This window comes from Coccidioides immitis, assembly GCF_000149335.2.
Source record: "Coccidioides immitis RS genomic scaffold supercont3.5, whole genome shotgun sequence".
Taxonomy (NCBI): Eukaryota; Fungi; Ascomycota; class Eurotiomycetes; order Onygenales; family Onygenaceae; genus Coccidioides; species Coccidioides immitis.
Genome location: NW_004504307.1, coordinates 86330 through 1119003, shown reverse-complemented (window position 1 = coordinate 1119003; position 1032674 = coordinate 86330). Strand labels below are relative to the sequence as shown.

The window sequence follows — 1032674 nt, the reverse complement described above, 5'->3', positions numbered from 1 at the left end:
AACACGAGAACTACAGCAAATTTTTCGAAGAGAACCTACATCTCTTTCATCCACCGCCATCGGCCACCCTGTCCCCACTGAAGCGTAACGATCCTGGCAAAATGCTATCCAAAATGTCCGCCTCCGTTCCTCCCGCTCGGTCCAATCACGAGGCGCTGGTATGCACTGCTTCACGTCTAAGCCAGCGCCATCCTGCCTATGCAGTCCCATCATTATTGAGAGTCGCATAGCTCTGCCCGAACTCAACCAAGCTCGGGGGAAATACATCATCTTGAATTCATAACTCCCGATTAAATTCCAGCATTGAGCGTGCGCAGCAGATATGACCGACTCGCCAAGCCCCTTCATCTCATCGAGCTGGATATATTTCCGCGCACGCTGATAAAATATCTGATGGAGTGATTCATATCGCTCCGTGCAGGCGGCTGCGTGAGCCCACATTATATATCGCAGACAAATTGGGGGGCGCATCAACGGAGAGAGATTCATGGCGGCATGGTAGCGAGGTTTATGGATCATGGGATACGACGGGTGGATTTTTTGGAAATAGATCTCGGTTCTGAACGATTCAGCCGCTTGGTCGGAACGATTTCAATATAAAATAAAAGGGCGCAGACGTACAGATCATCAATGATTTCCGGGCCGGGAAGAGACTCCTCCAACCCGAGGCCTATCATTTCCCAGGAAGCGTCTCCCCCTATCTGTAAACTGGGCTCAACAAGGCCGGAGGCATTTGAAGCCAAGTCTACGAACGGAGAAAGCGGGATGGCTGGCCCTTGTTCCGCAGAAGTTGACCCGACAGACGGCTCCGGGATTTTACTTTGTAACGAGCCCTGAAAAGGTATGTCCCGTGCAGACGTAGAATTTGGCGAACTGTCGGTTGCATCCTGTCCTTTGAGAAGAGTCTCAACTTGGGCTGGAGGTAGAAATCAGGCTCCATGTTAGCACGGGACCAGAGCACGTTCATTTTGATAAGTCCGCAACTGAGAGAGCGTACCTAACCTGGCCTCTAACTGCTTGACATAGCCCCTTTTGGGACCGCTCTTTTTCCTCGTCTCGTTGTATGCGCAATCATGGCCCAGACGGGCACAATTTCCACAGCTAGGCTTCCTCCCATCGCAACGTAACTTTCTTCTCCTACAAACCATACACGCTATCCGTTTCGGGCGTGGGACGTGGCCGGAGGCGCTCTCGTTGGGCGGTGCTCCGCTGGAGCTAGCGTCTCTGCTTCCATCAGGACCGGCGCTGGGTTGCAGCTGAAAATGGGCCGTTTGGGCGACGGGCTGATCGCTTGAGAGGGATGATTTGGACGGGTCGACGGTGCTCATACTGATCATAGATGGACGTCTCTGTGGAGAAAGGCCGCAGTGCGCACGGGCGCTGAGTCTCTGCAACTTGTCTGGGGATGCGGGTTTTGAAAACGCACGCAGAGTGTTCGGATACGGGGTACGAAAGAGTATGTGGTTGCCTATGGGCCGGGGGGTGAACTAGCCAACGGTGCCGATGGGAGCGCAGAATCAAAAGTCACCCAGGCAATGTCGACTCAACCATTGCGACCGGTTTCCAAGGGCAGCTGTCACCATCCAGATGCCTCTGTTGATTTTCCGTCACCGGTTCTCTTCTTGATCTGCAATGATGGATGGAGAGAAAGGCACTCCGCGGGGTGCCGCGCGGCGGTTGGGTGCGCTGCATCATTGCCAACATCTCCACTTCGCAAGGTATGGAACTATAATAGCAGGACTTGGCAGGGTCATGGGGAGCTCTGCTCGTTAGTAACTTGTTGGGACATTTGAGGATGACGCATGGGGAATATTCTTTTGTGTTACCCCAGTACAGAGTACGGAGTACGGAGTACAAAAGACATAAAGACACAGTATGTCATGGCGAGCTTGCTCGAGAGAATGTTCTGTGCTGCAGATTGTTAATCAACCCGTTTCACGGGCTTCTGCATTTCCTAATGGCAACCCCCCATTCTCGGTGCCTGCAGCCTGCATTGCCACGCCCACATGCTGCTGTTGGGCCCGGGATCTATGAAGTTCAGCAGGTTAGCCAAAAGCAGTCACAGTAGCGAGCTGCTGCATCTCGCATCTGCTGAGTTTATTATTTAGTAGTTAACTTAGATAACTACCCAACCATGTTTACGAAATGGCTACCCCTGGCAAGCAACAACTTCTCGATGATATCAAGGCCATCTCAAACAAGAAAACGGTTTCATCACCGACGTGCAAGTTGCAGGAGAAAGGGCTAAGTTTCGAAAAGCCAAAGCAGATCTAGTAATGCGATCGATGATTCCTTGACTCGCTTTTTCAACTTCCGGCTGCTGATGTTCACGGCAGATTTATGCTAAATCCTATCAACGACCACTGCTTTGCTAGTCCATGTCTTTCGATGACATTATCAGTGCATGGTCGGTATTTTAGGTGTTGAATCTGGCGATGGACACATTCGCGGTACTAAACATTGTTCGGAACATGACTTTGTGTTTTTTATCTTCACTTCGTCCAAACATTGTCAATGCTTTGGTCAATTAAGATAATTCTTCAGATGGCTTTATCAATATGCTTGGTCTCTGCTCTATGGCCAGCTCTTGATTCTCCTCCTTAAAGGGCTCAGACTCCTTCATCGTTTCCTCCACAGCTCGTCGATCAGGAGCTCGAATACCGAAAACAACTTGTACGCGCTCCTCACTCTTCCGACTATGAAAACACTGGACTAAATTATCCTAATATGTTTTCCTGAAATAATGAGGCGCCAATAGCTTAAGAGGAGTTATAGCTTCTTCAAATGCTCTCATGGGCTTCCAAGGTGCTGCTAGCGAGACATCTTTCAACAGCAGCTTGTTGGGATCGCGAAACAGATTCTCCTGATTTGCAGTCATGCCGGTAAAGTTGTATATACCGCAGCAAGGTAGCAATGGGAGGAGATGTCTCCTGAAATCCGAGGAATCCCTTGGTTGCTAAGCTAAGATGGAGGAACAAACATTTGAACTAGAATAGTATGATACTATTCCTAGTCAAGAATTGAGATGTTCAAGTTGCTGTCAATAATGATATTCGGCGGGCGAAGGCCCCCATAAATCATGGTAAAAGTCCATGTTTGTATTCATGTTTAACCACCCCACCAAGATGCACTGACGTGCACAGATGCTATACCGGTACCATCAGGTATCATCCTCATTATAATACCAACCTGGCCACAGTGAAGGTCATTGGATGTAAACATAAACTACTATGGAATCGAATGTGAGATCAAGAGTAAGACGATAAGTATCAATCCGCTAGCTTTCACACATGGGTGTCAATGGTTAGCGGACGGCTATTCTCAAATATCCAATTGCTATTCTCATCAAGGCTAAGCGCCGCGACTCGGTCGAACCGTTGGCTGATAAAGTTGGATGCAAACATCGCCCGATGTTTTCTTCCAGTTCTCTCCAGGCCTTGTATATTTGTAGAACAAAGGTGTTTCCTTTCTATGTATTCAACAAGAAGAAACGGAGCTCCAAGCATATTGTCGCTGGCTATGAGGTAGCCGCAGACATGGGGAATTAGGGACGTGCTTTTCCCTATGATGCACTCGTCCTTCTTGTCAGCATCCACAGAGGAGTGAATGAGGGAGATGAAAACAAGGCAAAGGGAGTTAATAAGGAGGAGAAAATGGAGATAAGAAAGAAGATGCCGATCTACTCCGTACAGCAGTCATCCATCAGAGTTTGGATGCCACTGGTTACTTCACTGGCGCGATCTCACTCTATATCTTCTCCTCCACAAATGCCAACAGGAATGCCAATCGGGGAAGTAATAGGGAATTTCCCACTCTCATTCTTACTCTCACTCCTATCCTCATTCTTATTTTCATTTCTCCGTTGCCCTCTCTGTTCCTCCCGTCCACGCTCCCGTCATCAAAGGTCAATGATATACAAACTTTATCCGACTCTGCCCTGTAGGGTTTGACGACGTGAAATTCCCAAGCAATCCATTCCTATTCCGGATTAGCTAGATCCAATTACTAAGCTTCTGCCAATACTGGGCTAGACCTTTAACGGTTAGTATATCCGCCCGGTGGAGCCTAATCGATATGGGACGCGCGAACCCCTGACGCATTCCGATATCGCGCGGCTGAAGCCTGTTGAGAGCTCACCTTTGGCCGCTCCGGCAACACCCTGATGGGCACAAGGCAATGATGTGGCGACCCATACTGCAATCTAAGCATCAAGTCAGAACCCAGGGTGTTGTTGATTGAGCGGAATAACCCTACCAGGTTTCACATCCCAGGCCTCAAAAAAAGGCTGAGCGACAAGCCCAACTAAAGACAAGTGAAGATGAACTCAGCCGGGAGGGACCGGAGTAACCTGCTCCATGAGCTGGGATTATCTGAAGATGAGGACCTTTTGACAATTGAGCGGGAGGCATTTGAAGCAGAACGGTGGCTTGAGAAGCGCAGAGATCAAGAACGGCGTGATGAAGCTCTAGCCAGAGCTCTCCAAGAGAGCCTGTACGAACCAGAGTCCCCACCACATCCGTCGCCCAGTCGTCCTCCAGTCCAGGCAACAAGCGATCTGCAGCATTCTCCACCGCGGCCGATTATTCCCTTCACGTCCCTGTCGCCTTCTTCGAGGGAACAACAGCCGATCGTCAGTCATAGACCTCGAAACCCCGCGGTTCGGACTGCTGCTGACATTCACCTGGATATCATCGACCTCACTTCTTCAACCAACCAGGAAACTCGACTAGATCACTACAATGCGACGTCATTGAGTCATGGCATGATGCATTACAATCATCATCAACGCCAACCACACCAGCAAGTCTACGACCTCACTGGTTCCTCACCAACGCACGGTTTTTCCCCGAGCATGGCATCCACGGTTGAAAGGTACCGACAATACGCTGAAATGCCTGGAGCCTTTCCTAGTTCTACAGCTATCCATAACCCACACTCGTTGGATAGCCATGACTCTGCCAACTTCTCCCAGACGGCACCGCCGCATTGGCCCAATGTTTCGAGCGATCTGTTCAACCGCCTAGGGTGAGGCCACTTGAATGTTGCCTTTCGTTTTTAGCCTACTTTACATGATTTCCCGATTGCTGACTGAGACTTTCATATAGATCGTCAGCGCCCAGTTACGACGGTGCCTCCGACCCCACTGAAATGAAAAAAGAATTGCAAAACCTTCTAGAGAATATTCGCCCAGACAAAGATCTCAAGTGTAACGGTGAAAGTACGCCTGAAGCTATGAAGTACACGCTAATGGACCATCAGAAATACGGTCTAGCGTGGATGAAAGCAATGGAAGAAGGCTCCAATAAAGGAGGTATACTAGCTGATGACATGGGCCTTGGAAAGACCATCCAGGCATTGGCACTCATTGTATCGCGGCCCTCGACGGATCCTGAGCGAAAAACTACCCTAGTAGTTGCTCCCGTCTCCCTGATGCACCAATGGAAAAGGGAGATTGAACAGAAACTGAAAAGTGGAAGACACCAACTTTCAGTTTATATCCTCCATGGAGACAAAAGAACTACCCCTTTCTTAAGATTAAAGAAATACGATGTCGTATTGACATCTTTTGGTACACTGTCTTCAGAGTTCAAGCGCAAGGAGGAACTTGACCAATTTGCAAATGAGAATCCTTCTCTGCGCGAGAGTCACCCCCTCGCTAAGCAATTGCCTGTCCTTGGAGAGCGTTCTAAATGGTACCGTGTTATAATCGATGAAGCTCAATGCATCAAAAACAAGCACACCAAATCTGCCCGAGCTTGCTATGCCATTAGATCCACTTATAGATGGTGTATGAGTGGAACTCCAATGATGAACAACGTTACAGAGCTTTATTCTTTGATTCGATTTCTTCGAATCGGGCCCTACAACAAATCGGAAACTTTTGATGCTGTAGGTTGCTTAATGTTGATATTCATTGTCCTGGGACCTGATACTGATACCTTTGCAGACATTTACTCGCCCGCTAAAGACTTTCCACGATAGAACCCAGAAACAAGCCATGCAAAAGCTACAAGCCTTGTTGAAAGCTATTTTGCTTCGTCGAACTAAATCATCAAAGATTGACGGCAAGCCCATTTTGCAATTACCATCAAGAACGACTGAAAAGGTCCATACTGTTTTTAGTGAAGATGAAAACACCTTTTACCAATCCCTTGAGCAAAAAACTCAAAACCAGTTCAACAGATACCTTGATAATGGTACGGTTGGAAAACACTACTCTAACGTCCTTGTGATGCTGCTTCGACTTCGCCAGGCCTGCTGCCATCCACACTTGATACAGCTCTTCAGTGATGACAGTCATGTCAACCTCTGTGGTGTTGATTTGAAAACCAACGCCAAATTACTCGGTCCTGACGTTGTTGCACGTTTGAAGGAGAACGAGGATTCTGAATGTCCAGTTTGTATTGATGCCGTGGAGAATGCAATCATTTTCTTTCCTTGCGGACACAATATTTGCGCAGAGTGCTTTGCGCGGATATCGGACCCGTCCCAAGGCGTGGCCCAAGGCAACGACGGAACAGTCGAGATCAAGTGTCCGAATTGCCGTGCCAGGATTGATCCGACGAAGATCACCGACAACTTATCGTTCCGGAAAGTCCATGTCACTGGCGACAACACGGATGAGGCTGATGCTCGTAGTGACCATGATGATATTGACAGTGATGATGACTCGGATACTGATAGCTTAAATAGCTTCATTGTCGACGATGATACTGATGCGGAGCGCCCCAGAGGCAAAAAAAGAAAGCGCAATACTAAATCTGTCAGAAACACTGACAAGAAAACTGGCAAGAAAAATTTGGCTACATTGAAGAAGGAATCTATGAAGAATGCCAAGGCCAAAAGAAGATATATACGGCGCTTAGAAAAATCCTGGCAAACAAGCTCTAAGATCGACAAAGCACTTGAAATCCTACGTGAAATCGAGAGTTGTAACAATGGCGAGAAAACTATTATCTTCAGCCAATTCACTACTTTGCTCGACCTGTTGGAAGTGCCAATTATGAGGGAGGGTTGGCATTACAGGCGATACGATGGCAGCATGAGTCCTATTCAGCGAAATGAAGCGGTGCTAGAATTTTCCGACAATGAGAACTGCAAAATAATGCTCGTTTCTCTCAAAGCGGGCAATGCTGGGCTGAATTTGGTGGCGGCTTCTCAAGTCATTATCTTCGATCCCTTCTGGAATCCGTACATTGAAGAGCAGGCGATTGATCGAGCTCATCGCATTGGACAAATTCGACCAGTCATGGTTCATCGGATCCTTGTGCGAGACACTGTTGAAGATCGTATTCTTGAACTACAAGAAAAGAAGAGGGAATTGATTGAAAACGCTTTGGATGAAAGAGCTAGCCAAAATCTTGGCCGTCTGGGAACCCGAGAGCTTGCGTTTTTATTTGTATGTCTAACCTCGGACGTACTTTGGCCGGAGTTTCTCGGCTGTGATACTGACTTTCTTAGGGTATCTCTTCTCGACGACAATAGATTCCTGATCTCAACTTTCTTATTTTAAAGAAAAGACGACGATATTTCTACACGTCTCTTCCAACTGATTCCCTGCTTTGCCTCCGCCTGAAAACGTCTTCAAGAGTAACCAAGTACTTGCAGCCATGTTTATCTGGTTTTATCAACCCATCTTAGACCCCTTTTAAATTTCTTTCCGATGTGCAACGCCTCTTTCATGTTCCAGTTCTATCCCTTCGTCCATACATATTACGTCTTGAATCTTAAGATGCTCGGGCTTTTCTTTTTTCGATACACTTCCGGGTTATGGGCGGCACTTTGCTCTTTGGTGCATTGCATGCTCATGCTCCCCGAGCTAGAGGTTTCTCGGTCATTCCTCGAAGATCGCATGCACTTTGTTTTAATGTGTTTTCCCGTGCTTTCCTCCAACGACCCTTTTCTCCATTGAAATTTCTTTATTCTCATAGCATCAAGTCCTCGGATCTTCTCATTACACGGCACCAGGAACAGGGAGGAAGGAGGGCGTTTACCAAGGGTATGGCCTCATACACACAACACACCCGGTGGCGGACGGAGGAGGCTATCTAGGTTTTACTCTTTTAACAAACAAAAAAAAAAAAAAGAAAAGAAAAGAAAAGAAAAGAAAAGAAAAGAAAAGAAAAGAAAAGAAAAGAAAAGAAAAGAAAAGAAAAGAAAAAAAAAAGGAAAAAAAAAAAAAATCTTGCGCAAATGCTGCTCTTATTGGTTTTGTTTATTTTTCTACGTCTACACTCTTCTCCCCAATCTTCTTTTTAGGCTTTTGCCCACTATCCGCTAGATAGGTGCATACATGCTTAAGGTGTGTAGGTACCGACATGGGTAGCGAGGATACTTGTCTATGGATTCGTTTTGTATAGCGTACTTTTTAAGTCCTTGTTCCACTGCTATTCTTTGAAAGACAACAAATATAGAATCCCCCGGGGCAGGGGGGTGGCGGCGCGGTGGTGGTAGTGGCTCAAAGGATATGCACGTCAGCACCAGCCTCCGCACCCTTGCTCCCGCTCAGCAATTTCTGGTACATAGCTAAAAAAAAAAAAAAAAAAAAAAAAAAAAAAGGCCCTGGCGTCACGAAGCCAAGTTCCAGCCCTATTTGTGGGTATTATATTCGCCTTGCGCGATAAGAACACCAATCGAAAACTCCAAAATAAGACTTCACTCTGCTTCGCTTTTTTTTCCAATGCTTTGGAAAAACCATTATTATTTTCAACTTTACTACCGTGCTCCAATGACTTGTGGTTAATCCATCCGGAATAGAAGGAAGAAAATAAATGAAAGGATACGAAACCCTCATCATGCTATCCAACAAAGAAAAGAAAAGAAAAGAGAAAAAAAGGAGCACAGCAAACCTCCCATAATGTCAGTTGGGCATGTAATATTCAAATATTCTTTCCTGTTGTCATTCTCATAAATCCATAGATCCATTAAGTCAAATAGGGTGTGATGGGTTCCTTTTTTTTTTTCGCATCCCCCCGTCTAAAATATTTCTCGTGCTATTGGGAAGAAAAAAAACTCTGCAGCAATATTGTGGATCACCTTTTGTATTTTTTCATGATTTTTGATTGCAACAGAAACTTTGCCCCTTTCCTTCCACTCTCCGAAAATTCAACCATTACCATATAATAAGCAATTTACAGATCACCATCCTCTTCATCTGGAAGAGGCATCTGGGCAGCGTGCTCCATCTCCAGGCGTTGTTGTTCGAGAAGGTCGTGGTCGACCTGGACTTCTGGGGGAGCAAGGGCTGGCGGAGCGACGAATTCCTGCATATGATATTAGCCTCTCTGACCTGGGGCAATATGGATTGGAACAGAAACTCACCAACGTCTGGTTCCCAACAAGTTTTCTGGCGAGCCACAAGAATGGCTTCTCGAAGTTGTAGTTGGACTTGGCAGAGATATCGTAGTATTGGAGGTTCTTCTTGCGATGGAAGGTGATGGTCTTGGCCTTCACCTTGCGTTCCTTGACGTCAACCTTGTTTCCGCAAAGGACGATGGGAATGTTTTCGCAGACACGAGTGAGGTCACCTGTGATGTGGGTTAGTTTCTGGCCTAGGTTGAAAATGCAACCGGGAGATAAACTTACGGTGCCAGGATGGAACGTTCTTGTAGGTGATGCGGGAGGTAACATCAAACATGATGATACCACACTGGCCGTTGATATAGTATCCATCTCTAAGACCACCGAACTTCTCTTGACCGGCAGTATCCCACACATCGAACCGAATAGGACCCAAATTCTGTTCATGCCGTTAGAAAGGACTCTTCGAAACTGGACACACGACAGAAGCCGAGGCTATGACGCACCGTGGTGAAGTCGAGAGGGTGGACTTCGACACCAAGTGTGGCTATATACTTCTTTTCGAATTCACCAGTGAGATGGCGCTTGACGAAGGTAGTCTGCAGGATGAATTATAGCAGTCAGCAACATCGCTCTCTTTTTTTTTAGTGCCAGGAAAAGAATTTGTGGGGTATAAGATACGGGGTGGCCAACGAGGGGCAGTCGGCAGTCGGCTGCCCGCACAGCATTAACATCCAAAGAGAAAGAGAAAGGGATGCTCAACGCGTCCATGCAGTGGTATCATACCTTTCCAGTACCGCCATCACCGACAAGCACGAGTTTGAATGCAGGTGGGCCTTGTTGGGGTTGGGCAGCCATGGTGGTGAGTATGTGAGATTAGTATGAAGAAAAAAAAAGAAAAGTGAAATTGCAAGAAGGCTATCTACAAAGCGCAGGTAAAATAAGCGCTTAGACTTAACCTGGGCTTGTTGCTTGGATGTGACGGGGAGGAGGATGGAAAGAAAGCTTGAAGCTAGCGAGAAGGGGGGTTGTTCGGTGATGATGGATATTTGGGCTGGTGATGGAATTTTATCAGGCAGTTGGAGGAGTAACTCGCTGAGGCAGCGGCTCGCAGCAGCCAAACAAAAACAACTTTTCGGGTGGGCTGTTGTGGTCACGTGAATAATGGCTTGGCAATGTGGGATGCTGACTCAGCTCTAATGCAGAACGAAAGCGGTGAGGTTGTTTAAAGGGGGGTGGGGTAATGGGAGTCTTGAGCGCTTCATTTTATCGCTAATCTTCACTGATTTGACAGAGAAATACTCCGTACTCCGTCGAGTAAATAGAAAATACACTCTGCTACATAACTTGGTCGCTACAGGCTACGAGTCAGAAAAACATCTCCGCGGCAGCCTTGCACAGCCGAATGCTAGTATGGAAGCATGAGCTTGCTTCAAGGCCGGGCGTTGATTCGCCATCCTCTCGCCATCATTGGCTTGGAAGCCTTGGAGGTCGCCAGTAAACTGCGTGCGGAATGGCTCCAACTCTTCCCTAAATGTCCGAGTCATGTTGAGAAATCACTTGATATAATAGAGCATGCGGCCATGATGACACATTGGAGAAGTTTCAACGTAATCTGCGATCCTTCGCACAGGCAGCCGTAAATTTAATGGAAAGGAATGGTGCCGTTCATAATGGAACGAGATGACATCCGAGTAAACCGCGTCCTCCCCAGTGACGGCGAGGGGTCAGTCGTAAACTGAGGTTGGTGGGCCCTTGACCGGAGTCACTACTCCTTGTGACTCTGACAATTATTGGAATCTATGAAGCTGTTAGCAAATGCTTGTGTGCAGGTATTGATATCAAAGGCGCTCCCCACATCTTCGCTGTTTTGAACCACCTCCGAAATCTTTCGGAGGTCTTGATGGTTCATCCAGTTAACAGTCCCAAAGCCGCGTATTTTATCACCGACTTTCATGCCCGCCTCTGCGGCCGGGCTACCTTCTGCCACACTGTTGACTCTAGCAAAAGGCGTTTCTGCCAACCCGTTCTGGTTCGACGGCGTCTCTTCTGAAAGTTCTGGGCCAACAGGTGGCACATGCGAGGATTCGGGCGCTTCACCGCCGGCTTCGCGCTCTCTCATATCTGCAAAATACGCGTGTACCACTTGTTCAATCTTTGCCATTACTGCTTTGTGGTCGTTCCGAAGATAGATAATCCGCGCCCTGGTCGATCGTACTGGTAATTGACGAGACCATCAGACAATTTTTTCTAGAGACACATGACCAGAAGCCGACACCAACATACTCTGAGCAATGTCAAGATCATCTCTTGGATATCCGTCAAATGTGGTTAAAGGAGTTTCCATATTCACTCCATGCTAGAAACAAAGGAGATGTCAGCCAACATTTTGCTCCTCCATGGATCACAGAATAATATCCTTACAGACTGCAAAACCTCACTAAGGACCTTTAGTTCGACTTCAAGCTGTTCTTTTTCTTTGAAGAGCTCGTGCATGCTCATCTTTGATATATCTCGCTCTCCTCCCAGGCGGGAGACGGGGCCGGACGGCACCGTGGGAGCGTGGATGTCATCCATTGGCATTCCCATGTCAGAGATCTAGCATATCAAACGAGTAGAAGTCATGACAAGGATTAAAAGCGGAAACACTCCTGTCCTACGGAGTAGTCCAAAGCCAACTCTCTGCTTGCTGAGCAGTTGGAGATGATGACATAAGTGTGGCTGCCCCCCGCCGCTAAGTTAAGTTAGCTGCTTTTCTTCGAACGCGTTCCCCGATTGGCTTGCTGACTCAACCGTTGTGTGCTGCCAAGGAACAGCCAGTTAACTACTCCAGACACAGCGGTCGAAACAACGACGTTTCGCGGAACTTCACCAGAAAGGTTTCTTTATATCCCCAAGGCGCGTTCGATGGCTTGGGTGCTTCTAGCATTCTAGGAAAAAGACTTTCGTCCTGCGATGTTTAAAAATCCGGTAAAAAAGAGTTTTTTTACACGATTCCCAGGTAAAAATGCCCCAAGAACGCAAGCCTCCTTGAAAAAGGTTGATGATTCCACAGTAGTTGTTGGAGATTTCGTATATCTCTTTTGGGGACAGCATTTTGGGCATGATAAACTGTCTTGGGATGGATGAATCTGATCTTATGGCCCGAATTCCAAGGTGCTGCCGAGACCGACAACAACATACACCGAATCAACGGCCGTTTAAAGTTCCGCCTATGAATGAGGCAAGCACTCCTGGTGACTCTTTTGCATGGAGAACGTCCTCTAGCTCTCAAGGCCATTGGGAATGTCTATGTGGTTGAATTGCCGGTTCTCCAACTTTGATGCCAGACACCTCCCCATGCTTGTGGAGGACCACAAATCACCCGAGCGGGCTAACTTTAAAACTTTCTCTCATCAATGGGGAGAATGGAGAGAATCTGGGCTAACTGTAGATGCCCTTTAAACTGGTAATCGTTAGGAATTAACCACAATAGGTTACTTGCAGGCATGAATGTTTTGCTTGCCCGCAACATATCATTATCCAATCCCTTTCTTCCCTTCTTCACAATATCCAATGCACAGCGATACTCACTGCCTGAGCTTTGCTTGGGATCATATTGTTTGATATTTTGCATCCCTATTTGGTTATCCATGGGGAGTTGGATTCAGGACCGCATTTGCACTTGGGGGCACATAACAATGTAGTATCCAATGCGCAGACCCCCTGAAGGAAAAAGAAGTGCCAGCATGAGGATGTGAAGAATAGTTTCTCTACGCACGTCGCTACTTGCGTTGCTGCTCCCTTACTCATCGCCGAGCCTCTGTTGCTCTTGCCACAATTTGATGCTATGGGCGTGAGAAAAGGCGGAACTTCTCCTCTTTCTCCTCTTTATTTGCTTTCTTTTCTTTCTTCTTTACTGGATTCCTCTTCATCTATGGTCTGGCTGGACTTCTCAGACACAATGAGCTCAATCACAGAGGATAGGACACTGCACAACTTCATCCTGGAGAACTATCCAGATGAAGCGCTTTTGGAGACACTTGAAGAGTACGCGTACTCGCCTGAAGCGACTAAAGCCATCTCAGAGACTCCGTCGACCCACAGCTTCAGGGAATGGATCAGGAGCATTCGAAGCAGCAAAGCAAGTCTTCCACAGGGTCCATCACGCTTTGTGACAGACTGGCCAGAAGATGAGGGGCTAGATGACAGCTATCGCATGTTGCCTAAAGAGCGAATCAGTGGCGACGATGCTTCCTTCGTGACATCTTCCTCGTTCCTTCACAGTGTGAAAACGGCGAGCATGAGTCTGGCTAGCCTGAGTATCTTGAATCGAGGCAGGTCGAATACTCAAACAAGCAGCCACCATCGCAGCAGCACCTTTTCCGGTTCTGACCCCCGAAAATCTATTGACAGCAACAGGCTTGGATCAACTCCTCCCTTTGATGAAGTGGCGTGGCGCCACGCCATTCAAAGATACCAGATCATTCAAGAGCTGATTGATACTGAAGTATCGTACATCTCTATCCTCAAGAATCTATCACAGGTTAGACTTCTTCTTAAAAAAAAAAAAAAAAAAAAAAAGGCATATATAAGTAGTGAAATTTTCCTGTTTCTACTGACGCTTCTTTAGGGTCTCTCACTGGTCCTTATAGCTCCATCCGGAGTTCACCAAAGCGTCGACAAGCTCATTACATTCCATGAACGACTACTAGCCAGCCTTCGGAACCGTCCAACTGTTTCTACATCGAATGCAAACCTCAATACAAGAGGTCCGACCCGCCGAATGAAATATGCAAACGAAAACGACCCAAACCCATCTACAATTGGGGCGAATAGCATATTTCTAGCTCCGAAAAAACTTCGTTGGCAAGCAAGCCCACGTATCCGATCACCAACTGTTCTTATGGCTACACCGAAAGAGGCAGCGGACGTAGCATGCATCTTAAAGGCACATGTAAGTCTATAACCAGAGCATCATGGAACGTGAGATATCTCCTTTGCTAACCTGTAAAATGGTTCCAGCTGCCAGGATTTCTCGTCTATAAAGAATATCTCATGAAGTACCCGTCGGTGCAAAGTGAGATCGATCAACTACGCCAGACAAAACAGAACTGGCAAGCGTATGACCAGGGACTTGAGGCATTATTCCGGACTGTTCAGCCCTTCAGCTCACGTGAGAAGTACGCAAACCATGCTCGCACCATTGCCGATCTTTTGATACAGGTTTGCAACTCCACTGATAGCAATCACGAGAAGACATGCTAATGCCGTTCACAACAGCCGGTTCAGAGACTCTGCAAGTACCAGCTCTTTCTAACCGACTTGATGAAGTGTACTCCGGCAACCCAGTGCCTTGTAACACACGAAACGCTTCGACAAGCACACCAAGAAACAGTAAATGTTGCTCAAGAGGTGAACAGCGGCTCCGACGATCCTATCGCCATAGACCGCTATAGAAAGACAATGGAGCTCCAAAAAAGGCTTGAATTTCCCTCGAGCCAGGTAGGGTATAATTTATGAGCTAAAGCCAAATCAATTGTTAACATATGTCTCCAGGACTACCATGATATCCTCAAGACGTACGGGCCACTGAAAGTATGCGGTGTTCTTCATGTTGCTTACCAAATCGGGGAAACCGTGTCTGGGAGCTATATGGTGTGCGCTTTGTTTGACTCTTATATTCTTCTCGCCACGTCAAGTAGTGATCGCGAAAAATTCAGGGTTATGGCCATCATTCATATCCGTGGGTCAAGACTAGAGGAGCCTGCAAATGGAATAGGTGCAATCCCTTCGAATGGATGGCTAACGCTATGTGGGTGCTGACTTAAGATAGGCTTGCATTGCTCTGGTACTCCCTATTCCTGGAAGCTCATATTCACCTTCGAACATAGCCTTGTCGAATTGATTTTCAGTGCTTGCTCGGAGAAGGAAGAGACAGAATGGCTTCGGAACCTAATAATTCAGATCAACCCTGAACAGGAAGCCCGGTCGGAGACCGTCGGACAGCCGGTGCGGAATTCATTCATTTATTTTGCTCTGAAGCCTCTACAGGCTGTGATACTGAATGGTCGTTTGCTGAGCGTTGCGCGACGCAGCTCTATCCATGGCACTTTGATCACAACTGGCAGTCCAGATTACCTGCCCATTCATATTAAGGGAACTACTGCTCTACCTACAAACCAAGCTACTCGTCCTCCATTAGGGAGGTCACAGTCTGTGCAAAACTCCCGTCGAGATATCGTACTCGCACCAAAGAGACAAAAAAGGGTCAAAATGGAGAAGCGCCTTGTAGACATCTGGACTCGCGATGTCGTCCCGTATCCCGGAATGCCATTGGGAATAGGGGAGTCTTTTATGCGAACATCAACGGACGTCTTGATGGGAAAGTTCACGAGTTTGCCGCAATTTGCGCGGCGCACTAATAGTAACCGTATATCGATAAAGAACAATAGTGTCGAACAATTTTCTATCCCAAAATCCGAGAATCACAAAATGGAGGCTGAAGACGAAGATTCTATCAACAACAGCCCTACCAAAGAGACTGGTCAAGGCCAAGGAGACGACAAAACTGGCCTCCAAAAGGCGGCGACGGATGCGCCGAGCACTCAGAGAAGAGGGTTTATGTCACTTCGCAAGAAGCACTCGAACTTGGTGCAGCGGGCCATTGGTGAAGCTCCGAGCGAGGTTCGATATAAGGGAAGTAGACAGAGTCTCCGCAAACGGCTAAGTGTAGCCTTGTTTAAATCCAGCTCCCCCGGCAAGTCACGACGATCCAACTCGGTGGAGGCTTGATATGATAATTCATACCGTTTCTTTCTACCCTCACGCTCACAAAAGCGTTTAGAAAACTTCCGGCTGAGAACCATCTAACGCGGATTAGGTGTAAAAGGGTCTTCTTTGAGTTCCCAAGTGGACGTGATGAGGTGGAAACTGCCCGGCACGTTGAAACGATCGCATTGCCTAGATTGACTTTTGAGGTTAAGATTTAAAGAGCTGAGATGCATAGAGAATAAGTAAAGCCGCAAAAAAGCAGACGGAGATTTCATCGGTTATCAATTGCTTGTTCTAGGTTTGAGCTCATCGTAAAATCTAGCGTCGTTGGGACAAGAAGCACTCCGGGGAGCGTACGGAGTAGATTATGCGAGTTGGGCGATGACGAAGGCGGAGAGATGACGTCGTTGAGTTTGCAGGTGACATAGCTCCAGCTGCCAGTTTGTATGGCGGCATCAAGTACTCCCCTCCTTGCTAGCCAACATTCCGTCTTCTGGATGATGTCGAAAATGCAGATCCCTCGGCCAATCTAGCCTATATATCGCTACAAGGGGGCTCTTCACGAGAGTGCCTGCTATCTCAATCCAGAAAATTCAGTACCTACAAAGTACGAGGTTCAACCTTAACATTTTGACTCCAAGCAAAGCGATAAAAACGTCATTACATATCTATACTTTCTTCGATTAACCTAGTTGCTTTCCTGAATACCGATCGTATCTAGTCCCTTTCGTCCGCTATTCCAATTCGGTTGAGTTCAACGCCTAGTGTTTCTCTCTTCAGTTCTCAATAGCACCTTTGTGTAGCAACAGAAGAAGCAGACTCGAAACCTTCTCTCTTTTTGGTCTTTGCGTTTGACAATGGCTCGCGGGAACATCGATGTGTACAAGGTCTTCTACAAGGGCGATTATGACAACTTTGTCGTGTTTGTCGAGGATGTTACTGCAGTGCGGAACTGGAAGAAGGACCGCTCAATTCCGCTAGCGCAGGTGGTGAATGGGTTTAAGATTTATGTTACGCATCGGTATGTTCGAGTTGCACCTTTCCTTCTCTCTTTCTCTCTCTCTCTCCCCCCTTTGGTGTTTTTACCTTGAGTTTTCGGGGTGCTAACATGCAAGTGTGGTTCGACAGCCAAGGGGCCCAGGGAATATATGACGGAGCGAGCAAATCGATTTTGGAAAGCGAGTTTGGGACGTCGAATGAGGATGAGGTCATATCGAAGATACTGGAGAAGGGAGAGATACAGGAGACCGAGGCAAGTACCGAGCCAATTGACCTTGATATTGCATTGGGGCAGAATCCATGGCTGACACACTCTCTCCTGCGTAGAATCACGAACGCAATGGAACGAAGAATGACTCCAAAGGAATCTATATAAGGCGCTGAATTGATGATATACCGTATCAACGAGGATTTAAAGAGCCGGATGGAGTGGTCTTATGGAAGGCTGCCTCGTTTTGGGTGGCATGCAGGGAGACATTGATATACGCCATATAGGGCTTTATGTGTGGCAGCAGGTCGATTGGGATATCGTGGCCTATGGGCTGGTTAGCTATGTTTATATAGCCCTGGAAATTATATATTTACATACATTTTGCTACCTTGATTTCCATTTGAGCCATGATGCCCAACCGCGATCATCTCTCAACGAACATATTAGAGTGAACAAAGAACGCATCCTTTCGTTGACTGACAGGTGCAAAATATGTATATAGAGTCGGGTATCGGTGAATTTCCCACCAAGACTACAGGTGGGACATGAGTAAGTATACAAAATATGAAGACGTGAGCCATATATCATGAAAAGTGAAGCAGGGGCAAATGCATACGCGAGGAAAGGGGAAACCAAAAAAAAAAAAAAAAAAAAAAAAAAGAAAACATCACAGCGAGATAGATCCATTTTTGCAGGCCATCTCTCCCGCTCTCTCTTCTCCCGTTTTCGAGTTTAGAAATGTTCCTTCCAGAATCTGAACCGCACCTCTCTCGTCGTACACTCTTTGGCTGCCTTTTTGATCTCCTTAGCTGCAACGTTCGGCCCACAGAAGTACACACCAACATCCGTTCGCAATGAGGCATCCAGACCGGGCATATACGACTGATCAACAAGTCCAGTTCGCATAGCCGAAAAGAACGTCTTGAAGTCCGGGCGGCCGAACTTCGTACCGGTACGCAATTCAGTTAAGGGGTCAACTTGTTGGCCAACAGAATTGAGCATGATGTTGGCGGCGGTGTCCTGGTCGAACCGCTGGGTTAGGTATGTGTGGATACGCAAGAACTGCTGGCCAGTGCTCGAATCGGCGGCAGATTGGGATTCGAGGGAGGAGAGAAGAGCGTGGAACCATTCAAAGGAACTAGTGTCTCTACATATCCAAATGAACTCGACTCGGCGAAGACGGGTAGGTGGATTTGGTCCAGCGCGCAGATGCCAGATGTTTTTGAGGATCGAAGCCCACGGTGTTACTCCGATACCGGTACCGATGAGAATGGCAATTTCGTTGTCGAACACGTCCTCGGCTGGAGCTCCGTACGGTCCATCTATGCGAATTTTCGGCATGGTCTGGCCGTTTTGGACCGCAATCTCGTACATTCCGAGGGGATCGAGGCCGTCTATATCTTTGGCTTGTTGAGGGCCGCAACCAAGACGGTTGCCGAGGGCTCTGGTCCAATCGCCCACCTGGCGGATGTGGATACTGATGTAGGGATCAAAAGGGCAGGATGTGATGGTAAATGGATGCCATTGGCCTCGAGAAATGTCGGGAACCTGGATGAATAGCCACTGCCCAGCTTTATATTTCATACTAGGCTTGCTGAATTGAATTTCCATGGCATCTGTAGCAGCATGTATAAGCATTTGAAATTGTAAGTCGATCTTATGGACGTCAGACTTACCGTAGGGATGTCTAACAACCTTGGTAATTTGTGTTTCCCGAGCAGCACGGATTTCACGGTAGAGCCGCTCGATGAGATAGATTCCACCACCCCAGAGCTCCCATCTCCACCCTTCATAACCAATGCAATGGTCCCAAAAGTCTTTTCCTGCGAATGGAGAGAAGGGGTCGACGGTATCTCGCACGAAACAGCCCGTAGCATGGGTGTAAAGGCCTAGCATGAATGGAATAAATAGATGGTGCGTATACCAAAAAGTCTCAAAAGCTTGTTGCCTGATACGTGCATGGGCCGTGGTGTACATCAATAGCATGCACAAGAGCATGATATGCCCAGTGATACCACCAGCTTGAGTGTAGTGGATCTGAACCGCAGTTTCCGGACGGACTTGAGACTTTTCAACATTGAAAAAGCTGTACTCTGTTAGCGACAAGGATTTCTGAATTGAACTATTTCTGCGGTAATAGACTCACTTCACATAATGAGAGAGAGTATGGAGAAGGCTAAAGAAGAGCAATGAATACGCAACCTGTCGATGGAACCATATCGATTCATCGAGCGGCAGCCATCTAAATTTCGGTCTGACAACGCGCAAGAGGGTTCTACACATCGGAAGCAGGATGAGAAGGCCATCGACGGAGAGGACTAAACCAGCTCCTCGGGATATCCATACTGAAAACTGCAGGGTATTAAGTGGTGCAAGTCGAATATCGCCAGCCTGTTTATACCTGTTGAGGATTGTTAGCATTTGTATTCGTTCGGCCCAGCAAGCCACTTAGCATCGCGAGCATCCATCACCTACCATCCAAAAATAAAAACTCCCAGATGCATCCCATGGAATAGGATATAAAATATAATTTTAGAACCGCTAAAATGCCGCTTCCACGCTGATTGCTCCATGATTCTGACCTACGCAGATTCCCATAAAAAGCAAACAGGATGGAGATTGGCGATAGAAACAAAGAACCAAAAGGCTTCGCTGGACCTCAGGTCTGCGAGCTCAGAGAAGTTGAGAGGAATTAAGTGAGTGAACGCCCGATATGAGGAAAAAAGAAAGAAAGAAAGGCCAATAACATGAGATAAGCCGCGAGAAAGAGGTGCGATCGTAATAGTTATCTTTGAGTGTAAAGCAAAGCTGGCGCATCAATATTAAAGGAGTATCGAAGTGGCTCCACGTTGACCAAAGCGGTAACGCAGAGACCAAGAGGGGGCTCCGCGGCAGAGATGCCCACAGGAAATTGGTCTGTGGTATACTAAGCTTTCTCTTTCCGGTGCTATCTTGGTTTCGCGAGGCTCAATTTGGACAATTCAATCCCCTTGATCGGATACGCGTTGAAAGTTTGTTGCCGCCAGCGTTTGTGCCTATCCATGTGTTGCGGAGCTGGGTGTTCGCATAGGCTTCTAGAGGGCCTTGTATTTTTTGCTCCTCTTCTGTAACATATATCACTTCTGTTTCTTGTCGCTATTCGCCACAGATTCGTTTTGAAGTCTCAAATTATGACGTTGGTAAGGCACTGTCGAGCAAGACGCAGGTTGTAACTTGCGCTGTTTTGTCGTGGGATTGTTATGTATCCAAGATAATTCCAAGAAAGAAATCGTTAAGCAAGCCAGCACGTTCCAAGTGGACGTTGCTTGTCTGAGAAGTGTCGGAATTGGGTGTTGGCAGCTTCAGATATTCAAGCTGGTGGATCGGTTCGTGTCTCAGTCGTCCGTTGGAGGTCGTGTCTTGCTTCTGCGGCAGCGATGAGACGCAAGCCGATTCCAAATTCCTTGCTAACCCCAAAGTCGAGTCAGCTTTCGGTGATCAAGTGATCCGATTGCCCTCGCAGATATTTCGAGTGTTTAATTTGTGTTTTCCTTGATGTTGAGACGATTTTGAAATCGATGTTTTCGTGAATTTGTGTCGGTGGTGCAAACCCCAGTTTGCGACGAGCAAACCTGGCAAGGGTGTGTTGAAAGGCCAATCCTAATTTTATCACACAGAAGGTCTACGACCCTGGCTGCGTGAATCTGTGCTGAGAAAGACTGCAGAGCCAAGGGGGGGCTATGAAGGATTCCGAATGATCTGCCCAGCTGTCGAGGGTGCTTCTGGGGCGATGATGAACGGGATCCTTGTCTGTTGAGATCCCTCAGCCAGGCTAGGCTGCTGAGAACATTGCTAAACCACAATAAGTGAAAGCCCAACGAGCGATGATGTGATATTACCCTAGCCTGGGCAGATTTGCTGCCGTCGGGGGTGTTTCTGTCCGATATGACTACCGAGACCTGCCGGAGAAGAAACCACTCCGGGCATAGTGCTGGCCAACGAAATGGTCGGCAAGTCTTTCTACACGCGATGATTCGCTTTCGAAATCACCTCATTTAAGCAAGCAGCCAAATCATAGTTTGGCAACTCAACTTCACGCCTTCAGTGATTCTGCTGTCCTCTAGGAGGAGCCCCTAGCTGAACAGGGTAAAGCGCCGGCTTACGGTGAGAATCATGATCTGATCAATGATCGGTTAATTTGAGTTCGCTATGGCTACAGGCACCTGTGGGCGGTGGTGGTGATTCGGCGCTTCGGAGAGCAAGGACTGGAACGCATCAATTCTTCCCAACCGGACGAGTCGGTTTCCCGCGGCGGCTTTGAAGCACTTGCGAATTCTGTTGGAAAAGTCTTGATTAGGCGAGAAATATTCTGTCCAACACCGTCCCGGCCCTTTGCGAGAGCAGAAAGCCCGGACGGCTCGATTCATTTTGACAGGTTTTGGTATTTATAGTAATTGCTTTCAAGCCTGGGACTCTGGCCTATCATTTGTCTCTTCTGCAAGCGCCGGGTCCTTGACTGACCTTGCGGCCGCACCCCTTGGCGCCACCCGGTCCACATGGCATACCCTCCAATGAGGGCCCTGAGAGGGCGGTATCAAGAGGGGTAGGAAAGTTTGTTCCATCTGCCGCCGCTCGTAGCTCACGGCCATGAACGCGTTTTGCCATGGACGTGTGACAGACCGACAACCGAAGGCAGCGACAGACCGTTGGAAGACTAAAAGGAAGTTGCTATATATTGCTCCAGCGTACTGCATTTCTAGGACATGTATGCCTTGCGAATGGAGGCAATTGTGCTGTATCACTACTTCGGTCGTCTCGGGTAAACATACAAACGGGAGATTCATGCATAAAAGCTCTTAAGTTTTTCTCCGCCTGATACGGAGTACTTGGTGTCCAAAGACCAAGAGCCCTCCTGCCGGAAGACGCCACTTTTCAGCCCGCTGTGACGAACACTCTTCTATGGGTCTTGTATCGGGTGTCAACAAGGTTAAGGTTCCCGCCCGCCTGAGGAGTTGGCAAGATGATTTGCGTAAAAGGGCCGGCACAGAGACGGCTCAAGCTGGAGCGATCAAAGACTCTCGGGAGCCTCTTCTGTCGGGAGAGTAACCATCTCAACTTCCCTTGTATTGTATTCTGCAACAAAAATATATTCTTTTGACTGGTAACGACGCGTTTGAAGAGTGTCGATTTCTTCATGATGGCCCCCCCAGTCAAGCGAAGTGCCATGAGTGCACGAAAAATCTGTGGCGCTTAGAGTCGTTGCACTGGCCGTCCAACCACAGCGTTCGCTGTCGAGATCCATGCAGGAAGCCCAGGCCTCATCACATCGACAACCCTTGCGATCACACATTAGTCGAATCTTGACTCTTTGCAAAAGCAGCGAATGATAGAACTCATCTTGTGTTCCAAGGCCCTTGGCGTCTCAAAGTTGTGCAGGGTCAGTCTACTTTCTGACCAATATTGTCACAAGTCCATTGGAACCCCCGCCTTTGCTCACGCTCCCGCCAACTGGCTTGCATGCATGCATGCAGCCTGTGGGCAGCGATGGCCATGGGTTCGAGAAAGCCATCCAGAGCCGTGAGAGCAGAAGAACGGGGCCGCTGGCTGTGTCCTCCAATCCTTGTCAACTGAACTTCGGAGAAAAGCATTTATGGGGTCCGCCTCAAGTACTTCTTGAGAAGGAAAAGTCGTTGACAACTGCATCGCTCACGAGCGAAACAAGAGACCGGTTACAGCGCCAGAATATTATTTTCTTGATACAGACCTCTTTTTTGAACTTCTCTGCTTTAGTTTGCAGATCACATCGCTTCGAACTCTGTCTTGTTGACGTGCGACCTCGACGGGCGAATAACTATCGCTCAGACCAGGCCTCTTGTCAACAATAATTCAGGAGCTTTGACAATGCTCAGGAAGCTGATGATAGTCCAAGCAGGTGGGCACTTTTGGCCCCTTCTCTTACGTTATTTATGATCAATTCATGCTGATTACGACTTTAGAATCATAGTCTTCCCACTTGGTTATCGTGCGACTCGCCTGTCTCATGCTGCCTTGGTACCTCTGTCGCAGAACTGTGTCATCCGTGAAGCAAATAGAGAGGAAGTGAACAAGGCACTCAGCTTTCAGGCTTTCCTCACAGCCCCTTTAAATCTTACATACTGCCGTTATCATTACGATGTCGCCCCCTTTTTGGCTGTCCCGATAGCCGCACATCTGACCTTCCCGAGCCACAATATATCCCTCAACTTACTGCTCACACCCCGACTGTGCGAGCGGTTTTGCGCACAAGTATCGTTGTTTTCCTCGAGCGCTATAACTTTGATTTCGTCTTCATTGGGAGTGCAGGAGGAGGAAGGGAAAGCCCGCTGTGATATACGGGACATGACAAGATGGGAAAGTTGATCAAGAACCACTTAGCAAGATTAATTGTCCTCACCGCAGCAATTTGTATGTCCGAACGTGTCGCCCTTTGACGAGTCCTTTCCAAGTACTAATGTCTTGTGCAGGCCAGTTTGCCGCTGGTATTCACGGATTCTTCTGGCCGAAGGTCTTCTGGGACTTCCTCACCAAGAACCTCGATGGAGCAGTTAAACCTGTCCCCGTCCTTCAGATTTTCAATGTAATATTTGGGTTGATCGGTATCGCGTTGGAATGGCCTTTGAAGCCCATTGCGGGAACCCTTGTCCACCGTAGCATCGAAGCTCGATTGCTAGTACTTCCGGTCAGCACCCTTCTGGCGGCCCTATTATATCAGGGCACGAATCCCGCTATCTATTATATCGTGGGAATGATTGTATATTTCTGGGGTTACAGCGAAGGCGAGGTACGCAATTCGAAATTTACTTATGCCGGAAAGCTGGACTGGACCTTGTGGCTAATTTGACGCTGTATAGGTTGTCTGCCCCGAACCATGGACATTGCCCAAGAGGCCGGCACGAGTTATGAAAGTATAATGACCTAACTAATTCCTTCCGCCTGGCTTTGAGAGCACATGCATTTTGAACTCTTCTGCTGAGGGAGTCAAGTTGGCCCGTGCCGTACCATAGACGGTCCAGTTTTAGTCTCTTCCCAGCAACCTGTATATTTATGAGAAGCTTTTTTACTGGCGCGGCAGAGCGTCTTGACAGGACATTTCTGTGATTTTCTTTTTAAATGTTGACAGATCCACTCGATCTTGGGACTGATTTGCCAAAATGTTAAAGGTATATATTTGTATGTAACACAAAATAAATACGATATCCTGAACATCACCACAAGAGTTCCGCCGATGATGATGTTTGGGATCGTGAAGCGATTGACCGTCTCGGAGCAACGATGTTCCACTTGATGATCATCAACCTTGAGCGAACCACGTTCCGCGCGCTCCTAAGCAAGCTAAGATTGCTTCCCAAGGCTGCTGATGCCTAACGAGCTAAATATCAGGATCACCATTCGCGGGCCGGGTGCATCCTCTCAAAGCTTCTGCCTGCTCGAGAATGATCGGACTGCGGGCTGCGCCTGTTCTCTTGCCACACGGCGACAAATCCGCTGGGAAATTATATAACTCCTGACACAACCATACCAGCTGATTTGGGGTGTTTGTGTTAGTATAATTTCACAGTTCGCGAATCGCAATGCCGAACGAGGACATTTCCAGTTCCGCGCCATTGACCTCTTTCAACGGTGTCCTCGACAAATATGTTCACATCTCGCCATCTAAGAATGGACGAGCAGAGCAACAGCCTGCTTCGCCCACCAAAAGATCATCACCATTGAAACGAAAACTCGAAGACGCTGGCAGTGAACCCGGGGGCGATGTCGCATCGCTGCTCAGTGAACCCTTCTCGCGGCCCCCGATATCCCCAACCCGACGAACGACCCGGTCTCAATCCGCCCAAACCCTCGAGAAACCTTGTCGTCCGTCCCCCACGAAACGCACCCGCAGCTTTAAATCCGCTCCACCGGCCTCCGACCTAGCCACACCAAGCGGCCCGATCAGCCTGCTGCACGACACCATTCCCCAAGGCCTTATTCTTCTCTTTATCGGCGTCAATCCCGGCATCATGACAGGCCAAACTGGCTTCGTCTACGCCCACCCGTCCAATCTATACTGGAAACTCCTTCATTGGTCGGGCATAACGATGCGTCAACATCCGCCTAGCGATACGTATCGGCTTCCGGAGCTGTACGGCGTGGGTAATACGAACATCGTGGCGCGCCCGACGCGCGACGCGAGTATGTTGTCCAAGGCGGAGATGGATGCGGGTGTGCCGGTACTTGAAGAGAAAGTGAGGAGAAATAGGCCCGAGGCTGTGTGTCTGGTTGGGAAGAGCATCTGGGAAGCAATTTGGAGGGTGAGGAAAGGGAAAAATATTAAAAAGGAGGAGTTTAGGTATGGGTGGCAGGATGAAAGTGAGAATATGGGAGTGATAAAGCCGGGAGAAGGAGACAACGAGGAGTGGAAAGGAGCGAGGGTATTCGTCGCTACGACGACAAGCGGATTAGCTGCGACCATGTCTTTGGCGGAGAAGAAAGCGGTATGGAATGAGTTGGGAGCTTGGGTAAAGCAGAAGAGAGAGGAAAGGAATTTTGTGCCTAACGTTAACTGATATATGTGTGGAATGTAATAAACCTATATAAACCTATATTCTACATTTCACCATCGCTACTCTGATCACCAGACGGGTTAATTGCAGACTGTCCGCTGATGCTCTTTTCATCGTCCATTTCCTCAAGCACGTCCTCCAAATCAACGTGAATTCGCAAGCCCTTCTCGACAGGCACATTCCAGATCTTTCTCAATTCGTCGGTACCCATCATCTCCTTTAGACCGGGCTCTGTAAATGCTAGAAGAACCAATTCCTTTACCCATGGACAGGAACGAATAGACCGGTAGAAGACGTCACGGGCGCGTTCTTTTCGACCCCAACCTAGCTCGAAGAGAATATAGAGCTTCCATATCGCGGCACTATATTGGCCAGGGGGCGAGCTAACTGCTGTTTCAAAAGCTGCACGGACCGAATGAGCTGTCGATCCAGCAGAAACACCTCGATGGAGTTCACTATAGATGGAAAAGAAATGGGGTGTAAGGGGAGAGTGTCCCGGAGTTCCCATATTTCCGTCTAGACTACGGCGCGAGGAAGAGGAGATATGCTGCCGAAGAATGAGGCGAACCCGGTCATCAATTCGGAAACGAGATTCATTATAAGCGAAGATGCTAAGGAATATAGAGTTGTTTGGGAAAAGAGAGAGGCTATTAGACAGCTCTTCACGGACTAGGGCTGGCTTGTATTTCATGGTGTTGGAGATATGATGCCACAGAAGTTTAGCTTTGGACTGATGGAGAAGCTCAGCTAGGGGAGTCTGTTCTAAGTGGCTGTCCTTCAAGCGCTCTTCAGCAGCTCGGTATATGTTTAAAGCACTTTCGATTTCAAAAGTCCGCGTGAGGTAGTGTAAGAGAGCAAGACATTCCGTATTGCTGATGAATACGGTCGAATTCCGAAACGATAGTCCATAATTCTGCGCTTCAACCAGGACCTAGAACTAGTAAGGAGGATTGAATAAAAGACTTGGTGTTTAATATCAACTTACTCTTTGAGTTTTCAGAAACTCTGCAGGGCTAAACCCGGTTGCCGCCTGTGAGTCTCTTGATAGCTCATCGACATTGATAGCATTCTCCGGAAGTGCGATAAGTAACCGGATTGCTTTGCAGGCATCGTTACTCCTTAGCGCCTCCCAAAGCCAAGATTGCCATAGCATTATAGAGTCCTTCCTAACTTCCTCTGGAAAGGATTTGCTCATTGACAAGGTCGTCATCCAGACCTTCTCGGCTGCAATTTCTTGACCACGGCGGCGCTCAATCAACGCGTACGCGTTATACAGGGTAATACTCGAGGGACGCTTTCGTAGAAGGTTTTTGGCATATTTTGCTGCGTCGCTGGAATTGCAAATGTATTCAAGACCGACCGAATATTCCGCAAGTGTATCATTCTCAGGGACCCATTCCACCAGTTGTCTTAAGGTCCGCCGAACCCATGGAGCATCGAGAGAGCTGGTATCATCAACATACGTAGACCTCCAGGACTTGAATGCCGAAAACCATGACGAACCGTCGCTGAAAATGGTGTCGTGGGTGACTGCGAAGTTAGAATAAGGAAGTGAGACAGGCGTAGGTAAGTCAGGCTCATCCATTTCATGGGACGGATCTCTAAACCATTGTGAGGAAGCTGTTTCTTGTTCTAGAATCAGGTTGCGAATAAATGGGTCTTCACGCCATTCCTTAAGGATATGAGCATTTTCCCGGGAAGAGTGTGGTGGAAGATGGCAAAAGAGTAGAAATGCATCGAGAAGTAAGTCCAGCAGACCCGGCTCCGAAAAGAAAGTAAGGAAGTCTTGGATATCAGAAGATAGTATCACTCTGTAAGGGTCGTCTTCCTGAACCTCATCCAATGTTCTCGCGGGTAGACGAGAACGACGCATCTGGCGGCGTTCTAGTTTACCCCATGAGTCAAAAATCGCCTTCATATCGATATCGGCAATAGGGGGGTCCGACTTGGAGGCTGGTGGCTCATTCTCATTGCTATTCCAGCCCTTAGCACCAACCTCCCCTAACCGGGGCATTTCACTATCCCAAAATTCAGAAAACGACCGGACCGCGTTGGGAAGATTGTTTTTAATATCAACAGTACGGCCACAGAAATTAAACTCCAAAGTTGCCTGCCATAAAGCAACGGCGTGCTCAAAATATCCTGCTTCTCGCATAAACAAACTCAGCCGAAGGAGGATATAAAGATGGACAACGCCTCGGTTAAGGTTGTCACAATGCGTTTGATTGATTCTCAGGCACTCTAGGAAAATTGAGCGGCAATTTTCATATGTAAAATTAACAAATCGAGTCTGCTGAAAGTCTAGGTACTTAACCCATAAAGCGATGTACCCTGGGTTTAACTGAAGGACACTCTTCCACTTAGACAATAATATTTTCGTATCCCATATTGTGGCACCTTCCTCCATCATCCCAAGCAGAAGACGGTCGCGAGGAGCATTGTGTGGTATTTTGTTCAAAGCTCTCTCATACATGGAAATTTTAATGTCTGCAATACTCTTTTTCTCGGCCATCGTGTAGGTTCGATGGCCCTCTGAATCTGCGGTACCAACCATGGAGCCCTGATGACTGATGAGGTCCAGCCAACCGTTGATATCATCCGGATGCACGGACACATGTGCTGAAAGAGACGCATTACGGCGTCGAGCCGCCACCTCTTCCGACTCTATATCTGAATCCGAGGTCATGTCTAAATCCAAAGCAAGGCTATCGGTAGGCTTAGCCTTCCCCTCGATTGATCGATAATCAGGGCCGGAATCTTCAGAAGAAGCTTTGTTGTCAACTCTTCTTCGCTTCCTACCCCCGCTCGCGGACAAAGAAATAAAACTCGACTCTGACTCCAAATCACCCGGGGCGTGGGACACTGGTCGAACTCGCCGGAATTCTTTGAACCTACTAGCTCTCTTCCACAAAGAGGAATTGTATCTTTGCCTGCCATTGTCAGTTCCGCGATTGCTACCACGTGGGCGAATCACGATTTTGGTTCCGAAGCTCAATTCGCGATCTATGGTATAGTCTGTTCGGAGACCCAGTACCCTTCCTGCACCAGTCCTGTGGTAAGAAGGTATATCATAGAGATGGGGAGAACCATATTCCACGTTGTATTTGTCTCCTCGCTTGTCAATCTTAAAAATGTCTGCTCTATGCTGCTCCGGCTCTTTATGCTCATTGTAACGGGAAGATTCGCGGTCGCGTGGATCTTCTCTGGATGCTGCTAGAGGTGCGCGAGTTTTACGATCGCTGCTTTTAGTTGAGATACTGTGTTCCTCCTTGTGTTCGGACCTGTGTGAATGGCGAGTGCTGTCGCGACCTTCGTGCTCTGTGTCCTCTCTCTTTGCCTCTGGCCGTTCTGAAGGGCGCTGCGGCTTCGGTTTGAAGCTCGCAAACCTAGGTATCGCTGGTTTTCCCTATATTGTCGGTGTCAGCTTCCGGTGCCAAAGCAGATTGCAAATGTAGTAAAGAGTACCTTCCCCTCCCTTGATTCCATCTCTGCTGTTGTGGCCTCTGATTACTCTTCATTCGGCGTCCCTATCGTGACGTCGATGCCGGCCGGGGAGCGCAGAGCACCGCAGCCGGGTAAACTTGCCTCCATCGGCCGGGTAAAATTTCCCTTTATGGAACATAAATTTTTAGAGCTTCGTTTGTCAATTCCACTGTGAAAGAAGTGCGTTGACGACTCGCGATCGGGGGGCGGTTTATTTTACACGTTCATTCTAGGAATGCAATCATTCTAAGAGCCGTGAGGTCTAGAATCCGCACGAGCTTTCGGAATGGCGTCGTCCCTCGCTGCGCAGCTCGCGCAGATCGCAGCAACATCAACCCATCAGCTCGACCTTAAAGCGCAGAGAGCAGCGCATTCTCAGTCTCTGATATTCGAGAAGAAAATTGCCGGCTCCCAAGATTTTGATACGATCTTTCAAGTATGCCACGAAGGGTTTCAAGAGTTATGCTCTCTGGATTCACGGTTTCTCTCGTTCAGACGAAACATTTTCAGCGATCAGAGCAAAACGGAGGACCGTGGGCAAATGACCACGAGCCAGAATAAAGAGCTGGACAGTGTGCTGGAGGACTTCCTCTCCCTAGTTGGTGCCCGCCTATTGTTGACACCAGCGGTCAAAGCTGTTGACTGGCTTATTCGACGGTTTCGGTACGTATAGGACTCGTTTTGTCTCGAGCGTTATCCCTTCCAGTAACTAACAGATCATTCTTTAGAGTGCACGAGTATAATACGTCTTTCCTTCTCCTCACATTCCTTCCATATCATACCACTCCGCTATTCTTAAACTTCCTATCCATTTTACCCGAGGACCTCACTCAGACTTTCAAGGTCTTTCTTCCTTATAAAAGAAGTATGACCCTCCCACCCCGGCAAGTGATTGTCCAGAGTGCTTCAACAAACAAGTCATTCTTCTCGGCTTTGAACAATTATGTTTTACAAGTCAGCAAGTCCCAGGCCCATTACCAAGGACTCGTTTCATTCTGGGCTGGGATCACTACGGAGGCACTCGCAAACATGCTGGATTCAGCTAAGTCTGGCAGGATGGAAATCGAGACAAGGAACAAAGAAGATGTGTTGATACGGATTTTACCAGTATTGAACGATGCCTTTATGCTGAGAAAGGCACCTCAGCTTGTCGTTGGCTGTTACATGTTGTGTGTTGTTCTCGCAAACAAGGCATCCCTCGAAGATCACGTTCTTGACAATTTGATGGAGGCAGTGACAGGTTCTTGGACGCAAACAAATTTTGTTTCAGGTATTACCTGCTTGTCTGTGCTATCTCAACAGAAACATGAGAAATCACTACCATCAAAAGTCGTTAAAGCGGTCCTTAGGCTGGACAATGTTATCGAGGTTTTCGAAGAACTTAGTGGCCGGTACGCGGTGACAGGCTTGATCATTGGTTTAATAAGAAGCTGTGTTCAGGAGAATGGGAAGCGATCTGACCCGGCTCGTATTCCGTTCGTTGGTCAATTAATACAACGCGCCATCCTCAGCGACAGCGAAACCATCGAAGCTTTAACCATTTTGCTGCAGGCATTTAGCGACTTGCAACGACAAGGTCTCGTGGCGGACGGAATGGGAAAGCAACTGTCCGACCTACTTTTGCAGTTTAACGAATCAGACACACTCGCACCATTGCTCCGCAAGGCCATAGAGAATGCGGGCGTTGACATCACCCAACTGGAAATGACCTTGGAAACTGTCCTTCAAGCAGACATTATGCCTATGGAAATCGAAGATGCGGACCTGTTAGATTTTATCAGCAGCTCTCAGACCCAAGACGCGTTCGCAGTCGCATTGGAACCTCTATCCCAGGCAGCGATAACGGAGTCATCTTTCCTAGCACCCGGTTCGTCCCTACTATTCGACCAATTAGCTGAGGCTTTTATCCACGGAGCTTCTACGAAGGACAGGGTGTCGAGATTCATTAAATTGCCGGTTTTAAGGCCGGATAAGCCTTTGGACGACCCTCTTTACTTATCCTTCTTTATCCGATTTTTTTCTGGCCCATACCCTGTGACAGCGAGGACGGTTGCTATTAGTATTGTGTCATCTTGCATCACTGCTATGGCTGATAAAAGCGCTGATATGCAAGGAATCCTTCCATATATAATTTCTGCTCTTGCGGATCCCTCAGAGAGGGTCCGGAGAGAGGCTGCGGCTCTCCTGAGCTTGATTGACCGCCTTGCCTCAAAATGCAAGGACAACGATGATTCTAATGCTCAAATTTGGGGTCGCGGGTGCCTTTATGGTCAAAACGAACGGTCAGAATCCGTTCAATTTTTACCAATGAAGGATATTTACAAGATTATTCACCATGCTTTGATGCCTGCGTTAGAGGAATATGTCCTGGATCCAGATCAGGTTGGCCGAACGTTGACTCAAGTAATTCGAGGACCCCGATCTCAGGATGATTCTGACCGGACTCGCTCGGAATCTACCGGAGTAGAATTCAAAAAACCTCTTCGTCGTGATCTCTTCTTGTTTCTCTGCTCCCATGCGTCTAAAACAGCACTCTATACTGTCAAGTTACGGCTGCTAAAGTTCCTCAATAAGGTCGGGAAAATCGGCTCCTTAAATTGCACTGAAGCTCTCCGACAGGTTTTTGATCAGTGGCGACTCTTGAGCTTAGAACACCTTCAGCGTATTGAAGACGGCGAACGAATATCCACAAATGAGCTCGAGGACCAAGTTCTATCAATCATTTATCCCAAGGACATGGACGCTGTTGACCTTTTATTCTCATCTTTAACTTCTAACTCGAGGTCTAATCGAGAATCTTTCTTAACAGCAGGTTTCAACCGTCTAAAGGAAGTCTGGCCATCGCTCGAAGAAACCCATGAGTTGTCCCTCGCGAATAGATTGCTCCAGATTTCTTTGAGCTTGGAGAATGGGAAGTTGGCGGGCGCCGCAAAAGGCCTTCTCCGATCGGTGGATCTATCCGGCCCTGTTATCCTTGAGTTCCTCAATAAGATTTCTGCTTCTGTACCAGATCTAGGGTCTCGTGGTCCTCCCTCAAAGAAAAGACGAACCAGCCAGAATAACATGGTACCGATGAGCTCTATGGATAAAGAAACCGACTCGGTCCTGCAAAAGATGACTTTTATTCTGGAGCTCATTGACAGTTCCCACTCGGAAAATCACCCTGAACTTATTTCTGGGCTTTTCCAAACGCTGACCATTATCCACCATCTGAAATTGCAAACGAGATCAGAGATGAGTTACCTCCTGAGTCTCAATCTTGGAATCCTGTTAAGTATTGTCAATAAGTGGAAAGGAATGCCCACGCGGAAGATCAATACTTCGTCTATTAGGGCGGATTTAATAATAGATTGCGTGCGAACATCGGAAAGCCCGCAGGTACAAAACACTGCACTTCTCCTGGTTGCGGGACTCGCAACGGTTGCGCCGGAGCTTGTCTTGCATAGCGTGATGCCGATTTTTACCTTCATGGGCTCCAGTGTCCTAAGAAAAGACGATGAGTACTCGGCTCTAGTGATAGATCAAGTAATCATTTACATTCCCTTCTTTTGTTGTTTTCAGCGCTAATTAGTCTCTCAGACTATCGACCAAGTGGTACCTCCTTTGGTCCAATCCTTGAGAAACCAGAAGAGAGATGTCGTCTCAGGTACATCCGAGCTGCTTCTTTCCTTTACAACCGCCTTTGAACATATCCCGTCGTATCGCCGACTCAGGCTCTTTGAAGCTCTCATCACGAAATTGGGCCCTGAAGATTTCTTGTTCGCGGTATTTGCTATGTTTGCGAATCGATATTCCATGGATAAGGACGTTCTGGCGACAATGACCGCCCTCGCATCCGATTGCAATGCCGAATTACAGCTCATTGTAAGTAGAATGGAAATCACTGATTTTGTATATGCTCCATCTAATATATTCCTAGACATATGCAAGATACCTCAATTTGGTTAAGGATACATTGCAACCGAAGCCAACGCTTGCGAAGACTCTTCTGGGTGTGGGCAGCGAAGATGGAAGGGACCCGCAGAAAATTGCGGTGGACTTACTGCAAGCTCTTTCGCATCTTCTTAAATTTACATCTTTACGAACCAAGATGAGTGAATGCTTCGATTCTGGAACCGAGCAACAGGTTGATAAAGCCCACGGACTCTTCTCGACTATATTGGAGCAAACACTCGCCCTGTCCGAATCTGTCCGTACAGTCAAGCCTGTAAACAGCGCTTGTGGTGAAACCCTGGGTACATTGCTGGGAACATTGTCCTTAGTCGATTTCGTCGATACCATTGAGGTTCTACTTCAGCGGCCAAGTGACGATCTTCGGCGAAAAGTGATCAAGCTCCTTGAAAACCGCCTCGATTCGAGCAATGACAGAGACAAGGCATCGCAAGCACGGGTTCTATCTTTCTTAACTGTTCTGATTAATATCCTTGAGACATCTCCCGACATCCTGCTGAAGCATGCTGCCGTTGCGTGCATCGAAAAGATCGGAGAGAAGTATGGCAAGAAGGACCCCTCGCAGGTTCTTGCGGCAGCCAAGGTTATCTCGGGCGAGCATTGCCTTGGACAACCCGACAGACGTATCAGGGTGATGGGATTGCTCTGTCTTGCATCGATGTCGGAGATTCTTGGGGAAGGGATCATTCCTACTCTCCCCGAAGCCCTTCCTCGAGCAATTGATCTATTACGAGACACACTTGCGGCATCAGACGACGATTCTCAGCTCCATGATGCTGTCTATTCTCTGATTTCGGCCCTTCTCATTCATGTTCCCTGGATGATTTCTGGCGAATATCTAGACAACATTCTGCAACTGTCATTCATATCCTCAAACACAGACTTGGCGGAAGGTTCCGATGAAAATCGTCTGGAAGCATTACAGCTGCTCGCGAAGAGAGTGGATGTCAAAGAGGCTTTTGCTGGCGTTGAGCGGAATTGGGATTCGGCTGTAACGCAGGGTTCAAGGGTAAGTTTGGGCGTTGATTTTCCAAGACGACAGGTAATGCTAACGAAATACGCTACGCAGGCCGTTCAGGAAGCTCTTGATGTTGTGAGAACCGCCATTGAGAAACATGCAAAGTCTGCTACAGTTAAGAATGTTTCTGTTTTGATGAAGTTGTTGTGCAAGGCATTCGATTTACGCCGACTTCAGCTTTCTCCATTAAATGATGGTGGCTTTGATGAAGCTGAAGTTGACGAAATTGAGTCTCGGGCCAATGATGTCGCTGTAAGGATGATTTACAAGTTGAACGACACCGTCTTCCGTCCGCTGTTTATTGATCTCACGGCGTGGGCTGTTAGCGGACTGGGAAAGAAGGATACTACAGGGCGCGTAGCGCGGTTAACCACTTTCTACAGATTTTTGGAGAGCTTCTTCGGGACCCTCAAGGTTTGCAAAATCCCACTTGGCATTAAACCGTTAATATTGGACTTCAGCTAATGACTCTTGATTTCTTATAGTCTATTGTCACTGGTTACTCAAGTTATATCATTGAGAGTGCGGTGGAAGTGCTCAAGTTTTCACGGTGTAACGATAAAGCCACAAAAACATTATGGCTGGCCGTGCTACGCATGCTTCGTAATTCATTTGGACACGATCAAGATGGTATGGCCTATCCGAACATTTTCGAGCTTTTTCAAAAGTATACTCTGTACTGACAATTATTCAACAGAATTTTGGCAATCACCGACTCATCTGGCATCCATTTCAGAGCCTCTAATCAAGCAGCTCTCGATGGCCACAAATTCCCCAACCCTTGATCTCGTGGCTGCCGAAGCAATTCCTACCATTGTCGAACTTGCTGTGGCAGCTGACTCCCCAGATAACCATAAAGAGCTAAACACGGTGATCATGAAGTTTATGCGTGCAGGGCATGGCAACGCCCGTGGGGCGGACAATCCATACACGCGTCTAGCTGCAGTCAAATGCGAGCAGCAACTGACAGAGCGTTTAGGAGAGGAGTGGCTTGCGTTACTACCCGAGATGTTGCCGTATATCAGTGAACTGTTGGAGGATGATGATGAAAATGTGGAGCGAGAGGTGCGGAGATGGGTGTTGTCGATTGAGGACATATTGGGAGAGAAACTGGACGATATGTTGACGTAGAGATACATGTGAGTACGGTACATACACTTTTGGTGAACTTTGGAGTTTTGGAGAATGTGTATGTTTCTGGGTACTGTCGATGAAACTGGATTCACATATAGGTCGCTGAGCATTTAACACTGGGGAAAAATCCAAAAATTTATATTAATATGAAACTATTACAATGTTACTATGTCATCGAATAATCATATTAATCGAAATACGACTGGCCTTTCCAACAAGAGCGCAGTCAGCAAGACTTATATGGGTATAAATACATCTTAGATCGGAGGAGGACTCAAATCGAGTCCTTCAACAGTCAACTTGAACGCATCGTTGCGCGAATAGCTCCCAGCAACATCCAAATCTAATCTTCCCCTTACACAATCCTCGAAATCAGCCTCAGATATCTGCAATCCCCCTTCATCATCATCATCGACGTTCCAAACCGGACCGGCGAGAACTTTCCCCATCGGGCTTATGATGCAGGACCCACCGCCCGTGAGGATAGGATCGGAATCGCTGCTGTCCTTCTGGGCGCTATCGTCACCTTTTACCCAGCCGGGTAGCTGGCTCTTCCTAACGCATTGGTTGCAAGTTAAGACAACTGCTCTCCCTTCAAATGCTACTGTCTGCATGAGCGGGAGCCATGTATCGCGACCGTCGGCGGTTGGGGCAAGATATAAATTGACATTTTGCTGGTAGAGACTTTGGCGGAGTAAGGGCATGTAGTTCTCCCAACAGATTGCAGCCGCGAGGGTCAGCTTGACGCCATCGACTTCGGTGGTTACGGCTTTTAAGGTCGAAGCTGATCCCTGGGCCCAGACGAGACGCTCCGTGCCGGTCTGATGGGTAAGCGATGTCAGCTTAAGGTAGAGCTGCCCGATTGAGAGAACAATTCCGTTTATGTGGGTAGTTATCTAGGGGGCTATGTGCTTACTGGCATAACCTTTCTTCTCTTGCCCAAAACCCCACGCTTGGGATCGACGTATACAACGGCACAGTACAAACTTCCGGCACATCTTTCAATCAAGCCGACGATGATCAGCATATCCGTCTCCCGAGCAATGCGTTCTAGGACCTCTCTAGTTCCGTCACCCCGATAATTCTTCCCTTCGGCGATGGGCAGTCGTCTGGAGACCCAATCGTCTCCCGCCCCAGCAGGCGTATCTCCCATGTCAACGGCTGCCTGGTAGTAATGTAAATACTGCTCGCGACCACTGTCATCGCGGCCTCCCATTGCCGCTCCCCAGGTGCATGTTCGCGGGTATCCGCCCAGGTAACCCTCTGGGAAGAGAATGATTCTCGCGCCGCGGGATGCCGCAACACGGGTGATCCTCTCGAGAGCCTCGAGGGTCTCCTGGAGGGTGTCTCGTGTCCTGGCCTGAGAGACGGCAACCTTGAGCTTCTGCGACATGGTCGATATGCGGGTATCTGCTTGTTTCAGAGCGATAGTGTTCAATGGTAGGTGCACGACAACTTGGAGTGCCACAGCCTCACCGGAGCGCAGAAGCTCGCTATATACCACATTTGCTCCAGTGAAGTTGAGCAGCTCGGCATTCTGGAGCTCCGTGGGGGCGGGGAAGGGGTTCCCCACATGCAAGGGGGAACGTGGGGAAAGGCGCAGTCCCCAAGCGGAAAGGCCATCTGATAAGAATTAACGAGTTAATTGAACTCATACTCTTGGTGATTGGCCTTTTCGCCTAGGTAACTTAACCATCTTTTTATTTAGTCAAATTCCCGGCGTGAATACAGACTGCTTCGCGCTACAAGTTGGAGGCACAGTTATTGCTTGAAGGTGTGATCAACTCTTCTTCTTGATCGATAATAGTGGATGGGCTGGCCCGGGTTGATGAACTTTACATTCTGCCCATCATCTAAGAAGCAGCGATTGAACTCGCATAGCTGATTTGGGAACCCCGACAGGTCGAATTCAGATATGCAGGTTTGTGAGGTGGAGAATATAATATGGAGGATTTGTTTAACTACGATCTTGAAGGGATACGTATCTGTCAACCAAATCCAACTCTCGTTCACTGCATCATCGATCTTTTCTCTTGTTCCTGCATCTAATAGTACCAGAAACATGAGTGACCGGGTCGTCAAACGGACAAATTATCGGTTTGATGATTTAGCCTTTATCTTTTCCTACGATGAAACCCAGTGCCAAGTCGGCAATCAGATCTCAGAGAAGACCTCTACCTCTCACCTGCAAGAGAATTTCAAGCACATGAGGACACGGCGGAATTACAGGTAGTATACCAACTACCACCAAGTCGAAAAGTCAATCCCCTTGGAAATAAAGCAACCATGAAGATTCGGATACAGTAAGATCCTAGCGCCCCTGCCGATGTTCTTACATTTCAGCAAAAACTTGGTGTATCGCTTGCAGGGTGCCTCCGACATATCAACCTGATCGCAATCCAGATTCCGGAGTCAGGAGCCAAACTTTCACTAGCCATCTGAGCAGGAATTGGCTGAACTCCCCGATTTACTACGGAGTACGGAGTATAGTATCCTAAAGTGTCCATCACACCAAAATTCATTTTTGAGTAGTAATTGAAAATGCTACATTGAAAATATTTATTTCAACTAGACTGATTACAGTGACAGGACCGATTGATATCAGATTTCTCAGCGTCAAGATAATCTTGATAAGCCTTGACATATAATATCAGTTTTCTTTTTTTTTTTTTTTCCCCTCGTTATCAAATAGCTTTAAGACTGTTTATCTGAGATGGTTACTTTTTGAATTAACTAACTCTAATATATCTACTATCACCAAATCAGAAAGAAAAGATTTATAACACGGTATAGCTTCTAATGTTAATTTAAATATCATCTCTTTTTTATCTCGAACTTATGGATTCGATACTGAATCTGATATTAAACTATCAGGCTAGAAACTAATATTACATCAAATTAATCAAATAATTTTTTTAATTTAGTCTTAAACTGATACATTATCAATATCAGTACAATAATTCCAGAAGATGTACTCCGTAGTCAGTTTAATTCTGAGTTATCTTTTGTGCCGGTTAGCGGGGCGCCGAGCCTGCCGCGCCCGACCGCCATTGGTCCACCCCGTGCGCCATGCCCGTTGCGGTATCGCCGTTGCCGCTTCGGGGATGGCGCCTCACGCCGCCTCAACGCCGCCGCCCGATCTATATAAGGTCCTTCTGGGCGGAAAGGATAACTCTCCGAGAGGAATTCATCGCTCCTATGGAGAATGTCAACCAATGGCATCTCTGCTTGGCGCCGGTGGCCCTGTCTGCCAAGACATCTACGAAGAAGCCAGAGAACCTTGGAGTTTACCAGACATTATGAGGAATCATCTCAAGAAGCTGTCGTGATCATATTATTTTAAGGCTGAAGGCATAGATCATGTGCTACCTTGTATATTCCGACTTAGGACAATATTATATACGGTTTACAAGACAATTACTATCCATTTATTCCTCCTTTTGGATGAGTGTGGTGACACTATTGAACCTTTGAAGAATAGCCACAAAGGAAAATCACATGGATCGAACGAATCGAATGTCACACGTCAGGGCAGGCATGTCGATCATAGTCCGCTGTAGCTCTTCTGATTATTCTCACCTAGTCTATAACGGCTGGGTCCTCTCGTCCATCCCGAAGAACAGTAAGCATGTCGGAGTACAGCTTTGAATCCTCTTTCTCCCACCGTTTATCGCCGGGAAAAACACACCGTCGTAGCCTGTTGACCCACGGAGCTAAGGGCTTGTAGTATGGGGTGAAATTGTCCTCGATAGTCCTGAGAAAATCCTTTTCATGATCTATTACCCCCTTTTTGGCAGCAGCAAGATCTTCTGTGTCCATATAGTTCCATTTTTCGAACCGCTTAACAACTCTTCCCTTCCCCGGGCCCTCGTAGTGGATGCATATCCAGAAGAGGACCCAGAAAAAGGACTCAAGATCGTGCATGAAGGAGTGCTTCTCGCCATAGAGCACGCCGATGGCCATGAAGGCCCTTGTGCCGGTCTTACCACGCGCCCCCGAGAAACCCTCTCGCTGTTCCTTTACCGCAAGATCAAGGTCGATCAAGAATGCTTTTTGAGAAGAATCATCATCTTCCTCATTCACCATGAGGTTCCCCAGCGAGATATCGCTTTGGATCATCCCAGCTCTCTCATGCAACGACTGATACCCACGTATACATCCATCCAATGCAGAAAGTAGGAGAGCCCTTGAAGTAGCCTTGTATATACATTTGCCGTAATCCTGGACAACGACACGGCGGTGCACCCGATACTGTATTGTCGCAGTGGCCTTGGTAGGAGAGGACGACCGCGTGCGCTTGCTTGGGGGTAGAGGAGCTTGGAGGCTGTCGGACGACCGTTTTTCTCCGGTGGCCTGTTTCTTCTTGCGGGATTTGCCTCTTATCACCACCGACTTACTCGCTTCCTCATCCGCTTTGACACCAAGACCCTTCCGCGCAGTTTCGGTAGTATCATCCCGGCCGTCGATGCGGATGGTCTGGTGGTGATAGTACCGAGCCACGTTGATCACACCCTTCTCCATCGCTTCGCTGAGAAACTTCCCTTCTTCGTCGCGCTCTGGATACTGCCAAGAGTCCTTGACCACAAGCTGTGTCGATGATCCTTTGCGGTGGACTTTCCAGCAGGTAGTGGCCCGGCCGGCGATGCAGTGTGCCCGCCCAATCACCTCGTCGATCACAAGAAGCTCCTTCTCGCCATTTCGCTCAATCTCAATGCAGCGTGTACCATCCACGGTGACAATAGTGGGATCGAACCCTAGCTGCTTTTGGTCCATCCGAAGGAACCCTAGCATCACCGTAATAAACCGACAGCCGTCCTTGTTGATATCGAATTTCTCAGATGCAATCCCACCCGACCGGTCAAAGTGCCAAACACGGAGGAATGGGCCGCAGAGGGTGAACCCGGGAACAAAGCGGCGGGAATCCTGAGCAGACAAGACCTCTCTGACATATCTCCCCAGATCAACCCGTGCTCCCGAAGGGGTATCATACATCCGGTCGTTCTTCAACTCTCCCGGGACCAGGATCTGCGACCAGTGGCAGCGGGTGTTTTCCGTAGCATTTGGATCGTCCACAAACGCGATATCAAGTTTTCGCTTTGCAGTAGACCCGCCCACAGGGCGAGACGGCTGGGCAAGCGGTCTACGGTCGATGTTTTGAGTTGGATCATGTTCCTCAGCGAACTGCACAAGTGTGCCCACGGTCTCCACCAGCCAGTCCAACACGCACTTCTCCGCTGCATTTTCCGGCCAACCAGTCCAACCTCCTTCTTCAGTGTATAAAGACTCTCCTCCGGCTTTGCATCTGTCAAACACGGCCTGCGCGGTCGAGCCAAGCCCCTCAATCTCGCCGAAAAATGCTTCAAAAAATCCTGGGATATCCGCATGGAGAAATCTAAGAAGTTCTTCCTTTAGCACATTATCGATGTCTTTTCGGTACTCTGACGAATTGGCAAGACTGCTGGTGGTATGTGACCGCGGCGTCTGAATGACCGGTAAGTTAATTCGCGGCGGAGGCGTAATCCTCGTGGCCTGTGTGACGATGTCAATGAGGTCAAGGACGGCTTTCCAGATATCTGTATCAGGTGCTTTCTCAAGGACGAGTTGGACAAGTGGCTGGTAGATATCATAGTTAAAATTACCTTCGACATGCCGAAATAAACCAGCCAATTCGGATGCCACGCTTTGGCCACCTTGTTTGGAGCGAAGATTGAATGCTGCATCTTGCCCATGTAGGATAGAAAGCAGCCTTAGAACACCTATTCGACAATCTTCATTTCCTGGCTCACCTGGCTTGTACGCTTGTTCAGCTTCCTGAAGGCGACTAAATATTGGCCGAAGGGAGTTCTGAAGCGAATACTTCCCTACAATATCATCAAGAGAGGAGCCCGCCATGTTGACTAGAAAAAATTTGATTAAGTTAATCATTCACATTTCAGAGTACTAGAAAAAATATTAGGCGCCGCATAAGAGAAGATAAGTTCTATATTTTATGAGAAAACGAGGGAATAAGAGCAGGCAGCATCAACTAAAAGGTCCGCAACTTGGCGGCTTTATGTAAAACGTACTAGTTAACCCAGCACGGCTAGCGTGGAATTGACATTGTTTATCGACGCAAAACGGACCCGGTCGCTCAAGCAAGAAGTCCAATACCCAACTGTGGAATCTTGCTGTCATACAATGCACACTGCATGATGTGCATACAATATGAGAACTCTCAAGGAAACCTGGCATAGTCATCGCAACACATGAGGCTCCTGCCAAGCAACAAATTCCAACACTTGGGCTTGTTCGGAGTGTGAAACTCTGTTTTGGCATGTGTTCAAGCTCAGAAGTGTCCTTTCTGCAAATCTGGGCGATACTGCGTCCACTGAGAAGGTAAGCTCAGTTTCAGGCTCTGAGTACGAGCAAGGCAGATCATAGTTCGGTGATTTTCCTACCCAAATCCTCTGATCTGTGAGTGTGGTATGACGCGTCCGCGAACCCGCCACTCAGCACTCACCATGAAATTCCTCTTAGCTTCCTCGCCATACTGCGAGTACTCACACCGGACACCATGAGAAGGTAAGAATTCATCATCCCAAGAGCTTAGCAACTGCTCTTGTCCAGCGTGCTGCATCTCCCATCTGTGACATTCCGCACTCCATGGTTGTATAGAGAGTTGCGTAACCCAATCTTTCCTGTCCGCACCTGGGTGATGATTGTGCGCTCAGGGCTCGATGTAAGTTTTGATGGACTCGTAGGACTGTAGGTGTAGGCGCTGGTGTGAGCTGAAATGTATCCCATCCCTTGTTGACAGTTTGCCACTCCTGGGCCTAGCATGCCTGCCGCTCCATGTGTAGGCTACGTATTAAACCTCTTCATAAGAATTCCTGAAGCAGGGGCAGGGTTGGATATGAGTGCTAGGAGCCTAGATGGTGTCAATTGACTATCATTGCTTTTTGTTTTGAAATCGATTGTGTATCAACTCAATGACAACAAGAATACTAAGCATTATTATGGGCAGCGGTTAGCAGGCGCCAAAAAATGGCAGCAAAATCCGCCATGTTCGGCCGCCAGCTAACCGTCACATCGTTAAATAGAGTTACTTTATTGATATGAAATGACTAATTCTGTTATTGATGCGGGCGTGTCTGGTGAATACTCCGTAACTAACTTAGTTTTACCCCGACAAGAGACCGCCCCACCACCCCAAAACCTTTGACGGGGGAAAATTCATGGCAAGGCACTAACCTATTCATTTCCGGAAACGTATATTGGACCTCGTTGCGGAAGAAGACCCTGGAATGTGCCTGGAGGACTTCTGGGATTGTCCCGACTGGGGAGCGCCACAAATACGCGGTGCTTTTCGTGGTGTCGCCAAGGATGCCAGAACCCGCTTCAGCTCTCCCAGGCTGAGACAATTGTCAGTGTCTCCCCATCATCAAAGTCTTTTGCCATTGCGCATCTGCTCGTGATTAGCAGCTCTGGAATGTCCACTATGATAAGGAAAACAAATGGTCAGTCAATTACTTCGAAGTATTACTTCGGTGCCCCTACTTAAACCCCCCACTCCCTCCCGGGAGCTATATCCTTGACTATGAAGATACTGTTTCAATAACGGAGGAGGACGAGGATCCTATGAAACGGGCAGAACCCCATTGCATTTGTCGGGACTACTCTGCAAGCAAAAATTGGGAAGATCTACTAAGAAATGTCCCTCCAACTATTGTCTCTGGGTGCTAAGGATGTTCAAATAAGCTGGCGTTAGTTGGACACTCTTTTCGGCTCGATTAATAGTTTCTCCTTTTTCTCTTCATTTTTCTATTCTTAGCTTTATTTTTTTAAATTTATTTTATTTTATTTGTTTTGGAGTTGGGGTTTGTTAAAACGTCCCCGGAGTCCTCGAGTACATTATCAACATGTTTCCGGGCCTCGCGTGAGTTAGCAATACAAACTCTGTGATGTAGCACTCCCAAACTTCCCGAACGTGAGGCCATCCCAGAAAAGCGCAGACAGTTGAAATGAGCCGGCATTTCTACTTGACGGCCGACCTCCATGCCCTGATATATCCTTGATGAACCGGCCGGGCCGAGAGAGCAAAATATCTCCTCGTCAATTATTCCAAGGCTCTGCGACCAGGCAATTGTGTTTTTGAAGCGGCTGTAAGGCCTGCGAGCTTAGAAGGGCCCAACTGCCGTCTAACATGTATAAACGACACCGTTCCACGGGTCAACCCACGCCATCCATAATACGGAGAGGACGCGTGTCATCGTGTAATGGTTGGATATCAGAGGCAATGAGCAAGTGCTTTTACAAGAAAGACAGCAGACGTTGGAAGTTGGAGGAGGGTTGCAAGTATGTCTTACTCTCCAACCTTACTTTCATATAAAGTGACACCTTTTCTTCAGCTCTTCTATTCATCTCTGGAAGGTTAAGAGAAAGGAGTTGTTCAGCAGGTCTTGATTTGTAGGCTGTCGAGAGCAGTTGGTTGCAACCAATGATAGCATTATTAGCAAATCCTTTTCGCTACAGCAGTTCCAGAGTAACTAACTCCGCCATTGAACGACACATACTCGAATGTTCAGCACGTACTCCAAAGGGTGATATCCGGACTGTTAAGTTAAATGCTAAATGGTTACGGAGTAATACTCCGTATATTCGGCGGGTACTAAAGCGGAACCGATCGACTTCTTGCGGTGGGCACCTTTCAACAACAATCCAACAAGGCCTTCCCGGTTTCGCACAACTACATGCACTTGTATGTAGATCTTTATATACTACCACCCAACCTACTTTTCCAAGCAGATTATGGAGTCTATCGTATTTTCCAAATCACCATTGGTCACCGGGATGGATGGAAGCATTCAACATGTTCGATATCGTATATGACGTCTTTGAACCGCGGATTCGATTTTCTTTTTGGCTATTTGAAGATACCCATCCCCGTTTATCAATCCTACCGAAAAGGCTTAAGACTGTGAGGGACTGCGCCTCAGAGTGGGAGTGGCGATTATACGTTGATTTGAAAAAGAGCCCCTTTTGACAAGCTTGCATCTGAACACATTTAGCTTGAGATCTCTACCATCACAAATACTTAAGGTTCTCAAGATGGCCCCCAGTTTGATTCTGGAGGATGGGTGCATTAATAAGCGCAAGGTGATGCAAGATGAAGGAGCCTGCCGTGAGGCATTGAGACGGTGCAAGGCAACGGACAAGCAGCTGTTTGATCGGACTCTCAACGGTTACCCTCCAAGGCAGAAGCTACTGCTGGAGAAGTTTGTAACAGGTGAAACAAAGGAATCCCTAACTGATCGGTTCGACGTCGTTGCAAAGCAAGCAGACCAAGAGAAAGTAAGTATCGGGGACCTCATTCCGATCGATCTGGATATCTACAATGATAAGGAGAAAAAAGATCCAATCGAGGTGAGTCAGCTTCTGCTAACAAACTACTGTCACTTGCTAAAATGAACACAAAAAAAAATATCGAATAGTCTTACAAGTACGCAACATTCTACAACTGGGGGCAGAATATCCTCAATGGCCCGTTGTATACTTGTATTCCCAAGACAGTCTTTGGAGTACAATCCATTGTGACTCTTGCAAAGAGCATCAGATGCGGTGTTCGCGTCGCTGGATACCGTACGTACTACCGCGAGGATGTTACGTCTATGCGCTAACAGAATATTCTCAGGGCATTCATGGTCGTCAATTTTTGGTCGTGACAAGAGCGAGGATAGACCCTTCATCCTCATCTCACTCCTTGCATTGGAAAGAGCAATTTTAGGAGCACAAGCAAATGAAGAGGCTCTAGGAAAATGGAGTAACATAAAAATTGAGCTGAACAAAATTGAAGCCTTGGACCAGCGTCCCAGCTCTATCTCTTCCGACCAAACTCTTGTTCGCATAGGCTGTTCTGCTACCAACGAGGACCTACGAAGGTGGTGTTTAGACAAGAAGCTCCTGACCTTACCACTAAATGTGATCATGGTTGCAATTACTCTTGGGGGAAGCAATGCTCCCATTTGGTAAGAGCGGTTTATTCTGGCTCTCAATTGAAGTCACTGACGGTCATCTTTGATTAGCCATGGTGCTGGAATTAAGCAGAAAACACTCAGCGATCTTGTTTATGCTGTGGAATATGTCGACGTGAACGGCAAGCTCCAGAAAATAACTCAGGATCAAAAGGAGTTTCTTTCAGTTGCCAGCGGATGCTTTGGGCTGCTAGGGGTGGTCACCCACCTTACACTTGTTTTGGATAAGATGACCTATGCTGCCATGAAACCCTTGAAGGTGCCTGTGTTAGAAGCTATCCCACCTCCAGAAGATATGGTGAAAGATTTGCCAAAGGAGCTCAAAGATAAATACGACAAATACAGGCCAGACCAAATTAAGAAGTTCGTACAGGACTTCGAGAAACGTGCTATGAATGAATATTACGCGGAGTGGTTCTGGTTTCCACTCCATGACCAAGTCTGGATCAACACATGGTCTCTGACAACAGACTCGGCTTCCGTTAAGGATTACCCTGATACTGACGAGATACTGAAACAGGTGAATGAGACATTTGCGCTGGAGTTTTTGCAGGAATCCTATCGTAAAGACAGGTTTATGTCACCCGAATCTGCAACAAAGTTTATCTGTGAGTAATATCTCCCAATGTTATGGCGAAACCAATGCTGTACTAACATCATGAAAAGCGCAATTGGCTATGGATGCCTTGCCTGCTGACTGCACGATTGAAACTTGGCTTCCAAACGCGCTGCATTTTCGACGTGGTATCCACAACGTTCGGGTTCGAGACGTCGAACTTGAAATACCCGTGAGTTCATCTTAAGTCCCTCCATATACTTGAAGTTCATATGTTTAACCAATACTGCCGTTGCAGCTTCCCAGCTCGAAAACGAATTCAAACTCCCCGGACTTTGGCATTGTCCGAAAGGCCTGGTGGCAAGCAATTCTTCTGACATACGAGAACATTGCCACATGCCCGATGCGGATGCCTCTTGAAGTGCGCATCATGGGCGGCAGCGATGTTTTAATGGCACCACAGTACGGTAACAAATTAGGAACTTGTGCTATGGAGATTTTAACTCCGCGGTTTATGGAAGCCGAATGGCACGACTTTGCACAGGCAATGATTGACAAATGGATGACTCTCAGGCAGTGGAATGGTCAAGATCTTAACATTCGCCCCCATTTTGCCAAGGAATGGTATGTTTTTACCCATCACATTACACCGAATACTTCAGAGGGACAGAATGAAATGAAGCGGGTGATTGACAACTTTCTACAGGGACGCATTCCGAGTTGATGGTCAGCCATGGCCGGAGTATCTGAAGAAGAAGAGCTGCAGCAAGGAAATTGCTGAGTTCACCTCAATAATTAAGAAAATTGGTAACGAACAGGGATGGACTGTTGAAGAACTTCGGAAGATGTTCTCGAACCGGTTGCTTGATACATTATTCTTCGAGTAAAAATGTTTCGTAAACCTAGAAAAATGGGCTTTCGGTTTCCTACTCCCATATATTTCGGTATATACTATTCCTTTTGGGCTTAATATATTTAATTAAAAAAAAAAAAAAATCTTTCGGGTTGGAAGGTCAGTTGCTGAACAATGAAAGTCACATCACATTATTTATCGGCAGTGGAATAGTCAGATCCTTCACCCGATCAGAGGTAAGTTAGCAAATATTACTCTGTACTCCATACTCCGTACATTCATGTCACATTGACATTCCATGCCGTCTTGTTCTAGTCTCCAGTTAGTTAAGAATATATATACTCCGTAGTTAGTTAGCCCCCAGCTTCTTGGCTCAGGTGCTTCTTGAGCCACGCCCGTGTGGCCTGTAAGTTCCGAGGGCCCATTACAGGCTAATTGAGAGCAAGGAAGTTAGCTGGAACGTCAAGGTCTACGGAGTAATGGTTTTGTGGTTCCTGGAGCTTCATGCAGGCTTAACTAGCGGGGTAGTAACTAAGCTTTTGAGGCGACTCCTTTTCTTTTCGTTGGGCATTTTCTTTCCACCCAGTTTGATGAAAAGCTCGCGTCTGGCTGACAACAGCAAAATGTGGATGAAATCACAGCCTGACAATTACCAAGTCTTACCGCTAGATCAAAGACTCCAAGCCCTTGTGAAAGAAATTCCTCGATGCCTAACATTGAAGTTGAGACCTTCGTTTTAAACCAAGCTCAAAGCTATCCTATGCTTAGCTACAAGCGAAGAGGGTGGCTTTTACATAAGATATGCCTTGAATTTGTTCAGGGCCGCCCTATGATGAACCTATGTCGTTTGCTGGATTTGGTTGAACCGACTTATCTCTCACAATATCTCCCAGCAACAAGTGTATAGTACTCTCTACTGCCCTCCGCTGATGAAATCTAACCCAATATTATCATCAGAGACCACATTGTATGTCTTCTGGATAATAAGTTCAACAAAGTACCTATGGATATTCCTTCACAGGTACTTCCGCTGCATCTTTCCAAACAATCATGAAACCCTCCTTTTTCACAAATTACCGGGAGAGACTTAGGACATTGTTCTCAAATACAATATTGGCTGCTTACTTTTGACCCTGAAAACCGCATCTCCGTTCGCAAATGAGAGGGATGATCCTATCAGCATACTAAAAAAGAGATTCACGACTGGAAAAATAGAAATGTGATCACCATTCATACAAATTCATCTTCTTTACATTGGAAGGTGGTTTCTGTTCATTATATCTCCACCCCTGCAGATGGCAATACAGGGGGTTACAAGTGGGAGCACTATGCACTTAACAATAGCAGACACCTTTTAGTCAAAAGTGATGGAGTATTGTGGACATCGCTTTTGAAGAGAGAACTGGTCAACCACACTGGATTCTAGACAATCCTGCTTAGCCCATCGTTGTGGAGATATCTGAAGTGAGAGATGCAGAAATCCAGTGCCTAAGTCTCATATGTGAAGTATGTAATGTCCTGATTGTGGGATGACATATCTGCTAATCTTTCATAGTCCTTAAAATGTCGCGCAATCATTCTATTGAATCAGACTGGGGCCGAGCCTTTCTTTTACACAACGCCTTACACCCCTAACAATTATCGGGTTGACTATGGATTTTCAGTAGGGTCAAGGCTTACCAAAATAGAGGGCCCTTTCATCTATTTTACAAAAGCAGCATACATTCCATTTGAGACTACGAACAAGATTGCATTGGATGTGGACATCAGTCGGCTTGGGATTACATAAAATATCAAAAGAGGAGTGAATTGTTCGGTTCCCTCAAAGCAAACTTGGCTCCATTCAATAGCAAAGTCGCTGCCCTATTCCAGCCCAAGTACCCTAGTTCAGGATCAATTCGCTTGTTTAGTGACCTCATGACAAAGTTACAAGGGGATCAGAGTCTTCCCACCTTTCTGCGGGCTTTCCCTTGTGTATATGCAAGACCCTAGGGGGGTTGCACAAACACAGTTAAGATACCGCGAACTCTATACACAAATCAGAGAAAGGAAGCCGGCATCTAATTATGGAGTAGGCAGCAAACAGCATTTCTGTAGGTACCTGGCTTATTATTACCTCCACGTCTGTCACCCATCCTGGAGACAACCCAGTGGGTAAAACCTCTTTGGTCGGAGAAATATCCCTGGCACCCACCATATAGTCAACTAGTGGTTAAGGACTGCCGAACAAGAGATACTAACATCTTAAAGGAGGGCTACTAGAGATGCTGAGGAGAGTGGCTGAAAGCCTGTGGGTACACTATTTATGCAACGCTTTCAATCCGCGTTATGGTGTGCTTGAAAAAAAGATCAATAAAAATTCCTGAAATTGATTCCTAGGAGCGTTAGATTGTCCAACTAACTGACTAACAAGCCTTATGCCCAGAAGAAAAGCACCGGAAAGTATCACAACAGCCTCACATTATTGGATTAGATTCCCATTTTCCCAGGTTAACTTTGTAAGTGGACTGCCACTTGAAGGATTTGTCTTGATTTCGGTCATCGGCAGAGAAATCTTGCGTTTCCTTTTTGGATACTACATTCTCAACCATTGTTGCTGTGTTGATCCTGTATTGATACCACCATTGCGCCATCTCAACAGGTTCGTAACTGACAGAGAAGGTGCTCTCAATTTGTTCGGTATCAATGTAAATGGGAGTAAAGTGGCCGCTGGAATCTTTGGCACCAACCAAGGAGTGGACAGCATTCGGGTAGCCGTTGTTTAGAGTAAAGAAGTTAGGAACTGGATCATTTGTTGATTTCTGCACTCTCCCTCTCTGTTCAGATCCCAGACTTCATTTGGATTAACCACCTGCCGCTCGCCGCTATACGTAACCTTTGCACTAGGTGTGGGTACATCCTAAGAATCTAAGGATGAGCACACACATCCAACTCTGGGATCAATTCAGGAATTTAGACCCTTCCCAAAACTTACCATGGTTCAGTTCACTGCATATTTAGCCTCCCACTGGATGTTCATGTTCGGGGCCAGGGACTGTGATGTATAAATCACATTGAAAGGGGTATGTGTACATCTGACTGTATGCCCAACATTCGGTGCTTCGATGTGATTCTTCCTAATATGACTGCCCAATATCCAGGATTAGCACAGTAGTCCAAGGTTGCTCCGGCACCAAACAGTTTCAATTGCCTGGTCGGCCGCTGAACGTGCGACTGGTCTATCCGCTGATCCAGTAATATGTCCATCATTCTCTGGAGACTTATCTGCATTGCTACAGACCCTTAGGCTGTTTCGCCCAATCAGCTATTTGCTGGTTCCATAGATAGCCGGTGAATATAGGAAGGATTGGATTTGCCCAAAGAGACTATCTGAATGAATCCACAAGGGCCACAAAGAATACCAGGCCATTGAGTCACTGGATTGGAAGGCCGGTCAAAATCCACCAATATGCAACATTGGAGCTCAGGGAAAGGGGGTCAGGATAATCTTGAAATGAGACGTTGCATGACTGGCAGATAAATTTTGACAATAGCAGAGTTCACAGAAAGACATGCACACCTTCATCTGCATGTCATGGGCAGCAATTGGTCCAGCACCTTGAAAGCCGCTGGCTAGGGGCCAGCATACCCTAATGGAACGGGGAATCCCAATGGGAGGCTCGCGTCTAGAGGTAGATTTGGAATTCTTCTCGGAACGCTCTCCGATATATGATTTTATTGAAATCCATCTCTCAGCTTGAGCAGAGGGGCTGATGGACTTTTCAAAACACCAACAGAGCTAGCAGTCTCGAAAACAATACGCTCCCGGCCGAGGACGCAGCTTTAAGCACAGCTTGGTGGATTGAAAGCCTTGTCTTCAACACCCTATGGTTGTAGGTGTCTTCTTTAGGCATCTCCTTCTTTCATAGTGCTTTCATCTTTTGGTAGCCGACCTTATAATACGAGATGCTGGCACAAAGGGGCAGAAATGGGCGGAATATAATACTTGTCGTTGGATTAAGAGGCTGAACAGGTACCAAAATATACACAGGAGCTAAATGGTCCAGAATTTATGCTCCGATGCGACTATATTTCTCTTTTCGAAGATGTCGCTCTCCGCATCTGTATGTAGCACCAGCCTTCCTCTCGGATCAATCATTCTCTCGGGCATAACTTTTGCAATATATTGCTTATCAACAGGCGGAACACGTTGTGTCCATGCTGGTAAAGACACGGGGTCATATGGAGCGTATGGATTGTTCACACCATCATAATTTGTTGGTGGAATGTGCTTACCATTCCTCCTTAGTCCGATGCTCAAGCGCCAGTTGATAGCATGTAGCAACGATTCGACTATACAAGCAAGGATCGCGTAGCGAATAGGATCAGGATCACATGGATCAGGAATACGGTGTAGTTCCCATGCCCGTCGGCCTTGGTAAAAGAAGTATTCAGTCTCGTATCCAACGACGGGCAGCATTTCATCTCCCCCCATCACTGCCTCATAGAGACGATAAAGCGAGCGGAGAGGTGTATCGCGAGAGCGCCAGATGGGAATTGCTTGCAAATTTTTTATATCGCCTTCACATCGACGTTTCCAACACAGCGGTGGATCGTTGACGAGGGATAGAGGAGGGAGGGGTTCAGGTACAGCGTATGACCAGGATAAGGAGGTAGTCGGTAGACATAGGCGAAGGAGAGCAAGATATGGCCACCTGTGGAGACGAAGACGTTTAACAGTTCCTCGAAGAACCAGTGGGCTCTCCATGGATCGCAATCGCCATTTCATTCGCGTCCACCAGCTTATCTTTGGGCGTTGCCGCTGTGGCCTAGGGGCCATGGTCCCATCCGAGAGTAACAGCCCAGAGCAAAATTCGAGTGAGATGAGCAAAGCCTTCTGGTCGCGAGAGCGAGAGGGACTTTCCTGGCAAATTTCAAATTGGAAGAGAGCACAAGAATGCAGTATTTGTCTGCTGAGTAGGTTACCTGTGCTTGTTGGGCATCGCATGTCAGGTGGTCAGCCACAATTGCCCAGGCACTGCCATAGCAGAAACGACGGACTTTTCCACTGCCTTGATATTACATAATACCGACATAGCATCTGAGCTCTAACTAATAGTTATATAGATAGTAAAAGTTGTTTTATAGTATCTGTGCGGTAACAGACCTCAAATGTAATATTTTACCTCTGAAATTCTTTACCTATTGAAGTTTTTCTACGGAGTACGTAATATGTACGGAGTACTCCATACAGAGGAGTTTGTTAACCAACCTAGTTAATTACCCTCAGACAGCAACAACAGGGCACCATTGCCAGCGGCCTGCTCGACTGCATCTAACAACTCACACTAAAGAGTGGTCCCACAGTCACATTGCATCATGTAGTACATATGAGCTGTGTGTCCCTGGTCGTGAGGCCACTCATTTGGTCAAGCTGTCCTTTAGCAGAAAGGCTGCGTTCCATATTGTGCTTGGTATTCTGCTGCGGCCTTTTTTATTACATCATCCTTGATAGCAACATCAAACCCGTTTCTGTTCAATGACTGAATGGTATTTTGCTTTAAGGGGGCCCCGTTTCGATCTATCAGGAATTTCAGAATCACAACGATGTCATTCATATCGCTGACCACCTTTGGATGATTTGGCGTTGTAGAAAGGCGTCGGAGTTTGGTTTCTAGGCCCCATTCCAGCGGTGCTGCCAACACCCTTAAATGTGGTCCATCCCAGAGGACGATGTTCTGCTTCGTTGCATCTTGGAAAAGAGACTGACGAGCCTGTGGTGTAAGGAACATGGAGACATCCTCGTTGATCCATTTTCTTCCAAAGAGTAGATCCTCGCCTACTTGCTTCATGGTATTACGAATGGCAGTTGCAACGTCTTTATCAACAGCATGCTCCGGATCAATGATGACGTCAACATCTTCTGTGGAACTCCGATTCTGAAAATATGCCACCGCGGGATAGCCACCTGGGGATATCATGGTGATCGGCGAGAATGCATAGATCATTGGCTCTTGCCCCATTGCGGCATCAAGTGCGGCAAGTCCTAAGTTATCCAGTTAGATAACCGTTCAATAAGCGTCGCAAACCTTTTACTCGCCCTGGTTCAGCTTAGCCTTATCAAGCAGTATCCTTTGGGGCTCAGCCATTGTTCATCTTCCAGTCGAGAGACCGCGCTTTGAAAATTCAAAAAAAGTATTTAATGCTCCGCACGGCTTGAGGGGGGAGGATTGAGATTTCAAAAATATGTGCTATCCGTGCGGGGCATATCTCTAGGTATTTATGCATTTGCTGGCATACCCAGCTCGTATCTCTGCATTCGAATGAAGACGGGACGGGGCCCAGCAAGTGGCCTGTGGAGGGTGGACAAAACGTTACATTGGACATCTTTCTCTGGTAACCGCCGGTGATAGGAGAGCCCCCCTTCCCATCAACAAGAAGGCTGAAGTTCAAGAAAGGCCATTACTAGTAATATGATTAATACGTTAGCATTCCGTGGGTATGAGGAGCAGCTGTCAGAGGGAATAGCGGCGTCTAATCCAACGGGCTTCTGTTTTGGTGTAAAACCCAAGGATCTGAGGCACACGGTAACTCGGGACTCCGTACTCCTTAAAATACCGGGATTCTCCATCCACCGGTAACCAGCAAAATTCGTGATTGACCGGTTAAATATAAAATGACACACCAAAATAGTACATACGAATTATCCAAAATTATCTGCTAGCAACAATAGGGTTGAACCGATAAGTGTGCTGTACGGAGTACTTACTTTCGTATGTATACACTCCGTAGCACCCGGCGCCTAAGAACATGTCTCGACGGATAAATTACAATCCCAGGCGATGTGCAGGCCGTGGAATCGTACTCAAAAATCATCGATAGGAGGACCTCCACTCTTCTCGTCCCATACATCCCTTCACATGTAATACAAAGGAAGGTGTATCCAGCTCAAGATCAGACGATAGAAACGCAAACTGACCGAGCGAGGCAAGAGACTTGGCCATCCGATGCCCGGGCTTTGTTTACGGGCCAATATAAAACCGGGGGAAAAGCTGTTGCCACAAAGGAGCGAAGAAAAGAAAATGAGCTCAGGGGTCATGTTGAGAATCGTTTCATTTGCAAATCTGAACTCCGTAATCGCCACTTAGCTGCCCTGTATTCCGCCCACAGTTGGAAAAAAATCTTGAAAACAAATGACATATTGGAAGGAGCCCGTAGTTCACAATTATTAGCACTCAATTGGACGCATATGAAAACCCCAAACCAGGACGCCAACTAGGTAAAATCGAAGATCAATCGTTAGTAAGCCACCTTAGTACGCATATCCTATGTTCAGAAACCTGGTCAGCGCCCGTACTAATGGATATTCCTAGGGATGAAGCAAAGGGCTTACCGAAATTTTCCTCTCGATCTCTCGGACAGACCGGTCTAATTCCCCAGCGATCATTAATTTCTTATCGTTCGGCAATGTGAAATACGTCTCACAGAGGTCTCCATCAATGGTACCTTTCGCTGGTGCATAATAGCTTCGATAGATTAAATGGTCGCGGCCAGCAAGTGGTGGTGTTTGCGAAGTAAGCTGCATCTCAAGACTCTGGAAGAAATCCACGTCTTCACGACTAACAAACGGCACCAACATTCCAACAGTGCCTTGTAAGCCGGTCCAGACCAGGATGTCCCGTCCTCCAGCCACTAATTGCGTCTTCTGAATGCTTGTAGGAATATCTTGAGGGTAGAAGTGAACCATCAGGCTGAGCCTGTTTGGTGCACCTTGGAGATATTGCCGTTCGTGGATGAGATGTGCTCCAGAGCCATCTTCATCAGCCTCTTCAGATGCTTTCTGAGGGCATCTCAGGAGCCAGAGGTTTCCAAACTTATCTCCACCTGCGACGGTCTCGTAATCGACCATCGCTGTACACGTTGTCCAACGGGCTATTACGTCGTCGGCAAATGGGATAAGGCGGTTTTCCTGATATTTGTAGACCACGTACGTGACGCTTTCTTGAACGTCGCTCACGATGATGCGACTACCTTGTGTTTGAAGTCCAACAATCAATCGTGGGACAACTTCAGCTTGGCACTTGCGGAGTAGCTGCTTCATACCCAGATCATAGATCCGTAAATTGCGACCGATGCCGGCGAGGAGACGTCCCTGGAAGGCCAAGAGTGCGTGCGGTGGGGATTCAACTTTGGTTTTGTGAATGAACTCGAGCTCTTTGCCATCTTCCTGGAATCTATAGATATGGATGAACCCGCACGACGAAGACGGAGGATACACCACCATATCTTTTCCAGTTCCAACCACCAAAAACGTTTCATCGTCTTGGCTGGAAAATGGGACCGCTGCCACACTAACGGCCGCTTCATTTTCTTCTAGTTCAATACGGGAAATAACTGCCTTACTGTTGATTGGATCAACAACTTGGATGCATGATGCCCAATGGCCGGTGCCGCGTGGATAGCCAAAATCTTCGGGTGGCAGTTCGGCCACCTCTCCATTAGCTGCTTTGGAATCCTGAAGGAGCTTGGCTTTCGTAGAAGGCGAGAGTATATTGTTGTCAGCCTCGATAACGTAGAAGAGAGGTTGTTCAGGATGGCGGACAAAATGGCGCGGGGTATAGGCGAGTGGAATTGTCTCTTGGAGGAGATTGTTGTCGAGCTTCTCAATAGAGAAAATCCTATTTGGGAAAATTAGCATGGTGAGGCATTGACAAAGGCAATAACCAAAAGAAATTGAAATATGGCTTTCAGTAGGAACAATTGGAAAAAATAAAAAGCGTAGTTCCGCAATGTCAAGTCGACTCGGATAGTTTGTTGTCATCATGAAGCACCACAAAGGAGTATGCATGGGGAACATGCGTCTTAACATACCTTAGATTCTGGCCTTGAATTCCCACCATTCCCTCAACGCATTGCTCGCTGCTAAAGTTCCAGCTCCATTCTAGTGGAACATAATCCAGGGGTGTGAGCATGAAATTCTTTGTCTGTAAATCAGAATATCCTAGCCATGGACGTGAACTTAACGCAAGGACAGCCCTCTGCTCTTTAACAGACACACTAAATAGCTTGACGGGCTTGAGGCCAAGAAAGCGTGTGCGCGTGTCTGAGAGCTCGCCAGTAACTTCGTCGAGCACTGTGCGAAGATAGATGCCCGAGTATAATCCAATATGAAGATAAAGCGTCGAACCGCCCGACGTGGAGTCAACCATTGACATTATTGACAAAGCGGATGGTGCAGACGTCAGAGCCTGGACCGATTTATTTTCTAAAGTTGAATCGGGATCTAAACTCAAAATGCGAACTGTGGAATCATCACATCCCACGGCAAGGAACGAACTTCTCACGCGACCAGGAGGGACCTCTCCGAGACTAAGGCACGTAACAGTTCCTGACATCTCACGCTTTTCATCGTATTCTGCTAAAGAACCATCGGTATCCATCTCGAAGTAGACAATTTCGCCAGAACTTAGAGCCACGGCAACCTGTCTTTCATTTGTAGCTGCAGCCACAATCGATCGATGCTGTGGCGCGGGCCATTCATTCACCCTACGGTCGGCGTGGATGTGTCGGATGCCTTTTGGATGAACTTGAATGAGCGAATCTTCACCAAGTTGCTGCACAGCAAGCGTTGGCGCAGAGGAGAGGAAGCCGGTGTCCGTCACCTCTTCCACCGTTTCGCCAATACTCAAAACCAACGTTCCATTGGAGAAAGATAGAATGATATATGCATCATATTGGTCGTTGCGAGTGAGTTTTGTCGTCCAAACAGCGGAGGGAACACTGGGTAACTCGGATTCGACAATTTCCGACACTTCTAAGCCGTGTTTCAAGGTCCTAAAAGTGCTCCGTGCACCTGTCCCGCTCAGTGTATAGAATTGAGGGGCATCGTCTTCTGTAAGGTTTGTGATTTTGCAACTCATCAGAGGATTAAGTGAGTTGATACTCTCCACTAAATTCAGGTTTTCCGCTGGCCGTGGACGGAAATATACTGGAGCGAGTGGCTCTGACGGATCTGCCGAAAAATCATCACTTGAGAATTCTGTTTCTTCATCATCGTCACCGAGCTTCTCGAATTGGTAGAAATGATGATTACCGGTTTCGCTGGCCACGAAAAGGAAACCGTTTTTGAGGATACAAAGACTTGATGCGACGGGCACGGTGTCGAAGTATTTGAGCTTCAACCGCTGTACTTCGCCTGTTAATTGCCCATTTTCATCTTCCACCATGTCCATTGTAACTTTGAACAAATCTCCATCCTCTGTCTGTAAAAGACAAAAAAATGCCCTCCGCATTTTATGAACCACACCCGCCGTGATATACCGCTTCCTTTCAGGATTTTCGGTGGGACCACTCCGACGTGGAATCGGCACTCTGAAGGCGTCTTGATTGGAGTGACGATATGTGATGTTACCTTCGCCACAAACAAGAACTCCACTTGGGCCGTCTGCTCCGCCAGGTACCTGGAAGAGCATTGCTGCAGAACGATCGACAGGGTCCGCCCATCTTCGAACAACATGATTTAAACCGAGATCAAGCTCGTAATAAACAAGAAGCTTTTCAGCTTCTTGGTAAGCTGCTCCCGTCGGATCTTGGTCAGATTCTGTATAATCCACCTCTAGTGCTGCAAATATGGGGTTCTCGTAGCCCACATCGAGGGCGGTTAGCGCGAAGACTAGGGTCTGAGGTCGATGCGCTTCGAGGGGAGAAGATATTGTGAGCTCGGCTTGAGCATTTCGGTTAAGAACATATACCAATTTGTTCTTTTCCACCGATGCTATCAAGCACGCTCGGCCTTTCGGATCCACAGCGAGATATTGGCCTGGAACAACTCGTCGAATGCCAGATTTACCAAAGGTCTCTAGGTGAATTCGATTGAAGCGATTCTGGGATGGGACATACTCGACGATTGCGATCCGACCAGAGTCAGAGCCGATGATAATATAGTCTAGCGATACAAGTACTTAGCATCACTCATCAAAGGTACTAAGCAAGGATACAGCGTGCCAGTCCTTTTCGCAGGGGAAGGTAATTTGCGCGGGACGAAGAGGACGTCATGCTGCTCCCAAAGCTTTGAAGAATCACTATATTGGTCTTTTTGACAGTTGTATTGGGTGCAAACATACCTTTACTGCTGCCCGCAAGCCTAAACGCCGCCAAAGATCTGATTATCCCAAAGACATCCTGGGAGTAGAGAGTCCGAATCTTGCCCTGGTGCGAATCTGGTTCGTGGATTGACAGCTTAGAGCCGGATGCAATCACGATCTGTTGCTCCTTAACACCCGAAAATTGGCCAATTATTGCTTGAGTAATTGCTGTTGGTGGCTGGATGGTAAGAGAGTACATAAACATGGACGAAGTGGTCGCCATGGCTGCTGGGTAGGGGCAAGCAGCAGTGCACTACCTGCTCATAAAATTTGCCACAATCTCATAGGGAAGACTCGTCTCATTGCACAATAGAAGAGCAACAAGGCAAGCCTGTACAATTAGATCAAGTGAGGTTGGGAGCCGAAAATTGAGACAAGTGAGTACGGATGTGAAATTTTCGTTGTGGTTTGAGGTTGGGAGTTCTTTTGACTTCGATGCGCGTCCAGCACCTCTGGGCCCCCGTAGCCACCTTTGAGTGAGATCACCTCACCTACTCGTCTCAACCGGTCATTTTGGATAATCTGCATTGCTCCATTGATATGCTGCTCTCCTGTGCTCTGTTATAGGAGGCTGTGCATTCTAACACTGTCTCTCACCTAATTGTTAAATCATCAGTCTTTGTGAACAAGCACAAGCATCTGCCATTTCCCTTCCCCGCGTGGGACTTCCACGGTCTTCGGCATCTCTAAGCGTAGCGATGGCGGACAACGGCGAGGTTGGAGAAGAGTCGCCGATTACCTTCCTTGTGAAAACCTCAAGTGATGCAAAATATTCTCTTACTCTAGCCCCGTCGACAAAGATTGGGGATCTGAAAGTCAAGCTCTCAGAGCCACAATACGCCGATGTCCCTCCTGCGCGCCAACGTCTTATTTACTCTGGCCGGGTCCTGAAGGATCACGATACACTTGCAACGTATAATGTCAAAGATGGCCATACAATTCATTTGGTGAAAAGCGCTGCCAGTAATCAACCCCCGCAGCAAAGCTCGCAAAGCTCCAGCGCGACAACTGCTGGCCGCTCGGCACCCCAAGCACCGCCACCCGGAGTTCCAACCAATATCGCAGCCGGCACGGGAAACAACCCCCTGGCCGGGTTAACCGGAGCAAGATTCGCTGGCTACAATATGCAACTTCCAGGAGCATCCTTTTTTGGGCCTGACGGAGGAGTAAGTTCTTAAGCATCCTGCCAAATACTGATTAATTCTAACCACCACAACTAGATGGGCCCACCTCCTAGTACCGAGCAATTGATAAATATGCTTGACAATCCCCAATTCCAATCCATGATGAACGAAGCTCTCCAGAACCCTCAGCTCTTAGATATGATGATCCAGCAAAACCCGATGTTGCGCGATATGGGGCCCGGTGTTCGACAAATGATGCAATCGCCCGCATTCCGTAGGATGTTAACGGACCCTAATATGCTCCGTCAGATGGCTCAGATGCAATCGCAGTTTGGTTTAAGTCCGTTTGGAGGCGGAAGCGGGGAGAATGCGGCCTTTCCCGCTCCTGGAGTCACAAACACGACGTCAGATGAGCATCGCCAGCAAGAGAATACACAGACGGGCAATACTGGAGATAATGCCGGAAACGCCCCAAATCCTTTTACTCTTTTTGGCCTTCCTCCTCCTCCACAGGGTGCAGCGGGAAACCCTTTCGGGGCACTTTTTGGCAACGCAGCGTTTGGGGGTGCGCCAACGGGCAATGGCCCTGCTCCTACAGGTACGCAAGAGAATCAACCTCGAGAGGGCGCTTCGACGGGCACCACTGCACCTTCGTCAACCGCCGAAGGTACCCAGCCAGGCCAGAATCAACAAAATCCTTTTGCGGCCTTGTTTAACCCGGCGCTACTTGCATCACCGCCTGCCGGGCAGACCACGAGCCAGCAACGTCAGAACCCATATGCGGCCCTTGCGAATAACCCATTTTTACAAGACCCAACCCTGTTCAACCAGCTAATGCAGGCTGTTGGAGGTGGTCAAAATGCCTCGAATGCTGAAGCCGGTGCCAGCCCATTTGCGGCGCTCTTCCCTGGGCTGATGGGCCAGGGCAGCCCAACTCCACAAGATAACCGCCCACCAGAGGAAAGATATGCCGAGCAACTTCGGCAATTAAATGAAATGGGATTTTATGAGTTTGAAAGGAACATTGAGGCACTCAGAAGAACAGGCGGAAGTGTCCAAGGAGCGGTTGAATATCTCCTGAACAATACATAAGCGACCATTGTTCCTTTGTCCTTTTTTTTCTTTTTCCCCCTCGAATTTGTGTATCAGAAGGAAGTGGTAGTATGATCTTGGTTTTGTTGCATTTTTGCCATGTCCTTTTACGAGTTATGTCTTCATCTTATGCTTGCAACCAAGTGTCCCCTGCTGCAGCACACCCTCCAGCTGTTCCCTTGTGTATTATCAGCATGCTCTTGTCGTCCTCCAGCTATCTTCTCTGTTTGCTCCCTCCACATGTCGAAGTTTATCAGCCTCAAAATCTAAGTTACGCTGTCACGACCGTAATTGGCAGCGACTCCAGCCAATCACAGTACTCTTAAGTTACTAGTGTAATATTTTGCCACTTATGATTCGCTCAACGGGCTGGAGACGGTTTCCGACGAATCAACGCTGGTAAATGGGCGCATCCATGGCTGCGTCTCAACTCTTGTCGCCAACTCCCCAATTACGCTTGTATAACTTATTAATTACTGCTTCATACACCTTCACCCTCATCATCCCTGAGAGCGGCCGTCCCTCCATGCTGGTCTGCAGTCTGTGAACCCTGTATTCAGTACCGCCGTGTAACCCACGTCACCGTCCCTCGGCCTCCCGCGTCGGCAGATATTTGGCAATGGTATCTTGCATCTTGCCATCGGGTTGATGCGTTGACACCACCGTTGATCATCCTCCCTTTTTCTCTATCGTTTTACCCCGGACTTCCGGCGTTTTGTCGCCGATTACACTCGCTCAATTCTTGCTCGCTCTCGCCCAAACACCTGATCGTTTCCCTTACTGTCCAATCTTCCGTCTTCCTGTACTTGTGTCGAACATCTAGATTGCGTTACTCCAGCATATATCTCAGCGGCCTCAACCGCCCACGGGCCGAATTTCTGAACTTCGTTCCGCCCCGGCACCCACCAAAAAAAACCTATCGAAATGGCACTCGATATTCGCGTATGGCCCATGCTGGCTGCATTCGTGTTTCTCCTGTCCACTGCTCGAGCTTTCTATATTCCTGGTATGTGAGAAGGGCCAGATTCATACTGCGAAGTACCCATTGGAAGTTCCGCACCCTGGCACACGAGACGGGAATGGCTGACTGGGCGATATCCTCAAAGGTTATTCAATACGGAGCTACCGCGATAACGAGAGAATTCCCGTCCTCGTGAACAAGATCTTTTCGGATCACTCCCCATTCCAGTATGCGTATTTCGATCTCCCGTTTGTCTGTCCCCCGAGTGGCAAAACACACGCCAGCTCCCCCTTTGCCAGCGGCCACAGTATCTCTCTCAATCTCGGCGAGGTTCTGCGTGGCGATCGCATCAGGAATTCCGATTTTGAAGTGATCATGGGGAAAGACGTCGCTTGCCAGTTCCTATGTCAGCGCAAGGTCGACCGCAAGGACGTCAAACGCGCAAAGAATCTTATTTCAGACGGCTATATGGTGGAATGGATCATGGACAATCTACCCGGTGCAACGAGTTTTGTTTCGGTCGATAGATCGAAGAGATATTATTCCTCTGGTTTCAAGCTTGGGTACAAGGATTTCTCCCCCGCTAGCCGTTCGCCCCGGTACTTTATCCACAACCATTTCACTTTTGTGATCCGCTGGCGGAGCGCACCAGGAAAGGCGGGCGCGCATGGTGGGAAAGTCGTTGTCGGATTCGAAGTTTACCCTAAAAGCATTGGCGATGTTCAGCGTTCCGCCAACGGATGCCCAAAAGAGGTTCACGTAAAGCAAGAACGTCTGGAACTGTATATCGCTCCGAACAATACCCGGTTGGCAGAAAAATATCCAGGTTCGTCATACTTGCCCGAAAACGACGACGATGTTGATGACGGTGCCTCCATCACGATCCCATATTCGTACTCCGTTTATTTCCGGAAGGATGAGAGCATCAGGTGGTCAAACCGATGGGATCTATATTTCTATAGCCATCAAGATGGAAAGATGACGCACTGGCTTGCGATCTTGAATTCATTAACGATCTCCGCGGTACTGGGTTTTGTTGTGCTTGTTATTTGGGGTCGAACTGCGGGAGAAGGCAGAGGACGTGGAGAAGGATCCCTGGAAGAAGGGAAACTAAAGCTATCTTCTCGTAATTCAAGGAGTGGGACTCGAACTCCTAGAACTCCCAAAACCCCACGCATAGACGAAAAGTCGTCTAGCGGTCTTCTTGAGCAAGGCGCCGACGATGACTTGGACCGTTTGTCCGATGACGAGGTAGAGGAAGTGGCCTCATGGAAACGCCTTCATGGCGATGTGTTCCGCGTGCCCGCGTACAGCGGGCTTTTGGCGCCTCTGGTGGGATCTGGAATGCAACTCCTCTTCATGGCAACCGGCCTCCTCGCTTTGAGCTGTATCGGAGTTTTGAATCCTAGCTTCAGAGGCGGGTTCGTGAGTGTCGGCATGGGTCTATTCGTATTCGCCGGCACATTCTCGGGTTACTTTTCAGGGAGACTATACAAGACATTCGGTGGCAGGAATTGGCAAAAAAATACGCTTGTAGTACGTCCCGATGAAATCATGCTGCTTGGTTTGGTAGTACTAACAAATGTATCCTAGACGGCATTGCTCTTCCCAGGCTTGATTTTCGCTTTGGTGTTTTTCCTTAATCTGTTTGTCTGGGCCCAGGCTTCAAGTACGGCAATCCCATTTAGCACGCTAGTTGGTCTTGTTGCCCTCTGGCTTCTCATCCAAGTTCCTTTGGTTTACGCCGGAAGCTGGTACGGATATGAGCGAACAACACCCTGGGAACACCCTACTCGCACAAATGCCATCCCGCGACAGATTCCGCCCCAGTCTTGGTATTTGAGGACGGTGCGAGGTACCCTTCTGACCGGGCTCCCACCGTTCGCCGTTCTCTTTGTGGAATTGCTCTTTGTCTTCCGGAACCTTATGCAGGATAAGAGTGGACACTACTACGTTTTCGGTTATTTGAGCGTGGTGTGCACAGTTTTGATCATCACTGTTAGCCAAGTCACGATCATAGCCACCTATTGCCAGCTAAGCGCCGAAAATCACCGGTGGTGGTGGCAGAGCTTCATTACCGGAGGAAGCAGCGCTCTTTGGATCTTCCTTTTGTGTATTTGGTACTATTTAACGAGACTCCATATACGAGGATTCGTCTCGAGCCTGCTCTTCTTCGGATATAGCTTCCTCGGCTGCACCGTTTATGGTTTGTTGACGGGAACCGTGGGATTTCTAACGGCGTACGCTTTTGTTCGACGGATATATAGGTACGTCAGCTAGTTCTCTCCTTTCAGCGCCTGTGTTAATACCTCATTCTCTTTATGTAGTTCTGTCAAAGCAGACTGATAACGAGTCCTGCATTTGACATTGGCTTCTCTACTGCAGTTCTCTTGGAGGAAGTTTCTTCCAGGCAGAATCTGCAAGTCTTCGCTTTTTGCGAACAGGTCATCAATTCCAATTCTTCCTAACCCTTTTTTACAGCTGAAACAACAAGTTACGAGCCACATTTTCATTTTTCGTTTCTCTCTGTTCTTTGAATTCGTTAGCCCGGCCTTTCCTCGTTCAAAAGCATTCTTGCATTCTGCGATTCCCCCCTGATTCCGGCTAATCCGCATGCCTCTCTCCATCCACGCTAACTATTATATTCTACCGTACATGCATATTAATCAGTTCAACTTTCTAAGTCTTGTATTCTCTTCTTTTTCATTCTCTTTTATCCAGCCACAACGAAGAAAACGAATATTCCAACACTTTTCGTACTTCCTTTTGTTGCATGCACCCATCTCTTTTTTGTTTTCGGGATTTGCGGGTGGAAGGCATTGTTACATGGGATTGGAGTAGTGTTCAGCTGGGCCATGGGCCTGCTTTGCCCGTGGTGTTGATATCTGCTTTATACTCCATCGTCTGATAAGCAGTACTTGGATCATGCATTCTGTATTAAAATCGAGCGAAGCATTGAAAATCCGGATCCATTTCGTCTGCCCAAGTTTCCAGTTTTGACGTCGAAGCGCAGGTCGTCAGTTTAAACATTGCATCGGGGTAATCCTCGTAAAGCCAATAACATAAGCATCATAATGATGATTTGAACTTCTAATCTCACCTCTCGGATCTGACGGACAGCGCCGCAATCATATAGATAGGCTACGTCTCCGCGAGAAATCCCAAACATACGTATAATGACACGAACTAGATGGAAACACGTAGCGGATAACCCTTCAATTCAAAGATAAGCAATATATATAAAGCAGATTTTCCAGGACGAAGCCCAAAACCTGGAGAATTCACATTCCGTAGCGCTAAAGCAATGATTTAGTGCACGATTACTTCCCTGTACTCCATAATAGAAACAAAAATAAGAAAGAAACAAAAATAGACGATACGGTACTCTCTCTATTGATAGCAAGATGTTGAGCATGACCAAAGTCAAGAGGGATGCAAATATAAGCCAGACTCCCGGGATAACGCCATCGCCGAGGTGGGAATCGTGCTGATACAAAACCAGGGTGGTAACGCCATTGTATGATATCGAAATCGCTTTTTAGAAAGATTCTCGTTGCTTCAAAAACAAAGGACCCCATGCCAAACTTCCTTTTGACCACGCAGCTCTTACTTTCATAGACGAAATGGTCGAGATGAAGGCGAAAATTTCAGACAAAAGTCAAACGCGTACAAGGCGTTGGGGTGAACAACTAGTTGTTGCAGGGTACTTGGAAGGTTAATATCGTCTCAGGGCGACACTATCCGACCTCCGGTGCTGCGGCTGCTGCAAATTCATTGTTGAGATTTCTGGCATGGGTCCCTCGATCCTCTTGCCTCCTATCTGTACCCATTCTGCCTTCGAACAATCGTCTCCACCACGCCGGTGGATCTAGCGGCCTATGTCCGCCGTGAAGAGGAGGATAAACATCCGAGAAGAAGTACCAAATATGGCCTACTATGACGCCACATATCTCGTCCTTAGGGATAGTACCGTGCACAATAAGACTGAACGCCATCAACACCCACGGAAGATATGGCGCAGTGAAAACAAGGACACCAAAGAAACTCAACCTTGTGTCTGGATTTCGACGTCCCCAGATGTAGACTAAACTTGAGGAGAGTGCGGGTCCCAAAAATGGGACAGAGAGGAAGGGGGACAGAGTAAGGAGGGCGATGGTAGCGTATAGAAGCATCCATGAGAAGTTCGCTGATGAATGGCCTGATGACTCTTCGAGAAGGCGGGAGTACCGCTGCTGAAAAAAGACGTGGAATAAGAGGTCCAGATTTAGTGGCCCGAAGTAAAGGAAATTCGAAATAAGGCGCCAGTACTAATCGGAAACCACGCAGTTAATTAACCACTTTGATAAATCGAGCAAAGGCGGGACATTCTCACCTGTGATTTCACGAACACAGCTCGGAAGCTATAGAAGAGCTGGAAAGGCGTCAAGATGTGGCATTGTACGAGAACCGATGTTGCTACTGTCGCAGTTGTCCACCATCTCGTACAAGGTGGCATTTCGTAAAACCATTGCTCCAGAGGAAATTGGCCTGGCTGCCCGGCATTCCCCCAAATCGCGGCCATGGCGGATATCCTAATACCTGGTTTGAGGGGCAAACACGTATGGCGGTGCGACACTTATAACTAAACACAGAGGACGAGGCAATTGGCGAAGCCAGCTCTGAAGATGGCATATGAAGACGGCAAGAAGCCCAAAGGCAAATGTGAAAGAATAGCAAGCTGTCCTTTGGCATTCAAATGCGATTCCGACTGAACACCGCATGGCGTAATGGCAGACTCTTGCTTACTAATTGGATATCGGTATAATATTTATCCGTTCTTACGGATTAAAAATGTCCCGTAGAAACACTTGTCCATATTTGTACTAGTGCAGTTACACGTGAATTTTCGCGTTAATTGGGAAAAGCCACTGTGCGGCCAATCAGAGGCAGCGCAGTGCAGAAAACGTCGCGTTCTTTCGCGATGGCTGGGGATCGCCAACCACCGCAATTCACGAGCCTGAAGCTTTTTTTTTCCTTTCAATTCCTTAAGAATATACTCCGTACCCATCCCCTCATTGACCTAGCACGGCGCAAGCTCCAGCTGACTAACATTAACCCCGAACCTCCCAATTCAGCAATTGCGCGAGTTCGCGATCCTTCCTTGTTTACTGCACATGCGCGAAGAAAACATTTGAGACGCGATTGTCCGATAAAACCCCCTGACCTGGCTACCTTTTAATATACGTCCACAAGATATCAGGTTAACCATACACAATGGCCCCGAGGGGTCGTGGGCGTAAAACCGTGCCCGGAGGGTCGACGGGAAGAACCAGTGGTCAGGCGGAAAGCTCAAAGGATGCAGCGCCCGCCTCTTCACCAGCAGCTGCACCAGAGGCTGGGACAGCGTCCTCGTCTCGGGGAGGAAAGTCAAGTCCAGCAGGACAGCGAGGAAGAGGAAGAGGAAGGGGGAGGGGTAGGGGAGGGGGAGGGGGAGGCCCTGGAAGAGCTGAGAAAGCCACATCTTCCAGACAATCGGACGTACAACGTACGTGACACCTTGCTGCGCTCTTTATTTCCCGGCGTGGACACCACCCCGGCCGGTTTAAATATTTCTAACCCAGTCTCTTTTTTCTAGCGGGTGATCCTCTCCCACCAACGCGAAGACACCGATATCATCCAGGAACAGTCGCCCTTAAAGAAATCCGACGATACCAACGCTCATGGGATCTACTTCTTCTCAAACTCCCCTTTGCACGCCTTGTTCGAGAGGTTGCTATGGAGATGCTACCATCCGAAGTCGGTGAAGAGCTTAGATGGCAATCGCAGGCAATCCAGGCTCTACAAGAGGCATCGGAGGCATTTCTAGTTCATCTTTTCGAGGATACGAATCTCTGCGCGATCCACGCTAAGAGAGTCACCATTATGCAGAAGGATATGCAACTTGCGAGACGAATTCGGGGTGCTTGGGGTGGCGTTGGTTAACTTGGAAAAGATGTTCAAAGATGAACTTGAAAAAGAGTTGGCCTTGCATTTTGGGATGGTCCCGTCCCATTGTCCTAATTTAGATTTTTCGTGGGGCTTAAACCGTTGCATTTTCTGTGTTTGTGCCGATATATTTTTTTTCCCCCATTGTTGCGTGCGCGTGTGCGTATGCGTATGCGTGTGTATTTGCACCCGTTTACCCATATACATGTTGCATGGTGTTTATTCGAGGTCGATGGACCCGAGGACGGCGAAAAGAATTGGCGTTTTGGGAATTGGCGGGCCTTTTGCATCTACTTGTTACTCTTCGGCACTGTCGTCTATGCTCGATGTATTAATGTGTGTACATATATAGGTCTTTTTTTTTTTTTTTCTTTTTTTCTTTATTTCCAATTCACGATGCCACTATATCATTTCAAGATTAAGCACATTGATGTGGGGAAGCTTTGCGAGTAATAGGCATCTATGGTCACGCACTACGTTATCCGTCGCTCTTGCGTGTGCTTATAATAATCTCTGGAAGATTCATATAGTTATACTCTGGATATCAACTCGATTCGGCAAATCAGAACATACTCCGTGCTTTATAGTTTCGGAAAACCTATTCCCGTTAGGATACGCTGTGAAAGCCCCAGTAACTCCCAATGTAGAACTCCGTTCACCTGGTGCGCCCTTAAATTCTAACAGCTTTCATCTTCATCTCAGTAGTTGAGCCATATTGGCCCGGCCGTTGTTTATCAGTTTTTGTTAAAACTGGAGGAAGTTTCGCTAAATCGTTGTCTGCTTTTTGTCTCAAAGCAACAGCTTCGCTTGCTTTCCCTTGCCGATCCAGCGTCTCTGCGAGCAGCTCATCCGTCACGCTAATCCATAATTTATCGTCCGTCTTTCTTGCCATAGCCTTGGCAGCCATAGCGCTTTTCTCCGACTGCTCACCAACCACACCGCGGAAGTACTTCCAGCTCATAAAGGTGAGGGCCAGACAAGTCACCTGGCTGTTGCAAATTGCTGTAGCAGCTTGCAACGACTGATGAAGATTGCGTTTTGTCTGCATGGTAGATTCGGTCTGAATAGTGGCGCTTATCAAAGAATAAGCAGCCTGAACGTATCTGTTCGGGCTGTTTTGGCAAAACGGATCAAGGGCACTTAAGGTCTTGGCAGCATCTGAATATGATGGTCGAGAGGGGTCACGGTGAATAAGCACGCAGTTCAGGCCGGCAAGAATTGCAGTATCACGACGAGGATCGTTACGGCTTAACTTGTTGACAGATTGCGACAAATAGAAGATAGGTTGTTCGAAAATTGCGAGAGCTTTGGTCAAATCTCCTGTGGCTTGAGATATTACGCCAGCGGCATACTGTATGAGACAGTAGATAGTCTCATGTGAGCCGTCGCCGAGCTCTGCAGAAGCACTTTGAACTTCTTTCAACGTACGGTTTGCTAATTGCCAGTCCGTCCGGGCACAGGCAAGAAATATTTGTTGAAGGAGCATATGGCAATAAAGCAGTCTCCGCCAGTGAAGACGGGCGCTGGCAAACATGAGAGATTCAGATACTTCTTGCGGAGACTCAAAGCTGCCTGATTACATTGCACGTCAGCCAGGGTCCTTGCGCAAGATTGGGAAGTGTTCACGTACCTCGGATCATCCGCAATCCTTCCTGTAAGTATTTCTCAGCCTTATGCCCGTCTTGGGAGTTCTTTGCGCTCAGCGTCACGGAACTAAGAAAGTAGCACAAGGCATAGAGATCAAGTTCCGGAAGCCAGTTCAATACCAGCACCATCTTGCCATTCTCCGCCTGAAGGATATCCCCAAATTCTACCACTGAATTCTTAACAGCTTCTCGGCTCAGGGGAATTGAAAAAGACCCATCATCCTGCCAAAGGGGGTTATTGATATTTTGATCCATATTCTTCTGAAGAATTTGTAACTTCTGGGAAGCTTGGCCAATATCATATTCAAGGACACTACAGCATATATCAATGATCTGAATCATCGTGCTAATGTGCGGCACGTCCGCGACATTTTCGTTGAGCTGATGGCTCCGTGCTATTGCGATAGCTCTCTGCGCCTGCTCAATTGAGTCGCCACTTGATGACTGCTGTAAATGAACAAGTGCTTCAATTGTTGCGGAAGCGACAACGACCGCTCTGTCCCTAACGCGATTCGCTATGGAGGCTATCTTTTGTAAGTTATGCAGCGCTGCCACGAAGTCTTGATGGGACGGAGAAGAAAGAGAGAGCGTGACTCGTAGGAAGCGAAAGGCATATTCCCAAGCGGTATGGCAGTATCTACAGAAGTTAGAGCGAGATAGCTTTGCAAAATAGTCTGGGAGATGCATACGCTTCAACGTCGCGAATAATGCCGTCCACAGCCTTCATGGCGGCCTTAGGATTAGATTTATATAGTATTCGACATAACAGTTGTTGCATGCTATATTTCAAGTCAAACATTTTATTCTGCTGACGAATTAGCTTGTTAACCCGTACATCCGGACTGATATCTTCTCATACCCTCTCGCAGAGATCGATCTACAAAACGGGGTTAGCGACCGAAATCGACAACACTCACGCGCCAAAGCTGTACATACCCCTTTGCTCAATGCAGTTTCAGCTTCCAAATCATTGTGTGTCTCCTCATACAGTATACGCGCATATCGAAGTCGAAGAAGAGCTTCCGTTCGGGGCTGCAGCCTCCAGTTCTAACACAGCACTTAGTACATTTCCACTCATCGACGAAGAATAGGAATTCCGCAATCTTAAGCTCACCCTCAGGACTGCCTCAATGCAGCATAGCCCTGTCGCAATCAGCTTATGATATTGTTCGATGTCGGCCTCCTGGCGGGAGGCAGCTAGGATAGTCCCTTGACTATGGGCCGCGTCAAAGTATTCGTCTGCCAAGGATAGCAAGAGTACTTGATAGTCGATTGACTGGTTCTCACACTTGGGGCGCGCTTTCGCTGGTTTGGTTTGCTTCGAGGGGGTAGGGCGCATGCTTTGCATATGGTCACCAGTGGCAGCTGGAGGTACCGGAGACTTTTGTTTCTGAGTGTTCCTTGATGGCCCTTGTATCTGCGACGGGGGGGGCGGACGTATCTGAATCCGGGGATATGGCGATGCTGTTGAAGATGGGGCGGGTTGGCCTTGAGCCTGAGGTGTAGGTCGCCGCGGCGGCGGCGGTGGCGGCGGAGGAGGAGGAGGCGGTTGGTATTGAGGAGGGTATATATTGGACGGATTTGGCAGGCTGTAATAGGGCCCGGGTGTGGCAGGGACAGTGGCGCCTGCCGCGCCATACTGCAAAGTCACATTTGGCGGAGCGGGGTGGAATTGGTTCGCTGGACGGGGCGGGTAAGTTCCGGCGGGCGGACCCCCGGGAAACGGCTGAGGCTGGAGGTGCTGGTGCGGCGAAACGTAACTCGGATAGTGAGCCGGCGGTATTTGCGGATGTTGCTCTGCTTTGATAAAAACTGGCGACGTGGCAGCGGAGGAGACGGGACGGGCTTGCTGGCGTTGAGCGCCTTGCAGCGGTGTCTGGCCGGGGAAGAAAGAGCCGCCAGGGGGTGGATAAGACATTTCTTCAGAGGACTAATTAACAAAAACTGTGATGTTTTGTGATGGGGACATCTTCTAGAATTGACGAAGCATCCACCTTTTCCAAACTCCCGGACCCCCGTGTTAACCAGGCAAACAATTCTCCAGGCGCGTGGAGCGGCTGCACCATTTCCGCCCTTCATTGCACGTGATCGAGCCACTGCCAAGCTTCCGCGTGGTCGTCTGGTGGAAGAAAAGAGACAGACTGCCTAAAGTCCGTGCTAAAGCTCGTGAAAAGCCTGCTCCTAGAGTTTCTTTTCCATGAATGTACCCATAATAGTTGATAATACTCTACTCTTGCTCTGTGTGATAGCTTTATACATAGTTATGAACCCATGACGCAGTTCTATGACAAGCGCATTCTGGTGCAACTCGATCGCGATCGCAGTAAAGACAGCTCAAGAGATCGTAGAAGAATTAATCATAGCTTCCAATACTCCCATCAAAAATTGTTAAGAATCTCCCCTAGACACCCTTGGGATTGCTTAAGATCTCGTAGCGTTCAGTCTCTCTGATTGTGATGCTTCCACTTATAACGCTTCTGCACTAGCACGACCGGGAAGCTGGAAAATTACTTCCTTTCGTTATGTGCGTAAATGTAAGCCTGTCGAATGTCGAATCATCTCCCGGCGTAAATAATTGCCAGCCTCAAAGATGGACAGATTCCACGACTTGGAAGCGGATCTACTTCATCTTACATGTGGAATTTTAAACTCCCCACATTTCAAGCACCGAACGGTGGGCGTTAAAGGGGGAAGATGTAAGTGAAATTTGGGGAAATCTTTCTCCATCATCATATGCATCGCAGAACCAGGTCGATAATACCAAAGAAAATGTCGCGGTCCGCATCCAGCTTGTCCAATCCAAGGCCCACAACGAGGAGCCTTTTCTCGCTCGGGTTCTTCGTTGCGATAGCGTTGGCGATCTGGCAAGCATATAAATGACCAATGCTCTCCAACTCGCCAGAGCGTCCGCCCAGCACCGTTGTTGCTGTCAGTTCGGCAAGAGGAAGTAAGCTATCGTCGCCTTCGTCGGGTATCGTATGGTAGCCGCTCGTACCAGGGTTTGTGTTTTCGAGAGGGACGTGCAGCTGCCATATGTCAGTATTCAAGGAGAATTCGGCTAGATTGGGAATCGCACCCAATGCGCTAGTCTCCCATTCTGCGATATTGTCACTAGAATCTTATCCGAAAACGATACTGCCATCACGTCTGTCTGAACGCCCCCTATGACTCCAGCAGCCTGCCTCGTTTGTGCTGGAAACGGGAGATTTTCCATTTCTCCCGGAGCGGGTTGATTGCCAGAGAGGACGTCCATGAGGACCTATCAAGTCGCCGACAAAGTAAGCAACCCAACGCAGCCTGCAAAGCGAAAACTACGGCGGTTGACGGGCTTGGACGTGGTGTTTCGCTTGCGGTGTGGCGGAACTTCAGCGGCGGTTTGGCCGTGTGGGGCTGGCCCGCCGGAGCTTCCTGAGCTTAACTCGTTAGCTTTCACCGCCCTTCTTGGCAGAATATGTCGAATTTTCGATGAAAGCGGCGGAGAGACAACGGCGGACGGTTAGCCGATCGTAACTCTCTCTACTCTTCAAAATGCCGAAATTCGTTCCAAGGCAACGGAAACATAAAGTTCTAGCTAGGGAGGGCAAAGCAGCTCTCCCACAAGAGGATACAAATGCCGCCGAAGTCCTGCCAGTTTCAAAGGTGGAGAGGGAAGAAAAGTTGAGACTTCTGAGGGAAGAATTGAGAGCGCAACAGCCGAAAATATCTGGCAAGAAGCAGAAGCGCCTGGATAAATATATTGTGCGTTTGGCTTTTGTTCAAACTGAGAACTTCGTGAGCTAACATTGGCCGTATGTGTTAGGAAAACAAATTAAAAAAGGACGAGAATCAGGCACTTATCAAGAAGCTCGCCAAATCCAAGATAGATACCTCTCAGCTTCAGAGCTCACGGAACCTAGGCAAGAAAAAGAAAGAAACCCACTTCCGAAATGGAGCGCATGAGGAAACCGTCAGCGCCGGAGGGCCGAAGTCTACACAAGAAAGTACTGGCGAAACTGATTCTGAAGATGAGGCCATCCTCTGTGCAGGGAAGAATTTTAGGGATGTCCTGGCTTCAGCCGTCGCTCCAAATGTACGAATGGGAAGTGGTTTAAAGCGGCCTTTGGAGATTGGCCCAGATGGTTACCCTATACTCAAGAAGCGGAAGAAACGTGTCCGAAAATTTGAGCCAGTCGAGCAGGATGAGCCCGAGTGGGAAGGGTTCGATTCTGAGGATTCAGCGTCACAATCGGCCGCGGTTGAAGACGCAGAGCCAAATGCAGATGAAAAGGCGAGCAGTGACTATGATGAAGAAGGAGTGTCTGGAGATGATTCTACGTCCGATGATGAGAGCAGCGATGAGGACGATGAAACCTCTGCTGGGTTGGAAAACGAGGGGACATTGAAGAAAAAGATTCGTCCGCGACAGTCTGCATTCAAGGCCTGGGCTGTGCAGCAAATCAACGACGCCGCTGGTTTCAAGCCAACACACCACCTCCCTGCCCCCATTCCGGAAGAAGTGTCGCAAGCAATTAAGGAGACGAGGCCTACCGTTCAAGTTGAAGATGAGCCTTTACCGCCAGAACTTCAAATAAGCCAGGCAAATCTCGACAGAAAAGCCTTTTCTGTGAACGTTAGCCGCCCCGATGACATCCAGGAAGCTCGTCTAAAGCTGCCAGTAGTCGGAGAAGAGCAAAAAATCATGGAGGCCATCCATAACAATTCATGCATAGTGATATGGGGAGCAACAGGAAGTGGAAAAACCACTCAACTTCCACAGTTTCTATTTGAAGCAGGGTATGGAAACCCAGAAAGTGACAATCCCGGCATGATAGGTGTAACACAACCGAGAAGGGTCGCAGCGGTCAGTATGGCGAAACGAGTGGGTGAGGAATTAGGGCAGTTTTCCGATCGAGTGTCTTATCAAATTCGATTTGACAGCACTGTATCCACCAAGACTGCAATCAAGTTCATGACAGACGGTGTCTTGATACGAGAAATAGCGCAAGATTTCTCGCTGTCCAAATACTCCATTATAGTGATTGACGAAGCTCACGAGCGAAGTGTGAATACTGATCTACTCATTGGTATGGTCAGTCGAATAGTGGACCTGAGGAAATCCATGAGTGCAGACAATCCATCCGTAAGACCGCTGAAGCTGGTCATTATGTCTGCTACCCTCCGAATATCAGATTTCATCCAAAACCCGAATCTGTTCAAACAGGGAACACCGCCCTTAGTTCAAGCAGAGGGTCGCCAGTATCCTGTCACTGTCCACTTTGCACGCCGGACTCACCGAGATTACGTCGAAGAGGCATACCGCAAGATCTGCAGAGGTCATAGAAAACTTCCTCCAGGCGGCTTTCTTGTTTTCTTAACCGGCCAGGGCGAGATCAAGCTGCTCGCAAAGAGACTCAGGCAAGCATTAAAGTCCACCCATGAATCCGATGGTTTACAGGCAAAGGTTCAAATATCCGCCGCAGAAGCATCTATAGAAGCTGAAGATATTGAGCTTGGTGAAGAACATTTGAGGCTTGAGGGCGAAGAAGACGATGCAAGTGATATCGAAATCGAAGGACTCGACGATAATGAGGACGAAGATGAGTTTGATCAAGAAGAGGGGGCAATGGATTCAACGACCAAAGTCCATATCCTGCCTCTGTACTCACAACTGCCAACGAAAGAACAGCTCAGAATATTCGAACCGGTGCCAGAAGGCTCGAGACTTATAGTATTAGCGACAAACGTTGCTGAGACTAGTTTGACTATCCCTGGAATCAGATATGTCTTTGACTGTGGTCGATCCAAAGAGAAGCAGTATGATACTTCTACAGGCGTACAGAGCTTTCAAATTGGATGGATCAGTAAAGCCAGTGCTAGTCAGCGTGCTGGACGCGCTGGTAGAACTGGGCCTGGTCATTGCTACAGGCTATATTCCTCGGCGCTGTACGAGGAAGCATTCCAAGAATATACCGAGCCGGAAATCCTTCGGACGCCGATAGAGGGCGTAGTTCTGCAAATGAAATGTATGGGATTGCATCATGTCATTAATTTCCCATTCCCAACACCACCAAATCGTGCTGCGCTAGCTAAAGCGGAAAGTTTGCTTCGGTATCTCGGCGCGTTGGCATCGGACGGTCAAATAACAGACATTGGTCGCCACTTAACATTATATCCACTGAGCCCAAGGTTTGGCAAGATGCTGTATATCGGTCACCAGCATGGCTGTATGCCCTACGTTATTGCGATGGTCGCAGCTCTAGCTGTCTCAGACTTATTCATTCAAGAAAGCCAACTTGATTTGTCACCTTTGTCCAGGGATGATGATAAGAAAGTGTATACTAATGCTGACCGACTTGAAGACACCGCTAGAGAGCACCGAAAGAAAGCTTACCACAAAGCTCATCGCATTTTTAGCAAGTATGACGACAAAGCTGATACTTTGAAGTTCCTTGCTGCGGTTTGCGCATACGCATACGCCCCCGATGGAGAGACATTCTGCTCACAGATGTTCCTCCGTTCGAATGCAATGAAAGAAGCCGCTCAGCTCCGTCGCCAATTATCAGAGTTGGTCCGCGTGAATAAACCTGGTTTGCTTGGTTCCTTCGAATCTCGCCTGCCCGAGCCATCAGACAAGAAAATCCGAGCGTTAAAGCAAATAACTGCAGCGGGTTTCATTGATCAAGTAGCAATTCGTGCAGATACAGCACCCGTACCTCCAGTAATGGAACGGAAGCCAAAACGAGCCATTGATGTTCCCTACTTTACCCTCTTCGCATCCCGAGAGGGACGGGCAAAGGAGTTAGAAGAGAAAGCTGTATATCTTCATCCTTCATCCAATTTGGCCAAACTGTCACCCAACGAACTTCCTCAATATCTGGTGTACTCACACCTACAGCAATCAACGCCGACGTACATTGGTGACGTTCCCAAAGTACGCATGTTCCCCTTGACCCCGGTCAGTGGTTTGCAATTGTCGGCGTTAGCACAGGGTACGCCGCTAATCCAATATGGAAAACCTATTGGAAAGACGGATTCTCTGGGAGGTGCACCCGAGAGAAGGGAATGCTGGGTCATCCCTTCAATGGTTGGAGAGCCCGGGAGCGTAGGATGGCCTCTACCCGCAAAAAAGGTAATTCAAAAGAAGGATAGAAAAGAAGGATGGGTGATCGAACGATTTGTTTAGCGATAGAATTAAGCTTATATGTTGGTTGTATTTTTTGGCTTTGATAAGGCTCTTTAGCACGGGAAAAAGTGGTCACTTTAAGTGTCAGGACATAAATTATTATCATGATTCGTCAAACACTGTCGTCTTCTCACACTGAAGCAGCGGCTGTCCGCTCCATGTCCTCACAACTCTGGGTGTAGGAAAGAGAGGCGTGTCACCAGGTAACTTCGGTTAGATAATTCCAATCGCCCCAGGTTTCGCCAGCAAGACCGCTCCAATATGGCGGTCCAAACGCCACCAACGCCGTAAAAAAAAATGCAATCTGTCTTCATATCATCTTGGCTCGTCCCTGTCATATCTTCGTCTGTATCCGCCATTTCTTTCTTCTCTATCTTCCCTATACCTTCCATCTCTCCCATCTCCCCCATCCTCTCGACCCGGCCTATCCCAATCTCTCCTTCTGCCTCCAGTCCTCGGAGAATCTTCTCCATCGGCCTTGATCCCCAGCGCCCTTCTAAACCGTTCACTCTCCTCGATCTTCGCCTCCGCCAACTCATGCACCTGGTACGTCTTAAACTGCCTCTTGCCCCTCCCATCACCACCAGAATCGCCCTGCTTCCTCTTCTCCCCACGGAAACGATCTCTATCCCTCGGATCCGAACCAGATCTTCCCGCCAATTCATCCTCCAGCTCCCTGGTTAACCGCGCGCGCAGCTCGTCAAGTCTCTGCTCGATCTCTCCTTCCGATAACTTATACTTTTTCCGTTCACTAGCACCCTTTTCACCATCGGTACCTTCGTCGGCTTCCTCCCCACGCTCCTCCAACTCCTCATTCTCTTCCTCCAGCCTATCCCTCTCCTCTAGGATCTTGACTTCGATTTGTCGCCGTCGATCATGTTCTAGGATCTGCTTGTCCGGCTGTCGCTGCTTGAATGTGTGCCGTTCGTCGGCATCCGCGTCTGGCTGGAAGGGAGCGCCATAGCTTCGGTCGCGCGGCTTCAGGAGGGAAAGGTTGCGTTGGACGTATCCAGAAGTTCCGCTTCCACGCGGAGTGGAAAGGCCGACGTTTGAGGACATGCTCAGAATCTGGAGATGAATCTAAGTTTATATCCTTTCTCCCCCCTCCTTTTTTTCGCTTATAGTCCAGTAATGCTCAGGGCAAAAGTAACCAAGTGGCAGGATATGATCTGTAGCCGCGATGTGCTCGGGGCGGTTATCGCGTTTGTTTTGGGACCAAAAACGGAAGTGTGTTCTGAGAGTATGTTTCAATGGATATAATACAACAATATCCAGGCATAAGAGGCAATAAACCGTGACTAGAGAGCTGTTGTCAAGCCTCCTTGAGTGCCGCTGTTTCGCTTGAACCGATGCTCAAAGGCAAACCGGGAATCTCACGTAATATCTTGGATGGAATCGGCTTCGGGAGAATATAAGTCCGTGCTTACTCAGGATTACGTTTCGGTGACTTCACCGTGAGAGAGAAACACGGAGACTAAGGGGATTGCCATAGGAAATTATTCGATCAAAGTGTGAAAGTGATGAAGAAAATAAATTTTAGTTATACACCTGGGTGAAGCAACCATATATACGGAGTACACACATCTAATTTGCAGCAATATAAGGAAGACCAGTCAGGGCCAATCCAAGAATCCTTCAAAGCATCCTTCCCAAAATAAATATCCTTGTAAGGAGTATATAGTATTAGCAGATTGCTTCTTCTATCCCAATCGCCCCCCCGGAGTCAAATCTGTCCTCCATCTGGGCGGACTTTATCCCCAGCCAAATACATCGCTGACACTAATCGTGCTCCACTTCACTCCGCCAACAGCGAAACACAGCACGACAATATCCACGACAATAAGCAACGCGGCTCCCATCATAAATCTCGGACAGAAGATTCTATAGAGCATGAGATGCCGTCTTAGCCATCCGGCCCACATCGTCGTGGCTAGATTGATGGTCGCATAGTATAAAATATGCGTAGTGGCTGCTTGGGCAACGTCCGCCAGAAGGCGCCTGGTGGAGTTCTCGGGCCTTTTCGTCACCCCATCGACCACCTGCGGGCCACGTGAATCGATGGGCCGCTTCCACAAAGCCGTCAGCGGGGTAGCGACCGCGGAAAGAATCTGAGCGCCAAAGGTATTAAAGACGATGATGATGGGGGACCAGGGATATCGGACAGAGTTGAGCGGGATAAATGCGCTTTCCCACTGGATGCTGCTGAGCGTGGCCTGGTGGCCGGTTGTGAAGAAATGGAAAGAACCGAGGATGGCTAGCATAACGGGTCCGATGGCCGAATTGCTCGTCGTAAGACCGTTGGTGTCGAGAATTTCGAGCAGAGAGAGAATCTGCCAGAGCTGAAGCGCAATTGTGCCTCCACCCATTGGCTTCTGTAAGAGAATGATGGCGAGGGCGAAGTTCACAACAAGGATAAAGAAGCGGGTTCCATAAATATTAGCGTATCCAAGAATTGTCACAGATGCTTTGGCGTTAGACTGGATACTCGGTGTCATAGCAATACTAACGCACGGTTTCGCCCAGGCAAATGTTGTGGTCCCAGCGGCAAATGCAATAGCAAGGATGATTTGAGCCAGGATGACCTTGATTGACTTAATCGTACTGGACTTAATAACAAGCCAGTTGCCATCATCAGCCGCATCTAGCATCCAGTACGTAGCTACCAGGAGTAATCCTATTCGGAAAGCGAATCCTATCCAAAAGATGGCAGAGCCTTCGTAGGATTTCGTTCCTTGATAGTAGGATCGAATGACCGAAGGAAGGACGAGCGATAGGGCAAATGGGATTAAGAGCTGCCATGGTGCCGATGTTGAGGATGTGGCGGAGACGTAATACGTCGACTTGCAGAAGGGCATCTGCTCTTCTCGGCAAAGCCGCGAGAGGGATGCTACTTTTCCCAGAGCAACGAATATGATAGAATGATATAAGCCAAGTATTCTGTCCTCTTTTGCCTTTTGTCTCAAAGAAGAAATTGCGGCCAAAACACCAAACGTGGTGAGAAAGAAGAATAGGATCTGGTCTTCCCAGATGGTGTAGGAGTTGGAAGCGAATCCCACAGACTGAGCAACGGTGAAAAGAACGGCCAACCAACTCCATAAGGAGTGCGGCAACGGTGACGAAATTCTGTTTGGAATCCAAAGCACAGTTGACAGAGATGCAAGAATCCCCCCAACTGCGGCCCCTAATGCTCCACCTTCAATTAGTGGCATCTGCAAAAGAGCCATTGTACTTGATCCTATCCCCCCTGCAGCACCAACTGCAGTCGCAGCGGCAATGTTTTTCAGCGTTGGGAAAGTAATATCTGTTCGATCGCCCCGAATAGCCCGAGCATAAAATGCCAGGACCGCAATACCAGCGACCAGGATTCCAATCCCCAGAATCATACTCGGGACATCAAACCTAGCCCAGAGAGCCCGACAGACGTTTAACGTGTCTCTCTGGTACTCACGATAAGAATCATAGATCTTGCGGAGGGCAGCTGGGTCTTTGTTTCTAGTTCTTTCAATCGATCTCCATCCATCCTCAGCCTGGGACCATAACGACAACGGGCCCGAAGTATGGCTCTGATCCATTCCTCGAGCATTTGCATATTCGCGTTGGTACCGCTCGATCTGAGCAGAAGCAAGTCTGTTAACAGCGACCAGATTTCTCAAGTCCTTGCCGTCAGGGCCAGCGAAGGCTTCTTCAATAGGCGATCCAAGGTTGTTAAACGGGATCGGAAGCCCAAGTAGCAAAGATAGTGTCGGAACGATGTCGATTTGGGGAACAGGGCGTTCCTTTGCTGTTCTGGGGGGTTCCATGGAGTCGCTACCCATGCGGCCGAAGAGCTTTTTCTTAGAATACATCCAGAGAGTTGCTTCGACTTCATCGTCCGATTCGCCGCCATGGTCTCCTTTAGAATCCATTCCGTGGTCACCCATTACGACGAGCAAAGTGTTATCGTCGATACTCTCCATGAGTTGTCGTATTACTCCGTCCATCTCCTTCAGTTTTGCAGCCATAGCCGCGTGGTCGGGTCCGTATCGATGTCCAGCATGGTCAACGCCCAAATAGTGCCCAAAAACCACATCCCACTTGGTCGCATTCTCAGTGTGTAAGAGTGGGAAGATGTGTTCCGTCACTCCATTGTCGACGGTAAACAGGTCCCAGACATTGAACGAATCATACGCATGCGTAAGATCTTCCTCGAAATAGCCGGGGAACAACGCATGCCATGTGTCATCTCCCAAGTGAACAACCCGTTTACCAACGCTCCGTAATTGAGCCACCAAATTGTCCTCATCAATAGCAGTTCCAGCGAAGTTAGACCCCGCGTCTATGAACGTGGGTAGTGTCCCGGTCGTAAGGCCCTTGAGGCGCTGCAGGGTCGTAGTGGGCGGGTCCGCAATGAATGGGAGCAGGAATGCATTGTTTGGCTTCTCGACAGAGGTCTCATACAGCACCGGAATGTTATGGTGGAACAAATGGGGTTCTTGTCCCTCGACGGTAGGCCGGAAAGGAACGGTAAAGTCGTATCGAAGGGCATCGATGATGACAATAACGGCTTTATCAAACGACTTCGGGTGCCAGCATCCCTCGTCGGACGACGTAGAACGCACATTGGCATCTGGCGTATCAAACGGGAGCACCGCACACTCAGACTTGGTGTTCAGTACTAACCGGGTAAGCAGGAAACCCTTCGTAAAAAAGAATATCCCAATTAAATGTATAAACCTATCCCATCATCTCCACCATCAGCCATTTACCGATGAAGCGCAGAACCAAGAAGGCGAAGAGTAAACGCCAAAAGAGGTGGGGGGGAAAAAAAGGAGCCAAATACTCACAGTACCCATGCCAACAGCCCCAAAACACCGCTATGCATGATCGTGAACTCCTTCTCCTTCGCTTTATTCCTCTGCGCATCCCTATCCTTCACAGCCTTCATCAATTCCTCTTCACTCGCTGCCCCCGGCCTTGTCCGGCGGCGGAAGTGCTGCCGCGCCCGCGCCGCGTTGCGCGCCTCTTCCTCTGCAAGGAGCTGCGCATTGGCCCATTGCGCTTTGATCTGGCGGTATTCGGAGCTCGGGGATTGGCCTGTCGCAAGGGTTCCGGTGGCGCTCTCACCGCCACCTTTGGGCCGGGTGGGTTTCATCGTTTCCGTGTGTTCTGGTAAGTGGGTAAAGGGAGGAGGAGAGGGGGAAGGACGTGTCTGTAGGCGAGACAGGGGTGGGTGAACGAGGAAGTTCGGAGTTTAGAGCAAATACTCGCGAACGAGGGAGGAGTAAGTTAGTGTGTCCATTGAATGAGTGTTGATGACGAGGAATGGCGCTTCGGAGCTGGTTGCGCAGGTTGGCAGAAGGTCGAAGGTCCTCGGTGGCAGCTCCGCAAAAGGCTTAAAGCTCTGCAAAACCAAACCTTGATGGCCAAACTCACTACATCTATTCAAGCAGCCGTAAAACCTCACAACTTTTCAGCATATACCGCCTTTAAAATGATCCAATTGAAAAGGAATTTTAGTGGGACATCTTTTACGAGGTAGTGATATAGAAATTATAACGTGATACGTTCGACCAAGTTTGAACAATTTCAGTTTATCAAAGCGGTAAGAAGGTATATACTCCGTACTCTTGAGAACATCGTGACGCAACGGGGCGCAGGAAATATCCCAAAGCAATTTCAAAGTCCAGCTGATAATGCAACCAATCAAGATCCAAAAAAAAAAAAAAAAGGCTGCACAGTCGAATTGGAAGTGCATATATCCGTATGACGGAATAAAATAATGGACAGGAAGAGCCAAGGCGGTGCCGAAAGCCGCAATTCATCAATCAAACAGCGGGATCCATTATCAACAAGATAGCCCAATGGGGAAAAGAAAAGATAAAGGAAAATAAAAATGAAATGAATAAAAACAATAAGCGAAATTACGTCACGTCGTGTTTTCCAAGCCCTAGGAACATAGCAGGGTACGTGGAATTGTGACGGCTTTACAGGCAGCTATCGAAGCCAGTCGGGAGTTGGGCGCAACTGGTAAGTTTCGATGCCTGGTCTTCGAGTGACAACAGAGTGCGTAGCAATATATGCCAGCGGATTAGCAGTGTTTTTATATCTGTGAGATGGGTATCCCTGAGATTGTGGGTCGCTTCGGGGGGGGGTCAGGTAGCAGTGGTGTGAGGGTGTGTACGGCATAGGAGCAGGTGCGGAAGAGAGAGTGGAGTGGTGAATTGAACGATAGTCTGCGGGCGACCCTAAGAATATTGCTTGGAGTCGCATTTATCCTTCAATCCGCCCATCCGGTCAAGGTCGAGAGACTGGAACCTGTCAGAGCTATTTGCCTGGTATGGCGGCAACGACTCCGTGTAAGGTTCCAAGCCGATGCCGCCCTTCTCGCCGATGCGCACGACGACGACACTCCCTGGCCGTCGTGTGCCATTCGTATCTTCCTCTTCAGGGAACGTGATACGAATCTCTGGAACGGGGCTCGAGGGTGGGCTAGAGGAGTTGTCGACCAGATTTCTCTTCTCATCAATGACGTAGACGGACTCAGACCTGCCGCCGTAGGGAGTCGTGGTGATGGTGAGCTTACGGTGATGTCCAGCGCCGTTGGAATGTTCGTTGTACATGGGTAGACCGGCATTCTTCGCGGCGCGACGTTTCTTGCGGAGGACAAGGAGGGTGCCGACCAAAGTAATTCCCAACAGGACCAACACCAACAAAGTTATCAGAAGATTGACGGTGGTGGAGCTGAGTTCGGTTTCCTCGTCATTGGATCCGTCGGCCCTCCGAACTAGCTTGCGTAATGAGTCCATCATTTTGAGATAGTTACTAAGATTAAAGATGCCGGAATAGAGCGCGGCGCGGTTGTCAAGGATCAAGGTGTCGATGTAGGCTGGTTAAGCGAAAGGAAGTTGCTACTCCTGAGCTGTGAAACAATCAAGCATGCATATGCAGCGGAATAAAGGATGTCGTGTGAAAATGATGCAAGTTATCGTCAAATAAGTTTGAAGAGAGAGATCGTGAGCGGGTGCGTGCGAGGGGGGTGGCAAGGAATGTAGAGTTGTTGAAATGATAGAAAGAATGGACAGCAAGGTACACAGCTAAAGGAATGGAGCCGACACCTGCTTTGGATGAGCGAGAGAGCGAAAGAGAGAACGGAGGCCGGGTTGGTGGGTGATGGGGGGTTGCGGTCGCGGAAGTGCGAGGAGAAAGAGAGAGACAGAGAACGAAGAAGCAGGAGAGGGAGAAATGCAGCGAGAAGAGGAGAAGCGAGCAAAGCCCACAGCCGCCCGGGCTAGGAGATCACCCCCTGTGTGTTGTCTTTACCGGAACAGGTCAAGACTCTCCCGCCTCGTCAGTTGAGCAAACAGCGCTTGCCCGCTTTCAGCCCACGATGGAGCACTCAGACCAATGGCGGCCACTCTACTCAGCCACGGATATATCTCATTGGCTGTGGGTCCAAATGGGACGGTTCGATACCCAGCCAATAAGCTGTGCGACGTGCCTGGATTGCGGTGGATCCCAGCCATGTCACCCTTCCCAAAAGGAAAAGAAATAAAACTAAAAAAGAAGAAAAAATAAAAAAAGGGAGAAGGAGCCAGACGTGCTCCCTCCCCTTTCCTCATTTTTGCCCCCACCCCAACCCGGAAGGAATGCAATGCCAGCAGCAGATGGCAGGTACGGAGTACATCGTATAGTATGTATTATTCAATACATCATCGCCGACTACTATTACGAGAGAGACCATAATAATAATAATAATAATAATAATAATAGTAATAATAATATCATCGTCATCATCACCGGAGGTCGATTGCTCGCTGCTCTGGGCGAAGGGGGGGCTCTGCTGGGCTGAAGGGCGATGTCTCGACTATTTATACCCCAAGTTGGTCCGGAGCCCGGACGGAGAGCGATTATTCCAACACACTCTTCCCCTTTGTACAGAGCACGAAGGGTTTCCATCTCCTTTCGTCCAGCAGCCGGATGTTCCCGTGGGTGTCTCTACAAAGAACTTGAACCCAATCGGAGCCACGCTGCGTCGATCCCATTCTGGCTCCCCCTGCATCTCGACTTTACACGTATGTATGCGTCTCCATTGATGCGTGTGCGCGCGTGCGTGCCGACGGGAGCTGTGCTCCTTTGTGTGCGCACGATCGATCCATCATACGTGAACGGTGAGCGAGTCAGTTGGGGACAGACGGCACAGTGCGAAGACGGCCGTCATTTCCTCTCACTCGTCCCAAGCCAGGTCTTGTCCATGAGCTGGCATCCACATGATGGGGGATATCCAAGTCCTTCCCGATCACAGCGGCGCATCCTTCCCATGCCGCGGAGGATCGTCCTCGCACAGGCGGCGGCTGCCACAATTTTAATCCAGGCATCCAACCAAGTAGACGTGGCTGTCGATCGAAGACTTGAAAAAAATCATTGCAAGCTCAGCCATGGTCGATATTTTTTTTTATTATTATTATTATTGTGAAACAGACGAAGCGCAAAGGGAATGAAAAAGGCTCCGATTTCTTGAAATATCAGAATGGCTGACCCGTGTCTGGAGGTCCTCGAAGCTGTCGATAACCAGCGAACGGAGAAAGGTTCAGAGAAAGTCCCAGCCGCTCATCACGACAGTAATGGAAACCTCGCAGATCTGGTCCCGTTTCTTTTTCTCCTTTCGTCGATGCAAAGCTACCTCTCTCGCATTCATCAGGGAGAAAAAAAAAGAAAAGAAAAAAGAAAAAGGAGCACGGCGGCAATGCTGTACGACATCTGACCACCTCTGGCCCCAAAATTATGATGTCTACTCCGTACTCCGCACAAATGTGATTTTTCACGTCACCACATTGACCTCCAGACTGCCAATGTCTCAGATCACCAACGAATTCCCCAGGATAAATCTAACAGAAACCGCGTGTCCGACACGAATCAAGGTGAGGAGCACACCAGAGGAGGGCTGAGACGAGCGGAGGGAAGCGGAAGAATTCCATGCCTAGGTAGGACAAAACGGCTGTTTGCAGCAAACCAATTCCCAACGGCAGAACTGCAAGCCCCGGCGAGACAGCCTTGGGGGATGACATCTTTTGCTCAGGTGGACATCGCAATTCCCCGAAGTTCACAGATTTTTTTTTTTCCCTCACCTCTCCTCCACTTGCTCGATGATAGCATCTAATAGGTAGCATTCTCGGGCCGCGAGCACCTCATCGCAGGACCAAGGACTGAGTGTGCACGGTGTTCGAGATTTCTTCCAAGGTGCTCAACGTCCTGATTGCCACATAGGAAAAAAAGTTAGGTATCCCGTCGCACCGGAGTCCCTGCGGCATCGTCATCATCATCATCATCAGGTAGCAGAGCCAAATTCTCAACGAAATCTGGGCGCCTCGAGGAAAGATTCCGTCACAGGTTGACAGGGGGTACGGAAAGGCCAAACCCAACATAATTTCTTTGGCTGCTGTTGCCTTGAGCAAACAAGGTTTCGATCCAGATTCTGACGACCCCAAATTGGTGGTACGATAAGCTTATGTTTAGCTGTTCCAAAAAACCCACAAGAGCTCTCCAACATACTGGAGCGGATCGTGGAAAAAGTCAAAACAAAAAGAAAACCCTGGGCGGTCCACGGAAGAGCTACGGAGGAGCTACCGGCTGCTGGTTACTTCCCTTTGTCAGATGTAACTCCCGTACGGAGTGGATCCTCTAACTACATGTGTATGTACAGTACACAAAGTAGAGAGCACTGTACCGGGGCGTCAATAGGAGGAGACCAGTAAGCTAGAGATGATCTTACTCATGGCCTGTGAGACAGGAAGAACATGCTTGAGTAAGACGTGACGGGCTTGAGCGACGAAACGTTGTACAGGAGCTATGCGAGTCGTCCGTTGGCTTCCGCTCGCAGCGGATGGCTCCGGCACCCACGACCATGGTAAGTTGGGAAGGATTATGCCGACCCGCGGCCTGTCACAAGATGGCAACAGGGCGCGTTTGCTGTGAGAGCCTCGGCTGGCTGTGGAGTGAGTGACGGTGATGATCTTGTGGGATGTTGTTTCTAAGTTCTCTTACGCCTTTTTCTTCTTTCTTCTTCCTCTTTTTTTTTTTTTTTTTTTTTGGTAGCCTTTAGATGGAGGTGTGTTTCCCGGTCGGTTCCTGTTTTCATCTGACTTTTGTATGCAGAAAAACAAAAGAAAAGAGTAGCCAAGATAATGTCTTCCAAGTGTGATGTTTGAAACAGGGCAGGTTTGTTTGTAGTCTTTTTTCTTTTATTATTATTATTATTATTATTATTATTATTATTATTATTATTATTATTATTATTATTATTTATTTATTTATTTATTTTTCGATATCTCCACGCTTTGTTGGTTTTCTTTCTTGCTCCGCCTTCGAAGCAAACGTTGAGTGGAAATCTGGTTGATAGGCTCCTCCGTAGAGCGTCGGGTACCGACGTCACAAAGGCGGTTGGCGAGAAGTTATCCTGTTACTACTCCACAGATCAGAGCTTGGGAAGAGTTTCTTTTCTTCTAGGGGCAAACGGAAAGCCAAGCTTGAAGGTACTTTTGAGTTTTAAGATTCAATAACGCCCCCCGGATTGTCAATGATCGGGCCCAGTCTTTGGGTCATCGAAGTGGAGGGGCGGCGAAGTTGGAGTTTGTTTCTACTGTACGTGCCTTCGACCGTTCAAAGGTGCGGTTCCAGTGCATGGGTGCGTGAATGTGAGTGCGATTCTGGAAGGGCAACCCATCCCACGTTGAAAGAAGCGGCATTGCCGGCTGCAGACGTACCTACATACATGATGAAGATTACTGCTAGTAGTAGTAGTGTTAGGGCGTAGGAGACACACACACAGAGAGAGATAGAGAGAGAGAGAGAGAGAGAGAGAGAGGTGGAGTCATGACGCCTTAAAATGATCTGCCGGTGTTTGGGGAGTGGATCTGGCGCCTTACCTTATTCGAAGCTTGGCTCGGCGGGATATTTTTAAACTCAGCTAGCGTAAGTTACTAGTACGGCGAGGTACTGAGGCCTGTACGTCCCGTGTTATGAATGGAAGAGGCTAGGTCGCCAGAAGGCCAGCGAGTGACGACCGCTGCGGGCGTCGTAAGACGGTGTTCCGCGAGGGCCGCCTGCTTATTGGCCGCCGCCGGCAGCTCGGGTGGATTAAGCTCGCGTTATGTCCCTGCCGGCTTGGTACTCTGGTAAGTTTCAAAACGCCCCCCGGGGGGGAAGATCGTGCGTGCGGCCAGTACGGAGAGGTACCTACCGTAACAGCGGGGAGGACTGGGGGCAAGCAAGCTGGCTTCGAAGGTCCCAGTGCTGCTGTCTGTCGCGGTGGTCGTCGACGGGGCCAAAGACAGAGACGGGAGCTGCCAGCCGTTCACCCTGCTTGAGCGTCAGATTAGAGCGATGTGTGTGCATTTCTGTAGAACCTTTCTGTGTACTCCGTACTCCGTACAGCTATAGACTCCTCCTGATCCCGGCGATCGGAACATTTTCCCAGTCCAGATGCGTACTGCGGCGTATCAGCCTGGTACAGTATCTCGACTGGGGCCTGCCCAGCCAGTTTCCACTGCGGTGGCTGGCTAGCGCGCTTATGTAAGGCCAGGGCCCCGTTTTTTTTGTTTTGCAGCCGCTCCAGAAGCGGTAATCCAACCGTTTGATCCCTTGGGACAGGGACTCTGCGAGGATCGCGCAGCGCGGAGGACGACGCTGACCTGGAAAAAGCAAATCCAGGTTTTAAAAAAAAAAAAAAGAAAAAAAAGGAAAAAAAAGGAAAAAGAGGTGCTCGAGTCGCCAGCAAGGACAGCCACTTGGGCTGACAAGAATCCTCCTGCTCCCGTGAAAAGCAACTTCGAAAAAACCGCTCGAGCTTCCCTCCACACCCAACCCCAACTGTAGGTATGTATGGACCATCCCAACTGCCCTTTCAGCTCAAAACCCCCCCGTCACCGTCTATCGTCTTGCATTGTCTGAACCTTGCAGCTTCTCCCAACCGTCCGCTGCTCGCCCCTCTCCGCATCGTGTGTACCTCGCCGTAACCCGCATATTCTGCGGTACAGTTATCGCACGGAATCTGGATCTGAACTCCAGGGATCCAGGGAATGCCGCCCGACTTGTCACTCGACGAATCTCTTTGTACGCCCTCATCTCTGACCTCTGTACCACTCTTTCTGAGCTGTCCATGCTTAGCCTACCAATCCTCGTCACCCAACTTGCCAGCCCCGTCCGCTCCTTCACCCTCTCGTGTCGTCTTCACCTTCAAGTTGCTGACTGTGCTGTGTCCGTCGTCAGGAGATCAAAAATAGACCCCCAGAGGTTACCTTCCCGCAATATCCTGCTGTGTCATGAAGCTTCCGTCAGTGTGACGAGTTTCATGCGTCTCCCGTCTTTTTCCCTCCGTCTTTGTTCCTGGTCCGACCTCTCCCCTCCCCACCTTTGAACCTCTCCCTCCAGGAAAATTTATCGACCTCTCGCCATTCGCCCTCGTCTGCTTCATCCCCCCCATCTCACTCTTGATCGCAGCTCTATCCCTAATTCTGCATCCAACGGTCAGTTCCTCACCATTGCTAAGCGTTTGCCTTCGATCTCTTCCCACAACGCTACATTGCAAATAGAGAGAGAAGATCAAACAAAAAGAAAATAATAGAAAAAAGAAAAAAAAGGAAAACAAACACGTACTCCGTATAGAGCTTGCCCCATCTCACCGCAATCCCTCCCTTCTCGCATTTCCTTCCCCACATCAATATCCGATGAACTCTCCATACCCGCATTAAGCCTAGTCGCGATCCTCAAGGTCATGCACGGAGGGTAAGTTTCGGCTTCGCTCAACGTTTGAATTCCTGTCCTGTTTACGGCTGCCTGCCGCGACCACGCTGGCAAACGAAGTCGGCCCCTTATCCAATCGTTCATTCCTTGCCCCGGATGCACACGCACTCTCCTCTTGACCGTCTTCGTTACTCTTATTAAGGACTCCATATTACTATCCTTTATACCCTACTCTTAATTTTTCTTTCGCGGACTTCTTGCTCCCTTCACCTTTCCCTCACCTTCCTCTATCTTTGTTGTTTTTGTTTGTCTTTCCTTTCACGCATTCCTCACCTTTTTCCTTCTTTTTCCCCTCCCTTTACTGCTTCCGAAACGTACATTCTTCATTGCTGTAAACTGGGGCCCGGCCGGCTTCGCCTGTGAGGTCTGCCAGGGATACTCTCGCCTCTTGCCGGTGCACTTTTCCAGTTGCACATCTGACACACTTCATCTTCCCATTGCGCAACCTCGACATTCATTGAACTGTAAAACTAACGGTACAATCACCTAGCTTTCACCACGGTATATTATATCGGCAGTCGGTCACACCCCCGTTGATGCACATGGTTGACAACAAACAAACATAGTTCAAACCTCCTCTTTTTTTGATTGAAATTTTGTGCATTTCACTCCAACATACATTCCTCTAGATCCTGCAAATACTACTCCTGATCGAAATTCCTTGTTAATATACTTTACATATACGCTTCGGCATATACAGTTACCATTTATCACATTCCAGAACACAAAAGAATACCTGGGTGATGGCGTCAGGACTCGAAAATATTCCAAGTGTGCATGCAGTAAGTCTCAAAACCTGTTACTCTTTCCTTTTCTTTTGCTTTCTCCCCCGGCCGTATATGACTAAATGTGCAAACATTGACATGGATTGTGGTCAGGTTGGAGGGCAGTCCCGTGCATTTGGGACTGCAAAAGCGAGTTGGAAAAACGATGTCTGGGGAAATGGCCACCTCACGGACGCGTTCTCGGACGGCACTAGGGAAAATGGACACTTTAGAGGTATGCCTCCCTCACATGAACCTCACGTTGGCTGTCATTAGTAACGTTTGCCATTTCCACCAGCCTCCAAAAGCATGAGCGACGAGATGATGGAAGGTAAATCCGGCTCCAGCTGCCTCCTGGCCACCTCGGAATCCGACGGGTGGGATGGACGGGCAAATATGCCTTGGAATGTCAGCCCTTCGCATGGGCATTCACTCACTCCTCCGGGGATCGATGCCCAGTCAAGGGACTCTTCTCCTCCTTACTTTTCCGCTTCTCGACCAGCTGCCATAGGCACTGCAGTAAAATCGTCAGCTCAGAGGGCTTTCTTTACACAATCTGATCCCCAGTCGGTTGCTGTGAGTTCTGTGGGCACACCGTCAGGATCTACTGGATATATGGACCATAACACCCCACCACGAAATATCAATCCCGCCGCATTCAAGAATTCCAACCTTGGAGCCAGATTTGGAAGCGGAGCGACACTTCCTCTGACTAACAGCGATATGGGTTCATCTGATAATCTTAATGGCTCACTCGGGTTTCGCCCTTTCCAAGCAGCCAACGTTGGCCTAGCTGGGAAGTCTACAGGACCTTACACACATCTGTCCCGTAATTCTATGAGTTCGTTTTCACAGCGCCCTGCACATTCGTCACATTCCTCCTTTCATTCGGATTCCGATGGTAACGATATCAGAGAGCCACGAGCGCGTTATGACATCGCGCATGAATTCTCGAAACTAGGCCTTGAAGGCAATTCCTACGTTCTTCATTCCCACTCGAACTCACACCGCTCGGCCTACATGGGCCCCTCATTCGACGGATCTGTCCCGCATTTCAAATCTCCCTTTGGAGATGAAGTGTCTGGCTCTGTTCTGAGAGCATACAGCCCCGAACCGTTTTCGGACATGTCTGCGTACCAAAGTATCCCCAGGTCCCGCCATGGAGAGAGAGGCATGGGCTCTCCGTCCCTGAACGACTACGTTAGAAATACGAACAAAGGCTTTTATTCCGCTAACGGAACACCTCCAGCCGCCCCACGCCTTGTTATATCACCGGGAAATCGGCTTGCCGGCCATCTTGCAGATGAGCAGACGGAACTTCTGGATAGGAAGCTACGGAGCTTGCAGCATGAGCAGCAAGAATATCTTCAGTCGGCGAGTCCGATCTCGAGCCGCAGAGCTCTGCAGCAGGCTCAGGGATACGGTCTTTCGAGTTATCATGCCGCCCAAATTAATCAGGTTGGCAATCCATATGCGATGGCGACGTTCTCTGGTCTTCCCACTGTTGTTGCACGGAACCAGTACCGTGAGCAAGATGCTTCGCAGTCGTTACGCAGCCCTCTGTTGGAAGAATTTAGAGCCAACAATAAGGGAAACAAGCGATATGAACTCAAGGTTGGTTACAATGCGACCGTACATAAATCAATTGAATTGTGGATGAAGGCTTATTTTATGTTCCGTTTAGGATATCTATAACCATATTGTCGAGTTCAGCGGTGACCAGCACGGCTCTCGATTTATCCAGCAGAAACTGGAGACTGCCAACAGCGATGAAAAGGAGCGCGTTTTCCAGGAGATCAAGCCCAACGCTATACAGCTCATGATGGATGTGTTTGGAAACTATGTCATCCAAAAGCTTTTTGAACACGGAAACCAAGCACAGAAGAAGGCATTGGCCCAGCAGATGATGGGTCATATTCTAAACCTTTCAACCCAGATGTACGGATGTCGGGTCGTGCAAAAGGTGAGACTGCAATTTTTCTGTGAAATGCGCATACGACGCTAATTCTGACTAGGCGTTGGAGCATGTGCTCCTCGACCAACAAGCTGCAATGGTCAAAGAACTGGAGAACCAGGTTATCAAGTGTGTTAAGGACCAAAACGGCAACCATGTCATCCAGAAGGCCATCGAGCGAGTGCCCCAGGCTCACATTCAATTCATCATCAACGACTTCAGTGGCCAAATTCAACGCTGGGCGGTGCATTCTTACGGCTGTCGGGTCATTCAACGGATGCTTGAACATTGCAATGAAGCGGATCGTGACGCTATCCTTGGAGAACTTCATCTATGCAGTGCTAGCCTTATCCCAGACCAGTTTGGCAACTATGTGATTCAGCATGTGATCGAAAACGGGCGGGAGAGAGATAGATCCCAGATGATTGCCGTTGTGATTTCGCAACTTGTCTTGTTTTCGAAGCACAAGTTTGCTAGCAACGTCGTTGAGAAGACCCTTGAATTTGGTAGGCCAAATGATCGCTCGGAGATCTTGCGTATATTTACTACTCCAAACGAGAGGGGAGAATCGCCGCTGGAGGGGCTCATGAAGGATCAATTTGGTAATTATGTTATTCGTACGTATCCTTGTTCTGGCGTTTTCCTTCCTTTTTCCTCCCCTTTTTTCCTTGCCACAATTTAATACTAATAAACCCCCAGAGAAAGTCCTCCAAGTCTTGAAAGGAGATGAGTACCAAACGTTGGTCGATAAAATTGTTCCACTGCTATCCCATCTGAAGAAACATAGCCACGGCAAGCAGATTGCGGCGATTGAGAAACACTTAGCCAAACCGACACCCCCAACTTCCTCGGCGGCTTCCGAGGGCAATCACCTGTGTCGTGGAAATGAAGTCGACTCATCTTACGAGGACAATGGTCTATCTACCGGAGGCACTCCTAGCTCTCGTGGTAGTACTGCCTCAAGCACCAATACGAGCATCGACCCAGCAGATATTGCTGAGAGCAAATCGGCCCCAGCACCCAGCACACATTCTTCGCGATCAGCCTAAAGAATTCCAGTTCACAACACTGGCCCCATTCTTAGGGCTCCTTTTTTTTTACTCCTCTGTCACGTTTCCGAGGCTTTTTCTTACATGCCACATACCATTATTGATTTAATAGGCTCAAGACTTTGACGATCAGTTGAGTACATATACTCTTGATAAAAATTTTGCAAAAAATTAACCCTGTCCACAAGTACAACAGCGCTACCAGACGCACATATACGACTAATTTGGGCGGTTGATGATGGGCAAAAATATATGCCTACCTAATTCACATGGCTGTCGGGCTTTTTACCCAATGCGGGATTTCAACCGGCTAAATCCCATATCATTCCCCAAAATCTTTCCGACTGTTTCTCTCTGGCCATATTTGTTTAATAACCTTTTTTCCCTTTTTAATCCTCGATGGGATCTCTCGGCGCATCGGTCTGTTTTTATGCCTCAGCTACTCCAGGCTTGTGCTGTGACATTTGAGGTGTTGGTGTGTGCATTTCCTTTGTTGATTCTTTTTTTCCCCCTTTGTTCCTTGCACATTCATAGTCCTCTCTTTCCTTCCAGCGAACTATTTATTGCTATGGTATGGAGGAGGATCTTCGGCAAAAAGACAAAAAACTTTAAAAAAAAAAAAAGAGAGACAAAAAAGAGAGCCCAAAAGATATTATTATTTTGATTGCTATCATCGGCCCGTTTATGCAACATACAGGGTGGTACGGCAGGGAAAAGATTCTACTGAATATTTTCTTTTATTTTTACCTTTCCCCTTCAGCTTAGTTTTGGGATGCCTGGCGTTGGTTGAGGGAAGGGTGTTAATCAGATGGTATTTATTGAACTGGTTGCTTTTTGCTTTGCTGCCCTCGAATTTGAATCCTTTTTTTTTTTTTTTTCAACTACTGCTTCTGTATCATGTGGCCTTCGCTGGTATCTGTTTAGTTGTTTATTCCTTATCTTATTTTTTTTTATCAAGGAGAGTTTCATGGAAATTGCTGGTGCCACTATTTAACGGTGTTTTTTCCCCTCGGTTTTGTTAAATTTTCGACTAATTAATAAAACATCAACTTATCCTTACAACCATATAGCGAGCTGATAGTCCCTGTTTTTCTCATGTATTAGAAGGTTAGTCAGACAACTAGAAAACTATACTACGAGACCGTTCTTCTGGCAAATGTAAAGAGTGGTGTCGCTGGGAGCGATGCGCAAAGCTAAGAGGAGATTGTTCTCTTCTGCACAACATGAGAGGGATAAAGATTTGGAGGGTTGTGCAGGGGTTGATTAATGCTTGCTCCCGGAACCATGCAAAGGTAATAGTCCCTATCTGCACGCAAAAGCTGCATCGCAAAGTTAGTACGATAAGGGCTTGTGTTTAGGGATCTAGATGGGCTAGGATTTCATTGGCGGAAACCCCTCGACACAGGAACTTGAGAGTAGTAGTATATCTCCGGGCAAGAAGGGCATTAAAAGTTAACCTAGCATGTATACAATCCGCCAGCTACACACGCCATACTAGAAAAAGGTCCACGGGGAAGGAATGTTGTCATCAAATCAACTACATAATATCATCATTTCAAAATGCTCTGGCCGACTGGGTTGAAGGGCATTTCGCTCTGTCTCTCATTTTCGTATTTGCGTATTCTGTATGAGTGGTATAAAACATGTGAACGGGACGGGAACTGATTGCGAACCCTAACCCCTATTGTCGTTGTGAGAAAGAGAAATATTTGTTTGTCTTTCTCGAGATAGAGATGCGGGAAGTACGGAGTACATACGGAGAGTACATATATAATATACGCACGCGGAAGTGTGTAGGTACAGGGTAGTTAAAATGCAAATTTGGCAAATAAAGAGAAAAGAGGCACAAAAAAAAAAAAGGGGGCAATAACTAAACTTTTCGAGGAACGGATGGGGGGTATGAACAAAGATGAAACTCGTGAGGAATGCCATGTTGGGGGTAAAACACTGTGGGGGCGAGGGGGACAGTTAACTACATAGCCATGAAGCAGGGACATTAGATCCAGAGAGAATTACAACTTGGATACAAAATAGGGAAAAAAAAAAGGCGTTATGGACGGCTGTTGCTCCAACGTGAGAAGTCCAAATTTTGAAAAACATTGTTATCGATGTAGAGGTTCCGTTCTGCGCCGAAATTGGCCCGGAGGCCCTGTGCCGGTGGAGTTTCTTCGACCTGGACGGCTGCCGCTTTCGTATGGCGTCGGTGCGGAACGTAGACAGTTTCGACGGTTGCATCTGAACTTCCGACCGACGCGTCGAAGGCGCGGTCTCGAAGACGGCGGATTTCGCGGAGTCGGTTCTGCCAGGATGAGACGTGTTCGCCGCCGCGGCTGGAGACGAGAGAGAAGGCGGAGGCGTTGAGCGCGATGAGGCGAACAAACGCAGCGAGGTTCTTTCCTGATATCACTTTGGGCATAGCAGCTGGTGAGAGTTCCGGGAATCCTGGTTTGCTGACAACTTTAACGATGTAGAAGCTTTGATAGAAATCTTCAATTGAGTGAATGGGTACTTCTTTGGGAGACACCCGGCAAACTGGGGAGATGACGACATTGACGAAGTTGAATTGCGTGAGAATGGTGTCAAAGGCAACTTCTTTGTTGGATCGATTGAAAATGATATTGACAAAATCATTGCCAATATGCATCTTCTTCTTCACGCAATATGGATCCGCTGCTAAATCTGTGGGCATCATTGTCGGAATGTGATAAACGATTTCAGTCACTCGGTCGCGCCACGCATAAGTGTATTCGCCGTCAGTCCCGTGTTGCAGTCCCTGGGTGTTGAACTTCGCGTTCTCGAGCGACACCTTTGCCCCTAACCCGCCAAGGAAGAATTCATAATCGCTGCTCCCAGACGTGTTGGCGAGAATCTGGGCCTCTTCAGTTTGACCTTGGTCAATGTAGATCACACCAACTTTGTGTCCGTCCACAATGTCGTTCCTGTCGAAAGTGCTGATTGCCCGTCGAGTGAAATCGTCGTCGGGAAGTGGAAGAGGCTGCGTCACCACAGGGGTGGGAAATGCAGAAGTCGTCAACTGAAGGAGGATGTGCGAAGGCAAGATCCGCGTGGTTTGCTCATCGGTGATGGAATGTGGCGACGCGCTAACCGGAATCTGGTGCGGTAAAACGGGGGCTGTACGTTGCTGGTAAGAAGCATAGGTTGTGCCAGAAGCTTGTCTTTTTGTTATCTGACTCAGGCCGGAGGCACCAGCTGTTTCAACCGTGACGATACTCATTCCCACAATCCAAGTCCTTTTGGACACTGGCCCATCGCTGTCTGACGGTGGGAATCGCTCGAATGGAATAGTATCACCAAGGTCTGAAAATACCACTCTTTGCATAAAGTCCATAAAAACCTGGCTCTGCTCTTCAATGACTTCTTTCCCCGCTTCATCGGTGAAGACGAGACGTTTTATTATCCAACTGATATGATTGGATCTATCCTGTAGCTTGAGTGACAGGAACCAAAATACCATGACATGGTATGTTAGATGGTAGACGTATCTCGATAGATCATCGGAAGTATTCGCATCGACAGCAGACGCCCCAGAGGCTCCAGGAGTGGATGCGGTTTCTTTCGCGCCGCCACTGAGTCGCGTTGGAAGAGAAGCAGACCGCGTGGCCAAAGGGTCCATGGCTTTGTACCGCTGCTCTCTCGACGATTCGATATACCGGAGACAGATCCCAAATACTGTGCGAATCTCCTCATCTCTCAAATTCACATACACATCCGGCAGGCGTGCGAGTAGAGCAAGAAATTCCAAGATATGGGCTGCAATATGCATTCGTGTCATGACTTTCGACATTTTGTCAAGGATCGCGTGCAGGGACTTAGTTACCGAGAGCGGAGTTTCGTGACAGCAAACGGCGAGTGCATGGATGCAGCCACGAGCGGTAGCCTCCCAGGACCCAATTCCAAGCATAAATGTACGAACCGTCTCATCCTGCTCGCTCTTCGCAAAATGCTGGTGGAAACCAATGAGTCTCGTGAGAGCCGCAAAGATGCAAACAGCGATATCGCCTTTCTTTACACCAGTCCAACCATGAGGTTCCTGAAAGCTTTCATTTTTGATTTGCTCACATAGAACGCTTCGAAGGAGCTTGATCTGGGGCATCGAGTTGCGGAAAAGTTCCCTGTTCATAAGCTGTGCCGCCAAGTAAGCAAGAACATAGCTGTATATGTCCCAGTTTTTCTCTCGTTGAAGAAGCGCGATGACCGTTTCGACCCAAAAGTTGACTGGGAGGAGAATTCGAGGGCTTTGTTCGCTCTGCTCGTCCGTAGAGCTTGGTAAAAATGCAAAAGTACGATCGCTAGGGTCATCGAGCGGCTCCTCGGGCAGACTGTTGCTCTCGTCTCCGATCCACACTGGAGAATTCCACTTTACTGCACGGCTCTCGCTCGCCGCACGTGGGGTATCCGAAACCAAAGGACCAGAAGAAGGTTCTTTAAGTGATAGTCTACCGCTTTGGCTGTCGTTCCTCGGCTTTCGGTCGCTCGACGAGTCCTCCGTTACGCTTTGTCGCGAGGTCACATCGATGGTACGAGACAGAACGTTGATCAGAAAGCTGCTGTCAACTGTTGGGATTACATATATGGCTCCTGCAGAGTCACACCGGATTCTGAAAAGGACTTTTAGAGCAGATAGCCGTGCATCGCATGGACGTTGTGGTGACCGCGCAATATCGATCAATTTTTCAAAAACGAGAGATGGATTGATCGACGGGTGGCCCACTAGAGATCTTAAGAATATTCGCACTAAGCCGAGGCAGGACACGTTTGACAGAGAAGGTAGGAGAACGTTCGTCAGAGGAATGGAATGGGATACTGGATGCGATGACACGGAAGTTGGCGAAAGGTCTTCTTTGATCTCATCGGCTTTCATTTGCAAGGTCAAGACGTCTATGAGCCGCTTGAACAGTTGCTCATCACAGCTGAGGGCTACCGTCACAAGGAAAGAGACTAGTTCTCGGAGGAAGGTTGCAGATGTTTCCTCTTCAAAGTTGTGCAGTAGGGCATCCGTAAACCCTTCTGCGTCGAATATCGACGAAGCATCTTCAGTACGATACGCATCTTTGTAGATGTCTAGGGCCAAAATGCGAACTTCTGGCGTTTTATCGCGGGCAAGGATGAAGTTGTGCATCAGCTCCCATGATGTGGGGATCCAGTCAGTACATCCGATGTGACAGAGTTTCTGCACACTGAGCAATCGCAGCGCCAACTCTGCCTGACTGGGGGTTAATTGCATATGGACCTTCATAAACAGATGCAAAACGTCTATCTTCTGGTTTCCGCCGAGTCTTGGCCAGGTGGCTTCCATAGAGGAAGCGATGCGAGTGATATGAGCGGATATATTAGACTTCACGTCATCGGAGGTGTTGGCTTTCGAAGAGGCCGTGTCGGTAGACTGAGGGCGGGGGTTGATGACTCGTCTGGCAGAAGTGAGGATAACGAGGACAAAGTTGGTCCAGTTGTATTGAAGTGCGACGTCCAAATAGTCACCCTGCAGCATATTCAGGCAAACTTCGAGGATGTCGGTGTCGATGCGGCCATCGTTCTTGTTCGTGGCGTGCTGCAGGGAGCTGATGAGGAGATCGAACGAGAGGCTTGGCATGCCTTCCTGGCCGTACCCGGCGACTAGGTCTCTGAAAATGTCGACTGCGCCGCGAGTCACATTCAGATTGCGATCGGGCCCGACCGGAGTCTCGAGGAGGAATGCGTGCAGTAAGCCCACCATCTCTTTCTGGCTCTTCGACTTGGCGAGATTACGGACAACGCGCGACGTGGGGCCGGCTAGAGACTTGATCGAGGCATGGATGCTGCACAGGACGTCTAATAGAGCGCTAAAGCTTGATGACGGGACGGTGATGCTCGAGATGATTGCGTCGAAGACGGCAAGAGAGTGCTTTATATCTCCGGTCACATGCGTGCTTTTGCACACGACAAAAAGGTTTTCGAGGAGTGACTCAACATCAGCTGCGGCCGGCGATTGACGCTGTAAGGTGACAATATCGACGATTAGCTGGAACAAATCGCCAAAGGCTGCTTCTTCTGGAGTTGATGAGTTATACGGTTTTCCCAGCTTTTTGTTTTTAGCCCGAGTTGACGCAAGGGAGTCATAAAGAGGAACGATCCACGGCACGACTGTTGGGAGTGCAGAATCGTCGGAAAAGTCTATCTTTCTGCCGTGGTCTGCCAGCGCCACCAGGGCCCTGACTCGCGAGGGTATGAGATCGGGGGAGCAGGGACGGGACATGGAAGTGTATAGGTCTCGGCGAGCGGAGAGTGAGAGGTCTTGACGTCCACAGATGGTCTCGAGGAGGTTTGAGCCGGCCTTTCTTGCATCGGCGGAGGCATGGTCTAGCAGGTAGCTCGCGGCATCCCAGATGGCTATGGCCTGGTCGGCACCGAAGCTGTGCAGGTGACGGGCGGCGCGTTCGGCTTCATCGACAGCACCGGAGACTGGCTGGTCGCGGTTGATGTTTCGAAGGAGGGTCTCGAAATTCGGAGGTTCAAGGACGTCTGCAGCGATGCTGCCTCGATGCAAGGAGTCCAGGCCGAAGCGGCTCCCGCGACGGCCCTCCATTGTCGGCTGCAGCTGGAGCTCAGGATGCGCGGGCGAGAAAGGTCTTGGGAGAGCTGATGCTATCTTGAACACGTCAACAAAGGTGGAAGATGTGCTTTTGTGTGAAGGTGAAGAAACATCGTTCGAACACATCCGCCCAAGTAGGGCGGATGAACAGGCACGGCTGGCGACTAAGCGAGCAGCAGTGAATGACTGATGGGACCTTGTACAATACTCTTGATTAGCTCTATTGTCTTCAAAGAACAGAGTGAAGGCAACTGCAACGACGGCAGCTGATGACTTGTTTTCAGAAGCATTGAATACTAACGATAGCTATATAGAGGGCGGCAAAGCAGGGCACAGTTAATGCACAGGACAAGATGAGACGAAAGGGGGGGGAGCAGTACTGATCACATATATATGATCTGCGTGTATATAGTATACTGTCCAAAAACAGGTCTTTTCACTAACTAATGATGTAGATATGTCATTACGCGACCATCCACAGGTACCACATCTGAAAAATATTGTAAATGCGTGGCCAAAATACTGGAGCAGAGGAGAGAACCCTGTTACCCCCTCCAAGGCTATATATAATAATGGAAAAGAAAAAAAAAAAAAAAAAAAAAGAGAAAAGAAAAAAGCAAAAAAAAGGGTCTGTGGAAATAAGCCGGCTATGACAGAGAAAAAGGGGAACGAAGGAGAGGGTGTATCTCGGGGAGTCTAAGGAACTATCTGTGAGTATAGGGTGTGAGGTGCGAGTTTGTACCTGAGCAAGGTTGAGGGGGGTTAAAAAGAGATAGCGGAGGTTGGTGGAGGAGGAGAAGGTTGGGACTGTTTAGCCGGGCGCTGCGGTGGTCGGTGGGTTCGGCGGCGGTGGTTGTGCAGAAGCGCAGCAGAAGTGAAAATGTACATAAAAAGCTTTTGGGCGGAGCAGCGCGGCAGATCCGGGGAAGCACGCTAGGCCGCATCGGGGCATACCCTGTTCGGAATATCTATATCTCCGTAAATCCTTGCCACGTGATGGTTATAGAGGATTAAGATAGTTCCGTTCCGGGACGAAATGGGTCTAGCGCAGGATCCTGACCCCGCCTTGGCATCTGATAACATAAGCAACTAAACAAACTGCCCGAAAAAGGTGCGCAGCAAAAGCCGCGACCGCAGAAACGGCAGAGGACGCAGAGAGAGACAAGGGAAGCTTAAGGAAAATTCAACCACTTGCGGCCCGGTGTAGGCAGCGTCTTGCCGGAATACCAGCGCTTCCGTTTACTATATAACCGAGGACCGGTCTCTGTAGATATATCCTCAGCGAGCCGTTGTGCCCCTCCTCCTTATCTGTGCCTGTTGACCTCTCCGAAGGCCCCCACGTTGCTGGGCAAGCTCAACCTGGGAGTCATGGCGGACGACCTTGCACCGATTGTCCAGCTTCTTCAGGCTACTTTGGACCCTAGGCAGCACAAGCAAGGTCCGTACTTCCACCAATGGACACCCTTCCTTTTTCCCCCTTGATGATAAGTTCTAACTTAGCGTTGCACTATAGCCGAAGCTGCCCTCAGGCAAGAAGAGAAGAAGCCCGGGTATTCACTCCAGCTCTTGCACATCACAGCAAACAGTTCATACCCTTACAACACTCGCCTCTCCAGCGCTCTCTACTTCAAGAACTTTATCAAATGGAATTGGACGGACGAGGACGGCAATTACAAACTGCAGGAGAAAGATGTCGTGACCATCAAGCAGGAGCTTATCAGTCTGATGATCTCAATGCCCCCGGGGATTCAAACCCAGCTAGGAGAAGCAGTTAGTGTGATAGCGGATAGCGATTTCTGGCAGCGATGGGATACTTTGGTGGACGTCAGTGCGGTCGCGACCAATGTTTTGTCTCAAGGACCAGGCTAACCTGGCGCAATAGGATCTCGTCTCGCGGCTGTCTCCGGATAATATCGTTGTGAATGTTGGTGTCTTACAGGTCGCACACTCGATCTTTAAACGATGGCGCCCGCTTTTCCGCTCAGATGAACTTTTTACCGAGATCCTCCATGTCCTAGATCGGTTTGGTAAACCATATCTCGCGCTCTTTGAGGTATATATCTCGGTCCGCATTCCACCTCCTAAATTTGCGATGATCTAACATACTTGCGGTTTTTCTAGAGCCTAGACACATATATCGAGCAAAGTAGAAATGATAAGGAAAAAATCACCCAGGCATTCTCCCAGTTGAATTTGATGATCAAATTATTTTACGATCTCTCTTGCCAAGATCTCCCGGCGATCTTCGAGGATCACCTAGGACCTATTTCCTCACTACTTTTGAAATACTTGACGTACGATAACCCGCTGCTCCATACTTCTGATGATTCGGAGTCCGGTCCGCTGGAGTTTGTGAAGGCTGGCATTTTCGAGGCGCTGGTTCTCTACGTGCAAAAGTACATCGATGCCTTTGGCACACATGTCAACCAGTTTATCGGAAGCTCTTGGAATCTTCTCACCACGATTGGCGAGGACACCAAGTATGATATTCTTGTCAACAGGGCTCTTCAATTCCTGACTTCCGTTGCTCGCCTCCCCGAACATTCGAATGCTTTCAAGAACGAAACAACACTCAGTCAAGTGACCGAAAAGGTCATTTTGCCGAACGTTTCCCTGCGAGAATCCGATATCGAAATGTTTGAAGATGAGCCTATTGAATTCATTCGCCGAGATCTTGAAGGAGGCGACAGCGAAACCAGAAGACGCGCGGCGACCGATTTTCTAAGGCAGTTGCTGGAAAACTTTGAGGCGTCGGTGACCAATATCGTCATAAGATACAGCGACCATTATCTTGCAGAGTATTCCAAGTCGCCTTCAGACCAATGGAAGTCGAAAGATATCGCGATCTACTTATTCTCAGCGATCGCAGCAAAAGGAGTCGCTACCACCACCCATGGTGTGACTACCACCAATCCCCTCGTCAGTATTACGGACTTTCTCCAGAAGAATCTGGCTTCCGACCTGGTTGCAACCACCGGTATTCATCCCCTCTTAAAGGTGGATGCCATCAAATTCCTCTACTCGTTCCGAAGTATAATCACAAAGGAGCAATGGCAGGAAATTTTGCCTCTTCTGGTACAGCATCTCGGCTCTTCAGTCTACGTTGTGTACACATACGCAGCTGTTGCCCTTGAGAGAGTGCTCTGTCTCACCGATAACCGAGGTCAGCCCATCATTTCTGCCAGCGAAATTATACCGTTGGCGGCACAGCTGCTGGAACATCTCTTTCAGCTGATAGAAAAGGACCCGTCGCCTCCTAAGATCCAAGAAAATGAGTTCTTGATGCGATGCATCATGAGGGTTCTGATTGTTATAAAGGACGGGGTGGTGCCGATTGTAGACCCGATTTTACAGCACCTCATCAAAATAACCGGGATCATCAGCACAAATCCGAGCAATCCCCGATTCTACTACTTCCATTTTGAGGCTCTTGGAGCCCTGATCAGGTACGAACCACCCTCTGAAAAGAAATCTAAGGTTTTTTTTTTTTTTACTTACTCTGGAGAAAGGTTTGGCGCTCCCGCTCAGCCCAGCAAATTCGAAACCGCCCTTTACACCCCTCTTGTCAATGTCTTGCAAAGCGATGTGCAAGGTAAGTTATTCCTTTCCAAAAGCTGGCATATCATGATCAATACTAAGCCGTTGGCGTAGAATTCATCCCATACGTCTTCCAACTTCTAGCTGCACTTCTTGAGGCCCAACCGTCCAACACACTCCCTGGGAACTACCAGAATCTACTAGCACCGATCCTTATGCCAACGATGTGGGAGACTCGGGGAAACATCCCGGCACTTGTGCGCTTGCTTTCGGCCATGCTTCCTCGTGGAGCCGAGGCGATTGTCAAGGGCAATCAAATAGAGCCAATTCTTGGTATATTCCAGAAGCTAGCGTCATCCAAGCTCAACGAGAGCTATGGCTTCGATCTTCTTGAAAACGTCATCTTGACGTTCCCTCCGTACGTGAATTTTTCTAGAGCCCTCTAGCCTTGTTGCTAATTGCAGGCTAACCACACAATGCAACCAGTACTATCCTAGAGAAATACTTTCCCACGATCATTCAGATTCTCCTGACCCGACTCCAAAAGGCGAAAACGGAAAATTTCGCCCTTCGATTTGTTCGATTCTACCACTTCATTTCGGCTCTTGATGATCAAGGTTATGGCTGCGATTTCTTCATCCGGGTCACAGAAAACATTCAGGCTAGGTAGGTCCGCTCATTTCTCGCTATAAAAAGGCCGTTTACTTTAAAGGTTGTCATATCTAACTGCATTTCAGCGTTTTCACCCCAATCTATCTAAACATCATCCTCCCCGAGTCCCGGAAACTGGCTCGCCCGATTGACAGGAAAGCGGCTTTGATATCGTTTACGAAGACGTTAGCCAATTCCGAATCGTTTGCGAATCGCTACAAGAAAGGATGGGCATTCACCTGCGAAGGACTTCTTAATCTCGTCAGCCAGCCTCCTCTTCCTGCTGCCAAAGACGATATTATCAAGGAGAACGACGTTGAGGATATGTCCTTTGGCGCTGGCTACACCCAATTGAACACTGTGAAGAAGGCTCCAAACGATCCGTGGCCGCAGGTTGGACCGAACCTTGGCACGTGGGTCGGGTCGTATTTGAAGGAGGCTGATAAGAAGCATGGTGGAAGAATCAGTAGTTTTGCACAGGAGAGACTGAGTCCGGAGGCCAAGGCTGGATTGGCGAGCTATCTGAGTGGTTAAAAGGGCCGTAAAAATGGATCTTTCGAGGTGAAGCAGGCAAAAAAAACAACGGAGGGAGATTTTATAATGGAAATACTTTGCAATAGAAAGGAAGATTAAGGCCAAGAGCACGTTTTAATTCAATCTTGAATTTGGATCGAATATGATATTAAGAAGTGATATAGTTAAAAGTACAGTAATTGACATACATGATCATGACGATGCACGCTAATCAAAAAAAAAGAAAAAAAAAAGGGCGTATCAGAAATTGACAGTTAATGGACGACAACAATCAACCCTCTTCTCATCTCCTAGGCAATTCATCTGCTTCTTCCCCTCTCCCCTCTTCCTCTCCTTCTCGTGAGATTTCGGCCTCCTCCTTCTCCCTCCTCTTCTTCTCCTCCAACGCTCTGTACTTCCTCTTACTCTTCTTCGTCATACTCGCCTTTCTCTTCCTCTTCGTCTCCGCCACGATGGCGGCGCGGCTCTCGTCGCCCTTCTGCAGCAGCTCGACCTTCTCGGCGAGGATCTGCAGCGCGATCTTGCGGTTCTGCGAGCGGGATCGCGTGGCTTGGGATTTTACCACGGTGTTGGTGGGCAGGTGGATGAGTTGGACGGCTGAGGAGGTTTTGTTCTAGATGAAAGGGAAAGGGGGGTTGGGGACGTGTTGTTTAGCTACGAATGTACTCCGTTTTGGCTTTGGGTGGATGGGTTTGCAAGGGGGTGGGTTACGCATAGAGAGGGCGGCTGGCCAGGGGGCCGTTTAAGCATATATGTACGGAATATGCCCGCATTTCCCAGATTCAGGGGAGTTTCGGGAAGTGGACTTGTCTGATGGGGTTGCTTGGACATGCTTCGTGGGTATAACTCGTGGCAACTGGAGCAAATGTGCTGATATTGGGGTATAGAAAAAGGCAAAAATGACGAAGGGGGATGTAGTGCCTCAGCTCGAATACAGATAGCGTAACTTAGGATTACTTACAATCTTCTGGCCGCCCGGTCCTGAACCCTTCAAGTAGGTACCAGTGATCTCCGATTCATCGATTGTTGGCCGTGGCGGCATCTGCTTCGCAGCCAAGTCGTTGGACGAAGACAGCGGGCGTCGGCTGGCGGGTAGACCGCGCCATGCAAGGGTGCGCGATATGGGTGTGAACAGCTTGGTGAGGGGCATGGCTTGCTATAGGTTGGGTAGAGGGGCGATCAAAATCCAAGTGAGGGATGGTGATGAAAATGCCAACTAACAAGGTAGATGGAATCATATATCGCCCTGCTTCTTCTTCTCCGGTTGAAGCTTTAGAGGAGGGTGGTGTGCTGGATACCAAAAAGATGGCTGGTGAGAGAAAATATTGAGTTTCACGGCATCAGACAACTTCCGCTGGTTCTCAATTTTTTTTCAGCTCTCAACCTCTAGCCATGCACTGGTGGTCTAAATCACAAGTGGGATGTGTTGTTGCAATTGATCTCACTTCTGCTGTCAGGGATGCTGTCTCAAAAGCCTCGGTCGGCGATCGTGGGAGTTACACACATGGTTACATGCCACCCCTCCTGCAGCTAACCAGCTACTGGCGACGGGGACTCTTGTGTCTCGTCAGCTGCCCAGAATGATGGGCTGATCCGCTGGCTGTTTAAATATCCATCTGCGGGGAAATTTCACGAGATTTCTTCCCCTGCTGCATGCAGCTCCCCAATCCACATCACCAGACTTTGTTACTGTTTACAGTGTTTACAGTGTATGCAGTCAGCTATCAATCCTTAATTCACGGCAAAGGCCTGTCATCTATTCAGCTATCTTTCTGAACACACTTGGAGAATTCTGCTTGCGCATCTGTCACTTCCAATATGTCTATCCCTCCCAACAACCCGCGTGAATTTGCCTCGCAGGTGTTTGACTACTTGATTATCGGCGGAGGGACCGCCGGCCTGGTGGTGGCATCGCGTCTGAGTGAAAAACCCCACCTCAAGATCGCAGTCATCGAAGCAGGCCCGGCGGTCTTTGACGAGCCTTTAATCAATGAACCTGAGCTCTTCGGCGAGGCTATAGGGACCAAGTACGATTGGCAGTTCGAAACAGAACCACAACCTGGACTCGCTGGCCAAAGAGTACCGTGGCCGCGAGGTAAAGTCTTGGGTGGTTCCAGCGCTCTTAATTTCCTGGTCTGGAACCGTGGGCACAAGGAGGACTATGATGCCTGGGTAGCAATGGGAAATCAAGGCTGGGGATGGGATGATCTACTGTTCGTGCTAACCGTCGTTGCCCATTCTTTTAATAGACAGGGGGCTTTTGAGAGTAACAGAGCACTAGGCCTTCCTTTAAGAAAAGCGAAACCTTCCATGAACCAAGCCTTTCAGAACAGGAGAAGAACTATTCATACTTCGAGGCGTCATCGCATGGCATTGAGGGACCTGTGAAAACATCCCATATTCAGCGATTTGCGCCGTCACTAAAATACTGGCATCAAACGCTGGAAAATCTCGGCGTTGAAGTGAATCGCCAGAGCTACTCCGGCGCAAACGCAGGTGCCTGGAACTTGATTAGCGCATTCGATCCTGCTGCGTACACCAGGAGCTTTTCTGCGAATCGATACTATCTACCAGTGTCGCAGCGTCCGAATCTGTTCCTTCTAACAGAGGCGACAGTGGAGCAAATCACGCTCGAGAAGCACGGCGAAGAGTGGATTGCGAAGGGTGCCCTGGTAAGATATGGTGAAGAGAAATTCATAGTGAAAGCTTCCAAGGAAGTTATACTATCGGCTGGAAGCATACAGTCGCCTCAACTTTTGGAACTGTCCGGGATTGGGAATCCCGAGATCCTTACAGCGGCAGGCATCCCGGTGAAAGTGGCTAATCCGAACGTAGGAGAGAATCTTCAGGATCATTTGCGTAAATTTCTCCCCTTACCGGATGTCCCCAATCGCTGACGAAGACTGCAGTAACTACTTTCGTATATGAGATGCGAACGCCCTCCAACAGCCCAGACGTGAACTTACTTCCGCCGCAAAAGGTCGAGGAGACCAGCGATGGTCCCAAAGTAGAAGAACCTTCCAGAGCTTTCCTGCCAGGCCCAGCTGCATACTGTCCTCTATTTAGGATGCTTACGAATGAGGAGCTTGAAGACATTACGACTCGCATATGCCCTGAAATACTGAAATCCACAAAAGCCCGTGAGACGAGGCTGCGCGATGCATTTCTATCAGGCAAGATGTTAGGAGCCATCGAGTATATATGGTATGGCGAGACTATTTGGAACAAAGCCTTCAAAGGTGAACCGGGCAAGAAGTACGCCACGATCGTCCAGATGCTGCAGTATCCTTTCTCAAGGGGCTCCGTGCATATCCCTCCAATGAGGGATTCTAGACCGATTACAGTAGACGAGAAGCCAATTATTGACCCGCAGTATTGTGTTGGTGATGGTAAGATTGATCTTGACGTGATGAAGGTGGGCCAAATGTTCGCAGACAAGATATGCGCTACCGAGCCGCTTTCCCACGTTATTGCTGGGCGGGTGTTCCCTGCAAAAGCGGATAATGATGATGATGATGCGGATGTGATTGATGATTATCTTCGGAATAACATCGGCACCGAGTTTCACCGTAAGTGCATTCCAGGGAACCTTTTTACAGGAACGAGCTTACATGTTGTCTCTAGCCATTGGAACATGTGCAATGGGCGGATTCGAAGGCGCAAAAGCCGGTGTTGTGGATGATAAATTGCGTGTTTATGGCGTTAGGGGTTTGCGTGTTGTGGATGCGAGTATCATGCCGCTGCATATCAGCGCCCACACCCAGGCGACTGTTTATGCGATAGCTGAGAAGGCTGCCAGTATGGTTTTGGAGGATGAGCGATCGGAATAGGTATTATCGAACCGATAGTCGCTTAGAAGTCATAGGTGCCGCACCATCCATAGTTATCAATTCTATCATTAGCAAGCCATGAGTTAGTCCGTTGCAACACTAACAAACACGCCAAGTCCACATGACCTAAAAGCCCTAGCCCTAGCCCCGGCTCGACTGAGCATGTGTTCCGTGGTTCTGGGACTAGGGCTGACTAAGCAATGGCCCAAACAAACTCAAAAATGGGCAGACGGTGAGTGGCTACGGAGTGGCGTCGATGGGCCCCTGAAGGCTTGGCGCATGCTTTGAGCAATGGCGGGCGAGATTTCGAACACCAACACGTCAATAGTGATGGTGCTTCGAGGGGGAAGGTATGTGAAGACACGAGAGCTGTCGCGGTGAGTTTCTTCCTTGCTTTGTTGATATCTTTGTGTACTCCATAGTTTTCATTTCATCCTGGAGGATGTGAATCTGTGCTGAATTCCGCTGTTGCTCGATTCTTGTTTCTGTCTTTATTTTATTTTTTGACGTGTTTGTTGGCTCACTTTTCTTCGGAAGATATACCGTTTCCGCCCAAAGAGTCTCACTACGTCGTACGATAACTTTCGCCCCATGCTCGGTTGTGAGGTTTTACTTTTCAGCACTCGATACGCCCCCCTGATCTGTTCATCTTCCTTTCCTTCATCGAACGCCCAAATATCGTTCGAGAGCTCTCTTCCAAGTCCGCAATCATGGTTCGCTCTCGATCCTCCTCGCCCTCAGTATTCACGACGTTCATTCGCTGGCTACGGCTGAAGAATTACCAATATGAAGTCACCTTTGCGCTCTATATGCTCACTCCAATGGAGAAATTCATCTTCAGTGCGTCCCTTTCCCTGATCCTGTACCCCGCGCCCTTGTTTTGCAGGTTTCTTAACCTTTGTTGATGATGCAGACACCCTGCTGCTCCTTGTAATATCCATGTCCGTCGCCGCTGCGTACATCTACTTGCCGAACCACATTGTTTCCATCTGCCAGCATGTCTGGTACTACTGGACGGGCGGCGATCCGTTCACCGGTTCATCGTCCAAGCTCCGCCTAGCCGCTAATCTGTCTGCCTCGTCGTTGCCCGCTGCTGAGATGCTAGCACAACAGAATGTCATCGTGGACACTGGGAAGGTGGCTGCTGAGACCACCGCAAAGAGGCTTGCTGAACTATAGTCCAGTCTCTTGAGCCGTTTCCTTTGTCCCTTTCTGTTGACTATTTTTATGTACTCCTTTCACTGAACCCGGTGTGCCTTTGCTTTTTTTAGACGGGATATGAGATAATGAGAGGCGTTGCCTTGTTTCCTTTTCAGGGTCTTGTCCTTTTTGTTGTGGCCTGCGTTGCCGCTGTTTTATTTCCTTCTGAGCAATTTGTGGTGTTTTTCCTACCCAGCACTCCATTTTGCATATACTCTGTAATGTATTAATAGGTAATGTTTTTGATTGTTTTATGCAGGTATTAGAGCTAAGGCTGGCTAATTAATATTAATAATTTGACCACTAATATCTCTCACTGCGAGTGATTGAGCTCATAAACCCTTTAAAGCAGACACAGAAAGGCCGTATGAAAATTCTGGTGTTTTCCGTTCATTATATATATAGATAGGAGTTGGGAAAGTATGGAGTAGATAGGAAAGAAGATACTCACTTCCCACGTAACTTGCCGGCGCCTAGAAAAGTATTCCGCGCCGTTATCCGGAAAAAGGAAACAAAAAGAGCCCCAATAGATACCCTGATGCAAAGAAGAACGCCCATATAAAATACAGTAATATACCCTACTTCTCACATTTCCTCCCTTTTGCTGCTTTTCGTCCCCTCTTTCAGCCCTTGTCTTCATCACCTCACGACCTCTCCACTCCGGCACTCTCCCCCATCGTTGCCGCCGTCGCCGCTGCCGCAGCAGCGTTTTCTAGCTCCAAGCGTCGTAATCGCTTCCGCTCCTTCTCCCGGTCCATTCTCGCTAGTTCAGCTTCGATCTCACTTTTCTCCAGCGGAATCTTGTGCGAATGCTCTTCCCTTGGCCAGAAGTCGGGGACGGAGAAGCGTTCTTCGAGGTTGGTGCCAAAGTAGTACATCCAGCCGATGGGGAAGAGGACATATGTACCGAACTGCGAAAAGAAGGAATATGGTTAGTTTTGCGGGATTTCGCGGAGCGGAGGGGGTGGTGCAGTGCGCACTTTGAAAACCTCAAGGTTTCCTCCTTGGAGTCTGCGGAGTATAGCGGAGAGCATTATCGTGGTTCTGCAAGGCGGCTTGTGGACTGTATTTGGGTTCCTTTGTGGAATTGGGAGGTTTGGATTGATCTTTGATCGTAACGAGGTTCCTAAGGAAGGGCTTTTGGTTGGAGGGGCTGATTGATGCGAGGAAGCGCTCCGGAAGTAGATCGTAGTTCAGAAGAAAGCTACCCCGCAAAAGCGAAACAATGTGAACGACTGTGGAAAGCGAATTGGCGTCTTTCCCTCCTTGCGTTTCTGTCTTTTGCTCTTTGAATCTTGACGCTTTTTCGCGGAACCCACCACAGCTTTGACGCTGAACTCCGAGCTCCCCGATCATGCTGACGTGAGAAATGCTTAGTCACCAAACACTATCCAAGCCAGCTAACTATATTAGGTTAGTTTCATTTCCAGATTGCGCCAAACCTGTCTGCAGCTGACATAATCCGATACGTAGCTGGACCTCGGCATCTCGCTGGTTTCCGCAGGATGGAAGTCCCGTCGAGCAAGCGGATAGAGGACGCAGCGGAAAAGCCCTGTTCGTGCCGGGTCGGATGGACTGGCTGGTCAAAGGAGCTCTTATAAGTTTGAAAGGGGTTCTCTGCTTTATCCCCACTTTCTCTCAAGGCCGTTTCCAAGACATTATTATTGGGAATCAGTGCTAAGACAACCACCCGCTTCGGTTATCTGCCCTCGCAATCGATCGAACTAAAGCAAGTGAGGAGACATTTAACCGCGGAAAGACATTCAGCATTGTACCAGAGTAATCGCAGGAATTGCAGTTTATATATTCCTCTATTTTATCTTTCCGTCCTCTCCTCTCCATCCAGTTACCCCGACCCTGTAGTCCAGACTCCAAACAGACTTGACTTTCGAAGACAAAATGTCCGGTTCAAACGAAATCCAGCTCACCTATCAAGGCCGCATCGCCATCATCACACTCAATCGGCCATCCAAGCTCAATGCCTTGAATGGAGACCTTTACTATGAACTCGGAGAGAAGATGCGTGAAGTGGCTGAACGCGATGACATCTTCATCACCATCCTGACAGGAAGAGGCCGCTTCTTCTCCGCGTACGGCCCCCATCCCCGCCAAAGATAAAATAGCAAAAGAACAATCCAATGAAAACAGCCATGCTAACCAATATTCCCGTCTACCTAGTGGAGCCGACGTCCATAGCACCCGTCCTTCCACCGGCAACACCGACGTCCGTCGCCAGATCGCCCGCAACTTCGTCGTCAACAACCTTGACATAACCCGCACCTTCTACAACCACCCCAAGATCCTCGTCGTCGCCCTCAACGGTCCAGCCGTTGGCCTCTCTGCCGCCCTCACCGCCTTCGGAGATTTCATCTACGCCGCTCCCCACACTTTCCTCCTCACCCCCTTCTCCTCCCTGGGCCTCGTCGCCGAAGGAGGCGCCAGCAGAGCGCTGGTCGAGCGCCTGGGAATTTCCAAGGCCAACGAGGCGCTGATCATGAGCAAACGCATTGGCATCGAGGACCTAGTGTCGACGGGCTATGTCAACAAGGTGATTAAGCCGGCCAGTGGGCGGCAGGACGATTCTGATGGGTTTTTGAAGCTGGTGTTACAGGAGGTGGAGGAACGGCTGGGCACGCATTTGAATCAAGATAGTATGGTGAAGATGAAGAGTTTGATCCGGATGCATGAGCGTGAGATTTTGGATCGCCAGAATGTGCATGAGGTGTTTATGGGGATGGGCAGGTTTATGGCTGGCATCCCACAGGAGGAGTTTAGGAAGATTGCGTCTGGTGAGAAGAAGCACAAGTTGTGATTATGCTTTATCTTCTTGCATCCTTTGATGGTTGCATATGTGTTCCTTAGAGGCCTGTGGATAGATATATCCGGATATATCCCTGCCTAGACCATGATCACGTATATTTTGTTTAAGGATCTAAATGTGCATAGTGTTGCCTGCAATTTCATGATAACTTTTTTGACAGCAATCATATTCCATGTGAAATTATTTCATAGATAATGGCGTCTTTTTAAAACACCAACTCCACGCTCTGCGTGACCACACAAAGATTCAGCACCAACCATGCACCATCCGGGAACTCCGTGATATTTTGCACTTTTGTATTCCATGGCGCCATTATAAACTTTTTAGACTATAAATGTGACGGTACCTGATCTATTGATACATCGTTGATGAGAAAGTGAAGGCGGGCTCGATCGTTAGGCTTTCCTTGTCGCGTCCATTCCCGAGCCTTCAAATAATGCCTCACTTTCATTGTCACTTTCGTATTCCTCGTCCGCTTTAATGCTTCTCTCAAGTGCTTCTTTCCAAGTGGTCAAAAGCTCTGTCGCTCCACCAGGGTGTTCCGCCGCATCAAGGACATCCTGGGGCACTCTGTCCTCCTTGATGATTGAATAACCAGACGATGAAAGGCCCAACTCTCCTGGGTCGGTTGCGGGTGCAAGTAGAAATACCGGTTTAAAAGATGAAACAGGCGGTTCAATTCGAGCCCAGTCATCGGGAAAATACCGCTCTGGGGTCGTTTTCCCGTCGTCACCGCTATCAGAATGTCTCCGATGCCGCACCTGTGCTCTCGTAATACACACCTCGGGAACGGTACGTGGATCTCCCTCGTCTGGTTTCTCCATCCGAAGTATGTGATCCCAGGAAAAATGTAGCGGCTCTGTTTTCTGTGAGAAAGGACTGATATCCATTAGCCAGACCCTGTCTCGTGGCACGTATACGTCAAAGACAAAATCTGGGTCAGGGAAAGTTTCTCGCAGGTGTTGATCAAAGAATTCCTGAATAGATCGTAGCAATTTATCTTTGAGTTCATACACCCACTCCTGGTACTTGAAGGATTTCTGGCAAAGGCAAATAAGGCGGCGTGACCGCACGAAACAGCGGAATTCCAGGGCGGGGTTGACGTTTACGTATTTTCGCAGCACCAAATGATATGGAATGATATCTTGGTCGTGCAAGTCTCCAGGATCAACTTTTTCTCCATTAGCTATCGTGGCATGGTCCTTGGTCGGACCTGCGGGCTCCCGGGAGCACCCCTCGAACGCACGATCCAAGTCATTGGCAATGAAACGGCTACTTTTCAGGACCAAGTACACATCATTTGCTGTTTTACATTCCAACCGATTTGACGGAATCATGTATGTCGCGTCTCTCGGCGCACTCCAGTTCAACTTCGGCGACACGCTGCCTCCTAACTCTGCGATAGTAGCCTTGACTCGAGCATGGATTTCTGGCCATTCTGTGGAGGGATCTGGGAGGCCTTCGTCTGCGTCATCGTATCCCCCTGACGACACCCAACTGTCATCATCTGCAACAGCGGGAGTGTCATCCGGAGGGAGAACTATACCATCAGCACGAAGATACTCTAAAAAAGAGTTTGAGAGAGCGATCAGTCGTGCTTTGGGTGTGATGGAACGGTACCTGTTGTCAAAGGTGTTCCACGTTAGCTTGAGGAAAGCATTTATGAATGAATGTAGACTTACATAGGGTGCCAGTAGTGATAGGAGCAATGCAAGACCTGAGGCACGGTCAGCGGAGGCATCCCCGAAAGTGGGCGGCACCGTGGGACTTCGTGGACGCCATCGCCATGCTCGTGGTAATCGTATTGCACCTCGTTTGAATCCATACTGCGCATAGGGCTCCCTCAAAATTGAGGCTATGACGGTTTCGAGAGAATTCCGTACTGTTCTCCGTCGGGCTTGCCGCCGAGAGATGTTACCCGCATCGGTTGCTCATGGCGCCCGCCGCCCGCTTAAAGGAAAAGCTTATCTTATCAACAACGTGCACCATCACATCAGATAAGATAGTTAACTTAACTGGCCAAGGAACTTCTAGCTAACTAGCCATCCTAACCACATTTGGCTAGGGACTCTTGGCTGGCATGAGTTGGTGACGGCCATCGGCTTATCTGTTGATGCTTGAGAGTGCAGGTCATTCACTCAGATGAGTTCCTGTATGCTCATTACACATCTAGATGTTGGATGATATATCCAATGTTGAGAGATTATTCATCACATTGATAAAAAGGTGAAATTAGTGTGGAGGCTCTCAACACGCTCATTGTAGAAAATGTTGGCTTGGGTCAAGCCAATGTTAGCAAATCAAAAAAAAAAAAAAAAAAATTCTTATGACTAGAGTAAAGCTAGCACAGGATGCAGCGAAATTCTCCCTTTCCCAAATTCATAATTGGACATTGAGATTTTCTAGGTGTGTGTGTTGATTTCATTCAGCTCCGACTTGGTCGAAAGTTCCTGACCAGCAAGGGGCTTCTATGATGCAGGCCATAGTTTAGCAACCACATACGGAGTACAAAGTACGGAATAGACCGAGCCATCTCGAAACCATGGCATTCTCCCCCTCATTTAAATTGGAATAAGCCCTTCCAATAACCATGTTCAACGATTAGTGAGGGCTATTAGCAAAGTTACCTGTGGGTAAGTTATCTTATTCTCGGCTTAACAAATTTCCGACGCCGGGATGGACGCGGTGTCCATTAGCTTCCATCTCGACAGTGTATAGAGCTCTATCTTGACTGAAATCCGGTGTTAGATTTGCATTGGCGTACACCAGGCGCCATGGCGACGGAAGCTCCAGATGCGCATTCACTCAAAGCATGGCAGGAGGCATTCCAATATCAGATCCCCACGGTGCGGCGGATCGAACAGGAACTCCGTCGGGATGTCATCAGCAATAGAGAGAAGCTACGATCCCTGGTTGGGTAGGTGGATTTTAAGCTATCGATGATAATCTGACTCTTCGCTCGCACTATTCTGACTTGAATTTGCTCTTTGCAGTTTAAGATACCGGGATCTTCTGGACACGGCGCAAACAATCATCGAGATGAACGAAGAGATAAAGCAAGTCGAGCGAAACTTGTCTGAAGTCGGGAGATGCTGTAATCCTGCTACAATTGCCCAAAAGTCCGCCAGCTTGCATCGATTGCGAGAAGATAATTTGGAAAAAGGTTTGAATGATAAGCTATCCATGCTGGGTGTATCCAGACTGATAGTCGACAGTGTCGAGCGACCGAACGTTTGCATCTCAATTGACCCTCCTTTCCAACTGCGTGTCAGCTATCTCGCGGATCCTTCGACAACGCGGCTCGACAGTTGTCGCCGCAAAACTCCTCGTAATCTCGAGGCTGCTTCATAACTCCCTGTCGCAGTCTACGCGCGCAACACACTACGTGAAGAGGCTATGGAATCAACTAACACCCCTGCGATACACACTTTCAAGACGTATTGATCTACGACTTGCTTCGTTAGACTCCTCTGTTCAGGATATAATCGAATCCTTATCTGCATTCTGTCTAGCTACTAGCTCCTCTGCCGACGATGCCCTTGGCCATTTCCATAAAGTTCGGTCAGAAGCAATCAAACGCAAGATCGAAGGGAGTTGCACTCTTAGTGATTGTATATTGGAAGCCCTGATCCTTTACAGGGACACTTTAAGGAAAACCGCCGATATACTATCTGGCCCGCTCTTTGATGCGTTAAAGAAATTGACGTCTCACCCTCTCCTCGATGACCCGAAAATTCAATGTATGGGTGACCTTGGACTTGATATGGTTCAATTGTGGATCTCCAAGGAGATCAGGAACTTTACACCTTGGATTAAGCATGATCAAATATCTAAACAGGCTTCGGCGAAAGCCATCAAGTCATGGTCGATAAAAGCATTTGAAGAACTAGTTAGTCAGGCAAAGGTCAGGCTGGCTCAGTGTGAAAATTTCCAGGAAATACTTTCTGTGCGCAGCTGCCTCCTGAACGAATGGCTGCCAGTGATGAATCTTACACCGTGTCACAGTCCGATAAAGGTACTGGAAGGAATCCGCGCTTTGGTCAATGATCAGCTTGTTTCAATCCTTCGAGCACAGAGCAAAGATCTCACGTTTATCGGCGACGAATTATCTTCAACACTAGACGGCTGGTCGAATATTCGAAACCATGATCTAGAATTATCGCTATGGGACCCAGACCTTGTCTTTGTGGACTTCTCAGATGGTGCCACCTTGTTTAAGCACGAGCTAGTGAAAAGGACCCAAGGACGGGGCTCTCATGTGCTTGAAATTTTGGATGTGTATCAGACTTGGCTTACAGCCGTCAGTAGTCGTTCGACTATGATTCAGGACCTTAAGAGCGAAAGATGGGAGGACATTATGGAAGACGATGTTGACGAAGAATCCCTTGAAACAGTCACCGGATTGTTGAAGGAAGATGACCCTCACCTCTTGCAAACGGAGCACGCGGAATCTTTGCTAAACGGATATAAATTGTTGCAATCCTCTCTGAGCGGAGCCATAGAGAGGATAGAAGAACCACACGGTGCAACGCAAACCGCATTTCTCCTTCGAATTACTCGAGCAATTCGAAGTAATATTCCGAATGAAGTGGCTGAGCAAAATTTTACCTTTGCTCAAGACTTAGTACCTAAACTTCACCGAATTCTTGGCCAAGAGATATCCTTTCGGGTTTCCGCGTCCGCGTTGACCGGGCTATTGAGCCGTTCTCGAAAGAGATGCCCGGGACGGACACTCTGGGAAGGGGATCCCCCGCTTCCAACGCAGCCGTCTCAAGCGGCCTTTAAGTTTTTGCGAGAATTGGTTGTGGCAATGGAGCAACAGGGGGCTGATCTATGGAATATTTTGGCGGTGGATGAATTGAAACTGTGCACGGTTGGCCAGATCATAGCAGACCTCAGCTCAAGTCTTGCGAAGCAATCGACAACGGCCGAAGCTGAACAGGATACCGCGGATGTCGAGGAAGGAGAAGAAGATGAGCAGAAAGATTTAGAGCCTGATTTTACGCGGGACCACAAGATTCAGCTCCTGTTTGACTTGTTATACCTCAGCTGCGCGTTTAGCACAACCGCGTCAAAGGTTCAGGGTGGATTGGACGCGCTAATTAGTTCTTTGGCGGAAGCCTTGAGATTTGAAGACAGCTCTATGAATTCTCTGAGTAAACGCTCCCAGGAATACTGGAAACGAACTCAGTTGCTTTTCGGATTGCTGGCCTAGACAGGCGGCCGTCGTTTCTCTTGATACCACGCTATAAACGCGCGCGCGACGAACTGCTTATATAATCAACAATATAAGGTCACATGATTCAAAGGTACTATGCGTATTTTCAGCGTAATTTCCTTGTAATTTGCGTTAACTTGTTACGGCATGACGTGTGACGCACCGTTTCGCAGCTCGCAAAGAAACCGACAAACGAACACCCGCAGCGTGCTGGACAATGCGTTTTCTTAAGACCAGATGGCGACTCCAAGGCTTCCGTTTCTATATCCGAATCTCTTGCGCTCGGTGAGGTCGTGTGAGCCGACGACGCACAGGTCGATCCGGTTTCCGCCAGCCCAGCGCTCAGTGGGATTCCACTCCGGTCCGGCATGTGAGCAACAGACCTATCAACAGCGATACGGACCAGCAGCAGAACCGCACCTCCGTCCGCCTCCATGGTCTACCGGTAAAGGTGACATTCTACCGCCTGACAACTCGGCCACAAAAGGAGAGAAACAAGTCAACGGGAGTGCGCAGGCCCAGGGCTCGAAAGGCTCGGGTAAGCAACCTGGCTCATCTGTCCCTGGAACCATAGCATCTTCTTTACCTTCCTCTTCTTCTTCTTCTTCTTCCTCCTCCTCCTCTGACGCCGTCTCCGTCTCTTCCAACGTTCTCTCGAGCGAATTACCAACCCAGGGAAAAGTTGACGGTGACGCAGGTCCAGCAGACTCGGAAGCCACAGCCGAAGCTTCGACGCAAAAGGATACCGATCATGACCCCGATGTTGATAGTCTGGGATCTGTCTTCCAGATGCCAGATGCTGCTAGTATGGCGTCTTCATCATCGTCATCGTCTTCACCACCAGCCGAGTCGATGTCACTAATGCATTCTCCCGGTTCAGAATCGAACAGACCTCCGCACCTTTCGCCTCCTCCATATGTACATCATTTCGATACCTACAGCCTCGTCAAAGATCTTGGCAATGGCGGATTTACGGACAAGCAGTCTGTAATAATAATGAAGGCTATTCGCGGAATATTGGCGGACAATCTGGAGGTGGCTCGAAACGGGCTGATGTCTAAATCGGATTTTGAAAACGAGACGTATCTTTTCCGTGCGGCGTGTTCGGAGTTGCGGAACTCGATACAAACCTCGAGGAATGCAGAGATTCAGGCGCAGCGCGCCCAGCGCGCCCAGCTACAACATGAAGTGGATATTTTAACGCAGAAGATGACTCAAGAACTTTCGGGATTGAATGATAGTTTAAAGGAGATGTTCAATGATCAGAAGATCTCAACAAAAGAGCTACAGCGCTCGCAGGATACAGGGATTCAGGAGTTGAATTATCAGATTACTGTTTCGCTTAATAGTGACGGAAAGAGAGTGGTAGAGAGTTTACGGTGGATCTTAACGCGGAGAGCGGCTGTTGCCATTGCGACCAGTGCGAGTAAGTCTGTCACTTTGTCCACGAATCATACGGGTTCTCCAACCATCCCTTCTATGGCGCTCTTGGTTTTGACTGACCTTTGCCGTCGTCTAGGTATGATAATTCTCGCTCTACGGCTCCATTCATACAAGCAACAGAAGAACGAAAAGGAGAAGGCCGCCGCTGCCGCCGCGCCTCCACCACCATCGGCAGAGGCTTCTTTTCCTAACGAGATCCCCTCAAGCACTTCCCTAGGATCGAATGTTGCGGAATCCATGGGCTAAGCAATTCAGTCATGCTTTTTCGCTGCATATATGACTCATTTTACATATTTTTCGGCCCGCTTGGGTTGGATATTTTCATGTTTATTTGAAATGCATCACCTCATTGGAATTTCCTTTAACACACAACCTTCAACAGCTGAAAACCCCTCATAGACGAGATTGTTGGGTGCATCTACGCGTAGAGACGCGGGTCAGATTACATTTTCTTACACTTGTGCTTTCGGCATCAAGCTTGATAATTAAATTAATATTTTCGCAATTTAAAGTAACCAATGCTAGCCTGCAGGTATGTTACAGCATGAAGGAAAATAAAAGTAATTCTCTCAGAAAGTGGATACTTGCCAACACTGCGGACGAAAGGCAAAGGTGACTTTCCTAGAAGTCCATTCGAAGTGTAATGCTAGGCACTGCAACACTCTGATCGCCTGTATCATTTCCGGCTGCACCTCCGGCTCCTCCGCTAGGTCCGGTACTTCGCAAAATCTCTTCAGTCAACGCTCTCAATCCGGGGTCCATCCCGGCCGCAAAGTTTCTAAATGATATCTGATCAACCTGCGCTAATTCTAATAATCTCGTAGCGGTTTCTTTATACACTGCCGGCCCTTTTCCCTGTGCTCTTTTCAGCAACGCTGGAATCAATAGCGCCATTGCATTTGGCGTAGCACCGGTAGCGATTGCTGCTGACCCAACACAAGATACGAGAGTTTGCACAATTGATGATTTTATATTTTCGGGATCGATTGGTGGTACTCCGTCTGTGCCCAAGGGTATCCCAGCTACGAATGCAATTAGGCGGGGAAATATGAACCGAGCAATGGCGTCATCCACGGATGACCGAGGAGTAGAATGAAGAAGAGATCTTAGGCATCCTGCAGCAACGCTGGCAAGGCCAAGATCCTGAAGACAGTCAAGGATTTCTTGGAGGACTTGTGGGATTAAGGAATCTTGAGGAGGAATCACGTGGCCGCTGTTCGTGAGGAGGATTGTTAGTGACAGGAGGGTGTTTTTGGCGCAAGAAAGAGACGCATCTGATTCTCGGCGTTGCGCTACTCGGAGAATTGATAGGAAGCGCGTTACGCAGCCGCGGATCTGGTGAGAAATGGTTTTTCCCTCATCGCCGGAATCAATGGTTTTGGAGCTTAGGGGGGCAGTGAGGTCACGAATGAAGCGTCGGAAGATAGGAAGTGCTTGGGGCACGATTTCCGCTTGACAGCTACCGGTGGCTAGAATAGTGCCGAATATGTGCAGTATACAGGCGTGGAGGTCGGCCCGAATGATCGAGGGGAAAACAGTTGTGATGTCCACCAACGAAGATAGCGCGAGTTGAACAAGTGGAATAGAGTCTTCTGAGACCACAGAACGAGGCTTCGGGGAAGAGTCGCCAAGGTTAGGAAGAATGCCGGCAAGAACTAGGATAATGTTGCGAGTGAGTTCGAAGAGCTGCTCTATATCATCGGAGAGGTTTTCGGTGCGTGCGTCACTTCTTGTCGCCGATTGGTGATGAAGCGCCAGGTTTCGAGCAATTTCGACAATAACGGATTGGACACTGGGGCCTTCGGTCATCACAAGCCTATCAAGAGCATCGATGGTTTCTGAAAATACGGCGTCTTGATAAACCGCGTTTCCGGCAACTGAAGGGCGTAATATTTTCTGCAGAGCTTGTAATATCGCGAGGATCTGGGAGGATGGTGCGCTCGACTGGCTAACAAGAGCTTCGAATGCTAGGCCAAAGAGAACAAAAAAGAATGCAACTGGTTCATCGCGGTAATTAATGTTATTCCCTTTTCCTTCTGTTCCGTTAATAGCAACTTCGGAACCTGGCTCTTGTTCAAGTTTAGGTTTCTGCCCTTTGTTGTCCAAGGCATCGAAGACGAAATCACTATCCTTTTCAACTAGACTGGCAATGGCATCGACTATATTTAACCAGGAGTCTTGATAAAACTATGTCATTCCATTAATACTTGATCTATGGGTGAAGAACGTGCTAGGGACTTGCCTTTAAGAGAATTTCACGGTTCAAGGCAGCGTATGTGTCATCTAGGTTGTCAGATAGACCAATTGAGCCCAGAGTGCTGGATATATCGGGTTCAAATCGAAGACGGGCATATTCCTGAAGTGACGATAGCCAGAGCGGAGTAAGCATGGCAGTATAAGGTTGTACAACTTTGACCAAATAACTTTGTTCTCCGCTGGCAATTTGTAATCTGGCCCAGGCAGAATATAAAGCTAACTTCACCATAACTCGAGCATTCGAATTAAGGCCTTTAAGGTCACCAATATCGGTTGTGTTCGGGTTGTCTACAAGATGTCAGAATAGACCAACTTCTGAACTTATGGCAATACTCACCTCCGAAATTTTCCAAGCCAACCACGAGAAGCTTGAAAATGCGACCCATTCTCTCCGCACTCGTAACAATTCCGGTCCCCACAAAAGTAGCACAAACATTTATCGCCTCTGAGGCCAGCTCAGGAGAGGAATCGGCGGCGAAAGCAGGAGTCAAAGCGGAGCCAATTTGAGCTTGATACTGCTCGAGCAGAGAAGCCTCTGCAAAGTCCGGATCTGGGGTTCTCCCAAACATCTAATTGTTCATGAGTTGGAAATAGCGAACATAATGATGACAGTATAACTCACTTTCAGAATGAGATCGAGGATCTTGAGGCCCCAGATCCTCAACTCAATCACACTTGCAGTAGAGGCAGAAAATGCCATACGAACCATCTCACCCACCCTTTCCTGTAGTGCTGCTTCTGACGGAATCGTCTGATCCGCCTGTATTTCTGAGCTAACCATGTTTAGAAGATCACTCAAACAGCTCATGACAAAATTACGTGTTTGCCATTTGAGCATTTCCTGGCCCGTCGGTGAATCTGGTTCACCGGCGTCTCTATTCTCTGTCGCAGCTGCGGTGGCAAAGCCGGCCACTTCATCGTCCGGAAGTTCAGCGCCACCTGTATTAGCTGCAGCGGTATTAGGGCTTGGAATCTCGTCGCTTTTTGGACGGGTTTTTGTGAGAACTTTATGGCATCGTTGAACCCAAACCGCAGTATCTGTAAGCCCGGTCTGGTGCAGCCAATTGCGGACAAGATCCTTTAGTAGCCCATTGTCGGGAATACTGTCCAATGCCATCCAGAGTTCATCTTCGAAGGTGGCAGATGCGGTTCGTATCACTTTATCGGGGTCCCGTTTCATGATATTATTCAGGCCTCGCACTGCAGCCTCACGAACCTGCATATCTTTAGAATTCAACTCCTGCTGAAGCCAGTGCACATATCCGGAGAAATCCATATGATCTGGAGCATAGAGGGATAAATGGTCAAGACATTTGGAGCTCACAGCCACGATGGATATATCTAGCTCCAGCTGAAACTCTTTAACGAGGGTGAAGATAAGTTCCCTTGTTTTCGTTACATCGCGAAGGTCGGGGCCGATGACATTAATAAGAGCATCGACACACCGGCTAATGGCAAGAGGGGCAGAAAAGACAGCTTCATGATTAGATGTAGCAATCAACGCTGACTCTTCGTTGTGCGTATCGGCAGCATATAGACGCGCTAGCATGCCTAGAGAGCCAGAAACATATGCAGAGAACGTCAATCCAGCAGAATCAACAACTCGTAACAACCCTTCCAAGGCCCAAAAATGGACAACAGGATGAGGATCACTGCAAAGCGACATGAGGACGCTGATAATAGTTTTCAAATGGAAACCCGCCGCCATGCCGCCAACTTGGGCATGAATCGAGCCCAATGCAGCAGCGCATCCGGCACGAGCGTTGGGGTCACGGTTCTCGACAATTGTATCAATGATAGAATTGATCTGAGTGTTCGTAAACGAGTTGCCCGCACTGTTGCATAATCGTCCAAGCGCTTCAAAGGCTATGGTACGAACAACGTAATCGGGATCTGCAAGAAATGTCTAAAGACACACCTATTGTCAGCGACAATATTGTAAAGTAGAAAAGTTGTTCTTACCTGGAGAAGTTCCTGAACAATCTTCTCCGTTGCAGGATTTTTTAAGTTGCCAGGTGGGAAATCTGTCTCCTTCAGTGCAACTCTGAGAGCATGTAACAGAGCCATAGCAATGTTGACTGTCATAGCAGCTTTTCTCCCTGGGTTCCGAACGAGACTTTGTGAAGCTAAAAGCGTAGCTATTTGTTCGACACTGCTCTCCTGGACTTTTGGCGCCTGCGATGGAAGTGTAGTAGCAAATAGCTTAATGGAAGCATTGACAACTTCGGTAGTTGGAGGATCAGGAAGGGAGCCGTGCTTAACATCTTTCGTCGAATAGAGGAGAATTGAATCGTGTTCTCTGCCTTGGCATATCGGCGAAATTAACTAGGGGGTGTTAGCAGATAGACAATCCAATATGTGGGTAAGCTTACAGTGCTGTCGATCACCCGATCGGCATTGCTAGGGAGCTGTCGAGCACCAATATTGTGACCTTTGTGATCACTGTTTTGAGAAAATTCCATAGCGAGGCCAGTGACGCCAAAACCAAAGTTATCATCAAGATCCCACAAGTTCTCAAAATTTGTAGCGGCGCTCGCCACTGAAGAGTCAAGTGGATTTGAAACGTCTGGATCGGCAAAGGAAGATATTGCAATACCAAGCACGTTTGACAATGACAGAATATCCGCAACATTGGTATGGCTTAGATTTACCAATTTCTCAAAGCACTGTAAAACCCGTCGTCGGACTAGAACTGGATAGTCTTTGAGCTGTAAGGAGGGTGACAGGCGTTGAGAAATATCCTCGGAAGATTTGATGCGAGGGAGATTCTCAAGGAATACAACCGTATTTTGAAGCATTGTCGCGATTCTCTTTGCTCCGTCAGATGTGACGAGTTTGCTGTTAAATTCTAGAAACACAAGAATTGAACTTAGAGCACATTCCCTAACATGAGCCAAAAAGCTCAATTCCAGGGGGCTACGCTTAGCTAGATCGTCTTTAGGTAATGCTCTTGGAAGGGCATTTTTCCAAAGTAACAGAAGCTGTGAGAGATGTATTTTGGTGAAATTTGGGCCGAGCGGCAGGAGGCCTCCGATTAGTATCCATGCCACCTGTATTTGTGTGCTGGCTGTTCTCAGCTCCGAGCTACCACTTGTTTTGAGCAGATCAGTGGCCTGAGACAGTACTCGTGAGTATATATCCACAGAGCCATAAAGAGGCTGGAGTCGTGAGGTGCTGAGCATAGATGCTAGGCCATGGGCATACCCAAGACAACGACGACTTGACTGCCTAGGGGTGGATAGCTGCCCGATCTCTCTATGCAAGCTGTTCATGCATATTGTTATGCATGAAAGGAGCTGCTGAGGGCACGCGAGTACGAAATTCCGTAAACAGTGTGAGACATATATTTGGACAGTGTAGCTGGGGTGCTGCAGATCTTGCAATAGAGCCTCACGGAAACTTTCTGCGATGGTGCCAATAGCGGAACCCAAGGAGGATATCAGAGAGGATAGAGCGCTCACAGCACAGGTGAGCGTATGCTTGCTCGGTTCTCGACGCTCCTGCATCACTTGGGGATAATCCTTCAGCACATCATTGATCAGCCATTTGGCGGCACTAAGCTGGCCACTTTCACTCAATATCTCGGATCCCACCACATCCTCGAGAATATGTTTAATAAATTTCCGGGTCATAAGCAAGCGATACCGATTATTTACTATCGTGGCGTGGTTGAGAAGCGTAAAGAGTAGATGGCGAGCAATCTCAGCGTAACGCTCTTCAACCAATTTTTCGCCCACACCGCGCAAAAACAGCTTGTAGCATACTGCTATTCCAGCTCTTGCGCGGTTTCCAGTTGAAGTTCGGCAATATTGGACGGATAGCTGCAGGAGAAGGTCCGGGAGCTTAAGTGCCAGTGTAGCCTCTGACTTCCGCCCCGACGGAGATTGCGGGCGTTCAGGAATTTCATCCTCTACAGCCGCGGGATCTGGCTTCTTGAGGGGCTTCTTCGGCCGTTTCACAGTGGGTACGTCGACTTGACCACCAACGGAATGCCCCTTGACCAAAATGGCAGCAAGACATGCAGCCGACGCATGTCTCACGGAAGTCACAGGACTATCAATGACCTTCCATATGGTTGACTTCAGGTTTTCAAAGTCATTCAAATTATTGAAATACGGCGTACTCTTAATCAGCTGCTCTAGGCACAGACACGCGCTGGCCTGAACAGAATACGCCTTGTCGCTCACGGCCGCGTTTCTAGCATGCTTCCATATATCTTTCGCCGTTGATTCGTCAACCGGTGTGCCTATCCCAGCGACAACTTTCCTTATCGCAGTATAGAGAGAGCTTCTGAGCCCTGCATGCTGTTGCGAGGATTTGAACAGTTTGAGTAGCACAGCGCAGGTCACGCTTGACTGGTTGATGAGGGAGCCGCCCGCGACCGTGAATATCTCTCCAAGCGCAACGGCAGCTGCAAATTTTGCCTTAAGATCCACTTCATTCTTTCCTGCATTTAGTATCCCTATCAATTCGTTGACTGTATCGTAGAGTATAGCACGGTTCCCCTTTGTGAATATCGCACCAAAGCATCTGCCTATATTATTCCGGATTAATCGTGTTGGGACCGGCGACTGAAGTTTTATAATTTTGAATAGCTCTCGTTTAATAAATTCTTGCTGCGAGAATATTCCATCTTTATCGAGTTTCGCAGTATATTGGACAAGGTCGGTTGTGAAGGTCAGGAGGTAGAGGTCTTGTTGTTCTGAGGGTAGTGCATGCAGCTTCGAGACATCGAGTTCGGCGCGAGGAATCACATTTTCGGCGTCAGCAGGTTGCGAAGCGGGGGCTTCAGGCGCCGACATCGAATTGATCGTTCAGGTAAAATATATCTAAATTTTTGTTCTCTTCCCGATTTTACTGGATTGGGAGCATTTCGTCTCCGAACGGCCAGCTGCTCGCCGCAATGGCCATATCGAACCGGATAAATTCCCGGGCCGAGCATTTTCCATCATCGGGCCGTTCGACTGTCAAGGTTTCTTCCGCGGACATCTAGCGACAGCTTAGACTGCGTTTCCTCCATGATATGGCCACAGTTCTAGGGCGGAGGTTCTTTGGCAGTCCTCGCATTGTCCTGCAACCCTGGACATGCGGGAGTTGCCGCAGCATGAGCCATAGCTCCTCCCTTCAAGCCGGGCATAGCAAATGGGCCAACATCAAGCATATCAAGGGCCGAAATGACGCCGCTAAGAGCAAGGAGAGGCAAATAATCAGCCAGGAGCTTATGCAGTCTTCAAAATGTACGATCATGGCTTTTATCTGTACCTCTCGTACAACCCCTATTGACAATGCTTACGTCTAACCTAAAGTATACGGCCCCGATCCAGGATCCAACACTAAGCTCGCAGCCATCATCGCAAATGCTAAACGGAGCGGAATGTCTAAGGCAACGATTGAGTCTGCAATTGCCAAGGGACAGGGTATATCTATGTCAGGAGCGCCCTTGGAACCCTTGACAATTGAAGCAATGCTCCCGGGCTCCGTGGCCGTGGTGATTGAGTGTCAGACCGACCAGAAGGGCAGAACCCTCCAGGACGTTCGCCACATGATCAAGGAAGCCGGCGGTATTGTGACCCCCACGACATTCCTATTCGAGAAAAAGGGGAAGATTGCTTTTGAAAAGGATCCAAAGAGCAGGAGTACGGACGATTATCTTGAGAGCGCTATCGATGCCGGTGCTATAGACGTGGATGCAGATGCGGAAGGGCGGCTGATTGTGTACACGGAACCTGCAATGACAAAATCCGTGGGCGAGGCAATTTCCACTTCTACGGGGTTGAAGATTGAAACCTTGGACATCATTTGGGATCCTAACAAGGATACAATGGTGACGCTTTCGAGCGAGGAGGCGGCGAACGAACTGGATGAATTTCTCGACAACGTTCGTGAGGAGACAACTGTCCAAGAAATATACATGAATCTGGCTAGAACATGATAGTCTCTGTGCTAGAATTGTACATTACATTAACGTCGCGACCTAGTTAGGCCTTAAATTAATCATAGCGCTTCTCATCAACGATCCTATGCCTTTGCTTCCATGGCTGTCCAACCAATCAAGCATCTTTAACCGGTACTCCTGCCAGCTCAAAGAGATCCCTCCGTCCTTCGCTAATCGAGTCAAGACGTCCTGCGTAACTGGAAGCGGGAGACTCGCAGATAACGTTACGCCATCCTGTTCAGCTTGGTCTTCAAGACTCTTCACACAAGCAGCGGAGATCCGACAAAGAGCAAGGTTATAGCTCAGGGAAAACATGGAGACTAGTTTGAACTTGGATTTGTAGCGGCCATTGCTTTTGTGGCCTAAAACGCCATTCAATTCTTGAATATATCTTGTCAGCGCGGTCACAGTCTCTGCGGGAACAAGGCATCCCAGTGCGTTGAGGTCGCTAGAATTGAGTGCACGGTTTCTCCAAAGGAGATTGCAGGTATCAAGAACATATCCGTTGAACTTGATAATCTCGGACTGGGGTACGCGATTAGACTGCGAGGTGCTATTTAAAGCCTCGAGGGCAGTCTTATACCTCGCCAGTATGTCTCCCAGAAGGGATATACTGCAAACAGCCGGAATAAAGGTTAAGAGATAGATGGTTTGAGGGAGAGGAATCGTTAATGGGATATCGGTATGTGTCGGTGCATGAGAAAACAACTGTGCGAGCTCTATATAGAAGTGGAGCACGTCCAGACTTGCCGAGAGCGAAGCGGATTGGTCATTTCCATGGGAGTTGGATGGGGTCTCAAGTAATGCTAACGAGAGCAGTTCAGCTCTCAATACAAGCTCAGAGAGAGGTGGTACGGCCGACAGACTGGTATTTGAGCGGACTAAACAACCCCAATGGCGGATAAGGTTCGTATAACAGGAAAGAAGTGAAGCCTTTCCCTGATTTGAATTGTTCAGAATAGCCGCTTCAACTTGAGAAAAGTAGATTCGATGGAGATATTCGTATTCCTGGATCGGCAAATACTCCAGAAGTGCCAGAATACTGGCTTGATGATCCTTGCCATTCCAAAGGGGAAGATAGCTGCGGAAAAGATCCAAAACTGCGCAAGGCAACTCCTATACGCCACGATTAGCGTCAAGTATATCACGGATGTAGAATTCCAGATAGTATACCTTTGTAAACCGAACGTAATCGACGAGTAAGTCAAGGACATATCCCAGGTGCCCGGAAGTATCCGCATCTCCCGACGATAGCATATCAAGTTCGTCTTCAAAAAAGCTCGCCAGCCAGCTCTCCATCCTCCGTGTGGCCAATTTGTTCTGTACAAGCAACAAGTATTTCTGCGCCAGAGGGTCCGCAAGTGCTGAAGCAATTTGATTCGGAAGCTGGATTCTATCCAACTTTTGCACGAAATCCTTTACGCTTCGAAGCTCCTCCAGCGAGGCAAATCCATGATGGACCTTAGAAGTCTGCACGGAAGGGATAACAACCTCGATGCGGCTTCTCTTTACTCCCTCACGTCGAACAATCTGGAAAGTTTGTTTGCCAATACCCCTTGCAGAGCTTGCGGCCTTTTCCTGTAAGTTTCGCAAATGTGCAGTCCATTCAGCATCTGGGTGCTTGAAGAAGTACGTTGCTCTTCGCCTCCCGAAGCCAATTTCGCCTACAATTATCTCAGGGTAATAACTTTTGAAGACATGTAGCAATCCCAAAAGTTCTCTTGTTTCATCGCCTGCATTTCGTATCAATTCCATAAGCGCCTGTATGCGATATGGCTTGACATGTTTTCTTCGCGTTATCAGGGAGAGTAGGTGACAAAGTGAGCGCCTCAAACTGATCATATCCAGATTATCGAAGAGGACTGCGTAGAGCTTCGACAAGTAGGACTGATCATCCAGATCATCGTAAACGAGAATCAGCCATCTAAGCAGTAAACTCTGGGTACCAGGTGATGGCTTGGTTTTGGTGGGTCCTAGGGAGCAGACGACTCTAGCAATAATTCCGGATGTAACCTTCTCAGATGGATATAAATTTTTGACGAGAGTAGTCACCGTGTTCTGGTCCAGGTGTTTGGATTTCACAATAACGGCAGTGAGCCTATCCAGAAGATTGGGCCCGATCCCAGATTCATAGGCCAAAGTCGCAATTGTCTTTGCAAGTCCTGCAACATCTGTATGTCTCTGGCTTTTCGGAAGATACGCGACTAGGTTGTTCTGTAAGTACTCCTGCCAATTCATCACATCTTCCTGTGAAGTGTGAAATCTTCCTTACCATTTTCTAGCTGTGTTATAGCCTCCTCAAGATTCCAAGATTTCGTGCCTATTCACGCACTCCTGCGTCAGCTCCTGTGTTGGGACACGCATATTATTCATTCTTAACAAATCTCACCGGAATTTTCCGTCGGGGAGGATGCGACTTGCATTATTTAAAGGTGTGGTCGGATAAGCAGCTTTGCGCAAGTCACTCCCTTTAATTCTCTCAGAAAGTATAGATTATGTGCTCTGTAAAGAAGCGTGTAGTTATGCAGCGATCATTGGAGTAATGCTGGAGAAGGAAGACTCAAAATATACAGAACTACAACGAGCTTGTCGCGATTGATCCAAACCATTGGCTGGTGACTGTTAAGTGACTGTGCGCAAAATAAAAGCAGTCATACTCTAGGTGAATCGAATTAATATACTCTTATGTTGTAGTTCAGCCCGCTGGCTGCTCCCACCGACTGCTGTCACATCTTCAGGGCGAAACGCGTCCGTGTTGGGATGGATGGCCCTCTCGGGGTTTGGATCATAATTTTTCCGCTCCATCTAGGATGAGATCCGGTTCAGCAGCATTCCTCTCCAGCTTTGCCATCCCTGTTGGCAACAGTTCTCAGTTTGCTGTCGCTGTAATTTGAGGATCCCAAAAGGAACCAAAAATTGATCCCAACGATTTAGGAGCCGATCAGATACCCCATACCGAACACCCCATCGTATCACGACCAGAGAAATCAAATCGCGCGACCAAGAAGCTGGTTTCACATGGATAGCACTTACATCTCCTCGCCATTGTTCTGCGAAGGTCATGAAGAATACGAATTTTACTCTCGCCAAGATGACTTTGAAACAGGCCCAAGAACCCATGCCATATTCTCTGCCACTGGACAGGGTTACCCAACTCACTGCGATGTCACTCTTCTTCTCCAGATTTTGCAAACTTACCCCTCAGACATGTGTTTGCCTGGAGATGGCCCACGTCGCTAAAAGATACTGACATCGCGCTTTGTCATTTTGAAAACTAGGTGGCGCTCGGGAAGAGATGATAAAACGAGTAGGTATATCGAAGATACTTCGTATCTCCAAAAGTTCAACTCAAGACGTACATAGGTACGTACCGACAGGGCAGGCATACAGACGAGATTTAAATGTGCCTCACGCTCTTCAAAGAGGAACAACCATGTACGGTGTTTCGAGCTCTGTGGTCAAGATAAGCTCTTTCTGAAGGAAGTCAAAAGAAGCTGATCGTTGGCTATTCAGTCATGATCTTCAGTTGGCAGAGCAGGGAGGGATACTCGGAGATTTAACTACGTAGACTAACTTATTAACGATCCTTTGGATCGATTTACATCCGTTTGGTCGATCAATGTCGATCCATGGCTTTCAAGGTAGCTACGAATTGACACCTGTATCCTGCAAAGCGTTGCAGAGAAAAAAAAAAATTGTACGGAGTACACATACCATGAAAAGATTTTATGGATAAAAAAATGGGTGTTTCGAATATGTACTGAGAATTGAACTGGTATGCGGTAATCACAGGAATGGTAACGACCGGCATACCTGATATGGGGTACATAGAGGAGATACATCGAAAGATAAGTTACAAAGGGAAAAGGAGATCACCGCAGGAAATCAGTCGCGTCCTTATCACCGTCACTCATCAGCCGACGATACACTCTCCGTTAACATCTTCTCTATCAAGGCAACCTCAACTAAAAATAAGCTCAACTAGCCACGAGCGCGGAGCAACATCGGTTGATTCCCCGTTCCGTTTGAGTTAGCTTATTCGGTGCACTCTCTCCAGCGGAAGTGGACAATTTGCTTGAAGCTGGCGTCAAGGGAGTCGTTGGTCATGATGCCCTGAGCATTGCGGTCAGAGCTGGTCAGGCGGATCTGGGAGTTGATGTTAAGAGCGCCGTTAGCACCGCAAGGAGACCACACGGTGGAGGTGTTCTCGGCCTCATCGTGCAGGAGGAAGTCGCCGCTGAATGGACCCTTCCACTGGGTCTGGGTATTGGTCTAATGCAGAAGAAAGGGAGGAAAACGTCAGCGAAAATCTTTAACGCTTATGTAGATGAGGGGCATCGTTAGAATGTACCTGTTGAGTCTGGCCGGAGAAGTAGTAGGTACTCTTCTGGGTACCCGTGATGCCCTTCTCAAGGTTGGCATATCCACGGTAATCGGCGGAGAAAATCGAGAATTGGAAACCACCTGGGTAGCGAAGGTTGATGTTGAGCTGGCAGTTCTTACGGTTCTGGGTGATGGGAACCTCAGGGCCAATGGACGCAACATATTCATCGAAGATGAGAGTCATAACCTGTCGGTCATCGGAGAGGACGTGGCTGACGGTGTTAGAAGGGCAGCCAGTACCGCCATAGGTCACGCCAACAATCTGGACCTTGTCTGGGTCAGGAGTAGGACCGCCAAGCTCGATATCACCACGCTTCTCATTTGCGTCGCGGGTTGGGAATGGATTGCCACCGTTTGGGAAGCCTGGGAGCACCAAAGTCCGAGTCGGAACGTCGTCTGGGATTGCGGCACCAAGGGCAGTACCCACCAAGCCGAGGATGAGAGCAGACTTCATTTTTTCAGAATTCGAGGAAAACTGGAGTGGTTTCTTTGCTAAAAGGAGGACGGTTAACGTTTCCAAGTGTTGACTGATCGAGAAAACAAATTCTGAGAAAGTGCTGCGGGACGGAGGGTTTATATAGAAGAGAATGCAGAGGTCCCCGGCAGATCCTGGCAAGTAGAAATGACCTATATCCCTGAACATCGATACGATTTTCAAATCATGCATTTCCACCCGGACATATGCGAACTCCTAGTTTGGCGCCACTAACGAACGCACCGCTTCGAGTAGGGTTGCATAGTGAGAGCATTGGGAATGGCCCGCAGGTTCAGCTGATCATAGCCAAGGCACTTCATAGAGTCCAACACGGCAAACTCGACTAAAACATTTATCGCGGACAAGTTTGTGCCACGCGGGCCGACATCAGACATAGTCTCAAGCTGACCCGCTCATTCGAGCCGAAAGTAGTCCAAAACAGATCCTAGACATAACATTCACTCACTAAGCCATGGGGGGATCCTTATCCGGACATCACATAGGTATTGGATGAAAAAGAAATGAAAATAAACATAACTGAGCCCCGGTGCCATGACTTCAGATATTCTCCTAGAGGATTCCGAGCAAAGGAACCATGCTAATTTGGCAATTTTGGCCCGGAGGGAAAAAAGAAAGCATCAGGCAAAGCAATCATCTCGTTTGGTTTGAATCCACTGACCGGATTCTGCAAACTCAAACTATCGACAGATCTAGACTAAACCGGGACCGGGGGCGTATCAGGGTTACAAAAACCTGGGGTAGATTCGTATAATAATGCCGGGCTCCTCAGGAAAGATTAAAAAAAATGCGCCCAGGAACACTTAAACTTAACAGGTGTGACAGCGGGAAGCAACAGCACCAATGGGGCGGGGAGCACGACACGTGCCCGCTGCTCGAAAGGCAGGCTTGTTGAGACCTTGTTGAGAGCCAAAGTGCCACAGAATAGAAGGCATTGTGGCCAGTCAACAGACGTGGCAGCCAGTGCACCCTCCAAGCACGTCTCTCGTGGGATTCCCGTGTCGGCGGCGGGTTGGCTGTCGGCGGGATCGAAGCGTTGTCGTCTGGCGATGAACCCGCGGCGTGGGTTGCGGTGGAGTGGATCGGCACTGGGGGCTCAAGCCACGTCGATCACCCAGTAAGCTTAATTCCGCTTAGTCAGTGCCCTGTGGCTGGCAGTCTTATGTCATCCGCGGAGATGGCATGCTGCGCGCCAAGCCGCCCCTTGTGCCGCCGCAACCTCAAACTCCATCGCAGCGCTCTTGTTGCTGTTGCCGCTGCGGCCCCATCCCAGTCCCTGTCCGCCTCGCTTCGACAGGATACCGTGGATGATAATGCAAGGGTTTTCGGCTGTCAAGGTTTTTATCTCTCCCAGAACAGACCTTTCTTCTTTTGATTTGAGAACAGCCACTTTGCCCCGTCAACGGAGGGATTTGCTCTTCCAACCACCCCTGCTCCGACTCCAGCTGAAAGGGACCATCCTCTCTCTCTAGGCCAACTTCTGCTATCGATACCTGTATCCGATCTTACCTCTTAATTCATCCCCTTGCCTTGCCTGTTCCCAACGGTCCCGGAAAGTCTCCCTATTCATATCCCTGTGCTATTCAACCGGGTCTACCCCTTCGCCGGAGTCACATCCCTGGGGTCTGACTCTGCACTGAGTCTTTAACGCCTGCAGCTTCTCTTTTGATCCTTGGGAAACCAGGAGCGTGGTGCAAAAAATAACAACTCTTTCCCGTCCCCTGAACCTATTATAAACAACACAGCCTATCCTATCGTTAATGGTGGTTGCCACATGACCCCATAAACATGCCTGTCTCCATTGCTTTTCCTGGTCGCAGGCCGAAGGGCCCTCGCAATCTACAGAGGTTTTGAACCCGAACCGTGCACCCAGAAAACAATGTACCTTATGTATCCGTTCGTCCATATGCCTATCTCGGCAAATCTTCAAGATCTTACGTCGTTATTCGGTGTGTTGATGGTACTCGTAGAGGCACGACCACCGCTCAATCATCATAGCCTAAACTTGCCCCATTTTGTCGCTGAGGCCTCATTTGGGTTCATCAGGTTTCACAGTCCCAAGGCTCATCATCTTCCTTTTTATGATTTAATATCGGAAGCTTTGCAAGGAGCCATTGACACCACGTCATAATTCTTGGCAGGCGCTTTTCGACTCCACGGCGGAGTACGGAGTTCCGGAATACGCCTAGGATTTTCTCAACTCGTGCACTTCCCCCGATGCTATCCTGAATTATACTCAAAGATTGGCCTCTTGCAGCTCATCGCCGTCAGCTTAGCCGCTGACGGCCTGGCTCGACTGGCCATAGATAGTGAAGGATTTCACATTCTGGGTCAAGGGAAATACCTGGTACCTTCTAACGAATAACTGAAGTCCCGGAGGGACTCTGCATGGTTGAACTGGGATACTGTTACATTACCGTCATATACAAAGGTACCCACGGACCATCTCCTGTTGCTATTGGACCAATATCGTGCCATTGATCAGCAGGCACGTCCAATATTTGAGAAGTCGAACCGAGATCATGGAGGACCTGGAAGGCAAACTTTGCCCGGAGATCCCCGTCTTTGCTCATCAAAGCCTCGATCTGTCATGCCACGCCTCAGACCTAGCTTCTCCAATTCCAGCTCCTGGAATTCACGAGCATGAAGAGAGGGGCCATATTCTGAACTGTATTCCGCTTTGACCATCGGTAACTGTCTGCGAACTTGTAGCTGCCGTCATCTCCACGTGTCCTAGGGATGGGGGGTTGTCATGCCATGCGGTCTGAATACAAGGCCTAAAGTCAGCGTGGGATTTGTTCATTCAGACGAGCTCCAGGCGCTGTGACCGACGGCCCGGGTATGAAGGCATTGCCTCGCGGAGTAACTTATATTTGACGGAAAGCTTAATGCTCCTCCCCAGGGGCAGAATGACCAACTCAATTTCCATTCTGGTATGAGCAGGTTTGATGAAATTGACCGAGATCCACTGGCTATTTCAATGATATCATTGCTGGTTTGGAGATGAATTCAACAATTCTTAGCCAACTCCCACGGAAGCGTCACCCCTGGCGGCCAACGTGGTATTCGGGCCGCACTCTAAGTGTCCTTACCAGCGGATCTGGATCACAATTTGCAGGACATAACCTTCGCCCATAGAGAATCCAGATTTATCGTTCTATGAACCGACTATTACCTTCTATCAGAATACACACAAAAGAAGCAGACCTGCAATCTCGAAAGGCGTAAAAACCTGTCCATCCCAGCATCTCATTCGTGATTACTCCCCATCACTTTCTTCGCCGAGCCGAGCTCTTTGCCGACTTGGATTGAGAGGATGGGGACGCTGTGGAGGTAGTCGCAGATGCAGGCTGGTCCCTCGTGTTGGCTGCACTACCATCCTGTTTCTTTTCCGCCTCCGCCTCCGCCTCCGCTTCAGCTTCATCCTCTTCTCCGCCCTGACCGAACTCGTTGACTCGCTTATAGTCAACTTTGTATTTCCAACTCTGGTACAGCCAGATGAAAAAGATCACATCGTCTCTCAGTGTCGCAAGACGGTGAAGTGTTGGCATTTTGATAGTGAAAGCGAAAAGATCATCGATAAAAGTGTTCAGGAACTTGTACATGAGAGCTTTTCCAGGCATGTGCGCCACGGACTATGACACCTGTCAGTACCAGGATCTCACTGTTTTCTCTCCGTAACGTTTCCAGGATAGGCCTGCTTACCTTTAGGCGATAGTTGATATACAAACTCGGAACCATCATCAAAAATCCATAGGCATAGACGCTACCGACCAGGGTTTCAATGAGAAACGAGTACCATGACTTATGGGTCTCATATACGAGGCTATAGATTGCGTATCCAATCAATAACGGGACCGCAATGATGTACAGCCACTTGAACGCAATCTCGTCATATTCCTTGGTCTTCTTTTCCGTCTCGCTGAGCGTATGCTTGTCTTCGAAGACAACATGGTACGGCAGGAATGCAAAGCGAGACCCGGAACTGGGGCGTCGAATGCGGACATTTACGGTCTTGGTGATCTTCCATGCCTCGAGGGCAACGCCGAATCCCTGACCGGCAAGGATCATCCAAGAAGTACCCTCACTGTTATCTAGCAGGTATAAAAATATCACACCTTGCATGAAGATGTTTGCGAGAATGGTTCGCAGGGACGTTCCCACGACATCCTTCTTCTTACGCCAGTGGGACTATAGGCACGTGGGGGAGTAAGTACTTTGCTTTTTTAGGTAGCTCAGTAGACGGTTGGAAAAGCGGGATTTCCAACTTACAATATCGTTTTTGAAAGCAAGACCTTCGAAAATCATGTGCAAGACGCTGACGATGCCGGTTGTCGCTAAAAGGTAGGCGTTCGTGTCAAGGAGGATCTCTTTGACCATTTCAAACTCACTACCATCGCTACCAGCCGGCATCGGGCCTCCCAGGGCTGCTTGACGTTGGGTTTGCTTCATGTTCTCATCAACACTAGCATAGATGCTGAACTTCCAATTCTTGAGGTTGTTGAGGGAAATTCGAAGAGGAAGCGTTTCAACCGTGGAATTCAACTCAATCATATGGCCTCTTAGTTGCCAAAAGGTATTGACAAAGATAATAGGATAGTACCATCCGTTCTGTCCCGAAGCGTCTCTTGCACCGGTCCTTTCTAGTTGAACGAACTGACGGACACCAGGGTGCATTACTTGATAGTTCAAAGTTCCGCTGTCTGGAATCAGGGAGAGACTGACGTTTGGATGATAGAATGATCCGAATTCAACCTTTTTCGGAGCCTCCTCCTCCGGCTCGGTTTCATTTTTGGCATCGAGCAGGTTCCTCAGCTTCTTTACCTTCTTTTTAGGCAAATACTGGTTTAGTGGCCGGACGAAATGATAAGCGGTCTCAGGGTTGTAGTCCTTTTCGCTCGGGTCAAGCTGGTGCCCCGAAAGTGCAACGTAGAAGTGAGCCCAGAGGGTGCCGTTATTCTGTACTGCCTTTGGAACGAAAATTTCCGTGGCGATCTCCCTGTTCTCGTTCCAGTCTCCAACAGTAAAGTTCTTCTCCTCGAGGACCTTGATATCCTTCGGAACTTTCTTCAATGATGGGATGGTGAGGTACGGCGAAATAAAGATGTCAATGTCCAATCCTATATTTTCTTGCTCCCACATAGGTGCAACATAGTGCGGGAAAACCGTCGCGTTGGTGATTGTGCTTTGATCGGGCCGATCCGCCCAGGACGGGATGCCTGAGCGTCCACCGGAGGCATTTGCGGCTTGCTTCGAAGGGAAGATCCGTTGGATAACGAACTGGGAGAGGGCGAAGATGGCCAGCCCCTGAAGGGCAGACTTGAGGGCAAGCTGAAAACGGATGATGGTTAGCGGATGCTTAGCTGTGCTCGGTTTGGTTTCATTTCTTTGAATTCCTAGACAAAGGAGGCATACTTACGCTCGTAGAGCTCTCCTCTCTCGGTTGTGGTCTTCGCTCCGACATTTTGATGATCTGTGTTGGAGCTGAAGAGTGGCCGACCCCTGAGAAAAAAAGTCAGGGAAGCAAGTTGGTTCGTTGGCAGTTCACATCGAGGAATTCCAGAAGTCCCTTGTCGCCAATTTAGTTAGTTAACTAGCCTCCAGTATTTAACCAAGTTGCCGCCACCCGGCCCAAACCAAAAGTGACGTGCATCGCCAGATCTACAAGCGTCAAGCCGAAACATTGAAACAGCGATCGGCTGCGAATACAGGATACAGAGCACTCCGTACTCTTATTGTCCAGTTTCTCTGCGCTCTTCTCTTACGATCTGGTGTCCCCGGCGATTTTCACCTGGCCATCACAGAAATGGGCCCGAGATCTCGTCGTCAACCACAGCATCCAGGCAGATGACGGATAACCCTTCTCCACCTCCATCATCTGGCTCCGGCCCTCCTCCGCCGTCCTCCCACTTCCCAACTCACGATGGACCTCGAGTCTGGGTTTTGTCTGCCGGTGACTCGCCGATTGGTATTTCGCTAACGCGCCAACTGCTAGCCCATGGCGACCAAGTGGTGGCGGGGATTACTCCGTCGAATCCAGAGAGAGAGGATCCGCGAAGGGTGAATTTCGATGTCTTCTTGGACGAGATCAGCACCGAGGATGAGTACAAAGGGTGGTTGGAGAGGCTTGAGACCGTAGAGTTGGATATCAGGTGCGATTTCGTCCGATCGTGCAAGCACAGTTGAACAGCCCCCTGACATTTTGTCGCAAACAGATTGATGAGTGACTGTCAGGTAGCTATTGCTGCTGCTATCGCTAAGTTTGGAAGAATTGATATCCTTTTCTGCTGTACAAGCCAAGGTTAGTGGTTCTACTGGTTCTTGACAAGTATCTTAATATGCATGCTGATCCAATGTCTAAAACGTAGCTATAATTGGAGCAGTCGAAGAACTCGCGGTTTCGGAACGAACCCAGGCTTTGGTGAGAGACCAATTCGAAACCAATTACTTCGGCCCTGTCAACTTGATCAAGGCTGTATTGCCGCAGATGCGAAAACAAAAGGCTGGTCATATTATGGCCCTTGGCGGAATCAGTATGAGAATGACCCTCCAGGGTTTTGTGGCATGAATTTAACAACTAATTACCCAACAGCGGGACATATAGGGACACCAGGTCTTGGAGTATATTGTGCTGCAGGCTGGGCACTTGAGGGTTTCTGCGACGTAAGTACTTCACTTCTTACGCGCGAGTTCAATTGTCACAACAGATATAGAGTTCCCAGTTAATCTTTACCTTTCCGCAGAGCATCGCATACGAAATCGCCCCTTTCAACATTCGCGTGTCCATCCTCCAATGTAACATCGAAATTGGAATCCTCTCCAACCTCGTCACCAGCGTTCCTCCCATGTATCCCACCTACTCTCGCACAGCTAACCACGCACCATTATTCCGAGGAATCCTGAATGACATTCTCTCCCGCCTCCCAAGCGTCACGGGGTACCCTGATTCACCTGTCCCATCACCAATATCCGATCCATCCCCTTGCTCTGTCTCCACCACCTCCACCAGTAACCCGGAAGCCCACCACGAACAAAACACCATAGACGCGAACCTCCATCCACTTTCCGCAAAGACCATTGTTTCCCTCTATCCGCCGCTCAGTCCTGCACATCTGGATCTTCTCACGGCGGAAACTATACACGCCATCACCGCTATCGGAGGCCATGAGAATCCACCAGCACGACACATTGTTGGTGCTGAATCCGTGGCCAGTGTGAAAGAGAAGTTAAAGACAATAAGCGAAGAGCTCGAGGATTTCATAGGTTGCAGTTCTGCGGTGGATATTGTTAGCGATGAGAATGCCATGCGTGTGGTTAGCGAGGAGACTACGGCACAAGCTGCTATCCCTTAATATGCTTTGCATATCAACTTAAAATGCAGCTCTTTAATGTTAAAACGATTTATGGTAGAATAGTTATCGCCTTTGATTAGGAGCTTTTGGACTAAAAATAGTAATATGTAGATATCTTTAAAAAAAGGGCCCATGCACAAATTTTAAGCCGAATAACAGACGCTAGGTCCTCGCAAAATAGTATCGTATCTAATGTAAGCTCCTCCCAAGTCCTATTCCCGAATCCTGGAAGCTTTGCAAGAAGAGATGGGAGCTAAAAGGAAAGGAGAAAAGTAAAGAAATACCCAATCGTCGTCGCATCATTGTAGAACAATCTCATTATCTAGTTTTTGCACTGACAATGAGCAAAGTCATATAATAGCTCTAAATATTCATAGAATGCTGATTTTGAATACGCGATAGCTGTTGGTAGCCAAGGATATCACGTGTACGACGATTATGCGCGCTCGGGTTCGCTTCGGTTGTGAAAGAACATCTCAGCGACCCCGAAGATACCAAGATTGTCGAATATCCCAAAGAGAGCCAATATCTTGGTTGTTTCTGTAACAGCGAAAATCTTTCCAAGCGTTTCCGTTAGGCGGGTTTTTAATACGTCCATCAATCTCGAGAATCTTGTTGTGTAAACTGGTGGGACCTCGGACACCTCTGAACACGACGTCCCTGATCTGGGGCTGTCCGTTGGTTTCGGGCTCAGTGCCATCGCTAGCTTTAGTTATGTGTTCAAAGGCCTTGCTCTCACCGTCCTTTTGGTTTTCCTCAGGATCAGCAGCACTAACATCACTCTTGATAGCTTTCGAAATTTCCAAAGTATTACCCATAGGAGACGTCTCTTTCGGAAGATCGACCGGCACACTTTCAGCCGTAATCTTGTGGGTATTAAGCTCAATGGAACTCCCACTTTCCTGGGTGTCAGGTATTGCCCTTTCGGCAGTTTGGGACTTTGAATCAAGTTGGAAACGAAAGGTGTCCCATGCGAGATCAAGGTTGGAATAGTCAAATTCCGTGTGTAAGTCCGAAAGTTCAGATTCAGAATCTGAACTAATCTCCTCTAGAATTTTGATAAAATGGTTGCGAGTTGTAATGCTGCAGTCACTAGCATTTGTATGGTGGACATCCTTGGGATTAGTTACTATCTCTGCCTCCATAGTTTTCACAGGCTGCTCATCTAGGGTGTTTTCGTGGGGACCATTCGCTTCCATCTCAGAAACAAATTGCTGTAGGGTAGACATGAGGTTTCCCGTTTGGAAACGCTTTCCAGAATTGCCACTCTTCGCACTCGCATCATCACCCGGATCAGACGACATAGGCACTGCTCTACTGTCGGTGGAAATGATAGCACTTTCGACAGCAGGCTGCGTTGGCTCAAGTTTAACTTCAGTAGTCTGCGAGTCTGGAATTCCATGTGGAGAAGTTTTTGTTGCAATGTCATTCGTGACCCCACAAAGCAGGACACGCTGGCCGGAAGGGATTGCGAACGTAAGGAGTTTCCCATCAGAGCCGATTACCTATCCAACATAGTAAATTAAGATTCTAGGCCGGTCAATGTTAGGTATCAGGGAGGTTACCTTCACTTCCTTTTCAACAAGTATCTTCTCTTTACCTCTTCGAACAACTCTAGTAAATTTCCAAATATCACCAACCTGTATAAGGTCATTTTCAACCAGAGTTTCGAGCTTGATCTTTGAACTTTCTCCGGCAATCACCCCGCGATCGATCTTTTGCTTCTGACCCCAGAACTCCTCGAATTGCTCTTCCTTCCATTTGTCAAATTTCCCGGCAGCTCTTTCTTCTACAGCTTCGTGGGCCTGGCGCTGCCATTCCGGATCGTATCTGCCATTTTGTAGGTCATCCTGAAATTGGCGCACTGCATCGCGCCACGGGATCGAGTAGCGGAGAAATTCGTAAGATAATGGCTCTATCTGAGACTCTGGGTCTTCAGGGTTTCCATCAGGATTAGGGTGGGTTCCGGCAGGAAGTAGAGAAAGGATCTCCCTCTTCTCATCTTCATCGAGGCAGGTCCAAGACTTGGGATTAGAGAACAGCTTCTACGAAACTCGTTAGCGTCCGAAAGCCCTGAGCTTCGTAGATACTAATTTGATCGACTAAGAAACAGAGATAACTTGCCACCAAGTCAATGTCGACTAGCGGAGATTTGTCACTTGTAATCACGAAAGGTTCGCTCCATTTCTTTGATGGCCTTCCTCGACGCATCCGAGTGGCCCCTTTAGCTCCATTGGGGGGCATCTTCTCTGAAGCCTGTGCGGGAGCCTCCGCTTTGTTGGCATTATAGGATGCAGTAGCTCGACGGGGACAGCTATATAGGCCAGTCTATCAGCATCTCCAATTGCTCTCTCCAGGAAAAACGAAGCAAACTGGAACCGGGCTGCGTGGAACGATGGCGTTTGAGCGACTTACGATTCGCGTTTTGGCGCATGCGCGGTATTGCCGTCATTGGCCGCCTTCCTCTTGGCGCTACAGGGCATCGTGATTGGCTCTATGAGCTAAGTGACAACTTCGTTCTTGACAGCTTGATGAATAAGTTAAGCACCTGAAGAGCAGTCTCGCCTGTCAAGCTGCAACTGTGATCCTGAATACAAGAAATTGAAAAAGAGAGACTTTCGAATATCAATTGTGCAGGAGAAGAGAAGTGTTGTAAAAATGGTGAAATCAACTCAGATCTCGAGACTGGATGGTAAGTTCAAAACCGACGGAAGATGAGCTGAGCTTTGAAATGGAGCTTGTAGGAACAAAGAGAAAAGAAGGAGGATGAAAATTCTAACAAGATAACATTTTAGGTCTCATGCTCTCTGCCTCTGTGGATGATGAACAGGTGTGTGTGTTATCCACATTCGCCAAAGCCCTGAATGCCGCAAATTGCCATTCACCCTCACAACACAACAACACATACATACTGTCCTATGTTTGGTCCTAAGTTGATAAATTTTAGGCAGAAGCGCAATTGGCCGAAGTGAAGGGCCAGGCCAAAATGATATTTCGTCGACTGAATAGCAATTCTGAACCAGAAGCTAGCATAGAGTCCGGACAGTACAACCTACAGTCAGTATATTGGCCACCCGTTTCCAACGCTTCACCCAGTACAATGCTCATGTTTTATGTTTTGACATTGCAGTTACATTATCAAGGATGATATTTGCTTTCTGTGCATTGCAGACCGATCATACCCCCGAAAGCTCGCATTCGCATATCTCGCCGATATCGCAAACGAATTCGTCAACATGTACCCTCCCTCCCAATACCTTTCCTCCAACCTCCGCCCATACGCATTTGTCGAGTTTGACAGCTACCTCCAGCGCAAAAAGAAGTCGTACCAGGATAGCCGGGCATCGGCAAACCTTGACAGATTGAACGATGAGCTCAAAGACGTGACCAAGGTGATGACAAAGAACATTGAAGATCTCCTCTACCGAGGCGATAGCCTCGAACGCATGGGAGAGATGTCGGGCCGGTTGAGAGAGGATAGCCGCAAATATCGTAAGGCTGCGGTCAGGATAAATTGGGAATTGTTAATAAAACAGGTAGGTCCCCGGACACAACCACTGAGTGGCCGAGAATCCTTGCTGACGATTTTCGCAGTATGGTCCCTTCGGCGCCGTTGGCTTGCTGGTCATTATTCTTCTCTGGTGGCGGTTTTTCTAGTGCAATAGTCTTTCCTTAATGATATACCCTTTAATGACATGCATATTTGATGGACGGATAAACGTTGTACTGCTCAGTAATCTGGCGGGTTTCCCAGGCATGGATTAGGGCTATAGCGAGGCATTTCTTAAGGACTGACTTATAAACAGGCGGTAGCTGCTCGAAGATTCCACTGGCCGTCGCCATATATATGCCATCGTCCATGCAGGAGGTTATTCGTGAAGCAATGTTTCTCGGTCCGGGGCTTCAGATTTCATCTTCTTCCTCGTCAAAATCATCCTCTTCTCCCATCTCGTATAGAATGCGCCCCCCTTCACCTGGGCCTTCACCCTTTTGCGCATCGAAATACGGGAGGACCACATTTTCTCTATCTCTGCGTTGTCGTTCCGTGAGCCCAAGCTCGAATGTTGACACCGGTTCTTCATCTCCCGTGGGCGGGCCAGGCTCTTCTTCCCGCTTGTAAAGCGGATGGTCGTCAAGCAGTATCGCCACCTCCCGTGCCTGTCCTTGAGAGTACTGCGATGCAGCAGGAAGAAAGTACCATTCAACAACTCCTCTGCCACTTTTTCGCCTGTGCTCCATCTCTAGTACAATGCCGTCATTTTTTCCGAGCCTTTTACCGGAGTCCTGTCGGCCAATAATAACGCCGTCCCTCTCTTCCTCAAGGCCAAACACTGGAGTAACCATACTCCTGTCGGCTGCAGCTTTCCGGGCCAGCACATGTGCTAGCGAGTGGACAGTGAAGATACTTGTTGCTAAGTATGTTAAGAGAGACAGCAGCGATGGTGAATAAGGAAGGGAGTTACGTGGAGCAGGCATATCTTGGTGGTAAACAACGATCAGGGAGATCTGCGTTCTTTTACTTGCAGCGCTGAGCATACTGCTCAGAAATTCGGCTACGTTTACCTCCTGGCCAGCACCTTTGCGGCATACTAGCGGATGAATAGAGTCGATGATCACAAGAGTTCCTGTTAGAAAGGTCAATACGTGGGTGGTGCTTGATATTCTCTAAATACTTAAGGGAGCCTTACTTTTATCGGGAAACTTATCATCCCGGGGCGGAAAGGATGCCACTACTTCCTTTGCTACCTCGTTCGGACTCTTCCTTGTGGCAGAAAGAAAGGAGTCCACCCCTTCAGGGCGTGTGAAAGTCTCAAAAGAGACAAAAGTTACTTGCGACTTGGATAGCTGCATTTGGGATTGCATTAGATAGGATCAACAATGAAGAAGCTCGGAAAAGCCCTAACAAGCTCGCTTTTACAGCAGAAAGCAAAAGGCAAGCAAAATGCATCAGAAGTAAGCACGTGCAAAGCCAAAGCAATGCAAGACCATTTCTGGCCCTAAGGGGAGATAAGGATACCGTAATAACGGAATAAGACGATACATACCCTTGCCCGTCGTATGTATTCCCTGAGTAATGGTGTGGCCGGCTGCTCCAACGAGTCCAGAAGCAGTGTCAATGGAGATGCTGTGTCTCGTTGATTCAAGAGCGAAGACAACAGCAGGAGATTATGCGTCCGGCGACGAGATATGCTATTCCCAGATGCCATCCTCCTATTTTATTTTCAGAAATAAATCGCAGACAGTGCAAAATGATATGGGAAAGCTGAGCTGCCTGAGTATCCGATCTGAAATTGACATTTTTCGAGGTTGATGTCAACCTCTCGCTGCGCGTTGTGGAGAAATTGTCCGCCGTAGTTCCCGCCAGTGTTTGAGCAACAGGCAAAGTGACTGTTAGTGAACAGCCAAAAGTTGCATATTCATGAATCTCTCCGCTCAGATAGTTTTCTTCTAGCATGCCTCATCTACAAACTGCATAATTAGTTTTAGCTGGCGGCCTCAATTTGGTTCCATTCTTCAATCTCCGCTATCACCCAAGATTTCTGGCATATCGAGCTGTTTTATCCAGCCGTAAGGCCATCCGACCTCCATCATGGCTGAGCCACCAGCCAAACGCGCCAGGCGCATGGACAGTTCAACGATGTGGGACATGAACGACAGACATTCAAAACAAACTACCTACGCAGCAGACGAAGTGGATGGCTCGGGAAGACGCGATCGAGATGAAACAAAGCGGCCTACGACATCATCACGAGCAGAGGGACGGCGGAGATCTCGATCGCGAGAAAGGGACGATAAAAGACGGGATCGCAGCAGATCGCGGGATCGATGGGCGAGAGATGGATACAGAGACGGGCGACGAGACGGTGATCGAGATATGCGCAGTGTAAGGGATAGGGATAGAAGCAGAAGTCGTGATCGGAGTCGTGACAAGGAGTATTCGCGACGAGGTCAGAAGAATTTCAAAAGCTTACACTTTATGTTGGAAAGGGGCGTTTATTAACATCTAGTAGATTATTATTCTAAATCTAGTCGATATCGCGACCGGCCCCGGACCAGATCAAGATCTCGATCTCGCTCACCAGCCCGCAATGGCGCAAAACTGCGAACAAGATCACCGCCACGTGGTCCACGATCCGATCGGAAAGATACTGGAAGGCGTAGCGTGCCTCCGGATGCTGATAGAGAACCCAACGGCTTGTCAGATCGGAAACGACAGTCTTCAAGACTTGGAGATGCCGTCAGGATGGATTTGGACGACGCTGCGGATGCCGATGATATGGAGCAGCTGATGATGAAGACAATGGGGTTCAAGTCTTTCCGGTCTACACAAAATACTAAGGTTCCTGGAAATCAGATCTATGGCGTTCGGAAGGAGAAGAAGACAGAGTATCGACAGTACATGAATCGTGTGGGAGGATTTAACAGGCCACTGAGTCCGTCGAGATGATACCTTTAGCCGGCAGTTTCGGATCTGTGGTTTCTTTTGCTTTTTGTTTCTAACTGCGTTGCATTCCTGAGCGACATTCGGCTGCTGTTTCCTCAATTGATTCAAACAAACGGAATTTTGTGCATCGATTCATATCCATTGTGGCTTAGGAAGATAAATGAGTTTTCAGGCCCATTCCACCCCTTGTTGCTCCATTTAACCATGGAGGACCCATTTTGAAATGGACACTTACAGTTAGTACACTGTTTCAACTTTTGTATGATATATCAGCTTGTTTAGAGGTGCCTTGAAACATTCATGCAAGCCCCTCATGCCAGACGCCCTCTCCGTTGAGATAGTAAGGAAAGACACAGGCTGCAATCGAAGGTTGCTGCAAGCGATGGTAGGTCATGAGTCAAAGATCGTGTTTCAGGATAGTCTTGGAACGATGCACATAAAACATACCTCCCTTTTTCTTTGCACTCCATCAACACCGTTGCTTCGGATGCTTCCGAACCATAACCATATTCGGGTAACTTCAAAAACAAATTTTAGCGACACATTGTGTTTACATGCTGAAGCCAGCGCCTGAATACGTGTGTTGAAGGCCCACTCTCGCCATGGACTCTTAAATCATAGCATGTATCCAGAAACCAGGGCAATAAGCGAGTGTTGAACGATTCAAATCAAGCAAGCAACAAGCTTTTGTTAGTGCATACACAAGCTTATATGGAGGGCGAAAATTCCCCTTCTCAGGGCCCCATGGAACGAGAATACGAAAAGCGCCCCATGTCTCGGTGTGATCGAGTGAGCGAGGGGTGGAATATCAGTGGTTTAAATTGAATTTCTCCACCAAATCCTTGTACACCTGATCGTTGTTTGACAAGCCAATCCTCCTTGAAACACACAAGACCCCCATGAAAATGCCAGCCAGAACTAGCTTCAATCTAAGTGGATTTGAGATGTTTGATATGAAATTGTAATGTGGACTTAGAGAGGTTTCTGCTATTATTTAGTGTTTTGAGGCTAAGCTCCAAAGTCATGCGGCATGCCATTTCCCAAACCCCGAAGATGCGCCGCAGTAGTACGGCTGGGGCGGGTCTCTTGTCTGCGGTGATAATGGTGAGACTTGTTTCATTTGTCCCTGCAAGCAAATCCGTCTGTATACTGCTGTATCCTGGGACTATGAGACTGTGAACCAGCAGCAGTGGAACAATTACAATTGCACTGACGTTCAAGTTTCAACGGCTTTCGCTGTTGTAACTCAGTCTAGTTCCGATGATATCAGGAGAGATAGGGATCTTTGAAGTATCGGCAGGAATCCCTCTGTCGGTAGAATCAATTCCGCTGAAGACCGCCATTGTGAACGATAGGTTATATGCGGGAAGAACATTCCGTTGATTGACGGGCGACTGTCCCCGGTCGTAAATCACGATCGGCTGGAAAGTGAGCCACCGCTCTCAGCCGGACAAGGAGAAACTCATGGGTTCGCCCGTTTAATACTCGGGTAGACCGCCAGATCTCGTGCTTGGAGCCGCATGATAAAGCGAAAGATAGCATTAAAAGATCCCAAATGCCTGACAATACCGATGGTGGGCTCGTTGGCGAACTTTGCCGGTGCAATCATCCCATCCGAAGAGGACCTATCGGATCAAAGACGCAAGTATGTTTGCCGAAGTTCTTATCCGCTGTAACTTAAAGCTAAAAGGATGTGTTCGCTTTACCCTTGGGTTCCTGGAGGGTAAGGTACGTTTGACGTTGCCTCCAGGGCGCCTCGTGGTAGTCCATAGAGGGACGGCGAGCGTTTCCATGCCAAACCCATTGTGGATTGCCGCAAAATTCTAGGCCTTCAAAGAGGGCATTGTACTCCATATGAGAGCTCGCCAACCCATAGCTCCTTAGAGTGGGAACAAGTATAAATAGAGCGCCCATTATGGAACAAATGCGTTGCAAAATTCAAGAAAATATGAATTCCAGGCAAATTCTCTTCCAATTATCCGGCGACTATAAATTTTGCAGGGGTGTAAGTCAGGAAAGACAAGGAGTTGATTGGACTCCTAGTTCAAGAATGATGCCAGTCCATCAGAAAATGCCGGTGTTATGGATCGCCGCAGCTTGCAGGGAGAGGAATTGCGAAAGAGGAAGGAAGTAAAAGTTGACGAAGAGATGCTGGCTGTGTTTGCAGATCTCAATTGAGGGCTCACCAAGGAGATGTCAATAAGCGATCCGTCCAGCCAGCAATCTCCCTGGGCTGTCAGAAAAGACCCGATGCTTCCATGGACGTTGATGGCGATAAGAGTTCTTTAACAGTTAACGAAATGATTCCCTGGCGACAACACAGACTCGGAAATTTCAACTCGTCACCACGGGCTTCTCGGCACGGCTTTCTCCTACACCCCTGTCGAACTGCCATCCGCCCTCGTAACATGTGTTCTCCGTCAAGTATGTGCCTGTCCTAGCTTCGATGCCCAAACTTCGGCGAGAAAGAGAGACATCACGCTGACTAACTAACTACTAGTTAACTACTGCTCACTTGGCATGTCACATGATACGTCCCTGAAATAAAGTTCGGTAACCTACTTAAAGGCTCTGCCGCCGCGGTGCTTCATCCAAATGTGGAGGCACAAACAGCGAGCCAGCAAGCTTGCCGTGAACACAACCTGCTGGACGCAAAGCCATCAAAGTTGTATGGATATACGGGTTAGTCCCGTACGGAGGACATGCATAGAATATAACACTGGTGGGCATTACCAGGTGATCGGCGATTATTTGCCCAATTCCGGAACAAGTGGTCAGCTCCGGCTCCATGCCGCTTAAGGCTTTTCTCGAAGACAACCCCTGAGGGGAACGTTGCATTCTACGAGGATCCTCCACACATCAAGGAGGACAAGCGCTGAGCTTGTTTTTTTGGCCATGTTTTCCGAAGAACAGCATTCGCATTCCATTCAATGACACTTGTTTCCCTCGGAAATCCTTCAATAGCCTCTCAATTGGGCTGTCCATGGCGTGAACCTTTCGTTCAGAACGCCGTGTCCCTTCCTTTCTTCTTTCTGCCTGTGCAGGGCAGTCAGGGATCACTCCGAATCTAGACTTTTGAGTGTTAGGGACGGACGTATGGATGTGCACAACGCTTTCATGGCATGTGCTTGGCCTATTATGCTACGTAGCTGAGTTGGTACCACTATATGAGGACCAAGGCATCCCCGCTATTACCTGTCACTTTTATGAATGAATATGACCTTCCCGATTCTTGCTTCCCGTGACCATTGAAGTACATACATTCCGTTCAGCCTTGCATTATGAGCATCCTTTTTAAACTTTTTGCCAGTACCCTGGCAGTGGTATCTGTTGTCAATGCGGGGGAGCTTCTCAACTTTGAGAATGAGAGGGACATCATCCGAGGCTCGTATATTGTGGTGATGAAAGATGGGACCTCATCGTCGGACTTGAAATCTCACATGAATTGGGCAGCCAACGTCCATCATGGAAATCTAGCAAAGCAAGGTCCAAGCCGCTCCACCGGATTCCAATTCAGCTTTGATATTGGTGGTTGGAGAGGTTACAGCGGAAAATTCGACAATGATACATTAGATGCGATTGTCAACAATGCTCATGTGAGTTGGGTGCTCTTTTCCCTTTCGTGGCTTCGTATTTCTTAAAAAGATCAACGTATCCAGGTCAAATATGTGGAGCCCGATCGTATGGCTAGCGCGACTGTCTTGAAAATCCAGAAGAACGCTCCATCTTGGGGACTTGGTAGGATTTCACATACATTCCGTGGCTTTAAAAACTACCTCTATCATAGTTCCGCCGGTGAGGGTGTATTGGCCTATGTAGTGGATACTGGCATTGACATTAACCATCCGGAGTTTGAGGGTCGGGCTGAATGGGGGATCAATGTCGTGGACGAAGTGGACACGGACGAGCACGGTCATGGAACCCATGTGGCTGGTACTATCGGCTCAAAGACATTTGGCGTCGCTAAGAAAGTGAAGCTCGTCGCAGTTAAAGCCTTAGGAAAGGATTCTAGGGGTCCTGACAGCGGGATCATCGCGGCCATGGACTGGGCTGTGAAGCATGCGAAGGAGAAGGGCATCCTTGGTAAAGCCATCATGAACCTGAGCTTGACAGGCGACACTGCGACTGCTTTGAACGAAGCCGCGGAAAGAGCTGTTGAAGCGGGTCTCTTTCTTGGAGTGGCCGCGGGGAATAACAATGTGCGTGAGAAGAATTGACTTTACCAACTTGGATCCTTCTCCCTCCACATGTCTTGAACAGGCGCGATGCTCACAGTCTCACCACAAACTTTTATAGCGCGACGCCATCAACGAGTCACCAGCATCCGTAGAGACTGTATGCACGGCCGGTGCGAGTGCCGAGAATGATGAAAAGGCCTCCTTCTCCAACTTTGGGTCTCTTCGTATGTCTTCCCTGTGGCTCTTTGCTTCTGACAGCCGGAGCTCTGCAAAAATGAATGCTAACCACAAATAATAATCAGTTGACATTTATGCTCCTGGAAACAAAATTATATCAACCTTGCCTGGTGGGGGTAATGGTACAATGTCAGGCACATCTATGGCTGCGCCTCACGTCTGTGGTGTCGCTGCTCTTCTCATGTCTTCTGAAGGTATCAAGGCGCAGGAGGCCTGCGATCGCATCAAAAAGTTGGCACGGCCAGCCATCAGGAATCCTGGGAACAGCACCACCAACAAGCTGCTCTACAACAAGAGCGGCTTCTAAAGACACAATTCGACTGCATATATGGATGGTACGAGGGAGGAAAAGTAGGGAAGAGAATATCAGCAGGCTTTGGGAAGGGGTCTGATCCCTGAGAGCCATATTTTTTCGAGTTGACCATAGAACATATGACCATAGAGGGCTGTTGCGGTGAGAACGCATAGGAAACAAAACAGGAAGTGATCGTAGCAGGCTTAATATCACTTGAGTGAGCAGGGCGATATCCTGTCTCCCCGCAGATATTTGCCCCCGAAATTGTAGCCCATCATCCCAACCGATTCAGCAAGTGAAACGTATGTATGTAGTTTGTTGTCACCTTCATTCGACCGACTCGTCATCCTGGGTGATCTGCTGTAAATTTTTGAGAATTTGTTTCTCGCACCGGATAATTTACAGACAATATTTCACATTCCTTGGAGATAATCGATCCTGCCAGCGGTTGAGATCCTGGGATAGATCAGATCCTTGCTCAATCGATGGGTTTATCGAAGTTCCTGACGGCCGACGCTCTGCCTTCCCGCACGATAGGGTGTCTGCTTGCATGCACATACATACATACATACATGCATTCTGCATTTGCAGTGACCTCTCCACTCGTTAGCGCTGGCCAGATAACTAACGCCGTGTAACGCAATCTGTGGGCGGCATGTTGGGCTCGCCGCGCAGCTCTCGGAACATCATCTGATGAAGACGCGATCAGCGAGATGATCCTCACGTTGGATGGTTGCGTCGGGCCGACATGGACCGATTACTAACATCGCTGTGGAGGGGAACTCCATCTGATCCAACCGACGATGATCATCAGGGACCATGTTCCTGGCCGATTTACCTAGGTTTTAACCAGGTCTGGCGAATCGTGGGATCTGACTGGCCTTCCCGCGCCCGCTAGCGACGCGACAGGCTGGGTCTTCAAGGCCATTTTAAGTTTTCGAAGGATGGGGGAATGGTCCTTCTCCAGATTAGACTAATTTTAGGGTTGCCCAACGACACAGCGACAATGTTGCTCGCGCGTCCTCGATCACCGGGGTGTGTCATCCCCAGAGTTAAGATCTGCAGAGGACAGAGGCTGCTCGATGAGCTATTAACGACGTTTCTGAAAAAAAAGAAAAGGAAAACGGGTTTCCTGTGTCCTCCAGCGAGCCATGCAGGTATTGCCGGCTCGGACATCGCGAGAGAAGGCCTCGCGCTTTCTCGTGCTCCCTTTGTCTTCTTGTTTCTCTCGTATCTCTATCGTCTACGAGACTTCGTTCATCCTTCGCTTCTTCCCCTCCCCACTGGATCTGATCTCGCCATTCTGCCAATTGAGAAGGTTACACCCGCCCTCCTTGGCTATGATTGGACCTTGCAACCTTTCCCCAGGAACAACCATGCTCACTCCACAATATATCCTTAATTCCCATGCCACAGGTTTCGTTTGCTGTTCCGGAAAAATCTAAGGCCTGCCCCGGCCATAGCCGGCTCTTGCTCACAGACAACGATCCCATGTATCCCTGACAGGGGGTGAAGGGGATACGGAAAGTCAAAGAGGTTTGACACGGAGTGAACGGAACGCAGCGCTGGGTCCCATGGGGGATACGTCATGTGGAATTTATGCGGGACACATGTTATGGGATACCAGCATGATGAAGAGGAGGAGTTACAAGGCTTTACTCCGAAATCTCGTAGGAGCCGGGGTGTGGGGAGGTTGTGGGCGTGGGAAGCACGTCGCATGCGATATAAATTCAAGGTGATTTCCGTGAAGACTTCGAGGAATCTGAGCTATAGTCTCGATCTCCCTAACCCCTCAGAGACTGGTCCCTATTGTTGTCTTTTTGGGTACATTTCGGGTTACAATCATGCACGGTCTTTTGCTCGCCGCCGGGCTTCTCAGCCTGCCCCTTCGCGCTCTTGGGCACCCAAACCCAAACCCGCAGATGCACACGCTCTCTCGCCGAGGCGCTGTTGACCTAGATGCTTTCCGCCTGGGCCAGAATGCCGAATACTCAAATACCGCGAGTGTAGCTTCGAACCCGCCCGCTTTGTCCATCAGGAGCACCCAGAGCTACGTGGATGTCGCCAAGGACCTTGTCAAGACCACTCTCCCAGACGCAACTTTCCGTGTTGTCGATGACCACTATGTTGGAACCAACGGCGTTGCCCATGTTCACCTCCGCCAGACTGTCCATGGCATCGACGTCGACAACGCTGACTTCAACGTTAACGTAAGCGAGCCAGCCTTTACAATTCCGCAATCAAGACTGACAATCAGTGATAGGTCAAAGACGGCAAGGTGTTCTCCTTCGGAAATTCCTTCTACAAGGGCAAGATCCCAGAGGAGAACCCAATGGTCAAGCGAGACCACGCCGACCCCGTTAAGGCATTGAAAGGAGTCGTCAGCGCCCTCAAGCTTCCCGTCAAGACTGAGAAGGCATCTGCCGCTATTTCAGCGCAGAGCCAAGGCCAAGACGCCGTTGTTTTCAAGGGAACCTCCGGAGCCCTTTCCGACCCCAAGGGTGAACTCGTCTACCTTATCAAGCCAGATGGAGAGCTTTCTTTGACCTGGAAAGTCGAAACCGACGTCGGTGACAACTGGCTCTTGTCCTACATTGATGCCAAGGATGGCAATAACATCCATGGTGTCGTCGACTACGTTGCTGATGCTACTTATCAAGTTTAGTATGTCTCTAAATTCCCACGTTCAAGTTTGCGGGTGAATAGCGAAGGCTAATGCATACATCAGTCCCTGGGGTATTAACGACCCTACTGACGGCGAGCGCGAAGTCCTCACTGACCCTTGGGATGGAAATGCATCTGAGTTCACCTGGATCAGTGACGGAAGAACCCGCTACCCAACCACCCGCGGCAACAACGGAATCGCCCAAGATAACCCAAGTGGTGGTAACCAATATGAAAACAACTACCGCCCAATGAGCGACGATCTCCGATTCGAGTACCCTTACTCCACTGACATGAGCCCTCCAGATTCTTACATTGATGCGTCCATTACCCAGCTGTTCTACACTTCAAACGTTTACCATGACCTCCTTTACATCCTCGGTTTCACCGAGAGAGCCGGAAACTTTGAGTTCAACAACAACAACCAGGGTGGCAGAGGAAATGACTACGTTATTTTGAATTCCCAGGATGGCTCTGGCACCAACAATGCCAACTTTGCCACTCCCCCTGATGGCCAACCCGGTCGCATGCGCATGTACACCTGGACCACCTCCCGACCTAACCGAGACGGCAGCTTTGAGGCAGGTATTGTCATCCACGAATACACTCACGGCCGTAAGTACATCCCTGAACATACCGTTTCGGACCAAACTTATACTGTTTCTAGTTTCCAACCGTCTCTGCGGTGGACCTTCCAACTCTCGCTGCTTGAACGCTCTCGAATCCGGCGGTATGGGTGAAGGTTGGGGAGACTTCATGGCCACTGCCATCCGCTTGAAGGCCGGTGACACACGCGAGACTGACTACACCATGGGTGAATGGGCTGCCAACGAACAGGGTGGCATTCGTCAACACCCCTACTCCACCAACCTCCAGACCAACCCTCTTGTCTACACCACCGTCAACCAATACAGAGAAGTTCACGACATTGGTACTGTCTGGGCTAGTATGCTCTATGAAGTCCTCTGGAACCTCATTGATAAGCACGGCAAGAACGACGGCCCCAAGCCTGAGTTGCGCGATGGCGTCCCAACTGACGGCAAATACCTTGCCATGAAGCTCGTTATCGACGGCATGGCCCTGTACGTTGAAGACCCTCATATCCCCCTCCTCCCACATTCGCGGTAACTAACATCAGCTGCGTGTAGGCAACCATGCAACCCCAACTTCGTCCAGGCCCGTGATGCGATCCTCGATGCCGACGAGGCTCTTACCGGCGGTGAGAACAAGTGTGAAATCTGGGCCGGATTCGCCAAGCGTGAATTGGGAACTGGCGCTCGTTATGACAGGAGCAGACGCACTGGAAGCACCGACGTTCCACAGGAATGTCAATAAAATAAGAGCTTTTGTTTCTTTGTATATACTTAGCTATCTAACTGGAGATTGTGTACCGTTGCAGCCAACGGACATTCCAGTTTTTGGAATTTTATTTCTAATTCCTTCACTTTCTTCTCTGACTCTCCCTCGGAGAGCTTTATCCAGAGTAGAGCGATAGAAACGATTGGATATTCAAGGTCTCAACATGGTGGAAGTACTCGTGCTCGCCTTTAGTGTGTGTAACATACGGAGTTCTATGAATCGGCTGGTTAAAGACGTACATGTGTAGGCTAGCTTAACGAGAGTGTCAATAATTCTCTCCATTGCTGATTCCAAAATGTGCTTCAAGCTGCCAAGGCTCTTCTCCGTGTATGTATATACCGTACGGAGTACATATATTCGAATTATTTTCGCAAGCTAGCCATAGAGTGCGACCGCCTTTCTGAGAAGAAGCGGCAACAAAAATTCGATGCTTGGTGGAAACTCTCCCTCGACAAAGCTCCAGAATTGTATTCTACGCAGATTGCTCTGGAAAATCGACCTGGGAATCATCCTGCCCTCAATATTTGATACGAGGTCAAATCACTATCAAACGAGTTGGAACCCGGGAAATTCGCAATGAGAGGAGACGAAACAATGTATACGCGCAAAGTCAGTAGCGAAGAATGGAGCCATACCTGCTAGCAGATCAGCCTGCGCGGACTTTGCTGTTTCTCCTCCTCAGCCTCATTCGCGACGAGCAGGATGGAGGTGTACTAGGTCTAAGGCGATCATACCTACATGTACTAGAGTCATGGAGAGAATGTCAAACCTCTTGACGTCGACTACTTTCCATGATGTATATCAGCTTGCGCGTCTCGCGATCGGCAGAAGTCTGAACGCGTTGCGTACTGGGCAAATCATGAGCCGCATCCTCGTGCCGAAACTCATGCGCAGATGCAAGAAACGTGTCAGTCGTGGTGTCTGAGGGTGATTCGGCGGCTTACTGACAAATGAATTGCTGAAAAGAGATGCAAGGATGGTTTGCGCCGTTTGATAGACTCACATATCTTGTTTGAGCTTTCAAGCCATGGAACAGATGCACATGCATGAAAGGTAATTTCATAGTTAAACCAGGGGGTTCAGATACAGCAAGTTTCGAGAGGGCGAGGCGAAGGCTTTGGACGTGATGCCACTGAGGTAGATGGCGAAAGGATAAGCCTGAAGAAGCGAGGGAATATAAAACGTAGCCAGTTCAACTGGGAATTTTGGTAGTGCATTGTTAGTGACACCGGTACAAGATGCTGTAAACGCAAGCTGTTGATGGAGATGCTAGAATTTGGGTAAGGACGGGAGGATCACAAGGGTTGAAGTGCAGATGACCATTGATAGACTTATTCCTTTTGAATGTCAGCTGAATTGCCTCGAAAAAGGATCGGAGGAGCAAAGCGCATATTTCCTAACTCGGACAAACCAGCTATGTGGCCCTTTGGTTCTGAGAACGTTTACACTGAAAGATAGTATAACTAGGTTGCTGGTATGTAGTATGTATGCATTTTTCGGCTGACAGAGTCAACCTCAGGCTTTCTACTCTGTACTTGCTAAGCTTCCATAACTCACTTTTGATAAAATAGCAAGAGTTTTGCATGGCCGACAAACAATATTGTGGTTGACAATAAACACCCTTGGTAGGTAAAAGGCGCATTCCCATACAATTACCACACTCCTCCATGGAGGAAAAATTTAGAAATACAACTGCGCGCTATGGCCATAAATCGATGGCCTCAGGCATGGAAAGAAAGCGTGTAATTTCTAAACATCTAGAGCCCATATTTGAGACGATGACCCTTCGCATATCCGCCCTCGATGTCCCGACTGAATGTGCTGAAATACCATGGAGGCGCACAAAGGCTTAGTCGCCTAATCCGAAAGAACACTTAAGGCCACAGTGATCGCTCCACTTGTGCTCCCGTTCTTCAGGTCGGTTCTCGGCTGCATATGCGTATGTGCAAGTTCCTGGTGGTATCACCTCGATTTCGTGGGTTTTCAATCCGAGTTTGGCAACCTTGTCGAGCCGGTTCGCCGGGTATGCCTGCTTACCGTCGATACCCCAGGTGAAACCAGGGTCATTAGGGCGGAGTTCGGTCCACACGTCCACAAGGTTGTTTTCATTAATGAGCGAGTCATCTTCTGGAAGCACCGGGTTGAAGTCACCAGCCACAAGACCACGGCCGGCTGCGCGAAGGTAAGAGGCAATGATGGATAGCTGGCGAGGCCGATAGGAAGGCTGAATCGCGAGGGAGTCGAGGTGAACGTTGACGAGACGAATGCGAGCATGGGATCCGGGAACCGACTTCTTACATTCGCTCGGGGTGCAAATTGGCAAGAAGATGTCACAGCAAAGAGCGTCCCTCCCAAAATGGCTGGGAAAAGGGACTCTCCAAACCGCACTAAGCGCTGCCCTCTCAGGAGTACATTTTAGGCCGTGGAAGCGTGATTTCGAGAGGAGTGTCATCGTCGAGATAGACTGGTGACCCCAGCTGGTCGCGTCAGCTTCGCTAGAATACCATTGCTCACGAACCCAGGGCATCGCTAATAGAACTGAAAGAGTAGTCCGAGTGACCTCCTGGAGGAATATAACATCCATGACCGGACGCATATCCCGAATATGCGTGACAATGGCGGACGTACGGATGTCTGGAGCCAGGTCTGTGCCATTGATATTCCAAGTAACAAGCGCCAGAGGGATATCTTGAGCTGACTGGGTCGAGTACGATCCGGCAGTGCTCTTCTTAGCGCTCAGCTGGATCCATCGGCTGGAAGATGAGTCGAATTCATGCCAGGACTGAAAAATCACTGCGGTATCTTTTTCATCCAACTTCGGCAAGGGAGTGTTGTGACGCCACCCCATGAATCGTGCTTGAAGGCGCGAGCGAAGGCCCATCTCTATCAATCGAAAGTTAGCTTTATGATCAATGAGCTAACCACCCATGTGGACTGCAGAGCATTTGCAATGTTGACGTTGCTGAGATATTTGGCGCCTGGGGCGCGTCAGGAACGACTGGCTGCGAAGCTGGCGCGAACAAGAGCTGATGGGAGGAGTGTTTAACTATGCACCATGCGACATCACAGTCCATCCCAGCAGTGAGTCAACCAACTAACTAGTTAACTAGTTAGCTATTAAGAGATGAATAAGTCTTGCTCTCTCACTACAATTATGAAAGAATATTTTACCGTGTAACAGAAGAGCTCCCTTGTTCACCACAGGTTCCTTTCTATTATTATTTCTTCTTGAGCTCAGCCTGTCCACTCCTGATCTGGGGGAAAGTGGGCCAGGGCAAGATACATAGCCGGTACTTGGCGTCCAGGTCGGTCACCCACAACCCTTGTGGGCTTGTCAGCCTGCCAGCCAGCTGTTATCAGGCTCATTTTGTGATCTACTGCTCTTTTCATCATCATTATTTCATTTGCTAAGCTGATTCCACTGACTCAAGAAGCCCTGGGGTTTTCTTCTACATATTGAGCTCCCACTGCATCCTCTCTTAGCCCTGAAAATTCTGCTCGAGATAAAAACATTTGCGAAGGTTCTCTTAGAACTCGGAATTGAGATTCTGGCCTCTGTGGGTCGTCAGAGAGACGGCTCACCTGGCATTTTCTCGCGGGATCATAGTCGGGCCGAGAGTTTCACGTGAAGCAGCCCCTTTCGTGGGCGTCCTGCTGCTTCCTGGCTATTCTCTGCGTGATATGTTCGTTTCGAGCAGCCGAACGACAAGCGCACTTTGCTGCAGATGGCATCAAAGCCCTCAGCGAAACACGATCATCAATGCGTGTTCTCGGCCAATTGAGATGGTTGAGCCTCCATACTGGTTGACGAACAAGAGTGTTGATGAGATGCTCTCGGAGGAATATGATCCACTGCGGAAAGAATTTATGGCTGCTCTCGCGGAGGAAGAAATAAAGGTACTGAAGTACATTACGGGAGTGGATTCTAATATGCCACGCTTGTCTGAGGTCATGGAACAGGCATGGACTATGGGAACATTCTGGTATACTCTGGCATTATCCAGTCCTACTGGCCTCTTCGGATTGTTCTATCAGCATATCCAACCATTATTATCAGGAGGGGAATCTGAGGAATTTGGCGAGGTCATGCCCTTCTTCTGGGTAAAGAATGTGGGTGAATTTGTTGCCCGAAAACTTTCTGACAAGAAACAGTGTGATGCTGATCTTCAGCTGGCGTTCACTGAGAGCAAACAATCATGAATTAAATACATTGCACATGGACACATTTGCGGCGATAAGCTTACTCTGCTATTTCACAACATTGTCCTTTTCTGGGCTACTTTTCAGTGACTTGCTTGATTTTCAGACTGAGTCCTACTGCTTTCCCCCCTTAAATGCCTTTCCCACGGCTTCACTCACGGCCTGGAACCCCTTTTGAGCCTGGTTGTCTTCTCGCTTTTTCTGGGTAGCCCTGCCCGAGGAAGTAAGTTGAAGAGATTTGACATCTGCTTTCACTCCCACCATGGCTTCCTTGATTTTGTCAGAATCTTATCTGTCGGGCATTCCGAAGCTTATCGTTCTTTCTTTAGATCTGAGATAATTATGTTCAGAAATACGAGGTAGACAGTCCACTTTTCCTTGTGAGCAGTGAGTAGTGCAAACACCGCATCAGGATGCAGGTTTGGCTTCAAGCTTTCGCTAGTTAGCGGCCGCCCCGCCAATGACGTCCGCTCCCACACCCCGCCCGAACCAGGCGTGTCCCAGTCCCGAGCGCCAGTGAACGGGGTGCTGCCCACTCTTCCTGCTATACGGCTGCTTGCCCATCGATACATTGATTCTATGAACTGGACTGGCCTTGAACCAAGCTAGACGCTAGCATCGGCTTCAATTACTTAGGTTGTCAAAGGATGGAGCGAACCATTGTTGTTGTCGGTAAATTTGCACCCCGCGCAAAGAGACGAACTAGGCCCGCTGGCTGACATCTGGCTGAAAATCTCAACAGGCGGCGGCATTATAGGATCCTGCATAGCCTACTTTCTGACAAGACACCCATCGTATGACAGCTCAAGACACAAGGTCATAATTCTCGAGGCGACGGAAATCGCCGGCGGTGCGTCGGGCAAGGCTGGAGGCTTACTTGCGCTCTGGGCATACCCGAGCAATATCGTCCCCTTAAGTTTCCGCCTCCATGCTCAGCTGGCGGAAGAACATAACGGAAAAGAAAAATGGGGTTACAGAAAGGTCAATTGCGGGCAATTGATGGCGCATGTGCTACCCAAAAGGACAAGCAGCACGGAAAGCTCAAACAAGAGCAGCACCAAACAGGCTGTTTCGCTGGAGAAACGGATTGAAGAGGCGATAGCCTTGTTAAGGGCGGCAGGTGTGCCTTCGGACCTTGACTGGTTTGATCCGCTTACATTGTCGGGATATGAAGAGATGGGCGATCCGGGCACCACCGCGCAAGTTCACCCATATTTGTTCACCACCTCGATGGCAAAACTGGCCGAAGAGAAAGGCGCCAATGTAATTTTTGGTTTGGTCACGGAGATTGAGCAAGTAGAAAATGGAGCCAGCACTGTAAAATATACAGAGAAAGAGACCGGTGAGTCCAAGTCGATTTCCGCCACCGATGTTGTCATCTCCGCGGGACCCTGGACCAGGTCAATCTTTCCACGGGTGCCGATCACGGCTCTCCGTGCGCACAGCGTCGTTATCCGCCCTACACGGCCGGTATCTCCCTACGCCATATTTAGCAGCATCACGCTTGCCGCAGACTCCGCCTCGGGCCGGCCGAGCCAAACATCATCCGCACCTGAGATCTATGCCAGACCTGACAATACCGTATACGCCTGCGGTGAAGGCGACAGATCAGTTCCACTCCCCTCAACAACTGCAGAGGTGGAGGTAGACGACTCCAGATGCCAAACCATCATCAACTCTGTCAGCGTCATATCGCCGGAACTACGAGATGGAGAGGTTCTGGCTCGTCAGGCGTGTTATCTGCCGAACGTCGCGGCGAAGGGGATAGGTCCGCTCATAGGTCCAACTGACATCAAGGGCGTCTATCTCGCGGCTGGCCATACTTGCTGGGGCATCCAAAACGCCCCGGGAACAGGGAAGGTGATGAGTGAGATGATTTTCGATGGGGAAGCGAAGAGCGCGCATATTTCGAGCTTAGATCCACGTAAAATTTTGTGAATAATTTTTTGGTAGTACCTGTAATAATAGTTATTGCCAGCTCTGGACTTAATATTCATGAGAGCGGGAGTGCTGTGGAATTTGTTCTTGTTGATTTATGTATCTTGTGGAAACATTACGTAGCACGGCCAGGAGAGAGAAGCTCGGCCGGAAATGAAATGTAGCATCATCGCAGCTTGGAACGAACTGGCTGCCCCAGCTCCTTTTGACGTTTCACCTCTCCCGATTCACAATTTAAATAAAACTAAATAGATATAATACTCATGTGCAGTCCGATTTGCCTCTTGATGTTCGAATTCGAAAAATGAGAGGTGTTTCCCAGTCGCTGTGGATCAGCGCTCTGGCTATCCTCAGCATCAACGACAGTGTAAACGCCCACGCCAAATGCACGACGCTCGAGCCGCCGACGCTGAACGATGGAACTCATCAGGATTCGAATGAATCATTGCTATGGGGCCCTTATAGGCCCAATCTTTACTTTGGCGTCCGCCCGCGGGTGCCGAAGAGTCTGTTGATGGGGCTGATGTGGGCAAAGGTGGATGAATATAGCAGCGCGCAGGGGAGTAAGTAGGTCAATTTCTCTCTTCCTTATTTCCTTTTTTTTGGCTTTCCTTCATTTGGTGGTGATGAATTGATTCTAAGCTCTTAAAAATTTCAGACTTTAGACACACCTGCGAGCAAAACGAGGGCATGGCAGGTTACGGCTGGGACGAATACGACATCCGAAAGGGAGGCCGACAGACCATCCACGATGCGGGAAACACGCTTGATCTCACCATTGACTTTATAAAAGTACCGGGTGGAAGCCATGGTGGAAGTTGGGGGGCGCGTATTAAGGGTCAACCGCGCCCTGATGCTCCGCCAGATCAACCGACAACCATGATATTTTACGCGGCAATGGAGGGATTAGGCAAGCTGGGAGTGGCGAATGAAGGAGATCCGCTTGGATTTAAGGATAACGTGAAGCTGTCTGGGAGTACAATGGAGCTTGGGGAATTTACCATTGATATCACGCGAGGCCCGGATACCAACAGTCATCCGCCAAATACGCATCCCAGTCATGATGTGAAGCCTCTGGATAGGAGCTTTGTGGCGAGTCTTCAACTTCAGCCGGATTTATTATGGCAAGCGAAAAGTACCTTTTCCCCCTGGCTATTCTACTCTATCGGGAATACAGCTTCTAATTCTGAGCAGGTATCCTTTTTGCTCACATGAAGCAGGAAGTCGATCCGTTGATTCGGAAATACGGAACCGAGAATCCTCCTCCTCCAAGTCGCTACTTTACTATTGCCAATGGCCCGGGACACGGAAACTTTCATATGGTACAAAAGGTCTTCCAGGGAGCGTTTGAGGTAGGTGTCAGCCCGCAACGTTCAACGTTGGTATTTGACTAACGTTGGAAAGTTTGATATCCTCTTGTCATCTGGTTCTGCCGGCCAACCTTTGACATGTAAGTGCTTCCTAGCGATCATAACTTTGTTCTTGTCCAGGATTGATGATTTCCTCCAGCCGATGTCCTCAGCAAGGAAATCAAAACCACTGCTCAGGCGTTCGAGGATAAATTTAAGGAGATATACTCCCCTATGAAACCGTTTGACTCTCCCAAGTATTTACCTTTTTCAAAGGCGATGCTCTCCAACCTGGTTGGCGGGATAGGATACTTTTATGGAGACTCGATCGTTGACCGGTCCAATGCCCCAGAGTACGATGAGGAAGACGAAGGGTTCTGGGAAGGGACGGCTGAAGCGAGAGCGCGAGCAAAACTTTTGCCAAGCGATCCTGCTGAACTTTTTACGAGTATTCCATCACGACCATTCTTCCCTCGCGGGTTCCTTTGGGATGAAGGTTTCCACCTGATGCCGATTGTTGACTGGGATCTTGATCTCGGGTTAGTCTGTTAACCAAGTTGACTTGGAGGAGTTATGCTAACCTGAGTGTTTAGCTTGCAAATTGTAAAGAGCTGGTTTAACCTTATGGACGACGATGGCTGGATTGCTCGTGAGCAAATTCTAGGGCCCGAAGCTCGTTCTAAGGTCCCCCCGGAGTTCCAAGTCCAGTATCCCCATTATGCCAATCCCCCAACGTTGTTCATGATTCTAGAGGACTTGGTGGACAAAATGGAGGCTGGAATTTCCACATCGGGTTCTGATGCTGCTTCAGGAATATGCTCAAAGGATTTAGAAGCTGCCAAAGCATACTTGCGATCCCTATACCCTCTGCTCAAACGGCAATACTTTTGGTTTCGAAAAACGCAGTGGGGAGATATCAAGTCTTATGACCGTGAAGCATTCTCGACAAAAGAAGCATATCGCTGGAGAGGTCGGACAGTTGAGCTTGTTCTCACTTCGGGGCTTGATGACTACCCACGAGCACAACCTCCGCATCCGGGAGAGCTTCATGTCGATTTGATAAGTTGGATGGGCTTGATGACTCGATCTCTGCGACGCATTGCCGGGGCATTGGGCGAAACCGAAGACGTGGATGAGTTCGGCAAATACGAGAACGCTATTAAGAGAAACATTGACGACCTCCATTGGGACGAAGCCAAGAAGACATACTGTGACGCCACAATTGACGAGTTTGAGGAGAGCGTGCATGTATGTCATAAGGGCTACATATCTCTGTTCCCATTTTTGACGAGAATGCTGGAGCCTGATAGTCCTCGCCTTGGACATATTCTGGATCTTATCAGCGATCCAGAGGAGCTATGGAGTGAATATGGCATTCGTAGCCTGAGCAAGAAGGATGAGCTCTACGGAACTGGTGAAAATTACTGGAAAAGCCCGATTTGGATAAACATCAACTACTTGATTTTGAAGAACCTTTTGGTAAGTGTCTTTGACTCGTGTTCACGTAGTGATACTAATCTTCGTGATACAGGACCTTGCAACTGCCCCGGGCCCCTACCAGAAGCAAGCCAGTGAGATGTATACTAAATTACGGAAGAATGTGGTGGATAATGTGTTCAATGAGTGGAAACGAACCGGATTTGCGTGGGAGCAATATAACCCGGAAACCGGCCACGGCCAGCGGACGCAGCACTTCACCGGGTGGACCAGTCTGGTGGTGAAGATGATGGCCATGCCTGATCTTTCTGCAGGTTCTACTGAGGCAGTGCGTGATGAATTGTAAAGGCGCTTTTCATATTGTTCTGAAAATAGATGTTTAGTTAAAGGCCCTTTTTAAATTCTAGACCGGTCGTAATAAAATGGGTATCTCTCAATCCTGTATTGCCAGAAATGCTCCCTCCATCCCTTTGTTTTTTTGTGGTTTTCCCAAATACTTGCGCCAATGCCATATTCAACGCCGCGTCCTTGATTCCAAATTGATCTAGTTTCAATTCCGTGATTTATGCTAGTTAGCGACGTCGCCTGTAACCATTGTCGTCTGCTCGACGGCGATCGTGTTCGCGATTTTCGGGAGAACGGCTGCGTTCGCGACGAGAGCGCCTATAGTCTTCCCTGCGACGCCTGTCCCTGTCCCGAGAGCGCGAACGTCTTCGCTCACGCGCATGAGTTGGGGATCGGGGCCGATACCTGCGACGTTCGTGGCGGTCATGGTCGTTTTCATACCGGTGGCTGCGTTCTTTTCGATCATGGAAGCGACCTCTCTCTCGGCTGCGGTCACGCGGGCGATCTCGCCTCCTGTTGATTTCAACGTCGTCGCTTCGTTTTTCGCGTGGTTCCTTGCGCTTGGTATCATTGGACATTCCGACAGCTTCTAGTCTGTCTGCGTTGGCATCATCACCTGCGTGCTTTAAGCCGTTATAACCGCCGAAACCGATGCCTTTGGGAAGTTCCGCCTCGGTCTCATTTGCATCGCCAGTAGATTCCTTGATGAGCTTCTCAACATCCCTGCCTGAGACGGCGGTGGCGTTGGCACCAGTAGCAGATTTTGGAGCAACGGGCAGGCCCAAAGCTCGAGCCATAGCCTCTTGTTCGGCTTCCTTGATTCTCTGCAGCTCGGCTTCTTTCTCATTTTTTACAGCGTCGGCTGAATCTTCATCATTGTGTTTGGCGTACCAGGAGAGGTCGCGACCTTGCTGCCAGCGTCCCACAGGAGCCATGAGGGAGTGGCCAAGATAATTCTCGCGGTGAGAGGAGTCCTTGACATCAGACCATTTAAAGGCGTCGCGGCCGCCGCTGTGAAGGAAATGGGCGTTAGCATGATAAAGAGTGAGCCAGGACGAGATGCATGAATGCTGCTTACCGACTACCTTCCTTGCGGACGCTAGCCACCAGATCCATCTTGCTGGGCAGTGGTAAATTGTTCTTCCTTTCACTTGAGCTGGACTCTCCTTTAAGTGAGTGAAGTGATGTAGGCACTGGTGAGAAACATGCAAGCTGCCTTTATGCCGGCTAGCCAATGCCAATCACGTGGGCGCTAAGTTTAGCGCAGTGATTAGCGCCATTTGGCCCGTGCGCTCCGGGGAAGCTTGAAATTGAGTTCACGCCTTCAACCGTCATGCATCATCATCATCATCCAACCTTGCGGAAGGCGAACGATGTGAGCAAAAGACAGCCCAAGAGGATGCTATAAAAGACACATTAAAAGCTCCCTGGGAGAAGCCAATCTTTTGGATATATGATGGTGACTCAGCACTCAGGTGATTTCTGGTTTTGGTCAAGTGCGATTCTCGGCGGAATCAGGAACTTAACCTGAGTTCCTTTTGGGATGTCCATCCCACAAATGTCTTGTCTTCTCTCTTTGCCAGACAAATCTCATTTCGCTCAGCATAGCGCTCACATACAGCGAGATATCATACAGGCTTAGCTCTTTTTGTTGCTCCCAGTGATACTTTGGTTTACCATCTGATACCATGGAGCCCTTCTCTTTAAGATCCAAGTACCAGGAGGTCTTTGTCAATGATAACAGGCAAGACCAGAAGATTGTCGTCGAGGAGCATGGAGTGGAGCCTGGATCCCGTAGAGTACATATGCCTCACTCGTTAACCGTTGAGATTAGTAGATTCTGACTGACTGTCCGCAGTTCCCAAAGTATGTCTGTCAAAATACTGTCGGGAGATGGTTCCTCAATTGATGGCTGACTCTCCTTATAGCAAGAGGGAAATCCCCGCACCTCAGCCGGCTACTTGGAGAAATAACCTTGTAAGTAGACCCGTGTGTCAGTAGCAGCTTATCACTCACAGTGGGATTGCTAGACGGCATTGTCACAGCATCGCAACCTCTACTTTGTTGCGTTCATGCATGAAATTTATGTCTACCAACCGACTATCCACTCTGTTGGCGTTACGCCCAAGCTGATTCTCACCCCTTTACTCGCAAACCCTTCGGCTGCTGGGTATATCTCTCAATCTCGTCCTCATTCTATCAACCATATTGTGGTTGGCGATTTGGGGAACGAGGAGATTCTACTCCTTTCAACGGACTCTGGAAACGTATCTGCTTATAGAACAGAGCGTATCTTATCTGCTATTGAGCAAACCAAGGGCAAAGAGCGCCAGAAGCCGACGGACCTCGGTGCCTCCGTACCGTGCTTCTTTACTGACTGGGTCAGGCAAAGCGCTTGGGGTTTAGCTATCCATAAATTTGCTCGCCTTATTGCAGTCAGCGCAAACACTTCTGAAATCACTGTCTGGGCCTTTGCCCTGGTCGACCAGGATGTGAAGGGCCATAAAGAACCAGAATCGGGCAAGCAGTCCTGTACAACTGACTGGGCAAGAGTTATATCACCTGCGCAGTTCGAAAAGCTTTGCCGGCTACCTCCGCAGCATCGTCGCTCCCGTAATCTCCGCATTACCTTGTGTGGGCATCCCAATAACATTCCATGCGTTGATTTCTTAAATTGTGAGCTAGATCCTCACGGGGAATGGCTTCTTAGCACGGATATCTCGAATAGACTTTTGGGATGGAGGATCTGGGAGAGTCCAATTCCCGTTACTGGATGGAACTTAAATGCGATATGGCGCAGTCAAGGCCAGGATTATATCGCTGATTCGTAAGTGAATAGCTCCTCTATTTCGAAAATTGGGTTGACCGGTCTTGTCTAGCTATGAGCGCGGATGGGGCGTGCTTGCACTTGACCCAAGATCTTTTCGACTGAAGTCTTCCGTTGAGGAAGCCTGTGGTGGCCGGCCGTTCGTGCAAAATAGGGGTGACACTTATGATATAACTTCGCTCATAGACCATGTTCCTCGTGCCTCGACGCGGTACACAGTCCTTCCGCTGGAACATCGCAATGGTTCACAGCCTCAAAATATCGGGAATGGACCTGCTCCTGAATCTAATCTTCCTGTGGACCCAGATGACGATCTTAATTTAGACGAAGGATTTAATCAATTGGGTCAGATTCAAGAGTCACTGGACGTGGTTGTTGCAGCTAATGAGGCCGACAGCGGAAGCGATAGCGAAGAACCTTCTACTCTAAACACCCAAACTGGCATGCAATACCCCCCGGTCTTAGTGGCATCCCAGGGAACTTGGAATGAGCCGGAGGAGTCGCTCATACCTACTGAAGAAATAGACGGACAACTTCAAGGGACCCCGGATATGGTAATAACCGAGGTGCCAGATATCTATGGATGGGATGATTCCAACGAAGTAGATGATGATATGGATGAAGGTGAAGAGCAAACGGCGGATGAAGATGCCAACGCTTATTTAGTTGATGCTCTGCTTGAGAGTCTATATGGCCCGACGGATACTTCCTCACAGGCTTCTGATTCCGCTCTTGAAGATTCCATTGATCATGCGAGAGCAAAGCCGGAGGCCTACGTTGAGTTCCCAATCCTTCACTTCTCCGAATCTGACATTCGTATGCTCTCGGGTCCATATAGCGAAAAAGCCAGTGTTGTATGTCGCATGGCCCTCAGACAAATGATTCCAGAACTGGCCCCAGCGATTACAAACCGCGATCGTCTCAACATGGTTCACCAAATTCCCGAGTTGGGGGTCGTTGTCGCAGCTTCACAGAAGGGCCGCGTTGCAATTATCTCGCTGACAGAAGTACTCAATGTGGGTAGATTTATGAGAATCGATCACATTGTTCCGTTTGAAAGTCAGGAGCAGCTCGGAATGAGACCACTGGTCCCGTTGGTCGGAATAGCAGTCGGACCGGTGGAAAGTAACCTAGTCCCCGTTGAGGGGGAATCATCCGACGACGAATTCGATGGATCTTTCGCCGAAGACGTCGAAGGAATGGATGATCCTATGGACGGGAAGAAGCCGGTGCGTGGTTATGAGCGTATCAGACGGCCTCCAGGCTTAAGAATGCGGACACCTCGCGAACCGTGGCATGGCTCCCAATATTCACGCAAGTATCGGCTGATTTTGATGTACTTGGATCATACTGTGCTTCGCTACGAGCTCTTTTACGATTGGCCCAATGGTGTGCTTGGAGGTAAGCAGCAAGATCGTGGGTCGTTTACTCTGGCTCCTTGGACCTAGCCAAGGAAAAGGATCAGGCATATCCAAGCATCTAAGAGGTCCCGTGGTAAAAGCTGATTTAAAGAGTTGCCAGGGGGGAATGGAAAAGGGAGCCTAATCCTTGTGATCCGGCCCGATTTATGCTTAAATATAAGACGGCGTATGTAAACTTGATGAACTGGGACCTTTAAAGGGCATATAGAGCGGAGATTATAAGGATGTATTCGGCTGAATACGCGCGACAGTAGTTAAGGCTGTCTAAGGGTGCCTACGCATGGCCTTGAATAAGCATGTGGATTGGAAAATTCGCTATGGACGACCATAATGTATGTATGTACAACAAGTTTAATATGCAGAGGATATGCGCTGGTCATAATGAAGTTATTGGCAAAAGCAAGGAAACACAATCATTTGCGCGCTAGTTTTCCATTCTGTCGTTAGACATCGAGATGCGTCTATTTAGTATAGCAACATCAAAGTTGAAGAAAGTGAATATCGGAAATGTAGATAAAAATGCTTGAAAAAGAAGGATCTATTAAAAATCCTCGTCTAACTCATCGCTATCCCATTCGTCTTCTTGATCATGCTGGACCAAGTATAAAAATCGCTGAAGTCCGCGTCTCTGGCCTAGGTCTGCCGCAGGAGGTTGCTGACGTTGCTGGCGTTGACCCTGGTCTTGGACCTGGGCATGATTCTGAGCGGGAGGGGGGACCCCGATGTCGTTCTGGGTTTGGCCTGCGGGACGGGGTTCTCTCTGGTCGATTTCTATGCGCTGGGGCGGTTGCTCTTGTTGCTGTTGTCGTGGCGGTGGAGGGATTGCTCGCGGTGGTCCTGGGTGTGGAGGGTCGGGAGCGGCGGGGGGAGGTCGATGGTGGTTGGCATCATTTAAAGCCAAGGCGAACTGCCATGCGCCATGTTCTTCGTCTTCTTCGTCATCCGGTTCTTCAGCCCAGAAGGGATCCGCTAGCTGCTCCTGGGCCGGATCGCCGGTTCCATCTCCTCTCTCGAGTTCCCATAATTTCATGTAGCATGAACTGCTTCGCTCGTTGAAGTGCTGATATGGGTTGGCGGCGAATAGCCAGGAGGAACATAGATAGCAGAAGTGTGTCTTGCATCGGGAGCAGATCATGTGGTTGCAGCCCATAGCCTTTTGGCAGCGAAAGTCGCAAGTTGGACATCGTGTGGTGTAGAGTTGCATATAATCCTCGGTAGCCTTCTCTTCCGCTGTAAGCTCCGCAGCGCGTCTAGGGTAACAAAATACGCTAGGACCATGCCAGCCTCTCTTGCACACACGGCAAAAGGCATACCCACAATCTTCGCATATCGCTACACGTTCTTCCATTGGGGGAAGCTGGTCTTCAGGGCCAAAAGGATCAAATGTCTCTGCCACATCTTCATCGTCCGATAACTCCAGGTTGCTGATATTTAGAGGGTCCGCTGGTTTAGGAAACCGTTTTGAGCGTGCAGCTCCCTGGCACCACTGACGAGGGCAATATATCACCGACTTATCCGCTTCTAACTTGAGTTTTCGCTTTAAGAGGGCATAACGTTGAACGATCTGGGGCTCCAGGGGTATCTGAAGAAGTTCAGCAGGTGTGAGAGCTAGATCCGGTTTCCGATGTCGTCTAGGTCTTCTTTGTCCTTCAATATCCTCGTCTGCTGGGGCTGACTTCGTCTCTTTGCCGCAGTTTGGATCAATACACTTGACGTTATCAACATCACCTTCAGCGATACAGGTATTGTAAAAGTCCTGAAGACATGCGACGCAGAAGACATGTGAACAGCGCGGAAGTCGATGGCAAACCTTCCCTTTCTTCGGTTCTAGGCAGATACCGCAAACAAAGGTTTCTTGTTCAAACTTTTCCCTCTTGACGCGAAGATCAAAGTCTAAAAGAGGAATTTTGAGGCTCTCCGGAAAGGAAAGAGGTTTATCTCTGCCGACGGTTAGTAGCCCAAAGATTGTCTCTGCTGCTTGTTGGAGGTGGTCAATATAGGAGTAAACCACCAAATCTTTTCCACATTCTTCCCAAAGATTCTTGCCTTCGGTCACCAATCTAGATATTGTGGGGCCGGGAAGCCAGTCAGGGTACGTTGATATTGTGATCTTCGGAGGTTCAATAGCTGGATACCGCTCCGGCAGTTCTATTTGTAACTCCAGCGGAGGAAAGTGGGATATGGGATAGGTCTGAACGACCACTGCGCCTCCACGCAAAGAATTTTCCAAGCCGTTTTCTCTATTTACATCGTCCACTGGGCTGGAAGTGGTAGGGATATTTATGTTGGCGTCTTTCGAGTCTTCGAATACCACGACGGCCGGATCAAGGGGGGTGACTGGTAGCGACAATGAGGCCTTGAACGGGAATTTAGGGTCGATGACAATCTCTGGGTAGATAGCAGCAATAGAAGTCAGCTCGACGGCACGTTCATCGTCTGCCCATTCCGCATCCACCTCCACATCCACATCCATCTCTGTATCTTAATTCCGATGTTTTCCACGAAAAAGGCCAAAGGAATTCTCGAAGTGACTGCGTCCGTGGATTCGATGTCGAAAGTCCAGTGGCTTATTTTTCCTTTCCTCTGGTATTAAAGAAATGTATCGAAAAGAAGGTATCCGTTTGCTAAATCTGCAGCATTTGCTCGCAGGACCTGATCGTTGCCGGATGATAATTTCATAGTAGATTCAGCGAGAACTGAGGGGCAACAAAGAGCGCCAATAGGGAGGGTGGGAGGAGTTTAGACGCCACCTCGGCTTTGGAAGCCTGCTGTTTTACTGAGCTGAGGAGTGTTTTTATCTCTGCTTGGGAAAATGATCTGACAAGTGAGAGGAAGAAACTCTGCGATGACAGACTGGAAGAGCGCGAGAGGCGGGATGAGCCAGAACTAGAAGTACCACTCCAGCCAAATTATTAGCGGTGGTACCTGTGTAATAATGGGGGCTATTCCCGTTCTGGAGTCCGAGCTTAATCGAAATTCTGCGTCATCGCGATCAGTAATTCGCGCTCAAAAGACCGGACTTATTGGACCGGCAGCCATTGAATAAGTTATTACTTTTCACTGGTACTTCTACCACTACCAAGGGATTGAGGCACTGTTTAACCATTTGAAGGCTTGTTTTCTCCGTGGCCAATCCATAGCTTATCCGTCATCGCTGAGCATGTTGGGGCTGTCCATATTCTCCATCCAACAAGTGCATGTTTCAAGAAACTCTCCCACCCAGGCCCAACAATGGATAACAATAAGATAGACACACCTTTGGCTTCGTTTTCCTTAACACATGTTCACTATGTGAGTTTCTGCAAGCACTCTTCGAACTATTTGCAGGAGAGCTAACAAGAACTTTTAGAACCCGGAGGACCCTTTATCCTACCTTTGTGCTTTCCTTTCGCTCGTTCCACAAGCAATTGTTGTTGTCTATGTTGCGCTGATATGGGCATCGCGGGAGGTTGAGGTCCTCTTCATGTTTGCTGGCCAAATCCTTTGCGAGGCGTTAAACTTTGGGCTGAAAAGGGTGATTCGACAAGAGCGGCCGCAGCGTACGTTACCCCAGAACCTTTCTTTGCTAAGATTCTTGTCGATATGGAAATTCATTTCGGCTCCGGCTAAACGTCAACCTTCTTTAGAGGTTTACGGCAAGGGTTATGGTATGCCCTCTTCCCATTCGCAGTTTGTGGCTTTCTTCGCTTTCTCCGTAGCCCTCTTTCTTCTCGTGCGACACAAGCCCACCAGCTCCTCCACACTACCCAACGATTCCCCATCAACTCTCACAGAACGAGTTATTCTTTCACTTCTCGCTTTTTCCGGAGCCGCTGCAGTAGCCTCAAGCCGTATATACCTCAATTATCATACCCCGAAGCAGGTTATGGTTGGTATCGCGGCGGGAATTGCGTTCTCTGTGGTTTGGTATTTGTTTGGAACGCATCTTCGGCGATCGGGCTGGATTGACTGGCTTTTGGAAGTAAGAATGGCAAAGCTGTTGAGAATGCGCGACTTGTTAATAGGAGAGGACTTGGCTGAAGCCGGATGGCAGAGATGGAAAGTGAAGCGGGGACAAAGCGTTGTGAAAAAATTCGAATAGACGTGATACCCCTCGACACATTTAGACATCGGCTTAACTTGAGGTATGTAAGTGAATACAGGTACGACATGTGTCACGTTGACTTAGCAAGCATGTCAGAATACGCGGGATTAATAGATAGCCTGAATGGGAGCTAAGGCTGGAAGATGTACTTCGATTGGTTTGCCAGTACCTTTCTGGAGTCGTACCTGCAATGCATGCCGGTAGCCAGGGCTGTGACATGAGGTTATACGCTCCCAAGTGCCATCCTGTGAACTGGAAAAAAAAAAAATAAAAAAAAAAAAAAATCTCTTGGGGCTTGAGCTGCTTATACTCTAACCACATAGATACCATAATGATTAACTTTATAACCTTTTACCTCAGAGTTTCCAGACCAGGATCGCATGTCAATGATCCGAGCGTATACACTAACAACTCATACTCCCAATGCCCATGGAGGATGGATATGATCATGGCACTCTACATCGCAATAAGCGCAGACCCACCAACGAGGACCGTTTGATGAGAGCCTTTCGTTACATCGAGAACAAGCCAGATGATCTCGGGCTTCTCGCTGCAATTCTAGCCTATCCTGAGTGTCGAGGATCTCCTGCCGCTGCTCCGGTGTCTTTACCTCGCAGAGACGGCACAATCTGCCCTGAATAGCATCGTTAGGACGTTGCGCAAATTTTATGTTCCCATGGGCGACTTTGCAGGTTGCACGATGATCCGTCCGCTTATGGCGACGCTCTCTATCTATTCGGCAATACGATGTGTAAAAGCATTTGGTACAGCACGGCTTGCAGATTGTCATGTGTCGGTATGGCTGTGATTCCCAGACAGGGCCTAGTGTAGAGCAAGACTAGCAGCCATATCAGTTGCTGTTTTAATTCCATCCTGGATGGGTGAAAACGCACGTTACATATCTGAATTTTGCAAACACGGCATTTATCCTTGCTAATCCCTTCGCAAGTGTACTTGCGAAGTTTCTCCAACTCAAAATTTGTGCCAAACTGTTCAATGGGAGTGGGACTGAGCTCGACAATGTCCACATAATGCCAGTTATCAGTGACTTTCGCAGAAATCAAGGCCAATGCGGATTTTTCGGTTAGGTCCTCGTCTTTTGCTCGAGATGTTTGAAACTTTTCGTTGCTAGTTCTCCTAACTGCCTGTAGACATTTCGATAAATACCTCAGTGCGAAGCGAGCGCCCAATTTGGTATTGCAGAAGAGAATAGAAATTGGGCGAGAGATCCAGCGGGTTGGTATATAGCAGGAACAGCAATCACTATAATCAGCAGCAGGATGAAGAAAGCTGTCTCTGGCTTCGACATAAGCGAATCCAAGTATAACGTTCAGCAAACCACACACCAAGTACAAGATGCTAGTTTATGCACTTTTATTAGCTGGGATGTTTGCCGAAGAAACGGAAGTAATAGCCAACTTACATGACGGCAATGCCAACGGCCCAGTTCTGAACAAAAGAACGGCAGGATTTATGTGGGGGAATGACGGTTTCTAGATTTGCTTTGGTGACTTCCACAAAAAGGTTTCGGCCATCCGTCCCATTTCTCCAGTCCACCGCATCTTTGCAGCTGGCATAGGAACGTGGGAGGAATTGAGATTGCCAGGTTATGCCGAGGATAAGAGCGGCGGAAAGCCCAAGGTCTATGAAGCCAATTGTTGCTAGTAGGAAACCCTTGGTGAAGTTTGAAGCCGCAAACATGACGAAATTCCACGCAAAAGTGGCAGTTCCCTAAGGGCAGTTAGAACGCACGTATTGCATCCGCATTCGCATGTAATTAGGTCCTGTCATTTTATGACATACCACTGTCCCGACAAGGTGCAACCCCTGAAGGAACGATTTGCCGTTGGGTAGAACATCGTATATGTCTAGATCATGGACAAGATTGTATAGGTTGAGGCCGATAATACCGACCATTCCTGTCGGAACATGACAGACAAAACGAATAATAACAGATGGAAGGCCCGGCCACATGCTTCATATGATATCCCAAACACTCTAACAGCGCCGTATAGGGTACGAGTATTTGAGGTGAAAATATGCGCTCCAAATTTGAGCGGATTTGTTCATTATACCAAAATTTTCCCGAGGCCATAGACGACCAGTATTTGTATGTGCTTGAAATCCGGAGCAACATACACATCACCTGCGAGGTTGCCAGATGGGCGATGCTCAGGCTTGGCAAGCTTCCAAGTCTGCCTTTCGAATACGTGCGAGGCTGTGCCAGCGCCAAACGAGAGGCATGACTAAAATAAATAATATCGCCATCTCAAAAGATGAAGAACAACACTGATAGGTGTTCAACTTAGCGTACTTGACAGCCTCTCGTATGCTGGCCAATGACTATTTAGCCTTTTTACGTACATATTCCGGCCAACACGGTCCTGTACGGGTGTCGGTGGGGTGAACGACTCTTTTGGCTTGCATTACTCCGTACTCTGGACAAGCAAAGGATACCTCGGCCCTGCTCGGTCCCAGCATCGAGGCTGGAATGCAGCCAGACTTTTTAATACCCTCACAGGCTCTCTCCAAAGCCAAGGAGCCGCAGGTCCACCAGTAGATGAGAACGCCCGGCAGTCGCCGCGTTTATAGTAATCAAAAGGCATTGCCCAGCCTTTTATCACTTGGTGAGCCGTCATACGAGAGGCCTTCAAGAGGCAGAGGGGTCTGATGCTAGTCTTCGAATCAGGCTGAAGGGACGGTTAATGGCATAGTCGTCTGGTTAGCAATTCTCGTCGATCCCATCATCTGTGAAAAGGACATAACGCTAAATTTCGGAAACTGCAAAGTCTGCAAGGGCATATCTGGGTTTATGACTATAGTGTTATTTGGGTTCAAATCGAGCAGAGAGTAAGCAGTGGGTGGGGGTTCAAAACAAGCGTGAGTATTTGTACGTTACCAATCGGTATTGAATGGCGCCGCAAGCACTCTGAGTGTTAATTTATCATGCTTTCAAAGAAATAAAGTATAAAAAAGGCGATTCGGTATCTGGGATGGCCGTCGACGGCCGAGAGGTCCATAGCCTTACATGACAAGGTGAAAGTATGCAGACAGAGATCCTCTAGTCCTTCCTGCTCGTTAAGGTTGCTGTGCGTGGGCACAGGACATCTTTTGCAATATGGACTCATGGCCGAACTTGTCGTTATATCAACTGGTGGTCGCACGTTACCTAATGGTTAAACCTCCGGGTTGACCAATGCCAGAGTTCTAACCCTCCTAATACCCTATTGCTTCCATGCTCTTGATTACAGTAGTAGCCTTGCAACTTTGAGACGAGGCTCATACAATCATCATGATGAGAGGCCAGCCTTATTAAAAAAAAAGAAGCGGGTCCTCGCCACTTCTCTCTCTTATATAATTTGAATAATAGGTTGTTAGAAATGGGCTGGGAGTGGCCCTTCGAAGGGGTCAGAGTTCGAATCTGGCTGCTAGAGACTGAGTCTTCTTCCAGTTTCTTTTTTTTTTTTCTTTTTTTTTTTTTTTTTGGGCTATTCATGCATTACTTTTGGTTCTTGTTGGCCTCCCTCCTCTTCTTTTCTGATTGAATAGTACCAATGCGCCGGTCTGGGTCACTGCTGATGGATCGATATATGCACCGGGCCCTCAACATAATTGAATTTAGAGAGACGCAAGCGGCAGTCATAGATGACTTGACGCTCTTTAGTTTTCAGCGTAACCCTGCTGGCTCGAGTAAGCGTTATATTCCAATGATGCGAACTATGGAGAAATATTCATAGAGCAAAGCTCCTGTAAATAATAGGGCATACAAACGTACAAAGCTGATTCCTTTAACGCCTTTTATCTTTACATATATCCCTCCTACCTTTGATGGGTGGTCTCTGTCATCTGGGGACGGAAGTTATGGAATAAGCATAACAATCCTGTGCCTTCGGCGGCCGATCGGAGAAAGTTAACAGACAATTGCGAGGTACTCCAAGTTATGCAGCTTGTGACCCGAGATTTACGAGTGGATCGGCTGGCGCTGACCCTTTTTGTTGGTGGGATATATGCAGGATACGCCAACGGGGCTACTGGGAGGTGCTCTGCGCCATTAGGATGGTTAACTGCGCCAGTTGACCTATCACAATCCAAGGTAAAATAACATTTGCTCTTTCTGTTCAATTGATAGTTGTAAGAGAAGTTGTGGCATTGGCTGCGAACATTCGCTGTGAACCATAGCAAAAGTTGTCGACGTCGAAGGTCCGACAATTTGCGGCTGAGATTCAGAGTTAATTCCGCGCTCAATGCAACTGCTGAGGAACATCGTATTCCCGAACCCGGCTGGTTGTCAGATGGATGGATGCAAGCGGACGGCGGGTCCAAACTCAGATGGGCGTGGACTTACATCAACAACAGACGAAAGTGAACTGGCATGCGACAGCCGGAGAAAAAAGATCTCTCGTGGTCTCATTTGGCTCTTCTTTACACCCTGAGTGCCGCTTGTGATTCTTTGCTTAAAAATTGTTCATCTTTGTAGCCAAATTAGGTGAATGTTTGCTCTTTTGCTCTTCCAGAAGATACCCTCAAGTTCTCTAAGAGCAGACAGAAATTTACAACTCAGTTGAGGATATTGATTTAGGACTCTGCACGGCCACCTGATGCCAATGGCTTCGTCAGAAGAAAATCAGCAAGGCCACCATATTGTTCGCGCAGATGAGGTTGATCAGACGGGGACAGATATATCGCCTGTCCCAGACGAGCAGCTCATGCCGAGTCTATTCCGCGATTTCAAAGAAGAATTGTCTAGAAAACAGGATGAAGAGTTTCCAGAGTTTCCCCAGCGTCATCCAAGACAGCCGGCGCGTCCGGAATTGAGGCGTGATGCAGTTGCACCACCACCACCGCTGCAACCACCCCCACCTGCCCCGGCTCCAGAGAGTTTGGACCCCGCGACCGACTCTTTAAGCCTGGCTCAATTGCGGAAAATTGTTCAGGACCTTCCCAAAGCTGAACAGCAGCCCGCGTATGCTTTCAGCTACGCGGATTGCCAGCCCTTCCCGGACGAGTTGGATGAATGGTTTCAATATAACGAATCTGATCGGCTGCTCCTGCTTGGATCAAAGGATTCGTTTGAACAAAACTGGTCTCACTTTACTTGTTCACTTCCAGAAGGCAACGGGTCGGAAATTACGTGGCTCAATGCCACCGAAGATTTGAAAAAAACTTACCTCGGTGGCACAATCTCGACTTTGTCAAAGGGAGTTGATATCCTAGCACGAATTGAAGCTCTCCAAAACATCTGCTATCTTGTTACTGGCGTCTGGGGTGTTACAGCGGGAAGGGCCACTGATGACTACCCTCAGGAACCAACCGAAACAGAGGCGGCTGAAACGCCTAAAGAAAGGTCGTTACAAATTCAATGGATAGAGAGAAACGTGGACCTTTTCCAGCAGGTCAATGGATTGCCTATACTATTTAGCTACTTGCAGCGCGTCTTTGACAGTGACAAGTGAGTAATCCACATTGGTTCTCACACTGATGTATTTTTCTAACTTATCCAGAATGGCTGGTGATGATGTAAAGGTTTTCAATGGAGAAAACAACACAGCCGCGTATTTTGCGGCACGGGATCGTGAGGTCAATCTAATTCTCACTATTTTTTATTTCCTTGTGGAAGTTGCCCGGAGGCAGGAGAAACTTCGCCCTGATAACCCTCAATTAAGAGAGTGTTTTGGTACGTAATGCCTACTCTATTATGCCAATTAAATCTGCTGACAACGTCTGACCTACAGCTGCATTGAATCCGAGCTATCTTGTCGTGATCGCCCAGATCATTGCGGGGTTGCGCTGGGAAGATGTCACAAATTTTCCGTTGACAAGAGTAAGTCAAGCGCCATTTCCAGGTGAAACGATCATTAACAGACATAGCTTATTCTCCTGTTCTGGAAATCTGTTTTGCTGCTCTTTGGCGGCTCCAATGACCTCCATCGTGCTAAAACGGTATTGGAACCAGAGTACGATGAGAAGCAAATCAGCTCGAATTCACCGCTACCAGTTTTGACAGCTTCTCCTCTCGACTACCATGCATTTCGACAGGAACTTACATCAAAATATCCCGCTTATAATCCCCCCCCTCCCCTTTTTCCTTTAGAGCTGGAACATAATTCAATCCTTCCTCCATTTCCTAACGTATCTAATCGAGTTAATACGCCGACACTGTTTTCAGGCACCTCCGTGTCCTCCGCGTCAGGTAATGGCTCAATACTTCATAAATCCGTTCACATCGCAACGCCGGCACCGTCTCCTCCTCCTTCACCTGGTGGGCCAGGAAAAGCCGGCAAAAAACAGAACTATCAGACAAACCAGAATTTTCCCTTCATGTACCCTCCGCTTGATAGCACAAGCAACAATATCGGTGGAAAAGGCTCGAGCGTCCTTCAAGACGTGTTGGTGGGTCACAAGTGGGAAGGCAGTGATGTCCCGTCATCGATCATCGAGGCAGGGAAGCTGTTTTCCAGCAGGATGCGCATGACGAGAGCCCTTAAACAGCTCTGGGATGAGCGCGAGAAGTTTATGAAGTACGATAGGGGTTGGGATGCGAATGAAACTCTTAGGAGGTCCAATGAGGAAGCCTCGTCTTCCGTTGAGAGGTCTCCAGGAGAGGCGACGCCGCCGGCAAAGCAAACTGAAGATAAAGACGTACAGCGGCGTTTGGATGCAGTTGAGAGCTTTTATGTATGTGTTCCAATGTCGGTTCAAATTAATGAAGCCTACAAGCTGACGGTGTCTTAGAGCCAAATATTGCCGCATCTCCAATCCATTGTCATTGTCCTGCTCAAGGAAATATTAACAAATATTACTGCGACAGCTGGTCATTTAAATGGGAATGGCCAAAATGGGCATAAGCCTGGGTATGTATGCCCTATTTGGGATAATTAATCTACTTTGCATACCGGATTCGCTGACCCCGGTAGAATGATGACGAACGGAACAAGGGAATCTCAAGTTCCATCTAATGATGTCTCAGAGAGCCTGGACGACCTTGATGCTGTTAGATGCCGCGAAATCAAGTCGAAGGCCATTTCGGGCACACTATTGTTATTATTGAAGTGGTTTAAAAGATCCCGTACGTTTACCCCTGTTCCGAAGTACGCCGCTAATTTCTAATAGATGTTTTACAATTCGAATATATGACGCAGCTGTTGCTTGATTCGAATTATTTACCATTGATTCTAAAAATGTTTATACACGAAGATGTCGATAAAGCTGTAGCCAAGAGGAACGACCGCGACGACCTAAGGTGAGGAAAGCCCACTTTCTATACACTGAGTTATTGCATTTTTTTTTTAATCAAGATGGTAGCTTTTCCCATTTTTGCCACATTCACTCGGACCATGCACCGCAGCCTTCTGCGTCACCTGAGCCAGAACGGGTAGAGGATAGCGAAGAAGAAGCGGTGCCTCCTCCAATCTCTCGAAGCCGATCTTCATTATCGGTACTCAATATTTCCGCAGCCCCCAGTGAGAGAAGTCAAGATTCACAGGCGCTTGCAGAAGGCCCGTACCTCCCTGAAGTTGACGAATTAGGCTTTCCAACTGCGCCTCTCCCTGATGCGCCCATCACTGAGTTTTCCTTTAGGAATTTCTTTTCCGCGATTAATTACCTACACATCATGCAAAAGATCACCCGAAACAAAGCTCACCGATGCCTTCTTCTCGTACAATATAAATCCAGCGCTGTCCTACGCAAAGGGATTAAGATCCCTAACCCTCATCTCCGCCTGTACACATTGAAACTCTTTAAATCCCAAGTCCCTTACTGCGGTCGCAAATGGCGTCAAACTCATATGCGCATTATCACTGCGATTTATCTTTACTGCCGTCCAGAGTTGCGTGATGACTGGCTCGCTGGTGCGGACATTGATGCCGAAGTGGAAGATTCACTGCCGATGGAGCAAGCCTTGAGAGGGTTGACGCATTGGTGGCATTTAAGACGCTACAAGGATGCCATGGCTGTGGAAGGAGGCCAGGCAATGATGGACGAAGAGAGAGATTTCTTTTCGCGAGAACTGGAGAATATGGGTTGGGGTTTGGTAGACGAGGACGGTGATGTCGGCGCTGTGGAGGACGGAAACGTTGGTTCTGCAATGCCCGGTAGTGGTCCCAATCAGCTGGAAGGTGCCCCGTTACAAATGGAGTCATAGGACATGATGTTTGGGAAAATTCGACCTATTCGCCGCACTCTCTTTCAATATATTCATTGTTTTTATTCCCAATCCGAGCTTCTCGATTTAGGCTCCGAATTTCAACTGCATGGTGACTGCTTAGAGCCCTTGGTCACCACAGCACTTCGCCTAAGCACGCTCATATAGCACGATAAGCAAATATGAATGTGTCTTCCCAATCTATCCAAATCCTTTGAGATGATACTCGCCAACCAAATCGGCCTCGCGATTCAACGCCTCAATTTCCGCCCGAACGTACGGAATCCCCTCTCTTTCCCTTTCTTTCGCCGTCAGAAGCTCAATCTCCCCCGGATAATAAATTCTTTCTACCCCATTCATCTTCTCACATTCCACGGCCCGACGGTATAAATAATCCATCCGCCCTTTGAACTCCTCTAGCGTCATGAATAGGTCAGGCTTGATTGCTACGAAGAAATGGCCCACATCAGCCGGTTCAGATGGGTCGTGCGGATTAATGACGTGTCCTGCGAACGCAGAGCCAGATAACACACCAGAAAACACGTCCATCATTATAGATAACGCGGATCCCTTGGCTCCGCCCATAGGTAGCATTACGCCTTTCAACGCTGAAGCGGGATCGGTGGTTGGCAACCCATCTTTGTCAAGAGCCCAGCCTGGCGGTATTTGATCACCGCGACGGAGCGCTTTGTATATTTTACCCCGCGCGGCTATAGAAGGGCACATATCGAGGATGAAAGGGATTGAGTTTTCTCCGGCGGGCGCACCACATGCAATGGGGGATACGCCCATGAGTTTATCCTTTCCACCCCAGACCGGTAGTGCGGGAGACGAATTGGTGAAAACTAAACTAAGCATGTCCGCATCGATGGCTTGCTGGACGAACGACGCCGACATGCCGAAGTGGTTGGAGTGCTTTACGGAGACCATTCCGATTCCGTAGACTTGTGCTATCTTGATAGCTGTATTCATGGCTTCGTTGGCCGCGATAAAGCCGAAGCCGTTCTGAGCATCGATCTGGGTTACCACGGGAGTGATTTTGTTGACTACGGGCGAGACGGAGGGATCAAGGACTTTCTGGCGGATACGGGCTAGGTATGAGGGGATTCGATTGATGCCGTGGGAGTCTACACCACGGAGATCGGCCTCTACGAGGCATTTTGCTACTATTGCCCCGTTTTGGCTGGGGACATTATATTTCAGGAGGAGAGATTGGACAAAGTGGCGGGCCGCGGAGGCTGAAACCCGGATAAGTTGCAGCGGAGAGGGCATGTGTGTTTTGCTGGCGTCTTGGAGCGTATTATCTTATAGCGATTAGTGGCATTTGATTAAACCCAGCCCTTTTGGTGCTCAGGGTGCACTTACAATCTGCAAAGCTTCCAAGGCGGTGGCGCCCGGGCTCGCATGGAATAACATTTATCCACATACCCGGAATATTAGATTCGCCGGACCGCCTCCAAGATCGCACTTTCCAAATTAGGAATAATAATAATACGTTTAGATCCGATCTTCTATTGGATAAATTAAACGCGCAGCGGCTCTTTCACGTTCGCCAAGCCCAGTATGACCTCATACACGGCTTGGTTTGAGCTCTTGAAGAAGCGAATATAAGTCACGAATCAACCGTTTCAAATAGATTTCATGGATCCTGGAAAACAGTGACGAGCGTGAAATCAGTGATAGCTCTTTGCCGAGAGCCACAGAAGCTCGTCGACAGGTATGACATCCTGTGTTGCTATGACGGATTCTACATGGACCGTTGAGCGTTTGGCTCAAAGGCACTGTCATAATATAACTAAAAGCTCGAGGATATCAAATTAATGCCATGGGTAAGTGTTGAATTTCATTGTTCTCTTCCCTATAAGCCCATTGCTGTGGTGCAGTGATTATACCTAGTCTGGTAAACATAGCCTCGGGCTTTATGATAGGAGTATCAGATATAAAGCCTGAGATCTAGCGATGCTGTACCCCAGCACCCCGTGTTTCTGAATGCCAATTGTATACCAATTGATTTCTTTCCTCGTCACAGAGTGTCCTTCTGGTGCTAACTGAGTGATAAGTAGAAAATATTGACGTCTAGTCACCATTTTTCCTCGGAGGAGAGCACCGATCATTCGATGATGCGGTTCGGACTGTGTGGATTTTCGGAGAGAAGACTTGTCTTCGAGTTAGGCATTCTACGGCCATAACTCGTTAAGTCAATTTTTGAAGGTGGAAGCATTTCAGAAAGTCTCATAGTCAGGTATTGGAACGATTTCACAAAGTCATATAGCGTACTAAATAGTGTATCCGTTCAATAGCAGCAGAAATTTGGAAAAAATAATTAAAATATCTACTTTATCAGTCTAGCCCTGATTGTCAGATCCTTTCTGACGTCGCATATATTATGGATGTTCAACCGCGTCCAATATGTTCAGGCTTCTGCAGTAAACTTTCGTGCTTGCGATCTTTCGCTGTGGATTACCTAAGTTAACTAAACGTAGTTAACTAATCCACCCCCGAGCGCGACGAGGAAATCTTGTATACTTTTGCTTCTCTTTCTCATTTGCAGCAAATATATCCTGATATTGCTTCTTCATTATAGTGGCGTTGACCATCCCATATTCACAGGCCTTGATAATTTGATCAAGACCTTCCACTAGGCCATGAGGTGGGCTCCCAAGCCCCTGTCCCATAAGATTCTTGGCCTTATTCGCCTGCTGGTGTAATTGGCGAAGGTTGCTAGGTGTTTGAAGAACCCAGGATGACTGAGAATTGCTGGATCTGCTGGCGCGGGGGGGAGGAGGGGTAGGAGTTCTGAGTTGAATATTGAGCCGCTGGATGACCTGATCTGGGTCAAATGGAGCTATACCAGTAGCAATAAAGCTGTTTTGAATGTTCTGAGTCTTGAAGACCTCTGTACGCGCTGCAAGATAGGCCTCTAGTAAATAGTATTGAATCCAAGCCGCATTTGCTGTTCAACTAGAGCCCCATATGCCATTGCTTCAAGACTGCAAAAATACTGACATCAAGAGGCTGGAAGAGATGTGATGAATGTGCTGGCATGCAGAGAGAAAATAGAGTGGTATCCGGTTCCGGGATTTCCCGACCCGGTCCCGGATTCCCGTCCCAATTCCTGTCCCAAGGACGGGATCAGGTTGAAGCTCAGCTCAAGAGAATGGGACTAGGTTGTTTAACAGCATATTGAGATGGTTCTGTGGGAGCTGAGATCAGGATGGGATTGGGACCAGGATCAAAATCTAGCTTGTAGGACAGGCCCGGGACCTGGCGTGACAAAATGGGATAGGACCAGGATTTCAATATTGTATATGGGACGGGACCAGTAAAGTGTAGGATGGGACTGGGAATCCTGGTCCCATTTGTGTTGTCAAAAGATAATGAAATTTGGTAACAGTCCACGCAAAATTTGATCAGTTTGACTCTTCTCTATGAATTTGACATAATGGGGCCGGGAAACCTGGTCCCATCCCGGTCCCACTATGGACCCGGCCGGGACAGGAAATGGGAGCCTCCCTTCTCTGCTGAGATGGGACGTGGGACATAATTTTCTATTTGAGGATGGGACCGGGAAATAGTTTATGAGATAGGGACAGGAATGGGACCTCAAGCTCTTGGGTGGGATGGGACATGGGACTGAGATTTCATATTTGGGATCCCGGCTGTTTCGAAATTCGGGACCGGGACCAGCTTCAATGGGAAATGGGATCCCGTCCCGGTCCCGAATACCAGCCTAGCACTGAAACTGCTTGTGTTGTACAGCCAGGGAGTCTGTTGAAGGGGTGTGATAGAGCAGGGTGGAGAAGTAGCTGGTGAGACATCTGTAATGAGGGTAAGGATGGTGTTCCAGATGTCAAAGTCAGATTCTTTTTGGATGACAAGCTTCACTAGCGGGCAGTAGTGGGTGTAGCTGAAGTCACTGTTTCAAACATGCTCAAAAAGAATTGCTATTTCCAACAATATGTCATGACTGCTTGTCTTTGACCGAAGAGCAAAAGCTGCTCCCGTACCTTGCAAAGCAGAGAGAAGCTGTGATATTGTCATTTGACAGGCCTTGTCAAGGCGAGCACCATCATCAGAAATTAGGTGTAGTGTATAGGAGTCTTCCGTGTCTTGAAGTAAGTCTTGTAATTGATCAAGGGAGTTGTTTAAAGGATATTTTTTGATGGTGTTCCAATCATCTTCTGAAAGGGTCGTCATATTGAAACAGAGCTGGGCTGGATTGTTGTGAATTCTGGTGTTTCAGCCAGGGGAAATGCGAGATCACAGGAAGAAGACTCAGGGAGGAGGTGAAGCACACGGGGCTATACAGAATGTCATGAGGTGATGGAAAAACACTTATTCCACTAGTGCTGTGTGCCAAGCATGGCCGGAGCTCCCACCAATAAGTCAGTGATGCCTTGTATTGTTTGAGGAACTCTCACATTTCTGTAAAAAATAAGTGTATCACCGGCCTGAAGTAGTATGTCATGAACACGACTTGCAACACAGCACCGTTTCATTGCCTCTTTTTTCCAGGCCAATTCCATAGGACCAGGGACAGGTTGCCAGGGGGGGGGGGGTCCAGGTTGCATTGATGGTTCGTCACTCTTTGTAGGCTTCTGACTCCGTCTGATGTCCCAGTGCCGCAATCAGCCACGAAGCTGGTTTTCTCTGTTATCAAGTCAGTGAACTGAAAGTTCTTTTGGCTAATCCAGGTCATTCCCACTTATCATTACCGCAGAATAGTTGTTCTGAAATTTTAGTCAAGGTTAGGTGCGACCCCCACCATCTTTCGGCCGCCAGGCACAAGCTTGGAGGAAAGAAAACCAAGGGAATACAAAGATCTCTTACTAATATCCAGATTTGCTGCCCTTTCCTCCACTGGCTATTGTAGTTTATCAATATGCCTTTCCGCTGTATTTACTGTAAAACAGACATTGTGAACGTCTTTGCGATAGTTGGCATAGTCTCTTAGCTTTGATTCCACAATTGATGAATTTGATGTCATTCCAGGTGTCCAATATGGAGATACAGCTGCGCGGAGGGACTCTTTAGGTACTTCGTCAAAGAATGGCTGAAGGTGTGTTCTGAAAAGGTTAAACAAACCCTTTGGGGTTTGCAGCGCATTCAGGTACCAGTTTTGCCCATCATCTAAAGCCCGCTTCATGACTTTTGCACGGGAGTAGAAACTTCCTTTGTGGTGTAATGGTGTGTCTGTCTCCTCTTGTTCAAATATTGTTGTAAATTGCTCATAGCATGCTTTGAACTGTTCATACTCTGGGCCATCAAGTCCATCAACACTTTGTCCAGTTAGCCAAAATGGAGGCAACAGGTTCCCCAGGGGCAGGCAGCATGCCCATTCAAGGTCAACAACATGCTTGATGTTCCAATCCTCGTCAACAAAGATATTGCTAGCATGCATATCTGCCAGTTGCATGACAAATGGACTGTTATGAAGATGCCGGTCAGTAAACAGATGAAGGAGCGCTCTCATAAGGACTAGGTCTTTGGCTTGTCCACGTGCATCTGCTTCGTCAAAAGCAGCATTCGCCTGATGCCGGAGACGGTTGTCGTGGCCAGTAAGTAAGTCAAGATAGAAACCATCAGCGCCCGTGTAAGTCATATTCCGTGGAATACCAGAAGGAATAGCGTAATTCTCTAGTTGGTGGAGATGACAATACATGGGACGAATGGATAGGCTAATTCGTCCATCGTTATCAATCGTCCAGGAACCAATTCGGGGCTGTGAAATTTTGGCAAGGGAGATCATGATCTTTGAAATGCTTCGATAAAGATTCCGGGTCTGCACTTCGGTGTGCGGCATGGTAAATACATTAGAGCGCATCTGAGCATCGCTGTTTTCTATCCAGTCCACAAGGATGTAAGGATATCTCAAAAGCACAGGTCTATGTTGGGGGATATATCCAGAGAACGCCTTGCTTCCGTGTAGACAATAATAGAGCTGCCAAACATAAGACTTGATCCTTCGCCAGAGTGGAACACCAAAACCAATGTGTTGGTAGTGGCGTTGCTATTAGCGGGAGAGTTAACTAGTTAGTTATATTTGCATTTGTCCGTAATCTACTCCGTACTCCGTCCAGGCCACCCCATTAACTACCGATGATCCCCGCACTTCCGAGATCGAGTCGCCTGCTCGTGACTAGCATTTCGTACCAACAATGATTTTGAAAATACAAAATCTTCTATTCAACTCTCCGTAGTATGACCGTAATTCGAGTTCCAGTTGTGTATAGAGTAGTTATGTGCACTCGCTGCTCGTGTTTAACTAGCCGAAAATCGGGTCTACCCCGCCGGGCTGATGCTCTCAAACGACCGAAATGCCGAAGCTCGTAACAAGTCAACCCCAAGCTCCCCCACACCACCGGAATGCATACACCTTGTTTTTCTTCTTCCAAGTTTGATTAAAGCTCTTTATATAGCAATTCATTTTTTGGTTTCTTTGACTTCCGTCCCTTAGATTCACGTTTTCCCAGTAAAAAGTTGTTAACAGTAGATATAGAGCGGAGCTCTTCTACACCGAAGATAATGACGCAGCCTCATTGGAAACCGGCCGTCTTAGAAAAGCGAGCCCAGCAGAAGACTGCCATTCCCAGAGAATGGCATCTCTCCTCTTCCGTTCCACCAAACGTAACGGACGCCAAAGAGTTCATAGATTCCTCTAATTTGCTCACCCCAGACGAGAAAGCTATAACCAGTATCCAAGATGCAACAGTCCTCCTGTCTAAGATCGCCAGCCGCGAGCTATCCAGCGAACAGATTGCACTGGCATTTTGCAAGAGAGCTGCTATTGCTCATCAACTAATTAACTGCTGTACGGAGCTGTTCTTTGATCGAGCACTGGCTTGCGCAAAGGCCCTCGACGAACATTTAGAGAAGACGGGGAAGCTTAAAGGGCCGTTACATGGATTACCAATTTCCATAAAAGATGGATTTGACGTTGAAGGAATAGATACCACGTTGGGTATGTGATTTTTCTACCGATCACCTCTGCCGCTGTAGCAAATTAATCCTTTTGTTTCTAATATCGAGTTAGGATGGGTTGGAATGATTGGCAAGCCTGCTCCAAGAAATGGTTGCGTGGCAGAGTTGCTTCTCTCAATGGGGGCAGTAATATATTGTAAGACCAATATACCCCAGTCCCTCATGGTACGTTCATACGCCCCAGCACCCTCGCAAAACTATGGCTATTGACAGCTAGAATATAGATGTCGGATTCATACAACCATGTGTTTGGGCAATCAGTGAACGCTTTCAACATAAAGCTCATATCTGGTGGCAGTTCCGGGGGCGAAGGAGCCATCATTGGTGCGCAAGGCAGCATCATTGGAATCGGAACCGATATTGGTGGATCTATTCGGATTCCCGCAACGCTGCAAGGGCTGTACAGCATGATGCCGTCCGTCGGCCGCATCCCATGGGAGAAATCTATGTATGATGCGTCTTTTACCATATTCGAAAAAGGTCTTGTATTCTAACGGGGTATTCTTAGGAGCAACCAAGCCCATATCGTGCCACCGGTCCCCGGCCCCCTGACAACCACTTTAAACAGCTTGGAGTTTTTCATGGACGCATTTATTTCTGACAAACCCTGGGAACGGGAACATCGAGCTCTGCCAATTCCATGGCGGAAAGACCTCGCCAAGGTCCCTGATCGCCCGCTTAAAATAGGAATCGTTTTCGATGACGGGGTCGTCAAACCACAGCCCCCCGTGGCGCGCGCGCTTCGCGAAGTGGCAGAAAATTTCCGCAGAGCTGGACATGAAGGTATGTCGCATGGCGGTCAAATGTGAATATTCGAACGGCTAACATATATCGCCTTTGGTAGTTGTGGAGTGGGACACATCTTCCCACGTCAAGGGCCTCCATTTATGGCTCAAATCCGTCCTCGCGGACGGTGGAGCCGAATGTGAAAGATTATGTAAATTGGTCAATGAGCCACTCATCCAAGGAATGCTAGTTGGCCGGGAAAAGGATAACCTATCCCGAGCTGAACGTCAAGAGGTGCTTATTCCATTACCTGACTTTGCATTCAATACTGTGTAGCGCTAGATACTGACTTTTCCCAAATCTTAAAAGCTCGACAAGGAGAAGCACGAGTATCGCACGGAATTCCTCAGTCAATGGAGTGAATCTGGCATCGATGCGCTGATCATGCCTGTGTTGCCCTGGGTCGGCTATACCCCGAAAACCTGGGTCGAAAGCAAGCAATGGCTTGGGTATACTGCTATCTGGAACCTGTTAGACTATGCAGTAGCCACTGTTCCAGTGACTAAAGTAGATCCATCCCTCGATGTTCCAGGTGATGAATGGGAGAACCATAAGCCAAGGAATGAATCCGATGCATTTAATCACCAGCAATGTAAGTGACAATACTCAAATGGGAGATATGAAAATATTAGAGCTAACATTTGCTCGTAACGCAGATGATTTGGATCTTGTGAAGGGCATGCCGATCTGTGTTCAGATAATTACAGGCAGATTTGGTGAAGAAAAGGCTGTTGCAGTCGCAAAGGTCATGGAAAGCCTTTAAGGTCTTGGACTTGTTTACTTCCTAGCCTTGTTAATAAGACATCATTTGATCCTTAGCAGCATAAATCCGAACCAGTATTAACCATACCTCTTTTTGCCTAAGGAGAGTTTATCATCTCTCTCTGTACTCCATACCTTTCAAGGAGGTATTTCCAACAAAGTCAAGCCATCTGAGAATCAATAATCTAACTTTGTAATCATCAGTGCCTGGAAAAGGATGTGGGCCCTTTAGAAGGGAAGATGACCCTTAAATAACCTTAGGCTTTGGTGAAAATCCAAATCTGAGTGAAGAAAAATGAAAGAAGCGAAACTGATTATCATTATCACAGAAAGACATTTTTTTAAGAAATTTTTACATTAAGGGAGTGAAAGCATGCACATCTATCCTTAAAGGCAGAAAATCCAGGGGCCCTAAAGACTAAAAATTTCTATGGGTGGAAGGACCTAAATCACAGGAAGGCTAAGCGAAGAACCTGGCCAGCAAGAGATGGCTATTGAAGGACAAGTTAGCTGTCATCCGGGACCTTGCTTATAACGATAGAAGGAATTGAGTATGCAGGACACCGAGCATCATTCGCCTCGCCTTTTTCATTTTGAACCTCCTCCTTAGCTGTAGGATCCCCATTGGTGGGTGCCGCACGACGGGATTCCACGATATTACGAAGGCGAATCTCCATGTATTGAACTAACAGTCCAACACGTGCACTACCGCCCCAGTAGCCTGCTGGACATGTTCTTGTCTCTGAGTGTTGAAGAAGGTCGCACATCCTATTGAATCCTCGTTGACAATCTCGACAATAGAAAATGAAACCATTGCTGTCGGCCAGGTTGCGAACATAGCCGGCCGCGATATTTTGGATATCCTCAGAGGTTATGCCTGAAGGGCAGCGATTTGACTCGAAATGGCCATACAATGCCGAAAGGATGGGAAACTGAAAATTACAGCCAAAGCAGCGGACACCAAATGGCCTGTGGACAAAAGCATGCTGGAAGGTTCAGGAGAATTAGCGTTATGTGATCCGGATTTAATGGGATGTGTAAGTGCCTCACCACACTGAGCTGATGCTGGTTGTTAAAATAATCCCCGCAGGTGACACACATGAAGTGCCTTGAAGTATTATGTTGCCGCAGGCCCTGGGTAGACGGAGCAAACCACTGGCATGGTTCGCAGTATAAATGAAAAGCTTCCAGGTGCCGCTGGAGCCCTGTAAAAGAATTGAAATCCGTTCGATGCCGGCAGAGGTTACAAGGGTGGTGGTCAAAAGAATTATTGATATGACGACTATACTCCACTCGATTGGCAAAGTCGAGTCGGCACCTGTGGCAGTGAAAGGATTGGGCCCGAGGAGTATTGGTGCGGATATGATTGACCATTATGTCTTCACTGAGAAATACCACAAGGTCTAACTGGGGTGAACAGGGCAACAAGGTGTCGGTGTTCGAGCGGTTCCGCTACAGCTTTCAAAAGGAAACTGAGCTAAAAAAAAAATCGGGTAAGTTGGGTTTTGGTAAGGCCAAAACCTATCAAGGTTGCACGAGACTCCTGGAGAAAGAAGGAAGAATACAGAAAGCTGATATCCATGTGCCTGGCATGTGGATATTTTGAGTGTAACGAAAACAAAAAGATTGAAGTTGGTGGGAGTTCCCGATGCCTGCTGGCCCCTAAGGTGAATGGGAGAGAATTGATCAAGAAAGAGTGGGAGAACATGTTCACTTGACTGAGTGAACAGCGACTCACATTGCCAGATCATCATGATATGATATGATTAATAAAACCGGTCTCAAATCTCACAACAGATGAAAATAATGCTAAGGCAGCAAGCAGAATTTGACTCCAATACTTATGGTTCTTCTCTTAATATCTCTAACAAAGAACATCGGAAGGGTATCTGGAAGGTTAAACTGGCTTCGAGAGGGACCGGCCACATGTGGGGGGGTCACGGACACCAGATCTTGTTATCAAAGCCTCATACCAGGCAAATGGAAGAGATATATTGCTCCGGCATATCAATGCAATGAGGACAAGTCATTCGAGATACACCATGGTTTTCACCCACGGTACTCCCGTACATAGGGATTGACGACACATCATCAATCCCTCATTCATGAATGGCTGGGCGATATCATTAGTGTTTTCTTCCTTAACAAAATAAACATAAGAATAGCTTGAGAATGTGCTTCTCAAGACCAGGTCGACGGGAGGTGGAAGTCGAGAGAGAAAAACAGCTGGGATGAAGTCGAATTTGAGTTTTAAGGGGGTGTGGATTCATCACGTGATTGGGCAGTAATATTATATAATCGAAACTTTAAAAACTTTGTGTTTATCAAAATAATTTTGCAGCTGCCGGACTGAACAGCCTGTGAAGGAGCGCATCCACATTCTTTCTGCGCACCGAGGCATATTTTGGGGTCAGGTAGTCAGACCACACGTAAATATGGCTTCAGACGAAATTGTATGGCAGGTGATCAACCAGCAGTTTTGTTCCTTTAAGTTGAAGTAAGCTCCCCATTCTTGACCTCCTTTTGCTTAGGACGTCTTGATGAGCTCTCACAGTCGCGAATGTCTGACGGGCTGCATTCTGACCCTATTTTCATCTAGGACAACCAAAGGACAAAACTTCTGTCGAAATGAATACAATGTCACTGGTCTCTGCAACCGTCAATCATGTCCGCTCGCAAATTCCCGTTACGCCACCGTGCGCTCTGATCCTGCGACCGGCGCAATGTACCTTTATATGAAAACAATTGAACGGTCTCATATGCCGAACAAATGGTGGGAGCGAATACGGTTATCGTCGAACTACACAAAAGCTCTGGAACAACTTGATGAGCGACTCATCTATTGGCCGAAATTTTTGATCCACAAATGCAAGCAGCGTCTCACGCGCCTCACGCAGGTGAGCATTCGGATGAAACGGCTTGCCAAGGAGGAAGAACGGTTAGGAGAGAAGATAGTACCGAAACTTGCGCCAAAGATTAGACATAGAGAAGCGACCAGGGAGCGAAAGGCGGAAGCTGCTGCGAAGGTGGAAAGAGCTATAGAAAGAGAGCTTATTGAGCGTCTAAGGAGTGGAGCTTATGGTGATCGACCACTGAATGTCGAAGAGAATATCTGGAAGAAGGTACTGAGGGGACTGGAGCGCCAAGGCGAAGGTGAACGTGACGAAGATTTGGATGAGGGTATTGAGGCAGACCTGGAGGAGGAGGAAGAGGAGGAAGGCGTTGGTCAAGTTGAATACGTTAGCGACTTTGATGAAGATGAGGACCTGGAGGATATCGAGGACTGGATTGGTGAGGGAAGCGGAGATGACAGTTTCGACGAGGACGACGAGGAGGAAAGTGACGAAGAAAGTAGTGAAGGAGATGAGGAGGATAGCGAAGATGATGCGCAGCGAAAGAAGCCTACTCCCGGAACCAAGAGGAAACGTGGAGCCCCTACTCCTACGGCACGCAAAAAGGGCGCTCGGATCGAGATCGAATACGAAACGGAGGGTCCGGCGAAAGAAAGCATCTTTGCATGATAATCTTTATGGGCATAGAAAAGTGTTTCAATTACTTCAAGTGAACTTTGAATATGGCCTGGCGTTTATGGGGATTGTTGATAGCACTGTTATTTCATTGGACTATGATATCTATGGCTACCAGATCTTAGACAATATGAACCAGTTTGAAAGCAATAATTTGCTTCTCACCTCCCTGTGCCTTGCCTCTTGGGCCACATGTTATCGAGTATCATATATCATTGGAACCGAATCAAGGGGTAAAGCCAGATACGTGGTCATTAGAGAGGGCACTTCAACTGGAGCCCTTGATGCGAGAAATATGTCCTATTGGTAGCGCCTAGATAGCCCGTAGAGCTTTTGCTGCTTAAAAAGTTCTATCGACGACTACTTGTTAATCGTCCGAGTTATTTCTTAGGGACGCAAACAACTCCTTCGGTATATAGAGGCCGACACAGTTACCAATTAATCCTAACCACAGTGGCAGGTATGTTTCTGCTGTGGGAGCTTCCTTCCCTTGGACAGTTTGCAAGGCACTTGCTGTATTGCAAGGGTGAATAAAATATACTGGGATACCTGATATCGGATGGTTCTGTGTCATTATCAGCTTTGATCGCGCGGCTTGTTACCTGGCTAATGGTGCCCCTTGTCGTGGATCTACGCACGGTCATGCTAATCCCGCCCATCACTCCCACCTGCTTCAGGTCCGATCGATAGGCTGGAGGAACAAGATGCTCGTATACGATCTCCAGTGCATTTGGACCAGAATATAGGGTATTTTTGAAAAAGAAATGTAAAACAGGAACTTGATAAGTCGGAGATAGAAGGATGTGATATTCCATTTCTACCTTGCTCGTCCCCGAAATAGATGACGGCCTAATCAACATTTCCTGTGAAAGAGGTGTTAGTAGGCTCCGACATCAATAGACGAGTACGAGGAATATGGTATGCCCACAGGATCATCATCTTCTATATCATCTTGGAGACAGCTTCCTTCATCATTCTGTTCGCCATTGGCCCATTGAGGCAAGTCGATGATCCGAGAGATAATCAACATAGCACTTCCATCCTGGGGAGGACGAGAGAAGTGAAACATTAGCCGACACTGTCTTGTGATTAATCCCAGTGCAATCCATCCGCTGTACCTGGTAATCTTGCTTTACATTGGTCCAGCCCAATGTCCGAAGGTCCCCCGAGTATCCAGTGACACGGTTTACAAACGAAGAGCATATTGACCGGAACTCTCCTGGGTTCAGAAAGGGAAACGATGGCAACGGATCCGAAGACATTCGCAGTCATGTAAATATTTAGTCCATGCTTTTGTAGCCAGGGAGATACACACTGCTGGATGTGGTTGTGAATAGGCCTGTTTGACTTTGGTGTGACGTGACATCGGTTTCAATTTCACCACCAGCACCCCTTCATATCTCCATGCAAAACAGCCACCAGCAAAGGCATTATAGATCTTGAACGGGCAAACATCGTCAAGATAGCAATCCGAGTTGCTTCAAATATCACATTCAATACGAAAATAGCCACTTGTTATTTTTTCTGCCAACCTCGCGTTCACAACCTCCATGATCCTTGGAAGGCATTTCAGATTGTGCAGCGGCCAGAAATTATCCGTTCTGACGGCGGAACAGAAGACTTGCCGCAGAAAGTAAACTGAAAGAGTTGGTCATTGAAGCAGGAACTATACCACATCGCAAAGATGTCTTCATATTTCTCCTCTTTCACCTCCTCCTCTGCAATCTCCAACCTCAGCACCCGCTTCACGTCACTGCGTCGCGCCATCTCCTCCGGCGACGAAACCGATGACCCAGAAAATGAAGATAACTCACACATTTCTCACGTCCTACGGGCATACTACACCGAAAAAGGTCGCCGTCTTCCTCCCTGGCTTCCTCCTGATCCGAAATCCCCACAACAACCACCACCACCCACCGTCGCCACACAGGCCTCTTTCCAAGGCTATGGAGGCCAAACCAGTACCCCAGCCGGCCGCGGTCGCGGTGGTCTAGGTGATCTGTGGAGCGACTCCGCACCGTCTTCTGCACCCCCAGCGCAACCGCAAACCTCGAGTCTGCGACTAGGTCGAGGCGCAAACACACCACAGTCTTCCGGGTTCAAGCCATCCGCGTCGAGCTTGCCCAGCCGTCCCTCGCCGTCGAGTACTCCCCGCCACCCTTTTGATCGATCGCAGTCGGCACGTCAGCCGGGAAGTAATACAGGGAATGCAACAGGGGGTGCGAGACCGCTTCCAAGCCAAATGGCGGGCTCTTATCAGGCATCCCAAGCAGCGCAGAATCGTCCCGGGCCAGACCGTACGCTTTCTGCTGCTTCGGCGCAGGAGAGGTTGAGGGCGAGACTCCATGGAGGAGGCGGTTCCGGCGGCTACGCTTCGCGCAATCCTTTGACAGGGCCTCGGTGAAAGCGGCACCTACTCGAATTTCTTCTCTACCCTTTATTCCCTTTCCATTATGATTTTAACTACTGCACGTGGCGTTATGGTGGCTTTATCCTTGCATTTGGAGGCAAGCCCGCATACTGCATTTTACCATCCGGTTGCTCCGTACTCCATACTTGAGCCTGATAGCTTCTGCCGCGTTCGTGCGTCGTTACCTTTGCATCACATTTCTCCTGCACCCTTTAATGCTTCTAGTTCCTTATCTGTATATATGTTCAGGAGCTTAATGATACATGCCTTTTCTAATGTAGAATATGTGCTGTTGATAGGTGCAGCTAGAATGCATTGCAATTCTTGTAAGTTACCAGTTGGGGTCTGAACTAAATTGGGCCATAATGTGGCTCGTATCGAACTATTAAATGGCGTTGTTTATGAAGTTTTGCTTGGAGACACCGTATAATCTAAGAATAAAAAAATACATGAAACCAGGGATGTATAAATCTAAATCCAAAGCAGATACGGAGTAGTACATTGAATATCAAGTAAATCGGGGTAACTCACCGCAACGCTACGAAAACAATTCTGACACCCATCTTAATTCCCCAAAAATAACGCCGTGCAATGTTTTATGCAAGGTCACATAGGCTATCCTCTAACCTTGCGATAATTGGGAGGACTCCAGGTCCTACTGATAAGCTTGACAGCCCATACAGGTATCAACGATATAGCACACACAACCGCGACTCTCCAAACCCACCCTACCGTGACCACGTAACGTAAATCAAAATAATCACCCAAAAACGGCACGCTGGCAGCATAGACTAATCCGGTGCCGATGATGCAGAATATCATAATCGGGTGCCATGTTGTGATTGAAATGGCAACCATGGCAAGTTCATTTAGAACTAAAGCCGTGAAAGAGACGCTGATGAGCCTGGGTCCGGAAGTCGCGTCGACGAGAATCTGGGAGAAGCCTTGGATGACAGAGCCTTGATATACTGATACAAGCACCCATGTGAAAAACGATCGGTAGCTGAGACTGCGGCCTGATTTTAATTCTTTGTATAGTTCTGGGTAGAGATTTGCGAGTTCTTCATCAACGTCACGATCAAGCACCAGAGAGAACACGGGTGCGTTGGTGTAGACCGTTGCGTACCCAACGAGGAGCCAGTTGATGAAAAGGCCTTTGGGCTCAAAGTGTTTCGCGATACTATACATGGTTTGACACGCGCTGATGATCAAGCCTCGGTGCATGATGAATTGGGCCAGTTTCGCGGACCGTTTATAGGAATTACGGCCATGCCATACGAGAAGTTTCGTGAGGTGGTGGAATTGGGTGATGCTGAAATCAGCGGCGAGAGACGCTTGTCGGCCTTCCTTCCCCACGATACCAATCCCAACGTCCGCGGCTTGGATCATAGAGACATCGTTTCCACCGTCCCCGATGCAACAGACTCGTTTCTTGGTATGTCGTCGAATAAGAAGCGCAATTTCTGCCTTTTGCGTTGGAGAACAACGGCATGCAATCACAGTTGGTAAAAGAACAGCGATGGATATAAAAGTGGTGCGGAATTGGCTTAGCATTAACGTTAAGGAATCACCGTCGATGAGCAAGCAGGCCTCAGTCTTGTTCCGGAGAAAGTCAAGAGCTTCCTGTGCTGATTCTGGATCTTTTAGCTTTGAGACCGTGTGGATATATTGGCCACGGGACACAAGCTTTGAAGAAACAGCCACGCATCGCGCGGTTTCGATCTTATCACCGGTAAGCATCCATATCTTGACGCCGGCGTTTCGAAGGAGCTCAAGAGATGGTTTCACATCCTTTTGAAGCTTGTCCTCCACACCAGTTACTCCAAGAAGTTCCAAATCGCACTCCAAGTAGCTGTGAACTACCTTTGCCATGAGGGTATCCCGGGAACTAAGCGACAAGGACGCTTGTTTATAGTTCTTGGAAAATTCATGGTACCGTTCTTGTGAGAGCCTCTTTCTTCCAACTACCAGTGTCCTTAAGCCCTCCCGAGCCATATTGGCTGTTTCTTCATCAAGCCAGTCATTGGTTGCTACGATTGAAGACATAACCGTATCGGCGCCCTTCTGGAAAAACCATATCTCGTCCTGGGCCTGTTCTACCCCTTGAGTGTGGGAGAATTGAACGACTATACCCATTCGTTTGCTGTCCGATGTAAAGGGGAAAATGTCTAGGATCTGGGCTCTCACGACAACCTTGCCTGTCTCCACGGATCGCAGCAATATCTTTTGCCTGTCGCGGTATGCGAGCTGAACACCCACTTCCTGTGCATATTTTACGATTGCTATTTCGTCGGGAGATGAGGCTTGATAGGTCGTGATTGCTTGGCCATCCTTCTCGTCTAGTGTCGGTGTAACGTTATGGCATATGGCGAGAGCCATTATTAAATCCCTGACTCGAGAACTGATTTCTCGCCGCGTCCGGGTACTGCCAGCCATTCCAGAGTGGGCTGTATTCACCGAGGATGGCGTAACAAGGGCCGCCAAGTGGGGGTGGTTGGGATTAGATGCTGTAGAGAAACCTTGTCGAACATAAGCTGCAACTTCTTCCATCGCTTCATTTGCATATGATACGGTCCCAACGTGTATTTTTTTCAGTTCCATCTCTGATGAAAGGTTAGCGTACGTACAAATCTCCTTGGAGGCATCCTAGCAAACCTACCATTTTGGGTTAGGGTGCCCGTTTTGTCGGAAAGAAGATACTCAATCCTCCCTAGGTCCTCGGGGATGGTGCTAGTTCTCACAATTGTATCGGGAATTCCTTTGTCTCGTTCGATAAATCTTCCATATACCGACTTCGCCATATCCAAATTCACTCGCAGACTCATGGGAATGATAGTTGAGAAGAGAATGAGATAGACCATGATAGCAATGTACCATTTCTTATCGCTTGTAGGTTGGAATCCTTCCAATGCAACGAGAATGATAGACAGAGATAACGTCAAGACACACAATATTTTTGTTAGGCTGTTGATTTCGTATTCCAGGAGGCCAACTTTGGATCGCGAAGGGGATGTCGACATTGCTGAACGAGTCTGAGAGCCTGTATATATTACACAAGCAAGCGTTGTAGTATTTGAGGCTAGAACGGTGTTTGCCCATGCCGTATTATCGATAGTGAGAGGGGCGGATTTTGTTTGGGAGATTTTGCAGGATTCATTGTTATTTTCTGAACCGTCACCAGCTTCCATAGGAGAGTCATATAAGACGGAAGCGGGCGCCAGTTCCACTCTCCCAACAAATTCATTCACGCTTCTCTCCGGAGCTCCAGCCGTTATTCGAATGCTCCGAAATTCTAAGAGGGGGAGAGTTTGGGTAAGGGGAGAAGCAATTCGTAACTTCCAGTCAGTCTCGCCATCTAACTGATCGGTACGAATAAATGTGTCCACAGAGCCACCGGCTTCCTGGCAAACAGCGTCTTGAGCGGCATCTTCGCTGTTAGGAGTCGAGTTTGAAGCGATGGAGGTTGAAGATTCGTGGTGTAGGGATTGCAAAACAACGACGTCGGCAGGAAGACGTTGATTCTTTCGTATCTTCAGAATATCCCCGACTTTTAGATCCTTAGATTTCTTCACAACCTCAAAAGGGCCGCTTCCTTCATCGTGAGGATCAACCGTGGCCGCACGGGATGGGCTTAATTGAAATGTCAAAACTGTGTACTCCTCTGAGTTTGCCTCTGCGTCCCTTCTCCGGCGAGCGATATCGTCTAGTGCTTCTTTGCCTAGGGATATGGTTACCACGAAGGCTAAGGGGGCGATGTAAGACGACATATAACCAATTCTCAGCACGGGAATGATCTGAGACAGGGCGACAAGAAGGAAGTAAATGTTGAAAAAGAATGAGAATTCATTATACAAAGTACGTGGAAGGAAACTCCAGGCGGTATATTTGGCATTTGAAACAATGTTCGCGGGGTATCGAACGCTCTGTTGTTGGCCGACGAGAACTAACCGAGTAGGCTTGGGCTCTGAAGAGGGAGGTCTGGCAAGGCTGCCTCTGGGATCCTGGGGCGAAGAGTATGCGTTAAATCCAGGAATTCGTAGCTTGGAGCCCAAATTTGCATAGAAGCTGTCCGGCTTTGGAGGATGACGTGAAGGAGGGTCCTGGTTCGGACCGCTAAGGAGAGGGGCGTTATCATCTGCAGAACTCGACGCAGCACGGGATAACCTTCGTCCATCGTCTTCTTGGTCAAAGAGCAAGGCATCCAGATCATCATCTTGTAGCTGTTGTCCCCTGCTTCCCAAGCCACGATTTCTCAAGCGATTTCGAGCGGAGGTCCTGATATTCCTTAGGGCAATCCCAGGGCTGGACCAGTTCCTTTCATGACCTCGTGAAGGTCCATAATCGTGACCAGGTCGTAGCCTCGACGTTCCGGCGCCGAGCTCCTCCAAATCGAGATCATCGTCAGAGTCTGAGAGGACGGAGGGGGTTCTCGAATTGAGCGGACGGTGAGAGTGTGAAGACGTCATATTGAGAGGCGAGATTTATCGCAGTATGAAGACAGTATTCATATTCATATTATTGGATCCCGGTCCCGGCGGACCGTGTTTGGCTGTTCAGAGGAGCTTCAAAGACATGCAGCAGGCAGTTTGTTGTCGTTGTTTGCAGTAGTTAATTAGGGCGAGGTGACCGAGAGATGCTTGCGGAACGTAAAACCAAACCCACCGTATTTTTAGCCGAACACGTCAACCGATCGTCTCATTCGTGAATTCGTAGCAGCGTCGCGGTTGCGATGTCCAGCTGCCTGCGGTGCGCTTCGATCCGCTGCTGGTTAACGACAGCGGTGCCACACACTGGGCATGGATGCAACTAAACTAGCACGTGATTCGTAGGCTCTGTGTGGCGCAGCGAAGGCCGAGCGGAATTATGATGTTCCAAGGAGCTGAAACGCTTCAAATTTGAAAGATTTTTGCACGCGAAGCAGCGGGCTGTGAGGGCGAAGAGGATCGCTCGGGTCAATTTTGGCCTCTTTTGAAATAGCAGTCTTATTTTATTGTTCCATCTCTCGAAGTGGTTTTGCGGACTTCCCACCCTCGAAACCTAGTGATTTAATGTTTACCTGGCCAGTTTCGGGCCGCTGTTGTTCCGTCGCGTGTCATCGCCTCTCATTGGTAGAGCGTCACTTTTCTTACGCCGGACTCGAGCAACAAGACGGGAACCTCCTGATCTTCAAGGTGTCCGATAATTTCTTCACGAGGCACATTTGTGAGACGCTCTACTTATCATCATGATCGAATCCCGGCTTGCCTTGTTCTGAGGGTTGCCAGCGTTACCGTCCTTCCTTCAAGCTGGTCGCGCTTCTCTTCCTGCTACGTCAGTCGCTCTTTCGCCCCCTTCTCTGCGAACAAAACTTCAAGCACACGGGACACAGAGCCGAGATATCGACTCTTGATGGCAGAAGATCGGGTGTTGGGCCATGAAAGCGGCCTGTTCACAGATGCGATCCATCTCGGGGCATGGAATCCGGCGCACAGGCCCGAAGATTTTTCTGACTCCGTTCTACATGAGGTCGCTACCCAAACCTCCGTCCCTATCCAAACTCCAGATCTTGCCCCGTGCCCACCTACAGAATTTGAACTAGAACACCGCGATCCAGAAGCGTCCCCTCCTGATAACGTTCTCGATGAGACTAAGGATGTGGAATACCTACAGGCATTCCCTGAGGCTCCGACAAGGTTAGAAAATAGTGGCCATGTGGATATAACTGGCTCTGAGTATATGCAATCAATTGAGAAGACTCGAGAGGGTGCTGTTATTGACTCGAACAATGGCTCACCGTTCATTGATTCTTTCAAAGGATCAGACGATGACACGGGAACAAACACCTTTCCTGACGACAACATCGACTTTCAGGCGATGATCGGACAAACACATGACGATACAAGGGACGTTTGGGATCGGTCTACTGATGCCCATGTGGAAGATCTATCTACTCAGCTCGTGACTGAACCTTATTCGGCAGAGAATGACAAGGTCAACTCGTGGAACAGCGTATTCGCAGACGACGAAGGTGGCGGTGACTTTTTTAGCCAAATAAGCTCTCAATCAAAACCAACGGTCGCCCACTTAGAGTCTGAACCACGTTCTGATGATATGGCTTCCCACTTGAGCAATGGCAATGTCCAGCCTTCCAATGAAAGCCAGCAAACCAAAGCGATCGACTCACTATTTCAGGAGGATGAGTCGACAGGCGAGGCCGACTTTTTCAATTCACAGGGCCCGGCTCACGTAGAGCCTAGTCTTGAGCTACTGTCTGAAACGCAGCCCAATTCTATGCCAGAAGACCACCCGTTGCCAAGTCTTGATCCCGGAAAAGAGTTACCTCACCACCAATCCGTGGCTGTGGTCCAAGATGAAAAGCCAGAAGTAATACGTCCGGCTGAACCTGGAGTAGCCGAGAATCTTGGAGAGGAGGAATTAGCTGAGCGGTGGAAAGCATTTCTAGGAGACGATGATATATTGATCGAAAATGAAACCCTCGACGGATCAATTGAAGGCGCCAATACGCACACAGCAGAGTACCAACGCCACCCGGTGCAGCCTGCATCACAGGTTGGGTCCGAACAGCCTCCAGTCAATACTTACACTCCACATCAGCCATCATCGTCAGAAATGCTTGGAGGTTTACCAGCGGCAGGTTACTCTTCGACCCTCGGAAATTTAACCAATCCAGAGAAATCGAAAGTCGAGAGCTTCTCAAATCAATCCAAGGCTGGATACCAATCCCCGTATGACTTGCCATTTGACATGCGCCCAAAGCATGCACCTCCTCGCAAGATTGCTCCCCCGGTCGGAGTAAATCCTCCACCTCGCAGTAGCTCCATGTCAGGATCCCGCCCGCCAAGTTCATCCTACATGGTTCCAGGCCCGAACTTCTCTCCTGTGGCAGCTCCGCCGCCCGTTTCAGGTCCCGATACAACCCCTCCATCAACCAAGGAACCAGTTAGGACTGGAAGCTTTTTCGAAGAGCTTCCTGTGGTGTCAAGGTCCCGCCCGTCGACTCGCGGGCGCTACACTCCGCAGCCAAATATGTCTCAACCGGCCAGTAATTTGCCGATGGCGCCGGTGGCACCACCACCTTCTCTCCCACAACAAAGTAGTGACCCTTATTCTCAATTTCAACTGCAACCTCCTGCGCGTTTGGATCCGTATTCAAATCTCTCTGCGCCTCCTCCACAACCGGCTCCTACAACCTCTCGTTATTCACCCCAACCTCCGCCGCCAGGCACGAAACCTGCCCCTTTTCCCCGTTATTCCCCTGCCCCACCTCAGTCAGCATGTATGACAAGCTCAGCGACGTATGTATCGCAGTCACCTACTGTGCAATCCTCTGTCAATGCACTTCCATTCCAACCCCGAACCTCAAGCCCCTTAGCCCAACATGAAACAGCCAAGTCATATCCATCTCCACCACGAAAACGGGGCTCTTTACCAGTTACGTCGATTATTCCAACGTCCAGTGTTCCCCAGTTCGGATCAGATTCACAAATTGTTCCACCCAAACGGTCCATGACTCAGTCCCCAGGGAGAATGATGCCTCTTCAAAGCTCCGTTGCGTCGAACCAAAACGCCTACGTCAGGCCGGCATCAGCTCATGGTTCAAAATCATCAATACAGGCACCCCTATTGCAATCCGCCTACGCCCCAGCTGCCAACAATCGTCCTACTCAAGCTCTGGATTTTGTTGTACCAACGGATGGCCAGGAGCACGATCCTCTTGAACGTTGGAAAGGGGCTCCGATTTTCAAATTTGGATTCGGCGGAACTCTCTTGTCCACTTTCCCAAAGCATATCCCCCGATATGCCACAGGCCAGATGACCCCTCGGATCAAACCCACACTTGGTGATATTAAAACATGCCCAATCAGCCAAATTCTCCCGCATAACGAACCACTGGACAAATTTCCAGGACCCCTAAAGTCCAAATCTAAGAAGAAGGACGTCTTAACCTGGCTCTCTACCATGATATCCGCCCTTGAAGGTGCCCCATCAACAACTGATGGCCATGTCGATCCTGTGCACCAACACCGCCGCGAAGACGGTATCTTACTTTGGAAGGTCGTGAGAGTTTTAGTGGAACATGATGGAGCACTAAGAGGTTCTACAGCGGCAGAGGCTAGTCTTCAAAGTATATTCTCTCCTGGAAGCATGGCGATGAATTCTCAATTCGAATACCCAAGTACCGGCGACTCTGTTAGTGGGTCATTGAAATCTGAGTCTGCCAGCAGTTTAGGGATCGATGTTATCCACAAAAGCCTCGTGGCCGGCGATCGACAAAAAGCCGTATGGGACGCAGTCGATCATCGCTTGTGGGGTCATGCAATGCTTATTTCATCTACCCTAGACAAATCGGTGTGGAAGCAGGTTACCCAAGAATTCATTCGTCGCGAAGTTCGATCTTTGGGCAAAAATACAGAGTCTTTAGCAGCCCTGTACGAGATATTTGCGGGCAATTTTGAAGAGAGCATTGACGAGCTCGTACCTCCCTCTGCAAGAGCTGGTCTCCAGATGGTCAGCGTGCATGCTGGCACGGGCGCCCCCAAGGATGCTCTTGAAGGCTTAAACAAATGGAGGGATACGGTGAACCTAATATTGCAAAACAAAATTGCCCAAGACCACCAGGCCCTCCGGGCGCTCGGTCGACTCCTTGCGTCTTACGGAAGAGTCGAGGCATCACATATTTGCTCTTTAGTGGCTGGGACGGCGGCTGGCCCCATCTTTGGTGATGCGCGCGACCCCCAAGCTAGTATCGTTCTTCTAGGTGCCGACCATTGGCGAAACCCAACAACTTTCATGGTGGAACGTGAGGCTTGCTTGCTGACAGAAGTGTACGAATTCGCGACATCTGTTCTGGCCGCTTCACCTTCCCCTAGCCTGGCGCACCTTCAAGCTTTCAAGCTACGGCATGCGATGTATCTTGCTGAGGAGGGTCATAAGTCCGAAGCTCAACAATACTGCGAAGCAATTGTTTCCATTGTAACCTCGAAGTCGAACGTGAAATCACCGTATTATCATCAAAGATTTTTTGCTGAATTGGATGAGCTGTCACACCGTTTGAGACAGGCTCCTACGGACGGTTCGTCGTCGTGGATATCAAAGCCTAGCATGGAGAAAGTGTCCGGATCGATGTGGGCCAAATTTAACAGTTTCGTTTCCGGTGATGATAACGAGGTGACATCCAATGGATCAGGGAAGGGAGGAGACGGAGACATTGGCCCATTTGCCAAAATTGCGGGAACTCCCCCTATCAGCAGATCTCCCTCAGTTGCGGAGGGACATGGATCATACTTCCCTTCTCAGCCGGTTGCTCCATCGTCCTCGGGTTCTCGATATGCTCCTAATAGCCAGTATTATGCTCCCTATTCTTCTCCCGAACAGTCTCGTGGCCGTCGATCCCTAGATGCCCAAAGGTCCCCTCCCCAAACTGCAGGTCGTTCCTATTCGCAGCGCCGCAATTCTCAGGATCCTTCGACGCCGTTAGAGGGCAATGCCTACGGATCAATGCCAAATCATATTTACGCGTCACCTGCCACTATCGGCTCTCATATAACGCCTCCTCAAGCAAGTCATGCACCTCTCGCACCTGTAGAAGAAATTTATTCTCCCCAAATTCAATCTCCTACTAGTGAAATGCCTGCTATACAAACCCTTCCTGATGGTTTTGGCATAAACCAGACGGGATACATGCCATTAGCGGAGCAAGTTACAAGAGATGACGAAACAAACCTTAAAACGACGACAACAGAACAGAGCGGATACCAGCCACCCACTTATGAGCCGCCATCCTTCAGTACTGGCTACGAACCTCCCTCGTACTCTGCTAATGTTGAAGACAACGAGCATTCAGATGAAGAGAAACCAAAGAAAAAGTCCTTTATGGATGATGACGATGATGATTTTATGGCTCGCGCAGCCCAACTCCGAGCTTCTGAAAAGGAAAAAATGGATCGTGAGGCAGCTGAGGCCTTTAGAAAAGCTGCAGAAGCTGATGGTAAGTGTTTTCTTCCGCGGGGATGAAAACCAATCGCTAACTAAGTTGCCGGTAGCCAAACGACCCCTTGCTACGGAGAAGAAAGGTTGGTTTTCTGGATGGTTTGGAAAGAAAGAGAGCGGCGGTGCCGTTCGCGCAGACCTCGGCGACGAGAATTCATTCTATTTTGACAAAGAGTTGAATAGGTGGGTTAATAAGAAAGACCCCGGCAGTGCCGCCACTGCAGCGGTTACTCCACCCCCGCCCAAGAGCTCTGCACCATCAAGCCAGTCTGTGAGCACTTCCCAAACACCGACAACCCCCAATCTTACGAATGGACGACCGGGTCCTTCAGCTGTTCCAGGAGGGACATTATCAGCCCCTCCACCAGGCATCGCACCATTACCCACTCCGCCGTCAAGCTCCTTGGGACCACCATCCGACAGCCCACGTGCAATCCCAAGATCTGTATCGGCCGGCGCTCCCACAGGACCGCCATCACGCCCTGGTACATCATTGAGTAATGCAAGCTCCATTGATGATCTTCTTGGAGCCCCCCAAGCACGAAAGGGTGGTACAATGAAAACACGGAGAAAGGGCCGTGGTTATGTTGATGTCATGGCGAAATGATTTCAATGTTTTCATCCTATCTGACGAGTTATTATGCACACTTGCATTAGCTTTTGCTCTGCTTCGGTCTCATCTATGCATGATTTTAGTGCGCGGCATTCACAGCAAAACTATTTCTTACAGGTGTTCCTTCGAGGTGAAAGGAACCATAGATATCAACTGCATGTATCAGGGGGTATTGCTACTAACTTTTGGACCTTTTTTCATGTTAAAATTCCTAGGCCACACTTTAAGTCGAGCTTTTTGGATACTAAGCACATATGTCTTGATGAGCGATGGTGATTCAATGGCATGGAACTCATGTCCTTTGGCTTGATGTTTCCTTTGCGGAAGTATTATTTTTCTTTTTTTCTTTTTTCTTTTTTTTTGGTCCATTGTTATTTGCTTGTTCCCTGGAGTCTGTTGCATTATAATTCTCATTTCGAATACCATTTGTAATAAAAGGGATCTCGAAGATTCGGGTTCATCCTTACGGACCCTTAGTTTTATATCCTTCTACTTGACGTTTGTTTTTTTGCACTTGAAGTTCAGCCTGTGTATTATACGAAGCTTCCAAAGAAATAACCATGTACTTAATCTTCATAGAGACCATTTCACTACATGTCTTTCTGATTTGAGTTCCTTTGAATCTCTGATGGTCTTTTTTGTCTCGTGCAGACATTTTATCTAGCTCAGACCAACTCATGGGTGCGAGAAAGGCCGCCCCCTTTGCCATAAACCTGAAGCCTATTCGTCTTTGTTATATCCACCGTAAGCGCCAGAAATATCTTCAGCTAGTGTGTTTGGTATGCAGTTTGGGAAGGTATTGATTTACTGCGGTTTTAGGTGGCATAAGAATTAATATAATACTAGCACATGGTTAGCCTTTGTGGTCTCAATTGCTGATTTTCGACGATTACTTACGGTTAAACAGGAGTCGTCTCCGCTACAGCTATCCTGGAGATATACATATAGAATCAAAGCGGTATTATGAATGAAACCTAGGGACCAAAGTAAGCGTGGATATCGAAAAGCAGACGCAACCAATGAGAGTTTAAACTCTGGGCTGTGCGTCTATAAACTCACAAGCAACGACCCTTGGGCTCAGTCGCCCGACGCTTAAGACGCGTCCCCAGTCTTTACCATCTATTCGTACAGTCGCCCACCCCTCCTCGTTTTCGCCATTCTCCCCACCTAATGCCCTCATTCGCTCACTGGGTAGCACATGCGCCTCGTCTTGGGATACCTGCGCGGGATCAAGCTCTGGATTGACCAATCCTGTCCACACACTCGAGATCTTCAGAGTATCCGTCGCAATCCCCAGTCTCAATGAACCGTGCATATTTGCACTTAACTCCAGTTTTGGACCGGTGCTAACGCCGCCGACCAAAGTGGAGCCGGTACTCTTCATGGTGTCTGCAGCTAATCTGTTGAATCGCTCAGAGATGTTTTTGAGCTGGATTAAGCTGGGAAGAATAATGTGAACGTCAGGTTCGCGACAACGTGGTTCGTGGAGTGTCTCCACGACGGATGGATGGAGCACGCGGACGGGTACTTCTTGGGTGATTAATGTCTCGCGTTCGCGTGGTCCTAGCTGGGGACCTTCTTGTTCCGTGGAATATGGTGGCTGCGTAGGATTTCCCGTTTGAGTTCGGGAGGTGGACCCGGGGGCAGGAGAAACGCCAAGGGCGTTTTTGCCATCTGTCCAGGAGGAACTGACAATTGTTAGAGCAAGAAGGGGCTGAGATCCTTTTTTGGTCAGGCGTAAAGTTGCTGACGCCGCATCAGTCGCCGATTTAAGGGCCCGGTGCAGAGCCGCTATCGGAACTTCGAGGTTGATCACACCTGCAGCAGCCGAGAACGAGTAGGAATCGAATATTGTTTCCTAAGAAATGCTGTTATCATGCCAATTCAAGGTCGAGGACGCTAGGGTGATCCACGCACAATTGGTAACTGCGCCCATACCTGGGTTCCTTGGTCGGGAATGATTGTGAAGCGTACATGCTCTTCCTCAAGCCGCACCCAGCATATTTTCCCCAGAGATGAGAGTGACGCTGTGAATTCTAGGAGGAGTTAGTTACCTAGATTGTGTTTTTCCAAACAATGGTTACATACTAGTGAACGTGGCAATATTTGTCAACTGGCTCCGAAACCTCATCATGTCGAGTCATATCTTGGACCTTGAGAAAAGGGTAAAATGGTACCTCTTATTCACACTTGACAAGAAAAGAAACCTCTAAATCCTCACAGTGACTGATAACATGAACCTTTGAATGGGCATCTCCGTGTATCAGGGTCGCCCACCGCTTCCCCGTCTTTGATCTGATAACGTCGCGTTCCAGCCCGCGAATCTCCCGACGCGATATGATTACTAATCGAGGCTGGGTATCGTATGATTTGCAGCCGGAGTGACCGGTCCTGAAACTAGTATCCAAGGTATCTCCGTCTCTGCTGTGACGTAGTTGATAGTTTCTCAGGGAAGATGACACTCGTCTCCTATTTTTACAGCCCCCATGCCCCTTGAGCTCCCTCCCACCGACGCGTCTTTCATTGCATCGAGCAATTAGGATGTGGTCTGTGTGTCGCGCCAAGGACTTTCGGTGCTTGACCCGAAGCGGCTAGCTCCGCGAGCTTGATTCAACGTCACGCGCCCGTGCTGAGCTAAGCTCGCATCCCTGTAGCTTCACTTCGCTTTGCAGTCGACGTTGCGCTTCATCTTTCGTTCCCCGTGTCGTTTCTTTGTCAATTGCACCCGAGGAGGCGGTTTCTTGCATCAGTTTGTTGAACTTCCCGTCGTTCTTTATCATCTCTCGTTCTCATGTATTCATCCACCTCCGCTCTTTTAACCCAACGCTTTTTCCCCGACATTCTTTTGTTACGCATATTTCCAATCCGTGACGTATCTTGAATAAACCATTGTCGCTCTCTAACTAATTTAATTGCACTCGTTTCACTATCGTTAAAACAGGACTTGTTGTGGACCCATTCCTTAAGCCAGAGAGCCGATCGAGTGTTCCTTGCTCCGGAATTCCTGACGCGGCATGATAACATCGCTTCGATCTTAAGTACAGTTGATTGGTCCACGTTCTTCTCCGGGTCTTCCGCCGTCTTTCGTTCCCGCCTTCGATCAGGCGTCCTGAATTATACCCCGCCATGCGCCTCTCCGACAGAGAAAATGGCTGAAAATCCATTTGAGCCGTTGACACCGGCGCTTCGCCTTACTCCTTCGGCCTCGAGAACGCGGCCACAGTCTCCGCAGCGCCCTCGTTCGCCTGAGCGGAGAAGCCGGTTCCTGGCCCTCGAACTTGACCCTTTGCTATCAAACTTATCTCCGGAGTACACGCTAAGAGCGCTGTCTGCCGCGGACGCGGTTCCGTCGACAGAAAATACACCCTCGAATGCTCTAACGAAAAGCATTGCTAATGTGTCGACTATCGACCGAGCATTCGGGATAAGAGCCGCGTTAACTGCCCAGAAATTGAGAGAATGGTACACCGAAGTGCTTTCATGGCAATGGCCGTCAAGACGCGATGCTGGCCTCGGCAAAGGCTTCCTTCTCCCATCTGCATCTCAAACGGATGCCGACGAAGTGGAAAAATCCCATTTTGGAAGTCTCCCTAGAGATGTTATGGAACAATACGAAACCAGGATGGAAGAAATCAGGGACGATATGGACGCCTTAGACGTTGAGGAACTTAAGGACCACGTCCTTAATGTTCATATACCATCTCGTTCGCGCCCGATATCATCGCACAGCACTGTGTCCATTGACATGAAACCGCTTTCTTATGTACAGCTAAGTGACTTTACTGCAGTTGTGACTGCGACAATTCTCCAGGCTCTGCCCATCCTCTCAAGGTTGAATAGTCTACTTGCTACGTGGGAGGTTCGTTTCACCGTGCTACGACAAATTCCTCGGTTGCTTCGAGGAATCAAACTCGCAAGAACAGATGTTGATGCGGCGTTGGGTCGACTAAAACTCGGTTTGTTACCCGGACGTGACGATCGACTGCTTTCTAGGGAATTATTTACCACAGTTCGTCGAGAATTGGAACGCAAGGTCTTGATGTTGGGAGGCCAAATGGACAGAATCCTTGACGAACTCGAAGGACGCTCGGACTCCCTTCCGGAAGCTTGGATTGATGAGATGGAAGCGATTGAAGGGGATTTTGCAACTTGGGCTTCTCAAGCGCAGAAAATGGCCATTGAAAATGAGTGGAGGAGATCCTTACCCGCATCATCCACGCCCAAATCTCGAATTCCTGACACCAGGTCAAATGACGCCAACTCGCTCTTAGAGTCTCGCGACCCACTGGCAACACCAACTCCAGCAGATCATCATTCCGTCTCTAATAACACCGTTGCTGGGGCTGATAATTCGCTTGCTACACCAAGCCCATCTGCGCTCTCATTCAATGTCAGCAATAAAGTCGCTAACCCAAAACAGCCTGTGTTCAAACAGCCCAAGAACCCCAAACTCGAGATAACTCCTCTGGAAGTGCCAAGCAATCTTGAAGCTCTTAACAGCGCAAAGTCGAGTGAAACCGTCATTTTCCGTGAATCAAAAACTCTTGACTCCCATTCAAGTCCCCCAACAGACCTAAAACATGCGCCTCCTTCTACCAGTGGTCTTCCAGGGTCGCAAGCAAAAGCAATCAAGTGTTTCTCAAAAGGGCATGATATGGAGCAAACGCCTCATGCTGCAATACCAGATGCGGAAAACCATATTCATTGTCATACTGAGTCATTCACGCCTGTTGCCTCCCCAGTTCGATATTTTAGCCCCGATGAAAAAGCTGGCCATATCCCAATTGCTAATCATTCCGGGAGCCCAATTGTCGCAGACTCTCCCGCTAGTGTTATTAGATATAATGTTGGCGAAAGAAGTAATCTTTCCCCGTCAGCTAAAGAATGGGCTTCAGTTTCAAGAATTATGGAAAGCAATCAGCGAAGCGTCCGACGAAGCAAAAGCTTACCGCTCGAGCAATATAATTTCCAGTCCGCTCCTGTATGTGATGACAATGGCATCTGCAATGCTCCCCCTGCACCCAACTCTGAGCAGACTCCCACCTACGCTGAAGAGCGTTCAAAGTTACAGCAGGAACCCAAAGCGTGTGGTGATGGACTTCCATCTCCAAAAGGCAAGTCGCTCGTCGGTATACCTTCAAAGAACGTTTCGGATTTAAATAAACCTCGTTCTCGCGGTGGTATCACTTCCGACGAATCCCCTTCCATTTCACCTAGCCCGGTGGATTTTACAAGTAGCACGCGAGGCTCTACTCCCTCAATTCGAGAAATGTCCAGTCCTCCCAGCCCGGCCCCTGTGTTACCGACCCCTCCAAATTCGGGCCAGCCTGTAACCCCTTCAAGCTCGTTCACCACTCTGTTGCCTTCGACTGTGGTTAAATCCGCTTCTCAAGTGCCATATATAACTCCAAGCAAATCACCCGAAGACCATCTGGAAGAAAAAATCAGTTCTATCCTCACCAGCATTCCCGGTCGCATCCATCTGAGCTCCACCCCAGTTAGTTCCGCTGCCTCAACTGTCGGGAGTCGCTCACAGGCTGGGCAGCAACTTAGCGGAGAACAGTCGTCCTCTCCCTTCCCTACTCGGCCAAGTACCCCTACAAACACGCTTACTATTACGCCCGCCTACGAGCGCCAAAAGCGACGACGTGCACGTATGGATGACGAAAATCCCGTCCGGCTCTACCATCTCCATCGCGGGGGGAAGCTACCACCGTTGAAGCTTTTCGTACGCATGGTTGGCGAAGAGGGGGAGAGAGTTATGGTACGTGTTGGGGGCGGCTGGGCAGATCTAGCTGAGTACCTAAGGTCGTACGTGATGCACCATGGACGACGAAGAATGTCAGAGAGCAAGCTGGAAGTCCAGGAAATTCCTAATACGTCACCGTCTCATCGTTCTTCGCCTTCCCACCGTTCTCCTCATCGTTCTCCGGGTAGAGCCATGAACAATGGTCGTATAACTCCAATCTCTCGGCCAGGATCAGCATTTGATACCCGACCTCCCTCCCCTCTAGCTGTCCGCAAGACTCGGGCTTCTAATACGTCCACACGTCCCACATTGACTGCTGCGAATGTCGAAAAGGCCTCTAATGCAGCCGAGTCCGGCTCTTTCCTACTTTCTCAGCGCCGATTATCTGTCTCCTCCACAACCTCAATGTTTGCACATCCTACTCCACTGGGGCTCGCCGGCCCAATTCCCAAATCGAGGAACGTTTCCATGAGCCCCGAAAGTGAAGCTTGGGTAGAAGACGTCATGGGTCAAGCACGCAAGACGTCTGCGACTCTCAAGTCCAAATTATCTACAGGATCTTTACGGGGTTATCGCCAATCGCCGATGGCAGAAAATGCGCCACAATTTAAAGGCCGCACCGACCCAAACACCAGACGTGTTAGCGATTTTGCTGGCCCGTCGATTGGCACCGGGGTCTCTGCGAATAAACGGGTCTTTTTGAAAGGGTTGAACAAGGCAAGGGTTTGAAAATTCATAATGGCTCCCCGTAATAATCCGTGATTCGCTCCCTACATACCTCCTACTTAGTGAAGAATGCTTACTGTCTCTCTTCTATTGCATACTCACCTTTCCTCTTGCATTTTCTTGCGTTTCCTTTTATTTCGGCATATTTGTTGTTAAGCGGGTTCTTAAACACTAGAATTTGCGGTCACATAGCTGGCGTTGACGGGCCAGAGGTTTGATCAGGTTCGGGCATTGCAGGAACATTTCTTTTTTATTTGTGGTTTCTTTTCATATTGGCTGATTTTACTTACATTTGCCTGGTGCATGCTGTAGCTGTTTTATATTTTTTTCCTGTGTGTTCGGGTTTCTCGTCCAGACGACAAAATTGCCTGGGCTCTCCTCTGGCTTTTCAACAAGATATCCTTTTTGTCTCCGCTAGGCCTTGTTTTTATGGGAGGATATTTCTTTTCATCCATTTTGCCTGAACCTGCTTCTTCCATTCCGCAAGGTGCATTGACATTCAAACCAGCTGCTGCATCCTCACTCTATACCCTGTGAAACCAACCGGCTCCTTTGGCGTTATTGATTTTAAGGTGTGCTTTTTCAATTGTCCATAAGAGATTAGAGTGGCGGTTATCTTTCATGCCTCAGTTAGCCGATATAGTGGCAAATAATTAATACAAGCAATTATATCTAGAATACTCTCATCTCAGAATTAGTAGTAAAGAGAAATCAGAACCGCTTTAGCATAATCGTAACAATCCCCATAGCCTATGATCCAAGCAACACATTTAACTAGAAACTGTATGTATGCATAAATTGCTACCAAGACAATCATACTCAGAAAACCACCCTGAGTAGCCGCAAACGGCCCTCGTTCCGGATACTTCGAGATCCATCTCCAATGACTAATACAATTAGAATAACTAGAGCCGCGATTGAGCCATCTCTATTGCCCAGAGCTGCGTTCACCTCTCTCGAGACGCGACACTTCTTTACCCAACAGCTTCCGAAGCAGCGGTGAGATAACTTGGACAGTATCATCGCCGGCGCTTGGAGACTGTCGATTGCTGGAATCACGCCTGGAAAGGCCCTGGACACCGCTGGCGGAAATCACTTGCGGGGCTGATGGTGAGGGCTGTGGAGGGTTGGATTGCTGTGATGGGGGGGATTGCGATTGGGATGCCCTGGCGGACCCGGACGGAATAGGCTTGCGTTGACGCACAGGTGCGCTGGGAAAATTGTATTTCTTATCGATGGTCTCGACTTTTTTCTGGAAGCGGTAAAAAAGTGCTTCTGCTCTACTTAGGATGGGGATTAGGTCTATTGTGTTCGAGAGCTCGTTTACTGCATGTGCATTTACGGTTAGCTTCCAGGCGACAAGATGTGAGGTGGAAACGAAACCATGGCAAACTGAGACAGCAACGTACCGTATTTCAAGATTTCGTCGAAGTGTTGCAGGTGAGCAATGATGATATCCCGGTGTTTGTCTAATATAGCGAGTGCAACGAAAATATGAAAGCTGCTGGACAAATAATCCGTCCAGAGGGCTTCCCACAGCCGTAAGACATCTACCCACTCAAACTCTCGCTTGAACCATACAAGGAACATGCGGAAGAAGAAAAAGAAATTCGTGCTATCTGTCTTTTGGAGGTGGATGTAAAGCTGTGGGTCCATGAGTTGGACAAGTTGGTCGAGAGTAAGCAGCTGCTCCCGCATACCAGATTGATCGCGAAGGAAATTCCGCTCCTTAAAGGTCGTTAGATGCTTAATCCTGCATTTTAAGAAGAATTAGGGGCTGTAGACATTACCATTCTATCCATGAAGCCGACAAAGCCCCAAAATGCCACAGCATCGTCTTGCATGACAGCATATATCGGTGCAAGGAGATCACTCATTCCTTGAACATAACCCAGGTGGCGGTTATATTCGTTGTACGTAAGAAGCATGTCTTTCATCTGTTCTAAATGGACGTTTGTTCCTGTCTCCGCAAATGGAGAGTCTGGGTCTGGGTGAGGAATGTCCTCTCCCGCAAAGAGCGGTATAGTACGGTCCGTGCGATGAACATCTTTCTCTGCATGTCGAATCCCCAAGGATGGTTGTCGGTTAGCCTTCTGACTGTGTAGATTCTGAACCCATGGATAAAACTAAGATTACCCACCTATTCGATTCTTTTGCTCCTTCCACCATTCATAATCCTCTGCGGTCGAGGTACTTTCGATCATGCGTTCCCACCAGCCTCCTTTAAGTCGCACATATTCATCCCTTTTCGAATTCATCATCGCCTTTCGTTCATCTTCGCCGCTATCCCAAGAGTATACTCCGAGTAGGAATAGCCAAGCTTCCTTTCGCACTCCATCGTTGGGATCAAGTCCACCATGGAAGATGCGCTCTTTCGCCTCATCAGGGGTAATCTGCAGCCGCCCAGTAATCGAGTCGAACCAGCTGTTCCATTCTTCCTTTGTAACAGTCTTCCGCCTCTCGCTTATTGTCATATTTGCTGCTTCCATATTCAATATTTCAAATTCGCCAACAGAGCTATCTTCCATGGCTAATACGTCCTTTGCAGTCCATATTCGCTGATTTCTCTCACGCTCGCTCTGTTCCGCGATGCCCATGGCCCACCTAGCAAGATACAATCTGGCACTGTCGAATTCATCCTGAAGCGTCTGGATTTCTGGATTTCTCATGAGTCGCCTCACCTGCGGTGGTACCCTGGGGTTTTCGGCTAGATCCTGCGCCGTCCGTCTGGTGAACGTGGTGATTTTGCTGAATTGTTCCAAAACCTTCCATCTCGTTTCTTTTAAAGCTTTGGTGATTGGGTCCATTCCTGCGTCCCTTTGTGGCTTGGGAGCCGTTTGAGTACTTCCAGGAGGCCGGGACGCCTTGTCTATTCCAGGCAGATTTCCAAATGAGGTCTTGTCTTCTTCTGATGGGTTAATGAGATAGACATTTGGATCCACGCCTGAGCGGTAGACTTCCACATATCTTTTCAACCATCTCAGAACCTCGTCGCCTCCCCAGAACATATGGCCATCTTCAAATGGGTCAAAGCTCTCCTTTGTTTTCTTCTTTTTCTGTAGAATGGTTGATTCACATTCACTGTCATGGAAAAATAGAGCCGGAGAGCTATCCCCGGCCTTTGTATTTATAACAACGCTTCCAAACCACCAACCCAGACTTGGTGGGCGTACCAACAGCGAGTATATCTGGGTCAAGGGGATAGCAAAAGCATATAAACCGATGGAATCGCCATGAGACGTCGTGGTTGGCAACGGTGGCACAAGATATGACTGGCGCGGAGGGGAAGAGCTATCTGAAAGATCGACTTTTACATATGTGTTGTAGGCATCCCCCAAAGACGATTCGGGGACCCAAGCGAGAAGATATGAAGCGGCACTGACCGATGTTGAAGAGGATGACGAACTAGGTCTATTCCCATCGTCGGTTGGAGAGGGCTTCTGCTGAATCAGGGCTATAAACCCCGGTATGTTGTCTTTCGAAGAGGGAGTAGGGTGTACGTAGACCTAGATTGTCAAGGCATCAGCCATAGGTATTCATTCGAATACTTGGTGTGATTGTGTGGGAAAGGGATGGCCAATAGCCCGAAATCGCAGACCTTGCTCTTAGAGAACAACAGCTTGACCCCCTTCCCCGTCTTTGTATGGGTGATGGTGTTGTACTCGCCCTCTTCATCGTCGCTGATATCATAGAACGATGCTGATGGAGAAGGCGGGGAAGGCGGCGGAGTGAACTGGGTGGAACGGCCAGCCATGGCCTGGCTGGTTTGATCGGGTTGTCTCAAACGGTCAACCAGATTGATAAATATGTACAAAGTAGTTAATTGATCTCTCAGACGGAATATTGCTGGCTGGCAAGGTTGTCGTTGGCTGACGATGATCGCGGCATGTGACGCAGTGACGCAACCGGACATTCCGCGTCTAACTTGAGCCGTTCCGTACCAGTCCCAGTAGAGTTATACGGATTCCATGTCGCTGCTTCGGTTATCTTGCCCTCTTTTCTGGCCTCGACCTCACCGCCCAGGCAGCCAGCTTTTCTCTTCATGATGGACTCTGCCGGCTTGATGCCCCTGACTCTGGCTGGTCTACTCTGTATTTGCCCTCTGATATCGCTGCACCGTGTTTTCTTTTCCATTTTCCTTTATCAAGTGCTATGCTTTGCGCTACTTTCGCTATAGCGAATTGGGCCTTCTTTCTTTGCTGCGACAGCTTTCGGGCTGCACAATCAAGAGAAGGAGATTTATGTCTCTCTTTTTCTTATTGGAACTTTCTCTGTTAGTCCACCTGGGCTCTCTTATGTGACAGAGAGACCAAAGAGTGCAAGCAATCCGAAATATGTGGCCTAACATCTCTTCTAACCAAATCCCGCACGAATAGGGATTGGAGAATCAGTCCTATGATCTGGGAGGCCACGGAGATATGGCGGCTTGCCAGGATACAAAATCTGCCGACAAGGACTCTGCATCAGCTTTCGCTCGCATTATTATATTTGGCCGAGCGGGTCAATGTACCTGGCTTTGTAATTTTCGGTTCATTGGGAACGCCATGCCTGAGCTGAAAAGAAATTGGCCAGAAATCCTCCGTGGCCCGATTTCAAGAAATCTCACGCGCATGCCGAGAACTATTCAGTTAGGTCCTATTCACTCAGTAAAGTACCTATGACAATTCTCCCGGTCAGCTTTGCCACCATTTCTCTAGGGGGCTGACCGTTTTTGTTGGTTCTCATTTTGTGCGTGAGGCCTCACCGTGAACGAGCCGCCTTTATATACTTCAACTTTTTCTCCTTTTTTTTTTTTTTGCTCCTGCTACCGAATCAAGGATCACCGTTTGATTTTCCGACCCCCTATCATATTATTATCTGAACATGTCGCCCAGCCGGACTGAAATCTGCTCTGAGGAGCCAACGTTCACAGGGCCCAAAGCCAAGGTGGCTTCGGTTCAAGAGGCCCCGAAGTTAGAGCCTGTGCAAGAACCATGCCTGACCCCGGTCCCCGTCGATGGCATCCTCGATGAGGGGCAGCAATATGACGTTCATACACACACCTCGGAGAGAATCCTTTCTGTCCTCAAGCCATACCTCCTCGCCAAATCACCCGACGCTCATGATCTCTGGGTCCGGGGTGCCCCAAAATTCATTTCAGTGATCCGCAATTTCGTTGAGAAGGGCCAAGTGGTGCAGATGTGCCTGCCGGCCTTCCCTTGGAAGTCTGCCAATAAGGTCCACAAGGTGCTCGGCACTCTGCCGGACAAGGCCGAGGAGGTGTCCCTGAAACGCTTAAATGACCTGTGCGAGGCCATTGGCGATGTCTACAATCCCGGGGCGGAGCTGCTCATCATTTCCGATGGGCTGGTTTACAATGGTGATCCGATCTAAACCTCATAGCTCTTTTTATCCCCTGCGCGTTGGTCCCAATGCTAACTAGGCATTTCCAGATCTCTTCACCATCCCGGACCGCGACGTTTGGGAATACGGTGAAGCTCTGCGCGCCCTCGCCGTCGAGACGAAGTGTACTCACATTCGCTTCACTCGCCTAAGGGACCTCATTGACGTCCCCGGCCTCCCAGAGAAGCTTGACGAAGTCACATACATCGCTAATGCGACGAACTTTCGACGAGCGCTGCTAAATAAGTTCAGCAAGCCGGATCTAGACGTGCCCAAAGAGATCGCTGAGAACGAGGACACGAGATTGACGTACTGCGGCTACAAGCGCTTCCTGGAGAACGATCTCCGGTACATCTTTCCCCTAGGCAAGAACAGGAGTGTCAACAAATATCGCAAGGACGTCAAGTATGTGGCCCAGCAGATGATCAGCCGCGGACATGTAAGTTTAGGAGCCTGTTTTGTTTTTACTCGTTTATTACCTTGACCAACGTCGATGGGATGACACGCTGACCTTTAGCCTATCAGGCATTCGCGGGTGCTGTTAAGCACAACTTCCCGGATTACCTCCGCCTGAGCATCCACCACTCCACGGGCGAACACAAAGTTTCCATTAGCCTGTTGCCGACAAGCACTTCTTACACGACACCCTGGCACTGCTGCGTGGCGATTCTGGCGGACGGGAACATCATCAGCGGGCCAAAGGGAGATTTTGAGGAGGATCCGAGGCTCGAACTCGTCCGGGACGAAGATGGGAGACCAACTCACTTCAGGGAGAGGGTAAACGAAGCTGTAGTAGAGAAAGTTTCAGTAGAAAAGACTTGAGTGATAGGTACTTGGGCCTTTTTGATGGTTTTGAATTTGCCTATCTAAACTACATTGATGAGCCGTTTGCTTCATCGTGCGGTATCCTTACATATCTATTGCTTAATATTTGGAAATTTCTATCACTCCCTTTTAGGCTCATTTTCTCTCTTCCTATTTTCTCTGAAATAGATTTCAACTCAAAACCTTACATATTATATTCCTTCATTCCTTACTTTTAAGAAATGCTTTGGGCGCTTTGTAATTAAGCGACTTTCCAGTAAATATTAGCCACACTGACTATGAACTCTAGTTCTCTCGACCTAGCGAAGGAGATCCGTCAATAGGGGAATATATATCTATGAATGAGAAGAGTCTTGTATTTTATTACACACTTTCTACTATACCCATCGAATAACCTGAAATGTACATCATACAACCATTTTATATATCCAAGCGCACTCGGTCACCCTACCCCTTCAACTTTAGTCTCTCCCACTTATTAGCCACGGCGAAAAAAACCGCCACGCCAGCATAGGCCGTTACGATCAAGAAGACGGCACGCAGGCAGTAGAGGTAGGCCTCCACAATGCCTGGAACAACATCAGCGGGGAATGCGCTGCGGATTTCAGTGGCGCCCGTAACGATAACGCTGAGCGGGTCTACGTTGGGCGCTAGGGACGGAAGCTTGGATAAGAGGAGGTTGCTCAGCACGGATTGGCCAGCACCCAGGGAGGTCGATGAGCCAACGCAGAAGGAGACTAGAGTGCAGGTTAGGGGCCTGATATAAATGGGTTGCATTTTATAGAGTGAATGTGTGGGGTTTCACTTACATAACAACATGGCTGTGGTCGAAGCAAGGTCTTCAGCCCGCGCGTTGGCCTGGCCCGCGATGATTGCCAGTGGCAGACCGGACCCGTAGGCGAGGCCAGCGAGGAACTGGTAGCCAACCCACTGGGCCTGGGGCGAAGCAGCATGGAGGGTGTATATCAGGCCGGAACCGATGCATCCACCGGCGCTGGCCCATAGCATGAGTGGGACGTAGTGGCCGAACAGTGAGACAAGGACACCCGCAAGCGCGGAGCCAACGCCGCAGCTAATGAGCAGGGGGAGATTGTAGACACCGGCCCTGGAGGGCGAGACGCCCACGACGACTTGGAAGTAGATGGGGACGTAATAGAGCAGGAGATAGAAGGCGCCCTCGTGGAAGAAGCCGAAGGCCATACCCATGGCGACAATGCGCTTTTTGAGCAGTCGTGACACGAGAAGGGCGTGGTCGCCCTGGAGGTACTGCGAGACTACAAAGGCGACCGTGGAAACGGCGCAGGCGACAAGGAAACCGACGACCTCGGCCGAGTTCCATGCCTCATCAATGCCGGCTACCTCGAGCGCACGCGTGAAGAAAATGAGCGAGGCGAGGGCGAAGGTTATGCCGATGGGATCCATGTGCGACAGCTTCTCCTTCAGCGGAGCCTTACTCAGGTGGGTAGCCTGGGGAGGGCGGAATAGCAGGAAGATAACGAGGGCAGAAGCGCCACCAATAGGCAGATTAATGTAGAAGCACCACCGCCAGGTCGTTTGTTGGGTAAAGATGCCACCCACGACGGGGCCTAAAACGTTGGCGATGCTATAGATGGTGGTGATGAAGCCTGTAAAGACCGGCCGGAGCTGGGGTCGCACGACGACGCCCAGGATAGCATATCCACCAGACGCTATGCCTGCGCCGCCTACACCCATGATGGCGCGCCCGACAATGAGGACGGTGCTGCTGGGCGCCACGCCTCCATTGAACAGGCCAATCAGTCCCGGGGAGTGGTAGATATGGATATAGTATTAGCGTTCTTACCAGCAACCAGTGAGCCCAGGTCGAAGATGAAGACGGCGAGCAGAAAGGTGTACTTGATCGAGAAGTAAGGGTAGACCTTGCCCCTGCAGATTCTCGAGTCAAGAGCAGTCCGGGTAAGAGGCGCAAAGGACTCAACCAGTGCGCGAAGAGAGGGAGCAGGAGGGTACGTAGTTACCAGAAAGGCTGGAAGCAAGCTAGCGCAATAAAGTAGGCCGAAGCGTACCAGCCGACGAGGTTGATGCCTTTGAAATCATCGGTGATGCGAGGAATGGCAGCAGCAACGATAGTCTACCGCGACCAGAACCATAGGGTACCGGCGAGCATGAGCCAGGGAAGAGAATTCAATAAGGCATCATCGCTTACCATATCCAAACCGACCTGTGGCATTAGAGTTAGCATTGTGTATGCTACGGCAAGAGATTCAGCAAGTACCAGAAAGAGAGCCAAAGCAACTCCGACAGAGACGCAAGACGCCCAGAAAGCGCTGGGATACTTGACACTGTCGTTGTCATTGTCATTGTCATTGTCATTCTCATTGCCATTGTCGCGGACGGGCGCCGCTGTGTCGCTATCGGGCAGAACATCTGCCTTGTTTTCAGACAGCACCTCCATAGTGGCCTTGGTTGAAGTGGGACGGAGCCTGGGAGAGGAACCGCCAGAAGGGAGAATGAAACCAAAAAAAAAGAAAAGAAAAGAAAAGAAAAAGAAAAAGAGAAAAACAAGAAGAAGAAGAAGAAGAAAAAGAAGAAAAAAAGAGAAGGGAAAAGAAAGAAAGAAAGAAAGGGAGGGAGAGAGCGGTTAAGGCATTTCCATCTTGTTGGAATGCAAGTGAAAATGTGCTCACTTTTTGCCAGGGATCATGACACTACTCGAGCACGTTGCTTGCTTTTCCTCAGCTTTCTCTCAAGGAGGGTAGCTGAAAAGCTGTTGCAACCAGGATTTTCTCGATGCCCGGGAAACTCGCCAGGGGGAATACGGGCAACCAATAAGGACAAATAACTAAGGCCTCAATCGGCCAGGCCGACGACCAGAGAAGTCAAGAAAAAAAAAAAAAAAAAAGGAGGCGACTACTCCGTAGATATCACGTTTTGTTCAAAATACTTGAAATGAAGCGGTGTGGACTCGAGCAGTAATAATGATATTCTGAGAGCTTTTATGACCCCTTTGATTGAGCAGGATTGTGCTGTGCTCTGGGCCTACCAGGCCTTCAAAACCGCCGGTTGACTGGCTAGTTAAAGGCCTGAGAGTTAGTTATCTTCCAGAGATCTTTCCCTTCAAAGAAGACGAAGATCGAATTCTGAGATGTTGCGAATGAATGAGCAAAATACTCCCGTACGCGAGAGTGAATGCGTGACAGACGTGACCAGTTGCAGAGAGACGACCATCCCAGATTCCTAGCGACCCCATCCATGCGCTTGCTAGCAATCCAGGCCATTCCAGACTTCCCGGCGGACCCGGCGGCACCAGCATTGCTGTTAGCGTTCACCCGCACCCGCCAACGCCAACGCCTCCGATGGGGATCGACATCGCGGCCATCTCCGGCCAGGTCCCGGCGATCGTGCTCCCGATGCTGAATGACTCGCGACATAACAAGCGTAGGTAACTAACTAATAGTTTAGGCATGCATGGAATCTTGAGAAAACAAAACCAACCTATTTCGGGCACTCTCACCCACTCACTTGCTCCTAAGGACTTAACAGGCCAGACGAGAGGAAAAGACCCTGCATCAGATCAAGAAAAGATCCGAGCTGAGAAGCCAGAGAGTCACTAACTACATGGAGAATAGCATCTTGACTCTGCGCTCGAGGCTTCAGCCAGTTGAGTGCGTCGGATGCAGCTCATTTCCGCTTTCCATAGGGCTGCTGGCATGATTCGCGATTCGACATCTTCCGGCCAGTCTACGGGGCAGCTGAAATAAATATCTTCAGACAGTTTTCAAATAATATTACTCCGTTCTCCGTAGCCAAAAAACAAATGTTCGCGGGATGGACAGCTAATTCGTACAAAAGGTGTTCCTTCGACCTTATAGCCTCATTTGGGTTAGGCGTCGACAAACGATAACTAATATGGAGCCAGATCTCTCCTTTGAGTACTAAGTAACCAGCTTTCCTGTATGGAAATTGCTGTCTTGGGTCATATGTTTAACTAGTTAACCTAACCGATCAAAGTTGATTTTCAGCCAGCAAAAAGACATGATTTGAAACGACTGTCGAATTCTATGGGTGTGATCAAGCAAAACACTGCTTCCGCTCGAAGAAAAAAAAATTAAAAAATTAAAAAATAAAAATAAATAAATAAAGAGTCCATTGAACAGCTGAGGCTCATTGTGCTCTACTCTTCAAAGAAGCGTGTACTCCCAGAATGCTCGATATTTCTTTATTTCCCTAAGAGTGTCCTCCCCTCACTCGCTTGCTCCTAAGAGCTTACATGGAGACTAGCATCGCGACACGGTACGGAGCACGGATCCAGATAACCCGGCTACTTGCACATTCAGGGAGGATCGGCTAGTTTCTCTGTACTTGTGAATGCGTCGAGTCTCAGTTTCTGGACGCGACGCAATTGATTTCTCTTACTGCGTTAGACGAGTGCATCCCGTGAGAATGCAACCTCCCTTGGCCACCGCGGGCGATTTTCGGCCATATTGAGGCCGGTCCGACGGGGCATCCTAAAGGGGTATTCCTCCGCAGATATCCTCCGTCAATGTGCCGCCCTCAATCGGCCAATTCGCCGCTTTTTTCCTCCGATCTAAATGAAAGACTACATCGAGGGAATGCCGCCATCATCGATGTCGCCATTCGTCACCTCTCTTAAGATGCGTATAAAGATAACCATGATGCAGTCACAGCACGGGCACCTGTCGCTCGTTTGTTAAGGATTGCAATCCAAGCCCAAGTTCTAGCCTCGATTGTTCAGTATGGCCGTCTCCAAGGACTATGGCAGACGCCTCGCCATTACGATTGTGGATGAAAGGGCCCGTGACGACCCTGAGCGGGTTTCATATTCGCTCTCACTTTCGAGCGATATCTCCAAGGGATTCCGGGATATCACCGCCAAGGACTTCGCAAACGCTGTCAACAGGACGGCCTGGTGGCTAGAGTCAAAATTGGGGAAGGGCTCGTCGTTCCCGACCGTCGGGTACATTGGTCCTCGTATAGCCCCCCCCCAAACCCGCGGGAAGACCGCTGGCTCGTTCCATAACCTATACTGATACTAAGCTAGTAAACGACTTTCGATATATCTTGCTTATCCTTGGTTGCGTCAAGGCGGGCTACAAGGTCAGCGTTACTCGCCCCAATCCTCTCAGAGCCCGTCATGGTAACTTCTGTAGGCTCTTTTACCGTCTCCGCGGAACAGTGTCGAGGCCACGGTGGCGGTACTGAACGCGTCCAAATGTGACATATGGGTATCTCCAAAGGAGCAGCCGGAAATGCTGCCGCAGCTCCTCTCCCGGCGCCCTATGAAGGTATTGGAGATCCCCGAAACCGACGATCTCCTATGCGCGACACCTGTTCCACTCTATCCATACAACAAGACTTTCCAGGAGGCGGCCAGAGACCCTTTTTGTGTGCTTCACACCTCGGGATCGACTGGCCTTCCGAAGCCCATCGTCTGGAGTAACTCCCTGCTCGGCACTTTGGATGCCACTCGTTTATTGCCAGAAAGCGAGGGACGGCCTCCTTGGACTGTCGTCTTCGATGAAGGCGACCGGTTCTACTCAGCATTTCCCCTCTATCATGTAAGAATGCCATTTGTCTTAGACTTTAATATCTGTAAAAAAAAAAAAAAAAAAAAAAAAAAAAAGAGAGAAGGAGCTTGAACTAAGTCGTACATCAAGCTAACTTGAGCTACGTCTTAGGGCGCCGGATTGATTATGAATATCCTGATCACGGCCTTTTATGGCACCAGCAACGTGCTTGGCCCGGTGGGTGTACTTTCAACAGTTAACCTTATTGATTCTCTCCTCGACAACACAGACATCAAAGTCTGGAGCATTGTCCCTTCGATAGTGGATGATATAGGAGACACGCCTACCATATCCGCGAAGTTTGCAAGTTCCAAAATCATAATTGCATCTGGGGGTGAGACAGCTAAGGCCCAATCCCTAGCAAAATACAATGTAGATATGTTCTTTGGCTGCTAACCAGAAAAAAAGGCCCGGTCACTTACGCCAGCGCCAACAAGGCCAACGAATATGTTCGAATACTAAACATCACCGGTACCTCTGAAGGTCTTTTCCAAGGAAGTCTTCTCGTGGAGCGTGAGGACTGGATATACTTTTCCTTCCACCCCTATGCCGGATTTGACTTCAGAAAGATCGACGATGTTATCCACGAGCACTGGGTGATTCGAAACGAGAAATACACCGACCTCTATCAGGGTATTTTCCATACGTTCCCTGATTCTAAGGAAATGACCCTAAAGGATTTGTACGCTCCACATCCCACAAAGCCAAACTTGTGGATATATAGAGGGAGAACGGATGACATGCTTGTGATGTCAAATGGAGAGAAGATCCACCCTCTGGCTGCTGAAGCAATCATCAACAGCCATCCAGCCGTCAGCGCTTGCCTTATGGTTGGTGCAATCCAGTGATCTCTACACCTCTGAAGAGCTAGCCACTCTAACCCTCCATCTACGTGTCGTGATTAGCTGAATCTTTTCACTGACAACATGTATAGCTTGGAGCTGGTCACGCAATGACCACGCTTCTTGTCGAGCTGATAGACCCCGAACCATCATTAACGGCAGAGCGCGAGGCGCTTCTAGATAGCATCATGGAAACGGTCCATGTTGCGAACGCCAGTGGGGCCAGGGAGGCACGCATATTTCGGGAATGTATCAGGTTTGCGAAGCCCGACATGCCATTCGTCCGAACAGACAAAAACACCGTCAAGCGCCGCGACACGACTATCCTGTATGAGAAAGACACCGAGGACTTTTACAAGGGGCTGCTGGAAAATGGCAACCTTGCAGCCCACATCGACATTACCTCCACCACCACAATATCTCAAGGCATCCTACACCTGCTGGTAACGGCTTTACCTACGGTAAAGGAAATCGGACCGGATGACGATCTTTTCAACGCCGGAGTCGATTCCCTTGTCGTTTTTAGCATCTCCAATTCTCTTCGCTCAGCTCTTGGGAAGCACAATGTCAGTGAAGAGACAAGATCTGCATGTACCGCCAAGTTTGTGTATAGTCATCCAACCATCAACTCACTCACAAAGGCCGTCTACAATCTGGTTCACGAGATAGCTGATACCGTTGATACCTCCGTCGATTTGCAAAGGGAGATCGTGGCCAAGTTTCGTGGTCAATACACCGCTGACTTGCCATGCGCCACTCCCAAGCGGAAAGCATTCGATGCTACAGCAGATGGCTGCACGGTTATTTTGACGGGAAGCACCGGATCCTTGGGGTCTTACTTGCTCGAATCTCTCGTGTGTCAAGAGCAGAGCGTGAACAAAATCTACTGCCTCAACAGGGCAGAGGATGGCAAGGCGAAACAGACTACAGCCAGCGAGTCGCGAGGGTTGACTACAGATTGGCCACCACAGAGAGTCGAATTCCTGCAGGTCGACGTGTCGAAACCAAGATTCGGACTTGGAGAGGAAACCTACAACTGTCTTCTTGAGCAGACAACGCATATAATTCGTGAGCTTCTTCCTCTCATTTTACATCGCTGATACACTAGCGGTATGCACGTATATACCTTGGTAGACTAACAGAACTCGACCCTGGCAGACAACCAGTGGCCGGTAAACCACAACTGGGATATCGCCTCTTTTGAGCCTCAGATCCGCGGCGTCCGGCACCTGATTGATTTCTCGCTCAACAGCAACCGCAACGCCTCCTTGTTCTTCGTATCGACCGCTGGCACCGTCAGTCACCTGAGCCCAGACGGTGTCGTTCCTGAGGCACCGAACCATGTCCTAACCACGAGGGTTGACGGCTACGGTTCCGCCAAACACACATCCGAACTCATCCTCGAGGATGCTGTGGCCAGGTCTGGCGTAAATGCCTCGATATGTAGGGTGGGACAGATCGCAGGGCCGGTGCTACGAGGACCCGCAAAAGGCATGTGGGGGAAGCAAGAGTGGCTGCCGACGGTATGTTGATTTCTATTTTCCCCAAAGCCCACGCCTAGACCGGCCACACTACATACAGTACGATATTGTTGCTAACAGGGTGTCCTGCGATGGCGTAGATGATTGCAAGTTCCAAGTACCTCGGCGTCCTGCCTTCGACGCTCGGACCCCAGAACCGAGTCGATTGGACACCGGTGGACCTGCTCGCCGACATCGTTGTCCAGCTAGCCGGAGTAGCCCTCGGCGGCATTAACGGCGTTAACGGCGCAGGCGCCGCTGGCACAAGTGCAGCCAACGGCTTTTCGTCCACCACCGCTACTACCACTCGCTCCCTACCCGTCTATCATGCTGTCAACCCCAATTCCGTCGACTGGTCAAGCCTAGTCCCAGCGGTGGCAAGACATCTCGGTGAATCTGTCAAGATCGTGTCATGGGCCGAGTGGGTGGACCATCTGCGGAATTCCCAGCGTGAAGCGACGGGCACGCTTAGCTTGAAGCAGAACCCGGGGCTGAAGCTGCTTGATTCCTTCGAGGCATTGGCCGAGGCAGCGGTAGAAGGAAAGGATTGCCCTCGTCTCGAGACCAAGGAGACGCTGGCGAAGAGCCCCAAGATGGCTATGCTCAAGCCGGTTTCTGAGGAGTGGATGGACTTGTGGTTGGAGCAGTGGAAGTTTTAGATGCCCTGGCTGCTAGGACTGCCTTCACTTCGCAGGAAAGGCGCAGTTTGAGAAGAAAATAACGTGTTGCAATTGTCGAGTGGAACCATAATTGTGAAGTTGAACAGGGCTTCAACCTGACTATGCTATGAATTTCGAGATAGAATATGTGGGGTGCTGCAGCTGAATTTCACTTAATGTGAAACCAACAGATTCTGCTGGGACTTTAGTGCTGTTATTTGTTTTAACATAACTATTATGATCTGCATTCACCATCATATAACTAGTTTGAACTAGTAGCCTGTTAACCGCTTTTCGTAGCTTAAATTTTGTGCCCAGCAACCCATTATATTCTTAATCACATCAATTTATACCATTTTCCATCTCAGTATTTTTATGGAATACTATTCACAGAAGAGTTAAGAGATTAATTGTTCCAGGGGTTATAATTGATAGCAAGCCCTAGGCGATCTAGAGCATTGAATGGAAAACGATTTGCAGCGTCCGGTGTGAGATATTAAGCACAGAAAACTTCTGCCAGCGAAGGTGTCTGGTATGCGTTGCACTCACTCCATAAAATACTGGTGCGAACCTTGGAAGGTGAAACAAGGTTACCATTTGGAACTGAGGGTGTTTCACTGAAGCTATATCCTCGGAGACTCCATGTTTTCAGGTTCAGCAACCATCCCCATGGAGCCGCGTCCACGCTGGCTAGTGAATCTTTCCTCGATTTGCATGGCCTTTTTCGAAAGTTCCTGCGAAATCAGCCGCCTATTCTGCGTCCACTGCTCGACCCGCGCCGCCACAATCCTTGCCTGGGTGATGTTAAAGTCAAGTCTCTTCTGGAGAAGAACATCCTTCATGGAGCGCACTCTCAGGCCCTGGCCGCTGAGCAGGACCTCACAGAGCTGGAAAACTTTAAATATAACGGCCGTTATCAAGGATGCAGAAGCCAAATCCAAGGGGGGGTTCGTCCATGTCGAAGAAGCTGGCTTGGGCAAGCTCCCCTCGTCACACACCTCAAGCAGGAGTTTGCAGCTGGAGTCGATGTCTTCCAGGATATCTTGCAACTGGTCATCCGACACTTCGAGTTTCTTGGGCGTTGGCAACGCACCCTCTTCCGAGGTTGTAGACGTATCCTCGTCAGTCGTTATGAGATGTCGCTGAAGCCTCGCGCAATGGTCCAGCAAGCTAGCAAACCCCCCTTCTCTAGATTCTTCACCTCGGGATCCACTGCGATCGTATGGTTGCTTGGGAGTCGTTGACCACATGGGACATCGCGACACAACGTCGGGTTGTACGTCTGTAAAGGGGCGACGGGTTGGATCAGCAAAATTCGAGAAAGTGGGTTGCATGCCCAGGAGAGTGCCGTCCACGGCCTCAGAGAATCCTAGCGGCTGACCGGAGTCTTGCAAGCCGGAGCTCGGTTGCTCTGTTTGTAGTGCGAAGTCTTGAGGACGGACCCAATCGAAGAGATCATCATTACTGCTTTGGTGGCTAGCCCTGGGAGACTTTCTTGCTGGCGGGCTTGCGAGCGGGTTTTCAGACGTGGGCCACGGGGAGATATTAACAGTGCTGGTGGGAGTGGCAATCAAATGATCCTCGATCATGTCGGGCGGCGAGTGCTCGCGTAGGCGTGGCCTGCCGCTTCTATACCGCGGCAGAAAGTAGCATGAAAGGCCTCTTGACCTGCAATTGTGGCACGGCCCGCCGTTTCTCGACACGATGCAACGGATCTTGCGCTTGTGACAGGCATCGCATGCATTGCGCACATGTGATTGCGAGGCAAACATGTATTTGCTGTTGTGGTCGATATTGTGCGACGGCATTCTATCTAACAGTCTTCTCTTTACTCTTCCTCTTTTTTTCTTTCCTTTTTTTTTTTTTAATCCCCAGATGAACACTATTTAAACAACAGGAAACCGTCTATGGAGAGAAGTCATTTACCTTTCGACTCATAGGGTGGTAGCCCAGACTACTATGCAGCTAGATACGTACGTCAGGAGGATCCGACTCCTTAATCCAACTGAAGTCAGCTGAAGAAACAGTGCTGTTGTTGGAGAGCCATGCTAATCCTGGCTCAAAGAGGCACCAGCTCTATAATTCATGCATACGGCTGGGCTTTGAATAGTTGGTTTCTGCAAGCATCTTGTGATGGTTTGGATATATTCCATTTTCCCAGTCAAGCGGCTAGAAGAGGTTTGACGAGGTCTCGGGACACACTGAACTTGAAATAGTATTGGCTGGAGCCTCGTTATCGAGTCAAGTGTAACGCTGCCTGGGACTTGGCGAAGAATATCCTCTCAGCTACCGGTTATGTGTGCATGTTTTTTTGAGTCCTCCGTACCGTACTCCGTATATGCGCCATACAACAGAGCAGGGCAGGCATTTGATTCGTATAAGTTGGATGTGATGTTCCATCTAAGAGTACCTCAGAGATTCACCGCCCACACAGCTCATCGAAAATTCGAGGTTTGCACCATGGTTCTACCGTGAATCAGCTCGTTTCTTTTATATGCATCTCGCAATGGGCTGCATGCCTTCGTTTGTCTCCTGATTCGTCCGTTGACAACAGAAGGAGAGGAAACAAAGCCTGCGTTCAGCCCCTAGCGCAGAAATCGGCTAAATCTGGGCTGCCTTTCCTTGCTCTGACATCCCATGCTTTCCATAGAAAGTTCCGGGTTGGATGTCACTTCGGTACTATTTATGGATGGCTCTGTTCCAAGTGGTTAGGTACGGATTGGCGATCGACAACGGGATTTATATCTGAACCGGGATGCGTATGTAGTTTCTCCGTAGTCGCTCGGAGAACTTGTTCCGCCGTACGCCCCCGCTTTTCAATGTTTGTTCTTGAGACAGGACAAACCCTGTTGCTATTCACGTTGCAGGCTGCCCGTCATGCTACTGATCAGCAGCAGGTCTCTGCTAGCCAGAGCGTTCACTGTTTGGCTCGGCGAGTGCATCAGTTTGTCAGACTTTTTAGATATTTAGGATGTTTTGTACTGGTTCTTCTGGCAAAATATCAAGAAATGGGTTGATCACGAGCAATCCTGCAACAGAATTCTTAAAAAAAAGGGCATTTTCAATGCAGGTTAGCATCGCACTCGATGGTCTACAATTCTGGTTGACCGAATGGGTGGCAAAAGACGCAGAGAGGGCCTATAGAGAGCATAGCCGAGACGTCATGCTGTTGTTGCGAAAAGGAGACAGAATAAGATCAGAGAGTGCACAGACTCCAGCTGTCATTTCAGGAGCTGGTAAAAAAAAAAAAATAGTCATAGCTGAAGCACAGGAATCTGGACCTTATTGCAGATATACTCTGAAATCCATCATTTCCCGGAACTTCATGGACCGACATCCGCTCTTTCGAGATCCGCAACTAGGCCCGCCGAGGAACTCTCGATGTCGTGGGGGGTGTGAAGATATTGGTTTGTGTTGGTTGACGAACTTAAGGCTGATGGCGGATTCGAACGGAATCGCCGCAACTCTGAGTCAATTGGCACCAACACCGTTAACCACTTCGGACAATATTGTGCAGGATACGGAGGAAAATGGAGTATTTTCTTCCTCAATTCTCCATTTTTTTCCCCTCTTTTTTTTTTTTTTTTCAGATTTTTGGTATGGGAGAAATGGGCTCCTTTTCTCCCTCTCTATACCCATACTCTATTCAGCCGCGCCATGCGGTCAATATTTGCCCGAGAAATGCAACCAGGACAAGGGCGTAGAACCTATAGCTGTTTCTCCAGGGCTTCCAGGCCGCTGAAATTCTCCTTCAGGTGCTGCGTCCTTGGAAACACAGAACGTTAACTCGGCCCTTGCAGCCGACTCTCCAATCACGGAGCGGCCAGTTCTCTTTTTTTTCAACAAACAGCTGAATCAGGATCTTCCGACTGGAAGAAAGATCCGTGGCCCTTTTTGGGACAACCGAAGAGCAGAGGAAGCATTTGGTATTTCGGCGAAGCTATGCTTTTTATTAAAGAGCCACGGCCCACCATGATTCTCCAGGAGTTCCATTTCGCATCTTCACACCATAACCTGTTTCATTCCCCACACATTGCACCCCAAAGAGTTACTCGTCCACCGAAGTCATGGCTGCTGTTGGCTCAGAGCACAAGGAAGTGAGCGTAAGGGGCATGCAAGCTTATCGAGCACCATCGCTTCTTCAGCCACATAGGGCTCGTCAGGCCTTGCGAGATGCATATGAGGGCAAGATTGGGCCCTTGCTCGGTTTCTACTTGGCGTTCCCGACCGTGCCCACTGCCAGAGTCGCGGCCCAGCTGGGTGCTGACTTCGTCTGGGTGGATTGGGAGCACTCTTCCTGTGGTGTTGAGACCATGACGAGTGTGAGTTACATTTGCTTCGCGGCCATACACCAGGCATGCAGCTTACTTTGTGCCAGGTCGTCCACGCGATCCAAAACGTGAGCGAAGGAAGAAGCATGGCGTTTGTTAGGTCAGTATGCCCCGGACTGTCCATTTAGCTGCAATGAGTGACGACGGAGAGAAGCATTAAACACTGGCCTTGTTCACAGAGTCCCGGGTCATGATCACGCGAATATCGGCTTCGCATTGGATGCAGGTGCCTCCGTCGTAGTCCCGCAAGTCGACACCGTCGAGCAAGCCGAACACGTCGTCTCAGCCACCAAATTCGGCGCAGTACGGAAAGGAAGCCGTTCAGCACCTCCCGCCCGCTGGCTAGCGGGCTCTAGCGTCACCATTGACTCATCGCGTTCCATCTGGGAGAACGTCAACAACCAAGCTGCACTCATCATCCAAATCGAGTCCGAAATCGGTATCAAGAACCTAGACGCCATTCTCACACTCTTGGGAGACCAGATAGATGCTGTCTGGATTGGTACGCTCGACCTGCGCGTCAGCATGGGGTTGGACGGACTGTGGGGTGAAGAACCTGAGTTTCAGAGTGCTATCCGTCTGTACGAGGAAACGTTAAGGAAGCACGACAAACCAAACTCCGGCGGCTGTTTCACGGGGAACTGGAGCTTGGGTTCCAATAAGTCCTTTGTCGTCGTCGCTGGGGACTGGCTGGGCTTGTTGGGGCAGCGGGACAATATCCAAACCGCGAGAGAGAACCTGCCGGCTTCAGACAAGCGATCGAAAAACACATTTGCAAAGGGGAATGAGAACGGAACGAACTTGTAACGCTTAGTATTTCATTGAGATTGATAGCTAAAAGATGGGGGCTGTCATACTCCTATAATATGAATACAAATTATAGCTTTACAGGCCCCGTCTTCCAACAACCGGGCTACATGTACCTTATATTCAGATGGCTGATAAAGGGGGAGATAACTCTGTGCATGGAAGCCAATATTTGGGGGGGGAAGTGAAGAATATTCTATTAGATGCTAGCAGCAAAGATGAACTAACTCAGAGGCATATCTGACACTAGCTTAATAGAATTAACCATGTTTCAATGAAAGCCATATCTGTCATGCTACACTAACATATGTAGACTAGATGGTACATAATTCTAGGGATCGACAACAGCATAGAAATTTGACCAAAGGAAGGACCAGGGATATCAGTCATGAGAAAAGTGAACGACCGCTCAACAAGTATACAACATGCGAAAACATTCAAATATATATACGGCCATAATCATCACCCAAGAAAAATACACAGAAACAGTTTGCCCAAAAGAAAAGGAGCATGGTACACGCGGATGTATACAAAGCACAAAAAGGTCCGATCAAGCCCACCTCCAAGTAGGCCTGTGCAAAAGGCCCGTACCCGCTGTCGTCCTTGATTTCTTGACATGGAACTTCGGGCACGATGGCGGCGAGTGCCCGTTTAGTGTGCACCCTCGGCCGCATCCTCCAACGGTGTCACTGCCAATCCCGCTTTTAGGGAGCAGTAATTCAATAGCGGCTTCGACGTCCAGTGACAAGCCTGTGTCGGTGCATTTAAGTGCCCATTTGGCATCCGATTCGTTAAAACCAAGTTCATATACGAGCTTATGGAGCGCTTTGTCGGCGGGGTCGATGAAAGTGGGGACCGGAGTTCGGCTGCGTCTTTGGTAAGGAGCTGGCGAGGGGTGACGGCCTTGGGAAATCTTTTCTTCGGCCTCAGGGCTGGGGCCACGGGGAGCGATATGAATAGCAGGAGTGGTGCCTGTAGCAGTATGATTACGATTAGAAGGGGCGGATGTGGGCTGTAGAATCTTTGATCTGCTATCACTGGAAGTTGGATTGGATGGGGAGCCGTTGAGTCTCTGAATAACCTCCTGGAACTTTGAAATTGGTCGTTCTTCAGTATCTTGGGCCAGAAGTTTACTTTGAGCTTGCTCTTTCATTTCCTGTCTTCTCCGACGAAGTTCCCGGGCAAATTCTCGGCGACGCTGTTTAGGAATGCTGGCCCCAGCCGAATACGATCTGGGTCGTCTTCCAGGGCCAGATGGTCGTGCGATTTGTGGTGATTGGGACTGCTGAAGGTTCGGAGTTTGGAATCGAGGGACCTCTTTTCCTCTCACCAGCCGATTATCATATACGCGAGAAACAGCTTCTTTAAGAAAAGAACGGTTGGATCCGCTATTTGCTTTTGTGGGGCTGGTCCATTTCGTCCAACCCAGTGACTGCGCACGGGCGAACATAGTCTCAATTGGTGTATCCGGGTTCAAGCTGCTGAGTGTGAGTATCGCTGATGGTCCAAGCGTCAAGAGATATTGTGTCCAGCTTTCTACAATCTGTTAGCAAAAGCTATAATGTAACCGGAGACGATGGCCCTGAGAGGGATCTTACCAAGCAAAGCGTCTTCTTCAGCACGATCTCCCGCTTTAACGCCCAAGCTATCGAACACGCCGTACTCACGAGCTTCATCGTTCTTCCCGTAAAAAACTTGGACCAAGACGCCCAGACAAGTCCATATCTCCATCATATCGTACAACTGCGTCGCCGTCAATCCACCTTGGTTGCCTCCCGCAAACCCTGATGGAGGGTCAAAAAGAACGCTGTCCACAGCTAAGGGACAGGTAAGAAGAGCGCTTGAGTTGCGGTTATGGGACCGCGCTCGACTTCCACCGCTCAGCCAATCTGCCTGAGCAACGATATCCTCTTCGCGGCCCTTTCCACAACCAAAGAGTCGGCAAAAAGTCCATACTCTCCAAAATGCATCGTCAACCTCGGCGGACCGCTCTTCATCCTGACCCGCCAACGCACGAATTGTCTCCGGTCGAAGTAGAGATTCACAGCGGACCAATATCAGCCACTTCAAAGAAACCATCGTACACATATCTCTCATGTAATGGCGAATGTAGAGGTCGGGAGTATATTCGGGTACTGGTCGGTCCACAATTCCAACATCGTAGTCATCATCTTCCCATGGCGGGCTCATCTCTCGCAGTTCCCAGGCAGCAGGTGACATGCGAAATAAAGTGCCTTTAATAAGCAGTAATTCATTTTTCTTGAATATACTGTAAAATGCCCGGTTAAGAACAGCAAGGTTAAACAGCTCTTCAAGAGTATCAACGCTTTGAAGTATTCGAAGAACGATTTTCTCTGCTGCTACCGCAGAAATATTATTTATCAGCTGCTCTGGTACCCTAGACGCTCGAGATGGGGCACATGAAGCAGTATAGATCTCAAGCAGCTTTGGAAACAGGGCCAACTGTTCGGGTGGACTTTGCTCCACTAAAGGCTGGCCTTCTGGTGTTGGTGGGCGTTGGTGGGATTCTTCTGCATCGGAACTGCTGGGTCCAGGTGACCTGTCTTCGGCCGTTGATGACGAAGCTTGATCGTTCATAGAATCGGTCCGATTATCGCTCTCACAAGGCGATTCGACGACCACACTAAGGTTTACAAGTTCGCGGGCGGCCTCCGATGGATGTTCGGTGGCTCGCATGCGAGGCAATCGTAAACGAGCAGGATGTTCTATACTTGGTGCTCGTCTTGATAATGTTCGAAAAGGTCCACAGGAAACCGGCGGAGAGCTTTCAAGAGAAATGCTTCGAGAATGAGACGAGGTAGGCAATGAGATTTTGGAGATATTGTCGCAAGAATGGTGGTGTTTCAATTGCTGAACATTGTTCTGCGCTTCACAGAGGTTATGTGCAGATAGCGTAATGCTACGGCGGAGAGCGAAATCCTTAGCCCCGATGTAAGAGCTTGATTTCTTGACGGACGAGAACCTCGACAGTGCATCTAAATGTGATTTGGTGGTATGGAGAGGCTTGGCATGCTCATCTTGAACCAGGGACATGGCCTCTTCGCGAGCAGAGGTGCTAGAATCCCTGTCCTTGCTAGCTTCTTGGCCAAAGTCGGGGAGATCTTTGATGAGCGAGGTAGCTGAGGACATTCGAGACAGTTGCTTCTCTAGCTGCTCCGTGGCCTCTTGCAGAGATGGAGAACGAGCGCTGCTGGGTTCATCTTCAAGGAGACCAGACCGCCGAAAAGCCTCGTCGAGGCTATCCAAATCGGAAGGTTTGGGGTTCTGGGGAAGAAAGACTGGTTCATCCACCCGTGACTGTGGGCGCGGCATGTCCAAAGGTTTCACAAGTGTGCCACGGCGGATCACCAAAGGAGCGACAGGCATACCCGGTGCTGGAGGAAGTGGCTTCATTTGGGATTCTCTGATCGAGCGTTGTTTTATAAACGTTGGGGTTCTCTTCAAACGCGGACAGTCGTCGAAGACTCCAGCAGAAATGGGAGAAATGAGATCATAACCTTGAGTGGGTGAAACACCATCGGAAGTATTAGTAGGGGATATTACATCCGGAGAATCCTCAATGCTGGTCCTCGAAGAGATGAAACCATTTATGTTTGGTGTGAAGCCGGCACTGAATCCTGAGGTCGATGCACCCGATCCTAAAGCAGGAGAATTCTGATAAGGAGAACGATCATAGACTGGAGACTGACCGATCTTCGCAGGGATAAAGTAATAGGATTGCGATTGGCTGGCAGCAAGCGGAGACAAGGCAGAGGCGTGGCGAGCCAAGGGTGATGGGACATTCCTCTCAAGCGAATAAGACCACATCTGTTCCTTTGGGGCTGGCGAAGTGGATTCCGTGTTGATTTTTGGGTGGTGTAACCCTGACGTTTTGATTTTTGCCAGTGTTCTCTCCGGAAATTGTGCTGGGTGTTCTGGGGCTGCAGGCACATGTGTATAGTGCGCTAGAGGAACATGGGACCCGCGCACTGTTGATAGCTGCTCACGAAAAAGCCCGGATTTTACAGTGGTCATGTTCCTGTGAATTCTAGGCCTGCCGGGCTTCGTCCGCTCTCCGTATAAGCTCTTGGTATGTGCACCTCGATGAGAGAACCGAGAATTGGTCTGGCGCGGTTCAAATCGTGCCCCAGCCATCCTTGGGCAGTCAATTTTGTTGAAGTACTCCATCGCTGTATCCACAGGACCGTTTGAATGTAACAGCGGCATGTTGACCTGCCATATAGATTTCACAATTTCGACCTTCTGCATACCCGTGAGATGCTTTTTCGTACCCTTTAAATCTCCATGGACCGATTTGGTTGATTTCCGGGATGGAACCTGTGGTGACTGAGGACGCGAGTTTCTTGACCAAGCTGCAGGGAGAGGAAGCTGCTGTTTTTTCGTGAATTTGCCCTCTTGCTGACACCCAGGGTGCAGCATTGGGTTTGGAAGGTAGTCGGAACAGGGCATCGTTGAACCAGTACCTTAAATTCGCTCTCCCTATAGACAGCCAAAGTCAGCGTGGAAATCCAAACGATCCTCTGTACTTTTCCCAATACCCGAAATATAACAAGAGAGAAAGATGAGACGCTAAAGCTGACAAGCCTACAACATGTAGCTTCGTATCTTGGATTTGAGATTCAAGAACATATTTGCATCTTGGTACAGCTTTTTAAAAAGGACAAGTCACCGGGAGCCTTCTACCAGGCGGGACCTGGCTTTCATAGGACTGGTCCAAGAAAGCAACAATTCAATAGTGCTCTCAAAGAGGGAAACAAAAGGAAAAAAAAAAAATACGCAGATCCCAAACAACGCAGCTGAAAAAAGAGCACTGTGCCATCCTCATCCTTTCATCCTAGAAACATTAAAGACCACTCACCCTTGGCATGATCAGTAGATAACCGTGAGATGAAGTTCTATGCTGGCCAGCAACCCTATCAACCTTCTCGCTGAATCTGTTCTGAAGCGGGCTGAACCTCTTTTCCTGGCAGATGAACTGCAGTCCCTGGGGTTTGAATTTTTTGATTGAACGTCAATTTACGAACAATAGTAGAAGATAGATATGCTGGAACGAGGATGAAGAGATGGAAGGGATGCTCTATACGTATGCAGAAAGAGAAGAAGCCCATGCCTTTTTGTTTTATGTATATTCCCAGCAAGAGACAACATCCCATATCCCGGGAGGGATCATGGCTATAGATATCGTCTTATTCCTGGGCTGATGGGCGATGCTCGACAAGGGGCTGCAGGAAGGGCTCAAAAACCGGCCTGTTCTGCAATAAGCAACTTCCTCCGCAGAGGACATGCGTCTTTGCTCCCACGCTAAGTTAGTTACAGAGTTAGATTGCTGCGGTGTCATGATTATTTCCATGCCGGCTGGATGGGGCCAAGGATCAAGCTGGGGTGTTCCCCGCCACAATCCTTCGACCCGACATGCATTGTCATGTCACGAAGGTTTTCATGCAAGGGCTAGCCTGCTAAAAATGCCAGTATCTCCGGCCACCACCAGCGTGATGGGAAGAAGACGTGTGGCTAACCGACGACAACGTTATTTTAACTATTCAGCGAACCGCTGCAACCTTTGCAGACCCGACGCGAGGATTACACAGCACACGGACTCTCGTGCGACCGCTAAACGCAATGGTGGGACGAAGCAGAATAAAGATGGACACGAGAGATTTACAGTGTAAACGAGAATAGAGGTGTTATTAGTCCGTAAAATGCGAGATGATCGAGTATTCGCATGGCGAAGAGTGTCGCGAAGAACTGGAGCTGGGCCGAAGAGGCGCTGGTCGAGTCGCAGGCCCGCTTTTGAGCCACCAAAGTCAGCGCCGAGTCAAGTGAACGTGCTACACGCATATCTAACTTGGTTAAGCTGGGGAGCAAAGCCAAGCGGAGTAATGGAGTTGGCTGGCGATTAACCCGATGCTTCACTACGAATGCCCAAGGTCGCCGTTTTCCTCAGGTTAATTGGCCTCTCCCCAGCACGAGACATCCTCTGCCGCTGCTGGCCTGGACGGGGATTATCAAAGCCTTGGTATTCCTTCAGGATCGTGGACGAAGAGACATAGTCGAAGAGGAATGCGTTTTGTGCTTCTTACCCGTATCACATCCGAGCACAGAATACGACACCCATCTGAGAGAAGGAGATACGCCATAACTCTGCCCTCATGCTTATCCACCTGCGCGTGTGCTTTTGTTTCCTCAGCGTTAGTTAGCTCGTATCTTCACTTTTTCTTCCCTCTCGATTCACCCCCTATGTCCGCAATCCTAAGTGTTTCATGCCCTGCTCCCTGCGTCACGAACCCCGGAATCCGAAAATCGTTCCCAATACCACCATTTGGTTTGGATCCCGGGGTCTTGTTACCCGGGAAAGTCGTATTCCTTGTCCTCGAGAATGAGTCGGGTTTGTCGCTCTCGGGGATAAGTAGTGAGTTGGTTGCTAACCCGGCATTCTAAACCTTCTATTCGCTGTGCAAGCTGTCCCGTCGTTGATTGGAATCTTTTTCTCCGCGACAACAGAAGACACCTGATTACTCTGCTCACCAGCCCTTTGCAGTTAACCAAATTCTTCTCGAATGGATGGCGCATCATGCTAGGCAGCACCCCCGCGGACCCGCGAACTCTTGTCACCTCGACCTCCGTCAGACAAATAAAATTGATTCGCTGGGGAGTCGCTTATTCAACCCGCGGCGATCACATTCTCCTCACAAGAATGAGGTCCATCGAGGCAAGCGCTGCGCAGTGGATAACGACCCTGCCAAGTGCCGAGCTCCCAAGCGTTCCCCGTGCTTCTATTTCTGTCTGGAGGCGCAGCGGGTAACCCACCGCAAAAGGACAGATTTGCTGTCAACCCACGCTAAAACGGCCAATCATGTCGATGGTTAGTTAAAGGGAGCACGGAACCTAGGAAAATCCCGTGCAGATCCTGAGATTTCTGCACGGCCCAGGACGTTGGGGTCCGGTACATGGTATGCTGATCCAATCACGCTGCATGTTTCCGCATGGGCAAACCATCTGAGCTCTTTTTCTGAGCATTTAGCCCCTTAGAAAAACCCAACATTAATGGTACTTAATGGCTAAATCATTACTCGGTCCGCCCATTCGCAGAAAAAAAGGTATGTTTTGTCAAAAAGCAACTGATGCCAAGTTCCATCCTTGAGCCGAGCGGAAAGCGGTCCTGCAGCGCTTAATCGCCATATTTCATTGGCCAACGGGAGGCGAAGAGAATCATGCTTGATGTTTCCCGCGTTTCGCATATGTACAGGGTACAACCTGAGGCCTGTTACGTGCCGTAACAAGGGAGCTTGTCGCTAGCTCTACGCCAAAGGAGTTATTTCCGTAAATGAATGCTTTCGATGCCAGTTCACCAACGGACACGGAGTAACAGCCCTGCCTTTGTCGTTGGATTTGGCTCAAGCCTGCGGGTGAGTCGCAAATCTGCGCATGAAGCTCAGGCGTCGGATTATTAAATTCATGTTACTACTCGGCAACATCAATGCAGACATGGACTGAAAATTCCATGTGAGGACATGGCTTTTTGTGTTGCTGCTTTTATTGAAATCCACCGGTTCCAACAAGGGTCCTACAGCTCATAGAGTCCGAGGTCTTCTCAGGAGACTTGAAGATATTCGCTATGGGCATCGAAAGGTTTTATCAATTTAGCCTTAGAGATTCGGTGTTGATTTTGATATGAAATGTATGGAGCACTGATATGTTTCGATGCCGATTTCATTGAAGATCCTCAAGGTGACACCCGCCTTACGATGCATGTGAACGTGCCAGCTATTTGTGTAGAGCGAAACTCTTCTCGCTCAAAAACATATCGACGCAATTCGGGATCAACCGAGGCGACGCATCAGCGAAACAGGTCTAATCGCGCCCGTACTGGCTCCGAATCCGCCTCCCGATGCTTAGTCCCCTTTCGCCGCGATCCTCCAGCCAATGTCGTTGTCTTGCAAGGTGCGCTGCATTGTACAAGTGCTCCAGAGCCTCCTAAGTAGTCGTCGAATGCGAAGATCCCGGAGCCAATGTCTCAGCAACCATTCCATCCCATTTTTGAGTGGCCAGTCAGGATAATGACAATTTACTGTGAGCTCACGATGCCAGTATCGAAGCCCCGCAAATGGTGAAAAAGAGGCACATGTTGCCTAGTCCGTTTCTTCGGCTTGTTCCGTCTTCCTGGGACAACGGAGATTATACCATAATCACCAATCTCTTGAAGTTCTTGCGTTTCCCAACATTGACTCGTGGAATTCCCAGCTGAATCCGTAGATCCTACTTCTACCTCAGGGAGAATGAAATGATCACCGGTAGCATCCTCAGCAAAAGCACGGCTGTTATTTCCATATTTTGAACTCGCAAAAAAATTCTTTCCATATTCACCGTGTTCGGATTTGTTTTTCGAGTAGCTATTCGGAGGATGACGCCACATTCAGTCTATCACAGTGCAGAGCCGACCAGGTATACCGTTGGTTATTTTTGTTTCCTTGATTCCTGTCCCCCAGCTGACCGCGCACTTGATCCGGACAACGGTGTAGATCAGTATTTTGCATATCAATTCGTTAGAGAAACTGTGTCACTGCCATCCGTCATGCATCCCCACCAGACATCCCACAGTAACGCCCCAGGGGGTCAGCTATCGTCGAAGTCCGCAATCAGCACGACAACGATAATGGTCTCTTGCAGCTATGCTTTCAGCCATTGGACTCTGCATCCACAAACATCATTGTCTAATCAGAGCTGGGAAATACTTCAATAGCTTAGCATGTGTCAATGTGGATGGTATGAGATCTCAGCGGCGATGTTAGCCTTGAACCAGGTTTTCAGTTTTGGACGCCAGAGAATCCGCACGTGACCAAGCTATGCAAACACAGCCGAAACGAGTTTAAGCAAGAGTGCTGATGATGTAACCATGAACTCATGCGCGAGTTACTTTGTACAGACGAATCATAAATAAGTGTATGGGGCTATCTGCTACTAGTGGAGGTGTGCTAGGCAAGGCAAGCAAATGGAACAAACAAAGGCAAACAAACTCAAGTGGTGGGACTTATTCTCATCCTCTGCTCTTCAAAAAAAAAAAAAAAAAAAAAAAACACACACAAAGGACACTCTACCATGATAACCGGTGACTGGAGTCACACTCCCTACGATAAAAAGGGCGGCCCGATATTGAGTTAAGACAATGCGAAATTATCCTACGCTTTGAGAGTAGGCAACCTTATCATACCTTGTAGATCTCAAACGCTGCAAACTTACCGAATGATTTCTACTCAAACAGCGATGTCGTTTGGTGGATCTACTCCGTACTTACTCCGTAGCTGAACTAGCTTCTTTTTTCTTTTTTTTCGAAAAGAGAGAACAGCTGTCATTCTTGTTTTGAGTACAACTCCGTACGGAGTACTCCGTACAAAATCCAGAAAATACGTTGGAAAATACAATAAGCCAATTTGGTACCTCGCGCTCGAGTAGTGGGCTCTTGCTAAAAAGCAACCTTATCAACCAACCCGTCCATCTCCCTCTCATAATTCCTGGACTCATAAACTTGATAAAAGAACTTGCCCAGGAAGTCGCTTGCCTCCTTGAGGATCCTAATACCTTCGGCAAGACTCTCCGGCTCATGCAATTTGCTACTTGTCACCACACCATAAGACTCGACCACTTTCCCATCAGAGGCATCCGCCAAGTCAACTTCCGGCACCGCACTTAGCGCCTGAGCGACAAGATTAACCGCTTCTCCCGTGGCACCTATGGGCTTGAGATGTCCAAACGACTCTGTGATCCAATGTTGGATCTGTCCGATTCCACCCAGCTTTTTGATATGGGACCCTCCAGGAATAAAAGTCGCGTCGAACAAGGTTGAGCGCTGGCCATCGTAGTGGTGATCAGGAATCAAACCTTTGTCCTTGCCCGGATCTTCGTGGTCTGCAAAGATAGCCTGGCGTTTTGTGCCTATGATGAATGGGATGGCCCCGGCGGCTTTGATTGCGCCTTTTGCAGAGATTAATGCCACTTGATCGTAGCCGTCGCCGACGAGGATGGCTATACGGCGGGATTTAATAGTCGGCTCTCCGGCATATTTCTTGTTAAGTTCTGGTTGGCTGAGGCCAGTTGTTTTTTCGCCTTTGTTTGGTCGACCTTCTTTCTGTGGAGTTGGTGCACCAACCATCGTCGCGACGGATTGGGCGAGATCGAGGTCGATTTCGGTGAGTCGCTCAACGAGGCGGTTGTATACGATGGGGTCATCGCAATGGTCCAATTCAAACGCGAAAGCTTTCTTGATATGATACTTTTCATGATCGCTCATGGAATTGTAAAAGAGTTGGGCCTGGTTGATGTGTTCGCGGAACTTCTTGCTCACACTACGGGCTTTGATACCAGATACCTTCGATGGGTATGACACGAAACCGCCTTCGTTTGGGTTTGCTGGAGGAAGGGCTTCGAATCTATTAGGCCAGTAGTTCACTGTGCCTTGCATGATCCGATGGCGCTTTTGCCCATCCCTATGGTGATTCATAACAGGACAAACGGGCCGGTTGACCGGAAGCTCTTCCCAATTAATTCCTAGCCTGGATATCTGAGTATCAAAGTATGAAAAGTTGCGGCCTTGAAGCAGCGGATCGTCTGAGAATTCTATACCGGGAACGATATGGCTCGTGCAAAAGGCAACTTGTTCGGTTTGTGGGAAGAACTCGTCAACGTTGCGGTTGAGCTCAAGTTCACCAATCCAACGAATCGGAACCAAGTGCTCTGGCCAGATCTTAGTAGCGTCTAAGATGTCGAATTCAAAATCGTGCTCCTTCTCCTCCGGAATCACCTGAATTCCGAGCTTCCACTTGGGATATGCTTTATTGTCAATGGCCTCCATAAGGTCCTTTCGATGGAAGTCAGGGTCTTGACCCCCAACTTTGAGGCATTCATCCCACACGAGTGAATGAACACCTAGTTCTGGCATCCAGTGGAACTTGACAAAGTGTCGCAGCCCATCTTTATTAACCAGAACGAAGGTATTGACGCCAAATCCCTGCATCATTCGAAATGACCTTGGAATGGCTCGGTCAGACATGGCCCACATGAACATGTGAGTAGCCTCTGGGTGTAAGTACACAAAGTCCCAAAAGTTGTTATGTGCCGTTTGAGCCTGTGGAACTTCATTATGAGGTTCTGGCTTCACAGCATGAACTAAAATAACATTAATATTAGCTGTACTTTTTAAGGCCTCCTATCCAGACAGCATACCAAAGTCAGGAAACTTGACAGCATCTTGGATGAAAAACACCGGTATATTATTCCCCACAAGATCCCAATTACCTTCATCGGTGTAAAATTTAACCGCAAAACCTCGGACATCACGAACACTATCAGCACTGCCCCGGCTCCCCTGGACAGTCGAGAATCGAACAAATACAGGAGTTACCCGAGAGGTATCGGTCAGTACACCAGCTGAGGTGACATCGGCCGCGCTTTCGAGGACTCTGAAATGGCCAAAAGCACCAGTTCCACGGGCATGCACGACACGCTCGGGTATGCGCTCGTGGTCGAAACGGTGAACCTTTGCAGCTGGTTAGCTCGCAGTGACAAAACCAATGTTTTGGGGTTGATATGGCTATACCTTTTCACGAGCAATCTGATCCTCCAGCAACGATGGCCCAGTTCTGTGGTCGTCTACTGCCTTGAGCCAATTGTCCGTATTGCTTACTTTAGTGCCATGATCTGTGGTAAGTGTTGCCGGAGCATGCACGTCGGAGGTGTCTCGAGCAAGGTCTTTGATCTTCTTATCCTCTGTCATGCCCTGCACCGCCTGCTTCATCTTGTGCAAGCCTCCTGCAGCAATATGAGCCATGAGAACAGTTGATCGGAATCGCACGCAATTTGGGATAAGATTCGAGCAAATGGGCGAGATTTCGATATGGTTTCAGCATATGTAGGTCGGGCTTGAACCAGACCAGGGGCAGCCACCCAATATATTGTTATGTACGGAGCAGGAAACTAAATGTCAGCATGACGTTGATTCCAGTCATTGAAAAAGCGGGAGCTTGGTAATACACTGTGATAAGACGTCGACCCGAGGCAGAAACCTGGAAGGAAGCGGCATGCGGAGCAAACCCTGGTCCCCAGAAAAAGCGGGCATCCAGCGGCACCTGGGTCATTTAGAGCTCTAGGGTGGCACGTCTGCTCGTCATTGGGAGCTTCCAGCCTTAGGCTCTCGCCAATCATTTTGATATTTCACTACTCCGTAGTTCTACGGATCGAATGGCTCGTGAAACGGTCTTCCTGGCTCCGCCCGATTAAGCGCGGGAAGACGCTGGCACTCTCACTAGGATAATATTTTGGGGAATGATGGCCATCGTGGCATTGGAAGATCCTGGCTTAAAATGGCTGGATTCCTAGTGATTGCCCACTTGATCACTGCCAACCATCACATCATAGGTATTCGAATGTGCTGCGAGAACTGGCGGGATGGAAATCCTAACCTTAAGGTTAACGGCGTCATACACGGAAATATTCATGTTCCGGAATTCCGACCTCGACGTTCAACGGATCTTAGTTTATCCGATTATTTATTTTGGAACCTTAGTTCCAGTAACAACCTAGTTACTTTGCGTTGAGCATGAGCCAGGATTCATTTGTCGGAATGAAAGCGTCGAAGCGATGCCAGCAGCTTCTGGAAATACCTTGGAGTTACTGGGAGTCTAGTAACAACATACCCTATTTTGGAGTTGCTGTCACCATTGACTGAATACACATGACGACCATCAAGTTTATGCGGGGTGCTCTGTGTTCCATACCCTTAGGTTATTGGTGTGACGTGTCGTGAGCCTTGAGGAAGGGCATACATATCCAATGTACTCGTTGGGGGGGCTTCGATTGTACACCTCTGTCTAGTGCACGTCTTAGACAAGCTGGAGCAGACAAGGCCTGTCACTCCCACATAGTTGTTCGCAGACGGATGGCAGCAACACTCCTGACCAGCAACTATCATTCCTGGCTACACACTTTGTGTCCAAACAGCACTCAATGTATTCACAAACAATCGCATGTTTATCCATAGGCTCTGCGCTTTGGCCTCCTCTATATTGAAATTCTTGGCGCAGGATCGACAGCTGGCTCTTACCCCACAGAATGTCATCTGTAGTAATGCAGGCAGAAGCCTGTCTTTTATACATATAAAGTCCTGATTCATCCTTCTCAAGCAGATTCAATCTCCTCTTCATTGTCCATCAGGGAGAACCTGTGAGTGGACGCCTCAGCTATCTTCAACACTTCCTATCCTTGATAATACCTGTGGATTGTGGCCTTATCACTAGCAGCTTGCAACATCTGACTTGTGGGTTAAGAATCGGATTAGCAGAAAATGCCTAACACTGCAGGATCGACAAGGCGCCGCTATTCTAAACCATGCAAGGTTGCTTGTCTTCGTTGCAAAAGGATGTTTGATAGCAATGCTGCCCTGGAACAACACAGGGCGGCGAAGCACGGAGACACGCCCAATGCGGAGCATATCACTCTCATGGATGTGCCTGTGGGAAAAACTGCTGAAAATGAGCGCTGGTCCATAATACCAATTGATGAACATAGAGAGCAATGGGACCTTCTTTCCCAGAGCTGCCACTCGCTTAGTGAGCTCCCTCAGTCTTACCGACGGGAGAAGTTTAGCAGAGACGAAATAGATGGCTATAGCCGCTGCAGGAACTGCAAGGGTATTGATTAACCTCCTGGTCCTATGGACCCCTGCAGAACTAAGTTAACGATTAAACAGGAGTAAAACGGCGCGTGGAAGGGAAAATTGGTTGCGCTTACCACACCAGAGGCGTGAGTAACACATTCGCCACTATTCCCATCCATTACTCACATTCTAATCAACAAAAATGAATTGTAGCTCTCCAAGAAGAACGGTAACGAGAAACCCATGTATCTCTGTTGCAATACCAAAAATGCAGGATGTGTTACCGCTACATCTCATGAATACATGCCCCCTGGGAAACTTCTTTCTATTAAGCTCCAGAAGTTCAAAGCCACCCCGGGTAGACAGTACAAAAATCCCCGTGAATGTGTCGCCATCGCGCTTGATTGCGAAATGGTTAGTACTATTGCTGGTCAGCATCCAGTCAGTATCAGCGCCATCGACTATCTCACCGGGAGTGTTCTCATCAACTACCTTATCAAACCATCAGTGCGGGTATTAGACTGGCGTACAAAATTTAGTGGCATTACAGAGGCAATGGTTACAGAAGCGGTGACAAATGGAACAGCCCTCCCGCACTGGGAAGCTGCCCGAGCTTTACTCTGGACATATATGACCCCGCAAACCATCCTGATCGGCCAATCCCTGTCCAACGACTTGAACGCCTTGGGAATGGTGCACACTCGAGTCGTTGACTCGGAGATTCTGACAAGACATGCCGTGGGCAAGGAATTCGCGCGTTCTTGGGGCCTGAAAAGGTTATGTGGGTTATTTTTAGGCATCACAATCCAGGAAGGGGAAGGACATGATAGTCTAGAAGATGCTTTTGCTGCGCGTGAAGTTGTGTTGTGGTGCCTGAATAACACAGAAAAGCTCGCGGCCTGGGCGGAGGAGCAACGGAACGTACTCATTCAAGAACAGAATGCCGCCAAAGAACGCGCAAAGATCAAAGAAGCCAAAAAAGAAGCTAAAGGGAAGGCCAAGGAAAATGAACATTTAGTGCAAGAAAAAGAGAACAAACAGCCTGCAGAGTAAGTAGAAATTGTTTTGGGGCGGGAATGGCAAAAGGCGAATAGAGTCAAGATACTTGTGAAATCAGCGGGTCGGGGAAAACAACAGTGGGTCTAAATCAGGGGTATAAAGCTATATGAAGACTGAATATTGAGTGTAGTAGTCTGGATATTGAAATTTGAAATTGCATTATCTCAGGTTAACAGGTTTGCTTAAGCTTTCCCTAGCTGCACAAGTTGTAGAGGTATATAGGTAAGTGTAGTTGCGCCACTGGAGTAAAAGATCAGCAAGGGGTGGGTATAAAATATGAGAAGAATCTGAATCGCGAAAGAGCACCAGGTTTGGACAAAGGTGTTAGAATATGTGAAATAAAACATAGCTGAACTAATGCGAGCCCAATAACATCACACAAGATCATCACCAAAATAGAAATCTAGCCCACGACACCCACATGTAAACACGTAGACCTTACCAAAGTTGGACAATCATCTGATTAAAATATACTCGTACACCAGTTAGGTTCGGAAACTGGTTGCAACAGTCCATGCACGCTCCTTTTTGTTTCGCATCCTTTTTAATTACCTGCCAACACACATTAGGAAAAGGGGAAGGGAAGCTGAAAATCTCTAGGTCATTATTTGGAGATTCCTCGCTTATGCGGGAACAGTGGGAGGCTTGATTTTCGGAGCGGATGTGGATGTGATGGGATCCAGTCGGCTGAGGACCCACATGAAGAGGAATTGCATGATGTAGGAATATATGAAAAGAAATTGGGTACGTCGGTTCCGTTGGGAGCGGGCTACAGTGGGCATAGTTCCTCCACGGATCGGGCCATCGCTTGAAGAGTCAGGCAGGAGGACATATTTCAGGGAACGGAGCTGGGAGGAGATGTTAGTTCCGTCCATCGTAGAGATGCAGGAAAAGACTTACCAAGAAAAAGGAATTTGCGAGAAAGGTATAGGTGAAAACAAGCCATCCGACCCAGCCTCCAGTGCCTCGTCCCGGGCTTAGGGTTTCCGCCGCAACTAGAGTGAGAATGATGCCGACGAACTTATATCCGGAATAGGCGACCAAGTCCAGGAGTTGAGAGTCGTTACTGATGCTGAGAATGTACATTGCAACTTTTAAGCAAATGATCTCAAATATCACAACGGCCAGTGCTGTTGTAGTTATTGAGCCCAACAGCTCCGGGTGGAAGCTACCACGGAAGCCAGCCAGGACAGCGGAAAGTAGGATATACGTCACCAACGCCATGGCAGGGATATACATATCAGGGGAATTGATGTCATCGCGAGGTGGGAGGTAAATTGAGGTGTATTGGGCCTGAGAAATCTGGCCATTGGGACCGGTCGTTGAGGAAGAGAGGCGTCCTTGCTGTCGAGACCAGGGTTTGTGGCGCCAGGGAAAGAGAACGAGGCCGAGTTTCTTAATCACGTAGGAGTTGGAAACGTTGAAGTAATGTTTCAACGCCGGGATCGAGACATATCGGTTAAGCTGCCGAGGTGGGTGTGTTAGAGCGCATTCTTATCAAAGAGTAGGGCAACCTTACATTCTGCTCCATATATTCCTGACCAGCCATCATGGCTGATTTCCCAACCTGAAAGCCCATGTGCGTCGTGGGATCTGTCATGAAGCCGCCGAAATTGGGCGCGAATGTGCCGCTACCCCCCTGTGCGGGAGCTGGCTGATACGGGTTTCCATAGCTGGATTGTTGCGGTTGCTGGGTGGTGGGAGGTGGTGGCGAGCGCATCATGGGTACCGTGGAGACATGCTGAGGAACGGGATGGTGGAGAGGAGGGGATTGCGCAGGCGGAGGAGCCTGGAAGGGTGTTCTGTGCATGGTGACTTCGATTGCGGGCAGTTGGCTCTTGGGCCGGGGCGAGGTTCAGAGCTGTTGATGGCAAGATAATTACATCAGATTGTCAGAAGAAGCTGAAAGTACCGATTGGCCGGAGAGGAGCAATGTAAATTTATATATAACTCTATACGTACACTGTTGAGAAAGCTGGCGAACAGAGATGGTGATCTGTCCAGACCAACTCGCAGCATGCAGTTTGGTTTGGCTTTTGATGAGAGTTGGCCCCAGCTGGTCCGTGCGCGGAGATGGTGTGATGATGGCACAGAACAATGTCTGTCTGACTTTTTCCTCGCTCACCTAGTAGTGCTTGTTGGTTCTCGCGCAAGGACTTTCTCTGGAGCTGGAAGTAGACAGAAAGTAACTTGGCTAGCTAAAATGTTGGACTCGTTTGAAATCATCACGGCCTCAGGTGTTGTTCTCTGGTCAAGGTCATATGCGCCAGTCGGCGCACATATTGTCAACGATCTTATCAGCACCGTCTTTATCGAAGAGAAAATTCACTTGCCGGACTCTGGCGCGGAGGGCACAGCACACCAGCAATACAAGAAAGAGAAATATACCCTAAGATGGACCAGGTCTAAGGATTTAGGATTGCTCTTTGTGGTACGATCGCCTTGAGCTAAGCTTCTGCCCGCTCAACTTAACTAACTTTGGAGGTTGTATAGGCCGTTTACCAGTCTCTTTTACACCTAAGTTGGATTGATGAGCTACTTGAAAATATTAAGACTATTTTCATAGATCTTTATAAGGAACAGCTGAAGGGACCTAAGCACAGGGTGGTTGAGTACCCGTTCGATCCATATTTCGACCAGCAGCTCCAGGAGCTGGAGAATGCGGCTGGAGCGCCCACCGAAGATGGGCCCCGTATTATTGTGGAAGAAAAGAAAGACTCGTTGGCCCACGCTGACACTGGAGGCCCACCTCCGCCACCAGTTCCGGGTCTTTTGCCTGGTACGTTACGACACAACGCGACTAAACTGCCAGTCGTACAGTTGCTGACTTATCAACAGCGCAGCATCGTGCTGCACAGGCGCCGGTGGCGTCGAAGGATAGTACGCCATCTATGTCCCCAGGGACTTCTCGGTCCGGATCCCCTGCTCCAAGCCACCTTATAACTGGAAAAGCCGGGCCCGGGGGCCGCGTTTCAAGACGCGCGCGCAAGGCCGCGAACACTGCTCCGAATGGTGATTCTCCCAAGAAAGGCAAAGCTACCAAAGGTGGGCAGAAGAAGATGAGAAAATGGGGCATTGACGGGCTCGCTGAGGAGGATGATGGGGAGGTCCTTGACTATTCAGCCACCAACACTAATGCTACGGAGTCAATGCCTCAGGTTGAAGAGGTTGATTCTCGCTCATTCGGAACTAAAACTGCAAAGGGCCAGTTCGTCCTCAAAGACTTGGGAGATGAAGTTCACTCTATACTGCAGAAAGCAGATCAGGAGAAGGCAAAGTCCAACACACCCAGCGGCATGGTTAGCTCCGGTCTTGGAGCTATCAGCGGCCTATTCCGGAACGTGGTCGGTGGAAAGGTGTTGACCAAGGCCGACCTTGAAAAGCCTATCAAAGCAATGGAGGACCATTTGCTGAAGAAGAACGTTGCGCGCGAAGCTGCTCTTCGCCTATGTGAGGGTGTGGAGCACGAGCTGGTGGGGAAAAAGACCGGGAGCTTCCAGAGCATCGATTCCGCACTCCGCTCGGCGATGGAATCCTCTCTGCGCAAGATTCTCACACCGACATCATCGTTGGACCTGCTCCGCGAGATCGATGCCGTAACGTCTCCTCGCAACAATCAGCAAGCTCGACGCCCATATGTGATCTCAATTGTGGGCGTCAACGGCGTTGGCAAGTCGACAAACCTCAGCAAAATCTGTTTCTTCCTGCTTCAAAACAATTATAAGGTCCTTATCGCGGCCTGCGATACGTTCCGTTCCGGCGCTGTGGAGCAGCTACGCGTCCATGCACGGAACTTGAAAGAGCTGAGTGAGAGAGAACAAGTCGGACAAATTGAGCTTTACGAAAAGGGCTACGGCAAAGATGCCGCGAATGTCGCCAAAGATGCAGTCGCCTATGCCGCAAGTAATGATTTCGACGTTGTCCTCATTGACACTGCCGGCCGTCGTCACAACGATCAGCGTCTCATGTCTTCCCTGGAGAAATTTGCAAAATTTGCCGCTCCAGACAAGATCTTCATGGTTGGGGAAGCACTTGTTGGCACGGACAGTGTGATGCAAGCGCGCAATTTCAATCAGGCATTTGGGGCCGGAAGGAGTCTCGATGGGTTTATTATCAGCAAATGCGACACTGTAGGAGATATGGTTGGCACGCTGGTCAGCATGGTGCACGCGACGGGCATTCCAATTGTCTTCCTGGGAGTTGGGCAGCACTATGGGGACCTGAGGGGATTGAGCGTTCCGTGGGCGGTTGGACTGTTGATGAAATGAGCATAGCACCCGTAGCATAGGAATGTAACTCCTGGACAGACTTACCAAACCGGTCCTCTTCGTCACCTTTTTATCTTGTGCTCTTCTTGTCGTCTCCTGATCGACCTGGCTGGTGCCGGGCTGGCTTGGCGAGGGATGGCTCAGGGCTTGGCGCGAGGGTCCGCCTTCAACGGCTCTTTTTCCCTTCACGGGGCAAAAGGGATATCGCCGCCACTGATTCATGACCCATGGGAGACGGCACAGATTGGATTTGGAAATATGACTTATTCTTTGACTTACACCTAGCCTATCGCCTTTTTTTTCTTTCTTTCTTTTTTTTTTTTTTTTTGTGTGCAATTGGGTGGAAAGAAATTAACAGTATCCCCCCGCCGTGAATCCGTCACCGCAGAGTCGAGGGGATACCCCGAATGATCTCATCGTCAAGCACACTTTAAGTAGTAGACATCTTATTCCCTCTTTGCTCAGAATGCGCGGTGTCTCTTAGCATTTTAAACGCGTCATTCATTACTGTTCCCCCAGCCTTCGCAGCTCCCGGTAGCTATGGCTGCTCGCCCTTCCGTGCCCAGGCGCAAATCTTCTACACCACGATATCACACTTTTGCGACTCCGCCACCGACGTCCCGCGGCCGCCCTCCATCTAGCGATTCTACTCCTTTAATCGATGGTTCCCGGACCGACAGCGACAATGACAGCGATCAAAACTCCTCCGCGGGCACACCCATACCGGTGAGGCAGATGGCCGTCCTGGCTCTGATAGCTCTCTGCGAGCAGACAGCGCTCAATTCCATCAGCCCTTACCTGCCCGACATGGCCTCCTCGTTTCCGGACGTTGAACATTCCAAAGTCGGCATGTATGTCGGGACGATCGCGTCGTCCTTTGCCCTGGCGCAATTTGTGACCAATTATTTCTGGGGCTGGTTCTCGGATCGCATCGGTCGCAAGCCCGTTATCCTGCTGGGTACGATTCTCACGGCGGCTTGCTTCGTTGCATTCGGATTTTGCAAGACACTATGGCAGGCGATTCTTGTGCAGGTGCTGATGGGCGCGGTCAATGGCAATCAGGGCGTAGTCTCGACGTGCCTTGGAGAAATAACCGACCGCAGCAATCAGTCGCGTGCTTTTACCTATCTACCTGTTATCTATGGAATTGGAGGAATTACTGGGCCGATACTTGGTGGTCTCCTGGTTTCGAAGAATACTCGTCTGGATGAGAGGTTCCCTTATCTTGGTCCAAATATTGCTTCGGCGGTGATCTTGGTTTTCGATTTTATCATGGCCTTTTTCTTTCTGGAAGAAAGTCTTGAAGATGCTGTCAGTCTTCCTGAAATAGGGGAAAAGGTCCGTGATCTGTTCACCTGGCTCTGGCAATTTACATCTTCGACGAGACCGTCCTACTTAAGAAGTAGGAGCTCATCCAGGCGTCGCAGAAGCTACGATAGCGACGTAAGTACTCGCAATTATGTCGAATCACCCGCCGTTCCCCTTTTCGAGCGGCGCGGGAATCGTGAGGATCTCGCGAGCTACGAAGTGCTAAACCGAGATGTATTTCTCTTACTTCTTACATACTTGATATTTGCCTTGTCAAACGTCTCATACAACTCTCTCTATCCAATATTTGCTCAAGCCCCACGTCCCACCGGCCGCGAGCTTACACCACAGGAGATTGGGTTGTCTCTCGGATTTGCAGGCATCGTCACGATTGCCTTTCAAGTCTGCATATTTGGGAGGCTGAGAGACAAGATGGGCAATAGGTGGTCATACCGCGCCGGCCTCTTTGGCTTTGTCATCTCTTTTGCCCTAATGCCCTTTGTTGGGTATAAAGACAAGACTGCTCTCGAAGGTAAACTTTCCAAGGACGGTATCCTTCTAAGCATCGAGCTCTGCTTCATTTTGCTCCTGAAGACCATCGCAGCGGTCGGGGGTCTAACCAGTGCTTTACTCCTGGTATGCCATTCCCGATTCACTTGCCCCTTAACCCCGATAACACCATCGTTGGTACTGACGTCGCACAGGTTACAAACTCCGCGCCGGACAACTCCGTCCTTGGAGCCCTCAACGGCCTCGCTCAAACTATTTCTGCCGCCGGTCGGGCTGCAGGCCCCTTTTTATCTGGCAGCCTTTTCTCTGTGGCGACAAAAGTGCAGCCAAAGGGAGAAGCGCTCGCCTTCGGGGTTTTCGGAGGCATCGCATTTATCGGCTTCCTCCTCAGTTTTGGAATTCGGTCACCAAACCTAGAAGCAGATGGGTGGCACGGAGGACAAGACAATGATTATGACAATGATGACAACAATGATGATCTTGATAAATCTGATGATGAAAATGGGCACAGAGCTGTTTAAGCAAAACAACAATAAAGACAGAAAAAAAGAAAAGAGGAAAAAAGGATTGTTTTATACAATAGATATGGATATACCTGCTTTGTGATGTACATATATAATTTTTTGTTTTGGTCTCTCTGCAAAAAAGCCTGTTGATGGGAATTTGTTGAAAGGGAATTTAACGGATGTTTCATTTTGTTTTAGCGGGGTGCTCAAGGAAAAAAGCCAAAGTTCTTGAGTTTAGGGATTTATTGGTACTCTTTTCATGCTTACATTCTTCACTTTTAACATTTCTTTAAGGTTGGAGAGGAGTAGTACCTAGAGCTTGTGTACGGAGTACTCACTTTGATATCCAGAGAAACCAGAAGAGCCACAAGATATCTTTAAAACAATAGCAATAACCTTTCTCAACATCTCCAAATCTTTTCAACCCTGCTTTATTTCATCCTTCAAAGTCCCTATGCACTCTCGGTGGCTCTCCCAGCCTCGTGTCGCCCTTCAGACCTCAGAAACTTCGGCCATGTATCCCTCAACACCAGATTCATAACGGACCTCTCAGCCTCCTCGAATACATCCTTATCAAAAGCTTCGGGAATGGTGAATGCCTCGGGCATGCTCGATGGGCGCTCTTCTATCTTCTTAAGGTCGGCTAGAATGACTTCCACGTACCGCTCAACCATCTCACTAGAAGCATTTTCTGTCATGCTTGGGGCACGCCTAGGCCGCGAGGAACTGGAAGACTGACGACCAAGATTTCGAAGCGGGATGGCCGGCTCGCTATTGTTTCCCTGGCTGGTGTCGATAACAGAATCAAACGGAGTGATCAGGTTGCCAGAGTCGCCAGAGGCGCTTAACTGTGTGGCTTCGGAGAAAATATTGTCAAGGGCGGAGGAGATGGCCGCTTCGATGTTGACTGGGAAATTGGCGGTGCGCAGGCTGACGTATGTTGAGTAAATTTCAACAGCGTGAGTGAACATGTGGCGGCGGAGGGATTCAGGATTGTCATGATCTGCTGAAAAACGCTCCCAGTTGGCTTTCCAGTTGCGAACATGGCGTAGGAAGAGAATGTTTTCTGCAGAATAATCTTTTGTAAGAACAAACGAGAGAATAGCGCTCATGTCTCCGTCAATCACTGCATTCAGATCTGCTCTGGGTGATGTTGGTGACAGTGGAGGTGTCTCAAGGGGCTCAACAACTGTGTGATTTTGTGCACAAAGGCGTAGGAACTTCCTCATGTAGGAGATGGTTTGGAGGGGCAAGTAGAGTGCTGCAGCTTCTAAGACTGTGACGAGAGGAAGAAACCTGTAATTGAAAGGACAATAGATTAGCAAACAGCAAATTGGTTCGGAACATCACCGGCTGGGGAATCTCACCATAGTGTTGATCCCCAGAAGCTGTCAAGCTCACTGTCGTCGGGTTTTCTAGCAGCAACTTTAACAACCCAAAGCACTACACTGTACATTCTATACAGAGCTGTAAGCAAATATCCATAGCTAATCTTGGTGTCCAAACAGAAGAAAGCACTTACACAGCCAACAGGGACCATATTGTTTGAGGACGCCATGACTGAATCTCAGGCAAACCCCGGTGTGTGCACAGAGCCCATGGGAGTACAATAAGGCCCCAGGCACTTGGCCAAAAAATTGCTGGAAACCTGAGTTCACGTCAGCATGCAATACTCAGAGCAGAGGTAGATATTGTTGAAATCTACCACTCCAATCCTCTGCGACATTCGAACTCGTTGCCAAAAGATGACCAGAGTCCATGCTCTTGGAATTTGTTGGAAGTGAGATAGTTCACTAGAGAGATAGGGAACTGTCGAGATATAAGCTTCAGAATTCCCAGCACCACTACGCCTTCTTCTCTCCGAATACCCAGTGGAGGAACGACATACCTGCCACAGTATCATTAAGAGTAAAAAGACAAGCTCCGCTGCACGAATTACTGGTGGAGCCAGCCAGTAGCGCTCCCAACGGCGAAGTATCCCTCGGAAACCACGATCCTGGTAGTACAAGGGATCATCTTCGGTGTTTGTTCGGTAACCCATGATCAACGCGAGGACGTCAAAGTTATGAAACTGATATAGCATGACGCCGATCGGTAGAACCAGGGACATCAACCAGAACTCCATTGCGCAGGACATGGGTCCCATCAGCGGATAGGCAAGCACATTGACGAGCCAAAAGCCATGAAGGATGATAACAGACCAGAAAAGGACATGGAGGTTTAAAAGACGAATCGGCCTTATGTGCATGTTATGCAGAATCCACACTAGGGCAGAAAACACAGAAAGCGTCCATATGGTAGCGGCAACTAAAGAACCGATACCGATTGTGTCTAGTATTGGGAGCTGGGAAGAGCCGTGAGCCCGAAGGCTCAACGGAGTCGACATGTTGACCTTGAATGTTGGTGAATTCGAGAACAGGAAAGGATGCAGGCAAAGCAGTTGAAGAGTGAGAGGTACATCCGCGCAGTCACTTTATGAGAAATATGAAGAGCACCTTTGTGGGTGCGCTAAAGTGTTGTCTCAAACAAGAAGCCAAAGTCACGGGGACGGATGGTGACAAAGGGGAACGGGATATACCGCGCACATACTGCAGAGGGGAACACATCAGGTCTAATATAAACCCTATTTTTGCTACCTCAGACAACTGGGACAGTCAAGATTGTTGGTATAGGATACGGTCTGGGCAACGTAGACATGCTCCGGCCCTTATCGACATCGCCAGCATGGGTAGCGGTCGTGGATTGCACAATGAGCAGTTGGGGGGGATAATGTGCGAGCATATCCCGGAAGCCATAAAATAGGCAGCCGGTGAATATAGTGCATGATAAATTGCTGAAGATCCAAGTTGGAAAGTCGTAGTGAAACAATCCTGTACGAGGTTGCTTCAAGAATAGCAAGAGGAATAGAGACATCGGGGTACGAAGTTGCCATTCAGCAAGAGCTGATGGTGACCTTGTCGTAAGCTAGGATTGAAAGGTTGTGGAATACGTCTCATTAATCATTTCTGTACATCAAAATTGGTATTTCTGCATAGAAAGGTGCTCTGGATCTCGTTGGGGAAAATGGCACATGAATACAGAAAGTTTGAAGCGCATCAAGAAATTCAAATTTGATTAAAACCATCGTAAGCATGATTAGTTACAAACTAATCATAGATGGTGTCCGGGTACGCCTGATGAAAAAAGCATACCCGACATGGCTTGTTCAGACATCTAAAATCAAAGAGCAGTTCCCTAGAAGTCTGGTTGATATTGTCAGCGTCAAATTCGCCAATGAAAAATGAAAACTATAGGTATCAGGTGCATTTGTCCTCAGCGATCTTGGTGTAAACAGGAGATATCATTACCCGAAGGCATCAACTACTATCTAGTGCGTTTGGGTGTCATCACGGACAAGATGGAGATAGAAAACACGAGGAGGCCGTATGTACCTTTTTTCAGTAACCGGAGCAGTACAGCTTCTCATTCATGATCTAGAAAAGGATTCCTTGACACTCATTCCTAATCCCAGGTACAGAACAAAGATGTCGAGCATGCAAGCTGCCTCTGGGGGTAGTACAGGACGAATCTGCGAAGGTTGGATGGTTTGGGTCAAATAGCCTAAATACTGAAGTTCAAGTCAGTCATTAAACTCGAACAAAAAGGATCCGAGAAGAGCAGATATCAAGCCAAGGCCGTATTCAGAATATGTAAGAAATGGCTATCATTATCTAACCGCTGTATGAGAAACCCAGGCGAGAGCTTCACAGCGGATGGTTCAACCGCAAATTACCGCATCATTGGAGCAAGGAGGGAGTGAAGGAGCATTAGCAAAACACACTCACCGGTTAGCAAGTAAGCGACATGATAGACCGTGGGTTGCAGGGGATTATTATTAAATTTTTTTCCCTTGACACGGTGAAAAGTCGAGATGAAAAGATGATGAAAAAAGATTTTACAGCAAGAAATACTGGCGCGGAGTTGGGGACAATGCGCTAAACCCAGAACGGAAGCCCTAGGGTTAAGCGAGGAGGGTTTTGTGGGCGACGCTGCCACTCCCGAAATTCGCGATACATTATATCGACAACGACAATCCGACATCTATCCACCCTTTCCAACGCCAAACTAGACCGGTGGATTGTGAGCGACCCCGTGCCTTGTGCGCCCTTTCAATTTCCCCACGACTGACGATTTTTGTCCTCCCAGGAAGCCTTCGCCATGGCTCAGATCGATATCAAGGCCTCGTCATGGAAGCTCGTTGAGGTGGGCCGCGTTGTGCTCATCCGGAGCGGTCCTTATGCGGGAAAATTGGCTGTTATTGCTGAGATTATCGACCATAAGCGCGTATGTCTTTGACTAGAAATGAGAAACGTCCGGGTTGGGAAGGGCGAGTTCTGATCATGTTTGCGAATTTTTTAGGTTCTGGTCGATGGTCCTTCAGGCAAAGAGAACAATGTCGTTCCTCGTCACGCAATTGCCCTCGCTCACGTCTCCTTGACTCCTTTCACCATTCCCAAACTCCCGCGCGCTGCTGGCACAGGACCCATCAAGAAGTTGTGGGAGAAGGCTGAGATCGACGCCAAGTGGGCACAGAGCAACTATGCGAAGAAGAGAGAACAGCAAGAACGGAGACGCAACCTCACCGACTTCGAGCGCTTCAAGGTTATGAGACTGAAGAAGCAGGTCCGTACAACCCATATACCCTTACACGCGGGAAGAGCTATGACGCATTTTCTCGAGTAAATGGAGATCGCGAATGAGAGTGCAGTTGGCTAATAAATGACATGTTATAGGCTCGCTACGAGGTGCAGAAGGCACAAGCTAAGGTCCGCGCAGCTTCGTGAATGTGATGAGGGCGATGCTAAGGCTGAGGGAATGGAGAAAGGGCTTCTCCTAATGGTTGGAGGTCGCTCGATTTCCATTCAAACAAATACAGCTGGAATCAATGTCATTCCGATATTGAGAACTGCGACTTTTCCAAAATCTTTTCTTAATGAATCGGAATAAATGGCTATGTTCCTTGACAACTTCCTACTTCTGCCTGTCTAGGAATACCAGTACTGGTGTGCTTTCTGGCGCCTGTGGGTATGGTTTGTAGCAATGTGATTACAATTTGCATTAAATGCTGTAGAATTCACGAAAAAAACAAAAGAATATGACATGTCCACAACTTCTTGCTATTTTCTATATCTCTCCAGACCCAGATACGTGATGTAGTCATACATGTTCATGGGTATGGTGGTTCTGCCAGGGCGCGGATATAGCACTTTTGGGGTAAAACCTCGCTAAACGAGATTCGGCAAGACCCCAAAAGCCCTCCAGCCAAAGCAGACTGAACCACCTTTCACACATCCTCAGATAACCTCATAGCATCACGACAACTACCTTCATACTTCTCCGTTTTCACTCCTTTTTTACAGTTCCAGTAAGTTAGCTCTCATTATTCAATTGATTGTTGTGTGTGAATTTGAAATCATGCCATGTTTTGAGCGTGACTTTTGTGTGGTGACCTAACTTTTGTGATGTAGCTTGGAGCCCATAAAACAACATGGCGAACCCACGAGTAGAAGAGCTTCCTGACGAGGAAGTCCCAAAGACCACTGTTGAAGATGCTGGCGAGAGCTCTGAGTCCGAGGCTGAGGCTGCTGAGGAGCCAACCATCCCAGGCGGTGCCGCCATTACTGTCCACTCCCGCAACGAAAAGAAGGCTCGCAAGGCAATTGGCAAGTTGGGATTGAAGCACGTTCCCGGAATCACTCGTGTTACCCTTCGCCGCCCCAAGAACGTAAGGGCTAACCGATAAATTGCGACTGGTGTTTTGGCAATTGCTAACTGGCTTTCGATAGATCCTCTTTGTCATCAACCAGCCAGACGTGTACCGCTCCCCCTCCAGCAATACCTGGATGTATGTCGCACCCGTCTAATATTTATAGTGTTTAGTTGATTGGACAAATTACTGACGGTGTTGATAGCATCTTCGGTGAAGCCAAGATCGAGGACTTGAACTCCCAGGCCCAAGCATCCGCTGCCCAACAGCTCTCTGCCGCAGAGGCTGCCGGAAACGGAGAACACGCTGGCCACGAGCACATCGATCTCGGCAAGGGCAAGGCTCCTGAGACTGAAAAGAAGGAAGAGGAGGAGGAGGAAGAGGGTGAGGTTGATGAGACTGGTCTTGAGGCCAAGGATATCGAATTGGTCATGGCGCAGGCCAACGTATCCAGATCAAAGGCTATCAAGGCTCTCAAAGAGAACGATAACGACATCGTCAACTCTATCATGGCTCTAAGCGTATGAGAAGATCCGTCGTGGAGCTGACGGGACATCTTCGTATGCTGCTCGTTCTTTCTACCATTTTTTTTAATTGGCTTCGTGATAAATGGATCTCTACGGGGCGCCTGTAAATCATCGGATTCAAAAAGTCGTCTAGTTGAACAGCATCCGAATGAATTTTACAAGATAAAAAAAATTCTTCCTCACATCAGCATCCTGTCTCTCAACTCTTCTCCCATTTCCATCATATCGATTGTGGTTTGTTTCGCGCCAAGACTCGGAACAGTGGATCACGTGACTCACCAATCGGTAATGCAGCGACAACAATCTCTCTCATCAACGTCTGGTCAATCGGAACCACCATTCGAACCCCAATCCCCCCCCCATCCACCGTCACAATGGCTGTAGCAGTAAGTGAACGAACCTTGCGATTTGCTATGCATATTTTCCCGAACCGTTTGGATGCAAAGTCTGACGTTTTCGCTTCCGATCTTTCCAGCGCAGCGCAGCACTCAAACTCGACTGGACCAAGGTCGCCAGCTCCCTCGGTCTCCGGGGCGGCACGGCCACTTCGCTCCAGGCCTTCAAGAAACGCAACGATGATGCCCGCCGCAAGGTGCAGACCCTCTCCGAGGCGCCCCAGACTATCGACTTTGAGCATTACCGCTCCGTCCTGAAGAACAAGGCCATCGTGGACGAGATCGAGAAGCAGTTCAAGTCTTTCAAGCCCCAGACATACGATGTCAACCGCCAATTGAAGGCCATCGAGGCCTTTGAGGCCCAGGCCGTTACTAGCGCCGAGGCCACCAAGGGCAAGGTTGAAGAGGAATTGAAGTATTTGGAGAAGACCTTGGAGAACATTGAGACTGCTAGACCATGGGAGGATCTCACTGTGGTATGTATTACCTGATCAGGTTTTGCGATTAGTACAGTTGGAATCGTAGTTACTAAGCACGTCTTCTGCGCCTCTAGGACGACGTTGTCACTGCTCAACCTGAGATTGAGAAGAAGACCGCTGAGTTGGTGAAGAGGGGTATCTGGATGCCACCAGGCTACAAGGTTCGTCATCGCTGGTATTATGCATAGTTCGCCCATCCTAGATGCTGACCTGTTTCTATAGGAGAAATATGGCGATCTCTCCTTCCTTTAAACGACTGGTACGCCTTTATTGGGTCAAGCGTTCATTCCGACTGTGTAAAAATGTCAATATACGAGATAAGCAGAATCTTCGGCCCGTCGTTTACTCCAGAGAGATTAGGTCCCTGGAACTGTATAGAATAAATTCTTTTTGAATTAGAAGTTTGTTTCTTTTTCTATACTCCTAAACGGGCAAAGCGTGCCCGATTGCTGAAGGGTCCTATGATCCTTGAATGGACTTCGTGCTATTTAGCGACATGTGGAATCATAGTTGAGACTCAAAAACTGACAGGGTGGCAGTCATTGTAGCGGCTATGCTTGGAGATCTCGAAGTCACATACGAAGTCACATACAAAACCAAGGTTCATTCACATATCCAACACCAGTAAAAGTCATTTTAGAAGATGGCATGCTATTAAGCTAATTCCTTGGCTCCATACAATCATACCCTGTTGGGAAAAACACGCACATCTCGCTTCGCTTGCCGGAACCCGCAGTTTGTTGGGCTCGAATCGCCAGGATATAGGGAGTATAGGCATTGTTACTATGAAGACAACCCACGGCCCGCTGGTCACCACGTGGTTGATCGCGGAAAGGGATAGCATTTCCGCCCGTGCGTGCTAAGAATGAGAAAGACTTGAGAGAGTCGTATCTGGCGGTGGATATGCTGATCTCCCGCTTCTTCTTGTTCGCTTGCGGCATGGGGTAACTTGGCGATATTGACGCAAGTCAACTCACGTCTGATCGCGGGCCGTTCGGCCCTCGTCTCGTCGGGCATACAACAGCCCAATTGATGATCTGCGGCGAATGATGGGCATTCCGCGGAGGTTTGTGCTCTCCCCGGTTCCGACGATCGTTCCACACCCACCATACAAACCCGCAACCCGGTACGCCTACTGACAACTGGAGGCATTTACATTTGGAGGGTGGCCACCGGGTGGCCGCTGACTGGAAGCGAACTCCGGGTATGGTACCCAAACGTGCACAGTCAGACCGAACAGAAACCCTAAGCCTCTCAAAATGACGCTCTAGATTTAGCCCAGACTTCTGTGAGTGGTTAACACGCCGGCAAGCGGTCGAGCACTCAATATTTCCCCGTTGATCCAAGGAAGTCCTAACGACCAGGAAAGTCGCCGTGCAAAAGCTTCAAAAAGACGTATATTCATGACCGCTATGTAGTCTTCACCAGTGAGGAATTGAAGACTCCCCGCAAATATGACGCGCATCCTTCGTAGAATGAGTGTGGATCCTGCTAAGATTTCGAAATGGAACAGCTGCCTTGAGAAATTGCTCATGACTCGTGCATACATAGTTCTCCGTATATGGGGAGTCATGAGACTTCTTCGTAGCGAAGCAGAGCAGTCCCGCTCTTGAATGGGCCGCCTTTGCCCGAATATAGGCTCTCGGCGTTCAATTGCTTCCGGCCTGACATCACACTAGTGGGAGACCAGCCAACAGGAGCAGTTCAACGGGCTTGAAAGTAAAAGCCACAATGACGCTCTGTGAATGTTCTTGGCCATATATGATCGCCTGGAAGTATTGGTAGATGTGTGCGTGTTCTTATGACTGCTGCGTCTGCCGCTGAAGTTACTTGGTTGGACGGGCAGAAGACATTGCGGGTGTCCTTGCTCCATAGGCCCAACGGCAGAGCGGCGCGATTGACTCACTATGTAGCTAGTTAACTGGATACTTAAAACAAAACGAAACCATTCACATTGATCTCGGGCAATTGAGTTTCACATGCCTGAGGAATAACACTCCACAGCCTCTGCGAGATTGTGGCCGCCTTCCAAGGTGCTCTGGCAGGCAGGCTGAATCCTGTATTTCGTATTCTTCAGGTTGGAAACATCGATAATTGCTTTTCCGGCGCAGCGACATCCTTCTCCTGTTTAGGTAAAGGGCCCGGCTAGGCAAGGCATCGTGGTTGGAGACGACCACCAGCTACGGAGTACGGAGGACGCATACTCCGTAACTAAGCAAGACATTAATTCCGTCGAATTGCAGAACTCCGAGATCCACCATCCTGCAGCGTCGACCATGCAACCGGCAGTAGAGGAGCCAATGTGCGTCGTCCGTACGGAGTACCCCATGCCGCAATCAGGGTGAAAGGGCGGCTGGCGGTGAGATATTTTCGTGACGCCTTAACCGAACTCGCAATCGGCGACCTGCAGCAGCCCATCGTCCTGCGCATCACATACTTTCCACCGGCTACACAGGCGTCCTTCACGGTTGCGAGACGACCGGCCCGCGGCGATGGTCCGTGGGAAGTCAACCGGCGACCCGACAGTCAGGTTCGTCGTATTCCTTGGGTGGTTGGCATCCTTGCAGCAAACCGGACGGCTCGCCCTCTAGCAGACGTGCCAGATCCCAAGGCCTCGGGTCGCGAATTCCCAGGTCTTCGGGTTGTTCTCTGCGCTTTTGCTTTTGCTTTTCCTTTTCTTTTCTTTTTTTCCCGTCTCCTCTTCCCGCTTGATTAGAGCGTCCCGGTCTCGGTAGCGAAGCCTATTTCGCGCCAGGCCGACAACCTGCATGTCCATGACGACTAAGCTACCGGGATCCTGGGTCAGGTATCATCGTTGCTTTAATAAGATATTATTCATTTTCCGTTTCAGAGCCGATCAGAAAGGCGTACGACGCTGCGCTCTTCTGCCTGCCGTTCTCTCCGTCCTCTTCTGACTTGTTACGCTTTTCTGTCTTTCCACTGGGGGTCCCTGCTGCAGTTCACCCCTCCGTGCCGGGATCGCTCTTTAGTCTCCTGCTCGACATTCCTATTGTGGCTCCCGCCATCCGCTCTTAGGCCATGGCATGAGGCCAACGCAGCAACTTCAAGTGCAAAGTTAAATTCCACAATACGACACGAGAGCGGGAAAAGGAGGCTTTCTGGGCTTTTCCGGCTCGCTTCTGCACCGAGGTGGACGAGAGAAAAGAAGGACTCGGATGCTTGCACCTCTAATCCCAGAAAGGTAGCTTGAGAATCGAGAGCCTTGTCATATGCTGCGACGTGTTGCCACCGTCGAATCGGCTCTCAAATCCATAACACGACCGTTCTGGCTTGCTGTTGATTACTTATGTACTTCTCCAACCTCCCCCCACGGTGCCCATAAGGTTTTTATTTCATCTCTGTTTTTTGACTTACACTTTTTGATCTGCTAAAAGTGGAATCTAGGACCCCGCAATGGGCGCATCACAAGACTTGCGGCTTCATCTCCAAACGCATGCACGCATATAAGGTTGGCGATGAATCTTATAACCCTACGGGACGAGGCAATGCACCCTTCTCTCGCCTGGTCAGCCTCGTTCGACTGCCTTGATCATCTTTCTGCCAGCAGCCTGTTTTCAACGGGCCCGGATCTCAAGCTTTGGTGGCCGTGGATGCGATCAGACCTTAAATTCTTAGTTCTCCCAACTCTCTGGTGTCCAACGCATATTTTATGACCCAGTGTCCATTCCGTCGGAGACTCGATCGCAAACCCACCGGCCCAACGGCCCTAATAGCAGGTCATATTTTGTATGTAGGTGCACACAGCTACTGCAGATCAGATGGCTCTCCACTCGCCACCTAATCCAGCCGGCGGGAGATGGTCGGGCATGTCTTCACCTACCGATGCCCGGGCGCCCATAGAAAGGCTTCCAGTCGAGTTGATCCATAAGATTTTCTTCCTTAGCCTAGAATTCAACTTCCCTCGAGCGTCGGCACATATCGCAGCTGCACTCTCCAACGAGGTCATATATACCTGGCTAATCCGGGTCGCGTTCAGCAGCGCCAATCCCTCGTCTAGCAGCGGCGTGCTCGTCCATCCATTCCTACCAGCACACTACTTCTCCCTTGATGCGGACCAAAAAACCGAGCTGCAGACGGAGATATTACGATGTCAGTGGTGCACCGCCTCCCTCATGCGCAAATGCCAGCGAGAATACGTCGAACACATCATTCGCCAGAAATGCTCCGACCTAATCATCTCTCCACAAGACCGTGCGCGGCTAGACAACCTGGACCCTTACTGGGAAACCATGGACCGCTACAGCAATGCCACCCACGGCAAACGCGGGAAAGGTGACCTTATCGTCAGCGCCAGGCATCCAGACACAGGTGAACACCTCAAAGTCGCAATCTGGTTCAACTTCGGCTCCGTGCAGATCAGAGAACGTAGCCCCGTCTTCCACGAGACCGATCTCTTTCGTTTACCCTGCTGCAGCACCACGCATCCCTGCCGGATGCCAGACCACCTTCTCAGAAGCCCATGGACGGAGGAGAAACTTGAACTTCTTTCCCTTCTCTCGAACGAGGCGTACATCGACGAGGATGGTAAGTTCGAACGATCGAAGGGGATATTGCGCCAACTGGTTATCGATCGTGACTTCGAGACGTTTCGACGTCTCCTGGAGTTGCATATTCGAGTCAAGATATATTTGTACCCGCTACGTTGGCCGGTTAGATCGAATATCTTTAGAGTGGCGGCTCGGTGTGCTCAGCCTGAGAATATACACAACGATCCTTTTTTGAGATTGTTGTTCACCGAGCATCGCGGTGAGATACCGCAGACGGACCACTCGATATGGAAGCTGGTGGAGAAATTTGACAAATCGTGATCTGGTGATATTCTCTCTTTGCTTTGCTTTTTTCCTTTCTTTCATAGCGATGATGACGACAATGATAACGATGACGATGATCACTGGGCATTTCGTTTCTATGTGGTGGATCCCTTGGGCGATATCATTTATGAAAATGCTTTGCCTGGATGGAGGACAGTATCTACTCTCGATGCCCCTTTGAATTGGGCTGTTGTTTTCAGCATGGTTTTTTTCCGAAGCCATCCTTGGAGAATTAGCGAAGCAAGAATTATATGACGCAGAACATCTTCTTCGCGTAAAAGTAATGGAAGTGATATCCAAATTGATCACTTTTTATATACTGTTTCCAGCAACTCAGCAGTCCAACTTAGCCGCCCAACGCCAAACACAGCCTTGTAATCCCAGCCGTAAAGTGGCAGAGTCGGCTGGGGACAGCCTTCACTGAAGACCGTATCTTCAGATTTGGCGAGGACCGGAACGTCCCTCATATACTGTATTAGCCAACTTCCAAATACATTCTGTTTATTCTGTGACTTTATCGCCCATTCTGTGAGTTCAGGGTCATCCGACGGAACTGATAGTGGCGCTGCGCGAACAAGAAGCCTCAGGATAGCGGTAGCATACTCCCCCTGGCGCGAAGCTATTATAAAATATTCTTCCGGCAGGAGATAAGGTTTAAGAACTTGGTGCAGCCTGTTGTCATGAGACTGGTAACAAGAATCATCCAACGCTAATATATCACGCAACGCGCGAAGGTTATGTTCCGAAATAGCGGAATGGATTCCCTCTTGTATTGATTCTCGGGAAGCAAACGTGAGCCAGAACTCCAACCTATTCTCCGCGATCATGACGTATTGCCAGAGAAATTCCAAGAATCGGACCTTTGATTCCGTCCATGGACTCCCACGCAGGACCTTATCAGGGAATGCTAGCACTGATATTGGAAATTGAAGAGGAAGTAGACTCAAAGTCTCAAGGTTATTGATTTCGAGAGAGGGGGTAAACGGGAGCGGGACATTTTGAAGGTACCGTAGATGGTGTACGGTGCCATGGCCGCGTTCAATCGATTCTGCCATGGCATCGAAATCGAAGTGGGATGTCACTCTGTGCTTTGAAATGGAAATCCATCGATGTAACGACAGTTTGGTCATCCTCCTAATCAAAGCTTCAATGCGTTCCTGCGTGCACCATCGGCAGCTAAGAACTGACAGCTGGAATAGCTGGCGCTCGAGATTGTCCATCGGGATATATCGGAACGGTCGAAACATTCTCCTTATGGTGTCTTGTGAATCGTCGTCTTCTCGCGCCGGATCATTCCAGAACGCCAGCATGATCAACCCACTGTACACCCAGCTTGTGGACAAAACGTCCGCCAAGTGGGGTGACGCGCGGGGCAAGTTGAGTTCCAGGCATTCTATAAATATCTGTTGAATTAGTTCAACAGGAAGCAATTCGAGTAGGGAGAGTTGCCCTATTGAAGATTTTGATTCCCGGGGTTTGGAGGTTTTATTTTTATCCTTTCGCTTCTTCCTTGGACCCCTTTTCTCAAAAAAAACCGATGATTCGCGACTGGGATCCGTTTCTTGGGTTGATCGATCCCCGTCCACCTCCACGCCGTCGAACTGCTTCCTTGGTCTTTTCTTCTTCCCACGAATCTTAACAGGCGTAAGATCTGACGCCGGGAGTTTGATACTGCCATTTGATACCCGGCCCATAGCTGCTTCCAGTCAATTCACATAGTCAGCTTGAAAATGGGAGCTTGGAGCAACTTTGTCCCCACGGGTTTCGCCAAGTTACACTGTAATAGTCGTGAGACATCAACGCTTCGGCATGGATGGATGGCACCTGGTACTGCAACAGTGTACAATTGCTCTCCAGTGCCCAGACTCTCGACGAGCCAACAAGCTAGAGAATCGTCTGCCGGGACGGTCGTTGAAAGAAGCGAAAAGGGGCAGACGAGCGTCGCTGTTCTCACGTTGGACTCTGTGCAAAACTTATGCCTGCCCTATTAGGCTTGTTTGCTTTGTTTGTTCATTGACGCAAATAGAGTTTCGAAACTTTGTCATGTTTGCAGCTACTAAAGAACTTGCTTTCTCATTGGCTGAATATAATATTATGTAATGATATCACGCGACGTTAGATGACAGCTATGACACTAAACCTCTTTTGGTCAAGTGTCATGGCGCCGAACTGCCATGACGTCATAAAGGTGTTTCTGTCAAACGTGGGATTCAAGAAACGTTTGGCAACAAGGAAACGGTGCGGAGTTTGACATCATGAAGATTTACGCATGGAACATGGGGATTATAGCAGGGTTTCGGCGTCATTGGTGGCTGATGCTGCTTGCCGTTCGTTGACCAGGAACAAGTTTCCATTCCTAGCGAGTGATCACGGCCCCTGTGAATGGCAAAGGTGAAGGGCTACGCAATCAGGAAATATTCCCAGACATCGTCATTTCGATCAAGAAAATAGCGCTTGTAAAGCCGATAGGTAGCGAGTAGATATCTGCCCGAAAAAGACTATATATTCATGACAGGTTCGAACGAGATGGAAAATTTCTTTTACCTTTTTTCTGTCCAACAGCAAGTGATCAATACCATTAAGGAACCTTCCCGCCAATAAATTAGTGTTCAAGAGAACCCCGAGATAGAAGCCTAAAAAAACACCTTCCCACAAGCCAACCATGGGTGCAATAGTATCAATCGTACGGCTTCCCCCGGGCCCCAAAATTCGACCTGCATGATTTGCAGCTAATCTTTAACCTTACAGTTTCACGCCATTGGTGACTGCCTCATGACCATTGTCCAAGGCATCGGATCCATCCTCACCGCAATCATCGGCGGTGTCGTGTCGATATTCAGCGCCATCATCTCCTGCTTAACCTGCGGCTGGTACTCGAGACGGCGGACACGCTCAACCGGCGGAGTTGGGCGTCGGCACCGCTGGGGCCGGAGACCTATGCGCACTGTCTAAATACACGCCTCACTCAGAGCGGGTGCTTTAAATAATTCCAAAAACGCATCCCATATTCTAAATAGGAGGAACACTCGCTCTGGACATATGTGCGGTATATGATGTCGATGATAGAAGCGAATTAGCCACGCGATACCCAATCCGGTCTTCTTGTTTCCGGTGATTCTCCTCTGAAGTATATATTTGAGCGATGTCCAATTCTTTGTGCCTAAAGTAGTATGACCTCTGTACCCGGTGTTAGCTCAAAATGATACATTTCCAACTTTTGGTTCTTTATCTCAATTAAATACCTGCTATTAGAGATAGGGGCGCTTCTGTCCCAAAAATAAACTCTTCAAAAGTGGAGAAGTAAAAAGTCTTTGTAGTTGATTTCAAAATAAAGCCTCAAATATTTTTGAGAATCTTTTGTATGCCCCTGGCTTTACCACCGAGCGAGGGATGATACCCCGTTTCCACGACCCCTTTACACATCTCCCATGCACCTCGGCCATCCTTTCCAATGCCTTCGCCCTTTTGAATCGGGTAATCCAAAGTCGGAGGTATCTTTGTCTGGATCAGGGGCCATCCATCGACACATACGGCTTTGAGATTGCTCAGGTTTCTCAGCCCTTCTGCACCGCCAAAACGGCCGTATCCGCTGCCTTTCAGCCCACCGAATGGCAGTCCAACGGCATAATAAACAGCAAAATCATTCACTGCCACCATACCCGCATGGAGATTGGAGATACAGTATTCCACATCCCGTTTGTTGTGTCCAAAAACACTCGCTCCAAGGGCATATTCCGTAGAATTAGCAATGCTCACGGCATCTGATACATCGGTAGCCCGCATGAGAAGGAACACGGGCGCAAACAGTTCCATTTGCGCAATTCTCATCTCTCGCGCAACGTTCGCAAGGAGAGTCGGGGTGAAGTAATGGCCGTGGGGATACTTGGGGTGGTTATATCGTTTCCCACCACAGATGAGTTTAGCTCCTTGGCCAACAGCCTCCGAAATTAGGGCCTCAAGAAGGTCGAAGGATCTTTGAGAAATAACAGCTCCAACATCGGGAGTGTGGGGTTTGTGACTGGCGTCACTCTTGTCCTCCCTAGATTCCAGAAGCACAGAACCAAGGCGGAGTGCTTTTATTCGAGGCGTGACGGTCTCGAGTATTTTATTGTAGGCACGAGGAAGAGCAATGATCCGCTCCGCGCCGACGCAATTTTGGCCCGCCGACTGAAAAACACCTCGCATAAGGATTGATGTGACGCTCGATATGTCCTTTAGCGTGGAGTCATCGTCGAGCACAATCACTGGATCCTTTCCTCCGAGCTCAACAGTCACAGGGGTAAGAGACTTGGCTGCTGATTTGCACACCTCATGTGCCACGGGACGGGACCCAATGAAAATGATATGATTGACTTTCGGATGAGATGTCAACACGTCGGCATGTCGGGGTAGACACATCAAGGCTTGAACTAGATATTCCGAATGGCCGCAGCTCACAATCGCCTCGCGAATAATGTTGTAGAAGAACATGGATGACCACGCTGTATGTTCCGAAGGCTTCACGATGATTGAATTCCCGGCAAAAATCGCACTGATGACGGGAGAGATGAAGTTGTGGAAGGGATAATTCCAAGAGACACAGCCTGCGATAACTCCCAGGGGTTCATATCGAACCGTATTCTTCTTGTACATCATCAGCAAGTTTGTAGGCCGGGAGTCGGTGCGAAGAGACTCCTCTCCATGATCAATAGTCCATTTCAGTTTTTCGGCAGTGACAAGGATTTCTCCAAAACAGGCATCCACCTTTGTTTTCCCAGAATCTAAACAGCAGGCGGTGACAATCTCATCTTGATGTGCGAGGATGTATCTAGCAGCGCGTGCACGTCAGCATTTCACCAACCAGACCATAGAAGGCAAAATGCACGCAGTACACACGTTAGCAATGTCCTCAACACTCTTCTCCTCTCGGCGAAAGTTGTCCGTTTCCATTTCAGCTGGGCAACAACGGCGCGTCGAACCGCAAGGTCAATTTTCTCTGGTGAGGCTGGTTTCACCCCGTTTTCGTCGCCAAGGAGTCGCCCATCAGCGGGGCAGTAGCTGAGGATCTTAGATGGACCGAACTCCTATGCAGCAACCCGGCGTTAGAACTGAGGTTCCATCCTCCCCAAAGAGGACAAAGGTCGTGTGCATACCCCGAAAGACTGTGCCTCAAGAATTTCCCTGTCCGCGTCTCCAACTTCACTCCATGTTTTGCCTTGCCAGCTGGGAGATAGTTCGGGTGGAATGGGCACCGAGAAATCAACCGGGCGTTCTCTCCGGGCAAGCGTGTACCTGTAAGCGAGGCGGACGGCGAACCAGGTAGCAAGCAGTATGGAGCCGGAGCTTAGTATCTGTGCGAGACTGCAGCCCATGCACTTGTTAGCGAGAGACTGAAGGGCCTCCATCCTTTATGGACTGAGATCTCTGCCCCCGAAGTGACGCTGAGCGACCACACCCCTATGGTGTTTCTCGCTGCAATCCCTGGCCGCCGAAGCTCAAAAGCCCAAAAGTGCCATCGCTCCGGATGCGGTTAGGGGCAGTTGAGTGCCAAGACCCAACTAAGCCGGACAGCGCCAAGCATCTCCTCTCCGCCGTCCCTCTCTCCCTCCGGCCGCCCGAGCGCTGGGGGGGGCTTGAAAGTCTCCGTAATCTGCTCCGCGCGGCATATCGGCTAGGACGAATTGCCCATATTTAGCCTGGCAATGAAATTGTAGGGAGGAGTCCGACTAATGCAAGATGTCTCCCCGTCGTTACGGCCTCTACGCATAAGGAAAAAGGGGTAAAAGAAAAATCCGGCAACGTGTACGGAGTAACTACGGAGTGAATCTTATCTTGACATGAAAAGGAGTCCTAACAATAACTATCCAATTAGATGAACAGCTCGTGGATGGAGATACTCCGCAGCTCGGATCTATCGAAAGCCAAGTCCCAGCTCCAGCCAGGGTCTTTTTTAGTTCTGTTAAGATGTTCAAAACGCTGCCAAAGTGCTAACTATGCGAAGCAATATCGAAAAGATACATCTCTCACACAGCCAATTTGGTTTGAACAAGACCGGACCTGCTCCCCTTTCTTTTACCTGTCCGCTTCACCAAGTGATCGATAACACAACCTTTCTCCCAGCCTTGACTTGTCGCGCCAGTTATAGCCCGACACCTTGGACACTCCTTTCCATGGAATATAAATAGTTGATGAAGCGAGTACTTGAGATGATCGGGAACTCGCACTTCAAGATGCCTAAAAGCCGTAATCTCATTGACCTTCTCCGGCGGAACCCACCCAAGCCACTTACAAAGCCGAAAGACGTGGGTGTCCACGGCGAAACATGGCCGACGAAGGCAGAACAGTACGACGCAGGCTGCTGTCTTGACGCCGATTCCGGGATACTTGATAAACTCCTGCATCGCCTCATCTTTGGATAAGCCGTGCATGTGATCCAGGGATAACATGTGTTCATCTGAAAGATGGACGGTCTCGTTGCCCCCTTGCTTTGCATCGACAAGATCCTTTCGTCGCGCTATGTTTTGCTCAAATACCATGGTGAGTATTTCTTTAATATGTTTGCTCTTGGTATCCGCTAGACCACCGCTCTTTATAGCATCGCGAATTTCTTGCACTGGGGCCTCCCGCACCTTGTTCCAGTTCACACTCCCTTTGCCCACACCATCCTGGAGAACACCGAATTTCTTGACGAGGCCCTGGAACGCCATTGCAGAATTGTTGCCGGTGGTCGCACCACTAAGGAAGGTGCGAATCAAGGCATCGAGAACACTTGGCACTTCTCCACATCCTGATATTGTCAGCGACGGCAGTGGTATCGCTGCTGGCGCTTTGACTTCTCCGTGAACCGTGGCTAAAAGGCGTGAAACTTCTTCACACTGTTCGGCCGTAGGATATGCCCACTCTGGGAAGGGAGTTTCATTGAACACTGGCCGAGCTTTCCGCCGGCTTGTCCTGGGCGTCGTCGCCGCTTTCCCCTTCACCGCCGCGGGACTAGCAGCCGCGATTTCGACGTCAATACCAAGTTGCCGTGGTTGGGATTTCTGCTGCGAGTCTTGTGAAGAAGGGGTTCGCATAGAGCTTCGAGTAGAAACATTCATCGCTGTCCAGCTTGCTGAATAACATTCGCTAGAGGCGGCTCCGTTCGGCTGGGTGTCCTGACTGGGGGCCCCTTCACCTCTATTTAGTTCAGGTACAGTTATAGTACCTAAGTTATGCGGCAAATCGATGACTTTGGCTGGAGCATCTCCCACTTTCTTGGAGGGTTTTCGCTGCCTTTTAGCGGGCGGCTTCGCTGACCCGACTGAGTCTGGCTCACGACGCTTCCGTTTGGATTGCGATGTGCCAGCGTGTTGTACCATCGTGTCCGTGGGCGTTGTCGTCCTGGGCAGTCGAGAAGCAAATATAGTGTGTAAGTTAATGGACGATTTTTAACCTAAGTCCACGCCCAAAAATTGATTTTCCCCCTAAGCTGCCTTTGTGTGATGATATTATGTCGTCAACACTGTAAGCCGGTTCGCATGGCCGATGCTCACATTGGTCATATGGGACACCTGAGGTTATGGGTATGGGGTTTAGGTTATAGGGATACTGATCGGTATCCACGGGTCCCTGGCTCTGATGGTATTGTAGGATGTTTCTAAAGTATAGCTGTTCCAAGGGAAACTCCCCTTTGAGAGGCTCGTCACAAGCATGCCCAGTTTACAGGTCCCATTGGTCTATACCACCTGGGCAAGGGTAACTTCTATGGCCGCAATAGTGGTACTGGTGATATTGGACCCTGAATCATAACATAGCATATGTTAGCTGGGTGGCAGGTTGCGGCGGGTTACTACCCAGGCGCCCCATGTAGCCTGGTTAGACAGGGGGTTAGTCAGCAAGACTGCAAAAATAACCAGGTTTTCTGGGGGGTTGGCATCATATGGTTATCTTGACAGTTGCATACTAGCTGGTACAGAGGGTGGTGCTGAGTCAGCCATTTGAACCAGTAAGAGTTCTTTATTACAGAGGTCTTTCAGACAGCACCATACAGCTGGAACAGCAGTATTGGGGTGCACCCATCAGACAATCAACCAACCATCTGTAATAGCTCAGGTCAGCAGCTGGGGATCTCAGAGAAGATCCTGTAGAGCAGACAAATATAGATTCTGTAGATAGCTAGATGCCTACATAGTATGATTATACTATTCTCTATCCTGTATGAGACAGAGTATGTGTGTAGCAGTGCTGCTCAGCACCAGCACCTGATGCAGCTGTAATGCTGCTCTGATACTGGTCCTGAACACTATATAGAAGTGCAAACCATGTTCAGATGCTGTATACAAGACCTGTATAACTAGACAAGAGCAGTTAAGAAAAATTATAAAGAAAAGAAAGAAAGCAGATAAATCAGAAAAGAAAATCTATACATATCTAGTTTAAGATAATAGAATTACTCTGAAAGTCATTCTCTGGCTTCTCAGACTTCTTAATCTTGTACAGAAAGATCAATGGTAAATCTCCAGAGCAGAGCAGAAGAAAATTGATTTTAATATAAATGAAATTATTTGCTGTCTCACTCTCAAGAAGAAGAATTAAGCAGACAAGAGACAGTTTCAGACTGACTCTGCTGTCTAATATATGTAGATGATCAGCAGCTCTGTACAAACTTGATTCTCTATTATTATATCTTACTGCAGATTCTGACCTGTTATGTAGAGAGCAGCAGAATGTATAGTCTGGTCATTTGCAGTTTCTGCATGCATCTCTAAAGTAATTATATATACAGTGGCACAATAAGAATGAGATTATGAGCTTCATCTCTGTATATCTGTTGCAGATACTGCTTCAGTATAAAGTTCTTCTACATGACTGAATCAGAATTGCATTAATGTACAACTAGCAGTATATATTAATCTGATAGAGAAAGATTTATTCAAGAATAAACTTCATATTTCTTTCTGGTTGAGCAAGCAGTTGCTGTAACTGAGAGAAGTAAGTATACAGAGCCAGCTGATTCTGTTCAATAAAGAGACAGAGTGATTAATTATCAGTTTGAGTCTGGACAGCAGCTTCAGCAAGATTCTACTTTATCTGATCAGAGTGAGAGGAGGTTCATCAAACAAGCACTCTATATTAACAAGTCAGCATCTTCTTCTTATATTCCACCAACATACAGAGCTGTACAGACATTTTCTTTCTCAGATTTGTGAGAGGGAGAGAGAAAAGAGATGAGCAGAGATCTTAGCAGTGGAGAATATTATAGTGATATAAAATTGTGAAATTGTTCTGTGAGTCAGTTAGCTTGCTATTGTATGATTGATGGATGATAGCTGATGTATAATCTACAGAAAGACTCATGAGAGAAGCAAAGCAATAATAATAATAAAGACTCTAATAAACAGACTTAGAGTAAAAGAAAGAGAGAAAAGAGAAGAGAAGAGAAGAGAAGAAAGAAAGGAAAAGAAAATCTGTTGTCAAGATGATACTTAATCTACTGTTTACTAATTCTGATACTACCTGCTGTACAGTGTATTGGTATAATGTATATAAATAAACTAAGAGATGAAGCCAAGCAAATTATCATCATGTATTCAGCATCTCTTCTTCTTTATCTTTCTATTATATGACAGGCTATGCTGGATATAATGAACAGAGTTTGCCATAATAAGAATCAGAACAGTTTCTTTTTCACTTGCAGCATTCTGAATAATCTGTTCAAACTGAGCTTCCCACACTGCTGTACAAGCTCTAGTTCCTCTACAGCAGTACTGCTACTGGCACTTCTCTATCTCTGTCTATTAATATAATCAATGATTATCTTTCTTCTGCTGTAGAACATTCTCTCTGTATCATCTGGCTATTATTTTACTCTGTACAAGACATCTAGACTCTGTACTAAAGAGTCATCTCTCAGATCAACTATCCATTTCTGCTACAGATCTGAAACTGTAGTGATTGTATGAGAAAGCTAGTATGTAACTGAAACAGAGGCACTAGCAGAGGCTGAAGCTATCTCTAATAAACAGACTGAAGCTTATACTTCTCTGAATGCTGTAGAATTACTGTCTCTCTCTTTATCTTTATCTTTAAAAACAGCAGCTGCTGTCATCATTCTTTAATCAGCAGAAAATGCTTGTACAAGAAAAGAAATCTGCTTACTGATTAGTATTTCTAACTGGTTGTTAATTTTTTACAGTCTTATTTTCAGAACAGTATATAAATGATTACAGACCACATTCAGATTCTGCTGTATAATATGCAGCTGATCTATTATTATAGATACTGTCTGCTGCAGCTGTATTTTATACAGCTTCTCTTTGTAAGTGTTGGCTATTCAGACTATCTCTGCAAACTAATAATAGTTCTCTCTTATAAATACAGGGCTGGTTCATAAAGAGTGGCCAGAGAAGAGAGACTAAAGAATGACAGAATCCTGCAGAAGAACTATATAAAGATGATAAAGCAGATATAGAAACTTTTAAGCAGTCAGATCATCTCTATCCAGCTGTACAGCAGAAGATTCTCTGAACTGATTTCAAGAATCACTCTGATCTGAAAATCTTCTCAGCTCTAATCTCTAAAGACAGGAGTTAGAGTTCTGGACATTATATAACTCAAATCACCACATTCAGTTGTCAATCCAGAGCCAGACAGTGTGCTTCAGTGACTCAGACACAGGCATTCTGGTCTACAGCAGGTAGAAGTTCCCAGGTGTGCAGAAGTCAAAGCCAGTCATGGCCTATATAAACTTTCTGAAGATGTTAGTCAGATAGTACTAGCTGAGAGTATTACTGTTTCATCTTTCAGTATAGTAAATCTGACTCTTACTGACTTCAACCTGCTCTGCATGCCTGACTCTAGCAGCTTATCCAGCATGAATCTTCTTCAGGCCAGAAAGCTCTATTTCACTATAGATGTGTTGAATTCAGTCCAGCTGAATCTTGTATAACAGAGACTTTCTCATATCATCTCTCTTGATCAGATACAGCTGGTACCAGTTCTGATGATTGTGGAACTGAAGTAGTGGCTCTTGTATAATGTTCTATTAATAGAAGAGATAAAAGACTGTCTGTATTATAGTGCAGAGCAAGAAATTGTGATGATGCATTACTATAGCATACTTAATCTGGCTCATCTGATTAGTCTTGCCATTTTTCATAATTAAAATCATGAGAAAGCAAGAGGTTAGACCTTTATTTGTTAGCTCCAGAATGAAGAGATCAGCCAGCTGTATCATACAGTAGAATTTACTGTAGAGAAGCATGCTGTAGTCTATTAGAAAGTTCACTGCAGTGTGAAGATGTGGCTTTACTGACTGATCTTTTTTGAACTCTAACCAGCTCTGCCAGCAGTACTCAACCAGCTGTATAATATTCTTCTTATAATATTCATTCAGCAGGATTCCTGTACTGTAATTCACAAACTCTGTCTTCTTGTGTTCATACTTCTGTCTTGAATGAATTTCAAGCAGAATCTGAATGGCCTGGCTAACTAAATGGGGGTAAGAGTTTGTATAATAGCTCTGTTGATAGCTCCAGAGATTAACAATTGCAGCCTTGTAGATCTTGATAAATGATTAACCCAGGATTTGCACAACAGGCTCTCCATTCTTATTTGTACAGTTGCAGAAATAGTAGAATCTTTTGACTGAATGGCCAACTACATATTCAGACAGAAACCAGAGCAGCTTCTGCTCTGTCATCAGCTCTTTATTCTGGAAGCTCTTCATCCAGCAGAAATGCTAGCAAGTAGAAGCCAGAGAGTGTCAGCCAGACCAATGCAGATGTCTTGTATAATATAAGAACAGGACAGAAGAGAGCAAGAATTAACAAGAGAATATATATAATACAGATATCTACTCTTTACTTCTTCTGGTATAACTTATACTGCATCCAGATCTTTTTTGGTCAGGCATCCAGGGTACTATCAAGTGCATGCTGTATGCATGTCTTCATCTCCACCATCAGAACAGACTGGCTGTTCAGAGTTGGAGTGGCCATGCTGTCTAGTGTTGCAGAGAGTATGTCAATTAATGTAGATTCATCAGAAGCAGAAGCTCCTGTACAATACAGAATAGATTGAGATGGAGCTGAATTGGTGATCTTGATCATGCTGTACTGATTATATAATATACCTCCCACCCTCCCTGGTCCAAACAGGTTATTTGGCGGCTTGGCAGTAACCAGGCAGCAACCTGGGTGATCACCCACACTAAACCCCCCCCATCTAACCACTAGATAGGACCGGTCATCAATCACCAATAACCTTAGGTACCTATTGACTTTTTGTCACCGTTGAACCACATTTTGCGCGAAGTCAAAAAACTTGTGACGATCGGGACTTGTGAACGTGAAGACTTAACCATGTATGTACAATAGAATAGGAACAATGCGGTCTCATTACATGCAATACACATTAGTATTGAATATGAGAACATTAGCCAGCACTTGAATAATGAAACAAAACAACACATGAGTCAAGCACCCTCAAATGCCATCACCTATTCCACCCTATGCAAGGGATAAGAAATCTAAATAATGTTCGTGCCAAGAGAGACAAAACGATCAAACAAAGATCCTCAAGAAGAGCACACAAAATCTTTGTTTAAATCTAGCCTAGGTATAATCACCAAAATTATGTAGGGAGATATCCATACGGTCCTTGACCTGGGGGGTATGATCTGCCTCCTCATCACGGTGATGAGCGGAATTCGTCGACTTTGCCGGATCACTTGCCGTTATTGATGGGACAACTTTGCCGTTTTGATCTAACTGGACACCATTTGCAGCGACTTGCAATTCCATATCGTTCGCAACGCCCCTTAGGACAGCCTTACGAGCCGATTCCACGACTTTGAATTTGCGTCCTTCGCCGCGGACCTTTTCCAAGTGGTCGAAGTATCCTTCTGAAACGGGTGTGACGTAATGGCCACAGAAGACGCCAACCTCGAACTTAGTGGGCTCTGAAAGGCCATTTTCTTTGGAGATCTCGGCACAGGCGTCTTTGAGATCGTCAAGGGTCTGGTAGATCACAGTGTTAGCGCCAATGTGTGCTGCAACTGACTCCGTGTCTCTGTTATGGGCGACTAGTTCCTGTGGCGAAGCAAGATCAATGCCATAGATATGAGCATGGCTAGGGGCTATGTCAGCAAATCCAGACCGAAGAAAGAAGCAAGGAGTTGACCTACGTAATTGCAGGCGCACAGCTGGCAAAGTGCACCGTCTTCGCACCAGCCTCTCTGGCCATTGTGACGATCTCACGACTAGTTGTGCCACGGACAATACTGTCATCCACTAGGAGCACATTTCGGCCCTTGAATTCGGACTTCATGGCATTTAGCTTTCGGCGGACACCCTTTTGTCTAGCCTTTTGTTCAGGCATGATGAATGTTCGGAATACATAGCGGTTCTTGACAAAGCCTTGACAATATGGCTTGTCTAGGAATCGCGCCACGCTGGCGGCGGATGTGTTGGATGTTTCGGGAATTGGAATGACAACGTCAATCTCCTCAATGGCCTTGGGGCCCAAGGTGTCGACGATACGCTGAGCGAGCTTATCACCCATCCGTTGTCTGCTCCGGTACACGCTGATACCGTCTATGACGGAGTCAGGGCGGGCAAAGTAGACATATTCAAAGATATCAGGTGCATAGGCCTTCTTAGGGCAAACCTGGCGGAACACCGGCTCTCCTCCCTTTTGGATAATGACAGCTTCGCCTGGCTGAATATCGCGGATATTAGAGAAACCGAGTTGGTCAAGGGCGACAGATTCTGATGCCATCATGTAATCCATCCCCGATCCATCCGCGGAGGGCCGGGACCCAAGGACAAGTGGACGAATGCCATAGGCATCACGGAATCCAAGAACGCCGAAACCGGCCAACATGGCTGTGCACGCCCATCCACCTTCGCACCGCTCATACATCTTACTCAAGGCCGTGAAAATATCTTCATGATTAACACGGACCTTTTTGGTTTCGTTCAACTCATTCGCAAAGACGTTAAGCATCAATTCGCTGTCACTATCGGTATTAATATGTCGATGAGCCTCGTAGTCGAGATATCGCTTAAGCTCAATGGCATTGATCAAATTCCCGTTGTGCGCCAGGCAGATACCATAGGGACTGTTAACGTAGAAAGGCTGGGCCTCCGCATTCGCGCTGCTGCCCGCCGTGGGATATCTGAGATGTGCGATGCCCATGAAACCGGGTAGGTCGGCGACACGAGCACCATCGTGGAAGACCTTTGCTGCCATGCCATTTCCCTTGCATTGGAATATCCGTCCACCTGAAGCGCAGGTTGATATGCCGCATGCATCCTGGCCGCGATGTTGGAGCAAGTATAGGGCTTCATGAAGGTCAACGCTGGCAGACGCCGAGGCACTTGCCAGGATTAAGGCGAGAATGCCACACATATTGGTGTTTGCGTCCTAGTACAGGTGTCTCTAGCGGTGTCGCAAGTTAGCAAGGGAAGTAACCTGCACAAGAGAGAAGTGTTCCGGAACGTTGTTCATGGAAAGTCTCAAGGATCAGATTGATTGGGTTCTCCGCAAAGGTGTTCAGTAGTCTAACATCCAATAAAAACCATTTTTGATCATCATAGAGACAGAAAAAGGCTAGGTTTATAGGCAAGACATGCTGGGGACACGTACATCACTGCCACAGACTATTGCTACCGAGTCAAGATAGCGCAGGTTCCCACTTTGAGCGTTCCCAGGAACAATGGACGAAGAGAAGAGAAGAGAGTGGCAATGTGATCATGCCAGACACCTGCTATCAAGACATTGAGGGACAAGAAGGGGGAGAAAGGAATGTGGGATGGGAGACAAGCAGAGATGCCAGACAATCTCCTATCATGGTGAAGGGTTGAGAAATAAAAATCCAGAAAAATATTTGGCCCTTTTTTTTTTTTATTTTTTTCCATTTTGGCGGCCCAAGATTTATACACGCTGTTACGGTGCATTTTTTTCTGCCCATCCCACTTTGCTGGTACGGTAACGTCGTCATGATACCGCGGTTTGCCGGCGGTGATACGGTGCGATTTCACCGAAACTTCGGTATTCGGCATGAAACGGTAATTTTCCATCCCTAGGTCACCTGACCCTCGTGATCCGCTCAAGCGCTTCATCCGCGACAGGGAACCTTTTGCGACGGCAAAGCGGACAGCGGATACGGGTGGGCATTGGCATGAGGGTGGGATGTGGATGTCTTTTGATGCTAGGGCGACTCGAATTGTCCACAAGATTACTGGAATCCCCAATCTACCTGGGAGTGCTCGTGTGTGCTCATGCCCTGTTCCGAAGCAGCCCCGCGCAAAGGATAACCAACTACTTCCCACGGTAGTTAATTCGTTGGATATCACCATCCTACATGCCCGTCTAGTGCCGTGTCCGGGTTGTTCCCTCACCGACATTCCCTAGAAAATCACTCCATGGCAGTAGCCGCTTTTGATCCTGATTACCAAGGGCTTTCTTCAGTGCCCAAATCAAATGCATTGAGCATCAAGATAACTTCTGGGCTGTTTCCCTCGTGATTCGTGGACGTGTATATGGCCCAGTTGGAAAGACTGGAATTCTCCAGTGCCATCATGGATTCTCAATCTGGGGGAATGTCTCTGGAGTTACTCGCGATCAATATCATCGCCGGTTTGCCTGTTTGATCCAAAAATCTTTTTCCCGGGAAGGACAAGTTTCTTGCTTACTCTAATCCTCCCATTTCTCATTCACCTTCTTCGACCTTGTTGACTTTGCAAATGCATGTTTCAACAAACCCGGGGATCCGACATATGGTGGTATCACACACTTTTGGTTCAGGTTCTGCATTTTCAAGAATTGTGGTTAGTTGATAGGTCATTTGCAACCTGCCACTATAAATTTCAACATTGAGATATCAAGCCTTTATCTCATCCCTTGGGATAAGTGTTTGAGCAATGGATATTGCTTTGTTTCGCTGACGTTAGTGTTGGACTTGCAAACAAGCAGTCTTGAAGCTCCATTATTGCAAATTTATGTTTACTAATCTCTTCTGCATACCTAGTATTGCTGCTGGTTCAAAATGAAGTGCTTCACTCAATCAATTGGAGCACTGAAAGTGTCTCCTGTCGTGAAGCTCGGCATCCTGTCAGACGATTGACCCACTAGTTCCCAGCGTATTCAACATCCCTTTGTTAAGGGTGACGGGACAACACAAGTCTCCTATGATGTGTTGTGAAGCGAGCTGCCTCTGGATATGTACCACACTGCCCTTGTGCTTTTCTCCTGTTGAACAACATATTTTTATTCAATAGTTTCACTTTTTTAACATCCCGGGTACCTGATCTTCCTCTCCACGCTGTGTACTATCTTTGCAGCTTGTATTAGTCTCATGATCCGCCATATTTCTTCATCAAACTGGTTTCGTCTCTTCTACTTGCCTGGAACTTTGCTCGTCATTTTTCTCACTACCACGTAATGGCATTTGACCACAGAGACCCAATTATCATCGATGATGACGACGCCAGCAGCGAGACGCTCCGGGGCGACTTTCGCATTGAAGATGTCTTCAATCTGGATGACTTTATGGCGGACGACGATTTTGAGGACTACCTAACGAGCCTATCTGCGAATGCCACAAACCCCATACGTCATCAGGCGCGATCTACGTTGCCAGGACTGACTCAGAGAAGGGATCAGATACCGGAAATCCAGATCAGGGAGAAAACATACAAAAAGGGCAAGTCTGTTGAGCTGAACGATGCGACCTTCCTACGCATCCATGAAGTATTGCGGGATGCTAGCGGTGAGATATTTCTTCGAGGACAACGGTTTCAACGCTTGGAGCATATGGACAGCCTGGTTCCTGACAGGATGAATGAAGTATGCTGGACGATTGACCTGAACTTGCAAGAGATGGATAACGGAGATGGATTTGAAGAGGTGTCAGTAAATGAGATAAAAGGTTTACGGATTATTCGTCTGACCAACCATCCTTACACAAAAATGAACATCGGCACCACACCCGGGGGTTTCCAAACCAATGAAGAATGCCGCAGAGAGGGTTTGCTTTTCTGTCGTGTCAAATACATTCGCATTTGGAGCAAGTCGCGAAAACCGCGTATCACAGAGGAAGCGCTGGTCTTTTTGGAGAAGGATGAATGTGACCCTGGCTTCTCCACTGAACCTGTCGCGCTTCGCCACGATTGGAGAGGACTAACAGAGCTGGGAGGCAGCCACAAGTTGCCATTTATAGATCTCACAGGAAGCAATGAAAGACGAACCAAATATACCTTTGGGGATGGATTTTGTGGTGCTGGCGGTGTCTCCCGCGGAGCCTTACAGGCCGGGTTACATGTGCGTTGGGGTTTTGATAAATGCCCAAAAGCCATGGATACCTACCGTCTCAATTTTCGAACAGCAGTCGGAGAGACTTGTGAGGTGGTGCATTTCCTTACCAATGAGACAAAGGATATCATGGTTGATATCATGCACTTCTCACCTCCATGCCAGACTTTCTCGCCTGCGAAGACCGTTGCTGCGTCTACCGACCAGGCTAATGAGGCTTGTATCTTCTCCGCGAGGGAGCTGCTGTTGAGGGTAAAGCCCAGAATTGCGACGATGGAGGAGACGTCGGGCCTTCAAGAAAGACATAAAGAGTTTCTTTACGCTACAATACACACCTTTGTTGATCTGGGCTACTCGATACGATGGAAGCTCTTATCTTGCGAAGATTACGGTGTCCCTCAGCAACGGAAACGTCTCGTGATGATCGGAGCCGGGTAAGTATCGAAACATCCCATCAGCCCTTACGACACTAACATCTTCCTCTCACCTTTTAATCCAGACCCGGCGAACCTCTCCCTCCCTTCCCCAAACCCACACATGGCCCTCCAGGGTCCAACCTCCTCCCACACCGCACCATCCTCGACGCAATCGGCGATATCCCCGAAAACGCTCCCGACCACGATCTCGAACGCGCCTACTTCCGCAACATAACCAAGCCCGCATTCCCCCCGCGCTCGTTCGCGAAAACCATCACATGTAACGGAGGAGACAACTTCCATCCCAGCGGCACCAGGGGCTACACGCACCGCGAAGCGGCGTGTCTGCAGACTTTCCCCATGGAGCATCGGTTCTGTGGGGTGGGAGTGCTGAAGCAGATTGGGAATGCGGTACCGCCGATGCTCGCGAAGGCGGTGTTTACGGAGATTATTAAGGATTTAGAGAGGGTAGATGGTGTTCAACGGTGACAGTGGTGTGGGACTAAGCTGCTCGACGGAGCGCGGAGCATAGTTCTACTTTTTTTTGATCAGGTTTACTTGTGCTGAGGATTAACTACTCTGAATTACTGCATGATTGGCGTTTTGGTAGGCTTTCAAGTCGTTCTTTTGTGGCCAGTTTCTTTTGCTTGTTTGATTTTAGGCGGTTATCAGTTGCTACATGTTTGTTGGCCCATCTATCATAGTAGTAGAGCCATCTCTGTTACGATATTCACCGGCATTCGCCTTGTGTCTGGAAAAGGGAAAGAGTTCGGGATCTAGCATAACATGGTTTCTATGTGCAAATAACAAATTCTTTGTATATACATGACAAGAAATATCGCCATTCTTTCTGCAGCCACAATAGTAGTTCTGTAAATATTCTTTCAAATATCCTTTTCTCTTTTTTCCTTTGAATCATCTTGACTTTGCTCTTGCCGCTTAATGCTGCTAATAGAGAGGGGTTATATTGTCTGTTGTTTGTGTTGGAAAAACATACCAGCTTCTCTCTGATATTCTGTTTAATATCCCTGTTTTCTTTACTGGGTTTCCGCTTCGCTCAAGACCAATCTTTCGGGCTTGTTGCACTTCAGAGAAAGAGAGAGAGCAACCAGAAGCTTTGTACAATCCAGTCTGAAGAACGAAAACGGGTAGTGATCGGGGTTTGTGCTTTTGTGATAGGAGCAGGCATGAATTCATCCCAACATCATTTACGTTTCAACGTCCGTGGGAATTTCGAGATTTAGAAACCTATACATATGTCAGCAAGATGACTATTCAGTATAACCTCCCTTTCTTAGGGGAAAAAAATTAAAAGGAAAATAGATGATAACTCCTCACCTGACTCTGTGTTTCCTTCGCCCATGCTCTTGTTCGAGCTGCTGCCGCTGAGAATGGAGCCCAGAACTCCATCGACGTAGGGAGCACCACTCCACTTCTGGTGGGTCAGAACATCAACGCCCATCTCTTTTTCGCGTTTCTGGACAAGATTAACATATGATAGCATGCCATCTTTCTTGAACCCTCTTGAGAGCTCCGTTGCGATAGTAGCGTTGGTGTGCAGACCGGCAAGCGAGATGAGTTGGAGAACGAATCTATTCCATGTTAGTCTTTGAAACCATCCTTCCCAAGTCGGGGGCGGGAAGGGTCTGCGGGGAAAACTCACCCATGTTTGGCGAGGTCCCAGATGAATGATTTCAGGCTGGCCTCGTCAAAGCCCTGTCCCATCCAGTTAAACGACGGGCTAAGGTTGTAGACCAGCTTCTTTCCGGGGAACTTGTTTCGGATCTCGGCGGCAAATCCAGCTGCCTTGCTGACGTTCGGGTCGCCGGTTTCAACCCAGAGGAGATCAGCGTAGGGAGCGAAGTTGATGGCGCGCTTGGTGGCCGCTGCTTCACCGGCGCGATAATGGTAGAAACCTTCTCGGGTTCTTGGGATGTCCCATGACCAGAAGACCGGGCATTTCGCGAGGGTGTCTGCGAAGGCCCGGCGTTCTGAAATGGACATGTCTCTGTTTTCGCGAACCTTTGCCTTGTATTCGTCAATGGTGGTCTTGGAGGCTCCTTCGGAGACGAGATGTTGTTCCACAGCTGGAGAGTGGTATGTTAGCAAAATCTCCTATAAAGTCCGGTGGTGTGTAGACGTTTACCCTCGTCAAATGTCACCAGTTTATGTTCCTTAACCCATTTCATTTCGAATTTATCGATCTCGGCACCCGAAGCGCCTTCGAGCTCCATCTTCTGTAACTCTTCCGACAGTGGCGCGGTATCCTGTGTAACTCCAAGAATGAATTCGTGGTCTCGAACATCGATGGTGCTGCTGAGAAGCTTCCCGCTTTCAGAGTCGGTTCTAGCAATGACTAAATTCTCGGTTCCCATGAGATCCCATTGGAACCTGGCAGCCACCAGGCGATTGATATGCTCGGAGATTGGAACCAAGACCTTTCCAGCGAGGTGGCCGCACTTCTTGCCTCCGTGAAGTTGGTCCTCGAAGTGGACGGCCGCGGCGCCGTTCTCGGCGAAGAGCTTAGCGAGCTTCATCACCGCCGTCAGGCCTCCGTGCCTATGAAACATGAGCTCTGCACTACCCAACGGGAGCGAATGGCGTATACAAACCCTGTGTCACCGTCTGCAACGATTGGGCGCATATAGTCGACGTATTGAGTAGCCTTTCTCTGCTCAGCAGTCATCTTCCGTCTGGCATCCCAGTGCTTGCGATCGTGCATCTGCTGGGCCTTGAACAATCGCTGCACCTGGTTCGGAACGGTGTTGTACGGATAGTCACCGAAATCCGGGGAGACCTCGTTTGTGGTCGTCAGGAGGGAAGAGCAAGCCCATCCGGAGATGTACAACACTTCCTGGTTGGGAGCCTGCTGCGTCATCTGTACAGGGTCGATTGCGCCAACTACAAAGAATATCACGGATTACTCTTCCAGATCCTGCACATACACACACACAGAGTGGGTTGTTTTTACGACTTACGGGTGTGCAGCGGTTCCCCTTTGGCAGCCTTGTCGTTGAGTAGATTGAACAGTTTTCTAGCCATCAACGAGCTTGGATATGACTGCTGCAAGGATCCTCTCTTGCTGACGACGTCCTCTGCGGAATAGGGCCGTTTGATGCCCTCGTAGCGGGGAGAAGCCCACCACTCCTTGACGGCGTTCACCTCCTGCTCGAAGAGGGCATCTTCAGCGGCGCCGGCCTTCTCCGACGTGGACAGCAGCTGGTACGAGTCTGCGGGGAATTCAACAGACACCGGTGGCTTGACCGGAGGAAGCTGCGAGACCATTCTGACGGAGGTATAGGCCAGACGTCCAGCGACAGAGCAGCGAGGGACGACAGAGGGACGTGCAGCTTGTCGGAGCTGTCTCGACAGGCAGCGGGAAGCGTTGCGAAGCATGGCTCGCAATATGTAGCTTGATCCGGGGGAGGAAGGGAGGACAGAGTGAAAAGCAACGAGCAGGATGCAGGCTGTCTTGTGCCCTGACTACTCCTGTGTCTCTTTGCGGTGGTGATTTTGTTTTGCTCAGGCGAAGTTCACCTCGCCGTCGTTCCGTCGCCGCGAAAGAAACAAAAACAGGCGAATCGCCAATTCCTATCAGATAAGACAACAAGGGACGAGCCGGGGATACGGCGATTACCAGACGGTACGACGATACCGCGGGATTGGCGGGCAGCACAGGCGGCAAAGGGGGGTCCGGCGTGTATTCGGAGCGTACCGGCTAGGCTCGGCGGCGGCTGTGATTGGCCGGGCGGCTCCTCGGGCGCAAGGGAGTTGTTTTCTCGTTACAGCGATACACTAAACAAGTTATTCTTCTTCTTCTTCTTAATAGTCTTTGTCTTTCTCTCTCTCTCTCTCTCTTTGTACTCTTTTAATTCTCTCATCCTTCTCTCTCCCACGGACTCTTTTCTCCCTCTTCTCCTCCTTGCTCTGCTTCTCGTTGTTGTGGTGCAATTGACCCTCTCACACCCACCTCCATCCCGATCGAAGAGGTTTAACATCTCGACCTGCACGTAATGTCGGTCGCCAATCCAGTCCTGCGCCGCCTCTCCGCCCGCACCCCACGCTCTTTTTCTCTTAACCGGCTCGCTGCCTCCTCTCTTCGATCTTCCTCCTCCGCCAGATACTTCTCTCCTCGCCAGATCTCCCAGCCAAAGACCTTCTCCACCATGTCTGCCCTCCAGTCCGCCGCTCCTGCGCCCGCCGGCCCAAGGGAGTACGACCCAGAGATCAAGGACATGGCCAGCTACATCCACAAGTACAATGTCGACTCAGATCTTGCTGTACGAAATTTCCCTGCAATCCACTTCTCATCCCCCGTTAATCCTAGCTTTTGAATGAATCGAGGAACCTAATTGTCTCTCTCTGTTTTTTTTCTTTTTTGGGGCGATTCTAGTTCGATACTGCCCGATGGGTCTTCCTTGACACCCTCGGCTGCGGCCTCGAGGCCTTGAGATTCAAGGAGTGCACAAAGCTCCTGGGCCCAATTGTGCCTGGCACCGTCGTCCCCAACGGCACAAAGGTCATTGGAACCCCCTACCAGCTTGATCCCGTCAACGGCGCCTTCAACATCGGTGCCATGGTCCGCTGGCTGGACTACAACGACTGCTGGTTGGCCGCCGAGTGGGGTCACCCGTCCGACAACCTGGGCGGTATCCTCGCCGTCGCCGACTGGATCTCCCGCACCAACCGTGCCGGTGGCAACCTGGCCAACGGCAAGGTCCTCAAGGTCCGTGACGTCCTCGAGGCCATGATCAAGGCCCACGAGATCCAGGGCGTCCTCGCCTTGGAGAACTCCTACAACAAGGTCGGATTGGACCACGTCGTCCTCGTCAAGGTCGCTACCACCGCCGTCGTCGCCAAGCTCATGGGCTTGACCGAGCAGCAGACCGCCGACGCCATCACCCAGGCCTGGGTCGACGGCCAGAGCTTGCGCACCTACAGACACTCCCCCAACACCATGTCCAGAAAGTCCTGGGCCGCCGGTGATGCCTGCCAGCGTGCAGTCAACCTCGTCCTCAAGGTCCAGAAGGGTGAGGCCGGTGTTCCTACCGTCCTCTCCGCCCCCGTCTGGGGCTTCTACGATGTCCTCTTCAAGGGCAACAAGTTCAAGTTCCAGCGTCCATATGGCAGCTACGTTATGGAGAACGTCCTCTTCAAGGTCTCCTACCCTGGTATGTACTGCAATATTGCATAGAAATGAAATGGAGGTCAAGTCACTCACGACCGTCTGTAGCGGAATTCCACTCCCAGACCGCCATCGAGGCCGCGAAGAAGATCAACGGCACCCTCGCCAGCATGGGCAAGTCTGCCGAAGACATCAAGGAAGTCACCATCAGAACCCACGAGGCCTGCGTCCGCATCATCGACAAACAATTCAAGCCAATGGACAACTTCGCCGATCGTGACCACTGCATTCAGGTACGTTCTTCTCCCCTCTGATCGGGTGAAAAATAAATAAATAAATAAATCAATAAAAATAAACATAAAAAAGAAATAAAACAAGGAAATAAGAAAAGAAACACTAACAGCGCTTTGCTTTTCTAGTACATGGTTTCCACCATGCTCGTCTTCAACCGCCTCGTCGCCACCGACTACACCGACGGATCCGAGGCCGCCACCTCCCCACTTGTCGAGTCTCTCCGCAAGCGCATCCGCTGCGTCGAGGACCCCCAGATGACCAAGGACTACCACGACCCTGCTCTCCGCACCATCCCCAACGCCCTCACCGTCACCCTGAACGACGGAACCGTCCTCGAGGAGGTCGTCGTCGACGCTCCTCTCGGCCACCGTCTCCGCCGCGAGGAGGCCAAGCCCGAGATCCTCGCCAAGTACAAGCGCCACCTCGAGGCCCACTACGATGCCTCCAAGGTCCAGTCGCTCATCGACTTGGGTCTCAAGCAGAAGGATCTCGAGAACATGGATGTCGACAAGTATGTTGACCTGTATGTCAAGGAGAAGGTTGACTTTTAAATGAAAGTAGGTGGGGGAAAGGAATCGGTGATTGGGATTAGCAGGAGTTCTTTTTGAATTGAACAAAATCACATCACAATTGATATGTTAGATCTCGCGCGGACCTGGAGCCCTTTTCTTCTGCGTCCAAATTGAACTAACTGCCCTTTTGTTCACCGGGTGGTTTCAAAAAATACGCTTGGGATTGCAAAAGGGGGAGCGTTGGGGCATGAATGAACTTTTAATAACATCTAGCGGATATACATTGAAAAGAAAAGAGACCCAAAAAAAAAAAAAAAAGAAAAGCAACGCAAAACAGCGTGTGTGAAATAGTATATAGCTATGTGACTACTATGTATAAATGCATTTCCGTGACAGTTGAACTGCATTGACGTGTTCCTTGCTGATGAATTCCAAGGGCAGCCTTCAATTTAACCCAAAATGATGAAAAAAGAAGAAAAAAAAAGAAAAAAAAATATGAAATCAACAATTTTCAGCACAGGCTTTTCCTCTCACCCGCAAGTTCAGACTAGCCGGCGTCGACATTTCATGCTGATCATTCTGTTATAGATCTTGCTCTCAAACCCCGAAGACACTCGTTTAGGCGCGGTGAGACAGCGCTGAAACCCGCACTGAGCCGAACTTGTAACGCTGCCGGCTCGCTTGGCGCAGACCGGTGGCCCTGCAAAACCTCCTGCAAAGCGACAGAGTTATTATCTTCATTCTGCAGGATACTCTTCTGTCTTCCCTTTTCCCCGTAGCTGTTCTTTTTTTTTTTTTTTTTTTTCCCCTTCCTGCTCTTACAGCCTACTGTCTCATGCGTCAAGCCAAAACCCCTCCGGGTTCAGGATGTGGCTTGTCTTGGACAGTCCACATGCTGCGTCAACTGTCGAAGGCCCGTGGGGAGCCAACCAGTTGACTGCTTGTGTTTTTTTTTTCTTTATTTGCTAGCCGTCGAACGACACAGGATGGACTGGGGATGATAGTTGATACATAAACCGGAGACTTTTCGTCTCGAATGCAGGGAGCTGCATGAGCATGCGATGCTATGCTGGTTCCTGTTTATCTGCTCCAGCTTTCCTGACTCCCTTCGGTCTCTCTTGTTGTCATTCTCCAAATTCTATATACCCCATAGCTCATTGTATATCGGTTGATCTTTTCAGATAGGATTAACGATATAAACAGGTACTCGATTGGAAAAGATCATCCCCTTTTTCAGTTTTCTCTTGTCTCCTTTTTTTTTTTTTTTTCCTTTTTTTGCCCTCCTCTCTCTCGCAATGAAGTCATATTTCGCTGCTGCGTCGACGCTATTTGCCCTAGCATTCTCACAAGCCACAGTTCCCCCGGACCTTTCTGGAGGCTTCGGCTCTGGCTCTATCGACTTGCAGGTCAGCTTTGGCGGCGACGCTTCTGACGGATTGGCTGATGGCGCCGTGGTATCGAAGCAGGGTAAGCTTCCCCTCCGTTCCCTCGATCATGGGACAAACAACGAAATCGCACAAGCGCACACGCTAAGAATGAAAAATGGCAGATGCATCCCGTACGCCCAACTTTGCTCTGGGCGATGCATCCGGCGTCAACACCGCGCTGTCGTTCATGATCATGATGGTGGATACTACGGAGGAGGGCTCGAGACGGATACATTACATGCAGACTGATTTCAAGGCGACGGGCGAAAAGACGAAGATTGAATCGTCGAGTGAGCCTGCCGTGAAGTACACGGCGCCGGGCAGCTTGGGAGAGACTGGTAAACGGGAGTATTCGTTTCTGATGTACTTGCAGCGCGGCGAGACCAGCTTGGGTGAGATTCCCGCGGCGGGTGATGAGATCGACGTCAAGGAGTTTGAGCAGAAGAACGGGTTGCCGGAGGCGAGAGCCGGGCTGGCGATTTCTGTGGATATGGGAGGAGAAGACGGCCAGAATACCGAGACGGAGGTTGCCACGACCTCGACGGCTGCCACGACGAGTGCCACGATGTCGTCCACCTCTGATCCTGTTGCGACTACATCGTCTTCGACGTCGGTCCCGCCACCACCGCAACAGCAACCGCCGCCGGCAGCATCACCACCACCACCACCACCACCACCAGAGTTGGACGACCCAAACAACCCGCAGGAACCGAACAAGCCGCAGCAGCCAGACAACGACGGCGACCCAGTTCTGTTCCCGTTCCCCTTCTCATTCCCAATGTCCACGCCCGCAGAGGGGACGGGTATCTTTGCAGATCCTCCATTAGGCACGGGTGCGTCCACCATTGCTCCCAGCATGACAGTCACCACCATACTCCCCGGTCCACCACCACCACCACCAGCAGCAGCTAACAATGCCACCACACTCTCCCGCCTTCCAGGGCGTAACGCACCCATACCCACACCCACTCTCACTCTCACTCAGCCTACTGACGTCGAGACAGAAGCAGAGCTAGACCCGACGGGGGCTCCCGACGCGGCTGAGACGCCCGCCCAAGAGGAGCCAGAGATCCCCGTTGAGACGCAGACGAGCGTTGTCTTCGTTCGGCCGGGTGGTAGCACGACCTCTGTGGAAGACGCGGACGCGAACGCGAACGCCGCGGGCCCCGAAGAGACCCTGCAATCTCAGCAGGATTCGGGGTCGCGGAAGATGGGGGTGACGGGACATCTTCCGCTGGTCTTCACGCTGGGCGGTGCCGTCGTTGGTGTCTTTATGGCACTGTAATTTTATTTTATTACTTTATTTTTATTTTTTTACGTCTGCTTCTTTCTTACGAAGATGCTATGTATTTATTTTTCGAGCTTGACGCTTGTGACAAACTTCTAGCCAGGCGCTCATAAGGAAGAGATGAATGTTATGTAAACTAGTATTTAACTATGTGACTCGGCGATTGACTCGCTGGATGCTTTTTATGTATGTATATAACTGGGGGAAGAGCATGGCTGTTGCGAAATATTGCGGATATCCCTTTTTTTTTAACATATTATTATTGTATACGGGGTACAGAGTGTTTCCAATATAATTCAATGGCTTTACACCATCAAGAGTAAGGACTATCACTCAGGGTTGATCTCAGCGGTAGTTAGTTCGGGCTGCGAGACTTTATGATGATGGCTGTCCCGCAGTTAGGAGAATTCAAGACGAGCAGCCAGTTCATCCAGTTCTCTCAATCTCTCTCTCTCTCTTTTTTTTTTTTTTTTTTGCGGGAGTGTTCGAGACGACGATAGGAAACTGGCTTATCCCAGGGTAACTTTGGCGGTGCCTCTTCGGCTCCCTATTCGACGAAGCCGAGCGCTACTGCGGAAGTACCGAGGTCGAACCCGACAAACAGCCCGCTGCGGCCGGCACTAATTAACCAACAGGGCCGCTTGAGTTAAACCAAGTTACCCCAGCTTATCCCGCCCGCAGAACGGCTATATGTATCTTGCACCGAGATACCGTGGGGAAAAAGCCAAAAAGGCACAGCAGACAAAGCAGGCCCAGCAACGCCGGGGCGTACAACGAACCCTACCCTACCCTACCCCAGCAACGCGCGAGCCCCAGTGTGTGCAAGAATGCGCGGAATTTGTGGAAGAATACTCCGTACTCCGTAAATGTTAAATTTATTAGATCTTCGTAATCATGGCCGCTGCTTCGGCTATTGATTTCTGTCTTCCCCGTCTGCTCTCTTTCTCTTTCTCTCCTTCTCCTTCTCCCTTTTTTTCTAATTCTCTCCTTCTTCACCTCCCTCTGGCTCTTCTTTTCGTCCCTCGGCATTTGCATCTTGATCTGTTGTTCCCTTTTGGTGCAGCGTAATATCCTGCTCTGTCCATCTCACCAGAGCCTAGTTAGCCTGTAGTCATTGCTTGATTACAACACCCAACTGCATTGATAGAGACTCGGCTAAAAAGGCCTGACGGGGCAAAAAAGAAATGGCATTGGGTATGTAGTTAGCTAGCTCTGATCTACTTGATACCCAGCATGGCAGCTCTGATATATCTTGCTAACTGCTTCTACCCTCTTTCTCAACAGCTACTGCTGCTCTCGCGGCCGGCGGCGCCACTCTGGCCGCATACCTCAATGCCAAATACCACATCAAACAAGATCTATCAGCCATAATCAGAGCAAAGTCGAGCGAGCGTGAGGTCGCACGTGCAGGTACGCTGTAGAAAGGGAAAAAAAAAAAAAAGAAAGGCCCCCTTTTCAGGGTCCCTTGCTAACAGTCCCCTCCAGTCGCCAATGGCAAAGTATCTGCGTGGTACTTCTTCGCCGAAGCTGTCAGAAAGTATCCCAATGTCAAGTGTATCTGGTCGCGAGAGGTCGAATACACCTTCCAGGAGGCCCACGACATGGCCTGCCAATACGGCCACTACTTCCTCTCCCTTGGCGTCAAGAGAGGAGATCTAGTCGCGGTCTATCTTCAAAACTGCGCCGAGCTACCTCTCATATGGTTTGGGTTATGGGCCATCGGCTGTTCTCCTGCATTGATCAATTACAATCTGGCCGGACCCGCATTGATACACTGCCTGAAGGTCAGCGGCGCGGAGTACCTGATTGTTGACCCTAGCCCGGATTGCTCAAGCAGGATCGACGAGGAACGCTCGGCGGTCGAGGGCGAATTGAAGATGAAGCCGCTGCTTCTAGACGAGAGCCTAAAGGCGTATGTTGCGACTTTCCCGTCTGCCGTTCCCGACGAGTCTCTGCGACTAGGTCTCGAGGGCGGGTCGCCCTCTTGTCTCTTCTATACCAGCGGCACAACCGGGTTGCCAAAGGCGTCTGCCTTTACCATGGCCCGGATGTACGGGACCATATTAATAAGTGGCTTGGACGAAAAGCAAGGTGAAGGTGGGGATCGCTGGTATAACTGCATGCCGTTGTATCATGGAACCGGAGGAGTGAGACTGCAAGTCTGCCTGAGCCGCGGCGTTAGCGTTGCCATCGGAAAGAAGTTCAGCACAAGGAACTTCTGGAAGGATGTGATCGACTCCGAGTCCACCCACTTTATCTATGTTGGCGAAACCGCCCGTTATCTCCTTTCAGCGCCTCCATCACCTCTAGATCGTCAGCACAAGGTTCGTGGTATGTACGGCAATGGGTTGCGCCCGGACGTGTGGGAGAGATTCCGCGAGCGCTTCGGTATCCCCGCCATTTACGAATTCTTCAACAGCACGGAAGGTATATTTGGCCTGCTCAACACCAACTATGGCCCTTACGGTGCCACTTGCGTCGGCCACCACGGAGCCATCCTCCGCAAGTTCTTCAACAACACATATATCCCCGTCGCCATTGACCCCGTAACCGCAGACATCCTCCGCGACCCCGTCACCGGCTTCGCCACCCGCATGCCCTACGCAGAAGGCGGCGAGATCCTCGTCGCCGTGCCCAACGAGGAGGTTTTCCAGGGCTACTGGCGCAATCCTCAAGCCACGTCGAAGAAATTCGTCCGCGACGTCTTCCAGAAAGGCGACCTCTACTACCGCACCGGTGACGCTCTCCGCCGCACCGACGATGGCCACTGGCACTTCCTCGACCGTCTGGGAGATACCTTCCGCTGGAAATCGGAAAACGTGTCCACCGCCGAAGTCGCTGTGGTGCTAGGACAGTTTCCCGGTGTCCTGGAGGCCAATGTGTATGGTGTCTTGGTTCCTAATTATGAGGGGCGTGCGGGTTGTGCGGCGTTGCTGATCGATCCCGCGGAGCGTGGACGATTTGACTGGACTGGGCTCGTGCGCCATGCGCGAGAGAAGTTGCCGAGATATGCCGTTCCAGTGTTTATTCGCATCGTCGAGGCGTCGAATCATATTCATAATAATAAGCAAAACAAGGTTCCACTGAGAGAAGAGGGTGTTGACCCTGCGAAGAAAGGCACGAAGGTGAAGGATGGCGAGGCGGATCAGATTCTGTGGATGAAGCCGGAGGACGATACGTATCAGGAGTTTACAGTGCAGGATTGGGAGAGATTGATGAGGAGCGAGGTGAGACTATAAGCGAGCGTTTTGTGCTGTACTCGTCGGTTTGGGTAACGTTTGATTTTGTGGAGGTGTCTTATAAATACTCAAATGAAACCATTGTCGTTGATGTAGTTACTTTGCAGTAACAGAGTATAGACTAAAGTAGTTATCAATATGTGACTTTGGAATTTTGGAAACTCAGGCTAGAGAAAGGGGGTTTTCTCAGCTGTCATATGTGTTTCCCGCCTCAGTAACACTTTGACCACCCCTTCACTTGCTAGCAGCAGCACTTGTCTCTTCTTGATAATACGGATCTCAGGCCCTGCTTCAACGTCCATTGTCCTTGGAACGACGTGCAAATCCCCAACTTCCCGTTTCATCTTCCGTGTTGGTCGAGAACCAATCGCATTTGATGTGGCTGAGATTTGAACCTAGAGCCGATTAGGGGAAGCGAGAGATTATGTCGTCTCGATAACTCTGCAGCAGGCTCATGTGTATTAGCCTCCTGGAACAATCTGCTTTCCACTCGAGCCAATTCATTCTTCAATCGTTTCTCGCGTGCAGTAATACCGAGAAGAGGTTGAAGCGATGTGAACGGACTATAAATGACAAGTTAGGGCTTTCATTCAAAATCTATTCACAACATCAATCGACTTCAGTCTTTTCGGAGCATCCAGGCTCTGAACGACTCTCCACGATTTATAATCCACATCAATTCTTCTGGATTCCAATTCAATGTTCGTATTCTAGCACAACTAAGACTTGGTGTATGGAGCCTCTTTAGAAAATCAGTAGTTATGCAGCACAATCATCGACTTGGTCCAGGCTTCATATGCTGCCAACTTCCATCTTCCTTCCATGTGCCAGCCTTGGTAAAATCCCCAAACCAGGAATTTCCAAAGGCGTCCCGGAAAATATAGCCAAACCTGAAGAATTCCAACGTCACCTCTGGATGGTGTCTCCATGTAAATGACTTTTTGTTGTAGGATTCGTATGACCGATAGCGCTCAACATCATTCACCAGCACGCTAATCCCACCGAAACCGGCAGTCAAATTGGAGAAACTAAAGGTAATTGAGTTATTGGTGATTGTTGGCTCAGGAATATATGGAAGGGGGCTGTTCATCTGTGCATTACTGAGTAATTCGATGGATGTCTCGAGGATACTTGCGAAACCCCATCTTGCGACGCCGTTGATGAAAAGACCGACAAGAAATCCCTGATACAGTAGGGTGGGACGAGTCTGCGTTGCAGTCCCCGGTAGAAGAAGCAACGCTATAATGTAATGATGAAGGCGCAGGTGCATGTGTGGAATCGCCAACAAAATCAGAAGAACACTGCCAATCAAGGCATATAGCTTGAGAAAGTTGAGCAGTCTGCCCTCGGTTCGCAGGACCCAAGCCTGGACCAAGGCTATTGCGGCGATCACGAGAACCAAAATCAGAAGTGCAAATATCGCGCCAGGCTGTTGCTTCAGGTCGTGTGGTGTCAGTCGAGATAGGGGAATACGATCAAGCGTGTAATTATGCAAAGCGCCAACCCAACAACCTCCAAGCCAGAGAATCGTCTTCTCCACCTGAGCATCGAGGTTACGGAGAGTTATCCGTGCCCAGAAGTAATAGATCGCAAACGCGACAAATCCTGCAGGAAGGAATCTCGCCAATGCGATAGAAACAACACTAGAAAAGCTGTAGGACTCGGGTGTATCCGACACAAGAGCGACGTGCAAAAAGATCCCAGTGAAGGAGCAAGTGAAGAAGACCGCGCCCGAAGCTGTAAAGAGTGACAGCAGCGAAGTGAAGGCCACTGATAAAGCAAGCAAATGCCAGCGTAAATCTTGGCATTGAGAATCCGCGCCATCTGAGAGTTTTTCAAAAGTGAACGACAAGGGAAAATATGAAGGAAACGCAGTGCTTGAGACCCCGTTGGCTTTGGTACCAGGGTAATTACTTTGCTCGCCGAGACGCGACAAGAGGCCGCAGCCTCCGGTTTTATCGCTAATAATACCGGCATGCAGTGCAGCTGGGCAGATAAAGGAATCTCCGCGATATATTGGATATTCTTTGTCAGAATGGCCTCCGATCACTATAGTCTTGTATAATATCTCGTCAGCGCCTACTGCGTAGGGCTCGAAAGCCTTAACCCTTGAACAGTATGCAGGACAGCGAAACGCGAAGGAGCTGGCGTTGAAAGGCCTACAAAGGTCGCCGTCCAGTCCACAGTCTGTGCCGTTTGGCCACAAACTTGCGATACAGGATAATTGAGCAGTAGGCTCATCGCCTGGGAGGACGGGGCCCATCACTGACTGATGAAGGGTTAACGAGAACGACACAATCCACAGAGCGCAGAAAATTGAAAGAACGCCGAATTTCCATTTTCGTCCTGGTAGCCATCGATCCAGGAGTCGGATGGGCGCTCTCTGGATATTTGGAAAGAATGGATTTATTCGTGAAATTCGGGGCACCTCCGGACCGCGTATCCACGTGCATATCGCGCCGCACTTACGCAGGTGTTCCGTCGATCTCCCGGGCCTGCGCATCCACGGAAGTATTTGGTGGGGGATAACTTCTTCGCGATTTCTCCCTTCGAGTTCATCATCGGGACTCATTTCTTGCGATCGTCGGTACCCATTCGGAAGAATACGATCTTCACAGGTCCTATCTCCTATGCCGTTCTCCAAGTCTTGCTGTAAGGAACGATCGGGATCGCGGCCAGGGCGTGCCAGCTGGGGGTGAGGAAGCGAATTCAGGGGAATATCGGTAGCTGCGAAGTCCGTCGTCTGATTCTCGGCCATCACATACTCCGCATTACAGGGAAAGCTTGAAGGAGGCCGGTAGAGCGCTGCGGGAAGGGAAAATGCAAGCTCGGATATGGGCTGCAGGTGGATTCTCGTCTTTTGCGACGTTTGGCAAGCGAACCAGTTGCTGTTAAGTAGCAACCCGCCGTTCAGCGAAAAGCACACCTGGCCATATTCACTTGAAGGGTGATGGAGAGACAGCGATCCTGACCGGGGGTTGCAGCTGGCAAAGGACATGGTTGTCGGCTAACAAGCATTGTGCCGTTATGTACACGCACTTTTGACATCAGAAAACTGCCGTTTCTTTACATCTTCCGATGCCATTTCAGATGCTGCGTTTGATGTGTTGTGAGCAATCCAATTCTTTCGTTTTAGCGCATTTGGTGTATGGCTAAAAGATGTACTTACTCCCATCAAATCCTCGGCGCACGTAGCCCTTGCAGCGGGTGGGATTTAAATCAACAGCCTTCAGCACGACTGACAGTTCTTTAAAAATTTGCATAGTGAGGAAAAGCAAAATTGGTTTCAATGTCGGGTCATAACGGAGAGGCGACTTCAGCTTCTCCCGGTCTGTGTTCAAAGATAGAACGCAATTCCCGATCTCCGAAGCGCATGTCCAACAGGACCGGTGGGCGGTTTCCCGTATACGCAAGATGGCAGAAAAGGATTGGCTACAGGCGCAGGCAACCCATCAAGAAAAGCATCTCTGTTGTCGCCAGAAGCACACGGCAAAACTCCGCAAAGGTCCTGGCTCTCCCCTCTTTTTGCCCAAACCATGACGGCAGACTGCAGGACAACCAGCCTATCGTTTCAGGCCGGCATTCCGCGGGGACCATACATTGTACTGAATCAACACAGTACCGGAATTCTTCATAAGACATGGCGAAATGACGATAGACAGAGATGGCTGGCTGCAGGATGGGGGAAACACTGATCCAGTTGCCAAGGCAGAGTTATTATGTTCAAGAAAAGAATGGAGGAGCTTCACATATAACAATGCTGCCATGATGATGGGTAGAAAACTATGTCATTAAACTCCATAACTGAGATGATATTTTTGAACAGGCTCATCAATGCAAAGCTCTTTAAACCCTACTTTATGAACTTTCTCAAGCACAATACCATCACTTTGTTGAAATGCTCTCAGTTAACAGAAGGTCCTATCCAGTTGACATTGTGTGAATAATTTGTTATATGTGACAGACTAGACCATGCCTGGATCAATATCATGTCTAGAATGTATGATATAAGTAGTAGATGAAAAGGGCCAAATGTGACTACACTATAGAATCTCAAGGTAGGAACAAATGGGCACTTGTTCTGCAAAGTATTACATGTATGTGTGCTCTGTATGATCTTTGTTTCCTTTGGCAACAATTTAGTTGTTGCACTTAAACAACCACTCCCCTCACAGGGGCTTTTCCAGAGTTTTAGTGGGTCCTAAAGATGCTGTCTCAAGAATACAAGAAGTGATTCCTCCATGCCACTCATTCTGTCACCCAAAGACCATGTGAGCAATGTGATCATCTTATCAGACAGAGAGAAGAGAACTGTAGCATCAATACATTTCCTCCTTCAAAGGTTTATCTGGTATATGTCCTTCCTGAAAAGAAGTGGGATGTTAGAGTTTGATGCCAATGAGTACTATTATGTTTGACATGTTTGCTTGACTTCTAAAAATTATCAGCCGCTCAGATGTCACGTGGTGCAATCTTTCAACCTTAACAGCTTCTACGGAGTAACTTGCTACTCCTGCTCCTAAATAGCTCTCGCCAGGGAAATTTCATCAAATGGATGACAGGCTTCAACGAAAGGATTTCTGCTATCTCACTAGCTCCGAGATTGATTGCTAGAATGGAAATTTACGTTCTTTGTTTAAAAGGATATTGGCAGGTAGTTCTCGCACTCAATCAACTGTTCATTTTGAATCAGTGATCTTATCTTATCTCCATCTCATTATGGCTGATCAAATGCCATCCAAGATCTTTTTAGAAACCTCTTTAATACGACCACCCATTTCCAACAAATGCCTTCTGCTGGTCCTCGAGTATAACAAGAAATAACCTATAAACCCGGTGCCCCCTACCGGCGATACAACCTTTGCAGATACAATACATTCTGCCCGAGACATATATGGACCAATTTCTGGAAGTTGTTCAATCACTTTCTCGCAAAAGTCATCCGGTACCACGATTTTTTCACGATGGATAGGAATCATAACAAGCTCACACCAGTACTGAGCTTGGCATGAAAAAGATTTTGACAGAGCTTTAAAACGCTCGCCGTCCTCGAGCGCTCGAAGAAATTGAAGCGCACAGTAATCCACACCATACGTATACGTGGTCGCAAACACAGATTGCAGACCGGGCGGTCGAGCATTGACTTCGATCAGAAACACATCCGGCTTACTTTCCGTTGTTGAATCGGCGTCAGCAAGATCTAGGACGCCATTGGTTTCTTTATAGCGCATGGAAGAGTTCTGCACCCGGGCTTCAAGATGGAAAACACCAGAGCGGAATCCCAATTGGAGAAGGCTCTGGTGCAGCGACGACCGGATAAGCTCTATTTCTTCGGTGTCCAGTCGACTTGGTAGTAACACGACGGTTTCAGCGAAATTATCCGAAACTGTCGCGTCTATTGCATCTGCCTGGCATGGGAAGTCATCTGATATTTCGAAGAAAAGAATCTCCCCATCCCAAAGAACAAAGTTGGCATCTACCTCTGGGCCATCAACATACGTTTCGAGGAGAATTCCATACTTTGAAAACCCGGCTTCTTCTAGTTGTCGTATGGCCTGGGGCATGCTCGAATAGTTGTCAACTCTCTTGACGCCACGGGAGCCGCCATTCTGGCACGGTTTGACAACTAAAGGGTATTGCATACTTCTGACCTTTGCGGCCGGAAGAGTCGCACAGTTGCTCCACCCTGTCCAGTCGCAGTGTTTGGATATTTGATTTAATTAATTTGCGCGTCTCGTACTTGTTGTGGGCATTCAAGATTGCTAATATGGGCTCGGTTGGAAGACCCAATAGTCCCGCTGCTTTCGCAGTTGCGATCACGAATTCATCTGAAAATGTAACGATACCATGGATCTTTCTCCCTTTCAGTACTTCAGCAATCCTCGACGGCAGTTTCGCATCGTCGGTCACATCAACAGGAATAAAGTCATCCCTTAGGTAAGAATAGGTTTCTTCTTCGAGCCAATGTCCCGGTCGATCAACCACAACCACCGATATACCCAGAGCTAGGGCCGCTTCGAATGTTCCTTGGTGACCGAATGATCCTTTCTGCCTATCAAACATGGGGCGCCCTCCTATCACGGCTACTTTGCGTACGGCTGCTTTAGTCGGAAGCACCCAATCGAAAGACAACCGAACTCTCAACTCTCCCTCTATCAGATCTAGTGCCTCGTAATACGACGTTGGAGACCGCTTCACAAGCAATGCTCCAGGAGCCGAAGACAATAGAGCAAGGAGACTCCTTTCGCCATGGGCTGTAATTCGGTGAAAAATAACCGTCGGAAGTTGGGAACCGAATGACTGAGCCGACAAATGCGGAATCCCGCATTCTCAATTCGAGGATATCGCTCCTACACATGTATCCATTGCGAGAGACAAGTATCACCTTTGCTGCCACTTCGATTTGATCGACTGATGCTCGAATCGTGCAACACGCGTGGACAAGATTCTCGAGGGCGGTGCCAGTGGCATACGGAATAAGATCTCCGTTTTTGTTGTCTTCGCATGGCTCATTAGTACGCGAGATAAGAACGATTCCCATCAGCAGATCAAGAGAATGAAAATATTGTCGCGCATCCACATCCGTCGTTGATGCAGAAAGCCTCCAACGACATGAAACTTTTGCCAGAGCTAAGCCATACAATCTAAATTAGTTTAACTAGGACGCTTCACAAGAGTAAGTGAGTCTACCTTTGCTGCTGGGGACATCAACCAAGAAGGCTTCAGAGACAAATGCTTCATCCCCAATGCTATTCTTTCCCATATACTCTAGTTCCATTGTTGATGCTCACAGGTGAACTCAGGTGTATGGTGGAAGGCTAATAATTTTCAAATGGTGATCCTTGATATAAGTCCTGCCGCAAATTCAATTGAGGATGATATGTTTAAAGGCCTGACTATCTGTGATGTTGCCATACGACAGCGAGAATCATAGTTATGAGCCGAAAGGGAGACGAAGATAATGTATTGCTGGATTCTGAGAAATTGCCCCTGGCAACTTTGTTGCTTCATATATAGGCTCCCTACCTAATGGGGATTCCATACTTAGGGCCTAATCATCTCGAGTTTCGAATGAATCACAACAGTACCGTTAGGCACACATGTTGTTCTTGAGATCACGCCTTTGGATACAGCGGAAAGCAACGGAATCTTGCCACAACTCCCTTGTCAAATGCATCTAACTGTTGCCTTCATCAAATAATGGAATCCATGCACCTTTGGGGATCATTGAGCAAGGATCTTCCCGTTTGTAGACCTGACGCTGATGCCACTACTCACAGGGAAGCTCGTCAGTTTACATAGTATGTGTGTGTGTACTCCGTACATACATGCATGTATCGGCCGACACTTAGCCTGCATTCCAACATAGTCCATGCTGAGATCAAGTATGAGGAGAAGATAAAGAGATGCTATCTGCTCTAACATAGGTATGTACCAATGCATTAAGTAACATCTCAGTCCTTAAAAGAAACTGCAATAGAATAATAGCTTTATCTGAAACTGTCACCATGTGTGGACAGTTACTGGCCTAGAGAAACTCATTACGATACCTCTGGAATATAATGTCTATTAAAGAAATACCAAGGGCTGGAAAGCTGCTTGTATGGCATGGTATCGAGACACTAGTCTCTATGTAGTTAGCCTCCAGTTTAGCGGCTCGGATCTTCTTTGATCCGACGCAGAGCAGTTTCATACTCTAAAAAGTCCCCATAGGCATTCGAAGCGGTTCGAGAAATCTCCTCCAGTTTTCATCCCGGTTCTCATCTCAACCTCTTACGAGGTGAGAGAGCGAGAGGACGGATGTATGGAGTTCACGTTCCGTGGTTCCTATAGCTTCCGCATATGGTTAGTAGCCTTGTAGGCCCTTCGAGACAGCTGGATTAAAATCTCGTAAATATAACAATTCTCTGTCTGCTCTCTGTGACTTTTACTTATAGATACTATACTCCACAGGGAGAATACTATTTACCGCTAGTCTGATAGCCTCCCAATTCCAATAAATGACTACGGAGTACGGAGTACGGAGTAGACCTGAAACAATTCCTAGTTGAAGTTACATTCCCAGGCCCAACAGTTTGGTTAACCCCTGTTCTCACCCAGGTGGGGCATTGCGGGATGAGCTGAGCTTCCACTTCACCCTGGCCTGGACCAGCGGTAACTGAGGACGTGGTTTGGAGGGAATTAGGAATGAGACGGAGTCCGTTGTACAGCTTCTTTGTTCGGGACTGAATCCCAGCTCGCTCTTGACGTTGCCGCCGCCGTCGAGTGGTTGAACCGCGACAACGCGGCGAACACACTCCGTGTTTGCATCATTTGTCTTGTTTGAACTAACTAGTTAGTTAACCACACCTACACGAGAAACCCCTTTCGGCGACACTCTCATTTTGCCTATATCACGAGTAGCAAGTAGTTGGACGTATTTGCAAGGAAGCTTATTGATACTCAAAAGGCGAATTCGTATAAGACGTGTTAATTGTAACTCTGACCCCATCTATCTATCACACTCTCACAAATGGCACCTTACCGACAAGCCCAGTAAGGCGCGAGAAGATTTGCCTTATACGACGAGATCCGGAAAATAATTGGAAAGTACCAACACAAGGTGCAGCGTCTCTCAAGCATCCTCCTAAGGAAACGACATCAACGGCTTGTGCAGATATGGATTTCAATGATTCTATCTCTTCACTTGGGCACTCCAAGCTCTCTCAAGGCTTCTGTTAGCCCCAGCCGTACCCAGTTATCGATCTCATTTTTTGTCGCCACGGCGATGAGCCCGAGCATACCCATTGCATTCACTCCTGCCTCTTTGTTGATGGATCCTCGTCGCCTTGGGAGCACCAGCATCCATCGATTCGTAAGGATCATATTGTGCGGGCACGCAGTTCCAGGTTGGGTATTACCGGCGTGCTCAAAGCGACCCTCCCCTACCCCGGTGGCTTGCCTTAAGAGATCAGCATATACAGTGGTTAAACTGGGTGGTGTAACATGCTGAGATTTGAGGCGGTGATAAAACCATTGAAATGGGACGTTGGGTTCCTTGCCATCCTCAGAATCGAGAAAGGCTGCGAGACTATGTTCGGGCATTGGCATAAGCTGGAGATGCTTGTGCAAACGGCTGCATCCTCCATCTTGGCCGCAGTTATAGAAGACAACATAGTCCCTACTGGTGGTCACGGCTAGAGCAGTCCAAGCTGCTTCAAAATCTTTTTCGTTTAAAGGCTCATACTGCTTTCGGTGTGCATCGGAAGTTAGGAGCATGAGATGCGGTCTAGCGAAGCAGAACTTGTTCACTGTCACGAAGTGAGTGCTGCTGATGTTGCCAATCTCAAAACCTCCGGTGCTAATGTCACTTCCGTCTCGCCTTTGGTGTTGTAGTTCACTATTCTCCTCCGCTTGGGGTGATGGCAAATGTAGCGTTGGCTTTTTGGCGAGAGCAGAGGTGAGAAGAAATTGAAACTGGAGTAGGAGTGGTTAGAACAGGACTGTGTTGATGTTGACGATTGTAGGTTTGTGCTATGCTTACCCTGAGCCCTCTATCGATGTGCTCAATGCTCGTTTGCTGATCATCATATAGAACTATGCCAGACTTGACGAGGCTGTCAAACTTGGACAAAATGAATGATTCCTCCATAATCGAGTTAGATAAAAGATTTCTAACTTTTCAATCGATGTTCTTGACTGCGGGAGTTAAGACCTGTTAGGGCGTTAGACAGCAGAGCGAAGGCACATTGCAACCAAATGATGCTATTCTACTATTGTTACGACTTTTATAGCCCCGTCAAAAGCGCTTACGGGAAGATCTAACTAATTAGTTATATTTTAGCTCGAACCATAATGATTCGATTTAATATAAGGTATCCTTGTTTTTACTATGGATTGGTTGCACGCCGTCGATTAAGCTGACATGTTAGGCATCTAGGTATGTATGTACAGCTGGCATATTCCCTGCTCAGGTAAAGGGTCTCTTGTTGCGTTACATCACAAAACAGTTCCAATGGCCCGTAATAAAACATGGGGTTTCCGGAGTATTTGATAATCAAGTTTTCCGCAGGATTGGCGCCAAAAGCTCGAGAAGATCTCCGGTGCTTAACTGGTTGAGTTTTGTTTCGTCAAGGGAGTGACTTTTAACCAAGGCTCGACGTAAGTCCGTCGAGTTAATATCGGCGGAAACGGACTTCGCATCTTGGAGATAGTAACCCCTCTTCCCTGCGTGATTGTCGCCTACACCTGCACATATCCATAGCACGACCTCTCCCTGGCCACCCTCCCCGTCTTCTAAACAACATCAGTCACCACCTAAGTATTGACCAGGGGAACTGCATGTACTGACCATCTCCATAATCACGCACGCAGTGGGACCATTCTCCAAATCCGCTCCACTTTGCCGGCTTGCCATCAGGAAGAAAGTGAGCTTTAAATCGTTTATAGGTATTGTAAACTTACTCAATTTTAACTCCAATGACTTGGAAAGCGGCTTCCACAAACTCCCTCACGCTATACGCTTGGCCAGAAGCCAAAACGTAGTCTCCGCCCGTCGGCTGTTGCAGCATGAGGTGGACACCACGCATGTAATCTTTAGCATGGCCCCAGTCTCTGACAGCATTAAGATTGCCTAGCTCGAAGCAGTCTGATAACCCGCAGGCAATCAGTGCAACTTGCGAAGTGATTTTGCGTGTGACAAAATTAGTTCCTTGGGAGAAAGTTAGCAGGGACTCCCTTCTTTTACCAGGGAGTAAAAATGCTTTACTGACCACGTCTTGGAGATTCGTGGTTGAAGAGAATACCATTAGAGGCGTGGAAACCATATGCTTCTCGGAAATTGACTGTGGCCCAGAACTGGAACTGTTTTGATACAGCATAAGGTGAAACGGGATGAAATGGGGTCTCCTCAGTTTGTGGCGCAGTCGTTTCGGATCCGAATAACTCCGCGGTACTCGCCTGTGAATCTTAGTTTGGATGCCTATCATTCCGATGGTCATACTTACGTTGTAGAATCGGGTTGTGCTCTCCAGTTTAAGTGCCCTCATCACTTCAAGCAATCGAAGGGTTCCCAGCATTGATGTCGTTAGTCAATAATGGCATCTCAAATGACATACCGACGTGAGACTGGGCGGCGAGATGGTATATTTCGTCCGGTTTGATGCTGCCTAGAATTTGAAGGAGAGTCTCGAAACATGACATATCTCCGAAATGTAAGGTCACCCCATGACGCAGAGGGTGGCTCAGAGCTTGCTGCCTCTGGGGCGTTGGTCGGACAAGACCATGAACTTCGTAGCCCTTTTCCAGCAAAATTTCACAGAGGTAGGAACCATCTTGGCCAGTAATTCCTAGGTATAATCAGCAGATTGATCATGGAAAGTCGGCTAAGAACACTCGCACCAGTAATAAAAGCCACCTTGGGTTTTAATTTGATAATTGCCATCTTCAAGTATTTGTCTGAGGAATTTCCGTAATAGAAATAAGGATGTAGAGATCAGCTTAGAATTGTAGTTGTCAACTCTTTGGGGTAACATATGTTGTTCGGAGAAGTATTGGTATATATACAAGTACCAAGCAAGTGAGAAAGTGTTGAACTAGGGTGACATATACCTGCACATTTTCCACTTCCGACAAACTCCAAAGTTCAGAGGCTCCATGTCTTTAACCAATCCAGCATCTAATCCTTTAGTTATCTGAAATAATTGTTGGGAACCCACCATGTCCTCACTCGCCACCCCTGCCCGCCAGGAATTTGACAACCCTCCTGCCGCGTTCCTCTCCCCACTATCTTACTGATTCAACCTATTTCTGTTGTCGATGTTTTGTTCGGATCCCTTGTCAAGTCATCCTGGTAAAATGGCAGGTCCCAGAGACTGTTTGAAGAGATAACAGAATTCCAGCATGGCAAGTACCGGATAACATAGGCAACGTATGGAGTACTCCATAAAGTAGTCAGATTCAAGTTGATATACTGAAGTAAATGTGTGCATCACAAGAAACACAGGAATGAATGTACTTGCACCAACATGGATTTGATCTCTAGTCTTAGCCCAATGGGATGAAACGCTGTGCTTTTCAGAACTCGGGGTATTTCAAAACTTTCCTTTTAATAAAGTTAGAGTTGGATGAAAATAAGGAAACCAGCAGGGTGGATGCGGTACTTACCCCACTCATTACGCATGTCACACAAGGGTTCAACCTCGCAGACCGCCACCAAGCGACACTCATCCCGCAATGCCCCACAAGTTCACTACAAACAGGGGTGAACCAAACTGTTGGGTCCAGGAATGTAACTCCAACCAGGAACTGCTTCAGCTCGAGTCATTCATTGAAGTTGGGAGTCTATTAGACTATCAGTAAATAATACCCTCTCTGTGGAGTATATTGTTATTTACATGGGATTTCAATCCATGCTAGGCAAACAGCTTCATCAGCAAAAATCTTATAAGCCCGGGGGACTGCATGTTTGGTACAAAAAAGAGTGCCCTGTAGATCAGCCACTCTTGTCTATTTCTGGGCTAGGGGTGGCCGGGATCTTATGCCGGTGCGTGCGGCCCGCCTGGAGGGGATTTGCTGACGTATGTTTAGGGAACTCTGGCTCCGTGCCAGGAAGAGATATGAAAAGGAGATACTCCGTACAGAGTAACTTAAGAGGGGTTATCTGCTCTAACATAAGTATATAGCAATGAATTTACTAACATCTCAGTCTTTAAAGAAACTGCAACAGAATGATAGCTTCATCTAAGAAAATGTTATCATGTATATACAGCCACTGACCTAGAGCAACTCATCATAATAGTTCTGGAATATAATATTTATTGGAAAACATCAAGAGCTTGGAATTTCCAATACTCATGGCGAAGCTGGTAAGTTTACGTATGTGGTATGTGTACGGAGTACGGAGTATCCATTTACATACATGCACATATCGGCCGAGATCTAGCCTGCATTCCAACACGCTAGTGATTCATTTGGCTGGAAATGCATGTAAAAGCGCTACTGGCTACCTCCCCCATTTCTTCCATCACACAATTTGTTGTAGTTCTATGCTTCTAGAGACTTGCAAAAGCTTTGATATTTTTTCAAACAATAGACACCCACCAAAGTGTTTGTGCTTAGGTCTTGTTGATGATATGGATACTCAGCCAACACAATATGAAAAGCGTGAAGCAACTGAAGATGAAGTCGAGAATTTACGGCATGTTGTTGACACAGTGCCAGGTGTTGTCTGGGTGGCTCTTGTAGCCGCTGCAGCAGAAAGGTTTACATTCTATGCTGTCACAGCTCCATGGCGTAAGTACCAAGCTATTCAGCCATGATATCAGCCGGGTACTAATATTCTGTAGAGAATTACATACAAAATGATCGTGGCAGTATTGCAGTCCCAGGTGTTCTCGGACTTGGTCAAGCAACCGCTACAAATATATCCAATGCGTTTGCTTTCTTCTCGTTTTTGTCTCCTCTACCATTCGCTATTCTCTCAGATGCATGGCTAGGACGCTACAAAACATTGTGCATCAGTTTTTCGTGGGTTCCTCTTTCGTCTCATATGCTAGCTGAAATTGACTTCTTGATAGGCTTAATGTTTGTGGGTGTTTAGTGCTTTTTGTTACCTCACTTCCATATGTGACAAAGGATTCCATCAAAATTGCTGGATTGGCACTTTCTATGGTTTTTCTGGGACTTGGAACAGGTGGTGTCAGAGCCACTGTCTCTCCTTTCATAGGTAATTGAAATCAATCCCTTAAGGTTCATTAAATTAATTCTCTATTTTGACAGGTGATCAATATACAGTCTCAGCTCCACAGTTGATAGTCACGAAAAATGGTGAAAGACTCATTGCAGATCGAACGTTGACCCTTCAATATATATATAATGTTCTCTACTGGTGAGGAATGCCTCAGGTTGCCGAAGCATGTACCCAACTAATGTGATATTGTAAGGTTCACCAATATTGCTGGCCTGTCTCTGATTGCTTCAACTTATTTGGAGAAAGCTGTTGATTTCTGGGCATCTTACCTCCTGCGATTGTGCTCAGTCTGGATTTCGATTCCTCTGATGCTCTTTTGGCAGAAGAAATTTGGTAAGTTGTTAGAACCTAACCTCCGCCCAAGCATCATCCTGATACAGGAAAGTCAAGCTCTCGCCACAGGGGAACGTCCTGCCACAGGCAGCAAAAGTCATTGCATGTTCGGCCCGAGAGCGATTTCGATTAGATGCAGCAAAACCAGCATTTCAAGCAGAGAAGTATGGAAGGGAGGTTGAATGGGATGACCAATTTGTCTCAGAGATGAAAAGGGGTCTCATAGCCTGTAAAGTCATGTTTGTCACTTCGCAAGCCTTGTCTTGTATGTCACTTGCTAACATTTTAGCCAGGGCGTGCTTTGTACCATTCTACTTATGTACAAGCCAAATCACAAACAATTTGGTCTCCCAAGCTGGTCAGACACGGCTGGGTGGAACCCCAAATGATATGGTTCAGGCACTCAATGCCATCGCTTGTGTTCTTCTGGGCCCAGTAATACAAAAGTTTCTCTATCCTACACTTCAAAAGCATGGAATTGCATTTGGACCTATTGCTCGCATGACTTCAGCATTTGTTACAATGAGTACCGCGATGGCTTTTACCGCAGGATTACAAAAGTTGATATATATGAGGGGACCATGTTACGACCACCCGCTTGCTTGTCCAGATTCGAAGAACGGCAGTATACCCAACGACATCAGTGTCTGGGCGCAAACACCCATATACATCCTGCTAGCATGTGCGGAGATTCTGGGATTTGCAACCTTATCTGAGTACAGCTACTCCAAAGCACCCCAGGGCATGCGCAGTTTGGTGCAAGCATTGCGACAGGTAACCGCAGGTATTGGATCTGCATTTGGCATAGCTCTCTCACCACTTGCGCAGAACCCAAAGATATTATATCTATATACGGGATTAGCAGTGGTGATGATTGTTGGTGCCCCAATATTCTGGCTGGTGTTCCGGGGTTACGACAAAATCGATGAGGAGCTCAATGTCATGGGATCAATTCAGCCTTCTAACAATGATCATATGGAGGAAACTACGTCTACTGTCCGTCCATGACAGAAGACTGCATTTGGCAAGTTTGCGCATATGGAAATAAGTTTGCATGGCTCTATTAGATTCCAGTTACAATATGAAAAGGATTATTAGGCTTTCTGGTCTTTGGTTTCCTACTTTAAAAGTAGAAAACGATCGAAAGAGTGAAGTTCAACGCGCTAGACATGGATGTTGAATAACAAGCAATAATAAGAGTAGCCGCTGCGCTAAGAACCTGGGAGGCAGAGATATTGCGTGGCTTTCATGCTTGGCTTCGGTGTTGCGTTGAGAATACCGCTATACAACTAGGCCGAAATAGAAATCCCTCTCGTGACCCAAGTCCCTAGGTGGTATCGCTGATGTTGAACCCCAGAATACCTGATATTCACCCAATGCGTAATCATCAGTGAATCAAATGATAATGCATCGGATTCTCCCCCATCCTCCTTGAGGCCACACCTTGCATATACTTACAGTAAAATTCTGGTCATTTCTCGGTGCTTTTGTATGAGGCTGCGATACTGTGAAACTGACAAATACGAAGAACTTGGGATTCAAATTGTCAAATGTAACATTGTAGCTAATATTCTCAGCCTCATTCCAAAGAGCTATCCTTGAATATTTTACTCCGCTCCAAATCCATTTCACTAAAGATGTGGCCTGTGGGATCCCGTGTCAAAAATTTCAGCCGAGATCCCATCCCAGCTCACACGAAGTCGAGTGAGACATTTCCACTTCAGTATTCCGCTTCTGGAGGCAGGTCTAAGGCCCTGGACACGGTGCAATTGAGCTGCCAGTAACATACTAGGGGGGCAAGGAAGACGAAAAGTTAGTAGTCCCTTCAATAACAAGGGGATGATCATTAATGGAATATTTCTGCTTAGCATGCTTGAAGTCCAACATTTAATTCCCTCCAGCCATTGTCATTTCCCCCAGAATCAGCAAGAGCAGACGGGTGGACATCTTATTTTACCCTGGGGATTTCTGAAAATCCTGCCGGCAAAACCGCATAACATGGCAATTGTAATCCGTAGTGAGGGGGTGTTTGGAATTCCCCACAGCATACGTCTCTCCTTCGTGCGGCGCGTTCCAAGGAAGTTGGGTGGACTAGTTGAACCTGTTATTATTGGTAAAGAAGTCTGTCCTTAGCATCGGTGTTTATGTGATGCTTGAGCTCCTAACATCCTGATTGATCTTGGCCGGGATACATACCACCACCAAGAAGAAGTTATGCAATGCGGGGTATGCTTTGTGATATACCTCTGAGTTCCTGAAAAGGTGAGCTAGGAGTAGATTCCTGTAACTAAACCCTGTGCCATTCTGTGGTCTCAGTCTGCTGCGTGAGATAGGAATGAAGTGTACTCTGTATCTTGTACTCATCTGGGCATTTGACCTATGTGTCTAGGCAGCAGCTTCAAGTTGGCTGAATGCACAGAATTACCCAGTGAATGTGAGTGGAGAAAGTGCTATGATGGACAATGATGATCGGTGTGGGGGAACGCGGATCCACGCATTTGGCCAACGGTTTTGCCAATGAGGTTCCCACACTCTCTCACCTTGAAACATCTGGAATTCCGGCTTGGGCTGAGAGATGGGACCTATATGGCTATGCTACGTGAGTGGAGCACCAGAAGAGGTGCGTGTTTCGGGCCTATCCGACCGATCAATGAGGTTCAAAGTAAGCGGATACCTAATTGGCATGTCGCGAAGGTGGCCAGAACAAAAGAGCGAGAGAGAGGTCAAGTACTTCGCGATACATAGGTGAAGCTAACTCTCTTTCCAGAGATACGTCATCATGATGAACGAAAGGTTCATTGAGAAGCCGTGGCTTGAGTCAAGAGCATGAATATGGTTGAATTTCTCCAGCGCTCCGTAAGGAGTAATTGAGTCGGCCTAGAGCTGCCTTGGTGATAATATCCAATCGCCAAACACTGCAATTATACTATCATCAATGGATAGGCCGTACCCATACGCCTGGGTAGAAGTGATATCACGGGTAGGATAACGCGAACTCACAGGCGCGAATAACGCGTTAAAGTTTAGGGGGGTTGTTTGATCAGCGGCAAAATCCGGCGGACCGTGCCGATCAGGGGAAACATTCCCCCAATGGCCCGAACCCTACCATATCGGAATTTTGTAGGCCCGAAAAACCATGAAACCCTGATGAACCCACCATAAACAGTGCCTGAAAGGTTCCTGCAGCAGGAATGACATGTTTACTGTTCCCAAATAGGAAACAGTTCTCATTTTTAAAGGTTCCCCTGTCTAAGAAATGTTCCCAATTGCTGTAGAATAATTTTGAAATGGCAGGAATGTTCTCAGAATTGCTGAGAATATTAGTAGAAACCTAGTTGGAATGCTGTCAGGAATTAACTACTACAATCCTGGTTCCAGACACCATTCATTTCTAGTCCTTGATCAAATATGTACTCCATATAAAGCAAGCAAATCTCAGAGAAATGAAACATCCCAGATGCATAATAGAAAAGTTCCAGAATTTTGATCACTGAAAACCAGATTGCTGCTGGCATCCAACATCTCACTAATCAGTACAGCATAAAGACTCAGCTTTTTAATTACAGAAAGCCCAATAATGATGTAGTTGCTGCTCTCTAGATCTATTTGCATAATTGGTAGATTTAAAACCTGATCTCTCATCATTTTTAATGCCAGAATTACTGAAAAAAATACCCTTTCATTTATATGCAGTTTATGAATAAAGATGCTGGTAATTTGTCTGATAATGAAGCTGGTTCTATATATATACTTAATCAAATCATCAATTATTAGTTTGATTTACTGGTCTCCAAGTGAAAAAGTAATATTCTTATAGAATTATATTACAGTTGAGCCTGGTTCCATTATAAATGACTTATTTCAATCTTTCTTATATGCATTTCAGAGCTTCTGCAAAAATGGATGGAGATTCAGTAATATGAATAGCTGTATATTCAAGATATCTAGCACTGACACCATTTTTTCTGCAGATTGTTGTGTCCAGAGATTTGAAGAATACTTACCAGTAATATCTTTGTCTTCAGTATTCAGTATCTCAAATTCATTTTCATGCAGATTGATATTCAGCTGGAGTAAGTCTGTAAAAAGAGTTGGACAGTACTTATACAGATTAAAGATGTACTGGATCAAGAATAACTTACTATTGATAAATGCTTCTTCAAGTAGTAGAAGCAGTATATGTCTGAAGCTCTCTTGTATTAACAGAATCTTTTCAATATCTTGCTTGTTTGTTTTCTGAATCAGCTTCTTGTATTTCTGATGCTTGTTCTCTTTAATGAGAACATTACAATTGTTCAGAATTGCATATTTATTTACTTGTGCTAAATAATGTATGTTAACATGCATATTTAAACAGTTTTTAAAACTTTAAATTATCTTTATCTTCTTCTTTGAATTGAAATTTTCCACAATTGGGACAGGAGATGGCCTTGTACTAGTTATAAAAGCTGCTCTAGACCCTGCTTGAGTGCCTGCTAGATAAATAGTCTTAACAGCTGATGCAGCAGCATCAATTAAACTTTGTAGATTCTATCAGACTATTGTGATAATCTCTCACAATTCTGCAGAGATAAATTAAGCTGGTGATTAAGATGTTAGAACAGAATTACTGCATGTAATTCTAGTATAAATCTGAATAATCAAATTCTTTATTGATCTTCCAGAGTAATCTTTAAATGTTACAGGCATTATTTATTATACTGCTAGATTTATTCATTTCTGAATCATATAGCATCAGAAAAGAAGCAGAATTATAATAGATGCTTGTGTATGCTTCTGTAATTAATAGAATTTCAAATGAGTAAGTAGAGATTAAAGATAGGCTTATCTCTGATGAAATAGAAATCTCTAAAGTAATTTACAGTATTCTTTTTAATTATGGAGTATAAGAATTACTGAAATCAATAAATAGTGTGCCAGTTTTAATATTCCTGAAAATTCACTGTAACATGGGTCAGAAGAAAAGAAGATCACTAGATTAAGAGATAAATATATTTTAAGTAATACTGTTTACTCTTTAATTATTCTATATTTCTTGCAGAGACTTTACTTTAAAGCTTGAGTTTTTGTAAAGTTAATTTTTTCTCTCTGCTGCAGAATCTGAAAATGATAGTGTTCTTCAGTAATAATATTAAAATTCATGTTATGTTGCTGATTCTCTGAAATCATACAGCTCTAACAAGACTGTATTGCTGTAAACTCTTTTATTCTAGTATTGGCATTCTGTTGTGATATATTCTCAAGAAAACAGAGACAAGAGAAAATAACTCTAGTAACTCTCTTACTAGAAATATTCACATTAATACTCTTATCAAGTAATGCTAGATCAGACTCCAAGACTTCAATCACATTAGAAAAATTAATTTCATGTGGCCTAAAAGTAATTATATAAACATTATTATACTTGACTCTTTTGGTAGCTTTCATGCTGACAGATATTATGTAGACACTCATAAGACTTTAGTACATGTTCTGGTATAGGCTGAATCCATTAATAAAAAGTTAGTATGAAATGAATATAATCTTTTTACTATTAGAAAATGTTTATTTCAATATCTCTCTATCATATGCCACTATTTCTAGCTCATCATGTAGTGAAGTGCTTATATTAAGCAGTTAAGCTTTCAGTGTTCCTGATTTCAAAGTTAGCACTTGCTGCATGAAATATTAAGCATTCAGAAGCTCATATTCTGAATTCTCCATATTGAATCCATAGTCAAGATATATGTTAACTTGGAAAAGAATATTGTCTTCCAAAACAAATGTTTCTTGACTTTCAAGAGCAAGAACTTTATTTGAGTGATGCTGTGAATTCAAATAAACTAATTTCCCATCATAAAATGTCAGCATGAATCAGTATACTGGTTAAATTCAGAAAGTAATTATATTTTCAGCAATTGAATTTGATCTTTTATTCTAAATTAATAAATTGAACTCTTTCTAAATGGTCATGGTTCATTAAGTCTTTATTGCAGGGGTAGTTGGTGTTGCAGCATTAGTAGAGAATAAAATTAGAGAGAAATATAAACTTGTCATTGTAGTAATATGCAAATTTATCTAAAAAGTATTTAATGAAGCTTCTCCAGCTTCAAGATTATTATAACTCTCTTGAGTTATTAATTAATTCAGTTATTTTTATATGCAGTTTCTTCTGAAAAATTGATGATTTCACAAGTGTAGATATTAATATAATGAGATTTTAAAAATATATATTTGTATGCAATACTGCTTGAGCAAGTCTTTTATCTGCATCTGATAATATCAGTATTTTCTTTGAGATGACAGACAGTAGTTTTTGACAGATAAATAGTATTAGAAATTATGACTGGCATCTCTTCTTTAATATTAACAATTTAGTAAGCATAAGTTTCAATAACTTAATATCTGTCAGATTCTGGAGAATTTCCCTCAGTGATTAATATTGCTGTCAAAATATGCCTGTATGCTCACATTATAATATAAGAGATATTAGGAATTGATTTATTTGATTATATGCTTTGACCTGTAAGTATAGAATACTTTTTGATAATTTATTCTCAAGAATCAGCATTATTACTTGAGTATTCATTAACTCTGAATCTTTATTAATTTCTGAATCTTCTTTAACTGGAGTTTTGTATTCTAGATATGATAATTTTGCATCAGCTGCAGCATCTTTCAATATTTCATATAATTAATTATCATTGTTGATATATACTGGGCCAGCATTGCCATTGCCAGTATCTAATATAGACTATATAATATTAGTCTCAGCATTTAATAATTCTGATAAACAATTTCTCACACTATAAAATCAAATTTGTCATCATCAGAAATTGATACCAAATTCTCCAGCTGTTCTGACTGTAGTAGTGTCAGATAAGCACTGCTTTCATGTTTAATTAACTGATGAATGCACTCTCTACTTGCTTGACCCTGAATCTGTTGTTCACTGGTAATTAAAGTATTATTGCTTGAATTTGAATCTTAAAGTATAATTTTCTTGACTTTTCAGAGATTTGGATGTGACATTTTAATAATAAGACTACTATTAATTGTATAAAGTTGTAAAAGAAATATGTGAAATACTCTTAAGATAAAGTGTCTTTAATTACTTTTTTGGAAAGTAAAGATTATCTGTTATTTGTTAATAGAAAATATGGAGGAAATTGCTGATAGAATATGAAGTCAGAAATAACTGCTTTCATACTGGAGCCAGAAAGCTTGTAATTAATGTAGATTATAGTATATTCAAAATTCTACAAGAGTTTCAGAGTTAAATTCTTCAACATGAATGATGAAGCTTTCTTTTTCAATAAATTTAATATAGATGACTTTGATGAGATTGCTGCTGCAGAAATCAATACAGACACACAGAAAATAAATATAAAACAAGATTAGAATCTCAAAAAAGATAAAGAGAATGAGAAAAGAAGCAAGAAGTAAAAGCAAAGAGTTTAGCATTCTGATGCAGAAGAATATAAGAGAGAGAATTAATTAAAAGAGAAGGCCCTGAAACAGCAAGTGAGATAAATATATCTCATAATATTCAGCAAGAAAAAACTTCCTAAAATTATAGAGAAAGTATATAAAATAAATAATAAAGACTTATATATCTTCAGTTTAGCAAGAGTATCTGTTCTGAAGTTTTTAAAGAACTGAAAATATAAAATATTAAGAAAGATAAGTATTAGTATATCACTTCTGTAATATTAAAAAATCTTTTACCAACTGCTAGCAGAAGCATGTCAAGAATATAAAGAAGATTAATCACAAGAATAGTTTCAATATTAATATGTAATGTTACCAGAATTCTGATAAACTCTTTATATATTTTGTAAAGCACTTTGATTTTGAAAAATTCTTTGAGATTTTCTTCTGGACAGAGCCAATTATTAATTATAAGAAATCAAAGTAATTAGAACAATAGTATATCAAGCATATATCAGAATTGAAGACAAATATAAGATAATAAGCATGACTGATTTTGATTTAGAGATATACATCAATTTGATGGTGCAGATCAAACTGCATGATAATCTCATAAAGAAATTAAGCTGTAAGAAGAAAGCCATTAGAGTATGACAGGAAATTCTCAAATTTTGAAACTATATAAGATAACATCTGCAATATGAGAATGTTAACAAAGAGAACTTTACAGAAAAGAGAAAGAAGATCAAGAAGAAGATAAGAGTTTCAGCTTCTGAAGCTAATAAGTTAGCAATTCTTATAAAGATTCAATTTTCAGATGAGGCTCTGCTGAAAGAATAAACTGCAAAATGCTAAATTAATGATGTAAAGCTCTCTTGAGACATCTGTATATTAATTAGCATGTATATATATGAGATATAGAATTCAAACCTGAGCAGCACTGAAGCTGTAATAATTCTTATGATAATCTGACAGACAAAGCAGCTGTATAGTAGAAATCAACTAAATTCTTCGTTTCAAGAATTCCTGCCAAAAATCTGCTAGAGAATTGCTTGTTGGAGTTGTATAGATAATATAAAAATCAATACATCTAGTAGAGCACATGTTAACAAAGTTCTATCTAATTGAGACAGCTCTTGTGTATATAAATAATCTCTTTCACAACTTCATCTCTTTCTCTTCTCTCTCTTTCTTTTTTTAAGTCTTTCTAATCTTCATTTCTGTCTTCTTCTCTCTTCTATCAGTATTTCTTTTTGAATTTGTTGATATACTTTATTATGCAAAGATAGATAAATCTGAGATATATGAAATTAGTAAAAGCTGATGCATTTTACAGAAAAAACATGTCAAAATAATGAACATGTATAAAACTCTGAAAGAGAACAAGCCAGACTGTAAACTAAAAGATAAAGCTTCAGATGAGCTATTAGTTTTCTGTTAATGATGTGTTATAGCATATATAATTCTGAAAAATCTTGAAAAGCTCTGTAATAATATTCAGAGCTCTGATAATACTTGCTCAAACTGCTCACAAGACAAGAAGCATTGCTGTGACTTTTCTGAAATAATAATCAATCAGATTCTTGAGTTGCAAAGTGCATACTTCAAATGAGTGAATATAATGAATACTGTTATCAAGAATACTTATGAAGTGAGTGTTGTTACTTTTGCTCAAGCTATTAATAAAAAGTTGAAAACTGTTTTTGCAAATATGCCAAAAGAGACTTCTTCTGTTAATAATAAGCCAGATACATTAAATGGTGAAGTTATTAAAGCTCTTCAAGAGATTTTCTTGATCTTGAAAGAAATTCAGGAAATTCAAGAGATAAACTTTGTTACAGTTTCTGATATAAAGAATACTCTTTATGTAAGTTTACTTCTCATCTTTAAGACAAAGATTCTAACTTTCAAAAGAATATGCCATAACTTATTAATTCAGATCTTCATGCAGCTCTTGCTGCTACCACTCACTCAGCTTCATCTGCAAATACTTCTCTTTCTTCTCATGCTGTAAGATATTCTCTTAGAATTGAATTAAAAAAAAAGATCTAATAAGAGTAAATTAGTTGAAATGTTCTTTTAATGGTGCTTCTGATACTGAAGCAAAAAGAACCTGCTTCTCAATTAATAAAAGCTTCTTGCTGTCATAAACTGTTCCAGAAACCCCAACTCTAATCAGGAGTTTTTAATTTTCTTCATTTTCAACTAGTATGTGTGCAAATAACATTTTCTGAAATATACTGACTGTTTACTCTGACAGAGCAACAAAATATGGCATCAAAGAGTGTGTCTTCTTCTCATGATATGACTCCAACACAAATCATCATTTCTGCAAAGCCAAGCATGCCAGTGGTCAAAAATCCCAATGCCAACAAGAAGAATGCTGAAAAGAATAATGTTAACAACAAGAATGTCAACAAGAACAATGCCAACAAGAATAATGCTGACAAGAATGATGCTGACAAGGATGTCAATAACAAGAATGCCAACAAGAAGGGTGCTGAAAGTAAGAATGCTGAAAAAGCTGATACAAATGTTACTTCTAATGTTAGCAGCAAAGATTTCCAAAACTGGTTTTTCAGTCAGGGTGATCTATAAAGCAGCAGGAATTGTATCACTACAGTAGTTATCTAGTTTTCAAAATTAAGAAAAGGTTCTTTCAATTTGAAATGAAACCCCCAATCTCACAGTTCAAATTCCAGTTACATTCTAGAACTGAGCTCATTTCCCAAAAGAAAGTGTTTTCTGAAAGATAATAGGAATCCTACAGTGCTCCAACAGTTCTCTATTTGGATTATGGTTCTCGCACGATTCCTAATTAGGTTACCATGAGATCTTGGAAATGTAAGGGTTTTTCGGACCAACAAAATCCTGATATGGTAACCTTATGGCGAGGTTCGGTTTGCCACGGCTTGTCCTGTCGAGAATACTTCTGCCAGGCCATTTTACCACAGCCAAGAAAACGTGCGCGCTGTTTTGGTATCGCCGTTTTGTGGCTGTCTGGAAACAAGAACAGTTAACGGCCCATCTACGGAGTACGGAGTACCCAGTTATATTCATGCCCGCTGACGAGGTCAAGGATCGGAATACATTCGTCCAAGCTCTTTCAAAGGAGTGCACCTCAGAAATTGAAGCTGATCGCGAAGCAGCTCTGGTATGTTCTGAGGCCATGAGGCGTCTGAAACATAAACTGGAAAATATGTGGCTGGAAGACGGCTATAGAGCACAAGAAGTGTGAAGAGACACAAGGGGACACCTTGCTGAAACCAAAAGGTTAGCAGAAACTGAGCTATGTTAATCTGATGAAGAATAATTTCGACGTTCCCAGAGTTAAGAGCTACAACCAGGGAGACTGGTACGCAATGAGCTATGCGGACGGCGAGCCCCGTTTCATACCATGCATTGCTATGATGCTGAGTTCTAAATGCGACTAGATGAGGTATCCTAACGGCTAAGATTCACAGTCTACGGTTGCCAGGACCTCCACAGTCACCACCATCGATTCCCAACCATTCCCTCTCTGTTCTTAGAGAATGACACTTTGTATTGGTTGCGAGTCAATATTGTCATTTGTGATAGCAAAAGTTCTGCATTAAATAATGCCAAGTTATGCTCTAGATGCACGCTCATATATCGTTCTCTGGAATAATGAGATCATATCAGAACGTCTGTGGATCACCATTCATGAGCACTTGCCCACCGTAAACACCGCAGAGATCGGCTTCGCGGTCGATGAACTGCAAAAAGCAAGGATATCAGTTCAACCAATTTATCCTGATGAGACCTAACCTTTAACAAAATCCTATACGTACCCAAAACAAATTTGGTAATCCACTCCATGTCATGGTTCCTTTGCGTCTTGCCCAGCCAACGTTGTCCAACGTCAACATACCTCCCAATCCCCAGTCATATGGAGCAGTTTCAATATATTCTGCAATATAGTTCCTGCTGGCTTCTCTGATACTAAATACTTTTTGAATAGCTGCTCGGCTTTGGGATGAGAGCTGAGGCGTGAACATCATTTCTACCATTCTCTGACTCAGCAGCTTGCCGTCATCAACAAGAATGCTCTTTAAAATCTTCAGGTACGATGGTATGGAAGTAAACACTCCCTGCCCACCCATTTCTTCAGTGTAAGTTCCAAGCATAGAAGGCCCGGCATAAGGAATAATTTTCCCCTTGGCGTCAGCAACGGCGGGGGGGGGTCACGAAGAGCCATCTCAGCAATACGCTTGCTGAGATCTAGATTCTTCTCTGGCCAAAATGTTGCATCGTGAATTCCCAGGGGACTCCAGATATGTTCTTTCATGTATTCTTCAAGATTCATTTTTGTCAGACGCGTGACGAGCAAACCCGCCCAGTCGAGGCCGGTTCCGTACCCCCAGCTGGTCCCAGGCTCGAAAAGGAGAGGACTGGTGTAACGGGTTGTGATGGTGGGACCGTCCAGGGCCTTCGGTCGGCCCATAGCTTTGTTATATTGTCGATGCAGGGGACTCAAGCCCTCGTAAATGAGGCCGGACGAGTGAGTAAGAAGATGGCTGTATAATACTCACCATGTAGATTGTTAGATGAGATAGTTTTATTATCAGATATTTTAGTACTTCAGCTGATCGCAGATTAATCGCATTCTTCCTCTTTCTTAAAATCCACTCTCTTGTGTCGGAATTGTAGCCCTCCAGAATCTCCAATGCTGCCAAATCAGGCAATATCTGAGCGACGTCATCGTCCAGCTGGATCAAGCTACGTTCGACACATTGCAAAGCTGCGATTGAAGTCATGCGTTTTGTCAATGAGAAGATCATCATGATATCATCATTTTTGATGGCTTGTTTGGGTTCTTCGGAGAGAGTTTTGAAACCAAACGCTCTGAGGTACGTGAAGCTCTCTGATGAGAAGACATGGGTGTAACTATATCAGCAAACTAGTCTGTTCGGGAAAATTCATTGGCGCGAAGCCTGGTTTCTGTTCCCCATACCGTCCTTGTTCGAAGATGCGAGCACAGCATGTGGGATTTTGCCGGTGTTACAGGCCTCTTCGAAAGCCTGTTCAAGCGATACCATCGTATTGTATCTCTGCTCTCCCTGGGTATGGATAAGGTAGGTTGAAAGAAAGGAGTCCTTTGTTTCGAGAGGATATATCAAGCCTTTTCTTCCTCGCGGGTATTTCGATTCTCTGTCAGTGCCTTGACCCGCACTTTATACAAACACCAAGAGCCCGCTTTCGACCAGCCCACCAATTGGCGTAGGGCGGCATAAGCGAATGAACACGTTGCTGTCCTTCTCGTTTTGCGGGGCCATCCCTTTTTAGTTGGGATGGTTGCTCGGATAATACTCCGGATATATATGCATCTTTTTAACTTGTTTGGGAGTTTTCTCCACCTCGTAAAACCTCAAAAGATTGAGATATTACGAACGAGTTTGATTCCAGTGAGAACAAGGAGCTTAACTGCATTTAAGTAGCACTAAAGCAGCCAAGGGTGGCGGACCCAGCTGACCCCAGCTGGCCCTCGGTCCAACGGTAGTTAGCCATAGTGATGGCCAACCACTAGCTGGAGAGAAGTGAGTTTCTGTACGACTCGTATATTTACAAAAGCTGTTTCGACTCTCATCGGAGATGCGGCATCGTTGGTGAAATGACGCGACACAAACTGCAAGATCGGCCAAGGTGCGGTTCAAGGGGCGATCGAGACGCCGACACGGCACTGAATGATGAATGGAAGATTCGAGTGACGATACAAACCCTTGGGATATTTAAGAAACTATCGATGAATTCATTATATCAGCAAAGAACCGCCACTTCGTAGATAACGTGCAGTACCGCTCCCAAGAATAGTCAACAAGATCATTCCTCTGGACGACATGCCTCCTTAGCATAGGTATATACAGATATACAGAACCACCTGAGCTATGAACCAATCGAACGCTGTGGCCAGTGAAGTGCTTCCTCCCACTGGACGCCTTGGGGCTCAATGGCCGTCGACAGCTCAAAAATCAGCGCCTTACCTGAATTCCTCGCCCACCATCGTCGGCCGTCAAGTTCATGCAAGAGCACGCCCCAATGCATTAAAATCAACACAGGCAGCGGTTCTCGACGCTGCACCGCAACGACAAAATCTTTATCGACCATGGCCAACCATGCCAGGACCGCGTCGATGGTGGAGCTCAGGGTGAAACGGCGAAAGCAGCGATGCAGCAAGCTGATAGCGTCCTGGTTAATACGGTGCTTTTCCGGATTCGCTGTATCCAGCGTATCGTCATTCAGACAAGCGAGGCGCTTAAGAGCCAATTCCTTATCGTCGTCGAGACGATCTGCTGCCGGTCGGGCCCAAAAGTCAGATTTGGATGCAAAGATTGTTCCTTCACGAAGCCATGATCTAGTGATTTTGAATATATTCCCAGCTCCCTGGAGTAGTTCAAAGACGAAGATAATGTTTTCCGTCATACTGCTCCCTTGTTCGTGGTCTGCGGTCATCTGCGGGAGAGCGATTCCCAAAGCAGTGGTTATCACTGAATGGGCGAGTACGGGCTCGCAATTCACAGGCGTGATGTTATCTAGGGCCTGTCGAAACGGTGCAATTGCCATGTTGTAGTACTCGAGCGCGGTATCAATGTAAGACAATGCTGCTGGGGGGGACAAGCTGGTTGCGATATGCAAGGAAGCCAGGGCTAGCATGCCATTCATGAGAAAATCATATCCTAGAGCTTTCCGCGGCAGGACCATCTGCCACACATGTTCTTCTGAATCCTCGATGGAAAGACTTTTGTATGTCTCTGTGGAGAACTTGTGCATCAGTTCTAGATCCCGTAATGCGGTCTTCCGCGCAAACGGGCTCGCGCTAACTGGCGAGAGTGAGTTTGAGGGAAGCGAGGGTTCGTAGCATGGCCCTTCGATAGGTCTAGCGAGGCTGGTTGCTGGGTTCGGGGCGCTGCGTTTGACAGCACGAGAATAGTCGCAGGGCAGCTCCCTCCGGGCACACTGTAAACAAGGTGGTCCGTTTTCATCACACTAGCAAATGAGATTAGCTGAGGCCGCCTGAGTGGACGGAATGGCGCTAAAGAAATAGAGAACGCAAAAAGGAAGCATATATGGCGTCTTTTTTTTTTTTTTTTTTTTTTTTTTTTTTTTTGGGAAATCAATGGCGGCGTGGGATTGAGCGGGTGACTTCCAACCAGCATGCACTGTCAAAAGGGATATTGGACCGGCCATGATTTAAATGGCAGGAAGCTGAAACAAGGCAAATATGGTTACAGATCTGTATCTTTTCCCTTACCTTACCTTTACTCTTCGTTTCTTACATTGGTCGCACCCATTCCGGGATTTCTTATGCGGTCGTCGGGGCGGCATGGCCGGGCGGGAAGTATCGTGACTTTCCCTCTCTGAAAACGTCACCGTTTACCCGGCAGTCACCATCTTTCTCCAAGGAATCAAGCACTGGAATTCTCCGTCCACGCTCAGGTCTTCGCTGGTGCGAGAATACGACAACGAGATCGCTCGAGGTGAAGTCCACAGGCATCCGCGCGCCAAGCCTTGTTGGCTCCAACCAAAACCCCTCCCGGTGATGGTTCACTCCGCCCAACATCTTCTCACAATCTTCAACGTCTCCAAAATCCAGCCTCGCCGACACAGATCCTGGTTTCGGAGTCGGGCACTTCTCCACTTCCGATGAAGAAAACTATCCTTGCTACACAAGTTATGCCATCCCAGATTACTAATGCGAGCCCCAGAAGATGGCCCGCGAGCAAATCAGACTGAGGCCTGGTTCGCCAGTGGGGCCGGAGGAGCTTGGGTCGCGAGAACGAGAACGGGAGCGGGAGCGGGAGCGAGAGCGAGGTCAAGTAAAGTTACATCTGACTCGTGCTCTCTCGCTCGTCGTTCTCAGAAGGCGATGTATATCGTTTTGCGCTCGTTTCACTGTCTCAGCTTTCTGTCATCGTCTAGTTCTCTCTTCCCTTAAGCATGTCCGCTGGTATTGTGCTTAAGGAGTTGCATCTGTCCCCCAGAGCGAATCCTCGATAATTTCTTATATCGAATTCTACTCTCATCCGCGGCATTCTCTACAAGATGGTGAGGGATTTTGCGGATTGCACGGAGGTTAGCACAGTCTGCCCCGTGGAAGCCACTACCTATGGTTACTACCCCCATCTTGCAGCAAATATCATCTTCGCTGTCTTCTATGGTGTCACTTCTCTCTTCCAGGTTGGATTCGGCGTCTACTTTAAAACATGGACCTTTATGATTGCGCTAGCGATGGGCGCGTTGTTGGAAATGGCCGGCTACATCGGACGAATACTCATGAACGATAACCCTTGGGCGTCTGGCCCATTTAAACTACAAATTGTCACTATCATCTTGGGACCTACCTTGGTGGCTGCCGCCATCTATCTGACTCTCAAGCATATCGTTCTCTTCCTGGGCCCGGAGAACTCTCGGATACCTGCGCGACTTTACACTTGGATATTCATCACCTGCGACGTTTGCTCCCTCGTCTTGCAGGCTATTGGGGGGGGCGTTGCTGCCGCAGCTGGGCGGAATGATCAAGATAAGCTGGAGATTGGTAATCGTATCATAATTACGGGAATCGCCTTTCAAGTCGCGACGATGTCAGTCTGTGGATTGCTAGGTTTAGATTTTTTTCTCCGAGCCTCCAGGAAAGGGGCATTCTCGGATCGTGGGCAATTATCCGAAAAGCAACGCCATTGGAAGTCTTTTAAAATATTTTGCTGGGCGGAGATATTGGCATATACCACAGTCCTTGTCCGTTGCATCTATCGGTAAGTACATCTCCGAAAAGAAATTGGCTCTTAAATGTAATTTGGTCTGATTGATTCGGCTTAGTATTCCGGAGATGGCTGGGGGATGGGGCAATGAACTTATGCAAAATGAGAAAGAATTTTTAATTTTAGATGGAGCGTAAGTTTGCTTTTCTTTTCTCTTCCTTTTTATGCTTCTCAAACCCCGTAAGGGCCTGGAGAGCGCCAGTCTTCTCTTCAGGTCTCCCGTCTAGGGAGAGATTGCAAATCAGCTGCCCTTAGATTCCAAATCAATTCTCGACACGAGCTTACATGGAATCTTACCTCACAGAATGGTTGCGATTTCTGTTCTCGCCCTTACCATCTTCCATCCGGGAATATGGTTCCCTCCAATGAGAACAGGCTATCAAAAGGAGATTTAATTTGAATCTACAGAGCGACCGCTGATCTTGCGTTTGGCTGATTTTGGTTTTTGTGAAGCCCTGTACGATAAACGACCATGATATAGAACCACACTCTCTCGGGTATTAAAGAAATGCCTTTTCAAAGCAACAGCACTGCCTATACCCATTTGCACAACAGAAGTCGATTGATATGTACTTGTTGCATATCAAAATCACAAGTGAGAGGATACGTTGCTTTCGATCGAATTCTATTTGGAAACGTATTCACAGAACCGGGGGTTTTCAAGGCTCCCACACTTGAAGGAGGCTCCCATACACCTGGATTCGTGATTGATGGGAACTTCTCTAACTGGTTCGCATATAAATATAAGCCGTCGCCTCTGTGGCTGCATTATCCTGCGAAAGGTTTACCCGCGGCTATTCAACGTTAGGGCCAAGGCTTGCTCTCTGAAGCCGGAAAGCCGCCCGGATCCCTGGCTTGAGCTTTATAATCTCGACCGCGACGACTTATCGTGATTTATCCACAATTAGTTATTGATTTTCAAACTTCGTAGTTAGTTTTTTCGTCTTCGAAAAGTTCACATAACTTATGGCGCGTCCAAGTGACAAGTGGAGTGGCTTCGCTCACCCTGAGCGCAAATCCGAGCAATATGAGCGAATGCAAGCGAATATCTCCTCCGCGAACTTTGAATACCTGAAAAGGCGCGCTCTTGAAGCTCGCGCGCGCCATTGGAATTTAGTCCAGAGCATCAGCTGCCAAATTGATACCGGGCGATTTACCTGGGGATTTAACGATGTTGTTTTTGAAGTCGCCTTCTCTGACGGCATGTATTGGCTCGCTCGAATCCAGTACGTCGCAGATGACCCCAACGACCTGGAGGGGGAGAAGACCAGCTCCTTGGGCGAGGTGGCTACGATGAAAGTTGTTGCAGAGCACACAGATGTTTGACGACAAGGAGTTTACGAACAAACCATTCGGGTACCAAATTCATGCTGATGGAATATTTGGGGGTCATGCGTTGGACGAGATGATAGCTATGGCAGTGCCAGTTGCATCCCGACAAAAGGTCGCCGAACAGTTTGCCAACGTGCTCTTTGAGTTTTAAAGACTGCCCTATGATTGCATCTGCCATTTTCAGTGCGATGATACTGGGCGATCAATGCCTGAAGTTGGTTCCTGTGAATCTGACTGGCTCACCGCCTGCTGGGTGTTGAAGATGGCGATTCCACATGTAATAAACGAGAATAGAATCCGTGGGCCATTCTATCTCTGCCATCTGGATCCGCATTTTGGCAATATGCTCTTTGACGACGACTTTAACTTAACCGGCGTGTTGGACTAGAGCTCAGCGCAGTCCATGCCCCTGGAGCGCCTGGCCGTCACTCTCGAACTAATAACCTTCCCCGGTCTATCAGCAAAAGCAAAAAGACCAAATCTCAAGTTTAAGGAGCTCGTCATTCGGTCTCTGCAAAAGAAAGAGCAGTCGCAAGCCTTGGTCGATGGTGATAAAGCGAAGGACTCTCAGTGCGCCACCACGCTGTCTCAATTCTTGTCTTCCATTTGCACTGAAATTACGCACCAGTGTTCATACAGCACTCCATACCAGGTCCCCCGGTATGGAAAACCCGGCCAAACCGGTATGGTCAGAATTCACAAATTAACACAGTTTGTCTATGAGCTGGCAAGCGTCGAACGAATTATTTCTCCCGCCTGCTGCTGATAGCATATACAGTGGATATCGTCGCGACACCCATCATACCCTTTCTCTGCAATCTAAGCTAGAGATTTCAATCAAGGAAGCAGTGGAATTCTCACCAAGGACCCAGTCAGGAGGTCAGCCTAAATGGGTGGATCGATGGATCGCTTCCAACGTACTCGTCTCCGTACACGAGTACGGAATGGAGGAATTTATGCCCGACCAGTAACGGTGGTGCATCACGTGATGGTGACTTCGCCCCTTTAAGAAGAGAGCGAAAGAAGTTCTGGTATTCCGCGAGCGCCAACTCATTCCCTGTTCACGAACGGGATTTTCCTTTTGGCCTAATGGTTACAAATTATAAAGGCCTTCTGAAGGAGAAGTGGCGATATCTGAAGATATCAGGACTATTAGATATCCTAAGGAGTATTATGTTCAGTGGACTGCTCATGAGCATTAGATCTAAGGGCTTGTCTATTTTGACCAAGGTTCAATAGACAATATAGATACACCCCTCCCTTCGATTTCCTATTATTGAGGTCTTGTGATGTTTTATGCTTGCATCATATATTCCTCGGCTATCTTCAGCCTTGACACTGTATATTCCTCCTTTTGTATAAGGTATCGACCGCAGTCCATCCCATTTATCGCCTTAACACATTGATACTACATGTTATCAAGCTCATACGAGCGGTGCTCCGCTCATCCTACACTCCTTAAAAGAATTGCACTACAAGGCAGAGGTGGAAAGCAGCATCCGAACAAATGTATCCATTCATGTCCTAACTATGGAGTGGCTAGGTATCCATGCCCCTTTAATAACCTGTTAACGAGAGATGCTGACTTGGCTCAAGGCGTATGCGCCCATCGGTAATCGAATTTCCCGTCTATTTCCCGGTGGATGTTTATTTCTGTGTGTGGCTGGCCCAAATGGGTGTGCCCCTGTAAAGCACAACGTTTCCATCGTTCTGGACAGCGCAGATGACGGTGCTGTCACCGGGCCCCTCTAATTTGGTTTCCCAGACGACCTTGTCTTTGTCGTCGCTACACAACTTTTATCAGCCTTGGAAAGGCACACCAGCAGAAAGCACAACATCCTGCAAGCTGCGAGAAAGAAGAGAGCTGAGAGGGGAAATGAACATACTACATGCGCAGGACGCCGTCTTTCTCCATCTTGATGCCTTTCATGTTGTAGGACTGGTGGGTGGTGTTCTGGAAACGGCACTGGCCACCCCAGTACACGGCAATCTTGCCGTCTTCTTGCATCTTGAACTCGACGGAGCCATCCTCGCTGAACAGGCTGTTGCCTTTGAGGAGCCACTCGCCGTTACCGAGGGTGCTGTGCGACATGTTGGCTTGAGGAGGTATTAAAAATGCGGTGTTTCAAAATAATTCAAGTGAAAAGTAAGTTGTTGTTTGTGTCTCTTGGGGACTCGAGTGATGAGATGTGAACAACAGAGGAGCGGTCGGGAGGCGACACGACCATGTTTATATACCTTGATCTGTTCTTCGGTTCGGCCAGAAGGAATCTCTTCACTGACAACGCAGTACCATCATTTTTCATCTCCACTTCGCGCCCCCTCCCTTCTGTGACAAGCCCCTTGCCAGATCACCCCTCTCCGGCAGCTCGTGACAACCTATCAAGATGAATCCTGATTCGCGACTTTTCACCGGCTTCCCAGGTGTGGTCGCACCTACAGATTGATCCCGAGAATGATAGGGAAGCAATTGAGATGGTGTGCTGCTCAACGTATGCTGGTTTGGGTATGTGGTCTAAGCGGTGATTGTGCAAGGATCTCATAAATTTGAATTGGGCACCTTTACATTGCAGATTGCAGGCAATAGCTTTTGTCCTGTGGGGTCATTTCAACGATGCAGCTTTCACGGATCAAACCAGCCTCTATCAATGGCTAACTTTGTCGACGTGAGGTCAAAGCATTCAAGCAGGCAGTGTTGTGAAGCTCACAAGGTACTCTGAGTGAATGATATCAAAAAATAGCAACTTCCTAGTGTGGCAACTGGGTGATGTTGCCTTCAGGCTATGCGGGTGATATTTGATGAAGGGGTGCCGATAACTGAGTTGGTGGCCAACAAGGAACTGGGTATCCTAGGCTTTGAGCGTAGCTCTATATCAATTTTAGCTGTGAGGCATCGCTGGCCCAAATGGCGATCAAGAAATTTCAGCCAGCCAAACTGTCAACACCATTGTCATTGACCACTGTCGTCAAAGCCACCTGGATTCACTGGTGTTATTAATCAATGTAACAATGAGTATCTTAGACTCTGGCGGGAATCAGGGTCCTGGGAGTGAAGCAGGCATTTGTGGCCCATCAGAGAAGCTAGGACTATCTGGTGTGCGTATCCAGTGGGGATATCACTGTCACCTAGCAGGAGACTGCTGAATGTGATGGAGGGCAAGGTAGGGTTCTGTCGCTTCCATTGCAACTGGAAGCGATGACTGGTATATTTCTTTATAGCATACTTCCCGTATTTCAAATGAAGCGGGTGTTTTTCTGAGGGGATAGAGACCTTGCGGGGTTCGGATGGTTATTAGAATTCAGACTGGGGGGTGTGAGGACTGTGCATCAGTATCTTCATGTGGCTGTCAGCCATTAACTCTTCTGGTCTCATTCGGGTACAGGTTTCAACTTTTCCTTGTGGTCATCTGTTTTAATTAAGTTTCAACATCTCGGAATCATGCATGTGTAAATTCATGCATACTGGGCACTATCCTTGTGGCAAGTTTAGGCTTCCAATACTTCAACTTGTGTTCATGCAAGTACTTGTCCTGTGCGCATGCCGGATATGAGGGGGTGGGAATGGCATTTTGTTTTCAACTAGCTAATCCACTGACTGCGGGGGTTTGACAAAGCAACGGAATTTAAATGGTAGTTATAAAGTACTCTGGATGGAGAATATCAGTACGAATTCTAAGATTAAAGTGGAGGCATTTTGGCGATGGATAAGACTTTCAGCTAGCCATGTTAAAGGGCTGCTGGAGTGCCAGTATCAGGTCTGCCTTCTGGTGCTCTGTCCCACTCCTGATATGTTTATCCTAGTCATATACTTGTAATTGGGCCACATCATCTGGCCCAATGGTCAGTGCTTTTAGCTGCAAATACCGCAGTTGAAGTATATGGTTGTTTTGGTAGTTTGGCCAATTGTTTGCCTTCTCTAGCTATGGATGCAACCATTCCATTCTAAGCTAATGTAGATGTGCTTGTGAGCCTTGAGAAGTTCAATTCACAATTGCTCTTCTAAACCCAAGTGCATCATCCTTGGCTAATAGTTTTCCAAGAGCCTGGCAGAGTGTTTATATTTGAATCAATCATGTCAGGCAGCTGTGTAGAAATCCGGCCAAGAGGCTGAATCAAGGAAGATAGAATAATGAATTATGTAAGTTAATCAGTTATCTGCATGTAACTACATCCACCCAAAATTCCCCTCTGGCTCTTCTATCTCACCATCCTCCCAGTCAGGATGTATAATATATCTCCTCTTGTTGGATGCTAAGTGACCAAATTGCTGTTCAAGAAATCTTGACAACAGGTCATGTTATATGTTCAAGTGACTCAAGACAAAATCAAATATTGTCCACAAAAAGACAGTAATTACAATGTGTGCCAATACATAGCAAGATATGACCCAGATTCCTGAGAATTAAGGCTCAAGCTCTTCTGAATTAGCTAACTTATGTACGAGCCCATCAGCCACTCAAGAGCTAAAGTACTCATGTATCTCATGTTATGTTGTGCCATCCAATCACACTTTATCATCCATTAAAACAAGATCATGGCAAGATAGAAGGTTCAGTACTCCATCTGGGGCTGACTTTATCCAGTTGTGTATCAAGTAAACCATTTGCTTTCATGCTGCTTTATTGCTATGAGAGCATTGATAGACAACTAAACCCCAACAAGCATTATCTTTGAGCTGATATCCAGGCAAGATTGACTGGTTAATTGATTTGTACATGGGGTTGAGCTCCAAATTTTTCTGTGAATACATTCTTGAATCTTGATATGGGGAATCCAGTCACCATATGAGACAGAAGCAGTTGTTGTCGACAGGCATGGAGTATTGGCAGTGGCCGCAAGCAGGTACAAGAATTGGTTGATATGGTACACTGAAATGAAAGCCTGCCTTCTAAGCTGCATTGAGCAGCTCTGAATCTCAGGCGGGAAATTATGAAAGTCTGAACTGACTGGGTGATATTCTTGGTTGAAACAAACAAAACCTTTTGGTGTCAGGAAATTGTTTATCAACTACTCTGTAGTTAGTGTTGGGAAGGGATCTCGGCGCGGATTAACTGTTCGGAATAAAACAGGTCAATTTCCAAGTAATTTTTCCTTGTAAAGTCCTTCACTGGAAAAAAAATAGGTGATATCTAACTCCTCCGTAATGTGAATACATATTATGGGTACATAACCAAAGGAAATCAGTCACAGGGCTAAGTCTTAAACGTGATCTGGTCCATCACCTTCTTTCCCGCCTGATTCAGCAAAGACATCACAGCCTAGTTCTGCAACCCATCTCATTAAGACTGAACTTCTTATACATCATGTCCATTGACACATCTATAAAATCCACCGTGGTATTGACAGCATGATCATAGTAGTCCTGTTCGAATTCCCGGAACATGGCCGCTAGACCTTGAAGCCCGGGCTTATATTGCTCTGTGCGAAGAATCTCAGCAAGCAGGTCCGCTCTAGCCATATCCAAATACTCTCTATAATAGGCATCCTTTAGATAGTTGAAGATACCGATTGTCTGTGCTAGCTAGATCAACCCCTAAAGCTGGGACTAAATCGAATTGACATTCACCTTTGGCCACGTCGCTGCAAGTCCTTGCGCTCTAGTCAAGCTACCGGAAGTGACGTCTTTTAGGATATCCCCGACCTTCTCTAAAGCCGTCGGAGAGTTCCCTTGCATGACCCGGTGGGGTTTTACACTTAGCTCTATGGGAAACATAGGAGAAGCCGCATGTGTTATATACGGAATGACCAGTGGTCCGACATACCATCAGCAGTTAATGAGACGCATTCTTTTCCGTACGCAGGCTCTCTAAATACTCCCAGATGTGCTTTTCACCTTCTTCCCACGAAGAGTAGCCCCGAGCGAGTACGTCACCGCATAACTTAAGGATGGGCCGGGGAGTAGGCGGAGATCCCCAAGTAAAAGCCGGTTTGTTCTCAATTTCTCGATGGAGATGCTCTAAGGATGGTCTTTTTCTAGTGAGAAATTCAGTAATTATAGTTGTACTTGCGAGGTATGAGACGCCGATGCTTAAGCAATATAGAAGCATCTGCGTCTCCTCCCATTCCGTGTTATATTTCTCTTTAGGTTTTTCAAGGCCAGGCTGGCCGCGAAGCTGGTGAACCCAGTTGTTCAGATAAAAGTGCTCTGCCTCAGCGACGGGGCGATATGGCAGCGGTAGGCTCCAGGTATACCCGCAATAATTCTGGTAATTCAGGCCATCGTGTTGAATTGTGTGATGCGAAAAGTCACTCTGGACCAAGTCTTCAACAATCAATGCAAGGGCATCATTGTTGACCACATATACCAGCATATCTAATGCAAATAAGCACACATCAATTTCAATCCCTCGCCGGTACCCATTGGATCCATTCATCGATACGACTAGGGGCTACACCATAGGCTGACATTTCTGGCAAGATCCTTTGGCCGAGGAATCCATGCCCTGCGGGGGATGTTTCACTTTCACCAGCCTGAACACATCGGCTGCATCTAGCGCAGTCGTGCTGCTCTTTGTTCATAATAGAAATAAGTTGTTGCGAAGAGCGCTTGAATGATAGATCTGCCGATTGCGGAGGCTCCTTTTGCATCCTCGTTTTCATTTCAATCGACTGTTTGCGGCCGATGCCTTGAGACAAAGCAGCTCTCAGCTCGTGTCTGGTGACTGCCGGCCGCTTTATGAGATTCCAAAGACGTAGTTTCAAGTACCTTTCCATAAATTGTCTCACACGACTGCTTCTCACATATCCAAACCCCAAGGCCTCAACCGCAGGAGTGAAATCGGGCCTTTGAAGCTCCGGAAGAGGGTAAATCGACAGCAGTGTGGAATTAATCGTAGAAAGAAGAACGTGCCACGGGGAACCGGAGCGCAAGCATTCAATGCAGTTCCAAAGAACATCCCGGGGGCAAATACGCTCATTCATTGGAAGTCGCTCAATTCCGCTGTGCCTGGCAACGAAATTCGCGTAGGATGCGAGAAGACGAAAAGCCGACTTTGAAACGGCAATGCAAGAAATTTCCCTGACAATATTCCAAGAGGAGTCAAAGTAGCAACTTGCCTCCATCAGAACGTAAAACTGCTCAGAGGCCTCCGGTTCCGTTTGATCATTCGGTAGGGTGTTTCCACTCCAAGCCGATTCAAGCAAGTCAAGATCTGCGCCAGCCAGAACAAGAATCTCATTGAATTGAGTCAGAAAATTAATAATCTGCCGTGCAGGTTTTTGTACGGCTTCCCGCTTTTCCTCCCGTCCCCCGATGAGTTGCAGCAAACTTGGAACAAGTTTCTCAGTCAAATACAAACACACAAATTTGAAGTCTGAGAGGAAAGCGGACCGCAGCGAGCCGCCTTTGGTGTTGGGAATTGGAATTGGAAGAAGCATATGATGTTGGATTGGCATTCTCGGAGAGTCATTGACGTCCTCAACATCATCCATGTGAACATCCGGAGGGCCATTCATGATGGTCGAGGGAGGGGACGGAATCCAGTTGGCTATTCGCATACGCAGAGATGGTATGTCGCTGTCTGTCACGCTAACTTTGTCGTACCTTTCGCCCGTAGCGATAGACTTTCAGAATAGAAACTCGGTAAACGTCTCTTGCCCAATCCAGAATGTAGTCGACAATAAGGACAAGTTGCAAAGCCTCGTCCTTGAGTATCAGAGAACCGTTCCAGAGTGAAAAGATGTCCTTGTATAATAGTGAGTCCCAAGTCAATATGAAAAGGTAATTTTTCGTCGGGTGCGGCTGCAACAGTGTGTTTCAAGCAAAATAGACGAGAAGAGCAAATTGGGCAATATCTCAAGCAGCTGATACCGACCAAAGACCTCCAAAGAAGAACGCGTAATGTCGTTATGGACTAAAAGGTCGAAGTAAGGCCTTCAATCCCAACCTAATAGAGTACGCTAAAACAAAACACGCCTTGCTGCCATAATACCACTCAGGTCATATTTCTTTGGGGCTGTCAGATCCATCCATTTCTGCCAATCTTTCCACCTAGCAGGCCTCATGATGCTGGAATACTCCCAATAATCCGGGTACCACCCTGCCATCTCCCAGTCAATGATCCCAGTTATCTGGAGCGACTTCTGGTCAAACATGATGTTGTGCGGTCCAATGTCTACATGCGAGAAAACAGAGATATCAGAGCAAGAAAGCATGCTCAGCAACTCTTTTTCATACTTTCAGCTGTTTGCTGCATAGTAACATTTGTAGATGCAGGCGCGAACAGCATCATCATTAAGGAGTGGAGGATGTGGAGGTTCTGCACAGCAATTTCCCGCCACAATGGGGTCATTGATACAGGGCAAACCATCAGCAAGACAGAGGAAGTGGTGTTGCAGCGCCGCGGGCTTTTCAATCTGACGAAGTTTTTCAATCATTGACCAAGTTTCCACGCATACATGTTTCTTTGTTGTATCATCCAGACTATCCCAAGCTTCTGTCAGTGGAGCGCCGGGAATGACACTCATCGCCAGTCGGCCTTCTTCGCCAACGTAGGCGGCAAGGAAGATCTCCGGAACAGGGATATCAGTTTGCTCTTTGACAAGGCGCATAGCGATTTCCTCAGAAGGACGAACTCTGCTTCCAACCTTGAGGACGACCTCATTGTCGCAGTTTAGGACCTTGACATCGCCTTGATGGCTCAAGAGAACAACTTTGTCATGTATTGCGCGAAACATGCGTTCGGATCCCCACTCTTCCCACTCCTCCGGTGCAGTCATGTTGTCAGCTTGGCTATCGCACTGGGGTTTCGAGAGACTCAGTATCAGGTGTACCAAGTTATAATAAGTGCAGGAGGATTATCGGCGTTGCTGCTCATGTTGGAGGATGGAACATCGACCGAGGGCGCGTAGCACCTTAATAATGTTGGTCAGCGCGCAACTCTGTAAATCACGTGATTTGGTGGAACCAGCCATACCGGAAAAATGAGCTTTTCGGGCAACCGTCGGAAAATGTTTATCTGACGCGACCTGTTGAACCATGGATTGCAAGCTTGAAACTGTAGATCAACCATATATTTACAATGCATGTACGGAGTACATATAGAGAGTCTGAAACATATAGAATTTGGAACATATATGAACTTAATTCAGAAGCTTTTCAATTGCTAGAAACTAACTAAGTCTCGAAGGGCCTACGAGGCTACTAACCATAAGCGGAAGCTATAGGAACCACGGAACGTGAACTCGATAGATGTCAGTGCTCTCGCTCCTCTCATCCAAAGGATTGTGGGATGAGAAGCAAGAAAACTCTGTATCAGATCAAAGAAGATCCGAGCCGCTAAGCTGGAGACTAACTACATAGAGACTAGTGTTTCATATTTGGGATCCCGGCTGTTTCTAAATTCGGGACCGGGACGAGCTTCAATGGGAAATGGGATCCCGTCCCGGTCCCGAATACCAGCCTACTCTTTTCTTCTGATTTTGTTTAATGTATTCAACAATGTATCTCTATTATCTGTATTATTAACTGATGTTTTACTGATAATTACTCTACTGCTTTCAATCTTTTTATTATTACTTATTTTCTCTATATTGATATTTGTCTGTGTCAGATCTACAATATAAGATATTATTGTAGTTTATCTTGTGAATCTTGTTGATATTATATTAATCTAGACAATCATATATCAGAGCATTCAGAATGTTAGAAAATCTAATATAGAGTACATGAATTTTCTCAGGATTTAGAGTATGAAAGAGCTAAGTAGGTCCAATGCCTATAACTGATGGAAGGAAGTCATGCATAAAATGTAAGGGTCCTCTAACTAGAAGACTGAATGCTGAGGTTCCCACAATCCATGTGAACCATGCAATCCTTATACATTCAGAGTTATGGGTCACATGAGTTCCCCTGAACATCCGGTGTCATCTGATACTTGGTTGGCCTACATTCATAACAGGAAGTGAGAATTGAATGAACATCACCACACCGAACTTCAAGTTAGCAGGCTGGCTGCTGTCTTTTGTTGCCAGATTATATTCAGCCACTAGCTATACTCCGTCCTGTCTTCCTCATTGGTCTTGTAATTACATTCCTCCTTGCTTTGTGTTACCCAGGGAGAAAAAAAAAAAAGGAGCAAGAAAAGATACAAGAAGATTGTGCTGGGGCTTGCTGGTGGTCACTCACTTAAGGATAAGCTCAACCAGCAAGCCCCAGATACATCAACAATTCCTTAAATAAGTGCAGCCAGGGGTGAAGCCTCTCTACACTGACCTGATCTGGGTAGTTTTCGAGCGATGTGGGATAAGCAAGGGTGATCCACATTCAGAACCAACAGTGACTCAAAAGTGGAGATGGTTTAATCTCGCCAAAGATGGAATAACTGCAGTCTGCCGCCAGTGTCTTAGCACCCATGTGGCATTGTCAGTCGCCATTTGGCAGCCTGACAGGTCTCGCAAACCAGGACAAAGCATTGTCCATAACCTGGGTCAGATGGACAATTCCACCCGGCAACTCGGCTCAGGCACTCTTCGTCATCGTGGCTACACATACATACGCCAAAAACTAGACAGCTAGAAATAATACAAAGGTTATGAACCAGCGCTTTATGGCAGTTGCTGAGACTTGGACAGCCAATTTCAACGTAGTGTCCGGCTTGGTTGGACGTCTTGGGAGCAAAGCCCGACCCGGCCTTGGCCAACTCTTATCTCACTGGAGCTTTGCTCTCGGTCTCTGGAAACATCACTGAATTACATAACATCTCGACGCTGTAGTTATAAATCGTGAGTTACTGGGCAATGTCAAGGTGCGAGGCTCTTTTATCAAGATGTATGAACGTGGCACCTGCATGTAGGGAGTCTACATTATTCCTGATTTGAATTTGCAAGCAAAAAGGCCTACTGAAGTACATATGATGAATGTGAATTGCATGGAACAGCCATAATAGTGTTCTATGTATAAGACAAATAGCCGTTGCAATTTAGCAAGGGTTGAAACCAGTGTGGTCTTGACAATTGTGCGGATCGCCAGGGGATAAGTCACTTGCTAAGTGCCTCGAGATGCTGGGCAATGTTCGGTTAGTGTGCAAGCCTCATGGACGGGATTTTTTTACCTAATGTTTATACCTAACTTTAACAAACTCGAAACATCAAGGAATGCAAGGATAGCTTTGCCAACCCATGATCTGTAAGCACCCTGGCCCGTGTTGCAACTTTGCAAAAAATAAACATCAGGCACGGGTGCAATGTTGTGACTTCTCTCTATCTAACCAGGGATCTCAAAATTGCTGGCTTTCCTGTTCCAGATAGCAAGAAATGGACGTGGAGCTGTTCGGCCAAAAGGCGACACTACCCCCGGCACGGCTCATTGCTTCAAAGGTCTGAAAGCCTTAAATAGAAAGCAGGAAGAATTTGCTCGCCAATGTTTCGTATTGGGATCATCATGCATTGAACCTTCGACTCTGCATCGGCATCTGCGGTTAGTCGCTACAGGGCTGCGCGTTTTTGTGGAGTATGGAGAACATTTCTCTCTTCGGATTGAGCCGGTCAGAGTCCCCGCCGGGGTACCCCGTACTACGTCGGCATCTCGTACGCGTACCGGATCCAACGATGGAGAGAATGGCGCGAATGGCGGGTAGATCCTTATACAATTGTCGCTCTACATCGGCTTAATCAGGCATGAGGTTGAAACAGCGACAGCGTAATGGAATTATATATATATTGCCGGTTTCCAACCTGGCTGATCGCTATGATCGAAGCGCCGAAAGAAAAAAGATCAGACTGTTGAAAGACAGACCTGGAGAATTGTCCAAGATGCTGCCGCTCAGCCCTCTTTGGATTTCTTGTTTAGCCGCCCTCTTTGCCATAAACACGGGTGTAGCGTCCGCGCAGTCACCGCCCAACCCAAATGCGACATGGCCGCTACAGTCGTTTCAAAGCACAGAGATCAAAACGCCTTTCCTTAATGTCACCAAAAACGGCAAGACAGAGCTAGGATACCTGTTTCTCAATCCTCAGAACATGGGCACTGGTCATCCCGCTATCTATGAAGACGATGGCCAGCTTGTCTGGCAAGGTCCGGAAGGAAGTACTTTCTCCTTTGAACCACAGATGCTGGATGGACAACCGGTACTCCTCTACTGGGACGGCCTGACCAACAGCACGGGCTATGGGTATGGCTCTATGCGTGTCCTCAACAGCTCCTACCAGCAAATCCACGAGGTCACCATTCCCGGCGATGACTTCAAAACGATATATGAACCAGAAACGTTTCCATCCTATCTCGATTTCCATGAAGGGTTCATCACTGAAGACGGATCCATGATTTTAGCGGCGGTCAATGTCACTGAGGCTGATCTTCAGTCCGTTGGTGGCCCAGAGGACGGCTGGGTTCTGGATGCACTGGTTTATGAGATCGATATTGAGACCAACGAAGTATTATTTCGCTGGAGCGCTCGGGAACACGTCTCCGAAATTCCACTCAACTTATCTCGAAAGCCACTTTCTGGTGCCGGAGCCTCTGAAAAAGATCCCTGGAACTACATCCATATGAACTCTATTGCCAAATACGGGGATTCTTACCTCGTGTCGTCACGTTATGCATGTAGCGTATTCCTTATCTCCAGTAACGGCACCCTTATTTGGCATCTCAATGTAAGCACCGCGCTCTTCCCCCGCTGTTTCACCCTTTGTGCAAATGAATTATTGTCAGCTTTGAGAGGTTGGAGTGATCGTACATCGTTAACCTAGTATGGCTTTCGTTTAATAGGGCATAGACGGCGGTGACTTCGAAATGGGTCCCGACACCACCTTCTGCTATCAGCATGAGGTCCGCCTTGAAAATATGTCAGAGGACAAGGTCACTCTCACGGCACACAACAACGAAAACTCAGACTTCACCAATCAGACCAAAGCAACAACGGGTTTGGCTCTAGATCTTGATTTACAGAACAAGAAAGTCTCTTTGAAGCGGAAGTTGTGGAACGCCCAGCGTCCAGTTGTGTCTAGAGCTCAGGGAAGCTATCAGAGTCTCGGCAACGGACATGTCTTGCTCAGTCACGGGGTAATCCCAGTAATCGAGGAATACGACGAGCACGGCGCAATTGTTATGGATGCCCGCTTCGGTTATGACAACGCCGCGTCCACTTACCGAACGTATCGCCACTCGTGGGTCGGTGTACCAAAAACCAAGCCAAGTGTCAAGGCATGCCGCCCTACCGAGGATGGGGAGCTGGTAGTCTATGTGAGCTGGAATGGAGCGACAGGCGTGCAGTCGTGGAAGCTATTTGCAAGCTCAGATGACGGGGAGCTCGAGGAAATCAAAACTGAACCGCGGAATGGATTTGAGACAATAGTGCGGGCGGAGAATGCTGGCGACAAATTTGTAGTTGCTGCAGTTGGCGGACCGAACGACGGGGGGAAATCTGATATTGTTACGGTTGGTAGTTGCAACTAATAACCACCCAAGTCAGCGAGCAGACGTGATGTAACTTGTAGCTAGACACTTGTGACAATAGCAATCCGAATTTTATACTTATCTTGAGCTTTTTTTGAGATGTATATGTCTTTATTTTCTCTACGTCGTCTTCCTTGCTCGCTCTTTTGGAGCTGACGTCGGATGCTCTCCCCTCATGAGTTCTGGCGTCTACCAACGAAATATGGTCCACCATTCTGGTTCATAGGCACAAGTCCCTCTCTTCCCGTATGTTCAATTCAAGCCTCAATGGCTCGTGTCTAGCTGACAATTCCTCGCGTGTTCGGGCTCTTTATTGTCCTTGTTCCGAGGGGCTGCTGATGGCATTTGTCAACCAACGCGCATCCCGAGAATTGGGGTTGCCGAGCTAGCCAGGGACCTGGGTTTACATCTGGACTGGTCGGGGGAGCTTTTCGAGGACATCAGCGCCAAGAACCGGCAACCTTTGCGGCCCAAGTAGGCGCATCGCTTGTTTGGTTGTTGGGGTTGGATGCTACTTCGGAGTGATTGACACTCCGCTTCAACATGCTGCGACTCCCGATGTTTGTCACCAACACCTAGAATGTTATTGTGACTGCTTTGACAAATGAGCTATTCCTCTCATTAGGCAGAATGAAGACGCGTGGCCGAGGCCTCAAAATATTTCCTTTTTAAAGGGAATAGCCCTCATTTGACGCAGAGGATAAAATGACATTGGCGTCCATGCCATGAGAATCAAGGGCTATCTTCTCGAAGCATAGTAGGATTGCTCGAAGACCTCAAGCCAACACAATCTATGCACTGAACTCTGCCACAAAATGTCTCGCTATGCGGAGGTCCACAAACAACCGGCGGGTCCAGGAGACGCCCGGCCGACTGCCTTGCAAGTAATCGAAGATGAAGGTTTAGAAGGAAACATGAAAGACAAGGTTTCACGTTCCTAGTATTCTTATACTGTAACGAACTAACTAACCGTTAACCAGGTTTTTCTAATCACTGGCTGTTCGTCAGGAATCGGCATCGAGACCGCCCGCGCGATCGCGGCAACCGGCGCCCGGGTTTTCCTAGCCGTGAGAGATCTTACCCGGGGACGAACAGCCTGCGAATCTTTCCTTGAGCCGGGTCGCGTCGAGCTCCTACAGCTGGACACGAGCTCACTCTCCTCCGTGAAAGCCGCTGCCTCGAACTTCTTGGAGAAATCTCAAACCCTCAACGTGCTTATCTGCAACGCAGGCATCATGATGATACCCACATACGAGGAGTCTGCGGATGGGTTTGAAATCCAACTCGCGACCAACTATCTGGGCCACTTCTTGCTCTTCTGGCTCCTGAAGGAGGCCATGCTCAAGGCCTCCACTCCTGACTTCAACTCGCGTCTCGTCAATGTATCGAGCAGCGGCCACCACGCGTCGGAAGTACAGTTTGAGGATATTAATTTTCACCGAGGGGGAGCGTATGCGCCTAGCAAAGCCTATGGCCAGAGCAAGCTTGCGCAGATTTATATGGCCAACTATGTCGACCGGCATTATGGGCCTGCTGGCCTTCACGCGCTGAGCTTGATGCCTGGGGGGATTTTTACGAACTTGCAAAAGCATGTGCCGCAAGAGATCAAGGATGGTTGGACATCAAACCCTGAGATCATGATGGTTTTAAAGAGTCACGAGCAGGGCGCAGCAACAACGGTGGTGGCGGCAGTGGCAAAGGAGTGGGAAGGCCGGGGTGGAAAGTACTTGGAGGATTGCGAGGCCTCCAGTCCGGAGGCCCTAGTGCAAGGCTTTCGGGGATTCAAGGAGTACGCCTTTGATGAGGGCAAGGAGGAACGGCTGTGGGAACTTACGCTTGACATGCTCGGACTTGCAGAAGCATAATTCAGGGTGTGAAGTCGGGGATTGACCAGCTAGCTCGATAGTAAATGCGTCTTGGTATAGGCAATTTCAAATGATGTGAATGAATTGGCATAACAACATTGGAATTTGTCACCCTCTCTGTCCTCCATCTCAAACACACAAGTAGATGTTCGCCCGAAACGATTTGTGCGCATGTTCCCTCCCACCAGCACAAGAACTGAAGCACTCTTCTAGGTAGTAAATTCAGAGGTAAATGAGGAGTGCTCAGTAATATTCAGTAATCCGCAGATGTCTAATTGCTCTGATATCATAGGAGAGAACGGGAGCGCTTCGCAATACATATGTTGTTTCTCATGTTGCAGTGGTTCATAAATAGAAGTCTTTCCTGAACCAGAGTGCTTTTCCTGGAATTACTTGTAAGGTACGGAGCGTTGGGACCGGGGTGGGTCAGGATTGGGAAGCGCTTTGATTGACCCGGTAAAGTACTCCGTATTAGTTCCTGTCAAACTAGATGTGAATCTGATCTAGTATGGAGACGAAAAATATATTTATACTGGTCTGACTCATCTATCTAAGAATGATATATCTGCCCAAATAAAAAGCAACCCTCTGGTCACATGACTAACAATTTTGTGTGGGAAAAGCATAGTTAACTACAAACTCAGATATAGCTGAGTTGCTAACTAATAGCTCAAGTAAGAGATATATATATCAATCTGATAACTAGTTGATACTGAGATTATCAAGATTGAACTTTATAATCCAATATATCTTCTTCAGCATGAGGCATAATCTGTGTTGAAGATTTGTAAAAAGAAAACAAATTCAATTAAATTATAAAGATTTAAAAGCAAATTCAATCAAATTTGGGAATCAGAATCTTGTCAACTTTTATACAGTTGTTGCAGATCTACAGAGTTAATCTGCTGTATTAATTAAATGCACATTCTGCATGAAGGTTTTGAATACTTCACTCTCTAGAGCTTTAATAAATTCATCCCCAAGCATATCATTAGTTGGAAGCCATCATATAGTTAATTTACCTACAGTCTCTTGCTGTTGAAGCTAATAGTGTTGTATATTAATATGGTGGAGCTTCATAGTCAATTGCAGTGTAGTGCTTATGAGAATGATAAATCTGTAACTATCATTTGACAGTTATCCAACCTTAGATTCAATTTATCTGTATCTGGTTTGAATTCAATAGCTTTAAAGACTCTTTACCATTAGATTCTCTTCGACAAACCAAATGTAAGAGCACTTTTTTCTTTGAAACAGCTGTTGGAGGTCACTAAGAGTTTCAGCTGTGTCTTCATACTGAATTTTCCAGCACTTCCAAATCACTGGGCCCAGTTGAAGGTGGTCGGTATCGGGAAATTGCGCTGCCAGATAAAGCTTCTCAACAGCGCTATCTGTTTTGTCATGATATGGCTTCCGACCTGTAGATATCTCATAGAGTATGGATCCCATGGCAAATATCTCATCCTTAATGGAAGGATGATGCTCCCAGTAAGGACGAAGTGAAGCGCGTGAGCTTGAACAGACAAATGCCTGCTCTCCATCAATTGAGGAACCTGCAAAATCTGCGAACTTCAGATTGTCCTTCTCATCCAAAAGTAAATTTTGAGACCCAATATCAGCCTGGAGGACTCTTTTACTGTGGATGTAATGTAAAGCTTCTGCAATCTGTAAAGACCATCTCTGAATCTGCTCTGATGAAACAGTGTCTCCATTTTCTTGAAGAGTTTTCAGGCGCAGACAGAGAGGCTCTTTCAATCGTTCCATTACAATGCCTCTTTCCGGCAAAATCGCAATAACGTGGACAATTCGGGCATGCCGGCCTAGTCGTGTATATATGCGCCTTTCGATTTCGTGGTTACGTTCGTCATCGGCGCATGGATACGGCCATTTGACAACCTCATGGGATTTATATTCGGAAATGACGCCGGAAATTCCTCTGGCAACTCGAGGCAGACTTGCAAGGTCTTGAAAAGACCAAATCTTGGGTTCCATTGGTAGAAAGACAAACAATTGTGTTTGAAAACACAGGAAAATTGGGGCTCAATGTTGAAGGTCACTATGATTTGCTTTGTAGGTAAGTCAACCTCCTGCACCGTCAAGTCCGCAATAACTCATTCCACGTATTTGTAATCATTTGCTGGAAACTATTCTTTTTCTGGTTAGTCCCGGGCGTCCAAACACACCCCCACGATCGGCGGCGGGCCGAGCCGGGGGTGGCAGATACCCAGCATCAAAATTGACAACAATCGCTCCTTAATTTCACTGGCCTAGCTATTGATTCAAGCCTATCATCCTTCGGTATCCCGTTGATATACTGACATCTCCTTAGCAGTGCCGGGCATAGGCAATAGGCGTCTCGCGATTAGTGATAACCAGAAATTTACGTTGTTAGTTTCTCTCAGGCATTCCCATGATGCTCTCCAGGAAACACATTCAAGCACTTATTCTATTAAATTCTCTCTTCATTCATCCAACGATCGCAGTGCCCCCGGATTTGGATCCCCTAAGTTTCGTCGACCAGCTCATAGGCACAGTCAATGGTGGAAATGTTTTCGCCGGGGCGACTCTTCCATATGGAATGGCAAAAGCTGTCGCTGACGTGGACGGCCAAAAGACAGCTGGGTTTTCAACTGATGGCAGCAAAGTAACTGGATTCTCGCACATGCATGATTCCGGCACGGGCGGGAATCCATCTCTTGGAAACTTTCCTCTCTTCCCGCAGCAGTGCTCCGGCGATGATATTAATAATTGCAAGTTCCCCAAGGAGATAAGGGCTATTCACTACGCGCAGGACTCTGTAAAAACCAGCCCTGGATACTTTGCGCTGAATCTCGTCAATGGCATTGAGGCGGAAATGACGGTTACCGAGCATGCTGCTTTGTATAGTTTTACGTTTCCGGAATTGAAACAAGATGAAAGTCCTGTCGTACTTCTGGATCTGACTGATTTGAATGATAGCAGGCAAAATGCCTCCGTTAGCATTGATGACAGTGGAAGGATCAAAGCAAATGGGACCTTTTTACCTAGCTTTGGAAGCGGATCATTTGTGTCCCACGTCTGTGTTGACTTCGCCGGTGCTGATATTCTTGATACGGGCATCTTTATTGATAACCGGGCCGGGACATATCCCAAGTCATTATTTGTCACCCGCGGTATTAATCTATATTATATCCAAGCCGGTACGTTTGTGAGGTTTAGAGCCTCTAACAGCACCAAGGTATCCGCTCGAGTGGGAGTTAGCTTTATAAGCGCCGATCAAGCTTGTCAAAATGCAATGAACGAGATACCCGGGTCTCAATGGGATTTCCACGGCCTTGAAACGCGTGCAGAAAATACCTGGAGGTCTAAGCTTAATGGCATCAGAGTGAATCCTGGTGGAGCTGGTGAGGATTTACAGCGTACCTTCTGGAGCGCAATCTATAGGACGATGATATCTCCTCAAGATTACTCCGGTGAAAACCCTTTGTGGGAGAGCGAGGAACCTTACTTTGACTCATTCTATTGGTATGTATTTTTACCTAAACGTATAATCTTGGCTCATTTTAACTTATCGCTTTAGCATGTGGGATTCATTCCGATCCCAGCTCCCACTACTCGCTATTTTTGACCCCGGTGCACTGGCGAGGATGATACGCAGTTTGCTCGACACGTACAAATATGAAGGCTGGCTGCCTGATTGCCGTATGAGCTTGTCCAAAGGATTCACTCAAGGCGGATCAAGTGCTGATGTTGTGATAACTGATGCTTACTTAAAAAATGTGAGCGAAGGCATTGATTGGGATTTGGCTTATGAAGCGGTTGTCAAGGATGCTGAAAAGGAGCCTGCTGACTGGTCTAACCAAGGTCGAGGAGGGATGGTAAGCTGGAAGTCTTTAAATTATATCCCAGCGTTGGATTTCGACTACCTTGGGTTCGGAACCAACTCAAGAAGCATCTCCCGGACTCTGGAATACTCTTACAATGATTATTGTATTGCCACTCTATCCAAAAGTCTTGGGAAAAGCGAGCAAGATTACGAGAAATATATGAAAAGTTCCGATAATTGGCGAAATTTGTTTAAACATGACCAGTCTTCGTTTATAAATGGCGAAGACACAGGCTTCGTTGGGTTCCTGCAGCCAAAATATTTGAACGGGACATGGGGCTATCAAGATCCTATTCTCTGCAGCTCCCTTGATGAATTCTGCTCGTTAACGTCAAATCGACAGGAAACATTTGAAGCCAGTATCTGGGATTACCAGTTGTAAGTTTCCATCGTTTACGTCTATACTCTCTAGTTGACGATTTTCCAGTTTCGTTCCACACAATATCCCTGCGCTCATCCGACTTTTTGGAGGTGTTGATAATTTCATAAAACGCCTTGATTTCCTTCACAATGCGGGCATCCTCGATATCGGTAACGAGCCATCCTTCCTAAACACATTCCTCTACCACTACGCCAGGCGGCCTGGCCTGTCGGCCAAAAGAGTACATTCATATATTCCGTCCCGTTTCAATAGCTCGAGAAGCGGCCTTCCGGGGAATGATGACTCCGGCGCGATGGGCGGCTTCACCGTCTTCACGATGATGGGTTTATTCCCTAACCCAGGTCAGAACATCTACTTCATCATGCCCCCGTCTTTCGAGTCAATAAGCATCACCCACCCTCTCACAAACAAAACCTCAACAGTAAGAAACATCAACTTCGACCCGGCTTATAAAAATATTTATATCCAGAACGCGACGTTGAATGGGGAGCCGTACAGCAGGAATTGGATTGGACATGAGTTCTTCCTTGAGGGCATGACGTTGGAGCTGACGCTCGGAGAGGTGGAGAGCGAGTGGGGAACCAAGCCCGGGGATGTTCCGCCCAGCGCGGGGGTGGAGACGATGACGTTCAGTGGGCAGCCCAACAATGTAGAGGCGATCGTCTAAGCGTCACGCCTTCCGCCAGGCCGCTCTATTAGCGCACCTCTTACGGCCCAGTATGGATATATATACTCCATATGGAGTACTCCGTACAATTCCATAGAATGGCACTCTTCCCAGCAACGCCCCTTGAGGCAGAGAGCTACTATAAGCTGAGCAACCACACAGTGATCTAGGGACCTGCCCTTTCTTCATTTGTAATGTAGTTTGTGAATGAATAAGATCCATATTTGATTGTTGTGGTAGTAGGGGGTCAGCAGATTTGAAGAGAGCCTTATAGAGTTGTTCCCAGAATGCCATATGCCCAATCAGCCTAGTAGTAGAGCAGGGACAAGATAGCTGGTAAAGCATATAAGCATTGATTATTGCATGGTCAAGCAGCCACCAGAGAATTGGCAGTCCGGTCCTCTAGCTGGTGTGATGGGTCTCATAGAATTCTCTATACTCCGTACTCCGTACGGAGTACTGATTTGATATATCAATGAAAACACGTTTTTGAAAATCAACACAAAAACCAGCTATGAATGTGTTTTGCTTAACCAATAGATTCCCATATATTTTAGTGTGTGAACCTATTGGTCAGAAAAACGCCATTAGTGCTGTAGTTTGTACAGTAAAGCCTCTATATAACAATCACTTTACATAACAAATCCTCTACATAACAGACAAAAATCTCTTCCAAAATTAAATCTCCATACAAAATATTCGTTAACCTGTATACTACAAGATTCATTGAATATCTCTCAAGATTTCTTAATATATCATTATAAAAAGACCAAAAAAGACCAAAATGCCCCACCAAACCACAATTTTGATTGAGCAGAAGAAGAAATTACACTCCCACAAGACTCTTAATTCTTTTCTCTCCAACAAGGCCTTGATGACATGGTGAAAAAGCTTCACTTGTATGAAGAGTGGCAGGATAAGGAAGATACAGAGCTATTCAACAGTTAAATTGTTATGAGAGAAGATTAGGGGCTCAGAAGCTTGAAAATCAGCAGCAGCAGGATATTAGAGCATATTTTGTATGCTAGCTCTATATAACGGATCCCTCTATATAACGAACTGAAAAGGCTTCCAAAATTGATTTGTTATATAGAGGCTTTACTGTAATCTGGTGCCAAGGCGCTAATTTTGCCTGGCGGCCGGACGAGGGGATAGTAGTCAGGCAATGCCCCTCAAGTGAGCTTTAAAACAGCAGTGGTTGGGCCTCGAAATCAAATAATACAAATATCTGTCTTGTCCTGGGTTTCGCAAGCGAAGATAAACAAATAGCACACAATGGAAGGAAGATTTATAACAGACACCTTTTCAGCGATAGAAATATCCTACCTCTGATTTATATCAACTGAACCATTTACTCGTCTTCGTTGTAGTCATCAAAGGGCCAATGCTGCTCAGTCATCCGCCTCAGCTATGGGTCATCATCGACTGCGGCAAGCCCCTCCGCCTTGATTGACCGTGCTCTCTCTTTTGCTTGTTCAAACAATTCATTTGATGTCCATCCATCAGACCCAACACCAAGGAACCCATTGATCTGTTCCAGTTCAGTGTCCACATCCCGCAGTGAATCATCCAGTGCTGCCCTCTTCTGCGCATCCTGCTCGCTAATTACAACAGGACGTGCAGGAAGGCTTCCATCTGAACAGATAGCAGCAATCTTTGACCAATTCTGCAACACCTGCGCGATATCCACTTGCAATGGGGTGTTGAGGCCTTCCCACGGACTGCCTGCATTGTCAAATATCCGGCGTCTTAGGAGACCAAATTCCTGTGCAAGGGCCTCTGAATGAGGCTCATTCAGTTTCTGCGTGAACCCCAGATAAAAGAAGTGCACATGACGGCGGCGGAACTGCTCGCATGCTATAGTATGCTCATCTGCATCCATGGAACCAAGATCTTTGGGGAGTTGTGGTGGAATGAAGTAGACGTACTCGACGCCGACAGGGTTATCATGCGCCGAATACCCTAGGACACGAGGGGCAGGAATGCCACAAGCACGAACAAAGGCTAATGTTGCGACCTCACTAGCTACTGCAAGGCATCGGGGCATCGTCGACGGATATGGAAGTCGGGCAAGTAGAGATGAGCCATCTTTCATTGAGATGTCAAAGACACGGTTGAAACCCCCTTCAGCCAGTTTTCGGATGCTTCTTATCTCTGAAACTGGCCTACCGACAGCAGTTGCGGCAGCTTTCTTCAATTCATCAACATTGAACACTAGGTGGCGTTCGGCAAGGCGACGAGGTTCATTGTATCTGCATGGTCTAGATCAATATGTGCAATTTCGAACAGGAGTCTCTGGTAGTAGTACACCTGAACATACATCCATCTCCCTGAAGTGTACTCGAACAGATCGTCCTGGTTTCCCATGCCTTCTTCAGCCGCAACTTGCGATGGGTTTGTTTCGCCGGCACACCTCAGTGAGAACAGGCGGTGAAAATTTCTGCTCACGAATCTAAGCCAGCGTGTGTGCAGCAATGGCCCACGAGTAGTCATGGCTTTACTGTGCCATCCAATGTGATGTCTTGGTGCCTTTTGAGTTGACGAGAATCAAACTGAGTCAAAAGATTGAAATCTTGTCCATGAGAGTCCAGTGGCATCGACGTTCAAGGTCCTTAAAGATAGCTAGATTTCTAATGGCATTTTAAGCCCTCCTCATGATGTCTAGCGACCCCCGGTATTCATTACAAGTAACACCCTTTAAAGGGGGTTGTGAGCGCGCCTTTCATTCGTTCAAAGCCTTTTGTAAAAGCGGTGTGCAGGGCTTTACATCATTATCAACTCTCTTCCTGATCCAACTTCACTTTCCTGCACGTTAAAAACTGGAAAATGTCAATGGTGGTTTCAATCATGACTCTCGTAATAAGATCAGCAAGATGCATATCAACATCAGCGCAATTGAACAAGTTGAAAAAAGAGGTAACAGTAATATTTATCAGCTATCATCATCACATAACCAAAACAGTAGGAAGTTACAAATAATGAACACCCTTTTTCCTCCGCCACTCTCAATGTATGTAGCCATAAAATGTAATAAAGGAGTCGCTTAGGAGCCCCGGAAATATAAGAGCAAAAAAACGAACTGCACTGGCGCGTCAAGCTAGAACCCAACATTTGCCCTTTTTTTTTTTTTTTTCACCTATCATCCCCATTTATAGTACATACATATAAGAAAGATACTCTTCTATTTTTGAAAAAAATTTTAGTTCTTCTTAACAGAGTTGAGCAATCCCTGCATGTTGATACTCTTAGGGCGCTCGATAGGGAGGCCAAGGGCACGGCTCCAGATCAACTGGGCAAGTGGGCCGAGGGCGCGGCTGACACCAAATGTGACGGTGTAGTAGAGAGGTTCCTGGAAGCCGTAGTGGTGGAAGAGAACGCCGGAGGCAGCGTCAACGTTGGGGTGGGGGTTCTTAGTCTGTGTTTTTGAACATGGTCAGCATGTCAGATCTTACGACGTAGGAGCCAAAAAACTAAATAAGGCTAATCATACCTTGCCGTGCTCTGTGAGGACACCAGGGGCGATCTCGGAGTTCTTCTTGACGAGTTTGAAGACCGGGTTGTTCATGATCTCTGGTCTGGTGCTAGCAAAGTCCATCAGGGCCTCGAAGCGAGGATCGGGCTTTCTGAGAACACCGTGGCCATAGCCAGGAACGACTTGGCCGGATTTCAAAGTGCTCCAGAGGTAGTCCTTGACGTCCTTCTCGGTGAAGTTGTCGCCAATCTTGGCGCGCATGTTCAAGATCCATCGGAGAACTTCCTGAGCAGCCAAGCCGTGGAGAGGACCGGCGAGACCGAGAAGGCCTGCGGAGTAACTGAGGAACGGATCACTGAGAGCACTTCCGACAAGGTGGGTAGCGTGGGCAGAGACGTTGCCGCCCTCGTGGTCACCGTGGAGAGCGAGGTAGAGACGGAGAACGTCGTGGAAGCTCTCGTGCTCCTTGCCACCCTTCCCGAGGAGGACAGCAAAGTTGTAGGCCCAATCCTGGGTGCTGTCAAGCTGCTGGGTGCCGACAGTGTCGACCTCGTTGGGTCGGAATACCAAAGCGGCCACACGGGGAATCTTGGCTAGGAGGGAGATGCTGTCGTCGAAGGTGGGCTCCCAGTAGTCGGCCTTGTTCAAGCCCTCAGCATACTTCTTGGCGAAGGTGGACTCGGTGTTGAGCGCGGCAACAGCAACGGAAAGCTGGGTCATTGGGTGCATATCCTTGGGGAAGGACTTGATCATATCCAGGATGTGCTTGGGGAGGTGAGATTTTTCAGCAAGCTCACGAGAGAAAGCCCGGATCTGGGGAGTAGTTGGGACCTGGCCGGTGAGTAGAAGCCAGAACATGGCTTCGGGAAGCATCTCGGTGCCGGAGGTACCCTTGGGAAGCATCTGCTGGCAGTCCTTGATGGTGTGGCCGTGGAATCGAATACCCTCCTCGGGGTCAAGGACGGAGCCTTCCCAGATCATGGCCTTCAAGCCTCTCATTCCTCCAATGGCATTGGCAACCGTGACATCGCCAATCTTTGCATCATTGTGCTCCTTCAACTCCTTGAGCAGAGCTCTCTTAGCCGGAAGGACGCTCCGGAAGACGCTCTTAAGTTCGGATTCGGCCGCAGAAGCGTAAGATCTGGAGGAGCCTGCCACTGTGCGGGAGGATGAGGCCTAAACAATGATAAATTGGATAAGCAATGGTACTTCTCACTCCCATCGAATGCGATTCTACCGTACCTTCGCGGCCCGAAGGGCCTGTCTGGAAGCTCTCGCAGCCAAAGCCATTGTTTAAGACGGGGCTATGTGGATGGAACTTGACTTCGAGTTTAATCACCGAAAGGGCACACCGCAATTAAGAGGGTAGTTGGGGGCTTGTGAGAGAGTCTCAAACGGACAATGGCTCTTTTCTTTTTTTTTTTTTTACTGGGGAGACAGCTGGGGAAGTGAGAGATAAAAGTGCGAAAGTTGTCTGGGGAGGACGGGAGAAACGGTCTCGGGTCAAAGGGGCGGCTGGCAGCGGTTAACTCACCGCAGGCCCATGCTTCGGGGATTCCAGCCGAGGAATCAACGGCCGGCTTGGCATTTCTGGAGCAGAGGACAAGCTCGCTCACCCAGATGGTCAATAATAACGCCCTTGCAGAATCCTCGAGGACTTAAGCCATGTCCAAGAGTCAGCCCAATATCTTCTCTCACTGATGCTAGTATTCGCAGAACAGTTCTCCAAAAAAGGTTCAGCCATTGCACTTTGAAGATACTTGTCTTCGGTTTTATACTGAGAGCCTGCCCTTTCTATTCTACTAGTTAAGGAAGTTGGTTTTGATAGGTTTTCCGCTTCCAGCTTTCGAAGCCATCGTCAGCCATCGTTATGGGTGTCGTTTGCCCCCTCTGTTCGAGCTCCAACAGCGGCGCTGATTGGCTGAGTAACGATTGACAATCGACTTTGATTTTCGAAGCTAGCTGATGTCCGCGGTTCTGAATATTTGGTGGACTGTGATATATGCGTCAGGTCGTTCTTCGGGAAATAATTGTCTTGTCCACTGCCTCCTGCACTTGAAATGTCTCTGTGATGGACTGATCAAATGGAGAGCTCTTGACGACCTCGTCAATATACTCTGGAAAGAAGCCCAAATCTCCGCAGCTCTGGCCAGCATAACGTTTTGACGTATAATATGAATCTAACGTCAAGTCAATGACATGACAAAGAGCATAACGAGAAGGCCAGGGAATATATAGCTGCAACCAATGTCCTCTACAATTCTAATGATGAGGTGCAATACATCCACTTGACTATCCGTTCTACTAGCCATGGCGAACCAACTTCCCTTTCCATCTTTCACTAGGGTATGGCATAACAAAATCTATCCGACCATCGACCCGAGCCAGAATCCGTCCATCGCAGCTACAGGAAAGAAAGTGGTCATATCCGGAGGAGGATCGGGAATCGGTCCTCATATTGTCAAGGCTTTCGCCGCGGCGGGGGCCCTCCAAATTGTGATTTTCGGTCGCAGGATCGAGACTCTCAAGCGAACCCAGGAGAAGGTCAAGAGGGAATTTCCTGGCACTGAGGTCGACGTGCTGGTGGCTGATATCGCCGATGAACCCTCTGTGTGCAAACTAGCAGCCGACATCAAACGGTTATATGGGACTTGGGATGTTTTCGTATCGAATGCGGGGTATTCACCCGAGCTGTTAAGTGTCACGGACTCAATAACCAGTGAATGGTTCAAAGCTTTCGACGTATAGAATTTTCCGTGTAGCCCTTCTCGGTGGATGTGTACATATAGGTGCTAAACTACTACTAAACAGGTCAACGTCAAAGGCAATTTCCTTCTGGTACGCGAGTTCGCCCCCTTTGCAGCTGCCACCGGAGCTGTCTTCGTGCACGTCTCCAGCGGTGCTTGTCACGCTCTTCCTAGGCCCGGCCATTCCGCATATTGTGCCGCCAAATTGGCCAGTACGAAGATAATGGAGCATTTTCAAAGAGAATGTTCCCATATACGTTTTACCAGCATTCATCCAGGTATCATTCCGACAGAGATGGCCAACACGCTTTTCAAAGTCTCCAAAGCACTCCCAATCGATGATGGTAAGCTAAATTTTATCAACAAGATGGACGATTGGGGTTTTCTAAAAGAGAAGAACAGCAAGCCTTCCGGCGGCCTTCGCAGTCTGGGTTGCGAGCAGCGAAGCGGATTTTGCCAGGGGCCGGATGCTGTGGTGCAACTGGGACGTTGGAGAGTTGAAGATGAGAGCAAGTGAGATTATTGAGAAGAATCTCCTTGTAACTTCGCTTGAAGGCTGGGCCACCTATTTTCCAGACCCGAGTTCGGAGGTATACAAAGGGATTCTGGCGGAGTTTTTGGGGTAACTATGCATGTAGTTCTATTGATATCAATTATCTTTTGGTGACATTTCCTTTAGCTGGCAGTTTATGCTAGGCCAGTTTTCACGCTTTTTGCCTACTTGTTGAGATTGAGCAGCCCCGTGCATATATATATACGTACGTTGTACGCTGCGTTTGTCTTCGCGTTGGTCTTGGGATCGGTTAGAAAATCTTTTCAGCACTGTGTTTCTAGCGAGTTGATTCCTCGTCGGGCAAGATCATGGGAGTTACATACATACTCTAGTTGATGGCCTGCGTTGTTCTCTCATAACTTCAAAGAGTTCGGCGGAGGAATTTCCTGGCATTGCGCAGAGGGCGGAAATTCGGCCTTCGCGTTCACTCCCTTTAGTAAGCAGCTCCTTGCCGTTTCCGAATTCCGCGACGTACTTCAGCAGCAAGAGAACGGCTGAAGAATCACGCCATTATGGCCGTCGTGGAGCAAAATAATGTTACATCTGACTTAAATTCCAGGCGATGGAAAGGAAAGGAATGGACATAGTCTCGACTCCGAAGTAGCCGTTCTTGCTTATGACCTAATCAATGTCTGTACCCTCCTCACCCGCAAAGAATACGCAGCTAGCCGTGAATTCACCTGCAGCAAATAACACCAGCGCCGGTAGCGCAGGCGGGGTCAGATTCCTCGTTAGCATTTGTCTGAGCGTGTTGGCCGCAATCCTGGCAGCGTGGTATCTTCGACCCGGGCCCATTCCGCATCGACTTGGTTTGTTCGGGAAGGCGAAAGGAATCGCGCCTGGAAGAAGCTTCACGACCACAGGAATTGGAAGCGTGCAAAGCTCCGTAAAGCCCGGAAAATCCGAATCGTTGCCAATGGCTTCTCAAGAAGCAGAGCTGCTGTCCGTTGCCGCCACCGGCGTGCGTAAAACGCCTATTTACTTCCTAAGTCATGGCGGGGTGGGTGGTTGAGCTATACTTTGTTCATTTATTTGCCGGACGGCACATTTCTAAACGACATTCTATAGCCTAGTATAATGTACCAACATGATCATCCGGCCTACCGCAAGTTGCAGCAAATCGGCAAGGAGATCACGACAAAAGTCAGACCCCGAGCTGTGGTTGTGTTTTCTGCGCACTGGCAGGGTGGAAGGGATACGATTCAAGTTAATACGGCAGAGATTACGGAGCTGATATATGAGTGAGTTTTGTTTTAGGCTTGCTGGGCCTCAGGTGGAACCTGTGCTGACGATGTCTTGGGAACGAAGTTTTTATGGCTTTCCATCGCATTATTATAAAGAGAAATATCCTCATGTCGGGAGTCGGGAAATTGCAGAAAAGGTTATAAAATCCATTCGGGATGCGGGCATCAATGTAGAGGGGGTCAAGAGAGGGTTGGACCACGGGGTTTGGGCGAGTTTCAAGTGTGGTATGTACTCAATTTCAGATGGATTCAGCTCGCGCGGCCTGTGGGTACATGTACTAAACTGCACCATCAGCATTTGACCCGGAAGACAACCCCTTAAACGTGCCCGTTGTCCAAGTCTCCTTGTTCGATACCGAGGATCCTGATCAACATTTCCGTCTCGGTCAAGCGGTCTCCAAACTCCGCGAAGAGAATATTCAGATAATCGTCTCTGGAATGGCCGTGCATAACCTGCGCGATCTGCGGTTTACCTTTGGAGATCCACGGCCGCTACCATATGCTGCAAGTTTTGATGAGGCGCTCAACGAAGCCGTTGCAACTGCACCTGCGGATAGGCAGAGGGCTCTTCGGGATCTGCTTAAAAGACCCGACGCGAGACAGGCGCACCCGACGTTTGATCATCTGTTGCCAATTCATATCGGAGCCGGGGCTGCGGGAGATGATGTGGGAAAGAGATTGTTCACTCTGCCGGAAGGTAGCATGAGCTGGGCGCAATTCCGATTCGGGGAGGTTGTAACCAATTGAGGTCGGACACCACGTATGCCCCTTGACTTTGGTATCATTCAATTCCGGGTTTGGAATCTTTTTTTTTTTTTTTTCTATTTGCATTGGGCGTTCTGGAAAAGGAAGGTTTATTTCGTGATATATAGGTACAGAGAAAAATGCCGGGTCTAAGTCGTAAACAATAAAATCCAACACGGACAACTCTTATTCCTTGGGTTGCACCAATGTAGTGACTAATTGTTCTATTTCCTTGTCCGATAGGCCTAGAAATACTATTAGTCTGTGCAATGCACCGGTACTTCACTGTCTTCCCAATGAGCACGTACCTAACAGTGATTGCTGCTTTTCCCTTCCAAACTCTATAACATAATTTGAGTCAGCCATTGGTTTCTGCATTCTCTTACACTTTCCGTCAGTCCAAGTATACGCACCGTATCTCGCAAATATTCTCGGCTCAATGTCTGCCGCCTCCCGGATCAAAATCGGCGTATAGGGATTATGCTTCTTCATCGTCGGGTACGCCCGTTTTAAAAATGTTCTGCGCCGGGATAGTCAGCGTAGATCACGCAACAAAACCGCTCCCACTGGAGAAGCTCCACATATATCAGGATTGGAGTCGATCTAACCTTGTCGCATCGCCGTGAGCGGAAGAGTGGCAGAAGAGGAATCTGAGCTCCTTGAGGCCCTTGCTGAAGGCGTACTTAGTGGACATGGTGCCGAGAGTATGGAGGATGTGCCTTTCTGGCGAGCAGGCCTTCGTTCACCGAAAGTCGAAGCGGGAAATAAAGCTCAATTGAGCGGCAGGAGGAGTTGGTCGTCGTCGCTGCAGACGCTGGACGAAATGCGCTCATCGAACAACTGGCTGAGTAATCGATATAATTACATAATATTATCACGTGATATGGTTGGGATGCAGACTCGTCATTGGCCCAGGGGGCGGGATTCTGGCTGCGAAGATCGGACCGGCCAAAGGCGCTAGTTTTGACCCTCTCCGTCACCATCGGTCATCGCTGATTCAACTCCTCGTTCTTTGCTGTATATTAATGTTCCATTCCTGATTGTGGAGGACTGTGCTTTGCCTTTTCCAATTCCCCTATCTCCTTCCGTTCTCCTCCTTTTCTTCCCCTTCCAAACACCACCCCCCATCGCTCCGTCACTATGTCTTCCCGCTTCGGACTCCGCTTTCTCCAGAACTCAAGGGCAGCGTTCCAGAATGCCGCCGCCCCCTTCCGCAGACAGATGCTTCGCAGCCGGCGATTTCAGAGCACAGAGGCTGCCGCAGAGACAAAGCAAAGTTTCTTGCAAAGATCATGGAACAGCCCGGTTGGAGTGAAGACTGTGCATTTCTGGTAAGGACTATTTTTAATACTCGAGCTTTTCCCCAACCGTTCGTTTAGCGTGGTTCAGGTGCTTTGGAACAGATACTAATCTTGGTGCTTTTCTGTTTGACAAATAGGGCTCCAGTAATGAAGGTTCGAAGACAACAGACACTGCGTCCATTTTGCGGGGACCTTTCCTAGGTTGTCGATACATCACATTCTAACCTTTTTACCAGTGGATTCTCGTCATTGCGGGACTCGGTGATATGGCTCGACCAGCCGACAAGCTCTCCCTGACGCAAAATGCCGCGTTGATGTTCACAGGCGCGATTTGGACGAGATGGTGCCTGATCATTAAACCAAAGAACATCCTGTAAGCTCGAAACCATATCTGACTGGCCGCCGTCTCTTTCTGCTGGGCGTTTACTACTGGCGATATTCCTGTGTGCAGTTTTACTGATATAGTCTACTTTATAGGCTTGCTACTGTGAACTTCTTCGTCGGCTGCCTTGGATTCACGCAGGTTACCCGTATCTTTTTGCACAGACGGTCTGTGGATGGGTCTACCACTGCTGCCCTCAAAGACATGGGACACGAAGCCACGGATTCTGCGAAGGAGATGGCCCATAAAGCTGAAGATGTGGTGGTGAAGAAACATTGAGTCAGCTGATGCGATCGGGTGTGTGGAGTGTGGATTGGTTGAAGCTTGATAGGTAAACTATGCTCTTTCACTTGCCTATCGAGCATAAGTGCGGTGATGAAGTGCCAGATGACTATGACATTGAGTGAACCAAGCTAATTACCAACTTTGCCCGGTTTTCCAATGCGCATGAGGATTGCTTTGTCAGCAAAAGCTATTCCATTCTTTGGATTTGTTCTTTTTGAGATGTATGTAGATCATCTCTCTCTGTATGTTTTATAGAGCTAAAAGGCTATGTTTAAGTTGGGAATAAATTGAGTTCCACAATTAAGCACATGTAACACTGTTATACCATTAATGGACATGCGGATTGAACCTCGCGCCGCATGCAGTGTAGACCCAGCTAACCCTCCAAGGCTCAAGTGTTGTAAACGCTTCATCCACGGAAAAACACTGTTAAGCTCAGTTCGTCCCAGCCGACTTACAACCTTCCCCGCATCGCGGCTGTCGCCAGTGGCGTGCGGTCACCAAACAGTTGACCACGGAAACCCTTGGATATAGCTTGGATTGACTTTACCGGTTGAAACAACTTACAGGCCTAACGCCATACAATGTAGGACACGGTGGGGCTCTGAAGCTACATAGTTGTACATACATGCGAAGTATAACTAAGTGGGTTCGCAGTCCTGGTGGACTGATGGTGGCTGTGGAGGTGATGTATTCGTTGTAGTCAATTTTGATTTTGGTTACCGGTCGCCATGCCATTTGCAGCTCCAAGATCACTTTTGTCTGCTAGCATTGCCAGCAGAAGAATATTCAAAATCCCTCTCGGCTTTGTTCTTCAGAACACAAAAGCGATACCTATCCCACAGGCTCCGAAACGGTTTCCTCCATTGACACTGCCATCCGCCGTTCCTTACCGTGGCCTAGCAACACAGTCCACGGGCCCAACCGACAAGATGAAAGCTCTCGTATACGCGGGCAATGGAAAAGTCGCCCTTGAAGAACGACCCAAGCCTACTCTCTCCTCTCCCACCGACGCCATCGTCAAGCTCAAGTACGGAACAATATGCGGTACGGATCTGCATATTATCAAGGGCGATGTGCCAACAGCGACCCCCGGACGAATCCTCGGCCATGAGGGGGTTGGAATCATCGAGGAGGTCGGTTCCAATGTGACAGGGCTAAGCAAGGGAGATACGGTGCTCATAGCATGCATTACTGCATGCGGGTCGTGCTCATTCTGCCGGAAGGGAATGAGCTCACATTGCAGCCACGGTGGATGGATCCTTGGAAACACGATCGATGGCACGCAGGCGGAGTACGTACGGATTCCGTGCGCGATGTCCTCACTGTATAAGTTGCCCCCCACTGTTGATTTGGCAGAAGCTGTGATGCTGTCCGATGCGTTGCCAACAGGATTTGAGTGCGGAACGTTGAATAGTAAGGTCCGGCCAGGAAGTTCAGTGGCAATAGTTGGTGCTGGACCTGTTGGACTGGCAGCAATGAAGACCGCACAGTTGTATTCACCGGCAAAGCTGGTGCTGGTGGACCTGGATGACTCCCGACTTCAGGTGGGGCAGAAGTTGGGCGCAACGCATGGGGTCAATCCAAAGGGTCAAGACGGCATCAAGCGGCTTCTCGATCTAACACCGAATGGTCAGGGCTTTGATGCCGTTATGGAGGCTGTTGGCATTCCAGCGACGTTTCAACTATGCCAGGAAATTGTCGGGCCGGGAGGCGTCATCGCCAACATCGGCGTGCACGGGACAAAGGTTGACCTGCACTTGGAGAAGCTCTGGTCTCAGAATATCAGTAAGTTGTGCCCATTCAGATATCGATGGTCGCGCCTTGTGGGTAGTTTGAACCTTAGTCTTTAACGTCGTTCCTTGCTGTGAACAGGTATAACGACAAGGCTAGTCGATGCCACGACTATTCCAGAGCTTTTGACTCTATTCGAAGCCAAAACGCTTAATGTCTCCGACTTCATTACACATCGTAAGTCATGCACTCCCGTTCCGCCATGCAATTGCAAGAAAGCAGCTCTAACCCATCTGTTCAGGCTATAAGTTTGCAGACTGCGTGAAAGCGTATGATACTTTCAAGGCGGCTGCTCAGCACCAAGCACTGAAGGTATCATTGGAATTTTAAAGAAAACGGGCGACAATCCGGGACACTCTTGATGGAAGTTGAGTTACTTATCTTTGCGGACTGGGCATTCACTGCTCCGTATACCTAGTTATAATAGGATTTCAGCGTACTCTCTTCACTATTACATTGCACCTTTAGGTAGTTGCACCTAGTGCTCCATCACCATCATCAACAAATACAAGGATGCGGCAACCATCAGAAAAAGTGGAACAATTTAACCTGCCCTGCTGTTGCAGTCGTCGAGATCGGCGCTACTCAACTTCGAGGCTTGGCACCCGATGCTGGAGCCCAAACCGAGTCTCACGGACTGCGGATTGGTCTGGCGCATCACATGGGGATGTATAGTATGTAAAAGCATCGCACTGCTACTCGCGTGGATAAGGCTGAGACAATGTCTTCATGAATACTACCGTCTTTCTCCACTTCCGACCCGGAACTCAGGTGTGATGCTCGATATTCAGCAAATCGCAAAATAGGTAGTTAACTGCCCTTTCAAGTTTCTCAATAACTATTAGCTAATAAGTAATCCGTCAGAGCTCGTCTCGAATCGTGGTTCGCAAAGCCCTCTACCCGATGTATTAAGCCAGCAGAAAGGGCGAAAGACAAATATGCTTTAAGAAAAAAAAGAAAGCAAAAAGATCCGATGACAAGATATGAAACTGTCGGAATCGAGCTTTCTTTGGTCGCTGCAGCTTTTCAACGCTTTTCTAGGGTGTTCTCGGCTTCAGGTTAACTAGCCCACGTAATCTTCAGAGGGCCATCGGCGATTTTTCTCGCTCAAGCGCTCTCCACAGGAGGTTATGATTCCCCACGTTACTGCTCATGTCGACCATTAAACAGCGGAACCAGATCCAGATGATACGGCAAATTTACCAATGATAAACCAACACTCTGATCTGAACTCGCCGGAGCATCCATTTGCTATGAATTGGACCATCGTTGAATTATCACGAAGAACCACTTCGCTACAGATCACATTGGCTAGGATCCCATGATCCCGAGCTCCAGCGACAAATGGCACTTACCTCCACGGAGGGTACTTCCAAACAGACAATCAAGCTAATGGCGGTAGCAGCAGACCAAGCGAACCAAATAAGCTATCCAGGAATTTCACGATCCACAACTGCCGAGAACCCTTTGAGACTATCAAGATACCATGTCAGATTCTAATTCTCCCAGAATCCACGGAGTCCGGGGGAGATTCCTCTTTCATCCTATATCGGCTGCTTGACCTGTAATTCACTTTTTTCTGGATAAACCTATGTAGAAGAGGTGGGAACGAAGGGTGCACCACGCCGTCAGAGGAACGAGAGGCCTCTATGAGACGAATTCGCCAGTGTAATATGTCTTCTCAAACTGGGTGAAATGCGGGACCTTTTCGTTCCACCGACCGTTAACAAAAGCTTTCGGCACTCGGGAAGTCCTCTCATCCTTCACCGGCCAGGTCCTTGACCACAACAGCAAAATCACACAGACAAGCGGCGGTTCGTTTTCAAACAAAAGCCAGATTTCTGTGTCAAGTCTTACACTGTTCATTCTCTAGAAGATAAAACGTAGCATCCGTCTTAGCCGTGTCAAAAAAAATTTTCAGAGCTTCTTTGTGAAACAATTCAGCTGGTGATCGGCCAGGCAGCCCGAAATAGGGATTTAGGACACAGAGATGAGACGGTTGCATTTTCGGCCCGGACTTGCTACCCTATCTACAAACGACTCTTGAAAGGTTGTTCCTGAATCTACCCGCTGTGGCTTCGACACGTTTCGCATCGAGAATAATCTTGAATAGCGGTGTAAATTTTCGTCATTTCTGCGGTCGCAAATGCCGAATGGAACGAACCCTGGGGAGCGCCGACTTGTATTGCTGACTTTGCAGCTCCTCCACAGCATGTACCCCGTATCCGTCAATTGTTTCCCCATTTCCGTGGCGAAGAACCTGACGATGGACATCCACGCGGAGTCAATGGAAATTATTATCGGCTTTCACTGGCGCGATCGAAGAGCTAACGGTGCAGTAAGCTATTCTGAGAAACAAACTTCCAATGCTTACTTATTTGCACAAGCACCTGACAGGTGACAGTGATCGGCATGCGTGTCTCAAAGTACGGGATGGCCACGATTGGTGATTTTGAAAGCTCGGATCGGGTACTCCGTAGTGAAGAATTCGACTGTCGATGTCATGACGAGAAATCACAGAGAGGAGCAGATGGAATCAGCCTTATATTACAATTCGTCCCTCTTTGCTCCGAAGCTAATACAGAAAACCAAACCTGCCGACTAATTTCGTGAAAGGGGACTCAGAAAGGTTTACCATCTCAAAGCACCAAGTCCGGCAAGATTTTGTCCTTCCTGGCCTGTCAGTCAAAATGAAACTCACAATCCTTGCTGTCATCCTTCCTCTTCTGGCCGCAGCAGCGCCAGGTCTCGAAGCCCGACAATCAGAGCCGCCATATCTACCAAAGATCAAAGTGATGGCCTCCCGCTCCGGCTCTCCGATCCACTCTCTACCAATGAATGCTGCAGGCCGTGCGTTCTGGCTAGGAGGCACTACCCAAAGCTACTGTCCGATACAGGTCGGTGACAACTGCCCTCCCGGTAACGAGACCGTGATCGCGGGCTTGAGCTCCATGGTATGAACCCCCAGAGCCAATTGCAGAAAGAGACGAAAGCATATACGCATGATAAGGGCTTCCTACTGACCGCACACGTGCTCTTCTTGGGAGGTAGTATGTGCTTGTCCCAGGCGGCCAGCAGATGTATGTTGAGCCAAGTGGTGCCGTTGGTTTCACGCAAGCACATTCGACATATATCCCGCCTGGCTCCTATATCGGCGGGTTCACGTACGAACCCAGAGGAGAGCACGGTATATATTCTTTCACCGGGTGGGGTGCCGATGGTTTCATGGGGTGTCCGGACCCGGAGGTAGGCTTTCATCAAGTCTACGCGAATATTCAAAATGCATCTGTCCCAACAGGGGATATTAAAGACTGCCTGCCGTTTGTCGCGCTGGCCATCACATATCCCGGCAATAACCCGGCTGCTTGGCAATATGTTTAGACGATTAAGGTCGAGGTAAAAAAGCCAGCTGTTTCGAAGAAAGCGCTCCGGGGTTCGATCATATGCTGCCATTTCAATTACACCGGGACGGCAGTTCAACACAGGCTATATGGAGCCATGCGCAAGTGGGGTGAAGCGGTATTTCGTTGAGTAGGCTCATGCTGCCTTTTATTGCATTTCATGAGCATCGGTTATAAATTCATTCCTTGATGGAGACAGTCCTTGGGTGTATACATATATTTGGCCAGGATATATGAAAATGGAATCGAAGCTGAAATCAAAACTTAGAAAAAGAACCAATCTAGCAATTATCATGCATTTGACTTGGATTGGTTTGTGAACTGACGTCACGATACACATGTTGTAAACGGATAGCCTGTACTCCGTACGGAGTACGGAGTACTTCGTAGGGCATACCTGTGGTTTCCACCCAAATCTTGCAACCCTTTTTAAGGTTTCGGGCCATAAGGGGGCCCTTCAATATCCCTTTCGTGAATCCCGTCAAGCTCCATGATCAAGCGTAACTGTTTAGGAAGCAGGTTCTGGGCGAAACGTGTATAAGACCTGTGGCCCCCTTTCTATTCTTCCAGTTCTTTTTTGTCTCAGGGTTTGGCTTTCTCAAAACCCTCTCACCCATTTTCAGAAACACGCACTTCGAAGCGACGACTAAGAAAATTCCTGAAATAGACAATACAAACCCTCCAGCTGGAGCTTTGGCGGAATCATAAGTTATATAAGTAGACGACATCCCTGCTCTCTTCCCCTGGTAGCTCCTGGATCTAGAGCCCAGAGCTCACGATGCTAGATGCAAGGGGAATGAAGTGCATCGCTTCCTGCGCCCGGAAAACGTCCGTAGCACTAGATCATGTGACATAATACTCACACGTGACATTCCCGTCGGGAAAGCTGCGAGTCGGGCGATCTCGGAGAGCCGCCGCCAGCTGCGTTGAGCCTCGGCACTCGGCGGCCGAAACAGCCAGCGCAAAATCTCTCGCCAGCCGCCAGTCGCAAGTCTCGCCGGTGTCTGTGTTGCTCTGCTCTGGTCTGTCCTCTGGTCCGTTCTGGCCGGCCGGCGGGGCGGGTGGCTGACGGTGTTAATATACACAGGGCTCATTTGTCTCTGCCATTAGCATCTTGGAAGGGTGTCACGGGGGAAAAGATTCCTCCATCGAGACATGAGACGCATTTGGTCAGGAAATGCGGGGTGGGCGTGATCGAAGAACCACCTCCAATGGTGGTTCTTTGGGTGACTCAGAACTTTCCCCCATCGGCGGGTGTGCGAGCCTGGAGTCCAGCCGATGTTCATGCTGGAGCAGCTCCGGCGAGGTCCTCCCCAGCACAATTGAGGAAAACACGGAGAATAAGCGCGTCTGCTCGAACATATATGGTTGTCCTCCGAACATCGGGTATAGTCGGCCGAGAGGAAGCTCGAGCAGTGCTGCTTGCTGATAGGGTGAGGAGTATGTCATCATCGTCATCACAAGCTCAAAGAAACTTCCGCTCGCCCATACAATTACAGAAGCTCTCCCTTGTTCGGCCACCGTCAGTTTTGATATCTATCGCTTTCTCGACCGAGTTGCACCGACTCATTGAATGTACAGACTGGAGTAGAATCAATGTCCTCTCGTTTCTGCGTATTCTTGTGTAGTAGAACATTTTCGCCTCCGTTCCTTGGCTGGACCAGTCATGGTTTTGTTGTGCATCGAGGGGACTCGGGAGACTTCCGTGGGCTGGATGACTGTAAAACTTGAAACTCAAGCCAGCTTGGAGTGAATGAATAAATTATTGACATGTGCCGCGGTTACAAGTGTCTGACGTTATTCCGTAGGATTTTATAAATTCTCCATAAAGGAATCAATTGATCCCTTGGCTTCCTCTTTATCATTTTTTTTGAAGGGCTTACATTGTTGATATATACGTCTGTGTTAAGGGAGAATTATACAACTGCTTCTAGGAGAAAAAAAAAAAAAAGATATCTATAATTTCATCGAAGGGTTAAAACAAAAGAGAACGAGAAAGGATTGCGAGTTACAACGCCAACCATGACTTCCGTTGACGCTCAGCTCAAGGATGTCGCCATCCTCGGCCAGATCAGCGAACCCGCACGTAAGATCCTCACCAGAGACGCATGCGCCTTCCTGGCCTTGCTTCACCGCACATTCAATGGAACGAGAAAAGCACTTCTTCAGCGACGCATTGCCCGCCAGGCTGAACTCGACAGAGGCCAGCTTCTAGACTTCCTCCCTGAGACCAAGCACATCCGTGAAAACGATGCGTGGAAAGGTGCTCCTCCTGCACCGGGATTGGTCGATCGCCGCGTTGAGATTACGGGTCCGACGGACCGGAAGATGGTGGTTAATGCGCTGAATTCGGATGTATGGACGTATATGGCTGATTTTGAAGGTTGGTGACGATTCCACCTTTTTCCACGCCGTTATCCCCGGGAACTGGGATAAAAGGGGGACAGTTGGATAGTGGGTGTGTTCCGTTGAACTGTTCTGATAGATTCTCCACAGATTCGAGCGCTCCAACATGGGAAAACATGGTCAATGGCCAGGTTAACCTTTATGATGCTATCCGTCGTCAGATCGACTTCACCCAGGGAGGAAAGGAATATAAACTCCGCACCGACAGAAAATTGCCCACACTTATCGCCCGTGCTAGAGGTTGGCATTTGGATGAGAAGCATTTCACCGTCGATGGCGAGCCTATCTCCGGTGGTTTGTTCGATTTCGGTCTTTACTTCTTCCACAATGCCCACGAGTTGGTGAAGAGAGGCGCTGGCCCATACTTCTATCTTCCAAAGATGGAATCCCACTTGGAAGCCCGCCTATGGAATGATGTTTTCAACTTGGCACAGGACTATATTGGCATGCCCAGAGGCACCATCCGTGGAACTGTCCTTATTGAGACGATCTCTGCTGCCTTCGAGATGGACGAGGTGAGTACATGTCTCGACGACTTGTGAAGTGGTGCGATGTAGCTGACCCCTGGTGCAAAAGATCATCTATGAACTCCGAGAGCACAGTTCAGGTCTGAACTGCGGCAGATGGGACTACATCTTCTCGTTCATCAAGAAATTCCGCCAGAATCCCAACTTTGTCCTCCCCGACCGTTCTGCTGTTACCATGACTGTGCCGTTCATGGATGCCTATGTCAGGCTTTTGATCAAGACCTGCCACAGACGAGGTGTCCACGCGATGGTAAGCCTCTAAATAACATCTCCATTGGCTCGATGGCCTCAAGCTGACAAAACATATAGGGTGGTATGGCTGCTCAAATCCCCATCAAGAATGATCCCAAGGCCAACGACGCTGCCATGGAGAGCGTTCGCGCCGACAAGCTCCGTGAGGTGCGCGCTGGTCATGACGGCACATGGGTTGCTCACCCAGCCCTTGCATCTATTGCTTCCGACATCTTCAACAAGTACATGCCAACTCCTAACCAACTCTTCGTCCGAAGGGAGGATGTACATGTTACTGCCAATGATCTCCTAAATACCAACGTCCCCGGTAGCATCACTGAGGAAGGAATCAGAAAGAACATCAACATTGGCCTTTCATACATGGAGGGATGGCTCCGTGGTGTTGGATGTATCCCAATCAACAGCCTGATGGTATGTCAATTGCCACTTGGTTTGGGCAAGCCTCGATAAGATGCTAACATATTGTGTAGGAGGATGCCGCCACCGCTGAAGTCAGCCGAAGCCAGCTCTGGCAGTGGGCCCGCCACAACGTTGTTACTGCTGAGGGCAAGAGGGTCGACAAGGCTTACAACTTGAAGCTCCTGAAGGAGCAAGCCGACGAGCTCGCCTCCAAGGGTCCCAAGGGCAACAAATACCAGCTTGCCGCTCGCTACTTCGCCAGCCAGGTTACTGGAGAAGATTATGCAGATTTCTTGACCTCGTAAGTGCCTCCATACGACTGTATTTCTGTTCACCACCAGGGACTGACGATCTTTTCTCCCACAGGTTGTTGTACAATGAGATCTCTGCTCCTGGAAGTGCAGCCAAGCTGTAAATAAACCCATGTAAAAAGCCATATAAACAGTACGGCTGCTGAGCAATGAGATTTCATCCAGGGCATGAAGTTCTCGTCCTTGCCCTCGCTGTCGAAGGAGGAGCAGAGATACCATGCTCACCTACCCTGAGAAGTGATGAACTGTAAAGACGCCCGTGAGGAAATGGGAAAGTTTCATTTAGCATGTTTTACCTTTGGGCGTGATTGTATATTGTTATGAGGTAGTTGCTAAGTTCTTTTTGCCTCTTGCAGAGTTTTATTTGCTGTGTCTAAACAGCTGCTATGTTAGTAAAACTGAAGCCCGCCTCAATAATAGCTATGATAACATGTGCAAATCATTCACCTTTTATTGTCCAAGCCAAACAGCATAGTAAGCCCCATACTCCTAAGTCAAGCTGGGCCTGTGACCTTATGCCAGGTGTTAATATAAATTATAGCTTTTCTGAAGATTTCAAAGTCAAATGGAGGAGACTTTACTCCATACTAAAGTAAACCTTGTAATCTAAACAAGCACATACGACCATAGGAAGTGGAAAACAGGGCTTCCCGTCCGCTCAGCCGTACTTAAGCCACTTGCCGGCCGGCTAGTAGTTGGGTGGGTGACCACCAGCGAATCCCGGCTGTTGTATGTTTTTTTGAGCTCTTTGTCAGTTTCTTTTTGGATCAGTAGACCATAATGGACTTAGATGGACAGTTGGAGCCCTATATGCCAGGCACATACGACCATAGGAAGCAGAGAACAGGGCTTCCCGTCCGCTCAGCCGTACTTAATCTACTTGCCGGCTGGCTAGTAGTTGGGTGGGTGACCACCAGCGAATCCCAGCTGTTGTATGTATTTTTTTTTTTTTTTTGTTTTAGTCTTTTTCTACCTTCTACTTTTTGTTCCATTGATCCTTTTACGTTGTTGTCTCTTTTGTGAATTCCTTATTGTTGGGGGAAATAGTCCATGTTATGTAGATCATGATTCCTACAGGGAATCTCCACAGAAGTTCATAAAGTGCGAAAGTCTGCTGAGGTAAAGTAAATAAGACAAAATGGGAAAGCCAGTGATTTACAGAGTACTGTACGGAGTACGGAGTGCACCAATAAAAAACATCTCGTTCCTCGTTTTAAGTGAATTGACTCGAACAGAGAATTATGAACCCTGGCAATTGCAATAGACGAGATACCTCCTGATAATCGGGTATAAGGCAGTTGGCTAACTCCTCAAAACACAGGTATTCACTACCCGTTTAGACCTCATTGATCTAACAATACCACTGGCAGACCTTAATTTGGGCCTAGTGCCTTGCTTTCGGTTTCACTACGGAGTAGCTTTTCCATCGAAGCCACCTAGAGATAAGTTTCTATTGAGCCAAACAATATCAAGTACAAACTCAGCTTGACCACCCTTGACACATTCGGACGGCCTTCTCCCATCTTAAAAAACGTTCCTCAGCCTCTTCTTTTTGAATGCTTGGTCCAAATACGGTTTGCCCATCCGTGTTTACATTCTGCAGTTCCTCGATGCCTTCCCAGAGTCCCACCGCTAAACCTGCGGCAATGGCAGCTCCAAAAGCAGTGGTTTCACGCATTGCCGGCCGAATAACTGGGATAGAGATGAGATCTGCTTGTGTCTAGACCGGTGTCACCGGTTCAGTATCTCAACTTTTTGCAAAAGAGCTGGTTTACTTACCTGCATCGTCAAGTCGCTATTGCACATCCCACCATCCACAGCCAACTCTGTTAGGGCGTGGCCACTGTCCTTGGACATGGCATCGAGAATGGCCTTTGTTTGGAAACATGTCGCCTCCAGGGTTGCACGGGCGATATGTCCACGCTTTGTATATGTGGTGATGCCGAAGATCGTTCCCCTGGCGTCATCCATCCAATACGGGGCGAAAAGACCGCTGAACGCGGTAACAAAGACGCATCCACCGTTGTCTTCTACCGTCTCTGCCAGCTTGTTGACCTCGTCAGATGAACTGATGAATTCGAAATTGTCTTTGAGGAATTTAACGCTCGAGCCAGCCACGGCAATACTGCCTTCCAGTGCATACATCGCTTGACCACCAAAGTCGAATGCGACTGTGGTGAGAAGACCGTGACGAGATATCACCGGCTTCTCACCCACATTATAGAGTAAAAAACAGCCCGTGCCGTACGTGTTTTTGGCTTTTCCGGGAGTAAAGCCTTTCTGGCCTACAAGGGCTGCAGATTGATCCCCAAGGCAGCCCGTAATAGGAACACCTTTTAAAACAGTTGATGCCAGCGACCCATATCCCGTTGGATCAGACGAGGATATTATTTTTGGGAGATGTAATTTGCCTTCGTCTAACCGGAAAAAATCGATCAGAGTTTCGTCGTACTGGCGAGTTCTGATGTTCATGAACATCGTTCTCGACGCATTTGACGGATCGGTCACGAATACATTCTTTTTTGGTCCGCCATTGAGCATATATACCAACCAGGTATCAATTGTTCCAAAGGCAAGAACGCCTTTTTCATAAGCATCTTTAACTTTGGGCACATTTTCCAGAAGCCAAAGTAGCTTTCCTACCGAAGGATAGGTCGAGAGAGGCAGCCCACAGCGCTCGTGGACCTCCCCATGGCCTAACCGTCGCTTTAACCTGCGAATTAACGACTGCGTACGTGTGTCCGTCCAAACAATTGCATTGTAAAGCGGCTCCCCTGTCTCTTTGTCCCACACGACTGTGGTTTCTCTCTGGTTTGTAATCCCGACAGCTTTAATAGATTCAACATTGTATCCTTGGTGTTCAAAGCTGGATACAGCACCGTCTATACACCTCTCTACAGATGTCACTATCTCCTTCGGATCATGCTCGTGCCATCTAGATAAGGCACGGTGTTAGCTTTCGATCGCGGCCGATGTGAAATAACTTGGGAGTTACCCACTTACCCCGGCTGTGGATATATCTGGGTAAACTCCAACTGATGGGATGCAGCCACCTCTCCGTTCTTGTTGAATATCAAAAACCTGGAGCTTGTTGTGCCTTGGTCGATCGACCCAATGAATGATTCAATATCTTTCCCCATTTCGGTTTTAATGGTAAATGGGGATAGAATCGGTTCGGAGGCAAGACGACGTCTCCCCGTCAGAAGGATCAGTGAACCGACTACCTGCCTGCAGGTCGCTGGCGCCATCTGCCCATATTTAATCACAGTAATGTCCCGGTGCCGGCTCTAAAAACGCTCGGCGGCTAGGTTACCTCGTCGCGAGGCGAATGGGAAGACAGGACGGGGATCGGCCCCAAGGGTACGCGAGAAGCCAGAATCCAAAGCATGCAGTCGACAACGGTTGGTTCACCAACCCCTGGCCGGCTGTAAATCCAATGTCTTCACATGCGTTTTCCTTCGCGATTTTCGGATCTCGAGCTGGTGGTATTTGCAGCATTTTTTTTTTGTTTCCCCGCTATGATCAGCAGCATGCATACCCCTGCAAACGCTCGAACCCCCAACTCCCTGAGCTTCCTTCAGAATACGCACGGCCCTGTTTGTTTTTCCGGAGCAAGTCACCACAACGAAACTTCGCACATCATTTTGATGACAAGAGATGGGTACAGAAAAGTAACTAGTTAATTGGGCATCAAACCTATCTAGGTAATTCGATAAATATACGGAGTATTCCATAATTGCACACTGAATTATCTGACCAGCTACGGATTATTTTCAACTAATTGATCAACAATCTCCATTCTGCTAATCTAACTAATTAACTAAACCTTTGATCGCATTTGTTTTCCATATACTCCGTACTCCGTAGTTATATTGACTTCCACTGACAGACAGCTTAGCACCTTACAGAGTAACTAATTGACAGGTCAATTATAGTGATGACCCCTCAATGCCTAAATCTAGGTTTTCGAACCCTAGATCTTCATCGCCTTTTTCTACTTTTATTGTTTTAGCTTTCAACTTCCTGCTCCGTAAGCATTATTGTGTCTTCTATAGATCTTAGTTCAAATAGGTACTGCTCGAAAGGTTTGGAAACGTGGTAGAAACAGCGGATGAAACGCAATGCCACAGTTCAAAGTTACCAGTGCCGCAAGTCAAGACTGTTTTAAAAGTTTTCAAATAGCAAGAGATCCATTTCTAAGCAGCCTGTCTGTGATACCTGTCTCATTGGCAGACCCATGAAGCCACCCTGAAATTGGTTCGCCGGTTGTTTGGTAAGGTATGTGGCAATGTTGTATGGACATTTGGATACTGGGGCACTCGATTTACAATTTTTAGTTCATGATACAACAACAACCCCGGAACTTTGGAGAACATTACACCTTGTTTTTTCACCTTATTTCAACCTTTATTTATATCTTTCTGTGTAAGATGCAGTAGTAGACACACACTGTTATACTGATCCAGCAATCCAAACAAATTATAATCTTCAAAGTATTTTCTCGCACCCTATTGAGTAATTTGAGCCACATAAGTTGCAAAGAAAGAAAAAAAAAAAAAAAAAAAAAAAAAAGAGGGACTAATATTCAGGATCATATACAGTGTAGAAGTAGTAAAAGCATGCTGGACGTCGAACAAGAAGTACATTCCTAGCGCAGCACATTAACATCTATCCCTGGTCATATTTTGTAAGGTTGTTGAATTCTGCACAAAATGGTCCGGCTCCCATTAGTTTCAGGCGAACGTCTACAGAGTACGGAGTATGGGGATATTGAACCTTGGAAAGGGGAAAAAGAAAAGAGACTTTACTCTTTGCTTAGAATTTCAATTTGTAAACAATGTATATTTCTAGACGCACCCTTTTTAATATCCAGTATACCCAAGGATGTTTGACATTTGTTAAAAATGAAACCGTAGTTATACTATTATCCTTAAAATTGCAGAGAGATTTCAAATACTAATGTGATGATTGATGTAGCATTTGTGATTCACAGCATGATTCTTAAAAATAGCAGCGAAAGTTCCGGAGAGCACCCGAGCGCTTAGTAGATCACTAACTACGGAGTAGCTCGTTCATAACTAACTCTTTGGCTGCAGGTTCCAAGCGCAGCGCAAACATAAAACTTCAGCTTGGAAAAGGAGACCGCAACTTGTCCGGTCCTTGGTCAGGTACGGACTGCAGAATATAGAAGAATTCGCATAGCATAGTCTATACAACACCACGCTCGGGTTTAAGTAGCCGCTGATCTAAATACCCTCATCCATTCCATAGCCAGATGGAAAGAAGAAGTACGCCAACAACAACGGGGGAGACATGTTCTTCAAATTCAATTCATCAGAAAATCCAAGCTACGCATAGCTGCCATCGGACACATGACAAAGAGCCGAGCCCGCACTGAGCACATATTTCACTTCGTAATGCGCATTAGAAAAAGCGTGTGTAACAATAATTAGCTCAATGGAAACAGCCGTACGGCGGCGGGGTTTAGGTGGCCGCGAAACAGGTGTGTGATCTTCACATACCCTGACCTTTCGGAGTTGCACAGGCTCTTGGCTTGTCGCTCTCCGGGCACATTCCCATGGAAGAGATATCGAGTCACGTCCCTTTGGTGATACTCAAGGGTCCCCTCCCATCCGCCCTACAAACCAGTTCCTGCAATTGCCCAATGGCGACGGGAGGATTCAGCCTTCTGTGACACCGCGATGGGGTGATCCGAGGCAATATCAGGGCCCGGATTCCGTGCTCGCCATTTCCAGCTTATTAAAATAGAACAGCGTGATGCATGCGTGTTGCTGCGACTGCTGCGACCCGCGACGACCTCCTCTTTCTCCTTAATCCATGGTCCTTTCCCTCTGGTGCCAGTGTGTCGTTGCTACCGTTTGCCCCCTCCCCGCCGTCCGGATGAATAGGAATGCTGGGGTTACCAAGTTCCACTGCTGCGGCCAGGATTCATCCCATACAAATCCTCGCTGCATGCCCTAGTCTTACACATGATGGTGAAAGTCGGGAGGGGCAAATGCGACTACCGTGTCAGTGATCAGTCCTGGGTTCATGGGTGACTTGCATGGCACCACTGAGTTTAGTTTGTTTTTGTGCCACTACGGCGGCGTTCAATTACCTCAATATGCGTTTGGAGAGACAGATAAATATCTGCTTCACGGCGCTTAGGGATCGTATTCTCGGACATCAGCTTTGATATCGCCCCTCAGTTAGTTCTTTAAAGGAGCAAGCAAGCAATGACTATGGACGAAACACCACTCACAATGGCTCCAACTGTGGAGGAAATTGCAGCAAAAACATCAGCAGACACTGGTATGTCTAGTGCCTTTCCTTCTCTTACACTGTCTTGGCAACTGATCCTTTCCGCGGATTTTAGGCCCCGAGATGAGGGATGAACTGGTATGGAGCAAAATCAGGCGCACTCTCCGAGAGCCATTCGGCGAGTTCTGCGGCGTCTTTCTCCTAGTCCTGTTTGGCAATGGATCTGTTGCCCAGGTTGTCCTTAGTAAAGGCGAAAAGGGAGCTTTCCAGTCCATTAACTGGGGATGGGGGTAAGCCCAAAGTCCTATCGCAAGATTTGTTCGTTCTTTCGAGTACATACGTTCTCACATGAGGCGTTCCCTATCGTAGTATTGGTGCCATGCTCGGTGTGTACGCTGCAGGAAGGTCTGGTGGCCACATCAACCCCGCCGTTACTCTCGCCATGTGTGTATACCGCAAATTCCCCTGGAGGAAGTTCCCCGTCTACGTTCTCGCCCAATGCCTAGGCGGGTTCATCGCTTCTGCCATCGTGTATGCCAACTACATCACAGCAATTGACTTCTTCGAAGGGGGTCCCGGGATCAGGACGGTGGGGCTCGCCACGTCCTCCGCCGGTATCTTCGCCACATATCCCGCTCCCTTCGTAACTCGCACAAGTCAATTCTTCTCCGAGTTCATCGCCAGTACAATCCTGGTATTCTGTCTCTATGCTCTCCTTGACAACAAGAATCTCGGAGCTGGAAACCTAACTCCACTCGGCGTTTTCTTCATCATCTTCGGCATTGGAGCGTGCTTCGGATGGGAAACTGGGTATGCCATCAACATGGCTCGAGACTTCGCTCCACGACTGTTGTCGTATATCCTAGGATACGGACCTGGCGTCTGGTCTGCTGGAGGCTACTACTTCTGGGTGAGTAACTGGGCGCCGCTTTATTTTCTGTTCTTTCCATTTTTTCCCTTTTCTTTTCCTTTTTTTTTTTTTTTTTTTTTTTCTTTCCCGGCCCTGTGAGCTGTTCATTATGTTGGGATTTGGAGGCTAACGTCATTGCCTTTGTGTGTAGATACCCATCGTTGCGCCTTTCCTAGGTAGCGTATTTGGCGGCTTTTTGTACGATGTCTTCCTGTATGAGGGTGACAGCCCCGTCAATACTCCGTTGTTGGGGCTGAAGCGCCTTTTCCACCCTACGCCGGAGGTGTGGTCGAACACAAAATCGGAGATGTACGTGTAATGAGCCAGCAGCCTTTTTTTTGTGGGAGGAACATGTATAGTAAGTCAATGTACGGAGTAATGTTGCAAGGGTTGAGAGAAACAATTACAAAAGAAAGGAAAGAATGATGTATATAGTTAATGCAAGCTGATTGCTTAATTTTTTTCTTTCTTTTCTTTTTTTTTTTTTTTTTTCCTTTTTTTTTTAAATAAACTACTAACTACGGAGTACTCCGTACAGGCTGGAGTAACAGTTGGAGAGCACGCAGCAGTTTTTCAAATAAGCTTTGACCCAGTCTTCGTATATCCGAATTCCCACTAGTTAGTGAACGACAATTGCAAAGCAATTCTTTCCATTTACCAATGCATATAAGCAAGAGTAACTTGGGATGCTAACTAATATGCACACAGTAACTACTAACTAGCGGATAGGCCCTAGTTATATAATAATTGAGGAGCTCAGTTATAACTTAATTGCTAACTTTGCAATATCTAGGTGTATGCACATCGAGTATCCTGTAGATATGTACACACATATTTCATTCACAGTGTTGATTTTGCTATTGGATAAGAACCTGGACTCGCAAGTTACAGTTCTGCTCGAAATTGGCTTCCATCATAAACCTCCAAACAACTGTTGATTCAGATAAATGTATATTCCAACATAAATGTATTGGGACTAGTGGATCTACAGTTTACAAATCCTCCTTATTTCTGCTATAATCAAGTGTCAGTGTCATGAGAACATCTGATCTGTCAATGATAAGATGTGACTAGAGAGGTCTCTCTCTTCTCTTCTTCTTCTCTTCCGTTTCTCCCCGGTTGCATTGCATTACTAAATTGAAGAGTCCACAGGATTTTGCTGCCTTCTCACTGTTCACTCTCAACAACTGCTTTAGTCTGAATAGGCTTATTTTTGGATAAGACTCTATCTGTTGGAATCAGATATCAAGAAAAGAGCTCCAGACTGTGCCATTTGCTGATCTATGGGAATCTTATTGATAGTCAAACTGATCATGGCAAGAGATGCAGGGATTACCCCTGACTAAAACATGCCTGTGCAGTCCCATGATATTGCTAGACACTTAGTTGTGTGGGTAATTATTCAGAGAAGTTGTTCAGTGTATTGATATGTTGAATGGCATTCATACAGTATGAATAGTGATGCTGGCAAAAAAAAGTATATAAAACTCTCTTCTAATTGTATCTTCTCAGGACTTTATTTTCATTCCCTTCTGATGAACAGTTCCAAATATCTTTCCTCACTCTTTAATACCACCCACTGCCTTCCCTAAATCAGTCCTTGCTTCTATTTTTGAGCCAGCTCTGACTCTGCAACCAACACCACCATGCCGTTCAACCAGATCATCAAAAGGAAGACTGTCGGCAAGTTCACGAAAAATGGGGTAGAAGTCGTGCTCTTGGTAGCTACCCAGACAAGCCACTGGACACGCCCAGAATCTATCGTCGATGCGGTTGGGCAGAGAGCCACACCGATTATCCAGAATTCGAAAACGGTGTTGCCCGCCGGTACCGTCGAAGTGTGTGATCGACCAAATTGCTGATCTGCTCATATTCCATTGAACCACTCGTCTTCGAGAAGTTCCTTTGCAGTCGGCCTGTCCCTTGGGTCAAGTTTCATTATCTTCAAGACAAACTCCTTGTCGTCTTCCGAAATCTCTCGCTGGCTAGCCAGTGAGAAAGGTCTCAACTTCTCGGGCGGCACATCGTTCATGATAAGTGACAGTACTCCCAAGGTCTCCTGATCAGCGAGATCGACATATGATGGTGGATATGGTCCAAAATAGATGTGGTATTTGGCGAGGATCTCCAGTTCATATTCGTCGTGGCCACGGGGGAATTTGGGCTTGAAGATAAAGAAGTTGTCACCCCAGATCATGGATATCACCTTTGTTGTCAACATTAGGATTTGTTAGGAGAAATGAGCCGGGGTATGCAATAACTACCATTGTCCCAAATGACCAGATGTCAGTTGGTGGACCCCATTGCAGTCCCAACTGCGCCTCTGGGCTCCGCCAGATGGGCGTACCAATTTCATCGCGGTCCTTGCAAAAGCGGGAGGTTATGTGGACTGTGCTCTCGAGGTCTGCGAGTTGGACATCGGTAAAGCGCTGTCCACTTTCATTCTGGGAAGATGGCGCGTAGTTCACCAGGACATTGTCCATTTTGATATCTGCAGGCATCTTTTCCATCAGAAACTAGTACCATTCAAAGGCTTATCCAGATCTTAATCCCAACCTGTGTGCACATAACCATCTTCATGCAGTACTTTCAATGCCTCAAGAACCCTCTTTGATGCATATTTGATCTCCCTTCTGCTAAGCTTCTTAGCGTTTGAAGCGGTGAGTAGATCATCCTCGAGATGTTTCAACACGATGGCAGGCAGGTCTGCTGGTTCGACTATCTCATCTATCAAGGGGCGCAGATGCGGAGTTCTGGACTGGAATTTCCTCAGGACATCCCTCTCGTTGGCGATTCGGAAATGGCGCGCGGATTTGATCACGACAGTCTGCCCAACTTTGTTACTGTTAACAAAACAAGTATGTAAGTACGAAAATTGCGATTATTCGGTATCCATGCGACATGGAACGGAATGGAGATGGCATGTGATTGATGGGTACCTTCCCAACCAAATGAATTCGCCGAGTTGCTTGGTGACAGTATACGTACTGACTGCGCCAGTGAGACACTGGCCCAGTTTCAGGACAGGAGAAGACGAACTTGCTGAGCCAGCGATGGACTGGCCCAGCCTCACGAGAGAAGAACTTGAAGCCATTGAGAAGATATGAAGAGGTTTGGGTGAGGCAAACAACAGAACAGCAGTCTATGTAGGACGTATCTTTGACAAGCCCTCCTGAATCAGAAAGAGGCGCGCTTCAGCTCTGCGCTGGCGCATTTCGCAAACTTATTGAAGATTTCCTGGAGGGAAATAAGAGCTAGACAAACGAGGAACGCAAGAAGCAGGCTTTCAGTTTTTTATCCCTTGCAGCCTGAATTGTTGTTTTGATCTCTGCTCCAAGCGCCGTGTCAATGCGTTGGATTTGATTTTGATTTGATTAAGTACGTCTACACCGACCCAGCCGTGTAAGTATGGTCGGATTAGTTAGCCCAGGCATGCGACCGACAAGTAGCTCTGGCGACCCAGTGGCCTTGGGCGCTGTGCCCAAGGGAGGCTCCAGAATCATTGAAGCTTCTTCATTCTGTTGCTGGCCTTGATGCCTGTCCCTTTCAAGAATGTCTAAAATACAGTCTCAATTAGAAATGCAGGACGCCCAAAGTGCCTGATCCAATAGAAGAGGAGGCAGGGTATAACAAAGGAGCCCGCGTAAGGTAGTTCACCACTAAACGAGCCAAATTTTCCACCACCAAATTCCTCCAACATTCAACATTCAATATGCGACAACATGGTCAACAACGCCTCAATTAGGCTTGCAATTGAAGATCTTGAATCACAAGAGACCCCAAATTACACTGCAACCATGAGAAAGTACTCAGTCAACTGAGAGACCCTGCACTGACAGCATAAAGGCTTGCAACTTGCTCAGGATGAAGTGGCCTCCTGATATAAGAAAAAGCTCTCTGATATACAGGAGGCAGAGCTTCTGAATTATATAAACAAGCTCTCTAGCTGTGGCCTTGCCATTACACCTCAGATCCTATGAAATATTGTACAAGAGATGACAGGAGAGGATGTTGGAATTAACTGGGTTAATTAATTTTGCAAGCAGTATAATGACAAGATCAAATGCATTTATCTCAAAGCAATTGATCAAAACAGGCAGGTAGCAGATAACTATCAGTACTTTAAGCACTTCTATATGCTTGTAATTTGATGATTTATTTGATTAATTGTGATTGTGGTTGTTGATGCTGGCTAACTATTTGATACTTATGGAGTAGTTGGAGCAGAAAATCAATTAATATAATCTTGAGCCCTCAAACATCTACAACTTTGATAAAAAAGAATTCCTTCTAGGCTCCTGCCATGCCTCAAAGTAATTAGTCTCTATTGAAGCCCTATGAGCTGGAAAGAATGCTGCCACCCAGGATAGTAATTGGAAATTCCTCTTATTGCTCTGCTCAGTCTCTGCTGAAGGAATTGCACTATCTCCAGCTCTTATTTACCAGAGTGAATTGTGAGATCTCCAGGATACATGGCTAGATGATTATAATAGAAGTGAATGGGCCTACTTTGCAGCTTCAACAAATGGTTGGAGCAATGATGAATATGAACTGAAGTGGTTGAAATGAATTTTCAATAAGCATACTAAGGAACAAGCTGGTTGAGAAAGATGTCTGCTTCTACTAGATGGGCATTTCTCCCATATAAATATGAAATTTATTGAATATGCTGACTGTAAAAAGATTCTTCTTATAATTCTTCTGCTGCATTCAACTCACTGTTTGCAATCTCTTGATGTTGGAATCTTTGGGCTGCTGGGCAAGGCATATTTGAATGAGCTGGAAGCACTACTATATTACAGAATGAGCTATATTTGAATGACAAAAAGAGATTTCTGGAGACTATTCAATATGGCTTGAAAGAAGGCTTTGACAGTTGAAAATATACTTGCTGGCTTTGTAAAGACTGGAATTAATTCTCTGGATTCTCAATGTCAACTATACTGATTTGAAACTACTCAAGCCCCTATACTGTCAGTTAAATCTTCTATTTCTAGCAATATGCACCAGCTCTGACAAGAAATCAAGAGTATATGTCTCTGGCACAGCCTAAATTTGCAGAGCATTGGACAGGTTATTCAAGCTAGTGAGCAGTTTGCTCTTTGTAATAAACTACTGGAACATGAGAATCAGTATCTAAGATTAACTCTAGTGATGGAGAAGCAATGCTGCAAGTAAGGCAAGCCTCTAGACCTACTCAATAGAGATAATTCTAGTCAAGCACAGTTCTGGTCTCCAACAAAAGTTCTTAAGACACACAAGTATCTGGATGAAATAAAGACTGAAAAAGCTAATAAAATTGCTCAAATACAACAGACAAAGCTTCAATAAAAGCTTCAAAAGAAGCAGGCTGCTAGAGATACTGAAGAAAGATGGATTGAATGGAAGAATGCCTGTAAAAAGATCTATAAGCAATAAGAGGCTGAAAAAATCAAATGTGCTAGAGAAAGAGAGACACAACATGTTGCTTGTGAGAAGAAGAAGGCTTTACAACTAGCAGAGAAGAAAAAATAGGCAGTTGAATGTGCTACTAAATGCTGGCAGTCAGGGCTTTAAGTGCCAGCTTCAAAGCACTGTCAGAAGGACTCCCCTACTAAAGATTCTTATCATAAAGAGTCTATACAACCTTCTAAAAGAAGAAGTAAGAGCTCTACAAGTCTCTCTAGCAAGATATTAGACTCTCTAGCCAAGAAATCTACTGTTGACATTTCTTTGAATTCTTTCCTATCTACCCCCCAGATCTCTTGCTCTGGCCACAATATTAGGCCATCCACCTGTTTATTTTCCTAACTACACTAATTTCTATACTTCAAAGAACACATTCATTTAATATTTAATAGCTATTTAATAATAAAGATCTGGTTGTTGAGATATTTAATAAATTCATTGTGTGAAGCATTTGGTGAAATTTGGCTTGTTTAGTGGTGTGGCTTGTTTAGTGGTGAACTACCTTACCTGGTTGATCATGTGACCCATCATGGCATCCATAGCAGAAATGGGGAGGATTTGTAAACTGTAGATCCACTAGTCCCAATACATTTATGTCAGAATATACATTTATCCAAATTCACAGTTGTTTGGAAGTTTAAAAATATATACATTCTGAATTCAGAAACATAGCTTCTGATTCTCAATATAGAAATCAGGAAATGTTCAAACCCCTGATCAACAAATATATCTAGGAACATTTAGAATACCTTTTCAGATTTATAAATATTTATAGTATAGAAACCATTATAGTATAGAAACTATTATAGTATAGAAACAATTATAGTGTAGAAACCATTATAGTATAGAAATTATTATAGTATAGTTACTTCAGCAAACACTGAAGAGATTTTAACTAATGCACAATACTACATACATCAAACCACTCAATCCATCTATAAAAAGAAAACACTTCAAGTACAGTTGAGAAAGATAGTCAGCAGAGCAGAATCCAGTTCAAGTCTTTCAGAATCTTTACTGACAGATATTGTGTAAAGACTTGATTTGCAGATTGCAGATAAACTAATTATATAAATCTCATTCTAATTCACCTGCAAAATCAGCAAATCCAGTACTCTCTTACATCAAATTTCATAAGCAGAGAACATGGCAAAAAAAACCCTCCAGCAGCTGCTCTGATTATAGATAAATATGCATCTTATTTACTTAATCTTGATGCTCAATACACAAGTATACTCAATCAGATTATCAAGTTTCAATGTAGTGCAATGCACATCTTTATTAAATGTAAAGATCAGCTTTTAAAGCAATCAGACTGAGATCAAATCTTCATCAAGTATATGTTGATATGCTTAATTACTGCTGTATAAAAGTCAGAGCTTTTGCAAAAAGAAATGCATAATTAATAGTTCAGAAAGCTATACACTTTGTAAATTAAGTAATTTCATGACTTTACAGCTAGCTGATAGTTGACAGTAAGCATTGATTAAATTATGAAAGAGAGTGATAGTATATAAATTATCAGCTTCATCAGCATTCTCATTATCATCTTATTGCTTATTATGTTCCAATCATATAAGATCTTGCATGAGAATCAGACATTCATAATGAAGTTGCTTTATCTGGCTGCTGATATAGAGTTTCAATTCCATAAGAGCCTTATCAAGAATCAAGAATATAGTGTATTTAAAGCTCTTATGAATCAGTAAAATCTTTTCAATATTATACTTGTTGGTTTACTGCACAAATACTTTGTATTTATAGTATTTATTCTTCTTAATCAGTATATTACAGTTATTTGGTACAGCATACTTCTTTATCTGGTCAGTATAGTACACTCTAATATGCATGTTTGATCAGTATTTTAAAGCATATAATATCTTATCTGCTTTTAGAGTAATACTGACAGTATTAATTACAATGTTCTCTATCAGAAGTATTATAATCTGATTGAACACTGGCAAATTCTGTTATAATCTCAGCATTTATACTGTTCAGCTAGCTAATCATAATACCTCAGCAGTTATAACAGTAGTATCTATCACTTTCTGAAGTATAGTTCAGATATTAGTAACTACACTTTTAAGTTCATTATATCTAACAGATGTCTGAGAAGTCAATAGTAAATTACTTCTTGCAATAGCACTAAAGATTTTAGCAAGTAACAAATACAGAATGTCAGAATTAATTAACTGTTCACTAAAGAAGTTATAGAGAGTCTGCTGAATAACAGTCTGAATTTAATCAAACTTTAGAGTAAAGCAGAGTATAATTAGAATTATAATTAAAGCTCAGATATATTTCTAGATTTGATAGAACTTCAGATAAATAATTAGAGACTGCAGTCAGACTCAGCATTTTTAAAATAGAAATCTCTGTAGAGTTTGGCAGTATTTCTTCTACTTCTCAGATGTCAATATATGTAATATTAATAATGTATGTGCAACTTTGGACAGGCTCAAAAATTTACTATAACAGAGATCAGAGAGAAAAAATGTTATCAGATTCAGTATTAGACAGATCTTCAAAACTGAAGAACTTTTCTTAATTAATTCATGAGTCTTTTACAGTACTTCTTGCTTGTGAACAGTTCACTTCATCTTAATTTCAGTCTATAAATTAAGTAGCTGGTAATGGTATCAGTTATGTTTTATCAAGTCAAAATTCATATTAAATCTCTTCATATCAGAGACAGTACAGCTCTAACAGAAGACTGTTACAGTAGAATATTTGATTCCAGTATTATCATTTTGCTACAGCATGTTATTAAGATAAGCAATACAAAAAGCAATAATTCTGACAGTTTCTTTACTAGTTACTATAATATTAAATTCTCTTTCAACTGCTTGTAAACCAGAAGCTAACATCTTTATAATATTATGAAAATTTGTAGCATAAGGCTCAAGAGTAATTATATATATATTATTTTATTATCTTCTTTCAGAATTATTAAGTTCTGCAGAGATTATATAAAAGTCAGTTATATTTCAGTACATGTTTTAATATAAATTAAATCCATCAATAAACAGCAGGAAGAGAATGAATATAGTTCTCTTGATAATATTATCTGAACAGAGTATCTTGATCAGTATATCTCTTTTATATGCTACAATTTCTAGTTCATTTCAGAGCAGAGTACTAAGTCAGAGCTCTTGTACAGATAATATGTAGCAAATTGTATTCATCACTCACCATATAAAGAACCCATTTGTTTTTGAGAGTTTGTAGCTACCCAATTCATTAAAGATGTAGTCAAGATAAACATTCAGTTAAGCTAGAATGTTATCTTTATGTATGATGTGAGTTTTCTGATCTTTCAGTAAGAGCAGCTTGTTCAGGCAAAGTGAAGGTCTCAGTAAATGAAATCTTTTATTAAAGCTGTTGACAGTAATAGTGTACTGAATAATAAGAATAATTTCATCAGATTTTATGCAGGCCAGTCTTCAGTTCCAACCCACAAATTAAATTCTTCTGATATGGATTTCTTGTTCATTTCAAGTACACTTACATGCAGTATTATTGCATCTGAAACAAACAAAATCAGAAGAAAAGACTGGTATTCTATCAGAATATCATGTAAAGTCACCCAACAAACATCTAATAGAGCTTCTCCAGCTTCATGATTGCCACAATTCAGTCAGATTGTTAACTAGATCAGTCATACCAATATGTATCTTTTTGCAAAATACAAGAGATCTTGCTAGTAATGACAAAAGAGTCACAGAATTCTGAAAGAATAAATTAGATATAAGAGATATCTGTATTAGTCACTTCTCAGCAGATGAAAGAGTTGACATTTTCAATAAAACAGCCAGTATGAATGTCTATTAGATAGAAAGTATAGAGAATTGAGCTCTGTATTTCTTCTTTAACATGCTCAGCCCCAATAGTAGAGATCTCAGTATACTAATGTCTTCAGAAATCTGTAAGACTTTCTATAGTATCTTATAGTGTCAGCAAGATATTCTCAATTTTTCACATCATAATTCTAAAGCAAGTATGAAGTAGTCTAGCATTTCATCAGGCTCCACACACACATGGACTAGGACCTCCAACAGATTATTTATTGTAGTCAGAATATAGATTTCAGCTGACTGGTTGCTTAATAAATTTTCTAGTTATGAATGAAAATCAGAATCTCTATTGCTAACCAGATGCACTGGATATAATATAGTCTGTAACCAGAATTCAGATTCAGGCTCTTCATACTGTTGTAATTCATTATTATCAACTAATTTCATGAATAGAGCTGCCACTGCTTCTTGTATAATCTTCTGCACTCTGATATCTTCTGGTTCAGAATAAGTATCAGATAGAGTATCAGACAGAGTATCAGAGATATCTGAAAGACTTACTGCATTCTGTATACAGTAATTAAAATGATGCAGACTGACAGAGAATTCAAGATCTTACACTTAACTCTGACTTCTTAGTTTGATTGTTCAGCTAAATATCAGATTTTACTGAAGATAAAACATAATTGCAATCTTACAATTTCTGCAACAAATAGATAGACTGTCTGTATCTTTAAAACTGCAAGACTAGAAATAGCAAATGAAGTCATCTTCTCCAAAACATATAGTTTTTTATGTATCTCAAGTATCTCAGATCTCATATGTTTACTCAAGATTTATACATCAGTTTTTACAGTAGTTAAGTTTCAAGTTGCAGAAACAGTAAGAGTTGCTGCAGAATTTCTTTAAGATAAAGTATATAGAAATTAGAAAGAAAATTACTATTCAATTGGAGAATCAGATGTATTATAGTAAAGTTAAATATTAGAGCAGCTGTAAAATATGCCAACTGTACTACAGATCAACTGTAATATTCTAATTATCTAAATCTGTAATTAGCTCTAAGAGATGCAAGATCAGCAATAATCTGCATTCTTCTAGATAATCAGCCTATTTTAAAGAAATCAATCACTTAGCAGCATTGAATTTTAGAATGTAGAGAAATATAAATACAGATCTGAATAGTAACTTGAGCAGTCAAATGTACTTCAAGTCAATTATATAGTAGGTAGCAAATCTCTTTAAAATTCAAGTATTCACTCTCATTCATTCTCAACAGCAATTCAATAGCCAAAATGTCAGAGATACAGAGTATACCAGCACTAAAAAAAACAGCTTGCATCTTTTTATAAACTCAATCATATAACATGTTAAAGACTCAAAAGATATTATTTAGTTCAAATACAAGTATCTGAACTGAAGCATTCTCTGATTATACAGAGATTAAAAAGCAGGTTCAAGTAGTGAAGTACAAGATACAAAATCAGGTACAATAAATCTATATATTAATATTAAATACTGACCCAATTCCTGATATTATTCAGAAGATGCTGAGTCTTGAGAACTAGAAAGTCAGAAACAACTCATATTTTTGTAAACTTTCTAGATGCATGTCAGATCTCTGTAAAGATTGGAAATGTAAGATCTTAAATAGCTTGAAGATCAGAATAACATCTCTAAACTTCTAGTTATAATATAAACTGACTTTATTTGCAGAATCATATCAGAGAATATATTAAACTCAGCTTGACTGAGAATTCTGATTTCAGACTTTATGAAATAACTAATTAATAAAAGCTGATCAGCTATTTTATCTGATTGTTTAAGTAGAATCAATTCTGTAAAATCTTTTACTGAATCAAGCCATGTGTTAATTTTAAGAAGTCAGCTTCACAAGAGAAATGATATTTTGAACATAAGTTAATAGTAAATCTTAATTATCATAATTTCTGCTCTGACAGTTATGGCAATAGAGATATATGCAAATTTAGTAGTATATATAAAGCTGTATCTTGATGACAACAGTTCAAAACAGAACACATTCACTCTATTAATTTACATCTGAAATTCTGTACTCAAGCTCTGGAACTGCTTGATATAAAAACCAGAACTAAAAGATATTAATTCAGATGACTTTACTTAATAGAAGATCTGATCAAGAAAGCTAAAGACTATCCATATTAAGACTTTACCAGAAATTCTGGATGCAGTCCAGTTGATATCTAGTATACTATTCAGGAAATCTGATTTATATCTGACTCAGGCAGTGCAAGCTCTACAGAAGTCAGAGAATAATAATTCAGATAAGAAGAATCAGAATTCTTTACAGAATATTACAGAAAATTATTTTAAGACTGTAATAAATTAGTTTATCTGTTTAAAGAGATTTATATCAGCTGCAACTGATTACATGCTCCAAAAGAGATGCAGATTCTAGTTAAATACATAAAAAGATATCTTCTTAAATTAAAATTAGCTGTTAGTTTGTACTTTAAAATAGATTTTGAGATTTAATATCTAGATTTTAATGCAATACTCTGTTATATCAATGCTTGCAAGAGCTGAATTTCATTATATTTAATATATATCTCTTTATCATTCACTATAATCAGCTGTAGAAGCTCTAAGCAAAATAAGTTAGTACTTAGTAATATATAAATAGACACATTCTGATTAGAAAATTCAAAATAATTAAGCAGATACACTAGATATAATAATCTCTTCTTATATAAAATCTTTCTCTTCTTCTCTTCTTTTCTTTCTTTTCTTCTCTTAAGCTTATTATATTTCTTATTATTTCTCTTCTTCTATTCTAATATTAAGATAAGTAGTAGATTTCAGAATGAAATAAGAAACTGCAGTAAATTAAAGAATAATATATGTAGAAATAGCAAAAAATAGCTCTGCAAACACATAAATTAGCAGCAGCTCAGAACAAGCACTCTCTAATATTTATAAAGAAGAAGCCAGAGCAAAAGCTCTTAGCTGTTAAAGAAGAGTCTGCTATAATAAGTAATACACTCTGTAACTACTGTTTGATATTTATATATATAATATATATTAAAAAGTCTTGTTTCTGCAAGCAAGAAACTATAAAGACCTGCACTAATTATACAAAAGATAAAAAAGTCTATACTTCTGTTTCTTCAGAGCTGCAGAAGAAAGTGACAGTATTATTATTTAATTATAATAATTTTCTCAGACTTAAGAATATAATGCTTCAAGAGAAATTAAAAGCCAGTATAACAGAACAGATTACTGATCTTAGTAAATTACTTGTTAAAATAATACTTTTATTAGTTTAAACTGACAAATCTCTCTCTTCTTCTCTCTTCAATACTGAAGTTGGTGCTGCTACTTTAGTAGCATTAAAAAAGCTTATATCCATTCAAGTTAAATAAAAAGAGCTTGTGAAGCATACATTTCACTCTATCAAGATAGATTAAACTGATTAGAGATCATATATTTAACTCATGCTAATATAGTTATATATATAGAATATTGAAAGAATCTTGACCAATATTTATCAGAACTTAAACTTTAATTGTTTATCTTCTGTAGTTAGTATACTTGATGTAATGTCAGAATGAATTAAACTAACTTTGATATTTAATAATAGAAAAAGCAAAAAACAGAAGAAATCATCTGTAAATTAGTAATCAAGATAGATTAATTTACTGCTGCTCTGCTCTCTGCTATATTTACTTCTCTCTCTCTCTTCTTTACTTCAATCATGCCTTCTCTCTTTATTCAGTTGCAGCCAAATATATCTGTATCAGGCCTGTCTTCAACTGGAGGCAGTGGAGCCAATTTGCTTGAAAGTATAATCAGATGGCCTGAATGGGCTTGCCCTGACAATTCTTCTGCACTGGTCTTACATCCTGTCCCCAAACCAGAGACTCCAACCAGTGAGGAGGCTCCTGAAATTTAAAAAAAAAAAAAACTTCATTACAATTTAGGTTGTGTGGGTGGTTGTGTAATACTTAGTTAGTTTCTAGTAATTAAAAAGCTTCCAAATCAGGTTCAAAACCCTCAATTAGTGCATCATACATTCCAAATTCTATATGTTTTGGACCCTTTATATGTGCATTGTAAATATATGGTTGATCTACAGTTTCAAGCTTGCAACCCATGGTTCAATGGGTCATGTCAGATAAACATTTTCCAACAGTTGCCCGAAAAGCTCATTTTTCCAGTATGGATCCAGATCTTTACTGGCCAGGGAGACCAATGCAAGATCCTTTGGGCTCAGATAACTAGTCATGATACACTAATTAGTCTATGGGGTAACAGGTAGTTAGAAGTATCCCTGCTTAACAACAGAGTGCTCCGTACCTAATGCATCTTCTTACTTGTGTACCTGCTCACTTGGATCTCCTTAGATCCAATTCAAAAATTTCTCGCCGCATCCTATGTAGTTCTCATGATGAGTTGTTGAAGGCTGAAACCCACAGGATACAATGCTCAAAGCTCAGGAGTTGTAGTTTCTTGGTTTCTATGGAAGAGCTTCCGCGCATACTCTTGCATGCTGGTTTCCCTGTTTGCTATGTTTGCTGTGCCCTTTTGCTTGTCCCCTCATTAACAGCGACAGGCCCACTATGTTAGATTCCAATTCACTGAAACTAATGATGCCATCGTTCTGCTTTCTTAGGCTTTGACAGATCACATGCAGCTCATTCGCTGAGGTCTCAGTAGGTAGTCTTCATTAGATTCCCGCTGCGTAGATTCTCAGAATCAGACCCATTTCTGCGGTTCATGAGCTTCATGGGCTTGATATGATTTACTATAATAGATATATATTGAAGGGAAATATGTACAGCTTGAAAAAATGTCCTCTTATGTCCAGCGGAGATCCCAAGCTTGTTGGCTTCAAGCGTTAAGACAGATCAATCACAAATACATATCAAAGCGTACAAAGAACAGTTAGTGCTGTTACTAACAGCCAACATGGACAGCTAATAGAGTATTGTTAGCTTCTATGACTTTTAATACAGAAATAACCTGAATGTCATCTTACCGTTAGCAAAGAGAGAGTAGGTGTCAGCATTCTGGAGGGACTGCTGAGCATTGAGACGTCGAACGGCCTGGTATCCATAGCCGTGATCAAGACAGTGGGGTTGCACGATGGCCGGGTTGTGGGTGATCTCATGGAGGACGGTGGTGGCCTGGTCCTGGCCGTGGCATCGGTTGGTCAGAAGGGGCATCTGGTAGAAGATTGGGCAGTTGGTGATGTGGTTTTGAGCCGGGAGGGTGTACGCGATTGTTCTCGGTTGGCAGTGGCCCATGCGATCGGTGCAGTCGTATGTCGTTCTGCCGCCGTTGACGGTCGACTCTCGGGCGACTGCGGTGAAGCGGTTCACGACAAGCTGGCGGGTTCTCTGGTCAGTCTGCTTGAAGTACTCCCGGAGCTTTTGGGCGTTGTTCTGGGCGACTTGTGCGGATCGCTGGCTGAGTTGAGCCGAGGCCTGGATGGCTCTCACGGTTGCGGTCCTTCGTTGGCCAGTGCAGGAGTTCGTCAACCTGCTGCGCTTATCAACTGGCTTGATGGCCTTCTCAACTGTAGCGGCGACGGCACCGTCAACATCCATCTCAAGATCGTTGGCGTGGAAGGCCATAGCACCAGTGACTTCATTGCTGTCCACTTCCGCGAAGGGAATAAGGCCCTGGGAGGAGATGGTGAAGGCGCCACCCTGAGTCAGGTCAGCGGTTGTTGCAATGTCGACTTCTCTCTCGATACTCTCTCCAGGAGTAAGGGAGATGAAATCTTCATCTGGAAGGTCGGTCATGTAGATGTGTTGATAGATTCCCTCGAACTGGACCGCGTTGCCTTGCAATAAAGTCAGTGAGGCTCGTCGATACCTCTGAACTGGGCTGTTAAAAAATACACCATACCATCCTTGAAGATTTCAACTTTTTGGGTTGGGGCATCGTCAAAGAAATTGTTGTATCTGAGCAACTTCAACGGGCGATCAGCCTTGTTGGTGATGATAGCCTTGATGCGGGTGTTGCCAATAGCAGTAAGCTGGATATCAAGACCTCCCTCCGAACGAGGCAAGTGAGAAATGGCGTACGAAAAGGCGGGCGACACTAAGGCGGCCAAGGCTAGGAGGATCGAACTGAGCTTCATTGTAGCTAGGGCTTAGAACAGCGAAAATCGTGAGATCAACCGGACTAGCAAGTTAAAGATGATCAAGGCAAAGGTACTCTCCCGTTCTCCAACAATCTTAAGGAGACAGAAGCAGGCTCCAAGGGCAATCCGGGGCATTTATATGTTTCTTGCCATCATGCTCACGGGCGAGGATCGACAAAGAAAGCACCCTTTCAGTCAATGAGTTTCATGGAATCCTGGCATTAGCATGGGAATCGATGGCACTCGGTTCGAAAACAGAAGCCAGTATCAAGGTTCGGGTTCGCTTCGCCCCAGGAGGTTTTACTAAAATGTGTTTCTCGGGGAAGCAAAAAAGAAGGGAACCTCATGTAGCCGTGTTGGCGCCGAATCGATGATGCCGGGGTTCGGTTCGGGATAGCCGGAAGCAGATGCTAAACGCTACTATCCTTCCTGTATAAAAGCGGTATAGACTAGATATATAATGTATATATATACCTCTCAATCCATGATGGCTTCGATCCATGCAGTTTGTTTTCCACAGGCGCAGAGCGAAAGGCTGTAACAAGAAACGAAACCTGGGGTAGAGAGACCCATGACCATAATAGTTCATAGATATCAAATGACATGAAAAAAAAAATAAAAAATAAAAAATAAAAAAAGGGGGCAGTTCTCACTGACTACGTGCAAAAAGCCAACACACATAGGTGCTGGGTAAGAACTGAGAAAGCGGCAGATCGTCATCAACTGCTAGTAGGATCTCGTCTTAATTTCCAATGGTGCGGTCCGCGGAGTGCTTTGGTAAAAACTCCAACAAAAGAAGAAGATCATTATCTGCAACAGGAAATCAAGAACATTGGCAATGCACCCCGGCCGAGAATGCCACCTTGGTTTCAAGGGGTTCGTCAGGATACTTTTAGTTGCCGGCACGGAGACGGAGAGCCAATGAGCAGAAATCATGACGGATGGTGACCGGGGGGGGCCTCTTTCATATGCTCCAGAAGCATCAGTCCTCGAGTCCATGTGCCGAACACTCCAGCCATTAATAATATCGGCCGGCCTCGCGATGCATTTCGAGGGCGCCGTTGCATTGCAGGGGCCTTTGGGATTGAAGTCGGCTCGAGAAAGACGCTGCTCCGGTACTCCGTACATCGGGTCGGATTAACAATGTCGTCAACTAGCTTCAGCCAGTCATAGCTAGCCGAGGCCGAAGCCGGTCAACGTCAGGGGTGCCTTGGGGTACGCTGGGGGATCGCCGGGGAGGTCATACCCTCCAACCGTCCACGAGAAGCGATGGTGATCCGTCCGGTGGTGCTCCATTCACTCGATTGTAAGATCTCGGCAAGCTCAAAAAGCCAAAGCCATCCGTTAGTCACGTGAGTGGAACTCGCCGTATTACCTAATAGGATTTAGCGCTGCTTAGTCTCAAAGACTATACCGATCTGGTTAGGTTGTTTCTCTTTGTGGTTCGATCTTTTCCACGCAAGATCCATAGAACTTCCGAGCCCTTCAGGGGTTCGAATCGAGGAATGGGATTTTGTGCGCCTCAACACAGGAGAGGTTTAAAAAAACACTCTTATCCTTCGTCGATGTCCTAACCCAATTGGCGCCGGTTTAACATGGACGTTGCTCTCGAGATCCTGGATCCTTTGATATTTGACAAGGCATACACCTACTTCATCCCTGCGGCGGTCTCCAATGCCACCACGCAGACAGGTCTGGGCGCGACGCCATCCGCATCGTCCAATTCGGCGTGGCCGCGCGACAACATCCTGCGACAGTGCGTCTCAATCCTGGTGGTTACGCAGGTTGGCGCTACGCTACTCTACTGGGTCTTTAGTGCCTTTTCGTACTACTTCATCTTCGACCGGCGTCTCGAATACCACCCGCGCTTCCTCGAGAACCAAGTCCGGAAGGAGATAATATCTTCGATGAAAGCCATCCCATGGATTAATCTCTTCACCCTCCCATTTTTCCTAGCTGAGGTCCGTGGCAAGAGCTTCCTATATACCAGGGTAGAGGAATACGGCCGTGCGTGGCTAGGAATCTCGACTGTGTTGTTCATGATCTGGAATGACTTCCTCATCTACTGGATTCACCGACTCGAGCATCACCCAAGTGTCTACAAGTACATTCATAAACCCCACCACAAATGGATTAGTATGGACCGCCGTTTTCTTCCCCCCCCACCCCAGATCAACTGGTATGACGTGAACTAGGAAGATGGATCGACTTACATGTCTAGTACCAACTCCATGGGCGGCTCTTGCCTTCCATCCCCTTGATGGATATGTCCAATCTTTGCCGTACCAGTGAGGCCTCCGTAGTATCAAAGCCAGCCAACCTTGGATATATTTCTAACAAGCTCCTCTAGCCTCTTCGTCTTCCTTTTCCCCGTGCAAAAGTACCTATACATGACCTTGTTCGTTCTCGTGCAGATCTGGACCATCTTCATTCACGACGGCGACATGATATCGGGTCATTGGCTCGAAAAGTACATCAACAGCCCCGCCCACCACACCCTCCACCACATGTACTTCACCGTTAACTACGGTCAGTACTTCACCTGGGCCGACAGCTACTTCGGCTCGCATCGCGCCCCGCGCCCTGAGCTAGATCCGCTCCATGATGCGCTGCGGGTCATGCGCACAAAGGGACTTGTGGACGAGGATGGTAACCCAATTCCCAATAAAAACAAGAAAGAATAGGAGACTACATCGCGTTGGATGTGGTCTGTCGAAGGAAAAGCAGAACCCTTGCTGACATTCGTTCGGAATGGCAACAAATCATTCCCTTATGAAGAGGATTTTTATCATGAAATCTTTCTAGTGTGTTAATTAACAGCTATTTCTGCCCCTTTGGGTTCATTTGTGGAGCTATGCGTCCTGTCATCTTGTGAAGTTCAAAAGTCATCACTGTTGGCAGTGTGATGGACACAGTCAAGCCTTGGCTTTGAATGTACTCCGTATATAATTGCATTACTCCGTTCTCCCCTCCTGTAATAATATTCCCCATCTTGTATCCCGCTACCCTTTACTTAATTCTAATTTACTTCTACAGCAAGGGCACTACACACTACCAACTCATTCACTCTTTTCTAAGATGCTATCATTTTGCTGCATCTAGACTGTTTAAGCCCTTGTTTTACTCCACATATACCAACCCCACAACTCTGCTCCCACCTGTTTCGCTGCAAACAACCCAGATGAGAAAACCCGTCAAAAATGACAGGAAACAGTAATGGTAGCATCCAATTGAAGCTCAAAGTTTTAGTTGTCCTGACCGCTTACAATTCAACAGCTTGTTGCTGAATGATATCTTCAATTAGCACTTTGTGGCCGGACAGCGTTCTTTTCCACTGGAGAGGGAAGGTGAGTAAATTAATTGGAGAATATGGTATGGTACACTGTTGGTGTCTTAGCTACATTAGAAATCAGGAATATCAAAATAACAGGGTCTGTGAAAAGGATGCTGGAAACTACCAGTTCAGTGTGCACAGTCAGGCCAAGGCTTACCCCCCCACCCTCAACAGTTGATTGCACAACCTATATTGGAGCAGTTGCGGTTGGTATGTAATCTGTATATGGCAGACAGCTCTTCACCACTTGGCCTGTAATTGCTGACAACGGGCTTCTTTGCGAAAAGGCATCTGTGTACTCCGTACAACTACACTAACTCGTCAAACACAGCCAGATAAGCTATCGACCTTCTCCTCATATAGACCGCATATCGCATCCCCTGGGTCTCTCTCAATTTCTGGTTTCAATTTGCTTACCTCCATGCCTCCTCCCCTGGATTTCATCCAACCATACCGGGTCAATCGCCTCCACTGATAGATAAGGACTATGATCAGAGTTTGGGATAACATTCGCTGGTACCTTGCCCAAACCCAGGAAGCTCCACATGTTCTTCTTATTCTGGTATGTGATGGAATAGTCTTCGAATCGCGGTTCCTTGATCAGTTCAATGTAATGTAGTGAACTACCTGGCCACACCGCATTGACGCGCCCGGTTTCGTTGTTCTTGTACCAACTGCGACAGTCGTCTACCCAAACGGTGTGCTTGATCCATTCCTGCGCGTGCTCATTGAAGGCATCCGTTACATCTTGCCGGGGTGTGATGGAGTGGATATGCTCGTTCTGGATCTTTTTGATCAGTTTGATGGCGTAGTTGCCAACCTCGACAAGTGGTCCCATGACGGACCCCTGGATTTGGGGTTAGTGGTGGCTAGTGATGCATACGCTGATAAAGTGCGATGGCTTACGTTTTCCACTGGCCATGTTGGGCCAACGAAGACCATGTAATTAGGATATCTGCTACTGGTCAGTCAAGGCCGCAAAACATGGGGCTGGTGCCTGAAGGGTTCAAGTTTGCTTACCCAGGGACACCCAATCCAAGATATGATTCTGGGCAGATCTTCCATTTGTCGCGTAGATCAAGACCTCCTTCGCCGATAATAGGGAACCTTGGGCGGTAAGATGTGTCAAACCCAGTTGCACAGACAACTGTATCTGCTTCTCTTTCGATGCCGTCTTCACCCATAACTCCATTTTCGGTGAACCTAGCCACAGCAGTGAAATGAACATCCACATTTGGTTTTTGGATAGCAACCATGTAAGGGTCACCCGGAGTTACTCGTCGGCAGCCAACACCGAATGTGGGAGTGAACCCTAGGGAATTATTTGTGAGTGATAAATTCAATGCTGTCAGTTATTATGCTCAAGAGCTTACCTTTTAGAAGTCGCTCGTCCTTGATCCATTCTCCCATGCGCCGCTTTAGATACTCTTGACCGAGCTTCTGCGCCTCACTGTCTTTATAAAACACTCCCCAGTCACCGTTGATTTGGTTTTCGATAAACTTCGATGCCTTGACAAGTTCCTCTGTATTATTTCTGAACTTCGCTTTCTCTTCTTCCGAGTAATCCTTGTTTAGACCTTCATTACCCGCAATACTTGTAAACCAAACACCCTGTTTAGAGTCAGTGGTTGCTAAACGTTAACGATAAAATCTGCGGCTAACTTACCGTTCTGACAAAGACATCCATGTGCTTGACGTGCGGTTGCATCCCTGGCACAGTCTGAATGCTAGAAGCTCCGCTGCCAATTACAGCGACTCTATCGTTCTTCCATTGCTCAGCCTGGTAGTCTTTGGGCCAAACTGCAGTATGTATTATCTATCATTATAAATTCCAAAAGGTCAGCAAAACAGCATTACACCTCTCATGGATACTAGTTTTGGAACTCACCCTGCCTTTGAACTTGTCCATTCCCTCTAGGTCAGGCCACTTGTAATTATTAAGTATGCCTGTTCCATTCAAAAGAACATTGCATCTCTCCTCAAACTCCCTTTGCGTGCCATCGGGCATAGTTTGCGTGAGAGCAACCCTCCACTCTCCCTTATCTTCCTCCCAGTAAGCACCGATGACTTTAGTGTTGAAAGTCATATACTTCCGTAAATCAAAAGTGTTGCAGACTCTATCCAGGTAATTCCAGATGTCTGGAGAGTAGGAATAGAAATTCGGCCATTCGGGCTACCCACATCAGTTAGTTAAGCCGTCGGCGAAAAGGAAGCCGTGGGATAACAGAGTGTTCTTTTCGGTGTCAACCCCCCAAGGGAGAGAACTCACATTCGGTGCAAAGCAGTAGATATAAGCATGGCTGGGGATATCACAAGCACAGTTCGGATACCGGTTTTCCAGCCATGTGCCACCAATATCTTCATTCTTTTCATATATGACATGCTCTACATTTTTGCATTCCTTCTGGATCTTATAGGCCATCATGATTCCGCTCGCCCCAGCTCCGATGGTGAGAACTTTGACTTTCCGCTGCTGGCTGCCGAGCACGGCCTCCTGATCTATTTGGTACGGACTTTCAGGGCCATTAATGTCTGGATTATCCCCGGTGAGGATGGATGCGATATCAGGAGCCATATTGGCGAAGGTCAACGGAACAAGGATGGACTACGTTTCCGTAGTACAGTTATTTGTGTGATGGTGACCTGGCAAAGCCTGTGTCAACTCGAGATGCCTGACAAAAGCAAGAAGGAGAAGGAATGAGGGAGATAGAATAAGAGATGTGAGGGACATATATGGAGTTTCCCGGGTATATATTTTCTTAAACGGCGCTGGGGTCAGAAGCACCGATGGCTGAGCCTTCAGCTTCTTGGGGAAAAGCTGAAGATTACAATAACCGCCAATTTGAGAAACATATGTGCTGCGCATCGCTCATATGTCGGACATACGAGGCGCGTCATACCGAACAAGGGGGGCTGTGTGTGTGCACAGGGATATCCGGAGCCAAAGAGCGTTCCCCTCACGTCTTCCAGCCTTGGTCACACCCGCCGCCCTTAGTTACCCCTCCCAGGAGAGCACCAGCATCCTCGGTGCGTCGCGTCGTCTCCTCACCAGGCCTATATGGAGAAATTGTCCTTCCTTGGTCATCATCAAGGTGCTCTCTTCGGGTACCGTATGGTCACACACGGTTTTCCAGGAGGCGTTGGTGGAATATTTCCTCGAAAGATCGACATATCTATCGCTTCGTTTGCGGATCCTGGGTGCTCAATATCGGTCCGCTGAACGCAGTGAGCCCAAGAACACCCAAGGGAACAACCGCTTATCCGTTGGGTTTTCTTTGATTTGGCCGAGGCACAAGGTGCGTTTGGGTGACGAACTGCGGAGAAAGGAGTTGGAGAGGTGAAACGGCTTTAGCCAGCGCCGGAACACGGTTGGCACATTTCCCCTGCATACTGAGCTGCATCACGGAAAGATCTGTTCAATGGATTCTATTCAATGTCAAGCCTGAATCTAAAATAATGTTATAATATATGCGTGTATATATCTATCCAATCTGCAATGCGCCGTTCCATACGCCGTTGACCTTGCCCAGTATTAAATCGCTAGCACTCCCAAAACTCAAAACTTGCCAACAAGCGGAAGATCCCTAGAACTCCTACCAACCCATATCTTGAAAGCTCCCGCCGTTGGCATCACCCAATTTTGCTGTCTTGTGCTCCAGTAACTCAAATCCTTCCGCGTGAGGGACATGTTTACGGTAGTCCATTCCCCAGATGCCAACTCAACTTTCTCGAAATTTCGAAGCACTCGAACAGGAAATTCAATGGTGTCCAAGGGATTATACGGTTCCGTATGATTTCCTGTGGAATTGCTTTTTTCACCGTCGGCTAGCGGCTGGCTATCAGTTACGTTCTCCGGAAAAGAGACGTATACCTGGACGACTTCCTTCCCAGTGCGCGGACCGGTGTTGGCCAGCACCACGGATACGTTGACAAAAGGTTCGAACAGAGACGGGTTACCGCCCTCACCTCCACCCGCTTGCGATGGCTCCTGGGTTATATTATATCCCTGTGGGTATTCATATGGCCCTTGCGTCACCTCCTTCACTGAGGATATATAAGGATAGATGTAGTCGGACAGCCTCCTGAACCCTTTAGGGAATAGCGCGTCTTTGGGCGGCGGGATTTCATCATTGTATGACGGTGGTGACACCCTTGGCTCAGGTCGCGGAGCCGGTAACGGAGTTCTGTGCTGCAACGGCTTGACGATGAGGTTGGACAACCTAAATGTTGTATATGAAAGGCCATAGCCAAACTCGTAACGAGGGGTGATATTATGCTTGTCAAAGTAACGATAATCGGCGTAAAGGCCGTGTGAAAAATCCTTCTGTGGAACGGGCCTCTGGCTTTCATACAGCACCCTGGCCCCTGGTCCATAATCATCGAGACTTTTACCCATGGTATAAGGAAGCCGACCACATGCGTCCACGTCGCCGAACAAAAAGTCAGCGAGAGCGTTCCCACTCTCTTGCCCGGGGAGATTGGCAAGCACAATGGCTTTAATACCGGGATAATCAACCCAAGACTCAACGATCACGGGCCCAACGGCATGAATAACAACGATCGTTTCGCCAGATCCGTCCCCACATTTGCTTGCCACATGTTCGACCAATCTATCGCCGTCCTTTTGCAGGAAAAGGTTATTTCGATCTCCGCGTATATCACCATCGGCCACAAAGCCCTCTCCGCCATTTGAATTTGCAAAGACGATACAGAGATCCTTGTCTTTTAGATCGCGGTCGGCAACCTCATTCTTATAATAGAGTGACAGCTCAACCGTGTCATTGTTGAACTCTCTATCCAGGGCCTCTCCCGGTGGTATAAGGTATGGAAATTCAACGGCACCGCTGCCCCATCCAGACGCTAGAGTCCCCTGGTTACAAGCGCGATCCCGACAAAAATTGGGGCCTTTTCCCGGGCCGGCATCTTCTCCGTATATCCCAACTCGATATAGACCGGCGTTTCGGCTCCTCCCGTTTCTTGAAAGAGGTAATATTCCACCTTCGTTTTTCAATAATATAGTGCCTTCAGCGGCGATTCGACGCGCCACATGCAAATGCGCGTCGTCTCCTTCGCCTTGAGCATTGATGAATTTGTTCACCACACCCGTGGCATCGTCGTCATTACTTCCGTGATGAAGACGACCAATCTTTTCTCTTGTCCAGGACGAGAAGTTTGGCCCGCCATCACCGTCTGGGGGAGGCTTCGGCCAGGAGTCCTGTCCTAGCTGATACCACGCCGCGACTATCCTGGTCGCCATGTCGTTCAGCCGCTCCATTGGCACGGATGTGTTCAACGCAGCTATGGCAAGATTGCTTCCCCAGTAAGAGACCCCCGGGCTAGGCCGCGGACCAGGGCCGGGCATCGTCATGTCTAGTCCAGCGAGAGCGGTCGACACGCCGGCCTGTTGGGCCCACCAATCCGATTGCACAAAGCCTTGAAATCCTAACTCATCCTTGAGAATACCGTTCAAAAGCAAGCTATTCCCGCATGAATACGAGTTGTTGACCATCTGGTAGGCGCACATGACGCTTCCAACCCCGGCTCTCACACTTTCTGCAAACGGCCAGATGTATACTTCGCGCAAGGTTCGGTCGTCGATATTGGAGGACATGGCATTCGATATGCCCCATTCAAGAGGCTGTCTGTAGTGTTCCTGTTCGTTCAAAACGTAGTGTTTCGCAGTTGCAATTACACCGTTTTCCTGGATACCTCGGATGGTCTCTGCTGAAGCGACGGCTTGAAGAACCGGGTCAGATCCAAAACCTTCCCAATTTCGGCCTCCAGCCGGCAATGTGCCCAAAGGTCCCATTGACGGACCTAGAAGCACATTAACTCCCTTGAGCCGTGCTTCGAGCCCAAGGAGTTTTCCTCTCTTGCGCATCAGACTCCGATCCCAGGTAGCACCGATTGTTATGCCGGCAGGAAATGCAGTAATATTGTCCGCGAATCGCAAGCCTAAGGGTCCATCTTGTAGGCATAAAGATGGAAAACCTACAGATGTAGCGGGACCTAATTCAAATTTGTTAAGCGGAACAACGCCCCAGATGACCCAAGGAGCTTTGTGCTGCACTGCCTTGAATGTAATTTCACATACCAGTATTTCCAACACATAGGCCCATCTGCCACCCAACCCCCGTAGTAATATTCACCTTTTCAGGTAAACTCATGCGCTCCACCATCCTCCGAGCTTTCTGATAACTCTTCGCCCAACTAGCCACCGATCCACCTTTTGGGGTCGGATACCAAGGCGGAGAAAGCTACGTAAACCCTCATTCAGCCCAACGATCCCTGGAAACGTATAGCTCATGTCGGGGGGAAAGCAATAAGGGAGGATTTAAAAAAAAAAAAAAAAAAAAAAAAGAGCTCACCCCATCCTGCGGCGCATTCGAGCCATCCTTCTCTTCCTCCCCACCTCTTCCTAAATCCCCCAACCTCCCCAGTCCCCCAAGAACCGCGAGCAGCGTACCAACCACTAAAATCGTCGCTATCAACAGCGCGAAATAGCGCTTCTTCCGTAGCCACCGGGGAAGCAACATCAGCGGCAGCGGGAGCGGCGCAGAGTCAGCGTCTTTCCTCTCGACGACCTCTGTGGGCCGCAGGAGTCGCATGGCTTCGTGTGTGGAGTCCATCGGTCCCGGTAGTTTGAAGGTGTCTGGGTCGAACTTGATAGGTGGCGGTGAACGGTCCGCCTCCGCATCCTGCCGGGGGTGGGAGGAGGAGGAGGATGGCTGCTGGTCGGGAGTCATTGGGAATAGTGAACAGGGTAAATCACACCATAAAGGTATGGATGGGTACTTTTCTGCATAAGCTGGGGTTTATTTGATTTGGGTATACAAATTGGAATAGATAAGCAGCTTTTTTCTTTTTTTTTTTCCTTTGCGGTCAGAGCCAGATACAAAATCAGGGGCGCTGTCCAAATGCGAAGATTTAAGAATTGAAAGAGTGCTCATGCAGGCTGCCATTGAAGTAGTTCAACTATCTCATTGAGGTAGCCACAGCAGCAGCTGTTCCGGTCTTGTGACACATAATCACAAAAAGTATTGTGATTATTCTTGTTTGCTTTTCTGAATCCTGCGACAGATGAGAATCTGTGTTGGTCAAACAAAACAGAATGCACGGACCAGCATCAGGCCTTGGCAGCAACGCCTAGCTTGTTCACAGACCGTTAGTTAGATCATACTGTAGGCTGGTTCAGCCAGGATAGATGCAAAGCTTCATTTGCTCTAAGTCTTGTGAAATCCCTATTCTGTGAAATAGACTGCCTAACAAAGCTATGTACATCTGCATTTCACAATTCATTTCTGATACTATCTTAAAAAAAAAAAAAAGAGCCCAGAAGAAAAGAGTTCAAAGAGACATTTGCTGCAAGCCAGTTTAATTCTCTATTTTCACGCTTTCTCTCCGATAAGCATTCAGCTCAGCCTCATTATGACGCATGGATTGACCTCTGAACTCTCGCTTTCCCCGGAGGAACCAGTCAATGACAATGAGGATGATCACCACAGCATACACGACGGAAACGTAGTTCATGTCTGCGAGGAAGATAGGGATTTAGCTACCGCGCCACGTACTGGAAATCGTATTGGAGGTTTAAATAGGGATTAGGGTAATGACTTACTGCCAATCTCAACGGGATAAACAGAGGGGAACGAGAAGATAACGATGGTGAACAGCGTCCAGGAGAGGACGATGATATTTGCGGCCAATCCGATTTTGCCAAGCCAGAACGGGCCGTGCTTGATGTTGTTGCGGCCGCGGATGAGCAAGCAGATGATGGGCACAGCGTAGGAAACGTACAGCAGGACAATGCAGGCGGTGACCATGCTGTTGAACGCGGCCGTGGATCCTAGATAGAGAAGCCCGAGCGCACCGACGATGAAGCAGCTGAACGAATGAGCAATGAAGGGGACGTCGAGTCTGGGGTCAATCTTGGAAAGCCAGGAGTGGAATGGCAATCCTCGGTCCCGAGCGAACGACCAGCACAGTCGAGATTGCCAGGTGTGCGATGCAATCTGGCATCCCATGCCGGTGGCCAGGATGAGGGACTGCAGGGCGACGGCGCCCGCTCTGCTCTTCAGAGCCTGGTGGAAGAGCTCCAAGATCGGGACACCGGTTGGGCTGGCAACTACCTTTTCGAAGTCGCTGAGGCTGAAGAACATAGAGATGACGAAGCACCAGGCGGTGGTAAAACCGATCGCGACGGTTCCCATGATGGCGATCGGAATGGCCTTCTCAGGCCTAGAGACTTCCTCGGCTAAGTGGGTTGCGGAGTCGAGACAGGCGAAGACCCAGTTGCAGTTGATCAAGCCGACCAGATAGGCGATGCCATTCGATTTCCACCCAGTGGAATTGATGAAAGTGGCAAAGACGAATTTGGCGCTCTGATGCGTCTCAGCTCTGGCGGGCACGGTGATCAAAATAGTGATGAAGGAGATGAGCGAGGTGTACAGGGTCACGGTTGCGACCTTGGGGAGCAGCTTGCCGACGCAGTTGAACAAGAATGCAAAGGTGTTAATCACTTGATACGCAACGACAGCGTGCCAGGCCTCAGGAACGCTTCAGTTTGGTAAAACCCAGAAATTAGTAAGGTAATCTCCAGAAGGGAAAAAAAAAAAAAAAAGACACGACGTTACTCAGCAGCGGTTGATGATCACTGTGAGAGAGAAATGGAGGCAACATACAATTCGGGGTGGGCCATCTGATACATGCCTACACCAACCAATCCCAGACTCAATGCGACACTGGCCGACGTGAAGATGCTGCCGGTCCACGCGAACCAGCCGGTCAGGTACGAAGCAAAGTTGGCATACTTTCGAGGAGCCAATTCGTTTGCCCAGAAGTACTGGCCTCCGGCGTTCGGAAGCGCGCTCGCCAGCTCAGAAAGAGTGATTCCGACGCACGCGGAAATGAAAGCGATCCAAGGAATACCGTAGACCGTCAAGACGGGGCCACCGGAGTTGATACCGGTGATCAGGGAGGCGGAGATACCGAACCACGAGTTGGTGAGGGAGAAGCCGACGGCGAGGAGGGACAGAACAGAAAACTTTCGTTTCATGTCCTGGCTGTAGCCCATGGCCGCAAGCTTCTGGGCGTCCTCGTCGAGGGAACTTGAGCCATCTTGGGTGTGATCGCCCGCGATGTGCTTTTCGCTATCCAGTGCATCCATCTTTTTTGATCCGGAAAAGGACTCGACGACGTTCTACAGGTCTATCCTGTTCTGGTCAATTGGGAGCGATATCAATCTTGTGCTTGCTTCAGCAATATCTGCCTGTTCGTTGAATTGTTGGTCCCTCGACCTAGATCTCCTAAACAAAAGAAAAGAAAAGAAATCACAAATTAACATGACTGTCGCATTGGGGCAGAGGATACTTGGCCGCAAGATGTGAGCAGTAGAACGCACTTCAGTTTATGTCGCGCTGGGGCTCTTGTCGCATTTGGGAGATAGTAGTACAATGCTATTTTATTTCTTTTTCTCTTTTTTTTGGTTTTTGACGAATTGCCGCACGTGCTGTGGGAGAGATTCTGAAAGGACCTGCCGATGCAAACTTCCAAGCCCGGAGTTCGCTGAACCCGGAGCTGGAGGGTAGGGATCTGCTGACGGGAATCGAATCCCTGCGTCTCTCGTCACACGACCCCCGGATCTTCCGTGAGGCAAGGACGTTTTTTGAATAAAATATGTGTAGGGACCACGGATTGATAGGGCTGCGCAGCTGCACCACAGGGAGTCTTGGAACCGGTCAAGACGGGATACAGGAAAACAAGATAGTCGATTGATAGATAAGACTCCTAAGCTCTCACGGTGGGGTGAAGTTTCAACGCCGCGATTGGTGGTTAATGGGGCTTCACAACGGCGACGCAACGAGATAAAAGGGAGGAGGAAACAGAGAAGAGAAAACAGAGGAAAACCCTTCCAGCCTGGTTTTGAGAATTCGGGATCAAAGAGGGAAAAAAAGAGAAGAAAAAGAAAAATAATTGAAAGGTATTTCTACTCTCTTTTTAAAACGGAGATTTTTTTTTTTTTTTTTTACGACCTTCTTTGCTCTTTCATCACTGGGAGTCCGTTTCGCCCCCCACCGGCATCTCCATCCTTTGCTTTACCCAGTTTTCTGGCTTTCAAGGTCCACCCGGCGCACTGTTCCAGGAAAAGTTCCGGGATATCGATCGGAGACGGGACGAGTTCGAGGGGAAGAGAGCAACGAAACAAGTACGGAGTATGGGAACAGCAATATTTTTGCGACTCCACAGAGGGGCGAAAGCGTGCAAGGCAAGCCACTTTGGAGCGGAGGAGGTTCGACGGCCGAAGGAAGACGCCTGCATGAGCGTGCCGGGAGGGTCGGGATGGAGCCTCTGCGGCTGCCCTGGGTTGACCCGAAGAATCGCTCTGTGTGCCTTCGCCCGGCGCTTGCTGCGAGAGTTCCGCTTGCGGTTTGCTCTGAGGAATTTAAGCCGGGCCGGGCTCTGCTATATCCCAGCCATTCCATTGGCCAGCGAGTGGAGGGGCTGTGCGCGCTTATTGGCCGTGGCAACGAGGCCTAATCCATTATAGGAAAGGCGTTCTGACTAAAGTTTGCGCTAAACAATTGAAATGGGATAATGACGTCACCTCGTTCCTTTTTCACGTGCTTTCTCTCGCTGGTTGGCCCCTTGGCACTTTCCAAAAAAGATACTTCCGTACAAGGGAAGTTAAAAACGAATTTGGCGAAAAAAAAACACCCCCAAAGTTGAGGGCAGGCAGGAACGGCCCTTCTCACTGTTATAAAACTGACTGGGCGGCTACGACCGACCTTCCTCCTTCTTCCGCGCGTGAGTTCAACCAATGGAAGGCACGCGTACACCGAGAGAGGCTAGCGTGTTGCGTGGTGCCGAGTGTGTGCATTGAAATGGAGAGAGTGTCGTTCACTCAATAGTTATGGACACGGAGTATTATGTACGTGTGTTTGGACTAACTAACTAACTGCGCATGCATCCCTCGGTGTCGCCGTTGCGCTGCATCTCCGGGCTGTACTCCGTACTGTATGACCTAATGCTCCGTCACTACGGAGTCCTCCGTCGTTTAACTCTCAAAGTGCCCACACACACTCTAAACTAAGTGGGCGTGGCCAATTTCCACCATCTCCACACAACAGTTACAGGTCAATAAATGTTTCGCAGCAACGCACAGTCAGCATACCGCCAAGACGGTAGCGTCAATGGGGGCAAACGACCTAAACAACGCAGTTCGTCTCCAGAAGCCCACCACGGAGAGGCCGTGCTGACAAGGAGAGATGCCTCCTACTCAGCTTGCGTTTGGGCCATGGGCAGTCTGGTTCTCCCTTCTCGAGGACGCAGAAACGGTTCTAACGGGGGTGGAGTGGCACCTCCCTCAAGCGATGGTCTGGGAGAGCAAAGGGGTTGCTTTTGTGTGAAGCGTCGTGCATTCGAATCGCGCACCGTCTCCATTCGTCTTGGCCGGTCACCTCATTCCCCGTACTCAGTACGGACTACTCCGTAGTGCTTCTGCTTATCAGCGACTACATATGCACTTTCGACGAAAACTGTCTGGTTAAGCGACGATGTTTCTTGCGGGACGGGGGTTCTCCGCTGCCAAGTTTGCATATGTATCTTCGATCCATCTGGCGGCCAGGATCAGACGAGATTCCCCTCGTCCCACCTGCTGGGTTCCCTTTCTGAGAACCCGCAGACAAGGACGACACGCTCCATCAGCGGATTAAGCGCAAATAAGCTTCCTGTCCACTCATGCACGGCAAACACTCTGGGATCTTCGCAGATTCGCGATGTCTCCCAGACGGATACGCCCTCCGTCACGTGTCAGTGGGCCAGGCAGGTCCTTAGTTTTCTTTGGGTTCTCATGCTTGTCGTTAGCTAGTTTCAACCACGCTACATAACTCGTTAACTACACAAGTGGGCGCTCGAATGATAACTACGCTTCCTGTGATAACCTCATACCCGATCCAAGCTTCCGCGATGCTAACCTGTCAAAACCGCTTCTTATGGCAAACCCGCACGGGGCGTGCTAAGCCATTTGCTGGTTCTTCCGCTGGTTTTTCCTCTTCCGCTTTGAACTACGGTTCAGGGGGTGGGTGAAGAGATACCGAAACAATGTTATATTAGTGCCATAGCTAGCCCCCTAAGGGTTTACTCCGATTCATTTGACTTTCTAAGCGCATCAATCATTTTCTCTGCAAAGCACTCTCCCAGCACGTCTGCAACGGTTGCTCTCTCCGAATCGCCCCACGAGAACTGGTTTTCCAGTGTATCTTGATGCATTCGCTGCAATTTTGCCTCTAAAACGGCATATTCATCGCCGGATTCACCCGCAAGGGCTATCCGAGTGTCTACACCCTCGTGTACGGGTCCGCCGCCATGGTATACGATCCCGGCCCCGACGTCATGGATCTCAAGATTCACGCTGATGGTTTCCCTGTCATCGTGTTTTGTAAAGGAAGGATTGCCAATCCCAATCCCCCTGCCGATCTCAAAGGTCTGCCAGCCTCGAACTGTTGCACTGATCGCCTCGAATGCTACCTCTGTCCCATCTTGGATGACAGATATTTTAAGGCCCTTGAAATTATCAACTCTCGCCTGAGCTGGGCGAGGGGAGTCGAGAATATGAAGTGAGTGGAGAAGAAGGACGGTGGTCGCCGGTTTGCCCCTTGTGTTCTCCTCCGATGCGACTGTGTTCGCCCACCCGGTCAAGATCATATTATTTATTTGTCGACCCAACAATGATATCAGTTTCTCAGCAAAATCCGCTATGCTCTGATTCATAGCGTATCCTTTGCCTTCATCCGCGGTCAAGAACCTCGAGGCGACAACAAAGCCTGATTCCTTGTTTGTCAATTGCTGTCGAGACTGCATCTGGATGCCAGTTTCTCTAATGGCGTTGTTCAGCATGCCGGTAAAATCGATGTGCTCATCACACAGCAGCCTGAACAATGAGGACATCTCTTGTTTATCTTGTCGAAGTACTGCGAAGAGCCTTTCGAAAAACTTCGTCGCGTACGGGAACCATTCGAATATCGGAGCCTCACTCAGGGCTTTGAGACATTGGCCGTTGGGGTCGATGACCGTGTATGTCCTTGCTACCGCATTTGACCCCGCTGGAAGCTCCAGCACAAGATCGTACAGGAACTCTTCATCCCCGTTTATGGTACCAGGCGGATGAGGTGTCAACTCGTCAGGCGATATCTTGATTGTCGGGATGGATTGCCAGGTTGGATTGACACTTGTTGCACGCTCTGGGTCTACGAACAGGAGATGCGGCCCCCTAATATCGTTGCTCTTGGGTTCAGGGACAAGAGGATGTGTGTCGCTAAACTTGATGCTGGGAGCATACCGGTAAGCAAATAGGGTTCTCCCTTTTCTTCTGATCTTAGATACGAAGGCAACTGTTGCTTTGACTTCGTTTTCTTCGAAACTCCCGAACAAGCTTGAAGCGACTTGGTCTCCTGCTTGGATATCCTCGATAGCCTTCGAAGCTCCATTCCCTAAAGCGACTTGGGTTCCTGCGGCAAAACATGAACCGGAGCTTGCGTAGTAGTCGAATCTCTGGAGATATTTGTACGCCAGCTCGAGTTTCGATCGTCCTGCTATCATAACATAATCCGCAAGGTTCTTTGCGTTCATATCTCCCCAGTCCAGAATGCCGGAGCCCAACCACGCCCCGTACGACGTCCACCTTGTATCTGTTATTGCGCGAAATGCAGATGGACTCAGTATCGGTTCCACCGTTGTCAATTCGCGGTAAACATCCCGCACCTCAGCCTGCGAAGCGCCACAGGCTAGAAGCTTAACAAAATGCATGTACATCTCAAGTTCCGCGTTAGACCAACTTCCCGAAACATACTGTGCCTCTTTCAAATAACGATATGCATGGGATAGGAGTAAAGATTTATATTGCGCGACTTTCGACGCGCTCGGTGCCATCCTGCGGGAATGGCGCAGGTATTCAGCAAATAAAAACGTGCCATTTTGCCGTATGTATTGATCCAGGCTCCGGATCTCGGAATCGCATCTACCAGTATTGACGTTATCGGAGTATTTACCGCCATAATTGGCAAAGCACTTCCCCAGCAGGCCATACGCGCCTGTATTCAACCTGGCATTGTCAGGCCTTTCGATGGTAATGCTATCCGGCGAAAGGCTTCGGTTCAGTCCTGGGAATATTTTCTTGTACGCTTCTTTGTCTCTCCAGCTCCAATCATGCTGCTTCTGCAGGTAGTTGACTGTCATCAAGATGGCTGGATGGTTGCGGAAAGGCCCAGATGGCGCAACCTGCGTTTTACTGAACAACTCGAGGATAACGGGGTCTTCCGTCGGAGGAAGAGTTCCATATGGTGAATCTAAGGTGCGTCCGTTGATCAATTCAAATCCTTGAAAGATGTCCATGTAATCTGGGGGCCATTGTCGCGCCATGGCTAGATGGATGAACTAACTAATGACGATGAATAAAAGAGAAGGCCCGCCTGGAAAATGAAATTGTGAATATAGAGCGTCCGTCGAATCTATCTTCTCCCTTCTGCGAGGTTGAAGTCAAGGAGGACAACGGGAACCACCCGTCTATTTAAAGTTATCATTACGCATAAACAGTGCTAAGATGGCCCTTCAGGTCTGAAGTCGACGTCCAGTCCCGTCCCGAAGATGGTACTGATCAGATGAAAATGTTTAGCCCAAATACCATCCTTGAGACATGACTTGCCAGCACGGCAGCTTCCTCCGAACCAAGAAGTCGTATGGCTAGCCAGAGAGAATCAAAAGTTTGCTCCGTACATGATGATTCATCTCGTCTCCAAACCCATCCGTGGATCTTCAATTTCAGCAAATGAGACTTGCCGTGCAGACAAAGATTCCACACAGCTTCCCCAACAGCAGAGCGGCCAATGCCGTCTCGCTCCAGGGAGCTATGTGACTGTGTTCGGCCCGGATCCATCCTCCGGAGGCCTCTTGCCGACACCATCGAGACATACTCGATCTGCTCTTGGTTTAACACTTGAACACCCGATTGGCTCGGAATCATTGAAGTTTGGTGATGGCTTGATCTTCGTGGTGGGGTTTACCGGAGCTAACGAAACGGACTGGTCCGAATCGCGATTGAATTGTCCGCCCTCGACGAGCGTATCAACCACGAATTGTGTACTCCATAGACAAGGTGGCTGCCTGATCTCGTTAGCAGTCTGCGCTGCATCAGTTGACCTGCAGCTACTGAATGTAGCTTGCAGCGAATGACCTAGGAAGCCGCTCCTTGGTCACAACGTCGCTTGTCCTTATCAAAATGAGGATACTCTGTACGCTGCTCAAGCGGGCTGGCGGAGAGGTGTCCTAAAGCCCCGCCTCTGGCATATTGATTTGTCATTGTTCAGAAACATGGGTGTGCATGATATATGCGACGAGCATGGGATTTTGCAGAGATGCCAAAAGCGGCGCTCCAATCGAGCTCAGCGATCTCTTGTTCTCGATCTAGCTCAACGGGATAGGATTACATGGCGCCCGATCATGAGCCGGGGATGTTCCGGGCCCCGGATCTTCGATGCTCCGGGTCTAGTTGACGTGAAGACTATATTTTCATTCAGACTTGAGGAGAGCGGGTCCAACCGAAACCGGGCAGGTTTGTGATATCATGGAAGAGCACTTGGTCCCTCGGTTTTAAGTTGACGGACTAACTGTGGGAAGGGTGTTCATCCTTTGTCCAAAGATGATATATATGTGGAAGAAAGCCCCGAGATTCCCAGCAACTCAGTCTCACGGTGTCCCACGAAGACTTGTGCTCGATTCTGGCATTAATTTATCTTTCATGGTATTGAGATCAACTTCTCCAAGTTACTACGCCAGCAGTAATGGACAATCTTCTATTGCACTCTACTAGCTGGAACAATGTCTTTTTGGGAAGCGGCGCATCGCAAGTTTCGAGTTTGAGCAAAGTTCGTTTGCATCGGCGGCAAAGGAACAGGCGCTATAGGTCAGCGCTTCTCGTAGAGGGTACAGTCGATGGTAAGGACCCCTTTGGCGTTAATAATCTGAACATCACACTGACCATGTCTTCCAGATGCATTTGATCCTCGGACCAGGGCACATGGGGTCCCACGAGCATACAAAGTCAAATTCACCGATGCGACCGCCTCCCACGATCGCTCTCTGGACGATTTGACTATTGTGTTTGGCCGTCTGGGTGATGCGGCGGGTGGCATACTGCTAGGGAACCACCACATTGGTCCTCAAGATGTCACCCTGTCCACAAGCACCAAAACGTATACCTTCTCTACTACGTTGGACCTTGACGTCGACGGCGAGAGGCAGAAGGTGCCGGTGGCCGGTTATGTTAATTTTGAATCCAGAGTGCCCGCGGGCCATTTGGAAATCAACTGTCGCCTTTTCAAAGCAACGTTTATTCCATCACCGCTTTACTTTCAAGTAAAGATTTCACACAACGCTGGGGCATATAGAAGCTCTGCCGACAATTCATTAAAGTGGGATACTGGTAGCGGGGAATGGGCCAATGCCACCTGGGAATCATCATTGGTATTTGGATATCGGGTGGTAATTCAGGATGACCCTATCATGCCACGGAAATTTATCGAGAATTTCTTTCATGACAAAGGTAAGGATATATTTAATACCGCTGCCGTCAACTTTGCGTCTATTAAGTGCAACTACATGATGTAATACTGACTATGTGCGAACTAGCTTCGGATCCTGAAACTTTGCTCGAACTCAAAAATGGCATTGGATACTCGTGCATCATGCAAGGGGACATTATGCAAACTACTACTTCAAGTGTTCCGCCGCCACCTGGTGAACGTGCTAAACAGCCCGTTCGTTCGGCTTTTCCAGATTTATTCGTCGTGAAATTTGAAGATTTCGGGGGCACTTTTAACGGAGCCTACGAGTGGAAGGACCAAGGCAACGACACCAGTCACGTTTATGCTGTTAGTGGGAAAGTGGACTTGCCCGTCTCTTCAGCCTTGCCGTTGCTGGCTTCAGGGAAGAATAAAAAGCAAGCTTCTAGTCTGTTTGGCTTTTTGGAGAATAGGGAAAAAAGTATCAACACTGCCGATCCACCCCTCGAGGTTACGACTCTCCTCAACAACGATCCGATGAAATGGGTGCCGGAAATTGGAGAGTACCGCGATGAGGCTGCGTCTCGAGCTATGGAGGATTTCTACGAAATTATCAAGTACTACCTGGATGAGGATCTTCGGAAAACCTTCATCAGTGCCACACCCATTATTTTGCCAGACAAGGTAAAAGCAATCGCAGATGATCATCCAGACAACTATATATTTTATAAAAAGCTGCAAGTACCTTACCTGACCACAGTGCTTAGGACGAGTAAGTGAAGTTGTCAGGAAGCCACCAACGTTAAGAGAGCTTATAGCTGATCCTGCATTAGGTACACTGGATGAAGGCGCCGTCTGCAATGCAAAGAGAGCAGAAAAATTGCTGGGCTCACTACCCACGGATGATGAAGTGTACAAAAGACATTCCAGTGCGCTGTATCGAATGCATTATCTGGAAATGTTTCCATCTACTCGCGATTTCCTAGACGACCAGCAGAACAAAAATTACTCAAGTGATATTGACAAAATAGCGAACGTTCTGAAAAATCGGCTGGCTGAAACAAGTGAAGATCTGAAACCTACTAATCCTGACTATGAGGCGGATCTAGCCAAAGCGCAAGCAGATATTGAGAATCTTGCGGCATGGGCAAAGCGGAAGAAGCTATACTGGGCTTATATGGTCCTATATTGGGTTGAGTTTTCAGCTATTCCTCAGTGGTATTCACAATATATCAACGGCACACTGTCCGAAAGCGTCGGGAGACAAATCAAAAAGCTTAATTCAATATTCGGCACCGTTGAAAATGACCAGGTCAACACAGCGGAGGGCGGCCGCTCGTTTATGGAGGCTTTTAATGATGCAGTCCGACTGTTCCAAATGTCCAGTATTATTCCCCAGTTGGTGGATCTCGACAGAAACAGCAGTGACTACGACTCCCTCGTCAAGGCTGCCCTGTACGAATTCTGGGAGAAGAATAAGAATAGCAGCACTCCAGAAATAGCCCAGCAGGCTGAGCTAGCCAAGCAGCTTTTCGAGAACGACCAGCTGCGGAGAAACCTCCAGTTGAGTTTGAGGTCTGCCCAGGCTCTCGCAGGAGGGTTTGCAAGTTGGAGCGTTCTTATGGGCAAATGGGAAAATATAGTCACTGAAACGGGCTGGTACAAAGCACTGGGGAGTCGTGCACGAGGACTCTTTACGACTATACAAACCTTGTCCGCAGCGGCAATGATCGCCATGCCATTCTTCACCGGAGGGTGGAGTGAAATGTCTGATGCTCAGAGAGCCTCGTGGGTAATGTAAGTGTACGCTCATATCCTCTACGTACCCGTTGTATTCCTGACATTCATCGAATTTCTAGGTCTATTGTGGGTCTTGCTGGTGGACTGGGCTTCAGGATCGCACGGGGTATTGTTACAATAGCGGGCCTTTTCGAGCATATATCTACTCTGAAAGACGTCATGAAAGTTTTCTTTAAATTTGATAAATTCATGAGTGAAATCCCGGATGCTGCGAATAAGGTACGAACCTATTGCTGGTTTACGTGCACACAAATATTACGCATTCTCTCCCAACTGACTATCGGCATTAAAGATATCGGCCTCCTTCGCGAAATATTTCACCCGAACAGCGAAACAGGTCTTAGGGATAGAAATGCTAGAAGAGATTATTCCGGTGAAGCAATTTTCTCAGATCGCAAAGATATTTGGTCGGAATATATCGGAGATTCTTGCATCAGTAGCAGGGTAAGTCGACGAAATCAGGTATCTGGAGCAGTGTGGCTGACATATCCGTGATAGCATCGTGCTGGCGGTAACTGGGCTTGTTTTCTCCTCAATGGATTTGGCTAAAGCACAAGAGCCGCTTGAAATTGCATATCATCTGATGCTCATTCTATCTTCAGCAATTCAACTCCTCGGCATTGTTGCTGGCTGGATTGCCGGGGCTAGCTGGCGTACGTACATGAGAGATATTAAAATTTCCCATTTTCCGCGCCGTTTGACCTATGGTCATCTAACCACGAATTTATACGAGCATAGTTCCGTTTATGGTTACCCCGATATTGTCATATGTTGGCACATTGGCAGGACCGCTGTCAGTTGTTCTCGCTGTCGTGGGCGTGATTATTTACGTGATATATTTGTTCAAGAAAAGTGAGTGTGATATCCAAGAATAACTTTATTCTGTGGACCGTGACGCTGATTGCATTGATAGAGCCTCCGAATCCAGTAGAGCAATTCATAAACAACCACGTTAAACCAGCTAAGCTGTACATGGAGCACACCGCTATCGATTATTTCGATGTCATCACCTCAGATAAAGGAGAGCTATCGCGGGTTGGGCTGAGTATACAAGGAGCTGGTCCGGATGCAAGCCCCAGCGAACAGGTTTATCTCCAACTCACTGGAACAGAGCCACCAGCGACGTTGGCCTACGGTCAGACACTTGGTTTTACCACTGACGACGTTTGGAGTTTGCAGACCAACGGGAACGGCGAAAGCCAAATATCGACACAGAAATATTTCACCGATGATGAAGGTAACAAGTACCGCACTGTCTGGTTCATTGGTCGCGCAGAAAACGACCAGACCAAGTTGACCCTTATCCAGCTGCCTAGTCGCAAAGATGAACCAGACAAGTATGCGAAGTTGGTCAAACAGACCTATTGGAATATCGAAGTGGCTGCAGCGCCAGAGAAAGACCCTGAATCTCAACAGCTCTCTACTGCTCTTTGCAGGATCAAACATGAATCCAAACTCCAAAGACCCAAGAGGCCTCAAAGTTGTTAAGGAGTCTGACATTAGCAAAGGCCGTTATATTTACCTTTGGATGTTCAATATGGAGCCTCTTGGCCCTGTTAACTTTTCCTATATGCATAACCCATGGACACTCATAGAAGGCAATGCAGTAAGGAAGACCCTCCCCTCCCTGTCTCTTTTCCTTCTTCTTGGCTTTCATTTAATTAAAAAAAAAAAGAAAAGAAAGGAAAAGAAATAAGTGTTTCAAAATAAACTGACCTTTGTGCTTCTCAGGATGAAGTGAATGGCGTTATGTGGGATGAAACCCAGTCTACCAGCGCAGGGTTGCAGTGGAGTATTTCGCCAGCTTTGAACGCAAATGTCTTTGAGTTGATCAAGACAAGCGGCTCAGATGAAGGTAGCATTAGCATGAAACCAGGGGTTAGAGCACCGGTGATGCCCAAAACGACGTACACAGTCACCTGTACGGCTTCGCTACCGGGAAACAAGACCGCACAGAAGAAGGCCACAGTCGATATTAGTGTTGAAGCGGAATGAGCAGGTACGGAAATTATCCCCAACAGGGGCAAATATCATCTGGGAGCATGCGATTTGGATTCGGGGCTTTTTAATTCTCGGTTTAATAACTGGTGGATCTTTACATCAGATTTTCGGCCGCAATTTGAGCGGACTTGATCGTGCCAGCAATAAAATATTCTATTATTCGTGATATTTGATTCTCCGTACGCGGTAGCTTCTATCAAGATATGTACGATTATGTGTTTGCCGAGCTGGCAAAACATTAATCCCTTGATGGCGTTGGTCTCTGAAGGCCCTCTCTTGGAAGCAAACCGCGCCAGTACTCAGCCATACCATCAGACTCAGGAGGATAATGACTCGTCAAGCCTTATGTGATTTAGGAAGTGTCCTCTCAGAACATACATTATCCCTTCCCCGTGCCAGACTCGATAATTTTATTTGCTATAGGGAACAGGTTAACTTAATTCTCGCTGCTACAGAGAAGTTAACAACGTCCTGATAGGTTGGTCATAGAGCATCACCGCACACCCTACCGCCGACATCGACGTTATCATCCAACCGGACAAGGAAAGGGACATAAGCGCAGAGTCCATCTCGAAAGCTCTCCCGCGCAGATTCCCAGAAAAATTTACTTCCATGTCCCAGTACGGTTTTGAAATACCCGCCATTCGCCTGCAGCCGGCAGCCGATGCTGGTGGAGATCGAGATTTTCGATGTGCAAGCCTGGCCGGGTCGGCCGCAATATAATTTAGAAGCTGTGGCGAATACGCGCTGTCCAGTGGAGATTGAGGGGGTAAATGTGCAGGTTATGAGTGTGGCATGGCTGTTGCGTGAAAAGATAACATCACAAGCTCAAAGGGAAGGGAGTCGGAGAGAGCATAGTGATATTTCAGATATCGCGTGCCTGGCAACGATTGCTGCGGATGCGGAGCTGGTCTGTGAGATAGAAGAGTTTGTGGGGGCCCTTCGACGGTTGTTGGAAAAGAGGCCGGAGATGAAGAGGGTTTGAAGATGGTTGTTAGATGTAACTCTGTGTTTTCATGATGATAAGCATTGTAGAATTTTTTATATCCGCACAAAATCATGGACCCAGGCTAGCTATAACTAACTGATGACACACGAACCAAATGATCAACCCAATTTTCACAGTCCAAAGACAAGCATGAGACCAGCAAGCACAAAGAGACAAGATATACCAATTAGTGTATTCAAAGGATATCGAAAAACTGTTTAAATCTCCTTTTTAGGAGATCCGCAAAATCATCCTTCCCGCACATAACAACAGCTGAAAAAAAGAAGAAAAAAAGAAGAAAAAAGGCAAGATAAAAAGGGAGCAAACTATCCCTCGTCATCCGTATCTGGTGGATGAGGTGTGCCCTTAGGGCTACTCAACCACTCAATATGTCGGAGTCTTCGCCTAACCTCTCTCTCTTTCAGCTGTGCTCTCGTCAACTTCTTCTTCTTCTTCGCTCTGAATTTCAATTCGCCGGCATCTTCAGCGCCAGAATTCACGGCCGATACATTGGCGCTAGTAACAGCGCTGCTGGCCGCGGGGCTGGCCGCGTGCGAGCTGTCTTCGAACCGATCAAGAGAAACAGCCGCGCTGCCTTTATGGGTAATCTTCCCGTTGGCGACGTGCCACTGCTCAGGGCAGAGAGCGCCAACGAATTCTTCGTTGTGGGAAATCATCACGACACCACCCTTGAATTCCCGGATCGCAACGGCGAGACCACCCAGGAAATCACGATCCAAAAAGTTAGTAGGTTCGTCGAGGACGAGGAGATGGGGATTATTCCACATAGCTCCTGCAAGCACGACCTTGACCTTTTGGCCGCCGGAGAGACCGGAGATTTCATTGTGGTTGGCAATTTCGGGATCGAGTCCGATGTCTTCGAAATGTTTCGAGATCACCTTCGGTTCAAGGATGCGGTAGCCAAGGCCTTCCCGAGAAGCTTCGTGGTCATCGAATTCCTGTACCAATTTGGCAAATCCAAGATCAAGGAGCGTTTCACGAGAGATTTGAGCATTGTGCTTGGGGAGAAGCCCAACCCATTTCCTACACAGACGGAAGTAATTAGCATTGTGAAAAACATGACGCAATAACATTGAACTTACACTTCGTATTGGAAACTCTTCTTATATTTTTGTCTTCCCATCAAGCACTCGACCCGGCGTGGGCCCCTTCCATCTCCCAAATCTATCGGCTTCTCCATCTGTGCTCGATCTTCATCTGTGAGCACGCGTGTCTGCTTCATCAAGACCTCACGGTCATCTCCATTCGCATAGCGCCACTGTAGATATTGATTAGGAGTTTTCTCCATGTGCATCTCGACGTGCTCCAAAGCGTGCTGCTTAATATAGCCAATTCGAAGATTTGGGTGTTTTTCGACTCTACCGGATTGCGGGATGAGTTCGCCGGTTAGCAACTTCATAAGCGTTGACTTTCCCGCACCATTGGCACCGATGATTGCAACACGGGATGACAAAGAGAGGGAACAGGATGCATCGGAAAGCGAGGGCTTGGAGTTTCCTGGATATGTATATGAGACATTTGTCATTCTGAGGATGGCGCGAGTTTGTGATTTGACACCGGCAAGGATCCCGGGAGGCGGGAACTTAAAGTGTGCATTGGTAGAAGACAATGTGTAATAGCTCTTAGCTTCCGGCCGGAGTTTTACAAACCTATTAACAGGTCAGTGGATGTGTTCTGACCCTACATCTGGAGAATGGGAACTTACGCGGCAAGATTGCCCTTGTAAAGAACCAGCTTCTTTTGTTCGTAATGATATATATCTGTGCAGACTTCATCCAAGAATCCAGAGTCGTGGCTGACAATCAAGCTGGTAATATCTGTATGTTTCTTTAAGTATTCTTCAAGCCACTTCACGTTGGCAACATCCAGATGGTTAGTCGGTTCGTCGAGCAGGAGAACATCAGCCTTCATGATCATGGCACGTGCAAGAGCCAGCTTCATCTTCCATCCACCAGAGAGTGAATTCACCGCTTGATGCTGTCGTCCGCCGGGTTGTGGGTTGAAACCGACTTCGTTGAGCGCCTCCGATATCGTGTCGCGGCCGGCCCCAGCGATCTCAGGGTCATTGACCAGGAATTCCAACACGGTCTGATTGGCGTCTTCGCCTTGGTTGTGTTCGACGAAGCAAGTTCTGAGGACATCCTTGGAAGGAAAACCTTCCAATTTACCCTCCGAGATACTGCGCATGAGAGTAGATTTTCCAACACCGTTTCTTCCGCACAAACCGTATCGATGGCCCTTCAATAAGCGTAGGTTCGCATGTGAAAGAAGAAGTCGGCCACCATAACCAAGCGAGAAATCAGCATTGACGATCTCAACTTCGCCATCGTCCTCCTGGACAGACATTCCGTGTTTCCGTTGGTCTTCCTCGACAAAATGGGCTTTGAGCGCAGACGCTATCGCATCCTGCTGGCCTTCCTTCACTAGTGAACGAAGGTACGGACTTACACAAAGAGGTATGCGATCTAGCTGACGGGAATTTACATCGTCGCGCACCATCTCGGAAACATATGTCTTTGTAATATTCCAAAAGGACGAGTCTTGAGCTCGAACAATGCCGCCATGTGCTTTAACCTGCGCTTCTAATACTTTCAGAACGTCGTCGACTGTCGTCTGTGGCACTGATCCTGCCGCAACGCCATCTTCTCCCATAGCCTTTTGAATAACGTCCATAGCTCGTGTGGCAATCTCGCGTACTTCAGGCAGAGAAGCACCATCCTTGACTCGTTGCACACCAGGTTTTAATTTTGGTAAGAATGTTCTCGCCTCGACAGGGTCGTGCACGAGTTTGGTAAGATTCTCCACGACTATTACAGTCTGTCGGAGCACCTCCTGAGTGGTAGAGGGTGTATTAAGAGATCGTTCGAGAAGAGGCGTAAGGAGGGCAAGCACGGGAGACGTCACAATAGAAACGAACGTGGTCTGCGAGAGAGCGTGGATCGCCTTTTGAAGAGTTTGAGCGGACGGCTTCTCCATGGAAGTAAGCAGGAGTGGGATCCGAGGGGTCACATCATCGTTATCGATCAACGTTGTGAGCGCCGACATGGTCTTCACGGCCTGTTTCGCAACTTCATTTTTCAAATCGTGCATGCCGGACTCGACAATGGGGATGAGGTCCTTTAATGTTTTCCCCATGGACTCACGGAGCAAATCCTTCAACTGCTCCTTCTCCTTGGTTTCCGTGCCAATCTTCGCCTTGTTCGCCATCTTCTCCACCAGCTTATATGCGCCCACCGTACCCTGCCACTTGCCGGTAGGCTTACCGAGATACCTCGACAGCGCGGGGAGCAAAGCAGCTACCAGGGACTCTTCCTTCAGACCTGCAAATAGGGCATCGACGGCATACTGCGCGGCTTCCCGCACCACAGCACCTTTATCCGCAAGCAGGTCCAAAGCCAGATGCAGCAAGCCCCCGTCCTCGATCAAGAAAATAACCTCGCTCAGCGGATGTTCGGATGGAAACCTCTCGAACAGAGCACCCAGTATTAACATTGCACTCTCCCTCTTCGCCCCGCTCTTCTTGTCGGTCGCTGCCTTTTTAATCTCGCGGAGTAAGCAATAGTCATGCAGGCCGCTGGCACCGACGGTCTGGATGAGTAGATTCGTGAGGGCGTAGGAGGCATCCAGCGACTGGTCAGACGTCTGTGCTTCGAGAATAGTTTTTAAAAGAGAACAGACCTCCGCTTCGGTGGGATGAACCGACGACGGAGCTTTGGAGACCATCGTGGGGTGAGACGTCGTCGCCTCCATCTGAACGAGGGGCATTATCCAGGGGGGGATCAAACTTTTTTTTTAAGACAAACGGGAAAAAGGGTATCAAAAGGAGTATCAGAACCAAGTAGAAAAAACAAACGGTTCAAAAATTGGAAATGCAGAAAGTCTAAGAAGGACACAATGAAGAGCGATCGAACAGTGAAAACAACAAAACAAAAGCAGACAGCCGAAGCCCTGACGGCGCAAGACGTTGAAGCCGTTTGAGGTATTTTTTTGACCTCACGATCTTATCAGCGCCTTATCGCTGACTCAGCACGCGAGAAAACTCATCAGCTGTGGCTAGGGAGTGGCTTGCTCTGTCCGCCAAGAGTCTTGGCTGCATTAGTGCGGCTGATCGACGGAGAACAGACGGAGTAACCAAACATCGTTTTTTCGCCGCGACGAGTCGGACAGAGATGGTGGTGCACACCCATCTTTGCGTAGCTAGCTTGGTGGGACAATAATGGCAATGTCATCCAGGATATCTTGATATACTTTGAATCCTGTTCTTGTTCTTCGGAAGAATGATTGAATTCCTGAATGATCTCCTGAAACATGATTCTTGAGCCGGGATTGCAACCGGCTACACCTGCACTTCCTACATCCCACCACATCCGGACACCAAATATCACTCTTGAACACCTCCCGTTGAACAGGCTCAACTGGTAGAAACTACATCGAAACATTGATACCAATCCGATCGGCTGTCGGGTCTGGAACTCTACCTTGAAACGGTGATTACAATGTGGAGCAGAGTCGACTTCCTTTGGCCTCTGCTGTCCGTAAGGACGCGCCGGCGTGTTAGATAAGGATCAATCGCCAGATGATCACACCATCAGTCGTTCAAGAGTGCGAACGCTGGGTCCTGCCTTGCAGCATATTACCACAGAGTAGCGTACTACTCTCATCTCCTGCACCTGAGACGGCTGCAAGGCCGATCGCGTGGGACAGGGGGGTGGTATTGGCAAACGTTGCCCCTTGGAGGCCCCTATCGCGACCGTATCCCAGAATCTGTTATGGATGAGCGGTTACGAACGTCACCATGTTAGAAGTCATATAGCACATATATCCCTACGTAGAGGACCGAACTCGGTGTCTGCAATGGGACAAAGAGATCTCCGGTCCAACCACTCTGTCCCTTAGCTTCTTTGCATCTTGGCCTGTGTACATCTAGGTACCTATTATACCTAGGTCGATCTTAGGAAAATGGAGCCCGCTTGCCCATTCCTATTGATTCGTTGATCTCTTTGTATTCCAATTCCTTTAGAAGTTCCTGTGTCGGAACTTCCACCTAAATCTTTTGTTTCTTTAGCTATTTGAACTAATTCCTACAACGATCATATCGCAAGACTGGTTTTGCTTTGAATTCCATGGCACAAGAGCGGTTCCATACTCAGAATAAATCACCGGCTCTGGCTTTCCTTCTCAGGCACTCCGGACCTGTGATGGTTCACATCTTCCATGGTAGCTTTTCCTGTCTCCTAAAACTTTCCCTTAAACTTTCCACTTATTTTTACAGGATTGTTACCTTACCAGGAGATATCTGCATTGTTTGCATCGTCGCATCCAATCCTTTTGGAGTGTCTGGCATCCGACATTCGCTTCATATGGCTGGAAGGAGTATGACAAGTAGGTCATGCAATCACCAGCCCTGCCATCAGATACGGTCCAGCCCAGCCTTGTCTCCTGCTGCCCGCGGCCCAGTCATCAGCACGATGAAGGCTACCATTTCTCCAATCTCCCAAGGTTTGAACATGGACGTTCCACCAGCTTCCGGCCTTCTCCAGATGAGTGCCGGTGCCGCTTTGACTTGGAGAAGGCGGAGAGTGACATTCTCATCGTCCCTCCCTGGAAGGTTCTCGCTGCCAGGTTGACGGTGGGGTGATGCCAAGGGGTTTTACGAACCTCACTCGAGTGATCCCTGCTGCTCGATGTCTTGCACCTGGGGCAGTGTTGCATTTTTTTTTTCCTCAATGGCTATAAATATCACTTCTCTACAGGCGTACAGCCAATGTTGCCCTCTATTCTCACAGCTTCCTCGTAATCTTTCGTCCGTCGAGGGAAGCACTCTACTGTGCTCCACGCACACATTAGAAGCTAGCTGCCTATGCAAGCTATTGAGTACTCACTATCCCTCTTCTCATCGGCTTTCGCTTGGGTATGAAGGCGCCGTACGGGTCTCTCGGATGTCGCCTGAAGTGTGCATGCATTCGCAAAGACAGCCTACATGGATTATCTGTGAATTTTGCCTGCACGAGGTTTACTAAACCTGAGTGATAAGCAGATGTCGGAGCGGCAAATCCACCGTTGCCCGGAAGCCGGCGCGGAGAACCTCTCTCTTCCCTGCGATACGAGATCCCCTGGCCGGCTTCAAGATGAGGTTTCTCTTGCATATCCGCCTCGTAATGAACAGATATAAAAAGCTCCTTTCTCATCGCCCGTCCCTCCCCTTTTTTTTAGTCAAGAGGCATTCACACAAGTTCCCATTCTTTCCCCATCAGGATTGAACTGCATTCCTCTGATCAAAATGCATATCCTCTATCTTTTCTTTCTGTTCCTCTCGACCTGTCTCGCCGCCGACACCGTAAATCTTGAGGGACTGTTCTCCATTGTCGAGGACTACTTCGGCGAGACCGCGATATCCTCTCCCGCTGCCAATTCAACCACCGTACGCGTTGGTTTCGACAGGGTAGACCAACGCCTGCACAAAGATTGGCTCTTCACCAAGGTCGATTCTAACCGTTCGTGGTACACTATCGAACACCCGGTAGCCGACGGTTTTATCCATTTCCCAGAGATCAAGGCCGGCGCACAGGCGGTCGTCACCCCAACCGCGTCATCTTTTTTCGAGGTGATTGCCAGGTCTAATGCACGTTTCACCATCCAGCCGGTCGAGCAACCAGATCCAAACAATCCGCTGTACTGGTATGTTGGGGAGTTCAGGAGCGGGGAGGAGAGAGTGCTGAGGCTCAAGAGCGGTCGTCATGATCCTGGCTTCAGTCTCATTCCGCACAACTCCGGTTGAAAGGCGCTGCGCCCCGGGGGTGGGGGGGGGGGCGGGGTGTGGTGGTAGCAATGGCCTGGCGACCGGTAAGACATGTCCAAGCTCGAATGAGAACTCCGTGCGTGATGGGCTCAATTCGCTGATAGTTCGTCAAATTTGGATGTCTTAGCGGATTACAAAAATTGTACGGCAGAGAGCCTGGTTCGGAAGGCCTCTAACAAGCTACGCGCTAGATATCATGCTGAACTGCAACATTGCTCCTGTTATCCTTTTTTTTTTTTCGCTTCTATTGATTCCGGCATGCCCCTCGCAAGCTCGAGATTATCAGCTGCGTTGGGACTTCTGGAGGATACTTTACCCTGTACATAGCCGTTCAAATGTTTATGAGGTGGCCCGTGGTCCCTAAGCAGAGGGATCGAGTTTAGCTCGTATGAAACAATTGTTAACGGATTGTGTCGTCTCGCGAAAGCTATAATGCTGGGCACCAAAGATGACATTCGATCTGTCTGTCTCTATCATTCCTGCTCACTAGATGAACGTGAAAATGCTGCAAGTTATTGCGCTTTGTATGTGTATAGAAGTGATCGGTTCAGCGATAGATTACGTTAATTGAGACCTCATAATGGGCAACGTCTGCACGGAGTGATATCTATATTACAACCCATATCCGGCCCGGCATTTTCTTTCATTAGTATCCATTTCCTCATGCAACTCGTTTGTTTCTTCAAATATGCTCGATCAGGTCAGCATGCGAGATTTTCGTTCTCAGAGTAAAAATAGGGAGAAAGAAAAAAACAAAAAAGGGGTAACACAAATTATTGGGCTCCGTACGGACTTAAGACGCGCTCGAATGAAAAGTACCCGAAGACAGATCCAACACGGGATGTTATGTATGTACGTTTGCCAAAGGTGGATATGTTGAAAGGCGGTCCGAAAAAGAGGAAAAAGCAAAATAGGCCTGCCGGAGGTCTATTGTTGAGGGGAAGTGCGAGAAACCAATAACAGTTGTGTCGAAAAAGACTGTGCACCATGGCTTAAAGGTACTGCGGGACTACGGAGTGTGCGTCATTCACATTAAAACACAGTCTCCATCATTCTGATGCTGCTTGCTGACAGCTGACCGCGATACCCTTGTCTTCTGCATTTTCGCGCCGCCACGCTTCAGATCCTCAAGACGCTCACGGGCTTTGAGGAAATTTTGTGCTGCAAAAGAACAAAAAAGAAACCGTTAGCATTCCAACATTTCCAATGTATAAAAGTCCGGAGGAAGAATATTTCTTACATGATGCCTTCCAATACCATCTTTTTGCATCCTCCAGGTTCGCAGGAACGCCAATCCCCACCTCGGTGAAATAGCCCATCGCGTATTCCGCCTTCGCCAATCCGGCTACAGCGGCTTTGCGCGCCCAGAGATACGCTTCTGTGTCGCTCTGCTGGAGAATGCCCTCCGCTCCGGTGAGATACCATCCACTGAGCGACAGCTCGCTCTGGTGCTCTCCCTGCGCAGCGGCACGCGTGTACCAGAAGATGCTCTGGCGCGGATCGACGGGGCAGCCCATGAGACCGTACTCGTAAGCAGCGCCAAGACGGTACTGGGAGAACTTGTACCCCAGATCGGCAGCCTGATGCAGCAATTCCAGTGCGTAATTTTCGTCGCGGATGATGGCGTCATTTCCGCTGGGATTATCATAAAGGAGTGCCAGCTCATGAAGCGCGTGGGGGTTATCTGCATCGGCACGTTCAGCCGCCCGCTTCAGCCACGATAGGGCTTCTCTAGGATTCCTCGCCTGCCCGAGAAGGCCCTTCAACAATATCATTCCCATCTTGTACATTGCAGGGGTGTCCCCGAAGGCGGCGGCTCGACGATACCACTGTACGGCCTTCATGGGATCTCTTCTCGTGCCTCCGCCTCCCTCGTGGCCCATCTCGCAGCACACGGCAAGCCGGTAGGCGGATTCAGCATGGCCCAGTTTCGCCGCTGACTGGTACAGATTGAAAGCCTCCTTCGGGTCGACCTCCAATCCCAAGTGGCCCTGGCCGTAACAGTCCGCCAAGTAAAACATGGCATCGGGGTAGCCCGAGCTCACGAGTTTCTTCACGATCTTGTGGGCATCCAAGATGTATCGTTCGCGATTCTTGTTTCTGGTCTTGGTGTCGGCTCTACCGCCATCGTCGATGAGGTAGACAGACCCTTCGACTAGCTTTTTCGCGAGGAGCAGCTGTGTTTGGTGATCTGAGGGATTGCTTCGAGCAGCCTGCTGGAGTCGTCTGAGCTCGTCGAGGGTGATATGTCCCGGATCGGCGCCTGGTGGGGCGGTGGAACCTGGTCTTGGCTGTGGCGCAACACCTGACTGACTGTCATACTGTCTCACCGGCGCCGGCTTCGACGCTTGATCAAGGCCAGGACGGAAGGGAACGCGGTTGTGAGGAATGGCGTCGGGAGGAGGGTATTGCCCTCGCCCTCCCATCTGCATATCCTGGGGGGTAGGGTACCCGTGTCTATAATCAAGTGATGGCCGGCGTCCAATATCGTTAGGCATCGGTTGCTGGTATTGATTCGGAGGAGGCCGCGGTGCATAACCAGGCCTGCCCGAGCCCGGACCTGGACCTGGGCCTGGACCTGGGCGTGGGGTCATTCCACGATTTTCCGGTGGTCTCGAGTAAGGGTCGTCCGCCGGATAGCCATAACCATCGTTTTGTGGAGCGAAATGAGGAGACATTTGAGGTTGATCGTACTGGTACCCAGTTTCTTCATATTGGCTCTGGCTCACTGGTGGCGGTCGGTACGGCTGTATGATTCCATTTTGCGGTTGATAGGCGGTATATGCTGGCTTGGGGTCCGCCTGAGAGGTATCAGGTCCCTTGGAATTGTCTTGAGGTATCAGGGATTCTTCACGAGATCCCCCAGCCCCAGAGTTGTCCATGGCACTAAAGTTGGGCATATCAGTTTCCTGATCACCAGAGTCCAGATAGTGGTCAAAGAAATCGTCAGTGTCGTCATTATCTTCGTCACTTTTACTAGCGGCGGCAGCGTTATGTTCCTCGGGGACGGGAGGTACGCTCGGGGGTGCAGATGCCTCTGGTTTTACTCCGGTGGTGGTTGCAGGTCTGGGAGGGATGGCCCCGGGACCTCCTTGCTCAAAGCTAGAACGGGGTTCTTGCCATGATTGCTGTCCTGGGTATCTTGGCTGGCCCGTCGCGGGCGATGCGTTCATTGGCATCGTTGCACTGCGTTTAGGGGGCAACAACTCGGGCGCGACATGCTCAGGAGGTGCTGAATAAGAATCCTGAGCTGGAGAGTCGGCAATGGGCCACCCTGGTTGACGGTTGGTGATCAAGGGAGGAAGGGGGTCCTGGTGGTGGTGATATTGGGGAGGTCGTTGACGGTTAGAATTCGATGTATGTGGACGCATCTCTGGAGGCTTGACAGGGCCTGGCCCGTCGCTGATGTCCAAAGCTCCCATACCTGGCTCAATGCCTAGGTCAAAAGAGTTTCCTCGTTTCTTCGTTGGGAAGGCTGGAAATGGACTATCCCACGGCCTGTTTTTCAAGGAATTGGCGGATCTAGGGGCGGGCTCGATGCCTTGAAGAGCGATGCTGAGCGTCAATTTATTTGGGTAGCAAATTCAGGGCGCAGGCAACCTACCATCATTTGTTGGATTGCGGAAAGGTGGAGGACGATTTGGCGGTCTGTTTGGCGCAGGCTGGGGAGGGCGTCGTTGGGGATTTGGATAGCCGTTGTACTCGTGCGCGTGGGGAGGGTGGCCACGGGGCGGTGGTGGCCTCTGTCGATGCTGAGCCTCATAATGTCCGTAGTCGTCCCGCGCATGATATCCTTCGGGGCCGCCGTATTGATATGAATCGTACTCATCATAAGCGGCTCCTTGAGGGCCACTGTAACCACCCTGACCATATTCGGGCCACCCACGGTTCGGCGGTGGCGGTGGCCGGTTGCCGTACTGTCTAACGGGAGGAGGGGCGCGCTGTGGAGGAGGGCGCTGAGGGTACGCCATATCTCCGATTCGATCGAACGAGTCGCCCTATCTACGAAGGGACGGGAGCGTGGCCAGTTGCTAGCTTGGCCGCTTTGCAGAACGAGCGGGTGCGAGACAGATTTACTAGAAGAATAAATATTATCAGCACCACGATGAAGCGCAGGTGGCACACATATTTCCATATATCCCGTACCCGAAAGCCCCGAAATGGACTGACAACACACAAAGAGCGGGAACACGTGCGAAAGTTATCAAGTGCAACGAACGGAGTCTCGAACATTCAAATCAAAACACACAGCCCGTGTGCGAATTGAATTTTCGCGAAAAGGGGAGGCTTTGTTGTGCTGGGAGATGGAACGGCGGGCCTAGCCGCCGGGCGGACCAGGGGCACGCCGCGAGTTATTTGGATTTAAGGGAAAGGTTGGACTTCGGATGTAACTTAAAGCAGGCTGCTGGCTGAGACGGACCAATCGTCAACCCTGGGAAAAGGACTGCGGCTCCAATCAGGGCTGCCGGGGAGAGTTTGATTCTGGAAAGCTTCGAATGCCGGGGAAAAAAAGACTAAATTGTAAGTAGTCGTGGCTAGGAAAGTAATGATGGACAACAGGGAGAAAAAGAGAGAGAGAAAAAAAAAAGAGAGAGAGAGAGAGAAAAGAGAGAGAGAGAGAGAGAAGAGAGAGAGAGACGGAGAGGAGAGATGGTAAGATAGTGAAAAGGTCACGGAGAGAAAAATCTCACGAGACCGTGCAGGAAACAACGGGCGGCGGAGACCTGCAGTGAGGCCGGCCTTCAGCACAGTTTGGCCCCGCTCTCTCGCACGCAAAGTGGAGGTTCTCCAGGGCAAAAGGCGCCGGCCGTGGTTGAGTTTGCGAATTAGCGAGTTAGCCAGGCGAACTACAACCTGCGACCCGTCAACCGCCTCTTAACTCGCTACGATGGAATGAGATAACGACACCGAGGAGATTGGCCCCGGCACGCCTGATTTCCTGATTTCCCCCTTCCCCCAAAGCTACTGCGTACTTGGAACTAAGCATTAACTATACCACTGCGTACTCCATGCAGCGGTGCTGATCTCCCAGCGAGGCGCCCGCTGATATCAGCCAAGTCAAGGCCGACGCCGTCAGTCCCCAACTCCACCGTGCGGATTCGCGATCCACGGACTATTGTGGCTGGTGTCACTTTCATCTTTCCGCCGAAGCGTCCAATCGCGCTGCACTCTTGCGCTGGCTGTCGGTAGGGCTGTCGACGGGAGTTCTCCGCGCCTCCGATGCTGCAAACTCCATTTGTTGTACCGAGTTACGGAGCACACTTGGAGTTGGAGAGGACACCACAAAAAAAAAAAAAAAAAAAAAAAAAAAAAAAAAAAAAAAAAAAAAAAGGGAAAGAAAAAGGAAAAAAAAAGGGAAAATTCTTTTGTTGAGCTACTTGTCGTTCGGTCCATGTCTCTTTGAAACGCTCCTGGCGACAAGTTCGCCGTCGCTGAAACAGCACGGAGTCGGTCACCAAAGCAGGAGTTTTGCAGATCGTGATATCGAACTGACCGCTGATCGAAGCGACGTCAGTGGTTCGACCAGACTCCTGCGGGATGGGATGGTTGGCCCACGAGATAAGTCATGCGCACTACAGAAATATACCCAAAAAAAAAAAGAAAAGAAAAGAAAGGAAAAAGAGAGAGAGAATACCTACTGCCATTCACTTCCCCAAATGCCCGAACCATCTCACCTGCGTGTTTGTAGCGGAGAGGGCGATACATATGCTGGAATCACCGCTTGCAAACATACTACGGAGTACATGCTTTTTACTTACATGGGAAAAAAAAGAAAATAAGAAGATAACACCTGAAAGATCAATTTGGAATGGGTACTCATCGCCATACTCTGTAGTATTACCTGTAATGTCAAGAAATTCACGTTTGCTGCAAGGTTGCAAGATGGGCTCCAGAATGAAAGGATCAGAGAGTATGCAGATGCGCTGTGTGAAAGGAATAACTAAGGTCAAGGGTTGGCCAGCTAGTTCGTCACAGTTGTCCTGCGATCGTCGCATATTGACTGAAAGAAAAAAAAGTAAAAAAAAGGAAAAAAATAAAAAAAAAGGTGGGAGGCACAAGCCACGCCTGCGCCACAACCGGGAGACCTTGCGACAAAACGTAACTCAAACAGGCAATCGCAGGCAGGGTTGCAGCCACACATATGAGATAAGCATTTCCGAGGCAGATTTCACTCACTCACTTGCTGATTCCGCGGTGTCCAGCGAGTTCGCAAGCTTAGAGAGAGAACTTCCCAGAGGACACAGCGCCAATTGTGTGCCTGCAGAGCCCGAGCTGCCTGCTGTTCAACCCCCATCCGACGCCTCCCCAATTCCCTCCATCTCCCGGCAGCCATGGGCTCCGCGTGGAAATGGACCAAGATGATCACGGTGTAAGCTGCCAGCATCCGTTTCCCTCCTTCTCCCTCCCCAAAACTCGAGCTACCGCGTCGCTAACGTCAGAACCACCCCCCAGTGGAGCCGTCGTTTGTGTTGGCGGCCCGATGTTCGTGAACTACGTGCGGCCCACGGAAGAGGAGCTGTTCCAGGTAACTAGCCTTGTCGACACCCACTTCGCTCGCAATGCAAGGACATCAGATATGCGAAACACCGAAAGAGAATATGAAAAAGAAAAATGAAAAAAAATGAAAATGAAAAAGGAATAGGCCTGGACGCGCGCTAATCTTACCCTATTAACCACGCAGAGATTCAACCCCGAGCTTCAAAAACGTAACCTCGCAAACCGCGACAAGAGACAGCAAGAGTTCGACGAATTCGTCACCAAGCTGAAAGAATACTCCAAGTCCGACAAGCCCAGTATGTCCCAAAGAAAATAAAAGCTCTTACATTCGTCTTTTTTTTTAAAAAAAAAAAAGTTAAATACCCCCCAAACTAACGAATATTCTCCCTTTGTCCCAGTCTGGGTCGTCGCCAAAGAAGCCGAAGAGCTCCAGAAGAAACAGCAACGAGAGGCTGCCCTTGCCGCGAAGAAAGCAGCCGCCGAAACTCCCACGGACAAGCCAACGCAATAATAATAAAAAGAGGGCTCGCTCCGCGCAAAACACCTTTTACCGTCGGATAATTTTAGAACCCCCCCCCCGGGGCTCCTCCCTCCTCTATATACGCCGAAAGGGGTATGATCGTATGACTCAAAGGGGGATTTAAATAAACGCTCTCTCCCCACCCATTTGTGCGCTAAGAGTTGGTAGAGTTAGAATCGGGATATGAATGAAGCGCGAACTTGTATATTACCACATGCCGCTTGGCGCTCCACGCCTTGGGTGTGTTTCTGAACAATCAAACCAAAAAGAAAGGAAAAGAAAGCCATTGGACGGGGCGTCTGGCGTATTTTGAAATAAGCATAACAAGAGAGGTGGAGAACAATTCTACTCCACAAGCCATTGACAAAAGATTTAGTGTTGGAATGTATGTGAATGTGTGTGTACGATATGTTTGGCAGCTTGCTTACTTACAATACCAGAGGGCCCCGGGAGGGGGGGGGAGGGGAGGAAACGGGCGTGATACTCTTTATAAGCTGGAAATCAACTCAAAAGTTGCGTAAACACTCTACTCGCCATACGCCTTGATTACACCATTGGTAAAGAGCAGCGTCCAGGGAGGTGGACAAGAGCCAATACATATACAGGACAGAAACATCAGCACTGAGAACACACGAATGCCAGAAAAAAAAAAAAAAAAAAAAAAGGAAAAAAAAGGCATTAAGTGGATATATTTAATCCCATATACTCGGCAGACTTGCGAGGACGAAAAAAAAAAGAGAAAGAGAAATATCAGATCCCACAAAACCCCAGCCCCGTTTCCCAAAATATACCTTGTAAAAAGCAGCATAAGCACAGGCAACAATGACAATACGATGCGCCACAGGGAGAAAAAAAAAAAAGAAGGTAGGCAACATGTTCGTTACATATTCACAGCAAAATATTAACTTTCTAAGATACCATCCACCACGCCCCACCAAGAATGCCGATGAGGACCACGCTTGTCAGGAATCCAGCACCAACTCTATCGCCGGTGGTGATATCACTAAGCTCGAACGTGGGGTCGCTTCCAGTGCCAGCGGACGGGTTTCCTCTGCTGATACCCGTGGAATTGTCTGCCGGGCCTGCAACAAGGTCGATGAGGTTCGACTGGATGATCTCCAACGCGGCCATCTGCTCTCCAACGCCGGTAGAGCCATCGTAAGCCTCACCCTTGGTCCAGCGCAGACCACACGCGTTGTCAGGGCCACTACATTGCAATGCCGCTGCTGTGGCGGATGCTTGCAGCTTCGGTAGCAGTCTGTCACGCGTATACGGCGCGAGCTTGATCGTCATTGCCATCCATCGGGAAAGGTAGGCTTTGAAAGACCGTTGGTCGATGTTACACTTTCCGTTGCCCTCGCAAGCCACTTCGGTCATAACATCTGGTGGATCCTTGGAGAAGAAAATGCCAGCTGCATCGATGAGACCATTAAGTCGTTTTTCCCAAATATCAGCTCCCTTCGTCTGTTCAATGAGGTGGAGTGTGTCAGCCTGGAAACGGTAAAAAAAAGCAGAGCTTCCTGTAATACGGAAAAGAAAGAAAAGAAAAACATACAAAATTATACAACGCGGCGGCTCCTCCCATTAGGACACCGTTATTGTAGGTCCATTGGATGTGGGAGAGCTCAGAACAATTCTTGACCACGTCCGACCCGTCAAACACCTGGGAAGTAGGGCTGATCAGTCCGATAGCAGTCATCCAGTCCCAATGCTTCTCTGCTAATTCGACATAAGTTTCGTTCTTGGTGTATAGTGCGAGCCGCGCGGCCAGATTGATGAAACAGCCGTTGGAGATAGAGTTTTTGTAGTTATAACCCTTGTTAAACGAAAAAATCTGCCATCTTAAGCCACCTCCGCAGGTCTCGTCGTCCCAACGGGGCACCTGAGAATGCAGGACAGCCTGGGCGAGCTCGAGCCACTGTGGTTTGTCATCCGGAGGGTTGGGGAATTTGTTCTCGGCGGCACTCATGGCGGCCATGCCCCAAAATGCCTGGTCGTCATTTCCGAGCGTCGAGGTTTGATTAAGAGGCATATAGTTGTTTTCCTTCCCAACTTGGTGAAGCATAGCTTGGGTTGTGATATCGTTATACTGATCATCGCCCGTATAGTACCAGTAATCAATCAAGGCACTGAACATAGCTCCAGCCTCCCACCAGTAGTAGGGATCGGGCAAGTTGCCGGGAACGTCGCCTGGTTTGTATCCAGTATAGTATTTTACCATTCCGCCCGCAATCTGCTTTGCTGCACTCTTAATCGAGCCTGCAGCGGGCAGTAGTTAGAAGACCCATCCAGATGATATAGTAGAAAACGGTCAATAGCTTACCTGGGCTGCCAAGGTCCAGCGGAATGGCCGCATGAACCGCTTGGACTCCCAATAACACCGTTAAGAAAAGCGCCGAACATGATGGGCCTGGCTGATTGGAGAAAAGCGAAGGTAGTATCATCCTCGCGGCTGCGTGTAAGGTGCGTTGGCACGGTTGAAGGCCACCAGGGCGAGTCAGTATCCGAACGTTCAAGATCTTGCGTCGTCTTCAATTTTTCCAACCATGTACTGTGAGTAACGGGGCGAGGAGTAGTTATAGGGAACACGATCGTCGTTCGTATTTAAGATCGAATGGACGCCCGGAGGGCGGCGGAATGGAGGACAAAGGAGGTCTCCGGGAAAAGCGAGCGAGGATCTAGAAGGGCATACGGTCGAAAATCAGAGAAGCAGTGATAATTCGCCGTGATCTGTCTTCAAAACCTGTTGAAAAGTTGTGGGGAAACAAGGCGATCAGGGGGGGATTGGGAGTGAGGGGGCCGGAGACGGTGGAAACGGACTCGAGAGGAGAAAACCGACGGAGCAAACTAAACGAGTGAATAGCGAGAGAGGAGAGCAGGCTGCGATTCTCACGGCATCCAGGAGTTGACGATGTGATGCGGAATGATGGTTGAGGATTAAGAATCTTCAGCAGCAAGCAGCATGATGGCTGGATTCACCCGCTGGCGTTGTCTTGCCAAGAAAGGAAATCTGTGACCAAATGACTAAGTACGGCCGTTACAAGATTTCGAGGCGGCGAGACAGAACCGACAGCCAGCCGACGGGGCCAGCCGTGTATTCCACCTGAAAGTAAATTACATAGCGCCCGCCGAGACGATCGCTCGCGTCATGTATTGTGGCAGTGCGTCATCCCTTTCTCCACTCCGCCTGGGGGTGGTGAAACACGCAGCGACCAGACACCGCCGGCCGTCCGTCAGGGACAGGCTGAGGAGACAAACGGGCCTCGCACACGGGCACGGAGCACGGAGCAGCGAGATACTTGTCATAAAACAAACTGACCTCGAATTGGAAAACACTCATGATAAGCTGCAGTAACTAAATGACACGGCAAGTTCTGGTAACTATCAGGGTACCTCCCGCAGGAGGCTAAAATTGACGTCAAGGAACAAATCAACCCTCCGCCTGCGAAATCTAAGATCGAAATGAACAATTTGGACCAAAGACACGACGCGATGCTTCGGTTAATAACCATTTTTTGATCTCGCGAGCCTGATTCAACCGTCCAGTGACAGGAAAATCTCTCCGGCGTCGTCACATCCCCTGGCAAACGCAACGACCTCTTGGCGCACACGCAACACCCTGTTGGTCGCCAACATGAGGACGTGGAGGAGTCCCTGGGTCGCAACGATCCGACTGCTCGAACCTGAGGGCACAAGAGTGGAAAAGGAAACCTCTCCATCTTCACAGTCTCCATCTGAAGCATCACCACTCGTGTCCGCAATTCGAACTTTTACGTATTCGAGAAAATTCAGACTCTGTTGATCGAGATTGCTGAGAAACCACTCTGGCTCCGCGGGCCTATCCCTGGCCGTTGCTGGGGTGCTCATTCTATTGATTGGCCCACCATGGGCGTCTCCAGCAAAGCTTTCCATATTGATGTCAGCGAACACATTCATGTCGAGGTCCTCGTCCTGGAGAGAAAGGCCATGCAAAGCATTCCGCATCACCCCGAGGCCAGCGAGTGGACTCGCGCTAGTTAGTCGGCCTCTGCGGCCACTGGCTGAATGGGGAACCAGGGAATCTTTGCCAGAGCGGAATGTGGAATTCATACCGCTAATTCCAGAGTGCCCGACGGCGACAGACGAGCCTCGATGTGAACTGTGCACCGATGCAGTGATATTCCAGGGCATTTGCGAAGACATGTCATCTTGAAGCGCTGGGGGTGCGTGTCGGCCCATTTCGATATCCTACTATTATGAGTGTCTACTCATCGCAGCCATGAAAAGAAGCAATAACCGCAGCCTTTGGACTTACGTCAAATTGCACGACACCGCGTTCAACGCTTGCCTCGCGACTAGGTTCACCTCCGACCTTGTGTCGCACATTTCTTTCAAAGTCATCCGAATCGCTGTCACTTGCTGCATTGTGATTGCGTTTACGTCGAGTGCCTTTGATCTCGGTTCCCGTCAACGCACTCAGCAGTCGACTACCACAAAAAGTGTCTAATGGGTGAGGAACCTGAGACATTCCCAGTCCTAAACCGACCGCTGCGATTCCCGCTTCCAGAACACAGAATGCAGCGTTCTTCTTTGCAATTGTAACCAATTTATTGGTCTCCTTTACCTTGCCAGCAGCCTCCATGTTCTGGGCGTATTCGAAATTCCACTGGGCTAAGTCAGAATTCATGAGTTCTGGGTAGTCGTCTACTTCCATATTTCTAAAGCGTCTCTTCTTCAACGGCATTCTTGTTTCCTGCTGACTGAGACGATTTTCGTTTGCTGTTGAGGGCTCGAAGCCTATGCGCCAAGGGCGATTGGATGGTGATTCGGCAAGGGTTAACGTCGCCTCCCGGTCCTGTAGGTCTCTCATATCCTCGTTGATAGGCAAATCTTCGAACTGCAACAATGTTAGTGAAAATATATTTGAGCCGGACATAATTGCTCTTGGTCCCGAATTACCTGAAAGCCTTCTTGGTTGGCTCCGGCCATTTCAACATCGAAATTGTGCTCCTCAATGTCATCAACGATCATGTGGTCCGCATCTCCTTTCACAGGCAATTCAATTATATTCCCTTCAACATCAAATTCAAAGCCCGGCTCTAGTAACACGCCTTCTTCGGCCCCTAGATAAGCTGGAAGCTCCACCTGAGGTCCCTTACTTGCGCTGTCCATCTCACTTGGTAGCCCAAAGCCGCCAATGACACTGGGTCCAGCCTGTGAAGATGAGAGATCCAGTTGATGCTGTTTTTGAAAATAGAGACTCGATTTGTTTGACTGCTCCAGGCAGCTCGAGAGGAAGTCCGACGTCTTTCGAGGAGTCTCTAGTACGTCTGCGATCTCCAAGGCTGAAAGATCGAGATTCAAGCCGGGAAGCATAAGCCTCGGAACGAACGTCGGATCTTCGGGCAGGACAAGCTGGTCTTGCCTAATGCCCTGTCAGCGATCTAATTCACAGCACGGATTTCCAGGCTTACCTAGCTTTCCCTGCATCCGGATCCAGTCCACCACGGTGGACGGCCTTCAGCATCATCGTCATTCGGTCTCTGACGACCTGCGCATCCATGAGCATATAACCGCACTGTTGATTATAGACCTTCGAAACGCCATAGCTGCAGGATATCCACCTCAAGTCAGCTTCACAGCATAGTGATATATGTTTTACCCAGGGATGCAAAGGTTTAATACAGCAAGTTCCCCTGCAATCTTAAAGCCATTGGTGCCTCAGGGTGTATAATCATCGCACATGTCTTAGGCACGTCCACATCAAGGATTGCTTTACGGTTTATTTTTCTAGCTGACGATTTAGATCCGAGGGTTGCGACGAGCCTAAACGGAATTCGATATCTGTATCAACACATGATATCAAAACAGCTTATATTCCGACTATATTAAACCGCGAAAACGTGATGGGGGGACTGAATTGGGGGGGGGGAAGGGCTCACCAGATTGTAGCAACCCCATGCTCGCGCGAAGTCAGGACTATATCCGTTTTAGTTCCTGTTAGCTACGATTCTCTCCTTGCTGGTAGAAAGAAAGCTCTCCATGTCTAAAATACAGATGGGTATCTTTTCTCAAAAGACAGCTCACCCTCATGACTATAGAACATCTTTCTCCCCCTCGCCACTCTCAAATTGCTGATAAAACGATGTAAATCTTAAAGTGATAGTTATCTCTTGGATATATTATTTATATAAATGTAGAAAAGCCATATAAGAGGGTTAGTGTTATATTGTCCCGACGGAACCGTCGCTGAGGGGAGAGGATGCGGTTCAGCTGAGGTGAGGCATTGTGTGGATGACGCGAGGAGGAGAGCGTGTGAGTCTCGTGAGCGCGGTGGAGCACGCACACCGAAAAGGGAAGGGGAGAGAGGAATTGGAGGCCCGATCAGGTGAGAGTCACGGGGATGTCGGTAAGGCTCAAGCATCCAGGATGTCCTGAGAGATAGCGGAGGAGGATGGGTGGAGCTGGTAGATACACTAGATCTTCCGTAGTGGATAGGCGGGAGATGATGTTCAGTGAAAAGGCTTTGAAGTAGGGCAAACCCGAATGCAAGGCTCCTAGGTGTCGCCAGAACATATCCGCATGTTCAACTGATTAAATTCACTCGATATAGCTCTGTTTATTAGCTCTGTATGCAAAATTTCAGGTACATATTTTGACAAGAGAGACAGCTGAAAGCAAGTCTTAGTCGTACCCAATATGAATCTCGCCGAGAAGATAACATTGGACACATGTCTAGCCTGCATCACAAAACCGATAGTACAATAATAAAAACTCCAGGGGTATGTGCCCATATGCGCACAAGACAAATAGAAAAGGGGCGCCAAAGATAAAGTGCAGAAACCAAAAGAAATCTTGAAAGTCTAGTGCCAACGATTTATATCAACTTATTGAAAAGGCAGAATACACGGGAAACCATCTACTTCTCTTCGGGAATGCCCTCAAACTCCGAGTAACCGAGTGACAAGTTCATGTTTTCTACCAGGAAACGTTAGTGCAAGTCCGTCTTTCGCCACAGTAAATATAGAAAGTAGAATAAACTTACGAAGACACTGGGTCGCGGCTCCCTTCAGGAGGTTATCGATCGTTGCGCATACAACAACTCTCTTGCCGCTCGAATGGACGGCAAATCCCCCAATTTCAACATGGTGACGACCGGCGATATCCTTAACAACAGGTGCCTCCCCAACCACCTTGACCAGTTTTTCGCCTGCGTATCGGTCCTGGTAGAGGTTGCGAATGTCACGCGAAGTCATTGATTCCTTCAGTGGCATACTGATGGTTTGCTATGGGCAGATAAGTCAGCAAGAACCTGAAAAATAAACAAGGTAAAATACGTACATGGATACCCTGGAACCAAACAGCAACATGAGGAATGAATGCAACATCAACACCGAGCTGTGTGCTAACTTCCCGCTCATGGATATGATCTGTCAAGCTGTACGGGATTATATTATTGGTTAAGTTCGCCACATCGTTCTTTGGGCTAGGCTTGGTTCCAGCTCCAGAATATCCAGAGACACCGAAAACCGTTGGCTGGCCAGCTAGGAAGGGCACCAATGGCGCAATACCCAGCTGAGCGGCAGTTGCATAGCATCCTGGGTTTGCAATCCTCTTGGCTTGCGCAATGGAGCCTCTGTTGACCAACTCCGGAAGTCCATATGTCCAGGTACTATCGAACCGATAATCCGCGCTAAGATCTATAATCACCGCCTTCTCTTTATCGACCTCGTTGATAGCATCGACGTATGGTTTGCACACAAGGTTTGGGAGCGCCATGACCCAGCAGTCCACGGTACCCTGCTCTGCCATGCGTTTGACATCGTCGGGGCTGAGCTCTTCATACGTAATGGGTCGCTTGTCATAGCCCTGAAGAGGCTTTCCGGCTAATTCACGGGAAGACACGTGCCGGAGATCCATGTATGGGTGGTTGTTGAGAAGGTTGATGAGAGCCTGACCAGTGTAGCCACGAGCACCAATAAGAGCTACTCGGGATGGCTGAGTATTGGAAGCGTTCTTTTTTCCAAGGGGAGGATTTGGGTTTGTCGTGGTATAGCTCCGAATTGACTGAGTATTGGCTCGAAACTTTTGGCTCCCGAACGCGCGAAGAGCACTCGTATTGGCACTAGTTGAGAACGTTCGTTTCTGCTGAGCAGCAGCCAACTTCGCACCACCGCCGGCGGACGTTGGGAGTTTGGGTTCAAGGTTGATATCCCCAAACATGTCGCTTCCACGCTTGCTGAATTCATGGACCAACTCCCCTACTTCTTCTGGGCTGTTGACGCCGGACCAGAACAAAACCTCCCCATCACGGTTAAGGCTACCCTGGGCCTTATCAAAGAACCAGGTCAAATTCTCATCGTCTTCTTTCACGGTCCAAACCAACTTAGGGAAATCTTTTTGGATGCTGGAAAACACATTATCGGCGACATTAGTGAGCCAGCCAGCCTTGGTAATAGTAAGCGTTGATAGACGAGCAAAAGAAGAGCCCTTCTTCGGAGGCAAGATGACTGCTAGAGCGTCCATAGGCTCGTCGAAATAAGCCTTGAACTCAAGGCCTCGCAGAGCTTGGATGTATCTGTCAACGGTTGCCTTGGCGTCCAAGCCCTCGCGATCACGAACGAGGGCATTTCGTAGGGTATGTAGATCCTCAAAGTCGTCAATAGACGACTTGATATGGAGCTTGTTTCCTCTTCTGATCAAAGTACCAGCTCCTGAATCCGTGAATAGCTCCTTTTGAAGGTCTGCAGGGTGGATAATGGCGACACTCGATGTGCGCGGAAGGTCGTTGAGCAGCTCCTTCATCTCTTTGATCTTCAGTCTCGTGCCATGGCGAACCCACCATAATTTCATCAAATCGTCGTATTCCTCATCCAAATTGATAGCAGAGATCTTTTCGCCAGTATCACCGTTGAAGAGCCCGCCTTTCTCGGCTAAGTACACGATCTTCAATGGCTGAAGAGCTCGAGCCAATTCACCAGCAGCAACGTCGGCATTGACATTGAGAACCTGACCGTCCGGAGTCTCCGCCATAGAAGTCAGGATTGGGAGGCATCCGGCTTTGATAGCCCCCTCAATTGGCTTCTTGTTCACACCATTGATCTTTCCAACCAGGTTGTACTTCTCCTTGTCCAGATAATCCGCCGAAAACACGCCAGTGGTTAACGGTCTTGCCCTCACGCCCAGACGCTCCAATTCTTCCACCAGTTTTAGATTCTCCTCCAAAAAGAGTGACCTGGCCAAGGCCAGAGTCTTCCCATCCGTAACCCGAATTCCATCTTCGAACTGCGGCTCAACGCCCGCAGCTTCAAGCAGCTTGTTCAGCTGTGGGCCCGCACCGTGCACGACGATAGGATAGAGGCCGACATGGTTCAGGAATGCAAGGGCAGAGGATAAAGTTTGCAGATGCTCGGTTATAATCGCACCGCCGACCTTGATGACCGCGAATTGCTGGGATGAAACAGACGTGAAATGAGACAGGTACTGCTGCACCTCCCGCTTCGAGCCAATGTTGCTTAAGAGCTGGACAACGGTGGAACGCGTGGAAAGGTAGGGTGCTGAACCTGGGGCGTAACCTCGTCGTTGAGATCCCAGGCAGGGGACCGTGGCAGACAATTTGATCAGAGGAGTAGCGACGCCGAGCCTCGCGGTTCGGACGCCTCCCCGCACAAGGAGACGAGCAGGAAGCATTTTCTCAGCCCACATGCGGCAGCTCTGTCAACTAAATGAGAGACCTCCTGATCATGTACAGCCCGTGAGGATTCGATTGTGTTTGAAAAGTAAGGCAACCCCGAGAGTACTATTGACGCATGCGGGAATGCTCGTGAAAAAAAGAAAATTTGCGCGAGTTCGTGACTAAGGTGGTTGTGACTAGACTCGTCAAACTTTGGTAACTCCATACTGTGCTGCCATGAAATCGATTTTAAGCGGCCTAGCCAGCAACCTTACTACTATTATTATCTTAACTTTTCTCTTTAAAGCAGCAATAACTAGTGAAAAAAAAAAAATTGTCATCTGCGGCCAGAGCTACCGCTGCATCGACGAGTGTGCTGCTACTGGATGAACTATCTGGCCTTCTTTCGACGGAATCAACCATTGACATCCCGAAACATGATAACAATGGCATACTTTGGTGAATGGAGCACACAATGAAAGCTAATGAGTCATTAAAACAAGTCCTATAGCAGAAGCATCGCAAACCGACAGTTACAATCACCAGAGTATCATTTACAAGGCCCATTTCCCCAACAAGCTAGACCCGTGATCGAGGAACTAAAGCAAAAACACCAGAGGATTCGTAGCTCAATTATAAAGGGGCAGAAAAGGGACCGGAAAGATGAGAGCGCAAGAGAGGACAAGAGGGAGCGGGGGTAACCGCGCACGCACTGAAGGTCGACAGGCACCGTAGCTAAGAGCAGATTTTTTGAAATCTTTATGTAAATCGTAACGGTGGGGTTTTATTGAAGCGCGGTGAGAAGGGAAGAGCAGGGTAAGATACGGGAAACTCATTTCCCCTTGGTCGCAACGACTAAAATCACAGTTAGCAAACGTTGTAACTGGAGGAAAAAAAATTGGTGACATAAACGTCTTGAGGGAGCGTACCAGCTGGGACAATAATGACTACCAGCAGGAGGATGATTCCGACAATCAAACATATCCGCATCTTGAAGTCTTTCCACCACATCTGCTTACGGACCCGGTTGGCACCGCGGCGGAAGCCCTGAGCGGAAACAGCGAGATTGTCCGTCTTGTCCTGAAGCGAATCCAAACGTTCGCCACGCTGTGAGACTTTGTTGATATTTTCTCGCATCACTCCGACGGTATCATCGATTTGCTGAAGGAAAAGAGACATGTCAGCATCGTCACGGGCAACAGCACTGAAATTTCGTTGCTAGAGTTAAAATCTAACCGGAACCGCATTTCGCGTTTTCCGTTGATCATTGTCCGAAATTGCAGAGAATTATTGCGAGATATCCGGCGTGGCCCGACCCATCAAAGTTGGGATTTCGAACAAAGCTATGGACTCAAAAGAGCAGATCTTGAAAAATGGGGGCCGACATACCGCTTGCAACGCAGCAGTTCTCTGGTTCCCGCTTGTTCCTCCTCCATTTTGGTTGGAATTCGATGGGATATAGGGATCGTAGGGCTGGTCACGGTCAGCCATGGTGAGAGACGAAAAGATAGCGAGTTAAGACGCAGGTGGCGGACGCAAAAGCGAAGGTGTGATGCGAACGGAAAAAACTCGAGTGCTTGAGGGACGACGTTCGCGGTCGAATATCGCCGGCCAGATGCAAAAGATGGCAGAGGGTGTCGTGGTGGCAGGGAGTAGAGATGGCGCTGGACGGGTGGGCGGCGGCGGCGGTGGTGATGAAAGTTGAAGTGATGATGATGATGATGATGATGATGATGATGATGATGATGATGATGAAAGGGAGGCTGAGAGCGAATTAACCGATTCTGGTAGATGCGATACGTAACTCTCATTTCTGGAAGGGGCTTGGCATACCCAGCCATACCGGAAAAATGAGCTTTTCGGGCAACCGTCGGAAAACGTTTATCTGACGCGACCTGTTGAACCACGGGTCGCAAGCTTGAAACCATAGATCAACCATATATTTACAATGCACATATAAAGGGTCTGAAATGTATAGAATTTGGAATGTATATATTTTTAAACTTGAGGGTTTTGAACCTGATTTGGAAGCTTTTCAATTACTAGGAACTAACTAAGTATTACAAACCACCTGCACAACCTGAATTGTAATGAATTTTTTTTTTTTTTTTTTTTTAAATTTGAGCCTCCCTGGTTGGAGTCTCTGATTCAGGAACAGGGTGTAAAACCAGTGCAGAAGAATTGTCAGGGTAAGCCCATTTGGACTGCTTGATTGTACTTTTAAGCAAATTAGCTTCACTGCCTCTAGTTAAAGACAGACCTGATGCAGAGATATTTGGCTGCAACTGAATGAAGGGAGAAGGCATGATTGGAGTGGGGGAGAGAGAGAGAGAAGTAGATACAGCAGAGAGCAGGGCAGCAGTAAATTAGCCTATTTTAACTACTGATTTATAGATGGTTTCTTCTGTCTTTTGCTTTTTCTGTCATCAAATATCAAAGTCAGTTTAATTCATCCTGACATTGCATCAAGTATACTGACTGCAGAAGATAAACAATTGGACTTTAAGTTCTGGTGAATGTTAGTCAAGATTCTTTCAATATTCTATATATATAACTACATTAGCATGAGTTGAATGTATGATATCCAATCAGTTCAATCTATCTTGACAGAGTGAAATGTATGCTCTGCAAGCTCTTTTTATTTAGCTTGAATGGACATGAGCTTTTCTAACACTGTCAAAGTGGCAGCACCAACTTCAGTATTGAAGAAGAGAAAAGAGAGGAATTTGTCAGTTTAAACTAATAAGAGTGCTATTTTGACAAGCAATTCACTGAGACCAGTGGCCTGTTCTGCCATACTGGCTTTTAATTTCTCTTGAAGTGTTGTGTTCTTAAGCCTGAGAAAATTATCATAATCAGACAGTAATGCTGCCACTTTCTTCTGCAGCTCTGAAGAGACAGAAGTACAGGCTTTTTTATCTTCTGCACAATTGGTGCAGGCCTTTGTGGTTTCTTGCTTGCAGGAACAAGACTTTTTAATGTGTACTGTATACACAAATGTTAAACAGTGGCTACAGAGTATATTATTCATTATAGTGAACTCTTCTTTAACAGTTGAGAGCTTTTGCTCTGACTTCTTCTTTGTGGACATTGAAGAGTGCTCATCCTGAGCTGCTGCTAATTTATGTGTTTGCAGAGCCATTTTTTACTATTTCTGCATATATTATTCTTCAGTTTGCTGCAGTTCCTTATTTCATTCTGAAATCCACCACTTACCTTGATATTGAAATAGGGGGAGAGAGGTGACAAGAAATATAATGAGCTCAAGAGAAGGAAAGAAAGAAAAGAAGAGAAGAAGAGAGAGATTTTGTGTGGAAAGAGATTATTATATTTAGTATGTCTGCTTGATTGTTTTGGATTTCCTAATTGGAATATATCTATTTATACATTACTAAGTGCTAACTCATTTTGCTTAGAGCTCCTATAGCTGATTATAGTAAATGATAAAGAGATATATATTGAATATAGTGAAATTCAGCTCTTGCAAGCATTGATATAACAGAGCATTGTATTGAAGTCTAGATATCAAATCCTGAAATCTATTTTGAAGCACAAACTAACAGCCAATTTTAATCTGAGAAGACATCTTTTCATGTATTCAACTAGAATCTGCATCTCTTTTGGGGCATGTAACCAGTTGTGGCTGGTGTGGGTCTCTTTAAACAGGCAGGCTGATTTGTTGCAGTCTTAAAATAATTCTCTGTAATGTTCTGCAAAGAATTCTGATTCTCCTTATCTGAATTGTTATTCTCTGGCTCCCACAGAGCTTGCACTGCCTGAGCTGGATGTGAATCAGGTTCCCTGGACAGCATACTAGATATCAACTGGACTGCATTCAGAATTTCTGGCAAAGTCTCAACATGGACAGTCTTTGGCTTTCTTGATTAAACCTTCTGTTGAGTGAAGTTGTCTGAATTAACATCTCTCAGTTCTGGTTTCTGTATCAAGCAGTTCCAGAGCTTGAGTACAGAATTCCAGATGTAGATTAATAGAGTGGATGTGTCCCATTTTAAACTGTTGTCATCAAGATACAGCTTCATGTATGCTGCTAAATTTGCATACACCTCTATTGCTATAACTGTCAGAGCAGAAATCATGGCAATTAAGATTTACCATTGACTTATGTTCAAAATACCATTTCTCTTGTGGAGCTGACTTCTCAAAATCAACATATGGCTTGACCCAGTAAAAGACTTTACAGAATTGGTCCCACTTGAACAATTGGGCAAAATAGCTGATTAGCTTTTGTTAATTGATTATTTCATGGAGTCTGAAATTGAGATTCTCAGTCAAGCTGAGTTCAATACATTCCCTGACATGATCCTGCAAATGAGGTCAGTTTATACCATAACTAGAAGTTTAGGGATATTGTTCTGATCTTCAAGCTACTTAAGATCTTACATTTCTAACCTTTACAGAGATCTGACATGTGTCTGGAAAGTTTACAAAAATATGAGTTGTTCCTGGCTTCCCAGTTCTCAAGGCTCAGCACCTTCTGGATGGTATCAGGAATCAGATCAGTATTTAATGTTGATATATAGGCCCATTGCACCTGATTTTATATCTTGTGCTCCACCACTTGAACCTGCTTTTCAATCTCTGTATAATCAGAGAATGCTTCAGTTCAGGTACTTGTATTTGAACTGAATGATATCTCTTGAGCCTTTAGTATGTTGTGCAATTAGGCCCATGGGAAGATGTGAGCTGTTCTTTTTAGTGCTGGTGTGCTCTGTGTCTCTGACATTTTGGCTATCAGATTGCTGTTGAGAATGAATGAGAGTGAATGCTTGAATTTTGAAGAGGTTTGCTATCTATTATATAGTTAACTTGGAGTGTATTTGACTGCTCAAGTTGCTATTCAGATCTGTATCTATATTCCCCTACATTCTAAAATTCAATGCTGCTAAGTGATTGATTTCTTTGAAATAGGCTGATCATTCAGGAGAATGCAGATCATTGCTGACCTTGCATCTCTTAGAGTTAATTACAGGTCTAGGTGATTAGAATATTACAGTTGATCTGTGGCACAGTTGGCACATTTTGCAGCTGCTCTAACATTCAACTTTGCTATAATATGTCTGATTCCCCAATTGAACAGCAATTTTCTTTCTAATTTCTACATACTTTGTCTCAAAGCAATTCTGCAGCAACCCTCACTGTTTCTGCAACTTGAAACTCAACCACTGTAGAAACTGGTGTATAAATCTTGAGCAAACATGTGAGATCTGAGGTACTTGAGGTGCATAGAGGATTATATGTTTTGGAGAAGATGACTTCATTTGTCATTTCCAGTCTTGCAGTTTCAAAAATACAGACAGCCTGCTCATTTATTGTGAGAATTGCAAGATTGCAATTGTGTTTTACTTTCAGTGGAACCTGACATTCAGCTGAACAATCAAACTGAGAAGTCAGAATTAAGTGTAAGATCTTAAATTCTCTGTCAGTCTGCATCATTCTAATTACTGTGTACAGAATGCAGCAAGTCTTTCAGATGCCTCTGATACTCTATCCAACACTCTATCTGACACTCATTCTAAATCAGAAGATATCAGGGTGCAGGAGATTATACAAGAAGCAGTGGCAGCTCTACTCATGGGATCAGTTAATAACAATAAATCACAACAGTATGAAGAGCCTGAATCTGAACCCTGGTTATAGACTATATTACATCCAGTGCACCTGGTTGGCAATGGAGATTCTGATTTTCATTCACAACTAGAGAATTCATTAGGTGACCAGCCAGCTGAGATCTACATCCCAACTACAATGAATGACCTGTTGGAGGTTCTAGTCCATGTGTGTGCAGAGCCTGATGAAATGCTGAACCACTTCATGCTTGCTTTAGAATTATGGTGCAAAAAATCAGGAATATCTTGCTGACACTATAAGGCACTGCAGAAAGTCTTACAGATTTCTGAAGACATTAGTGCACTGAGATCTCTACCATTGGAGCTGAGCATGTTGAAGAAGAAATGCAGAGCTCAATTCCCTATACTTCCCATCTGATGAGCATCCATACTGGCTGTTCCATTGAAAATGCCAACTCTTTTGCCTGCTGAGAAGTAACTAATACAGACATCTCTTACATCTAATTTATTCTTTCAGGATCCTGTGGCTCTTTTGTCATTACTGGCAAGGTCTCCTGTATTTTGCAAGAAGATACATATTGATATGGCTGACCTAGTTGACAACCTGACCAAATTGTGGCAATCATGAAGCTGGGGAAGCTCCATTAGATATTTGTTGGGTGACTTTGCATGGTATCCTGACAGAACACCAGTCTTTCCTTCTGATTTTGTTTGTTTCAGATGCAACAATGCTGCATGTAAGTGTACTTGGAATGAACAAGAAATCCATATTGAAAGAATTCAATTTGTGGATTGGAACTGGAGACTGGCCTGCACAAAATCTGATAAAATTGTTCTTATTGTCCAGTACACTATTACTGCCAGCAGCTTTGATAAAAGAATTCATTTACTGAGACCTCTGCTTTGCCTGAACAAGCTGCTCTTACTGGAAGATCAGAAAACTCACATCATACATGAAGACAACATTCTAGCCTGACTGGATGTCCATCTTGACTACATCTTTGATGAATTGGATAGCTACAAACCCTCAGAAACAAATGGATTCTTTGTATGGCAAGTGATGAATACAATTCACCACACATCATCTGTACAAGAGCTCTGACTTAGCACTCTGCTCCAGAGTGAACTGGAAATCACAGCATATGGGAGAGATATGCTGATCAAGATGCTCTGCCCAGGTGACTCTATCAAGAGAACTATATCCATTCTCTTCCTGCTGTTCATTGATGGATTTGATCTATATTGGAACATGTACTGAAATATAACTGGCTTTTATATAATTCCTGCAGAACTTAATGATTCTGAAAGAAAATGATGAAACAATGTATATACAATTGCTCTTGGGTCTTATGCTACAAATTTTCCTGATGTTATGAAGGTGTTGGCTCCTGGTTTACAAGCAGTTGAAAGAGAATTTGACATTGTGGTAACTGGTGAAGAAACTGTCAGAATTATTGCTTCTTGTATTGCTTATCTTGATGACATGCTGCAGCAAAATAATAATACTGAAATCAAATGCTCTACTGCAACAGTCTCCTGTTGGAGCTGTACTGTCTCTGATGTGGAGAGATTCAATATGAATTTTGACTTGATGAAACATGGCTGATACCATTACCAGCTACTTAATTTGCAGGCTGAAATTGAGGTGAAGTGGACTGTTCACAAGTGAGAAGCACTGTAGAAGATCTATAGATTGATCAAGAAAAGTCCTCCAGTTTTGAAGATCTATCTGGTACTGAATCTGGTGACATTTTTCCTCTCTGACCCCTGTTATAGTGAATTTTCAGGCCTGTCCAAAATTGTGCATACATTATTGATATCATATATATTGACACCTGAGGGGCAGAAGAAATACTGCCAAACTCTACAGAGATTTTCATTTTAAAGATGCTGGGCCTGACTGCAGTCTCCAATTACCTATCTGAAGTCCTATCAAATTCAGAAACACATCTGAGCTTCAATTGTGATTCCAATTATACTCTGCTTTGCTCTAAAGTCTGACTGGATTCAGACTGTTGTTCAGCAGGCTCTCTATAACTTCTTTAGTGAACAGTCAATTGATTCTGACATTCTGTATTTGTTGCTTGCTAAAATCTTTGGTGCTATTGCAAGAAGCAATTCACTATTAACTTCTCAGATATCTGTCAGGTACAATGAACTTAAAAGTGTGGTTGCCAATACCTGAACTATACTTCAGAAAGTGATAGATGCTACTGTCATGGCTGTCAAGGCACTACAGTTGGCTAGCTGGGCAGTATAGATGCTGAGATTATGGCAGAATTCACCAGTATTTAATTGAATTGTGACATTTCTGATAAAGGACATTTTGATTAACACTGTCAGTATTGCTCTGAAAGCAGGTAAGATGTTACATGCTTTGAAACACTAACCAAACATGCATATCAGGGTGCACTATGCTGACCAGACAAAGAAGTATGCTGTGCCAAATAACTGCAATGTACTGATCAGGGAGAATAAATACTGTAAATACAAAGCATTTGTGCAGTGAATCAACAAGTGTGATGTTGAAAAAGTTTTACTGATTCATAAGAGCTTCAAACACACTATATTCTTGGTTCTTGATGGGGCTCTTATGGAATCAGAACTCTATATCAGCAGCCAGATGAAGCAACTTCATCATGAATGTCTGATTCTCATGCAAGATCTTGTGTGATTGAAACACAATAAGCAACAAGATGATGATGAGAATGCTGATGAAGCTGATAATTCATATGCTACCATCTTCTTCCATATCTTAATCAATGCCTACTGCTGACTACCAGCTAGCCACAAAGTCATGGAATTGCTTGATTTACAAAGTGCATGGCTTTCTGAACTACCAATTATGCATTTCTTTTTGCAAAAGCTCCAACTTTCATACAGCAGTGATTGGGCATATCAACATATGCTTGACAGAGGTTTGACCCCAATTCAATTGTTTCAAAAGCTGACCTTTACATTCAATGGAGATACACATTACACTATATTGAAACTTGATGATCTGGTTGAGTATACTTGTGTGTTGGGCACCAAGATTGGGCAAATAAGATGCATATTCACCCACAACCAGGGCAGCTGCTGGAGGGTTTTTTTTGCCATGTTCTCTGCTTATGAAATTTGGTGTGAGAGGGTACTGGATTTGCTGATTTTGCAGGTGAATTGGGATGAGATTCATATAATTAGCCTACCTGCAATCTGCAAATCAAGCCTTTACATAATACCTGTCAGCAAAGATTCTGAAAGGCTTGAACTGGATTCTGCTCTGCTGACTATCTTTCTCAACTGTACTTGGAGTGTTTTCTTTTTATAGGTGGATCAGGTGGTTTGATGTATGTAGTATTGTGCATTAGTTGAAATCTCTCCAGTGTCTGCTGGGGTAACTATACTATAATGGTTTCTATACTATAATGGTTTCTATACTATAATGGTTTCTATACTATAATGGTTTCTATACTATAATGGTTTCTATACTATAATGGTTTCTATACTATAAACATTTATAAACCCAAAAAGGTATCCTGAATGTTCCTAGATATATTTGTTGATCAGGGGTTTGAACATTTCCTGATTTCTATGTTGAGGATTGGAAGCTATGTTTCTGAATTTGGAATGTATATATTTTTAAACTTCCAAACAACCATGGATTCGGATAAATGTATATTCTGATGTAAATGTATCGGGACTAGTGGATCTACGGTTTACAAATCCTCCCCATTTCTGCTATGGAGCCTCAGTCAGGTCACGTGGCTTCCCTCTGCTCCAGGACGCTTGAAACCGTCCGTGAAGCCGCCTTTTGTCCAGCGCAACGTCGCTGAAACGCCTGCGGTACCAGATGGGTTCGATGGCCGGGCCGAGGGTGCACTGGAAGCAGGCCAATGTTGCCCTACTGCTCTCTCCCAGCTTCAACAGTCCATACCTCAGGAACCGTTTTACTACCTTTTTTACTACCTGATGCTGCCCTCGGGAAGAACTTCCTATCGCTACTGACCTGCTGCTTCTCTTCTCTCTTTCATTGCGGAGACTATGCAGCAATTGTTCGCCTGAGGATCTCCTCCATAATCTCGGACTCCATAGTTGCACATTACACCGCAAGTTCATTCGCGCAAGATGTTGGATCATCAGCCTTTCGTGTCCTATGCTACCCGTAGCCCTATGGTCTCATCAGGAGACTGTCGCGAGAATTATCCAGATGTGTGTACCCCTGTAACATTATACTGTCAGTGCAGCTCATCTGGCGGGTCTGCTTCATGAAACTATGTGTAGCTCGACGCGCTACCGATTCTCCGCATCTAGCAATGAGCAAAGGAGCGCCCACCTACGAACCACTGTCGCGGTGGCCCAAATCCTTGAATACGCTGCTAGATATAGGAACAAGCAAGCCACTAAGACACCCAAACTGTGCTAAACTTACCACACAGGTGGTCTGGTAGTACCGCTACCCAGCGTCCTTTTTTCGCGTGACCAAAAACGGGTGTCCATGCCCTTTACACCACACCCTTGCCCTTGAAGCCTGTATACGGATATTGGCAATACACAGCACATAGATATTTTCTTCCACTTTGCGCCCGATGCTTGGGCCTCCAGGAACCTGACAATCAAGCAAATATGCTAAATACCAGAGTCACTTCATTATTTTCTTTCAAAGTTGGACCGCGCCGTTCAACCATTTTATTCGCAAGTTTCTGCAGCTTTTAGTTACAAGGTAACCGATTCAAACGGGGTTGATAGGCCCAATTCTCTTGTCTATACCCAACTTTCTACGCGTGACTCGACTCGAAGCGACCGGTTAGCGTCAGGTATATCAATATATGCCAATTCTAGGCATCAACGCCCGGTAATGGGACTCGAGAAAAACGAAAAGTTTAAAGAACATATCGAAAGTTCGGCCCGTAATCTTCCTCGGCAACAACCAGGATCGCATTCTCTTGATGCTGGCGATTTCTATGCTGCTCAATGGTGCCATATTTCTGGTCGAGCTTCCGGTTCTGATAAACAAGCAAAGTTCTCAATCCCACGACGATGACGAAATTGAACATCACGAAAGCCGCACAGATTGTCTGGCCCTTGATAAATCGAGGTCTCTCCGAATCCGGGAACACGTTTGTACCCAAGAGTGTACCACTCTGACCAAGAAGACTCAAAACGACAGATAACATTCCGCGGCGGTTATCTGATCCCTGGTTATCTTGGGTATGTTAGCCGTCGGTATCCCGCATACGAGTTGGTGTTTCCCTTTTGAAGTTCACGGCAATGGGAATCTTACTCAAAAGCCACGGGGTAGTATTTGCAACAGCCGCGAATAGACCGCAAGAAGCAATCCATACCCCAGCGTACCGCGCTGCCACGCTTGTACATGCCGCGAGAAGGACGTATCCAATGAGTGTCACAAGACAAAGAATGGCAACTATGATGCCCCTCTGCTGGAGCCTATCAGCAGCCCATGTGGTCCCGATTGTCACCAGGATGGCCAGGAAAAACGGGGGAGCTGTCAAGCCCTGTGCATCGATTGCGGTAAACCCCATATCTGCAAGAAGTGTTGGAAGAAACACAGGAAGTGAGGCATAGCTAATAGCGAAATTGAAGTATATAAGCTGCGCCCGAAAGGTAGATATTTATCAGCAAGTGAGGAGTCGCCTAAGAGGGTCTCAAACTCACCACACCACACCACAACTTCACATCACGAAGCACAGAGAAGGCATCTTTCCAGTCCATGTTGCCCACACGATCAACCCGGCCAACCTGCCGGACGGCCCTAGCCTCTGCTACTTTCTTTTCTTCCTCGTTCAGAAACCGTGCCTTGCTGGGGCTGTCCGGGAGGAAATAGAACGTTATAGGTGCCATCAATATAGTTGGCAGGCCTTCCACGAGAAAGAGTAGCCGCCAGGGAGCAATCTTAGATTTCCCGGATGTAATGGCATAGGCCAAGGCACCCGAGAAAGTGTTTGCAACAGGCGCAGCGGCAAGGAAAAGCCCACAGCGCAGCCCAAGCTCCTGTCGACGGTAAAAGAATGAAAGTAAGTAGGGAATCCCAGTGCTGAAGCCAGCTTCTGCGACCCCCAGGAGGAAGCGCAATGCCATCTCGCCGGCCCACGAATGGACAGCTGCCTGACAAGTCGCAAATAACCCCCTATGAATTTTAGCCCGTGCTTGGGAAATTTGCCTGAAGGTTTTAAACTAACCAACCGAAGACAACAATGGTGGCCCATATGTGCGGGGGAATGATCTTCCACATGACGCCTTGGAATTGAAATGCGATAAATGAAATATAAAATATAGTCAAGAGCCAGGTGTATTGAGACCCATTGAGCCGGAGATCACTTTCCATCCCGGCAATTCGGGCATTGCCGATATTTGTCCTATCTAAGAAGCTCAACAGATCTAGTGAATGACGTTAGCCTCTGGCACCCATCGCAAATGTCATTTCGAGGGGGGTATACACAAAGCTGAGAGTAACGGCATAACTCTCCAATCCAGCTTCTTCACTACCCGCTTCTCTACCTCAAGGTCGATTGACTCAACTCTCAAGCTTCCGGCGCCAGTCTCCAAGATGCTATTTTCCTTATTTGCAGGAACCATATCTCTAAATAAAGCCAGTTCGGGATTAACCATAGCGATGGTATCCGAGCACCTCTTCTCGTCGTTTGATGGCATCCTGTTTGCTTTTTCCCGGTCCTGTTATTGCCCGCATTGAGGGGAGTTCTATCGTTAAAAATACGAGAGCTTTGAAGCCCTCCAGCATGCAGTCTCACAGGCCGACAATTTCTTTTAAATGTGATCCTTAGAAAATAGGTCCTCGCCCTGACCTACGAGCCATGCGTGGCTCTGTGAACCCCATATTTCAACACGTGTGTGCATACGGCCGCATGAGCATCGCGCTCAGTGGTGTGCATTAGCCATTGTGAAACGCAAGTACGAGCGTTAGATGGAAGAGGTTCCGGAGGTTGTTCCTTGCCTCTGTTCTTCGGGAATGACATTCCAGTTAATCTTCACCATATATCTGGAAACTACTCCGTACCTAGTTCGGCGGACTTCGATCCAGGACAGAGAACTTCGTACGAGATGCAGCTTTAATTAGACGAACGGCAGCCCACTGACTTTGAACCCTAATTGTTATGGCAGGATTTGATAGACTCAGAGATTCGGCATCAGCATGACAAGCAGCATCATCTTATGCGGGCCCTTCGCAGGGAATAACCAATTATGATCATGATAACTGCGATAGTATTGAGATTATGGGCGCCTTCTTCGCTACATGACGGCTGTCGGACAGCTGGAGTGGTATATTAAAGCGAGTCAAGAAGTACAAGAAAAACAAAACTGGTTCGTGCATTGTGTCTCGAGAGCACAGGAATGAGTGCACCAAGTCCCCAGCGATCTCGGACATCCCAAGGAACTCCTATACCGCGTGTCCTACCCGCCGGGATTCTGAAGCGGAGAAGGCATATTTGTTAGAATTTTTATGGATGTTTGTATTGTTGAGTTTGCAGTTACATTTAAAGAGCTAAAGGTTGAAACATTCGGCAGCGATGAGCTCTTTCCATCGAGGCTGGGATTTAATATGAACGTTTCCAGGATATCTCCTAATATCGGATTCGTCGTTGCCAAGGCCGCCAACTCGGACCGGGGGGGTTTGGACAAATCCTTCCAGTCGAAGACAAGTTCTTTAGACTTGCATATGTTCGCGACAAACCCTCAGCATTCTCACGACGAACTGGAAATTCTGCCACCTGTTAGTAAAACATCCTATTGTCACTAGAAAAGAAAAGGTCTTGTTTTGTGCACTGTGTCTAGAGTATATACATGTATCACAGACACCCAGAGCAAGTGTAAATGAGTTTTGATTTAGTGTGTAAATCCACACTAAGTTCATCACGACCACTCTAGGCAAGGATGGGGTGCACCAGTGGCTATTGCTTGTCTGATGATGTGAGCTCCGCGGCTGTTACACTGAAGTCGTACTTCGCATTGCCAATGGGGGCTGGAATATGACCGCAAGGCTTGTCTTTCACCGCTTCGTGCTAGCCTCATCTTTAAAAGAAGAGGCTAGCTTCCCCTATCAGGGCTGCAGTAAGTTGTTTTCAATATACCGGGTGGAGGGCAAATGCGCATGACCTCCCTTACCCGGGGCACCCTTGAAATCCTTTCTTCTATAGACTCTTATTCCCCTCTTTCTAGCCATCTATGTATGCCCTAGCCCTCTCATGGCTTGAAACTATGATGATAAGAGTGGAACACCAACACTGGAACCTGTCTTGATTACGGCTGCATAGTGTGACATGTTGCGGCGGTCCGGGCCTTTATGATGAGCGAGCCAACAAAGCCTGTTCTTTGTGGCGTTTGGCGATTGTGGTGCAACAATCGGCCTATGTATGTACGTATATGTAAATATACAAGAGACCATTGGCTCAGGTGGGTGTTGCTGTAGCATAGTGTTTTATGCTTTCGAGTTGACTCATCATTTCCCCGATTCCTTTGACTTGGGATCTGAGTAATTGAAAAAAAAGGACTTATGTCTGGCAATTTCTTCGAAGTTACACGCAACTGAACGACGTAGACAGCGGGAATTGCTAGGTTTGTATATGCTAAGAGAAGTAGCCCTACATCTGGAGAATAGGTTACCAACATGTCTTCGAGAGGTAACAGTGGCTTACGTCGGATTGGTCAAGTAGCGATCCCATCCGTTCGATCCGTCATAAGGCCAAGTAGAAGTTCCCTGATGATTATGATCGAATCCTACGTTACCTCGTACAGAGAACTCGGAAGTATTTAAACTCCCAGGAGGACAGAATAAATACGCTCAATCACAGTATTCATTCTGGGCTTCGCGGCAACGGACCATTCTAATTAGCTATCCATTTCCCCGAAACATCTTTAAGCCGGTCACGAGGCAAGGCTCTTTGGAGCTTCCGTTGGGGGTCCCTCTGGTGTCACATAGGCCTAGCAGTCGATGCGTTAGTCTACTTTTACTCAAACCGAATAAGAGCGTTGTAATCCATTTGTATACCTTCGTCATACCACCATCGACCACAAAATCGGAACCATTGACGAAACTGCTCTCGTCACTAGCAAGGAACAGCACGGCTTGTGCCTGCTCAACGGCTTCGCCGAAGCGACCGGTGGGGAAATGGATCTCCCGTCTCATACGCTTATGTGCGTCATCTCCGAGCCAGTCCTGGAGAAGAGGGGTGCTGTGCAGTGTGAGGTTAGAATACGGCTGAGCGTGCAACAGAAGGTCCGGGTATTAGACGAAATACGACATACTTCAGAGGTGCGGGGCATAGCGCATTGAATCTGAATCCCTCCCGGGCATGGACGATAGCCAACTCCCTCGTCATGGCCAAAACAGCGCCTTTGCTTGCAGTATACGCTAGCTGAGGAGTTGCACTTCCCACTAAGGCAACAACACTCGCAGTGTTGATAATGCTGCCTTTCGTCTTTTTATTCCTTCTCAGGCTGAGAACGGCATGCTTGCATCCATACCACACACCCTTCACGTTGATGTTATGTGTGAGGTCCCAGATCTTCTCCGGTGTATCGACAGCGTCGGCATCGTCAGCATGCATAATACCAGCATTGTTGAAAATGACATCCAACCCTCCCCATGAGTCTAGCCTGTCAACCATGGCCTGGACGTCTGACTCCTTGGATACGTCACACTTCACCGTCTCTAACCTAGGAGCGTTGGGGACCGCTACCCTGACTTTGGCGATGGCCTTTTCCAAAGCCGGCTCGGAGATATCAGCCATCAAGACAGAGGCGCCTTCGCGGGCAAATAAAATGCTGGTTTCAAGGCCGATGCCACTGTGAGATGTTGTCAGTTAAGTTGAAGTCCAGCATTCAAAACGGCCAGCAGATACGGTGGCTTATTCTATGCCAGGAGTGAACGTACCCTGCAGCACCGGTAACGATGGCATTCTTGCCATGGAGACGTCCTCTTGGGGCTGTCATTGTAAATACGGATGGGTTTTCGAAGTTCCACCGACTCTGTTTGGTCAGCATACACACAGCCCGGGGTCCTCTTGCTCTTCTGTGTGAAAAAGTGGGAGATGCTGGCTTACTGGGTTGTCTTTATCTTGTGCTGTTTAATCGCTGCTGGGTTCCTCAAGTGACTCCGGCTGAGAATATAAAAGGAGGGTGGAAGCAACGATGACAGGAAGCGGATGACAGACATAAAAAGGCTCGGGCGAGAGCTCCGTCATCAAGCTTCGACGACACAACATTAGTTATGCAGTCCAGCGACCCACAGAACTTTGTGTTATAGGCTGCAAGCGGTGGGGCCCAAAACCATCGGCGGCGGCAAAATCCAAGCTTTAAGATTAACCTGGGTTGAGCCAGCATTGAATCTCAGGGCCCGGGTGAATCCAAGTCTAAAGCGGCGCGAGTCAACGTCACCTGACGCTCCGAGTCCGGGGTTAGCGCAAACCCTATTCTGGTGGGTCCGGGGCCAATAGGCCGGTTTAAGTTTTGCTGTGGCTGCGGTCCCGATAAGAGAGATAAGAGCGGCTCCTTGGCCTTTCCCCCCCCACGCTTCCGTCGCATGGGTCGGGGGACGGGCGCATCCCACTCGGCACGCTGCCGACATCAGTTAGGAGCTCCGAGAACTTTCCTGCCTGGAGCTAAATTCAGCCATCCCTTTCCGAAACATCCTTCGGTCGTGGCTTGGCCGGTGATTTTGCTTTGGGTTAGAATAAAACCCCCGCTGAACTCCATCGGTCTGTTCATCGATGCCTCAAGAAGGAGTAACAGCTCTTGCCAGCACCGGTACCAACATGACTACGGATACAGATCTCACAAAAGTCACTCTTGACAACCTAGAAGCGGTGCTGGTGCGCGATACACAGGTGAAGCTCGCCGGAATCGACGCCGACGGCATTCTACGGGGAAAGTTAGTCTCCAAGAAGAAGTTCCTCTCGATCGCCAAAGATGGGTTCGGGTTCTGCTCTGTAATCTTTGGGTGGGATATGCACGATCAAACATACTTTAAGGAACTGGCTATTAGCAATAAAGAGAATGGTTACCGAGATATGAACGCTATTCCAGATTTGAAGAGCTTCAGGCGAATACCGTGGGAGAACAATGTACCATTTTTCCTTGTCAATTTTTTTGACCCAGAAACGCACGCTCCGATCTCAGCGTGTCCCCGCGGGCTCTTGAGAAGCGCGACGGCAGCGATGGAAAAACTAGGATATAAGGCTATGGCAGGAGGTATGTGCTGCGCTGTTTGGTGCGGCGTATCGCGCTTAAGACTGACTCTCCTGCATTAAGCGGAATATGAATTTTACCAATTTCGCGCGCCGTCATACGGGAATGGAACAGAACGAAATTCGTCAGGCACCGCCCGGTTCCTGAAGACAAACCCGGTCGCCGATCTGCCACCGTTAACGGAAGGAATGTTTGGGTATAGCTTAACAAGGCCGGTCCATAATCAAGAGTATTATTATAGAATATTCGACACGTGTCAGGCTTTCAAATGCGATATTGAAAGTTGGCATACTGAGAGTGGTCCTGGAGTCTTCGAAGCGGTTAGTGGCGTCTTTTGTTAACGCATATGTGGAGGCTGACATTTTATACAGGCCTTGGAGTTCGGGGAAATCAAAGAAATAGCAGACAGAGCAGGATTGTTTAAGTGAGCTCGTGCGAGACATTTTCCTGGAGACTGCCGTGGCTAAATGCTGGTTTTATAGATACGTCGTCAAATCTCTCGGCAGTAAATATGGCATCACGCCTGTTTTCATGGCTAAGCCTGTTCATGGCCTCCCCGGAAACAGCGGTCATATGCATGTCTCGATCGTTTCAAACGATGGCAAAAATCTTTTCTTCCGCGAACAACCAGATCTATCGCCGCCATACCCAGATGTTGCAAATCTTTCCGATCTCGGGAGACACTTCCTAGCGGGTGTGCTCGCCGGACTGCCAGATATCATGCCTCTCCTCGCCCCGACGATAAATTCCTACAAAAGGCTTGTGGAGAACTTCTGGGCGCCCGTGACCGTTTCATGGGGATTGGAACACCGTGCGGCGTCCATTAGATTGATCACACCCCCTACGTGCAGTCCCAAGGGGTCACGACTTGAGATTCGCGTCCCCGGTGCCGATGTGAATGCGCACTATGTTCTGGCAGCTATCGTTGCTCTCGGATGGAGGGGTGTGGAGAAGAAGCTAGAAATACCTGTTCCACCGCTGGCACGAGGTGAAAATGTTGGTAATGAGAGTGACAAGGGAGAGCGGCTGGCCAAGTCCCTGAAAGAAGCTATTGCAAAGTTCATGGCAAAGGATAGTGTTGCCAGGGAAGTTTTTGGGAATGAGTTTGTTGACCATTTTGGTGGAACGCGAGAGCATGAAGTAAGACTTTGGGAGGAAGCAGTCACTGACTGGTAAGTGATCTACCACGCGTGTGCTTCTTCCGTACTAGGTGACGGTTGGCTAATGCTGGTATTCAGGGAGGTGAAACGGTACATCGAAACCGTATAGTATTCCCATCTAGCGCTATTTTCGGAAGAATTACGATGCTATATGTTTCCTTCTGATCTATATTGTATTGGGTATATTTCCAATCGCTGCATATGTATCTGCGTTGCTTGGTTTACACTTTTTCCATGCCTGGATATATGAATAGAACCGGCAGTCAAACCCGAAGGAGTTCGAGAAGCATACATGTATGACATTACCTTGCCCATCTTTGAGCTGCAACTCCATACCCCTCACTCCAAGTTGGATTTTGTTCTATAGAGTTAATGTTAACCGACTCACCATGCTCCGAGATCAGACGATCAACTGGACAAAACGAGACCACCCGGCCGAAACGGCGGCTAATTTGCCTACCCTTCGTATGTGATATAACCACCAGGGATCATGGCATCGTTTTCGTAGAGCCCCCTGATCTGCCTTAAAAGCCAGCTCATCAGCCCCGCGGCGGCGCGGTTAATTTTCCCACCCGTCGTAAGCTTTTTAACCCGCGGGGCTCACGTCATCATATTCGGAGAGCCCCCTGATCTGCCCCAAAGCCAGCTTATCAGCCCCGCGGGAGCGCGGCTAATTTCGCTCGCGGCTTGACACTAGCAGGGTACCGCCCGGATGGCGAAACTTTAAGTGAATGTCAGCAAACATCCAGGTCTCGAGAGCTCGACTTGGCTCCGAAGCGAAGCAGACGCCTGCAAAGAGTGGTGCTCACATGCATAAATAAAGCACTCTGCACTCCATACGGAATTGATATGTCATCTCCGAGCAGTGGATGCCACATGTGCCTCATTCAGGACGCTCCAGAGTCAAGCAGTCCGGAGTTGTCAGGTGGTATTCTCTTTACCCTTCCAGAATAACGAGACACCAATAGGCGTCGCGGATTTTGACCGGGATCGGCTCTTGGGCATGTAAATGTAAGGTATATATCTTCGTACGGAGTACATGCACCGACCATGGAGGCGATTCCGTTCCATCGCACTGATCCGTCCTCACCGGGGTGGGCACCAATATTTCTTAAGGTTGGTCGTCGCACCAGCAAAAAGTTGTCCGGAACATCATAAATCCGGATACCGTCTTTGGTATTTTGCGCGTATATCTCTTTTCATACGTGGGTTACATTCACCATACCAACCAACGATGGTGCCGTATCAGAAAAGCATTCGTAATGAAAAATGGAAACGAACATAAAGTCCATAAAAATCAAACATTTGAATCTGGTCCTGCAACGCGAGGGTCTGCCCCGACATTGATCTCCGAAAGACTGGGGCTACGGCGCACAGTGCGATAACTAGCCTCCTCCGGGTTCCTGCAGCAAAACCCGCTTCAATTTCTCTCCACACTCGATGATCCGTGATGTTTTTTAAATCAAACTCGCGGTGCAAGTTGTATTACCGGGCGATCGCGTCCATACGGGCAGCACAGCTTGTACAGTACACACCCTCTTTCATACCCACAACCGTAATCTAAGTCATACAAAATACGGACGTCTTTGCTTAGGTACCTTACACATATCACGTGACCCACTCACTCGACCTCTTACAGCAGACATTCGGATGAGGACAAGGATAAGAGAGTAAATGCGATATCAATTTAAAATATGGCAGTTAAGCAAAGTATGCAAGGGCCGGATATTCTTGATTAATTATATTGAAGTGAAAGGACAAAGTGACAGCAAACAGGACAAAGCAGACAACAGGAACCATTTTGATAGTAAAAACATATAAGAAACTGCCGACAGGGCATCAAGGAGATTGATACACGATATAAAACAACAGCAGAGCGCATAGAAAATGTAGATCCAGACAGGAAAACATAAAAGCAGAGGTATTATTAAATGTGAGACCACCGGATATAAAAGAACTCAAACCGGCGAAAAGCTGAACTCGAATGACGACAGAGAAAACCCGTTCACCTCAGACACCTGTAATCAGTAGCAAAGGCATTCACAGACGCAACACTCCGGCTTTCCCTAAAAAAAAGACTTTCTCGCAATATACGGATAACTCAAACTGCACAAAGAACTTAACCTTTTAGGTAATACGGAAAGCATCGAAGATTACTATAGCAACAGTCAGAAGAGTGTTGAGCATAGGTGCCAGATTCTAGGATTCAAACATACCTTCAGCGCCACGACGGCATCCACTTCCCACCCACATCACAGTATTCACGAACGAGTAGCGCTCATCTCCCGTTTCCATGGAAATGTTGACACGGTATTTGTAGGTGCTGGGGTTAATGGTATCTGCTACTGTGGGGTCCTGGAGCTTTTCAAGTACCTCCTTCGCCCCAGTTAACCAGCCATTTGTTTTAACAGCAATATATGCGGGGGGTTCATCTGCAGTTTGCAAAAGGAAGGTTGATCTGATACTTGTGGCAAGCTCCTTGACAGTCACTTGGGAGTCTTGGCCACCGGGCTACGGATACCAAGTTAGCGGTTAAGAAGCGAATGAGGCAGTGATGTACGGGGAAAATACCAAAACAATGCCTTTGGCCCATCTGCCAGCCCACTGTCCACCAACAAAGGTGATCCAGTCTCGCTGGCCCCAGACACCTGGGCCCACAGATAAGGTAGGATTAACTTTCAGGCTCATACGGAAATCAAGCTCCAAGGCTGGAGCCGGGAGCTGAAGAGAACGCGCGATATCACCTTCGGGGAAGGTGTGCTGCAGGTTGTTCGCAGGGATTGAGTCCTTCATCACATTCAAGTAGGTTGGGCATTCGAGAAGATGCTGGCGCTGTCTGCTCGTATTTTTTGCGCGAACCTGCTGGCAGTAGATGCACTGGACCGACAGACACTGCTCATAAGGTGAGTGGAAAGCCATCATCATGGGACGTGTCTCAGATGAACGGCGTACCTTGTCTTCTTCCTTCGCACGGAACTCAACAAAGGCAGCGTGAACATCGTCGAGCGGCGGGGCAGGAAGATTCGAAGTGCTTTGACGTGCTTTCTGGGCCTTTGGAGTGCTATGGGCACGGGCCTGCGGAGGCGCTGTCGACGACGATGCGGCGGTGGGAGCCTGGGAGGGAAGAGAGGGTCGACCGGGGATGGTTTGCATGGGCGCCTGCATAGCACTGCCATGGGGGTTAACTCCAGTCGCCATCATGGAGCCAGTGTTAGAGGGAAGGGCGGCTGTCGCTGACCCAGCACCTGGAGCTCCCGGAGGTCCGTTTGGAGGAGCGCCATAGCCATTGGGAGCAGTGACCCCGTTAGTTGGGGGAGGTTGAGCATGGGGGTTGTGTTGCCCGCGGAGGGCAGGGCACTCGAGCAGATGCTGCTTTTGCCGGCTGGTGTTCTTCGCCCGGATCTGCTGACAATAGATACATTGCACCGAAAGACACTATACGGGAGTGGGTTTCGAGTCAGTAAACATCGTGCGTCGTTGGAAATATTACCCAAGATACATGAAATACGGAAGTTTCACCTTATCGTCTTCCTTGGCACGAAATTCCACGAAAGCCGCGTGCACTTCTTGGTCGACGGTACGACCCATCGTATTATCGAGAAAGAAGCTGTAAGGAATAAAAAACGAAGGATCGAGATGGGAAGACGTTTTGAAAAATTGACGGGGGAAACTTGATAGAACAGCCCGCGAGCTGATGAAGGGTGATGATACAGGCGAGAGTTGCCGGGTGGTGATGGTTTTCGGCGAGGAGGAAAAGAAACAGGAGTGTTGCGAGGTGTGGTTCTGAGTTGTCACGAATTTCGGGCGCAGCTTGTTTTTCTTGACCAATACCGTGGTCCGTCAGAAACCAGCCTCGCGTATTTTATGTCACGTTTTTCCTAACTGGTCGTGACCTGAAACTATACCCGATTAGTCAGCTTTCCTTACGCGCCCACCACCGCACTCCAGCAAGGGAAATGTTAGCTGTAACGAAACTCACTGGTATGCGCTGTATCTGGCGAGAACGTGTATTGGCGACGAAATTTTTGAAAAACCCCCATTACAGAGTACGCGTGTTATTATTGTTTTTCCAAATGCGTCTGGTCAAGTGTATTTCCGGAACAGAACTCTCGCGATACGGGCGACGGTCACCAGAAGGGTAAACATTCGGGTTCTCGCATATGCCGAAAAAGCAAGAGAATAAGGGAAGTTGAAGGTGTTGAATGTGAGGTGGAATGAAGGACAATGATCGAGAGAGGTTTCCAATATCCAATAGGGATCGATTTTCGCGATACTCAATAAGCATCAGTTGATCCAAGCCAGATAAAAGGGCCGCGTCGCCTTCAGCTGAGCTGTCAGCTGAAGATTAGGTAAGTAGATGTACCGCGGTGCACATGGCCGGATGGCTGCGAGTCAAGGTACCCCTACCGCCAAACCACCTCAATTGCGCCTCACCTCCGTCATAGAATTTCTCATTGATTGATTGAAAAATTATTGCTGTGTTAATTCAGGAGCACCCGATTTGTCTCTTGAATCTGCCCACTCTCAAGTTTTATTTTTTTCCCAGCGCTGATCCAAGATCCTTTTTTGTCAGGGGTTAGGCCCAGGTTGCCGCCCCAAATCACCGTGGCAGAGGATTGCCAGCAAAGACTGATGGTCGCATCGAATCCAAAATTCGACTGTGCAGGAAGAATTATTTTAAGATATCTTCTCTAAACTCTGCCGCAGCTGCAAACTCTCATCAAGGCACACTCCTTTCGTTGCTGAAGGCCACGCAGGGGCTTCCAGGCCAGGGCTACGATCGATGCTCGACGCCTCAATTCGTAATCGTACTGATGCCTATGCCTACATTCCTGTGGTTGAATCTCTGCTCCATACCGGGACACAATGCTTGCAGGACCCTTTCTCCAGAGGAGTTATATATGCAAATCCCTGGTTTAGCAGGGGGTTCAACACTGTGTCCATGGAACAACCGGCCTTTCAGTTGTACAAGAAGGCTATATTTTCTTTCTTTTTTTCCTCTCTGTCCATTGTGAACAGCTTATCTATTTATGTTAAGAACTAGTTTTCTAGCCTTCTTTGTTCTTCACGAAATCAGCCAGAAGTTCTCTATCAAGACTGGAAGTAAAGCATAGCCATATCTCCCAAAAGGAGCATGGCATGCATGTTGCTGCTCTTAAGAGTGTGCCTATGTTCCTCTGAATTGCTGCTTCTACACAATCATAGATTGAGGTAGATTGCAGAATGCTAGCAATTTATTGTGGGCATTCAATGCACTCATGATTCATAACATTTTCTTCCCGTTACCGAACCAGAGCGCCTTTCGAAGGTGTCTCACTGTGCCGAGAAAGATAGGCAACGCTGAAGGCATGGCTTCACTGCTTTCACTAGTATTTTTCTCGGCGTATAAGGTCTAGTTTCTGGGACAGACACTTTGTTATGCCTTTTTTTTCCCTCTCTACATCTTCCCTTTTTGCTCCTCTGCCCCTCCATTAAGCAGCTAGCGATTCTCGAGCCTCCATTACCCAGCTTCGGACATATTCAGCTGGTATCTCTTCAGTGAAACGCGGTTTGCCCTCTGTGTGGACATTTTCTGCAATCAAAATTGATACTTCGAAAGATGTGGTAAATCCCTGACCTTTTGCATTGCAACTACGAATAAATTGCGCTCGCTTCTCGTTGTGATCCTCTCCTTTTTCGAATGCACCGTTGACTCCAGTGGAATTTGCCATCTAAATCCTCCATAAGGGATGGACATTAAGGGTGCAGTACTCGCCGTCCATGTCGTTTTATCGACAAGACGCATCCAATATGCTGTTGGCGGCCGCTATGCCATCGAAGTCCTCTATTCCACTGGTCCCGATGGCCCGGAGTACGATACTCCCCTAAATACCCTCACAGTCTTTGTGGACTGCGAAAAGGAATATGTTGTCAATGCCCTCATCAACTCGAATCAGCCTTTCGGCTTAACTTCTGTCATGGGCCTCGTGTACGATCCTGTAGGTAATCCTGCGAACGTCTTCTTTGGACCCGGCCGTTACGTTATCTCCCATAGAGGCGCGCTAAGCAAAAATAACTCGCAACAGGATGTGGAATACATTAGCGCGGACCCGATATATATCGAAGTCCTCCAGAGCCAAAGAGATCCATATTACTTTCCCTGGATCTCGTGGGCACCGAAGCTACGACGCCCGATAAATTCCATACTCGACATATATGTTCTGCACCCAAAAGTGTTCGTCATCATCATGGCACGTCTTTGGAATTTCACCCCCCGCGAAAGCGACGCAATGAGGTACTTGGCGGACGTCAGGCTCTTACTTCGCTGGTTAGCCCAAGAGTCACTCGAAATTGACTTTGCCTGCTATCGTGGGACTCCCAAACCCAACCTGCTGAGGACGTTCGGTTCATTGTATGCGCTGCATGACGACGTGAGGGAGCTTTTGCGAAACACGATGAAGCCTGCAGATTTGGTTCTTGCTAGGGACTTTGATCTTTACTTCTGAAAAGATCGGAATTTGGTATCTCTTTTCAGAAATTGGCAAGGGTTCTGGTTAGGCGGCGGTAGGACCGGTGATGGGAATACTTTAAGAGAAATTTTTTTTCTTTTTAAAAACAAAACCATCAATCCCCCGGTCTCACAGAAGGGGCCTTTTTTGCCTTTCTATCTAGCTATACCATCTCCCACGAATAAGCCACATAACGTATGCCCAAAAATATTCTCATTTGTACTCTGCAGCAGTAGCCGGGACAGTTGAGCACTGGACGCCCAAGCGAACATGTTTCGTAGCATACAATTTCAACCAATAAGCTCGTCCCAGCATCCTACATTACATGTATAGGGCAGTATGTTGGGGCCCACGAAGCTGCAAACAGCCCCATCGACAAGCCTCCCAGATAAAGGTGAGTATGTAGAACGGGAAAATCTTGATTCTAAGAGCGCTCTATTCCCTGTGTGCAGGAGCAGCTAGACATAATGACAAATATAAGCTGCTGATTTGGTCTTGCTGGTTTGGTATTTTCTGTCGCTCATTTTCGTTGGAAATACGGAGTAAATACATAATATCGATTGCATGAGTGGTTACCTGGACTCGGCTTCGCGTTCTAAATTTTTAACATGACTTCTACGGCGCTGGATCCCAATACGTATGCCGACCCCAGCGGAGAGACAATAAAGCTTGTTGTTTGGATGAGATATAAATGATGTGGAGGTTGGTATGCTCTATCCCCTGCGTAGTTTGGGCTCTAGTAGTTTTGGTGACAAAATTTGACCAGATCGTCCCCCAAGGGTGGTTGATGTACCCAAACCGAGGATCTTTGAAGACACGAATATTTATTAGAAAGGTAACTAGGATCACGATTCTCGGGAGTGGTCTGCGTCTTTATTGTGTTCTCGGGTTGGCAAACCCGCCGTATTTGACTCATAAATGCCTAATAATACAAACTCAAGAGGGTGATACCTTTGGCCACGGACTTTGGCGGAAATGTCAAAATCCTTGGCCTAGCTATTAAGGATCTGAATGACGGCGATCGAGTTGTTGCTCTTTTCCAACTTGCCTATGGTCAACGCATGTACTGCAAAAAGGGATACTCATCTCAATGACAAAAGATAATTGGGAGAAGCACAATAGCTTCGATGAATGGTGGTCGAATCGCAGGTACAAATGGAGACTAGGGAGCGCGCCGCATTTTTTAGGAGACGCTGGCCGGGCAATAGGAACTTTTGGTTACCCCCAACTCACGGGTGCCTTTCGGAGAAGTAAGCCTTCTGCTTCTCGCGGACCACGTACCGGATGATAAAGGACTACATCTCTTGGATTCCCTAAACACATCATGGAATTGTGTCATTGATGCAGGGTAAGCAGGGGAGATATAGTTGCAATTTTGGGGAGCTGGGCGTATCAGTCAAATGTGCGCAAGTAAGCTGCACAAAGGAGAATCGAAATTCTTTTAAGGGAGGTGGTAGCATAACCCCGATAAGTGTGAGGACTTGCTCGTTGGTGAAACTTTAGTTTCCCTGAGTGGAAATGATTTCGGCACGTATTGCTAGGCTGTAGTAGTTTATGCCGTCTGAAATATAGCCCCATGATAAGTTAATCCGATTTCTAACAGGCAGTGTTAATAGATATATCATCATATATCCTCCACACCCGAGTCGGGTGGCACAGGAAGGGGGGGATATTACTATCCATTCGGGGGATACCTCTTGTCTAACATACTCGACCAAAATAAACAGTTGCAAGCATTTCCCTTCGTAAATGGATATCACGTTTTCTAACACATGGGTAGCAAGTGATTGAATGCAGCTTTGCAATCAACGAAACGACCAATATGGCAGGGAGTTTTGGAGAGATTACCAATATCGATCGCCGCACCTGTGCACGTGTGGCCCCCATGCGGATAATTTGTGCCGGTCTCCCTAGAACCAGAATCATGTGTACAACAGGCAGTAAATACCACAACACATCGAAGCCCAGTGGATGCGCGTTTCTAACACTTGTCATAACCTTAAGGGCATCCTTAGGGCGCCTAGGATAAGAGGATACATATCGCATAATTTCAGCAACGCATGACAATTTCCAAAACTGCGCGTAATGTGGTTGTATGCCTTTTGGGCCAAATATGATGGCGTTTGTAATTTTTTTGGTTTTCCCAAAAAAAAAAAAAAAAAAAAAAAAAAGAAAAGGAAAGAAAAGAAAAAGGAAAAGAAAAGGGTGATCAACTGCTAGGACACTGTCAACTAAGTGGAATTAAATGTTCAAACCACCGCGAACATGTACCCTCCTGTGCTGATCCTCTTAAGGGTGTAACGAATAGCCCAGCCACACCTTTCACAATGGAACTAGCGAAGGTGTATCTAGAAGCCAAAGTTGTGTCAAACACTAGGATGCTGATTCATGGTATTCATAAGAGCCCAGCTTATCAAGCTTTGTTGTGGCTGAACGAAAGACTCTCCGACAACCAACACTCAACCTAGGTTGACAGCGAGTATGATAGTTGGGGCTTTAGACAGAAGAGGTAGCGCCACAACGGGAGAGCAAGAGTCAGATTATTTCGAAGAACATTCGAAAAGAGTTGCTAGGAAGGACGTGGCAAGCCACCGTTCCGGACGGTTTTGAGGAACGAAGGCTTCCCCGCACACCATGACAGGGTGAGGCCAGAGATTCCAAAGCCAAATCCTCGAGTACTCTGTCTCAGATGGATGGGAGCCTCTTTGTAAATTCCATGGAGTTCCAGTTCCCGATTCTCGACGAGCCGTTCCCCGCTTGAACGACAGAGAAACCTATCTGGAAAAATTAAAGTTTGGATAAAGGTACCGGAGTCAAAGGCAGCTGAGAATTCACAATAGAGGGCGAGGCATGGAAATTATCCGAGTATAGTCTCCAAATCAAGAATCCTTTTGTAGGGAACGCCTTTCAATCCCCTATCTCCCATTTTCGAGCTGTGGTTATATATCAGGCGCCGATAGGGACGCTGTATGGCATTAATTTCTTCCATACCCCGCAATAAAAACCAGGTAACTACTAGAATATACCGCAAACCCGATTCCAAGCCGCCTATACCCCATTTCAGTGAAAACCCAGGCTGAGGTTGCAGAATGACCGTGAAGACCAAGGATGAGGTGAGGTTGACCTGCATCTAGACGCTAGTCGAAAGAGGGATTAGTCGTTTTTTGTAACGTCGTGACTGTGATATTAACCATGTAATGACACGCGCCAGCCAATCAGATGGTGCTGCTGCGCTTGCTGAACATCTCGATTCTCGACATCAAAGCGGATTTTTTGATGCCCACGGCGAGAGTACAGTACATGATTACTTGAAACAAATTCCAAGATGTCCTAGATTTTCATTTTTCTTCGACGGCCATTTAATCAGGCCACGAGCTTTTAACAAAGAAAAGCAAAGCCCTTTTAAAGATAACTATGGGTCTGAGTGACACCCTTAGGCCGTCACTACTGGCCTCGAACGGTGAAAACTGGATCACATCGCCTGAATTAGTTCGATCAAATTTGCATTTTGAGCCTGAAATATTTGTTAGTTCGGCTACGCATCTTCTGGCAAATCCAAATTTGACATCCGGACACCTCTTTCGGGCGGATATTCTGTTTGACAGCTCCGGCATATTGAAGACTCCGGCGGAAAAGGAGAGAGAGACTGCTAGCTCCGAAGATGTTTCTGTCGATGTTTACCAGGAGTTGGCTGTTGAGCCTTTGCCTGCTCCAGCTTTTGATTCTTTTTCCTTGACTAGAACAATTTTGAGGAGATTTATTCCCAGGAAACAGAAGTTGGACCCCATGCTGGATCAAACCTGTCACTTTTATTCGCAGACAGCTGTTATGCAGGATCAGGGTGTAAAAGTAGAAAGGTGCCTTTTGATATATCTGCCCCATTTCTCATCCGAGGAGCAAGTTCCTTTTTACCATCCATGTGTTCGGGGTTTGGGGTTTCTATACGAGTTCTCCAGACCGTTGTTTGGCGATTCCGACAGTTCGTCTAAGGGTACGGGGACTTTATCACTTCACTTCATTCCATTCTCCCATGGCATACCAGAAACAGTACCATACCGTCTTGAACGCACGTGTTTAGCACTATTATCAACACATGTCCGCCTCGCTCGCAGCCCATCAGCTAAATCCAATACAACCGGAAGCCAACCGAAGCCGTACAAGGATAACATCATCCCTCAACATGTGGTTCAGACAACATATGCAAGATTAAAGGATAAATATGCATCGATTCTGATTCAAAACTGGGCCGAGGTTACAGAGCCTTCGAAACATGTCTTTGAAGATATTGCCATAGCGGCTTTCTTAATCGAGCTTTGGAAGATTATGTATACCCAAAATTCTTGCAATGGGCAGGAAGAGTGTGAGAAGAGAAAATCAGCAACCTCCTCGTTTCCTGGCTTTGTGGATATCGCCTGTGGAAATGGTGTGCTGGTCTACCTCCTGCATGCTGAAGGCTACAGAGGATGGGGGTTCGATGCGCGAAGACGCAAAAGCTGGGAGAAGTACCCACCCTCAACGCAAGACCGTCTCAAGGAGAGTATCTGCATACCATCAATATTTCGAAGCGCAGCATCCGAACAAATCCCAGATACCGTCGAAACCAACGACGGCGTTTTCGAAAAGGACACATTCATAATCTCAAACCACGCCGACGAACTTACAATCTGGACCCCTCTTCTCGGTGCTCTGGCCCAGCCAACCTCCCCTTTACCATTCCTCGCCATCCCTTGCTGCTCGCACTCCATATCAGGCAGCAAATATCGATATCCACCGCCCAAAAAGCCGTCAGCGAAGTCAAATACGGAAGGTCAGCCCAACGAGAAGCACAGCCAGGACACTCAACCCTCGACTGGCGATTTAAAAGCCCTTCGTGCTACTAAACTTGCCGAAAGAGACGATCCAGGCCTCCCGTCTTCCACATACGGAGCATTGACTGCCAAAACGGTGAGCCTCGCGGAAGAGCTTGGGTACGACGTCGAGAAGACACTGATGCGCATCCCGAGTACGCGAAATATTGGAATAATTGGTGGTTTAAATACTTGGAAAGCGTCAAAAGGTAACCAGGGGAATAGCACTGGCGAGAGTTGGGACAGCGGGGAGATGGAAGAGCGGGTTCGGCAAGTGGTGGAACGTGAGGCCATGAAGGACGGTGGCTTGAAAGCTGCAGCAGGCATTTGGATCGATAGGTCGTTGGGATTACATCGAGGTCAAGGGAGAGGGAAAGTAAAAGGCGGCGAACAGCATGGATGACATCTTTTCACGCATTAACCCATGACCTGTCTAGGATCCGTAAGATATAATGAGAGTGGCCAAAAAAAAAAATCCCAAGGAAGGGGAAAAAAGGGTATTAGGCGTTTACGTGCAAGTCTAGGGGAGTTAATACATTCAAAGCCAAGTCGCAAAATAAAACACGCATATCGACAAAAGCCGCCCTCGCCTGCTGTGTCCCGAATCCCAGCCAACCCGATTGTCCAATGCTCCCTCAGACGTCAACTTCCACTTCCTCCGTTTCCCCCTGGATTAACCCCTTCTTCTTCTGCATGTCCTTCATTCGCAATATACACTGCTTGAAATCCAACTTCCTATAGTCCGCTGGCATATACTCGCCACTGTAGATACACAACACCGTCATTCCCGGCTGGTAATGCAAGCCGCTTAGCAACTTCGGCGTGATCAGGAAGTACTGGCCCCCAGAATCATCCGAATCCGCTTGTCCGCAGGCAATCTCCACCATCCGCTCGTGCACCATACGTTCGTTGCGCGGATCCATACCCTGGTTGATTTCGTCGACGACTCGGAACGGTGAGGCAGAGAGCGATTGGAGGGCCATGAGGTAAAAGATCGTGCTAACGGCGCGCTCACCGCCGGATTGCCTGTGCGAGTCCAGAACGGCGAGGGATTCGTTCTCGCGAAATTTGACCTGGATGCGGATCGCCCATTGGTCGAAATTGTTACTATCACCGAGGCGGCCGTTCTCATCGGGAATGTCCTCGGCCTTGTCGATGCCAACTTGTCCTGCACATCCGATGCGCGAAAAGAAATTAGAGAATGAGTTGCTAATTTGTTGCACCAAAGATTCGAGCTTAGGCTCCCATTTTCCTCGGACCTCAGTGATTGCATGCTCGTAATCGGCCAACTCTGACTGGGACCTCTCAAGTTTCTCTTTCAGCCTGTCAATTTGGGTCTGACGTTGCTCGAATTCCTCAATAAAGCGAGTGCCATGGCCCTCGTATGTAAGATCTAAGGTGGCTTTTGCGGAATCTATCTCGGCCTCCAGCTGTTCAGCGCTGAGTTGAGCGACGGCGGTTACAACATCGCCCATATCCCGATCACGATCTGCCATGCGTGAGAGTTTTCGCACTTCATCGGCAAATTTAGGCAACTCCGTGGCCATTGCTGATATTTGTCGTGAAACCTCGTCGATCTCACGTTTTTTCGCCTCAACCACTTCCGTCACTTCAGCATTGTGCTCCTTAAGACTCTGCCAATCGGAACAGGCTTCGATGGCCCAGATTTCGGCTTGTAGGAGGTCGTCCTGCATTTTCCGAAATCTGGAGACAAATTTCTAGACGAGTTTAGCATTGACAGGAGAAAGTTGTAATTTCATCAAGAATACTTACAGCATACTTTAAAACGACTGCGGCTTTATCAAGCGAGACGTAATCTTGCTTTTTTCGTAAAGACTCCACTTCTTTCTGAACATTTGTGATTCTCTCCGTCAACTCTTGGTATTTTTCTTTTTGTTGCTCTGCACATTGTTAGTTTAGAGAAAACGGTCAATATACCCTATTCGTAACATACCAAGTCTAGCTGGTAAAGCTTTAAAGGCCGTAAGGGCACTCTGCTTCGCCGCTTTTTCTCGCTCAAGTCGCTCCTAAAGAGAATTTAGCCAAAAGCATTGAGATGCAAATGAAACCAGGAAAACGGACTTTCTCTTCTGAGGCTGCTCTATGCTCAGCCGCCAAGCGGGCAAGAATGCCCTTCTGATCGTCCATCCTCTCTTGAATCTCATCCATTTTAGCTTTCCATTCATTGAGCTCAGTCTCGAGTTGCTGCTTGATTTGTTCGTCGACTGGCTGGTCTGTCCATAACTTTGCCGGTCGCAGATGCCGAACACGGGTTGATGTTGCAGCCGGGCCATACTCGCGCCGACGGACAACTTGATAATGTGAATTATTCGCAATCCACATAGAAATCGGGCTGTTTTCCAGGTGTCGATATTCGGCGTCTGAGATATCCCGAAGTGTTATAGGCGTGGCATGAAACCTGTTCTCACTGCAAAGCGCAGCCAACACAGGCTCGGGACCAGAGATATAATCTTTCGCCCAGCCATCAAATCTCAGTTTCTGCAGTTCTTCGTCATCCACAGGAGGGCGAAAGCCCGAGAGGGGTACCGAACATGTTTTTATCGTAATATCATGCCAGCCATGTTTCTGATATAAAAGTTCTTGTAGCTTGAGAAAATCATTTCTGGTCTGGGCTGTGAACGCACAAAAGTCGTTCTTTTGCATCAGCCCTTCCAGCGCCGAAGCGTACTTGGGATCCTTTACGGAGCACACTACCAGTGGAGGTCCATAAACCGGCTTTTCGAAGTGCACTTGGTTTTCTTCCTCTTTAAGCCATTGCCAGGCATTGAAAGAGTCATCAGACAGTTGACGCAACTTTTCCTCCTGTTGACCATCCTGGAATTCCAAACCCTCCAGTCGCCGTTTGGTTTTCAAGTACTCCACCTTCTTGGCTTGAAACTCCAGGGCAGTCGGTTGCTTCTTTCTCTGCAGTTCTGTTGCTTTATCTTCAAATTCGCGGATTCGCCGTTGTTGTTCTCGCTACACACTGTAAGTCAGAGAATGAATATAAAAGAAGATAGTATCACCAACAACAGGACATACAATCTTCAATCCATACGCAGCAACATCAAATTCAGGGGCCCCTTCCTCCATCTGTCGTTCGATTCGGTTAATCGCTTGCTTCAACTTCTTAATTTCGGAGACGTAATTCGTGCCAGCCTTCTTTTCGGCCTCTATGTTTGCCGTCAAATCCTTGAGCTTCTCGCTTACCACGGCCATCTCATTCTTATATTCCTTTGCAAACTCGTTTGCTCTTGCAAGATGATTTCGCTTTTGCTTAACGACTTTATCAAGTGTCGCGTAATACTCTTTCTTGGCATTGATTGCCTTCATCGTAGGCCCGAGCTCCTCGTTGAGAGCCTGGTGCTCCCTGTGAAGAAGCTTCTTCCGTTCTTTCAACTCTTTACACTGAGCTTTGAGCTCCTTGAACTTTGGCAGTGGCCGCATTAGTTCTAAATACTTCAGGCGCTTTTTAACCGCTGCTCTGTGCTTCATTCTTTCCACTTCTTCACGCTGGTTTTCTTGCCGCCTCTCCAGATTCTGTAGGACTTCTTGTTGCTGTCTGTTTTCAACCTGGAGTTTCTTTTGCTGCTCACGAAGTCGCTTCAGATCTTCATACCATCGTGTGACTTCCCGCGGGGCGGCGGCTCGCTGGGTGGACTGCAGAAGCTCAACGGGAGTAAGCGCTGCGAACTCGCTAACCTTATCTTGAGGAAGGAACTGGCAAAGATTGTCGATCTGGATGGACAACGATCTGGCAAGCTCCCGAACTCTTTTTCCTGGCACTTGATCACCATTAACCGTAAACGTGCTCTTGTTGCCATCTCGCTTGATAACCCTTGCTATCACGATATTTCGTTTCCCTGGCGGGGCAGCCAACTCGATTTCAATTGTTGCCTCCCGACAGCCGTGTTTGATGTATTCAGCCGCATCTTTCGCACGTCCCAGATGCTGTATCCGACCCATCTATATCAGCACAGGCGATCCAAACAGAGTAACACGTCACATAGAAGGTAAGTAACAATCAACGTCCGTCATCCATACCTGCGGCCCTTCACCCAATCCCAAGCAGATGGCACAAACAAGCGTACTTTTCCCCGTTCCATTAGGTCCAATCACCAGGTTTAGCCGCGGGCCCGGTCGAAGTTCAGCGGATGTATAGGTGACAAAATTCGACAGTTTGATCCGCACAATGGCTCCTGGCCGATATTTACCGGCGCCAGCACCGCCCGGGATACCGCGAATGCGGTCCACGATATCTGCAGCCCGCTCCGGAACGGGCGGGGTAGGGTCAGTGGACGGCTGCCCGGCGCCAGTGGTGGAGGGTTCATCGTCGCTCTCGCTCACGTCAGAATCATCGCCGGTGCTTATCGAACTTGTGTCGCTGCTTTCGGGTTGCACCGGTTCGCGTTGGGGCGTCAATCGTACGCGTTTAGCGCCGTTGGAGCTGTGCAGCAGGGTCGAGTTTCGACTAGACTCTCCATCTGAGTCTGAGTCTGAGTGAGTTGCTTGCCGTCGTCGCTGAGGAATCGACGGCATTATTCATGTTTTGCAGATACGGTGGGTCGAAACCTGGAGCGGACAATGAGGCTCTATAGTGGCCGTTGTCGTCAAACAGCACTCCGTACGGCGCAACTCATTTTCGGATGAACCCCCCGGCCTTGATCAACACGTCTTGCTGGGACGCGGCTTTGACGCGAGGCCAGGAAAGATTACGCTAGCCGTTTTCGGAAAAGTGTATATTGGTTGCTTAGTCATCTTCCTCGTCCAGTTAAACTACGTCGGCCGCTGCTAGGAGGAGGAAGTTTTCAACAAACATGGTGCTGTGGTGGAAGCATTACTACGGAGGACCGCAATGAGACTGATGGTGCCGGCTCCTGTGAATACGCCAGCTCGTGCGAGGAACAGCCGCTGCTGGCGCTGAAGCATCCTCCGGTCTTTGCATTTAGGACTCCGAACGATGATCGGTGTGTGCATCTCGGTACCATTGGAGGGACGAGATGCAGGGGAAACCGCATGCTTGGCCCTTTTTGGCATCAGATTCAGCGGCTGGCTGATGACCACCAAGTGGCGGGATGCCAAGAGAGGCCGGCGACAACACTTCATGCGGTCTCAAACCCAGGACCTCCACGTGTAAAGGGTACTCTCATTGTCGGCTGTTGACAGGATGTAAAGCCACCATTGTTTCCTGAAGGTGTTTTGAGGCTCTCACATCTCGAGTAATGTTTTAACATGACGTGTGCTACGGAGTAAGATTTGGAGAAAATGAGCTTGCCAACGTTTTCTTAGTCCTACGAAACCCCGAAACCGGTTAATCGCTCTCGTTTCTTTACATCTCGGGCTTGAGTTACTCCGATAGCCGGGTTTAGGTACCTCGCATTCGTCGTGGATCGAGAGAAGGGTGATACGGTACTCATCCAGCACCCACTTTCCAAGGCTCCAACAAAAATGAAAAGGACCTTCATTTCGCCCGCTAAAGATTTTCCCACAATACCAGGTATGAATCTGTGCAGTAGGGATAGGACGACTGCGTTTCGTCCAGCGGAAAGTAGCATTTATCGAGCTTCTGCGGTAGCGAATTTTAACTTCCTGAACCCCATCTCGCGCCTCTGTTTATCCTGCATCGTCGGCTTCAGAAGTACTTTCCGCCTACGGAGTAGATTGTTGCCTGATTCCCCGGTTTCAAACTTGCATTGGAGAGAGATACATTTAGCGACGGAAAGCGACGACTTGGAAGTTGAAATTAGCCTTTTTATTTCTTTTTTTTCTTTTTTTTCTTTTTTTTTTCTGTGCAAAAGCCTGCCTCATTCGTAGAAGCATCTCCGTTGCATTCTCATTCACAGCACCCAATCTCCTTGGGCGCCGTTTTCCGCCGCAGCAGGCGTTGTATGTACTCTGTAGATCAATGGAACCCTCCAATTCATCTCCTATGATGTCAACGTTTCCCAATCCAAGCGGGAACGGCAACACCTGCTAGTTGTCCTATCTTTTTTTTAGCCTGCGATCTGGGATCGCGATCGGCATTGAATTCTATTAATAACCCTGGCCGATCCCTTCCCTGCCTAGTACTGGACCGACCGACGGGTGTGGAGCGACAGTATGTACATAGAGTGATGGGCAGCGGAGTTTTCCCTTCCCACGTCTCCGTTCCAAATTCCATGTGTTGGCTGCAGAACAACGTGTTTCATGTTTTCGCCTCTCCTCCTTGGTCCGGAGGCTTTCCACATGTTCGCAGGAGGGGGTATGGACTGTCTTCAGGCATGCTATCAGCAGGTGTTCTTCTTGAGGTTAGTAAAGAGAACGGCGTCGCGGCGGATAACTATTCTTCAATTGCCGGTGCAGGGGGAAAAAAAGGGGGGGGGCGTGGAGAATCTTCTCGAGGTCAGAGCGTCCGTTGGTGACGAGGAGGCTTGGTGTCGCACGGAGGAGCTCCTCAGGGCCTTTTAACTTCAAAATAACAAAAGCCGACCGCAAAGAGAGCTCTTCATCTTCCGAGAAGCAGCATGCCCCTGAGCGTGCAGGCACAACCTCTTCCAAACACAGGTCGCGCAAGAGTCGCACAGCGTCCGACGGATGGGGACTTCGGTGTCCGGCGGTCGAGGCTCTTCGACTCCGTTTGTTTGACTGGAGCAAACCACGTGACGGCGACGGGAGTGGACGCTGACTAAAGTAGCGCGTGACGATCTCATCAGCCACGATTGCGTCTGTGGAGGGAAAACAGGGAAAGAGCGGGCTCCACAAATCAAATTCAGGATCAGGCACGATCGGAGTGGGCCAATCAGCGCGCGAGAAACTTTCCTATGCTGCGTTAGCTCGTGCAGGTTGATCTCCACTTCCGGTACTTAACTCAAAATTCGAATACAGACGTACATACGATCCGCATACGCTGCAAAACAGGGCAGAGAAGCGCCGCACGGGCCAAGTTGGCGACATTGTAGCCCGTATTTGAGCCCAAAGCCGTACGGTAAGGGGATGTATCTGACGTATCGATGTATCCATACCTGCAGGTTTGATTATTGATATTGCTGCGAAGGGAGCTTCCGGAGATTGTCGTTTCATCTCCAGGAACGTGTTGGGCATAGCCACTCGCCAGGCCTGGCCTTCCACGCTTGCCCACGAGCTTGAAGGTGAAGACGTTTGGTGCGTCCGGACAGCACGGCAGTGGGGGAAGAGGGAAAGACAGAGAAAGACAGAGACCGATGCTTGCTGCCACGGAGCAGGTTCTCGATGATGGCGGGCTCTGTCGAACAGGGAGCAGAGCAGCTACACTGCATATCCCCTCAGCATTTCTCTCGCTTCAAGGATATTGCTTGGCTGAATGCTGCAGTATGGAGGACTGGGGGCAAAATATTGTTTGCAGTGAGTCTGCGGTCCACGGGGTTGGGCAGTAGTTCGCACTGGAACAAGGCGTTTCCCTCAAACTGCCATCCCGGTTCTTGAGCTGCAAACAAGCATCAAAGGAGCTGCCGCTCTCTAATAATAATGCAGAGCAATGGAAAATCCCAAACATCTTCAACTCACGTGCTTTTTGTCTAGATAATTCGAGAACATCCACAGAAGGTTCTGCTTGCAATAACACCTTAGCGTGCTTTTCGGTCTCCCCCCCAGCGTAGTGTAAACAGTAGATTGTAGCCGTAGAAGGATCTGTGCTCCTCTTCTCTTCTCTTCTCTCCTCTTTTCCCTCCACAGGCGCATCACCATCACCCAGTGTAAAAATGCAGCAAATTGGCCCATCAAGCCAAGGTTATTCTGGATCCCTTCCTCGAGCACTGTCCCTGGACACTTCTCAGGAGATAAAACAGAAAAGGGACAATAAAAAAAAAGAGACACCCCCCCCACACACACACACACGCAAACCCGCACCAAGAGAGACACCGGCCTGTCGCCGATGATATATTTTTTTTTTTTTTTTTTTTTTTTTTTTTTTTTTTTTCTTCTTTTCTCGGCATGCTGGCCACGACAAACGACATCATGGTTGTGCTCCATTGGGGCCAGAAACGCAAGTCAAAAATGGTTACTAGTGGTTTTACCGGCTGCTGTATGTGTTCTTCACCAGCTCGGCGTATCATTCACCAACCAGGCACAGCTCTTGTTTCTGCGGCAAACATCCCCTGCAATTCACTCTGACAGGTGTACTGAGCTATCTTCCCCCTTGTCTCTGCCCTTCTCTTCATCCTTCATCTCCGCGCTCCCCATCGCCATAGTTCGAGCCTTTCCTACTTTCTTCATTTTCTGTCGGTGACCTCGGGATTGTCGGTTGGGACGCGCCTTTCGGATCAAATACTAAGGTACGCTAAAAAAGCAAGGGAAAAGCCAAGACGAGACCCAAAAAAAAAAAAGAAAAAAGAAAAGAAAAGAAAAGAAAAAGAAAAAAAAGACGGGGAAGAAGGACCCTCCAAGCAACAGTGATTTTCCGCTTAACTGCCCTACGGATTTGCTGACAGCCAAAAAGGTTGTTTTGCCGCACCAATCTGCTTCGCGCTGATCCCTGTTTTCCCTTTGGTTGAAAGTCGGGTGGCCCTTTTGCAACATTTTACTTTGGTTCGGGATTGCTTCCCGACCCTGAGCCACCAAAAGGGAAAAGAAAAACAAAAAGAGAATTAATAAAAGGAAAAAAGAACGAAGCAGGACAAGTCAGACAGGCACGGGCAGCAGATTTTGCTTGGGTGGGATAGTGAGTGACTTTCTCCATTTATTACGTACGTCTCATATACCTTGCCTGCCGCCCAAGAACCTAGCTTCGAACCGGCCCAATTCGAGACCCCAAGAATACCTTGTTACGACGCCTGACGGGCGCTGAGAGGTATTCCCACACCGTCATCTTGGCCTGGCCAACTCATCCCCGTCATTCCCGTCTTCTCTTCCTTTTTAACTCTATCTTCATCGACCACCGGACTTTGTCGCAGGCCGTTTCCCCTCGAAAAGTTCCCCCAGTCGCTCTCACCACCACCACCACCACCACCACCATCACCTTCTTCTCCTCCCTCTCTTCCGCCTCCTCCATCTCGTCCTCTTCCTTCCCACCGTCTGATTCCTCCCCCCGGCCATCGCCTTGCTGTGTTGGTGCGGGTCTCCTCCCTTTCTTACAGAATCGCTGGTGTTTGCGTCTTCACAGGACCAGTGATTCTGGCTCTCGTTAAGTTGCAACTTTTTATCCTTTCGGTTGGGAGATCCGAACGACCCTTGAATTCGAAACCGACCGGGCATACCTCCATCGAGCACCGGCTTCCTTTTTTTTTTTTTTTTTTTTTTTTTGGTCAATTTTTTAACAATAATTTTCTTTTTTTTTTTTTTTTTTTTTTCAAAAAAGAGTCACCCCTCCCTAATCCGCCGTCGCTCATTTTGACCGCTAAATCGCCTTATGTTGCGAGAATCTGCTAATAGTCTAATTACACGCAATTGCGGGTGAGCAGAAAAGCTCTCTTCCTCGAGCCGTCGGGGCGTTGCGGAACACGTCACCTCTTGTCGAAGGCAATATACCTCAGGAGACGACGGGACGGAGGGGAATTCCATTCGGTTGCTGCTGCCACCAGGTCGCATTGCGTGACAGCTTCCGCCGGTCTCGATCCTCCTCCTCCCCTTCTTCTTCTTCTTCTTCTTCTCCTTCTTTTTTATTTATTCTTCCCTCTCTCTTCAATCAAGCCGGGACCGCTCTTTCTCCGACTCGCCCATGGGTCCAATGTCTCCCTCGACTCCCCGGCTTCGGGTGCTTTCTGGTGCGTCTCTCTCCCTTCTCTCCCTTCAGTTCCCGCGGACGCCGTATACGGTTCAAACTACTCAGTGTATTCTGGAGCCCAATGTCCGCGAAACTAACCCCGTTCCTCGTAGTTGGCGGAAATGCGATCTCGGCTTTCTTGTCCTGGAGGCTTCAAGCCACAAACGCCTGCGATGTGACTTTGGTATGGAAACAGAACTATGAGCATGTCGCGCAATATGGCATCTCATTTAAGTACGGTCTCAAATTTCTCTTTTATTTTTTTTTCAATAGTTGTGTTGTTGTTTTTTTGTTTGCTCTTGCTCTCTTGAATGCCTTATTAAATAATCATTTCTACTCCTGCAGGTCAAAAGTTTACGGCAATGAACGGTTCAAACCACGTCATGGTATGTAACACCTTTCGTGGTAATATCTCCTGTGACTTAAAGAGCGATTGACTGATGAGCTCGTGCTTCTCTACAGTTATTCGCCATACCGACGAAGCTCCTTCGAGAGAGCAGTCCTACGACTATGTCATTCTCTGTGTCAAGGCGCTCCCAGACCTCTACGATCTCGGCGAAATCATCCACTCCGTCGTCACTCCTGAACACACCTGTATCATCGTGAACACCACAAGCACTCTTGGCATCGAATCCGAGTTGGAGCATAGATTCCCAACCAATGTCGTTCTCTCTCTGGTCTCTGGTGTCGACATCGCTCAGACTGGCCCGAGCGAATTTGACCACACTGCGTCTAGCGATGTCTGGGTGGGCCCCGCTATTAAAACTGCAACGATCCCGTCAACTATTCAAACAGATATGGCAACCGCATTGTCGATTACGTTAGGCACAGGCCAGGTTAACTGCAAGGTGTCTAAAAACATTAGACAAGAGCAATTCGAGCGCATGATCGGGTGAGAAATTCCTCATTTCTACGTATACGGGATCCGATCCACTGACCGAACTTTCGTTCTTCTTGCTAGGCCGATCGCTTTCCATCCGGCGAGTGTTTTGTTCGAAACCCCTAACTATGCACAGCTCATGAAAAAAGTTGGAGTACGACAATTGGTGTCTGGCGTGATTGATGAATTGATAGCTCTGGCTAAGGCTCTTGGCTGCAGCTTTCCTGAAGATTTCAGGGAGACCACGATTTCAAATATGGTTTCTCAGCCCGAGAGCCCAACCACCATGTATCAGGATTTCATGGCAAGACGACCGATGGAGGTGGAAACTTATCTGGGTTCTCCAGTCAAACTAAGTATCGACACCGATGTTAAGATCCCACGAATCGAGACAGTCTACGCCATGCTTCATCACCTTAACAGCGTGAACCAGACCCGTGGAAATGAGCCTACGTCGCCAGTTGTAACGCACCCCCCTAGGATGTCATCAGCAGCTCGTCCCGGTGTGAACAATGTGCGGAACGGTGGCCGAAACTACCCTTCTCCACAAAGTGTGCCCCCTCCGAGGCGGGGAGGTCCGTCCATGGGAAACCACCGTCCGCCGAATGGACTTCCGCCGCCACGCGGTGCACCTCCACAGCGCGATGCGCCAATGGAAGACCACGGATTGGAAGAATTTAGCCACGTTGTTAATTATGAAGCCGTTGCTGGTGACATCCCCCCAGGTGGCCATATGAATAGTCTCACAAACGGAGGTTCCTCGCACGCCGATCTAGCACTCAGAGAGCGTGAACTACGAATTCGACAGCGAGAGTTGCAACTGAGAGAACAGGAATTAAACATGAGACGCGGTCCGCCAAGTAGAAGAATGTCGACCACTCGCGATACACTCGACGATGGTGACGATGGGGATTACTTCGATGCACCTCCACCTATGCCCCAAATCGATCCCGATAATTTTGACATGATGAGCGTTACATCCCGCAAAAACAGAAAGGTACCAAGTAACAACGCTGGCCAGTTTCGCAAAAACCCCGAGATGGCTGCTGGGCGTCCCCCTTCCGCTTTCAGTCGCGCATTTGGTATGGGGAGGAACCGCACCAGCGCCCGAATTGTCGAAGAATTTCCTGGCATGCACGATTCATTGCTTGATAATCCGATGATAGGATATTCTTCGAACCGATATGGAAGTGTTGATCGACGAGAGATGCAAGCAGAATCGAGAGCTAATTCATTAACTGCCAGTCGGATTAACGATTTATCGCAGGGAGTAGGGCACGGGCCATATCCACCACCGAGCAGACGCACCAGCCAGTCTCCTGGTCAAGGGTTCCGGCCCAATGGCCGTGGAATGGGACGTACCTCAACAGGCATCGACGGCTTTAACGGACAGCCGAATGGAATGGGTCATCCCAATCGCCGATCACCACCGGGAATAATGAGAGCGCCGGTCCCAAGACATCCAGGGCAGCCCAATGGGGCCATGCCACAGCGAGTCGAACAACAAGTTGGGGTGAGCAATTCGAATCCTGCCAAAAGGCATACAAACGTTCGAAGTCTGACAGGAAGTGCGAGCGCTAGCGCGGGGAGTGGTGATAGTGGTGCTAGTGTCAATATCGACTCTGAAACTTCTGCTCACAGTAGCCAGAGCAGTCTGCCACCTTACCAGACGCTCCAACAGCCCGGCAACAAATAGCGCCTCAACAGACGCACCCTCGAACATCGACCCTCAGTCAACATTCGTCTCCACTACATCGAACTTTGCTACGAACGAATTATCATAGACATGTCCCCTTCTTGATGATATTTTCGATGCCTGCCTTAGTCGCAGGAATATGCGCAAATCTTCTGGATTGGCATCACTTTTTTTACAGATTTAATCTTGATTCCTTTCTCATATCACGATTCGCAAAGCGTTCGATTCATTTTGCACCCCCTTCTCCTTCCTTTTCGCTCTCGATCACTTTCACTAGCGTCTTTTTATTTGTTGCTGCACAAAGACATCGCAAAATGGTTCTTAAAGTCGCAATTTCGGTAATGATCAACGGAAAACTCGTGGGTGAAGGATTTACAAGCGAAGCCAGCTGTCTTCGTGGCAGTGCTGGTCCACCGGTGCGATTCGCTACCATATGGAAATCGCCCTTATCTTCCCCCCCTTTTTTTGCTTCTTTGTGACTGGCTCAATTGATTGCAGTTTGGTTCTTTCCCCTTGCTTGTTCTTCAAAACCAAAAAAACAAAAAAATTGTCACTGTAATTCTTTGCATCCGCTTAGCTTCTTCTTTTCTTCTTTTCTTTTTTTTTTTTTTTTCCCTCCTTGTTTCAATCTCACCTTGCATACCCGCGGCGCTCGACAGCAATTTTTTTTTTCTTTTTTTCTGGACTGCTTGGTTCACCGTGCATATCGCACGTAATGTCTTTTGCGGGTTCTCATCCCGCTTTCTCTGCAATAATTTCGAATGCAAGCCAACGGCCTTGCCTTGGGGTGCTCTCTGGGATATGAAAGGTTGCTGTCTGGCGCAAGAAATGAGGGGAAAAGGGAATTTGGTGATGGGCTAATGTTGCGTTTCCTTTTTTTTTTACTTTCGGGTGGCTGATATCATGATAGAAAATTTGGTGGGACGGATACGGACATTTTCCTTTTGTTTTCATTCATGGCCTCCCAATCTCTCCTTTGTTTTCGTTACTTCATTACTCCGTACTGTTGGTGTCAATCACAGCTGTTTCTTTTCCTTTTCTTTTCTTTTCTTTTTTTTTTTTTTACACTTCGAGAAACATGTCTTCTTAATTAACTACAGAATTCTTATTAATTGATGGATTCTACTTGCTTCGTGCATGGCAATGTCTCGGAGACTTGCTTCTCTCGTGTCAAGATTCATAGGGGGCATCCATACGTCCTCCCGTGCATATACATATGTACGCAAGAAGATTTGGATTCCAACGGCACGGGTCTTGACGGAATGGTGCGCTGTGGAACGTGGTGCGCACCCTCGAATTAGATTAATGGAGACTCTGAGATCGGGGCGCCTCCTTGAGATCCTCCGCTGTGAACCCAAACAAGCAGCTCCATGCCTCACGGATAGGACCTTTTTTTTTTTTTTTTTTTTTGGACGGATCGAGGGGATCTACATCGCCACCGCCCGCCGGGTTGACTGTCCCCTTGACCGCCAAGTAATAGTATGCAAAGGGGTCGGAGATCCGGGATTTGGGGCTGCAAGACGTCGTAAGACCTTTTTTCCTTTTCCTTTTTTTTTTTTGTTCTCCCTAGAATGGAGGCGCTACCTCAGATGGTGGGTCACGCAACGATGTCTTGGGGATTTGCGCTTGCAGATGACCCCAAATAGGGGGCGACTCTTGTTCTTGGGGACGAGTGAATATGGAGGGATGGTGTGGTACGAGTAGGTCTTCTTTGGGCCGGGCATATCAGGGAAGCAGCACACATCACGTTGGCTACTTGCTAGTCTCCTGTGGTGGAAAGGCGGAGGGCAGACTCCAGCCCAATATTCATGTTCTCTGCTGCTGTAGGTTGTTAGCTGCTCTGTACGGGGTGCTCGTGCTCGTCAACCAAAATCGGCGTTTGGCGGCGTTGTGTGGTGAATGCAAACACGACAAAGATGCTCTTGGCATCGCCGTCGGGGTAAACAAACAAACAAACAAGCCTTGGGAGAACCTATTCATACCCCGTACTCCGTACCAAAAAACAAAAAAGAGAAGGACAAACAAACTCCTCGTCGAACTGTCCGGATCGCAGCTATCCTGCACTGCTCGATTGACCGCTTAATTACTCCGTACATACCGAGTCTCTCTCCCCGTGCCCTCAGTCTAGTATCTTATTTCTTGTCCGCCATGCCACCCCACCCTTCCCGCCCCTCCTCCGCCGCTTTCGCCCACTCTAGGGCCCAAGCAGCCGCCGCATCCACAACGCCCGCATCGACATCGACCTCTGCCTCCATCATCTCCGCCTCGAGCATGTCTGCGTCTAAGGCCCGGCAATATGCGCACCTCCACGCGCAGCTCGCCCAGCTCAATGCCCACCTGGCCGATACGGACAACCTGGTGAGGATGACGAGTGCGCAGGCTGGAGATATGAGGTTCCTGGGCGGATACGTGGGCGGGCTGTTTATGGGAGCAGCGAAGGTGTTGGGGGAAGAAGGGATTGATAAGACAGGTGGGAATGCGAAGGAATGATTGGCTTGTGATGGGATTTGGACGCGGAAGGGGTTTTCTCTTGGAGGTCTTTTTTTTTTTTTTTTTTTGGTTCGCGGGTTCTGGTACTGAATGATACCCGGCTCGGAGGAACAGCGTGCAGGCCCGGCAAAAGCTGTTGTCCGGTCATAAGGGGCTTTTCGCGGAGTCGGGTATTTTCTTGTCGTGTAACCCGCTCTCGAGGTGACAGCGGCCGACAGTCGTTATCCCGCCCCCGGGACCCTAGTTCGGACCGACGTCGGACTTGGAAATATCAACCGAGACGGTATCATGCCTATGCTCTGCGGAACGGTGTGGATGGCCCGGTGTTGGGCCCGGGTCGGGCGCATGGCATGGCTGAAAGGGGATCGACATTATTCCCCGAGTGCTGAAGCGTTGAAGCAACATTGTCGGGCCGGAGTAATTGATCTGAGTTAGAAAAGTCGATAAACTGCCTGCCCTGTGAGTCCTATACAATATGCATGCTCGATACTGGCTCTCTTGCCCCATATCATGGTAATGATATGCTAATATTTCCATTCAAAGTATCACGGAAACTATGAGCTATGGCTTGGAGACAATTGTTGCTAGAACTGAAATCGCTCCTAAGTTTGGCCTCTCTGTCAGTCGTCCTCCTCCTCTCCGCATACTTTTCTCTATCTGCGTACGATCGATAAATCCATAGACACGGAGTTCTGGGGAAATAAATAAGCATGCCCCATCAGCAGTATTACTTATGAGTATATAGTGAGGGGCCTAGAGGTGCTTGAAGCTCCTATGATATAGCTGATATGTGTAGATTATTAAGAGGTCCCAATATGATCTAAAATCCTTTTTAATACATCGTAACTGAAGTTCACCGCAGCACTACATAGATCCTATGTCATGTATCTTTGAGCAGCTTAACCGCCATGAAAATCCCGATGCAAACATCACAAACATCGGTCAAACAACCACAAAGTACAAAACCCGAAGCATTCTCAAAGTTTCTGCGAACCGCAACGAAAATAGTACGTGGCAGTTCACGCACGCTGGAAGCTTGGAAATTCATGTTTTTCTAGCAATTGCATTATCAATTGAGTCGCTCCCGGCGATCATCGAAGCCATGGCCTCCGTTTCCAAACTCCGACGAGTGCTTATCACCGGCACCTTGTCGGTAGCGATAGCATCCGGAGCGCTCTACGGAGCAAGCTTGAAAATGAAGCAGGAATCTAAGCAGGTAACTATCGATCTACCTTTTTTTTCCGTTTTTTATTTAGGCTCCTACTTGGCTTTTTCCCTATATTACTTATCTATCCTTTTGCTACAAGGTGTGTTTCTAATCAAAGTTTCCCAATTTGAAAACAGGAAGCGCGGAAACGGCAGAATTTGACGCCGCAGGAGAAGATTGACGCGCTGTTGGTTGTTCGAGAGGGGTTGATGCGGAAGAAGGAGACGTTGGAGGAGCAGATTCGGGAGATTGAAGAGAGAGAAAGGAGGAAAGACAGAGCTGGGGCTGGCGGTGGTGAAAGCCGCGGCGTGGAACGTTGAGCTGGCGGTACGACGAGTGATTGCCATTATTGTGCTAATATACGCGCATCGGCAAAATTTTAGCCACGAGCGATGAATGTACGCGCGAACTGCGGGGTGGGGATAGCGGATCAAACGGTGACAAGAGAGGCAAGGAAGATTTCACCAGGCTTGTCAACTTTGACCGGTCACCAGCAATACCTGATAACTGGAAGGAGATCAATGAAAGATTGGTTCGAACCCGTCCCTCCCTTTCGCCATCAAAGTTCTCTGATGGGGAGTTCCGGAAATTCAAACGAGCGGATACACACGCATCTAAAGAGAAGCCAGTGACAACCACAGTGATTCCAATTATCGAAGGCGATATCGGCGATCCTAAATGTACCGGAGGAGGGTATGTGTTCGGCAATCTTGCCCCCTTAACTGATGGCACGCTGGCTCAAGCCAAACCGGATCACTTTTATGGTGCGCGTCCTGAACAGCTTGATCGTCAAATCCGCAAAGAACTTAGTGATCAGATTATTCCATCAATCCAGAATGACCTTCCCATGGCACCAAACTTCTTTCTGGAGGCAAAAGGCCCTGACGGATCCCTTGCGGTGGCTACACGGCAAGCTTGCTATGATGGCGCACTAGGAGCCCGAGGCATGCATTCGCTTCAGTCATACCGACAGGATAAATCAATGAATCGACCTACGACAACAATGCTTACGTTATTACGTCAACCTATCACGGTGGCACGCTCAAGCTATATACTACTCATCTTTCAGAGCCTAGCGATCCGGGCCGTCCTCCTGAATATATTATGACTCAGATCAATACTTGGGGCATGACTGGGAACCCTGAGACCTTTCGACAGGGAGCATCTGGGTACCAAAATGCTTGAGATTAGGTGAAGGAAATGAGGGACAACTTTATTGCAATGGCGAATGAACACCTCTCTGATGCTCAATTTGAACACCAAACAGCTTCAATTGTTGCTGTTGTTTCACAGGTCTCTGATGCATCGACTGTGTCCAACAAAACTGAGTATCAGGATGCGCAGTGGAGTTTCACGGCTCCTATTGAAGGCAGGGAGGAAGAGTTTCAAACCCCGGGCAGAGATCCCAAAAAGCAGAAGGTCAGTTCCATTGTCTCTGGCGATTCAGTTAGCAATAATCCCACTGGATGCCCGAACTAAATAGAATTCAGAATACATGTCTTTTCAACACTTTCTGTAAAGCTATTTCGATTGCATCTTCGCAAAGGCGCTAGTGTGGTTTGTTTTAGCATCAGGCCATTTTGCCTACTTATTGAATGCTAGAAGCTACAATATTCGACCTTTAGTTGATCTTGGGCTGGAGTGGAAAAACAATTGTTCCACCTATGCCTTGTTGTCAGGGACTCGGGCCCTCACCGCCCGCTTTGTCTGTTCTGGCTTTCCGCCGTCATAACTCCTGTCTGCTATGATCGTTATTTCCGGTATCAGAATTATTTTTCCCGGGAGACTGCCCAATTGGTAGGTTCCCGGGGACTAGTAGTCTTGCAAAGAGAGGATTTGCAGAAGAAGCTAAGATCTGCCCAAAAGAGTGGATGAAAATTGGTAGCGTGCTGGTTGAGCTAGCTGGGTCACCACTTGCGCTGAAGATTTTTCACCACCAGCCAACAGAGAAGAGCAGCAGAATTCATACAGCCTCAAACAGAAGGATAGCTAGATCTTTACTGTCTGGGATCTCCGCAGCTATCGACGTACGACCGCCTATTACAGAGTTCCTTGTCTCCGGCGAAACTATATCTTTGCACCGCCGTACCTCAGATAATGGCGAATCACAGACTTCACATCCTCGTGTTCTACTTCATCCACATCAACCGTCTTCCCTCTGTGAAGAGTCGACATGATGTTCGTCCTCGTACCAGCCCTCGAAGGGTGTCCTCCTTGTGTAGAGCTCCCACAGACTCAGGCCAAGGCCATAGAGATCATCCTCAATGGTTGGAGGAGGATCTGTCCCATCAGGCCAGTTCCGCGTTCGACGTGGAGATATGTAATTCGTTGTCGTTAATCCGCCCCAGCTGCTTGGCTCTTCACCTACCCTCATCGCGTCGCTGAAATCACACAGGCGGAGCCAACCATCCGTGCAAAGAAGAAAGTTAGCCGGTTTAATATCACCGTGAATAATTCCCTTGCGGTGCAATTTGTGTAAGACTGAGATAATCTGGCCCATCAAACCCTTGCGTTGAGGGTCTTCCACAGATTTTGGGTCAAAAGGAGTCTCAAGATCCATGATAATGCCGCTCATCCTTATCTCTCCCTCCTTATCCCTCCAGAGAGATCTACCATGGACCTTAACAGCACAGTCCCCTGCTGCCATCATGAGGTCGAACTCACGTTGGCTAGCAGGGGCCTTGTATGCCTTTCGCCCCTGCTTGAATTTATAAATTTGTGAATTCATCGAAAATGAGAGAGCCCTTGGGTCAATCGCAGCGACAACATCTGCCCATGCCATGTCTGGAGGATCTGGAATCCAATGTTTGGACTGCATGTTTTTTTTAGAATTAGTAAGAGATCAGTCCCCATTCAGTCAGAAACATACTGGAGATGCGTTATTGAAGATGTGTTGTTGCTCATTCATCATGCATTGGCATTACAATCTCTTTGATTGAAGTTCCAGTTTCCAGGTTTCAAGTACCTGAGAGGGAGTGCTCTTCTGGGCGTATTTAGGAAGTAGGAGTGTGGGAGGTGTCTTACTGTTACGACGGCAAATCTACTCGCTGAGAAAGCAAATAGAGTCCATTTAACTAGGATACAAAGCTGAAGAAGAAAAGGAAAAGAGGAAAGTGAGAAAAACAAGAACATCAAGATATCTCCCTGCGCGTCGTGCCATATCGGAATTTTGTAGGGCTGAAAAACCATGGAACCCTGATGAACCCACTGTAAACAGTGCCTCAAAGCATGAACGCGTTATTTTTGTCTATGTTGACATCATTCTAGCTGCCTTGCTCACTACTCCCGTAGTAGGTTCCAACAAACATGCCTGCACTTCATGGGAGCTCTCGAGGGTCCCACAAAGAGAGCATTTTAACAATGCCTTTTCCAGGCTCCCCAGGGCAAAATATTTCAGGCCACGATTCTCAATCTCCCGGGGGCAAACCGCCTATTTCGCACCAAAGCCACGACTTTCACAGCTCCCCCCCCAGGGCGAAGGCTTCTACTGAGGCAGTCCACGCATTTCTAGTTGAAAGCCATGCTTTTCCCGATTCCGCAGGGCAGAAGATACTACTGAGGCAAGCCACTTGTTTCCAGGTCAAGGCTCTTCCTCTCAGGACAAGCATACCCTCAGGGCGTTTCAGTCCCCTAAGGCATTTTTGGCCCCAGGATCCTGAATCGACTGAGGCGGGCCACAGTTTCGGCAACAAAGGAATATTCCCTGAGGCAACTATTCGCCCTAAGGACCCCACATTGTTCACCTCAACAACATCAGTTTTCAGTTGTCTCCCCAAGGCAACTTGCCGCCCTACGGAGAGCCACCTTTCTTCACACACAGCCATATATTTCAATTCCCCCCAGGGCAGCTTGCCGCCCTATGGAGAGTAACCTTTCTTCACATACAGCCATATATTTCAATTCCCCCCAAGGCAACTTCACTTGAAGCCATTTCAACATTCGGCAGGCCGCATTAGTTCTCTTGAAGCCATAAACTGAATATTCCCCTGAGGCAACTTTTCACCTTGCCGCAACCACCACTGACCACATCCTGTTGAAATCCGTAATCTTGATTTGTCTAGTGGATTGTGCTCTTCTTACATTTGCTCTCTCTGCTAGTCCCTCTCCACCTTCCAAAGCTCTTCTTCAATGGCTTTCAGCAATATTTATGGTGACTACGAAGTGCGCATGCCAATGACTGGCTTAGCAGAAGTTTATCTAGGTAAGTGACCATCTCCCCTCGGTGGTTCAGAAGTTAATAGAGCCAGGCCGGAGCATGACTACAGAGAGAGCGGCTTTTTTGAAAATTGGGAGCACACCAGCATGTGTAACAAGCCTTTCAGCCGAAGCACGAATCCTTTGCGACCTTGCAGGCGTGCCGGGAGTCCCCCAGCTGCTTTGGTCGGAGACGGTGCCTGCACATACTGTTATTGTCACCGACGTTTACAGGCCTACGCTTGGGGCAATCTACAAGCAGGCTGGTCGCCGGCTTGGGCTGGATTTGATCCTGTCCCTGGGGGAGCAGTTGCTCTCGCGACTAGAGTGGATCCACTCCCGGTCAATCTCGCACGGAAATCTCACCCCGGAAGCGCTAGCTGGGGGGGCGGGGGGAAGCTGGCAGAGCCATCAACTTTTCATCACTGACTTTCAGTGTGCCAAAAGAATCGATGAGCCGTCAGCCATCTGGCCGGCACAGCAGGCGGACCTTAAGGCGCTGGGAGCGATTCTTATCTACCTCCTCGGTTCTTGTGACTCGTGGGACGAATTCCAAAAAGAGGGGATCCCAGAGGGTGCTGAGATTCCGGCACTAATCACCACGTTCTGTGAATGTCATTTGCAGGTGGAGAAAATTGGAAAGGAGATATGTCTCCCTGCTGATGACGCTCCGGGTCTGAGGCTGCTGCGCTCGCTCTCGGAGGTCATGGAGTTGTACATGAGTATCCTGCTTCAAAAGCGGATGACACGACAGCATCTCCTGCCAAAACCCTACGACCTTCCAAGTCGTCTGTGGAGGGATTTACGGTGGTACTTGGCTGCTGTGGCAGATATGACGGTGGATTTTCAGAAAGTGGTTATCGAAATGATTTATGGTTTCATGGCAGCTCTGTCTGATGTTGTCCCCTGCTACAGACTACACTGGTTGGGCAACCTGATTACTTTGGCTGATGAAAGAGGAAGGGTGGACACTGACAACACGAAGGAGGAGGCTTTGAAAAGGGCAAAATGGGGGTGGCGGGAGCATTACAATACACTAGAGGTGGAGCTGATGCCCATGAGCTCACCTCAGATTCTTTCCTAATACCTGTCGTGACCATTTCTCCCGTTTCTTCCTTCCTGAACCCTCGCTGGACGGGGACTCAAGTTGTATTTGAACCACGTCATGTTAGAATATCAGGTTGAAATTTGATTCTTTTGATAAGCAATCAAGGAGACGTCTTAAGAGGTCAAATGCAACAATGATTAGGATCAAGAAGTAGCTGGAGGATCAATGGTTGATTGAAACACTGGATATCAAAAATCACTACAATCAATAGTAATTTTCTCTCAGAACAGGAACATTCTCGCGTAGAAGCTACAGTGAATGCCAATGAGTACTGTTATATTGTAGAGCAATTCCCCCAATACACAACATGTGCACATTCCTAACCCGAGTCCACTCCTGCGGGCATTATGTGAAGACCCTCTTGACGCCCTGCGAAGACGCGAAGAAATCGACAGAGGTATGTGACGGTGGTTCAGAAAGATTCAAAGACTACAGGAGGCCTTTGTTATCTTCCTGGGTGTGATAGGAAACCAGGGATCCGGCGCGAGGGCCCAAGTGAGTCTCACCCTTCACACGGCTCGACTGATACGTATGTGCTAATTTAAAACAGATGATCGTACCGATGGCGGCTTTGATCCTGATGATATTGATTGGACTGAGTTCTAAATAAAGCTATTTAGAGCTGAGTTGGGAAATTATATCGTGAAGAGAACTGCGCGAGGAAGGATTCGCCATGGCACCTACTGCAACACGCCGGAGTAGCTTCTCTTCCTCACTGTTGCATGAATTTTTGGCCATTGCCGACAACATTTGCCCAAATGCCCAAATATCATTCTGTATCCGTGCTTTCAGACTCTCAGACAGTGGGTCTGTTACATCATGCATCTCAGGCGCCAGCCATTCTCGCGTTGTGCCTCCAATTCCACTGATATCGATCAACACAGCATTGCCGTCTGCGCTGATGACAACATTTGACGGTTTTAGATCCATATGTGTTACTGCACTCTGATGAAGGCAAGCAAGTCCATGGGCAATCTGTAGTGCCCATTTTACCCATGGCTTGGGTGATGTGCCTTGCAGTGCATCGAACAATGTTCCCTTGGGATGGTACTCAAGAAGGATGCCCCGTAGAACAGTTTGGTTGCTGGAATCTGTTCCAGGTGTTGTCTGGTATGGGTTTTTGGAGATCACAGCAGCAATGATCTGCACAATTCCTCCTTCACCACGAAACAATTGCAAGTTCTGCAGCTCCTGATCCAAAACTTGACTGTCTCTTGGTATGTATAGTCGGCTGTCAACTTCCTTATACACGTACAATAACTCCAGTTTGTCGCCCTCGAGGTGGACCTTGTGCACCCCAGGACTCAGCTCGCATGTCCTGCGGATCTCTAACAGATCTATGGTAGGTATACCAATAGCGCTACGGTATAGCGGGAAGCGCACGTGAAAGGGATCTTCTCGGATACAGAACCACAACCGAGTGAAAACAGGGGTATATTCGCTGTCAGAACGTAGTGATCTTTTCAATGGAAGAGGGCGGCGGTGAGTGACGGCGATATTATACTCATGAGAAGGGAGAGTAGCATCATTCTCGCGACGAATAAACACCTGTGTCACTGTGTCGTCCAAGAGCCGCAGACGGCCAAAATCAAGGCATCGACAAAGATCCTCAAGGTCCTGTCGGCGTTTTTCCACCCTAGCACGGGTCACCCCGTCCGAGTATAATGAGCCTTCAAAGGAAACTGATATATGCCACTGTGAATGAGCCCTGCTTGCAACGGCATGTAGCGAACGATTTCGAGGCTCCTGGCCACGGCTCCATTTCTTTTCACTGTAGCGTGCGATATCAATGCGAAATGTTTCGTCATTGTCGACGGTGGTCTCTTCTGACTTCGACTTGGATTGGTAGCGAGTCGCGGTTGACGCTCCAGTTTCACGTCTTCTCAGCCAGAGGAAAGAGAAAAAGAGCGACATGCTTGCGCAAAGTGTGAAGTACACACTCATCTGCCGGCTCAAGAGCCTGGGTACTGTTGCTGAAGCATTGGGACGGTGAGTTGAGAAGATGGTGACCAGGCTTTTGATGCTGTAGCTGTGGTTGAAGCTTTGTTGCCGACGAGATTGGGAGCCTTGAATCAGAGTTTCGGATGAATACGGCCCGGCCAGCAGTGGCTACCTAACAAGAATAGCATTTGAGAATTCATCTGTATTTTTATATATATTTCATTTCTTGCTTTTCAATGTTTACTGCTTTTTGATGTTATGGAGAATGGGATGAGAAAGCTGTATTTGTGTTATTGTGCCTGTTTAGTTTGTTTGTTATTGTGTTTGCTTATTTTGCTTGCCATTGTGTTTGTTTAGTTTGTATTTAGAGCACATGACTGAGCTGGCGATCACATGAGGTCACAACCCGCATAGCTGCTGACAAAGCGGCTGGGACGGTGGATGACATAATCAATCAATCAGTCAACCAATCAAACTACGGCGAGAGAAGACATCTTGCCGAGAAATTCTAATGATTGCTATACCCATTAGGAGTGCACTGTTTTCCACCCTCGTCCTGTATGATTTCTTGTATCTTGAATAGTATAATAGATTAATTTGAATTTTGTCATTTGTTTGTGCTGGAGAAGCTCTAATCTTTTTTTTTTTCTAGAGTTTCACGCCAATTGATAATGCTGTTGGAGGTCTCGAGAATTTTAACACATTATATAGTTCAGTTGTCCACCGCGTCATGACAGCTCTATAAGTGCAATTGTATCAAAGGAATTGTGTATATAAGTCCCCTCATAAGCTCGTCAGTAAAGTCTAAAACAAAATGGGAAATCAACCAACTCCGGAGGGTATCCATTCCCGGAAGAGAAAAACAGAAAAATTCAATTATCTAAAACTCCCCTCGCCAGAGCCGCCAAGCTCGCCTCATACCGTCCAGGACTATGATCGCCCAGCATCCCTGATCCAAACCTGATCTCCCCAAACCGTGCTTCCACGTCTCGAATAAATCTCAATTGCACCCTGGTAGCTGGCCTGCCCAGCCGCGGATATCCATCGCCGCTGGACGTATCCAATGTAAAAGCGTCGCGCTGCAGAACGCGCATGGTATCTACCACAAAGACCTCGCCTGGAGGCATCAGCTTCGCAGCCGTCAGCTGGCTGCGGAGTGACTTGAGTGTGTTCCAAGCCCAAGAGTCCTCGCCGACACCGTTACCAGCATGAATAAGGAGGGGAGGTTGGTTGATGTAGAACTTGTTGGCGATGCTGCGGCTGATGCTGTCCCAGACGCGGGATTTCAAGTATGACTTGGCGTCCGCAACGTCGCTTTTGAATGATAGCGAGACAGCGTGGAAGTCGTGGAGAACACCCAGGGATAATGATGGGACGACGTCTTGCCCATTGACGGTTGTGGTAATCAAGCGTCTTGTGGCGAGTCGCAGAGACGAACTCATCACCGCGGGTGGACCATAGGCATATACGTGGATTGGTCGCCCTGCCGGCAATCTGAATTGTCCTGGTTGACGTTGGATGTTACCCTCTGTGCCGCTAGAGTGCGTAGAGGCGGTCACGAACGATGGACCACACATATCCGTGTCATTCGGCCTCGAGATTAATATCGCGAGAAGTGCGGCAACACCACCGCCCAACGAATGGCCACAGAATACAACACCGTAATCAGTAAACTCCTCCAAAGCTGCTTTTATGGTAGCCATCACACGGGCGCCACCGCCCTCAAGGAGACGCTTTGCGGACGCAAGCATTCCCTTGTGAACCTGCCAGGTTTTACCCATCCAGTGTAGGTCGTCGTAGTCGCATGTCATGTCGGTGAGAATATCTTCAAATCCCCAGGTACCTCTCAGCGTCAAGACAACGGCTTTTGAGTCGTGGTCTAGTGTGAGATAATGTACCAAGGGGAACCCTTCTTGTGTTTGCCCAGAAGCATTTGAGCCACCAGCTGGATCCACAAAGGACGAGAGAAGGATCGTTGAAGGAGGCATTCCTGTATGGTTGGAGAACGAGCTATGCTCATGATGATCCACCTCACCATTTTGCCAATCCTGTGGCCCAGTGGAGATGCCCATAACTCTGAGGAAATGCGATCCATACGACGCCGACGAAAATCTGGAAAAGCGTTGTATATTTCGCACCAGGTGATTGTACGGAAAAAGGCCGAAGAATTTCCCATCCCTAGAGAGAGCAGAGAGCGTGTCCTGGTCTTCATATACACTCCTGACAAATCGCGGGGCAAGGACGAGTGACGCTTTCGAATCCGCTTCTGCCAAGGAATATACAGTTGGTGCAAGAGATTTGCTTGAATTTCTCCGGGAGGCTATGGGACTGTAAGAATGGAGGTTTTCGTTTGACGACTTCTGCATATCACTGTCAGATTTTACCCTCGATAAACTGCTGGTGCTTGAGATATGATTTCTGGCAACCGCAGGCGATGATGGTGATCCCGGATATGCATGTAGAGAATACGCGTCAGTACGGGCCAGGTATGATTCGACGCACTTCTCGTGTGATGGAAAGTAGTCTCGTGTGGGAACGGTATCGGGAAGGGAGTCGACAGCGTGCTCGTCCGACCGTCTTGATTTCAGTGCATCGTGTTTTCCTGACGTAAGAGGCAAGGCGGGCAGTAACTTGGGCCTCTGTGCCGCGGGTTGTGCGGGTTGCTTAGATCTTCCGCTGCGAAGTAGACCTTTAGGACCAGCAGCAGCATTTTCCTTGTTATTAAAGTCCGACGGCTGACGGCTGGTCGGAGAAGAAAAAGCCGGCCGCTTCTTCGTACTTGTCATACTTCCAAGCTTTGCTTCCGCATTGGAGATAAGCTTGTGGGTTGTCCTCGCCACAGACCTCTTTTGTGATGAAGCTCGAGGCATTTCCGAGCCACTGAACGAAGATTCTGAAATAGTCCTTTTGAATGAAGGTCGCCGAGACCTAGCTTGCCGAATTTTTGCATTAACGGGCGTGAATTCGACCGTAGGCACTGGGTCGCTCACCCAACTGCTAACCTTTGGCCGCTTCGGCGATCTCTTGTGGGATGATAGCCGTGGGGAATGCCCACCAGCAATCTCCTCCTCCACTGGGTGCTGGGAGAAATGACTCTCCGGCCTCAATTCGGCAGTCTGAGATTGGTTGGATACCGTCTGGAACACCACAGTATGTTTGGGTAGCTGCGTTTCCGAATACGCCGAGACGCCCTCAGCGTCGTGATCTTCGTGAAAACTTTCTTTCACAAGAGCTGTTCCCGGAGGTGGGGAGATCTCTATATATTTGTGCTGACTATCATATACATCAACAGTAATGGTCCTTGCGATTACGCTATCGGTCTTTATTGTAGCATGCGACCCGCGTGGGAGCTGATTTACGATGTAATGTCGAATCTCTTCATCGGATAGAGCATGTTGGCGGTCCGCGGGGAGTGACACATGTGGGACAAGTCGACCGAGGGGGTTTAACGGAGTCGACTCCCGTTCCATCGCTTGAAATGTCATGTCCGCATCTGTTTCTTCAGGTGCCAGGAACGAAGCCGGCCTTGTTGGCGGGGTATCCAGCGATTCGACGTTGGGCGGATACTCCGTCCGCTGAGTTCCCACAACATCTGCTCTGAGGCCATTGTCGAGGATAACGACGTCCCAGATTATCTCTTCGTTTCCATTCTCCCTGAACTCTCTCTCAGTGTTCCGCCTTCCCCAACGCTGCAGCATAGCAAAGCCAATGCAACCCACGAGCAAATCACCAACGCCGACTTTGCCTGCATGGACACCTGTTTCTGGGTTACGAAACTCTCGTCGAATCAACGTGATGATCGCGGCAATAGCACGAGAGGATTCTGAGGACCCAAGGATCGCATCGAGTGTGGACAGGAGAGATTGGGAAAAATGGGAGACCGAGGACAGTGTGGTAGCAGAGAGGTGGAAACTCGCAGACGCGAAGAAGGAAGCGGAGGTTATCGTTGAATGCAACGTTGCCAACTATAATCAACCAAGTCAGCCTATTTCTTAAAGTGAGCTCATCACCCATGGATGAAGCAAGGGGAGAAAGATAGAAAGAAAAAAAACTCACGCTCCGCTCCAACAAGGATTCAGCCTCCGCTCTCCCATAATCGTCACTGCTTCTGGACAAAACATCCCGACCGGCCCGGATCAAGATGCTCTCCACCACAGCTCTACTCAGCTCCAGGCCGGTGAGCGTCGTCGCTCTAAAGCTGTCGATAGCGAATCCCCCGAGGAAGGTTCCGACACGGAGCGAGAGAGACGTAGAGTGGGCAAAGAGGGTTACCAGTGAGGCAACCGGGCGAGGGAGTAGTGTACCAGCGGACTTCTGGACATCTCCGTCCGCCCTCCGAACGACCTCCCGGGTTTGGCGCTGGTTCACATGGTTTTTATAGACATAGGGCATCGCGCTTAAATCGGATATGTACGATTCAGGAAATCTCTGCTGTTACCTGAATATGAGGCCATTGGAGAAATGGAGCGAAGGATGGTGGTTATGGACGCTCGTGGAGAGCAAGGAATAGAGTGGAGTGGACTGCTGGCGGGTGACTGGCCGGGCGAACGTCAGATGGATGGGCCAGCGGCAAACCAAGAAGAAGAGATCGATCGTGGAAGAGAACTTGGGGTTGGGTCGGATGGCGTTTGGGAGAAACTCGGGGACATGTGACAGCCCGCAGTTATGGAGGGAGGCGTGGGGAGGGCTTGGCGGCGCTCTGCTTGGCCGTTGTCAGCACAGAGAGTCACCGTGGAGTGGTTGTTCTACAGGTGCTAAAGTTTAGATCTAATCTCCATATCCATTGCATTTCAGTTGCATCGCTAGTTTGCAGCTTTTGTTTGCGTGTACGGAGCACAGCGATTCCCTTTTGTGTTGAGCTGAGAAGCCTACCATATCGGGATTTCGTTGGTCCGAAAAACCCTTATGTTTCCAAGATCTCACGGTAACCTAATTAGGAATTGTGCGAGAACCATAATCCAAATAGAGAACTGTTGGAGCACTGTAGGATTCCTATTACCTTTCTGAGAATGCTTCCTTTCGGGAAATGAGCTCAGTTCTAGAACATAACTGAAATTTGAACCATGAGATCAGGGATTTCATTTCAAATTGAAAGAACCTTTTCTTAATTTTGAAAACTAGGTAACTACTGTAGTGACACAATTCCTGCTGCTTTATAGATCACCCTGACCAAAAAACCAGTTTTGGAAACCTTCACTGCTAACATTGAAAGTAACATTTGCATCAGCTTTTTTGGCATTCTTATTTTCAGCACCCTTCTTGTTGACATCCTTGTTATTGGCATCCTTGTCAGCATCATTCTTGTTAGCATTCTTGTTGTTGGCATTGTTCTTTTCAGCATTCTTCTTGTTGGCATCAGGATTTTTGACTGCTGGCATGCTTGACTTTGCAGAAATGATGGTTTGTGTCAGAGTCACATCATGAGAAGAAGACACACCCTTTGATGCCATACTTTGTTGCTCTGTCAGAGTAAACAGTCAGTATATTTCAGGAAATATTATTTGCACACATACTGGTTGAAAATGGAGAAAATTGAAGACTCCTGATCAGAGTCAGGGTTTCAGGAACAGTTTGTGGCAGCAAGAAGCTTAAGCAGGTTCTTTTTGCTTCAGAATTGGAAGCACCATCAAAGGAACATTTCAACTAATTCACTCTTATTAGATCCCTTTTCCAATTCAATTCTAAGAGAATATCTTACAGCATGAGAAGGAAGAGAGTTATTTGCAGGCAGAGCTGAGCAAGCAGCAAGAGCTGCACAAAGACCTGAATTGATAAGTTGTGGCATATTCTTTTGAAAGTTAGAATCTTCACCTCAAAGATAAGAAGTGAAGTGAACTTACATTAAGAGCATTCTTTATGTTGGAGACTGCAATGAAGTTCACCTCTTGAATTTCCTGAATTTCTTTCAAGATTGCAGAAATCTCTTGGAGGGCTTTAACAACTTCATCATTTAATGTGTCTGGCTTATCATCAACAGAAGGAGTCTCTTTCAGCATATTTGCAAGAACAGTTTTCAACTCTTTGTTGATAGCTTGAGCAAAAGCAACAACACCCACTTCATGAGTGTTTTTGATGACAGTGTTCATTGTATTCACCCATTTGAAGTATGCACTTTGCAACTCAAGAACCTGATTGATTATTGTCTCAGGAAAGTCACAGCAATGCTTCTTGTCTTGTGAGCAGTTTGAGCAAGTGTTGCCAGAGCCCTGGACATTATCACAGGGCTTTCCAAGATTTTTCAGGGTCATATATGCCATAATGCATTATTGACAGAAGACTGATGGCCCATCTGAAGCTTTACCTTTTGGTTTACAGCCTGGCTTGTTCTCTTTCAGAGTTCCATGTGTGTTCACCATTTTGACATGTTTTTCTGCAAAATGCATCAGCTTTTGCTAATCTCATATATCTCAGATCACCTACCTCTGCAAATTGAAGTATATTAATGAATTCAAAAAGAAATACCAATGGAAGAGAGAAAGAGGGGGTGGGGAAATGAAGGTTAGAAAGGCTTGAAAAGAGAGAGAGAGAGAGAGAGAGAGAAGAGGAAGAGAAGGGGTTGTGGGAGGAGTTGTTTATATACATGAGAGCTGTCCTGATTAGGTAGGGCTTTGTTGACATGCACTCTACTAGATGTGTTGATTTTTATATTACCTACACAACCCTGACAAGCAATCCTCCAGCAGATTTTTGGTGGGAATTCTTGAAAAGTTGATTTCTACTATACAGCTGCTTTGCCTGTTGAATTATTGTAAGAATTATTGCAGCTTCAGTGCTGCTCAGGTTTGAATTCTATATCATATATATATACATGCTAATCAATGTGCAGATGCTCCAAGAGAGCTTGACATTGCCAATTCAGCATTTTGTGGTTCACTCTTTTGGTGGAGCCTCACCTGAAAATCAAATCTTTGTAAGAATTGCCAACTTATCAGCTCCAGAAGCTGAAGCTCTTGTCTTCTTCTTGATCTCCTTTCTCTTTTCTGCAAAGTCCTCTTTATTGACATTCTCATATTGCGGATGTTGTCCCATATAGTCCCAAAATTCAAGAATTTCCTGCCATGCCCTGATGGCTTCCTTCTCACAGCCCAATTTCTCCATGAGATCATCATGCAGTTTGACCTGCACCACCAAATTGGTGTATATCTCTAAATCAAGGTCAGTGATGCTCATTACCTTATATTTGTCTTCAATTCTGACATACACTTGATATACCATTGCCCTAATTGCTTTGATTTCTCATAATCAACAATTGGCTCTGCCCAGAAGAAAATCTCAAAGAATTTTTCAGGGTCAAAGTGCTTTGCAAAATATGCAAAGAGTTTGTTGGGATCCTGGCAACAGTGCATGCCAATATCAGAATTGTTCTTGTGATCAATCTTCTTTACATTCTTGACATGCTTCTGCTAGCAGTCAGTAAAAGATCTCTCAATATTATGGGGCAGCATACTAACACTCATCTTCCTCAATGTTTTACATTTCCAGCCCTTTAAAAACTTCAGGGCAGACACTCTTGCTGAACTGAAGACATATGAGTCTTCATTGTTTGTTTTATATACTTTCTCTATAATTTCAGGAAGTTTTTTCTTGCTGAATGTTGTGAGATACATCCACCTCACTTGCTGTTTCAGGGCCTTCTCTTTTGGCTGATTCTCTCTCTCATATTCTCCTGCATCAGGATGCCAAACTCTTTACTTGTGCTTCTTGCCTCTTTTCTCATTCTCTTTGTCTTTTTCAGGATTCTGATCTTGTATATCCACCCCCTGTGTGTCTGCATTGGTTCCTGCAGCAGCAATGTCATCAAAGTTGCCCACATTGAATTCATCAAAAAAGAAAGCTTCACCATCCATGTTGGAGAATTTAACTCCAAAACCCTTGTAGAATTTTGGATATACTATAATCTATATCAATTGCAAGCTTCCTGACCCCAGCATGAAAGCAGTTATTCCCAACTCCATATCCTATCAGCAATTTCCCCCACATTTTCTGTTGACAGGTAACAGGTAATCTTCACTTCCCAAAAGAGTAATCAAAGACACTTCACTTCAAGAGCATTTCATGCATTTCTTTTACAACTTCATACAATCAATAATAGCCTTGTCATTGAAATGTCACATCCAAATCTCCAAAAAGTCAAGAAAATCACACTCCAAGATCCAAATCCAAGCAATAATGCTTCAATTGCCAGTGAACAACAGACCCAGGATCAAGCAAGTGGAGAGAGCATTCATCAGTCAATTGAATATGAAAGCAGTGCCCACCTGACACTACTACAGTCAGAGCAGCTGGAGGATTTGGCATCAATTTTCAATGATGACAAATTTGGTCTTATAGTGCAAAAAATTGTTTATTAGAATTGTTAAATGCTGAGGCTAATATTGCATAGTCTATATTAGATACTGGCAATGGCAATGCTGGCCCAGCATATACCAACAATGACAATCAATTACATGAAATATTGAAAGATGCTGCAGCTGATGCAGAATTGTCATGCCTAGAAAATGAAATCCTGATTGAAGAAGATCCAGAAATTAACAAAGATCCAGAGACAATGGATATCCAAGTAACAATGCTGATTCTTGAGAATGAATCATCAGAAGCTATTTCACACTCACAGGCCAAAGCATATGATCAAATGGATCAATTCCTAATGTCTCTCACATTGTGGTGTGAGCATACAGGCATATCCCAACAGCAATACCAATCACTGAGGGAAATCCTCCAGAACCTGACAGATATCAAGCCATTGAAACTTATGCCTACTGGACTGTCAACATTAAAGAAGAGATGCCAGTCACAATTCCCAATACTACCTATCCACCAAAAACCACTGTCTGTCATCCCAAAGAAAATGCCAACATTATCAGATGCAGACAAAAGACTTGCTCAAGTGGCATTGCACACAAACATGTATTTCCAGGACCCCATTGCATTGATATCCACACTTGTGAAATCACCAATTTTCCAGAAGAAACTGCATATAGGAATGACTGAATTGGTTGATAACTCAAGAGAGTTATGGCAATCTTGAAGCTGGGGAAGCTCCATTAAATACTCCTCAGGCAAATTTGCATATTACTGCAATGGCAAGCCTATATTTCCCTCCAACTTTGTTCTCTACTAATGCTGCAACACCAACTGCCCCTGCAATAAAGATCTAATAAACCATGACTATTTGGGGAGAGTCCAATTTGTTGGTCAGAATAAAAGATCAAATCCAATTGCTGAAAATGCAATCACTCTCCAAATTCAACCAGTATACTGATTCATGCTGACATTTTATGGCAGGAAATTATCCCATTTGAATCTACAGCACCACCCAAATGAAGTCCTTGCTCTTGAAAGCCAAGGAACATTTGTTTTGACAGGCAATATTCTTTCCTGAGTTGACATATACCTGGACTATGGATTCAATATGGAGAATTCAGGATATGAGCTTCTGAATGCTCAATATTTCATGCAGCAAGTGCTAACTTTGAAATCAGGAACACTGGAAGCTTGACCACTTAATATGAGCACTCCACTACATGGTGAGCTAGAAATAGCAGCATATGGTAGGGAGGTATTGAAGCAAATGTTTTCTGATGGCAAAAAGATTATATCCCTTCCCTACCAACTTTTCATTGATGGATTTGGCCTATACCAGAACATGTACTGAAGCCTTATGGGTGTCTACATGATATCTGCCAGCATGAAAGCTACCAAAAGAGCCAAGTGTAACAATGTTTATACAATTACTTTTGGGCCACATGGAACCAATTTTCCTGATGTGATTGAAGTCTTGGAGCCCAGTCTAGCATTGCTTGACAAGGGCATTAATATGAATATTTCTAGCAAGAGAGTCACTAGAGTTATTTTCTCTTGTCTCTGTTTTCTTGGGGATATGCCACAACAGAATGCCAATGCTGGAATAAAAGAGCCTACAGCAACATGTTCTTGTCAGAGCTGCATGGTTTTGGAGAATCAGCAACATGACATGGATTTTGATACCATTGCCAAAGGACACTATCATTTTCAGATTCTGCAGCAGAGAGAAAAAATCAACTCTACAGAAACCCAAGCTTTAAAGCAAAGCCTCTGCAAGGAATATGAAATGGCCAAAGAGCAGACAGCATTGCTTAAAATATGCCCATCTCTCAATCTGGTGACCTTCTTTTCTTCTGACCCATGTCACAGTGAATTTTCAGGAATATCAAAACTGGCACACTATTTATTGGTTTCAGTGATTCTTACACCCCATGGTCAAAAAGAATACTGTAAATTGCTTCAGAGGTTTCCATTCTGTCAGAGATGGGCCTGTCTTCAATCTCTGCTTACTCATTTGGAATCCTATCAATTACAGGAGCATGTGTGAGCATCTATCATAATTCCACTTCTTCTCCAATGCTACATGACCCAGGAATGGATAAATCCAGCAGTGCAACAAATGATGCCCATAACATTTAAAGATCACTCTGGAAGATTGACAAAGAATTTGATTGTTCAGGTTTATGCTGGAATTGCACACAGCAATTCTGTCCTAACATCCCAATCACCAGCTCAATTTGCCTCCATGGGATTGCAAGAGATCATCACAACAGCCTGACAGGACCTACAAAGTTTAATTGATGCTGCTGCATCAGCTGTTGAGACTACCCATCCAGCAGGCACTCAAGCAGGGTCTAGAGCAGCTTCCATAACCAGTGCAAGGCCATCTCCTGTTCCAATTGAGCTCCTGGCACTTGATTCATATGTCAAAGAGACAGGTGTCCCAATTGCAGAAAATTTCAATTCAAAGAAGAAGACAAAGGCAATTCAGAGCTTTAAAAACCACCCAAATATGCATGTTGACATACATTATCCAGCACAAGCAAATGAATATGCAATTCTGAACAATTGCAATATTCTCATTGGAGAGAACAAGCATCAGAAATACAAGAAGCTGGTCCAGAGAACAAACAAGTGAGATGTTGAAAAGGTTCTGTTAATGCAAGAGAGCTTCAGATGTACACTGCTTCTACTACTTGAAGAAGCATTTGCCAATAGTGAGCCATCCTTGATTCAGTATATCTCTAACCTCTATAAGCACTGCCCAACTCTTTTCACAGACTTACTCTGACTGAATACCAATCTGCATGAAGATGAATTTGAGGCACCAGATGCTGAAGGCAAAGATATTGCTGGTGAGTATTCTCTGAATCTCTGGGCACAACAATCTGCAGGAAAAATGGTGCCAGTGCTAGATATCCCAAATGCACAGCTATCCATATTACCAAATCTCCACCCATTTTTGCAGAAACTCTGAAATGCATATAAGGAAGATTGGGATAAGCTGTCTGTAGTGGAACCAGGCTCAACCACAATATGGTTCTATAAGAATATTACTTTCTCACTTGGAGACCAGCAAATCAAACTAATGATTGATGATTTGATTGAGTATACACATGGAACCAGCCCTGCCATCAGGCAAATTACCAGCATTTTCATTCATGAATTGCATACAAATGAAAGGGTATTCTTTTCAGTGATTCCAGCATTGGAAATGATGAGAGATCAGGTTTTAGACCTACCAATTGTGCAGGTAGACCTAGGGGGTGGCAACTACACCATTATTGGACTTCCTGCAATTAAAAAGCTGAGTCTTTATGCCATACCAATTAGTGAGGTGTTGGATGCCAGCAGCAATCTGGTTTTCAGTGGTCATGATTCCAGAACCTTTCTACTATGCACCTGGGATGTTTCATTTCTCTGAGATTTGCCTGCTTTGTACATATTTGATCAAGGACTAGAAATGGATGGTGCCTGGAACTAGGATTGTAGTAGTTAATTCCTGACAGCATTCCAACTGGGTTCCTACTGACATTCTCAGCAACTCTGAGAACATTCCCACCATTCCAAAATCATTCTACAGCAATCGGGAACATTTCTCAGGCAGGGGAACCTTTAAAAATGAGAACCGTTTCCTATTCAGGAACAGTAAACATGTCATTCCTGCTGCGGGAACCTTTCAGGCGCTGTTTACGGTGGGTTCATCAGGGTTCCACGGTTTTTCGGGCCTACAAAATTCCGATATGGTAGGTGCCTCAAAGTTACCGGGATTTGTTTTTCCCGGAAGGCATCAGACCTTGTAGGCAGGAGACGAGAGATATTGAGGCATGAGGGTGAGATACGAGGCAAAGTATCAGGTATGAGTGCTGGGAAGATAGAAGGTGTTGTTTCTAGGGCCAGTTGATCATCAATGGCCCATACGCCAGACCATATCTTCCAGTGCAAAGCAGTGAAACTTCCATTTGCACGCCTGTCCTAACAATACATTCAGCCCCCCAGATGAGAGAGAGAACGGCCCCATACATCGCCCAAGTCATTGCGCAAAGCAAGTTAACAACATTTATTGAATGGCTTTTATCCCCGAGTAATTCCCTATCCCCTATTTGCAAACTCGCTAGGGCGTTGGAGGCAAAAGTGAGTTGTAAAACTAAAACACCAGATAACGCGCACTGGGAAAAAAAAAAAAAAAAAAAGAAAAAGAAAAAAGAAAAGGAGAAAGCAAAAGGAAAGAAAAAGAAAACTAAACAGAGAAAAGAACCTGAAGGACCCTTTTGAGCTATTGAGACAAAATCTTTCGAAACGAGATTAGAACCGTGAGGAGAATTACAGTATCATCAAATCGATCCATTGCAAGCGGCCATAGTGCTTCGATCCCTGACGAAAGCCAGGAGATTACGCCATGTAGGTGCTGGCATCAACTCCTTCTTCGGGATATTCACTGTTGAGTAGACACGAGTTAGACCTTCTCCAGTCATTCGCTCGGCTAAAGGACCGGGAGTTACTTACGGCAGAGCCACTTCGAATCGCTTCTCAATATCCTTAAGAGTCTTCATGTCGTCCTCACTACTGACGAAGGAGATGGACAGACCTTTGGTACCAAAACGGCCAGCACGACCCACACGATGAAGGTATGAATCGGCATCAGCCGGCATATCGTAATTGATGGCAAGGTTGATACGCTCGATGTCGATACCACGTCCGAACACATCGGTCGCGACGCAGATGCGCTTGTTGAATTCTTTAAATTCCTTATAACGTTTGATACTAAGAAGGGTTCAAGTTAGTTCGAGGCCCTTTCCTTTCCCTTTCCCCCAAAAAAATAAAAAATAGAATAGAAACAAATATCGGATCCGTAAACACTTACCGCTCTTCCTGAGACACTCCAGAGTGCACTGCAATGCTAGGGAAGTTGCATTCACGCAGAAGCTTGTCCAACTCGTTCGCGCGGAGGGTGCTCTTGACGAAGATAATGACTTGGTTGAACTCAAGATTATCCAATAACTCGTTGAGTTTCCGGTTCTTTTCCGCCTCGCTGAGTTTGATATAGTATTGCTGTAAACCGTGGAGGGTTAGCTTGGTGTCATCGTCCACGTAAACCTCCAGAGGGTTCCGCATGAACTTCTTGCAGATGGGCCGAATCTCCTGGGAAAGGGTGGCGCTAAACATCATGACTTGCTTGTCAGCAGGAGTGGAGCGGAAAATTTCCTGGACATCACGTCGCATGTCTAGATAAATCAGAGCGTCAGAGGGCTTGGCGACATTTAAAGCGAGAGAACTCGACAAAGTGCTCACCTATCTGGTCTAGCATCTTATCGCACTCATCTAGGACGAAGGCTTTGATGTTTCGAAGGGAAAGCTTCTTTTCGCGGACCAAGGCGTTCAGTCGACCAGGTGTACCCACAACGATGTTGGGGTAGGTGTCCTTGGAGGAGAGAACTTCGATATCCTTTTGCATTGGGGTTCCACCGTAAAAGACAGCGGTCTTGACATCGGGGAGATACTTGCTGAATCTAGCATACTCATTCTTGATCTGGTAGGCAAGCTCTCGTGTATGGCACATGACGAGGATCGAGCACTCGCCAGGAACAGGCTCAAGCTGGTTCAAGGTGGTCAAAACGAAGACTGCTGTCTTTCCCAGACCGGACTTTGCCTGGCACAAAACATCGACTTTGAGGATGGCGGTCGGGATGCAAACTTGCTGGACTGTATGAGGAGCGAGCGATATGTTAGACTTGGTTCGATCCAATGCTTAAAACTTGGCATAATTTTGACGCTGAATATCCCAAACGTCCGTCCATCGTAAAAGGGTCTCATGGAACAATCAACAAATATATAGGGAGGGAAAGGTCCGAAAAAAAGGAGCGTGGAAATTGCAGTAAATGGCCGGAGCAAGGGAGCACTCATGACACAACTCAAAGCCTCCTTCGTACAGGTCGACACGAGGATTCCATCCCACAACCAGGTATTTTGCACCCTGAGTTCTCGATTTCCACATCGAAACCGAATATATCCCTCGTGATGAGCGATCAACAGTGAACTTGCATTTGGAGAAAGCCCACGACGGCACGCCCTTTTCAGAATCCCCCACAGGGAATCACAGGGGCCAACGGTGCAGCTTCAATGCAAACAGTCTTGTTATCTTCGAAGGCATATCCTCGTGCCGCCTGAAGGCTTCGTGATGGGCTGATTGATTCGACAATCACCCCACTCGTGATGGATGGACGGACGTTTGAAGATGCAGGAAGTGGAGGAAAGCTTTGTGAAAAAGATGATTTAACTAACCCTCCGAAGGATGTTCGAAACCGCAATCGGTGATCGCACGCAGAAGCTCCGGCTTCAGCAGGAAGTCGCGGAAACCAGTCGAGTGGACGCCAACATAGCTACCCTTCTTGTCCGCACGCGCGCCAGACACGGTCAAGTCACCTTTTTTCACAGCGGCGCCATTTGCAGCCGCGGCGGCGGTGGCGGCAGCAGCAGCGGCATCGGTTGTCTGGAGCTCCTCGTCGGAGTAGTCGATCAGATCTTCCTCGTGGGACATGGTGATGGATTTTTTTTGAGGTGGTCGTGCGGACACGCGTTGACGTGAAAATCAGAGTATTTGAGGTGGTTGGAAAGCAGACAGGCAACAAGTTATACAAAAGACGTCTGCAAATTACAACAAAGATAGAGGAAGTCAATAATGGACGGTTTTACAATAGAATGTAGCGAGGAATTGATTAGAAGAAGACGGAGAAGAGACAAAGACGGCGCGGTGCAAAAAGGTGAGTCGGGAGGTTGTCAGCGAGGGAGAGTCAAGGTTGGCTGCTTGCTTCGCTGGCGCCCCGGAGCCGCCCAGACGCCACCTAGCCTCTTCGGGAATGGTACAGTCACGTGGTAACTGACGCGCCACAGCATCTTCCGAATGGAGTTTGTAAAATTCTGATTGGCCAATGCTGTGGCGCGAAGGAATTTCTTCATCTTGTGGTTGGCTGTTGGCTAGAAGGAAGCTTTTCTCCCTAGCTTGATGACTAAAACTCGATCTGCGGCTGTTTCCCGATATCAATCAAGAAGCTTCTCTGGCAGTTTGTTGCCGGGAAACGATGGCGAAGGCGAAGGGCCAGAAGGGCTCTGCCGGAGGAGCACAGGGCCATCTTTTCGCGAGAATATCATATCTGTACAAGGCTTCCCTTTTGTTCCAGTCTGCTCACGATCCTGCTTCGTTGAGCAAGCTACAACATGCAGAGAGGGATCCAATCGGCTCGCTACGTGCAGGGAACATGGAAAGCCTTTCCATCGCTCGTGCCCCAGAGTCGCTAGACCAACCCGCAGCGCCAGATTTGCCCGCCAACATCATCGGTCGCCCGTCACATCTGGCTCGTCAATATGCCTCCCAGCTTCGAGCCACTTCGTTGAAATCTCAGCAAAAATTACCCCGAGGCGTCAAACACACATTATGCAAACGATGTGATACTATACTGGTACCTGGGTCGACTTGTTCGAAAGAGATTGAGAACAAGAGTCGTGGTGGGACAAAGCCATGGGCGGATGTTCTCGTTGTCAAGTGCGGCGTTTGCGGAACTGTAAAGCGGTACCCTCAAGTTAAGAAGAGAACCATGAAACTTGTCGATCGCCGACGACATGCAGATGATGCAGCCAAAACAGAAGTTGCTGCAGGCTGAAGGCACGGTGGAAACTTTGCCACGGCCGTCTTCGTTCTCGGAACCTTTGCGTTTCTTTTCTTTTTCCTTTCTTCCTTTTTTTTTGTTTGTGGGAGGGGGAAGGGGGGAAGGCGAGGACCGTTGCCTAGGTGCTCTGCCTGAAGTCTGGCGCTGGGTCCAGGCGACTTGGGACAGTATGTTCCTAGGTGGTGCACAGGAGCAACAAATAGGGCGAGTAAGCGGTCGCTCAGACTTAAAATTAGCAGGCGACTCCGAATTCTCTACCAAATTTCTCTCTTTATGCTTTGCTCTCTACAGCTATAATGCGAAATGGGAGACTTGCAGTCCGAGGCACGAATGATACAACTATTTCGAATGAGAGTTGTTTTCAGATGTGGAAGGATGCCGATTCACCTGACGTTTCGAAAGGATTGCGTCACGGTATGCGCATTGCGTACAACTGTGCAAAGTTGAATTTTCTTTACTCGATCTTGCTATGGCTTCGATCTCAGGATGGTATCCCGATTTCCATATATACTACACGGGCTGAAGGGGAGCTAGACCAGACATTATCAAATATTTCATTAAATGTTTTTGCAATGTTAAATAGCATATAAAAAAAAAAAATGCTGTCTGAAAAGAGGTTAGATAAAAGTAAACTAAAAATGATATGGGGTCAAAGGCACATTCTGCTGCCGTGAGGCATGAACCAATCTTACCAAAAAAAAAAAAAAAAGAAAAAAGAAAAAAAAAAAAGAAGAAGAAGCAGAGGAAAAATTACAAAAAGCGTCAAAAGAGAAAGTCAAGCATTTGGCGCGTGGCAGACAAAAACACAAAAGAAAATATCTGAGAAATAGTAGTCTGGGGAGGGGTGGGTATAAGGTCGCTGCAAGTATAGAGAGGCAAGATCAGATATCTACAAGTCAGAAGATATGAAATATGCGAGTAGCGTGTGTCATGAGCCTGATGGTATGCTGTAGAACCCAAGCACAGTGTAGATTCAGCGGAAGAGAATGGGGTTCGTCTAAGCCGGAGAAATGGGCGCGAGTGGTTGATGGCTGTTGGACAGCTGCTTAAGGCGGGTAGCGGATTAGGTATTATGGGTCCAACGGGGGAAAATAGCCGTTTAGAGATCGTGGAATATGGTGTTGTGGAACCGTATTCATAGCAGAGAGGTCTTCTTCACATATAATATCAAAGAGAATGAAAGCCGTTCCTTCGTGTCATCATACAAAACTCCGTAAATTGCTCCGTGCAGAAACATATCGTATGGTGTTAATTGCGTGTTCGTCTAGAGATGTATAGTTGACGAGATCGCCGCTGCAGGTGCCAAAGGAAGCCAAAAGAAAAAAAAAAAAAAAAGAAAGGGAGAGGGCTACAGCATCAACGCCGCCTGCGCGATGCTTGATCCAAGCGATGATCCAAGGTTTCTACCCGGGCGCGAAAACCTTTGACGATATCTCGAATCCGTTTGATCTTGTCAAACTCCATCTCCAGCTCGTCGATAGAAGCGATGATTTGTCGAACACGTGCTATTTCCACGTCTGCATCCGCAATTACATTTCCCGCTTGGTCATAGGTGTTTTGTATTGAAAGTTCGGATTGCTCATTCAGCTGCGCAGAGTTAGAACATGACTCGGTGCCATCCCAAGTTCTGGAAGTAATATGCACTAAATAAAGCAGAAGTCCAGAGCCAGAAAAGAACAACCAAACAAGATATCAGACCTCAGGGGACTGGCAGATGGGAAAATAGAACATGTAGAAGCTGCGTCAGCGGACCAAGGAGACACGGGGCGACCTACATATTCAATCCTCCGGCGAATGTCCCTCAGAAGATGGTCGAGCTGATAATACAAAGCCTGGAGACTATCCGGATCTAAGAGGAGCCTTCCCTGGCTGCTTGCAGCACTGGCGGCTCTTGAACTTGATGTGCTCCTCCCCATACCTCTCCCCCGTGAAATCATGCTGCCATTATGGCTGCCCTGCAGCGCAATCTGTTGCTGGTGTACAACCATCTGCCACTCGGACGATGTGAGGCCAAGTCGGGCATCAGGAACGGACATTGACGCGGACATCTGGTACCGACTTGTATACCAAAGACATACTCTTAGAATCGACGCTCGACGGGAGTGCGGAATGAGCTTGATAGATAGAATTGACGGCCGAGCATGGTGGAAAGGAGGCAGGACACGCTGGCTTGGGACAGATGAGTTCGTTTGAGATAGCGCCAAACGGTTTCGTAACGCTTGAATATACCTGGACTGCAGGATGGTCGTGGTGTACAGATCTGGATGTGTTTGGAGACTCGCCTCCTATCCGCAGCCAACCAGGAGGCGCAACGGGAGAGGCGGATTCAGCGTCGCAACTATGCGCAAGAGGCGAACAAGGGACAAATGGCCGGTATAGCAGTAGCAAGGACGGTGTATTCAGTGGGATAGAGAGAGAGACCCTAAGAGAGAGGCAGAAAGAGTCATCTAACCACGCTGCGGGCGGCGAAGCGGAGCGAGCGTTGAAAGGTTCTAGAAATGGGATGTGCTGCTGACCGTTGTGGAGTAGCGACAAAAAGTAACTACAAAACGTTCTCAGGAGACAGACGCCAACAACCATACCCAACCCTCTTTGCTGCGCCCAAAATACACCCGTTCTCATCCCCCCATTGATGTAAAACCGTTGCCAGCCTACTCCCGGCTCGACAGTATCAGTCGAAGCGGTCTGTCGCCTCCCGCCTGGGGCTAAGATGCGGAAAAGGTCTGCTCCATTTTAGCGCTTCCATGGATCCTGACACTGACTCCATTTTCCTACCACAGAATTCAGTGAATTAAAAAGAAGCAAAAAAAAACAAGGAAAGGGAAAAACAAAATCCAAGTCAAAGCTCCCCATCACGCGTGCATCCCCAGAAGACGAGGACGTCCGAAACCCACGGTTCCAAAAACAAAAAAAAAAAAAAAGAGTCACCATCGGGGCCTCTAATTGGCGAGAAGCGGCAACGGGGCTTTTTCAACCCTCGAATCTCTTCCTCTTTGCCTCTGCATCGTTGGAGGACGAAAAGATCACCCATATTTGCTCGACGTAGACAGCTTTCAGCTCGCTTCATACAACACGAACGAGAAGGCAGACGATCCACCGTTACCGCTGCCCAACCTGTGAGGCTTCAACGCCTCCCGGAACATACCATCGGCCTCCATTGGATTGAGAGGATACCCCGGAAAATCGAGCCTGTAGGATTTCAGAATCGGGTGCTGAGCGCCTAGGCAGCATCCAACCGGGCTTGTACGTACACCTCGTCGGTGGAGCTCGACGTGACTTCTTAGCCTTTCCCCGGTTCGGTACTCGAGACCCGCAGCTACCAACTGACAGCCAAATATCGCTTTTATCACACTTCTGAACTTTAAGCCGCTGCACGTTTTAACCGCCGAGTCACACCTTCCTGCATTCTAGAATCGACGGCTCTACCATGGCGAAGGACAAAGAGCGCACCGTCAACCCGGCCCAAGCCCAGCGCCGATTGGAGAAACAACGTGCGTTGAAAAAAGGAAAGGCTGAGCTTCAGGCCCGTCGTAATGAGAAACTCGCTCGTCGGAATCCGGAGCGGCTCCAGCGGCAAATTGACGAGCTGAAGGCGATCGAGGAGTCGGGGCAGCCACTGAGGCCACGGGACAAGCAGATACTTGAGGGCCTAGAAAGAGACCTTAAGGCGGTTAAGAAGGCAAGAGAGGCCCTCGGAGACCGCGCACCCAAGTTCGGGGGTGGCGAGTCGAGGCACCGCGACACGGATTCCGATCGAGGAGTGTTGGGGAAAAGAAGAAGAAATGGATGGGATCAGCGGAGACGACATGATGACAGTAGCGATACTGACGAGAGCGTTCGAAATATACCCATGCCGAGGGACACTCCACCCCCGATCCCACGCCAATACCTACGACGAGGACCTGCCCGTGATAACGAGGGCGAAGAAAAGCGCCAGACACACGGTCTACCAGAGAAACCTCCAGTGGAAGCTAGAACAGTCTACGAATCTGCACCGGTCATCAGAAATCTACAACAGGAGGCCGTGAGCAAGTTTGTTCCTGCGGCTGTGAGGGTGAAGCAGGCGGCTGTCAAAGGCCAGGGACGGTTGGTAGAACCGGAAGAATTGGACCGTTTAGAAAAAGAAGGATATACTTCTACTACTCAGGCTTCTGGCCCTGCGGCTAATGCTGAACGGACAGATTCAGAAACAAAGCCCACCTCAGCGAATCTTGATGCAGCTACATTAGCAGAAGAGGAGGAACGCTTTCGGCGAGAGCTCAAACACGTTCAGATTGAGGAAGTGGAGGATGAGGAAATATGATACAAGCTACAGTCCTTGCCGCCAGCAGGCGGAACACCACTGCCGTATCAGCCAGACCGGTTTTCCCAACACATGCTGCTTCGTTATATCTATGGCCGTCGCGGATTAATCGCAGCCACTCCTCTATATATCTTCTATCACTCAACTACGCGCTGAGTAGTCCCCACAAGGCGATGCCCGCCCAAGTACCATGCAAGCCAACAATACCCCAAAAGTTTGCGAGTTGGTACTCCCCACCCACCCACCTGCTCCAGCTATACAGGGCCACTGAGGCAGCATGAGACAGGGCAAAACACGATCCTACCACTCGTCCTACGTGCGTGTGTCGGATATGATAATCTCGGAGGAGCCAACTGCACAACGCAAACGGGAAAGACGTATTTGCTGCACAACGCAGAAAGAAGCGCAGGGCGGCGCTGCTACGAATTTCCTCTTGCTCCGGAAACAGGAGGCGGGAACCCGTGTAGAAAATGAATAGGTCCGCAGTGAGGATGACGCAGGCAGAATTGTAGAGGAGGCGGATCAGCTTTGGCTGGACAGGTGAAGCAGAGGAAGAGGCCTTTTCAAAGGAGTAAATTAGCATTTGTCCACGCATTATTGTCAACCGCAACGAACGGAACTTGGAAAGATAAATCTACCATTGTGATTGCCTTCTATTATTAGGAGTCTTGTCTGGGAATTAAAGTAGATTAAGTATTTACGATTGAAATCCCTCCGAATGTGAACGACCCAATGAGGCGTTGTTAACGGGTAGATGACATATAAACAATGAAGCTGCTCTCCACGCTGGGAGTCTTACCAGCCTTTTTGAAGTGTTTCAAACCTCGGAGCGGACGGCACAGAGCGACAGCTCGCGGTGGGGTTTTCTCGTGAGATCGCCCACTGCATCGTATCCGGAAGCTTAAACTAGGCCTTTCGAACCGCGGTCGAGGCTGCTAGGGTAATTTTTTCGATGAAGCTCCCTCGTGATCCGTGAATATCGGCCGTCGTGAAAACGCACTCCTCCCTACTCTCCTTGTTACTTACAAAAAGGTGTCATAATGCCAACCTGTGGATTCATCAGCTTAGGCCGGTGGGAATTCACTAATTCCTCTTGCAAAAGCTTAAGAATGTCCTTTATGTTGCTAAAAGTGCCGTACCCATGGCTGACGCCCTCTACGCAATGCGGAGGAAAAGAGCCAAGCATAGCTTTGCCTTACTCAACTGACCCTGTCTGAGCAAGGGAGTCGTGGACGGTAAATGCGGAATTTGGACGACACCAACTGTGTGCGTTCACGATAACGTGTTTCCCGAAAATACTTGATCGGATATATCTTCGGAGGATGTCACGGACATGGAATATAAAGGAGAGTGTCGATTACGAGGTACACCCCGTTGATGCCTTTTACGGTGCCATCAGTTGAACATCTGGGATGCCCGGATTGTGCTTTTGTTAAAAAATTGCAAAGACCAGAGAAGTTCAACCAAATTCAACTTGTCTTCCACTTATTGTTGGGAAACGGTGAAACCAATCCCTCATTTGCGGACATTAAATGCCAACGCCTTGCAAATCTCAGAAGCATAGCCTGACCCTAGAGAAAAAAACTCTCGACCTGTCCATACCGCTGCTGGACGTCTCTTAATCCCATAGCTTTCAGCTTCAGAAGCTTACACTTGCTGCAGAGTTGGAAATCCAGGGTTCTAGAAAGACCATTGAGACCAATCGCGTTCTCCTATCCATAAAAAAGCGTCGATACATTCACAAAACCATAACAACGCAGTCCTGAGGAGGCGTATACTCGCCATCATGTTTTGCATGCAGAGCTTCATCATCGTGCTGCTTCAAGTGACTCGCACCGGAACATGCGCACTTCCAGCAAAACGAAGATGGGAGGATATAAATACTGTGGCCCTTATGTGCAGCGACGCATGTCAATGCAAGCCTACTTAATCAATTGCCATGAGCTCGTGCAACGGCTAGTTTTTCAGGGCCCTCAAGCAATTCTTCCCGTGTGTCTATAGCGGTCATGGGTATGTCAAGCGTGGTTGGAGATACACAGTGATCGCATCTGTCATTGCTTCGGTACCTCCCCACGCGGCTGAGGTTGCCCTGGGGTTTCACAGCTTTGAGGATATCAACATCTGCAACCCATTTACCTTTGTCCCGGACTTGGACGATCGATTCTAGCAAATAGGCATCGACATCTTGCATATCATTAGCACCAGTCTGAAGAGGTAGCTTATATCCTGAGAAGGCTAGGTGCATTGATGTCCCCGGAAAGGAATCGATTATCTCCCCGTCAAACTCATCGTGTGAGAGCAAGTTCCATGATCCGATATCAAACCTCCTTAATCTGAGGAGCTTGCGGCGGTATTAGGAGGGCTATGCCCGCGCGACCGACATTGCCAACAACACGATATACCTCAAACTGATCTGGAACTTCTGAAGGATCACATAAAAGTGAACCACTGATAAACAGCGAGTCAACTGAGGACATTGGGAAGACCTCATTTAGTAAATAGGGATCGAGATTAAGATGTCTTGACTCAAACATAGCAATACAAGCAAAAGTGCGAGGACGGTCAAGATCATGAGAAGCATTGGCTGACAGGCCTGCCATAGGAAGGATCCAGCGAGCCTTATACAGTGGCGCACATATCGATCTTATCGCCACAGGTGCCGATGGCACCATTCTGTAGATCTTATCGACTAGCCCAAGAGCTCTTAGACTTTTGAAGAGCTGATAGTAACTGTCCAATCCACGGTCGGTGGAGGCGAGAATCAGTGTCTGATCAAGCTGCAGAGCGTATGAGCAGATATCGCATTGGAAAACACTAGATCAACGACATCCGCAACTGAGAGACACTTCGCATACTCTGAGCTCTCTGGAAGAGAAGGTTTGTCTTGCCCGAAACTCTCCCTGGAATCATTTTTGTGAAGATGGCTGGGAATGTACAGCGCCGCGACCCTAGGGATCCCGGTAACAAGGAGATATTTAACCGGTTTTGAGCCTGGCTCACGGCTGAAATAAAATTCCTCTTCAGCACACTGGGGACTTTCGAAATGGAATAAAGGATCCGAAAGGGTGATCGTAGCCCAAGGGTCCAGAACTACCTCTGCATCCTCTCCAAGACTATGTTGCTCCCTCTAATGGTTCTTTCTTGAAAGAAAATGATATAGGCCTTGCGAACCCATGGCGTTTGAGCTAGAGCACAACCCCATCCGGTCCCAAAGTAACAGAGCCTTTTCCAGAAATTAGCTAGTCATCTCTTGAGAGTCGTGTGGCCAGGGAGGAGAAGATACTCGGAGGCAGTTAGTTATACAATGGTATAGAAAACCAATTCGGCCCATACCTCTACCAGTTGCTTTATCGATGGATATAATTCATCAATTCCGCGCTCGCAGTCCACCTGGTTTATTAGCAAGGAAAGGGATATTTCACCCTAGGTATGTGCGATTCATACCGCTATTAACTCGATCAACCGCTTCAGATGCTCGATAACAGGTATGGTCCTTTCGTTGAAATCTGTCATCCTTTTCCGAAGGGAGACCTCATTGTCATCCACTCTGCCTGAAGTCTTTCCCCGCTGGAGAAGACGGCGTAACAGTGTCTCCTCCGAACATTCAAAGAAGATGGCTGCTCTGCAGGGCCCAATCTACCCACGCTAGTTAGACGGAGGGTCTGCCAGGGTACAAAGATCGGATTATAGGCACCTGCGCTTCGAAGGCCGCTGCTTGCTGCATATCCCGTGGGAAGTTGTCCACAAAGGATATTCATTTGGCCGGCTTCAACATGCCCGACGACGGCTGCTTTCAGGAGTCCTATCACTAGTTCCAAAGGAACCACGGTGCCCTCGCGCATGCACTTCTCGATCAATTGCCCGGCACCAGGTGAACAACGCTCCCGTTCAGCCCGGACGAGGTCTCCGACACACAGGTGCACCACAGGGGGATCTGTTGCGAGCTTTGCACATTGAGTGCCTTTACCAGCGCCGGTTCCTCCCAGGATAAATATGATATTAGCGCTAGCTAGAGATTGCGGAACCATTGATTTAGAACCAGGTTCCATCCTGCACGTTGCAGCGTGGCATCTCAGACAGTTTTGCCTTTGCCCAGCACAGCTTCGCTGGCAAGGAGTTCTGAAAGCAAGTTGAGCTAAGTTACCTTGGTTAAACTTTATAACTTGTGGCCTTCCTTCTGGCATCATCGCCCTTCCTACCATTCCGCCGCTAAAGCAAGCACCAGGAGAGCAATCCTCTCCTTTATTCATTTTGTATGCGCTCTCCTTCCCGAAGCGCAGTTGCACGGCAGCGACACTGCTCATCCAGCCATGTAACTAAAGTGTTTGCATGTACTATATGACTTCACGCCCGGGTTAACAAACATTGGGATTTCGATCATCTCATTTCGCATCTCAAAACGTCTTTACGAGTGGAAAAGGGGCGCATCTCCCAGACATGATGCGCCCCGCAAACTTGTGCCGCGAGCACGGTGTCAGGTTCAAGCTCATTATCAACAGGTACAACTTCGCCGAAGACATGAATGAGCACATCACCACCCTCGATCCGTTCCGCAGGAAAGTCTTCCAGGTTCTCATTTGTCGGGGAGGAAAACGGCGGCTCCGAGTCAACCCTTTGCGACGCCAGGCCTTTTTGCAGCACGGACGAGGAATTGCAACAATTCTACAAGGTTCACGAACATCGTAAGTGCGTCGTCCCCGAGGACGACAAAGCCATGAAGAGCTCCTACCTTCTTCTGGGCAAGAAGATGCGCTTTCTCAACTTTGACCCCTCGAGGTGGAGTCAAAGAGGCCCTAAAGACATGTCTACCTGGACACGGAGAGTTTCGACAAGAGAGGTGGAATATACATACAGTTGGGCCAGAAAACCCAAAACGGTCTGTACCACAGCAATAGACCCGAAATTGCAGTTTTGATAGGCAAATAAGATTTGTCTAAAATGAAATTCAGCTTTTTAAGACTCTAACATTGGTGATGGGCCATTGTCATGTGTTGAATATAACTTATGGGACAAAGCCTGCTGGTTTTGATGTTTCCATATGATACAGGGGGACTAAATGCCTATCAGTTATGAGGTCAGTAACGAATGCGGGAAAAAAAGGTAAATCTTACATATAGCACAGAACGCGAAGTTTGAAGAACTCATTGTCATTCAATCCTAGCTGGAGTTTGGTGGTGTACAAAATAAAAGGGAAACAAAAGAGGAAAAAGGGCGTTAAAGGGGGGGAAACCAAGCCCCTTAGTGAAAAAAGGATCTCTAAAACCGACTGAACCACCAACAAAAAGAGCAAAAACGAAATTCGTACGCCTGAAGAGGCATGGTTATTAGTGTCATTAAGGTAAGGAGGAACCAAAGGCATAATGCTTGAAGTCGTGGAGAGGAGAAAAATAAACGAATGCTGAAGTGCATGATAACCGGGCTGGTACCGAACAGGATGCACTCTCTTAATGAGAAAAACCAAAACCTCGCGAGGCGAAGGGAAAACGATGGTACAAGGCGTATCATGACACGATACCCCCAAGAAAGGAACGATAGCACCCGACTCATGCAAAAGCCTGCCCCCAGAACGATGGTAAGAAAGTCGAGAAGGAGGAAAAGAAGCGAGCCCCGTCATACCCGGGATCCCCAACGCCGTGCAAATGCGACAAACCAAAAACTCCTCGAGGCCCCAACTCGCGATATAAAGGATAGCGGATAACTTCCGTTTGAAGCCAGACAGAAAGTGTCCGGTAGAAACGCCTTTAGACAAGCAATTTTTATTACTTTTGCCCAAGCTTTTCAAGAGTAACGTTGCAGGGATATCGAAACAAAGATATTTCAGGCACGTACGCCGCACATCCGTAATTACGCAGTCAGCGGTGACGTATCGCTTGACTGGTAAATCTGTTGTACATTCAACGAAGATTTCGAATGATCTTAGTCCCGCGAACCAAAAAGGGGCTGGGCATCTCGTCCTTTTCAGGGTCCCAGGTTGCGGGCGGGTCTCGCTCAACAGGTTTCACTGTTGCTAGACCAGTGGTCGAAAATCTGGTTTCGCCAGGGCGTTTCAGCTCTTCGATAGGCCTGCCGCCAGCTCGGGCCTGGGCCAGCTCAACAAGTGTCCTGCCACCCATATTCCTCTGCATCACAGCCTTGAACATTTCTTCTCCGCCAGCGTTAGCCTTAGAATTTGGAGGCTTCATTGCCGTTCTGCGGACAGGTGATCCTCCATCAAGTGCCAAACTAGTACATGATGGAATTTTAGAGAGACGCCGATGCGGCGACTTTGCCCTTCCTTCGGACATACGTGTCTCTGACTGCGTGGGAGAACTCGCTTGCGCACTCTGAGTCGTAGCTTTAGCCGGGAACAAACTGGGCTGAGTGCTAAGCTTCTGCATCATTGCTGTCGTGTTCTGCCGCAGCAATGGTCGGTGTGGGGCCTTAAATGGATCAGCCTTAACCTGTGGCCGAGAAGGTGATGGAAGATCCGGAATGTCATCTTCATCATCTGAGTACAATAGTGCCGAATCCCATTTAGGGACTTTTCTTCCATTGTCAGCGAATATATTTCTAGCTGTTGACCCAAGATGCATACGCCGAGGAGAAAGAGAAAGCGATGCAATGCTCATTGGTGACGGCTCCGCCATTTGCACGTCCATGGGAGATTCAAGCGTGGTCTTGGCGCGGCTGAAGGGCGTCCGGTTGTATTTCCTGGCAGCTCTGGTCTGGTCTGAAGTTGGAGATTCCAGCGAAAGGGAGCTTAGATCGGTTGAAGATGGGAAGTCGGTATCGTCGGTACCAAGTGATGAACGAGACACGTCGGTTGATGAGCCTACTCCATCGTCTTCGTTTTGCAGCGGCTGGCTCTGGATGATTCTTTGTCTCTGGAGCTCAGCAGCCACCCTATCCTGCACTTCAGCTTCAAAACGTTTTCGGAGTGTTTCGAGTTCCATCTGGACTTGTCGATCGATCTCTAGCCTTGCTTTGACCTCCCACTCGCGGCGAACAGAATTCTCTATATCCACTTTCAAAGCGGCCTTTTCTTTGTCGAATTGAGCACACCTCAGCTCCAATTCTTTCATCTTTTGTAGTGCAGTTTCTTCTTTAGTTCGCAAAGCTTTGCCTAGATCAACGACCTCCTTCTCCTTTCTCATCAACCGAATAACCGGTAACTTCAAAAGCGCAGCAGTATCGGGACGGTGATCCGGATTGACGCGTAGACAATTCGCAATAACGCTCTTGAGCTCAGGCGAATATAGGTCAGGCAAGGAGGGATATCTTCCTTCCCGAATCTTCTGCACTAATTGCATATGCGTTCTGGCGTTGAAAGGAGGCTCGCGCATGCAGAGCTCGTACATGATGCAACCCACAGCCCAAATGTCTGAATGGAGCGTATATTTCTCTCCAGCGCAAATCTCCGGCGACATGTAGAATGGTGTTCCCACGTAAGTTGACGCAAAATCATGGGAGCCCATCAGCTTCGACAAGCCAAAATCGCCCAGTTTCACGGACTGGTCCGCCCCGAGAAAAACTACACAACGTTAGCTATCGAGTTCAAAGTTAAGCAGACTAAAACTTCATACTGTTTTCAGGTTTAAGGTCACGATGCAGAATCATCACCTGTGCCTGTTTTCCCTTTAACCCTGTTGGCTTCGTAGACGGCAAAGCGCCGAAGACGTTGGACCCAACCTCCGGAGGGTCAACGCCATAGTGACAGCGGTAGAGTGCAGTAGCAAGCTGCGAAAGGACACGCCAGACGTATTCTTCTTCGGCAAATTTGTTGTTTGCTTTGAGGTTCTTGATTATCATGCTAAGATCGCCGCCACCGCAGTATTCCATGTACAGGTAGAGATCCTGGGTCGCTTTGAGATGTTCTCGATGGTAATATGCCACAATGTTAGGATGCCGGAGCGAGCTTAATATGTTGAACTCGGTTGTAAGCTGTTCGCGCTCTTTTTGGGACATTTTAATGTAATTAATCTCCTTCCGGCACAGGATCTAGGTGTAACCGCGGGCCGTTAGCATTTATCTTCACCACAGCGAAGGAGACACGGAGGTGCATACGTATCCATCAGCCTTTCTTCGAACTTTTCTGATCACCCCAAAAGAGCCGCTCCCTTAAGAACGGTTAGCAGAGTACCTTAGAGCTGGAGAAGCATGGGGTAATTTGGTGTACCTATCCTTTCAAGAATCTCATACTTGTCCGCTTCCGCCAATGCGATTGCCATGGTATAATATTCGGTAAATAGAGAGAACTAAGGCAGACCTTCACACATGGACGAGGAATCGGACAAAATTAAACCTGCTGTGTTAGTATCATAAGCCTGCGAGCAACTGGTGAAGAGCCCTGCGGTTCGACGTTGAGGAGCTCTCCGCCGGCGCTCAAAGCGCAATTGTTTAGATTGACGTCGTTGCGCAGCAACCAAAACTGCAGCAAAACGCTTGACCAGAACAGGGCTAGCGTGCCGAGAAACGGCGCCGGCGGCGTTGAGCGGAGATGGGCGCTAGCCATTTACAGCTAGCTCCGACCTTTTATCGATAACGAACGGACTATCTATTAGTCAGCATTACCTAAATTGCCGAATTGCCATTTCGCCGCCATCGTGAGCTTGACGTCCGGTCTCAACTCTCCAGCGCTGCTCTGCTGGGACTGAAGATCCTGTTGCGGTTTCAAAATGGCAGAGTCATCCGCGCTACTCCGGAAAGACCAGCTCGCAACTAGCTTGCACAACGAAAGAAAGCTGATCGAGGCTGGAAAGCTGAAGGAAGATAACCCGCTCGACCTCAGCGAGGGGTTTAAAGAACTCTGTGAGGCCTGTCGAAGAGGAGATTTGAAAGTGTGCGAGGAGAAAATCACCGAGGGAGTGAATATTAATGCCAGAGATCTCTTTGACTGCACTCCTCTGATTCTTGTAAGTATCTCTCTTTGATGGAGTGGCGAGCTTCCATGCTTCAGCGGGTGTTCTTATTTCAGGCGAAATCCGATGCCCTATGCTCTCGTATTTGGGTGAGACAGGCGGATTAACACCTCGTGAAAGGCTAGTCTCTGTGGTCACTATGAAGTCGCGCAGCTTCTCCTTGATTCTGGTGCCTTGTGCGAGCGAGACACTTTTCAAGGCGAAAGGTGCTATTTCCCTTTGACTTACTGATAGCGGCTTCAATGATGAGCAATAACTGACTCTGTATTCCTAGATGCCTCTACAACGCTCTTAACGATAGGATACGGAATTTACTATTGAAGTATGACTACTCAAAGTCGACCGATCCTCTGCAGCCGTATGCTGCACATATTGCATCATTATTATCACGAGATCACCCCCAGACGTCAGATATCCTTGTAACCTCAGCGGATGAATCATTCCACTTACATAAATTCATTCTGTCCGCAAGATCGCCATATTTCCAGAAAAAGCTGGCCAATTCTCCCGAGGCGACAACATTGAAGCTGTCAAACACGCTTCCGCCACAGGCATTCAGCGCCGGTATTAAATACCTCTACCTTGGAGAGGCACCACGGGAGCTTAGATCAGGCCCCGGGACTGGTTTCACAGAGTCTGAAGTCTTGGCGGGAATAGACAAGATCGCATCCCAGTTGGAGCTTCACAGCCTAATGGACACGATTTTGGACAGTGGTGATCGGCGGTTAGCCAGGCAGAGAAGAACGGATGAAGTGGTGAAGGGTCGCGATCAGATGGAAACGTGGTTCCAGAACAATGTACTGAGGTATAAAACTGTTGTTGACACCGATAAGCTTAACGAAGTGAAATGGAGCCGGGACAACAACGTATTCGCCGATGTGCTCCTCCGAGCTGACGAGGACATGATTGAGGACCTAGATCAAACTGAATTACTTCTTGATTCCAAAAATGAAGAGGACTCGGGTGGGATCCCTATACGCCCAACGTCTACAATACCGGTACGGGACTGTGGAAAGACCGTCCTATATCCCGCCCACCGAGCCATGCTTCTCCGATCGGAGTTCTTCCTTGCCATGTTTTCCTCCACATTTAGAGAGGCTCAAATGTCACAACATCTACAAATCATCCATGTGGACTGCTCCCCTGATGTTTTAAAGATTGTCCTCAAGTTTCTGTATACCGATAAAGTGGACATCCCCCTCGATATGGCAGTCGACGTTCTCTACGCAGCGGATCTCCTTATGATCGAAAGGCTCAAAACAAAGGTGGCCATGGTGATCAGCTCGCTCGGTAATGGAAGCCAGAAGTCGGAACGAACCCCATGGCCGGGAAGGAATGAATCTCAACCTTCAACCAATGTGGAGGAGTTCGAAGAAGAAGAGCCAATAGACATATACGAAATTATTCGTGCCGCTTGGCTGACGCGCGTGCAGCGGCTGGAAGAATTCGCGGCACGATATCTCGCATACAGATTAGAGTCGCATATCGAGAGGCCAGAGTTCGAACAGCTCGTCCTCGAGTCAGCAACTCGTATTCAAAAGCGACAGGAAACGGACTCCATCGAACTGGTTGATGACATCCGATATTACCTCAGTGATCGCTTTAGATCACCCTACGAAGATTCCGGCCTTGACGAGATGGAGGAAGATGCGCAGAAAATTGCGACTGAGCTACAAGATAAAATGACGATAATGGACGCCGACGCGTCACAGTCTGGTTCGGACCTGGGAACTTCACCGTATCGATCTGACTCGTTGGGATCGTCGTCACAGGGATTCACAACACCCGAGGAAGACGAAGGTGTGGATGCTGGCACCAACCGGCTTCCCAAGGACAGTCCCATGGGCCCCATAATTAGAACCCTGGACGGCGAAATCTCAGGTAACGAGTTCGCGAGAGACGCCGCAAATTATCAGATCCTCCTGAACAAACTTGATCGCCTGTTAGGGAAGCTGAATTTGGATGCTTGAGTGCAAGTATATATTCTGCTATACAAGACCCGCCTTGCGTCTTATTTATATGGGATCAGATCAGACTGCATGATTGACGCACGTGTTACAACTTTTGCAAACTGGTTTTTGGTTGGAGCAAAAATCCTTTTTCTTTTTCTTTTTCTTTTTTTTTTCCTGAGCATATAGTCCATATTTTCCTATATATACTGGGATTATTTATGATTAGTGTGACGAAAACGTCGATAGAAAGCTCATGGATGATACCTTGATTATAAGTCCCCGGGGAAGACCTTGTCCTGCATCATCACCCTTACAGAGTATGGGGTAGAAGACGCATCGTACGGAGCACCAATCCAAGGAATTCACCCGAGGCTCCCATTCTCAAGCAAGGTCCGATAAGTTGCATGACAGGTGACCCTCAGGGTCCTTTCATTCTTGTGTATAAAATAGATAATAAAATATATCCAGGGAATAGAAGGCCAAGAAATGTTCCAGACAACTAACTAATACAAAAGAAGAATTTCCAAATGTAATAAATCCAGGGGGAATAAGAACCCCAAGCACAACCCCTTTTTGTTATTTTTACCTCCCCCATAAAGCTAAAGGCGTGCTAAACCGGAAAGCTTCCCGTGCAAGACCAAAAAAGATCCTTCCCCATCTATATTATACCCCAGTCCCTGCATGCTCCTGAGAACCATGACGTTATATGATATATACAATGCCGAATGGACTTTTCCCTTGATTGGGGAAATGATGCGCATCGCTCTTGGTACTCGCTTTTGCCAAGTCGCCTCCTGAATTGACGGGGACGTTTTTCTTTGGCCCCGCGGTGCCTGCACCAAGAGGAGCTACCTCGAGATGGGAGCATGCGGGGTGTGAAGACGAACATGCAGTTATAAGACCGCCAAGCAATAGTATCGTTTCATCTCGAGGACGAACTCCCCCTCCTCTCGAAGAGGGGCGAGTTGTTGCTCCGACCCTTCGTGATACCTCGTCGACAGGGCTTTCTCGAAGAGCACAAGAAAAGAAAACTCCGTTGTTAGCGTCAATGTCAACATGTTGCGTGTTCGCTATATTGCTGAGAGGTTCGGCATGTTCCCTTCATCAGCAGCCAAGGACCACTACAAGATTCAAGTCCCGTTGTAGAACTGGAGTTCTTTGCCCTTTCAGTTAACCAGGGCCGATGGTGGTGCTGATCTTCCAGGATGGCAACCCCTTTCGTGTCGCTTCATGTTGCTTCGCACGCTAAACGCTTTCCCACAGCCGGCATGGGGGCACCGGAAAGGCTTCTCGCCAGTATGACTGTGGGAGTGTATTCGCAGGCTGGACGGTCTTGAGAAAGCCTTATGACATATTCGGCAGATGTATCTATCGTGATTGAGAGGATAAGTTGCTGTGTTGGAAGGAGGGAAATAATGATGGTGCTGCCACGCAGGACTTCCAAGAGGAAGCACCTGAGGATGAGTTGGCTGGCTTGGCAGAACTGCGAACGCCACAGGCGGAAACGTTACCGGTCGGCTGGCTGGGTAGTATTCTGTCGGCTTTGGCGCTGGTTCAACAGGGGCAGCAAAGGTTGGAGAGTTGACATTTGGTGGCGATGGGTAACGTGTTTCTGGGCCTGAAAGTTGAGAAGTTTGCGACGTCGAAGCCCCTCGCGAATGTCGCGATATCTGTGACATCCGTCGTCCCTCTGGAACTTCTGAAACTGGAGACGGATAACTCCGAACAAGACTCGGTAGTGAGATGGCGCTTCGTGGTGGCGATGATGTTGACGGCGACTGGCTTGTGCTATTCATGCCAGACTCAGGCCTTAGAGGAGGCGTCAAAGGCAGCGCTGGCCTCTGCTTTAATGTTTGGTCTATAGTCCGTCTCTCCATCCCTAAGTCAATGCTAGGAGGAGGGTTGGTTCGTTGTCTCTCTGTTCAGATGTCAGTCTCCGCCAGGATCATCAGTTTTATTCAGACTTGAGTGAGTCATACTAGCAACGTGCGCATCAGAAACACCATCTACGCCCCGAAGAAGAGACGAGATAGAAGGAAGTGAGAACTGTGTCTTGCCATCCTCCTCCGGCGGTGAAAGAGGGAGACGCTCGAACCGCGAGTATGGAGAAGCGCATGAACTGCTCTCCGTCTGCAAAGGCTTGGGGATGGATGGGGATCGACGGTGCTCAGAATATGAAGATGCAGGCGCGCGCAATTGGTGCGGCTGATCGCAAGTGATCAGGCTTGAAACGTTCATGTTGAAAACAACGACGATATTTGTACCCAATATCTGAATTTGGGACCTTAGATACGAGACTCCCCTTGTGTTCCGCAGTTGACAAAGAAAAAGGGTCGCAAGATGGGAAAATGAGAAAAGAATAGATAGTCCTGATATACTGAGGGATGTTCAGTTGGGAAAGACAAGAGAAGCAAGTATATGGACTGAATTTTGAATGGGTTGGGAAGGCCGGGTGACGAATATAATAATAGGTAATGGGGGGTTGAGTGGAGGAGGAAGCCAATAAGTAAAACAGGATATGGCAGCCAATCTGCTGATATTTAGAATCAGCCGAGATGAGAGATCGACCAAGGCTAAGGGATCTTTCACAGACTTAGCGGGGCCGGCGCTGTTCACCCAGAGCGCGGGAGTGATTGGGCCTGGAAGTTGGTAATACTTTATGTAAATAAAACGGGGATTGATTGGAGCATGGGGTTAGGAAAGAGGTTGGTGCTAGTATCCGAGCGGCCGTATTAACACGCGAGAATATAATGAGACGAACAACTCTCTAAGATAGCCTGGCGGCAGTTCCCCAGAGAAAGTCACTCTATACTTAACTGTACCCAACCGACGGGGAAATGAACAGCGTGATCGGTAAGCTTCGAAAGCATAAAAATTATATTGGAAGCGACTGCGGAGAAAAATTAGGCTTTTGTGATCGTGAACTTAACCGTATTGAAGGGACGGGGAGACCCAATAAGTCCCCATTTCCTTTCTCGGTCCGAGGTTTCTTGTGTAGAGCTACATTTGTCGTTTCCCCTCCTCCTAAAAAAAAAAAAGGAAGAAAGAAAGAAGAGGAAAATAAAAGCAAAAGGAGGACGGGGGAAGTGTCTCAGCTACAACCAAAATGTGAAAAAAAAGGCATTGTCAACAACGTCTCGTACCCGACTTGGGCTTTCTTTGTTGGCTTCAGGAGTTGTTCATTAGTTAGGGGGGAGGCTATGTTGCTCCCTGGCACATACCAGGTGGTATAAGGAACGTGGGCGCCGAATCATGACATGGGACTGAGCACGGCGCACCACTAAATTGCCTCGTGGTAAACTAGTCCAGCCCTGGTCTAAGCTAACGGCAATTTCCTTTGGGCTTTGTGGCATGGGTGCCGTCATAACACTGATCGCCAGCCAAGGATCCATGGGGGAAAGATTAGCAAGTATCGAACCTTAGTCCCGGAGAAATTGGGTGCTGAGTGGTTGGGTTAGCGAGGAAATGGAGGAGGAAGGTTTGGGGTGATCCGCCCAAACAGCATTTAGCGCAGATCCATGCGAACCAACCGTGGACGGGACGATGATGTCGAAATGCTGTGACAAGTCCAGTCCTTCCCCAAGGGGGCATGGTTTGCTGAATATTTTTGGCGATCTAGCCCCGATTTACGTTGCAAGTGGGGGTTCCAGCATCGTCCGGCATAGGTGATCGGCCAGATACAGGCTCGATTCGAGCAACGGTTTTCTTGGAATGTCCGGAAGATTTAAATCACGTTCATACATCGTCATCAGTATCATCAATGAGCAGGCAAAATACCGGGAAAATATATATATATATATATATATAAAATTAAGACATAAAAAGGAAATAGGAGGTACCGTGATCGAACATGGGAACGAATCAAAACGCCGTATACTCCTGCAAAAGGGCTCTCGACCGTGGGAGGCATGGGAAGATGCTTTCCCAGCTGCTTGGAGCACGCCATCCCACGCACTAGTCTCGCGGAAGAAAGATGAATAAAATAAAATAAAAACCATCAATAGCAGAAGCTTGAAAGCGAGAGACGTGCGTCGATCTGACTCTTCAGCGCGGTGGATAGCTGTGGACCGGTAGCGAAGACTCCAAAACGAAGTCGGAGACGAAGCGGAAGGTTGCGGCAGATGCTGAATCAGCAGTGCCGAACGGGGATGTAATATATTACATGTATTACAGGCACACCATACAGAGTAACTACCCCGTACCACTGCTCACATCGGGAGTCCACGAATCTTACTGCAAGTACTCCGTACCGGGCACATCCTCCGTACATAACTTACATATGCATGTTTTCCATACGTCCCCCCATGCATTGTAATGCGGGTTCAGTACGATGCTCGCCTGGACCAGCCCTTTCCGACAAACCCACACCTTCCCAACGGGGGGCCACCGGGTGGAGATCGCGCTGTTGCCATTTTGCGGCTGCCACCAGCCCGGTTCCGCTATCGGAGCCTGTTCCCTTCGCCTGCGCTGCGACCTCGACGATCGCCAGTTTCAGGGGAACGCCTCTCTTTCTTCCGCGCTGTTTCACGATCCTGCAATCGGGCTGATGTTGGCTGGTACGGCCATCGGGTGCCAATCAGATCAGGAATCATTGAGAGCGTGGCTTTTTACAGTGTATGTCTCATAGCAACAACTTCTGAATGGAAGGGGTGGAAGAGAAAAAAAAAAAAAAAAAAAAAAAAGAGAAAAGCTTTTGTTATTGCTTCGAAGATCTCCACGCTCCATTCTCCTGGGCTCCCGGGATCATGGGACATCATGTTCCGCGCCACTAGCGGCTGAGCAAACTCCAGAGTTCGGAGAGGCGCCAAGAAACGGATCAATGCCGCGCCACGCAGGGTTCGTCTGTTTGCTTTTGCTGTCCTCGCGCTCGGCGGGCGGTGACGAGAACCAGCGACACCAAATTTGTCAGAAACAAAATCTCCAACCAGGTCGTCAGGGTCGCTGCTTTTGCTTTTCCTCTGAACCTTAAAAGGTACATATTTTTGGCCAGGCGTACACGGCAGCCATCGCCTTTCATGGATAATCTTTCATCACCGGCAGTGAGCCTTGCGTGAAGATTATTCCTTACCAGGCAAATGCTCATACCAAATGATAATGATTGCTTTTTCCCTCCTTTTCCCCGAAATTTCAGGTCTTTATCCTCCCTCGCATGACGATCTTCAAAGGGATCTCGTGCCGCTATTCCTCACCACGGTTCGAATGGCTTTGCAGAGCCATAGTTAAGAGTCAAATCCCTGTATTCCAAGTTATCGGATGGGCGCTTTGCGTGGTTTCACGGCTGCCTCCGAGAACGCAAACAACATGCTGGGGAACACACGTCTGTGCTTCCGGTCTTCCCTGCATTAAGTATGTAACACCATCGCAGAAGAAGCAAAGAACGGGGGTCTCGAGGAACCTCTGCTTAGTGTCCTCTGACCGGAGCACTTTTTGTCTCCTCCCGTATTGCTATTAATAAAGAAAGTGAGGGGGGAAGCTCGTGGATGCCATGTGGCAGCAGCAAACGGCCAAGTTATGCCGTCCAACCCCGGCGCTGCCAGGTTTCGTTTGCCCAATGATCACGTCGAGCACGAACTGCCAATTGCTAGACTCACTGAAGAAAATACTGAACAAATTATGTTAAGTGAAAGCAAAAGGGAGGCGAGATGCAAGCGGGACGGGAATGGTTTGCTGGATTCAAGATCCGCGGGCTAATTCATGCATGAATGCGGAGTGCCAGTCTTACAATTGGCGAACACAAGCGAGAAATTGGGGATCACCTTTACGCGAGATCGACGATGATCTTCATTTTATGGATTGTTCGACAGATGGGACGTGCTGTTTTCTCTGTTGAAAAAACCGGTCGCGCCGTGCGGTTTGCATCGTTTTCGGTAAGGCTGCTTTCCCTTGAGAGAATCGGTGGACCTGTGGATAGCAGATCTGAGATGTTGATCTCTAAATTTCGAGACGGGTGCTTGGTCTCCGTCGGGCATCAGACCCCAGAAGATTACGCAGCGGTTGCAGGAAAAACCGACCCTCCTCGCCTGGCAACGTTTTGATTTGGTTTCTTGAAGCAGAGCTGCCTGGTCTGAAACGGAACATTTTCTTCATTGTGAGTGGCTTAAAATTTCCGATGCACACGAGCCGCGATCTTATCGATACGAACTTTCCGCTGCCAGACGACAAGGATATACTTCTGATCGTGCTTTCGTTCGGCGTATTTTGACCCATACCGTTTTTTTACGAATTTTTGCTGACATGAAATGTGAACTTCGACCACTCAGGCGGCGGCAAAATACAGAGCTTTTCCAAGGGAGTCCCGTATCCATTTCTGAAATACGGAGAATACATACGTACTAATGTAATCCGTGCTGTATGGACGATACGTCCACCCTTGTAGCCATGTTCCCCGTCCTCCCGCTGTGGTCTTTCGACGTCTCCCCTCGTCAACAGCGACATTTCAAGCTAGATCCTTGTTGCACCATCAAATTTTTTTGCTGGCCCGCGTGTTGGCCAGGGATCGGGGATGCTGAAGGACGGGTATGGTTACTAATAATAACCTGATCATCGCCTCGTCAAGGAAAAAAAAATTATAAATAAATAAGATATGCTTCTCCTTTTTTTTAAAAAAAAAAAAAAAAGATTGTCTCCTTGCGATCAGCAATTACAACGGAGTACGGAGTACGAAGTACAGCAAGGGAGAAAGAAGGGTTGTGCATTGTTACCATGAGAATATGCGTCCTGCGTATCCACAAAACTTCATCCATACGGAGTATGCAATGCTCCATACTGTACTTTATTTTCCCCCAACAATTGGCAATACACCACTTGCTGCGCCGGCAGCAGCTCTGGTCACCCCCAAAGCCTCGCCTCCAGCCCGCGACCGCCCGGTCAATGCACCCAACTCCCGTCACGCCGCCCGTAATCTCATGAGCCACAGCTCCGCTTAGATACGCATTGTGATTGGGCAAGGGGAAGGGAGGTGTGGGGCCCTCATGGCCGATCATGTTCCACGTGTTTGGGGAAAGTCTGTTGAGCGACACCGTGGCGAGGCGAGAAATCGTTAGTACGGAGCTGCCCTCGGAGCGCGGCTGAACCCGCCCACTGCACTCCGCCCGCGCGCACGCACTAGCCCACATTCCCAACCGACGCGCAGCAGCGCCAGCGACAGCCGGGCGGGGGGGGGGGGGGGGGGGGGGGTTGACGAGCAGGCGAGATCAAACGAATGTCACTTCGAGATGCGGAGATTGCTTGGATTCTCAGCTGCGCCGGTGTGAGCACGGACTTGCTGCACCGTTCTGCAGACTGGGAAAGTTGGGGAGAGAGTTTCGAATGCTGTGAGTTTGCTTGTATTCCGTCATGATCGGGAACACTGTTTCCTTCTTGGGTTTGTGCTGACGGGCTGATCCAGTTCATGGGCCCGGAGATGAAGTCCTGAGTCAGAAGACGCCGCCGTCGGAAGTCTATTTTGCTGGTTTGTCCACTTCTCGTCGCTTCCCGACTGACGATCCGAAAACTGGTTCCTGGGACGGAATACCTTTCGCCGCAAGGTTAGTGTCCCGTGAAGGTGGCTTCCCGCAGGATTCTCGAATCAGTCTGGAACCCTTTTGAGCGTGCTTCAACCATTGTTGAAAACTACTCTCACCATGGATGGAGAAACTCTCGAATATACGAGCAAGCCTCAACCCTGGTTCGCTATCACATTACCCTTACAGGGTCCAGTTTTTTCTATGAGGGTGCGCCCTTTCTATTTCCAATTTCTTTTTTTTTTTTTTTGGGTTTTTGAATTGAGTTCCTCCCGTTTCAAATATCATCGGCGCGAATTACTTTGGTGCCTTCGGAAGGACTTTGTGGCCGAACCGGCCTGCTGGGAAAGCGATTGGCACGCTTAATCTAACCACAAAGACAAGTGGACGTTTTGTCTCGCCTAGAACCCGGCCGGTTCTCCCACACCAATGGACTGATTGGGCTAGACCCAAAGGTCAATCCTGCAGAGTGCTGCGAGTTCTGGTTGGATCCCATGGGAGAGTTTGGCCTGGCGAATCTCCCGGGTAGAGTAGACACCGAACATGGGAGCTGGGGGCAACGGAACTACTACAATTCGTGCGGCAGGAGTGAGTGAGTGGGGTGGAGGTGCTGTGGGATTCAAACGAAATACCTTGTCTCCATCTAGAGTCCTTGCCCACAGCGATTCGTCATCTTCCGGCCGTCTGGATTTTGGTTTGTTTCGCGGCTGCTGTTGCACGAAGTAACACCCCTTCGCCCCGTTGATGAGATACTTTTTCCCGCTCTTTGAATCAAAAGCGGCTCGCGTTTCAACCAGGCCTGGTATAATTCTTTTGCTTTTTCCTTTTTTCCTTTTTTTTTTTTTTTTTTTTTTTTTTTTTTCGGCCAAGTTACCAATTCGACCAGAGCAATTGATCCCGTGAGCTATTGGGCCGCGCTCTCAGCAATATGCTATTTCCCTTGCATCTTCCTAGTTCTCGACCGACCCGCATGCACGGTTACGTCTTGCGCAGACGCCAATATTATTTTTCACGGGTTACATTCTATGCCTTTTCATTGTTCTCATCCTCCAAAGCGGAATAACGGAACTGGCAATATCGAAGAATCTTGGAAACAATCTCACTTGGGAAATACGAATGCCCAAGCAACCCTCCTCCCCAATGGGATCGGCGAAGCAGCAAACAAAAGAGCATTCGTTACTAATGCGTGCGTCGAGACCCAGCGACTGCCATTTCCCACCCCCATGCTTTACAGTATTAATTAAGGCCCTCCTCATAAATTGAGCAGGCCCTTGGCGACAGCAAAGCTCCCCCGGCCGCTTGCCGCTACAACCCAGCATGTGATAGATATCAAACGCCACGAAAACGTGGGTTTCTCACCAATATCGTGGTTGATCTTCCCGGAATCCGGGCCATGGTTGCACGAGACTGGGGGAAGCGGAGAGCGCGTGGTGAGGTTGATCATATTAGCGGCACATTATGATTTTTTATTTTATTTTTTATTTTTTTTAAAACAAAAGGAATCCACATGCAACGTGGGATTTCTGCCTTGCGCATCTAATGTGACGACGCCTGCAGCGAACGCGCAGGCGGCTTTCTTTTGCCCCCCCGCCCTCGTGACAGGGCGTTTAAGTTCCGCGCATATTGCCAACAATGAGCTAATTTATCACTTTTTGTTAACGATCCTATCAAACGGGACTCGTGAGTGGCTGGTCAAGGATTCTTCGCCTGGCTGCCAATTTTTAATTGGCTGACTAGAGCTCACTCTTCCCCCTTCGTATGTAGCAATATGAGAGCAGGCGCTATCTGATCCGTGGGAGGGATTCCAGAAACACAGGAGAGGAGGATGAATTCAATTCGGTCGGAGGATCATAAAGCCATGGAGGAAGTTCAACTATCGCTTGAGAGATGATGATGAGCACGATCCCGGGCCAACGACTCGGAATAGGGGGACCAGGGCCCAAGAAAGATTTTTTTTTTTAAAAAAAAATAAAATAATAAGGGCATAAACAAGGCGTAATCCTACCCTAGTTTCCGCAACTTCCGGGTTTGTTGCTGAGAAGCCTTGGAGAACAAGGTACTCTCCCGAAGGGATAATGTCTGTTCGGGTCCAAAGACAAATTCCATTAAGAGGTGAAACTCACCTCTCCAAAATTCCGGGGGCTCAAACAGTCCTAACGTCCGGTGCGTCATCTCGGGTTGTCCCAACTCATGGAAGAAGAGCTTCATCGTAAGTCCAGAATCGCATCCCGCGCGTGTCTTCGCGCCAGACAGACAGCAGAGGAAAAGAAATCCTTACCAGAAAACGCTTGATCCTATTCCAAGGAAGCAGCTGATTCTGACGTCAAAATCGACAAACCCGTGTCGCCAAGTCATTGGATGGGATATATATCATGGTTGCTATACTCCGTAGCCCATAGACTGTTCATCAGCCTGAGCTCTCACATGCAGTGTCAGCTTGCCCTTCTGACAGCAACCCAACATCTCGAAAGATCCCTGCTTTGTGGGTTGTTGACAGGAAAAGGGGGGTTGTTGCGTGGGACTAAGCTGTCATATCATGCAGGCTATTGGGGATTGATCCCTGCGCATCCCACGAGTTTTGGAAATGGAGTCCCACTGTGCAGCTCGTATAATTGGAAAATGGAGAATGAATGAAATGCCGGCATTCTGCAGCTTCGACTTCGAGTGTCACGTTTACAACTGAAGAGACAACCCGGCTGAGACATCTGGGGTATCGCTATCACATTACCAGATGACAAGGGAGCTGGACTTTGTCGTTGGGAAGTGCTTGGTAACTTAACTCAGGATGATGGAGCTAGCTAACTTTAGTGGCTATTGAGCTAGCCCTGCTCGTATCGGTCCAGCAGTAGTTATTATAACAGGGAGTTGATTGCGCTCACCCCAAGCTCCTTATTGAAATCTCCAACAAGGCCTACCCCTACCACTATGCAAAACGGCTCGCACCGATCAAAGGGCACGCTTGCGCGTTGTACGGGGACGTGCTTCCGGCATCATTAGTGCAGATAGGCGTCCTGAAAAGAATATCAATTCATCTCTTCGAATTGCTTCTTCATTTCTTCTAGGGTACCGTTGACTTATTACTATTACTACCCCAGTAATAGTGATTTACGTGATACGGAAGAGGTCACACGGAGTTTTATGGATATAACAAATGGTACTCTTAACTACATCTTATCACGAGCGTTGACTTGCACGTTCAGAAGTCCGCAAGTAAGGAATACTGATTCTTCGCTCTCAAGAGGATCCACATGTTCACAGCTGTTACAGTTTGTTATAAGTCGAATCCGTGTCGACCGATGATCTTCGATATTCTCAGGAAGAATGGCACGTGCATCCCCCATATTTGCTGCCTTGCAGATCGTGTGGCCTCCAAGTAAAGAGATTCCTTGGACCAGCTGCACGAACGCGCAGTTGAGCCATCAACATTTTTACCAAGGCCATCAGGTGAACGAGAAAATTCCTCTCACTCGTGCAAAAGTAAACCCTTTTGACGCAAAGCGAATTACACGGTTCGAAGCGTGTTGCTGGGCCGATATCAGCCAATTGCGTTAGGCTTGATTGACCTTCTGCGGATATCAGGATCGAAACTGTGAAAACTGCACTGGGAGACGGCAGAATCCCTCTGCCTTACGTCCTAACCCTGCAGATATGTCAGCTAAGGGGAACGCAACGGGAATTCCTTTGAGCTATCCTGCCAACAAAATCCAAATAATTCGCGATTTTCATCACATATATCGAATAGCATTGTTAGCTAGATCACATCGTAGATACGGGGATTAGTATTGGGCCAAGAGTGACGGATATCTGGCGAATGGGAATGAATTCCCGGGCCACGCGACCAGAGGTGGCCTTGAATCTCCGCGTTGGTCACGATCTCGCGGTTCGATCTTTGGCGGGTTTCGGATCGAAAGAGCCAACGCATAGGTTGATAAATGTGACGAAGGATTCAGTTCGGATCGAACTGTTAGCCTGGGCCAGTCAATAGATCCACGGCCGGGAGGTACACGTCTCGACTCTCCACGCATCATGCTGAAACGATGCAAGTATGACACGTCAACCGTGGGATCTGACGGATTGAAACTTTGTATCTGCAGCATCCAGTTCGTCTCGCAAGAGAGACGAAAATTAGTTAGCCTTCAGGACTCTGGAAACAGTGTGCATCATTAAAGTCTTTAATGTGAAACGCATCCAGGGCAGTGGCTGAGCTGTATCCCTGAAGGTCTTGAAGTCTGCAGTGATGATCTTAATTGACAGATCTTTGCCGTCGTTGACGGCATTGTTGGGGATATTCAGGGGGGAAGCAGAGGCCAAATAGCACCCAATGCCCCCGTCCATGGCAAAGGCAGATGGTTGAGAAGAGCAGATTACTGTTTACTCGTGTTAAGATGGCTTCCAGGGATGCTCAACACGTAGTTTTCAAGCATGTGTATTGGGACAGGGTGGAATTGTCTGTCGCAAGCAGGCGTCCATCTGCTGCCTATCATCATCATCATCATCATCATCCTCGTGCGTAGTTCTCCCGGATGAACGTGAAGGAGACGGCCCGTGTTTTCGACAGTATGGTAATACTCCGTACGATACCATGCATCCAAAAATAGGGCGCACGTGTCCTATCACAACGCACAGAAAGTCGCCTATTTAAACCCTTTTTGTGCGAATACTCGTCCAGTCACCGACACGGATCGGCGTCCCAGCCCACAGATTTCCCACGTTGCTCCCGCCCTTCCGGGTTGTGCAGATCACAAATCCCCATTTCATCCCACTCCGCGCCGTTGGGTTACAGCAGCAAGACAGTATGGCGCATGTATGTACCGTACGCGGTACAGCTGAATCCAACGATGATACTGATGGGTTGCTGCGAAGTCCCATCCATCAACCACTCCAACAAGTTGGCTCATGCGACCTCAGAGTGCCCCAGGCCGGGAGTGTGGACAGCGCTGCCAGATCCCTTGCGGTGAGAGTTGCACAGGCCGTTGGTTCTTCAGTTAAATGACGCACTGCCGATCGTCTATTTTTATCCCGAGTCAAGAATGGACCTTTCGCAGAACGGCGTTCCCATCTCCCTTCGAAGGGAGAAAAAGGGGAAATGTTATTATGGATGGATCGCCGTTCATTTCACAATCACCGTGACACCGCAGCACCCTCCGTACTCCGTATCCAAAGGAACCCATCAAAGCATTTGAAATCTCGCGGGATTATTGCCCAAATGGATTTTCGCACCGGCTCGGAAAGTCGGTGAATACGATAAAGGAAGGGGGAAAAAAAAAAAAAAATGGAAAAGTATTCGGGCTTTCTGTGGTTCAATTGGACAGCGCAACTGGCAGCAGTGGCCAAATCGCTTGCATGAGAGAAAGACAAACTGGAAACTTGTCAGACATGGAATACTGGGTTCAACGGAGAACTCCGGGCTGTTTCACCGACTCCTCACGACCATCGATGATGAAAGACATGCCACACACACATTTTTGATCCGAAAAGACGGAGGTTAAGCCGAGGCATGCTCACCACGGAGTATTCTCAACGACAAAGAAATGAGCATCCCTTCATTTCGAGATACATCGAGAGGGAGGGTCCATCCAACGCTCGAGCCTGCATCGCCCACTACTACCTTAGGTCCTAGACCCCCTCCCGATCTCTCAGGGAGTTTAGTCACATTAATCCGTCGTTTCAAAAGCGGCTCTTCGATATCCACCAAGGTCTCCGCCACCTCAGCGCGTGGGCCATCTAAATCTTGACACTGCTACGGCTGCGTGCTAACCACACGAACATCGCGTGTCTGATCAACAGCCATCCCGCCATTGCTGAGTCCCTAGCCTCATCCCCGCGCAGGATCCAAGCCTGAGCGCAACCTCGGCTTCAATCTTTCGGGATTATCCTCTGGCCTCTCGGGTCTGGATCTCGTGGAAATGGCACGTTAACTGATCACGGCCTTCCCCATACTACTACCCTGCCACCTACAAATTATAACGGCCGAGAGTGGAGTTTACCCTTAGATGAAAGAAATTACCACATGGGGCTGGCTTCATTCCTACAACGGAGGGCCTCTCTCCACTTAACTGGGGTAAGCATCCAAGGGAAAACCTACAGGCCTTTAATGCGACAGAGTCATGCCTTCTCTGCCTTCTCGTCATCCCTAGGCCTCCGTAAGCGTAGACACAGAGTAAACACGGCCTCAGAAAGAAAGGAAGGAAGAAAACACAGCAGAAAGACGCCACTGTTGCCTTAAAACTCCCCCGCTCTTCTCCCTTAAAACATCGCTGATTTCTTATGTCCTGTAGTAAGCTTGGAAAGACCCCACCTCATCGCTGATGCCCCAGCCACAAGTGGGAACCATAGAAGAGATTTAGCAGGAGAGCTGTGTACCTGACCGGGCAGAGATCAAAAGGTTAAAAGGAGCTGGATCTTATCGCGGTCTCGCCGCTCTCACCGTGGAGGCCTCAGTTCGAATCGCCGTGGAGTGCTGGACGGAGAAATAATAGTAAACCGGCCAGCGCTGGGCCTCTTATCTTTCAGTTAGAATTTAATGGATGGAGTGTTAGAGGCTAGGGACGGAAGACGCTCACTACCTAGAATTGTCGATTTGAGGAAATTTGACTCCAAAGTCACGGCTGATCGAAACTTGGGAGGCGGTCGGCGACAAGTATCTGGCCGCAGGCGTGCCGATGCAAGGTTGTTCCCCAGCTTTGGGATGTTGCAGAACAGAAAAGACAGAGAACAAGGTTCTCTATGGAATCCAAAGGCTGCTGGTGAACGAAAAGCACTACGTTCGCTCGTCATTCTTCTGCTAGAGGCCTTGGCCAGAGCCACGAGAAGCGGAGGGGGAAAGTGCAGTAGGAAATTGCAGTCTGTAGGGATACGACCTCATCCAGAGCTTGAGGGCCTCTAACAAACAACGTAAGATGGAAGAGAGTATGCCATTGTATTCGGATCGTTCATAGGATCGACTTTTTAACCAATTGGCACCATGGAACTATCTTCAAATCTCCATTTTCTGTAGGCGGCATATTTCCAGCTCACAAGTGAGTCTATCACCCCTCAGTCGAAAGTATAAGGCGTAGCATGGAACTCCCTGTAGTCCAGCGGAGATCAAAAGGAATGTAATGGCGGCAATGGCAATCACAACCAAAGGACCATTATGTCTGAGTTGGAAAGGTGTGAGGAAGCTCAGAAAGAGAAGGTTGATGAAAATCAACCAGAAGGTAGCAGCTGTGAGAAAAAGGCAAGCCAGTGAGCACGGAAATACTCTAAGCGAGCGGTCCGCACGAGTCTAAAACGTATGAGTACATCAAGTGTGCTTTTTAAAACCAGTATAGCCGTTATCAAGACAAGACTAATGCCAGAAGCACAGCAACCCAGTCATGGGCGCGTTCGATGCTGGTATATTTGCCATGGTTAAAGGCCCAGAAAATCCGGCATGATTACCGGGCAGAGGAAAACCAGGTTTTGACAGAGTCCCATGCCATTCTGCAGGGCTAGGTGCAGTAGTGTCAACGGTTCTGGTAAAGAATCCTTGGGTAAACTGTAGGAATTCGACCGTGGGAGAAAGCGACTCAGGTGTTGAGCTGCCAAACCGTGTTATATTTCCCTTATTGCCCCCAACAATCTTATCGATTGCGTCCAGCATCTTATGCGAGTAAATCATTCCAGCGAATCATGCATAATTCGACCAAAACGTAACCAACATACTCAACGAATTCACCAAAGACATTCCCGAGAAGTGAATATGATGGATAATAGCGAATGCTGCAAAGGCTGAAGGGGCATGAGCATAATTGGTCCAAGTAGACTCGATGTCACTGGCGTAAATTGCCAGAGCGAATGAACAGAGAATAGAAATAACGGTGAAAGTAGTAAGAAATCTTCCCATCAGACGAGGATGCGAAAAAAGTTGCCCCATTGGTTATTTTAGATAGAAGTTGTGCAATATCGGATGAAGTGGCCCGGATTCTGCCTTTTTTTTTTTTTTTCTTCGACAGAGGCATTCATACCTAGAGAGTGGAAGCTATGAAACTGGGTGAGTAGCAGATTCAAAACCTTTGATTCCGGGACATTACATACCTATGCATATTGGTCCAGCAAGGATTAAATACCAGAAGATATCTCTCTATGCCATAGGCACGTATACTCATGTAGACTGTCGCGAGAATTATTCAATTACCCCCATAAGGGAAGGAAGAAAAGCTCATGTATCACGCCATGACCGGAAGTAGACGCATATCCTTCCAAGTCAAAGGCTAGGGTCATGTCATCCTTATAGAGAGCAGCATTAAACCGAGTGATATTGATGAGAGAATTGCTCATGCTGCCCCCCAACCGCTAAAGTATGCAGAGAAGGCTTGTGCTCATTGGCGAGACATAAGTACCCGATCCGCATTTTAGCCAATAGTAGAGACCAAGCTACCGGAATCATTGCAGGACATAACTAAGAGAACAACAAGAATCAAGTGAATGAAATGGTCAATTTCCATGGCATTTAGAAACTAAAATGAGAGTAAAGGGGGCTTCCATGAGCACGTGCCCTGTCTTGACACCAGAGCAAATGTTTTTGCAAGAATCAAGGTTAATTCTTCCCTGCTCTCATCTAAAGATAGCATATGCAACCGTTGGGGTTGATTACTGGCTTGCTGATGAGATTCACAACCCTATATCATTTGGCAGGGTCCCAAAACTTGCTCAGAAATATCGACTCACAGAGGCTGGTTTTAAAGACACCCCAGAAGATTCAGCTGGAAATTAACTCCAAAGATAAAAATTCCCTATACCCCTAAAAAGTTAGGCAAAGCTAATGAAGAATATAGATGGAGTCCTGAGAGGCACGACAGACCTGGATGCCTAAGAGATTGGTCCTCCGCGATGCTTGCCCAGCGCGTTTAAGAGGCTTCTCCAGGGCGAATCGAAGAGGGCCAAATAATAAGGTATCATACCAGCCGTAATCACATATGCTTCATGACTCGTTATATTCGTCATTTCACTGGCGCGTGTAGGCGGAATCGAGAGAATCACCCAGATAAGACGTCTACTTGAGACGTCCACCGTTGATCTCAAGAGGCACGCCTGATCAGGTTCGTTAAAGACATGTGCGATCCGAGCAAAGTCCCGGTATTATATATAACACATTGAATGTCTGACTCCCTGAGTGTTGAGTATCTATAATTAAAACTGACTGTTGTTGGCCCATGACAGAACTGGTGTTCGACGTCGGCTGTCCAGCCCTGGAGGTTGGAATCGTTAGACGTCTGTATTACATATATATTATCAGAAGATAAATACTTGAAAATAATGAGATTCATTTCTTTATCCTGTCACATATCTACATATCGTTGAAACTTGGGTATTATTCCTTTAAATCCTGCAAATAGAACGCGAAAGGTACTCCTCCAGTCTCTTCAAGCCAGTCAATGGTGCGATGGCTCCAACATATCCATCTGGGCGGATCACAGCAACTGCTCCCTTCTCAGGGGACACGCCGTAAATCTTATACGCATCCTCGGATGCTGGAGCACCAGTTGATGAAGAGTGGAAGCGCATCTCTGCATGCTGCTTGATAGCGGCGGGGATGTCTTGCCAGGAGAACTCTGAGAGTTGAGATGGGTAAAGACCAACCAGCTCGATGAGCTGTTGGGGGAATTTGGAGAGTAATTCACCAATACCGGTGAATGCCTTTGCGGAAACACCGTTGGGATTGAGGAGGTCATTTGAAGCGAAGCATAGGATGCGGAAGCGGCCAGTTGATGGGAAGTCTATAAAGAGTTAGTTTAGCTTTCACCCAAAGCATACGGAGCTATGAATAATCTGGGGGGTATTACCGTCCTGGAGGTGTCGTGGGTTGGCATCGGCATGTCGTAGAACTTCGGCATCGATGAGTCGTCTTCCAGGTTGCAGAATTCCGGATAGGTAGTCTTTTCCAGTAATGGAACCTTCGACGTCCTTCTCCACAAGGGTGTTCTCAATATATTCAACACCGCATCCGCTGGAGAATCCGTTTCCAGTGAGGAAGACATTCAAGAATTCCTCGTGGGTGAGACCGCTCTCCTCTTCAACCTTGATCTTTCCGGAGAACATGCCAGCGAATTCTCTGTCAAAGTCGATGAGTTGTTGAGCGACCTTGCGTCGTTCGAGTTGGTAGCTTTCTACAAGGCGGTCAGACTTTGCGGGATCGGCCTTCGAGTCCGGAGATAATCCAAGAATCGAATATGCCAATTTCCACGCCAGGTTGTAGGAATCCATCATCGAAACGTTCATTCCTTGACCAGCCTACATCAACATTAGCCATTGGTCCAAGATGGATTGCGATGCCAACGGGGGCGCTAAAATGGACAAAGCGTATTGGTTACCTTTGGACTGTGAGTATGGCAGGCTATAAAAGAAAATTATATTAGTATGGAGCAATTCATTTTGGATGCAATGGGTCCTTACCGTCACCAACAATGAAAACTCTCTCCTTTCCTTTGGAGTCCTTGACGGAAAACTCGCTCGTAACTCGTTGGCCAATTTGATAGGCGGCCCACCAATCCAGGGCATTCTCGTCGCGCATTCTGATCTTGTATGGCTTAAATGCTTGACTGGCCTGCTCGAAGATACTCTCAGCAGAAACCTGTGCTCGTCTGGCCTTGGCTTCCGCCTTCGCGCACTCCGTTACACCGTTGGCTGCCGTTGACTCGTCATCTGGTTTAACGACACCCGGCACCTGGACATAGAGACGGGTGAGGTATTCTCCTGACTGGATGCGCTCTCGGGGAATGACCATGACGGAGCCGGAGTCAGAGTGGATGGCGCATCGCTTTCGAATATCGGGAAAGTCGGTCACGGCAACGAAGTCCACAACACCCCAGATATGATCCGTCGATTCACCTTCGAGCATGAGGCCCATGCATCGGCGCACAACCGAGTGTGCACCATCAGCACCGACGAGGTACTTGGTTCTGATAGTCTTCTGTCCCTCTTCGGTCTCGATGACTGCGACAACTGGGAAATCTGGGTCGCCCTCTTCATCCATCTTCACATCGATCAAGCTGGTCGAGCGCATAATACCGCGCTTGGAATATCTCTTAAGGTCGGTCTCCAAAACCCGCTCGATTCTGCCCTGGTGGATGGTGATTTCATATGGGTATCTTGACTTGATCGCGATATCTGGCACGATGGAGGTGCGCTCGATACCACCTTCGTTTGTGGGATTCCAGAAGCAAATCTGGTGCATGTGACAGCCGTCATTGTCGAGCTCATCAAGCACTCCCAAACTCCGCAGGACCTCGAGTGTTCTGGGCTGCAGTCCGTCGGCCTGGCCGGAGAGAAGGGTGCTCGACTTAGAGTCAATGCAGAGTAAAGAGTCGTCGCCCAAGCCATAGCGAGCAAGGAGCAGATTGAGCATGAGTCCCGCGGGACCACCCTAGAGAACGGCGTTAGCTGTCTGGTGGCCCGGCATAGCACAAACCGCGCAGTAGATTGATGTAATTTAGGTCGATTCCCTATGGATTTACGTACCCCGACGATGACTACTTCATACCTATCTTCTTTCTTCTCGAACGCAGGACAGAGACGGGGCAGCGGGTTGGCGAACGAAGGCAAAACGCGCAGCTGGCGGCTTGCATTTGCGAATTCGGTGAAAACAGGCATTGTGACCCGGTGCTCTCTGTCCTTGAGAATTAAGGATTTGGTTCGAAGACGGTTACCCCAAAAAGAAACGAGAAGCAAAGGCAGCGCGATGAACAAGGATCCGACAGGCTATTATGCGAAGGTCGTCTATATAACTACGTACGGTTGCACCCCACCATGTGACAGGGAATTATTATCCCCATCCAGAGAAGAAACGAAAAGGAAAAAAAAAAAAAAAAAAAAAATCCCCGGACTTCGAGAATCGTACGGTTGGGGATTGAGTTTAGCTAAATCTCCGCTCCACTCCCTACGCATTTTGGCTGCTATTTAGACGCAGAGGTCCCAGAAAACGGGCGGCGGAAGAATCCTTAGTCCTTGGCCCCTGTGGGATATTTGTGGAGTTTGAGTTTTAGGAAGGCGGTTAGGAGCGCTGTTGGTGATGCTGAGATAAGTTGGGTAAAATCCATGATTCCTGACTGGTGCGCACAGAGGGCAAGTTTGTGGAGCGGAATTCGGGATGCCATTATGATGCTCGGGCGGGTTTGTGTTTGTCCGCCGGGCGGGGTGGACCCAGTCCGATGGCGAGGAGGTCGTGTGCCTGGCTGATGACATATGCTTATGGAGGAATTATTGATGCAGCTCTCGACTTTCTGGCAATGGATTTCTGGTTGAGGCGGATTTTCCTAGCTCTGCATGGCCATTGGCGGGACAAGACGGCAGCTGATTGGTGGGTATGCCAGGAAGCTTTGACCTCGAGTCGGAAGCCCGGAAGTCCGGCTCGCCCTCTCATTGGCTCTATGGCTTGCCCCACGTGGCTGGTGGTTGCCAAGACTGGATCGGCGTGGGGAAGATTGTCAGAAAACCGGGGAACAGCCACCAGGGGACCCCCTCTGAGTGGCCAATTGGACGCTCCTCCGGGGTATCGGTCCCACAGAGACGGTTCCATCGGCACAGCGCCCGGCCGGATAGCGAGCGACATCCGAGATCTCGGGAGTCTGGGGAATCCGATTGGTGTCGGATCGAGCCTACCTGCTCCTCCTCGACGCGTTCGGGACAGATCTAGCTTTTGTTTTCATGGAAATAGCTAACGAACGCGGCCTTGAACGGAGAGCAAAATCTCTTCGGCAGTCGTGACCAGGCTTGAAAGTGGAATTTCTCGCGTGAACATGCTTCCCAAGGATTAGTATGCAGCGCGATCCGCTATGAAGCTCAGGAAGAACCGGCTAGGTATTCTGCTGCCTGCGACCCATATCGTTTGGACTTTTTCCGTTTGGGGGCTGGACCTAGGTTGTCTCGCTAGCATTGAGATCATCTGCCAGCGCTGCTCGGCCATATTCATCGGGTTTGTTCCAGTTTCAGGGGTGCTTCAAGATGAACACAGCTTTCACAGCCCTCCTTATATCTGTTTGGAAACTGCAGTGGAGTTCCGATCATAACAAACTCAATATCTTGATTCCTGGAAATCAGGAATTCGAAGGGAACGTATCACAACCCAATTACACCCGGACATGACTGCGCATCCGAAAGTTATCCGGCGATAAGGATCAACCGAGCTACACTCTCATGTAGCACTCGTATGCACCTGCCGATATGAGTTGGCTGGGGCATAATTTTGGGGGTACTTCATCCCGCTTCGATTTTCATTAAAGGTTCTATTGCTGAGGGTGAAAGCGGGCCGGAGAGCCCGAGAGAACTCCGTCATGGAATCGAGGAGGTTTTAGCGGCACGAGCTGAATCGATGTTTTAGTCTTTCTAACTCATATGAGGTCTTTCCCGAAGTTGATTCTTATTGACACTTTTCGTATATGAGTCTCTGCATTCTGTGCCTGCTACTAATGCAAACAGTGCTTGAGCTCCTTGGATAGATTGCTTATATTGCAGTGGTTTTAAAAGAACCCCCGGTTTTACGTATGTCTACGGCCATCTTCTTATTCCCAGGCCTCAATGTAACCACCTTTCTTTCTTCTTCAATGTTTATGAATTTGGTATAAACATTATTGGATTCTTCTCCTTTGGCCTATTAGGTTATCTTGCGGACTAGCGAAGGAGTCGACGCATCCTGACTTACGAACAACATACCCTTTTATTTCCCGGAAGGGCTTGAACAGCAGACAAGGTGTGGCTGCTAGAGAACTTCATATTCTCGAAAATAATGGACCATTTACGGTTTCACCGATTGGAGCAGCAATGCTACACTTGTCTCAGAGTCAAGTATGAGATCTCACAATACATACATTAATTATATGTATATGGGTACCTTCACTTGATCTCTCTCCGTCACCATGCCTGAGTCCTCGGGCACCTCCCACAGGGGATGGAATTGTGAAAGATTATATGTTGTGATCATGTTAAGATATCTTCCCAGCATCACTGGTCGGTCATTATCATGTATAGATACTGGAGTCGTAGGGCTACGAGCTTCATCGACACCAACATGAGATGCTGGGCGAATATTATATATTTCCCTGGAATGCAGCCAGTATTTCTGAAGGTCCTCCCAATTCTCAGTCCGTCTTCGTTCTAGGAATAGCATGAACACAGGCAGCTCGTCCATACATACATTCTGCGCTGGTGTATATGTACTGTACATACCTTGCAGGTACATAGTTAGCCAAGTAACAACTAAATAATCGCCTGAACACCCAATGCCAGCCGCCAAAATTTTGCACGAGGTCTATCTCGATTCCCTAGCATTTTGTCACCCCAGTCCATCGAAAGACAACGGCAGAAGAAGTCATAAATTCCTTCGCAGAATAACTTTTGAATATTTTCTTAACTACATGTACTAACACGCATCTACACACACTGCTTGCTAACATAATTTACAGTGAAGATATCAGAGATGAAGGACATCACAGCCAACTCCAGCTGGCTTATCAACTCCTCTGGTTGAAAATGTGGCTGGAATACCCCACTCGGCAACCAGTTCTCCACCATAATTGCCTGGTTCGCGATCACAACCTGTATGTGGTTAGGCGGGTATTTGATTGGACTGAAGTTTCAGAGAGATTCAAACAAGATCCTTCCAATCCAAAGGTAATGACGACCAGCCATTGATTTTGCCTCCAGACAGCTTTCGCAGCTTGAAGTCACGCATATACCCCATTCAGTAATGTTAGCAATCGTCACTGTTGATGGTGAGCTGCAGTTGGTACGAATATGCAACATTTATAAAGAGGTATGCCCAGAGACGCTTTCCTAGTTCTAATTCCAACTTTTACTCTTAGAGCGAGTCTAAAAAACTGTTCTTGCAATCCTCAACATGTTCGACTTAGGCATTAGTCACCTGATTGAAGGACTAGTTAGATATTGACTGTCCAAGCAATGCTCTTATCTTAACACCTGAGGCCCATAGAGTCTTCAGCAACTTTCAAATGTCCTTTGAAGCCACGGATGCCAAACACGCTTACAAGGTAGTTCACCAGATGACAGGGTTTCATTATCTTCAGTCTGCCAGCAAAAAGAGCCTTGCTCCTCTCACCAAGTCACATCATTGACCCACAATCTATGATCCACTGGCAAATTGCCGTTACCCCCCATCTCAGCGCCGCCGGAGAATATATTGGTTGTATAATTTGTCATATGGAGGAAGTAAGGAACTGCAGAGTTGGGCTGTATTGTCCCCTTGAAACTAGGTGATTGGTTGAATAGCGTGCCAGCTTGATGATATTTCCTATCTTCTGCTTACTGGCGCAGGTTGATTTCATCGTGTCGACCCTAGAAGAAGGCTCTAGTTCTCTGTTGGCATTGGCACGCCAAGCCCCGGAATCACGTGCTAAAATAACTACCGATGACTAATAAGCACGTGATGTTAATGGCGCGCCAAGGCCAAGGGCCTCTTGTTCTGCAGACGCGACATGAAGTCGGATTGTCATCATGCTGATAACGACAACAATGCCAGCATTTCAGGCCCTTTTTCTTTTTCCCGCAATCCTGGTCCTTTTGTTGGCCCTTGTATTCTCTCCTACTATATTTGTTCGTCAACTGTACAGTTCGCTATGTTCTGTACAATCCACCACCGGGTCTAACCGCTTTTCCTCCACACCTTATTTTCCTAGCTGGAATAGCTGGTGGCACCAGCAATCTGCTGGGAAGCGGGGAATCCAAAGTCGGCCCAGCGGCTGGAATTTACTTTACCATCTTGGGGGAAATGGCCCATGGATTGAGAAGATTGACGGCATTCTTGAGGTCGGAGCCTCTGGAATTGGTCCACCTCAGGGGTGTGTTGTGGACGGCGTGCACATGGTAATCATTCCTTGAGCTACTCCCGTGTTTTACTTCCCATCACGGGCCATTGTTTCTTCTGCTGCAAGTATTTGGGCTGGCCAGTTCCAGCTCTCGGCCTGATTATTGGAATCGGCGGTTCGATATTGCTGCCCACTTCCAAGTTTCGTCTCCCACTCTTATCTATAATTTAGCTGTTTCTTTACTGAAACCAGTGCGCGTGTATTTAGATGTCAAGACATGCAGAGAGGTATCCCACATCCAGTGCTGGGGGACGTATGTGATTTTTCATTTATCCGCTGAAGAAAATGGTCTATTTTTCCAAATTGTGGTCCATATTCTTACCTCATGAAAGGTCATCTGGATCTTCTCTCTCGGATCAAAGCTGCAGGCCTGATGAATGGAACCCTTGCATTCCTGAACAATTGGACATATATTACTCAGGATTCTCATGGCGACTTTGATCAGCTTATTAGCCACGGGCCTTACGCGGGAACTTTGCAAGCCTTCACTACTGGAGTGAGACTGCGAACTCGTTACTCCCATCTCCTTTCTCTCAGAAACCATACCCGATTCTGGGCCAGTGACTGCAAACGAGTTATCGACTCAGCGCGATACTTTGCGACCGGGTTCTTTGGCTCGAACTGGGAGACAAAACACATTGCTACTCTCGAGGTTATTCCCGAGACGGCTGATCGTGCCGCTGATACCCTGACTCCTGGCGACACATGTATTAAGTACCTTGACGATCCCGATCATGGACATGACAAAGGACTTAAAATGCTGGCAGAGTTTCAAGAGGCTTACATACCGCTTATCTCGAAAAGGTTGATAAGAGAGAACCCAAATATCAAGTTTACTAACTCGGAAATATACAGTATGCAGGAAATGTGTGGTTTTGAGATTTTGACACGAGGTTCAAGCCCTTGGTGCGATGTTTTCACTTTGAACGACTGGGAACATTTTGAGTATGCCAGAGATTTATTACATTATTACCGCGCCGGTCCAGGGAACCCATATGGAGCGACGATGGGGTGGCTGTGGTTAAATAGGACAACCGAATTACTTTTACACCCTTCGAATCAAGGAGATATGTTCTTTAGCTTGTGAGCTGGCTGCTTCCCATTCGCCGTTCCCATGTGTCGAATAACATTATAATTAACATTGATAGCGTCCACGATGGCGATATTGCACCCATGCTCTCCGCACTCAAAATATTTGACGACACTAGGGACCTAACAACCACTCACATCGCGGGCAACCGAAACTGGCGGACTTCGCAAGTCATGCCCATGGGTGGCAGGATCATATTCGAGCGTTTAAACTGCGAACCCGGAGAAATGAAAAATCTAAGCGACCCGAGAGATAGCCCAGAAGATGATAGAGCATCACGCTTCATTCGAATCAATATAAACGATGGCATTGTCACCTTACCCGATTGTAATTCTGGCCCTGGTGGAAGCTGCCCCTTATCCAATTTTGCGGAGAGGACTCGCGTACGCGGCGAAGAGGTGGGTAACTTTGAGACTGTCTGTGGGCTCGATGGTAGTGAGAAGGGGAGAATCACGTTCCTGAGACCACAATAACAGGCAGGGCCCCCTAAACCCCGGCGCTGGATTGGAATTGTTGCGCACTGAAATTCCATACTCAATGTGCTATGTTGCTCTTTCAGCAATTGGCGCTTAGTATTTTTTTTTTTCCCCTCCATGAATTAGATACCTCCAGAGCATAAATAAATAGACATTTTATTTTACATGCTTTAGACAAAGATTTGGGAATGATGCGTTCGCATGTTCAGTCCCTAGCCGCTGGCTCGAAATATCTTCATTATTGACAATCACGTGATTAATTTGCTTAGTAATCCTCTCAAACGTCATTTGGTGTAAACAAAATTGTGCCTCTCAGCGAAGCTCAATACCAATCTCGACTGAGAAGTGTTGGATGTCCTCTCAGCTCCCGGACGCTCTTGCTAACTATTCCGAAGCGTCTATTTTAAACCACACATAGCTCTGATCCTTTGTTCAAAAGATGGAATATCATTCGGTGCCTCCTGAGGAACGCGCAAGAGGACCGAAAGGAAATCTCCTGCCTTTTGGCTATGTATATAAAGAGTGAGTGAACATCATTCCTGACTACCTGCTTTCCTTACTCCCTAGATTTCCCGCTGTATTTTTGGTTCTTTTAGCTGTGAAAGTTACTGGCTGCCATTCACTTTCCTTTACGTGTTGAATCTGCTACCTGTAGTCCATAAGCTTACGGAGGCGCATTTTCATTACAGCGAGTCCCGAAACCCGAGGAGACCCCCCGAGGAGACTGGATCGTTTGGAAAGAGGCGGAATGCCCGATACAGCTCTACCCGTTCCGGCACTCGGACTGGTACTCCGGCCAAGCGTGAAAACCAGAATGTTGCAGAATTCGGCAGGTTGTTCGCTCTCCAGCAAGAAGAAGAACAAGCCCAGAGAAAGATGTTACCCTCCACTGCCTCCTCAACCACAATCGATCCCTCTCGCAAAACCGCCGCTCCTGTTGCCACTGAATGTATCCTCTATGGATACAAGGATAGGACATGGGAGTGGAAGGTTATTGATCGGTTTGAGCGCATCTCACAAGGGTTTATCTGCGAAGATTATCCCCGTACCGATCCGGATATCGCTCCAAAATACCCGCAGTTACTGAGTGCTGGAGACGTAATACATAGGAACCTCTCTGCGGAGGCCAATAAAAAGGCAAAGAGATATGCTGGGGGTGAACACTGGATCAAAGTCACTTTCGACTCTTTCACCTCCGCTGACCGGGCTTGCTTCTTTTCACCTCAAGAAATTGATGGATATACCGTCCATTGCGAGCTTTATCATGGCCACGGACCCAATGATGATGTTGCTCTTGCAAAAGGAGATCTTGAACCAAGGCAAGAAAGTTTACCAAAGCCATATACCTTACCGCCTTCGGCAACAAATAATTTGCTCCAAGGGGGAGATATCGATAGTACCGTTTTCCCTCGTTCCTTCGAATCTGTTTCTTTCCGACGTGATAGCCAGCCTTTTGGCGACACGACCTCTCAACTGTCCACAACTACTGCTAGCTCGGCAACTGCCACCGCCATAGCATCTGAGAATGACGCCGTCCGTCAGCGAGCCCCGCAGAAGTCTCAATCTGAATTTATGACCCACATCCCAACTGTTCGTCGGGCGGTGCTTCGACCGGTATCTGAAGCGCTACCTCCACAGCCTTCTGTGGGTGAGCGCATCATTCGGTCCATCCCTATCCTTAGTTGGTTCAGTGGCGACATTGTTGGGGATGGACCCGTTTTGAAAGAAGATGGTAGTTTCGATCATGAGAAGTCGAATTTATACTGGCGATTTTGGTACATGGTTGATGTGGTGCTTGGAACAGACCTATGTGGATTAAAAGAGGACTCTTAGCCCTACTGAATCACCGATATTTACCTCCGCAAGCTACAAATACGGCCCGATCAATACACACTTCGTCCCGTGCGTTCGGTTCCCCGTTCCCCACTCAACGTACAGTACCGTTAGAACGATGTTGTGTTCGCCATGGATATTAAATTCGGCTATATACTGTTTCGTTGCTCTGCGAAGATTCTGAGCGGTTATTGAATAACCTATGAATCAGTATATATGACACCTCGAATGGTTAAGTCACGCGGGAGCGTATTTCAGCCCAATGGGACAGCAGTGACTCTTATCGCCTGTTGTGCCTTTGTCCACTGTTTTACGGGCGGCTGGACTTGTGGTCCGCGACCTTCTATCCGGGCTGTTCAGCTATGAGGATGGGCAAATTTCCTTGACAGTCCTAACCCTGTGTAGCCTTGCGGCTCGGGAGAACGGACTTGGAGAAAACCTTTTCTTTTTTTGTTTTTTCTCGGGTGAAGATAGAGTTTTGAGTGACGCTGGGACTCGATGCCTCACAGGAAGAGAATTGGTTTGATACTGGTTTTATTTCATGTACTTTTATGGCTTCTGGATATATTCAGCGGCGGCGTTTTTATGTAGTGGCATGGCATCGCTGTAACTGGGGGAACCTACGATTTCATAGATATGTGAGCAATGGGATCTATCAGCCAGCAAGCTTTATCTGTACATGCATGCACAGCACCCGCAACTCTATTCATCTTGTACGATATCAAGCAGTGTAGCTTCTCAGCAGGTCAACTTACGGCTGGTGAGTCGAGCGGCCTACCGGATTTGGAAGTTAGGGCTTGCGGAGTGGCTGGGGCCGGCGGGTGAGCTGCTGACCTAACCCAGCGGTTCGCGCTAACCCGAAACGGGCGTTCCACATCGCAAAAGGCGAGCAAGGGAAATCCGACGCCCAACCTCAACGCCCGTCACTTGAAGCACCAGACAGCTGTCAAGGATATCTCGAATTCCTCCAATCAACCGGTATGTGGGTTTCTATTTGCTGTGGGCGTTGATACTGCTACGGCGTGTCCGAGAAGCTGCCATTCGCCGCGCCCGGCATTTTGCGTTTCCACTTGCTTTTCCCACAACCACCCCACAAATAAGTCACGGTTTGTTTCAATTGTCGATGTGCATGGGCTAATTGTCTGCTTCTTTTCTCGAACTTACGAATAGACGATTTCTGCGGAAGGCATAGTTCGCCGGTTTTTACTTTTGTATCCGCTTACGCCTCGGCTTCTGGTTAATTGGGATTTTGAAGCGAGAAATTCGTTCGAGGACCGTTTGGGTTGCTTGAACGTTGTTTTTAAAAATACATAATCATGGATCAGGCGAAATTGGCTAGACTGCAGCAGAGCGTGCGGATTGGTACGTGGCCTTTTTTCTTTTTTTCTCTTTTTTTTTTCTTTTACGGTTTGCGTGTTGCGTGTTGCGGGTTGTTGGATAGTGGATGGAGTGTATCATGTCGTTCCTCAACAGTGGAACACTGATTGAATGAGTTGTTCTCCAATGACGGAGGGCTGGCAATGGGAACTTTTCTTACTACTGCTGAATTGATAACTGACGTTGATTACTATAGGGTATGTATAACAATTCCTTCCCCTCGGATTTGCGGACCATTGAGAAGCCACGCTTTGACCGTTTCGATTATATGACCACAAAATTCGATGGATAGTATACGTCCGTTGAGTCGATATGCTAATACATTTCCCAATGATAGAGGAAAGGGTACTCCCCGCCGCAAGACAAAGAAGGTCCACAAGTCGTCCGGAACCGATGACAAGAAGCTGCAAACCTCTCTTAAGAAGCTCAATGTCCAGCCAATCCAAGCTATTGAGGAGGTGAACATGTTCAAGGAGGATGGCAACGTGATCCACTTTGCTGCTCCTAAGGGTATGTTATCTGCATTGCGGTCTTATGGATAGCCAACTCGGTCCGCGGCGCTGATATACTCTCCCCCCCAACAGTCCAAGCCTCCGTCCCAAGCAACACCTTCGCCATCTACGGCAACGGCGAAGAGAAAGAACTCACTGAACTCGTACCCGGAATCCTCAACCAACTCGGCCCCGACTCCCTTGCTTCCCTCCGCAAACTCGCTGAAAGCTACCAGAACATGCAGAAGAAGGAAGGTGAGGCTAAGAAGGAGGGCGAAGAGGACGATGAGGATATTCCTGATCTGGTTGGAGAGACATTCGAGTCCAAGGTGGAGTAATAGGGCAGCAAAAGAAAACAAATAAACTAAGGAAAAAACTATGTGATTTAGCCTTTTGCGTGTCTTGATGCCCCGTCGATATTATTTACAAGGATGAATATGTGGGAAAGAAATGATGGTATCCTTTTAAAAGAAGCTGACCGCTTTTTCAACCACCTCTTGCTCCCTTTTGTGATGTCTGGTGTCTCGGACTATGTTAAAGGATGCTGACGGGTACGTCTACGGTTTGTGTGGAATATGTACGGTATCTTCTCGTACCAGTATGGGACCTTTCTTGATTCTATCGACTAAACGAACCTTATCGATCGCCCTAAGCTGTCATTTCTCAGATCCCTTCCAAAACATGCTGCCGCGGCCGCCAAAATTGTGGCCAAAAAAAAAAAAGGAAAGATTTGTGAAAGAGGTTAGCAAATCTCGCCAAATACCGCCCAAGCACCAGATAAATTAAACGGTTTACTCCATATCAAACAAGAACCGTACAAAGCCAACGTATTCTAAGCCTATATAACCCAACTCTTTGCCTCTTTTTAGCTTTTTATTTCTTTTGGTCTCGAATGGCCTCCTCGGACCATTCCCACAGCGTTCGTCCCAACTCTCTATCCTCTGCCCACTTATTCTTCCACCCTCCCACACCAACGGGTGTATAATACTCCCCGCTCCTGAGAGCTCCTCTCTCCGAGCCTGCCGTCCAAAGGTGGTTAAGACTGCCCTGCTTCTCGTCCACGGTAATAGATTTAGCTATTCTCAAACCCACCCGGGCTACCGGGTTCGTAGCCATTAGCGAATCATACAGACCGGTGATGATCACACCCGGATGCAGAGAGACGCAGGATAATTCGGGATAGCGACGGGCCAGTTCGGATGCAAAGGCGATGTTTGCAGCCTTGGAGGCGCCGTAACGAGTGGGTGGGTTGAGTGCGAGGAGGGAATCCGTCGAGAGCATGGTGGATAGTGGCGGGGACATCTGCCAGGCCATTGATGCGACGACGATGATGCGCACGTCAGCTGGTTTGCCGGCGGACTTGGTTTCTTGGGCGGTTTTGGTGAGGGTGGGCAGGAGGAGCTTGGTGAAGAGGAAGTGACCGAGGTGGTTTGTGCCGAAATCGACCTCGAAACCGTCTTCGGTACGGTTGGGCAATGGATCCATTACGCCGGCATTGAGGATGAGGGTGTCGAGACGTTCGTTACTGGAGGTGAACTCGCGTGCTGCAGCACGGATCGAAGTGAAGGACGAGAGGTCGAGAGGCAGATGGCGGATATCGGCATGCTGTGGGAGTTGCTTTTGGATGTCATCGATTGCGGCTTGGGCCTTAGAGCTATTGCGCGCGGCGAGGTAGATGCGCAATGGATTGTGTTTGGCGAGCTGGAGGACTGTTTCTTTCCCAAGTCCGGCGTTTCCTAAGAATATGGGTTAACATCTCAAGTCCTCTTGGGATAATAGTAAATAAGCATTCGTTAACCTTCCCGAGGATCTGCTTACCTCCAGTGATTAAAATGACCTTGCCGTCTTGATCAATGATATCTTTCTCAGGGTCAAATTTCTTGCTCACCATCTGTCGCAGGTTTGATCCCACCAGCTTGAGCTGGTCCATAGGATATAAGACAAAGCGTGTCAGCGGAGTGGCGAGCGACAGTAACCCCTGGAATCCCGAGGGAGCTACCGGAGTGCCTGGCTCATGATGTTTGTCTTGCTCGGATGATGCGGCCGGACGGTCGTCTTTGCGCTCCTGTGACATTTCCCCTCTCTGATATTCCGGTCTCTGACTGACAATACCTTTGTGATGTCGGGATTCTCGAAAAGCTCAAATGGTTTGTTGAGACGATGACGTGTGATGGACGCGACTCAAACTTTCCATTTCACCGGAAACGCCCCGTAGCCAGTTAGCGCGGCCTGGCGTCGCGAGACTAAACGCCATGCTTATTCGAGCAACAGCTTTTTCGATCTGGTATTCTGTACGGAGTGCTCTGTTGAGGAGTTTGTGGAATTGGTGATCGAGTTCAAGCCATGAAGTCAATTGGCGGAACAAAACGTCACGGCGAGATCCAGCCGTTCAGGCCGCTGAGACACAGCTAGCGACTAACCAACGATGCAACGCATATGTCGAGCCGGTGGCCGAAAAATCGAAAGCACGAGTGAAAGCATTGTTATAGAGGCGAAATACGGAGTAGAGAGTGGTCCTCTGGCTATCTTTCTCGAACGATAGTTACTTATTGGCTAACATCTAGGATATCACTATCTTGTTACCTTCTACTCCTTACCCAGACTCCATATCCCTAAATAAAGTCGCAAAACTCGACGAAAAACCTATAATAATAATAATAACGATAACAATGACAATCCACCTTAGGATCCATCGATGCACATAAATCAAAACCCATACTCCTCAACATGTAAGTATATCCCCTGGGCCCCAGTGCCCTTATGCACCGCCCGCTCATCACTCAGGGACACCACACTGCGTCTGACATCAGCGTTCAATCCCTTTGGCCCGCACGCGACGACGCCGCTTTCTCCTTCGGCTTGTTCGAGAATGGAACGTATAATTGTGCGTGTGTCTGGACGTCCAGAGCGAATCGTGATGCATGGGCCAAGTAGGCTTTGAGGACTCTGTGGAGAAGTAGGACAGCGGTTTTCTGCGGTGCTTTCTTTCGCCTCCTCTAACGCAGTGACGGGTAGCAGACTGGGATGGGCTGAAGCTGCCCCAGAGCACATGCACGGAGGCATGGAAATAGTCTCGTCTGTGACTTTTCTGGTGCAGCAACAGCCACTTTGACGAAGGCAAGACGTAGCTTTGCTGGGAGCGGTGATGGTTTCCGGTGGGAGCGGTGTTTCCGCTGGGAGTACCCTTTCTTTCTCAAGCATCACCGAATCCTGCGAGACAAAGGATGACTGAGAGGCTGAAGCCCACTCCAACGGAAGAAAAGAAGTTGGTCCCCCCGAAGATAATTGTTCGTCGCAAGTCACATATATGGTTACCTCGAGACTTCTCGTTTCATTGAATGAACTGCTCGTGGCAGCGCAGTCATCGAGGTCTCGTTTCAATTTATGCAGCTCGTCGATAAACCAGGCCAAATGAGCCCGTGCCCGGACTATCCAGATAAACCGAATGCGTTTGGTCAAAGCAAAGTTCGAGTGGAGCGGATCTTTAGACTGGGCAAATTGAGGATCAAGATACTGGGTTTTCCAACCTTCAACGATATCGCGCATCAGCGGCATGGTAAATGTGGCACCCATGCCACTAGCAATCAAAACGACGCTGTCAAATTGTCGCAGGGGCCTTATCCGGCCATAAGGACCCTCAATCACCACAGCCTTGGGTTTTTGCGGAATAGGCTGATCGTTTCTCCGCCCTAAGAACTTACTATGCTTCAAGGCGTAGTCGAATAGCTTCTTTGTTCCTCCTCTTTCCGCTCGAACCAGAAGTTCTAATTTGCGGTCGGATGGGATGGAGGCAATGGTAAATGGGTGACTCTGGAATGGCAGGATAGAATGACAGGAAAGGAGCACATGTTGACCAGGCTTCCACGAAACTGCGGCGTCATGAATTGTTATCCTCGTGACATTCCCGGGCAATGGTGTGAATGTTGCCCAATTCGCCCATTTCGATCTCTGTCCCGTGGACGCCGCTCCCCGACTAGAGGATGAGAGACGTACATTGGTAAAGGCCATGGCGACATATCTTACCGCCCGGTCAAAAACCAGCAGCCCAATAGGTACCCAGGACCAGGCCTTGACCTCGTCTGGGGAATGAAGCCATACGGCCGCAATAAACCCCGAAAATGTCACGATATGAGACAAGACGAAGAACTCGTAGCTCAACCGCCGAACGGGGCCCGCGGAAACGATAACGATGTAAGTTAAAATGCACCATGCTGCGAATCCTCTCTGAGTCAACGTGTCTGTCGATAGCTTGACTATGATATAATTATATCTCCCCCAGCTTCGAAACCAGAAGGCCATGTGAACCGTAGCGGTGAGCCATAAAGTCCTTGCTATCCATCGGTGCAACCAATTCAGCCGTTCGTAGCCAGACCCTGTGAGGAACCCAATGATATTGGTTTTACCTGCTAGGAGAATTATCAGGGGCAGCTGCGCAATGGCCATAAATCCAGTTCGATAGCCGATAGTTTCCCAGCTCCATTCATCCATAGTATTAAGCTTGTAGAAACAGAGGACCATTAATACAGCCAAGTTTGCCAGGACCATGCTCAAACGACCTAGCGTTGGCATATGGACTGTGATTCCCCAAGCCCTCAAGGGAGCTAGTCCGGCTTGGGAAGCTTCTCTGATCAGTGCTGTTGCCGTGGCATACGCCCTGAAGAGAAACGATTTCGGCTTTGCAGGGCTAGAAGTGCGGTCCGAGAATCTAACGTTCGGGGTCAGCCCAGTAAAGTGGACATTTCCTGGCGGTCGACGAACCTTTGGGCCGCTATGATCATATTCATGATGTTGGCGAGTGTTGCAGCACCGATAAAGGCTCCCAACACTGCCCAGTACATGCGTTGCAGATCAAAATGGCTGGGGACGCCATCAGGGGAGGAAGGCGTGTGAGCTCCATGGGCATGTCGCCGTTCCATATTTCTGGCTACACTCTGGCTTGACGACCGCAAACAACGTTGGCAGCAAAATCGACCAAGCAGCTTTCCTTTAGTGAACTTGCTCCTGGAGAATATCCTCCGGTCTGCGTCATACTATAGTACTGTATATCCTCGCCTCAAAGTGAGTGGCCGAGACCTGTCATACCAATCGTGCAACGGGGCCAGAGATATAAGAGGAAACAGGACAAGGCCAAGGGAGTTAAGTTGGCTGGCTTTGCGTTCTTCATGGTTCTGGCTGTCCATATAGCGGTGTACCCGTCTTGCCTTGCGAATGTCGTGCTGTGGGGATATTGAGCAACCATGAGCAGAATATTACTAACAGAGCTCGGGTCCAGTTGAGTTCGAGTCATGATAACCGCTCGCTAACTTAACTCTGGAGTTTAGTTAAGTTAGTTACTTGAGGAGAGCATAATGTTCTGGGCATTGTGGCTCTGTTGAACGGGCGCGTATCGCCATGGCCGGGCCATTCTGGTCGTCTGGACAAAGGGGAACGGAAAGCAAATCGTAGCCACCTGCTATCTCTTCAGCCTTCTGCGTGGCTACTCTTCGAGTGGGAATTGAAAACCCCCCCTTTGTATGGCGGGATAGTGCAGCCTGCCACCATCATCATCATCATCCGCAGCACCGATGAAAATAAGTTTGTCGAATTAAATCCACGTGGGGGTGCAATCCAAGGCCCGGTTCTACGCGATAACCTTAAAGCAAGGCACGGCCAATGGGGCTACCAAGGTGCCTCTGGGCGCGCGGTTGTTGGAGATAATCTGCTCATCGCTACTTTGGTATCGGATCGATTTCGCCTGGTGAGTATATAATTATGACCAGTCTATCCGCCTTGCGACGTTTATATCATAGACAGGAGAGAGTCAAGAGTCGCACATGCGCCCGACTGGCACACATTGTCAACCCAAGCACTGTCCCCATCAGACAATATCTAGAGACATCGACGGATCTTTGTTGATTTGCAGAAAGCTGCATTGAGCGATCTTCTCATCCCACATGTCCTTCGTCATTTTCCAACGGGCGTGAGACGTGCATTAACCTTGGCTGCCACAAGAGCTGTCTGGACTACGTGGACTGGGAAGCAGATATATTTTTGCTTGACCTCCAGCTTCACCACCTCGAGAAACTACCTTTTTTTATTTTATTTTATTATTTTTTTATATCGTCTCTATTTCCCAACTTTTACTCGGGTAACACAAGGAACCAGAGACCACCGGGCCTTTGATCTTCAGACACCTTGAAAAACAATGTCTCACGGTCTTAGCGCTCGTCACGGCGTTGCCGGGCACTCTCATGGCGGTGGCCCGGACTCGTCAATCATGGCCATGGTCTTCCAGAATTTCATTCAAACACCGCTATACACCGAGGCGTGGACGCCAGCAACGGGCGGCACGTATGCCGCAACTTGTATCTTTCTGATTGTGTTGGCAATGCTCGGGCGCGGCCTGATCGCTGTTAAGGCCATGCTCGACGAGCGGTGGCTGAACCAGGCACTTGAAAGGCGATTTGTCGTGGTCGCAGGTCAAACCCCCGAATCCGAACGGGCGTATAATGACCCAGGAGCGAAAAATGCGACTTTGTTGACTGAGAGAGGAGTGGAGGAGAAAGTGAGGGTTGTGAGACGAACGTCAGGTGCGCCGGTGATGCCATGGCGGTTCAGTGTGGACCTACCTCGAGCAGCTTTCGTGACGGTCATGGTCGGTGTTGGTTACTTGCTGTGAGTTTCGAGATTCCGTGTAGAAATCTTGGGAAGTAGTTGCTGACCAGGAACTGAAGCATGCTGGCTGTCATGACTATGAATGTGGGATACTTCCTTTCCGTGCTTGGAGGTGTGTTCCTGGGAGATCTTGCTGTTGGGCGGTATGCTCATCGGTCGGACGAGCATTAATTTTCTTGAATGATCTTATGATTCCAAAAGGGATACGGGGGATATGCTTGGAGTTCTCTGGTTATGTTTTTTTAAGGGTCTCTCTTTCGAAGGTCGGATGGATAGTTAACCCAACGCGGCGTATTTACTACCATTATTTCATCGGATTTGTTGATGCGCGCCTTTCTTCCTTCGCGATGGCTGACAATGCCCGCCTTGGAGTGTTTGAGTTGGGGATAATTTACATACCGTTACCACAATACGGTTATCCAATATTAAGATTTGACTAAATTAAGCTTACCGGACATAGGTAAATTTCCTGTTCAGACGTCTTATTGGTCCTGTTGGGTTCTCCGTGCAGCTTCGGTTCAATTTGTCCGGCAATTGAATACACTAAACAAATTGTCGAGACACTAGTCTCTATGTAGTTAGTCTCCAGCTTAGCGGCTTGGATCTTCTTTGATCTGATGCAGAGTTTTTGTCTCGCTTCTCATCCCACAATCCTTTGGATGAGAGGAGCAAGGGCACGCACATCTATTGAGTTCATGTTCTGTGGTTCCTATAGCTTTCACATATGGTTAGTAGCCTTGTAGGTCCTTCTGAGAGGTTCTGAGCCCTTCTTTAGGAATCTTTGAAGCCTTTGAAGTTGCCAAAAGAGGAAAAACTCTTGATGGAATGATGGACATTGACCTGGAGAGCTCCTTAGCTCCAACCCCCAATCCAACCTCTAGAAATATGAGTCCAGTGGGACATATGGAGGATGCTAGCACCAACATGGGTGCACATTCACAGCCAGTGGGCATCACACAGCAGGTTGGCTTTCTATGAGATGGCATTGCAGGCCACCAGTTCAGAGAAACAACTCCCTGAATTGAAAGAAATTTCAATATAGCAGATAAAATGGTTACAGATATCACTGGAACAACAATTTGGTCAATCCCCATGCTACAAGGTGAGAAAAATGTGAATACTTGGTTAAACATTGTCAGATTGCAGCTAAACCACTATGGCTGGGGAATTCTATATGATGCAGTGGTGCCAGAGCCTACAGAGGCTTCTGAAGATATATGAATCAAATGGTGAAGTGCCATGACATTCTTTGCTACATGACTCAGCTTAAGCATGGAAGATGATGCTTGAGATTGGATCAGCAAGCACTATGGAGGTGACATTAATGACCCTGCTCTCATGATATTCTACACAAAGCAGCTCTTCCTAAAGCCTGATAAAAATACATGCATTCATGCAGTGGAGAATTATTTCTACACACATTAACATGACTATGGATCAGTTACACAATACCTCAACATACTGCTTGAATGATATCAGGGGGCATTGTGAGCTCCTCATCCATTACATCCTTCTCTAGCAATTAACAAGATAATTGAGGGTGTACAAGTAATTAATGAGAACTATGTGGATAGTGTGCTATCAATAGTTTGAAATACAAACCCAAGTGATATAACATATGAGGATATGAGAAATCTTGTGCAGAAGGCAAAGAAATATGTGAAAGCTCCAAGTAGAATATATATAGCTGGACAAACCAAATCCAAAGAGACTGCCCCCAACAAGCAAATTGTATGGAAATATGCTCCACAGAAGAAAGTCTTGTGGGATGACCATGTCAAATTCTTATGTGAAAAAATACCTAGCAAAATAGGTGACAACTGTGGATATTGTGAGACTCCAGGTCATGCCATATGACAATGCCCTCACCTTTTTACTGACAAGAGATATCAAGGATGGAAGCCAAAGCCACATTTATGGATGAGATCAAGGCTCAAAGAAAGATGGCACACAAATCCTGAACAGAAAAACCAGAGCCAATTCAAATCTCAGCAACCAAATTCCAGTGAAGATGCTAAGAATAATACAGGAGAAAATCATCTCATAATGGGATTTGAAAATAGCTTTGCTGGCATGGCATTTGGATCTGGCTTGGTGGCATCTGTATCTGAAAGAGCTGTTGGTCTGGAAACCTGGCTTGTTGACACATGCTGCAGCCACTTGATTTGTTGCAATAAAGCCTACTTTACTAGCTTTGATTCTACTATGGACCATTGGTACAGAGCTTCAAATGGAGAAATCATTTCCATAAAGAGTAGTGGCATAGTATGCATTAGATGCATTGTCCAGAATGGCATTGTCAACAAGATCCATATATGTGCATGGTATAACCTGAAGTTAGGCATGAATTTGCTTTCCATGAACCAGTTGACTGAAAAGTTGAATCTCTACTTTATGGAAGTAGACCACATGCTGTGAACATGAAGAGACCACAAACTAGTGGGATATACTAAGAAAAGTGATGGTGTTACAATTCTTGAGACAGAGCCACTTCATCAGCAAGAGAAAGCCATTCAACAGATGTATGCTACTATAAAGCTCATGCTGGAGCTTCTTTATAGATGGCTGGGACACTGTGCATTCCCTACCACATGAAAAGCAGCAAAAGACCAGGAAATCAAAATAGAAGGCCAAGATACTTTCTATTGTGAAGCATGTGCACTAGAAAGATCAAAATGGCAGATATCCTGAACACCACAGATCTGGTCTACAGTTCCTGGGCAGAAGATCCACATTGACCTTCAAACCATAAAGTTAATGAGTTTTCAAGCCTTCAAATATGCTCTAATAATTGTGGATGACTGCATGCATTTTAAATGGGTTATACTACTCAAGAATAAAGCTGAAGCTTCATGTAGCCTTCAGGAGCATGTCAAGAGGCTCAGAAATCTACTAGGTTTCTATATGAATACTGTATGAATGGATGAAGGCACTGAATTTTCACTATTTAAGAAGGAATTCACCCCAGCCTGTAGAATTGAATGTGAAGTGACTGCTCCATACATGCCTGAGCAAAATGGCATAGCAGAATGAATTGGCAGCTATTTAGTAGAAATAAGTTGTGTCATGATTTTAGAAGTGAAGCTTCCACAAGAAGTCTGGGATCTGGCCTTGCAAACCACTTGCTACATTACAAATAGGATCCCTCCAGCTGAAGGTGGAGAATTGCCATATGAGCTCTTTTGGAAAAAGAAGCCAAATCTACAGCACCTACAAGCTTACAGATGTATAATCTACACACATATTTCATCAGAGGATAGAGTGAACTACAATAAAGCATATAAAATGAAACCCAGGGCTCAACTTGATTGTCTAGTCAGATATGAAGGTGAGAATGGACATATTTATAAGATCTGGATCCCAGAGACTGGCAAAATTATATGTACATGTGATGCCAAGTTCAACAAGAATGTTGATGCCATTCCAGACCTTCTGAAAAAGGAAGATCCTAAGTCAAAGAATAGATTTACAGAACTCTTTATGATTCTGAGCTTTCCAAAGCAGGAAGCTATAGGGGCAGCAAAGCAAGCTGCTACTAGGTTTCTACCAGCTTCAACACAAGAGCCTATGGAGACATGTGCTCAAGAAGCTAACCTGATTGAGAACCCTGAGATTCCAATATCTTTCTGGATGCAGAAGCAAATGCATGGCCCACAGCTTCAAATAATAATGCTGTCATCTCAGAAGACTTCTTCAGCACCTGAACACATGGTAAGATTTCAAGAGCCTGTCTATAAGACTATTGAAGAAATGCCAGAGCCTTCATATAATGGAGATAGCAACAATAACTTGATCAAGAGCCAAATCCACAACAAGATGTTCAGAGATGCATTGGAAGAACTGGGACAGAGTGCTGAATCCATGCCTACACATGAACCAGAACCTATGGCTTCAATGGAGCTGAACCCTCAGCCTGCAAGACACATATCAAGCCATACAACTAAAGACAAATCACCAAGACTATATGGAGATTATGCTTCCTATCTTACAGCTGACCTGCTAGCTTACAAAGTTAAGGTTCCACACAACTACAAAGAAGCTATAACTAGTGAATATGCTAGCAAATGGAAGAGTGCTATGGAAAAACAAATTGAGAAGCTAGAAGCTGCCAATACTTGAGAGCTAGTTGAGACAGATTCAATAGATTCTACAGCTAAGATTCTACCTGGCAAATGGGTTTTTGACTTGAAAGTGAATGCTGACAGCTACATTATCTTCTTCTGTGCTAGATGAATCATATGTGGTAATTTCCAATGCCCTGGCCTTGATTTTGATGAGACTGCTGCATCTGTAGTCACCAAATCAGCTATCAAGCTTGCATTTATAAAAATAGTGGTTGAAGATATGCACTGTGAACAAGTTGATATAGTTACAGCCTACTTGCATGCCATACTTAAGCACTATAAGATCTACATGAGCCTTCCAACTGGAACAGAAAGAAAAGACTTCATCTGCAGACTCTGGCAAGCTCTGTACAGACTGAAGCAAGCAGGACATCTTTGGCAGAAGACCTTCACAAAAGCTCTCATAGAGATCAGTTTAAAGTCACTAAAGAATACAGATCCATGTGTATTCATAGATAAAGAGTCTGGCCTGCTACTAATAATCTACATTGACAACACTCTTATTGCTGCTTCTATAAAAGAAACCATCACTGATTTCAAAAACAAGCTGTCCAATCACTTCCCTATAAAATCTCTAGGTGAACTGTCAAGATTCCTAGGTTGCAAAATTGAATGAGATTGTATGAAGTGAATAATCTACCTCTCCCAAGAATCATATGTTCAAAAGGTTCTTGCCAAATTCTACATGAGTGGCTCAACAATCCAGACCACCTCTATGGCAGAAGGAGTACAGCTTATACAGAAGCCTGAGCCTAGTTCAGTAGTTGCTGAAAGCAATGTGAACTGGCTGCAACAGCTTCTTGGAGCTCTCAATTGGCTCTCAATAAAGAGCTGCCCTGATATTACATTGGCTGTCAACAAACTCCAACAATTCACTATAAAGCTAACACTAGAGCACCTAGAATATAGCAAATGAATACTGTGTTATTTGAAAGAATCTCCCATGCTAGACCTAACTCTCAGAGGCACCCTGAAGCCTGGAATCCCAGAATTACAAGTCTACATGGATGCTAGTCACCAAGACTGCAAGGAAGGACACTCAACAGAAGCATATGTATTATTTTATATGGGAACTCCCATTGCATGGAGCTCAAAACACCAAAAGATCATTGTGCTGTCAAGCACAGTAGCAGAATTTTGTGCTCTTGATTCTGCTGTGAAGGAAGCACTCTGGATTCAGAAGCTCTTACAAGATCTTGATCTTCCAGCAAAAGCTCTGATTTCTATATATACAGATAGTGTGAATGCTATAGCACTAGCTCACAAGCCAACATACACACCAGCCACCAGGTGGATGGATACATGTTGGTTCTTTGTGAAGAAGCTTCTCAAAGAGGAAAGGGTGAAACTCTACCATATATCAGAAATGGAGAATCCAGCAGATGGCTTGATGAAGTCACTTGGAAAACAAAAATTTAAAGAATTCTTACAGATGTTGAATCTCAACAACATGGATTCTACATTCACACTTGCTTGATTAGGATGACACAAACACTGGCAGAAGTGGCATAACCCACAACAACATTACACCAGCAACAGATTTGGAGCTCAACCTCCAATTTGGACTTCCGCTTACCATTTACTAAGAAATATTCCACTCATTTGGTTATTGAATCAGCTTGGATCCTGGATTTGTTGGATTTATGTATTTAGAAATTTGTCTTCTCCCAGTACTCGCTGGAGCCTAGGGGGTGGTGTTGAGACACTAGTCTCTATGTAGTTAGTCTCCAGCTTAGCGGCTTGGATCTTTTTTGATCTGATGCAGAGTTTTTGTCTCACTTCTCATCCCACAATCCTTTGGATGAGAGGAGCGAGGGCACGCACATCTATTGAGTTCACGTTCCGTGGTTCCTATAGCTTCCGCATATGGTTAGTAGCCTCGTAGGTCCTTCCGAGACAAATACGTTAAGATCCTGTAAGGGCCTGTAGACTGGAAATCTTCAATGTTATTTAAGGATATCCTCACAAGAAGTTGAACTTACCTCCCATAATCTGTTTTATTTTTAGTCTGTTGTTTGGCTCTTTGGCCTTTTTACAGCACAATTCGAACGCTGCCACTGCAGAAGCGAACTCTCGCACTCCGTACAGTTGTACAGGTCTAGGGATGGTCCATACATCATAGCAGAGTGGAGATACCCTCAGCGCGCAGAATTGAGCAGATTCTCTGCCAATGGTCGTTTGACTTTCCAGCCATAGTAATCATGCAGCTCTCTTTGCTCTTGCATCAATTCCGGGGAACCTTGCGCTGGAATAATACTATCAGTGCTGCAGTTGAGACACTGGAAATCGTCTTGGATGACGTGCACTGAGGTTCTTGCATGCCTTACAAAGAGCCGACGATCCGGTCCAGGTACTGGAATAGGCCCATTACCCGAAGGTGTCCGATCACGAATACACTTTCTACGGGAACGACTAAGTATTATGAAGTGGCAAGAAAGGGATAACAATGGCAAACGCCGTGGTTGAGCGTGTAACCGGAGCTAGGTTTTAGCCTAGAAAGTACCTGAAAGCCTGTTGTGTCTGTATAATTAGCTGTATCTCCTCCGATTCTCAGTGCCTTCCCCCACAACCCGTTCCAAAAGTAAAGTAAACCATCGAAGGGATTAGCATACATTTTCAACCGCATTCTCTTTTTACTCTCACCTTCCCAAAAGTAATCGTCCACCTCGTTGAAGCGGTCTGCAGAGCACCAGAGAGTCTCTCAAAGCAACCACAATGCATCTCTCAGGAATAGTCTTTGCGTTCAGTTCTCTCATTTCCCTCTCCACAGCCCATTTCAGGCTGGTTGACCCGCCACCCAGAGGTTTTTCGGAGGACATGCTCACTAGGTTCCCTTGCGGCGGCCAATCAATGTCCAAGTCCCGTACCAGCGTTTCCTTAACCGATCTCGAGATGCCCATCGCATTGGAGATGGGCCATGATCAGACAGCCGTGCAGGTATTATTGGCGCTGGGCAGCCATCCGGGATCGAACTTCAACATCACCTTGGTGCCGACATTTAGGCAAGTTGGGCTGGGAGATTTTTGCTTGCCATCTGTTAGCTTAGATGAGCAGCGTCTGGGTGTGAAGCCGGTAGATGGGATGAATGCCACGCTGCAGGTCGTGACAAACGGAGACCCGAATGGTGGATTGTATAATGTGAGTCATTCCTTCTTGTCAGGGGTTACATAGGTACATAAATTCCATATATTGACAGCCGGGAATAGTGCGCCGATATCACGTTCTCTTCCACAACGGAGTATACCGTTCCCAGCAGCTGCAAAAACGGCACCGGAGTTACGGCCACGCCATTCTCGGGAGAAGCAGCAACACGTAATGCAAACGAGTCCACACCGAACGGACAGCCGCAACGTGGCAACTCTGGATCTGGACCAACATCGAATATAGCTGGTCATTTGGAGACAGCTACCTGGGGAGTTTTAGGCGCAATTGTTGTAGGGGGTGTTGCGTTGCTATAAGAGAGGCCAGCCGGTCCCTTCTGAGTTATGGGTAAAAGCTCATCCAAATCAGTAGGTAGCAAGTGCTATCTTGTTTTTATAAACTGGAAATCCAAAAGCTTTGGAGTTGGGTTGGACAGGTGAAGGTATGTATGTATGTACATATATACATACCCTGTCTAATTATGGGGCGATCAACAATATAGATCTTTTCAGCACCATTGGATTCAGCAGCTGAAATCCAAATTTTCCAACTCTGAAACCACTGTACGGAGTATATCAATAGCTCTGCCGGTAATATGGACAACAGGGGTTGCGCAAATCAGTATCTTCGACAATTTTGATTTCACCATAGAAGTGTGTTCCTTCGTTTTGCCAAATTTGCATCCTTTGCTGATGTGCTTGAAATATGTATCTTGTCAATAATGCCGCTGAACTATGGCCACAATCGTAGAGGAATGTTTTAGCTACCAGGGCTGGTTAATCGTTCCTCAAAGGAACAATACTACAGCAGTCAATGGCAGGAAAAGTCCTATTGCCATGTATCCTTGACGGATGTAGGAAGGTGGAGATGGGGCAGTAGGTGAAAATGCAGCGTTAACAGCCCCAGGCTCAACCGGAGCATGCGGGATTCAGATATATCACAGTGATACTCCTGGTCAGAGGTCAGCGCCGCATCTCGCCCAGCGCGATATCGAAGCTAGTTAAGTTACTTAAGTCAAGGTTGAAAGCTGACTCATCTGCCCGGGAGCGGATCAACAAAAATGCCGATAACTAACTAGTTACCGAGGCGGTCGCGCAGGGCAGTTTCTCGGTCTATTGGAAGCTGTTGGAAGAGCCATCACTTGACTGCCGCATTCCTCCCTACGTTCTAGAGGAGATATCCGATTTACACATGTTCAGGATGGTGACAGCTCCGTTCGTAGTGCCTGCTTTAAAAAAGCACACTGCCACCGTTATCATGGCCCATGGCCTTGGCGACGAGTAAGTCTGTCCTGCAACGACCTCCATCTCGGGGTGATCCAATCATGCAGCTAACAGCAATGGCAGTGGCTCCGGGTGGTATGCTCTTCCTGTCAGCTTAGAATCGAGATGGCATGTTTTCTCTCGATACTGATGGGGGGTTTAGGATGATGCTTGCTCGGAATTGGCGCCGTCGAGGCATGTTCGATGAAGTGTCGTTCATATTCCCTAACGCGCCCTCAATCCCAATTACAGTTGTATGTCAACCCTAGATACAGGAACTCACAAAGATGTTATTAGGTGTGGATATTGAATGTTGTGGTAGAATTTCGGCATGACCATGCCGGCTTGGTACGACATCGCAACGCTCTCGGTCACTGTGAGTAACACTCCCTCTCTTGGCTCTGTCTCACACTCTGTCTCTCCCTGGATGTTGGCACCCCGTGCTTATGCAGAAAACGGAAATGCAGGCCACTGAGGAGGAATTCCTTAGACAGCAAGACGAGCCGGGAATCCTGCGATCTCGTGACTATTTCAACTCCCTCATCAAAGAGGAAATGGACAAAGGAATCAAACCTTCCCGTATCGTTCTTGGCGGCTTTTCACAGGGCGGAGCAATGTCGCTGATCACTGGCCTCACATGCAAAGAGAAGCTTGGAGGGATTTTTGCTCTTTCCTGCTACCTGCCTCTTTCCAACAAGGTCAAGGAACTACTTCCCGAAAACTGGCCGAATGAGAAGACACCGGTCTTCATGGCACACGGGAATGCGGATTCAGTTGTGAAGTTTGAGTTTGGGCAGAGTTCGGCAAAGCATCTCAAGGAGATGGGCATGGAGGTCGACTTCAATGAATACCCGTATGCATTCCTACCGTTTAGCGGCCCTTGCCCCGATGCCGGTGCTAACCCTTTTTATCTTTTTTTTTGACTACAGTGGAATGGGCCACTCAGGTGACCCTCTCGAGATCCAAGACCTTGAGAAGTTTTTGGCGAAGGTAATTCCGCCAGAGTCGAAAGAGGCTTCGCCTGGATTATGACTCGATAAGGTTCAATGTCTATATACCCCCTTACGTACATTATTATTACCATTATTTGCTATTTTTGTCGCGCATCGGGTATTGAGATAGAGCGCTTGCATTAGGATTATAGGTATAAATCTCATAGCACAATATGCTTCTACTGTTGTCGGCTCTCATTCCTTTTGATGTTTCCTACAGTGGGGGTGGACACCCAGTGTGAAACGTCCCCAATCATTAATGAACGATGAGATGATATCATGGATCTATCGTTGATGCTATTATTATCAAAAAACAGATGAGCTCCCCCATGCCTTCACGCAAATCTTTCTTCCTAATCCCAGATAAATGTGCAGCAACTGGGAGCAATACTTAGCTAACCCTTACCGAATTGCTCTCATAAAGTCAGGGTCTAGAATTGGCGACAAATGGTAAGATGAGCACCAATTCAAATACCTGGTCTAAAATCAGAACACAAGTGAAACCCAAAACTATAACGTTGTTTGGTCACAGCCTGCGTCAAGGCTTCTTCCTTTCTTCCTTTTCTTTTTTTTTTTTTTTTTTTCTCCCAAATTCGTGGAAAGATTCCTCGTAAGCAACAAAATACTCTCTAGGCATTTCGCAAAAGCTCCCAGACACCAAAAACTTCTTGGCCTTCCGAAGCAGCCGACTCTGGAATCCCAACCATTAGCAAATTAATCACTCCATCGGGGCTGATAGGCTTTGTATGCCCAATATCTTCAAATGTCTGCCACCACCTTCGCGAAATTTGCCACATGTTCCACCCTCACCAGTCCAGCAGCATCTTCTAGGCTTTTGTCAGGACTGACTTGACACTCCAAGGGCGTCCTACGGGCGCGTACTTGTCTGAATTGAACGTCAGTGATTGCGCACACTGGACGATGTTGTGAAGCTCCTGCATCTCCCCAAGCTTATTCTGCTCTACCGGATCAGCAGTGCGCAAGGAATCCTGCGTGCTCGCCATGTAAACCGCTTTGCTTAGCTATTTATACAGAACTAAGTAGCGAGAGAAAAGAGACACAGCGGTTGCCCTTCGCGCATTGACATGAGATCGGCTTCCCTTGTGTACCTGGAGTTAGCTACTCTTTTATAATCATATGCCTGGATCCAACACTCCGATCCTGAAAGACTTGGATTCGTGGTCAAGGAAATGAGATGACGGATTGGAACTTCTCTCAATGTCCGACAAACCGCACCCATCCCGGGGTTCTTAGGCCATGCATATGTCTCCCTTAACCAAGCTAAAGGTCCTTGTTGTTGCTACAATCGGTGGATGACCCAATGGTGTTAAGCATTTGCTGACTCGCTGCACGAAGGCTTATGATTCCGGCCAATGCCCTATTCTCATAAAACAGAATAACAAAACCGCCTTTGGAGATCGTGAGAGGATACTGGACTCGCGCGGCTACATTATTGAATTCGCTACGCTCCAAGGACAGGAGATGTAGGCCGACGGCCATCCATTTATTTCCGGCATCCATATCCTTGGCAATGGGGCTTCCCCAGAGAACGAGGTGGTAAATTATACCAGGATGACAGGTTGGAAGACTCCACGCATATTCACTGACTGCATGCTCCTTTTAGACTCCAAAATGTCCTTGGAGAAATTCCAATCTCCAGTCTATACTAGTTTATCCACTCTTATGCAAGACCTGAACGCTCGGCCAGATTCTATTCTCTCTGGCTACCTCGGGCGCCGTAATTGATATGAATGCGGAGTGCAACGTTCCTACTGCGTAGCATTAGACGCAGATACCAACTGGTATTCTTACAGCTATATTTCGGGGACACCGGGTCTTCAAGTGGATGTGCCAGTTGCATAACGAGCTTTTGAATATTCAATTACCTCCTAAGCTCCCGAACTATCTTAAACGGTAGTGGATTGTGAGAGCGAACGCGAGAGTAACGAGAAAGCCACCCAGGGCCAGAAATCCAGAACACTTATTGCTCGTGAATAACTTTTTATGGCCTTGAGCAAAACCATTCCAGTCTTTTATTGAAAAGCACAGGAGGACCGTATGTCTTGCGTTCAGGACCCATGTCCTTCTACGAGATAAAACTATCCGGGAGATTCCAGCTGACTTGGCCGCTATCCTGCACGATGGTATGGCAGATGAAATCATCTGGGCCACTTCATGGAATGGCGCGCAAACAAAGTAGCGTAGAGGCAGGGCAGATTCCCAGGGTTGCATAAGTGGTGAATACACCGTGGGTGACCTGCTGGCTGGCCATACCTTACTTACACGTTGTTTGTAGAATTTGCACCAAAGGCGACAAGGCGAAAATGTCAGTATATCCTTGCTTATTTATTCTCCAATCCAATGCGAGGAGGTCTCTCATCTGGAAAGTTTGATCAAGCGTTTTGAGTTCTCCCACCGGCAGGGCAGAACTTAAGCCAAATTGGAGTATGCCTTATTTTCGCCGACCTCAAGCAAGCAACTTGATTGGTTTTCGCCCTTGACAGAATCCGTCGGCCTTGTCCGCCATTTGCTTGCCCTAACCCGCCCTTAAGCACGCCCTTAGCAACAGCCCTAACTGACCCTGTTCAGTTCCCCAGTCACGATAACGTCGGTCCCTTTGCCATCTAGACGCAGCTTCTCCAACATATAGGCCATGCGCTCTACCCAGGGTCACACGCAAGAATTGCTCCGTAATGCGCGATACTATCTGGATTTAACTTGCTTCAGTAAAATTGCTATTGCCAACTTGATTAATTTCCTCTCCATCCCTCGTCGATAAAATGACAGACAAACTTGTTGTCCTGGGCCATACCGCCGATATAGCGCTTGGCTCAGCATCCATAACGCCGACTCGAGATATAACGGCGATACGAGCCCACGACAAATCACCGATTCCAGATTTAAAGCTGAGGTGTATTCCTGATGCTTTTCGTTATCCTCCACTTCTCAAGCTGTTCGGATCCCCCCAGCTGTGTTTGGTAATCTTTTGCCGATTAAGAATCCTTCCAGGCTTCTCTGATTCATGGTCATATAACCTACACCCCCTTATTGACAGCGAGATTTCCCGTCTACATGAAAGCTGTATTAACGATAATTTCACCGGGTCTACGTACTCGACACATCTATCCCCTGCTTTCTGGCAGGCAGAGGCCGATTGTCAAAGCAACATACATCCAACGACAGCCGTCTTCAACCTGGAGCGGGAATGCGTTAAAACCGGTGAAACACGACGCGGAGAAGGGAGCCCCCCTTCAACATTTCCTGTATTGCCATCTATCGTTTCCCCTAGCATGAAAAGATTCATAAGAGGCTGACACCGCACTTGTTCCGCAAAAAGGACGACAACAGATAATCTTGTCAATTGGGCTAGGCAGGGCTCCCTATGGCCCCTTAGCTTTGGCCTTGCATGCTGCGGGGTCGAAATGATGAGCGCTTCCATGCCTAGATACGACCAAGACCGACTTGGTATCATCTTTCGCGCATCTCCACGACAGGCCGACGTGATGCTAGTGGCAGGAACCGTCACGAATAAAATGGCTCCTGCGCTGAGGCTGTTATACGACCAAATGCCCGATCCAAAGTGGGTAATTAGTATGGGCAGTTGTGCGAATGGAGGGGGGTACTATCACTACAGTTATAGCGTGTTGAGAGGAGTAGATCGTATTATTCCGGTTGATATCTATGTTCCGGGATGTCCGCCGACCCCGGAGGCTTTGCTGTACGGAGTGTTTTTGTTGCAGAAGAGAATGAGAAAAACACGGATCACAAGAATGTGGTATAGGAAATGAAAAGAGGCCTTGGGGAGTGAGAGCCAGAGAAATCATCACGTACAGGCATGAGTCCCAAATATACACTTGCGTGGAGATGATACATCGTCTTTTTCCCGAGAGAAAGTGCGGCTTTCTCTCCTTCGGTTTGTACATATACAAGAATGATTGCCGCTCCGAGGACTACAATCCTGGATTGTAGGCGTTCTCTTGGTATAAAAACGGGATTTCCGCATTAAACTGGGGGTTCATTAGCAGACCTCCAAAAGAAAAGGCTGTAGTGGCGATGTCGACAGGTTCCACTGTTGCATCAACCATGGGAAACTCGCTAGCCAAACCGCAGACAAAGCTCTCTCCCAGTGAGTTCTGGTTATGTCGGGAAGAACTTAACCCCGGTTGTTGGGTTCGAAAACCCGAATTAGCTGAAAAGTCTTGATATGGGGGGCATTTATCCACCGATTGACGGGCTTTCAAAGCCTGAAGAATCCGAGAAAATAGCCGATAGTTCCAAGCAACAGGCGGCCAGTAGTCTTGAAGTTTGTCTAACACGAGCATACATAGATGAACTCTGTGCTCAGAGACATCCCTGACTTTTTGGGATGAGCTTTGCATGTTGGCGATATGAGTAGACAAGGAAGCAAAGGTAGGCGCGATTCTGCGAGACGTTTAGGACGAGCTTTTCAAGGGATAGAAGCCACATACACATATAGGGGTGAGAAACAAAGCGCATCTGACGAAAGTAAGTCCTCCAGCATTCGGACCACTTTGACGGCAGCATCAAATGTGGTCGTTCCCACGGACATTCTATCGGGGAAATGAGATCCATTTCGGTGTAATAGTATTCGACAAGTGCTGACCAAAGCTGTCAGAAATATTCTGAAAAATTGCCAAGGATCAAAGCACAAACTAATAAAGTAAATGGAGCAAAGAAGCCCAAAAGCCATTTTGTATCGAGATGGTGGAGGTTGGATAATGTAATTCCTTCGGCAGAGAAGTTCCCCATGAACTGAGAGTTTCGAGAGACTCGGTCCTTGTCGATTCGTCGGCATTGGCACCGAAGGTCATTAAAAGGCACCTGCTTACTGGTGCATAATGTAAGCAGATATTCTCAGAACTGGAGTTTTTAGATAATAGAATTACTTTTTGTAGTAAGATCCGAGAGGTATATCAAGAATAAGGTAGATTCGGTCGTTCGTTTTCCTAACATATGTGACTCGATAATTTCTTCGTCCTCGTCGTCAAAATCATCTTCAGTGAGCTGCGACACATCGCAGTATGCGTCATTGATGTGCGGTGTTTGACCCAAGATCAATGATTCGAGAATGTCTAGTATCTACAGTAGAGGGATCAGCGACGCAAAATGTTGAGATCTTGATATTGTCTGTAAGGTCCTCACATATATTCCCCACCACATCCTTCGCCTTAGCTTCCGATGTTTTGTGTTGAGGTTCGCATATGCTCTCCTAGGCTATTTGTTAGCGAGATCTGTGAAGACAAAAACAAATAAGGGTCCACCAACGATCGGTGCAATTCCAGCGACTGCGCAAGGCTGGCTGCAATGCCCATCCAATGCCATGTATACTTCTGCTCCGTCGGAGTTCCCCACCACTGAGATAGAAGGCAGACGGTCTGGAGATTGACTATCGAATCCGACTCGTAATTTGCGTCATACAACGCTTTCGCTCTATGATAAAAAGCGCAACTCGCTTCATGTCGATTTTGAAAACCAGCTGCTTTGTAAACGGAATCCTCGCAATGAATAATCGCAACGAAATGGATAGCATGCAAAAGTAGCGGAGAAATACGCCCGCTCTCGTACTTTAGGCAAAAGTCTTCTCGGTCAAAGAGCAACGATGACATCGGTAAAGAGTACCGGAAGAATACCCTTATCAGCTCGTCGCCAACCTCCTTAGGAGGCATCCTAAACGCTCCTTGGCTGCGTAAGCGTAAATTATCGTCTCTCTTTCGCTCATCGAGTGCAAGTCTTGTCAAGCCATCCAGATTCTCGAGATACAGGCTCTCCAAGTTTTTTAGGTTTTCCGAGTTTTTCTCTGGGGAGCATACACCTGAGGCCGTATCGAACGGGTCACACATTTCACGGAAGATATAATTCAGGTTAAAGCTATCCCCATAGTGGACCATTTCGTTGTCGTTCCCTTGGGTGTTAGAACTGGAGTCCACAGGCGGAGGCGGCGCTTCTTCACATGTTTCCCTAGGAGCTGCAACGGTCTCGCTCGCTTCCTGGGTGATAGCCGGCAGGCCGGCATGCGAATCGACAGTGGAATCGCCTTTCGGGGAAGGGTCGGGCAGAGGGCCTCCATTTTTTAATCCTCTGATTGAACGTACCCGGCCCGGTTCATTTCGGTGTCGTTTGTATCTTCAGACGAGTCAGTATATCGAGAAGACTTGCATCCTACGTTTGAAGGACAATCCATGGCTACTATCCCAACATACTTTCCACGCCGTGAAATGATGGACTGGCATTCCTGACCAGCAAGCTGACAGTTGGTGCATGCCGATTCTTCCGTTCGGTCACATTTGACTCTCCTCGAGTGACATAGCTTACATGCGACTTTCACCCGGGGCCTAACAGCAGCTGACATGGCGGGTAGATATGTAGCTCTTGACTGTGACAGGGCCCAAGATGTCGTCCACCCGAGCTCACTTTGGCAGAATCCCGCTAATGGCCAGCCGCCATCACCACCGGCTCCATTCTAGAGCTGAAATGTTGGAAACCTAGTTTTCTTTCTTGCTACCGATATGTAGGCTGTAGCCCTGAGCAAGATCAAAGCCACCGTTGAAGCGTGAACCATTCCTCGGCGATTCGGCGATGCCTTGACTCTCCGCGATGGACGACGTCGAAGTTGAGTTGCCGTGGGCTAGTTAACCAGTTACTTAGACCATTTTTGGGTTAGTTAGTTAGTCAACTAGGCTCGTTACTCAAGCACGGGTTATCATAAATTATCCAAATGGGCTTCCAACTCTGCGCAATTCCATCCCTTTTCCAAATGTCATTCCCTTGCGAGCCGGCATGATGAGATGGGTTCAATCGCTTGATTTCATGGTCTGCCTGCTTTACGTTGCTTTCTTACATATGTTTAGCCGCTCGATACCAGTCACACCAGCTTGTTATCAGGTCGATGCCCCCCCAACAAGTGAAAATAGGGGTCGGATGGCTCGTCCAAAAGGCACTACAGCACCGATATATACAAACTCCAGCCGTTTTCTCTATACTATCGGAGCATAGCACCTCTGAAGCAGGTCTCTGGCTACTCGTAACTAATCCTACCCTATAACTATCGCAACCTTGTTCCTTAGAGTGCCGAGCCATACAATTCCATATAGCATGGAAAGCCAGAGATTATTGTCAAGAGGTACTAAAATCGGATATCGCATTGTCCTAGTATCTGGGCAGCAATTCACAAGCGGCATTGTTACAGCTCAAATTCCGCGACGGCAGCTTCAGTGTGCACCATATCCCCTTTGTACCATCAGAAGGCATTCAGCAAGGGTTGCCATGGGGACGAATAGGCAGACTGAACCAACTTTCTGTAGTTGACCTTTCGTCGACTGTCACCCATTCTCTTCTGGTTCATTCTCTTTGCTGTTCCTCATGCTCTTGAAGCTACATCTTCGTGGGACGTGGATGAAATGTTCTGTCCTTGGGGTTCTGCACCTTGGACCAGTAGCACGCTTTTTTTTGGGGCATCACGAACGCTAGGTACCTTTGAAGATTGACGATGTTTCTCAGGTTGGTCTTTTAAGGCGAACAACCTGTCACAAAGGTTCGCAATTGTTCTTCAATTTTCAAATATTTCAGGCCCCTGATTAACTTGACGACGCCCTGTTTACCGCATTCAGCGCAGGTAGGACTATCGGACATAGGATTAGCCGGCGCACGCTCCATGTTGATCCCTTTCGACTATTGTCAGAGATAAGAACACTTCTTAGAAATTGTCTAATTTTTAGACGTACTGTGCTCTTTTAAACTTGCACTGTAAAACTTCCACGGACAGCTGGCGCGGTTACTTGCGCTGTGTGTATGAAATAGCTGAACTCGCCTCAAAATAACATGAAGCAGCCGAGAGAAATATATCAAGCAGCAAATGTGAGGGAAAGAGGAGACCTTTCCTGGACGGATTTCGCCGTGTCGCTGGCAAGCGTGGAACACAAAACTGACCCCTCAATCACCACCTACCGCCATCCTCATCAAATAAGACCAGCTTGAGACCGGGTGTCTTTCTGTCAGCTCAAAAATTATTTCGCTGGAAACCCCATCACTGCGTCAAGCATCCTTTGACTCTCTACTGCAGAGTGCCCCTGAAGAAATTAGTATGTAGGTATGGTTCTTGAAACAGCGCGAACTCAATTTGCCCATGAAACCACATATTCAACACACCGTGTTGAGAATGATCAAAAAGAAGTGGATTAGAGAAATCGAACACATAGGTCCATGACTGCAGACCCGGATCAGGGTGCCCCAATGCAGGAGTAATTATGTGCGTGTATACTCTATGCGACATGTATACGCCTGAGCTGCAATCCATTCCAACACGCCAAAAAAATCCTAGCGCCAAAATAACAGTCGAAGATTATACATATACAGGGGAATGTAGCACAAGAGTCCCTGAACGCATTCGCCGATATATAACTCTTTCCATAACGTAAGTCCATTGCAACGCATTAAAAGTCAGAACCGCAGACGTTCTGCAGTTGAGTTAGCCCAAACACTTCTCAAAGCCAAGAGGTAAAGATGGGGTTGAGCCTGATTTTACCTTTCTCCTTTCCTTGAAATCGGAATACAACCATAGCCAGGTCTTTTGATTGCGACAATCTTGCTCCCCACCCTGCTCAGAAGTCTTGCATTCCGGCATAAGCCGCTCTGTTTCGCGTTTACTGGCGTTAATCCAGGGCTTCGGGTACGGCCAGTCCGAAAAGTGGACCAGCTTCGTCTCTTTGAGAATTTTCTCAGGGTCAAAAACCTCTTCTTCGGAGCCTAGGTAGGCTGCATGTTTGTCGCCACGGAACTCCCCAGTGAGCAAGTTGTACGGTCGATGCGGTAGGATCATACAATGGTCTTTGTACAGATAATTGACGATTTCCATATCGAAGTCGTTGGGCTTCTTGTTCTTGATCGATTCTTGAATGCGCGCGAATTCGGTTGCGGAGGGTTCTAGGAGGATGAGTTGGGATGAAAGGAAATTATCGAGCCAGTAAGCTCGTGTCAAGGCTACTTTCGCAGAAGGGAAGAGGAATAGCTCATCCATGGACTGCGAGTTGAAAAACAAAACAATGTGTCAGAGGCAGAATAAGAGGTAGCCCACATAACTAAAACAGTCCGGGAAAACACACACCTGGAAAATTGTAGAGTCAGAATCAATATTCAACACCCGCCGGTAATCGGTTTGGTTGAATGCGAGCAACTTCGTAAAACTGGCACCCCAGGTTGGATCTGCCGATTCCTGAAGCACCGATATTGGCCTCAGCTTTACACCCAGCTCATCTCTCGCCTTTATCAGCAACCCGGACTTAGGGTCGGCAGGATCATTATCCGGCCACTCTTGAGGATACAGTAAGATCCTATCTGCCTTCACACCAAGACGCTTCAACGTAGTAAAAATCATCACAGAATTGCAGAGGTAGTCTGGATTCGTCGCATATTGCGAATACGCAAACTGTGACCAATCCACCTGATCATCATTCTTGGGGGGTGGATCTTCGGGTTTCGGGAGCTTTGGAAAGTGAGGCAATGAGCGTGATGGGGCGTATGGTAATAAAAGCGAGACACAGAGGATGAGAGTCAAGAGGAGAAGGACAACGCGCGCTCGCTTCGATCCGAAAATCGCTCTCCATGTGAAGTTATATGGTCGGGTGTCCGCGTCCATGTCGACCGTGGAGAGAGCAAGAGAGAGATAGCTCCCAGGTCTGGACCAACTTCGATCGCCGGGCAAACGTTGGAAAGGATCGCGGTCGTGTCTCTTATGTCGTTAAGGAAGGTCGAAGTTGTATTCTATTAAGGCAGCCAGCAAACCATTAATCCAGTTTTCTGATCGAGAGCTGCCGCTGATCGAACACCAACCTTTCCCTGCGGACCAGCCGACCATGCCTGAGGTTGAGGATGATCATTTGTCAAGGTGGAAAAAACCGAACCTTTAGCGTGGGCTGCATCCTTGCCTGCTCTCTGGGGCCGCTTTAAAGCCTTGATCAAACCCTGGCGCCGCATGGATGCTGGGCACTATTGGTTGGAGAGATTGCAAAATGGAGCCGGGCCACAGTGGACATTCTCGGTAAGGAATCGCTCCCCGACATGGCGGAGGCGTGGCCCCCGGCAGCGGATCGCTAATTGGGTGTTGGCCACTTCGTATCCGCGCCCAAACCCCAAATGCGCCGCCCCCAATCCCTCCAGGGGCAGAAGCCCAGTCATATTGAAGCATTTTGCTTGTCAAAAGTGTTGGTTTTCGGTCCTCCATAGTAGCTTCTCTCCCTGCAGAACGGCCCTTTTTGCGCGATGACGTGACGAAACTCTTGAAGCAGCGTCTTTGTTCATCCATTGCTCTGATCTGACTTTTTAAAAATACAATGCATCCCCGTCCTCGAATGCGCCACACGCTGATAGCGCTGCTTGAGTGAATTCGTTGTGCGGGAAAATCAGCGCAGAACAAGCGTGCCCTGAACATTTGGCTGGATTAGGCTTAGTGCAGCGCAGCACATATTGCTCGACTGCGATCGATGGAAGAATAATCCTCTCAACCGGGACGATGGGGTGAAAAGGCGTCTTGAGGGTGCAGTGAAGACGCTCTCGAAGCGCTGTCTCCTCGGCTTATCGCACTCAGCGGTGATTTTAACTGTTTGAGAGACAAGTTCAACCCCGGCAAAGCCCAATCATCACCTGCCAAATCACACGAAACGATTTGCCATAACTCTGCTGCAAGGATCTCAACGACTCTTTCGCATGGGAGATATGACTGGAGCTCCTCCGCCTTTGGAATAAAGCTAACTGCTTCGCTGTTATTCTGAGGCATTGACACGCCACTTGGTAGCGGGCCTAAAGCTGCGATGGACTTTCCAGACACACTACTGAAGTGGACGCAAACAGCCAGAGACACACCACTCACACCCAATCCAAACGGGGGGGAAATTGCTAATGCGACGTATTCCACCACTGGAATCATGCAGTTGAACATCAGGGTCAGAATATTTCGCTAGAAGCTTATTATGGCCGATTCGAGAACAATTCCTAGTCCTTACAGCATGTGAAAATAATGGAAACTCGTTCTGAATGCAGAGGCCGCATGTATCAATGCACAGAATAACGCCATTACGGCAATTGCGGACCCGAAAAGGCACACCAGGTTGCTGACGTCGCCCGTTGTCAGAGGAACCAGAGTCCTGCATGAATTCCACGATCACTTGGATCCGGCCTAGGTTATGGGTAACACAAACACGGAGGAATCGGCTGCCATATACTCCATATCGACTCAACCCAATCCTCCGAGACGGAGAAAGAGCAGCCCGAAAATGAAACCCCAAACCGCTCCTCTCAGGCTGATCTATCCGATCCATCTGCGTGAACAATACTGGCTGAGCAATACGCCCACAGACAGCCCCAAAGAGCAAACCTGTTGATGTTAGTATGGCGAGCAGCCTGAGATAGAGCAGCCGCCCTATCACAGTTGCTATGTCGGCGATGATGATCCTGTTCAGAATGTCAAGGCCACCACGGCGAGCAGATTTTTTTTTTTTTTTTTTTTTTTTTTTTTCAAAATGCTTCAGGCGCAGTGCTATCAAGGGAGACAGGGAACACCATGACGAGAGCAAAAGTCTCCGTTCAGACGACAGTGCTTCTGCACTTTTCTCTTTCAGATAATCCATCACCCCCCTAACCGTCATCTGCTTCTTACATGCTTGTTCAAAACTATCAAAATGCCCCGCCCTGCATGAGGTGGAAATAATGAAGTCATTGGTAATGGCAGAAGAATAGATGATGTCTACATTGTTCACACAGAGATGAAGTTGTGAGGTTTAAGAAGCCCTTTTCATCGCCCTCCGTCAATCAGAGGTGGCCTGACTGACCGAACGGGCTGATGATATCCTAAAGAGCCTCTTCAGCTGAACAATAGATGATAGCTGCACCTTATAAAGAGGTATTCAACGGGGAGGACGCCTTTCTAAGGCCATGATCGCCGCACGTTGTGTTGTATGTTTAACCAATCTTCTCCTAGGTCTCTTGCTTTGCCGCAAGGCCTCTCACATGATATGCTATGAGGAATTTCCCACGCAAGACTATTATGCTCGGCCTCTCCAGCTGAATTTTTTTTTTTTTTTTTCTCTCTCTTAAGCTCCCTACAGATGTTGCTCTGAGACCTCCCTCCCACGTTCAACATATTGAACATTCGCGGTTATCTTGATATTCATCGATTTCGCCCTCTTGCTCGGAAGCTTCCTGCTTGCCCTTGAAGAGCAAAATGATCCTTCCTCCGTACCCAAATAGCTCGCTGCCCATTCTTCAATTTATTGATATCTCTCGCCAGTATGTCACCAATGGGCCAATGATATCGTCTGTCGTGGAAATCGTCCAGTATGAAAAGTGGATTCATGCTTTGATGGGCCACTGGGCCAATCTGACGCGGTGGGTTATGGAATGCTGGATGAACTTCCCCCACTGGATTTCCCAGCCGCGTACGTTTACCAGTAAATAAGTCTTAATCAACAGTTTCCCTCAAGGCTAACCCATTGGTATCAAGATGTTTTCGCGATTATTGTTGCATTTTCGATTGCCTTCGCCGTGACTTGCACTGTCTGTCTATCGGCCGGTTTGGGACCAATTGGCATTGTTGGCGGTACGTTCGATTCGACGTACATAACCCCGCATAATAAGACCACTGATGTTGTGAATATTCCGTTGTCCAGGCCCGATAGCGGCGTTATACCAGACTGCAATTTACAGCAATTTGACCCCCGTTGGAAACATTTTTGCGACCTTGGCAAGTATGCTGCTGACCGTCATCCTGGCATTTCCGGTCTTTGTGGTGGCGTCCGTCATCGCAACCGTTGTAGCGGTGACAGTCTGGTCTTGCGGAGCGGAAGTATCACCAAACCCGATGTAAGTAACGGGACAGGTGGTGGTTCTGTGAGGAGGAAGTTTCAATATTGCCTGCGTCCCCGCCTCTCTTTGCTCACTCACCACTCCCCTACATATTGTCAAGGAACCGCCAAAATTTTGGACCCGAAAGAAAAGCCTAACTCCGAACTTTTCGAGGCGGCGAAAGGCTTCTAAAAACTTATGTCCTTCGGTTAAAAAAAGCCCATTTCCCAAAGATTCATTGAAAGACTATGCTTGAAACAGATTTACAGACATCGAAGCAAGCTCATACATACATAGATAAGAATTCCATGGACAGAGACTGTCAATTTATACCCTCCTTCTGACGAATGGCTCCCAATTCTGACGAATGGCTCCCAAGTCATACACATAAATGCCTCCATAACGCCAGATATTGCCCTCCACTGAGAACTAGAATAAAATCGTAGATTAGACTCATAACGAGGCATGAAAATGCCCTCATGCAGTATCATCAGGTGTATGCGGTGGTTCATCCTGCAGCAGCTTCAAAATGGCAGACTCGTTTGTCCCGAGAACTAAAACAGCGGCAGAGAAATGCGACGTCAGCGCATCACCCCAGAAAATCGGAATATCTATACACATACCTGCCTTCCCGTTATTCCAATCAACAACCTATAAATACAACTCCTATATCAGCATAAAATCTCTCTCAAGGAAAAGGAAAATGGAAGAAATATCCAGGGCCAAAACTCACGACTGGCCTCACAAACCTCTCTCCATCCTCCTTCAACCTTCTCAGCGCATCCAGCCTATCCCTCGCCCCGCTCACCAAATCCCCCGGCTTCCCCGCGCCCACTCCGCCATTGCCCGCCCCCGCCGCCATATAGTCCATGATCAGCTTCAACTGATCCGGCGTGGGCGGCTCCTCGGTGACGGTGAGGTCGAACTGCTCGCGGCGCTGACGTTCGAGCTTGTTCTGCGCCGAGTGATCTGAAGCCTGGTCGATGGTGGCAGTTTCGGCAGCGTTGGCAGAGGCCTGTTTGAGGAGGGCGAGAGCGCGGAGGGAACTGGGGAGGGCGGGTTTGTGGAAGAGGGTGATGATGTCGAGAGGTTTGTGCTAGTTTGGAGAGGGGGGTGAATTAGTAGCTCTGGCTTAGCTAGGAAGTGTTGTTGGTGGAGAGAATGACTTACGAAGCGGAACATGGTAGAAGATGCACTGATGGTGGTCACTGTTTGGCGGGATTAACGAATAACTTTTGAAGTGTGTTGATGCTTGAGCTGTGCAGGCTGAGACGATAAATGGAGTGACAATAAACACCAGCCAACTACGTCATCACCGAACTAGCATCCCAATTGACCAATGAGCCTGCACAACTATCATAATATCCAAACGGAGGACAGAGTACAAAGTACAGAATACAGAGTACCGGCTTTCATTTCATATTTGATGCCAGCTAGCTACCTGAATGACCCATAATACAAAGCATGGAATCTGGAAGAATACATGGGACTCAAGCAAATGAATAAGTGCAATTGAGAGAATTACTTTGGAGACACAAACTCACTCTCAACCCAGATCCAGCCAACCCAGGCCTTTTCCACAGGAATAGAGTAAACAGCAACAGAAAAGGGACAAACTGATCGCGTTTACATGAACATTCAGACATACACAATGGAGAAAGAGAAGCAGATGTGTTGAGGAGATGTGATGCGGGCGGAAACTCATTACAATACTCATATATTAATGAAAACGCAGCTGAAGAGCAAAGAAAAGTGAAGTTTCGAAGAAAAAGAAGGAAAAAAAAAAAAAAAAAAAAAAAAAAAAAAAAAGGCAAAGGAGGGCCAGCTCAGAATGGAAGCGAAAATTGCGTTTGAGGTAACACATAGCCTTTTTTTCGGGAAGCAATTGGAGGCTATAAAGAGATTCGTGGAGAACGTCGCATGTTAGAATATGGTGCCGAAAGAGCCGTCCGTTGGAATCGCTTTTCGGGGGCTGGTTCGTCCGTCACCTCCAATGGCTGGTTTACGGTGCCTGAATCCAAGGGTTAGCAACGGGGCCCTATCCTACGAGCTAACAGTGTAAATATACCGGAAGGTAAAGCCAACAAACAGGCTCTTGCTCATTTTTTCGCCTCGCTCTGCCATCTCTTCTAGGGCTCTCTGTTTATCATGGACTTCCTTGTACTTAGCCATATCAGATTCACTGCCAAAGTCGTCGAAGTAGCCCGCATCCGTCTCGGAGTCAAGTTCGGGAACGAACGGAGGCTGCATGTCCCGCAGTCTGTTGAAGTTAACATCGATAAAGTATTCATGCATGTGAATTTCCCTGATGTTTTTGAACCGGCGCTCCTTCGAGGCCACAAGCCGGGTGATCAAGTCCCAGGTTCGTCTCGACAGGAAGTAATTTGGATCGTCGTAAACTGGTTCCTGCAAGACTTGCTCCCACTGCTTGAGGTTCTGCCATGTCTCATCGACAGTAGCACCGGCAAAGGGAGGGTATCCGGCCAGGGCCTCGAAGAGCATACAACCCAAGCTCCAGTAATCAACGGTAAAGTCATATTCTTCTCCCTTGAGCACCTCCGGCGCCATGTAGTCGGGAGATCCAACGATGGATTTTGCGTAGTTCACTTCGCGCTGTCTCAGCGTCCGGTATCCCTCACGTCTCTCTGCAGCCGTGCGCTGGCCCATGGGTCGACCGAACGGGACCGAAGTTTTGCCGACTTCCTCCAGCTTGATCCTCATTGACTCGATCTTTCCGGGACTGAGCATGCCCGCTGCCAATCCAAAATCGGTCAACTTCACGTGGCCCGTCGAATCGATCAGGAAATTTTCAGGTTTGAGATCGCGGTGAATGTAACCCAGGGCATGGAGGGCATCAACGCATTGAATCATCTCGGCGATGTAAAAGCGTGCATGGCGATTATGCAAAACGCTAGCATTGTTGAGCAGGGTACGGAAATCTCCTCCTGGAACATACTCCATTGCAAGGTATATCTTTTCTTCATCCTGGAAGGCGTAAAGAAGTTTGACCAGCCATTCACTCTTCGCGGCAGTGAGGATATCTCGTTCGGTCAAGATATGTCTAATCTCGTCCAGCTTGAACAAGAGCTTTTTGCTCATAACCTTCAGCGCACAGACTTCACGAGTATCCTTCTTTTGCGCCAAGTAGACCTGACCGTAACCGCCTTGCCCGACTTGTGTAAGAATCTGGAAGTCAGCATGACGCAGTCTAGTTCTTCGCTTGCGCAGGTGAGCTCGCTCTCTGCCTAAGTACTTTTGGAGCGCAGCTTCGTACTCCACTTGTGAAGTGAGAGGCGGGGGGGGATAGGCGGCTTTGAACTGCGATTGACGTGTTTGGCGGTTATGCACGTAGCTCAGGAGATCAAAATAATGATCAAGAAAATCTGAGAAGGTGTGAGACGGTAAGAGCACTGATTAGATATAGAGCAAGCAGAGAGGACAGGGAACTAACATAATTGGGCGACATTCGCGAGGCGTTTGACACCCGGTAGCTGCAATTTCTCCAGTTCTTCGGCCGTCAAGCCCCTGGTCTGTGCGGGGTTCCTACGGTCTCGACGCTCTTTGTTATTCTGATATGCCTCCTGCCGCGAGAGAGCAGCGTGATTCGAATTGGGAACGGGTTCCTTGCCCAGGCGCGATCCACCTGGCGGTGCGTTTTCCTGGTTTCCTCTTCGCGTCGGGCTGCCCTGCACAGAGGCTGTTTTGTGAATGACGCTCTCGTTGAAGGTGGTCAGGTTCTCGCCTCCGCTTATCTGACCCTTTCCGGGAGACAGATTGCTCAGATTGAAGACAGATTTAGTCGGTGACGACGGCGCGAGTTTCATGGCGTTATCGAAGATGCTTGGGAGGTCTGTGGCGCCTGGTGGCAGCCGACTCTTGCTAGGGCTCCCGTGTGGGGTGTGCAGCGGGCTTGTGAATCCATGGTGCTGAGGGGTTCGCGGGGGATCGTAGAGGTCGTTGTTGGAGCGTGAATGGATGAGGGACGGGATGTGAGAAGGCCTCAACTCCTGCTTCCCCAGCGGGGATTGCGACCTCATGTTGACGGTCATCGCTGTGGTTCAGAGGGGGGGCGGTGAGAAACAGTGACGTTTTCTGGCCGCAACCCCACTATCACGAGGGATCGAGGATGCTCACAACAAACGCGTGTTGGGAGAGCAGGAGAGGCAGGCGATGGGGTAGAAGAAAATTTCCCAGGCGCAGCAGTAGAGAAGGGCGGTGAGAAGAAGGAGAAACAGAAAGAAGAGAGGATCGGTTCTTAGCGCCCCGTCGCGGCGGCGGCGAGCTGCGTTGTGTGTTCAACCCTGGCTGGCTGGCTGGCTGGCTTGCTGGCTGGCCCCGGGAGCGTCTCGTCGAGCCGAGAAAGCGGTTTAGCGTGCGCTGTTGCTGGCCGTTGCCGCAGCAACATGGCCGACGCGGCAGGTAAGGCTGAACCACAAAGCTTGTTGGCCTTCAAAGCGTCATCAAAGGACCCTGCTGGAGACTCGAGAGCAGGGGGTCGAAAGCAAGGAGGCCCGCTTCGGTTGGCCAAGTTGTGCCTGCAGCCCTCTGTTGCGTGAACGCAGCGCCGTCAAATATATGCAGTTGCGCAGGAGCCTTCCTCAGCTTCTTGATCACGGATTGATGGAGTGGAAAAGGCGACGCTGCACGTACAGACTGAAGGCTGGTTCATATTTTGGCTCGGCCCAGTGGGGATTAAATCGCAAGTGATACGGAGTACTTGGTGTAGTATATGGTCCAGAAGCCCATCCTGGAGAGGGATCAACATGGGGCAACTCTGCGGGTGACTGTGCACGCGAGAGTGGCACAGAATCTTTTTTCACCGCCGTTCTTTATTTCACATCCTTCGGGTCATCGCATGGTTCCAGACGATACTTATTTCCCATAAGGTTCTGCGATGCCCCTTATGGTGACACGCTCTTTAGCTGAGAAATGCATCCCGGATTCCATGCAAAAAGGGTTAAAACACAGGACTCTGCCAATTGAAACTGCTGGATAGCCTCGGACACTCAAACTTCGAAAAAAAAAAAAAAAAAAAAAAAAAAAAAGCTCATCGTGGACCACCTTATATTGAAACGGCATCGTGCCAATGGTCGCTATGAATGATCGATCTGTGCAATCCATATCTTAAAAGGAGAATGGTGGGAATAACACTCGTATATGTGCAATTCAATCTCGACTTTGGAGAAGATACTCCGTATATCATGGGGCTATTACGATGCCAAGTATCTCGCGGAACCTTGGAAACTTTTTGAGGTGTTGGAATATTCAAACAAAAGTGTGGTACATGGTAAGTTAGGACCCTAAAGCGAATCCAGGGCTACTGAGTTTCCAAGGGTTGTGCTTTGGCTCTCCATGGAATTTTAAAAGAGAAAAAAAGCTCCCCGGAGGATTTAGGGCTGTCGTCACGTAAGTAGATGGATAACGGGACATATATGTCTCTTCCTTTGTTATCTGAACGTTGATCGAAGATAACTTCACGATACTCTTCGTCGAAACGGAAAAAAGAGAATAAATTAACGGAGGTATATATTGACAATATATTGGGGTATTTCATCTGAAGATCTAGGAGGATCCTATCCAAAAGACCAGAGGGAATCCAATGCCCAAATCTTGAAGTGTTTGTTCTATCTAACTGAAAGGCCACACCTTTCTTTTCCCTCGAAAAAGTCTGTTCAATCGACTCTTCACGGCCTCAGAGAAAGGCTTCTTAAGCTCCGCCTTCGGCACGTTGTCCAGTCTGCGCAAGTGCCAGTCAGTTTGAATCCGGACACATTGACCGCACAACCGTGGAAATACTCACAAAGAAAGCCAATCCATACGACGGCGTCGTGAAAGTGATCTTTGCGCCCTTGGGGAAGTAGAAGACATCGCCTGGCTTGGCTGAGACCTTTTGGCCGGTGGTGTCGGAGATCTCAAATTCACCCTCCAGGATGATCTTCATCTCATCGTAGGTGTATGTATAGACCAAGGGGGTTCCCTTCTCGAGTCTGTAGAAACCAGCGCACATAGGCTTCTCTGGATTCTCGGCTTGGCTGGATAGCGGGAAAAGGAAAAAGAAGAACCATTAGCTTCCCGAACACCAGTGCGGAAAATATGAAGAAAAGAAAACTTACCTGGTGAATACATCGCCCAGAAAGGCGTTGTCATTGGCGATCAACGGGGGTTTGAAGGTGGACTGAGCCTGGGGTTGGTATCTCAATGCGACGGGAGCAGCCATATTGTCGAAGATACAAAGGTGAGTGCTTTTCCTTGGTAGGGCTTGTCTAGTTAGCTGGTTTACCTCCGTAGAATCTGCCGGATGTTGTTACCTACGATGTCAATTGTTGGAGAAGACGTGAAAGTTGAAAAGGGATTTTATGTGAGCCTAAGAAGATGAAAAGTTGGAAGCCTATGAGCCCCTATATATGTATATGCATATACAGCGTCAAATGCATGCGAGCAATTGATTCCCTACTCAGGCTAACCAGTCCGAAGTTCGCTCTCCACACCCCTCCGGGTTGCTGGAAGAGGGGAAGGGTGACACACGCATGGCGATGCGAAAAGGTGCCCGGCCATTGCCGGTGATGGGACTCTGTTGATGCACTGCGGGGCGTCCCGTACACTGACCCAGACTCACACAGACGGCAATTGATTGACTAGAAGGAGGGGAAGCTCTGGAAGCACCGAGCTCAATGACGTTATCTCTCAGCAACGTATGGAGTACTCCATACAAAAAACATTTTCAACTATAGTGAGCATCTCTCCAGTGTAGCTGCAAGGAACAGGGTAACCGCAACCAAACCATCAATTGGAGATGCGACTGGTTCCCAGGCTCGCCGTCCTCAGCGCTCTTGATGCTGTTCCGGCGTTCGATGTCCGCGACGCGCGACTTCTTACGGCCGTCGCGAGGGGCTTATCGATAAGGAACAGGGGATTGTTTATCCGTATCAGGTTAGCTCCCGGCAAAGCTTTCCTCTTTTAGACTAGTCTCCTCTTAAACCTGATTATGTAATCATTCCACAAGCGCGCAACACGGACTTGAGCAGCATTTCATCCTTCGTCTCGCCGGTCAAGGTGCGTGTAAGTTCCGCCATGAGGTTTATGGGAGCAGTGGTGGTCGAACATGGTAGTCAACATGCAACAGACACACTGCCCAGAGATGAGGAAGGCTTAAATCATTTCCACCATGGATATCGGTGCAGCAAACACTAAACACCCAACCATCCGACCAACTGCCGGCTGACTCGTTAAACGGCCCAGATCCGCAGATCCGTCCTGCTGTAACACCGGTTCGATATCGGAGGAAGATCTGTCAGTATAGCCTCCTACCGCTGAGAAGTGAAGTATGTGACAGCTTGCGCTGTGGATTTCAAAGAGTCAGATGGAAAGCAGGTCTATTGCATGAACACCGGTGCTGTGGAATGTGCATCGAACAGAAAGATCCTGGAGAATGCAGAAAGGCGCCAATTCAATAGTTGTGGGCTGGCTATTCTAGGACAGGCTTAAAGAAGAAATAAAAGTTGCTTAAAAGAAGGGTACAGGGCACGGCTGCGAGTCCGATTGCATTGAATGATCTGTCTATCTCAGTGCCATCAATAAGACATGCAACACTATTATCAAGCATATCAAGAATGTCAAGAGTGGTGTTTTTGAATTCAGGCTGTGAAAGAGAGTTGGTACAGAGCAGTTAAGGGAAGAGATTCCTTACAAGGAGTGGATGGTCCTAATTGCAAATTTTTATCCCTTACTGTTAAGGCATGCGTGAGTATATGGACTACTCCTGGAGCATCAAATAACTACTCAAGAAGAGGATCCCACTCCCTGTTCTGAGTGTAATTTTGCTTTCTTGCTTGAAGCGCATCACTGCTTCATGGCGTCGAATTTGTGACATGTCACGTAACGATAACGGTGCTTGGAGAGTTGATTTCTAGCTAGAGTATTCTTCGCCACCAAGTACCTTTCGAGAAAGAGGAAACACAGTGGAATAGTAGAACTAACAAGGTAGAAAGAAGCCATCGAACAGGAAATCTGAAAATTCAATAAGGCTTGAGTGCAACCTGTTCTCTTGGTGTTCGTCACCAGTCAATATGTATTTGTTTATGGTAGTATCAAGCTCCATAGCCGCCTTTTTAAAAAGAAAAAAAAAAGAAAGCGTGGGGGAAATGTGCTTGCGAGAAGATTGGCGGCAATCACAAACAAGCAATTCCACCCTCCCCGAAAGCAAGCAAAGTGCAAACAGATACACCTTGGCGGGCCTGTGTTGTTAGGTCTTAAATGACAATATGAGGGCATTTTGAGGATTAAAAGTCATTCCAAGAGTACGACACCAAAGCACCTCAATTGGGGGTTGTATTAAAGAAGAGTGAGAAGATCGACAGTTAGGTTAGTGATATGCTGGCTGCTGGAGGGCCTCTTAACTTGCACAGAGCTTATGTTTAATCACTGAATATCCGCCCATTGTTGGAAGCAGGCCAAAAAGGTTTCAAGCTCCATCATCAAAACGTGGCTTGAGTATCATCGCGCGAGACACACTAGTAGGGATGTAAATACAGTGTGATACCAAGCTCCCCTGCGATTTTCGTTCCAGATTTGCTGGCGGTACGGAAATATTACATACTGTTACAGAGTACAGAACATTTCAATTGACTGCTCAAACGGATTGTGTTTCTACTGTTGCTGTCCCTGTTTGCTGATGGACACTTCACATAGAGAAAAACTACTTGTTGCAAGCCGCCAGAAGCACAAGAAAAGGACATCTATTCTTGCTTGAAAATGCGTGCATAGATGTCCAAAGACGGTAGAGACCCGTCATATGTGGTCAATGGAGCACTGCTCCTAAGTCTTCCGCTCCTGGCCATATTCAAAACCACACATCTTGCTTCGCATATTATGTATTGACAAAGCAACAAATGGAAAAAAAAAAAAAAAAAAAAAATGAAGAAAAGATTCCATTTTTGTTTTTGTTCTCCTTTTTCCCTTATTCCTCCGCAAGCTCCTCTGTAACGAGCCGCAGCAGATCAGTCATTGCTTCCTGCATCTGCGTGGTGACTTTCATAATCTGAAGCAATCTTGCCCTGCGGGCTCGACGGTCTATCACTTCTTGACCCTGTTCTTCGTCTTCTTCACGGAAAGCTTCAGTTGCAGTGCGACGAGCAGGTCTGGCTGAGCCGGCAGAATTTGCGGTTGATGAGGGATTTGGCGCTAGTCGATGATCGATTAGAGGGCTTTCAGAGGCAGGGACTTCCCCTTCCGGGACATTGGACGCCGCGCGCTGGCGACGGGGACAACTGCTGCTCAATGCACTGTTCCGCGCGCGAACAGGCGGACGGCGACGAGGGATTCTGTCTTCTGCATTATAATTTATGTCAGTTAGTGTACAGAGTACATCGCCTGCTTTTGTATTCTTATTTTTATTTTTAATCTTAAATCATGTTAAGCTTACCGCTTCGCAGAGAGCAGTAGCGTCCGGCGCTGTTGAAATGGCAGTTTGCGCACGATCCGCTGAGGAATCCCTCCAGAGCCATGCAACCAACAAATGGACCTAGCTCCCGCGCGCAACGGTTGCATGGCCCAGACTCGCTACCAACAGCTTGGACAAGCAGGGCCTCTAGGTTTGTGGCCCGCGTGAGTGTAAGGTTGCGAGAGCTCCGGGGTTGCACTGGCCGCCATGGTCTTATCTCCAGAAGCCGGTTAATAGTCGGAGACCGGTTAATACTGTCACCAGACACGTATGTCTGGATTCGTGATGGAGTTATTAGCTCAGGGAGATCATCAGACAAGGAAGTGAGTGAAGTCGAGTCCCTGCGCACTGAGTCGCGCTTTTCAGGCCCCATGCGTCCCGGCATCTGCAGCAGTAGCTATTGTGGCAATATTAGCGGTTTGATAAAGTTTCGCGGAGGATGGAGCCGCTGTGACACGCGCACTCTTCGTTACTCTGCCATGTATTGAGCGTCGGTTTACAACGGCCAATGAGGAAACGAATAGTCTGTACGCAGTATGGAGGAAGCTGCAGGGAGCTTCTAGTGCGATACCGGGTTTTCCCGTGTTGCCTGTAGCTGGGTAGTTATGATTCATAAAGTTGGCAATCCCGTTAAGTGAGTCCGGAATCTTACTCCCAGAAAGGAATATCATTGAAAAAGGCCCGATACATGCATCATGTACTCGGTAGGTACTATGCATGGGATGTCCTCCGTAATACTACCTGCATATATGAACTGACACACAATGCTGGACATTTTTCACTTTTCAGAATGATGTATGATGTATTAATATTTCGCGTCGAAACTGGCTGGAGCCTTGGATGATAGGTCACTGGCTGCAGCGTTAAGCAATTTGTATATTAGGATAATAGCTCCCTCCCTCTTTGTTCATGGCCGCAATTTTCTTGTTTTCACCGTCCTGTTGATCTCTGGTGGATTTGTGGTTGGTCTATTTGAATTATTCACATTTGTCGGTAATTAAGTTTGTTTTCCAGATTACCTCCCCTGAAGTCCCAGATTCAAATATTGGAATCGCATCAATGAAGCCAGGCTTTATCCCTCACTGAATGTGATAATTGGTGAGTAAACCGTGTATTTGCTTCTCGTGCCTCTCTTAGGAGAAAGGTTCCAATGAACAAACCCCCATTCCCTGCCTGAGCAAGAGGCCTAGATCCCAAACTCAACAAAATAAATTGAGGGGAAAAAAAAAAGGAAAGAAAAGAAAAGAAGATATGCGCTTAGAAATAGTTCATTCACACCAAAATTCCTCAGAACCCAGTGTCCAGGAACTGAAAAAGTCCAGAAAACACCGGCCGTGATCTAGATACCACCGCTACTGCTGCCACCATAAACACCAGAACCGGGTGTTGGACAGAGAACCAAAATACTCTGACCTATCAAATCAACTATAACATTATAAACCAAGCAAAAATCACGGCAAGCTGGAAAATTTGCAGAAATAGACATATATCAGACATAAGCCCTACAAGGGCGAGATAGTGGGCACCATATGGGATATCTCGGTACGTATTAGTCATATATATAGGTGGCTTTGGTTATCTAGGCTGAGGATCTTTGACGGTCAAATTATCGCCGGATAAGTAAACCTGCTTATCAAAAATGGAGATTGGGATCGGAAGGCGTCTGCACTGGAGGGAAGCTTATGAGATTCCGCGGCTGATTGGAGCTAGGTTCCACTGTGGATACTTGGGGCGATAAGCAAGAGCTTGTCACTTATCTATTGACGGACCGAGTCGAATACTGACACCTCGAAGGACAGGGTAATGGCGGCGCTCGTGACAGTCACGGATGAACTTCAGACGTATCTTGATTCATTATTGGTCGTTGTTAATCCAGGAGGATCGAAGGAGGTAGAAAAGACTCGCGAAGTGGACGGCAAAAAAATTGCGCCGGGCCTGCAGCATCCAGAAAAAGGAATAACGGGCTGGCATGCAAGGGGAGACGATTCTTCGTATGAACTCCGTAGGGAAACTGCTGGTGCCGATGGCCATAACATAAAGTGTGGAAAGTAGAGCTTAGATGAATAATAATCATAGCATCGTTAGGAATTTTATTAATGATGACACTATCCCAGCAGCACTATCCAGGAAAATAATTGGTTAATTAAGGTCAGTTTGCATAAAACAGGGGGTAATTTGATATTTACCTTCCCAGTTCCAATCCCTCATAACTCCTAGCCAGTGTAGTTTTCCTCGAACCGTTTTCTCAAACTCCAAACCTTCCAGTGGCATATGCATAGATCCTTTCCTTACTGGAACAGGGATAGGCGAGGACAAAATGGGGGATCCAAAGCTCAAGTTACTTATGTCCGGTACCGACTGCCGCCTTCCTTGGTCGTCGAATAGATCTAAAGCCTCGGGATAGTCGTCATCAATAGCGCTACCTTGCTGGATATTCCCTCTTCGCGTTGGGTCTAGAGGGATGACATAGGAAACTTGCTGGCCTCTGAGCTTTGTCAAGTTATATTCGTCACGGCGGGACCAGACAGCATGGATAACCTCCAGGCAGCGATCAATGTTCCCTATCATTAGTCTATTTTGCATTGCCGCCCAACGTTCTCGAACCCAGGTTCTATCCTCCTCATTATCGACTTCGCAGCTTGCTGCCAAAAGGGGGAAAATTTGCACGACGATTGCCCTAGAGCTGAGGGGGACTGTCGCTAATAGAACAAGAACTCGTTTTGCAAGTTCACTTGCAGGTTCTGATGGAATCTCTGGAACTGCGAGGTGGAGATGCAGTAATGTTGCCCAGCGGTACGCCTGAGCGGTTTGATAGCTATGTTGGACATCAGAGGTTGGATCTTCCGGCGGCTCGAAGTATTTAGGAGGCTCCCACTGCTCGATTAGAGTTTTCAATTCGATTGCTTGTGATATTATGGCGATAGAATTAGTTTTAGTACTGCAAACCTTCCGAACAAGATTGGCAACTTGGCCAATCAGAGGGAACAACGTAGCGGCGCAACCAAGTAGAGGGTCTATTTCATGAACGCGGGTATGGGGCAATGGTTCAGGAAGCAGCGGGAAATCGTCGAACCCGGTTTCCTCCAGGGATGTTAGGCGAGCTAGCACGGCTGTATATACCCAAGTATTGTAGAGGAAACGTAAACGAGCGAAGTCACTGCGTCGAGCTGAAAGCTGCCTCTGGTTTTCCATAGCTTGGGTGACAAGAACTTTGGCTCCGCGGAGATGCTGGACTCCGTTAGATATATGCCTATCCCATGACTCTGCAAATGCGAGCGCGAGTGTGGTCGCCAGAGCAGCATCCGTTCTCATTGTTCTAATGTTCATGGCTAGAGCACGAACACTTTCCCGCATGTGGTCCATCCCATAGACTTTCAATTGCGGATCTTCTTTGCTGCAGTGGAATGCGGCCAAAGAACAAATGGCATGATACAATGCTGGGGATTCTTTGGCCAAGGGCCAAACCAGTGTCCGCCAAGGATTTTCAGATATCCCGTCTTTGACAGACAATATGCCACAGGTTCTTCGGTCAAACCTCATCAGCAGCATCTCAGAGCTTCCAGACGAAAATTTGGGTTCCACTGGCATTGTGAGATTATATAATGTTCGAGATATCATCGACGGAGATACGGGATCACCCCAAAGGTCTGTCTGCCTGACGACTTCTTCTATTTCCCCATCCTCGCCGTTCATGTAAGGTGGGAAAAAGGACCCATATTGCTGTCCATCAAATGAAGCATTAGGAGTGTGAATGGTATGAGTATCGGAAAGATGATCATCTCTAGAATTGGGCGACTGGCCAAGTGGAAATTCCAGTGGGCTCGGAGGTAAAATGCGGTCTTGTCCCTCAAGCGCAGGCTCATGCGGGCTAGGCATTTGAGGAAGGACGTCGCTTGGACTGGGAAAGACGATATCTGGATTTGATGGAGAAGCGGAATGTAAACGGGGACTGTCGTTCTGTGCATCACTGCTCCGAATTTGCCAGGTTGGACTTCCGGGGCTCCGTGGGCTTGAAGATGTGTTGGAGACTTGATTGGTAGGCGAAAGTGATGAAGCCCGAGGCAGCGGGACTACTACTACCAAGATGTCAATTACCCTATTAGGGCTGTTGAATGGAGGGAATAAACATACCTTTTTTCCCTTTAGAGGATACCTTATTGGCGAAACTCGATTCCTCAAAGGGTCTCCATTTGAAGTCCTTCTTATAACCTCCACATGTGACATTTCTTTTCTGACACTGTCGACATATTGGCTTTGTCTCGTCGCACTTTAGTCTTTTTGATTTGCAAGTCACGCACCCTACCAAAAGCATTCTATATTAGCGGATGCGGCGAGATTGGGATGGAAACAGAAGATATCGTGAACGCATCAGATTAGCAACTAAATTGTAAATGAGTAGGTGCTCACCATTCCGACTCTTTGACTGTTTCGGTTTCACGCCAGCCGATCCGTCAGCTGTGCCCTTTTTGGTTGAGGTTCCCGGAGCTTTTGACGGCGCAGCACCTATGCGCGTGGGACTCCGGGATGTGGCTGCGGCTGCGGCGGAAACGTTCTGTGGTGAGACATCTGATAGCGGAGCAGCTGGGGGAGTTCGGATGACTTCCATGCCCAACAGTGAATGATGCCTGAAAGATTCAGCTCAAGGTTTCGGCATGGAGAAAAATCCAGTATGTGAATCGCGATTAGGTTTGAATGCTCCTTGGATCGTAGCCAACTCAAGGCGGAGGAGGAATCGAGAATGTATGGAGAATAGATACCTAGGCAGGGCGATGTCTCCAGCTCAAGGCATGGGGCATCTCCGGGTGCAAAGAAAGAGATGAAAAAAGCAAAGAGCTGCCCATGAGACTGTGCGGACACGACAGCGATTCAACGATGTTGCACAGGGCCAGAAATGCGGGGACTCCAAGAGCGCTGATGGATGTAGCGTCGAAGCAAGTTATGGGGTAAGCTTCGACGCTGGCTCCAAGTTTACGCTGCCGAGAAACTTTGCCAGGAGCCGAAGAGCCCCGGTGATAGAGATTCGAACGTGAATACCGGACCTTTGAGAGTGAAGATAAGGCACCAGACAGCAGTGAGAGAAGATAGAAATCCAGCTTCAGCAGGCTGGCAGTCGAGGCCAGGGCGTGTGTTGATTGAGATAGACCAACGTCGATGGCTCTGGAAGTGGCAAGCCACGTCTTTTTCTCCGCAGTTTACCAGCCGTGACGGGTCCCGTCAGAGTGGAGAACACACCAAAAAGCGAGTGTGGAGAAGGTCCCTTATACAGCTCACATACGCGGCGAACCGTAATTTTCTGGGACGCTTCCAGCCCTTTGCCGATGCCGACACACTAGGCTCGCTGGTGCTGTTTCTCGAATGGTCAGGCATGGCAGCCCGGTCAGACAACAATGTCCCTGTGAGCTCTGAACGTAATTTGAGCCGTGATATTGCGGATACATCCTTGGGACCCAACTATCTGGTATGTCTTCCGTCCTTACTTCGTGGTCTGGAATAACTACCTAGTTATCTTTTCTCGACAAGGCTTATCTCAACAAGGGTGTCCCAGTCGGCAGTGGATTATGTATCGACCGGCTGGGTGCACGGACATGAATATGTGTGTACAGATTACCTCTCACCAAGGCCTCCAGCCTGATAAGCATGAGCGGAAGCTCTTAAAAGCAGGGAGCCATGCTGTGCTCTCTCTATGGAGTGCATAGGATTTTGATTTAATAACAGCGTTTGGACTGGAGGCTCTGTCATCGAGGTCAGATAACTACTGTACATATCATTCAGCCAGGCCAAGCGTTCGTGAGATTTTTTCGCGCATCTATGTGGGTCACGTGAATGAGGCTAAAAGGCAGGATTACCTAACAAGGTTATCCTGCACAAGATATCTAACCCTAATTAGACTAGCGTGGTTATATCGGGATATCTAATTATCCGAGAACCAACTGCCCAATTGGAACCTTCAATTCGACGCCAGGCGGAAAGACACCTCCTGTGGTTCGTTATACCATCCCGGCCCGACTGTTCAACGCATGGCTTTTATATTGTGATTAGCACACGGAACGATGGCCACCTTTTGCCATTGGATGACGGGCCTTTTCACCAGCCTTGACTTTAGTGATCTTTTTGGCGGGAAGCTTCGTTTCCAGCCTTCCATGACGACGTGCGAGCGAGGTTGGCCTGCTCTGAAGGACTGCAACATCTATGGGCTCGGAAGTCATCACCCTCTCTGTGACTTCGACTATGTCCGATATCAACTTGTCAATTAGGTCTCCTGACATGCTTTCACGGACGACGACGCGCAAGATCTCAATGTTGTCTGTTTTAGGCGGTAGCGGATAATCTAGACGATGCCCATGGAGGTTAGCGTCGGCTGGCTAGTTTCACGCTCTGCGCACATGCTTAAATATATTTATTAAAAAAAAAAAAAAAAAAAAAGGGAGGGGGAAGAAGAAGAAGAGAAAACCATGGTTCATGTACTTGGAATAATATATTGCTTTGCTCTGAGCAGCAAGCTTATGGCCTCCTGTTTCACGTCTGGATACTCCTTTTTGAATTGCTCGGAGAACCGGAATGCGACGACAGGCAACCCTTCGTTGTAATCCGCCGAGGTTTCTCCTGGCCTGTGCGGCTGGATCTCGCCAACACCCCGGAAGCGATAATCGCCCTTTTTGCGGTGGATGTCGCTAACGCAAACGTACCATCCGGTCCTTTCAAGAGCCTTGCTCAGCAACCGAGCGTTCCGCAGGCAGTTCTCCATCACCTCGCGGTACCCATCGAAGCCCAGGCGGATGAGATTGTAGTATTGGCCGATGACCTGGATCCCTGGGCGAGAGAAGTTCAGGCCAAATGACTCTTCAGTTCCTCCAAGGTAATGCAGCTCGAAGATGAGGTCTTTTGGCAGATAGGCGCGATCACGCCAAATGATCCATCCTAGTCCAACGTACACAAGGCCGAACTTATGGCCCGACACGTTAATTGAGTGGACACGGGGAAGTTCGAAGTCCCTGATCATAAATCAGCGTATAAAGGCCAACCGGATCCTCTGGAAATATACCACTTAGAACCACCGGCTCCTGCATATGTGAAAGGTGCTATGAAGCCACCACTTGCTGCATCAACGTGGATAGGTATATCCCAGCCGTGTTCCTCTTGCACCTGGTCTAAAATTCTGGATAGTTCCTCAACAGGCTCATAGTGCCCGGTGTAGGTACTGCCTAAGATTACGAAGATCCCGATGGTATTTTCATCCACATTCTTCTTGATATCGTTTGGGTCAAGCCGGTAGTGACTGTTCTCAGAAACATCCAGTATCCTTGCCTCAACATCGAAATATCTCGCAAATTTCAGAAGGGCCACTTGTGCGTTCGCTCCCATCAGGATATTGGGTTTCGATGTATCTTTCCCTTCCGCCCTCCGCTTTTCCTGCCACCGTCGCTTCATTGCCAGGCCACCTAGCTGAATCGCCTCCGAGGATCCCGTGGTGGCTGTTCCGATGGGCTGCTCACCAGGTTGAGGGTGCCACATGTTCGCGATCATCGAAATACACCGGGCATGAAGGTCCATCAGGGCAGGGTATTCGTCCGCATCTGCAAGGTTCTTGCCGATGTTCTCGACGAGCAGCTGTTGGGCCTCGCGCTCCATGAAAGTGCCGACGAAGCTGATTATCAAAATGCAGGTTAGTAAGTTTATGCAGCATTCCAATATACCCTTCCACGATAGCCATCATTTCCTTCAGCTGTAGGCTATTTCTTCCCAAGTCATCCCCAAAACCTTAATGACAGCACCTGGACCAAAGTGAAATGCAAACATTGCCTACCTCGCCATGTTCAAGTTCGGAATCCCATCTAGGTCCAGCTCATCCCTCAAAAGACGATACACCGCTTCTGCCGACGCCCCTAGCTGAGGTATCCTAAACTTCGGTATCTCCTCGCTGCTTGCGTAGCGAGTGGAATATGCCGTTCTGGTTGCGACAGCGTTGAGGGTGAAGACGTGCTGTCGATGGCTCTCTTCGGGGTCATTGCGAAGTTGTTCGATAACTTCTTCTGGATTCACCTATATCGCAATTGTTAGATCTAGGTTGGACGAGGCAATTGAATTACCGGATAGCCATTCGGGGCCGCGACAGTGGGTTTAAATCAATGAAATGTCAGGGGTACTTCACATGAGTTGCGAGATGCATGGTGACTCAATTGGATTTTTATTCCGAAACACCCCAATCCTCGGGTCTTATAGACAAATCCGCTTGGAGATTTAAATGTAATTGAATCCCAATTGATATTCACTCCTTGAAATGCTGCCTTTATTTAGGGGTGGGGAAGGGGTGGGTGTTAATACAAGCTGCCCAGACTACGTACGTCATTGACGTTGATAAGCTTTCTATATCCCATGCATGACAAGGAAACTTGAACACAAAAGAAGCTTGTTAGCTAAGGGGGCACTGTCGTCCGTTGGATGAAACCCCCCTGGGACGACGTGAGATACAAATCGCAATGCTAATACGAAGTGATAGCCTTCCGTTACGGGGCTAGCAAAGAGCTCTGGGGGGTTTTGGGCTGAAGGCCATCAATTTCTCTCTCAACTAGCGCCTCAGATACTAAGCGCAGTTAAGCCTTCATAAAAGGGTCAAAAATACGAATTAGAGACCCGGGATGTATACGGAGAGGTGTGGCATTTTGGGAATGATATAGAAAGAGTCAAAATTTCTCTATTTCTATGTAACAGGGTGTTGCCTAGCTGGAAACAAAAAGAATAAACAAACCATCTTGCAAAGAAGCAATGTACACTAATCATCTTTTAGTCTTCCGCAAACTCAAACACGACACTCTTCGGCTCAACATAGGTTCCCAGCGGCTTATACTCGATGTTTTTGTATCCAAACGCTCCCGGGCCACCATACTCCAAGCCCCGAGGCGTGTCCGACCATCGGGGCGAGCACGCAATTCCGAGCACGGTAACCATCAAGCCGTACCTAAACTCCGGTACACCCAGCGCCTTACCGGACTGCGTATCCAGGACAGAAATCAGATCCGGCACCATGGCGATGTACTTCTCCTCGCCCGTCTCAGAGATGTGCTTCGCGTAGATATTCTCATTCTTGAAGGGGATCTTTAGCGTCCCGCCCACCGCGACGGCGGGGACGTTGTCGGAGCCGGACTTCTCTTCCTCCGACTGTTGTGTCTGCTGGATGGTGATTTCGCCATAGGAATGGCCCTTGAACAGGCGTCGCTCGACGGCGATGATCTTGCCGCGGAAGAGGACCTTGGCGGTCTCAGGACCGCCGATTTCGTCGATCATCTGCTCAGCGACGGTGGAGAGGGTGTTGTTGGCGTGGGCGCGCGCGATGCACCGCCCGATTCGCCAAGCGAGAGAGATGGTGTTGATTACGCTGTATTTGTGGACGCGGTCGGTTGTTGTGGGTTTGGCGGCCATGCCGACTCGGGAGCCCATTTCGGAGCAAGAGGCGCGGAGGGCTCTGTCGACGATCTCGTCGTCGGTGGTCTTGGTCATGATGATCGAGCGGCCGTCGCCTGAAGCGATGGCGCATGGGACTAGTTGCTTCTCTTCATAAACACACATGGTGGTTTGCCAGTATGTTGGATATGCACGGCCTGGATATATGTCAGCAAAAGGCTGCCGCACCTATTAAAGAGAAAAAGGGGCTCACATACCCATCCAATCCGCATCGATAACCGGGCAGTCATGATTCTTCGTAGAGCCTAGGGCCAATGGTTGAAGTCCGTTGGCACCTCCAATCTCCAAGCCCATGACAGCGTCGATAGAATCGTGTTTAAGGTATTCCATGAGTTCCAGGAATGCATGCTCGGTCTCTTCATGTGCCAGGCGCTCGACAGACACAGCGGGAGATCCCATGTGGCCACCCCCTATTCATGAAAAAATTTTTCTTAAGTATGAGATCGAAAAAAAAAAGGAACTGGAGGAAATAAGCAATGCAAAGAAAACGGACTTACAGTAGATCAGAGCATCCTTTGGCAATGAAGATGCGTCGATGATTCGAATGGTGTGACCTTGTCGTATCTGATCTCTGATTCGGATGTATTCGCCAAAAGGCGAACCTCCACCGGCACAGCCAAGCACATAGCACCCGTCGGCTATCCATTGAACATCGAGCTCAGAGACTATCCATTCGGGTACCCCTGTCTTGGGATTTTTAACCACCTTTGGTCTGTACTTCTCAATATCGATGGCGGCGGCATTAGGTTCATCAAGATGAGCATCCCTCTTGGCCGCCTCCTTGTAGATCTGCTCGTCATCTTCGTCGTCATCGTCAAGCAAACTGTCACTGGGCGGCACACCGTCTGGGGATAACTCGCCAACCGCTCTTGCGATAACGCGCACCTGATTGGCGACGTACTGCAGCGGGAGAGCATCCACCTCGGCCAGGTAGACCGTTTCACGTAGCGCGCCGGATGCAACCGCCCGCTCGATGGCTGTCTCTTTTGCCTGTTCCACGATCTCTTTGACGGTTCGCTCTTCGCTGCTCTGGATCATGTCGACGGTGCCGCCAACCTTTGACATCGCCGCTCCGACGGCGTTGGCAACGGAGTGGAAGGGCGGACAGATGACCTTGGATACACCGTCTAGTTCTGTAGGTGCAATGGCGGAACCGCCACCGACCAGAAGGACAGGAAGAGGAGCGGGGGAGGTTTTCATCAGGTCAACGACGTTTTCCAGCATAGTCTTCATGCGTGCCCGGGCGTCGGCAACGGTGTTCTGGTCGACATCCTGGACGAGGTTTGGATCTCCAATCTTCTCACCCGCCGCCACTGCGATATCTGTGGCGGTGAGAACGTCTCCGCCGAAAACCTTGGCTCTCGTGCTTAGGAAGTGGCCGACGGAATCGGGGCCGACGGTCACTTTACCATTCTCGGAGCGAACGATGGAGCCGCCACCCAGGCCAATAGATTCAAGGTGCGGCATGCCAAAGTTGATCTGAACGCCGGCAACGGTCACGTAGGCGGAAGCTTGACGTGGGAATCCAGATGGAAGGAGGACGCCAACGTCGCTGGTCGTTCCGCCGATATCCACGACGATGGTTGCGGTTTTCTCTTCCGTGCCGTCGCTCTGACCGCTGAGGCCAAGATACGCGGCGCCTCGCATGGAATTAGTTGGTCCAGAGGAGAAAGTGCGAATGGGGAGGCGGGCGGCGGAGGGTGCATCGATCAGAGTGCCGTCATTCTGGGTCAGATACAAGGTGCAGTTAAGGTCCAGGCGCTTCATGGCGTTCTTGAAACCTCGAATGGTCCGTCTGGCAAACTTGAGGATCGACGCGTTCAGGATAGATGCGTTTTCTCGCTCGAGATATCCGATCTGGGAGACTTCGGAGGAGCAGACGATGTCCACGTCCGGAAGCTCCCGGCGCACGATGCGCCGGACATGATCCTCCTGGTAGAAATGGTCATCGATGGGGGAGAAGACGCCCGATATGACGACGGCGTCAAGCCCCTTTTCCTTGATGATGGCGCATTCCCTGACGATCTGGTCCTCGTTGATGGGAGCCTCCTGGGAGCCATCGATGTGGAGGCCACCGTCGACGTAGCAGTAGTAGCCGTTCATGATAGACTTGAGAACGGGCGGGAAGTCAGAGAAGGGCGGGACCTCTCTGGTGAAGGTCCGCGAGAGCCGGATGATGGCCACCTTGGACAGCCGGCGAGCGTCATGTTCGACGATGGCATTGATGAAGTGGGTGGTACCGATCGTCAGACACGCCACCTGGTCCCGGGGTGCCTTGGACTGGTCCAGGACGCTGCGGACGGCGGCCTCGATCCCATCGGTCACGTTGGGACTGGTGGTGGGAGTCTTGTGCCAGGCGACAACGCCGCGATTAGCAGACTTGGTTTCCCGTGTGTCAAGGATCACAGCGTCGGTGTTGGTGCCGCCAACGTCCACGCCAATGCGATAAGGTTTAATAGCAGCTGCCATCGTGCAAGATATCTATGCAGCCGGAGTGGGGGCGGGCGGTTGGTTTAGGAAAAAGGAAAAGACGAAAACTGATATTTCTAAGATATCAATCCCGGGGTATAAGTCTTTTTGATAAGGGAGAGGATGGAATCGCTTGCAAGAGGAAACAAGCCTATATATACTAGTAGGAAAAAAAAGTATGAAAATGAAGAGAAAATGAAGAAAACGGTGCTCTACGCTGTCCTTTGGTCTGACGTATCTATCAGTCAGCTTACGGAAAGGGAAAAAAAAAAAGAAAATTTATATATATATAAATAAATAACTAAGAGACGAAGGAGGAAGAAGAAGAAGAAGAAGAAGAGGAGGAGGAGGAGAATATCGCCCTTCGACCGCAGCGCCAGGACCTTATATGTCCTCTTCCCACAAATCTTCCTTTCAACCCCCCCGCCCCATCCCCTCTCTCTCTCTCTCGTCTCCCCCCCTTGTCCGTGGACTCATCGATACGCGGGCATCCCCACCGCCGACAGCTCTGGTTGTGAGAAGGTTTTCTGGCCAATTACCCGGGCCAACGTGACCGGATTCGCAGGATGCCATGTCCGGGCAAAAAAGACCCCCCAACCCACCACCCTCCACGCCCAGATCACCACCACCTTTGCCCGGATGGAGCTCGCCCGTCCGCTGCTTGTCTCTCTCGAGTCTTTTGAGCTGCACGGAAAACACGAGCACCGGCCACCTGCGATTCCGATTGGCTGGGGTCGATTCCGTCCCCGCGCGTCGGTTTCCACCAATCAGCGCGCTCTCCCGCCGGGCACTCGAAGGGGCGGAATCGGAGACCGATCGCGGAGGAAATTTTTTCCCACGTTGCATTCTTCGCGACTTCAAAAAAAAGGACATCGAGGCGTCTTTCTGCAGGACATTAGCATCATAGTATATATATATCTGCAGGACATTAAGCGTGCAGCATAGTATATATATATATATATATATATATATATATATATGTACATATGTCCTGCACGTCCGGAGTACATGCATAAAGTACTTACATGGCTAGCACGATCATGATGTGGGGATAAGGTTGGGCTGGTTATGTAGTTTCAAACCAACTAAACTAGTTGGGTGGACGAGCTCAACCACCATCCAGCCCATCCTAAGAGAGCTTCGAGAAAAGTTTACTTGGATCAACTCTCTCGCGGTCTTGTTCTGTCCCTGGGGCAGGCTGCTGCTCCGCAAGCCTGGCCAGATGAGCCGGAACCATGCAGCTCTAACATCATCATCATCATCATCATCATCGTCTTCGCTCTCACCATGGGGAGAACCACCGTTTCCCATCCGGCCGCAATCTATGGGGTGTATCGATATCTCTCCCATCTTCTATCTTCGCATCGCATCGCGTGCGACGGGAAACCCAGGTATATGGATGGGGGCCCACACAAACCCAGTCTCCAGGAAGATGGCTAACTAGTGCAGAAGTACAGACTCCTTCTCAGGATGACCCAGGGCCCAGTTCCATATCCTTTCTTTTTCTTTTTTTCTTTTTTTTTTTTTTTGTCGGGATTCTGATTTGGTGAAATTCGCCGGATGCTTCCCCACAAAATGCCACATGGGAAGCAAGCAAACTCCGTCTCGGTTGACCTCGGGCTGGTATTTCCCGGGGCAGCTTTTTCCTTATCAGGGTCCCCAGCCTCTTTTTGGGTTTGCCAGTCCCTTCTCCTGTCTCCCAGACTTTCTCCAAGAGGGGGGTTCTCCATCTGCACGGAATAGAGCCTTTCCGCCTCGTCTCGCCTCCAAGCGACAGCTTCTCCAAGAGATAGCTCCGTAGACATGTCCTCCCAGCGACATCGGGAAAAAAAGTATTCATAAATGCTGCCTCCTCCTCCTCTCCACTCGCTTCCCGAGGGGAAGTTGTCTCCCTCCCCCGTCATCAAATCGCATTGCTACGCTACCTAGCAGTGTCGATATCGTTTCTCCCTTCTCCTTTTCTTTTTTTTTTTTTTTTTTTTCTTTTTTTTTTCATCCCATCATGTCTTTTCGTAGGGTGGTCGAGTTCCTCTATGTTCCCACCTCCAAAGAAACGACATCTTCAGTTTGGATCAACGATGATATTCGTCCCTTGCCTCCTCGCCGGAGGACATGGAACGTATACGCCTTCCTGTCCTTCTGGGCCATCAACCAGATTGCCCTGAGTAATTGGCAGAGTGGCTCCTCACTCGTCGCTTTCGGCCTCAGCGTCTGGCAGACTGTTATCGCCGTTATCGTTGGAAAGATCATCATCGCCGCAGTTGCGGTCTTCAACGGTTTCGTGGGCGCCGAGTGGCATATCGGCTTTCCCGTCTATTCTCGCGTGGTCTGGGGTATCTACGGCTCGTACCTGGCTCTCCTCCAGCGAATCCTGCTCTCCGTCGTGTGGTTTGCAGTTCAATCCTGGACCGGCGGCCTGTGCGTAACCGCCATCCTCGCCTCGATCTTCTCGGGTTTCCATCGCATGGAGAACACCTTCCCGGAATCAGCACACATGACCACCAAACAATTCACCGGATGGGTGGTCTACAATGTGCTTACCATTCCGATCCTATATCTCCCACCGGAGAGGACAAAGCGTCTTTTTTACGTCATGAACTCGATCTCCTTTATCACGCTCGTGGGAATGACGATCTGGGCCCTTACCGCCGCACATGGAGCTGGCCCCCTCCTCACACAGCCTTCCACGACGAGTTCCTCCAGCGAGCTGGGCTGGTCGATCGTGAACGGCATCACCACCGTGGTCGGGGGCATCGCCGTCGGGTTGACGAATCAGCCGGACTATTCCCGATTTGCAACCAAACCCGGAGACCAAGTCTTTGGACAGTGGTTCTCCATCATTCTCCTTGGATCCATCATGCCCACTCTCGGCTGTCTCGTTTCCTCCGCGACGCAGAAGATATACGGAGTTGCTCTGTGGAACCCCCCGGACGTGGCTCTCATGTGGTTGGAAGCGGATTACAACGCCAAATCGCGCGCCGGAGCCTTCTTCGCAGGGACCGGCCTGGTTGTGTGTCAGCTCGCGATCAACACGATCGATAACGCTTTCTCCGCCGGTATGGACCTCAGTGGCTTACTGCCGAAGTTCATCAACATCCGACGTGGGGCGTATATCGGCCTTGTCATCTCCATTGCCCTCTGCCCTTGGGAACTTCTCTCCTCCGCTGGCACATTCATCAACGTCCTGTCGGCGTATTCTGTCTTCCTCGGACCCATGTGCGGCATGATGATCAGTGAATATTGGGTGGTTCGATCTCGCAAGATCAAGCTGTCCGACCTATATCACCCTCGTCCTGAAGGCATCTATTATTTCTGGCATGGGATCAATCCTCGTGCCTTTGCTGCTTGGGTTGTTGGCTTTGCACCACAGCTTCCGGGTTTTGTTAATGCCATCAACCCATCGATCCCCGTGCCCCAAGCATGCGTCAAGCTGTACAATTTGGCATACCCTCTCGGGTTTGCTATCAGTTTTGTTGTTTATGTCTTGATCAGCAAGGTGTTTCCGCCGCCTGGGCTTGGCGAAATCGACGATGTTGACCAGTTCGGAACGTTTAGCCTCGAGGAGGCTGAAAGGATGGGTGTGGTGCCGGCAGAGGACAGGGTTTTCGCCGAATTCAAAGACGAGGAGAAGGCTGCCTCGAGTCATATTTCTTAGGGAGTTGTGCCAGGGTGCATTTTAAGGCATAATAGTCCCCTCAGTTCCCCCATTTGCTATTTTTACTTCGTTTTAAATGATGCACAAGGTGATCGATTATTCGCCTATCGAGTTGTAACTATACCCCCCCCTTCCTTTCATTTGTTTTTTTTTTTTTTTTTTTTTTTTTTGTGTCAAACAAACTTCAGAGAGAGATGAAGATCCCGCGCGCCAAACACTACTGCAGTTTCAGAATTTTCAGGTGAGAGAAAGTGAAAGTGGAAATAGTTGATATGATCCCGGGCAGGGTGAGATAATGACCGCCAATAGATCTACGGATGGCAGCCGTAACTTGGATCGAGCAATGGAATCGGTTTTCAGACTCAATCTGTTCACTGTGGGTGGTTGTCATATTATGTTTCTGATGCACTGCAGAAGTTGAAACAGACTCTCGGAAATGTAAACTATTAACTAAATTCCGTAAACATTCTGGAGGTAGAAACTGGCGCTACTCCGTACTCAAATCAGCATTATCGTTGCTCTCACGACTCCACTAAATAGGGAAAAAGGAAACACACAACGGCCACAACCAGGACCCTGAACTTGCCACAGGGGCAGCGCCGTGATGACAGCCCTTGTTGGGACTGTGCTCCCATCGTCACTACAACACATAAGCCACAGCAATGGCATAGTTACATTGTTAAGAACGGAACATAATCCACCGACAGCACGTCTTATATATACCGTACATTGAAGCCCATCCTTAAGCAGTGAACGCCGCTGGTCTGTGCAGGACCGTATGGAAGCCAGTTTCAAAGTTTGGCTGTTATGAAGTATATCAAATATAAAGGATACAGGAGGTTAAAAGTATGACCGGGAAAGAGAAAAACAATGTAAATCTTGTCTACAAACGGGGACTGGACCCTTTTGACATCCCTTACGTGCATTAGATAGATAGGGTATTACCGGCTCAGAAATCTCCCGGGGATCTCTCTGGCTTTCCCTTTCCTTTCTAGTATCGTTATCTCCGTTGGTGGTAAAAATTGGATTTGAAATATATTCTTTTTATCATAGTCACTGGTGCGGATAACTAAATGACATATAGTGTCAAAGACGCGCGGGAACAGAATGCAGCGAAGACAGCAGAGAAAAGAGTATTGAAGTTGTGAAAAGAGAAAGGTATTATTACCCTTGTTTCCCTGGCACTTCATGAGGGCGACAAACCCTCAAGCGCGTAATCCGCAAGCCTTAATTCCTATTTCCACATTAGACATTAGTGAATGCGTCGGAGATATAATTGGGTGCTCCGGATGGAAAAGGTCGTGATATATGGTGAGACGAGTGCTTTTAGATGGAAGGGGCTTTATAATAAATGTCAGCTGACCTCGAATGAATTGTTTATCAAGAGGCTTGTAATGGAGTAGAAGTAATCAGTGCAAATGCCATTGTATAAAGTGAGACGTTCTTCAAAGTACGGCCTGTGTAGTGCCCATCAATTAGTTAACTGCCTTCAAAGTTGATGAAATCATCTTTCTATACTGCAAGAGTCGAGAAGCTACAACGTAATGTCCACCAGGCGGAGGAAGCCAAAGGCAAAAGGCCCTGGTGATCGCGGCACATTCTTACCTACCCATTGCCCAAGCCTTTGGTACTGGGCGTTTCTTCCCTTGGTCTGCCAAAGCCGGAGTGTGGTTTCGGTGCTGCTGCTGATACTACAGGATTGCCAAATGAAAATCCGCCAGTCTCTGGGGTGGATCCAAATCCAGGACCAGAGACAGTTTTAACGTCCCCAAAGAACTTTCCGGAGGATTGAAAACCCCCAGAGTGTCTTGCGGAAAATCCAGATGGGGCCTCCTTAGTATCAGGGGAATCGTTTCCCAAGTTTGCAACATCTCTTGGGAATGAGAACATAGAAGACTTGGAAGGGGGAAAGGTCGATTTTGAAGTTACTAGTGCCCCGGTTTTTGTGGCTCCAGAGTTTTCCATACAAATCCCGGAAATGTCGGATTTTTTAGTCGACGGAGCAGGGGCTGAGCTATTAGTTTGAAATACGGCGTTGGTCGCGGTCTTGACATCAGAGGGGGCCGCTGAAGACGGAGTATCGAAGATGGACGGGGTGTGTATGGGCTTCTGCGACACCAAACCGGCGGAATTCTTCTCTTTGTGTTGAATTCTAGCGGTCGAATCTTTAGACAAATCCGCTGTTGAAGAGGAATGCGTTGGACCTTCCCTACGCTCGCTTACTACCTGCAACAAGTTTGGTGCTCCTAATTCACATAATTAAATATGAACAGCCGTTTAAAATGTCAAGGGGTTTGTTTTGGGAAATTTACCATTGACTCGAGTGTCAAACAAAGCTTCAGTACCAGTAATATGATGTTTACAGACTTTTAGCGCAGCATTCAGCCTGGAAAGATCTGAACGGAATTGCTCTCTGTTCCGCTGAACATACATCGGTTCGGCAGCGAGCCGCCTGATCTCTTGATCGTCCATGTTGCTTACGGTAAGAGCTGTGAAGATCGTTTCGAGGGGAGTAATAAGGCAATTCTCCGTGACCAAAATAGCTACATTATCGATAAACGTCGTTCGGGCCATCTTTCTTCAAAGTCAGCGCATATATCTAGTCATTCGCAATCTTCTTCGATATTTCGGAATACACCATGTGAAGGCAATCGGACCGGAAAGCCTTGCGACAGGTGAGAGTAGAATGCTGAATTCGACTTACAATATAGTATACCTCCATCAGATCAATAATTTCACGTGCCGCAAATTGATTGCCCGAATCCTCTTCAAGATCGGATACCGCCTTTTGGATATCTCGAAAACTAAAAATAGCCTTGCTCTTATCATTAGCCGCACTGGGAGACGTCTCCAAAAGCTTCCGCTCCAGCAGCGCAAGGCGACGTTCTTGCCGTCGGCCGTCCATACATTTAAGAAACACTCCATCAAAAGGCAGTGGATGCCCATTTTTATGGTGAAAGACTAGCTCTTGAAGTTTTTGCAGGGCACGTTCTTTCATGGTTTCCAGAGCTGGATTCAAAATGCCGCTCATTAGGGTTCTGTAGCTAGCTTTCTCAGTGAGATGTAGCAGCAGCAGCTCTGTAAAATCCTTGATTGCACGCCAAACTTTTGTCAGATATGTCTCTGCAATGCCCTCCCATGGTTTGGACTGATCGCGGAAAAGCTCTCCGACGAGAACTTGGTTGGAAGTGCCTGGAAGTTCAATTCCTCGGTTTTTTCTTGCCATTTCGCTAACCTCTTTCTCAAGGTCAGCTACCGTAATCGTTGCAGAATCGCTGCATTTCCCCACTGAGGAGTTAGTCGGGATTTCGGGTCGCCGGTCTTGGGATCCACCCTTAGGATCCTCGTGAACAATGAGCCGACGACAACCTTTAGTCATCATATCAAAGGCAAAGCTTTCATTCAAGCGTCGAACGACAGCTCGAAGCCTCTTAAAGTCTGATGTAGCGGACGTCGCGTAGATCCCCCCGAAAAAACCATCCACGTACATGCCATTGACCGCCTGGCTCGTGATTTTCTCAAATCGACTGCTCACGTTGAGGAGATATGACCGCTTTTGCCCAGCAGTAGCGCGTTCTTCTCCAAGCTGGTCTAGCTTGGCTTGACGGTCGCAAATCTTGCTTTCAATATCTTTGATAAGACTTGGTAGACTGCGACTGATATGGTCTAGTAAAATGGTGCTCAACTTGGGTCTCAGAGTGTCTATCCCAACATATTCACGAGGGATGTTGGTCCACTGGCCATCTGAAAAGAACTCCCGCTCCATTTCATCCCTGCCACCATCAGAGATATCCCGTGTGTCGTAATCCCGATTTCTCAGCGCATGCCACCCAAGCTGGAGTTTGATCCGCTCATTGTTTACAAGGTCAATATACATCTGTTCTTCCTCAGAGCCTTTCGGCAGCGTGTCTGGTTTGGTTATAATAGCAAGAGTTCGTTCGCGCTTCTTGTCGTATTTTTCCGCAAGATCCAAGACCTCTTGGTTGTTGTATTCGTTCTTGGCAGAAATAACTGCAAGTATAAGGCTCCGTTGGTTGCTCATGTATGACTTGACCAGATTGCGGACAATTGGGATTCCTTGGGCCCCTTGCTCTTTGCTTTTAGCATGATACAAGCCGGGCAAGTCAACGAGAGTTAGTCCTGGCTTGTCGGGCCCGCTAATTTCGACTTTGAGTACATCGTCGCTGAAGCCTGCCGTTCTTTCGTCTGCAGAGGAGATTCCCATGCACTCCTTCGCCGACTCGATCAGGGTAGAGAGCGGGGTGTCGGGCGCCAATGTAGTCGGGAAATTACGGAATCGCCTCTTCTCCTCTTCATCCACTCGAGAAGGGCCTGGCTCTATCGTGACCCTGATACCCGAATCAGGTTTTCTTCGCAGGATAACCTCAGTTGCAAATCGGGTGCAGACACCACCCTTGGCCGGAAACCGTACACGCGAAATGGCTTCCAACACTGAGCTTTTGCCGCTTGACTGATCGCCACACACGATTAACTGAGGTAGCTCGACGAGGTGGCCCAGGTGCAGCGATCGCAGCTCATCGATGGCGTCGAGCAGCTGTGACTGCTCAGACTGTAGCTGGCCTAGAGCATCGCTATCGAAGGATTGAAGGGCCATGTTGAGAATGAGAAGTTACACAAACACGTAGACGCGGTAAAAGGTCAAAGTATTTTTGCATGGGCACCGGTGAGAAAAGCTGCTGTGTCTCCGTGAGAGTTAGGCGCCGGGGGAAGAGGCCTACTTAAGTCTATATGCTGGCTACTACTCCGTAGCCAGGGCAGTGATTTCATGGGCGGTTATGCATGGCGACTCCCCTGATCTTTGTTGCTGCGCCGCCACTTGTCATTGGAGGACTTTGTGAGCAATGCAGGCAAGCTGCATGCACCCCAGCAATCTCTCCGAATACAATTGGCGCTGGCCATGAAGCCAAAACCCGTAGGTTCGGCTCTTCCGATTCTTTTTCCCTCATTTAGCCTAGCTCCCGATGTTCAGAGCATCTGCCGTGTACCCTGTACTATCCATAGTTACCCACGTCTACCTCGCAGGATGTGTTCGCCTCACTGTTGGGATAACCATCAGCAGCTTCTGCGGACGGACCTCACAAACGGCGTCGGAATCCTGAGAAAGATGAGATTCCTTTAAGCCTCAAGGTCCATCACCAGCTGGAAGTGTTTTTGTCCAGGGGGAAATAGAGAGTATCGTGTCTGCTTGGACCAAAACACCAGAACAAGATCCCCAAGACAAGAATACGAGAACAAAAAATACAATGACTATATTCCATATCATCTAGCTGAGAAGATTGATGTAAGGGGGGAAAAAAAAAAAAATGAAATAAAAGATAAAAATATAAAATGAAAATGAAAATGAAAATGAAATACTTCGTACAATAACTTCAGAACAAGCGACAAGTGGCTTTGGCATGTTGGACCGGGAGGACATCACTCGCTCTGAGTGGCTCGGCTAAGTTATAACTCGAGCTAAAAGCCCCTTTTTTGACCTTTGCGTTTTTCAGTTTTCTCCGACTTGGCTGCTTTCGCGCATCACCTCGAACTGCTGAAAGGGTGCAGACTCTACTCCGTACTTCGTACTTCACTTCATATTTAGCGCAATTGGCTTTTCACTGCAGCATCTTTTAATGGTCACAACTCACATCCCGATTAGCTGCGAAGATATTTGCTCGCTTATCAGGATCTCTTGGATAAATTGACTTATAGATCGCAGCTTCTCGACTACATTCGCCAGTCTCTGAAGCACAAGACACAGTCTTGATTTGGGGATGTGGCATCGCTAATCTCATATCCAGGGTGGAAAGTGAGAGTTCCTGGCCTCACAATTTGATTTGAAGAAAAATGTGTCTCTGTCCTGAGAAAAAAGCGACTACAGAGTACCAAAGCTGTGATTATGTTGCCAAACCACAGCGATCTGCTGCAAACAGGTATCCAACCTGACCGTCTAACAAAGGCACAGTCTGGAATGACCCAGTATCTCGATGTTCGAAAGATTTGAGTGCTACAGTCAATCAAGCAAACATAAAGGAGATACGAATGTTTCTTGGAGACTATCAGGAATACCTTGCCTTTTAGGTGATAAAAAGTTTGCTAATCCATGATCCCGGAAATTCAGAATAATGGCTCCTCTGCCATTACTATTCTCCTCCTACTCCTCCCTCTCCTCCCTTGGAGGAAGCCCGTCTCCCCCTCCCCCTTTCGCGAAGGTGGGTCAATCCGTAGGCCTTGGTTCTACAGGTCTACATAAGTACTCTGTACTGGGTTTCCCAATCTCTAGTGAGCTTCACACCCCAACTGATAATTAGGTCACGCTGGCCTCGGTGGCCAACTTTGCAGGTGTTGCGGGAGAAATTTTCAATTTCCAGCCTGCCACTAATTTCTTCTAGGCTGTTTCTGCTCCCTCTCCCAAGGGTGAGTTAACCCCCTCCGCGAACTAATTCTCGATTCATGCTGACCTTAGTTTGCAGTTGTTCTCCCCTCTCTATCCCGACGGGTAATGTGAGTCTTCCATTGTTGGGCGGAATAATGGCGTCCATGATCAAGATCTTCTAGCGTTTGCCTGTGTCAGCGGAAGTGTAACCCTTATGTTGACATCCCATGAGGGACAGTTCCTTTGTGACCCTGATTTAATTGACAGTTGGATAAAGTGTCATCCACATTTTTCTACGATCAATCTGAAAGATGACTTGGTAGAGGTGTTCAACATCCCTGCGCGGATGGCCTACATGCGACTTCTTGTCGGCCATCTTGCTGAGTCCACGCATAACATGGCGCAGAAAGTCACCCATTCGGTGCTCTTCATTGATTTAACCGCTATGCTGCAACCTGCTCCCCGCTGTGCTGGCACATTCAACGCTGGTCTCAGATGATCCATTGATATTTATTGGCACTCTTCGGGACGGCATTCTTAAATCGGCCCCGGTGATATGATCGAGCGTCTTGGCTACTTTATTAAAGGAGAACTTAGGAAACGATGAGGGCCTCGAACCCTGGACAGCGTCTGAGCTCCGAAGGGCTGGGTTGATGTTTGGTAATAACATTTCATTTTTGATCCCTCCGACCTTTGACAACAAGAAGGGGTTTGGGCTATGTTCTAGCAGCTCATGATGTGGCATGCTTGTTTTTCCCGGTCTCACGGTCGCATCTTGTGTTGATCCCTGAAGCCGCCACGCCGACAGTCATGATACGCTTGACTTTTGTGTCATTAGCAATTTCTTGACCGTGCAGACTTCTTCGGTACAGGTATATACGTCCATACATACAAGGCATAGGAACATAACCGAAACCGAACCTTGGATCGAAAACAACTTGAGCGAAATCGTACGCCTCTCATATTTGTGGCTTCAAAACCGGGCTACAAAACACAGAACCGATGGCGCTTCCTCAGACTGGTCAAGATTGTTGGCAACGCGTCCGGGGATGCGGACATGTCCCCCTTCGCCGCAGCAAGTATATTCAAGACGGTCAGGCTACGACGCGGGGTGCAATCATCCACTGGCGCTAAAATTCTCCCTAGATTACCTTAGGAGTCCGCTATTTGAGGACGCCTATGTTTTGTTGAGCTCACAGCCACCACCGACTTGGGAGCGTATCCAAGGTTACTCAGAACTGGAGAGACTCAAGAAGCATGCAATATTCCTTTTCCTTTTTCTCTTGTTTTTCCCAAGCTGATGCGGCCTACGAAAACCAACTTAGTTCTCCTCCTGGCCCAGTGAATAGCCAGTGCTCCAGTGATTCAAAGCAGAAAGCTGCCCATCGCTCCATGTGCATTTAATGCACTAAACAGTTAGTTCTACATTGCTCACATTTAAATTAATGGGACAAACCCAGCTGTTGTAAAGTACAACTTGTTGAGCTTCTCCACAGGCGCTCTTTATAACATTCCTACTATGCAGCAGCTCGCGTCTGGCTGGGTTGATATGTCTGATAAACTTTCGCAAGTCCTCAAATCAGGACAAAACAGATACAAAGACCCTAACATGTTCAACATAATGTGTTCCGAACTGGATGGTGAAGCCAGTGACTGCTCTACATAGTGACAAACTAGTGCCTTTTGACAGGCCCGATACAATTACTCTTCTACAGAGTACTCAACCAAATAACTACACGGTTACTACCTGACAATATCCAGGACCAATTATGACTGTTATGGGTTTTCTCATGTAATGGGGATTGCTCTACTATTCAATGCAATGAATGCTGAAATGGCAAAATTTAACAAATATTTCATATCATCTACCAACAATACTGTTAATATGGTTATATATTAGGGGCATCGGAGCACTCCTCCCTATACCCTTCCACCAGCCATGCCCGTGAATATTATCACTACATGCATGTCTTGTTACTACTCATTATGGGGTTCATAAATATTCCTTCCAGTCTCTCTTATAAAATATCAAAACCACAAAACGGCAAATAGGCATTGTCAAAGTGCCAATATGGCAGCGCAAGGAGTGCAATATATCCCTCCTGCTTCAAGACATACCGCAGTAGTCATCAAGAAGCCCCTGGGTTCATAAATGTTGACATATAAAATATGCTTTGAAAACAAACGTTGTTTCTGCAGCTCTCAACCCAACCATTAGTGTATACACGGCTCTAGTCCTCAGTGTCTTGAATTATTTTCTACCTCTTGCGCTGTCTTTCCATCTATTATAACTCCACAAAGGCACTGTCTCTTTTTTGGAGGTCTAGCTTAACTCTCTCTTGCTAGTTACTATACCTCCCAGCAAGAGACACGTCAGGAAGCATATGGGCAGGGTCTGCAGATACATTCCGCCGGATCACAACCCAGTGAATCCAGCTCGCCTGTCAGACAATCCAGACCGCCATTGCAAGCGCATTGCACCTGAGTTAAGCGTGTAATAGAGCATCACTGGCTCAGACAACTAAGATGCATTTAAAACTTCCAGAATTTTCTTGGAATACTTTGTTACAATGTTCCCATTCCCAAGTCACTATGCGATTTCAGTGGTAGGAGGTCCTGTTCACAACCAATTCAAATAATGACGAGCTTTCCTTTGGCGCAGAAAATCCCATGTTGCAATGATTCTAAGCTCTCTGCATTCTGTAGTTATCATCAAAATAGCCTGAAAGCTACTTTTGACCGATCACTTGCTCAGCAGACATCATAAGAGTAACTCATCCGTCGCTATGTAACTAACTACGGAGCACTGAGGAGTCGAGATGATACACTTTCACCATACTCCGTGCAGAGTACAGAGTATAAGGATGTTATATACAGAGTACTAACTATAGGCAAAGTTACTTAGGACTCGCGAAGACTTTCATTATTAAACGACCCAGCTTAGTTCAAAAGTCAACATCGGGCTTCATTCACTCCATACGGAGTACATATCTCGTAAGTTCTCGCCGCCATTGAACATGGCTCCCGGACCCACCGGGTTCGTCGGTGAGTGGGTGATTGACTACACTAGCTACGAAGTTCCTCCCGCCACATTGCTTTTTTTTCTGCGATCCGTTGGACTTGTGTGACGTCCCAGGCGTGGTGGCTTGCAGATCTCGCCGCTCGGATCTGCAGGGCTTGCTCGAGCGATCATTCGCGATGAGAACATTTTCAAGGACCCCTGTCGACCTGCAGTCCTTGGGAACACAGTTCCAAATAGTACTAACCACTTCGAGAATATCAATATCACGAACAAGAAAAGAAACGTGGATTTAACCGCACAGTGGCAAATGCTTCACTTTACGGAATCCACAGCGTTCTCGCTCTTGCAAGGGCTGTATATCCAATACCTGCTTGGATGCTTCCAGTGTTGTCCGTCCCTACCTTGAAGCAGACAATGCCCAAAATCCTCCCCAATTTCCACGGAAAAGCCCGGCGAACGCTATCATATGCAGGCTGTGACATGGGGACTCGAGATAGGGAGACTACGCCGCGTTCTATAACCCGGAAACTCGGCTACCCTTTGTCACTACCTGAGACTATCTCTTTGGTTTTCTTTCTCTTGCAATAATAATTTTTCATGGACAGACCGGCTTTCGGGATTATTCTAGTAACTGGTTTTGCGGATTCACGCGCAAGACTCCGTTTTCCGGATGCTTTTTCTTGTATATACCCTCCATAGCATCAAGCCAACCTCGTACGCTCGTCTAACAAAATATGATGAAAACCAGTTATGATGCGCTGGTAGCATGGTCTCTATAACGCCCACATCGGCCACTTTAATTCATTTTGCCGTGCATCTTCCCTTTGACAACAATAACCCCCAGCTATGGCTCGTTTCCCTCCACGTTTTCCTCACAATGCTCATTACCGCATTTACAAACCTGACCACTGCAAGAGCGCCAGTTGATAGAGATATCCATGTCACGAGTCACTATATTAAATTCTTTCGTCGCCTCCGGATCTAGTTCGGTCCAATTCCTTCCCCGGACCTGGGGTTTCAGTGGCCCTAAGCTAGACTCCTTCTTTTTTTGTTTTTTTATTATTATTATTATTATGATGATGATGATGATAATGGAGTATATATTTTTTTTATTTTCTCGCAAGCAGCACGAACGCTTTTCCTTTCTTGGTCGACGAAGAAAATGTCCTACCGGCATCATAGAAAGCAAACGATATCCATTTATGGCAGTAGGTCGAGCGGGAAGTATGAGCCCCGATTGGGATGGAGTGGGACGGACGGTAAGATATGTCGACGTATCTCATCAAGGAATTGGGATTTAGAGGGACGTTTAACCCTATGATGGTGCGGTGTTTTCCACCCTCTGTTTGAGTGAGCATGGACTGATCACGCTAACTGCAACGTTCGCAGGGTACGGAGCACAGATCCCGTATGCCCATGCGGCCCACCGGAGTCTACAGAGTCTTTAGAACTCCTACCAGATATCGGATGGGCAAGCGCTATCCCCTTTCGCCTCGCGGACGTTAACATGGATATACAGGGCTCAAGCCTCTACTTCACAGACCTAGCATACCGCGACGAGGTACGTACTCTACCGTTCAACACTTCTCCCCCACAAGCCTTGCTATATATCTCCTCCTCATGTCCCACCCCGCAAAACAGAACTGGGGCCACACTCCGCTCGCACCTGGTATTGTGGCCAAGCCACCATCGGCAGCTATGTCCTCATCTAGTGCGACATAACCATTCCCCCAACAAGAAACAATGCTGGCATCGAATACAGATGTATCCACACCTTCAACAAATCCACCCGCCGCTTCCTCCTCTTCTCCTGCATCAACAACGCTGTTGCTATTTTTTCCCACGACAATGATGGGAGGTCGCTACGATCCCCGCCCCAACTGGGCGATCTAGCACCGAGCACGATGAGGATTGTGGTTAAAGGACTGGGCGTGGACATTCATGTTATAGTTGGGAGGAAGATTGTTGGAAATCAACGGGCGCACATGGGGTGGTTTGGAATAGTGGAAGGATGTGTTTACCGCGAGTATATGAGGAGGGAGAGTATGGCGATCATAGAATAAATGGTTTTGCAGCGATGATAGCTTTTCGGTTTGTCGGCCCCGAGCTTTAAGATTGGGGTTAGGGATACGGTGCACGAAAGGTGGGTTGTGCCGACACTCCCAGATTCTACGTGCTTGCCACGCTATCGATGTGCAGTTGGTTTGGGTAACTCAATTTTTATATCCGGGGTATCTATTGGAACCATGATGGTATGCCGGAGAAGCCGGCGCTGTTGAAAATGCAACATGGTCACAAGATGTCAACGAAGAACACCGGCGAGGTAAATATAAGGCAAAAGGGTATTTGGCAAGAAGAAATTCAAAATTAAGTACCTCCAGCAAAACAGATTCCGCGCTCGAGCCAATGAAAAGGCGGGGATAAAAAAAAAGGGTTTATCCACGGTAAATACCTCTCGGAGAGAATAGAAAATTAATATAAATATAGTATCGGCAGTCAAGAAATCCAAAAATAATTAGAAAAGAAGAATAAAATTAAAATTAGGTAATAGAGAAATATGAATAAAACTGTTTTAGAGCACCCAGAAAACTAGCTCAACAGGGAGCCAACAAGGACGAAGCTAGATAGGATACCCAAAAAGGGGACACACCTGATAAAAGCACATCTTTCACAACGCAACAACTCCCTTGTCAAAAGACATATGCGAATGGGTGCATCTGTAAACTTCTCCGCCCAGAAAAAAAAGGTATAGCAGCAAGAAGTAGGGACATAAAATTAAAAGAAATTATTGCTGCGGGCACAAAATTAACAGAAATGCGGATCATAGCAATCATATAAACCACGTTGGGGAATCAAATTATGAAATCGATATTGGTGGAGGAATCAAAAGACAAAAGAAATTTCTTCGCTAAACGGATATCGGGTGGATTGAATTTTTATCAGCGTTAACCGTGTTATTATCGCGATGACATGGTCTAACAATAGAAACATAGCGTTGCACATTTCTTCACTTTTTCACAGCTGTACCCACAACTGATGCTGAAGTTGACCTGGTTGTGCTTGAAGAGGTACTTGTGTCGGATGCAGGGTCTTTGCCACAGCCTTTCACAAGAATGTGTCTCTAAACCGTGGGTCAGTATGCAAGAAGTAAATATATTATAATTTGGGCGGTGGGGCATACCTTGAGGGCATCCTTTCTAGAGAAGCTCTTGTCACAATGATGGCACGGGAATGGCTTTACAGCCAGATGTATCCTCTTATGTCGTTTCAAGTCATGATTTCTATTGAAGCTTTGTGGGCACAGATCACATCTGAATGGTCGGTCATTTTGTGGGGGTGGAACAAGACTATTAAAGTGATGTGCGTGCGGATGGGGATGCCCGCTGTACACATGATGTAAACTAGCAGCATGACCGCTACTGAAGCCAGGAAGAAGGTTGGGTTGCATGGAGCCTATTAGCGCCATTTGATTGTTAGGGCTATGGATGTTGCTCATAACGGGGCCGTTCATAGCCGGAAGCGAGTAGGACGGGTACGGACGTGTAAATTGTGGTAGCGGCTGTTGAGTATCGAGAGGATAAGGGACTGGCATTCCGGGCACCCTTGCAGATGATGCACTGGAGCTTGAGGGGTGTACTGAAGACGGCCCACTCTGGAAAAGGTTGTAGTTTGATGGAGTTGGGGAATGTTGTGAACCTCCATAAGCATATTTTTGCCCATAAGGATCAAGATGGTTTGCCTGGGATGCAGATTGCGGTTGGATAGGCCCGCTGGTTGGGTTCGTGTAGCTCTGGGCCATTGGAGGTTGGTGTGATTGAGGAGGGTGCTGTGGTGGTTGCTGGCTTTGAGATTGTGGCTGCTGCTGGTCGTGAGCTTGTTGCTGAGCTGAGGAAGCAGAGAGTGCTGGCGAGGGAGAAAGCGGAGAAGGATACACGGCGTTTTGACCGTAAGATGGTGCTAGGCTGTCCGGCATCGCTGATGAGTGTGAAGTATTGCGACCTGATTTCTGTGAGCCGCTTAATGCTAAACTAAACGGAAACTCGCAAGCAACAACGAAACGTACCAGGAGCAAGACTGTATGAGGCCGTTGGCCAGTAAGCTTGTGAATATGGCTGAACTTGGCCAGGAGTATCCGATGTTGAGTTCTCTGGTGGGGTTAAAAGATTTCCGACTTTTACACCGCCTATGGAAGGCTGCCCTGCGTTTACACTCGAATGCAGTGGATGTTTCGGCTGGGACGACTGCTGGGCCTGGGGGTTGGGGAGTTCAAAGCTGGGGAGGGTTGCAGAGGCCGGTCTTCGTTGCCCTAAGGATTGTTGCATACTAAGTGCGTCAAAAGCCGCCCCCATTCCGGGCGGGGAGATCGTAAGCGTAGCCACGTTGACGGAATATGGAGGGAATCGCTCAGACCAGGCAGGCGGCACCGAGGGTCTTCAATTGGGTAACAGGGAAGGGGGGAGGGCTATGTACGTTCTCTGACACGCAGAGATCGGGATATCGAGATAGCAACGCTCAAAACCAGCTTCCACAGGACAAGTAACGTAGGATTGTGTTCGCCGGCGGGGAAACTGGAATTATATTTTGGACAATCGCTCGAGATCGAAAGAGGAGGTGTAGTTCGATGTCACAATCTGGTCGTCGCGACAAGAAGCCAAGCAACTCCACGCGCAACAATAGCTACTTCTATCAACAGGTAAGTATATCCTCAGCATAATCCGGGTGGAGGTAAAAATTCGGCGGAAAAGCTCAGGTAATAGGCCTAGAAAGAGAACCAGGGGGATGGAAGAGGCGTTCAGTTGTGGCACCCGTGTGACATTAAATATGCGCCGACGGGCTAGGATCATACATGGATTGTTATCTCGAGGGTATGTGTGCAACAAACCGGTGTCGGCAGGGTTAACAGATCAGGATCTGGCTCAGGGGATGTGGGGAGATCGAACCAAGGTTGACTTTTTGTAACTGTATGTACGTACATACCTTCACACCGCAAACGATCTTTCAACGTGAGGGCAAAAATTTCCTGAACAACGCGGTTCCGGTTCGGTGTATCTGAATTCCAAGGTTCGCCGGGGAAGTTAATCCGTTTTTGAGAGGGCAAGTATCTCTTTTTCTTGGACCAAGAGGTGAAATAAACTCGGTTGGGTTTTTGAGGGGGCCGGTGACCAGAGCTCGCGTTGGATTGAATCGCGGACAGACAGAGAAGTCGAGTGTTCAGGTTCAACTTCTTCGAACGACAAGATCGGCACGAGAATCGAGAGATACGGATGTTAGTTATCTGCAATTGAAGGTTGTTGACAGATGCACACAGGTGGAGAAGAGTGGCACGACGATCGCTGGTAGCTTAGGAATGTCCCTGGGGTCGGCACTCGTGCTAATAATGCTTCTCGATGTATTTCCCACCCGCGAGCAAATCTGGGACACTCGCACCACTGGAGGAGCGCCCGAAAATCTATTTCTCACTTGGAGGGGAATTGATCCTGCCCACTGCTGTGAATCGATGAGAAAGAATGTGTAATAATATCCGACTGAGTTTGCTTGCAGCCGTTTGGGACCTGTCCACTGGTGGTACCAACCTCGGCGTGTGCGGGGAGTGGCGACGGTAGGATAAGGTTACCCGCACTCCGTATCGTTGCGAAGGACAAAGGGAGAAGCGAACCGGGGGGGAGGGGGGAAAAAAGGCTCAATCCACGTTTCGTCCAGTCGGAAAAAGGAGGAAATATGTGGTCAAATATATACGAAAAACTGAATAGAAAACATACAAAATAGTGATGGCTGCGACCAAGGAGAAGAGAGTGTGCTTTCTTTTGGATGGGAAGTGGTTATTGTCTTTCAGGACCCGGGGTCTCACGGCGGGAATGAGAAATCAGAAAAAATCACCCGACATCGCCAGCAAACTAGCGGTTCTTGACTGGTAGTGACCCCAAAATAGGTTGACTCGGGAGCAATCCCCAAGGACGTACAGAGTTCTGTACGAAGATAGAAGTATGTACTGTACATTAACCTGTGGCAAGGATGTTAAGCTGTATCCTTCGTATTTATTATTGAAGCTGTGAACCAGCCAAAATATATAACCAATAATTAATGCACAGCAGTGAAAAAGAAATGAGTGGAAAAGAAATTTTCATCAAGAGCGATTGCGTCGATCTCCGTCTGTCTCTTTGTCAGACTCACGAACCCTGGTGGACGGACATTTTTCAAATGGCATTAAAATTGAATTGATCTACTGCTGAAGGGTTCTTCTCCAATCAGAAGTCCAGGGGAGAAACGGAGGCATCGCATAATGAAGAGGGGAAAAGGAAAAAGAAAGCAAAAAACGAAAGGAAAAACAAAAAAAATAAAAATAAAAAAAATAAAAAATAAAAATGAAAGATCCGATAGTCGGTCGAAGAATCAGGAGCCGAGAACCCTCAACAAGGCTGGAATCCACAGCCTGTGCGGTGTCGTTGAAGACTTTTGCCTGTATCAAATACCTGTTGAGACAAGGTCGCAAAACCACACAGGTCAGCGACAAGAGGGAGACCCGAGCCAGGCCTAATGATGGCTAAAGGCAAAAAAGAAAGGCCGTTTTTCTGCTCGCGATAAAAGCCCGAATTTTGGGGAGGCTCGATCGGATTGTCTCGTCGTCTCCCTTCGACGATCCCCAAAGAGTTAAACACCCCTGTTAGTGCCAAATTCAAAATCGACCCAACCAACAGAACCTAGCGAAGAGCCAAAATAGACCGGAGATTGGTTCAAGAGGAAGCCTGGGCGAGCTGGAAAGGGCTAGAGACAAGTGGCTGGGCTACCTTGGTCTCGCCAAGCTCGGCGGGAGGCGGCGCTTGGTTGGCCCCAAGGTCCGTTTGCCAGGCTGGCGATTTAACCTCGAGAGGTGGAGAAGAGATCTCACCGTCAGGCTGTCACTGGCGCACGGTGCGGCTGCACTCTTCCACTAGCTGGGGACCGGGGTAAAAGAGAGACTGAGTTGCATAGCTGGAGGCGGACAGCGCATTGGGAGCAGCAAAGTTAGGGGTGACCGTCGCAGGGATTCGGGGAGACCACGGGCGAATAAGGACGAAGGAAACTGGACTCATGGAAACCAATCATGGCGGCAGGATTCTGGACCGTCCAGGGTTTAGGTTGGGCCCAGGACTGCAGAAACCCGACGCCAGCAATTTCCACGACGCCAAATGAGTCGAGAGAGGGCGGATGGAAGCGAGAGACGAACAGAGCAAAAAAGAGGAAAAGAAAGGCGGGCTGGGAGAAGAGCGACGAGGGAGGATGTTGGAACAAAGGATGCCGCCGCCCGTTAGCGGGGTAGCCTTTAGGGGGGTTCTGCCACCACCCACCACAAGGGCGGCCCGCTACTTCGCGCGCCCTTAGGTCAGCATGGTGTGGTGCTGTCTATCAAAGGCTCTTCGCATCACACACGCTCTCGCGCTCGCTCTCTCAAATTCGTCACAGCCTAAGCGAATCGCATGACGATGACGATGACGAAGATGACGACCAGAGGAAGCAGCACGGACCCGCTGACCAGTCAATTTCCCGCATCTCTTTTGGTGAATGAGCGACAGAATCTCTGCCCCTCACCCGACTCCAGGCAAGCCGACAGATCTGGGGACTTACGTTGACCTGTTTCCATGGCTTCCGCGCAAAAAGACATCCGATCCCACAAGAGCCACCATATAATTAGTATCATGATTACGGAACTGACAGGTTTTTATTGGAACTTCAGGGACGACTGGAACTGGCCTCTTCCCCAGAATTTTCGCATGGTATGTTAATAGACAAACTCCAAAGATTGACAAATATACCGAACTTTGTCCGAGACCTCGATCACCACGACCAGCCGGCCAAGGCTCGAATGACAGAAACCGAAATATACCAGGGTTTGAAACTGGTCTCACACCGACCGTCTGCGCTCAAGCACTCGAAGTTCTGCATCCCTTGCCATTACGGTTCACATTCTTCGTCTTGGTTCAAAACTCAAAGATCACTGTGATCTTCCAGGATGACGCCGTGGCTTTGGTACCAACCATTGCTACCCTTGTCTGCCATGCGACCAAGTCCGCTCTCGTCCAATGAACTATACCTGCTTTCGGGTCGAAGAGATAATCGTGTTCTCCGTATGCAGTACGTGCAGGGGAGCGAGGAAAATGGGCGGTGGATCGCTCTGCGTTTCCGAGGAGAAAGATCGCGCCCACAGCGTTTATCAGGCGCAAGTCTTAGCTTAAAAGTTAGGGCTGACTCCGTCTCATAGCTGCCTGCGAAATTAGAATCCATCCAGGCTGTTTAAAGCTCGCATACTACTCAAAAGACTTGAACGCTGGCGATTGGCACGTGATTGGACTTAGCTTGGCCGTGCTCGATTTCCAATTGATACGATCCATCTCTCGCGTCCCTCGATGGTAAATAATTCCATTTCCTTAAAGGCGGCGGTAGCCTCTCCTCGTGGATATCAGTATTTAAGTCACACGACTTTATCTATACATGGCGATTGGAATCTTCCCGCTGACATTCTTTACACTTCCCATGGGTATCCTTGGATGCCAGTGTTGTATATGGGACGCAATCATTGTGTCAAAAAGGAAGATCTGTGTTGCTCTGTCTTGTCCACCCAGACTCTATCCCCGGCAATATACCCATGGGCATCGGACCATCCGCCGATCATACATATCCCGGTGCCAAGGGAAGCAGGGAACTCTGGAGCGTTTGGTACAGCCCTACTGAGGTTTGACAGCAGAGTTGCCGGTGCAGAAGTAGGATTGTGGAGCCTCCTGCTCGTTTCCTGCTTTTATCAGCGATCCTAACACTGTTCCACCGAGCATGTGGGCCACTACCAGTGTGAGTGTGGGGTGACTTACCGGTCCAATGTATCTGGTCTCCTTTTTCCGAGAATGGCGGCTGTGCACCATTTTTAGAATCATGGCTATGCCTCCGATCCCAGCAGGTGGTTATGGTGGCTATAGCGCTCCGTGTCACTGAAGCAATTCCGTGCCTCCGACAAAAACTATGGAGTACTCTATACTCCGTACATTACTAGCACTCCTTGAACTTGTCGTGTGCATCTTGTGTGGCGGTTGCACACTTGTGGAAGCTGTGAACCCCACCTAGTGTCACTATCCCTGCTCGCCCTAGATATTACCATCTCTATCCAGCTATGGCTCAATGAAATGTCGGACGCTGATATCCTGAAAGGTTTCTACGTACATCAGATGGTGAGGTGTCATAGATGATCGAGTGACAATCAACGATTGATTTTTCTCTAAATGAGCCTATGGCTCCATTTAAGTTAACTAACTATAGCCGTTGACATAAAAGATGTATCTAGGGCCATCTTTCCAATCAGGATGAATGCGACAAACGGCATTTGTCCGGGCTTATCGGAAGCAATGCAAACATCAACTGAGGAAGGGGTAGCTAACCACTTGGCCACGAATAAGCTTCACTACCACGGCCGTGACAGGAAAGGGGGAAATCGAGAAACGCCCCACACGAGGACATTTTGCAAAGTGAAAATGAATTAGAATATGACGCGGTGTTCCAAAAAGCTTCTTCAAAGCCACTCAGATACTCGTACACAGCAACATGGTACGCGCCCTGATCTCGCCTACCCAGATTAACTTGAGAAACAGGGAGCGCAAGTCTCTATAACGTCAGGACCCGGTGGTTACATGGTTCTTAGAGCTTCTACGCACGCTTTGTGTACATCTCGGCTTTTGGTGCAAACACCTGAACTTATACGTTGCTTTACCCTTGTGGAAGGTCTGGGCTGTGCCGGGGAGCTCCTCTTCGATACTTCCATCAGGGCCTAGCACCCTGGTCTCGGTGACTTTGGGAGAAGCATCATTGGGAAAATTTCTTCTTCTCTATATGGACGCTACAATACGAAACTGGTCACTGAACAGCGCCAAAGACCATGTTTGGTTCATTATGTTCTAGTAAATTCACTTTGCCAATTTCACTTTGCTCTCAGACTCCTGGCAGCACACTGTCACTACAGCCTCTTTCATTCAACGCCAATGGCCTTCCATTTCATGCTGTATACTCTTGCAACTAAATGACTGCCGCCTTTGCTTCACGCACCACAAGTGAAAGGTGCATGCAAGCACTATGGTCGGAGTCCTTGCTTATAAAATGACCCCCCATCTACCTGCTTCTTATTTTTCTTTTTCCATTGCACCATTCTACTGTGTCCAAGCTCCTTATATAAAAGTGACTTAGAGAGCTGTACACCCAGTTTCTACATTCCTCTCTGCGCATCCACTTTCAAAATCAAGGGGGGTTGCACACCCATCTATCGCCCTCGAAACCCAGGGGTTTGGCGAACCCGAAAGTGAACGAGTAGAATGAATATCTCATTCTCATTTACCAGCTGAGTACATCTCCGCCTACAATAGACAGTAACCTCGTTGCGATCCTCTTTAAACCCGGATATCTATTCGCTCCGACTCCTTCGAAAAGGCTTTTCACGCTATACTCGTGGAATCACAACTGAAGAAAAGAACCAAATCATCCTGATACCTGAAAACCTTCCACCTTATGGGCGCAAGAACTTGCCTGGATGTCAGCGTGGTCACTCACACGGGTATACAACTGGCTCTCCCGACGCGGCCAAGGCCCCTACAAAGAAGGAGGTTTCACGATGCTCGACAAAGACGACCGAATCTATTGGAAGAACAGAACGCGATACGAAACCTTACTTTTGACGAAATGAGGGTTTCACCTGCGATGCATTCGAAACAGTCTAGGATGGACGAGAGTGGATTCGGGACTCTAGAGTGAGTAGCAGTCAATTGCTATATCTTACAGAACTCCCCTTACCCGGCTAACTGACCTAATTTAGGACCGCAAATATCTATAAAATGAAAAGCATTCGAACCCTCACCACCTATTTTCTATATAATTCCATAATGAGCTCTACTTTGTCATTGAATATCTCCAATGGGCCAAGGCCCTATTATCAATTGGAGGTTTCGGGGTGAACTTCCCTTACATCCTTGCTGAGCGGCAGAGGCAAGTGTTCATGTCTCTGGCATCGCTCAAGGAGGATGATGCCTGCACTATCTCTGGGCTTTTCACCAGAGAACTATTTTTGGGCCTTGGCTACCCTCGACTAACTATGATTTGAGCACCTAGGGCTTAAAGAGTCCTTACTCTTAGCTTATGAATAACAATATATATTTTATTAGCAAACTACAGCTAAGGGCATATTTCTTCTTAACGTCACTTTGCCAGGCAGTATCCGACAGCTGCAGAAGAACTTTGCATCACTGTTTAAAAAGTTATTTCGCACATATCCTATCCACCACGGCCATCATTTCATCGTGTTTGATACCCGCGTATCGGTTGGCCGTAACCATCGCTGATAGAACAAAAAAATTCTACAGCGACTCGGTGGAACTTCATGCCTTAATTGGCAAATATGTGATGACTTGGAATCGATCACTGAATCACTGAATAGTCAGTTCAAAGTCATCTTATAGCCAATCTAATCCTTGTTTTTATCTACCAAAGGATGGACATGAAGCACGCGTTGACTTTTGACTCTATCCAAGATAACAGGCAGATGGACATCATTCTTGACCAGCAGCAAACTAACAAGTCATACTATTCCTCATGATGAGGAAGATGCTCTTCCGTGTTCCGTCTGCGTATACTCGATGTTGACGGACCGTTTAGACGAATCCGAGCCATGTATATGGGACGCCAGTAAAGAATCGTGTGCGCATTGCTTAGAACGTCAGACTCGTACCTGTCGTGATGTACGTGTGGTCGAAAGAAATAACGACGCTCGCATCCAGACGGAGTAGAAGGAAGAGAAGAAGGAAGAGGGCGAAGAACTCTCTATTTATACCCACGCCGCAACGTACTAAAATCGCTAGTCCCACGATTTGTTGATAGACAACGTGACAACGGACAACTAACAAGTCATACAATGATGACATGAAATAGCATAAATTATACCAAATATAATTAATATATAATCACATCCTGCCCAACGGCAGTTTCACGCCTCTACTCTAGCAGCCAGGATAGCTACACCCACTCGTTGGCATCCGCACGACGGATATAAGCCATCCCCACGGGGCAACCATATCGGGATTTCGTTGGTCCGAGAAACCCTTACATTTCTGAGATCTCACAGTAACCTAATTAGGAATCGTGCAATTAATATGAGCACTCCACTACATGGTGAGCTAGAAATAGCAGCATATGGTAGAGAGATATTGAAGCAAACATTTTTCAACAGCAAAAAGATTATATCCCTTCCCTATCAACTTTTTATTGATGGATTCAGTCTATATCACAACATGTACTGAAGCCTTATGGGTTTCTACATGATGCCTGCCAGCATGAAAGCTACCAAAAGAGTCAAGTGTAACAATGTTTATACAATTACTTTCAGACCATATGGAACCAATTTTCCTGATGTGATTGAAGCCTTGGAGCCTGATCTAGCATTGCTTGACAAGGGTATTAATATAAATATTCCTAGTGAGAGAGTCGCTAGAGTTATTTCCTCATGTCTCTGTTTTCTTGGGGATATGCCACAACAGAATGCCAATACTGGAATCAAAGACCTACAGCAACATGGTCTTGTTGGAGTTGTATAGTTTTGGAGAATTGGCAACATGACATGAATTTTGATACCATTACTGAAGGACACTATCATTGGCACAACAATCCACAGAAAAAATGGTGTCCATGGCTATCCATATTACCAAATCTACACCCATTTTTGCAGAAACTCTGAAATGTATATAAGGAAGATTGAGATAAGCCATCCATGGTGGAACTGGGCTCAACTGCAATATGGTTCTATAAGAATCTTACTTTCTCACTTGAAGACCAGCAGATCAAACTAATAGTTGATGATTTGATAAGTATACATATGGAATCAGCTTCACTATTGGGCAAATTACCGGCAGCATTTTCATTCATGAATTGCATACAAATGAAAGAGTGTCCTTTTTGATGATTCCAGCATTGAAAATGATGAGAGATCAGGTTTTAGATCTGCTGATTGAGCAGGTAGATCTAGGGGACACCAACTACACCATTATTGGACTTCCTGCAATTAAAAAGCTGAGTCCTTACACCATACCAATTAGTGGTTGGATGCCAGCAGCAATCTGGTTTTCAGTGGTTGGAATTCTGAAACTTTTCTACTATGCATCTGGGATGTTTCATTTCTCTAAGATTTGCTTGCTTTGTATGTATTTGATCAAGGACTACTCTAGAAATGAATGAGTGTCTGAAATCAGGATGCAGCAGTTAATTCCTGACAGCATTCCAACTGGATTTCTACTAACATTCTCAGCAACTCTGAAAACATTTCCACCATTCCAAAATCATTCTACAGCAATTGGGAATGTTTCTCAGGCAGGGGAATCTTTAAAAATGAGAACCACTTTCTATTCAGAAATAGTGAAGATGTCATTCCTGCTGCAGAAACCTTTCAGACACTGTTTACAGTGGGTTCATTGGGGTTCCATGGTTTTTCGGGGCCTACAAAATTCCGATATGGAAGGGTTTCAAGTCCGGCATTTCTTCAGTTTTTTCATTCCCCCCAACACATTTCCCCTATGGACTTCGCGATTTCAATCTCGCTCAATATGCATCCCACAAAAATGTCGGCACTTCCTTGCGCCCTGCAGATGCCAGTCTTTGTTTTCCAAGGGCTTGGCCTTGTCAATGAGGAAAAACATTCCTCATTTGCAAAAGACTTGAACCATAACTCATTTCTAGATGATACTATTAAGAATCATTGTGAAGATGAACTTCCAATCGAGTCCATGTCAAAGACATGTCACACAAACCGGAGTCCTTGGATATCAGTTATGCCTGTCTATATATATATTGAACTTTTAGAAAACGGTTTCGGACGAAGGCGCTGAAGATATACAGTCCTTCCCCATTTTCACCAAGCTGAACGTCAAGCATTTGGCAGCGTATACAGTTTTGACGGTACTGGGTCAAAGCTAGTTGACCACTTTAAAACCGCATCTACTTCCTGCAGGAAAATTACTTAGCTTTCTTCTTTCTGTTAATAGCCTACGATTGTTCCTTAGAGGAATAGCTGGCAACCTGCAATAGGCAACACGAGGCGCAAGTGCCTTTGTCTGGTTTGACATTTAATTTCTTATGAGAGTGTTGAATGAAAATCTCTCGCCCCCAGCTGCGAACCCGCGGTCACAGCACCAGATCTAGTGCTGCAGATGAATGCCTTGCATCTACTAGAACCTTCAGCCATGCGTATAGCGATGGATTTTCCATGGGCAAACGGCATAAATATCATGCATACCACTAACGAGATACATATCATCATGAGATGTGTCTTCAAGAGTCCAATATCAGGTGGCTCAAAGGATTATTCAAGGCATTATGCCCACCTAGATTTGAACTCAATTTCTTCAGGCAGAGCTAACCTGGGTCATGGGCAGAGATGACCTTACCAGACCTGCCTAGAGACTCAATACACATTGATTGACATTTATTCCCGCATTAGGACACCTTCTGGATATGAAATTGAAAGCTCTTGACAAGTGTCCTCACTTTGCTTTGTTGCCTCTTTGTCGCTCTCCGATGTTACAGTCAATTAGTTGTCATCCTGTTTTCTGCTTCAAACAATTCCTTCTTGGAGACAGTGTTTCTGTTTCCGTTTCTCCAAGTCGAAGCTTCTACAAGTTCTCCGATCAAGTCCTAAATTACAAGCGCCACACACACCTGTTACATAGTTAAAGAAGACTGTTGGAAAGTGACATTTTTATTTTTTCAATGCTGATATCAATATATAGTTCGTATTGATGCTGGTTACATCTTTATTCAGGTTGCAATACTTTGTGGAGCATCTCCATGGACCTCGCGCCCATACAATGGATATAATATAAGCAATCAAACATGGCACATATTCAAAGCACAGAGTCAACCTGGAATCCACACCCAAGTTCGGCTGAGCTTCATTGCCTGATCTTGATGATTCCGCCGCAATTTCAGGGCCTCTTTTCAATGCTATCTGATTATTCAGATGTAAAAGATTAAAACAAGACTACATGGCTGTGGCTTGGCTGCTTGGTTCTTCCGGTGCTTTCAGGTCAGACTCAGCTTGTTTACTGAGCGAGAATGCTTTTGTGGGTGTGGATGCGAGCATAGATGATGTAGATGCCACTGCTCCTGCTCAGGGTGCTCTAGCACAATATTTTTTTGCCGAAATACAAGAGACCCCGAATCAAAACATTTTCTAACCAAGAGCACAATCAAGATTAATTCTTAAGTAGTCAGGTAGGCGTATTGGTTTCTATCTAATATATGCTTTCAAATACATGCTATATGTGCCAGCAATCAAAGATAGCCAGTCCAGTAAAACTAATGGCATGGACGTTTTCATTAGAGGGTCCTCATCCTGGTAGAGTTCAATTTCCATTGACGTACAATTGAAGATTCTTAAAAGAGGTATGTATATGCTAGATACACACACAGAGCATTGGTAGTGTGCCAAAACAGTAAAACTCCAGCACACTCAAAGCTCCTACTCATTGACATCACTCCATTCTTTTTCGTAAGAATCAACATTATAAAGCAAAAAGAAAAGGCGAAAGCAAAACCCCATAATTCAAATTAACAAGCAGATGCGCACTTCTGCCAGAATGCCCAACCATGAACAAAACAAACGCGGACACAGAAAGCAAAAGAATCAAATAAACACGCAAAAGGCAAGTGGTTGGGCATTCTAAACAGACGCGGTTGTATCAATTCAAGAGCTGGTGGAAACATGCAAAACACAAACAAGCAAAAGCAACTGATGTCTATCTGAGCCATAGAGAGGGTAAAGGGACTCAAGTAGGCCTTAAACCTCCACAAAACGCAACAGTAAGGGTGTAAAAAGTGAAACAAACACAGGAGGCAGGGAGCAAAAGGACGGAAGGATCAAAAGAATAGGACATGATTTTACTCGATCACACCTTGGACAAAGTGGAAATCCAAGGCCGAAAACAACTAAAAGGGGGTAGAAGGAATGAAGGTTAGCATTAGCAAGCAAAATCTGTTACGAAGGAGCATCGGATCAACAATTTCCTTACAGGTCTCATGGCAATATGGAAGAAGAGGATTCTTCAAAAAATATCATGCCATCTTTTGTCCCAAATTAAATAATCATATACTTAGCCATTATGTCGTTTTATCATCGTGCATTGATGCAGCAAATGAAAAAAAAAAGGAAAAGAAGAATATCAAGCAGACGAGTCAGAAAAACGATCGTCTCATTTTATCTGCCGTCTCCATTTTCGCTTCGTTTTGTTTTAGTAGGAAGATTGCTGTAGAGGCAACCATGGAATATCGTAAAAAGCGGCCGTAAGAAAAGAGAATAAATCGAGGTTTATATTAACTGCATAGCAGTTGATACAATAGCCCGTATTATAGACTCATCGTGAGCCACTCCCACTCTTGACTATTGCTTGGAGCAGCGCCTGCAGCAAGACTGTGATGAGCAGGGTCCATTGCGGCAGGTGGTGGCCGGGAATATGCCACTTGAGACATCCCGGGAATTCGGTGCGACAGAGTAGGAGTCTTACTGTTATCCTCCCTGACATCTCGCATTTCGGCCCCAAAGCTTTGGGCGAAAGAAGGGCCTGGCGGCTTTTCAACCCGTCTTATGCGTCGGGGTGTCACTTGCACTGGCAGTCGTGCTTGTGCAGCATTGCTTGGGACAGTGGTCGGAACGCTTGACGGTTTAGGAGGAGCAGCAGCAATAGGAATCACACCAGGCTTACTTGATCCAGTAAATGCTGCTGGGATACCGCTAGTCACAGGAGTGGACGGCTCTCCGACGTTCATTTTTCCGGCAGCGCTGCTAGAAGCAGCCTGCTGCTGCTGCTGCTGCACAGAGTTTTTGCGAGAGATTTTCTTTGACGCTCTCGAACTCGTCCCTCCTGCCGTGTTATTCCCACCTCCACGGTTCCGCTTCTTTATCACGTCCGTTTTCAAAGATAGCGGTCGTACAACTCCATGAAGCTTCAAGAACAACCCGCAAGCATTACAAAGCGGCTGGCCCTCTGGATTACGACGCCAGAGAGGAGTTGTTTGAGTAAAACAGTTGGCGCAGGTCGTAGGTGCGTTTGGCTGTTCTGTGGCTTTCGCGGGGCCTGGGCTAGCTGGTCGGGAGGGATTGTTACTGCTTATGGCAGACCCGCGGGGGGAGTTTGGCGTTGTGCGTGGCTGACTATTTTGTCCTTGCTGTAGGAGTTGAGCGGTGTTCGGCGTGGAAATAGTCCGAGGAATTTTTTGTCTCCGAGGATCCTGCTCGCGGTTTCGAATTTCACTCACTGACGCTGCAGATCCATGTCCACGACCAAGGCTGCCTCCTTGATCCCACTCTCGGCTGGCGCTTTGGAATTCTGCACCTGCTATCGTGGCCTGTTTGCGGTGTTGTGGATGGAAGCCAGGCACGGAATTAAATTGGTTAGCCCATTCTAGGCCAGAGCCAAGGTTGCAAGATCCGTTAGCAAAAGGCTGCTCAGCTCGCATTGCCATGCTTCTTCCAGGAAAAGAAGTTCCACTATCATCATCATTATCTGAGTCGCCTCCAAATGTAAACATTTGATTTCCATTCCCGCGGCCGGTGGAGCGGTGGGGCTGTGTAGCCCGGAAGGATTGTGGAGCAAGGATATAGCTTGGACTTGGTTGCTGCTGCATTGATAAGGAAGAAGCGTGCATGGAACCCGCTGTGACAGCACTAGTTCCAACCCCGAATGCCTGATCCCGAGCATATGGATAACGAGGGTTACTACTAGGGCCCGAGAGGTTAGAAGGACCAGCCGCATGGAAACTTCCCATTTGACGCTGGACCCGGATATCAGCGGGAGCATGGTCAAAATACATTGAATGCTCGTTGTCAAGGCCAAGATGGGGAGTAGAGACAGTGGATTGATACCCTGATGCGGGTGGGGAGTAAAGATCTGTCGAGTTCAGCGAGGAACCCATAGGGGTATGGTTGTATATATTTTGAAAGGCTGCATTGGCCAAGAGCGGGGATTCTGTGGGAGAGAATGTAAAGTTTTGGCTGAACGGGCCTGCCGAAGTGATTAATTGGTCCTCGGTGACTTGGAATGTATCCAAATCCAGTGTCGCAGTTGGAGAGGTCTGGTTGCCAATTGAGAAAGCAGGGTGGGATTGGTCGAGGGAATAGTCCTCCATCGCGGAATCGAAGTCGGGATCATTGGGTATGAGCAGGCTGTTTATGGGGGGTACAAGCGGGGAGGCATCGGCCGGTCGTTTTCGAGTCTGTTTCTTTGTTAACCAAAAAAAAAAAAAAAAAAAAAGAAAAAAAAAAGAAAAAGAAAAGGAGGGGAAGTGAGAATAATGAGAACCCAGATGGACAGTGTTTGGGGGCTTTACCATTCGTTCATCCACGCTTGTCTTTCGAACCCGCCGGGGAACGTAACTAAATTCGGTATTCCGACGATCATCTTGTGGCGCATGCGGAAAGGAGGCAGGCATGACAATACCAGCAGGCGATCCATCTTGCTCTTTGGTCTTGATAGGAATAGCGGAGGCTACGGCATGATTTTGCTCAAAAGCATGTTGTTCCACGGGCGGGGACGGGGAGAATGTTGTCGAAGAGCCCCGAGAGAAGACGAGACAGTCATCGACGTTCATCGGGTCCGAGTGCGCTGCAAGGGCATGTTGGGGCATAGTATGGTCGTGAGGTGGTATTCGGCTTGGCGATGGGGATCTTGCCTGGTGTGCACATCTATGAGGGAGATTGATCAGTCAATGTTTTGCTAGAATAACCTGGAAGAAGCAGGCGGCGGGACAGAAGGTGCGAAAAGAGGCGGCCACCAAACAACCCCGTTCAACGCAGGGGCAACGTTATTTAATCCCAAGATGGCCAAAAACCAGCCCAGCTTGAAAGGGGGCGAGGAGGGGACGGGCTTGACATACCGGACCTGCGCTTGTTCCCGCTCTCTCCGTAAGCTCATGGCCATCATACGCCAGGTTAAGTTCTCCATCCGCTCCTGGTTGGGAAGCTGAGATTTTGTGCGGCTGTATAGCTTCCATATCTGCGTTGCTAGGGGATCCTGTTTCTGCAACTCCTCAGTGTTGTCCAGGCCTCCCTGCGCGGCGCCATTTTCCCAGTGCGGAAAGACGGACTCCCGCAGCAACCCCCGGCGGACGACGTTCTCGTGGAATGACGGCTCCAGCTTGCCGTCGATGTCCGGATAACCTGTAATACTTCCCTACAGTGGCGGCGATACGACTGGACCAAGGCAGAAGGCAGCGAAAATTGGCCAATCGAGAGTGAGTGAGTGAGAGGCAAAAGGAGGAACCGACCGGGCAACTAGATGCTGTGGACGGAAAGTTTTGTCTCTGGCCAGGCGACAGCGTTTCAACCGGACAACGGATCTCGGGAAGGAGAAGGAGGAGGATGGAATATCGCTTGGGTTGAGACCAGGCTAGAAAATGTCGACAGAAAAAAATTAATAATAGGGATGGCCGCACTGTGTCGTGCCGGTGTGCGTAGGGCAAAAGACGGGCGAATGCAGGGCAGGATTGAGTCGATTCGTTCCCCACACAGCTGGGTGGTGGGCGATGAGACCAGCACACACGGGCAAATCAACGCTCTCTGCAAGGTGAGCGATAGGCCCTTGTACCCAGCCAGGTCGATGGAAGCCCGCTCGAAACTCACCTCTCGAGACGAAAATTGCTTGGGCTTGCAAGGGTATGGAATTCTTTTATTCAGTATCTTCGGCGGGAATGTTGCTTTCCCGGCGGACAAGCTCGGTGGACAAGGCCAGGCGGCGGCAACACTCACCAAGGACACCAGTGCGACGGACGGCAAGGCGAGCAGAAGTGCCACCCAGGCACGGCGAGAGAGGTGAACAACGACACAGGACTGCCGCTGCTGAGCACTGGAGAGGAGGGAAGCGGTCGAGTCCTATGGGGAATAGAAGAGAAAAGAGAGAGAGAGAGAGGAGCAGAGAGGTCTCAAGAGAGGTCTCGATCTCAAGTCACTCCGTCGCGCTCTCGCAGTCGTTACGCTCGCCCGACCGCCGGGCTGCCGTACAAGGCGGCGTTACGTAAGGTGATTACCGTCTCAATACCAAGCCTTCGTAAAGAACTTTCCGGAGTCATACAGCACCTTTACATTACAGGCCACAGCAGAGAGAAGCATCGCACGCGGGACAGGACAAGCTTTAGATGATTGAAGAATATCGTAACTCCGAGGGAGAGAACTTGTAGAGCAACCACATTTGAATACGGACTCGTCTGCGGCCAAGTGAATAACTTACTGCCTGGGAAATGCAAGCGAGCCTGCCAACTCAGCCCGCTCTTGGGGGGGGGGTTTTCCTCTCGCACGACGCCCGCCAGTGATTCGCCGGCCTCAGCACCCTTCGCTGCAATGAACTCTGTGCAACGTCGAGCTCAGCTACCTACCCTTTCCCACATATTACCTACCGCCATTTGATTACTCTAACTGACTTGATTTACGGAGTTAGTCCCTCGCGACCTGGGATATCTGGAGAAAGGATCGAGGTGCTGTCATGTTCCCGTATCGTCGGGTAATATCGGGATTTGAAAAGAGTCCTTCGTACCGTTCCGTACGCTCACCACCGCCCAGCGGTAATTTAATTTTCGCCCTGGAGATTTTTCTTGTCTCTCTCCATCCGTGGCAACTCAGCGACCACGAAAATCCCTCATCGTATTCGCCATTTCGAACACGGAGTAAGTGAGGAAAAAATGCTGCCAGTGACGCCGGCAATTACCTTTCAAGGAGATGCACCCGATGGCGCTCGATTGGCACGTTGCTGGCTGGCGGTGTTGTCCCCACCGTAACTGACACCGCCAACAGATCGTTCTTTGTTCTTCTGTTTCTAGGTAATGAACCATGTTGAGCGGGGAAATGGACGAGGGAAGCCAAGCCGGTTGCAATTTCTCCTCCAAACGCGAGAAGTCTTAGTTAAGGGCGGCTGCTGCGTCGCTCTCTTCATGGATGAATGTTATGTGTGCGCGAGCGAGGCCGGGTGAAGGGCCCGCCACTCTGTAGAAGCTCTGCAGGATGCGAGCAACGGTGCCACAGGCCAGTATCGCGCTGGCTTTTTGAAACCTATCGTGAGATCATACTTGCTTTAATATCTGTTTCTGTTTCGAGATGCCGCATTTAAAACAGCGGGCCAAAGCCGTTCTACTCCGCACGTTAGGTAGCAATCCTCCCTGCCTCACAGGCCTCGAAGGAACCCATCTTGAACGAAATCCGCCAGCGATTCCGCCGATATACAGAGTATATCCCTTTTATTAACTAACTATATATACATATGGACGGAAGCCTTCTCGAACTTCCAAGGATGACACCGATCCCGCGCTTCCGACTGGAGGAAACAGCCTTGGCGTTGACTGCCGGCCAAAACATCCGTAGGGGCCACCAGGAAGCGCACACCGTGCACGGATCTCCCTCCGAGCCTCGCAAGCGGTTTAGTTTTCCGCTCTTGGCGCCAATTCGGGGTCGGTGTCGAGAGGACGGAGCACTTTCTGCATGAAGGAGACAAAGAGGACGCTCATATTGGACTCCGCATCCTTCGTATCTCAGCCGTGCAGCGTCCTCCCTAGAAGTATCAGGCAAGGACAGAGTAAATGGCAGGTCCCTGTAACTACTGTACATTGGCGGTACGGAGGCTGATGCATCCATACCTTTTTGCGCCCAGTCGGCCTGGCCCATTCTTGAAACCTGCGCGGGTTTGACTCCGCTGGCTACCAGCGAACATCCATACGTTCCCGCTAACTAGATCTCAATAGCATAGATAGGGATTTCCCTCGGATTGCGTATATGAATTGCACAAGGTTCAGGCATGGTGGGGTGATCGTAGTGAGGGTTCCCGCATGAAGAAGAAAAGAAAATTTTTCAAAGGCTATATTCTTCAGTGAACATTGTCATTTGCGAAGGGACTTTGACTGAGACTAGGATACAAATCTTCTTGACAACAAAACAAGTCATGGACTTACATCGTCATGGCTAACTCTTGCATAGGATACACAACAACAGGATTATGTTTCAACCACCTTGGAATCCGATTTACAGGGAATGGTAGCAGACATGCCACAGCATTACCAAATGAGGAAGTATTTGCAACGGTCACTTTATGGCCTAGGTCGATGATAAGATCAGCGACTTTTTATGGGGGAATGCGTTCTTTAGCACGACATTCCCCAGAAGGGCCCAAAGAACTGAAGTGCAAAACATCCCCACCACAAGACATTATCAACGGGACCAGAAAGCTATCAAGGTATACCTGCAGATTTGGAAGGTAACCGACAAGCGGAAACTAGCGAGCCACGGGTCCTTTTCCAGTATATTTCCAGCAGGCTATGTACAGCGTTAATTGCGCCTTGGTGTCTTCCGTACCTCGGTTTCCTGAAGTCTACTTCTCCCGAGACAGCAGAAGCCGTTTAATTAAACAGCCTACCAAGAATCGCACCCACCGGCCTTTATTAGTTACAGGACAGTAGTGTAGGGAGGTTCCCCCGCAAGTCGGCCTTGAAGGAATGATAATTGCAGTTAACAAGTCCACGACAACGAAGCGTTTTCTTGATTCTTGAATACCCTCTTGGTGTACGGAGTAGAACCAGCTTACAAGCTCACGCGAAAGGGTCTGTGACTCGTGGGTTTGAGCTGCAGCAAAGCACGCCGACCCACCAGGCTGGACCAGAATGATACTGTAACTGGTTAAGCTACCGGCTATTGGACCTGGATTTTCCCCAACTTTAAGCTTGTTTGGCTCGATGGCTGATTCGACCGTTGCGCTTCCGTTGGGATCCACTGTCCCTTTCTCCTGGGATTGGAGCAGCCGACAGAGTGCATTCTCGGGACGTGTCAGTGCTTGAGCATCCTCCGTCTTCAAGTTCGGTATTTACGTACTCCCTAAAGATAGCTCCGGAATGTGTACAGAGTAAGAAGGAAGCAATAAGTAGAGACTAGCCGTATCACGATCGATATCAGCTTTGTTGCGTCTACCTCGACTGTTCCTTGAGCTTTCTTAATCATTCTTTAGGTGATGTCTTGTCCAGCGCGATGCTGCGAAGATGTCAAAAGGACACTTCCCCCTGTGCCATTTATACTCCAAAAAAAAAAGAAAAAGAAAAAGAAAAGAACAAACTTACACATATACCCACCACTAGCTCTAACTTCTTAAGCGCGGTCCCAAGCTTTCATAGCAGCCGCATCTATAGGCTGGAGTTCGACAAGCAGCTTATCCATCACCAATACCAAGGCCTTTCCGATATCCTTCTTTTTCTTGGCGATCTGTTCCATCTTTTCCACGGAGTATGGGCTTACTCCGTGCACAAGTTAAACATCTCATACCACCCGAGCGAACCAGGATACCGTCAACTTAGTATGGGTTATTCGACACGGCCAGTCAGCCTATCTTACCGGATGATGCCACATCGCTTTGCTCGAGGCAGGCAGCTGATGGGCGCAGTATTGACAGATGCAATTATTAGAGCTTCGGAGAACAAGTGGGGGATATAATATATCCTTCAGGACCTGAGCGTCAGGGCTAAGGGTTAGTTGAATTGTGTATCGCTCATCAACCTACATTCGCATTGTTCTGTGTGCATGTTCTCAAAAACCTTTTATGCTAATCTTCATCTTAACACCTCACTGCGTGCAATTTGGATTAGATTCCTTTTTTTTTTTTTTTTCTTCTTTTTCACTGACATATAAAAGAACTCTTTGGGGAGAATTAAAAGGAGCTGCGTAAACTTTCAAGTAGATCCTTCATGCCCAGTCAACAAGTTTTGTCTTATCATGAACAGTGGAGCTGCCCCTGTTTTAGCGTGTTGTCGCCTCTGAATTATTCCATATTTCGTGTGGACAAAACTATTTAACTGAGTAGATGCTTCGCCTTGGAGAATAAACTCCGCTCGCATCTCTCCGCAACGATAAGCTCAAGGTTATAAGATATACTTCGGCTGAATTCCCAAGCGAGAGACAACCCCATAGAGCGTTTATCAAGCTGGCAATTGGGTCGCGAAGGTGTCTTAAAGCCGTAGCGCCAGGTAAGATGGGGTGTCCCATCACTAATGGTAACTAACATGCCATGAGCTAGTTTGCTCAGGTACTGAGTCATCCGCCATAGATGAGAGAGACAACTGCCTGTTCTTCTGACTCAAACCGTCCCAATGTACTGTAGTACGTGAAGACGTATACCACTGGGGCACTGAGCATTAAACGTAGCTGCAATTGTTCTTCTAAAACGTCAGAGGTGAAGAGCTTTTCATCGTCATTATATGCTAAGAAAACAACAATTATGGGGGGTCTTGGGGATACCAGGGTTTGCATCCTAGCTTGTCGGAGGACATAGTTAGTATGTACTCCGTATGTATTGTACAGTATGTACATATATACATACATATCTGAGCCGGTGACACAATCAAAAAGCCTGCCCTAGACAAAGGGAGATCTTCGCCCTTTTCTAGATCGGAATTCCTCGTCGCGCATCGAGCCAGAGATTATGACCAGTTGGTGTTTGCCTTGTTTGTCCTGTTTGCGTTCTGTTTCAAATGAGTGGTTGGTTGGTTAGTTAACTAATTAGCCAGTCAAGTTAACTACGTCATCTGGTCTTTTCATCGGCTCAACACCGGGACCGCCGCCATTCGAGGATGCTGAAGCTGGTTTCAAAGTCAAGGACCTGAGGATCTGCCTGCATGCCCGCGGTTCTTCTGGGGAACACTCACAATTGGCTTGAGGGTTATGCGGGCATGCGTTTCCAAAATCACGCGGCAAAGTTCCTGAAATGAACACTTTGCAGCCTGCGCCGACATGGAGAGCTCATCCTCCCCAGCCATCAGGGCAATCGATGTACCAGAGTACACCAAAGGGCGTTTAAGTCATGATTGTCCCTCCTTCCTCGAGTTACCTACAGATATACATGTCCAACTAGCCTCTTACCTGGGTTATCGTGACCTTCAAATGCTCCGTGCAACCAACACCTACTTCCGCTCCATATACTCTGACTTCCAGATCGCCCAATCCAGAGAAGAATATATCCGGACCTTACTGGATCAAGAAGTAAAAGAGGCGCTAATGGACCGGCAGAGAGATTTTAATCTCGAGGTATATGGGTTCAGTCGGGATTTTGGATATCATGACCCGCGACTAACATGCTATTCTTGTCTTCGGCGTTTGCCTGAACAAGATTTTGCCGATACCCAGGTGACGCGACGACGGAGGAAAGGACACGCTGATGCCTATAAAAGATTTTGTACCGAATGTGCGATCAGAGGTAATAAATGGGAACCTGGTATCACCTTGAGCTTTCAAGGCCGAGAAATGGTATACTGCCGACGTTGCCGTAGTATTAGACGAATTCCAGTGCATGATCCCATGAAGATGGTTGGGCTCTGTCAGGAATGCTGTGATGCAACAGGGATTTCGGACTTTCACAGGTCGGATATTCTAGATTGGTATGCTGGCAAGATTCTCATCGAACGATTTTTCACCAGATATTCTAACTCGAGGGTCGTAATTCCCGAAGAAGACTGGCTGAAGTTGGAAAGCGAGCTGTCGGAGTTGGGGTCTTTACGTAGGTCATTTGTGAGTTAGGAGTGATATCGGCGTCCTATGTACATACATACATACATGCTTAGCTTAGCGTGCTAAAACGAAACCAGAGTGATATGGAGATATCTCTGATGCGACTACGCGCTCAGCTTCCAGCCACTTCCTAGTAACGGTGGATTTAGCGATATCAAGAAAGATAACTTTGGAAACCTCCACGGCGCTCGCAAGGTGGGGAAGCCAGAGCATCCCCCCAAAGAAGAACTCGCGTTTGCCTAACGACCGTTAGCAACCAGTCCGGGATTCATTCAGAAGTTCCATAATGCCAACTTCCGCTTCCAATATCGATAAAAGATAGGGGAACCTCCAACTTGAAGCAACGACTCTGAGCGTTTGACCTCATCTGCAAAGAAAAAGAAGATAGAGCTGTTGACTCGTCGGGGATAATTTTCATGTCTCCGAGATAGAGCCCGTCAACCTCCGTGTCCTCCGAGGGCACTTGATGCCGGGAGTCAGAGTCCAGGCTCGGGATTTGTTATTGGGAAGTCTGCCCTCAAACGCGACCGGCATCATTGAAATCGAATCCGGGTCCTGGGTGGGAGAGTGAAAGAATTCGAACATTCCGGGCAATTTTTCTTTGAAGAACGGATGCAAAAGTGTATTCGTCAGTCCACTAACAGGGCTTCGTGAACAACCTTCACCTTTTCCCTTCTCAAAACGCAGCATTAACTGTTTTCAGATATGAAACTTTGGGGCTTGCTTGCAATCCCTTCAGGAGTAATATCCAAGTTGCCTGATTGACGAATCTCGATAAGACACGCTTCGAACCTCGCACGAATGACTGATCGCAGCAGCGGTGAGATCAATAATTTGACAAACACCGCTACAGGGATCCAATCGTAACACCCTGTCAACACGGTACCGCATTTCCAGAGTTGCATATGTCCCATGGCTTTGACGCGTCACTACCTTTAATAAATAAATAGAGTACACCGTCAAGTGCAACCTATTTTTGAGTAAGTATTCTGAATTCTGAAGCAGGCTACTGAACGCAATTCTGGCATTGCACCGTGGATGCCCTCCACTAGCCGGATAGTCTGGCTCAGGTTCAGCATTAATGAACGACTATGTCGAGTTTTGGGGGCGGCGGGAAGAGGGGCCATCTCTTCGCCTAGGGTGAATGATTAAGCGACACGTTGAGTACTTAATCACGGGGGTCAACACGCCAATACCACCAGACTGAAGGCATTAATGTTCTAATAAACCAAGAATGGACCTTCAAGGTCGTGGAATGCAGACATCCGCTCACTGGATGAGCTACTTGGCCAGAAAAAAGCAGAATGCGGCGAAGGTGAGGGTATTGGCGTCGTTCAGATCCTTGTTTGGCCAAGGAGCCAACAGACGAGAATTGACTGGCTATGTTCGACGTAACCCTGGCCGCTGCTGCTGTTGGTAGGGCAATGTCAGACTCGGGTCATCATGGATGAGCAGTGTATCAATGTGGATATTCCTAGGATCGGGCCGTATCTCGATTCCAACCGTAAAGCTATCCTTCCAGAATTTGGCAGGGGTTGTTACCGCGGGAAGGGCCCTCGATCGCCAAGATGTGCTCATCGACGCACATCTGACAGCGTGAGAAAAATTGTCCGATAATTGAGGACAATCGTGGTATGCAATTGTAAGTTACAAAGGCTCCCAGCCCTGGATACACTCTCGGTGCACTATCTTTCCAAGGGGCTTGCTTTGCTTCAAGTCCCCTCAACAAACCGAATCCGAGAAGCAGGCAATATACGGGCTTCCGATGAGAAGCGTACGCTGATGACGTGACCACTGAAATGACGACAGCGGCCAACTCGGATCTCAAAGGGATGCACACCCCGGATATGTAACGTCAGATGCAGGTACGCCCAGCTTGCATCAGTGGCTCAGTCCAGTTCCTAGCCATATCCATGCCAACCAGGCAGGCAAGAACGACGATCTTGAAGACAAAGCTCAAAACTTCCCAGCGATTATATTATTAATCGCCTTGTTAAGGATAAACAAGCCTTGGGGATCGCCGAGAGGATGTGCGAAGGACTCAGCACATAATTGCGAGCTTGTGATTTGTCAAGTTCTCGTCTGTTAAGACAAGGGATAAATCAGAGCTTAGTCCCACCATTCTGATATCCGCAAAACAGCGAACCGATCACCCACCAACAGGACATCATGGCCTTCAAACCTGTTCCCATGCTGCTGCGGGCATTGATTCTGGGATCCACTGGTGCGAGGGTCGTTAGCTATGATCTTCTTCGCGTCTTGACAACCCATGGTCGGGAAAGATTCACTATTGTGAAGTTCTACTGCCCAACTGCCACGAAGAGAGATATACACATGGCCGGCCTACGACGTGCAGGCCAGGGAGCAGGAGTCACTGCGGCTCTGTCGTATCCACAAGAACAGTGGTGATAAGGACGAGCTCCACGCAGGCTCCGAAATCACTCTTTTCTTCGCTTTGTTCTCATGGTGCTTCTTGTGGATTCTTTCCCGGTGCTGTTATCGTTCAATCATCATCTCAAGCATGGCCAGTCCAGGATGTGCAGTTTGCAACGAAGTCAAAGGTCGAAGCCTCTCGCGAGGTGTAGGAATTGCATCTTCAACATTTTGGGGTGAATATTTGCATGATACGGTGTATGTAGAATGCGAGTCGTCAGCCCGATCCCGACTTCAATGACTTGGCCGGATGCACTCCGTATTTCCCCGACGCGTTCATTGACGTGCTTCTTATCTCAACGCTTAGATGTTGGAAGCCGCTGGTCCTCGAACCACGTCAGCAGATAGTGGTGGCCAGGCAGAATTTGAACATTTTTGAGAAGTCTGGCTTCCTCTACCAGGGTGAATTGGTGGAGTTGCTAAGCTGCTTGCGATGTTAAACCTTGTTGCGATCGGTGTTCATATACGTATTCCGTACTCCGTACATATGGGGGTGATTTCAGCCGCAAGGGAAGAATCCTGATATCGTCTTGAATTCGTCTTTGCTACGGAGTACTTGAATTTGCTTTTTTATGCCGGGGGCCTGCGATTCACGATCCTCTATTCGGTCGATAAGAACGTCTTGCGGCTGTTTGAGATCAGCGGTTGTCATCTTATTTGTACTCCACTTCTCGGTTAAAAGCATTGATGTTTTTTTTTTTTTTTTTATTAACGCAAGATTGGAATCCAGCGTCGTATGGGTTTCATCAGGGATTAGTGCGCATAGAAAGGTCTCGAGTGAGAAATCCAACACGCACGAACTCTTTGGACCGGGAATGGATAAGAATTTCAGCGCAAACTGGGTCGCCTCATTTTTCCGTACCCATCGCACATTGTTCGAAAACATGATATCTATTAATGCAGTACGATTGTGGAAACAGTCTTCTAGAAGGAAAAGGGGAACCACACCGTGGCCACTCTGAAGGGCTCAACAGCTTTGGATAGTGCACCTTATTGGTTGATGTTGGCTATGGAAATTGTGGAAAATGAAGATGTGGATCTCATAAATTAGCACAGTGTGCTATGCTCCGTACGGAGAAGTGAGTGCGATAACGAGTCGACAAATCAAGAATGCGTTGGTAACCCCTCCAGCAAAACATGTGAAAGGGAATGCTTTGCAATCTGCTTTCTGCCAAGATAGATGATATGTTTGCACTTACAGAACGATTCGGCGGCCTCCGTGACTAGATGGGACTTCGCGCCGGGGATATGCAGCCCATGCAAGTTACCAACATGGATTCAGTAACCTGTGACAGAGTCGACCTATTTATATAACATCCCAGGATCAGGGTACCTGGCCGTTATAAAATCCCGGAATTCTTGGGAGCAGCCTTAAGCCTTGAAACCTGGAGCTTGAATCCGACGTCTGACACCTCCAAAAGGACCATGGATGGTCGCTCCGACTGCATGAATGATGAAACGTGCCACATTCCGGGATAACGACCTCTCGGCATCTATTTGCCCTGGGACGATGGGCGAAATGGAGGTTCACGCAGCCGAGAGAGGGTGGAGGCGCAGATGATCCCTTAATTTAACGAGAGATGGTCAAAGCGCCCAGTCGATTGCGGTCTTCGAACAACCACAAAAAGGCGAACGGTCTGGTGGGCTCGAACGGCTTTCGACGCCAGATTAGCGTTCACACACTTGGCCAGGAATGGAAGCTTAGGGCGCCGCGGTGGGTTCGATGTATGTAGCAATCTGGTGGCCTTCGCTTCCCCCCCCCTCTCTCTCTCTGTGCGAAACTGATCTCAGGTTTGCTTTTCCGGTACGGGGAGTGGGGGAGGCCCGTGGTCGACGGGGGACGTGATAGGTGGGCGGTGGTGTCGTCTCAGAGCGTTTCGCGGTAGGCTAACTGGCTTGGCGTCCTGGAAACGCCCAATTTCGACAACGTTCGTTGACGCTAAAGCTGGCGATCGGATGGACACCAGGCGTTCAATCAGAAGAGAGGAGGAGAACGGAGTATTAACACTCCGGATGCAGATCTTATCTTCTGCTTTGCCCTGAATCCGCCTGCAACTCGCTCTCAGGCGAGAAGGCCTCGGCAAATCCGAACTCCTCGTTTTCCCCATCCGCAACCCAATGAGACAATTCCGATTTGACATCGAGCAACGCTCCGATACAATCGAGAATGGGTTAATAACTCCATTGGTGTGGAGGCCGTCCCAATCAAGTGACGACGCCGGGCACGTTTGCCCAATCAGTGGGAAAATTTGGCTTCGCTTGCATCTCAGTGGCTTTATACTCAATGTCTGAAGGGACGGGGTGGTATCAATGTCCAGACTCCGTCAGGCCTCGTTCCGGATGAATAGGCATTGTTCAGCCATGTGTGTCATCGTGCAAACCTGACCGTGAGGGGGGCTTTGTTTTCTAGAGGGGAGAAAAAGGGCATTGGGACGCCAACAACCTGCAGTGTGTATTCATTGGCCGAAGCTTCGAGCCTGGGAATACATAGGAGCTACAGCACATGCATGGTTTTAAAGTTACAGGTTTTTCCAGTGGCCGAATGTGATGTCCGAAGGGCATTGGATTTGCCTTGGACTCGATTGTTGTGGCTTGCGCCCTTTTCCGTCCTTTCCTTTAGCCAGGGAATCAAACTCAGAGCTGCTGTCCGCGCAAAAAGGCGTCAAAGACGCTGAATAATAGGCGCGGTCTGCCTTTGGACAGCGGCTGGGTGAGATGTTGATTGGTCCTGTGCTCAGCGGGCCAGGGACGGCCAGCCGGAGCTGGCACGACGCGGGAATGGTTGGGAATGTTAACCCTAAATGTTTGGCCTGGACCGCACATTGATGAGCTTGGTTCTTGCTAGATAGAGGTTGCTTCATTGGACCAATATATGGACATCAGACATGCGATGGACTGGGATGAAGCCGCGTCCCTCTTCGGGGACCTTTTTTTGCTGCAACATTCTGGGGAACATCAGCCACGTCGCGCATCGGTAGTTAGTGCATGGAAGACGCTGGAGTTTTGACCCCGCCAACTCGTGAACTACTCAGCCAGAGCCGTGGTTAAGATTCAGGGAGAGCCGAGAGAGAGAGAGAGAGAGAGATCCAGAGGGCATGTGCAGCGAAACTGTATACTATGTATGTATTAATTACTAGCGTGGTCATCCTTAACGCGGCTGGCTTGGCTGCGATGCGGCGGCCTTACAGTCTCGTTACCAGGGATCGCGAATATTACGCGCTAGATTGGCGGGAAAGTGTATTTATGGCGTATCGTTGCTGACAAGACCGGGCTGAAAGGTAGCGGCACAGTCATCATTTCCCCTTTCGGCTCACGCCACCGTCCGAATCCAAAACGTTTCATCTTCCTCCATGCATTGACCGTCAAAGCACCGCTACTCCACAGATTCCCAGAATCCTCGGATCGTGTCCAGAGCCGGCAGCACGCGAAGGGGAGGCCAAATTGGCAAAGAGGAAGAGAAAAAAAAAAGAAAGGCAAGGAAAAAGCAATGGGGGGAAATACAAGAGGAAAAAGAAACTAGCCCCGGTGACGAGCATGGCATGGCATTGCGTGTTTGGGAAAAAAGCGCACTTTATTTTGGCTGCTATCGGGCAGTGTCCAGGGATGTACCGTATGTCCAGACATACATATCCTCCGGACCCTTGATCCTTTTTTATTTTTATTTATTTATTTTTTTTTTATTTATTTTTATTTATTATTATTATTTTTTTTTTTTTTTGAGGGGGATGTTAATGGATCTTCCGTATAGTGCGGCCTCTCAGTGTGCCCTTCGAGCTGAGGAAATACTCCAAAGCTTGTTTGGGCGCGGGCGCGAGGAACACCCTCGTCAGAAAAGCTACATCTATATACATATTTTGACTTCTTGTGAGGAGTACGGAGTACTCTGTACATCCAGATACTTGCGTCTTGAGGTCACACTGTCCAAGGAATTTCACTCATAAACTTCTTCAACACTCATGTGGCTTTCCGCTGATCACCACTGTAAAGGTCTCATCAACTCGATGGCCCAGAACCCTCTTCTTTCCGTTTGATCATTGCTCCATCTATGCTTTCCATCACCTGGTTCAGCGTCCAATGGCAGCATTGATGGCCTTTAATTTCTTTTCGTCCCTCCGTGGCGTTGTGGTTCGAAGGTGGAGTGAGTGGTCCGCTCGCACTCCATAAATCGAGGCCAGAAATAGCCTAATTTATGCCTCTCCGCTTTTAATGATTTGCGGGTGGATGTTGTTTTTGGTTAGACTACCTGTCCGATGGGCCATTAATTTTGCAATCTAATAATATGTCCTGACTGTGTGGTAACTAAGCTCTTGGTTACGCACACCGCGCAGGAGCAAGCAAAAAAGTCTTGGGCGTTTCACCCCATGGCTAGTTAGCTTGGGTTATTTTTTATTTTTTTTATCTATTTTATTCTATTTACGTTTTTTGTTCGTTTCTAAATTGCGGACCGGGGCCCTTTTTTATTTTTTTTTATTTTTTTTCGCTCGGTTCCTCTTTCAACTCCCCTCATTTCTCTCATAAGCAATTCGCATGAATTGGCTTCGTATTTGGGTTCTTGCCTTCTCTGCATCCTGGCCTCCTGGGTTATAATCCACCCGCGGCAACCCATTTCAATCTGTCCCCCTTCAAAATCCCTCCATCAATATACCCCCCCGGAATAGGGAGTATAATACTGGGCGATCATATCTTGCGGTCTCTGATGCCCTCTTGTTCATACTAGATCTTGGGGGCCGGCTGCTTGTGGCGTGGAGAACTGCAGCCTTGGGTCATTTCGGGCATGGCATTAAACCCTGATAATCTCAGCACAAGATTTCCTTCCGTGTCGCATGGGAGCCAGAACACATCCAGATTCCCCATCACAGTCTACTCCAGTTAGTCAACAATAGGCCCTTCGCTTTTGTTGCCTCTTGGAGCGCGTGACCGGCTTGAAGAAACTATGCATGGAGCCGTCCACCGACAACATATCTCAGGAATCTTCACAGGGCTTGGCAATGGAGGCCTCAACCGGCGGCACTGCAGACAAGAAACGAAACAAACTCGGATACCATAGAACCTCCGTTGCTTGCGGTAAGCATACTATCTCCGTTTAATCAATATCTGCAGGCGAGCCGTCAACGAGCCGGATTTGCGACGACTTGGCGTTTTCTTTCTTTCTTTCTTTCTTTCTTTCTTTCTTTTGTTGCCTGGGATCGCTTCGCGACACTGCTGACGCTTCACGGATTTTTTTTTATCTTTCAAAATAAAAGTCCACTGCAGACGAAGGAAGATCCGGTGTTTACTTGCTCCCGATGACGCCCAAGGACGATGCGAGAACTGCATCCGCCTGAAGAAAGAATGCCATTTTTACCCAGTGGACCAACAACCACCGGTGGAGAAAAGAAGTCGCGCAGGATCCAAAGCAGAACCCCCAACGCCGGACGCGTCAATGGTCACCACTCCCACACTTCTCGGCCGCGGGCCGATGATGGAGCAGAAAGATTCCTATTTCCCGTATCCTTCAATCCCCGTGAACGCGACTCCGGACATGGCGACCTTCAACCCTGGTACCTACGGGGCCACGACAATGTCGCCATACTCACCAGGTTTGTCATTTGCCACATTTGGTCGTCTATTTCAAGGCGTTCATTAATCAAACTCTCGCATAGACCCCACCACAGCTCTCAGCTCCGTGCAATCCTTAGCCCAACCAGCGACATGGGATGCTTCTTCCATTTACGATCAGCAGGTTTCTAGCGTCCCTCCCCCGCTCCAGGCCAGTTCACCGACAGGTGCCATTTGGGATCAAAGTACGCCAATGACCACTCCTATTTCTTCTATCTCTGCATTGAGTGCTACTGCAAGTCCTACAGGACTCGTTCCACCCAACGTTACAGGAAATTCCGCGTTTGGCATCGTGACAGATGCGACAGCCTGGAACCTGCAACCCAGCACCATGCCCCTCTCAAGTCCTGAGGTTACTGCGCCAGGGTACACGGCCCAGTTACATGCACCATTACCTTCGGAGTATAAGCCTCATATTGGAAACCCCGCCCGGATGTATTCAGTTCCTATGGCCGTGCCCGTTTCCGGAATCCAACCACCGCACAACGTTCCTGTTTCATATGACGTTCAGCAGCAGTCTTTGGCCTACAATACCTGGAGCAACATGGCTCCTGCAGATATTTCTACTTCCAACCAGCCAATTGTTCCGGGAATCCCAGATCCCATGGCCCCTTGGTACGGAGACAGTGGGGTCCCGTACGCCCACATGAAGCAAGATGCGCCGATTGTGACCAGCTCACTGCAGCCGTTTGACCCTGGCGTTCCACATCCGATGCAAAAACCATAATCCTCCCTTTATATATGCAGACATATCGCTTTACGACCCGAACACCGCTGCAGAGTTCTCCCTCTTGCCCTTTTTGGGACGCCGTCCAAGGGTTCTACGGTGATCTGGCCTCGGCTCTTATCGTCCTTTCAGTTTGAATCGGAAAGAATTGTTTATGGCGCATTGCACATTTTCATCTCGGTGTTGGTTCATCCCCATTAGCAGGGCGTAGATAAAAAAAGACAAAGGGGCATCAGTTGTTTTACGGCTTTGCGTGTTTTGGCTTTCCAGTTCTCGGCATCAGGGCTTGCCAGTGACTACACTCCGTTCTTTTCTATCTCTCTCTCTCTCTCTCTCACACATCTTTTTTTTCCTCCATCTCTCCAATACAGCAAAGTTCGTGCGGTTCATATACCCTTTTCCGTTTTTTCCGGCTACGGTTTTGACGACTAACGTGCTCCGAGAGTAACGATTTACTTTTGGAATGTTCTCTGAGAGAATTTTTTTCCCCCATTTCGCGCAGGCAAGTCGAGCTTGGGTACTTTCTTTCGAGGTCTTTTTTTCTTTTCTTTTCTTTTTTTTTTCTTTTGGATTTTTTTGATTCATTTCATTGGTGTATTTCTTTTTCATTTTGACTTTTTTTTACGCATGGAATGATGAGTCGACCATCCCTGCCGACTCTTTGACTCGGCCGGTGTGATTTTTCGATTCCTGCCGGTTTGACTTTGGGCGGATTTGAATTTGAGATACTTCCTTGTCTCCCTTTCAATTTCATCGGTTTTGGGATTTCTTTTTTCTTTTCCGTGGATTTTTGCTTTTCTATTTCTTTTTTCACACTTTCTATATTACCGTTTTGGGTTTTCGGTTCTTCAGATTTTGGAAACTTTTTATATATATATTTTCTTTTTCTTTTCTTTTCCTCTTCTTTTCCTCTTCCTCTTTTTTTTTTTTTTTTTTGGCTGCCGTCTTTCTTACCTTCTTCATCTTGGAACGAACCGAATGCCTCTGGTGTATACAATAGGCAGCATACATACAGACTCCATATACAATACCATGACCAGATCCTCGCACATATTAGGCATGGATTACTCCGTAGATGGAACAACCTTTTCTTGGCCAAAACTTTCATCTACGGGCTCTGTACGGAGTACGGGAGTAGGTTATGCATTTTGAAGTCCAACATGTTGAGAACAGATGAGAGAGGGAAACAGAAAAAAAGGAAAGAAAAATAGAAAGCAACTGAAGCATAAATGAAACATTGTGATCCGGAGGAAAGGAGATCGAATCGCTCTCCATTTTTTTTCTGATGCATCCAAATTTCGTCCTTGAAACAGGGAACATTATACTAGATACGGAGCGCATCTTTCAAGCTCTCCTGCATTGGCCTCCTTTTATTTTATTTTTCTTTTTTCCAATTCTTTTCTTTTTGGGTTCGAAAGCATAGCCACAGAGTTCACATGTTTAAAGGTGACACTATGATTCAATCTCAGCGATGGACAGGTTCTCGCTGTCGCAGCAGACATTACGTACATGAAGTCAGCCCAAGTACCATTTCGTCCTTCCCCCCTTTCCAGCTCAGCCGGCGAACCCCTGTTAACTGTTGCTCTTGGCAAACCGACCGGCTATTAATTCCCACCCTGAACCCCCCCGGGAGTGGTGTTGGCTCCCCGCTTGATCACGTTTCCCTTGGGAGAGATCATCAGTGTGAAAAAAGGAATCTTAGATCTTTGAGGTGGTGCCGGGCCTGAATGGAGGGAAAAGTGGATTTGTTTGGTCAGTCAATCATTCATGGGAATTATTTATAGCGTCTCACATGATACTCTTCGGGATGTTTTCTTCTGTGTATCTCACATTCGGGGGACAAACATGGAAATTAAAGGTAGAGAACAAGAATGAGAAAAAGAAAGAAAAAGGAAAGGCAAGGGTAGAGAAGGGACACTGTGACAGCAATTCACACCACCCTCCATTTCACATGTTTCGACTATGCATGTTGCAGGCAAAATGGCTTTCCTTTTTTTTGGAATGATTTTTTTTGTTTGTTCCTCACATGTGTTCATGGAAAAAGGCCAAGACGGTCTTGTACCCATTCTCATATTCCTTCTTGACTTCCGGGTTCGCTAGATCTCCTCTCGCCGCCATCCATCCGTGGATCTGCGTCGGCCAGGTCTGGACGAGATTCGGCACCTTCAGGTTCTTCTTGTACTGCTCGATGACGTCGACCTCTTCGTCCATGGACGCCAGAAGAGCCATGGGGATAGTCACGCTCTCTGCGTCCTTGGGATCCACCATGGCAGGATGACACTGCACGGCGGCCCTGAAGAGAGAATCCCGGCCGGCGGCGAGAGAGGTGATCTTCCCGCCCCAGCAGTAGCCCATCATGCCCCAGGATTTGAAGCCTGCGCCGCCGGGGGCGAGCTTATTAGCTTCCTCGAGGACACCGGGGATGCGGGGGAGGGTGTTTGGCGGTGGAGCCCTGGTCTGGAAGAATTGACTCAAGTTTTGCTGGTGCTCCTCGGTCTGGGGAGGGTACCAGGAGATATTGGCTGGGGAGCCATCGAAGAAATCGGGCATGAAGACGCGGTACTTGCGGTCTGGGTCGGACGTGGAGACGATATCTGCGCCTTGGAGGGTCTGGGGAAAGAAGCCGAAGATGTCTATGGTGCAATTATTTGAATGTTGGCGGGTGGTTTTCTTCTCTTTTCTTTTTTTTCCTCTTTTCTTTTTTTTTTTTTTGTTTCATGGTGATTGTTGGTGGGAACTTACCGTAGACAACGAGGATGGCTTCCTGGGCAGATTCGGGACCGGTGACATCTTCCTCGAGTTAGTCTAGTCAACCCTGGTCGCCAAAAGCAAAACAAGGTATTTTGATAGGGGAGCAAGATACAGGTCTTCATTCCATTGAGGGTGATGTATTTGCCCTTGGTCTCGTACCCGGACGAGATCACTGGTGGGATACTGCATTAAAAAAAAAGCAAAAACCAAAAAAAAGTGGCCATGCGTCAGCAAACCATTCCAGACCCCGTCCATGCACGATGACGGTGAGGACTTACGAGCAGCAGGCCTTGCTGTAGTTGGACATGTCTACTGTGCCGCAGCTGTATGCGCGCAAACGGGAAGCAAGCAGTCGATGAGTGTATCTGGGAGCTGGCAGAGAGGGTCTGAGCGGTCTGGAGCAAGATGGAATCGGACAGGCGAAGGACGGGAATTGATTAGTGTAGCACGTACCGAATCGAGGTCAGAGAGAGATAGAGTGAGAGAGAGATCACTTTGTTTCGTGTTTGTTGTGTTGGCGAGGAGTGTTTCGGCGCTGGCGGGGTAGTTAATAGAAAACAACCAACTTACTAACGAGCCAAGTTTCTTGATGGCGGGGTGTTTCGTCGTCGTGTTTCCTCGGCCACCGAGGCGTCTTCGCCGGGCAGCGCACAACGACGCGGCCTGGCAACCTTGCGCTGGGCACTACTCCAGTCTACTGGGTAATGGTGATGGATTGATGATTTGATGAGCAGGTTTCACTTTTCTCATTTCTTGACAGAGGCTCTTACAGGGTCTTACGAGACAGGGTATGCACACCAGAAGAACGGAAGAAAAGAGCGACGAAGAAGGAGAATTGAGAGCACGAGAATAAGCCATATACAACTACAGAGCTTTCCCAGGTTGGCCCGAGACCGAGCTTGCTCTGATGCCACCTTCACAGGACCTTGCGCCCACCCGAAGGACAACGGGCACGTTCGCTGCTCGTGCTTCGCGAATAGAGCAAGCAAGGCACGTCCGTCCAATCCGCGCAACAACGGCATCGGTCCCTACGGCAGAGCACCACGCTCGCACGTACGCCTCCTTGTCCACGCCCCCTCGAGCGTCGATTATGTACGTCTCCCGTCGTCGCAAACGGCGCCAGCGTCTGGTCGGGTCCACAAAGCCCAAGAACTCATCCGGATGCGCCATAAAGCTGATCCGGGGCTTGAGCTGCTGCAGCACGGGCATCTTGGCTAGCACAGAGATCGGAATATAGCGGTATGGATACGATACTGTGTGTAGCGGATGCCCGGGAAGTCGCGGTTGACCGCTTGGTCTTAGCTTCCGGGCAAGCATCTCCGTTTCGCCGACGTCCCCTTCTCCCCCCGAGTCGTCTGAGACGAAGGGGTGGACGTGGCGGTGGTAGCTTGGCTGGCTCCTGGCTCTCGATGCACTGGGGCATAAATGTGCGATATATCCAGGCGGAGGCAGACAGGTGTATGACGAGATGAATTGGACGTTGAACGTCAGAGGGAAGGTAACCAGCTCCGACTTGGAATCGTGCTGAGAGACCTTGAAACTTACCAACGCTGACGCTTTTCGTGGTATACCGGATCCTGGCTCCCCCCTTTGCCCTTCATCTCCGTGAACTGAAAGCGTGAGCCGTTCAAAACAGACGTTGGTCGTCAGGCACTCTGTGTCTTGGTGGTCGATCGGAAGAGAGAATGCCCTAGGTGTCAAGTCTCCTTCTGCCCCCAGCGGGGATGACTCTAAGAGTATTTTGCTTCCCTGATGAATACGTGCTTCCCCTCGGGAAACATAATTATCTTTCGAGGCAATCTCAACCCAACAATTGATGATGTTTTCTCCATCTTCGTCTTGAGGCATGATGTTACACCCCGCCCACCCCATACACAGTGAACGTGGGAAGAACGTGCTTAGAACACGGCCCACGATACATACTTTGCTCCAGTAGCTTCTCCCTTGATAGATAAAGCCACCGTATAAATTCGCAATCGGTCCTAGCCGTTTTAGGGCGTGCGTATCATTTTCCAGTAGAGTCGCTATCAAGAGATCGTTGGTTGACTCGCCAGGTATGATAAATCCAGAAAGCCAGGATCGAGATGCCCAGCCCCCCAGATATAACATATCTTTTTCGGCTTCATCTGGCGGGACTTGTAGGTGGATGAGTTTTGCTGTTAGGCTTTTTCGATACATGTCCTGCCGCTCCAGGCGGTGATGGGACGTCGCGGTAGTTTTTAACGGCGAATCAAACGCCATTATCATCGAGTGCTCATCTGTTAAAGCGTTAGAAACTTTAGCTGCCAGTTTTTCCTTCATCTTTTCAATTCCTGGCCACTCCAGTGCTTCTGCGAACACAAATAGCCCTTCAAGTTGTCGCATGGGGAAACGAGGGAGGAGGCGGCAATGCCACGGAGAGTCTATGGTTTGGGGGACCTTCGGCTTCGAACGGGAAAATCTCGCCTTGATGCGGCTGGATTTGGACTTGGGAGCGGTGGGTGGCTGCTCCTCAACCTTCTCGTGCAGGCTGTACTTGAACGTCAGGTTCTCGACAGCTCGGCGGCCAGAAATAATTCCCCAGTCGATCTGATGTGTTCTCATCTCATTCATTTGATAGATGTCTTGCGGCGTGATGAGCAAGCTTTTCGACTTTGCAATGACGCCGAGTTTCACGGCTGCGTCAACCCGAAGCACCAGTTCTCCAGTCAGAAGGATCTGAAAGAGAAGCCATTTCCGCTCGATGCCATCATCTCCCTCATCTGGGACTGGGTCTAAACAATCGCCATCCAGATGAGGAGGCACCTCCCACAGCAGCTGTCCCGCACGAATCCTCCATTCCACAAGGCTAAAGTCTATCCATGCCCCCTTGACAGCAAGAATTTGCATCAGCACGACGATTTGATACTTCAAACTACCCGGTTCGGCTGGGACATAGTCTCTCAGTTCCCTCGGCAGAGGGTACAAAAATCTCGAGAACAACTCGTCGTTGAGTTGTGTCACGCTTTCGTTGTCTAGAATACTCTTCTGCTGATATCTGCACATAACATCCTCACGAACCCCACACAGCTTTTCCAACCGCTCTGCTATAGCCTTCATGGAACAGGAGCGAACCCCCAGGCGGCGCCAAGCGGTAGGGCCTTCCCTGAGTAGATCTGCACGGTCAACCATGATCCGCGGTCGACAGTATGAATATGGATCGTTAGGACGGCTGGAAAGGGTCCCGGGAAATATATCTTTGTGTTGTGGGTCCGAGTGCGTATGGGCGATATACCTAGAGGAGTGTGCAATTGGAAGTTCTAAATAATTGCGAAACCCAACACACCCTGGTTCCTTTGCCCGAGCCGAGAGCATATTCGGAACTTCGAACACACCTAGGTCGAAAGTTGGCCGTCTTCCCTCTGTTTTCTGGGTCCAATATTTCAATGTTGGCCGTGGATCATTTGGATCTTGACATACGGGAAGATGTGCATGAAGCGTCGACAGGGAGTGAGAAGGGTGATTCAGAGGCTTTCGGTCTCGCAGATTTTGTATGGAAGTATTGTCATCCCAGGGGAAGAGGATATGTGGGTACCAGAGCGAGTTTCTGCCCCTTTCCAAAAGGAAGTGTGGAGCCCCAGAGAAGATATCTTTCAGCTCCTGCTCGGAGAAAGGCGAGTCGGGTTGGTGGACAACGCCATCAATATGCTCAATGTGACTGCCGGAGGCAGCTTCATAGACCTCTTGAAGTGCGGCGGGTGTGTTTGGTCCCGCGTCACTCCCAGCAGCTAGGCTTTCAATTTCCGAGAGTGAGCATCCTGAATCTGACGCTTCCGGCGGTATTGGTTGGGCCTAATATACCGGTTAGCCTATCATTGGATAAAACTCCGCGTAGGCAAAGATTTACAGGACTTTGGTCTCTCTTCCCTAGCCTGCCTAATTTCAAACCACCACCGCAGCTCGACCGCGCGCTCCCGGTGGATTTGTGTCGCTTGAACTGCCTTCTAACCATTCCGCTCAGGGTTCCACCCTCACGCTGGCCTGATTGCGAGTCTGAAGACATTGCCTGCGCTGGGAATTGAACGGTAAATAGAAGGAGAGTAGGAAGGATGATGTTTTTTTGAACTCCGATCTCCAGATGTATGGCCACCAGCTTTCGGGAAACATGTGCGTGGCTGGAGCCTCTAGACTACCGGAGCCAAGCCATGCTCTGCCGATGACGTTACGGCCGCAGTACGTAGTCAGCTGGGTGCCAAGGCTCCCGAAGAACTTCCGCTCCGGGGCCGGAGAGATCATCTATGCGGTTAGGCCTGGTGACAAAGAACACGGGCAGTTTGGCCAAGAATTGCTGCGAGCAAGTGGCCAAATCTGCAAATGAAAAAGTCACTCTGATTAGCCGGGGAGAAAAGTAGACCATCCTTGGCTCATGATAAGCTTGCACGATTAGCATATCGGGGAAAGTAGGACCAGTAACTTTCCGGGGACCTTAAGGTTAACCAATCCCAAGATCGTAGCGTATGGACAGTATGTAAAAGCGCTGCGTCACAGCGGGGCGGCTGGACGAACGATAGCACCCTCGCATTTAGGGGTGGGACGGGTCGAACAAGGCGTGTTTAACGGGCCTGACATCAACCTATATGGCACGAAAGGACGCAATCAAAGTTAGTCCCAAAATTGAGTCCGATTCACCTCATCAATCAGGAAGTCAGGCTCAGGAGGGTTCTCGCTGCGCTGAGAAACACAAGGTTGGGGAGAGCGTCTCCTAGAGGCTAGAACCGCCTATGTGGCAAATACCATATGAAAGTACTGAAGATGGGGACATTAAGCTTAACCCAATGTATAGTGGAAACAGGGCAAAAATGTTATTTAAAGAGGGAAATTCGATGGAATCAACGACATGCGGACCGCTTCTTGAGCGCCACCACCGAAGCCGTTGCGTGTACTTTCCTGGTAACCATGGCGTTTGTTTGGTCAGGTGCAATGCGTCAAGTGTGGTCGGTCGTTGCATTAGGCGGCACCATTGCCATTCTCCCCGAACCCTTCACCCGTTATACCTAACTGGAATCGGGGATAACCTCGGAGCAAGAAGAGCAGTAGACCACAAAAAATTAATTCCCATGGATGCATCCCTGGTCGGGATGGATTTCATTGGCATAGTATGTACGTCTGCGACCTGGCCTCCAAAGTGGCGGGCATTGAATAGCGGGCCAACATTTAGCATGTTTGACAGCGATATCGTCCTGGAGACCTCGGTATGCATAAATGGGAATACACGAGTCTGCTTCGAGCAGGACTTTGCCACGAGAGCCAGGAGGGCCCTGTGCATGACCGATTACCTATAGTCCTTTCAGTGAAGCTTTGTTGCGACGGTATTCCTAAGCGGTGATCGCGTAGAATTGGTTAGCACCCTTCAGAAGAGAATAGCCGCCACCGTCCTGATATGATCAGGACAACAACTATTAGTCCGCCGATGACCAGGTATCCTCAAAAGCACCATCGACTGGCCCACCCCTGAATGCCAAATCTGATCGGATCGGGGTTCTCCTTCGCGCTAGGAGCACAAGCACCGGCGAGAAATGAGATCCGGGGATTAGACCGTGTAGATTGCAACGAGGGAAAACAAAAGTATGCCAGTGAGGGCCGAATGTGGTCTGCCTCTGCACATCTCCCTTCTGCATGTTCATCCGCAGGCTGTTTCGGCCATCCGCCAAACATCGATTTTAAGTTTTCCGCGCCCAAACTCTATCCCTTATCGGAATTTTGTAGGCCCGAAAAACTGTGGAACCCTGATGAACCCACTGTACGGAGTAAACAGTGCCCAAAAGGTTTCTTGCAGCAGGAATGATATATTCACTGTTCCTGAATAGGAAATGGTTCTCATTTTTAAAGGTTCCTCTACCTGAGAAATGTTCCTGATTGCTGTAGAATGGTTTCAGAATGGTAGGAATGTTCTCAGAGTTGCTGAGAATATCAGTACACAACCTGGAGCATTGATCGAGAGTGGCTGCCTACATGGGTCCAATGAAGCACTCTGTTATAAGGACATTGTGCTATGTGTGATTCCAAACCCGGGTCAACCAGAACGCCATGTCCTTGTAATGGAAGTGTCCTTGCAACTCATGAAAGGGAAGCGAGGCAAATCTCAGCTGTGAGTTCCACCACACGCCACGCAATTTATCGTCCGTGAACCAAGAACAGTTGTAAAGGACAACATATATTTTCCATGAACAAGACAACAATCTCGCACTCTGTCCCGTCTCTCATTTCCTTGCCCTAGCAATAGCTGATGATGCTTTTGAAGCAAGAGGCATTAACTCAGTTGAGGATATACTCTGCATTTGAGTGCCACCGCAATGAAATAGTCTGCATCTGAAGTGGAAAGCAAGCTTGCTTGACATTCCTGTGTTCTGCTGAGCTGTGCACATAGTGGAGGGCATTCGAGTCTCTCCAGACAAAGCCCTACCATATGATACTTTTAATCAGTATCTCCAACGGTTGGGACGCAATGATGGTTTTGAGTATAAGTTAACACCTTACTGCATCCGGTGAGGAACTGCCAATGCTGTTGATAGTGAGTCTAACGAATGCCTTTCTGACCTTTCCATTGTTGATTGCTGACTTCGCATGTGCTCTAGCTGTGGCAACTACCAGTGAACGTAACCAAATCATGGGCCATTCCCGAGCGGACATCTTCGAACGCTACTATATCTCAGTGAAAGTCAAACGGGACGTGCAGTCCGCCTATGTTGGCTGTCCAGCCAAGGAGGCCATCATACAGGCTGTTGGACGGTTCAGCCTTACACATGATCCTCGTGCTCCACCAGGAGCCGTCGAGCAATCCCTTTGACAGTACCATCTTTCTCCATCAAAAGCACAAAGGGTATCTAAAACTCAGAAAAATGATACAAAACCAATTCGCAGCAGCTTATCTTCCCACCTTTCGGATAACATCAATTGCATGATCGAACGCCTTGGTGATTAGCTCATAGAGAATCTCCGAGTCCTTGGGAGTTCCAGTGAAAATTGCGTTACCATGTATGGGAAACAGGATCCCACGCAACTCCCTGCAAAGTGATTTGAGGCATTCAAACTCAGGAGGAAATTCTTTCACCAAAACGAGCTCAAACCTGTTGGCATCAACAATACCTCACTTTGCAATAGCAATATCCTCGTAACTTCCAGTGTACCACTTGGTAAGGAGACTTGGTGAAGGTCGGCACTTCCAATTGCCAACAAACTCCCAGCCGCGGCGGGCACACTGCCAGATAAGCACATAGAAGAATGACTCAAGATCATGCTGATAGGTATGGTCTGTGTTAAGCAGCACATCAATAGTCATGAACTCCATGGTGCCAGTGCGACAGCAAGCACCGCTTCGCCCAGTGCCGAGCTCCTTCGCGAGATCCATGTCGATCAGCATTCCCGCGTGGCCGTATTGTGTCGCTTCTGTTATGATGATGTTATTCTCAGATATATCCCGGTGAAGGATTTTTCCTTTGGAGTACAGTGACCTGTGTGCCTTGATCGCATCACGGAGAGCTTCCAAAAGCTCCAGAGGAGACTTGTATCTGTAAATCAGCCGGCCGGCAGGAAAGATAACAAGGCAGCGGAGAATATGGTTGTCATATCAGTCGCCAGTGGGAGTGAGCAAACTAGCCCCTTGAACCTCCTCCACGTCGTATGCAACCTGATTCCGCGGCTGGTTTGACCGCTGGCTGCTGGATTTGGATCATTTCAAGGGTTTTGTGGCGACATCAGCTGATTTGCGTTTCCTTGATGGACGCTCATTGGTACTTTCTGATATTGTTAAGCGACAGACCTCACTGAACGATCGAGAGAGGACGCTAGAGGGTTTAGACTGAGAGAAGGACTGCAAAAAAAATGATCCTGCGCTTGAAGAACCACGAAAAGAGTAGGGCTTCTCAAACATCAAACCCGCGCGCATCTCCTTGATGCTCGTGATGGACCGATGACCGACCAATCTGGCGATGCCTTCAACTCCTCTTTGGTTGGCCAGCTTGAGGAGTTCAGCTTCGGGCTTCTGTCTGTCGGATGTCCAGGAGAACTTGGTGACATGGTTCCAGTCTTCAGCACCCGGAGCCTTTGTGAGATAGCAGGACGTTCCGCGGCAGACAATTGCTCGCTGACGGGTGAGAGGATCTAATTTTAGCTGTAACCTCTTCATGGTATTAGATGCCTCCTGCTGGACATGTATGAAAGCACAGTCGCCGTCTTGCTCTCTCAATGTTTATGCTCCATGTCATGTGACTTCGGATGTTTACCTACACCATATAAGTATGACTAACCAAGTCGAATCTGGGCGGTTAACTTCCTGTAAGTAACAGTCTCCATCTTATTCCATCTCAAGCACAAGTCAAGGATTTCGCGATCATTATACATACCACTTCCCAGGATGCCTTGTTCTATTTACAACCTGTTCACAACAAGCCAGAAGCTGCTCATTCATGGCAGCTGTGGCTTGTACAAAGTTGCAAAAGCACTCAAGCAAAATGTCTTTCAAGCTTCAACAGTGGGAACTAATACACTGTGAGCCCTACTCTGCCCAGTATCTCTCTCTTACATGTATGCATGTGCTGACTGAAGGTAAATTCAAAGAAAGAGTAATCATCAAAACAAAAAGTGCTGATTTAATTATATATCAAACTGAGACCAACTGCTATAGCTACTGCTGTATTGCTGGCTCCCCATATATACAAGCAATGCATGAAGTTATTGATAATAACACAGACAGATGCATGGTATTTGAGTGCTTGGATATCAATCTGTGGTCATTAAGGATCAGAGCACAGGAACTCAGCCAGTCTTTTCTGAAAATTACTGTCAAATCCATTCTTGAAGCTGTAAAAGTCTTCTCAGACATGAATGGGCACTTTACTGCTGTGCACACAGATACACACAATACATATATGCAAACAACCACATCTGGCATGTGTTCAGTAAACTAATATCAGAATGAAAGACTTCAACTCTAATAACATCCTTGTCTCCAATGTGGACTCGGTGAAACCTACTGTGAAGCTCACTGATCTTAGAGCAGGTATATTGCACTGTCTGAATTGTAACCTGCAATCATATACTTACTCCCACTAGTGATCACCTCTGAGAATTACAGGGAGTTGAAATTCATGCCCCTGAGATCTGGAAGGGAGTGTTGCCAACACTGCCTTGTCAGGTGTGGTTGGTCAGAGTTACTGTAGGTTCCATGATTTTTGTTGTTTTAATCCTTGCATCCTAAAATACTGCTAACCTTTCACATAGCTAACACATTTCTTCATCAATAAAGTTATTTTTGGAAACTGGGATCAAGATTCTTGTATTCAAGAGTTTCCCCTTGACACAAACAAATCTGTCTGGGCCATTGGCAAGATTATGAAACTTGTTGAACCATTAGAATGAGATGAGGATCCCAAGTACAAAACTGAATTTGACTTGATGGAATTCTTCATGAAGCAGGGTCTTATCAAAGTTGAATCTCTTGAAGAAGAGCTTGCCAAAGTCAATGTCTCCTCAGATTGCATTGGCTTTCTTTGTTACCTTTTGAATATTAACCACAAGACACGGCCAACGGCAGAGCAAGCACTTCAACATCCATGGCTTCAGGATTTGGAGTGACTATCCCCTGTCTCTCGACTTTGTCAAACGAGCCGAGGTACTTGATCCGCAGCTCTCTCTCCTCTGACAACCCACCTGAGGATTTGTGCCGTGCACCCCGCCAGACTTCGGGGCACATACATACGCGCGAGTCTATTCGCAGCGTAGTGACGACTTCCTCCGCCCCATCAGGGCCGAGGAGGATACCACGCATTTCATTGCCTCAACAACAATGAGCACGCTCACACAGGTGGTATCTGGCCACGTGAAGGAAGCATAGCTGTGCTACAAAATGTTCCTTCTAAATTACAATGCTCTTTACTATGGTGACCTGAAATGCTCCTCTTTCTGAGCCCCAAGCTTTGCTGGGTCCTGATATAGCTCCCCCCTCGCTCTTTGTCGAGAGCACTGATCGCCAACTACAGGAAAGTGGTGAGTGGAATTGCAAAATTTTTCGAAAGATGATGGGTAGTCCATGGGCAGCCCGTCCAATCGCGAGTTGCAACATTAAGAATCTAAGTCCATTCGTCTCGCCTCATCTATTGGACCCGTATTATACATAAGATGGTTTGTATGGACCATTGCTAGTAGAAAATGAAGCAGAGTTTGCGTACGTCTGAACCGTTGTCGGCTCAAGGCGGTACCAGGTCCATAAGCCTAAGTTATACGGATCCCAGTCATGACTGAGGCCACACCCTTGGGACCAAGAACGTCCTCAAGACTGAGCCAGGAGTACACCAGCTCGTCCGATTTGCCCTTATCATAAGCAACATCATCTTGTATTGGCCTTTTGTTCTTGCAGAACACCCTCAGCTCTTTACATGCCACATCTCCATTCTTCTTCAAGTATTCCCGCATCACGTCGCCAGCGCTCATGACAATCCGACTCGCTACCTCAACTCCACCAGACGCAAGTCCCATCGCACGTGCATTTTGGGCTGAGCCTTGCGCAACGTGATGGATGAGAAGGACGATGTTTGAGATGAAGGACTCATCAGGCATGTACGCTGACGTGAAATATTGAACAAATTTCTGGTGCTCCTTGTCTCGGATCAGTCTGAGTAACTCGATGCAGCGTTTGTGCATGCCGAAGTAGCTGTACATCAGGATAGGCTCCTCTTGGAATAGCTTGCTCTTCAAGAAGGCGAGAAGCTGCAGCGTGTCGATGTTGTGGGCATTAGACCACTTTCGGACAATAATGAGCTCAGGATTGGCTTTCTGAAGCTCCTTACTGGGTGATTCAAGCTTCAATTTCTGCGAAAGCTTGTCCAAGATCCTGTCAACATTTAAAACCCCAGCATCTTCCTCAGGACCACCAACATACTGGGCGAAAAACAAGTTCGCGACTACAGTGGTGGGCTTGAGCAAGCGGGGATTCTTGCCGTCAGGCCTATGGAATCTTTTGCTCCGGGAATCGCGGGCAAAATTGGCAGCAGATGAGATGCCTGTGGCCAACTCTAGCCTCTTCAGCGATTCATTGGCGTTCTTTGGCCGCGAACCAATGAAAATGTGAGACTCGCCATGGATCTTGATAAAAGCATCCATATCAGGCCATCTCAGATCTTTGTGTGTTGAAGAATTTATGACGAGGTTGTGCAAGAAGGCTAGTTGTGGGATGTCGTACCATTGATTGACGAGCTGCTGGCCAACAAACTGCATTCGAACATTAAGGTTGAACAGGATCAAGCCACAGAGGGTAGCGTGCTGCGAAAAGAGTGCATGCTTTTCGGGTGGGGAGCCAATTCTGTCGAGTCTAGACCGGACCCGAACATCCAGGAACAGATCTTCTATAATCCATGACTTCACGGTTGACCTTATATTTTGAATCTCCTCGTCACCCTCTTTGGGCCAAAATTTGGGCTGAGGGTGTGTCCTTGACAATTGCAGGTAGTCATCAATAGTCTTCTGGATGCGAAGTCCAGACATTCGGAGCTCTCCAAATGCACCCAAGGTACTGTGTCGCATGATATGATGAACGTCGAGGAAGATCTGGGAGAGGAAGCAAAGCCACAGAGTAACCCTTTTGGTCTTGGCAAACTCAGTCAGGCCTCGAGTTATCGCGTCCTCAGTAGGCATCTGGATTTTGAATGTATCGACCATGCAAAACTCTGGCAAGATCGAAAGAAGGATGATTTTGTCTTCGTTGAATTTCTGACCCGGAGACATCCGCTCTCTGTCCGCCTTCGGATTGTAGGTGCCGAAGTAGCCTTTTTTAAAGACTGGCTGATGACCCGCCTGAAGAACATCTGCGAAGGACTCAAGCAGGATCTTTGCTGGCACATAGCACCAGTCGGCTACATCAGCCATGTTCTTGTTGTATGGCAGGCCAATCTCTGTGGATGGAGACGCGCAAATGCCGCGGGAAAAAACAGCGAGTTTATAGACAGTATTCTGGACATTATCCCTTTTCCCCGTAAGGGAAGTGTGCCAGTCAGCCTCCACCTCCTGCACAAGATCTCGGGCAAGTTGCAAAGCACTGTCAGTCACGACGGCGGCATTCATAAGGTCGATTTTCTTATCTCGATACTCCGACCAGGTCATGGAAATGAATATCCGCATATTGTTCAAGTCCTGAAATAAGCAGAGGGTCTTGAAGAACAATTGACTAAGATACAAGTCTGCTGCCTCATTGTCGTCCTCTTCAACAACAGTCACATTGACAATCCTCTTTGATTCTGCGGGCATCGGTTGAGTTTGCGCAGCAGTGTCCTGGGGTTCCTCTACGGTGAGAACAGCAAACTTGTTTAGAAACCTGTCAGCATCGGCGTCGTCACTTTGAGCCTCAGAGGTCGGTGATGGCTTCTTAGCGTCGGGCTTCGAGGGCCTGTTGGTATTCCACTCAAGAGTCTCGCAGATTTGCTCCAGCACGGTGATGAAATGAGCATGATGCTTGTTGTCTGTGGAGTCGCCCTGGCCCAAGAACCAGGAAGTGACCGCTCTTCTCAATCTGATGGCGCGTTTCGCGATGGTGAGAACTGACTTAGGTACCGTGACAGCAGAACTAGCAACCACCTCGGCGAGCTTTTGCAGATCTTTGGTAGTTGCACTATAGTGAACTGGATCTGCAACTAAGCCATCGTTTTTGCCTTTGCGTTTCCCCTTTTCCGCGGTAGCAGAGAGGGCAGGTAGTCGATAGCCACATTGGTTGGCTGTCTCCAGTAGCCATGCTGCAAATGCATTGGTATCTGCTTTGTAGCGGGTGTAACTACTCTGCAGGTATTCAGGTAGCATATTGGTGTTTGAAGACTGAACAAGTGAAAAATAGCCGCTGGCTGGTCAAGGAGACTGGCATGTGGTTCAGTGAGAACCTGGACAAGGTAAGTTCTTGGGGGAGAGATCCATGTTCTTCCCGTTCACCTTGACCCAAGGTTTGCTCAACATGAGCTGACTACACTAATAAAATCATGTGATCTGCAAGAAAATGGACAAAGCTAAATTCTTGAGCTGTATTTTAGCTGAGCCTGAACTTACTAACTGGCGGAGACTCCGTGACGTCTCGAGAGCACGGATGCGCATGTCGGTCAAGCCTAGAGAGGGAGAGTGTCGTGCCTGACTCGTACTCAGGTTCCTGGAGGATATTCTTCCAGCGCGGTATCGTCCCATAGCACTCGCGCCCTTGCGGCTAGCTTGAGGTGCAAATTTCAGAGATGTGAACAGCAGCAGTATCTTTGGTCCTGGGGACCGCCACTAGAAAAGAGTAATATCACCACACATAGGTTGCTAGGCGCGGCTGAAAGGTGGAAGATGGTTATGGCGGCTGGGACGGTGTATGATTGAGATCAAATCAATGCCTTTGCCAAGCCAGACGATGTTGATGCTTTATATAAGCAGGCCTTGCAAAGAACAAGAATCAAATCGTATAGTATTTTACACGATAGTTCATGCGATCTGCGCTCGTTGAGTCTCTGAAAGCTTGTAGTCATGTTCATACAGTGAAACCGCAAGCAAGCGACTGTCTAAACCGGAGATACGGTTGCCGATGTACTACAAGACAAAACAACAAGACAGGTCCCCTTTACCAGCTCGTGCCCCAACTTTCAATTAGAACGTTGCTTCTTCTCCAACCGCGATGATCTCCTGGGCTCCGCAGCAGGAGACCTTTCCTGCTTCTCCCCCTGGTTGCATATCCAATGTTTAGCTTCTCCTTGTACCGCTTCACTTCTTCCGGGCTAACCCTCACAATGTCACCCTCCGAGCGCCAAATCGGCTCCCACACAAGAAACTCGAGGCGTCCATCCCCGGCCTCTCGATGTAGGAGGATATGAGGGCTTGCGGCTTGATCAAGGCGGCGACCGGAGAACTGCCGCCAGCCCCACAGGTACCATTTGGTCGTCCATCACCGGAGACATTATCCACCGATTCAGCGGGGACTGTTGGCGGTGACGATACGACCAGCTGGTGATCGCTGCGAGCGCCGCCGAGGCATCCTATATCTGTTAAAACAATGCTTTTCCCATTGGTCGCCTCCGGTGACGGGGACGGCCGGGCAGACCCTAAGTGCGACTGCGACTGCGCCTGTAGCTCCCTTTCCAGGTCCCGGGCTGGCTTTGCTTCACTATCTTTTCCGTCACCAGGCCCACTATAGCTCTTACGCTGGGCATGGCCATCAAGGAGTGGGCCCTTCTTGGTCTTCACTGAAGGGCTCGGTGTCGTTTCACTGATCTATATTCTCCTCCAAATCAATCGGATTATCCAGTGACGATCCGGGCTGATTGCCAACCGAACGGGAACGGCGTGAGGGTAAGAATTGAGACAGCAGTTCGTCCGCAGATGCGGGACACGATGCGCGGGAGCTCGTGGGACGGTAGAAGCTTGCCGTCAAAGATTCTTCATAGAAATGCAAATTCCACTGAAATATTACCATACTTACCTGGGATCTCATGAGTCGCAGCACGTTCCTGCAGAGAGCGTGCCATTATCAGTGGGGAATTGGTGGAGCCACTTGCAGCGATAGAAGACGGGGTACGCTTTGCTGTGATTGTGGTGGTCTAATTGCTCTTGGAAACAATTTCTGTCGGGATACTGCTGCTTTTTATGTCCTGTCAACCCTAGCATGGGCAGATGTGCGAAGACCGACTGGCGCCATCCTGCCCGATCATATTTTCCCATTGTATGCCTTCGACCGGCTTTCTTCTGGCAGCGGCCGTATCCCGTAGCAGGAAACTCCGCCCCCCGCTGTAGCTTGTCGCATCTATTGTCACGGCAAACAAGAGATAACAGACTTTTGTCATCATTTTAGGGCTTGTCGGCTTATCTCGCGCCGCAAACCAGCGTGTCCATCTTCATACACCCTCGAGCCCATAGCGCATGAACCCAATATGTCCCGGGTCCAAGTGAAGTATTGAATAACCGTCCCCGTCATCTGCTTTCCATTCCGATGCGACATAAGTACGCTACCGTTGCATACACGGCAACATGCAACATCCAACTCCCGGCGAAACCCTTCATGTGGAAGCGTTGTTATCGATGTGCGAGTCCAATGAACGCTAGTCGTCGCCCCCTTCACCAGTAGGGGGCCAGCAGGGGGTTAAACAGCTTCTTCCAGAAGATCGCAGATTCCAGGTCAGCCATGGATGTAACAGATGATCAATGCTGAAACCTCCTGCCGCTTCTGATGTGCCTTTGCAGGTTTCTCATTCATAGGAATGTCGCGATCTTTTTTTGGGATCCCCGGCGACGCTTCGCAAGGGTCACATTTCCCCTCCGCCGAGCCTTCCAGATTTTGCAATTTGGCTAGGAGGTGACGCGGAATGCACCGAGGCACAGCAAGGCAAATTGCAATTTCTGCTGTGCTGAGACCCCACCTCATTGGACTATCAGGTCGCCATGATCAGCGTGCACCATAGGATATCGCGGCGTTGTATCGCGGGTCAGAGCTAACAAGAGACTACTGCATACGCAGCAGATGATCAGAGCCGAAGGACAGAATCCATGTCTGAGTGGTCACTGTCTTCATTGTGCTGTCTGATGCGTGTCCAGATCATGCAATTGAGAATGCACTCACATACACTGGTGATATTGATCAGAGGATACCTCAGACTGGCACAATCACCCCCTCCAATCTACTACCCTATCATCGCCATCTGTGCCTGACAAGTGATGCCGCAGGCGCAGCAAGGCTGACAGTGTATTCGTTCGGGAGATCAAGGGTGATCACCAAATGATCCAGCGTGACCAGGAATGTGAACCCCTGGCAACCATAGCATAGCAGGTTTCACCGAACCTTGTGAGTGCTGCATGCCGGTGATCTCCAAAACAGAGAGAGGACCAAGCAGCAGAACCACAGAGCCCACAGCAGCAAATCACAGCACCCAGGAAGCAAGGATTTGTGTCGCAAAGTGACAATGAAAATGAGATAGACAGGGACAAAGAAGAAAATCACAGCCAGCCACAGTATCCCCAATGAGACAAAGCGCCAAAGCACCCAGTGGGAGTCCCAGTGCCTGTACCACTCAAGTGAAAATTAGACTGAATAGCAGAGCGAGATTGGTTGAGAAGAGGGCAAGTGGGACGGGCATGACAGGGTCCAGATCCGTTGCACTGCGGCATAGTGGTCAGCGTGATCACAGGGGTGGGGAATGGGAGCTAGGCAGCAAGAAAATGAAGAGAGTAATGAGGAGACAGAGCAAAAAGAAAGTAACAATGGAGGAGATGTGTTCAAGCAGCGGGAGAACGGGGTTTATATGATATCCCCTCATCTGTCCCTGTTGTGCAAATTAGCGTGGTTTCAATTAGTGTAAAATATGAACAAGGATCAGAATGGTGCAACCAATACAGAGTAGATGCCTCATCATATCCACCCTAAACCTTAATTTCTCACCAACGCGAAAACATGTTGAACGCGTTGGAGATGAACACATTCCAGCTCCCTACCTACCACCCAGCCAGCATGGAACCCACAACGAAAGAAGCTCCTATTAAGGGGGATCCTGAAAGAGCTGCTGGTAAATTACTAATCTACTAACCAGATCATATGCTGTCTCACTGACTAGATCAATTAGACCCTCCTAAGCCACCCCAAAAACACAAACAGAAGCTGGAAGAAGTCATGGCACATATCCCATCTTTGAAATCTCGATGTTGGGAGGAATTTCATATGTACTATGAAGGAATGGAATCTTACCTAACTAGGTTAGCTGAAAATAAGGTTTCCTACATTACCCTTTACCTTCGATTACCAAAACCCACCCCTATGAACCAATTATATTACGTATATAATATACACTAGTGAAACCGCGCTAATTTGCACAACAGGGACGGACGAGGGAATAGCCTTGCCCTGACTTGATACATCTCCTCCATTGTTCCTTTCTTTTCGCTCTGTCTCCTCACCACTCTCTTCATTTTCTTGCTGTCTAATGATGGAAAGTTACCCAGATTGACACAGGCAACTTTTCTGGCTTCTGTTTACCATCACGTGATAAACCTTTGGACTTGAAATGGTAGCAGCCAAACCTTCCAGCATCAAAACCAACCCCCTTACATTGCCAGCATGGCGGAGCTTTCACCAGCTGAAGAGTCTATCATCAAGGAGCACCCTTTAGCTGGCTCACTTAGCAATTTATGCAGCTTGCTGCAAGAGGCAGAGACAATCTATGAGTCACATCAAACCTCATCCGACACTGCCATCAATAGTCTTGACCAACTCTATCAAAATGCGCTCTCAAAACTCCTTCATGCTCTTCTGGGAGGAGATGCAGCGTTCAATCTTCGCTCACGAATTGCCGATCAAAACGTGGATTCAGATTTGGCAGACCTATTCAAGCGCAGCCGGCAAGGCCACCTCCGCTATGATCACTGTCAACCGCTAGTCCGGCTCGTCATTCAAAATGCTGCTGACACCGACATTTGGAAAGCTGTCTACGACCTCATTGCCACCGTCACACGCGCTGAAAGATCCACGCCTCCACCCAGGTCATATCTGTCAATCCTCCAAACCCCGCGCTCGCGAAACACCGGCAGCCTCGCCAACTCGTCGGAGCTTCGAAGAGATATTGATGCTGTCCTGAGGGAGGAGCTTTTGGGAGACCTCCATGCAGATATCCCTGGCTTTTATGCAGCTTACTTTGATGACATTGAAGGTCTTGTCTCAACCGCGCAGGCTGTGTTTGAGAACTGCAAGGCTGGCGATAGCCCTCTCTACTGTGAGGAGAGCGGGTGGAAGGACTGGCCTGACAATTCAGATGAGAAGCCTGTACTGGAATGGCTGACTGAAGTTATCGACCGGCTGGTGCAGTTTGCAGAAGATCACAACCCATCTCGAACGGTTGTCCGCCGACCCTTGGCTCAGCCCGCTCGGCCGATCGCCGGATCCGCCGCAAAGCGAAAACTTGACATAGGTTTTGTAGACGACCCGCATACCACACCGGGCAAACGGTACCACTGGTCGCAGATCCTGGTGCCGGGAGAACTGAAGAATGACCGACAGTATGATATCCCTTCTGGGGCGCGGCTTGATCTGGCAAGGTATGCCAGAGAGGTGCTATCTGTGCAGTACGACCGCCGATTTGTCCTCGGGTTCACCCTCTGCGGACCATTCCTGCGTGTTTGGGAATTCGACCGTTGTGGCGGGATTGGTTCGGAGGAGACTAACATCAACCAGGATGGCCTTCAGTTCATCACAGTGATTCTGGGGTTTCTCTTCATGAACCGACAGCAGCTCGGCTTCGACCCGACCATTGTCACGGTGGACGATCGACACTGCATCGAGATTGAGCGCGATGGCAAGAAGGAGCGTCTAATAATTGACGCGGTGATCCTGCGGGCATGTTGTGTCGCGGGCCGAGCCACCACCTGCTGGAAAGCGCATCGCCAGGGGGATGAGCGGACCCTGGTGGTCAAAGACTCCTGGCAGTACCCAGAGCGCGATGAGGAGGGGGAACTGCTGCGCAAAGCAATGGAGAGTGGAGTCACGAATGTTGCTCAACATTACTTTCACCAAACTGTCCAGTTGGACGGCAAGGACGACGATGTGCGGACCATTCGAAAGGGTCTAGAGGTTCCTCTGTCAAAGGCCAAGCAGGGTAGCTTGCAGGTGGCCATGAGGACAAGTGCATCCAACAGAGGCCATACCAGCCAAAGCAGAACCATCGGACGGAAACGATCTTCTGATTGTGTGGACACAATTCTTCCCCTTCCCCCCAGCAAGCGTACCCAGTCCAGCTCTCTGATAAAGCGTCTCGCGGGCAGTAACCCACCAAATCGAGTGCACCGTCGCGTCATTGTTCGAGATTACGGAAAGCCTATCTACGAAAGCAGCTCAAGGGTGGCTCTACTTGTCGGAATGGAAGGCTGCATTGTAGGTTATGAATCCCTGTACACCAAGGCTGGGTTGATCCAGAGTGATATCTCCCCGCGAAATCTTTTGGTCAACGAAGATGATAACAACCCCTCTTGGCGGTCCTTCTTAATCGACCTCGACCTTGCCATCCGAGCGCAACGTGATGGGTTCTCGGGAGCGCGAGGCAAGACTGGCACCAGGGCCTTCATGGCGATTGGCGTGCTGTATGGGGAGAAGCACTCATTCATGCATGATCTTGAGTCGTTCTTCTGGGTTCTTTTCTGGATCTGTATTCACTACGAAGGCCCAGGAAGAGCAAGGCATGTGGAGGACTTTGAACAGTGGAATTATATGAATACAAGAGATCTGGCCGGCGCGAAGAAAGGTGTAATTAGTGATGAATCGGATTTCCTTACATCCATGGATGACTACTTCACTCCATACTACCAGCCATTATCGCGATGGGTCAACAGGCTACGACGGGTTGTCTTTCCAAACGGCGGTCGATGGAAAGAAATAAACCCAAACCTGGGCTCGGAAATGAGAAAAATACTTCAAGACGCACAGGAAGATATGGAGGCCACAGATTAGATCATGCTTAGCTGTTCTATTTAATACTATTTGAAGCTGGAAAGGTTTAATGACGGAGTTACCATTTGGGAATATCAGTCTTTCTTAAATCAAGCAATGGAGCCAGCCAGACACCGGTCGCCCACCTACAGAAGAACCATCCAGCTTATGTAAATCGGTAGAGCCATAGTTACGTTAGTTAACTCATGGCCGAAGGCTGATGTCCAGGCTATGCAGTATGGCAAGGGACCTTGGAACAGTACCTTTCTCCAGTGACCCTAGTCACAATGCTGCGGAAGGAGGTCCAAGTGTAAGGATTCTAATTCAGGTTCAGCAAGATAAAGCTATCTTCATTGATACTACGGAGTATGCTACTTGACAACTAAGGTAGGTTCTGGTAACAAGACGTGGTTCGGTTAAGCTCCCCTGGAACCTTACCTACCATACCGGAAAAATGAGCTTTTCGGGCAACCGTCGGAAAACGTTTATCCGACGCGACCTGTTGAACCACAGGTCGCAAGCTTGAAACTGTAGATCAACCATATATTTACAATGCATGTATAAAGGGTCTGAAATGTATAGAATTTGGAATGTATATATTTTTAAACTTGAGGGTTTTGAACCTGATTCAGAAGCTTTTCAATTACTAGGAACTAACTAAGTATTACAAACCACCCACACAACCTGAATCATAATGAATTTTTTTTTTTTTTTTTTTTTTAAATTTGAGCCTCCCTGGTTGGAGTCTCTGGTTCAAGGACAGGGTGTAAAACCAGCACAGAAGAATTGTCAGGGCAAGCCTATTTGGGCTGCTTGATTGTACTTTCAAGCAAATTGGCTCCACTGTCTCCAGTTGGAGACAGGCCCAACACAGAGATATTCAGCTGCAACTGAATGAAGGGAGAAGGCATGATCAGAGTGGAGGAGGGGGGGGGAGGAGTGGACACAGCAGAGGGCAGGGCAGCAGCAAATTAGTCTATCTTGGCTGCTGATTTATAGACAGTTTCTTCTGTCTTTCACTTTTTCTGTCATCAAATATCAAAGTCAGTTCAATTCATCCCAACATTGCATCAAGTATACTGACCACAGAAGATAAACAATTAGACTTTAAGTCCTGGCAGATGTCAGCCAAGGTCCTTTCAATATTCTATATATATAACTACATTAGCATGAGTTGAATATATAATATCCAATCAGTTCAACCTATCTTAACAGAGCAGAATGTATGCTCTGCAAGCTCTTTTTGTTCAGCTTGAATGAATACAAGCTTTTCCAACACTGCTAAAGTAGCAGCACCAACTTCAGCATTGAAGGGGGAGGAAGAGGGGAATTCATTAGTTCAGACTGACAGAGGTGCCATTTTGGCAAGCAATTCACTAAGATCAGCAGCCTGTTCTGCCATACTGGCTTTCAATTCCTCTTGAAGTGTTGTGTTCTTAAGCCTGAGAAAATTATCATGATCAGACAGCAATGCTGCCACTTTCTTCTGCAGCTCTGAAGAGACAGGAGCACAGACTTTTTTATCTTCTGCACAATTGGTGCAGGCCTTTGTGGTTTCTTGCTTGCAGGAACAAGACTTTTTAATGTATACTGTATACACAAATGTCAAACAGCAGTCATAGAGTGTATCACTTATTATAGTGGGCTCTTCTTTGACAGCTGAGGGCTTTTGCCCTGGCTTCTTCTTTATGGACATCAGGAAGTGCTTGTCCTGAGCTGCTGCCAATTTATGTGTTTGTGGAGCCATTTTTTGCTATTTCTGTATATATTGTTCTTCAGTTTGCTGCAGTTTCTTATTTCATTCTGAAATCCACCACTTACCTCAATATTGGAATAGGGGGAGAGGGGTAATGAGAAATATAATGAGCTCAAGAGAAGGAAAGAAAGAAAAGAAGAGAAGAAGAGAGAGATTTTGTGTGGAAAGAGATTATTATATCTAGCATGTCTACTTGATTGTTTTGGATTTTCTAATTGGGATGTGTCTATTTATACATTACTAAGTGCTAACTCATTTTGCTTAGAGCTCCTATGGCTGATTACAGTAAACAATAAAGAGATATATATTGAATATAGCAAAATTTGGCTCTTGCAAGTATTGATATAACAGAGCATTGCATTGAAGTCTAGATATCAAACCCCAAAATCTATTTTGAAGCACAAACTAACAGCCAATTTTGATCTGAGAAGGCATCTTTTCATGTATTCAACTAGAATCTGCATCTCTTTCAGAGCATGCAACCAGTTGTGGCTGGTGTAGGTCTCTTTAAACAGGCAGGCCAATTTGTTGCAGTCTCAAAATAATTCTCCATGATGTTCTGCAAAGGATTTTAATTCTTCTTGTCTGAATTATCATTCTCTGGCTCCTGTGGAGCTTGCACTGCCTGAGCTGGACATGAATTGGGTTCCCTGGGCAGCATACTAGATATCAACTGGACCATATCCAGAATTCCTGGCAAAGTCTCAATATGGACAGTCTTTGGCTTCCTTGGTCAGATCTTCTGTTGGGCAAAGTCATCCAAATTAACATCTCTCAGTTCTGGTTTCTGTGTCAAGCAGTCCCAGAGCTTGAGTACAGAATTCCAGATGTAGATTAACAGAATGGATGCATCCCATTTCAGACTGTTGTTATCAAGATACAGCTTCACATATGCTGCTAAATTTGCATACACCTCTATTGTCATAACTGTCAGAGCAGAAATCATGGTAATTAAGATTTACCATTGACTTACATTCAAAATACCATTTTTCTTGTGGAGCTGACTTCTCAAAATTGACACATGGCTTGATCCAGTAAAAGACTTTACAGAATTGGTCCCACTTGAACAATCAGGCAAAATAGCTGATCAGCTTTTGTTGATCAGTTATTTCATGGAGTTCAAAATCAGGATTCTCAGTCAAGCTGAGTTCAATACATTCCCTGACATGATCCTGCAAATGAGGTCAGTTTATACCATAACTAGGAGTTTAGGGACATTATTTCAATCTTCAAGCTACTCAAGATCTTACATTTCCAATCTTTACAGAGATCTGACATGTGCCTGGAAAGTTCACAAAAATATGAGTTGTTTCCAGCTTCCCAGTTCTCAAGGCTCAGCACCTTCTGAATGGTATCAGGAATCAGGTCAGTATTTAATATCAATATATAGGCCCATTGCACCTGATTTCATATCTCATGCTCCACCACTTGAATCCACTTTTCAATCTCTGTATGATTAGAGAACACTTCAGTTCAGATACTTGTATTCAAACTGAATGATGCCCCTTGAGCCTTTGGCATATTGTGTGATTGAGCTCATGAGAAGGTGTGAGCTGTTCTTTTTGGCACTGGCATGCTCTGTATCTCCAACATTTTGGCTATCAGATTGCTGTTGAGAATGAATGAGAGTGAATGCTTGAATTTCAGAGGGGTTTGCTATCTATTATATAGTTGACTTGAAGCATATTCAACTGCTCAAGTTGCTATTCAGATCTGTATTCATATTCTCCTACATTCTAAAATTCAACACTGCTAAGTGATTGATTTCTTTGAAATAGGCTGATCACCCAGAAGAATGCAGATTATTGCTGATCTTGCATCCCTTAGGGCCAATTACAGATCTAGATGATTGGGATATTACAGTTGGTCTGTGGCACAGTTGGCACATTTTGCAGCTGCTCTAACATTCAACTTTGCTATAATACATCTGATTCCTCAATTGAACAGCAATTTTCTTTCTAATTCCTATATACTTTATTCCAAAGCAATTCTGCAGCAACCCTTACTGTTCCTGTAACTTGAAACTCAATCACTGCAGAAACTGGTGTATAAACCTCAAGTAAACATGTGAGGTCTGAGGTACTTGAGGTGCATAGAGAATTATATGTTTTGGAGAAGATAACTTCATTTGCCATTTCCAGCCTCACAGTTTTAAAGGCACAGACAGCCTGCCCATTTGTTGCAGGAATCACAAGATTGCAATCACATTTTATCTTCAGTGGAACCTGACATTCAGCCAAACAATCAAACTGAGGAGTCAGGGTTGAGTGTAAGATCTTGAATTCTCTGTCAGCCTGCATCATTTTAATTACTGTGTACAGGATGCAGCAAGTCTTTCAGATGCCTCTGATGCTCTGCCTGATGCTCTATCCAACACTCATTCTGAACCAGAAGACATCAGGGTGCAGGAGATTATATAAGAAGCAGTGGCAGCTCTACCCATGGGATCAGTTGATAACAATGAATCACAATAGTATGAAGAGCCTGAATCTGAACCCTGGTTACAGACTATATTACATCCAGTGCATCTGGTTGGCAATGGAGATTCCAATTTTCATTCACAACTAGAGGATTCATTGGGCAACCAGCCAGCTGAGACCTACATCCCAACTATAATGAATGACCTGTTGGAGGTCCTAGTCCATGCACATGTGGAGTCTGATGAAATGCTGGACCACTTCATGCTTGCTTTAGAATTATGGTGCAAAAAATTGGGAATATCTCACCAACACTACAAGGCACTGTGGAAAGTCTTACAGATTTCTGAAGATATCAGTGCACTGAGATCTCTATTATTGGGGCTGAGCATATTGAAGAAGAAATGCAGAGCTCAATTCCCTATACTTCCCATCTGACAGGCATTCATACCAGCTGTTCCATTGAAAATGCCAACTCTTTCACCTGCCAAGAAGCAACTAATACAGACATCTCTTACATCTAATTTATTCTTTCAGGATCCTGTGGCTCTTTTGTCATTACTGGCAAGGTCTCCTGTATTTTGCAAGAAGATACATATTGATATGGCTGATCTAGTTGACAACCTGACCAAATTGTGGCAATCATGGAGCTGGGGGAGCTTCATTAGATGTTTGTTGAGTGACTTTGCATGGTATTCTGATGGGACACCAGTCTTTTCTTCTGATTTTGTTTGTTTCAGATGCAACAATGCTGCATGTAAGTGCACTTGGAATGAACAAGAAATTCATATTGGAAGAATTTAATTTGTGGGTCAGGACTAGAGACTGGCCTGCACAAAACCCAGTGAAATTGTTCTTATTGTCCAGTACACTATTACTGTCAGCAGCTTTGATAAAAGAATTCATTTGCTGAGACCTCCACTTTGCCTGAACAAGCTGCTCTTACTGGAAGATCAGGAAACTCACATCATACATGAAGATAATATTCTAGCCTGACTGGATGTTCATCTTGACTACATCTTTAACAGATTGGGTAGCTACAAACCCTCAGAAACAAATGGGTTCTTTGTACAGCAAGTGATGAATACAATTCACCACACATCATCTGTACAAGAGCTCTGACTTAGCACTCTGCTCCAGGGTGAACTGGAAATTGTGGCATATGGGAGGGATATGCTGATCAAGATGCTCTGCCCAGGTGATTCTATCAAGAGGACTATATCCATTCCCTTCCTGCTGTTTATTGACAGATTCAGTTTATATCAGAACATGTACTGAAATATAACTGGCTTCTATATGATCTCTGCAGGACTTAATGATTTCAAAAGAAGACAACAAAACAATGTATATACAATTACTCTCAGACCTCATGCTACAAATTTTCCTGATATTGTGGAGGCATTGGCTCCTGGTTTACAAGCAGTTGAAAGAGGATTTGACATTGTGGTAACTGGTGAAGGAACTGTCAGGGTCATTGCTTCTTGTATTGCTTACCTTGGTGACATGCTGCAGTAAAATGACAATGCTGGAATCAAATGCCCTACTGCAACAGTCTCCTGTTGAAGCTGTACTGTCTCTGATGTGGAGAGATTCAATATAAATTTTGACTTGGTGAAACATGGCTGATACCATTACCAGCTACTCAATTTGTGGGCTGAAATTGAGGTGAAGCAGACTGTTTGCAAGTGAGAAGTACTGTGGAAGACCCATGAATTGGCCAAGGAAAGTCCCCCAGTTTTGAAGATCTGTCCAGCACTGAATCTGGTAACATTTTTCCTCTCTGATCTCTGTTATAGTGAATTTTTGGGCCTGTCCAAAATTGCGCATACATTATTGATATCACATATATTAACATCTGAGGGGCAGAAGGAATACTGCCAAACCCTACAGAGGTTTTTATTTCAGAGACACTGGACCCAACTGCAGTCCCCAATTACCTATCTGGAGTTCTACCAAATCCAGAAACACACTCAAGCTTCAATTATGATCTCAATTATACTTCATTTTGCCCTAAAGCCTGACTGGATTCAGACTGTTGTTCAGCAGGCTCTCTATAACTTCTTTAATGAACAGTCAATTGATTCTGATATTTCATGTTTGTTGCTTGCTAAAATCTTTGGTGCTATTGCAAGAAGCAATTCACTATTGACTTCTCAGACATCTGTCAGGTACAATGAACTTAAAAGTGTGGTTGCCAATGCCTGAACTATACTTCAGAAAGTGATAGATGCTACTGTCATGGCTGCCAAGGCATCACAGTTGGCTAGCTGGGCAGTATGGATGCTGAGATCACAGCAGAATTCACCAGTATTCAATTGGATTGTGACACCCCTGATGGAGGACATTTTAATCAACACTGTCAGTATTGCCCTGAAAGCAGATAAGATGTTACATGCTTTGAAACACTGACCAAACATGCATATTAGGGTGCACTATGCTGATCAGGCAAAGAAGTATACTGTGCCAAATAACTGCAATGTACTGATCAGGGAGGATAAATACTGTAAATATAAAGCATTTGTGCAGCAAACCAACAAGCATGATGTTGAAAAGGTTTTACTGATTTATAAGAGCTTCAAATGCACTATATTCTTGGTTCTTGATGGGGCTCTTATGGAATTGGAACTCTATATCAGCAGCCAGATGAAGCAACTTCATCACAAATGTCTGATTCTCATGCAAGACCTCATGTGATCAGAACACAATAAGCAACAAGATGATGATGAGAATGCTGACAAAGCTGATGATTCATATGCTACTACCCCCTTCCATACCTTAATCAATGCCTACTGTCAACTACCAGCTAGCTGCAAAGTCATGGAATTGCTTGGTTTACAAAGCATGCAGCTTTCTGAACTACCAATTACACATTTCTTTTTGCAAAAGCTCTGACTTTCATACAGCAGTGATTGGGCATATTAACATATGCTTGGTGAAGATTCAACCCCAATCCAATTGTTTCAAAAGCTGATCTTTACATTCAATAGAGATGCACATCACACTACATTGAAACTCAATAATCTGGTTGAGTATACTTGTGTGTTGAGCATCAAGATTGGGCAAATAAGGTGCATATTCACTCACAACCAGGGCAGCTGCTGGAGGGTTTTTTTTGTCATGTTCTCTGCTCATGAAATTTGGTGTGAGAGGGTACTGGATTTGCTGATTTTGCAGGTAAATCAGGATGAGATTCATATAATCAGTCTACCTGCAATCTGCAAACCAAGTCTTTACACAATATCTGTCAGCAAAGATTCTGAAAGGCTTGAACTGGATTCTGCTCTACCAACTATCTTTCTCAACTGCACTTGAAGCATTTCCTTTTTATAGATGGATCAGGCAGTTTGATGTATGTAGTATTGCACATTAGTTGAAATCTCTCCAGTGTCTGCTGGGGTAACTATACTATAATGGTTTCTATACTATAATGGTTTCTATACTATAATGGTTTCTATACTATAATGGTTTCTATACTATAATGGTTTCTATACTATAATGGTTTCTATACTATAAACATTTATAAACCCAAAAAGGTATCCTGAATGTTCCTAGATATATTTGTTGATCAGGGGTTTGAACATTTCCTGATTTCTATATTGAGGATCAGAAGCTACATTTCTGAATTCAGAACATATATATTTTTAAACTTCCAAACAACTGTGGATTCGGATAAACATATATTCTGACGTAAATGTATCGGGACTAGTGGATCTACGGTTTACAAATCCTCCCCATTTCTGCTATGGTAGCTATCCCAAGTCACGTGATCCAGTGGTAGGTTGGCTTTCATTGGACCAGAAAGAGTTCAAGGCGTTGGTACTTCCCGCTTTCCCCACGCAGTCTGAGCCAAGAAGCCAGTGCCAAGCGTACCATGGTCTCGAAGGGCCTACAAGGCTACTACAGTAACCATATGCGGAAGCTATAGGAACCACGGAACGTGAACTCCATACATTCGTGCCCTTCGCTCTCTCACCTTGTAAGAGGTTGAGATGAGAACCGGGATGAAAACTGGAGGAGATTTCTCGAACCGCTTCGAATGCCTATGGGGACTTTTAGAGTATGAAACTGCTCTGCGTCGGATCAAAGAAGATCCGAGCCGCTAAGCTGGAGGCTAACTACATAGAGACTAGTGTCTCGATACAAGGGTAATGCCAATATTCTGATGTTATGTAGTACATAGCAAAGAATTCCAAAATTGGTTTTTTGGATAGGGTGATCTGTAAGGTTTGAATAAGGTTGCTGTGGGTTAAGACAGCAAAAGAGTGGCAGAAATTCTGTAACTACAGTACGGAGTAGTTACCTAGTTTTCAGAATCAAGAAAAGATTCTCTCAATCTGAAATGAAATCCTCAATCTCATAGTTCAAACTTCAGTTACATTCTAGAACGGAGCTCATTTCCTGAAAGGAAGTGTTTTCAGAAGGATAATAGAAATCCTACAGTGCTCCAACAGTTTGCTATTTGGATTACAGTTCTCGCACAATTCCTAATTAGGTTACTGTGAGATCTCGGAAATGTAAGGGTTTCTCGGACCAACGAAATATATGGTCTTATCTTATCATTTCGGTCCGATAATGAGCCGACCGCTGCTTAGTCAATCGTCGTCCTTCCCGAGTGAGACTGCCCCTTAGCGACCGCCAGAGACATTACCACCTCGTCGATCCAGTCACCTTGCGGAGTACATTCTTTTCCCAATTGTCCATCATGGCTTGATGCTTTGACTGCCTGTTGGCTGGGTCAACTCAGGACTCCCTGCTCTAATCTTGTAACTACTTTGTTATCACTCTCCTTTTTTGACGGTTTCGCGCCAACTGTCGCATTCCTGCGCGCTGGCTGGCGCTTACGACGGTGAATAGCCTTGGGGCGACCGCGCATCTTTTTTTTTTTTAACTCACTGCTTCATTTTCGTACGAGAAATACGTTATTATTTCTATTTCCATTCATTTATGCGACAATGGCATCCTCGCCAGAGAGCCCTGTCTCTTCGCTTTCGCGAACCCACTCCCTGCCAGGGTTGAAGGATCGGGAAGCTGGGTATGTCACCGAGGAGAAGATAGCCATGAAGGATAAAGGCGCGCGAGTGGCCATTGCCCAACTTGCGGCCGTTCCTCGTCGCAAGCCACTCCCTGGATCGACATTAGGATATGCGCAACATAAGGAGGACGTTCCGGTGTCTACTAAAAAGAGCCTATTTTTTGGATTGTCAATGGCAATGTTGAAAGAGGAAGTGAGGTTCGGCGGGAACAAGAAGAAACAAAGATTATTCTTTTGCGGAATAGCTGCTGCTCTTGTGCTCTTGGTCTTGATAATTGGCTTAGCAGTGGGCTTGTCGAAGAAAAAGTGAGCTTCGTCATCCCGCGTTTTCTCGACTTGATTTGCTGGCATTGCTTGCCTTCATTGGATAACAGAAGGCTAAATGGATTCGTATAGGAAAAGCTCGAACCTGCCTCTACCCCTCGATAATGGTGGCCCCTACTCCGGGGATCTCACGTACTATGAGCCGGGCCTAGGAGCTTGTGGCATAACCAGCGCTGCCTCCGAGAATGTCTGTGCTGTCTCGCGGATCTTGTACGACGCCGCAAGTACAGGGTCAGACCCGAACCAAAACCCACTTTGTGGGTTGAAGCTTCGACTCAGACGGGGTGACAAGAGCGTCGACGTGACTGTTGTTGATAGATGTACGACCACTTTCATCGTGACATTGGTTCATTTCTTCTCTTTTGTACGTGTTGCGCATCGTTGCTGACTACGCTTCACAGGTGTTGCTTGCGAACCAACGGACATCGACGTGTCCGTGAGCGTGTTTGAGAAACTTGCCCTGGTTGAACAAGGCAGAGTTGATGTGGAATGGGCTTGGCTGGAAAAGGCCCCTGTTAAAGTGCCACACGACTAGGATATGATCGAAGTGGCATACAATATAAATGCCGCGGAAAGGCTAATTTAATGGTCTCTGGTAACTTCCTTGGTCGCAGGCCGAACATAAGTCAATAGTCCGGAAGATCCGGTTCAACGTCGCGTCTCCACGCCTTGAGTCCACCTTTCATATCAGCAATAGTCCTTTCTCCGTTTCGATCGATACCCAATTCCCTTAATTTCTGAACTGCAACTTGAGAATCATTTCCTTGTCGGCACACAATGTACACTGCATCGGAAGAGTTAAATATTGACACTGGAAGCCAGGAAGGCTGATCGGCGGATTGCTTCCCGAGGTTTTGCGTACTGGTAAGGCTGGAAGATGATAATATCTGCGAGATCGGTATGTTGATGCTATTTGGAAGGGCACATATATCGTATTGCACCTTCTCTCGCACATCGATAAGGATTGGCTCCTCTACCGTTTCCTTGCAAGACGTTCTAGTCAGTTGGGCCTGGATGTATTCCGTTGGTGTAATGCGCTGGTTACTGTCGAGAATGGAGGGCGGGTTCAAAGAGCCACAGAACTGAACATAGTCCGTCGAGCCACTGCGTAACGACTCGAGGGTGATGGACGGGTTTGCGGAGCAGACACTGCAGTTTGCCCTACGCTTGCGTAGTCGAATATTGCGAAACGGCGGCGTCGAGTATGCAGAGAAGAGGTGAAGAGATGGAACGATTGATTGTTCACCCGTTTCGGCCGTCATAGGCGAAGCGATGACTCGAATCGTTTCCAGAGCCTGCATCACACCCATGAGCCCCACAACGGGCCCCATGATTCCTCCATCTGCGCAGCTTATGACGGAATCCACGGGCGGAGGCTTGGGAAAAACGCAGCGATAGCATGAGCCTCCTGATATATCTCCCGGTGACCTCGGAGGGTAGTTTAGGATCATCAACTGGCCCTCAGTCCGAAGGGCCGACGCAGATACTACTGGCTTTCCGAGCAGCACAGCCGTGTCGGAGATTAAGTATCTTGTGGCCGGATTATCCGTACAGTCCAAGATAACATCGTACTTTTCGAAAATATCTGGAGCTTCGTACGGTGTTAGGCGGGTCCGGTAGGGAATATACTTGGGATGCGGATTTAGTCTGTATTATATAGCTTTTTAGCAGTGTCGAATAGCCGAGCCCTTCAAAGGGGTTAACCCACTCTTCTAAATATTCAACTGCGCTATCCACCTTATATTTTCCGGCATTTTTGGTCCGATGTAGAATCTGTCGGTGCAGGTTCGAAGCTTCAACCGTATCCCCGTCGATGATTCCAAGGGTGCCCACGCCGGCACCGGCAAGGTACATCGCTGCAGGACATCCAAGGCCGCCTGCGCCGACGATGAGAACTGCCGCATTCCGAAGCTTGAGTTGCCCTGTTGTAGTTGAAATAAAGAGAAAAAAAAATAATTATTACTACTATGCCCACGGCGGAGGCTTGGAGAGCAAGCCAGACAAAGACTGGACCGTACCTTGCAAACCAATCTGTTCAACGATCATCTGTCGCCCATAGCGCCGATACTCATCCTGCTGCAAAGGCCACTTGCGCTTCCAAAAATCCTCTCGAACGCGATTGTTGAAATCCGAACTTTCAGTCGTCGTAGCCGCACTAGAAGATGACGTTGCGGTGTCTGTGTTACCTTGGGAGGCTTGGTGGTCGATCTCAGCGAGTTGCTGCTTTAGCTGGAGGAGGTGCTGCTCGGCTTTTAAAATTTGAGCTTGGAGGGAGGCGCGGGTATCTTCTATGGAGGTCATGCTGGTGTTGATTTCGGGTGTGTGTTGTTTTTCGAGGGGATGAACTTTCTTGATGATGATGAGAGGGGCTCCAGAGTTCCCGAGAGGCAAAAGGTTCATACTAGGGGATCGCGAATTTATTCCGCCAAATCAGGCCGGAGATGTTTGTACTTCAAAAACCAAATACCACAATGAAAAGCAAAACGTTCCCTTTGGGAAAAGTCGGTTAGATTTATATTTCGATTAAATACGCTGCCAAACTACTCTGCGCGATGCTCTAAAAGAACAAAACTCGCCCCCCCCCCCGGAATCGCCAACATGTTATCTATCCCCCATCCTAATTGACCCGTTCTCTGATCCTGTTCCATACTGAAGCTCAAGGTTGAAGCAGGGTAATCGCAAAAATAATCACTCGTTCATGCTAGGGTTCGAAATTTTCGACATTAGATAAAATAACATAAACAACCCATAAATGCATGTCAATTCTACATGACTGGTATCCAGAGAAAGCACTAATGGCGTCGGGTAATGTAAGGGCAATGAAGAAAGGAGGAAAAGTATGACCTGGTGCGTTTATTGCTCGATAAGGGATGGGATATCGTCAACTTTGACCTTGCCCTCAAGAATTCCTAGAGTACCATGAGTGGCTGCTACGATGTAGGCTGGGATGGCTTTGTAGACTTACCGTAAACAGCCGTAAAGAGAGGGAATTCATCCTCGAGCCCCTGCTTCTTCAAAAAGGCATGGACTTCTCTGGCGCTGAGTGTACCCTGCAGCATCTGGCCGTTGAGCTCCGTCTTCTCGACCTCCTCGACCGTCAAGCCGCGCTCAACAGCAAGCTTGGCACAGCGGTGGTTGCGGCCGCCGTTGCAACTGGTAATGAGGTCGGCGACACCACAGCTTTCCTCGGTAAAAGTTTGGGGGTTGACCGTCTCACCGAAAAATTTCTTGCCGAATTTTACCATTTCCAACAATCCAACACGCATGATAGCGGCTTTCGCGTTGTCGCCCCATCCCTTCCCGTCAACGAAACCAGTAGCTAGGGCCACGATGTTCTTCAACGCTCCTCCGAGAGACACACCAGCGACATCGTGGACCACACGAACGTGGAAGTAAGGGCGGTGGAATAGAGTTTTGATGAAGACGTGGTCAACCGGAGGGTATTCCGCCGGCAAGGGCCTGAGCTTCACCTTCGAGTAGCTGCCCGATGAATCTCTGTGCTGGAAATGCACTATATCGTTGACGTTCACCATCGACGAAACGGGTGACATGTTCTGGGGTGTTGGCGCCTTGGAGTCTAGGTGTGGTGGGTCGTATGCAATCGTGGTCTCGGAGTAAAGGCCCTTGGCGATCTCGCTTGCAATGTTGGCACCAGACAATGCACCGCAGTAGATCCCCAGCTCCCTGCCAATAACCTCTGAGAACAGGCTTACTCCCTCGTCTGTCACGCTCACACCTTTGATGCAGGAGATCCCTCGGGCGTATGGCAAGATATGACCCTTGAGTTTCTGGCAAATGCCCACAATGAACTGATGAGGCAGATTGAAGACCAAAATGCTGGAGTCCTTGACGGAGTCCTCCAGGGAAGGGTTCGCGCGCAGGTTGTCTGGGAGGGTAATGTTCGGTAGGTATTTGACGTTCTCGTGTAGTTGGTTGATTACGTCTGAAAGGCTCTGCAGGCTGTTGCAGAGCGGCGACGAAGGGTTATAGTGTCTTGACGTTTTGGGGATCTCAATCTGCTCTTCGTACACCCACATGTTGACAACAGGTTCAAAGAGATCCGGATTCGCGGCGACGTTCTCTGCGACCATCTTGGAAATTGAGGAACCCCTATTGCCACCGTCAGAACCACCCCCTAACCAGGTCCTAGTAGACGCTGAGGAACTCACCAATTGCCAGAACCGACCACGGTCACTTTGTGTTTCTTCGTGTACGGAGAAAGTCGCGCCATGGTGTATTTTCGCTGGAAGGTGAGATTCAAAGAAACAAATGCGCGGGGCAAGGAGACGGTGATATGTGAAGATAGTTGAGAAGTAAAAGCTGTTGATGGACGGAGAAGAGCGAGTTGCGATACAACGGAAACCCGCAGGACTCCCATGCAGTCTACAGGGTAATACGGGGAAGAAGGGGAGGGTGGCGTCTGGAGCGGGGGGAACCTGGGGGAGCGTCCAGTGCCTTGCCTCAACAATGGTTCGTGCTACGTGCCTGGATTGCCAGCCCAAAATCTCGGTCGCACGCGAGTGTTGGGAAAAGGAAAGCAAGCAAAGCTCGACAATCCTTGCCCGGCCCGAGTTCCCGCCAATCACATGCCGCGATCGTCGGGTTCTGTGGGGGCTTACATAATTCCGCCAAGTGGGGCTCGATTTTTGTCTGGAACGTATCACGTGGTATGACGTAGTAATAGGTTCAGCCAATCACATGTTGATTATATAAGTCCTTCAGTTGGAGGACAAACAGAGCAAACGCGCCTTTTTCTCTTTTTTTTAACTCTTGAGGAATCTGCGAAAGCGAAACGGACATTTTTGAGCGGCCTTGCAGTCCCATGATAATTGCCTAGTACTTACAATGGTGAGCAAGCCCTTTTTTTTTTTTTTTGTTTGGCTCCTTTTACCCGGAGTCTTACGTTGGCTAGTTGTTTCTGACTCTCTACGTATTCAGGCCCCCATCCGTCCCAAGTCCAAGTCCAAGGCCTTGAGCTCCTCTTCAGTGAAAAAAGCGTCTTCAGCAGGGGAGGAAGCTGTTGATACATTTGATTCCTTCGACTCTGGATTTCATACCTCGAAAAAGGACAAACGCATCATTAAGCACTCAGCATTTGTCTCCAAGATCGAAAAATCCCGCAAGAAACCCCTCAAAAGGCGTCGACCGTCGAAAAAACTCGTCGCCAACCTCGATTCTCTCGCTGATGCATTACCCGACGCCGATGATGAAGCCCCCGAAGACGCCCAAGTGAACATTATCCGACATAAAAGTTTGAAGCACAGACCCGGCGCTATGAAGCGGAAGGAGAAGCTTGACAAGGTTGAGCGCGATCGGTTCGCCAAGAATATGGCGCAAATGGCGACTGGGTTGGCAGATCCAAAGGAGCCAGCTGCCAGCACTGTGGATGCCACACAAACTTCGTCCTCAAACCGCTGGGCTGCACTGAGGAATTTTATCTCTCAGACAATAGATCAAAACCCGGAGTTTAAGAGATGAAAACTGGAAGGGTTAGGTCATGGTACGAACTTTGTGTACCCAAATGATAATGCGGAACTATAAGCAAAAGCGAATGATTACAAAGTCTATTGAAGAAGGCCTAGTTCGACAAACGTATCGGAGTACGATGCAATCTGACGGCTGGGAAAGTTGGGCTAAATTGAGAGTGCCGGCATCGCTTGGTACAGCAGTGGGATCAAGCAACCTGCATCTGCCTACTTTGAACCCCGCCTTAACTCCCTTGGAAGTCGACATACACGGGAAAAGAAAAATAGCATTCAGGGTCTACCGAATCCTTTGTCTTTCAGACTTGCAAACTACGAACAAAACAGCCACATGACCAAATGCCGATATATATGTACGTAAAGATATTGACGCGGCTTCTGGTCTAATAACATTCTGTTACTTTATGTCTTCTGCTGCTATACTCGCTAAATCGCCCTTTTCCACGAAATGCGCCATTGGGATGGATGGTGCTGGGACAAATGGCCAGACTGTCCACTACAATAAGAGAAAATGGGTCGTCACGTCACACCAAAAAAATTCGATCTTGTGGAAGCACTTCTCCCGTGTCCATCGACTGGCCGGCATGCCTACATTGACGCGATCATCTTGACTGGCTGAAGGGCAACTGGGATCCAAATCAGCCGCTTGTCTACCCTTCCCTGGAACTGTACATAACAAGCTCATCGCCCCTCTCTGCGCGAATAGGTGTATCTGAGCGGCGCTGAAGATAACGACAACCTTAGATTTTCTAATTTTCGCCTCCTTCCCCACCAGTAACCCTTCTCCGCTGGTACAAACAACCAGAGGTACATAGCCGAACCGTGGGGTGGGGCTGGTGCTGGGGTACAGTGGAATAATCTCTTCGATATGGAAGACCTGATAGCACCGGCTGGTAGATTCTAGCTCAGAAGGAAGTGCGACGTCTTTGGCTGGGTACTGCGGCTATGGCAAGCAATGGGAACATAGACGTTCCATAACTCCTATGCCCCACAGAAGCATAAAAGGCATCGTCGACCAACTTTCTAGTCAATCTGGAAGAGCTCGCTGGTATGCAAACAATACGCATGACAAGTCCTTGAAAACTAGCGGCTGATCCATATACTCGTTAAGGAGTAGATGGAGATGGTGAACACGCAAATGCCCTGATGCGTGATGGACTGTGACAGAGATGATGAGAAGGGCGCTTGTTAGGGTGTTGATTTGTCTAAGCTCTGTGAATTATGAACTCCTCTCACCATAATATGTCCTTTCATCCAAGATTTTGACCATGTAGCACCCTTCTTCCCACCAATTGGAGCTCAATCTACCTAGTACAGAGTATAGCGTTCGCTTTTGTTGTACGACCTACAGAATGCGAGACTCACCGGTCAGTCACCTGACGTCATATCATGCGAACCTTGTCTTTCCCTCTACTCATCCCTCGACCTTGCTTTCACCAGCTATAGACTGCCATTGTGCGCAACTCGGCGACCATCGTGGCCCAGAGAATAACCTTGGGGCCTGTGGCTGGGCTACGGCCCTTGTGATCGTTTGCATAATTCTCACCCAGCATGGCGACCCGAACTCACGTGTATTTGCTTCCGTTGGCCAACGATGGCGCTCCAGATGTTCCGGGAGGTTTTATCTACCTCCCTCCTCCGACCCATCCCCCATATCTGCTTCGGTTTGTGATCGGGGGAAGTAGCGCTATTTGTCGGAAGGGGAGATTGTGGGTGAATATTCCAGCTCCGGGAGAGTGCTTTAAAAGCAACAAATTCAGGGAATTCAAGTAAGGACCCGTTCGCCTTGCTCATCATTTACAACCGTAAACTGATGGTAAATTATGGACTGAAACCGGTATTCAACCGAGAGTTCAAGATTGATATCCCAATTACGTGTGCAGGAGCCTTTTCCTTCTATATCACTTACAGCCTTCTTCCCAAACTCTCGGACTCGTTCGCACCTTCGCCCCAAACCGAAATAAGAACGGAGACGTACTATATAGATGTGTGTCCGGATATTAGGCTTAATGGCAAACGAATGCCCGTCGAGTCTCTTTCGATATTCTCTATCGTCTCCAAATTCATGGGCAAGTTCCCGGCGGATTGGAACAAGCATCTTCAGGGAATTGGGCAACGGGGATATAATGTTGTTCATTTTACGCCCTTAATGACTCGAGGGGCGTCAAATTCTCCGTACAGCATATACAACCAGTTAGAATTTGATCGCCAATGTTTTCCGAATGGAGAAAGCGATGTTATAGATATGGTCACGAGAATGGAAAAGGAGTACGGACTGCTTGCATTGACTGATATTGTATGGAACCATACAGCACATAACAGCAAATGGCTCCAGGAACATCCCGAAGCTGGCTATAATGTGGAAACTGCCCCTTGGTTAGAAGCTGCCCTGGAGTTGGACGACGCTCTGTTAAGTTATGGAAATGCGTTGCAAAGTCTAGATTTACCCACAGAGTTTAAAACCGTCGAGGATCTGGTTTCCGTCATGCAGCAGATGAGGCCACATGTTATTGAAAAGATTAAGCTTTGGGAATTTTACTCGGTCAATGTTCAGCGTGATACGGAGGCAATCATCAAAGCCTGGAAATCTGGCAATCTTGATTATCCAAAAGGCGGCTTCGGGGATGTCGGAGTAGGAGGCTTAAGCGAAATTCGACAGTGGCCGTTTGAAAGGAAAGCTGCTTTCCTACGTGAAAAGGCACTTGAAAATGACAACCAGATTTTAGGGAGATACAGCAGAAAAGTAAATCCTCGAATCGGTGCTGCACTCATCACTGCGCTATACGGTCGATACGACGAAACGACAGCAGATATACCTGTCGTGGAAGAGAATGTCTTCAAAACTCTGGATTCTCTGAATTTGCCACTGTTCAGAGAGTTTGACGACGACGTCTCGGAAATATTTGACCAGTTATTCCATAGGATCAAGTATCTACGCCTCGATGACCATGGGCCTAAGCTGGGCCCCGTCACTCCAAAGAATCCACTCGTCGAAACGTATTTTACTCGTCTTCCGTTGAATGATATCACTAAAGCGCATAGCCCAAGGTCGCTTGCCTTGGTTAACAACGGGTGGGTGTGGAATGCCGACGCTTTAAGGGACAACGCTGGGCCGGGTTGTCGGGCATACCTAAAACGTGAAGTTATCGTTTGGGGGGACTGCGTTAAACTGCGTTATGGGAATTGTCCGGAGGATAATCCATTTTTATGGGACTACATGACTCGATATACAAAGTTAATGGCGAAACATTTTGCAGGATTTCGCATTGATAACTGTCACTCCACACCCCTGCCCGTTGCGGAATACTTGTTACATGAGGCTCGGCGTATTCGTCCGAACTTAATGGTTTATGCGGAGCTATTCACGGGTTCTGAGAAGGTTGATTATTTATTTACAAAACGACTTGGATTGACAGCGTTGATTAGAGAAGCTATGCAGGCATGGAGCGCTGCTGAGTTAAGTCGATTGGTTCATCGCCACGGTGGTCTTCCAATTGGCAGTTTTGATCCAAGCTTGTTATCTCACTGGTGTCAAATGGAGACCAAAGTTGTCCTCCACCATATTCGGCCAACTACGGTGCATGCTCTTTTCATGGATTGTTCTCATGATAATGAAACTCCTGCTCAAAAGCGAGATCCGAGGGATACATTGCCCAATGCAGCTCTGGTCGCAATGTGCGCTTCTGCGATTGGAAGTGTCATGGGTTACGATGAGATATATCCTGAGCATGTGAATCTCGTCACTGAAACTCGCTCATACCATTCAGTCTTTTCAGAAAACGGCGTCCAAGACGCCACTGGCGAAGGAGGTATTGGTGGAATAAAGAAGCTTTTGAACAGCCTGCATACAGAGATGGCGATTGAGGAATATGATGAGACTCATATTCACCACGATGCAGAGTACATAACGGTTCACAGGGTACATCCACACACGAGAAAAGGGACACTACTTATATCACGTACCGCATTTTCTGCGTCTAATGTTAAGCACATCCTCGCTCCAATTCACTTAACGGGCACCAAAGCATCACTTTTAGGGGCCTGGAAATTGGAAGTTGAGAATGATACCGAAGCTAAGCGAATTGTAGCCGCTGATGAGAAGTACCTGAGGGGTCTGCCCAGCCGTGTTTCTGAAATATCTGGGTTTCGGATTGAAGAGAATGGAGACGATACGATAATATATACCCCCGATGATTTTCCACCGGGCTCAATTGCTTTACTAAAAACACATATCCATGAAAGAGATTTACCGGTGGGCCTGAGTGAATTTATCACCGCTGATGCAGATGCAACTTTCCGCTCTGTTGATCTTACCGGCCTGAATTTCACCTTGTATCGCTGTGATTCCGAGGAAAGAGAGTCCAGCGGCGGGAAGGACGGAGTCTACAAGATCCCAAATTTTGGCCCTCTTGTTTATGCTGGCCTTCAGGGATGGTGGAGTGTTCTCGAAGAGATAATTAAAACGAATGACCTAGGTCATCCACTCTGTGATAATCTTAGAGCCGGCCAATGGGCGCTTGATTTTGTCGTCGGAAGGATGCGGCGGGCTATCACGCAACAGGGTTACTCACAACTTGAAGGACCGACAAAGTGGCTCGAAGACAGATTCAACGCTGTACGTCGAGTACCAAATTTCTTGCTGCCCCGATACTTCACCATCATTATCAAGGCTGCATACGATGCAGCTTGCAGACATGCAATTCATTGTCTCGGGGTTATTATTGAGCATGGACAACATTTCATTCACGAACTGGCGCTGGTTAGCGTACAGCAGATGGGGGAGGTCAAGTCTGCTTCACTTTATCCCACAAAGCAGGTGCCTTGCCTTGCTGCCGGTCTTCCTCATTTTGCAACAGACTGGGCGAGATGCTGGGGCCGCGATGTCTTCATTTCGCTTCGTGGGTTACTCCTCGCCACTGGACGCTTTGACGATGCAAAAGAGCATATCCTTGCCTTTGCAAGCACGTTAAAACATGGCATGATACCCAACTTACTTTCGTCTGGAAAGTTCCCTAGATACAACTCTCGTGATTCCGTTTGGTTCTTCTTGCAGGCTATTCAAGATTATACCCATATCGTTCCCAATGGTATTCGAATTCTGGAGGAAAATGTTCCTCGACGATTCTTACCCTACGATGATACTTGGTTTCCGTTTGACGATAAGAGAGCGTATAGTAGAAGTTCGACGATCGCGGAAATTATCCAGGAGGTCTTCCAGAGGCATGCATCGGGTATCTCGTATAGGGAGCACAACGCTGGTCCGGAGCTGGACTTGCAGATGAAGCCCGAGGGATTTCAGGTGGATGTCCATGTTGACTGGGAGACCGGGATTATATTCGGAGGGAATCGGTGGAATTGCGGGACATGGATGGATAAAATGGGAGAGAGCGTAAAGGCTAAAAACCAGGGATATCCAGGTACTCCAAGAGACGGCGCACCGATTGAAATTTCTGGGTTGCTCTACAGTGCGCTGCGCTGGGTGTCCGATCTACGGAGAAAGGGCCACTACCCGTACTCAGGCGTTGACATTGAGTCTGGACTAACAATTACTTTCGATGACTGGGCAACGAGGGTCAAAACACACTTCGAAAAGTGCTACTATGTCCCTGTGGACTCTGAGGAAGACCGGGACTTCAACGTGGACAGCAAACTCGTGAACCGTCGCGGAATATACAAGGATATATATAAATCTAGTCAACCTTATGAGGACTATCAGCTCCGCCCCAACTTTACTATTGCGATGACTGTTGCACCTGACCTTTTCGATGCAGAAAGGGGGTTTCATGCTCTGACCATCGCTGACGTTGTCCTTCGCGGGCCACTGGGGATGGCAACGCTTGACCCGACCGACCTGAACTACAGGCCATATTATAACAACTCGGAAGACTCTACCGATTTTGCAACTTCGAAGGGGAGGAACTATCATCAGGGCCCCGAATGGTTATGGCCAACTGGGTACTTTCTCCAAGCGCTGTTGAAGTTTTCTCTGTTGAGGAATAGTTCACATCAGAGCTTGATGGACATATCCCAGCAGATTACCATGCGACTGGAGAGATGCTGCAAATCCCTGAGGGAGAGTACATGGAAAGGTCTGACAGAATTGACGAATAAGAACGGGGAATTTTGTGTTGATTCGGTAAGTCCTTTATCCCTTCTTTGACCTGTAAGAGACGTAAGTGTCTAATGGCATTGTGCACCCATTTAGTCACCGACCCAGGCGTGGTCTGCAGCGTGTTTGCTGGCCCTGTATTATGATGCTTCTGAGATCCAGAAGGCAAGGTCGGCTTCCTTGAGTGTCTAAGGTGATGTTTCCATAGTCCTGCTTGGTCTGATTTTTTTCTTCCTTCCCACCTTTTTGGGGTCATTGCTTAGATTTAATGTCATATATCAACCGTAATAATATTAAATTCCCATAATATTTGCTGTCCATGTGTAATGTCCAGCTTGGTGGTTGATGTGATGTACAGCGCTTGTGCGGAGCCGCGGCTAAGGCGGATTTTCGTTTCTCCGCGATCCGGCCATGCGGCAGGACGTCATTGGCGCGCCAGGCAAGTTTCCGGCGAATGGAAATATCCTGCAGAACTCCAGAGCTGACATCCGCTTGGCTTGTGAGTGCGACAGAAAATAGTCCAGACCACTGAGGGCTATTTTGCGCGATCTGTATTGCCTCTGAAACCAATCGAGCTTGCGAAAATCGGCCTGCCCCGCCATCATTGTCGACGCGACACCGCTTTCGAAGCCCAACCAGAGAGAACTAGGCCCAGGGGAAAGGCATCATACCTCGATGACGCTCTCCCTTTTGTCTGCGGCTACTGTCACGAACACTGCCTTTCACTCGTTTGCCTCCGGTGGCGATGGGGATGATGACCTGCCAAAGTTCCAAGACCAGGCGAGAGGCCAGCGGGACTTGTATACCCAGATCGTGATCAGTTCCGCGGTGGGGCTGATTGCGTTTCTGACTTTTTGTGTATGTTCTTGACTGTTACGCATGAGACCTTGGTGAGATCGTGGGAAGACGAGGAATCTGAGTTACTAAGTGGAGGGCCTGATGTTAGATTCTACGACCGAAATGGAGAGTGCTGTACAGTGCGCGTCGACGGTTGAGGACGGCCGCTTCGAGGCTTCCCGAGCTCCCGGACTCAATGTTTGGGTGGATTCCGGTTTTGTACAAAATTAGCGATGATGAAGTATTGGCATCCGCGGGGTTGGACGCCTTCGTCGTATGTTTGCCCGCCTGAGCTGTTCGGCGAGGACTGACACTAACTTGAGTCTCTGCATGATTCCTAGTTCCTCTCATTCTACAAATATGCTATCAACTTCCTGACTATAACCTTTTTCTTCTCCCTGATTGTTATTCTCCCGATTCATTACGTTTATACTGGAAAGTACGGATACCCCTGGGATGGGAGAGATGGCAATAGTTCAGAATTCTCGCACCTATACCGCTCTCGTAGGGGGCATATAACCGCGATTGGAGATAAAGAAGAACCCAAAACCGACCCTACGTATTTATGGATGTATGTCGTATTCTCATACGTCTTTACTGGATTGGCAATCTATCTCCTAGTCGACCAGACGAACAAAATTATTCGGATACGACAACAATGCCTGGGGAGCCAAACCACGATGACCGATCGCACGATTCGTCTATCTGGAATTCCACCTGAAATGAGATCAGAGGAAAAGATCAAGGAGTTCATAGAAAACCTTGGAATTGGAAAGATTGAAAACTTAACTCTATGTCGCGACTGGAGGGAACTCGACACTTTGATCCATAAACGAAAGAAGGTGCTTCAGAAATTGGAAGAAGCATGGACAAGACACGTGGGATATCAACCGAAGAGACTACGAAAACGATTTCATGGTGACAACGCCCCCGGATCTGCATTGGATCGAGTCGACGAAGAAGGCGAAACCACAGCATTGCTATCAGCCGAAGAACAGGACCATGTCCCCGATTTTGCTCATGAACGCCCGAGTGTTCGCTTATGGCATGGACCATTCAAGCTGAGATATAGATCCGTTGATGCTATTGATTATTACGAAGAAAAGCTGCGCTGCCTTGATGAAACCATCGAAGCCACCAGAGAGAAAGAGTTTCCACCCACCCACCTCGCATTTGTGACAATGGAGTCAATAGCTGCTTGTCAGATGGCCGTCCAAGCGATCTTGGATCCGTCTCCAATGCAATTTGTTGCTAGTTTAGCTCCTGCTCCGGGGGATGTGGTTTGGGAGAAGACATATCTTTCTAGATCCGAGAGATGGTTTCGATCATGGTCTGTCACGTTCGTGATTGGCTTCCTGACCGTGTTCTGGTCCGTTCTCCTCATCCCGCTGGCATACTTGCTAAACTTGGAGACAATCGAGAAAGTCATCCCCCAATTAGCGGATGCACTCTCCCGTCACCCCTTGGTCAAGTCTCTGGTTCAAACGGGTCTTCCCACGTTAATCCTCTCGTTGCTGACCGTCTCAGCTCCATATATCTACAACTGTAAGTCGCCACTCATGGTTCTTCTCTAGATATTTGAATGCTAACCTCACAACTCAGGGCTCGCCAATATGCAGGGGATGATTTCTCGCGGAGACGTTGAGCTATCCGTCATATCGAAGAACTTCTTCTTCACCTTCTTTAATCTCTTCCTAGTCTTCACGGTTTTTGCAACTGCCTCTAACTTTTATGGTTTCTGGGAGAATCTCAGAGATGTTTTCAAAGATACAACTACAGTGGCTTTTGCCTTGGCTCGCTCACTCGAAACTCTTGCACCGTTCTATGTGAATTTGATCGTGTTGCAAGGATTGGGTCTGTTTCCCTTTCGCCTGCTAGAATTTGGAAGTGTAGCTATGTACCCGTTTCATTTACTAGGAGCGAAAACGCCTCGCGACTACGCTGACCTGGAAAAACCCCCTATGTTTAACTACGGCTTCGCACTCCCACAAACTATCCTCATCTTTATCATTTGCATCGTGTACAGCGTTTTCCCGAGCTCCTGGCTTGTTTGCCTCTTTGGCCTCATCTACTTCTGCATTGGCCGATTCATTTACAAATACCAGCTTCTCTACGCCATGGATCACCGACAACATTCCACCGGTCGTGCCTGGCCCATGATATGCAGCCGCGTTATCGTCGGACTTCTCGTCTTCCAACTTGCAATGATCGGCATCCTCGCACTGCGAAGAGCAATCACACGTTCGATCTTGATTGTTCCATTGCTCGCAGGAACAGTGTGGTTCTTCTACTTTTTCTCCAGGACCTACGACCCGTTGATGAAATTCATCGCCCTGCGGAGCATCGACCGTGACCGTGCTGCTGAATCGGATGAAAGTCCCACTCCGACATCAACCCTGTCTCCACCTTCACAATGGGAACGGGACTCTATACCCCTCCGACTTAGGGGACAGGACCTAGCGCCGAGATTGAGGAAGTACGTCAACCCTAATCTTATTTTGCCGCTGGATGAGGCATGGATTCCTGGAACAGCACATCGAGCGAATCCGATTACTGCGCTACGAAACTCGTCTGAGGTGGTATGATGACAACTAATTTTGTTCGACATCCTTCATGCATTGAGTTCCGTGTTAATTCCCCGGATTTTAATGAGCATATATGATCACGTCCGCCATGATCTTTTCCTTCGTTAGGTTATTTCGGTGCATTTCCCGGTGGTTCCTCTCTTAGTTCAGCACATTCTACGGATATAATGTGTACCTTTCCTTTCCCCTCGGATACCCCCCTTTAGCATATCGTCTTTATCACTCACCATTTCTTTCTACATTTTGATTGATCGGAGGCATCTGCTAATTTAATGTTGTGCTGATGAAAAGCGGACCAAATTGGTACTAAGGACATCTGACATGGCACTGAACATGAAGGACAGATTTTCCGAAAATTCCACAATAACTAAAGTACGCCCGAAATGCTAGAAGAGCCGGGGATTCCCATCACCGAATGGACCGTGCCTTTTTTATTTTTTTTGCCCCTCCCGCGTAATTCTTCGATCCATACTCCTAGTTTGATATAAAATTTTGTGGCGTTGATGAGATTTGGTGCGCCATAACCACCATGCAAACAGCACCCAAAACGGAGGGGTGCGATGCAAGATGAAGAAACCGTGTAAGAAAGGTAAATAAATTAACATGCACGTGGATACCGAGATGAAAGACTCAAGACACATCAAACCCTTTTTATCTATTTCAGGTAGAAAAACGTTATTCCATACGCCCGTTGAGACATGCGCGGTTTCCTCTCCGTACCCTAGGCTGGACATGGCGCGTCTTAGATTAAATTACGAGCTGGGCTTCTCTGTCTCGATGGCTTGCCGCTTTTTTACCGCGTCTGCAAGGGTGGCAAGGACAGATTCTGTGTCTTCCCAGCCAATGCAGGCATCGGTAATGCTGACGCCGTATTTGAGGCCAGCTTTGCCCTGGGGTGAGACGGGTTGGTTGCCTGTGTAGAAAAGGAAGAATGCATTAGGCTGGTTCTAGAGGTAGTCAAAAAGTAGTGACTCACCCTCGTTAATATGACTTTCGATCATCACGCCCATAATAGCGGTTTCTCCCCCAGCGATCTGAGCTGCAATGTTGGCGGCAACTTTGGGTTGGTTCTTATGGTTCTTCTCCGAGTTGCCATGGCTGCAGTCAATCATTAATCTGGGATTGACGGCCTTTTCGATGAGTCTCTTCTTTGCAGCTGCGACGGAGGCTGCGTCGTAGTTAGGGCCTTTCTTGCCGCCGCGCAAAATGATGAAGCAGTCCTCGTTGCCCATCGTCCCGACGATGGAGACGACACCAGGTTTGGTTACGCTGAGGAAGTGGTGGGGGTGCTTGACGGCGCCAATGGCATCCACGGCTACGTCGAGAGAGCCGTCTGTGCCGTTCTTGAAACCTACGGGGAAAGATAGCCCGCTGGCGAGCTCGCGGTGGAGCTGGGACTCGGTGGTTCGGGCACCGATCGCGCCAACGGAGAGTAAGTCGGCAAGGAACTGGGGGGAAATGGTGTCGAGCATTTCGCTGGCAATTGGCATTCCCTTGTCGGTCAGATCGACGAACAGCTGCCTGGCGATGCGAAGACCCTTGTTGATCTGGAAGGAATTGTCGACGTCGGGATCGTTGATCAGACCTTTCCAGCCAACTGTAGTACGTGGCTTCTCGAGGTACGATCGCATGATGATCAAGAGCTCATTCTTATATTTCTCCTTGAGCTTGAGGAGGCGGCCGCAGTACTCCATGGCAGCTTCGGGGTCGTGGATCGAGCACGGTCCGACGATGACCATGAGGCGGTTCTTGGGGTCAATGCCGTTGACGACTGCGGCGGCCTCCTCTCTGGACATCAAGACTGTCTTCTTGGAGTGAGGAGTTTGCGGGATCTCATGCTGGAGGAGATTGGGCGGTGTCAGCGGGTTGTACCCGCGGACTGGATGAGAAGACACCATCAGTTTCACTGCGATCCCCCAAAAAAAAAAAAAAAAAAAGGAACCTCAATTGAGCTGTATACTTACTTCGCCAATCCTCCGCATGGCTTCGATTCCCGACATTGGGGTTTTCAATATACCACTGTTGAGTCAAAATGTTAGCAGCTGCTGAGCGATGAAAAACAAGAGGTTGGGCTCGAAGCTCACTGGTTGCGGGGCCATTGCTGGGATACGAGCAAAGCTTTCACTTGATTTTGAAGGCGGGGGAGTTTAACGGGATACGATTGACCGTCCGCTGTGGATAAGAACCAAGAGTCAAGCAGCTGTACGAGCTGGGCAAAGGAAGAGGGAATGACTATAAAGAGGTTGAAGCTCCAGCGTGAACTCTTTGGGAGACTTTTTCTTGGGGCTTTCGGGTTGACTCATAGAGCTGGCCCAACACGCTATATTTAGTTTGGGTTGACAGGACGTCATCGCGGGCTTGACACAGCCAGGTTTCTGGCGCTCCGGTTCGGCACCGGGATCTCGAGAGCGAAGTTAACCAAGGCATGGAAGTTTTATTATCGATTGAATACTTGAATGAGTTAACTATCTAACGAGCAGCTATGGACAGGTGATACAGACTCAAAGACTATACAGCGAATGTCAAACAATATCTCAATTGCCTGCCCAGGGCCACCACAAGATTACTGGTCGTGTACGGAGCATGGAGGAGCAGTTGCCAATAGAAACAAAGAAAAAGCGAATCATCAGAGACGACGAGGTTCAAAGTCAAACAGGCGAGAAGTCTCTGGCTGCACCGTGGTACAGCTAAAAATCTCCGATACCGGTCTGCGAATCAAAAACAGCTTATTCTATTCTTGATGCTGCCGTGCCTTCACACTTTCTTCGCCGTATTCTCAATCTTTCGCTGCAGCGCTTGTTTATTCTTCTCGCATCTCCTGGAGAATTTCTTCGTGGCGATATCGCCCAATACCAGTTCGTTTTCTTCCAATTGGCGCAAAATACCCTGACGAAGGTCATTCAAGCCCTTTTTGACTGGCCGCAACTTTCCCAGAAATGTATTTAAACTCTTTTTGTGCATCTCTTCCAACTGATCAAGTATTCTGTCACCCCCTTTCTTATACACGTCGACGACATTCAGAATGGCCGCCTCTTCATTCATCAAATGTCGGACCAGGCGCTATAAACCATTGCAGTTAGCATCTTTCATAGATATCAGGAAAACACGATTTCGTGGTAAGATTACATTACTGGTATCCAACAAGATATCTAGCGTGGCTTTTTGTGTTGCCCGTAGCGCCTTTTGCCATTCCTGCGTAGCATCGCCACTGATACCCTCCGACGAGGTCGTGGTCCAACTTGAGGACACAGCCTCGGAGGAACCGACGTTCTCAGTTTTAGTTTCAGCCTGGGAATTACCTGATGCATCAACACCATCGCTACTAGCCCTTGGAATATGTCGGTTGTTGTTGCGACCTCGCGATGAGGGTGCTTTCGATATCCTGGTGCTTCTGCGGACTTTGTTTACATTTCGAGATGTATTAACAACTCCTTTAAGTTTCTTTATGACAGTCGAGGGCTCTTTCGGTTTTCCTTTGGCTCTTGTATTTAGCTTTGGGTTGCGATTTGTGGTTTCCGGTACCCCAGATATGGCGTGACGTTTATTTAAGGTTGATTCTGGTGGGTTCAGAGAAGAAGAAGAATCATTCGAAATGTTGTGGCTTGCGATACCCGTGCTGTCTTCCTCAAACCCGCCCTCTAAACGCTCGCTCTCTACATCATTCGTTACTTTTCCGGCGGCATTACCGCGAATCCCTGGTGATGGCGCGCCGGGTTTCTCTTTGTGTTTTTCTTGATCTTGTTGTGCACATCCAAGCTGAACACCATTGACTCGGGATCTTCTGGAAATTTGACGGGGGCGAGGACTTCCATTTTCGTCGACAGTCTTGATCTGAGAATCCAATGGCCCTTTCATGGTATGCCCCACAGTGACCGTGTCTTCGGATAGGTCGTTGATAGAAGTGCTGTTTACAATCATGTTACCCTGGAGTTCTTCACAGTCACTACTGATCATGATCACGCTATGAACTGCCGAGGCGGTATAATCACCATGGGCGGATGCGTTAAGACTTCCACTTCTTTGCCCCGAAGAGCCGTCGATTGAATCCGCATTCGGGGCGGAAGTTGCTATTTCTATGTCTGCATCGCTCACTTGGCTTTGATTCTGCATTTGCACTTTTGATAAACGGTTGTTCGTGTTACGAGCATGTTTAAGCTCTCGGTGTGCTTCTGTCTCCAACGTCTGAGGCTGCATTGGGCTTGCTCGATTGCAGTCCTGGTCCTCAGCATCGTTCTGGATATTTTGAATATCTCCCGTGGTATCAGTATTCTGTCCTTTTGCATTCTGCTTTGCAATGAACAGGGAAACATTTCGAGAAATCTGAGAGGATTCTAGCGTCTTGTTTATCTGCGGACGTTTTTTAATACTCTCCGCCTCACAGCTATTATTGTTCCCTTGGATGGTCACGTTATCGTTCGGCTTGTGGTCCACCTCAACACCAGCAGTTTTTATAGCTGTCGCAAGCTTATTACCCGAGGCTTGGCCGTTGCTATAATCTTCCTTCAGGCGCTTATTTGCAGGCATATCGGCTTCGATACTATCTTCATGTGACATTAGAGAACCGTCGCTCGCGACGGATTTGCGCTTTCTGCTCGGTGTTGACGATGTACGACAGTTGTCTCTCCCATCATTGGGGTTTTCTGGCCATGTAGGCTGCACCTGCACTTCATTATGCGGGCGTGTGCTTTCTTCACTGAATGGCATTGGCTGCATATGACCTTCGGGAAGGGAACTGGCGAGTTCCAGCGTTATGTCTTTGCTGGAATTACTGTCAGCTGGAAGTTTAAGTTCTCCTTCCTGCTGTCGTGAGGTCGGTGGCTGATTGTGTGATTTCTCGGGATTGTCATTTATGCCCATTCTATCTATTTCCATCGCATCGGTGTCAGGAGCTATTCTTGGCCTCTCTGGAGCACTTGATTCAATGGGATCATCCAAGTCGTACGGTAAATTTTCCATCTTTGTTGCGTGGGCCAGCTTTTCCGCTGCCTTACTAGCTGCTGATCTTTTTTGGCGGGCTGATGCGAGTGTCTTGGTGACCTGTCGCTTTTCCCGGTTTATTGCACGCTTTCGCGGAGCCGGATTGACCTCGGGGGCTTTTGGACTTAATGGCAGCGTGGGCAGGACGTCATTCTTTGAACCGGGGGTTGCTGGTAGTGGGTTTTTAGGCTTGGCCGTACGTGAAGTGATCTTCTGCTTCTTTATCGCGGTGGGTCTCTCCTCGTCGTTCTCTGTACGAAGATCCTGATCCCAGTCCACCATGGTCATAGGTTTGTCAACTGAGCCATTGATCTTGTGGTGGGGACGTTTCAAGCGAGAGCCATTGCCAGCTGAAGCCGTTCCACTCGGCACAACCGGTTGGCCCGTTGCGGCTGCCACTGCCGGCACGTTGATGGGGGTTTTCTGCATGCTGTCGGCCTGTAGGTGCTGCGTGCTGCTGCTCGCATGGCTTTCACAGCACTGCGAGCCGACGAGCTGCTGCTGGTGACGTTGAAGGTCCCGCCTTGCCGAATCGAGTAAGTCGCTCCCCCACCCCTCCGCAGAGCCGCACTCGACCTGCACCTGGGCATCGCGACGCTCGCTCTGATTCCCATCTCCGTCGCTTGGAGAGGCGGCGGACGCTGTAGCTGGCTCGTGGTTTGCGTCTCTTGCGGGATGACCACGCCCGTTCTGTACGGCAGCCTCAGAACTAAGAGAGCCATACCCGCTCTCTGTAGTATTGGTTGTCTGCTTCGTTGTATCCGTTTTATCTGCTCTATTGGCTCTTGATGTTGCTTGAGTGCTACTTTTCGACTGTGTTGAGCTGTTATCTGATGAAACGAGCTCAATTGCTGCCGATGATGCTGCGTGCCGGTTTCGCTCCGTGCTATCTTTTGCCTCTTTGATCTTGGCTGGAGCCCGAGCAGGAGACTCGCCAATGCCCTCGTCGGGCCCAGGGACATCGATTGCGGCGGATATAGCTTGCCGTTGGCATTTGGGTACCTGATCTTTCGTGGCTTTGGCTTGGTTTTGAGTGTTAGCATTACCACCGACGCTAGAACCGGATGGTTCTTGTGACATTTCTTGAGAGGCGTGAGGGACGACGACTCCATCTAAGGCGTCGAGAATCCCCAGTGCGGTGCGAGACTTTTCGAACGTTACATAAACCACGTCTGTCGTTACGGGCAATCCACTTGTGACATAGTGTGTACCCTCAACCATGTCGATATGGAGGCATGAGTCCGCAACTTCCACGCTGATATCTTCAATGAAATTTCTTGGGATATCGACGATTTGGAGGCGACCTTGGCTTAGAATAAAAAAGCTGATGGTCTCCAAATCGGTCGCGATTGTGAGAGGATGGTCGTCGGAACTGATGCTGAGGTCGGATGTTTCCAGTAATGCAACGGGCTTGATTTTTGCCGCACCGAAAAGGTGGCTGGTTGCTTGAGGATTGCTGGCAACGTTTGTCTTGTCGATCATGGATAACAGTTTGATGAAGCTTTTCATCCACGCCGCGTCGATTGCGGCTCCACGGATAAGCCACGAAAAGAATATGTGATCAGTGTCCTGTGGCCAAAAGGAAGATGGATCGGGATCGGCCAGCATGAGCTGCTGAATTATCATTGCGGAAATAAGCCTTAGGTCATAACTAATCTCGCTCATCAGGACCATGGCCCCGAGATTTCTGGACACGCGAATGGAGAGTGTTAGGAAGTATGGTCAGAACCAACGTGCAGGGTGGGTTCTTACCTTAGATGTCTTCCGAACGAGAGCACAAACTTAGTATTGTCGGTGGAGTGTTTGAGCAGCTCAAGAATGTATTGCCCGCTCTGGTTAGCATCAGTATCAGCTATGAAAGACGGAAAGATGCCCTCGGAGAGAGGGCGGGTTCTTTTTACCCATCGCCGTGCAACCATTGGGTGATCTTTGATGAAGGTTCCAAAAAGACTGCGGCAGGATTTGCGTCCCAGGATCGACTTTCTTTGGCGTGCCGAGACCATGATCCCGGGGTCGATTGGATTTTGTGTCAGTGCAGTGAGCTCTGTCATCGACTCCTGTTCACATGTGTTACTATTATGCTCCTCTGCTTGTCAATGTGAATATCCAGTGGATTACTTACCAGCAAAAGATAGAATCCCCTCTCCCTGGCCATGCAAGGGCTTGCTCTAAGGAGAATATGAATCACACAATGAAGCGACGCGACGTCTAGCCTAAAGCAATTTTCGTAATTATCACCATCAAACAGAGAGATCAGCTCCGGCAGATGGGTTGAATCCATTCTTCTGGAGGAGTCTGTGAAGACTTTGATCATTTCGATGGAGATCCTGGGGTGAAAACCGCAAATTTAGCATTTAGAGAAGTAGATATTTGCCAATCAAGAACTAACATCAAAAGCTGATCCTTTCTTATCGTCTTAATAGTTGTCTTTAGCTCATCGATAAGCTGGAGCATATAGTTTTCTGGGTAGGCACTCCGCCCTGAAGGGCTGGATGAAGCCATGATCAAACGCTCGTACAACTTTGATACTTTAAAAGAAAAAAAGGTTGGCGGGAATGGTATCAAATTTGAATCTATCTCACAACCATGAGAAGGAGAAGAGAAGCAGAAGATAAGCAGGAGACAGAGAGGAGAGGATAGGAGAGGAGAGCGACAAGAGCAACAAAGGCATAGCTATCACGTGGGGCAAGGAAAAGGTCATAATACGGGTTTTGTCTATTATCTACAGCATATTATTGACAAGTAACTTGCCATACAGGAGGGGTGCGCGTGTTGTTTTGAGTCATTCTTCTCAAAAGAAGCCCGAAGCAACACATCGAGGCTGGGACAATAGGAACAATGCCCCGTCAGGGGGCGGAAAAAAAAAAAAAAAAAAAAAAAAAAAAAAAGGAGGGAGGAACACATTAGCGTCCTAAGGCATAGCCTACTCCAGATAAAGTTTTTATATAATATTGTGTAGAGCCCCGTTTCATCAACAGTGCTAAAGAACCTTTTCCTGGCAGATGCTGGTTGAACTCTCGAAGACGCAACTGCACACATTCATGGTAAAATGGACTATTTAGTCACAATCCCGAGCAGCTACCAACTGGAGCACACGTTGGGGGTGTATAGTCTTGAGTTTCGCTGATCGAAGCATCGAAACTCCCAGTAGAATCTGCAATCTGACGGAGGTTCACCAGGCAGAAAACACAGCGTAGCAGAAGGGACTTTTTTCAGCTGGGAGAGTTCGGCCCCGGAACTCCCCGTTTATTTCTCCGCTGAAAGGATAAGAAACGGCAGTTGAAGGGAGCTCGACTACATATTAACTATGTAGCTAAGGATGGCCGTCCGCTGGATGCTGTCATGGTGGAAGTCTCAATCAACTTTCTCTCGGCAGACCTTCCAGGGACCAGGAACGAGGTGAGGTTGGAGGTTGGTCAGTTTTTGAGTTTGTCCACCCGGGAGGCGGCGTCCGGCGCTCTTTTGGCCTCCGAACCGGCATCAGAGTTGCGCCGAGACGGACGGCCCAGCAAGGGCTGACCAGACTCTGAGGCCGGGAGCAAGTACGCTCGTATTATTAATTCACAGATCCGAGAGAATTGCTTACAAAGAGTCTCTTTCCTGGAGGGTTGTCTTGCCTTGGGAGGGATATATAGTACGTGATTCAGCCGGGCGGTCCATGAGCTGTCGACTGTGAAAGAGTTGGTTCACAAGTACTTACCCTCCGTGGCTAGTTCTTTCTTGTCAGTTGAGTTCAGCGGATCAAGATGCCACCAACTAATGCCGAAAAGGTCCCCAGCGAAGCGCAATCGAGCGTCTTTTTCAACACCCAGGCAACTCTCCGAGAAGAGACCTCGACCACATTGCCATGGCAGTTTTTCCAGAAAAAAGAGTCCGTGCCGCAGACCACTGCCCCTATCCCACAGATATCCGTTGAACGACAGCGTGCCGCTGCTCACGACCATGCGCTCAATGTTGGAGCCCCGCTTGAAGAGCAGCGGCAAGGAAAGGAGCCTCTCAAGGCGAAGACTGTCCTGTATCTTGCCTATGGGTCGAACATGAGCTCCAAGACCTTCCGGAACACCCGCAAGATCGTGCCCATATCGCAGCTCAATGTCTGTGTGCCGGATCTCACGCTCACTTTTGATCTGCCGGGAGTCCCGTACTTCGAACCGTGTTTTGCCGCGACCCAGTATCGAGACCCTGTCACCGGCGAACCAAAGTATCCCAATGGCCATTTCACACATCAGGTTGACGGGCGAGACAATGACGAGGCCGACGACGACGAGAGAGGAGCGTTGCTGCGATCCGACGACTCCGCTCTTGACGACACCAACGTCTGGCGCAAACCGCTCGTCGGCGTGGTCTACGAAGTCACGCTTTCGGACTACGCCCGGATCATAGCCACGGAAGGCGGAGGCTCGTCGTACATCGACGTCGTGGTGGACTGCTACCCGTTTCCCGCCGACTTCAATCCCTCTGACCCCGTCCCCAACCATCCTTCAACGATCCCCTTTCGCGCACACACGCTCCTCGCCCCGGCCCGGGATACTGCCAACGCCTGCGGCAAGACGGGGAGTAACAATGGCAACTCTCATCTGGTCCGTCACCCCACGTATGCCCAGCCTTCTCCACGCTATATGTCCCTCCTCGTCACCGGCGCGAAGGAGCATAACCTGCCCGACTCTTACCGCACATATCTCTCCTCTCTCCACGCATATCGCATCACCTCACGCCGGCAGCGTCTGGGCCAAGTATTGTTGTGTCTGCTCTGGGTGCCGTCATTGCTCCTTGTCATGACTCTTGCTAGGATACTGGCTGATAACAGGGGAAGGGCACCCGGGTGGCTGGCCAAGCTGCAGAGGGGCCTGTTTGGGAGTATCTGGTGGACGTATGATGTGATTTTTAGGAAGGTGTTTGGTGATGGGGAGAGGACTGCTGGGACGTAGTATACAGATGAAAGAGGTGGCTAGATTGAGCACGTTCAAGCTATACGGAGTATGGGAGAGTTGTAAATTTACGGTGGAAAGCCATACCAACCCTTTGTGATACCTACTATAGACTAATTTTTTTTTGTGTACTTTTGCAGCGCTAGACTTGGATAGAGTGTGATACAATATAACTTGCGCCAGAGCTTTTACGGTAGCTTCCAACTAAATACCATATATTCTATTCTTTGCTTTTTGCATTGGCGGTGCTGCTTCGCGCCTCCATTGGCGCATTAGCACACCTTGCATTTATCACACCAGTCTTTGAGCGGAGAATAATTCTAAGAATCATACCGTCACGCCACTGTTCAAACAGCATCCAGCGCCAGAGAGCTGAGCATGGCAAGCCAAAGACAAAACATGGGAAACAAATGAAACGTAATACATTGGGAGTCAAGACAGGGTAAGATAATCTCAATGACATCAGAGTGAAAACGAGGACAACAAAGATCTTTATAATTACACAGATTCCAAAATCCAACAGTCTACTAAACCCCTCACACATACACATACCTGCTTCCCTCGTTTTCCTTTTGGTGTCTAAAACTGGCTAGGAACATGTTTTCTTCAAAAAGGACCTGTGGATATGCTTGAACAAAAGGAGGAGTATACGAAAAACGGAGAACATAACTGTGGTGTCAGTACTCCCTCACGCTTCTCCTCCCCACTGATGTACAGCCGTCTGGTATTTTTTTTCCTTCTTTTTTAATCGATTGTGTTTATCTCTTCTTGCCAACAGGGGGAGAGTAGACGATCTGTCTTGTCTTGATTGGTGCCCACTTGTATCGCTTGACCCAGACGCTGACGGCGAACAAAGCTCCAGCAATCACGAGAGTCTTGATACCCATCTTCTTTCGGTCATCCATCTCGGGTTCGGCGGCCCAGTTGAGGAATTCAGTCACATCCTTTGCCATTTGGGAGGTCGTGGCGGGGGTTCCATCTTCATACTCGACGACACCATCGAAGAGGACACGAGCCATAGCAATACCTGATAAGATATCATTAGCTTACATTATCAAACAGGCGCGGTATACCGCAGACTGAACAGGAAATGCGACGGTTCCGTACCAGTTCCAGGGAAGTAAGGGTTGAAGTTCAATCCCTCTTGGACAGTAGCTCCGGCTGGTGGCTCATCAGGGTATCCAGTAAGCAAGTTGAAGATGTAGTCGCAACCACCGTGTCGGCCCTTGACGATCAAGCTGAGATCCGGGGGCAAGGCACCATTATTCGCAGCGCGAGCAGCCTCGTCATTCTTGTAGGGTGCAGGGATGTAGTCGGATAGTTTTCCAGGGCGCTTCTCGATCTCGCCCTGGTCGTTGGGCTCGGTATCGTACTCGTTCTCCTCAGCCATGGCCTTCATCTCGTCGACAGTGTGAATGGTGCCGACGAACGCACGCCATGGGACACGGGTGAGCGAGTGGCACTGTGCGCAAACTTCACGGTATACTTGGAAACCACGTCGGAGTCTGCAAAACCATCCCGACGACATCAGCCGAGGATGTTCCAAACGAAAGACCGATGAAGGGGAAGTGAATATACTCACGCGGCATGGTCGAATGTCCGGTAGAACTTGGTATGTTCCCAAGGGTAGGCAGCGGGATGCAAACTGAGTCCGTGTCAGCCGAAACGGGAAAATAAAAAAAATAAAAATTCCATGATATATAATGTATCGGGACCCCTTGTGATCGGTAGTCGCGCTGGCAGGCAAAGTTGAAGGTCACACTCACCCCTCCTCAGCTGGGGTCATAGCAAGCAGTTCGGGTCCATAGAGATGGTAATACCACGCCGCAGCTCCAATTGTGGCCGCGGTGGCAGCGGAAGCGGTCAGAGTCAGGTAGAACGGAGATTCGGAAGCAGCGCTGGCTTTTGAGGATGAGGACCGCTAAGGAGAGAGTTAGCCGACGCCAAAGCACCAGAATGGCATGCCGCGGGATCCTGTGAGCGAGCGAAGGGCCAATGGCACGGCATGGACTGGGACGAACGCACCGTGGTCGTTTGCCGGAAGGATTGTCGTGCGAATGCCTTGGAGGGCACGCTTCGCAAGACCGACCTGGCCAACATTGTGTGTGTGTGTGTATATGTGTGGGGAGTGAGTGAGAAAGGAGAAGACCCCGCAGCACCGATGAAGAATTGGGCCTGGACGGCGAAGGAGGTGGGAGGGGAGGGGGAGCGTGGAGGTGGATGTGACAGCGAATTCCGCTGAGCGAAGAAGATGTTGTTTGAAAGACTGAATTGAAGTTCTGCTCGTTTTGGGGCGGAAGAAGGAGGCGCTGCGATTGGTGCTTGGCGCGGGTTAACAACATGCCGCCGCTGATTGGCTGGCGGCGCTCGGCAAAACTCGCGACGACGACGAGGTGAAAGCGACGAGAGAGAGGGAGTACGGAGTAATGATAACGGAGTAGAGGGATGGCAGTATATGGTAGGGGGAAAAGATAAGTCTACGGAGTGGTAGTAACTGATCCCACAGTAAAGAAATGGGTTGGTGTTGGTGATTGTCTAAACTACTCCGTACATTCCACGACGCTCTGCCGTCTGCTGCCCTTCCTGCGCCGCTTGCCGGATCCGCAGCTCCTCCTCGACTCCCTGCTCCAGCGCATCCACGGCCTCGTCGACGCTGCAGCACGCACCCGTGGTGTACAGGACCAACGACAGGGCTGGGATTCTTCTCAGCGTACGGCCACTCAGCCCCTGCGTCGGATGAGTTTTGGCGCTCTTCATATAAAGCATGGAAATGAAAGAAAGGGTGGGAGGTTGTACATATACATACCACGCTAGCCTCTGCAATGTTCTCAAGGCGCTTTGGGATCGATCGCGAGAACAGGCGGTACCACAGAGCCATCTCGTACCTCGGGATGCCCAGAGCCTCCGCTGGTCGAGTCATGTACTCCAAACCCGGGCCTGGACTCCCTGTATCGCGCTGCACTACCTCGAAGGTTGCCCCCTCGATCAACCCGCATTGACTGAGGTTCTCCAGACAGCTCCGGAATATCTCGTATACCCCTCTCACGGACGGCAACGGGACGAATTGCTTGATGTCCACTCGGTCTAAAAACGCAGAGTCCTATGGTTCCTCCCAAGGTAAGAATCTGGCTCATAGAGCTTTGGGGGGTTGCGAAAGTTCTCACCAGGGCGTTGATGAGATTGCTGGTACAGAGCACGAGGACGTTCGGATGCTGCCTCAGCCGATCTAGTGCGGTAAGCAGGGAATTTACGGCCCGCATGGCGTCTGGCGGGTCGTTTCCCTTGAGAGATTGCTCCCTGTTGGCCGTTATCGTCTCTACTTCATCGATGAAAACGCACATCAGGATTTCTGGCTCCTCCTTGAGAAGCGTCTCAACATTTTCGAACATCTTTGCGACGAGCTTGCCGCTCTCGCTGAAGTACTTGCTGCTCAGCGAGATTGCATTGATTTCCACAAGCTTGCTTTGTGGAAACTGTTTTCCCAGGCGGATGGCTAGTTTTTGCGCCAGTGCTCGGCTGATCCATTGTTAGCCGGGAGATATAGCCGTACAGACACCACGGGTCGATATCCACACTTGCCATAAACTTGTTTTCCCGGTTCCCGGAGGCCCATAGAGGAGGATTAGTCGATTCCAGTTGATTGTCCATGTGTTGAGTTTCCGCCACGGCAAAGAAACTAGGCTATTAGTTCATGATAGCCGCGAGGAATGATACGGGACACGTACTCATCCGACCTGCTACTCGGAGGAGATTTGAGTGTATTGGAACGTCAAAGAGGAGCCTGGGGAGCCGGTTAACCACTTCAAATCTCACAGATTCCATTCGCGTCAACGTACGATTCCCAGAGCCCGTCCAGTTCTTCGTTTGGCAAGGAAATGATGCGGGCCTGGAGTGCCTCCTCGTCCGATGCCGGGTCTGTGGCTCCCTGCGTTTGGGACGACGACTCGAGGCATGAGGGTTGAAGCTGGTATGCCTGGACATCGAGATTCACCTCGGACAGATGGTACGCTCCGCCTTCCTTGATCAGACCCGTACATTCGACTACTCTCACTGCTTCGAGATATTCCGCGTAGGCGCTGTTGAAACTGTCTACTTTCTAGTTAGGGTTTCTGGGGCATCTTTCATAGCGAGAGCAAAGTTTTATACCGAATGAGATGATTTCCTGGCCTAAAGACAGGACGGCGAAGTTCTCGATTAGCCATGCTCTCATTTCATCGCGAATCTGGCTGCCTCTGTTAGATCTACCTCAGGACGTCAAGGACCAAGCTGCTCACGATGTCCGTTCGAACAATAACATGGTCCGCCGCTGCTTTGACCCGAACCTCGACGTGAAGAACGGAATTACGACTCTGTTCGGATGGCAAACATGCTTCCATGATCGGGTTTGTATTCATGCGTCGATAGCATGAGGTTAAAAAGGCGAGAAGAAGGGCATGGAGAGGGGTAGACCTGAGCTCAGTTCATTCAACACAAGATTACCCAGGTGACCGTCACTACCAGCGTCGATTGCTGATATGCAATTCGGATTATATCCCATGACTTTAATCCATATTTAAACATTTGTCTTACTTCAGTCTACAAGTCGCTAGCCGGAATCCTAGTTACATATTGTGACAAGCACTCTACGGAGTAGAGGTCCCAGTAGTCATTATAACCGTTAGGGTAATTAGTTATTCCCTATCCCAGTGCAGCTAGATGAAGCATCTCCCAACGTGATGAATTGGATGATACAAAGTTTCTTCCGAACGTTGGATTTCAAAGCCGCGCCGCTAATTCGGTTGCATGGCTGATTCATGGCGTCTGTCAAAAGACCTTCCTGTTCGCCAAAACTTTCCCCCTTGCTGCGCACACCACACTAACTTCCCCAGGAGCTTCGAACCCTGGGCCACCAGTTACGGATCACCATAACACCTCCATAACTACAGCTTTTGATCCGACCAAGGGAGAACAGTCATTTGGTTAGCGAATCGTCCCAATAAGAGGACGAATTGCTTGGAATTTGTCGTAAACGACATGCGTTGCGTCTGATCAAATAACGGAATCGCAGCGGGGCCTGCCTGAATAGATCGATCCATGATGACCTCACCGCGTTGTTATAAGCCGTCTTCCATAAAGCCGTGATCTGCTTCTCGTCCGTGACATCCCATCCCAGCACGATGGCGTCGCGCCCCAGGTCTCAGGGGCCCTCGAAAACCCCCCGGAGAGACGTTTTGGCGTCCCTGAAGCTGGCACATATTGAAATTTTGAAGCCCATCTTACCGGCAGGTAGCCAGCTCCTCCTCCTCATCTATGGATAATCTAGGCAGAATGACCGCCGCTAACTTGTTAAAAGAATTGATGGATACCATCCTAGACTATCTTGCTCCGACCGATCTGATCCGAGTAGCGAGGACGTCAAGACGCATGCAGGAGATGGTCTATGATGATACGAGATGGGTCCGATTACTCAAACAGATGGGCTGCTGGAATGAAGTAGAAGCCAGAAAACACGCCGAGGAGGATAACCCGCAGGCTAATGGACGACCCAGAAGTTCGATCATCAAAGGCCAGACGGCAAAGTACGGCCAAGTACCTTCCATAACCATAGATTCAAAGCCTCCCGATACTTCTGGTGGTGACTCCAATGGTTTTGATGCTGTCCAGTTTACTGGCCCAGCGCGGATCGAACAGAAACCGAAGGCCGATGCTCTGAACATACTGACTTCAGTGAGATCTGTACGGGGAAAAGCTAGGGAAGAATACGGCAAAGTCCATGCTGTCCTCTTCCCCTTCTACAAAGATATCATTAAATCGCAAGAAACTACCGACTGTCTTGTGTTCAAAACATACCACGAGCCCGAGCAACAGGCGCAATTGTTATCCCAACTGATATCGTTTGCCAAGAGTGACAGAGCTGTTGGCTGGGAAGAGCGAAACCGGCAACTTTCTAATGTGGTGGCCGATTTTGAAACAGCTGCGCTCCGCGAATTTAGAAATGGTTATGAGACCGGAGATGTTGACGGGCTGATGCAGAGATACGCCCACGTGTTGGTGACTCTTAATGGCGGTCATGCCGCTATCGAGCTCTTTATCCATCACAACAATATCATGACACAAAAGCCCGATTTTGGAAACCCAATGGACTGCCTCAAGACAGGTGCTGTCTCCTTAGAGCATACTCAAGCTTTCCTTACTCGCCTCCGGGTGGCGGTGAATGAGGAAATATCTATCATAGATCGATGCTTTTCGAATTGTTCTGGAATAACCACGCCATTCTTAGCGAAGGTCAGCAAAGGTATCTTATCTCCCTATTTTAGCGCGCTGTTTGATGAGGTTCATGCCCGGAATCCAAATTCTTACCTCCAAGCTGTTTCTGGGACTTATGTGCAATCTCGGAATTTCGTCCGTGGTTTAAATAAAATTAAAGATCCCGCGGAAGATTTCGATGAAGCTACTAATAAGATGGTCATGGAAATTTTCGAGCCGCATGTTGAATTATACCTCGCGGAGGAGCTGGATTTATTTCGAAAACATTCGGAAGATATCGTTTCCGACTGGGATAGACAACTGTCTGAACAGGCCGCGTCGACCGAGTCATTCTACATGTCAAATATCAATAGACAGGCGGATAAAAAAGACTTTCTAACGTCATTTAAGAAGGTCCTCATGGCTCCCGTGAACATATTCCCAGGATTTTCGAAGTCCGGCACGGAAAAAGCGGATAATCTCAACAAGTCAACGGAGAGCCTTGGATCTATGGTAACCTCTCATTCCAATAGGTCTTCTACAATTGTCGTTCCAGTCACAATCCCACAGGCACCCACTGAAGCTCCTACAACCGAGTTGGCCGCGAAAGCCGCCATTATGAACGCGAAACTGGAGGGTATCCGAACACTATTCAGTATCGAAGTAGCCCTTAATCTGGTACATGCGGCAAAATCCAGCCTTGAAAGGGCATCCCAGTTCGTTAAAATACAGGGGGAACTGGGAAAGGCGGCACGAAGTCAATGCGAAGCGATATTTGTGTCTCTGCTACAAATACTCGGTCATCAGCACGTCATAGCTGGCTTTGACAAAGCCGTTGGCCATCTCTCCGCTTATGACCCTAGACAACATAATGCGAAGGAGAAAACAGGGGTTGAGCCGCTTGTCACATTTCTCGAGCTTGTCAACGTTGGTGATTTGATTTTGCAAATGGTGGATGTCTTCTACGAGCAAGAGTTGATTGGAGCGAGGTTGACCGATCGAAATGACTTCCTTAACCCGGCAGTCAAGGAAAAGAAGCGTTTTGAACAGCTCCTCGACGAGCGTGTTGCCGCCGGTCTGAATAAAGGAATTAATGCTCTCATGGACGAAGTGGAATATATACTTGCGACCAAGCAAACAGCGTTGGATTTTAATCCCGAATCGGCTGATCCTAACAGTCAAACCGTTGATATTGGCCCCAGCGATGCTGCGAAATCTATCGTTCAAATAGTCTCTTCTCACACGCAAATGTTAGTTGGCAGTACGGACAAGAGCATGCTGGATGTATTTAACCAAGAAGTTGGGCTTCGCCTTTTCGGGGCGTTATGCAAGCATCTTAAACGTCAGCGAATTAGCGTGATGGGTTCTATCAAGCTAATCAGGTGAGGCTCAATCACAATTCTTCTGAAGATAGATCTTCGGCTACTTCTAACAGGGGAAATAGTGATATGAACCACTACTTCACATTTATCCAGTCCATGAAAAACGACGAATTACTGCTTTACTTTACAGCCCTGAGAGAACTCTCGCAGGTATACTTGATCGATCCTTCGGACTCGAAAGAAATGGCTACCATCATAGCAGATGTAGACCGATTCAAAGGCATTCTACGTGCAGAGGAAGTATACGAGTTTGCCGAGAGAAGGGCAGATTGGTATCAGGTGAAAAGGGACGTTGAAAGGGCTATGTTTGGCATTGGATGCATAGTAATGTAACCAGTTGTTTAGGCACAGTTTGATTCCTATTTCCAACCTCCATACCGTCGGCGACCGGAAGCACACCTGCAGCGGTGTAGGGGGTTCGTTATCCTCAACATGTAGCCCTGCTTAAACCCATATGATGTGGCTCTGCTGCATGGGATATATTAAAAGGCGGGGCGATGCTAGTAATTGAGGATTTCTTGTATGTATGTACATACATATATACATAGCCATCTATCCTACTCGTACAGCGTCACATCTTTTTAAAGGGTTAGTGGGCAGCATTATCTGAGACAGGTCCTTGAAAAGACTTGCCCTGTTCTCGCTAGGACCCCCCAAAAAAATTCGAAGCACTTTCTACTCGTTTTTTTTTTTTTTTTTTTTTTTCAATGTAATCCCATAATGAAATCCCAACGCGGGGAATCCTCGCTTGTCATGTAGGGCGGTGAAGGGCTTGATCTGTTGCTCACATATGTGTTAAACTCGCAGTGAAGTATCTCCACAAAGGCGGTTACAGCGTAACTACTTGGTAGCTTGTGAGGTCCCCAGTAACTAGTTAACTAGCTTAGTTAGTGATTTATGTAAGCCCAACTGGTCAACGAATTTTAGTTAGTTAACAAACTTAACTAAGTTACTTGTTTAAACCAGCTGTCTCCCTAATTACGTCGTTGACAGTTCCCTTGTGGTGGCAACAAGGGGGAACTGTAAATGACTTGTTCACTGCGAGATGCAAAAATTTATAAGGTTACAAATTCTAGTCTTGTTATTCAGGCACTAACAATGAGTGCGACTTTTCATCTTGTCTGCTCTCTGTGATCTGTTCGGAATCACTTGATTCCCAAATTACCATCGGCGAGTGTAAACGGCATGGGCCTCGTATTTATATTCTCCCTAGTGCAGTTGATCTGGACGGTTATATCCGAACCTACATCGCCGCAGTTTTCCTCCGACGAAGTGTTCAAGACTTCAATCCTCAATGCTACCAATTCACTCAGACGTCAGCACGACGCCAACCCCCTGACCTGGAACAATACGCTCGCAGAAACTGCCCATGACTGGGGGGAACAATGCCGGTTGAGGCACTCGGTACGAAATTATAAATTCCCAGTTTGTATAGGGCTGGTATTCTAACGCTGTTCCTTAGTTTTCGCCGTCTGGCGAGAATCTGGCCGCCGGGTACCCTAACATCACCTCTGTGATGACCGCCTGGGCCCAGGGACGGGAAAAGGTTTCCTTTAACAACCCTAAATACAATGAAGAAACGTCCCAATTTACACAATTGGTGTGGAAAAGCACAAAGTCCGTTGGCTGCGGCCGGCATAATTGCGGCTCGGCGGGCATGCACCCGGAGGGCCATCATTCTGAGAAAAAGGCTCTCGGGTGGTATGTTGTGTGTGAGTACTATCCGCCCGGGAATATTATTGGAGGCAATCAGTTTCGGGAAAATGTTCAGAGAGGGCAGTATATAGAGCAGGGTGGCGCTATTCGGACCAAGGATTATGGTTATCGGGCTTGGAGCATTGTTGTCACAGTTGCAGCGTTTTCCGTTGGAGTTCTAGGAATGGCGTAATTAGAATGTCTCGAGATTTCAGCACTGGATCTATCAATTCATAGAAAGAGTCGATACCAACGATTATATTCATTTCGCGGTAGTAATATATCCGAGGCGTTGAGGAGATACATAATCCAAAAAGCAGGTATTTTGAAACTGTATATATCAGTGTCGCCATATCCTAACAGCCTTATCCCTTCCACCGCTTCCAACCTTCTCCCCATCAGGGCTCCAGTCAACGGCGTAAACTTCGTCCTGATGACCTGGTAAATCCATCGCTAATTTGCCTGTTCGTACGTCCCACACCTTAAGCGTCGTGTCCTTGGAGGACGATACAAGGAGACGGGAGTCAGCTGAAAAGCAACATTGGTATACTGCTCCTACATGTCCGCGGAGGGATGACATGAACCTGGATGACATCCGTCAGAATCAGACACAATGTCATGGATAAAAAGAGTACCTACTTCCCATCTCGGGCGTTCCATAACTTCACGTGGTTGTCAAAGCTAGCAGACGCTATGTACGCACCATCAGGAGAAAAGGTTACATGATTGACCTCTTTTTGATGGCCTAGCATTCGGGAAATCGGCTTATTTGAAGAAGCAGGATCCCACAAGAACATTGTGAAATCATCACTTGCTGATACCAGTCGCTCAGTAAGCTTGCCATTTATCGTCGCCGCTTTCTCAAACCGGCGTTTTGCTAATGCAATCCTATCGGTATCAGAATCTGGAACTGGAGTATTATGCTCATAAAAGGACGTGCGGAGGAAAAAGTCAGTAGATAAAGCCAAGTGGTTCACCCGGTGGGTGTGTGATGATAGGGTTTGTATTAAACTGCCATCTTTGGGGTTCCATATCTTGATAGTCTTGTCATGTGAAGAGGTGTATATGCGCGCCATCCCACCCCATCTAACACATGAGACAGAGCCTTTGTGTCCCGTTAGTACGTTTTCAATGCGTTTCGACACAACGTCCCATATCCGCACAGTTGAATCCTTGGATGCAGAAGCTAATCTCGGTCTTCCAGGGTCCTGTAAGTGGTAAGGTTCCCATGCTAAACTCATGATCCATTTCGTATGACCTTTCAAAGGGGCACCAAGGGCCTGGCCCGTTTTTGGATCCCATAATCGAACGGTGTTATCCATACTCCCAGTCGCGAGAATTTTATCATTGGGAGACCAGCTAACCGCAAGGACCCAGCTTGAGTGGCCTTTTAAAGTGTGGATAGGCGTTCCTGTATCGCAGTCCCAAATTCGAGCGGTGGAATCACCGCTCCCCGTAGCCATGCGCGACGAGGACGCGGGAGAAAATGCTGTGGCTAATATCGCTTCACCATGTCCTGATATTGAGGCAGAGCATCGAGACACGGCTTTAACCCGGAAAACGGCCTGCGGGGTGTAGTGTAGGTGGATGATATCTTCGGGGGTCTTTAGGCCGGGTTTCAGAAGAGACTGATAGATACCCGACAATATATCTATAGCATCTTCCTTCTCGCGGTCGGGCTTGTATGAAAAACGATATGGCACCCTTTCATGGTCCTCCTAGAGAGCTCAAGTCAGCTCAGGACCCAGTTCATTCGGAGGGCAGATAGGCGCAAGCGTACCTACATTTCCTTGTAACGTGTTGAGTAAAATTTCAAGATTTCTAACAGTTGCATCAGCGACAGGAATAGCGACAGCCGGGCCCGAAGCTTTTCCAGTGCCCTGGTCGAAGAACTGCACTCGGATATTCCCAAGGTTGTCAGGAATTGTCTGGATTTCTTGCTGTTGTTTCGACTTTTCTGAATCCTCCAGCCGCTGGCGCTTGCTAGGGGGTGGAACCAAGGTTGCCATTTTTGAATATCCCGAAGGCGAGCTAGCAGCACTTGCGGGTAAAACGGTGCTAATGGGCTTGATCGCGTGCAACAACGGGGCCGCAGCGATGAAAGCTCAAATTCGTCGCAAAATAACGAGCATCAGAGCTAGTCCAGGATTGGTAAAGCGTGATAGGAAGAGTTCAAGATAAGATAAGATCGAGCTTATATCGACATCCACCCCAGCCAAGCGACGGAACAGCCAGCCTTACTGCTTCTTAACACCAACCTCCTCCTCGCAGCGTGGGAGTCGAGGTTGAGGTAGGGAATCGACGTACTGGCTAGCATTGAAGAAAGCTTCTGGGTGACTAGTTAACCTGGTATTTATCGTCATGTCGTCAACAGTCTTCTCTTCTAAAACCTCAACCGGATGGGCGCCCGACAACCGACCAACGACGCGCCATACAGCTACTAGTGGACGGCCAAGGACAGGAAGACCAACGACTACTGCTACAAGTGTTACTGTCCAGGATATCATCTGTGCAATTAGTGAATCACGGGGAGTATGCCCTACAGTTAGCCTTGCATTCGTTAATCTTTCCACATCGGAGGCTGTGCTATGCCAAATATGTGACAGCCAAACTTATGCGCGGACAATCCAGAAATTGGCCGTGCTGGAACCCACGGAAATTCTGTTTATGAAGACTGCTCAAACACCAAAGTCAAAGCTCTATGCGATTGTGGAGGAGAATCTCCCCCAGCGCACCATAACAGCAATTGACCGACGGTATTGGGCAGAAAAGACGGGCCATGAATACGTCGACCAGTTAGCGTTCAAGGACGATCTTGAATCGATTAAACTATCTCTGGAGGGGAATTATTTTGCCTCTTGCTGTCTCGCAGCTGTACGTTGCGTGGTCCTTTCACGGCTTGATGGCTCAAGGATTTACTAACGCCCCATGGAAGGTTCTCACGTATATTGAACTTGAGCTCTCTAAATCTTTCGCATCACATTCGCTTCGCATTAAATATGAGCCTTCAGATGGGTCCATGATGATTGATCTCTCCACTATCATTTCGTTGGAGCTAATCCAAAACCTCCAGCGTGCCAAGTCAAAGGACTGCCTCTTTGGGATCCTAAATGAGACCCTTACTCCAATGGGCGCACGATTACTTCGCATTAATGTCTTGCAGCCATCTACAGAACCAACTAAGCTACTAGGCAGGTATGATGCCGTAGAGGAGCTTGCAACAAGGGAAGATATGTTTCACGCCGTTCGAGAAGGTTTGTCGATTATAATCCTGCTCAATACGTATTAGCTGAAAAAGCGTTATAGCCCTTAAGTCATTTGTGGACTCGGACAAAATTTTAACTGCCGTACGCTTTGTCGTTCATACTTTCTCTCTCTCCCCCCTCTCTCTTTTCTTTTCTTTTCTTGCCGCAACTCCTGCTAACAGGCTGGTTAGTTAACACTTGTACCAACTAGAATCACCTTCGAGCACGCAGAGCAGTCAATTAACAATATGATCATGCTTAGAACATACGTATCTTCAATAAAACCCATATATGAATCCCTAACCGGTTCTAAAAGTGACCTCCTCGTGGCAATTCGAAATGTAGCCGGATTATATTTACTCGAAAGGTAGAATATGATGCTGATCCTTGATTAGCTCTGCGATCCCTCACAATATGAAGTTATCGAGTCGCTCCTCGATTCAACGTTGAATGCAGATGTGTCGTATCAATCTCGGCCGCTTGACTTGCGGAATCAGCGAACCTATGCCGTCAAGGTACCACACGGAACGTCCGTACAGCTGCAGGTGTGTGCTAATATTATAGGCCGGGGTGAATAGCTTGCTGGATGTTGCAAGGCAAACCTACAAAGAGGCAAATACCGATGTAAATGAGCTTGCATCTCATCTTACGGGTATGATGGCCTTTTTTTACTCTTCAACTCTTATTTCATTCTCTTATAATTAGCGTTCACTTCTAATATGACCAGAGGCTCACAATCTCTCTCTCGATTTACGATTCGAAACTGCTCGCCAATACTACTTTCGGCTCCCAGTTTCAGATTTGGAAGAGAAACAATTGCCCGGCGTTTTTATCAACGTCTTTCGGAAGAGGTCCTATCTAGAATTTCAAACTCTAGATCTTGTGAAATTAAACCAGAAAATCACCGACTCCCATAATGAGGTTATCACTATGAGTGATAAGAGCGTCCAAGAACTTATCGAAGATGTTAGATCCGAAATATCCGTCTTATTCCGCATCAGTGAAGGCCTTGCGATGCTAGACATGCTATCAACATTCGCGCAGCTTGTGGTAGTTCATGATTATGTTCGTCCTGAACTAACGGATACCCTTGCAATTAAGGCCGGAAGACATCCAATCCGGGAAAAAATACATTCGAACAAATTTATTCCTAATGATGCTTATGCTACACAGCAATCACGATTTCAAATTGTTACCGGGTGCAACATGAGCGGTAAAAGCACATATATACGCTCGATCGCCCTTATGTCTGTGATGGCTCAAATTGGCTGCTTCGTGCCTGCACAGTATGCTTCTTTTCCCATAGTTACTCAGCTTTTTGCACGTATTTCTGCTGATGACAACACTGAAGCCAATATCTCCACTTTTTCTGCTGAGATGAGAGAGATGGCTTTCATTCTTCGTAACATTGGACCCAGAAGCATGGCTATCGTCGACGAACTCGGCCGTGGCACTAGTACAGTCGATGGCCTCTCTATTGCCATTGCGATATCTGAAGCGCTCGTGGATAGTCATGCTCTTGTTTGGTTTGCGACCCACTTTACCGATTTGGCTCGAATCATGGCCCATAGAAACGGTGTCGTCAATTTGCACTTGGCCGTGGAGATGTCTGCACCAACGTCGAAAATGACGATGTTGTACAAGATTGCTGACGGCTATGTCAAGGAAAAGCACTATGGTCTTTCGCTTGCAAAGCTCATGCCCTTCCCCCCCAAAATCTTACAAACTGCGCAAACCGTATCAGAGGAGCTGAGTTTAAGGGCAGCAAAGAGACATAATAATCCAAAGGCGATTGCAATAGCCAAACGGAGACAGCTTCTACTTGCACTGCGTGAACAACTCCTTCAAGCAAGGGATGGAGTAATGGAGGGAGAAGAATTGAGAAAATGGCTTAAGAAATTGCAGGACGACTTTACTTTGCGAATGGCAGCGCTTGACGCAGAAATTGCTATGGTTATGGACGAAGAAGTAAACGAAAATAGTGTTGGGCAAACAGGACTGCAGGATACTCCCATGCTCGATGATGACAAAAATAGCTCAACTATAGATTCTGATGAAATGACGGATGTCACCAGTCCGATCATGCCTAACAAGGCATTTTCCTGACGCGGGATTGTTTCTGGTGAGGCTGGAAATCAGGACGAAGGAACTGAACATGAGTATTGCTGCCATGGCTTGTGTCTCAACACTATTTGCTACCGTATGTATGTACAGTACATACATAATCTCCCTCCGCAGTTTATAAAGTAGCATTTATTCAGGTATCCCGAAAAACGAATTAGGGACCTTTAGCACTTTATAGGTGATACCTCACTCGATCGTGGAGTATCGCAAAGTACGAATAGGGTGAAAAAAGGGCCCGGATATAAGACATGGAAGAAGTACGCTCATATGCTAGTTTATAATGCAGCGTAATTAAACCCCATCTACATCTTCAAACGCCTCTTCAAGAGAATTTATATCGAGCTCGATTATTTGACAACACCCCTTGAGCATGATGCATGAGGATAATTGCAGCTGGAGAACCAACAAGACAAAAAAACAAAAGGGAAAAAAGAAAAAAGCACTTTTTTAGTGTGCAAAAGCAGGGCAGGACTGAGAAATCATATCTATCCGAAATGATACAACACCTGCTTTCCCTTTCCTTTCTTCCCTTTACCCTTTGAGCTAGTGCCACTAGCACCACTGATGTCCGCTTCCGCGGGAGTCGGATTGCTCGCTGCGGCACCCCACACCTGAGGTCGACTTTCATTTCGATCCTCCCATCTAACTGTACCGCGTGTGAGGCCTGCCATCAAAACGTTGGGCTTCGGAGCCGCAGGGAGAGCCGGGAAAGCGTCCGAATTAGTTGCTATACCGACTGTTGGTATCGCCGGACGAGATGCAGAGCGGCTTGGGGTCGGAGAGATTTTGGGCGTAGAAGATGGTGGGGTTGGTGCTGTGCCCCAAACTCGGCTGGCGCTTTTAAGCTTTTGGGATTTTGTAGTAGATGGGTTGGGAAGGGATGGGAACGGGTTGGATGTGCTGTTGGGATTGAGAAGACCTGGCAGACGGGGATTCTGCCCAACTGCGGACCGAGATGATTGTGCGGTGGATGACTTGAGACGAAGAACGCGTTTGCCGCCTCCGACGTTGGCCAAGCTGGTGGAAGGAAGAGTACCGCTTGGACCAGGAAGGGCAGGGTAGTCTTCGTTGATAGCTCGCCAATCATTCCAAGCTGTTAAAAGGCCAGTTCTCTTCGACTCGTCTTCATACAAATGGGCTAACTCTTTAACGAGTTTTCCTAATTCAGTCGAAGATGCGTCGAAAAGAGAGAAAAAAGATTCGATCAAGTCATTTGCCCCAATACTGGAAGACCGATATGATGAGACTTTATTTCGGAATTCATTGATTTTCCGAGGATCATTGCGTAAGAGCGAGGATGCTCGATCCAAGACAGTGGTGTGCGCAATACGTCGAGCTTCTTCCTGAGGACTAGAAGAGGGTGTGTTAAGATCAACGTTTTCAATAGGTGGAAGAGATGGTGCTGGAAGTTGAGGTTGCGCAGCTGGTGCCGCAGGGGGCGAGGGTCGGGCAGGTTGCGGTTGACTTTGAGTAAGCTGACCACCAAACGACCTCGTGGAGATCGACTGTGCACTCTGGATAGCCAGCTGTCGTTGGTAAGCAATTTCGTCTCTTCTTAGTGGCTGAGCACTGGATGGAGGAAGAAGTTCCGAGTTAGGATCACGTCCCAGTGGCCTCCTCCCTTCGCGGCGTCCGCGCTGTGGTTGGTACGGTTCTCTAAAGTCAAATGTTGACATATCCACAAGCCGGGCGTCTCTTCTTGCGTCCTTGGAAAGGCCTGCAGGGTGACACTCAAGTTGATGCGCTTTCAGGTCCATCTGTGATTCAAAAACCACAAACTTCTTTTCGAGGCATTCTTTGTCGAGGCAAAGGAAATGATTGCTATTGAAGTGCTCCTCAAGCGCGTTGTAGTCAATGAAGTACTCCGGTTGACCGCGGCCAGCCCGCCGGTCGCAGATATGACAGCGCTCATGCTTATCCCTACAGTGCGCATAGAGTTCATCATCGCCGTAGAATCGCTGACGACAAAAGCCGCATTCTGGGTGGCCTTTGAATCCACTTTGGTCGAGCGCCCCAGGATTATCATCTCCGTATTTCTCATGCTTTCGGAGCTGTGATATTGAGAATAAGTCATGTTCATGTGTGAAAACTTTTTTGTTTCTTGTACACAAGTCACTAGCAGGATGGTCAACCTTCAACATAACAGAGCATATAGCAAAGGACACATACCACATAACCTTGCCGTGCTTGCTCTTTACATGCCTGTGCAAATCTGGCCATCCTAGGCAGGCGACGGCGCAATCTTTATCAGGGCAATTGTAGCGTAGGAGCAAAACCGTGTCCTCAAAGATCTCTTGCGTCTCGTATTTGACACCTAGATTATCATCCGTCCTTATGAAATCCCTATCCGTAAACTCTTCGAATCGCTTCGCACGCTCGTTTGTAAATATCACGAAACTCGATTCCGTCTATCGCAGGGGACGACGAGTTAATACATATTCTCCTCGTCATGGATGCGGACAGGGGCACTCACACGGCAATGTGCACAACCTTTGGTCTTGTACAACGCTCTCAAGCGGATCGCACAGATATGGCAAGTTCGATGATTGCACGGAGAGACAGACATGTGTTCTACCTTGGATGCGCAGATGAAGCAGATCTCACTATCATCGGCGTCACCTGCGGCATCGTCGTCCGAGGAAAGCTTAGCCTTCCTGCTGCCCTCGCCCTCAGAACCCTTGGCATCTCCGGTCAGGCGATCACCGGAGGTGCCAGTCCCTCGAAGATCACGGTCTGGTGGCTCACCGCTGGCATCTTCACCGTCTGGAGTCGACCGTCTATCCCACAGCCGCGCTCCTTGGTTCCGTGACTGTCTTCCGCCCCGCCCACCTCTTCCGCCACCGCGTCCCCTACCAGGTCCACGGTTCCCACGCTGCGACTCGCTATTCGAAGTCATGGATGGGCTTTGGCCACCACCACGCCCTCTCCGGCCGCTCTGATTTCTGTTTGACCCCCTGTTTCGCTGAGGAGAAGTGGGTGGGATGTTTGTACTTGTGGTGTCCGCCATGGCGCCTGGTTCGAGTTGATACTTAAGCGTGGAGAGGGAAGCGAACAAAAAGTGAGGATACAGGGAAAACAGCAGCACTCAATGGCAGCAAACAATCCTTTTTTTTTATCAAGACAATTTGTCTCCGCAGGCCGTCAGGACGAGCTTTGGTCTGCCGCCGTGACGCTTGTAAAGATTAATTTATTATTTACTCCGTACTCTGTAGTTAGTTAAGCTTGCGGCACGCTGCTGAGTCATCGAATGGCGCTTCTTGGCACGTCAAACGAAGAAAACATCGACGAATCTCGAGGAGAAGAAGAGTGTCGGAGTCACAGCTGAACAGGTTGGCCAGCTGAACGTGCAGATGTGACCAAAGCTTGGCTTACGGTGTTGAAGCCTAATTCTGACTCTTGAGGAGTCCTATCCCGGTGTCCGGGTTAACAAATCATCACCATGGCCAGGGGCATTCGCAAAGATGAGTGATCGATCGCCTTTTAACGACGAATGAGTGAGTGAGTTCATTTGGGTCTTGACTTCTTCTACCCTTGATGGCGGGGAAAGGATGCAACTCCATCTGACCATTTTCAAGACCTTTGGATCACTGACGCGAATCCAGCTGGATGACAATTGCTCGATGTTTTAGTTGCAGTTAACGGTTTCTCCAAAGGCTGTTCCCAATTCTGCTACCACCTCTAGCTTAAACAAACCGGCAACCTCTTACGGGCCGCTGGTGGGCGTTTCCAAGGCTACTGTCAGAGGGATTGCCAGGGCCGTGCATGGGTGTTGCTCGCTGCTAGGCTCGATCGGGGCAATAGTGCCTCCCTGCTGTCATAAAATGATGCCTCGGAGATTGGACACCTGATTTTGCCAGAAACCCCTCCTACTGCTAGGGCTAAATACTCCCTCGAGGAGATCCCGCTTCTCGACGAGCCCCATGCGAGTCATGAGTGGTAATTAATATTATTTGCTTTTGATACAGCATGAACAAATATCCCTCAACCGAAGCGTTGCAGGATATATTGTCTGAAGTTAACGGATGGAGACGGGATTATCAAATCTGTTATTAAAATTTGCTATATCTTACTCCGGTAGGAGAAGCAATGCATTCTGCTCCGGTCCTTGGTTTGAAGGTAAGAAAATGCGAGTCAGTTCCACGCAAAGTCCAGCAGCATGGTCTGTGAACAGGGGTATCGTCTATTAATAATACTAATAATAAGGCCTAATCTCCTCACGCGGGGTTCTGTTCGCCAGTGCAATCTCTTGACTCTCCGACTTCGTATTGACAGGAGCAATGAGCAATGATTGGAATGGTGCCGCATCGCGCGTGATTTGTCGAATTTCTCCGCCAGTCATTCATTGGCATTGTCGTTGGCTTTTCTCTTTTTTCTTTTCTTTTCTTTTCTCTTTCTTTTTTTTTTTTTTTTTTTTTTTTTTTTTTTTTTTGCTTTTTCTTGTTTCTGCAATTTTTAATAGAATATCTTCTCCTGCCAGATCGGGGGCTTCATCCCGATTTTATCCCATACAACCTTGTTCTTTTCATCGAGATGGGCCCCCTCGTCCGTAATCGGGATCACCGTCCTCGTTAACGCGACCTCCTGCCGACTTACACCTCTCGCGTCTCGCGGGACCCAGAGCAGCGGCGTCGGGCTCGTAACCGATGGTGGGTAGTAGGCATTGTCATCGACCTCCTGGCCATAGGTTATCCCGGGGTCTTGTCGGACCTTCTTTCGTAGCGATGCATAATCCGCATATGTACTCGGATGCAGTAGCCAAGTTGTGAACTTCAGGAATTTCTTTCGCAGTCGGGCCCGACGACCGATCAATTCCGTATGCGTCACGGTGGCCTGAGCTATACCCTTTTCAGGATCGTTAATGGAGCTGCTGGAGCAGCCTTCGCTTCCAGTACCAATAATTTCCTCTTCGACATCGTCTTCGTTGTCTAGCGTGCGCGGTAATGCTGACAACAACGGACTCAGTGCATCGTTCAACGAAATGTGGGCCACTGCGGTGACAATTGCGAAGATGCCCATTAGGATCAGAGGGCCAATTGCTCCTTTGATCGCGAAGAGGCCTATCAGGCAGATTTCAGCCAGGTAGATCCCTGTCAGAACCTGTTTCAGCGCTCGCGGATATATGAGTCCTTTGGTGTCGACTGTCGAGTCGTAGACGAATAAAAGATTATATCGATAAGCTTGATACACGAGGTATAGCCCCAAGGAAGAGAATCCAAGTATAATTGGAGCAATACAGGAATACGTAATGGCTGCGGGCTGTCAGAAATGGCCTCATCCTTCCCAGGCTGCGGGTAAGCTCCACTTACCAATCACCACCATGTTCGTGAAAACGGGAAACACAGTGCCCCAGGATAAACCGGTGAGAGATGCCCAACGCTGGTACAGGTTTCTCGGAGTCCTATCAAAAAGCACCCGCAGCAACTTAAAGACCAAAAAGGTAACGACCTGCATGACCGCTCCCGAGCTCAATATCAAACCCTGAAATAGAAAATACGAGATATAGAAGTTTGACGCCTTCGGTAGATTTTCTGCGAGAAGATCTTTGGCTGATAGGGGATCTTTGATAATCTGGCTAGTTGCTGCAGATGCTGCAGATGTCAAGGTTGTCACCAAGAAGACTTGAACGACTTGGAAGACGAAATGGGCGTTTTGAGTAAAGAGTTCGACTCGGGCCGTTGACGGCAGACCCGACTGTCGAGCGCACCCTAAAAGAATGTTAGCTTTTTCGGAGTCTGGTGGCATCGGACAGTATCTAGAGACTTACATCTCAGTATAATCGGTGCCAAAGACATCAGGATCGCTAACGCCACTGTCGGCAGGACACCACTGATCGCCCCTTTGACAATCCCTGGCAAATCATTAATGAATTTTAAAAACGGGAGCAGGTTGGTAAGGTACGTAATGTTAGAGATCGACCCGACGAACGCGGACGGAATCGACCAGAATATTACCAGAACGGCGATAAACCCTTGGATAAGAAATTTGCGGATAATCCTCTGCCACCAACTATACTGTAATGCGGGCCAAATTACCTGGTCTGGCGAGATTCCTATGAAACGCGGTGTCATTTGGAGCGGATGATGGTGCGAGAGTGTTTGAAAGGCAATCTGAGCTTCCATCTGCGTGCCAAACTCGATAAACACAGCAGAGACTGGCTTTACTTGTCCTTCTCGGTGACGTTGTTGTAGCTCTTCAACTTGAGGAATAACCTCCTTAAGCTGAGAGCGCAGCCAGTCAATGGTATCAACTTTTTGGCCAAAAACGTATCGGTGTCGATGCATGGGCCGTTCGATATTTGGTGCCGGTGGAAAACTTTCCTTCCCTTTCTCGAGCTCAATGGGAGAAGTCTCCATCGACGACTCCGGATCCTTTATGTCACCTTTTGATGACTTGAGGTGAGCAGCATGAGCCTTTTTGATGTACCCTGTTTCTATCCCCTCTAAACGATACGCTAATGTATCTCTCTTTTTCACCAGTTTTTGCAGTTTTGAACAATCGCTGGTGATCCAAACTCGCTTGACTGAATCTCCAAAAACTTTGGTCAGCCTGTTCTTGCACAAGTAGGACTGCGGGACAGCCAGAAATAGCACTGTCCGAGACGATATCCGGCTCGCATATAAGGGAGAGAGAAGATATGCTTGCCGCAACGTAGCATACAGGATGCTCTCCCGGGTAATGGCACAGAAAACAAACCCTTTTCGCCGAGTCATCAGTTTTGGATGAACAGAGTCTCCGAACGCGGGGTTTGAAGCCCTTACCGAAGAAGATCCAAGCTACTATTGTGTGGGCATAATAAGACTGTGGATTTTTCACATTGCTGAAACTCATGGCATCCAGCTGCTTATTTCCAGCACCACCTGCGATGTGGATTGGAAGCAGGATTGGCCAGGTTATGACGCAACCGACGAGGCATACCACAGACATCACCTTCAAAAAGCGAACGAAGAAATACCCGTCTAGAGACGAGTGACGGAGAACGTGACTATCTGGAAGTCGAAGAAACACTCCAATCCAGTTAAAAAATCCAGAAGGGAGCTCTGGGCTCCGTTCACTACCGGTAAGTGTTAGAACGATACATAGTGGCGGGTAGACGAGCGATTTACTAGTCATGAAGGTGGCCCAAGTATGACTTGGGCGCGTAGAATCGGCGCTGCGTCCGCCGACAGACGAGGAAGAGCCCAAACCATACAACAGCCAAGCCAAAAGCCGGGACGAATGTAGTAAGTAGGGCTGCTGCAGAAGTTGACACGTTCACCCCTAGGTCGCTCAAGGTTGACGATCCTGGCGACTGGCTATCGCCCCTGGCCGATCCAATATTAGGGTCATTGCTTTGGTTCTAGATCATAGGTGAGCTTAAGGTGCCTATATTTGCCTACCGAATTGCCATGCGAGCGTACCAGGAAGTCTCTTCGGAACAGCTCTAGCCCGGTGTAGAACCGGGGGAATACCCTCTCCATGGTGATAATGTCAAAATGCTAGCCTTAAGAAGTCCAGCCCTGCGAAGATGGTGTTTCCAGATTGGCACAGCACCTTAAGGAGACGGGCAAGTAGCATCGGTCCGTTCCAAGGGCAGTCGGCTTCAAGCGTTCTCCGTCGAAAGGCATACGCAATTGAAAAGCTGCCATTCATTCTCCACGCCGTTGCAACGGTTGCAGGTTCAGCAAACGGGGGTCTCGGGAGGGCTTATGTATCACAAATTTACAGATGTTAAGGTTGGCAACTCGTTTTCGCGGGTCAACCATCTCGTCGGCGAGAGCTCGCTCTCTTGAGTTTGGGCGTTTTTCAGCAACTGTGATTGGGCTGCTGGTCATCAAGCTCCACACCCAGCAAAACTATTGAGTCCAAGAAGTCCATAGTCCAAGACTTTTTAAGCGGAGTTCACAAATCAGGGTGCGCAATGGATGTTCTGCAGCTGAAAGCACGGGAAGCACGAAAAACCATTGTGATCGTCAAGAGCGGGCACAGACAACCCACGACGTCAGCGATGGACGATATCGCTTTTCGAGATGGGTCAGTCAGCAGACGGCCAGTCTTTGAAGGGTGTCACTGACTCGTTAACTAGTAACAAAATCCCTCCGAAGAGACAAGGATCTGCAAACACCTATTTTCTGACTTCAGTTAACAAGGACACCCGTGTTTGTGTCCGGTTGTTCCATGGATAGGGTCTCGAACGTTGCCGATCCGGCAGAGCAACCGTTCCACGATATGTAAGTGACGGAATACGCAAGTAACAAGTCAGTGGACGGCCAGCCCTGCTGGGTGAACGAAGTGTACAGAGTAGGACCCGTCCTATCGGCGAAACCAACTTCCTTGTCATGAGAACCCTGAGATCTATTTCCTCACCCTCAATCGATCAGACCCCTTGCTCTTCGACACAACCGGCGTCTCCGGGTTGCAAAGAAACTACATAATGCGCTTTCGTCCTGGCATTCTTGCGACGGGTGGACCAGAGCTTCGTAGTCCCTCTGCCGCCGCATCCTGCAACCAGGGAGACCGGGACATCATGCGCAAGAATCTCAATTTCCTTGCCCTGTGTCTCCCATTTCCCGCTTGGGCATGGAGAACCGGGCCGGGGATCTGATGTTCATCCGTTGGGTTCATGAATTCAACCGCGAGATTCGAGTTCCTCGAATGGAAATCCTCGTGGTCATCAGCTATCGTTCCACAGGTATCCTGGAGAATTCTCCTGCCGTGACGAAGCACTAATGCGCGGATGAATGAGGAAGCCCGGAGACCGTCGCACGAAATACAATATACAGTGCTCCGTGGTCGAGTCCCCTATTTTCTTTTCTTTTCTTTTCTTTTCTTTTCTTTTCTTTTTCTTGTTCGTTTTTGCGGTCAGACGTCCCCCAATGACAAGCAGGACGGCTCCATAGGTAATTATTAACTCAACTGCAGTCAAGTCAATCCAGCATGGCCCTGACTCTCCCATGCCGCTGTCGCGGAGACCGGTTGGGCTCTGGCCTGGCCGTGGCCTCTTGTCGGGCTGCTTTTGCAGCAAAAACGGGCGGCGCTCGCACAATCTTCGGGCCGGTTGTGGAATGGTCGCATTAGTTAGGTTTTCCTGTAGATTTCCAAAACATGATCTTCACATTCGGAGTTTGTGCATCGGAACACAGGCATGTTCCAAGGCTGGAGCATTGACCTCGATGCAGCTTTGCGGCGGCGGAGAGGGAGGGTCTGTCGCAGGCTTGCTTCACTCTGACAGGACGTGTTTCCGGAACGGCCGTGAGAGAATTGGCGTTGAGATGTAACTTAGTGATAGTTAACTCACGACGTAACCGTGGCGGCGAGGCGTCCAAACCAAAGAGTAGTTTATAAAAATAACTACTCCGTACTCTGTACGGAGTAATTCCAATGTCTTAACATACACCGCAGCTCGTCCCATTCCACTAACTAACTAATTAGTTAGCGTTCTTTTTTTGGGACGCTGTCAAGCCTCCAGCCGATCTTCCAGCATCACGAACCCCGGATACGAAAGGCAGGGTGCGGGCGGGAACCCGGACATGGCATTGGGAGCGATAATGGTCCCGCTCGCCTGCTCTCGCGACATTATCGACGGACCGCATCCCGAACGGCTGTTCAAACTTAGCGAGAAGGCGGTCGAACTTAATGGTTGGTGAGATCCTTTTGGCTTTTCAGCTATGATGTATACCCCGCCTCCAGCAAAAAGCAAAGAACATTTGCCATCCAACAGGGGATGGGCCTCCTCTTGGTCTCCGTTTGCTGATTTTGATTTTCCTCGCCGTCCAGCCTGGCTGTTCTCGTTGTTGTTGTGCGGCATCATCCTCCTTCGCCCCGTCCGCCTCGAAACACTGTCCCTTCCGGCCCCTGGACGATGATCCCAGCGTGGACTGGGTTCTACGATGGAACGGAATCGCCCTAAGTATCAGTGCAAGCATGAAGGATGCAGCAAGTCGTACCTGAGGAGCGAACATCTCAATCGGCACACCCTCATCCGTACGTCTGGCTGTCCCAGTTGATCCCCCTGCGTCCCTCGATCCGGGCCGAAGTTCACTGACCAGGACCGTTTTATCGTCCACAGACAAAAAGGCCGCCTTCCACTGTTACCTGTGCCAGAAAGGCTTCACGCGCAAGTGAGAGAGATAGAGACAGAGCATCCGCTGACAGAGCACGAAAAAAAAAAAAAAAGCAGACCAAGAGGCGCTAACCTGACATCTCAACAGTGATCTCCTCAATGCCCATCTACGACGACACGAGAAGCGCGGCCAGGTCGCCGAGCTCGCGACGAAGTCCCAGTCGAACTCCACCTCCAGCCCTCCTCCGATCGTGTCGCCCACCGCTGGGAATAGCGGGCACGAGCAGTCGCCGGGAGAGCTCAAGTCCCCGACTGCCAGGGACTGGCAGTTCTCGCAGAACCAGCTCCACGACCCGCAGACCGTCACCGCGCCGCCCGTCGCAGCCACCGCTCCTGTGTCGATGACGCAGTTTTCGAATGCGATCACCTTGCCCCCTCCGCCGGCCCAAAGTTCCGATAACGCCCTGCTCTACCGCCCTGCGCAGCCCGCCGACGTTATACCCCAGCATCCTGTCTCGTCTGCCAGCATCCTCCCGCACCATTTGCCTCCACAACCGTTTGCGGCCGCGCCGGTGCTCGATGACGATTACACTTGGTTATTTCACGGCGCGAGTCTCTTCGATCTGCCGCCTGATGACTATCTTAACCTCCATTTTGGCGGTAGCCTCGGCCCTGCCTCACCTACAGTATTGCAAACCCTCCCCCCCTTTCCCTCTGGGTACGTCATGCCGCTGACGGGCCTTGTTAGGGATTTTATTCCCAGCCTTTAGACGCCCCGACCACTCAATCTGATTTCCCGCAATACACCATCCGCGATCATGAACGCCTTATAGCCGACTGTCCCGTGAGTGATGCGGCGCTCTTAATGTCATTAGACAATACGCTTACCAAACAGGTAGAATCTTCTAACCGGTCTTCTCAAATATCCTGCCCAAATAAACCAAATCCTGCACCAGGCACTTGACTACTGTGATATATATTTGCCGCTCTTTCACCGCCCAACGTTCGAGATCTCGTCGTGTCCGTCGGTGCTGCTTCTTGCACTATGCAGCCTTGGATCGTTTCTCAGCGGGTCTCCCGAACTATATGAAACCGGGAAGATGCTTCATAAGTACATATGGGGTTCAACAGTAGAAGTGTGCCGAAATCTCTAAATGATGCTTGGTGAGAAATGTCACTGATTCCCCCCTTTGTAACAGAAAGCTCTAGCTAGTCCTCGGGTGGAGATGTGGTTCCTTCAGTCATTGTAAGTGGCGCCCCAGAGCTGCATATGCATTCTGAACTGATTAATGACTCCGTACAGGGTGCTTATCGAGCATATTTGTACGTATACGATGGCTCGGCAACAGCATGAGATGGCGGAAATCGTGCATAGTATGATTGTCACTGTATGGACCGATCCCCAACCGTATGAAGCCTATTTTGCAAATGCAGCTTGCTGACGATCGTTTTCCATTACAGCTTGCTCGTCGAAATAATCTATTAACAGAAAGTTTCCGACCGGAGAGTGGATCCCGACAATCCCTTGAGATGAAATGGAAGGACTGGGCCCAAAGAGAATCCATCATTAGGTGAGTATATATATACTCCTTCGAGAAAAGGTGGACAGGCCTCTCACTGAATGTAGAATCGCATATACGATCTTCTCGAATGATGTTCAATATAGCGTGTTCTTCTCACATCACGCTTTACTCTCCGTGGGGATGATGAAACTCCCGCTCCCAAGCCCCTCGGCTGTGTGGGAAGCACGTACAGCAGCGGAATGGGAGACACAGCTGCGACAGATAAAGAAGTCAACGAGATCTCGTTATTACAGCCTTGATTCGGCTGTAGAATCAGTCATGTCAATGAGAGATCCGGACCATAAGCGAGAATTTATGCAGTGCTTCAATGTTTCGAACCCGCTGTCAATACATCTCCTCATCCATGGGATTGCCGCAGCAATAAGCGACTCTAAATATCGTTCTGTTGCCTCGTCGATGACGTCCGCGACTGAAAGCCTGAAAATGGCTGATTTTGACGAAGCATTGCGACACTGGCGATCCTGTTTCGACAAACTCCCCGAATCCGATAGAAAATCTAGGGTGTCGTGGTGCGCTCAAGTTATGTATCATTTCTCTGCGGTCCTTCTTCGCAATAATCTGTCGGACATCCAGATGGCCGCAGGAAGCGCTTACTCCTCAGGTCGCGCCGTTACCCCCCAATGCGCGCAAGCCGCATACTCTCGGCTCGTATCGACCGATCCCGTGAGCCACGATTCGTACCTTCATGGAGTGGAAGTGGTCAGCTTGTGTTTACAAGAAGCCGACAGCCAAACCTCCCTGAATACTGGCACCATAGGTTTTCCGACAACGGAAACTCGGCCGCTATGGCAGACTTATGGCGCCTTTCTCGGTTTGCTTGTCCTTTGGGCGCGCACATTAGGTTTGGAACGAGAGGACGGCGAGGAAAAAGGGCCAGCTAACGCGTCTACGATTCTATCGTCAAATTCAATCCCGGCAGTCGCGGCGACTACGTTGAATAATATGTATCAACGGGAGTTGGCGCGTGCGGAATCTTCGCGGGATGACGGGAGGATGTTGAAAACCGAGTTACGCCAGTTGATTGCGATTGTGTGTGATCGCCTAACGGCGCGGCCGTGGGAGATATGTAAGCATGCCTTTACCCGCCCCTTATCTACATTGTTCTATCAACTAGAGTAGAGGGGTTTTATTGCTAACATCTACGGTTGTTCAGCTCACGAAGCGGCTCGAATTTTGACTTCCTTGGGAGAAAGAGAAGCACCAGGCCGGCAGTCATTCAGCTCTCACAATGGGAATCACCCCAGATAGCACCAGCCATCATAAAAAAAAACATCGAATTTTTTTTTGCACTGTTCTATGTATTATGTGTTTATATGATTTCTTTGTCTGTCATATAGGGTTGATGTTGGGTTGATGTTGTGTATTAGCCATGCTAGAGAGATGAAGCCCTCCTAACGCTGTCTCTGGCTTAACCAGTTCACGTCTAGTATCGTCTTTTCCATGTTCCAACAAGCTGGTCTTTACCCACCACGGGCCCCTTTCTACTTTCCCTCCTTTTTGGCTTTTGATACCCTGCGGGCCCTGTGTACCTTGCAAGGTACAGCCTTGGCCCTTCTATTCCTTTTTTTTTTTTTTTTTTTTTTTTTTTTTTTTTTTTTTTGAATGTATGTATCATTATTCTACTTTCTATGATCGCACACTACAGTACGGAGTATTGTTTTATGATATAAAATTTACCCTTCGTACGGCGCGGGATGCTTGGGCAAGGATCTCTAACTGCGACGTATATGCGAAGTATTTTTCCAACGGAGCCGATTTCTAAGACACAGTACGGGGAGCACAAGCTATCCCAAAACGGGTTGGCATGTGTATATATAAGCTTTGGGGTCAAACTCTATTAGGCTTGGCGCGGAGAGATTATTACGTAATAAATTCAGCCAATCACAGATCCCAGAATCTCCTCGCCGCCACGACTCCCAGCCACGGTGCAGCGCCACGCACCGAACTGGAATCGGGGCTTGCTCGCTCTTCACGCCTCTACCTGGTTGAACTGCAACATTCAGCCCAGCTGCGCGACATTTTTCCCCCCCCACCACGCCGATTGCTGAGGTTCCTGCGCTAGTTAGCTGGTCGCACCACATGCCAGTTTAGCTTTTTCGTACATAATAATAAAAAAAAAAAGAAAAAAAAAAAGCTTGTTTGCGGAGATATCTGTCAGTGGGACTCTGTCGACCCGGCCTCCACGTCGTCTTAAGGACTCTCCCATGGAAAAAGGGGGAGGGGAAAAAAACGAAAAAAAGGAAAAAGAAGACCAGTGCCTCACGTGGAACGATATGTCCGATGATAGTGAAGTTTTTGTGGGATGATGTTGGAGACTGATAATCGCCTGTTGCCCTCTTATTTCTTGGAGAAGGCTGTGAGACAACAATTCCATCTACTCACAAAATGCCTCATTATCGGTGCCCGGAGGCATGTCCATCCATTGGTCACTCCATGCTCCGTGGAAATGAAGGGTTTAACCGAAGCACAAAGAAGTTTCTGCAGATACGCCAGTTACCGGAGCTCCCGCCGTGGGATGCCCGCTGGCCAGGGTCTGGATTGTCTCCTGTCGCAAAGGATTCCCATCAGGCGGAGCTCTAAGAGCTTGGGACGGTTTCCACATAGTCGAATTATTAGATCCGCGGTGCTGCGGCCGTGGCTGCCTCGGTTTTACGCTATTCCCCAAATCCTACGATGGGCCATGCCCGTGGTACCGGTAGGTCACTGATATTGTAAATGGTATGGGTTTCCTTCTGAAAGCTCGGATTGACGCTGAAAAAAGACTGTTGTCTTTCCAAGGCGCCCATATACTCGCGAACGGGCCAGTTCGTGAATGCGCATACCGATGCCATGATGGAATGGTATGATTCGTCATTCATGGATTGAATAGGCGTCTTGAGAAGGCTACGCGTCCAGCCGTGCTAGGATAGTCATCCTAACCTCAGCAGAGGAGATCTTTACGCGAGACAGTCGTCAGGCTCCTTAACCCTAACCTTGTGCGTAGAGTTGACTTCAGGGACGTTACTTGATATCCGTCCCTTCTGCTCCTGCTGTGGCGGATGTTCCGAAACTCTGCGCCGCCACCTTATCACCGATCTGGGGATATTGTCAATATAGCTGTTCTACTTTGGGGTCGCGCCTGATCACACCCTACGGGAGGTTGGGCTGTGCGGCCGGTGCAGCCTCGTTTCACGGCTACCGTTTATTTGCATCCACGTTAAGAGCAGCTGGCTTTTACCGACCAATATGTCCATGCGGTCACGCATGTGATGGAGCTGCCAACTCCATGATCGGTATAATTTAAGGCTGGTAAATCGCTGCCTCGTTCACTAATCGACTGTCCTAGTCCTTGCTCACCTGCTCCTTTTTTATTTCCATGTTACCATATCCCTGATATATCGACAGTAGGAGACCCCCCGGCCCCAGAGCTTTTCACGTCTAACAATCTCGCCGATTCCGGAGCACCCCATTTATCGGTGGTCTGAGTACCGCTGCGTGGCTTGTGATCATGAGGAGCCTCGTATCAACATTCATTCTTGGGGCTGTAACCACGATGGTTGCAGGTGCTCCGACTGAGCATGCACTTACGGTTGACATGCTCTCTGAAGCAGGCAAGACCCTGTGGAGGGAGATCGAAACTACCATCCCCAATGCAACGGTGTCTGATTTCTTCGTCAAGCCAAGAGAGCATTTTCGGCGATCTGACAGCGAGTGGGATCATATTGTTCATGGATCTAGCATCGAGGGAGGCTTCTCTACCGCCGGTGGTGCCCACGAAAGCCTCGAAAAGTACGGTCTCAGAGTGAAGGTTGTCGACCCAAGCAAGCTTGGAGTTGATCCCGGTGTCAAGCAATACAGTGGCTATCTTGACGACCATGGCAGCGGAAAGCATCTTTTCTTCTGTTAGTATAGCCACCTCTCTTCCTTGTTGATCAGCTAATGCTGATCCTTAGACCCACTAAAGGGTTCTTTGAATCTCGAAATGACCCAAAGAAGGACCCTATCGTGTTGTGGCTCAATGGCGGCCCTGGATGTTCATCTATGACCGGCCTTTTTATGGAACTCGGCCCTTCACGAGTCGATCAGAATCTCAAGCTTGTGCATAACCCATATGCATGGAACAGCAAAGCCTCCATTCTTTTCCTTGATCAGCCCGTTAATACGGGGTTTTCCTATAGTGATACCCCAGTCAGCGATACCGTCTCGGCTTCCAAAGACGTCTATGCCTTTTTGAAAATGTGGTTCAAGCAGTTTCCGGAGTACTCTACTCTCCCTTTGCACATTGCTGGCGAATCCTATGCAGGCCACTACATCCCTCAATATGCTTCGGATATCCTTGAGCATGGAGGCATCAACCTCAAGTCTATCATGATTGGTAACGGAATTACTGACCCTAAAACTCAAGCTGCCGGTTACGAACCGACGGGCTGCGGCAAGGGCGGATACCCTGCTGTCCTCAGCCCAGGCATCTGCACCCAGCTAGAACGCGCTCTTCCCGAATGCCAGCAAGCCATACAAGCCTGCTACGATACCATGGACACGCGCACCTGCATCAATTCCGCCAATACCTGCAACTCATATTTCATTAACCTTTTCCCACCCACCCGCAATATCTACGACATACGCTACCCGTGCAAGGACCGGACCAACCGCTGCTATCCCATCCTGGGTTGGATCACCCGCTGGCTCAACCAGCCGAACGTCATTGAGGCCGTAGGCGCCGAAGTCCGTAGGTTCGAAGCCTGCAGTAGCAAGGTTCACCTTGCTTTTTTCAACAGCGGTGACACGTCTCGTCCATACCACCGCAAGGTTCCCGGTATCCTCGCGAAGATCCCAGTCCTTATCTATGCTGGAGATGCGGACTATTCCTGCAGCTGGACTGGCAACCGGATGTGGGTTGAGGCTCTCGACTGGCCTGGTAGGGCTGAGTTCGTCGCTCAGCCGCTGAAGGATATCAAGATAGGTCGTAAGAAGTACGGCAAGTTCAAGTCCTATAAGAATCTTGCCTTATTGCGTATTAACCAGGCTGGCCACTTTGTCCCCTATGATCAGCCAGCGGTAGCTTTGGATTTCTTCACTAAATGGATCACTGGCAAGCTGAAGTAGTAGACAGGCTACTGCGTCAGCGAGTGGGTTGTCCCTCCGGCGGCAGCATTCACGTATATAATTGGCTGCTTTTAGTTTGCGAATATAGTTGTTGTTTCCCACCGCAATTCCTTGGCCAAACTATGAATAAGGAGATGGCTGCCTGTCAGAATTCACAAGAGCGAGTGCCTAGCTGTTTGGCAGCATTTTTTAACCAAGGCGGACGCTATCTTCAAGCAGCTTGTCAGCTGTTGTGAAGCACTGGTTAATATCTCCAAGGCCACTTTGATGCACTTGACACACTAACATTCATATATGCTAGGAGGGATAGTGATCAACTCAGTGGCTGACTAGTTAAGTCCTATCTGGTGTCAACGTGGCCTTGTGGCCTTCTCTCCGCATCTTCGTGAGAGATCTGGCTGCTGTGGGCTCCGATAAAATGCGTCATGTCAATAGTATAGTTAGACGCAATTGTTGATCGCGGGGAATCAAAGGTGGATTTCTCCATCCAGCGACGGTCACCACAATCACATCCCATCTCAGCCCGGGTCCAGCTTCTCCGGGTATTTAGGCCCAACCGGACATCCTGCTGCGAGATTATGAGTGAGCGTGGCCTGCCGGTTCGATTGCTGGCGCGAACTTTGCGGATTGCTAATTTTATTGGCGCGAGGTTCGCTGATTTATAATGACGAATCCAGCCATGCCTTGAGGAACAAGGACACGCGACGCTTCTCCCCAACGAACCCGCGTCGATCCCGTCGGTCGGTCAATGTAACTGCGGAGTCGACAGCAATACGGGCTCACTGCTGAACAGCAGTGGCTGGACTTTGCTGGATTTCAAAAGCTCGACCCAGCCCGCCTAGTTCAAAAAGCTCGTCGAAGACCAGAGCGATGGGAGCTTGCCTGGTGTTCTGGTCTACGAGGAACCGCTTGACTTGAGCTACCTTTACGACAGAGACCCTGTGATCATCCGAGCGAACATGGCTTCTGCAGACATTCCCTCGGCCCCTCCGCTATCCCACATCCTTGAAACTGTCCTCTATGTGCGCGACGTCCAGGTGTCAGCCAAATTCTACACAGACGTGCTTCAGACACCACCCTTTATTGTCATGGTGGGATGGCCAGTCTAACCAGAAAGCCCGTTCGCGAGTTGACATGGCGTATTTCTCGCAGGACAACGTGGCCGGTTTCGCCCTCGGCACCACGACTCTTCTACTCTTCAAACTGGGCGGAACAGATGATGACCGCACCAGACCCGGCGGTATGATTCCGAAGCATGGCCCCACGAAACCGCTTTCCTCTGTCCTCATGTCGGCCCGGCCGAGTGCCAGTGACGACTTGGTGCCGAATCTTAGACAGCATTTCTGCTTTGCCGTTTCCGACCCGGGAGCCGTGAAGCTGTGGGATGAGAGGCTACAGAAACTCGGCATAAAGATCAGGTCAAGAATGGACTGGCAAGCCGGAGGGAAGAGTGTCTACTTTGAAGATCCGGATGGTCATGTTGGTGAGATTGGCTCGAGGGGGCTTTGGGCTCATTATCCTTTGGAGGAGGACTGAACTATCGTGCCCCGTTGGCCTCTGGTTACAAGGTGGGTTGAGAAGTTGTTTGCGAGTAACTTTGCATAAGATTGTCATTTAATACAGTCGCGTGAAACGTTCTACAGGAGGCCAGGCAAACAACACTGTCTTGTTTGCCGAGGGGATTTTTCTGGTCTAATAACTATGAATGTTTGTCGCAAATGTCACATAGATTGATTTCCAACTTTTTGGCAGGACGGTGGCACCGTCTCCTGCAAGTGCCAACAATCTTTTGCCAGTGATCTGTTTGCTTCTGAGGCTCATCAGGTTGCATATGGAGAAGACAATTACCCTGTGAACCTCGCTACAAGGACTATAAAGGACCACTGCTTTACCATCCTACTCGCTTCCAGTTGGGTCTTAGAAGCTTGTTATACCGGGTTATAGGTATAAATGGTGATGTGTTTGGGCGCTCATTTCACGGCCTCCGAACATACCATCATCTAATCCACCTGTGGCACTGCAGGCGTTTCCGTCTGATATATCGCTACCGACGTCCGAAACTTGACCATAATATATATATATATATAACGCCGCCACAGATTTTCATAACTGGGATGGCGTGCTTCAGCCCAAAACCAGCCCTCGAGATAAACGACGTTTCAAAACCCATGATCGGTTATCTCTAGCACATCCGCAGCTCCACTAACTAACCATCCTCGGCTTCTCTCAAATCGAAATGTCGCTTTCTCTTGCCCTTGAGTATCCATGGTTGCTTGATCCTCCGTTTCAATATCCATATATCCCCGGCTACTCGAGAGACACTTTCCCCTCGTTGATAACGAAATCTCCCTTCGGGATCCAACCCCTTAGAAGGGTGGTCGTTCTTTATCCTCTCACCGACAGCCGTTGTTATTTATACATGGTGACCCAAAACCATTTTAAACGCGAACCCGGAAACCCTGGTTCAGGGGCTTGATGAGAAACTCCTATTCGGCTAGCATATTTTCGAGATTATACGCCGCTACATCGCCGCCATCTCGCCGTTAAATATTCCAGACGTGTTATACTTAGGCGCAACGATCCAGGTCCCTCGCCGGCTCTGCTATCTAGTATAATTGTTTGCTCGTTAACGGACACTGTTCCCTCCAAATAATATCCTCTTTGTGGGGCGAGATCTCTCGTATCTACAAACTGGCTGCCCTCAAACCTACCCACGCGCTGGAGGTTGGGCATTTCCGCCGCAAAACTTGTGCTATCAGGTTGGCCGTCGCGTATACCCAGTGGAGGCAGCGTGCCTGGTGGCCTTAGAAGTCACTATATACAGGGTATAGTCGTTTTGCAGCGAAATTGCAAATGGCTCTACTGACATATATACCCATGTGTGTGTGTGTGTGTGTATCTTGAGGAGATTGCGAACCGCGATGCCTAGCCGACATATTCGTAGTTCCCCCTCTTGTCTGGCTGTCACTCTAGCTCTGCTGTTGGGTGCTGATTGATAAAGAGGGAAGCTCAATTGTGTATATATCCCGCAACGACGCCGTATTTCGTGGTGGTAACGCAGTACTCCGATGCGCAATCACTCTGGGTGCTTATATAGTATTCCTTGGGAAGCAGGCGATACGAAGGGCCGCACACACGAAATCAGTGCTTTTGGGCCCTTGTACCCGGGCATTTCTTACCAACCAATTTTTTAGCTATCGTCGCTCGCAGCTCGGACGAGATCTCTAAGGGGAAAGCAGGTTGGATGAATCATCTCATATACTTGACATATGTGTCCTGCCATGCATGCCCACAGCTTCGATAGCTCTTTTGATTTTATATTTATGGAGTACATTCCTGGCTTTTGTAAACTTGGATGTTGTTGTCTGAGAACCAACAAATTAAAAAGGCTTGTAGATTGCACGCAGATTTCCATGAAGTTCCCCCTTAGTAACTGGTGTATCTGTGCACTTTTGCTGGTTACTCGCATCAAGGCTCGTTGAAGTGTTTGGAATGATGTTTGGCTTTTCTATTGTACTACCTCCAATTAACATTTTTCCTAAGTGACTAGAGATCATATTGTTAACCCAGCCAACCCCGACCCCTTTCCTCTTTTTTTTTTTTTTTTTTTTTTGTTGCAGAACAAGGTGGTGATCATCCCCAAAATCAGGCACCTGGACATTTTTTTTCGAGTCGAAGAGAGCTGAATTGTGTAGGACCAAGTGTCCATGAAGTGGGTTTATGATAGTTACCTGATAATCGCTTCCAATTTCTCTTCAGCAATAAATAATCACATTCACCGCCTATTTTGAGCTCATCATTTTATGAAATTCAACATGAGCTCCCCCCCACAAAAAAAAGGAAAACTCGTCATATAAAGCCATAACTTCATGCAACAATCTCCTCCGATTCCTCGATGATCTCTTCCACAATTTCCTCCACAATAGTATCGTCTTCGGCACCGGGAGTAGGTTTGGCAGCCGGTTCTTCTTCGTACTTGGGCAGTCCCAGAACTTCACGCTCCTCTTCGACCATCTCCTTCTCCTTCTTGAGCCAGGCGGTCCATTCGTTAAGCAGTCTCTTACGCATCTCGACAATAGCGGTATTCGCGATGTCGACGGCGTACTTGTCTTCTTCGTCGAATTCGCGGGAGTACTCACGGAGGTTTCGTCGGACCTTCTTTTGTTCCTCCTTGGAGAGAAGTGTTGGGGGTCGTGGGCGCCAGACTAGTTGCTTGAATTTCTCAACAGCATGTTCTGTGAGTGTGGTTCCGGAGAAGGTGTGGATATGGTACCCGTTTTCGAGCTACAGGTTGATTAGCAAGAAATAACAAGTAGGGAAACACAAGGAACATGGGGGCTAACCGAGTGAGTCCAGGCACTGGCGCTAGAGACAACATAACGGCCTGTTGGGTCCCAATCAATATCAGTGACGCCAAAGTGCTCGTTAGTCTTCATTAGCTGCAGGTTTGCACTCAAATCCTTCTCATTTTCCGGCTTCTCGCCTTCAAAGTCGAGATCCCAGAAATCAATATCGAAGTGCTGTTGAGAGTGGACAGTAGCAACAACGACGAATCTACCCTTAGGTGACCAGTAAATGCCGTTACTAGTCTTCTTTTCGATGGTACGAACGAGTTTGAAGTTACCAGCAGCACCACTCTTTGTCTTCTCGGGAGCGAAAAACGAGACTGCAGTTTTTGGGGGAACAGCGGTGCCAGTAGGTACCTCTCCAGTGGTGATGAGAACGAAGCGGTTGCCCTTAGGCTCCCAAGCGAAGTTAATGACGGTATCCTTGAGCGAGTCGACGACTTCGACGGGGACACCTTTCTCGCGAACACGGAAGATCTCGAGGTTGGTGGCCAACGACTTCTTGGACTTGGAATGTCTGTCGACCTTGACGCAGACGTATGCTCCCTGGGATTGCCAATGTAACTTGACATCGGAAACATTGAAAAGATTTCGTGTTCGGACAACTTCCTTGGAGGGGATGCTCATCAAGCCGACCTTGGCAGGATTGCTACCGATCTCAGGGGTCCAGAAGGAGAGTAGCTGTTCAGACTGCTTGACTCCTTCACGTTGAACGGTCGCTGGGGACCATTCGAAGTCCATGACACCTTCAATCTTGACCGATGTTCTATCCAGAAGATTCATGCGGGGTAGTTCGTAGATGGAGATGGATTGGCCTGGGAGCATGCGAGCGACAAACTTCTCATCGGCCGACCATTTGAAGGCCGGCCACTGCACCTTCTTCTTGGCCTGGGCAGCGTCACCGTCAGGCCCAGCGGGAGCAGCGAGCTCGTGGGAAACGAATGATCGAAGTGGCTTTCCGGTCGTGATGTCCCAGATTATAATGTTTTTCCCTTCCTCCTCGTAGGAGAGCGCACCGGGAGGTCCGTCAAGCTGGATCGGACGGCTGGACCAGGTAGTCAAGTATTTTTCACCGGGCGAGAATTCCATCAGAGAAACGAAAGGATGAGGGAACTGCTTCTGTTTGCCGAACTGGGGGCCGCCCCACAGCTGTACGCCCTGGGGATGCACGGAGGCGAGGTAGGTACCGAGGGGAGACCATTGCACGAAGAGCTGAGTCCAGTGGTCGCGGTCGACGACGTTCTCGGGCGGGTTGTTCTTCATGTTCCAGAAAACGCCGACCTTGTCGCCTCTGTACATGGCGAATTGGTCACGGGCGTTGGGGTCTCCGAGCCAGGATCGCAGATGCTCCTTCTCCTGGAACGGCTCGATTTTTGGCGGGGTATATTCCTCGTCGACACGGCCCTCTCGTCCATAGCGATCAATGTCGGTCAGCTTGTTGACCGCCAAAGTATGCTTCTTATCCAGGGGAGTGCCGTGTAGGTGTTTCGTAGCGGCGATTGCCTGTTCCGGGGTGTCGTATTCAACGAAGGCAAAGCTACAGCCGTCAGCATTGAACAACCACGATCCCCGGGGGGGGGGAGGAAATAAGGGGCTTGTCTCGTCTAGCCTCACCCTTCAGACATGCCCTTCTCGTTGAGGGGCATGAAGATGGCATCTTCTCTCGTTCTGCCGACGGTGTTTAATTTTTTCAACAAGAACTTGATGAGTTTTGGTTTGCTTTCTTCGGGGACGACTGGAAGTCCGTCGATCACAACAAAGGCGTCGAGGCCCTCTTCCAGTCGGACCTCATATTGCGCTTTCAGATCTGAAGTCAAAAAGAAAAAAAAAAAAGGCGAGATTAGCGGAGTCGCGAAAAGGGGAGGAGGGGTTCTGTTTGCAAATTCGACGTCGGGCCAAACGGTTCAACGTACCTGAAAAGTCGATCTCAACCTCTTCCTCGTGGAGGTCTTGCTCCGAGAGAGTATCAAAACTTGGCGCCATGATGGCTGGAGGATCTCACAGGGACACGGAACGACAAGGGGAAAGGTGAGGGTCGCGCTGGATAACTGCAGGATATTCGCTCGGCAAGCACGGCGTCCAGCTACTCTTGACCGCTGCGTTGTTGTTGTCGTCGCCAACGTCGTCGTCCTGCTTTCTGCTTGCTTGCTTGCTTTGCTTGCTTGCTTCGTTCTGCCGCCGAAAACGAAAAATCGCCGTCCTAGTCGGGTTAGGCTGGATCCGGCCAGTTTAGGGTTTAGGGCTTAGGGTCCGAACCAAGAAAAAAAACCAAAGATTACGTAATTAATATGACGCTATGTGACTAAACCGGATTTGGAAATATGCGCCACTAGCCACCCCATGTGGCTGCGGGTGCGGCTGATGATGACTCAGCAGTGAGAGCTGCGAGCCGCTGATTGGTCCCCGCCGCGCATCTCGCGATCACCGTCGCTCTGCTTGCCGTTTCTGGGTTGCTTGGTTTCCGGCTGCTGCTGCTGCTGTCCATCTCACTCTCTCTCTTCTTCTTCTCTCTCTCTCTCTCTCTCACTCTCACTCTCTCACACACACACTCTCTATCTGCGTGATCTGGCTGCTTTGGGCTGGCTGCTGCTGGAGTGCGACGAGCAAAGCAATTGACCACTTCTGCTGCTGCCGGTCTGCACCTCGTCTCTCTGCTCGAATGGCTCTCTTTGTCGCCCTCTTGCTCTAGGCCCGCTTTGTTTCCCTGTCTCACTCGCCCGGCCTTACCCTCTCTCTCTCTCTCTCTTTTCCCTACCTTGCAAGCAGTCAGCCGCGTCCAACCAAGCTCTCTCACAAAATCCAACCCACCCACCCCCCACCCCAATTAGTCCTCTCTCGTATCGTCAGAACCCTCCGTCCCTCCACCCTTCTCGCTCCCATCTGCGCTGCGAAAAAAGGTCCCGCCGGCAGACGACACCCGTTGCGCTTGAAGTTCTTGGACTGACAAAACACCCCCAACTGCGCCGATCCAGAGTTACCCTTACCGCTCTCCTGTAGCCACTACCTACATATATTTCGCTCCTCGTGCCGCCCAAGAGCCTCCGAACCTATAAGATGGCCTGTAAGTTCCGAGCGGCGCGTGGATTTTGTACCAGGGCTAACTCAATTGCTGGCTTTTCAAGTGCCATCCGATGTGAAAGAGTCCTACGTCAGGATCATCGATGAGATCTTGGCCGGTAGCGACCTGAACACAGTCTCCGAGAAGCGAATTCGCAGAGGCCTACAGGATGCCACCGGGAACGATCTTACGCCGTACAAGGTGACCTCCCCATCAAAATGTCGTTTCTCCGGGGTCGGGAGTGTTGACGAGAAGGGATCTTGCCTAGGCCGAAATCAAAGAATTGATCATGCAGCGATTTGATATCTTTGCAGACCTGGCAGAATCGGGTGCAGATATGACTGCGGCTGTCGCTACGGGACCAGCCGTCCCTGTCACTTCCGTCTCGGCGGGGCCGTCCAGCAGGAAACGGAGCCCGGACGCGGAAAGTCCCTCGGAAGGGACCGAAAGATATCCGCCGCAAAAGAAAAGGAAGTCTGACCTCATTGACGCCGACGCCGCGTTTGCCGCAAAATTGCAAGCGGAAGAGAACTCGCGAGCACGACCAACCCGAGCCGCGAAGAAAGCCGCGCCGTCCAAGAAGAAAAAGCCCGCAGCCAAATCCAAAACGTCGAAAAAGGTCAAGGCGTCAGACGACTCTGAGCTTGAGGGCTCGGGGTCCGAAAAGAAAAAGGAAGTCAATAGAAGTGGAGGGTTTCATGTGAGTACCACCTAATTCATGTGCCCCCCCTTTTCTTTTCCCTTTTATTTATTTCTTTTCTTTTTTTTTCTTTTCCTTTCCCTTCCTTTTCGAAATTTTGCTTATCGTGTCTAGAAACCGCTTAATCTATCACCTGCGCTTTCTGCCCTTTTTGACGGTGAGATCTCTGTAAGTAAATTTACAAAACATACTTGCCGTCCATGGGTGAATTGAACCCCGTTTTAACCCTCCGAAAACAGCTCTCTCGACCACAGTCGGTAAAGAGAATATGGCAGTATATCCACGACCATGGTCTGCAGGATCCTTCCGATCGTCGTCAAATCAGGTGTGATGAGCGCATGCGTGCTGTTTTCAAGCAAGATCGCGTGCATATGTTTACTATGACGAAAATCCTCAACCAGAACCTTTACAATCCTGATGAATAATGACATAGAGCAAACCTGCTGTCAACCTAATCGATATTTAAAATCGCCCGAAGTTTGTCGATCCTCTGTGACTGGGCCGGCGGCGGTAAGGACCTTCGCCCTAATATGTCTTACGTTATTTTTGGAGCCTCTTTCGGAGTATCCTTGATACGCTTGCAATTTTTTTTTTTTTTTTTTTTTTTTTTTTTTTGGCCTTTTATACTTCATCCATCCCCAACATTGATGCTTTAGAGCCTGAGCGCCCCTTTTATTGCTGATCATATCATAGCTTACTTCTTTTTGACTTTGATTCCCCATTGCGTGTACCATTTTGGACAGATCTAGTTCCATTGATTCTTAGGTTAGCATTCTCGGTGACGTGCGGTTCGGGTAGAGGAGGCTGCCCATCGGATGGATAGGTTGGATCGGATATGTACTCATTGCGCCTTAGTCTGCCCACCCTGCATACTTCTTCTATTTTGCATAGCGCTTTATCAACAGTTTTATTTTCCTTTTTCTTTAGCTTGAGGAGTTGGTAGATTGGATCCCCCTTTTACTTCTTTTGTCGACCCCCTGTCATCGTTCTAGTCTCTTCGTCTCTACGTGCAAGGGATAATATAACGGCTGTGCTGAGAATATTCCTTCCGGCGCCCAGGACTTTTGCTGGGAGCATGTCTAGCGATTCGTTGGACGGTTGTCGTCGGCCTTGCTTCCAGCTAGGGGCCTTTTTCACTTTCGTCTCAAAACACCTTTGCATTTCGGACGTACTTCGCGAACAATTATTCGATTCGGATTTGTCCGTTTCATCGACTCCTGTACATACATACATACTCCGGGTACTGTTCCATAAACCTTCAATCTCTCGGTTAGCTCTCCTGGTGGACACCTATAAGAAGCTCATTTGCACGAAACTTGTAGAGAGCTCGTTTGGCTAATGGCCCCAGACGCATTGGCTTTTCTTGTAAAAGGAGCCCATACTGGGAACGCTATGACATATATCACATGCATCATACACCCCGTACTACATTCAACCTAGATGCTAATCCCCAGGAGCAAGCAGACAGACAGATTTGTAAGAATAGCATTCACAGATGCCACTTGAACCAAGTCACAGCCTGGTTGAATGCCTGGTCCCGCGCAAACACGGCCTGCCTCTGGCTCAGGTCCGCGCGCGCAGCAAATCCGTGCTCGACCCCGCTGAATAGGTTGATCTGGTAAGGAAGACCGGTCTTCTTAAGGATCTCCTCGGATTTGTGCCGGAGCTCAGTGGAGAAGACGCGATCAGTTTCTGGGAATGGTGCGAGGGGTCAGTATAGAATCGACATATGTATGGAAAATTGCCCTGCGCGGCACAAATGCGCCAGGTGGGTGGATGGATGGACACTTGCCTGCTGCAGCGATGGATAGGGGACCCGTTATCCCAGCGAGCTCCTCATCAGTGACAAAAGAAGGATGCGCGACAAAGCCAACGTCGATTTTGCCTTGCTTCATGAAGCGGCAGACATACTGGGTACACGGCGTTAATTTTTTTTTTATAAAGGAGATTGGCGTAGAGAGGAAGAGGTTCTGTGCTTATCTATCTAACCTTTGCACCAAAGCAGTATCCAACAGCCGCAATCTTCTTGTACCCCTTCTCTTCGCGCAGGTATTTGACGGCCGCTTCGACGATGGGATCGATGTCCTTCGGCTGGAAGTTACGTACCCACCCCATGACCTTTGACATGTCGCTATTAAGCGTCCATGGCTCCGCGCGGAAGAAATCGGGCATCATGACCAGATAGCCCTGCGAGGCGAGGGAGTCGGCCAGGAGCTGGCTGTTGGAGTAGATGCCCATGATATCGGAGAGGTAGAGGATGGCATGGTCGGGATTCTGGTTCCCTGCGGGATAGGAGAAGTAGGTTCGGGCTTTGATGAACAGAGCTTAGTACTTTGCATTCTATATCCTTCTTTTGATTTTTCTTCTTTGGTTTTATGCAACTGGGTATCGGACAAGGAAGAACGCACTGCCGTTGATCTCTTTGATCTCTCCCGCGGGGTTGCCTTCGTGCTTGAAACCCCGCCCGCAGCACTCTTGAGGAGGATTGGAAGCCATTGGCGCTCAAACAGAGGGGAATAGATTGTTAGAAAGAAGTGGATAGTTTTCCTTTTTGCTAAGAAGGAGAATCTGAAAATGTGTTCTTTGGTCGCGGGTTTGCGGAGTGAGAGCGGGGGTGGTTTTGGAGCCGAGAGAGTCCGAGACGAGCCAAGGGCGGAGCTGATAACTAGTTGATGAAATAAGTAGTCATTTATTCGGCGAGCGAGCTGACCACAGGCTGCCAACCCGCGTCACAACTCCGCCGGTTGCGGATGGGACATTCGAGAGAGACCACGAACGAATACGACGGTCAAGCCCGTCTGTCCTGCGGAGCACCCGGCAGAGCGTGTGTGCAGCGAACAAGGGGGTGTGATGGCCTGCGGGATCGTGTCGAACCCGACGGCTGTCCGCACGGGGCAATTCCACGGTTCTATCCCGAGTACAGTCCATCATCAAGGAAGGCTAAACATCAGAGGCGTTCAGTCTTGTCATCCCTCCGCGAAAACTCAGCTGTTTCACGGCCTTGTAGGGTAATTGCGGCAAGCCGGAGAGAAAATCGTCGATCAACCAATGGCTGAATAAGTTACTTAGCTGAAAGTTCATCCGACTTTTGTCAGCTTGCCCGGACACTTTTTGTACTCGGCGACGGCAACGCGTCAACAATCATACAGCGGAGGGAGATGATGATTAATTCCACTTGGGAATATGCAAATCGGGATGAGGCAAGGGGAAACCGTCTTCAATACCAGATGGCTATAAAAGGCCCCTTTTTGCATTCCTCGACTCTTGAAGATTTATCATATTCCAGTTCAGTCCTTAAGAAGGGAGTACAAACCGCTTATTGTTCAAGCAGTATGGAGTACTCTATCTGATTCCACTTTCCTATCTGCAACAAAAAACCAATGTCTGCAATCAAATTCCTCATCACCGGTGCAACGTCCGGCCTGGGCGGTTCCGTGCTTGCTACCCTCTACAAGCACATTTCTCCCAGCGACAGGTCCTGCATCGCAGCCGCGTCCTCCCGTCAAGAAGCGTCCGGGAAGCTGCAGAGTGATTATCCCGGCATCCAGTTCCGAACACTGGATTTTGACGACAAGACGCAGATGGTGCAAGCCCTGAACGGGGTGGAAAGGTTCTTCTTCGTGTCCAGCCCCGAGCCGGATAGCCCAAAGAGAGAGAAGCAGCATGCAAACGTGGTGGAAGCTGCGAAAGAAGCTCGGGTGAACTATGTACGCTAGACGATCCGCCGAAGAAATGAAGGAGGTGATTTTCCTGGTGAATGCTGACCCATAGGAATAGGTGTATTATGCCAGTTTGGCCTTTGGCGGGTACGAATCGAACAGCAAGGTTGGGCTGCAACAGGCCCATTTGTTGACGGAACGATTGCTCCAAGAGTAAGATTCTACCTACTCGAGACACTCCGGGGTTAACTAATTAGCCCCATTTATTTGCATACTGACAGGATCAACTCTGCTGTGCCAGATCCGGACTGCTCTATACGTCAGTCCGTATGGGCGTCTACACGGATGCCTTCCCCTTCTTTATCTCGTGGTACCCGGGCACCACGACGATCTACCAGGCAGCCGACGGGCCAGTGGCACTGACGTCGAGAGAGGAACTTGGCGAGGCCACGGCACATTTGATGATGCGCGACCCTGCAACCCTGTCTTTCAAGAACAACATCGCTCTCCTCACGGCATCACGCACGTACACGTTCACCGACGTGGTGCAGGCCGTGGCCCAGGCCTGCGACCAAGGGATCAACATCGAAAAGGTATCCAGAGAAGAGTTTCCGCGCATCCTCGCCGCAGAAGACGCGAAGGACGGCAGAGGTGGAAAGCCCAAGGAGTTCTTCGATTCCTGGCTGATTTTCATGGATGCGATCGCGGCGGGGGAAGCGAAGACGGTGGATCCGCTGATGGGCGAATTGCTTGGGCGAGAACCAAAGGATGCCATGCAGCATGTACCGCAGCTTATCAAGGATGGGTTGGACCAGGGAGGGTACACGTGGCATCAGAATTACGCGAAGCGTTGAGTGATCCGATTTATATATATATTTTCTACTCCGTAGCTGAGACCCTTCTTTGTGTTTTTGCCGTCTTCTCGGGCGTGAATAGCGTTCTATCGAAGAATTTTCGGCTTTCGTAGTCTAGCTGCTCAGGCTAGTTAGTGAGTCCTGTAATCCCATCGAAGGCTCCTCCATCATGCCCTATAAAATCTACGCATCTTGTCTTTTGAGATTCGTATCGTGAAAAATACAAGGATGTTCAGGATCCAACAACCAGCAAGCCAACGTTTTATTCCAATTTACCTCGGAAATGTAACTACTCCTGAGTCGAGACATTTTCCCTTCCATTTCTTTCCTTTTTTTTATTTTTTTTTTCCCCCCAACATAAGAAATAATATGCAGCACCATGTCTCTCGAGCCCGAGCCGTGTGGGTTCAGGCCGTTGCGAAACTCAAAACCTCGTCCTGCTGGACGACGGTTTCAATGACAGGAACGCTCATTTGTGCGCGATCCCCACTGGTTGATTGAGTTTGTCCCCGATGGACGGTTGTTGGGCGACGGATGCCTCCGGAGGAATGGATGATGTGCTCCATACGGATGTTCCATGGATCTAAAAAAAAAAAAAAAAGGAAAAAAAAAAGGAGGAAACCTCAAGTTGGTTTATGCCAGCGGGATAACTCCTGGGTTCGATAATTTGTCCACGTAATTATCTTGCTAGATAACGAACAAACGAGGGATGTCTCAAAAAGGCGACTCATTGTAGGAATCACAGTTTTTGGGGCGCGCCTAATATTGATCTCGCCTCGGGACTCGACTCGTCGAGGAAGACATCGCACGGAGGACCTACGGACGCGGCCAAGGCAACAAAGCCTGCATGGCGTTTCTCTTATCCAACTTAAATCCCTGATCTTACCCGATACATCCATACGTAGATACATGTGCGAAGAGGCTGCAGATGAGCACAGGAACAGAGATCAGCTATGGGTCCAGAAACAAAAGGACAATATGATTAGAGAACCTGAGGGGCAAGAAGTATGCGATAGCAGGATTGTCGGCAATTTGATTTCCTATGTGAATATGACATCTTGGGGAATACAGAAAAGGAAGCAAAAGATAACATTATCAATGCGTCCTCGATGACGGGACCTGAAACCCCTGGAAAAGCGGCTGTAGCTAATAATACAGTGGGTGTATCAATATAAACGAGCATTCCAGACGAAGAGCAAACATATTAAAAAGAAGTATTAAAAAAAAAGGAGGAGGAGGAGAAAAAGAAGGAGAAGAAGAAGAAAAAAAAGAAGAAGAAGGAGAAGAAGAAGAAGACCGCAGGCGCGTAAATTGACAGATCACCCATTCGACAGACGGTTGAAACAATGAAAACCGAAACCTTTTCAGCCCACCGGTCCCCAACGCCATTCCATGCAAGATTTATTGCTTCATCGCCATTCTCTACTCATCCCACTCTTCTCCTTCGCCGTCGCGATCCTTTGCAAGAGCCGCTATCGTGGCGGCGCCTCTACCCTTGACGCCGTCCTTGCGGATGGGGATCTTGATTCCCTGGATGGCGAAGCACTTGCTGAGCGGAGTGCTCTCGATGACGCCGGGGAACTTCTTCGCGGAGAAGACATGGAATACATCTGAGAAGACGCTTGCTAGCACGGGGGCGGAGCCATGGTTTAAAATGGGGCCCGAAGACTCGCTGGAAGGATCGGCGGGATCCGTGCCCACATTCACGAAGTTCATCTTCAGTCTTATCGGATGCAGAGTTAGCAGAGGTTGAAAATAATAAAAATAAAAATAACAAGGAAAAAAAAAGAAGGAAAAAAAAAGAAAATGTTTTGGGTAGCATGCATATATATATATATGTATATATAACGGAGACAAGATGTGGGTTTTGCAAACCATACCTGAAAGCTCCTTCAGTGCGGACGCTTAGGTCCTGCAGGATGAACCAGATTCCAAGCTTGTTCTCGGGGTCTGTCAACTTGAAGGCGCTCGCACTGAGGCTGCCGATGAGGTTACGCGTGAACATGCCGGTTGGCTGGGTAGGGGCGAGCTGGGGCGGCAGGACGGACTGAGGCGTCATGCCCTGAGAGCTCTGGTAGTAGCCCGGGGCGACGGGATAGTACATCTGGCCGGGGTTGGGCGCGTAGGGCATGCTGGGTTCGCCGTACGCGGGCTGGCCGGCGTAGTACTGGGGGTATGCGGCGGGCTGGCCATACATGGAGGAAGGGTGGCCGTAAGGGGGGTATTGAGGGATCTGGGCGGGAGGCGGGAAGGAGGAAGGGCTGGCGGTGGAGATGGAGGGAGAGGTCGCGGAGTGCCTGACGAGGTTGACCTCGCGGTTTCCGTCTGCATTCCAGAGGTCTACGGAGAGGACAAAGAAGGACGTGTCGATTTCGCTGGTCCCCAGCAGGGATGTTTTGTTAGAGCCCGGTTCAGGAACGGGATATTATATATATATATCTCCATATGGGTGGGGTGGCATACGTGACATCGATCTCCTTGTGGGTGTTTGCATCCAGGACTCTCAGACGGACGCACGGCGGAGGGGTGATGGGGCGGCGATCCTAGACGTAGCGACGAGGCGAGTCAGCGATGAATAGACGGGACGGGAAAAACGGCGGGGGCGACGAACCTTGTCGCCGAAGCCGCACATGCGAGCGCGAATGGGCTGCTGGACGACCTCGAGACTATAGATGCGGCCATTCCAGACGGTGGACACGGGAGGCGGAGGGCGAGCGGCGGCGGGAGGGAGCTGGGCGCGGGCGGCAGGTGGAGGAGGCGGAGGCGGAGCGCCAGCGCCGGGGTATGGAGCGGGAGGAGCGTAGGGGCGGACCTGGTCGAAGGTACCGTGAGGCCTGTCCTGCTCGAGCGGGTACATGGTCGAGGGCGGGGTGGAATTTAAGAAAGTGGGTGACAAGCGGCGGTGGAGAGGGGAAAAAAGAGAGAGAGAGAGAGAGGAGAGTGTGGGAGTGAGAGTGCGAGAAAGAGGTCAGAGAGATAGGGACGAGCAAGCAGGGGGCTGGCACGACGGGCAATGGAGTCGGGAGAGATGGGCGACGGAGATTCTCAAGGCTTAAGTTAGTGTTCAGCAGCGACAGAAAAGTGACAGGTCGAGCTGGTCGAGTCGTCAGTCGAGTCTTGCTGGAGTTAGTTTTACTGACATACGCCGATGGCAGAGGCAGAGCAGTTTAGTCGGGTTGGCTGGTTCGTTCGTGAGTTTGCCCAAGTGGGGGGAGAAAGTAACTTTAACCACCCAGTTCGGTGAAGGGGTGGCTAACTAGCGGTTGTATGTACGGAGTATTGGGGGGGGGGAAGGTTTTCGGCGTTGTTATACGGAGTACAATGTGTTACAAGGGCAGTTATGCCAAGCCCCCAATAGCTTTTGTAAAGTTTAAATCAGGTAATCTTCCATGAGAATCATCAAGCAGAGTATAAAAGAGATAGAGAGAGAGCCTCTTTAAACTATATCATGCAGGGTCATCGAGGAAGTTCAAGTTAGCGAGGGAATATATATATATAAGCCGCTGAAACCCAAAACCCCAAGAAACGACCCGCAAACAGGCACACTAATTTGCCCTTGCTCTAATTACCTAACCATTAAGTTCCGTGCTGCCATTGGCCGCTAATCGTGAATTGGCCAGAGCGCTAGCTGCGTTAGTAATCCACCTCTTCTAGTTAAGTTACAGTTGCGACGATTGGGGGCAAAAATGTTAGCGGGTGAACTCGTAATGGGTATACTGTATCAATCATTAGAATTCCTTGGCAAGATGTTGATCTTCCCTCGCCATAATAATCTATGATTACTAACTATTAAATTAGATAAGCATTTACCATACTAAAACCTATGTCTCTTCGAACGTTCAAAAATAATGACCACTGCTCAGTATACTATCAACTTGATAGCTCAAGAATGTCATTATTGAAGCTTGGAATTCAATTGAATCTGACTTTATAAAGAAAGCCCTGGATTCAATGAATGAGTGAGCAATGCTGGCAGGTCATATACAATGAAGGCGGACCAACCTCTTAACTAGTTACTAGATTTACTATGTAATTACTTGCTGCTTTGACAGTTGGAGTTCTCTTGGCAATAGCTCAGCTCAAATTAGATATCGTCTATCAATAGGGTTTATGGCGTGGGATTAGGGTTATCCACAATTATCCCCCCTACCATTTACATAAAAAGGAGGACAAGTCGACGATGATTGTAATGATGACGATGATGATAGTTAATAATGATGATGATGATGATGATATCTTGCTTGGAACGGCATCACGAGGGACTCCGCTGCCACAAGCTTAACTGGATTCGCCGGTTAACTTACCAAACGGCTCCACTCGCTGGTTAACTCGTCGCTCTCTCAGCGCCATCTGACTGGCGGGTGAAACCCCCCGAGGAGCAGGTAACTCATGAACTTGGGTTCTCTTGTGTCAAGTAGTTAACTATGTATGGGAGTACGGAGTACTCTGTAATAATCTCGAATTTAAAAAAACAAAAATAAATAAATAAATAAATAAAATAAAATAAAAACAAAACAAAGAAACAAAACAAAGAAACAAAGAAACCAAAAGAAAAGAGAAAGGGCCAGCAGAAGCAGGAGAGTTAACCTCGTTGACTTGCTCCATTGCTTCGCCTGTGGCGCGTAGGCAGTCAGTCCGCTAAGTTAATGCTTTTTGAATACCAAAGACCAAAACACAGTCGGACAGAAAGAGATGCCATATCGCCGGTAACCCTGTATGGAGTTTTGGCGTGTCGACCACTGAGGTCATTTTGCGCTGTCGCTAGCCATCCCAAGCCTTGAACCCCGTCGGTTCCCCTGTTCGTCGACCATGTACGAAGTACCCCGTAAATGGTTAACTAACTACTCCGTAGTCAACTAGCCGGTCGGTTAGTTAACTAACTACTAGCTCGTCGACAACCTCATCGCGTGCGTGGACCGCCCACAGCAGTACTGTACTTACCTGACTACCGGGACCGCCTCAGCAACATCTCAACTCTCTTCTACATATGTAGCTGGTGGGGTATAGTTCTCTGCCCCGACAATTTCACCACCGCCGTCTGCCAGATGAAGCCCGTCACGCTCGATCTTCCCGCTCTCTCTGGGCCGCGATCTCCCCTTTCCTTCCCCGCTCCGCCCCGGCTCGACTGAACCCGCATTCCTCCCCGCCGCCGCCCAAGAGAGAATGCCTCGACCAAAGAAGCCCGGTGCTCCAGAGCCCAAAAGGAGAAGCAGGAATGGCTGCTGGTTGGTATTCACCCGCCCAATCACCAAATCATTTATTTTTATTTTTTTTTGTCTTGACCCTTGCTGACTGGTCTTTCCTCGGCGGGAGGCCCTGCAAGGCGAGAAAGGTGAAATGGTGCGTGTGAATTCTCCCCCCAATCTGCGCTGGCTCCTGAGATAGCGACGCTGGAAGAAATTCCCGCCGTGATGCTGATGGTCGATACCTGCGCTAGTGGTGAGGAGAAGCCGGTTTGCGTCAATTGCCAGAGACAGGGCGACACATGCGACTACAGCATCAGGCTGAACTGGGAGGGGCGCGGGAAGAAGAAATCGGTAAATCCGTCATCGACGGGAACGACTGTAGCCAAATCAGTTGCAACAGCATCAGGAGGAGGAGGAGGAGGAGAAGTGGCCGTGCAGGCATCCGCTTCCTCTCCGTTGAGACGACCAACCGCCGAGGGTGTGCAGCCTAATCGACTTGTCAACGACAAGCTCTGGGGGGATGTCCGTCATGCCTCGCCGACAGAGAACGGTAAAAGTAATCACAGTCTGATGCCTGCATTCTCTGCACATCATCGTCGTCATCATCATCTTCCAAGGACTACAACAACATATCCTCAGTCGGCTTCGAATTATGCGACCGCAAACAGTTATCCATCACCCGCGTCCGCTGTTTTCCCGAGAGACGACTCGTCAACACTCCCCCAGGTCCAACTTTCTCCGTATCCTTCACCCTCTGACTCCGCAGTTGCCAGCCCAGGGATCTCCCCGTTTCAGCCGACGAGCACTTCTCCGCCATTTACATTCTTGCAGACCACGCTCAGCTCTCCTCCAGTTTATCCCAGGCGGGCCCTGACCGGAGAATCTCATCGCGACGCCAAAAGGATTAAGACATCACAACAGGGTTTTCAGGATCTAGATGTGATGAGCCCCGGATCTTACTCTCAGCCAGGATCCGGCCCACGCGATTCAAGCAATACGCCTGGAGGAACTCTCTTTTCATCCACCGATTCCTCTGATACGACTTCTGAAGAAGCTTATCCCCCCCACCAGCAGGTACTTGGTCACCAGGATGCGAGTGCGCGCCCTGAACTCCAGCGGGTGTCCGTACAGTCATTACTGTCACATTCTATTGCCGATGGGGCCTTGCCGCCATCTGCTGATATTTGTCCCACCACCCGGGAGAACTCTGCTTCTGTCATCGTGACTGGATCGAGCGAAACAGCGGTTAGCTTTGGATTCGACTGTGGCCGCGTCGACCTTGACATCAACAGAAACGACGATTCAGCGGCAATCGAGTACAAGATTGCCACGCTGCAGCTGGCCTGCCCCGTCACTAGTCCTACCATGACGTCGAGTTCGACGGACTCTGAGCGGGATACCAAGAAGAGAGTGACTGCTCTATTTACAAAGGGAGGATACTATGCTAGACCGGTACCCATTAATATCCCACGATATCTAATACCCTTGCCGGCCGCATTGCAAGAGAGCCCCATCAATCTATTGTACTTTTACCATTTTCTAAACCACACCTCGAAGATATTGGTGCCCCACGATTGCTCCAATAATCCATTCTCTAACGTATTACCAGCGAGTTAAGTTCCCCCGCCCCTCACCCCCTAAACTGGATCATACTAGGAGAGCTGTCTCTAACTCTGAAGATACAGTGGCCGTACAAGATATAAACCTTCTGAACCTCTTACTCGCGTACTCCGCCAGCCATCGCGCACGGTTGCTCGGTCACGCGGAACCCTATAACCGCATTGCACACTGGACCCGCCATGTCTTCCCCAAACTTCGCCATGCGTTGGATGACCCAAACGAAAAGATCTCCGAGACCAACCTTGCAACCGCCATCATGCTAGCATCTCTCAAGATCATCAGTCCCAGCACATTCGAGGTCCCGATTCCATGGGAAAGCCACTTAAAATTGGCCCGCGGGCTGTTCCTGGCTAGGAGGCAGATGCAGATAAAGTATTCGTCGGACCAGGTGGAGTTCTTTCTGTGTCGCTGGCTCGGATACCTGGATATCCTGGGTAGCTTGTCGTCTCGGCAAACCGAACCTCCCCTGCTCGGCGGCAACTATTGGTCCACCGTCGCTCTTGACGAGCCCCAGAATCCCGGAAGTGATCTCGAGATCGATTGCTTCACGGGATTCACCCTCGAATGCCGCTCGTTCTTCGTCCGTCTTGCGGAACTGATCCACGAGTGCGATGTCTGCCAAGTTGACCCCGTCACAGGTCGTCCCATCTCGGCCTGGACGCCTCCTCCGCTCATCCTCACGCGCGCCGAGAGACTGCTGTTCGATATGACATCGTCCCGCTCGCGCAACTACCATCACCGCACGCACCATGGCCTTCCTGAGCTTGGTGATATGGCGGCGCTGGACGACTCGTACCGCCTTACAGGCATCGTGCAGTTATACAGACGAGTGTTCTGCCTGAGTGCCTCCGACACCAAAGTCGTGGAGTCGGTAAACATGCTGATCGACTCGCTAGATCGCGTTTCGCGCGGTGGAGCCACCGAAGTGTGTGCTCTGCTACCGCTCTTCACCGCAGGATGCGAGACGCGGGATACGACCCAGAGGCAGGCGATTCGTGCGAGATTCAAAGGGTTCGAGGGAGTGGGGATGAAACAGGTGCGTATTGTATTTATACTACTCTCCTCTGCGGTTTCTATTTGTTTACTTATTCTATATTATTTCAATTTACCTTTATAGTCCCGTTGATACTGACTTAACATACAGATTCGACGAGCGCGTAAGCTAATGCAGCGATCGTGGCAGGAGAACTTACCGTGGACGATGCTTGCCAACGGTGAGTTTCTTGGATGATGGGTTCCCTAAGGGCACACCAATCTACTATTGTCTGCGTAGTTTGCCTACGTATATATATGTATGTATGGACTCACGATGTACATGTATAGCCTTCGAGGACAAGGCCATACCAATCATAAAACACCGAGATGCTGATCAGGCATGTCGGAGGGGATTTGACGTCCAGTGTGCTCGCAATATCCAGTAAAGATTCGATATAATACTTGCACTATATCTTAAAAAAAAGGTAAATATAACCTATCGCATCGATTTTGATACTGGTCAGAGAATCTATTTAAGCCTTCCATGCAGTATCACCAACATTAGAAATGCTCAGGAGACACAGGAAAATGGATCTAAAGAGTGAAGTGAAATGAAGAGAGCGACCCCATCAACCCCCCGCATTAAAACATTCGTAAGTACATGTATACATGAACTTGGAGAAACAACAGCAGTAAAACCAAAAAAAAAGGGAAAAATATGCCGGCAAAACTCCTGAAAACCTATGTATACCAACATGAATATCATATATCAAGGCATATACACAGAACCAGTCTAGACTAGATCGGGCACACAGGCCTAGATCGCGACACAAGTCAGTTCGAAATCCATAGACGAGGAATACGAATAACAACGGTCCGATAATCGTCACACAGCATATGCCAGATGGCACCTAAACGTTGTCTCGATCTTTGCTCTTCGAGCGTTCACGATCCTCTTGATCGCGGCGATGATGCCCGGGTGCAAAGAACTGCGCGAAGGGATGCTTCCGCGATTTCTCTTCCTGGCTGGCTGATTTGATCCGTTCGAGGCTGCTGTCTGTCTTCTTGCGCTCGAGGCTGCTGGAGTTGCTTGCGGTTTTTTCGATGGGAGCGTGTGCAGTGGCGTCGTCCCCGGAGTGGATGATATCGCGAGTGGAGCGATAATAGATATTTGCTGCGCCGCCTATTGGCAGGTGTTTGGATCAGTAGATGTATCAAGTATTGCTTGTGGTTGGGCTGTTTCGATAAATATGGCCGTTTGCGTACCTCTTCCGGTGTGAAACCATCCCTCGTCGGCTGTTCCCGCCACAACTGGCGGGGGAACATCAACATCTTGCCTTGCCCTTGTGATTTCAGGATCATCGTTGGAGACCATGTTCCCGGAGCCGCCTCGGCCGGTGGTGTAGACTTCTGCTTTGATTGTTGGGCAGGACATGTCCCCGACGGTTTCGGGTGCGGGCGAGATCCGGGACATATTCCCTAGCCAAAAACGCATCAACATGTGTCAAACGGAGACGATGTTAGGTTCATTGAGTCTGATATCCATACCTGCGCCCCCGCGACCGTACGAAATATGTCTGGTGTCTGCCATTCTGGGTGGTGGAGGACGTGCGGGGGATCTGGGATAGGAGGAAAGCGTGTGAGGCTCTTTGCGAGGTTGGGACGGGAGGTAGAGCTATCAGCCCATAAAAACTTTTCAAGAGTCACCGCTCAGCGGGATAAGGATTGTGTGGGGACGGCGCAACGCACCGGCTAACTATGCCTTCGTGCCTGGTGTTTCTTGGGGATGCGCAGGAGACAAGAGATTGCGGGGGCGCCAGAAAGATGTCAGCTGAGAGTCAACCGCCTGGTTCACCCTTAGGAGATCCAGTCCCAAAGGCGGACAGTTTTTGCCTTTTTCCAAAGGGCAATGAAAAATTGCAAATTCGCAACGGCGAGTCTCTCAGTGGTTTATACACCAGCGGCATCCCTGATCCTCTGGTGCGTGGACGGTTGAGTGATCCTTGCAGCAAGCGGATCCATCCGTAAGGCTGAAAAATGACATCAAGCGAGAAGTGCCTTTGCTGCGCCTTCGTCGGCGTCTTCTCTTCGCTTTTCCTTCTCTTCTCCCCTCTTTACTTCTTCGCTCTTCGGTGCTGGCGCTTCTGGAGGACAGGAATTGTATTTTGCTACTGTCAATCTTTTTCTAATCTGCTATTTCTCTGCTCTCTTTTGGCTTAGTGATTTTCTTTAAAATACATAATATTTATTCGTGTTGAAACGACTGCATCGGACAAAACGGCCAAGGCACGATCTCTGCTCACTCTAACCTGCCATGGCTTCCACCGCAGGATCTGTTGCCGCAGGAGGCAGACATCCTCTTCAGAAGCTCTCTTCGCCGTCTTTTGGCATTTCCGCAATGGTCCATGTTAGTACTTTTTAGCGTCTACGACGGCAAGTTGGGGCTCCTCTCGTACACGGAGGTTACCCACCGCTCTCCTTTGACTTTTTAAAAGGAGCATGTCAAATGGCGATTTTATATCCTTCTTTTTCTTTGGATCATATGATACTTGGTGAGGAAAACGCTGGTTGACTTGGGTTGCCTTATGATGTCCATAGTTAGCCGGTCTCTCGAGCTTTATCGCGTCGTTCAAATTGTAAGTTGACCCTCGTCGCCTGCGGTGAAGATTTCAAAACAAAAGGACTCGTTGAGGGTGGCCATTGGCTTACATGCATTGTCGGTAGTATGGTCGATCATCCAAATTTTGCGTGAGTGCCCATTCATATCGGAGCTTGGTCGAGTACACGGTGTCCTGACTGTCCGTCCGCCGTCGTCATAGAAACGAAGCATATGGCTGGCACTTCCAGTACCTGACGATCATTGGCATTACCTTGGCGACCATGACATTCACCGCGGGCCTGGCTGCCGATTTGCTCTCATCTCGCCGGCTGTTCCTCGTCAAGAATATGCTATCCGTGTGTGGCACCCCGCTTGAGGTGTTGATAGCTCTGCTGTACTGGGGGCTAAAGATGGTAGCACCCATCCATGGTTCTGGAATTCTTTCGCTTCAAGTGTGCATAGCTGACTCTACAGAGCAGGTCGACGAGAAGCTGGTTGTCCCAGAGTGGGCAGAAACGGCGCTGATACCGGGTACGGCGAAGCATCGACTCGTTGATCTCTGACGTTTGGGCAGACGAAGATAGGAGCGTAACTGACCAAACTGGTACAGATCTCGGGTTCCACGCGGTCCCCGCACTGGCCCTGGTAATTGATCTGCTGCTGTTCTCGCCTCCGTGGACCATCACGGCCATGCCGTCGTTCGGCCTGGCTACTTCCATCGCCTTTGCTTACTGGTTCTGGGTCGAGCAGTGCTACAGGTACAACGGATGGTAAGTTTTTCACTCCTGAACCCCAAGGTGGCCGCGCCGGCAGTTAATGACCGTGTTCCATGATTTCCCCTTGTTTTCTTTTTTTTCCAAAATAAACAGGTATCCATATCCCCTATTTGAGAAATTGACCACACCGTGGCGAGTGGCGCTGTTCCTCGTCAGCGCTGCGTTGATGACCCTAAACACGGCCCTGCTCAAGTGGCTCTATTCCAAGTTGAACGGAGAGCACAAGCCAGCCATGTCCGAGGCCCAGTTTGATAAGGAGCAGAAAGCGACAAACGGGTCACTGAAGGGTAACTAGGTTAACTCAGCTAGACGAGGGAGCCCAGCACTAATCCTATAGAACGACCCTACGGAGTACATAGTATGACATTGGATGGATAGTTCAGACAGACATGCAGGGTGATTTGTGTTTGGGGGGGGAGAGCTGAAACTCACCCGCTGCGGAGTAGAAGATTTGGGCCGCCAAATTTGCCTGGGTGTGGGTCGATTAGGTAATTATTGGTCGGCTTTAGGATAAATAGATATTCCGCCTACTGCTCGGCCCGACGTAGTTCCTTAAAGGGCTGACTAAGATATGTCCACGTGACCATCAGCTTGTTTCCAATTGCGGCTGCGGGCGGCAAAAAGAGTATATCTCTCTCTCTCGAGAGAGAGCGAACCGAACCTGGCAGAACGAGACGCTGCCGCAGCCCCCAACGAACACAACACACCACTCTCGCACCCCGCAATTGAGCTCACGATGCATCTGGCGGCTATGACCTGCCCTGCCCGCACCGCTGTCCTGGGCGGTCGAGCCTCCTCGTCCACCTGGATCTCCCTCGCCGTCGTCTCTTCTCCCATCGCCCACGCCGCCAATCGGTGCCGGAACTACAGATACACGTCGAACGGCTACTCCCAGCAACGAAGGGCTGCCAGCTCCAGCTCAAGCTCCAGCTCCAGCGCGAGAGCTGCCCTCCGGCAGTTCATCCCTCGCCAGCCATTACCTTCTCCGGCGTCTATCACAGTTACGTCAAGCTCCATCGTTGCCCGGGCCACTTCCATACGCCATGCTTCTTCTTCATCATCCGCCGCGCCCCCCTCCTCGTCTGCACACGAGTCTGCTTCCGCCTCCGCCTCTTCAGCCCAAGCTCCTGTTCAGCTGGACTGGAATTCCTTCTTCACCCTCCGTGCCTCCCGCAGAAAATACTCCCTCGTCTCCTCCATCCTTGCCTCTCTCACCACCACCGCGACAGGCGCACAGGTCATCGCCTCCCAGAACTTTGAGGCTTTGGGCGCGCAGATCATGGGATTTGACCCGTTCATCGTCATGGGCCTGACGACGGTTGCCTGTGGTGCAGTTGGCTGGCTCGCCGGCCCTGTCTTGGGTAATGCAGTTTGGGGGATGGTTTATAGAAAGTACAAGGGTGCCGCTGCTGTGGTATGTCCATTCACTCCTTTTAAGTCCCGCAACTTGTTCGTCTGTTTGTCTCCTAGCTGCAGCGGGTGCTAACGTGATACCTCTTGCTGTCCGTAGAAAGAAAAGGAGTTTTACGATAGAATCAAGCGCTTCCGAGTCGACCCTTCGGCCAACTCTTTCGCGAATCCCGTACCGGATTACTATGGCGAGAAGATCGGGAGTGTCCAGGGCTACCGCCAATGGCTAAAAGATCAGAGAGCTTATAATCGGAAGAAGCGAAATTTCGTCTAGCTGTCAAGGTTTTTGTAATTTTTTCTTTTTTTGTTGTTAATAAACATCCTCATCGGTTGTCTTCCTCGGGAGTGGGGTTTGTTTGGGATGGGATGGCAGTATAGTTGTTGCAATATGCTTAGTTGAAGCTGATGGCTGCTTGCAGAATCTAAGTTTCTTTCGTCGCCTGCTCTCATGATTATGTTCCTTGGGCCATGCGGATGATGATATTTCCCGTCTTAACTATGTAGGGACCTTTAATCTGATGGTGATGTTCTTTATCACCGATCATGCAGCCCCATATACACTTGTATCAGTTATTCTTCCTACGGGCTCAAAAATTTTCCTATTCATACATCGTGCTCCGTTTCCCGAAGCCCTCTTCCGTTCCATCCAGCTCTACACTTGCCTGTTGTGCCTTTAAACTCATTTACTTCCTCTCGATACTTGTCAATTATGAACCGTCGTTGTGGTGGCAATCAACTCACCACGACGCCGATATTCAAGGCATGGTCACTTCATGATCGGTTGTACGGAGTATATTTTCTACTTCCTTCCAAACAATTCTGGACATTACAGATGCGCTCTTAGATACCCTCGAGAGTCAAGGAGCTGGCCTGCCCAGGAGGGCACCAGATCGGGAGGACAGCAAAGCCTTCTCCGGCAACAACAAGTTGAAGTGCTCAGCGGCGGAGAAAATACTGAGGTGACTTATGGAATTCATGTTCAAAGAATATGCCGTGATGTCCTTGGAGGCATGAAATAAACCTTTTGGAGCGAATGCCCCGACAGAAAGGAGACAAAAACATATTACCTGAACCCAAATCCCTTTCTGAGGCACATTCTTCTCGACTTTGGATTTTTGTGGTATCCTTTAAATCCCCGCGCCCGTTACGCGCATTGCCTAAAGCATTCTGTCTCCTAAGCCAGCGAAATCCACCATCTAACCATTCTTCAAGCCGCCTCCCCTTCCAACGGCACGAACAAGCATATCAAAATGGAAGCACACCGAAAATGTGATGAGGTGCAGCCGCAGCCAACCCAGACATCCTTGAGCATCTATTTCTGACTTATATTTCAGCCGCTTCAGTTCCCTTCCTTACTCCCGGGAAGGGGTTCAGAGCAAGGGTCGCGGTCGAAATACATATCGCATTCAGCAAGAAGGGGAAACCTTTCCAGCTTCTCCATCGCGGCACCAGCGGCCCGAATTGAATTAAACCTGATTGTGATCTCCGTTTCCGTGTCGTTTTCCACCATTCGGTCACCTAGATCAAAGGACATCCGGATATTGTCTTTCATGAATTTGGCAACCATGGTATATCTTTCCGGATCATACTCTCCCCGAATAGTCACGCAACGGGTATGGCCGAACTCAAATATGTTCCGCTCCATGATTTGAGGGATTGGGTATGTTGGCGTTTTGAATAGCACGACCTTTGCGCGTTTACCGTTGAAGTAAACGCCATTTTTTGCCGCAAACTCCGTATATGCAACAGCATGAACCTGGAAGTTAAAGGTCACAATACCCATGTGTGATCCGGATAGTTGTGATGTGTTGTGCAGGTATGCTGAATACACGTCGCCTCCTCGTATTCCCTTGAGAAAAGTTTTCATGTCGATATTCCCCGGAAGCCCAAGGATAGCAACAGTTCGATATATATTGGCATCCCCTTCACGAGGCTCATAGACTAGGCCGTCATCAAATAAAGCCGGTGAAATTCCGGGTGCTTGGCTTTTACGCGCCGCAGCAATGCTCCGAGCATCTGAGAATACAGACTTTGTTGTCCAGGAAATGGTTCCGTTCCAGGGAAGTGGATCTGGAAGCAGGAAGGAATCCGACGCCTGCTTTTCACTGTCGGAGGATAGGCTGATCAAGGGTGAAATATCGTTGCCACGGGGGCTATCTCCCATACCAAGAAGCATATTGGAATCCTGGTGAGTCCTGCTGTCAATCCGTCGATGGTGGGTGAGCTGTGTAGGAGAACCGATCCCTCCCAGCAGCGTCCCTGTAGCCTCGAGATCCTCCTGTGCCGACGAATCTTGGATACCCGGGTGAGATTCCCGCCCGAAGATCTCATCGAAGCCTGCCAGACAGTCGGGAAGAGGCGAAGGGCTGAGTTCACTTGGAGTAGGTGTAGATTTCAGCTGGATAAGGTTCATTATGACTTCATTTCTTTGTGCGTCAAGAACGGGGCTTGGATCTAGCTGGTTGTGGGTGTCGAGGAGATCTACACAGGAAATGGTATTCGTGAACGTCGATCTTGCTGCGGAGAGTAACGTTTCTGGGGGTTGTGAAAGCCGTTCCTCCAATTCCTGGATACGAGATTCCTGTTTTGTGACTCGACGCTCAAGGATCGATAAGGTCGACAATGCTCTCTCCAACGCGGGAGAGGAATATTCCGTTACATTTGAGGGTCCGGTCTCAGACGCCGGCGCGTCCCCCACGGCAACCGAGTGTCCAGAGCTGGCCGGCCGAGGTGTTTGCTGGCAAGTAACGGCACTCTGCGGCGTGAAGCATGCTCTTTCTAGCTGCGATGGAGAAAGCGCAGATAGACTGAACCTCCCAACGGGATTGCGAGCGTCGCCAGCAGTTCGCGAGGGTACCGTGGCAGATTCCTGCAGAAACGATAGACGGAGACAGGTGAGCAACTGAAAAGATCACGAAAAAGCCGAGGGCGATGGCTAGATGGCGAGAGAGGGCAATCAGGGGCAGTAACGGGCCAAGAAATAAATCAGGGATTCGCAGAGAGCAATGCACACTTACCAGTAGGGTCGGCTGGTCCATTGGGCGGACTATTTGGCCAACAGAACCCGATAGAGGCGCGTGGCCGAGATTCCCTCCGGTTGGGAGGTTGAAATGGGGAAATGCATAGCCCCAGCCAGCAGACATGGTGGTTTCGAATGACAGTTCAACACAAAGCAAAGAGAATCGACAAGGGCATCAGCTGCTGAGGTGCACTAGATTTAGCTGGAGGTTGTCGGAGATGGGTCCAGAAATGAGAGTAGAAAAGGCGGAAGAGAAATTGAGAGCATTGACTTATGAAATGAGACAGACACGCACACAGAGAGAGAGAGAAAAGAAGAAGAAGAAGATGATGATGATGATGAAAGATGACGGTAAATGATGCGGCCGCGACTGTTGAGAGGCCAAAACAAGATCACGCGTTGCGCATGTCCCAGCGTTGGAAAGTAAAGTGAGCAGCGGATGGATCACTCACTCTCACTCACAGACTCACTCCTCAATTCACTTGCTCAGCTGCAGTGTCTCTGTGGCCCAGAAAGGTGCACTGGTGGAGAATCTGAACTGTCTTGCGGATACAGTTCTAGCAGGCCACCACAACGCCTGCAGTACCGATTGGGAGCACTCTAGCGGGATAGAGGCTGTTCCCTTGGATGTGTGCTCAAAGCAGATTTGGGATGGATACGCGCGCGAAGAGAGATTTAAAATGTAACATAATAAATAATGGCCTGGCACCTTAGCTTTTCACCACACACCAGCTTCAGCAAAACAGTCAGATTCAAACCCTGTAATTTCCAAAATAATGGCAACATTTGAAACAAATTGCTTAAGGAATAGACATGCATAAATTCAGATGTTAGTGGTTGTCAACTGCAACTCAGCATATCGCAGTCTTGCTGTCACTCTGTTTTTGCTCAGTACTCCTTGTAGACCATGAAGTTCCAGAACCATTCTTGTCTCTGCAAAATTGCGGCAGAGAAACTAGGAGGGGAAAAACCAGGGCACTTTCTGTTTCTTGAAGCAATTGAAAATTCCATTTCTGCTAGTTCTATCATCCCTCCTTTTCACAGCTGGAGTATCTGGGCCAAACAATGATAGGAGATTGCAGGGCAACCATTTATCATTTCGAGCCAGTGATGCTTGGGGGACAGACATTCTTATTAAACAGAGAGCACCCTAGAATCTCCATGAGAGGACCACAGACAGAGACTGCCAGCTGGAGGAGTGATGCTAGCAAGCACTTGACTGCCCAAGCAGTCAGGATTGCTGATATTTCCGTGAAACATATTGGCAATGTATTTTTCAACTGTGTTTGCCTATAGGGTTGGTGAGAGGTCCACAAGTTGCGCTGTGAACGAGAGCACAATGGGTAGCAAGGCAGCTAACTAGCAGTGTTCATGTTCGTCAAATCCCAAACTCATAACCAGCATGTCTCATGGACACTGCAGCTGGGTGAGGTGAGACAATAACTGTCCCGCTAATTGTGCTACTGCAAGTCCTCATCAGCTCCAAAGAGAATTCATCCAAGCTATATGTAAGTATAGCCTAGATGCATAGACCAGGTCAGAGTACTATCCCCAATAATGGCAACTTACCATAGTTGCAAAAGAAAAGATGTTACAAGACTTTGAAGGGAGCCTCTGAATCACTGCAGCTAGCATTTCTTTAATACACCTCCCTTTCAGGAGGAATCTGCATTTTCAAGATCAATGACCTGAATTCATCTTCCTGACCCTGGCATCGCAAACAATAAGGTTAGCCCGTAAGTAAGGATCACATGATTCACACAGATCATGGGAACCTCAGTGTTCAGTCTCCTAGTTAGAGGACCCCTACATTCTACGCATGACTCCCTCCCGTCAGTTGCGGGCATCAGACCTACTTAGCTCTTTTGTACCCAAAATCCTGGGAAAACCTATGTGACCTACATCCGGTTCCCTAACAAACATTTGGTTTTTGTTTAGAAATAAGATTAGGGAGCTTAGATTTAAATGACTCTTATCTAGAGCTTGCCTGATAAACAAGTTTTGGAAGATATTGACTCATCAAGAAACAACAGAATATACTGTGTGATATGACCAAGAATTCAGAAATCAAGAAATCAGACTCAGAATTGACTATGACTGAAGGTACTACTGAATCTTATGCAACTATGTCACAGGGTGAGGACAAGAGCATTGTGGTTCATTTCTACATTCCTATGCCTTCTCCAGGCACAGCAAATGCGCCTTGGTTTGACAGTAGGGATGCTACCTTGTTCACTGAAAGATTTGAAGACCTTGAAAGGCTACAAAGAAGGTAATTGGGAGGTATTCTCCAAAGAAATTATTCATGAATTTCGCGATCAAGATATAACTTACAAGATTCACTGTTGGGATTATCTTTGAGTGATCACAAAGAAACTGTGTGCTTGGAATGGCAACATTCACACCTATGTCTGAGAATACACTACTATCACCAGTACTGTACAAGCTAATGGAAGACTGTTACAAATATAGACCTAGACCAACCAAGCATCAGACAACATTAGATGTTCAGAGGTATTCACATGGCCCCAACTCTGAATGTATAAGGATCACACAATTCACATGGATCATGGGAACCCCAGCATTCAGTCTCCTAGTTAGAGGACCCCTACATTCTATACATGACTTCCTTCCATCAGTTGCAGATATCATACATACTTAGCTCTTTTGTATCTCTAATTCTGGGAAAACCTACATAATCTATAACCAGTTCTTCTAATATTCTGAACACTCTGACATACAATTATCTAAGTTAATACAATGCTATCAAGACCTACAAGATAAACCACAACAACATTCTACATTACAGACCCAACAGAGATAGACACCAACATGAAGAAGATGAATATTAATAAAGATGCTTGTAGCAGTGGAGTTATTATCAGTAAGATACCAGCAGATAATATGAGCAATAAAAGTACATCTCTTAATACATTGAACAAAATCCAAAGAGAGAAGATTTTTAAAGAAAAGAAGACATACCTGCAAAAGAATCTAGCAGACATATATAAACAAAACAAGATATACAGACTGCAGAAGCAGATAGAATATAAACAGAGAATAGCAAACAACAATTTCTCTTTAGAGTTTCTCTTACACATATGACTAATAGAGAAGTCAGACAATTTTGATAATGTAAAGCTCCCAAAAGCATCTTACTATTATGGTAAATTACTTGGTAAGTGCAAATTATAATTAGCTTTAATAAGACAGCAGTTTCATCTGAGAAAATTATTACAAAAGACATCAGATATTGAAGTGGGGTACAATAAGATGCCTTGTCAAGATAGACAAGTTGGTTGATATGGTGAGAGCACAAGAAAGATGAAAAATCACAACATAGTAAGAGTATAGTTGAGTAGTAAGTGTAGAGATAGGTATGTTCTAACAGACACCTAAGCTCATAAGAAGTAATGGTACTAAAGAGCTCTGTACTAATACAGGCAGCTCTAATAAGAAACAGTAGCACATTTCATAAACAAGAAATCTTCATATTCTTTAACTAATAACCAAACTGGTAGTAAGAAACAAGTGTGTAGAAAAGAGCAATGGTGTGTGAAGATAATAAGCAAGAAGCAGAGGCTACAGGTGGTTTATATAGCTCAAGAATAGTAGCTTGAGGTGGTTTGCATCTCAGACTAGAATAATCTTTGTTCTAATAAGATACTGGAATCTCCACTACATTTTCTCCTGATCCTTAATGTTAGCATTCCCTGACAACAAGCAACATATAAAATAAAATAAAACCAATTTAGTAAAATAAGAGAATAATAAATAGTAATGAGCAGTCTGGTAAGGAAAAACATAGAAAATAAGAATAAGAAGAGTGATAGCAGTAATCTCTAATAGTGATTATCATGATTCTCTTCTTCCATCAAGTTCTCAGGAGAAGAAGAAGGCCAAACTGACACTGAATTAATGTTGTTGTGCACATAATGCTAATAAAATTTATTACCAAAAACTTTCTTTTCAATTTGATAAGTCTTGATAATGGCATCCAGAGCAATTTATATAGTCTTTAGACATCAGTTATTAATGAAGTTCTGAGTTTTTTTGTCATCAGAGTCAAAGAGAATATCAAGTTTCTTAATTACCATGGGGTTGTCCCATCTAATTCATCCTACCAGGGCATCCAATATAGCTTCTAAGCCTTGTAATTAAATAGCAGTAGGGAATCAATATGGAACCAATGCATAATAATTTGAATAGCTGAATAGAGACAAAGGCTCTGGAACTAGATCTCTATATGCAGCAGAGAGCTGAAATCATATACCAGCTTTATTAACTTCTAGATATTCATGGTTCTCTTGGATTATCACATACCAGAGTAGCATAGTGCATTGGATCTTTTTGCATGGCCCATGGGCTCCATGAAGTAACAGAGAGCTTGTAATTTGAACATCACCAGGTTTGCAAATGATATTAGTCCACCTAATACCAAATGTTCTTTTGTTGTTCTTGGTATACATTATATCTTTAATGCAGGAAACATAGCCATCAGTAAATAAGTCTTGTTCTTTAACTAGTTCCCATCAATTCTCTAGATGATTATGCATTTCTGGCAAGATTTCTGTACAGTTACTAGGCTCTTCTGCAGTTAAGGTCAAGAATTCTTGTATCATGTTAACACTTCTTCCAGTAGTAATAGCATCTAGAACATTGACATTGATATAGCAAAACCCAGTTTTATCTCCTGGCTTAGCATACTTGATGTAGTATGAATAGGAGATCAATTTCCAAGTATTGTCAGATCTTGTCAGTACATACTATAGATAGTACACAGAATTGTGGTGTATAAGTTGTTGACCAATACTGTAATACATTGTTCTCAATCATCTATAATTGTCACAATCTCCCATCATTTGCTGATGATGGTAGTACATGTTGTATTTATTATTGACTCAGGTGAGTACTGTAGTAGTGGTGCCTTGTAACTTATTATTCCACCAGCACATTAGCTGGAGAATAACAACAGATTCAGTTGTTTCCCATTCCTTCTGAAGATCACTGGTGGTGAACTTGTTAACTCCAGTTATTTGTGTGTATCAGTTGAAGTTGAATGTTCTCATATTTGTAATCAGAGAGATAATTAACTGATGTTTGAATTTGTAAATATCTAAAGCATCTTCAGCTCTAGCTGGTCTATTTGTCAAACAGAATCAGAGGTAGATGCTGTTATCAGTCTTGATTAAGCTAATGTTGCAACAATTCCTATAAATGTAAGCCAAATGGTTGAGAAGCTCCTCTCTATTAAGTATGTGAGTCTGCAAACCAAGTTTTGAAGCCATTAGTTTTGCATGGTTATAGTATAGATAGATATCAGCTTTCTTATTACTAAAGGTCTTTTCTAATTACTCCAGAATGCAAATAAGCTCCAATTCTGAATGTGTTTTAGTACTTTTTATTTTTTAAAGAAGCTGCTGTTCAAAACTACAGCAACAGCAAGTACCAGAGTGTACTGCCATGACAGATTCTTCTTGTTTATGTTGGGGTATTTTCTTATTACTTTCAGAAGAAATAACAGACTCATCTTTATTACCTAGGTCTTAGAGAGTTTGGTGTGCTAACATGGCTGTAATTCTCTCACTGCAGCACTTCAGAGCTTCTGATTAACTAGGTGGATTGGCCAGTATACTGGTGAATCCAAATGGCAGCTGTGATTAGTCAGTTTCCAATCCACACAATCTAATCAATATTGTACTATATATAGAGGCTCTTGATACATTGTGGCTATGCAGCATTGATATTCCACTCATTGAAACATCTCTTGATAATCTTGGTGACTGTGGTCCTTCTAGTAGACCTCAGGGACTGCTTGCAGTGGGAGGGCTTCTAGCAATATTCTGAATTAAATGTTGGAAGCTAGATGACTGTAGAAGAGCCAACAGCTGTAGAAGACCATAGTTTCTAATAATAAGTTCTTATCAGTATAGAATATCTCTTGAAGAAAGTTCACAAGCACAATCAACTTCTTTATCAGCTGTAGTATAATTATCTGGCAATATAGCTAAGCTCCAGCAATGTCCAGCTTCTGTAGCATCTAGTCTTTAGAGCACTGCACTGTTAATATTGTTGGCAAACTTATTCTAATTCTTGTAGACATTTAGAGTATGGTAAAGCTTTTGTGTGGTCTACAGACTCTTTACTTTTAGTTATATGGTATTAATTCTGTCTATTCTTCATATAGCAACAAGTCTATTCTTGATCTTTTGCATATCAATGCAATGTTATTCAACATCCAGGGTAACCTTTTGAGCATCATGAAAATTGGCTTCAAAATTAGCATATGTAACATGTTACCAAGCTCTGGATTTTTCAATATATTGATAGAAATGGGTCACTAAGTCAGTAATCACATCAGTTACTCACATAAGTATGTTCATCAGTTCAACTTGCAGACCATAGCAGCAGTGCAGAGCTTGGTTATCAATGTATTCCATAGCTGCTGTTAGATTATTGAAGAAATAGCTATTCAAGTTGACTCTACTGTCTCTGATAACAACCAGGCCTTGGTTTTTGATTACTGGTGCTAAAGGAGGCAGGTTGCTTCATCCAGCCATTTTTAAAGAATATCAGAAATCAAAAAATTTGCAAATGAAATGTTGAATCTGTAAAAAAAATCAAGCTTGAATGTAAAAGAAAGTAAAAGCTTCAGAAAAGAAAAATTAATCTTTAAATATCTTCAAAAAATTCAGAAAAAGTGAAGGCTTATGCAAATAGCAAAGAAAGAGAAACTTTTCAAAAGAGCAAGCAAAAACTTTACTTTTGCAAACAAAACACAACAAATTAAACATCTTGTGAAGATATAACAACAGCAAAGCTCCAGTCATCTGGTATAACAGTTAGAAATTATATTTACTCCATTATTTCTTGATTATTTTCATTTTCACTCTGATTCAAAAAGCTGATATTTAAAGAACTGCTAGAGAGAATGTTAGGTCAACTTCTGATGGCATATCTTTGAGAGATGTTCTTCATCTCTACATCAGAATCTGCTGGACTATCATTAAATAGCTCCATTCCAGATTTTATAAGGTACTTCTTTAATCTGTTTCCTGTAATAGATTCTTTGAGTTCAGTGCCATCTAACTCTTCAAGATGATAGGCATCTAGTTCTTGATTGGTGGACTTAACTCTATAGGGTCCTAGCTATCAAAAGTACAGAGTGTTATTTCTAGACATATTCTGTTCTTCTTTAGTATTGTGAAGCAAGACAAGATCTCCAGGTAGAAGAGAGTTGATCCAAATATTATGGATATCATCAAAGTATTTCTTATTTCTAGCACACATTCAGAGCTAATAATAAGCTGCTTTCAAGACATTCTTATCTCATCTTTCAATTTGCCATGCTCATATCAGAAGCAGGTCTTCAGTTGTTCAAACCTTTCATCAGGAAATCATTTGTCAAGTAGAAATCTTGAGTTCAATCAGAAGAACTGTCTCCTGGCCCATCAGTAATCTATAAGAGAAAACACCAGTACTAGCCTTAGTCATCATTCAATCTGCCATCAGAATTACAGAAAGATGTTTAATTCAATTTCTTCCAGTGTTATTAGTAGCTTTAGCTAGCTCATCAGCCAAAGACTTATGGCCAACTTCCACCATATCATTTACAAAAGAGTTATAGGGCAAAATAATAATGTGTTTAATATTGAATTTCTTTAGTAAGATCTCCACAACATTCTTATTTTCTGGTCCTCCATCCATAACAAATTTGGCAGGCAGGCTCCATCAACAGATAATATTCTTATAAAGAAATTTGGCCACAGCTTCAGCTGTTATCTTTTTCAAGACTCTAGCTTCCATCTATTCAGTAAAGTTACATCTGGCAACAACCAAATAATTTCATTCTCAACAGAAAGACATGTGCTTGATATCTATTCCAACTTTCTCCCAACAAATAGAGGTCCAGATAGAATGAAGCTCTTTACTTAATCTTTGTAAATCTCTTTATTAATATTAAGAACAGTGCTTCACATAAGCAGATACATTTTTATACATTCCTGACCACTAGTATCAAGCTTGTAGAGCAGAGTATGTTCCCTCTCACTCTTTATAGTCAAATTCATCATGCATCATGTGTAAAATTTGTTTATACTGATCTTTGTTGTCCACAATACATCTTAGAGACACATCAGATTCCACTCACCTAAATAGTTAATCAGCTTTCATTACATATTTAATTATCTTTCTTCAGAAGTTTGTGTACTCTTTCTCTTCCATATCTAATAGTTTTGATAGGGTAGTTAGATATTGTGCAATTTTCTCCAATTCTTCTAAATATATGAAGTCCAGTATCCTAAGATCTTCACTATCAAGAGCTTGGCCAGCTAAAACTCTTATAGAATTCATAAAGACAAACAGATCTTTATCTTCTTCAGATTCAGTCTCTTTCTCAATATCTAGCTCTTAATAAGACAGTCCATCAACAGCTGTGTATTTTGTTCCAGGAACATGTTTAACAGTAAAGTTAAAGAGACATATTCAAGCTATCTAATTAGTAACCAAAGCTCCAGAAACATCTGTAGTAGTTCTATTAAGTTAGGTGACAAGAGTTTTTGCATCAATTTCCAAAGTAAAGAGCACTCCATATATATAATGTCAGAATTTCTTGAAGACTTTCAAAATAGCTCTGCATTCTCATTTGCCAGTATTATATGTTTTCTCTGAATTATTCCATACTCCAGATTTATATCATGTAGAATGTCAAGCTTCTTATTGCTTCTGAATAATGCATTCTCCCCATTCTAATCTACTAGCATTAATAGCTACAGTGATAAGCAAAGAATCTTGTTTGTAATTGATTGGAAGAATAATAGAAAATAAACATAACTTTTCTTTCAAAAGCATAAAGACATTATTTTGCTCTTCAGTTCATGTTCATATAATATTTTATCAAAGCAGATAATGTAAAGGTTCAGCTATCTAACTATAATGCTTTATAAGTATTCAGAAATATCTAGCTAGTCCTAGGAATTCTTATAATTCTGTAACACTTATAAAAGTAGGCTAATTCACAATTTTAGCCATCTTGACTTTCTCAGATCATCATTCATTATAGTTACAGACCCATCCAACAACATTGACTCCAGATATGCAGAATTGAGATTTGGTGCCAGAGATTCTGGCTTCAAAGATTTTAACAAGCTATAGAATAAAGTTCAGATTCTACAGATGATTATAAACAAATCTTCTTATTTCTGGAAGAACTTTAGTTTTATTTTTGACACACAATTCTTTTACTTCAAGATCATCTATAAAGACTCAAGCAATCTCTGGAAAAATCTCACATATTATCTTTATTATTCTGTGTTGGGCTTGAGCTGGCAAATTCATTGCCTCTTGAATTAAAGTCATATGGTAAAAGAGCTCAATAGAGATTGTGATGGCTGTCATATCTCTGCTTTCTTCAGCTAATGAAAAATTATCATATCCAGAGAATAAGTCATATAGACTAGCTGTAACAAGTCTGCTGAAGTCTACAGTATATTTATCAATATTAGAAGAAATAAAAGCATTCTGAATAGTAACTTTGTTGTATATATGTGCTGCATCAATTAAATAATATTTATCTTTCTGTTTCTTTGTGACCAGAAAATACAGATTAGTATATGAACCATGATAAGGCTTCAATATTTTAGCTTTTAACCTGTCCTGAATGATTTTAATTAGCTTATCATGTAGAGCATGAGAAATTTGGTAAGTCTTAGTCTGCCAAGTCTCATGAAGCTCTGTCTGAATAATCTGAGAAGGCAAGTATTCAGAATGAATGCTATATAGATCTTTGAATGACCAAGTTAATGCTTCTTTATATTTGTAAAGAACTGATATAAAAAATTTCTTCTTCTGACTTGTCAGTTTGAATCCAATTTTGAGCTTCTCAATTCTCTTATTTGTTAGCTATTCTCCAATGGGAAAGGATGTAATCCTAGACCTAATATAGTTATCAAATTCATAATTAAATGTGATGTGTTTCTCCTCAGAGTAATACTTATCTAAACAAACATTCACCCAATTATCTAGGTCTTCCAGCTTGCTTTCATCAGATTTTCCAGATACTAATAGCCTTATCTTATCAGCTTTCTGCTTATAAGCAGTGCACACTCTCCAAACCTCTGAAGAAGATGATCTGATGTCCTATTTACTATTGAAAATATCTGTCTGATGTGATTTCTTTGTGACAAAATTGTGATTTTTATTCAGAGATGCATAAATTGATTAAGTACTTTATGGAATAGGTTTTTGAATTAAGCTGAAATTAATATCACATGTGTAATGTTTGCAGTGAGCTGTAATGCTGTCTGGATTGAAAAGCAGCAGTCAGAAAATCCAAACTTCTGATACAAAATTATTCTTGTCTTCTGATTGATCCAGTTGATTCACCAGCACACTGGTCAATCTAATTAGACTTAGTATACTTTTGGATTCACCAATGCTGGAATTATATTTCTTCTCATCACTGTAATCATCAACACCAGTAATGCTGCCAATGTTTCTGACTTCTCTATTCTTTTCAATCTCCTGATCTTCAACCTTCTTATTATTAATTCTTATACTTATCATCTTCATCACATCTTCTTCATTTTTCTCAGGTCTTGTATCCACAGACACCCACCTGATTAAATACCTGTTGAATTGTTTAAATAGTTGCTGTTTGATTTATTAGTTATATATTTTATATTGCTTGAGTTTGACTTAAAGTCTTTGAAAACTAGACAATACATTCATTTCTTATTATAAATTTCACAGTTCACTCTGCTGTCTTCTGAGATGTTGCACCCCCAACAGACAGCAAATTGCCAAGATCTTTCAAGAATAAGTTACTGATCCCCTCTCTTGAATATAAGAAAAAAGGTATATGTAACAATATCTCTAATTTGAACAGGCACTTTATCACAAAATATGTAAAAAGAAGCAACTTCTCCCATTTGAATAATCATAATCACTTGTGACTTATTTTTTATTAGCAGATTCAACATTTCAGCATACTTCTGAGACAATAAATTGATTTCTGAACCAGTATTGATCAACATTATTAATTCTTGTTGATTTATAGTGACTGGTGCATATAATGAATGCATTCCATATGCTATTTTAGATTTTGGCACCATGGGCTTTAATATAAGTTGACTGGAATTAATCTTTAGCTCAGACTGAACTGGTTTGAAGATTTCAATCTTTGCATGACTTTTGCTAGTACTGTTATTCCAGTCTGATCTGAAGAATACTTCTTGAAGTTTTGATGATACATCTATAAGCTTCTTAACTAATAATTTGATCTTTCCATTGAGAATTCAATCCATTAATTCATTGATATCTGTTGAATTATAGATCTGAGAGAATAAATGATTTGTTACAGAATATCTTGATCTTTATTTCTTGACAAACTTGTTCTGAATTTCAGACTTCTTCTGATTAATTAGTTCAACATCTTCCATGATATTATCATTAACACTAGCCTGATTATCCCAGTAAGTAATAAATTGTCCAGTATACTGAGTATGGGGCATTGCAATCTTAGCTTTTTGATTGTTCTTAGCTTCTTCAACTATTTTAACATTAACTAATGTTCTTTCTTTTAATGATTCATATTTCTTATTCAAATTAGATTCTTCATCAGATATTAGGTATGCAAGTCATCCTGCTTGGACCTTTATACTGATTGAATTTACAGAAAGTATCTCTTCTTGCTGATTAATCTTCTTTTTAGAGCTTGTTGGCTCTGGAATCACTCATTCATTTTCTCCCATAGACCATACAATATACATGTTCAGGATTCCAGATTTATGAGTGACAACTCAATAGTTTTAACCTTTAGAGCTCATATGTAAGTTCTCTTTGTCATCAATATAGCAGTATCTATTACTCATATTGGATTGGTATTCATAACACTAAGATTGACAATGTCCAGATTTTCCACAGTAGAAGCATGAGAAACATATTGAAATTCCTCCAGTTCAAGCTCCTCCTTGTCCACAAGCACTACTATAGCCTGTTATAGAAGAGCCATTTCAAGCCAAATAGAGGTTGACTGGCAGTCAAGTATTCCCTTGTACAGTTGTAGGATTAACAGTCACATTAGTTAGATAATTTGATATAGATTTCAGAGATTCTTCTCTTTGCAGCATATAATACTGATCAGAATTCCCTTGTATCTGATTTGATTGTACTCTCATGACCAATGCTAAATTTGTAAACTTATTGATTATCTTTTCAATAGCAGCTTCAATATTAGTGCTGTTAGAGCTCTTGACTTTAGATTTTAATTCAGATTCTTTAGCTTTCACAAAACTAGCTGTTTTCTTTGGAGCTTCAACTATAGAGGGCTTGTTAGCTAATTAATATTACTTATCAAGCTTCTTCATTTTCTTTTATTTTATTTCATCTTTTTTAAAGATCTTCTTATTCTCTTCATACTGATCAATTAAATCCATGGTCACCTAAACAACCTTCTTAAAATCAATAGGCAATATATCATCTGAAAGATTGAGCTTGGTCTTGTCAATAATCTTATTTCAGAGCTTCTCAGATAGCTCCTGAAGAAATCAAGACATCTTAGTAAATTCATCAAGTCTTTCATTTGCTTGAACTGTACTGGTGATAGTAGTATATTCTCAAATATAGGCACAAATATTGCCATCCCAAGCACATGGTTTCTTTGTAATTATTCAGAGGTAATCCCAACAGTGAATCTTGTAAGTAATATCTTGATCACAAAATTCATGAATAATCTCTTTGGAGAATACTTCCCAATTATCTTCTTTATAGTCTTTCAAGATCTTCATCCATTCTCCAATCCATGTAACACAGTACCTAGCCAACCATTCAATAATATTTTTAAAGTCAATTACCCCATGATCCTTGCACATCTGATAAAACCTTTCAATAAACAGGGTAGCATCTCTACCATCAAACCAAGATGCATTTGCTGTGCCAGAGAAAGGTATAGAAATGTGGGAATGAACCACAATTCTCTTGTTCTCACTTTATAATATAGTTGCATATGATCCTGTAGTATCTTCAGCCATAGTTGATTCTGATTTCAATTTCTTGATTTCTTGATCTTTGATCATGTCACACAGTATGTTCTGTCTATTAGTTAATATCTTTCAAAAACCTGTTTATCAGGCAAGCTTTAGATAAGAGGCATTCAAATCTAAGCTCTCTAATCTTATTTCTAAATAAAAAACCTGATTAGTACTGTGTTTCTAGTTCATAAGATCTTACCTTGAAATAGTGTATTGCTTCATATGTCTCAGAATTTATTTTTCTCTTTCTTGGCAGTCATTAAATCACTGTATTATCATCTTCAGGTCTCAGCTTGGTCACCAAATGAAGTAGAGTACAATGGAATGCCTCATCAAGATAAACAAGTTGATTGATATGGTGAGAGCACAAGAAAGGTGAAAAATCACAACATAGTAAGAGTATGGTCAAGTAGTAAATGTAGAGATAGGTATGTTCTAACAGACACCTAAGCTTATAAGAAGTAATAGTACTAAAGAGTCTTGTACTAACACAGACAGCTCTAATGAGAAACAGTAGCACATTTCATAAACAAGAAATCTTTATATTCTCTAACTAATAACCAAACTGGTAGTAAGAAACAAGTATGTAGAAAAGAGCAATGGTGCATAAAGATAATAAGCAAGAAGCAGGAGCTACAGATGGTTTATATAGCTCAAGAATAGTAGCTTGGGGTGGTTTGCACCTCAGACTGGAACAACCTTTGTCCTAATGAGATACTAGAATCTCCACTACAATATGATCAGAATTAATTAAGTGTTCAGCCATTTTTATAACAAACTTCAGATGCATTAACAGATATTAGAAATAGAGAAAGAACAACTACTCATGTCATAAAATAAACTTAAGATGTGGTGTAAGAATAATGTTGAATCTGAGATAACTTATAGTTAAGACATAATACAGTATTATTATAATACTGTCCAACAAGAGAACCAATCTATACTCTTATTTTTCATGTACATTGTCAAACTCAAATAAAATCTGAACAGTCTATCAGATAAATTCTTCTGTATACTCTTTCTACAGATAAAGCTCAGATTAATTATTCAGACTGAACTGAATAAACTGCAACACTAATCAAAAATAATTACAGAATTACAAGAACAAGCAATGCTTATTGAGTTCATTCTAGAAAAGAAGAAGCAAAGTTAGTAAGACAAGAATCAAAATAAGAAGAAACAGAAAATCTCAATCTCTTAAGAGAAAGATGTATTCCAACAAGACAACAAGAAAGATTATTCATGAATGAAGAAGATACTGGTGAAACTACTTTCAAAAATATCAGAAGAGAAACATAAATAATAAATAGATGAAGAGCTCTATCTAAGATGTGGCCAATCAGACTATAGAGCAAAGCTCTGTATAAACAGCTCCAACAAGTTCCAGCAGATAGATGAAAAGAATGAGAACTGGATGGAGACTAGGGCTGCAAAGCCTATACAAGACCCAGATCAAACATTAGAAAGATAGGGTGTTAATTTAATAAAGAAGATAAGCAGGTGCAGTATGTATCTGTTGGCCATACTGACTATACTATCAGATGATCTTACAGAGCAAGCTACACTGTTGAACTCAGGTACTACAGTAAACAGTATCTTCTATAAACTGGCATCCTAATTAAACTAGGATTAACTAGAGATGCCCATAGAAGTTATTGAGATGTTGAATAAAGCTGAGACTGATTAATATAGTATCTACAAGGCCCAACTTATTATAACAGACTCTATGAAAACTACAAAGATGGTAAGATATATGTTTGCAGTAATTGACATGATTAATGTGAATATAGTTCTAGACGTGCTGTGGTTAGAAGATTTCAACCCAGATATAAACTGGAAGAACAAGATATAGCATTACTGACTTTTAGAAAAAACTGTAAAACTTCTGAATGCAGATAAATTTCTTCAAGTAGTATGCATCAAGAATAAACTCCCTTATGTTACTTTTGTGTCAGATGATAATCAAGTTCTGACAGAAGTGCCTGAGTGATTGAGAGACTATAAAGATATTTTCTCAGAAAACAAAGTGGCAGAGTTGCCAAAATTAACAAAGATCAGTCATCTAATTATTCTTAAAGACAGCTGTGAATCTCTGTACATGCCAATCTATAAACTATTGCTCAAGCAGATGAAGATCCTACAAGAATACATCAAGAACAAGTTATGCAAGAGTTAGATATATCTATCACAAAGTCTGGCAGGGGCTTCAGTATTGTTTGCACTCAAGACTGATGAAGAACTCAGACTCTATATTAATTATTGTGGTTTTAACATAATTACAGTGAAGAACTGTTACCTCTTGCTGTTGATAGTGTAGTGGGGATTCTGGTACCTCATTAGAACAAAGGTTGTTCCAGTCCAAGGCACAAACCACCCCAAGCTACTATTCTTAAGCTATATAAACCACCTGTAGCTCCTGCTTCTTGCTTATTACCTTCACACATCATTACTCTTTTCTACACACTTGTTCCTTACTACCAGTTCAGTTATTAGTTAGAGAATATGAAGATTTCTTGTTTATGAAATGTGCTACTGTTTCTCATTAGAGCTGTCTGTATTAGTACAGAGCTCTTTAGTACCATTACTTCTTATGAGCTTAGGTATCTGTTAGAACATACCTATCTCTACACTTACTACTCAACCATACCCTTACTATATTGTGATTTTTCATCTTTCTTGTGCTCTCACTATATCAATCAACTTGTCTATCTTGATGAGGCATCCCATCATACCCCACTTCATTTGGTGACCAAGCTGAGATCTGAAGATGATGATGCAGTAATTTGATGACTGTCAAGAAAGAGAAAAACAAATTCTGAGACATATGAAGCAATACACTATTTCAAGATAAGATCTTATAGACTAGGAACACAGTACTAATCAAGTTTTTTATTTAGAAATAAGATTAGAAAGCTTAGATTTGAATGCCTCTTATCTAGAGCTTGTCTGATAAACAGATTTTTGAAAGATATTAACTAATAGACAGAATATACTGTGTGACATGACTAAAGATCAAGAAATCAAGAAATTGAAATCAGAATCAACTATAGCTGAAGGTACTACAGAATCATATACAATTATGTTACAGGGTGAGGACAAGAGAATTATGGTTCATTCCCATATTTCTATGCCTTCCCCTGGCACAGCAAATGCACCTTGATTTAATGGTAGAGATGCTACTCTGCTTATTGAAAGATTTTATCAGATGTGCAAGAATTATAAGATAATTGACCCTAAAAACATTATTGAATGGTTTGCTAGATACTGTGTTATATAGATTGGAGAATGAATGAAGATCTTAGAAGACTATAAAGAAGATAATTGGGAAGTATTCTCCAAAGAGATTATTCATGAATTTTATGATCAAGATATTACTTACAAGATTCACTGTTGAGATTATCTTCAAATAATTACAAAGAAACTGTGTGCTTGGGATGGCAACATTCACACCTATATTTAAGAATACACTACTATTGCCAGTACAGTTCAAGCAAATGAAAGACTTGATAAATTTACTAAGATATTTTAATTTCTTCAGGAGCTATCTGAGAAGCTCTGGAATAAGATTATTAACAAGGCCAAGCTCAATCTTTCAGATGATATGTTGCCTATTGATTTTAGAAAGGTTGTTGGGGTGACCATGAATTTAATTAACCAGTATGAAGAAAATAAGAAGATCTTTAAAAAAGATAAAATAAAACAAAAGAAAATAAAGAAGCTTGATGAGTAATATCAATTAGCTAACAGGCCCCCTACAATTAAAGCTCCAAAGAAAACAGCTAGTTTTGCAAAGACTGAAAAATCTGAATTAAAATTCAAAGTCAAGAGCTCTAACAGTGCCAATATTGAAGCTGCTATTAAAAAGATGACCAATAAGTTTACAAATTTGGCATTGGCCATGAGAGTACAATCAAATCAGATACAAGAAAATTCTGATCAGTATTATATGCTGCAGAGAGAAGAATCTCTGAAACCTATACCAAATTATTTAACTAATATGACTGTTAATTCTACAACTGTACAAGAGAATACTTGACTGTCAGTCAACCCCTATTTGGCTTGAAATGGCTCTTTTATAACAAACTATAGTGGTGCTTGTCAATGAGAAGGAGCTTGAACTGAAGGAATTTTGACATGTCTCTCATGCTTGTACTGTGAAAAACCTGAACATTGTCAATCTCAGTGTTATAAATACCAATCCAATATAAGTAATGGATACTGCTATATTAATGATGAAGAGAACTTATGCATAGACTTTAAGAGTTAAAACTATTGAGTTGTCACTTCTAAATCTGGAATCCTGAACATGTATATTGTATAATCTATAAGAGAGGATGAATAGGTGATTCTGAAGTTGATAAGCTCTAAAAAGAAGGCCAATCAGCAAGAAGAGATACCTTCTGCAAATTCAACCAGTGTGAAGATTCAAGCAGGATGACTTGCATATCTAATATCTGATGAAAAATCTGATTTGGATAAGAAATATGAACCATTGGAAGAAAGAACATCAATTAATATTGAAACAGTTGGAGAAGCTAAGAATAATCAAAGAGCTAAGATTGTAATGTCTTATACTCAGCATACTGAATAATTTATTACTTACCAGAATAATCAGACTAGTGTTAATGATGATATCATAAAAGACATTGAACTGATCAATCAGAAGAAGCCTGAAATTCAGAATAAGTCTGTGAAGAAACAAAGATCAAGATATTCTGCAACAGATTGCTTATCCTCTCAGATCTGTAATTTACTGGATGCCAATGAATTAATGGGTCAAATTCTCAATGGAAAGGTCAAATTATCAGTCAAGAAGCTTATAGATGTATTACTGAAACTTTATTAAGTGTTCTTTGGATCAGGCTGGAATAACAGTACTAGCAAAAGCCATGCAAAGATTGGAGTCTCCAAAGCAGTTCAGCCTGAGCTAAAGATTAATTCTGGTTAACTTACATCAAAGCTCATGGTGCCAAAATCTAAAACAGCATATAGAATGCATTTGTTATATGCACCAGTCACTATAAATCAACAAGAATTAATGGTGTTGATCAATACTGGTTCAGAAATTAATTTGTTGTCTCAGAAGTATGCTGAAATGTTGAATCTGCCAATAGAAAATAAGCTGTGAGTGATTATGATTGTTCAAACAGGAGAAGTCACTTCTTTTTACATGTTTTGTGACAAAGTGCCTGTTTAAATTGAAGATATTGTTACATATACTTCTTTTCTTATATTCAAGAAAGAAAATCAGCAACTTATTCTTGAAAGATCTTGACAATTTGCTGTCTGTTGGGGGTGCAATATCTCAGAAGACAGCAGAGTAAACTGTGAAATTTATAATGAGGAATGAATGTGTTGCCTAGTTTTTGAAGACTTTAAGCTAAACTCAAGCAATATAAGATATGTAACTGATAAATTAAACAGTAATCATTTAAATAATTCAACAGGCATTTAATCAGATGAGTGCCTGTGGATACAAGACCTGAGAAGAATAAAGAAGATGTGATAAAGATGATAGGTATAAGAATTAATAATAAAAAGGTTGAAGATCAGAAGATTAAAAAAAATAGAAAAGTTAAGAGTGTTGGCAGCATTGCCAGTATTGGTGATTATAGTGATGAGAAGAAACATAATTCTGGTGTTGATAAATCCAAAAGCATGCTAAGTCTAATCAGATTAATCAGTGTGCTGATGAATCAACTGGACCAATCAGAAGACAAGAATAATTTTGTGTTGGAAGTTTGGATTTTCTAACTACTGCTTTCTGATCCAGATAGTGTCATGGCTCACTGCAAACATTACACACATGATATTAATTCCAGCTTAATTTAAAAACCTATTTCACAAAGTGCTTGATCAATTTATGCATCTCTGAACAAAAATTATGATTTTGTTATGAAGAAATCATGTCAGACAGATATTTTCAATAGTAAATAAGATATTGAGCTGTCTTCTTCAGAGATTTGAAGAGTGTGTACTGCTTATAAGTGAAAAGCTGATAAGATAAGACCATTAGACCTGGAAAATCTGATGGAAGCAAGCTGGAAGACCTAGATAATTAAGTAGATGTTTGTTTGAATAAGTATTATTCTGAGAAGAAACATGTTGTGTTTAATTGTGAATTTGATAACTATATTAGACCTAGAATTATACTCTTTTCTGTTGAAGAATGACTAACAAATAAGAGAATTGAGAAGCTCAAAATTAGATTTGAACTGACAAGTCAGAAGAAGAAATTTTTTATATCAGTTCTTTATAAATGTGAAGAGATGTTGGCTTGATCATTCAAAGATCTATATAATGTTCATTCTGAATACTTGCCTCTTCAGATTATTTAAACAAAGTCTCATAAGGCTTGGCAGACTAAGACTTACTGAATTTCTTATACTCTACATAATAAGCTAATTAAAATCATTCAAGACAGATTAGAAGCTAAAATGTTGGAGTCTTGCCATAGTTCATATATTAATTCCTATTTTCTGGTTACAAAGAAACAGAAAGACAAATATTGTTTAGTTAACACAGCACATATGTACAACAAAGTTACTATTTAGAATGCTTTTATTCCTTCTAATATTAATGAATACACTGAAGACTTCAGTAAACTTGTTATGGCTAGTCTATATGACTTATTCTCTGAATATGATAATTTTCTATTAGCTGAAGAAAGCAGAGATATGACAGCTATTGCAATCCCTATTGAGTTCTTTTGCTATATGACTTTAGTTCAAGGGGCAACAAATTCATCAGCTCAAGCCCAATACAGAATAATAAAGATAATATATGAGGTTTTTCCAGAGATTGCTCAAGCCTTTATGGATGATCTTGAGATAAAAGAATTGTGTGTTAAAGATAAAACTGAAGTCCTCTCAGAAATAAGAAGATTTGTTTATGATTATCTGCAGAATCTGAACTATATTCTATAACTTGTCAAAATTTCTGAAGCCAGAATCTCTGGTGCCAAATCTCAATTCTGCATGTCTGAAGTCAATATTATTAAATGAGTCTGTAACTATAATGAATGATGATCTGAGAAAGCCAAGATGGCTAAAATTGCAAATTAATCTACTTCTATAAGTGTTACAAAATTACAAGAATTTCTAGATCTAGCTGGATATTTCTGAATACTTATAGAGTATTATAGTTGAATAGCTGAATCTTTACATTATCTGCTTTAATGAAATATTATATAGATATGAACTGAAGAGCAAAATAATATCTTTATGCTTTTGAAAGAAAAGTTATGTTCATTCTCTATTGTTCTTTCAATTAATTACAAACAAGATTCTTTGCTTATTACTGTAGCTGTTAATGCCAGTGAATTAGAATGAGAAGAATGCATTATTCAGAAGTAATAAGAAGCTTGACATTCTGTATAATATGAATCTGAAGTATGAAATGATTCAGAGAAAACATATAATACTGGCAAATAAGAATGTAGAGCTGTTTTGAAAGTCTTCAAGAAATTCTGACATTATATATATAAAGTGTTCTTTACTTTGGAAATTGATGCAAAAACTCTTGTCATCTAACTTAATAGAACTGCTATAGATGTTTCTGGAGCTTTGATTACTAATTAAATAGCTTGAATATATCTCTTTGACTTTACTGTTAAACATGTTCCTGAGACAAAACATACAGCTGTTGACAGACTGTCTTGTTGAGAGCTAGATATTAAAGAACAGACTAAATCTGAAGAAGATAAAGATCTGTTTATCTTTATGAATTCTATAAGAGTTTTAGCTGGCTGAGCTCTTAATAGTAAAGACCTTAGAATACTGGACTTCACATATTCAGAAGAATTGAAAAAAATTGCATGATATCTAATCACTCTATCAAAATCATTAGACATGAAAGAGAAAGAGTACACAAAATTCTGAAGAAAGATAATTAAATATGTGGTGAAGGCCAATTAATTATTTAGATGAGTGGAATCTGGTGTGTCTCTAAAATATATTATAGACAACAAAAATCAGTATGAATAAATTTTACACATAATGCATAATAAATTTAGTTATAAAGAGTAAGAGAGAATATACTCTGCTCTACAAGCTTGATACTGGTGGTCAGGAATGTATAAAGATGTGTCTACTTATGTAAAGTACTGTTCTCAATGTTAACAAAGAGATTTGTAAAGATTGAGTGAAGAGCTTTATTCTATCTGGGCCTCTATCTGTTAGAAGAAAGTTGGAATGAATATCAAGCACATGTCTTTCTGTTGAGAATAAAATTATTTGATTATTGTCAGATATGACTTCACTGGATGGGTGGAAGCTAGAGTCTTGAAAAAGATAACAGCTGAAGCTGTGGCCAAATTTCTTTATAAGAATATCATCTGTTAATAGGGCCTGCCTGCCAAATTTGTTATGGATGGAGGACCAGAAAATAAGAATGTTGTGGAGACCTTACTGAAGAAATTCAACATTAAATGCATTGTTATTTCACCCTATAACTCTTCTGTAAATGGTATGGTGGAAGTTGGCCATAAGCCTTTGGCTGATGAGCTAGCTAAAGCTACCAATGGCACTGGAAGGGATTGGATTAAACATCTTCCTGTGCATCTGTTGGAGGCTGGAAGGTTCTGCCCTTTGATAGGCCAGTCCCTTTGTCCCGCCTCTCCCTTTGAAGTCTAGCTGACCCTTTGTCATCACCTGTGCAGCTAGACATTCCTCCAATAGACGATCATCCTTCCAACAACATCCAAGAGAATCCCCAGGCTTCCCACCCATTAACTCAGCCGACAGCACAACCCAGAATCACTCAACAAGGCTCAAACAGAAACTGTTATCAGTAAGGACCTTCTTTATTATCCACGAACATGTTACTTTCTCCGCCACAAAGTTCCTGCCTTATGCCAAATGGCCGTGAGATGTAAGGCACAATCCCAGACACGTGGGATAGTGATGACCAACCACCCCAGTCAATGTCAAGATCAAGATAGCTGCAGAGTTCCTTCAAAATTACACAGTTTTCTGACTTGGCTACTTTTATTTTCGAGGAACAGTCACAGTTGAAGAGGCCGTACTGTATAGCCTTTGTGAACATCACCAGCGTGGTTGCAGATCGAGAGCTCAAAATTTCTACGACGAGCACAACGATACTCAAAATTCTCAATTTTGGGTTATCAGGTATGACGAGGTCCCTTATTGGCTATGGACGTTATTATATCCATGGATGAGAAGATGCCAAACCCCAAATTGCTAGTGTATTAGAACAGAACATGGTGTTCCCCCTCTAATCACCTCCCCATCACCATCCATGCGGTTTCGGAATTCTAGTCAGCTTTCTCCCCGTTCTTAAGGTTCTCCTTCCCCTGTGCGATCAATTCGTCCAGTACACGATGGTATTCGGCATTTTTGTCTTCAGCAGCCGTATCGAATTTGGCTGTGGCCAGTTTTGCGTGAGTGGAGTGTTTCTTAATCCACTCTTGGAGCCCGGGGCTTTGGGGTTTCGAGTTGACTTGCAAGACAACATTGAGCAACTTCGTCATGGCGTCATATTTCGCAGCATCGACACGGACAGGGATCTGGTGATCTTTGGTCATCGACGGGATGATACGAGTGCCTTCGACAACATGCTCGGTAAATTTGCCTGGTGCGTTTTTTATATTTCTCAGCTGAGTTTTGGCAGCGTCAAGGGCTTTGGACATAGTGACAAGACAATGAGATCCTGCCCAGGTAATCGGACAAGGTATCTGAAGTTGGGATGTAGTAGACGTATTCAAAAGCAACAGGAAGAGAAGTAGAAGCAATGGGTGCAATGTTGAATGGGTCCATCCTCCAGGCATTCACCTGTCCTTTATATGTTGTCCAGACTAAGTAGTCACATTGCTGCATCCTGCAGTGAGCCTCAAACAGAAAAAGAAATGTTGAGATTCACGTTGGAGTCAAAGCACAAGATGCTCTGATCCCACAAATAGAACACTTCCAGTGCTTCTGCAATGTGATACAGGGCTAGTCACACACTTGATTGGACAACCATGGCGCTCGTTCATGTTCCACCTTTTGTTGGCACTTGCATTCACCTGCAAGAAAAGGTCTGGAATGCTCTGGGATTCCAGGGGCGGAAATGGCGGTTGTGTTTTGATTGGCCTGTTGAATAATTGTTGCCTGAGCTTCTCAGCCAAGCACTTCTTTCTGTTGGAGACAGTTAATTGGCAGGCTCGTTAGCGAGGGAAGACCAATTATGTGTGAGGGGCCGTTTAGCTGTCACATGACAAATCTCTTGGCCACATTTCTTCCACAACTAGCAGCTTTCGCGCCTGTGCTCTGGAAGCTAAGGCCCTTGTATGGGACAAATTTGTCCACTTGCTGATGTTTCTCTTGCGATGATGATGGCTCTGCGATGCCGCCACTTGCTTTTTTGCTCTTTAAACAGGCCAACACTCGTTCAGTGTGGACAAAGTGGTCAAACTAGTGCACAACAACTGAATATCTCACAAGTACCAGCCGCAGGGCACCCATTCATGGAGTGTGAGTTCCATCTAGCAACTCCTGCCACCAGGTCTATCCCCATACTAATAATGTACTAAAGCGCTATTCGCCTACACTGCCGGTCGATGGCTACATCTTGACCGTCAACAGCGCGAAGCACGATATCTCCAGTTCAACTTCCAACGCCTATGTGAGAAGGTACTTTCTCTCTGCCCTTCCGCTACATCGATTGAGAGCTGCCAGAAGCTCGAGGGCGGCTTTAGCAGAGCATTTGTTATCACAGCCAATGACGGCAGGCGTGTGGTTGCAAAATTTCCAACATCCGTTGCTGGCCCGGCCACACACGTCACAAACTCAGAAGTTGCAACAATTAGTTATTGTAAGAGAACTGATCCCAGAAATTTTTAGAAATAGGGTGAAGTTACTGACTTGCTGAAACAGTGCAACAAAAAACCAAAATACCAATTCCAGCCATTTTAGACTGGAGCGATGACCCAACCAACCCCATTGGTTCGGCATACATTATCATGGAACATGCAGGTGGCATTTCTTTGCAGCACATGTGGCCCAACATGTCATTTTCCCAGAAAATGAACTGTATTAGGTCAATCTCCACGAGTATAATGGAGATGTCCGGTCTTGATTTTCCAGCATATGGCAGCCTTTATTTTGCTGATGCAGCATTACTTGATTCTGATTCCAAGCAAGAGCTCTCTGATCCGAAGTACTGCATTGGCCCGCTCTGCAGACCCACATACTGGGATTGTAATGTTGGGGAGCCGAGATATTTTGCATTCAAGGGGCCAAACAGGGGACCATGTGAGATACTCTTTTGTTTTCGCCATCTGATTTGCATTTGCTGATCTTGTCCAGGGCGTGACCTATCCTCATACTCCTCAGCTTTAATCGATGCTGGTCTTGCAAGGCTGCCTCTAGCCGACAATCCCATTACACGTCCACGACCATCTTACCAAGGCTCTGTGGACAAACATCTTGAACTTTTGAATTTGGGTCGCAGTGTATTCCTGAAGCTGATACAGCATCCCCAAATACAATCCAATGCTGCTCCAACTATTTTTCACCCTGACCTCCACAGAAGAAACATCTTTGTCTCTGAGAATGATCCCACTGTTGTGACCGCGATTATTGATTGGCAATCGACATGTGTTGAGCCGGCATTCTATTATGCGGACGATGTGCCCGATTTTGCGAAGCCTTTCTTGGAGAAGACATCAGAATCAGAGGCTGCCACTGAGGACAATCTTTGCGCTCAGGCTTTTGAAGCGGGGTTAGGCCTTCTAGCTCCGCGGCTAGCGGCAACAAGAAAGATTGACGAGACTCTTCTTCGGCCGTTCCGCTATTGTCATAGGACATGGAAAGATGGTTTTGTACCATTCACGCATGAATTGATACAGCTGAGGGATCGTTGGCAAGTCCTTGGCTTTAAAGATGACTGTCCTATTCCAGCCTTAGGCCCAGATGAGTTGCGTGTTTATCAGGAACAACTCGAGATATATGACAAAATGTTGTCTCTCAGGCAGGATATCGTCGAGATCTTAGGAGTTGAGCAGGATGGCTGGGTCCCTGCAGACCGCTGGCAAGACGTAAGGGCGGCTCATCAGCAAGTGTATGCGAGTGTTATGGGTGCCATGGAGAGCGAAAAGGACTATGAGGATATGAAGATGATGTGGCCGTTCGATGGTGTTCAACAATCCGCCACTTAGATGGGGAAAAGAGAGAAAAAAGCGTGTTATGTACAAATGATTAAGGAACGTTGAGCTCCGTCCTCATGATATTGCGCTAAGGATAGCGAAGATAAAAGGTGGGGCGAAAGAAGACCTTTTCGTCTCTGGTCTCTCGTCTCGGGGCCTGGCATTAGCACCAGGCTTTCGTCATTAGAGGGCTTCCATGTATGTTTGCTGTGAAGAATATGAGCAGGTCTCGGTCTGCTGTTTCCTCCACTGCATGCAGGAGCTCGTGGCCGCATTCCAGGCATCTCCAGGGTATGTTGCAACTCGAATTGATCGAGTGCGCGGCTTTCTAAAAAGATGCACAGACAGATGTTGAATAGTGCACCGTCAAGCCCAAGTTGCTGAGTGCCTTCATGAAATGCACACCATCGGGATGGTAAAGCCTGGGCCGGTCGGTGGTTTGGCAGGTCTCGCGACAGGTGCCAATGGAACCTGTTGTTGTCGCCACCGCAAGGTCCAAGCTCCAGGTTGCCCATTCTCGTCCTAGTGTTCTCAACGGAGAAAGGTTTCCCCAGCCTTTATTTTCTTTAGCATCAACCACACCCACCGCATCCAGTCTCATTATCTCCTGACAATAGACTGAACCTCATACCCAGCAATGGTCTCTGATTTTCTTACCAGCAGCTATCTGCAGTACAAAGCAGATACCAATGCGGTAGCATCATGGCTGGCAACAACGGCCAGGAAGTGTGGCTACACACTTGGCACGCCGACAGCAAGCCCTGAACCCGCAAGCACCGACAACCTCCACCAACCGTCCAAACGGCTCAAAGGCAAGGCAAGAAAGCAGGCACGTGCAGGCAAATCTTCCCAGGGTGCCCCAAGAGGTTTTACTTCCTCTAACAACTGCTTGGTCGATGAATTTCCCACCATTCACCCCAGCTTGGATCATTAGCATTGAGAGAAATGAGACTCACTTTCTAGCCTTGGTGGTGCGGAAAGGGTTTGGAATGGAGGTAGAGGAGTCAAGATGTTGTTTGGCACTCAATGCGGGGAATTGCTAATCCAGATCTGTGTATGAGTGTCAACACCTCAAGGCTTAGAGGCTGCCACGTTTGCTGAAGTGTTGCTGTTGTTGATGCCACTTTTGGACTGTTACACTTCTGCTGCTGCCCAGCACCTCATCTTCTTTAAGCTATCAACCTTCTGTAGAGTTACCACAGCCTCCATCTTGCCACCTTTTTGTCCTCTACTTCTACTTCCTACAGCAGTCCGTTGTCTCTCCTGGTGCCCAGAATGCCCTACACAACAGAGGTGTGTTTATTCTGTATTCCCAGCTTCTCAGTTAACTAAATGGTCAATCCAGATTCCTTTGCAATATCGGGGTGATTGGCTTCCTGGCTCCCTTCTCGCTTGGGCTAGAGACCTCATGGCCATTGGGTCCAAACGTCTGGCTGCACTCCGAACAGTGAGCGATCACCAGGCTGCGCGCATCCATGATCTTGAAGGTAGGCTTTCCACTCCCACTAATTTTGTTGGATTTATTAGATGACATTCTTTGGTTGATAGAACTTCTACGTTCGCATAACATCGCCTTTCCTCCTTCAACCCCTCTTCACTATGATCTTGCGGTGGATACCCATGAAATTCGCCCTCTGCAGCAAGGAGATGTGCGTTATTTCAGGTGGGAGATAGAGAAGGATTTTGCGGCTTTTGCCTCTGCGCTGGAAGAAAACAATGACGAGGTGGAGGGTGAGATGGAAGGTGAGATGGAGGACGAGGAGGTGGATACTGACTTTTGTGTTTAACACATTCTCTCTCTTTTTTTTTTACATTCGCTGAGAGTCCTCACTACGAATAAAAAAAATAGTGCCTTTTCTACTGTTCCCAATCAAGGCCAGTGGGTGCTCGCGCCTGTCCCAGCTCAATACATCTGGGGAAGGGAGGCTGTAATGCTTGGCGCAAGGCACTAGTGGAATAATTGTTTTTCCAGCCAAGGTCTCGCCTGCTATCAATTCCTGCTCACGTGATGATTCCCCAATGCCTCTCTCGCTCGTTTTGCCTGTGTGACCCTGCTCAGTAGATCTTCTCCCCCACAATCTCATATTTCCCGTGGCCAACACGTATTCACAAACCTCGGCAAAGTTATGATCGGCAAGAGGCGTTAATTGTTCAAAGATAATTTGGAACAAAGGAGGTTAAATGCGTGAAGTCAAGACTCTGAAATGCAAGAATAGAGTGTTGTAGATAGGCAGAAGTACACTTTTACATGAACTATCAGATCATCCTTGGACGTATGCCACTCTCTCAAATGGATCAAAATTGTTTTGTGGACTAGTCACTAAGCCAGGGAAGTTCCTTCCTGTCACCTGGGAGCCACTGGACCATCTTGCTTGTAAACACCAACAATCTTTCTCCATGTGGGCTGCTCTTCCAGCCCATGGACCAAGCTGCTGTATGACATTTCAATCAAACCAGATGTATCCACCTAAATCTCAAACTCTAGCATCAGAAAAGCATTCAATCTTATGTAGTATTCTTAATTAGTCTGCAGGGCCTTACCTCAAGCAGTGTTCCCTTGTGTTTGAAATAATCTACAACTTCAGGATTCAGTTTTTCATATTTCATGTACCTTGTGTTGAAGAGCACAGCATCCTCCAACCTTCCTGGCAGATCTCAACTGAGATAATACTCTTTGACAATGCTTCCAGGGCAGTTGCAGAATACAACAATATCAAAATACTATAGCTAATGAGAGTCTAGCACAGACCTCTAAAGGCATTGTTTCAAGCATACCTGGCAGTCTTCATATCCATATAGCTGCTCTGTGCTACAGGGAAAGCCATCAAGAATCACTGCAGCATAACTATTCTTGTATTCCATTCTGATCTTTGCCTTTATCAAAGGAGCCAGAAATTCAATAGGGAATAGTTTGCCATAGTGAAAGTATTCAATAATTTGCTTCTGGACTGGGCATCAGTCATTCTTTAATAAGCTGCGCAGATAATTGCCAAGAGAGAAGTGGAATAGATCATAATCTCAAGCAAGTTTCTTGCACAGAGTGCCTTTGCCAGCAGCCAGTGGCCCTGCCTAGAATTAGTCAGCTGTCTTGTGCAAGATTATACAATTATCCCTTACCAAGAACACAGATAATTGGAGGTCTTCCCTCATGAGAGATGCGCGACTCCATGACTAAAAGATGGAATGTGAGTATGGATGTGGGCTTGCTCCGAGTTTGGCATCAGCAGATTTGAAATGGACAATCATTCTGGCCCTCCTGCTTTGTAAACTTGCATGTTGCACATGCTCTGCCTCTGTTAGCCAATAATAAACTGAGCTCAACATTCTGGCACACTTACCTTCCTTGCCCCACCCAGAAGATCCCTGTGAGGTAGTCTCTCACACCTGTCCCACATCTTTGAACTTGAAAGACAAACTCAGCCAGCATCACATCATTTCTCATTAAGAGTGGTCTTTGGATTTCTTATTTCAACAACCTCTAACAGAAAGTTGAAAGACACTCCATTGACAGCTAGTAGGTGTATTTCATACTGGAAAGAAACTTGCAATCTAGAAAATTTAAGATGAATATTGCCACTAACTTTGACTTTTTAATAGTTTATCTGTCACTCTCAGAAGGTTATGTCACTAGCAATAGCACTCTCTGAGATGCTGAGACATGCTCTTGACTTCTATAATACTAGCTGGCTTCTTCTTCTGGTCATTGTCTGCATAACTACACCATCTTTACTTTATAATTTAAAGCACCTCTCTCAAACAACACAATCACCAGTGCCTGTGTCTGTCAACTACTTTCCTACATAATTATGTAACAAAGCATGTGGTTTTTGTTTTCACATTGACAAGACATCCTACATACTTTCTGAGAAAGATGCAAAGAGAGGACTTAAGAAGCTTGTTGAAGCAGGCATTAAAAAGCTTAATATTGCTAGAGAGAAATCATTTCTGCATTCAGTTTTTCTTGATCACATTTGTCAATATATTAAGAAAACTCTTCATCTGGAATCTGTATCAATTGTCACCAACAGCAGCAAAGTTATCAAGAAGTGGTTGCAGAAGTACAGAAGATTCATTAATATTATAGCAGTTTCCTGCAACTTCTTTAATGAACAGACAAATATTGAGATCAGACATAGAAGCAGTGACAATGTTCAGCAACTTCACTACATAAAGAAGTGGTGCCAGCACTATAGTATTAAATTTAAGATAAACACTGTTGTTTGCAGCCTCAATTAGCAAGAGAATATATCTGAGATAATTGAAGAGCTGAATCTATTTCAGTGGAAATGTTTTCAGGTTCTGCTGGTTGGTAGGGAAAATGATAAAAAGAGTGCAAAAAAGCAAGACAAGTTGTTTGCAAAGTTTGCTATCACAAATAAGCAGTTTGAATTATTCTGTCACAGGTACAGGCATCTTGAAGATTAATTCATTCCAGAGTCTAATACTGTGATGGCAAAGAGCTATCTGCTTCTGGATGAGTATACAAGGTTCATGGATAAGAGTAATGGTGTTGAAAAAACATCAGAGTTCATTTTGAATATAACTGTAGCAGAAGCCCTGTCACAAGTGGAGTAGAATGTGGAAAGTTTCAAAAGATGTGGTGGAATATATGACTGGCAAAGAGAGATACCACAATCTGGGAGAAATTGTGGAACAGTGGAAACAGAACTTGATTGGTAATGGTATTGGTATATTGAATCTAGAATGGATATCTGGTTTGCATAACTAGAGCTTGTTTGGGAAAGAGAGTAGTCATTGCATTTTCTAGTGGATTGATCTGTAGTTGACTACACATATTGTCTTCTGTATCTTGTCTAGTTATCCAGTGGGAATTGGATCCAGTGCAGACTGAAACAGGAATGTAACATGAAATGGTTGCAACATGAAATAGTTGCAAAGCTCTATTGGAGTGCACTGGATGCTTCTCAGCTGGCACTTCTCTTCAGGAGCAGGATAAATTCCTGGGGTAGCAAACATGCATGTCCATGCAAAAGAAATAAATAGCCATTGAAGTGAGGTTCTGTTGGAATCTCTCTTTTTGATCAATAAGCAGCATCATGGCAAAACATTCAAGATCAGTCTTGGCAGGTGGCAAGACTTTACCTCTAATTCAGTCTAGCTCCATCAATTTGATTGCTGCAATAAGGACATGGGCATTGCTGCTGGACAGAATGCAATGGATGTCAATGAATGCAACAGATACAACAGATGCTACAGAAAATTCAGACTGGCAGACAATTGACAAGTCTTCCAGGGAAACTTTCCTCTGTTGACACAAACTACCAAGCACCCCTCTGCATCCTACAAAAATACTACTGAGCATGCTAGAATGAGAACACTACTTGAAAAGAATAGTCAAGAGGTCTGTAAATTTTACAGTTTGGCTATTTCATTACAGTACTAAAAGCAAGAATATTCAAAACAGGCCACCTCCAACTTCAAAAGATAACCTCTGTGCATCCAATCTGCACAGTACTGACATCTGATCCCACAGACAATGAAGAATCTCTTGCAAGATAACTCCAGCAGCAGAACATTAGAACTACAATCTTTGTAGAGTAGAACAGGGTACTAAATTTGACCTCCTCATTAACAATCTTCATTTTTTTACTGCTTGAAGACAACAAATTTTGATCTGGAATAAGATTAGCCTGGAAATATCTCAACTCCATAAAAGATATCAACATATCCACTGTCTGTCATCTAATCTCTGTCAATAGTAAGTTCCTCTCTAATAACAAGCCATCCAGTAGTAGTTCTCTCCAGTTCAAATTCCAGCTCATCATCTTCCAGAAGGACTCTGCACTTATAGCCATATCTTTATAAATTATCTCTATGCAATAAAATACCTCTTGAGCAAAGGAGAACCTTCTCTTCAGTAACACATTACAGATGGACAGAGCTCACACTGCCTAATAAGAATGAAGAGCTTTTAATATGTGAGGAAAAGTTCATCAAGACACACTTCTTATAACACTCATCTTCCAATCACAAGACAAGCAAGAGACAGTCAAAATACTTCACTTTCTTTAAGATCTGAGTGTAAAAGAGGTAGTCATGGCCCTTGCATTTGTTATAGACCAGCAGGAAAACTTCTCTTAAAAGAAACTCCAGAAGGTGCTTAAAGAGCTTTGGGTTCCTATTAACAAAGATAGAGCTATCTTCCTGCTTGTCAAGGCACCATTTTCCCAAAAACATGGCTGTGAAGTACTCACTACATTGAGTCAGCATTTCAATAGTTGTTGAGAAGTGCTGGTTGCTCACTTGAAGCATAACCCTCTTGATAGGCTTCATTATCTATTTCCAGTTCATGAGGAAGGTAAAGATAAATATATCAGTTTTTGCACTTCAGAATATTACCTCAGAGGTTACAAAGTGATAGGAAATCAAGGATAACTCACTTGGGAGAGTAAAGATAGAGGGTGTGAATAGACAACTTTTCTTTTCTTACCAAGTAAATAGAGTGATGGAAGTTAGATGTGGTAAGAAGCAAGTTTTTGCAAACTATATATATTGGTAACTGCCTTGGTACTCACACAGTTACCAATCTCAGAGCTTAATATAGCTCAGAACATGGCAGTGGATCACAATCTTAACCTTCAGCTGATCTTTATGGACCAAGTTCCAGACCCATATGGAAGCTGTGAGATTAAGACAGATATCTCATGATGGAAAGGTCTCTGTCATTGTCCTTTCTTAATGTTTGAAGAGCATGACACTGTAGATCTTGGTATCAGACATGCCACCTGAGATTGAGAATTTGCTTATCACAAAAGGGACAGGAGCTAGCAGGTGTATTCTTATACTAGTGTAGACAAGTGACTGGATTGCCATAATAAGCATACAGCTGCCCAAAGCTTATGAACATGCAACCCATATTTTAGCAAACATCACTACTGGAACAGTACCACAAGAATCTACTGGGAAAGAACAGGGTACCAACTGGACCATGATAAAGACACTCATGGACAGTGTGAAGATCTAGGTCAACAAGACTGAGAACTAGGCAATGAGTACTGAAATGGGCTCTAATAGACCTATGTACCCTAAAGGTTCTGTTCAGTTCGGGTATCCAGTGGGAGTACTGCTAAGTTGATCACCAGAAACAATGGAATCAACTCTCTGCTTTTTCAGATTTCTACTTTCAGTTTGAAACTCTTCTTTCCCATCTTCAATAGGAGCTGCAAAGCTCCATTGTGCATCCTGATACTCAGTTTCATTGGACATGGTCAATGTATCAGAATTCTGTAAAACAGCTAGACTTGAAGCTGTCTGGTGTTGCACTTGTTCACTACTGTAATAAATTCATCCCTCATTTTCTTTGTCCAATTGTGAACATTTCAGTATGCAGCAAGTCCTTGACAAAAAGTGTCATATGTGTCAGTCAAGGAAAATGATTGAAGCTGAGTTATAATATATTCAGAATGGCAGTTCAGAGCTCTAGACTCTGCAAGATGAGTAGCATATAGCTTGAGTTGACCACCATGGTAAGTTAATGTAATAGTGTAAGTGTTGTTGTTATAGATTAATTTATCTTGTCAATACATCTGAAGTGAATGCATGCCTCAGGCCCCTAATGCACCATTATAGCAAGCTTGCCATGTAGCTACAGTAAGGGATCCATCAGGGCTGGCTATAGATATCCAGCTCTCAAGCAAATAGCAGAGTCACAGCCATCAAGCAATGATTCACTCAGAAAAAAATCAGCTCTTCTAACAGCTTCAAAAAGCTGTATTAAGGAAAATACTGACTTTCTATGGCCTCCTTACCAAATGATGGGATACTTGAATTTCAAGATAACTTAACACTACAACAATTATGGAGAGATCAATGTTTTAGTCAAGGCACTCTTCCATTCCACCTGCCTCTCCCATGCTGGCATTGCCCACTTTACAATATACTTCAACTCCAAGAGCTGTTTCACAGTTGGTCTTTCTGTCAGTTCAAACATCATTATAGATCTCAGCATATCCTCCAGGGCTTTGAACTCTCCAGCAGCAACATTCCATTGACAAGTCTCCAGCATCTCACCCCAACCCATGTCCTATATATACTGATGCAGACACCAGAATTCAGGCATGCTGATGCACTGAAAGTTGGAGATCCATGAACCATCTGGATTGAAGAATTCAGAGCAGTTAGCCCAAGCAGCCCACCATCTTGCAGGCATATCACCCAGTGTATTAACCATCTCAGCAATAATGTCATCCGGGTCTCATGCAAATGTTTCAAATAATGGGTGTTCACCCACAGCATTATACAGAACAACTTCCAGTGTCCAGATGTCAGCCACTTTGGAGATTGTGATGGGCTTGTTGAAAAATTCTTCTGGTGGTCTGCAGAATGGAGTTGGGTATCTGGAGAAAGAAAGCCAACTTCTGTTTGTTGTGGGATATATTTTCATGGCTATAATGAACACCAATAAACTAGGGAAAGCAATAACCAAAAAAGTGAAGCTGTGAAGAGTAGATTGCTGATATGCACAGCTGAGGCAGTTGACAGTATGATTCAGAAAGGGGGCTCAATGATAGCAGATACTCTGTTAAAAACATGACTATGATATTGAGTTTGAGGAGGTTTAATGGAGTATTGTTTGATGAGTTTCTCCCAATCCTCTTCCAGATTCATTTTCTCACTCATACTTCCAACTTCCAGGCAATGGCGAAATTGTTGGTTCTGGCAAGACAGCCAAAACAGTCATCTCAAGAGGATACAAGGATACCCAGCTTTGAATGAAGAAATGTGGTGCCCGATAGTTTCTCTGGGGGGATATCAAAGTTTGTGAGGTGCAGGTTTGCCTCAGGGGAGACAATTGAAAATTGATGGCCCACTGGAAAATGTGGTGCCCCTAGGGCAAAAAGCTTGTTCTGGGGTGGCAAGCTGCCTTGGGACAGTTGAAATTGAGAGAGAAAGTAAGTGGCTGCACTAGGGTGACAACCTGCCCTGGGGAGAGTCAGAATATATGGCCGCGGTGGCTATCCCCAGGGCAAAAAGTTGCCTCAGGGGCTATTGAAGAAGGGCACCTTTGTTGCTGAAATTGTGGCCTGCCTCAGTTGATTCAGAATCCTAGGGCCAAAAATACCTCAGGGACTAGAAATGCCCTGAGGAAAGCCATCTTTGTTGCTGAAATTGTGGCCTGCCTCAGTCAATTCAAGAATTCTGGGGCCAAAAATGCCCCAGGGACTGAAATGCCTTGAGCGCATGCTTGCCCTGAGGGGAATGGCCTTGGCTGGAAACAAGTGGCTTGCCTCAGTTATATCCTCTGCCCCACAGAATCAGATGTTTTTGAACAGAGTATGTTTTTCTGAACCTGTGCCCTGGGGAGTTGGGAATTGTGACCTTTGGCTTGAAATGCATGGCCTGGAATATTTTGCTCTGGAGAGCTGGAAAAGCTGTGGCTTTTGGTGTGAAAAGGTGGTTGCCCCAGGGGAGCCTGATAATTGTGGGCTTTGCTTGGAAATACATTGCTTCAAAGCTTTGCCTGGAGGAGCCCAGAAAGTCATGGCTTATATGAGAAATAGGTGGTCTGCCCTGGAGAGCCTAAGCTCTGATATAGGTTTGCTGTTTGCCTTGGGGAGTCCCTGGAGCTGTGGCTTTTGGTATGAAATATGTGGTTTGCCCTAGGGAGCCTGGAAAATTGTGGCTTTTGTGTGAAATATGTTGCTTCCAAGCCTTTGCCTTGGAGAGTCCTCAAAGAAGTGGCATTTGGCATGAAATATGTGGCCCGGAATCCTTTGCCCTGAAGGCTGTGTCATATTAATCTCTTTTCAAATGCCTGTCACAGACAGTCTCCAGAATGTGGCAGGTCCTGTTGTGGAATCAAGGCACAGGTGTAAGAACAGGTGTGGCATTTGAAAAGAAGGTTGAAATGGAACATGAAGAATTTTGAAGGATGGAGCCTTGGATGGGGTTTTGCCAAATTACCAATCTCAACAGGTCCCATTGGGACCTATCACTCTATTGAATAAGGACTTGGCTCTGTAGACCCACCACTCCCTATTACTGCCAGAAAAATGGACAGTTTGCTTTAGAGAGCTGTACTGTATAGTTTTAGAAGTCAGAAAATCAAAAATGGTGGTCTTAAAAAGAGCCAGAAAGCCAGAAAGCCAGAAAGCCAGAAATCCAAAAGTACCCAATTGCATAGATTATTATGGCCACCAATACACACCCAATTAGAGATCATTCACCTGGCCAGTTACTCTTGCTAGTGCAACCCATTTTTGGCATTGCAGTGGGCCACAAAAAGAGGGTGCCAGAAATGGCCTCTTCCATCTCCCAGAGCTACAAAAAGAGAGTGCTAGAAGTAGTCTCTTCTATAACCTAAATTCAGGCACCCACTACATTCCTGTGTTCCAGTTCAACAACAGAATATTACTCTGGAGATGCCATCACAAAAGATTTTCAAAGTTATGAAGCTGTGTCAGTTCAACAATTGGTCAAGCTTGCAACAAAGTTGATGCTGCTTAAAGAAGACTCTGATCAAAAAGCTATGGGAATATAATATTAAGTGTGGCAGTGATGTCTATCTTGTCATTGCTGATCACATGGGTGATAATGTGGTTAGATTTTTTACCATGAAGTTCATGGTGCACCAACAGTTGACTGAAGGTTTCCCATCTTCAGAAAAAAGTCTTGTATGCTGCTACAGTGCTTGTTCTTGAAAGATCTCTGCTGACAAATAATAGAACAGACATTATCCTCCCCCAAAGCAAATAATATCAGAAAATTATTCAAAGTCAGAAAAGCACTCAAGAGCTACAGAACAGAGCCAACATGCAATGAACCAAGAGACACAGAAGTCTTACAGACCAGATGGGTCAAAGTCAAAAGAGATGGTTTCACCAACAAAGCAGCCTATTGGGCTGACTTAGAGGAATAGTTTGTGGAAACCAAACATCAGCTTTATAGGCAAACTGTACAAAATCTCAGTTCTGGAGTTCACAGGCAATGGAAGCTTTGGTCTAGGAGCTTACATGGACAATAGGTATATAAGGAGGCTTACATCTCCAGGGATGGTTTTTGGTTGATCCCCTACTCCTCTGATTACTCTTACCTACAGATAGCATACAATTATCACCCACCTGGTAACCTGATAGGGAGGCCTGTTTGGAGGTCTTCAGGCCCTCTCATGTTCTGGTCTTTCTGTTCTGGAGGCATTCTTGTCCTATCATTCCCACTCTGGTTGTCAGGGACTGGGGTCCCTAAGGTGCTGTGGGCAATAATAATATGTCATCTGGGGGTCGTGGCAACCAAAGGCTCTAGTCCTCAGAAGGGGTTTGATTGATACCAGGATCCCTTGGGCAGCTTGGGCTGAGGGTATATCAGAGTTGACAGGGGATATGACTGAAGAACAAGATGCGCAAGATGAATCAAGTAACAAAGGTATAAACATCCTCACAGATTCAAATATAGAGTTCAAAGTAGCCTATAATTCTCTAGCTGAGTCCAAACATAGGAGTATAGCTATTGATCCAGGTATTAACAAAGAACCATAAGGGTCCTTCTCCTGGGGCAGGAGCCCCTTTATATACATGATGGCTGTCATAGATTTCATAGGCAATCCTAAGATGCCTCATCTTAGGTATCATAGTCAGGCCTATAATCACTAAGATCTCCATCTGAGCCATCTGAGTCCTGGCTCAGATGCCTATAACCGGCTCAGAATAACTATTCTCTGCTGCAAGCCAATTAATGGAGGACTTGTATGCTTGTCATTTGCTAAGCTACCTAAAGGGGAATCTCAGCTAATCTATGTGGGTCACGTGAGCAAGGTGCTAGTTGGATTACCTAACACCCCCCCATGCAACAAGCTCCAGCAGTGAGCAAGAGTCACAAAGATTCAAAGCTTCCAAATCTCTCAAATCTGTAATGAAAATTAATTACAAAATTCAGATTTATTCCTTCTTTAGGCTTAGCTCTGTTTGCTGTAATATGGTATTTTTGCCAGCTTTACTGATAAACCTCCATATTTTCCTGTATTAACCCATCACCCCTATCATGCTCATGAATTGAGTGTAGGGATTCATTGCAAGAGCCTTTGTGAGCCTGTCAGCTTTATTTGCATTGCTTCCAATGTGCTTGATTGAGATTTTGTCCTTTTGCACCCAGTCTCTTAGCATATGGTGCTGAATCTCAATATGGTGTGCTCTTTGTGTTATAGCTTCAGCTTTGGCTAAGTCAATGGCTTTCTTGTTGTCAACACTTAATTTTAAGCTTCTTAGCTTTGCTGAGCCTTCACTAATTACCCCAGCATCTATCAACAGGTCATTGATCCAAACCAGTTCTCAAGCAGCTTTGCTAGCTGCCAAATACTCCACTTCAGTCATAAATTTCAAGACAGATGTCTGGTGCTGTGATCTCCACAAGATTGGAGCTCTGTTCATGGTAATAATATAGCTGCTGGTAGATTTGTACACAGAATCAGCTCCAGCCCAGTCAGAATCCAAACTGGCTGCCAGTTTCAAGCCTTCAGAATTCATATCCCTTTTGAAGACTATTCCTTTCAATTTTGTGCCCTTGAGGTAGTGTAAGATCTGCTTGAACACCACCCAGCTCTCCCTATTGGGCCTGCTGTTGAATCTTGCCAGATAATTGACTGCAAATGCAATATCCAGTCTCATACATGTAACTAGAAACTGTAGAGAGCCCAGGTCTTTCCTGTAATTCATAGGCATAGCCTGCTCATCAACTTCATCTTTGAGGGTCTGATCTAGCACAAATTCAATGCTTATTCCTTTCTTTATTGACATTTTGGAAGGTTTGCAGTCTTCCATTCCATATTCAGTTAGTAAATCCTCAATATACTGTTCCTGGTTCACAAAAAGGTCTCTATTTGGCTGCTTTTGAACCTGCATGCCTAGATAACAGCTCTGTTCCATAACCTTCTTGATCTTGAAGTGTTCCTGAAGCTTCTTGATGAGCCATTCTGTTTTGGCTTTGTTAGGTCCCATTATACAGCAGTCATCAACATGTAAAGTTAGGTAGATTTGCTTCCTCTTGTGGTAGAGTAGGCCCATGTTGTATGGAGAGATCTGGAATCTTAGAGATGTCAGATAGTCAGTAGCTGCTTGATACCAGAGCCTAGCAGCTTGCTTCAACCTGTAGAGTCCCTGGTGTAAGAGCTCTACTAGATTACCCTGCCTGTACTTGAATCCAGTGGGTAGTTGAATGTATACACATTCATCCTCTGGAAGAATGCCATTTAGGAAGGCTGTCATAAAGTTAAAGACTCTGACCTTCCAGTTCTTGGCTGTTGAGATAGCAAAGAAGGCTCTTATTGTAGGTCTACTGACAACTGCTGCATAGGTCTTCTTGTAGTGAACACCTTCTTGCTGTTCAAATCCACATACAATCCAACAGGCTTTGAATCATACTGTGCCATCTGTGTTGTTGAGCTTCCTATCAAATACTCATTTGCTAGAGAGAATCTGTATTTCAGGTTCCTTCTCAACTAGGATTCAGGTGCCTTTTTCTTGTAGTTTGGAGACTTTAACATCTACAGCCTTCTTCCAATAAAGCCACTCTTCAGAGCATTTGGCTTTAGTGATGGATTTTGGTATGTCTGTACACATGCTGAGCACTGGAAGCTCAGCTCCATTTACCTCTTCTTCTTCTGTCACATTCAAGAGAATTTCTTGCTCTTCACCCAGGTATGTGGGCTCTAAAGCCTCTAATTCACCATCCACAAGCTTCTTCATGATTTCTGGCTTCTCCTTTGCAAGGTAAGCTAGTAGCTTGTGTTGCCAGCTGTTCAATGGATCTATATAATCATACTTCTCTGGAAGTTCAATGTATTTGGCTTTGGTTAGTGAATTTGTAGGAATTTGATCCAATTTCTCATCAAATATAACATCTCACAAGATCATTATACTGTTTGTTTCTGGGTCCCAAAGTCTGTAGGTGTGCATGCCACAATATCCTACAAATTTGATCTTCTTGGACCTAGGTTGGAGCTTTAAGAATTCATTCAAAATCTTCACATAGGTGTCACATCCCCACCTATGAACCCATCTGCAATGGGGTTAGTGACTTGTCCAGGCTTCAAAAAGTGTCAATGGCTTCATGTTCTTGCATCTGTATAGAGGCACTGAGATAGGCAATAGATTTACTATTATAGAGACTGTGGCAAGAGCTTTGTCCCATAACTTATTGGGAAGTCCTGAGTCTATAAGTATGCTTCTTGTGTGCTTGCAAAAAAGTTGTATTTCTTGTTTGCTTGTTCTATCTTGTTGAGATGTATATGGGCACATAATCTCCTGTTGTATACTCTTGCTCCTGTAGAATTCAGCCAATTGTTGGCTTGTCAATTTGGGAGCTCCATCAGACAGTATAGTGCTAATCTTTCATTCAGTAGATGCTTCAATCATGTTGATCCAGTTCTTCAGAGTTTCTGGAGCTTCTACCCACTTCTTCAGGAGGTAGATCCACCTGTATCATGTGGCATTGTCTGTTATAAGTAGGAAATACTTCACTCCACCATAGCTTGGAGGATCAGAGTCTGTGAATAAGGTACAGCTGCCACCTGCAATATCAATAAAAATTTTAGCTCTAGGCTTTGTAGAGCATGTTCTAGGTTCAAATGAATTGTGAGCTTGCTTAGCTTTAGCACAGATTTCACAGAACCCTACCTTCTTTACTCCCTTTATTCACATTGTCATTCTCAGATCTCTAGCTAAAATAGCTATATCATGGGTGTTGAGATGCCCCCAGCATTTGTGCCAATTGGCCATCATATTCTCCTTGATTTCTGGTGTCTTTGCCAGGTGATTCAGTGCCAAAAGCACATCATCTTTATTCTCTAGAGTTGCTGTTACATAGCAGGGCTCTAGAAGTTTCATAGGTACTGAAAACACATATGCCAGTAAGTTGTGTATTCTAGATGTTTATAGGACTAGAATGTCATTCTTATTAAGTACAGCTTTAAAGCTCTGCATTTTATCTGCTGATTCTAGTAGAAAGACATGTTCTCCATCAACATAAAGCTGTTCCACTGTAAAGCTGTCTCATATAAGCTTTCCAAAGCTTATGAGGTTAACCTGGAGGTCAGGCATAATTCTAACCCCCCCAATACTCAATTCACCATTGTCAGTTTAGATACTGGCCATGCCAAATCCTCTGGTGACTGATTTTGAACCATTTGCCATAAGCAGTTGTGTTGCATGGCTCTTTGTGTCCATTTGAACTAGATCTGTACATGAGATCACATGGGATCCAGCTCCAGAGTCAAGAATCCATCTGTTTGTGGATTCACAGGCTTCTCTTGTAGAAAAGGCTGCTTCATAAATCAAATGAATCTTGTCTGTTGCAACTGTTGTTGCTTCCTTGCTTTTGCCTTTAGAGTCTTTCTTAGGCTCATTAGACTTTGTATTCTTGTTAGATCTGCAGAATTTAGCTAAGTGGCCAGGTTTGCCACAGGTATAGCAGTTCCAGTTTTGTAGTGAGCTCTTCTCTGGATTGGATTCAGAGTTTGCATTCTTATAAGATCTTTGGGGATCCAAGCTTGTTGTTGCATTTGTATTTGGCCTTGTAGATGCATCATCTTTCTTCTGGCCTTTCTTGAAGATTCAGTGAAGGATATCCTTCAATAGATCTTCCAAATCCTTCTCCAGTAGATTTGTTCCACTCTGGCATGCCATATCAAATCAGTTCTGTATGAACTCTCTTCATTGAGATGTAATATTCATCTTCAAAATATCATGTAGGGTGTGGTCTAGTTGCTTGAACCCTAATCTCTCAAATTTTCTACAGATTGCTAGAAATCTCTCTATATAATTTCTTTCTGAGCCAGCAGACTGTAGTGTCATTCTCACTAACTCTGTCAATAGGCTTTCCCACTGTATTTCAGGTCTCTCTTGGAAGGCTGTTCTTACAGTTTCCCAGAGTTTGTAAGCACTAAGACTATCCAATTCCTCAAAGTATTCTCTGGCTTGTGCAGATATCATACTGTTAATTAGGCTGTGTAGTCATTTATTCTGAACATTCTAGTATTGTGAAATCTTCAAGTTCTCTGGCCATGGTGAGATCTCTTGTCTTTCCAGAATAATCTTCTCAGTATCCACTTGACAAGCTATCTTTAGGATGGCTTTGCTCCATGCTAGGTAGTTGCTGGCCCTGGCCAAGGTCATAGACTTCTTTACCATTTTTGAGATCTTCATGAATTGGGTGATTGCTCTGCTGGTCCACATATTCATGTCTATAAGATTGCCAACATATTCTTCTAGTTCATTCTCAGAGTCTATCTCTCAGTTCTCTTCTTATTAAGCTTCTTGCTCTGGATTCTCCTGCACTGTTACAGACATATTTGCAGTGCTTTCTTGGCCTGACAAGAGACTTATTTACTGTGTCAGCTGTTGCACTGTCTTCTGTTGTTGCAGCATCATTCTGCACAATATTTGAAGTTCACTCTCCTCTCTAGGCTCCTGCTCATCATTTGGCTGGTCACCTCTGAGCCTACTTGATCACCTAAGCTTAGTTTGAGGTGTAGAGAGGTTTATTAAAGCCTTCTGGTCAGGGGTTCAGTGCTCCAGTTCATCCATACAGTTCACCATGGCTTTGGTGTTGTCAGGTGCTTGATTTGCTTGCTAGATGTGTTTAGCAGGCATTTCACTCACTCTCTGGTTGAGTGCCAGAAAGCTACAGGGTTCAACTCACTCTTCAGCTCAGTGCCAGAAAGCTACAGGAGTTTACACATATAGGAGGTGTCCACTTCAACATACATTCTTTTTAGTGCTTGTAAAACCTTATTATCCACAAGAATAACCATTCAGAGTGTTGATCATAAGCTTCAATATCCAATTAAGCTGTAAATCAATCTTATATGCTTGCTCTTCAGCACAAAGGGCTATAACCTGATGGAGAACTTGTATGCTTGTCATTTGCTAAGCTACCTAAAGAGGAATCTCAGCTAATCTATGTGGGTCACGTGAGCGAGGTGCTAGTTGGATTACCTAACACCAATAAACTGCCTCTCTGCAACTGTGCCGCACTCTTCATGAAACCATTTCTGGCGTACCACCTTATTGGGTCTGTAACACTGGTATTACAATTCTGCATTAATCTGCATAAAGCATTCTCTTTCTAGCACTCTCTAGCACTCTCTCAGTTTGACTTAGAAAGCAGGGACAGTATTATCTTTACTTTGTTCATCTACAGTGTAATCTTCTGATAAAATTAATCTGAGAATCAGCTTAGGAATACATCTGGTTTAACCCAGGAAGCTCTATTCTAGTTCTTTCTGCATGCTAGAGTTCAAATCTTTAAACTTATCTTCAAGCTGTATATAGAAGAATTCCACATCCAATTTCCATTTCTCATTCTTGCTGGCAGTGCTTTTGAAGGTCTCATTCTGGAACCAAATAATATAATCTGTCTTTGTTGTTTCTACTTCAATAATCTTGACTTCTTCAGTTGATGTATTCTTCTGTAGGATATCTGTAATCTGAGTTTTTACTTCTTCTGCTGGGAGGTATCTTGTGAGGGATTCTTCATTGTCTATAGTCTCAGAAGTTGGTGCTGCACTGATGCAGATGCACAGAGGGGGGTTGTTCCACTTGTCTTTTGTTGTTGTAGGTTCTGCAGTGGCTGGTAGAGGAATTGGGGGCTGGCTGTTTGTTCTGTTGGCAGAGGCAATTAATGCCCATGTTTGCTGGTCTGGTTTATGTAGCTGGGTTTTCAGGGTAGCTATTTCATCTTTAAGGCTTGCATTTTGCCTGATTAGCTCTTTCTAGTCTGCTTTTAGCTCTTCACAGCATGTTTTGAGAGCTTCCACTATCTGGCCTTGTTGTGCAATTGTTTCTTTCAGTTCAGTTACCAGCCATGTAATTTCATCAAGTTTGCTTGGGTGTTCATCATTATTGCCTGTGAATTTGATATCTGGGGTTCCATTTAGCCAGATGGCTGTGACAGAGTTGGTTTTCTTTCACTTGTGAGTTGATTTTTGTGTTTTTGGTTGGGTTGTGATTGTTGAATTAAGGTTAATCCATGTTGCATCTTCAGTTTGTGGCTCAACACTTGGTTTGTTTGCCACACTTCTCAACATTAACCAAGTCACCACTGCCAGCAGGACCTGATCTATCTCTCTTTCAATATTTTCTGGCATCCTTCAATTGGTGGAATGGAAATCTCAAAGGTTTGGACCTGAAGGATGCCAAGAAAATGGTGTAACATCTTATTTCTTGTGCATGATTCAATACTGGTTTGCAACCTTTTGCTGCTGCAATCCTGGGAGCAACACCTCTTTTCTGGGAAGTGTCTCTAATTCTGGATATTCTCCAGGATCCAGGAAGACTCCCCAGTGGAGAGATGCTTCCAGAGAGAGATGTGCTCTCTATCTTTCCCAGAATGAGGCTAAGCAATACAGAGGAATACTAGAAAGAGATTGCTAGAGGAGAATACTAGAGTGAGATTGCTAGGGTGAGATTGCTAGGGCAAGATTGCTAGGGAGAGATTGCTAGGGAGAGATTGCTAGAGAGAGATTGCTAGAAAGAGATTGCTAGAGAGAGATTGCTAGAGAGAGATTACTAGGGAGAGATTGCTAGGGAGATATTACTAGAGAGAGATTGCTAGAAAGAGATTGCTAGAAAGAGATTGCTAGAGCAAGATTACTAGAGAGAGATTGCTAGGGAGAGATTGCTAGGGAGAGATTGCTAGACAGAGATTACTAGAGAGAGATTACTAGAAAAAGATTGCTAGAAAGAGAATACTAGAGAGATATTGCTAGAACAACATTGCTAGAGCAAGATTGCTAGAGAGAGATTGCTAGAGAGAGATTACTAGAAAGAGATTGCTAGAGTGAGAATACTAGAGAGAGAATGCTAGAAAGAGATTACTAGAAAGAGATTGCTAGGGCAAGAATACTAGAGAGAGATTACTAGGAAGAGATTGCTAGAGCGAGAATACTAGAAAGAGATTGCTAGAAAGAGATTACTAGAGAGAGAATGCTAGGAAGAGAATACTAGAAAGATATTGCTAGAGCAACATTGCTAGAGAGAGATTACTAGAGTGAGATTGCTAGAGTGAGATTGCTAGAGTGAGATTGCTAGGGAGATATTGCTAGGACAAGATTACTAGGAAGAGATTGCTAGAGAGAGAGGCCAAAAGAGTGCTGTGATGCAATGGAAAAAGAGGTCTGAAATGGACCTCCTTTCCCAACCAATCAGCTTATTGTGCCAAGGCTCTAGTGCCCAGGCTCTCCATAAGAACCACAAAGGCAATAATGGGCTTGGCACTGGTTTTCCAACTCCATCTGGAGATCAAGCCCTCCCTCACCAGGCTGGTTTTGTCAAGAGAGCATGCATCATTCTTCATCAGCAACTGGTTAAAAGATATTCTTGCCATACTCCTTGGGCTTCCATAGCTTCTTACACTGCCTACACTAGTGGCAACTCTGAGTGGGCAGGTTATCCCATGGCAGGCCACTCCTTTTTGCTGCCTGTTGGCTGAGAATCCACTTATTGCTGTTATCAAGCATCACTTGAAGAGGTTCTTGACTTCTCTAGCCCTTTCCTTTCAGCAATCAAACAGGTGCAGGCACAGGCAGTCATAAGCACTTTTCTCAATCACTGTAAGCCATGGCAGAGCAGCAAGCCATACAAGAAGATCTTTCTTGTTCACCTGATATATGAGCAATACTGCTCAGTTGATCTGTTTCTCCAGCAGTTTTTTACCTATTTTGATGCCTTCTATTGTTCTAGTGGTAATACTGCTATACAACTATTCTTTGAGTGAGGACTAGCCAGATGTGCTGGATTAAGCTCCCAGTCTCCAGCAGCCCAGAAGCAGGAGGAACTTCTTTGCAGAATACTTGTTCAACAACTTCTCCCTCTCAAGTATGTGGACTCTGACTATTCTTTGTATCATTGGGGTGTGCTGCTATCTTAGTTCCCATGCTTATCTGTTGTCTCTAGTGAAAGCAGCAGGGTGTAAGACACCCCAGGCATCTGTGGCAAGCTCATCAGCCCCTGTCATTGACAATGTCATCAGGACACCTGCACGCTTGTCAGTGTTGCAGCACAACTGTCTCATACAAGACCATCACTGGTGTGTGGTTCCACACTGATTCAACCTGACAAAAGCCATAGAGTGAGGGGATCATGATTCTGAGCTAAAGAATAATGATGATCACCCATTGGCTCAAATATTAATAGTCCAAGCAATGCTACAGTATCAACCTTGCAGCTGATCTGCATATATGCTTCCTGAAGCACTGCAGGGCCATACATTCATCACATCACCCAGACATGAAAAAGGTATGAGTTCAGAATAATGGCTCAGCTGTGCTCAGAAGAATTGTTGGGTTGGAGTTAGGGAGGTGGTTGGATGGTGTGGCTGCTTAATTGTTAGACTAGGAAGTAACCCAGCCTAAGAGTGATGCTTTTGGGCAGGCAGGGGGTCAATTGCAGCCAGAGAGACTTGGTCTATCTCACATATTTGTTTCTGTATTGCAGTCCATTTCTGTGTTGCACTCCAATTTCTGTGTTGCAACCTCTCTTTGAGACATTTTTCCTTCCCACTGAAAAACATTGCATCCATGTTTCTGGTGTGCATTCCAATCTGGCTTGCAACCTTTTCATCCCCAGGGAACACCTTGTCCCAGGACCGTTGCCAGTTCTCTGACCGGCATGAATAGTGCCGCCCCCAATACCCTGATTGCCACCCGAAAAAATAACACCCATTGATCACGAAGTTCTCTGTCATGGGCTGGATATTGCAGCCCACCAAAAAGCTACCAGCTCCTCGTCCCCAGGCAGCTCCTCGTCCCCAGGCAGCTTGTCATCCCCAGGCAGCTTGTTGTCCCCAGGCAGCTTGTCATCCCCAGGCAGCTTGTCATCCCCAGAGAGCTTGTCCTCCTCAGGCAGCTCCTCGTCCCCAGGCAGCTCCTTGTCCCCAGACAGCTCATCATCCCCAGGCAGCTTGTCCTCCTCGGGCAGCTTGTTGTCCCCAGGGAGCTCCTCATCCCCAGGCAGCTTGTTCTCCTCAGGCAGCTTGTTGTCCCCAGGGAGCTCCTCGTCCCCAGGCAGCTTGTCATCCCCAGGCAGCTCGTCCTCCTCGGGCAGCTTGTCATCCCCAGGGAGCTCCTCATCCCCAGGCAGCTCGTCCTCCTCGGGCAGCTTGTTGTCCCCAGGGAGCTCCTCGTCCCCAGGCAGCTCGTCATCCCCAGGCAGCTTGTCCTCCTTGGGCAGCTTGTTGTCCCCAGGGAGCTCCTCGTCCCCAGGCAGCTCCTTGTCCCCAGGCAGCTTGTCATCCCCAGGCAGCTCGTCCTCCTCGGGCAGCTTGTCATCCCCAGGGAGCTCCTCATCCCCAGGCAGCTCGTCCTCCTCGGGCAGCTCGTTGTCCCCAGGCAGCTCGCCCTCCTCAGGCAGCTTGTCGTCCCCAGGGCTCGTCCTCCTCAGGCAGCTTGTCATCCCCCCCAGTCCCCACCCAGGCAGCTCCTTATTAGGGATCTCCTCGTTTGAGATTCCGGCACACCAGGGAATCGAAGGCAACGAACTGGCTGATAAACTTGCGAAGGAGGCAACAGGTAGGCAGCTACCAGGCAGAAGAGGACAGATCTTCAAAAGAAAGGTGCAGGTGAATTCACGGGATGGATCAGGATTGATTTCATCATGGGAAAAAGTGTGATGGCGCTGGCCCTACTATCAATTGGACTAAGTTGTCCCGAGTTACATGACTACATGACACGCTGGTATATATCTTGTTTACCCTTCTTGTGAATGGCCTTAAGTGTCTTTCTTTGACTGCCACTCCCAGGCCATATGGTATCTTCATTGATCTCATCAGGAACTCCGATCTCTCTGCGAATCAACGTGGCCAAAACTCTCCAGCTGAAGCAAGAGCTTTGCTTGCGTGTCAGCCTCTCAGTCAGCCTGGAGGTCATAATAAGCTAGACTATAAAGAGACTAGCGTACAAAGAAGATGAGGGCGCAGTTGAAAGAGCTTGGCGCCATGTTTTTCCATAGAATGGAGGTTGCTGAGGTAATTTTCGTATTCTGGAACTGACCATGGGGGAGTGGACTTTGAAGGTCGGATTGGAGACCAGAGAGAAGAGAGTGCTGATGTCACTTTTGATGAGCCAAAAAATTAAGCCTGCTGAGTTTCCTTCATGCAGCTCATTCTCTTGTGAATTAGTGGAAACTGGCTTCTGTCATCAGGCAACCATCCTTTATTTTGTTATGGTGAACCTTTTGCGCAGCTTTAGTTTGTGGTTCCACGCTCTGCTCTCCTGTCACTTGGCATCAACCAAGTCACCACAGCCAGCAGGACCTGATCTATCTTGCCTTCAGGCATTTTGGAAGTCCCCTGCTTTTGTTCCATAGTGCTTGCAACAGTGCTCATGGTTGGACCTCGAAGGTTTGAACCTTCAGGTTGGACCGGCCTATAGTTTTCCCGACTCACCTGACTATTATGGATGAGGATATGCGCAGCCCGCCTCCGCGAGTATCTCCGCCTTATGAATATTGACCAAAGTTTGTAAAAATCTGAACAGCCCCTGACAGGCTGAGGCAATGAAGTTACTCAATCCATGTCAAAGTGTTCTCAAGGCAGGACTTTGCATCCAGGCGCTGTTGCGTACGTGGCGTGCTTCAACCCCGCCTTCCCTGCTCTTAGCCTGCTTGCCATACCTTCTTCGCCTTGGGGGATATCTCTCAAGTCATAGAAAGGAAAATACTCCATAGAGTGTTGAGAGCACCCCTTCCTTACCTTTTCCAAGACTGGTTTATTTGACACTACTTAGAGCCAGTCCTCTTAATGTCTTAACAATGACTTTGCTTCTGATGCTAGTGAATGAGTTGCTTCTACAGATATTCAAAGAACTTGATGATATAGATGATATCCTGCATCTTGGACAAACATGCAAGCACCTATACAATTTACTGAAGTTTAGTCACAATCAGGTAGAGGTGTTCAAGGCTGTGATTGTATGTGTTTGCTCCCTCTCCACTACAGCTGCTGCTGACCATCATTCTCTTAGCTCCATGCTGAACATCACAAGTACAACCTCCACCTATGCTATCTGATAGAGGTGAACCAGCAGTACACATCCAGTTACTCTACCCATTAGAAATCACCACCTGCATCAAGCCAACCACAAAGCTCTGTTTTCTGGAGGTTGTATGCAGCCTCAGAGGACACCCTGTCTGATGACTTTACATGGTGCATTGTCTGCCATTGGCAGGGTCTGCAACTTCTCAAGGATCTCTACCTAAACCAGTCAATCCACTCTGTATTCTGCTGTTTGATCTTCCCTTATGATGATGAACACATCAGCAACAAAAACACACAGTATAATATATGTAATACACTAGCAGCAGAGAAGCCTCTGGCAAAGCTATCAATCAAGACATTCCAACAGTCCAGGACTCTATTCAACTTCAGGCAAACACAGCAATTCTATCAGGTTTTGACAGCTCATTGGTTTGCTGTTGAGGCCTTGTGTTTAGCTCAAGTATCAGCATACCCCACAGTGTCAGAGCAACTTAAGGTTTTTGCTCAGATAGCAGTTATTTGGCAGGAGGGTCACAGCAGGACACTCTCAGAATTCTTGAATATGGTGGAAATATGCAACTTTGTGTGGGGATTCCTGGGTCAAAAGATATTTAGCGACATTCAAGACTGCCCATCATGAATTCAAGAAGAAGAAGATATGGGTTTCTTTCCAGATGATGAGGAGTCTGAAAACAGAAAGTGGAATTATTTTGTCAAGTATACTCTTCAGTACTTGAGGCCTCCAAATATCATTGAGCTGCTTCTGCTATCTGTGTGAAATCAGTCCTGGCCTTCAAGCAAGCTGACATATCTGTGTCAGCTGGGGATTTTTGATACTTGAGCCAGCACTGCTCTAGTACAAGACCAGAGATCATCTCCTGACCCATGGTTCTCACTTGGGCTTGTTGAAAACAGTGCACTGCAATGGTTCAAGGAAATTTGCAGAGATTCTGATTCTAGTCTTGTTAATGCATGGAGGGAGTACCAGGAAAAATCATGGGCAAGCAATGCTTAAGAGAAAGTACTTAGCTGGAAAGAGTCAGATGAGTGGATTGTTAAACATATTGTGACAACAAACTCTTTGAACATGGTGCATAGTTAACTAGAGGATGAGGTTGTTGTGGCATAAGCTTTATTCTCTACCATTCACACACTTTGAATGACAAGGTAGTAATGTGCTGTCACTTAGTTATGCAGTTGGAGTTGTGCCTCTCTAACAAGGAGCTGAATATGAAGAGTCTTGACAGAAGTCATTCCAGAATGATGCCAAATCTAGCACTATTTAAAGTTTGAGTTTATCAGTAATATGATAAATATGATGAACCACTAACTACCTTCTGGATGTAGACTGTCATGAGCAGGAACACCAAATATAGGAGCAGGAAAACCAAATATAGGACACTCCATGAGTCTCTTAGCCCCCATCTTCATTCAGAACTGATGCTTCAGTGAGTTTCCCAGGATGTTCTCCAGAAACTGCTTCATGAAAAGAGCTTATGAGAGTTCTGCTCAGCAACTGTTTCAGTAAGACACAGCTCAACAGAATAATTATCAGCTTTCTTATAATCTTGATTGGCACCTGCTTTAACATATTTCACCACTGCCTCTTCAGCAGGTTCAGTGTGTTCTGCTGGTATCTCTTCAGCAGATTTAGTGTATTCTACCAGCATCTCTTTGGCAGATTCAGTGTATTCTACCAGTGCCTCATCAGCAGCTTCAGCATATTCCACCAGTTCTTTGTCTCTCTCTGCTTCAAGACATTCATTCAGTCCATGATAGCTGTATTGCCCGGCCTGACCATCTTTCATACAGGCACTCAAAAGCTTGTTGTTATATATATCCACCACAATCTTCATCAGAGTTCCACTCAGCAGCTCTTGAGCTTGTTCCAAGAATTGTTCCCATGTGAACACACTTCCATCAGCATCAAATGCTTCACCAAGTTTTGCTTTGAGATGACTGTAGAGCCATGCATTATCTTTTGACAGCTTCTCATACACCTCCCTTCAGATATCTAAGACATTGAAAGCTGATATCAATTTTCCAAATTTTGTAATATTCACTTTTGCATGTAGCACCAAGGAATGTAATTCATATGAGACTGCCATCTGATAAACAAGAACAGCCCTTCTGTATTCCAGTGACACTTTTTCAGAGTTTCATACATTCAGTCACCTCAGCATCTGGTATTTACTGATATAGAGAAAATGTACCAGTGTGTGCGCAATGTTCTTATCCAAGTCAGGTAGTTAAATGGTATGGTCTGTGTCTGGGTCTGGGCTGTAGAGATATGCACGCAGATAATATTTTGCAGCTTGGGACAACAGATCTGGGAACCTCACCAGATAAATATGTGGCACAGCATACTGGGCTGCCTCAGCCCCAGCAAGGAGGTAGTAGCTGCATCCTGTATATGGTTTATTTCTCAGTTAGACTGTAACTGTTGTGACTAGACAATAAAGAACCTACAAAAACTCAGGCCAGGTATCCTTCTCACTTTCAAGTTCAAAAGCTGTGTTATTTTGGGTGTCGATGCAGGGTAGTATTTCACTAGGCATAGCTTGCTTTGCTTTCTTATTCTTGCGTCCCATTGTGAAGTACTCCATCCAGAGTTAAGCGTGCACTGGTATTCAGAAACTTGAACAGAGCAGCAAAAGGGTTTATATCATTAAAGAGGGCTAGAATAATGGAGGCGGCCAGCCTTGTTGCATGGCGGACTGCAAATGGTCAGCTGCATATTCAGTTCAAATATCAATCAACCAAAGAGCATTGGTTAATTGTGCATATTTCAGAACTGCTGCTGATTCTCCTGCAAGTGCCCAAATTAGATATCACTGGAGCCTGACTACCCCACATCTGACTCAGACCCAGATGTATCAGAAGTTAGAATAATGATCTTCATTGAATTCTGTCCAGCGAATCCGCTTTAATTTATGACACTTATGACTCTTTGGTAGGATTCAGGCACCCCCCAATAAGCAGATGGCCACAAAAGGTTTTGACTTCTCTAGCCCTTCCCTTTCTGTGACCAAACAGGTATATCATAAGCACTCTTCTTAGCTACTGTAAGCCATTTCAGAGCAGCAAGTCATACAAAAGGGTCACTCTTGTCCACCTGACATATGAGTAATGCCACTCAGTTGATCTATTTCTCCAGCAGATTTTACCTATTTTGATATCTTTTATTGTTTTAGTGGTAAGACTGCTACACAACCATCTTTTGAGCAAGAACTAGTCAGATGTGCTGGATTCAGTTCCCAGTCACTGGCAGCTCAGATGCAGGAGGCAGAGAGTGTGCAGTCCATTTCTGTATTGCACTCCAATTTCTGTGTTGCAACCTACTTTTGAGGCACTTTTCCTTCCCACTGACTCCACTGTCTTTAGACCACTGTAGCTGCTAGTTGACAGACTTTAGGCCCCAGTGGTCAGGGGTTCTTGATTCATTCAGAGCCACAGACATCAGACTGATGACCTCTACTGCCTTTAGGCTGCTGTGGCTACTGGCTGAAAGGTTTTAGGCCCAAGCAGTCCATGGACCACAGTCCATAGACCAGCTGGGCTCAATGGCCACAGTCTTCAGCACAATGGCATGGGCTTATGTGCATCAGTCCCCAGCTCTTTGCCAGTCATCTTCAGATTTCAGACTGATGACCTCTGCTGCCTTTAGGCCTGTGGCCACTGGTTGAAAGATTTTACACTGTGATGATTGTATGTGTGGATCAGTGTGACAATAAATCTCTAGAAGAAATATACATGGAAAAGAGTACACAAGGTAAAAGGTCTGTATTCTGGCAACTATATACAACTTGTAAACAAGATTGCCACTGGCTTCCAGCAAGAGGTTTGCACAGTGACAGCCTTTTATGTGTGCTTGCAAGCACATGATTTAGTGTCTTGTAAGGACACATGCAACTTCCAGCAGCTCACAAGCTGAGATCTCTGGTCTTTACAGATGCTGTTTGTTCATGTAAGAGGTTTACAGCAAATTCTTACTGGTTTCCCCTTCTTGTAAGCCTTGGTCTCTTAAGATTGCTGTCTCATTAAAAATCTTCATGAGTAGAAAAACAAAAAACCTCTTGGGAAAAATAAAAATTTCCTCATAAGGAAAAGAGTACAGCCTCACTAGAGATGTGATATCAACACAACTCTAATAACACAACAGAACCCAATAATACAATAATATGTAGAGAGTCTCTATTGTTCTTGCTAGCCCTGTGTCACTATTAGATAATAAACACTAGCTTAAGAGAGAGCTTTCTCTTGCTTTCTCTTTCTCTTCTTTTCTTCTCTTTCTTCTCTAGCCTATATCACTATTATTAAGGTAAGTGAACCCTTCAAGCACTGCTTCATGTGGAAGATAGGCTCACAGGAGGTCTCTGATGTTCTGGAAGAAAAATAGCTTCACTTTAATGTTCCACACAATTGGCTGAAAGACCACAAGCTGGTGAGTTCACCCCTGGTTGTGTCTTTGCTTCACATGGCCATTAGATTTTGTCTTTATGTGGGGTTTGGTTTGCAGAGAGACTGATGCTTGCTAGCAGTTGCTGCCAGTATGCAGTCTTCTTCCCCCTTCTCTTGTAACTTGTCTCCACTTTTCTCCTTTGAGAGGACCCCCATCTCTTCTTTTGTGGATGAGATTGGGCCTTCAGTAAGTAGTTATAAGAAGTTTAGAAAGTGTTTACAACTGATAGTTCTAGAGTATTGTTGTTCTCTCTTCTCTCTCTCTATCAGTTGTTACTATCCTCTCTGCATCAGCTCAAGCTGTAAGTGCTTCTTGTGAGCTGACATTAATTCATGTACTGATGGAGTTAGAATTCTGCTGCTCTGCCTCCCTCTCTCACAGTTGTTGCTCCAGCTCCAGCCAGAAATGTGAGTATTCTCTATTATATTTCAGTTTACAGCTAATCTTCTTTAGATTGTTGTTGTTGTTCTCTCTGCACCAGCAGGGTTTGTGGGTGCTATAGTTCTACAGAGTGCTTGAGACCATCCAGCACTCCTCTCACAAGATCAATAATAATGGTTCCAGATCACCTTCACCCAAATGCCACCAGCTGCTACTTTTACTGATGTATCACAGGCTAATCCAGTAGTTCTTCCAGGCCTCCCCCCCCACACAGGGGTACAAGCTTTGTCTGTCTGTAAAAGAGCATGATATCACAAGTTTATTCAAAGGCCTGTGCTTATTGCTGGTTTGAATAATTTAAACCAGTTGACTGTACATGCTCAGCTTTGTAAGAGAATTCTTATAACTCAGGCTGGAGCTCAGCCATTATCTGAACAGAAGTGCTCTGTCTGCAAGAGAGCTCAGCAAGACTATAATAATATAGTCTTCACAAAGTGCATCTCTGCAGGCTTGGGTCAAAAATGTAACAACTGTCTATACTATAGGCACCTTGCTTGCTCTTTCCAGCAGTGAGATTATAGGTAGTTGTTACAGGTTTTTGCAGAAGAAGCTGAAGGCTCTAATTACATAGTCTTAGTTTAGTTTTTTCTTCTTTTGTTTTGAAATCAATTGAATTCAGTTTAGTTTGACTATATCTTTTCTCTCTCTAACTCATTTTCTAGTTCTACTATCTCCATTCATCTCTTTCATGAACCAGGCTTGTCTGGGTTCCTACTATGAAATTGTTGGAGTAGCTTTCTCAGTGGACAGACATTGCTTGTGGGAACTCATGTCTTGTTCTTCTCATCATCATATTCTTTCCAATGTACTCTGTACTACAGCTCACAACCCTCTCTCTTCAAGTTAATTATCTTGTGGACCCAGTACTTCTTTTCATTCTTGTCTGCCTTGCAAATTTTGTGATGAGGTGAGCTATTGATTCCTTTGCAGGTCTTGTCTTTGTGGAGCAGGAATACATGGAAGATATTATGAGTTTGCAGACCTGGAGGCAGTTCCAGTCTGTAGACTCACAAGCCTATCTTCTCCACAATTCTACAAGGCCCATGCCTCAACAAATCCAGTTTTTTGTTAGGCTGTGTGGTCTTGATATTGTGAAAGTTGAGCCACACCTTGTCTTCCACCTGGAAGGCCTTCACAGTGTGCTTCTGGTTGTAGTACTTCTTCTGGTAGGCTTGTGCCTTTTTGAGTGATTTCTTGACCTCTTTACAGAGCAATCTTATTGCCTCCATCTGATCTCTTGAATCCTTGCACACATAGCTATACTCATCAGGGTCCAAGAATTCTGTTCGCGGATTCAACTCATATGTCAGCTGGAAAGGTGATTTCTGTGTGGAAGCCTGTTATGAGTTATTGTACATGAACTCAGCTATTGGCAACCACATTACCCAGTCATCTTGATTATAATTGACATAGCTTCACAGGTACTGCTCCAGCACACTATTCAGTCTCTCAGTCTGACCATCAGTTTGTAGGTGAAATGCTGTGCTCATTGCTCTTGCAATCTTCAAGATGTGAGTTAAATCACCCCAAAATTCACTCATGAACAGGGATCCTCAATCTGTTACTATGCTTGCAGATAATCCATGCAATCTCACTATTTCACAAATAAAGAGATGGGCCAATTCCTCTGATGTCAGCTTCTTTGTTGTAGAAATAAAGTGAGCCATCTTTGTGAACCAGTCCACTATAACCAGGATACAGTCAAACTGCATCTTCTTAAAATTCAGGCTTGCAGGAAGATCTGTAATAACATTCATGCTAATGGATTTCCAAGAGTAATTTGAGATTGATAAGAGTGATAATTCTTCTTGAAGCTTTCTGCAAACTTTTCTTGAGCTCTGGCAAACTCCACAGACTTTGCAACACTCCTTCACCAGTTCTCTCATTCTTGATTAAAAGTATTTGCAAGCTATAAGCTCATACATTCTTGCTGTAGCAAAATACTCTATAAGAGATAGGTTGTGATAATATCTAATCAGCTCTATTCACAGAGCCTCATTCTGAGAGATGTATATACAACTATTTCTATAGAGGATACTCTTCTTCTCTTTCCACATCATGAATTTTTTTGTGCCCATCTTAATGTCTTTGCAGATCTCAGCTGCATAGTCATCACTTTACAGTAGATTTGGCAGTGATGTCAACAGGTTGGAGCTGCTCTTTTCATAAGAATTCTTCTTACAGATCAGGTCTTTGATCTTCTGGATCTGTATTGCAATCTTCTTTACTTTGCATGTGCCTTCCAAGACAACCTTTGCAAGTAGTTTCTTGATCTTAATCTGAAGCTTTACAGAGATGAGTTGCACATTCTCATCTTCTCCCTTCCCTCTCTGGTTAGAAGAAACTTGGGCTGTCAGTTTCAACTTTTCTGTAGTCTCTTGCTTTTTCATGAGCATTACCCTTAGTTAGTTTGCAGTCTTGTAACCCTTCTTATTATCTAGACCAGTCTTCTTAGTATAGTCAGATCTTTACAAGGGTTCATCTGCCAGATTCTTAGTTTCTTTCACATGGTCAACTATGAACCAAAAGGCTGTCAGACTTTGCACCCAGTGGACCTGTCTTTGCAAGAGGTCTTGAGCAGTCTGGAAGTAGCACAAGCTATCATGATCTGTAAGAACTTAAACTGGTGTTCACAAGTCTTCCAACCAGCAGCACCAATATCTAAATGACTCCACAATTGTGAGCAGTTTCTGATCATAAATGTTATAGTTCATCTCTGCAGGTTGCATCTTCTGTGAATAAAACCCAACTGGAACCCAGATGCCATCCTTCACCAGCTGTAATAGAATATCACATACCACAAAGCCAGATGCATCTGTTTCCAATCTGGTCTTCTGTTGTATATCAAAATAGTGAAGCATAACAGCTTCCACAAATACTCTTTTCAGACTTATGAAGACTTTGTGATCTTCCTCAGTCATGAAAGTGTTGACTTCTCTTCTCATCTCTCTTCACACACATCTGCTTAGCTTTGCTTCTTCTCCCTTTAAAAGAGCAGTCAGGCCATGAACTATCTTAGAGAATCTTGGGATGAAGCACCTGTAAAAGTTCACAAATTCTAAAAAGATCTGGACCTCTTTCTTACTGGTTGGCTCTGGCTAGTCAAGAATAGTGTCCATGCAGCTCTTCTCCATAAGAACACCCTCTGGTGTTATGACATACCCAAGGTAGTCAATCTCACAAGCATTGAACTTACACTTTGCCAGCTTGCAATAAAGGCCTGCATTCTTGAGTGCCTTAAGTACCAATTTCACATGCTCCTCATGGTCCTCCTCACAAGCCAAGTACACAATCACATTATCAAGATAGGCCACTGTGAACACATCCAGATATTTGCTAAGTGCCTTCACAATATATGATTGGAAAGCTGCTGGTGCATTCACAAGTTCAAAGAGCACTATCAAGTACTCAAATAGCTCCTGTGAAGTTCAAAATACAGTCTTTCACTCATCTTCTTTGTGAATTCTCAGTCTATAGTAGATGTTCTTGACATTCAACTAAGTAAATATTGCAGCTTCTGCAAGCTTATACAATACATCTTCAATCAGTAATAGAGAATATTTATTCTTGACTGTTTTTGAATTCAGGTTGTGATAGTCTACACACATTCTTAGTCCACCATTCTTCTTGAACATGAACAAGATGGATGCTTCTGCAGATGACTTGAAAGACCAGATGAACTCATGAGTTAGAGTACTGCTCAGATATTTGTGAAGAGCCTCTTGCTCAGCTTGCAAAAGTCTGTATGTTCTTCCAAATCCTGACTGCTTTCCTGATTCAAGATCTATGGCCAAATAATCTTCATGATGTGGTGGCAGCTTTCAAGCTCTCTTGTTACTAAACACTTCTGTGAGTTTGCAGTAGGCTTTCAGTATCTGAAGATCTAGATCTGCTGTCATCATCTGTTCTGATTTACAGAGAATCATCATATAGATGAGCTTCCCTTCTTCTACAAGCTCTGAGAGATTAACTGATTTAATCTTCACAAGCAGGTCACAACACATAGTTTGGAACTCTAGTCTTAGTTTCTTGAAACACATCTTGAGATTGTGTTGCTGCAGCCAGCTCAAACCTACTAGCATCTCATCTCTTATATTTGTGATCATCACTTGTTCATGAAACAACTGCCAGTTTCCCTGAGAGTCACAGACTTTAAAGAATATATTCACAATCTCTTCTGCAAGAGTGACATTCTTATAATTCATAGCAGTTTCAATCTCTATAGACATCTTGTGCACCTCTAGATCTAGCTTTGCAGCCAATTACAAACTGATTACTAGAGATTGACAGCCCAAATCTATTAGTGCTGACCAGGTAATACTTCTGTCAGTTGGGCTTCATGCATCTAGAACAATAGGGGGGAGAGCAAGAAGACTGTTCTTGAACAACTTCATTATATTAATTCTATCTACTCATGGCCCCCCAACTTTCTATTCACTACTCTTCTTCTTTTTGGGACAGTCTTTTGTAAGATGGCTCTTTTGACCACACTCAAAGCATCTTCCATTCTTTTTCAAGACTTCATAATTCTTGATAAGGTCCTTCCCCATCTTCTGAGCAGGCCTCTGGGGTTGACTTCTCTTATTTATTTACAGTCTTGAGTTATTAATCTTCATACCTCCACAAGCACTTCCAACTGAATTGATAGACTTTACATGTGAGGCATTCTTCATATAGACTACTGACACACTTGGTCAGAGCTGAGTGGCCAGTACTACTATATCATCAATGTCATCTGGTATCTCCAGCTGTTCATTCAGTTTGGTTTGCATAAGCTTATTCAAGCCCTATATAAACAGGTTCTTCTTCATTTTCACAGAATCTTCAAATTCTTCACCAATTTCTGTTGTGAGCTCTAGAAATTATTGGCAATAGGCATAATCAGTTTCATTCAAACTTTTGCAAAGGCCAAAGATTGCTTGTCAAGAGTTTTGTGTGCAGTTTGCTGGGTCTTCTAGCCTCACATGTAGAAATTCTTTAAGGCCAGTCCAGTTGTTTTTTGATGGATTACCTTCACAGTGAGCCTCTTAAAGGTCTTTCTCAATATAATCAAATCCTGTGAGAGCATACATGAGAGTATTCTCATCATTCAGTTTGCTTGCATTGCAAATAGATTCAATATCTGAGATAAACTGGTAATATTCTGTGTAGGTTCCAGTCTGGTAGCACTTTGTGTGTTGTAGTGGTCTCAAGATTAACAGACACTTCACAGGTGTTGGGTTGGAGATGATCATATCAAGAGATTCACTTCACAAGTGCTTTTGAGTGTTCTGAAGAGCATTCAACTTCTCTTGCCATTTCACCATTTTCTTTAGTAGCTTGGTCTTCTTGTGAAGCTGTTAGATTTTGTCTTTTGGTGTCAGAGTAGACTCTCTCTCTGAGTTTACAGTGCTTGTTTCATCAACAGTTGAGAGAGATGAGATATGAAGATTGATTGTCTCTTCACAAACTTGAGTTTGTTCTTCAGGTAGGTTTTCAGCTGGTGTCTCAGGTTCACAAGTTTCAGGAGGTTAGCTTCTTCATGTTGATACCATTGTCAGGCATCACCAAAGAAGAGTGGCAAAATGTGAGAATTGTATGTGTGGATCAGTATAATAATGAATCTCTAGAAGGAATATACATGAAAAAGAGTATGCAAGATAAAAGATCTGTATTCTGGCAACTATATATGACTTGTAAACAAGATTACCACTGGCTTCCAGCAAGAGGTTTGCACAGTGACAGTCTTTTATGTGTGCTTGTGAGCATGTGACTTAGTGCCTTGTGAGGACACATGCAACTTCCAGCAGCTTGTGAGCTGAGGCCTCTGGCCTTCACAGGTGCTGTTTGTCTGTGTCAGGGGTTCACGGCGAATTCTTACATACACTTGAGCAGTCTATGGACCATGGGCCTATAGACCATGTCCTCCCCAGGGAACACACTCTTCCTAGGGAACTCCTTGTCCTCAGAGAACATCTTGTCCTAGGAAACACTTTGTCCCATCCTCTGCCCAAGCCCCCCACCCCCAATCAACACAACCATAACCTTAAACAAGCTTAATTTGACCTCATCATGCTACTCTGGTTCCAGGCATCCATTTGATACCCGTTAACCATGGGCAGCAATGCCACATGACCACCGCGGCTGGGGGACCAACCATCCAACCTGGCCAAACACAGCAACCAACTCAAAGCAGACACAAATTTATTGCTCAATCTCAGTGAAACCAAGTGCCAGGAACTTCCTGGCTCTCTCTTGAAAGCATTTCTCAACAGCATGAAAGCCTATGTCACCAAAATAAGCAAAGAACCATCCCTCCATGACATTCTTGAAAAACTCAATCAGATCCATCACTTCACAGAAACCTCAGCAAAAGACATCACCCACATCAAAGAAACAATCAAAGATGCACAAACTGACCCTTCTAGAAGCATCCTGTTGTGGGCCCAATCTCTGAAGGAATGCCATGTACATAGCCACAAGTGTTTAGCACCCACTGTCTGCATAGCTGCATCATGCGGCTGGATCGGACGTTAAATTGAGCAAGAAGAAGAAGAAGAAGAAGAAGAGCTTGTAGTCCTCAGGGAGCTTGTCATCCTCAGGGATTGCCTCATTCCCAGGAACTGTGATAGAAAGGATATGCTACACTCATCTATCTTTTCTGGTCTATTTAATGCATGAACTTAATATTAAGCCTATCAAGCTCTGTGATTGGTCATTCTTTATTGTACCTGCCTTGGAATCATTCCAAGCTTTCAGCAAAACTCAGAACTGCACTGAGTCCACTTCTATTGATTTTATTTCATGGCCTCCTCCAAGGTTTACACCTCAGGGATGCCAAGAAAATGGTGTAACCTCTTGACATTTTCACCTATCCACTGAATATATGAAAAAAAGTTAACAGTGTTGAATTCAAGCACATCTTAAGTTCTTGCATTATGTTTCTGGAGTGCACTAGCTTGCAACATTTTCTACTGCTGCAATCTGGGGATGCTCCCTCCAGAAGCTCCTGAGAATGTTGCATACATATGATTATTTTTCCAGGTCTACATATCCCACATGTCAGTAGCCTCATGATAGATGCTGATATAGGAACAAAGTTGATTTAAGCAGAAGCTCTCAGAAGAGTATCTTTCATGAAATTACCCTTCTGTATAGTAGCTTGAGATGTGACATCTTTTTTGAGTGAATAGATATAGGTAGCATGTTATGTGTAGAGAGTCATAGCTATTTTGTCTGATGAAGATGGCCAGACCAAGAACACTCTTTCAGGTAAGGTATTCTATAGGGGTATCTATCTCAAGAAAATCCTCTTGTGAAGAAATTAAACATATAGTGTGTCCTAGCTTATGCAACCACAGTTTCTGAAGCTTACATGTGGCATATGCCATTGTCCTAGCTTATGCTACTGTCCTAGCTTATGCCAATGCATGTTTTTAAAAGCTTACACCATGGCATATGCCATTATCCTAGCTTATGCTTATGCCACCATAGTTTTCTGAAGCTTACACTGGCATATGCCACTGTTCTAGCTTATGCTACCATCCTAGCTTATGCTACCGTCCTAGCTTATGCCAATGCCATGGCTTATGCCATTATCCTAGCTTATGCTACTTCTCTAGCTTATGCCACCATAGTTTTCTGGCCATCATCCTAGCTTATGCCAATGCCATGGCTTATGCTACTGCATGTTTTTGAAAGCTTACACCGTGGCATATGCCATTATCCTAGCTTATGCTACTTCCCTGGCTTATTGATTGATTGATTGATTGATTTATTCATAGACTGTCCCAGCCGCCCTCAGGCAGCTATGCAGCATACAACTCTAGATACAGGTGTTCTAGCCAGAAACTTAGCCCTTCCTGCAGAAATTGTTCTCCACAATCAAACAGATATTCCTGCATGAAGATGCTTTTTTTCTGCTCAAATTCACATCCCTCTACTAAAGTTATCTTGAGCATTGTGTGTCTCTGTCTTGTTAGGCTTTTCCTGGCCCTCCTTTACTTCTGTTTACCTATAATCACTCAAATGCTAGTTATATCAGAGTACTGTGGAAGGGACTGCTGGAATTGCCCCAGAAGCCCTGTCCTCAAGATCATCTTTGCTGCTTGTACCACCATTGATGAACTGCAGAGAATGTGTTTGATGTCCACACATGGAGGTTTGCCTGCCCAAGAAGCTTACACTGTGGCATATACCAATGTCCTTATGGCACCATTCTGAAGCCCACATCCTAGCCACCCCTAGGCATTGTAGCCCAGCTTGTTTAATTCCAAGGTATCCTTTTCTGAGCTTCTACCCCCTCCTATTCCATCCTTTCTGGCTGACTTACTGGTGACAAAGTGTGGTACAAGCTAGAATAAATTCTGATAAGTTGATCTTCCTTCTGATAAGAAATTTGAATATCCTCTAGGTCAGCTCACTGCATTCTAAAATCCTGAGATATTGGGAGCACATCAGCAGCCTTGGAAATGTAGCAACCTCTGGACAACATACACTTATTGTCCACCAGACATTATGTGCTCTGAACAAACTTACTGCTACAGCTGAGAGGGAACTCTCTGTAAAGGGTGTCTTCAAATCAAGTAAGTCTCAAGCTAAAGATTGGCCCAGGCTGTGATGCACTATGATGTTCTAAGATGCTAGTTCACATGTGACTATTAGACATGCAGCCATAGGCAAAAGTAACCAATAGACTCCCTGCAGCACAAGCTATTTTTGGAGATAAAGGCCCACAAAAAAGGTGGCCAGCAATGGCCTCTTTTATCTTAATTCAGCTGCATTCTACATTCCAAGATGAGCCCCCTTCTAGCACCTTCTTTTCATGGCTCTGGGAGATGGATGCCACTTCTGGCACCCTCTTTTTTGTGGCCCACTGCCATGCCAAAAATGGCTTGCATGGAGATGACTGATGGAGTGAGTGATCTTTCTGGCTCACTGGCTTACTGACTTTGGGGCTTTGTGTTTTCTAGGCAGACTGTCCCCCTAGAATTCTCATTTCCAGTGGTTGGGCTGATTTCTTATTGACCCTTAATCCTACATCTAGACTGAGCCTATGACACTCCTGAGTATATAAATCCATGCAAGGAAGAAATCTCAAATATAGATTCTAGTTTATCCAAGGGATCACACTATATATACACCTGCATTGTACAGTAGTGTTGCTGTTGGTACTCAGTACAAACAACCACAGAGTTTCCTGTACTTGAGATTGTATGTGACTGTCCCATGAGAGAATTCTGCATGATTTAGAAGATCAGCAAGAGTGTCAATAGCTATATGACAATGCTTGCAGATCAATCATTGAAATTTTCTTAGATACTTTCTCTCAAAATACTTGGTCAGCTCTCCAGGCCACTTGAATAAATAGATTCTCTGCAGCACTGAGAGCTTCAAATTTTGGAGACAGAGAAAACAGATTGTAGGCCTTTTCTCTTTCATCACTTTTCAAATGGCCTGCTGGACTGGCAATTCCAGTGGCTGCATGAGTGATTGCTTCACCAAGATAGGAGCACTGATTATCAGTCTTGATTAAGCAGGACTGTGGAAGCACAGAGAGCTCTCTTCCACCCCACAATACATGGTAATCTTGTTTATTGCATTTATCCATCTCTGCTGCTCTGCTTTCCAGAACTGTTCAGAAAGTGTCAAGATGACATTAATAAGCTCCAGTTGCTCAGGGCTCATGTACTCAGTCTGCTCCAGCACACTTTTCACCTTTTCATTAACTATCTTTTCAGAGAGTTGCCACTCACTGTCAATCACTGGCTGCTCTCAATTATATTTGTCCAGTTTGTCCCATTTTAATTAACTTCTTGCTTGCTGTTTCTCATTAAGGAGGTGGTATTGTGCTTCTCTTAATCTGTTATCCCAGATCTTATAATGTTCTGGGGCTGCCTTATCACATATATCTTTCAAGATGACCACATTGGCTTGTGGTATCTTGATATGTGAGAGATCATTAATAGATCTGGATTCCTGTGCTGTGAGCTTTCATGATCAGCAAGAATCAATGGACTGGCTCATCAAGCACAGCATGTCCATGATAGTCTTTTGTAATTCAAGACCACAATAAATGCTGAGGATGTCAGCTGTAATGTTACAGTCAAGATAGTGTTTTAGAAATGTATCAATACAGAAATGTTAAAGAATTAGGTTCTGGAGAGGCTTACTGATATCCACTGCATCACCTGGTATTAGTATAGAAACAAGAGAGAGGGAGAACCAGTAAGCACCTACAGCTTTTATTGTATGCTTTTGCTGCACCATTACAGAGCACATATGGCTTGATAATCTGGAAAAAGCCTGTGATCTCACCATCTTTCTTTATTTGATACTTCAGTTTGCCATAGAAGTACTTCAAATCAAGGGCAAGTCTGACTACCTCTCCTTGTTGGATTGCCTTACAGAAGACATATTTATCAGCTAATTTCTCTCAAAGTAACAGTCTCTGTTCATTTAAGCTCAGTAGAACATTCAGACTGTAGAGATTTTCTGGGCAGTTAATGTTTAGTGATTGGAAGGCCTTGATATGGAAGAGCATTCCCAGCAGTAAGACATGCAGGCTCAGAATGAGTGTGAGATCATATATGACCTCTGGAAGCAGAAATGTATTGCTACTTGGTGGTCAGCCAGAATTATCATGTTAAAATAGTCAAGAGTGTTCTTACACATTCTTCATTCCCAGAAATCCCTTTATGAACTCAGCAGTAAGCTCAATCACAAGATAAGAATGCTCACTCTCCAGGTCCCAGACAAGAGTCAATTATAAATACCAGTATTAAAGATTCAGTAGTGCCTCTGGTCAATTCCCCATGTACCCAGCAAGCTGGCAGAAGAGGATTAATTAGATATACAGCCAGTCAAGCAGAAACAGCATCTTTATTGTTGCCAGTAGTACACAACAATACTTCATAAGATTCTGAACATACATTGTCACCTTCTCCCATTTCTGACAGCTGAGCTGTTTTTCATTGACAATAAGTTTCAATAACTAGAAAATAGTCAGTTCAGTATCACCACTAGAAAACAAGCAAGTCTGCTTATATTCTGAGTTTGTTTGATAATCATCTCATCAATCTTCTTGCTGGCTTCACATTTGTAGACAAGCTGGTATCATTTCCAGAATGTCTCAAGAGAGCTGAGACACTTGATTCCTCAACATCTCCCATTCTTTTCTTGGCACCAGTCACACACCCAGCTGAGAAACACTTTCAGAGACTGTATGATGAGAGCATTATATACTTTAGCAGAATCTCAATCAACAAACTTGTAGTACCTGTGATGACAAGCAATTAGTTAGCTTACAGAGCTTAGACAGAGCAATTGTTCTTGAGAAGTACTCACTACTTCCAATGCTCTTTGATTCAGTCAAGTTTCTTCTAGATTCTTAAGCTATATCATCACTGTCAAAGACTGGATGAGTCAAGATTGGCTTCCTCTTCAAGATAGTGCTCTGGCAGATGCTTCTTCTCATTACAGAGCTAGTCATTATTATTCTTTAATACATCAGCTAGTCCTTTCAGGAGCCAGGAATGCTTGTCATCCAGTACATCAGTTAGGCTATCTTTGCCTATATTATTATTACAGACAGAGGTACAATCTGTTTCATTACCTCCATTATCTGAGAAGCATTCATCATCTAAACCACTATCTGCACCACTGATTAAAGCAAGAGAGTTGTCCTCCACTCTAGAGATGGCCATTCTGTCAGCTGCTGTGAGAAAAATAGAGACAGCATGGAAGAGAGAGAGAAGAATCAATCACAGAGAGAGCATCAAAGACCTGACTGGATATAGCTGGTAGCGATCACACAAAGAAACAGTGAGACCAGAATAAAATATTCTAGAGAGAAAAAAAGACATGGCCACCAGCAGACCATGGCAGGGCCTGACAGATAAGCAAAAGAGTACCATTTTTGTTGCTTCTTTGCTCATGTTTTGCTTATAAGCCAGGGTGTATCATGATATAGCTGCTGGGTGAGCATACAGGCCACAGCAGATTGTGGCAGTGGCCATGGCCAGGTAGGCAGAAAGAGATGTAACACCATTTCCAGCTTGCAGAAGTACAATATTGAGAGAGTGCCCAGGATAAAGCAGGGTGAAGCAGGGTGACTGGTGAAGCACTCAAGTGATTGATAAGAGTGGTTAGGTTCATGGTGCAATGAGGTACAAGGTGTGGTGCGTGGATAGTGCATGGATGGTACCTGAGAGAGTGTGTGGAGAAAAGTTTTGGTGAGTTGAGGGCTGAAAGCAGCCCCAGATCTGGCCTGTTTTGGCCTCCAGCTTGCCAGATGATTGAAAAGAAAAGTTAAATAAAAACTTAGCATAGTATTTTATCTACAAATGGACAGTCAAACAGAGACACTGAACAAGATCTTGAAGAGATATTTCTGTATCTATTATAGTTATAGACAAGATAATTGAGAAAAGAAGCTTATATATATAGAATTTTCATACAACAGATCAGAACACTTTATAATACATATGTTTCTGTTAAAAGTAATATATGGCTTTGAATCTAGAGAACTAGATCAGATTTAAAAGTTGACTGACAACATACAGATAATATATAATAGAAGATTGAGAATAATCTCTATATTAAGAAATAGTCTGGTAGAATGTTTGACAAAAAAAGAAAATCAAGCATAATTCTATAACTAAAGATACCAAGACAAGATGTATGTATCTGATGATAAAGTAATGTTGTTATCAAGATATCTACAAACAATATGCTCTTGTAAAAAGTTAAATAACAAGTACTATAGATCTTTTTCAGTGGTAGAGGTTATAGAAAATAATGCATATTGACTAAAGCTCTCTCTGAGCTATCAGATTTATAATATTTTTCATGTTTTATTGTTGAAACTGTACTGTATGAGAAAGAATAAGATATCAACATATTCTTCTGTAATACTGGTAAATGATTATCATGAGTGAAAAGTAAATAAAATCTTAAGCAACAAGATCTACTATTATAAAAGATATTATCTAGTGAAATAAAAAGAATTCTCTATTAAGAAATTGAAGTGGGAATCTGAGAAAAATCTTAAAAATGCACAAGAAATTCTTAACAATTACCTAAAGAAAAGATATAATTATCAGAAGATGAATGAATTTATATACAAGAAGAAAGGTAAATATGATAAAAAGTAAAACTAAAGATTTTAATATGTTTATGAAATCAAGAATTTAATGGTGAGAAAAGATACTATAAGAGCACTTAAAGTACAGCTGTGATGGAAATAAGCTAGCTATAGATAAATAAGATTTAGAAGTTGCAGAAATAAGTGACATGACTATAGATAGAATCACAACAGCAAATGCAGCTACAAAAGAAGATAAAATAGATAAAGAACTATAAGAAAAATAAAGTACTTCTATAATATTCTGAAAATCAGAGAAGACAGCATCAGTTAAGCTGTTAATGAAAAATATGATATTAATCTATACAGAAGTTAGTTTAAGAATAAGTAAAGATAGTAAAGCAGATCTATAAAACTACTCTCTGTAGTATCTTAAATATCTCTTGTCTTACTTGTCAAGTAAGTGATAAGATGATTAAGTAAAGTATAAATATTTCTAATTTTGTTTTCAATCTGAGACAAGGCAGTTGTAAGGATTTGCTGCAAACCCCTTACACAGACAAACAGCACCCGCGAGGGCCAGAGAGCTCAGCTTGCAAGCTGCTAGGAGTTGCATGTGTTCTTGCAAGACACTAAGTCACATGCTTGTGAGCACATATAAAAGACCATCACTGCACAAACTTCTTGCTGAGAGTCAGTGGTAATCTTGTTTACAAGTTGTATATAGTTGCTAGAATACAGATCTTTTATCTCATATACTCTTTTCCATGTATATTTCTTCTAGAGATTTATTGTCATGCTGATTCATATGTACAATTCTCACATTTTGCCACTCTTCTTTAATGATATCTGATAATGATATCAACATGAAGAAGCCAATCTCCTGAAACTTGCAAATCTGGAACACCAGCTGAAAACCTATCTGAAGAACAAACCCAAGTTTGTGAAGAGATAACTAATCTTGATATCTCATCTCTCTCAACTGTTAATGAAACAAGCATTATAAACTCAGAGAGAAAGTCTACTCTGACACCAAAAGACAAAATCCAACAGCTTCATGAGAAGATCAAACTACTAAAGAAAATGGTGAAATGGCAAGAGAAGTTAAATACTATCCAGAACACCCAAAAGCACTTGTGAAGTGAATCTCTTGATATAATCATCTTCAACTCAACACCCACAGAGTGTCTGTTGATCTTGAGACCACCACAATACACAAAGCACTACCAGACTGGAATCTACACAGAATATTGTCAGTTCATCTCAGATATTAAATTCATTTGTGATGCAAGCAAACTAAATGATGAGGATACTCTCACATATGCTCTTACAGAACTTGATTATATTGAGAAAGATCTTTAAGAGGCCCATTATAAAGATAATCCATCAAAAAATAACTGAACTGGCCTTAAAGAATTTCTATATATGAGGCTAGAAGATTCAGCAAACTACACACAAAACTCTTGGCAAGCAATCTTTGGCCTTCACAAAAGTTTGAATGAAACTGATTATATCTATTACCAATAATTTCTAGAGCTTACAACAGAGATTGGCAAAGAATTTAAAGATTCTGTAAAAATAAAGAAGAATCTATTTATATGAAGCTTGAATAAGCTCATGCAAACTAAACTGGATGAACAGCTGAAGATACCAGATGATATTAATAATATAGTAGCACTGGTTACCTGGCTCTGACCAAGTATGTCAGTAGTCTATATGAAGAATGCCTTACATGTGAAGTCTACTAATTCAGTTGAAAGTGCTTACAAAGATATGAAGACCAATAACTGAAGACTGTAAATAAATAAGAGAAGTTAATTCCAGAGACCTGCTCAGAAGATGGGGAAAAATCTTACCAAGAATTATAAAGTCTTGAAAAAGAATGAAAGATGCTTTAAGTGTGGCTAAAAGAGCTATCTTGTGAAAGACTGTTTCAAGAAAAAGAAAAGTAGTGAATAGAAAGTTGGGGAACTGTAAGTAGATAAAATCAATATAATAAAGTTGTTCAAGAACAGTCTTCTTACTCTTCTCTCTATTGTTCTAGGCATGCAAAGCCTAACTGATAGAAGTATTACCTGGTCAGCACTAATAGATTCAGACTGTCAATCTCTAGTAATCAGTTTGTGATTGGCTGCAAAGCTAGACCTAGAGATGCACAAGATGTCTATAGAGATTGAAACTGCTATAGATTATGAGAATATCACTCTTACAGAAGAAATTGTAAATATATTCTTTAAAGTCTGTAACTCTCAGAGAAACTGGCAGTTGTTCCATAAACAAGTGATGGTCACAAATATAAGAGATGAGATGCTAGTGAGTTTGAGCTGACTGCAGCAACACAATCTCAAGATATATTTCAAGAAACTAAGACTAGAGTTCCAAACTGTATATCACAACCTGCTTGTGAAGATTAAACCAGTTAATCTCTCAGAGCTTGTGAAAGAAGAAAAGCCTATCTATATAATAACTCTCCACAAATCAGAACAGATGGTGACAGCAGACCTAGATCTTCAAATACTAGAAGTTTACCATAAACTCACAGAAGTGTTTAGTGACAAGAGAGCTTGGAAGCTGCCACCATACTATAAAGATAATTTAGCCATAGATCTTGAACCAGAGAAGTAGCTAGAATTTGGAAGAACATATAGACTTTTGCAAGCTAAGCAAGAGACTCTTCATAAATATCTGAGCAGTGCTCTAATATATAGATTTATCTGATCTTTCAAGTCATCTGCAGAAGCACTCATCCTGTTTGTGTTCAAGAAGAATGACAGACTAAGAATGTGTGTAGACTATCATAATCTGAATTCAAAAACAGTCAAGAATAGATATCCTCTATTACTAATTGAAGATATGTTGTATAAGCTTGTGGGAGCTGCAATATTCACTTAGTTGGATGTCAAGAACACCTACCATAGACTGAGAATTCATAAAGAGAATGAGTGAAAGACTGCATTTCAGACTCTACAGAGACTATTTGAGTACTTGATAGTATCTTTTAAACTTGCAAACACATCAGCAGCTTTTCAATTATATATTGTGAAGGCACTTAGTGAATATCTGGATGTGTTCACAATAGTCTATCTTGATAATATAATTATGTACTTGGCTTGCAAGAAAGACCATAAGAAGCATGTGAAATTAGTACTTAAGATACTCAAGAATGCAGATCTTTATTGCAAGCTGGCAACATGCAAGTTCAATACTTGTGAGATTAACTATCTTAAGTATGTTATAACATCAGAGAATGTTCTTATAAAGAAGAGCTGTGTGAACACTATTCTTGACTGGCCAGAGCCAACCAGTAAGAAAGAGATCCAGATCTTTTTAGAATTTGTGAACTTTTACAGATACTTTATCTCAAGATTCTCTAAGATAGCCTGCAGCCTGACTGCTCTCCTAAAGAGAGAAGAAGTAAAGCTAAGCAGACACACATAAAGAGAGATGAAGAGAGAAGCCAAAACTTTTATAACTGAGAAAGATCACAAAGCCTTCATAAGTTTGAAAAAAGTATTTATAGAAGCTGTTATACTTCACCATTTTGATATAAAACAAAAGACCAGATTGAAAACAGATGCATCTGGCTTTACAGTGTATAGTATTCTATCACAACTGATAAAGAATGGCATCTAGATTCCAGTTGGGTTTTATTTGTGAAAGATGCAACTCACAGAAATGAACTATGGCATTTATGATCAGAAACTGCTTACAATTATGAAGTTATTTAGATATTGGTCCTGCTGATTAAAAGGCTTGTAAACACCAGTTCAAGTTCTTACAGATCATAATAGCTTGTGCTACTTCCAGACTACTCAAGATCTCTCATAAAGACAGGTCCACTAGATGCAAAGACTGACAGTCTTTTGATTCACAGTTAACCATGTGAAAGAAACTAAGAATCCAGCAGATAGACTCTTGCAAAGATCTGACTATGTCAAGAAGACTGGTCTAGATAATAAGAAGAGTTGTGAGACTGCAAATTAACTAAGAGTAATGCTTGTGAAAAAGCAAGAGACCACAGAAAAGTTAGAACTAATAGCTCAAGTTTCTCTCAACCAGAGAGAGAAGAGAGAAGATAAGAATATACAACTCATCTTCACAAAGCTTTGAGTTGAGACCAAGAAACTACTTGCAAAGATTGTCTTGGAAGATATGTGCAAAGTAAAGAAGATTGCAATGCAGATCCAGAAGATCAAAAACCTGATCCACAAGAAGAATTCTTATAAAAAGAGTAGCTTCAATCTGTTGGCATCACTACCAAATCTACTGCAAAGTGATGACTATGCAGCTGAGATCTGCAAAGATATTAAGACAGGCACAAAGAAATTCATAATGTGAAAAGAGAAGAAGAGTATTCTCTATAGAGATAGTTACATATACATCTCTCAGAATGAGGCTCTGCAAATAGAGCTGATTAGATATCATCATGACCTACTCTTTACAGAGCATTTTGCTACAGCAAGAATGTATAAGCTTATAGCTCACAAATACTTTTGACCAAGAATGAGAGAACTGGTAAAGAAGTGTTGCAAAGTCTGTAGAGTCTGCCAGAGCTCAAGAAGAGTTTACAGAAAGTCTCAAGAAGAACTATCACTCTTACCAATCTCAAATTACTCTTGGGAATTCATTAGCATGGATGTTATTACAGATCTCCCCACAAGTCTGAATTTTGAAAAGGTGCAGTTTGACTGTATCCTGATTGTAGTGGACCAGTTCACAAAGATGACTCACTTTATCCCTACAACAAAGAAGCTAACATTAGAGGAATTGGCCCATCTCTTTATTCATAAGATAGTGAGATTGCACAGATTTCCTGCAAGCAATGTCTGTCCACTGAAAAAGCTACTCCAACAATTCTATAGTAGAAACCCGGACAAGCCTGGTTTGTGAAAGAGATGGATGGAGGTAGTGAAACTAGAAAATGAGTTAGAGAGAGAAAAAGCATAGTTAAACTGAACTAAATTCAATTGATTTCAAAACAAAAGAAGAAAAAACTAGACTAAGACTATATAATTAGAGCCTCCAGCTCCTCCCATGAAGATCTGTAACAACTATCTATAATCTTACTGCTGGAAATAGCAAGCAAGATGCTTATAGTATAGATAGTTGTTACATTTTTGACTCAAGCCTACAGAGATGCACTCTGTAAAGACTATATTATTATAGTCTTGCTGAGCTCTCTTGCAGACAGAGTACTTCTATCTAGATAATAACTGGGCCCCAGCTTAAGTTATGAGAATTCTCTTACAGAGCTGAGTATGCACAGTCAACTGGTTTGAATTATCTAAACCAGCAATAAGCACAGATTTTTAAATAGACTTACAACACCATGCTCTTTTGCAGACAGACAAAGCTTATGCCTCTATATAGAGAGAGAGACCTGGAAGAATTACTGACTTAGCTCATGATACACCAGTAAAAGTAGCAGCTGATAGCATTTGAGTGAAGATAGTCTGGAACCATCATTATTAATCTTGTGGAGAAAGTGCTGAATGATCTCAAGCACTCTGTAAAATCATAATACTTACAAATTCTGCTGGTGCAGAGGAAATAACAATAACAACCTAAAGAAGATTAGCCACAAACTAAAATATGATAGAAAATACTCATATTTCTGGCCAGAGCTGAAGCAACAACTATAAAAGAGAGAGACAAAGCAGTAGAACTCTAACTTCATCAGCACATGAATTAATGTCAGCTTGTGAGAAGCACTTACAGCTTGAGCTGGCACAGAAAGAGTAATGACAACTAGTGAAGAAGAAGAAGAGAGAATAATAATACTCTAGAACTATTAGTTACAAATACTTCCCAAACTTCTTGTGACTACTTACTGAAGGCTCAATCTCATCTGTAAAAGAAGAGATGGGGGTCCTCCTGAGAAAGAAAAGCAGAGATGAGTCACAAGAGAGAGGAGAAGAAGACTGCATACCAGCAGCAACTGCTAGCAAGCATCAGTCTCTCCGGGAACCAAATCCCACGCGAAGCAGTACTTGAAGGGTTCACTTACCTTGGTAATAGTGATATAGGCTAGAGAAGAAAGAGAAGAAAAGAAGAGAAAAAGAAAGCAAGAGAAAGCTCTCTCTTAAGCTAGTATTCATTATCTAATAGTGATACAGAGCTAGTGAGAACAATAGAGACTTTCTACACATTGTTGTGTTATTGGTTTCTGTTGTGTTATTAGAGTTGTGTTGATATTACATCTCTAGTGAGGCTGTACTCTTTTCCTTATGAGGAAATTTTTATTTTTCCCAAGAGGTTTTTTGTTTTTCTACTCATGAAGATTTTTAATGAGACAGCCATCTTGAGAAACCAACACTTACAAGAGGGGGAAATCTGTAAGAATTTGCCACAAACCTCTTACACAGACAAACAGCATCTGCAAGAGCCAGAGAGCTCAGCTTGCAAGCTGCTGAAAGTTGCATGTGTTCTCACAAGATACTAAGTTACATGCTCACAAGCACACATAAAAGATCATTACTGCACAAATCTCTTATTGAGAGCCAGTGGCAATCTTGTTTACAAGTTATATATAGTTGCCAGAATACAGATCTTTTATCTTGCATACTCTTTTTCATGTATATTTCTCCTAGAGATTCATTGTCACACTGATCCATATGTACAATCCTCACAACAGTACAAACTAAGATTAATAAATAAAAAAATTCAGATAAATTGTTTTTAATAAATTTGATTTCTGATACAAGATTCACAGTCTTGACTTTATAGTATAAGATAGAATAACAATGTTTTGAAGAAGATTCTTTAAGAACAAAAGTTGCTTAATAATAATAATATTTTGCAGCTCTAGAGTTAAGTCTATAAAACTCTTGTACAAGTATACTCATATATTTTATATTATAAGAGTAGCATGAATCAGCAGCATTAAAAGTATAATATTCTTTACAAAGATATAAAAGTCTATAAATAATATTAACAATAGACTCTAGAATCTATAGCTATATTAGAATAACAAGAAAGAATAAATAAAGATGCACTTATAATATAATAAGTATGAGTTTAATGCTCTAAATAATAAATAGAGAATTTTTTCTTAATATTCTATATACAAAGTTCTTTCTTGTCTAGATAATCTGTAAATATTAAATATATGCAGACAAAGTAAGAAAATATGTTCTTCTTAGAGTTAGAGAGAGGATTTTTTAATAAAAATATAATAATAAACAAGAAACTAAAGAAAATAATAATACTTGTATACAAGATGTAGTAGAAGAAAAAAAAAGAATAAAAGTAAGAAAGTCTTTATTTATATCTGTACTGCAATATACTAAAGTTGCTAGTTCTATAATTTATTAGTAAATAACATAACAATAGACAATAAATAATATAGCAATCAGACAAGTAAATAAATAAAGAAATAAGTACATGACAAAATACTGAAATTTTATAATAAAATAATTAATATTCTATAATAAAGAATGTCTACTGCAACTGATGATAATATATATACAGAATATTTATATAGATAAGCAGTAGAAATGCAGGAGCTTACATATTCAAGAATCTATAATACTTCAGTAATAACAAAGAAGCCATAATAATAATATATGAAAAACTACTTCAGTAGCTCTATATCTTAAAATCTGAGATCTCTGGAAAAGAGAGTTAATATTATAAATATAGGCTCAGATCAATCAAGCATCAGATAATGTTAAATATTCAGAAAAACTTAGATGATCTCCAACTTTAAATATATAAGAATTATATAATTCACATAAATTGTGGAAATCTCAGTATTCAATCCTCTAGTTGGAGAACTGTTGTGTAGGTTTTTTGTGACTGGAAACCTCTCTAAGTCCTTTAGGGTCTTGAGGGTATCAAAGAGCTCAAAGAGAACAACAACAGATTGAAGATAGTGATCAATAATTCAATAATGCTCCAGTTGAGTGGGCAGTCTTGCCCTGATGACAAAGAGTTTCTGTACAGATATATCAGAGTCAGGGCAAGGCTATCATGCCTTCTCAAGAGTAGCAGTATCAGATATAATCATACAGTATCACAAGACTTCAGTAGTATGGAAAGTAACTAAGATATGAAAGTATCTGATTCAAAGGTATCTGTAAGATAGATAAGAAGATTGATTATGATAAACAAGTCCATCAGATCTCTGGTAATGAGCATTCTTATATATATAATGCTCTTCTGGTGATACTCACAATACTTCCTTCCAGATTGCTTGTGTTGTAGTATCACAATACATGATACTCTCTTTCTTATATCTCATCTCACTCATATCACTTCCTGATCACATGACTTCCCATCTTAAGGTTTCTCCACAACAGTTCATGACTCTGTCTTGTCAGGTTTCATCCAATCATTCTGTATCTTTGGCTGCCGTGCCACAAGATTCATAACAGGGACCTCTACATTCTATGCATGACTTCCTCTTATCAGTTGCAGGCATTGGATCTACTTAGCTTTTTTGTACCCCAAATCCTGGGAAAACCTATGTAACCTAAGTCTGGTTTTCCTAACAATAGCTTTAATATCTGCTTGTATTTAAATTGCATGATTGTGGATGTTTTTGGGCTGGAGACCTCTCTGAGAAGCAGTTTGGCTGCTTGCTATGCTTTTCTTGATATTGAGTGATACCTTGAGCTCTGGCAAGCAGATTGAGCTACTGTGTAAGCCAGATAGAAAGGTGGTTGTGGAGATATTTCAAAAATTTGCTCCTGACAATATGAGGTAGTTTTGATGATTTGATGAAGCAGTATTGATTACATAATCTACCTCCTCCCTGGTCCAAACAGGTTATTTGGCGTTTGGTGGTAACCAGGCAGGAACCTGGGTCACTAGACCCCCCCCATCTAACCACTAGTTAGTGATTGGCTGCAATGCCAGCGGATTCCCCGCTTCCTTCCTCCATCAACACTGGTCGCCATGACAGAGAGGCAGCAGCTTTGTGTGTCCAAAGAGACACCATCTCCCTCGGGTGAACCTTCAAATTCATCTTTGTCTTCAGCCGCTTCCGCTCAGTCTGGTGTGAAGTTCATTCTAGAACCCAGCATTGCTATTATTGAGAATTCTTCGGGTGTCAGCAAACAAAATTCCGTCAGGATGGCCACGCAACTGTATGAGAGCTTCACTGCTGATCAAATCACGGATGCTATGCTGGATGAAGCAGCAAAGCTCTTCAGCGAGAATTACGGAATTTGGGGAAAGCAGTCCCGGTGTCCAGGTAAGTGATATGCCCCTCGTCTCTCACCTCATCTCTAACACCCTCCAGGAAAGCCGGTTAAACTCAGTGGGCACCGACTGCGAGAACAATACTTGCCCGAGGCCTCAGCAAGTCTTCATGTCAGAGTGACCGTTGATGGGAACCTTGCTGGAAGTGCATTCGCCTGCCGCTGGAAACATGATGGCAAAAATGTCTGTTGGATCACTCAGTTGGTGGTAGATAGAGACTATCGTGAGCGTGGACTTGCCGGTGGCCTTTTAAGGTCCATTCGATCGGATGGGGACGACATATATGGTATTATGAGCTCTCACCCTGCAGCTTGCTTGGCGGCTGCTTCAGCTTTTGGAAGTATGTTCAATCCTTTGTCAATAATGTAGAATCTAATTCTAATCCTGAGCAGCAAGTATTGAAAGAGTGTCTCTCAACTTCATTGCGGAAAATGCCGAAGCAATCATGAAAGTATCACCGATATCCTACGTTAGAGAGGCGAAATTGTGCGGCTCTCTCTTCGAACCCGAGGATCCGACAGGACTTATTTGCGGAGTCAATACTGGTTTTTTTGTTGACCATGAGGAGCCATTAGAGGCTTTGAAAATGGTTAAAGAAACCTGGGTGTGGCCATTTGGAGACTTGCTAGATGGTCATGAGTATCTTCTTGTTCTGCCAGCCAAACACCGCCGATCGAGATCACGCTCGTCCAAACCCAAAAGAGATATGCCGAGCTAGACGTACTATCTAGTACAACAATTGTTGGGGCTTGAGGTACGAGAGATTTGGGCAAGATAAACCATTAAAAAATTCATCAATTTGTTCTCAAGTTCACTGTAGATATTTCACTAGTGACAAACCACCCAATCTTAGACTGTATCTGATCGCACACACCATGAAAAAGATAGGTACCCAACCCCAGGATCAAAAATTGATGTTGCTTCCCCTCAATCACTCGAACTGCATTCTGGAAGCTATCCGTGCTCTTGTCGATATCTCCAAGCTTGTACCATGTGATACAAAGGAAAAGGTGGGCAACACCGCAAGCGAAAACTTCTTCCTCGAAAGGGTTGTAGAATCTATTCCAGTACAAGACCTCGTTCCACCGTTCCAATGCATCCTCGGCGGTTAGAGAGAGACGTGCGAGGGCAATGCGTACCCTGACATGACCAAGCCGATCCACTATGTCTGGCTCTTGTAAGTTGCCATATATGACTATTAGCTTCCTGGCTAACAGGCCAGCATCCCGATAATAGCCTTGCCTGATTTTGACCTCGGTAAGGGAAAGGAGTAAGCGTCGAAATCCTTTGAAATGCTGACCAGACGACGCTTTCAGGCGTTCAGTTTCTGGTTCCACGATTTCCTTTGCCTGGGAGAGAAAAGACCGATTCCCCGTTTGATAGTCCAACTCACAGTAAGTATCTGCAAGGGTTGACTGAACAATGAACCGCTGGGATTTGCGCAGTCCTGGACTTCCGAGGCAGGTCATGAAGCAGGTCTTTGCTTGCTCAAACCCTCCCTCTCCTCTCATAATCCGGCCGACGCAAAGTACTTGGTCCCAAGGCAGGTATTCCTGTGTTCTTGGAAAATTCGCAATTTTTCTAACTTCTTCATGTGCTTCCGCGAAATTGAAGTGATATAAGTGGTTTGTTGCTTGTGATAGACACAGAGCTGTGAGGTCCTCGCGCCGTACCAAACCATCCAACTCAGAATTCAGGTTCAGCAAGAATGCCTTGATGATATCCCTGGAGAGCTTGACATCACCTTTAAGCCGCGTCAAAACACTCTGTTGATGGGTTATCCCAGCCTGGGACTGCCAAAATTTCCGGATAAAATCAAGAATCCATTGACAGCTGCTAAAATCCCAGAATGTAAGATTGGATGTTGCTAGCAAAGACTTAACAAAGTCAATTTGACTGGTATTGGGATGCCAGGTTGTGTAAAATAATTCGCCATGCCATTTAACAACAGTCTCTGCGATGGAAATCATGAGAAGATGCCAGGACACAGGTTGAGTGATTATGTCATCCACTGTCCCAGCCACTTTGTCAGCAGCTAACGTAATTCACCCCCGAGCGGCACACCAAATTTAATATATTTCTACAACTAGATTTTAACCGAAATTATCTATGCTTAGCAACAAATAATTAAATTAAATTAAATTACACTAGATTCTGCACATCTTAGTCTTGTATGCCTGAGCATACCACAATTGCTGCACTTTGGTGGAGCTCATAACTGTAGCATATACTCTAAGGTATGAGATGAGGAGAATTGAATAACTGGCTGTTCAATAGGCTGAGCAGAAGAAATAATAAGATTCTAAGCTTCTTTTCTAGTTAGATCTTCTTTATATTAAATTCTGTAAGTAGATCTCTTGTATTTTTGCTTTTCTTTCTTATTTGCAGCAAATATATCTTGATATTACTTTTTTATAATAGTGGTATTGACCATGCTATATTTACAAGCGTTAATAATTAGATCCAGGCCTTTCTCTAGATCAGGAAGACTTTTAAGTCTCTGTTCTACAAGATACTTAACCTTCTTCTATTAGTGCTGCAATTGATGAGGATTGCTAGATGTTTGTAAAATCAAGAATAATTGAAAATTGCTAGATTACCTAGCTGGAGAGTTAGATATATGAAGCTGAATATCAAGATGCTGAAGAACTTGATCTAGTTCAAATAAAGCTATATCAGTAGCTCTAAAACTGCTTTAAATATTCTGAGATTTTGTTAGAAGAACCAGATGTAGGTTATGTAGATGTTCTCAGAATTTGAGTTATGAAAGAACTAAGTAGATCTGATGCCTGTAACTGATGGAAGGAAGTCATGTGTAGAATATAGAGGTTCTTTAACTAGAAGACTGAATGCTAAAATTCTAACAATCTATATAAATCATGTATTTCTTATACATTCAGAGTTGGGGTCATATAAGTATGTCTGAATATCTGATATTGTCTGATGCTTAATTGATCTAGATCTATATTTATAATACTATCCCCTTCAGAAGCCTCAGACTTCAAGATATAGAGCTACTGAAGTAGTTTTTTGTATGTTATTATTATACCCTTTTTGTTATTAATAAAATAGTATAAATTCTTGAATATCCAAGCTTCTGCATTTCTACTATTTATCTATATAGATATTTAGCATGTGTATCACTGCTGGTTGCAGTAGACATCCTTTATTATAGAATAGTAATCATTTTATTACAAAAGTCCAGTATTTTATTATATGCTTGTTTTTTTGTTTATTTGCCTGTCTGGTTGCTATATTGTCTGTTGTCTGCTATCATATTGTTTATCAATAAACTATAGAACTAGTGCTTTTAGTACATTGTGATGTAAGTATAAATAGAGAGTTTCTCACTCTCTTCTTTTTCTTTTTCTTGTATCATATCTGAATATAAGCATTATTATCTTTTTTGGCTTCCAGTTCATTATAATATCTTTGTCAAGAGACTTTGTTTCTAATAACAAAGAGAATGCATTTCCCTGCTTTATTTACATATATTTGATGTTTACAGATTATGTAAATGAAGCTGAACCATGTATATGAGATATCAAGAAGAAATCTTGTACTTATTACTTAGAACATCAAATCTGTACCTGTTATAATATAAGTATGTCTTTATCTGTTCTTCTTGTTGGTCTGACATAACTATAGATTTCAGAGTCTGCTGTCAATATTATTTGTTAGCTCTTATATCTTAGAGAAGAATATTATAATTTCAATACTGCCAATTTATATCACTCTTATAATGTAAAGTGCATGAGCATACTTGTGCAAGAGTTTTATAAACTTGATTCTGGAGCCACAAAATATTATTATTATCAGATTACTTCTGTTCTTAAAGAATCTTCTTTAGAACATTATTATTCTACCTTATATTATGAAGTCAAGACTGTGGATCTTGTATTTAAAATAGAATTTATTAAAGATAGTCTGTCTAAGTTCTCTTATTTATTAATCTTAGTCTGTACTGTTCTGTCTCAGATTGAAAGTAAAATTAAAAACATTTAAGTTTTGCTTAACTATCTTACTACTTGTTTGATAAGTGAGATCAAAACTTTTCAAGATAGCATAGAAATCAGTCTTGTAGATCTTTTTTACTATTTTTACTTGTTCCCAGACTAACTTCTGCTTAGACTAATCTTATATCTTCTATCAACTATCTAATCAATACTGTTTCTTCTGGTTTTTAAAGTATTATAGAAATACTTTATTTGTCTTATAGTTCTTCATTTATTTTATCTTCTTTTATAACTATATCTTTTGTTGTAATTCTATCTGTAGTTGTATTGTTATGAATATAGACCTAGATCTACCAAGCATCAGATGATATTGGATATTCAAAGGTACTTACATGATCTCAACTCTGAATGTATAAGAAACACATGATATATACATATTATAGAAATCTCAGCATTCAGTCTTCTAGTTAGAGGACTTCTATATTCTACACAAAACTCTCTTCTATTAGTTGCAGGCATTGAATCTACTTAGCTCTTTTATACTTCAAATTCTAAAGAAATCTACATAATCTATAACTGTGAGGACCCGTGACCCTTCTGGCTGAGCTGGCAGACTGGTGAAAGGTTGTTCTGGGGCAAGGCCCTAAACTCTAGGCAGAGGATTCACTAAGGGGATAAATGTTTATCTGACATAGAAGCTTGTTGTGTGTATATAGCAAGCCCTTGCCTTGAGCCCCTTTGCTAGAGCCTGTCTTAGTATTTCATTATTATAGCTACCTAGTTGGCAACAAGAATTGCTTTTTATAGCATCTAGCTGAGTTTCTAATATAATACTAAGATCTTCAACATCTTTAGTTCTTTGGAGATTCATGATTAAAGTCTCCAGCAAACAAATAAATGAACCAATGAACTGATGAATGAATACTGAATACCAGAATGGTGAGCTTCAAGTCTGACAGAAAGATCTGGAGATTGGACTGGGAATTCATGATGTGAAAACCAGAAAATATAGGCTCTGTAATGATGGTCTTAAAGAAAGACTTTCTCTGTGTCTTGGAGAAAGATACTGACTGTATGTATATGAAGATAGTACAGTCTATAAATAGTGGAAGGTTCAACATGCAGTGACTGCAAGCTGAGAGAAACAAGCCACTTGAATGTGTTCAAGAACTAGATACACAGATTAATGTCTTGATGATAGAGAAAGAAGATCTCCAGCAGACAGTTATTGATCTGGTGAAGCAGAACTGAGCTGGCAGTGTTGAAAGTATTAGTAGAAGAAAGAGTAGCAAGATAACTGACTCTGACTCTCTCTCTGATAGGAAAGACCCTGTGTTTGAGTATCAATCTCCCAAATAAAAAGTAAGTTATGAATTAATAGTGACCACTTTACTAATAAGAACAGCAAGATTGCCTATATTGAGAGCTGAACAACAGAAGATACTGCAAAACATCTGACTTTCTGAATGTGAATTAATCATTCAGAAAGATTTACTATAGCAGATAAGATTTTTGAACACTTGATAAGTATATATGAGAATTCAAACAAGATTCAAAAGGCCAAGTTAAACTACTGGTGTCTCTACATAAGAAATAGAGATAACTACACAAACTTTGTGACCAAATTCCTTCATTTGACAGGCAAAGCTAGGGTGAACAAGAAGAACTATAAAAATAACTTTCTGAACAAGATTTTAGATAAATTAATAATACTGTCTGCTGCTTTCTGCATGAACCTATCTATTTTTTAGAAGATTTAAAAGATATACTTTTGAGTGACTCATTTATTAAGCAAAATCAGTAGCTGAAAAGAATAGCAGCAACATGCATGTAAAGCAAGCATGGCAAGATCTCTCTGCTTAAAGCTTGTCAGCTTAAAATCTGGTAATCTGGAGTTCACTATTCTTCTATTCTGTGCCACCATCTCTAAACCAGCAGATTCTTCCATGAAGAATAATTAGATTAAGAATGTAGTATATTATAAATACAGAGAAAAAGAACATCTTTCAAGAAACTATCCTTAGAGACCAAGCATACAGGCAGCTGTACAAGAGATTAGCTTTGAATCTGAAACTGAGTTAGGAAAAGAGAAAGTCTGAGAGAAGTCTTCATTTCAGGCTCAAAGATTGTTCTAGATGAATTGAACTTAAGCAGATTGGTAGATGGAAGGCCCTTTGTTGTATCTAATAAAATAGCCTTCAATGGATATGCTATAACTATAAAATCCCTAGGTGACTCCAGAGTAAATGAATATGTATTTATTGATTGAAGTCTTGCATTGAACCTCTGCATTAAATATGGGTTGCATCTGAAGAGACTTTGAAAAAGTATCAGATGAAGAACTTTGAAGAGAAGAAAGAAAGACTTATCACACATCTTATTTGACTACATCTCTGGATTGATGAAAGAAGATTTCTGAACATTCCCATGCTGCTAGCAGATCTTGAAAGCCATTCAATAATTCTTGAAAGAGCCTGACTCACAAAGCAAAGAATCTGGCTTGATGTAGGAAAATGATAACTTGTCTAACCTGAACAGTGAGAAGTAATTAAGAAGTAATTTAATAAGAATACTGAACTGATTTAGCAAATGGATATGGGTTGCTATGACCTGTTGATAGAGATCAAGAATGTGAAGTTAAAAATAATACTAAATCTGAAAGAATTGGCCAGCGTGCTGGTGAATCAAACTGACCAATCAGAAGTCAGCAAGAGTCATATAATCTCAGCTCTGAGCTATAGAGCCAACCCCCAGCAGATATAAACACCTCTGGTAGTAAACATGGTATTTATTGACATGGCTTCTTTCTATAAGATAGTAAAGCAGCAAAGAGCAGCTATCTATATCACCAGCCTCTGTGAAATAGATAGCCTTCTCAAGAAGAAAAAGAAGATAATCATTATTGAAGCAGAAGGGGATAATAAGAGACTAATCAATAAGAACTTACCAGAATGCTATAGAGAGTTCTGAGACATGTTCTTTAAGACAGTGTTGAACCAGCTATTTTCTTTCAAGTCTGGTGTTGACTACAAGATCAATCTGGTTAAAGAATCTGATTCTAACAGAGACATTGGTCATGTGCCACTCTATAAAATAAGTGTGGAGAAGCTAGAGATGGTTAAGAAGTATCTTGAAGCTAATTTGAATAAAGGCTTCATCTCTTTTACAGCAACATTATTTGTCTCTCCAATTCTGATTATGCATACTGGCAGAAAGATGAGATTCTGTATGAACTATAGAAAGCTGAATGCCATCTCAAACAAAGACTGGCATCTTCTTCTCTTGATTGATGAGATCATAGACCTTCTAAATAAGATAAGGTTCTTCACAAAGCTGGATATCTGGCAGAGCTTTTATTAAATTCTAATAAACTTTGTCTCTTGAGATCTGACCAGTTTCTGCACTTGATATGAAACTTATAAGTATAATATTATCCCATTTGAGCTAAGCAATGAACTCTCTATCTTCCAGAGATTCATCAACACCATCTTCTTTAACTTTCTAGATAAGTTTCTGGTGGCCTATATAGATGATCTGCTGATCTTTAGCAGGATTCTCAAAAAGTATAAGAAGCATGTGCACCAGGTATTAACTTAACTGTAGAAGGCAGGTCTTCAAGCAAGCATTATGAAATGTGAATTTTATGTACAGAAGACAAGATTCTTGAGATTTATTATTGACATCAATAATGTAGAGATTGACATGGAGAAAATTGCTGTCATCAGTAATTAAAAGATTTTCACTACAGTTCAAGAAGTCCAATCCTTCTTAGACTTTTGCAATTTCTACCAGAGGTTTGTGTGGTTATACAATTTGATTTCTAAGCTACTGCACTGGCTAATCTGGAAAAATCAATTATTTAAATAAACAGAACAGTGTGGACAAGTCTTTAACCAGTTGAAGAAAGCACTAATAAAGACTTTAGTTCTTTATTATTATGATTCAATTCTGGAAACAAGGGTGGAGACAGATGCATCTGACAGTATAATTAGTGAAGTTCTCTTCCAGAAGTTTGAGAATAGCCAGTAATATCTGGTGACTCAGCATTAATAAGTGAAGTGGAGTGAAACTACAAGATTTATAACAAAGAGATGTTAGCAATAGTACAAGCTCTAGTGGAATGGTGTGCTGAACTAAAAGAATTGTAATAAAAAAAGAGGTTCAAGATCTTCACTGACCACAGAGCATTGGAGTACTTTATAATTAAGAAGAAGCTGAATGCTTGACAGGCTTGTTGAGCTGAATTTCTATCCTGATTCTACTTTGTCATTCAATATTGGCCTGGGAGGCAGAATACTCTTGCTGATGTGTTAAGCTGCTCTGAAATCCAGAGATATTCAAAAGATCTCTGCCTGCAACTGCTACTGAAGCCAGAATGTATTAACTCCAGAATTCAAGAGAAATAGCTAAAGAAAGTTGACATGGCTACTCTGGAAAGAGAAGATATAGTGCTAATGAATCAGATTCTGACCACAAATTGCACTGCCAAATTATTGAAAAAATAGCAAAGCCAGATAACAAAGAACAGCAAATAAAGTATGAAAAATGAGTTGTTGTGTTTTAAAAGCTGTCTTGTCATCCCAACAGAGAAGAACCTCAGTATGAAAATCTGTTTACTTAAGAAGATTTATGACCAACTCTCTGTTACATATCCAGGGAAGAAGAGAACTACAGAGGTAGTTAGCAGAAGATTCTATTAGTCTAATTACTGAAGAGATATAGAATAGTTTGTGAGCAACTGTCTGATCTGCTAAAGAAACAAAAAACTCTAAGATAATGCTTCAGAACTGTTGAAGTTACTGCTGGTCCCTGGAAGACTCTGGTAGTATATCTTTATGAATTTCATAAAGACCCTCATAAGTAAACAGAGCCACAATGCCATTTTGGTTATTGTTTGCTGACTGAGCAAGAAATCAATATCATTATTAACAATCTGCTGAGTGGATGCTGTAGAACTGGTCAAGCTATTTCTAGAAGAATACTACTGATATTATAAAGCACCTGATACTATTGTCCCAGATCAGAAGCCCCTGTTTGTTTTGGAATTCTGGAAGAAGATCACAAAGATTCTTGGTGTTAAGCTGAAGCTCTCCACAGCTCACCATACTTAGACAGATGGACAAACTGAGATTACAAACTAGTATCTGGTCACATGCCTGAGGCTGTATGTTAATCACTACCAGGATAATTGGGATGACCTTCTACTGATAATGAATCATGTAGTGGCTACAGTTAGCACCAGTACTGGGATCTTGCTATTCCAGATGATAAATAAATATGAATCAAGAATCATTTTTGATTGAGAGAAGCAACTACTAGAGAATGCTCTGTTGTTCTGAAACAGGAGAATTAGTCAGAAGAAGACTCAGAAATAAATAAAATCTCTACAGAAGATATGGAACAAGATCTGACAAGACATGAAGAAGACACAGAAAGTTATAAAGATTCAAGCAAATAAGCATCACTGTAAATCTGATTTTAGTGTTGAGAATAAGATATTCTTGTTACTAAAGAACTATAGTGTTGACTGACCAAGCAGGAAGCTGGCAGAGCAGAATAAAAACTTTTTTGAAATATTGATTAAGGTTGGTAATAGCTACCAGCTCTGGCTACCAAACTTTATGAAGATCCACCCAGTGTTCTGCCCAGATAAGCTAAGAAAAGCCGTAGATAAGCTTCTTCCTGGCCAGAGTACAGATTCTTCTGACCCTGTTATAATCTATAATAAGAATAAATGAGAAGTAGATGAGATTCTGGCAAGCTGGATCTATAGAAGAAAGCTTCAATACTGAATTAAATAGCTAGAGTTTGATCCAGACTATACATGGTATCTTGTACAGAATCTGAAGAGTTGCCCACCCAAGATTTGTGTCTTCCATGTGGCAAATTCTACAAAGCCTGGGCCACTGAAACCGTTAGAGCAATGACAGAGAGCATGGGAGATTGAGAAATATCTTTCAGATAAGACAGCTGATGACTTGCTGGCATGAAGACATATCTGAAGCTTGTAGAGAAGTAATGTGAGGATCTGTAACTCTTCTAGCTAAGCTGGCATACTGGTGAAAGGTTGTTCTGAGGCAAGGCCCTAAACTCTAGGCAAAGAATTTGCTAAGGAGATAAATGTTTATCTGATACAGAAGCTTGTTGTGTGTATATAGCAAGCCCTTGCCCTGAGCCCCTTTTCTAGAGCCTGTCTTAGTATTTTGTTATTATAGCTACCTAGTTGGCAACAAGAATTACTTTCTATAGTGTCTAGCTGAGCTTCTAACAATAACCAGTTCTTTTAACATTCTGAACACTCTGACATATAATTATCTAAGTCAGTATAATATTATCAAGATCTACAAGATGAACCACAACATCACTCTATATTGTAGATTCAACAGAGATAGACATTAATATATACAAGATAAACATTAATGAAGATGCTGATAGTAGTGGAGCCATTATCAGCAAAACACCAGCAAACAACACAAATAACAGAGATACACTCCTCACTATATTAAATGAAATCCAGAGAGAAGAAATCTTTAAAGAAAAGAAGACACATCTGCAAAAGAATCTAGCAGATATATATAAATAAAATAAAATACACAGACTGCAGAAGTAGATAAAATATAAACAAAGAATAGCAAATAATAATTTCTCTTTAAAGTTTCTCTTATGCACAAAATCAATAAAGAAGTCAGATAATTTCAACAATATAAAGTCTCTGAAAGCATCTTACTATTATGATAAATCACTTAATAAGTATAAATTATGGTTAGCTTTAATAAGACAGCAGTTTTACCTGAGAAAATCACTATAAAAGGCACCAGATGCAGTCAGAATTGATTGAGTATTCAGTTATTTTTATGACAAATCTCAGATGCATTAGCAGATGCTGGAAATAGAGGGAGAATAATTATCTATATCATAAAGCAAATTCAAGATGTGATGTAAGAACAATATTGAACTCAAGATAATATACTGTCAAGATACAATACAGTACTACTACAATGCTCTTCAATGAGAAAATTAGTTCATACTCTTGTTTTTCACATATATCATCAAACTCAAGCAGAATCTAAGCAGTCTATCAGACAAATTCTTTTATATACTTTTTCTACAGATGAAGCTCAGATCAGTCATCTAGACTAAACTTAATAAACTGCAACATCAACTAAAAATGATTGCAGAACTACAAGAACAAGCAACACTTATCAAGTTTATTTTAGAAAGAAAGAAACAAAGTCAGTAAAATAAGAATTAAAGTGAGAGGAAACAGAAAATCTCTATCTCTTAAGAAAAAATTACATTTCAACAAGACAATAAAGAAGATTATCTATAAATGAAGAAGATATTAGTAAAACTACTTCCAACAATATCAGAAGAGAAATATAAATAATAAATAGACAAAAAGCTCTGTCTGAGATATAGCTAACTAGATTATAGAGCAAAGTTCTGTATAAATAGCTCCAACAAGTTCCAGCAGACAAATAAAAAGAATAAGAACTGGGTGAAGACTAGAGTCATAAAGCTCATGCAAGACCCAGATGAAACATTAAAAAGACAAGGTGGTAACTTAATAAAAAAGACAAGCAGATGCAGTATGTATCTGTCAGCTATACTAATTATATTGTCAGATAGTTTTACAGAGCAAGCTGCACTATTGAACTGAAATACTATAGTGAACAGTATTTTCTACAAACTGGTGTTTTAAGTAAACTAGAATCAATCAGAGACATCTACAGAAGTTATTGAGATATTAAACAGAGTTGAAACTGATTGGTATAGTATCTACAAGACTCAACTTGCTATAACAGACTTTATAGAGACAGGATGCTCTTTTCACAACTTAGTCAATTTTTGTTCAAATTGGACAAAACTATATTCATTGGAAAGCCTTTTCTCTATCTAAGAATTTCTCCAATTTTCAGGGGATTTGCCTGGTGATTTGTTGAGATATAAGTGGAAATAAATGGTGCCAGCTTCACACCTGTCAGGAACACTTCCCACACTATTACTCAACAACCACATAGTTTTTTCATCTGAAATTTAAGATATAACCTCAATAGCACTTTTTATGCAAACTGTCAAATTTTCTTTATTATATCTTTATTAGTTGTTGTGTTATTACATTATTTCTATCTGAAAAATCTCTTCTCAGACACTCTTTTATTTTGATTTTCCTTGCCAAGGCTCCTGCTTACTCACATTTTTGTTGAGGTGTGTCAAGTAAGCTAGAGTTCTTATCTTATCTACTCTTATCTTATCTCTCTACCTCTTCTCATCTGATCTTTGCTCCCCAGGCTTTGTGCCAGCACTAAATCAGCTCTATCAACTTGATACCCTTGGTATAGCTGAGCCAAATTGATCCCTGCAAATTCTGAGTAACCTCTACTAAATTCTAGTATGTTCTATACTGTTTGGTAGCTGGAAAATCAGAATCAATTAGTGAAAAATAGCTTTTTAAATACTTATAATAACTAAGTTTTTGAACTAGGAACAAGCTATAATATAGACTACTTTGCAAATCAGAGCAGTTTTTATTAATTTTTCTGCATTTAAAAAAACATCAAGCTAGATTTCTAGTGATCTGACAGGTTTGCTATCTTTTCCATCTAATAAAAGATATGCTAGATTTCTGGTACTGCTACATATAAAAAAACCAGGTGCTTTTCTCACTTTTCTGCTCAGAATATATTTTATTTTTATAGTATTGGCTCTGGCATCTTGAATATGGGTCTTTGCTACTAAATCTGAGAATATTCTCAGCTGGTTTCTGAAAGCTTTCCTGCAAAAAGCTCTCTAGTTTGATATTTCTCTTCAAAAAATATACTTGCTAGTATTATTCTAACTGATTTTTGAGACCTAATTGCTTATATCTCTTGAATTTGCTAGCTTGCCCTCTTGCCCTCTACCCTCTCAATAGTTTTTCCATAGTTTTTACTCTAGAAGTTGTTCCTGTGATCATAGTCTTCAAAAAAAACTATATAGTTTGCTAATTCTCTTAAAAAACTAGTCCAGAATTTAATAGATGTAGCTCTGGCTAAAGAAAAACCTACTATATTGAGATTTTCAGCTCTCAGTAAAACAACTAAACTAGTTTGAGTTAACTAGCAAGTGGAATACAAAGTAACCTCAGAGGATTTTCTTTTAAAAGATTGTCTTCTATTTTTTTTCTCAAGAAGATATTTCTTAAAACATAGTCAAAATGTCTTTTACTTCTGATTCTTCTTCTGAATCTGAACAGCAAGACTTAAAGTCAATTCTCAATCTTCTTGCTAAAAAATCTCAGAAAAAGAATCATGTTCTTGTGCAAAAAGAACTAAATACTTGTATTTTAAGTATTTAAAAAATCTTTACTTTTCAAGAAAAAGAAGGTACTACTGTTTTTGAGAACTCTGATCTGCAAAATCTTAAGAAAAGAGTTACACAGCTGGAAGATCAGAAAGTATTTACTAAGAGTAACAGAAATGATACTTTAGAAATTTTCTTTCAAGAAAAAGTATCTACTAGTAATACTTTCAAATCATATTCTTCTGCTCTAAAAACTGAATTAAATACTAAATCTTCAATCAAATCTTCTTTTTCTTTTAAAGTAAATAGTAAAAAGGATAAGAAACAGTCTTCTAAGTTAAAGCTCTTTAGAGAAAAGTAGAGTGGTATCCGGTTCCGGGATTTCCTGTCCCAGTCCCAGATTCCCGTCCCAATTCCTGTCCCAAGGACAGAATCAGGTTGAAGCTCAGCTTAATAGAATGGGACCAGGTTGTTTAACAGCATATTGGGACAGTTCTGTGGGAACTGGGATTGAGATGGGATTGGGACTGGGATCAAAATCTAGCTAGTAGGACAGCCCTGGGACCTGACATGACAAAATGAGATAGAACCAGAATTTCAATATTGTATATGGAATGGGATCAGTAAAGTGTAGAATGAGACCAGGAACTCCAGTCCCATTTATATTGTCAAAAAGTAACAAAATTTGGTAATGGTTCTAACATAATTTTATTAATTTATTCAACTTCAGAAAAGTACTGAAATTTGGTAATGCTCTTTATATAATTAGATTATATTGCAAGCTATTAGCTACTTGAGTCTATCTATTAATAATATTGATGTATTTCCTGTTCCTCATCTGGATTAAGTAGTGGATTTAGCAGGCTTGTAATCTTTTTCTGTACAATCTCTGGAGTATCTTGATCATCTTGATTGTTTTAAATGACTTTCTTAGCCAACTTCTCATGTGATATAAGTGCTTTATCTAGCATATACACCTTATCTCCATGTTTAAGCAGCATGATCTTCTTGATTGTAGATGTATAGAGCCACAATCATCAATAATAATATGTATTCTGAGCAACATTGAAAACCTGTTCTACTCCAATCTCTGTTAAAGATATAGCCAGAATGTCCCTTGCCATCTGAGCAACAGTTAGAAAATCAGGCTCTAGTATTCTCTACTGTTCCAGAATTGGAGCTTAAGATGATGTCAAATTCTCATCATTTAAATATTACTCTATTTCATTTTGGAAATTTGCTTGTCTTTAATGGGGTCTCTCAAAAATCATTTGCTCAACATTCTAGAGAAGTTAGCAGAGAAGAAATCAGAATAATACTTATAACAAATATATATCATTCACATCAAGTATTACTTCTCTTGACTGTTTATATTTCTCATAATGCTTTTTGTAAAACCTTAAAATATATTATTGGTATGTTTCATGCTCATCACTGGTCCAATTCTCTGAATCATATGCTCTTATGTGGTGTAATGAATAGAGAGCAGCAGCTACAGCTAGCAGCTCACCCTTTGAATGCTTAGTATTACTATAGTATTTCTGGAATTTCAAGTTGACAGCTTTAATAGCTTCTTGAATGTTCTCTCTTGTTATCAACTGTTGAATCTTGTTCTCCTCTCTTTCTAAATACTGGAAAAGATGATTGTATATTACCTATACCAGATGAATTATTGGGTCTGTTGTTTTGGACAGTATCTTGATAAATTAACTGAATGACTGCAACAGTTCAATCATATACTCTAGCTGCTTTCAGTCATGGTCCAATAAGTAAAGTCTTTAGTATTTTGATGATGAGTTCTGAATTCATGAGTTTACAGCTTGTTGAAGCAACAAGACACAAATACACATCTTATAGATAGAATTTCATCTTGTGCAAATATCTTAAATCATCTTGTGCTGGTTCTCTTGTTGATATTCTCAGAAACATGCAGCAAGTTGGGGGGAGACATTGATTGCATTAGCAACAAGATAAATCTATTATCAAGCAAAGATTAGTAAATCAACTCAAGTATATCAAGACTGTTACCAAATTTTGTTATCTTTCTAAGAGTATTTGCAAATGTGTCTGTTGATGTTAGGTTATCAGTAATTAAGCTCTTATCAAAGATAGTGGGTAGAGTATTATTATCTGGCTGAATCTTGAGATTGCAAATCAGCTCTTGAATCACAAGTTGAATCACATAAGCAAGACAGAGTATTATTCTACTCTCTGTATTTCAATCAGTTATCTTGTTCAACTGCTGCAATGCTGGCCTTAACTGATATATAAGATGTGCTTGTATAGTACTATTGTTTGATGCATTGTTACTTGTAATTACAAGAAGATTGCTCTTAAGTCTTCATGCTGTTAGTAATTATTGAAGAATCTCTGTCATATTCTTGCTAGTATAAGCATTCTTTAAACTTTCAAAATTCAGTAAATGCTCACAGTACTCCCAATTCTTTATAATGTAATAATTATTAATTGCCATAAAGACAAGATTATTGGGACTTGTCCAATTATTTACTGCCAGAGATACCTTGATTGTTAAGTCATGATTAAAGAGAAGATTTCAGAATAGCTGATTGTACATATCATTCATAATCTGATATAATATTTCTTGTGTGAGTATCCATAAAGCTATTGCAGGGTTGAGCATGGTTATTAATGTGCAGAATACTGGATTCTCAATAGCACAAAATAAGAGATTCAAGAATATTAATGTTTGCACAAGCTGCTGAAGAAAATTATCTTAATTACATTCAGGAACAGACAGATCTGAATCTGTTTGAGAATGCTTTAGAAACTGTTGCTAAGACACCAGAACCATTACTAAAATTCATTACATTTGAGAAATTAGGATTCATGATCTACCATCATGTTAATCAGAATGTTACCCTGTTCATTATCAGTTTTTGTACAATCTTTGCTCATTAAATGCTTCTTCAGACCACTTGTATTATTTTAAGAAAAGCTTGAATAACTGAGAAAGATTTGGCAATGCTTGCAAATCATCTCTGAAGTACTCTTAGAATGCTCTGCCACCTAATCAAATTTTGATCAAAAATCAGAATGGTGTTGCTTTGCCTTCCAGTTGAGGTTACCATACTTCTTATCATTAATCAACTGAGCAGCTTCAGTAGTCAACCACCAAGTAACAAACAACTTATAATGCAGCTCCTTCCATAATACAAATTGTTTTTTTTTATGTTGAACTATAATTAATTCTGAAGAAACTTCTGTAGATTTTGCTTGTTTGCTGGCTTCAGCCATTAGATTTTTCTTTTTTTTTTTTTTTTTTTTTTTTTTTTTTCACAATCAAATTGATTTTTCTCTAAGTTCTACCTTAGTCAAAAAAGTAACAAAATGTGGTCAGAGCCCACACAAAATTTAACAATCTCTAGATAGTTAGCCTTATTTTACTTTGTAAGTACAGCAATCCACTACAAAATCTTCTTCTTCTACAAAATGGAACATTCTTCTTCAGGAAAATAAAACATTTTGCCAATTTAATAGCACTCCATTCTCAAATTAATATGAAAAAAGAATTAAAAACCTAACTTCCTTCTCTAGATATCAATAATCTAATCATCCTCTGCCTTATTGTTCTTCTCATCATTCTCATCAGAGAATACCACAATCTCAAAATCATCTTTCTCTATCTTCTCTGGGACAGATGAGCTGTTGTTGTCTTCACTCAGACTCTGTAATTGGCTCAGGAATCTTCTTATCTTCTTCTTAACCCCCTCTCTCAACACACCAACTACAGCAAGATAATTATAACCATGAGCCATGAACTTAGTCTTAAGCCTGGCTATCATTTGGCAGAATTAGGCCTCCCTACATGCAGCAATAGAATGCTGCACCTGGCTTGTTTTGGTCTAAATATGTCAGGATCATTACCAAATTTTATTATCTTTGAATTCTACCTTCTTTTTCTGCTGAGCTTTATTCTTAATCTCTGTGGCCTCTTCTCAGCAATACTTCTTCTTCTTCTTCCTTTTCTTTTGCTGAGAGACCATGAGCTGGTGCTTATAGTACTTCTTTAACTTACTCTTGGCAAATTGCTTGGCCATTAACTCTTCAATAACTTTATCTTTAATTATCTTGTGATTCTTCTTGCTGCTATTCTGCCTGCAATGAATGTCAATATAATTCAATGCAAACCACTGAGAGTGCATACCACTCATGTTTTACTTGAATTCTCTTCAGCATGTTATGGCATGTCTTGTGATCTGCCTTTCCTGTCTTGAATATATCTTTTTGATGATCTTTCAAGATCTGGCAGTGCTTCTGTGCTGTACAGATCTTCTCTCTTATTGAATATTGTTTTGACCTCATCTTCACAATTATATACAATGAGTTGAATTGCTGGCTACAGAATAATAAGATTATAAAGTATATTAATCAAGTACTTGTATAGAATGATTACTATACACATTGTTTACATTCTACAGACATATTACTATAGGCAAGCTCAACATATTGTTGCTATGCTGGCTACAGGATAATGAAATTATAGAGTGTATTGACCAAGTACTGTAGAATGGTTACTATACACATTATTTACATTCTACAGGCATGTTGCTATAGGCAAGATCAACATATTGTTGCTATGCTGACTACAGAATAATAACATCAGATTAGTCTCTCTTTTCTTCTCTTTTTCTTTCTCTTCTTCTTCTTTCTCTTCAGGGCTAATGTTGATGATTTCCTTCTCTTCTCTTCCCCCCTCTCCCCCCCCCCCCCCCACCACCTTTTTATTTACTGCACTTCAACATCCACACATACAACAAACATATACTGCAACAAAATGGGTTATATTAAGAGATGAGTGCTTGCAGAATACTGCTCTGGTGCATATTATTTACTGATAAGATGTTAGTTTTCCCCATGCATATTCATTTTGCACAGCTGGAGAGAAGCAGCACAAGACCATATTAAAAGAATGGGCCTTGAAGAAGGGCAATTGACATAAAGCTAATAAAGATGTTGACCTGGCCGACTTTAACTAGGAGAATCCCCACCCCCACTCCTCTATTCAAAATTGGAAAGCTGGCACTCATATATCAAAAAGTAACAATTTTTAGTAACAGTCTTGATGCTAATTAGTGAAAATAGGTGCCATTAAGGAAATCCACTACTTCCAGAGCTCTACCAAGCTAATCTTACTGATAACCCCATTTCAGCAATTGGTTTGGGAAATTACTTTGTTCTGTCATCAAGAACATGAATATCACTAGCAACATACTGCTATTGAGTTACTTCAGAAGACAGCTGAAGCAATCTTATACACTTTATTTAAGTATAAGTCATTCTTAGCAATAGCACCAACAATTATACTGAGTAATATAGGCTCTGTTATGACAATGGCACACTATAAGCACATTACAGTCAACACTAATAATATGAAGCTTGTTCTTGGCATCAGTGCCAAAATCAGGTCAAACTATTTTGGCCTGATTGATGCACCTGATCATTCTGCTCCTGCCACCACCACCCACCACCTGCATGCTGCCCCCTCCCCACCAACTACTGCTGCCACTGCTCCACCACCACCACCATCATCCACCACTGCTTCTCTGCCTCTCTGCCTTCCCCCAGCACTGTCAGGGTCTCCACCTGTCAAATAGCAGGTATTAGAGCCCCTGTCCAGTTCACAAAGCCAGTTCTGAAGGAGCAGAAGAAGAAGAAGAAGAAGTGGAAGAAGAAGAAGAAGAGAGAAAAAGAGAACAATAATGATGATGAAGATGATGACAATAATAATTAATTTGCTATTTAGACAGTTTCTGTTTGTTTGCTGGCTTCAGCCATTAGTTAGTTTTAATACTTTGTTTTTTTTGACAATCAAATTGATTTTTCTATGGGTTCTGCCTTCATCAAAAAAGTAACAAAATTTGGTAATGGTCCACACAAAATTTGATCAGTTTGACTCTTATCTATGAATTTGATACAATAAGACTGGAAATTCTGGTCCTATTCCAGTCCCACTATGGACCCAGCCAGAATAGAAAATGGGAGTCCACCATCTCTGCTGGGATGGGATGTGGGATATAATTTTCTATTTGAGGATGGGACCAGGAAATAATTTCTGGAATAGGGATGGGAACAGGACCTCAAGCTCTTGAGTAGAATAAAACATGGAACTAAGATTTCATATTTGGGATCCTGGCTGTTTCTAAATTCAGGACCAGGACCAGGTTCAATGGGAAATGGGATCCTGTCCCGGTCCCGAATACCAGCCTAGAGAAAAGAGATTAATTTTTTAAGATAAACATTCAAGCACTTGAGAAAATCAGCAAAAAAGCTTTTTTCTTTGGAAATAGAATAAATGACAGCTTTACTGAAGCAAAGATTACTGAAAAATCAGTTATCTCTTCAATTACTAAGTTATTCAGAGATCAATCTCTAATTCGGATGACAACAGAAGACTTTTCAGCTGATTTTCTTCAAAAACACAAGCAGAGTTGGATTTCCATTTTTTCAGATCTAATGAATTTTGATATAGAAAGTATGAAAATTCACAAAAATAAGCACTGGAGAGTTTTGTAGTTCATGGTATCTCTACAGAAATTTTTAATATAGAGAATGGGTTATCTCTTCTAAAAGAAAAAATAGAAATCTTTAATTTTATTTCTCTAAAAAGAACTCTAATCTGGCTATCTTCTGCTGAAAATAGAATACAGAAAAGACATGCATCTGCTATCTTTTATGTTGAAAATATCACAATAGCTGAAAATCTGAAAACAGTTGTAATTGCTGGACAAACTCTTAAAGTTTGTAAATATAAACAGCCAGAGAGATTTAGAAGCACTGTACAATACTTTAACTATTAAATCTATAGTCATACAGCACCAAACTGTAAAAAAGAAGCTAGATGTAGTATCTGTGCTCAAAAACATCAAACAAGTATGCATGAATGCTTAATTTGTTAAATTACTGGAAGAAAATATATACACTGTACATTAAAATATGCTAACTACTCAGAAAATCATGTGGCTAAAAGTGCAGAGTGTGTTTTCTTCAAAAAATATAACTATTCAGCACAAAATACTGGTAAATCAATAAAGCTAGTGAGAGCTGAACAGAATCTTTCAACAACCAAAACTATTTCTAAGAGATCTCATGAAACAGATTCTGAAGATGAAAATCAAATTGCATTGTTACAAATGTAGACCTAGACCAACCAAGCATTGAACAACATCAGATGTTCAGGGGTATTCACATAACCCCAACTCTGAATGTATAAGAATCACATGATTTGCATGAATCATGAGAACCCCAGCATTCAGTCTTCTAGTTAGAGAATCTCTATATTCTACACACAACTTCCTTCTATCAGTTGCAGGCATCATATCTACTTAGCTCTTTCATATCTCTAATTCTGGGAAAATCTACATGATCTATAACTAGTTGTTCTAACATTCTGAATGCTCCAACATACAATTGCCTAAGTTAATATAATGTCACCAAGATCCACAAGATGAACCATGACAAAATCTCATGTTGCAGACCCAACAGAGGTAGACACCAATGTGGAGAAGATGAACATTAATAAAGATGCTGGTAGCAGTGGAGTTACCATCAGTAAGACACCAGCAGATAATACAGGCAATAGAGATATACCTCTCAATATATTAAACAAAATCTAAAGAGAGAAGATCTTTGAAAAAAAGAAGACACATCTGCAAAAGAATCTAGCAGACATATGTAAACAAAATAAGATATACAGACTGCAGAAGCAGATAGAATATGAACAGAGAATAGCAAATGATGATTTCTCTTTAGAGTTCCTCTTATGCACAAGATCAATAGAGGAGTCAGATGATTTTGATGATGTAAAGCTTTCAAAAGCATCTTATTATTATGGCAAATCACTTAACAAGTGTAAATTGTGGTTAGCTTTAATAAGACAGCAGTTTCATCTGAGAAAATCATTACAAAAGACACCAGATGTGGTCAGAATTGATTAGGTGTCCAGTTATTTTTATAACAAACTTCAGATACATTGGCAGATATTGGAAATAGAGAAAGAATAACTACCCACATCATGAAACAAATTTAAGATGTAGTGTAAGAACAACATTAAATCTGAGATAACTTGTAGTTGAGACATGATGCAGCATTATCATAACACTGTCCAACAAGAGAACCAGTTCATACTCTTGTTTTTTATATACATTACCAAACTTGAACAGGATCTGGACAGTCTATCAGATGAATTCTTTTACATACTCTTTCTACAGATAAAGCTCAGATCAATTATCCAGACTGAACTGAATAAACTGCAACACCAACCAAAAATAATTATGGAATTACAAGAACAAGCAATACTTATTGAGTTCATTCTAGAAAAGAAGAAGCAAAGTCAGTAGAACAAGAACCAAAATAAGAAGAAACAGAAAATCTTAATCTCTCAAGAGAAAGATACATTTCAACAAGACAATGAAGAAGATTATCCACAAACAAAATATCAGTAAAACCACTTTCAAAAATATTGAAAGAGAAACATAAACAACAAAGAAATAAAAAGCTCTGTTTAAGATATGATTAATCAGGCTATAGGGCAAAGTTCTGTACAAACAGCTCTAACAAGTTCCAGTGGACAGACAAAAAGAACAAGAACCAAATGAAGGCCAGGGCTGCAAAGCCCATGCAAGACCCAGGTCAAACATTAGAAAGATAGAATATTAACTCAATAAAAAAGGCAAGCAGGTGCAGTATGTGTCTGTTGACCACACTAACTACACCATCAGATAATCTTATAGAGCAAGCTGTACTTTTGGACTCAGGCACCACAGTGGACAGTATCTTCTACAAACTGGCATTCTAATTAGACTGAGATCAACCAGAGACACCTATGAGAGTCATTAAGATATTGAACAGAGCTGAGGCTGATTGATATAACATCTACAAGGCCTAACTTACTATAACAGACTTTATAGAGATCATAAAAGTAGTAAGACATACATTCACAGTGATCAACATGGTTGACATGAATATAGTTCTAGACATGCTATGATTAGAAGATTTCAACCCAGATATAGACTGGAAGAACAAGATGTGGTGTTATTAATTCTTAGTGAAAATAATGAAACTTTTGAATGCAGATAGATTTCTTCAAGTAGTATACATCAAGAACAAACTCTCTTATACTATTTTTGTGTCAGATAACAACTAAGTTCTGACAGAAGTGCCTGAGTGATTGAGAGATTATAAAGATGTTTTCTCAGAAGATAAAGCAGCAGAGTTGCTGAAATTAATAAAGATCAGTTATCTGATTATTCTTAAAGACAGCTGCAAGCCCCTATACATACCAATCTATAAACTATCACTCAAGCTGACAGAGATTCTACAAGAGTACATCAAGAACAAGTTATGCAAGAGTTGAATACATCTATTATAAAGTCCAGCAGAGACTCCAGTATTGTTTGCACTCAAGACTGATGGAGAACTCAGGCTCTGTATTAATTATCATGATCTTAATGTAATTACAGTGAAGGACTGTTACCTCTTGCTGTTGATAGACAAGATATTAAGCTGGTTGGTGAGAGCACACTACTTTTCCAAGATAGACCTACATGATATCTACCACCAGATTAAGATTAAAAAAGGAGACAAATGGAAGACCACATTTCATACAAAGTTTAGAAGTTTTGAGTATCTTGTCATGTCTTTCAGATTGTTAAACACACCAGTAATCTTCCAGTTCTATATCAATAGAGTGCTGGCAGGCCTGGTTGACATATGCTGTGTAGTTTACCTAGACAATATTCTTATCTTCTCAGTCTCAGAGAAGGAGCATGAGAAGCACATTAGATTAGTTATGAAGTGTCTAAGAGAATACCAGTTGTTTGCAAAGCTTGCTAAATACTGAAGTGGAGTACAATGTGATGCCTCATCAAGGTAGGCAAGTTGGTTGATATGGTGAGAGCACAAGAAAGGTGAAAAATCACAACATAGTAAGGGTATGGTCAAGTAGTAAGTGTAGAGATAGGTATGTCCTAACAGATGCCTAAGCTCATAAGAAGTAATGGTACTAAAGAGCCCTGTACTAATACAGGCAGCTCTAATAAGAAAAAGTAGCATGTTTCATGAACAAGAAATCTTCATATTCTCTAACTAATAACTGAACTGGTAATAAGGAATGAGTGTGTAGAAAGAAGCAATGGTGTGTGAAGATAATAAGCAAGAAGCAGAGACTACAGATGGTTTATATAGCTCAAGAATAGTAGCTTGGGGTGGTTTGTGCCTCAGACTGGAACAACCTTTGTTCTAATGAGATACCAGAATCCCCACTACATTTTCTTCTGGCCTTTAATGTTGGTGTTCCCTGATAACAAGCAACATATAAAATAAAATAAAACCAATTTAGTAAAATAAGAGAATAATAAATAGTAATGAGCAGTCTGGTAAGGAAAAACATAGGAAATAAAAATAAGAAGAGTGATAGCAGCAATTTCTAATAGTGATTATTATGATTCTCTTCTTCCACCAAGTTCTCAGGAGGAGAAGAAGGCCAAACTGATGCTGGGTTAATGTTGTTGTGCACATAATGCCAATAGGATTTATTATCAAAAGCTTTCTTTTCAATTTGGTAAGTCTTGACAATGGAATCCAAAGTAATTTGTGTGGCCTTTAGGCACCAGTTATTAATGAAGTCTTGAGTCTTTTTGTCATCAAGGCCAAAGAGAATATTGAGTTCCTCAATTACCATAGGGTTGTCCCATCTAATTTGTTCTACCAGAGCATCTGATATAGCTTCTAAGCCTTGTAATTGAATAGTGATAGGGAATTGATATGGAACCAATGTGTAATAATTTGAATGGCCAGATGGAGATGAAGACTCTGGAACTAGATCTCTATATGCAGTGGAGAGCTGGAACCATGTACCAGCTTTATTGACTTCTTGATGTTCATGGTTCTCTTGAATTGCCATATACCAGAGTAGTATAGTGTGTCAGACCTTTTTGCATGAACCATGGGCTCCATGGAGTAGCAGAGAGCTTGTAATTTGGACATTGCCAGGTTTGCAAATGATATTAGTTCATCTAATACTAAATTTTCTTTTGCTGTTCTTGGTATATATTGTATCTTTAATGCGGTGAATATAGCCATGAGTGGATAAGCCTTGTTCTTTAACTAGTTCCCACTAATTCTCTAGATGATTATGCATTTCTGGCAAGATTTCTGTACAGTTGCTGGGCTCTTCTGCAGTTAAGATCAAGAATTCTTGTATCATGTTAATGCTCCTTTCAGTAGTAATAGCATCTGGAACATTGACATTAATATGGCAAAACCCAGTTTTATCCCCTGGCTTAGCATACTTGGTGTAGTATGAATAGAAGATCAATTTCCAAGTGTGGTTAGATCTTGTCAGTACATACTATAGATAGTATGCAGGGTTCTGATGCATAAGTTGTTGACTAATACTGTAATACATTGTTCTCAACTATCTGTAATTGTTGCAACCTCCTATCATTCACTGATGATGGTAGTACATGTTATATTCACTGTTGACCTGGGTGAGTACTGTAGTGGTGGCATCTTGTAACTTATCATTCCATGAGCATATTAGCTGGAGAATGACAACAGATCCAGTTGTTTCCTATTTTTTCTGAAGATCATTTGTTGGTGAACCTGTTTACACCAGTTATTCATGCATAATGGTTGAAGTTGAATGTCTTCATCTTTGTGACCAGAGAAATAATTAGCTGATATTTGAATTTGTAAATGCCTAAAGCATCTTCAGCTCTAGCTGGTCTATTTGCCAAACAGAACTAGAGATAGATGCTGTCATTGGTCTTGACTGAGCCAATGTTGCAACAATTTCTATAAATGTAAGTCAAATGATTGAGAAGCTTCTTTCTATTAAGTGTGCAAGTCTGCAAACCAAGTTTTGAAGCCATTAGTTTTGCATGGTTATAGTATAGGTAGATATCAGCTTTCTTATTGCTAAAGGCCTTTTCTAATTGCTCCAGAATGCAAATAAGCTCCAATTCTAAATATGTTTTAGTACTCTTTATCTTTTGGAGAAGCTGCTGTTTGAAACCATGGCAATAGCAAGTACCAGAGTATACTGCTATGACAGATTCTTCTTGTTCATATTGAGATATTTCCTCATCACTTTCAGAAGAAATAATGGACTTATCTTTGTCATCTAGATCTTGGAGAGTTTGATGTGCTGACATGATTGTAATTCTCTTCCTGTAGTGCTTTGAAGCTTCTGATTAGCTGAATAGATTGGCCAGTACACTGATGAATTCAAATGGTGGCTGTGATTGGCCAGTTTCTAATCCATGCAATCTAATCAACATTGTACTATGTATAGAGGCTTCTGATACATTGCAGCTATGCAGCATTAACATTCCACTCATTGGAACATTTCTTGGTAATCTTGGTGACTCTGGTCCTTCTAGTAGATCTCAGGGGCTGCTTGCAGTAGAAGGGCTTCTAGCAATATTCTGAATTGAACATTGGAAGCTAGATGACTGTGGAAAAGTCAATAATTGTAGAAGACCATAGTTTTTAATAGTAAGTTCTTGTTAGTGTAGAGCATCTCTTGAAGAAAGTTCACAAGCACAATCAACTTCTTTGTCAGCTGTAGTATAATTGCCTGACAATATAGCTAAGCTCCAGCAATGTCCAGCTCCTGTAGCATCTAGTCTTCAGAGCACTGTGCTGTTAATATTGTTAGCAAACTTATCCCAATTCTTGTAGATATTTAGAGTATGGTGAAGCTTTTGTGCAGTCCACAGACTTTTTACTTTTGATTATATAGCATTAATTCTGTCTATCTCCCATGTAGCAACAAGCCTATTCTTGATCTTTTGCATATCAATGCAATGTTGTTCAACATCCAGGGTAATCTTTCAAGCATCATGGAAATTGGCTTCAAAATTAGTGTGTGTAACATGTTGCCAAGCTCTGAATTAACATATTAATAGAAATGGGCCACTAAGTCAGTGATCACATCAGTCACTTGCATAAGTATGTTCATCAGTTTGACTCACAGATCATAGTGGTGGTGCAGAGCTTGATTATCAATGTATTCTATAGCTGCTGTTAGGTTATTGAAGAAATGATCATTTAAGTTGACTCCACTGTCTCTGGTAACAACCAGGCCTTGGTTTTCAGTTGCTGGTGCTAAAGAAGGCAGGTTGCTTTGTCCAGCCATTTTTGAAGAATATCAGAAATCAAAAAATTTGCAAATGAAATGTTGAATCTGTAAAAAGAATCAAGCTTGAATGTAAAAGAAAGTAAAAGCTCCAGAAAAGAAAAATTGACCTTTAAATATCTTCAAAAAATTCAGAAAAAGTGAAGACTTATGCAAATAATAAAGAAAGAGAAACTTTCTGAAAGAGCAAGCAAAAACTTCACTTTTGCAAACAAAACACAACAAATTAAATATCTTGTGGAGGTATAACAACAGTAAAGCTCCAGTCATCTGGTATAACATTTGGAAATTGTGTTTGCTTTATTTCTTCTTGATCATTTTCATTTTCACTCTGATTCAAAAAGCTAATATCTGAGGAACTGCTAGAGAGAATGTTAGGTTAACTTCTGGTAGCATATCTTTGAGAGATGTTCTCCATCTCTACATTAGAATCTGCTGAGCTATTATTGAATGGCTTTATTCCAGGTTTCATAAAATACTTCTTTAATCTGTTTCCTGCAATAGATTCTTTGAGTTCAGTGCTATCTAACTCTTCAAGATGATAGGCACCTAGTTCTTAATTGGTGGACTTAACCCTATAGAGTTCTAGCCATCAAAAGTGCAGGGTGTTATTTCTAGATATATTCTGTTCTTCTTTGGTATTGTCAAGCAAGACAAGGTTTCCAGGTAGAAGAGAGTTGATCTGAATATTATGGGTATCTTCAAAGTATTTCTTATTTCTAGCACACATTCAGAGCTGATGATGAGCTGCTTCCAGAACATTCTTATCTTGTCTTTTGATTTGCTGTGCTTGCATCAGAAGCAGATCTTCAGTTGTTCAAATCTTTTGCCAGAGAATCCTTTGTCAAGTAGAAATCTCAAGTTTAATCAGAAGAACTGTCTTCTGGCCCATTAGTAATTTATAAGAGGAAACACCAGTACTAGCTTTAGTCATCATTCAATCTGCTATCAGAATTGCAGGAAGATATTTAATTCAATCTCTTCCAGTACTATTAGTAGCTTTAGCTAGTCCATCAGCCAAAGGCTTATGGCCAACTTCTACCATACCATTTGCAGGAGAGTTATAGAGCAAAATAACAATACATTTAATGTTGAATTTCTTCAGTAAGGTCTTCACAACATTCTTATTTTCTGGTTCTCCATCCATAACAAATTTGGCAGGCAGGCCCCATCAACAGATGATATTCTCATAAAGAAATTTGGTCACAGCTTCAGCTGTTGTCTTTTTTAAGACTCTAGCTTCCACTTATTCAGTAAAGTCACATCTGGCAACAATCAAATAATTTTGTCCTCAACAGAAAGGCATGTGCTTGATATTTATCTCAACTTTCTCTCAACAGATAGGGGCCCAGATAGGATGAAGCTCTTCACTCAATCTTTATGAATCTCTTTGTTGACATTGAGAACAGTGCTTCACATAAGCAGACACATCTTTATATATCTCTGACCACCAGTATTAAGCTTATAGAGCAAAGTATGTTCTCTCTCACTCTTTATAACTAAATTTATTATATATCATGTGTAAAATTTGTTCATGCTGATCTTTGTTATCCACAACATGTCTTAGAGGTACACCAGATTCTGCTCACCTAAATAGTTGATCAGCCACCACCACATATTTAATTATCTTTCTTCAGAATTTTGTGTACTCTTTCTCTTCCATGCCCAATGGTTTTGATAGAGTGGTTAGATATTGTGCAATTTTCTCTGATTCTTCTGAATATGTGAAGTCTAGTATCCTAAGATCTTCACTATTGAGAGCTCAGCTAGCTAAAACTCTTATAGAATTCATAAAGATAAACAGATCTTCATCTTCTTCAGATTCAACCTGTTCCCCAATATCTAGCTCTTGATGAGACAGTGTGTCAGCAGGTGTGTGTTTTGTCCCAGGAACATGTTTAACAGTAAAGTTGAAGAGGTGTATCCAAGCTATTTAATTGGTAACCAAAGCTCCAAGAACATCTGTAGCAGTTCTATTAAGTTGGGTGACAAGAGTTTTTGCATCAATTTCCAAAGTAAAGAGCACTCCATATATATGGTGTTGGAATTTCTTGAAGGCTTTCAAAACAGCTCTGCATTCTTGTTTGCCAGCATTATATGTTTTCTCTGAATCATTCCATACTTCAGATTTGTATCATGCAGAATATTGAGCTTTTTATTGCTTCTGAATAATGCATCCTCCCTATTCTAATCCACTGGCATCAACAGCCACAGTGATAAGCAAAGGATCTTGTTTGTAATTGATTGGAAGAATGATAGGGAATGAACATAACTTTTCTTTCAAAAGCATAAAGATATTATTTTGCTCTTCAGTTCATGTCCATATAACATTTTGTCAAAGCAGATAATGTAAAGGTTCAGCTATCCAATTATAATGCTTTATAAGTATTTGAAAATATCCAGCTAGCTCTAGAAATCCTTGTAATTCTGTAATACTTGTAGAAGTAGGCCAATTTGCAATTTTAGCTATCTTGGCTTCCTCAGGTTGTTGTCTGTCATAGTTGCAGACCCATCCAACAACATTGACTCCAGACATGCAGAATTGAGATTTGGTGCTGAAGATCCTGGCTTCAGAGATTTTGACAAGCTATAGAATATAGTCCAGGTTCTGCAGATAGTCATAAACAAATCTTCTTATTTCTAGAAGGACTTCAGTTTCATTTTTGACATGTGATTCTTTTACTTCAAGATCATCCATAAAGGCTTGAGCAATCTCTGGAAAAATCTTGTGTATTATCTTCATTATCCTGTGTTGAGCTTGAGCTGGTGAATTTGTTGCCTCTTGAACTAAAGTTGTATGGTGAAAGAGCTCAATAGAGGTTGCAATGGCTGTCATATCTCTGCTTTCTTCAGCTAATGGAAAATTATTATATCCAGAGAATAAGTTGCATAGGCTAGCTATAACAAGTCCACTGAAGTCTTCAGTATATTTGTCAATATTAGAAGAAATAAAAGTGTTCTGAATAGTAACTTTGTTGTACATATGTGCTGTGTCAACTAAATGATATTTGCCTTTCTGTTTCTTTGCAACCAGAAAATAGAGATTGGTATATGAATTATGGCAAGACTCCAACATTTTAGCTTCTATCCTGTCCTGAATGATTTTAATTAGCTTATCATGTAGAGCATGAGAAATTTGGTAAGTCTTAGTCTGCCAAGCCTCATGGGGCTCTGTCCAAATAATCTGGAAAGGCAAGCATTCAGAATAAATGCTATATAGGTCTTTGAATGATCAAGCCAACACCTCTTCATGTTTATAAAGAACTGATATGAAAAATTTCTTCTTCCAACTTGTCAGTTTGAATCCAATTTTGAGCTTCTCAATTCTCTCATTTGTTAGTCATTCTTCAACAGGAAAGGGTATGATTCTAGGCCTAATATGATCATCAAATTCACAATTAAATGTGATGTGTTTCTTCTTAGGGTAATACTTATCCAAACAAACATCTACCTAATTATCTAGGTCTTCCAGCTTGCTTTCATCAGATTTTCTAGGTGCTAATGGCCTTATCTTATCAGCTTTCTGCTTATAAGCAGTGCACACTCTCCAGATCTCTGAAGAAGGTGGCCCAATGTCCCATCTACTATTGAAAATGTCTGTCTGATACAATTTCTTCATAACAAAATTGTGATTTTTATTCAGAGATGTGTAAATTGATCAAGCACTTTGTGAAATAGGTTTTTAAATTAAGCTGGAATTAATATCACATGTGTAATGTTTGCAGTGAGCTATAATGCTGTCTGGATCAGAAAGCAGTAGTCAGAAAATTCAAACTCCTGACACAAAATTATTCTTGTCTTCTGATTGATCCAGTTGATTCACCAGTACACTGGTCAATCCAATTAGGCTTAGCATGCTTTTGAATTCACCAATGCTGGAATTATGTTTCTTCTCATTACTGTAATCACCAACATCAGCAATGCTGCCAATACTTCTGACTTCTCTATTCTTTTCAATCTCCTGATCTTCAACCTTCTCATTATTAATTCTTATATCCATTGTCTTCATCACATCTTCTTCATTCTTCTCAGACCTTGTATCCATGGGCATCTGTTTAATTAAATGCCTGTTGAATCATTTAAATGGTTGCTGTTTGATTTATTAGTTACATATCTCATGTTGCTCAAGTTTGGCTTAAAGTCTTTGAAAACTAGATGATGTGTTCATTTCTTATTATAAATTTTACAGTTCACTCTGCTGTCTTCTGAGATATTGCACCCCCAACAGGCAGCAAATTGCCAAGGTCTTCCAAGAATAAGTTGCTGATCCCCTTCCTCAAATATAAGGAAAGGGGTATATGTAACAATATCTCCAATTTGAACAGACACTTCATCACAAAATGTGTAAAAAGAAGTGACTTCTCCTGTTTGAACAACCATGGTCACTTGTGGCTTATTTTTCATTGGCAGATTCAACATTTCAGCATACTTCTGAGACAACAAATTGATTTCTGAACCAGTATTGATTAATGCCATTAATTCTTGTTGATTTATAGTGAGTGGTGCATATAATGAACACATTCCATATGCTGTTTTGGATTTTGGCACCATGAACTTTCATGTAAGTCAACCAGAATTGATCTTTAGCTCAGGCTGAACTGGTTTGAAGACTCCAACCTTTGCATAGCTTTTGCTAGTACTGTTATTCCAGTCTGATCTGAAGAATGCTTGATGAAGTTTTGGTGATACATCTATAAGCTTCTTGACTGATAATTTGACCTTTCCATTGAGAATTCAACCCATTAATTTATTGACATCTGTTGAATCATGAATCTGAGAGAATAAGTGATCTGTTACAGAATATCTTGGTCTTTGTTTCTCTGTAGACTTTTTCTGAATTTCAGGCTTTTTCTGATTGATTGGTTCAATGTCTTCTATAACATTATCATCAACACTAGCCTGATTATCCTGGTAAGTAATAAATTATCCAGTATGCTGAGTATGGGGTGTTGCAATCTTAGCTTTTTGATTGTTCTTAGCTTCTCTAACTGTCCCAATATTGACTGATGTTCTTTCTTTCAATGATTCATATTTCTTATCCAAATCAGATTCTCCATCAGACATTAGATATGCAAGTTGTCCTGCTTGGATCTTCACACTGGTTGAATTTATGGGAGATGTCTCTTCTTGCTGATTGGTCTTCTTTTTAGAGCTTGTTGACTCTGGAATTGCCCATTCATCCTCTCTCATAGACTGTACAATATACATGTTCAGAATTCCAGGTTTAGAAGTGACAACTTGATAGTTTTGACCCTTAGAGCCCATGTGTAAGTTCTCTTTGTTATCAATATGGCAGTATCCATTACTCATATCAGATTGGTATTCATAACACTGAGATTGATGATGTCCAGGTTTTCCACAGTAGAAGCATGAGGGATATGTTGAAATTCCTCCAGTCTGAGCTCCTTCTTGTCCACAAGCACCACTATAGCCTGTCATAGAAGAGCCATTTCAAGCTAAATAGGGGTTGACTGACAGTCAAGTATTCTCTTGTACAGTTGTAAGATTAACAGTTATATTAGTTGGATAATTTGTTATAGGTTTCAGAGGTCCTTCTCTCTGCAGCATATAATACTGATTGGAATTCCCTTATATCTGATTTAATTGTACTCTCATGGCTAATATCAAATTTATGAACTCATTGGTCATCTTTTCAATAGCAGCTTCAATATTGGTGCTGTCAGAGCCCTTGGCTTTGGATTTTGATTTGAACTCTTCAGTCTTTGCAAAACTAGCTGTTTTCTTTGAAGCTTCAATTGTAGGAGACTTGTTAGCCAATTGATATCACTCACCAAGCTTTTCCATTTTCTTTTGTTTCATTTCATCTTCTTCAAAGACCTTCTTATTCTCTTCATACTGGTTGATCAAATCCATAGTCACCTGAACAACCTTCCTAAAATCAATAGACAACATATTGCCTGAAAGATTAAGCTTGGCCTTGTCAATAATCTTATTCCAGAGCTTCTCAGGTAGCTTCTGAAGAAATCAAGATACCTTAGTGAATTCATCAAGTCTTCCATTTGCTTGAACTGTACTGGTGATAGTAGTGTATTCTCAAACATAGGTGTGAATGTTGCCATTCCAAGTACACAGTTTCTTTGTAATTGTCTGGAGGTAATTCTGATGGTGAATCTTGTAAGTAATGTCTTGATCATGAAATTCATGAATAATCTCTTTGGAGAATACTTCTCAATTATCTTCTTTGTAGTCTTTCAAGGTCTTCATCTACTCTTCAATCCATGTAACACAGTATCTAGCCAACTGTTCAATAATGTTTTTAGGGTCAATTACCCCATGATCCTTGCACATCTGATAAAATCTTTCAATAAACAGGGTAGCATCTCTACCATCAAATCAAGATGCATTTGCTGTGCCAGGGGAAGGCATAGAAATGTGGGAATGAACCACAATTCTCTTGTCCTCACCCTGTAACATAGTTGCATATGATTCTGTAGTATCTTCAGCCATAGTTGATTCTGATTCCAATTTCTTGATTTCTTGATCTTTGGTCATGTCACACAGTATGTTCTATCTATTAGTCAATATCTTCTAAAAACCTGTTTATTAGGCAAGCTCTAGATAAGAGGCATTTAAATCTAAGCTCCCTAATCTTATTCCTAAATAAAAAACCTGATTAGTACTGTGTTTCTAGTCCATAAGATCTTATCTTGAAATAGTGTATTGCTTCATGTGTCTCAGAATTTGTTTTTCTCTTTCTTGGCAGTCACCAAATCACTGCATTATTATCTTCAGGTCTCAGCTTGGTCACCAAATGAAGTGGGGTACAATGGGATGCCTTGTCAAGGTAGACAAGTTGGTTGATATGATGAGAGCACAAGAAAGGTGAAAAATCACAATATAGTAAGGGTATGGTCAAGTAGTAAGTGTAGAGATAGGTATGTTCTAACAGATGTCTAAGCTTATAAGAAGTAATAGTACTAAAGAGCCCTGTACTAACACAGGCAGCTCTAATGAGAAACAGTAGCATGTTTCATGAACAAGAAATCTTCATATTCTCTAACTAATAACTGAACTGGTAGTAAGGAATGAGTGTGTAGAAAGGAGCAATGGTGTGTGAAGGTAATAAGCAAGAAGCAGGGGCTACAGGTGGTTTATATAGCTCAAGAATAGTAGCTTGGGGTGGTTTGTGCCTCGGACTGGAACAACCTTTGTCCTAATGAGGTACTGGAATCCCCACTACAATACACTTTTAAAAGACAAACAATCTCATACCTCAGATGTATCATTGATACCAAAGATATTAAGATGGACCCAAAGCAGGTACAGATAATTATGAAGTGGTCTTTGCCACAAAGCTTTCATGATATCCAGATATTTCTGGGCTTTGTGAACTTCTATAGGAGGTTCATATATAAGTACTCAGTTATCATGGCATTATTGACAGATCTCTTGAAGAGCAGTAAAAATAGAAGAAAGAAAGAACCTTTTCTTCTAACACTCACTGTCAGAAATTTATTTTGTGAGTTGCAGATGGTCTTCTTCAGAGAGCCTGTTATCCAGCACTATAATCCAGAATGTAGAATATGTCTGGAGATAGATACTTCAGAACATGCTACAGATACAATATTACTACAGCTGTTTGAAGATAAGTGGCACCCAGTTACCTACTGGTTATTCAAGTTTGATCAGGCCCAATGAGCCTATAGCATACCAGATAAGAAGATGTTGGCCATTGTCCAAGCATTTGTTCATTAGTAGCAGTACTTAAAAGAAATGAAGTATCCTGTAGAGATTATTACAGATGATGCAAATCTTCATTCATTTATGAAGTTCACAAGCAAGATGGCACAACAACAACATGTAAGATAGATAGAGGTTCTCAGAATGTATGACTTTAAGATTCTCTACCACTCTGGGAAGCATAACTCAGCTGACACATTATCACAAAGACCAGATTATATCAAACTAGAAGAGAACATTGATCTGCTGATGTATACACTTAAATAACATTACACAGGTGGTGTTCCAGAGTGGAATTCATTTAAAAGAACTTTCTTTGACAAAGAAGGTATCCAAAGATGATATAATACAGATAGTATTTCAGAGTGGAGCTCATTCAAAGAAACTTCCTTTAATGAAGAAGGTATCCAAGAATATGCTGCTTGCACTGTTCAAAGCAGCAAGATAGAGATGATGCAGAGAAGATCTGGTGGCACCAAGACAACAGTTGAGTCAGTTCAAAAAGTACCAGTCAGAGATGCTGGGGAGACTCAATATAGAAATCACAGAAGATTCTGGATTCCCTATATGCATATGAACACAGCAACAAAAGACAAAAAGATCTATAACAAACTAACTATAAGCATGTTGGACCTGCTGCTGGAAGCACAGAGAGATAATTTCTCTGTACAAGCAAGATTCACTAAGGCAGGATCTCAGCAGTCAGAGTGAAAAATAGATGAACAAGATCTTTTGATAAAGAGCAGCAGAATCTATATTCCTAATAATTTAGCTCTAAGGCAGGAACTACTATGAGTTCACCACAACAACTCATTCACAGGTCACTTTAGCATGGTGAAAACATTTGCCTTGCTCCAGCAAAAATACAATTAGCAATCAATAAGACAAGATGTTCAGACATACATACATAAATACTAAACCTGCCAACAAGGAAAGACTTCAACACACAAACTATATAAGTTGCTTACATCATTGCCAACACTCAGTGATCTCTAGCATTCAATATTCATAAACTTTGTAACAGGTCTTTCTTCAAGTGAAGAGAAGAGGAATCTATACAACACAGTTCTGGTTGTTGTGAATTGATTTATAAAGCTTGCACATTTTCTTGCATGTAGAAAGAAGATTGATGTGCTAAAGATGATAAATCTTCTGTTCAGAAGAGTATTTAAAGACTTCAGATTTCCAAACAATATTGTTTCAGATCAGAGATCTGTTTTCACAAGTGAATACTGGTCAGAGCTATATTTTCATATGAAAGTTAAATGAAAACTTAGCACAGCATTCCACCCACAAATAAATGGTCAAACAGAGGCACTGGACAAGATTTTAAAGAGATATCTTCATGTCTATTGTAGTCATAAGCAAGACAATTGAGAGAAGTGGCTTGTGTATGCAGAATTTGTATACAACAGATCAGAACACTTCACAACACATATGTTCTTATTTAAAGCAATGTACAGCTTTAAATCTAGAGAACCAGACAAGATTCAGAAGTCAATCAACAACAACAATAATGTACAGACAACATTCAACAGAAGACTGAGAATGATCTCTGTACTAAGAAATAGCCTGGTAGAATATTTGACAAAAGCAAAAGAGGATCAAGCACAGTTCTATAACTAAAGATATCAAGATAAAGTGTATGCATCTGGTAACAAAGTGATGTTGTCATCAAGAAACCTATAAATAATACATTCTTGCAAGAAGTTAGACAACAAGTACTATAGACCTTTCTCAGTAATAGAGATTATAGAAAATAACACATATTGACTGAAGCTCTCTTCAAGCTATCAGATCTATAATATTTTCCATGTCTCATTGCTGGAACCATACCACACAAGAATGAGTGAGGTGCCAACACATCCTCCTGTGGTACTAGTGAATAACCATTATGAGTGGGAAGTAGACAAAATCTTGAACAACAAAGTGTGGTATTGTAAGAAATATTACCTAGTGAAATGGAAGAGATTTCCTATTAAGAAATCAACATGGGAACCTGAGAAAAATCTTGAAAACACACAAGAAGTCCTTAAGAATTATCTACAAAAGAAGTAAAGTTATTCTAAGATAAACAAACCTACATATAAAAAGAAGACTAGACATGCTAAAGACCATCACACATAACAAAACCAAACAACTAGTGACAAGAAGAGGTACCACAAGTGTGCCTGAAACACAGCCATAACAAAGATAAATCAGCCAAAGACAGATGTGGTTCTGGAGTCACTGGAACTAGTGATATAATGACAGATGGTACTGCAATAGAAGTAGACTTAATAAATAAAGAATCACAAGAAGAATAAATTACATCTACAATACTCCAGAAACTAAAGAAGACAATATTAGCCAGACAGTTAATGAAAGATGTAAGGTTAGCCTAGATAGAGATTAGTCTGATGATAAAAAAAATAGTAAAGAAAATCTACAAGACTGCTTTCTGTAACACTCTGAAGAGGTTTGGCTTCATCTGTTAAACAAGTGATGAAATAATCAAGTGAAACTTGGATGTTTTTGATTTCATTTTCTACCTGAGACAGGACAGTACAAACTGGGGTTGTTGGATGAAGAAGCTCAGACAGATTATTTTTGGTAGATTTTGTTTTAGACACAAGGTTCATGATTTTGATCTCATAATATGGTGCAGAATAACAGTATTGGAGAACATCTTTTAAAGATATGCCACCAGAAGTCAATCTCACATTCTCTCTAGCAGTTTCTTGAATGTCAGCTTCTTGAATCAGAGTGAAAATGAAAATAATCAAGAAGAAATGGAGCAAATGCAATTTCCAACTGTTATACTAGATGACTGGAGCTTTGCTGTTGTTATACCTCCACAAGATGTTTAATTTGTTGTGTTTTGTTTGCAAAAGTCAAGTTTTTGCTTGCTTATTTGGGAAGTTTCTTTTATTTGCCTGTAAAGTGAAGTTTTTGCTTACTCTTTTAGGAAGTTTCTCTTTTCTTGTTATTTGCATAGGCCTTCATATTTTCTGAAGTTTTGAGACAGATTTAAAGACTTATTTTTCCTTTCTGAAGCTTTTACTTTCTTTTACATTCAAGCTTGATTCTTTTTACAGATTCAACATTTCCTTCTATTCTGTTATTCTGACATTTGCAAATTTTTTGATCTCTGATATTCTTCAAAAATAGCTGGATGAAGCAACCTGCCTTCTTTAGCACCAGCAACTGAAAACCAAGGTCTGGTTGTTACCAGAGACAGTGGGGTCAACTTGGATGGCCATTTCTTCAATAACCTAACAGCAGCTATGGAATACATCAATAATCAAGCTCCACACTGTTGATATGGTCTACAAGTTGAGCTGATGAATGCACTTATGCAAGTAACTGATGTGGTCACTGACTTAGTGGCCTATTTCTATCAATATGTTGAAAGATCTAGAGCTTGGCAACATGTTATACACATCAATTTCAAAGCCAATTTCCATGATGCTTGAAAGGTTACCCTGGATGTTGAACAACATTGCATTGATATGCAAAAGATCAAGAATAGGCTTGTCACTACGTGGGGGATAGACAGGATTGATGCTATATGGCCAAAGATGAAGAGTCTGTAGGCCACACAAAAGCTTTGCCATACTCTAAATGTTTACAAGGATTGGGATAAGTTCACCAAAAATATTAACAGCACAGTGCTCTGAAGACTAGATGCTACAGGAGCTGAACATCACCAGAGCTTAGCTATATTGCCGGGTGATTATAAAGAATCCATAGAAGCCCAACCCATGATAACAAAGTGAATCAAGCCACAAAGAACCCCAACAACTCAGAGCGCTGCAAGTATGAAAGGATGATCAGGATAAAAAGATCAAGAAAACCCTACCAGAGGAATTTTGGAAATACATTAATGTATTCAGAGAAAGAGATCAAAGCAACAGTCTACCAAAGCACAACCTCTGGGACCACAAGATAAAACTACAAGAAGGAAAACAACCAGTGAAATTGCCAATATACAGATTAAATGAGAAAGAATCAGTGGAAGTGAAGAAATACATCAAGAATAATCTCAAGAAAGGTTACATCAGAGAGTTGACATCACTGGCAGAATATCTAATACTGTTTGCACCAAAAAAGAACAGAATCTTATAACTATATGTGGATTACAGACAGTTGAACAGCATCACAGTCAAGCTGACAAAGAAGTCAACCACACTTGTGAACTTTCTTCAAGAGATGCCCTACACTAATAAGGACTTACTATTGAAAACTATGGTCTTCTACAGCTGTTGGCTCTTCCACAGTCATCTAGCTCCCATCATTCAATTCAGAATATTGCTAGAAGCCCTCCCACTGCAAGCAGCCCCCAAGGTCTACTAGAAGGACTGCAGTCACCAATATCATCAAGGGATGTTCCCATGGGTGGAATGCCACATAGCTGCAATGTATCAAGAGCCTCTATACATAGTACAATGTCTATTAGATCATGTGGATTGGACACTGGCCAATCACAGCTGCTATTTGGATTTACTAGTGCACTGGCCAATCCACCTAGCCAATCAGAAGCTCCGAAGCACCACAGTGAGAGAATTGCAGCCATGTCAGCACACCAAACTCTCCAAGACCTAGGCAACAAAGATGAGTCCATTATTTCTCCTGAAAGTGATGAGGAAATACCCCAACATGAACAAGAAGAATCTGTCATACTGTTAGGAGAACCAGTCATAGGTCATGTAGGTTTTTCCAGGATTAGAGGTACAAAAGAGCTAAGTAGGTACAATGCTCACAACTGATGGAAGGGAGTTGTGTGTAGAACATAGAAGTTCTCCAACTAGAAGACTGAACACTGGGGTTCTCACAATCCATGCAAAGTGTGTGATTCTTATATATTCAGAGTTGAGGTCATGTGAATACCCCTGAACATCCAACATCATCTAATGCTTGGTTGGTCTAGATCTATGTTTGTAACATTATTCCCCCCTCCAGAGGTCTTAGACTCTGAGGCATAGAGCCACTGAAGTGGTTTTTTGTACATTGTCATAGCTCTTCTATAATTGGTGAAGTATTATAGGTTCTTGAATGTGCAAGCTTCTGCATTACTACTGCTTGTCTATATAGATATTCTGTATGTGTATTGCCACTGGTTGCAGTAGATATCCTTTAGCATAAAACAGCAATTATTTTATTACAAGAGTTCAGTGTTTTGTCATGTACTCATTTCTTTGTTTGTTTGCTTGTCTGGTTGCTATATTGTCTGTTGTCTATTATCACATTATTTATCAACAAGTCATGGAACTAGCAACCTTAGTGCATTACAGTACAGGTATAAATAGAGATCTTCTCATTCTTGTTCTTCTCTTCTTCTTCTTCTACCACATCTTGATGAGAGTGTTGTTATTTCTTCTATGCTACTCTTTGTTACCATATCTTCTTTGAAGAATTCTGTCCCTAATATTGAAGAGGAGATGTTTTCTTGCTCAGTATGCATATATTTAATGTTTACTGATTGTTTGGATGAAGTGGAGCCCTGTATATGGAACTCTGAAAAAGAATCTTGTGCTTATTGTTTAGAGTGCCAAACTCATACTTGTTGTGATATAAGTGTGTCTTCATCTGTTCTTTCTTGTTGATCTAACATAGTTATAGATACCTGAATCTACTTTTAATGTTGTATGTTGGCTCTTACATCTTCAAGAGAAGTATCACTTCTTCAATGCTGCAGACCCTTGCTGTCCATACAACATGAAGTGTATGAGCATACTTATGCAAGAATTTCATGGGCTTGACTCTGGGGCTGTCAAATATCATCATTACCAGACTACTTCTGTTCTTGAAAAATCTTTTATGAAATATCATCATCCTGCATCATATCAACAAACTAAAACTATGAATCTTGTGTCTGAAGCCAGATCTGTCAAGAATAATCTGTCTGAACTTCTTCATTTACCAAGTCCAGTTTGTGCTGTCTTGTCTTGAGTTGAGAATGAGATTGGAAACATTCATGTCTTACTTAACTATCTTACCACTTGTTTGATAAGTGAGACCAAGACTCTTTAAGACAGCACGGAAGCCGGTTTTATAGATCTTCTTTACTGTCTTTATCTGTTCTCGGACTAACTTCTGCTTAGGCCAACCTCACATCTTCTATCAACTGTCTAACCAACACTGTTTCTTCTGGTTTTTATAGCATTATGAAAGCACTTCATTCTTGTTATAGTTCTTTGTCTGTTATGTCTTCTTTCATGACTGTGTCTTCTATTGTGGCTTCATCCATTGTTGTATCAAACATATCTGCAACTCCCAAGTCTCACTCATCTATGGCCAGTTTGCCACCATCACAGCCACATCTCAGACACTCTTGTGGTATGCCTTCTTGCCATTAACTTCTTAGACATTGTGATCTTTATGTTTGTTTCATGTCATGTCTACCTTCCTTCCTGTATATAGGTTTGTTTGTCTTCTTGTAATTATATCTTTTTCTTAGATAATTCTTAAGACCCTCTTGTGCATTTTTGAGATTTTTCTCAGGTTCTCACATTAATTCCTCAATAGGGAATCCTTTCCACTTCACTAGGTAATATTTCTTGTGGTAGTGTTCTTTGTTGTCCAAGATCTCATCTACTTCCCACTTATGATAGTTGTCTACTAGTACTGTAGGAGAATGTGTTGGTGCCTTACCCTTTCTTATGCAATACAGTTTTAATAATGAGACATGAAAAACATTATAGATCTGGTAGCTCAGAGAGAGCTTCAGTTAATATGTGTTATTTTCTATAACCTCTATTACTGAGAGAGATTTATAGTACTTGTTGTCTAACTTCTTGCAAGAACATATTGTTCATAGATTTCTTGATAACAATATTACTTTGTTACCAGGTGCATACACTTTATCTTGACATCTTCAGTTATAGAACTGTGCTTGGTTCTCTTTTGCTTTCATCAAATGTTCTACCAGACTATCTCTTAATATAGAGATCATTCTCAGTCTCCTGTCAGGCATTATCTGTACATTATTATTGTTGTTGATTAACTTCTGGATCTTGTCTGATTCTCTAGATTCAAAGCCATATATTGCTTTAAATAGAAACATGTGTATTACAGAGTGTTCTGATCTGTTGTATGCAAATTCTACATACACAAGCCACTTCTCTCAATTGTCTTGTCTATAACTATAATAGATACAGAGGTATCTCTTCAAGATCTTGTTCAGTGCCTCTGTTTGGCTGTCTGTTTGTGGGTGGAATATCATGCTAAGTTTTCATCTAACTTTTATGTGAAAACATATCTCTGACCAGTATTCACTCATGAAGACAGATCCCCAGTCTGAAACAATATTATTTGAAAATCTGAAGTCTTTAAACACTCTTCTGAACAGAAGATTTATCATTTCTGGTGTGTCAATCTTCTTTCTACATGCAAGAAAATATGCAAGCTTTATAAATTGATCCACAACAACCAGGACTGCATTATATGAATTTCTCTTCTCTCCACTCAGAGAAAGATCTGTTATAAAGTTCATAGATATTAAAAGCCAGAAACTACTGAGTGTTGGCAATAATGCAAGCAATTCATATAGTTTATGTGTTGGAGTCTTCTCTTGTTGACAGGTTTAGTATTTATATATGTATGTCTGAACACCTTATCTTATCAATTGTCAATTGTATTTTCACCAGAGCAAGACAAATATCTTCACTATATCAAAGTAATCTGTGAATAAGTTATTATGCTGGACTTGTAGTAGTTCTTGTCTTAGAGCTGGATTATTAAAGATATAGATCCTGCTACTCTTTGTCAAAAGATCTTATTTGTTTATTTTCCACTCTGACTGCTGAGATTCTGTCTCAGTAAATCTTGCTTGTACAGAGAGATTATCTTTCTGTGCTTCTAGCAGCAGATTCAACACACTTACAGTTGATTTATTATAAATCTTTTCATCTTTTATTGCTGTGTTTGTGCACATATAGAGAATCCAGGATCTTCTGCAATTTCTTTGTTAAGTCTCCCCAGCATCTCTGCCTGATGCTCTCTGAACTGACTTAACTATCTTGATACCACCAGATCTCCCCTGTGCCACCTCTACCCCACTGCTTTGGACAGTATGGGCAGCATGTACTTGAATATTTTCTTCATTAAAGAAAGTTTCTTTAAATGGGTTCCACTCTGGAACACCATCCACATAATATCTTTTGAGTGTATATATTGGCAGACCAATGTCTTCTTCTAGTTTGATATAATCTGATCTTTCTGATAATGCATCAGCTGGGTTATACTTTCCAGAGCAGTAGAGAATCTTAAAGTTATATACTCTGAGAACCTCTATTCATCTTATGTGTTATTGTTGTGCCATCTTGTTTGTGAACTTCATAAATGAACAAAGATTTTCATAATCTATAATGATCTCTACAGGATACTTCATTTCTTCCAAGTACTGCCATTAATAAACAAACACTCATATAATGGCCAACATCTTCTTATCTGGTGTACTATAGACTTGTTGGGTCTGGTCAAACTTGAATGATCAGTAGATAACTAGATGCCACTTATTATTGAACAGCTGTAGCAATATCATGCTTATGGCATGTTCTGAAGTATCTGTTTCCAGATGTAGAGTGGTATCTGGTTCCGGGATTTCCTGTCCCAGTCCCAGATTCCTGTCCCAATTCCCATCCTGAGGACAGGATCAGGTTGAAGCTCAGCTTAATGGGATGGGACCAGGTTGTTTAACAGCATATTGGGACAGTTCCATGGGAACTGGGATTGGGATGGGATTGGGACCAGGATCAAAATCTAGCTAGTAGGACAGGCCCGGGACCTGACATGACAAAATGGAATAGGACTGGGATTTCAATATTGTATATGGGACAGGACCAGTAAAGTGTAGGATGAGACTGGAAACTTCAGTCTCATTTGTGTTGTCAAAAAGTAACAAAATTTGGTAACAGTTCTAACATAATTTTATCAATTTATTCAACTTCAGAAAAGTACCAAAATTTAATAATGCTCTTTGCATAATTAGATCATATTGCAAGCTATTAGCTACTTGAGTCTATCTATTGATAACATTGACATATTTTCTGTTTCTCATCTGGATTGAGTAGTGGATTTAGCAGGCTTGCAATCTCTTCCCATACAATCTCTGGAGTATCTTGATCATCTTGATTGTCTTGAATGACTTTCTTGGCCAACTTCTTATGCAATATGAGTGCTTCATCTAGCATATGCACCTTATTTTCATGTTTAAGTAGCATGATCTTCTTGATTGTAGATGCATGGAGCCACAATTATTAATAATGACATGTATTTCAAGCAACATTGAAAACCCATTCTACCTCAATCTCTGTTAAAGATATAGCCAGAATGTCCCTTGCCATCCAAGCAACAGTTGGAAAATCAGGCTCTAGCATTCTCCACTGTTCCAGAATTAGAGCTCAAGGTGATGTTAAATTCTTGTCATTTAAATATCACTCCATTTCATTTTGGAAATTTGCTCATCTTTGATGGGGTCTCTCAAAAATCATTTGCTCAATATTCTAGAGAAGTTAGCAGAGAAGAAATCAGAATAATACTTATAACAAACATACATCATTCACATCAAGTATTACTTCTCTTGACTGTTCATATTTCTCATAATGCTTTTTGTAAAATCTCAAAATATATTGTTGGTATGTTTCACACTCATCACTGGTCCAATCCTCTGAATCATATGCTCTCATATGGTGTGATGAATGGAGGGCAGCAGCTACAGCTAGCAGCTCACTCTTTGGATGCTCAGTATTATTATAGTATTTCTGAAATTTCAAGTTGGCAGCTTTGATAGCTTCTTGAATGTTCTCTCTTGTTATCAACTGTTAGGTCTTGTCCTCCTCTCTTTCTAAATGCTGGAAAAGATGATTGTATGTTGCCCATACCAGATAAATTGTTGGGCCTGTTATTTTGGACAGTATCTTAGTAAATCAACTAAATGGCTGCAACAGTCCAACCATATACTCTAGCTGCTTCCAGTCATGGTTCAATAAGTAAAGCCTTTGGTATTTTGGTGATGAGTCCTGGATCCATGAGTCCACAGCTTGTCAAAGCAACAAGACATGAACACACATCTCATAAATGGAATTCCATCTTGTGCAAACATCTTGAATCATCTTGTGCTGGTTCTCTTGTTGATATTCTTGGAAACATGCAGCAAGTTGGGGGGAGGCATTGGTTACATTAGCAACAAGACAAATCTATTGTCAAGCAAAGATTAGTAAATCAACTCAAGTATATCAAGACCATTACCAAATTTTGTTACCTTTCTAAGAGTATTTGCAAATGTGTCTGTTGATGCTAGATCATCAGTAATTGAGCTCTCATTAAAGGTAGTGGGTAGAGCATTATTGTCTGGCTGAATCTTGAGATTGCAAACCAGCTCTCAAACCACAAGTTGAATCATATAAGCAAGACAGAATATTGTTTCACTCTCTGCATTCCAATCAGTTATCTTGTTCAACTGCTGCAATACTGGCCTCAACTGATGTGTAAGATATGCTTGCATGGTACCATTGTTTGACACATTGTTACTTGTAATTGCAAGAAGATTGCTCTCAAGCCTCCATGCTGCTAGTGATTGTTGAAGAATCTCTGCCATATTCTTGCTAGTATGAGCACTCTCTAAACTTTCAAAACCCAGTAAATGCTTATGATACTCCCAATTCTTTGTAATGTAATAACCATTAATTGCCATAAAGGCAAGGTTATTGGGACTTGTCCAATTATCCACTGCCAGAAATACCTTGGTTATTAGGTCATGGTTAAAGAGAAGATTTCAGAATAGCTGATTGTACATATCATTCATAACCTGATATAATGTTCCTCATGTGGGTATCTGTAAAGCCATTGCAGGATTGAGCATAGTTATTAATATGCAGAATGCTGGATTCTCAATAGCACAAAATGAGAGATTCAAGAATATTAATGTTTGCACAAGCTGCCAGAGGAAATTGTCTCAATTGCATTCAGGAACAGGCAGATCTGAATCTGTTCAAGGACACTTCAGAAACTGTTGCTAAGACACCAGAACTGTTACTAAAATTCATTACATTTGGGAAATTAGGATCCATGATCTACCATCATGTTAACCAGAGTGTTACCCTGTTCATCACCAGTTTTTGTACAATCTTTGCTCATTAAATGCTTCTTCAGACCACTTGTACCATTTCAAGAAAAGCTTGAATAGCTGAGAAAGATTTGGCAATGCTTGCAAATCACTTCTGGAGTATCCTTAGAATGCTCTGTCACCTGATCAAATTTTGACCAAAAATCAGAATGGCATTGCTTTGCCTTCCAGTTGAGGTCACCACACTTCTTATCATTAATCAACTGAGCAGCTTCAGTAGTCAACCACCAAGTAACAAATAACTTATAATGCAGCTCCTTTCACAATACAAATTATTTTTTTCCATGTTGAACTATGGTCAATTCTGAAGGAATCTCTGTAGATTTTGCTTGTTTGCTGGCTTCAGTCATTAGGTTTTTCTTTTTTTTTTTTTTTTTTCACAATCAAATTGATTTTTCTCTAAGTTCTGTCTTAGTCAAAAAAGTAACAAAATGTGGTCAGAGCCCACACAAAATTTGACAATCTCTAGATAGTTAGCCTCATTTTACTCTGTAAGTACAGCAACCAACTACAAAATCTTCTTCTTCTACAAAATGGAACATTCTTCTTCAGGAAAATAAAACATTTTGCCAATTTAATGGCACCCCATTCTCAAATTAATATGAAAAAAGAACTAAAAACCTAACTTTCTCCTCTAGATATCAATAATTCAATTATTCTCCACCTCATTGTCCTCCTCATCATTCTTATCAGAGAACACCACAACCTCAAAATCATCTTCCTCCACCTTCTCTGGAGCAGATGGGCTGTTATTGTCTTCACTCAGACTCTGTAATTGGTCTAGAAATCCCCTCATCTTCTTCTCAACCCCCTCTCTCAATACACCAACTGCAGCAAGACAATCATGACCATGGGCCATGATCTTGGCCTCAAGCCTGACTATCATTTGGCAGAATTGGGTCTTTCTACATGCAGCAATAGGATGCTGCACCTGGCTTGTTTTGACCTAAATATGTCAGAACCATTACCAAATTTCATTACTTTTGAATTCTACCTTCTTTTTCTGCTGAGCTTCATTCTCAGCCTCTGTGACCTCTTCTTAGCAATACTTCTTCTCTTCCTTCCTCTTCTTTTGCTGAGAGATCATGAGCTGGTGCTTATGATACTTCTTTGACTTGCTCTTGGCAAATCACTTGGCCATCAACTCTTCAATAGCTTTATCTTCAATCATCTTGCAATCCTTCTTGCTGCTATTCTGCCTGCAATGGATGTCAATATAATTCAATGCAAACCACTGAGGGTGCATACCACTCATGTTTTGCTTGAATTTTCTTCAGCACATCATGGCATGTCTTGCAATCTGTCTCTTCTATCTTGAATATGTCTTTTTGATGGCCTTCCAAGGCCTGGCAGTGCTTCTGTGCTGCACAGGTCTTCTCTCTTATTGAATATTGTTTTGGCCCCATCTTCACAATTGTATGTGATGAGTTGAATTGCTGGCTACAGAATAATGAGATTATAGAGTATATTGATCAAGTACTTGTATAGGATGGTTACTATACACATTGTTTACATTCTACAGGCATGTTGCTATGGGCAAGCTCAATGTGTTGTTGCTATGCTGGCTACAGGATAATGAGATTATAGAGTGTATTGATCAAGTACTGTAGAATGGTTACTATACACATTGTTTACATTCTACAGGCATGTTGCTATGAGCAAGATCAATGTGTTGTTGCTATGCTGGCTACAGGATAATAATATCAGATCAGTCTCTCTTCTCTTCTCTTTCTCTTTCTCTTCTTCTTCTTTCTCTTCAGAGCTAATGTTGATGATTCTCCCCTCCTCTCCCCCCCACCATCTTTTTATTTACTGCACTTCAACATCCGCGCGTACAATGAACATATACTGCAACAAAATGAGTTGCATTAAGAGGTGAGTGCTTGCAGAATACTGCTCTGGCACACATTGTTTACTGACAAGATATTAGTTTTCCCTGTGCATGTTCATTTCATACAGCTGGAGAGGAGCAGCACAAGACTGCATTGAAAGAATGGGCCCTGAAGAAGGGCAATTGGTGTAAAGCCAATAAAGATGTTGATCTGGCCAACTTTGACCAGGAGAATTCCTGCCCCCATCCCCCTGTTCAAAATTGGAAGGCCGGCACTTGTATGTCAAAAAGTAACAATTTTTGGTAATGGTCTTGATGCTAATTGGTGAAAATAGGTGCCATCAAGAAAATCTGCCACTTCCAGAGCTCTATCAAGCTAATCTTGCTGGTGGCTCTGTTCCAGTGATTGGTTTGGGAAATTACTTTGTTCTGTCACCAAGAACATGAATATTGCTGGCAACATACTGCCATTGAGTCACTTCAGAAGACAGCTGAAGCAATCTTGTGCATTCTGTTTGAGTGTAAGTCACTCTTAGCAATGGCACCAACAATTATACTGAGTAATATAGGCTCTGTTATGGCAATAGTGTACTGTAAGCACATTACAGTCAACACTGACAATATGAAGCTTGTTCTTGGCATTAGTGCTAAAATTGGGTCAAACTATTTCAGCCTGATTGATGTGCCTGATCACCCCACCCCTGCTGCCATCATCTGCTGCCTGCATGCTGCCTCTGCCCTGCCAACTACCACTGCCACCACTCCATCACCACCATCACCACCCATCACCACCTCCCTGCCTCTCTCTGGCACCATCAGGGTCTCCGCCTGTCAAATGGCAGGTATTAGAGCCCCTGTCCAGTTCACAAAGCCAGTTCTGGAGGAGCAGGAGAAGGAGAAGGAGAAGGAGGAGAAGAGGGAGAAGGAGAATGATAATGATGATGAAGATGATGACAATAATGATTAACTTGCCATTTAGGCAGTTCCTGTTTGTTTGCTGGCTTTGACTATTAGTTAGTTTTAATACTTGATTTCTTTTGACAATCAAATTGATTTTTCTATGAGTTCCGCCTTCATCAAAAAAGTAACAAAATTTGGTAATAGTCCACACAAAATTTGATCAGTTTGACTCTTCCCTATAAATTTGACACAATAGGACCAGGAATCCTGGTCCCATCCCAGTCCCACTATGAACCCAGCCAGGATGGGAAATGGGAGTCTACCATCTCTGCTGGAATGGGATGTGGGACATAATTTTCTATTTGAGGATGGGACTGGGAAATAATTTCTGGAATAGGGATGGGAACAGGACCTCAAGCTCTTGAGTGGAATGGAACATGGGACTGAGATTTCATATTTGGGATTCCGGCTGTTTCTAAATTTGGGATGGGGACCAGGTTCAATAGGAAATGGGATCCTGTCCCGGTCCTGAATACCAGCCTAATTCTGTTGAGCTGAGCTTCAACCCAATCCTGTTCTTGAGATGGGAATTGGGACAGGAATCCAGGACCAGGACAGGAAATCCTGGAACCAGATACCACTTTGGCAAAGATGATGAAAGAAGATTTGGTATCAGATGGACTGATATTATTTGCAAGCCTAGTGATATTCAAATTTCAAGCTCTTTGCTATTCCATGGAGCCCATGGTTCATGCAAAAAGATTTATTGCACTATGCTATTCTGGTATATGGTAATTCAAGAGGACCATGAACATCTAGAAGTCAATAAAGCTGGTACCTGGTCCCAGCTCTCTGCTGTATATAGAGATCTAGTTCCAGAGTCTTTGTCTCTATCTGGCTATTCAAACTGTTACACATTGGTTCTATATTGATTCTCTACTGCCATTCAATTACAAAGCTTAGAAGCTATATTGGATGCTTTAATAGGCTGAATTAGATGGGATAACTCTATAGTAATTGAGGAACTAGATACTCTCTTTGAACCTGATGAGAAGAAGGCTCAGAACTTTATTAATAACTGGTGCCTAAAGACCATGTGAAGTACTCTGGATGCTATTATCAAGACATACCAAATTAAAAAGAAAGCTTTTGGCAACAAATCATATTGGTATTGTGTGCACAATAACATTGACCTAGCATCTGTTCAGCCTTCTCCTCCTCCTGAGAACTTGGTAGAAGAAGAGGATTATAGTGATCACTATTAGGGATTGCAGCTGTCACTTTCTTTATTCTTATTTCCTATGTTTTTCCTTACCAGACTACTTATTACTATTTATTATTCTCTTATTTTACTAAATTGCTTTTGTTTTGCTTTATATGTTGCTTGTTGTCAGGGGACACCAACACTCTAAGCCAGGAGGAAATGTGGTGGGGATTCTGGTACTATATTAGGATGAAGTTTGTTCCAGTCCAAGGTGCAACCCCTTCAAAGCTACTATCCCTGAGTTATATAAACTGCCCATAGCCCCTACATCTCGCTCATTACCTTCGCGCACCTTTTGCACTTTACTACACTCTTGTTCCTTATTATTATTTTGGTTATTAGTTAGAGAATGTGAATATCTCTTGTTCATGAAGTATACTACTGTTCCTCTTTAGAGCTGCCTGTATTAGTACAGGGCTCCTTAAGACTACTACTACTACTTCTTATAAGCTTAGACATCTATTAGGACATACATTTCGGTGCTTTCACTACTTGGTTCAGTACTATCTCTACTATATTGTGATTTTTTTTACTTCTCTTGCACTATCACCTTCTCAACCAAATCACCTACTTTGATGAGGCATCCTATCGTACCCCACTTCAGTATTTTCTTTATTTGTGAGAGATTTTCTTTATTATCTTGTTAAAATACTTCTTGTTCTTGAGAGATTGAGATTTTTTGTTTCTTCTTATTTAGACTCTTGTTCTACTGATTTTGTTTCTTCTTTTCTAGAATTAACTTAATAAGAATCACTTATTCTTATAGTTTTACAACTGTTTCTAATTAATATTGTAGCTTATCAAGTTCAGCTTGATAATAAGACCTGACACGATATAAAGAGCGCACAGAAAGCCATAAAGATCCAGATAAATGAGTACTGAATCATAAGACATAGCATGTATTTTAGGAATGCTGCTGAAGGTTCACAGCCTCTACTCCAAATGTGAGGATATTAGATCTCAACATGCTGCTTCCCTAGCCATGTGGCACGGAGATGTGTTGTTTTGGGTTTCCTAATTAGGCCAAGGGCGTACACTTTTTTTTTTGCTATAATCTCCCTTCCAACTCTCTCTCTAACTACTAACCTACACAGTTTCACCAGCTACCCTACAAGCGCACCAGCTCTTGAAATCAGTAAAGGTAAGCTCTCTACAGCCATGAGTTCCATTCTTGAAAGAGCTTATAAGCTTGCTAACTAGAGATTAGCAATATACAGACTTCCTTGTGAGATTCCCTTTGCAAAAGGGGCTTTGAAGCCACTTTTGGCAGGCTGATATAGAGCTCAAGAGCATTGCTAGATATTTCCTCCGAACAATTTTGTGTGTCGCGCGGCTAGATTTTCTCCAATATCCTGGCTTATTTCCCCAGCAGCTCCCACCTCGCAGCCTCACTATGTCGGCTTTCAACCGGATCATCAAGAAGCAAGCCGTCGGCAAGGTGGTGAAAGATGGAGTGGAGTATGTGCTTTCCGTGGCGACTGAGACGAGCAACTGGACAGGCCCAGAGGGTGTTGCTGAGATGATTGGCAAGAGAGCCGGCCCAATTATTCAGAATTCAAAAACACCACTGCCCCCCGGTGCTGTTGAAATATGTGTCAGGTATGTTATAAGCCCTCGCCTGCTCAGCTTATAAGCATGCTGGGAGTAATGCTGACAACAATCCACGCAATAGGGAGCCTGAGCATAAGAATGAAGCCAGTGATGATCAGAGAACCCATTTAACTGGTGTCGCTTTGTTCAAAAATGGTGATGGCACAACTCTGCACTTCAAGAAAAAAGAAAATGACAAGTCAAAGTAAGGATGCTCAAAGCCTCTTTAGATGGAAGATGAAAGATTAATAAGATTCTAGGGGCACTTGAACTCTTCAAAACTCCAATTTGCTGATGAATGTAAGGGGATGTGGGCATTCCTGGGAGAGAGTTCAGGGTTGAGCGCTGGCGTCCCCTTGGATATAAGGCATATTCAGGTGACCAATGCTGCGGGTGTTGTTGGCTGATGTTTTCATGTTATGTTGAAGTTGCCTGTATCCTTTTCAATGCTTAGCTTGCTTATTTTGAGATTGTTGTTGGGTTCTAACCCTGGTTACATACTTTCATTACCCCTATGAAACAAAGTCCTGCGTCGGCTCTTCGGACCGTTCATTCTATCCACCTGCTTATTCAACTCCATTAAACCACTCGTCTTCAAGAAGCTCTTTTGCTGTCGGCCTATCCCTGGGGTCCATCTTCATAATCCTCAAAATAAACTCCCTGTCCTCCGGCGAAATCTCTTTTTGACTAGCATACTGGAAAGGCTTCAATTGGTCTGACGGCACAGAAGCCATAATATATCTCAGAATCGCCAATGTTTCCCGATCAGCAAGGTCAGAGTATGAACAGGGGTATGGCCCGAAAAAGATGTGGTATTTTGCAAGGATATTGAGTTCATATTCATCGTGACCCCGAGGAACTTTGGGTTTGAATATGAAGAAATTGTCGCCCCAGATCATGGATATAACCTTTGTTGATAAACAGTTAACATTGGCCTTTGTTAGGAGAAAGACTTGAGCTAGGGGTGTTTGATAAGTACCATTGTTCCAAAGGACCAAATGTCAGTTGGTGGGCCCCATTGCAGTCCCAGTTGTGCCTCTGGGCTCCGCCAGATTGGAGTACCAATCCCATCACATTCCTGGCAGTACCGAGAGGTAATGTGGACAGTACTCTCCAAGTCAGCGAGCTGAATGTCAGTAAAACGTAGCCCACTCTCACCCTGAGAAGAGGGGGCAAAGTTAACTAGGACATTGTCCATTTTGACATCTGTAGAGTCCATCCTGTCAGAACCTAGGAACACACAGGTTCATCCGGGAAAATTCTAACCTGTGTGCACAAATCCATCTTCATGCAGCAGCTTCAACGCTGTAAGGACCCTTTTCGATACATATTTGATCTCTTTCGTAGTTAGCTTCTTCTTGTTGGAACTGGCGAGTAGGTCATCTTCTAGATGCCTCAAGACAATAGCTGGCGGGTCGGTAGGCTCCACTATTTCATCGATCAACGGACGTAGGTACTGTGTTCGAGATTGGAACTTCTTGAGAACATCTCTCTCATTGGTGATGCGGAGATCGTTGCGTGCGGATTTGATCACGACAGTCTGCCCAATTTTGCATCTAATAAAACAAGGTATATGTAAACACCAGGAAAGCACGCCAAAATTATTGCTCAATGTAAGTAGCGAAAGATAGAAATACCGTCCAAGCCAAACCGAATCTCCAAGCTGCCTTGTGATGGTGTACGTGCTGATAGCGCCGATGAGGATCTGGCCCAGCTTCAGGAGTGGAGAAGCCGATGAACTTGATGAGCCAGCGACGGACTGACCCAACTTTCCAAGAGAGGAGTGGGTTGTCATTATTATTATTGCGGACTCGAGAAGAGGCGGGTCATGCAAGGACAACGAAGTCGATGCGCGACTTTACCATGTACGTTCCAATAAAGTCCAGGGAACGAGGAAGGGGCACGCTCTGGCACAATGTACCTGGAGTCAGTTGAAAAAGCGTTGATTAATGGCTTCTCCTCAAAAAGCGGCTGATGCAATCCTCCAAACAGGGCTTTGTTTTTGATGTTCTGCGCTCGGTTGACAAGGCCATGGCAGCTTAGGTTAACGGAAAAATGATGACCCGGGGGCTTAGACCCGGTTTGAGTACTCGCTTCCGCTGACGCCATCGTGTTCTATGCCGCCAATTACCCCCTAGATGGCTATCGAAGACACGGTAACGCTTCCATGGCACCTATACCTACTAACGCAATGGTCCCCCAAACCATTACCCGCGGAGCACTGCGCTGTTAATATTATTGGCGAACTTATCCCAATCCTTGTAGACATTTAGGGTATGGCGAAGCTTTTGTGCGGCCCACAAGCTCTCCACTTTTGGCCATATGGCATCGATGCTGTCAACGCCCCACGTAGCGACAAGCCTACTCCCACGAGCGTTACAGAATTACGAGGATTCCTAGGGCCTGCTGGATATTTCCGAATACTCATAGAGCATTACAGTTGGATAGCCGAACCTTTACATTATCTGCTTCGACGAAATGTTACATGGACATGGACTGAAGGGCATCAGAATCTGCAGGGCTGTCACTGAACTGCTCCGTTCCAGATTTCAAGAGGGCGCTAGTCGGATTGACCAGCACGCTGGTGAATCAAATGGACCAATCAGAAGACAGGGACAATTTTGCACCGGGAGTTCGGATTTTCCGACTTCCGCTTTCCAATCGGGACAGCGTCACGGCTCACTGCAAACATTTCACACGCGATATTAATGCCAGCTTAAATCAACAGCGTAGAGCATGTCCTCAACTGCTCTGACAAGCTTCCAGTGGTTTTCCTATACCTGCTACACAGCTAATCCTCGCTCCCTGAGCCTTCGACCCCCCAGCGGCATCCAACCCTCCCCCAGCCCTACAGACATGTCTCCTTCTCCTCCCGGGATACCGGCAGAGCTCCTTCCAGAAGTGGAACAACAGATACCAGGCGACTTACTAGGAGCCGGGCCTGCAGCCGTTCGAACACTGAATGCTAGAGAGGAGAATGTTCAGGGAAGAATGGTAAGAGGAGAATACTAGAGAACTAAAGAACTTTGTCCGACCGGCTTCGTCCTGCAGCCACCAGCCACCACCTCTCCCCGCTGAAGCCTGTTCCATTGCAAATTCGGACCACCCGGACAATGGTCAGGAGAGCGACGCCAATGCTTTCCACCCTGCCCGTCCCGATCCCGCTGCAATAGGTATACTGGTGACTTGTGTATCGTCGAACACCACAAACATAGCAGCGCGAATATGAAGTTGAAGCCATGTCATCAATGCACATTTTAGTGTATGTGTTATATCTGCAGGCTGACGGAACGGCCCGGGAAGTTCACATGGTTGGTAACGCCTCAACCGATCCATGAGTGGCTTGTTTATGTAGAGAAATGAACGGTAGAAAAGTTAGAAATGCGGCAACACATACTCCAGAAAAAGAGGACAGCACTTCACAGGTTAGTAACAGTTCTAACATAATTTTATCAATTTATTCAACTTCAGAAAAGTAACAAAATTTGATAAGACTCTTTATATAATTAGATTATATTGCAAGCTATTAGCTACTTAAGTCTATCTATTGATAATATTAATATATTTCCTGTTTCTTATCTGAATGAGTGGTGAATTTAGCAGACTTGCAATTTCTTCTCATACAATCTCTGGAGTATCTTGATTATCTTGATTATCTTGAATAACCTTCTTGATTAACATACAATATGAGTGCTTTATTCAGTATATATATCTTGTCTTTATATTTAAGCAGCATAATCTTCTTTATTATAAATGCATGGAGCTACAATCATTAATAATCATATATATTCTAAGCAACATTGAAAACTTATTGTACCTCAATCTTTGTTAAAGATATAGCCAGAATATCTCTTATTATTTAAGCAATAGTTGAAAAATCAGACTTTAGTATTCTCCACTATTCCAGAATTAGAGCTTAAGATAATGTCAAATTCTTATTATTTAAATATTACTGTATTTGACTTTGAAAATTTGCTTGTTTTTGATAAAGTCTCTCAAAAATTATTTGCTTAATATTTTAGAAAAGTTAGTAAAGAGAAAATTAGAACAATGCTTATAATATATATACATCATTTATATCAAGTATTGCTTCTCTTGACTGTTCATGTTTCTTATAATACTTTTTGTAAAACCTCAAAATATATTATCAGTATATTTCACACTTATTACTGATTTAATTTTCTAAATTATATGCTCTTATGCAATATGATAAATAAAGAGAAGCAGCTATAACTAGCAGCTTACCTTTTAAATACACAGTATTACTATAGTATTTCTGGAATTTTAAGTTAGGAGCTTTAATAGCTTTTTTAATATTCTCTCTTATTGTTAACTACTGAGTCTTGTTCTCTTTTCTTTTTAAATGCTGAAAAAAATAATTGTAGATTACTTATATTAGATGAATTATTGAGCCTGTTGTTTTGAATAGTATCTTGATAAATTGACTGAATAGCTGCAACAGTTCAACCATATACTCTAGCTGCTGTTAGTCATAGTTCAATAAGTAAAATCTTTTATATTTTGATGATAAGTTCTGGATTCATGAGTTCCCAGCTTGTTAAAGCAACAAGACACAGATACATATCTTATAAATGGAATTTTATCTTCTGTAAATATCTTGATTCTTGAATTATCTTGCACTAGTTCTCTTATTAATATTCTTGGAAATATGCAGTAAGTTAGGGGGAGGCATTGATTGCATTGGCAACAATTATTATTATTATTATTATTATTATTCATTATAGTCTTATGCAGTCAGTAACTATAAAGACTACTTAGCAGCTGATCTGTTAGAATTTAATTAATGTACATTATAGAAACTGTAAAAGAAAGAGAATTCAGAGTATTTCAAGGTAATATAAGATGTTCTTTCACAAAAGTCAAATAACAGATAGTATATGAAATCAATTTCAAGAAAACAAAGTTTCTTGTAGCAGTGTGATGTAAACTAAGAAAAAAAAGTTAACAAATTTGAGAAAGCCACTGTCTAGTAGCTATTCCAGTACATTTGAGAAATAAAACTAGCTATTTTAGGCCTAATTCAGTTTCTAAAATAAAATTTAAAGATAGTTGAGAAATATCAAGTTCTTGTTAAATTTTTCTTCTTTCAGTTTGATAAGCTGAGCAATCTAATAATAGATACTTGGATTTTCAACACAATTACAGAAAGAGCATAAATTAGAAGAGTAGTCAGATAATCTTATTAAATAAGATCTGAAATATCTATAATCAAGCTTTAATTAACAAATAGTTGGCCATATCTTTTTAGATATAGAAAGAGTAGATGCTTTCTATCTGGATTTTACTTTAAATTAAGAGAAGTGGTTTGTAAACTTTTCTCTATTAAAAAGATCTTCATACCACTCTACCATTACTTATTCTTTGATTTGTCTCTTAATATAAGTAAGAGATATATATCTCTTTGAACAAACTTGATTTAATTTTGTAGCTCTTTTTACTGCTAGATCAGCTTCTTCATTTCCATGTATATTTACATGTGCAGAAACCCAATGAAGATGTATATTAATTTGCTAATTTTTAATATACTTAGCAGTTTTTCTTATAAACTGAAGATAATATAAGTCAGAATTAAGATCTTGATTCAAGAGTCTCTGAATAGTAGCTTGGCTATCAGAAAACACCCAGATATCTGATATTAATCTTGATTGAGATTGAGAAATAAAACTTGCTAATTTAAATACTTCATCTATAGCAAAAAGTTCTGCATTAAAGATTTCAAAATGTTTGCCTAGATTTCATGAAAATCTAATATTATCTTGTAGATTATATACACCAGCACTAGCATATTGATTTTCTTCAGCTTTGAATCCATTTGAATAAAGAATCAAAGATCTATTATCTAGACTTTTAATTCTATTCATGTAACTATTTTTAGCTGTTTTCTTGTCTGATTTTTCAATTTGAATATCTATTAGATCAGTATTGTGTGTGACTGAAAACCTCCCTGGGTTCTTTGGGATTTGAAAAGTACCAAAGGGCTTAAAGAGAGTAACAACAGATTGGAGATAGTGATCAATAGTTCAATAGTGCTCCAGTTGAGTGAGCAGTCTTGCTCTGATGACAAAGGGTTTCCATGCAGGTATATCAGAGTCAGAACAAGGCTATCATGCCTTTTTAAGAGTAGTAGAATCAGATACAATCATACAGTATCACAAGACTTTAATAATATGAAAAGTAATCAAGATATGAAGGTATCTGATTCAAAAATATCTATAAGATAGTAAGGAAAGTTGATTATAATGAACAAGTTTATTGAATCTCTGGTAATAAGTGTTCTTATATACATGATGCTCTTCTGGTGATACTTGTGATACTTTCTTCTAGATTGCTTGTGTTGTAGTATCACAATATATAATACTCTCTTTCTTATATCTTATCTTGCTCATATCATCTTCTGGTTATATAATTTCTCATCTTAAGGTTTCTCCACAATAATCTGTAACTCTGTCTTGTCAGGTTTTGTTTAATTATTCTGTGTCTCTGGCTGCTATACTGTAAGATTCATAATATCATTTTCTTCTTTTACAGTGTGTTGTCCCCAACTGCTCTGCTTCTTTTTTCTGAAATATAAAAGAGTGTTCTCTTCTTCTTGTGTTTTCTTGTGTTCTTCTTTCTTAAGTAAGTGTCTTTATAGCTTAATCATAGCTTCCAAATCTGCCATTCACAAGAATACTTTGGTCACTAATATTGAAAAATCAGGCTTTATTATGATCTTCTCTTGTATTCACTGTTCTTCTCTCAACAAGATGTGCATTATATTCTCTCATTCTTCTCAGTGTAGTGAATGTGTGCATTTCAGTTGTTTGTGTATCTGTGACAACAGTTCTTCTGCTGAGAAGTGGCATTCTCTTGAGAAAGCTCAGAAGAAGCTAAAGTTGGAGAAACATCAAGCTTTCAAGAAACAGATTTGTATTTTCTTGACACTTCTTCATCTTCAAAAACAAGAGTCTCTTCTTAAATATTGTGGTAGTGATATGATAGTTTGGGGTCTTTCTTCTTTGGAGAAATTGAAGTGTCTGGAAGAGAAAGAGCAGAAAAGAGTGGCCAAACAGGCAGAGATTCAGAATCTGCTTGCTTTATTAAATAATCTTCCTTCTTCAGATTCTCTTCCAGTTGTCTCTGATTTGTTTGTTAATGCTTTGCTAAGTGAGGGTATTATTAATGATATATCTCAACAATTGTTTGAGCATTTCTGAGGCTTTTTGCTGGTTCCCAGGTGTTTTTCAAGATATTATACCCTTTCCATTTCACTAAGTAGTGAAGTTCTCTACTGATTTTCTGATGATCTAGTATTTGTTCAACTTCATATTCTTGTTCTTTGTTGATCTCTGTGGGCATTTCTTTGGCATGTAGTGGTGCTTTTTCCAATAATGAGACACAGAATACTGGGTGTATCCTCATCTTCTTGAATAACTGGAGTTTGTAATTAACTCTTCTGATCCACTTCATGATTTTGTATGGTCTCAATTTTTTGAAATCAAGTTCTTTGCTTGATTGTTTGGTTTTGATATTCCATCAAATTAGAAATACTTTTTCTCTCTCTTTTAGAGTTAGTGCTTTCTGGCATCTTCTGTTATAGTAGTGCTTTATTCTCTTATTCAGAAACTTGATATTCAGTTTTATCTGATTCTGCAGTTCTTATAGTTGTATTGCCATGGGTTCTGCTTCTTGAGTCTTTTGTTGTGCCCTTCTTGACTGTTTCTGTATTTCTGATTCTCTGCTATAGTTTATGTAGAACAGTGTTATTTCTGTAATAGTATTTTTTGCTTTATTGTATGCCAATTATGCTATGAGTAGTAGTGTAACCTAATTATTCTGTTGGTAGTTAATATATTCTTACAGATATTGCTTTAAGATTTGATTCAGTCACTCTGTCTGTTCATCTGTCTGTAAATGATAGACTGTTGATATCTTCTGTTCAATTCCCAATTATGTTATTAATGTTATCCAGAATTTGCTTATAAATCTAATGTCTTGATTGATGATTATATCTTCTGGCATTCTGTAGTTAGCAAGCATGTTTTGTAACACTATCAGTGCTGTATCTGATGCTGTTATTGCTTCTCTGAACAGTATAAAGTATCTGTACTTCATTAATCTGTCAGTAACTACTAGTATTGAGTTGTACTTCTTCCCTTTCATATTCTTCAAATTCAGAAGTTTTGTGATGGAATTCATCACTATAGATCTCCATGGTCCTCACAGTTGCAGTATTGGCTGTAGTTTTTTATATGGTCAGTATTTGTTGGCTTTGCTTCATGCACATGTCTCATATTCTTTGACATGTTGTCAAATATTCATTTACATTCCTGGCCAATAGTAGGTTCTTATGGTTTTCTTCATTATTTTGTTAATTCCAAAATGTTCTGCAGTGATTGTGTTATGTTCTTGTACTATCACTTGCTTTCTGACTTCTCTAAATACATATATCAGTCTATAATATAGTATCATTCTATCTTTTTTCTTGAAGTTGCTATTTTTCTTATCAATCTTTTTCACATAATTATCTTTTTTTATTGCTTTTTTGATCTTTTCTTCAATATCTAATTCTTCTGTGGTGATTCTTGTCACTCTCAATGTTTGTCAGTCCAGAATCATATTTTTCATTTCTTCCAACTTCTTGAAAAGTGTTCTTGAATCTTGTTCTTTTCTTATAAGATCTAGTCTTCAGCTTAATGCATCTATTCAGATATTTTCTGTGTTTTTGCAGTATCATATTTTAAAATTATAGTGTACCAGTACATCTGTATACTATCTGGCTTGCTGTCTTATAAGCTCTTTGATTGTTATAAAGTATTACAGATTGTTATAATCTGAGATAATCTTTGTCTAATATTGGTTTTCTTGTAGTTCAATCTTCTATTTCTTCAGTGAACCCACTATTGCAAGTAGTTCTTTATTATAAATATTATAGTTTTGTTCTGCTGGTGTCATTATTCTTGCATAGCATGTAACTAGTTATAGTCTTTCTTGCTCATCTGGTTGTAATCTTTCTACTATTGCACAGTGTAATACATTCATGTCAATCACACATCTCTTTATCAGATTATAGTGTTATTTTATTTCTTCTTTTCTGAACTTGTCTTTTATTGCTTCAAATGCTTGTTGACACTCTGTTGTTTATTTGAACACTTTATCTTTCTTGAATAATTATGTGAGTGGTCTCACTTTCTGCAAAAATTCATGTATAAACTGTCAGTAGTAATTCACTAGGCTGTGAAATATCTGAACTTTTTTGACTTCTTTTGGTGTTAGCCACTGTAGTATTTTATTAATTTTTTCTGGCTCTATTCATATTTCTTCTGTTGACATGATGTGTCTAAGGTATTCAATTTCTTTCTTGAAGAAGTTACACTTCTTTAGTTTCACTGGTAGGTCATATTTTTATAGCTTTTTCAGTACTTTCTTGACTTTTCCAGTATGATTCTTTCAGTCTTCTTTAGTGAATATAACCACATTATTAAGGTGTCTTATTCTGGAGTTTGTTTTCCCTTCATCACCTTTTTTAATTTATATCTGATGATAGGCATCTTTAATGTTAATTAAAGTAAATCATGTTACTCCTCTCAATCTGTCTTGCACTTCTTTAATCAGTGGTATCAGATAGCAGTTCTTAACCATGATACTGTTCAACTGTCTGTAATCCATATATAGTTGTAGGGTTCCATGTTTCTTTAATGCAAACAGTATTGAATATTCTGCTGATGACATTAACTTTCTAATATAATCTTTCTTGAGATTATTCTTAATATATTTCTTTACTTCAGCTGATTCTTTCTTGTTCAACTTATATATTAGCAATTTTGCTGATTGTTTTTCTTTCTGTAGTTTTATCTCATGATTCTAAAGTTTATGCTTTAGTAAACTGTTGTTCTGATTTCTTTCTCTGAATACATCAATGTATTTCCAGAATTTCTCTGGTAGGATTTTCTTGATTTTTTCATTCTGGTTATTCTTTTGTACTTGCAGCTGCACCAAGTTATTAAGATTCTTTATAACTTGATTTACTTTGTCATCATGGGTCAGATTTTCATGAATTTCTTCTATATTAATCAATTACTCTTCATGCAGTATCTTTCTGTTAATCTAACTTATTACAGCTAGTGTCTCATCTAAGTTATTTCTGAGTATAAATCTCTAATCATAGCATACTGGTTCAAGAGAGCATCCACAGTTTATTAGTTTAATTTTTTCTTCTTGCCAGTCAATTTCTGAATTATATCACTTTAATCAAGAGTATCTCAAGACTATATTATAGTCTTCTAGATTTATCACTTTAAAACATACTTTCTTATAGTGTTGTTGTATTCTTATTCTGATGAGATATGTCTCTTCTTTAACTTTATCAAGAGTTCCTTCTCTCAGTCTTAATAACTGATAGGGATATTTCTTTATTTACTTTATAATGTCAGTTTATTTAGTAAATCTTCTGTCAATAAATAGTTCAGTTGCTTCTGAGTCTACTAAGACTATTACATACTTTGATTCAAGTAAGATTACCATAATTCTGAGGTGACAGATTTGTTTATTGATAGCTAACAGTTTTACTTGCTTATTCATGCTGCTTACAGACTCTTATTTATAATAGTCTGCTTATTTCCCAAATTAACAAGAGTTATCTTGAGTGTCTAATTATATATCTTGTAATTATCTTTATCAGTACATCATTTCTTGTGTATTTTCTGTATATACTTGTTGTCTCTACATTCTGCACAGATTTTACATTCTTCTAAATCATGCAGAAATCTTGTCATTTTTCAAAATCTCTTATCTTCACAAAATTCACATTGACATTCATACTTGAATTTATTATGGCATGAGTGGCTTGATTCTTCCATCTCTTTTTGTTTTTCATTTCAGTGCTGTCCACACATTATTATTACTAATAATTCATTCTCTTCTTTGTATGTGGTCCAGTGTAATTGGTTGTCTCAGATCTATAATATTCTTGCTATTGAGCATTTTTCTTCTTTATATATCACACTTTCTATAAGACTTAGTTTCTTCAAGATATCTTTTTTATATTTCTCAAATTCTAGTATTTTTCAACTTGATTCTTTTTTCAGCTTTAGTATGGTTATCTGTTCTTTACTTAACTAATATTCTTTATTATTACTGTTGTCTTGTTTCTAGATTGCTTACAGTTTCTTTAGTAATTATAAGTAGTATTCACTATACTTTCCATCTCTGTGGATAGAACAATTATTATTATAGCAAAAGCTTTAATAAATCTTAACATAATTTAAGTGTTTTATAGATAAGATATTCTATAAGTCTAATATTTCTCATTCTTCTTTCTTAGTGTCACATCTGCAACACTGGCAATTCTTGATGTTGTAACTATAGTCTCTATAATATATAAAGTCTTTCATAACCCATGTTCATTATTCAAACTCTTCTTGTTGTTTCTGGTGAAGCTTATATAAATATCTGTAGATCAGATATTAAGCATGTTTCTTGTGCTTTGAGTTCTGAATTTTGTTTATTTTCTGTTTGTAGTAGTACTCACAGTCAAGTAGTTAAATTCCTTAATTATTACTTGATTTATTTCTTGTTCTCACACATAATTCTTTACATAACTTTTATTTTTTGTCATCCAGCTCATTTTGGCATTTTAATTCATCTTTTAGTCACTGAAATAGCTTCAGATAAGCTTTTATAAGTTATAACTTGTTCTTCAAATATCTTTCTGAACTACTGTTAAAGTTTTTCTTGAGTTTGCTCTTTTTAAATTATTATTTAAAGATATTGTTAGACTTCAGAGTTTTCTTTATTTTTTTTAAGATTGCTCTGAGTTTCTTGTTTTTTTAATCTGCTTTCTTTATTCTGCATTGCTTTGCTTAGTGTCTAGATTTAGTATAATAAAAGCATAATTTCTCTTTCTTTCTTTATTTTTTTTCTTTCTTATTAAGCATGTCAGCTTTTATTGCATCCAGCTCCATAAGTATGTGTCTGTAAGAGCTTACTTATATATGTTTGTTTCAGTCTTGATCTTTAATGTAATTCAGCAAACTGAGTTACTTTTATAGTGCTTTTTCTTGCTTTTCCATCTTTTATTTATAAAGTCAGTTTCCAATTCTGACTGCTACTTTAATTATTTTGATTAAGGTGTATAGTTGTTTCTCTAATCACACTATTTTATTTTTGATCTCATCAAATAGTTCTTGATAGAAAGTGTCAGCTAAGGCTTTATTATTCTAATTAGTGTTGACACAGACTTGCTGGAATCTTATAGCATAGTCTTGTGGTGATATCTTTTATTATATTCAGTATAACTGCTGAGCTACCACATTTCATTTCTCAACTTCTCTGAAAATGGTTTTTAATGTCTGAATAAAAATATTATAACTGTCAATAATCTTAAGCATATTATCATTCTGATCAACTTTATCTTTTTTATAGTAATTCTACAGATAGATGTCAAACTAATTAAATGCTACTTTATAAAGATATAATACTGCTATTATTTTTTTATTCTTATCATTGCTAAGTTCTTTATTTTTTATATTTATATAGATGTGCAGTTGTCTCAAAAAAGTTTATAATTTTTCTTATTTACTCTTGAAAAGTTTCAGTAAATTAACTTTAGCTTTATCTTTCTTTTCTTATTATTCAGTAAATGAAATAGCTATAATCTGAATCTCAAGCTGCTTATTATAATCTTTTAATTTATGATTCTGCTCTTCAAGTCTTTCAGTAATTTGTTCAAGCTGCAAGATTTTATTTATAAGATCTTAAGTATTAATAGCTGATATTTTGAATGCAGACATGGTTTCTATATTCTGTTAGATCTTGATATAGAGTGAGGGTTGTATCTTTATACTTAATATGATACAGAAAGTTCTTTCTTTATACATAATTTCTGAAGTCTCAGGTGTATTTTCTTCTGAGTCAGAAATGATTAATGTGTTGTGTGTGACTAGAACCTCTCTGAATTCTTTAAGATTTGAAGAGTATTAAAGAACTCAAAGAAAATAATAACAGATTGAAGATAGTAATCAATAATTTAATAATACTTCAGTTGAGTGGACAGTCTTGCTCTGATAATAAAGAATTTCTGTGCAGGTATATCAGAGTCAGAGCAAGACTATTATATCTTCTTAAGAATAGCAAAATCAGGTACAATTGTACAGTATTATAAGACTTTAATAGTATAGAAAGTAATCAAGATATGAAGATATCTGATTCAAAGATATCTATAAGATAGTAAGAAAAGTTAATCACAATGAACAAGTTTATCAGATCTCTGGTAATAAGTATTCTTATATATATGATGCTCTTCTGGTGATACTTATGATACTTTCTTCTAGATTGCTCATGTTATAGTATCACAATATATGATACTCTCTTTCTTATATCTCATTTTGCTTATATCACCTTCTGATTACATGACTTCCCATCTTAAGATTTCTTCACAACAGTTTATAACTTCATCTTGTCAGGTCTTGTCCAATCATTCTGTATCTCTGGCTACTGTACCACAAGATTCATAACAAGAACAGACAACCACACCAAAGCTAAAGAAAAAATCAAGTTGGGAAATAAGTATTAGAACATTACTTCATTCTGAGCAAGTTAGAAATCTTTATATCATCAGTATAAAACCTCTCAGTTAACTGAGTACTTTCTCACAGTTGTAGCATAATTTAAGGTCTCTTGTAATTCAAGATCTTTAATTGCAAGAATAATTAAGACATTGTTGACCATGTTGTCACATATTAAATGTTGAATGTTGGAGGAATTTTAGTGGTAGAAGATTTGGCTTGTTTAATGGTGTGGCTTGCTTAGTGATGAACTACCTTATTGTTCAACACAACACTTTATCACAAAGAAAACTCCAAGGCAATATAACTAGAATGATGCAACAATGAATTCCGCTGTCCCTTGTTCTATCTTGAATTGATTCACATCTATGATTTTATATGCCTTGGCCATCACCTCTGAAACATCTGGCACATTCACAATGCCTACATCAGGCAGCTGTGCTACAACATCCATCACCCAAGCTCTACATCTAAACCCTAAATCCTGCGAAATCATACTCAGATCACCTAAGATATGGTTGATTTGGGCATGCCCCTGCGGCATGGCGACAGTTCCAACTCTTAGCGCCAATGCTAATATTTTCAAACAATCAAGATTATTGGTACAGTAATGCCTCTATGTAATGATCACCTTATATAACAAATCCTCTGTAAAATGGACGAAAATCTCTTCCAAAATTGAATCTCTATACAAAATATTCGTTAACCTGTAGACAATTTCTAAATTTTCCAAGAAGGCTTGAAGTCCTCTTGTTGCAGATTGCCCCAAATGCAGCGCTGAAGATATAAAAAAGCATAAAATCTGTACATGTAATCCCACTTAACACTGTTATACACTATTCTAGTAGGGCTGCCTGCAGCCTTGTTTATAAAAACCAGATATCAGACAGGAAACATTACCAGCATCACACTCTGTGGCCTAGAGGCTAATGAGCAATTGATGGGCTTCATCTTTCACATGATCCATACTTGCATATTCACCATGCCAACACTTCACAATTATCCTTCCACAGAGAACATCATCAACATTTGGGAATGAGTCTGGTTCAGGCCAACAGAGATCAGGGTTCTCAGGGTTGAAAAAATAGTACTTATGGACTTTCCAGGACGCAAGGGAGTAGAGTACCCAACCAAGATGGAGTATCTCAATCTGCACATTCAAGTCATTATCATTCGCGGAAGCAATGTCGATATCAAGTGGTAATAAAACAGACTGTCCGAAATCTGCAAGTCGGAGCTGCCCATCCCATATTAAGATATTGCGGAGAGCAATATCATCCACAAATACTTTGCAAGAATGAACATAGGAGAAGGTCTCAACAAGACTCAACATCCAGTTGACTTTTAACGAGTCCTCAGGTTCCGGACTAGTTTCTAGATAGGACTCAAGATCCCCCTGTGCACGGGCTAGCTCAATCCCATACTGGGATGTTTTAAAGCAAGGAATAATGCCTTTATAATTGCCTAGGCGTTCAAAGACTTGGATCTCATTCTGCAGGGTTTGCTGATTTATTTCGTTCACATATTCCATCTCCTCGCGGTCGCGATAATGTTCAGATTCATAGCGCTTAGGTATCTTAACAACACGGTCCTTCCCCATCTCAAGAACAAGCCCAGTCATGCCAATCCCAATAACCGAGAGGTCACAATAAGGATCATGGGACAATGGAGAAATTTGGGTGCTCTGGGATTCTTCAGGGCTGTTCAAGGGCTCTATATCCACTCGAGGTTGGGCGTCGTAATACTGTGTGTCCGTTTGAGGAGTTTGAGCATTGAGAGATGATCCAACTCTCTTTTTGTTTGTTTGGAGTTGAGCTTGAGTATCATCAAGCTGTAATTTCATTCAACTTAGTAAGAGGAGACGAAAACAACTTGATCAAGCTCACCTTTGTCTCAGCTGCGTCCTGAGTCGCAGGAGGCCAAACAACATCCCAGAACCAGTTACTGATATTGGAGAATATCATGATTGTTGCCGGCGAGCGTAGCAGAGGAACGTCCCAAAAGCAGAAGACAGACAGCTGGAACTAGTAAGACAGTAAAGGGCCACAGTTGCAGAAGGCAGCTTGGAGGGATTAATTTATCTTCTACAGAGTACTTAACAGAAAGATCAGTGGAACTTCTGTCAGTCAGTACAGTAGGTAATCTTATTTCACTCGTCACGTGATGTCTCGTAAAAGCATTAAGTGAGGAATTAGCCAATTAGATTCTTAGATTTGCTTGTATAAGGGTGATAGCCTAATTAGAACTCTGCTACGGAGTACGAATACTAAAAGCGGCATGCCTCACAATCTTTTCTCAGTGTCTGAAAGCAACTAACTGTATGCGTACCGAGGTATGTATCACGAATTTGTGGATAGCAAACAAACAGCGTACTGCCTCAATAATAAGTCTTCACCATAATCGGAGGATAGTGAGGAGAATGTCTGGATAGCAAATGTAGTAATGAAAGGACAGCGTAGTGGTGAAGCTCAGGGATAAAGTGTAAATGAGTGGCTCGAAGCATGAATAAGCTTCTTTTCCAGAAACAAACAAGGCCTTAAGTTATCAGCTTCTGCTCTGAATGATTCCTAGCCAGAAACTTGAATAGCAGACTTCGACGCTGAGCCTGCACCTGCACCTGCACCACCGTTCCCGCTATTGTCCTTATTCTTAGGATCATCACTTCTTTCGACAATCGGGGCAGAGATGTTGACGGTTTGTGCTTGATGCTTTTGAGGTAGGTTTAGGAGGATCAGGACACCATGATGGAGGTGAACGCTGGTGCGCTGCAGTACACATCCGGGGAGTTGGCTCTGCAGGCATATTGATGGTATGCTTGCACTTGGTGAAGTATACTGGAGCCGGGTTTTCCATGAAGCACATATTGAAGAAGGACAAGAATGACTTCTTATTCTGAGAAAGTGAGTTTTAGCTAGGCACGTAAGGATTTAGGAAAGGCAACTTACCAGTGTAGTTTATATTAATATATAAGCGGCTTCGTTCGGTTCACTTCAATTTTGGCGGCGTGAACGGTTTGGAAGGGACGGTTGGCGTCTCTCTCCTCCAAGTCCAAGCAAGATGCCTCGACCTTCTTATAAGGCGGATCCCTGTTCGACCACCCGACTCTTCTTCGAGGTACAGGCTTCCGTCTCTTAAGTAGCAGGCAAGTCCTACCCCCTACCGTACGCATCATTGCCTCATATAGCGTTAAATTAACCGCGAAGGAACTGCTGCATTGCTGTGATATCTCTCCCCCAACACTCTCTGCGAACCAACTTCTATATAAACCTCGAATGGTGTCGGTGTCCATTGTTGGGAAACGCGAGGACAAGTAATTGCTTGCGCATAGTTTCTTTCTTATCAATTCGTTGGGGTACCCGTACGCAGACCAACTCAGCATAGCATCTAATGTAGGCTTCAGGGGAGAGTTTTTCGATACACACGTACTTGGACTCCTAACCCGAGCCACAGGAAGCTTCCTCGTTCCGCACCCATATTCACTTTGTAGTTCGGAGTCCAGAACGTTTAGGGTAGGCTCCTGCTGGCCGGGTTCTCAAAAATCTCTACTATCCGCTTCCTGACACCTGGTCCGGCACGCTCTGACATAGCGACCAGAAACCTTTCGGTACTCTCCGACAGAGCCAATTGCTTGTCAATAACATTATCTATCCACTTGATAGCATCTGGATCAGCATTTTCTAATCTAGGTTTCAGAGCCGTTAAGATATCCTCCGACAGCGCTTTTTGTTTGCTAAGAATACTTATTATCCGCTTTCCAGTATCGAGATTGGCATCTTTTAATTCAGAGACCAGAGACATTTGAATACTCTCCGGCAAGCCCGCTTGCTTGCTTAAAATCCCTAGTATCCGCATCCTGGCATGTTGACCGGCATCTTTTAATTCAGAGACGAGGAAGTCCAGGGTTGTCATTAGCAAGGACGTGTATCTCCCCAACACCTTTGTGGCATACAGTCTAACATTGGCATCCGCATCCTTTAACCGAAAAATCAGAGAACGTACATGTCTCTCTGGAAGATCTCTTTGCCAGTAAAAAACACTGGACGGCCCAGTTCCTTACATTCGGGTCGACATTGTCGAGATGAGAAGCCACAAGATCCAAGGTTCCCCCTGGCGGGCCGTGTTTGGCTACAATACGCCCAGTAACTTTTCCAAATTCTCGGATGCGTGTCTTTGACTCGGAGCATCAGAGAGTTTAAGGCCCTTTCTCGGAGACATCTCGGGATGCGGAAGAAGTACCGCGCGAGGCCTTCGACCAACGTACGCAGAGCAGATATGCCAATAGCCTGGTTAGTATTCTCCAATTGACTAGAAGCCGTGAGGATTGGCATGCCGGATTTTATAAACAGCTCCGCCGGTCTCGAAGTCCAGCAGCCAGAGACCAAGTTCCCCAAAACTTTCCACAGTTACCCTCTGGGGAAGGCATCAAAGACAATTTGAAGAGCCCTTCGGCCGATATTCCCATAGGCATAGGCATTTTAGACAAGAACCATGCCACAGAGAAGCCAATAGCAAACTGCTAAGGGAGCGTTGGCGAATGATATAATGGACGGACGATTTTTATTCCCTGACGCCACGTCACGTCTGGGAGAACTCCTTTTGGGACAAAGAGCTGGTAGAGATGTTGGGTATCCTGGGGTACAATTAACTATTTCATTGTCATGTCTAGCAAATATGTGCGATTTTAGTTTTGCGCTTGTAGCAACAATGCCGGCAACACCATTCCCTATTTCCTTTTCATTAATCTGTTGTGCTTGCACGATGCCCACCTGGTCTCTTGAGGACATAGCAACGAAAGCCAGCTTTGAAACGTAGGCGTTTGAAGAAAAAACATTACGCCCTATCAAACCTAGACGCGCTCTCTCTTGCGCGGGGCGCTTCGGATGATGTTATCGACACGAAGGAGGAGCTTAAGAAAAAAAAAAGAAAAAGAAAAAGAGTATTAGTACTGTCTTGCGATCTGGCAAGGAAATATATATAAGAGTCCACGACTTACCTCTGCAGCTTCTGATGCTGAAGACACAACCGCCCTCTTTAGCTTATAACTTTCGACGACGCCAAGTTCGCGCATGTTTGCAATGCCGCCACCGGGAGTAAGAAGATCCAAACCGGAGCTCATCAACCCCTTGTTGATAGCCTGCCTTAGTCGGGTAACAAGGTCGCTTGAATCCAGGCCGGCGTTGTCGGCGAGGATGGTGGGGAGCTGCTTGAGCGCTTGGGCAAACGCGTCAACTGCGAGCTGCTTCTTGCCAGTGGTGTTTTGGGCGGTTTGCTCGACGGCCCTAGACATGATCATTTCCGCACAGCCACCGCCGAGTGTCACCTTTGGCTCTTTCACGGTTTGCGATAGGACGGCAAGGGCATCGTGGAGGGATCTCTCTGCCTCGTCAAGAAGTTGTTCGGTGGCGCCCCGCAAGACGATTGTGCAGGCTTGCCCGGCGGCAACTCCCGAGAACTTAATGAGAGTATCTTCACCAATGATGACTTCTTCGATGAGGTCACAGTGGCCCAGCTTCACCTGATCAGGGTGGTCAAAGGTGGAGGCGATCTCTCCGCCAGTCACCAGGGCCAATCGCTCGATGCCATCGAAATCGGCGTGTTCGATGGAAACAATCCCGGCATCCGTAAACAATTGTTCGGGCCAGTTATAAATGAGCTGTCGGTTCACAAAACAGTTAATGCCATGGGCCTTGATCCTGTCCACCTTGGCTTTCATCTTTTCCTTCTCAGCTTTCTCCAACTCAGCAAGCTTCCCCGTAGAGTCGACCTTGACTCTTGCTCCAAAGATCTTGACTTTGTCTGTGTCCATTGCTGTGTTGGCAACCAAGATCTTTGCATTTTCGAGCCTCTTCGGCTGATTGACGCCGATCTTCTTGTCGAGGATGAAACCTTCGTCGAGATATGAATCCGACAGCTTGCCACCCGCCTTCTTAATGATCTGGATATGGCTCAAATCGGTTGAGCCTTTTAGTCTTAAGACTGCATCACAGGCCAAACTAGCAAAGTGGTCTCGATCCTGAGCGAGGACCTTGGAGCTGAGGGTTGTTCGAGCGATCGAGTGTAAATCTTTTCGGAAGGCGACCGGGTCGGAGCTGTTATCGACAGCAGCTTGCTCCAGAGCCCCAAGGGCAGCCTTGCTGGCTATTCTATACCCATCGATGATAACCTGAGGGTGAATCCTCTTTTCGACGAGCTTCTCCGCTTCACGTAGTAGTTCTGCAGCGAGCACGGTCACGGACGTCGTACCGTCACCAACTTCGTCATCCTGTACTTTAGAGATGTTCACCAGCACTTTCGCAGCAGCGTTATCTAATGCAATAGCTTTTAATATCGTAGCTCCATCGTTTGTGACCATAATTTCCCCTGTCGAGCTGGTTTCACACCGTTAACAGCTGACTTATTGAACTGGTCGAGTTGAAAGCTCCCACTTACGCGGATTGAAGGATCTTGTCCATTCCCTTGGGTCCCAAGGTGCTCTTAACCAAATCTCCCACCGCGATGGCACCGACAAAAGCAGAGAGACGGGCAATTTCACCCTTCTCCTCCGTCACATCTTCCGCGAAGATTTGAGTGGGGTTGTTGAACGACTGCCAGGGTCAGCATATATGGAAAAGAAAATTATTTGGGGATTTGTCGGGTCATACCATATTGGGCAGTCAGACGGATCACAAATCTATTGCAAGAAGCTTAAAATATACCGTGAATGCCGGGGAATGAAGCTGTTCTCTCCTGGGCCCCTCCCCTTGCGATGTGTGGTGCTCTCTCAAGGTAAGCTGCAGAAGATTCCCGCCAACACGATCCATAGCAGAAATGGGGAGGATTTGTAAACCGTAGATCCACTAGTCCCGATACATTTACGTCGGAATATACGTTTATCCGAATCCACGGTTGTTTGGAAGTTTAAAAATATATATGTTCTGAATTTGGAAACATAGCTTCCAATCCTCAATATAGAAATTGGGAAATGTTCAAACCCCTGATCAATGAATATATCTAGGAACATTCAGGATACCTTTTCAGGTTTATAAATGTTTATAGTATAGAAACCATTATAGTATAGAAACCATTATAGTATAGAAACCATTATAGTATAGAAATCATTATAGTATAGTTACCCCAGCAGACACTGGAGAGATTTCAACTAATATGCAATACTACATACATCAAACTGTCTGATCCACCTATAAAAAGGAAATGCTCCAAGTGCAGTTGAGAAAGATAGTCAGCAAAGCAGAATCCAGTTCAAGTCTTTTGGAATCTTTGCTGACAGGTATTGTGTAAAGGCTTGATTTGTGGATTGCAGGTAGACTAATTATATGAATCTCATTCTGATTTACCTGCAAAATTGGCAAATCCAGTACCCTCTCATGCTGAATTTCATGAGCAGAGAACATGGCAAAAAAAACTCTCCAGCAGCTGCTCTGGTTGTGGGTGAATATGCATCTTATTTGCCTGATCTTGATGCCTGATGCACAAGTATACTCAACCAGATTATTAAGTTTCAATGTAGTGTGATGCACATCTTCATTAAATGTAAAGATCAGCTTTTGAAATAATCAGATTGGGGTTGAACCTCTGCTAAGCATATGTTGATATGCTCAATCACTGCTGTATGAAAGTTGGAGCTTTTGCAAAAAGAAATGCATAATTAGTAGTTTGGAAAGCTGTGTGCTTTGTAAATCAAGCAATTTCATAACTTTGTGGCTAGCTGGTAGTCAGCAGTAGGCATTGATTAAGGTATGGAAGGGGATGGTAGCATATGAATCATTAGCTTCATCAGCATTCTCATTATCATCTTGTTGCTTATTGTGTTCTGATTGCACAAGGTCTTGCATAAGAATCAGACATTTGCAATGAAGTTGCTTCATCTGACTGCTAATATAGGGTTCTGATTCCATAAGAGTCCCATCAAGAATCAAGAATATAGTGCATTTGAAGCTCTCATAAATCAGTAAAATCTTTTCAACATCATGCTTGTTGATTTGCTGCACAAATGCTTTATATTTATAGTGTTTATTCTCTCCAATCAGTACATTACAGTTATTTGGCACAGCATACTTCTTTGCCTGATCAGTATAGTGCACCCTGATATGCATGTTTAATTAATGTTTCAAAGCATGTAACATCTTACCTGCTTTTGGGGCAATACTGACAGTGTTAATTGAAATGTTCTCTGTTGGGGGTGTCATAATTCAATTGAATACTGGTAAATTCTGCTGTGATCTCAGCATTCATACTGCCCAGCTAGCTGACTGTGATGCCTTGACAGCCATGACAGTAGTATCTATCACTTTCTGAAGTATAGTTCAGGTGTTGGTAACCACACTTTTAAGTTCATTGTACCCAACAGATGTCTGAGAAGTTAATAGTGAATTGCTTCTTGCAATAGCACCAAAGATTTTAGCAAGCAACAAATACAGAATGTCAGAATCAATTAACTGTTTATTAAAGAAGTTATAGAGAGCCTGCTGAACAACAGTCTGAATCCAGTCAGGCTTTAGAGCAAAGTGAAGTATAATTGGGATCACAATTAAAGCTTGAGCATGTTTCTGAATTTGGTAGAACTCCAGATGGGTAATTGAAGACTGCAGTTGGGCTCAGTGTCTCTAAAATAGAAATCTCTGTAGAGTTTGGCAGTATTTCTTCTGCCCCTCAGGTGTTAATATATGTGATATCAATAATGTATGTGCAATTTTGAACAGGCCTGAAAATTCACTATAACAGGAGTCAGAGGGGAAAAATGTCACCAGATTCAGTGCTGGACAGATCTTCAAAACTGGAAGACTTTTCTTGACTAATTTATGAGTCTTTTACAGTGCTTCTTGCTTGTGAACAGTCTGCTTTACCTTAATTTCAGCCTGCAAATTGAGTAGCTGGTAATGGTATTGACCATGTTTCACCAAGTTAAAATTCATATTGAACCTCTCCACATTAGAGACAGTACAGCTCTGACAGAAGACTGTTGCAGTAGAGTGTTTGATTCCAGCATTGTTATTTTGCTGCAGCATGTCATCAAGATAAGTAATACAAGAAGTAATGACTCTGATAGTTTCTTCACCAGTTACCACAATGTCAAATTCTCTTTCAACTGCTTGTAAACCAGGAGCCAATGCCTCTATAACATCAGGAAAATTTGTAGCATGAGGCCTGAGAGTAATTATATATACATTGTTTTGTTGTCTTCTTTCAGAATCATTAAGTCCTGCAGGAATTATATAGAAGCCAGTTATATTTTGGTACATGTTTTAATATAAACTGAATCCATTAATGAACAGCAGGAAGAGAATGGATATAATTCTCTTGATAGTATCATCTGGGCAGAGCATCTTGATCAGCATATCTCTTCTGTATGCTGTAATTTCCAGTTCACCTCAGAGTGGAGTGCTAAGTTGGAGCTCTTGTACAGATGATGTGTGGTAAATTGTATTTATCACTTGCTGTACAAAGAACTCATTTGTTTCTGAGAGTTTGTAGCTATCTGATCTGTCAAAGATGTAGTCAAGATGGACATCCAGTTGAGCTAGAATGTTGTCTTCATGTATAATATGAGTTTCCTGGTCTTCCAGTAAGAGCAGCTTGTTTGGGCAAAGTGAAGATCTCAGCAAATGGATTCTTTTATCAAAGCTGTTGACAGTAATAGTGTACTGAACAATAAGAATAATTTCACTGGGTTTTGTGCAGGCCAGTCTCTGATTCTGACTCACAAATTAAATTCTTCTGATATGGATTTCTTGTTCATTTCAAGTACACTTACATGCAGCATTGTTGCACCTGAAATAAACAAAATTGAAAGAAAAGACTGGTATTTTGTCAGGATATCATGCAAAGTCACCTGATGAACATCTAATAGAGCTCCTCCAGCTCCATGATTGCCACAATTTGGTTGAGTTGTCAACTAGGTCAGCCATACCAATATGTATCTTCTTGTGAAATACAGGAGACCTTGCTAGTAATGACAAAAGAGCCACAGGATCCTGAAAGAATAAATTAGATGTAAGAGATGTCTGTATTAGTTGCTTCTTGGCAGGTGAAAGAGTTGGCATTTTCAATGGAACAGCTGGTATGAATGCCTGTTGGATGGGAAGCATAGAGAATTGAGCTCTGCATTTCTTCTTCAATGTGCTCAGCCCCAATGGTAGAGATCTCAGTATACTGATATCTTTGGGAATCTGTAAGACTTCCTGCAGTGCCTTGTAGTGTTGGTGAGATATTCCTGATTTTTTACACCATAATTCTAAAGTGAGTGTGAAGTGGTTCAGCATTTCATCAGGCTCCACACACACATGGACTAGAACCTCCAACAGGTCATTCATTGTAGTTGGGATGTAGATCTCAGCTGGCTGGTCACCCAATGAATTCTCTAGTTGTGAATGAAAATTGGAATCTCCATTGCCAACTGGATGTACTGGATGTAATATAGTCTGTAACCAGGGTTCAGATTCAGGCTCTTCATACTGTTGTGATTCATTGTTATCAACTGATCCTATAAGTAGAGCTGCTACTGCTTCTTGTATAATCTTCTGCACTCTGATATCTTCTGATTCAAAATAAGTGTTGGATAGAGTGTTGAATGAAGCATCAGAGGCATCTGAAAGACTTGCTGCATCCTGTATACAGTAATTAGAATGATGCAGGCTGACAGAGAATTCAAGATCTTACACTCAATCCTGACTTCTCAGTTTGATTGTTTGGCTGAATGTTGGGTTCCACTGAAGATAAAATGTGATTGTAATCTTGTGATTCCCATAACAAATGGGCAGGCTGTCTGTATCTTTAAAACTGCAAGACTGGAAATGGCAAATGAAGTTGCCTTCTCCAAAACATATAGTTCTCTATACACCTCAAGTATCTTGAATCTCACATGTTTGCTTGAGGTTTATATGCTGGTTTCTGCAGTAGTTAAGTTTCAAGTTGCAGGAACAGTGAGAGTTGCTGTGGAATTTCTTTAGGACAAAGTATGTAGGAATTAGAAAGAAAATTGCTGTTTGATTGGGGAATTGAATGTATTATAGCAAAGTTGAATGTTAGAGCAGCTGCAAAATGTGCCAACTGTGCTACAGATTAACTGTAATATTCTGATCACCTAGATCTGTAATTAGCCCTAAGAGATGCAAGATCAGTAATGATCTGCATTCTTCTGGATGATCAGCCTATTTCAAAGAAATCAATCACTTAGTGATGTTGAATTTTAGAATGTAGAGGAATATGGATACAGATCTGAATAGCAACTTGGGCAGTTGAATGCACTCCAAGTTAACTATATAATAGATAGTGAATCTCTCCAAAATTCAAGCATTCACTCTTGTTCATTCTCAACAGCAATCTGATAGCCAAAATGTCAGAGATACAGAGTACACCAGTGCCAAAAAGAACAGCTTGCACCTTCCCATGGGCTCAATTGCACAACATGCTAAAGGCTTAAGAAACATTGTTTAGTTTGAATACAAGTACCTGAACTGAAGTGTTCTCTGATTATACAGAGATTGAAAAGCAGGTTTGAGTGGTGGAGCATGAGATATGAAATTGGATGTGATGGGCCTATATATCAACATTAAATACTGACCCAATTCCTGATACCATCCAGAAGGTGCTGAGCCTTGAAAACTGGAAAGCTGGAAATGACTTATATTTTTGTGAACTTTCCAGATGCATGTCAGACCTCTGTAAAGATTGGAAATGTAAGATCTTGAGTAGCTTGAAGATTGGAACAACATCCCTAAACTTCTAGTTATGATATAAACTGATCTTATTTGTAGGATCATGTCAGAGAATGTATTAAACTCAGCTTGACTGAGAATTCTGATTTTGAACTTCATGAAATAACTGATTAACAAAAACTGATCAGCTATTTTGCCTGATTATTCAAGTGGAACCAATTCTGTAAAGTCTTTTACTGGATCAAGCTGTATGTTGATTTTGAGAAGTCAGCTCCACAAGAGAAATGATATTTTGAATGTAAGTTAATAATAAATCTTAATTGCCATGATTTCTGCTCTGACAGTTATGGCAATAGAGGTGTATGTAAATTTAGCAGCATATGTAAAGCTGTATCTTGATAATAATAGTTTAAAATGGGATGCATCCATTCTGTTAATCTATACCTGGGATTCTGTACTCAAGCTCTGGAACTGCTTGACACAGAAACCAGGACTGAGAAATGTTAATTTGGATGACTTTGCCCAACAGAAGATCTGATCAAGAAAGCCAAAGACTGTTCATGTTAAGACTTTGCCAGAAATTCTGGATGCAGTCCAGTTGACATCTAGTATGCTGTCCAGAGAACCTGATTCATGTCTGGCTCAGGCAGTGCAAGCTCTGTAGGAGCCAGAGAATGATGATTCAGACAAGAAGAATTGAAATTCTTTGCAGAATATCATGGAGAATTATTTTGAGACTGTAATAAATTAGCCTGCCTGTTCAAAGAGACCTGTGCCAGCTGCAACTGGTTACATGCCCTGAAAGAGATGCAGATTCTAGTTGAATACATGAAAAGATGTCTTCTTGAGTCAAAATTGGCTGTTAGTTTGTACTTCAAAATAGATTTTAGGATTTGATATCTAGACTTCAATGCAATGCTCTGTTATATTAATGCTTGCAAGAGCTGAATTTTGCTATATTCAATATATATCTCTTTATTGTTTACTGTAATCAGCTGTAGAAGCTCTAAGCAAAATGAGTTAGCACTTAGTAATGTATAAATAGACATGTCCTGATTAGGAAATTCAAAACAATCAAGTGGACACTCTAGATATAATAATCTCTTTCCACACAAAATCTCTCTCTTCTTCTCTTCTTTTCTTTCTTTCCTCCTCTTGAGCTTATTATATTTCTTGTTGCCTCTCTCTCTCTATTTCAATATTAAGGTAAGTGGTGAATTTCAGAATGAAATAAGAAACTGCAGCAAACTGAAGAACAATATATGCAGAAATAGCAAAAAATGGCTCCACAAATATATAAATTGGCAGCAGCTCAGGACAAGCACTTTCTGATATTTATAAAGAAGAAGCCAGGGCAAAAGCTCTCAGCTGTCAAAGAAGAGTCTGCTATAATAGATGATACACTCTGTGGCTGCTGTTTAACATTTATGTATATGATGTACATTAAAAAGTCTTGTTCCCACAAGCAAGAAACTGTGAAGGCCTGCATTAATTGTGCAGGAGATAAAAAAGCCTGTGCTTCTGTTTCTTCAGAGCTGCAGAAGAAAGTGGCAGCATTGCTATCTGATTATAATGATTTTCTCAGACTTAAGAATGTGATGCTCTGAGAGGAATTAAAAGTTAGTATGGCAGAACAGGCCACTGGTCTCAGTAAATTACTTGCCAAAATGGCATCTCTGTTAATCTGAACTGACAAATCCCCCTCTCTTCCTCTCTTCAATACTGAAGTTGGTACTGCTACTTTAGCAGTGTTGGAAAAGCTTGTGTTCATTCAAGCTGAACAAAAAGAGCTTGCAGAGCATACATTCTGCTCTGTCAAGATAGATTAAACTGATTGGAGATCATACATTCAACTCATGCTAATGTAGTTATATATATAGAATATTGAAAGAATCTTGGCCAACATCTGCCAGAACTTAAAGTTCAATTGTTTATCTTCTATAGTTAGTATACTTGATGCAATATTGGGATAAATTGAACTGACTTTGATATTTGATGACAGAAAAAGCAAAAGACAGAAGAAACTGTCTGTAAATCAGTAATTAAGATAGACTGATTTGCTGCTGTCCTGTTCTCTGCTGCATCTGCTCCTCTTCTCTCCTTCCCCACTCCAATCATGCCTTCTCTCTTTGTTCAGTTACAGCTGAATATATCTGTGTCAGGCCTGTCTCCAACTGGAGGCAGTGGAGATGATTTGCTCAAAAGTATGATCAGGCAGTCTGAATGGGCTTGCCCTGATGATTCTTCTGCACTGGTCTTATGCCCTGTCCCTGAACCAGAGACTTCAACTGGTGAGGAGGCTCCTGAAATTTAAAAAAAAAAAAAAACTTCATTATGATTTGGGTTGTGCAGGTGGTTGTGTAATACTTAGTTAGTTTCTAGTAATTGAAAAGCTTCTGAATTGGGTTCAAAACCCTCAATTGGTGCATCATATGTTCTGAATTCTATATGTTTCAGACCCTTTATATGTGCATTGTAAATATATGGTTGATCTATGGTTTCAAGCTTGTGACCCATGGTTCAACAGGTCGCGTCGGATAAACGTTTTCCGACGGTTGCCCGAAAAGCTCATTTTTCCGGTATGGATTTGGGCTGTGATCACGTGATGTAGGAGCTGTGCCGCGGAAATCCAAACAGACGAGCTTCAGCGAAAGCGACCCAACGAGCGACACGGTGCTCTCTTCACACGGCTTGTTGTTGTTACGTTTCGAGCTGGCGACGAAGTCGGTTTGAAGATCTGTCTCTTTCCCTAGATCTCCTCACCGGTGTACTGCGCATCCGACGCTGTTTTCTGGCGCCGTCACGATCATGGCCGAAACAAACGCCGCTCCAGATGGACCTTCGAACAAGCGATCTCGGTCCCAGCTGGAGGAAGAGTCGCAAGAAAATGGTGCGTACTGCTAGGTACTTTGTGGGCTGAACGAAAGACCCTGGTTCTCTGTGACATTGGTGCTGAGCCTCTATCTAGACGAAGTGTCATCCTCAGAAGATGATTATGGCCCAGCCCTGCCCACGGCGCAGCCAAAGAAGAAGCGAAGGAAGCTGCCGTACGAGAAGCTCTACATTAATGCTCTGCCTGCATCACCGCGGTACTCAAAGTCGTTGATGCACAAGGAGCAGCTTTCTTTCGTCGTCGTTACACCTCAGACGGACTTTCTGATAACCAGCTCGATCGATGGAGTGGTCAAGTTTTGGAAGAAGATGGCGGTCAGCGTGGAGTTTGTCAAAGAATTCCGTGCTCACTTGGGCGAAATTAAGAGCGTCAATGCTAGCGCAGATGGTCGAAGCTTTGCCACGGCGGGCGCGGATAAGACGGTGAAGATATTTGATGTTGTTACGTTCGGTATGTAAGACTCTGCGGTCCTTATGCGTTGCTTGTCGAGCGGTCCTTCTGACTGACGTTAGATCTTCTGTCTGTCCTCAATCTTGATTTCGTCCCCGGATGCGTCTGCTGGGTGCACCCTAGAGGGGCGTCATTGCCCCTCCTTGCTGTGTCCGGTGAATCGGCCAACGATATCCACATTTTCGACGGGCGAGGGGAGAACCCTACGCCCCTTCATATTTTGTCGTCCATCCATCGAGCTCCCGTCGTTGCCATGGCGTTTAATAATACCTATAACTGCGTCGTATCGGCCGATAACAAAGGCATGGTAGAGTATTGGCGTCCAGAAGGCACTTTTGAGAAACCCGATGGGCTATTCGATCTCAAATCTTCGACCGATCTATTCGCATTTAGAAAAGCCAAGTCGTCGCCTGTGTCCATCACGTTCTCCGCATCCGGCCATCAGTTTGCGACATTTTCTTTCCCTGACCGCCAAGTGCGAATATTCGACTTTCCGACGGGAAAGCTATACAGATCCTACGACGAGTCTCTCACGACTCTTACAGAGATGCAGCAAGCGGGCACAGCTTTACAGAAGCTGGAAGAAGTCGAGTTCGGTCGTCGAATGGCTGTCGAACGTGACCTCCAAAACCCCGTGGTTGCCCCAAAGATCAACGTGATATTCGATGAATCAGGGCACTTCGTGATGTACGGCTCCATACTAGGGATCAAATGCATCAACACTTTCACCAACCGAGTTGTAAAAGTGTTTGGAAAGGATGAGCCGTTCCGCGCCCTTAACTTGGCCATCTATCAAGGCCAGCCGCAGAAAAAGGGCGTTGTCACCGTCTCCATGGCCGCCAGCGCCAATCCCCTCCTCCAAGAAGCCGAAGAACGTGACCCAATCCTGGCCTGTACGGGATTCGCCAAGGTCCGCTTTTACCTCTTCACCAACGAAATCGAAATCTCAAAATCAACACGAGACATACAAAACGAGAAGCCACGGCACGATCGGGACGCCGCTCAGGCCGCCGCGGCTGAAAAACAAGCTGAAATGGGCACTTCTGCCATCCTCCACACCACCATGGGCGACATCCATCTCCGGCTCTTTCCGTCCGTCGCGCCAAAGGCGGTAGAGAACTTCGTCACGCATGCTCGCAACGGGTATTATAACAACACCATCTTCCATCGGGTGATTCGCAAGTTCATGATCCAAGGCGGCGACCCGCTCGGTGACGGGACGGGTGGAGAGTCCATATGGGGAGGGGAGTTTGAGGATGAGTTTTCCTCGCTGAAGCACGATAAGCCGTATACATTGTCGATGGCGAACGCGGGGCCGAATACGAACGGGAGTCAGTTTTTCATCACGACGGAGAAGACGCCTTGGTTGGATGGACATCATACGATATTTGGCCGGGCTGTGAAGGGGTTGGATGTGGTGCATCGGATTGAGAATGTGAAAACGCATAAGGAGAAGCCGGAGGTGGATGTGAAGATCGTTAGTATCAGTGTTAGCTAGCGGCTCGAGTTTATCATAAAGCTACTGTATGATTTTGCCGCGATTTCAGCTTGATATACCTTCCTAGCAGTGGGGCGTTCTGAGTATGCATGTATGTACGTATAGGAACAATCCAAATATTAAAGCCGTTTGGAACCATGATAAATTTGATCGGGTCCCCGAAACCTGGCAGCAGTAGCTGGAGGCCTAAGAGTAAACACGTAACTGGTCATGACAAGACCCCTTCCCCCCTCCAAAAAAATAGAAGGAAAAGAAAATAAAAAATAAAAATGCATTGACATCTATGGAAAATACCAGAGGGAAAATTGTAACCTACGTAACATGTATTTCCTGGCATATCAATCCGCACGGTGCACGTCTGGAAGATATGTGTATATAAAAGCGCTTCTATGACTTAAACTCTACTCCGGAGGAGTGAAATACCTCTTGAACCTCTCAGTATCCATCAGATTCAGTTTCGTGATCACCCAATGACAGTTGATCAGCAAGCTGGGGAATCGCACGGTCCAAAACTGCAGGTAGCCATCTGGCAAGCCACCGATATGTGCCTTAAGGTTCTCTGGCATATCGTTATAGTGATTGCGTTTATTACGGAGTGCACGCAGAAGGTCGAGCATCCTACTGCCAGTGTATTTTCGTTGCTTGCCAAGGCTGTCTTTGAAGTCCTTGGGAAGGGATTTGAGGAAGTCCATATCTGGATACATGACATTGCCGCCGACGGACTCGAGACACTTTAGTGCGGGGGATGGCGGGTCTCGCGGCTCGAATTCGAAATGGTCGGACACATCGCATAGGAAACTGAGTCGCTCTGCCGGAGACCAGAAGAAGGGGTGTATCATGACTGTGGTGGCATCGGGCCTAGGAACACGTATGAGAATCACACGCAGTATGATGATCGTGGAACTTACCGACTACGCGGATCGAGAGAGAGCATCTTTCTAATCAGGTCCTCCGCCTCGAAAGCATAGTCCCCAAGACGTTTCAGCTCATCCAGATTATGATATCCTTTGACAATATTTGCTTCTCGCATGAACTTGCCATCCTTGTCAAAGGGGTGGCCGCCACGGGTCAAGACATAGTAGAAGACGCAACCGAGAGAAAAGATATCAATGGCTCGGGTTGCTCTACGGTTTGTCTGTGGGTCTACGACGGCGGGTTCTGACGAATCCATGCTGTTGTTCGACCACATAGCGGGATTTGCCGGACTCTCGTCGTCAACGAGGAGCTCCGGAGCGCGCCAGCCAGACGTTCCAGCGGCATGAGCGGTTGTAGCCCTGAACGAGCTCTGGTTATCTTCTAGTTTCTTGCAAAGACCAAAGTCTGAAATGAGCAACCGAAGGACGCTAGATCCGCGGCGCGCTTTTGGGGCGGCGACCAGGATGTTCTGCGGTTTTAGATCACGATGAACGATCTTAAGGGAGTGGAGATAGCGGACACCAGCGGTGATCTGGCGAAGGATATCCGGCAGTGCTAAATCGCCAGTGATGAGAGTCGGATAGTCCCACGGCCTTTCCACGATCTCTTGCAGGGAGGCGGGGCAGAGCTCCAGCGCGATGTACAGGAATCCGGCGGTCTGCTCGCGACAGAAGTACCGGATAACGTTGTTGTGGTCATCACTCTCCTGGAGCAGGCCGACCTCGTGGGCGGCAACGTCGTAAAACTCGACAAGCATGCGCTTGACGGCGACATGGCGACCGTCAAAGGAACCCTTGTACACGACCGTTCCGTGGCTCCCGTGGCCGAGGACGGTGTCGGTGTAAACTTTGAGCTGGCCGATCCGGATCGATCCATCGGCCTCGAGCATTTCTGTAGACTGTGTCCTTGTCCTCGACAGCTCCGCGCGGAGCGATGACTGCGATGGCACCTGGTTCCTGCGGGGGGTTGCCTCGTCTCCCGGGTTCTGGTCCTCCTCGTTGGCGGGTGCGGGCTTTTTCCTTCGCTTGTGCGCTTGACCGCCGCGTCGACCACGCCTGGCTTTACTTTTCTTCTCGGGAGATCTGGCGGCGGGCCCGTCAACCTCATCAACGTCGTCTTCGTTCGAATTTTCCACTATTCTAACACGAGGAGTGCCCTGTGGCTGAAGGAGAGAAGGGTTATCGTCGACGGTCTCAGCGGCGCCGGGGTCTTCGTTGAATGGGGTGGCGGGGCGTGGAGTGACGGAGCGTTCAACGGGCACGGTTTCCGACACCGAATCTTCCGCCTCGATCTCGATCGCCGGCAGCTCAGAGGGCTCCGGACGTAGATCGTCGATGGGTTGCTGCCGGGGGCTCCGTTTCAATATCGACGTAGGAGTTGCTGGTGGCGCTGGTGTATCCAGAGAGATGATGTTCTTGAGGTCGAGTTTCTGCTTGGCGAGCTCCTGGATGTTACGACTGTTGAGGTAGACGAAGGCTCCGATGAGCAGTAGGATTATGGTGACGAAGATATCCACAGCGTTGTCCCAGCCCTTCTGGATGATGACGCTGTTGATGCGTGGCGTTGCCGGCGCGGGAAGCTTCTCGGGCTGCTCCTCCACGAGCTCGCGAGGAGTGTCGTTCGAGCGGTCCGCCGGGGGACCGGAGATGCTGGGCACCGTCCGATCGAAGTGGTTGGAGGCACGGGCGAGAGAATGGACTCCGACGAGGGCGGCCCTCTGCTGGGAGAGACTGAGGCTCGTGAGACCCTTATCCTTCGGGTGGAATCGAGCGTTGTAACCCTCTGCGCGTTTGGCACGACCGGTCACGAGCGGGTAGCTGAGTTCGGACATGGCGTACCAGCCGCCGGTTTCGGTGCAGTTGACGAAGACGCGGGCCTCTCGGCCTTCGATGCCGGTGGCGCTGTAGTCGTCGTCCGGGGGTGGTTGTGCGAGGAGGACGAGGGGGGTGTCGGGGGTCTCCATGGTCAGCGGGCGGGCGACGTCGAAGACCCTGGCGACGGGGGAGGAGAACTTCTGAGTGTAGCGGCGGCCGTCGACCTTGGAGTGGTCGAAGCCGAAGATGACGCCGTCATGCATGCTGTAGATGTGGCGTTCGTCCATGGTCCTGAAGTACTGGCTCTGGAGGTCAGCGTCGCGAGTGTTGGGGGCCCATTCGGCGTACTTGATGGTGCAGATGGGCAGTCCGGAGTCGGTGTCCTGGACGGTGACGGTGTACTCGATGCGGCCGAGAGTGAGGGTGCCGGTGGACTCGCACTCGCCCTCGTCGATGGAGCCGAACTCGTTCAGGCGGCGGCAGGTCTGGTCGGGCGGGGTGGAGCCGCGGGAGCTGAAGACGCGGAGGATGGCGCCGGTGCGGGCGTCGACGGTGTAGAGGGTGGTCTCCTTGCGGGCGGTGTAGGTGACGGGGGGATCGGAGCCGGAGTAAGGGGTCTCGTCGACGAGCATCTTGACGGTGAGGCCGAGGCGGTGGAGGCCGCGGCCGTTGGGGCCGGGGTTGTAGACGAAGAGGTTCCCGTCGCGGGTAGGCTCGACGATCCAGAGGAAGTCGTCATCGCGGCGGAGGCCGGAGGTGCCGTTGGGGGAGGAGGAGGAGGCGGCAGCGGCGGCGGCGTGGTAGATGGTCTCTACCATGGGGCTGCTGGGGACCTCGAGGGCCCATCGGGGGCCACCGGTCTTCCTGTCCCTCGCGTGGATGGTTCCATCGACGGTCGCCAGCAGGACAAAGTCCTCGACTTCCCAATCCTGCAGAGATCGCGCTTGGAGCTGCAGAGCCAGGTTGTTCCGGCTGCTGATCTGCACAGGCGGTGCTCGAACGGCCGGGTTGGAGGCGGCCAGAGCCAAAGTAGCGAGGGCGCTCGCATCGGTGGAGGACGACCCCACGAGGTCGGAGGGAGAGGCGGGAGTGTCGGGGAGGATGTCTACGTGCGGGTGGAGGCGGGCATCTTGACGAAGGGAGGAGGATGAGGAGGGGGGAGACGGTGAAGGGGCGGAGACGGCCAGGGACAGCTGCTGCTGAGCTGCGAGGAGAGGGAGGAAGATGGCGATGCCGGCCGGGAGAGAGGTGCGGGCCCGGCGTAGGCGCCACACCATGGTGAGAGGCCAACAATGCGGGCGGGGAATGGCCGGTCTCTAGATGAACCGCAGGGGGCAGGGCGACGACATCAGTCGTGGGAAGTTATAGTGAGATATATAGGGAAGAGAGAGAGATGGCAATATGGAGATATATATAGAGAGAGATAGTGATATGGAGATATATGTATAGAGAGATAATTATGTATAGAGAGAGAGAGAGAGTGGAGTATCTGGGGTTGGGATGCGGCGGAGAGCGGGCTACGTGGCGATTGTACGCGGAGAAGCGTAGATTTATGGATTCGGTGGGCTTGAACGGAGCAGTTTTGAATTTAACTGTGGAACTAGCGGAGGAAGAAGAAGAACAAGAAGAACAAGAAGAAGAAAAAGGAAAAGAAGAAGAAAAGGAAAAAGAAAGAGAAAAAGAAAAAAGAAGACGGCGAGAGAACGACGGCAGAAGCCAATGAGAGACAAGCAGAGAGACAAGCAGAGATAGAGAGAGCAGGACGAAGCAGACGATGGAGATGGCAGATGGCAGATGGCAGATGAAGATGAAGATGAAGATGAAGATGAAGATGGAAGAAGATGGAAGAAGAAAAGATTGTAGGGTTGATTGAGGTTTGATTTCAAAAGATGCCTTTCGAGGTTGTGCGAGTTTTTCGTTCGTCCGGCGATGAATCCCTGTTTCAGCCACCTTCGACCAACCAACCACCCTCATCCCGCTTGTCGCCACGCACCTCGGACGCAACACACACCGGCTCGAGGGTGCGTGGGGGGAGGTTTTCTGGGCGTGTCGATTACACAGGCACGTCTTCTCCCTTTTTTTCGCGTTTATCTTCACAGATCGTCAAATTGTTCTTCTGCTTCTTCATCTTCATCTTCATCTTCTTCTTTTTAGTTAATTTTTTTTATCTTTAATTTTTAGATTTGATCTGTCTTTTTTACTTTCTCTCATTCGCCCCAGCAACAACCACTGCAGCGTCACCAACCTCCCAAAGTGTTGCTTCTGCCCTTCGCTTGTTCCTTTCTCTACTACTACTACTACTACTACTACTTAGCGGCTGGCTTTTCGTTATTTCTCTCTGACGCGTCTGACGTTGCTCCAATTTGATATCTTTGATATCACCACACAAGCTTTCTCCCCCGCGCTCGAGAGCTTCTCCGCATTTATATGGTGCTCCTGCGGGCGGTCGTCAAGGTCCCTCCGCCCGACGTGGTGGGGAGGGAGACGTCCGCCGTCGACCCTCACGATGTCCGCTCCATGATGGTCCTCGTCCCAGACCCCGAGCAGGAGACGTTGGTCCAGCTGGCGGCCCGCATCTCCCGCATGTTCACGAAGCTTCACCCAGCAGCCCCGTAAGTTCCATCCCCGCAGTCTTCTCCCTCCGTGCTCTCATTCTCAATCGACATGCTTCTCTGACCGCGCCACCATGGCTCCCAGACCTCTCCGTATCAAGAAACTTGTCGACGACGAGCGCCCCACGGTCGACCTGGACCTGGACCTGACCGTTGCCGATGTCTTTGTCAACAAAGGCCATGCAGCCTCCAGCGCTTCGGACCAGTGGGCCACCATCCGCGTCCTGCAGCACCCCACCACGCGTCGCATCAGATACCGATCCGTCGTCCAGGATTGGACCCCCGCCGCAGAGAACGATGGTCGTGCGCTGTCCGCAAGACGACGAGCCCTCCCTCCCATCCCGCTCTTCAGCCAACGTCCATCCGCCGCCCTCCAGAGCCAACCTGGCCATGTGAGAACCTCGATTGAAAGCGACAACGGCCACGCCGTCGCACGCCCGTCCGCCCGCGGCGGCGGCTTCCAGGCCAACCCAGGTGCGTCGAACCCCGAAACCTCCCATCCTCCGCTGTTCACCACCAGACCATGCCAGCTTACATACCTGTGGCCGTAGTCCCCGCCACTCCCACCTCCGGACATGCAGCTCGCAAGCGGAAACGGTCCCCTTCCTCCCAGCGCAGGCTTACAGATGATGAATCTTTGCCCAACGAGCAAATCTCCCTCTCCCCCAATTTTGCCGTTGCGATCAGATCATCCCTCTCTTCAAGTCCGTCGTCAATCACCCCGATCTTCTCCAATTCTGGCTTTAATGCTGCAATTTACTGACAAGTGGGGGGTGGGGGAGAAAAAAAAATCCCTCCCCCTTTTTTTTTACTTTAGACTGTGAGCTTGTCAATAGCGACCAAACCACTGATGTTTTGGAGTCTTGTGCCGACAGCAGCCCGCGTCCTTCCGGTCGGCCTCCCCTTCGTGTGTGTTACGGCGCTTCTGTAGATGGAGACGGCGAGCTTCTACGAACGGCCACGGCGCAGCAACGACGCAGCACGGTCAACCTCATACCTACGCCGCCAGCTAGAGCCAATAGTACCTCGACACGACCTAACACAGCCAACGGTCGTTCGGCCCATGCAAACAGTGTGGATGGTACATCCACGCGTATTCGCGCAACCAGGAGCAGTACGTCACCACAGACCACCACCACTGTTGAAGGTAGACCCAGCCAGGCTCGCACAAGATCGAACAATGAATCATCGCAGACTGCTGCTACTGCTGCTGCTACCGCTGAAGATGCGCCCACTCTCATTCGCGCAGGAAGCAATGACGCATCGTCGCAAGCTACCACTCCTGCCGAAGATGTATCTACGCGAACCCGTACGCCGGGCAACGAGGCATCGTTACAGGATACTACAGTCGAAAGTGCATCCACGCGGGCTCGTCCCACTGAAAACAGTCCCTTGACCCGGGCCAGCACCGCAGACGGTCTGTCTAAGCGAACTCGTGCGAGAAGCCGCAATACACGGTCACAGACTGCCACTACCAACGATACATCGACGCAGCCTACCAGCAATGTAGCTGTGGTTATCAATATTTCTGACCCTGGATCTATCGAACGGCCCGCAAAGCGTCGACAGACCAACAATAAAAGGGCAAATGGTGCTGTCTCTGGAGAACAAAATTCCAATCACCCTGGCACAGAGAAGGCAGGGAGCGATTCCGATGTGCAAATGATCGATGCCTCGCCTAGCAAATATGCAAGGTCGACCAAAAACGCGAAATCAGGCACCAAAAGGTCTTCCAAACGAAAAGGCATAGCCAAGCAAGACAAGACTGGTGAATCCAAATGTTTCATAGACCTGACAGCAGCAGGCCCTGAGCCAAAGATTGACGACCCTAGTACATCGGCAAATGGTGGAGAGGATCAAACAGCTACACAGCAGAATCAAAATGCTCGCAAGATCGCGGGTTTGCTCCGGGGTAGCCGTCTTTTCGTTCCTAATCCAGACATCGAGATCCTAGGTGATGGTGAAAAACGCGAATCAGCTACAGAGTCGAAGTCGAAGAGCTCTAAGAAAGCACCGGAATCCAAAGGTCAAGAAACGCGGAAAGTTGATGGCCCTTCGACTCGCGTTTCTTCGCCTGCAGCGAGGCGTGGTTTCACCAGTAAATTTCCTGACTGGGTTACGGAAGCGTGGTTCGATAATCACGATAGAGAGAGAGTTTTGGAGAAAGAGCTTGAGGACGCACGAAAACAGGGTCGTCCGACGAGGGAACTCCAGCAGCGTGCCCTTGTGCTTGATTTGACGAAGCAGCTACATGCCGCTGAGCAGCGAGGCCTGGTTATTCAAGCTCCGAGACTAAGAACCCGCGTGGAAAACGCCCAAAAGGACCTTGATGACATGATGACCGAGGTTGATAGACAAGATACCGACAATGCAGTCGCATGTGACGTTCCAGGCGGATCTAGTCCTATCTTGACCGCCCCTGCACACGCTGGCGATGAGGATGATGATACCGCCCACCAAGTCCCACAAGTTGCCAGAAGCGCGCAAGAGGCCCCAACTCCATCAAAGTCCGCAAACTCGGAATCCGGGGCCAACGCCACAAGCGGTATGTCTGTCGCAGTCACCAGCCCTGTGAATGAGAGCGCTACCGGTCGCGCAACGACTCCGGCCTCAAGGCTCGGGACAAATGGAAAGAATCTTACCCTTGACAAGGACTCGCCAGCAGTGGCTGACGATGCAGAAAGTATCAACTACGCCGAGAAAGGAAGCGCAAAGGATGTATTTAAAAAGACAGAAAAAGAAGCTAAGAAACGCGCACTTGAGAAGAAAGCATTTTCACCGGGCGTCGTCGATGATATTAGCACCGGCAGCGATAGCGACCCAAGTAACTTCGATCTTATCCCTGACAGTTTGCCCGCGAATGTCAATAACTCGGATAGTGAATATGTCGGAAAAGACTTGTTCAAAGATTTGGGGTTTGACGCGCACTCCGAAAACAATTCTCATTCAAAAGTCAAGCCCGCCGCAGCCGATGAGGCCTCTAAAGCCAGCGGGGCGAAGAGAAAGGCCACCCAGCCCAAAACTCCGGCACAATCCAAGAAAGCCGCCAAATCAAATCGTTCCGGCGTTGCGAGTTCTCCTCTTCGTGCCTCCAAGGCTGAATCCTCCGGGTCGATCTCCTTCTCGCAGCCAGCACCTACCTCTTCTCGCACCTCTCTCCCCAGCGCCATGGCTAACAATATCTTTGCCCCCCGGGATCGAAAGCCTTCTCGCCCAAGTCTTAAAGCGCTCCGCGATGAACACATTCCAAACAATGCCAGCATCACCTCTAGTCCTAACGCCGGGCCGGGCACCCCTACAAACAAAGCCACTCCTCCCGCAAGCAAAAGTTTCATCAAACACGGCTTAACTTTTCTTGGGGCTGCTGCCTCAAGACCTTTCTTGCGCCAGATGTGATAAAAGAATGAACAATGAGAATACTCTTATCTTGCAATCACCAGTTTCGTCAATCAATTCCCTGTTTTCTACGATACCCCAGCTCGTCCAATCCTTTCTGTGGTTGAGACCGTCATACCTTTCTACGTCCTGTACTATCTTTTTAATCACTTATCTGTCGGGGCTACCATGTCTCGAGGCGGCTTTCTCTTAACTTTTACCAGATCCTGTCTTCAACTCCAAGGATGGTTTCTGGTGGATTTAGCGATAGGTGGCGCTTGAGGATCTTAACCCGCTTGATGCTGTCACATCGTCTACTTGCGACTTTACCGCGTCTATGGCGAAGAAAGAGAGGAAGAAAAAGGGAAAAAAAAAAAAAAAAAAAAAAAAAAAAAAGAAAAAGGGGTGCAGCCTGTCCGATGTCCTGAGGCTTTGTCTACCCTTGTACGACTGTTGTTATTATTACCACTTCTTGTCGAGGAGATGACTTTAGTGTAGTGTGCACTTGCGCGCGTATGTGTTTTCCATGTTAGAACACTTCATGTCTGTCTCGCAAGGCTTTTTTACTTTTCCCTGAAATGTCGTTCATTTTACACGTTTCGCACGGCTCGCTGGAGGCGAAATTTGCCGGCACGAAAAGAATAAAAAGAAAAAAAAAGCCGACCCAAAAACCCAAGGAAAGCTAAAAACCAGATTGTTTTACTTTTGTGGCGGATGAATGCCTCGGTCGCTGTCAATCGTTTCGGACGGGCTGGCGGCTGCGTTCCCGCCTTTTTTCTGTACCATAGGAATTATTAGCAGGCTGTAATAATAGGAAGCCAATGCACACTTCGTAATCGGAAGCTGTTTCGTTCTCCAGGCAAAGTTGCCGATGTGACACAAATCAACTGCTTATGCCCCGTGGGGAGGAATTGCACTAGAGATCCCATTGTCTTGCAGGATTTATAACTATTGGCCCGAAAGAAATCTAATTAACGAAATTCCGAAGGATGAGATCTTTTAACCGGCCCGAGCATATATATCACAGGAGATAAAGACCCTTTTTGCCCATTTAATTTTCACGCCGTTCCGCTAATGTTGAATAATCCCTTTTGTTGCATCGATGAATACGGAATGCTCTTAGAGAACAGCACCAGATAATCCTCGAAGCAATAAACTTCCTTCACTCAGGAGTTGGAGAAGAAGAGTATGCGGTGCAATCAAGAATTACGGTAGGTTGGCGATGCTCACGTCAGCTTCTTTACCCCTGGAGGCTTCCACCCAGCCGGCAGGCACTGGCTCAATATCAACCAGCCAACCCATCTTGTCGTGAATCTCTCCTCGCTGGATACCCTTCAAGGCATGGATGAGTTTCTTGTAGACCTCGCCGCCCGAGTCACCTTCGCCGGCTTCGTAGTTGAAGACGTCGTTTCGAGACTTCATGGTGATGCTCTTGATGGGAACCAACGCTGCGGCTGTTCCCGCGGCCATGACCTCGGAAAACTCCTTTAGCTCATCGTAGGGGACGCGGCGCTTTTCCACCTTGTAGCCGAACATGTTGCTTCCAATGGCCATGATGGAAGAAGCAGTGACAGAGTCAATGGCGTTCTTGCTGTCGGGGATGACGAGGGTGACGTGTCCAGACGCGTCCTTGAGAACGCCGATGAAGGCAGAGGTGGAGAACTCGTCGATCTCGGAGCGAGTCTTGCTGTCTAGGTGCAGGGTGATGCCGTAGCCATCGGCGCGTGCTTTCTCGCTATGGCGCAGGACGGGAGCGTAGTTCCCACCCACTTTGGCGGAGCCAGTGCCGTCGGGGGCCGAGCGGTCAAAGTCTTCGAGGATGAGGGCGTTGACCGCGTGCACGCCGTGGTAGACGCCCGTGGGCATGACGAAGACGACAAATGTGTATTCGTCGGGCGGGGAGAGGCCAAGCTGCGCGGAGGACCCGAAGATGAGGGGTCGGATGTACATTGCGGCGCCGGTAGAATGTGGGGGAACGAAGCCGGCATTCGCAGAGACCGCCAGCTTCACGCATTCCAGGAAGTGGGATTCCGGCACCGGAGGGATGGATATGAACCGGGCAGAGTGCTGCATGCGCTCAGCGTTCCTGTGCGGGCGGAAGATGGTGATGCGGCCATTTGGATGCGATTCGGTAGGCGCATGGCGGAAAGCCTTCATCCCTTCATACGCCTGCTGGCCATAGTTGAGGCCGGGGGCCATTCCATGAATGGGAAGGTAGGGAGATGCGACGAACTGCGGAGGAGACCATTGTGGGCTGGAGGAGTGGGAGAAGCGAGATTCGACGTGACCATTGACTAGATTGAAGCCGTCAGCCGGGCTCTGCATTCAAAAAGGGGAAAAAAAAAAAAAAAAAAAAAAAAAAAAAAGAAGAGGAAAATAAGTAGTAAGGGAGGGAGGAGAAGAAAAGAGTTAGGGCAACTGAATTTACCTTCCCAGACCTTGAAGCCAATGTTGTTCCAATCTGCGAGAGGGGCCCCAGGGGGGTTCAAGTCAGCATTGCAGGACAAGTCAGTGGCAAAAGGAGTGCAGTGCAGCAGCAGCAACGCAGACGAAGAGAACAGGGCGGCTCAAGGGCAACAGAGCTAGAAAGGCTCGGCGGAAAGGGGAACTTGTTTTACCAATGCTAGAAACTGGCGGAGGTGGGAAAGACGCCGACGAGGCCATGGCTTGCTGACGATTTGAGTCGCCGCTTGCGCTGCTTGATGACTAGGAGCAAGTGACTCTAGCTCGCTGTCGCGGGCAGGCTGGGGGTTCCACGCGTGCAGGAAGACTGGGATTGTGGAAGACGGTGTGGGTAAGGGGGGATGAATGGTCAGGGATGGTGTGCGGTCTCAGACGGCGGCGGGCGGGCGGGGAAAAGAGATTGGCGGTTGGGAGAGTAACTGACGGGCGGCGACAGCGACAGCGACAGCGACGTTACATGGAGACTTCGCTAGCGCTCCTCCAACCAAGCTCAAGGACAACTTGTACTGTACGACCGGATAGCGACAACAAACGGCCTCTTGCTTGCGCTGCACTTCCAGCAGGGATGTGTCGCCCTGCTGGGCGCATCGGGGGCAATAATCCGGTTTTTACAGACAGTCCGTACGGAGTATATCAGGTCTGGCCAACCTCTCGACCTCATGAATCATCGCGGGTCGTATTAACTACTATTCCACCCATTTATCGCCCATTTTCATCTACTTCTTCCTTTTTCCGGTCGCATCGGGCATCGCGATGTCAATACGGCAGACAACCGGACGATTGGGCACGCATGCTCACACAGGGCAGACATTGACAACCGTCTTCCGTACAGGCCGTTCGCTGGGGCATCATCCTGGCTGCGTTTACAAAAGTTGTGCTACTACCTGCGATGCACGGGGAAGCAGTTGGCTTTGCCGTTGCTGTACGCCATGTGGCCATTGTTAGTTAAACAACCCCATTTGTGCCATCGAAAAGGGATTTCTTCAGTTGGATTTGCTGGGCCTCTTCTCGAATCTTCCACTGAGGCCATAGCCGGTGCAACAGTGCGGTCAGCAGGAGGTGATGAGCAGAGAAGAGGAGGAGCAGGTGGCTCTCATTTACCTCCCCTAACGAAGACGAAGATTCCTGTGTGATGCCTAAACGGTGTGGATGGTCCATGGCGAATCCAGCGTGATCCTGTCGGTTGTTTCATATTGCAGGATCTATAGGCAGGGTGAAGCCCAAATCGCCTCTTTGGCAAACCTGAACACTGCTTGCGATTATTCTCCGGGCTTTTTTTTTTTTTTTTTTCCTTTTCCTTCTTTAACGGAGTCGAGCTGCTGGAGATCCGCAACGGGCAACAGATGGATGATGAATCATTCATGTGGCCTTTCATCTGCTGATCAAACGCCTTCAAGCACCGATCGCCTGCAGGGATCAAATAATACGCAAGTAATACTGAACAACACTCTGTACTCCGTACAGAGTCCATACTGTCGCTAACATTACTGGAGCGGAGCCGGCCAGCACCGTGTTAATAAACCCCGAGAAACAAAGCAGAGGGCTGGTAACCTTCAGCAGGAGGAGGAATCATTCGAGTAGTCATGCCTTTTTCTTCAAGCTGCCGCTGCCACCACCCTTGTAGCGCTGGAAATGAGAGTGAGTAATCGAAACCAGAAAACGGCACATCTTTCTCCCTATTCTTCGGTTCCAGGTTAGTTACAAGGGATCGCCGGCAGGACAATCACATGCTCCAACAGAAATCCGATGCGATTATGTGAATCATTATTGGCCGCTTTGGCGTCCACACCCCCCCAAGCCCATGGCCCCGTTGGAGGACGGCTGCCAGGCCAGTCGTTTGTTAGCCGAATTGGCATGGTCCTCGCTCGCAGTGAGCGGCGTGTGAAATTGGATATGCATGCCAAAAATAAAATAAAATAAAATAAAATAAAATAAAATTAAAAAAAAAAAAAAAAGAAAAAAATTGTAGATATGGATTTAACTGTCAGTGCACAATGTAGATACACAGCCAGCCTAGGATAACCAGCGAGCCAACAATACCTATTGGAGCTTTTTTCCCGCGATAGTCATAGGTAAGTGGGCGCACGGCCAAGTCTCGACTCTCGTGACGATCACGACATTCCACCCAGGTGAAGCTCCTCGGTTCGCCGTTGTGTGGAGCGGATCGGGTCCTGGGGAAAGGGAGCTCCATCTGGCCACCAACGGCTGCGGAGAATGGGACTCCGTCCGGATTCTGGGGTTATCTTGTTTTCGCTTCTTTCTCGCTTTCGAGTGGTCCCGCCGGCGCAGGTGAGGTGGGTTGTGGGGAGGAGCTTCAGAGAAAGCGAGCACGCAATTATTGTGCCCTTTTTTTTTTTTTTTTTTTTTTTTTTTTTGGTTTTTTGGCACGCCGACGGCAACCTTGCTGCTGGCATTCGCCAGGTGGAGTGCAGGTGGGCAGATGCGCATCCCGTACCCTCCAAGTCCAATCCCGGCTCCGCGAGACGGACGTTGCCCAGACTGCCAAGCGTGGAGCTTCGAAGTTCAAATGGCTCAGCGAGGGAACGGGATGCTCGACTTCCTCGCCTTCTTCGCCGCTCCACGGTTGGAGGCGGGTTACGGAGGAGGAGTGGCTCGATCCATTCACTCCCCGCCTGCACCAACCCCATTCTAATTCCGTTCACGAGTAAGAGAGGCCACGGGGTCCTGGACACACAGCTGTTGTTTTCTCGCAGAGGTTAGTGATGTCTCTCTCTCTCTCTCACACACACACACACACTCTCTCTCTCTCTCTCTCTCTCCCCCTCTCTAGATGTGCCTGGGCGATGGTTGGCCAATTATCCACGAGAACCTCTGCTACAGAATGCAGTGACTTAGTTCGTCTGTTATCAGCTTGGATTTTTGCTCTTGAATTGTTATTGGGTTAGTGGTGATGTTGACATTTGGCCCTGTTTTCACTTCACCCCCGCAGACGGTCGCTCTCCATGCGAAGCCGCCAAGGCCTCGTAGCGCAGAGTTTGAAACTAACGAACAGAGGGATCTTCCCCATGTAACCCAAGACCCGGCCGCTCATGAAAGCGGGCGCTGATACTTGCGCCAATCCAGGCTGGCGAAATTATGCGCAAAAAGCATATGTAATTCATCTCCCAGGCAGTCCCAGCGGACTGGGGTTTCTCGTCAAATAGACCGATGTTATCAGCGCCGCCCCCCGGGGGTGTGTGTGTGTGTGTGTCTATGGAGCTGCCTGTTTTATGTTCCAGACCAAAGATACATCGGAGCATGCAGACGCCCCAACTCTATAACTGCTTCATTCAAGCTGCAAGACGAAAATACCCGAACCGTATCGCAGCGGCACCTGACCAAGCATTTGGTCGGGGAATATCAAGGGCAGAATCCGCCGCAGAGCAAAAGCACATCCATACATCCATACGTCCCTGAATGTAGAAGGATAGATCCTTGCGACGAAACGACCCTGGAGCAAATTACGGCGATTGAGCTTGTCAATCCCACCAACGCCCAAGTCTGTATTTCACACACTCTTCTCTCGGGTGGTGCTCGACCTCACTCCACGCTCTCGATGAAACCGCGGTGATTTTCTCTCAAGTAATAGCCATTAGTTTAATCTCGGGAATTTGGACAGGTCCGAATACGGGTGCTAGTAGAAGGAAGGTCGATGTCTGCACGGAGTAGTTCCTGTCCATTATCACACACTACGGAGTACTTCGGGGGAAGGGGGGACAGAGGGCGCCAACTAGTCCGTCTGTCTGTCTGTCTGTCTCTCTATCTGTTAATGCTAGCCTTTGGTCTCTGAAACGCCATCCTGATTAGTTCACTATTGGGAGCTACGCATCCGTAGGAAATGTCCGATTGCTGTGAAAATGCTCACGCCACGCTAGGGCTGAAGAACGGATGCAGGACAAGTCGTGCCACCGCGCTGTCAGGTCTTCAGCGGCCGAGGATCATTGGTGATCTCCCAGAAAGCTTTTCCTGGCATTCGCATTTCTGTTTTTATCTCCCGACGAACGAAACGGCCCCCTCTCTCTTCCTCTTCCCGCCCTCCCAATTACCCCTTAACCTTCCAATGATTGGTGACCAACATCTTGTACTTCGTACTCTCTCCGTTGCTTGCTTGCCCCTCCTCTTTTTATTTTATGTTATTTTATTTTATTTTTTCTATTTTAAAATTTTATTTTCGCCCTAACCCGCTCCTCGCGCCGTTCCGTGAGAGCCAAAAAAAAAAGGAAAAAAAAAAAAAAAAAAAAGAAAAGAAAAGTGACAGGCGCGCCAAGCCACACCAGTGCGGTGGCGACGACGTTTCGGGACTAGCGTGGAACATTCCCCGAAGGATTCTGGAAAAACGCTAATGAAGATAGAGTTGGGGCTTATCCTCGCATATTGGCCAATCAGCGTGCTGTTTTCGTTCCCCGCCTTCCGCTCTGCGGCGGGCGGCTTGTTGGGGCTGAGCCTATCAGGGGCGCTTCTCGTCTTTTACGCTCGAGACGTCTCATTCTCTCTTTTCTTTTTTTATTATTTTATTTTTCAAATCAGATGTTCTTTTCCCTGCGCCCGGGGGGGGGGGTCCGGGGTTTGCGCAGAGCGTGTTGGGAGAGGGCCAGCAAGAAGGCGTTGATTGACCAGCCCACCTCGAATCAGGAGAATCATACCCAAAACTCACACCCTGCAAAATGCTAATCTTAAGCCATTCCATCCCACCCACGGAAAGTGAAAAGGCAAAAAAACGAAATAAGAAAATGAAAAATAAAAAATAAGAACAAAGTATACGGAGTACTCCGTACACACAAAAAAAAAAAAAAAAAAAGACCTTACAAAAGCACCTGAATGTGTATCTGGCTTCTCACTGTTGGGTTGAACTTAGAAAAAAAAAAAAAAATTAAAAAATTAAAAAACGAGAAAAGCAAAAAGAAAAGGAGAGGACCAAGCTCCGCCTCGGGACATTTTTTTTTCTTCGGTCTGCGTCAACTTCTTCTTTGTACTCCGTATGTGACACCGCATTTCGTCTTGGACATCCTTATTTCTCCGCGATCCAGCACGCAGGCCCAAGAGGGCGGGGATCCGTGATCAGGGAAGCCAAGAGTCTTCCAGAAGGGATCTGCATGGCACCAGCGACTCTCGTCAGTCCCGGTCAATTTCCTCGACCCGTCATTTGATACCTTTTTCTTTTTTGAGTTGCCAACCCTGATCGTGGGCCGATAACATGGTTGGGTTTGCGACCAGTTGTTGGCTTTCTCCGCAAGCAAGCAGCGGGGGGGGGTGGTTCCACCCATGTATTCCTTTTACCCCCCCCCCCAAGGTCTCTAGATTGTGACAGTATTTCCTCTTCATGGGCCGTCGCGAGGTGGCTGCGAGATATGTGGCGACCAGGGCCAGGTTGTCGCCTCGTCAAGCTACATTATCACGCCAACTCCTGACTGTCGGGTTAGCCTAGGAGCACCTCTTCCAATCGCGTGGCCGAGCTGCCAGCTTCTCGCGTATCCTTGGGCTTTTCCGAGAGACCAAAGTACTCTGGACTATGTACTCTATTCGCCGACGTGATCTTGGGTTGCACCGCTGGACATTGGCACTGATTTAAGCGCTTTTTCAAGTTCCGGCTTCAACGTCAAAAAGTCAATCAAAAACTCACCCACGGCGTACTTGGCATTTGCTTGCGGCTTTCCATATCAAGGTGCATCAGACCCCAGTTTTTGTCGGGCTGGGATCCTCTTCCTGTACTCTCCTATCCCAGTCTAATCCCAGGGGCACCCGCTTTGGACTCGAGATTGGGAGAATCGCTCGGGTTTCTTGTCGATTGTTCCAAAATATTATTATATCAACCTGACACGCACTCCGTTCCCGCTCCCGGCCTTTTTTTTTTTTTTTTTTTCCCCTTCTCTCTTGCTTGCTCGTTCCTCTTGTCCTGTCCTCCCTCTCCCCTTCCCCTCCCCGCCATTTGTATATAACAACCTCCGCTTTTCTTTTTACTTTTCTTTTTTTTTTCTTTTTTGGAATCAGGCCACCTCTCACACCCTTGCTGCGGTGCCATCGTTGCACCCTCGACGGTCACCATGGACAAGAGCGAGAAGGGTATCGTTGTCGCTGGCAACGATCAGAGTAACCTTCCCGCCTATGAGTCGAGCGAGGATGCCCGCGATGCCATAGAAAACCAGGAACAGCTGGGTTTCTGGACCCGCATGGGCTGCACACCCGAGTCGTTCAAGCAAAGAACGCTTGCGGACAAGCACAACCAGCTGAACAGAACCCTCAAGGGCCGACATCTGCATATGATTGCCATTGGAGGAAGTATCGGTGCTGGTTTGTTTGTCGGCTCTGGAAGTGCCCTTCACGATGGCGGCCCTGCAACTCTGATCATTGACTTTATGATTATCGGCGTGGTAAGTACTTCGGCGCGTCGCAGAACCAAAACGATGCCTGCTGACCCGCGTTTTGCGAATCTCCAGATGATGTTCAACGTGGTTTTCGCACTTGGTGAACTTGCGATTATGTATCCTGTCTCCGGTGGTTTCTATACGTATTCGACACGGTTTATTGACCCGTCCTGGGGTTTCGCCATGGGGTGGAACTATGTGTTCCAGTGGGCCATTGTTTTACCGCTTGAACTGACGGTCGCCGGCTTGACGATTGGCTATTGGCAGGTAGATGTCAGTGTTGGTGTCTGGATCACGGTATTCATCATCGCTATCATTTTGATCAACATTTTCGGTGTCCTTGGCTATGGTGAAGAGGAGTTTTGGTCAAGTTGCCTGAAGCTTGCCGCCGTCGTGATCTTCATGTTGATCGCCCTTGTCTGCGTTTTGGGCGGTGGCCCAAGCCACGGCAAGTATGGCGAGTACTGGGGTGCACGTTTGTGGTACGACCCAGGAGCGTTTAGGAATGGGTTCAAGGGTATGTGGCTGTCCTGTCACCGGCACGCCGCCTCCCCCCCTTCTTCTGTTGAGATGCTGACAACTTTTTTCTTGCAGGAGTGTGCTCCGTCTTCGTCACCGCCGCCTTTGCCTTCTCTGGGACCGAGCTTGTCGGTTTGGCTGCCGCAGAATCCAAGACCCCCGTCCAGTCTCTCCCCTCTGCTATCAAGCAGGTCTTCTGGCGTATCACCCTTTTCTATATCCTTGGTCTGTTCTTCGTCGGCCTCCTTGTCGATTCCAACGATGAGCGTCTTCTGGGCTCGGGATTGATTGATGTCACGGCTTCGCCTTTTGTTATTGCGGCCAAAGATGCCGGGCTTGATGGCTTCGACAGCTTCATGAACGTCATTATTCTCATCTCTGTCCTCTCTATCGGAAATTCTGGCGTCTATGGTGGATCTCGTACCCTGACTGCTCTGGCCGAGCAAGGATACGCGCCAAAGATGTTTGCATATGTTGACCGCGCCGGACGTCCACTCTACTCTACTATCTTCCTTATCGCTTTCTCTTTACTCGCCTATGTCAATCTCAGCGCCAGTGGTGCGGAAATCTTCGATTGGCTTCAGGCGCTGTCCGGTCTTGCCGCGCTATTCACCTGGGGCAGTGTAAGTTCCCCCTTCTCTTTTGTCATTCAGACTTGCGAAGAACATCGCGGCGCTGACAGCGATTTGAACAGATTTGCTTGGCCCATATCCGTTTCAGAAGCGCGTGGAAGTACCATGGACACACTCTTGATGAGCTTCCTTTCAAAGCCGCCCTTGGGGTTGTGGGTTCTTGGATCGGTCTTACCCTCGTCATTATCGTCCTCATTGCGCAGGTGAGTCGAGTGTCTCTTCTCTCTGTTTCGGCATTGCTAACTCAGATCTCAGTTCTATACCGCCGTATGGCCGCTGGGTGGTGGCGTAAACAATGCTGAGGGCTTCTTCAAGTCCTATCTTGCTATGCCTGTGGTGCTGTTCTTCTGGGCTTGTGGCTATTTCTGGAAAGGAAAAGGATGGCTCAAACTTAGCCAGATCGATGTCGATTCCGGCCGTCGTGAGATCGATTGGGAAGCGCATAACGCTATGATGGAGAAGCGGAGAAACGCCGCCCTCATCAAGCGTATCATGTACTTCCTCTTCTAATTGCCGGTCTATCCCTGGTTCTGAGACCCGGAGACGAACTCCTTGAAAGATAGGCTACCTTGTCTATCCGTGGTGTTAGAATGTGGGAAAACGGCTAGATGGAGGGAGTTTTCACTCGCCATTCAAGATGCTCTCCATATTCAGTTATTATAGACACAATCCATATTAATGCATTTCTTCCCATCTCTCCCGCTTGGGTGCACTTTTCGACTTGCAGTCAATTTTTCCATTCAACTCATCTTGACTCGTTCCCTTTTTTTATTTTTATTTTTATTTTTATTTTTAGATTTATCAAAGGGCATTATTCAACAATGCGCTCTTTTATCAATGACCGCAAGGACGGGTGTGGGCCTTGTCAGAGTCAGAAAAGGCGCGCCCTTCGCCCGAGAACTCCATGCCGCTTCCGGCATAAATGGCGCCTCTGAATCCACAGTTTTAAAGCCGCAGAGTTGCGGGTTCACAGAAGAACAACTGTAATTGGGTAATTCAAGTTCAAAGCTCCCCAGATCCACGCTCAACCGGCTAGCTAGTTGGTTAACCTCCGATCAGATCGTGAGTCAATTTTCTTTCTTTTTTTTTCTTTTTTTTTTCTCTTTTTTTTTTTTTTTTTTTTTTTTTTTTTTTTTTTTTTTTTGCTTCATCACACGTTGAGGCCAGCTCGGTGTATGGATATATATGTCGCCTAGTCCTCCAGTTAGCCCCTGATACCCCTGTTTAGCGATAGCATGCGCCCTTTTCGATGGCAGATTATCTATGATCCAGCAGGATGATCATTAGGTATTGTGTGTGTGTGTGTGTGTGCGTGTATATCATATTTTTCGTAGGCCTTATGCAGTCAGAGACTGAAGGCCACGCTATCTGTCCAACTAGTTACAGGCATGTGTCCTTCTCAATGTGGGGATGATCATTAGTTATTGTGCGTACTGTCCCATGCTTCTCATCCGCCCCCCACCAACTGAACAGCAATTAACGGTGCAGGGCAAGGAATAGTCCCAAGGGTAAGATACACAATGCTATTGCTGGGCCCATATCATACGTGCATCTGAAGAAAGAGTGGGACAACAGGTCGGGGCAAATTTCCGATAAAGTAAACAAAAACGGGGAGCGCAACGTAACTCTCCTTGCTTTTTGAATGGAAAAGGGGTATCAAAAGTTATATCTACACAAAGACTTTCCTGTAAAAGTCATCGTATCCATGAGTCTATCAGAGTCCACTGAACTTCCTCTCGCCTCCTTGTGATGGCTGGTTCATATTTGGCATCATGAAGTCGTAAGTGCTGCGACACAGGAGACACCATCCGGAATCCAGGAATATCGCAATCTAAACCGCGACGACCATCATGGTCTTCGGCATCCAATGTTTGCTCTTGATTTTGGTGGCCATGTGCTGACAGCGATCGAGGGCGAAGAGTGCCTTCTTCCTCGCTGACATGTGAGAAAACCGGCTTCGCCCAGCAGTGAGATCGAAACTTTTTTTCTAACGGATTATTTCTCGAGCTACTATCCTCACCTGAAGCATAGGGGTCTTCCGCGAAGTGGCGAAGTTGCAGCCTCTCTCCCTTTAGACTCGATCGGTGAGCTTTCTGCTTTGGTGTTTTGGGAAATGGCGGCTGCATTCGGATATTTCGCTTCTTTTGTGGAGGGGAACGGGTATAGCTTTGTCGTGGTTCATCCTCCATATTCAGCGGGGAGCGCTGTGCAATGGAAAGGTCGCGGAGGGCGTCTAGATGATGTTACACGATCGATGCTCGAATGACGAGCTAAACGAATAGCGAATACGTACCTGGTTTAACGTCCTGCGAGCGTTTATTCGCAGTTGAAGGGTTCAATAGCAATGAGATTATGCGAACACGGCGAAATCCAGCAAACTTTGGTTCTTGCACATCCAATTCTGAAGAATCAACCTCTGACGATCTCGCCGTCACCGTCCGCGATAATGGCGCCGGATCGGGCTCTGGTGGAAGAAGGGGCTGGGCATGCGGTTCCTCTCGGACATGATGATACCACAACCCGCAAAACCCACTGGAGCCCGAGTTAGTTATTTCACCGGTCATTCCAGCAAATTTGCATCGAACGATCAAAAAGAACCCAAGGGTGTGTTCAGCAAAACTTTACCATTCGATCTCGCCGTCCTCCACGCAAGGGTCATTCTGGCAGCCGCATTCGGGACAAATCGTTGGAGTTAGACGCCGCCGAAATACCATGCTCATATCGACGTTCTGTCCAGGACGAAAAATCTTCGTCCATGGGCGATTCAAGTCGAGGCTTCTCCGTCTCTGGGTGTCTCTTATACAGAATTCTCGCCTGTCTAGTTTCTTTAGCCCACCCATTCGGACACCGGCTTGTTCGGATCTGATTTTCAGTACGGCCACAAAGGCATCCAGAGAGTCGATGAAGTCGAGGTGGAAAGGTGCAGTTTTTCCAAACGCATCAAGCAGTATGACCGGTTTTTGAAGCGTCACCTGCGGAGGAATTTCCGTCTGGAGGCGCACGAGGTGGCGAATGTCGTCTAGACTCTGCTGTAGCTGTCGGTTTTGCGTGAGTAGCAGTTGGAAGAATTGCCGTTGCTCCAATGTGAGTCCTTTGAGGAGTGCTGTAATATTCTCATCGTCTGTTGTGCCAGGGCGGGCCACGATCGCCATCCCACCAGCAGTCCGGGCATCCCGAGGCTTGTCGGCGGCATGTGCCTGGAACGTAATAAGCAGCATGTTGATTGAGGAAGCGTGTCTCTCCAACTGCATCCGAAACTGCGCAACGTCCTCCCTCTTGCAGATTGCCCACTTGATCCTCCTGTATCCAGCCGCCCATCCGCGTTTTGCGCCGTCCTGCAGATAGGGCTCGTACTTTGAGGTTTTTGCCAGAAAGTCGTCTATGCATGCTTTGCACGATGAGATCGAAGAGTTGACGGCAGTCCACTGCTTTTCGGTGCCACGATACTCCAGGTCAAGATCGTCAATGGCCTCGAGGGCGGTTAGGAGAGATTGGATCTCGGTTCGAAGGGCAAGATACTCCATTCGGGAGGCTGATGCACACTTGAGGGCCTCGCAGGAAACATAGATGAATTTGAGACCCGCGATCATGTCGCCCACAGAGAAGCCAAACCCCGCCGCCATCGGATATCGTCGCGGCCACTCAGTGATGCCAGAGCGCCAGTGCTGGAGAAGGCGGGGGGAAATGTTGTGATGAGGCCCAATGGTGGGAATGACAGTGGCGCCGGTTTCTGATTCCTGACAAGAAGCTGGAGTTAACTAGTTAACTAATACAACGCGCGCAGGATTCACACGGATGCTGAGGTCTGTCCCATGGTGGTGCTAATCCCCAGGCCATCAATGAAAGTTGAGGCCGTGAGAGCAGAACAGCACTGCCACAAGCGATCATGGCATCCATCGCATCCTCGCATGGCATCATCAGCCAATGATGACTTGGTTAGTGTCGTTACGGGAGTAGCAGAGTTAACTAGTTAGTTAAGTAGTTAGTTCAATAACTAGCTTGTCAACCAGAACGCGATTCGCAGTGGACGCAAAATGGACATCTCAAATTTCTCGAGAACGGAAACCCCTCCAGTCGCTCGGAACTGTGAAACATAACTACATAGTCAATCGTTCAATTAACTAGCTAGTACTCTGTAGGCCGAAATGGAACTGCTGGTTTAACTATTTAACTAGTTCACGAGTTACGGAGTAGTTATCTGATGACCCGCGATTTAGCCATCCGGTTCTCCATCCGTCCGCTTTTTCGTCACCAAGATTATCCCACTCCTTCGATCGTTAACTACTCCGTAAAAACTCTGAGAATTACCCTTCAGTGCTTCATGAATAAATTGAGTAATCTCAATATCCTACCCGCAGATACCTGGATCGAAACCGCGAGGAAATCCATCTCACAAAGGAGCTTGGTAGGAGAGGCTAAATGCTTCAAGCTTTCCAGGCCCATCTTCGTTTCTCCAACGCGTCAAATCCCCGGACGCCAATGACGCATAGCGATGATCCCACAAGCAGTGCCCCATCGTACCAAATCAATCTCTGATAATCTTTAAGAAGACGTGCTGTATCTTCGCTAGGAAGCAAGGTTCGAGAGCTTCCCAGGATCAAGCCGCCAACCGGTGAACCGAACATGGCTCCGAGGCCTCGAATAAAGTAGAGAAAGCCATTAACGGAAGCATACGCGTGTACGCCGAAGACGTCAGTCACAGTTGTGGGAAATAGGGCATTGTATCCTACGAATGGCGTTGATCATATCTGTATGAACCTAAAAAGAAGGGCTGTATCTGTTGATTCACTTACCCCCTGCGAGACTTGGGTTCAGTATGTGATATAAAGTGGCCGATGCTTGGATGGTTTTCCTCTTACCTGCTAATATCCCGTATATCACCACAAACATAACCCAGAAGGTTTTGTCCCCTGTGTTGGCTGCCGCCAACCACAGACCCAAAACGCTCACGGCACTTCCGATCACACCGAGCACGAGGGTGTTTTGGCGACCGAGATTGTCTGCAGCGAAACCCATTAGTACCTCGAGACGGCGTTGACTCCATTGTTTATAGCAAGCAGTGTCGCGCCAAATGAGACCGAATAGCCGAGCACCGTGGAGAATTCCGGAAGAAAGGTCATCGGCACGAAGTTGCCGCTAGCTTGAAGCAAGGCTGCAAACGACTGGAGAATAAAAGCGGGCTTCTTGACGATGGCCGGATTGACTAAAGTCGGCCTTCTTATGGTGCTGCGGCTAGGTGGAGCAAAGAAAGCAATTGGGAACGTGATGGCGAGATTTGCCAGGGCTAAAATTCGTAGACTCCATCGGGCATCAAAATTATCGAGCAGAATGCGCACGGTTGGTGATAGGATCAACCCACCGACGCCCGCTCCGCTCAAGATGAAGCCCATGGCGAGCCCTCGGTGTTGATCAAAGTATTCAGGAGCGATGCTGAGGAGGGGAAAGTAGAGCATTGAACTCCCAAGACCGTACATGAGGCCCTGGGTCAAAGCAAGCTGCCAAAGCTGCCGGAAGCGTCAAGAGACAAGCATATGAAGTGTCCAAGGGTCATATAGTGATATCTCAGCCAAGGGATTGGGCGGACTACTTACACGATCACACGAGCCGGCAAGGCCATAAGCCAGACTCATCAAGAAGCAGCCAGCTAGGGTAATGTTTCGGTTTGCGTTCCCCCTAACTCTGGTCATCAGGGGATTCACGAATATGGATCCTGCCCACGTCAGGCCTGCTCCAACGGTCCCGACAAGAGCCACGGCGCCTCGATTCTTGGCCTCTGATGGAGGCAGAAGCGTCCCAGAATTGGTCACATAGTACTCCTGGAACACGCCATAAGAGAGATTCGGGCCAATGGTCATGATCACAGTCAAAAAGCTAGAGATGAGAACCACAAGCTGCGTTTTGCGGGTGGTTGGAGCAAGGACGTGTCTGATCACAGCGTCTGCAGGTGGATGGTCCGACACGGCGAACTCCTGGGGCAAGGGCATCGTTCACGACTCGAGGACAACTGGCCTGGGTATGGGGCGGTAAGGGGTCAATTCAGAAATTAACTAACTACCCCGACGGTGTAGTGAGCCGGAGCAGAGCTGTAGGTGCAGAGCCTGCCGTGTCATGTCCCTGGTTAATATGCAGTAGGGGGATTAGCCGAGAGTCGGAAGCATCTGGGTCTCTGGACGCTGAATAGCCGACCGGTACTCCAATAATCTCAACTGGTCAGTTAAGGTAGTTCACCACTAAACGCGCCACACCACTAAACGAGCCAAATTTCGCCAAAAGCTCCACACAACAAATTTATTAAATATCTCAACAACCAGATCTTTATTATTAAATAGCTATTAAATATTAAATGAATGTATTCTTTAAAGCATAGAAATTAGTATAGTTAGGAAAATAAACAAGTGGATGGCCTAATATTATGGCCAGAGCAAGAGATTCAGGGGGTAGATAGAAAAGAATTCAAAGAAATATCAACAGTAGATTTCTTGGCTAGAGAGCCTAATATCTTGCTAGAGATGCTTGTAGAGCTCTTACTTTCTTTTTTAGAAGATTATATAGACTCTCTGTAATGAGACTCTTTAGTAAAGAAGTTCTTCTGATAGTGCTTTGAAGCTGGTACTTAAAGCCCTGACTACTGATATTTATTAGTGTGTTTAACTGTTTGTTTTTTCTTCTCTGCTAGTTATAAAGTCTTCTTCTTCTTATAAGTAATATATTATGTCTCTCTTTATCTAGTATATTTGATTTTTTTCAGTTTCTTGTTACTTCTGAGTCTTTTTATAAGTATTCTTCTGTTCAATCTGTTTTTTTTTAATATTTCTAGCAGTTTGCTTCTTTTAAAGCTTTTGTTGAAGTTTTATCTCTTATATTTTAAGTAATTTTATCAGCTTTTTCAGTCTCTATTTCATTCAGATGCTCACATGTCTTAAGAACTTTTATTGAAGATCAGAACTGTGCTTAACTAGAATTATCTTTATTAAGTAGATCTAGAAGCTTATCTTGCTTGTGATATTGCTTCTTCATCACTAGAGTTAATCTTAGATACTGATTCTTATGTTTCAGTAGTTCATTATGAAGAGCAAACTGCTTACTAACTTGAATAATTTATTTAATACTTTGTAAATTTAGGCTGTGCTGGAGATATATACTCTTAATCTCTTATTAAAGCTGGTATATATTACTAGAAATAGAAGATTTAACTGACAGTATAGAAGCTTGAGCAGTTTCAAATCAGTATAGTTAATATTGAGAATTTAGAGAATTAATCTTAGTCTTTGCAAAGCCAGCAAGTATATTTTCAACTGTCAAAGTCTTCTTTCAAGCTAAGTATTGAATAATCTTCAGAAATCTCTTTTTATTATTCAAATATAGCTTATTTCTTGATATAGTAATGCTTTCAACTTATTAGAATATGCCTTGCCCAGTAGTCTAAAGATTCTAATATTAAGAGATTGCAAACAGTAAGTTGAATGTAGTAAAAGAATTATAAGAAGAATTTTTTTACAATTAGTGTATTCAATAAATTTCATATTTATAGAGAAGAAATGCCTATCTAGTAAAAGTAAATATCTTTCTTAACCAGCTTGTTTCTTAGTATACTAATTAAAAACCTGTTTTAATTACTTCAGTTCATATTTATTATTGCTTTAATCATTTATTAAAGCTGTAAAGTAGACTTATTCACTTCTATTATAATTATCTAGCCATATATTTTAAAGATCTTGTAATTTACTCTAGTAAATAAGAGCTGAAGATAGTGCAATTTCTTCAGCAGAGACTGAGTAAAGTAATAAGAAAAATTTCTGACTACTATTCTGAATAATAATATTCTTTCCAGCTTGTAAAGCTTTAATAGAGACTAATTACTTTAAGATATAGCAGAAGTCTAGAAGAAATTTTTTTTTATTAAAGTTATAAATATTTGAGAGCTTAAGATTATATTAATTAATTTTCTGCTTCAACTACTTCATAAGTAATAGTTAAATAGTTAGCATCAACAACTGTAATTACAAGTAATTAAATAAATTATTAAATTACAAGTATATAGAAGTGCTTAAAGTACTGATAGTTATCTGCTATCTGTCTATTTTAATTAATTATTTTAAGATAAATGCATTTGATCTTGTTATTATACTGCTTCTAAAATTAATTAACTTAGTTAATTGTAATATTTTCTTCTATCATCTCTTGTATAATATTTTGTAGAATCTGAGATGTAATGGCAAGATTACAGCTAGAGAGCTTGTTTATATAATTCAGAAGCTCTATCTTCTGTATATCAGAAAGCTTTTTCTTATATCAGAAAACTGCTTTATTCTGAGCAAGTTGCAAGTTTTTATACTGTTGGCACAAGGTCTCTTGATTAATTAAGTACTTTCTTACAGTTATAATGTAATTTAAGATCTCTTGCAATTCAAGATCTTTAATTACAAGTTTAATTAAGACATTGTTGATCATGTTGTTGCATATTGAATGTTAAACATTGGAGAAATTTTAGTGGTGGAAGATTTAGCTTGTTTAATGGTGTGGCTTGCTTAAGATAGTTCACCACTAAGCAAGCCACACCACTAAATAAGCTAAATCTTCTACCACTAAAATTCCTCCAATGTTTAACATTTAATATGCAACAACATGATCAACAATGTCTCAATTAGGCTTGCAATTAAAGATCTTGAATTACAAGAGACCTAAATTATGCTGCAATTATAAGAAAGTACTCAGTTAACTGAGAGACTCTGTGCTGATAGTATAAAGGCTTGCAACTTGCTCAGAATGAAGTAGTTCTCTGATATAAGAAAAAGCTCTCTAATATACAGAAGACAGAGCTTCTGAATTATATAAATAAGCTCTCTAGCTATGGTCTTGTCATTACATCTCAGATTCTATAAAATATTGTACAAGAAATAACAGAAGAGAATATTGGAATCAACTAAATTAATTAATTTTATAAGTAGCATAATAACAAGATTAAATACATTTATCTCAAAGCAATTAATTAAAATAGACAGATAGCAGATAACTATCAGTGCTTTAAGCACTTCTATATACTTGTAATTTAATGATTTATTTGATTACTTGTGATTGCAGTTATTGATGCTAGCTAACTATTTAACTACTACTTATAAAGTAGTTGGAGCAGAAAATTAATTAATATAATCTTGAGCTCTCAAACATCTATAACTTTAATGAAAAAGAATTTCTTCTAGACTTCTGTTATATCTTAAAGTAATTAGTCTCTATTAAAGCTTTACAAGCTGAAAAGAATGCTGCCATCCAGAATAGTAGTTAAGAATTTCTCTTATTGCTCTACTTAGTCTCTGCTAAAGAAATTACACTATCTCTAGCTCTTATTTATCAGAACAAATTATGAGATCTTCAGAATATATAGCTAGATAATTATAATAGAAGCAAATAAGTCTACTTTACAGCTTCAATAAATAGTTAAAGCAATAATAAATATAGACTGAAGTAATTGAAACAGATTTTCAATCAGTATACTAAGAAACAAGCTGATTGAGAAAGATATCTGCTTCTACTAAATAAGCATTTCTCTTATATAAATATGAAATTTATTAAATATACTGATTATAAAAAGATTCTTCTTATAATTCTTCTGCTGCATTCAATCTACTGTTTGTAATCTCTTAATATTAAAATCTTTAAGCTGCTGGGCAAGGCATATTCCAATAAGCTGGAAGCACTACTACATCAAGAAATAAGTTATATTTAAGTAACAAAAAGGGATTTCTGGAGATTATTCAATATAGCTTGAAAGAAGACTTTAATAGTTAAAAATATACTTGCTAGCTTTGCAAAGACTGAAATTAATTCTCTGGATTTTTAATATTAACTACACTAATTTGAAACTGCTCAAGCCTCTACACTGCTAGTTAAATCTTCTATTTCTAGCAATATACTGGAACGGGGTACAATGGGATGCCTTGTCAAGGTAGGCGAGTTGGTTGATATGGTGAGAGCACAAGAAAGGTGAAAAATCACCACATAGTAAAAGTATGGTTGAGTAGTAAGTGTAGAGATAGATATGTTCTAACAGATGCCTAAGCTTGCAAGAAGTAATAGTACTAAAGAGCCCTGTACTAACACAGGCAGCTCTAATGAGAAACAGTAGCAAGTTTCATAAACAAGAAATCTTCATATTCTCTAACTAATAACTGAACTGGTAGTAAGGAATGAGTGTGTAGAAAAGAGCCATGGTGTGTGAAGGTAATAAGCAAGAAGCAGGAGCTACAGATGGTTTATATACCTCAAGAATAGTAGCTTGGAGTGGTTTGTGCCTCAGACTGGAACAATCTTTGTCCTAATGAGGTACTGGAATCCCCACTACATTTTCTCCTGGCCTTCAAAGTTGGTGTCCCCTGACAACAAGCAACATATAAAATAAAATAAAACCAATTTAGTAAAATAAGAGAATAATAAATAGTAATGAGCAGTCTGGTAAGGAAAAACATAGAAAATAAGAATAAGAAGAGTGATAGCAGCAATTCCTAATAGTAATCATCATGATTCTCTTCTTCCACCAAGTTCTCAGAAGAAGGAGAAGGCTGAACTGACACTGAGTCAATGTTGTTGTGCACACAATACCAATAGGATTTATTACCAAAAGCTTTCTTTTCAATTTGGTAAGTCTTGACAATGGCATCTAGAGTAATTCACATGATCTTTAGGTGCCAGTTATTAATGAAGTCCTGAGTCTTTTTGTTATCAGGGCCAAAGAGAATATCAAGTTTCTTAATTACCATGGGGTTGTTCCACCTAATTTGTCCTACCAGAGCATCTGATATAGCTTCTAAGCCTTGTAATTGAATAGTGGTAGGGAATCAATATGGAACCAATGCATAACAATTTGAATGACTGGATGGAGACAAAGGCCCTGGAACTAGATCTCTATATGCAGTGGAGAGCTGGAACCATGTACCAGCTTTATTGACTTCTAGATGTTCATGGTCCTCTTGAATTGCCACATACCAGAATAGCATAGTGTGTTGGATCTTTTTGCATGGACCATGGGCTCTATGGGATAGCAGAGAGCTTGTAATTTGGACATCACCAGGTTTGCAAATGATGTTGGTCCATCTAATACCAAATTTTCTTTTATCATCTTTGGTATACATTGTATCTTTAATGCAGTGAACATAGCCATCAGTAAATAAGTCTTGTTCTTCAACTAGTCTCCACTAATTCTCTAGATGATTATGCATTCCTGGCAAGATTTCTGTAAAGTTGCTGGACTCTTCTGCAGTTAAGATCAAGAATTCTTGTATCATGTTAATGCCCCTTCCAGTAGTAATAGCATCTGAAACATTGACATTGATATGGTAAAACCCAGTTTTATCCCCTGGCTTAGCATACTTGATGTAGTATGGATAGGAGATCAATTTCTAAGTGTGATTGGGTCTTGTCAGTATGTATCATAGGTAGTATGCAGGGTCCTGGTGTATAAGTTGTTGGCCAATACTGTGATATATTGTTCTCAACCATCCATAATTATTGTGACCTCCCATCATTCACTGATGATGGTAGTATATGTCATATTTGCTGTTGACCCAGGTGAGTACTGTGGTGGTGGTGTCTTGTAACTTATTATTCCATCAGTGCATTAGCTGGAGAATGACAACAGACCCAGTTGTTTCCCATTTCTTCTGAAGATTGCTAGTGGTGAACTTGTTAACTCCAGTTATTCATGTGTATTGATTAAAGTCAAAGATCTTCATCTTTGTGACCAGAGAGATAATTGGCTGATGTTTGAATTTGTAAATATCTAAAGCATCTTCAGCTCTAGCTGGTCTATTTGCCAAATGGAACCAGAGGTAGATGCTGTCATCAGTCTTGACTGAGCTAATATTGTAATGATTTCTATGGATGTAAGCTAAACAGTTGAGAAGCTCCTCCCTATTAAGTGTGCAAGTTTGTAAACCAAGTTTTGAAGCCATTAGTTTAGCATGATTATAGTATAGATAGATGTCAGCTTTCTTATCACTAAAGGCCTTTCCTAACTGCTTCAGGATGTGAATAAGCTCTAACTCCAAACACATTTTAGTACTCTTTATCTTTTGGAGAAGCTGCTGTTTGAAATCATGGCAATGGCAAGTACCAGAGCATACTGTCATGACAGATTCTTCTCATTCATGTTGGGGTATTTTCTCATCACTTTCAGGAGAAATAATGGACTCATCTTTATTGTCTAGGTCTTGAAGGGTTTGGTGTGCTGACATGACTGTAATTCTTTCACTGTGGTGCTTTGAAGCTTCTGATTGGCTGGATGGATTAGCCAGCACACTGGTGAATCCAAATAGCAGCTGTGATTGACTAGTTTTCAATCCATGTGATCTAATCAACATTGTACTATGTATAGAGGCTCCCAATACATTGCAGCTATACAGCATTGACATTCCACTTATTGAAATATCTCTTAGTGATCTTGGTGACTGTGGTCCTTCTAGTAGACCTCAGGGGCTGCTTGCAGTGGGAGGGCTTCTAGTGATATTCTGAATTGAACATTGGGAGCTAGATGACTGTGGAAGAGCCAATAGCTGTAGAAGACCATAGTTTCCAATAGTAAGTTCTCATCAGTGTAGGGCATCTCTTGAAGAAAGTTTGCAAGCACAATCAACTTCTTTATCAGCTGTAGTATCATCACCTGGCAATATAGCTAAGCTCTGGCAATGTCCAGCTCCTGTAGCATCTAGTCTTTGGAGCACTGCACTGTTAATATTGTTGGCAAACTTATCCCAATTCTTGTAGATATTTAAGATATGGTAAAGCTTTTGTGCAGTCCACAGGCTCTCCACTTTTGGCCATATGGCATCAATCCTGTCTATTCCCCATGTAGCAACAAGCCTATTCTTGATCTTTTGCATATTAATGCAACATCATTCAACATCTAGGGTAACCTTTCAAGTATTATGGAAATTGGCTTCAAAATTGGTGTGTGTAACATGTTGCCAAGCTCTGGATCTTTCAACATATCAATAGAAATGGGCCACTAAGTCAGTAATCACATCAGTCACTTGCATAAGTGTGTTCATCAGTTTGACTTGCAGACCATAGTGGTGGTGTGGAGCTTGATTATTGATGTATTCTATAGCTGCTGTTAGGTTATTGAAGAAATCGCCATCCAAGTTGACCCCACTGTCTCTGGTAACAACCAGGCCTTGGTTTTTGGTTGCTGGTGCTAAAGGAGGCAGGTTGCTTCATCCAGCCATTTTTGAAGAATATCAGGGATCAAAAAATTTGCAAATGAAATGTTGAATCTGTAAAAAGAATCAAGCTTAAATGTAAAAGAAAGTAAAAGCTCCAGCACAGAAAAATTGACCTTTAAATATCTCCAGAAAAAGTGAATGCTAAGCAAATAACAAAGAAAGAAAAACTTCCTGAAAGAGCAAGCAAAAAACTTCACTTTTGCAAGCAAATAAAAGAAACTTCCTGAATAAGCAAGCAAAAAACTTCACTTTTGCAAACAAAACACAACAAATTAAACATCTTGTGGAGGTATAACAACAGCAAAGCTCCAGTCATCTGGTATAACAGTTGGAAATTGTGTTTGCTCTATTTCTCCTTGATCATTTTCATTTTCACTCTGATCCAAGAAGCTAACATCTGAGGAACTGCTAGAGAGAATGTTAGGTTGACTTCTGGTGACATATCTTTGAGAGATGTTCTCCATCTCTACATCAGAATCTGCTAGGCTATTATTGAATGGCTCCATTCCAGGTTTTATAAGATACTTCTTCAATCTGTTTTCTGCAATAGATTCTTTGAGTTCAGTGCTGTCTAACTCTTCAAGATGATAGAAATCTAGTTCTTGATTGGTGGACTTAACTCTATAGAGTTCTAGCCATCAAAAGCACAGGATGTTATTCCTAGACATATTCTGTTCTTCTTTGGTATTGTGAAGCAAGACAAGGTCTCCAGATAGAAGAGGGTTGGTCCAAATATTATGGGTATCATCAAGGTATTTCTTATTCTTAGCACACATTCAGAGCTGATGATGAGTTGCTTTCAGGACATTCTCATCTCATCTTTCAATTTGCTGTGCTCACATCAGAAGCAGGTCTTCAGTTGTTTGAACCTTTCATCAAGAAATCATTTGCCAAGTAGGAATCTCAAGTTCAATCAGAAGAACTGCCTTCTGGCCTATTAGCAATCTATAAGGGGAAACATCAGTACTAGCCTTAGTCATCATTTGATCCACCATCAGAATTGCAGGAAGATGTTTAATCCAATCTCTTCCAGTGCCATTGGTAGCTTTAGCTAGCCCATCAGCCAAAGGCTTATGGCCAACTTCCACCATACCATTCACAGGAGGGTTATAGGATGAAACAACAATGCATTTAATGTTGAATTTCTTTAGTAAGGTCTTCACAATGTTCTTATTTTCTGGTCCTCCATCCATAACAAATTTGGCAGGCAGGCCCCATTAACAGATAATATTCTTATAAAGAAATTTGGCCATAGCTTCAGCTGTTGCCTTTTTCAAGACTCTAGCTTTCATCCATCCAGTGAAGTTACATCTGGCAACAACCAAATAATTTCATCTTCAACAGAAAGGCATGTGCTTGATATTCACCCCAACTTTCTCCTAATAGGTAGAGGCTCAGATAGGATGAAGCTCTTCACTCAATCTTTGCAAATCTTTTTGTTGACATTGAGAACAGTGCTTCACATAAGCAGACATATCTTTATACATCTTTGACCACCAGTATCAAGCTTGTAGGGCAGAGTATGTTCTCTCTTGCTCTTTATGGCCAAATTCATCATGCATCATGTGTAAAATTTGTTTGTGCTGATCTTTGTTGTCCACAACATATCTTAGAGGCACACCAGATCCTGCTTGCCTAAATAGCTGATCAGCCTCCATCATATATTTAATTGCTTTTCTTTGGAATCTCATGTACTCTTTTCCTTCCATGCCCAATGGTTTTGATAGAGTGGTTAGATATTGTGCAATTTTCTCCAATTCTTCTGAATATGTGGAGTCTAGTATCCTAAGGCCTTCACTATCAAGAGCTTGGCCAGCTAAAACTCTTATAGAATTCATAAAGGCAAACAGATCTTTATTGTCTTCAGATTCAGGCTATTCTCCAATATCTAGTTCTTGGTGAGATAGTCTGTCAGCAGCTGTGTGTTTTGTCTCAGGAACATGTTTAACAGTAAAGTCAAAGAGGTGTATCCAAGCTATTTAATTGGTAACCAAAGCTTCTGGAACATCTGTAGCAGTCCTATTAAGTTGGGTGACAAGAGTTTTTGCATTAATTTCCAAAGTAAAGGGCACTCTATAGATATGGTGTTGGAATTTCTTGAAGACTTTTAAAACAGCTCTGCATTCTTGTTTGCCAGCATCATATGTTTTCTCTGAATCACTCCATACTCCAGATTCATATCATGTAGGATGTTGAGCTTCTCATTGCTTCTGAATAATGCATCCTCCCCATTCTAATTCACTGGCATCAACAGCCACAGTGATAAGCAAAGGATTCTGTTTGTAATTGATTGGAAGAACAATAGGGAATGAACATAACTTTTCTTTCAAAAGCATAAAGATATTATTTTGCTCTTCAGTCCATGTCCATGTAACATTTCATCAAAGCAGATAATGTAAAGGTTCAGTTATTCAACTGTAATGCTCTATAAGTATTTGGAAATATCTAGCAAGCTCTAGGAATTCTCATAATTCTGTAATGCTTGTAGGAGTAGGCTAATTTGCAATTTTAGCCATCTTGGCTTCCTCAGGTCATTATCTGTCATAGTTGCAGACCTATCCAATGACATTGACTCCAGACATGCAGAATTAAGATTTGGTGCCGGAGATGCTGGCCCCAGAGATTTTGACAAGCCATAGAATGTAGTTCAGGTTCTGCAGATGATCATAAACAAATCTTCTTATTTCTGGGAGGACTTCAGTTTCATTTTTGACATGTGATTCTTTTACCCCAAGGTCATTCATAAAGGCTCAAGCAATCTCTGGAAAAACCTTACATATTATCTTCATTATCCTGTGTTGGGCTTGAGCTGGTGAATTTGTTGCCCCTTGAACTAAAGTTGTACAGCAAAAGAGCTCAATAGAGATTGCAATGGCTGTCATATCTCTGCTTTCTTCAGCTAACAGAAAATTATTGTATCCAGAGAATAAGTTGCATAGACTAGCCATAACAAGTCTACTGAAGTCTTCAGCATATTCATCAACATTAGAAGAAATAAAAGTGTTCTGAATAGTAACTTTGTTGTACATATGTGCTGTGTCAACTAAACAATATTCACCTTTCTGTTTCTTTGCAACCAGAAAATAGAGATTGGTATATGAACTGTGGCAAGACTCCAACATTTTAGCTTCTAACCTGTCCTGAATGATTTTAATTAGCTTATCATGTAGAGCATGAGAAATTCAGTAAGTCTTAGTCTGCCAGATCTTATGGAGCTCTGTCTGAATAACCTGGGGAGGCAAGTATTCAGAATGAATATCATATAGGTCTTTGAATGACCAAGCCAACACCCCTTCACATTTATAAAGGACTAATATGAAAAATTCCTTCTTCTGACTTGTTAGTTTGAATCCAATTTGAAGCTTCTTAATTCTCTCATTTGTTAGCTGTTCTCCAACAGGAAAGGGTGTGATTCTAGGCCTAATATAATCATCAAATTCACAATTAAATGTGATGTATTTCTCCTCAGAGTAATACTTATTCAAACAAACATCCACCCAATTATCTAGGTCTTCTGGCTTGCTTTCATCAGATTTTCCAGGTGCTAATGGCCTTATCTTATCAGCTTTCCACTTATAAGCAGTGCACACTCTCCAGACCTTTGAAGAAGATGATCTGATGTCCTATTTACTATTGAAAATGTCTGTCTGATGTGATTTCTTCATGACAAAATTGTGATTTTTGTTCAGAGATGCATAAATTGATCAAGCACTTTGTAGAATAGGTTTGTGAATTAAACTGGAATTTATATTGTGTGTGTAATGTTTGCAGTGAGCCATGACACTATCTGGATCAGGAAGCAGAGATTGGAAAATCTGAACTCCCAATGCAAAAGTATTCTTGTCTTCTGATTGATCTATTTGATTCACCAGTGTGCTGGTCAATCCAATTAGGTTTAGTGCTCTTTTGGATTCACCAACACTGGAATTATGTTTCTTCTTATTGCTGTAATCACCAACACCAGCAATGCTGCCAACACTTCTGACTTCTCTATTCTTTTCAATCTCCTGACCTTCAATCTTCTCATCATTAATTCTTATACTCATTGTCTTCATCACATCTTCTTTATTCTTCTCAGGTCTTGTATCCACAGACACCTGCCTGATTAAATGCCTGTTGAATTATTTAAATGATCACTGTTTGATTTATCAGTCACATATCTCATGTTGCTTGAGTTTGGCTTAAAGTCTTCAAAAACTAGATGATGTGTTCATTTCTCATTATAAATTTCACAGTTCACTCTGCTGTTTTCTGAGGTGTTACACCCCCAACAGGTAGCAAATTGTCAAGATCTTTCAAGAATAAGTTGCTGATCCCCTCCCTCAAATATAAGGAAAGGGGTATGTGTAATAATATCTCCAATTTGAACAGGCACTTTGTCACAAAATGTGTAAAAAGAAGTGACTTCTCCTGTTTGAACAACCATGGTCACTCACAGCTTATTTTTCATTGGCAGATTCAACATTTCAGCATACTTCTGAGACAACAAATTGATTTCTGAACCAGTATTGATCAATACTATTAATTCTTGTTGGTTTATAGTGACTGGTGCATATAATAAACACATTTCATATGCTGTTTTGGATTTTGGCACCATGGGCTTTGAAGTAAGTTGACTGAAATTGATCTTTAGCTCAGACTGAACTGGTTCAGAGACTCCAACCCTTGCATGGCTTTTGCTAGTACTGTTATTCCAGCCTGATTCAAAAAACACTTGATGAAGTTTCAGTAATACATCTATAAGCTTCTTGACTGATAATTTGACCTTTTCATTGAGAATTTGACCCATTAATTCATTGACATCTGTTGAATCACAGATCTGAGAGGATAAGCAATCTGTTGCAGAATATCTTGATCTTTGTTTCTCCACAGACTTGCTCTGAATTTCAGGCTTCTTCTGATTGATCAGTTCAACATCTTCCATGATATCATCATCAACACTAGCCTGATTATCCCAGTAAGTAATAAATTGTCCAGTATACTAAGTATGAGGTGTTGCAATCTTAGCTCTTTGATTGTTCTTAGCTTCTCCAACTGTTCCAATATTGATTGATGTTCTTTCTTTCAATGGTTTATATTTCTTATCCAAATTGGATTCTTCATCAGACATTAAGTATGCAAGTCATTCTGCTTGAATCTTCATACTGATTGAATTTGCAGGAGATGTCTCTTCTTGCTGATTAATCTTTTTTTGAGAGCTTGTCAACTTCAGAATTGCTTATTCATTCTCTCCCATAGACTGTACAATATACATGTTCAGGATTCCAGATTTAGAAGTGACAGCTTGATAGTTTTGACTCTTAGAGCTCATGTGTAAGTTCTCTTCATTATCAATATAACAGTATCCATTACTCATATTGGATTGGTATTCATAACACTGAGATTGATGATGTCCAGGTTTTCCACAGTAGAAGCATGAGAAATGTGTTGAAATTCCTCCAGTTCAAGCTCCTCCTCATCCACAAGCACCACTATAGTCTGTCATAGAAGAGCCATTTCAAGCCAAATAGGGGTTGACTGACAGTTGAGTATTCTCTTGTACAGTTGTAGGATTAACAGTCATATTAGTTAGATAATTTGATATAGGTTTTGAAGGTCCTTCTCTCTGCAGCATATAATACTGATCAGAATTCCCTTGTATCTGATTTAATTGTACTCTCATGGCCAATGCCAAATTTGTGAACTCATTGGTCATCTTTTTAATAGCAGCTTTAATATTAGTGCTGTCAGAGCTCTTGGCTTTGGATTTTGATTTGGATTCTTCAGTCTTCACAAAACTAGCTGTTTTCTTTGGAGCTTCAACTGTAGGGGGCTTGTTAGCCAATTGATATTGCTCATCAAGCTTTTTCATTTTCTTTTGTTTCATTTCATCTTCTTTAAAGATCTTCTTATTCCCTTTATACTGGTCAATCAAATCCATAGTCACCTGAACAACTTTCCTAAAATCAATAGGTGACATATTATCTGAAAGATTGAGCTTGGCCTTGTCAATAATCTTATTCTGGAGCTTCTCAGGTAGCCCCTGAAGGAATCAAGACACCTTAGTGAATTTATCAAGCCTTCCATTTGCTTGAACTGTACTGGCAATAGTAGTGTATTCTTGAATATAGGTGTAAATGTTGCCATCCCAAGCACACAGTTTTTTTGTAATTGCCTGGAGATAATTCTGACAGTGAATCTTGTAAGTAATGTCTTGATCATGAAATTTATGAATAATCTCTTTGGAGAATACTTCTTAATTATCTTCTTTGTAGTCTTCCAAGATCTTCATTCATTCTCCAATCCATGTAACACAGTATCTAGCCAACCATTCAATAATGTTTTTAGGGTTAATTACCCCATGATCCTTGCACATCTGATAAAACCTTTCAATGAACAGAGTAGCATCTCTGCTGTCAAACCAAGATGCATTTGCTGTGCCAGGGGAAGGCATAGGAATGTGGGAATGAACCACAATTCTCTTGTTCTCACTTTGTAACATAGTTGCATATGATTCTGTAGTACCTTTAGCCATAGTTGATTTTGATTCCAATTTCTTGATTTCTTGATCTTTAGTCATGTCACACAGTATGTTCTGTCTATTAGTCAATATCTTCCAAAAACCTGTTTATCAGGCAAGCTCTAGATAAGAGGCATTCAAATCTAAGCTCCCTAATCTTATTCCTAAATAAAAAACCTGATTAGTACTGTGTTCCTAGTCCATAAGATCTTATCTTGAAATAGTGTATTGCTTCATGTGTCTCAGAATTTGTTTTTCTCTTTCCTGGCAGTCATCAAATCACTGCATCATCATCTTCAGGTCTTAGCTTGGTCACCAAATGAAACAGGGTACAATGGGATGCCTTGTCAAGATAGATAAGTTGGTTGATGTGGTGAGAGCACAAGAAAGGTGAAAAATCACAATATAGTAAGGGTATGGTTGAGTAGTAAGTGTAGAGATAGATATGTTCTAACAGATGCCTAAGCTTGCAAGAAGTAATAGTACTAAAGAGCCGCATACTAACACAGGCAGCTCTAATGAGGAACAGTAGCAAGTTTCATGAACAAGAAATCTTCATATTCTCTAACTAATAACTGAACTGGTAGTAAGGAATGAGTGTGTAGAAAAGAGCCATGGTGTGTGAAGGTAATAAGCAAGAAGCAGGGGCTACACATGGTTTATATAGCTCAAGAATAGTAGCTTGGGGTGGTTTGCACCTCAGACTGGAACAACCTTTGTCCTAATAAGGTACTGGAATCCCCACTACAATACACCAGCTTTAACAAGAGATCAAGAATATATATCTCTAGCACAGTCTAAATTTGCAGAGCATTGAATGGGTTATTCAAGCTAGTAAGCAGTTTGCTCTTTATAATAAACTGCTGGAACATAAGAATCAGTAGTTAAAATTAACTCTAGTAATAAAGAAGTAATGCTGCAAGCAAGGCCAGCCTCTAGATCTACTCAATAAAGATAATTCTAGTCAAGTGCAGTTCTGATCTTTAATAAAAATTCTTAAGACATGCAAGTATCTGAATGAAATAGAAACTGAAAAAGCTAATAAAATTGCTTAAATACAAGAGATAAAACTTTAACAAAAGCTTTAAAAGAAGCAGACTGCTAGAGATATTAAAAAAAGATAGATTGAATGAAAGAATGTTTATATAAAGATTCAGAAGCAATAAGAGACTGAAAAAATTAAATATACTAGACAAAAAGAGACATAATATATTACTTGTGAGAAGAAGAAGGCTTTACAACTAGCAGAGAAGAAAAAATAAGTAATTGAATGTACTAATAAATACTGACAGTTAGAGCTTCAAGTGCTGGCTTTAAAGTGCTGTTAAAAGAACTCCTCTACTAAAGAGCTTTATTGTGAAAAGTTTATACAATCTTTTAAAAGAGAAAGTAAGAGCTCTACAAGCACTTCTAGCAAGATATTAGACTCTCTAGCTGAGAAATCTACTGTTGATATTTCTTTGAATTCTTTTCACTATATAGTACATTTCTTCTCTTAGTTACACTCTATTAGAGCTTACAAACTTCAATAGATTCCAATGTCTTCTGACATTAGTCTACAGGCATGTATATGTAAATAGTTTTCTTTAGTTCAGAGGACCCAGGCAATCTAATTCTCAGATCACAAAAGCATGAATATTTTCAATTTTATTTTTAACTCAAGACAAGATAGTACAAACTAAGATTAATAAATAAAGAAACTCAGACAAACTATTTTTGATAGATTTGATTTTGAAAAGATTTACAGTCTTAAATTTATAATATAAGATAGAACAACAACATTTTGAAAAAGATTTTTTGAAAACAGAAATGATTTGGCAATAATAATATTTTGCAGCTCTGAAGTCAAGTTCACAAAACTCTTGCATGAGTATGCTTATACATTTTATATTGTAAGAATGATGTAAATCAGCAGTATCAAAACTATAATACTTCTTTTAAAGATATAAAAGTCTATAAATAACTTTAATTATAAACTTTAAAATTTATAGCTATATCAAAACAACAAGAACAATAAATAAAGACATACTTATATTACAACAGATATAAATTTGATATTCTAAGTAATAGGTACAGAATTTCTTCTCAGCATCTCATACACAAGATTCAGCTTTATTTAAATAATCTATAAATATCAAGTATATACAAATAGAGTAGCAAAGCACATTTTCTTTATTATTAAGAACAGAATCTTTTGACAATAATATACTAATAAACTGAAAATCAAAAAAAACAATAATACTTGCATTAAGATATAGCAAAAGAAAAGAAGAAGAATAAGAGTGAGAAACTCTTTATTTATATCTGCATTACAATGCACTAAAATTATTAGTTTTGTAATTTGTTGATAAATAATATAGCAACAGACAATAATTAATATAGTAACCAGACAAGCAAACAAATAAAGAAATAAGTATGTGATGAAATGCTGAACTTTTATAATAAGATAATTAATATTCTATAATAAAGAATCTACTGCAACTAGTAGCAAGATACATGTAAGATATCTATATAGACAAGTAGTAGAAATGCAAAACCTTGTACATTTAGGAATCTACAATACTTTATCAATGACAGAGAAGCTACAATAATAATGTATGAAAAACCACTTTAGTAACTCTATGTCTTGAAGTCTGAGATCTTTGGAGAGAAGAATAGTATTATAAATATAGATCTAGATCAACCAAGCATTAAATAATGTTAGATGTTCAGAGATACTCATGTGACCCCAACTCTAAATATATAAGAATCACATAATTTGCATGAATTGTGGAAATCTCAGTATTCAGTCTCTTAGTTAGAGGATCTCTACATTCTACACATGACTCTCTTTTATCAGTTGCAGGCATTGAACCCACTTAGTTCTTTTGTACTCTAACTTCAGGGAGAATACATATAATCTACATTCAGCTCTTTAACAATATGTTAACATTATTTCTTTTTAATTTGTATTACTTTGCTATAAGAATTTTTATTTTTCCTTGAAATTAATATTATGTACTATATGTTATGTAACTTTTGTGAAGAAAGAATATCTTATATTATCTTGAAATACTTTGATTTTTCCCTTTTTTCAGTTTTTACAATGTATATTAAATTCTAACAGATAAGCTGCTGAGTAGTTTTTGTAGTCATTAACTATATAAGACTATGATAAATAATAATAATAATAATAGTAAGTATTTCACAAATTACAGATGCTTTTTTCTGAACAATCTGTTATTATCACTATAACTTAGAATGTAGAATATACCTGGAAATAAATGCTTCAGAACATGCTGCAGGCATGATATTGCTACAGCTGTTTGATAATGAGTGACATTCAGGTCTACTGGTTATTTAAGTTTGATCAGGCTTAATAAGCCTATAACATGCTGGATAAAGAAATGTTGGTCATTGTTTAAGCATTTGTCCATTAATGATAGTACTTAGAAGGAATAATGTATTTTGTAGAGATTATTACAGACTATGTAAACCTTTGTTTATTTATGAAGTTCACAAACAAGATGGCAAAATGATAATATGTAAGACGGATTAAGGTTCTCAGAGTGTATGATATTATATGTAGAGAATCCTTTCTTACATTAAAAGTTGTTTAGACTCTGTGATTGGTCAGATCCATTATTAGGCACCCTAATTTGGTATAGTGCCTGTTGTTAAAAAGGGATGTTCCAGCCATATAAAATTGAATAGAGATTGACCTGAAATTTCCAACAGTATCTCACTATTGGCAGGCCAATCATAAATCAGAGTTCTTTAAACGCCTTTTTCTAACTGCTCTTTTTCTGACTGTATTTTTAGCATACTACAACCACGATGCAATCCTGTCCTTGCAATGAAACAAGACAGATCCTGGTTTGTAGTGTTGATTGATCATCGTCGCAATATAAGTACATGGCGCAATCTCTTTACAATGCTAGTATACTCCACAAGATGGCCAAGAGAGAGAAATGATAAATATAGTTCCTGCAGGAAGTGAATTTCTTTTTCTTGACAATCAAAACCAGAGCCACAGCCAGATTCTCCTTGGTAGACCAGCCAAGGCCTTCCAAAAGAACATGCTTTTCGCTGCATGGAGATATTTCCACCAGAATGGTTGGTAGCGAAGTGCCAATTCAGGCCCAAGTATCCCTTTTCGAATCAGGGCTTCACAGCTCTTTATCTCCTTCGCGCGATCAACGGTCTCGTATTGTGGAATCGAGCCTGCGATGTCTTTTGTTTTGCGCTTGAAGTCATAGGCTGCTAGAGCCATAGTAGGATAGACATCGTGCCAACAAGCAGAAATAAGTTCGTCAAAAACCTCGTGGCGGTTTAGCTCTGGAAACTCCATCTCGCCGAATCGGCGATCATATTCTGATCGACTGAGTTCTCGGTCCGTATCCTCGTAGGGTTCATGGCCGTATACCATAAAGTATAGAAGAGATCCAAGCGCGAATTGCTCAGTCCTAGCAGAGCAGAGACCATAGGTGTCTTTCAAAGGACCAGCGACAATTATTCTGGCGCGTGGAGGCATAGTATCTTCAAGGAACTGTCCAATGGTGGTGGCACGACCAAAATCTGTCAGCTTCAAATTGAAGTCCTTGTCAAGAAGACAGTTGAACTCATGCAGGTCATTATGACAAAAGCCGATTTTCTCGACGTATTCAAGGGCTGACCCTAGTTGTTGCAGCCATCGAGCGACAAAAGCGGGATCCTCGTATTCTTTCACACGACTAACACGCCCTTGGAAGCCATTTACCCCTGGCTCTCGCTCCTGGCGGGGACGTAATCGATGGCCGACAGTCTGGTTCGGGCAATAGGATAGAAAAATATGGTCAGGGAATGTGAGGAAACATTCAACTATATGGAAACATCGATCCTGGCGGTCGTTCATGCGTTTGAAAAAAGAGATTTCCCTGAAGAACGGATGCTCCAGTCCCTCCTCTTTCAACTTAGGACGAACAATCTTCACCACAATACTCGGAGTGACGCGGTGGATATTGGAATATGAACCCCCGGCAACCCAGTTGTGTTTCTCGGCAGTATCCATGCTGAAGATGGCGACGGTTAATTTGTAATCTCAATCGCAGCTGTGTAGAGTAGCAGGCGAGAGATTGATATTGGGAGGGCGAGAGGACAAGAGGACGAGAGAACGAAAGTGTTGGAGTGTCCATCTGTGTGCTGGGCGGAGAGAAGAGGAGAAAAAGAAAAGAGATTGAGACAAACAGGGGTGCTGCTCCAGACTCCACGCTATGCCGTTTTTGCCAGCACTATCTCAGTACCTTGTACAAAGTACGTCTACTAAAGCTTAATTAAAAATTCAGGCATCTGTGTATTTTGATATAATATCACGAAGAATAAGGACGGTATTCAGCATTGCAAGTGATAACCTGTTGTACCAGCAGACTCAAGCTAAATCATCGCGGCCCACTCAGTTCTAGCGGGCCGCTTCTTGAACCCATTGTGATGGGTCTGGCGCGGAACCCCCGAAACAAACACAACCAAAAAGATATCCCGGACCTTCACCTGATCTCCAACTCAGCGCCTGTCCACCTCTGTCCATCAGATAACAAACACTCAACACTCGCCGTACAATGTCCATAGACAGTGAACCTTGCCGAGCGATTCTGGAAGGTTATTAGATCTGCAGAATCTTGAGCCTTGCAGGAAGGACTGACAGGAGGGATATCTAAAAGAAGGAAGCGGCTTAGGCGCCCCCTTGGCGGCCTCGTACCATTTTCCGTCAGCTCTCTTGACCCAGAGGCCTTTATGCTGACAATCGTCGCATGGAGTATGCGAGGTCGTTGCGGCAATGTTATCGTTTCGACCCTTTTCAATTCCACAGCCCTTGCAATCAGCATCCGGCACAAGACTCCCAGGCGTTTCAATCCTGTGGCGACAAGCACCGGTCTGGATATCGTAAGCCCTTTTGCACATTTTTCCGAGTCTATTCCTCTTAGTCATTCTCTATCAATAAGCCCTGGAAGAACAAGTACCTTCAGTTTAGAAAGCGAGGTTCGTGTTTGTGTTAGGAAATATCTTGTTTTGAAAGGCTTCGTTGTCTCCAGAAGACTTGCATCTGTTTGAAAAGAGTGAGGAAGAAGAGACTGTTTTTATAAAACTAAGTCTCCTTAAGGTGAGCAGTTGCTTGTCGCATTACTCAATAGGTGGAAAAAGCAGCCACGTAAAGTCCAGCACCAACTCTTTGAAGTATACCTCGACTGCGGTGAGCTAGGGCGAATGCGAGATGTCAAGATATGCATGGCGTCTCACCAACATACGTACGCTGGTGGAACGACCGGAAGTAAGCTTGCCACAATCAGAAGAGCAGTATGAAAGACTCAAAAGGCCTTCTCTAGCTACATTAAGATGCTGGAGCAAAGGCGATACCGAGCCAGAGCCACAGGTTGACTGACCATGGTCGGAGCTACTTCACTGCATTAGCTCAACTCTGTGAGGCGCTAAGAAACATGTCGTCGTCTTGGTATCCCGTGTTGGCCCAGGGGGTGTACATAGCCTCCATGCGCTTCAGGATTCGCCGGATGGGGGCATGCAAACAAGAGGGCCAGTTGAAATTAATGTCTTAATTCTGGATGCACTGGCTCGGCTAGTAGATTGATGACTCTCTTCGAGGGTGTGTGTGGAGCAAGGCTTCTGAATATCAGATTTCAATAGCTTTGTGGGTGTTGTAGCCTTCTCGTTAGGCAGCCAGCTCGGCGAGGCTGCCTTTCTTGCCCTGTCGATATTTGATGATCCGGCGGCGCACATCTGATTTCGTTTTCCGCCAGCCAGTGAGTATGAAATCCCTGTCACTCAGGTGTAGGCGAAGCGAGCTTATTCCAGATCGTCGGAAGCAGCGGGCAGACAGATGTGGCGCCTCATTTTTGCTTTTGCTGCCTAGTGGCTAAACGAGCTAGAATATCCAGACTGTTGCCTTCAGAGTGAAGAGGGGTCAGCAAGAGGCATTCCAATTTGCATGAAAACAATCGCCATTTCTTTTTGGTACATTTGCCTCGCTAGAAAAGTAAGCATTCCCCTTAGACTTTACAAATACAGCCAAGAATCGACGCAGCTGCCACAGCAACAGGCCAAGAGCCTATTGCAGAGTGATACAAGGGAATTTGCTCACAGTCTCCAGGGGTAGTGCCTTGCCAGTTTCGTGCAATTTATTGGATGCCAAATAAGAGAAAGCAGAAGCCGCATTGCTGTGCATTACACTAAAAGATGGAGTCATGGCGGCCGCGGCGCTTAAAATGCCCGCCTTGTTCTCAATCAGCAGCCTCCAGCGCCTTATTTCTCCCTATTGACTCGTATTCTTCCAGATCGTCTCAGTCCCTTTTCTCTTGTCAGCTACAGCTGTAACCCCCATGTCCTGCACGACTATAACCGAGATCAGCATCTGCTGCGTCGAGCAGCATCTCATTGAATGGCCAAGCCTGTGCCCATGCCTTGGCAGCTTCTCTATCGTCCCCAGCAAAATGTTCAATGAACTGCTTTCGGACAAGGTCAAGTTTTTGCTTGAGTGCCTCATAATCCTCATGGCTCACCCAGCCATCCCATCCACAAATAGTTCCTCCTAGTGACTCTAGTACATCATCCATCAGCACTATCCCTTCCACCCACTTCACCTCCAATTCCTGCTGGCAATCAATGGCTTCAGCTGAATACTGCAGAGGGCATGGAGGGTCTTTCTTGCTGCTAATGAGTTGATTCCATTTGCTGGCAAGTTTCATCAGAAGCTCTTGCAGGGGTGGTTCTCCATTATTCAAGAGCATGCTAATAAGAGTGACAATCTCTTCCTGAAGTGTCTTCTGATATCTCAGTGCATGATAAGCCAGTACATTTATAGAAGCTGAGTAAAGATTATAGTATTTGTACAGAGTCTGCTCAACAAGCAATTTTTTTGCATGTTTCTTTGCAATCTCATCAAGCTCTTCAAAGTTTTCCAGTAAAGATAGTATCTTGAGACCTTCAAGTTTCAGTTCTTTATAGTTCAAAAAGGCAGGATGCATGACCTGGTTAAATAGAGACAAAACATGGACATTTTGCCAGTCAATAAGCCCAATAATCTCTGTAGGTTTCTCAGAATTCATAAAGATATTGTCCAGATGTAGATTCTTGTGCCACAGAATAGATGTCTGACAGACCTCAGACAGCAGAATATGATCTACTATCTTCAGAAAGTCACAGCATACTGAGAGCTTGAGAGCACAATTGAATTAATATCTCTCAGAACCAACAATTTCTTCCAATTAAAGAGGCTACCTCAGATTTTGAATGGCCTTTATTTCACAGTAACAGATTGCAGCTAGGTACTCTTTTGCAGTATTTCCTGAGATAAGTCAGTTAGCTATCAAATTGGAGTGCAAGAGAACAATACAAAACTTACAAGAACTCCAATTCAAGAAAAGCTCTTCTCTGTCATCATTAAAGAAGCATCAATCTGTAGTAGATCTAAGAACCCAGCAACTACAAGCATCCCTCAATTCTAGAGCTGGTAAGTGGTTGGTCCCACTTGGGATATCTCTTGAATAATACAAGAAGCTAATGCTGCCAAGGAGATGATTCAGTATTTTAACATTAAAGCTAACCATAGCCCTAATAATATCTCTCTGTTCTTTATTGCTCAAACATAGCCAGATATGTGCAAGAGAAGAATCTGCTGCTTTCTTCATAATAATATACTCTGCTCCAACTGGGTTCTCTGATGCATGTGAATTCCACACAAGCATCTTAGGAACTGATAGATCAAGCTTATTTCTAGCCTAAAAATAATCAGTATAAGAGACCTGCTGAAACAAAGAGGTGACAGCATATACAAAATCCATTATAGCAATCTCACTGGTAGTTGTGAAGTGTGAAATACTGGAATTGGGATTGAGAACCCTCACAATGACTTAAGAGCCATTGGCCATGATAAGAAGAAGACTCTTATTGAAGTTTTCTTCAGATATCTTCTCAATTTTGACACATGATACAGGGTCATAGCCTAGGCATCTTGCAGCAATTACTGCTAATGCATCTACATTAAATCACACATAGCAAGCTTCAAGCTGCTGAGACTCATTAAACAGCCAGCATCCAGTAGTATAGTGATAATAGTCAGAATTATTTTCTAGAAAACATCAGGACCTTACTTGAGACAGACTAAGTACTCTAAGAAATTATATCATATTTTCTCATAGAAGATGCTCATTTCATTACCATGGGTGCAACTGCTGACCATGATCTTGAAGAAAAAATAAACAAAAGTCAAAAAAGCCATATGAAGTAAAAAAACATTAATTCAGTCAAGAGCACATCAGCATCATTATAGAGATCAATCTAGCATGGGGGAGTCAAGATAAATAAGTAGGAGTTTTATCTCTATATGAAACAGGTCAGATGGGATTTTTGATTGTGTTAGAGGATACAGCTCACCCCTGTACACGTGACTCTCTAAGGTCTGGAGTTCACCACTGAACAAGCCAAATTTTGCCAAATGCTCCATGCAATGAATTTATTAAATATCTCAACAACCAGATCATTATTATTAAATAGCTATTAAATATTAAATGAATGTGTTTTTTGAAGCATAGAAATTAGTGTAGTTAGGAAAATAAACAAGTGAACAGTTTAATATTGCAGCCAGAGTGAGAGATTCAGAGAGTAAATAGAAAAGAATTCAAAGAAATGTCAATAGTAGATTTCTCAGTTAGAGAGTTTAATATCTTGCTAGAGAGACTTGTAAAGCTCTTACTTTCTCTTTTGAAAGATTATATGGACTCTTTATAATAAGACTTTTTAGTAGAAGGGTTTTTCTGATAACACTTTAAAGCTGGTGCTTGAAGCTCTGACTACTAATATTTAATAATATATTTAACTATCTGTTTTTTCTTTTCTACTAGTTGTAAAGTGTTTTTCTTCTTACAAGTAATATACTATGTCTTTCTTTATTTAGTATGTTTAACTTTTTTGATCTCTTATTACTTGCAGATCTTTTTACAAGCATTTTTTTATTTAATTTATCTTTCTTTAATATCTCTAGCAGTCTGCTTTTTTTGAAGCTTTTATTGAAGCTTTATCTCTTATATTTAAGTAATTTTATTAGCTTTTTCAGTCTCTATTTCATCTAGATGCTTGCATGTATTAAGAATTTTTATTAGAGATTAGAACTGTACTGTTACAAATGTAGACCTAGATTAACCAAGTATTAGACAACATCAGATGTTCAAGAGTACTCACATGACTCTAATTCTGAATGTATAAGAATCACATGATTTGCACAGATCATGGGAACCTCAGTATTCAGTCTTCTAGTTAGAGGACTTCTACATTCTATGCAGGACTCCCTCTCACCAGTTGTGAATATCAAATCTACTTAGCTCTTTTATACTTTAAATCTAGGGAAAACCCACGCAACCTACAACCAGTTTTCTAACATGTGCTTGATTAAAATTATCTTTATTAAGTAGATTTAAGAGCTTGTCTTGCTTACATTGTTGCTTCTATATTACTAAAGTTAATCTTAGATACTGATTCTCATATTCCAGTAGTTTATTATAAAAAGTAAATTACTTACTAACTTGAATAACTTATTTAATACTTTGCAAATTTAGATTATACTAGATATATATATTCTTAATCCCTTGTCAAAGCTGGTGTATATTGCTAGAAATAAGAGATTTAACTGACAGTATAGAAGCTTGAGCAGTTTTAAATCAATGTAGTTAATATTAAAAATCTAAAGAATTAATTCCAGTCTTTACAAAGTCAGCAAGTATATTTTCAACTGTTAAAGTCTTTATTCAAGCCATATTAAATAATCTTCAGAGATCTCTTTTTATTATTTAAATATAGCTTATTCTATAATATAATAGTGCTTTTAGCTTATTAAAAGATATTTTATCTAGTAGCTTAAAGATTTTAATATCAAGAGATTGCAAAAAGTATGTGAAATGCAGTAGAAGAATTATAAGAAGGATCTTTTTTACAGTTAATATATTTAATAAATTTTATATTTATATGAGAGAAATGTCTATCTAGTAGAAGTAGATATCTTTGTTAACCAGCTTGTTTCTTAGTATACTAATTGAAAATCTATTTTAACTACTTCAGTTTATATTTATTATTTCTTTAACTATTTGTTAAAACTGTAAAGTAGACCTATTCACTTTTATTATAATTATCTAGTCATGTATTCTGGAGCTCTTGTGATTTGCTCTGATAAATAAGAGCTGGAGGTAGTGTAATTTCTTCAGTGAAGACTGAGCAGAGCAATGAGAGGAATTTCTAACTATTATTCTGAATAGCAGTATTCTTTTTAGCTTGCAGGGCTTCAATAGAGACTAATCACTTTAAGACATAGCAGAAGCCTAGAAGAAATTCTTTTTTATCAAAGTTATAGATATTTGAATGCTCTATTGATTGATTTTCTGCTTTAACTAAGTAGTAGATTACAACACCAACATCATACTGCAAGTCTCTCTTTTCACAACTCTGTCAATTCTTGTTCAAATTGGACGAAACTATATTCATTTGAAAGCTATTTCTCTACTTAGAATATCTCCAATTTTCAGGCGATTTGCCTTATGAGTTTTTGAGATATTAGTGAAAATAAATGATGCCAGCTTTGCACCTGTCAGAAACACTTTTCACACTATTACTGAAGCTTTAAATTCCAATTTCTTTTGAAATTCTGAAGCAATTCAACAAGAATACTGATTTAATTTGGCAAGCAGATGTAAATTGCTGTAATCTGTTGACAGAAATTGAAAATGCAAAGTTAAAAATAGTACTAAACTCAAAAGAATTGACCAGCACACTGGTGAATTAAACTGATTAATCAGAAGCTAGCAAGATCTAGATAGCCTCAGCTCTGAGTAGTGAAGCTGACCTCTAGCAGATATGAATATCTCTTGCAGTAGATATGATATTTATTAGTGTAGCTTCTTTTCACAGGACTGTAAAGTATTAGAGAGCAGCTATCTATACCACCAGACTTTGTGAAATTCATAGTCTTCTCAGGGAGAATTAAATGTATGAATCAGTATAATAATACATTTCTAGAAGAAATATATATGGAAAAGAGTATACAAGATAAAAAATCTAGTATTCTAGCAACTATATACAACTTGTAGACAAGATTATTACTAACTTCCAGCAAGAGATTCACACAGTAATAATCTTTTATGTATGCTTGTAAGCACATGACTTAGTGTCTTACAAGAGCAAATACAACTTTTAACAACTTGCAAGCTGAGACTCTCAGCTCTTGTAGATGTTATTTGTTCATGTAAGAAATTTATAAGTGAATTCTTACAATTTAATTTGTATTTATAGTTTGTAGATGTAGTTTATAGTTCTTATAACTGCTGTTAATATTGAAGCAGGGTACAATAAGATGCTTCATCAAGATAAGCAAATTGATTGAGATAGTGTGAGCACAAAAAAGATGAACATTAACAGTATAGTAATAATAGTAAAAGCTGAACAGTAAGAACAGAAATAAGTATGATCTAACAGATGCCTAATCTTATAAGAAGTAATAGTAGTATTATAAAGCTCTGTACTAAGACAAGCAGCTCTAATAAAGAACAGTAGTAAACTTCATAAACAAGAGATCTTCATATTTTCTAGCTAATAAACTAACTAGTAATAAGAACAAATAAGTGTATAGTAAAAATGTGGAAATATATGAAGGTGTTGGGTGAGATGTAAGAGTTTAGACAGTTTATATAGCTCAAAAATAGTAGTTTTAGAGAAGAGAGGGGAGGGGAAAGAGGAAGAAGTAGCAAGAGAAGAGGGAGAAGAAAAGTAGCATCTAAACAACCTTGGTTCTAATATAGTACCAGAATCCCCACTACAATATTTTGAGATGTAAATGCAAGATGGGCTTTTTTAGTACTGTCTTTTATAATTCTGTTTCTTCTTATTCTTCAGTTCATAAGCATCTATTTTATAAAGTGAAAGAAAAAAATAATATATAATATTATAGGCCAAGCTAAAGTTACTAGCTAAGACTCTATATATATAAATATATTACTTGAAGAAGAAAAAAGAAAGATGGTAGATAAGTGTATGTACAATACATACACAATATTTATATGTGACAGTAAACCAAAAGAAAAAGTAAATGCTAAGCCAAAGAGAGAATAGTATAGAAATCTCTTACATGGCATGTTATTAAAGAGCTTGTCAAACTAGATATGATCTAGTAGGGAGATAATAAAATATATTCATATTGGTCTGACTCTTCTATCTAAGGATGATCTTTATGTCCAAGTAAATAACAACCTTTGGTCACATGACTAACAACTTTGTGTGGGAAAAGCATACAAACTCAGGTAGCTGAGTTGCTGACTAATGACCCAAGTAAGAGATATATGGATCTCAATCTGGTAGTTGATACCAAGATTATCAAGGTTGAACTTTATAATCCAACAGGGCTTGACCTGAGATTCTTAGCACAGCATGGCATTGAGAACTTGGCCTGAGAAGAATAAAGATTCAACTTTACACTAATCAGTAAACTTTTATTACTGTAGTTGTCCTAGTTTATTGATTGATCAGATTGATGATGACAGAAACTTCCAAGAGATCTCTTGTGCAGCTGTCATACCATTGTCTCTATGCCAGTGTGAATTACAACAGTAAAGAAGATCTGCAAATAAGTAATTCCACTGAACCATCTTCTGCTAGCAAGAGAATCTGCACTAGCAAGAGTCAAGAGAATCTGACACTGACGGACAAGAATGCTTGTAGAAAAGATATTAGTAGAATCTATATCTGAAAAAGGCTGCTTGAAACACATTGGTTTTACCCAGTCACACCAAGAGTTGTTTGAGCATATTTCAGGCCCTGCCTGGAGTTGGCATTCTCACTGGTCCAAAGAAAAGGTAAGAGAGGGGACAAGGCTTGACCTTGGTCAGAGGTGATGAGGTATTCTTGAAGCAGTATCCAGGGAGAAGCTGAGGCGCGATACAGGTTTACTGGTGTACAACTCTCAACAAGAAAGCAGGTTGATGCTTTTCAAAAACACTGGTTTTTTTAGTTATCTCCTGTCATGTATGAACTAATAACATGTGGCAAGCGGTCTTATTATCTTATCCACCAATGATTTAAATTACCACTTAATCCTTTGGCTTGCATGCTTCCAAACTCATCATCTGGTGCTTCGCACACCAGCTGTGTCATGCTGACAAGTGAGGTTTCATTTCTATCAGCAAAGCAGTGACCTACCTGCATGAGATAATGTAGCACGCACCACCAGGGGGTTGATTTGGACAAGCCAGCGAGCATCAGGTTGATCTGATAGCAACTCCAGCAACTCGCATGCAGAATCAATGCAGATACCAGTAATTTGCTGTGGACTGAGCTGGGGGAATTCAGGGTTGTAGTTGTGCTTCAGCTTCACATGGGCTTGTAATTTGAGTTCAAACAACTTGCCTTGCGAGATTATTCTAGTGACTGTATCTAGTGATAACATCTAATAGCCTCTTCCATGCGTGCAAGTTCAGTGTACCCTAGTATAGTCTTATAGTAAACTTAACCCTTCTTGTCTCTTGGTAATTGGACTGTTATCTCCACAGAGGGGTAATTTAGGAAACCTTGCCTTTCCTAGATATATGCCTGGGCGAGGGGTGATAAGGGTGTTTTCTTGGACTTGATATCTCTTGAAATTGCTGCACGTGCCTGTGGCTTGGGCGCTCGCCCAAGGGGCTGCTGATAGGATACTCCACTTCTATCATGTTGATTTCCAAGGAAATTGCCGCGAAATCAGCAGGCGGTCAAGGGTTGAGTCATTGTGGCTTGGCTCTCGGCGCAGAGGTCTGACACTTGGGATGAAAATAGATTATTAAGAGTCAACAGGGCTTCGGGGAGTATATACATCCAAGATTTCTCACATGTTCACCACCAACAACCCGGGTCAGTCGCCTTGCGGTACCTGGATCCCTCAGCTGGCCTGCAAAGTTGGACTTCCGCCGAGGCCCCTGGGATATAGTAAAGGATTACGAACGGGCTACTGGAGTGTGAGAGGCCTATCAGAAACAGAGAGCAATGCCGCAATCACCGATTGGAATTCACTATTCCGGGACTTACCAACCGTCCCGGTAAGCTAAGCTTTTTGCGACCGAGAGCTAACTACCTTAAACTGACTGATTCCCTACTGCCCTAGGACGAGGCCATAGTAGCGTCTTGCATCTGGCATGACAATTTCCATGTCGACAATGTCTTTGGACTGGTGATAAGAGATTTTGTTCCGGCCGCGTCGATCTCCTAGGAAATTGCCGCGCAAGCAACGGGCGGTCAAGGATTGCCTTTGCGAAATTGAGACAAGTCTGCAGAAGATAGCATCGGCACGAGCTTGAAGACAAGCTGAATTCAAAAACCTTCTCTGCTAGCATTCAGATGCAGTTGTCGATCCCTCCACTTTTTGTTTCCCTTCTCACGAGTCCCAGCTCAAGGGAGAGTAGGAAGAATGACAGTTTGGCTGGCGGAGCCCACTGGGGCCAGACCATACCCGTTGGGCGCGCAGCCTGATTATTTGATGTAATCCTCCTCACAAAAGTCGTCGAAAATCCAATTTTCTTCAATTCTAGCTCTCTCCTCCTTTGTTTCAGCAGCATCAAGAGCGTCCGCTTTTAATTTTCTCTCGCGTCCCTTTGCTTCATCGTAGTATGCAACGGGCACCCATCCCTCATTTGCAACGCCAATTGCTTCTTGGCAAGCCTGAAATTGTTCATCAGCGTCGGATTGTTCACGTGCCAGTCGCAGACATTCGCTCGACTCGTCGCCTGAAAAGAAGATTGGGCAAGGTGTTCTCGCATCACGGTTTACTTCTCCCCAATTTTTCGACAGTGTAACTAAATCCGCTTTCAAGGTCATATTATCACCCTCCCAAGGGTCACTGGCATGGTGAAAAATCCGCCGCCTTAAGGCGCTGAAATGATAGGTCAAGGCGTCATAGTGCTCAGGATTCTTATCCGCAGTCAATTTGACATAGAGATAGTGCAGTTGACGCTTGCGGAAAATTTCCGCATGTTGGAACCGTTGTATCTCCTCTAATTCATCGAAATTCCTTGGTAAAGTAGGGGTTTGTAGTGAGTCCGAGATCTCGTCACCATAATTCTGGAGACTTTGTGGGATGCCGCATTGCAGAAATAATGGGAGAACCGTACTATGTTGCCAATCGATTAACCCTTTGATTTCTAGGTCACTGGAAACAAATATGTTGTTGGGTTGAAGATCAGGATGTCGTAGGACCGGACGATGAAGGGCAGGACAATCCCGCGGTATGAGGTGAGGCGCAATTTGTAGGTATTTCTCCAGATTTACAATATGTTCGAGGTGGGATTGGGCCTGGTAATTGTACATCTCTCTGCGAAGTCGCTGAAATGGCTGAAGAGGTCGTCCAAATCTTTTGAGATATGCAATCTCTTTTGTGGCCCCAGCGGTGAGAACTGCCAAAGAATCCCGGTCTTCCCAGAGTTAACCGCCAGCGTCTTCTGCATTTGGATATTTCAATCCGAAGGATACTTACATGGCCCGCGCTCAACGGATAAGTTGAGTCTTTTCCCGAACCATAAACCAAGCGAAGTATCGGGGCCGATACAGAAGCGGCGGGTCGAGCTGGGGCTTGGAACAATGACTGGGTAGTCATGGGCTGGCAGGTCATCGTAGAAATAGAGACTTCCACTTGCTGGAAACCGTAAACCAAATAGACGAGACTCTAGCTCCACGAGCTTTGTGACCAGCGTTATCCTCTCCTGTTCAGACAAAGTAAACCAGATATCACCTAGGTTTTGTCCTTGGACAAGTTCCATGAAGATGTATTCTGTACCTGCAGAGTTATCTGCAACGGCAGAGTAACCAAAAATCTTAGGAACTGGAATGCCATGGGAACGGAGAAAATCTATCGTTGCGACTTCACTTGCGACCACTAGGAATTTTGGTTCGGTGACAGGGTAAGGAATTCGCGCAACAAATTGGAAGCCATTTCGCATGGTGATCTTAAAACTTCGGTTGAATCCTCCTTCGGCAAGCTTCTCGAAGCCAGTGACGTCGTCTTCCTTCTGCTGAACCGCTAGGGCAGCAAGGCGCTTCAATTCAGAGACGTTGAAAGCACGTCTCCTCTCACGATGTCTCAACGCGTCATTATAGCTGAATTTGGACATCAGTTGAGCAGTTTAATAGGAAGGAGTCCCTAGCCCGCAACATACATCCATCGTCCGGTCGTGTACTCGAACAAGTCACAAGGTTCCGGCATCCTTTGGGCTGCCGAAAGAGCACGTGTGGGTGCTATGCTTGGTTCGTGGAGGGCTGGGCGTAACTGAAAAATACTAGAGAATATTGTGCCACGTAAACGCTTAGCCATGGCTGGATGAAGCGAAGAGGCAGTGGGAGAGAGTGGGCAAGCAAGGCTTTTTATAAGCACCTATGGCTCTTGATCACACATTGGTCGCGCTCAGGGAAGTGTCTTAGGTAGTTAATGACTGCGGACGTAAGTTACCGTAACTAACTAACCGCTTACGGTATGCCGTTGACCTGCTGTGATTATGACCTCCGCAAAGACAACCAAAAATAGTTTGTTGCATGTATTATCATTGTCCCTACAAGCCTAATGAAATACCTAACCATAGTTTCAAATGAGGAACCCTTCAGTTCTGGACTGAGGCTGCGGCTTCGTTTAACCCCTTCTCAACATCTTCCTTCGACCCATCCTTTTTAACCAGGGCAGTAGACATCACAGCGTGGGTTCCACCATGGCCTTCTCTCCATCTTTTGATAGAAGATGGGACTTTTCCAGCGTTCGGTTGCATCTGGAACTTATGGTAAACCTCATCTCCTTTTGTAACCTCCCCATCATAGTCCCATCTGACCCCGAGCCGTTCTTGCTCCGCTTGACCCTTCGGGAAGGCTGTTTTCCCGCGCCCAGCGGTTGGGTTCGTGAATTTTCTCCAGGCTTGTCCTTCGACAGCCTTGCCGACAGCACTTTTCTGCGGGAAGAACATACTTGTTCGCGTAATAGAAAGAGAGACGAGCTCAATAGCTATTCAGGTTCGCAGTATCAGCCTTTTTAAGGAGGAACTTTCAGAGAGGTAATAATTTTGTGATTGCAAGGCTTTGGGGATAGAAGCGGGTATAGAAGAACCTCAAGCAACTCTACATTGGACGGCAACACCTACCTTATTTATAATGCTCGTGCTTTGAGCTCGGTGCTTCAGATGGGAAGCCCCCCGCATGAGCAAAGGAAAGCGCTAAACTTGCGGAATATCTTGTACTCTAGACGCCGAGAAAGGTAGGGTCCGGTCAGACAAGAACAACCTACATCCCATCGGCATTCCCCAGTAATAGATCGCATAATGTCAGGAGCGCCCCGTAGAATCCCAGAAGGCCGCTACAAATGGCAGGGCCTCACTCCGCCCTTGCCCATTGTATTTGTGATGCTGGTCGAACTCCGACATTTAGCCCAACCGAGCTTGTTGGTCAACATCCAGCGTTAATGTGAGTCTCCATGGCCACTTGAACCAATAATAATTTGCAAGCGAAGTTCGAAACTAGCGGATCTAAAATCAACTAAGGCAGGTGATTGACAGGCAGCTCTGTACATTCAGAGTGGTCAATCATGAATAGCCGGTCCCAGATCACAATGTCTTGAGCAACCGTTACCAGAGCGCCAGGCATATATTTCAGGAACTGGAACGACACCCTTGAGAAGATGACTGAGAGCAAACAGAGACTATCCTTTTGCGATTCTGACTTTGGTGCCCCACTTTACAAACAGGTTTATGGTTTTGAATAGCGCCGGGTCTGATTATATGTGGATGTATTATTGGAAGGGCTGACTATATTGTCTACCTTTCAGAGATGGTCACGAAAATAGCTCACTCAGTCGCAAGGGACCAGAGAGATACGAGAGAATCACTGCTCTGGTTTGTGATCAAGCGCTCTGCTACCCACAAGCACCATTCATGAATCCCGGACTCCACAGGTCAATAGAGCTTGTATGGCGCCGGGTTGTGGGGCCGGCTCTAAGTTAGGAGATCCTTTTTCGCCAAGTTACAACAACGTCCTCTGAAGGAGCAAAGAGAGACGGCTTATGCATGCACGAGGATGTATGGAGTATTGGAGATTTATATTTATATGCAGGCGGAGCTGCAATAACCCCTATGCTTCCATCGAACCGCCGACGTAAGACCGCGAGTACTTGAACAACTTCCATATCAATTGGGAGCCAATCAAGCGGCTGCCAGCTGTTTTTACTGCTTCACGCGAACCCTAATGCCTTTTGTGTCGAGCTTCGGGAACGGTAAAAAATAATCGTGCACTAATTCTACATCGCTCTTATCGGTTTTGTAGAGCTCGAAGTCGAAATATCGGAATATGGTGGCAAAGATCAGGTAGAGTTCGCACCACGCCAAACTCCAGGACACAATTAGCCCTAGCCAATGATTGCAAGTGTATATTACTCTTTAGGGGGTAAAAGTCGAGGTCCAAACTCACTTGCTGCCTAAACACGATCTTGTTCCTTTCCCGAATCCGACAAAATATCGATCCAGGTTTGATCCGTTGCTTGTTTTCGGCGAATTCAGCCACCTCTCAGGGTTGAAGGCGTGGGAGTCAGGAAATATCTCCTCGTCATGGTTCAGGAAGGGAATTGTCATGGACACAGGTGTGCGTGCTGGGATCACCCAATCCTTGTATTTTAGGGAGTTGGGGGAGAGGCGGACGTTACGTGACGATGTGCCATAGGAGAGTCGAATAGATTCCTTTATCACAGCAGTCAAATAAGGCAACTTTTCTAGTTCAGCCCACTGAAGGAGTGTTTTAGAGTATTTGTCCTCCCTGATAGCCTCTCCCAGCTCGCGTCGCAACTTGGCAAGCGCTTCAGGATTGCTCAGAAGGAAAAAAGTGCCGACGCTAAGCGCCCATGAGGTCGTGACAAGGCCAGCGCCTATAATTAGCTGTGCTTCGTCTCGCACACGGCGATCTTCCTTTTCGCTTGCGGGGAGGTCACCATGGATTAACTCAAAAAACACGGTCGCGCGGCCATCTTTGGCATCGACTTTATCTTCTTTCAAATTACGGATTTGCTGGCTCAAGTCCTGTCACTCGGCAGTGAGCTGAAGTCAACAGGTTCAGAGGACTGGACAGTATGAGTGACTGACATTTTGAAGCCGGAAAATGGGAACGTATAAGGGGTTGAGCTTAACGACCCAAGACTGAGGTAGGCATTCCATTATCTTGGGCACCAAGGGAAAGTGAAGGGCCGCATTCCCGCTCATGCTGATGGCCATTAAAGGATCGTGGAAGATAGGTTTCCAATTAGGAGTTTCAAGGTGATTGTAATCCCGAGCAAAGCAGTACTGCATGATAATATCTTCGACGAGAGCCATGTATCCTCTGCTGATAGTCATTGGAGCCCCTGATTCTTTGTATTCATTGATTTTGCCGACCAGAATCGCGATCTTTTCTCGAACAAGCTCTTGAAGATTAATAATCCGCTTTCTCGAGAAGAAAGGGTTCAGGGCTCCTCGCCTCAGCTTATGGAGGCTATCTGGGGCTGTTGTCAGGGTGGAAGTAGCATTGCCAAAGCGGTTTGATAACCATTCATATTTGTCCACTCTTCCAGCTTTGGTAAAGATAGTATCAAAGAAGTCCGAGTCGATAACGTGTAGCTCATCAGGTGCAATTCGAACAATCGGACCTATATTGTCAGTTTGTATCAGCCTGCCGACTAGTCTGGTACAAAATGTATCAACACACCATATTTCTTGTGTAAATCTTCAATATGGAATATAAATTTCCCTCCCAGGTAGACGTCGTAATATATTTCATGCCATCGGCTCAGGGCAGCGTACCTAGGCCCCGGGAATTTTGCGAGAGGATGAAAATACAGGCGATATATCACCAAGCCAGCGAGGTAAGCAGCCCAGATCAGGCCGCCGTATGTAAGAGTGTCGACCACGTAAGACATTTTGGGAGGAAAAAGGAAGGCAGACCATATGTTGCAAGGGAGGTTGTGAAAGACAGGGCTCTGATGCGACGGGTACGGGCAGGGGGTTCGAGTCTGTTAAATCAATCCCGTACCGACCTATGTTACCCCACCGGCGCCTCGTAGCGTGCGTTCTAGACGACGATAGACAGCAAGTTTCTTTGAACACCTATCCGGAGTCTGACTTGGCATGGCGGGCTGCATATAACTTATGGTCGTGCCGTTCCGCATGCGCTAGTATGCATAAGGTCGCATCCCGCTTGGACGGGAAGACAACGGTCATGTCGCCATTTCGGAAAGGATGCTGCCAGCAAACCTTTAGCCTTGCCGGTCCTGATAACCCATGCTTGTGGACGTTTTGATTGGTTCAAGGTTCAATGATCCCTTGAATTGAAAATGCTTTAAATCAGGACCTTGTCGTTGAGTTCCGAAACACCTCGCTATTCTCCATGCTCATTTTTCTGTTGTCTACACCGCAGAAAAGGCTCATTGGTATCAAAAGCTCCGCAAAGCAAAGGAACTGGGTGCTCGAGTTCTTTTCCCCGTTGTCGTTAAGCAACGCTTGTCATGGCAGCACATGAGAATGAGGGCCATATTGAGCCAGACCTTTCCGATTCCGACTCTGCATTGGGAGATGCTGGTTCTTCAGTGTATTCAGAGAGTCTGCGGTCCAGCTTCTATCAGAGTGTTATGGAAAACGGACGTGGGTATCACAAGTACAGAGACGGCAGTTACTTTATGCCGGAGGATGAAAGTGAACAGGAGAGGCTGGACATGCAGCACGAAATATTCCTCAAGACGATGAACCGCAAGCTCTTTCACTCGCCGGTACCACGTCAGGTCCACAGTGTATTGGACTTGGGAACCGGTACCGGGTTATGGGCCATCGATTTTGCAGATGAGTATCCCACCGCTAAAGTCCTAGGTACGGACCTCAGCGCCATTCAACCTTCGTTTGTCCCGCCTAACTGCAAGTTCGAAATCGACGATTTTGACCTTCCTTGGACATTTCCTCACAAGTTTGACTTTATTCACGGAAGAATGCTTGCTGGCTCCTCACCCTCTTTCCCCCAGCTCTTCCAGCAAGCGTATGACGCCCTTGAACCTGGTGGTTGGTTTGAGATGCAGGACTTCGCATTCCCAGTCAGGTCCGATGACGGTACCATGGAGAATACGCCTTATGAGCAGCTGAACAACTATCTTGTGAAAGCCCTAAAGAAACTGGGAAGAGACGGTGGGCTTGCCGCTGAATATAAAGACATGATGAAACGAACAGGTTTTGTGAACGTGGTTGAGATTCCATACAAGTGGCCACAGAATCGATGGCCAAAGGATCCGCACTACAAAGAGCTCGGGGAGTGGAACATGGTCAACACTTTGGATGGCTTGTATGCGGCTTCCGCCCGATTATGTGTCCAAGTACTGGGGATGTCGACGGCGGATTTGGAAGTGTTGCTTGCACAGTGTCGCAAAGACATTCAGAATCCTCGAATTCACGCGTACTGGCCAATGTATGTGGAGAAGCTTCCTTTTGACGTTTGTTGTTTTGCGTACTGATAGGGAATCAAAGATACGTTGTGTATGGACAAAAACCTGGAAAGCAAGATATGGCCTCGGATACAGTATCGAGGCAAAAGTGATTTAGCATCCTCAACACAGATATACAATCTGGCTGATGGATTACTTACGATGTTTTCTTAAATCCCGATTCAGTGCATATGTGTGTGCCGGTCTGTGAACTTGATGAGAGGAACGTTCTGATATCTTGTTAGCCTTACACTGCAATAACTACTGATAAGAACTATTCTCCAAAGCCTTGCTTGAGAACCGCTTTCACCAGCTCTTCTTTCTCTCTTCCATCCCCAAGTGGTCCTTCACGTAAATATTTACATGATAGTAAACGTAGACTATTCCGGCCGGTACGCGGAAATATCGGAACATCAATCAGTAACATGGTAAATTCGATAGTTGAAGGATAACTTGAAGCTATACGCCTCCGAAGCATATCAGGAAATTTAAGCGGCAAAAATAAGATCTGCTCGGAATCCCGAGTCTTTTTTAATCTCTGACCTAGTTCCCAAGATAGTGCTAGCTAGCACATCAAGGATCTTCGCATTGAAATCTACCTCTGTGCCTGGCCAAGCGACTGGATACTTAACTCTAACCCAATCCAACGGCCCCCCCTCCCGTCTCTGTCCAATTCTGAATGATGTCCATTGGTGGTTTAAACGCTCAATGGTGTGCGCCTTCGACACTCCACCTTTAGTGGAGATATCCATAACTACCAAAGTGAGAATCACACCCTCTTCAGCTGGTTATCATGGGCTGTTGAAAGCCTGTGTGCTGAGGGTCCAAAAGGCAAAGCAGGACTAAGACAGAGCCTGTTGCAATCAAAGGATTTTTGAGCTCTCATCACAAAAAATGGACGATCATGATTATAGTAGCATGTTTACGGAATACAATGCTTAAGTAATGTACGCCTAGAATCCCAGTGAAGGAGGTCACTAATCCCACTCATGCCTGTTCTGCACTCCTAGATGTACACAAACTTGGTCATTTTCACTAAAGGCCTGCTGTTGAGAAAAGGCGACATAGAGTTCGAAACCCCCATAGTTAACTAACTAACTAGTTAGTTAGTAAAGTTAACTAAGCTTGGACGTGGGGCTGGAACTCAGTGGGATGAGGCAGTGAGAGACAGGACGTGCATCCCAGCTTAACTACTTGTTTAACATTTCTCTCCCACCTTGTTGCGAGCCCAAGGTTGAGCAGCTCACGATTCGTTGCTTGTTCTCGCCGCATTGTGCATGTTACAATCCCTGGCTCACATCAACTGCATCACCGGTCGCGACGTCACTTGGTGGTTTCCGGTTGTGGCCGCGCTCGCTGTAGATGATGGATGACTCGCTTTTTCTAGTTCAGTCAGCGCCGGATGGCTTCGAGTCGGCTACGCCACTTGTGCTCATCCACGATGGGGGAGGCACGACGGTGTCTTATTTCTACCTTGAATCTTTAGACCGTACGGTATATGCGATACAGAACCCGAGATTTTATTCTGGTGAACCATGGGAGGGTGGACTGCCTGAGATGGGCCGAATATATGCGAGCTTGATACGGTCCGTGCTACCATCGGGGCCTATTATTCTTGGAGGTGAACGGATCTGCTCTCTCTGCCTTCGTCCCCTGAATGCACTGACACCCCGCCCTTCCCAAATCCAGGCTGGTCGCTTGGCGGCATGATTTCGTTGGAGGTTGCCAGCATACTCGCAAGAACTTCCGATATCCAGGTTCTTGGAATCGTGATGATAGACAGCATAAACCCGCTGAATGCGGCTATCCAAAGTGCAAACGTTGCTCCTCATCAAGTTGAATATGACGAGCATACAAGGCCTGAAACCCGTGAGTTGGTCTCGAACTGCATGAAAATGGCGGTCGCGATGTCTTCCGACTGGATTCCCCCGGTCTGGAAAGGATGTGGTGACCAGGATCTCATCGGCCGCCGAAAAGCTATGGAAGCAACTCTGTCGTCCCGGATGCCTGCGCAATACGGGAATTCCTGCTCCGTAACGGAGATGGATGTGCCGTGGCGCGACATCTTGCCCACCGTACCCCCAACCGTTCTCCTACGGTGCAATGAGTATGTTCCTATCTCCAGTCCCGAGGGTTGTAATGCAGTCTCAAGGGTAGATGTGTGTCGAGAGATGCCCAGATTGGGATGGGAGGAGTACGGATATGATATGATATCTACAGTCATGGACATCCCCGGTCACCACTTTAATATATTTGCTAAAGACCATGTAAGTTGCAGTCCCCTGTTTCTCCTAAAATGCCACGGTAGTAACCTTCCGTCGCAGCTTGACGAAGTCTCATCGCAAGTGAAGCTTGCGTGTAGACTGATTGAGAGAGCCGGCCTCTGAGATTCAAGCATTGTGTGCTACCCATTCACGGCTGAATCCTACGAGTACAGTGAAATTTATAAATGTGATTGATTTTTTGGAATAAGCAATTACTTTTTATTTTATTTTATTTTTTTTTTTCCTATTTTTCCTTGCCGTCGATGTAGACACCGGTAACCCTCACTAGTTCCCCCGCGCCCAGCGCTGAGAGAGCTCAAAATTGACCGCAAGAATGGACTTCGGCTCCGACCATGTGAACCATAAAATCACCCACAAGTATCCAATAGAGTGGAGCATAACACCCTCGGACTTAGTTTTGGGGAAACTGTCAAGATGCCTTGATCTCCATGTTTTCCAGATGATCTGCACGACGGCCTCAATCGTCAGTGCAACTGGCTGCAGGGCGTAGAAAATGATTACTGGCATCTTGTTGCAACCCGGCATCGTGTAGTTGTGCATGACCGCGTGGCAGAAGCCTGATATGAGAAATACAAGGAGCCCGTGAACAAGCCGCGAGAACAGTGACCGTCTGCGGATGCGAAGGACGTGGTGAAGGACCAGGGTAGCATACGCACTTAGGCCTCGGTGCATTAGTAAATGCCAGAACCCTGACCAGTAACCGCGCACTGTGAACGCGTGCTGAATGCTACCGAAAAACGGCGGCCACTCATCAGGCACATCAAAACCTAGCCCAACAAATAACAGGGCGCAAATGTCATGAAACCCCTTCAGGATAACAATACTCTGGATATTGTTGTCAGCCACGATCCATATCCGCATCTTGATCTCATGGATGGTGACTGGGTGGAGGAAGTACGGATTTGGTGTTCCCAATAATCTTGAAGATGTGTTCAACAGCAATCGTCGCAAAAGTATTTGCTTCTCAGGGAGATAGTCGGATTCTCGCGCAAGAACTAGGTAAGGCGAATAGTGGGACCAAATGAGCCATATGATAAGTTTTGTCAAAAGCGCTATCGAGCGACGGGAAACAAACTGCCAGCGCACTGTCAAAGGCAGGCACGGATTGATGTGGGAAGCTGGCGAGAGCGTCATCGATGATCGAGGAGACGGCAATGCGTGGACCTGCCATGCGGTGTTTATTCCTCGCCCATTGAATAGCATCTTGAGAGCACACGCTTTTCTTGCATTGAAAGTGAAGAAGATATCGCTTAGCACGCTGATTGCGCTTCGCCATAGTGCTCGTCTGGCTGAGGATTTTGCGAGGCTGGGCCACGAAGAAGGAGCATGCTTATGCTGGCTGCCAAATAATCGGTGGGACTCGCCATCGTATCCCTTGATGTACACAAGGAAGGGCATATACATCATCCACAGCATCATCAGCCTACCAAACAGTTCGTTCAGGAGACGATTGGAAGAGAATTCATTCTGGCGACGGAATGCGATAAAGGCGCCCAGAAGAACTGGAGGAAGAAGTCGCTTCGCATAGCTGGAAGGCAGAGTAAGAATCCCCCAACCGGAGAGGAAAGAGAGGATGGGCAACAAGATCACCGTCATAGACTGAATAGAGAATAAGAACTGATGCCATGAGTCTAGCATGGTAAAATTGCTATTGAACAGGGCCGGCTGCTCGCATCAACTAAACTTGCCACCTGCCTGATATCACGGCTGACGGAAAGTTCTAAACCGGACGAGTGGTTTGGGAAATATATAAGGGCAAAACATTGAAACAATAGCAGCTGATCCCAGCGGGGAGCTATGGAACAAAGGAGCAAACATGTTTCCACAGTACACAAAGCACTCTGACTGGAATGGTTAACTAGTTAACTAGTTCTTGGTGCAAAAGCCAGCTGCGGTATTTAACTAACTAGTTAGTTATGTCTGAGGCAACAATTTCCAATATGGCTGACCTTGACTAGCACCAGATTGTGGTGGTTCCTTGTTCATCACAAGATGATTCTCAAAAAAAAAACTGCTCATTTAACTACTTCAGTAGGGTTGTCTAGTTAACTACTCTGTACTTACCAGTTAGTTTGTTAATAATTAACTAGTCAACTAATTAACTTAAGTTTAGTTGGTTAGTTATCGCAGCAAGCAATTCTCAGGCAGGCCTAAAGTTGTTCCCTCACACAAGTTTACTACTGTTAATCTTCAGAAAGAATGGGAGACCTCTGGGCATCTTCAGCTCTAGCTGGTCAATTTGCCAAACGGAACCAAAGGTAAGTACTGTCATCAGTCTCGACTGAGCCAATATTTCGGCGATTCTTATAGATGTGAGCCAAACGATTGAGGAGCTCCTCTCTATTAAGAGTGCGTGTCTGTAATCAGAAGCTCCGAAACGCCGCAGTGAGAGAATTGCAGCCATGTCGGCACACCAAACCCTCCAAGGTCTAGGCGATGGTGACGAGTCTGTTATTCCTCCCGAAAGCGATGAAGAGATGCCTCGGCATGAGCGCGAAGAGTCTGTCATGGCAGTACGCTGTGGTACTTGCTGTTGCTGTGGTTTTGAACAGCAGCTCCTACAAAAGATTAAGAGTACTAAGATACGTTCGGAATTGGAGCTTATTCGCATCCTGGAGCAGTTAGGAAAGGCCTTTAGCGATAAGAAAGCCGATATCTACCTATGCTATGACCATGCAAAACTAATGGCTTCGAAGCTCGGATTACAGACACGCACTCTTAATAGGGAGGAGCTCCTCAATCGTTTCTCGAATACCAACCCGATCGTGCGATTAATTGTCAAGGCCTTTGACTCGCACCTGTACACCAGCTGTCTTTAAGTTTTTGGGTCGTGGAATGAATAAATCATATCGGATATCGATGTCGTTGCGGCCTGTGTTGTGCAATTCAAGATTGAATTTCCGGAATATGTTTGTAACCGTGAGGTAGAGCTCTGCCAGGGCAAGACTAATCACCACAGCCATCATCCGTGAACACCTCTGCTCATCCTCAAGAGGGAGGGGGTCCCGGATCCTGCTTGGAGGGAAAAGAAAACTCACTTCATCCCGATGCACCTCTGTGGTCCCTTGCTAAACGTCACCAGATACTTCTCCAACCGTTTCCGTTCCTCCGTATTTAGCCAACGTTCTGGGACGTAGCCATAGGAATCTGGGAATATGGCTTCATCGTGATGTTGGAGGACCGAAGTCATCCCAACAGCAGTCTAGCTCGTGGCCACATTGTCAGTGCTGCAGCAAATTGCCTCAGTCTCCACATGACCAAATACATACCCCGGGAGAAATTCTATATGCTTTGTATACGATCTCTGTGTGGTCTGATTTGCGTTGGAGGCGGGTACTAATGCCGTAGGATAACCTGGGGAGGTAATCTCAGCACATCTTCTCCTCAGATGCTTCCCTCGCCGCGCTGCAGATACGCACCGCAACCCTTCAAGGATACACGATGACTACTCACAATTGTCAGCAGAGAAACCCTTCTTGGGATTCCCGCATCATGCACTACGTACCAGGTACGGCAGTTGCTCGAGCTCGCAAAGATTCGCCTCCCGTCCGGGACCCAACTTGAGCAGCTCATCCCTAAGTCTCTGAAGCTTTTGCGGGTTGGCGAGGAGGTGATACGTCATGCTGTTGGACGTTGTCTCCGTCCCCGCCCCAATTGCTGAGCGAATCTCCGCGGCAAGCCTCTCCATGGACTTTTCTTCTTGTGGCAATTTAGAGTCCAGCAGTTGATCTATCAGCGTCTTCCTTCTTCCGGGGCCACTCACCCCCCTCTCCTGCTCTCGTTCCTTCAGAACTTCCAAAATGCGCCGATGTGTCCGTTGGGTCAGGTCAAAGAAGAGGGCGAGCCCTGGATTCAGTGCTTTGGCCCACGACTGGGGAAAGCATTTGGGGATTGGCAGTGTCCACGCCACCTGTTTCGTTATCACTGAAAGCTTTGAGGCGTCTTTCAATGTCTGTCCCCAATGTGGATGCCAATCCGATGCCTCTAAATATCGATACGACCGGTTCACTACAAATGATGTGATCACGTCTGGTGAGGCATGTGAATCCAAGAGAGAGAGGGACAATTTCCTCGTCTCGCGCAAACTCTTCAACTCGACGACAAAACTTTTGAACCAAGTCCTGGACCAGTGATTCATGTTTCAACACAAATCCTCGTGAAAAAAAAGGGTTCATCGCACCTCGTCGGAGACGGTGCACTCGAGCGCTTTCAGTTCCGAACGACGATTTTGGGAGGTTGAATGGTTTAACATGATAATCACATTTATCCCGCGGACAACGGTGTGAATACAGCGTATGATAATATTCCGGGTCATCGATATGCACCTCGTACGGACTAATTCGAATTATAGGCCCTACACTGCTATCAGTCCGGACGTTGAAGCTCAACATGCCGTGTCCCCAATGAACGTGGTTCGAACCATGCTTTTGATGCAGCTCCTTTATTTTGAACGTATACTGGCCGCCTAAAATAACGTCATAATAGAACTCGTACCATAACGTTGCCGCAGCGAGCTTTGACCCAGGGATTTTCGACAATGGAGAAAAATATAAACGATAGACCAAGGTGCCGACGATATAGCCTATAATGGACATGCGTGCGACAGTGAACGTGTATGCCATGCTCGATGCTATCGTCTCTTAAAGATTACCGTTAGACATTGGTAGGACAAGAGTACAATTGTTATAAGCGACAACTCTCTCAGTGTCATCGTATAACAGCAAGGCTGATATATTTGGGACCCTCCGTCCGACAGTCAAGAGTCCATCATTACCAACAAAGATGATCCAATCAGATACATTCCCGGCCTACAGCGGCATTCCGTCTTAAATTCCCCTTGTCTCCAATCAATCTGGCATAAGTGGATGCGACAGCCTCCCCTCCTGAGCTAACCTTGTCGAAATTACTTGGGTGCGAAGGACGAATTTTGAATCCTCCCTGTTCATCATGTTCGCGGGTCCCTAGGCACCTCATCACCAGATCCGTAACCATCCCTTTTATGAGAATTCACTCTCTACGAGCGACAGGATAGAGCTCACCCCAGTGCCTAGGCTCTAAATCACATGAGGCCTAGTGGTGGTATAATTCCAGAAGCCAACACCATATCTTCCTTGCCTTTTCCTCTGTCTTCAAAACCTATGTCAAAAAATCAAACTTTATCTCGGGTTTGACATTGACGTGAAGATACATATTGCTACCGCTAATTGTTAGCGTGAGGCAGATTGTCAAAATGCGAATGAGATTAAGGGAATGACTTCCGCCATCAGACCAACACTTCATTCTCCGATCCTTAGTTTAACCCTCCAAGTGTACTTATCGTCCAAGGTTTGGATGCGTCAAGTCTGCACTTCAAAGCTCGTGGTAGCGACCTGGGGATGGTTAACCAGCCCCCAAAAATCTGGGAACCGACTCTCCGGGACTCTTCGGCCATTAATCACATCCTCCCCCACCCCAAAAACGAATCCATGACCGGGTTGGGCAAGCAATAGGCTTTGTGGTTTGGAGTTCCTAGGAGTGGTCCGTTGCTCTTCCAATGATTGGAAGATGTGAAGCTTTTTCAGCAAGCTCGGTCGGCTGAATTCCTATGCCCGTATCATCTTTGAGCTCTAGCTGCTCGTTTATTTACTGAAGAGCCTTGAGTGCTGATTATAATTCAAGGGTACAAAGTCTTGTGCGCCTGCTACGATATGGCATATAGTTCATGGATGTATATATCATCCAATGTCCAAGAAAGCTTTTCCATTTTTTTTTTTTTTTTTGTGGGACACCTGCAACATGTCTGTGTGGTGCATGCATAGTTAAACATGCAAGAGATCTTAAGGGAAGTTATAGTTGAGAATGTGAGGTTTTGCAGTATTCTCTGTCCCATACAAACAAGGCGTTATCCAGCCATCTATGGACTGCAATCCTTCCATTATCATCCAGTTAATGCTGGATCTACTTCCTCACTCTCCCTAATATGTATACAAAGACAGTTTCATGTTGTTATGATCCCAGAGGCCACACACAACAGCCTACACTAATCTTGCAGTTCTCACCAAAGACTCCAAAGGAAGCATCAACGCTATAATTGGCCGACTCAACGCGCGGGATAGCACCACATATCTGTATTAAGATGTGGAGGGAATCAAAGGGACTATCAGCAAAATGAAGTCTTGGGACCGCCACGCGTTTAATCCTGCAACATGTGAGTTGGAGAAAGAATCATTCTTAGATGTCAAAGCAGACAGCAGTGTGAAAAAGTAGCAAAGATTCTGTGGCTCTGACTTACAAGGGATGCTGATGAGTAAAATAATGAGTATGATTGGGGTGATCATCTTTCCCGTCCTCATCGATGCAGCCTCCTTACCCGGCTACGCAAAAGAGAGCTGAAGCTTGTTCTCAACAAAGGCGTTGTCCCCAGAGCCCAACGCGAGGGAAAGACTCTGTATAATGTACGAAATACGCAGCCTTTGGAAGTTCCAACAACTGAGACGCAACGATATCCCACACGGGTATGATCGAGTACCCGCAGGGAATCCGAGGGGCACTCCCCATGTTGATGTTTCCGAACAATCAACTAGGTACGGAGTAACAAGTTGTCGAAGAACGGAAAAAGCAAACACAGTTTGGATCGTATTCGCGCGCGTTGTACCACATACAGTGAAAAATGTGGTCGCACGGCTAGTTAATTTCTCTCCACTCGAGGTTGTCAAAAGAGCAGAGGGGCAAGAGGTGAGAAGAGACAATCGGCCAGGTCATCTTTCACAATGCTTTTCAGCGGAATTTCCAACCGAGAACATCAGCGGGCTGGAAGACAACTGATAATGATAGTCGCTGTGTCTTTCCTTCGCGAGCATGATACCTACTTCCGCAGACGATTTAACTCCCAGCGACAAAGATTCCACTTCCTTGATAATATAAACCATGGCAGCTGAAAATGAGAACACGAGGCGGTTTCTTGCATGACAAGTAGGAGGTGGCCTAGCGACCGAGACCATCAACCTCAAGAAGAAGAGAGGGGGGGGTGTTAATATGGAGCGTGTTACAAGACTGAGAGATCGTCTGCGGAGTGCTATTGCATCAGTGAATGACACCGGAACCAATAACTAATGTGGCTCATGTCATTCCAACAGGACCTTTGAAATATACAGCGAATGTATCGCGGGGGCTATCTTTCCGACCGCTGCATCCTCATGAAATCTAACGCAATCACGCACGCCGGAGTTCATAGTGAGCACATCTAAGACTGATTGTATAACCATGTGGAAAGATGGGAAGCATGTGGTTAGCAGGGAGTCGATCCGGCCCCGTTCCGTGGTCATATACATGGAGAGTCAGATGAGCGAGAGAGGATATCGTCCCAATAATGCCCAAAAATAGCGGTTTTGCGAGGGAATTGACATCGATCGCCTTTATCAATGTCTGTGGTGCTTCAGCCATTGGCCACAAGTCGGCGAGATATACTCAGTACTTGCATTCCCTATATTTTTGCTCATTGCTATGGACTCTCCCAGCCAGCTGACGTGCTTAGATATGTAGCATGTACAGTTCATACATACATATGCCCTATATCTTCCTTTTTGTTCATATATCATTGAATACATAACACCATTGTGCCTAGGAAAGCTCACCAGGGTTGTTGGTTAAATAACTAGTCGAGCTAAGGAGGCGTGAACAAAATGACTGCTATTTATTAAGTCTGTCAAGGCTCAGATCAGCCAAAGCGGCGTGCGAGGACCTTATAGCAAAAAAGAGAGGCATCAGCAGCCTGCATGCTGGCCGCGGTGATAAACCCATAGCTAAACCAACCAAGTAGACAGTCAACTTAGTTAAGGTGGCTCACCACTCAACAAGCCAAACCACTCAATGAGCCAAATTTTCACACCAACAAATTTCTTCAACACTCAACTTTAATATGCAATAGCATGGTCAACAACAAAGCAATTAAGCTTGCAATTAAAGATCTTGAATCACAAGAAACTCTAAATTACAGTGTGACTGCAAAAAAATATTCAGTTAGTCAAGAGACTCTGCACTGGTGGTATCAAGATTTACAAGTTAATCATTATAAAGTAATCTCTAGATATAAGAAAAAGCTTACTAATATACAAAAGAATAAGCTTCTAGAGTATATAAACAAGCTTTGTAATTACAGTCTTGCTTTTACATCTTAAATTTTTTAAAATATCATGCAAGAGATGACAGAAGGGAATATAGAAATTAACTAAGTAATATAGTTTTGTGAGCATCACAAGAACAAGATTAAATCTGTTTATCTCAAGTCACTTGACAAGAATAGATAGATAGCAGATAATTACTACTTTTAGTACTTCTATAGTCTTATACTTCAATGCTTTTTTTACTTTTTTGCAAGTATAGTTATTAAATTTAACTAACTTGTTAAGTGCTTGCACTGCTGTATTTAATTAAGCAAGAAAATCAGTCAGTATAATATTATACTGAAAATTATATATATTTTTAATAAAAAAGAATTTCTTCCAAACTTCTGTCATATCTTAAAGTATCTTATCTTTATTAAAGTTCTACAAGCTGATAAAAGTATTGTAGCTCAGAATAAAAATCAGAAATTTCTCTTATTATTTTATTCAGTCTTTGCAGATAGAATTATATTATCTTCAGCTCTTATTTATTAAAGTGAATCCAGAGATCTTCAGAATACATGACTGAATAATTTTAACAAAAGTAAATATATCTATTTTACAGTTTTAGTGAACAGCTGAAGCAATAATAAATATAGTCTGGAGTGATTGCAATAGATTTTTAATCTATATATAAAGACAAAAGCAGATAGAGCAAGATATCTGCTTCTACTAAATAAGCATTCTTCTCATATAAATATGAAATTTATTGAATATACAAACTGTGAAAGAATTCTGCTATTAATTCTTCTATCACACTCTATTTATTATTTGTAATCTCTTGATATTAATGTTTTTGAATCACTAAGCAAGATATATTCCAGCAAGCTGGAATCTCTACTATACTGTGGACTGAACTATATTCAAATAATAAAAAGAGATTTCTGAAGATTATTCAATACAGTATGGAAGAAGACTTTGATAGATAATAATATACATACTGGCTTTGCAAAGACTAGAATTTATCTTCTGAATCTCCAGTATTAACTAAGCTAATATGAAACTGCTAATTAATAAGACTCTGTATTACTAGTTAAGTCTTTTATCTCTATAAATATTCAGAAGCTTTATCAAGAGATTAAGAGTATTTATCTTTAGTACAGCTTAAATTTACAGAGTATTGAACAAATTATTAAAGTTAGTAAGTAATTTGCAATATAAAATAAACTGCTAAAGCATAAAAATTAGACTTTAAAAATAACTATTATGACAGAGAAACAGTACTACAAGTAAAATAAGTCTCTAGATCTACTTAATTATAATAATTCAAGTCAGATCTAGTTCTGGTGTTCTACAAAAGTTCTGCAGACTCAGAAATATTAAAATAAAATAAAGACTAAGAAAGCTTACAAAATTACTTAAATACAAAAGATAAAGCTTCAACAGAAGCTCTAAAGAGAGCAAATAACTAGAGAGACTAAAGAAAAATAAATTAAATAAGAGACTCTCTGTATAAAGACTTATAAGTAATAAGAGACTGAAAAGCTTTAATATACTATATAATAAGAGGTTTAGTATATTGTCTGTAAGAAGAAAAAAACTTTACAACAAGCAGAGAAGAAGAGAAAAACTGTTGAATATACTAGTAAATATTAGTAGTCAGAGCTTCAAGCACCAGCTTTAAAGTATTATTAGCAGGGCCTTTCTACAAAAGAATCTTATCATGATAAGTCTATATAATCTTTCTAAAGCAGTAGTAAGAGCTCTACAAGTCTCTCTAACAAGTTTTTAGACTTTTTATATAAGAAATCTACTGCTGACATTCTTTTACAATCTTTTCTATTTACTCTCTAGCTGCAATAACAGGTCATTTACATATTTATTTTCATAGCCACACTAATTTTCATGCTTTAAAGAACACACTTATTTAATATTTAATACCTAGTTTAATAATAATAATTTGTTGTTGAGATCATTAATAAATTTGTAGTGTGGAGCATTGGAAGGAATTTTGGCTTGTTGAATGGTGAGCCACCTTAGTTAAGATAGTTCACCACTAAGCAAGCCACACCACTAAACAAGCCAAATCTTCTACCACTAAAATTTCTCCAATGTTCAACATTCAATATGCAACAATATGATCAACAATGCCTTAATTAGACTTGTAATTAAAGATCTTGAATTACAAGAGATCTTAAATTATACTGTAACTGTAAGAAAGTACTTAGTTAATCAAGAGACTCTGTGCTAACAGTATAAAAACTTGCAACTTGCTCAGAATAAAGCAGTCTTCTGATATAAGAAAAAGCTTTCTAATATACAGAAGACAAAGCTTCTGAATTATATAAACAAGCTCTCTAGTTATGATCTTGCTATTACATCTCAGATTCTACAAAATATTATACAAGAGATGACAGAAGAGAATGTTATAATTAACTAAGTTCATTAATTTTATAAGCAGCATAATAACAAGATCAAATGTATTTATCTTAAAGTAATTAATTAAAATAGACAGATAGCAGATAACTATCAGTACTTTAAGCACTTCTATATACTTGTAATTTAATAATTTATTTAATTACTTACAATTGCAGTTATTGATGCTGGCTAACTATTTAACTATTACTTATAGAGTAGTTGAAGCAGAAAATTAATTAATATAATCTTAAGCTTTCAAATATCTATAACTTTAATGAAAAAGAATTTCTTCTAGACTTTTGCTATATCTTAAAGTAATTAGTCTTTATTAAAGCTCTACAAGCTAGAAAGAATATCATTATCCAGAATAGTAATCAGGAATTTTTCTTATTACTTTACTCAGTCTCTGCTGAAGAAATTGCACTATCTCCAGCTCTTATTTATTAAAGTAAATTACAAGATCTTCAGAATACATAACTAGATAATTATAATGAAAGTGAATGGGTCTACTTTGCAGCTTTAACAAATGGTTAAAGCAATAATAAATATGAACTGAAGTAATTAAAACAGATTTTTAATCAGCATACTAAGAAACAAGCTGGTTAAGAAAGATATCTGCTTCTACTAGATGGGCATTTCTTCTATATAAATATAAAATTTATTAAATACACTAACTATAAAAAGATTCTTCTTATAATTCTTTCACTACATTCAACTTACTGTTTGCAATCTCTTGATATTGGAATCTTTGAGTCACTAGACAAGGCATATTTTAATAAGCTGAAAGCACTACTATGTCAAGAAATGAGCTATATTTGAATAACAAAAAGAGATTTCTGGAGATTATTCAATACTTAGCTTGAAAGAAAACTTTGACAGTTGAAAATATACTTGCTGACTTTGCAAAGACTGAGATTAATTCTCTGGATTCTTAACATTAACTATACTGATTTGAAACTGCTCAAGCTCCTACACTGTCAGTTAAATCTTCTATTTCTAGTAATATATACCAGCTTCAATAAGAGATTAAGAGTATATATCTCCAGCACAGCCTAAATTTACAGAGCATTAAATAGATTATTCAAGTTAGTAAGCAGTTTGCTCTTTATAATAAACTGCTGGAACATAAGAATCAGCATCTAAGATCAACTCTAGTAATGAAAAAGCAACATCACAAGCAAGACAAGCTTGTAGATCTACTTAACAAAGATAATTCTAGTCAAGTACAGTTCTGATCTTCAATAAAGGTTCTTAAGACATGTGAGCATCTGAATGAAATAGAGACTGAAAAAGCTGATAAAATTACTCAAAATATAAAAGACAAAACTTCAACAGAAGCTTCAAAAAAAGCAGACTGCTAGAAATATTGAAAAAAAACAGATTGAACAAAAGAATGCTCATAAAAAGATTCAGAAGTAATAAGAAACTGAAAAAATCAAATATACTAGATAAAGAGAGACACAATATGTTGCTTATAAGAAGAAGAAGACTTTATAACTAGCAGAGAAGAAAAAACAGGCAGTTAAACATACTAATAAATATCAGTAGTCAGGGCTTTGAGTATCAGCTTCAAAGTACTATCAGAAGAACTTCTCTACTAAAGAGTCTTATTACAGAGAGTCTATACAGAGGTGTGAAACAAAGGTTCCAGGAAACTCTATTTTGTTACAATGTATTGCAGTTACCTGCTGCCTCACCAAAATTTGGTGGGGTAGCAGGTATCTTCTATTATTCAACAAACAGCCTGGCTCTCATCTTTTTCCAAATCTCTCTAAATTTAAAACATCAAATCTGCTCACCATGCCTTCCAGAGAAATTTCTCTTTATGATAAGCTTGTTATGTGAATTCAAGCTCTTGCTTTAATCTCTTATGAAATTTCTATCTTAGATATTTCTTATACTTTCCAGATTTCTTCTTCTACTCTCTATAATATTCAAAAGCAAGCAAAAGACTGTGGCTTTGATCTCAAGAATAATTCTTGAATTTCTCTCAGTTATATAAAAAATGCTTCTAGATTAGACTGGCCAAAGAAAATAAGTATTAAAAAAGCTGGAATCATTATTTCTGTAACTAAGAGCTGCTTAGAAAGAGAGAAATCTACTGAGATTTTAACATTTAAAGCTGATATATCTTATTCAAGTATTTTGCAAATTCTTAAAAAACATGACTTTGTTATTGTCAAACTAACTTGAAAATGAGATCTAACTGAATCTGCAAGAAAAAAAGACTCAGATTCTGTCTTGCTTATAAGAACTAAACTCTAGAGAACTAAAAAAATATTATCTGAACTGATGAAACTTCTGTAGTTCTTAAGTATAGAAGAGAAGCAGTTTATGTATAAAGAAGATTCTCAGAAGCTTATAATTTTACCTGTATATACTGATGATGGAAGAAGTTTTCAGATTTCATATTTTGAAGCTACTTTATGTATGAGAAGAAGAGACTCTGTTATATTTGAGAATCAGAGACTGCAGCAGTCAAATATCAAGTTTAAAAGAAACTAGATATCTTAAATATTAACTATAAGATAAAGACAAGAGAGAAATGAGAGCTTATTAATAGAATTCACTATCTATAAATTCATCTAAACTGTGGAAGAAAGCCAACTTTCAAATTTACTGTAAAAACTGGTAAGCTTGTTCAACAAAACAAGAGAGAAGTTAATTAGTATAGATATCAGAAGATGTTAAGATTCTATCATCTTACTATTGAATTCTTTAGCTAATCTAATACTTCTTTTATTCCAGAAGATTCTTCTTGTCAAATTATTTTTTTTTGTCAAGAAATGTCTTGAATCCCAATCTAATACAATTATTCTAGAAGATGGAGCTACAGCACATATTTATTTTTATTAACAAGAGCTCTATAATATACACAAGATCAACTGCTTACTTTGATCTGGTAATTCATCAGATTTGAATATGATTGAGCCTGCCTGAATGTAGCTTAAGTAATATATAACTGCTAAAGATATCTTATGAGAATCTAAGACTGCTGAACATAAATAGAAGAAAGTCTGAAAAGAGCTACCACAAGTAAAGATTCAACAGTAAATTAAGTGGATTTCACATTATATTCAAGAGATTATATGCTTGGAAGGGGATAATGAGTATAGAGAGAGTAATTATAAGATATCTTATATATAAAAGAGTCAACAGCTTAAGAGAAAGCTCTCTCAATAACACAATCTTAAGACAGATTCTTGGGCAGCTAGTCTAGAGACTTTGAAAGCTGCTGAAGCTCTAGCTGCTCTATATAATTTGAGTAGAGAGGATTCTTGAGAGAATTTGGAACAGGATTCAGATGAGAGTAACTAGTTAATTTCAGGGGTACTTTGAGTTTCCTAGCAAATTTGGTGGGGTAGTAGGTATTTGTAAAACAGTATTGTCTGTATAAGCTTTCCAGAAAGTGTGGAACAAAAGTTCCCGGAAACTCTATTTTGTTACAATGTATTGCAGTTACCTGCTGCCCTACCAAAATTTGGTGGGGTAGCAGGTATCTTCTATTATTTAACAAACAGCCTGGCTTCCACCTTTTTTTAAATCTTTTCAAATTCAAAACATCAAATCTGCCCACCATGCCTTCCAGAGAAATCTCTCTCCATAATAAGCTTGTTACACAAATTCAAGCTCTTGCTTTAATCTCTTATAAAATTTCTATCTTAGATGTTTCTCATATTCTCCAGATTTCTTCTTCTACTCTCTATAACATTCAAAAGCAAGCAAAAGATCATGGCTTTAATCCCAAGAATGACTCTCAAATTTCTCTCAATTATGTGGAAGATGCTTTTAGATTAGACCAGCCAAAGAAAATAAGCATTAAAGAAGCTGGAATTATTGTCTCTGTAACTAAGCGCTGCTCAGAAAGGGAGAAATCTACTGAGATTCTGATATTTGAAGCTGGTATATTTCATTCAAGTATTTTGTGAATTCTTAAGAAATATGGCTTTGTTATTGTTAAACCAACTTGGAAACCAGATCTAACTGAATCTCCAAGAGAAAAAAGACTCAGATTCTATCTTGTCTAGAAGAACTGGACTCTAGAGAACTAGAAAAATATTGTCTGAACTAATGAAACTTCTGTAATTCTTAAGCATAGAAGAGAAGTAGTTTGTGTATGGAGAAGATTCTCAGAAGCTTATAATTCTATCTGTATATACTGATAATGAAAGAAGTTCTCAGATTTCATATTTTAAAGCTGCTTTATGTATGAGAAGAAGAGACTCTGTTATATTTGAGAACCAGAGACTGCAGCAGCCAAATGTCAAGCTTAAAAGAAACTAAATATTTTGAATATTAACTGTGAGATAAAGGCAAGAGAGAAACAAGAGCTTATTAATAAGATTCACTGTCTACAAATTCACTGAAACTGTGGAAGAAAGCCAACTTTCAAATTCACTATGAAAACTGGCAAGCTTGTTTGACAAGACAAGGGAGAAGTTGATTGGTATAGGTATCAGAAGATGTTAAGATTCTATCATCTTACTATTGAATTCTCTAGCTAATCTGATACTTCTTTCATTTCAGAAGATCCTTCTTGCCAAATTATTCTCTTTTATCAAGAAATGTCTTGAATCCCAATTCAATACTGTTGTTCTAGAAGATGAAGCTCCAGCACATACCTATTTTTATTAACAAGAGCTCTATAATATACACAAGATCAATTACTTACTTTGATCTGGTAATTCACCAGATTTAAATATAATTAAGCCTGCCTGAATATGGCTCAAGCAATATACAACTGCTAAAAATGCTCCATGAGAATCTAAGACTACTGAACATAAATGAAAGAAAGTCTGAAAAGAGCTATCACAAGTAAAGATTTAATAGTGAATTGAGCAGATTCCACATTATATTCAAGAGATTATATACTTGAAAGAGAGCAATGAGTATAGAGAGAGTGGTTATAAGACATCTTATATATGGAAGAATCAACAGCTTAAGGGAAAGCTCTCTCAACAGTAGAATCTTGAGACAGATTCTTGGGCAGCTGGTCTAGAGACTTTAGAAGCTGCTGAAGCTCTAGCTGCTTTATATAATTTGAGTAGAGAGGATCCTTGGGAGAATTTGGAACAGAATTCAGATGAGAGTAACTAGTTAATTTCAGGGATACTTTGAGTTTCCTAGCAAATTTGGTGGGGTAGTAGGTATTTGTAAAACAGTATTGTCTGTATAAGCTTTCCGGGAACTTTTGTTCCACACCTCTGTACACAACACCAAAATGAACAATCTGTTGGGGCGGATTTATTGCTAGTATTCAGCAGAGGCTACAGTAGCTAACTACATAGGCTTGAAGTCATGTGTAGGGGGTCACGTGTACAAGGGGTGAGCTGTATCCCCTAACACAATCAAGAATCCCATCTGACCTGTTTCACATAGGAATAAAACTCCCACTTATTTATCTTGACTCTCTTATACCAGATTGATCTCTATAATGATGCTGATGTGATCTGACTGAATCAATATCTTTTTACTTCATATGACTTTTTTGACTTTTGTTTATTTTTTCTCCAAGATTATGGTTAGCAGTTACACCCATGGTAATAAAATGAACATTCTTCACAAGAAAATATGATATGATTTCTTGAGGTATATTAGTCTGTCTTAAGCAAGATTCTGATGTTTTCTAGAAGATAATTCTGACTATTACTGCTATACTGCTGGATGCTGACTGTTTAATAAGTCTCAGCAGCTTGAAGCTTGCTATGTGTGATTGAATATAGATGCATTGGCAGCAATTACTGCAAGATATCTAGATCATGACCCTGCATTATGTATTAAAATTAAGAAGATGCCTGAAGAAAACTTTAATAAGAGTCTTCTTCTTATCATAATTAATGACTCTCAAGTCATTGTGAGGGTTCTCAATTCTAATTCTGATATTCCATACTTCATAACTGCTAGTAAGATTACTACAATAGATTTTGTATGTGCTGTCATCTCTTTATTTCAGCAGGCCTCTTATGCTGGTTATTTTTAGACTAGAAATGAGCTTGGCCTACCAGTTCCCAAGATACTTGTGTGGAATTTGCATGCATTAGAGAACCCAGTTGAAGTAGAGTATATTATTATAGAGAAAGCAGCAGATTATTTTCTTGTGTATATCTGACTGTATTTGAGCAATAAAGAAAAGAGGGATATTATTCAAGCTATAATTAGCTTTGATGTTAAAATACTGAATTATTCTCTTGATGAAATTGGCTCTTTGTATTATTCAAGAGATATTCCAAGTAGGATCAACCATCTACTAGCTCTAGAATTGAGAGATGCTTGTGGTTGCTGGGTTCTTGAATCTATTATAGATTGATGCTTTTTTGATAATAGCAGAGAAGAGCTTTTCTTGAACTGAATCTCTTGTAAGTTTTGCATTATTCTCTTGCACTCTAATTTGATAGTGTAATGGGGATTCCAGTACCTCATTAGGACAAAGGTTGTTCCGGTCCGAGGCGCAAACTACCCCAAAGCTACTATTCTTGAGCTATATAAACCACCTGTAGCCCCTGCTTCTTGCTTATTACCTTCATGCACCATGGCTCTTTTCTACACACTTGTTTCTTACTACCAGTTCAGTTATTAGTTAGAGAATATGAAGATTTCTTGTTCATGAAACATGCTACTGTTTCTCATTAGAGCTGCCTGTGTTAGTACAGGGCTCTTTAGTACCATTACTTCTTATGAGCTTAGGCATCCATTAGGACATACCTATCTCTACACTTACTACTTGATCATACCCTTACTATATTGTGATTTTTCACCTTTCTTGTGCTCTCACCATATCAACCAACTCACCTACTTTGACAAGGCATCTTATTGTACCCCACTTCATTTGATGACCAAGCTGAGACCTGAAGATGATAATGCAGTAATTTGATGACTGTCAAGAAAGAGAAAAAAAAACAAATTCTGAGACACATGAAGCAATACACTATTTCAAGATAAGATCTTATGGACTAGAAACACAGTACTAATCAGGTTTTTTATTTAGAAATAAGATTAGAGAGCTTAGATTTGAATGCCTCTTATCTAGAGCTTGCCTGATAAACAGGTTTTTGGAAGATATTGACTAATAGACAGAACATACTGTGTGACATGACCAAAAATCAAGAAATCAAGAAATTGGAATCAGAATCAACTATGGCTGAAGATACTACAGAATTATATGCAACTATGTTACAGGGTGAGAACAAGAGAATTGTGGTTCATTCTCACATTCCTATGCCTTCCCCTGGCACAGCAAATGCATCTTGGTTTGACAGTGGAGATGCTACTCTGTTCATTGAAAGGTTTTATCAGATGTGCAAGGATCATGGGGTAATTAACCCTAAAAACATTATTGAATGGTTGGCTAGATACTGTGTTACATGGATTGGAGAATGAATGAAGATCTTGGAAGGCTACAAAGAAGATAATTGAGAAGTATTCTCCAAAGAGATTATTCATGAATTTCATGATCAAGACATTACTTACAAGATTCACTGTCAGGATTATCTCCAGGCAATTACAAAGAAACTGTGTGCTTGGGATGGCAACATTTACATCTATGTTCAAGAATACACTACTATTGCCAGTACAGTTCAAGCAAATAGAAGGCTTGATAAATTCACTAAGGTGTCTTGATTCCTTCAAGGGCTACCTGAGAAGCTCCAGAATAAGATTATTGACAAGGCCAAGCTCAATCTTTCAGATAATATGTCATCTATTGATTTTAGGAAAGTTGTTCAGGTGACTATGGATTTGATTGACCAGTATAAAGGGAATAAGAAGATCTTTAAAGAAGATGAAATGAAACAAAAGAAAATGAAAAAGCTTGATGAGCAATATCAATTGGCTAGCAAGCCCCCTACAGTTGAAGCTCCAAAGAAAACAGCTAGTTTTGTGAAGACTGAAGAATCCAAATCAAAATCCAAAGCCAAGAGCTCTGACAGCACCAATATTAAAGCTGCTATTGAAAAGATGACCAATGAGTTCACAAATTTGACATTGGCCATGAGAGTACAATTAAATCAGATACAAGAGAATTCTGATCAGTATTATATGCTGCAGAGAGAAGGACCTCCAAAACCTATATCAAATTATCTAACTAATATGACTGTTAATCCTACAACTGTACAAGAGAATACTCAACTGTCAGTCAACCTCTATTTGGCTTGAAATGGCTCTTCTATGACAGACTATAGTGATGCTTGTGGATGAGGAGGAGCTTGAACTGGAGGAATTTCAACACATTTCTCATGCTTCTACTGTGGAAAACCTGGACATCATCAATCTCAGTGTTATGAATACCAATCCAATATGAGTAATGGATACTGTTATATTGATAATGAAGAGAACTTACACATGAGCTCTAAGAGTCAAAACTATCAAGTTGTCACTTCTAAATCTGGAATCCTGAACATGTATATTGTACAGTCTATGGGAGAGAATGAATGAGCAATTCTGAAGTTGACAAGCCCTCAAAAAAAGATCAATCAGCAAGAAGAGACATCTCCTGCAAATTCAATCAGTATGAAGGTTCAAGCAGAATGACTTGCATACTTAATGTCTGATAAAGAATCCAATTTGGATAAGAAATATAAACCATTGAAAGAGAGAACATCAATCAATATTGGAACAGTTGGAGAAGCTAAGAACAATCAAAGAGCTAAGATTGCAACACCTCATACTTAGTGTACTGGACAATTTATTACTTACTGGGATAATCAGGCTAGTGTTGATGATGATGTCATGGAAGATGTTGAACTGATCAATCAGAAGAAGCCTGAAATTCAGAGCAAGTCTGTGGAGAAACAAAGATCAAGATATTCTGCAACAGATTGCTTATCCTCTCAGATCTGTGATTCAACAGATGCTAATGAATTAATGGGTCAAATTCTCAATGAAAAGATCAAATTATTAGTTAAGAAGCTTATAGATGTATTACTGAAACTTCATCAAGTGTTTTTTGAATCAGGCTGGAATAACAGTACTAGCAAAAGCCATGCAAGGGTTGGAGTCTCTGAACCAGTTCAGCCTGAGCTAAAGATCAATTTCAGTCAACTTACTTCAAAGCCCATGGTGCCAAAATCCAAAACAGCATATGAAATGTGTTCATTATATGCACCAGTCACTATAAACCAACAAGAATTAATAGTATTGATCAATACTGGTTCAGAAATCAATTTGTTGTCTCAGAAGTATGCTGAAATGTTGAATCTGCCAATGAAAAATAAGCTGTGAGTGACCATGGTTGTTCAAACAGGAGAAGTCACTCCTTTTTATGTGTTTTGTGATGAAGTGTCTGTTCAAATTGGAGATATTGTTACACATACCCCTTTTCTTATATTCAAGAGAGGGAATCAGCAACTTATTCTTGAAAGACCTTGACAATTTGCTGTCTGTTGGGGGTGCAATATCTCAGAAGACAGCAGAGTGAACTGTGAAATTTATAACAAGAAATGAATGTGTTGCCTAGTTTTCAAAGACTTTAAGTTAAACTCAAGCAACATGAGATATGCAACTGATAAATTGAACAGTGATCATTTAAACAATTCAACAGGCATTTAATCAGGTGAATGTTCATGAATACAAGGCCTGAGAAGAATGAAGAAGATATGATGAAGATGATGGGTATAAGAATTAATAATGAGAAGGTTGAAGGTTAGGAGATTGAAAAGAATAGAGAAGTTGGGCGCATTGGCAGCATTGCCAGCATTGGTGATTATAGTGATGAGGAGAAACATAATTCTGGTGTTAGTGAATCCAAAAGCACACTAAGCCTAATCAGATTGACCAGCATGCTGGTGAATCAAATGAACCAATCAGAAGACAAGGATAATTTTGCATCAGAAGTTCAGATTTTCCAACTGCTGCTTTCTGATCCAGACAGTGTCATGGCTCACTGCAAACATTACACATGTGATATTAATTTCAGCTTAATTTGAAAACCTATTCCATGAAGTGCTTAATCAATTTATGCATCTCTGAACAAAAATCATGATTTTATCATGAAGAAATTGCATCAGATAGACATTTTCAATAGTGGATGGGACATTGGGCTGCCTTCTTCAGAGGTCTGGAGAGTGTGCACTGCTTATAAGTGGAAAGCTGATAAGATAAGGCCATTAGCATCTGGAAAATCTGATGAAAGCAAGCTGGAAGGCCTAGATAATTGGGTGAATGTTTGTTTGGATAAGTATTATCCTGAGGAGAAATGTGTTGCATTTAATTGTGAATTTGATGATCATATTAAGTCTAGAATTGTGCCCTTTCCTGTTGGAGAATGACTAACAAATGAGAGAATTGAGAAGCTCAAAATTGGATTTGAACTGATAAGTCAGGAGAAGAAATTTTTCATATCAGTTCTTTATAAATGTGAAGAGGTGTTGGCTTGGTCCTTCAAAGACCTATGTGGTGTTCATTCTGAATGCTTGCCTCCCCAGGTTATTTGGACAGAGCCCCATGAGACTTGGCAGACTAAGACTTACTGAATTCCTTGTGCTCTACATGATAAGCTAATTAAAATCATTCAGAACCGGTTAGAAGCTAAAATGTTGGAGTCTTGCCATGGTTCATATACCAATTTCTATTTTCTGGTTGCAAAGAAACAGAAAGGTGAATATTGTTTAGTTGATGCAGCACATATGTACAACAAAGTTACTATTTCAGATGCTTTTATTCATTTTAATGTTGATGAATATGCTAAAGATTTCAGCAGACTTGTTATGGCTAGTCTATGTGACTTATTCTCTGGATATGATAAATTTTCATTAGCTGAAGAAAGCAGAGATATGACAGCCATTGCAACCCCTATTGGGCTCTTTTGCCATATGACTTTAGTTCAAGGGGCAATGAATTTGCCAGCTCAAGCCCAATGCAGGATAATGAAGATAATATACAAGATTTTTTCAGAGATTACTTGAGCCTTTATGGATGACCTTGGAGTAAAAGAATTGTGTGTCAAAAATAAAACTGAAGTTCTTCCAGAAATAAGAAGATTTGTTTATGACCATCTGCAGAATCTGGACTATGTTCTATGGCTTGTTGAAATCTCTAAAGCCAGAATCTCCAGCACCAAATCTTAATTCTGCATGTCTGGAGTCAATGTTGTTGAATAAGTCTGTAACTATAATGAATGATGACCTGAGGAAGTCAAGGTGGCTAAAATTGTGGATTGGCCTACTTCTACAAGTGTTACAGAATTATGAGGATTTCTAGGGCTTGTTGAATATTTCTGAATACTTATAGAGCATTATAGTTGGATAACTGAATCTTTACATTATCTGCTTCAACAAAATGTTATATGGATATTGACTGAAGAGCAAAATGACATCTTTATGCTTTTGAAAGAAAAGTTATATTCATTCTCTATTGTTCTTCCAATCAATTATGAACAGGATTCTTTGCTTATCACTGTGGCTGTTGATGCTAGTGAATTAGGATGGGGAGGATGCATTATTCAGAAGCAATGAGGAGCTCAACATCCTGTATGATATGAATCTGGAGTATGAAATGATTCAGAGAAAACATATAATGCTGGCAAATGAAAATGCAGAGCTGTTTTGAAAGTCTTCAAGAAATTCCAACATCATATATATGGAGTGCCCTTTACTTTGGAAATCAATGCAAAAACTCTTGTTGCCTAACTTAACAGAACTGCTACAGATGTTCCAGAAGCTTTGGTTACCAATTGGATAGCTTGAATACATCTCTTTCACTTTATTGTTAAACATGATTCTGGGACAAAACACACAGCTGCTGACAGATTATCTCACCAAGAACTAGATATTGGGGAACAGCCTGAATCTGAAGAAGATGAAGATCTGTTTGCCTTTATAGATTCTATAAGACTTTTAGCTGGCCAAGCTCTTAATAGTGAAGATCTTAGAATACTGAACTTCACATATTCAGAAGAATTGGAGAAAATTGCACAATACCTAACCACCCTATCAAAACCATTGGGCATGGAAGGGAAAAAGTATGTGAAATTCCAAAGAAAGATAATTAAATATGTGGTGGAGGCTTATCAACTATTTAGATAAGTGGGATCTGATGTACTTCTAAGATGTGTTGTGGACAACAAAGAACAGCATGAACAAATTTTACATATAATGCATGACAAATTTGGCTATAAAGAATGAGAGGGAATATACTCTGCTCTACAAGCTTGATACTGATGGTCAGAGATGTATAAAGATGTGTCTGCTTATGTGAAGCACTGTTCTCAATGTTAACAAAGAGATTCATAAAGATTAAGTGAAGAGCTTCATTCTATCTGGGCTTCTATTTGTTGGAAGAAAGTTGGGGTAAATATTAAGTACATGCCTTCCTGTCAAGAACAAAATTATTTAGTTGTTGCCAGATGTGACTTTACTGAATAAATGAAAGCTAGAGTCTTGAAAAAGGCAACAGCTGAAGCTGTAACTAAATTTCTTTATGAGAATATCATCTGTCAATGGGGCCTGCCTGCCAAATTTATTATGGATGGAGGACCAGAAAATAAGGACATTGTGGAGATCTTACTGAAGAAATTCAACATTAAACACATTGTTATTTCACCCTATAATTCTCCTGCAAATGATATGGTGGAAGTTGGCCATAAGTCTTTGGCTGATGAGCTAGCTAAAGCTACTAATGGCACTGGAAGGGATTGGATTAAATATCTTTCTGTAATTCTGATGGCAGATCAAATGACAACTAAGGCTAGTACTGGTGTTTTCTCTTATAGATTGCTAATGGGCCAGGAGGCAGTTCTTCTGATTGAACTCAAGATTCCTACTTGACAAATGATTTTCTGGTGAAAGATTTGAACAACTGAAGACCTGCTTCTGATACAAGCATAGCAAATCAAAAGACAAGATGAGGATGTTCTAGAAGCAGCTCATCATCAGCTCTGAATGTGTGCTAGAAATAAGAAATACTTTGATGATACCCATAATATTTGGACCAACCCTCTTCTACCTGGAGACCTTGTCTTGCTTCACAATATCAAGGGAGAACAGAATATATCTAGGAATAACATTCTGCACTTTCAATGGCTAGAACTCTATAGGGTTAAGTTCACCAATCAAGAACTAGGTTCCTATCATCTTGAAGAGTTAGACAGCACTAAACTTAAAGAATCTATTGCAGGAAACAGATTGAAGAAGTATCTTATGAAACCTGAAATGAAGCCATTTAATAATAGCTGAGCAGATTCTGATGTAGAGATGGAGAACATCTCTTAAGGATATGCCACCAGAAGTCAATCTAACATTCCCTCTAGCAGTTTCTCAGATATCAGCTTCTTGGATCAGAGTGAAAATGAAAATGATCAAGGAGAAATGAAGCAAACACAATTTCCAACTGTTATACCAGATGACTGGAGCTTTGCTGTTGTTATACCTTCACAAGATGTTTAATTTGTTGTGTTTTGTTTGCAAAAGTGAAGTTTTTGCTTGCTCTTTCAGAAAGTTTCTCTTTCTTTGTTATTTGCATAAGTTTTCACTTTTTCTGAATTTTTTGAAGATATTTAAAGGTCAATTTTTCTTTCCTGAAGCTTTTACTTTCTTTTACATTCAAGCTTGATTCTTTTTACAGATTCAACATTTCATTTGCAAATTTTTTTTTGATTTCTGATATTCTTCAAAAATGGCTGGATGAAGCAACCTGCCTCCTTTAGCACCAGCAACCAAAAACCAAGGCCTGGTTGTTACCAGAGACAGTGGGGTCAACTTGGATGACCATTTCTTCAATAATCTAACAGCAGCTATGAAATACATCAATAATCAAGCTCCACACCACTACTATGGTCTGCAAGTCAAACTGATGAATGCACTTATGTGAGTGACTGATGTGGTCACTGACTTAATGACCCATTTCTATTGATATGTTAAAAGATCCAGAGCTTGGCAACACATTACACATGCCAATTTTGAAGCAGATTTCCATGATGCTTGAAAGATTACCCTGGATGTCAAACAACATCACATTAATATGCAAAAGATCAAGGATAGGCTTGTTGCTACATTGAGGATAGACAGAATTAATGTCATATAGTCAAAAGTGAAGAGCCTGTGAGCCACACAAAAGCTTTACCATACTCTAAATGTCTACAAGAATTGGGATAAGTTCACCAACAATATTAACAGCACAGTGCTCTGAAGACTAGATGCTACAGAAGCTGGACATTACCAGAGCTTAGCTATATTGCCAGGTGATTATACTACAGCTGACAAAAAATTCAATCACACTTGTGAACTTTCTTCAAGAGATGCCCTACACCAACAAGAACTTACTATTAGAAACTATGGTCTTCTACAGCCATTGGCTCTTCCACAGTCATCTAGCTCCCAACATTCAATTCAGGATATCACTAGAAGCCCTCCCACTGCAAGCAGCTCCTGAGATCTACTAGAAGAACCACAGTCACCAAGATCATCAAGAGATGTTCCAATGAGTGGAATGTCAATGCTGCATAGCTGCAATGTATCAGAAGCCTCTATACATAGTACAATGTTGATTAGATCATGTGGATTGGAAACTGGCCAATCACAGCTGCTATTTGGATTCACCAGCACACTGGCCAATCCACCCAGCCAATCAGAAGCTCTGAAGTGCTGCAGTGAGAGAATTGCAGCAATGTCTGCACACTAAACTCTCCAAGGCCTAGGCAACAAAGATGAGTCTGTTATTTCTTCTGAAAGTGATGAGGAAATACTCTGACATGAACAAGAAAAATCTGTCATGGCAGTACACTCTGGTACTTGCTGTTGCTGTGGTTTCAAACAGCAGCTTCTCCAAAAGATAAAGAGTACTAAAATGTGTTCAGAATTGGAGCTTATTTACATCCTGGAGCAATTAGAAAAGGTTTTTAGTGACTTGCACACTTAATAGGGAGGAGCTTCTCAACTGTTTGGCTTACATCCATAGAAATTGTTGCAATATTAGCTCAGTCAAGACCAATGACAGCACCTACCTCTGGTTCTGTTTGGCAAATAGACCAGCTAGAGCTGAAGATGCTTTAGGCATTTACAAATTCAAACATCAGCTAATTATCCCTCTGGTCACAAACATGAGAACATTCAACTTCAACTAATACACACAAATAACTGGAGTTAACAAGTTCACCACCAGCAATCTTCAGAAGAAATGGGAAACAACTGGGTCTGTTATCATTCTCCAGCTAATGCACTGGTGGAATGATAAGTTACAAGGCAGCACCACCACAGTACTCACCCAGATCAACAGCAAATATGATATGTACTACCATCATCAGTAAATGATGGGAGGTTGCAACAATTATGAATGGTTGAGAACAATGTATCACAGTATCAGCCAACAACTTATGCACCAGGACCCTGTGTACTACCTATGATACATACTGACAAGACCTCACCATGCTTGGAAATTAATCTCCTACCTATACTACACCAAGTATGCTAAGCCAGGGGATAAAACTGGGTTTCACTATATTGACATCAATGTTCCAGATGCTATTACTACTGGAAGAGGTGTTAACATGATACAAGAATCCTTAATCTTAACTGCAGAAGAGCCCAGTGACTGTACAGAAATCTTGCCAGAAATGTATAATTATCTAGAGAATTGGTGGGGACTAGTTAAAGAATGAGGCTTATCTACTGATGGCTATATTCATTGTATTAAAGATACAATGTATATCAAGAATAATGAAAGAAATTTTAGTATTAGATGAACTGATGTCATTTGCAAGCCTGGTGATGTCTGAATTACAAGCTCTCTGCTATCTTATAAAGCTCATGGTCCATGCAAAAAGATCTGATGCACTATACTACCCTGGTATGTGGCAATCCAAGAGAACCATGAACATCTAGAAGTCAATAAAGCTGGTACATGGTCCCAGCTCTCTGCTGCATATAGAGATCTAGTTCCAGGGCCTTTGTCTCCATCTGGCCATTCAAATTATTATGCATCAGTTCCATATCAATTCCCTACTGCTATTTAATTACAAGGCTTAGGAGCTATATCAGATGCCCTGGTAGAATGAATTAGATGGGACAACCCTATGGTAATTGAGAAACTTGATATTCTCTTTGGCCCTGATGACAAAAAGACTCAGAACTTCATTAATAACTGGTGCCTAAAGGCCATGCAAATTGCTCTGGATGCCATTGTCAAGACTTACCAAATTGAAAAGAAAGCTTTTGGTAATGAATCCTATTGGCATTGTGTACACAATAATATTAATCCAGTGTCAGTTTGGCCTTCTCCTCCTCCTGAGAACTTGGTGGAAGAAGAGAATCATGGTGATCACTATTAGGAATTGCTGCTATCACTCTCCTTATTCTTATTTTCTATGTTTTTTCTTACCAGACTGCTCATTACTATTTATTATTCTCTTATTTTGCTAAATTGGTTTTATTTTATTTTATATGTTGTTTGTTGTCAGGGGACACTAACATTGAAGGCCAGGAGAAAATGTAGTGGGAATTCTGGTACCTTATTAGAACAAAGATTGTTCTGGTCCAAGGCACAAATCATCTTAAAGCTACTATTCTTGAGCTATATAAACCACCTGTAGCTCCTGCTTCTTGCTTATTATCTTCACACACCATGACTCTTTTCTACACACTCATTTCTTACTACCAGTTCAGTTATGAGTTAGAGAATATGAAGATTTCTTGTTCATAAAATGTGCTACTGTTTCTTATTAGAGCTGCCTGTATTAGTACAGGGCTCTTTAGTACCATTACTTCTTATGAGCTTAGGCATCCATTAGGACATACCTATCTCTACACTTACTACTTGACCATACCCTTACTATATTGTGATTTTTCACCTTTCTTGTGCTCTCACCATATCAACCAACTCACCTACTTTGACAAGGCATCCCATTGTACCCCACTTCAATAGCTAACTGACTTATCTCAGAGAATACTACAAAAGAGTATCTAGCTACAATCTGTTACTGTAAAATAAAGGTCATTCAAAATCTGAGATAGCTTCTTTAATCAGAAGAAATTGTTGGCCCTGAAGGTTATTAATTCAATTATACTCTCAAGCTCTCAGTGTGCTGTGACTTTCTGAAGATGATAAATCATATTCTGCTGTCTGAGATCTGTCAGACATCTATTCTGTGGCACAAGAATCTATATCTAGACAACATCTTTGTGAATTCTGAGAAATCTACAGAGATTGGTGAACTTATTGACTGGCAGAATATTTATATTTTGTCTTTATTTAATCAGATCATGCATTTTATCTTTTTGAACTACAAGAGACTAAAACTTAAAGATCTCAAGATATCATCTCTGCTGGAGAACTTTAAAGAGCTTAATAAGATTGCAAAGAAATATACAAAGAAATTGCTTGTTAAGCAGACTCTGTACAAATACTATAATCTTTACTCAGCTTCTATAAATATACCAGCTTATTATGCACTGAGATATCAGAAGACACTTCAGAGAAAGATTATCACTCTTATTAACATACTCTTAAATAATAGAGAACCAGTTCTGCAAGAGCTTCTGATAAAACTCACCAGCAAATGAAATTAACTTATTAGCAGTAAGAAAGACTCTTCATACTCTCTGCAGTACTCAGTTGAAGTCATTGATTGCCAGCAGAAATTAGAGATAAAGTGGGTGGAAGGAATAGTACTGATGAATAATATACTAAAGTTACTAGAAGAAACTATTTGTGGATGGGATAGCTGAATAAGTCATGAGAATTATAAGACACTCAAGCAAAAACTTGATCTTGTCTGAAAGCAGTTCATTGAATATTTTGCTGGAGATGATGGAGAAGCTGCTGAGGCATGGGCACAGGCTTGACCATTTCAATAAGGTGCTGCTTGATGCAGCAGATGCTGATCTTGATTATTCTCTCAACTAGCCACAAGGCAAAATTAGCGTAGAAATTAGCGTGTACAGTAGCGTATTTAATACTGGAATTCTATTGGAGGTTGGTGTATTTGGTGGTAATCTGTAATTTATTCTCTCTAAGCCTATTTTGGTTATATTAGAATTCCATATTTGTAGAATGGAACTCTTTCCAGCAATGCCTCTTGAGGCAGAGAGCTACTATACACACTGAGCAACCATGCAGTGAGTTAGAGACCCAGCCTTTCTTCATTTAACTTTATTACTTTTTATACTGACACCAGGCACAAACTGCCATAGCTAATAATGTAGTTTGTAAATGAATAAGATCTATATTTGACCATTGCAGTGATAGAGGGTCAGCAGATTTGAAGAGAGCTTTATAGAGTTATTTCTAGAATGCCATATGCCCAATTGGCCTAGTAGTAAGGTAGTTCACCACTAAACAAGCCACATCACTAAACAAGCTAATTTTGTCAAATGCTTCACACAACAAATTTATTAAATATCTCAACAACCAGATTTTTATTATTAAATAGCTATTAAATATTAAATAAATGTGTTCTTTAAAGCATAGAAATTAGTGTAGTTAGGAAAATAAATAAGTGAACAGTCTAATATTATAGCTATAGTAAGAGCTTTAAAAAGTAGATAGAAAAGAATTCAAAAAAATGTCAACAGTAAATTTCTTGACTAGAAAGTCTAATATCTTGCTATAAAGACTTTTAAAGCTCTTACTTGCTTTTTTAAAAAATTGTATAGACTCTCTATAATAAGATTCTTTAGTAGAGAAGTTCTTCTAATAGTATTTTAAAGCTGCTTCTTTTGAAGCTCCTGTTGAAGTTTTGCCTCTTGTGTTTGAGCAATTTTATCAGCTTTTTCAGCCTTTATTTCATCCAGGCGCTCGCGTGCCTTAATAACTTTTGTTGGAGACCAGAACTGCACTTGACTAGGATTATCTCTATTGAGTAGGCCTAGGGGCTTACCTTGCTTGCAGTGTTGCTTCTCCATCACTAGAGTTGATCTTAGCTGCTGATTCTCATGTTCCAGCAGTTTATTATAAAGAGCAAACTGCTCACTGGCTTGGATAATCTCTCCAATACTCTGTGAATTTAGGCTGTGCTGAAGATGTATATTCTTGATCTCTTGTCAGAGCTGATGCATATTGCTAGGAATAGGAGATTTAACTGGCAGTGTAGGGGCTTGAGCAGTTTCAAATTGGTGTAGTTGATGTTGAGGATTCAGAGAATTAATTCCAGTCTTTGCAAAGCCAGCAAGTATATTTTCAACTGTCAAAGCCTTCTTTCAAGCCACATTGAATAGTCTCCAGAAATCCCTTTTTGTTATTTGAATATAGCTTATTTCTTGATGTAGTAGTGCTTCCAGCTCATTAGAATATGCCTTGCCCAGTGGCCCAAAGATTTCAACATCAAGAGGTTGCAAATAGTGAGTTGAATGCAGTGGAAGGATCATAAGAAGAATCTTTTTATAATCAGTGTATTTGATAAATTTCATATTTATATGGAAGGAATGGCCATCTAGTAGAAGCAGATGTCTTCCTCAACCAGCTTGTTTCTTAGTATGCTGATTGAAAACCTGTTTCAACCACTCCAGTCTATATTCATTATTGCTCCAACTATTTGTTGAAGCTGCAAAGTAGGCCCATTTGCTTTCATTATAATCATCTAGCCATGTATTCTGGAGATCTTGCAATTCACTCTGATAAATAAGAGCTGGAGGTAGTGCAATTTCTTCAGCAGAGACTGAGTAGAGCAATAAGAGAAATTTCTGACTATCATTCTGAGTAATAGCATTCTTTCCAGCTTGTAGAGCTTCAATAGAGACTAATCACTTTGAGGCATGGCAGAAGTGTAGAAGGAATTCTTTTTCATTAAAGTTATAGATGTTTGAGGGCTCAAGATTATATTGATCAATTTTCTGCTCCAACTACTTTATAAGTAATAGTCAAATAGTTAGCCAGCATCAACAACTGCAATTGCAAGTAATTAAATAAATTATTAAATTACAAGCATATAGAAGTGCTTAAAGCACTAATAGTTATTTGCTATCTGTTTATTTTGATTAATTACTTTAAAATAAATGCATTTGATCTTATCATTATACTGCTTGTGAAATTAATTAATCCAGTTGATTTCAACATCCTCTCCTGTCATCTCTTGTACAATATTTTGTAGAATCTGAGGTGTATTAGCAAGACCACAGCTAGAGAGCTTGTTTATATAATTCAGAAGCTCTGTCTTCTGTATATTAGAGAGCTTTTTCTTATATCAGAAGACTGCTTCATTCTGAGCAAGTTGCAAGTCTTTATGTTATCAGCACAGGATCTCTTGATTAACTGAGTACTTTCTTGTGATTGCAGTATAATTTAAGGTCTCTTGCAATTCAAGATCTTCAATTGCAAGCCTAATTGAGGTGTTGTTGACCATGTTGTTGCATATTGAATGTTGAACATTGGAGAAATTTTGGTGGTGGAAGATTTGGCTTGTTTAGTGGTGTGGCTTGCTTAGTGGTAAACTACCTTATCTTTGAAGTTCCACTTTAGTGGTGGTCTGCACCGTCCTTCTGTATCTGGTGGTAGATTTTTTCTATATAAACAGGCTATTAATCAAGACTGACAAATCCCACAGGTGACATTCAATCCATCAGAATACAGAGACTTCCCTTCCACCTGATATCCTCATCACAATGATTAACCTTGATGAAATACAATTCTACAATCCCAAATCAATGCCACAGAGGCCCCAAAAGCCCTTGAAACCTGTCAAATTCACTGCCCCTATCCATTTCCCCAATCCAGCTCCCAAAAAGCAAGATTTCCCATAATCATCAAACCCTTGAAATTTTTCTAAACATCTTACCAACTCACATCCCCCAAAGCATCACCTGCTGCCCCCGCGTCCTTCTGTGATAATATCAGACCATCAGCCTCTGCATGGAACTTCTCCAAATGATTTTGACCAGGAGCTGGCGTGACTGGAGGTAGCTGAAGTGATTGGTTCAACTGAGGGGGATTCTATCACCAATCAAAGCTCTGGAGAATTGGAAAGATCACTTGACAAAGCGTCAACATCACTAAAAGATTTGCTACTCACTTTCCCCTTGACTTTGGCATTCTAGTATTGGCCATAAAATGCTTACAAAGGCGTACCAATCCAGAGGATGAAATTGATGCTGGCGCTAAACGTCAATTTGTTCCTGGGGTGCTCGGTCAACACACGGTGGGAATCACTTCAAATGGTGGTGTTCGAAATCCGCCTGATGTGAAGCTTCTGGATCACTTGCTGTTGGTACAAAATGGGACATCACCAACATTGACACTGATGTGCCTCCCAAGTGATGGTGTTTAACTGTTGATGAGAGTGATTTTGGCCGCAGCGTCACTGGTGCCGGTCATACCAAGAGTGATGAGGGGCATGATCCACTGGTTTGGAAACAGAAGCAGAAAAGCTCTCCCCAACAGCAGGCTAAACATCTCCATCATTGCCAGTCCTTCTCTGCCGCAAGCTTGTTGTCAGAGAGTCTTTTCGCCCTAGACAACAACAGCAACCATGAGGCAGATATTTCCAGCACTGCCAATATAGATACAACCTTCAGGCAATGCTGACTGCCACCACTGCCACTATTGGTTTTCAGGAATGGAGTGAAGAGAAAGGAATGGCAAGTCAATAAAATCTTAGATTTGGAGATTGTGCACGCGGGCGGACGGGTGCAGTTAGGATATCTTGTGGACTGGAAAGGCTATGATGGGCCTTCTTGGGAGCCTTCTTGTAACTTGATTCCTGGGAGCGAGCTGTTGGTTCGTAAGTTCCACGACAATTACCCTAGCCGACCATTGTCTGTTTCTGTGCGTCCTTCCTTGTATGGCCGCCAGCCATCAAAGCATCGTGTAAAGCGCTCAATGCGGAGACGCAAAACAGGGTGCATTCAGACATAGCGGGCGGGTGCACTGACTTCTATATCTTTCTTCTCTATGTTAATTCCCCTGTCATGAGTAGTTTTTACTACTGTCTGCTCCTGGTTCATTGCTAAATACTCATTATCATTCTTGATTCAGTGCTCGCCCTGTACTGTAAGACTTGGATTGGGTGGATCGATGGGGAAACATCCAGTCTAGTCTATCATATCAACTGCATAAGAGGAATATGTGCGCGGATAGCCTGGAGCAGAAGATTCAGAGGCGCCCGAAGGCGAAGGAGTTGGTTAAGAGCGGGACTCTGGACGAGGATCAGGATCCGACGAAGGCGTAGTGTAGGAAGGAGGTATCCTCTGTGAGTGAGACGGGGGGAGAACTAGCAATCTGTTCTCTTGATTGGGCCTGTGTTAAGTCCACTCTCTTCCCTCTCAAAGGAAATAGGACAAATTTCTTTATATAAAATACACTCAATATCATAACAATAGCTCGCACAACATAGTTGAACAAATATCCGAAATCACCTAGAGCTTTCCCTCTTCATAAATATGCAAAGATTGAAAGGATCGAGACCATGATCGCAGGACCCAGGTAATGTTTTCCAAACCGCAACAGCCCACGAGATAAATAGCCGGTAAATTAGAGAGCTAGTATTCGGCTGATTGGTCCCTGTACTGAACTATTTCAGGAGTGAGTTCGATTAGCGGGGCTGCCACGGATTTGTAGTATCTTCCCAACTCTTCAGCATTCATCCGGTTGGTGACAACGGCGACATGAGCATCTGCCAGGGCCTTGTTGTGCGCGTCTTCGGCGAATGGCACTTTTTGAAGATAATGCCCGTTGATCTTCAGAAACATATCCGCGGCCACGAGGGCCGTGCGCTTGTTTCCGTCCATGAAAGCATGATTTTTCATAATCTTTTCCGCGAGGTTCGCAGCAAGCTGGAACAGGTCTTCTTGCTGCCCGTAGTGCTTTAGATTGATTGGCGAATGGATCGCGGACTCGAGCATGGCTGGTTGGGTTGCGGCGCGGCCGGAAGTGATGAATTTCAGATGAAGAGTTTGAACTTGTGACGGTGTCAAGAAGCGGATGGTTCTAGTAGCCATCTCGTGGGAACGAGGGTTCTTAAAGTATGGGTTCGGTGAGAGGGATGTACTTGGCGGCTTCGAGGTTGTAGTGATATGAGAGCTTGAAAGTACCAAGCGACACAGGAAGAAGGGACTCCTAAACGCTCAGCGCAAGAATAAAGAGAGCAACAACAATAATGGATTAACAAGTAGTGATGATATGAAAACAGTTATCATATGGAAGTCGCAAGGGCCTTATATGTCTACTCCCTCGAGTTGACTGGGGGGGAAGGACACCATCCATCTACGGGCGGCAATGGAAACAACAAGGCATATTCCTAAAGATAGAATACACCCTTAATATGCATCAGGCACCATCGAGGTAGTAATCTCGTCCAATAGCAGGACTGGTGTTGCCGCCCGACGTTGTGGCACCCACTGTCAAGCCTGCGCCCCCTAGTTCAACCATTTGTCGGGGTATATGTTCTCGACCGCTAGGATACAGAAAGCTCAAATTCGATGGGCTGAGGAGCCACTCATGCAAAAAATACGTGGAATGAATGCAGGGGCTGCAACACACAGCAATCCCCCCACCATTATCAAGGGCCACACTCGCAAGCGCTGGGCTGACTGTTGCATAGCTCTATCATATCGTCCCTAGTGACTCGCGAATTATGTTGGGAGCATTGTAAGTAAATATTTAGAACAGATTTATGTTACATCTCAGTTTGTCAGCCGGGGAAGTATATGCAATACGCACATTTGTCGTGACAAAACAAGTTCCACTTTTAGTCGTGAAATGCGTGTCTGACGAGTTGGTAAAAACGTCCATGGGCACGAAGAGTTATGGGTACTAAGCAATTGATGGAGTCCGGATATTGAATAACATTCCTAGGATCACCTATCCTTTAACTCATCGAGCGCGCCCTGTAATTCCCGCCCACTAGCGTTGGCCAGCTCGAAGAATTTTGCTGCAGTCAGAATATTAATGTCAGAACACTTTCTCATCATTGAGCAGTGTGCGATCTGTGTGGTCAGGTTTACCGTCAGGAGTCCCATCCAGAACAATGTCATGCATATTTCCAGTCAGATGTAGAGTTGCCGGGCTGGTGTTTGAATCGGTTTGGCGTGGAAAGTTTATAGGAATATGAAGCCGGGGGTAACTTGACGGTCCTAGAAGTATATATCTTGTCTTAGCAAAATTCCTGAACCAACTACCAAAACACAACATACCGAAGCCAAAATGCTGCGTGTCATGGAAAAATGTAACTGGGCAGCTGTCTTCTCCGGCTTTACCGCTCGGAAGCGCCGTTAGTTTGAGCCGGTCATGGCTTGCGGCATGCAAAGCGCGTCCAATATCCGTGGTAATCAGAACAAATGTTTCTCCTGGGTCGCCAATGAACACGGGCACTTTGGTGGAGACTGGAATGCCTTTCGCATCATAGTTGAGGAAGTCTCCTGTAACTTGATGCAAATATCGAGCGGTAGGTCTAGCAAGTCCTATGCTAGAAGATGGTCGAAGCACGCGAGGGACACAGCGAAGCATAATGGCTTGTAGAGGGGATAAAGGTTTGCCTAAAAGAGTAAAACTTGAAAAGAGGCTGCAAGAAATGGACTTAAGCACCCTGAGCTGGGTGGATCGGAAAAACAGTGTCCGTCGCGCCAAAGGGCATTTTGATGGAGGACTTGTATGCTTGTCATTCACTAAGCTACCTAAAGGGGAATCTCGGCTAATCTATGTGGGTCACGTGAGCGAGGTGCTGGTTGGATTACCTAACACCCCCCCATGCAACGAGCTCCAGCAGCGAGCAAGAGCCACAAAGATCCAAAGCTTCCAAATCTCTCAAATCCGCGATAAAAAATTAATTACAGAATCCAGATTTATTCCTTCTTTAGGCTTAGCTCCATTTTGCTGTGATACCATATTTTCACTGGCTTCACTGATAAACCTCCATATTTTCCTGTATCAACTCATCACCCCTATCGCGCTCACAAATTGAGCATAGGGATTCATTGCAAGAGCCTTCATGAGCCCATCAGCTTTATTCACATCAGTTCCAACATGCTCAATTGAGATTATTTTTCTTGTCATTGTCATCTGTTTTATCTGAAGATAGCAAGCTGTCAAGATCTATCAAGAGTGAATCATCAAGGTCCATATGTTCAAGCTCAACAGTGGGTGGTGTACTGGGTGTTAGGACTCTGACAGGGGAGGCAGAATCTTGTAAAGATTCATGTGGACTATCTGATATCTTTAAATCATCTTCTGTAATTTCTGTAAGAGTTTTATTTTCTGGTGGGTCTGCATGTTGTAGAGACTGCTCTGAATCTGGCTTGTCAGATGTCTCATTACTAGATTTTACTGGTGATTGTACTACAAGAAGAGCCTTGCTAGTTATGATCAGCTTTTTTGATGAAACTAACTCAAGCATTTGCCAGATCTTTTTCATAATGTCATTATCTAATTCTAAGTCTGTTATATCTTTATATTTTAAACACAAACAAGTCTGTCCAAATATTTTACAGTAGAAGATATTCATTCATTCACACACAATGTTCTCAGTCTTATTCAGTGAATTTGCCATAGTATCATTCTGTCTCTTATTATCTTTCTAAGCCTCAACATCTTCTGGAAGTTCATCTAGCCATACAGCTAGTTTGTCTTTGAGATTGCTAAATGTGGCCTGTGCCATACCAATAATTTGAGAGATCATCTTGTTTACTTGATTAAATTCAACAAAACAATCAAACATATTTACATTATGAAAAATCTAGATTCATTGCTTTTCTGTTTGATTAAGACAGTAAACTCTTCTTATAGCCTGTAAAGTAATGTTTGTGTTAATCACTGGTTCAAGCATGGCAATGTCTGAGCAGTGGTGATGGATATTAATATCAAGAGAGCAAGTACTGTAAGTGGCAACCAAAACTTCAATATTGCTGTCAGAATTATTGAAGACATCTTGTATTTTTTGCTATTTCTGGGACAACTGGCCTGCTTGCAGTGAAAGAACATTGTATTCAAGAAGTTTTAAAAAGATTTTAATATAGAACTCAACAGTTGGGTAAGCAACAAAGACTAAAAAATAATGGCTCTCAGCATTCACAACTTTTTAAAGAATCTTGAGAAATGTCAGGTATTTCAGTGTTGTTAAGCATAAGAATTATGCAATTCATACATGGTCAGCTAGAATACAGAAAATGTTAACATCAGTGATCATTCTGCTTATAAGCCACATAATTTCCTGGAATGAGTGATGCTTTCAGTTAATATCTTAAGAAAGGTTACCCTCACACTTCACAACAGTTGAAGTAAAAAGATTTTCCAAAGCAAATAACAACAATGCATGTCTGAGCCAGCAATAAACAATTATATTAAAACCACCACTAACATTATTTTCATTCTCAGAAGATTCTTGAGTATCATCAACAGTCTCTTTCTTCAGCATCAAAACAAGATGTGAGTAAACACTGTAATAGTGCACCAGCTGTTTTATCTGCATCATTTTACACTTGATTATCCATACATTATAGCTTGGAATGTCCCTGCCAATAGTAACAACTCTGTGTGTACTATCAAGGTTCATTTGGTGACCATATGTTTAACAAAGCTGGATGCAGTTGAGAATTCAAGACAAAGCAATCATTGCAGAGTATGACAACATTGAACCACATTGAAAAAGCTGATTGTAGAGTAATAGGTGCAGAATATGCAAGCAATCCATACCAGACATGGGTGCTTCCTCATAAACTTTGAGTGGGTCATCAATTACTCAAAAATCAAAATCCATATGTAAAGATTCCTTATTGATAAGCTGTATAAAACCAGACAAATCAGAGGCTCTGTTTATTATAGAGATTGCTGACACAATCCAGATATGATCTCTTGGAATCAAGACAACAGCCTTGTAAACAGAGGTTCTTGAATTCTTAACTTTGTGTCCTTCATCAAGTATCATATATTCAAAGAAGTTTTCAGTCAGCTAATTAAGTTTCTTATGAAGCTGCTGAAGCATGTCCCCAAATACACCAGAGAGTCTATCTAGCCATACAGCAGCATCTGAAGTCTCATGTTGTACAGCTAGATCATCAGAGCTTAAATACATATGCTGTCACCATGTAAAATATGATGTGATGATAACTGTTGTTGTGGTCTTCAGATCATTTTTGTTAAGCTTTTTGAATTCAGATTTCAATGTGGTTTTGTTGACAATAAACTTCTTGAGAGTGTTATTAGTGATTCCTCTACTGCCAAAGATGCTGTAAAAAAAAATCAGTCAAATGCTATCAGAGAAGAACCAAACAATGTAATCAACCTAATTAGTGACCACTTTATTCAGACAGATAATCAGAGTAGAATAATATAGCTCAGTTGACTTTTGTTCTTTCACTTTGAGAATTAAAGTGCAGCATTGTACAGTATTTTCCAGTTCTGCTTCATCAGCAAGAATTTCATTTTCCACTGATGACAGCTCTTGTGTCAATTTCCAAGCAACCTCAGTGACTTGCCAAGGTTTCAGTGTAAGATTTGCAATCATCAGGTTGTCAGGGTCCATATTCAAGTCAGAACAAGCAGTAAGATAATCTAGAGCTTCTGCTCTAGTTGTATTAAGCATGCAATTCAGCTTAAAGAGAGCCTTGCCAGTATTCTTAATGGAATCTTTGTTGTTGTCATCATTATCACTCATTTCAAGATATTCTAGATGTTTGGCATCAGCTATTAGTCTATTGTTGGATCTGTGCTTTTCCACAAACAGCATTTCAATATCAACAGTATTTTTAGTAAACTCTTCAAGTAAGGCTTTTCTCATGCCTTTATTCATAGAAGACAAAGGAATATCAAAGCTAATTCCATAAATAATCTTGTTTATAGTTTTGACAGCATTATTGGTGTCCTTCTTAAAATCAGCATCAATATTTTCATTGGTAGAATCAATTTCAACATCATCTTGAAACTCTTTGCCAATAGCTGTAGTAATAGCAGCCTTGACTCCTGCCTTTGCAGCAGGGTCATCTTGTGCATTCAGGTCTGCATACTTTGAGATGATCACTTCATTATCTCACTTATAGTTTTTTTCTTGTTTAAGCTGTCAACCAGCAGATCTCATTCATACTGTGTATTTCAATAGAAGAAGAAGTCTATATATGTTCTCAGGGTTATTATCTTTAAATCTCCCCTCAGATTTTGCAATTAATTGCTGAATAGCCCATAATGACACCACAGTAGAAACATTATCAGTAGACTCAAGATTCTCAAGATTATTATTGAGTGAAGAAATTTCTGCCTGTATTGTTGGAAGCTTTATTTTCTTCATTGCATTAATACAGATTGAGGTGTTAGATCTGTGTGCAGGGCCAGTTCTACCAAAAAAATTGCTGTATTTCTTGTGGAATATAGTCAAAACATAGTTAATTTCATCTGATCACATTTATTCTCACAATGTGCCTGTTATTGGAAAGCCTAAATATCCTGCAAGCTTTGCTTGATTTTCATGGATTCAGCTACCATCAAGTACATGAACTCTGAGGATTGTACTTGAGCAAAGATCTTCAGTCTTGGCCATCTTGCAAGTTTTTAGTGTGCTTATTTTCTTTAATGGAGTTGGAGGATCCATTTCTCAAGCTAGGCTAAACTCTATATTAGAATGATAATCAGTCACTCAATATAGTAAATATTGAGGCATACTAGCTGTACAATAAGGATTTCAAGTTGAAAGATGTATTGCATATCTAGATGTACAACACACAATATCACAAAAGAAGTCTTTAAATAGTGCCTAAGTTTAATATCAGCTTGTTGCTTATGAGAAAGAAAGTGCTTATAGAGCTTGTTTTGCAAAGAGAATCTCACAGAGAAGTCTGTATATTGCCAATCTCTAGTTAGTAAGCTTATAAGCTCTTTCAAGATTGGAATTCATGGCTGTAGAGAGCTTATCTTTACTGATTTGGAGAGCTGGCAAGCTTGTAGCATAGCTGGCAAGACTGTGCAGGTTAGTAGTTAGAGAGAGAGTTGGAAGGGAGATTACAGTAACAAAAATAAAGTGTAGGCTCTTGATCTAATTAGGAAATCCAAAACAACACATCTCTATGCTGTATGGCTAGAAAAGTAGCATGAGATCTAATATTCTTATATTTGGAGTAGAAGCTGTGAACCTTCAGCAGTATTCCTAAAATACATGCTATGTCTTACAGCTAGATAACAGCTCAGTAGATCAAGTAGGCAAGCATGGCAACAAGAAAATAATATAGAATCTCTATATCATATTACAACATCTCAATGCTACATGTGTATTTCAGAATGGCAAGTATAAGAAACTCTATAGCAACTAACTTTAATTCAAAGTCATGCATAATCATGGTGACATTGAGCTTGTTCATGGTATAGAAAATGTTAAAATCAGTAATAAGACTAGTATTCTTGATAGCTTAATACTGGGAATTGTTGAAGTAAGCTGGCATGGTCACAGCAGCATTGTTAATGATACCACCAAGATGAGATTTGGCTGTCTCTCCCATCTTGGTCAAGATCATGGAGAAGATCTCCCCCAGTGGAAACTGCTTTGTTATTGAAGTAGACTGGCACAGTCATGCCAGTATTGTTAACAGTGCCACCAAGATGAGAGTCAGCTGTCTCCCCCATCTTGATCAAGACATGGAGAAGATCTCCCTCTGGCAGAAACTGCTTTATTATTGAAGTAGGCTGGCACAGTCATGCCAGTATTGTTGACAGTGGAGATGATCTTCTCTGGTGTGAATTGTTTGGTCTTGTCTTTGAATTCAAGATAATAGGCTTGCTGCTCTTATTAATAATCTTGAAGAGAAAGTGTTTCATGTCAGCTTGGATCTTAGTATTGTTGAATTTATAACTGATAAGATACTTAGCATCAAAGCCTGTGTTTACAAAGTTTATGACAACTTGATTCTTTACAGCATCATCAACCAAATGCTCAGTATCTGTAAAGACAACAAATAATAGAGTAGTGTGATTTTCTCAGTCATTTGCAATGATTCTGATATGGCAGAACCTTCATAAACATTAGCTAGATTTTTATAAAAGATACAATATTGATAGAACTTATCAAATACTGCTGTTAAGTAATCAAGCTAGCAATACTCTTTTTTCTGCAGCAGAAGCAGCAGCCACAGCTGCAGGTTATAACTGCAGCAGCAGTACAGCTAGATATAATATTAAGAGTTGTGAAAGACAGAAGAGAAATGGTATTTATATCTTATATAGTGCTGCCAAGCTAAGCCTAAAATAAACTAGCTTGTAAATATTATTATAATATTATGATAAAAATACACTGCTCTGTAAGTAAGACTAAAGTAAGTGCAAAGTAAAGTCAGAGCAAGTATAAAGTAAAGTCTTTATTATTGTGCAACAATTTACTAGCAACTAAATTTTTGAATGATATTTTTCTATTACTGTTGTGCTGCTTGTAGCAAGCAGATCTCCACATTAAGTAAATTAAAGAGGCATCACACAAAATATTAAGTGTTACTTGACTATCTTCAAGAATTCCAGTCTTCCCAGACTGAATTGGCCACTCTGACAGACTCAGAGATTCAAGAACATGCTGACAATCTTGACACTACTGGAATCTCTACTGATGAATGAGATTTTGTCCATGACAACTATAGTGACTGGTTGGCCAATGTGGAGAAAGAGAATATTGAAATGAATGAGCTAGAAATCTTGTCACTTGAAAGTGCAGCAGCTAGCAATCTTTCACTACAAGAAGATTTAGTTATAAGTGATGTTAACACTAGTGACAAGAGAGAATGTACAGAACCTGCTGTCAAAAGAAGCTTAAACCTCTACATTCTAATTCCACCAGCTAAGCTTTCTGTCACATCTACAATCCATATCATCATATACAAGACAACAGATTAAAGGACAAGTGTACCTGTTGATGTCCAAATTGAATCTGATTCTAAATATCTGGAAGAACACAATTCATTTTATTTATTTTGTAGTGAGATTGATTATGAAATAGTGAGTTTCTTTTTCAGAGCAAAACTCAGCAAGAGAAATATTAATAACTTCTTAAAGAGCCCTTTTCTACACAGTATCACTATACAACTGAGTTTTCACAATACAGACAAGCTCTTCTTGAAAGTTGCTGAGATCTCACATGGCCATACTACAAGAAATTGGGTTCAGATAAATGTAATAATTCTCTTGCCAGAACTAGGTTTGCACTTTGAGACACACAAGCTTCAGTATCAGAAAGTTGAATATATTATTCAATATCTTCTTGGCCATAAATTATTCTGGGAACATCTGGTATATGAACCAGTGCAGCACTTTAATCAGAGCAATAACTGAGTGTATACAGAAATGCATACTGGAAATTAATAGCAGAATACACAGGAGAACTTTTCTGATAATGCAACTGTGGTACTAGTGTTGATTGTGACAGACAAAACACAGCTTATTAATCAATATAGAGACTTGAACTTATGGCCTGTATATCTCTTAATTAGAAATTTAAGCAATATAGCAAGATGGTCTTATAACATGAATGGTACAATGCTTGTTAGATTTCTCTCATTACTAAAGAATGCATTACAGAAACTCAAATCCTGAGTGTATCATAAGTCTATAAGAATTATATTAAAGTGTAAGTCTTACTTTAAAGCACTACAGGTCCCTGTCATCACAATATATAATCTAGCTGTACAGCTAGATATATGCTGAATTTGTTGGCAAAATTAACTGACAGTTGATTGAGTCAATTAGCACTTGAACACTTATATAAAACAGGCTTCATGATCAAATATGGTGATGAGTGAGTTTGAAACTGTTTTCCTATTCTTGCCAGAATAATAGCCAACTATAAAGAACAAGTGTTGATAACTGGAGTCAAAAGTAGTAGACACTGCACCATTTGCACTGTTCCATCTAATGCACAAGAGAATCTGACAGAATTCTGGTCAATGAGAACCCATGAATACATACTGGCAATACTTCAGAATCAGCAAAATGCAATGGCAACCAGGAGGCTTGATAAAATTCCAACAAGAATTAAAAAAATGTAGTTTCATGCTGTCTTAAACTTTGTATAGCATCATTCATTGGTAAATGTTCACAGTATTATGATGATTGACATCCTCCACCAATTACTTAAAAAGTTAGTGAATTATTTGATTGACTGATTAAAAATTTTAATCAAGAATATCTTCAAAGCAATCTGTCAAGGGAAGAAAGACTCTGATTCCACCATTACTATATCAGATGCTGGGACTATTGCAAGGCTTGATAAGTGGTTTCAACAGATTTCTGTATATCATTTACTGAAGCACTTCAAGAAGTTCAGCACTATAAGTCAATAAACCAGAGTTCAACAGAGAGTAGTTGTATGACAGTTGATTATAGTAATTGCTTCAATACTGACAAAGATAAAGTCAGCTGCCATGCTATTTGCTCATGCTGTACTTGATCTGCTTTTTCTTGTATAGTATCAGTTGCATGATAAGAATACATTGAAATATATTGAACATGTACTGTATCAAATTAACAGACTTCAATAAGCTTTTAGTAACTACCAGACAAATAACAAAGATTCTGCTAAGAATGAGCATTTTAACTTCTCAAAGTTCCATGTACTTGTTCACTACATGTAATTCATTCATGAATTTGGGAGTCTTGATGAATTCAACATTGAGAATTATAAGATATCACACAAACATTTAGTCAAAGAGCTATTCAGTAGAACCAAAAAGTAAGAATCATATCAGAATCAAATAATTAAACACAACATCCACCACATAAACATGATGTCAATCAAGAACACAGCACTTGATGATAAAATTCTGAACCAAGAAGCAGCAAGAGCAGCCAATAAGCTAGAAGTCAAGAACACATGTCCATCAGAGGCAGTACCTATATGTGATGAATACCAATCTAATATAAGTAATAGATACTGCCATATTGATGATAAAGAGAACTTATGCATGGGCTCTAAGGGTTAAAACTATCAAGTTGTCACTCTTAAACCTGAAATCCTGAACATGTATATTGTATAATCTATAGAAGAGGATGAATGGGTGATTCTGGAGTTAACAAGCCCTAAAAAGAAGGCCAATTAGCAAGAAGAAACACCTTCTGCAAATTCAACCAGTGTGAAGATTCAAGCAGAACAACTTGCATATCTAATATCTGATGGAGAATCTGATTTGGATAAGAAATATGAACCATTGGAAGAAAGAACATCAGTCAGTATTGGAATAGTTAGAAAAGCTAAGAACAATCAAAGAGCTAAGATTGCAACACCTCATACTTAGTGTACTGAACAATTTATTACTTACCAGAATAATCAAACTAGTGTTGATGATAATATCATGGAAGACATTGAATCAATCAATCAGAAGAAGCTTGAAATTCAGAACAAGTCTGCAGAGAAACAAAAATCAAGATATTCTGCAACAGATTGCTTATCCTCTCAGATCTATAATTCAACAGATGTCAATGAATTAACAGGTCAAATTCTCAATGAAAAAGTTAAATTGTCAGTCAAGGAGCTTATAGGTGTATCACCAAAGCTTTATCAAGTATGCTTCAGATCAGGCTGGAATAACAGTACTAGCAAAAGCCATGCAAGGGTTGGAATCTCTGAACCAGTTCAGTCTGAGCTAAAGATCAATTCTGGTTGACTTACTTCAAAGCCCATGGTGCCAAAATCCAAAACAGCATACAGAATGTGTTTGTTATATACACCAGTCACTATAAATCAACAAGAATTAATGACATTAATCAATACTGATTCAGAAATCAATTTGTTGTCTTGGAAGTACACTGAAATGTTGAAATTGTTAATGGAAAATAAGCTACAAGTGACCATGATTGTTCAAACAGGAGAAGTTACTCCTTTTTATGTGTTTTGTAACAAAGTGCTTGTTCAAATTAAAGATATTGTTACACATACCTCTTTTCTTATATTCAAGAGAGGGGATCAGCAACTTATTCTTGAAAGACCTTGGCAATTTGCTGTCTGTTAGGGGTGCAACACCTCAGAAGACAGTGGAGTGAACTGTGAAATTTATAACAAGAAACAAACACATCACCTAGTTTTTGAAGACTTTAAGCCAAACTTGAGCAACATGAGATATGCAACTGATAAATCAAACAGCAATTATTTGAACAATTCAATGAGCATTTAATCAGGCAGATGCCTGTGGATACAAGGCCTGAGGAGAATGAAGAAGATGTGATGAAGACAATGAGTATAAGAATTAATAATGAGAAGGTTGAAGGTCAGGAGATTGAAAAAAATAGGGAAGCTGGAAGCATTGGCAGCATTGCTGATGTTAGTGATTATGGTGATGAGAAGAAACATAATTTTAGTATTGATGAATTCAAAAGCACACTAAGTCTAATCAGATTAACCAGTGTGCTGGTGAATCAAATGGACCAATCAGAAGACAAGAATAATTTTGTATCAGGAGTTTAAATTTTTCAATCTCTGCTTCCCAATTCAGACAGTGTCATGGCTTACTGCAAACATTACACACACAATATAAATTCCAGTTTAATTCAAAAACCTATTTCACAAAGTGCTTGATCAACTTACACATCTCTGAACAAAAATCACAATTTTGTCACAAAGAAATCACATCAGATAAATATTTTCAATAGTAAATGGGACATTGGGCTACCTTCTTCAAAGATCTGAAGAGTGTGCACTGCTTATAAGTGGAAAGCTGATAAGATAAGGCCATTAGTACCTGGAAAATCTGATGAAAGCAAGCTGGAAGACCTAGATAATTAGGTAGATATTTGTTTAAATAAGTATTATCCTGAGAAGAAATGTGTCATGTTTAATTGTGAATTTGATGACCATATTAGGCCTAGAATTGTGCTCTTTCCTGTTGGAGAACAGCTAATAAATAAGAGAATTAAGAAGCTCAAAATTGGATTTAAACTGACAAGTCAGGAGAAGGAATTTTTCATATCAGTTCTTTATAAATATGAAGGTGTGTTGGCTTGATTATTCAAAGACCTATATGACATTCATTCTGAATGCTTGCCTCTCCAGATTATTCAAACAGAGTCCCATAAGACTTGGCAGACTAAAACTTACCAAATTCCTCATGCTCTACATGATAAGCTAATTAAAATCATTCAGAACAGGTTAGAAGCTAAAATGTTGGAGTCTTGCCATGGTTTATATATCAATCCCTATTTTCTGGTCACAAAGAAACAGAAAGACAAATATTATTTAGTTGACACAGCACATATGTACAATAAAGTTACTATTCAGAACACTTTTATTCTTTCTAATATCAACAAATATACTGAAGACTTCAGCAGACTTGTTATGGCTAGCCTATGCAACTTATTCTCTGGATACAATAATTTTCTATTAGCTGAAGAAAGCAGAGATATGACAGCTATTGCAACCCCTATTGGGCTCTTTCACCATATAACTTTAGTTCAAAGGGCAACAAATTCACCAGCTCAAGCCCAACACAGAATAATGAAGATAATATGTAAGGTTTTTCCAGAGATTGCTTGAGCCTTTATGGATGATCTTGAGATAAAAGAATTGTGTGTCAAAAATGAAACTGAAGTTCTTCCAGAAATAAGAAGATTTGTTTTATAACTATCTGCAGAATCTGAACTATATTCTATGGCTTGTCAAAATCTCTGAAGCCAGAATCTCTGGTGCCAAATCTCAATTCTGCATGTCTGAAGTCAATATTGTTGGATGAGTCTGTAACTATAATGAACAACAACCTGAGGAAGCCAAGGTGGCTAAATTTGTGAATTAATCTACTCCCACAAGCATTACAGAATTACAAGGATTTCTAGGGCTTGCTGGATATTCCTGAATAGTTATAGAGCATTATAGTTGGATAACCAAACCTTTACATTATCTGCTTCAACAAAATGTTATATAAATATGAACTGAAGAGCAAAATAACATCTTTATACTTTTGAAAGAAAAGTTATGTTCATTCCCTATCATTCTTTTAATCAATTACAAATAAGATTTTTTACTTATCACTGTGGCTATTGATGCCAGTGGATTAGAATGAGGAGGATGCATTATTCAGAAGTAACAAGAAGCTCAACATCCCACACAATACAAATTCAGAGTATGAAGTGATTCAGAGAAAACATATGATGCTGGCAAATAAGAATGCAGAGCTGTTTTGAAAGATTTCAAGAAATTCTAACACCATATCTATAGAGTGCCTTTTACTTTAGAAATCAATGCAAAAACTCTTGTCACCCAACTTAACAGAACTGCTACAGATGTTCCAGAAGCTTTGATTACTAATTGAATAGCTTGGATACATCTCTTCAACTTTACTGTTAAACATGTTCCTGGGACAAAACACACAGCTACTGACAGACTGTCTCATCAAGAACTAGGTATTGAGGAACAGTCTATATCTGAAGAAGATAAAGATCTGTTTGTCTTTATGAATTCTATAAGAGTTTTAGCTGGCTGAGCTCTCAATAGTGAAGACCTTAGAATACTGGACTTCACATATTTAGAAAAATCAGAGAAGATTGCACAATACCTAACCACCATATCAAAACCATTGGGTATGGAAGGGAAAGAGTACACAAAATTCCAAAGAAAGACAATTAAATATATGGTGGAAGCTGATCAACTATTTAGGTGAGCAGAATTTGGTGTGCCTCTAAGACATGTTGTGGATAACAAAGAATAGTGTGAACAATTTTTACACATGATGCATGATGAATTTGACTATAAAGAGCAAGAGAGAATGTACTCTGCTCTACAAGCTTAATACTGATAATCAGGGATGTATAAAGATGTGTCTGCTTATATGAAGCACTGTTCTCAATGTCAACAAAGAGATTTATAAAGATTGAGTGAAGAGCTTCATTTTATCTGAGCTCCTATTTATTGAGAGAAAGTTGGGATGAATATCAAGCACATGCCTTTCTGTTGAGAATGAAATTATTTGGTTGTTACCAGATGTAAATTCACTGAATGAGTGAAAGCTAGAGCCTTGAAAAAGATAACAGCTGAAGCTGTGGCCAAATTTCTTTATAAGAATATCATCTGTTAATAGGGCCTGCCTGCCAAATTTATTATAAATGGAGGATCAGAGAATAAGAATGTTGTGAATACCTTACTAAAGAAATTCAATATTAAATACATTATTATTTCACTCTATAACCCTTCTGTGAATGGTATAGTGGAAGTTGACCATGAGTCTTTGGCTGATAGGCTAGCTAAAGCTATCAATGGCACTGGAAGAGATTGGATTAAACATCTTTCTGCAATTCTGATAGTGGATTGAATAATGACTAAGGCTAGTACTGGTGTCTTCTCTTATAGATTGCTAATGGGCCAGGAGGCAGTTCTTCTGATTGAACTTGAGATTTCTACTTGATAAATGATTTTCTGGTGAAAGATTTGAACAACTGAAGACCTGCTTCTGATATAAGCATGACAAATTGAAAGATAAGATGAGAATGTCTTGAAAGCAGCACATCATCAGCTCTGAATGCACACTAGAAATAAGGAATACTTTAATGATACTCATAATATTTGAACGAACTCTCTTCTACCTGGAGACCTTGTCTTGCTTCACAATATCAAGAGAGAACAGAATATGTCTAGGAATAACACCTTGTGCTTTTGATGGCTAGAACTCTATAGAGTTAAGTTTGTCAATCAAGAACTAGATTTCTATTATCTTGAAGAGTTAGATAGCACTGAACTCAAAGAATCTATTGCAGGAAACAGATTGAAGAAGTATCTTATAAAATCTGGAATGAAGCTATTCAATAATAGCTCAGCAGATTCTGATGTAGAGATGGAGAACATCTCTTAAAGATATGCCACCAGAAGTTGACCTAACATTCTCTCTAGCAGTTTCTCAGATGTCAGCTTCTTGGATCAGAGTAAAAATAAAAATGATCAAGAAGAAATGGAGCAAACACAATTTCTAACTGTTATACCAGATGACTGGAGCTTTGCTGTTGTTATATCTTCACAAGATGTTTAATTTGTTGTGTTTTGTTTGCAAAAGTGAAGTTTTTGCTTGCTCTTTTGGGAAGTTTCTCTTTTATTTGCCTGCAAAGTGAAGTTTTTGCTTGCTCTTTTGGGAAGTTTCTCTTTTATTTGCTTGCAAAGTGACGTTTTTGCTTGCTCATTCAGAAAGTTTCTCTTTCTTTATTATTTCTTAGCATTCACTTTTTCTGGAGATATTTAAAAATCAATTTTTCTTTTCTGAAGCTTTTACTTTCTTTTACATTCAAGCTTGATTTTTTTTACAGATTCAACATTTCTTTCTATTCTGTTATTCTGACATTTGCAAATTTTTTGATCTCTGATATTCTTCAAAAATGGCTGGACAAAGCAACCTGCCTTCTTTAGCACCAGCAACTGAAAACCAAGATCTAGTCATTACCAGAGACAGTGGGGTCAACTTGGATGGCCATTTCTTCAATAATCTGACAGCAGCTATGGAATACATCAATAACCAAGCTCCACACTGTTGATATGGGCTACAAGTTGAGCTGATAAATACACTTATATAAGTGACTGATGTGGTCACTGCCTTAGTGACCCATTTCTATTAATATATTAAAAGATTCAGAGCTTGGCAACATGTTATGCATGCCAATTTTGAAGCTGATTTCCATGATGCTTGAAAGGTTACCCTGGATGTCAAACAACATCACATTAATATACAAAAGATCAAGGATAAGCTTGTTGCTACATGGAAAATAGACAGAATTGATGCTATATGGCCAAAAGTAAAGAGTCTGTAGACTGCATAAAAGCTTTGCTATACTCTAAATGTCTACAAGAATTGGGATAAGTTCACCAACAATATTAACAGCACAGTGCTCCAAAGACTAGATGCTACAGAAGCTGGACATTACTAGAGTTTAGCTATATTGCTAGATGATTATACTACAGCTAACAAAGAAGTTAATTACACTTGTGAACTTTCTTCAAGAGATGCCCTATACTGACAAGAACTTACTATTGAAAATTATAGTCTTCTACAGCTGTTGGCTCTTCCACAGTCATCTAGCTCCTAACATTCAATTCAGAATATTGCTAGGAGTTCTCCCACTGCAAGCAGTCTCTAAGATCTACTAGAAGAACCACAGTCACCAAGATCATCAAGAAATGTTCCAATGGGTGAGATGTCAATGCTGTATAGCTGTAATGTATCAGAAGCCTCTATATATAGTACAATGTTGATTAGATTGCATGGATTGAAAACTGGCCAATCACAGCTGTTATTTGAATTCATCAGCACACTGGTCAATCCACCCAGTTAATCAGAAGCTCTGAAGTGCTGCAGTAAAAGAATTACAGCCATGTCAGTACACCAAATTCTTCAAGATCTAGATGATGAAGATGAGTCTGTTATTTCTTCTGAAAGTGATGAGAAAATACCCTGACATGAATGAGAAGAATCTATCATGGCAGTATGCTCTGGTACTTGCTGTTGCTGTGATTTCAAACAGCAGCTTCTCCAAAAGATAAAGAGTACTAAAATGTGTTTAAAGTTGAAGCTTATTTGCATTCTGAAGCAGTTAGGAAAGACCTTTAGTAATAAGAAAGCTGACATCTACCTATACTATAACCATGCTAAACTAATAACTTCAAAACTTGGTTTACAGACTCACACACTTAATAGAGAGGAGCTTCTCAACTGTTTGGCTTACATTTATAGAAATTGTTGCAATATTAGCTCAGTCAAGACTGATAACAGTATCTACCTCTGGTTCCATTTGGCAAATAGACCAGCTAGAGCTGAAGATGCTTTAGGCATTTACAAATTCAAACATCAGCCAATTATTCCTCTGATCACAAAGATGAAGACCTTTGACTTTAACCAATACACATGAATAACTGGAGTTAACAAGTTCACCACCAGCAATCTTTAGAAGAAATGGGAAACAACTGGGTCTGTTGTCATTCTTCAGCTAATGTGCTGGTGGAATGATAAATTACAAGGCACCACCACCACAGTACTCACCCAGGTTAATGGTGAATATAACATGTACTACCATCATCAGCAAATGATGAAAGGTTGTGATAATTACAGATGGTTAAGAATAATGTATTACAGTATCAGCCAACAACTTATGCACCAGGACTCTGCATACTATCTATAATATATACTGACAAGGCCTGACCATGCTTGGAAATTAATCTCCTATCCATACTACATCAAGTATGCTAAGCCAGGGAATAAAACTGGGTTTCACCATATCAATGTTAATGTTCCAGATGCTATTACTACTGGAAGGGGTGTTAATATAATACAAGAATCCTTGATCTTAACTGCAGAAGAGCTTGGTGACTGTACAGAAATCTTGCCAGAAATGTATAATCATCTAGAGAATTAATGAGAACTAGTTAAAGAATGAGGCTTATCTACTGATGGCTATGTTTACTGCATTAAAGATACAATGTATATCAAGAATGATGAAAGAAAATTTGATATTAAATGGACTGATGTTATTTGCAAACCTGGTAATATCTGAATTACAAGCCCTCTGCTATTCTATAAAGCCCATGGTCCATGCAAAAAGGTTCAATGCAC

General features: G+C 45.8%; 353 protein-coding genes and 2 non-coding genes across 358 annotated transcripts in view; 167 read left to right on the top strand and 188 right to left on the bottom strand.

Moving 5' to 3' along the window:
• The window catches only part of CIMG_10246 (C6 transcription factor Prf), a 4668-nt gene extending 2706 nt beyond the window's left edge, over positions 1-1962 (bottom strand). Inside the window, exons 1-3 of the mRNA XM_001239223.2 lie at positions 998-1962; positions 622-916; positions 40-559 (exon numbers count right to left, since the gene is read on the bottom strand). Of these exons, the coding sequence (XP_001239224.2) occupies positions 40-559; positions 622-916; positions 998-1337 (1155 nt within the window). The 5' untranslated portion in view covers positions 1338-1962. The remainder of the gene's footprint in view (positions 1-39; positions 560-621; positions 917-997) is intronic.
• Positions 1963-4148: 2186 nt separating this feature from the next.
• Positions 4149-7948, top strand: CIMG_10244 (SWI/SNF family DNA-dependent ATPase Ris1). The gene is made up of 4 exons (XM_001239221.2): positions 4149-5025; positions 5106-5889; positions 5948-7399; positions 7462-7948. The coding sequence occupies exons 1-4, from the start codon at positions 4319-4321 to the stop codon at positions 7483-7485; spliced, it is 2967 nt and encodes a 988-aa protein (XP_001239222.2). The 5' UTR covers positions 4149-4318; the 3' UTR covers positions 7486-7948.
• A 721-nt stretch (positions 7949-8669) lies between these two features.
• Positions 8670-10371, bottom strand: CIMG_10243 (GTP-binding nuclear protein GSP1/Ran). Its single transcript, XM_001239220.2, has 5 exons — positions 10087-10371; positions 9807-9899; positions 9586-9739; positions 9322-9527; positions 8670-9263 (listed from the first exon to the last, which is right to left on the bottom strand). The coding sequence occupies exons 1-5, from the start codon at positions 10156-10158 to the stop codon at positions 9132-9134; spliced, it is 657 nt and encodes a 218-aa protein (XP_001239221.1). The 5' UTR covers positions 10159-10371; the 3' UTR covers positions 8670-9131.
• A 243-nt stretch (positions 10372-10614) lies between these two features.
• Positions 10615-12004, bottom strand: CIMG_10242 (26S proteasome non-ATPase regulatory subunit Nas2). Its single transcript, XM_001239219.2, has 4 exons — positions 11725-12004; positions 11587-11659; positions 11159-11517; positions 10615-11100 (listed from the first exon to the last, which is right to left on the bottom strand). The coding sequence occupies exons 1-4, from the start codon at positions 11887-11889 to the stop codon at positions 10969-10971; spliced, it is 729 nt and encodes a 242-aa protein (XP_001239220.1). The 5' UTR covers positions 11890-12004; the 3' UTR covers positions 10615-10968.
• A 1239-nt stretch (positions 12005-13243) lies between these two features.
• CIMG_10241 (uncharacterized protein) lies at positions 13244-16533 on the top strand (the record flags this gene model as incomplete). The annotated part of the gene is made up of 6 exons (XM_001239218.2): positions 13244-13825; positions 13913-14236; positions 14305-14505; positions 14563-14784; positions 14839-15094; positions 15116-16533. 6 exons carry the CDS (start codon positions 13244-13246, stop codon positions 16072-16074), a joined length of 2544 nt encoding a protein of 847 aa, XP_001239219.2. The 3' UTR covers positions 16075-16533.
• A 22-nt stretch (positions 16534-16555) lies between these two features.
• Positions 16556-17651, top strand: CIMG_10240 (RNA binding protein). Its single transcript, XM_001239217.2, has 3 exons — positions 16556-17074; positions 17182-17305; positions 17380-17651. The coding sequence occupies exons 1-3, from the start codon at positions 16911-16913 to the stop codon at positions 17434-17436; spliced, it is 345 nt and encodes a 114-aa protein (XP_001239218.1). The 5' UTR covers positions 16556-16910; the 3' UTR covers positions 17437-17651.
• A 344-nt stretch (positions 17652-17995) lies between these two features.
• On the bottom strand, positions 17996-19836 carry CIMG_10239 (NADPH oxidase; the record flags this gene model as incomplete). The annotated part of the gene is made up of 4 exons (XM_001239216.1): positions 17996-18879; positions 18940-19349; positions 19410-19664; positions 19739-19836. The coding sequence occupies 4 exons, from the start codon at positions 19834-19836 to the stop codon at positions 17996-17998; spliced, it is 1647 nt and encodes a 548-aa protein (XP_001239217.1).
• Positions 19837-20980: 1144 nt separating this feature from the next.
• CIMG_12537 (uncharacterized protein) lies at positions 20981-21907 on the bottom strand (the record flags this gene model as incomplete). Its single annotated transcript, XM_004444693.1, has 4 exons — positions 20981-21094; positions 21142-21201; positions 21406-21420; positions 21764-21907. 4 exons carry the CDS (start codon positions 21905-21907, stop codon positions 20981-20983), a joined length of 333 nt encoding a protein of 110 aa, XP_004444750.1.
• Positions 21908-23391: 1484 nt separating this feature from the next.
• Positions 23392-24492, top strand: CIMG_10237 (PRO41 protein). Its single transcript, XM_001239214.2, has 3 exons — positions 23392-23686; positions 23746-24062; positions 24133-24492. The coding sequence occupies exons 1-3, from the start codon at positions 23629-23631 to the stop codon at positions 24190-24192; spliced, it is 435 nt and encodes a 144-aa protein (XP_001239215.1). The 5' UTR covers positions 23392-23628; the 3' UTR covers positions 24193-24492.
• Positions 24493-24639: 147 nt separating this feature from the next.
• CIMG_10236 (mismatch-specific thymine-DNA glycosylate (mug)) lies at positions 24640-25920 on the top strand. The gene has a single exon (XM_001239213.2). The coding sequence runs from the start codon at positions 24853-24855 to the stop codon at positions 25825-25827; it is 975 nt and encodes a 324-aa protein (XP_001239214.2). The 5' UTR covers positions 24640-24852; the 3' UTR covers positions 25828-25920.
• Positions 25820-29322, bottom strand: CIMG_10235 (uncharacterized protein). Its single transcript, XM_001239212.2, has 3 exons — positions 29290-29322; positions 26810-29230; positions 25820-26755 (listed from the first exon to the last, which is right to left on the bottom strand). The coding sequence occupies exons 1-3, from the start codon at positions 29308-29310 to the stop codon at positions 25868-25870; spliced, it is 3330 nt and encodes a 1109-aa protein (XP_001239213.1). The 5' UTR covers positions 29311-29322; the 3' UTR covers positions 25820-25867.
• Positions 29323-29518: 196 nt separating this feature from the next.
• Positions 29519-36231, top strand: CIMG_10234 (U3 small nucleolar RNA-associated protein 10). Its single transcript, XM_001239211.2, has 7 exons — positions 29519-29970; positions 30036-32832; positions 32887-33171; positions 33227-34267; positions 34328-34690; positions 34762-34906; positions 34974-36231. The coding sequence occupies exons 1-7, from the start codon at positions 29594-29596 to the stop codon at positions 35405-35407; spliced, it is 5442 nt and encodes a 1813-aa protein (XP_001239212.2). The 5' UTR covers positions 29519-29593; the 3' UTR covers positions 35408-36231.
• On the bottom strand, positions 35044-36903 carry CIMG_10233 (hydrolase). The gene is made up of 2 exons (XM_001239210.2): positions 36327-36903; positions 35044-36231 (listed from the first exon to the last, which is right to left on the bottom strand). The coding sequence occupies exons 1-2, from the start codon at positions 36801-36803 to the stop codon at positions 35668-35670; spliced, it is 1041 nt and encodes a 346-aa protein (XP_001239211.1). The 5' UTR covers positions 36804-36903; the 3' UTR covers positions 35044-35667.
• A 268-nt stretch (positions 36904-37171) lies between these two features.
• CIMG_10232 (uncharacterized protein) lies at positions 37172-37792 on the bottom strand (the record flags this gene model as incomplete). The annotated part of the gene is made up of 2 exons (XM_001239209.1): positions 37172-37455; positions 37747-37792. 2 exons carry the CDS (start codon positions 37790-37792, stop codon positions 37172-37174), a joined length of 330 nt encoding a protein of 109 aa, XP_001239210.1.
• A 931-nt stretch (positions 37793-38723) lies between these two features.
• On the bottom strand, positions 38724-41354 carry CIMG_10231 (uncharacterized protein). The gene has a single exon (XM_001239208.2). It carries the CDS (start codon positions 41300-41302, stop codon positions 38990-38992), a length of 2313 nt encoding a protein of 770 aa, XP_001239209.1. The 5' UTR covers positions 41303-41354; the 3' UTR covers positions 38724-38989.
• A 3034-nt stretch (positions 41355-44388) lies between these two features.
• Positions 44389-46863, top strand: CIMG_10230 (uncharacterized protein; the record flags this gene model as incomplete). The annotated part of the gene is made up of 7 exons (XM_001239207.2): positions 44389-44812; positions 44881-45028; positions 45081-45414; positions 45472-46028; positions 46087-46208; positions 46275-46600; positions 46683-46863. Exons 1-7 carry the CDS (start codon positions 44498-44500, stop codon positions 46861-46863), a joined length of 1983 nt encoding a protein of 660 aa, XP_001239208.1. The 5' UTR covers positions 44389-44497.
• A 2292-nt stretch (positions 46864-49155) lies between these two features.
• Positions 49156-49806, bottom strand: CIMG_10229 (uncharacterized protein; the record flags this gene model as incomplete). The annotated part of the gene is made up of 3 exons (XM_001239206.2): positions 49156-49204; positions 49290-49645; positions 49804-49806. 3 exons carry the CDS (start codon positions 49804-49806, stop codon positions 49156-49158), a joined length of 408 nt encoding a protein of 135 aa, XP_001239207.2.
• A 723-nt stretch (positions 49807-50529) lies between these two features.
• CIMG_12535 (uncharacterized protein) lies at positions 50530-51814 on the bottom strand. Its single transcript, XM_004444683.1, has one exon. The coding sequence runs from the start codon at positions 51646-51648 to the stop codon at positions 50863-50865; it is 786 nt and encodes a 261-aa protein (XP_004444740.1). The 5' UTR covers positions 51649-51814; the 3' UTR covers positions 50530-50862.
• Positions 51815-52249: 435 nt separating this feature from the next.
• CIMG_12534 (uncharacterized protein) lies at positions 52250-53367 on the bottom strand (the record flags this gene model as incomplete). The annotated part of the gene is made up of 2 exons (XM_004444682.1): positions 52909-53367; positions 52250-52854 (listed from the first exon to the last, which is right to left on the bottom strand). Exons 1-2 carry the CDS (start codon positions 52955-52957, stop codon positions 52250-52252), a joined length of 654 nt encoding a protein of 217 aa, XP_004444739.1. The 5' UTR covers positions 52958-53367.
• A 569-nt stretch (positions 53368-53936) lies between these two features.
• CIMG_10227 (pre-mRNA-splicing factor rse1) lies at positions 53937-58326 on the bottom strand. The gene is made up of 4 exons (XM_001239204.2): positions 57932-58326; positions 55680-57753; positions 54202-55486; positions 53937-54134 (listed from the first exon to the last, which is right to left on the bottom strand). The coding sequence occupies exons 1-4, from the start codon at positions 58173-58175 to the stop codon at positions 54108-54110; spliced, it is 3630 nt and encodes a 1209-aa protein (XP_001239205.2). The 5' UTR covers positions 58176-58326; the 3' UTR covers positions 53937-54107.
• Positions 58327-58514: 188 nt separating this feature from the next.
• Positions 58515-60501, top strand: CIMG_10226 (deubiquitination-protection protein dph1). The gene is made up of 2 exons (XM_001239203.2): positions 58515-59118; positions 59173-60501. Exons 1-2 carry the CDS (start codon positions 58651-58653, stop codon positions 60166-60168), a joined length of 1464 nt encoding a protein of 487 aa, XP_001239204.1. The 5' UTR covers positions 58515-58650; the 3' UTR covers positions 60169-60501.
• A 184-nt stretch (positions 60502-60685) lies between these two features.
• On the top strand, positions 60686-63940 carry CIMG_10225 (multispanning membrane protein). Its single transcript, XM_001239202.2, has 4 exons — positions 60686-61174; positions 61275-62665; positions 62723-63396; positions 63457-63940. Exons 1-4 carry the CDS (start codon positions 61093-61095, stop codon positions 63473-63475), a joined length of 2166 nt encoding a protein of 721 aa, XP_001239203.2. The 5' UTR covers positions 60686-61092; the 3' UTR covers positions 63476-63940.
• Positions 63941-64330: 390 nt separating this feature from the next.
• Positions 64331-65812, bottom strand: CIMG_10224 (ER-associated proteolytic system protein Der1). The gene is made up of 2 exons (XM_001239201.2): positions 65502-65812; positions 64331-65436 (listed from the first exon to the last, which is right to left on the bottom strand). Exons 1-2 carry the CDS (start codon positions 65688-65690, stop codon positions 64867-64869), a joined length of 759 nt encoding a protein of 252 aa, XP_001239202.1. The 5' UTR covers positions 65691-65812; the 3' UTR covers positions 64331-64866.
• A 367-nt stretch (positions 65813-66179) lies between these two features.
• CIMG_12533 (histone H3-like centromeric protein cse-4) lies at positions 66180-67140 on the top strand. The gene is made up of 2 exons (XM_004444677.1): positions 66180-66653; positions 66744-67140. Exons 1-2 carry the CDS (start codon positions 66383-66385, stop codon positions 67088-67090), a joined length of 618 nt encoding a protein of 205 aa, XP_004444734.1. The 5' UTR covers positions 66180-66382; the 3' UTR covers positions 67091-67140.
• Positions 67141-67447: 307 nt separating this feature from the next.
• Positions 67448-70757, bottom strand: CIMG_12532 (uncharacterized protein). The gene is made up of 6 exons (XM_004444676.1): positions 69854-70757; positions 69676-69786; positions 69599-69616; positions 69429-69544; positions 68724-69376; positions 67448-68665 (listed from the first exon to the last, which is right to left on the bottom strand). The coding sequence occupies exons 1-6, from the start codon at positions 70655-70657 to the stop codon at positions 67764-67766; spliced, it is 2604 nt and encodes an 867-aa protein (XP_004444733.1). The 5' UTR covers positions 70658-70757; the 3' UTR covers positions 67448-67763.
• Positions 70758-70926: 169 nt separating this feature from the next.
• Positions 70927-72069, bottom strand: CIMG_10221 (proteasome assembly chaperone 3). Its single transcript, XM_001239198.2, has 2 exons — positions 71816-72069; positions 70927-71765 (listed from the first exon to the last, which is right to left on the bottom strand). Exons 1-2 carry the CDS (start codon positions 71990-71992, stop codon positions 71469-71471), a joined length of 474 nt encoding a protein of 157 aa, XP_001239199.1. The 5' UTR covers positions 71993-72069; the 3' UTR covers positions 70927-71468.
• A 176-nt stretch (positions 72070-72245) lies between these two features.
• On the top strand, positions 72246-75901 carry CIMG_10220 (DEAH-box RNA helicase; the record flags this gene model as incomplete). The annotated part of the gene is made up of 2 exons (XM_001239197.2): positions 72246-72477; positions 72539-75901. Exons 1-2 carry the CDS (start codon positions 72268-72270, stop codon positions 75899-75901), a joined length of 3573 nt encoding a protein of 1190 aa, XP_001239198.1. The 5' UTR covers positions 72246-72267.
• A 315-nt stretch (positions 75902-76216) lies between these two features.
• Positions 76217-76960, bottom strand: CIMG_10219 (pre-mRNA-splicing factor CWC21; the record flags this gene model as incomplete). Its single annotated transcript, XM_001239196.1, has 1 exon — positions 76217-76960. The coding sequence occupies one exon, from the start codon at positions 76958-76960 to the stop codon at positions 76217-76219; it is 744 nt and encodes a 247-aa protein (XP_001239197.1).
• Positions 76961-77413: 453 nt separating this feature from the next.
• On the bottom strand, positions 77414-81032 carry CIMG_10218 (phosphoethanolamine transferase class O; the record flags this gene model as incomplete). Its single annotated transcript, XM_001239195.2, has 2 exons — positions 77414-80614; positions 80725-81032. 2 exons carry the CDS (start codon positions 81030-81032, stop codon positions 77653-77655), a joined length of 3270 nt encoding a protein of 1089 aa, XP_001239196.1. The 3' UTR covers positions 77414-77652.
• Positions 81033-81424: 392 nt separating this feature from the next.
• CIMG_10217 (uncharacterized protein) lies at positions 81425-82689 on the bottom strand (the record flags this gene model as incomplete). The annotated part of the gene is made up of 1 exon (XM_001239194.2): positions 81425-82689. One exon carries the CDS (start codon positions 82687-82689, stop codon positions 82126-82128), a length of 564 nt encoding a protein of 187 aa, XP_001239195.1. The 3' UTR covers positions 81425-82125.
• Positions 82690-84729: 2040 nt separating this feature from the next.
• CIMG_13557 (uncharacterized protein) lies at positions 84730-85880 on the top strand (the record flags this gene model as incomplete). The annotated part of the gene is made up of 7 exons (XM_004444670.1): positions 84730-84798; positions 85041-85087; positions 85217-85278; positions 85394-85542; positions 85619-85682; positions 85722-85784; positions 85837-85880. The coding sequence occupies 7 exons, from the start codon at positions 84730-84732 to the stop codon at positions 85878-85880; spliced, it is 498 nt and encodes a 165-aa protein (XP_004444727.1).
• Positions 85881-86899: 1019 nt separating this feature from the next.
• On the top strand, positions 86900-87593 carry CIMG_13556 (uncharacterized protein; the record flags this gene model as incomplete). The annotated part of the gene is made up of 5 exons (XM_004444669.1): positions 86900-86953; positions 87004-87051; positions 87125-87261; positions 87317-87448; positions 87587-87593. 5 exons carry the CDS (start codon positions 86900-86902, stop codon positions 87591-87593), a joined length of 378 nt encoding a protein of 125 aa, XP_004444726.1.
• A 450-nt stretch (positions 87594-88043) lies between these two features.
• Positions 88044-89132, bottom strand: CIMG_10216 (uncharacterized protein; the record flags this gene model as incomplete). The annotated part of the gene is made up of 5 exons (XM_001239193.2): positions 88044-88128; positions 88174-88383; positions 88532-88628; positions 88706-88801; positions 88997-89132. 5 exons carry the CDS (start codon positions 89130-89132, stop codon positions 88044-88046), a joined length of 624 nt encoding a protein of 207 aa, XP_001239194.2.
• Positions 89133-89421: 289 nt separating this feature from the next.
• Positions 89422-93511, top strand: CIMG_10215 (mRNA binding protein Pumilio 2; the record flags this gene model as incomplete). Its single annotated transcript, XM_001239192.2, has 6 exons — positions 89422-89460; positions 89557-89677; positions 89741-91056; positions 91127-91405; positions 91458-92013; positions 92096-93511. The coding sequence occupies 6 exons, from the start codon at positions 89422-89424 to the stop codon at positions 92443-92445; spliced, it is 2661 nt and encodes an 886-aa protein (XP_001239193.2). The 3' UTR covers positions 92446-93511.
• A 539-nt stretch (positions 93512-94050) lies between these two features.
• CIMG_10214 (GTPase activating protein) lies at positions 94051-99316 on the bottom strand. The gene has a single exon (XM_001239191.2). The coding sequence runs from the start codon at positions 99026-99028 to the stop codon at positions 94496-94498; it is 4533 nt and encodes a 1510-aa protein (XP_001239192.1). The 5' UTR covers positions 99029-99316; the 3' UTR covers positions 94051-94495.
• An 887-nt stretch (positions 99317-100203) lies between these two features.
• CIMG_10213 (chromosome segregation protein Cse1) lies at positions 100204-103899 on the top strand. Its single transcript, XM_001239190.2, has 8 exons — positions 100204-100472; positions 100548-100858; positions 100917-101087; positions 101156-102480; positions 102544-102626; positions 102686-102989; positions 103058-103237; positions 103309-103899. The coding sequence occupies exons 1-8, from the start codon at positions 100403-100405 to the stop codon at positions 103754-103756; spliced, it is 2892 nt and encodes a 963-aa protein (XP_001239191.1). The 5' UTR covers positions 100204-100402; the 3' UTR covers positions 103757-103899.
• Positions 103900-104039: 140 nt separating this feature from the next.
• CIMG_10212 (uncharacterized protein) lies at positions 104040-104906 on the bottom strand (the record flags this gene model as incomplete). The annotated part of the gene is made up of 2 exons (XM_001239189.2): positions 104040-104369; positions 104718-104906. 2 exons carry the CDS (start codon positions 104904-104906, stop codon positions 104040-104042), a joined length of 519 nt encoding a protein of 172 aa, XP_001239190.2.
• A 261-nt stretch (positions 104907-105167) lies between these two features.
• On the top strand, positions 105168-107586 carry CIMG_10211 (glucose oxidase; the record flags this gene model as incomplete). The annotated part of the gene is made up of 4 exons (XM_001239188.2): positions 105168-105969; positions 106038-106615; positions 106666-107325; positions 107381-107586. The coding sequence occupies exons 1-4, from the start codon at positions 105575-105577 to the stop codon at positions 107584-107586; spliced, it is 1839 nt and encodes a 612-aa protein (XP_001239189.1). The 5' UTR covers positions 105168-105574.
• Positions 107587-107942: 356 nt separating this feature from the next.
• Positions 107943-108953, top strand: CIMG_10210 (uncharacterized protein). The gene is made up of 3 exons (XM_001239187.2): positions 107943-107963; positions 108124-108426; positions 108500-108953. Exons 2-3 carry the CDS (start codon positions 108297-108299, stop codon positions 108763-108765), a joined length of 396 nt encoding a protein of 131 aa, XP_001239188.2. The 5' UTR covers positions 107943-107963; positions 108124-108296; the 3' UTR covers positions 108766-108953.
• Positions 108954-109013: 60 nt separating this feature from the next.
• CIMG_10209 (mitochondrial cytochrome c oxidase assembly factor) lies at positions 109014-110101 on the bottom strand. The gene is made up of 2 exons (XM_001239186.2): positions 109767-110101; positions 109014-109697 (listed from the first exon to the last, which is right to left on the bottom strand). Exons 1-2 carry the CDS (start codon positions 109818-109820, stop codon positions 109431-109433), a joined length of 321 nt encoding a protein of 106 aa, XP_001239187.1. The 5' UTR covers positions 109821-110101; the 3' UTR covers positions 109014-109430.
• Positions 110102-110301: 200 nt separating this feature from the next.
• Positions 110302-111741, top strand: CIMG_10208 (peroxisomal D3,D2-enoyl-CoA isomerase). The gene is made up of 2 exons (XM_001239185.2): positions 110302-110876; positions 110965-111741. Exons 1-2 carry the CDS (start codon positions 110686-110688, stop codon positions 111596-111598), a joined length of 825 nt encoding a protein of 274 aa, XP_001239186.1. The 5' UTR covers positions 110302-110685; the 3' UTR covers positions 111599-111741.
• A 6-nt stretch (positions 111742-111747) lies between these two features.
• Positions 111748-113441, bottom strand: CIMG_10207 (cell division cycle protein 123; the record flags this gene model as incomplete). Its single annotated transcript, XM_001239184.2, has 2 exons — positions 111748-113227; positions 113290-113441. 2 exons carry the CDS (start codon positions 113439-113441, stop codon positions 112003-112005), a joined length of 1377 nt encoding a protein of 458 aa, XP_001239185.2. The 3' UTR covers positions 111748-112002.
• A 940-nt stretch (positions 113442-114381) lies between these two features.
• On the top strand, positions 114382-116918 carry CIMG_12530 (uncharacterized protein; the record flags this gene model as incomplete). The annotated part of the gene is made up of 3 exons (XM_004444658.1): positions 114382-114524; positions 114601-114770; positions 114823-116918. 3 exons carry the CDS (start codon positions 114382-114384, stop codon positions 116820-116822), a joined length of 2313 nt encoding a protein of 770 aa, XP_004444715.1. The 3' UTR covers positions 116823-116918.
• A 78-nt stretch (positions 116919-116996) lies between these two features.
• On the top strand, positions 116997-118724 carry CIMG_12529 (uncharacterized protein). The gene is made up of 2 exons (XM_004444657.1): positions 116997-118251; positions 118345-118724. The coding sequence occupies exons 1-2, from the start codon at positions 117063-117065 to the stop codon at positions 118512-118514; spliced, it is 1359 nt and encodes a 452-aa protein (XP_004444714.1). The 5' UTR covers positions 116997-117062; the 3' UTR covers positions 118515-118724.
• Positions 118725-118889: 165 nt separating this feature from the next.
• CIMG_10205 (HEAT repeat protein) lies at positions 118890-125364 on the bottom strand (the record flags this gene model as incomplete). The annotated part of the gene is made up of 6 exons (XM_001239182.2): positions 122897-125364; positions 122487-122849; positions 121147-122430; positions 120838-121093; positions 120507-120812; positions 118890-120427 (listed from the first exon to the last, which is right to left on the bottom strand). Exons 1-6 carry the CDS (start codon positions 125324-125326, stop codon positions 118890-118892), a joined length of 6177 nt encoding a protein of 2058 aa, XP_001239183.2. The 5' UTR covers positions 125327-125364.
• Positions 125365-125420: 56 nt separating this feature from the next.
• On the top strand, positions 125421-126540 carry CIMG_10204 (YebC/PmpR family DNA-binding regulatory protein). The gene is made up of 2 exons (XM_001239181.2): positions 125421-125761; positions 125831-126540. Exons 1-2 carry the CDS (start codon positions 125548-125550, stop codon positions 126454-126456), a joined length of 840 nt encoding a protein of 279 aa, XP_001239182.2. The 5' UTR covers positions 125421-125547; the 3' UTR covers positions 126457-126540.
• On the bottom strand, positions 126499-128882 carry CIMG_12528 (Mis6 domain-containing protein; the record flags this gene model as incomplete). Its single annotated transcript, XM_001239180.2, has 4 exons — positions 126499-127575; positions 127633-128663; positions 128732-128779; positions 128849-128882. 4 exons carry the CDS (start codon positions 128880-128882, stop codon positions 126499-126501), a joined length of 2190 nt encoding a protein of 729 aa, XP_001239181.2.
• A 1612-nt stretch (positions 128883-130494) lies between these two features.
• CIMG_10202 (uncharacterized protein) lies at positions 130495-131787 on the bottom strand (the record flags this gene model as incomplete). The annotated part of the gene is made up of 2 exons (XM_001239179.2): positions 130811-131787; positions 130495-130731 (listed from the first exon to the last, which is right to left on the bottom strand). The coding sequence occupies exons 1-2, from the start codon at positions 131507-131509 to the stop codon at positions 130495-130497; spliced, it is 936 nt and encodes a 311-aa protein (XP_001239180.2). The 5' UTR covers positions 131510-131787.
• Positions 131788-133377: 1590 nt separating this feature from the next.
• On the bottom strand, positions 133378-134023 carry CIMG_10201 (uncharacterized protein; the record flags this gene model as incomplete). Its single annotated transcript, XM_001239178.1, has 3 exons — positions 133378-133585; positions 133771-133790; positions 133880-134023. 3 exons carry the CDS (start codon positions 134021-134023, stop codon positions 133378-133380), a joined length of 372 nt encoding a protein of 123 aa, XP_001239179.1.
• A 176-nt stretch (positions 134024-134199) lies between these two features.
• CIMG_10200 (ClpTM1 domain-containing protein) lies at positions 134200-136849 on the bottom strand. Its single transcript, XM_001239177.2, has 4 exons — positions 136755-136849; positions 135608-136666; positions 135041-135526; positions 134200-134970 (listed from the first exon to the last, which is right to left on the bottom strand). The coding sequence occupies exons 1-4, from the start codon at positions 136797-136799 to the stop codon at positions 134605-134607; spliced, it is 1956 nt and encodes a 651-aa protein (XP_001239178.1). The 5' UTR covers positions 136800-136849; the 3' UTR covers positions 134200-134604.
• Positions 136850-137018: 169 nt separating this feature from the next.
• Positions 137019-140120, top strand: CIMG_10199 (short chain dehydrogenase/reductase). Its single transcript, XM_001239176.2, has 5 exons — positions 137019-137487; positions 137551-137636; positions 137704-137868; positions 137928-137998; positions 138079-140120. The coding sequence occupies exons 1-5, from the start codon at positions 137183-137185 to the stop codon at positions 138685-138687; spliced, it is 1236 nt and encodes a 411-aa protein (XP_001239177.2). The 5' UTR covers positions 137019-137182; the 3' UTR covers positions 138688-140120.
• Positions 138188-141042, bottom strand: CIMG_10198 (uncharacterized protein). Its single transcript, XM_001239175.2, has 3 exons — positions 140812-141042; positions 140253-140732; positions 138188-140192 (listed from the first exon to the last, which is right to left on the bottom strand). The coding sequence occupies exons 1-3, from the start codon at positions 140929-140931 to the stop codon at positions 139164-139166; spliced, it is 1629 nt and encodes a 542-aa protein (XP_001239176.2). The 5' UTR covers positions 140932-141042; the 3' UTR covers positions 138188-139163.
• Positions 141043-141232: 190 nt separating this feature from the next.
• Positions 141233-142511, top strand: CIMG_10197 (V-SNARE). Its single transcript, XM_001239174.2, has 5 exons — positions 141233-141379; positions 141483-141517; positions 141635-141744; positions 141818-142223; positions 142282-142511. Exons 1-5 carry the CDS (start codon positions 141346-141348, stop codon positions 142342-142344), a joined length of 648 nt encoding a protein of 215 aa, XP_001239175.1. The 5' UTR covers positions 141233-141345; the 3' UTR covers positions 142345-142511.
• A 79-nt stretch (positions 142512-142590) lies between these two features.
• CIMG_10196 (killer toxin sensitivity protein) lies at positions 142591-143969 on the bottom strand (the record flags this gene model as incomplete). Its single annotated transcript, XM_001239173.2, has 3 exons — positions 143733-143969; positions 143376-143532; positions 142591-143312 (listed from the first exon to the last, which is right to left on the bottom strand). Exons 1-3 carry the CDS (start codon positions 143892-143894, stop codon positions 142591-142593), a joined length of 1041 nt encoding a protein of 346 aa, XP_001239174.1. The 5' UTR covers positions 143895-143969.
• Positions 143970-144106: 137 nt separating this feature from the next.
• Positions 144107-145375, top strand: CIMG_10195 (U4/U6.U5 tri-snRNP-associated protein 3). The gene is made up of 2 exons (XM_001239172.2): positions 144107-144635; positions 144699-145375. Exons 1-2 carry the CDS (start codon positions 144278-144280, stop codon positions 145133-145135), a joined length of 795 nt encoding a protein of 264 aa, XP_001239173.2. The 5' UTR covers positions 144107-144277; the 3' UTR covers positions 145136-145375.
• Positions 145376-148413: 3038 nt separating this feature from the next.
• Positions 148414-149854, top strand: CIMG_10193 (subtilisin-like protease; the record flags this gene model as incomplete). The annotated part of the gene is made up of 4 exons (XM_001239170.1): positions 148414-148728; positions 148792-149331; positions 149429-149534; positions 149613-149854. The coding sequence occupies 4 exons, from the start codon at positions 148414-148416 to the stop codon at positions 149852-149854; spliced, it is 1203 nt and encodes a 400-aa protein (XP_001239171.1).
• A 796-nt stretch (positions 149855-150650) lies between these two features.
• Positions 150651-151469, top strand: CIMG_10192 (uncharacterized protein). The gene has a single exon (XM_001239169.2). The coding sequence runs from the start codon at positions 150795-150797 to the stop codon at positions 151242-151244; it is 450 nt and encodes a 149-aa protein (XP_001239170.2). The 5' UTR covers positions 150651-150794; the 3' UTR covers positions 151245-151469.
• A 217-nt stretch (positions 151470-151686) lies between these two features.
• CIMG_10191 (extracellular metalloproteinase 9) lies at positions 151687-153867 on the top strand (the record flags this gene model as incomplete). The annotated part of the gene is made up of 5 exons (XM_001239168.2): positions 151687-152052; positions 152106-152506; positions 152571-153121; positions 153174-153588; positions 153655-153867. 5 exons carry the CDS (start codon positions 151687-151689, stop codon positions 153839-153841), a joined length of 1920 nt encoding a protein of 639 aa, XP_001239169.1. The 3' UTR covers positions 153842-153867.
• A 1466-nt stretch (positions 153868-155333) lies between these two features.
• CIMG_10190 (uncharacterized protein) lies at positions 155334-156746 on the bottom strand (the record flags this gene model as incomplete). The annotated part of the gene is made up of 1 exon (XM_001239167.2): positions 155334-156746. One exon carries the CDS (start codon positions 156744-156746, stop codon positions 155715-155717), a length of 1032 nt encoding a protein of 343 aa, XP_001239168.2. The 3' UTR covers positions 155334-155714.
• Positions 156747-157546: 800 nt separating this feature from the next.
• Positions 157547-158065, top strand: CIMG_10189 (uncharacterized protein; the record flags this gene model as incomplete). Its single annotated transcript, XM_001239166.2, has 1 exon — positions 157547-158065. The coding sequence occupies one exon, from the start codon at positions 157547-157549 to the stop codon at positions 158063-158065; it is 519 nt and encodes a 172-aa protein (XP_001239167.2).
• A 557-nt stretch (positions 158066-158622) lies between these two features.
• CIMG_13555 (uncharacterized protein) lies at positions 158623-160105 on the top strand. Its single transcript, XM_001239165.2, has 2 exons — positions 158623-158737; positions 158808-160105. Exons 1-2 carry the CDS (start codon positions 158713-158715, stop codon positions 160001-160003), a joined length of 1221 nt encoding a protein of 406 aa, XP_001239166.1. The 5' UTR covers positions 158623-158712; the 3' UTR covers positions 160004-160105.
• Positions 160106-160307: 202 nt separating this feature from the next.
• CIMG_13554 (mannosyl-oligosaccharide glucosidase) lies at positions 160308-164141 on the top strand (the record flags this gene model as incomplete). The annotated part of the gene is made up of 7 exons (XM_001239164.2): positions 160308-160566; positions 160662-161138; positions 161198-161355; positions 161408-161453; positions 161513-161891; positions 161946-162831; positions 162884-164141. 7 exons carry the CDS (start codon positions 160308-160310, stop codon positions 163133-163135), a joined length of 2457 nt encoding a protein of 818 aa, XP_001239165.2. The 3' UTR covers positions 163136-164141.
• Positions 163362-164250, bottom strand: CIMG_10186 (uncharacterized protein; the record flags this gene model as incomplete). The annotated part of the gene is made up of 2 exons (XM_001239163.1): positions 163362-164145; positions 164213-164250. 2 exons carry the CDS (start codon positions 164248-164250, stop codon positions 163362-163364), a joined length of 822 nt encoding a protein of 273 aa, XP_001239164.1.
• A 259-nt stretch (positions 164251-164509) lies between these two features.
• Positions 164510-167556, top strand: CIMG_10185 (uncharacterized protein; the record flags this gene model as incomplete). The annotated part of the gene is made up of 6 exons (XM_001239162.2): positions 164510-164933; positions 164993-165000; positions 165063-165111; positions 165165-165961; positions 166014-167362; positions 167483-167556. The coding sequence occupies exons 1-6, from the start codon at positions 164823-164825 to the stop codon at positions 167554-167556; spliced, it is 2388 nt and encodes a 795-aa protein (XP_001239163.2). The 5' UTR covers positions 164510-164822.
• A 367-nt stretch (positions 167557-167923) lies between these two features.
• CIMG_10184 (RING finger protein) lies at positions 167924-169855 on the bottom strand (the record flags this gene model as incomplete). The annotated part of the gene is made up of 1 exon (XM_001239161.1): positions 167924-169855. One exon carries the CDS (start codon positions 169853-169855, stop codon positions 167924-167926), a length of 1932 nt encoding a protein of 643 aa, XP_001239162.1.
• A 758-nt stretch (positions 169856-170613) lies between these two features.
• On the top strand, positions 170614-171463 carry CIMG_10183 (PAP2 domain-containing protein; the record flags this gene model as incomplete). Its single annotated transcript, XM_001239160.2, has 2 exons — positions 170614-170673; positions 170732-171463. The coding sequence occupies 2 exons, from the start codon at positions 170614-170616 to the stop codon at positions 171461-171463; spliced, it is 792 nt and encodes a 263-aa protein (XP_001239161.2).
• A 415-nt stretch (positions 171464-171878) lies between these two features.
• CIMG_10182 (uncharacterized protein) lies at positions 171879-173603 on the bottom strand (the record flags this gene model as incomplete). Its single annotated transcript, XM_001239159.2, has 4 exons — positions 173270-173603; positions 172890-173197; positions 172360-172825; positions 171879-172304 (listed from the first exon to the last, which is right to left on the bottom strand). The coding sequence occupies exons 1-4, from the start codon at positions 173438-173440 to the stop codon at positions 171879-171881; spliced, it is 1371 nt and encodes a 456-aa protein (XP_001239160.1). The 5' UTR covers positions 173441-173603.
• A 2203-nt stretch (positions 173604-175806) lies between these two features.
• Positions 175807-179813, top strand: CIMG_10180 (pheromone-dependent cell cycle arrest protein Far11). The gene is made up of 8 exons (XM_001239157.2): positions 175807-176915; positions 176968-177140; positions 177199-177287; positions 177335-178141; positions 178199-178317; positions 178381-178532; positions 178577-178706; positions 178769-179813. The coding sequence occupies exons 1-8, from the start codon at positions 176065-176067 to the stop codon at positions 179607-179609; spliced, it is 3162 nt and encodes a 1053-aa protein (XP_001239158.2). The 5' UTR covers positions 175807-176064; the 3' UTR covers positions 179610-179813.
• On the bottom strand, positions 179309-180984 carry CIMG_10179 (malate/L-lactate dehydrogenase). The gene has a single exon (XM_001239156.2). The coding sequence runs from the start codon at positions 180879-180881 to the stop codon at positions 179811-179813; it is 1071 nt and encodes a 356-aa protein (XP_001239157.2). The 5' UTR covers positions 180882-180984; the 3' UTR covers positions 179309-179810.
• A 2228-nt stretch (positions 180985-183212) lies between these two features.
• Positions 183213-183806, bottom strand: CIMG_13553 (uncharacterized protein; the record flags this gene model as incomplete). Its single annotated transcript, XM_004444631.1, has 2 exons — positions 183213-183493; positions 183617-183806. 2 exons carry the CDS (start codon positions 183804-183806, stop codon positions 183213-183215), a joined length of 471 nt encoding a protein of 156 aa, XP_004444688.1.
• A 667-nt stretch (positions 183807-184473) lies between these two features.
• Positions 184474-185412, bottom strand: CIMG_10177 (uncharacterized protein; the record flags this gene model as incomplete). Its single annotated transcript, XM_001239154.2, has 1 exon — positions 184474-185412. One exon carries the CDS (start codon positions 185410-185412, stop codon positions 184474-184476), a length of 939 nt encoding a protein of 312 aa, XP_001239155.2.
• A 629-nt stretch (positions 185413-186041) lies between these two features.
• CIMG_10176 (acetamidase) lies at positions 186042-188227 on the top strand. The gene is made up of 7 exons (XM_001239153.2): positions 186042-186570; positions 186643-186755; positions 186815-187038; positions 187099-187373; positions 187435-187610; positions 187686-187968; positions 188033-188227. Exons 1-7 carry the CDS (start codon positions 186135-186137, stop codon positions 188137-188139), a joined length of 1614 nt encoding a protein of 537 aa, XP_001239154.1. The 5' UTR covers positions 186042-186134; the 3' UTR covers positions 188140-188227.
• A 417-nt stretch (positions 188228-188644) lies between these two features.
• CIMG_10175 (uncharacterized protein) lies at positions 188645-189734 on the bottom strand (the record flags this gene model as incomplete). The annotated part of the gene is made up of 2 exons (XM_001239152.2): positions 189189-189734; positions 188645-189124 (listed from the first exon to the last, which is right to left on the bottom strand). The coding sequence occupies exons 1-2, from the start codon at positions 189510-189512 to the stop codon at positions 188645-188647; spliced, it is 804 nt and encodes a 267-aa protein (XP_001239153.2). The 5' UTR covers positions 189513-189734.
• Positions 189735-190506: 772 nt separating this feature from the next.
• CIMG_10174 (66S preribosome component MAK16) lies at positions 190507-192026 on the top strand. Its single transcript, XM_001239151.2, has 2 exons — positions 190507-190635; positions 190738-192026. Exons 1-2 carry the CDS (start codon positions 190574-190576, stop codon positions 191657-191659), a joined length of 984 nt encoding a protein of 327 aa, XP_001239152.1. The 5' UTR covers positions 190507-190573; the 3' UTR covers positions 191660-192026.
• CIMG_10173 lies at positions 191737-192997 on the bottom strand. Of its 2 annotated transcripts, XM_004444625.1 has the most exons (4): positions 192784-192997; positions 192594-192707; positions 192304-192528; positions 191737-192230 (listed from the first exon to the last, which is right to left on the bottom strand). In XM_004444625.1, exons 1-4 carry the CDS (start codon positions 192925-192927, stop codon positions 192033-192035), a joined length of 681 nt encoding a protein of 226 aa, XP_004444682.1. In that variant the 5' UTR covers positions 192928-192997; the 3' UTR covers positions 191737-192032. The 2 variants fall into 2 exon arrangements, with proteins under 2 accessions (XP_004444682.1, XP_004444683.1); XM_004444626.1 differs by having other exon boundaries at positions 191737-192528; positions 192784-192947.
• Positions 192998-193065: 68 nt separating this feature from the next.
• CIMG_10172 (uncharacterized protein) lies at positions 193066-194358 on the top strand. Its single transcript, XM_001239149.2, has one exon. The coding sequence runs from the start codon at positions 193350-193352 to the stop codon at positions 194067-194069; it is 720 nt and encodes a 239-aa protein (XP_001239150.1). The 5' UTR covers positions 193066-193349; the 3' UTR covers positions 194070-194358.
• A 157-nt stretch (positions 194359-194515) lies between these two features.
• Positions 194516-198806, bottom strand: CIMG_10171 (phospholipid-translocating P-type ATPase, flippase). The gene is made up of 2 exons (XM_001239148.2): positions 196735-198806; positions 194516-196678 (listed from the first exon to the last, which is right to left on the bottom strand). Exons 1-2 carry the CDS (start codon positions 198539-198541, stop codon positions 194691-194693), a joined length of 3795 nt encoding a protein of 1264 aa, XP_001239149.1. The 5' UTR covers positions 198542-198806; the 3' UTR covers positions 194516-194690.
• Positions 198807-199017: 211 nt separating this feature from the next.
• Positions 199018-205290, top strand: CIMG_10170 (COPII coat assembly protein SEC16). Its single transcript, XM_001239147.2, has 2 exons — positions 199018-204063; positions 204119-205290. Exons 1-2 carry the CDS (start codon positions 199464-199466, stop codon positions 204670-204672), a joined length of 5154 nt encoding a protein of 1717 aa, XP_001239148.1. The 5' UTR covers positions 199018-199463; the 3' UTR covers positions 204673-205290.
• Positions 205129-206957, bottom strand: CIMG_10169. 2 transcript variants are annotated; one of them, XM_004444620.1, is made up of 5 exons: positions 206767-206957; positions 206596-206714; positions 205738-206536; positions 205576-205652; positions 205129-205520 (listed from the first exon to the last, which is right to left on the bottom strand). In XM_004444620.1, the coding sequence occupies exons 1-5, from the start codon at positions 206810-206812 to the stop codon at positions 205494-205496; spliced, it is 1068 nt and encodes a 355-aa protein (XP_004444677.1). In that variant the 5' UTR covers positions 206813-206957; the 3' UTR covers positions 205129-205493. The 2 variants fall into 2 exon arrangements, with proteins under 2 accessions (XP_004444677.1, XP_004444678.1); XM_004444621.1 differs by having other exon boundaries at positions 205576-206536.
• Positions 206958-207182: 225 nt separating this feature from the next.
• Positions 207183-211832, top strand: CIMG_10168 (GAS2 domain-containing protein). The gene has a single exon (XM_001239145.2). It carries the CDS (start codon positions 207827-207829, stop codon positions 211154-211156), a length of 3330 nt encoding a protein of 1109 aa, XP_001239146.1. The 5' UTR covers positions 207183-207826; the 3' UTR covers positions 211157-211832.
• On the bottom strand, positions 211759-214986 carry CIMG_10167 (GTPase activating protein). The gene is made up of 5 exons (XM_001239144.2): positions 214752-214986; positions 213294-214659; positions 212944-213206; positions 212563-212881; positions 211759-212479 (listed from the first exon to the last, which is right to left on the bottom strand). The coding sequence occupies exons 1-5, from the start codon at positions 214905-214907 to the stop codon at positions 212082-212084; spliced, it is 2502 nt and encodes an 833-aa protein (XP_001239145.2). The 5' UTR covers positions 214908-214986; the 3' UTR covers positions 211759-212081.
• Positions 214987-216016: 1030 nt separating this feature from the next.
• Positions 216017-217357, top strand: CIMG_10166 (pyoverdine/dityrosine biosynthesis family protein; the record flags this gene model as incomplete). Its single annotated transcript, XM_001239143.2, has 3 exons — positions 216017-216512; positions 216586-216974; positions 217061-217357. 3 exons carry the CDS (start codon positions 216017-216019, stop codon positions 217355-217357), a joined length of 1182 nt encoding a protein of 393 aa, XP_001239144.2.
• Positions 217358-217705: 348 nt separating this feature from the next.
• On the bottom strand, positions 217706-219830 carry CIMG_10165 (aflatoxin efflux pump protein). Its single transcript, XM_001239142.2, has 6 exons — positions 219615-219830; positions 219546-219560; positions 219358-219470; positions 219183-219265; positions 218170-219117; positions 217706-218097 (listed from the first exon to the last, which is right to left on the bottom strand). Exons 1-6 carry the CDS (start codon positions 219792-219794, stop codon positions 217808-217810), a joined length of 1629 nt encoding a protein of 542 aa, XP_001239143.1. The 5' UTR covers positions 219795-219830; the 3' UTR covers positions 217706-217807.
• A 2048-nt stretch (positions 219831-221878) lies between these two features.
• Positions 221879-226225, top strand: CIMG_10163 (L-aminoadipate-semialdehyde dehydrogenase). Its single transcript, XM_001239140.2, has 8 exons — positions 221879-222331; positions 222402-222457; positions 222511-222918; positions 223039-223261; positions 223336-223757; positions 223862-224837; positions 224928-225292; positions 225391-226225. Exons 1-8 carry the CDS (start codon positions 222097-222099, stop codon positions 225946-225948), a joined length of 3243 nt encoding a protein of 1080 aa, XP_001239141.1. The 5' UTR covers positions 221879-222096; the 3' UTR covers positions 225949-226225.
• Positions 226226-226284: 59 nt separating this feature from the next.
• CIMG_10162 (uncharacterized protein) lies at positions 226285-227756 on the bottom strand (the record flags this gene model as incomplete). Its single annotated transcript, XM_001239139.2, has 1 exon — positions 226285-227756. One exon carries the CDS (start codon positions 227754-227756, stop codon positions 226572-226574), a length of 1185 nt encoding a protein of 394 aa, XP_001239140.1. The 3' UTR covers positions 226285-226571.
• A 2259-nt stretch (positions 227757-230015) lies between these two features.
• CIMG_10161 (HpcH/HpaI aldolase/citrate lyase family protein) lies at positions 230016-231172 on the top strand (the record flags this gene model as incomplete). The annotated part of the gene is made up of 3 exons (XM_001239138.2): positions 230016-230270; positions 230327-230379; positions 230459-231172. 3 exons carry the CDS (start codon positions 230016-230018, stop codon positions 231084-231086), a joined length of 936 nt encoding a protein of 311 aa, XP_001239139.2. The 3' UTR covers positions 231087-231172.
• Positions 231173-231417: 245 nt separating this feature from the next.
• On the bottom strand, positions 231418-235556 carry CIMG_10160 (uncharacterized protein; the record flags this gene model as incomplete). Its single annotated transcript, XM_001239137.2, has 2 exons — positions 231418-232622; positions 232685-235556. The coding sequence occupies 2 exons, from the start codon at positions 235554-235556 to the stop codon at positions 231637-231639; spliced, it is 3858 nt and encodes a 1285-aa protein (XP_001239138.1). The 3' UTR covers positions 231418-231636.
• Positions 235557-235677: 121 nt separating this feature from the next.
• Positions 235678-236750, bottom strand: CIMG_12516 (uncharacterized protein). Its single transcript, XM_012358389.1, has 2 exons — positions 236191-236750; positions 235678-236091 (listed from the first exon to the last, which is right to left on the bottom strand). Exon 1 carries the CDS (start codon positions 236455-236457, stop codon positions 236227-236229), a length of 231 nt encoding a protein of 76 aa, XP_012213812.1. The 5' UTR covers positions 236458-236750; the 3' UTR covers positions 235678-236091; positions 236191-236226.
• A 56-nt stretch (positions 236751-236806) lies between these two features.
• On the top strand, positions 236807-237545 carry CIMG_13552 (uncharacterized protein; the record flags this gene model as incomplete). Its single annotated transcript, XM_004444617.1, has 2 exons — positions 236807-236983; positions 237072-237545. The coding sequence occupies 2 exons, from the start codon at positions 236807-236809 to the stop codon at positions 237543-237545; spliced, it is 651 nt and encodes a 216-aa protein (XP_004444674.1).
• Positions 237546-238783: 1238 nt separating this feature from the next.
• On the top strand, positions 238784-239089 carry CIMG_12515 (uncharacterized protein; the record flags this gene model as incomplete). Its single annotated transcript, XM_012358388.1, has 1 exon — positions 238784-239089. One exon carries the CDS (start codon positions 238784-238786, stop codon positions 239087-239089), a length of 306 nt encoding a protein of 101 aa, XP_012213811.1.
• An 83-nt stretch (positions 239090-239172) lies between these two features.
• CIMG_13551 (uncharacterized protein) lies at positions 239173-239520 on the bottom strand (the record flags this gene model as incomplete). Its single annotated transcript, XM_001239136.2, has 1 exon — positions 239173-239520. One exon carries the CDS (start codon positions 239518-239520, stop codon positions 239173-239175), a length of 348 nt encoding a protein of 115 aa, XP_001239137.2.
• Positions 239521-240419: 899 nt separating this feature from the next.
• Positions 240420-242928, bottom strand: CIMG_10158 (catalase A; the record flags this gene model as incomplete). The annotated part of the gene is made up of 3 exons (XM_001239135.2): positions 240420-242267; positions 242325-242637; positions 242698-242928. The coding sequence occupies 3 exons, from the start codon at positions 242926-242928 to the stop codon at positions 240568-240570; spliced, it is 2244 nt and encodes a 747-aa protein (XP_001239136.1). The 3' UTR covers positions 240420-240567.
• Positions 242929-244440: 1512 nt separating this feature from the next.
• On the top strand, positions 244441-245805 carry CIMG_10157 (uncharacterized protein; the record flags this gene model as incomplete). The annotated part of the gene is made up of 3 exons (XM_001239134.2): positions 244441-244786; positions 244846-244898; positions 244966-245805. 3 exons carry the CDS (start codon positions 244441-244443, stop codon positions 245803-245805), a joined length of 1239 nt encoding a protein of 412 aa, XP_001239135.2.
• Positions 245806-245944: 139 nt separating this feature from the next.
• Positions 245945-247762, bottom strand: CIMG_10156 (Hrf1 domain-containing protein). Its single transcript, XM_001239133.2, has 3 exons — positions 247331-247762; positions 246712-247275; positions 245945-246659 (listed from the first exon to the last, which is right to left on the bottom strand). Exons 1-3 carry the CDS (start codon positions 247619-247621, stop codon positions 246435-246437), a joined length of 1080 nt encoding a protein of 359 aa, XP_001239134.1. The 5' UTR covers positions 247622-247762; the 3' UTR covers positions 245945-246434.
• Positions 247763-247967: 205 nt separating this feature from the next.
• CIMG_10155 (signal sequence receptor alpha subunit) lies at positions 247968-250323 on the top strand. The gene is made up of 3 exons (XM_001239132.2): positions 247968-248242; positions 248305-248590; positions 248650-250323. The coding sequence occupies exons 1-3, from the start codon at positions 248015-248017 to the stop codon at positions 250077-250079; spliced, it is 1944 nt and encodes a 647-aa protein (XP_001239133.1). The 5' UTR covers positions 247968-248014; the 3' UTR covers positions 250080-250323.
• Positions 250324-250619: 296 nt separating this feature from the next.
• CIMG_10154 (MFS transporter) lies at positions 250620-252418 on the top strand (the record flags this gene model as incomplete). The annotated part of the gene is made up of 2 exons (XM_001239131.2): positions 250620-252023; positions 252092-252418. The coding sequence occupies 2 exons, from the start codon at positions 250620-250622 to the stop codon at positions 252416-252418; spliced, it is 1731 nt and encodes a 576-aa protein (XP_001239132.2).
• Positions 252419-252661: 243 nt separating this feature from the next.
• On the bottom strand, positions 252662-254789 carry CIMG_10153 (uncharacterized protein; the record flags this gene model as incomplete). Its single annotated transcript, XM_001239130.2, has 5 exons — positions 252662-253699; positions 253771-253860; positions 253926-254051; positions 254109-254212; positions 254292-254789. The coding sequence occupies 5 exons, from the start codon at positions 254787-254789 to the stop codon at positions 252856-252858; spliced, it is 1662 nt and encodes a 553-aa protein (XP_001239131.2). The 3' UTR covers positions 252662-252855.
• A 98-nt stretch (positions 254790-254887) lies between these two features.
• Positions 254888-256202, top strand: CIMG_12513 (uncharacterized protein; the record flags this gene model as incomplete). The annotated part of the gene is made up of 6 exons (XM_012358387.1): positions 254888-255174; positions 255264-255362; positions 255543-255570; positions 255738-255826; positions 255915-255979; positions 256138-256202. The coding sequence occupies 6 exons, from the start codon at positions 254888-254890 to the stop codon at positions 256200-256202; spliced, it is 633 nt and encodes a 210-aa protein (XP_012213810.1).
• A 274-nt stretch (positions 256203-256476) lies between these two features.
• On the top strand, positions 256477-257548 carry CIMG_10151 (60S ribosomal protein L14). Its single transcript, XM_001239128.2, has 4 exons — positions 256477-256522; positions 256589-256726; positions 256802-257065; positions 257176-257548. Exons 2-4 carry the CDS (start codon positions 256601-256603, stop codon positions 257224-257226), a joined length of 441 nt encoding a protein of 146 aa, XP_001239129.1. The 5' UTR covers positions 256477-256522; positions 256589-256600; the 3' UTR covers positions 257227-257548.
• Positions 257549-257732: 184 nt separating this feature from the next.
• CIMG_10150 (nascent polypeptide-associated complex subunit alpha) lies at positions 257733-258859 on the top strand. The gene is made up of 4 exons (XM_001239127.2): positions 257733-257807; positions 257911-258167; positions 258229-258287; positions 258355-258859. Exons 2-4 carry the CDS (start codon positions 257931-257933, stop codon positions 258674-258676), a joined length of 618 nt encoding a protein of 205 aa, XP_001239128.1. The 5' UTR covers positions 257733-257807; positions 257911-257930; the 3' UTR covers positions 258677-258859.
• Positions 258860-259011: 152 nt separating this feature from the next.
• Positions 259012-260097, top strand: CIMG_10149 (ATP synthase subunit D, mitochondrial). Its single transcript, XM_001239126.2, has 4 exons — positions 259012-259062; positions 259152-259547; positions 259625-259711; positions 259773-260097. Exons 1-4 carry the CDS (start codon positions 259051-259053, stop codon positions 259800-259802), a joined length of 525 nt encoding a protein of 174 aa, XP_001239127.1. The 5' UTR covers positions 259012-259050; the 3' UTR covers positions 259803-260097.
• A 1184-nt stretch (positions 260098-261281) lies between these two features.
• On the top strand, positions 261282-262335 carry CIMG_13550 (uncharacterized protein; the record flags this gene model as incomplete). Its single annotated transcript, XM_004444615.1, has 5 exons — positions 261282-261331; positions 261555-261627; positions 261683-261737; positions 261794-262080; positions 262267-262335. 5 exons carry the CDS (start codon positions 261282-261284, stop codon positions 262333-262335), a joined length of 534 nt encoding a protein of 177 aa, XP_004444672.1.
• Positions 262336-263329: 994 nt separating this feature from the next.
• On the top strand, positions 263330-264379 carry CIMG_10147 (uncharacterized protein; the record flags this gene model as incomplete). Its single annotated transcript, XM_001239124.1, has 1 exon — positions 263330-264379. One exon carries the CDS (start codon positions 263330-263332, stop codon positions 264377-264379), a length of 1050 nt encoding a protein of 349 aa, XP_001239125.1.
• A 308-nt stretch (positions 264380-264687) lies between these two features.
• On the bottom strand, positions 264688-266076 carry CIMG_10146 (uncharacterized protein; the record flags this gene model as incomplete). Its single annotated transcript, XM_001239123.2, has 1 exon — positions 264688-266076. The coding sequence occupies one exon, from the start codon at positions 266074-266076 to the stop codon at positions 264688-264690; it is 1389 nt and encodes a 462-aa protein (XP_001239124.2).
• A 584-nt stretch (positions 266077-266660) lies between these two features.
• Positions 266661-267566, top strand: CIMG_10145 (uncharacterized protein). The gene is made up of 2 exons (XM_001239122.2): positions 266661-267065; positions 267131-267566. The coding sequence occupies exons 1-2, from the start codon at positions 267045-267047 to the stop codon at positions 267332-267334; spliced, it is 225 nt and encodes a 74-aa protein (XP_001239123.1). The 5' UTR covers positions 266661-267044; the 3' UTR covers positions 267335-267566.
• CIMG_10144 (oxidoreductase) lies at positions 266844-269809 on the bottom strand. The gene is made up of 4 exons (XM_001239121.2): positions 269515-269809; positions 269258-269442; positions 267625-269189; positions 266844-267559 (listed from the first exon to the last, which is right to left on the bottom strand). The coding sequence occupies exons 1-3, from the start codon at positions 269764-269766 to the stop codon at positions 267719-267721; spliced, it is 1908 nt and encodes a 635-aa protein (XP_001239122.2). The 5' UTR covers positions 269767-269809; the 3' UTR covers positions 266844-267559; positions 267625-267718.
• Positions 269810-270209: 400 nt separating this feature from the next.
• On the bottom strand, positions 270210-272128 carry CIMG_10143 (HhH-GPD family base excision DNA repair protein). The gene has a single exon (XM_001239120.2). It carries the CDS (start codon positions 271717-271719, stop codon positions 270385-270387), a length of 1335 nt encoding a protein of 444 aa, XP_001239121.2. The 5' UTR covers positions 271720-272128; the 3' UTR covers positions 270210-270384.
• Positions 272129-276618: 4490 nt separating this feature from the next.
• CIMG_10140 (amidophosphoribosyltransferase) lies at positions 276619-279122 on the bottom strand. The gene is made up of 2 exons (XM_001239117.2): positions 277527-279122; positions 276619-277471 (listed from the first exon to the last, which is right to left on the bottom strand). Exons 1-2 carry the CDS (start codon positions 278750-278752, stop codon positions 276955-276957), a joined length of 1743 nt encoding a protein of 580 aa, XP_001239118.2. The 5' UTR covers positions 278753-279122; the 3' UTR covers positions 276619-276954.
• Positions 279123-280786: 1664 nt separating this feature from the next.
• CIMG_10138 (C-5 cytosine methyltransferase DmtA) lies at positions 280787-282561 on the top strand (the record flags this gene model as incomplete). The annotated part of the gene is made up of 2 exons (XM_001239115.2): positions 280787-282090; positions 282156-282561. 2 exons carry the CDS (start codon positions 280787-280789, stop codon positions 282559-282561), a joined length of 1710 nt encoding a protein of 569 aa, XP_001239116.2.
• Positions 282562-282844: 283 nt separating this feature from the next.
• On the bottom strand, positions 282845-285622 carry CIMG_10137 (isocitrate lyase). Its single transcript, XM_001239114.2, has 6 exons — positions 285051-285622; positions 284685-284973; positions 284219-284631; positions 283736-284159; positions 283411-283664; positions 282845-283320 (listed from the first exon to the last, which is right to left on the bottom strand). Exons 1-6 carry the CDS (start codon positions 285466-285468, stop codon positions 283313-283315), a joined length of 1806 nt encoding a protein of 601 aa, XP_001239115.2. The 5' UTR covers positions 285469-285622; the 3' UTR covers positions 282845-283312.
• A 332-nt stretch (positions 285623-285954) lies between these two features.
• CIMG_10136 (2-methylcitrate dehydratase) lies at positions 285955-288409 on the top strand. The gene is made up of 4 exons (XM_001239113.2): positions 285955-286352; positions 286466-287243; positions 287306-287490; positions 287617-288409. Exons 1-4 carry the CDS (start codon positions 286086-286088, stop codon positions 288040-288042), a joined length of 1656 nt encoding a protein of 551 aa, XP_001239114.1. The 5' UTR covers positions 285955-286085; the 3' UTR covers positions 288043-288409.
• Positions 288410-289298: 889 nt separating this feature from the next.
• CIMG_10135 (uncharacterized protein) lies at positions 289299-290715 on the top strand (the record flags this gene model as incomplete). The annotated part of the gene is made up of 2 exons (XM_001239112.2): positions 289299-289470; positions 289553-290715. 2 exons carry the CDS (start codon positions 289299-289301, stop codon positions 290713-290715), a joined length of 1335 nt encoding a protein of 444 aa, XP_001239113.2.
• Positions 290716-291902: 1187 nt separating this feature from the next.
• On the top strand, positions 291903-293957 carry CIMG_10134 (AMP-dependent ligase; the record flags this gene model as incomplete). The annotated part of the gene is made up of 3 exons (XM_001239111.1): positions 291903-291912; positions 292003-292128; positions 292204-293957. 3 exons carry the CDS (start codon positions 291903-291905, stop codon positions 293955-293957), a joined length of 1890 nt encoding a protein of 629 aa, XP_001239112.1.
• A 772-nt stretch (positions 293958-294729) lies between these two features.
• On the bottom strand, positions 294730-297278 carry CIMG_10133 (LCCL domain-containing protein; the record flags this gene model as incomplete). The annotated part of the gene is made up of 2 exons (XM_001239110.2): positions 297127-297278; positions 294730-297050 (listed from the first exon to the last, which is right to left on the bottom strand). The coding sequence occupies exon 2, from the start codon at positions 296953-296955 to the stop codon at positions 294730-294732; it is 2226 nt and encodes a 741-aa protein (XP_001239111.1). The 5' UTR covers positions 296956-297050; positions 297127-297278.
• Positions 297279-298684: 1406 nt separating this feature from the next.
• Positions 298685-300735, bottom strand: CIMG_10132 (uncharacterized protein; the record flags this gene model as incomplete). The annotated part of the gene is made up of 4 exons (XM_001239109.2): positions 298685-299583; positions 299609-300211; positions 300234-300587; positions 300648-300735. The coding sequence occupies 4 exons, from the start codon at positions 300733-300735 to the stop codon at positions 298685-298687; spliced, it is 1944 nt and encodes a 647-aa protein (XP_001239110.2).
• Positions 300736-302639: 1904 nt separating this feature from the next.
• Positions 302640-303588, bottom strand: CIMG_10131 (uncharacterized protein; the record flags this gene model as incomplete). The annotated part of the gene is made up of 2 exons (XM_001239108.2): positions 302640-303413; positions 303481-303588. 2 exons carry the CDS (start codon positions 303586-303588, stop codon positions 302640-302642), a joined length of 882 nt encoding a protein of 293 aa, XP_001239109.2.
• Positions 303589-303993: 405 nt separating this feature from the next.
• Positions 303994-305379, bottom strand: CIMG_10130 (GDP-mannose 4,6-dehydratase; the record flags this gene model as incomplete). Its single annotated transcript, XM_001239107.2, has 7 exons — positions 303994-304232; positions 304284-304345; positions 304401-304647; positions 304709-304895; positions 304943-304986; positions 305054-305284; positions 305337-305379. 7 exons carry the CDS (start codon positions 305377-305379, stop codon positions 303994-303996), a joined length of 1053 nt encoding a protein of 350 aa, XP_001239108.2.
• Positions 305380-306982: 1603 nt separating this feature from the next.
• Positions 306983-309027, top strand: CIMG_10129 (oligopeptide transporter; the record flags this gene model as incomplete). The annotated part of the gene is made up of 7 exons (XM_001239106.2): positions 306983-307229; positions 307283-307463; positions 307514-307662; positions 307716-307824; positions 307880-308019; positions 308072-308258; positions 308313-309027. 7 exons carry the CDS (start codon positions 306983-306985, stop codon positions 309025-309027), a joined length of 1728 nt encoding a protein of 575 aa, XP_001239107.2.
• A 927-nt stretch (positions 309028-309954) lies between these two features.
• On the bottom strand, positions 309955-310969 carry CIMG_13549 (uncharacterized protein). The gene is made up of 3 exons (XM_004444614.1): positions 310694-310969; positions 310216-310609; positions 309955-310120 (listed from the first exon to the last, which is right to left on the bottom strand). The coding sequence occupies exons 2-3, from the start codon at positions 310381-310383 to the stop codon at positions 309968-309970; spliced, it is 321 nt and encodes a 106-aa protein (XP_004444671.1). The 5' UTR covers positions 310384-310609; positions 310694-310969; the 3' UTR covers positions 309955-309967.
• A 921-nt stretch (positions 310970-311890) lies between these two features.
• Positions 311891-312366, bottom strand: CIMG_13548 (uncharacterized protein; the record flags this gene model as incomplete). The annotated part of the gene is made up of 2 exons (XM_001239105.2): positions 311891-311910; positions 312024-312366. 2 exons carry the CDS (start codon positions 312364-312366, stop codon positions 311891-311893), a joined length of 363 nt encoding a protein of 120 aa, XP_001239106.2.
• A 4684-nt stretch (positions 312367-317050) lies between these two features.
• Positions 317051-318027, top strand: CIMG_13547 (uncharacterized protein; the record flags this gene model as incomplete). Its single annotated transcript, XM_001239104.1, has 3 exons — positions 317051-317296; positions 317496-317514; positions 317690-318027. The coding sequence occupies 3 exons, from the start codon at positions 317051-317053 to the stop codon at positions 318025-318027; spliced, it is 603 nt and encodes a 200-aa protein (XP_001239105.1).
• Positions 318028-319088: 1061 nt separating this feature from the next.
• On the bottom strand, positions 319089-320489 carry CIMG_10126 (beta-lactamase; the record flags this gene model as incomplete). Its single annotated transcript, XM_001239103.2, has 5 exons — positions 319089-319166; positions 319242-319508; positions 319550-319967; positions 320080-320314; positions 320405-320489. The coding sequence occupies 5 exons, from the start codon at positions 320487-320489 to the stop codon at positions 319089-319091; spliced, it is 1083 nt and encodes a 360-aa protein (XP_001239104.2).
• A 223-nt stretch (positions 320490-320712) lies between these two features.
• Positions 320713-323050, bottom strand: CIMG_10125 (C6 transcription factor). The gene is made up of 2 exons (XM_001239102.2): positions 322705-323050; positions 320713-322434 (listed from the first exon to the last, which is right to left on the bottom strand). Exons 1-2 carry the CDS (start codon positions 322771-322773, stop codon positions 321334-321336), a joined length of 1170 nt encoding a protein of 389 aa, XP_001239103.2. The 5' UTR covers positions 322774-323050; the 3' UTR covers positions 320713-321333.
• CIMG_10124 (RTA1 domain-containing protein) lies at positions 322595-324731 on the top strand. Its single transcript, XM_001239101.2, has 3 exons — positions 322595-324200; positions 324265-324339; positions 324511-324731. The coding sequence occupies exons 1-3, from the start codon at positions 323491-323493 to the stop codon at positions 324599-324601; spliced, it is 876 nt and encodes a 291-aa protein (XP_001239102.2). The 5' UTR covers positions 322595-323490; the 3' UTR covers positions 324602-324731.
• Positions 324599-325858, top strand: CIMG_13546 (uncharacterized protein). Its single transcript, XM_004444611.1, has one exon. It carries the CDS (start codon positions 325173-325175, stop codon positions 325530-325532), a length of 360 nt encoding a protein of 119 aa, XP_004444668.1. The 5' UTR covers positions 324599-325172; the 3' UTR covers positions 325533-325858.
• Positions 325859-325941: 83 nt separating this feature from the next.
• On the top strand, positions 325942-326509 carry CIMG_10123 (uncharacterized protein; the record flags this gene model as incomplete). Its single annotated transcript, XM_001239100.2, has 2 exons — positions 325942-326249; positions 326317-326509. 2 exons carry the CDS (start codon positions 325942-325944, stop codon positions 326507-326509), a joined length of 501 nt encoding a protein of 166 aa, XP_001239101.2.
• A 676-nt stretch (positions 326510-327185) lies between these two features.
• CIMG_10122 (lectin) lies at positions 327186-327630 on the bottom strand (the record flags this gene model as incomplete). The annotated part of the gene is made up of 2 exons (XM_001239099.1): positions 327186-327324; positions 327425-327630. 2 exons carry the CDS (start codon positions 327628-327630, stop codon positions 327186-327188), a joined length of 345 nt encoding a protein of 114 aa, XP_001239100.1.
• Positions 327631-330789: 3159 nt separating this feature from the next.
• CIMG_13545 (uncharacterized protein) lies at positions 330790-331849 on the bottom strand (the record flags this gene model as incomplete). Its single annotated transcript, XM_004444610.1, has 3 exons — positions 330790-331059; positions 331105-331238; positions 331336-331849. The coding sequence occupies 3 exons, from the start codon at positions 331847-331849 to the stop codon at positions 330790-330792; spliced, it is 918 nt and encodes a 305-aa protein (XP_004444667.1).
• Positions 331850-331877: 28 nt separating this feature from the next.
• Positions 331878-333035, bottom strand: CIMG_13544 (uncharacterized protein; the record flags this gene model as incomplete). Its single annotated transcript, XM_004444609.1, has 1 exon — positions 331878-333035. One exon carries the CDS (start codon positions 333033-333035, stop codon positions 331878-331880), a length of 1158 nt encoding a protein of 385 aa, XP_004444666.1.
• Positions 333036-333281: 246 nt separating this feature from the next.
• On the bottom strand, positions 333282-334347 carry CIMG_13543 (uncharacterized protein). The gene has a single exon (XM_001239097.2). It carries the CDS (start codon positions 334254-334256, stop codon positions 333717-333719), a length of 540 nt encoding a protein of 179 aa, XP_001239098.1. The 5' UTR covers positions 334257-334347; the 3' UTR covers positions 333282-333716.
• Positions 334348-337289: 2942 nt separating this feature from the next.
• Positions 337290-338931, top strand: CIMG_12509 (uncharacterized protein; the record flags this gene model as incomplete). Its single annotated transcript, XM_001239096.2, has 2 exons — positions 337290-338129; positions 338245-338931. The coding sequence occupies 2 exons, from the start codon at positions 337290-337292 to the stop codon at positions 338929-338931; spliced, it is 1527 nt and encodes a 508-aa protein (XP_001239097.2).
• An 815-nt stretch (positions 338932-339746) lies between these two features.
• CIMG_10118 (short chain dehydrogenase) lies at positions 339747-340900 on the top strand (the record flags this gene model as incomplete). The annotated part of the gene is made up of 2 exons (XM_001239095.2): positions 339747-339857; positions 339912-340900. The coding sequence occupies 2 exons, from the start codon at positions 339747-339749 to the stop codon at positions 340794-340796; spliced, it is 996 nt and encodes a 331-aa protein (XP_001239096.1). The 3' UTR covers positions 340797-340900.
• Positions 340901-341925: 1025 nt separating this feature from the next.
• CIMG_10117 (serine/threonine protein kinase) lies at positions 341926-342853 on the bottom strand. Its single transcript, XM_001239094.2, has one exon. The coding sequence runs from the start codon at positions 342786-342788 to the stop codon at positions 341985-341987; it is 804 nt and encodes a 267-aa protein (XP_001239095.2). The 5' UTR covers positions 342789-342853; the 3' UTR covers positions 341926-341984.
• Positions 342854-343206: 353 nt separating this feature from the next.
• Positions 343207-345710, top strand: CIMG_10116 (alpha-1,2-mannosidase; the record flags this gene model as incomplete). Its single annotated transcript, XM_001239093.2, has 3 exons — positions 343207-344300; positions 344356-345039; positions 345089-345710. The coding sequence occupies 3 exons, from the start codon at positions 343207-343209 to the stop codon at positions 345708-345710; spliced, it is 2400 nt and encodes a 799-aa protein (XP_001239094.2).
• A 1408-nt stretch (positions 345711-347118) lies between these two features.
• Positions 347119-348203, bottom strand: CIMG_10115 (uncharacterized protein; the record flags this gene model as incomplete). Its single annotated transcript, XM_001239092.1, has 2 exons — positions 347119-347962; positions 348031-348203. 2 exons carry the CDS (start codon positions 348201-348203, stop codon positions 347119-347121), a joined length of 1017 nt encoding a protein of 338 aa, XP_001239093.1.
• Positions 348204-348616: 413 nt separating this feature from the next.
• CIMG_10114 (2-methylcitrate synthase, mitochondrial) lies at positions 348617-350601 on the bottom strand. Its single transcript, XM_001239091.2, has 3 exons — positions 350425-350601; positions 349201-350358; positions 348617-349125 (listed from the first exon to the last, which is right to left on the bottom strand). The coding sequence occupies exons 1-3, from the start codon at positions 350470-350472 to the stop codon at positions 348910-348912; spliced, it is 1422 nt and encodes a 473-aa protein (XP_001239092.1). The 5' UTR covers positions 350473-350601; the 3' UTR covers positions 348617-348909.
• Positions 350602-351492: 891 nt separating this feature from the next.
• CIMG_10113 (uncharacterized protein) lies at positions 351493-352555 on the top strand (the record flags this gene model as incomplete). The annotated part of the gene is made up of 3 exons (XM_001239090.1): positions 351493-351924; positions 351994-352273; positions 352332-352555. The coding sequence occupies 3 exons, from the start codon at positions 351493-351495 to the stop codon at positions 352553-352555; spliced, it is 936 nt and encodes a 311-aa protein (XP_001239091.1).
• A 458-nt stretch (positions 352556-353013) lies between these two features.
• CIMG_10112 (aromatic ring-opening dioxygenase LigB subunit) lies at positions 353014-354645 on the top strand. Its single transcript, XM_001239089.2, has 4 exons — positions 353014-353482; positions 353551-353723; positions 353791-353951; positions 354022-354645. Exons 1-4 carry the CDS (start codon positions 353111-353113, stop codon positions 354471-354473), a joined length of 1158 nt encoding a protein of 385 aa, XP_001239090.1. The 5' UTR covers positions 353014-353110; the 3' UTR covers positions 354474-354645.
• CIMG_10111 (NADH-ubiquinone oxidoreductase 105 kDa subunit) lies at positions 353906-355269 on the bottom strand. Its single transcript, XM_001239088.2, has 4 exons — positions 355079-355269; positions 354884-354990; positions 354779-354811; positions 353906-354715 (listed from the first exon to the last, which is right to left on the bottom strand). Exons 1-4 carry the CDS (start codon positions 355162-355164, stop codon positions 354657-354659), a joined length of 285 nt encoding a protein of 94 aa, XP_001239089.2. The 5' UTR covers positions 355165-355269; the 3' UTR covers positions 353906-354656.
• A 341-nt stretch (positions 355270-355610) lies between these two features.
• CIMG_10110 (uncharacterized protein) lies at positions 355611-356432 on the top strand (the record flags this gene model as incomplete). The annotated part of the gene is made up of 4 exons (XM_001239087.1): positions 355611-355801; positions 355909-355924; positions 356008-356144; positions 356249-356432. 4 exons carry the CDS (start codon positions 355611-355613, stop codon positions 356430-356432), a joined length of 528 nt encoding a protein of 175 aa, XP_001239088.1.
• A 737-nt stretch (positions 356433-357169) lies between these two features.
• Positions 357170-358562, top strand: CIMG_10109 (alcohol dehydrogenase; the record flags this gene model as incomplete). The annotated part of the gene is made up of 3 exons (XM_001239086.1): positions 357170-358226; positions 358314-358409; positions 358474-358562. The coding sequence occupies 3 exons, from the start codon at positions 357170-357172 to the stop codon at positions 358560-358562; spliced, it is 1242 nt and encodes a 413-aa protein (XP_001239087.1).
• Positions 358563-360736: 2174 nt separating this feature from the next.
• On the top strand, positions 360737-361792 carry CIMG_10108 (IgE-binding protein). Its single transcript, XM_001239085.2, has 2 exons — positions 360737-361186; positions 361284-361792. Exons 1-2 carry the CDS (start codon positions 360923-360925, stop codon positions 361611-361613), a joined length of 594 nt encoding a protein of 197 aa, XP_001239086.1. The 5' UTR covers positions 360737-360922; the 3' UTR covers positions 361614-361792.
• Positions 361793-362008: 216 nt separating this feature from the next.
• CIMG_10107 (uncharacterized protein) lies at positions 362009-362945 on the bottom strand. Its single transcript, XM_001239084.2, has one exon. The coding sequence runs from the start codon at positions 362725-362727 to the stop codon at positions 362407-362409; it is 321 nt and encodes a 106-aa protein (XP_001239085.2). The 5' UTR covers positions 362728-362945; the 3' UTR covers positions 362009-362406.
• A 567-nt stretch (positions 362946-363512) lies between these two features.
• CIMG_10106 (malate synthase, glyoxysomal) lies at positions 363513-365981 on the top strand. The gene is made up of 6 exons (XM_001239083.2): positions 363513-364016; positions 364130-364554; positions 364616-364816; positions 364876-365229; positions 365289-365518; positions 365584-365981. The coding sequence occupies exons 1-6, from the start codon at positions 363656-363658 to the stop codon at positions 365630-365632; spliced, it is 1620 nt and encodes a 539-aa protein (XP_001239084.1). The 5' UTR covers positions 363513-363655; the 3' UTR covers positions 365633-365981.
• Positions 365982-366148: 167 nt separating this feature from the next.
• On the top strand, positions 366149-366264 carry CIMG_15519. Its single transcript, XR_001099884.1, has one exon. It is a non-coding gene; the product is annotated as a 5S ribosomal RNA (ribosomal RNA).
• Positions 366265-366351: 87 nt separating this feature from the next.
• Positions 366352-366467, top strand: CIMG_15518. Its single transcript, XR_001099883.1, has one exon. It is a non-coding gene; the product is annotated as a 5S ribosomal RNA (ribosomal RNA).
• A 541-nt stretch (positions 366468-367008) lies between these two features.
• CIMG_10105 (glycerol kinase) lies at positions 367009-368776 on the bottom strand (the record flags this gene model as incomplete). The annotated part of the gene is made up of 3 exons (XM_001239082.2): positions 367009-367248; positions 367308-368463; positions 368532-368776. The coding sequence occupies 3 exons, from the start codon at positions 368774-368776 to the stop codon at positions 367009-367011; spliced, it is 1641 nt and encodes a 546-aa protein (XP_001239083.2).
• A 3015-nt stretch (positions 368777-371791) lies between these two features.
• CIMG_10104 (MIP family channel protein) lies at positions 371792-373018 on the top strand (the record flags this gene model as incomplete). The annotated part of the gene is made up of 4 exons (XM_001239081.2): positions 371792-371840; positions 371905-372079; positions 372159-372699; positions 372851-373018. The coding sequence occupies 4 exons, from the start codon at positions 371792-371794 to the stop codon at positions 373016-373018; spliced, it is 933 nt and encodes a 310-aa protein (XP_001239082.2).
• A 1548-nt stretch (positions 373019-374566) lies between these two features.
• On the bottom strand, positions 374567-375793 carry CIMG_10103 (STE/STE20 protein kinase; the record flags this gene model as incomplete). The annotated part of the gene is made up of 4 exons (XM_001239080.2): positions 374567-374905; positions 374964-375190; positions 375256-375542; positions 375639-375793. The coding sequence occupies 4 exons, from the start codon at positions 375791-375793 to the stop codon at positions 374567-374569; spliced, it is 1008 nt and encodes a 335-aa protein (XP_001239081.2).
• Positions 375794-381974: 6181 nt separating this feature from the next.
• On the bottom strand, positions 381975-382711 carry CIMG_13542 (uncharacterized protein; the record flags this gene model as incomplete). The annotated part of the gene is made up of 4 exons (XM_004444606.1): positions 381975-382082; positions 382299-382508; positions 382561-382593; positions 382640-382711. 4 exons carry the CDS (start codon positions 382709-382711, stop codon positions 381975-381977), a joined length of 423 nt encoding a protein of 140 aa, XP_004444663.1.
• A 3955-nt stretch (positions 382712-386666) lies between these two features.
• CIMG_10101 (metalloproteinase 8) lies at positions 386667-388068 on the bottom strand (the record flags this gene model as incomplete). Its single annotated transcript, XM_001239078.2, has 3 exons — positions 386667-386896; positions 386959-387768; positions 387834-388068. 3 exons carry the CDS (start codon positions 388066-388068, stop codon positions 386877-386879), a joined length of 1065 nt encoding a protein of 354 aa, XP_001239079.1. The 3' UTR covers positions 386667-386876.
• Positions 388069-389555: 1487 nt separating this feature from the next.
• On the top strand, positions 389556-391329 carry CIMG_10100 (C-5 sterol desaturase). Its single transcript, XM_001239077.2, has 3 exons — positions 389556-390207; positions 390293-390359; positions 390422-391329. The coding sequence occupies exons 1-3, from the start codon at positions 389667-389669 to the stop codon at positions 390753-390755; spliced, it is 942 nt and encodes a 313-aa protein (XP_001239078.1). The 5' UTR covers positions 389556-389666; the 3' UTR covers positions 390756-391329.
• A 312-nt stretch (positions 391330-391641) lies between these two features.
• Positions 391642-393980, bottom strand: CIMG_10099 (uncharacterized protein; the record flags this gene model as incomplete). Its single annotated transcript, XM_001239076.2, has 7 exons — positions 391642-392252; positions 392312-392360; positions 392426-392717; positions 392779-393016; positions 393072-393221; positions 393294-393578; positions 393675-393980. 7 exons carry the CDS (start codon positions 393978-393980, stop codon positions 391797-391799), a joined length of 1776 nt encoding a protein of 591 aa, XP_001239077.2. The 3' UTR covers positions 391642-391796.
• Positions 393981-394192: 212 nt separating this feature from the next.
• On the top strand, positions 394193-394746 carry CIMG_10098 (uncharacterized protein; the record flags this gene model as incomplete). The annotated part of the gene is made up of 2 exons (XM_001239075.2): positions 394193-394322; positions 394376-394746. The coding sequence occupies 2 exons, from the start codon at positions 394193-394195 to the stop codon at positions 394744-394746; spliced, it is 501 nt and encodes a 166-aa protein (XP_001239076.2).
• A 75-nt stretch (positions 394747-394821) lies between these two features.
• Positions 394822-398427, bottom strand: CIMG_10097 (beta-glucosidase 3). The gene is made up of 3 exons (XM_001239074.2): positions 397774-398427; positions 397500-397662; positions 394822-397414 (listed from the first exon to the last, which is right to left on the bottom strand). The coding sequence occupies exons 1-3, from the start codon at positions 398149-398151 to the stop codon at positions 394962-394964; spliced, it is 2994 nt and encodes a 997-aa protein (XP_001239075.1). The 5' UTR covers positions 398152-398427; the 3' UTR covers positions 394822-394961.
• A 206-nt stretch (positions 398428-398633) lies between these two features.
• On the bottom strand, positions 398634-400816 carry CIMG_10096 (amino acid permease). The gene is made up of 4 exons (XM_001239073.2): positions 400806-400816; positions 400087-400710; positions 399024-399961; positions 398634-398937 (listed from the first exon to the last, which is right to left on the bottom strand). The coding sequence occupies exons 2-4, from the start codon at positions 400569-400571 to the stop codon at positions 398780-398782; spliced, it is 1581 nt and encodes a 526-aa protein (XP_001239074.2). The 5' UTR covers positions 400572-400710; positions 400806-400816; the 3' UTR covers positions 398634-398779.
• Positions 400817-400857: 41 nt separating this feature from the next.
• On the top strand, positions 400858-401941 carry CIMG_10095 (uncharacterized protein; the record flags this gene model as incomplete). The annotated part of the gene is made up of 3 exons (XM_001239072.2): positions 400858-400988; positions 401106-401384; positions 401524-401941. 3 exons carry the CDS (start codon positions 400858-400860, stop codon positions 401939-401941), a joined length of 828 nt encoding a protein of 275 aa, XP_001239073.2.
• A 585-nt stretch (positions 401942-402526) lies between these two features.
• On the top strand, positions 402527-403575 carry CIMG_10094 (uncharacterized protein). Its single transcript, XM_001239071.2, has one exon. The coding sequence runs from the start codon at positions 402546-402548 to the stop codon at positions 402894-402896; it is 351 nt and encodes a 116-aa protein (XP_001239072.1). The 5' UTR covers positions 402527-402545; the 3' UTR covers positions 402897-403575.
• Positions 403576-404884: 1309 nt separating this feature from the next.
• CIMG_12506 (uncharacterized protein) lies at positions 404885-405782 on the top strand (the record flags this gene model as incomplete). The annotated part of the gene is made up of 4 exons (XM_012358386.1): positions 404885-405204; positions 405287-405381; positions 405444-405577; positions 405642-405782. Coding segments are annotated over exons 1-4 (372 nt in total). The 5' UTR covers positions 404885-405202.
• Positions 405783-406177: 395 nt separating this feature from the next.
• On the top strand, positions 406178-407017 carry CIMG_13541 (uncharacterized protein; the record flags this gene model as incomplete). Its single annotated transcript, XM_004444605.1, has 2 exons — positions 406178-406569; positions 406636-407017. The coding sequence occupies 2 exons, from the start codon at positions 406178-406180 to the stop codon at positions 407015-407017; spliced, it is 774 nt and encodes a 257-aa protein (XP_004444662.1).
• A 221-nt stretch (positions 407018-407238) lies between these two features.
• Positions 407239-411753, top strand: CIMG_10091 (uncharacterized protein; the record flags this gene model as incomplete). Its single annotated transcript, XM_001239068.2, has 11 exons — positions 407239-407392; positions 407448-407999; positions 408086-408730; positions 408792-409755; positions 409818-409977; positions 410051-410202; positions 410257-410411; positions 410497-410610; positions 410672-411095; positions 411118-411364; positions 411490-411753. The coding sequence occupies 11 exons, from the start codon at positions 407239-407241 to the stop codon at positions 411751-411753; spliced, it is 3831 nt and encodes a 1276-aa protein (XP_001239069.2).
• A 670-nt stretch (positions 411754-412423) lies between these two features.
• On the top strand, positions 412424-412744 carry CIMG_10090 (uncharacterized protein; the record flags this gene model as incomplete). The annotated part of the gene is made up of 1 exon (XM_001239067.1): positions 412424-412744. The coding sequence occupies one exon, from the start codon at positions 412424-412426 to the stop codon at positions 412742-412744; it is 321 nt and encodes a 106-aa protein (XP_001239068.1).
• A 26-nt stretch (positions 412745-412770) lies between these two features.
• Positions 412771-416707, bottom strand: CIMG_10089 (mRNA-nucleus export ATPase). Its single transcript, XM_001239066.2, has 3 exons — positions 414474-416707; positions 413851-414417; positions 412771-413791 (listed from the first exon to the last, which is right to left on the bottom strand). Exons 1-3 carry the CDS (start codon positions 416531-416533, stop codon positions 413074-413076), a joined length of 3345 nt encoding a protein of 1114 aa, XP_001239067.2. The 5' UTR covers positions 416534-416707; the 3' UTR covers positions 412771-413073.
• Positions 416708-417891: 1184 nt separating this feature from the next.
• CIMG_13540 (uncharacterized protein) lies at positions 417892-418395 on the top strand (the record flags this gene model as incomplete). Its single annotated transcript, XM_004444604.1, has 1 exon — positions 417892-418395. The coding sequence occupies one exon, from the start codon at positions 417892-417894 to the stop codon at positions 418393-418395; it is 504 nt and encodes a 167-aa protein (XP_004444661.1).
• A 653-nt stretch (positions 418396-419048) lies between these two features.
• Positions 419049-419546, top strand: CIMG_10087 (uncharacterized protein; the record flags this gene model as incomplete). Its single annotated transcript, XM_001239064.2, has 1 exon — positions 419049-419546. The coding sequence occupies one exon, from the start codon at positions 419049-419051 to the stop codon at positions 419544-419546; it is 498 nt and encodes a 165-aa protein (XP_001239065.2).
• A 567-nt stretch (positions 419547-420113) lies between these two features.
• On the bottom strand, positions 420114-423681 carry CIMG_10086 (chitin synthase activator). Its single transcript, XM_001239063.2, has 2 exons — positions 420808-423681; positions 420114-420728 (listed from the first exon to the last, which is right to left on the bottom strand). Exons 1-2 carry the CDS (start codon positions 422987-422989, stop codon positions 420595-420597), a joined length of 2316 nt encoding a protein of 771 aa, XP_001239064.2. The 5' UTR covers positions 422990-423681; the 3' UTR covers positions 420114-420594.
• Positions 423682-425767: 2086 nt separating this feature from the next.
• On the top strand, positions 425768-428045 carry CIMG_10084 (assembly factor CBP4). The gene is made up of 4 exons (XM_001239061.2): positions 425768-425937; positions 426021-426093; positions 426250-426361; positions 426464-428045. Exons 1-4 carry the CDS (start codon positions 425900-425902, stop codon positions 426574-426576), a joined length of 336 nt encoding a protein of 111 aa, XP_001239062.1. The 5' UTR covers positions 425768-425899; the 3' UTR covers positions 426577-428045.
• CIMG_10083 (glycosyl hydrolase family 76 protein) lies at positions 426170-429495 on the bottom strand. Its single transcript, XM_001239060.2, has 3 exons — positions 428909-429495; positions 428141-428844; positions 426170-428049 (listed from the first exon to the last, which is right to left on the bottom strand). Exons 1-3 carry the CDS (start codon positions 429027-429029, stop codon positions 427495-427497), a joined length of 1380 nt encoding a protein of 459 aa, XP_001239061.1. The 5' UTR covers positions 429030-429495; the 3' UTR covers positions 426170-427494.
• A 624-nt stretch (positions 429496-430119) lies between these two features.
• On the bottom strand, positions 430120-432127 carry CIMG_10082 (Rad21/Rec8 N terminal domain-containing protein; the record flags this gene model as incomplete). Its single annotated transcript, XM_001239059.2, has 4 exons — positions 430120-430812; positions 430880-431461; positions 431524-431989; positions 432039-432127. 4 exons carry the CDS (start codon positions 432125-432127, stop codon positions 430120-430122), a joined length of 1830 nt encoding a protein of 609 aa, XP_001239060.2.
• A 1072-nt stretch (positions 432128-433199) lies between these two features.
• On the bottom strand, positions 433200-436391 carry CIMG_10081 (N-acetyl-gamma-glutamyl-phosphate reductase). The gene is made up of 3 exons (XM_001239058.2): positions 433906-436391; positions 433610-433850; positions 433200-433542 (listed from the first exon to the last, which is right to left on the bottom strand). Exons 1-3 carry the CDS (start codon positions 436267-436269, stop codon positions 433484-433486), a joined length of 2664 nt encoding a protein of 887 aa, XP_001239059.2. The 5' UTR covers positions 436270-436391; the 3' UTR covers positions 433200-433483.
• Positions 436392-436688: 297 nt separating this feature from the next.
• CIMG_10080 (synaptobrevin) lies at positions 436689-437981 on the bottom strand. The gene is made up of 3 exons (XM_001239057.2): positions 437627-437981; positions 437167-437398; positions 436689-437092 (listed from the first exon to the last, which is right to left on the bottom strand). Exons 1-3 carry the CDS (start codon positions 437726-437728, stop codon positions 437070-437072), a joined length of 357 nt encoding a protein of 118 aa, XP_001239058.1. The 5' UTR covers positions 437729-437981; the 3' UTR covers positions 436689-437069.
• Positions 437982-438771: 790 nt separating this feature from the next.
• Positions 438772-439379, bottom strand: CIMG_13539 (uncharacterized protein; the record flags this gene model as incomplete). Its single annotated transcript, XM_001239056.1, has 2 exons — positions 438772-438779; positions 439037-439379. The coding sequence occupies 2 exons, from the start codon at positions 439377-439379 to the stop codon at positions 438772-438774; spliced, it is 351 nt and encodes a 116-aa protein (XP_001239057.1).
• A 7308-nt stretch (positions 439380-446687) lies between these two features.
• On the bottom strand, positions 446688-448476 carry CIMG_10078 (MFS transporter; the record flags this gene model as incomplete). Its single annotated transcript, XM_001239055.2, has 5 exons — positions 446688-447010; positions 447089-447416; positions 447481-447952; positions 448005-448203; positions 448263-448476. 5 exons carry the CDS (start codon positions 448474-448476, stop codon positions 446688-446690), a joined length of 1536 nt encoding a protein of 511 aa, XP_001239056.2.
• An 808-nt stretch (positions 448477-449284) lies between these two features.
• CIMG_10077 (uncharacterized protein) lies at positions 449285-449814 on the top strand (the record flags this gene model as incomplete). Its single annotated transcript, XM_001239054.1, has 2 exons — positions 449285-449554; positions 449710-449814. 2 exons carry the CDS (start codon positions 449285-449287, stop codon positions 449812-449814), a joined length of 375 nt encoding a protein of 124 aa, XP_001239055.1.
• Positions 449815-450367: 553 nt separating this feature from the next.
• On the bottom strand, positions 450368-452022 carry CIMG_10076 (short chain dehydrogenase/reductase). The gene is made up of 5 exons (XM_001239053.2): positions 451884-452022; positions 451715-451809; positions 451087-451626; positions 450830-451013; positions 450368-450762 (listed from the first exon to the last, which is right to left on the bottom strand). Exons 2-5 carry the CDS (start codon positions 451771-451773, stop codon positions 450706-450708), a joined length of 840 nt encoding a protein of 279 aa, XP_001239054.1. The 5' UTR covers positions 451774-451809; positions 451884-452022; the 3' UTR covers positions 450368-450705.
• Positions 452023-452422: 400 nt separating this feature from the next.
• CIMG_10075 (glutamine synthetase) lies at positions 452423-454460 on the top strand. Its single transcript, XM_001239052.2, has 5 exons — positions 452423-453030; positions 453091-453347; positions 453399-453451; positions 453510-454199; positions 454266-454460. The coding sequence occupies exons 1-5, from the start codon at positions 452550-452552 to the stop codon at positions 454294-454296; spliced, it is 1512 nt and encodes a 503-aa protein (XP_001239053.2). The 5' UTR covers positions 452423-452549; the 3' UTR covers positions 454297-454460.
• Positions 454461-454576: 116 nt separating this feature from the next.
• CIMG_10074 (uncharacterized protein) lies at positions 454577-455572 on the top strand (the record flags this gene model as incomplete). The annotated part of the gene is made up of 3 exons (XM_001239051.1): positions 454577-454652; positions 454885-455115; positions 455304-455572. The coding sequence occupies 3 exons, from the start codon at positions 454577-454579 to the stop codon at positions 455570-455572; spliced, it is 576 nt and encodes a 191-aa protein (XP_001239052.1).
• A 353-nt stretch (positions 455573-455925) lies between these two features.
• CIMG_10073 (uncharacterized protein) lies at positions 455926-458029 on the bottom strand. The gene is made up of 5 exons (XM_001239050.2): positions 457707-458029; positions 457140-457622; positions 456759-457079; positions 456404-456698; positions 455926-456343 (listed from the first exon to the last, which is right to left on the bottom strand). The coding sequence occupies exons 1-5, from the start codon at positions 457773-457775 to the stop codon at positions 456315-456317; spliced, it is 1197 nt and encodes a 398-aa protein (XP_001239051.1). The 5' UTR covers positions 457776-458029; the 3' UTR covers positions 455926-456314.
• A 1887-nt stretch (positions 458030-459916) lies between these two features.
• CIMG_10072 (uncharacterized protein) lies at positions 459917-460786 on the top strand (the record flags this gene model as incomplete). The annotated part of the gene is made up of 2 exons (XM_001239049.2): positions 459917-460165; positions 460253-460786. The coding sequence occupies 2 exons, from the start codon at positions 459917-459919 to the stop codon at positions 460670-460672; spliced, it is 669 nt and encodes a 222-aa protein (XP_001239050.2). The 3' UTR covers positions 460673-460786.
• A 214-nt stretch (positions 460787-461000) lies between these two features.
• Positions 461001-463313, top strand: CIMG_10071 (uncharacterized protein; the record flags this gene model as incomplete). The annotated part of the gene is made up of 7 exons (XM_001239048.1): positions 461001-461069; positions 461617-461738; positions 462043-462085; positions 462292-462420; positions 462473-462549; positions 462984-463017; positions 463176-463313. The coding sequence occupies 7 exons, from the start codon at positions 461001-461003 to the stop codon at positions 463311-463313; spliced, it is 612 nt and encodes a 203-aa protein (XP_001239049.1).
• A 665-nt stretch (positions 463314-463978) lies between these two features.
• On the top strand, positions 463979-465925 carry CIMG_10070 (tRNA (uracil-O(2)-)-methyltransferase; the record flags this gene model as incomplete). Its single annotated transcript, XM_001239047.2, has 1 exon — positions 463979-465925. Exon 1 carries the CDS (start codon positions 464090-464092, stop codon positions 465923-465925), a length of 1836 nt encoding a protein of 611 aa, XP_001239048.2. The 5' UTR covers positions 463979-464089.
• Positions 465296-470178, bottom strand: CIMG_10069 (DNA repair ATPase SMC5). The gene is made up of 6 exons (XM_001239046.2): positions 469567-470178; positions 468565-469473; positions 467605-468501; positions 467477-467549; positions 467296-467423; positions 465296-467240 (listed from the first exon to the last, which is right to left on the bottom strand). Exons 1-6 carry the CDS (start codon positions 470059-470061, stop codon positions 466158-466160), a joined length of 3585 nt encoding a protein of 1194 aa, XP_001239047.1. The 5' UTR covers positions 470062-470178; the 3' UTR covers positions 465296-466157.
• A 1131-nt stretch (positions 470179-471309) lies between these two features.
• Positions 471310-472930, bottom strand: CIMG_10068 (uncharacterized protein). The gene is made up of 2 exons (XM_001239045.2): positions 472393-472930; positions 471310-472320 (listed from the first exon to the last, which is right to left on the bottom strand). Exons 1-2 carry the CDS (start codon positions 472600-472602, stop codon positions 471811-471813), a joined length of 720 nt encoding a protein of 239 aa, XP_001239046.2. The 5' UTR covers positions 472603-472930; the 3' UTR covers positions 471310-471810.
• Positions 472931-474299: 1369 nt separating this feature from the next.
• CIMG_13538 (uncharacterized protein) lies at positions 474300-474863 on the bottom strand (the record flags this gene model as incomplete). Its single annotated transcript, XM_004444602.1, has 2 exons — positions 474300-474604; positions 474839-474863. 2 exons carry the CDS (start codon positions 474861-474863, stop codon positions 474300-474302), a joined length of 330 nt encoding a protein of 109 aa, XP_004444659.1.
• A 329-nt stretch (positions 474864-475192) lies between these two features.
• CIMG_10067 (2-dehydropantoate 2-reductase) lies at positions 475193-477813 on the top strand (the record flags this gene model as incomplete). The annotated part of the gene is made up of 5 exons (XM_001239044.1): positions 475193-475238; positions 475351-475471; positions 475583-475623; positions 475700-476129; positions 476199-477813. The coding sequence occupies 5 exons, from the start codon at positions 475193-475195 to the stop codon at positions 477811-477813; spliced, it is 2253 nt and encodes a 750-aa protein (XP_001239045.1).
• A 1997-nt stretch (positions 477814-479810) lies between these two features.
• Positions 479811-481024, top strand: CIMG_12504 (uncharacterized protein). Its single transcript, XM_012358385.1, has 2 exons — positions 479811-480762; positions 480847-481024. The coding sequence occupies exon 1, from the start codon at positions 479962-479964 to the stop codon at positions 480301-480303; it is 342 nt and encodes a 113-aa protein (XP_012213808.1). The 5' UTR covers positions 479811-479961; the 3' UTR covers positions 480304-480762; positions 480847-481024.
• A 156-nt stretch (positions 481025-481180) lies between these two features.
• Positions 481181-482989, top strand: CIMG_10065 (uncharacterized protein; the record flags this gene model as incomplete). Its single annotated transcript, XM_001239042.2, has 4 exons — positions 481181-481519; positions 481648-481825; positions 481894-482543; positions 482702-482989. 4 exons carry the CDS (start codon positions 481181-481183, stop codon positions 482987-482989), a joined length of 1455 nt encoding a protein of 484 aa, XP_001239043.2.
• Positions 482990-483364: 375 nt separating this feature from the next.
• Positions 483365-484585, bottom strand: CIMG_10064 (serine/threonine protein kinase). Its single transcript, XM_001239041.2, has 2 exons — positions 484380-484585; positions 483365-484322 (listed from the first exon to the last, which is right to left on the bottom strand). Exons 1-2 carry the CDS (start codon positions 484419-484421, stop codon positions 483654-483656), a joined length of 711 nt encoding a protein of 236 aa, XP_001239042.1. The 5' UTR covers positions 484422-484585; the 3' UTR covers positions 483365-483653.
• Positions 484586-485430: 845 nt separating this feature from the next.
• On the top strand, positions 485431-486788 carry CIMG_10063 (casein kinase; the record flags this gene model as incomplete). Its single annotated transcript, XM_001239040.2, has 2 exons — positions 485431-485711; positions 485758-486788. The coding sequence occupies exons 1-2, from the start codon at positions 485639-485641 to the stop codon at positions 486786-486788; spliced, it is 1104 nt and encodes a 367-aa protein (XP_001239041.2). The 5' UTR covers positions 485431-485638.
• A 589-nt stretch (positions 486789-487377) lies between these two features.
• Positions 487378-488726, bottom strand: CIMG_10062 (serine/threonine protein kinase; the record flags this gene model as incomplete). The annotated part of the gene is made up of 1 exon (XM_001239039.2): positions 487378-488726. The coding sequence occupies one exon, from the start codon at positions 488724-488726 to the stop codon at positions 487425-487427; it is 1302 nt and encodes a 433-aa protein (XP_001239040.2). The 3' UTR covers positions 487378-487424.
• A 619-nt stretch (positions 488727-489345) lies between these two features.
• On the bottom strand, positions 489346-493314 carry CIMG_10061 (lipase). Its single transcript, XM_001239038.2, has 2 exons — positions 492810-493314; positions 489346-492718 (listed from the first exon to the last, which is right to left on the bottom strand). Exons 1-2 carry the CDS (start codon positions 493143-493145, stop codon positions 489626-489628), a joined length of 3429 nt encoding a protein of 1142 aa, XP_001239039.1. The 5' UTR covers positions 493146-493314; the 3' UTR covers positions 489346-489625.
• A 592-nt stretch (positions 493315-493906) lies between these two features.
• On the bottom strand, positions 493907-495010 carry CIMG_13537 (uncharacterized protein; the record flags this gene model as incomplete). The annotated part of the gene is made up of 4 exons (XM_001239037.1): positions 493907-494214; positions 494267-494396; positions 494452-494541; positions 494594-495010. The coding sequence occupies 4 exons, from the start codon at positions 495008-495010 to the stop codon at positions 493907-493909; spliced, it is 945 nt and encodes a 314-aa protein (XP_001239038.1).
• A 3404-nt stretch (positions 495011-498414) lies between these two features.
• On the top strand, positions 498415-500481 carry CIMG_13536 (uncharacterized protein; the record flags this gene model as incomplete). The annotated part of the gene is made up of 5 exons (XM_001239034.2): positions 498415-499100; positions 499350-499691; positions 499734-499774; positions 499871-499912; positions 500072-500481. The coding sequence occupies 5 exons, from the start codon at positions 498415-498417 to the stop codon at positions 500479-500481; spliced, it is 1521 nt and encodes a 506-aa protein (XP_001239035.2).
• Positions 500482-500992: 511 nt separating this feature from the next.
• CIMG_10056 (ATP-dependent RNA helicase SUB2) lies at positions 500993-503819 on the bottom strand. Its single transcript, XM_001239033.2, has 5 exons — positions 503340-503819; positions 502350-502760; positions 501922-502282; positions 501564-501821; positions 500993-501495 (listed from the first exon to the last, which is right to left on the bottom strand). The coding sequence occupies exons 1-5, from the start codon at positions 503593-503595 to the stop codon at positions 501450-501452; spliced, it is 1332 nt and encodes a 443-aa protein (XP_001239034.1). The 5' UTR covers positions 503596-503819; the 3' UTR covers positions 500993-501449.
• Positions 503820-504125: 306 nt separating this feature from the next.
• Positions 504126-505334, top strand: CIMG_10055 (RNAse P Rpr2/Rpp21 subunit domain-containing protein). Its single transcript, XM_001239032.2, has one exon. The coding sequence runs from the start codon at positions 504137-504139 to the stop codon at positions 504713-504715; it is 579 nt and encodes a 192-aa protein (XP_001239033.1). The 5' UTR covers positions 504126-504136; the 3' UTR covers positions 504716-505334.
• A 743-nt stretch (positions 505335-506077) lies between these two features.
• On the bottom strand, positions 506078-507154 carry CIMG_10054 (uncharacterized protein; the record flags this gene model as incomplete). Its single annotated transcript, XM_001239031.2, has 2 exons — positions 506497-507154; positions 506078-506308 (listed from the first exon to the last, which is right to left on the bottom strand). The coding sequence occupies exons 1-2, from the start codon at positions 506767-506769 to the stop codon at positions 506078-506080; spliced, it is 504 nt and encodes a 167-aa protein (XP_001239032.2). The 5' UTR covers positions 506770-507154.
• Positions 507155-507345: 191 nt separating this feature from the next.
• Positions 507346-509024, top strand: CIMG_10053 (uncharacterized protein; the record flags this gene model as incomplete). Its single annotated transcript, XM_001239030.2, has 2 exons — positions 507346-507442; positions 507502-509024. Exon 2 carries the CDS (start codon positions 508149-508151, stop codon positions 509022-509024), a length of 876 nt encoding a protein of 291 aa, XP_001239031.1. The 5' UTR covers positions 507346-507442; positions 507502-508148.
• A 145-nt stretch (positions 509025-509169) lies between these two features.
• CIMG_12502 (uncharacterized protein) lies at positions 509170-509619 on the bottom strand (the record flags this gene model as incomplete). The annotated part of the gene is made up of 1 exon (XM_012358384.1): positions 509170-509619. The coding sequence occupies one exon, from the start codon at positions 509617-509619 to the stop codon at positions 509170-509172; it is 450 nt and encodes a 149-aa protein (XP_012213807.1).
• Positions 509620-510954: 1335 nt separating this feature from the next.
• Positions 510955-511696, bottom strand: CIMG_12501 (uncharacterized protein; the record flags this gene model as incomplete). Its single annotated transcript, XM_012358383.1, has 2 exons — positions 510955-511365; positions 511427-511696. The coding sequence occupies 2 exons, from the start codon at positions 511694-511696 to the stop codon at positions 510955-510957; spliced, it is 681 nt and encodes a 226-aa protein (XP_012213806.1).
• Positions 511697-511876: 180 nt separating this feature from the next.
• On the bottom strand, positions 511877-513116 carry CIMG_12500 (uridylate kinase). The gene is made up of 4 exons (XM_012358382.1): positions 512669-513116; positions 512469-512591; positions 512358-512414; positions 511877-512247 (listed from the first exon to the last, which is right to left on the bottom strand). The coding sequence occupies exons 1-4, from the start codon at positions 513071-513073 to the stop codon at positions 512152-512154; spliced, it is 681 nt and encodes a 226-aa protein (XP_012213805.1). The 5' UTR covers positions 513074-513116; the 3' UTR covers positions 511877-512151.
• A 285-nt stretch (positions 513117-513401) lies between these two features.
• CIMG_12499 (uncharacterized protein) lies at positions 513402-514169 on the bottom strand (the record flags this gene model as incomplete). The annotated part of the gene is made up of 4 exons (XM_012358381.1): positions 513402-513686; positions 513754-513833; positions 513877-513957; positions 514136-514169. 4 exons carry the CDS (start codon positions 514167-514169, stop codon positions 513402-513404), a joined length of 480 nt encoding a protein of 159 aa, XP_012213804.1.
• Positions 514170-514918: 749 nt separating this feature from the next.
• CIMG_10051 (NEK protein kinase) lies at positions 514919-517342 on the bottom strand (the record flags this gene model as incomplete). Its single annotated transcript, XM_001239028.2, has 4 exons — positions 517180-517342; positions 517068-517120; positions 516587-517001; positions 514919-516534 (listed from the first exon to the last, which is right to left on the bottom strand). The coding sequence occupies exons 1-4, from the start codon at positions 517229-517231 to the stop codon at positions 514919-514921; spliced, it is 2136 nt and encodes a 711-aa protein (XP_001239029.1). The 5' UTR covers positions 517232-517342.
• Positions 517343-517678: 336 nt separating this feature from the next.
• On the top strand, positions 517679-520370 carry CIMG_10050 (ankyrin repeat and BTB/POZ domain-containing protein; the record flags this gene model as incomplete). Its single annotated transcript, XM_001239027.2, has 3 exons — positions 517679-517915; positions 518042-518127; positions 518196-520370. The coding sequence occupies 3 exons, from the start codon at positions 517679-517681 to the stop codon at positions 519889-519891; spliced, it is 2019 nt and encodes a 672-aa protein (XP_001239028.1). The 3' UTR covers positions 519892-520370.
• Positions 520276-522515, bottom strand: CIMG_10049 (C2H2 finger domain-containing protein). Its single transcript, XM_001239026.2, has 3 exons — positions 522467-522515; positions 521853-522403; positions 520276-521791 (listed from the first exon to the last, which is right to left on the bottom strand). Exons 2-3 carry the CDS (start codon positions 522109-522111, stop codon positions 521040-521042), a joined length of 1011 nt encoding a protein of 336 aa, XP_001239027.1. The 5' UTR covers positions 522112-522403; positions 522467-522515; the 3' UTR covers positions 520276-521039.
• A 3060-nt stretch (positions 522516-525575) lies between these two features.
• On the top strand, positions 525576-525908 carry CIMG_13535 (uncharacterized protein; the record flags this gene model as incomplete). The annotated part of the gene is made up of 1 exon (XM_001239025.2): positions 525576-525908. The coding sequence occupies one exon, from the start codon at positions 525576-525578 to the stop codon at positions 525906-525908; it is 333 nt and encodes a 110-aa protein (XP_001239026.2).
• Positions 525909-528109: 2201 nt separating this feature from the next.
• CIMG_13534 (uncharacterized protein) lies at positions 528110-529037 on the bottom strand. Its single transcript, XM_004444597.1, has one exon. The coding sequence runs from the start codon at positions 528692-528694 to the stop codon at positions 528392-528394; it is 303 nt and encodes a 100-aa protein (XP_004444654.1). The 5' UTR covers positions 528695-529037; the 3' UTR covers positions 528110-528391.
• A 735-nt stretch (positions 529038-529772) lies between these two features.
• Positions 529773-531102, top strand: CIMG_10046 (uncharacterized protein). Its single transcript, XM_001239023.2, has 2 exons — positions 529773-530585; positions 530643-531102. Exon 2 carries the CDS (start codon positions 530697-530699, stop codon positions 530925-530927), a length of 231 nt encoding a protein of 76 aa, XP_001239024.2. The 5' UTR covers positions 529773-530585; positions 530643-530696; the 3' UTR covers positions 530928-531102.
• Positions 530580-531474, bottom strand: CIMG_12492 (uncharacterized protein; the record flags this gene model as incomplete). Its single annotated transcript, XM_012358380.1, has 1 exon — positions 530580-531474. A coding segment is annotated over one exon (323 nt), but the record flags the coding sequence as incomplete, so codon positions are not given.
• Positions 531475-533898: 2424 nt separating this feature from the next.
• CIMG_12490 (uncharacterized protein) lies at positions 533899-534793 on the top strand (the record flags this gene model as incomplete). The annotated part of the gene is made up of 3 exons (XM_012358379.1): positions 533899-534222; positions 534451-534602; positions 534724-534793. The coding sequence occupies 3 exons, from the start codon at positions 533899-533901 to the stop codon at positions 534791-534793; spliced, it is 546 nt and encodes a 181-aa protein (XP_012213802.1).
• Positions 534794-536717: 1924 nt separating this feature from the next.
• Positions 536718-539038, bottom strand: CIMG_10045 (phenol monooxygenase; the record flags this gene model as incomplete). Its single annotated transcript, XM_001239022.2, has 5 exons — positions 538857-539038; positions 537792-538761; positions 537710-537732; positions 537182-537629; positions 536718-537115 (listed from the first exon to the last, which is right to left on the bottom strand). Exons 1-5 carry the CDS (start codon positions 538986-538988, stop codon positions 536718-536720), a joined length of 1971 nt encoding a protein of 656 aa, XP_001239023.2. The 5' UTR covers positions 538989-539038.
• A 2460-nt stretch (positions 539039-541498) lies between these two features.
• CIMG_13533 (uncharacterized protein) lies at positions 541499-542464 on the top strand (the record flags this gene model as incomplete). The annotated part of the gene is made up of 4 exons (XM_001239021.2): positions 541499-541566; positions 541796-542003; positions 542050-542145; positions 542270-542464. The coding sequence occupies 4 exons, from the start codon at positions 541499-541501 to the stop codon at positions 542462-542464; spliced, it is 567 nt and encodes a 188-aa protein (XP_001239022.2).
• A 397-nt stretch (positions 542465-542861) lies between these two features.
• Positions 542862-544890, top strand: CIMG_10043 (uncharacterized protein; the record flags this gene model as incomplete). The annotated part of the gene is made up of 4 exons (XM_001239020.2): positions 542862-543187; positions 543430-543467; positions 543547-544297; positions 544363-544890. The coding sequence occupies 4 exons, from the start codon at positions 542862-542864 to the stop codon at positions 544775-544777; spliced, it is 1530 nt and encodes a 509-aa protein (XP_001239021.2). The 3' UTR covers positions 544778-544890.
• A 266-nt stretch (positions 544891-545156) lies between these two features.
• CIMG_10042 (uncharacterized protein) lies at positions 545157-547279 on the top strand. The gene is made up of 2 exons (XM_001239019.2): positions 545157-545302; positions 545470-547279. Exons 1-2 carry the CDS (start codon positions 545220-545222, stop codon positions 546611-546613), a joined length of 1227 nt encoding a protein of 408 aa, XP_001239020.1. The 5' UTR covers positions 545157-545219; the 3' UTR covers positions 546614-547279.
• A 270-nt stretch (positions 547280-547549) lies between these two features.
• Positions 547550-549110, top strand: CIMG_10040 (nascent polypeptide-associated complex subunit beta). The gene is made up of 4 exons (XM_001239017.2): positions 547550-547591; positions 547784-547979; positions 548328-548500; positions 548575-549110. Exons 2-4 carry the CDS (start codon positions 547930-547932, stop codon positions 548817-548819), a joined length of 468 nt encoding a protein of 155 aa, XP_001239018.1. The 5' UTR covers positions 547550-547591; positions 547784-547929; the 3' UTR covers positions 548820-549110.
• CIMG_10039 (short chain dehydrogenase/reductase) lies at positions 549069-550605 on the bottom strand. Its single transcript, XM_001239016.2, has 2 exons — positions 550300-550605; positions 549069-550217 (listed from the first exon to the last, which is right to left on the bottom strand). Exons 1-2 carry the CDS (start codon positions 550553-550555, stop codon positions 549355-549357), a joined length of 1119 nt encoding a protein of 372 aa, XP_001239017.1. The 5' UTR covers positions 550556-550605; the 3' UTR covers positions 549069-549354.
• A 399-nt stretch (positions 550606-551004) lies between these two features.
• Positions 551005-553572, bottom strand: CIMG_10038 (metalloreductase). Its single transcript, XM_001239015.2, has 2 exons — positions 553240-553572; positions 551005-553186 (listed from the first exon to the last, which is right to left on the bottom strand). Exons 1-2 carry the CDS (start codon positions 553395-553397, stop codon positions 551188-551190), a joined length of 2157 nt encoding a protein of 718 aa, XP_001239016.1. The 5' UTR covers positions 553398-553572; the 3' UTR covers positions 551005-551187.
• A 704-nt stretch (positions 553573-554276) lies between these two features.
• CIMG_10037 (copper transporter) lies at positions 554277-555603 on the top strand. Its single transcript, XM_001239014.2, has 2 exons — positions 554277-555135; positions 555195-555603. The coding sequence occupies exons 1-2, from the start codon at positions 554666-554668 to the stop codon at positions 555304-555306; spliced, it is 582 nt and encodes a 193-aa protein (XP_001239015.1). The 5' UTR covers positions 554277-554665; the 3' UTR covers positions 555307-555603.
• A 6233-nt stretch (positions 555604-561836) lies between these two features.
• Positions 561837-563040, top strand: CIMG_10032 (expression library immunization antigen 1). Its single transcript, XM_001239009.2, has 3 exons — positions 561837-562397; positions 562466-562842; positions 562903-563040. Exons 1-2 carry the CDS (start codon positions 561975-561977, stop codon positions 562715-562717), a joined length of 675 nt encoding a protein of 224 aa, XP_001239010.1. The 5' UTR covers positions 561837-561974; the 3' UTR covers positions 562718-562842; positions 562903-563040.
• Positions 563041-563524: 484 nt separating this feature from the next.
• On the top strand, positions 563525-564837 carry CIMG_12486 (acyl-protein thioesterase 1). Its single transcript, XM_012358378.1, has 6 exons — positions 563525-563680; positions 563747-563758; positions 563826-563916; positions 563985-564038; positions 564130-564515; positions 564592-564837. The coding sequence occupies exons 1-6, from the start codon at positions 563592-563594 to the stop codon at positions 564692-564694; spliced, it is 735 nt and encodes a 244-aa protein (XP_012213801.1). The 5' UTR covers positions 563525-563591; the 3' UTR covers positions 564695-564837.
• A 446-nt stretch (positions 564838-565283) lies between these two features.
• On the bottom strand, positions 565284-565658 carry CIMG_12485 (uncharacterized protein; the record flags this gene model as incomplete). The annotated part of the gene is made up of 2 exons (XM_012358377.1): positions 565284-565431; positions 565504-565658. 2 exons carry the CDS (start codon positions 565656-565658, stop codon positions 565284-565286), a joined length of 303 nt encoding a protein of 100 aa, XP_012213800.1.
• Positions 565659-565935: 277 nt separating this feature from the next.
• On the bottom strand, positions 565936-566515 carry CIMG_12484 (uncharacterized protein; the record flags this gene model as incomplete). Its single annotated transcript, XM_012358376.1, has 2 exons — positions 565936-566261; positions 566467-566515. 2 exons carry the CDS (start codon positions 566513-566515, stop codon positions 565936-565938), a joined length of 375 nt encoding a protein of 124 aa, XP_012213799.1.
• Positions 566516-567277: 762 nt separating this feature from the next.
• CIMG_10031 (NADH-ubiquinone oxidoreductase 19.3 kDa subunit, mitochondrial) lies at positions 567278-569076 on the top strand. Its single transcript, XM_001239008.2, has 3 exons — positions 567278-567607; positions 567664-567917; positions 567992-569076. Exons 2-3 carry the CDS (start codon positions 567727-567729, stop codon positions 568440-568442), a joined length of 642 nt encoding a protein of 213 aa, XP_001239009.1. The 5' UTR covers positions 567278-567607; positions 567664-567726; the 3' UTR covers positions 568443-569076.
• CIMG_10030 (transcription factor) lies at positions 568299-571024 on the bottom strand (the record flags this gene model as incomplete). The annotated part of the gene is made up of 7 exons (XM_001239007.2): positions 568299-569076; positions 569124-569273; positions 569329-569503; positions 569562-569754; positions 569818-569884; positions 569941-570798; positions 570876-571024. The coding sequence occupies 7 exons, from the start codon at positions 571022-571024 to the stop codon at positions 568605-568607; spliced, it is 2064 nt and encodes a 687-aa protein (XP_001239008.1). The 3' UTR covers positions 568299-568604.
• Positions 571025-572994: 1970 nt separating this feature from the next.
• CIMG_10029 (glucose N-acetyltransferase 1) lies at positions 572995-575023 on the bottom strand. The gene is made up of 3 exons (XM_001239006.2): positions 573776-575023; positions 573197-573691; positions 572995-573128 (listed from the first exon to the last, which is right to left on the bottom strand). The coding sequence occupies exons 1-3, from the start codon at positions 574304-574306 to the stop codon at positions 573105-573107; spliced, it is 1050 nt and encodes a 349-aa protein (XP_001239007.1). The 5' UTR covers positions 574307-575023; the 3' UTR covers positions 572995-573104.
• A 1929-nt stretch (positions 575024-576952) lies between these two features.
• On the top strand, positions 576953-577838 carry CIMG_10027 (uncharacterized protein). The gene is made up of 3 exons (XM_001239004.2): positions 576953-577100; positions 577166-577261; positions 577332-577838. The coding sequence occupies exons 1-3, from the start codon at positions 577063-577065 to the stop codon at positions 577696-577698; spliced, it is 501 nt and encodes a 166-aa protein (XP_001239005.2). The 5' UTR covers positions 576953-577062; the 3' UTR covers positions 577699-577838.
• Positions 577726-578732, bottom strand: CIMG_10026 (uncharacterized protein). Its single transcript, XM_001239003.2, has 4 exons — positions 578677-578732; positions 578240-578602; positions 578130-578157; positions 577726-578060 (listed from the first exon to the last, which is right to left on the bottom strand). Exons 1-4 carry the CDS (start codon positions 578686-578688, stop codon positions 577984-577986), a joined length of 480 nt encoding a protein of 159 aa, XP_001239004.1. The 5' UTR covers positions 578689-578732; the 3' UTR covers positions 577726-577983.
• A 697-nt stretch (positions 578733-579429) lies between these two features.
• On the bottom strand, positions 579430-581555 carry CIMG_10025 (AGC/NDR/NDR-UNCLASSIFIED protein kinase; the record flags this gene model as incomplete). Its single annotated transcript, XM_001239002.2, has 3 exons — positions 579430-579517; positions 579575-580889; positions 580958-581555. 3 exons carry the CDS (start codon positions 581553-581555, stop codon positions 579430-579432), a joined length of 2001 nt encoding a protein of 666 aa, XP_001239003.2.
• Positions 581556-583213: 1658 nt separating this feature from the next.
• Positions 583214-584281, bottom strand: CIMG_10024 (ethanolamine utilization protein; the record flags this gene model as incomplete). Its single annotated transcript, XM_001239001.2, has 4 exons — positions 583819-584281; positions 583620-583764; positions 583307-583538; positions 583214-583243 (listed from the first exon to the last, which is right to left on the bottom strand). The coding sequence occupies exons 2-4, from the start codon at positions 583721-583723 to the stop codon at positions 583214-583216; spliced, it is 366 nt and encodes a 121-aa protein (XP_001239002.1). The 5' UTR covers positions 583724-583764; positions 583819-584281.
• A 390-nt stretch (positions 584282-584671) lies between these two features.
• On the top strand, positions 584672-585517 carry CIMG_10023 (uncharacterized protein; the record flags this gene model as incomplete). The annotated part of the gene is made up of 5 exons (XM_001239000.2): positions 584672-584681; positions 584746-584828; positions 585027-585071; positions 585145-585246; positions 585491-585517. The coding sequence occupies 5 exons, from the start codon at positions 584672-584674 to the stop codon at positions 585515-585517; spliced, it is 267 nt and encodes an 88-aa protein (XP_001239001.2).
• Positions 585518-586225: 708 nt separating this feature from the next.
• On the bottom strand, positions 586226-587963 carry CIMG_10022 (uncharacterized protein). Its single transcript, XM_001238999.2, has 2 exons — positions 586928-587963; positions 586226-586833 (listed from the first exon to the last, which is right to left on the bottom strand). Exons 1-2 carry the CDS (start codon positions 587328-587330, stop codon positions 586463-586465), a joined length of 774 nt encoding a protein of 257 aa, XP_001239000.2. The 5' UTR covers positions 587331-587963; the 3' UTR covers positions 586226-586462.
• Positions 587964-589050: 1087 nt separating this feature from the next.
• On the bottom strand, positions 589051-591551 carry CIMG_10021 (C6 zinc finger domain-containing protein; the record flags this gene model as incomplete). The annotated part of the gene is made up of 4 exons (XM_001238998.1): positions 589051-589064; positions 589132-591021; positions 591077-591244; positions 591353-591551. 4 exons carry the CDS (start codon positions 591549-591551, stop codon positions 589051-589053), a joined length of 2271 nt encoding a protein of 756 aa, XP_001238999.1.
• A 46-nt stretch (positions 591552-591597) lies between these two features.
• Positions 591598-592439, top strand: CIMG_12481 (uncharacterized protein; the record flags this gene model as incomplete). The annotated part of the gene is made up of 2 exons (XM_012358375.1): positions 591598-591612; positions 591870-592439. 2 exons carry the CDS (start codon positions 591598-591600, stop codon positions 592437-592439), a joined length of 585 nt encoding a protein of 194 aa, XP_012213798.1.
• A 508-nt stretch (positions 592440-592947) lies between these two features.
• CIMG_10020 (glutamate decarboxylase) lies at positions 592948-595176 on the bottom strand. Its single transcript, XM_001238997.2, has 5 exons — positions 595095-595176; positions 594750-594985; positions 593988-594590; positions 593411-593937; positions 592948-593273 (listed from the first exon to the last, which is right to left on the bottom strand). The coding sequence occupies exons 1-5, from the start codon at positions 595110-595112 to the stop codon at positions 592981-592983; spliced, it is 1677 nt and encodes a 558-aa protein (XP_001238998.2). The 5' UTR covers positions 595113-595176; the 3' UTR covers positions 592948-592980.
• Positions 595177-595726: 550 nt separating this feature from the next.
• On the bottom strand, positions 595727-598873 carry CIMG_10019 (hydantoinase; the record flags this gene model as incomplete). The annotated part of the gene is made up of 3 exons (XM_001238996.1): positions 595727-596541; positions 596602-596814; positions 596902-598873. 3 exons carry the CDS (start codon positions 598871-598873, stop codon positions 595727-595729), a joined length of 3000 nt encoding a protein of 999 aa, XP_001238997.1.
• A 414-nt stretch (positions 598874-599287) lies between these two features.
• On the bottom strand, positions 599288-600223 carry CIMG_10018 (uncharacterized protein; the record flags this gene model as incomplete). Its single annotated transcript, XM_001238995.1, has 2 exons — positions 599288-599758; positions 599960-600223. 2 exons carry the CDS (start codon positions 600221-600223, stop codon positions 599288-599290), a joined length of 735 nt encoding a protein of 244 aa, XP_001238996.1.
• A 652-nt stretch (positions 600224-600875) lies between these two features.
• Positions 600876-602528, top strand: CIMG_10017 (NCS1 nucleoside transporter; the record flags this gene model as incomplete). Its single annotated transcript, XM_001238994.1, has 1 exon — positions 600876-602528. One exon carries the CDS (start codon positions 600876-600878, stop codon positions 602526-602528), a length of 1653 nt encoding a protein of 550 aa, XP_001238995.1.
• A 905-nt stretch (positions 602529-603433) lies between these two features.
• CIMG_10016 (dynamin GTPase) lies at positions 603434-607143 on the bottom strand (the record flags this gene model as incomplete). Its single annotated transcript, XM_001238993.2, has 6 exons — positions 603434-603597; positions 603697-603762; positions 603892-603985; positions 604134-604774; positions 604841-605102; positions 605233-607143. The coding sequence occupies 3 exons, from the start codon at positions 607141-607143 to the stop codon at positions 604134-604136; spliced, it is 2814 nt and encodes a 937-aa protein (XP_001238994.2). The 3' UTR covers positions 603434-603597; positions 603697-603762; positions 603892-603985.
• Positions 607144-608653: 1510 nt separating this feature from the next.
• On the top strand, positions 608654-609403 carry CIMG_10015 (uncharacterized protein; the record flags this gene model as incomplete). Its single annotated transcript, XM_001238992.1, has 4 exons — positions 608654-608740; positions 608921-608945; positions 609002-609032; positions 609172-609403. The coding sequence occupies 4 exons, from the start codon at positions 608654-608656 to the stop codon at positions 609401-609403; spliced, it is 375 nt and encodes a 124-aa protein (XP_001238993.1).
• Positions 609404-611873: 2470 nt separating this feature from the next.
• CIMG_13532 (uncharacterized protein) lies at positions 611874-612694 on the bottom strand (the record flags this gene model as incomplete). Its single annotated transcript, XM_004444595.1, has 3 exons — positions 611874-612132; positions 612248-612399; positions 612617-612694. The coding sequence occupies 3 exons, from the start codon at positions 612692-612694 to the stop codon at positions 611874-611876; spliced, it is 489 nt and encodes a 162-aa protein (XP_004444652.1).
• Positions 612695-613061: 367 nt separating this feature from the next.
• Positions 613062-614007, top strand: CIMG_10013 (uncharacterized protein). The gene has a single exon (XM_001238990.2). The coding sequence runs from the start codon at positions 613434-613436 to the stop codon at positions 613776-613778; it is 345 nt and encodes a 114-aa protein (XP_001238991.2). The 5' UTR covers positions 613062-613433; the 3' UTR covers positions 613779-614007.
• Positions 614008-614439: 432 nt separating this feature from the next.
• Positions 614440-616694, bottom strand: CIMG_10011 (uncharacterized protein). Its single transcript, XM_001238988.2, has 3 exons — positions 615990-616694; positions 615108-615925; positions 614440-615047 (listed from the first exon to the last, which is right to left on the bottom strand). Exons 1-3 carry the CDS (start codon positions 616273-616275, stop codon positions 614934-614936), a joined length of 1218 nt encoding a protein of 405 aa, XP_001238989.2. The 5' UTR covers positions 616276-616694; the 3' UTR covers positions 614440-614933.
• A 2961-nt stretch (positions 616695-619655) lies between these two features.
• Positions 619656-621169, bottom strand: CIMG_13531 (uncharacterized protein). The gene is made up of 2 exons (XM_004444594.1): positions 620253-621169; positions 619656-620166 (listed from the first exon to the last, which is right to left on the bottom strand). The coding sequence occupies exons 1-2, from the start codon at positions 620290-620292 to the stop codon at positions 619889-619891; spliced, it is 318 nt and encodes a 105-aa protein (XP_004444651.1). The 5' UTR covers positions 620293-621169; the 3' UTR covers positions 619656-619888.
• Positions 621170-621777: 608 nt separating this feature from the next.
• Positions 621778-623891, top strand: CIMG_10007 (uncharacterized protein). The gene is made up of 3 exons (XM_001238984.2): positions 621778-622683; positions 622749-623365; positions 623461-623891. Exons 1-2 carry the CDS (start codon positions 622445-622447, stop codon positions 622885-622887), a joined length of 378 nt encoding a protein of 125 aa, XP_001238985.2. The 5' UTR covers positions 621778-622444; the 3' UTR covers positions 622888-623365; positions 623461-623891.
• Positions 623892-624231: 340 nt separating this feature from the next.
• CIMG_13530 (uncharacterized protein) lies at positions 624232-624519 on the top strand (the record flags this gene model as incomplete). The annotated part of the gene is made up of 1 exon (XM_001238983.2): positions 624232-624519. The coding sequence occupies one exon, from the start codon at positions 624232-624234 to the stop codon at positions 624517-624519; it is 288 nt and encodes a 95-aa protein (XP_001238984.2).
• Positions 624520-627302: 2783 nt separating this feature from the next.
• On the bottom strand, positions 627303-631823 carry CIMG_10005 (GATA-binding protein, other eukaryote). The gene is made up of 4 exons (XM_001238982.2): positions 630845-631823; positions 630299-630653; positions 627985-630184; positions 627303-627901 (listed from the first exon to the last, which is right to left on the bottom strand). Exons 1-3 carry the CDS (start codon positions 630910-630912, stop codon positions 628319-628321), a joined length of 2289 nt encoding a protein of 762 aa, XP_001238983.2. The 5' UTR covers positions 630913-631823; the 3' UTR covers positions 627303-627901; positions 627985-628318.
• Positions 631824-632857: 1034 nt separating this feature from the next.
• On the bottom strand, positions 632858-633909 carry CIMG_13529 (uncharacterized protein; the record flags this gene model as incomplete). The annotated part of the gene is made up of 5 exons (XM_001238980.2): positions 632858-633008; positions 633125-633190; positions 633337-633504; positions 633590-633676; positions 633902-633909. The coding sequence occupies 5 exons, from the start codon at positions 633907-633909 to the stop codon at positions 632858-632860; spliced, it is 480 nt and encodes a 159-aa protein (XP_001238981.2).
• Positions 633910-636557: 2648 nt separating this feature from the next.
• Positions 636558-638249, top strand: CIMG_10002 (uncharacterized protein). Its single transcript, XM_001238979.2, has 2 exons — positions 636558-637013; positions 637096-638249. The coding sequence occupies exons 1-2, from the start codon at positions 636720-636722 to the stop codon at positions 637114-637116; spliced, it is 315 nt and encodes a 104-aa protein (XP_001238980.2). The 5' UTR covers positions 636558-636719; the 3' UTR covers positions 637117-638249.
• A 478-nt stretch (positions 638250-638727) lies between these two features.
• CIMG_10001 (uncharacterized protein) lies at positions 638728-639902 on the top strand (the record flags this gene model as incomplete). Its single annotated transcript, XM_001238978.2, has 3 exons — positions 638728-638808; positions 638914-639089; positions 639635-639902. The coding sequence occupies 3 exons, from the start codon at positions 638728-638730 to the stop codon at positions 639900-639902; spliced, it is 525 nt and encodes a 174-aa protein (XP_001238979.2).
• Positions 639903-641506: 1604 nt separating this feature from the next.
• On the top strand, positions 641507-642274 carry CIMG_10000 (uncharacterized protein; the record flags this gene model as incomplete). Its single annotated transcript, XM_001238977.2, has 4 exons — positions 641507-641651; positions 641718-641808; positions 641993-642152; positions 642197-642274. 4 exons carry the CDS (start codon positions 641507-641509, stop codon positions 642272-642274), a joined length of 474 nt encoding a protein of 157 aa, XP_001238978.2.
• A 2159-nt stretch (positions 642275-644433) lies between these two features.
• On the top strand, positions 644434-646251 carry CIMG_09999 (uncharacterized protein; the record flags this gene model as incomplete). Its single annotated transcript, XM_001238976.2, has 3 exons — positions 644434-644990; positions 645170-645505; positions 645569-646251. Exons 1-3 carry the CDS (start codon positions 644864-644866, stop codon positions 646249-646251), a joined length of 1146 nt encoding a protein of 381 aa, XP_001238977.2. The 5' UTR covers positions 644434-644863.
• Positions 646252-647675: 1424 nt separating this feature from the next.
• Positions 647676-649556, bottom strand: CIMG_09997. 2 transcript variants are annotated; one of them, XM_004444589.1, is made up of 7 exons: positions 649456-649556; positions 649281-649374; positions 649115-649185; positions 648994-649041; positions 648278-648884; positions 647761-647974; positions 647676-647703 (listed from the first exon to the last, which is right to left on the bottom strand). In XM_004444589.1, the coding sequence occupies exons 2-6, from the start codon at positions 649307-649309 to the stop codon at positions 647950-647952; spliced, it is 780 nt and encodes a 259-aa protein (XP_004444646.1). In that variant the 5' UTR covers positions 649310-649374; positions 649456-649556; the 3' UTR covers positions 647676-647703; positions 647761-647949. The 2 variants fall into 2 exon arrangements, with proteins under 2 accessions (XP_004444646.1, XP_004444647.1); XM_004444590.1 differs by lacking the exons at positions 647676-647703; positions 647761-647974 and having other exon boundaries at positions 648003-648884.
• A 161-nt stretch (positions 649557-649717) lies between these two features.
• On the bottom strand, positions 649718-653394 carry CIMG_09996 (uncharacterized protein). The gene is made up of 2 exons (XM_001238973.2): positions 652868-653394; positions 649718-652812 (listed from the first exon to the last, which is right to left on the bottom strand). Exons 1-2 carry the CDS (start codon positions 653021-653023, stop codon positions 649867-649869), a joined length of 3102 nt encoding a protein of 1033 aa, XP_001238974.2. The 5' UTR covers positions 653024-653394; the 3' UTR covers positions 649718-649866.
• An 83-nt stretch (positions 653395-653477) lies between these two features.
• On the top strand, positions 653478-654615 carry CIMG_12476 (uncharacterized protein; the record flags this gene model as incomplete). The annotated part of the gene is made up of 3 exons (XM_012358374.1): positions 653478-653484; positions 653547-653621; positions 653804-654615. 3 exons carry the CDS (start codon positions 653478-653480, stop codon positions 654016-654018), a joined length of 297 nt encoding a protein of 98 aa, XP_012213797.1. The 3' UTR covers positions 654019-654615.
• Positions 654616-655885: 1270 nt separating this feature from the next.
• On the bottom strand, positions 655886-657145 carry CIMG_09994 (uncharacterized protein; the record flags this gene model as incomplete). The annotated part of the gene is made up of 4 exons (XM_001238971.2): positions 655886-656024; positions 656112-656521; positions 656627-656647; positions 656780-657145. 4 exons carry the CDS (start codon positions 657143-657145, stop codon positions 655886-655888), a joined length of 936 nt encoding a protein of 311 aa, XP_001238972.2.
• Positions 657146-657680: 535 nt separating this feature from the next.
• On the top strand, positions 657681-658377 carry CIMG_13528 (uncharacterized protein; the record flags this gene model as incomplete). Its single annotated transcript, XM_004444588.1, has 3 exons — positions 657681-657917; positions 658094-658174; positions 658240-658377. 3 exons carry the CDS (start codon positions 657681-657683, stop codon positions 658375-658377), a joined length of 456 nt encoding a protein of 151 aa, XP_004444645.1.
• An 852-nt stretch (positions 658378-659229) lies between these two features.
• CIMG_09993 (uncharacterized protein) lies at positions 659230-661844 on the bottom strand (the record flags this gene model as incomplete). The annotated part of the gene is made up of 1 exon (XM_001238970.2): positions 659230-661844. The coding sequence occupies exon 1, from the start codon at positions 661801-661803 to the stop codon at positions 659230-659232; it is 2574 nt and encodes an 857-aa protein (XP_001238971.1). The 5' UTR covers positions 661804-661844.
• Positions 661845-662748: 904 nt separating this feature from the next.
• CIMG_09992 (uncharacterized protein) lies at positions 662749-663488 on the bottom strand (the record flags this gene model as incomplete). Its single annotated transcript, XM_001238969.2, has 3 exons — positions 662749-663229; positions 663273-663399; positions 663443-663488. 3 exons carry the CDS (start codon positions 663486-663488, stop codon positions 662749-662751), a joined length of 654 nt encoding a protein of 217 aa, XP_001238970.2.
• Positions 663489-664135: 647 nt separating this feature from the next.
• Positions 664136-664528, bottom strand: CIMG_09991 (uncharacterized protein; the record flags this gene model as incomplete). The annotated part of the gene is made up of 2 exons (XM_001238968.2): positions 664136-664305; positions 664471-664528. 2 exons carry the CDS (start codon positions 664526-664528, stop codon positions 664136-664138), a joined length of 228 nt encoding a protein of 75 aa, XP_001238969.2.
• Positions 664529-665404: 876 nt separating this feature from the next.
• Positions 665405-665800, top strand: CIMG_09990 (uncharacterized protein; the record flags this gene model as incomplete). Its single annotated transcript, XM_001238967.1, has 2 exons — positions 665405-665516; positions 665565-665800. 2 exons carry the CDS (start codon positions 665405-665407, stop codon positions 665798-665800), a joined length of 348 nt encoding a protein of 115 aa, XP_001238968.1.
• Positions 665801-665933: 133 nt separating this feature from the next.
• Positions 665934-668493, top strand: CIMG_09989 (uncharacterized protein). Its single transcript, XM_001238966.2, has one exon. The coding sequence runs from the start codon at positions 666065-666067 to the stop codon at positions 668441-668443; it is 2379 nt and encodes a 792-aa protein (XP_001238967.1). The 5' UTR covers positions 665934-666064; the 3' UTR covers positions 668444-668493.
• A 1122-nt stretch (positions 668494-669615) lies between these two features.
• On the bottom strand, positions 669616-670169 carry CIMG_13527 (uncharacterized protein; the record flags this gene model as incomplete). The annotated part of the gene is made up of 2 exons (XM_001238965.2): positions 669616-669625; positions 669772-670169. The coding sequence occupies 2 exons, from the start codon at positions 670167-670169 to the stop codon at positions 669616-669618; spliced, it is 408 nt and encodes a 135-aa protein (XP_001238966.2).
• A 7130-nt stretch (positions 670170-677299) lies between these two features.
• CIMG_09985 (riboflavin aldehyde-forming enzyme) lies at positions 677300-679692 on the top strand. Its single transcript, XM_001238962.2, has 4 exons — positions 677300-677933; positions 678024-678271; positions 678353-678815; positions 678872-679692. The coding sequence occupies exons 1-3, from the start codon at positions 677548-677550 to the stop codon at positions 678484-678486; spliced, it is 768 nt and encodes a 255-aa protein (XP_001238963.2). The 5' UTR covers positions 677300-677547; the 3' UTR covers positions 678487-678815; positions 678872-679692.
• Positions 677838-680287, bottom strand: CIMG_13526 (molybdenum cofactor biosynthetic protein). The gene is made up of 3 exons (XM_004444586.1): positions 679970-680287; positions 679660-679873; positions 677838-679598 (listed from the first exon to the last, which is right to left on the bottom strand). The coding sequence occupies exons 1-3, from the start codon at positions 680250-680252 to the stop codon at positions 678578-678580; spliced, it is 1518 nt and encodes a 505-aa protein (XP_004444643.1). The 5' UTR covers positions 680253-680287; the 3' UTR covers positions 677838-678577.
• A 517-nt stretch (positions 680288-680804) lies between these two features.
• CIMG_09984 (glycerol-3-phosphate dehydrogenase [NAD(+)]) lies at positions 680805-682428 on the bottom strand (the record flags this gene model as incomplete). Its single annotated transcript, XM_001238961.2, has 3 exons — positions 682121-682428; positions 680917-682061; positions 680805-680860 (listed from the first exon to the last, which is right to left on the bottom strand). The coding sequence occupies exons 1-3, from the start codon at positions 682180-682182 to the stop codon at positions 680805-680807; spliced, it is 1263 nt and encodes a 420-aa protein (XP_001238962.1). The 5' UTR covers positions 682183-682428.
• Positions 682429-682733: 305 nt separating this feature from the next.
• Positions 682734-684673, top strand: CIMG_09983 (uncharacterized protein). The gene is made up of 2 exons (XM_001238960.2): positions 682734-682799; positions 682890-684673. Exons 1-2 carry the CDS (start codon positions 682797-682799, stop codon positions 683427-683429), a joined length of 543 nt encoding a protein of 180 aa, XP_001238961.1. The 5' UTR covers positions 682734-682796; the 3' UTR covers positions 683430-684673.
• CIMG_12474 (uncharacterized protein) lies at positions 683931-684688 on the bottom strand (the record flags this gene model as incomplete). Its single annotated transcript, XM_012358373.1, has 2 exons — positions 683931-684377; positions 684671-684688. The coding sequence occupies 2 exons, from the start codon at positions 684686-684688 to the stop codon at positions 683931-683933; spliced, it is 465 nt and encodes a 154-aa protein (XP_012213796.1).
• A 98-nt stretch (positions 684689-684786) lies between these two features.
• Positions 684787-689852, top strand: CIMG_09981 (glycogen debranching enzyme; the record flags this gene model as incomplete). The annotated part of the gene is made up of 3 exons (XM_001238958.2): positions 684787-685098; positions 685161-689570; positions 689640-689852. 3 exons carry the CDS (start codon positions 684787-684789, stop codon positions 689733-689735), a joined length of 4818 nt encoding a protein of 1605 aa, XP_001238959.2. The 3' UTR covers positions 689736-689852.
• A 177-nt stretch (positions 689853-690029) lies between these two features.
• CIMG_09980 (uncharacterized protein) lies at positions 690030-693575 on the top strand. The gene is made up of 4 exons (XM_001238957.2): positions 690030-690401; positions 690490-690654; positions 690722-691925; positions 691983-693575. Exons 1-4 carry the CDS (start codon positions 690219-690221, stop codon positions 692963-692965), a joined length of 2535 nt encoding a protein of 844 aa, XP_001238958.1. The 5' UTR covers positions 690030-690218; the 3' UTR covers positions 692966-693575.
• On the bottom strand, positions 692296-695227 carry CIMG_09979 (3-deoxy-7-phosphoheptulonate synthase). Its single transcript, XM_001238956.2, has 4 exons — positions 695050-695227; positions 694930-694984; positions 693942-694844; positions 692296-693878 (listed from the first exon to the last, which is right to left on the bottom strand). Exons 1-4 carry the CDS (start codon positions 695062-695064, stop codon positions 693718-693720), a joined length of 1134 nt encoding a protein of 377 aa, XP_001238957.1. The 5' UTR covers positions 695065-695227; the 3' UTR covers positions 692296-693717.
• Positions 695228-695405: 178 nt separating this feature from the next.
• CIMG_09978 (uncharacterized protein) lies at positions 695406-700444 on the bottom strand (the record flags this gene model as incomplete). Its single annotated transcript, XM_001238955.2, has 6 exons — positions 695406-696025; positions 696092-699629; positions 699695-699774; positions 699844-699999; positions 700065-700269; positions 700332-700444. 6 exons carry the CDS (start codon positions 700442-700444, stop codon positions 695720-695722), a joined length of 4398 nt encoding a protein of 1465 aa, XP_001238956.2. The 3' UTR covers positions 695406-695719.
• A 1076-nt stretch (positions 700445-701520) lies between these two features.
• Positions 701521-703102, top strand: CIMG_09977 (uncharacterized protein). The gene is made up of 2 exons (XM_001238954.2): positions 701521-701664; positions 701713-703102. The coding sequence occupies exon 2, from the start codon at positions 701980-701982 to the stop codon at positions 702868-702870; it is 891 nt and encodes a 296-aa protein (XP_001238955.2). The 5' UTR covers positions 701521-701664; positions 701713-701979; the 3' UTR covers positions 702871-703102.
• On the bottom strand, positions 703069-705102 carry CIMG_09976 (cytochrome c1, heme protein, mitochondrial). Its single transcript, XM_001238953.2, has 5 exons — positions 704896-705102; positions 704637-704791; positions 704453-704515; positions 703978-704375; positions 703069-703897 (listed from the first exon to the last, which is right to left on the bottom strand). The coding sequence occupies exons 1-5, from the start codon at positions 704968-704970 to the stop codon at positions 703629-703631; spliced, it is 960 nt and encodes a 319-aa protein (XP_001238954.1). The 5' UTR covers positions 704971-705102; the 3' UTR covers positions 703069-703628.
• A 303-nt stretch (positions 705103-705405) lies between these two features.
• Positions 705406-707246, bottom strand: CIMG_09975 (pachytene checkpoint component Pch2; the record flags this gene model as incomplete). The annotated part of the gene is made up of 8 exons (XM_001238952.2): positions 705406-705597; positions 705677-705970; positions 706035-706386; positions 706444-706546; positions 706596-706651; positions 706707-706959; positions 707017-707092; positions 707145-707246. 8 exons carry the CDS (start codon positions 707244-707246, stop codon positions 705406-705408), a joined length of 1428 nt encoding a protein of 475 aa, XP_001238953.2.
• Positions 707247-708026: 780 nt separating this feature from the next.
• Positions 708027-711032, top strand: CIMG_12473 (secretion pathway protein Sls2/Rcy1; the record flags this gene model as incomplete). The annotated part of the gene is made up of 3 exons (XM_012358372.1): positions 708027-708135; positions 708203-710477; positions 710540-711032. The coding sequence occupies 3 exons, from the start codon at positions 708027-708029 to the stop codon at positions 710808-710810; spliced, it is 2655 nt and encodes an 884-aa protein (XP_012213795.1). The 3' UTR covers positions 710811-711032.
• A 417-nt stretch (positions 711033-711449) lies between these two features.
• Positions 711450-712483, top strand: CIMG_12472 (recyclin-1). The gene is made up of 2 exons (XM_012358371.1): positions 711450-711881; positions 711940-712483. The coding sequence occupies exons 1-2, from the start codon at positions 711663-711665 to the stop codon at positions 712363-712365; spliced, it is 645 nt and encodes a 214-aa protein (XP_012213794.1). The 5' UTR covers positions 711450-711662; the 3' UTR covers positions 712366-712483.
• Positions 712219-714248, bottom strand: CIMG_09973 (WD repeat protein). Its single transcript, XM_001238950.2, has 4 exons — positions 713957-714248; positions 712812-713890; positions 712423-712756; positions 712219-712350 (listed from the first exon to the last, which is right to left on the bottom strand). The coding sequence occupies exons 1-3, from the start codon at positions 714179-714181 to the stop codon at positions 712513-712515; spliced, it is 1548 nt and encodes a 515-aa protein (XP_001238951.2). The 5' UTR covers positions 714182-714248; the 3' UTR covers positions 712219-712350; positions 712423-712512.
• A 285-nt stretch (positions 714249-714533) lies between these two features.
• Positions 714534-719052, top strand: CIMG_09972 (DNA mismatch repair protein Msh4; the record flags this gene model as incomplete). Its single annotated transcript, XM_001238949.2, has 7 exons — positions 714534-715046; positions 715108-715426; positions 715479-715519; positions 715609-715758; positions 715813-715932; positions 715982-716069; positions 716145-719052. The coding sequence occupies 7 exons, from the start codon at positions 714534-714536 to the stop codon at positions 717521-717523; spliced, it is 2610 nt and encodes an 869-aa protein (XP_001238950.2). The 3' UTR covers positions 717524-719052.
• Positions 716536-720548, bottom strand: CIMG_09971 (C2H2 finger domain-containing protein; the record flags this gene model as incomplete). The annotated part of the gene is made up of 3 exons (XM_001238948.2): positions 716536-719656; positions 719711-719949; positions 720015-720548. The coding sequence occupies 3 exons, from the start codon at positions 720546-720548 to the stop codon at positions 718027-718029; spliced, it is 2403 nt and encodes an 800-aa protein (XP_001238949.1). The 3' UTR covers positions 716536-718026.
• Positions 720549-721945: 1397 nt separating this feature from the next.
• On the bottom strand, positions 721946-725390 carry CIMG_09970 (uncharacterized protein). The gene is made up of 6 exons (XM_001238947.2): positions 724939-725390; positions 724645-724877; positions 724300-724592; positions 723306-724235; positions 722848-723246; positions 721946-722790 (listed from the first exon to the last, which is right to left on the bottom strand). The coding sequence occupies exons 1-6, from the start codon at positions 724996-724998 to the stop codon at positions 721994-721996; spliced, it is 2712 nt and encodes a 903-aa protein (XP_001238948.2). The 5' UTR covers positions 724999-725390; the 3' UTR covers positions 721946-721993.
• Positions 725391-725438: 48 nt separating this feature from the next.
• CIMG_12470 (uncharacterized protein) lies at positions 725439-726122 on the top strand (the record flags this gene model as incomplete). The annotated part of the gene is made up of 3 exons (XM_012358370.1): positions 725439-725551; positions 725730-725748; positions 725823-726122. The coding sequence occupies 3 exons, from the start codon at positions 725439-725441 to the stop codon at positions 726120-726122; spliced, it is 432 nt and encodes a 143-aa protein (XP_012213793.1).
• Positions 726123-727065: 943 nt separating this feature from the next.
• CIMG_13525 (uncharacterized protein) lies at positions 727066-730411 on the top strand (the record flags this gene model as incomplete). The annotated part of the gene is made up of 11 exons (XM_001238946.2): positions 727066-727160; positions 727295-727399; positions 727567-727638; positions 727729-728266; positions 728329-728424; positions 728480-728716; positions 728780-728826; positions 728884-728968; positions 729042-729151; positions 729208-730229; positions 730317-730411. The coding sequence occupies 11 exons, from the start codon at positions 727066-727068 to the stop codon at positions 730409-730411; spliced, it is 2502 nt and encodes an 833-aa protein (XP_001238947.2).
• Positions 730412-731817: 1406 nt separating this feature from the next.
• CIMG_12466 (uncharacterized protein) lies at positions 731818-732408 on the bottom strand (the record flags this gene model as incomplete). Its single annotated transcript, XM_012358369.1, has 3 exons — positions 731818-732063; positions 732136-732238; positions 732290-732408. The coding sequence occupies 3 exons, from the start codon at positions 732406-732408 to the stop codon at positions 731818-731820; spliced, it is 468 nt and encodes a 155-aa protein (XP_012213792.1).
• A 242-nt stretch (positions 732409-732650) lies between these two features.
• On the top strand, positions 732651-734348 carry CIMG_09968 (carboxypeptidase Y; the record flags this gene model as incomplete). The annotated part of the gene is made up of 2 exons (XM_001238945.2): positions 732651-733044; positions 733107-734348. 2 exons carry the CDS (start codon positions 732651-732653, stop codon positions 734246-734248), a joined length of 1536 nt encoding a protein of 511 aa, XP_001238946.1. The 3' UTR covers positions 734249-734348.
• Positions 734349-734702: 354 nt separating this feature from the next.
• Positions 734703-736284, top strand: CIMG_09967 (uncharacterized protein). Its single transcript, XM_001238944.2, has one exon. It carries the CDS (start codon positions 735269-735271, stop codon positions 735782-735784), a length of 516 nt encoding a protein of 171 aa, XP_001238945.2. The 5' UTR covers positions 734703-735268; the 3' UTR covers positions 735785-736284.
• A 1545-nt stretch (positions 736285-737829) lies between these two features.
• CIMG_09966 (eukaryotic translation initiation factor 3 subunit B) lies at positions 737830-740715 on the bottom strand. Its single transcript, XM_001238943.2, has 4 exons — positions 740508-740715; positions 740209-740401; positions 738592-740131; positions 737830-738532 (listed from the first exon to the last, which is right to left on the bottom strand). Exons 1-4 carry the CDS (start codon positions 740575-740577, stop codon positions 738116-738118), a joined length of 2220 nt encoding a protein of 739 aa, XP_001238944.1. The 5' UTR covers positions 740578-740715; the 3' UTR covers positions 737830-738115.
• Positions 740716-741648: 933 nt separating this feature from the next.
• On the top strand, positions 741649-742777 carry CIMG_09965 (SWIB/MDM2 domain-containing protein; the record flags this gene model as incomplete). Its single annotated transcript, XM_001238942.1, has 5 exons — positions 741649-741655; positions 741717-741853; positions 741921-742352; positions 742467-742520; positions 742592-742777. 5 exons carry the CDS (start codon positions 741649-741651, stop codon positions 742775-742777), a joined length of 816 nt encoding a protein of 271 aa, XP_001238943.1.
• An 886-nt stretch (positions 742778-743663) lies between these two features.
• CIMG_09964 (dienelactone hydrolase) lies at positions 743664-744964 on the bottom strand. The gene is made up of 4 exons (XM_001238941.2): positions 744761-744964; positions 744342-744661; positions 744145-744262; positions 743664-744044 (listed from the first exon to the last, which is right to left on the bottom strand). The coding sequence occupies exons 1-4, from the start codon at positions 744846-744848 to the stop codon at positions 743842-743844; spliced, it is 729 nt and encodes a 242-aa protein (XP_001238942.1). The 5' UTR covers positions 744849-744964; the 3' UTR covers positions 743664-743841.
• Positions 744965-745201: 237 nt separating this feature from the next.
• On the top strand, positions 745202-747107 carry CIMG_09963 (NmrA-like family protein). Its single transcript, XM_001238940.2, has 3 exons — positions 745202-746059; positions 746130-746224; positions 746313-747107. The coding sequence occupies exons 1-3, from the start codon at positions 745733-745735 to the stop codon at positions 746863-746865; spliced, it is 975 nt and encodes a 324-aa protein (XP_001238941.1). The 5' UTR covers positions 745202-745732; the 3' UTR covers positions 746866-747107.
• A 764-nt stretch (positions 747108-747871) lies between these two features.
• CIMG_09962 (VelB protein) lies at positions 747872-749926 on the bottom strand. Its single transcript, XM_001238939.2, has 4 exons — positions 749477-749926; positions 749329-749408; positions 748746-749240; positions 747872-748588 (listed from the first exon to the last, which is right to left on the bottom strand). The coding sequence occupies exons 1-4, from the start codon at positions 749720-749722 to the stop codon at positions 748288-748290; spliced, it is 1122 nt and encodes a 373-aa protein (XP_001238940.1). The 5' UTR covers positions 749723-749926; the 3' UTR covers positions 747872-748287.
• A 2350-nt stretch (positions 749927-752276) lies between these two features.
• Positions 752277-754981, top strand: CIMG_09961 (C6 zinc finger domain-containing protein; the record flags this gene model as incomplete). Its single annotated transcript, XM_001238938.2, has 3 exons — positions 752277-753663; positions 753737-754707; positions 754816-754981. 3 exons carry the CDS (start codon positions 752277-752279, stop codon positions 754900-754902), a joined length of 2445 nt encoding a protein of 814 aa, XP_001238939.2. The 3' UTR covers positions 754903-754981.
• Positions 754982-755120: 139 nt separating this feature from the next.
• Positions 755121-756622, bottom strand: CIMG_09960 (uncharacterized protein). Its single transcript, XM_001238937.2, has 3 exons — positions 756195-756622; positions 755913-756125; positions 755121-755829 (listed from the first exon to the last, which is right to left on the bottom strand). Exons 1-3 carry the CDS (start codon positions 756235-756237, stop codon positions 755558-755560), a joined length of 528 nt encoding a protein of 175 aa, XP_001238938.1. The 5' UTR covers positions 756238-756622; the 3' UTR covers positions 755121-755557.
• A 338-nt stretch (positions 756623-756960) lies between these two features.
• On the top strand, positions 756961-758316 carry CIMG_12464 (uncharacterized protein; the record flags this gene model as incomplete). The annotated part of the gene is made up of 7 exons (XM_012358368.1): positions 756961-757053; positions 757245-757282; positions 757371-757394; positions 757466-757658; positions 757725-757776; positions 757856-758015; positions 758115-758316. The coding sequence occupies 7 exons, from the start codon at positions 756961-756963 to the stop codon at positions 758314-758316; spliced, it is 762 nt and encodes a 253-aa protein (XP_012213791.1).
• A 359-nt stretch (positions 758317-758675) lies between these two features.
• On the top strand, positions 758676-760509 carry CIMG_12463 (presequence translocated-associated motor subunit pam17). Its single transcript, XM_012358367.1, has 2 exons — positions 758676-759435; positions 759532-760509. The coding sequence occupies exons 1-2, from the start codon at positions 758758-758760 to the stop codon at positions 759703-759705; spliced, it is 852 nt and encodes a 283-aa protein (XP_012213790.1). The 5' UTR covers positions 758676-758757; the 3' UTR covers positions 759706-760509.
• Positions 760510-760770: 261 nt separating this feature from the next.
• On the bottom strand, positions 760771-762574 carry CIMG_09958 (uncharacterized protein; the record flags this gene model as incomplete). The annotated part of the gene is made up of 2 exons (XM_001238935.1): positions 760771-762300; positions 762449-762574. The coding sequence occupies 2 exons, from the start codon at positions 762572-762574 to the stop codon at positions 760771-760773; spliced, it is 1656 nt and encodes a 551-aa protein (XP_001238936.1).
• A 22178-nt stretch (positions 762575-784752) lies between these two features.
• Positions 784753-785314, bottom strand: CIMG_09953 (uncharacterized protein; the record flags this gene model as incomplete). The annotated part of the gene is made up of 2 exons (XM_001238930.2): positions 784753-785069; positions 785134-785314. 2 exons carry the CDS (start codon positions 785312-785314, stop codon positions 784753-784755), a joined length of 498 nt encoding a protein of 165 aa, XP_001238931.2.
• Positions 785315-785805: 491 nt separating this feature from the next.
• Positions 785806-788108, top strand: CIMG_09952 (uncharacterized protein; the record flags this gene model as incomplete). The annotated part of the gene is made up of 4 exons (XM_001238929.2): positions 785806-785950; positions 786012-786290; positions 786353-786730; positions 786785-788108. 4 exons carry the CDS (start codon positions 785806-785808, stop codon positions 787633-787635), a joined length of 1653 nt encoding a protein of 550 aa, XP_001238930.1. The 3' UTR covers positions 787636-788108.
• Positions 787802-789487, top strand: CIMG_12459 (uncharacterized protein). The gene is made up of 4 exons (XM_001238928.2): positions 787802-787914; positions 787968-788916; positions 788969-789110; positions 789172-789487. Exons 2-4 carry the CDS (start codon positions 788899-788901, stop codon positions 789408-789410), a joined length of 399 nt encoding a protein of 132 aa, XP_001238929.2. The 5' UTR covers positions 787802-787914; positions 787968-788898; the 3' UTR covers positions 789411-789487.
• Positions 789488-795439: 5952 nt separating this feature from the next.
• CIMG_09950 (uncharacterized protein) lies at positions 795440-796324 on the bottom strand (the record flags this gene model as incomplete). The annotated part of the gene is made up of 3 exons (XM_001238927.2): positions 795440-795667; positions 795875-796049; positions 796260-796324. 3 exons carry the CDS (start codon positions 796322-796324, stop codon positions 795440-795442), a joined length of 468 nt encoding a protein of 155 aa, XP_001238928.2.
• Positions 796325-798167: 1843 nt separating this feature from the next.
• On the top strand, positions 798168-798502 carry CIMG_13524 (uncharacterized protein; the record flags this gene model as incomplete). Its single annotated transcript, XM_004444584.1, has 2 exons — positions 798168-798257; positions 798314-798502. The coding sequence occupies 2 exons, from the start codon at positions 798168-798170 to the stop codon at positions 798500-798502; spliced, it is 279 nt and encodes a 92-aa protein (XP_004444641.1).
• A 6339-nt stretch (positions 798503-804841) lies between these two features.
• On the bottom strand, positions 804842-805373 carry CIMG_13523 (uncharacterized protein; the record flags this gene model as incomplete). Its single annotated transcript, XM_001238925.2, has 2 exons — positions 804842-805331; positions 805369-805373. 2 exons carry the CDS (start codon positions 805371-805373, stop codon positions 804842-804844), a joined length of 495 nt encoding a protein of 164 aa, XP_001238926.2.
• Positions 805374-806754: 1381 nt separating this feature from the next.
• Positions 806755-807063, top strand: CIMG_13522 (uncharacterized protein; the record flags this gene model as incomplete). Its single annotated transcript, XM_001238924.1, has 1 exon — positions 806755-807063. One exon carries the CDS (start codon positions 806755-806757, stop codon positions 807061-807063), a length of 309 nt encoding a protein of 102 aa, XP_001238925.1.
• A 1250-nt stretch (positions 807064-808313) lies between these two features.
• CIMG_13521 (variable surface lipoprotein) lies at positions 808314-809567 on the bottom strand (the record flags this gene model as incomplete). Its single annotated transcript, XM_001238923.2, has 3 exons — positions 808314-809252; positions 809300-809503; positions 809529-809567. The coding sequence occupies 3 exons, from the start codon at positions 809565-809567 to the stop codon at positions 808314-808316; spliced, it is 1182 nt and encodes a 393-aa protein (XP_001238924.2).
• Positions 809568-810380: 813 nt separating this feature from the next.
• Positions 810381-811246, top strand: CIMG_13520 (uncharacterized protein; the record flags this gene model as incomplete). Its single annotated transcript, XM_004444581.1, has 3 exons — positions 810381-810539; positions 810593-810643; positions 810683-811246. 3 exons carry the CDS (start codon positions 810381-810383, stop codon positions 811244-811246), a joined length of 774 nt encoding a protein of 257 aa, XP_004444638.1.
• Positions 811247-812087: 841 nt separating this feature from the next.
• On the bottom strand, positions 812088-813197 carry CIMG_13519 (uncharacterized protein; the record flags this gene model as incomplete). Its single annotated transcript, XM_001238922.2, has 4 exons — positions 812088-812565; positions 812670-812752; positions 812949-813006; positions 813076-813197. 4 exons carry the CDS (start codon positions 813195-813197, stop codon positions 812088-812090), a joined length of 741 nt encoding a protein of 246 aa, XP_001238923.2.
• A 20641-nt stretch (positions 813198-833838) lies between these two features.
• Positions 833839-834670, bottom strand: CIMG_13518 (uncharacterized protein; the record flags this gene model as incomplete). The annotated part of the gene is made up of 6 exons (XM_004444580.1): positions 833839-833856; positions 833896-833934; positions 834101-834136; positions 834289-834354; positions 834404-834513; positions 834580-834670. The coding sequence occupies 6 exons, from the start codon at positions 834668-834670 to the stop codon at positions 833839-833841; spliced, it is 360 nt and encodes a 119-aa protein (XP_004444637.1).
• A 2767-nt stretch (positions 834671-837437) lies between these two features.
• Positions 837438-839700, top strand: CIMG_09940 (uncharacterized protein). The gene is made up of 3 exons (XM_001238917.2): positions 837438-837768; positions 837817-838116; positions 838169-839700. Exons 1-3 carry the CDS (start codon positions 837471-837473, stop codon positions 838492-838494), a joined length of 924 nt encoding a protein of 307 aa, XP_001238918.1. The 5' UTR covers positions 837438-837470; the 3' UTR covers positions 838495-839700.
• CIMG_13517 (uncharacterized protein) lies at positions 838571-839746 on the bottom strand (the record flags this gene model as incomplete). Its single annotated transcript, XM_001238916.2, has 1 exon — positions 838571-839746. The coding sequence occupies one exon, from the start codon at positions 839744-839746 to the stop codon at positions 838571-838573; it is 1176 nt and encodes a 391-aa protein (XP_001238917.2).
• A 9154-nt stretch (positions 839747-848900) lies between these two features.
• Positions 848901-849392, top strand: CIMG_13516 (uncharacterized protein; the record flags this gene model as incomplete). The annotated part of the gene is made up of 3 exons (XM_004444578.1): positions 848901-848964; positions 849160-849321; positions 849370-849392. 3 exons carry the CDS (start codon positions 848901-848903, stop codon positions 849390-849392), a joined length of 249 nt encoding a protein of 82 aa, XP_004444635.1.
• Positions 849393-854056: 4664 nt separating this feature from the next.
• CIMG_13515 (uncharacterized protein) lies at positions 854057-854269 on the bottom strand (the record flags this gene model as incomplete). Its single annotated transcript, XM_004444577.1, has 1 exon — positions 854057-854269. One exon carries the CDS (start codon positions 854267-854269, stop codon positions 854057-854059), a length of 213 nt encoding a protein of 70 aa, XP_004444634.1.
• A 311-nt stretch (positions 854270-854580) lies between these two features.
• Positions 854581-855337, bottom strand: CIMG_13514 (uncharacterized protein; the record flags this gene model as incomplete). Its single annotated transcript, XM_001238914.2, has 3 exons — positions 854581-854810; positions 855051-855130; positions 855180-855337. 3 exons carry the CDS (start codon positions 855335-855337, stop codon positions 854581-854583), a joined length of 468 nt encoding a protein of 155 aa, XP_001238915.2.
• A 1028-nt stretch (positions 855338-856365) lies between these two features.
• CIMG_13513 (uncharacterized protein) lies at positions 856366-856766 on the top strand (the record flags this gene model as incomplete). The annotated part of the gene is made up of 2 exons (XM_004444575.1): positions 856366-856620; positions 856653-856766. 2 exons carry the CDS (start codon positions 856366-856368, stop codon positions 856764-856766), a joined length of 369 nt encoding a protein of 122 aa, XP_004444632.1.
• A 1720-nt stretch (positions 856767-858486) lies between these two features.
• Positions 858487-859690, top strand: CIMG_13512 (uncharacterized protein; the record flags this gene model as incomplete). Its single annotated transcript, XM_001238913.2, has 4 exons — positions 858487-858583; positions 858698-858954; positions 859120-859363; positions 859599-859690. The coding sequence occupies 4 exons, from the start codon at positions 858487-858489 to the stop codon at positions 859688-859690; spliced, it is 690 nt and encodes a 229-aa protein (XP_001238914.2).
• Positions 859691-861086: 1396 nt separating this feature from the next.
• Positions 861087-861935, bottom strand: CIMG_13511 (uncharacterized protein; the record flags this gene model as incomplete). The annotated part of the gene is made up of 1 exon (XM_001238912.2): positions 861087-861935. The coding sequence occupies one exon, from the start codon at positions 861933-861935 to the stop codon at positions 861459-861461; it is 477 nt and encodes a 158-aa protein (XP_001238913.1). The 3' UTR covers positions 861087-861458.
• Positions 861936-876301: 14366 nt separating this feature from the next.
• On the top strand, positions 876302-876649 carry CIMG_13510 (uncharacterized protein; the record flags this gene model as incomplete). Its single annotated transcript, XM_004444572.1, has 2 exons — positions 876302-876562; positions 876629-876649. 2 exons carry the CDS (start codon positions 876302-876304, stop codon positions 876647-876649), a joined length of 282 nt encoding a protein of 93 aa, XP_004444629.1.
• Positions 876650-883630: 6981 nt separating this feature from the next.
• On the bottom strand, positions 883631-883840 carry CIMG_13509 (uncharacterized protein; the record flags this gene model as incomplete). Its single annotated transcript, XM_004444571.1, has 1 exon — positions 883631-883840. One exon carries the CDS (start codon positions 883838-883840, stop codon positions 883631-883633), a length of 210 nt encoding a protein of 69 aa, XP_004444628.1.
• A 999-nt stretch (positions 883841-884839) lies between these two features.
• On the top strand, positions 884840-885779 carry CIMG_13508 (uncharacterized protein; the record flags this gene model as incomplete). Its single annotated transcript, XM_001238904.2, has 5 exons — positions 884840-884856; positions 884912-885090; positions 885148-885200; positions 885297-885333; positions 885400-885779. 5 exons carry the CDS (start codon positions 884840-884842, stop codon positions 885777-885779), a joined length of 666 nt encoding a protein of 221 aa, XP_001238905.2.
• Positions 885780-888369: 2590 nt separating this feature from the next.
• On the top strand, positions 888370-888775 carry CIMG_13507 (uncharacterized protein; the record flags this gene model as incomplete). The annotated part of the gene is made up of 2 exons (XM_001238903.2): positions 888370-888575; positions 888649-888775. The coding sequence occupies 2 exons, from the start codon at positions 888370-888372 to the stop codon at positions 888773-888775; spliced, it is 333 nt and encodes a 110-aa protein (XP_001238904.2).
• Positions 888776-889003: 228 nt separating this feature from the next.
• Positions 889004-890547, bottom strand: CIMG_09925 (serine/threonine protein kinase). The gene is made up of 4 exons (XM_001238902.2): positions 890204-890547; positions 889833-890122; positions 889546-889772; positions 889004-889474 (listed from the first exon to the last, which is right to left on the bottom strand). Exons 1-4 carry the CDS (start codon positions 890359-890361, stop codon positions 889133-889135), a joined length of 1017 nt encoding a protein of 338 aa, XP_001238903.1. The 5' UTR covers positions 890362-890547; the 3' UTR covers positions 889004-889132.
• A 755-nt stretch (positions 890548-891302) lies between these two features.
• On the top strand, positions 891303-891795 carry CIMG_13506 (uncharacterized protein; the record flags this gene model as incomplete). The annotated part of the gene is made up of 2 exons (XM_004444567.1): positions 891303-891560; positions 891589-891795. 2 exons carry the CDS (start codon positions 891303-891305, stop codon positions 891793-891795), a joined length of 465 nt encoding a protein of 154 aa, XP_004444624.1.
• A 10643-nt stretch (positions 891796-902438) lies between these two features.
• Positions 902439-902675, bottom strand: CIMG_13505 (uncharacterized protein; the record flags this gene model as incomplete). Its single annotated transcript, XM_004444566.1, has 2 exons — positions 902439-902554; positions 902630-902675. The coding sequence occupies 2 exons, from the start codon at positions 902673-902675 to the stop codon at positions 902439-902441; spliced, it is 162 nt and encodes a 53-aa protein (XP_004444623.1).
• A 375-nt stretch (positions 902676-903050) lies between these two features.
• CIMG_09923 (serine/threonine protein kinase) lies at positions 903051-904095 on the bottom strand (the record flags this gene model as incomplete). Its single annotated transcript, XM_001238900.1, has 2 exons — positions 903051-903962; positions 904018-904095. 2 exons carry the CDS (start codon positions 904093-904095, stop codon positions 903051-903053), a joined length of 990 nt encoding a protein of 329 aa, XP_001238901.1.
• Positions 904096-904698: 603 nt separating this feature from the next.
• CIMG_13504 (uncharacterized protein) lies at positions 904699-905420 on the bottom strand (the record flags this gene model as incomplete). Its single annotated transcript, XM_004444565.1, has 2 exons — positions 904699-904965; positions 905121-905420. 2 exons carry the CDS (start codon positions 905418-905420, stop codon positions 904699-904701), a joined length of 567 nt encoding a protein of 188 aa, XP_004444622.1.
• Positions 905421-905635: 215 nt separating this feature from the next.
• CIMG_09922 (uncharacterized protein) lies at positions 905636-906459 on the bottom strand (the record flags this gene model as incomplete). Its single annotated transcript, XM_001238899.1, has 2 exons — positions 905636-906083; positions 906131-906459. The coding sequence occupies 2 exons, from the start codon at positions 906457-906459 to the stop codon at positions 905636-905638; spliced, it is 777 nt and encodes a 258-aa protein (XP_001238900.1).
• A 518-nt stretch (positions 906460-906977) lies between these two features.
• CIMG_09921 (T-complex protein 1 subunit beta) lies at positions 906978-908775 on the bottom strand (the record flags this gene model as incomplete). The annotated part of the gene is made up of 4 exons (XM_001238898.1): positions 906978-907037; positions 907125-908499; positions 908561-908715; positions 908773-908775. 4 exons carry the CDS (start codon positions 908773-908775, stop codon positions 906978-906980), a joined length of 1593 nt encoding a protein of 530 aa, XP_001238899.1.
• A 6290-nt stretch (positions 908776-915065) lies between these two features.
• Positions 915066-915392, top strand: CIMG_13503 (uncharacterized protein; the record flags this gene model as incomplete). Its single annotated transcript, XM_001238895.1, has 1 exon — positions 915066-915392. The coding sequence occupies one exon, from the start codon at positions 915066-915068 to the stop codon at positions 915390-915392; it is 327 nt and encodes a 108-aa protein (XP_001238896.1).
• A 1099-nt stretch (positions 915393-916491) lies between these two features.
• On the top strand, positions 916492-918761 carry CIMG_09917 (peptidyl-prolyl cis-trans isomerase cypE). The gene is made up of 3 exons (XM_001238894.2): positions 916492-916675; positions 916754-917128; positions 917191-918761. Exons 1-3 carry the CDS (start codon positions 916594-916596, stop codon positions 918624-918626), a joined length of 1893 nt encoding a protein of 630 aa, XP_001238895.2. The 5' UTR covers positions 916492-916593; the 3' UTR covers positions 918627-918761.
• A 122-nt stretch (positions 918762-918883) lies between these two features.
• On the bottom strand, positions 918884-923013 carry CIMG_09916 (IRE protein kinase). Its single transcript, XM_001238893.2, has 2 exons — positions 919535-923013; positions 918884-919484 (listed from the first exon to the last, which is right to left on the bottom strand). The coding sequence occupies exons 1-2, from the start codon at positions 922630-922632 to the stop codon at positions 919028-919030; spliced, it is 3555 nt and encodes a 1184-aa protein (XP_001238894.1). The 5' UTR covers positions 922633-923013; the 3' UTR covers positions 918884-919027.
• Positions 923014-923507: 494 nt separating this feature from the next.
• Positions 923508-927700, top strand: CIMG_09915 (uncharacterized protein). Its single transcript, XM_001238892.2, has 4 exons — positions 923508-923967; positions 924053-924441; positions 924519-924671; positions 924785-927700. Exons 1-4 carry the CDS (start codon positions 923783-923785, stop codon positions 927361-927363), a joined length of 3306 nt encoding a protein of 1101 aa, XP_001238893.2. The 5' UTR covers positions 923508-923782; the 3' UTR covers positions 927364-927700.
• Positions 927701-928270: 570 nt separating this feature from the next.
• On the bottom strand, positions 928271-930332 carry CIMG_09913 (branched-chain amino acid aminotransferase). The gene is made up of 3 exons (XM_001238890.2): positions 929961-930332; positions 929771-929803; positions 928271-929636 (listed from the first exon to the last, which is right to left on the bottom strand). The coding sequence occupies exons 1-3, from the start codon at positions 930004-930006 to the stop codon at positions 928549-928551; spliced, it is 1167 nt and encodes a 388-aa protein (XP_001238891.1). The 5' UTR covers positions 930007-930332; the 3' UTR covers positions 928271-928548.
• Positions 930254-931075, top strand: CIMG_13502 (uncharacterized protein). The gene has a single exon (XM_004444562.1). The coding sequence runs from the start codon at positions 930263-930265 to the stop codon at positions 930617-930619; it is 357 nt and encodes a 118-aa protein (XP_004444619.1). The 5' UTR covers positions 930254-930262; the 3' UTR covers positions 930620-931075.
• A 531-nt stretch (positions 931076-931606) lies between these two features.
• Positions 931607-932872, top strand: CIMG_12456 (uncharacterized protein; the record flags this gene model as incomplete). The annotated part of the gene is made up of 5 exons (XM_012358366.1): positions 931607-931640; positions 931878-932094; positions 932246-932470; positions 932597-932660; positions 932819-932872. The coding sequence occupies 5 exons, from the start codon at positions 931607-931609 to the stop codon at positions 932870-932872; spliced, it is 594 nt and encodes a 197-aa protein (XP_012213789.1).
• Positions 932873-934396: 1524 nt separating this feature from the next.
• CIMG_13501 (uncharacterized protein) lies at positions 934397-935669 on the bottom strand. Its single transcript, XM_004444561.1, has 2 exons — positions 935426-935669; positions 934397-935352 (listed from the first exon to the last, which is right to left on the bottom strand). The coding sequence occupies exon 2, from the start codon at positions 935067-935069 to the stop codon at positions 934761-934763; it is 309 nt and encodes a 102-aa protein (XP_004444618.1). The 5' UTR covers positions 935070-935352; positions 935426-935669; the 3' UTR covers positions 934397-934760.
• Positions 935666-938011, top strand: CIMG_09911 (amino acid permease). The gene is made up of 5 exons (XM_001238888.2): positions 935666-936173; positions 936240-936684; positions 936762-937309; positions 937381-937521; positions 937574-938011. Exons 1-5 carry the CDS (start codon positions 935847-935849, stop codon positions 937826-937828), a joined length of 1716 nt encoding a protein of 571 aa, XP_001238889.1. The 5' UTR covers positions 935666-935846; the 3' UTR covers positions 937829-938011.
• A 609-nt stretch (positions 938012-938620) lies between these two features.
• Positions 938621-940941, bottom strand: CIMG_09910 (uncharacterized protein; the record flags this gene model as incomplete). The annotated part of the gene is made up of 3 exons (XM_001238887.2): positions 938621-939551; positions 939612-939850; positions 939944-940941. 3 exons carry the CDS (start codon positions 940939-940941, stop codon positions 939013-939015), a joined length of 1776 nt encoding a protein of 591 aa, XP_001238888.2. The 3' UTR covers positions 938621-939012.
• Positions 940942-941630: 689 nt separating this feature from the next.
• Positions 941631-943398, bottom strand: CIMG_09909 (major facilitator superfamily transporter protein). Its single transcript, XM_001238886.2, has 4 exons — positions 942910-943398; positions 942341-942822; positions 942112-942272; positions 941631-942044 (listed from the first exon to the last, which is right to left on the bottom strand). The coding sequence occupies exons 1-4, from the start codon at positions 943300-943302 to the stop codon at positions 941743-941745; spliced, it is 1338 nt and encodes a 445-aa protein (XP_001238887.2). The 5' UTR covers positions 943303-943398; the 3' UTR covers positions 941631-941742.
• A 4288-nt stretch (positions 943399-947686) lies between these two features.
• Positions 947687-948980, bottom strand: CIMG_13500 (uncharacterized protein). Its single transcript, XM_004444560.1, has one exon. The coding sequence runs from the start codon at positions 948442-948444 to the stop codon at positions 948151-948153; it is 294 nt and encodes a 97-aa protein (XP_004444617.1). The 5' UTR covers positions 948445-948980; the 3' UTR covers positions 947687-948150.
• Positions 948981-953714: 4734 nt separating this feature from the next.
• Positions 953715-954578, bottom strand: CIMG_13499 (uncharacterized protein; the record flags this gene model as incomplete). Its single annotated transcript, XM_001238883.2, has 2 exons — positions 953715-954155; positions 954402-954578. The coding sequence occupies 2 exons, from the start codon at positions 954576-954578 to the stop codon at positions 953715-953717; spliced, it is 618 nt and encodes a 205-aa protein (XP_001238884.2).
• Positions 954579-960644: 6066 nt separating this feature from the next.
• On the bottom strand, positions 960645-962189 carry CIMG_09905 (serine/threonine protein kinase). The gene has a single exon (XM_001238882.2). The coding sequence runs from the start codon at positions 962058-962060 to the stop codon at positions 961029-961031; it is 1032 nt and encodes a 343-aa protein (XP_001238883.1). The 5' UTR covers positions 962061-962189; the 3' UTR covers positions 960645-961028.
• A 255-nt stretch (positions 962190-962444) lies between these two features.
• Positions 962445-963142, bottom strand: CIMG_12454 (uncharacterized protein). The gene is made up of 2 exons (XM_012358365.1): positions 963007-963142; positions 962445-962957 (listed from the first exon to the last, which is right to left on the bottom strand). The coding sequence occupies exon 2, from the start codon at positions 962945-962947 to the stop codon at positions 962588-962590; it is 360 nt and encodes a 119-aa protein (XP_012213788.1). The 5' UTR covers positions 962948-962957; positions 963007-963142; the 3' UTR covers positions 962445-962587.
• Positions 963143-964356: 1214 nt separating this feature from the next.
• CIMG_12452 (uncharacterized protein) lies at positions 964357-965838 on the bottom strand (the record flags this gene model as incomplete). The annotated part of the gene is made up of 4 exons (XM_012358364.1): positions 964357-965177; positions 965400-965428; positions 965549-965775; positions 965830-965838. 4 exons carry the CDS (start codon positions 965836-965838, stop codon positions 964357-964359), a joined length of 1086 nt encoding a protein of 361 aa, XP_012213787.1.
• Positions 965839-971089: 5251 nt separating this feature from the next.
• On the bottom strand, positions 971090-971477 carry CIMG_13498 (uncharacterized protein; the record flags this gene model as incomplete). Its single annotated transcript, XM_001238880.2, has 2 exons — positions 971090-971157; positions 971231-971477. 2 exons carry the CDS (start codon positions 971475-971477, stop codon positions 971090-971092), a joined length of 315 nt encoding a protein of 104 aa, XP_001238881.2.
• A 343-nt stretch (positions 971478-971820) lies between these two features.
• CIMG_09902 (uncharacterized protein) lies at positions 971821-974366 on the bottom strand (the record flags this gene model as incomplete). The annotated part of the gene is made up of 3 exons (XM_001238879.2): positions 971821-973470; positions 973533-974152; positions 974212-974366. 3 exons carry the CDS (start codon positions 974364-974366, stop codon positions 972533-972535), a joined length of 1713 nt encoding a protein of 570 aa, XP_001238880.2. The 3' UTR covers positions 971821-972532.
• A 283-nt stretch (positions 974367-974649) lies between these two features.
• On the bottom strand, positions 974650-975003 carry CIMG_09901 (uncharacterized protein; the record flags this gene model as incomplete). The annotated part of the gene is made up of 1 exon (XM_001238878.2): positions 974650-975003. The coding sequence occupies one exon, from the start codon at positions 975001-975003 to the stop codon at positions 974650-974652; it is 354 nt and encodes a 117-aa protein (XP_001238879.2).
• A 1248-nt stretch (positions 975004-976251) lies between these two features.
• Positions 976252-977969, bottom strand: CIMG_09899 (uncharacterized protein; the record flags this gene model as incomplete). The annotated part of the gene is made up of 4 exons (XM_001238876.1): positions 976252-976414; positions 976496-977097; positions 977161-977699; positions 977759-977969. The coding sequence occupies 4 exons, from the start codon at positions 977967-977969 to the stop codon at positions 976252-976254; spliced, it is 1515 nt and encodes a 504-aa protein (XP_001238877.1).
• Positions 977970-978496: 527 nt separating this feature from the next.
• CIMG_09898 (TAM domain methyltransferase) lies at positions 978497-979627 on the top strand (the record flags this gene model as incomplete). The annotated part of the gene is made up of 2 exons (XM_001238875.2): positions 978497-979498; positions 979558-979627. Exons 1-2 carry the CDS (start codon positions 978555-978557, stop codon positions 979625-979627), a joined length of 1014 nt encoding a protein of 337 aa, XP_001238876.1. The 5' UTR covers positions 978497-978554.
• Positions 979628-980216: 589 nt separating this feature from the next.
• On the top strand, positions 980217-983042 carry CIMG_09897 (uncharacterized protein). Its single transcript, XM_001238874.2, has 5 exons — positions 980217-980276; positions 980346-980461; positions 980525-981135; positions 981204-981781; positions 981839-983042. Exons 3-5 carry the CDS (start codon positions 980877-980879, stop codon positions 981899-981901), a joined length of 900 nt encoding a protein of 299 aa, XP_001238875.2. The 5' UTR covers positions 980217-980276; positions 980346-980461; positions 980525-980876; the 3' UTR covers positions 981902-983042.
• Positions 981974-983770, bottom strand: CIMG_09896 (uncharacterized protein). Its single transcript, XM_001238873.2, has 2 exons — positions 983749-983770; positions 981974-983688 (listed from the first exon to the last, which is right to left on the bottom strand). The coding sequence occupies exon 2, from the start codon at positions 983435-983437 to the stop codon at positions 982064-982066; it is 1374 nt and encodes a 457-aa protein (XP_001238874.2). The 5' UTR covers positions 983438-983688; positions 983749-983770; the 3' UTR covers positions 981974-982063.
• A 431-nt stretch (positions 983771-984201) lies between these two features.
• Positions 984202-984618, top strand: CIMG_13497 (uncharacterized protein; the record flags this gene model as incomplete). The annotated part of the gene is made up of 1 exon (XM_001238872.2): positions 984202-984618. One exon carries the CDS (start codon positions 984202-984204, stop codon positions 984616-984618), a length of 417 nt encoding a protein of 138 aa, XP_001238873.2.
• Positions 984619-984833: 215 nt separating this feature from the next.
• On the bottom strand, positions 984834-986421 carry CIMG_09894 (cytochrome P450; the record flags this gene model as incomplete). Its single annotated transcript, XM_001238871.2, has 5 exons — positions 984834-985001; positions 985069-985153; positions 985219-985244; positions 985305-985828; positions 985980-986421. The coding sequence occupies 5 exons, from the start codon at positions 986419-986421 to the stop codon at positions 984834-984836; spliced, it is 1245 nt and encodes a 414-aa protein (XP_001238872.2).
• Positions 986422-988231: 1810 nt separating this feature from the next.
• On the top strand, positions 988232-988603 carry CIMG_09893 (uncharacterized protein; the record flags this gene model as incomplete). The annotated part of the gene is made up of 1 exon (XM_001238870.2): positions 988232-988603. The coding sequence occupies one exon, from the start codon at positions 988232-988234 to the stop codon at positions 988601-988603; it is 372 nt and encodes a 123-aa protein (XP_001238871.2).
• A 9486-nt stretch (positions 988604-998089) lies between these two features.
• CIMG_13496 (uncharacterized protein) lies at positions 998090-998407 on the top strand (the record flags this gene model as incomplete). The annotated part of the gene is made up of 2 exons (XM_001238868.2): positions 998090-998224; positions 998279-998407. 2 exons carry the CDS (start codon positions 998090-998092, stop codon positions 998405-998407), a joined length of 264 nt encoding a protein of 87 aa, XP_001238869.2.
• Positions 998408-1014449: 16042 nt separating this feature from the next.
• Positions 1014450-1015170, bottom strand: CIMG_09886 (death-on-curing family protein). Its single transcript, XM_001238863.2, has one exon. The coding sequence runs from the start codon at positions 1015149-1015151 to the stop codon at positions 1014693-1014695; it is 459 nt and encodes a 152-aa protein (XP_001238864.1). The 5' UTR covers positions 1015152-1015170; the 3' UTR covers positions 1014450-1014692.
• Positions 1015171-1015289: 119 nt separating this feature from the next.
• Positions 1015290-1016764, bottom strand: CIMG_13495 (uncharacterized protein). Its single transcript, XM_001238862.2, has 3 exons — positions 1016346-1016764; positions 1016157-1016285; positions 1015290-1016083 (listed from the first exon to the last, which is right to left on the bottom strand). Exons 1-3 carry the CDS (start codon positions 1016656-1016658, stop codon positions 1016010-1016012), a joined length of 516 nt encoding a protein of 171 aa, XP_001238863.2. The 5' UTR covers positions 1016659-1016764; the 3' UTR covers positions 1015290-1016009.
• A 414-nt stretch (positions 1016765-1017178) lies between these two features.
• Positions 1017179-1017826, bottom strand: CIMG_13494 (uncharacterized protein; the record flags this gene model as incomplete). Its single annotated transcript, XM_001238861.2, has 3 exons — positions 1017179-1017464; positions 1017537-1017573; positions 1017808-1017826. The coding sequence occupies 3 exons, from the start codon at positions 1017824-1017826 to the stop codon at positions 1017179-1017181; spliced, it is 342 nt and encodes a 113-aa protein (XP_001238862.2).
• A 1602-nt stretch (positions 1017827-1019428) lies between these two features.
• Positions 1019429-1020427, bottom strand: CIMG_13493 (uncharacterized protein; the record flags this gene model as incomplete). Its single annotated transcript, XM_001238860.2, has 2 exons — positions 1019429-1020148; positions 1020227-1020427. 2 exons carry the CDS (start codon positions 1020425-1020427, stop codon positions 1019429-1019431), a joined length of 921 nt encoding a protein of 306 aa, XP_001238861.2.
• Between the last annotated feature and the right edge of the window lie 12247 nt (positions 1020428-1032674).

Coding starts and splice junctions, on each gene's coding strand:
- CIMG_10244 (XM_001239221.2), top strand. CDS start 4,319: ATGAACTCAGCCGGGAGGGACCGGAGTAACCTGCTCCATGAGCTGGGA. Junction 5,026..5,105: donor GATCTGTTCAACCGCCTAGG/GTGAGGCCACTT, acceptor ACTTTCATATAG/ATCGTCAGCGCCCAGTTACG. Junction 5,890..5,947: donor AATCGGAAACTTTTGATGCT/GTAGGTTGCTTA, acceptor ATACCTTTGCAG/ACATTTACTCGCCCGCTAAA.
- CIMG_10243 (XM_001239220.2), bottom strand. CDS start 10,158: ATGGCTGCCCAACCCCAACAAGGCCCACCTGCATTCAAACTCGTGCTT. Junction 9,740..9,806: donor ACCCTCTCGACTTCACCACG/GTGCGTCATAGC, acceptor CGGCATGAACAG/AATTTGGGTCCTATTCGGTT. Junction 9,528..9,585: donor GAACGTTCCATCCTGGCACC/GTAAGTTTATCT, acceptor CCCACATCACAG/GTGACCTCACTCGTGTCTGC.
- CIMG_10242 (XM_001239219.2), bottom strand. CDS start 11,889: ATGGGAATGCCAATGGATGACATCCACGCTCCCACGGTGCCGTCCGGC. Junction 11,518..11,586: donor TGATCTTGACATTGCTCAGA/GTATGTTGGTGT, acceptor GTCAATTACCAG/TACGATCGACCAGGGCGCGG. Junction 11,101..11,158: donor TGGTTCAAAACAGCGAAGAT/GTGGGGAGCGCC, acceptor ACAGCTTCATAG/ATTCCAATAATTGTCAGAGT.
- CIMG_10240 (XM_001239217.2), top strand. CDS start 16,911: ATGGCTCGCGGGAACATCGATGTGTACAAGGTCTTCTACAAGGGCGAT. Junction 17,075..17,181: donor AAGATTTATGTTACGCATCG/GTATGTTCGAGT, acceptor GTGGTTCGACAG/CCAAGGGGCCCAGGGAATAT. Junction 17,306..17,379: donor GAGAGATACAGGAGACCGAG/GCAAGTACCGAG, acceptor TCTCCTGCGTAG/AATCACGAACGCAATGGAAC.
- CIMG_10237 (XM_001239214.2), top strand. CDS start 23,629: ATGGGAAAGTTGATCAAGAACCACTTAGCAAGATTAATTGTCCTCACC. Junction 23,687..23,745: donor TGTCCTCACCGCAGCAATTT/GTATGTCCGAAC, acceptor TGTCTTGTGCAG/GCCAGTTTGCCGCTGGTATT. Junction 24,063..24,132: donor GGGGTTACAGCGAAGGCGAG/GTACGCAATTCG, acceptor GACGCTGTATAG/GTTGTCTGCCCCGAACCATG.
- CIMG_10236 (XM_001239213.2), top strand. CDS start 24,853: ATGCCGAACGAGGACATTTCCAGTTCCGCGCCATTGACCTCTTTCAAC.
- CIMG_10235 (XM_001239212.2), bottom strand. CDS start 29,310: ATGGAATCAAGGGAGGGGAAG. Junction 29,231..29,289: donor TGGAATCAAGGGAGGGGAAG/GTACTCTTTACT, acceptor CCGACAATATAG/GGAAAACCAGCGATACCTAG. Junction 26,756..26,809: donor AGTTTCTGAAAACTCAAAGA/GTAAGTTGATAT, acceptor TACTAGTTCTAG/GTCCTGGTTGAAGCGCAGAA.
- CIMG_10234 (XM_001239211.2), top strand. CDS start 29,594: ATGGCGTCGTCCCTCGCTGCGCAGCTCGCGCAGATCGCAGCAACATCA. Junction 32,833..32,886: donor CGGCTCTAGTGATAGATCAA/GTAATCATTTAC, acceptor TTAGTCTCTCAG/ACTATCGACCAAGTGGTACC. Junction 33,172..33,226: donor ATGCCGAATTACAGCTCATT/GTAAGTAGAATG, acceptor ATATATTCCTAG/ACATATGCAAGATACCTCAA.
- CIMG_10233 (XM_001239210.2), bottom strand. CDS start 36,803: ATGTCGCAGAAGCTCAAGGTTGCCGTCTCTCAGGCCAGGACACGAGAC. Junction 36,232..36,326: donor AGAGAAGAAAGGTTATGCCA/GTAAGCACATAG, acceptor CTTACCCATCAG/ACCGGCACGGAGCGTCTCGT.
- CIMG_10231 (XM_001239208.2), bottom strand. CDS start 41,302: ATGGCGGGCTCCTCTCTTGATGATATTGTAGGGAAGTATTCGCTTCAG.
- CIMG_12535 (XM_004444683.1), bottom strand. CDS start 51,648: ATGGCCCCTAGGCCACAGCGGCAACGCCCAAAGATAAGCTGGTGGACG.
- CIMG_10227 (XM_001239204.2), bottom strand. CDS start 58,175: ATGGCGACCACTTCGTCCATGTTTATGTACTCTCTTACCATCCAGCCA. Junction 57,754..57,931: donor GCTTGCGGGCAGCAGTAAAG/GTATGTTTGCAC, acceptor TTGTATCGCTAG/ACTATATTATCATCGGCTCT. Junction 55,487..55,679: donor ATTCAAGGCCAGAATCTAAG/GTATGTTAAGAC, acceptor TTTCCCAAATAG/GATTTTCTCTATTGAGAAGC.
- CIMG_10226 (XM_001239203.2), top strand. CDS start 58,651: ATGGCGGACAACGGCGAGGTTGGAGAAGAGTCGCCGATTACCTTCCTT. Junction 59,119..59,172: donor TTTTTGGGCCTGACGGAGGA/GTAAGTTCTTAA, acceptor CACCACAACTAG/ATGGGCCCACCTCCTAGTAC.
- CIMG_10225 (XM_001239202.2), top strand. CDS start 61,093: ATGGCACTCGATATTCGCGTATGGCCCATGCTGGCTGCATTCGTGTTT. Junction 61,175..61,274: donor TCGAGCTTTCTATATTCCTG/GTATGTGAGAAG, acceptor ATATCCTCAAAG/GTTATTCAATACGGAGCTAC. Junction 62,666..62,722: donor GGCAAAAAAATACGCTTGTA/GTACGTCCCGAT, acceptor AATGTATCCTAG/ACGGCATTGCTCTTCCCAGG.
- CIMG_10224 (XM_001239201.2), bottom strand. CDS start 65,690: ATGGCCGCGATTTGGGGGAATGCCGGGCAGCCAGGCCAATTTCCTCTG. Junction 65,437..65,501: donor CTGTGTTCGTGAAATCACAG/GTGAGAATGTCC, acceptor GTTTCCGATTAG/TACTGGCGCCTTATTTCGAA.
- CIMG_12533 (XM_004444677.1), top strand. CDS start 66,383: ATGGCCCCGAGGGGTCGTGGGCGTAAAACCGTGCCCGGAGGGTCGACG. Junction 66,654..66,743: donor CAGACAATCGGACGTACAAC/GTACGTGACACC, acceptor TCTTTTTTCTAG/CGGGTGATCCTCTCCCACCA.
- CIMG_12532 (XM_004444676.1), bottom strand. CDS start 70,657: ATGTCTTATCCACCCCCTGGCGGCTCTTTCTTCCCCGGCCAGACACCG. Junction 69,377..69,428: donor ATTATTCGCGACGTTGAAGC/GTATGCATCTCC, acceptor TAACTTCTGTAG/ATACTGCCATACCGCTTGGG. Junction 68,666..68,723: donor AGGATTGCGGATGATCCGAG/GTACGTGAACAC, acceptor CAATGTAATCAG/GCAGCTTTGAGTCTCCGCAA.
- CIMG_10221 (XM_001239198.2), bottom strand. CDS start 71,992: ATGGACGTCCTCTCTGGCAATCAACCCGCTCCGGGAGAAATGGAAAAT. Junction 71,766..71,815: donor ATGGGAGACTAGCGCATTGG/GTGCGATTCCCA, acceptor GACATATGGCAG/CTGCACGTCCCTCTCGAAAA.
- CIMG_10214 (XM_001239191.2), bottom strand. CDS start 99,028: ATGGAGGGCCGTCGCGGGAGCCGCTTCGGCCTGGACTCCTTGCATCGA.
- CIMG_10213 (XM_001239190.2), top strand. CDS start 100,403: ATGGCGGACGACCTTGCACCGATTGTCCAGCTTCTTCAGGCTACTTTG. Junction 100,473..100,547: donor CCCTAGGCAGCACAAGCAAG/GTCCGTACTTCC, acceptor GTTGCACTATAG/CCGAAGCTGCCCTCAGGCAA. Junction 102,481..102,543: donor GCTCTTGGAGCCCTGATCAG/GTACGAACCACC, acceptor CTCTGGAGAAAG/GTTTGGCGCTCCCGCTCAGC.
- CIMG_10210 (XM_001239187.2), top strand. CDS start 108,297: ATGGTTCGCTCTCGATCCTCCTCGCCCTCAGTATTCACGACGTTCATT. Junction 108,427..108,499: donor AATGGAGAAATTCATCTTCA/GTGCGTCCCTTT, acceptor TTGATGATGCAG/ACACCCTGCTGCTCCTTGTA.
- CIMG_10209 (XM_001239186.2), bottom strand. CDS start 109,820: ATGCTCTCCGCTATACTCCGCAGACTCCAAGGAGGAAACCTTGAGGTT. Junction 109,698..109,766: donor GAAACCTTGAGGTTTTCAAA/GTGCGCACTGCA, acceptor TTCTTTTCGCAG/TTCGGTACATATGTCCTCTT.
- CIMG_10208 (XM_001239185.2), top strand. CDS start 110,686: ATGTCCGGTTCAAACGAAATCCAGCTCACCTATCAAGGCCGCATCGCC. Junction 110,877..110,964: donor AGAGGCCGCTTCTTCTCCGC/GTACGGCCCCCA, acceptor CCGTCTACCTAG/TGGAGCCGACGTCCATAGCA.
- CIMG_12529 (XM_004444657.1), top strand. CDS start 117,063: ATGGCGACTCCAAGGCTTCCGTTTCTATATCCGAATCTCTTGCGCTCG. Junction 118,252..118,344: donor TGCCATTGCGACCAGTGCGA/GTAAGTCTGTCA, acceptor GCCGTCGTCTAG/GTATGATAATTCTCGCTCTA.
- CIMG_10204 (XM_001239181.2), top strand. CDS start 125,548: ATGGCCACAGTTCTAGGGCGGAGGTTCTTTGGCAGTCCTCGCATTGTC. Junction 125,762..125,830: donor GCTTATGCAGTCTTCAAAAT/GTACGATCATGG, acceptor TCTAACCTAAAG/TATACGGCCCCGATCCAGGA.
- CIMG_10200 (XM_001239177.2), bottom strand. CDS start 136,799: ATGTCGGAGCGAAGACCACAACCGAGAGAGGAGAGCTCTACGAGC. Junction 135,527..135,607: donor TTGCTTTCAAAAACGATATT/GTAAGTTGGAAA, acceptor ACGTGCCTATAG/TCCCACTGGCGTAAGAAGAA. Junction 134,971..135,040: donor ATATCAACTATCGCCTAAAG/GTAAGCAGGCCT, acceptor CAGGTGTCATAG/TCCGTGGCGCACATGCCTGG.
- CIMG_10199 (XM_001239176.2), top strand. CDS start 137,183: ATGACGGATAACCCTTCTCCACCTCCATCATCTGGCTCCGGCCCTCCT. Junction 137,488..137,550: donor ACCGTAGAGTTGGATATCAG/GTGCGATTTCGT, acceptor TGTCGCAAACAG/ATTGATGAGTGACTGTCAGG. Junction 137,637..137,703: donor TTTCTGCTGTACAAGCCAAG/GTTAGTGGTTCT, acceptor TCTAAAACGTAG/CTATAATTGGAGCAGTCGAA.
- CIMG_10198 (XM_001239175.2), bottom strand. CDS start 140,931: ATGCCCCCCAATGGAGCTAAAGGGGCCACTCGGATGCGTCGAGGAAGG. Junction 140,733..140,811: donor TAGTCGACATTGACTTGGTG/GCAAGTTATCTC, acceptor CGAGTTTCGTAG/AAGCTGTTCTCTAATCCCAA. Junction 140,193..140,252: donor TTGTTGAAAAGGAAGTGAAG/GTAACCTCCCTG, acceptor TATGTTGGATAG/GTAATCGGCTCTGATGGGAA.
- CIMG_10197 (XM_001239174.2), top strand. CDS start 141,346: ATGGTGAAATCAACTCAGATCTCGAGACTGGATG. Junction 141,380..141,482: donor TCAGATCTCGAGACTGGATG/GTAAGTTCAAAA, acceptor ATAACATTTTAG/GTCTCATGCTCTCTGCCTCT. Junction 141,518..141,634: donor CCTCTGTGGATGATGAACAG/GTGTGTGTGTTA, acceptor GATAAATTTTAG/GCAGAAGCGCAATTGGCCGA.
- CIMG_10195 (XM_001239172.2), top strand. CDS start 144,278: ATGGCTGAGCCACCAGCCAAACGCGCCAGGCGCATGGACAGTTCAACG. Junction 144,636..144,698: donor CAAGGAGTATTCGCGACGAG/GTCAGAAGAATT, acceptor AACATCTAGTAG/ATTATTATTCTAAATCTAGT.
- CIMG_10192 (XM_001239169.2), top strand. CDS start 150,795: ATGGTCCTTCTCCAGATTAGACTAATTTTAGGGTTGCCCAACGACACA.
- CIMG_13555 (XM_001239165.2), top strand. CDS start 158,713: ATGGAGCGAACCATTGTTGTTGTCG. Junction 158,738..158,807: donor GCGAACCATTGTTGTTGTCG/GTAAATTTGCAC, acceptor AAATCTCAACAG/GCGGCGGCATTATAGGATCC.
- CIMG_10180 (XM_001239157.2), top strand. CDS start 176,065: ATGCCAATGGCTTCGTCAGAAGAAAATCAGCAAGGCCACCATATTGTT. Junction 176,916..176,967: donor CGCGTCTTTGACAGTGACAA/GTGAGTAATCCA, acceptor TAACTTATCCAG/AATGGCTGGTGATGATGTAA. Junction 178,142..178,198: donor ATGCAGTTGAGAGCTTTTAT/GTATGTGTTCCA, acceptor ACGGTGTCTTAG/AGCCAAATATTGCCGCATCT.
- CIMG_10179 (XM_001239156.2), bottom strand. CDS start 180,881: ATGCCCTCTCCGCTGCAACTTATCCGGGTTTCAGCCTCCGCGGCCCGC.
- CIMG_10176 (XM_001239153.2), top strand. CDS start 186,135: ATGACGCAGCCTCATTGGAAACCGGCCGTCTTAGAAAAGCGAGCCCAG. Junction 186,571..186,642: donor AGGAATAGATACCACGTTGG/GTATGTGATTTT, acceptor ATATCGAGTTAG/GATGGGTTGGAATGATTGGC. Junction 187,039..187,098: donor ATCCCATGGGAGAAATCTAT/GTATGATGCGTC, acceptor GGGTATTCTTAG/GAGCAACCAAGCCCATATCG.
- CIMG_10174 (XM_001239151.2), top strand. CDS start 190,574: ATGGCTTCAGACGAAATTGTATGGCAGGTGATCAACCAGCAGTTTTGT. Junction 190,636..190,737: donor TTTTGTTCCTTTAAGTTGAA/GTAAGCTCCCCA, acceptor ATTTTCATCTAG/GACAACCAAAGGACAAAACT.
- CIMG_10173 (XM_004444626.1), bottom strand. CDS start 192,927: ATGTCTTCGGATCCGTTGCCATCGTTTCCCTTTCTGAACCCAGGAGAG. Junction 192,708..192,783: donor ATGTAAAGCAAGATTACCAG/GTACAGCGGATG, acceptor CGTCCTCCCCAG/GATGGAAGTGCTATGTTGAT. Junction 192,529..192,593: donor ATATAGAAGATGATGATCCT/GTGGGCATACCA, acceptor CCTCTTTCACAG/GAAATGTTGATTAGGCCGTC.
- CIMG_10172 (XM_001239149.2), top strand. CDS start 193,350: ATGTCTTCATATTTCTCCTCTTTCACCTCCTCCTCTGCAATCTCCAAC.
- CIMG_10171 (XM_001239148.2), bottom strand. CDS start 198,541: ATGACGTCTTCACACTCTCACCGTCCGCTCAATTCGAGAACCCCCTCC. Junction 196,679..196,734: donor GGGCACCCTAACCCAAAATG/GTAGGTTTGCTA, acceptor ACCTTTCATCAG/AGATGGAACTGAAAAAAATA.
- CIMG_10170 (XM_001239147.2), top strand. CDS start 199,464: ATGGCAGAAGATCGGGTGTTGGGCCATGAAAGCGGCCTGTTCACAGAT. Junction 204,064..204,118: donor AAAAGCTGCAGAAGCTGATG/GTAAGTGTTTTC, acceptor AGTTGCCGGTAG/CCAAACGACCCCTTGCTACG.
- CIMG_10169 (XM_004444620.1), bottom strand. CDS start 206,812: ATGATGAGGTTTCGGAGCCAGTTGACAAATATTGCCACGTTCACTA. Junction 206,715..206,766: donor AAATATTGCCACGTTCACTA/GTATGTAACCAT, acceptor AACTCCTCCTAG/AATTCACAGCGTCACTCTCA. Junction 205,653..205,737: donor GAGCCCAAGGGTCGTTGCTT/GTGAGTTTATAG, acceptor TTTGGTCCCTAG/GTTTCATTCATAATACCGCT.
- CIMG_10168 (XM_001239145.2), top strand. CDS start 207,827: ATGGCTGAAAATCCATTTGAGCCGTTGACACCGGCGCTTCGCCTTACT.
- CIMG_10167 (XM_001239144.2), bottom strand. CDS start 214,907: ATGGCTGGCCGTTCCACCCAGTTCACTCCGCCGCCTTCCCCGCCTTCT. Junction 214,660..214,751: donor TGTTGTTCTCTAAGAGCAAG/GTCTGCGATTTC, acceptor TTGACAATCTAG/GTCTACGTACACCCTACTCC. Junction 212,882..212,943: donor TCGGCTTCATGGATAGAATG/GTAATGTCTACA, acceptor ACGACCTTTAAG/GAGCGGAATTTCCTTCGCGA.
- CIMG_10165 (XM_001239142.2), bottom strand. CDS start 219,794: ATGGAGGTGCTGTCTGAAAACAAGGCAGATGTTCTGCCCGATAGCGAC. Junction 219,118..219,182: donor CCTGGGCTCACTGGTTGCTG/GTAAGAACGCTA, acceptor TGTTCAATGGAG/GCGTGGCGCCCAGCAGCACC. Junction 218,098..218,169: donor GACCACAGCCATGTTGTTAT/GTAAGTGAAACC, acceptor CCTGCACTCTAG/TCTCCTTCTGCGTTGGCTCA.
- CIMG_10163 (XM_001239140.2), top strand. CDS start 222,097: ATGGCCGTCTCCAAGGACTATGGCAGACGCCTCGCCATTACGATTGTG. Junction 222,919..223,038: donor CAGCATTTCCCCTCTATCAT/GTAAGAATGCCA, acceptor GCTACGTCTTAG/GGCGCCGGATTGATTATGAA. Junction 223,758..223,861: donor CCGTCAGCGCTTGCCTTATG/GTTGGTGCAATC, acceptor CAACATGTATAG/CTTGGAGCTGGTCACGCAAT.
- CIMG_12516 (XM_012358389.1), bottom strand. CDS start 236,457: ATGGAAATAATCATGACACCGCAGCAATCTAACTCTGTAACTAACTTA.
- CIMG_10156 (XM_001239133.2), bottom strand. CDS start 247,621: ATGCACAGAACACCCTTCCAGGCTCCTCCGCCTGCGCAATCCCCTCCT. Junction 247,276..247,330: donor AGGAATATATGGAGCAGAAT/GTAAGGTTGCCC, acceptor CCACCTCGGCAG/CTTAACCGATATGTCTCGAT. Junction 246,660..246,711: donor TCGCAAATTCCTTTTTCTTG/GTAAGTCTTTTC, acceptor ATCTCCTCCCAG/CTCCGTTCCCTGAAATATGT.
- CIMG_10155 (XM_001239132.2), top strand. CDS start 248,015: ATGTTGGACTCGTTTGAAATCATCACGGCCTCAGGTGTTGTTCTCTGG. Junction 248,243..248,304: donor ATTTAGGATTGCTCTTTGTG/GTACGATCGCCT, acceptor GAGGTTGTATAG/GCCGTTTACCAGTCTCTTTT. Junction 248,591..248,649: donor AGTTCCGGGTCTTTTGCCTG/GTACGTTACGAC, acceptor ACTTATCAACAG/CGCAGCATCGTGCTGCACAG.
- CIMG_10151 (XM_001239128.2), top strand. CDS start 256,601: ATGGCTCAGATCGATATCAAGGCCTCGTCATGGAAGCTCGTTGAGGTG. Junction 256,727..256,801: donor AGATTATCGACCATAAGCGC/GTATGTCTTTGA, acceptor CGAATTTTTTAG/GTTCTGGTCGATGGTCCTTC. Junction 257,066..257,175: donor TTATGAGACTGAAGAAGCAG/GTCCGTACAACC, acceptor GACATGTTATAG/GCTCGCTACGAGGTGCAGAA.
- CIMG_10150 (XM_001239127.2), top strand. CDS start 257,931: ATGGCGAACCCACGAGTAGAAGAGCTTCCTGACGAGGAAGTCCCAAAG. Junction 258,168..258,228: donor CCCTTCGCCGCCCCAAGAAC/GTAAGGGCTAAC, acceptor GGCTTTCGATAG/ATCCTCTTTGTCATCAACCA. Junction 258,288..258,354: donor CCCTCCAGCAATACCTGGAT/GTATGTCGCACC, acceptor CGGTGTTGATAG/CATCTTCGGTGAAGCCAAGA.
- CIMG_10149 (XM_001239126.2), top strand. Junction 259,548..259,624: donor CATGGGAGGATCTCACTGTG/GTATGTATTACC, acceptor CTGCGCCTCTAG/GACGACGTTGTCACTGCTCA. Junction 259,712..259,772: donor GGATGCCACCAGGCTACAAG/GTTCGTCATCGC, acceptor CTGTTTCTATAG/GAGAAATATGGCGATCTCTC.
- CIMG_10145 (XM_001239122.2), top strand. CDS start 267,045: ATGGGTGCAATAGTATCAATC. Junction 267,066..267,130: donor TGGGTGCAATAGTATCAATC/GTACGGCTTCCC, acceptor TTAACCTTACAG/TTTCACGCCATTGGTGACTG.
- CIMG_10144 (XM_001239121.2), bottom strand. CDS start 269,766: ATGGAGGCCCTTCAGTCTCTCGCTAACAAGTGCATGGGCTGCAGTCTC. Junction 269,443..269,514: donor TTGAGGCACAGTCTTTCGGG/GTATGCACACGA, acceptor GCTGCATAGGAG/TTCGGTCCATCTAAGATCCT. Junction 269,190..269,257: donor GTGTTGAGGACATTGCTAAC/GTGTGTACTGCG, acceptor ACGCGCTGCTAG/ATACATCCTCGCACATCAAG.
- CIMG_10143 (XM_001239120.2), bottom strand. CDS start 271,719: ATGGTACAACACGCTGGCACATCGCAATCCAAACGGAAGCGTCGTGAG.
- CIMG_10140 (XM_001239117.2), bottom strand. CDS start 278,752: ATGTGTGGCATTCTCGCCTTAATCCTGGCAAGTGCCTCGGCGTCTGCC. Junction 277,472..277,526: donor AGCTGTGCGCCTGCAATTAC/GTAGGTCAACTC, acceptor CATAGCCCCTAG/CCATGCTCATATCTATGGCA.
- CIMG_10137 (XM_001239114.2), bottom strand. CDS start 285,468: ATGCTTCGCAACGCTTCCCGCTGCCTGTCGAGACAGCTCCGACAAGCT. Junction 284,160..284,218: donor ACTGGTGACATTTGACGAGG/GTAAACGTCTAC, acceptor ACCACTCTCCAG/CTGTGGAACAACATCTCGTC. Junction 283,665..283,735: donor TGGGACCTCGCCAAACATGG/GTGAGTTTTCCC, acceptor AACATGGAATAG/ATTCGTTCTCCAACTCATCT.
- CIMG_10136 (XM_001239113.2), top strand. CDS start 286,086: ATGTCGGTCGCCAATCCAGTCCTGCGCCGCCTCTCCGCCCGCACCCCA. Junction 287,244..287,305: donor CTTCAAGGTCTCCTACCCTG/GTATGTACTGCA, acceptor GACCGTCTGTAG/CGGAATTCCACTCCCAGACC. Junction 287,491..287,616: donor ATCGTGACCACTGCATTCAG/GTACGTTCTTCT, acceptor TTGCTTTTCTAG/TACATGGTTTCCACCATGCT.
- CIMG_13549 (XM_004444614.1), bottom strand. CDS start 310,383: ATGAGTACAAGATACAGAGTACACTTCATTCCTATCTCACGCAGCAGA. Junction 310,121..310,215: donor ATAACTTCTTCTTGGTGGTG/GTATGTATCCCG, acceptor CAATAATAACAG/GTTCAACTAGTCCACCCAAC.
- CIMG_10125 (XM_001239102.2), bottom strand. CDS start 322,773: ATGCCGCCCCGACGACCGCATAAGAAATCCCGGAATGGGTGCGACCAA. Junction 322,435..322,704: donor GTAAGAAACGAAGAGTAAAG/GTAAGGTAAGGG, acceptor CTCATTTGCTAG/TGTGATGAAAACGGACCACC.
- CIMG_10124 (XM_001239101.2), top strand. CDS start 323,491: ATGGTGAGGGATTTTGCGGATTGCACGGAGGTTAGCACAGTCTGCCCC. Junction 324,201..324,264: donor CTTGTCCGTTGCATCTATCG/GTAAGTACATCT, acceptor GATTCGGCTTAG/TATTCCGGAGATGGCTGGGG. Junction 324,340..324,510: donor TTTTTAATTTTAGATGGAGC/GTAAGTTTGCTT, acceptor CTTACCTCACAG/AATGGTTGCGATTTCTGTTC.
- CIMG_13546 (XM_004444611.1), top strand. CDS start 325,173: ATGGCGCGTCCAAGTGACAAGTGGAGTGGCTTCGCTCACCCTGAGCGC.
- CIMG_13543 (XM_001239097.2), bottom strand. CDS start 334,256: ATGACTGCACCGGAGGAGTGGGAAGAGTGGGGATCCGAACGCATGTTT.
- CIMG_10117 (XM_001239094.2), bottom strand. CDS start 342,788: ATGGAACCCAAGATTTGGTCTTTTCAAGACCTTGCAAGTCTGCCTCGA.
- CIMG_10114 (XM_001239091.2), bottom strand. CDS start 350,472: ATGGCTTTGGCTGCGAGAGCTTCCAGACAGGCCCTTCGGGCCGCGAAG. Junction 350,359..350,424: donor AGGCCCTTCGGGCCGCGAAG/GTACGGTAGAAT, acceptor ATCATTGTTTAG/GCCTCATCCTCCCGCACAGT. Junction 349,126..349,200: donor TCCTCACAGAGCACGGCAAG/GTATGATTAGCC, acceptor TCAAAAACACAG/ACTAAGAACCCCCACCCCAA.
- CIMG_10112 (XM_001239089.2), top strand. CDS start 353,111: ATGTCTGTACCCTCCTCACCCGCAAAGAATACGCAGCTAGCCGTGAAT. Junction 353,483..353,550: donor ACTTCCTAAGTCATGGCGGG/GTGGGTGGTTGA, acceptor GACATTCTATAG/CCTAGTATAATGTACCAACA. Junction 353,724..353,790: donor ATTACGGAGCTGATATATGA/GTGAGTTTTGTT, acceptor TTGGGAACGAAG/TTTTTATGGCTTTCCATCGC.
- CIMG_10111 (XM_001239088.2), bottom strand. CDS start 355,164: ATGTCCACTAAGTACGCCTTCAGCAAGGGCCTCAAGGAGCTCAGATTC. Junction 354,991..355,078: donor GCTCACGGCGATGCGACAAG/GTTAGATCGACT, acceptor ATCCCGGCGCAG/AACATTTTTAAAACGGGCGT. Junction 354,812..354,883: donor GAGAATATTTGCGAGATACG/GTGCGTATACTT, acceptor ATTATGTTATAG/AGTTTGGAAGGGAAAAGCAG.
- CIMG_10108 (XM_001239085.2), top strand. CDS start 360,923: ATGAAACTCACAATCCTTGCTGTCATCCTTCCTCTTCTGGCCGCAGCA. Junction 361,187..361,283: donor TCGCGGGCTTGAGCTCCATG/GTATGAACCCCC, acceptor CTTGGGAGGTAG/TATGTGCTTGTCCCAGGCGG.
- CIMG_10107 (XM_001239084.2), bottom strand. CDS start 362,727: ATGAGCCCTGTGTATATTAACACCGTCAGCCACCCGCCCCGCCGGCCG.
- CIMG_10106 (XM_001239083.2), top strand. CDS start 363,656: ATGACTTCCGTTGACGCTCAGCTCAAGGATGTCGCCATCCTCGGCCAG. Junction 364,017..364,129: donor GTATATGGCTGATTTTGAAG/GTTGGTGACGAT, acceptor GATTCTCCACAG/ATTCGAGCGCTCCAACATGG. Junction 364,817..364,875: donor GACGAGGTGTCCACGCGATG/GTAAGCCTCTAA, acceptor CAAAACATATAG/GGTGGTATGGCTGCTCAAAT.
- CIMG_10100 (XM_001239077.2), top strand. CDS start 389,667: ATGGACGTTGCTCTCGAGATCCTGGATCCTTTGATATTTGACAAGGCA. Junction 390,208..390,292: donor ACCCCACCACAAATGGATTA/GTATGGACCGCC, acceptor TTACATGTCTAG/TACCAACTCCATGGGCGGCT. Junction 390,360..390,421: donor GTCCAATCTTTGCCGTACCA/GTGAGGCCTCCG, acceptor AAGCTCCTCTAG/CCTCTTCGTCTTCCTTTTCC.
- CIMG_10097 (XM_001239074.2), bottom strand. CDS start 398,151: ATGACTCCCGACCAGCAGCCATCCTCCTCCTCCTCCCACCCCCGGCAG. Junction 397,663..397,773: donor CGAATGCGCCGCAGGATGGG/GTGAGCTCTTTT, acceptor GGGTTTACGTAG/CTTTCTCCGCCTTGGTATCC. Junction 397,415..397,499: donor CCTATGTGTTGGAAATACTG/GTATGTGAAATT, acceptor AATTTGAATTAG/GTCCCGCTACATCTGTAGGT.
- CIMG_10096 (XM_001239073.2), bottom strand. CDS start 400,571: ATGGATGCACTGGATAGCGAAAAGCACATCGCGGGCGATCACACCCAA. Junction 399,962..400,086: donor CAGATGGCCCACCCCGAATT/GTATGTTGCCTC, acceptor ACCAAACTGAAG/CGTTCCTGAGGCCTGGCACG. Junction 398,938..399,023: donor TTATCCCGTTGAGATTGGCA/GTAAGTCATTAC, acceptor TCTTCCTCGCAG/ACATGAACTACGTTTCCGTC.
- CIMG_10094 (XM_001239071.2), top strand. CDS start 402,546: ATGTTTCGCAGCAACGCACAGTCAGCATACCGCCAAGACGGTAGCGTC.
- CIMG_10089 (XM_001239066.2), bottom strand. CDS start 416,533: ATGCCCCTCGTTCAGATGGAGGCGACGACGTCTCACCCCACGATGGTC. Junction 414,418..414,473: donor TACAAGGGCAATCTTGCCGC/GTAAGTTCCCAT, acceptor ACCTGTTAATAG/GTTTGTAAAACTCCGGCCGG. Junction 413,792..413,850: donor AAGAGTTTCCAATACGAAGT/GTAAGTTCAATG, acceptor CCGTCTGTGTAG/GAAATGGGTTGGGCTTCTCC.
- CIMG_10086 (XM_001239063.2), bottom strand. CDS start 422,989: ATGGGAGCTTTGGACATCAGCGACGGGCCAGGCCCTGTCAAGCCTCCA. Junction 420,729..420,807: donor ATGGTATTGGAAGGCATCAT/GTAAGAAATATT, acceptor GTTCTTTTGCAG/CACAAAATTTCCTCAAAGCC.
- CIMG_10084 (XM_001239061.2), top strand. CDS start 425,900: ATGGGCTCCGCGTGGAAATGGACCAAGATGATCACGGT. Junction 425,938..426,020: donor TGGACCAAGATGATCACGGT/GTAAGCTGCCAG, acceptor ACCACCCCCCAG/TGGAGCCGTCGTTTGTGTTG. Junction 426,362..426,463: donor CTCCAAGTCCGACAAGCCCA/GTATGTCCCAAA, acceptor CCTTTGTCCCAG/TCTGGGTCGTCGCCAAAGAA.
- CIMG_10083 (XM_001239060.2), bottom strand. CDS start 429,029: ATGATACTACCTTCGCTTTTCTCCAATCAGCCAGGCCCATCATGTTCG. Junction 428,845..428,908: donor GCTGGACCTTGGCAGCCCAG/GTAAGCTATTGA, acceptor TGCCCGCTGCAG/GCTCGATTAAGAGTGCAGCA. Junction 428,050..428,140: donor CCGCCGCGTTGTATAATTTT/GTATGTTTTTCT, acceptor CTCATTGAACAG/ACGAAGGGAGCTGATATTTG.
- CIMG_10081 (XM_001239058.2), bottom strand. CDS start 436,269: ATGTGGGCTGAGAAAATGCTTCCTGCTCGTCTCCTTGTGCGGGGAGGC. Junction 433,851..433,905: donor TTTGGTTCCAGGGTATCCAT/GTACGTATTTTA, acceptor ATCTGCCCATAG/CAAACCATCAGTATGCCACT. Junction 433,543..433,609: donor AGCCGCGACCCAGTGTCTTC/GTAAGTTTATTC, acceptor GTTTCCTGGTAG/AAAACATGAACTTGTCACTC.
- CIMG_10080 (XM_001239057.2), bottom strand. CDS start 437,728: ATGGCTGACCGTGACCAGCCCTACGATCCCTATATCCCATCGAATTCC. Junction 437,399..437,626: donor GAACTGCTGCGTTGCAAGCG/GTATGTCGGCCC, acceptor CTTTTCCTTCAG/CAAATCGATGATACCGTCGG. Junction 437,093..437,166: donor AGTCATTATTGTCCCAGCTG/GTACGCTCCCTC, acceptor CTGTGATTTTAG/TCGTTGCGACCAAGGGGAAA.
- CIMG_10076 (XM_001239053.2), bottom strand. CDS start 451,773: ATGACAGCCCCAAGAGGACGTCTCCATGGCAAGAATGCCATCGTTACC. Junction 451,627..451,714: donor ATCGTTACCGGTGCTGCAGG/GTACGTTCACTC, acceptor AACATCTCACAG/TGGCATCGGCCTTGAAACCA. Junction 450,763..450,829: donor TCGATGGTGGTATGACGAAG/GTATACAAATGG, acceptor ATCGACTGCTAG/GCCTATGTGACACCAGAGGG.
- CIMG_10075 (XM_001239052.2), top strand. CDS start 452,550: ATGCCTCAAGAAGGAGTAACAGCTCTTGCCAGCACCGGTACCAACATG. Junction 453,348..453,398: donor GTCCTGGAGTCTTCGAAGCG/GTTAGTGGCGTC, acceptor CATTTTATACAG/GCCTTGGAGTTCGGGGAAAT. Junction 454,200..454,265: donor GAGGAAGCAGTCACTGACTG/GTAAGTGATCTA, acceptor GCTGGTATTCAG/GGAGGTGAAACGGTACATCG.
- CIMG_10073 (XM_001239050.2), bottom strand. CDS start 457,775: ATGGGTCGTACCGTCGACCAAGAAGTGCACGCGGCTTTCGTGGAATTT. Junction 457,623..457,706: donor GTGCCAAGGAAGACGATAAG/GTGAAACTTCCG, acceptor ACTCCCGTATAG/TGTCTTTCGGTGCAATGTAT. Junction 456,699..456,758: donor GGGCCAAAGGCATTGTTTTG/GTATTTTCCCCG, acceptor TGGTATCCGTAG/CCCGGTGGCCAAGACTCCCA.
- CIMG_10069 (XM_001239046.2), bottom strand. CDS start 470,061: ATGCCGTCGATTCCTCAGCGACGACGGCAAGCAACTCACTCAGACTCA. Junction 469,474..469,566: donor GATTGGGTGAAGGGCCGCAG/GTATGGATGACG, acceptor GGTCGGATACAG/CATCTGGGACGTGCGAAAGA. Junction 467,241..467,295: donor CAGTCGTTTTAAAGTATGCT/GTAAGTATTCTT, acceptor AAACTCGTCTAG/AAATTTGTCTCCAGATTTCG.
- CIMG_10068 (XM_001239045.2), bottom strand. CDS start 472,602: ATGCCCAACACGTTCCTGGAGATGAAACGACAATCTCCGGAAGCTCCC. Junction 472,321..472,392: donor GCAGCGTATGCGGATCGTAT/GTACGTCTGTAT, acceptor AACGCAGCATAG/GAAAGTTTCTCGCGCGCTGA.
- CIMG_12504 (XM_012358385.1), top strand. CDS start 479,962: ATGCCACCCCACCCTTCCCGCCCCTCCTCCGCCGCTTTCGCCCACTCT.
- CIMG_10064 (XM_001239041.2), bottom strand. CDS start 484,421: ATGATGAATGAGCAACAACACATCTTCAATAACGCATCTCCA. Junction 484,323..484,379: donor TCTTCAATAACGCATCTCCA/GTATGTTTCTGA, acceptor AAAAACATGCAG/TCCAAACATTGGATTCCAGA.
- CIMG_10061 (XM_001239038.2), bottom strand. CDS start 493,145: ATGCCCTATGTCTATAAAAACCATGTGAACCAGCGCCAAACCCGGGAG. Junction 492,719..492,809: donor AATCCTTGTTGGAGCGGAGC/GTGAGTTTTTTT, acceptor GGTTGATTATAG/TTGGCAACGTTGCATTCAAC.
- CIMG_10056 (XM_001239033.2), bottom strand. CDS start 503,595: ATGTCCCACGAGGAAGATCTGATCGACTACTCCGACGAGGAGCTCCAG. Junction 501,822..501,921: donor GGAGTGTCTCAGGAAGAGCG/GTAAGTGTTTAC, acceptor AACCCTTCTTAG/TATCAAACGTTATAAGGAAT. Junction 501,496..501,563: donor CGATTCGAAGTGGCTCTGCC/GTAAGTAACTCC, acceptor TCTACTCAACAG/TGAATATCCCGAAGAAGGAG.
- CIMG_10055 (XM_001239032.2), top strand. CDS start 504,137: ATGGCGAAGGCGAAGGGCCAGAAGGGCTCTGCCGGAGGAGCACAGGGC.
- CIMG_12500 (XM_012358382.1), bottom strand. CDS start 513,073: ATGGAACCTGGTTCTAAATCAATGGTTCCGCAATCTCTAGCTAGCGCT. Junction 512,592..512,668: donor AGACCCTCCGTCTAACTAGC/GTGGGTAGATTG, acceptor CGTCTTCTCCAG/CGGGGAAAGACTTCAGGCAG. Junction 512,415..512,468: donor GGTTGATCGAGTTAATAGCG/GTATGAATCGCA, acceptor CTAATAAACCAG/GTGGACTGCGAGCGCGGAAT.
- CIMG_10049 (XM_001239026.2), bottom strand. CDS start 522,111: ATGAACGTTTCAAGCCTGATCACTTGCGATCAGCCGCACCAATTGCGC. Junction 521,792..521,852: donor TTCTGATGCGCACGTTGCTA/GTATGACTCACT, acceptor ACATCTGAACAG/AGAGACAACGAACCAACCCT.
- CIMG_13534 (XM_004444597.1), bottom strand. CDS start 528,694: ATGCTGGGTTGTAGCGGCAAGCGGCCGGGGGAGCTTTGCTGTCGCCAA.
- CIMG_10046 (XM_001239023.2), top strand. CDS start 530,697: ATGGCACGTGCATCCCCCATATTTGCTGCCTTGCAGATCGTGTGGCCT.
- CIMG_10042 (XM_001239019.2), top strand. CDS start 545,220: ATGGAATATCATTCGGTGCCTCCTGAGGAACGCGCAAGAGGACCGAAA. Junction 545,303..545,469: donor TTTGGCTATGTATATAAAGA/GTGAGTGAACAT, acceptor TTTTCATTACAG/CGAGTCCCGAAACCCGAGGA.
- CIMG_10040 (XM_001239017.2), top strand. CDS start 547,930: ATGGATCAGGCGAAATTGGCTAGACTGCAGCAGAGCGTGCGGATTGGT. Junction 547,980..548,327: donor CAGAGCGTGCGGATTGGTAC/GTGGCCTTTTTT, acceptor TCCCAATGATAG/AGGAAAGGGTACTCCCCGCC. Junction 548,501..548,574: donor CCACTTTGCTGCTCCTAAGG/GTATGTTATCTG, acceptor CCCCCCCAACAG/TCCAAGCCTCCGTCCCAAGC.
- CIMG_10039 (XM_001239016.2), bottom strand. CDS start 550,555: ATGTCACAGGAGCGCAAAGACGACCGTCCGGCCGCATCATCCGAGCAA. Junction 550,218..550,299: donor GGTCATTTTAATCACTGGAG/GTAAGCAGATCC, acceptor CCATATTCTTAG/GAAACGCCGGACTTGGGAAA.
- CIMG_10038 (XM_001239015.2), bottom strand. CDS start 553,397: ATGGAACGGCGACATGCCCATGGAGCTCACACGCCTTCCTCCCCTGAT. Junction 553,187..553,239: donor ATGATCATAGCGGCCCAAAG/GTTCGTCGACCG, acceptor CCCGAACGTTAG/ATTCTCGGACCGCACTTCTA.
- CIMG_10037 (XM_001239014.2), top strand. CDS start 554,666: ATGTCTCACGGTCTTAGCGCTCGTCACGGCGTTGCCGGGCACTCTCAT. Junction 555,136..555,194: donor GTCGGTGTTGGTTACTTGCT/GTGAGTTTCGAG, acceptor CAGGAACTGAAG/CATGCTGGCTGTCATGACTA.
- CIMG_10032 (XM_001239009.2), top strand. CDS start 561,975: ATGCATCTCTCAGGAATAGTCTTTGCGTTCAGTTCTCTCATTTCCCTC. Junction 562,398..562,465: donor CGAATGGTGGATTGTATAAT/GTGAGTCATTCC, acceptor AGCCGGGAATAG/TGCGCCGATATCACGTTCTC.
- CIMG_12486 (XM_012358378.1), top strand. CDS start 563,592: ATGTTCAGGATGGTGACAGCTCCGTTCGTAGTGCCTGCTTTAAAAAAG. Junction 563,917..563,984: donor CCTCAATCCCAATTACAGTT/GTATGTCAACCC, acceptor ATGTTGTGGTAG/AATTTCGGCATGACCATGCC. Junction 564,039..564,129: donor TCGCAACGCTCTCGGTCACT/GTGAGTAACACT, acceptor ACGGAAATGCAG/GCCACTGAGGAGGAATTCCT.
- CIMG_10031 (XM_001239008.2), top strand. CDS start 567,727: ATGAAAGCTGTATTAACGATAATTTCACCGGGTCTACGTACTCGACAC. Junction 567,918..567,991: donor GCCCCCCTTCAACATTTCCT/GTATTGCCATCT, acceptor TTCCGCAAAAAG/GACGACAACAGATAATCTTG.
- CIMG_10029 (XM_001239006.2), bottom strand. CDS start 574,306: ATGGACGCGGACACCCGACCATATAACTTCACATGGAGAGCGATTTTC. Junction 573,692..573,775: donor CTGACTCTACAATTTTCCAG/GTGTGTGTTTTC, acceptor TTCAACTCGCAG/TCCATGGATGAGCTATTCCT. Junction 573,129..573,196: donor ATTTCAAGGAAAGGAGAAAG/GTAAAATCAGGC, acceptor ACTCAACTGCAG/AACGTCTGCGGTTCTGACTT.
- CIMG_10027 (XM_001239004.2), top strand. CDS start 577,063: ATGCTGGATGAACTTCCCCCACTGGATTTCCCAGCCGC. Junction 577,101..577,165: donor CCACTGGATTTCCCAGCCGC/GTACGTTTACCA, acceptor ATTGGTATCAAG/ATGTTTTCGCGATTATTGTT. Junction 577,262..577,331: donor ACCAATTGGCATTGTTGGCG/GTACGTTCGATT, acceptor TCCGTTGTCCAG/GCCCGATAGCGGCGTTATAC.
- CIMG_10026 (XM_001239003.2), bottom strand. Junction 578,158..578,239: donor AGAGGTTTGTGAGGCCAGTC/GTGAGTTTTGGC, acceptor TTGTATTTATAG/GTTGTTGATTGGAATAACGG. Junction 578,061..578,129: donor TTGGAATAACGGGAAGGCAG/GTATGTGTATAG, acceptor CCGCTGTTTTAG/TTCTCGGGACAAACGAGTCT.
- CIMG_10022 (XM_001238999.2), bottom strand. CDS start 587,330: ATGCCGGGACGCATGGGGCCTGAAAAGCGCGACTCAGTGCGCAGGGAC. Junction 586,834..586,927: donor CTACTGCTCTCTGCGAAGCG/GTAAGCTTAACA, acceptor ATTATAATGCAG/AAGACAGAATCCCTCGTCGC.
- CIMG_10020 (XM_001238997.2), bottom strand. Junction 594,591..594,749: donor CCGAACTTGAACATGGCGAG/GTAGGCAATGTT, acceptor TTTGATAATCAG/CTTCGTCGGCACTTTCATGG. Junction 593,274..593,410: donor AAAGCAATATATTATTCCAA/GTACATGAACCA, acceptor GGCATCGTCTAG/ATTATCCGCTACCGCCTAAA.
- CIMG_10013 (XM_001238990.2), top strand. CDS start 613,434: ATGGATATACAGGGCTCAAGCCTCTACTTCACAGACCTAGCATACCGC.
- CIMG_10011 (XM_001238988.2), bottom strand. CDS start 616,275: ATGGGGGCGGCTTTTGACGCACTTAGTATGCAACAATCCTTAGGGCAA. Junction 615,926..615,989: donor CTCATACAGTCTTGCTCCTG/GTACGTTTCGTT, acceptor CACAGAAATCAG/GTCGCAATACTTCACACTCA. Junction 615,048..615,107: donor CTAGAAAGGATGCCCTCAAG/GTATGCCCCACC, acceptor CCCACGGTTTAG/AGACACATTCTTGTGAAAGG.
- CIMG_13531 (XM_004444594.1), bottom strand. CDS start 620,292: ATGGATCGTATCAATTGGAAATCGAGCACGGCCAAGCTAA. Junction 620,167..620,252: donor ATCGAGCACGGCCAAGCTAA/GTCCAATCACGT, acceptor CTAATTTCGCAG/GCAGCTATGAGACGGAGTCA.
- CIMG_10007 (XM_001238984.2), top strand. CDS start 622,445: ATGGGCGCAAGAACTTGCCTGGATGTCAGCGTGGTCACTCACACGGGT. Junction 622,684..622,748: donor AGTGGATTCGGGACTCTAGA/GTGAGTAGCAGT, acceptor GACCTAATTTAG/GACCGCAAATATCTATAAAA.
- CIMG_10005 (XM_001238982.2), bottom strand. CDS start 630,912: ATGGAGAACTTAACCTGGCGTATGATGGCCATGAGCTTACGGAGAGAG. Junction 630,654..630,844: donor CGGGAACAAGCGCAGGTCCG/GTATGTCAAGCC, acceptor TCTCCCTCATAG/ATGTGCACACCAGGCAAGAT. Junction 630,185..630,298: donor CAAGCGTGGATGAACGAATG/GTAAAGCCCCCA, acceptor ACAAAGAAACAG/ACTCGAAAACGACCGGCCGA.
- CIMG_10002 (XM_001238979.2), top strand. CDS start 636,720: ATGGAGAGCTCATCCTCCCCAGCCATCAGGGCAATCGATGTACCAGAG. Junction 637,014..637,095: donor AGAGAGATTTTAATCTCGAG/GTATATGGGTTC, acceptor TGCCTGAACAAG/ATTTTGCCGATACCCAGGTG.
- CIMG_09997 (XM_004444589.1), bottom strand. CDS start 649,309: ATGTCCAACTACAGCAAGGCCTGCTGCTC. Junction 649,186..649,280: donor TACAGCAAGGCCTGCTGCTC/GTAAGTCCTCAC, acceptor TTTTTAATGCAG/TATCCCACCAGTGATCTCGT. Junction 648,885..648,993: donor AGCCATCCTCGTTGTCTACG/GTAAGTTCCCAC, acceptor ATTGCACCATAG/ACATCTTCGGCTTCTTTCCC.
- CIMG_09996 (XM_001238973.2), bottom strand. CDS start 653,023: ATGTCTTCAGACTCGCAATCAGGCCAGCGTGAGGGTGGAACCCTGAGC. Junction 652,813..652,867: donor GGAAGAGAGACCAAAGTCCT/GTAAATCTTTGC, acceptor CCGGTATATTAG/GCCCAACCAATACCGCCGGA.
- CIMG_09989 (XM_001238966.2), top strand. CDS start 666,065: ATGGCGGAGCTTTCACCAGCTGAAGAGTCTATCATCAAGGAGCACCCT.
- CIMG_09985 (XM_001238962.2), top strand. CDS start 677,548: ATGGCATCCTCGCCAGAGAGCCCTGTCTCTTCGCTTTCGCGAACCCAC. Junction 677,934..678,023: donor GTGGGCTTGTCGAAGAAAAA/GTGAGCTTCGTC, acceptor GGATTCGTATAG/GAAAAGCTCGAACCTGCCTC. Junction 678,272..678,352: donor CGTGACTGTTGTTGATAGAT/GTACGACCACTT, acceptor TACGCTTCACAG/GTGTTGCTTGCGAACCAACG.
- CIMG_13526 (XM_004444586.1), bottom strand. CDS start 680,252: ATGACCTCCATAGAAGATACCCGCGCCTCCCTCCAAGCTCAAATTTTA. Junction 679,874..679,969: donor TGAACAGATTGGTTTGCAAG/GTACGGTCCAGT, acceptor CAACTACAACAG/GGCAACTCAAGCTTCGGAAT. Junction 679,599..679,659: donor GCAGTTGAATATTTAGAAGA/GTGGGTTAACCC, acceptor TATATAATACAG/ACTAAATCCGCATCCCAAGT.
- CIMG_09980 (XM_001238957.2), top strand. CDS start 690,219: ATGACGCTCTCCCTTTTGTCTGCGGCTACTGTCACGAACACTGCCTTT. Junction 690,655..690,721: donor CGGGGTTGGACGCCTTCGTC/GTATGTTTGCCC, acceptor CATGATTCCTAG/TTCCTCTCATTCTACAAATA. Junction 691,926..691,982: donor AGCTCCATATATCTACAACT/GTAAGTCGCCAC, acceptor CTCACAACTCAG/GGCTCGCCAATATGCAGGGG.
- CIMG_09979 (XM_001238956.2), bottom strand. Junction 694,845..694,929: donor CCATGCGGAGGATTGGCGAA/GTAAGTATACAG, acceptor CTTCTCATCCAG/TCCGCGGGTACAACCCGCTG. Junction 693,879..693,941: donor CGAAAGTCATATTAACGAGG/GTGAGTCACTAC, acceptor TTTTCTACACAG/GCAACCAACCCGTCTCACCC.
- CIMG_09977 (XM_001238954.2), top strand. CDS start 701,980: ATGAGCTCCAAGACCTTCCGGAACACCCGCAAGATCGTGCCCATATCG.
- CIMG_09976 (XM_001238953.2), bottom strand. CDS start 704,970: ATGTTGGCCAGGTCGGTCTTGCGAAGCGTGCCCTCCAAGGCATTCGCA. Junction 704,792..704,895: donor CCTTCCGGCAAACGACCACG/GTGCGTTCGTCC, acceptor CTCTCTCCTTAG/CGGTCCTCATCCTCAAAAGC. Junction 703,898..703,977: donor CCCTTACTTCCCTGGAACTG/GTACGGAACCGT, acceptor ATATCTTATCAG/GTATTGCTATGGCTCGTGTC.
- CIMG_12472 (XM_012358371.1), top strand. CDS start 711,663: ATGGGCCTCGTATTTATATTCTCCCTAGTGCAGTTGATCTGGACGGTT. Junction 711,882..711,939: donor AATGCCGGTTGAGGCACTCG/GTACGAAATTAT, acceptor GCTGTTCCTTAG/TTTTCGCCGTCTGGCGAGAA.
- CIMG_09973 (XM_001238950.2), bottom strand. CDS start 714,181: ATGGCAACCTTGGTTCCACCCCCTAGCAAGCGCCAGCGGCTGGAGGAT. Junction 713,891..713,956: donor TCAACACGTTACAAGGAAAT/GTAGGTACGCTT, acceptor TGAGCTCTCTAG/GAGGACCATGAAAGGGTGCC. Junction 712,757..712,811: donor TGGAACGCCCGAGATGGGAA/GTAGGTACTCTT, acceptor GATGTCATCCAG/GTTCATGTCATCCCTCCGCG.
- CIMG_09970 (XM_001238947.2), bottom strand. CDS start 724,998: ATGGAGAGGGTATTCCCCCGGTTCTACACCGGGCTAGAGCTGTTCCGA. Junction 724,878..724,938: donor TGTTCCGAAGAGACTTCCTG/GTACGCTCGCAT, acceptor CCTATGATCTAG/AACCAAAGCAATGACCCTAA. Junction 722,791..722,847: donor CACGAACATGGTGGTGATTG/GTAAGTGGAGCT, acceptor GACAGCCCGCAG/CCATTACGTATTCCTGTATT.
- CIMG_09967 (XM_001238944.2), top strand. CDS start 735,269: ATGTGCGCGACGTCCAGGTGTCAGCCAAATTCTACACAGACGTGCTTC.
- CIMG_09966 (XM_001238943.2), bottom strand. CDS start 740,577: ATGGCGCCAAGTTTTGATACTCTCTCGGAGCAAGACCTCCACGAGGAA. Junction 740,402..740,507: donor GGTTGAGATCGACTTTTCAG/GTACGTTGAACC, acceptor TTTTGACTTCAG/ATCTGAAAGCGCAATATGAG. Junction 738,533..738,591: donor CCAGTGCCTGGACTCACTCG/GTTAGCCCCCAT, acceptor ATCAACCTGTAG/CTCGAAAACGGGTACCATAT.
- CIMG_09964 (XM_001238941.2), bottom strand. CDS start 744,848: ATGGCTTCCAATCCTCCTCAAGAGTGCTGCGGGCGGGGTTTCAAGCAC. Junction 744,662..744,760: donor GATCAAAGAGATCAACGGCA/GTGCGTTCTTCC, acceptor TGTTCATCAAAG/CCCGAACCTACTTCTCCTAT. Junction 744,045..744,144: donor CCTATCCATCGCTGCAGCAG/GCAAGTGTCCAT, acceptor CACCATTCCCAG/AAACTGATCGCGTCTTCTCC.
- CIMG_09963 (XM_001238940.2), top strand. CDS start 745,733: ATGTCTGCAATCAAATTCCTCATCACCGGTGCAACGTCCGGCCTGGGC. Junction 746,060..746,129: donor AAGAAGCTCGGGTGAACTAT/GTACGCTAGACG, acceptor CCATAGGAATAG/GTGTATTATGCCAGTTTGGC. Junction 746,225..746,312: donor ACGGAACGATTGCTCCAAGA/GTAAGATTCTAC, acceptor CTGCTGTGCCAG/ATCCGGACTGCTCTATACGT.
- CIMG_09962 (XM_001238939.2), bottom strand. CDS start 749,722: ATGTACCCGCTCGAGCAGGACAGGCCTCACGGTACCTTCGACCAGGTC. Junction 749,409..749,476: donor TGTGCGGCTTCGGCGACAAG/GTTCGTCGCCCC, acceptor CGCTACGTCTAG/GATCGCCGCCCCATCACCCC. Junction 749,241..749,328: donor CACAAGGAGATCGATGTCAC/GTATGCCACCCC, acceptor GCTGGGGACCAG/CGAAATCGACACGTCCTTCT.
- CIMG_09960 (XM_001238937.2), bottom strand. CDS start 756,237: ATGGCAGACACCAGACATATTTCGTACGGTCGCGGGGGCGCAG. Junction 756,126..756,194: donor GTACGGTCGCGGGGGCGCAG/GTATGGATATCA, acceptor GTTTTTGGCTAG/GGAATATGTCCCGGATCTCG. Junction 755,830..755,912: donor ATGGTTTCACACCGGAAGAG/GTACGCAAACGG, acceptor ACCTGCCAATAG/GCGGCGCAGCAAATATCTAT.
- CIMG_12463 (XM_012358367.1), top strand. CDS start 758,758: ATGCATCTGGCGGCTATGACCTGCCCTGCCCGCACCGCTGTCCTGGGC. Junction 759,436..759,531: donor ACAAGGGTGCCGCTGCTGTG/GTATGTCCATTC, acceptor TGCTGTCCGTAG/AAAGAAAAGGAGTTTTACGA.
- CIMG_12459 (XM_001238928.2), top strand. Junction 789,111..789,171: donor GCGCATCCATGATCTTGAAG/GTAGGCTTTCCA, acceptor TTTGGTTGATAG/AACTTCTACGTTCGCATAAC.
- CIMG_09940 (XM_001238917.2), top strand. CDS start 837,471: ATGACAGAGAGGCAGCAGCTTTGTGTGTCCAAAGAGACACCATCTCCC. Junction 837,769..837,816: donor AAAGCAGTCCCGGTGTCCAG/GTAAGTGATATG, acceptor AACACCCTCCAG/GAAAGCCGGTTAAACTCAGT. Junction 838,117..838,168: donor GGCTGCTTCAGCTTTTGGAA/GTATGTTCAATC, acceptor AATCCTGAGCAG/CAAGTATTGAAAGAGTGTCT.
- CIMG_09925 (XM_001238902.2), bottom strand. CDS start 890,361: ATGACAACCCACTCCTCTCTTGGAAAGTTGGGTCAGTCCGTCGCTGGC. Junction 889,773..889,832: donor AGATGGATTTGTGCACACAG/GTTAGAATTTTC, acceptor TGGACTCTACAG/ATGTCAAAATGGACAATGTC. Junction 889,475..889,545: donor TTTGGTCCTTTGGAACAATG/GTACTTATCAAA, acceptor TTATCAACAAAG/GTTATATCCATGATCTGGGG.
- CIMG_09917 (XM_001238894.2), top strand. CDS start 916,594: ATGGCCGAAACAAACGCCGCTCCAGATGGACCTTCGAACAAGCGATCT. Junction 916,676..916,753: donor GGAAGAGTCGCAAGAAAATG/GTGCGTACTGCT, acceptor GCCTCTATCTAG/ACGAAGTGTCATCCTCAGAA. Junction 917,129..917,190: donor ATTTGATGTTGTTACGTTCG/GTATGTAAGACT, acceptor GACTGACGTTAG/ATCTTCTGTCTGTCCTCAAT.
- CIMG_09916 (XM_001238893.2), bottom strand. CDS start 922,632: ATGGTGTGGCGCCTACGCCGGGCCCGCACCTCTCTCCCGGCCGGCATC. Junction 919,485..919,534: donor TCTCTCGATCCGCGTAGTCG/GTAAGTTCCACG, acceptor ACGTGTTCCTAG/GCCCGATGCCACCACAGTCA.
- CIMG_09915 (XM_001238892.2), top strand. CDS start 923,783: ATGGTGCTCCTGCGGGCGGTCGTCAAGGTCCCTCCGCCCGACGTGGTG. Junction 924,442..924,518: donor CGGCTTCCAGGCCAACCCAG/GTGCGTCGAACC, acceptor CTGTGGCCGTAG/TCCCCGCCACTCCCACCTCC. Junction 924,672..924,784: donor CAGATCATCCCTCTCTTCAA/GTCCGTCGTCAA, acceptor TTTTTACTTTAG/ACTGTGAGCTTGTCAATAGC.
- CIMG_09913 (XM_001238890.2), bottom strand. CDS start 930,006: ATGGCCTCGTCGGCGTCTTTCCCACCTCCGCCAGTTTCTAGCATTG. Junction 929,804..929,960: donor TCCGCCAGTTTCTAGCATTG/GTAAAACAAGTT, acceptor CCCCTCTCGCAG/ATTGGAACAACATTGGCTTC. Junction 929,637..929,770: donor TGGCTTCAAGGTCTGGGAAG/GTAAATTCAGTT, acceptor GCTTCAATCTAG/TCAATGGTCACGTCGAATCT.
- CIMG_13502 (XM_004444562.1), top strand. CDS start 930,263: ATGGAGACTTCGCTAGCGCTCCTCCAACCAAGCTCAAGGACAACTTGT.
- CIMG_13501 (XM_004444561.1), bottom strand. CDS start 935,069: ATGGGTGGAACCACCCCCCCCCGCTGCTTGCTTGCGGAGAAAGCCAAC.
- CIMG_09911 (XM_001238888.2), top strand. CDS start 935,847: ATGGACAAGAGCGAGAAGGGTATCGTTGTCGCTGGCAACGATCAGAGT. Junction 937,310..937,380: donor CGCTATTCACCTGGGGCAGT/GTAAGTTCCCCC, acceptor CGATTTGAACAG/ATTTGCTTGGCCCATATCCG. Junction 937,522..937,573: donor TTATCGTCCTCATTGCGCAG/GTGAGTCGAGTG, acceptor CTCAGATCTCAG/TTCTATACCGCCGTATGGCC.
- CIMG_09909 (XM_001238886.2), bottom strand. CDS start 943,302: ATGCCCTTGCCCCAGGAGTTCGCCGTGTCGGACCATCCACCTGCAGAC. Junction 942,823..942,909: donor TTGCCGGCTCGTGTGATCGT/GTAAGTAGTCCG, acceptor CGCTTCCGGCAG/CTTTGGCAGCTTGCTTTGAC. Junction 942,273..942,340: donor GGAGTCAACGCCGTCTCGAG/GTACTAATGGGT, acceptor TGTGATCGGAAG/TGCCGTGAGCGTTTTGGGTC.
- CIMG_13500 (XM_004444560.1), bottom strand. CDS start 948,444: ATGTATACCAAAGATGATAAAAGAAAATTTGGTATTAGATGGACCAAC.
- CIMG_09905 (XM_001238882.2), bottom strand. CDS start 962,060: ATGGATACTGCCGAGAAACACAACTGGGTTGCCGGGGGTTCATATTCC.
- CIMG_12454 (XM_012358365.1), bottom strand. CDS start 962,947: ATGTGCAAAAGGGCTTACGATATCCAGACCGGTGCTTGTCGCCACAGG.
- CIMG_09897 (XM_001238874.2), top strand. CDS start 980,877: ATGATGGATGACTCGCTTTTTCTAGTTCAGTCAGCGCCGGATGGCTTC. Junction 981,136..981,203: donor GGGGCCTATTATTCTTGGAG/GTGAACGGATCT, acceptor TCCCAAATCCAG/GCTGGTCGCTTGGCGGCATG. Junction 981,782..981,838: donor ATATATTTGCTAAAGACCAT/GTAAGTTGCAGT, acceptor CTTCCGTCGCAG/CTTGACGAAGTCTCATCGCA.
- CIMG_09896 (XM_001238873.2), bottom strand. CDS start 983,437: ATGCTAGACTCATGGCATCAGTTCTTATTCTCTATTCAGTCTATGACG.
- CIMG_09886 (XM_001238863.2), bottom strand. CDS start 1,015,151: ATGGCTACTAGAACCATCCGCTTCTTGACACCGTCACAAGTTCAAACT.
- CIMG_13495 (XM_001238862.2), bottom strand. CDS start 1,016,658: ATGCTTCGCTGTGTCCCTCGCGTGCTTCGACCATCTTCTAGCATAGGA. Junction 1,016,286..1,016,345: donor CACGCAGCATTTTGGCTTCG/GTATGTTGTGTT, acceptor ATATACTTCTAG/GACCGTCAAGTTACCCCCGG. Junction 1,016,084..1,016,156: donor TCTGGATGGGACTCCTGACG/GTAAACCTGACC, acceptor TTCTGACTGCAG/CAAAATTCTTCGAGCTGGCC.